Source organism: Mustela putorius, unplaced genomic scaffold (genome assembly GCF_011764305.1).
Source record: "Mustela putorius furo isolate JIRA1106 unplaced genomic scaffold, ASM1176430v1.1 tig00003834_pilon_pilon_pilon, whole genome shotgun sequence".
Taxonomy (NCBI): domain Eukaryota; kingdom Metazoa; phylum Chordata; class Mammalia; order Carnivora; family Mustelidae; genus Mustela; species Mustela putorius.
This window is the reverse complement of record NW_025421987.1, coordinates 73,189,043-74,242,574: the sequence shown is the minus strand read 5'-3', so window position 1 is coordinate 74,242,574 and position 1,053,532 is coordinate 73,189,043. Positions and strand designations below refer to the sequence as shown.

The 1,053,532-nt window shown below is 41.0% G+C and overlaps 7 protein-coding genes, 2 long non-coding RNA genes, 1 other non-coding gene and 1 pseudogene across 31 annotated transcripts; 6 read left to right on the top strand and 5 right to left on the bottom strand.

The window, feature by feature from the left end:
- Window positions 1–95,278: 95,278 nt before the first annotated feature.
- On the bottom strand, window positions 95,279–121,846 carry TMEM212 (transmembrane protein 212). Of its 5 annotated transcripts, XM_013058322.2 has the most exons (6): window positions 121,655–121,846; window positions 112,513–112,572; window positions 110,989–111,308; window positions 101,684–101,753; window positions 101,378–101,527; window positions 100,416–100,701 (listed from the first exon to the last, which is right to left on the bottom strand). In XM_013058322.2, the coding sequence occupies exons 1-5, from the start codon at window positions 121,811–121,813 to the stop codon at window positions 101,387–101,389; spliced, it is 750 nt and encodes a 249-aa protein (XP_012913776.1). In that variant the 5' UTR covers window positions 121,814–121,846; the 3' UTR covers window positions 100,416–100,701; window positions 101,378–101,386. The 5 variants fall into 5 exon arrangements, with proteins under 5 accessions (XP_012913778.1, XP_012913776.1, XP_004756642.1 ...); XM_013058324.2 differs by lacking the exons at window positions 100,416–100,701; window positions 101,378–101,527 and adding an exon at window positions 95,279–96,631; XM_004756585.3 differs by having other exon boundaries at window positions 100,416–101,527.
- Window positions 121,847–150,352: 28,506 nt separating this feature from the next.
- On the top strand, window positions 150,353–349,701 carry PLD1 (phospholipase D1). Of its 7 annotated transcripts, none has more exons than XM_004756582.3 (27): window positions 150,353–150,500; window positions 229,187–229,377; window positions 229,671–229,798; window positions 234,474–234,619; window positions 234,841–234,946; window positions 236,179–236,244; window positions 244,451–244,509; window positions 245,744–245,836; window positions 254,592–254,744; window positions 255,813–255,962; window positions 256,609–256,692; window positions 272,619–272,700; window positions 280,311–280,421; window positions 283,078–283,278; window positions 284,296–284,509; window positions 285,088–285,201; window positions 287,983–288,111; window positions 288,846–288,964; window positions 290,853–290,966; window positions 300,980–301,090; window positions 303,456–303,544; window positions 316,281–316,394; window positions 318,555–318,604; window positions 332,303–332,437; window positions 336,737–336,890; window positions 343,418–343,535; window positions 345,162–349,701. In XM_004756582.3, exons 2-27 carry the CDS (start codon window positions 229,218–229,220, stop codon window positions 345,384–345,386), a joined length of 3,225 nt encoding a protein of 1,074 aa, XP_004756639.1. In that variant the 5' UTR covers window positions 150,353–150,500; window positions 229,187–229,217; the 3' UTR covers window positions 345,387–349,701. The 7 variants fall into 7 exon arrangements, 6 of the variants coding, with proteins under 6 accessions (XP_004756639.1, XP_004756637.1, XP_044944561.1 ...); XM_004756580.3 differs by lacking the exon at window positions 150,353–150,500 and adding an exon at window positions 190,532–190,690; XM_045088626.1 differs by lacking the exons at window positions 150,353–150,500; window positions 285,088–285,201.
- On the bottom strand, window positions 304,989–311,263 carry LOC123394412. Its single transcript, XR_006609155.1, has 2 exons — window positions 311,035–311,263; window positions 304,989–305,231 (listed from the first exon to the last, which is right to left on the bottom strand). It is a non-coding gene; the product is annotated as an uncharacterized LOC123394412 (long non-coding RNA).
- Window positions 349,702–461,533: 111,832 nt separating the features above from the next.
- On the top strand, window positions 461,534–842,347 carry TNIK (TRAF2 and NCK interacting kinase). Of its 8 annotated transcripts, XM_004756575.3 has the most exons (34): window positions 461,535–461,984; window positions 540,834–540,899; window positions 687,221–687,277; window positions 701,213–701,338; window positions 716,834–716,944; window positions 720,411–720,501; window positions 722,586–722,716; window positions 734,338–734,392; window positions 736,333–736,411; window positions 744,705–744,880; window positions 749,480–749,546; window positions 753,257–753,461; window positions 769,460–769,570; window positions 770,426–770,512; window positions 771,544–771,732; window positions 780,460–780,624; window positions 782,786–783,025; window positions 786,154–786,260; window positions 795,876–796,039; window positions 798,066–798,163; window positions 799,023–799,046; window positions 804,807–804,991; window positions 815,373–815,502; window positions 821,642–821,806; window positions 823,333–823,444; window positions 823,707–823,793; window positions 824,273–824,443; window positions 826,015–826,158; window positions 828,863–828,997; window positions 832,546–832,646; window positions 834,859–835,008; window positions 836,847–837,006; window positions 837,268–837,407; window positions 839,632–842,347. In XM_004756575.3, exons 1-34 carry the CDS (start codon window positions 461,928–461,930, stop codon window positions 839,713–839,715), a joined length of 4,170 nt encoding a protein of 1,389 aa, XP_004756632.1. In that variant the 5' UTR covers window positions 461,535–461,927; the 3' UTR covers window positions 839,716–842,347. The 8 variants fall into 8 exon arrangements, with proteins under 8 accessions (XP_012913771.1, XP_004756632.1, XP_012913770.1 ...); XM_013058317.2 differs by lacking the exon at window positions 837,268–837,407 and having other exon boundaries at window positions 461,534–461,984; XM_013058316.2 differs by lacking the exon at window positions 770,426–770,512.
- Window positions 727,482–730,160, bottom strand: LOC106006194 (annotated as a pseudogene).
- A 4,392-nt stretch (window positions 842,348–846,739) lies between the features above and the next one.
- Window positions 846,740–948,312, bottom strand: LOC106006187. Of its 2 annotated transcripts, XR_001180119.2 has the most exons (4): window positions 948,234–948,310; window positions 913,056–913,471; window positions 893,120–893,286; window positions 846,740–847,536 (listed from the first exon to the last, which is right to left on the bottom strand). It is a non-coding gene; the product is annotated as an uncharacterized LOC106006187 (long non-coding RNA). The 2 variants fall into 2 exon arrangements; XR_006609153.1 differs by lacking the exon at window positions 913,056–913,471 and having other exon boundaries at window positions 948,234–948,312.
- Window positions 873,103–906,189, top strand: SLC2A2 (solute carrier family 2 member 2). Its single transcript, XM_004756574.3, has 11 exons — window positions 873,103–873,315; window positions 880,554–880,646; window positions 883,445–883,707; window positions 889,255–889,379; window positions 892,169–892,284; window positions 893,164–893,326; window positions 893,821–894,008; window positions 896,735–896,839; window positions 900,078–900,179; window positions 901,061–901,264; window positions 901,351–906,189. The coding sequence occupies exons 1-11, from the start codon at window positions 873,301–873,303 to the stop codon at window positions 901,549–901,551; spliced, it is 1,575 nt and encodes a 524-aa protein (XP_004756631.1). The 5' UTR covers window positions 873,103–873,300; the 3' UTR covers window positions 901,552–906,189.
- A 128-nt stretch (window positions 948,313–948,440) lies between the features above and the next one.
- On the top strand, window positions 948,441–962,208 carry EIF5A2 (eukaryotic translation initiation factor 5A2). Of its 3 annotated transcripts, XR_006609152.1 has the most exons (6): window positions 948,441–948,582; window positions 949,301–949,500; window positions 950,037–950,141; window positions 956,781–956,912; window positions 957,476–959,475; window positions 959,959–962,208. XR_006609152.1 is itself a non-coding variant. In XM_004756571.2 (5 exons), the coding sequence occupies exons 2-5, from the start codon at window positions 949,336–949,338 to the stop codon at window positions 957,499–957,501; spliced, it is 384 nt and encodes a 127-aa protein (XP_004756628.1). In that variant the 5' UTR covers window positions 948,441–948,582; window positions 949,301–949,335; the 3' UTR covers window positions 957,502–962,208. The 3 variants fall into 3 exon arrangements, 2 of the variants coding, with proteins under 2 accessions (XP_004756628.1, XP_004756626.1); XM_004756571.2 differs by having other exon boundaries at window positions 956,781–956,868; window positions 957,476–962,208; XM_004756569.2 differs by having other exon boundaries at window positions 957,476–962,208.
- LOC123394635 lies at window positions 956,340–956,482 on the bottom strand. The gene has a single exon (XR_006609387.1). It is a non-coding gene; the product is annotated as a small nucleolar RNA SNORA67 (small nucleolar RNA).
- Window positions 962,209–971,380: 9,172 nt separating the features above from the next.
- Window positions 971,381–975,577, top strand: RPL22L1 (ribosomal protein L22 like 1). 2 transcript variants are annotated; one of them, XM_004756567.3, is made up of 4 exons: window positions 971,381–971,535; window positions 973,153–973,245; window positions 973,410–973,531; window positions 975,327–975,577. In XM_004756567.3, the coding sequence occupies exons 1-4, from the start codon at window positions 971,527–971,529 to the stop codon at window positions 975,469–975,471; spliced, it is 369 nt and encodes a 122-aa protein (XP_004756624.1). In that variant the 5' UTR covers window positions 971,381–971,526; the 3' UTR covers window positions 975,472–975,577. The 2 variants fall into 2 exon arrangements, with proteins under 2 accessions (XP_004756624.1, XP_004756625.1); XM_004756568.3 differs by having other exon boundaries at window positions 971,392–971,535; window positions 973,156–973,245.
- A 17,997-nt stretch (window positions 975,578–993,574) lies between these two features.
- LOC101691417 (proteasome subunit alpha type-1-like) lies at window positions 993,575–994,851 on the top strand. Its single transcript, XM_013058351.2, has one exon. It carries the CDS (start codon window positions 993,959–993,961, stop codon window positions 994,460–994,462), a length of 504 nt encoding a protein of 167 aa, XP_012913805.2. The 5' UTR covers window positions 993,575–993,958; the 3' UTR covers window positions 994,463–994,851.
- The last annotated feature ends 58,681 nt before the right edge of the window (window positions 994,852–1,053,532 follow it).

Genomic DNA, 1,053,532 nt, shown 5'->3' with positions numbered 1-1,053,532 from the left:
TAGAAGCTTGTAAGTCATTTATAGAAGAAAAATATTAGACTGTCCCTGAAATTCTCCTTTGCAACACTGGAAGCTGAAAGACAATGGAGGGCATTTTCAACTTAAAAATATATCTCACTGTTAGGGTACCAGAAAGATGTTTGAGGATATGCATGAATTCAGAGAAGTCACACATCTCATTACTCATCTGGGAAAAATACTAGAGAAAGACTTTATTAATTAAAAAAAAAAAAAAACCCAAACATGGGGCACCTGGGTGGCTCAGTTGGTTGGGTGGCTGCCTTTGGCTTGGGTCATGATTCCAGGGTCCTGGGGTCGAGCCCCGCGTTGGGCTCCCTGCTCGGCGGAGAGCCTGCTTCTCTCTCTCCCTCTGCCTGCCTCTGTGCCTACTTGTGCTCTCTCTCTCTGTCAAATAAATAAAATCTTAAAACAAACAAACAAACAAAACAAATTAAATAAATAAAAAATTAAAAACCCCCAAAATAAAACAGACTTGACCAGGAGAGAAGGCTATAGTTAGGGATGAGTTTGTGATACCTACTTTAAAACAGGCGAACAAGGATAGAGTGGGAACATGTAAGGTAAGAACTAAATAAAGATCCTAGAAATAGAGAAGTGTACTAAAAAGGAAACTTCTAATAATAATCTTGGATTTAAAGAACTGAACGACCTCAGCGAAACTAAAGAATTGGGAGTAGGGGCCTGAAGAGGAAGGAAGCACAAATATCCCGAAGGCTTTATCTCTTGGGAGGGGAGCGAGGAGGAAATTGCAGTGAACAAAATTTTCTTCTAGTTGTGGGTTGTGGGTGAGGGTGTGTTGGTGGGGTACTAAAATCAATGTGGGGAAAGTTGGTGTCTTTTTCTCATGCAATACTAGGGAAATATTGGTTTGATTTTCTATGAGGGCTGGGAAAGGCAAGTAACCATTAACAATGCAAAAGGAGAGCAAATTCTCAAAGCAGGTGTCATAATATTAATACTATGGAACATGGAATTTAGGTTTAAAATCTCTAAACATGGGGCACCTGGGTGGCTCAGTCAGTTGAGTGTCTCCCTTCGGCTCAGGTTATGATCCCAGGATCCTGGGATCGAGCCCTGCATTGGCTTCCTGACTCTGTGGGGAGTCTGCTTCTCCCTGTCCTGTTCCCCTTGCTTTGCTCTCTCTGTCAAATAAATAAATAAAAACTTAATAAATAAATAAATAAATAAATAAAATCTCTGAACATAAAAAAAGAGGGACCTTATGTAACGATAAAAGTCATAATTTATGAAGAAAACAGGTGCGAAGTTTTTATGCATGAAACAACAGAGCAGCTGAACACATTTAAAAAATATTAGAAATGCAGGGGTGCCTGGGTGGCTCAGTGGGTTAAAGTCTCTGCCTTCGGCTCAGGTCATGATCCAAGGATCCTGGGATCGAGTTCCGCATCGGGCTCTCTGCTCAGCAGGGAGCCTGCTTCCTCCTCTCTCTCTGTCTGCCTCTCTGTCTGTCAAATTAATAAATAAAATCTTTAAAAAAAACCATTAGAAATGCAAGATAATAGCTTATATAAGCAAGAAGTACTTAAGTCAATACATAAAAGACTTGGAATATCAGGATTGGCCAGTTCTGATAGACAGAGATAGAGAGAAGTAGACAAACAGACAAAAACATAGAGGAATTAAATAATAGAATCATTATGCTTGTTTTCTATAGATAGGATCATCTCTGTTATTTGTAGATTCTGCATTTGTGGATTTGCCCTCTCGCTAAAACGCATCTGCAGCTGTCAAATCAGTATTTGTGGCTCCTTTGCATTCATTCACAGACATGGGGCAGGGCAGCAGAAAATCTGAGGTGCCCGAAGGTCACATTCCCAGCTCAAGTCAAACAAGGTAACACTCTGCCTTCTCGTTTCAGCTCTCGTATTTTAAGCAAGCATCATTTCCCCAGGATATTGTGTGTCATATTTTTCGCACTTTTATGCTGTTGGTTGGTGGTTTCACTGTTTAAAACGGCTGCCAAGTGTAGCGCCGAAGTGATGTCTACTGTCCTAAGCACAAGAAAGCTGGAATGTGCTCTTATGGAGGTAATACACATAGGAGATGCATTTCATTCTGGCATGGGTTGGCTGTGAATTCAATCTTAATGAACCATCAATATGAAATAAATATATTAAATAATCTGTCTTTAAACAGAAACATGTATATAGGAAAGTTTCATATTAATTAGTTGATGAAAATGTTGTAACCAGAAGCTCACAGGACTCTAACCCTGTGTTTCCCCTAGAAGCAATGGTTCAGTGTTCACAGTGACTTTAGAGGACATAGTTACTGCACCAGGAATAATGAGAATTACCTGTATACAGATTCAGAGAGGACGTTTAAGTTCTTCCAATATAGAATATCCGCTTTTTTATATTCCATGGAAGATTTCTAAAAATTACTATGTGTGTTTCCTTAAGGAGCACCTAATTATGGTTTTCTGATCATAATTTGGTAAATTTAGAAATAATTAAAAGTGGTAAAAATACCTTAACTACATTGGAATTGATAAGCGCCTATTTCTTTTTTTTTTTTTTTTAAGATTATATTTATTTGAGAGTGAGAGAGAGAGAGAAAAAACGATCAGGGGAGGGGCAGATGGACAAGTGACTCCCCACTGAGTGCAGAGCCCAATGCAGGACTCAATCTCACCACCCTGAGATCATGACCTGCATCAAAGTCAGACTAATCAACTGAGCTAACCAGGTGACCCAGTACATATCTTTTCTTTTTCTTTTTCTCTTCTTTTCTTTCCTTTCCTTTCCATTCCTTTCCTTTCTTTTTTTGGGTGGGGGAGAAGGGGGAAGGGGACAGAGGGAGAAGGAGAGAGAGAGAGAGGAGGGGCGGAGGGAGAGAGAGAATCTTAAGCAGGCTCCATACCTAGTGAGGAGCCTGTTGTAGGTTCAATCTCATGACCTTGGGATGATGACCTGAGCTGAAAACAAGAATTTGACATGTAACTGACCAAGCCACCCAGAGGCCCCAGAAAGGTTGATTTGCTTTAAAAGAAAATTTATTTACAAGCCAAGATCGGGGTACTAGGTATGGCTGATTGCTATTGAAATATCAGTGCTTTCAGGTTCTCTAAGTGAACAGAGTAGGAAATACATAGATTAAAACCGTAACAATGAGCTACCACTTCGAATCCACTAAAATGACTGTAATAAAAAGACAGCCAATATGAAATGCTGGAGATGCTATGGTGGTGGGGCTGAGCCCACTTCCTCTGTGCTCAGTGGGGAGTCTGCTTCTTTCCCTTTCCCTCTGCCCCTCCCCCTGCTCACTTTCTTTCTTTTTTTTCCTCTCAAATAAACAAATAAATCTAAAAAACAAGCAGACAAACAAACAAAAAACCCCCCCAAATACCCTAAGGTAGTCTTAGATGTTAACAACAAAATGGAAAACAATCCAAAAGAAAATCAGGCAAAGAATATGAAGAGCAAAGACAGATGGTCCATAGATACCTTGGTAGGTAGATAGAAACTGGAAGCCTCATAAATTGATGATGAGAATGGAAAATGGTATAGTCACTAGGGAAAATAGTTTGGCAATATCTGAGAAGATTAAACATACAGTAACTGTAGGTCTCAGCAATTCCACTTCTATAGAGCCAAGAGGATTGAAAACGCGTCCACACAAAAACTTGCACATGAATGTTCACAGCAGCATTGCTCATAATAAGAGCCAAAAGCAGAAACAGTCCAAACGTCAATTAGAAGAGTGAATACAAACTATGGTTCATCTGTACAATGGAATGTTATTTGGCAATAAAAAGGAATGAAGCATGAATAGGTTCTACACCATGGATGAACTTCTGTAGTGAGTTGAACCGCAGCCTCTCCAAAAGACTGTCCTAATCCTTATTTCTGAAACCTGTGGATATTACTTTATTTGGAAAAGGGGTCTCTGCAGATGTAATTCAGTTACGGAGCTTCCGATGAAGAGCACATCCTTTATGCAAGTGGGCCCTGAATCCAATGACAAGGGATCCGTGTCCTTATAAGAGAAAGACAGAGGAGATCTAAAGACAGAAGAGGAGAAGACACAGGTGCATGCAGAAGGAGATATAAAGACTGAGACAGAGGCTGGAGGGATGTGGCTGCAAGCCAAGAATGCCCAGGAATGCTGGTGGCCACCAGAAGCTGTGAGAGGCAGAGCAAGACTCTCCTGTTGAGCCTCCAGAGGGAATGTAGCACTGTCCATACCTGGACTTTGAACTCTGGCCTCCAGAACTGTGAGACAATAGATTTCTGTTGTTTGAACCTACCTGGTTGGTAGTCACTTGTTATGGGAGCCTCAGGAAACTAGTATCACCTCATAACATTAAACAAAGAAAATGAAGCCAGAAACAAAAGAACCACATATTGTATGATTCTGTTTATATGAAAGTTCCAGAAAAGGACAAATCTATAGTCAGAAAGATCAGTGGTTGCCAAGGGCTGAGATGAAAGAAGCAATTAACTGAATGGGCAGAAGCAACATTTTGGGGTGGTAGAAATGTTCTAGAAATGGAGAGTGGTAAGGATTGTACAATTATATAAAGTCACTAAAAATATTGAATTATATATTTACATTGGGTTATTTAGGGTATATATGTTATGCCCCAACAAAACTACTATAAAAAATGAAAAACTTAGAAATACATTTGATAAGGAAAGCAAAGAACTTACATACAAAAACTGTAAAATCATTTTTCTCCCTCAGTGGGTGTGGAGGCATTGTTAACTAACATAGACACTCCTAAAGTATATTTCTTTATGTTATAGCAACATGTATGTATACAGAAAATTATAAACTTTTATAACTAAAGATGCCATAAATGATACGAACTGAGAAAATAACATACTTGAAGAAAATTGTCAGCAGGTGACAAAGCATGAATATTTCTGATAACACAAGGTAATCTTACGGGCCGTGGGTGGCTCAGTCCATTAAGCTTCTGACTCTTGATTTTAGCTCTGGTCCTGATCTCAGTGTTGTGGGATTAAACCCATGGCCTCCATGGTCGGTGGGGAGTCTGCTTCTCTGCTTCTCTCCCTTTCCCTCTGTCCCTCCCCCTGCTCTCTCACTCTCTCTCAAATAAATAAATAAATAAATATAACAAACAAACAAACCCCCCAAATACCCCAAGGTAATCTTAGTTGTTAACAAGAAAATGGCAAACAATCCAAAAGAAAATGAGGCAAGGAATATGAAGAGCAAAGACAAATGGTTAATAGGTAGGTAGGTAGGGAGGGAGGCAGATAATTAAGTACATGCATAACCTGAAGCATGGAGAGAGCATGCAAATTAAAGCATCGATGAGATATCACTTTCTGCTCCATCCAAGTGGGAAACTTACAGAGCAATAATATCTATTGTTGGTGGGAATAAGATTAAGGAAGAATAAGAATCTCATACTTCCTGTGGAAATACTGCAAACTGTTATCAGGCCATTGGAAAGCAATTTGGTAACCTCCATTAATATAAGACACGGGCACACTTTGACCCATTCTTAGATGTTAATTTCATTGACATAAAGGACCAGCGCACGGGAAAGGATGCTTATTTCATACTGCCGTCCATACAGGTCGTAGATTGGAGGGGAAAAAGAAAATGTACCTCAATGGAGGAATCAGTTGAGATAGTCACATCATACTGACAACCACAGCATGTCTAGTCACTGAAAAAGATAGAGATTGCAAATTAGATATAGAGATACTCGTCGATTTAGAAATTCTTTCAGGTATCACTTCCCAAGAAAAACAAGTTGCAGAGAAGCATATACTTTTTAAAAAACTTATGTATTTATGCCTATATGTGTATGAATGTGTGTATTTGTTGCATCTTTCCCTTATAAGAGTACTATTTCCCAGTATCCTTAATAAGTAATACATGAGATGCTTCTTTGAGGCCAGATGAATATCCTGTTCCCCAAATACTTTTCATCCAATGGATTTTGTATCCTTGCCCAAATGAATTACATTAGGTGGTTACAAATGAATCTTTTATATTATTTAAAATAAACTTTATTGAAGTACACTGAATGATTTTTAAAATCCTGTTTTTGTTGCCTGGTGGGTCTCAAAGTCTGAATTATCTACACAAGGGCTTCCTTTCTTTTTGTCTTGGCTGTGTAGACCCAACATAAATAGGCTTACTTCATGCTTCCTCATTGTCTCCATGACCAAACTGAATACAGCTGATATTTTCTGTTTTCTCTTAGATTACATGACACTTCCAGAAACAAGAAATACAACATATTAGTCAATGAGACAAGTAAATTATACTTTTGATTTTGGCACCTGCATTAGCAGTATCGAATAGCAAAATTTACCAGACTAAAATTTTATTAATCTGGTCTCTACTTTCCTTGCACTTGACAGTTTCTTTTTGAAGTTTTTGCCAAAGCCTGGTTCAGTGATATTACCCACAAGTAGTATTTTTCTGAGTATGACGTTCAAAATCTGTCTCTATAAAATAAATTAGGAAATTCACAATAGTGCACTTTTTACTGTCTGGGTTTTGATGTCAAATACTTAGATTCTCTGGAATAAAGTAGACCCTTTTGAGTACAAGTGCCTAGTATAACGGAAATTTATTTCAGTTCAAATTGCTTCATTTGAAGTAATTTTTCAAGGGATTTCTATGTATATGAAAGTGCTTTAAAGTTTGTTCAAACGATAAAGTTTATGCTTCATTACTCTGTTAAAAATTTATCTGAAAAGAAGCAAGGTAATTTTTGCTTAGAGTGAGAACAACAGAACCTAAATCCTATGCTGTTTTTTTCCAAAGAGTTACTTTTGAAGTAAACACAATCTATTTAATCAAATAAAGTATTTTATCAAATACAAATACAAAATTAAAAAGTAACATTTTTAATCAGAAAGTTTCATGCAAAGTACTCTAGTCAGAAGCATTAAGAAATCTCACTGAGGGGCACCTGGGTGGCTCAGTGGGTTAAGCCTCTGCCTTTGGCTCAGGTCATGATCCCAGGATGCTGGGATGGAGCCCAACATCGGGCTCTGCTCGGTGGGGATCCTGCTTCCCCCTCTCTCTGCCAGCTTCTCTGCCTAATTGTGATCTCTGTCAAATAAATAAATAAAATCTTAAAAAAAAGAAAAGAAATCTCACTGAGGGATTAGGCAAGTAACTATTGTAACATCATGAAAACAGTCTTTGACTTTTCTCTAATTTGAACTGAAGGTGATTGTAGGCCCATACAGTTATATAAAAGCAAACATTTTCATATCCCAGAATGTTGCAGTGATGAAAATGAAGAACTTAACTTCAGAGATTTGAATTCTGGCCCCAGCTTAGCTATGTGTCAATCTCCCCAAGCTATGCCTTGTTGGATTGTAAACAGAGGTAGTTGAATTAGTGGAAGGATTATAATCTCTTTTCATGTTAAAAATTCTGTACTATTAAGGTCAGCGAGGCTTGCGCACATACAAAAATGGCACTGTGTAACTCACTCATTCAAAAAAAAAATATGCATTAAGCACATACTACATACGAGGTATTGTTCCAGGCACGGAGAATACAGATAAGCTTCCCTCTTGAATACGAAGAAGTACAAAGCCAGTTTACATCCCAAGCATCGAGTAAATCTTGACTGGGAGATGTTCTCCTTTTTCCACAAATCATGCTCTTGCCCCACCATGCTACTGAAACCACTCTTGTCGTTAGTGACCTCCATGTTGCCAAATCTAATCACCAACTCAGTTCTCATCAACTTGATCTGTCTGTAGCATTTGATCAAGCTGATCTTCCCTCCTCCTCCAAGCAGGACACCGTTCCACGATCCTGCTATCATAATGGCGCTTCTTTTCAGTTTTCCTTGCTGTTTTTTTCCAAACAATCTCTGCTAATCTCTGAGCGTTGGAGGACTCACAAATCCACACGTGGGCCTCTTTTATTCTCTATTTATACTTACTCGCTGGGTGGTTTTTATCTAGTCCTATGGCTTTCACTACTACTGACAACTTCCAAATTTATATCCTCCGCTCCACTTCTTCCCTGAACTCCAGAATTACATACCAAGTGCCTATTTGACAACTCTCCTTGGAATGAACTCCAAATGCCTCTTTCCCCCACGCCCACTCTGAGACCTGGGGGGAGTGCACTTGGGACCAGTGTCTGTGATGGGTGAGGACGATGGAGGCAGTACTGAAAAGTGGGAGCAGCTGAGCTGTTGATGCGATTACAACAAAATCCGCAGCTGATCCCACAGGGAGCTCTGGAGCTGGGATGGATCCTCAGAATTGTTCCAGTCCAGGCAAGAGATCTGTAGCGCCACTTGAGTGGGTCATCGGTCATCAGATATAGGTCACCCTGCCCCATGAGGGCCATGACCTTGGGCAAGGCAGCTCCCTCTTACAGAGACCAGTTCCTGGAGAGGACTCAGCTGTGACTGGTCAGCAGCCACTATTCATGGCAGCTAGGGAATGAGTGCCTCACCCAGAAAGGGGGATCAGTGTAGTTCGGCTTCCGTGATAACCACTCGAGATCTGGGAGGATCTCATACCCATCACTTTGCCTCCCTTATGCAGATTACTTTTTTCTCCAAGTGCTTACTGTGTGTTATACTTATTAGTTTGCTTGTTGATCCCTACTAGAATAAAACACCGTGAGAACGGAAAGTTTCTTTTGTCTTTTTTTCTTCAAGCCTATATCCCCAGCCTCTAGAAACAGTTCATGGAACGGAGTAATACTCAATAAAGATTAGTCAATAAGTAAATAAATGCATTGCATTTATTTATCACTATATGCTAGAAACCATGCTGTAGTTGGGGAGTATGGAAGTGAACAAGACAGGCTCAGTCACTACCTTCACAGAGCTTGCAATCTAGTAGAAATTATAGACCTATAGAGCACAGGTAGATAAAATATGAATAAGTATATTTTTATACTATTTTTAAGTCTACTTCTTTTTTTAAAAGTGTAATTCAGCCAAATGCTATTATCTGGTATTTCACTAATCTATCTAGATTCAGTGCATTAGAGAGTTCATCATATAAAACTTTTTACTGAATGACAATGTCAGAAGACTATAAAAAGAGTGGTAACTTTAGCGAGAGGGTTATGTATTACTCCTGGTAATTTTTTGAAAAGAAAAGTTAGATCACTGGGACATGTCTTTTGCCCAGCTTAGGCGGAAAGAATAAGGGGCAAAATAAGAGTGAGACTAGCTCAGAGAAAATGAATGCTTACTTTTAAGTGGAATTTTTATTAACCAACATCCTGTTTTTTTAAAATGCCGGAGAGCAAGGCTATAATTGTAGCTAAATAGATAAGGGGCAAAATGTTCTGTAATGAATGGGTAATTTATAGTCACTTTGTACATAGGAATATAATTTTTCCATTACTTCAGTTTCAGGGACAGATAAAATATAATAAGGACGAGGAAATCACACTTCAGTTTCTGTGTCCTTGTTGTGGAATCATAGGGTCATCTTTTTGTTTTTCATTTTACTTATTTATTTGAGAGAGAGAGAGCACATGAGCAGGGGCAGAAGGAGAGGGAGAGGCAGACTCCCTGCTGAGCGGGGAAGGGAGCCCAACGAGGGGCTCGATCCCGGGACCCTGGGATCATGACCCAAGTCAAGGCAGACGCTTTACTCACTGAGCCACCTCGGTATTCCATAGGTTCATCTTCTAAAAAGCAAATTATCTCCCTCAAAGTTATGTTTTCTACTTTCACAACCATATTTTATTTCCATTCACAACCAACTAAATAATTTGGCCTCACAGAGCTTCAGCAAGATGAACCCTATTCCCCCCTGCCCCCCATGTATATTTTATTCAATATATGAAAGTCTTTGACTCTGCATTTTCTGTGTGGTAGAGAACATGACAACCAAAATTTCAATTCTTGGTTTGTCATACACGAGATATTTGGCATTTCTAGAATAACTTGTATGGGAAATCTCAAATTGCTTTATATTTATGAGTTCACTAGTCTCTTTCCTTCCTTACACGTTGCTGGCACAATGCATGGAATGTAAGCTGGGTCCGATGCTCTGAGCATCTCTTCATCATAGGACCAATGCAACCCTTGAGAAGAATAAGAATTTCTACCTTAAAAGTGAAAAAAAAAAGCAAGATTTTTTTTTATGCTCATGGATAATAAAACCATTGCGTCTCACTTCAGACAGCTTGATGTGTTCCTCTATTAAAATAGATTTTAGAGTCCTGATGAATACCTTAACTGTCAATAATGTATTAATTTGCTGAGATGTCACCTCTATTCCTGGGTATCTTTTAGAGAAAAGTAGAAAACCATTAGCTTTCTGCTGTAGTGTGAAAATCAGTTTAATTACATCATTGTTTTGACGACTGATGGTTAATTAGATGGCAAGGTCCTTACAGGAGGTCTTACAGAGCACAAGTGTTAGAACCCTACAGAGTACCCTTGCGGATAATTCATTAAGCCTCCTCTCACAATCGTAGGTGATATTGAGTACCTCTAAGTACAAAAGGGCTGCTGTACACCCCAGTTTTAGACACAACAACATTAGATAAGAGCAGGTGAAGAGCCATGGATAGTTAAGCAGCACAGAACCTCACAAAAGGACGTGACAGGAAATGATCTCTTACTACAAACTCAAATGACCGTCAGGTGTGGCAGAAGCAGCTCTAACTTGTCTAATACCTCACTCACTGTTGCACCTGTGTCTGCCTCACTCTGTTATTTTTTTCAAAAATTTTATTTATTTAGGAGAGAGAGAGTAAGAGAGAGAGAGTGAGGGAGCACACAAGTTGGGGTGGGGGAGTGGCAGACACCCCGCTGAGCAGAGAGCCTGACGCGGGGCTCGATCCCAGGATCATTATTTGAAGTTCAGAACGCACAATATTTCCGGCACCCATTCACATCAGACGGTATGCTTTGGGGTGACTAACTGTGCAGGGATTAGATTTATAGCCAAGGGAAGTCTGCATTTGCATTTAGTGTTTTCTTTTTAAAAATTTCAGAGGGATGGGGCGCCTGGGTGGCTCAGGGGGTTAAGCCGCTGCCTTCGGCTGGGGTCATGATCTCACGGTTCTGGGATGGAGTCCCGCATAGGGCTCTCTGCTTGGCAGGGAGCCTGCTTCCTTCTGTCTCTCTCTCTCTGCCTGCCTCTCTGCCTACTTGTGATCTCTCTCTCTCTCTCTCTGTCAAATAAATAAATAAATAAATCTTTAAAAAAAATTTCAGAGGGAAAGAATGAGGGAATTGCTGTAATTACTACACTGATGTTATAGTGAGGGCAAAAATGTAACCCACTACAGGGGCGCCTGGATGGTTCAGTCTGTTAAGTGCCAGACTCTTGATTTTGGCTTAGGTCATGATCTCAGGATGATGGGATCAAGCCCTGTGTCAGGCTCCCTGCTCAGCATGGAGTCTGCTTGAGATTCTCTCTCTCCCTCTGCCTCCTTTCCTGTCCCCCCACTTTTGTGCTCTTTCTCGCTCTCTTAAAAAAAAAAAGAACCCACTACAAATTGGAAAGTGCAAAAAAGTAAAAGCTTTAGCAAATTTCTCTATAAACTATTTCTTACAGCTCTCTAGTCTACTCCATGAGCAGCTAGGATGCGGCACAGACTTGTCAGTTAAAAACATTTTAATATCTTTCATTTTAAAATAGGCTTTTTTGGTAATTCATGCATTTTGGGTCAATATGCATTGTTTCTGGGTACCCTCCCCCAACCCCGGGTCTTCCTTAATGTCCTTAATGATCCTGGAGGTGACACTGGATGAGCAGGTGCTGGTCCTTGAGCTCTCCTAGTGCTGTTGGTTTAAAATAGGCCTTTGATGGCTAGGGATGATGTCCCTTCTCCCTCCTTGTTATAGGCATACCTCACTGACATCTGTTGCTGAAATCTCTGCTTATGAAACTGGTGTGCATTCTCTTGATTCAGCCAAGATTTAGACTATTGCTGGCACTGCAAATCCTCTGGTTGCCTCCCCAGTCAACATGGTTGGGAAAGTCCATTCTTACCCTGGGGCCTCGGCAACCTCCTGGCAGGTCATCGGCTCTCTCCTCAGTCATCCCCAGCAAGGGTCATGTGGGAACTTCACATGGAAGCCAAGGGAGATGTTCGGGGCAATTCTCTGGCCTCCTCTCCTCAGCTAGTTCCAACCTGGACTTGCTCCTCAGCTATTTCCAGCTGGGCTTGGAAACAGTTTGGACTGTGGCACGTTAAAGCCGGGGTTCCGTAAAGGGACTTGAAATCGTCACAGTGTTTATCCGGAGAAGTTAGGAAAGGCCTCCTGCTCTGGAAAACCTCTAAACACATCTGAGGGGGCAGGGAGGCAACTAGCCCATATAGAACCTTTGGGAAAATGAGACAATAACATCCCTCCTGTGAATATACGCTTGGGCCAGGCTGCAAAGTGTGGTGAGTAGAACGAGTCCTGGACACACAACCTTACTTGACTCCTTGGCAAGGTATCTTTGTGCAGCAAGCAAACTGTATAACACTTTAGTGGCTCTGGAGGAAGAAGGTTGAACCCAAATACGTGAAAGCTTTCTTTTCTTCTCCTTCTCTTATCTTCTCAACTCCTCCCCAAAGAGCTCCCACTTCCCCTTTCTTGTTAGGTAGTTGTGAACTCCCTTTATGTCATATCCTGAATTACTACTCTTACGGCTCATGTTAGAGTTCTATGAACAGAGTCTACTGGGTGTGGCTGTCTTATCATGTCTTGCCATGACGAAATTACCCCACAAATTTAGCGATTAAAGCAACAAATGTTTATAATCTCACACAGTTTCTGAGAGTCAGGTATCAAAAAGTAGCTTAGCTTGTGGGTTGTAGTCAAACTGCACCCCGGTCCATTGTCTCTGAAGCCCTGACTGGGACTGGAAGATTCTTTTCCAAGCTCACCCATGTGGATGCTGGAAGGAGGCTTCAGCTCTTCACTAGTGGGCCTTTTGCAGTAGGACTGCCCATGACATGACTTCCTCCAGAGTGAGTGACTCCAGATAATGTAATCTCAGGAGTGGCGTATTATCACTTCTGCCATATTCTACCCAACACACAGACCAACCCTACTCCGGTGTGGGAGGGACAAGAGAAGGGTGTAAATACCAGGAGATGGGGATCAACGGGGGTCATCTTGGAGGCTACTACCACATTGCTCTGCCAGTGTTTCTCAGTGGGAGCAGCACTGACATGTGGGGTAAGACGACTGTTGATTAGATAGGACTGTCCCAGGCACTGCTGAACATCTCAGCATTCCTGACCTTCCCCTACTAATGCCAGTAGCACTTCAGAGTCAATGTGACAATCCACTTCAGAGTCAATGTGACAATCCAAGGTGCCCCTGCAACATCCCTAAGACGGGTAGTCTTCACCCCTCATTGACAACCTGTACACTGTGGGTGTCAGGAGGACCTACACTTTGGGTGTTAAATAAAATACAAAAGATCAGTTTATTATTGTCGAAAATGTTAGGAATGTTGCACTGGCATCTCCCTGCATGGTCTGAAGTGAGTAAGAGGTTGATAGTCCTAGAACATTAAGGATTATAATCTCAAAGAACACTGAACTTGGAGAAAATTCTTATTTAATCCTGCCTCTACCATTTGTTAGCTGAGGGCCTGGAGCAAGTTCTTAAACCCTCTGAGCCTCACCTGTGAATGGAAAATACTACTACTACTCCGTCACGCAAGATGGCAGCTAAAGAGAGGAAAGCCCCTTTGAACCGTATGTGGCTCTCTCCTTCCAAAGGCGCTAGAGTGTTCCAGTCCCTCTGGCATGCAGCAGGAGTGTCCTAGAAGCAGCTAACCCAATATGCCTACAGAACAGGCCAGAATTCCCTTAACAGGACAATCAGTGCAAGCCTGGCTTCACTCCTTCACAGAGGCCTGGGATTTTCCTTGCTAAAAGATGACTGCTGGGTTTTATTTTGGGGAGATATTCGGCTGTCAGCTAAGCCCACCATATCTTCTATCTTGTTGCCTTCTCTGATTCCTGGCCAAGTGTGACTGTCTTGGGACAACTGTTTTCCTACATTTCGCCCCTCTGTTCTGGGTTTCTTTTTCCTTAACCCAAACTCCCCTGCTCCTCTTCTCCTGAGCATTTCCATTTTCTTTTTGGGAGGTGTTCACACCCACCTTCCACTTCTCCAAGAACTGCCTCCACTTTTCTGGAAACCTGACTCACTCCTGAACTTTGTGCTGCCCCTGCAGTATTCTCAAGTTGACTTTTCCTCAGAGCTTGCAGGCACACAACTCTTGTACCCATAGCTGTCTGCCTTCTTCATGCTCTGGGCTAGGGAGCACTGCTGGAGAAAAGCACAGAGCTTTCCGGGAGCATATAGCCCATTTGGCTTCTGTATCACTTTGGCCATCAGCATGTCCTGGAACTCTCTTTTCCCTAGTCAGCAAGTTCCTTCAGCCTCCATTCACCTCAGACCATCCTCTCTGCTCCTTTGTATTTCCACCTCACCTCAGTCCTTGGATGACCCTGCCTGCCACTTCATGAAAACAAAGAAGCCAAATGAGAATGCCTGCAATTTTCTGTCACCCCTCCAATGACCTCACCTGTCCCTTTACCTGTGCCTACCTTCCCCTCCTGACCTCTCTGCTTGAACCCAGGCTCTTACTATCTTGGGCTTCTTTGGAGGTTTCCCTCCAATAATTATCCTCTCTTCTATATTTCCATCTTGACATTTTCACTGGATCCTTCCTTAACTATCCTCAGGTCTGTTCCATCTTAAAACAAACAAACAAACAAACAAAAAAAATAAAAAAACAAAAAGCAAAACCCCTCCCTCCAACTCTTCCCTTTCCTTCTAGCCGACACTTTCTTTCCGTGCCACCTCCCTGACAAGTTCTTGAAATAACTGTTATCATTTTCTGCAATTTCCTCACCTCCCTTTCCTCTCAATTGACTGCAATCTGTTTCTGCCCACACCTCTCCTCGGAAACTGTTCTCACCCAGGTCATAAACTGTTCCCATATCACTACATCTCACAAGCAAGTGCTCATTTCTTATCTGACCTGACCTCTGAACGTTTGACTCTGTCCACCTCCCTCTCCTTTCTCTGCTGGAAGGCTCTCTTCCCTTGCCTTCCATTTGACCACATTTTCCAGCCACAGTGAACTTTCTCAATCTTTAATCATGGCCCTTCCCTCGCTCCTACTTAAAATTCTTCATTGACTTTCTCTTGTCCACAGGATAGAAAGCTTTTTCATGGTCTGTTCTCTCCCACGCGGTGACTTACCACTGCCACCCCCAACATATCCTTCAACTACACTGAACTATTTGTAGTTCTATCAGGTTGTTTGCTGGGTCTTTCTCTGGGCTTTTGCACATGTTGTTCCCTGTTCTTTCCCTCTTGGCAGGTTCACTCCTATTCATCACTTTTTCAGTGATGCCTTCTATGGCCTCCTTGTAACAGTGAGATATTTCTCCCACCTTCTGTCACAGGCTTGCCTCCATCACAGTGCTAAGTTTGCTGTAATTGTCCATCTACCTCTCGACTTGAGGGAAGAGCCCTTTTATTCTTTGTGGTTTTAACTCTAGGGTTAACTCTAGCAGCTCAATAGTTATTAAAGGAATAAATAACTCTATTAATGTGTATCACATGAATAGCATACGATGGACACTTATAAAAATCGACTGAATTTGAAATTTAGTTGAAGGAAATATTAGGGAGGTAAGGGATGGATTGAAAGGGGTTAAAGGACCAAAGAGACTTTCCTCCTTGCGTCTCCTGTCAAGGCTGGAGAGCCAGATGCTCCCCTACCCTTACCCCGCATTTCCTTTGACAAGGGAAAAACACCTGCCACTTGGAGGGGCCTCTGCTGACCTTGGCGTTGCCATTTCGAAGATGATACTGAAAACAAAGGATGAGTCAGGATGGGAAAAATAAGTCTTTTCTGATTTTCTTTTCATAACTCAGATGGAAAAGAAGTACAAATTCAAATGGAAGAGGAGAAAATATCCCCCAAAGTGCAGCAGATTCCTGGGCTGAAATTTAAGAAATATTTACTGTTTCAAATTGCTAATGTTTATTTAGGTGGGTATCCTGAAACAAACAGGCTAATTGCTTTATCCTGCTAGTTAGGGGGAAAAGAAAAAAAGGCAGATCAATATATTTTCTAACGGCAAGGTCCCGCCTGCCCTATTTATTGAAGGAAAGAGTGTACAGTTGCTAGTAACACCCACGCATAAGTAAATGAAACACAATTATGCAAGAATTTAGGGAACACCAGCTAAAGAACAGCCTGGTGTTAAGAAATAAATAGAAATGACTCCTTCCCTTGCAGCTATATGTACTTTCCCCTTGCACCTCAGATCTCCAGCAGATTTCATTTCCATCTGGTTTGTCCTCAGATCTGGGGAGGAGAAATCCTGGACCTGGCAGATGCCAAGCTTGGAACCCGCACTCACTCAGGCAATATTGTTGCTTTGGATGACTCTTGAGAACAGCAACACTTCCAGCCCCAGGGAAACCTCTGTTCCGAATTTTTCCCTCATTCCACAAGGGAGTTCTTTTTTTGCAAAAGGCTTTGGCTGTTCCTCAAGCTTTTTCCGCATTCTGTCTTTTGAAAAGCATTTTGTGGGGGTTGGAACGTTGCAGGTTTTCCCCCTCCCCCCACACCCAGATGTTTCTGGTTCTCAGGATGTACACCTGTGAAGTTGGGGTCACTTGGGAGAAATGTTTGAGTTTTATTTACAGCAGAGAAGAATGTGATCTTCACATGCAAATGTTCAAAAGGGTCATTTTGTTCTTGGGAACCAATGGCAAGACCTGCTGGGGTAGAGTTTGCAGGGACATGAAAAGAAAATAGTAAGGTAAGTGGTGCCTGGGTAGCTCAGTGGGTTAAAGCCTCTACCTCTGACTCAGGTCATGATTCCAGGGTCCTGGGATGGAGCCCTGCATTGGGCTCTTTGCTTAGCGGAGAGCCTGCTTCCTCCTTTCTCTCTGCCTGCCTCTCTGCTTAGTTGTGATCTCTGTCTGTCAAATAAATAAATAAAATCTTAAAAAAAAAAAAAGAAAATAGTAAGGTAAAATCATGTAATCTTTACATCTATTTTGAATGCCTACACTGGCTCAACGGCGTGCTTCTAGGTGCTGGGAATACAGAAGTGGAAAGAAAAAAGGGAGAAAAAGAAGACAGAGACAAACCTGTTCTAGCTGGGGAAGGAGGTAGCAGAAGATGGACGATATAAAAAAGTAATAAATCGATGTGTAAATTTACAGTTTGTTAGATATAATTGTTCAGAACTCCGAAAGATAAAATTAGACCCTGAGAATCCTGCTTTTGCCATGCAGGCGGTCCCCTTGCTTCAGGGAGAGATAATGTATGTGAAGTGTCTTGCATAGTTCCTATACTCGGTGCCAATATTAGTTCCTACTCCTTTTCTAGCTTGGGCTACTAATCCACGAAGGTGATTCTGCACACCAAGACTAAGTGTTATAAGTCTTACTGTTAGCAAAATGCATCACTAAACTTCAATCTAGAGGGACTTAAGGTACAGCCATGATGGAATAATTCATATCATCAAAAGTTACTGTTAGTAATTCATTTTAAATCATTTTCATAACAAATATAATGAAGAAGCTACTGTTTTTTGAGCACAATGATAGACAACGGGAATCCAGAAATTATGAAGCCACCATCCCTGCTCTCAAGAGTGATGAGCTAGGGTAACAGAAATACTTTTTTTTTTTTTTAGATTTTATTTACTTATTTATTTGTCAGAGAGAGGCGGGGGGGGGTAGCGCACATGCATGAACATGCACAAACAGGGGGAGCGATGGGCAGAGGGAGAAGCAGGCTCCCCACTGAGCAAGGAGCCTGGTGTGGGACTGGTATTCCAGGACCCTGTGATCATAACCTGAGCCCAAGGCAGACGCTTAAACCGACTGAGCCATCCCGGCAACCCCGGGACAGCAGAAATTCTACGATAAGGCGGGTCTTCAGTGGCAGCGTGAGGATCGGTGTTCCGCGTGGTCTCCCCTCCAGCACATTTTGAGATTCTGGAGGGGAGAAATCCTATGACCGGCCATGCCACAGACAGCAGGCAGGGAATGGGAAGAGCAGTAGGAAGTGACCGAGATCAGCCAACTAAGCAGGAAGGTGGAACTGCGGAGCGTACAGAAGGTTGGACCCAGAGACCTGGTGATCCTGCTTTACTGAGTTTGCGGGAGCTGTCACAATTTGAAATTACCTTGCTCGTAGGTTCTCGTGGCTGCGGCGCTCCTCCCCCTCACGGGATGATAAACCCCATGAGAGCAGGAGCCGTTCTCTCCTCTCATTCCCCACCTCCCCGTGCCTACAATGGTTCTGGGCCCACAGCAAGGGGTTCAATAAACATGTGTTGAGTGACCGCATGACTAGTGTGGAAATAGAACCGATATGACTTGACAGATGACCGATGCAGGACAGGTGGGAGGTAGAAGCTGTGAGATGTGGGGAGAGTTTCCAGCTTGGTCCCCGGAAGAATGTTGAACACATGGCTGGCCTGGTTTCCCATGTATCAGCTTACTTCCTTGCACTCTTGTGTAACTTTACAAGATGACTCTTTCCTGCCAGCGACTCTCGTCACTGTTGTTGTTGTTGTAATTGTTCGTTGCTTCTTCTTTTTTTTTTTTTTTTTAAGATTTTATTTATTTATTTGACAGACAGAGATCACAAGTAGGGAGAGAGACAGGCAGAGAGAGAGGAGGAAGCAGGCTCCTCGCCAAGCAGAGAGCCCGATGCGAGGCTCGATCCCAGGGCCCCAAGATCATGACCTGAGCCGAAGGCAGAGGCTTGAACCCACTGAGTCACCCAGGCACCCCTGTTGCTTCTTTTTTTAATAGTTAATCTTTGACTTCCCATCCAACTTTCTCCCTTTGCTGTATACCTTTTGGTTGGAGGTCTGACAAGGAAATTTGTCTTGCGTTTTTTTATCAAGAGTGCTTTCTAGGGAGGGGGCCCTTCCCTTCTTCTCTCTTCAGGAGAGGAGGTCCTGATAGTTTATTGATAAGTTAGCAGGACACTTAGAGGCGTGTACAGTGAATCAGAAAGATTTATCTGCAATCAGTAAGAAAAGAATCTAGGGCTTGGCCGCCTGCAAATTCCTGCATGTAAAGAAACTTTCTAGTTATGATAAATACTGCCTCCAACACTTTTTTTTTTTTTAAGAGGTAGTACATTTTCTGAGTTACTGTTACATTAAAAGCAGAGAGGAAAGATGGATTTTCACACCTGGAAGTATGTGGAAAGTGGAAGGAGAGGACAGGTCAAAGAAGAAACCATCACGGAACCGAAAAAAAATGGAAGGGCCTGTGACTTAAGGATGATTTTTGAGGAGGAAATTTGTAGCCTCTAGGAAATTGGGGAATACAAAGGTTTCTAGGGCAAGAATCATGGAGCCAGGAATTGGGTAGAAACGAATGACCCCCATCTGCTGTAAGAAGACGCTGTGGACTTGTTCTACCTGGAGATTGCGCTCAAAGATTCTCCACAGAGAAGGTGGTGCCGACACTGAGGACCCAGAGATTTTCCTTTCTCAGAGGCATTTCATGAAAACCAGCCATGGTGGTGGCGGGAATAGCAGTGCTAGGAAGGGAAGCTGGAGAAGAAGCGAGCTTACCCAAACCCGAGCAGCAGGAGGTATGTGGAGAAATAATGGCGCTGATGGGTATAGCAAGGAGAATTTAGGATTGCTTCCATTCTCACCCTGCACAACTCCAGGGGGCGCCACTCACACATAGCTTATGTAAATGGGGTATGTTCCAGGGGGTGGCAGTCACCTAGACTCTACTCCCTAGCCAGTCCCCTAGCTAGTATTCCTCATTGCACTATTCCAGTCTGCTGCTCCCCCCGCCCCTCTCCAGAACAGTGCCCTGAGGAGTACGGTCTACTAGGGAGATGAACACCTTGAGTTCTGGTGTTTGGATTCGTTTGATTGCAAGTCACAGAAACTCAACTCAGACAGCTGAAACAACAGAGGTGGAACACTGGCTCACTCCTGTGCATCCTAGGGATAGAACCGATCTTTTTTTCCCATCTCTTGGCCTCCCCTCCCCCTCTGTGTGAGTATATTGAACTCCCGCTTCTGGGCTTGCCCTTGGCTTCGTGTGTGATGCGGACAGGAAAGGGTACATGTGTTCGTTGAGAGGGGGTCCATGCGGGGAATGTGTGTATGAGTGATGTTTTCTTTGGTAGTCCCCCACCTCCAGAACCACATGAAAAAAAAAAAAGTAAAGAAAAGCTGTTTCTCCTGGAGGGAATATTGTTATCTTCTGGATTACAGAGAATGTGAAGACCACAAGTAAAATGCCCATGAGCAGGCTGGAATGGAGTTGCTGGTGGGTCACTAATGATCTCATCTTTTAAACCATATGCTACGGGTCCCTGGGTGGCTCAGTCCTTAAGTGTCTTCGTTAGGCTCAGAAATGATCTCAGGGTCCTTGGATGGAGCCCTGCATCGGGCTTTCTGCTCAGCGGAGAGCCTGCTTCTCCCTCTCCCACTCCCCCTGCTTGTGTTTCCTCTCTCGCCATGTCATTTCTGTCAAATAAATAAATAAAATTGAAAAAAACAAAAACCAAAAAACTGTATGCTAAGGGTGCCTGGGTGGCTCAGTCAGTTGAGAGCCTGACTCCTGGCTTTGCTCAGGTAGTGTGATCTCAGGGTCGAGAGACCCAGCCTGGCATTGGGTCTTGCTCACTGGAGAGTTTGCTTGGGATTCTCCCTCTCCCCCTGCCCCCCCCCCCGCAAGCTCTCTCTAAATTAATAAATCTTCAAAAACAAAAACCCCACAGCTGTATGCTAGATATCACTTCCTTAAAGCATTTTTTTTTCTTCCTTGTGGAAATAATTCCATTATACTCTTAAAGAAACTCAGCACGAAAAATTCTGTTTAAAAATCTTCTTTCAAGGTCAATTTACAAATTTAATTAATAGGGATTGGTAAGTGATTATGCAATTCTAGAAATGAAGAGTACTGGATCAAGTCTTAACAAGTATCTCATAGGAAAGTCAATACATGGTGTGTGTTTTCAGTCTTTGTCATCTGGTTCTAGTCTCTGTTTGGCAACAGCGTTTTCTACGTGGCTCTGCTAGCACAGCCAAAAAACCTTGCATACTTCACAACTTGCCACTCTTTTCAAAGATTCAGTTAAGAGACTGAAGCTTATAGCACAGGCTGCTGGAGTCAGCTTCTAAAGTGAGAGTCTCATGGGCCTAAAATATCTCTTGTACCCACACATTTCCTGGTAGGCCAAACTTCACAAAATAAACAGAGATGACCTCTCATCCTTCCAGTCTTCCGGAAAGTTTAGAAATGATGCAACCTCTTGGCAATGGGACATGACATATTGCTTTACTTGTGCGAACCATGAACTTCCTTCATTCTGCGCCATCGGGACAAACAAGCATTTACATTAGCATGGCCCCGGCTCTGAAACTAACTCTCATCAGCTTTAACGAAACAAGACGTTAAATAAATGGCCTTGGCCCAAGGGAGAAGGGGCCGGGGAGGGTGGGGTGAATGAGTCAACCCAGGACAACAGGGGAAGTCTCGCGGTTGCTTCATAGTGACATTCAAGACATTTGAGAAAAGTAGAAGCTGGTTTTTCTGTCAATACCTTGGTTTCCTCTCCTTCCTTCATCCCCCCCTGCGCGCAGGAATAACAATGTCTGGAATCAATAGAACGCTCTTCTTCGGAGAGGCTGAGTATTTTCCCACACGTGAAGCTGGCTGGCTTGGTGCTTTCCCTTTGCGGGAGGGTGAGCTGTGAGATTTCCTCCCGCTCCTCTGCCTGCTCCGTTTTGTGTCTCGACCACTAACCTAGCTCTCAACTCTTTCTCTTCCTGAGGCAGCTTATTCTGGTTTCTCTTCTTCAGTAAATAGAAACAAACCTTTGGATGCTGCGTCTCTTTTAACCTTTGGGACTGTTTCCGTCTACTTGCTGCTGGCTCCAAGAGGAGTGGGTCCGCCCTTGTTTCCCAGGGGGGTTTGGTTTTGTTTTGTATTTGAAGATTTTTCTCTCCCCTACAATTGCCCCACTGCTCTCTTTTCTCCAGGCTGCACGGATAATCCATGCTCGAACATGCCACAGTGTCAAAATTACAGTGCATGACAAGGTATAGCCTAGTTAAAAAATTCTGGGCAGGGGTTCCTGCATGGCTCAGTGGGTTAAAGCCTCTGCCTTCGGCTCAGGTTATGATCCCAGTGTCCTGGGATCGAGCCCTGCATTGGGCTCTCTGCTCAGCAGGGAGCCAGCTTCTACCTCTCTCTCTCTGCCTACTTGTGATCTCTGCCTGTCAAGTAAGTAAATAAAATCTTAAAACAACATTATGGACAAACAGGGGATCCCAAACTATTTTACTAATGAGGCCCTTCCCACTTTGTCCCCAACATGTTTCTCTAGCCTATACCCCCTGTAATGCATCCCATATGACAGTGCTCCTCAAACTGCACTAAGTGAAGAACCAGCTGTTTTGTTTCCCATCTCTCTAGGTCGGCTGTGTGGTCCTACTGTGCGGGTTAGCATGCGGCTTAGCCGACATGTCACTCACCCCGAGAGCAGAACCACCACACCGGCTCCACATCCTGACCGAGGACAAGAGGCCGCTGACAGTGCAGCATCAAGTTGCCAACATTTCACCAGTTCACTCACCCATGAGTTCTTTCCTTATAGGACCATAGAACGTAGCAAACAATCCACAGTCCACTGGCCACACTTTGGGTAGCATAGTCATAGGGCTCATGGGGTTTAGCCCTGTGTCAGGCTCCATGTGTTCCATGCTCATCAGGAAGAAAAGAAACCAGGTTCTGACCGTGTTTTGGTTATGTTTGCTTTCGAACTTTGACCTTAGGTTTTCCTTCAGCCTGGGTGTCTCTGTTCCTCTACCTTTGCTTGGCCTATCCCTATTTGTCTTTGAATGTCCACCTTAAATTTGTGAGAAATAATTCACATGTTTATCATTTTGATGTGTAAACTTCAGTGGTTCTAGTACATCTACAGTTTTGTGCAACTGTCACCACCACCTAATGCTAGAACATTCCTGTCAGCCAACAAAGAAGCCCTCTACCCACTAGCAGTCACTACCTAATCTCCACTCCCCCAGCCCCTGAGAACCACTACTTTATGTCTCCATGGGTTTCCTTCTTCTTGATATTTTGTATCAATGGAATCATACCATATGTAGCCTTTTGTGACTGGCTTGTCTCAGCTAGTGTAATTTTTTCAGGATTCATCCATGTTATAGCATAGATCAGTTCTTCGTTCCTCCTTATGGCTGACTAATATTCTATTGTATGGATACGTCACCATTTTGTTTATACTTTCATCTGTTAATGGACATCTGGGTTGTTTCTATTTTTTTGGCTATTAAGAATAAAACTTCTAAGGATACCTGGGTGGCTCAGTTGGTTAAGCCACTGCCTTCAGCTCAGGTCATGATCCCAGGGTCCTGGGATGGAGTTCTGCGTCGGTCTCCTTGCTTGGCACAGAGCCTGCTTCTCTCTCCACCTCTGCCTGCTACTCTGCCTGCTACTCTGCCTGCTTGTGCACACTCTCTCTCTTCTCTGACAAATAAATAAATAAATAAATAAATAATAAAATCTTAAAAAAAAAATAGAATAAAACTTCTAGTGGACGTCTGGGGGGCTTTGTAAGTTGAGCATCTCCTTTCCACTGAGGTCATGATCCCAGGCTCCCGGGATCAAGTCCTGCATTACTGGTGTGTGTGTGTGGGGGGGTCCTTGCTCAGCAGGGAGTCTGCTTCTCCCTCTGCCTCTGCCTGCTGACCCCCCTGCTTGTGCTCTCTCTGTCAAATAAATAAATAAAATCTTAAAAAAAAAAACCTGCTAGATACATATACTAGATTTATTGTTGATATGTTTCCATTTCTCTTGGGTGTATACCTAGGAATGGAATTACTGGGTTGTATCATACCTCTGTGTTTAACTTTTTAAGGAAATGTGAAACTAATTCCTACATATTCTTGACCAGACTTTGTTATCTTCTTTAAGAAAAAAAAAAATATAGCGGCACCTGGCTCAGTGGGTTAAGTGTCCGACACTTGACCGTGGATCAGGTCACGATCTCAGGGGGGGTGGGATAGAGTCCTGTATCAGCCTCCACACTCAGCAGGAAGTCTGCCTAAGATTCTCTCTCTCTGTCCATCCCTCCACTCGTGTGTATGCTCTCTCTCAAAAATAAATAAATCTTAAAAAAAATTATAGCCATCTTAGCAGGCACTGTACATATTTTTCTTCTGTGAATTCATCTCTGACTCTTTCTCTTTCCAGAATCAATTCCTTTATACTCTCTGCTCTCATAAGAATATATAATACAGTAATTATAAGAAGAGCTACTTTTGGAGACTTTGTGGGTGCTAGGTATTAAGCTATGTGCTTTACATGTGTGAGCTCATTAAATCCTCCAATGATCTCCTGTGAAGTTGGTGTTAATAGTGCTTCTATTTTACGTATGAGGGCCCAGAGAGAGAGAGAGGGAGAAAGAGTGAATTGTCCCAAGTCCTACACCTAAGAGTGAGAGCCGGAATTTCAATTCCTGGGCATATTTGACCCCAAAGCCAATGCTTTGAACTATTTGGCCTTAAAAAAATAGAAGTTATTAATATTAAACTCTTTCATAGGGGCACCTGGCTGGCTCAGTCAGAGAAGCGTGTGATTCTTGATCTTGGGGCTATAAGTTCAAGCCCCAAGTTGGGCATAGAGAATACATCATACACATATACATACACAGACTTAAAAAAAAAAAAAAGCAAGGTTTAAAAATGTAAAATATCTTCTTTAAGAGCAGGCCCATGCAGTGCAATTAAAATTAGCAATATTTTGTTGCTAAAGATTTGGTGTAATGTTATCCCTAGTTTACTCAAGAGTACTTCCACGAAGCACTGTCAACAGTTCTCATTTTTCCATTCTGGGTCTTACAAAATAAAAAGCAAGCTGTCCGATTCCAAAAGCATTCATTTCACCCAGCATCTACAGCCCTGCAGTGTTATCTGTTTATCCCCCGTCACTGACCCATCCTGTCACACAAATGGAGGTGCTTTTTAATGTCATCTTTGAACTTGATCTTGAAGAAGACTATTTGGAATTCATTGAACATACATTTATTAACGTGTCTTTGCCAGATGATATGTGCCATAAAGATATTCTGTTCTCACTATTGACTTTTTTTTTCTCATTTTCGGAAAGAAAAGAACTCAAGATACCACTTCAATGTTAGAATAATCCTTGTCATTTTTTTTCTTGGCTTATTTGTCATCATACACAAACCCTAATTATTTTGTCTCCTGGTGGGTGGGAATAGGGTATACCACTTATTAGAGGTGTGTGTGTGTGAGTGTGTATCTGTGTATATATAGATATATCTTACAACGATCACAATAATGATATGAAGTGTGTTTTCCTATCATCAGTCTATAATTAAACCAATAAAAGTATAGAGAGATTAAGAAACTTAACTAAAATTACACCTGTAATAGTATAGTAAATCTTACAATAAGGGGCCTGTAGAAATTATTTGATCATGAAACTCTCCCCTCCCCACATTTAAAAAAACAACACTTCTATAAATAATTCAAGAGGTTGTGTGATAAAATCTCTCTGCCCCCACATCTTTGTCCTTCCTGCAAAGCCTTCCCAGAAGGAGTTAATCATTTCCTCCTCCTGGATGCCCTGGCAATGGTGTGTCATGGCACTTAAGATGCTGTGTTATAGGGGCGCCTGGGTGGCTCAGTGGATTAAGCCGCTGCCTTCGGCTCAGGTCATGATCTCAGGATCCTGGGATCGAGTCCCGCATCGGGCTCTCTGCTCAGCAGGGAGCCTGCTTCCCTCTCTCTCTCTCTCTGGCTGCCTCTCTGTCTACTTGTGATTTCTCTCTGTCAAATAAATAAATCTTTAAAAAAAAAAAAAAAGATGCTGTGTTATAATTTGCTTGTTTACACATCTGCTTCTTTCTGAGGGCAGGGCCCGTGACTTATTTTCCTTGTGTCTTCAAGTGACACCTAAAATCTAAGGGTGTGTCCCATCAATGTTTATTGATTTGATTATCTGTCATGGCCACAGCCAACACGTGCACGCTCTTCAGAACCCCGGCTGAGGACAGCAATGCACATCGCTCTGAAACAGGGAAGAAGAAAGCAAGCTCATCGATTCCCAGTGTTTCTTGGGATAAAAATCCAACAACATAAATATCTTTAGTTAAAGGTACCCTATGGGTTACTGTGTCTTCGGGATGACATGTGTTCTCACCAAATAAATCTGCCAAGAGGGACAAGTCAACGGATTTGAGCGAGCACGCATCAATAAGGCTTTAAAAAAGATGCTCACATGCCATCTTGTCTTTAAAAAATTCTTTTCTGGGTGCCGGGGTGGCTCAGTGGGTTGGGCCTCTGCATTCAGCTCAGGTCATGATCTCAGGGTCCTGGGATCGAGTCCTGCATCGGGCTCTCTGTTTGACAGGGAGACTGCTTCCTCCTCTCTCTCTATCTGCCTGCCTCTCTGCCTATTTGTGATCTCTTTCTGCCAAATAAATAAATAAAATCTTAAAAAAAATTCTCTTCTGTCCAAAAATGCTTTGTGTTTTTCTCATGCTTTGATCTAGCAGCAGAAGATTGCTTATTCTGGCTCTGGATAAAGCTGGGGCAAAACTACGTTGGGCTTCTTCCCTTCGGTTCTGAGCTGACAAGTCCTTTGATCGTCCATACCCTTCTCCTATACACTGGTCTGTGACCTGATTCCTTTCTCCCCCCGCCACCCAACCTCTGCCTTTTTCTCAGTTCCTTTCTGTATTTGCTATCAAAAACTATTCTGAGGGGGCCTGGCTCAGTGGGTTAAAGCCTCTGCCTTCGGCTTAGGTCATGATCTCAGGGTCCTGGGATCGAGCCCCGAATCGGGCTCTCTGCTCAGCGGGGAGCCTGCTTCCTCCTCTCTCTCTGCCTGCCTCTCTGCCTGCTTGTCATCTCTCTCTGTCAAATAAATAAATAAAATCTTTAAAAAAAAACACCCAAAACTATTCTGGGGGGTACCTTGCTGGCTTAGTCAGGGAGGATGTGACTCTTGATCTTGGCGTCATGAGTTCAAGTCCCACAATGGGGATCGAACTTGCTTTAAGAAAATATTTTCGGTCACCCTTCTCTTTTCATGAAACATATCAATAGTATGTATCTCTGTGAATTAATGCAATATCCCCAAGAAGAAGGACATTCCACAGAGGTCAACTGATGGCCCTCAGATCATACAGGAAGATGACGGCTAAACCCAGAATCCAGATTTCCTGATCTGTTTTGCCCTAGTTTCCACTCTCACTGTATGTTTAATTGTTATTGCTAAAGCTTCCTGTGTTACCCTCCTCACCCTTAAAGACTTAGAGAGAGACCTAAAAGGTTTTATTTTCGCAAGACATTAAGGGAATGGAAATTGTGAAGAAAGCCATGAAGAACCTCCAAGTTCTATTCATCATTTGCCCAAATTGCTGGGTTAAGTACACAGGAAAGGGTAGTAGTCTTCCTACCTCCTGAGGGTGGACCCAGTTTATGTGAAGAGGCCATTCTCTGGCCATCCTTGACATGCACGCAGTTGCTGACCTCATCTTTCTCTGAGCAAGTGTGGCCATTACTGAAAGGGCAGACACCCCCCAGGGAGCAGGCAGGAGGGCCAGGATGTGGGGAGGGTGATTCAGCAGGTAACAGCAGTCCCTTTCAGGCCACCCTGCAGGAACGCCCAGGGGGCTCACCATCTCAGACAAGTTTTAGAGGAGAGAGACTGAACTCCTAGCTGCCCATGATATTTTCCTCAAAGACAAATTTTGTTTCTCCCTTTAGGAGGAGAAACTGGTATCCTGATTTGCATAAATCACAAAATTCCTTATGTATCTGATTATGGAAATATGGATTCCTTTTCTTTTGTCATGAAAAGGACTGACGGGAAAGCGCATCCCCATTTAATTTTTGCTCCTGAGGAAATACTGGGGGCGGCAAGTGGAGGACCCCCGTGGGCCGCAGAGTCTGGGGCTCCCAGCACGTGGCTGAGACGTGTGTCGAGGGAGGAGAAGAATGGAAATTTTCGAAAGAATCTCTTTCTGAGCTTCCTTAATCTACTCCGGGTTTAAGAAGTGTAAAAATATGATGTTTTACCAAAACTCTAAGTAGCACTGTTGGATCTGAAAGCTTGTAATAAATGAAATTAATTTGCAATGAGCTGATGTCCTTTCCCTTACTGCTAGGCACTCGGATGACAAGAACTGAAATGTTGTTCCCCTGAAGCATATTTTAAAGAATGTTTTTTCCTCTCGCAGTGAATATTTTTAGACCGGACATTAACATGCAAATTATATGGATTAAGCTCTCCCCCACCCCACCTCCCCAACCCTTCATAATAGCCTGTGAAAAGTCAGACCACAAAGGCACAAAGACGGTCTTATTGCTTTTAACCTTGGAGGAAAGCGGCTGCGTCTACCACTCAGCGTTTACTTGGGTATGAAACTCAGAACACACCTATGCCTCCAAGAGGCCCCGCCAGATACACACTCCCACACGCATGCCGAGGTGCTCCCTGGCTCCTGCTATGGTGACGGCCTGGAAATTAACGACACAGACTGAGAAGGACAAAGAGAGGGGGACAGGGATTTCTGAAATGTCAGGGACTCCCTCCTGCTGACACTTTCCTAACAACGTGTCAGGGGCTTTCTCTGCAGCATTGGAGCTGGATTTTCCCACAGGTAAACTGGGTATTCAGTCCTTACTACGGACCTCTGCTTTTCTTGGAAGCCCTAGGGTGTGATCTGGAACCCAAATGGGGGTTGGGGGTGTCCCCTGATGTTGCTCGTTTCTGCTCGAAGGTCCTGGACTAGTGTTGGGTGTCGAAGGCGGTGAGGTTTGGTGCTTCCAAGGGTTCCTTGGTCTCAGCCTCACCTTCTTCCTGTTTCTGAAGGGGAGAAATCAGATTCCTGTCATTTCCCTGCTTTGAAACCAACTTTGGACCTGTATTACCCATAGACAAAGTCTAAATGATTTAGTATTGCATGAAGAATCTTAAGGAACTGGCTCCAACCTACATTTCCTTTCTCCTTTTTTGACGCTCATGACTTGTTTGCCCCAAGGACCCTACACAGTCAGCCATCACAAACCTGGACAAACCTTCCTGGACCCACCGGCCACCCCCACCCTCCCCGCTCCACTGACCATGCCTTGTAAATCTGTCCATGGGACCCATATGACTGTTAGCCATTGTCAAGGTCCCTCTAGACTTGTTCAAAATCTTTCTTGTGACACTTATTCCATTAGAGCTTGATTAATTCCTTACATTTCTGAATCTGTTACAAGACAATGAACGCCTTCAAGGCAGGATCTGTATCCATGTCTCTTGGAACTTCCATCTTCCACACAGGCCCCAGTAAGGGCAGGGTTATTCTGGCGCAAGAAATACGTATTATACTCCAGCCATATGCAATTTGCTCCCGTCCTGGGGACAAACAATTAAGAAGTTGTTTGATTTCATCTCTGTAGAAGAGTAGGATTAAAATAAGGTTGAATTTATTTCCTACCTGCAAATAATGTCCGGTCAAATAGGAAGGCAACATTGAAACAAAGACTGCTAGAGTGGGAGTCAGACAAATTGGATTCTAGCCCTACTCTGACACCAATAAGTTGTGCAACTTGGAAGAGGTCACTTGGCCTCTCTGGCCCTCAGTTTCTTCATCTACAAAATTAAGAATTTGTCCAGGTAATGTTATTTTCTCTTTCTTTCTTTTTCTTTTCTTTTTTAAATATTTTATTTATTTATTTATTTGACACAGAGAGAGAGCACAAGCAAGGAACAACAGGCTGAGGGAAAAGCAGGCTCCCTGCTGAGCAAGACCCCCTCCCCCCCATGCAGAACTCAAACTCAGGACTCTGGGATCACAACCTGAGCCAAAGGCAGACGCTTAACCCACTGAGCCACCCAGGCGTACCATGGAGTGATGTTATTTACTAAAGCATATCCATAGTCATCTATGGGGCAAAAATCTTCAAGGAGCATTTGAAAAAAAGGCAAAGTGAAAATGAAGTGGGTGATCCAGCTGTTGAAGACACAAGGTGATCATGAAAGTGCCGGATACAGGCTTGGTACACAGAGTCCCCAGGAGACAAGAGATCTATTCCTTCCTGATGCTTTTATGTCTACATCCCAGCATACTAGAAAAACCAGCCTCCCCCTATTTGTCCCAGTGCCCTGATCTAAAGGTTCATCTCCCTTGAGAAGTTCTTCTTCCCTGCCCTGCTACCCTGAACAACCTTTGAGGAGGTTAAGCACAAAGTAGTGGGAGGTGCTTCGCAAATGTGGACCTGTTATGGGTTGAATTGTGTCATCCAAAAAAGATACGCTGAAGTCCTAATCCCTAATACCCCAGAAGGGGACCTTACTTGAAAACAGAGCAATTAACAAAGCTAATCAAGTTAAAATGAAGCCATTCGGGATGGGCCCTAATCCGAGGGGACCGGTGTCCTCATCAAAAAGAAAAATTCCAATGCAGAGAGACAGACACACAGAGGGAAGATGAGCTGAGGACTGGTGGGGAAGATGGTTATGTTGCAGGGTTGATATTTGGCAAACACCAGAAGCAAGAAGCAAGGAAAGATTCTCCCCTAGAACTGTCAGAGAGAGCCTGGCCTTGTCAAGGCCTTGATTTTGGACTCCTGGTCTCCAGAATTGTGAGTGGACACATTTCTGTTGTCCTCAGCCACCCAATTTCTTCCTTTCTTTCTTAAAGATTTTATCTTATTTATTTGAGAGAGAAGGTGAGACAAAGAGCACAAGCTGGGGGAGAGGGAGAGGGAGAGAGAGGAGCAGGTTCCCCACTGAGCAGGGCACCAGATGTGGGGCTCGATCCCAGGACCCCGGAATATGACCTGAGCCGAAGGCAGACGCTTAACAGACTGAGTCATCTAGTCACCCCATCAGCCACCCAATTTCTGGCACTTTGTTATAGCTGATTTGGGAAACGCATCAAGGATTCAGGCTGAGTGAAGTGGGCTGCCCAGGGAAGCACGCGTGCGTGTGCGCCTGTACTCGTGTGTGCTGGAAGGTACCGCCGTCACGGGCAGCTAGTCAAACCCATTCGTCTTACAGGACTTAAACCCATCAGCAGTTGCTTCACCTTTCTTCCTCCTGTTTTGCTCTTCTGTCTTTCCTTGTCTTACTGCAACCAACAATCCTCCCTCACCTCCACTCTGCCCTGGCTTCTTTGAAAGGGACATTTTATTCTGCTGTTTACTTAGAAATGTTAGTACTACAAAATCTGGCCTGGCTGAAGAGGCCTCCAGTGAGGGAGGGAGACAGGCCTCCCGCTTGGAGGAGATCTGGGGAGGCTCAGACCTTGGTGGCACCAGTAAAAGGAAGCCAACTAGGGTAAACTTCTTCGTCGCCCCCTTTTTTTTTTTTTTTCCTTGCAGTTCGTAAATCCTCCTTGTGAAACTGGTATAATAGCTGCTGTATGAAAACTCCGCTGAAATCCCCGCTCTGGAATCTTCGGGGCGCCTGACATAACCCTCGCCCTCCGCATGGTGGAGGGCAGAGAGGCCTCCCTCTGTGTCCTTCAGCATGGCTTTCCCCTAGATCTGGGCTGGGGCTGCTGGATTTGAATGGAGGATTGTTCACTGGAGCCAGTGACCGGCAAAGCTGCCAGTTCCAACACTTAAAAAATACAGTACTGCTTTTAAAGTACAGGAGAAGGGCGTTGAAGCCAGGGTTCAGGGGTTCCTTGTCAAGTACACTGCCCATCTGTCCCAGCTCTCCTTGGAGGGGAGGGCCGAGGTTTCCCGAGGCAGAGGAACGGTCCCCCCCACCTCCACCTCCAAAGCAGCGAGACGGGGCAGGGGGGAGGTGGCCCACTTCAGCTCTGAGCTCTCCAACACACCATCTACTGGGCTGCTGAGAACGGATAGTTCCTTTCCCATGAGCTCACTCTCGACGCTGGTATTTACAGAGTAACTAGGGCTGAGATGTGTGCCACGGACATCTGGTATAGGCTCCGAGTTCGGGGCTGTGAGAGAAAGAGCGTTTCTGTGATTGCGATCGCAGAGCCTGTGTCGTACTCTATGACTCGGTTAGAAATTGTACCCATCGTTCTTCTACTGGGGCGACAGGTAATTATCGGATTAAATATTCATGTTTTAATTATTGGAAAGAAATACATTAATGAGCTATTTTTGAAATATTTTCCATACAGAGTCAAGCAAGAAAACCTAAAGAGTGAGGCTTTTCTGTACTCGAGATGAAATCATTTCATTGTTTGGTGCAGCAGGAACATTTTTAGAAAAGGACTGGAATTATTCAGCTGCCTGAGTGACTTGACCGTTGCTGAATAAAACCCTGGCTAGGAAGCCGACTGTTACCATTGGTCAGCTTCGAAATTCCCCAGGAGTGTTCGGATACAAAGAAAGTAATGTCCTAAAGAGAGTCCCTTTAGTTTTCCTGGTGATGCGGAGAGGGCCCCGGCGGGATGGTCTCTGATATTCTCTGGGATTCAGACTTAATTCACTCAAAAGACAAAACAAAGCAAATCTAAGGCATTTTTGTTTCTATGTCCTCATGAACTGCCAGAAAAGGGACTTCCATGTGGGCAGAACCTATCTTTGTTAAGCTGCTGGGGACATCCTTCATGAAATGGGTTCCATGAAAGTATTAGGAATGGCTCTTCTGCCAGTCTTAAGGGCAAAAGAAACAGAATATAGAGAATATTGAGTTTCTAGGTGAGCTCCAGGGGAGACAGAAGCAATGTTATCATAAGAGAGCAGAAGCACATCACGAGTGGGTCTCAAAAAGGCAAAATTACAAAACCACACATGATCTCAGGGTCCTGGGATCTAGCCCCACATTGGGCTCTCTGCTCAGCAGGGGAGTCTGCTTCCCCCTTTCTCTCTGCCTGCATCTCTGCCTGCTTGTGATCTCTGTCAAGCAAACAAATAAAATCTTAAAAAAAAAAAAAAAGAAAAAAAGGAGGTGCATTTTCTTATTGTTCTAAGTATAATGTAGGGCAGGAAGATGAAGAGTAATATTCAAGGCATCTGCAAAGGAAATGAGCCTACAAATCGCCTTTTTTGGTGCGTTAGTCTGAAAGGACACCTGCCTCATTCACCAAAGAAGCAGTTTTTTCAGCCTTTTTTACAAGCTCAAGCCCCCCTGTTCTGCAGAATGAATCAGAGGCATTACCTTTACCACAAAAATAACTAATTGAAGGAAGCAATTTACCTCCTTCTTATTTTATCACATTAGAAGGAGCAAAGATTACAAATAAGATCGAATTCCTCTTGCCTTATTGATCACGTCTGAATGCTGACCATGTTTTTACAAAAGAAACAATGCTATGTTCTCAGATTCTCAACATGAGTAGGCCAGAATTACTTAATCAAATCTATAGTAGGAAGTGCAGAGCTGAACAATACACTGGCTTATGTGTTTTGACTTCACCGTCTCCATGGTAACGTGCATGAACAAATTAAGAAAAATATGAGCGATTTGTCTTTAGGGTGGAACTTGCCAAATCTTATTTAGTCTAATTAGTTTTTAAATTAATGATATTTTCGATGGTTAAAATGTTTTCCCAAGAATTCTCATGCAAAAAAATGGTCGTATTTACTGACTTTGGTATAATTAAATGTCCATATTTTTAGACTAAGCTAAACCAGTTGTGGAGTGAGAATTATTAATGGTTGCATAATTTAAAGGAGTAGGCATCTCAACAAAGGCCATGCTGGTAAGAAGCTTGAAACAACTGTTAAAAAGTTAAAATTTTAGTTCACCTGATTATTCGGCATCATGGGAATTCTATTTATTAAAAGATGGAAATAAATTAAAAATATATATGTATATATATTAATTTGACTGAGAGAAAAGAAAGCAAGAGAGGGAACATAAGCAGAAGAAGGGGAAGCAGGCTTCTTGCTGAGCAGGGAGCCAGATGTGGGACTCAATCCCAGGACCCTGGGATCATGATCTGAGCTAAAGGCAGATACTAAACCACTGAGCAACCCAGGCGCCCCAGGAATATATTTTTAATAAAATATTTATCTTATTTTAAGCAAATCCTACTAGCCGAAGGAGGCTGTGTCTTTTGGGAACCAAGTGGAACACGATGAGGGGCAAAGCCACTGGAATCAAAGGGGTGTTAAAAGTCAAGACTCAGAATGCCGATATCCAAGAACTCTCTCAAACCTGCTCAATTTCGAATATCGAGAAACTGTCTTCTACCAGCAGCTGAAGCAAAGTACGTAACCCTCTCGCTGCTGTCATTTAAAGACCGTGAGCAAAAGGGTAGAGAAGAGCTCAAGAACCTAGCTGCTGTTCTGGGGACCGAAACGGCGACTGGCCCAGGAATTGGGTGGGATATGCGGGAGGCACGGGGACCTCCTTTTGCTCTGTGAGACGAATATGAGCTTAGCTCGAGTTATGGAAAAGAGCTTGGTAAAGAGTCAAAAAGAAAAAAGAAAAGTGAAAAACCTGAGCTTCGAGCACCTGCGCAGAGAGCCCGAACCCTCTCTGCCACTGGTGTTAAGTGTCTGGACACAAGGAAGCCATTGTCCCCCGGCCACTACTGCATGATGAAGGAGCCACAGACGGTGCAGACCTGGCATCATGGGAACGGAAACAAAGCCGCCCAAAGAGAGAAAAGTCCCTGCGATTCTTGAAGGTCTTTCCCATTTTGTCAGTAAGGAAGGCTGGAGACCTCGTGGAATAAATAGTCTGTATATTTTACTATGAACACGCGTGTATGTGAGTGTACGTGTGCACACACACACACACGTTTATTCTATAGTGTACTGTCACTGCGGTCAGTTAATAAAACTTCATAAGGTTCCAAATATTAAGATTACATTAAGAATATGCAGCTGATCCAGGAGTCTTTGACAATTTTAATCAAGATTCTGCTACTCAGGAGTGTCTGGGTGGCTCAGGCAGTTGAGCGCCTGACTTCAGCTCGGGTCCTGATCTCCCAGCGTTCTGGAATCGAGTCCCATGTAAGGGCTCTATGCTCCGTGGGGAGCCTGCTTCTCTCTTTCCCTCTGCCCTTCCCCCTGCTTGTGTTCTTTCTGTCTCTCAAATAAATAAATAAAATCTTTTAAAAAATGAAAGAAAGAAAATTTTGCTACTCAAAGTAGGCAAACTAGCTACACAACAGCTGTTGGGGCATCGTGCCTGAAACCGTCCTGTCTTGCAATGTATTGCGTGTTGCCCTGTGGACTCCCATTCTGGCTCAGCTCACAAACCAGGAAGCATTCATCCAGCAGAGCAACAGGACTACAAAATAAATTTTCTCCCGGTGTTAGGAATGAGGAGACATGAATTCCTTCTTATTGTTTACAAGAACAACCATGATTTGAGTAGCATTTAGAATTATAAACAAATGGTTCAAGAGAGAATCAAGAAGATTTAAGACAAAGATAATGAACTCAGTTATTGGTTCCCACTTTTGTATCTTACCAATACATGTACTGGTAGTGTTTTCTGGACTTCAGAAAAGGCTTTGAAAAATCACCATGCTAAATGTAAAAGCTAAAACTGTAATGTTAACAGAGGAAAACAGAGAAATTTTTGCAACCTTTAAACTGGCAATGTTTCCTTTAAATACAACACAGAAAGTGTTAACTATAAAAAAGTAATAAATTTGGCTTCATCAAAATGAAAATAGCTATTCAAAAGACACTGTTAAAAAAATAAAAAAGCAAGTCACAGACTAGTAGAAAATATTTACAAATGTATGTCTGACAGAATATATAAAGAACCAATACAATCCAACAATAAAAAATAAACTCCATTTTAAAAATGAGAAACCACTTCAAAAAGGAAGATGTACAGATAGCCAAAATGGCCTTGGAAACATAGCCAATATCATCAGCCATCAAGAACATATAGATAAAACCACAAATGAGACATCATTTCACACCATCAGACTAACTAAATTTTAAAAAAATGACTTTACCAAGTGTGGTGAGTGTCTGGAGCAATTGAGACTCTCATACATGCTGGTGGGTAAAATGGAATGACCACTTTAAATACAGTCCCACAACTGCACAACTAAGTGTATACCTACTCTCTGACCTAATAATTCTAGTCTTAGGTATTTACTTAAGAAAAATGATAAATGATGTACTTAAGAAAAATGAAAACAAATATCTGTATAAGAATATTTATAACAGGAGCACCTGGATGGCTCAGTGGGTTAAAGTCTCTGCCTTCAGCTCTGGTCATGATCCCAGGGTCCTGGTATTGAGCCCCGCTTTGGGCTCTCTGCTCAGCGGGGAGCCTGCTTCCTCCCTCTCTCTCTGCCTATTTGTGATCTCTGTCTGTCAAATAAATAAATAAAATCTTAAAAAAAAAAAAAGAATATTTATAACAGAAAAAAAAGGTGGGGCACCTGGCTGGCTCAGTTGGAAGAGCATTCGACCCTTGGTCTTGGGGTCATGGGTTGAAGCCCCATGCTGGGTATAGAGATTATTTAAATAAAATTTTAAAAAAGAAAATATTTCTAACAGCTTCACTCATAACAGCTTCAAACTGAAAACAGCCCAGGTGTCCATGAACAAAAGAATAGCTAAACAAGTGTGTGGTATATCCATTTTTTTGGCGAAAAAGAAAAAGTAATAACTCCTTATATATGCAACATAAAGCCATTATGCTGAGTCAAAGGAGCCTTACTCCAAAGCGTACGCATGATATGATTCCACTTATATGAAGATCTAGAACAGGCAAAACTAACTTTGGATAAAAGCACAATTCACAACAGTGGTTGCATATGGTGAATGGAAGTGGGGGTTAAGTGGAAAGAGGGAGCTCTCTTGAGGGAACTTGCTGGCATGATGGGAATGTTCTGTATCTTGGTAAGAGTTTGGGTTATATTTACCCGAACTCATCAAAAGCACATTTAAGATTGGTGCTTGTCACTGTATATAAATTATATCTAAAAAAATCTATAGGGACGCCTGGGTGGCTCAGTTGGTTAAGCAGCTGCCTTCGGCTCAGGTCATGATCCCAGCGTCCTGGGATCGAGTCCCACATCCGGCTCCTTGCTCTGCAGGGAGCCTGCTTCTCCCTCTGACTCTGCCTTCCACTCTGTCTGCCTATGCTCGCTCTCGCTCGCTCTCTCTCTGACAAATAAATAAATAAAATCTTAAAAAAAAAAATCTATAAATGAGGGGCACCTGGGTGACTCAGTGGCTTAAAGCTCAGGTCTTCATCTCAGGTCCTGATCTCAGGGTCCTGGGATCGAGCCCCGCATCGAGCTCTCTGCTCAGCAGGGAGCCTGCTTCCCCCACCTCTCTCTGCCTACTTGTGATCTCTGTCTGTCAAATAAATAAATAAAACCTTTTTTATAAAAAAAATCTGTAAACAAATACTGAACTCTAGTCAGCAAGATACATGCTGAAGTATTTAGAAGTAGACTGAAGTCTGCAACTGACTGAGAAATGCATCAGGAAAGATGATGAATTGATGGGTAAATAGAGGAATAGATATGCGGTAGGTGATAAAGTGAATTAGCAAAATGCTACTTGTAGAATTTAGGGGCTAGGTACTGGAAAACGGTTGTTCATTGTATAGCTCTTTCCACTTTTTCTGCATATTTGAAATTTTTCATTTAAAAATGTTGAGAAAAGGGGAGCCTAGGTGGCTCAGGCGTTAAGCATCTGCCTTCAGCTCAGGTCATGATCCCAGGGTCCTGGGATTGAGCCCTGCATCTGTTTCCCTACTGGGTGGGAAGCCTGCTTCTCCCTCTCCCACTTGCCCTGTTTGTGTTCCTGCTCTTGCTATCTCTCTCTCTGTCAAACAAATACAAAAAGTCTTTAAAAAAAAAGATGTTGAGAAAAAAATTCAGTTAATTATACACCTATCCTATGACCCAGCAGTTCCGTTGCTAGGTGCTTGCCTTAGGAGAGATAAAAAAAAGAAATGAAAAAAAAAATGCTCATACAGAGACTCATCCTACAATATTTACAGCAGTATTCTTCATAATAGTTCCAAACCAGAAACAGCCCAGGTGCCCATCACCAGGAGTATGGATGTACAAATTGTGGTGTCTGTATACATTGGAGTGGTACTCAGCAGTAAAAAGGAATGAACCACTAATATGTACAACAAGATGGCTAAATCCCCAAAACTCCATGTTGAGCCAAAGAAGTCAGAGACAAAACTCAGAAACAGGCAATGAGAACAGGGACTGCCTGTGAGGGGTGGGAATTGATTGGAAGGACATGAGACAACTCTCTGGGATGACAGAATGTCTGATATCATCATTGGGATGATGGATATTCAAATGTATACCTTGATCCAAGCTCATTAAATCGTAAACTTAAGATCTACACATCATTTCTGTGCATAAGATTTACCTATGGTGGCTAGAGGAGGGGGAAGGCTAGAGAAGAAAGATCCCAAGCTGTAGGCCGAATTGTCTTTCCCGATGTGAGTACAGATGACAATTTAGAGGCAATAGAGAACTCTGAATAGGGGAGCAGAGGGGACAGATCTCATGTCCGGAATCCAACTCCGAATAGTAGGATGGGTCTATTCTTTGTGACGTCCTGAGATAGGAAAAAAGACACTCTTAATATTTCAAGGTGTTGCAAGATGAGAGAAAATAGTAGTATCTTAGTGAATTTGTGGCCAGTATAGATCTCAGCCCCAACGTCAATGGTACAGGACAAGAGCCACGCTGGTACCTTTCCCCTTTGTCTTCAGAAATGTACAGATTCAGTTCCAGTAGGGAAACTAGCTGTCAGAATTGATGGATGGAAATCATTGCCCTTTAACTCCCCCCAGGCCCTCTCTCCGAGTCTATGCAATACATAAGACGAGAGAAGGTGGGCTAGCTGCTTTGTTTCCTAGCCCTCAGCAGGTTGGAAGCAGCAAATTAGAAATGGGGAGGAGACAGTGAAAGAGCCAGAGGCCGTCACTCAGACAGCAAGTGACAGCTCACAGCAGGTGCAAAGGCTGAATCCAAAGGAGAAATATAAAAAGCCAACCTAAATACTCAAACCACACAACAGTGAGTGGGGGATCCCTGCAGCTCAATTTATTTAAATAACTCCTCAGTGCACTGCAGAGTTTTACAGATCAGTCTAAAGTCTTTCTTAATGTCCTAAATGAAAAACCAGGGAATGTGAAGGCATCATCATATTACACATTTTCTAAGAAGTCAGAGAATTGCTATATTTTCTCAAATTTTTAATGCAATGCAATTAGATTAATATTTAAACATTTTGATTAGAGGGATAAACTCTACTTACAAAAAAACCCCACATCTGTAAAATACGTATTCCCTGACAACAAGGAATAATACACTTTCTACTCTTAAGACGAGTGAAGGTCCACCCGTCAAAATCATACAACGTTGGGTGACAATATCTTGATAAAGAAAAATAGTAACACTTAACTCTGTTACCAAAGCTGAGGTCTTGAACTTTCTCTTTTTATGACTTCTGGGTCGGAGAAATGTCATCCCTCTTACTTCGTAAGGGCTTTGTATTTTGAGACACGTCTTGGAATGCCTTTCTGTCGATCATTATATCAGATCAGACCTTGAAATCTTTTTTAGCGGTTTTGTGAAAAGATGATGCATTTTGTGCTTTATTTTACTGAGCGGTGTGATGGAGTCATACCTACCGAGTGGCGAGAGCCCACTGTGGCACCTCTTCCCAAGAGTGGGTTCCGAGAGTTCACATTATCAGCCTGAAAACAGCTACGGTGGGAGAAATTGTACCATGAAATCAACAAACACTATAAATCAGGGTTCTTTCCTTTCCTTTTCAGGGAGTTGGTTGTTAAACATTTACCAGCACGCCACTCGTTGTTCAAGAAGCTTTGGATATTCTGGATGGTCTTAGAGTCAATGGCTACCACCTCTGGCTCTTCTCTAAATAAGAACTGTGAAATGTTACAGCTAGTCAGTCCTCAGCACAATGGGCAAGGTAGGAAAGCCTGCTTTGTTACTTATATTTTATTGGGATCCAGACAATCCAGTTTAATTTTATTAAATTATTTGAGCAATAGTGACAAAAGAGATGGAAATGGGCTGAGTATAAAAGAGAATAAAGTCTGTAGAGTCAGTACTGTTACAAAATATGATCCTAATAATCCTCGCTTCAAGAAATCATATCAGGGGCACCTGGGTGGCTCAGTGGGTTAAGCCGCTGCCTTCGGCTCAGGTCATGATCTCCGGGTCCTGGGATCGAGTCCCGTATCGGGCTCTCTGCTCAGCAGAGAGCCTGCTTCCTCCTCTCTCTCTCTCTCTGCCTGCCTCTCTGCCTACTTGTGATCTCTCTCTGTCAAATAAATAAATAAAATCTTAAAAAAAAAAAAAAGAAATCATATCATTTGTCAGATCCATATAGGGCTTGGAAGAAACAGACAAGTAACTGAAGCAAATATCAGGCTTCAAGCTTCATATTTAGATTAGAAGAGGGTAACAAGTCTCCACAGAGATAGTTGTTTTTATCAGGGAGGGTATAAGCCCTTCTATTATCTGGATATTTGATGCTCTTGAGATAGGCAAGTTCATTTAAAGCACTCACTCTACCAGTGAGTACTATTTGTGATTGTAGGGAATTCCTAAATGTCATAGCTTATGGAAATCCAATCTTAATGACTCTTACAACCTATTTGGGATTTGAGATTTGATGTGTGCTGACCTGTAGGCACCTATGTTGTTTTGATCAGGTTTTACTGCTTTGTAACAATCATGAGCTAATGACAAGGGCCAGAGCTGTCATTATAGGAGGAAAAAAAATGTTCAAATAGCTTTGTTCTTGCTTCTTTAAAGTTAGAAAAGGATGATTTATATGCTTTCAAACAGATCGATGGCCTATTCACCTCAGTCTCATATTTGATCCTGAAAAGCAACACAGAATTTAGAATGAAAAATATCTTTTTATCTAAGAAATTCTGGTACTTAATGCAGTCAGTTTATCAAATTCTCTGAATAATTCCATCCAAAAACTTGAATTCACAAGTGTTTACTGAGTGCCTGTTACAAGCAAAGCACTGGGCTGGTCATTACAGAACTATAAAAGGCTGGCTGAGATATGGTTCCTCCTTCAAGGCCTCTTTAATACAAAGTGAAGGATCACATTTAGCATGTTACAATCAATTGCTGATTTATAATTTTTTTAGATACAATAAAATATTCAACTCCAAAGATAATGAACAAATTATTTCATGATCAGAAATATTTGAGAGGGCACCTGGGTGGCTCAGTTAAGCATCTGCTTTCAGTTCAGATCATGATCTCAGGGTCCTGGGATTGAGCCCCACATTGGGCTCCCTGCTCAGGGGGGAGCCTGCTTCTCCCTCTGCCCCTCCCCCCTGCTTCTTCTCTCTTTCTCAAATAAATAAAAATCTTAACAAAAAAAGAAATATTTCAGGAAGTACTGGAATGTTTGCTTCTTAGGGGCAGGAGCTTCTCTATCATGGTTTCAGCTGTGCCCAAGCAACATTTATCAAGTGTATTTGTTCAATGAATCTTGTTGTTCCTTTGTGTTATTGTTATAAACATCTACAATCAATGAGTCTAAAAGTTAGTAACTAAAGATCGCTTGGTAGTAGGTTGTCAAATAAAATACATTATCGCCTAGTGGTCTGTGCTATAGAGTTTCCTAAAGTATTACTTATACTTTTTTTCATTTTTCAACTTTAGTAGGACACTCAAATTTCATATGAGGAAAAAAAATGAATCCAAATGACTTGTCATCATGTACAAAATAGCAATTCTACCTTTAAAGTGCCAATCCCATTACTTAAAGGATCCTCATTAAAATAACTTTATGCTTCCCAGGTATTAATAAATATTGAAATACATACATGAGGAAGGAAATCTGAATTTCATATAAGTGTTTTCATAATTTGCCAACTTCCTCAAATTGGAATTTTATCAGAAAAAATAGAGAAAACAGGAAAAAACTGAAGCCAAAAAAAAAAAGGCATATTGAAATCAAGAAAAAAATTGGGCGAATCCCAAAAATGCTCCTTGTGAATTTGCCAAAATGTTTTAAAATCTCACATGAGATTTCATTCCCCCTCCAGTGTGATTTATTTAACTCTAGCCCAACAAACTGGAGCTCTGAGCACAGGCACTAAGTCTTTAATGCCACAAGTGACCAGAAGACAAAAGCCATACTCCACTCTTTGGGGAATCTTTTCTGCCCTGCTGCCCACCCTCAACACAACCCCCTACCTTCTTACTCCCACCTCCCTCTTGTGCTCGCCTCCCACCTCAGCAAACAAAACCAGATTCCTTGGAGGTGAGCCATACTGGGCCATGGCTTTCTGTTCCTTAAGAACTTAAAATACCGGGGTGCCTGCCCACTCTAGGTTTCCGCTCAGGTTCTGATCTCAAAGGCCTGGGACTGAGCCCCCTCTGCACTCAGCAGGGAGGCTGCCTGGGCTCCTCTCCCTCTGCCCCACCCCCCACGTGTGAGCAGGCACGTGCACTCTCTCTCAAATAAGTAAATCTTAAAAAACAAAAAGAAAACAACTTACAGGATAGCGAAGCAGTCACTTCACTTCACTGCTCCGGGCCTCGGTGTCCTCATTTGTAAAACAGGTGAAAATATCTGACATTTCAGACTCACAATTTATCTGAGGTTCAATGTCTTGATATGTAAGAAAAAGATCCAAGGAAACCCTTTGCAAATGTGGTTACTGTTTATTTCAGATTATCTAATTTCCAAACACATTATAGAAAGTTTAGGTTTATGAAACCACATGATTGCAGGGCCTTTTCCCTTGGATATATAGGGAAGTTCCAAAATTTCCCATGTTTCACCCATTTACCACATTACTTCATTAAGGGCAAGGTTGAGTGGGTTAGTGGTTAGGTTATGGGACTAGGCATAATACTTCCTGCATTCTTATCTGACTTGGCCATTGTTTTGTTATTGCCTCAGGGAAAATCTTAATGCCTTAATTTGCTGTAAAAACAAATACATATCAGGGATATTTACTTTGAAAAAGGGTTATGAGAGTTTGAATGGATTCATATGAGAGGGCTTTCTACGTGAATCTTGTTTTTTGGAGCCAAATTATATGGTGTAATTCTAAAACAATAGGAAAAGAACTCATTTTAATTGAGTTTTACTTTGTCTTAGCACAGTGCTTACATTCTCATTCAATCTCTACAAGCTGCAAGGTATTACATTATGGCCATTCTTACGGAAGCGGAGTCTCAGGAATTTACCCAGATATCACCAATTACAGGAGATAGGGCTGCAATGAGAACTCTTCTCTCATTTCCCTCAACCTCCGCTCCTCACAGTGTGGTCTGTGGAGAAGCTGCAAGGGAACCGCCTGGATCTAGTTAGAAATGCCGAATATCGGGCTTTGCCCTCTGCCTTCTGAATGACAGTCTCCGTTCTAGTAAGAGTCCCACAAGAAAGTTTGAGTCTGTAGCAAGACAACCTGCGCCTCTCCAACTGGACTCCTCACACGATCGCTTCTCTTCACGGCTGACCTGGTTTCTGCATGAGCCCCCAACACCCACACATATCCCCCAAATCCCTACATCCGCTCAAGCCCTGGCAAAAGTCACCATAACTTCTCTTTAGATATGGCCCTGGTTTATTCCACCATTATAACCTCCCAGTATTGTCTCATAATTAAGTGCACATGTGGTCTTCTTCTGTGCTACGGTATACACTCTACGAGAGAGGGCCTGGTTTTGTCCTTCTTTGCATCCTGTGCATCTGTGCACAGGAGTTCATTTAACGAACTGGAGTTCATTAAATGAATAAATTAAGTAGCATTTCTTTAGTGCCTCAAAATTTTCCCTTTGTTACCTCTTTTCCAAAAGTTGCCACAAGGCCTGACACTCCTCACTCTGAGAGGCACAACTATTATCAGTAGAACGGGCTTCTAATAAATCAGGTAGGCTGGGGCCTAGTCCACCCCCGGAGAAAGGCTACTGTTGGGGAATCTCAGCGCCAGGACGTTTCCACTGTCTTTGCCTCTAGGAAGCCTCATGACTCTTGACAAGTCCTTTCAACTCCCCGAATTTCCATTTCCCATCAAAGACAGATGGAGTTTGAGTTCTAAAGTATAGGGATTTGTTACCTATTATGATCTGCTCTTTGCATTTCCATCACCCTCGAACCTTCCAACCACAGACCTGGTCTTTATCCAAAGCCCTAAACCGAAAGAGAGGGAAAAACAGGGAAGAAGATGAATATGCTTCATAACTGATCTTAAGCCAGAAAAGAAGCGACCTAAGGTAAAGTCATTCACGCTGATGAACTTTTGGTCTTTCTTACTCATGACGGTTCCCTGTTCTGATAGCAATTAGACACTACTCCTAGAGTATGCTCCTTTGTGTTTGGTGCCTGGGTGTCCTCTTCAAAAGATACTGAACAGGCCAGTTATATGGAAAACCAAGAGCAGTTGTGGATAAACAGAGCGAGAGAGAGACATGAACACACTCAGCTCCCCATAGCAATGCTCTACTACATTGTGTCAATGACAGGTGGTGAGGCATCTCAAATCTTTGTTATTAATAAGGGTTATAAGAAATTGAAGTTTGCAAATGATTTCTTCTCTCTCTTTCTTGCTCTCTTTTTATTTATTTTTTTTAAAGATTTTATTTACTTATTTGACAGAGATCACAAGTAGGCAGAGAAGCAGGCAGAGAGAGAGGAGGAAGCAGTCTCCCTGCTGAGCAGAGAGCCTGATGCGGGCCTCGATCCCAGGACCTGGAGACCATGACCTGAGCCAAAGGCAGAGGCTTTAACCCACTGAGCCACCCAGGCGCCCCTCTCACTCTCTTTTTAAAGTATTAGAGTGGATTCAAGTATCCTGGCCACTGTCACTATTTTCTATTACTATTATTATTTCTATTTTCTATTGTGCTTTTTTGAATGAGAGAAGGAAACGAAGTTACAGAGAGTTCTGAAGGCCTATCACATGACCAAGACCTTATCTCTGCCACAGCTGGGAAATCCAGACATGGCCAAGGGTTGTGTGGTTTAGGCTCGTGTGAATGCCATTTCTCTTGTGTGTTCTAGGAGTGAAGGTGTTAAGACATGGTGCTTTGGGGAATGTTGACATCATAGTTTTGCAGACAAAGAGGTTCCTTGTGAAGTTTTCACGACCTGTTGAGGAAAGTAGCGTGTTTGGAACACAATGCAAGGCTGAACAAAGAGAATGGTTGGTTGTTATCTCTTAAAAATGCTTTCCATTAGGGGCACCTGAGTAACTCAGTTGGTTAAGCATCTGCCTTTGGCTCAGGTCAAAGGATCCCAGGGTCCTGGTCAACGGGAACCTGCTTCTCCCTCTCCTCTGCCTGTCCCTTGCTTGTGCACTCTCCTTCACTCTCTCTCTCAAATAAATAAATAAAATCTTAAAAAAAATGTTTTCCATTGGTTAAAGAAGATTTGGTAGTTATGATTTCTCTCACTGCTGCTAGAACAGTGGTTTTTAAATTATTTTTTTTACAGTGAGAAATATATTACCCAGAGTAACCACAGAATGTGTGTATTATAGAGAAAGAGGTTTACGCAGAATTATATATTTGTATATCCATATGTAATGATTTATAGATGAGTATATATATGGATGAAATTTGAGTTTCACCAAACCATGCTTACTTTTACTATATTAATAATATTTTTTATTCTATTTCAATTTCTTAAAAATGCTGAATGCAATCCACTAAATTGATTTCATGACCATTAATGGGCTGCAGCTCAGAGCTGGAAGATACACATCCTTGTATGGCCGTGAACAGTTGCTCCCTGCCAATTAGCTGAAAATGATCAATCGAGAGTCCTCCTTCACAGATGCGGGTTACAGTTCTGGCCAACCAACCATGATAGCTGCCTTAGCACTAGATGACTGCTTTGGCCAGAATAAAAGAAAAACACAGCCTTCATATAGTGGAACTCAATGCCTTCTACGGAACAGATAGCCAAGCAGCTGTTGTTAAGACAGTCAGACATGGGCGCCTGGGTGGCTCAGTGGGTTAAGCCGCTGCCTTCGGCTCAGGTCATGATCTCAGGGTCCTGGGATCGAGTCCCGCATTGGGCTTTCTGCTCAGCAGGGAGCCTGCTTCCCCTCTCTGTCTTTGCCTGCCTCTCTGCCTACTGTGATCTCTGTCAAATAAACAAATAAAATCTTAAAAAAAAAAAAAAAAGACAGTCAGACATGTTGTTCTACTTTATCCCAAATTCATGCACCACTTTGCTATTGTGTTGATCAAGTTGGTTGAAAAGAAAACATCTGCAAGAGAGCATTATAACATCTCAGTGTGCATTCTTATGAATAAGGCAATGGCTGGAATTTTAGTGATGTGTTTCTCTAGCATATGTAAAAATCCAATATAAAAGGATATGATACTCTTCAAACTTTTCTTGTCTATTTTTGCCTCAGTGGGAGTGGGAGTCCAAATTATAGGCTAACAGGTTTATTTTGTAAGTTTTAGAAGTTTCAAATTCTACATCATCAAGATGAGTTTTTATGTGTGAAATATTTTTTTATTCTACTCCTGAAATGTTTCTATGCTGAAAACGCTTTTCTAAATTGTTGTCATTTGTGTTAATTCACTATTTATTCTCAATGTGATTTTCTTAATCAAAAATAAACAAGAAGGGAAAAAAATGTTGCTTTTCGTTTATGTGAAATGTGTTTTTTTTTAAATATATTTTTAAAGATTTTATTTATTTATTTGACAGAGAGAGACACAACGAGAGAGAGAACACGGCAGAGGAGTGGGAAAGGGAGAAGCAGGCTTCCCACTGAGCAGGGAGCCTGATGCAGGGCTCGATCCCAGGACCCTGAGATCATGACCTGAGCTGAAGGCAGGCACTTAATGACTGAGCCACCCAGGCACCCCATGAAATGTGCTTCTTTTGGGAAGTTCCTTTTAAGGCCACTCTGAATGAGGTGTAGACTCGAGGGCTGTATACCAGTTCTGAGCCGTGAATTCAGGAGACAACCACTGCAGAATATAAGAGAGACCTGGGATAACTTTATGTAATTGCAGCAAAGAGATTTCTAGAGGTACCTAGGCTGTTGTTTGGAGGGGGCACATGGTTTATGCATTATTGGATAGAAACTGGATTTTGTGAATTTTTTTTTTTTAATCAAGCTGATTTTTGTCCTTGGGGAAGAACTGAATGCAGGAAAGTCATCCAGTGCAGCTGCTTAAGCAGGAATATTTTAGTTTTTAATTTTTTGAAAGGTATTTCTTCTGTCAAATTAAACAAAACAAAACAAAACAAAGCAAACCAGGGGCGCTTGGGTGACTCAGTGGGTTAAAGCCTCTGCCATCGGCTCAGGTCATAATTTCAGGGTCCTGGAATCGAGCCCCGCATCGGGCTCTCTGCTCGGCAGGGAGCCTGCTTCCTCCTCTCTCTCTGCCTGCTTCTCTGCCTACTTATGATCTCTGTCTGTCCAAAAAAAAAAAAAAGTTTATTTATTTTTTTAGTAATCTCTACACCCAGTGTGGGGCTCAAACTCATGACCCTGAGATCACGAATTGCACACTTTACCGCTCCACCGAGTCAGCTAGGTGCCCCGAGTAGGAACATTTTAATGTTCTGTTTTGGAATGTAAATTGGGTGTACCGGTAAGACTCTACCCTGTGTCATTTGAGATCGTTTTTATTTTTTTTATTTTTTAAAGATTTTATTTATTAATTTGACAGAGAGAAATCACAAGTAGACGGAGAGGCAGCCAGAGAGAGAGAGAGAGAGAGAGGGAAGCAGGCTCTCTGCTCAGCAGAGAGCCCAATGCGGGACTCGATCCCAGGACTCTGAGATCATGACCTGAGCCGAAGGCAGCGGCTTAACCCACTGAGCCACCCAGGCGCCCCTGAGATCGTTTTTAAAACCGTATCTGAATGTAGACTCTTCTAAGAACCAGGATGGGGGGGGGGGTGGCCCAGCACCAGTGGAGAGAGTAGGAGGTAGAGAGAGAGAGAAGTGTGTGGTACAGAGTGGGGGGAGGGGGTAGTAAGAGGATCACAGTGCATGGGGGCTCTTCCTCTGGTCAAAAGCCATGGAGGCAGCAGTGTGATAGCAGGATGGGGAGGTTAGGGCGGAAGTACTAGGAAATTCTCAAGAACTGTAGAGATCTCCTGCAGGGAGCTCATTTTTGGCTATTTTGGAATAAAAAGGTGAAGTTAGGTACATAAGAGATTAAGCAAACATTGAGACATGTCTTTTGTAATGCCACAAAATATTTGCATAGGCAATTATTTTAATCGCACTGGAATAAGACTGACTTGCCTTTCCTAGCATAGACACAAAGATTCATTAGCTGAATGTGAACTCATTGAGGAAGCAACAAACTCACCTTCTATTTTCATATGGCTTAGCAAAATAAGTCATCTTTCTGCACTACTCATCTTCGAGTCCCTGTTTCTGTTGGTCTCCAGAGTGATTATTCCATAGCTTTTTAAAGATGGTGTAGAGCTGGGTTACTGGGTAGAACATAAGGGTGAACTGCTGAAGGTTTTTTTTAAGGTGGAGAGAAAGTTTCCACCACCTGCTTTCTCCTCTGTAAGCCCAATCCTAGAAAGTCTAGGAAACTCCAAGCTGCTTTGGTTTCCTGCACACACAAAGCTCTCTGTTAATAAGTCAGTTTGTAGCTTGGCCTGTCAATGGAGAGAAAAAATAGCAACATGATAAAGGACAATGGAGACCTGCAACTTCTTTTCTTTTCCTTCCTTCCTTCCTTCCATTCCTCCTTTCCTTCTTCCTTCCTTTCTTTAAAATTTTATTTTTAAGTAATGTCTGCACCTAACTTGAACCCAAGATCAAGGGTCTCATACTCCTTTGAGCCAGCCAGGTGCCCCAAGACCTACAACTTGTTCTCAAACAACTTGGGCCATAAACATTAAAATAAGCTGAATATATATTTGTTATATATTGTATTATATATATGTATATGCACAATGTACATTATATATGTATACATGGTTATGTCTATATATGTTCAAGACTGATAAATCTAAATTTAAAGTTGTTAAATTAGTGTTCAACTCTTCAAGTTTGCAAAGTTTCAAAATAAAGTGTGTGTAGGAGAAACAGTAAAGAGGTTATAATCAGAACACAAATGTTAAATTTTAAGAGATTTTTTTAAAAAGAGATTTTATTTATTTATTTGAGAGAGAGCAAGCATAAGCATGGGGAGCAACAGGCTGAGGAGGAAATAGACTCCCTGATGAGCCAGGAGCCTAATGCGGGACTTGATCCCAGGACCCCAGGATTATGACCTGAGCTGAAAGCAGATACTTAACCAACTGAGCCACGCAGGAGCGCGTAAAGAGATTATTATCTTTAAATTATACAGTATTATGCAATGTTATACAGTACCTAGTTTAGGGCTTTGAACTTAGAAAGATTCACCAATTTTTTGAATAGCTCAGATTAAACTACTTTTCACCCCACTGAAATAGTATCCATCATTTTACCCTTGACTGGAGGTGGAGGGAAGGGAAGATGTACTGTCCCTCACATTCTCTGTGTGATGTGTGCTCCATGGGCCAGCAGTGTCTCCATCCCTGGGAGTTTGTTAGAGATGCAGAGTATCACTCTAGCGCTAGACCCACTAAAGCAGAATCTGATTCATATGCACCTGAGTTTTGTCCCTGTTAGAATAAAAATGAGCTAAAGCCATTTACGTGCATTAAGTATCTCAACAGTTGTTTTTAAGTCAATGTAACATTTATAGCCAAAAAGCTTTCTTAGGATTAATCTTTGTCTTTGCCCACACTTAAAAGAGAAATGTTTTTCTAATCAAATATAAGGAGCTTATTTCTTCAAAACTTTTTTAAAAAGTTGTGGGTGATAGTGATTTCCACTTGTGAGCTAAATACCTCCCACAGTCATTCTGATCATAGTGACAGAACATTTTTAGATTATAGGTCATATAAACTAAAGGTTTCTTTAGCCCTGGAAAATACTATCCTAAAATAGAAAATGATACCAATTAGAATGGTTTAGTTTTAAAAATATAAAACTATGCCGTGGGTTGTAAAAGTTTGCCGAAAGGTCTTCTTGACATTTTTAATTCTCTTCCCAGTAGTCCGTTAACTAGAGACAATTTAAAAGTAGTTTGCTGAGAGTTCAAGAGTTTAGAAATGTTCCCTCTCATCCCTTTTCTTATTCTGCTGGCTGTGCTACCATGGCTAAAGAAAAGGAGAGGAAAAAGGGCCTTCTCCTACATTCTGCAGGCTCTAGTCAGGGTTGATCTGTGATCTCTGCTTCAGGAGGAAGATCAGAGATGCAGATGTACTTGTGACTTTGGAGGTTTTTGTGGAGTCCTTGTTAGGATGAAAACTGTGGACCTTCTTCTGGATAAATATGTCCAGTGTAATTATTAAACTTTAAAAATGCCAAAAGAAAAAGAAAAAAAGAACACAAAAAACCTCACATTTGGAGCCTTGCATCTGGAAGCCTTTTTCTCCCCTTAGGAAATATTTGTGGCTCTTTGTTCCTGTCAAGGAGGAAAACGTGCTTGTAAATTTCACCCAGGAGAAAGCATATCTTTGCATCCACCACATCAGGAAGGAATAGATACAATCCCACAAACATATGCCAAAATCTCCAGAAATTTGACCAAAGGCTGGGAGGGAGGGGGTGGGAAGGGAAACGGGGCGGAATTCTGCAAGAAAAGCAACCCAGCCTGGCAGAAAATTTCAGCAAGGAAGTTGTATGTGCCAACCTTGGCCTCAAAGAAAAATACTCCACCCTCTTAAAGCTGCTAAGATGGCAAGGAAGGCAGTGCCTTCACTGGCCATCCAGATCTCCCTGGACAAATGGAAGCCTCCAAGAGAAGCCAAAGCAAGCTTTTCCCCACACACTGGACATACATCTATATGCACAGAGACCCGTCCTGTGTGTCAGGCAGCTACGTGCTTTGTGAAAGGAGCCAGCGAAACCATTCCAAAGTTTCTCTGACTGCCTATTTCTGGGTGCCTGAGATTCAACCATTAATGCTTCTTTCCTTTAGAGTCAGCATTATACTTACCCTAAAGTTTCCTCACAATGTTAACCAACCCTAGTGTAGGGGGGCATTGTAGAGTTCCAGGCAAAGCTCTTTCATATCAAAACTCGAGTTCTCACTCCTAGTACAGAGACCCCTGAGGCAACAAATGAGAAAGGGTGATTTTCTAGCAGTGCTTCCTTTGTTCCTGCTGCCCACTCTTCCTTCTTCCTGCTTCTTAAGAGGCGTGTGAACTGTTTTGACACAACACAAGGTAATTTACTCTCCAGGTGAGACGGATGGGAAGAACTGAGATTAGACAGTTCACTCTCTGCATTGTTTGTTTTCCAACTATGAGGATGGGCTCGCCTAGAATTCCTTAGAGCTGCCCCACCATGACCAGAATTCAAGACTGTCAAAGTGGTTTCCCCCATTTTGGGGGGCAAAACCACTTCTTGAATAGGGGCCTCTGGATGTCAACTGTGGCCTTATCAGTTACGGACAGAGTCGCACCTTGGGTTAGAGAGGCGTGCCAATCACCCTGAATATTTTAAAAGTCCTCCCTCACAAGCTCTGCAATTAGAATACTTTATACTTAAATGCTTCCTGAGGTGAAACCCTGTACTTCAACCACAAGTCTCAAGGGGAGCATTTATTGCATTAGTCTTCAAAAACCACCCTTACAATTCATTAAATGTTACCTTGAATATTTAATTCCTACCATACATAACTTTAATCATCGCTTCAGAACAAATCGTTTTCTTTTTTTAAGATTTTATTTATTTATTTGAGAAAGAGAGAGAACTTGAGCAGTGGGGAGGGGAAGAGGGAGAGGGAAACCCCCCACTGAGTACAGAGCCCTGTGTGGGGCTCGATCCCATGACCCTAGATTGTGACCTGAGCCGAAGGCAGACGCTTAATAACTTAACTGACTGAGCCACTCAGGTGCCCCGAAACAACTTGTTTTCATTACCAGGCTTAATGAACATCTCCTGTTGCCAGAATCACAGTGGCCCTCTGAAGGAAGTTTTGAATATTACCTCAGCAATACGAGAAAGAGCTCAGCACTTAGAGGTGAACTGGGGAACCTCTGCTTTGATGGTTCTGCACTCTCAGAGTTGGAGATGAGTCCTGTCCCTGTGAGACAGGTGCACACACACTCGCCTCATGCCGTCTTAAGCTGGGAAGTCTGAGTGGCACTGATTCATACTTCCTGGTTTGTATTTCGGCTTCCGAGGCTCCTGACCTCAGGTTTCTGCAGTGTGCCAAACAGGAACTATCTCTGACATCAAGCTGGGATGGCAGTGGAACATTTGAAAAGCATCTAGGACTCTTGAGAAAACCTCCCTCTGCATTGCGCCTTTGGCCCCGATCGCCTCCTGCAGTCTTCTCTTCCTCTCCTGGGAGGTCTTCCTCCCTCCTGAGGTACCTCCACTGACCTGTACTGGTGCCCCTTTCCCCTGAAACCCACACTGTGTTCCATAGTCTTTAGAGACCACTCCCCTTGCCTCAACCACCTGCCCCTTCCCCTTTCCCCGCCCTTGCCCCCAACTCAACTTCTGTTCTAGTTCTTCCTTACAAGCAATATTATAACTGCCAATATTTTTTGGTGCTTGCAGTTTACAAAATGTAGATAATTATGCTGAGCACAAACTACCCAGTCAGGATGGCATAATTATCTGCATTGGGCATAAGAACAAATGTAAGGTTCAGACTGTAGAATCATTGATGGATTCATGTCATTCTGCTCTACCTGCTGGGCTCCCACCACCAACCGTGCAGGCTCTGTGACTACCGGGGCCATGGCATCTTCTGTACCTTATGCTATTCGGGCTTCCCAGCGTGGGCCAATGGCTCAAAAAAGACATGAGAAAGCTTCTTTCTTGGGGTTCCATTTTCTGAAGTCCATACATACATGTACTTCATGGATTGTAGGAATCTGTGATTCCTAAGTTTCAATGTCATCTCTGGTTTATCATCCCATGACAGCTCACTCCTACTAGAGATTATCCAATATCTCCTCAATCATTTTAAGGCAATTGTATTCATTAGAGAAGGCAGCATCTGGGCCAAGGTGAGGGTTTAGATTGGGTGGAGTGAATGGGCCGCCTGGGTTCCCACCCTGAACAAGTCTTCACTCTGGGCCATTCGAGAGGCATAAGGACAAAAGGGTCTCCTTGATGCAGACACCTGGGAAGGAAGTGGGGAGAAGGATGGGGAAGGAATCCTGGGACCTCTTTCCAGTCTGAGCATGGAGAAAATGGGCCAGGAACAGATATTGGGGCCTTGCCTTCCCAAATAACTTCCTGAGGCTCATGACTCAGGTAATGTTGGAACTGGCGGGAAAGATGTAAGGGAGAGGTGTGGAGAAAGGCATCTCCAAATTTTGATGGAAAGAGCCAGTGAGTTGGGGGAAATCAAAGGGGGGAGACAAACCATGGGAGACTGTGGACTCTGAGAGACAAACTGAGGGTTTTGGAGGGGAGAGGTGTGGGGGGGTGGGTAAGCCTAGTGGTGGGTATTGTGGAGGGCATGTATTGCATGGAGCACTGGGTGTGGTGCATAAACAACGAATCTTGGAACACCGAGAAAAAAAAAATATATATATATATAAAATTTAAAAAAAAGAAAGGAAAGAGCCAGCCTTCTTGCAGAGGGAAACTTAAAGAAAGCCCAGCACATTTGTGCCTTTGAGGGAAGCAGCTGGAAGGGGCATGAAAGCGGCTCTCCCCGAGGGAGCAGAAGGTATGGCTCTGAATTCTGGAGGCCTGCGAGGGACACCCAGGAGAGGCATCCTACACTCCCACAAAAATAACTTAGGGTCTTCTTCAGGTGGGGAAAACCTAGGTCTTGAAGCTATAGAGGAGGGAGCTATCAATGGTAATATGGTCACAGGGACCTCTACCACCACGATGAGCCAGCTCCTGGGATGCTCAAGTACAAATATGGACGAAGCTCAACATAAATTCTGGCTAACCTTCCAGTTTTTCATAAACACTATAGCAACTGCATGGTCCCAATAACAGTTCCCCTCTCCCTCTCTCTCTCTCTCATACACACACACACACACACACACACACACAAAGTACTTGTCCACATAGTACAGCAGTTACAGGTAAACGTTCCTTGAGAACTTCCTACCACGGACTGCCAGCTTTCTCAGCACCCTCAGGCCAAAGATGGAGCAGTGCGTGGGCCAGCCCATCCTGCCTTGCCCCCGGCCTCCTAACCGCTGACAAAGTCCCCGGTGGAACACAGGCACTTAGGCGGGAGGCAGCACTTGGCTCCTCCGGTCGAGAACTGAGACAAAGAAAATGAGGGGAAAGTGAATTTTCTCCAACTGTATTTCCTCATTCTTCTTCTCCATGGAGGCTGTATGTCCAGTCGAACACGTGGCTGTGGGAAAGAGCAGATGCCCTGGAACTCAGCCAACCGGATGGACTTCTTCACCCGGAAGTACCTCCGGCAGAGAGGACCGACCAATGGGAAGACCGAGAGCTCGGACTGTGGTTGTGGGGGAGGGGGCAGCTTGCCGCTAAGAACTCTGGGTTGGGACTGCTCCAGTGACTCCTGTGTGACCTGGGGCCAATTATTTAACCTCGGTGACCCTCCCTTTCTCACCTGCAAATTGCGGAGTGTGTGACTACCTCATAAAGTTGGTATGAGAACGAAATGACAAGACCCATTGCTCCTGGCACATTTCATGCACTCAATGAATGTCACTAATTCATATCAACTGTGGGTGTTTTTGATGCACTTGTGTTTGTTTATACCTGAGCTGGCATTGTTTTTTAAGGAATACTGATCTTCCTTTAGTTAGAAGTGGGGTTTTTGTTTGTTTTGTTTTCCTGAGGATTCTTATCTTTGGCAGGTGTAAGGACCCCCCCCCCCCAACTCATTTTTGACTTGGTGGGTGGGTGGGGGGGTCCCTGCTTGGAGCTTTTTGTGCAAGGACGTATATTACAGTACTTATCACAGGGCATTTGAATGGTCTTTTTGTCTCCCGCACTAAATTCTGGATTGCTGGGGCAACTGGGTGGCTCCCTTAAGAGGCCAACTCCTGATTTCCGCTCAGGTCTTGATCTCAGGATCCTGGGATGGAGCCCCTGCTGTGGTTGGTCCAGCCTGCACTTAGCTAGGTGTCTGCTTAGGATTCTCTCTCTTCCTCTCCCTTTGCCCCTCCCCCGTAGGGATCGAGGGCTTGTAGCAGTAGGTGCTTTCTCTCTCTCTCTCTCTCTCTCTCCCAAATAAATAAATAAATCTTAAAAAAAAAAAAAATCTGGATTGCTTGAGGGTGGGTGGCTTTGTTCCTGGAACCCAGTATTTAGTGGGCTTTCACCAAATACTTGTTAGCTAAGTGTAGAATAGATACTGTTATCTAAAAGGAATTTTGATTAACAAGGAGATCAAAGCCTCAGAAAACCTACCCTACCATATATATCAGAATATAAGCATCCCAGGCTCAAGTTGAGTGTGGGGCCAAGACAAAGAGGTAGGGCCCAAGTTTTCCTCCTCCAGCAAGAGTGGCTGACGCCTGAGACTGTCCTTTCAACAATTAGGTTGATCTGGAAGGTGGTCTTTCAGTCTCAGTCTATTTTCCAAAGAACAAGTAGCAGCCTTTGGTACTGCTTTATAGAAAACAAAGGACTTCCACCAAGGAATTGTAGCTACAGTAAGGAATTGAACTTGACTCCTTCCTCTGCAACTGATTTTCCTTTCAGATTTTACATCCTCCCCTCCGCTCTGTTCCTATAACCCTGGCTTTAGTTCAATTCCTTGCCATTTCTTGCCTGAATTAGTCAGTCACCAGGCTGGTTTATTGGTCTTTTCCATCCCATCCCCGTCTCCATAATGCTTCTGAGGTGAGTTAGAACAGATCTGTCCTTGTTCCCTCTCCCTCCCTCACTTGTCTATCTGCTCCCCCACTGCTCCCTCAATAAAGTCTGAAATGCCCCCCTGAGGCTCCCTAACCTTTCCAGGGGGGGGGGGGTGTCTCTGCTTTCTGCCCATTTTCTGCTTCTCCAGGACTTTCCCCACTCCCCTCTTCCCTGAATCTCCAGACATACTAAACTACAGGATGTTCCAGGGAAGTCCCCTTTCTCAAGTGCATGGTTTCATGCCCTCTAGAGAGTAATCTTTGTTTGCCACACCCTTCAATTGTTAGATACAAGGAGATACCCAGAACTGTCCTCCACCAGGGCAGTAATCATATTGGATTGCAACGAACTAATGGCCGAAATCATGCAGCTCGCTTCCATTCATTCATTCATTCATTCATTCTCTTTTTCAGTGTTGTTGTGCGCTTGCCAGCCCTCTTCAGTGCTAGAGATACAGGTGCCCATAAATAAGCCGGGAAAAAATCCTGCTGTCATGGAATTTGCATTCTAATGGAAGAAAATGAACGATAAATATATGAACAATTTATTTTCCAATAAAAACATGGTACAAATCTTTGAAGGAAATAAATTGTGTGAAGTGTTGATTAGCTAGCATTGTGGATATGTGAGTGGAAGTCAGGGAAGCCGTCTCTGAGGGAGGTGATATTCGAGTAGAGTCCAGAAGCATAATGAGAGGAGAACTACTCACAGAACTGGGGATGGATCATGGGCCCCCAAGGAAAGACTGAGCTTAGCATGCTGGAGGAAGGAGAGAGGCCACTGTCCCTGGAGCATAGCATGAGCCCCCAACAGATGGCGTTTCCTTGAGATCCTGGACAGAATCTCATACCTTACCATAATCATATGCTCTAGGCTGGTACCCAAGATGCTAATAAGTACTTGAATGAATAGATATGATTTTGAAATCATATTTTCTTTGGTATTTCACACCGAAAGCTAGTTTTTAGAGCTTTTATCTAAGAACTATAGTGAAATATTCTTCCCTCCCAGCTTTATTGAGATATAACTGACATATAATATTGCATAAACCACGTGGTGTACAACGTGATGATTTGATATATCAGTTACCACAACAAGGTTAGTTAATATATCCATCACCTTATATAGTTATCTTTTTTTTTCTATTTTTGTCATGGGAACATTTAAGATTTTCCCAGTTAGCAAATTTCGAGGATACAATACAATGCTGTTAACTATAGTCACTATACTGTGTATTAGATCCTCCAAACTTATTCATCTTATAATTGAAAGTTTGTATGCCTTTGACCAACATCTTCCCATTTCCCCCCAATGTTCAACCACTAGCAACCACCATTCTGGTCTCTTTCTATGAGTCTGACTTTTTAAAATTCCATGTATGAAGTGTACTATTTTTATTTTTAAGATTTTATTTATTTATTTGACAGAGATCACAAGTAGGCAGAGAGGCAGGCAGAGAGAGAGGAGGAAGCAGGTTCCCCGCTGAGCAGAGAGCCCGATGTGGGGCTCGATCCCAGGACCCTGAGATCATGACCTGAGCCAAAGGCAGCAGCTTAACCACCTAGACACCCAGGCGCCCCTGAAGAGTACTTTTTAAAACTGCCTATATATTAGAGTAATATACTCTTCAGGAGAAATTCCCATTGAGAATCAAGGAGAAAAAAGTAATTATTGAGGAACAAGTCTGAAAACTCTTCCAGAAAGATGCTCAGTTGGGGAAAATTCTTTAAAATAAAAATCACAGAATTGGAGGGAGAAGTTGGTTTCTCCTAGAAAAATTCTGCTTCAGAAGGAGGGATCCTTCAGGAAATAAAAACATTGGCTGCCATGGAAATGAAGGAATAAGCAGGCTACAAATATTCAAGACCTTGTGAAGCTGGGGTGGGGTGGGATTAGGACGTTCCTATGAATCTCTATGTAGTAGTGAGTGATGATACAGAATTAATATCTTACTATGGAAAGATCACAAGGAGTTTGACTGCTGGAAGACAACTTAAAAAGGATGTGGTTAAGAGATAATAGAGCCTTTTTTTTTTTAAAAATTCACATACTTCACAACGCTTGGTTTGTTTGTTTGTTTGTTTTGGATCTCTCAGGGCTAAGGGCTTTCCTAACCATTCTCAGGAGTTTTTGTTTGTTCCTGTATTTTGGCAATCCATCTATTTATACTGATAAGAAGAACTATCTAACTAGCCAGGTGAGTAAAATCCATTTTAACCCCAGGGTGATTTTATCCCCTAGTTGCGCAGACCAGGCACTACTAGACCAGGTAACAATCTTCTCTAAAAGGAAAAGCAACACAGAATATAGTCCAGAAAAGAAACCACAAACAACTCCCAAGAATGAGACTAATGGCTAATTCAATGACTTAATAATATGCTGTTTTTAAAAGACCAGATTTGTCTTTATTCACAACAAAGTCATTAAAGTAAACTTATCTGACACCAAGATTATGAAGTATTTCTTTAGATGGAGGATGTAGCCTTTTCGGAGTGTGAGTACGACGGGAGTCCCAGCCTGAGTCTAAGAAACTCTTGACTTTGGAGGGGAGGGGAGAATGAGTGCGTCTAGGTGGTCGTCACTTAGAGCTCACTCCAGGCCCAAACTCCACTGGAATTGTGTCCAAGCCACGTAGAGAGAGAAAGAGGGAGCAGGGTTATCAGAAAGAAAAACCACGAGGAGCTTTATTTAAAAACATGACGCCGGGCACCTGGGTGGCTCAGTGGGTTGGGCCTCTGCTTTTGGCTCAGGTCATGGTCTCAGGGTCCTGGGATTCAGCCCCACCTCGGGCTCTCTGCTCAGCAGGAAGCCTGCTTCCTCCTCTCTCTCTGCCTACTTGTGATCTCTGTCTGTCAAATATTTAAATAAAAATCTTAAAATAAAATAAAAAGATGACGCCAAGGCAGGAGCAAAGCTGAGTGGCGCAAAATGGCAAGAGAAGAGGGGTGTCCGAGTGGCTCAGTCATTAAGCATCTGCCTTTGGCTCAGGTCAAGATCCCAGGGTCCTGGGTTTGGATTACACCTGGGACTCCCTGCTCTGCCCGGAGGAGTCTACTTTTCCCTCTCCCACTCCCCATGCTTGTGTTCCCTTTCTCTCTGTGTCTCTGTCAAATAAATAAATAAAATAAAATGGTAAGAGAGGAATGAAACATTTTTGCCTTCTTCCCAACACAACACTCTGAAGCTTTAAGCCTTTGACACGAAGGAGGCTGTTACCTGAGGGACTCACAGACAGGGTCGCGTACAGAGCTTGCTCAGTGGGATGGGTCAGCGGGAAGCATGACCAGCAAAGACAGATTCCCCCAGGACCACATGTAGTATACACACTCAGGGGCATCTAGAAGTACTGAAGAGCCTCAGGCAACTGAGATCCTGCAGAAGGTACCCATGGAAGGTAGGGTTAGAGGCCTATAGAAAGTGGTTTCTTCTTAATGGGACTCCCTTAGGACCCTGAGGCTATGGATGCCTGGGAAAACATGGATTAAATAAAATCTTGCGTTCTGTGTGGGACAAATGTAAGGAATAACTGAAGTGAAATTAAAGAACAATATGACTCTGTGCAGTGTTCCTCATATATCAAAATTGGAGAGTTGGATGGAAAATACATTGAGACCACAGGCCTGCCACGAGTAATGTATGCTTTTATATGTTTTGACTGAATAAAAAGCATATCCAAGATGTTACTTGGTGACCTAGCATCTCCAAAAAACTTGTAAAGCAAATTAATTACAGAATTTATAGTTGCAAGCACATTTTCCCAAGTTCTTTTGGCTTCGTGTTTTTTACTCCCAAATCTTGTTAACTTCTAATATACTTGTGATGTGGATTCCTTCTTAATGCAAAACACATTTTAATATTCTTGTTGTTGGCAAGGTTTTACACAAACATGTTACTTCCAGAAAGTGACTTAGTAAGAAATGTTAATAGAAACACCTTTATAGTCTTCATAGGTGTTGAGTCTTCAGAAAAATGTAGGATCAGATTTTTAAAATCCTATAATTGCTAAAATTAGCACATTAAAAAACTTAACTTTTATCCTGGGTAGTAAATAAGCACTACGGAATTGCATAAAAGATAAAAAAGAGATGAATACTAATTTAAAATTTTAGTGTTTATGGATTTTTTTGAATTACAAAAAATAGCATTCTAATTGTAAAACATCTAGAAAAAGTTGAAACAAATTAATAAAAAAACAAACCACAAACTCCATAATCCCAAGCTGTTAAGACAACCAGCGTTAATATGGGGCTGTTTCTTTTTTGTATTCTTTTATATGTATTATATGTACAATTATAAAACAGGATCATATTGTATGATAGTTTTTATATCCTGCTATATTTTCACCAACTGTGTTTTTGTAGCTTTTATTTCGGTAGTAGCTTAAAGCTATAATTACATTTTTTTTTCTATTAGTGAGACTCTTTTTGTTATTAAAAGCAGTTTGAAATATGTTTACCTCTGCTTATCAAGCTTAAGAATGTAACTATCTATTAATTACCTTCTACGTAAAATGAGAACTCTTTCAGGGTTTTACTCTCCCTCCCTACTTCACAATTTTGACTGATGTACTCTGGAATTTAGATCTACATTTTTGTTTTGTTTTGTTTTGTTTTTGAGGGAGAGAGAAAGGGTGAGTGACCAGGGTGGAGGAGGAGCAGAGGGAGAGAGAGAATCTCCAGCAGACTCCCCGCCGACTGAAGAGCACAACCAGGAACTGGATGTCATCACCCTGTGATCATGACTTGAGCCGAAATCAATAGTCGGACTCTTAACCAACTGAGCCACCCTTGTGTCCTAGATCTAAATTTTTATTGTTATTGTACATTATTAACTTTTCTTTGGAGATTGATTTTTGAAATTTGCTTTGTCTTATAACCATATTAATGACAGTTTTCCAGACGTTACTCTAGGTTGACTTAGTTTTGTTGCTTCTCTTTTTATCATTTTACTTTTATTCTTGAAGTCTTTATCTTGATCCATCCCTAGGCTGGCTGGATCATATCTCTAAACTGTGAATGCAATACTTTATGATCACCAGCCTGGTCTCCCCTACAGATGATCTCTTGACCAAGTATATCATTCTTTTCTCCCCAGCCTGGAAGCCAGTCTCTATTTCCTGCTGCTCTTTGGTTCTCTGGAGGAGAAGTGGATGGTTTTTCTTCCCTTGGGGGAGTGAGTCTCAATCCTGCCTGCACAGTCAAATCACTGAGGGAGATTTTTTAAATGTCAGTGCCCAGGCTCTATCCCAGAGTAATTAAATCAGAATGTTTAAAGATGAAGCCCAGACACTGGTATTTTTTAAAGGCTTACCCAATGATTTTATTATTTTTTTAAATTTACTTGTTAGAGGGAGGGAGAGAGAGAGAGAGAGCATGAGAGAAGGGAGAGTCGGGGGAGAAGCAGACTCCCTGACAAGCAGGGAGCCTGATGCGGGACTCGATCCTGGGATTTCAGACTGAGCCAAAAGCAGTTAATCAACCAACTGAGCCACCCAGGCACTCCTTACCCAATGATTTTAATCAGTCACTGGGGTTGAGAACCACTGTTTACGAAATAAGCTGTTCTTTCTGGCCGGATGCTTGTAGAGGTTTTTTTTTGTTTGTTTTGTTTTTGTTTTTTTTTCCCTTCTCCTTAAATCTTGAAATATTCAACAGGAAATGTCTAGGTGTCTGTGTCTCTTCCTTACAGCCTGGTAATCTTTAATTCTATAAACTCAGCAATTTCCCCCAGTTATTCTTTGAATATTGCTTCTATCGTAACTCTTCTATTTTCTCTCTCATGGATGCCTAGGCCATGTTCAATCTATTTCTGGGATCTCTCCCTTATCTTTTCCCTATTTTCTCTCCTCATTTTGTCACGTTCTCGGTTTGTTTACAAAGCCATCAGGACTGGTTCTGGATCTTTTGGGGGTCATTGACTCTGTTGAAAATTCAATTATAGTTAGATTCTATCCACTCCCCCTGCCCCAAATGGCCACATCATAAAGTTACATATCACTTCACAGACCAACTCTTCAGCTCTCTGTGATCGCCTACATGAAAGCTCCTGTCCCCATGAGAGACTCCTGGTCTAAATGAAGTTTTATCCTTGCTCAGTATCAAAAAGCAGGGGAGAGAGATAGGCTCAGAAAGTGAGTGTGTGTTCCTGCACACCCATGAAGTCCCCGGGCCTCGTGGTACTGACACTGCTCTTGGTTATCTTGGATGACACTCAGGTTAAGTTGCAAGGTTTTCGTGCTGTTCTGACCGGTTGTCCACCACTATTTTCCAGTCACTTGTCTTGTCCTGCAGGACTCATCTACTCTATGAGGGCTGGCAGAAATCACTTGGATTTTCTAGCAAGGTACTCTCCTCTCCCCATCTTCTAAGTTTGTATTTAGATATTTAAGATACAATGGATGGAGGAAGAAAGGGAGCATCCCTCTCTTCAACACAAGTGTATAACTTCTGTACCCCAGTCCTGCGAAGTCACTAACAGGAATAGCTCTTCCTGCCCTCACCTTTTTCTCTCCATAGATGGTGTTCCATTATGTTTAGGCTTCAGCTATGGCAAGGGAGAAATCGGAAAAAAAAAAAAAAATTTCCTTTCTAGGTAAACAGTATTTTTCTTCTGCCAGATTCTCATGGGAATCTTTCTTTTACTTTGAAATTCAGACTCTCACCAGGATGTGTCTTGATTTCTTTTCATTCTTTTTCTAGTATCTAGGAAGCTATGTTGATCTGCAGATTGAGTTTTACCTTTAGGGGCAGCTGGGTGGCTCCATCAGTTGAGCATCTGCCTTTGGCTCAGGTCATGATCTCAGTGTCTTGGGATCGAGTCCCCTGTCAGGCTTTGTTCTTGGAGGAAGTCTTCTCTCTCTCCCAGCTTGTTCTTGCTCTCTCTCTCTCTCAAATAAATAAATAAAATCTTATTTAAAAAATTCTACTTTTAGCTTATAAACATTTTCTTTGTTTGTGGTTTTAAATAATGCTCTTCTTCCTTTTGTTTAGATCTCTTCTTCAAAACTACCATTATCCACACAGTGGCCCCTCATGGTTAGTGTTCCAACATCTGTTTTCTCTCTGAAGACACATCTCTCTTCTCTGCTTTCCCTTTCTTGTTGCCATGCAAAAATTCAGCAAGCTTGTCAACTGTACTAAGGATATGGTTTTCTACACTGTGGGTTCTGCTCTCCACTGCTTCTAACAAAGTATGAAAATCTTTCAATTGCAGAATTAATTTCAAGATGCTTTTTTTCCTTAGTCCCCCAGTTCCCTTTTCATTTCTATTTCTTAACTGATGCCCTCCTAAACTCGGTCTGTTCAATTTATCTTGTATCACTTGTTTCCAAGTGTGCAGCACTTTTTAACAAGGATTTATTTATTTATTAGAGAGAGAGAGAAAGAGAGAGAGAGAAAGCACAAGTGGGAAGGGCAGAGGGTGAGGGAGACCAAATGTCCCCCAGACTCCGTGCTGAGTGCAGAGCCCAACTTGGGGCTCAATCTCACGACCCCCAGATCAGGAATCTTGCCGAAACCAAGTCAGACATTTAACTGTGACACTGGGCACCCTCTGACTGCACAGTATTTTTTTTTTTTTTAATTAAGAGCATAATACAGATGCATCTAAAAATGTTTGTTCTTAACGTATGCATGTTTTCTCTGATGTGATCCTCTTCTATCTTTTGCATTGCTGTCTGTTTTCTTTCCTTTATCCTACAAATTCTTTTGTGGGTTATGGCAGAACTAGCTTGTTTTCCTTCTATATCTCTTTTGCCTTTGTCCTCAGTAAGAAAACACTGCTTTCTAGCTGGGTACCTGGCACCTGGAATAAAATCCAGATCCCAGACTGCCTTGTAGCTAGATGTGCTCAGAGAACGAGTTCCACCACTGCGTATTAACTTCTGGGTAGTGTTTCTCAATGGAAGGGAGGGTGTCCCTTTGTCATCTTTTCCTGCAGCTAGAATGCAAATGTAATGATTGCAGCTAGATGTCCCCTCTTGGATGGTGAGGAAAAAACCATGTGCCAAGGATGGCAGAATGCTAAGATAAAAGGAGCCGGTTGAGCAGCACCAGATTAGGACTGGACTGTCTACTCTGGATTTATTTTAGGTGATTGTGAAATAAATTCTATTTTCTTTAAGTCAGTATTACTTTGGGTTTTCTGTCACAACCAAAACCCAGGGTCTTTTGGAGGTCATAGATGCAAAATGTCTTTGTTGTTTATTTATATTTACAGTGAGAGTTCTTTTTAGCTATCTCCACCAGAAACCAGCTAAGGGTTTTTGTTTGCTTGTTTGTTTGGTTGTTTTTTTTACTCTTTTTCTTAAAAATACATTTAGGGACCTCTTAAGTCTAAAAAGGAGGTGTATGGTTGATTCCTTAGACAAACAACCTCGGGGACTCAGGGCCATGTGCAATCCTGGAAAGGAAACTTTGTCTCTGTCATTCCCTCCCCTTTTTAACAGACGTATAACCAACATATCATAAGTTGCATAAATTATATCAATGCAAATATGTGTATTTACCATCCAAATCTAGAAATAGCTTATTTCCTACAATCCAGCAGGGTCTGTCCTGCCTGCCTCCCCATCACAGTCCTTGCTCTCCTGACCTCTGTTGCTGTGGACTAGATGAGATTAGACAACTTTGGACTTCAGACATGTGCAATCATTCCGTGTGTACCTGTGACAGCCACACGAGTGTGTCGCTTGGATCACCCTTCAAGGGATAACCCACCACAAGGAGTGCAGTTAGTTGACAATCCCTGGGTGTGTGCATGTCTCAGATTTTGTTGTTGTTGTTGGCATTTATTTATTTCTATCGAAGTATGTTCGACAGGCAGTGTTATGTTAGTTTCAGGTGTACACCAGAATGGTCCGACAGGTCTCTAGGCCATGCTCTGCTCTCCACAGTGTAGCGGCCATCTGTCACTGCACAGATGCCATTCCAGTGCCATTGACTATATTCCCTAAGCTGGGCCTTTTGTCCTGGTGATGCTTCAGCTTTTGAGGTAAGGTCAATGATTGAACATACCTGTCGGTGAGTGAACATAGTGGTTCCAGGGCTTTCCATTTCTGGCTACTGGGAGACCCTGCTTTATGTTGAAGCCCCTCGATGATCTCGCCCAGATCTTCCAGGAGCCGCACTGAAGGCTGAGTCTCTTTCTACTCAGCTTGTGTCCTTTCTCTTCTAAATGTCAGGTTCAGAGGCTCTCCCTGCCCATTCCTGTTTCCAGGAAATCTTTGTGCTTCTAACTCAATTTTGGCATCCGCTTCTTGGAGGATCCAACTGTTGTCCTACTTTTTTGAGTCTGGCTCATTTTGCTCAATAGGGTATTGAGACTCGTCCATGTTCTTGCATATAGCCATAGTCTGTTCTTCTTTCATACGGATATGGATATTCTAAAATACATAGACTTGTTCTACTATAGATGTTGGGTTTCATAAATAAAGCCATGGCCATCCTTGCACACATATTTCAATAGATACAAGTATTCATTTCTGTAGGATGTATACCTCAAAGTAGAGTTCTGGACCCTAGGTTTTAGTGGCCACTGTCAAACATCTTCTTAAAGTGATTTTTTAAAAAACAGTTTGCACCTATGCCAACCATGGAAGAGTGTTCTCATTGCTCCACATCTTTCCCAGGACTTGGTCTTGTTAACCGTTCACTTTCCTGTTCGCTTTCGCTTTCCTAATAACGTTCACACCATTGGTCATGTTCTAAAGTGACTGTTTAAGTATTTTGCCCATTTTTAGTTTGTTTTTCTGTTTTATTCTTATTGACTGGTGGTAATTCTTTATATAGTATAAATATGAGTCCTTTGTCAGGTATATGTTTTGCAAATATCTTCTTCGCATCTGTAGCTTGTCTTATTAACTCCCTTAATATTGTCTTTTGACAAATGTAACCTCTTTGTTTTAATGAAGTTCGGTTTTCTAATCTTGTATATTCTAGATGGCACTTTTGATGTTCTAGCTAAGACATTTTGCCCAGAGATCCTGAACACATTGTATTTTCCTCTAGGAGCTTTATTGATTTACATTTCACATTTTTGTCTATGATCCATCTCCTATTAATTCTTACGTATTGTGTGAGAGTGAAGTCAAAATTGAAGAAAATATGGTTATCTAAATTTCAGCTTATAACGTTTCTTCTTGGCATTTGGTGAAAGAGCTGTGCCATTTGACAGATTTTGTGGCAGGCTTCCAGAGGCACCCTCGAGCTCCATAACTGCCCAGGCCAGGGTTTCTAATCCAGTTCCTTCTGCATCATCAAGGAATGCTGCTGCTAGTGACAGTCTGCTCTTTGGGAGGAAGGGGAAGATGGTGGTGGGGGGGTGTAACTTAGTCCTTGCCTTCATGTCCAGCTCTGCAGAGGCAGTGAAGGTCTCCAAAACATGGGGAAATCATCCAATAATATAGCCTTGGCCACCATGCACAAGCTTTCTGCTTGAAACCTTTACTGTTGTTTGTCACCTTTGCTACTCACAAATTTGCACAATTTTCCAGAGCCAAAAGAATCACTGATGTGGTCCCGCAGTCAGCATCCAGGCCTCACCCTTCCAGGGTAAGCCACTCCTTTGGTTTTTGGCACATTGGCCTTGGATGTTATTTTTTAAAATCTGGTCCCAACTGCACAGGATTTAGAAGAAATTCTTTGAAGTTTCTGGCATTTGTATGGTTTCCTTCCCTAGCTTCCAGTACTGATTTAGGGTTTTGCATATTTTTAAATTTTCTAGGTCATTTTGGGCGGGATGGGGAGGCAGGTGGTTCAAATATGTGCTCTCAGTCTCCCATATTCCCCTGAAATTGACTAGGACTTTTTTTACTTTTAGTCTTATGGGGATTGTGGAAAAAAACTCTGCATTAGTTCTAAGAGAAAATATATTTCTAAGAGAAAATATATTTACTACTAATAGTAAACTATTAATGCTGGCAATTGGGATTTACTAGTCATTCATTTGTACATTTATTGTATATTTCATTCTAGTCTTTTTTTTTCTAGTCACTTTTTGAAAATTAAGTGAGATCTTGCTGTATATCAAATTTATATATTATTTATAAAATTTTTTATTGTACTATGAGCATCTCTCCATGTTTGTTACTTTTATATGTAATTATAACCCAATTTTTAAATACCTTGTAGATGTGAATACATATCTGTATTTATTTATTTATTTTTAAGGATTTTATTTATTTGACAGACAGAGATCACAAGTAGGCAGAGACGCAAGCAGAGAGAGACGGAGAAGCAGGTTCCCTGCTGAGCAGAGAGCCTGATGTGGGACTCAATCCCAGGACCCTAGGATCATGACGTGAGCTGAAGGCAGAGGCTTTAACCCACTGAGCCACCCAGGCGCCCGCATATCTGTATTTATTTGTACAGATAAAGCAAAAATTATGGAAAGATATGGACTAGACTGTCAGCAGTTAGAAGTAAGGATCTTATAGTAGGAGAGAGAGGCCATTACTTTTTACTTCATCAACTTCTATATTTTAAAATTGTTACCACAAAATGCTTTTTAAAACAAAAATGTTCTTTGTTTCTATAATTTTTTTAGTTCTATGAATATTTATTTATTATCCACTCCATTATGTTGTTGATTAGGTAGTTTCTATAAGTAGTTTCTTATAACATAAATGTCTCTGTTGTTAAAGCTTCATACACAAACACACACACACACACACACATATTCCTTGGGATGTATCTCTGAAGATAGAGTTACTCCATAAGAACATTTACAAGCCAAATCTTTTCCAAAATTATGTTTACATTTTCTATTTCACCTGCATAATTTCACCCATAAAACAATCCATTTGTCTCTATTATAATTAGGTTGGCAGTTCATGATAGAAAATAAAAACTAACAGTGGCAAAAACAAATAAAGGAACAAGCAAATAAATAAATAAAGTCACTAATAGATACTTCAAAAAAATAAAGATACTAAAAGTAAAAAAAAAAAACCCAAAAAACAAAAAATAACACTAAATTAAACTAAGTGGTTAAAATACCTAAGGTGGACAAAGTTTCATTTATAAGATTCCCAGGGACGCCTGCGGGGCTCAGTCAGTTAAGCAGCTGCCTTCAGCTCAGGTCATGATACCAGGGTCCTGGGACCGAGTTCTGCATTGGGCTCCCTGCTCAGAGGGAACCTGCTTCTCCCTCTGCCTGCCACTCCCCCTGCGTGTGCTCTCTCTCCCTCTGACAAATAAATAAATAAAATCTTAAAAAAAAAAAAAAGGCTCCCAGAAGGCCTTGTGTTTTGTTAAGTCCAGGGGTAGCAATCCAGAATGACATGGTAATTAGGGTAAGGCAATTTCATTTCCTCTTTGTAATGTGTCTGTTCACTTCCTTTACTTATTATCATAACATTACATTTAAAAAGCACCACATAGGACTTCAATGTTCCTTTTATTTAAATATTCCCTGTTTTGATCTGCCCACCCGAACTAGACACTCAGGAACCTTCTGCCCAAATTTTACATGTTAACATGAATGCCACGTTTGCTTCAAATTTCTGTCTTCTTCTTTTTTAAAAAAAGCATACAAATCTTTATCCATACAACTAAAGTTCTATCTCCAATTCTTTCCCAGTCTCCAGAATAACTGTTATCTGTTTTTATCCCTCCCACCTATGTTTTTATACATAGATAGGTATCTAATAATAAATTTTTAACATTTTAATAGGTATGTAGCTTAATATCTATTAATGAAGGTTCAAAATAATAGGAATAGTATTTATAAATACTATGTCTAAATTTTCTTGCAATTTACAACAGAAAGGTTTCTTCATGAAACTGTAACTTCAATTCTCATTGTTATCCATGTATCTGACTCTTTGCTAGAAAAGATGGAAAATCCTCGCTTGGCAAAAGCCCTGAAGAGAGTGTAGGGAATCACTTTTTAGGTCAAAGCAAATCATATTCAATCTCTTCCACTGCTATTCTTCTCCTCAATCCCAGACTGAGAAGAGTTGAGGTAGAGTGGAATTCTGGAGAGCATGAATCATTCTATATTTGTTAAAAAAACAAGGGAAGAGCTCACCATTAAAATCATCTATACTCAAAAAAATTTTTCTACAAAGAAAATCTCAGGCCCAGTTGGCCTCATTGGTGATTTTTACCAACTGTTTAGAGAAGGATTAACACAAATCCTTCACAAACTCTTTCAAAAAACGGAAGAGAAAGGAACACTTCCCAACACATTCCATGAGACCAGTATTGCTCTGAAACAAAACTAGACAAAGACATCACAAGAAAAGAAAACAGAAGACCACTGCTCTTTATGAATACAGATCTTAAAATCTTCAACAAAATATTAACAAACCAAATCCAGCAACATATGAAAAGGATTATACATTGTGACCAAGTCAGTTTTATCCCAGGAATGCAAGGTTAGCTCAACATGCAAAAGTCAATTACATAATACATCATATAAGTAAAATAGAGGCTAAAACCATGTGATTATCACAATAGATGGAGAAAAGCATTTGAAAAACACATTTCATGTTAAAGACACTCAACAAACTAGAAATGAACGGGAACTTCCTCAGCTAGATAAAGGGCATCTACAAAATACCCACGACAAACATACACAATAGTGAAAGACTGAAACAAGGATATCTGCTCTTACCACTTCTATTCAGCATTGTAATTGTGGTTATAGCCAAGGAAATTAAGCAATTAAAGAGATAAAAATGCATCCAGAGTGGAAAGAAAGAAGTAAAGCTATCTCTATTTGCAGATGACAATGACCTTATCAGAACCTGTGAATTCAAAGTGTCTGTCAGTGTTGGCTTTTTTTTTTTTTTTTTTTAATGTAGTTAAGAATAAAGATCAGAGTTAAATAGTTCTGTCTGAGCAGGACTTGTGATGGCAATGTGTTTGTCACCTGTAAACCTCTAGGCCATAGCCTGGAAGTTGGAGACTGAAGAAAGAAAAAGAATAATGACACTGGGTAAAGGTCTATTTTCAGGGTTTATTTCAGGGGAAGTCATGCAGATTATCAGAACATTTAGAAAGCTTTATCCATTTAGGCACTATGATCTCTAAGAATGATTATTTCAGAAGTGTGTGTGGGTGTGTTTACCCAGAGGGCCCACAGAGTCAAGATCAGAAGATCACAAAGAGAATGAGAAGTCATGTCTCCACTTGACACTGGCAGAGGGAATCCCAAAAATATTGGGAAATGGGTTGGCAAAGGCCACTCTGGATTGCTGTTGTTCTAGATAACAATTTTATAACGGTTATTCTAGATGGAATCATTCAGATTTTGAGAACTAGACTTCTGTTGATTATTGTGTCTGGTGGGTTGTTTGGTTACTGAAACAGATTGTAGATCAAGGCATACCACTGTGGCCAGGAAGTTGGGGTTTCTATGAATGAGAGTGGAGATTCTCACTTAAAGAATTGGAATGTGACCCTTAGCAGGAGAGAGAGGAAGTGGATAGGTGATCCTAAGACAAAAGTCAGACCTGGAACTGAGGTATGCCAATGAGTAGAACTCTGCAAGAGGTTTCCTTTATTTGGACTCTGGAAACAGTTATATATAGTATTCATGGTTTTGTCTTAGCTTTTACTTTTGAGTAAGTAATAAATCTACTGAATACAAAATTTAAAAGCTACAAAATACACAGGGCAGGGAAACCTTCCACCTACCCCCGACATTTTCCTCTGATCAACCTCAAACCTTGAACAGAGCAGTCTTGTTCAATGGTGCTCTGAGACCTGAGGGATGAGACAATTAAGAGAAATGCAGCCTTGCAGCCCCACCCCTCCTCTGAAGCTTGGTGATGGCAGCATAATTTGGGGAAGGGTGGGAGGGAGCTAGGTGTGCAGGAGTTTGGGATAGTGCCAAGCGCAGTGTTAGCAGAAGACCGTGGCATGCATGGCTTGGAGTTATTGAAAACCTGTGAGGGTGCAGGTTGCAGTGTGCACTGATGCGGATCTGGCGTGAGGCTCAAAGCCTCTGCCTCCAAATGTGCAAGTGCAATGTGACCTCCGATGGATTGGGACCAGGTTGGTGGGGGATGGGCGGGGAATTGAGGGGAAGGCTCCTTCCTGCTCTGACAAGAATGGAGGCAAGCCACTTGGCCAACAGCCTGCATGTGGATCGATTGGGAACCGACGTGCCTCACACACACACACACAAGAGCATTTTTAAGAGGATAGGGCTACAAAATTGTTTTCTCCCCCGCAATCTCTGCCTTTCATTGCATCTCTCCACTCACCCGTTCTCCTTCACCTTCTCTCTGCTATTTCACCCCCCACCCCCTTATCAGACCAACATGTGTACTTTCTTTATTACAGTTCCCTTTCTCTTTACCCCAAGAGAAAAATAATTTTGAGAGACAAAAGAGGTCTCATTTGATTCTCTAATGATATCATTTTGTGTCTATTCAAGGCATGTCATTTAACCTTTCTGAACCTTAATTCCCACATCTGTAAAACTGATGACTACTTACATATTTCCCAGGCTTGCTGAGTAAAGAAGTTATAAAGCACTCAGCAGTGTGAAAAATAATAGAAATTAAGAAATCTGCCAATTCCTGCTTTGAGCATTTTGGGTGCTGCCAACTGGGAGCTCCCTGGCAAGCTCTTGACGTAGGACCACCGGCCTTGGAGAAGACAAGTTATTCGAGATTCTGCTTGTCTCACAAGGGGGTGCAAGTCTGCACAAAACTGCCTCTTCCACAGGAAGAAAGAAGAGAAAATGGGAGACTAAGATCTGTGGCTTGGAGGGGTGGGCCACCGAGAGGACAGGATTGCTGCCTGATGGCCACTGAGGGCAATAGTACTATCTAGAAATTGAGATTTGGGCTGACCTCAGTGTGGGGAAGGACAGCCTGGGACTTTGTGCTGAGACAAGAGCTTCATCGGGATCAAATGACTTACAGTAACCTAGAGCACATTTCCTCTATGAGGAATAACCATATAAGCTTAAACCCTTATAACCATGCAAGCCACATAACCATATAAGGCTCAAGTAAATGAGGAAAAGTTGAAATCAAATCTGTACCTCTGTATATCACTATTTCATGAATCGGTGGTTTTTTGTTATTTTCCTTACAATGAGAATCTTTATTTACGGAAGCTGGAAAAATGAGTTAGAAAGAATTTTATAATGGAAGCAGTCTAAAGCCCCATATATAGACATGGTCATATAAGTTTGGAACTTTTGGAATTGTTAAAAAAAAAATAAGATAAAGAGTATAAAGTCAATATGAAAAGATGACTGATATAATAAGTAAGACAAAAAGAAGGTGTATGTATATTCAGTATGATTAAAACTCCGATATATATTATATATAAACATTAGAAGAAATAATACACAAAACACTAATGTTTTCTGAAGGTTTTTAAAATCTATGAGTGGGGCACCTGGGTGGCTCAGTGGGTTAAAGCCTCTGCCTTCAGCTCAGGTCATGATCCCAGGGTCCTGGGATTGAGCTTTACATCCAGCTCTCTGCTCAGCAGGGAGCCTGCTTCCTCCTCCTCTCTCTCTCTGCTTGCCTCTCTGCCTACTTGTGATCTCTATCTGTCAAATAAATAAATACAATCTTTAAAAATAAAATATAAATAAAAATAAATAAATAAAGCTTTTTCCAATTTCAATCTTTTTTTTTTTTTTTTTTTTTAAAGAGAGCAAGAGAGTGAGAAAGGGAGAGCCCGAATGGAGTGAGGGGCAGAGAGAGAAGCAGACTCCCCATTGAGCAGGAGCCTGACACAGGGCTCAATCCCAGGGCCCTGAGATCATGACCTGAGCCAAAGGCAGATGGTTACTGACAGAACCATCCAGGAACCCCTGATTTTAACCTTTCTTAAAGGTTGCTTATTATTTCAAAACTTAAAATATTAATAAAAATGAAACAACTTCTTTTTTCAGAATTCCCAGGGATCAAAGGCAACTGTGAACAAAACAGTAAATCCAGAGTACAAATGCTCAGGAATGCTGTGCAGGCTAGGAGTTGGAGATGGCATCTACCAAGAGGGAGGAGTTTGAGGCCAAGAATGGAGGGTGCAGGGGCTTCCTGCTTCCACCCTTGAGCCCATGGGGATGAGGTGGACTGTATCTCAGTAATTGGGGGGATTCATATTGTTCTCTGAATGGTTGTGTTTTTTGGATACCCAAGCCTTCAAAAATTCTTGTCCAAACACACTCGCCTCACACTCGAGGAGAGTAATCTCATGGAATCCGGGGCAAGAACTCTTGATTCAGCTTTTTCTCTCCTAGTTGGGGCACTGTGAGGAGAGATCTAGGAGCTCTGGTGCTCTACTTCCACCGGTTGCAGGCATTTTCTATCCCTGCTGGGCGGTGCGGAGCCGTGAGAGAGGAGGAGTCCTAGAGCTGCAGGCGATCCCATAGGTAACTGGGGTCTGAAGCTGGTAGCTTGGCAGCTGCTAAGTGGCCAGTGTTCCTGAGCCATCTTCAGTTCTGTCCGCTTTCAAAATGACACCCAAACCCCTCAAACTTCTCGATAAAGCCCAGTCACGTCAAAACGAGGTTGAAGATTTGGTACCTCAGTGTCATTCTCAACAGTGATGCTTTACCCCAATTGGTCACCAACTTGCTACCTCCTGTAGCTGTTTCCGCCATCCTGCTTCTCCATTCCTGCTACCATTGCCCAAGTTGTTCTGTGACTTTCCGTCTACTTATGCAATAACTTGGGAACAGATTTTTCCCTCTCTGCTTTTAGGAGCCCCACCCCAAACTACTAGAGTCTGTTTTTAAACAGACTTGACCATGTTATTCCTGTATTTTAACCTTTTGAGGATCTTCACTGATTACAGGATATAGTCTAAATGTCATAGTCTGAGATTCAAGATGATTTCTCCCTAGCCACATTCCCCGCACCATCTTCTACCACTGGCCTTATGTTCTAGCTCCATGATATTACTTCAAGGTTCTTCTTTTCTTAATCTCTTTCTTTCATTTCTTTCTCTCTCTCCCATCTTTCTCTTCCTTTCATCTTTATTTCTTAAAACAACAGGAACAACAACAAAATACATAGGCATGGGAAATAAAAATGAAAGAAAAGAAAAACTCACAATAGACAACGCCAATGCCTAATTACTTTAGTACCATTTGATAACAACTTATTATTTCCTTACATGCACTCTAATTCTAGATTATAGACTTCTGTTTAGATTATAGACATTTTTACTATTCCCCATTTTGAAGACAAAAACATGTTTCAGAGAAATCATGATGTTTTCTTTTTTTTTTAATTTCACAAATCTCACGGTTTTAAAGACTTTATTTATTTATTTGACAGAGAGAGATCACAAGTAGGCAGAGAGGCAGGCAGAGAGAAGTGGGGGGAAGCAGACTCCCCACTGAGCAGAGAGCCCAATGCGGGGCTCAATTCCAGGAACCTTATGAGCCACCCAGGCGCCCCTCACTTATGGTTTTAATCACAGGTTAGAAGGTATAAAATTTAGTGCTTAAATGCAGAAGAGCAAGATACCTAACTTTCTTTTCTTGGATCTGACTCAGGATATGAACTCTTCCGGGTCATTTGCCCATAGCTCTCTTTCTTCTCCTGGGTTGCATCTCTGTTCCAGAGGCCTTGCGCTGGGTCCTCAATTTCCTCCCCCCACACTGGCATCTTCTGAGATGTCCATCACCCTGATTATTCCTTGAGCAGTGTTTAATGGCAGTCTTTGAGGGAGCCACTGGAGAGACTCCCACCTAACAACCCATGTGGCCCTTGGATTTCAGGATTCCTTCTGTGCCACTTGTAGGTGTGGGGAGACCACTGTTGAACTCTCACACCATGCCAGAGCTGGGGAGCTGTGAAGGGGAGGTTCTCAGCCATTAAATATGCCACTGTTTCTTCTCTGGGGCCTCAACTCCTCTCCAGAGCTCGGCCTGTGGATTGAAGGATGGGCCCTCGTCACTGCGACCTAATGGTGTCTCTGCTTTTTCTGTTCCCCTTCCAATTCTCTTTTCCTAATCTTTTTCTAGTCTGGGTCCTTTCTCTTCTCCTAAGGAACTCCCCTAAGAAATCTGAAGATTCCCTTTCTCTGTTTAATGTTACCATAACCTTTTCCCGAGATGACGGAGGTCTAATTGGATGCTTGGACAGAGGGAGGGGTCAAGGCAGAGAAGGAAATACTGAGGAAAATTAATGTTTATAAAAACTCTTCTGACACAGTAGCATAGATAAAACTTTCCTTTCTGCCTTTTATTTATTTTTTTTCCTTTCTGCTTTTTAAATTGACTGTGAACACATCACATATTATTGCCCAGTCTTTAAAATTATAATTCCTAATACTCACCTAGTACTATGTTGTTTAAATTTCACAAGGGCATAGGATCAGTTGTGTTCTTTTGGTTGTAAGGACCACTGGAAACTAGCTCTACTGGGGCTGGCTTTGTGGGAAGGGCAGTGGGAGATGGGCTCTGGGTCAAAGGTGACTTTAGGATCTTCAGCAGGTTCTTACTGCTGCTAGCAATCAGACTTTAGAGATACGTACATCAGCTAGACACACTTGGTTTGGGTTTCTTTCCCTGTTTATATTAAACAAAGAAGTTCTAACATAATGGGCTTCCCAGGATCCTGATGCTTTCCAAAAGATTAAGTATGCATCTCATGTCCTGATGTAATTCACAAGCACATAGATAGCATCAAACACAAGCATTTCAGATACACAGAGTGCTGAAGAAAATAAGTAAAAAACTCAGTTTGCTGTGTAAAAATTTTAGTTTTATGGCCATGTTGTAAAATCCAGGACACTAGATTTCAAATCCAATTGTTCAAGTTCAAATTTCCCTGGCACTTGATTTTGTTTGCATGATATAGGACACGATGATATGTAATACAACAATACATATAAAATGAGCTCAGATGTGGCAAACTTGTCAGAAAGGGGTGAGGAGATCAAGCAAATTATCCCAAAATAGAGTCTGCAAATTATCCCAAAAAAGAGTCTGTTTGCAAACACAGACTCTTCTGTCTTTGAATTGTGTATTTGGGCTGGTGGAGATTGGGATGTAGGGCAGGACCAAAGTCTCCTGCCCCCTACCCCACCCCCTACAAGGGCCCAGCCTCTGGGGTTAGGTATAAGCTTACAGTATCCCACAGACCTTACTTGCTATATGATCTTGAGCAATTTACTTAACTTCTCTAAATATTCTTTTTTTTTTTTTAATCTGAAATGCTGATAACCATCCTACCTGTTAAGATTATTGTAAGGATTAGAGAAAATGTGAAGCATCTGACTCACAGTAGGCATTCAGTAAATTGTTATTATTATTATTATTATTATTATTGCCTGCGAAAGGGTGTATGACCATAAACGGGATGATGAGGAAGGAAAGACAAGGTGGAAAAAGAAAAATGAAGGCCAACAACAAATCATCAGCCTATGATGATTGTCCTTTGGGGAATTATAAAAGCTGATCATCTCTTGATTTCACAATACCACCTTTCCCAAGGCCCCATAAGGTATCCTGTGACATGTTTATTAGTTTAAATGATTTCAACTGCTTGAGATCTTAGATTTTGTAACACCCTTTGTGCTATTGAAGGTTCTCAGGGGAGTTACAAAATCAAGCCCGAGATTTCCTTTAACATATTAACAAAAAAGTAAATAAATAAGGTAGCTTCTTCCTAACACAAGATAACATCTCATAAATGGCTGGCTTCAAACCTTGGTTGACACCAGAGTGTTATTTCAATCCCTTGCTCCTTCCTTCTCTCTTGCTCCTCCACAACCCTCCACCGAAATAAGCACTAGAAGGGAAAAGCTGTAGTTTCATTTCAAAGAAATGGTCTAGGTATATAGATGGGATATTCCAAAGGCAGGAGCAGAGTATGTGCTAGGAAGGACAACCAGAGAGTAAGGACCAGCAACCATGGGAGAGTCACTCCAAGAGAAGAGGGAAACCTTAAAGTGGGTGTGGGAAGTGCTGGGAGGTGGTCCCGGGTGTCAGCTTACCCTCCCGACACCCCTCCAGGACAGGGGACCTCACTCAGTCCCATTCTCAAAACTTGTTCTCTTGCATGACCGCTGCAAAAGCGTAAGTCACAACTCCTTTATAAATGTCATTGCTAAGTCTTACCTGACAGTATTCCAGCTACCCTAGGAAACCAGGATTTCTCAGGAAACCTGAGTATCCGCCCCTGTTCTGCTCTCAGCCATTCGGGAGAACTCCAGGAAATGCTCTCTTCCAGCCTTAGCGCCTTCCTTTGCATGCTTTGGTTCAACAAATTCCTGTGTAGCATCTTTCAGGAGCCCAGTATCCTGACTCACCCTGATGATAAAACAGAGAAGAAGAGAAACAAGATCTTTGACTTTATGATGCTTATTGTGTAGTGCAAGTAGACAGAAAACAAATAAACAACCAAATGAATAATTACAAACGATGGTGGGTCCCTCAACCAAAGAAAGAGCACTCAGGCCAAAGTAGCTTGATAGAGCCCCTGAGGCTGGTAAGTTAGGTGAGTATGAGGACCACCTGTAGAGGGAGTGCCAGGGGGTGGGGGTGGGGGAAGTAGGGTGGGGGTGGGTATTGGAGAGGCTGCCCCGGTGGGAGGAGGCTGTGGAAGTGAACATGTCGGGGGGAGGCAGGCCATGAGTTTTACATGAGCAGTGGGAAAAGGCCCCTGGAAGATTTTAAGCAGAGACGAGGTGATTTCTGTGTGGTTTATGAATATTTCAACATTCCTGTCAGTTTGAAAATTCTGTTCTGATTACCTGCTCCTAGTTCTTTGGCCCAAGGAGCCCTTTCAAAAGAAGAGAAAATTCTCCAAAGAGTATTCCTTGTTGGGACACCTTGGGTGGCTCAGTTGGTTAAGCAGTTGCCTTTGGCTCAGGTCATGATCCCAGCGTCCTGGGATCGAGTCCCACTTCAGGCTCCTTGCTCAGCGGGGAGCCCGCTTCTCCCTCAGCCTCTGCTGCCACTCTGCCTGTGCTCGCTCTCTCTCCCTCTCTCTCTCTGACAAATAAATAAATACAATCTTAAAAAAAAAAAAAAAGTAGTCCTTGTTTTAAACAATCCCTTTTGAGGTATCTGCTGACTTCTCTGGCTACCTCTGCTCCCATTTGTCTGGAATGTTTACCACTCTACCCTTGTAACAAATCCCCAAATTTGAAATTTCTTGGTATTTCCCTACAAACTCCACATCAAGGTGTATCGCCCGTACCTTATTGACTTTTGATGAACTATGTTCCAACTTGTCTTTAACTCTCTGTAAACCTTGAGTATCACTTGACTGAAGCCTTTAGCCTTAGCATTCTAAACCACAATGATTCTTCTCCAAGAAATCATTTACTTTACCATATCATTTGCTTGAGAACTGTTTGATAAGCTCCTTTTCAAGAAAAAGAGAAGGAATCCAGCAAACATTTGTGTTGTGTCCTGCGTCTCCCACAAAGATAAAGTTGTTCTCTCCAAATTATGGCCTCCAAAGACATCCTAAACCCTTTAGGCTTAAGTGTTTTAGGATATCCAGAGAGAGCTCAGCGAACACCACATGGCGGGGAACCATAACCACAATGTCTGCTTTTAAGCAATTTAGCTCATGGGATCTGAGCAAAGAACTGGTCTTTCAAGACTCCATTTCTCACAGAAGTACATGTAATTTCTTCTCCCATGCTCTAATTTAGTCTGGCAGCACATCGTAATAATTGTGCAGCCTTTGTGTTTTACAGCTTGACTTGAGGAAAAGAGAAAAAATGGCTCTGATACCTTTGGGTTTTGTCTGGGTGGTTGGTGCCCAAAGTCGACCTTTTTGCGCAGCTGGTAAACAGCTTTAAGATCCGGAATCTCTTCTTTTTGTTCTCATTTGCCTGGAGAGCCATAAATGTCAGTCTGGTAACTTCCTCACAAACAGAGCCCATTGGTGAGTCAGTAAAAGCAGTAGGGATGTGCGCTTCCAAGAAGCCTGTGAAGACACTTCCTTACCTACTGTGCGGGTGGTGGCACAGGGACCCTGTGGGCAGCCAGGCTGCACAGTGCGGACATGGACGTGAACTAGATTTTCGAGCTTCGTTGAAAGATATACTTAGCATTCAGCTGAAACAGGCAAGTTAGATGGAAGGGCTGTTTTCATCAGGTTTTTCTATAGTTTGAACGATTTGGAATTAAGGAGATTGGATTATTAGGTCAGAAATGACCTAATATGTAGTGCGCATACTGTCTTCTTATGATGGTCGTACTTAGGGCATAGGAGTTAAAAAACACAATTTCTTTCCTTGTCTTTTACATTTATGCTCATCTTTTCTAAAAACTCCATTCCACACTCTACTTTTTCCTGGAGGATTATGTCTAAGTAGAAATTATTTTAAAATTTCCCTCCCTTCAGAGTTATCTGGCAGGGTTTTGTTGGTTTGGGTTTTTTTTTTCCCCCTAGAATGTTAAGTCCTCCTGGCAAAGCCTCACAATCTGTTTTCCTTGAACCTACAAGAACCTTGTTAACTGTGTGATATGGAGTAAACCAAACATTTGTGTAGTGTCTGTCTGCTTGGGAGATAAAGCTGTTCTTGCAATTAAAGTCCTGGAAGACATCAATAACTCCCTTTCGTATCAGGCATTCGAGGAGAATTGCCTAAAAAAAAAAAAAAAGATAGTTTTACAGTCTTTGGATGTATGGAGAATCTCACTGTATTACAGTAAGATACTGAGTATACTTTTGGGTAAATAAACAAATGAAAGAAAACAGTTGACACAGATGAGAACATGTGAGTAATATAATGACAAAAGTTCTTCAAAAGTAATGATTTTTGACCAGGTTTTTCAAGTGAAAGGACTGCTTGATCCTGCCTGATTGAATGCCACAATCTCTTCCTTTTAGGTTCTTGTGTTAAATTTTTCTAAAAGAATAAAAACTGTGAATTCCAATCAATTAATAGTTTAAAAGAAATGTCCATTCATAATAAAGTTTTTTAGGTTTTACCAAAGGTGATGGAACGACGGGGCCTAGTTCTTGATTTTCACAGACTACCAAACGTTACCATCCAAATGGCCAGAATTCAATTTTAAAGGCTTCTATTCTTCCCCGAATTTTGTTCAGAACTTATATCCAGGGTTATGCCAGTTTGTAAACTGTCCTCAAAACCACAGTGACCCACAAATCCCCTTTGAGGATTGAAAAGCTTTGCTTAAGCAGCAAAAGACATATTTTGTGAAAAACTCCTCCATTAAAGAACAAAATTATTATAACAGCATGATTTATGAAAAGTAAGCTGTCTATTGTTTGGTGAATGATAGTTTTCTGTTATTCCAGGAATGAGTCTCAGTTCGGATCCTCTTATATATAACGGGTGGTGGTGGTGGGAGTCTCCCTCTGTGTGGATGTGTAGGGCCGGGGAGGTTGGAAGGAATATGACACACTCAAATCTAAGTGCAACTTGCAAGATAGTCAAGCCTGGAGAAGCCGATCTACTGTTCCCCTAATTTAAACATCCGGCAAGCTGACTTGGCTGTTATTTGTAAGTATTACAGAACATGAATCTAAGCAACAGGACCTCTCCAGCACCTCAACTCACGTTTTGGGTAATTTCCCAAAATTATTCATTAAAGGCATTAATTACTCATTAAAGGCATTCTCTTCCTTCCCTTTCTCCTTCTCTCCTGTTCTTCCTTGATGTCCACCGGCCAGAATCAGGGAAGGCACGTCAATGTATGCCACTGGTTTCTGGTGAGCTGCAGCCTGCTCTTGGATTTGAAATTAGATCTTCAAACTAATGCTATCAGCATTTTACCAAAACACTTCACTGATGTGTAATAACTTATTTAATACAAACAGTAAATAGCAAAAAAAAAAAAAATTTTTTTTTTTTAATCACAATCGGAGAGTTTTAGATGTAGTTTCTGCACAAAGTAAGTTGAAGGGTCCCCAGAGGTATTTTCTTCTAACAGCATCAGAGCCATATTTAGGCATGGGCCAGAAAGTCATGCTAGTTGTCTCAAGGGTTCAGTGTCAGGCTTGTTTAGAACAATATGAACTAAGGGGCTTTTAAAGCTCCTTTGTTGATAGGGTTCTGTGGTTCTGAGACCCAGAGCCTTGGAATTCCCCAGAAGCAGCCGCAAGAATTTCTAGAGTCTTTTGTAGTGCCCCAGGACAGTTGAAAGTGGCCAGTACTCCAATTCCCAAGCAGACTAGGGCTAGAGAGGGAAGGGAGAGAAAGAGGGGGAGGGAGGAAAAAGAAGTGCCATGGACATTTGTTTAATATTTAAGGGCCAAAAAACATGGCATACTTACCTCTGAGCACTCTCTCCCCTTATATTTTATGTGCGAGCGTGTGTGTGTGTGTGTGTGTGTGCGTGCCTGTGAGAGAAAGAGAGAAAGAGAAAGAGGAGAGTTGGTACAATTGCCTTATATTTCAACCTTCCTTTCATTTACTTCACAGAATCATCTTTCAAGTCATTCTCCTCACCCCCTCCTTCCCCACTAAGATCCAGTGCTTATCCTGCTTGTCCTCAGAAGCCTTCCCTGACCACCCCAGCCTGGGACAGTTGGCCCTGTTGGTCTCTCACCTACTATTTGAACTAGCCATTTGGTCCCTATCAATGACAGTCTGATGGTGCCACTTATCTCGCCCCTTATGTATATCTTATCTGTCCAATTAAATTCAGAGCTCTTAAGAGCAAGAGTGACCATCTTTTTATTTATTTATTTATTTATTTATTTATTTATTTATTATTTTAAAAAACCGTATCATACATAAAAATTTAGCACAGTACTTTACACACAGTTGTAGGTGGTCAGTTAATTGATTAAACTGATTGTTAATTGATTAAAACTTTGGGAAAGGAACATGTTTTGCAAGACCACCTTGTTGGTCCAGAGAAGATGGAGGTTTAACAAGCTTCATGCACAGACATTTTTTCTTTATGGAGAATTGATCTCCTTCAAGGTTTAAGTTTGTGTGGTATCAGGTTGAGGATAATCTCACTTCTGCTCTGGTCATAATGCCTTACATTTAATCCTCAAGAGAGCCAACCTTGTTGTAGTATCCATTTCAAGTTACATATTTTAACAAAAGAGAGGTTTTTGAGGAGATCTGTGTTGAAGCAGTTAGAGGGAAAGAAGGAATCAGTGGCTGGAGTTATTTGTGCTTTCATATCCCCCTTCAATATATCAAAGTTTGCTTCTTGAATTTCTCTCGAGAGCACCATTCTTCATAGTAGCTGAAGATCTACTAAGGATTCATTTTCCTTTCTGCTATATTTTTGTCCAGATCATACCATGCAGCTTAGATTAGAAGTCAGGGGAGTTTTTTTTTTTTTTTTTTGTATCCTGCATGAGTTTAAAATAGAGTTTGTCCCAACAAGCTGTAATGTTGGAGCACTTAATATTTGTAAAGTGCTTAGCGATCTCTTACCAGTTTGCCTTTGTAACGGTATTGTTGATGTAGACTACTTATCTTCTGGATTTCCAGATGGAGAAAGGGCAGAGAGGTTAAGTGGCTTGCCTGAAATTTAATAGTATGTTACTAGCAGTGCTCCAGTATTAATGCCCTCAGTTCCGGAGGGGAAAATGTTATCCATGTTTCCTTCCTAATTTTGAAGGAAAAATCATCCCAGAGCTATACAGTATCTGCTGATTTGTAAGCTAGTAGAAGTATTCAGTTCGTGGTTTTTATTTGTTAAGAGATCAGAAGGTACTTTAGCAAAATAATACTGATTAAAGAAGTTTTGAGTAACGTAGTGCATGAAGAAAGTCATTTTGTGGCATAGAGGGGCATATAAAGCTACAATAAGACTTTTTCACCACGGTAGGCCAATAATCAAACCTCAGTGTACAAGATAATAACAGAGCTGTCCTTTGACAAACATTTCTTAGTCAATACGCTTTCTGTTTTATTTGAGATGATTGTGCGTACTGAGGGAATTGGGGGATGGGATCAGGCTACTGGTGTTGGGTGGACGGTATTGGTGAGGTGACTGGCTCCCACCTACTCTTAGGCTCTAGAGGACAACCCCAGGACCCCATCCTATTGACTTATCACTCCTGAACTCAGTAAATGACCTGCAATTACCTGGAGCCCTAGATTTTTTTTCTTCTCCAGATCTGTCTAGGTGATTCATAGATGCCTCTTTGCACACAACCGAATAAATCCATCTTGGGATGCTATTTTGCACCAAGCAGTCCTCTTGTGCTGTGACTTGATTGGTTTCCCTCTTGGGAGATGGACTGCAACTGGAGAGGTGCAACTATTAATAAAATTGATTTTTATCCAAGTTAAATCCTATCTCTGCTCAAATATGCCTGGTTTTTGGTCTGTTGCTCTCTTGCTTGTGGAGCAGGATGATATGACTCTAACTTAAACATCATTGATGAAGCATTATATTGAGTCCCTGTCAATATTTAAATTATTGGCCCACAGGCCCAATAATGCTAAAGAATTCTACCCTTTTTCAAGTCCACTGGCCAAGAATTGTCAGATTTTAAGGGAATCCCCTCTTTGGTGAGGCTCTGGAAAACTGGACAGAGTGTTAACTCTCATCCTTCCTCTGCTTCTCTCTACATCAAGACTTGTTTAGGAAGGAAGAGAAGTTTGCCTACTCAATAAAGTCTTCACAGCTCAGATAGTCTTGACCTCATCTTTGAAATTATTCATCAAGTGGGTGTTGGGAATCCTGGATATATTTGGAGAAAAAAGGGATCAAATCAAGCAAAGCACAAAATCATTAAAAAATTACTTCTAGGGAAGAGATAATTGTTCTTATTTAAAGTGGTCAGTTTCCTTCGTTCTCTGAGGAAAGACTTTTTTGAGTGCCTAGTTAAATAAGTTCACAATAATTCTTAGGGTTTACGTGGAAGAAAAAGTAAAATTTGTCTGTAGCCCTTCTGAAAACTACATTTATCTTGTGCCTACATAAAGCCCCATTTTTAGGAATATGGCTTTCAATTGCTATTACTATATCAATTAAAGTCTAAGAAACTTTATAATCTTAATATTGACTTATTTTTGATAAATGTAACTACCCTCCTCATACCATTAAGGACCTATTCAATTAGAGAGGACTTTCTTTTCCCTGGAGATTTAGAGTCAAATGAAAAAGTCACTTTGGAAATGACACCTTAAAACAATGTTACTGTGATAATCCAAGAAGAACATAACCAAAGAACACATTTCTATTTCATTTCACTTATAGTTTGTTTATTATATATTTATTTCACCCTGTCTATCTCTGGAAAAAGCTTGACTTTAAAGATGTTTTTCTTTTTTCAAAGTATGTCATTGAGTTGTGAGGAAGAAACCCGAGAACCTATCATGGGACATTTGGCTGTGTGTATATTAATAAAAACTAGCATTTTGCCTCCTTGTAACAGCTTTTTTTTTTCTTTTCTTTTCTTTTTTTTTTTTTTTTTGTGAAGGGCCTTCCTTTTGTGAAGGGCCCCTAGGATAAAGACTGGTTGGGCTTCTGCATTAATAGCAGAACATAACAGTAGTTGACATTTATTAGGTGCAGGCTATAAGAGAGGCAGTGAGACCACCACTTTATGTGTACTATTCTGCACAACAACCCTATGATAATACTAATACAGAACCCATGATAATAGTAGGGTAGTGTACTGAGTGAGCAGATGAATGAGACTGAGCTTTGGATGGTAAGGGAATTGCATATGGTCACACTGCTCATGGGAAAGAGAACTGGAATCAGAACCTGGGCAGTTTTATCAGAGATGGGCCTTGGTCCTTCCACAGTTGCATCTAGCTGCTCCTTGTGGGTCATCATTGGGAGGTAAGAGAACATCTTCCCATAGGTAAGAGGCTATGGTCTACTGTTTACTGACTACTCCTTCTATGTAGACTCCTAGAACTCATGAACTCAAGAGAAAAAACATTTTCACAAAATACTGTGGAAGAGATGGAACTTAATTTATGATAAAGAATATATATTTGCTAGTGGGCCAAAAGGACCAAGAAAGGACAGAGGGCCTTTATTTTGGTGGACAAAAATTATTGGTATCTCCTCAAAGTCTTGAAATTGTTGGTTTGGGAGGAAGTACCAGCCTGTCAATCTCTAGGACTAATGATAAGGAAGCATAACTGTTTCTCCCTACTCCTGATCAATAAAATGATTTCAGGAAACCATGAGGAGTTTTCAACAGAGGCTGCTACTTTATAGTCAGTGATTTGGGAACCTCAACAATGATACAATAACCTTAGGGAAATTGAGATTTGTGAAATAATTAATGTGTTTAATAGATTAAATTACACCAAGAATCAATGTGTATATTGGATATGTGTGTGTGTGTGTGTGTGTGTGTGAAAAATGAATCTTGATCCCTGACCTCACACCATACTAAAAAGGCCATTCCAGATGTAAAAGGGAAAACAATAAAGCTTCTAGAAAATAGCAAGAAAATATCTTTGTGACTTTGAAATAGAAAATTATCTGTTAAAGAGGGCATAGAAAATATTAAAAATAGGGGCACTTGGGTGGCTCAGTCATGAAGCGTCTGCCTTTGGCTCAGGTCATGATCCCAGGGTTCTAGGCTCGAGCCCCGAATTGGGCTCCCTGCTCAGTGGGAAGCCTGATTCTCCCTCTCCCACTCCCCCTGCTTGTGTTCCCTCTCTTGCTGTGACTTCTCTCAAATAAATAAATAAAATCTTAAAAAAAATAAATCCTCTTTTTTTAAAAAAAAGGAGAAAGAAAATACTAAAAATACAGGAAAATAGTGGCGTATTAGACATTGATAAAAGTAAGAGCTTCTGTCATTCAAAAGGCACCATGAGGAGAACAAAAAGGTAAGCCACAGAACAGAAGTATATATTTGCAATGCAAAGAACACAAAAATGACCAGAACCAGAATTTTTAAAGAACTTCTAAAAATCAATAAGAAATAAAGAAGACAATCCAGGAGAAAAATTCACCAAAGATTGGAACAGAGATGTACAAAAGAAGATACTCAAAAGGTCAGCAAATATTACTACCCGGAAATCACATTCAGGAAATCACTATCAGGAAAACACATATGTGATTTTACTACACTTTAACTAAAAAATTAAGAGGACTGACAGTATGAAGAGCTGACAAAGATACAGAATAACACACACTTTTGGTAGAAATGTATGGTGTAATCACTCTAGACAACAGTTTGGCAGTATCTCCTTAAACAGGACATATGTATGTCATATGCCAAATGATATCATTCCTGCATATAACATAATAGAAATGCACTCTATGCATACAAAAGACTTGTTCACAGCAACATTATTTAGAGCAGTCACAATCGACCATCAACATGAAAATGGAGAAATGAATTGTGGATATATTTATACAATGTATACCACAGAGCAACAAAAAAGGAATGTATTCCCAATACATGCAACAGAATGAATGAATCTCATAAATGTAAAGTTAAGCAGAAGAAGCTCAACACAAAATAAAATATTCCATAAGATTATATTTGTATGAAGTTCACAGACAGGCAAGATTCACTGATGGTCATAGTAACAGAATTCAAAATGGTAGGTTATGCAGCATAATCTCACTCACCCTGACTGATACACTACCAGAAATGCCATCTTGTCTCAGAAGTTTTAACTAGTATTCTCTTTCTGCAATGACAAAGGAATATTGCTTGTGTTTCTATTTTAAAGTTCATATCATTCTGCCTTTCTTAATAATTAGCTTCCTTGTTAAATGTCTTCTTTCTTCTCTCTATCATCAACTACTTTTTCATCACATACATACATCTACACTACCTCATTTCAATAAATATACTCAGATAGTGGTAAAGAAAACAAGGTTAAGGTTATTTAAGGATACTCCCAATAAATGTTTAAAAACAATCTTTTAATGTAGTATAACATGCATATAAAAAGTGCACAAATCATAAACATACAGATCAGCTAATTTTCACCAAGTGAACAATCCCATATAAAGAATGCATGGATCAAGAAATAGCACTTTTTGTAGCAGCCTAGTTACAACTGCTGCAAAGGAAACCAAAGACCAAATCACAAACTATTATGGTCATTTCTCAAAAGCGGAATGGGGCCTCCCATACCAAATTTGGCTCAGATGTCAAGACTAATAATGCCATATATATAGCAAGATGATATGTGAGGGTTTGTCACATAGTGAGGCTTTCTCAGGGGCGTAGTGAAGTTCTCCCAAACTGGTCTAAAAATGACTTGAGAGAACAAGAAAAGGAGACTAGTCTGAGATGTTAACAATAGTTAGAAGGTGAGCCAGGGAGAGTGTTCTTTCATGAGACGGGAGGCTTGCATGGTCTGAACTTCCCATCAAAGAAAGGTGCACCCAGGGTTTTTTTAAATCAGCTCCTGCAGAAGTGGGACAGAAGGGAAGAGGGAGGGGTGAGGCTTAAAAGATCAGCAGTCTGACATCAAAAAAATGGAGTCAGGGTTTTTATTATGTGAAGACATCCTGCATTTGTTTCTTGCTCATGTTACTTGTCCAACACGATTCGAGTGGGAGATTTGGTCCATGACAACTTTATTCTAGACTGTCTGAGCGACCATTATCTGGGACATTGCTAATCACTTTAGTGAACATAAAGGGGAAAAAAAAGAAGAAAAAAAATAGCCCATTTCACTAAATTATATAGCTTCTGTCCAGAAGTGTCATGTGTCACTGTACTTCTGTTTCACTGGTCAGATTGAGTCACATGACTCTGCCAAATGCATAGGGTAAGAAGAGTGCAATCTACCATGTGTTTAAAAGGGGGAGAACCAAAAATATTTGCTGAATCACGCTGTTGTCTATCACAAGTGGATCTTAAAGGATGAGCAGAGTATTGACAGGGGATGAAAGAACACTGTTGAAACCCAAGGAACAAGAAGAGCAGAGATGTGGAGGGGTGGGGGGTGTGGATCGATCAGAGAATGTCTGAAATGAACAAAGGAGATGAGGTTAGAAAGAAGGGTTGAGCTTAGTAATAGAAAGTTTTGAAAATGAAGCATTTTGGACTTAGAACATGGGATGGAAGGAACAATTTTGAGAGTATGTGAACATATATTTCTTAGTAAAATGGGTTAGAAAAAATAAATAAGAAATTTGGATGCTATTGTAACAGCCAGAGAAGAGTAGATGAAGCCATGAACCAGAACAGTGGTAGTTGGAATAAGAAAGTACAGGTTGAGGTCTTTGAAGGGCCAACTGGATATGAGGCAAAAATGAATAGCAGAAATTATTCCATTTTCTTTTACCCTGGGTGACTGGAAGAATGGTGGTAACATTTCATAGGGTACAGAGGACAACATGGAGTAAATGAATAAATTTGCTTCTAAAAATACTGAATTTCTGGTGATGGAAGAACATTGGTATAGACTGAATGTTTGTGTCCTCTCCCAAATTCAGATATTGAAAGTCTAATGCCCAACGTGATGGTATTAGGAAGTGGGGATTTTTGGAAAGTGACTAGGTCATGAGAGTGGAGTCCTCATGAATAAGATCAACACCCTTATCAAAGAGCCCTAAGAGTGCCTTTCACCCCTTCTACTATGCAAAGACACAGCAAAAAGACAGCTATGAACAAGACAGCAGGTCTTTGCCAGATGCTGAATCTGCTGTTGCCTTGATCTTGAGCTTCCCAGCCTCCAGAACTATTGTTTATACCCACCATATCTATGGTATTCTGTTACACTAGAGAACAGACAAAAACAGACATCAAAGTGTCGAGGAACACTTAAAAATTACCGTCTAACACCTAAGATCAGACAGAAGACTAAACTTAGTGATCCCAAAGTCAACATCAGATAGCAGAAGGTCGAGGCCATGGAACTGAATGAAGGTGAGAGACTATAGAGTTAGAAGAAAAGAAGACTGGAGACAGAACTTTGGAGAACATTGGCACTTATGGAGCTGCTGAACATTAGCAGAAGCTAGTAGAGAAAACCTAGAAGAATCTATCAGAGAAAGAGAAGGAGCACAAGTTCACAAGAGTGAGGCAAGAAAAAAAGGAGGGGTTTAGAGTGTCCAACGCTGCCAAGAGGACAAGCAGGAGGAGACCAGAAAGATGCCATTGGATTTGGCTGTGGAGAGGTGACGAGTGATGTTTGGGAAAGCCCTTTAGAAGAGAAGTGAGATTAGATGGCAGGAGGATTATGGCAGGAAAAGGGAATAAGCAAATATAGATTAAGCTTTCGCTAAGGTTGGTTTTGAAAAGAAGGTGAGGTATGTATGGGAAAATAGCTTAAGAGAAAGACAGAGTTTCTGGAAAGCTTAGCTGTATAACTTGGCATGCCATTTTATACACTGTCTTTAAGGCAAATATTTTATTTAAAAATAAATTATGCCAAAAATCTAACTACAACTCTTAGTAAGTTCTAAAATACACTCCCAGTACCTTACAGGTGTGGCCAAGGAGAATTCCACAAGGGTGAGCACGTGACTCAAGAGGGACCAGACAGGATCGGCCCCAGGCCTGTGTCTGAAGTGACCCAGAATTCTGCTGCTGAGTTTGGAAGCTAGCCCAATGAGCTGAGAGCTGCCAGTGGTCATCTTTTCCATTACACGGGTTCAGCCTGAGAAAGATGCCAACCAACTCTGAGGAAAACAGAGCGAGAGAGACAGAGTCTGGAGGTAGAAGCCTAGCCCCAGTGTGCCCCCTCTTCTAGCCATGCCTGAGGCGCATTCTAAGTCTGTACTTTTCTGTTATGTAAGCAAATCAATTCCGCTTTTTGTTGAAACTGTTTTGAGTTGGGTGTCATCACCTAAAGCCATGTACACACACTCTACTCAAGTACTTTCTACATCACGAGTGGGATTTTAAAGAGATTAACATTTGTTAAAATCCGTGAAGCTGTGATTATGAGAAATTCTGAATAAAACTGAATTCGACCTTGTCTTTCCTTAGATTTCTCATGGGTTTCACTGTAGGAATAGGAAAAATGTAATAAGATAAACATTAACTTTTGAGTCATCGGTGTACTTGGTTTTCTTTGAGATAGAGCTAATGCAGAGCGTTTGTATCAGATTACTCAGTTGTTTTCCTAAGACAGAGTCTCTTTAAAAAATAATGACATTATTGCCAACCAAGGAATAATTAATATCTTTGATCTTCTTAAGGGAAAAGGTTTCCATCTCTAAAATGTAATTGCAGAATTCCAAAATCTCAAAGAATCTTTTCCCATACACATTGTGAGAGAGCTGGTCTTCCTTATTTGTTTTTCGGATTAGCTTCCAACTGACATCAGATACAGCAGCAAGACCCTTTCTCTTTTGTTTGGTATCAGGCAGCATCAATTTGTGAGTTGTAAATACCCAAACTTTGTCCTGAAGATTAGCCTTAACTAAATCACTCTGGGGACAAGAGACGAGGAATTCTTCCTCTACTTGCAGAATTAAAAAAAAAAAAAAAAAAAGAATCTAACTTTCAAAAAGAACAGGAAGCAGCTTGTCCATAATAAATCACCAGCAAGCAAGTGTACTGCCGAGGAAAAGGTGATATTAAGAGGTGGCATTTTTTTTTTTTTCAGCAGAAAAGATCTTTCATTGAATTTGGAACTGACAGCCTTGAAAACCTAGTCAGCTAAGAATTCAAATGCCACAAACTTGAAAAGAAATGCTATTGTGTTTTATATACTTGAACATGCTTCTTCTTCTAATTGGGAGGTAGTTGCATGCAAATGTCCAAATCATCAACAGCATTGTAACTCTCCACACACGGGAGCCCACAGTTCACTTTTTTGTCTATATGTCAAGGAGTTTGACTAATCCATTTCATTATCAACGGGAAGAAAGCATCAATGGGGATAAAATTGCGGCATGACAAAGAGTTGTTCTCTGGACCCTGCATACAATTAAACAGAAATTTTTCTTAGTGCATTATCATATATTAGAAAGAAAAAGGCAATGGCCTGGGGGTCAGAAGATTAGCTTGTAGGCTTTGGTTTACAGCTGTCAATTTAGAAACATGGTTAAACATGCTCTTCTCTCTGGATCTCAGTTTCCTCAGTTGCTATGGGTGGGCGGTGATTGGGGAAGATTCTATGGAGACTTTGGTTGATGTGCCAGTTACTACTGCTATTAACAAATTATCCCAAATTGGCATAAAACAAAAACCATTTTATTGTGCAAAAGATTCTATGGGTTAGATATTCAGGCTGGGCTCAGCTGGGCAATTCTTTTGCTTCTCGAGGCAATTACTAAGGTCACTCAAAGGCACTCAGCTGGCAGATGAGATGGTCCCAAGGGTCAAGACAACTTGATTCACATTTTCTTGGCAGAGATGAGTTCAGTCTGTCAACTGGAACATCCAACAAGCCGGCTTCTTCAGCTTGGTGGTCTCAAGGGGGTCAAACTTTCTTACACGGTAACTGGCTTCTGCCAGAGCAAGTGTATTGAGAGAACCAAGTAATTTCAACCCAGCCTCGGAAATCACACACCATCATCTTCACGGCATTCATTTCATCACAAGGCTGCTCAGGATCACGGACAAAGGCTGTAGATCCCATCTTTCAACGAGAGCAATGTCGAAGAATTTTGCAGCCATATTTTAAAACCACCACACCCACTTATAAGGTCCCAAATATTATTTCTCATTATTCTTCTCCAACAATGTGTCCATTCCCATATATATGTCTTTCCCTCTTACCTTCCCCCTTCTTTCCTTTTTTTTTTCCTTCTGTCCTTCCATCTTTCTTTCCTTTCATTCATTCCTTCATTCACTCGTCTGTCAAATATTTGAGTCCCTATTCTGGATCAGACATATCGAGTAGCCTACAGTAAAACTGAAGGGCAAGACAAACACATGATCCCCACCTTTGTGGAGCTTACAGTCCAATGAGGGACACACACATTAATCACATGCAGGCAAAGACATGATTACAAACTCTGGGAAGTACTAGGAAGGCCAGGTACAGGGATCTCTGTGGTTCCACAGAAGAGACACCTGACTCGGTCAGGGTGCAGGGAGGCTTTCCTGAGGAAGAAATGTTCACTTTGATATCTAAAGTTGGCTAGGTGAGGAGCACCAAGACATCCCACACAAGACTTCCTCTTGTTGCCTTGTAGCTCCCAAATCTCCCAATGTAGAAGACCCATTTTTTTTTCTACCCCACTTAATTACCCTTGAGCAGTGTTCATGACAGAAGTTCCAGGAAGTTCCATGTTCAATACCAAGGACAAGTCTAGCATTCTATTTGTTTAGAGCTGCACAGACCTCTGCTGACTCCCTGTTGTTAGCTGAATAGTCTTCAGTAGGTTTAATGTGGCATTGGAGGTGTTTCCTGTGCTATCTCCCTCCGAAGTTCCTGGCCTCGACTCGCCCTATTTGGATACCACACTCCAGCCATCCCCGGCTACTTGCTATTCCCAGGACATGCATTAATTTTCATGCCTCCATGCCTCTGTTCTCACTGAACTCTCTTCTGAGATGACCTTCCCCTTTGTCCCCGCCATTAAAGTGTTTTTCATCTTTCTTGCTCCAGGGCCATCTCCACTAGGAGGCTTTCCTAACCTCTGGGCATAATTAGTCTGTCCATCCTCCTGAAAGTACTCTCTAGCCCTTTACTGATATTTTGTTTCCATTCTGCATTGTTAGCTGTTTCCTCGCTGCCACTAAATTTTAAGATCCTTGAAGACAGGAATCATTAAGAGATCATACCTCTGTCCTCCAAAGGGCCTGTCCCTGTGCTCTTGCCATAGTAAGCATTCAGTAATTGTTTGCAGAATGAATGAATGAATGAATGAATAGGTATCCTTTTAATCAGTTGATGAGGATAGAAAGTGCAGAGATCTCTGTTACTATTTTTAGTCCGCATTTAACATAGTGGCTAGTACTCACTATTGATATTTCACTATAAATGAATGTGTCATTTTCTTTTCTACATATTTCAAATATCACTGAACCTAATAAAATGTTTTGCACACAATGCTGGTTACATTTTTTTTTTTTAGATTTTATTTATTTATTTGACAGAGATCACAAGTGGGGGAAAGGTAGGCAGAGAGAGAGAGGGGGAAGCAGGCTGCCTGCTGAGCAGAAAGCCCGATGCGGGGCTCGATCCCAAGACCCTGGGATCATGATCTGAACCGAAGGCAGAGGCTTTAACCCGCTGAGCCACGTAGGCTTCCCAATGCTGGTTACATTTTTAAGCACTTCGGTTGAATCATAAATTCCTTGGGACAGAAATTATATCTTCCCTTTATTTGTGTCTCTTATACTCCCGGATGTTGTTTTATATATAAATCACTGATACAAAATGAAAGTGTTGGTAAACCACTTCCTAGGTTCACAAGTTATTTGTATTCTCATATGTATTATATACACATTGCTTTGCTAACATGTGAATGTGGGTACAAATACAGGTGTACTTTAAGACTTTGTGTAAACAGTTTGCTGTGGATTTGGATATGCTACAAAGGAAATGACCCATGCTGAAAAGCAACCATATCTAGTATGTCTTTGCTATAACTCAATAATCTTTCAGTCGGTCTCAAGCTTGTCCTTCAGTGTTGCCATTATACAGGTATTACCACTGGACTTGCTTGAATATTGCTTTTTATTAGTTTTGAAGAGGATGATAATGATTACTATATGTGTGGAGTGGCAAGGCCAAAGGGCTGGATGGAGAACTGGGTCATAAAATGCCAGGTGATTAGAGCTAGAAGGTTCTAGAAGACTGGTGAGCCTAACTCCTTTATTTTACAGATGAGGAAACTAAAACTCAAGTTCATAGTCTTGCTTTTGTACTTCACAATGCTCAATTTTGGGGAGTCTGACATGGAAAAGAAGACTTCCTAGATTAAGGTAAGCACAAAGGTTATTGACTATTTTTTTCCTCTCTTCCAAAGAGCACTGTTCTGGGACACACCTGTTGGCTCCCAGTCAGAGCTTAGTAAGCACAGACTTATTTATACCACAAATGACATCATCCATCCATCTTGGAAGCCACAGTGCTCACCCTCATTGGTTGTCAGCGGTGTCTAAGATGTCCCCTGATTTCATTGACCTCTGTGTGTCCTGGAGCCTTGACCTCTAAGGCTCCCTGGTGCCAGAATGTCTGCAGCTGTAGGATCAAAGACCCTCAGGGGGAAAATCCACTCCTAACTGAGATGAAATGGAGTGAGTTATTAGGAAAAGTGGCTATATGTCCCAGAACCCTTGCTCATCTGGAAAACGCTTGAACTGCATCCCAAATATAAACACCCAAGCCTGAAGACCTAAACACAGCACAAACCAGAGACAGAGACTCCTGCCTGCCAGGCCAGGGCCACATACCACCTGCCTCCTAAATGACTGGATGTGCCTGGCACATAATAAGTATTTTTATAAACAATCTGTGAAATAAATGAATGCAGGAGGTGGCCTCTAATTAAACCTACAAATATTGCAAAACTATTAAGCAAGAAAGATCGGGTGAGAAGTTACCAATTTTAAACCAGTAGGTCAGATACTGACGTGTAAGTCCTGAGACTGACTCTGAATTCTGGCTCCAGCTTCCTAGCAAGCAGAGCAAAAAGTGCAATGCCGTGGACCTCACCTAGTTCTCACTGTGGAAGAGAACACAGCATTACAGGGCATTGTGTAATTTTCTATCCCCGAGAGAAAGGAGTCCAGCGGGAAATCTTTCTATGACACCAAAGTATCATTTGTGTCTTGAGGACATGTGAAGCTTTTTCCTTGGTTGGCAGCCAGACTAATTGCTTGCCACAGGTTGGTAACACCCTTCCCAAATGGTGGTTGTCCAAAGTCTTCACTTAAAGAGAGAAACTCCGTTTTGGTTACTGTCCCCTGGCTGCCTGTAACTGCTGTTTCTTCACAATCTTTAGCCAGAACCCTATTTGAAGCTGAACCTCAGAGCATTCTTAAAATATTTTCTAAGCCCTCTTTACTTACAGATGCCCTTCCTCCGCTAGTCTTATAGAGCTGGATGCTAGGATATTTTCGCCGTCTTCTATACTTAGTATGGCTTATAATCCTTGGCCATGTTATCTCAGGCGCCCCTTTAAGTATCCCTTAACAAATAGAGTAACCTGAGTCAAATAAAATCCTTGTTGATTGATTGATCTGAGACCTGCAGTGCCCTCAGGCCCATCCTGCTTTACAGCTTCCAGTTCTGGCTCCCTCCTGGCCAGTCTGTCTGTGCCACTTAGATATTTTTCCCCACTTACTGCCAAGCTCCATATTTTTCCTCCCGTTGTCCACAATGTCTGTAATAGTGTCCATGTCCCTATCAGCGGTCATAATTCAGATTTGAGCTTATCTCCCTCATGATATTTGCCAAACAAAGCCTGTGAAAGATCGTGCTTTTAAAATTTGCTTTTAACACTGGCCTGTATTTCTTTTAGTCCCAGAATTTTAGAGCTAAAGGGACTGTACAATTAATTTTGGCTCCTCTGTTTTACAGCTGAGAAAACTAAAACCAAAGAAAGTGAAATGATTTGCTTTTCAGTCCTTAGCCTGGAAAGCATTGAATCCGTGTAGCCTTTGTGGTGTTTATCTCCATCTCATCTCTGCTCTGTGAACGAGGAGATTTTGTTTCCCGAATCATTGCACCTTGTCCGCTGGTGGTCACGCCCCATACTCTTAATCAATAATAAGTGAATGAACTAAGTGAAATAATGCATCATGGTTTATTTTATATTCTACTTCAACGCAAAAAGAACTAATGAAATTAACAGATAAATACAGAAAGAAAGGCATTCGGTCATTTGGTTCGTTAATGGCAGACTTGACAACAGATGAGTTTTTCCTTGTTCTTTATCCGTCTTATCATTACAGCATATTGATCACAAATAACTTTTTAAAAAAATCTAATTCGGATCATTCTTTCTTCTAAAATGCGTGTTTAAGATACTATGATTTTAAGGAACCATTATAAAGTAAAGAATCTATCCACATAGGTAACTTCCCTCTTCTAGGGGGCCAAATGGGCAATGACAGTCCTGCTTAGACAAAGCAGATTTATGGAATAGAAAAACAACGTGGTCTTTGCAGAAGCTTCTACAAACAGGAGATGTGAGAAGTGTTCAGAACAAAGAAGGGGTCATCCCTAAAAATACAGGAAGCTTTGATCTTCCTTCTCGCCTCGAGCAAGGTGAAAGGGTAGAGTCTTCAGCAAGTCTGCTCTGTGTATTCAGGTGAAATGACACTTTCAACATGTATGGGCAAGCAAAAGTTTGCTCAAACGGTGATAAATAGAGGCCCCAGATCCTGTGACTCTACAAATGTGTCAAATGTAAAATAAATTCCTTGTTTTCCTTGTAAGTTTAACTATAGGAAATAATGAGTCCTTAAAAGGGAGTGATTAGATAGTATAAGAATGCAAATTTGGCAGAGTAATCAAACCCCAGTAATTTGGGGCATTTTACATTCTATCCTCCTTTCTAGGCATGTTTTGCTTCCCAGATTGTAACCAGGGATGCTTTGATAGACTTTGGAAACAGTTATTCCCTTGTGAAGACCCTACACCTCTGAGAGAACCCCAGAGGGTAATGGGAAAAAGGTGTGACAACTAGGCTTGTGCTTTGACTCCTCCTAAAGAAATGTATTAGGCTTTGAGATATTTGCAAATTTTTCCAGAGATAGCATACCTGTTACTGCAAGCTCCATCCAGTTACCATGTAACGATTTTTGGAAGCACTCCCCATTTTGGGGCACTGCGTCAACCGGACCTCAAACCACCCTGACACCGAGCCACTCAATGGCCATAGAGAGCTTAAATCTGTCTGGCAATGGTAAGGTAAATCAAGGCAATCAGTGCTTAGTCCCAGGCGGCGCTCACCTGACATCCAGCAGCTAGAACTCACACAGAGGCAGGAACCCAGGAACCGAGTTACAAGGCCACAGATGGAAAAGCAGGAACAGTTTGAGGTGGCGTCCCAAGATGAGCATGAGACCTTACATCTCTTGCCTTGATTCAGGTCTCTAAATTGGTCTTAAGACTGGAGCAGGTCTGTCTTCATGCGGAGTCCAGAACAGCATCTACCATATTGGGGGTGAGGAGTGCCATTACGGTATTACAGTTAGAGCATAAAATTACTTGGTCAGGCTGAGATCTAGCTCAGACCTTCTACTCACCAAGCCATGTCCCCCACACAGCCTGTGGGAGCTCATTGGCAGCACCTGTTTATGAGCCCTACCCCCCAACAAAGGCTCTCTATGCACTGGGGTGTTATGGCAGGAGACTCATTTGTCCAGAATTCATAATCAGGCGGGTCCTCAAATGTGCACCTCTAGGCATTCCTCTGAAAGATGTTATACCTACAGATATAGAGACACCCAGGACCGAAAGCAGTAGACTGATTCATCATTTAACTTAAACCTGGGTCTGTTACAAGACCATCTATCACAGGCAGTGAGATGTTTGTGTGGATCAGAAAAGCACAGATCTAGTATTGCACCAGCAGGCAGGGTTTGGTAATCAGAGAGCAAGCCAGATTTTAATCCCTGCTCTTCCCTTTGGCCAACACATACAACCATCCGTTGGGACTCTGCCTACATGTCGCTTTTAATAATAGGTCTAGAAACTGTCTTGAGAGTGACAAAACCCTATGTTTTGTTTAAAAGCATTAATTGCTTTAACAGTTAAAATATCCCACAATTTTTGTAACTAAATTCTAGCACCCCTTCATTTTAAATATATCAAGACTGCTGCAAACTGAAAGTGGCTTGGATCTCTTTCTCTCTCTCTGAGAAGGCCCAGCCAAGGGGCAGGAGCTGGAGTGGGGGAGGCCTGACACCTTCCACTGCAGGGAACTGAGGCTGTCTGTCAGATCGAGTCATTTTCCTGTAGGAAATGTCATTGCATCATTGCATTGTAAGAGAGTGATGTCATAGTGTGGGGCCCTGATCTACTTCCTGAGTTTTAACCTGAGTCTTGTAACCTTTTTCAGCTGCACTGCACCCAGAGAAAATGAAACACATGGAAATGGAAAGGCCAGCGTGTCTCATAAAGACCTTTGAGGCCCCAGGGTGGGGTTCGCTCCTGCACCTACATTAATGATCAAAAAACAGTTTTGTTTGGGTCTCACATCCTGGATATGACATGGACCTAGTACCTAGGAAAGTAAATGGAAAAGAAATAGTCGTCAGGATGTGTCTGTAATTTCCTGGCAGAAACCCTTCCTTTTTCCTAGCTTGGGTTTAATTAGTGGGGGACAATGCTTAATTTAATTAGGATGCAATGCTTAGTTTTGTGGTGCTGGTGTTTTTGTTGTTAAACTCTCTGTGAGAATGAAAAGTGGTTCCTGAACCGATCTTTTAAATCTTACATAGGCCATTTGTGTCTCTGTGTCTTAGGATTGGTTACAACCCCAGCCTAAATGACATTATTAAGCTATTTCCTGGAATGTCAAGGGCTGAAATTGCCCTGTCAAGAACGACTCTGTTCTTTCAGGGATTTCAGAGAGCAAGAGCTCGGATTGCATTCTTGCTCTGTTATTATAAGTTTTTGCCTGGCAGGAAACCACTGGGTCTCAGATAATTTGCATATATCCAATGAGAGTGATCCACTGTTCTACGGAGGTTTCAACATTGCATGACAACACCGTGGAAGAATCTCATATGGAGAAAGGGGATTTTTTTTTCTCCCTTTCCCTAAGCCCCATTTTAAATAGTTTCTTTCCCACAAGCTGATGTGTCCACATTTAAAGACTTATAAGTAAACCAGTCTATTTTCCAGCCTTGGCCTCTGTCACCGGTCAAATAATATCATCAGCCGCACAAAACTGAAAACAGGCTATCTGAGAGCGAAGGTGCCTTATTCCTTTCGGAAGGCCGGGTAAAGCAGACTTTTTCTGGCATGGGATGGTGAGCGGTAACAATTCAGCTCTCCCCGGCAAAGGAGTAGTGAAACGTCTGCTCATTTCTTTGTGGAAGCAAAGGCAAGAAATAACCCTGCATATATCTTGACAGCGGAATATGATTTTTCACACGTTTTACATGGGATCCCAGTTAACCTAAAGCCCTTGGTCTTGGACAGCTTCACCAGGATTTTGGAACTGGGCACATTGTGCTGAGCATGGAATATCCGGGAAGCAATCATAGCATCTCACTGCTCCTGCAGTGGGGGCCACAGAGGCTGGAGAGCCGACTCGAGAGAATGTCCAATGGTCACCCAAAACCCTTTTAGAACAGAGAGGGATGCAAATCAGAAAGCAAAATGGAAGTAAATAAATAATAAGTAAATAAATAAACTCAGTCCTGGGTGGAAATGCTCCAGTAAGGTGGAAATGAATTCAGACAGTATACTGATAAAATTTAAATCCCTCCTGGTGTAATCACCCACAACTAGACGTGGGGTAGCTTCATTAAGTGAGAGGTGAACATGCGTTAATTGAAGAGCTGAGGTCTGGGCGGCCCCTATGGGACTTCCAGACACCAATGACTGAGCTGCGTCACCTGTTCCAATGACTGGAACGTGTCATTTAGCTTCTCTACACATCGTCGTTTTCATGATGTCTCACATTTTCACTCTGTACTTGTGCATTCTCAAATGAATGGACTCTTAGAGACGGACCTTCAAAGGCATCTAATAAAGGTGCTGAATTGAATCAATGACACTAGATGCAATTTTTGTGCTTAAGTCGTGTTAGGGTGTCTGCCACGTGGGTTACCTCTGCAGTGCCACGGAATTCTCTCAGCAAGCCTGACAGTTAGCAAACCTCATCAGTTCCACAGGACCAGGGAGAGACTGAGGCTCTTGCCTAAACCCACGAGAGGGCCAGGGTCTGAAACTGGGTGTTTCTCATTCAGAAGTCCTGCCCACTTTCTGCCACCCTCCACGGGCGCTTCTTAAGCTTTAGCATGCTCGGACTCACTGGAGGGGGGATTCCTGACACAGATAGCGGGGACCCAACCCCCAAGTTTCCAGTTCATACAAGTTTCTGGGTGATGCTGATGCTCCTGGCATGGGGATCCCATGTGAGAACCATTGTGCTATATTATTAAGAGCCGCAGGCGTGAAGATTTAGAGACATGTGAGAACATATGAGATAGAGGGATGCCCGGGTGGCTCAGGCAGTTGGGCAGAGGACTCTGACTTTCAGCTCAGGTCACTATCTTAGGGTTGTGAGTTCCAGCCCCATGCGGGGTTCTGGGCTCAGCGGGGAGTCTGCTTGGGGATTCTCTCTCTCTTTGCCCCTCCTCCCTTGTGCCCTTTTTCTCTCTCAAAAATAAATAAATAAATAAATCTTAAAAAAAAAAAAGAATATATGGCAATGAGAATATAAGAAGCAAATCTCTGGACAGTTTAAGAAAGACCTCTTATGTTTTGTTTTTTTTCTTTAAGATTTTATTTTTGAGTGCTCTCTATACCCAATGTAGGGCTTGAACTCACAAGGCTGAGATCAAGAGTGACACGCCCTACCCAATGAGCCAGCTGGGCACCCCAGCTTTACCTTTAGAGCCACGAAACAGCTGAATGAGGTTGCCTCTTGGGAATGGTTCAGCTGTCAGGGACATTTAGATCTTGGGACTTAAAATGAGAAGTTGGCCCAGAGGACAGCTAAGGTCCCTTCTAACTATTAAACTGTCATGAGTGCCATAGACAAGCTACAGAGGGGCCAGAAGGAAGGGTCATTCTCTCCCCCTCCCCCCCACCGCAGGAGGCCCTTCTCATTATGGCTACACTTCCACGTTTTAATTGTATTTGAGGATCTATAGTTGCCTTGGTAATGGCAATGAAGAAATGGTGAGAAAAATGGTTCCTTAGTTTAGGTAATATAGACTGACAGTTTATTGAAACACCACACAGGGACGAAAGGAATTTAAAGAAAACATTCATTCATTGTGAATTTATATTTCAGATTCTAAAATTTTATGACAATGATGATAAAATTTCCATTTAAAAAATCATAGCAGGTAAATCAGAAAAAATGGTGTTAACAATCTAAAAAGGCTACAATGTACAATTATTTCAATTTTTATTTCATAAGAACATAGAGAAAAAGTTTGAAGAAAAAATTATTTTGCAAATATTTCAAAATAATGGCCACAAATATAACAAATTTAAGAGGAATGCTGCTTGAAATTTATTGTCTATTCTTTTGACCCTAGGAAGAAGAAAAATTAGTGTTTATTTCTACAATTTATCAACGAAAATAGAGTGTCACTTTTGACATTTAATTTAGTCTTTTTTATGTCACAGGAGCCCAATGAAGGATGATTCAAGTAACAGCACCATGGTACCACTTAAGGATTTTAGAGGAATCACCAGAGAGAACAATATTGGTGATATTGGTGGAGGGGGGTGGTAGAAAGATATAAAAAAGAAATAGATGTGTAATAAAATATCTGCCATAAGCATAAAACAATTCAGAAGAACTATTGCTTTTGTGGGCAGGGACTGTCTAAGGAAGTGAGGGCTCTCTCCATTGACTATCTTTTTTGGTCATTTGCTATTTGTTTTGTCTAGTTTGGGTTGGTTTGAAGCTTTTAGAAAATTAACAGAAGATTAGAGGGAACTTTCTAAAATCTTCGAATGAGAGCTAAGAATTTTAATTTGATTAGAAGTAAGGGGAGGAAAACAAGCATTTCCTGAGCAGCTATCAAGTGCCCAACCCGTGTAAGGTTCTTAAAAGTCATTATACACCATTTCATTTGGCAACATGTGAGGTATGTGTGGTCTCGCCAGCACAAAGAGGTTCAATATTGATTTGTTCAAGGCTACTCAGATGGTAGGTGATGGAGGAAACAATTAAACCTCAAAGTATCTGACTTCAAACGTACCATGGCATATCAGGTTCTCCATGTGTCATAAATAATGTCGAATGCAGTGCTTCCTCGATAAGGTACCATTCCTCGGTATGGAAATTCAAATCGACTTTTTCTGTTTCTCTTCCTGGAAATTCTTGGATTCCATGACCACAGTAAATTCCCCTGCGATGTGTGGATTGTTTTTAAATTTGCAATATTCCTGACATAGGTATTTAGTTAAGATTTTAGCTATGGCTAGGAAGTGACTTCTAGTACTGCAGCCTACCACTCTGCTACTCTTTTGACCCCCACACTCCCAGTCCCACCTTTTCTGCTCACCTTTGTCAGTCCAGATTCTTGGAGAGGAGTTGCACCCACATGGATATCACATGAAGGAGCTTGGCTGTATCTTGCGTGTTATGGGGAGCCACAGGAGGATGTAATAAGATAATATTTATTACTTATACTATTAGCATAAGATAATATTTATGACTTATACTATTACTATTACTCCACAGGGAAGTAATAAGAACAGATTTGAACTTGGGAGAGCTGATTCTAAAGCCTGTGCGGAGGATACTTCTTAAGATAGACGAGATTGGAAGCAAAGATATCTGAGTAAGAGAAGACAGAGGGCTGAACCAGGACCAGCCTGGTCAGTACAGAGAAAGGGGGACACGGTGAATAAATATTTAAGAGGTGCAGTTGCCAGGATGTGGTGATCAACTGAGGTATGAGGAGTCACGGATGACTTTAGGTCTTAGGCTTGTCCTGAGTGTCATGAGTGCTGGCAACTGAGCTGGAGATACAGGAAGACGAGCAGGTGGTGGGGACAAAGAGATGATTAGCTCCATTATAAACATCGTGAGTTTGATGTGTGTGTGTGGGACACCCAGGAAAGTGCCCAGAAAATAGTCCGATGTAGAGCTCAATAGAGCAGGAGAAGGGACTGGTCTATAAATATGGATGTGTGAGGTATCAGCCCAAAGATGATAACTGAGGCCACCAGCCTTAAAGAAGTAAGCAGAGAAAAGGAGCCTTTGGGTAGACTGAGGAGGAAAAACTGGAGAAGGAAGAAAACCAAAGCCAGTGATGTGTGGAAGTCAAAGGGGAGAGGATTTCATGAAGAAAGCAATCAATAGTTTCAAAGGCGGTGGAGAGGTCAAGGAATATGCAGACTGAAAAGACTCCATTGGGCTTGGCTATGTACAGGTTTTCATTGGCAATCTTTGCCATGAGCGCATGAGTAGAAGAAAAGAAGAGGTAAGTTGTTAAATATGGCCTAGATTGAAATGGTCTTATGGCCCATGCTCTTCAGCACTAGGTTTATTATGAACTCAAAGCAATGTGTTGTTTGTAACTGATACGTGACTAACTAAAGCCAGGGAGTGTCCTGTGGCAAGCAAGCCTCAGAACCTCATTTGCTAGAATCCCAGGCAGAAATACTCTTGATGTCTTCTATTAGGTTCTTAAAATGGCTTTTTATAAATGATAAGATGTGAAACTGAATTAATCCTAAGTGACAAGAGTAGGACTCACACATAAAATCCAATCACTCTGTCTTGTCTCTCACGGTCAAGAAACCCCTCTACATCTCTCTGGGCTCCTTCCTCATCCCACACGCTAACTGGTGTAAGTCCTGTTGATTCTACCTTCTAAATATCTCTCAAATCTATCACCTCTTCTCCATGCCCATTAGCACTATCTAATTCACATTTCATTAGTCCTCATCTGGGCTCTTGGTCCTCCTGCCCTAGGGGACATTTTCCTTCAGTTCCTGTAAGTCAGTGGAGACGAGACTACGCCTTATTCACACTTCTGTCTCTACCTTTAGCCTTTAGCACAATATCTGGCACATAATATATGCTCAGTAAATGTTGAGAGGCACGTATAAACAATGAATGTTATATTTAGGGCTTTGGAGCCATATTCCTCAACACATGACAAGAGAAAAGTCACATATTAGTGAACCCAAGATATTCCTCTTCTCAAATAGGCTCTAATTACCAGCCAGTGCCAAGTAATTCTATTGCTTTAAGTAGCAGCTTTCTTTTTAATCCATGGCCGTAATGGTGCTAAGATGTGAACAGGTTAGTCATATGAAACCAGAGAAAAAATAAACATTTGGAACAATATTTTTTGCAAATCAACTGGAGTTTGAAGTTCCTTACTCATTTAGAAATACAATGGTAAGTTCTGCAACAACACAGATGGACCTAGAGGGTATAATGTTAAGGAAAATAGGCTAATAAGAGAATGACAAATATCATTCAATGTCACTCATATGTTGGATTTAAGAAACAGAAGAAATAAACAAAAAAAAGAGACACCCGAAAAAAACAGAGAACAACACCCTTAAGCAGAGAACAAACTGGTGGCTGCCAGAGGGGAGGCGGTTGGGGGGATGGGGAAAATAGATAGAGGGGATCAAGAGTACAAAGAGCACACTTCCTTGCTGAACACTGAGAAATATGTGGAGTTGTTGAATCATTATATCATACCCTAAAATTAATATAACATTGTGTATTAATTATACTTGAATAATTAAAAAAGAAAGACAGCCAACAAGACAATTCTGGTTGGTTTGATCTGAGATTGAGTTTATTTTTTTTTTAAGAGAATGGTGCAAGCCAGGAAGGGCAGAAGGAGAAGGAGAAGGAGAGAGGGACTCTAAAGCAGGCTCCATGCTCAGTGCAGAGACCTCCATGGGCTTGATCTCACAACCCTGAGATCATGACGTGAGCCCAAATCAAGAGTGGGAGTCACCCAGGTGCCCCAACAGATTGAATAGTGAGCAAAGAAAGTTGTTTTTCTAAAGCAATTAAAGTGATCTGTGTATCTGTAACAACTCTCCTACCTGTCTCATTTGAGTAATATTGTTAGCATATATTACTTCTTGAGCTAGCAGAGTAAAGGCAGTGTGATGTACTCCAGCGACACATCAGCATGGTTTGGGACAAGAAAAGAGCCACTCCTTGCTACCAACAATCCTCCCTTCTGAAGGTTAATCTTCTCCAATGGAATAAAGTTTTATTTGAAAATTGTAGATAGAGAGGCTCCTGGGTGGTTCAGTTGGATAAGTGTCTGACTTGGACTCAGGTCATGATCTCAGGGTCCTGGGATAGAGCCCCATGTTGGGTTACCTGCTCAGCATGGAGTTTGCTTCTCCCTCACCCTCTGCCCTCCCCATCATTTGTGCTCTTTCTCAAATAAGTAAAATCTGAATGAAAGAAAGAAAGAGAGAGAGAAAGAGAGAAAAAGAAGAAGGAAGGAAGGAAGGAAGGAAGGAAGGAAGGAAGGAAGGAAGGAAATCACAGACTGAAACAGAGCTGGAAAGTTCTTTGGATGTGCATGACCAAGCCCGGCTGTCTTAAAGATGAAGAAGTTCAAGTCCACAACTACTGATGTGTCTTGTCCTTGTGCCTTGTCCACAGTCCCTGGCTTATAGGGCTAGTCTGGGAGAGAAGTAACATCGTGTCATTCCTTACTCCTCATGGCCTTCATTGTGTTTTATCTTAATTACTTTTTCCTGTGTCTCTCTCACACAGAATGAAATGGGTAACACCCAGTAACAACCCCCGGGTACTTATTCTCCTGGATACTTAATACAGTGCAAAATGTCCAACCAACATTGTTACTTTGCTAAATGGTTTCCTGTTCACATCTTAGCACCATTACGGCCATTCTGAACTATTCACTAGGTATTAATTCAGTTTTCTTTGTTGAAACTGAATTTATATGATTATAGAGGATGGAGTCTTCTGATTTCTCCTCAAGTTTCTACCCTTTTATAAAACCAAAACTTCTTCTGTGTGTGGTTTTTTTTAAAAGATTTTATTTATTTATTTGAGAGAGAGAGAGCACACAGAGGAGAGTGTGAGGGAGAAGCAGACTCCTCGCTGAGCAGAGAACCTGATAAGGGGCTCCATCCCAGGACCCTGAGATCATAACCTGAGCCGAAGGTAGACACTTAACTGATTGAGTCTCCCAGAGGCCCCATAATAATACCATTTTAGATTAAAAGTAGGAAGCGGGGGAGGGACGCCTGGGTGGCTCAGTTGGTTAAGCAGCTGCCTTCGGCTCAGGTCATGATCCCAGCGTCCTGGGATCGAGTCCCACATCGGGCTCCTTGCTCCGCAGGGAGCCTACTTCTCCCTCTGACTCTGCCTGCCACTCTGTCTGCCTGTGCTCGCTCTCACTCTCTCTCTTACAAATAAATAAATAAAATCTTTTAAAAAAAAAAAAAAGTAGGAAGAGGAGGAAAAAAACCCAGTAGAATATTTTGTATTAAAAGATTAAACTGACTGAATGTCAAAAGGAAAACATGATGTTCACAATGATTATAAAGTAAAAACTGAGAAAAAAGTTGTCTAGTTACCTCCTTATTTATTGCTTCTGCTTTGACAAAATATCGAGCTAATTTTAATACATCACAATCGACAACTTTGGTCTCATTTCCTCTCTTCGTAAGTCGCTCTCACCCTTGGTGCCATCTCACTGATTAAACGAAATGAAAATACCCTGGAAGAAAAATAGCTTCCATTTCTATACGTGAGTTAATTTTTGTCTGTGAGAAACATAAGAAAGACTGCCCACAAAATGCATGCCTACAGGGGCGCCTGGGTGGCTCAGTGGGTTAAGCCTCTGCCTTCAGCTCAGGTCATGATCCCAGGGTCCTGGGATTGAGCCCCAAGTTGGGCTCTCTGCTCAGCAGGGAGCCTTGTTCCACCTCTCCCTATACCTGTCTCTCTGCCTACTTGTGATCTCTGCCATCAAATAAATGAATAAAATCTTAAAAAAAAAGCATGCCTACACAAAGCCACTTTGAGTCTGTAAAGCTGAAGAAACACTGTCTAAGACCCTTTGACACAGGGAGCGAATCCTGACTCCACCTGACCGACTCAACGTCATCATCTGTGAAACGGGGCTGATGAGATTTGTGGGGTTGTGAGGAAGGAAGGAGGAGGGAAAGCACCTGACCAGTAGTAACTGTCCCATAAATAGCACCTCCACTTACTCTGCTCCTACGCGGGCTCACGTCCCCACCATTCTTATTCCAGATGACACAGTGAGATAGAGGGAACACTAATGTCCAGAATTGCAATTATTTTTCTACATTCTGATTTTTCTGTTGACCATGTTAAGGAGACACAGAAAAGGACTTGTGAGGAAGAAATGCAGTGAATTCTGACTATTATGTGGCCCTCCCTGAGGCTGACTTGACTCTCCCAGACGGGATTTAGTTCCCAGAAGCACCAGAGAGAACTTGCTAAAGCCCCACATGAGGTTTCAAGCCCTTAGGGTGAGAGTTGAAGATGAATTTGTTTCAAAACGCATTTCTGTTGCTAATGATACCCGGTACGTCCGCTAGAAGATTTGGAGCTGGTGTATTTCTGCAAATTTGTCTTTTGTTTGGAAGAAGAGGCTCCTCCTCCGTTGGTAAATATTCTGTCCTCATATGTTTTTGAACTCTTTAAAGGGTTTACCTACATCTTTTATGGAAAGTAAATATTTCTCAATTCATTGAAAAAAAAAAAGAAAGAAAACCACTCTATCACATGATAAGGGGGAAAATATTTTCTTTCCCCTTTCATTAAAAAAAAAAAAAAAAAGCAAAACCCCAAACATAACAATGAATAATGAAAGGAAAACAGACGGAGCCGTTCCATTCCGTGGGGGAGGGGCAGAGTAGCTGGCGGGCACAGCTGCCGCGCGTCTGGTGTCCCAATTCTTTCCTTTCCCATCCCTTTATTACTTACTGGACCAAGAATGTAGACAATTTGGGCTATGGTTGTTTTGCGTTTTGGTTTCTCGACTTAATTCTATGGAGTGCTCTTTGCCCCCTGCCCTGAGTCCTCAGCCGAGAAGGTCACCTCAGTGTGCTGCAGGGAGCTACACAAGGGGGGCTCGCGTTCCTTTTCCAGTTCCACCTCTTCCCGTGAGGCCCTGGAAACTTGGAAGGGCTTGTGGTCTTAGCTGGAGCTGCTGTCACTGACTACCATAGACTGGGTGGCTTAAACAACAATTTCTCACAGTTCTAGAGTCTGGAAGGCCAAGATCGAGGTGTCAGCAGATTCAGCAACTGGTCAGAACCCTCTTCCTATTTGGCAGATGGCCACCTTCTTGCTGTCTCCTTACCTAGGGGGGAGAAAGAACTCTGGCCTCCTCACCTTCTGATAAGGGCATCATGAAAGCTAATCTTATCATGGGAGCTCTACGCTCCTGATCTCACTAAATCTATCTCCCAAAGGCCCTACCTCCTAATACCATCACAGTGGGTGTTTGGGAGTTTCATAGAGACACAAACATTCAGTCTGTAGTGCTAGTATAATGCTTTTATCAAAATCATAACACCCTTTATGCCTCTTTCAAGCATTTCTCACTGTGGTTTTCGTTGGGTATCAAATGACTACACGCTCACACACCAATACTGTGTGGCCTTCAATGAGATACTATCAACTGTTAGTGTTTCCTTCCCAAATCCATATGTGAAAGCCCTAATCCCTACTGGGATGGTCTTTGGAGGTAAGTTATTTGGGAAGTAATTAATTTAAATGCGGTCATGACTAGGAGACTCCCATGATAGGATTAGTGCCCTTATAAGATGGAGACAGAGATCATCTCTGTCCAGGAGCAGGCACAGGAAGGGTCATGTGAGCACACAGTGAGTTGACTTCCACAAGCCAGTAAGAGAGGCCTCAGCAAAGACCAGCCATCTTGGTACCTTGACCCTGGGCTTCCAGCCTCCAGCACGGAGAGAAATAAACCTGTTGGCGAAGCTACCGTGTCTATGGTATTTTGTTATAATAGCTTGAGCTGACGGGGATGCAATTCAATTCTCCTAAACTGAAAAGGCACAGGGAGCAGAGAAATAATGAAAGGTGATTCCTAAGGGAGTGCTTGGTTTGTTTCTGAACTTACAGAAGAATTCCTAGAAAAGAATATTATCCATCATAATATTGACTATTACAGATATGAAAAAAAATTGTTCTATAAAACAGTACAATTATAATTTCCTCCAAATCTTCCATCAAACTATCACTTTTTCCTTTTTTACAAATGTGCATAGCTCTCGAGTTTCCTGATAGGCGATGGGCATTAGGGAGGGCACTTGAAGTAACAAGCGCGGGACGTTGTTTGCAACTGATGAATCACTGAATTCTGTCTCTGAAGCTAACCATACAATCTATGTGAATTAAATTGAATTTAAATAAAACATTTAAAAATAAATAAAAATTAAAAGTGTTGCTTATCTCTTTCAGCATGAACCTAACAATATATCTACATGGAGGCTCATTAAAGGTAGAATCACCATGTGGAATTCTATATCCTAACAAGTGACCTGCCGTTTCTTCTAAGAAAGTTGTGTGTTTTCTAGAAATTGCACCTCATATAGCTGAGATTTCTACATGGTAACATAGTAACAAAGGTTTGTGGGGTTTTTTTAAAGATTTTATTTATTTATTTTGAGAGAGAGAGAGTGAGCGCAAGTCGGGGGAGGGGCAGAGGCAGAGGAGGAGAGAGAGAATCTCAAGCAGACTCCATGTTGAGCACAGAGCCTGACGTGGTGCTCTCTCCTACAACCATGAGATCATGAACTGAGCTGAAATCAAGAGTCAGATAACCTACTGAGCCACCAAGGTGTCCCACATGGTAACAAAGGCTTGTCAAGCTGCACATGCTCCTTCTGTGCTCAGGGGCAATGGTGTATTTATTAATACAGAAACTCCTATCCCATTGTGTCAGCCACTCATCCTTGCTAATGAAACATGATCTGCTACCATTATGGATTACGTGGTGTCAGGTCATCCAAAAGTGCTCACCAAAGATTTGCTGTTTATTAAATTTATTGAGAACTCTTACCCAAACTAGTGCTGCATTTTACACAGAGGGGAAAACGGAAATTCTGTCCAGAGGTTACACTAAGAGAATCCTGCGCTAGGAAGAGAATTTTCACCAGGTTCTCCTGGGGCATGTGTTAAAAATGCATATTCCCTGATTTCAAGCCCAACATTTCTGCCCTAAGAGTGTGCCAGGACTCAGGGCGCCTGGTCTGTCTTCAGTTTAGGTCAGGCATCTGTTATTGGGCATCTGCCTTCGGTTCAGGTCATGATCCTGGGGTCTTGGGATCGAGCCCCACATCGGGCTCTCTGCTTGACAGGAAGCCTACTTCTCCCTCTCCCACTCCCCCTGCTTGTGTTCCCTCTCTTGCTGTGTTTATCTCTGTCAAATAAATAAACAATAAATAAATAAAATCTTAAAAAAAAAAAAAAAGAATGGGCCAGGACAGAAGCCAGAAATATGGTTTAACAAGATCCATGGGCGATTCTGATGTCATTGATCCACTTTGAGAAATATATTGTAGTTGTATTGTATCCTATCCCTAGTTTAGAAATCACACACCAAGAACCTACTCTGAGCAAGGCGGATGAAGGCGATATTCTGAAGTTGGAGAACTTTGCTCTGTTTTCAATTAATTTTTTCTCTTTCCAGGCACTTTAGATGGCCTCACTATTGGGTTTCCATGATGCTGACTTACCAAGCTCTAAGGATATTTTTTTCATTCTTTTCTCTCTGCTCTCAGGTGTCATGTCCAAGATGGCAGCCAATTGTCTGATTAGCTAAGCATGCCAAGGGGTTATAGGTAACCAATGCTTTAATGTATGATTCTCCTGGGTTTATGTTCATTTTAACAAAGGGCTTTAAAAAGTTGGGATGGTCCTTACCAGGGAGAAATCTCTACATTCTAAACTCCTAGATGCACCGGCAGTATAGCAGGGGAGGTAATTTTTGTCTGCTAGCCTCAATTCTCAGTAGGCCTCCTTGTAAAATCAACTCTGTTCCTAGGAATGTACAGGATTTCCTTTGCAGACTTATGTAGAAGTTGAAGAGGACAAGACTGACCACAAAAGGTATAGAGAGTGCCAAGTTCTTGTCTTCCAACTTTGCTGATTTGTGTTGATAGGATCAAACTGGGGAAAAAATTGGCTAGCATAACCCAAATTCACCTGGCCTTAATATAATACTAACTTGAATCATAAAGCCAGTAGAAGAGTTTGTTGTGGTAAATATCTCTTTCCCGGAGGAGGCTGTTCAACTCATAATGGAGTGACCCAGTATCAGACATAGGAATTTGAAATCAGAAATCTCGCCCAGTGGTTCTGTTCTAACCCTCCTGGAGGCCGGATCCACACATCTTGGTGATCTAGCAGAGGATAGAGGGTACAAGGTGAGTGACAAGGGGGCCTAGGATAAATCTGTCCTATTATGAGAAATAGCTCTAGGTTTTAAATCTGGCCCTACTGCTCATTAGCTGTGTGACCTTGGGGAAATTACATAAACTCTTAGCCTCAGTCTACTATCTGTAAAATGGGAAGGACATTGAGAGTAAATATTCAGTTCATATTTCTATTGCTATCATATTATCAATATTATTCTTAGCCATCCAGGGAAAAAGTAAGAAAGCTAAATTTGATGTTGGTATAGATCAGCCTCTCTGCTGGGGCAGAAGTAGAAAGGGTGAGAAAGTTTTGGTTATACGAGATACAATGATAAATAAGAGAGGCAGATTAAGAACTAATATGGCAGACTTTCCATTTTAGCATTCAGGACTAAGAATGGGTTCTCCCTTTCTGGAAACTTACGTGTGTGTCTTCCAGATCAGTCCTGCAGAAAGCTTGACGAGCACTGTCAAGGACACACAGAACATGGCAAAGCTCAGGCACAGGTTGAAGGCTTGAAGGGTCAGGTGGTACTCTTCATAGTGCAGCGGGTCCACACAAGCTGATGGGAAGCTTGCATACGGAAAAGGAAAGGCAACTGCATAACCAACGTAATCAGTCCCTGCTATCCCTGAAAACGAGTAGAAGCAATATGGGCCAAGGAGAGCAGATTCCAAGGCTACAGCAAAATGAAGTGGACATCCCATCATGCTCAGAATCACAAAGATGAAACTAGCTTGCCACTGAAAATAAAGCAAAAACAAAGCATTACTTTGGGAACTGAATTCTTCAAAAGCTTTTCGGCAATATGAAGAAGGAAGATGTCAGGGATGAATCTCTTTTATTGGGAAGCTAAGGAGAAATGAATTACAACGTTCCCTTTTAGGTCTTTTGTTCACCTCTTGAATCTACACTATGGAAGAATGACATATCAGCCAATTGGGCCCAAAATGAAATGAATTCCATTCAACAAACATGTGTTTATTTTGCTTATATCATATGTTGACAGCCAGTCTGGGGTGGGAAAAACAAACAGGAGTACACAGGATCCTTGCCTTATCCTAGCACCTTGCTAATCAGGGAGGGCATGGTCCATGATTCAGCGGCACTGACAACCCCTGAATTTGTTAGAAATGTAGATTCTCACACCTCACCCGGATCTACTGAATCAGACTTTGCATTTTAACCAGATTCCCCAGTGATTCACACGTATATTCAAGTTTGAGCCACGGGAAGATCTATGATCAGATCAGGTAGTCTCTTTATACTATGGGATTACTTGGCTCCATACTATTGAAGTGCAAGATATCATGGACTTTTCATCCTTTTTAGGGGGAGAAGGAACAGAGACGTTGGAAGGACATCCCAAACTGAGGAGGTGAGCCTTAAAAAAACATGCTTAAAAACAGAGGAACCGGGACGCCTGGGTGGCTCAGTTGGTTAAGCAGCTGCCTTCAGCTCAGGTCATGATCCCAGCATCCTGGGATCGAGTCCCACATCGGGCTCCTTGCTCCGCAGGGAGCCTGCTTCTCCCTCTGACTCTGCCTTCCACTCTATCTGCCTATGCTTGCTCTCGCTCGCTCTCTCTCTGACAAATAAATTTAAAAAAAAAAAATCTTTAAAAACAAAACAAAACAGAGGAACCCTACGGGTCCATTTATTCAAAATGAAATTCAAGAGCATTAACATCAGTGGTGTCCTTTCCAAATCAGAACACTTAAATATTTATAGTAATCACAGGAACTTGTAGAAAATGTTTGGAGAAGAAATCAGATAAAAATTATCCGTGTAACACCCAGTTTACTCCTGAAACCCATTATAGTAAGGCATCAATTAGACAGAATTCGATGATAATTGGAAATCACGTTCTCTATGTTCCATCCTGAACTGGTAGAGATTTGACCTTGAAACCTATTCAATCATCCTCCGTGGTGTCTGTATATTTACCAGGTATCTCTTGGTCCACTCTTTGTAAGCCAACAGCAGAAGTATACCAGTTGTGAAGGCCTGTGAAAAGAAAATGGAAGAATAATATCCATGATAGAATGTATCTCTGGAAAGAGTTCAATCCGTCTCACAGTTTGACAACTTTATTATGAACTAGAAAGAACAGCAAATGGCTAAATGGATTTATGACTCTGATCTGCTCCTCATCGGGGATGACAATGAGGCAAGGAAGCCATCAGTGTCATAAAGACATGATTCATACAAGCTCATTTTTTGATTTTCTGTGTTGTCTTTGCCATCGCAATTATAATCTTTACTACTGTTAGGTGTCACAGGCGTAAAAGCCTCGCTTTATAACCCTCGCCATATGTTTTCGTTTGATTCATTGTCTATCGTTCATCTTTCTCACAAATTGTTAAAATTACAAATGGGAGGAACCAGAGAGGAAATGTCACAGAGCCCTGAAAACCCACCCAGCAATGGCATTATCTCTTCTTGTCTGCTTTTCTTTTCTTTCAAGATTCTGCAGCCTCAGCCTGCTGGTGGGATGCAAGTATGTGATTCTTGGTTCTCAAGTAACGAAGTTATAATTAGAGTGAATGCATGGTGAGACCTTAATCCTTCTGGGTACAGTGGTGTCCACAAGACATTGGTTTTTGTTGTTGTTGCTGTTGTTTTAGTCTCCTTTGAGGGGAAAAAGACCCAAAGTGCAGAATGAAAATAGTTAAAGGAGGGAATGGTGTCACCGGAATTGAGCAATATAAAATGGAAAAAAAAAAAATTCTGGGCTCATCTCTGATTCAGCTCTGGGTCTGATGAAGACCTTTGTGTTCCCTGAGCTTGGAAACCACTTATTTCTGACCCATAAATCATTTGTTCCTGGTCGAGGAACGCTTTGAGGTTGAAAGAAAACCAGGAAGAGATGTGTCTGAAACGAGATGTCGAATGAGGGCAGGACTAAGACAAGTTACAAATTAGGCTTTTGGCAGAGAAATAAATATGACTGTATGTATAGTATCAACCAATTTGAGCGGAAAAATCCTTTTGTACCAATATGGTTTTGAGGTATGTTGCTTTCGTAGCTTCTGTGTCCACTCGGTATTTTTTGTGGTGGTGGTTGGTTGTTGATTGTTTTTTTGTTTTGTTTTGTTTGCTTTTCATTTTCCTGACACATTTTATTTTGAATGTCTGACTTCGAGAATGGGGGGTGGGGTGGGAGAAGCACACACGCGTCCGCTCACACGAAACTTCTCGTGTGGCTACGGCTGAAATTCCAGACGTGGCATCGCCCACCCATAAAACTCCCGTGGATAAAAACAGAAGCATCTGTAGGCAAAGGAGGTTGGCTTGATTCTGCAAAAGGAAAGTTTCCAAGGGACCCTGCGGAGGTTGAGCTTGCATCAGAAGCAGACAAAACGGGAGCATTAGAAAGAGCCCCTGAGCTGGGCTGCGGAGCCTGGGGCAGGTCTCTGCTCCGGGAGTTAACGCGCTCTCACCCACACATCACTCCTTGGGAGAGAGCAGCCCTGGACCCAGCAGAAGAGCGATGGACACACTCCGGCACTGGGGTAACTCCCAGTCCATAGCTGGCATGGCTATAGGTGCCTCGATTCCAGGTTGCCTTAGCTACTTTGGCGTGAACCGTCGCTTTCCTTTCAAAAGTTGAAAAATGCGGCGGGATGGCAGTGGCCTGTTATTTCTGTCATCGCTGCCAGCTTGAGTTTTGCTTTGTTTACACAAAACTTTGAAAAGATCTTTCACGGAGGAGGCTGGTGTATGAGTGCCATTCAGTAACCTGTGAAATCCACCCTGTGGACGGTGGTGGCTCAGGAGCCAGCACACCCATCTTTCCTGGTGCGCAGCCCCCCCACCCCACACACCGTGAGCCAGAGGGCAAGGTGTCCCCTGAGTCACAGCCTCCCTTTTCTTGCTTTCTTTTCCTCTTTTCTTCTCTCTCTCTCTCTCTCTTTTTTTTTTTTAAGACTTATTTATTGGGCATCTGGGTGGCTTAGCCCTTAAGCATCTGCCTTCGGCTCAGGTCATAATCCCAGGGTCCTGGGATAGAGCCCCGCATCCAGCCCCGGGATCTGCTGGAAGCCTGTTTCTCCCTCTTCCACTCCCCCCACTTATGTTCCCTCTCTTGCTGTGTCTTTCTCTGTCAAATAAATAAAATAAAATCTTGAGAAGAAAAGATTTATGTATTTATTTGAGAAAGAGGGAGAGTGCCCAAGCACACATACATGTAAGCGGGCGTGGGCAGTGGGCAGAGGGGACGCGTCTCCATCAGACCCCCCTGCTGAGTGTGGAGCCCCGGATGCTGGGCTCCATGTCCCCACCCTGAGATGGGGACCTGAGCTAGAACCAAGAGTGTGACACAACTGTCTAAGCCACCCAGTCACCCTCTTTTTTTTTAACCTTATACTTAGGAAGAAGGAAAAGAAGGTAAAAGGAAGAGTTTTGAGGGTATGGAAGAGAAGTCAAGTGGGAAAAGGAAATTCGAGAGGTAGTGTCTGAGAGGCAAGTGCTGGGTCCAGCGGGGCAGTCAGGTTTCAGGAAGGACCAGGAGGAGGTGCTTGGGGAGTATGAGCCTGGCCAGAAGGCCCGGGCCTGCACTCTCCACCCTTAGCTCTTTCTGACCGGCCAGCTCCACAGGGCAGTTCCTGGGACTAGACTTGGGTTTTGTAAGAGGAGCTGCCAACACTGTACTTGCACGCTAATCATGAGCCCTCCCATGGAATCTTTAAATTGCCCACGTAAAGGACGCAGTTCCCAGAAGCGGATGAATTGAAGGAAGTGGGGAGCAGTCACAGTGGAAATAGAAACTTTCAGGGGAATCATTTTAATAGGCGCTAATTTATTCACTTACAAACATCTATTGTGGGTCTACGGCGAACAAGGGATGCGATAGGCACTCTGCCGACAGCATCATAACAGTTAACGTTTATGGAGCGCTTACTGTATGCCAAGCATGACACTAAACACTTTCCATGTGTTAACTCATTTAATCCTTATAATGATGGGGATCTCCTGCTTTTTAAGTGAGCCACAGAGAGGCAAGTCAGGTGAGCAAGCTCACCAGGTAACAATGATAGGCACAGGGGTTCCAGCTTTCATTGGAATTTACAGTCCAGATGTGAACGTGATGAGAAGAACGTCCACCTATTGAGGCAAGAAAGAGTGAGTGCCTTCTGTGTGAGAAGAGTCCAGTGATAAGATACCACTGCCGGTGGGGAAAGGTTGCGGATGAAAGCATTACCCCCCATGGGGGGAAACAGGAGTCAAAGCAGGTTTGAAGGATGGATGTGATTTCAGCGGAGGTGCCAAGGGGAAGGACAGCCTGAGTAACAGGTGCAAAGGTGGGAACACAGCAGGCAGGCTTGGCGGACAGTGAGGCAGGCTCCCCGATGCGGGACAAAGCTGGTTCTGGGCACAAAACCAGTAGAAAATCAGGCTTGAAAGCCATGTGGGGCCAGGTTGAAAAGGGCCTGGAAATTCAGGCGGACATATCTGAACTTTGTTTGGACAATGAAACAACACTGAAGGTTCTTGAAGAAGGAGTCGAATTGATGCAGGAGAGATTTAGAAAGCCTACGGCCACGTGCATGTTGGGTCCGGATGCAGGGAGGCCTAGGTGTCTCTGTAGGAACTTGGTCTTCAGACTTGGAATGAATTTTTTTCTTTGCTATTATATTTTCAAGACTTCACCTTTTTAAAGTAATCTCTACACCCAACATGGGGCTCAAACCCACAACCCTGAGATTAAGAGTCACACACTCCACTCACTGAGCCAGCCAGGCGCCCCCTGATCCAAACTTTTTTTTTAAACCTCTATCCATAGCAAGAAATATATTTTGCATCATGCCCAAGCCATAAATATATTATGTATGATACACTCTGGTTCTATTCTATTCTATTCTATTCTATTCTATCCTATCCATGTTTTATAAATGCTGCTAGCTACCCAATAGATTGATTTTAGAACTCATTAATGAATGGGTTCCCACAGTTTGGCTATTGAAGTTATCTAGGTGTAAAACCTGGGTGGGGTGGGAAGTGGAGCACAGTGAGAATGAGAGGAAAGCATGCATAAAAATAGGCTTCACAGGAAGAATAAAAGTTAGCTGGCAATGGACTGGATGCAATGGGGCTGAGGGTAGGTTGGTTTAGGGCACTGTTGCCCAGAGCACAGTCCTAGGACCAGCAGCGTCGGCATCCCTTGGAAACTTCGGAGATAGGCAGAGTCTCTGGCCCCCGCCCAGATTTACTGAACCAGAGGATACATTTTAACCAGATCCCCAGAGTGATTCTTATGGACATTACAGTTTGAGAAGGACTAGTTAAACTGGAGGGAAAGATTGAACTGGAAGTCACTCTAGGATTTGAAATTGGGTTCAGAGCCTGGAAAGTCAGGAGAAGAAATCATTGCTTATGATGGTGAGATGATTTTGGGGGGACAAGCTGAGCTTAAAGAAGCCTAGGACATCTAGGGGTGCCTGGGTGGCTCAGTCCGTTAAGTGCCTGCCTTTGGCTCAGGTCATGATCTCGGGATCCTGGGATCGAGCCCCGTGTCACGCTCCCTACTCAGCAGGGAGTCTACTTCTCCCTCTTCCTCTGCCCCCCACCTCTCTCAGGTAAATAAATTAAAATGTTTAAAAATAATAATTAAAAAAAAAAGAAGTTTAGGCTACCCAAGTGAAAAACTGGCCATCAGGTGTCTGACAATCACAAAATTGTTGAAGCTGTAAGAAGCTTGAGTGATGGTGAAATCAAGTCCGTCCTCTGACAGAGGAAGACACTGGGGCCCTTTTCCTAAGTTCCCGTCTCCAGGCAGGATTCTGGGTGCAGCACAGCTGCCTGCCACTAAGTCACTGGAGCTGCCAAGTCACGTTTTCCAGGATTCAAGTAGAGCTCAGTCCTTAAGGCTGTGTCTCCTGGCTCCATACTTGCTAGCAGCAGATGACTTTAAATCACCTAGCTCAGAAATTATAGGAAATCTGCTTATCATGTGGCTGTCAGAGGAGAGCTTGGAAAGTCTGAGGACCAATATTTATGAAGAATTTAGAAAGTCTGGAAGGAAAGCATTGAACAAATACAAAATTCTGTAACATTTGTAAAAATCTATCTTTTGTAAGCCTCGAAAGAGACAAGGAGTCTCTTACAATTTGTCTTTCCACCAGAGGAAGATTCACTCTGCAGGCAAGTAGGAAGTGACTGGTAGGGGCGCCTGGGTGGCTCAGCTGGTTAAGCGTCCGAGTCTTGATTTTCGGCTCAAGTCATGATCTCAGGGCTGTAAGGTGGAGCCCCACATTGGCCTTGAGCTCAGCGGGGAGTCTGCTTGGGATTCTCTCTCTCCCCCCTCTGCCCTGCCCTCCACGTCCTCTCTCTCTCTCTCTCTCCCTCTCTCAAACAAATAGATCTTTAAAAACAGAACAAGTGAGCACAAAAGTGACCAGTAAAGAAGGTTGTGGAATGAGTCAGAGATCTTTGAAGTTGACCCTGATCAGATGGAGCTGTGACTTGCTAGGAAACTCACTAGGAAAAGAAAAAAACCACATTGTTCCAAGCTTAGACATCATTAAAAGAGTGAACATTCTTACTGTTTTCCTTCTCAAGAGGTTTTTTTCCCCCCTGCTTTAGTATAATACTAGCTTGACTTTTCATCTTTGCAACCTAATCAGAGTTCAGTGGTGTGAGAAATTTTGTACAAGGGCATGGGACCCATTGACTTACTCAACCCTATTTACTGAACAGGATTTATCGAACACCTAGTCTGTGGCTCACTCTGTTCCAAGTGCTGCAGGTATAGCAGAAAACAAAAAGAAAAAAAAAATCCCCACCCTTGTATAATATATGCTTTTTAGGGGGGAGGTATAAACAAACAATAAATAAGTATACTATATAGTATATTAGCTGGCAATAAGGGCCATGGGGAAAAGAATAGAACAGGGAATGAGAAATCGGGGATGCCAGGTGTGGGGGAGGTTTACAATTTTAAATCGGGTAATGAGGGTCATGAAGGAAGGCATCAAGGAGAAAGTGACCATGACTTCAAAGAATTAAAGGAAGTTAAGGAACAAGCCATGTGTGGGAACAGGCTTCAGGCAGAGAACAGACAGTGCAAAGGTCCTCAGGCAAATAACATACATTGGAATGTTTGAACACAACAAGGTGCACGTGTGATGGGTAAGTGGTGGGAGATGAGGTCCCGGAAGGTAACAAGATGGGGAACTTGGCTGCTCCTCGGGGAATAGAATGGGAAAATGAGCGGATGGCAAGAGGTTAGGAAGGAAGGGTTTGAACAGAAATTGGGCCCTGATAGGATTCAGGGTGGGTGGCCCCCAAATAGGAGACTTTAGCATGTTGATTATTTTGAATTAAAGTTTTTTAGGAAACAACAGATGCAAGAAGAACACTGACTCTCCTCTGTCCCCCTGAAAGCAGGAAATGAATTCCCCAGGTGAAGGGGTGCCCTCCCTGTACTGGAGGGTAGAAGTTTTCCTCCATCACAGCACAAACAAGAGGCATGGTATCAACTAGCATGTGTGTAGAACTTTAAAATTGGCAAAGCCCTTTCTTTTACAAGCTTTGTTCAAATTTGGTCATTCTCACTGAACAACTCAGGGCGGATAGTGTCGCACAGACTCTCTTTACCTGCAAAATTCCTCATGTTCTAGGTAAAAGCAATGAAGAACTAGCTGCGTGAGGGTCCTGCTCTTGGCCATATACCAAGAATGTCAGAGTCAGGACCTGAACGTAGGCCCCATCTCCCCAGTCTTACTTTTTTGGATTCCAACTCCCCATACCTCAATCTCAAAATCAAATAGCTATCTACGATCTGTGTCCTGGACACAGATCTTGTCATTTCTCTGGGTCTAACCGATAAAACAGATAGTGGTGTAGAACAAGCCTATATTCAATATTTTTTTCTCCTAATCAAATCTCAGTCTCTATTGAATGTTCTATGATAGACAGCAGGGACAGACATAGAATTTAGAAAAAGGGACACAGAGTTGTACTCTAATTGTGGTTTTGTTTAACTTTGGGTCAGTTCTGAAGTCAGAGTTAAAAAAAATTAATAGAACAGAAAAATATCTGACTTCATTTCACACAGAAGGCTAAATATTATTTTGTGAAACTTTTTGTTATAAATATTTAGTTACATGTATTTATCAAAACCTATCTATTTACCTAGAAAGAATTATAGAGATGTATTTATGTACATTCTAGGTCCTGATGTAAAAGGTTTTCCTTACTCTGGGTCATCAATGGAAAGTGTGGCAGGTGCTTGGATAAATGTAATTGTAGATTCTTTTTTTTTTTAAAGATTTTAGCTAATTATTTGACAGAGACGCAGGGAGAGAGGGAACAGAAGCAGGGGGAGTGGGAGAGGAAGAAGTAGGCTTCCTGCAGAGCAGGGAGCCCTATGCAGGACTTGATCCCAGGACCCTGGGATCATGACCTGAGCCGAAGGCAGACACTTAATGACTGAGCCACCTAGGCATCCCTCCAGTAGATGTTTAATAAATATTTCTTTGAATGAATGTATGGCTTCAGGCAGGACATGGGGAAAAGAGCAGATGGGGAAGACTGGGGAGGTAGATGTAAAAGAATGTATTAAGAAAGAAAAAAACCCCAACAACACCATCCCACGCTTTCCTCGTTCATTTCCACACTCCCACCATTCTGCTTTCTCCATCTACTCACCATTCTTGAACCCCACTAGATGGAATTTTTAAAAAACTGAGACCTTTTGTTTGTTTCTTTTACCATTGCAACTCAAGCATGCAGTAGGCTGTCAATACATATTTATTTAATAAATAGATAAAAATGATATGTTCTAAGGTCTTACTTTTAGGTGATATCAAAGTTAAAGTTGGATTTTTTTTTTTTTTTTAAGACTTAAAAGGTTGCCTTTCTTAAGAATGGTTACATTTAGGGGCACCTGGGTGACTTAGTCGGTTAACCGTCTACCTTTGGCTCAGGTCATGATCTCAGCGTCCTGGGATCGAGCCCCACCTAGGACTCCCTGCTTGGCGGGGAGCCTGCTTCTCCCTATGTCTCTGACAGCTGTTCCCCCTGCTTGCGCTCTCTCTGTGTGTCAAATAAATAAATAAAATCTTAGAAAAAGGGGCGCCTGGGTGGCTCAGTGGATTAAGCCGCTGCCTTCGGCTCAGGTCATGATCTCAGGTCCTGGGATCGAGCCCCGCATCGGGCTCTTTGCTCAGCGGGAGCCTGCTTCTCTCTCTCTCTCTCTGCCTGACTCTCCACCGACTTGTGATCTCTCTCTCTGTCAAATAAATAAATAAAATCTTTAAAAAAAAAAAAAAAATCTTAGAAAAAAAAAAAGAGTGGCTACATTTTAGTAGAAAACTAAAGATCAAAGGTTCTAAAGTTGAAATTCTCTAGTCTCTGATGGTGAATGTCAGGCAGCACAAGAAACAATGAGAGAAGGATTTGTGGCAAGGCTCTGTAACTCCTCTTAAACCATATCACCATGGAAGACATCTATTCACAAGGCTAGATGTGTTCATTTCTTTGACCCAGAGAGCTGGGGTACCAGAACAACCCTTCACTGGTGCAGTCATTGTACTTGTACTTGGCCCATGTACCCTTTCCTAATGAACTGCGACGTTGGAGAGGTACCTCACCCAACCTCTTGAATGACTTTCAGTTCAAACAGTTGCTCACAAGGACAACTGTGGGAAAACTAAGATTTGGGGCCTGCAAATCGTGGATCAGGTCCACACACCTCAATGTTTCTAGGGAAAGCATTAGTCTGAAAATTATTTTCTTTGTTCTCCATTTTTACATGTTTTTATGGTTCACATTTTTTTCTAAATTCAAGTTTTACTGGAGAGATTTCAGTTTCTCAGAATACCAAGGTGAGAAGATTAAAATAACTTTTAAGAATTTCTTGAACAGCATTTCATTATAGTACACATGATGGTATATATGATAAAATGATATCAAGAAAGATTCTACATTTGAGAGGCAACAAATGGAAATCAACGTTCTACGGTAAATTCTAATTTTCTGTTGATTTTGGACTTCTCCGTATTGTTGGAAACCATGTTATTCTTTTTCTTCTTTCCCTCCCTTCTTTCTTCCTTCTCCCAATATATGTAATAAAATATTTTCCTACCAAAGCTCCATTCCAGATGGGGCAAGCAATCCAGACACTCCATCCCGTGAACCAAAGCTTGTAAGAAAAGACAGGGAAGAAAGTGATAACTCCAGAGACTACACTAAGAGCCCCCAGGGAAATGAGAATTCGGCCAGCAGCCTGGTGTAGGCTCTGCATTTTCCTCCGTGACTTGGTCCTCGATCTCAAAGATGTTTTGTTACCAAAACATGAGGGTATGTGAAGCCTCAGTAAACAGAAGTTTCTTAGAGACAGTAGCCATGACACATGTGGACTGTTGATCTACTTGGAAACAAGCTTCTGTTTGTTTCACCAAAGATAATAACATGTAATGAAATAATCCTTGACATAAATTTGGTACAATAAATTCTAATACTAGTTTACTAAGAGAGTGAATGAGTGAGAAAGAGAGAGAGAAATCATTCCTTGTTTTGGATTACCGCCTCCATTCCCTTCATTCTGCCCTGTGGTGGGGAGTGCCCACTTCCTGGCTTAATCAGATTCAAAGGCTTGCTGACTGAGCTAATTGTTTCTCAACTCAACCTGCCTGGCGGTTCCAGCATAAAGCCAACATCCTTTGTGCACAATAGATTCACATTCCCAGCACAATTTCCCACAAAACAAAGTAAAAATAAGCACTCTGATCACTTTTCATTATATTTAGATGATTTACAGCAAAAACAAGATCTCTCCCCATCTTTCAAAGTTCAATTCTACTACAATTATTTTTGAGTTTTTTGTACAGATTTTTGACATGGATTCATTCCCAAAGAGGCATAGGCTTCATTATGGAGTTCTGTCTTGTTTTCATGAAACCAGCTTTACCTTATGTTACTATTAATTCAATCATCAAGTAGAGGACAAAGATGGATGTGTATGTAGTTGTAAAATAAACTTTGAGGAGTAATTTATTAGTCGAATAAAATACAGATCTATAATCATTCTTGAATTATAATTCAAATTTTAGATGTTGGGCTTATGTACATTTAAGCAACTGTAGAAGTTGATTTCTTAATTTCTCACACATTTGAGAAAGTGGTACGTATTTGCTTTCGACTCTTAGGACATGTTTTTCTGTACTAGGACGGTATCTTGAGAACACAGACCCCTTTCTGAAGATACCTGAATAATTTTCCTGTTCAATATTAATGCCTAGTCCCTTAATGAGATGATGAAAACTAATTTTACGGATGGAAATATAGTGGTTTAGAGCATGGATTTTTGCATGAGACAGAGCTGGGATCCATTATCTGCCACGCACCTGACCTTGGGCAAGGGCAGGTTACTTAGCTCTCTAGGCCTGTTTCTTCATATGGGAATAAACCCAGTTTTTATCTCACCAGGTGGTGATTGAGAAAAGTAAATGAGGCAATACATGTGAAATGCTTAGCATGGAGCTCTGTATCATGGTCCTTTGCTTATTGTTACACAGGGCGGGCCATCTTTGGAGTTCTTTCAACATGGGACAGGAAGCTGTCATTACCGTTGCTTTTAGGCATCATCTTACCATCTTACTGCATCGTATGCAGCTCCCAAAGTACTCTTCCCTGTTCAGTGAGGAGCGAAGCTGCTCTCAGATTCTCTGCTTTTTGTTTTTCTTTCTGTCTTTCTGCCTTTGGTAGCCATTCCACCGTGGGACCTCGATTTTGAAGCCATTGGTTTCCTGGATGTACAGGACCCAGGAAAGCAGCTCAGGCTTTCTGCTCTAGCTGTGATTTCCCATCTCCTCTCGACACCGCAGGAGTACATTCTCTCTCTCTGTCTTCCTCATGCCACTAGGTCGGTTCCACAAGGATAGAGGCCTTCCAAGCCTCACGCATCCCCTCAATGTGTAAGACGTTCCCAGTGCCTAGACCTGTGTCTGGCCCGGTGTAGATACTTAATACCCATTTGTTGAATTAATGAATGCCGGCTTTAGACCTTCCAGCTGGGCACTTGTGCCCACCACCCCCCACCCCCGCTGAGCTATGTGTCCGCCACACCGCTGTGTGCCAATGCTCGTGTGTTCCTCTGTGACAGAGGGAAAGGGTCTGGGCTGAAGAAAGACTTGTCTGTGTTAGTATTTGGTTTGGGCTGTTTTGACTTTTTCCTTTACTTTTTATCTCAAGGTTATAGCTCCGTGACATGTCAACATACTGGGGGTCAGATCACTCTCCCCTGTTTGCATGTTTGGAAAATAAAGACTGTTGAAATACTCGTGTTAAACAGTACAAAGATGGCAAACAAGGAGAATATTTTGTGCTTTAATCTGAGGGGGCTTTTCTAGTGTTTGTAACCCTGACAGGCTAACCCCGACACCACCGGGGACTCACAAACCAGAGCGTACTGATGACTCGATGCGTCCCTGCCCCTTCATGGGACAAAGAGAAAGGACAGAGGTAGATTAGGGAATTCTCACTGGGCGTTTTCCCAGCCACCTCACGCAGGAATCTATCCACTCGAATCTCCTCAAAGCATAGAGACTTTCAGGGAGGGCAGCTACCGGGAAAGAAGAGAAAGTCTCATTCTGCCTCTGACCAGGGCTTCCTCTCAGCTCGACCATGTTGTCTGTGTTCCCAGTGTTCGCAGCCAGCAAGGCTCACAGGGTCCCTGCCCCCTTCTGCCCCCACTCTAGGGCCCCTGCCTTCCCTTTGGCACCTCTGGAAGGTACGTCTGCAACTCTCCGTGAAGGTGGTGGAGTCACGGTCTTTGCTGGCTGCTTTGCAGACCCTGCCTTTCCTCCTACCCAAAGAGGGCCAGCAATGTTTGCTCAAGAAAGAATGGCAGAAGTTGCACCAAACTCTTCAATCCAGCTCTGTCACTAAAAAAGGGAAGGAAGGAAGGAAGGAAGGGAAAAAGAAAAGAAAGGGAAAAAAGAAACAAAGAGAAAAGAAATATAATCTAGACTCCCCCACTCCCCCCAAAAGAGAGGTGGAATAATGTCAGGGAGGCTGACTGAGGGAGAAAAGCTGATTTGGACCCTCTCTACCTCTTTAGATAAGTTCCTTTACATGTGAGCCCTGGAAATAGCTCTGCAGGTGCTAGAGTCTTGGGTTTTTTTTTTTTTTTTTTAAGTAGGTTTCAAAGTTCCAGAAAGGGTCTGCTTTTGCCAAGACGAAAAAGGATGGAGCTCTAAGCAAGAAATGAAATGAAAATGCTTTATGGTCCCAGCAGTTTCCGGTGACTCCCTTCATTTGTTTACATAATAGAGACGGAGCTCCTGCAGCAGACCGAGCATGAACTTTAACACCAGAGAAACCTGGGCGTAAGACTAAGGATTCCATCTAAGATAGACCAGAGGAATGCAAAATTAGAATATTAACACCCTGCTAAACCCCACTCGGTAACTGACTCAAACACAACGGAAAATGAGACCTCTGCAATGGAGAAATCTGCAGCCACCACCTGAACCAAGTGATCACACTTGATATCACCAACACCAGGACAAAGAGACAGCACTACCTTCTCATACAAGGGAAGCATGCCGCATCACGTGCATAGTGTTTTTAGCCTGAATCTAATCACAAAGAAACAATCAGATAAATACAGGTTACAGGGACATTTAAAAAGCATTAGCCTGCACTCTTCAAAAATTGTCTATGTCACGAAAGGTAATAAAATATTGCAGAGACACTTGGGGCTTTCTGGGGCACCTGGGTGGCTCAGTGGGTGGATCGTCCCACTCTTCATTTCAGCTCAGGTCACCGCCCGATCTCAGGGCTGGGGGATCGAGTTGCGCATGGGGCTGTGGGCTCAGCGCAGAGTCTTCTGGAGAGTCTCTCTCTCTCTCTCCCTCCCTCTGCCCCTCTGCCTGTTCTCCCTAAATAACTAAAGACTTTAAAAAATAATAAAGTAGGCTTTTTTTTTTTATTAGCTAATAGCGTATCAACGCTGAGTATCTTGGGAGTATGAACGACATGACCATTATCTAAGAGAAAGTCCTATTGGTGAAACTAGTTAGGTTAGTGTTCTCTATGCTTTTTTCAACTTTTCTACAGGTCTGAAAATTTTAAACTAAAATGTGAGAGAACAAAAGGGAAAACAATAGCTTTGTGAACTGCATAAAATACAGCTCTGCCAGCTTGATGACCCCCGAGAATATTGACACCTGTGGGTCACAGGTGTAGAGTGTAAGGAAAAGCTGCTCTGTCCCCCACTTTAGCACCAACATGGCGCCTGTCTTCCGCAAATAGGGAAGAGACAACAGGTATGTTGGACTACGCTGTGAAGATGAATACCTCTTGCAGACACAATGATGTGTATCACTTATACACTCTTGTCTTTCCAGCTCTTCCAGTCTCTTCACTGGATTAAAAACCTTTCTAACGCTCCTTCATAATGCCCATTTCCTTCTGCTTTTTTTTCTTTTTTAATATTTTATTTATTTATTTGACAGACAGTGATCACAAGTAGGCAGAGAGGCAGGCAGAGAGAGAGGAGAGAGCCCGATGCAGGGCTCTATCCCAGGACCCTGAGATCATGACCTGAGCCGAAGGCAGAGGCTTTAACCCACTGAGCTACCCAGGCGCCCCTCCTTCTGCTTTTTACTAGCCGTTCGACTTCAGCTTTGAGTGACCCCTCTCTTCTCATAATGGCTTGGGTTTAAGGACAGCAAAGTTCAATTTTTATCCTCCCTAACTGGGAATTGTCAAATTTAGAGCCTTCCAATCTGCAAGATGTTTGGACCCAAATAGAGATTTATGCATCAACTTGTACTTACCTAGTTTAGATGCTATCTGCCTTTTGTATATCTGACCCTCGGATGTGTTTTGAAATCATCTGGAATTTATCAGAATTTTCCCATGTTTTTGCAGAGCAAAACAACTTCAGTGTGTCACCAGCAAAGACGTGCATCTTGCTGTCCATTTGCTCTCCCAAGCCCCGCAGCTGCAAGGAAATGCTCTTACTGACAGACTTGACCTCACCAGGCATCCTCCCACAGGCTACTGTGGAGATTGTCTGTCTTTTGGAAAGGCGGCTCCTATCTGGTTTAATGACAGAGATAGAGGAGCTACAGATAGAAGCGAGATTGTGACAGCAGCTATGACTGATGGTGCTTTGGCCACCGGGGAGCAGAGGGAAGAAACTAAGAAAACAGGAAGAGAGAAACAGTGGGGGTGTCTGGGGAAGAGAGGTGGAGAGAAGACGGAGAGGAAAGAAGGACAACAAGAGAGGAGTCGGAACAGAGAAGAAAACATTCCTGAAGCCAAAAACAGCTTCTTGCATCACTCACAGATCTAAAGCCTGGGTCTGGACAGAGCTGATTCCGGGACAGAGGAGCAATGCAAGAAGCCATGGGCCATTCATGTACATTTTACAAAAGATAGTTGTAGGGTGGACAAAAGGGAATTAAATAGAGGGAAAAGGCAAACAACAACAACAAAACGGGATGAGAAAGAAAGAATTCCAAGTATCTTGATATGTTCTCAGGTTATGCTTGTTTTTAAGTTGCTTTTAGGGGCAAAGCTTTAAATCCTCTGCAACAGGAAATGTACGTTCCTTCATGAATTCATTCCTTCTCTCAGCATTTTTTAAAAAAGAAAGAACCAAACTATTCAGCGAGAAACTAAACACAATTTTGGATTTAATTATATCCACGTAAAAGGCACCAGAGAGGCAGGAATGGTGAGGATGGGTTCACTGAAGTCCCCTACAGCTGTCATTATTTCTTCCATTTTCCAGATGACAAAGCTGCGGTACTAAGGTAAATAATAAAGGTGAACACAGATAATCAGAGTCAAATCCTCGTTTTGAACCTACTACTGCTCGACTCCGAAGTCTGTAATTTTTGTTGTCCAGATCAGGACACAAGTGCACTACACCTTTTAAAACACGTATGCATAGATAAAAAGTGATCCATGACATATACCAAACAGGGCTGTCCTCCAACCCAGGACATAGTAGAGGATGACGCTGTGTGCACACAAGGAGACATTTTTTAGAACTGTTATTTCTACTCCCAGTTATATAGAGAGAGAGAGACAGAGAGACATTCCTGGCCCTTTCGTTTTATAAAATCAGGACAAAGGGGAGAGCCACAACCAAAGTTTCATTCCTATGTATTGAAGTCAAAATCTGGACTTTCTAGCCAGTGCATTGCCGATCTAGGTGTCCATTTCTCAGAGGTCCGTGTGTGTGCTCCTGGCCTTCATGCAGAGAGGGACTGTGCTGTTGTTCCATGTACTGTTCTCGAATGGCTGGTCGAGGGGGCACAGGCTAAGCCAAACCAGTAAGATGAGGAGTTGTGTAATGTGGTAGGAAGAGACCATGGCTGTGAGACCTTGAATAAATCAAAACCTCTCGTAATCTGGTGTCCTTCTCAGCGACATGTGGAGGTTAGAGGAGATAATTTCTCAGATTCCTTCCATATCTCAGATTCCGTGACTTGAAATAAATCCCCAAGGAGCTAAAGTGCCTGCAGGGCCAAAATGCCTGTCCCCTCCAGAAGCCTTTATCAGCAAAAATGTTATCTCCTTGAGGACTGGGAACCACCAACTGGATCCACCTCTGGTGGGTATAAGCAATGGAAACAAAACCAGCGGGGTGCATGGTCTCTTGACCAACTGGATTCCTGCGAGAGAGATTTCCTGGAGAGTTCCTCTGCAGAGGCCTCCCTGGGCCCTCAATACACACACACACAGGCAGCCAGGAGGCCAACACTCACCAGTTGCATAATTAACAGCCTCTGAGTAACAAATCAGTGATCTCGACCCAGCTCTGGAGACGGTGTCATGAAATAATTAAAACTTGTCAACCAACACAGCAGAGGCCTGAAAGGGCAAGGGCTGAAGGAGCATAGGGCCAAATCACTCTTCTTCTATCTCCTTGATAAGGGATGCAGAGCTGGGAGGAACTGTAACATCTGAAGTCATGGAGTTTGGTGTAGGGGGCTTGTGAGGTGAGAGTTCAGGGAGAATTGGCTGTGGCTGAACTCGAACACTGATCCCCGTCCATGAGCTGAGGGTTAACCTCACTCTCACTACATCAGCTTTTTTTTTTTTTTTTTTTTTTTTTTGAGAGAGAGAAAGAGCGAGCATGGGAGGAGGGGTGGGAGCAGAGGGAGACGGAGAGAGACTCTTTTTTAAGGCTCCACACCAGGTGTGGAAGGCCAGCTGGGGCTCCGTCTCATGACTCAGAGGTCAGGACCTGAGCCAAAATCAAGAGTCAGACGCTTAACCAACTAGCCACCCAGGCGCCCCTCTAAATCAACTTCTGATGAGCCAGGGAACCAAGTCCTTACTCTATTTTCCAAGCAATGGTTAAAAGATCAGGAACCTCAGTTTTCTGTATATTTGTAATACGGGAAAGCAAGGTGAGCTAAAAATGGCACAACAGTTGGTTCGCTGCCTCAGTTCATCCAGGTCTCTGTTCAAAAAGCCCCTTGTCACATACCTTGCTCGTTAACCTATCCCCTTCCCCCTACTGACCTTACTCATTACCACCTGACTTCATTCTTCATCACTCTGGGCTCATTTGTTTTCTGTGTGTCTTCCCAACGAGAGAGAAAGCTCCATGAAGGTAAGGACTTTGTTTGGCTCACTGCTCAGTTTCAGAGCCCGGAACATCATCTGGCCTGTAGTAGATGCTTAGTGGGTATTGACGAATGAGTGAAACTGCTTATCACTCTTACTAGTTTCTCTAGACCCATTTGCTGACAAAGCTAGCTCCTCGGGCCTTCACTTAGAAACATCTGATGTCTCAGTCCCTTAAATCTCTCCATCCCCTCTCAAGCAAATCCATACAGGAACACAAAGGAAATCTTCCATAGTCGCTCTCTCAGCTGCGAGACGGCACTGTAAATCCGTGTGCATTGGATGTGAATACATGGGAGAGGCGTTCCCGTGCTGGCATTATTTTGGCCTTGCTATACCAGCATGTGACCTACTGCCCCATGACTCTGTGCTAAATAGAGGAAGATGCAAGGTCACAGACCAACCTCGTGAGTCTAGCGAGAACTTCCGCCTCGGGGAGAAAGCTCTAAGGATGATGCCGACTTTTAAAGCAGCTCATGCCCACTGGTGATCTCATTGGATGGTTTTTATGTATCTGTGTATTCAAGGTTTTATTTACTTCTTCCTCTGACTTCTTTTCATGGATAACAACTATTTCCCCCTACTCTGTAGGAAAAGGATAGAAAAGATATTAAAATTTTTATTCACAAGGGACACCTGGGTGGCTCAGTCAGTTAAGCAGCTGCCTTCAGCTCAGGTCATGACCCCTGGGTTCTGGGGCCAAGTGCTGCATCAGGCTCCCTGCTCAGCGGGGAGTCTGCTTGTCTCTCGGCCCCTCCCCCTTGTGCGTGCACATGCGCGCGCGCACCTGTGCTCACTCTCTCTCAAATAAATAAATTCTTTAAAAAGAATAAAATAAGGCGCCTGGGTGGCTCAGTGGGTTAAGCTGCTGCCTTCGGCTCAGGTCATGATCTCAGGGTCCTGGGATAGAGCCCTGCATCCGGCTCTCTCCTCTCTCTCTGCCTGCCTCTCTGCCTACTTGTAATCTCTCTCTGTCAAATAAATAAATAAATCTTTAAAAAAATAATAATAATAAAATAAAAATTTTATTCAAGGGAATTTGATTATACAAATGCTCCACACAGATGATATTGTGATCTTTTCTGAGATAGGACAACTGACAAACTAAGGTCATCCTTCTGATACAAGGAGTTGGGTAGCTAGAATAAACATCGCCTACTTTTACCAGATGATGGTATCGTTTTTGTGTACAAAGGCCCACACTTTCCTCTCTTTTTTCAACAATGCAGATATCCTGCCCTGGTTTTTATTTATTTATATATTTATTTTAAAGGCGGGAGGGGAGAAAAGGACATTTCATGGGAATTTCCTGGTACTTTCCCTTCTCCTTGTCCCAGTACGTAAGCCTTTCTGCTGCTTTCTCTTGGTCCACCCAAAGCTAATTGACATTAAAGATAAAAGCTAGGCTCCTGGGCCAGCCTCCTGGATCCAATGGACAAGTTCACTAAAAAGCAGCATGTGGGGCAATGAGAATGAAAAGCACATAGCAACGACCGGACTGGGCAAGCGCGGAATGGAACCGACCTGAGCGATCAGCCATTCCAGGCCTGTCGCTTCGCAGACGAATTCCACGGTTGAAACCCCAAGCTGCCGCCTTCACCAACAGGTTCGCAAGCCCTTTGTGACCGACGATCTTTCTGCTATAACTACGTTTAGCACTAGGTGTTGCTCTACTGCTATTTCTAGACCCGATTGCTTTGCTACAGAAGCCCAGCCTCCTAATTTGAGTTCCCTTCTGCAAATGCTGTTTTGAAGACGGTATCCTGCTAGTATTTGCTCTGTTTCATGGAAGCAGTTTCATTTAAATGGCTCAGGTGGGGCCTACAGAACGGAATCCACCGAAAACAGCTGCTTTGGAAAGAAGGGATCAATTCGTGCCAGGGAAAGGCGACTCCAAAGTCAACTTTTTAAAATTGTCCTAATTCAAATATTTACTTAAACTCTGTTTTTATATTATGCGCAATGCAAGGGTAATGACATTGTTGCTGTGTGTTTCCTGGAACTGACCGTCTGCTACAAGGCCACAGATAAAGTTTGTTTATAGAAAAAAAAAATAAGTTTAGCACTATTCTATTTGGGGTTTAATACTCCCACACACACACCGAGGGGGAGAAAGGACACTTTCTAGAATCTTTCTTTCCCGTGGCAGCAGAGCACAGAAATGCTTTAACCCCCTCTAGTGACAGATGGATCATTACTAAGATTAGTTCGTTTTTCGTTTGAGGGGTTCAGGTTCATTTGACACCACAGGGAGAAACAGGTCCTGCTTGAAGAATTTCACTGTTTAGGTAGAGGGCAAATTTTCAATCCGCCTTTAAGTTTTAATGGGAATGAAATTCAGCTATTAAATATGGATCTTTAACATCATTACACAGTGCTTTCAACTTGGATACATTTTTTTTTTAAGATTTTATTTATTTATTTGAGAGAGAGAGAGTGCATGGGAGCAGGGGGAAGGGCAGAGAAGGAGGAAGAGAGAGTCTGCAGCAGACTCCCCACTGAGCGAAGAGCCCTACTCGGGGTGGGTCAAGATTGTGACCTGAGCTGAAACCACAATTCAGATGTTTAAGGGACTGAGCTAACCAGGTGGTGCTCAATTTGGATAAATTCGACATAAACTCAGCATAAATGTTCAAGTTCTACAAGTCAAATGTCATAATCCTCCAATACTGAGTTTAAAATCGTCACGCATGTGACAAAACAATGTCTAGCGCATTGTTGCTAAACATGTTATTATTTTCAGTTTTGGTTATTTGTAAGACCAGTAATCAGGCAGTGATGCTAATGACAGTCCTACATTTTTAGCAGAAGGAAAATGGAAAAAGGAAGCCAGGGTGGAAGCATCCTAATCTCATTACCAAGCTTAGCGTAGAGGGAGAGTATATGAAAGTTAGCTACGAGGAGCCAGAAAACTGAAGTTTCTTTTCAGTCTAGTCCAAAAGAGAGGGTTCCTTCCAATTTTTACAGTTCAGGCCTCAGGCTGAAAAAACTAAGTACTTGGCTGAAGCTTGACTTTCTTACAAAATGTTCTTTTCAGCTTTTTCCCCAGCACAAGCCAGCCTTTCTTTTCTGAAGATTCTATTTCCTTTATATCCTTTGAGGATAAAACTATGCTTTGTGGTTTTTATACCATATTCACTTAGGATATTTAAAAGCAGAGTGAATTCCACTTTTTCTCCCAATTCTCTCTTCACAGAGGTTCCCCTTTCGTTGCTCCCAATAGCCTCGATGATGATGTAAAGTAGTATCCCCTAGGATCTTTGCACTTCATTTGTTATGCTCCATATTAAAGATGGACAACTTTTCAAAAGGGATAGGTCAAACTCCTGATCCGTGCTCTTATAAATGTAGGGTCCAAAGCATTTATGTGTTAAGAAAATTGTCTATTTCCTATGAAAGGGAAAGAGAGAAGAATTTTTGAGAGCATCTATTTTGGAAGTCATGTTTTTAGTGAGTGGCAGGAAGGAGAGGCACCATGGCATAGACACTGAGGAAATTTCTGCCATCTTTAGTCAGACCCACTTCTGTATGGACCATTTTTGGTAAGTCTACCCGCGTGTGTAGGGGGAAGAAACGTAAGAGCTATGAAAATAGACTTGTCATTTATATACCCAGACATGCATACATGAAACACAAAATGCTTACCCTTTGTTTTTTCTCCATGCGAAACAGATCAAAGTTTTGTTTTTATTTTAAATGCCAGTGTATGAGCCCTTCTAATGTCATCTCCTAATCTTTTCCATCCCTTTTTATTCTCCAAGCAGGTTACATTTACATAATTCTAAAAAGGTGAATATGTCTCCCGCACTTGCTTAAAAGTTCTTTCCAGCCTAGCTTAACAATCCTTATTTTTCACATTTGTTCCAAGACTGAGACTAAAATCTCTCTACCAAAAGCAAAATAAAAGCCAAATTCCTATGCTTTTGCCTCATCTCATGTTTTGTTATTCTATGTTCCCTAATCATACATTCTGTAAACATTGAAATGGGCACATGTTCTGTGGTCGGGAAGCAAGGCTATGTAGTTAACACAAGTTACGATCTCCAGAAGAGGTCCATTTTAGGCCATATGCAATTTGTATTTTGTCTCCTCTCTTGATAGTGAAAAAAGAAAGAAAGAAAACAACAACAACAACCGTGGAGTACATTATAAAACCCAACTCTACACATTTTGGGGCCAATGATAAAGCGTAAGTTTTTAACGCTCCCAGCAGGGTCGACATTGGCCTAAACTGAAGCCTGGAGATGTGCTTGCTGAGGTCCACACAAGACAAAGGAGTGATGAGGGCAGACCATATTATTGCAAGGTGCCCCTAGAAAGCGTATGAAAGTCTAGCACTACTGAAGTCTAGAAATGTTGACTTACAACCAGCTAAGCCCACACACACTGCGGTGAATTCATTTTATGTGTTTATCATAACAGCAATAAAAAATTTCCCCAAATCAACTTAGTTTTTCTTATTAATGTGGGGTTAAAGACAGTAATGATAAGAGAGACATTTCAAAGAGTGCCTGCACTTTTGTTGAATAAAAAAAGTATTTACGACATAGATTTAGTTATGTTTTGAAAAGTCTAATAATTTCATTTAGACAAACCATGTGCTCTATTTCCTTAGAGGAGAGATTTGCAACTTTTTTGGGTGTACTTTTTAGCGAGCGAAAGTCTTCCTTTTGAATAGCCACATCAGGGAAATCTGGGGATGAGCAATCCAGAGGTTCTCCTTACTTAATCCAAGTGTGGCCTTTGTAAACAGAGGGCCTATTTCCATAGAATACGTGAGTTACCTTTGACCCGCATTTTCTCATGATGAATGATAAAGGAATGTGCTCTTCGATGTACATTAGTTTTCCCTTCAGATTTTTTTCTAAAATATTTCAAAACACTCTGATTCCCCAGGCTATCCCATTTTCTTTTGACCTGACTCCCTCCAGCAGAATTCAGTGGGAGAGCGTCTCCTGTCTCCTTCTGGGTGTCTGCCATTCTTGCCACAAGGTCTCCCACACTCATTTCCTCCAGCGGCCTCTAGGCGGCCCTGGGCCCTGGGCCTTCATCCAACAGCTGACGTGATGCTGCCTCCGCTGTATGTCCTTGGCAGCTGGTCTTAGTATGGTCTAGCCCATTATCTCTGGTCTAGGCTTCTGGCCTTCACTCTCCTTCCTTGTGACTTTTCTTTCCCAGGGGACTCCTCCGCCTCACACAAATCCAGCTGGCCCTGGAACTGCCCTAGGCTTCTCTGAATTTGCAACAGTTTCGGCTAGCCTGGGGGTCCTCTGTTACATAAAGATTGGGGCTATCACTACCAGTCATCAACTGCATTGTGTTTAGCACTGTTTGACTCTATAGAAAGATAGGAAGGGAGGAGGGTGGGAAGAAAGGAAGAGGAAAAGAAGGAAGGAAGGAAGGAAGGAAGGAAGAGGAAGTTAATTTTCAAAAGATGAAAGGACTAGAAATGGAAATCCTAAAAGGTACATGGTTCTGTCCCTTCTGTAGGAAGTTTATCTACTTAGTTATGATTATTCATATCTGAACACACTGCAGATTTCATAAGATGACAAAATCAGAGAGGATATCTAGATCCCAACTTTTTTTTTTTTTTTTTTTTAAGATTGTATTCATTTATTTGAGAGAGACAGAGAGTGCGTATGTGCGCCAGAGTGCGGGAGCAGGGGCAGGGGAAGGGCAGGCAGAGGCTGAAGCAGACTCAGGGATCATGACCTGACCAGAAGGTAGATGCTTAACTGACTGAGCCACCCTGGCACGCTAGATGCCAACTTAAAGACTTCTGCCGAACAGTCAACCAATGCCACTCAAGCTAGCCAGGAAGCTCCTCTTATAGGAGATGGCATTGCAAAGAACATCTTCTCTGCCTAGGTCCAAGTCCAGGTTCACGGTTTTAGCACAGGAGGGTAGAAAACATCCTCTATCCATGAATCTCAAATTCAGTTGTGACCTGGACTTCAGACACAAGCTTAGAATAACACTTTTCGGAAGTCCTTGTGCAACATTTTTGCACAAATACTCTCAATGGGGAGGAAGTTACAAGTTAGGGAAATTGTGTAAAGGTATCTGTTCTTTAGCTGATCTAAGTATTGGATCCAAACAAGTGTGGGAACTTTAAGAAGACTGGCAGTTGTAGTATTGGTCCAATGGCAATGCTGGTGAAGTTGGAATGTTTCCCAAATTCTCTGCAATGAGGAACACCTCTCTGTCCCCTTTCCGACACTCAGTGCAACCGGGTCAGTAGGACACAAATATATGAGTAATGAAGGCTGTCAACTAATCAGAGAACAGAGGAATATTCTTTACCTTCTCATTAACACTGCCCAATATCATAGTAGTTTTCGGCCAGGGAAGTGCTTGTAGATCATCCAAGCTTGCGGAAGGATCAAATACTCGGTGTTTTGGACCCACTCTCTCTCCAGTCATCTCCCATTCCAGACATCTTTTTTTTTCACCCATCAGAGGAAACTTCCATCCCACATTCTCCCTGCTTTTCCTCATTCTCCTTCCCTAACATTTCCACCTAGCAGCTGGTGAAGGTCAGCTTCTCTATCCGCACCCAAGCCTTATCTACCTCTCAAGGTAGCCTTAGGTTGTCCCTCCCTGACTTGCACAGTACCTGCTTCCTGTCTTCACTGTACCATTGATCTCTATCGTAGCACTGTAACTTTTCACGTTCTAATCTGGATGCCCCAGTTAGGATGTAAGCTCCCTGCAGGCCAGGGATTCTATTTTCCTCCGGTAGCCTCCAAACCATGCTCAGCGTTTAGCATAGGTTAGGTGTTCAATAAGTTATGGCTGAATAATTAGTTCATATTCTCTAGAGCCAGTTTTTTTTTTTTTTTCTGAACGCTGGACATCAGTTTTCATTTTCCAGTTTCCTGTGACCTTCCTCTTCTTTCTGACTCATTACCGAGCACAGACTCTGCGATTGCAGCTACAATGTGTTTACTATTCCTGGAATGTCAAACATCTTGGTTTAGAAACTGGAACTTAGAGCGGCTGAGTTCTCTTCTTATCTGATTCTTCACTTATCTTAGCTTTAACCCTTGTGGCTGTTCTCTATTTTTTAGCTTAAAAGTTATTCCCTTTCATAAAGACAAGGCTTAAATAGAAATTAAATTCTTGTGCTTTCTCTTTTCCCTGTTTGGCCCAGCAATGCTTTCATCTCTTCTTCCTCCTATTTCTTGCTCCAACTATTGCTTTAGGAAATAGTCTTTTAAATTTAAACTTAGTCTTTTTCATGAGGCCCCTTATTCAGGATTTGAGATTTTCTAATCAGATTCTTATTCTTTTGAGTTTTGTGTCCCTTTTTCTATCTTTTCTATCTCTTCTTTGGAGGGCCAAGAAACTCCAAGAACATTTCCTGAAGGGTATCTTGCTAGGCAATCATGTCAGAATTTCTCTAAATGTTTTTTAGAAATCTGATTTTCTAATGTTTAGCGTTTGTGTGTGAGTATATTCAGGGTTTCCATTTTTGGCTGTTGTAAATGCTAAGAAAAAAAAAATAGACACTTTCTGGTCTCAAATTGACAACCCAACTTTACAACTGAGGGGAACTAGAAAAAGAAGAACAAACTAAATGCAAAGCTAGCAGAAAGAAGGAAATGCTGAACTTTAGAGCAGAGATCAGTGAAAGAGAGATGACAAAAACAATGGAAAAAATCAATGAAATCAAAGTTGGTTCTTTGAAAAAATCAACAAAGTTGACAACTTTTAGCTAGACGGAGTAAAGGAAAAAAAAAAGGGAAACCCAAGTTACTAAAATCAGAGATCAAAGTGGCACAATATTATTGATTCTACAGAAACAGAATTTTAAGAGAATACTAAACAATGTACATCAAAAAATCAGATAACCTACATAAAATGAACAAATAACTAGAAACACAAAACCTACCAAAAGCAAAATATGCTGCATTATATCACATATGATTATATAATAATAATATATACATGATGGAATACTAGTCAGTTTTAAAAAGGAAGGAAATTCTGTAATATGCCACAGTATGCATGAAACTTGAGGACATTACCGTATGTGAAATAAGCCAGACACAAAAAGTCAGTGCTCTACTAACTTTGGGCTTTATTCTTTTTCTAATTAATTTCGGTATAAGGCTAGAAGGTTTGAGATTTTCCTTGTTTCTTGAGGTAGGGCAGTATCACTGTAAACCTCCCTCTTAGAACTACTCTTGTTGTGTGGGGTGTCTGGGTGGCTCAGTGGATTAAGCCTCTGCCTTCAGCTTGGTTCCTGATCTCAGGGTCCTGGGACCGAGCCCCACCTCGGTCTCTCTGCTTGGCGGGGAACCTGCTTTCCCCTCCCTCTCTGCCTGCCTCTCTGCCTACTTGTGATCTCTGTCTGTCAAATAAATCAATAAAATCTTTAATAATAATAATAATAATAATAATAATAAAAGAACTGCTCTTGTTTTGTACCAAAGATTTGGGAATGTTCTGTTTCCATTTTCATTTGTCTCCAGGTATTTTAGAAATGTTCTCTTTAATTTCTTCATTGACCCACTGACTGTTCAGTAGCATGTTGTTTAGTCTCTATGTGTTTGTTTTTCCTTTTTTTTGTTTTTTCTTTTATTTGATTTCTAATTTTCACACTGCTGTGGTCAGAATCCTTGATATGACTTCAATCTTATTGAGACTCTTTTGTAGCCTAACATGATCTATTCTGGAGAACACTCCAGGTGCACTTGAAAAGAATGTATATTATGTTGTTTGGGGATGGGATGTTCTGTATTCATTTGTTAAGTTCATCTGCTTCTAATGTATTGCTCAAAGCCACCGTTTCTTTATTACTTTTCCACCTGGATGATCTATCCATTGATGTAAGTGGGGTCTTAAAGTCCCCTACTATTATTGTATTACTGTCGGTTTCTCCTTTCATGTTAATATTTGCTTTACATATTTAGGTCCTCCTAACGTTGGGTGCATAGGTATTTATAATTGTTATATATTCTTATTGGATTGATCCCTTTATCATTATGTAATGTCCTTCTTGGTCTCTTGCTAGTTTGTTTTAAAATCTATTTTGTCTGATATAACTGTTGCTACCCCAGCTGTTTTGTTAGTTTTCTTCTATTGCATGAAATCTTTTTCCATCCTTTCACTTTCAAGTCTGTATGTGTCTTTAGGTCTGAAGTGAGTGTCTCGTAGACAGCATATAGACGGGTCTTGCTTTTTTTTAACCACTTAGTCAGTCTATATCTTTGATATAGAGCATATGATAGGAGCATTTAGTCCATTTACATATAAAATAATTATTGCTAATATGTACTTAGCAAATGGTACTTGTTACCATTTTATTCATTGTTTCTGGTTATTTTTGTAGTTTCCCCATTCTCTTCTTGCTCTCTACTTCTGTGATTTGATGACTTTCTTTAATAATATTCTCTGATTCCTTTCTTTTTATTTTTAAAAAATATTTTATTTATTTATTTTATAGAGAGTGAGAGAGAGAGAGAGCACACAGCAGGGGGAGCGGCAGGCAGAGGGAGAGGGAGAAGCAGGTTCCCCGAGGAACAGGGACCCTGATGTGGGGCTCGATCCCAGGACCCTGGGGTTCTGACCTGAATCAAAGGTAGATGCTTAACCAACTGAGCTACCCAGGCTACTTTTTGTTTATCTATTATAGGTTTTCAGTTTGTGGTTACCATGAGGTTCATAGATAATATTCTATAGATAGCAGTCTATTTTAAATCGCTTAAGTTCAAACACATTCTAAGAGCACTAGATTTTTACTTCCCCAACCACAATTTATAAATTTGATGTCATATTTTACATTTTTTATTTTGTGTATTCCTTAATTTTTTGCCTTTATTTGACAAATTGATGATTAGTTTTCATCCACTTTAACTGTGTGTAAATTTTTGAAAGTGGTGACAGATACACAGGTAACCAATGTGTAGACCTTGTTGATGAATCTTCATCCTTGTTATGTTTTCTGGACAACTGTACGAAGGTGGTATGGAACATTCCTTATTCCTTTGGCCCAAACAGCTTTGTTGAGCCTGGTGTCAATGCACACATCTGGAATTCCCACCTCCTCCAGAGCAAATTTCTGGATCTCTTTGAGTGCCCAAGGGGCACACTTCTTGAAACTCACGCTATGGATATGCTTGTGAATGCAGATGGTGTATTCTCTGGTCACTATGATGTCACTGGTAATAGAATAGGCTTCTTTGCAGGAGCCATTCTGTCAGGCCCCTGCTTGGAAAGGAAGAGTGAGAGGTATTATGGGAGTGGAAAGCAATGTTGGCTCTTTAACTAATTTTATAGATATAGTTGTTTTTACCACTTTTGTCTTTTAAATGCCATAGAAGCTTTACAAGTGATCGAACCACTACTTTTACTAAATGTTTGCTTTTACCAATGAAATTTTGTCTTTCATAATTTCTTTCTAATTATGCTCCCCCCTCCTCCCACTTAAGCCAGTAAGGATGGCTTAGTTGTGATAAATTCCTCTAACTTCTGTTTGCCTGGGAAACCCTTTCCCTCTCCTTCAATTCTGAATAATAACCTTGCCAGGCTAAGTATTCTTGGCTGTAAGGTTTTTTCCTTTCCACACTTTTGACTATACAGTGCCACTCCTTTCTAGCCTGCAGACTTTCTGCTGGAAAATCAGCTGATAGCCTTATGGGTGTTCCCTTGTACATAACTAGTTGCTTCATTTTCTTTATTTCTTTGAACAGATTTTAACTTATTCATTGTTCAATAATTATTGTTCAATAGTTATATGCAAAATTTGGGTGATCCATATTTAATTAGTGTAAAATTAAAAAGCTATGTTGCTTACTATCCATATGCTGTAATTGGTATACAGCTAGCTTAATTATATAAAAACAAAGCTCAAAGGAAAAAAAATGAAGTTAATATATTTCTCATTTTTTAACTATTGAACTGAAATTGCATTTGAACATTTACTGCAAATATCAATCTTTATTAAGTGTTAGCCTAACTGACTTCTTAAAGTTCTGGCTTTGTAAACAAAGTGACGAGAAAAGATTCCTAGGTTTGTATATACTATATATTAATCAACCTATTTGCATAAGATTGAAGCTTACAGAAATTTTCTTACAGTTAATTGAAAGAAGATTAACATAAGAATACACTCTATAACTTATTTGTTTGTTACTTAGAAATCAGAATTTCTGAGAACAAACATTAAACTGTACTACCCAAAGGAAATTGTCTTGCAATTTTCAGAAGAGTAGGAATAAAAGATTAAATTATTTGTTAATGACATTTATACATTACAATTAACATATATTAATTACATATTAATATATACCAATAATAGAATTTATATTTAATGAAATTTATATCAATATATTAATTAATGTATAATGCACATACAATGAATAATTCTTATTAATTTATTAATGAGAAAAATCTTATCAATTAATTAATATGTTTGATTATGAGAGCGAGCACATGAGTGGGGCCAAGGGGTGGGACTGTGGGACAGGGAGAGAGAATCCTAGGCAGGTTCCATCGCCAAGGGCAGAGGGGGTACACAGGGCTGTATCTCAGGACCCTGAGATCATGACCTGAGCTGAAATCAAGAGTCAGATGCTTAATCAACTGAGCCACCCAGGTGCCGCAAGGAGAAAATTGTTTCAATAAGACATTTTGATAGATGTAGGCATCCCTCACGTTTTTCTTGAAGTAAAAATAATTAAAATAATGTGAGGCCACAAACATCAGCAAATAATTGTGGAAGAGGCATAAATTAAGTTGTGGAAGAATTTGAGAAACAAGTGTTAGAACAAATTACACTGAGAGGTTTGCTACACAGTTGGAGGAAAGAATGAATGTTTCTATAATGTCTGGGTTCCTGTTGGATTCCACTTGAATTAAATGCTAAAAGTAATTTTTGAGTTTCATTTAAGCAATGGTGGTCCATCAACAGAGGTCATACTGCCTGCTTCACTGGAATATTCTGGAAATTGGGGGCGGGGGTGCGGTTTTTATCAACAGTGACTGGGAGTCACTTGCTGACATGTAATGGGTAGAAGTTGGGAGTTCTAGAAGTTTGCTATGTGTGGGATGGTTTTTTACAATGAAGAGCTGTCCCTTGTCCCACACAACTTCCAAAGGTCTCATTGGACATTCATGTAAGCAACAAGCCTGCTAATAGCCTAGAACCTAAACTTTTTTATATATAAATATAAAATATTGCTTGCATACTTTTCATAGACACTGCATTTTTGGAGTAACCAGTGTACAAATGGAGGAAAAACTGTACTTTGTTTGGAACTTTGCTAAAAGCTGTTTCCCCATAATTCTCGTTCATTCATCAGTTATAGGCTGATTGCCTGTAACTGACTTGGCAGCAAAATCTGACCTGAGCTGATTTGAGGCTATTTGGAAAATTATGTCACTCACAGCAACACCTTAACCGTCAACACCTTTATCCGTCAACAGTTGTAACTGTCACATTCAACTGTCAGCATAAAGCAATTATGTTGACCTTCCCTATTCAAGATGTCCAGCTCTGGGGAGACCAGTAGCACTGTAATCACTTGCAAACTTACTAGAAATGCTCAGTCCTAGACCTGTGAAATCTGAATCCATATTTTAACAAGAACCACAGGTCACTTATATACACATCAAAACTTGAGGAGCAATTACGTAGACCATAATTAGATGGAAATCTGTCTTAAATAAAAATGTATTCACTGTAGGGGTGCCTGGGTGGCTCAGTGGGTTAAAGCCTCTGCCTTCAGCTCAGGTCAAGACTCCAGGGTCCTGGGATCGAGCCCTGCATCGGCCTTTCTGCTCAGCGGGGGAGCCTGCCCTCCCCACTCTGTCTCTGCCTACCTCTCTGCCTACTTGTGATCTCTCTCTGTCAAATAAATAAATAAAATCTTTTAAAAAATGTATTCACTGCAGGTAATACCAACATCTGATCCTTCTACTTATGTCTTCTGATGTTGTTTGAGAATTTTACATATTGAGAGATAGGCTATTTCACTATAACTTACTTTCTCTTCTCTTTTAGTGCCAATACATTATATGTGATTTTTGAAATGATTAATTAATTCCATTTCAAGATAATAAAGAGGTTGTTGCCACAATACAAAGGGTGTGTTGTTCTGATAGGGGCTGAGAGCTGCTGAATAATGGAAAGATGTACCAACAGAGAAAATATATATTCCCAACATATATGAATTCCATAATAAAAACAATGTTTATTGGAAAAACTGTGTCAATGTCACCACTGACAGGAGAACTGCTTTGTCTGGAATAAAATTTGTATTCTGGGATAGAGATACATAAATAGCTTCAAAAATATGTTTATTCACTGCATCATTCAGAGGTAAGAAGTTCTTGCAGCAAAGGAAGTGAAGCTAGAAGTGTACAAATCGTTATAAGATGTCGCTGATAGAGATAATAGTATAAAAGCCAGGGCTTTAAGCTATTGTAAACTATTTACTGTTCTAAGTAGATGATGAATGATGTTGAAAACATTCTGTATCTTGGACAAGGTCTTCAATTTCATCATGGCTGAGTACTTTGCAGAATTGTCCAACATAAAGGAACTACATGTTCTTATTTTTAAAAAACATTAGTGTTCACATTCTGTCTTTTCTAGGATAACGAGTGCCTAGCAATTCTGTTATGGGACAGCAGAAATTTAAAACACCCTATACCTCCGAAATGAAAGTGTTCCTTTGATCACAAGTGGGAGTTTCTACTTTTGAAGGAAAGTTGGACTGTGGTGTGAGCGTAATGATAACATACCTTTGCAAGTGCTTCCTTCCTGATTGGCTTGAGAAAAACATGCCACCTGTAAAAATGCTCATATCTGCCCACTTAAAAAACTTGGAGGTAGACATTATGAATTTATTTTAGAAATCTTCCCCCAAATGATTATCAAATGGGTTTTGGCTCTCCTTGCTAAAAACAATTGTTAAAACTGTAAAAACTATAAAAAAAAAAAACAACCACTAACCTCTGATTAGTTGAAAAGAAAATACTGTTCTTTAAGATACAGAATGAATTGGTGAGAGTAGGAAAAGGCTTTTAAAGTGTTCTTTGACTGAAGAGTCTGTTCAGTTCTGTTTTAATTCAGGTTCCCCTGATGCCTTATTTGCAATTCTAAAACTCAAGAAACTCTGAAAACCAAGTTTTGTTCATAACTCACTTGACAACAAAACCTGATCTGCATTGGTTTAAGGCTATCAAGTATTGGGATGCCTGGGTGGCTCAGTCATTAAGCGTCTGCCTTCAGCTCAGGTCATGATCCCAGGGTCCTGGGATGGAGCCCCGCATCGGGCTCCGTGCTCATCAGGAAGCCTGCTTCTCCCTTCTCCCATTCCCCCTGCTTGTGTTTCCTTTCTCACTGTGTCTCTATCAAATAAATACATAAAATCTTCCCCCTCCCAAAAAAAGACTATCAAGTGTGTTCATTTTTACGTGCAGTGTGCTTATTACATCTTTTGCTGCAAAACTATAAGGGGTTCAATTGTGGGGTGCAATCCCAGGGCTTGCTGGGGGTGAATATAATATATGCTATATGAATTTTCCCAAATTTATAAAATTCTGAATATCCTATTTTTTTCTGGTCCTAAGGGTGTTGGAGCCCATGGGCCTGTGCAGATTCCCAGCAGTGAACAGGAGATGAGTAAAGAATTCGAAAGTATTTTTGATGTTATGCAAGGTTCTTTCTTATTGTATTTTTATATTAAGGATCTATAATTCTGAAATTTGTCCCCTGATTTTTTTTGTTGTTATAAGGATAGCACAGTTACATCTTTGGGCAGAGGGTCTGTAAGCCAAAGTTAAAATGTAAGCCAAAGGGACGCCTGGGTGGCTTAGTTGGTTGGGCAGCTGCCTTCGGCTCAGGTCATGATCCCAGCGTCCTGGGATGGAGTCCCACATCGGGCTCCTTGCTCGGCAAGGAGCCTCCTTCTCCCTCTGCCTCTGCCTGCCATTCTGTCTGCCTGTGCTCGCTCTCTTTCCCTCTCTCTCTCTCTCTGATAAATAAATAAAATATTAAAAAAAAATGTAAGCCAAATAAATTGTCCCTGATAAAGAAACCGTTCATTCATTCATTCCACTTTGTCTTTACACAGAAATACTCTGAGCTCAACTGAAGTGTGAGCTAAGAGGTTTTTGAGAGCTGCTTTTGCTCTATCTGGGGTGTGAGCATAGGGGTGTCCTGACTGGCCTTACAAACTACCCAAAGACACGAGTTTGGAAGTGCCCATCTGATTCAACAGACTGTACAAGTGTGAGATCCTATGCCAGCAACAATTTAGAGTGAGTGTCTATCCCTAGGATTGCACTTCTAGAAAATGAAAAAGATGCAGGGAGACGAAAATGTTTCCCAACCCCTTTAGCTGCTGGCAACTGTTTACCAAGAAAACACTTCCAAAATTCTCTGGAGGTTCTATAAATTAGAAGGCACATAGGCAGGCTCCAAGTGGCTTTCACCCTGGAAAGTTTCGCCTTTCTTACTACCATTAAAGAAACCTTTTATAACAAGTCCTTCTATTTCTGTTCTAAGCAAAAACATTTGCTGGTATGACAGACATAACTTTCTAAATCTAAATTGAACTAGGAAAGTATAAAACCAAACAAGTGTTTGCAGAAATATTTTTCTTAAAGAATGCAAAGAATGCTAATTATAATGGAGGAGAAGGGTCCTGATGCTAGATGATTCTGAGACTAAAGATGTCATATCTGATTTCAACCAGCACTGCAGTTAGGAATGAAGAGGCTGAATTGGTTGTATGTTTATATAGGTGAAGGCTGAGTAAAGAACTTGACGGGAAAGAAATCTGTCTGTAATTTTAAAATAGGAATATGTACGGAACAGGAACGGGACTAAAGGTGGTAGAACTAAGTTCTACAGGGGTAAACTCTAAGAGCTCAAATTTTCATTTCACAAACAAATAGAACATTTGCCTCACTGAAAATAAAAATTGCAAAATGAATGAAACTAATTGGCCCCACCGATGGCTTCACTAATTCGTCTCCCCATGAACTTTTTAATATTGGGGAAAAGTAGTGGATATTAGGCTCATCCTGAATATCTGGCTTTCTGAATATTGGTTTCTATCCTTCCTATACCAAGATACAGAATCTGACCACTTCTATCACCTCCCCGACTCTCGCTCAAGTCCACCCCTTCTTGGGCAGCTGCTGTGTCTTCACGCTTCGACCTTCACCCCCCGTGGGGTCTATTCCCCACGCAGCAGTCTGTGTGGCCCTTCTGAAACAGAAGTCAGAGCACGACATTCTTTGGCCTGAAGCTTTCGACATCAACTGACATTAAATTCAGGTTTCTTCCTTTTAGACACTGGCTCCCTGTTTCCCCTGTGATTTCAGTCTGTTACTTTTCTCCTTGCTCACGGCACTCTGTTCACCTTTGCCTCCTTAGCCTTCCTTGAAAACACCAAACACATGTCCGTCTCATGGCCTTTGTACCTCCTTAGTCCCTCTGCCTAGATGATCTATCCTCAGGCATCTGCAAGCCTTGCTCCTTTCGTTCTGCTCTAATGTTACCTTATCCGGGAAGCCTTCCCTGTCTCCCCCAACCCCACCAGTGAAGCTTTTTTCATTACCCTGGTTTATAGTCCTCCACGGTACCAGCCTCTCCTCTATATTTCAGGTCTGTCTGCCTACAGACAGACTTCCATTCAGGCAGACAGACAGAGTCTTCCATTCTGTTCAGGCAGTATCCTCAGCTCCTATAACAGGACCTACAATATAGTAGGTATTCAGGACAAATGAATGGAGAAACACTTGTATTTGATGTTAAGTCTAAAAGACAAAAATATATTAGTATATTTAGATAGAGCTGTTTTGGGGGGAAAAAGGTTGTTTTTCTTTATTATGGGTTCCTAAAGCCATTACTTTCTTGGGATCAGTTTTTACTGTGCCATTTCTGGATTTTATGGGAAAATGAGTACAGTTGCTTTTATAGTTTACTCCAATACAGTTGCAGCCATCAGTTGACATACACTTGTATTGTTCTAAACAAATATTCACTCTTAAGTTATTTTGTATGTTTTCTTATTTAATAATCACACCTTATACATATGTACAAATCCATGAAAATGAGTAGAATTCTATTTATTTTTTAAAGATTTTATTTATTTAAGAGGGACAGAGACAATGACAGAGAGAGAACAGGAGAGAGCACAAGTGGGGAGGAGAGGGAGAAGCAGGCTCCCCGCTAGGCAGGGAGCCTGATGGGGACCCTGGGATCATGACCTGAGCCAAAGGCAGACGCTTAAGCAATTGAGCCACCCAGGTGCCCGACAATCAGTACAATTTTGAACATTAAGTAAACATTGAAGACACAGAGATATTTTAAAAAAGTTATTAGATTTATTTAACAACTTTTGGATAAGAAAACCCTTCAAAGGGACAGGCTGAGGGCAACTGAGAAGCTTCGTCTCAGGTGTTTCAGCTGGAGCTGAGGTGTCAAGGGTGGCCCCTTTTTAAAGAGTCATGGACTAGACAGCCCACAAGCTGAACATTGCTGGGAGAAATTACAGAACATGAAGGATCCACAGAGAGCTAAGATGAAGATATAGACACACGGAGCTTTGACATACCTTGGTAACGTGTACTCTGTTCCTCATTCTCTCTTGAGCCCCTTGGTCCTAGTGGTGGTCACGCATTTAAAAAAAATTTAAGTCTTGATAACCACACTATTCTCATCTTTCTGTCACTGTTATGATGGCTGAATTGATTTATGTCAGTAGGTGATCAAGGATAAAATACCTTCCTCTGTATCTGTGTTTTTAGAGTAGCTATGTGCTGTGGTTAGTTAATTAGCATTAATAATTAAGTGTTTATAAATGGAGTGAATGGTTGCTAATCGGGGGACTCTTAGGTGGACTGAAAGACGCAGAAATCACACAGGTTATGTCAGTGAGGCAAACAATGCACACAGACGCTTGCCACCTGAAAGAAAAGAGCACTGGGGGCCCACAGACTTAAGGCAATGCTGGGGACAGCAAATGCTAAGGAAGTGCAGAAGGTTAAAAACAAAAAAATCAGGAAGTTGGAAACTAACTGTCTCTCAGTGGGTTGCCCTGGTCAGGGCAAATCTGCTGCTGGAGCTGCTTCTGCCTCTGCTCAGTGAGTTCTACCCCACACAGCATCTGGTTGCTTCCTCATTCCTTGAGATTCTGTCCACCTAGCTTTTGGAGTAAATGGAGTGGTGGTGGGAGTCAGAGAAAGGATTTGCCCTTTGCCTTAGAGACAGCTGCCCCAAACTGCTCTCTTACTGAGACTATACACATTTGGGAAAGGGTGCTCTATAAGAAAATGGAACTACCAGGAGTGCCTGGGTGGTTCAGTCCGTTAAGCGCCCAATTCTTGATTTCAGCTCAGGTTATGATCTCAGGGTCATGACCTCAAGCCCTGCATCCCGCTCCATGCTGGGCATTGAGCCTACTTGAGATTGTCTCTGTCCCACCTCCCTTTCTCTCTACAGAAAAAAAGAAAAAGAGAGAAAATGGGTCTATTCTAAAAGATGATAGATGCTGAGCATCCCAAACTGACCTCGATGATTTGGGCAACAATGTTACATATAAAGAAATACCATGAGGGAAAATCTGGGGGAGCACACTGGTATGCAAATTTTATAGAGCAATCTATAAATGATATGTGTATTAATAATCATTATATTTTATAGACTGTTCTATAAGTAATGTATATGTATGTATAAATAATGTTTCTCTTAAAAAGCATTAATGCAAATTAACAAAAAAAAGCAATAACATTACATAAAAAACCAGGGAATGGGCACTAATATACCATTCTCAGTTAATAGTACAAGTAAACATGAAAAAAGTGTTCATCATTATTGTTATTGAGTAAGGGCTGATTAAAACAAGATTTTGATCCATCACATTTTCTAATATAGGCAAATGGTACTTAATAATTGGAAAGTATCTTTGCAATATCTCACAGAGCTTTGAAATGTTTATAAACATTGACCCAGTCATTCCACTTTAAGGAGTCTCTCCTAGGAATTTAGAGATCTCAACAAAGATTGGTATTTACAGTGTTCATTCTAGCATGTTTGTAAACTGCCCAAAGGTCTGGAACATCCTCAAAGCCATCAATAGATAAATAGATTAAAAAATGGCTGGAACATTTTTCAACCACTAAAAATTATATTTAAAAAATTAGTCACAGTAAAAAATACTCATAAATACTGAAGCAGTGAGACAAGCAAGATTCTAACTTGTATAGCATGGTGCTAATTTTATAATAAAAATTTGTTTATGGTTTGAGAACGAACAAGAAGGGAATACATCAAAATGTTAACAATGGGGTGATATGTTGGGGGGCTTAGAGGTAATTTTAATTGAAAGTATTTGTTTTCTGTCATCTCATCTCCAAAACTCTCTATTTTTGTAAAATAGAAATGTAGAAATTAATAAAAATGGGCATATATTTCTTTTATACTGAGAAGAAAAGATGAAAATTAAAGAGGATTTAGAATATCATTTGTCTGATAAAAATGTCAAATGTGTATCCACATGCATATATAATAGGATTTTGCTGTCACTTTTTTCTTCACATCTCTGAAGATAGGCAAGATTTGGGAAAATAACAGCAACCACCACCAATCACCAAATCACTCAGGAAAATGGAAAGGATTACATACAGAATCATACCATATCTAAAACTTCTCTTTGGCAGTCCATAACGGCCTTTTACTATTTGATTCCTCTAGCACAGGGAAGCAGAAATTCAATTATTGGCAGTGCACTTAATTTTATTTTTAATCATAGTTAATAGAAAGACCTATTGTTTTAGGTTTGGGATGCAGTTTTTATAGCCTGCTGCTTCTCAATCAAAAGTATTCTAATTTCTCAAGACAAGCTTGTAAGAGTGCAGTTAATTGTGTGTAGAATACTTACCAAATCATCTGTGACTAATAAAACTTGAGAAAGAAGAGGAGGAAAGAGCATCCGCCTTTCAGTAATATGCCTGTCTTACACCAGCCAAACTCTCCTTAGGCAATACTCTGTTTGGTCAGAGGGCCATGTGTTTAATTGTAAAAATCTGTCAGTATCCTAGGATGTAAAAGACATCAATCATTTCTGTCAACAAGGAAAGAGTAACGATTGTGTGACTCTCCTATCATTAGGAAAAGATGTGCTCAAGAGAAAAAAATGTAGTCTTGGGAGGGATGAGCAACTATAGGTTACAGGAAAAAGAGTTCCAGACTGCAATTTCACCCCCCCCTTCCTTTCCCTGGACTGGAATATTATATTTCTCATTTCATGTAGTTCCATGTTTGCAGGAAGACATTATGTAAGTCCGCCTGTCTCAGCTGTGCATATCCACTAAGTGTTCTAAAGTGGCCTTCGTTATTAACAGTTTGCTGTATGTGGAGGGATTGCTTCCTTTGGCCTTGGCCGAATGTAATATTATGTAATGAGGCTGGAGCTGGCTTAGAGTCAAAACCATACTCCAAAAGGCCTGCTCATCAAGCCACAAGGCAACAGGTTCTCTTTCTCTTAAGACTTTACTCTAGGTGGACTAAAAACCTAAAAATTGCTGTATTTGTACAGTTTCATGGGCAGAATGGGAATTTTCCATGTTTTACTCCCAACCTATTATTTTATGCTAAGATTTCTGAATTAGCTTGCGTTTTAGACATCAAGGCACAAATTCCAGTATTCTCTAAATTTGTGTGACCTTACGCTGGTTTCTTCGCTTTTCTGGGCCTCAGTTTCCTTACCTATAAATTAGCAGTAACACCAGTCTGGGAAGTTGGAAGAAGGCTTATAGGTGATGTCATCAAGCCTCCTACTTCTTAACTCAGTCAATTCAAGCAAGTCATTTCACCTTTTCCACCCGTGTTTCCCTGCCTGCAGAGTGGGCCCCTTGTGGCTCCTGGCTGCAGTAGACGAGAGGAGGGTAACACAGGCAAAGCTCCTGGAACAGTGCCTGGGCACTTGGTGGGTTGAGAGTTCCTGAAAGTAGTAACAATAATGCTAGTGAACATCCCGTAGGATGACACGGTTGAGTCACGTAACTCGGGGAGGACAGAGAAGAAGAAACGGAAACAAGGACACAGGCCGCGCCGACGGAGCCCTCCTGGCCCGCGGGGACGGCCAGCCTGCGCCGCGGCGCACACGGACCCGCCACCGCCTCGCTCCACCCCTGCCAGGCCCGGGCGAATCCGGGCGGCGAGTTCCGGGCGGCGGCGCGGCGCGGCGCGGCCCCCTCTCAGGCCCTCCCTCCTCCCCTCCTCCGCGCCTCCAGCGGTGCCAGCTGCACCCGAGCCCCGAGACTTCGCAGTCACCGCGCAGGTGCCCGCGGCCGCCTTCGCCCTACAGGTAGGAGCCGCGCCGCCGCAGGGCGCGCCAGGCTGCCGCAGGCGTCTGGCTTCCGCCGCCCTAGCCCTCCGTCCCTCCTCCCGCCGGCCTCCGGGCAGCCGGCCGCTCCCCGCCCAGCTCGGACGGGACCTTGGCGGAGGCGTCGGCGGCGGGCGCCAGCCTAGGACGGCCCCGCGGGACCAGCCTCCCTGGGGTCGGGGGCCTCCCGTGCGCGCCTTCAGGCCCAGGGCTCGCGGAGTCGACGCGAGCCAACTTCGGCGCGCTTTCGCGCGGGTGGGCGCTGCCTGGAGCGCAGAGGCGCGCGGGCTTTAGGGAAGATGGGGGCGTGCCTCGGGATGCACCGTGGGCCACGCCTGTGCCGTGGGGCCGGTGGCCCCGGGTCCTGCCCTGCGCGGGGATGACGGGGATGGCGGCGCTAGGGGACCAGCATCCCAGACCAAGCAGGAAGTGCTGCGCTCCTGTTAGAGCCCAGCCTTCCAGATGCATGGCCCTGGGCGTGTGGGCACGCAGCTACTCTGTGCGCCCACGAGGTGGTGACGGTGGGGTGGGGCAAGGGCAAGCGGGCCGGGAGCGGGACGTAGATTAAAGGGCTCGTTTGTCTCTCTTCACCTCGAGGTGTTTGCGACCTCAGTCTCGGATCCAGGAGCGGGGTGCTCCCAGCGTTGGATAGGATCTTGTGATGCCCTTCAGAACTGCCCTTGTACAATCAGTCCAGAGCTATCGCTATTTTCCAAGTCTCGGTTTATTGCCTTCTTTACTTACTCTGGCAAGTACTAGATGCAGGTGGATGCTTAAGACCACATGGTTTGTTTCTGTGTTTGATCATCTCTAGGTCTTTCCCCAGAAGGGAGAGTTCCATTAACTTTTATCTGCCAGGTCTGCCAACTTCAGTTGAGATAACCCCTTGTGGGCCTTCTGAGGGCTTTTGGAGGACTAGGTACCCAGAGACCTTTGTGATTTGTTAAAAGGGCTAATTAATGGTGATGTGATGAAAGCCTAAAGAATGAAAAGAATCGACAGCTTGAGCTGTTCACAGAAACCACATTTACACATTGCCTGTTTGAATAAAGATCTTTCAGTATTAAATGTTTTGTAAGATACATATAATTGAATCTGTACATTGGCTTTTAACTTGAATTTGTCTACAGCATTTAAATGTTGTTTGGGGATCTTTCAGCTAATTGTGTGAACTCCCAGTGTGCCCTTCCAGGATCCAGTATAACACAATCCATACAAGAAGCAGGGTAGTTAAGGATTTGAGGAAGGTGTGTTTTTACCATGTTTGTCCCTGATGTCAGTAGATATTACTCACAGTGATAAGTGCGGTATAAAGCTCATTTAGGTTTGTTGATTCACTTAAAATGGGATAGTGGGAGAACCTGCTCTTTGGGAGTTGTCTGATGGCCAAGTGTGGGTTTCTTTCTTTCTTTCTTTTTTAATATTTTATTTATTTATTTGACAGACAGAGATCACAAGTAGGCCCAGAGGCAGGCAGAGAGAGAGGAAAGGCAGAGAGAGAGGAAAGGAAGCAGGCTCCCTGCTGGGCAGAGAGCCCGATGTGGGGCTCTATCCCAGGACCCTGGAATCATGACCCGAGCCGAAGGCAGAGGCCTTAACCCACTGAGCCACCCAGGTGCCCCCAAGTGTGGGTTTCTTAATGAGAATTTATTATGATATTCGTTTATCTTGAACTTACAGAGTTTTTTAAAGTTGTTTTATATTTATTGTGGTAAATATATCACATAAAATTTGCTCCGTTAGCCATTTGTAAGCATACAGTTCAGCCGCGTTACGTGCTTCTCATTGTGCTTCCATCCCCGCTGTCCAGCCACAGAACACTGTTTGTCTTTCTTCTAGGGTTTCCAGAATATTTTGATGGCCATGATTGTGCTGCAGGCTTTGGTCTTCTCAGGAAGCAGAGTTTGAGATCCTTCTCGTAGCTTTACAGAAATGCACTTTTAAAGAGGAAAGGTGAAAAGCCACAGACAGTTTGTGTTTAGTCAATCTTATCTCCATCAAGAAAGATCTGTGACTTCACTAGATACGGGTGAGCTGGTGAGCTAGTTAAATTTGCATATAAAAGTATGGTGAAGTTCAGCTTTCCAGAGGGAGGATGAGAGGGAGGAATCGGGAGGAGTCCAGGACAAAGTTATTGTTCTTGATTGTTTCCTCCCCCTTAATATATCTCACAGAACATCCAAATACTTCTGTCTCCTTTAGCTGTGCAGTAGCATGTATCTAATGATGCCTGAGCTCAGATCATCGCACCTTTTTCATAAGTAGAAGCAGTTTTGACCAAGCTAGCTGTTGGGTATAGTAATTTCTTCTGCCCTCCCGGTATTTACTAAACATCGCTGCTAGAGGACTCAGCACAGGAGATGTGGCTCTTTAAACTTACAGTTGGTCTGAGTCATTGTGTTCAGGAGACAGCTGTCCCTGTGCCAAGCCTGGTTGTATGTTTACAATCCTTTAAGTGTTAGCACCACACAATAAAACTTATTCTCCAGCTGGGCTGTGGATAAGTGTTGTTGCAGAGTGAAAATGAGAAACTTTTAACCTACATTTCCCATAAGCCCGTGACTTTCCTGATTAGAAAAAGAGTTGTACAGATCACATCTTTGGCTGCGGTGGGAATGCATTCCAGAGTGTTGGTCTCCCTGAATTCACAGTGCAGTGTAAAATCTGGGTCCCAGATGTTTCGTGCTGGGTCATTCAACCATAGTGTATGTCAGTGTTTTGTAATGTCACAGGGTTTCTTTTTTCTCTTTCTGCTGTTAAATTTTCTTAATTTTTGAATTTATTAAACAAACATTGCAGGGACAGAGGAAAATGATTGCTTTATTTAACTAACATTTATGTAGGGCTTACCATGTGCCAGGCATTATTTCTGTGCATTTTACAAATATGAACACATTTAATCCTCAAAATAATCCTGGTGAAGAGGTAAAAATATCATGTCTGTTTCATAGATGAGGTGATTGGAAGCACAGAGAGATCATACAGCTGGCATATGGCAGACCTAGGGTCCTATCTCTGGCGGCCTGCACCCAGAATCTGGGCACAGGTGTGTCACCGGTGCCCTATAACTTGAGATTCCATCCTCCCAACAAAGAAACTTTTTTCAGGTTGTGATATTCCTAGCTTGTCCTTGTCCTTGTCCTTAGGGAGAAATAATTTGACATAATTGCAATCAGAAAATCAGTTTGACTCCCTTATTGTTCAGAAGAGGAAATTAAGGGGGAGTTTGGTTATGACCTGTATTTCCAAGGCAAGGTCCTGGAAAACTTCTTTGGGGCTAATTAAGCCTTACCTCCTGATTGAGAAGGTTGGGATAGAGATCCTGGGAAGGTCTGAAAAGGCCACAGTGTTTTTTGTTTTTTCGTGGTTTTTTTGTTTTGTTTTGTTTTCCAGTTTTCTATTTTTTTTAAACTTTATTTTGTTTTGTCAGAGTTCCAAGACTCATTGTTAATGCATCACACGCACTGCTCCATGCAATACGTGCCCTCCTTAATACCCACTATCAGTCTCACCTAACCCCCTCCTCCCCTCCCCTCCAAAACCCTCAGTTTGTTTCTCAGAGTCCACAGTCTCTCATGGTTTGTCTCCCCCTCCGATTTCCCCAACTCCCTTCTCCTCTCCTTCTCCCCATGTTCTCTGTGTTATTGCTTATGCTTCACAAGTAAGTGAGACTATGTGATAATTAACTTTGTCTGCTTGACTTATTTCACTCAGCATAATCTCCTCCAGTCCCATCCATGTTGATACAAAAGTTGGGTATTTATCCTTTCTGATGGAGGCATAATATTCCATTGTATCTATGGGCCCTATCTTCTTCATCCGTTTGTCTGTTGAAGGGCATCTTGGCTCTTTCCACACTTTGGCAACTGTGGCCATTGCTGCTATGAACATTGGGGTACATATGGCCCTTATTTTCACAACATCTGTACCTCTGGGGTAAATACTCAGTAGTGCAATTGCAGGTTCATAGGGTAGCTATTTTTAACTTCTTGTGGGATCTCCACACTGTTTTCCAAAGTGGCTGCCCCAACTTGCATTCCCACCAACAGTGTAAGAGGGTTCCCCTTTCTCCACATCCTCTCCAACACTTGTTGTCTACTGTCTTGTTGATTTTGACCATTCTGACTGGTGTAAGGTGGTTTCTTAATGTGGTATTGATTTGAATCTCCCTGATGGCTAGTGATGATGAACATTTTTTCATGTGTCTGTTAGCCATTTATATGCTTTTTGTTTTTGCAGGGGAGTGGAGTGGGGGATATTTACCAATCAGGGGAGGAAAATGCTTCAGTATTTTAATAATCATTTTGACCATCCTGGAGTTAATCTGCTCAATTAAATCCTGGGTGATGTCAGGGGTGCACAGAGCAGAAGCTTATGGCCAACTGTGGGCCATGGGAAGTCTTGCTGCTTAGGGCTCCAGATCCCAGATTCCTTTCCCAGTTGTTGCTGATGCCTGTGGCCCTGGGCTCCCCTCTACACAAAGGGAATCGTCATTCTGTACTCAATCATTTTTGAGTTTTTTGGATCTCGAGTTGGGAAACTTTTGAAAACCTCTGATGCCCAAAAGAAAATCAGCCAAGAGCAACACGGAAATAAAAATAACTTCATTTGGTTGGTCCTTTTGTTGAGAGAGAGAGATGCCTCTAAGGGCATAAACTGACAAACTTTATATTAAGAACAGGGACATCAAAGTTCAGTATCCAACAGCGATTTTTTCCCCCAAGTTTGAATGAGGGGGAATAAGGAATAAATATGGGAAAAGAAAAGTGGTGGACAGGGAGGTAGAAACAAATGCAGAGAGAGGAGAGAGCAGAAGAGGGTGCAAAGAATGAGAAGACAGGGCGAAAACCTTACCAGCTCTTTCTACAAGGCTGCTTTTTAGTGTGTTACCTCTTACTGCCCTTCAAGATGCAAACGGAGTTAAAATTATTTTTCCTTTGGTTTGTCATGAAGTGACTTCAATGTTGCTTAAAACCATTGTTAATCAACAAAGAATGGGGACAGTGAGATACGGGGTGGCTCTTTGGCCTTTGCTTGGGATCTTCCTATCCATCTAATCTGTTTTTGTTTACATCATTTTCGTATGCATAGATTTTATACAGAGCATGATGTTGGAATCACTAGGTTTGCAATTGTTTTATTATCTACCTTCCCTGTGAGAGGAGAAGGCTCTTGAGGCTACAGCCTGTGTTTTTGACATTTTTGTGTCTCCAGTGTCCATTGTGGTGAACCATAGTTGTGAACTGAATGAAAAGGTGCATTTAATGGATGAAGGAATATGGTGTGATTCATTTTATTCAAAATATATAGATATTTCCAGAAAAGAAGATTTTTATGGGTGTTTTACTGAGTTATTTGTTCTATTGTGCCATTTAACTGTTCTTACAAATACATTTGTAGATGTGGAGTGAACAGTCTGTGTGATTTATCATCTTACTCTTTTTTTTTTGGCCTTTTCCCCTGCAATGTTCTCTACCCAAGTTTTGATGAAAGAGTCCTTTGAAATGAGATTGGAGGGGTAGCAATGGATTGGGATGTGGGTTCCATGGCTTAGAGAAGCAGGAAAACAGCTCCAGATGTATGGAAGGGAGGTGGTGTGAATATGCAGAACCCAAAGTAGGAGATTTGGTAAAAAGGGCTAACAGTAGGAAAAATAGCAAACTGAAGAAAAAATCGGACATTGTTTTGAAAAAAAAAATCTCACCATTGCTTCCACTTTGGAATAAAAATGTAGAAGTGAAGGTAAGGATACAGGATTTGGAGAGGAAGTATATTTGTGGTACGAACATAATAGTGATGTCAAAAACAACCACTACTACCACAACAAAAACAGAAAAGGGAGAGGAGAAATCCAGCTAGAATCCTATTATCCTAAGGAAAAACCCACCTGTTGGGATATGTAGATGGTAAATATTTCAAAATTAGGAACATGGTGGAAAGATTGTAACCCCAACTCTTACCTTGCCTCAATCCCAACACCACGCTGCTACTCTTGGGGCTGGGAATGCAGGGTGAAGGGGCTTTGACTAAGCAAAGTAGGTCTGTGAGGCTTGTAAGGCACAGTTGGGCTCCACAAAGTCCCCACTGGGAGAAATAATGACTGTGGACCTCAGCCTTGGGCCAAAGAGCTTGCGTTCAGATCTAGAGGACTCTACCACCATGTGGTATAAGACAAGTAACGTCAAAATTCTCTATGCCTTAGTTTCTCCATCTGTAAAACAGGGATAAAAGTTGTACCTGTCTCACAGGACTATGGTGAAGACCGCAGGAAACAGTGCCTAGAAAGGGATTAACATGAGCCTGGAGCACAGAAATGGCACAGGAAATGTTAGGTCTCCTCTTTCACACATTGCCCTCCTGTCTCCGTCCCAAATCGTGTACGAGTGACATCCGTGAATAAGAACCAAGCAAACTGGGGCGCCTGGCTGGCTCAGTGGGTTAAGCCGCTGCCTTTGGCTCAGGTCATGATCTCAGGGTCCTGGGATCGAGCCCCGAGTCGGGCTCTCTGCTCTGCAGGGAGCCTGCTTCCCTCTCTCTCTCTCTCTCTCTGCCTGCCTCTCTGCCTACTTGTGATCTCTGTCTGTCAAATAAATAAATAAAAACTTAAAAAAAAAAAAAAAAAGAACCAAGCAAACTGGAATTGCTGCCAGAATAGACATGGAGATGTGGCTCAATGGGAATATGGCTGAGGGAGAGATGAATTTTGCCTGGGAGGAAATCTTGAATGGGAGTGGGATTTCATGAGACCCTAGTGATGAGAAGTAGTGGGAAGACTTCTGGCTGCAAATCTGGTTCTAACTAGAGGGAGTGAACTGTTTGCCTTTGATAATTATGCTTTTGGGGTATATGTTTTGACATTAGTTAGAAAATTTGATTTTTTCTTAACCCGTAAGTCTAGCATAGCGTATAATAGAGGAACCTTGATTCACTTAATAGCAGTATAGTATTTAATAGAAGAAGCATGATTCATTGCTTTTTACCAATGAGTGTAGTTACAGAGGTGTGTTTTTAAAATGTATTTAGAATTAAGAACAGGGTATACTCTCCAGGTAGGAGTGAACTAGTTCATGGTGTGTCAGAAAAACTCTCTTCCCATGACATTCTTCAGCTCCACATTATATGGGAGAAGGATATCGCTAGCACCATTATCTTTGTAAGGCTGTGGATAATACATATCGGCTGTTGCGCTGTTGCGTTCTCCATCCCCACCCCTAAAAACCTCTTTTCTAAAGGAGCACCTCTGTAAAATCCCATTATGTAAATACCCAAAAGGAGAGCTGTTCTTCTTGACAGTTCTAGATGGCTGCCACTGAGCCAGCTGCCTCCTCCAGTATTCCCTCCCTGACTACCACCTGGCATCCTCTGCCCTTCAGCGCTGGAACCCCAGGGCTCCTAGGAGCAGATGTGAAGGTACTGCCTCAGTTTTCACCTTTCTCAGGGGCCACTGCCCATCTCTTGGGCTTATTGGAAGGGTTCTGTTTCTGGAGCACTCCAAGCTGGGTTCCACCATAGGGCCTTTGAATGGATGGCACTGTTCCCTCTGCCTGGGACGCCCTTGTCCTCAGTCCCAGCATGGCTTGCATCTTTTTAACACTGAAGTCATGAGAAAAAGTTCAAATGTTACCTTCCTAGAAAGGCTTTCCCTGACGGTGGGATCTGCTTCCCCACTCAGTCTGCATTGCTTTGCCTCCCAGCTCATCCCTCCTAGCCTGTCATTATGTGTTATTTTCATTCCAGCACTTGCCCTGTTTGAATTCTTCTGGTCTGATTTTCTTGAACACCGAGTTTCCTACACAAGAATGTAAGCTCTGTGACTGCAGGGACTTGCCTGGCACATAGTAGGTGCTCACTAATTACTTGTTCAGCGAATGCCTCTCCCAATTGCTATATGAGCATATGATGTTAGTGTGAACCCTGGTTTCCCAGACAGTTCAACTGCTCTCCCAATTGTTCTTTTCTGACCCTGCAGATGTTATCACGTTCATGGCAACGATTCATTGACGAGTGTTACTGCCATTTGGAACAAGGGTCCCTGTTGACCCGTGGGAAATACAATTTGTGGCTTCCTGTGTCAATGTCACCTTTCATTTTTGGAGAGCTTATGAGGAGTCGATTCAGCTGCACCTATCTGTCCTAGGGGTGAATTACCTGAGACAGAAGGAATCAATTCAGCATGAAATTAATGGAAAGTAAACCCGATCAATTTCGGGAAGCCCCTGTTCCCCCTCTTCTTTTGAGTGCTAGGAGGGACAGTTTAGGGAGGGTGATGGGAACTGGGGCGTATGCATCACTCCGTAAGACACCAGGTTAACAGATATGCATGTTGGCGAGGTTTGCCCTGTCCAATCCCACCGGAAGACACTGAACAGGCTTGACTAATGGCGAGGTAATTTTTACAACTCCATTGCCAAGAAGGCTAATTGGGTTGACAGTGAAAGCTGTCACCCTGTGTTTGCGGTGGTTCCTGCTCATTCTGGGGTTGGAGAGTTTATGAAGCGGAGTCCTTCAATGCCCACCAAGTGCTAAGCAAGTGCACGTGCATGTAAGTGTGTTCTGCTGGCCTGGGGCTTGTGGTCTAAATTGATCAGTCCGCTGAAGGCAGGACTGTGTCGTGCAGCTAGGGCCTGCCCCACTGCCTGGAATGGGCTGGGATTTGTAATGATCCCATGTCCCAGTTTTTCAAGGTAGTGGTTTTCAAACTGCTCCATGTTTCAGGGGCAGTTGGAACTGGGGTGGGGTCGGGATGCCGAGAGCAGAGTTCTGGGGCTTCTCTAAACCCCACGTACACCAAAGGCGTCTCATTAAAATCCCGTAATTGAGTATATTTGCCTTTTAAAAAATATTTTGATCTTTTTTTTTAAGATTTTCTGCTTATTTATTTATTTGAGAAAGAGCTTGAGGGAGAGAGAGAACATGAGTTGGGGGAGGAGCAAAGGGAGAACAGGGAGCTTGGACCTGGTGCTCTATCCCAGGTCCCTGGGATCATAACCTGAGCCAACGGTAGATGCCCAATGGACTGACATCCCAGGGACCCCAATAAACTTTTTAGATTGACAGAAAAGTTGCAAAGATAGTGTACATGGGTAAGCTCTGGTTTCCTCTGTTATTAACATCTTACTCTGGTAGGGTACATTTGTTAGAATTAATGAACCAATATTAACGCATTATTAACTAAAGTCCATACTTTAGTCAGATTTCCTTGGCTTTTCCCTAGTATCCTTTTTCTGTTCCAGTAGCCCATCCAGAATACAATGCTACATTTAGTAGTCCTCTCTGCTTGGGCTTCTCTTGCCTGTGATTGTTTCTTAGACTTTCCCATGTTTTCGATGACCTTGACTGTTTAAAGGGGTACTAGTATTTTGTCGAATGTCCCTCAGTCATAATTTTTAATGATTTTTTTCTCCTGATTAAACCGGGATTATGGGTTTCGAGAGGAAAACCACAGCAGTAAAATACCATTCTCATCGCATTGTATTAAGGGCACACATCATCAGCATGATATATTATTGTCGATGGTAATTTTGATCACTTGGCTGAGGGAGTGCCAGGGTTCTCTATCGCCAAGTTATTTATTTGCCTCTTTTCAATACTGTACCCTTTGGAAAGATGTCACATACTTTTTTTTTTTTAAAGATTTTATTTATTTATTAGACAGAGATCACAAGTAGGCAGAGAGGCAGGGAAGCAGGAAGGGAAGCAGGCTCCCCGCCGAGCAGAGAGCCTGATATGGGGTTCAATCCCAGGACCCTGAGATCATGACCTGAGCTGAAGGCAGAGGCTTTAACCCACAGAGCCACCCAGGTGCCCCCTCACATATGTTGTGATGAGCAGTTATGCTCTACCTCCTAGAGAGGGTAGTAGCTCTATGAATTATTTAGATTGTGTCTGCATGGAAGATTTATCTTTCCATCCCTATTTATTTATTTATTTAGTTATTCCATTACTTATTTATATGGACACATGGATATTTATCTTCTACTTTAGATTATATAATCCAATACTGTGTTTTTTTACTTATATTGGGCTTTTTAGGAATTTTATTCAAACAAATAATCTTCCTGTTATTTAAAAAATGTTAGAAAACTATTTTTTTTAAATCTTCACGTCTTTGTTTGCCCTTTAAATATCCAATTTCTGCATTTATTTATTTGGAACAATAAAGAAGAAATTATCACTTAGATTTCTCTTTATTTTTGTAATAATAAAGTTAAAATAGAAGTATTTCAGCTGATAGTTCTGTTGATAGTCTTTTTTTATCAAAAATAAATTTCTCGGGGTGCCTGGGTGGCTTACTGGGTTAAAGTCTCTTCCTTTGGCTTCGGTCATGATTTCAGGGTCCTGGGACCGAGCCCTGCATTGGGCTCCCTGCTCGGCAGGGAGCCTGCTTCCCCCCCTCTCTCTGCCTGCCTCTCTGCCTATTTGTGATTTCTCTATCAAATAAATAAATAAAATCTTTAAAAAATACCTTAAAATAGAAGTATTTCAGTGGTTTTTTTGAGGAGCAGAGGTCAAAATGTGTCTTTTCCCCTATTGTAGACTGAGTTTGCACTCAGTATTTTAAGTTATTGCTGAGATTCACTCTAGGGAGATTTGTAGTCATCTGTATTTTAAAGATTTTATTTATTTATTTATTTAGAGAGTATAAATGGGTGGAGGGGCAGAGGTAGAGGGCAAGAGAGAACCTCCAGTAGACTCCCTGCAGAACGCAGAGCCTGAACCAGGGCTGGAACTCGGGACTCTGAGATCATGACCTAAGCTGAAACCAAGAGTCAGATGTTTAACCCACTGAGCCACCCAAGAGTCCCTGTAGGCATCTGTCTTTTAAAAACTCCTTAGGAAGTTGAATAACTCTTAAGAATAATTTTTGATCTTCCTATCTTTTTTTCTTTAGATTTTCCTTAAGTGGAAACTTTGAAAATGCTGCTCAGCATAGTGTCTTACTGCTGAGAGAATGGTAGACCTGTTACAGAAGCCCCCATGCCAGTCTTCTATGCTTTCTGTTTTAAGACAAATCTCCAGTGTGCCGAATTTTTCTCTATTATAAAGTTAAAGAGACTGTATGTAAACTTATATCTCACCTTTTTAAAAATCATCTAAAAGTCTAACGTGTCCTCGCCTGTCTTTTGACCTGGCTTAAAATAAAGGAAAAGCATCCAAAAATACTTCATTCCCTTTACATCTTTTAGTGTTCTAGATTTTCTTCTGTATTTTATTAGTTAATTTTGTTCTAAAATTCAGTGCTTTTAGGCATTCTTGTTTCTGTCCCAGTTCACACAGACAGAAATACTTTAGAGAGTGGTTTTAGTCGCAGCAAGTTCTCCTTTTTAAAAATCAAAGTTGTGGGCTATTATATGCGGAGACCAGACAACCTGGCTATTTGAGCCAGAGAGATGTTTCTGAGTCCCCTATTGGTTAATGGCTTAGTGTGCAGTGGGCTACCCATGCAGCCCTATGCTCTGATGTCCCCACTGAGGACTCAGTCCTGCTACAGAGCCTGTGAGGCCCGTTCCAGCAGGGCCGACCCCGTAAGTGGCCAAATGAACTCGGGCCTGTAAATCAGTTGCCAGTAGGATACAGAGCTGGACCTTGACATCTGGCTAGACAGGCACAAGGGGTTTACTTTTGCAGTCCAATAAAGAATAACGGTATTAATTTAGAACATGTTGAGAAGTCATTATTGTATTGCATGAGAATTAAGCATAGGTTAAGTATAAAGGATAAGCACCTCACTTAATTGCCTGTAATTAGAGTGATTTTAACACAACCAGATCAGACATTTAATTCTCATTCTTTCTTACCAAACCGGTGCCTGTATTAATACTATCTTTTGATTCCACCCAGAATTTTTTTTCTTAATTTAGTTTGTTTATTCACTAAATCATAGTCCTTTAATCTGATGACTTCTATACAGCAAATGTTATCTTACACTGATTTCTTAGGGCCAAGGACCTAGAGAGGCTATGACATCTGTCTATAACTATAGTCAGGGATGCCTGGGTGGTTCAGTGGGTTATTAAGCCTCTGTCTTCTGCTCAGGTCATGATCCCAGGGTCCTGGGATCGAGCCCCTCATTGGGCTCTCTGCTCAGCAGGGAGCCTGCTTCCTCCCTCCCTCTGCCCGCTGCTCTGCCTACTTGTGACTCTTTGTCAAATAAATAAATAAAATCTTTTTAAAAAATGACCATATATTCAACGAGTAGGAATGACCAGAAATGAATATAACTTTTTTTCTTTGTCATAGCACATAAGCCAAGTTGGGTCTGGGCAGGGAAGGAAAGGGATTGCTTCAGGTAAGGCCTGGCTTCTTTATTTATTTTATTTATTTTTATTTTTAAAAGATTTTATTTATTTATTTGACAGAGAGAGAGATCACAAGTAGCAGAGAGGCAGGCAGAGGGAGAAGCAGGCTCCCTGCTGAGCAGAAAGCTTGATGTAGGGCTCCAGCAGCCCCAGGGCAGAGAGGATGGTTACTTCCCCCCCCCCCCCCCCCCCCCCACCACCACCCCAACCTCACCTGAAGGTCTTCAGGCCCTGAATTAGCCTCTGGGCTCTCCAGCCACCCTGGAGCCTCTTCTCCTCAGAGGGTAGGTGGGCTTCAAAGACATTGTTTCCCAAAACAAGGGCTTGGTTTTCTTCAAAATGTAGGTGCATTGCTTAAGGTTGCAAAAATGAGTTTAGAATTACATTAGTGGAGGATGTTTAAGTGATGGTCATGTACTGAGCTCAGTCTCATCCTTCAGTTTTGCAATGCCTCCCATAACATTGAACTGGTCCCCTTTGATCTTACCAAGCCCACTTTCCCGCTGCAGCTGATGAAACAACAGAAGGACAGTCTTAGCCCTGCCTGGGTGAGTGTTACCTGGACCCAGTAGCCTGAGCACTTTTCCCTTCCCTTTAAAGTTTCTTTAGGTTTCACGATTTAAGGGATCAGTGATTCTTCCATTTATCTATCATTTTACTAAGGAGTCCTGAAAAACGGAAAATGAATTTTCCCAGGCAACGGTTCACATGACAGCCATCACAAAATGTAAGGAAGAACGCGCTTGAGGAGTAGTAAGCCTTTGAAGATTCTAAAGACTTGGAAAAAAAGAATAAACTCTCAAGAAATTCAGCCAATTTAAGTCAATTTTAAATAGGAGGCCCAAATAAATAAGTGAGAAATTTAGATACTTATTCACATCAGTACACGCCAGCTTTTTCCACATTATTAAGATATTTGCAGAAGTTTTGGTCAAAAGCTGCTAACTTATAAGTAGGCATTTATAGCTACAATATGGTATGTTTTTTAAAAGGCAATCTCCTGGGTCCACCTCTAAATCCATTCTGTGAGCGTAATATACTTTTTCATAGTTTTTTAGAGACTTTGAGGCACACAAGTTCAGCGGCTGGTTATTCTTCAGTTCTTGCAGGATCTCCCTTTACACAAGAACGACATCTCTAAGTAAGCCTCCTGGACCAGCTCCACTAACTCCTCCTTTTGAAGTTAGGGACTGAAAAATGACCTGATTTGTTAATTGCACAATTTGTCATTCTTAAGCAATTTAAGTGCATTTCCTACAACACATGGACACTTATACATGAACTTCAATGGCCTACAGTCACCATTAGAGACTGATCGTGCTGGAAAGAACTCTGGTCTGATACTCATGGTAACCTGAGTTCTGGTTTTGTCTCCTCAAGTGACTTAGTGTGACCCTGGGCAGTTTATTTCCGGAAATTCCACTAGTGCTCTTTTGTCTGTTGCAGGCCCTGCCTCTGAAACTGGTGTGAATTAAACTAGTCCTAGCCACTATCCTTGGGGGATTTACAGTCTCGGTCAGTGGTTCTCACACTCCACTGCACAAGAGAATCCCCTGGAGGGCTCATGAGAGCTGAGTGCTGGGCCTCACCCTAGAGTTTCTGATTCAGTAGTTCTGGGCTGGGTGGGAGATTTGCATTTCTAACAAGTTCCCAGATGATGCTGATGCAGCTGGTATGGGGGCATGATTTGAGAAGCACTGATCTAATGGTTTAGCTGACACATCAGGAATCACAATTCAAAGATTAAATGCTGTGAAGTAAGTATAAGTCATGCACAGTTGGAAACAGGGTGAGAAGTGGGTCAAAAGATGAATGAACAGCTGGAGATCTAGGAAGCCCTAATGGAAGAGGGAGCAGTCCAGCAGGATCTTGGCAAGCCTTGACAGGTAGGGCATTTTGGGGAATGGTACCATCCCATCTTTGGATGGGAGAGGGAGTGCAGGAAGAGTGTGGGAGCAGGGGGTAGTCTAGCCTAGGTGGACTGAGTGTTGGTGTGGGGGAAGGAACAACCAGAAACAGATGGGGCTGAGAATGAGAGAGCTCGGCAATTAAACCAAACATGTTTTTGGTTTTTAGGATTTTTTTGTCAGCAAAGGATCAGCATGATCAGAGCCATGCTTAGGAAGTCCAGCACTGTGATGAATGGCTTGGGAAGAGAGCGTGATTTCAGGAATTACTTGGGCAGCCCAGTCTCCATGCAGGGACGTGAGTGAAGAGGAGCGTGAAGGTGGGAGGGATACAGTTACGGGATGGATCTGCCCAAAAGCCACAGATGTGGGAGTTGATTGACTCCTGGGGATGAGGGAGATGAAAAGGTCAAGAGAGATTGAGGATTCAAGTTTGAGTTGTTGGGGAAGAATGGGAGTGGCTGGATCCCTCGGGGGAAATAAATTGGAGAAGAAAATGAACCCGTGGAACCTTGGTTTCTTTAGGAGGGCAGTGGACCAGATGCTTTTCGAGGTCTCTTTTTGTTTGATTGTAACCAGTGTTTTGGTTGCTGGTTGTCTGAAACACTGCAGCATATGTTTGTATAAGAAGCAAATGGCCTGTATGTAACAGGCACTAATGTATTTGTTCATTGGTTCATCCTGGGTGATTATTGGCTTTAAAATACTTACATCTGTAAATAGCTTTCTTTTTGAACTTCTAGTTTTCTAAGTATGTTGACTTGTTCTTGCTCCTATTGTATATCCTATGCCTGTGGACATCTTCTGCATGTGTTTCTTTATATATGTTTTGAATAACTAGAGTATAGATATTTTAAATATTTTTGGCTCGCTCTCCCATTATAACAATCACAGCATAGGCTGATATATTTCCTCACAGTCCTCTCTTTCATCCACTGGGTTATAAACTTCTTTGGAGTAAAGGGCATATCTTACTCATTTTTGTCTCCTCACTGCACTCATCATGAGTGATTGTATAATGTTTCCAGCAAATGCTGGAGAACTGGATTGAACCACTGAGTAAAAGTCAATTACTATCTGTTTCTTTAGTGGAAGACAAAATTCCTCAGGCAATAAAAAGTGTTAGTTTAGAGGGAAATGGGCATCCATGTATTTTGAGAGATTGAAAGTAGAAACGAATAATTCAGTAGACTTTCAGGACTAGAACATAGATATTCACGGACACTTTAGGAACTAGAAATAGAAGCTCATAAAAACCAGGAGAGCTTTCAGTTCTGTCTTAAATTAGCCATTAAGCCTCTTGGGCCAGACTTTTGTACTCTGGGCCTTAATTTCCTCATTTGTAAGGTTGTGGTTGTAGTTAAATTACAGAATTTTCTACCTCTCTGCACACCCCAGAATTATAAGCAGGGAGCAGGGATGAGCAAAGCCACGCCACAGGGATGGGAAAGAGTATGCCCATTCTCTTGTGACCAGGGTATGACACGCTAGCTAGAGGCCCAGTTTCCAAAGGTCATTACTGCTCAGATAAGGAGTGTGGACTCTATCCTATGGGAAAGTCTCGTGTGAGGTGGTTTACTAGGGAATGCTATCTGGGAGCCGGAGTGAAGGCCCAGGAAGAGTCCCACTGGGAAGCAGGAGTGATTGAGTTGGCCATTAACAAGCAACTGGTTTGCTTGATTCCAGGGGATCTGAAGAGAAGTCTTATGAAATGTCTCTCAGCACAGCTCACCGGGGGTGGGTGAAGGGAGAAGCTTTTATCTGTTTCTCATCTCCCACTGATTGGAGGCAGCTCTGCTTTTTCAGATTGGGCATACCTGACTGCCAGGTGGGTCCCCATGGGCACCTCAAGAAGCAGTGTGGGGCAGCGTGGGCTGGAGAGGCCGTCAGGCTGTCCATATATGAAGCTGGTCAGATTCTTCACGGGACTGGCTGCCATCGCAATGGCGGGAGTATGAGGTGAGTCTGAGAGGATTTGAAGAAGAGCATGGACGTAGAGAGGTGGACGTAGAGAGCTATGGAAGGATTTGAAACAAAGGAAATGCCTAGTCAGATTTATGCAGATATATGTGGTAAATGTTTAACAACCAACTTTCCAGAAAAGTAAATGTGTATCTATACATATACGTGTCGGTCATATAGTTTCCTGATGTAAAGGATGTGTAGCACACAATTTATACATAAATAATAAAAAATACGATTTTCTTTATTGTAAAGGCCATATAGCTCCTTGATTCTGACAGGTTTCTCTTGGTTTTTGCTGAACTCTTGTGTTTATAGCCAACCTGTGGTTACAACTAATGAAAGAGGGTAGTTGATGTTTTCTTGTTAGAGCATGGAGTAAGATCAAAGTGAAATGATGAAGGCGTGTCCCAGAACTTCATTTGTTCATGAAGCATCTTCGTAAACTGGTTGGTATTAGAAGAATTATTTCCTCAACTTTTCATTTTATTCACAAAATACCTACCAAATATTTTATGGACATTTTCTCCATCATTTTAAGCCCAGAGGATCAACAAAACAAAAATCAGACTATAACTTATAGGGGTTGTCAACTTCTAGGTGAAAACACTCCCATTACAGTCAACTTCAGGTTATAGGGAATAGACACCTAGTAGCACATTTCACAGTATAAAATGGACCTAAACAACCTCAAGGACGTAGATATTAGTAAAAATGTATTAGAGTAGTAAAAAAGTGATGAATTTTGAATACTTATTATCTGTGGATTTAATATGATTTATTTTACTGTAAGTTTTTTGTATGTAATTTAAGATTTCATAATTGCTATGTTTAACAGCTGAGTCATAAAATTTTTGAAAACTTACTGATCAGTTCTAAGGAGCCGGGAGGAGCCAGCCTGGACACTATGGGAATTACAGTTGTAGAAGATCACCTTGATTGCCATCTGTAGAAATATTTTGAAAGAGGGTGTGGGGAAAAAAAGTTTATCTGAGTTATAGTAGGGGTGAAAGTTAGAAGACAGACTTGGAGAATGCCTTCAGACTCTGTCAACATGAGGATTCAAATGAAGTCTGGTTAATAGAGGTAACAGAGAATTTACTGGTCTGCATTCAAATGTGGCTATGTAGGACTTTTACTCAAAGTCTCCTCCAGGTGCTCCTGGAGTCTGAGAGACCTCTTTCCTGGCTTGTGGAGCCTTTGGCAGTCTTCTGCTTTGTCTTCTTGGTTGATGACCATGGGTTAAAAGGGATTTAAGGACGAGGCCTGCCCCCGCCATGGCTATGGGATCCCATAGGATGGGATCCATGCCAACGATGGACCTGCTGGCCTTATTTTCCTAAATTTGCAAATCTGAGGGAGGAGGCACTAGAAAGATATGGGAACCTGGTGTGTACCTCAGACACCTTGCATGCATTTGTGTCCAGGAGCCTGACATTGCCGGGCTGTTCTTCCTTGACTCACAGAGGCTAGGGGGCAGACAGCTTTCTCCATGCCTTCCCAAAGCTGCTGACTGCCAGTCTCCATTGCTGTGGAGCTGGGCCCTGAAACAGCCTCTTTGCCCTCTCCTAGGCCCCTAGAAGTCACAGAGGTCTCTCTGTCTGAAGGCCCTCTTCCCCTTTTGCAGATTAGCTGGTGGAGATGAATGGCTGAAGGCCACAGGCCCCCTGATCCATCTGCACTCCCAGAGTAGGTGAATTTCATTTGTGGGTCCTCCAGCCTCCACTACTCTGAGTAGAAAAATAAGGGCAGGCATGGCCCCTGGGTGCATGGTGGAGCCAGGAACTGAGATATGGGATATGGCGGAGGGTGGGGTAGGGTTGTGGCATGTATGTGGCGGGGCTGTGGGAAAGGGAGGGAGGATGGAATCCAGAGGCAAGGCAGATTTTGATCCTGTTCAGTTTTGAACTAGATAAAATAGATGCCTGTGGAACAATAGTTGAGTGGGTTGGAGGCATTTGGGAGAAAGAGAGGAGAGCAGTGGTGGTATTGCGAGTCAGAAAGTTGGTGAGGCCGGGTCTGGGGCGCTCCTCCCATGAGGAGGTGGGATGAGAGACGTTGACAGGTAGAGCTCAGAATCCCAGGGAGCACCAGTATTCAGGAATGGGGTCAGCGGTCCGGGGTCCAAGAACCGGGCAGGGAGGAGTGTCCAGGGAACTCTGACAGAAGGAAATGGCACAAAGGAGCTGAGGCGCATGCTGGGAACCGTTTGGCCCATTGTGTTCACGCGTGCAGTTTCCCAAGTGTATCTCTTCAGAGTTATGATTATGCTCACTGGCCCCCTTCCTCCCTCTAAGAAAAAGAGTCAGAGACTCTGCAGTTATCATAAATGACCCAGGGTCAGGAAGACATATGACACTTTTGCACCAGGTCGATTCTTTGATCTGGCCTTTTAGAGTCCGTTCGAGGAGTAAACAAACTTACTTTAAGCTAAAGGGAAAGGTCAATTTTTTCCTGTTTGATGTTTCTTACTGTTTTCTATATTAATCACTTCATTTTCCCCTTGGTCACAGGCCTGGTATTTTTTTTCTCTCATAGTTGTCAGCGACCTTGTGTGTCAGGCAATTTCTTCTTCATGATAGATTGACCCAGGGACCCAGGGGAGCTTGAGCAGGCAAGGTTACCACCAAAAGTGTGTGGCACCCTTGGTGGTTCTGTTCTTGAGCATCCAGAAAGCCCGGTGTGACTGAACTGAATTATAGGCTTTGAGGTGACTGTGCAGTGTGCATTCAGCAAAAAATCTACCCAGACGTGTTCAGGGGTTGTTGGTTAGGGTGAAATTAGAGGACTTCACCATGAAAAGACAGCCTATCTAAAGGGATAGCAGAGTGAATTTTCTACATCACAAATCTGTCGAATGAGTGAATTTGGATGCGACCACAGGCTTGCCATATGAAATTCTACTCCATGGGAATCCAAGTTAGTGGCTTTGGGAAGACATTTATTGCAGACTGCAAAAATGTTCTCATATTCTTTTGCCCAAGCGTAGACGCATGAAGAGATTAGGATGGACTTCTACTGTAGCTGTCTGCTCTAATCCTCTTAAACACTCAGTGTGTCCCCATGCACACAGCAGTGGGTGGGATTAAATATGGCTAGTCCTTATAATTCGTCGACATGGGTGTGTTAGTTGACTGCTATGGGAATAGGAAAATTAGAGAAAAAATTCCTTGGATGAGTTAGGTATTGTGTTTAGCTACAGGTATCAGAGACCCTCCCCCGCCCCCAATGGTGGCTTTGCTTGTCATGTAAAAAGCAGTTTGGAAGTAGGCAGTTGTGACCTGGCATGATGGTTGCAGGTCCCCCCAGCCGGTGGCTCTATCCAGCTCTTCAGTCTGCCCTCTCCAGGTTGTGGTGCTTGTCGAGGATGGCTGCTGGAGCTCCAAACCTCCCATTTACAGAGCAGGGAGAGGCTGAAGAGGGGGAAGAAAGGCCTGCTGTGTCCCAAGGACCTGATTTCTGTCACTCTTGCATGTACATCTCATCAGCCAGAGCTGAAGCACGGTGGCCTAGCTGTGGCATTGTGTTCAATTCACTCCATCCCTAAATTGTTATAAATCTCATCTTTTGAAAAATGGACTCACCCCCGATCTTCTGTTCTCCTGGTCATTATTGCAAGAGATTGGGAGGGGGCTCATGGAAGAGTAAGATTCTGTAGTTCTTTCTGGATGAGTCCATGCCAAGCAGTCGTCCTCCGTCTTCTCAATAGTAGTCACTCCAGTGTCATGAACCAGTCAGGGTTTACCATAGAGGCAGAGCTAGTCAGCTATATGGATTAAAGGATTTATTCCAAGGAATTCGCTGCTCAGTTGTGGGGCTTGCAAAGCATGTTTGAAATCCATAAGGATTTTGAAATTCAGGCAGTCAAGAAGAGTCTGTCGTAAGCAGACTGGATCTTCAGGAACAGGAGCTGAAGCTTGGAGTCTCTGAATTCCTGCAGGGTATAAGCCTTTTTTAAAAGAGCTCCCAGCTTGGGGTGCCTGGGTGGCTCAGTGGGTTAAGCCTGAGTCTTCAGCTCGGGTCATGATCTCGGGGTCCTGGGATTGAGTCCTGCATCTGGCTCTCTGCTGGGCAGGGAGCCTGCTTCCTCCTCTCTCTCTTTCTCTCTCTGCCTGCCTCTCTGCCTACTTGTGATCTCTTTCTGTCAAATAAGTAAAATCTCAAAAAAAAAAAAACAAAAAACAAAAGAGCTCCCAGCTCATTCCCTCAGTCTTATTCAGCATCATAATCTTTCTTTTGACTAAAGTCAGCTGATGACATGCCTTAATTACAGCTGCAAGATCCCTTCATAGCAGCATTATATTAGCAAATAAACTAGTATGTGATTGAATAACTGGGGAAAGGTGTGTGTATACTGCAAAAGGCCGCTGCCTCCCTTCTTTCCTCCAGTGCTCGGCGCTCAGCGCTGGGGAGAGAATGTTCCTTGCTGCCAATCCGTGCTGAAAACATACGAGAAAGGTAATTCTGGGACCTGGAGTTTCGGCTAGCCAATCTGACACATCCCAAAGCCATCACATACCATGATTTGGTTGTCATCTAGAGAGAGCAGGGCTGAAAACAAATCCATGTTTTCTAATTTCCAATGTTTTGGAGGAAGGTGGACTGATCTATCATTGGTAGCTAGTCAGAGCCTCGTATTGTGCACTTTAATTATTTTTCTGCTTTTTTTTCCCTCTCTCTTTTCTGTAGATCATTAAGACTTGATGTTTTCATTAACTAAGGAAAGGGATATGAGGCTCATCAGCTTATCAAAATGAACAGAACTTAAAATTTGTTTTTAAACTATTATGGCAAGATGTCTAATTTTTGAATTGCACAGATCATTTTTCTCATCTGCACCTTTTCCGTCTTCTGTATATAGAGATGTAAATGGCGCCTTTCATTCTTTATTTGAATTAAAAATAGCTTTGTAACTAAAGGAAAAATTAGTAGCACTGCAGATTTGTTTTTCCTGATGCGACTCAGATGCTCATTAATCTTTTATTGGAAAAGTTCTCTATATTCTTTTTAAAAATAATGGCTCTATTGAGAGCTCTAATCTCTATTGAGATATGACTGACACACTATAAAGTTCACCTTTGTAGTGTACAATTCAGTGGTTTTTAGTATATTCACAAAGCTTTGAATTAATCACCACTAATTCCAGAACTGCTATATTTTTTTATATTAAGTATAGATGTGAATATCTTAAGACAGTGAAGAGTTTGGAAGACTTAGTTCGGTTATCTGATTTCAATTCACTTCAAAACAGAAGTTGCTGACTTGGTAAGGGCAGAGCTGCAAACAGTTGAGCTTAATTTTGTGAAAAGACTACACATAAGGCCTTCATTATGGGATTTTCTACCAAATTTAAGTATATTTTTCCCTCCGATGTAATTCAGAATGGGGGCTTTCATTCATTTGTTCAACAAATATTTATCGAACTTTCCTCGGTGGCCGGCTAGTGTCCAATGAGACTTTGTTGGAAACCTTGTGGTCAGGTCGGGGGAGGGATGGGTAAGATCCCTGCTAGGCCAGGAGGCACGAAGCTGCGGGAGCTCTAAGACCCCATGTGTGGAGATCCCAGAAGTGTGAATTTGCAGAAGGGAAGGGAACACAGATCTGGAGAACACATCTGAGCATCCCATGAGAAACCCAGGTCTTCCTAGGGGTTGGTGTAAGAGCGGATAGGAGCCGAGTTACTGGGGTCTTTCAAGAAGCGGACATAGGTTCTGGGAAGTGCAGTGAGTGTTGCTGCAGTTAGTGAGCTAGGAATTGAAGGGTTTCTGCTGCGGTGCGGTTTGCATCCTCCCTTCCTTCTTATTCTCTCCTTAATCACCATCTATCGGAGAGGCCTTCCCCGACTGTCTCTCGGAAAGAGAGCCCTGCCTGCATCCCGTGCTCTGCTGTTTCTGCTGGGCTCTGTGTTAGATGTCCATCATTGCGGCCTCCCCCCAACCCTGCTGCTGTTCATGATGCCGGCCCTGGTAGAGCAGATGTCTTGATTCATTTGCTGCCCCTCTCCCCAGTACCATGTCTAGTACTGCGTCTGGTACATAGCGCTGATAAAGATTTGTAGCCTCATAGATGAAGGATCTAGAACAAAGTGTGGGACATAAGAACTTCCCCAAGTCCTGTCTCCTAACTTCATTATCTTTGGTGGTTATGATTTCAGCCTAGGAGTTTTGGGGGGGATGTTTAAACATTTGGGCCAAAGCAAGACCTTTTGCAACGAGGCAGTCATGTGACTTCACACACACATCCTCCCTCTCTCTCTCTCTCTCTCTCTCTCTCTCGGCCCCGGCCCAGGAGTTTCACTACCAGAGCAAATATATACTGTGTCCTCTGCAGCTTTGGGGCTCTCTAAGATGCCCTTCCTCCCTCGTCCACTTCTACATAGAAACATCGTATGCAGTTCTGGAATCTTCCCTGACCACCCATTGTCCTGCATGCTGAACCACTTCTGTCCCCTCCTTTCGTGCACAGCTGTGCTGGGGCCCAGTATATGTTTGTTGTTGGCCTGCCTAGACTGCCTCCTCCATGGGTCTGCAAGCTTTTTGAGGACTGCCTTACTCATTTTTGAATCCTCAGTGCCTAGCAGAGTGCCCAGCAGAGAGTAGGAATTCGGTAGATCCTGGAACGGAGAGAGAAAATTCAAACAAGTAGTCTTATGAATGGATGCCAGCCAACCCCTGTAACGGCCACAGAGAATTTAAGCGCAGACAGATCACTGGACTTGGCAGCTGAAGTATTGAAATGGAATTCTAATGAGTGTGAGCGTCTTCAGCCGTGACGTGTTTTTGTAGACCCGGAGGACCCCAGGTCAGCGAATGTGTCAAAGCTATTTTGTCTAGGCCTGAACTGAGTTCGGTCGTCGTTTAGACAGTACTTTCCTGAGTCAGCGTTCAGGGGACATGAAAACTGTTTTAACAATCCAAAGAATGTGTAATAGAAGTTTGTCGTTCTGTTCTATTTGTTGCTGCGTGTTTTTTGTCCGTTGGTTTTGGTTTTCATTTGGGGAGTTAATGAGCGACAGACTGTTAGAAAACCAGAGGTGAGCTGTGTGGTTTATTGACGTGCTGACTGAATGAATTCAGCTGTGAGTGATCTGGGACTCTTGGGTATGACGAGAAAGTTCATGCCTGCCACCGCCCCGGCCAGCCTTGTCAGCCTGTGGACCCGGCCTGGTTTCTCCGCGGTGGCGGGTAAACGGATCCTCCTGCTTCTGTCTATCAGGCATCTCCTCGGTTTACAGGTCCACGTATCCTGCCTTTAGTTCTTGCAAAGAGAAAGTGCAGATGCAGTCACAACCACAGTTCTTCACACTGATGGTCATAACAGGTTTTCTAAAAAAAAAAAAAATCTTTTTCTCTTTTTCTAAATCCAAATTAATTCTTGTATTATCGGAATTTTGTTAGCTAATTAGAGAAGAGACCCTTTTCCCAAATGAGTAACCAGGCACCGTGAATTTGCTGCTTCATAGAAGGTGTTTGCCCTCAGCCCGCATCAGCCCCCCCTGTTTATCCTGGAACTGCCCCCCCCCATACACACCACCTGGTGAACGTTAAACACCATGAACATGAATGCCATACCGCGAACATTAAAAAGGGAAAAATGTCCTTAATTTTATTTTCCAGGCATGTTGACATCAAATAAATTATAACATAAGCAAATATACTTTAGATTTCTTTCCTGAGGTATAAATTCACTTGGGTTAATATTATGGTTGTGAGATTTTTCTGGGGTGCTGCATTTTGTACGGTCGGTCAGTGTGAGAGAAGCTTTAGCCACTTGGGGGCACCCAGGTTTTTATGTAATGAAAACAAAAACAAAAACGAAAAAAAAAGCCCAAGCAGCAGGAATTACCAATGGAAAATAATTTGCTCTTAAGGAAAAAGGGGGAAGATACTCAGTGCAGATAGACCATTTCAACATAACTAATTTGGAAAGTCAGTCTGTGTTGAACACAGATGACCACATTCTAAGGAAGGAAATTCACCAGACAGCCTGATTTATGGTACGGAGTCCGTAAAACTCCAGCCAGATTCCTGTTAGTGGGTACCTCTGCCCTGGCCTGCAGCCTTGGGCTTCTCGGAGGGAGGCTAACAATGGAAAAGCAGAATAAGCAGTGAGAATTCAACAGTAAGCTTCCCCAGGGCCAAGACCACACTGACTCATTCTCTGTTGTGCGCTGGGGGCTTAGCATTCTGCTGGAAATGTGCACTCACAACAATTTGGTGAACGACTGCATGGGTGCTGTGAGTGAACATACAAGGCGCAAAGAATGAGTGGACAGAGGAGAGAAGATTTTATGCAATGATGACCTACTAATAAAGGGAGTGAATTAGCAGGAGACATCACCACAAGGCAATGCATGTGTTGTATGATGTATTCTCTTGACCCCAGAATGCTAGGGAAATTCCCGTGATACCTATTCTCGTCGAAATTTTGTCAGGTCGAGCTTTGTATTATGTATGTGTTATCTATGTGTGTATCTATATAATAGACTTGTTCATTTGCATTTTGAGTATGTAATCAAATATCACAGAAGCTCAGGCAACATGAATGCTTAAATTAACAAGTTTTATGGTGCCATCCAATATAAATTTATGATGATAATGTTGCTTTGATGCTTAAGAGATTCTGAAATGCCTTTTGAATTCTTAAATAGTGTTTAATTATGTTAGGTTATTTTTAGGATTCTTACTTGTTTACCCTAGTCTAATTCCTTCAAAATTCAAGACCTGCGTAACTGCTTTGGTCACTCAGTTGCTTTACTAATCTCTGATGCAGGAACACAGGGTTGGGTCAGTCTGCCCTGCCAGTTTAGATCGACTCCTCCATGGTTCTAGCTTCCTGAATATTTTCTTCAGCTTTGCAGCTTCAGAAATCCACTTTCATGAATTCATCAGGGGTCAATGAACCCTAGACATTTGCTAGAAACTAAACTCATGGGGGCCCGATGAAGACCAGGATACTATTCATTTAAGAAGCTATTATTTCCATGTCGTTCATAGTTTGTTGGTGAGTAAAATATTCTTATACTATGAAAAGGTGCCAGGAGATCACATTAGGGTCACAGGGGTCCTTGGGGAGTAGCCTGATGGCCTTAATAAGGTAGCACCGTTCCACCTGGGAAGTTCAATCCCAGAGGCATTTCTTTTTTTTTCCCCCCCCAGAGGCATTTCTTAAGCATCTGTTGCACGTAAAGGAGCGGTAGCTGGCAGCTGTTGAACCCTTTATGCTGCAAGCCTGGTCCTTGCCAGCTTGCAAGCCTGGTCCATGCTGTTCCAGCATGGTCCTTTTACACACTTGAGTTTACATGCTTGTGGTACTGAAATCACTGTGGAGACCATGGGGCTGAAAAGAAGCAGCCTCTGTCCTTCAGGATATTCCAGATCTGTGCTGTCCAGTTTGGTACAGATACGTGTGGCTGTAAAGCACTGGAAATGTGGCCAGTCCAAACCGAAGTCTGTTCTGAGTGTAAAATGTGCATTGGATTTCAAAGATTGGGAACAAAAGAAATGTAAAACATTTCCTTAATAACTTTCATATGAATCAGATGTTGAAATTACCTTGTATTGTTGGACAAATTCAGTTAAATGAAATGTCATTAAATTATTTTCAGTTGTTTCTTTTACCTTTTAATGTGACTGCTAGAAAATTTAAAATGACCTATGTGGTTTTCACATTTTTGGTTCACGCATTGCATCTGTTGGACAATGCTATTATACAGGTGAGGTACATACATAGTTAGAACCTCGCGATGGACGTTTAAGTTGGGGTAAACTTTTTTTTTAAGATTTTATTTATTTATTTGATAGGCAGAGATCACAAGTAGGCAGAGAGGCAGGCAGAGAGAGAGGAGGAAACAGGGTCCCTGCTGAGCAGAGAGCCCGATTCGGGGCTCCATCCCAGGACCCTGGGATCATGACCTGAGCCGAAGGCAGAGGCTTTAACCCACTGAGCCACCCAGGCACCCCTGGGGTAAACTTTTTGAACAATGATTTGGCAATAGCCCACAATTCAGAAATCTGGACCTCTGAGTTAATTTACCATCAGGCACAGAATGCTGAGCTTAAAATAGACACACCTACCATTGTGTAGAACTTTTCCTGATTAGAGGCTCTAAAATGTTTACTTGTCCTGTCAACAGATGTTTATTGGTTCATTAGTATGCCAGGCACAGTGTGAGGCATTCAGAGTCCAATACAAGATAAATTATGGAGCGTTCCAGGTTGGGATACTAGATGATTCTCGGGAAGGAGATAGATTCTATAGGTACCCAATAGCTCTGCTAAGGATACGACTAGATAGACATCTGAAGAGATCAAATGTAGAGCGTTGGCTGTCCCAGAGGGCTGTGGTCCCCGTGTGGCGTGGAGTCTGTGTTTGAGCTGGAACCTGAAGGGTGAGAGGATGTGCATGGGCAGAGGTTGGGCAGGTGGAAGGGGTGAACTGGGTAGAGGGAGCAGGAAGAACAGAAGCTCAGAGGTGAGGCTGGAGGGGGGTGAACTGGGTAGAGGGAGCAGGAAGAACAGAAGCTCAGAGGTGAGGCTGGAGGGGTCTTGTAGGCAGAAGGGGTGTTCACCTGCCTGGGACATGATGTTTGTGCAGGGGAGGGGAGGTGGTAAATGCTGGGCTTGAATAGCGGAAGGCCAGGCTAGGGAATCTGGACTTTTCCCTGTAGTGCTTAAATGCTAGTGAGTGTGTGGGACCTTAAAACAGTCTCTCAAAATTCCAGTTAGCAGTCCATCTAAAATTCTGAATGCCTGAAGGAGTCACAGCATCTTTTTTTTTTTTTTTTCCTTGAGAGTGAGGGGACTTAAATTTTTAAAAAGATTTTGTTTATTGATTTGAGAGAGTGTGTGCAGGTATGAGTAGGGAGAGTTGCAGAGGGGAGGGAGAGAGAAACCCTAGCAGACTCCCCACTGAGCGTGGAATCCGATCCAAGCTCCATCCCATAACCCTGAGATCATGACCTGAGCTGAAAGCAAGAGTCAGATACTTAACTGACTGAGTCACTCAGGCGCCCCAGGGCTTAAATGTTTTTAAAATAACTTCTTTTGAAATAATTACTTCGAGTCTAGTTTCTTCAAATCCTTCTAATGTTCTATTTATTTTGTTCCAAATAGCATCTCATTCTCCTTAGGAGTGGGAAATATTAGACCAGAAGGCATGTGTTAAGAGACAGGAGAATAAATTTTTATCTCCCAGTCAATAGTCGGGATGGAAAATCATACCAACTCTTTGTCTTGTATTTCCCATTCCATGAAAATAAAGAACATTTCTGGGGCGCCTGGGTGGCTTAGTGGGTTAAAGCCTCTGCCTTCGGCTCAGGTCATGATCCCACGGTCCTGGGATCGAGCCCTGCATTGGGCTCTCTGCTCAGCTGGGAGCCTGCTTCCCTTCCTCTCTCTCTCTGCCTGCTTCTCTGCCTACTTGTGATCTCTGTCTATCCAATAAATAAAAATCTTAAAAAAAAAAAGAAAAGAAAAGGAAGAACATTTCTATAGAAACTATGTTTCAGCAAATGAGGGCAAATGGTCTGTAAGACTCTTAGACCAAATTGGTTCATACACTAAGTGCAGAGAGTTATAGAGGCCACAGGGCTGAAGATGCTGGAGAGTGTTACAGTTAGGAGAGTGGACACAGGAGTCAGACATGTGGGTTCAAATCCCAGCTCTACACTTTACCAGTTTTTCTGCTCACTTCTGATATCCCCAGATTGATTTTTACCTCTAGCCCTTGATGGCTACCTTTTTGCTTTCCATCAGGGATCCTTGTGTTCTGCCTTTCCCCTTCTCACCTTTTTGTCTATGATCAGTGTGTTGCCCCTCTCCTCCCTCTGCCTTACTCTCCTGCAAAACCCAATCCTGGCAAAAATTGCACTCCTCTTCCAAACAGCTGAGTGTACCTGGGAAACACACACACACACACACACACACACACTCCCCTGATGACATTAAAATGACCAGTCCACCCTCTCCAGTGATACGCAGCACACTCTGGCCATCCTACAACATTTCCCAGTAAATTCATTCTCTCCCTCTCCCAAGTGGCTATTTCACACCTTTGCCTCTGTGCTCAAACCTCTAATATCTCCTCTTGTCTCTCTATCTTCTAATGATTCTGCTGCTTACTTCACTAGGAAACTAGAAGCAATCAGAAGAGCAGCACCTCCTCTCCCCACTGCCAAATCCTTCTGTCTTCACACATAATTCTGTCCCCCGAAGGCCCGCTCTTTGCCGTGAATGAGCTGTGTGTGCTCCTGGGAGGTCCCCTTAGCCCTGTTCAACCACGTCTTGTGCTCTTGTCTGTTCAGAACGTGGTTTCCAATCAGGATTCTCCCACTGGCTTCATCCTCCTTACTCGTTTTGCTGGGTCATTCTTACTATTCAAGTATTCTGTGATACGTCTCCTCTTTAAAGAGACACCTTTTAATCCTTTGTCTCTCACCAGCTTTGCCCTACCTCTCTGTTCCTCTTTTTTTTTTTTTTTTTTTTAAAGATTCATTTATTTTAGAGAGGGTGAGGGCAGGAGAGGGGCACAGAGCGAGGGAGAAAAAGAATCTTAAGCAGACTTCGGGCAGAGAGCGGAGCCCGACTCGGGGCTTGATCCCACAACTCTGAGATTAGGACCTGAGCTGAAACCAAGAGTTGGGCGCTTAATGGACACCACTACCCAGACACCCCTCTCTGTTCCTCTTTAAAACAAAACTCTTTTGGGCGCCTGGGTGGCTCAGTGGGTTAAGCCGCTGCCTTCGGCTCAGGTCATGATCTCAGGGTCCTGGGATCGAGTCCCGCATCGGGCTCTCTGCTCAGCAGGGAGCCTGCTTCCTTCTCTCTCTCTCTCTGCCTGCCTCTCAGTGTACTTGTAATTTCTCTCTGTCAAATAAATAAATAAATAAATAAAATCTTTAAAAAAAAAAAAAAACAAAAAAAAAAACAAAACTCTTTTGAGTGAATTGTCTGCTCTCACTGCCTCCAATTCCTTATCTTTTACTCTCTCCCCTGCCCAGCATTTTATTATGAATATTTTCTAACATATAGAAAAGTTGAAAGAATTCTAAGTTTAAACCACCTAGATTCTGTTTTGTCTTATTTGCTTTAATGCACATCTTGCCATCTGTCCATCCCCTATCCTCTGATCAATACATCTTATGTTTGGATACATTTTAAACTAAGTTGCAGGCATCAGTAGAGTCTGTCCTAATCTCTCCAGTTAAATTCAGGTCAGTATTTGTTTAATCATTTTCTCTTTTGAGGTAAAATTTATATACACTGAACTGCACGGATCTGGAGTGAACCACTCAGAGTTCTGATGAATGCACACACCACTGCTGCAATCCAGACCCTTATCAAGGTATGGAATATGACCGTCACCACAGAAAGTTCCCGCATGCTCCAGGATGTACTCGTTTTTTGTAAATTCTTTCACCCAGCGTAATATTTTGGAGATTCATCCATGTCATGTGTATTTCATGCCTTTCTGTTGCTCCGTGTCATTCCGTCATTAGGTATTCTATTGCTAATTATTTTCCCATTGTTTATGCCACAGTTGTTTCTCGTTTTTTTTTTTTTTTTTTTTTGTCTTTTTGATGGATGCCTGAGCTCTTTCCAGTTTGGGCTATTACGAATAAACCTGCCATGAACAAACACAAATGTCTTTGTGTGTATGTGTTTTCTTTTCTCTTGACTAAACACTTAGGTATGAAATTATTTGGTTATGGGGTAGGTATATGTTTAGTTCTATAAGAAACTGCCAGAACTTTTAAAAAAATGGTTGAATTGTTTTACGCTTGGACCAACAGTCTGTCAGAATTCTGATTGTTCTACTTTCTTGCCAGCATTAGATTTTCTCCATTCTGGTGCTTATGTATGTAGTGATATCTCCTTGTGCTTTTTATTTAAATTTCTTTTCTTTTCTTCTTTTATTTTTTTTTAAAGATTTTATTTATTTATTTGTTTGACAGAGACCACAAGTAGGCAGAGAGGCAGGCGGCGGGAGGGGGAGTTGGTGGTGAAGCAGGCTCCCTGCTGAGCTGAGGTACTGATGTGGGGCTCGATCCCAGGACCCTGAGATCATGACCTGAACCGAAGGCGGAGGCTTTAATGCACTGAGCCACCCAGGTGCCCCAAGTTTCTTTGATAAATATTAACATTGAGCATTTTTTCCCTGTGCTTATCAATCATTAGTTTATCTTCTTCTGTGAAGTCTCCCATCAGATGTTTTGCTCTCTTTTTACTGAAGTCCTTGGGCAGATATATGATTTACATATATTTACATATGTTTTCTTCCAGGCTGAGATTTACCTATTCGTTCTCTTAATGGTGTCTTTTTGATGAACAGAAATTTTTAACTTTGATGGAGTCTAATTTTTTTTCCCTTTGTGTTTATTCCTTTCTGTGTCATATCTAAAAACTTTACAGCTGTAGCATTTACATTTAGGGTTCTGATCCATCTGAAATTAATTTTTATACATGGTACAAGGTTAAGGGTCAAGATTTATGTATTTTTGTCATACAGGAATTTAGGTGTTTTAGCATCAGTTGTAGATCCTTTTTTCCTTTATTGGCTTTTTCTGTTGGTTTGTGAAAATTCGAATGCCCATATAAATGTGGGTCTGTCCTGTCTCATTCATCTGTTGATTCCTTGTCAGTATCACACTGTAGACTTACTAGTCAAAGCCTTAAATTCAGGTAGTATAAGCCCTCCAACTTTGGTCTTATTTTTTATGATTGCTTTGGCTCTTCTAGGTCATTTGCATTTCGACACACATTTTAGAATCAGCTTGTCCATTTCTAAAGAAAAGTCCAGTGAGATATTTATGATTAAGATTACTGAATCTGTTAGTCACTTTGTGGAAAACTGACTTCTTAACAATATTTAGTTTTTATCATCATCAATATGATATATCCACTATTTAGATCTTTAATTTCTCTCAGCAACGTCATGTAGTCACATTCTCATTTGAACTCACTCCATTTAGGTTTTTGTGCCCAGTTCCCCTGCAACCACTCTTGTCTCATCACCGTGACCTCCATGTTGCTGTATCCAGTGGCAAGTTCAGTCTTCCTCTTTCTTCATTTCTCAGCTGCCTTGACATAACAGGTCACTTTATACTTGAAACATTTTCTTCACTTGGCTTCTGTCTCCTCATGCGTTCCCTCTTTTCTTCCCATCTGCTCTGTGTTGGCCTCCTTTGCTATATCCTTCTCTTCTTCCTAACATTTAGATGTTAGAAGGTCCTGAGCTTTAGTTTTAACCTCCTGTGCTTTTTCCATCCTCAATAGGTCAGATGGTGTAAAGAGGTTATTTAAAGCCAAGGGATTCCCAATTTTATATCTCCGTTCAGAATCCTGGCCTTATATAGTCAAACCCCAGACTTACAGATACAACATCCTACTGATCCCCTTTTGGGTATCTAAAAGGTCTATCAGGGACTCAGCCAGTTAAGTGTCTTGACTCTTGATTTCACCTCAGGTCATGATCTCAGGGTCATGGGATCGAGCCCTGTGTCATGATCTCAGGGTCATGGGATCGAGCCCTGTGTCAGGCTCCATGTTCAGCACAGAGTCTGCTTGAGATTCTCTCTCTCCCTTTCCTTCTCCTCCTCCCTCCACTTGCATGTGCTCTCTCTTTCTCAATAAATAAATACAATCTTAAATAAAGTGTATCAAACTTAATCCATGCAAAAAGGAACTCTTGATTTTCCTCTAAAACATACTGCTCTTCCTTACTCTCCACCACCCACTGTGTTTCCAGTTCCGTATTTGGACTTTTATCCCTGTTGCTTACTTATATGCCCGTCTTAGAATTTCCCTTGACATCTTTCTTTTACATCCCACACAGAAGACTGACAACCCTCATAGAATGTTCTCTTGGCTCTATCTTCACAGTATACCTTAGATCTCCCTAGAAAGCCGTCATTTCAGTCCAAGCTACCAACATCCCCCATGGGGTTTACTGTGGGATTCTACGTAATCTGCTTTCTCTTGGTCTGTTCTTTAGCTGTACATAGAATAATGTTTTAAAATGTCACAGTATTTCACTTCCCTGATTAAAAACCTTTTGGAGCTTTTCCATTATATTTTAGGGGGTCGGAAACTGTGCAATGGTTTACAGAGCTTTATATGATCAGACCTCCCTGTTATCTCTCTGACTTCATTCTCTTCCGGAGGGTGCTGACTTTCTGTGGTTCTTGAACACTCCAAGCTTGTTTTGACCTCAGGGCCTCTGCTGTTTCTGTTTCTTTTGCCTGGGACCTTTCCCCCAGATAATGACATGGCTTGTTACACTACTCCATTCAGGTCTCTGTTTAAGTGTCATCTCCCCAGAGAGGCTTTTTCTGACTACCCTACCTCAGGAGTGTGCCTCCTACCTGATGATCACTCTCCAGTCCCTCACCCTGCTTTGGTTTTCTTCCTAGCACTTAGCATTATCTGGTTCGGTATTTATTTGTTGGTAGTCCGTCTGTCCCAATAGAATACAAGTTCCCTGAGGAAAGGGAATTTCTCCTTGGAATCATTAAATGCTGTTAACAATGCCTGTCACATAATGCGTGCTCAGTAAATATATGTAGAATGGATGACTATGGACAAGTTAACCTTGTTGGCCCCATTTTCTTCATCTGAGATATGGGCAAAATAATGGCTATCTACCTCATAGGGCAGATGCGAACGTCATAAAAATATCGTGTAGAGTAAGATAGTGTGGTGATAGCTGTTGTTATAATTACTATTTAAAAATATAAATGAATTAAGTCTCATAATCAGCAAATAGATATGAATGCTATATAAGGTAAAATTAATTTGCCTGGTGTATGCTTTCTACAATGGTCGATTTTAGAGGTGTAACCTATGATCTGCTGTTATTGGTAAATTAGTTAGAGGAAACAGATACAACTATGTGAAAAATTAAATGCCATAGGATATTTAAATAAGCAGTCCAGACAACAATGGGAACTTCATCAGGCATGATTAGTTGTCTAACATGTTTGCTGCTGATTGTTCTAGGTGTGATAAATAAAAACGATTTTTTTTTCCCCTAATCCCAGGTGATCTGAGAAGGATTTGCAAAGGATGTGGATTTGGGTTGCTCCTAGAAAAGCTGGGGAGTGTTTCACTCTTTTACTGGTTGGGAAGGAGAAAGGCATCACAGGTGGAGCAATGACATAAACCCGAATCGGGGAAGAATTAGGGGGTGTGAAAAATTGACCAAACCTTTGTGACTGGTGGAAGAAGTATAATGAGGAAGCTGTCTGAGAGCAATGTAAAGAAAACAGGGTAGGAACAAGAGCAGGTGGCTTCAGGCGACAGAAACTGCCAGGGCACGGGGATCCTTCCAGCTACTTAGATTGGGCAAGCGCAAGTGCTTCTGGGTAGTTAGGACAGAAGGTAACATCAAAGGCTTGCTTTCAGTCCCTTCTCCCCCCAACCCCCGTGCAGGTGGCCAGGATACTACTCTTCACAGCACATAGAGTGGGTGGCTATGCTGACTCTGTGTATCCAACATGTCCACGTGTCCATGGAGAGGCAAGAGCAGGAGGGCTCCATTCTGTTCCCGGAGTCTATAAACCAATTTTGAACTTCTGTTTTCACCCACAAAAATTCCCATTCTAATTCCTATTCTAATGTGAGTAGAAGGCAAGTAACCACTTTAACTATGGGTCCTTATTATGGAAAGAAGGAATAGGGACCTTAGAAATTAAAGGTCCATTAATAAGCATATTAATATGTTTTAATACACATGTTAAGAAATAGTCAACTTCTGTGAGTTTTTTTCAGAAGACTATATTACATCAGTCATATAAAGCCCCATTATGAAAAAGGAACCGCATGCCATTATATGAGAAGATGCCAAGTAATCTGTGAATTAATCAGGTTATAAGAAAAAATTAAATATAGGTTATTTAGCCGACCGTAAAATAAAATCTGCTTTAATGATACAATTTTGTGTAGGTTTGCAGTAATCTAAAAGGGTGTCTGTCCTTGCACCTTAAGTTTCTTCTCATTACTGAGTTCCAAAACGTCATTACCTTTTGGGGGTTAGAATATAGTTTAGAGCAATTGGTAGCCGTTAAGAAAATGACCCTGTGAAGGAAGCAAAATAAATAAAATATAGATATGAGCCATGACAAATGTTGCAGAATAGAGAATGGATGGGAAGACAGTAAGCCGCATTGTTACTAATGCAGCCCTGGCAACACGCGTCACAGATTAAATAATGAACGCCAGTTAGCGGGCACAGTTAGCAGAGAACAGAGAGCACATTGTTTTAGCTTGTCTATCTAATTTCAAACTAATTGCTTAAGTACAGGCTTCTGTTCTGGTTATAGCCAAAGGAAAATTAAATAGTTGAAATACTGTAAATTTGGTAACACACTCTGGATCACCAATGAGAACAAAATAAAAGAGCTTGGAGCAAAGAATCCAAATAAATTGTTAGCCTTGCCTGTAGATGGAAGCCTGGAAGGAAGCAAGATCCCCTTGCTGGGCTCGGCACTCACTATTCCCTTCCTCTCCTCTCTGGGTCAGGTTCTAGCTGATCTGATAAAAGGGATAGATTTCACACAGTCTTCTGGGCTCACAGCTGCAACCCCATAGAGTGAGGACGAGAGATACTGCGTCTTCTCACACCCCAGGTGTGGCATCTTCCTGAGTTGTGACCTCTCTGAAGTTTCATGCCCTTGGGGTTGACTTTTCCTACTCTAGATCTCTGTGACGAGCGAATGAGCTAATACTTGTGAAAGCACTTGGCTGATGCAAATGAAGGGATGGAGTATTTTTATGTAGTATTTTTAGGGTGTGCAGTTGGTGGAGGAACACAGGTCAGAGCTACTGGGTTTGAATACTGAATCATCTCATACTAGGTTCCCCCTTTTCTGAATTCTTTTTAAAAATACCTTTCCGTTTTTTTCTTCTTCTCCCCCTTAAATCAGATAGATGTTCTTTCCTTTTTTGAAAAGATTTATTTATTGATTTTAGACAGAAAGTGTGTGTGTGTGTGTGTTTAAGAGAGAGAGAGAGAGAGAGAGCACATGTGAGAGAGAGCGAGTGTGTGCAGGGGCAGGGTCCGAGGGAGAAAATCTTAAGCAGACTCCCTGCCAAGTGGGGAGCTTGCCACAGTGGGACTTGATCTGATGACCCTGAGATCATGATCTCAGCCAAAATCAAGAGTTGGATGCTTAACTGACTGAGCTACCCAGGTGCCCCAAGATGTTCTTTACTTTTGTGTGTGCACTGTGGGTGCCTTTGGCATGCTAGTGAAGTTAATGAGTTCCTTTTCAGAATAATGTTTAATGCATAAAATTAAATGCCTAAACTTAAATGCATAAAGTTAGAATGCATTGGATTACAAAGGAAACCAATTATACTGATATACAGTTACCCATACACCAAAAACTATGTACTAATATAATATATATCCTTTATTAACACATTACATATCAGGAACGAGTGGCAGGTGTAGTAACTCCTATAATTTGATGTACTGATGCATGGAAATGATACTTTGAGTTGTCTGCAATAACTGTGATGTGATATGAAGGCACCTTTGATTTCTACTGTGATGAGTCACAGGTCTGGCTACTTTTACTGTGGATCATTGCCTACGTTTATAATGGAAGGGAACGCTCAAGTTCAGCTGGAGGTTAGTAAAAATTAAAACGAACAATTTTCCCATCTCCATCCTGAATTCTGTCCAAGGTCTTCAGAAACCCCTTGCCTTAAAACCTCACCCTTGGGGTGTCTGGGTGGCTCACTTGGGTGAGCTTCCGACTCTTGACTTTAGCTGAGGTCACAATTTTAGGGTTCTGGGCTCCAGCACTGTGTAGGACTCCGTGCAAGGAGCCTGCTTCAGGATTTTCTCTCCTTTTACCCCTCTTCCCCACTTGCTCACACACTCTCTCTAAAATATATAATAAGTCTTTAAAAAAAAATCCAAATCTTCTCCCTTTACTCTTAATGCCCCGTGCTTTCCGGGGCAGACTCATTTGTGCCCTGCTGCTGCCCTCCAGCCGCAGTCCTCCATCCTTTCTGTGCAGTGTCTGCTAGTTGGGTCCCTTCTGTGCAGGCCAGGAGCTGGAGCTCCAGACCTCTCTCCTGCACATCCACCCTGGCTGGCCCGCGGGACCTCCAGCTCCGCCTCCAAAGTCTGGGTCCTGGGCTTGGCTCCGCAATGCCTCTTCCTCCCGCCAGCCTGCTCCTCCTTCTGGTTTCCCAGCTCTGCGGATGGCCTCAACAAACTGTGTGGCTCAGGCCCTGAACCTAGCTTCCTCAAGAGAGCTAGCGAGCACCCCTGCTGCCGGCATTAGGGCCCCGGCCTCCTTGGTAACACTTGGGAAAGTGTAAGCTTGTACATTTGAAAGCACTGGTCTGCCCCTTCCTGTACCTGAACCATCTTCTTAATTTCTACTCACTCTACAAGGCCTGGCTCCTTACTTATCTTTCCAACGTGCATATCTGGATACCCTCCAGTTAAAACTCTCCGGATGCCTCTTTGCCTCTGTGAGACCCACATCAGAGCACCCCTGCTGCCCTTGCAGCGTTTTCTTCTGCTCCCTGTGGTCCCTCCAGTGGCCGCATGGTTCCCCATTTCCCTCTCTGCCTTGGAAGACTATGTGGGTGCCCTCTGCTGGGGATTGCTTGCCTGCCATGAAGCCTCCCGGTCTCAGTTGTGTGGCTTCTTGGGTCCAGAGCCTTTCCCACTCTGCACCATCGTGAGGACTGTCAGTGGAACAGTTCTCTCCCGTCTGCTCCTCCCTTGCATCTGCCCAGAATCTGGCAGGATTTCCCAAGTGGTGTGCACTCAGGAGGGCGGAATTAATAAAGTACATGGTTAGGAGCATTTACATCAGAGCTAAACTGCTTGGGTTCTCATCCCAGTTTTACCACTCACGGTTTGGCAAGGTACTTACCCTTTAGGGTCCTAAGTTTTCTCATCTATAAAACTGGTATAAGAAAACAGTGGTGAGATTTAAATGATTTACTACTTGTGAAGAAGTTTAGAACCTTGCCCACCACTTAAGGTCTTGTAGTAAAAGCTTGAATAGTAGCTGCTAGTATTATTAGTTTTAGTTTCAGTAGTGTGGCTTGGGCTTATTTAAAAATCACATCTTAAAATAAATAAATAAATAAATAAATAAAATAAAAATCACATCTTACTCCACTTTTATCTTTTTCTAACATTTATTACTCCCGTGTAATTCGAAACTCAGAATTTAACTATTCTTTATCTCCATTGAGGTTGATATTATACATGGATTGTTTGCAGAAATAACTTCTTTCCGTTATGGATAATCCTTTATTTTTTTAATTTAATTTTATTTTTTCAGCATTCCAAGATTCATTGTTTATGCACCACACCCAGTGCTCCATGCAGTCCGTGCCCTCCTTAATACCCACCACCAGACTTACCCATCCCCCGAACCCCCTTCCCTCTAGGAGACTATGCTGACTTATATGAAATAGATCAAGCAGAAGGAAATACATTTTTTTTTAAAGATTTTATTTATTTGTTTGACAGACAGAGACCACAAGTAGGCAGAGAGGCAGGTGGGGGTGGGGGTGGGTGGGTAGCAGGCTCCCTGCTGAGCAGAGAGCCTGATGATGATTAGGGGCTCCATCCCAGGACCCTGAGATCATGACCTGAGCTGAAGGTGGAGGCTTTAACCCACTGAGCCACCAGGTGCCCCAGAAGGAAATACTTTTGATGAAAGACAGGAACAGTCTTAGGGATACAGCCTTTTAACAGAGTGATGGACACTGCCCCACCAGTACTTATCTGGTTAGGTTGGGGTTTATCCACATTTTTTCCATTTCAGAGATGATGTTGACCTCACAGGCATTTTTATCACAGCTTTTTGGGTAAAGGAAAGATGAATATTACTTATCAGAGAATTTTTCCAGGAATGTAAATCATTATATATGTTTATAGACCAGATCCACATGAAAGAGATGGTTTTCAGAGTAATAATAATAATAATAATTATTATTATTATTATTTGCGTGTTTTCATATTCTCAAGAAATATTCTGCTCTCGTGGGGGGTGGAAAACTTTCCATGACCTTTACCACACATTGTGTGTGACATTAATGTACTCACAATGGATCCTTTTCTGCTTTTTTGTTTTTCTTCCAGCTTCAGAGTTGTATTTCCCCTGAGGTTTAACTGTTCCAGCGTTTTCTTGGTCTTGCCACCAGGTGGGGTTCTGGCTCTTTTTAAAGGCGTCAGCCTCTTCTCTCATTTTCTCACTGAGGTGACTGTCTTGACCCTGTCATTCTAAAGTGACCCCATGAGAAACTGTTGAATCTTGTCCTGGGAGTGGGTGGGGGAGGCAAGTGGGGGCATGTGTGAGATCTCAGGGAGTCTCCAGGTTTTTCCTGCCTGATCTTCTTGTGCTTATATGCCAATGGCTTAAGTTTCACAGGTTTTGAGTAACTTGATTTTATCGGCAATACATGTAAATCTTGTTTGGCAGCCAGTGAATCGAGTTTTCCTTGAAAGTTTGGTCTGATCTTTTGGCGTAGAAGAAACAACAGAGTTAGGTAATCTTGAGCATTTTGTTAAATAGATCTTCTTTAAACAGAGTGGAAATCATGGAAGTAAGCCATGACAATTAAAACTGTCCTTGGAATTAAAAACTAGGAGCAGACTGTATATATGGTACTGTGAACACGTTCCGTTAAAAAGCAGAGCATGGATTTTCATTATTTCTTGAGCAATGTGCTGGAACATTATGAACTGTTTTAAGATTTAAATGCCTTCAAGAAATTATCAAATGCATATTTCTAGAATGAGAAAAAAAATTCAAATTTCTTAATTTGAAACCATGGAGAAACCTATTCAGTTCCATTTTAAACTATTAAAAAAAATACTATAATACTGCCAAAAAGTCTTTTTTTCCCTAAAGATATCCAAAGTATAGATGGTGAAACTGAATTATGAGTGGCTTTTAGATTTACAGACACTAAATCCAAATCATAAGTTAGAACAATCCAGTCCTCGGGTGGTAGCTACACTTGTGGGGAACATAGCATAATGCATAGAAATATTGAATCACTATGGTATACACGTCTAACTAATGTAACATTGTGTGTTAACTACACTCAAATTAAAAAAAAAAAGTTAGAAGGTTCTTTTTTTTTTTTTTTTTTTTTTAAGATTTATTTATTTATTTATTTGACAGAGGGATAGAGAGAGCCAGGGAGCACAAGTGGAAAAGGGAGCCACAAGCTCCCCACTGAATAGGGAGCCTGATGATGCCAGGTTTGGTCCCCGTACCCTGGAATCATGACCTGAGCTGAAGGCAGATGCTTAACCGACTGAGCCACCCAGCGTTCCTAGAAGGTTCTTTAAAATATTCCTTTTGAACTTAAGTAGATTTGAACTTTAGAATAATTAATGAGATTTTAGGCTTAATTAATGCTACCCCCCACCTGAAAACAGTATGTGACTTGGATTCTCTCAGAAATAGTAACTTCATATGTCCCTCTTATGTAAAATGAAATCATAGTACTTATCACCACCACTTAACCACTTAGGCAAGATTGTAAAATTCATTTTGTGGCTCTAATGGCGACGGGCAGGGAGTGGGGGGGGGCAGCGAGACTGTATTCCTCCTATTTAAAATGAATGACTCGCTTTAATACAGTATCGAAAGAGGGAGAAGGGAGTGAGTGTTGCCTTACGGTTTTCTTAGGCAGCAAGTTCAAAAATGAAGCCTGAAGCCTTTGCTCAATTGTGTTATGTGGGTTTTCATTCTCACAGCAGCCCAGTGTCTTTTTAACATGTGGGGAGTGGTTTCAAGTTCATTACTAAAGCTTATAGGCTGAAGTGCTTTGTGGGCTTGGCTATAACTTAAGTTGCCAAGTTGGGAACAAACTGCTTTCCGTGTGTTTGTGGATTCCCTGGGTAGCCTGCTTCCTCCCCTCTGGGCTATCAGCTGCTTTGGAGATTAGTTTCATAGTAAAGATTCTTTGTGTAGAGCAGTATGAAGCGACTACTTTCCCAGGGGCACCAGGTTAGTAAATAACATTTTGAACTTTCTGCTGCATGTGTTTGATTTTCTGTCTGTCCTCCCCAGCGATATGACAGTCAGCACAGCATTTGTGCCGTTGCTGTGTTCTTTTAGAAAATAATGTGAGTTGGTTGCTCCTGGGGAGGTTTGGAGGTTAGGATTCTCCTTATAATATATGCATTGTTTAGCAATATTAAAGGCACATGCAAGCTAGGATGAAATGGCATGTGTATGTTGGATTAGTAGTTTGTACTTGTTTGTAAGCATTTTCAGTTCCTTTTTCTGAATTCCTTTCTTTGGGTACCCTCCCACCCCGTTAAATCTTCTCCTTGTAACTGTGATTTTATACCTGGTTGATTGTAGGTTTCTTGAACCCTAGGCAGCTGTGTGCTGCCTTCCAGCCCACAGCCGTGGTGCCTCACAGCCTTGTGATTGCCCGATGCAGTTTTCCCTTGGGCCTACTTCTCATAGTTAAAATGAACCGAGTATCACTGTAATTTTCTCTTTGGAAAGTCTGGCGTTTTTCTAGAATGCCTCATAAACTACACGAGTAACTGTCGATGTGGGCAGAGTATACAGGTGGGTCCGGCTGGACTGAGTCCCTTCTTTATTTGTCCCTGTTTTCATTCTTATGTAATTCCTCGGAATCCGAGATTACTTCTGGAGTAAATCCCACTGACGATGGAGTGTGCCCTGTAAGACACTGAAGTATTGCTAATAGTATAACAAAATGAAATTCAGTGAATAGCAGTAAGTGCTGAGAGCGTATCTTTTTAGTTTCATTAAAGACCTAGAGAGCAGTTTCACCTTTGTTATTGTCACCAAAACCAACCCGCGTGAAATTGTTCTGCAAGAGTAGTTAAAGTGGGTGACTTTTGAAAGTTTGGAACACTCTACGGGATAGTCTGTTTTCACGTTAAGTATGCCTTATTTCGAGGTAATGTACTTGTATTTCTAAAGAATGCAAGTGCGCTTCTGTTACTGCTGCTTTATTCTGCCCCTTTATTCCCCCACTGGGAAAGACCGTGTCTTAAGAAAGGATCTGTTCTTGCATGTTCCTCCCTGTCTAAAAAAATACAATTGAGGGGAAAGAAAGACAAAAAGGAACTTTCAAAAAATCTTTGAGGACCGCAGTTCCTTAAGGATCACAGTTTCTCTATCTGCTGAAACTGTAAAGTTACAGCCGCATGTCATTTCAGAGTTACAAAATTGATTGTTCTTTATACCCTGAGAGACAATAGTCCAGTTAAGTTATTGCCCCTGCCTCTGTAGATCTTTTTTTTTTTTTTAACAACAAATCCAGTAGGTAATTTTAGCTTAAAAAAAAAAAAAGAAAGAAAGAAAGAAAAGGAGAAAGAAAAAAAGCAAAGACTGCTATAACTTAATATATGTTCTCACTGTGTATTTGCACCATTATACTATTAATATTAAATGTGCTTAATTTCAAACTTGAAGACGATTGTCAAAGTGATTATAGCTGTCCCATGATTTTAAAGAACAGTGTGGTTTTTTAAAAAACATTTTATTTATTTATTTGATAGGTAGAGATCACAAGTAGGCAGAGAGGCAGGCAGAGAGAGAGGTGGAAGCTGACCCCTTGCTGAGCAGAGAGCCAGATGCAGGGCCAATCCCAAGGCCCTGAGATCATTACCTGAGTGGAAGGCAGAGGCTTTAACCCACTGAGCCCCGCAGGCACAAACTTAACAAAGAACAATGTTAAGAATATTTTGCTCATTAATTATTTTCCTTAATTGGCACAGATAAGAGTCTGAAAAAGCTCACATAAAACTCATTTTTGTCTGGGAGATCTGTTTCTGTGTTCCCAAGGGCTTCCCAGCCTTGTAACGAGAGAGAACCAATCAATACTACTGAGTAGAAGCACAAATAAAGAAATGTGACAAGTATATAAAAGAGGGAAAACTCCCTAAAAAGCCAGATTTTAGGGTCTTCCCAAAGAATATTCATTTAAAATAATTTCCTGCAAACATGGGGAAGAAAAAAAAAGACCGTACAGTAGGGTGCTCAGAAATGGTAATTTGAGGATGAAGTGTCTAAGCAGATCTTCCCGACTCTAGGTCAGGACCACCTGCTGTCATTCTTGTTCTCCGTCTTGCTGGGCTGGTTTAGTTTTGTTATGCCTCTGCCTTTTGCCTGAAATCAAGTAGAGGCGGGTATTTTTCTTGTTGCATACCATGTAATGTTAAGTGAAACTTTGAGCAGATCACTTGTGACCAAGCCTGCCTTCTTGCTGGTATTCGGAGTAGTCTTGGTGTTTCCTAAATGTTACGAATCTAGCTGGTGACGCAGAAGCACGTGATCCTTATTTTCTTTGACAAACACTGAGAGTTTCAAGGCTGGAGGCAAATCTTTAGACACATGGTGTTTGTATGAATTGGCCCCCGCCCCAAGCATGGGAGCACTGACTGACTGTGGAAGGTAGGCACTCAGAGGAAAGAAATGAGTATGTAGGAGGAAAGGTGATCTTAGAAGAAACGCTTTCTGACTGCTGAACCTCGATAAATCCGTTCATGTCCCTGGTGGCTCGCATTATACCCTCTGGTCTGGATCTTCACGGTGCCCGTTTGGGGAGGTTTTGGCTCCTGGTCTGCAGTTTCAGGCTTTGTGGGATTTTCAGAAAGGCTCCAGGGAGCAGGACCACCACTGCCTTTTTCACACCTAACCCCTGGAATCAGGGTTCTTTTTTTTTTTGATCTTATTTATTTATTTGTCAGAGAGTGTATTCGTGAGCAGGGGGAGCAGCAGGCAGAGGGAGAAGCAGGCTCCTCGCTGGGCAGGGAGCCCGATGCGGGACTCGATCCCAGCACCCCGGGATCATGACCTGAGCAGAAGGCTGACCCCTAACTGACTGAGCCACCAAGGCGTCCTGTAACCCCTGGGCCCTTGCTTAGCCCCGCTCACTGAAGGAACTGGTGCACAGGAATCTTGTGCTGGTGTATCAGAAAGTGTATGGGGGTGTGGGTGGGGGGAGGGATTGTGGTCCCCCCGACCTGAGACACTCACTGTTTCATGGTGACAGTAAATACTAACTTCCCAGACAGATTGCAAAGCCTGAGGACAGACGACTCCTGAGGCTGATCTGACCACAGACCTTTCCAGTTCCCCCTTTAATTCTGAAACACTCGACCTAAGCTTTACATTCCGGCATTTCTGGTGGGAGAGGGTGGTAATGATAGTCCTAGCTGGAGTAGAAGAGCCGGTGCTGGGAATAATAATAATAATAGAACAACAACAACTGCTAATGCGGAAACCATTTCCCAAGGGCAGTCCCTGTCCTAAGCCTCTTAGGTGTTCCTCACAACAACCCTAAGAGGCCAGTTGTCTTTCTCCTCATTTTATGGTGAAGGAAACTGCCCTGGGGAAGGTTATGCCCTTTATCCCAAGTCGAAGCAGGTAACAGCAGTAACTGTGTTGTGTCTCAGAGGAATGCTCTAGTGGGGGGAAAAATTAGTATAAGAAGTGGATGTTCTTGGGAAATATCACCCAATGTTTCTTTCTTTTCTTTCTTTGAAGATATTTATTTATTTGACCGAGAGAGACACAGCAAGAGAGGGAACATAAGCAGGGAGCGCCCCATCCAATATTTCTTATTAATGAGAAACAGCCATATAAACACTGACATCTGTGTTGCTTGTCATACTCCAGGGTGTTTCTGTTGACCTACTGTCAGCAGGACATGTCCTTTGTGTTCTTTTTCTGTGGGTGGGAGGTGAGCTTGTTCCCTGCTTTCTCACCTGTTCTGCTTATGACCAGTGGCAAGGGGCAGATTTTGCCCAGTGTCACTGAATGAATGGTGGAATGGTGACCGGTCCACCTGGAGTGTAAACCCACAGCACTGAAAACTGTGTTGTAACTTTGTACTTAAGCTAACCTTGGAGTTCTGAGACTTTAAAAAGCTAAAATAATAAAACCACTAAGGCTTGGATCTTCAGATTGTTTCACTTTGATTTGGCCTGTATGAGGAGTGTCCTCTGTATTCCTGCCCACTAGGATTTCCTGCTGGTAATCAAAGCTCTGGTTATTTTGTTAGTCCTGAAGGCTTTCTGAGGCTTAGTGGAAAGAAGTCTTCTTCTCAGAGAAGACTGTGAGAAGTGTATTTCCTTTAAAAATGTAAATGTGCATTTGAAAATGTTGGACAGATAACTTAGTCTAGTTTTGCTAAAACTTAAACATGTGACAGATAAGTTTGGAATCTTTGACAATGTTTAAAAACATAGCTCATAGATTAAGGAACTAAGTTTAAAGAGAAGGAAAGGAAAGAAAAGAAATCAAATGTTCCCTCTCTTTCTGTGTCTCTGTCAAAAAAAATCTTAAAAAAAATACATATATATATATACCTATTTGTGTTATGCTTAGGGAGAGCAGAAATTGTGGTCACCTTAAGGATGAGGGGTTTAGGGATTATTTGAAAGTGGGAATTTCTGGTAGTTTATATTTTCTTTTCTCTATATATTTTTCCACATATTAATATTTTAAAACATGATTATATTTGGAAAAAAAAAAAACTATCGTAGAGAGAAAAAAATGAGAACAAGATGTACCAAAGTTTAATTGTAGGTTAACGTCACCCACAATCTATTTAAGGTGGTCACTTTAAGAATGATTTTAATTTTCCTCACATAGTTTGCAAACCTAAGGTTCCTTTTAAGAAGAAATTATCATTTTTATAATGAAAATTAAAATAGATTGGGAGAAACAGCTAGATTTGAGGTGAGATCAATTTTTGTAAAGGCCAGGATAATTTCACTTTGGAGAACAATTGTTTTTGCTATGTTTATACATTGTTATAGGAAGTTGCCCTTTGATTTTATGTGTCAGGTTTAAAATTTTAGTCAATAGATTAGCCAATCCAGTGTTAAGGTAGATAGTTTATTTCATAAGGGATGTGGGAGGGAGCTCACTTAAACACTTGAAACATGAGTCTAGGAAAGACACTCTCAATGGATTTCCAGTGTGTCTCATTGACACTTTGCTTGTTGTAAAAGCAGCTGATGCTGTTTAGAAAGGGACGAGTCCTATAGTGAGATGATCCTTATTAGAAATGATTCAACTGGAATAACAAAGATGGAAATGAGTCTTAGAGGAGTTGACTTCATTGTTCCCCCTCCTCATTTTATAGCTGAAGAATGATTGAGTCCCCAAGGCCACAAGGTTCTAGTTGACTCAGAGTCTTTTGGGACTTTTGAGGTCTTTTGATGCCCCAGTTGCTGTTATTTCCTATATTTCATTCTGTACACTTAAAAGCATTTTAGTAATGATGAATGAATTATATTTCCATTCTTTCTGGCTTGGTAAGAGTCAAAAGCTAATACCAGTCACTACTTACCTAATGGCATTTGAGTAATGAATGCCGACTACTGCTTCCAAAGAAAACTCACCGGCCTCACAGGCATGGTCTTTATTCTCATCATCAAAACATCTGGTTTTCATGTTTATTCTGGAAGACAGCAGCCACGTGGAGTGACTAGAGATCACTTGATACTGAACCCTGGAAACTGTTTTCTAACAGCTTTATTATATCGTATAACTTACATATCACAAAATTAACCCCTTAGAAGTGTACAATCCAGTGGTTTTTAGTGTATTTACAGAGGTGTAACCATCACTGTAATGTAATTTTCGAACCTTTTCATCACTCCAAAAAGAAGGCTTGTACTCACTCTTTTGCCCCCATTTTTCCTCCTCTAGCCCAAGGTAACCATATGTTTCTCTAGATTTGCCTACTCAGGACACTTATGTGAGAAAGCTGGGAATTTTAATTTGATGCTCAAGGATGACTTAAGTAAACATGACCTGGTCGCTCTAAGGGCCCTTTTTTAAATCAGTAGTGTCTTGAACTATGATATTGAGGCAAAATGAACTCAATGTGTCACCTGTTTATTTGATTAAGTGACTCATTTGTGTTTTCTGGAGTTCCTATATTTAAGATCTGTGTTGAAATATTCGGTATTCAAATTTTATAAACTATATGGGAGTACCTATCCATTAGTATGAGATTGTTGCAGACTGTGTTGCAAAATTGTTAGAATAGATAACTGCTTACTAATTGGGACCTTGAACGAATCACTAGACTTTGCTAAGACTTAATTTTTTTTTAATCTATAAAACGAGGACTGAAATGTAAGTACTTACCTTGTAGGATTCTTGTGAGAATGGAATGAAATAATATATATAAAAGGCCTGCTGTAGAACTTGATGCTTCATAGGGGTTAAGTGAACATTAGCTACTGTTGTTCCTAGTGTCATTTATAATTAACTATAGAATGTTATTTTACTTTGTTTTCCAATGACTTTATTTGTGCCCTCTTAAGGATTTGAGTAGGCTTTGCAAGAGGATTTGCCTACTATTAAACACACACACAGGAATAAGACAAAACCAGGGATGATCAAGTTAGTAGAAAGATAATATCAGAAGAAGATGTAATAACAGTAGTTACAATAGCTGAGATTTAGGTAGCGGGTTTTGAGCGGAGGGAGTAACATCAGATCAGAAGTGGGCAGAGACCATTGGAGAGAGCTCCTGCTGGAGGAACCTTTCAATGGTTTCCAGTCCACCTTCCTATGCCATGCAGAGCACCTTGCCATAGATGCCAGCTTGGTGTGGTGTTGGAACTCACAATGTCAAGGTGAGCACACCATCTCACAATGTGTATAGCAACTTTTAAGCACTCCTATGAGTTAAGCTAGAATTAGAGCCCAAGTGGACCCCAAAACTGTATAATTATTGTGTAAACATGCCTACTTAAGGCAACCACTTTCTTTGTTAATAATTCTTTTTTAGAATGCTCTTAGATGTTATAAACCAAACTGTGCACTCTCGTAGGTTCCCCTCCCCCCAATTTTCATATTTTCTACACAGAGAAGCAGGCATCTAATCAGTCCCTCCGATATCCGAAGACAATTATCATTCTCTTGCTCAAACCTGTGGTTTTTTTTTATTGTTATATAGTTATTAGATTATATAGTTCCTTGGATTATATATTTTTTATTGTTCCTTAGATTATATATATATATGTGTGTGTATATATATATATGCTGCAACTTTTCCTTTTTCCTGGAATGCGTTCTGTTCAAGTATGCAGAGTGAACTCTGAAGCAGTCTTCAAAGTCCTCTACAATGTGCCTTTCCAGTAGTAACCTTCCTGGGCCCCAGACTGAGCACGTCCTCCTCTAGGCTCCCACTACACTTCTCTTCACACTCTGCAAATCAGCTCTTACAAGTCTGTCTCTACCCCTGCACTGTGAACCCCTGTCAGAGAGCTATTGACCTTTGTGCTCCTAAACTCCGTCCCTGCACTGGACATGGGGTAACGCCTTGATACAGTGGCAGAGAGAAATTTGATCTTACATCCTTGTGGATTGCTAACTGTATCTGATTTTACAGAGCTATTGGTTATAAATGTATTTGGACGAAAGATGTGCAGATAGATTTTGATTAACTGAAGGCTGAGGTAGAAAACTAAAAAGCTGTAGCCCGTGGCTTTCCTTGGACCAAAAGTAGCATCATTTTGGGAAGCCGACTGGAGGTTGGTTTCTGTTGATTACTGCGCCATTCATTTGGTTGGCTACTGTGCCATTCATTTTCACTTGGTGAAATTATCCACTGATTGCCTGATACAAGTGAGGTGCTTCCTTGTGTATTGGACAAAGCTGATACCCATACCTTTGCTCAGGAAGATTTAGATAAAATGATAATGACGTTGACAATGTGATTGAGTCACAAAGTTCACAGGAAGTTTCATGCCAGTATTCAAGTAAATGCTGATAAGAAGATACAGTCCAAAGTCATAATTCTGTTTTAATTTGAGATTGTAACACTTTTTCACAGAGTAGGGAGTTTTTCCTTTAAGCATGGAAAGAGAGTTAACTTAAGAGAAGATATGTAACTGTGGCAATAAGGGAGTTGGTCTGCGTCTGGAAGAAAGAATGCAGATCTCACCCAGGTTTGCTGTAATTCAAAAAACTGGTGTGTGTCTTAAATGAATTCATTAGGCCCTAGCTGGGACAGTTTACCTATAACAGGTGCAGGGCTGGTGGGACCCAGTCTCAGGAGCCGTGGAATGCCTTCTTTGAGAGCTAGACTTCTTACTTCTCTGTGTGGACCGTGGAGCTCTGCCTCTTGCCATTTGAGTTTGAATATACCAGTCCTCTCTCTTCAGACTGAGTCCCCACCTCCTGTGGACGTTCTTCATTAGAAGAACACGAGATAGAACTGTTATTAACCAGTCATCCCAGTGCATCTGCCTTCTCCATTGACTTTTTGGCCATATTTGTACTAGCTTTTCCCTAGGAAAAGAGCCCGCATGGGTGGCAGCCTAGGGTGCCACTGCTGCTCTGAGTGGGCCCCAGACATCTGACCTAGGTCTGGAGGAAGAAGACCGAGGCAGAGAATTCTAGAGTTGAAGTGGACACAAAGTGCAGCCATGAGACCAAGAAGAAGACTTTTCTAGAGCGTACTGATGCGGTGCCAGTGAGGCACTGATGGCCTACTTCAGTTTTAGGAAGCTTTCTGCTTCCCAGGGCCCTTTCTGTCCTAGGGAGCCCTTAGAAGGTTCTTCTGTATGTTGATGTGACATGGGCCTCTAGAGATACCCATCCTTGTATTTCAGCTCCATCCACTGGATCCACAGAAGAAACATCTACTTGTTCGAGAGGATTCTCATTTTTTTCAGCCTAAAAACCTCTGATTCTTTCAACCATTTCTCCTTTTTTTATCTTTAAAGATTTATTTATTTATTTATTTATTTGGTGCACAGTGAGAGAGGGAACACAAGCATGGGGAGTGGGAGAAAGAGAAGCAGTCTCCCTACTGAGCAGGGAGCCCGATGTGGGGCTCAATCCCAGGACACTGGGATGGTGACCTGAGCCAAAGGCAGACGCTTAACGACTGAGCCACCCAGGCACCCTTGACCCTTTCTCCTAATACCATGTTTTGCAGACTCTTTTCTAGCCTGGTCTCTGTTCTCTTTGAGTGGCCATGGTTTGTCCTTGTTGTGCTGAGGTCCTCAGATTGAACGAGGCACACCAACTGTAGACTTGAGTGGCAGGCTGGGATTATCGGCTGCTTTCCTGGATACTGCTCTTCTGTTAATGTATCCTAAGAATGCATCAGATCATAAAAATACCAATATTAACATGTGCCATTTTTTTGGTACAGTTGTTATATTTCAAGACAATGTGCCAAAGAGACTTAAATAGGTTATGGCACTTAATCTTCACAATGCTAAGGTCAGGATTATTGTTGTATTTCCTTGATTTGAAGATACTGCTCATGGCAAGATACATCATCAGTTACATTTCAGCTTTTCAGGGGAAAGAGAGGAAAGAAAATACCATCACACTGAATGTGATATAAAATGCTCTAGTCAGTGCCCCCAGGTGGCTCATCGGTTAAATGTCTGACTTTGGCTCAGGGTTCTGGGATCGAGCCCCGAGTCGGGCACTCTGCTTGTCCCTCTGCAACCTCCCCTGGCCCATGGTCTCTCTGTTTCTCTTTCCAATAAATCAATAAAAAATCTCTCTCCCAAGGAGCTCAAGGTGAAGTTGGCTCCTCTCCAATTCCCAGGGCTTTCTCACAAAACAGCTGTCAGTCCAGGCAACCCCAGCCTGAACTTGTCAGTATGTTTCAACCTAAATGCAGATGTCTGCATTTTTCCTTAGCAGTGAATAACTTACTGTATGTTCTTGTCCTCCTACTTTAGAGTATCGTTACCAGATCAGAGCATATCCATGGTTTTTGTGTCTATAGAGACACATTACTTAGGTATGCTTCAAAGTGATGTGTTCCTTAATAATGCTATCAGTAATGCGGTTGGTTTAGCACAATTGTTAGAATTTTAAAATACAATCCATTGCTGGTCTCACTGGGACTGGGAATTTGGATCTGTTGTGGGAAACTCCTGCATTTGATTGTCTCCAGGTTCCCTGAAACACCCATCCTAGGCTGACTCAGGCCTGTGAGCTGCCTTGTCAGTTGCTCCCTTGTGGTTAATATGTGCCTCCCTGTTTCTGTGGCCTCTGGACTTGACTCTGAGTCAGAATCCCTGGGGGACACGCTGCCCCCAAACTTTGCTTCCCACTTTCCCTCTGACTTTGAGCATGCTCACGTCTTTCCTTTTCTTTTGCTATAAAATCCTGGGTTGGTTGGTGTAGTTCATAGAAAATCCCTGAATCCAGAGGATCATCATGACGGTAAGAGAAGGAGTGGGTTGGCAATTCAAAAAGCAGTTTTTTTTATAGATCCATTGTGGTTGAAGGAGGAATGTCTTGCAAACTTTCTAGGAGATATCTGAATGATTAATTAGCAAAAAGTCCTTTCTAGTTGTTCGTTCTTTCTATTTTTTTAAACGATTTTATTTATTTATTTGACAGAGATCACTAGTAGGCAGAGAGGCAGGCAGAGAGAGAGGGGGAAGCAGGCTTCCTGCTGTGCAGAGAGCCCAATGCGGGACTCGATCCCAGGACCCTGAGATCATGACCTGAGCCGAAGGCAGAGGCTTAACCCACAGAGCCACCCCTGTGTCCCTCTAGTTGTTCATTCTTTCTAGATGAACACAGGAAATAGAGTGTCTAGAATGTATAAGTGAAGGTTTTAAGGAAAAGCACCTGCCTACGAGATTTGAAATGACAAAAAGGATAGAAAGGAGAAAGAATTTCTATCTATACACAGTGTAGTGTCTTAGCTCCTGGAATTATAGACTTGAGACTAGGAAACAGACACGATATTTTTTTATTTTAAAAATGGGAATTAAGGGCGCCTGGGTGGCTCAGTGGGTTAAGCCACTGCCTTCGGCTCAGGTCATGATCTCAGGGTCCTGGGATCAAGTCCCTCATCGGGCTCTCTGCTCAGCAGGGAGCTTGCTTCCCTTCCTCTCTCTCTCTGCCTGCCTCTCTGCCTACTTGTGATCTCTCTCTGTCAGATAATAAATAAATAAATCTTAAAAAAAAATAAAAATGGGAATTAAAAAACCAAATATACATCTACCTTCTATGAAGGCCACCTTTAGTTATAGTTATGTCTGTGGAGTATTTGGCTTTCATAACTTGGTTTAAACAGGTAAGAAACTTTGAGTAAAAATTAACTCCAACAGATGCTTCTTTAGATTTTGACTCTGAGCCCAGCATAACTCCTGTGTCTTGCAAAAGGACCGTTACTGTCCTGCACTTCTTGGCTAAAAATGTAAGCTGCTTGGTGTCTACAAATGTAGTTGTGCCTACAAGAAAACTGTGTACCATATTGGAATAACTCGTTTAAGTCAAGTATAACTCAGACATAAGTTGACGTCAGTGTTATGTTTAAAAAAATGTGTCAAAGCTGCGTTGATAAGAAGTGACCCCTGGATTGTGTAGGAAGGTAGTTTTACAGATACTGAGTTTCATCAGTCCACAGCACAGTCCTACTCTTTGCCACAATACGCCTTATCACTGATGAGTGGTTCAGGGTTTGCTGAAGACTTCATGTATTTTTATTTGCTACATGCTAGAGACCTGTAGAGATGCAGGTTAGGAAATTTTAGAAAGGAGTGGGACTACAGGTACACCTTTATAGGTTCAGCTCTTGCCTCTATTAGCAGTTTCCTGGGGATCCTTCAAGGTCCTCTGCAGTATCCGTGTGCCACTATCCAAGTGAACTGAGGTCCTGATACAGCCATGACAAGTTGCTTTTGTTCTCAGGAATAGAACCCTTCTGTCATATTTTCCTTCTCAGACCTCCCTTCTTCCTGTCATTAAAGTAATAGATCACTTTGGAGTAGTCTAAACCAGTGTCTTTCAAACTGTGGTCCATTTGAATCTCCTGGGATCTTGTTAAAATGCCAATTCTGAGGGGTGCCTGGGTGGCTCAGTCAGTTAAGCCGCTGCCTTTTTGTTCAGGTCATGATCCCAGGTCCTGGGATGGAGCCCCGCCTTGGGCTTCCTGCTTGATGGGGTGTTTACTTCTCCCTCTCAATCTCCCTCTGTGCTCTCTCCCCCACCCCGGGCCCCCCTCCAAATATAGAAATAAAATGTTTTAAAAAATGCAAATTCTGTGTCTGGGGTATGGCAAAGATTCTGCATTTCCAACCATCTTCAGGGAGGTGCCCTTGCTTCCTGTCCATGGACCACACTTTGAATAACAGAAATGCCAGGGTTTTCACTGTCAGTGCTCCCAGGGAGATAGCGGGTGGGAAAGGCTGGGTGATAAAATAAACATTACATGGAGGAGACGCAGATGTTCATTGATGACTGTGATTACTTTGATGGGTGCCCAGCTGAGTTCAGAGAGGCAACAGTGCACATTATGAAGAAGCTTGGGACCTGGGCAGCCTAGGTGGCTCAGTCCACTAAATGTCTGCCTTCGGCTCAGGTCATGATCTCAGGGTCCTGGATCAAGCCCCTCCTTGGGCTTCTTGCTTAGTGGGGAGCCTGCTTCTCCCTCTCCCTGCTGCTCTCCCTGCTTGTGCTCATCCTTTCCCTCTCTCTCTCTATGACAAATAAGTAAATAAAATCTTAAAAAAAAAAAATAATAAAGCAGCTTGGGACCTGCAGCCCTCCCTCTGCCCTCCAACACTTGAATCACATGAGCAGATCACTGATTTCTCTAAACCTTAGTTTCTGAATTCGTGACAGGCACATATCTGAAAACCTATGTGTAACATTATCATGATGATTAAATGATAAAATGTATAGACGTGCTTAGGAAGTGCTTGCTATTAGTGGTTATTAGTAGTAATAATTCAGAAAGCATTTATTGAACATTTCTTGCATGCCTGGCATGTCCAGATAGGTATGTAAAGAGTAAAAGGCAACTCTTTAATTTCATTTGGGATTGAATTGGGATTTAATTATTTGGGATTCCCTGGAGATGAGATTAGATCTAAAATTTTTGGCTCCAGGCCCAGTGCCCTTCCTGCTTAATTCTTTGTGCTTATGGCTATTTCTTTTTCTTTTCTTTCTTTTTTGTTAAGATTTTATTAGACAGAAAGCATTGACACGGAGAGAGAGAGAGAGAGATCACAAGTAGGCACAGTGGCAGGGAGAGCAGTCTGCCTACCGAGCAGAGAACCTGATGCAGGACTTGATCCCAGGACCCTGGGATCATGACCTGAGTTGAAGGCAGATGGTTAACCAACTGAGCCACCCAGATGTCCCTCCCTCATTGGCTATTTTTCATGATGTGTAGCTACGTTAAAGCAAACCTGGTTTCAGACTACTTTGATTAAGTGGAACCCATACACTGAATCTCAGTGGTTTCAACATGTTCTAATTTTTAAAACCAAAAGTAAGTTACGTTTGGTTTCCTTGGGTTTGCACGAGTCATCTGTGAGGACAGAAGTTGAAGGATCGGCTTTTGCTTTGTTTTTTACCCGCTGAATTATTTTGCTTGGTGGGTAGGGAAGGAGTGGCATCAGTTTCTATTCTGGTGGATCAAATTCTGAGCATACATCTGCCCTCCATTTTGGTATCTACCTTTTAAAGTGATTTCAAAAGGTCTTTGCATGACCTAACTTGTTTTCCTAATACAGACTAAAAAAAATACACACCCTGCCTCTTTTTCAACGAGCCAACAATCCAGCACAATTCCATGTGTGCCTTTGGGGATCTGGGTATTTCCACTTTTCACTATCACTACTACATTTCTTAGGAGAGGAAAGATCACTGACTCAGAATTTATCTTTTCTTTAGTTGTTTTTTTAGTAACCTGGGAGTGCATGCTTTTTCTGAGCTTACAATAGTTTGTGTGTATGTGTGTGGTACATACTCTTGTGATTTTTTGAAAAAGGTACTGGTTTGGCAGAAACTTTCAATGTGACTGTTGTGTTTGTGAAAACATGATCATCTCACTGAGCAGTTCCCAGATAGCGGAAACAATAGAATCTGAGCAATGTTCTTCATAGGTGCAGACAGATTGCTTTCTTTAAGTATTTGGACGATGGCTTTTTCCTTTGTGTCTTTGCGCTTATAAATAGCAGTTGGTCTGTTTTTGTTGTAAGAAATGTAGAAGTGGTTTTGCACTGGCTTTTCCTCTGTAGGATCAAGGAAAATTACCTGCTCTCCCGCTGAGTGTTGATACGTGTTGATCGATTTTTACAACTCTTTATGATTTTGTGTCTTTTTTTTTCCATTTCCATGTCTTTTCAGATTTTTTTTTAATCAACAGTTTCATTGGGTTATAATTCACAAACCATAAAATTCACCCACTTGAACTGTAGAGTTCAAAGTTTTTCATATATTCAGAGTCATCTTTGCAGATTTTTGCCATAGGTTTTTCTTTCCTCTTTCTACAATGGAGCCCAAACCCCTTCATATTACCATTCCTTTAATGAATCTTCATACTACTTACAGTTTGGGACATACAAAGGGGCCATAACAATGAGTTTGTGGAAGCGACGAACTGAAGGCTCTTCCTGATCACATTGCGGCTTTTAATTAACTCTGTATTAGTGCCATTTTAATGATGAATCATCATCTGTCAACTATGTGTTTATTAAGCCTGGCATGTTACTCATTACTCCTCTGTCCTTCCTTCCTGCAAACCTCACCTTCCACACACATCCAGTTTGGCTTGCTTATTTGAAATATTGCATTGATTTTATAGTGTGACCAAACCAAACTCGGATGGTCCCAGGAAGGCATCACTCCCCATGGCAGAAGCTTGTCTGGAAGCCGTTGTTTTCTGCAGTGACTTCATAAGCAGAGCAGAACCAGTTTTCTGTTCAGCTCAGTATTTTATTATTTGTGGAAGAACACCATTGTTTAGCTGGCTAATAAAAAAGTAATCAATTGAAATTGATGTTACTTTTCCTATAAAATTCTGTTTGGGGGCAGCCCAAGCTTAGTATCATTGAATGCCTTTTAGCTCTAGGCCTCCAGCGTCTAGGGAATGGGAGGTGGTGGGTAGCGACTTTGAGATTAAATCTAAATGCCTTAATCACCTGCTTTGACCCAATACCAGCTACACTGTACCTTTTTAAAAACTTCCTCAACCTGCCATGATTATGGATGTAAAATATCATGGTTATATTGAAGAGGTACATAGAATTTGGTGGGACTTTTTAATTGATTGGGAATAGAGAATTAGGGAAAGATAATTGCTGAGGATGAGTTCCAGGATTCAGTTTATGCAGCCGTAGATGATGTTTCCAGTTCATTCAGGAAAGAAATATAGGACTAGGAAATGTTTTGGTATTTGGAAGATGATGAATTCTAATTTGAGCATAATAAGTTCACCCAATGGGAAAGTTCACAGGCAGAGAGACCTATAGATCTGAAGCTTAGGAGAAAGAGTAGGCTGGAAACAGCTCTCGAGAGCCTCGTAGACACTGGCCACCGGGAATGCAGAGATTGGTTTCTGCCTTCAGGAAGCTCCCCGTCTTCCAGAAGAGGCAGAGGCATGTATTCCATGGAAAGGAGTGTACTCAATGGTGTTGTCACTAGGAAGCCATTGAAACCCCCAACAAAAGGAAACCTCAGCACGTATTGTAACCCTTAGAATGAATGGGATCACCCTGAGAGGTGGGGAGAGTGGGGAGAAAAGGATCTTAGGACCCTGAAAAATATTAGCATGTAAATACTGAGCAGAAGAACAGCTTTCAAAGAACATTCCATCTCAGTGGCTGGAGAAGGAGGAGGACCACTGGAAAGATGTGGGAGCATGAAAGCCGAGAGAAAGTAGGGAGTCAAGAAGAATGGAGGTAAGGATTACGCAACAGAAAGTTAAATGAAAACAAGAATGGGGAGGTGTCCTTTGGATTGCACAATATGCAGGTGGTTATGAACTTTGGTGAATGCTGGCAGGGTGTTGAGGTGGAAGCCAGGTACAGTAGGTTGAAGAATGAGGGAGGAGTGATGAGATACAAAGGAGCAAGTAGATGACTTTTTAAAGCTGTTTTCCTTGAAACAGGGGTGAGAGAGAGATAGCAGGAGAGAGTCAGCTGAGGTTGGAGTCCGTGCAGTTGAATGCTTTTTCTGCACCTGTGTTTAGACCTTGGGGGAAGAGGTCAAGAAGGTAGAGAGTTGGGTTGGCCCAGGTTTTGGTTTTCCCACAGTTTTCTGACTGTGGCAGAAGGACAGTGGGACCCGAAAGGAGAGGTTTTCAGCAATAGGGGAGTTAGAGTCATGGACGTGGTGCTGTCAGCTGGATGAACAGGGGTCGTGAGGCCCGGCATGCGCTGAGGGAACGGGAATGGCTTGTCGGAGATGCGGTTGTTGCTGGGTGTCAAAGGTGTTCCTGGAGACAAGTCGTCTTTGCTGCTGTTTGACCAAAAAGAAGTGACGGCCACCTGGTTTTAACAATGAATGAGTCACAGGGCAGATCTGTGGCCATTTCATCGTGAGCCCTAAATTTGGGAAGCTTTGCAGGTTTGGGGAAGATAGGATGCCACTCATCATGGATGTTCATCCATCCCACCGAGGGAAGATGGAAATGATATCTCTATTGCTCTGGCCTTATTTCTTTTTCTAGATTTATTTGTTTTGTTAAGATTATACAAAATCCATTTATTTCCCTTCTGTTAAGTAGTTTGGTTAGGCACGAGGCATGTAGAAAAAATTTCCAGATATCAGGCTTGATAAGGAGAGTATATTTATAGAGTATTGTGCACCTCTGAATATGAAGACATTAGCTTCTAGGGAATGGACAAAGCAAGGAATATGAAGTTCAGGAGTCATGATTTGAACCTCAGAGCTACTACTTACACAGTATGACCCTCATCAGACCTCATAATCATTTTGACTCATTGCTTTTTCAGCTGCAAAGAGGGTAAGAAATAATAGTTTGCTTGTAGAACGAGGAAAATCAAGTAAGATGTATTTGTGAAAAATGCTTTGTAATCTGGAAAGCATTATGCACATGTTCTCTGTTTTGCTCATATTGTGAGTTGTTCTAAGTCTTATTCATATTTATTCCTCAGTTGGTCTATAGTTACTCAGAGTCTAGAACACATGAGGAACTGGGAATCTAGAGATTACCTCTCTCCTCAGGCAACTGAGAATCTTTTAGAGGAGACAGAGGCTAAGTGGAAAAAAAGTCTTCTCACTGGACTCCCCTAAATGCTGTAGAAGCACTGAGGAGAGGCCTCTGAAACAGACTGGGAGGTCATGGGAGGCTTCCTGGAGGAGGTGGCCCCTGTGATAAGCCTGAATGTAAAGAGTTAATCAGGCCAAGAAGGAAGTTGGAGGAAGGCAAGGCTGTAGAGGGAGCAGCCTTTTGGGAGGCTGAGAAGTTGGAGAGCATGGGGAGTGTTTGGCTCAGTCCAGCTGAGCAGGGAAAACACAATACCTTCCAAAGCTTGACTATGAAGTCACAGCATAAGAGATATGAGAAGTAGAAGGGAACAGATGTGTAAATGAAGTGCTTCAGGATGTTTTCAGTGATGGTAGGAAGAAATCTGAGGGCAGCAAGGTTGATAAGGCACTTGATGAATGGAAAAAAGAGTTCAAAAGCAGTATGGGCAGGAGATAGGTTCCGGGAAGAGGGGCCGGGAAGAGGGGCCTGCTTCTGGGGTTGATGGGAAGGAGGTAAATACAGAGGAAGGTGAGGCGTCATGAGAGGGTGCCTTCCCTCGAGTCCCTCTTTTCACAATAAAGTAGAATACAGGAGGTCATTTTGTGTTCCCGCAGCCCAACGCATCATGGTTGCCCAGTGCACAGCTGCTGAGGGAATGACCACGGTCCCCAGCCGCTTGAGAAGCCGCAGAGGCAGCGCAGCGCGACTGGAGGGCGCGAAGGTTCGCGGGTCTGCGTGGTCCTCGCTGCCTCTGTCCCCTGCACTGCAGTTTGGCCGCGCATCCTTCTGTTGGCCATTTCTTGTTAGCCTTGATGCAACCCATGTGCCTTTGATGGCTCAGGGATGTCGCAGAGTCAGGTGTCACTAGAAAATTCTGTTCCTTAACGAGAAGCAGGGGAGTGGCGGTTCCTTGAGCAATCCCAAACTCGTTCTTTTCCTGCGAGGCTGGCAGCGCGTCCACACCTCCCGAGCAGAATCTGGCCGCAGCTGAGACCAAAGCGGTTTATCCTGCCTGTCGGGTCATTCTTCTTACACGTTTTGGACACAGTCAAAGCTGTTCTGTGGGAACATGCTGGCCCAGAAACAGACTGATGTGCGCATGCGCGGAACACAAGCGACCCAAGTTCTAGACTCGCCTCTGCTTCCTCTGTGTGCCCCCAGGGCTTTTGCCTTCTCGTGCATGGGAGGAGGTTGGACAAAATGATGGCAAGATCATCACGTGTGCTAGATGGCACCCACCGAGTTTTCTATCCATTGGTTTCGTCTGTCCCGAGGTTGTAGCCTCAGTTCTTACTTAGGGGCTGCTACCAAATACGCGTGCTACAGGTTTATTGAATAGACTTGTATCAGCTCTTCTTTTTATACACATACACACACACACCTGCATGCAAAGCAAAATAGTACCCATTGATAGTGTAATTTACTTGTTCATTCAGTCCATTTCTTCTCAACAAGTGCTAAAGGTATAAGGCAGATCACAATTGCTATCTTTCAGAGATGGTAAGGAGTGTGAAGCCCCTAAAGTGGGAGGTCAGAAGAAGTCAGGCTTTGCAGAGGCTCAGAGGAGACCGTGGCTATGCTCCCAGAACGATGCTGGCCATGGGGTTGTGACTAGGGAGTCCAGACACACGAGTTCAAGACATGGTCATTCAAGGTCTCCAAGGAGCTCCCAGCTCAGGAAGAATGAACGCGACACAAACAGACAACTTCGCTTTAGCAAAAAATGTTTGACTTTGTATGATGGTGACCAAAGGAATGACAGATGCACTGAGTTTTCTACTTCCCATGGTTTGCTTGGCATTTAGGAAACATGTCTGTTAGGGGGTTTTATTTCGTCACTTCTCTTGGCTAGAGCGGCCATGTTTGATGATTGATATACCTTTCCCATTAACAATACTCATAGTTGGCAATTACAGTTCTACAATCGATGATGTATTGGGTTCTTGCTTTGTGTCAGGTGCTGGGTTAAGTACTTTCTTAGATCCTTAAGATTCATCTCATTTTATAGATGACAGAACTGACGCTTGGAGAGGCCCAGAGTAATATAAGTAAAGTGAGAGGTTACTGGTTACAAGACCTCTAAGTGGCAGAGCCAAGATTAAGGGCCTCTGCTCGTAAGCTGGTGGGCCCAAGTTCTGTACACTGGTTGCAGATAAGCCAAAGGAGTGAGTGAGTATAGACTATGGAATCTTAAGGGAGATGGGGATTTTGTGAGCCAGTAAACCTGGTGGATTCAAAGTTTTCATCCCATTTTTAATTTTAATCGACTAGTAGTTGTTGTTGTTTTTAGTTTGTTTATCTAACTTGGAAAAATCTTGATTGATTACTGTGCTCATCTGTGGGAATGACCGAGCTTCCCGTTCCCAAGAGTTGACAATATCACAGACGACATGAGGCCTGCCCCCAGACCTCTGAGTTACAAGTGCCACCAGAAACGTAGAAACCAGATGATGCAAAGCTTAGTCCAGAGAAAGGCTATCTCTGCCTTCAGGGGATGGGTTGGGGAGAGCCTGGAAAGTTTCAGTAAGAGGGAATGTGGAAGGTCTCAGCAGGCAGAGAATTGGAGGAGGAGGGGTGTTTAGAGTGACAGGGGAATGCACAGGTTGGGGGAATGACCAGGGCCCAGTGTACAGGCTAGTACATAGCTATAAATCAAACACCCATGTAACTAGTAACTCAGATCAAGAGAAGGAACTGTGCCAGCCACTTCAGAAGCCGACCCCAGTGCCAGTCCCCTGACCCACAAAGTAATCACTCTTTTTGTGTTTCTTCATAGTTTTATCACGTGAGTGTGCATCCCCAGATGCTAGGGTTTAATTTTGCTTGTTTTATGATTTTCTTATTTGATATGTATTTTGTACCAGTTTTAATCTACAGATTCTCTTGCATCCTTTTCTTTTCCTTGTAATTTTTCTTGAATAAAACCCCAGCCTGTTTGACCTGTAGAGTTGCCTGTGGGCTGGGTTTTGCAACTGTATCCTCATGGTATAGTTCAACATTTTCCTCTGTATTATTAGCTTCTGTGCATTGGTAGTTGACTCTAGAGGTCTGATCAGACTGAGGCTCGATCCCCAGGAACCAACTGACCAGACAGTAGCAAATTAGTAGAACCTAAGTAGAAGGTTGGGCTATAAAGGCATTTTGCATACAAATCAGAAATCCAAATGCGATAATCGTGATCTTGGGCTATGGTCCAGCTGTGTGTGTGTATGTGTGTGTGTGTAGGGGGCTGGGAGATGGGGAGGCCCACACTGTAGGTTTCTGAGCTAAAGAAGAGCGTCTTCACAGCTGTCTTTTCCAGCCACATATCTACATGCAAGTGACGGCATTGGTGACGATGTTAAAAGGGGGAACTAAAGACAGTCTGGAATCTTGTAATAATGTGCAGGTGGTTGGTTGTCGTTTTCTGTAGTATGTGATATAAGGCTCCTAACAATTTCCTACAAATCCTTCTTAAGTGAAACTCTGTAATAGGGAATGGTAATTCTTAGTATAAATACTTCTGTGAATAGTATACAAGTATTATAAGAATCAGTCTAGGGGGAAACATGAGTCTTAAAGAAGTATAAAAAGAACAAATCTAAGTAAGAAGAAGAAATCTAAGAAGGTTGTCTATTGAAAGAGATTTGTACTTAAGGAAATCTGAAAATAGTCACTTTTTCCAGATGGCTTTTGAAAACTGCTACTGTGAGTAGAATTTGTTTATTTTTATTTTTTAAAATTTTATGTATTTAAGTAATCTCTATACCCAGCATAGGGCTGGAACCCACAACTCTGAGATCAAAAGTCACATGCTTTTCTGCCTGAGCCAGCCCCTACCATGAGGAGAATTTAAATATGACAGTGGCTATTGCTGCAGAGGGGAGGGGTGGGGGATGGGGTGACCGGGTGGCGGGTGTTAAGGAGGGCACGTGTGGTGATGAGCACTGGGTGTTATATGCAGCTGATGAATCGTTGAACACTACATCAGAAACTAATGATGTGCTATATGTTGGCTAACTGAACATAAGTAAAATAAAAAACAGGATAGTGGTCTCACAAATATTATTTCTCTGAGGAAGTTTTTGGTGTCATTATTTACCTTGTTTTGCATTAAAAAGTAAGAAGGCCCATTTATGATAAGAGTTTCTAACATGTGCATGGCACTTAGCTTTGGGCCAGATATTATTTTTAGCATTTTGTATGTTAATTAATTTACCTCACAGCAACCCAGTAATGGAGCCATTTTTAGTCAACCCCATTTTTATTGATTGGCAAATGAGGCACAGAGAGGTTAAGTTACTTGCCTAGGATCCTTAGCCAGTAAGTGTGGAACGGACATACAAATGTAGGTAGCCATATCACGCTCGTAGACTACCTCTCAACCAGAATCCGGGTGGTAGCTGGGGCCAGTGGTTTCTCAGGTGTTTCTGTAACAGGGAGGCTACATGTTTTAGTCTGAGGTACGTGTTTTTCTCAATTTCACTAGAGCTCGAGAGTGAGCCCCCCCCCCCAACACACACACTGTAGCCGAACGGCCTGACGTGGGGCCCCTTTCCTCTCTCCCTTGAGCTTGAGGGAGAGCTTTGGTTTGCTCACCTCTGCTGTAGAAGGGGCAGTGATACTCCTCTTGTTGAGTATTCTGAAGATCAGTGACGTCAAGTATAGGAGAATGTGTTAAAAGAAGTAAAATGCTGTGTTGGCTATGTTTTTTTAATGTTGAGCGGTTTTATTCTTTATTATGCAAAAATGCTGCTAAAGTGTGAATATAGAATAAATGAAAAATGTGATATTGAAACATCCTTATAAAGTTAGATAAAGTAATATATTCAGAGCTCTGTATGAGTTTTGCATGCATTATGTATAAGATACAAAATTACTTGCAAATTTTGGGGACTAGAAGACTTCAAAGTTTAAAAAGCAGTTTTCATACCATTTTCCAAGTAAGTTGCAAGTAATTCTTAGTTTTTATACATTTAATTTTCTTTTTTTTTAAATTAACCTGTATTACAGGTTTGTGAATCATCAAGCTTACACAATTCATAGCACTTACCATAGCATGTACCCTCCCCAGTGTCCATCACCCAGCCACCCTATCCCTCCCCCCACACCTGCCAGCAACCCTCAGTTTGTTTCCTGAGATTAGGAGTCTCTTATGGTTTCTCTCTCTCTCTGATTTCATCTTGTTTGATTTTTCCCTCCCTTCTGCTAAGATCCTCTGTCTTGTTTCTCAAATTCCTCATATCAGTGAGATCATATGATAATTGTCTTTCTCTGATTGACTTATTTCACTTAGCATAATACCCTCTAGTTCATCCATGTCGTTGCAAATGGCACGATTTCATGTTTTTGATGGCTGCATAGTATTCTATTGTATATATATACCACATCTTCTTTATCTGTTTATCTGTGGGTGGACATCTGGGCTCTTTCCATAGTTTGGCTATTGTGGATATTGCTGCTATAAACATTGCGGTACACATGTCCCTTCAGATCCCTACATTTTTTTCTTCGGGGTAAATACTCGTAGTGTGATTGCTAGGTCGTATGGTAGCTCTGTTTTCAATGTTTGGAGGAACCTCCATGATGTTTTCCAGAGTGGCTGCACCAGCTTGCATTCCCATCAATAGCGTAGGAAGGTTCCCCTTTCTCTGCATTCTCGCCATATGTTGGTTATAATTTTAATAATGTGTATTATCATTTTTACTTCTATATTTTTGAGGAACTTATGGAATGAGCTTCATTATATTTGAAATACTTGGACTTCTAGAGTAAAGAAAGGGACTTTCTAATTTGAAGTGTTAAATTACCTGGTGATAAGGAGGGGAAATTAAGTGCATATATCAAGGCTTTCTTTTAAAAAAAAATTTAATTGAAGCAATTTTAATAACTCCCCTGAGAAGGCAAAAGCAAATACAGCTTTAGTTTTGGAGACCATTTTTCACTTGCCTGAGCATCACTGCCATTAACAGTGGAAAACACAGCTTTGTGGATCACAGCCATGGATCATCAAGGCTCCACTTGGAAGGTTTATTTGCCTCAAAAAAGACCAGATTTACTTTCAGTTCCACTACTGGCCCATTTAACTTCATCTTTCTAGTGTTGATGTTGAACCAATCCCCAACCAAGGCCAAAATTTGTGCGTGCCAGCTGTTGATTTTAAGGGAAATCAGCTTGAAGTCTGTAAAGACATATGCTTTCCCAAGGGCGAGTGAGGGACAGTGGGAGACAAAGCACTTTGTGGTATTTCATATGTTACCCTGTTAGTGGGTCACCAGTATTGGCTGAATTTAGAAGGAGTAGTGAATCTCATTTTTGTAAAGAATACAAAAATCATCAAGACTAGGTTTAAGGACATGTGTAAAAGTCACTTATATTGGATAGTTTTTAAACTTATTTTAAGTGAAATATTATAAAAATACAGGTTAACATTTAGGAAATAAAAACTTATGTACCTATAACATGTACATTTAATAAGTTTTATCATTTAGACTCATAGCCTTCTGAATCAAAATAAGAAAGAAAATGTTACTGGTGTATTGAGTCCTCTTAGTGCCCCTTCCTAATTGCATTCTTTCTCATTCTTTCTCTCTAAAGGTGACCCCTCTTCTGAAGTTGTTGTATATTATTTCCCCAGTTTCTTTGAATGTCCTACTTCTATATGTTAATGGGCACCATATAGGGTTATTCTGTGTGTTTTTTAATCTTAAACAAAAATTCTAAGTTGTGGGGCGCCTGGGTGGCTCAGTGGGTTAAGCCTCTACCTTTGGCTCAGGTCATGATCCCAGGGGCCTGGGATCAAGTCCCGAATGGGGCTCTCTGCTCAGCAGGGAGCCTGCTTCTCCTCATCTCTCTCTCTGTCTGTCTCTCTGCCTATTTGTGATCTCTCTCTCTGTCAAATAAATAAATAAAATCTTTAAAAAAAAAAAAATTCTAAGTTGTCTTTTTTCACCAAACTTTGTGTTGAGATTTATTCATGTTGATACAGGCAGTTCTGGTCTGTTTATTTTCTCTGCCATATAGTACTTCATTAAAAATATAATTTATTTATCCATTCTCTGATAGGTGGACATTTAGGTTTTCCAGTTTTCTTTACTGTAAACAGTGCTTCAGTGCTCATTCATAATATATGTTCCTATATAAACTCTCCCATGGTTGAGTTTCTTGGTGAATATATTTAGAGTAAGAATTGCGGGGGAAGGTTATGCCATGTTCCAATTTTTTAGACTTTGTCAAATTGCTTTCCAACAGGCTATTTTATTTTAAAAAATTTTATTTATTTGAGACAGTGAGAGTGCACAGGCGGAGAGGAGGGTCAGAGGGAGAGAGAGAAGCTGACTCTCTGCTGAGCAAGGAGCCTGATGTGGGGGTTGATCCCAGGACCCTGAGATTATGACCTGAGCTGAAGGCAGATGCTTAATCAACTGAGCACCTAGGTGCTCCTCCAACATGCTCTTTTTTTTTTTTTTAAGATTTTATTTATTTATTTGACAGAAATCACAAGTAGGCAGAGAGGCAGGCAGAGAGAGAGGAGAAAGCAGGCTCCCCGCTGGGCGGAGAGCCCTATGCGGGGTTCGATCCCAGGACCCTGGGATCATGACCTGAGCTGAAGGCAGAGGCTTTAACCCACTGAGCTAGCCAGGCACCCCTCAACATGCTATTTTAACTCATACTTCTACCAAGTGGTACATGAGAGTTTCATTATCTTACTAATATGTTATAATTTCTGATTTGCAAAAAATTTACTAGTTCATTGGATATGAAAAGTATCTTATTGTTTCAAAATGACTTCCCTGATTACTGGAATGGTTAAACATGTTTAAAGATTCACTGTAAATTCAGAATTCATCTTCTGTAAATTGCCTGCATGTACTCCTGGTCTATTTTCTACTGGTCTTTGGATCTTCTTCTTTCGTATTTCTAGGAGTTCTTTGTATATTCTGTGTATGTTTTCTCCAGATTTGGGTTTGTTATTTAATTTTGTCATTTGTCTAACAGAAGTTTTAAGTTTTAGTGTAGTTAAATTTATGAGCTTTTCCTTTATGGGCTGTGCTTTTTATATCTTGTGAAGATGCTTTTGTGACTCTAAGGTCATAAAGACTTCTTCTATAGGTTAGAATTTTTCTTAATCACATTTAGGGCATTAATCTGCACAAAAGTATTTTTATGGGAGCTGTGAGATTGAGAACTAATTTTATTTTCTATGTCTTTATGAATTGCCAGTAGTGCTAACATTGTTTATCAAAGAGCTTATTTTTTTTTTTTCTAATTCTTTTTCATGCCATTTCTGTCATCTGCCAAGACCCATATATGCAAGGGCTTATTTTGGGGAACCAAAATAAGAACGTAGTTGGTTCTATGTGTCTATTTCTGTGTCAGTACCACACTATTTTAATTTCTCCGTTTTTATAATAATTCTTGATACCTGGTTGGACAAAACTTATCTGCCTATTCTTAATTCTTTTCTGTTATGAATTTTAGGGCCGTATTGTCAAGTTCTACAGGAAATTCTTTGGAATTTGAATTAGTAGATTATTTTCAGGAAAAGTAACATATTCATTTATTTGGTTCTATATCTATTGAATTTTAGGATATCATTTCACTGTCTTATAGCCCAGTTTGTTTCTTGCCATTTTAAAGATTTTAGTTATTTATTAGAGAAAGAGAGGGCGAGAGAAAGGGAGAGCTTGGTGTGGGAGGAGCAGAGGGGAAGGGAGAGGGAGTAGGGGAAAGAACTTTGGACTGAGTGTGGAGCCTGAAGTGAGGCTTGATCTCACAACCTAAGGTCCACAACCTGAGCCAAATCCCAAGAGTCAGATGCTTAGTTGACTGAGCCACCCAGTTACCCCACCCCCATTTGTTTTTGATGAGAGTCTAGTGGTCCTTAGTATGGTCCTCTTGAATGTCATAAGTCCTTCTTCTCTTCCTACTCTTAACATCTCTTTTCTTTATACTTTAGCAGCTTGACTTTAATATGCAAAGATGTGATTTTCTTTGTATTTATTCCTGCTTGGGATCCACCAGACTTCTTCAATCTGTAAATCTATTTTGTTTACCAAAGTTGATAAAATTTTTAGCTATTATTTCCCTAAATACTTTTTTTTCCTTCATTTTTTCTCTAGCCCAACTTTCCGCGCTCCAAATTACATGTATGTTTGATCTTTTGACATGAGTATATAAGTCACTGGAGCTCTATTCATTTATTAGAAATCTTCTTCCTCTTCTGTCTCTTCTTTAGATTGGATCATTTCTGTTGATCTGTCTTCAAGTTCACTGACACCTTCTTTTGTCATTGCCATTTTCTGTTAAGCCCATCCAGGGAATTTTTCTTTCTTCCTGCTAAGATTTTCTTTTGTTCATGAAAAACGTATTTTCTTTTATGTTCTTGAGTTTTTTATAATAGTTGCTTTAAAATTCTCGTCTGCTGGAGGTCCTTGGGTAGTACAGTCAGTTAAGCATCTGACTCTTGGTTTCCTCCCTAAAATAAATAAATAATCATTTAGAAAAAATATAATAAAATCCTTGTCAGTTGATTTCAACATCTCAGGATGAGTCTCCATTGATGATAGTCTTTTCTCTTCAGAATGGGTCACATTTTTCTATTTCTTCTATATCTAAAAATGTTAGATGAAAATTGACTGAATATTGTAGAAGCTCAATTCAGTTATGTTCCTTTCAAGAGATTTTTTGGGTTTTGAGTGGGTAGTTAATTTGCCTGGACTTCAACTCCAAGCTCTGTCATTCCTGTGGTGGGCAGCTGCAGAAATCCCAGTGGAAGTCATTTTACTACTACATTTTACTACTATCTGAGTTGCATTGTATCCATGCCTGTGTAGTTCAAGAGTCAGCCTGTGCAGAATTTGGCACTCCCCTTTGTGGCTCCCCTTTCCAGAGTTTCCCACTTCACCTTTCAGCTGTTGTGAAAGCCATGAAGCCTGCTGTAAGCCAACAGGATTATGGATTTTCTATCTGAATTTTCGTCACCCAACCTAGCACAGACTTAGTCTGCTTTTGGACAAAAATTCTGCCATTCCTTTCTTCCAAATGTAGATTACCTTCCCATTTCTGCTTCTCTGTAGTTGTTCTTCAGTGACTTTTTATAATTGAATTTATAGTCCTTATCTGCGGGTGACTGATGTAACAGGAACTGCACCTCCATTTCTGAAAGCCATAAATTGTAATCCTGGATCAGTTTTATCTAAAGGTTCTCATTTTGTAATTACCTCAGTTCCATGCAGTTTCTTCCCAGGATTGTTGGGTATAGTTTTTCTAGTCTCTTTGAAACAGATAGTGTAACTCTTGGAGGCTTGCTTCCAGGCCCCGGCTGCCTATCGTCCTGTGGTTCTGTCTTCTAACATTCATGTGGGGACAGAACTGTAATCCCAGAACTTTTATCCAAGACCAAAACCGTTGAGCCCCTTCAGCTTTAGTTCTAGGGTACTCATCTGACTTTGTGTCTTCTTCCTTGGAAACTGGAGGTTTTCCTTCATTATTGCATTTGTTGTTGCTGCCTCTGCTTTTATCCTTAACTAAGTATTTTTAAAATAGGATTACAATTTATTCAGCAATTCTGTTTGTAGTGGGAAAGGAGCAACTATATTAGCTTAATCGCTTTGTTTTCATATATTTGTAGTAGTGTTTTCTTTTTTTTTTTAAGATTCTATTTATTTGAGAGAGAGAGAGAGAGAGCACAAGCGGGGAGAGTGGAAGAGGGAGAAGCATGATCCACACTGAGCAGGGAGCCTGATGTGGGACTCGATCCCAGGACCCTGAGATCCTGACCCAAGCTGAAGGCAGTTGCTTAACCAAATGAACCACCCAGGCGCCCCTGTAGCAGTGTTTTCTATAGTGGGTGACATCAGACCATCCCCAGAATACAACTCTGACTGCTAGTTCTTGTTCTTAGAGGTGGGACTGGGCTCTGGTGTGGATACAGGGCCTTGGTCATAGGTCTTTTAGCTGGAGGAATAGCTGAAGGCATAGGAACAACCAACATTTCAGCATCTGCTAGAGCCTCAGCTCTTAGCTACTCCCTTTAGATCATTTAATTCTTACAATTCTTGAACAGTATTACTTCTACTTTATAGATTTAGAGACTGAGCCTTACGGAGATGTAGATAAATTGTTTCAGCATAAGGAGAGTCTAAGCTGTTTGACTCAAAAATCACATTTTTTTCCATGGTACTCTGCGGCCTCAACAAATATTTTTTGTAAGTATGTGGATGGGTAAGAAAAAATGAGACTTCGCTATGTTTATCAGCAGTCTTGACAGAATTGGAGGGCTCATTAGCCCTGGAGAATGTTTGGAAGACTTTACCCAGGTGTATTTGCCAGCTTCATTCTTCTCATAGGTGAGATCCATGGGTTATCACTGAAAATGCTCTGTGTGTTGCCTAAAACCATTGTAAAGGAGGTTGTTTGTTCCTTTGGAAAGAAGTGAAAGGGAGGAGTCATAGACGTTTAGACAGCTGGAAAGAATATTAATGATAAAGTCTCTATGAGGGAATGCTGATTCTTGCTGAGTGGGGCTCCCATCAAAAGATGCAAAGATCAGTTTTTAAAAAAGCATTACATCAAAAACATGATGTAGGGGTGCTTGGGTGGTTTAGTTGTTAAGCGTCTGCCTTCAGCTCAGGTCATGATCCCAGGGTTGAGCCCCGCATGGGGCTCCCAGCTCAGCGGAGGCCTGCTTCTTCCTCTCCCACTCCCCCTGCTTGTGTTTCCTCTATCACAGTGTCTGTCTCTGTCAAATAAACAAATAATATTTTTTAAAAAGGGGCGCCTGGGTGGCTCAGTGGGTTAAAGCCTCTGCCTTCGGCTCAGGTCATGATCCCAGGGTACTGGGATCGAGCCCTGTATTGGGCTCTCTGCTCAGCAGGGAGCCTGCTTCTCCCTCTCTCTCTCTGCCTGCCTCTCTGCCTACTTGTGATCTCTGTCTGTCAAATAAATAAAATCTTAAAAAAAAAATTTTAAAAAAAAGAATGATGTATTATATGTTGGCTAATTGATTTAAATAAAAACACAACACAGTAAAAAACGAAAAAGAAGCAGTGATAGTAGAAATGAAGTCAAAACTTTTGAATCCATAGCATAGCATCTTGATCAATTCTTATCAGAAGCAACATGTATTCACTAAAAACAATCTTTAATATTTTGATCCAGTGAAAGGGAATTTTTCTTAAAGCCATGTGATGCAAATGAACTGTATCCTGGAAAAAATACTTATTTTGTTCATCTGTTGCTCACCCACTGAATCGTTGGTGGCCTAAGTCTGCCTTAGTGAGAGAAAGGTTTATATTAGTTTACTTAGCAGAGTTTGTCAACGAGCGTAATACTTGTTCCTATAAATTAATATGTAGTTAGCGTCTATCTCCTAAAGTCCCATCACTAAGCCTGCGTGTTCTACTCTTGGCCATAAAAAATTAAACATTTACTTAATACCAAAGGATGTTATTTCTGGAAGTCTGACCACAGATTTTAGCAGGGTTAATTACTTTCTTTTTTTTTTTTAAATAAAGAAGAGTTTTCCTTCTTGGATCCTTATTGTTTAAATCAATGTGGTGCTTATACAAAGTCTCTTACACCTAATAAGCTTATTAACAAACTTTGGAATTAAGAGGGGCCCTCCCCTGTTTCCTCCAAATACAAATGTTTATGTGTACACTGCCGTCAACAGAAGCAGGAACAAGTCTTAACTTAGGTGTTGGCTCAGAACATCTGAATACCCTTGGCATTTGGGGTAGGTTTTTATCTCCTGGGTGGGGTTGTGTAGAATGTGTTGTTTTCTCTGGCATTTAGAGATGCTGAGAGAGGAGTCTTTCTTACAATAATGTGTCTCTTGTAAAGTCTAAACAAGACAACTGGTTGTTAATTTCAGTTTTTAGATGAGGACACTGAGCACTGAAGTGATCTTGTCCAGGTTAGTGAAAGCAAAAACAGGAGCAAACTCTAGGCAGTTGACTCCCATCAGGTTGCTGTGTGAGCTTGAGCAAGTCACTTAGCCTGTCTGGGCCCTCAGTTGCCTCGTCTATAAGAAGGGGTTAAAAAAAGTACCCTCATCATAGGGCTGTTGTAAGGACAGTTGAGTTAACGTATGCAATGTGTCCAGATCAGTTGGGCATAAAAGCACTATGCCAAATTTACTTTTTCTTATTGCTATTAACTTCAGCACAACATGGATTTCTGCAGGAGGTAGGATGCTTCATGGTTCCTGTTGATTACAACACGACCCTAGCCCAAGTTTCCTGGGTAATAGAGCCTGAGCTAAGGTGCTTGGTGGTCTTAACCCCCGCCCCCTGCTTCCGGGTTGGCTGTGTGGTACTCAAGTGCTCAGTGCTGTCAGCTGGGAGGAGAGGGGAAGGGCATGCATCCATCTTAACTCCCCTGATCTCAGAGGCTATGTGACTCAGTCCCCCATGCCCCGATAGCCCACAACTCTGGAGAAAGCTGAATCCAGAAGCCTGAGGATGAGCCAGTGCGTCTGGGGATCTGAAGGGTGGGTGGAGTGGGGGTGCTGGACCCATCCTAGCCCCTGCTGGGCTGTGTCCTGGGCAGGCTGTGTGGAAGCCCTGCCCTCAGCCAGCAAGAGGCAGACACAGATGGTGGGATGAGGAGAAGAGCTAAGAATGGAGCAGATTTCCACTGAGCCAGTGACTGAGGCTGGGGAGGTGGGTAGTGTGGACCCATCGGGGTGGCCTGCGCTGGGATCGGCCTCGCCACTCACCGCTGTGCAGTCTCAGTAAGGCTGCTACGGCTCTGTGTCCTCGATTCTAAATGAGACTATCATTTTAGGAGATTAGGAGAAGGAGAAATCTCTATAACGTGCCTTTAGTACTTGGCTCAGCGGAGGAACTCGGTAAATGACAGGTCAGACCTTCATATCTACCCATATTTGAAATAGATCTCTGTTTTCCTTAACACTGGTATTTGGCTCTGGAAATGAAACATCTGTTTGATTTCAAAGATAGGACTGAGACGAAACAAAGGGAGATGATGCTACGGCAAAGAGGGGGATATGTAACCCGAGGACATGGCAAAGGAAATGACTAAGACAGTTTATGGCAGAGAAGAGAGGCCATCCAAGGAGGTCAGAGGATTCAGGGAAAATCATGAGAATCAAGAAGTGGTTACCATGCTAACAAGTATTGCTTTGTGTAGTTGTAGATCTGTTTTGTTTGTAGCTGGGGGAAAAGGAGAGAACATGGTTTCCAACTCGGTTCCATGGGTGCACCAATATTCTAGAATATTCGGCACCCTCCTCTGCAATCTGGGCACCTCAGGGAGAAGAAGAGCAGAGTCTGTGTTAGACCGAGTGGGGGCTGTGATACGAATCCAGGAAAGAAGGATAAGTAAATGGGAGATTGCTGGACTCAGCGGGCCCCAAGGTCAGATCAGATCTGGAGCTCAGAGGGGTGGATAGTGTTTGGGAGCCAAACTTCTACTTCCCGGAACCAGGCAAGTGACAGCAAGCCTGACCGCAAAGGCCATGCACAGGAGAAGGGAGTGTGTGATTCTGTGACGTCTCTTTTTCTGACATGGGTGCCAGTGGACACAGTAGCAGAACGGGAGTTGGCTCCCCACTCAGCCAGACCTGTGCTGAGAGCTGGTGTGCTTTCTGACTTGTCGCCTTGGTCAGCCTGTTTTGTTAGCTATAACGAAGAAATGAGGACTGTACCTCCCGCATGACGTTGTTGTGAGGAGGCGTGAAGATTCTTGGCGGAATCCTGGTGCATGGTGAGCTTGGAGGGCAGTGTTCTAGTTGCTACTACTTCAGCAGCCTGTGTGTTTCTTGTAGTTCATGGCTCCTCTCAGAGGGTCTTTCAACCAGAAGGCTTTGCCATCTGAGAGTATCTGTGGCATTTGAGGGAAGTGTCTTTGTGGCATTTGCAGGACAACCTGGAGCCAGCTGGTTTCTCTGTAGGTAGCCCATTACAGCCATCCAACAAATATTTACTGAGCAGGTGCTCAGCGAGGTGTCAGTGGTGAAAGGTCTGGCTCCCCCTCTCCCCTACCGCAAAGTGTCCCCATCTGGTGGGAAGATGGCCACGTCAGCATATCAGCTCATGATGGCAGCTCAGTGGAAGGGCTTCTGAACCTAAGGGTTTTGAAGGGACAACCATAAACCTATGAAGGGATATGAAGAATATGTTCATTTTTTTCTGGGGTTGGGGGAGGTTCCATAGATCTCATCAAAGTCATGAAGGGGACTGGATCCAAAAGGGAGCAGGAGTCACTGCAATGGACACAAGGGACACAGTGCAACAGTAGTGATGTCTTGTCAGACAGGAAGAGGACGACGAGGCTGGGGAAATGTGCAAGGAACAGGAAGTGCCCTAACTGGGTTTGACTGCTTAACACCTGGTGATTGTTTTTGCTGGGGAAGGCCTGGTGGTTTCTCTGCAAATGGTGGAGTCAGGTTCAGAAAATTTCAGGACTGGCTGATTGGGAGAGTCCCATTCTTAGTGGAGTACAACCAGAAAGACAGCCACTGGATGGTATATTAATTTGGAGCTAAATAAGTAATGAAAGACAGGATATTTCCTAGCCTGTCAGCCCTGAAAAATACTGAAATGAAAGCAAGTTTCTTAAGGTTATTTTTCAGGGGCTGCCAGTTAATAGAATTTATTTTTATTTGTTTATTTTTTAAATTTATTTGTCAGAGAGAAAGAGAGAGAGCATGAACAGGGGGAGAGGCAGGCAGAGGGAGAAATACTCTTCCTGCAGAGCAGAGAGCCCAATGCGGGACTCGATCCCAGGACCCTGGGATCATGACCTGAGCCTAACGCAGATACTTAACCGACTGAGCCACCCAGGTATCCCTCCTGTTAATAGAATGTAAAGGTAATATTAGCAACCTTGCCTGTGGCTGTGTATGCATTATGACATTGCCTCCTCACAGCTTCCTAACGTAGGAAGTGTAGGTGACTCTGTTTTCCCTTTTACAGAGGGGATGCTGAAACCCTGGAGGCTGTTGGTTGCCCAGGTTACACTGATTATAATGGTAGAATAACCTTGGTCATCCGGCCTCTCCCCTGCACCCCTGACATTTAATTACATGTCCAAGATGCATAATAAGCCCTCCGCTGATATTTGTGGAACTCATGTTCTTTAAAAAAAAAAAAAAAAAAAAAACAAAGATCCAACTAAACACCAGGAGTCTTTTTTCCTTTTTTTCAATGTGTTATTTTCTCAAAATATATTATCTGGCATGTAAACTATGATAATATCATTTACTTTATTCAAAGTCAGCTCAACTCAAAAAATATTTATTCAGGGCTTACTATGTCACTAGATATTGAGTTTAGTACTTGAGTCCACATTTATGATGTTTGCCTTTCAGGGGACGTCAAGTCAGTTCTGGACAAATCATTGCTATATAGTGTGCTCTGGGAGGTTATATGGGCCCACCAGTTAACTTCAACAGAATGAAAAATGGGAAAACAAGAAATTCTCGTGACTCAGTTTGGTTTTAAATGATCTAATTATAATTCGTTTCACATCCAAACATTATGCTGTGATTTTTGATTTGGAAATACATTGCATTTATTTTTCTTGGCAAGCACAAATAATGTGTTAAAAAATAGAGGAGAACTTTGCATGTTATGTTAGAAAGGGAAGCAAGAAATCAGTCGGTTGTCTTCACAGAATGAATGCTGAATTTTTTTTGTTATTGTTGTTCCTTTTTGAATTGTTTTATTCTGTGAGAATGTTAAGGAGTAAAAATCTTTAGTGTCTAACCGTCCTGCCATCCCCCAGTTCACTTCTGGCTGGTTAAGTAGCTGGACTTTGGAGTCAGGTCAACCAGGGTTGGGTCCAGCTCTAATCACTTCCTAGCCACAGGCTCTGGGAGAGTTTCCCATTCTCTCTAAGCTTTTCTTCTTTAAAATGGGGGTAATAAGTGTGCCTGGAATGGCTTGGTCGGCTAAGCCTTCAACTCTTGATTTTGGCTCAGGTTGTGATTTCAGGGTCATGCGATTGAACCCTGGGCATGCTGAGCATGGAGTCTGCTTAAGATTCTCCCTCTCCCTCTGCCCCATCCCACACCACCCCCACCATCTCTCTCTCTCTAAAACAAAACAAAACAAAACAAAACAAAACAAAACGAAAGGGTAATAATAGGGCCCTGCTCCTAAGATTGTTGTGAGATTCATTGAGAGTGTGTCATTAATCTTTATGAATAGTGCCTGGCATACAGTATATAGTCAGCAAATATTAACTAACATTAACATTTATTTTAACATTAATAGTTCTGGGGCGCCTGGGTGGCTCAGTGGGTTAAAGCCTCTGCCTTCGGCTCAGGTCATGATCCCAGGGTTCTGGGACTGAGCCCTGCATGGGACTCTCTGCTCTGCGGGGAGCTTGCTTCCTCCTTTCTCTCTGCCTGCCTCTCTGCCTACTTGTGATCTCTGTCTGTCAAATAAATAAATAAAATCTTTTTAAAAAATTAATAGTTCTAATATTATTATTATATTTTTGGCGTAGACATTGCTTATATACTATCCGAAAGGAAAATATCTGCTTCCTTTGGTGTTCTCCTTCTCAGTCATGTTGACCATTAAGATTAGAAGAAAACTCTAGAGTTCTCTGATTTCACCAGTGAATAACAGGAGGTCATTTAAAACTGTTCCCTGCAAAAAATTATAATTCTAGTATTCAATACCAGGAAGAAAAAAAATCGACCCCATTTACTTCCCAGATTGAGATGCAAACAGAAATAAAACACAGCTGCTGTTATCATCCATGGGCACCATCTCTACTTGGTACCAAGAGAGATAATGATCTTGCAGTATTTTATAAGGAGATAACAAAATCAATTACATTATCTCAAATGTAAACACTGAAGGCCTTATCCCATTGCTGGTTAAGATAGGCTGTGACTGTGGCAGCTGTTCACTCACCAGTACAGATTAATTTAGATAAAAGAAAACATAGGCTAATAAATTAAGGTTTGACAACATACAAGTGTGGATGGCCTTACAGTTTGATATTCAAGAATGAAACCAGCAATACAATTGATGGACAAAACGTCAACACAGAGCAACCATGGACATGAGTGGAGGCAGTAATGTGGACAGTTTGGTTCATTTTCCATTATTAAATGGTTAGAGTCTTCACAAAAGCTTGAAAAAAAATCTACAAACCGTTAGGGTCCACTGAAACTCCATGTGATATTATAAAATATTATGAACCACAAAAACGAAAGGCTAAAAAGAAATGTAGGAGGCTGTTGGGATATGTTGTTTCTATAATTACAATGACTGTAGGGCTAGTAGGATCCCTTTGAAGGTACAGGGATTGAACTAGCTAACATCTTTTGTTGTTAGAAACATAAACCTTATAAAAAAGATTAATTTGTAGACATTCAACCCATTAAATAAAATCAATGATTATGAACTTCTATAACCAAGATTTTATTTAATGGGTTGAATGTCTATAAATTAATCTTTTTTTTTTATAGATTTTATTTACTTATTTGACAGAGATTACAAGTAGGCAGAGAGGCAGGCAGAGAGAGAGAGGAGGAAGCAGGCTCCCCGCTGAGCAGAGAGCCCGATGCTGAACTTGATCCCAGGACCCTGAGATCATGACCTGAGCCGAAGGCAGCGGCTTAACCCACTGAGCCACCCAGGCGCCCTATAAATTAATCTTTTTCATAAGGTTTATGTTTCATAACATAATGACAATGATTATGAACTTCTATAACCAAGTCAATGAGATTTGAGAGCCAAACAAATCTGCTTTATAAGTAAACTCAATACTCACAACAAGTTGAGTGACTTTGGGCAAGTTCCTTAACTAAGTCTTTCAGAATAATCATAAATATCAGGTGGTACCATTGTGAGTATTAAATAACATAGCTGTGCTGAAATTTGCTTATTTATTAGCACATAATAAGCACTTGAGTATAACTGATAAGAAGATTCCTTTCTATTTCTAAGTTTTTCACAAGTTTATATGCTTCTGTTCTTTCTATCTGAAAAAGGTTTTTTCTTTTAGCTCGATTTCAGTGACTCTGTACTATTTATTCCACTTTTCTTGCAGTATGTAGTGTAATCTGATCTCTGTATATCTCAACTTCAACATGCATTTTAACCTGACATTCTGTCCCAGAGGACAGTTTTCCTTTGCTGTGCTAAGGAAGTTGGCAGAGTTAGCCGTAAGACAGTTTAATCAATAGAAAATACCCAAGATTTACAGATTCATGAGCAGCTGTGATATGAGGTAATTTCTTACTTGCTTTACCTTGTCTCATTTCCTCTAAGTTTTTCATTAACTTGTATTTTAAATGAAGCAAAACCTGGCTCATGGGTGGCATCTAGTAAGTGTTTGTTGAGGTGAGAGGGAAGGAAATAAATATTTTAATTGTGACCAGAGGCAACAAGCTCCTCCATGGAAGCCGAGCCAACCTTCAGTAAATTATCCATGCTGGAAAGCATCTGCCACCTGCTTCTCGTGTTCATACAAAAAACTACTTGGGTTAGTTTCTTGGGTTAAAGTGATTAACTTATACGGGGAAGCTGAACAATAGGGGACATTTTTAATCTACAGTTAGGGTTCTAGTGTTACAGGGACCCTAGAGATGAAATTCTCACCCTCCTTAGCCTATAAGGAGTAACGAAGGCCCCGAGAGAGTAAATGGCTCCATCCCAAAGTACTGAGCTTCAAGAGGAAGTCCCTTTCTGTTCTTTCCATTTGAGTCTTGTCCAGGGGCACTTCGAATTTACTAAAACTTCCATCTATTGCAGGGACATGTACGTATTTACCAAAGGTATACAGGAAGATAAAAGACTGTGGTTGAGAACATCAGCTCTTGGGTCAGAGAGACCCGGTTTTAAATCCCTTCTTCACTACTTGTAAGCTCTGTGACCTTGGACACATTGTCCGAGGTGTTCATCAAATTACCTAATCTCTCTGTGCCTCAGTGTTTTTCTCTGTGAAGAGGGGATGGTAAGCTCTTCAATAGAAATAAACCTGCATAGATTTATTATTGATGATAAACACAATAATGTATATATAAAGGGCTATCACCAAGCCAAATGCATATGAAGCAATCAGTATACATTAACTATTATTATAATATAAATTAGAAGTGGGAAAGAGAGGTGAGGGGAAGCAACGTAGGCAAGAATGGGCCTCTGTTTTGCTAACTGTAGGCCACTGATGTGGCTCCAGGCTTCCTTACAGCCAGCGTGGAGAAAGAAACATGACCAATTATGTAGTTCACAGAGAACTTTGTTTTATTAATTATATAGATCTGGGCAAACCAGAGCCACATTCCTCTACCCCAGTCTTCTGAGTTACTAGACATGATCTCTTTCTACCAGACATGGCAGTACAGGTTTCAGAGACTTGATGAGTTCCCATAAGGGCTGTGCAGGTCTGGTCAGGCTCTCTTAGCGTTGGCCACAGAGCCTTCTCCCCTGACCCCCCTCCCCCAGATTCTTGATCATGCCGGTAGGAGAGAACCTGGCTGAAGGTCTTGCGCTGAGCACATGCTCTTCTCAGGAAGGCTAAAGACCTTGGAGGAGGCCAGGAATGAACTTGAACTTATTCATCATTATGTATTTGCTCATGGCACCTCACAATGAGTGAGCGACAGGTGCTCTGTAAATGTTTGTGAGGTATAGTAATAAGTGAGCTTGTATGGCAGAGTTGTTCTTATGAAAATCCTGCCATTTTCAGGCCTGGTTGTAACAGAGAGATTATTTCCAGCAAGAGGAATTTTTCATCCAGCTCTGATGATAGCGCTCAAGGCGTAAATCTCTGTATTTTAAAAGAAAAATAAAATCTGTGTGAACTCTTCCTCCCTGGGTATTGGTGTGCAACGACTTGTGTTATTAAATGTCGAAATGAGATAGAACCGGTTTTCTTAAAAAAGGAGAGAAGTACAATTCGAACACCTCCAGTATCTTTCAGAAGAAGTATGCTCATCAGTTACCTTTCAAGACACGTACATTGTCATGGCCCAAACCTCCTAGTTCAAAAAGATCGTATATACATTTTGCTTGGGATAGAGGACATCTAGAAAATTTCTGCTGTTGCAAAAATAACTTTTAAATCTGCTTCTTGAAATTATTGTAAAATGCCCTCAATTTTCTTTAGAAAATATTTAAAGTGGGTTAATTTTACCTGACATTTTTTCCCCAATGTATTTGTTAGCGTGGAGAATCCATTCCTTCCCTCTGAATCACCATCGCCAAACCAGCCTCCCTGGAGTCTCTCATTTATCCAAGTTAATGAAATTGGATGAAAGATATGTTGGCATTTCTTCAATGTAGCATTTCTCTTTCTTATTTGCTTGTGATTAAGGATCTCACTCCGATTTAATTTACAGGCTAGGAATCCTTTAAACATGAAACAGGAAAATCAATGACAAGGTTGCTTGAGATAACCGAGGCTCACACAGAGAGGGTTGACTTGTTTCCATGTGCGGTCTCTAAGCCTGGCTTCATACCGTGGAATGAGTGTGGATTCATTCGAAATAGTAAATCCTTGTAACCCTTCCTTTTTCTCCCCAGCCCCTTTGCTCGTACCCTGTCGGAAGCCAACATGTCCCTGAAAAATGAGCCAAGAGTCAATACCTCTGCACTGCAGAAAATCGCTGCTGACATGAGTAATTTGATAGAAAATCTGGACACGCGGGAGCTGCACTTTGAGGGAGAAGAGGTGGATTACGATGTTTCCCCCAGCGATCCCAAGATACAGGAAGGTAAAGACCGATGGTCTGAGCAAGGCGAGAGTTGATCGGCGTTGCTTGGCAGAGCGCGCGATTTGAAATAACAGGCAAATGATTGATTCCCCCCTCCCCTTTTTTAATTGTGTTATGTTAGACCTTCCTGTGGGTGTCTTCACCGAGGGCTGAGACTGCTTCATTAGCTGTGTGCTTGTAGTAGTTATGATTCTTGGGCCCATGCCCGGAAAAGGCAAATTAGGCTAATATCGTGTATCCTTGCAATGTCATTGTATTCCTGCAATAACGTTATCTACTTGTTTGTTTTTTAGCATGTATTCCGTTCTCTGCTATTTATAAGACTCAAGGATTTAAGGAGCCTAACATACAGACGTATCTTTCCGGCTGTCCAATAAAAGCCCAAGTCCTGGAAGTGGAACGCTTTACATCTACAACAAGGGTCAGCATATTTATGGACTCATCTTGTGTTAGCCATTGTAGACGAGTCGATGCACTGACTTCCATTTTCCTTCCTTGTAGTGATGACTATGTTTTTAGATTTTTTTTTTAAAACCACTTCTAAGTCCTCACTGACTCTCAAGTTTTTGCTTTCCATTTAGTCTTTATTCTCATATGCCTCTTTCCTCATTCTGGAAAATGCCTCTCTTAAAAAAAAGGGGGGGGATACCTAAGGCAAGTTTAATAATTGCTGAGTGCCTCTCCTAGTCCTCTTCTCTCCCCAATTTTCTGTTTAATGTGGGCTCCTGGGGCATAGCCATTCCACCTAGAATGCCGCATAGAAGCCAAGGAAAAGCTTAGCTTTCCTAATGCTTGTTTAGCAAGAAAATCATGATGTCACCTGGCTCTTGAAACAGGCCAGGATGCTAGTGGACTGGTCCGGGTCACTCCCCAGAAGCCCAGCTGAGCGAATTTTGCCGGCCTCCTCTGCCACTCTGATTCGCTCCTAGCACCTGTCCTTGAGGCCCTGTTCACAGGCTTTTCTCTTTGAGTGCTGGAAAGGCATCTTCTGTGAAGGTGACTTCACCAAGCAAAGCATCCCTTTGTGAAATGGATTGAACTAGAGGCTGTTAGAGTCACTGCCTTTGCTCAGTTACTGTTTATCACAGAGGTCCAGTCTAAGTGGAGTTGCTGCAGGCTGGTGGCCTTTGTCCCCTGGGGCTAAACTCTGGCTCCCCACAGAGGAAGGCCACCTTGGTTCCTGCCTCAGGGGAAGGGTAGAAGAACCTTGCTCCAGAGGCAGGGTCTGCCTGCCCTTCCTCCTTGTCTTTTGCAGGGTGCCACGTGCTACCTTGGTCCTCACAGTTTTGCTTAGTGGTCTGCCCTGACTACCTGTGCTTGCCTGCACATCTTGACTCCTAGTTTACACCCACCTTTCCTCTAGGCTGTTTGTATGAGATGAGTCTGTACCCTCTGCTATACTGCTAAGCACAACCCGCTCAGTAATGTCTCTAAGATGACCTTTGCTTTCCTATTTTGCCTACCAGCTTTTAGATTGGGAGGGGATAAGCATGCTCACAGGATTAAATGTCCAGACTCCAGAACCAGGCTGCATGGTTTAATTCCTGTTTTTGCTTTGTGATCTCTAGTAAGCTGTTTAATCTTTGTTTCTCCCATTTCCTTGTTTGAATAATGGGTGTAATGGTGCCTACATTATAGGTTTGTTATGAGGATTTAATAATAATACATAGCATTATACAAGAATTTTGTATATTATATTATTAGGGAGCAAGAACTTTCTATCCCCTTCAAAAATCCTTCTAGCCAGATGAAGACTCAAATTGACGTGAGACAGATTAATAGGAGAAAATAAAATTTAATTTCATGTGTATGGGGAATCCACATAGACATGGAAATTCCAAAACCGGGCAAAATCAGGTATTTATGTTATTCTGAACTATGGAGAATTGGGTCGGGGTCTAGAACTTCAAAGGGAAGGAATTCAGTTCATAGGGAGATGAGGAAGAGCGAATGTTTGGTAAACAAATGTTTGCTGGGCCACTCGGAAACAAGGAGACATGGAGGACTTTGATCGAACAGACCTTGCTAGTTCCTCCCTGTCTACCTTGCTTAGTTCATAGTATAATGTAGTCATCTGTGGTGAGCTTTCTTTCTGGAGCAGGTCCTCTAGCTAAATTCTTTCTAGACCGCTGAGGTCAGGGAGATAAAGAGCTTTTCCGGGATCTGCTGGGTTTGGTTGCTTTTTAACTCAAAGTGATCTTCATGCCAAAGCAGCCTGCTCTTGGCCCTTACAGTATTATAGAAGCATATGGCCCTTACAGTATTATAGAAGCATATACTGTACAATGCTATGTATTATTAACATGAGAGTTCTCCTAAAGTTATTCACAAAGATAAGTATTCAAGTTCCCAAGCCAGGACCTTCTCCTTGCTTGTGCTCCTGTTCGTTCGTGGAATGAGTTTGGTTTAGTTCCCTAAGGATTATCTGTACCCTCCTTGGTGTTTGGTTTCCTAAGACATGTGAACTAAATTCTTGCGGTTTACATGTGACTCCAGGTTTATAAAAATACACTTTTTCTAATTACCGAATACATTCTCTGTACCCGCCCAAGACAAGGCACATCTCTCTCATCTCTCTTCATTTGCATGACAGTCCAGGGAGACTGATGTTATTAGGGCCCTATCAGGCTGGAGATTTGCATTTGACTGTGCCCCACCCTTCTCCACCCTGTGTTCTGCCCCTCCAGGCTCTTGGCTTTTGTCCTGTGGTAGGGCTCAGACAGTGGAGAGCCCAGATAGGAAGTGGGGGTCCCCTTAGGCTGGCTGTGTCCCTTGACCAAGGCAGCCATCTTTATATGGTTCTCTCCTTCTTGTTCAGTACCTGGTCTTGCCTCTTGTCCTTTCAAGAGTGGGGATGCCTTCAGAACCCAGAACTTCCTTCCTTTAGGGTTTCCTTACCCCATCATGTCTTCGTAAGCAATTCCTTTATGAAAACTCTTCGAATTACTCCAATTCTAAAAAATTCCCATAATTCTCCTGGGATGTTGTCTGACAGACACTTGGCTGAAGTTTCACAGCTGGTAGGCTGCACCTCAGGGTTTCAGACCTTTAAAAGCTTCAAAAAGGCTGCGCTAGTCTTTTTTCATGGTACCATACTGCCTCATAATTGCTAAGAAGTTTAGTATGAAACTGGGTGTCTATATGTGAGGGATAAAACTTGGCATTTGCAGTATTTTCTAAGTATTCAGTTTTCATAGGATTGAAAAGTATAATCCCAGGAAATGTGGCCACTTGCTTAAATTGTGTAATTTTTCTTATGTATGTGGTTCATCTTTTTTTTTTTTTAAAGATTTTATTTATTTATTTGTCAGAGCGAGAGAGAGAGAGAGAGCGAGCGAGCAAGAGCGAGCACAGGCAGAGTGGCAGGCAGAGTCAGAGGGAGAAGCAGTCTCCCTGCGGAGCAAGGAGCCCGATGTGGGACTCCATCCCAGGACGCTGGGATCATGACCTGAGCCGAAGGCAGCTGCTTAACCAACTGAGCCACCCAGGCGTCCCTATGTGGTTCATCTTAAATTGAATGTTTTTCACTTGCCTGCAACATTTCTGGCCATTCTGAGTTTTCCTGCATTCTTCTGTGTGATACATGATGGAGGATGATGCTTATCATGTTGGCCAAAGTAAAAGGCAGCATACAGTTCTGAACCCCGGAAGTGGTGTTTTTCAACTTCCAGCTGTTATAACTGTCACGAATCCTAAGTTGAGGCAAAGCAAATGCTAGATTTGAATATTAACCAGTGATATGGTTGGATTCCAGACTTAAGAGCATGTAGGTTGCATTGATCCTCATGCTTATGTTTTATATACGACATCTACCCAGAGCGGTCATGCTTTAGAAGTTTGCCAAGTGTGCCAGACATCAGTAATGAGTGACAGTGGGCCGGGGATCCCCCATGGGCTTGGTGACATCAGAGTCTGGATCAACTAGCGGAGAAAGAGATACTTACTTTCTCCCGCCCCCAACACCTTTGGTTCCTAAACCTCCCAGCAGAGGCCAGTGTCCTCTAGGTGGACCAGAGTGCCCTGTGCCCTACCCAACCCCCTGTTCCCCGCCCCGCCTTCCAAACTCACAGACCTTCCTTCAAGATCTCCTCTGCTCCTCTGCTTTATTTTTTATTTTTTTTTTTAAGATTTTATTGTTTTGAGAGAGAGAGGGAGAGAGCGAGCCTGAGAGGGGGGAGGTGCAGAGGGAGAGAAAGAAACTCCCCACTGAGCTTGGAGCCTGACACGGGGCTTGATCCCAGAATTCTGGGATCATGACCTGAGCTAAAGGCAGACACTTCACCGACTGAGCCACCCAGGCGCCCTGCTCCTCTGCTTTAGAAATATCCCTCAGTTTCCTGACACTTTGTACTCTATCAAAACTATCCCCCAGATCGGTTAGTTTTTCTGGTTGAAATAATTCACTAGTCGATCTTGGCATTTTAATAAAAAATCTTTTAAAAATTTTAAGTGGGGATTCATTTTAGTTAAGTAATCGGGAAAAGTATTTTGCATGTAGGAAAATCTTGGGCTCCTTTCCCTCTAATTGTCCTATATCTTGCTGGTCACTGGTGGTGCTTCAGGGCAGGGAGATATTGTAGACAGGATAGACCTTGGAATATGTTTCAGGAGGAGAAGACATTAATGTCATTTGCAAAGGGCGAGAAGTGGGCTAAGATCATATTGTGTTCCTGGAATCCATTTCCTCCAGCTTTCCTCTCACCTCACTCCAGTTGTCTGTTCTCTGCTTATACTTTTGGACAAGCAAAATTACTTCTGATAACTAATTAGGGTCCTCACTCATTGTCTCCTTTACCTGGTTTCTTGTTTCAGGGTTGTGTGTGTGTGTGCGTGTGTGTTTATGTTTTTGGAGCAGTAGGATTTGTGGAGTTTGTCTTTGGTGCAATTCAGATTTGGTCTTTATGTATATTATAAGGTGAACATTTAAGGGAATATTAATTCTGTAATCAGTTGTTTTAGAAAACATTTTGCTTAAGTACTTATCCAAAACATGTAAGCCAAATTTAAGTTACTTATTAATTAGCTATAGTTCATGGAGAGATTTTAGAGTTTTTATTATTATCTAAAATATCAATCATTTTTATTGATCACTGTAGGTGCCAAGTATCAATCTTTACACTATTGAATTAACACATGGGGAATTTAAGTGGCAAGTTAAGAGGAAATTCAAACACTTTCAAGAATTTCACAGAGAGCTGCTCAAGTACAAAGCCTTTATCCGAATCCCCATTCCCACCAGAAGGTAACTGTTTCAGAATAATTATATAAAGTTATTCCAGTATACAAGTTGGGTGGGAAGAATATTTTATCGATATTATGGGTTAGCTTGTCCATTGTCAGTGGATATTTTCTATTAAAATAGGCTTTTCTAAAAATAAACCATTTTATGAAAGGTTTTATAAGAGTAATATTAGAATCATATCGGAAAGAATAATAAATGTTTCCAACGCGTGGGTGTTTTAGGCACACGTTTAGAAGACAGAACGTCAAAGAAGAGCCTCGAGAGATGCCAAGTTTGCCCCGTTCCTCTGAAAACATGATCAGAGAAGAACAGTTCTTTGGCAGAAGGGTAAGTCCTTCCAGTCTTCTGCTGTTCAGAGTAGAATTTTGTAGTTCTGTAGAAACCTGGCGGCTCCTGAGGGGTGGGGCTGGGGGGCTAGCTGCAACTGTTCTTGCCCCGGGAACCCTCACCCAGGCTGGCTTCTCTGGAACTTGTTAGGCAGTCCTTCCCCAAGCCATTTTGACCTGGGGAGGGTGTGTTTCCCTGAAGAGGAGGAGTGTTCTGTGAAGAAGCTTCCTCCCAGCGGGAACCTCTTAGGGCTCCTTGCGAGTCAAGATTGAGCTCATCGTTGAGTGTTTTGAGATCTACTCTTTTAACAACTTATATTTCCCTCTCTTTGTTCCAGGCTTTGTAGTAGCTTGTCCTAAATCTGTGGAGGTCTCATTCCCAAACTGTGGGGGGAGCTCTTCAGGTCAGAGAGTGGTAGGACAGAATCCCAAGGCCCTGGTCCTCTGCCCCAGTGATGCAGAGACACGCAGGGGAGGAGATAGTTTTTCTGCTGGAAAGTTACCAAGTAAATGTCAGTTCTGTTCTGTAATCTGAAAGTTTAATGTTCTGAAAGCAATATTTGATTTCTTCTTTGTGTAGTTGTCTTCTTGTATGAAATCTTTTTAGCGATCTAGAACAAATATTTTCCAAGATACTCTACAGTGTGGGGTTTCTGTGTGCACTTACGTGAATGCAGTTGAAAATGAGAAGCTGTGGCTTTAACAGTTAGTGCTTTCACACACATCATCGTAGTCACTGTGATGGACATTACCCTCGTGCATTTGAGTATTTGAAATCAGGGTACAACTTACTAGAAAGTCTCTCTCTCCTTTTTTTTTAACCTCTCCCTGCCCCCCCCCCGCCAAAACAGCTGTGAAAAATACAGTAATATATCCACCAGTAAATTCAGTGTTATAATTAAGGAAATTCAGGGTTTTAATAAAATCAACAAATGCCTTTAGACTGTCTACCATGGACAAGTCTTGTGCTAGTAACTATGGAAGATTAAAAGAATGTACAGCTTGGGTCTTGTCAGCAGTTTTTAAAAGACAGAAGCATGTAAAACATTAAATAGCAAGAAGGAATTTGAAAAATGGCTCAGGGGTACTATGGAAATACCTCATTAATGCTATTCAAGATTCCTTTCCTGTGATAATAGGAGTAAAGAATTGAATAAGTTTGCAGAAGGTAAAATGAGATAATGATCACATCCCTGTCACTGTTATCTCTCATCTAATATATTTGTGTTACAGAAACAACTAGAAGATTATTTGACAAAGCTACTAAAAATGCCCATGTATAGAAACTACCATGCAACAGTAAGTATTGTTCAGTGACTTAAATTTTGAAATAGTTTATAAAATCATAAGTTGTCAGCTGAATGTTGGATCGTTTTATTAACAGAAGTGCTTGTATCCACTTCTCCAGCATTCCTCAAGTTACAGTTAATGAGCGCAAAATTGACTCGACAGCAATAATTTAGTTCATGGCGATGCTATTTAAAAAATCATGTATAAATTAATGTGTCTAGAACAGTAGATTTAAACGAACTTGAAACTCTGCTCCAGGCTAGATTATCTAGAAATTGACGTCTTTGTCTCCTCAGGTTTCCAGAATAATACCCCAAAGCATTTCTAAGCCTAAAGGAAAAAACACTTGAGTAGTAAGTGAGGAAACAGCTGAGCAGAGTCGAATACCCAGCGTTTATATAGAGCTGCTTGGTTGGCCATCAGGTTAGCCCATGATGCTTATGAAAGGCCTGTCTTTTCGTGTGAAAGTGAGAAGCATGGGAAAAATGAGGGGGAGGAAAAAACTCTGGGGAAATAAAAGAGAGAAGACGTGGTGAGGCTTAGAAGCAGCTGGAAGGCCCACAGGTGCCAAGCAGGAAGGACCAGGCTTTTGTAGAAGTTTTCAGAAAACAGTAAGGTCAGTCCTCTTAGAGGCCTTGAAGGCATGTTTTTAAAGGGTTAATCTTCAATTATCTAAAAGTCCAGATAACTGAGAATGTCCTGGGTTATTGTATTTTTGCATCTGTATGTGTAGAAACTGTAATGCTCGGGGGTTGAATGTATGTATATGGTATAAGGGGCGGAAATTAAGAATAGGCAGTCACGGCCTACTAGATGTGTCCTCTAGTTTAGAGAATGCCATTACTTAAATACTTAAATAGAGGGAAGGGGCATCTGGGGGCTCAGTTAGTTAATCATCTGACTATCGGTTTCTGCTCAGGTCATGATCTCAGAGTCCTGAGGTTGAGCCCGCATGGGGCTCCATATCAAGGCAGAATCTGCTTGAGAGTCTTTCCCCCTCTCTTCCCTCCCCTGCTCCTTCCCCATCCCACACTTGTGTGCTTGCTCTCTCTCTCAGATACATAAAAAATTCTTAAAAAAAAAAAAAAAGAAAGAAAGAAAAAAGAAAGGAAATAAGGAAGGAAGTCTTCTGTGTTAGGAGAGGAAGCAAGAGCTCCTTGACCCTTTGGCGTTTTCTGGTGACTCGCTGCAATCTTGCTGCCTGCCAGGGTATTATCTGGAGGCTGGACAAACCCCCATTCTGTCCCCTAGTTCCCCCAAGCACAAATGATCTGGGGCAGAGCCCATGGCCCACCTTCTGCGGCAACTTGCATTGTTCCATTTGGTGGACTTGAAGGAGCATATGTGGTTTCCTAATCCTGGAGGAGTTTTCCCAGGAAAACCAGCAACTTGGGTCCAACCAGAGGCTCTCAAGAGGAGAAGGATAGGAGAGATTTCTTCCCTTCTAGGACTCAGGAACATGCATCTTTGAGAGAGTGTAACGAGTAAGGATGTCACTGCTGTTATTTCCGATTATATAACTGGTCATTGCTACGGCTAAAAATGCTGTTTCCTGTTGTGTTCTCTGAAGAGATATATGCTGAGGAGTATTTAAATGTGTGCCAGTACCAGTATGCGATGGTTTTGCATTTGTTTTACTCTTCTGCCTGCCTGTGACTTTATTGCTACTATTTCTTTTGGCTTTAGAACAGTAATTGCTAAGTTTAGTCTTCTCTTTCTGTATATAGTACTACATTTTAGATTCTTATGTTGATTAAAAAATGTGACATTTTCTTAAATGTTTATTTTATTTTCTAATCATGAAAATCTTTCCAGAGTTGAGCCGTATTTTGTCTAGGAATTCTAGAATGTCTTCTAAACATTTCCTCTAAAAGGGAAAACCTGGTCTCAACTGACCCAAATATATGTTACCCCACATTTTTGATAGCTACTTATTTACCCTAAGAATGGAATTCTCCATAATGATTCAGACATAAGATACAATTCAATCTATCTTAATTTTCTAACGTTATTAAATTGTCACATAATGTAATTTGGCCTAGAGACTAGATTTACAGGCTTTTGCCTCATATTTGTGAAATTAGATTGGCATCTTTGTGTATCCTTTGATAATTGTGAGAAATATTAAAACTCCTGTCTGTAAAATCATATTAAAAGTAATTTTTCGACAATCACATATAATTAATTTATACTTTTTAACTGTAAAACAAGCTTATTAGAAGTTAATTTGGGTCTTTAGGCCAGAGATCATGGATCATAGGTCAAGGGTCAGATAGGATCACATCTCTAATTTCCATAGAATTTCAATGAAACCAAACATGAACAGTTTTTTTTTTTTTTTTTTTAAATTTTCCTATGGTCATTGGTTAAGTTAGTACTTAGATCAGGAATTTTTTTTTCCAGGAGTATAACTTTTTAAATTCCTTCTTCCTCCTTGAGGGTCTGAAAAACATGTCATTAGTGTTTTAGTGAATTTAACATCAGATAATTCCCTCAGAGATTATTGGTAATCCATTCTGTTTACTCATTTGTAAAATAGGGATACATGTCTTTGTACTCTGCTTAAGGCATAAATCTGTTTTTAAAAAAGGGATGTGTTTACTCAATTGTAACATACAAAATACAAAATCTCAAACAGAATTCCTTTTATATTCTAAGTTGTATTGGTGCTAGCTCTAATACTGAAGCCTAATAATAAAAGGGATACTGAAATATCTAATAGTGAAAGGGAGCATTTTAATTAGTAACTGGAAAATGCATGGCTTGCAGGGAATTTAAAGGAAGAGTCATTAGGAACAGGAAATGTGGGTGCCTCAGTGGCTCAGTGGGTTGAAGCCTCTGCCTTCAGCTCAGGTCATGATCTCAGGGTCTTGAGACGGAGCTCTGCATCGGGCTCTCTGTTCAGCAGGGATTCTATGTCCCTTCCTCTCTCTCTGCCTGCCTCTCTGCCTACTTGTGATCTCTGTCTGTCAAATAAATAAATAAAATCTTAAAAAGAAAAAAAGGAACAGGAAATGTACCTTTTTTCCAGCTGAAGATTAAAATCTAGAAAGGGAATGAAATGCATCATTTCTAGAAGCATCCTAGGTTGACAGGATGCTATTGCTAACTTCCGGTTTGACTGACATTTAACTGTGGTAACTCAGATTCCTTACCTCCCAGAGGGTGATTTCAGGCTAATCACCCTCTGGGAAGTAAGGAATCTGAAAGCATTCCACAGACAGACAATACTGAGCCCCCCCTCCCCCTTGTTTTATACGGTGAGTGAATTCAGTTTGAGGGGAAGAATGGGTAAAGGTGAATGAAGATGCCCACAGTGTTTCCATGCCAACGGGGAGAAGCTGTGCTGTTAAACAGCTGCGCCTGCAAAGTAAGGGACGTCTTGTCGTTCTCATGATTGAGTCTTAAGAGCTGAGAGGATCTGGCCTCTCCATTTCCTCCACTGATGAGATGTCTTCTCTTTTCTCTGGGGCTGTGTTCATTGTCTGACCTGGAAGGCAAGCTTTCCTGGAGTAAGAGAGCCAACCTCCTACCCTTCCCAGAAGGGCACTGCCCAACCCAGCACTTTTGTCTCCCTTGCTTCTGAGAATTTCCCGCTGGGGCACTTGCTTGGGCATTTTGCTGCCTCAGGCATCAAGGTGGCCTCTGAACATCCCCTCCCCTTCCAGTACAAAGATGAACTGGAGGAACTATGAATGCATGATTGCCGGGTAATTTCCAGGGCTTGTTGTTACCCCTTGAGCTAATTGCTTGTCCCTTGTCTTTGGAACTTTATTCCCTGTTTGCCTAACATTACTTGTACTTCTCACAAGTTGGAAAAATAATATTGATTAATACATTCAAGAGATCAGTCAGCCTGTGGAATATTGTCCAGCTAAACTGATCATTAAATTCATGTTCTTGAGACTCACTCACCTGGGCAAATAGAGAATTGATTGTTACCACTCAGGATGCACTGAGAAGTGTGGATGACACAGTCTTTGTTCAATTTCACATTGTGTTATTTGGGTTTGCCTCTAAATTGACCTTGCCACATTTACTTTTAATCTGACAAATCTGTATTAGAGCACATATTGCCAGAGATTCTTTTTTTTTTTTTTAATCAATAACAAGGCTAGTTGTTTCTTGAAATCTCTCCCTAGTTGAACTAAAGTGATAAGGATAGTTTTAAATTTTATATTGGTACATAAATCTCTGCATTACTAACACATTTTTTTATTTAGATGAAATTCTTTACACTTAGCAATTTTATTATATTTTGAAGTTATGATTTCTGAATTATTTCCAAGAATACTTCTGCTGTCAACTCGATGATAAGAGCCATGTGAATAAGAAACTATCCAGATATTAGATAAATGGTTTCCTTGATTTTTGCTTTTCATTTCCTGTTCCTCCATTTAACTGTTCTGTAGCTTTGCATATAAATTAGTTATACCTCTGTAGTAATTTCTTCCAGTGTAAACTAGGATTAACATTTTCTCTCTGCTCCCTAGAGATTAAATGAGAAGTTATGGTTTAGGGTTTTAAAACATTTTGGATTCTATGTTCAGAGTCTGCAGTGTCACGTCTAATAACAAGCATTTCCACAGATGGGATTTTAAAAATACGGTACTGAATTACAATGTTTTATACAAGAATGAACTGTAAAGTCTTCATAGAATCTTTATAAAAAATTTAATGTGAAGATATATTTGATTGAGGGTTTTTAAGTCTTTCAGGATTTTTTTTCTGAGGATTATCTTTATTTATTTGAGAGCGAGTAAGTGAGAGAGACAAAAAACACTAGTGGGGGAGGGGCAGAGGGAGAGGGAGAAACCGTCTCCCTGCTGAGCAGGGATCCTGATGTAGGGCTTGGTCCCAGGACCCTGAGATCATAACCTGAGCCAAAGGCAGATGCTTAATGGACTGAGCCACCCAGGTGCCCCATGTCTTTCTGAATTTAATTTTTAATGTTTTAATTTTAATTTTTTTTATTATGTTCAGTTAGCCAGTATACAGTACATCGTAAGTATTTAGTTGTAGTCTTTAATGATTCATTAGTTGCGTATAACACCCAGGGCTCATCACCACATGTTCCCTCTGTAATACCATTACCTGGCCACCCCATCTCCCGACCCCACTCCCTTCTGTAACCTTCAGTTTGGTTCCCAGAGTCCAGAGTCTCTCGTGATTTTTCTCCCTGTCCGTTTCTTCTCATTCAGTTTTCCCTTCCTTCCCCTGTGATCCTCTGCTCTATTCCCTATGTTCCACATATGAGTGAGACCATATGATAATTGACTCTCTGCTGGACTTATTTCACTCAGCACAATCTCCTCCAGTTCTGTCCATGTTGATGCAAATGGTGGGTAATTATCCTTTTTTGATGGCTGAATAATACTCCATTGTATATATGGACCATATCTTCTTTATCCTTTTGTCTGTTGAAGGGCATCTGGGCTCCTTCCACAGTTTGGCTATTGTGGACATTGCTGCTATGAACATTAGGGTGCATGTGCCCCTTCTTTCACTGCATCTGTATCTTTGGGATAAATACCCAGTAGTGCAACTCCCGGGTCATAGGAAAACAGTATGAACGTTCCTCAAAGTATTAAAAATAAGTCTGTATGAATTTTTACAAATAATCTAAGAAAGAATTTGAAGCACTTAATTGGGTGACTCACAGCAGTGAGAGATTGGTAATTTTTTGCTTACAAATTTAATAATAGATTATTTCTAATCACATATATAAAACGTTAAAGGAAAATTGTTAGGTTTCATTTTTTTAAAAAGATTTTATTTATTTATTTGACAGAGATAACAGTAACCAGAGAGGCAGGGAGAGAGAGAGCGGGAAGCAGGCTCCCTGCTGAACAGAGAGCCCAATGCGGGGTTCAATCCCAGGACCCCGAGACCATGCCCCAAGCCAAAGGCAGAGGCTGAGCCACCGAGGTGCCCCGACTGTTAGGCTTTATTTTATTAATCCCATTTACATTTGAGCTTGGCTCAAATGCCATTTCTTCTTAGGAGTCAAATCAGCTTGGAAACTGGACACCTTCCTCTGTAACTACTTGACATGTAATTGTTGTGGTTCTTCCCACAGAACTTTGTTGATGGGGAGTGTTTTCTATATCTGGTCTCCCCTCTGCTTCCTGATGCCAGGAGCATATCTTCTTGATTTTGAATTTTCTGTTAAGGCAGTTATTGACATGATGTACAACCACTGGTAGATCTGGGCCTACTGTGGCTACTTTTAAGAAAATTTCGTAATTTGGGAGCCAAATAATGTCCAACTCTAACTCTTTCAAGTAATACATGAGGTGCAACTCCTGCATATGCTGAGAATTACATAATGTTCATTGGTCTTCACCTTTGTGCTTTCACATTTTCATCTAATAATCATGGCGAATGATTTACTGCTTTTGCAGCTTTGTTTTGAAGAAACTGTTTGGTCTGACCTAATTCTGAATCTATCCCTTGCTAATTCTGTTATCTTGGACAGTTTTTTAAAAAGATTTATTGATTTATTTTAGAGAGCGAGCGCATGCGGGGGTGGAGAGGGCATATCACACCCTGAGATCAAGACCTGAGCTAAAAACCAAGAGTTAGGGGCACCTGGGTGGCTCAGTGGGTTAAAGCCTCTGCCTTAGGCTCAGGTCATGATCCCAGGGTCCTGGGATTGAGCCCCATATCAGGCTCTCTGCTCAGCAGGGAACCTGCTTTCCTGTCTCTCTCTCTGTCTGCCTCTCTGCCTACTTGTGATCTCTCTCTGTCAAATAAATAAATAAAATCTTTAAAAGAAAAAAAATAAAAACCAAGAGTTAGATGCTTAGCTGATGGTGTCACCTAGATGCCTCTATCTTGAACAATTTATTTAACATATCTCTACACCAGGGGTTGGTAAATTATGGCCTATGGACCAGATCAATCCCACTGCCTATTTTTATATGAGCTAAGAATCGTTTTTATGTTCTTAAATGCTTGAAAATTTTTTTAAAAGAACAGTATTTTGTGACATAAAAATTATATTAAATTTGTATTTTAGTATGTGTAAATTAAGTTTTAATGGAATACAACCATGCTTGTTCATTTATGTATTATCTGTGGCTGCTTTTATTTCATAATAGTACAAGTATATGATTCACAGAGCCTAAAATTTTTATGTCTGATTTCTTTGCTGAGAAAGTTTGCCTATCCCTGCTCTAAAGCTCAGTGTCCTCTTCTGTACAAGAGAGATCTGAGATAATGTATGAAAAATGCTTAGTACAGGGCCAACAGATATTAAGCACTCAGTAAATGTTAGCTGTTGATGTTGTCATCATAATATTTGTAGTTTTTATCTTCCCATAATTTATAAGGTAAAGGTGGGTCTGAAATTCTCTTCCTTTTCTACTCACTAAAAATAGTTATTTTTATATTATTCGTATGTAAAATTATTTTATTTTATTTTATTTCTTTCTTTAGAGAGAGTGTGGGATGGGGAGAGGGTCAGAGGGAGGAGAAAGAGAATCTTGAGCAGACTACCCGCTGAGCACGAGCCTGTTGCCAGGACTTGATCTCACAACCCTGAGATCGTGACCTGAGATGAAATCCAGAGTCGGATTCTCAACCAACTGAGCTACCCAGGCACCCCTTATTTTATTTCATTTGTATTAAAATATTCTGGTATTCCTGATGTTCAAAGATCTCTGCAAACTCCCTTCAACGCACTCTACCATTTAACTTTACATTACTCTCTTCATCTTGCTTACTGTAGCCCAACTATATACCTGATGACCTTTGCACACCTTCCCTGTCCTCTCTCCCCCTTCATCTCCCATTTCCACGTACCAAGCCTAATCCACCTTCCAGAACCTGGCACCAACATCACCGCCTTCACACAACCCTATTGTTAGTGTGTATGCTATGCCACACAATCCTCCTTCCCCAGCAACAAAAACACAGAAGAATTTGGGGAAAAAAGTCTCTCCTATTGATTTTTTTGAGCATTCTGTCTTTACCTTTGAGAGCACACATCACTTTCTTGGTTGTGTCTTAATTATACATAGACTTCTTCCAGGAAGAAGAACATAGATGTTCTTCCAGGGCGATGCCATTGTGTTGCTTGGTGTCGTCCCCCAGATGTGTTTACACATACGGGTATCTAATGCATGTTGTTGGGTTTTTTTTTTTCAAATGTATAAACTTTTCTTTTTTCTTTCTGTCTTTCTAAAGTATGGATTTTTGGCCTCTTTTTCAGACAGAATTCCTTGACATAAGCCAGCTGTCTTTCATCCATGATTTGGGACCAAAGGGCATGTAAGTTCCAGTGTTGCGTGAGAAGGGGTAAAGTTGATAAGTACCACCCTTTGACTTACCAGCGGGCCATGGGGACAGATCTTACTGGCTTTACTACCTGCTGCTTTTCTTCCCAACAGAGTCCAAGCCACTTGGGGCATCTATTTATACACGGTGCTACCTTGCTGTATTGAACACTGGTAGCAGCTGCCCCATCCCCTTTCTTTTGTGCTTCCAGCACATACGGTTGCCTCTGGCCCAACATTAGGGGTGTTTCATACAGGTAGCAAATATGTTATGTAGGAGAAAGCATAGAAATAAACGTACTGTGTTGCATGTTTGAAAGTTGCTAGGAGAAGAGATCTTGAAAGTTCTTGTCACAAGAAAAAAAAGTTATAACTGTGTACATTAGATGTATTGAGGTGATCATTTTTGCAGTGTATACAAATACCACATCAATGTCTTATACACTGAAACTGGTATAATGTATATCAGCTATAGCTCAGTTTTAAAAAATCAAATATACCGAATCCTGTCTTTTTAATAACTTATAAAAGTTAGCTGTTTATCACTCATTTTCATGATTAAAAATGCTGCTGTGTAAAATTTATGCTAAGTAACGAGATTGACAATTACTTAATGATAATTTTCCTTTATAAAGTGAGCGCTTGAGCGCTTAGCTTCTTTAGGGCTTCTTTAGGGCTAAGAGCCTTGTTAGTAGTGGTTTTCATTTTTTCCTTTTGTTAGGCCATTAGTATTGTTATGTCTTGTCCTACTTTTCAAAATCAAGACATTTCTCTTTCCAAAGCTCTAAGAGCTGTGCTCTATTCCTTTGGTATGGGTTGGTCCTAGAACTGTAGGTAGAAGGACGAGGAATATTTGGGAACTGGTGAGCGAGCACCCCCAGTGGTCTCAACAGCAGGTAAACCGTCCCTGTGTGGGCCTCTGGCAACGTGCGGGGTCTTTTTCAGCTTGTCCCAATGACTGCAGGGTACACTCAGGACAGGTAACCAGAAGCTAGGATGCTTAAAGTCCTGCAGTATGTGCAAGAGACTTTTGCTGCCTCCAATCCGACCAGGTGCTTTTAGGGATCAGCTGCTAGAGTATCCACCTAGTGAATGTGCTGGTGAAGAAGGAAGGAGAGGAATGTGATATGAGAATGAAACAGTTTATTTAGTCCCAAGTTGTGAGGCTGTATCAGCCAAGCGCGAGTTGGAAATCCAAAGACCCTGGGTTAACTTGGTGTCTCTTTCAGAGAAGGTATGATAATGAAAAGATCCGGGGGACACAGAATACCAGGCTTGAATTGCTGTGGTCAAGGAAGAGCCTGTTACCGCTGGTCCAAAAGGTAGGTCTTGGTTGTTCTGTGGGTTTGTTTTACGAAACTGGATATTTGGGGAATTTTCACAGACTGGTTTTCAATTACAAATCAGTACTATATCCTTTGAAAGTCACAACAGAGCACGTTTTAAATTTTTTTTAAAGATTTTATTTGACAGAGCTCACAGGTAGGCAGAGAGGCAGGCAGAGAGAGAGGGGGAAAGCAGGCTCCCCGCTGAGCAGAGAGCCCAATGCGGGCCTCGATCCCAGGACCCTGAAATGACGACCCAAGCCAAAGGCAAAGGCTCAACCCACTGAGTCACCCAGGCACCCCTAAATTATCTTAGTTTCCAGATCTCAGCATCCATGCCAACATTCTAACTCAAACCTGGACTTGTAGGCAGAGTGTGCAAACTTTTATTATATATGTAAAAACTGGTTGGCAATAGAACTCATGGGTCAGCCAAAGAACATATACAAATGGCCAGTAAGGACAAGTAGATAGCTCAACCTCACTAGTCATAAGGGGACTGCAACTCAAAACCATAGTGAGGTCCAACTTCACACCCACCAGGATGGCTATCATGAAAAAGATACACAGTACCAAGTGTTGTTGACAAGGATGTAGAGAAGTTGGAACACTACTACATTGCTGGTAGAAATAGGAGATGGTGCAGGCACTCTAGAAAACTGCAGCACTTTCTCAAAATGTTAAACATAGGAAGTGGGATTACCGGGGGCTATGGTAACTCTAGGTATTTAGCCAAAAGAATTGAAAAAATGTGCATGTATCAAAACTCATAGAAGAATCTTCATAGCAGCATTATTTAGAATAGCCAAAAGATATGAGCCACCCAATGTCTTTCACCTGTCACCAGAGGGGTGAGGATATCCATACAGTGGAATATTATTTAGCCATAAAAAAGAATGAAGATGAAGGGAGATGGGGGTTCTTTCTGGGTTGATGAAGATATATGGTGGTATAATTTTTTGAATATATTATAAACCCCTGAACTATATACTTTTAAAGGGTGAGTTTTACAGTATGTGAATAAATTGTTTAGAAATTTTTAATGAAAAAAAGAATAAAGTGCTAATTCATTCTGTGTCCTGACTGAATCTCAAAAGCATTATGCTAAGTGAAAAAGCCAGACACAAAAGGCCACATAGTATATGATTCCATTCATATGGAATGTCGAGAATAGACAAATCTTTAGAGACAGAGTAGATGAGTGGTCTTGAGGGGTTGGGAGGAGAGGAGAATGGGAAATGACTGCTAACGGAAATGGGGTTTCTTTTGGGTGGTGACAGTATTCTGAAATTAGATATCAGTGGTAATGGTACACAGCTTTACAAATATACTAAAAACCACTGAACTGTACACTTAAAAAATAAACAAAAAAAATTTGTCAGACTTCAAGGATGATAATTTTAGACTTACATTTGCGAGGATGTATAATGTGCTATGTGATATAGACAGAGAACTTTAATTCATATCCTATATCCTACACAACCAAAGACTCCTGTGGGTCAGTATTCTCATCTGATTCTTATTTGTGTCCTCAAAGCACTTATCACAATGTTTTGAATGTAATAGACAATAGTTGTTTGTTAATAATAATATTTTACTGGAATTTTGGAGAAATATTGAGATGTATACATTATTTCCCCAGCCTTGAAAAAGTTCTGTGAGTTCGTGTACATATGAAATTGAGCTAAGTGTATATTAAAAATACATAAACCCTGAACTAAGATTTACCTTTAAACATAGTTAAGGTACACTACCAGCAAAACAACAACAACAACAACAACAACAAAAACAACAACAAAAACACCACTAAGTAATGCTCTCATTATCTCAGTTTTGAAGGGATGGCAGAAATTACAGGGAGGAGATCAAGAGATTAGAGAAAATTGAAAATTTCTGTGTTCCAGTAAAACCGTTTTACTAAAACAAAAAAGGAAGTAGTATACTAGAAAATGTGTGTTTTCAAATAAACTTCTGTAATTTACATAAACACACAGAAGGGCCCTGGTGCAGATTCCTCCTGAGCAGCCCCCCCTACACCCCCATACGCCCCCAGTTGGCTTCGGCTAAGGCAGCTAGCTGCTGGGGGCCAGTCCCGAGGGCTCCAAAGGCAAGCCCTTGCAAGCCTTTGACTGCAGACACTCTGGGCGATGCGGATCTGCTTGTGTGCATGCTGAGCAGACCGGAAGCATTCATGGCCTCCAGGAGCAGCCCTTAGCCAGGAGCTGGCAGGAGTCTGACCCTGGTAGCCCTCTGATGGGTGATTCTGCTACAAGCTCTGCACTGTCTCCAGAGGCCCCTGAAGGGTTTGCAACCCAACTGCCCACAATAAAGGACATGCAACCACAACACATCCTTGACGGCTCCTTTCCTGCTCCTCCTTCTCCTTCCCTGCCTTGGCTCCTAATAACTCCCTAATACGCCCTTTTTAAATGACTTTGACTTACCACCTCGTCTCAGGGTGGACTTGTGGGCCAACCAACCTGAGACCTCGACTCAAGACATGGAAACCTTGGTCTGGTCCGTGCAGTCATTTATTGAGTGCCTAATGTTTGCTGGGTTGTGTCCTAGCTCCTATAAAAATCAGGCAAAATCCCTGCCCTCACAGAGCTTTACTGGAGGAGAAAGGAAGGCAGTGATGAAGCTGACGAGCACTGGGGATGGTGTCTGTGCAGTTGTGACCAGAAGGCATGGGGTGGTGAGGGACTCGAGGGTTGGGGATGGGGTGGGTGACTTTAGCTCCCAGTGTCAGGAAGCTGCTGTTGGAGTTACAACCAACCAGAGAAGGGGCAGCCAGAAAAGATGGGGGCCAGACTTTGTTATATAAAAGAACCTAGCTCCCTCACATCTTAAACTTGGGATTAAATCAGGCTTCAACCAGGACAGCCTAAAGAGATATGATCTTCCCTGGAATGAAATGTGTCGTCATTTTAAATTGTATAAATCTTTCCACAAAGATTGAAGCCTTGGTTCCCCATTAATAAGGATCTCCTGAGTTTACATTTGTGGGTTATAAGGTGTCAGTACCAAATAAAATGATAAGACAGAGCTGACAAAATTAGTTTGGAAATTTTTTCACAGTAGAAACTATTAGTATCTCAACAGGAGTTGCTTTTAAGGATGACACATTCATAACTCTCTCTTATTTTTATGCCCATAAAAAGCATTCTGATCACTTTCTTATTTATGCTACCCTAACAAATCTGGTTAAAGCAAATGGGGCAATTAAACCTTTAATCAAGTCTCATAATGACCTTGTCTCAGGGACAAGTTAAAAAAAAAGACAAACATGGCAGACATTTCTTTCCACAATTTAAAACATCTGCTTGAACAGCCTATCTGTTGAGCAACTTCTTGGCATTAGGTGGTGGATTAGACGATGTGTTTCTTATCTCAAATGATGTCTGAGAAGAAGGAGACATATAAATTTTAAAAAATAAATGTAGCATTTATTTCTGCAAACTTTGAGCTATACCAAGAATTCTACAGACAGTGAATAAGCAAATAATCCCAGGGATGTGTCCTGAGGAGCCAAACAGGATGGAAGGTGGGTTGGGGGCTGGGCCAGCTTTTTACCCTTGAGTAGCCCAGGAAGGCCTCCCTGGGGAGGAGAGTATCAGTGGAGAGCTGATGAACAGGAAATGACTGCCCTTGGGAGGATCCGGAAGAAATATTTCTAGGTAGAGGAATAGCAAATGTAGAGGTTCAAAGAATGACCTTGGCAAATCTGAGGAACAGCCAGACATCAGTGGTGGGAGACAACAGGAGGAGGCTGAGAAGGCCGGCTCTGGTGGTTTGTCCACATTTTAGTGCCATAGCAAGGAGTGGCCCAGGCAGGAGGCATCTTGTTCGAAGGGACTATGATCTCACCTCCTTGAGAACAAGAACGTTTGTGAAGTGCCTTATTGTCAATGTGAGGCGCGGTGCTGAGCAACATACGTGAGTCACCTCTGTTATTTCGCACAAACACAGATGAGCTGGGCATCGCTGTTCCCCTCATTTCATGGGTAGAGACCTTCTGCTTAGTCACCCAAGTCACACAGCTGAGCTGGAATCGGAGCTCAGGGAGGATGACGGGTAGGTAGGTGCTTACTCCCTGGGTAACCGGTGCCGACTTCCAGAACACAACTTGACCAATTCCTTTGTTGATGCAGAGAAAGGAAAGAAATCAGAAGAATTTTAATGAATGACATAATTAAGAGCTTTATATAAAGACCAGGAGTCAATTTACCCTGATGTTTAATGACTATTAAAAAGAATTCATGAGGGGCACGTGGGTGGCTCAGTGGGTTAAGCCTCTGCCTTCGGCTCAGGTTGTGATCCCAGAGTCCTGGGATCGAGACACGTCGGGCTCTCTGCTCAGCGGGGAGCCTGCTTCCCTTTCTCTTACTCTGCCTGCCTCTCTGCCTACTTGTGATCTCTGTCAAATAAATAAATAAATAATCTTTAAAAAAAGAAAAAGAATTCATGAAAACAAAAATTGTTATCTTTGACATTCAGCTTTAAAAATCCCGCTGACACCTGAGCGCCTGGGTGGCTTGGTTGGTTAAACGTCCAACCCTTGATCTCAGCCCTCAGTGTCATGAGTTCAAGCCCCGTGTTGGACAACACACTGGGCATGGAACCTTTAAAAAAAAAAAAAATCCAGCTGTTACTGGTAAACTCTTCTGTATTTGCAGGCTGCCTCATCTTGGAGGGGCAGAGGCAGAATGTACATAGGAGACCCCATGGATGGCAGCGCCAGTGTTCACCCATGCTCTCGCCCCATAGAACACCCAGCCCTCTCCTTGCCATTGCTGAACAAGGTTGCTGAGAGCCTGTACAATCCTCTGTGCCAGTTAGAGAAAAGTACCATTTCTGCAGGGTGTCATGTACCAAATGTCCTGGTATAGGACTTGGCTGCTCAATGGTACCTTGTGGCCTGTCCCTAATGCCATGTTTGGCAGCCTTTGTCCTGGTGGTTGTGCCACCAGCCTCTGCTCTCAGAAGCTTTTCTGAGATTTGTTTTGTAATGCCAATCATGGGAGCTGGTACCCCTGGGTGGGGGTCACCCCACCATCATCCCGCACTGTGGACCCCGGTGTGGCACTCCAGTGAGAGCTCGCATTGCTGCTGTTTAGGTGTGCTTTACTTCCAGGCACACAGGTTCACCAGGCTGCTGTGTTTGACTTTCTTCTCTGACCAGCAGGCCCGGCAGCTGTGGTTTTCAAAGCCTCTGGCTCCTCCTCAGTCAGCAGGACGGCACGGCAGTTCTCTGGGCCTGGGCCATGCCTCGTGCCCGCTAACTTCTACCGCGGGTGCAGCTGGGAGAAGGGACTGGGGCTAAAGAAGGAGCTTTAGACAGATACGTGATGCGCCCCGCTCTCTTTTATCCTGAACTGAGGTTAGTCGATAGGCAGCCTGCATGTCTGACCTCACAACTCAGGCCTTCCGAACCACTGAGTCCTTGTTTATATCACTGACATTGAGCCATGTTAGGAGAATGCTTACGAAAAGTAGAATTCCTGCCTTTGCAGACAATTATTAAGAATGGTATCCGTTATACTGCTCAGTTGCCTGCTGTTAGGTCCCAAATGAGAAGCTTCCTTTGGAATTTAATTTTTGGGGAAGACACCTTTTATTTCTTTAATTTATTCACTGGGTAAGAAAAACCGGGAGGCTCAGACACAGGTTGGCATACCGTCACCAAATTTATGTTAATGTTGTGGTTAGGTATTGGCTTTCTGGGACTTTAATGTTTTTCCTTTTGTTAACATATCATATGTATGTCCTTCACCGTGAGTCATCCTAACTCCATCCCATTCCCTTTTATTGGGAAGAAGCCAGGCTGTATTTTAAGAAACAGATGCATGAAATGAACGTAGGTGGAGCCCAACATAGATTTGTGTGTGTTAAATCCCAAACTCTAAAGCCACTAGATTGTAATGTAGTTAGCAATTTCAGTAACAATTTGTTACAGATTTTTTTTTTAGATGCTGACTTGCATGTCACATTTACAATATTACTTATTGTAATAAGGTGTTCCAGCCTTTCCTGTTCTATAATGGGCTTTGGCTTTGTGTGATAGGTGATATAATATGCCCACTATTGTTTTATTGTTATGAACTGACTTACTTGATAACGACACAATGACACATTTACAGAAGTAAATGTGATTATGTGGTGTTGTAGGCAGCATGACACAGTTGCCACTTGTATTCATTTTAAATCAATCCCATATGGTCTTGCCTTCTCACTGTCATTGTCATGCCTGTTATCTATGTCCTTATTGCTCAAAGGTCATGCTAGCCTGGGCATGAACTTGTGAGCAATGCAGAATCTCAGTCCCTGCCGCAAAGCTACTGCATCAGAATCTACATTTTATTTTTATTATTTATTACTGTTATTTTTCATTGAAGTATGATTGGCACATGATATTACATTAGTTTCCGCATACAACATTGTGGTTCAACATTTATGTACATTATCAAATGCTCGCTACGATACATATAGTTACCATCTGTGGCCATGCAAAGTTATTAAAATATCATTGACTATATTCCCTATGTTGTACTTTGCATCCCTGTGACTTATTTACAACTGGAAGTTTGTACCTCTTAATCTCCTTCACCAGTATGCCCATCCTTCCACCCGTCCCTGCTCTGGTAACCAGTAATTTGTTCTCTGTATTTATGAGTCTATTTCTGTTTTGCTTTGGTTGGTTGGTTTTTGTTTTCTTAGATTCCACATGTAAGTGAAGTCATATGGTATTTGTCTTTTTCTGACTTGTATCACTTAAGCATAATACCCTCTCTAGATCCATTCATATTGTTGCAAATGGCAAGATCTTTTTTTTATTGGCTGAGTAATATTCTACCACATTTTCTTTATCCATTCATCAATAAGTTACTTCCCTATATCAGCTATTATAAATAATGTGGCAACAAATGTAGGGGTGTGTACATCTTTTCTAATTAGTGTTTTTGTTTTCGTTAGGTAAATACTACAAAAGCGAAAATGCTGGATCATTTGGTATTTCTGTATTTTTTTGAGGAACCTCCATATGGTTCTCTGTAGTGACTGCACCAATTTACATTCCCACCAACAGGTCACCAGGGTGTCCTTTTCTCCACATCCTCACCAGCACTTGTCATTTCTTGCCCTTGTGATACTGCACCGAATCTGCATTTTAACAGGATACCCATGTGAGGCATATTCACAGTAAAGTATAAGAGGAGTTGTTGTGTATTATTGTTGGAGCTTGCTAACCTGCCATCATCCCTCTTTTTTATCCTTCATAATTTTCTTTCTAGAACACAATTACAGTGATAGTCTCATCCTCTTCCTTGCTGGGGCATGAGGGTTCTCTTATTTAATAAGCATCCTGGTGTTTCTGTTAAAAACACAGATTGTCAGGCCTTTTTAATGGATCTGTGGTTGGGCCTGGGAAACTATTGTTTTTTAACAAGCATCTCAAGAGCTTCTGATGGCAAAACAAATTTAGGAAACGCTGGTTCCATGCTGTAAAATCAGCGTCCTGAGCAGGGTCCTTAAACCCTCCTCAGTGTAGCCTTTGCCCATCATCCCCACGTGATACTCATTTGCCCGTTGTTCCTTATTATATTCCCTAAGACCCGACCTCACCAGACTTTCTGCCAACACATGTAGCATTTCCATACCTCCATGCCTTTGCCCACTCTTCCCTCCATGTGGGATATACGCCTCAGCCACTGTGCTCAGATACCACCTCTTTGAGTCAGTGCCTCTACCTCTTTCTCTTAGTCCAAACTAAGGACTCCTTCCTCCTTATACACATTATGCCTACAGTTTCTCGTATCTTCTTTGTGTCCCATTAGCCGAGTAAGCCATTTGGAGAGCATGTCTCATTTACCTCTGTGCTATTGCTACCTCTACCCTAGTATCCAGCTTATCATGGTATTTTCCCTTTATGAAACTTTTTAAAGTTTTTATTAATTTATTTGAGAGATAGAGCATGGAGAGGAGAAGGTCAGAAGCAGAAGCAGACTCCCCATAGAGCTGTGAGCCCAATGCAGGACTCGATCCAGGGACTCCGGAATCATGACCTGAGTCGAAGGCAGTCACTTAACCAACTGAGCCACACAGGCGTCCCCTTTATGAAACTCCTAAATATATATTGAGTTGAATACATATATGCTTCTAAGAGATCATGTCCTATTGAACATTGTTTATTAATAGTCAAAACCACAAGTACTTTGAATTAAAGAACAGAATATATGAAATATTAGATGCTTTTGAACATTGTTTATTAATAGTCTTTAAAACCACAAGTAACTTGAATTAAAGAACAAAATATGTGGAGTATTAGATGCTTACTGGGTTGTTTTTAAAGGAGGATTTTTACCTCCCAAGAGACTTAATTTGCCTCTTTTATGACAGTTTATTTTAGCAAATATGTTTCCAATGCATTTTCACTTTTCCAACAGCTAAGGGTCCTACTGTACATCCTGCAAGCTCTACGTGCCCATTTCAGGGGTGTTCTTTTAGGCTTTGCCATTAATGTATACTAAGCTAATGAATTGCTTTGAATTGCTTGGTGCCAGTACTTCTTAGAAAAACATAGTAGACCTCCTGTTCGTTTTTTGTGATTGTGACTGTTGCATAGTGATGTTTAAAAAATAAATCTCCTATGTAAAAAATAAAATATCTACAATCTGGTAGAGTGTTTACTTGTCTTAACTTGTTCTTCTTTTTGTTTCAGTAATCAAGTCTAAAAATATTTATTACCTTCTTACAGGTGGCTGATAGTGAAAGATTCATTTTTGCTCTACATGAAACCAGACAGTGGTGCCATTGCCTTTGTCCTGCTGGTCGATAAAGAATTCAAGATTAAGGTGGGGAAGAAGGAGACAGAGACCAAATATGGGCTCCGAATTGATAATCTTTCAAGGTAGAAATTTCAAGTATTTTTAAAAGATTTCTCTCAAAAACAAAGTTTCTCTCCCAACCTTGAGTGAAGGAAGTAAAATAATTTAAGTGTTAGAAAATTGTTACTTTGAACTCATCCTCAACCAAAAATAATGAAATGACTTTTCTTTCTATATATGTTTAAGTATAGAATACCCAGTGAAACAGAATAAATAATCACATGTGTTAATTTATGCGTGTTTTAACAAAATGTATGGCTACTACAAAATTAATGACTCGGTAATACCAACTTACCAAACAGATAAGTTAAGGAGTGATAGTTTCATATTTTTAAAAAAATAAAATTTTACTTTATAAATTGATATCTTTTACTTAACAGGAACACATAAACAGTGATTTGATTTACAAAAATTCTGTTTGCACACAGATTTTAAGCATGAAATCTTGAAGGGATACTCAAATGTACATTAACTATAGATTTTATTAGCGAGTATGTGTTAATAAATGTTTTTTCTGGAAGATTGTACTTACGTAATATGTGTATCTTTTTCTCTATATATACATTTGGTTCTACAAAGTTCAGCCTCATGAATACAGATATAATTTTTTTTCTTTTCACACATTGACTTACATAAATACATATGTATTTACACACACAGACACACACATACTCTGTCTAATACACACTGGCATGAGTTTTGTGTGTGTGTGTGTGTGTGTGTGTGTGTGTGTAAAAAGATGCTAAACTTCCTGATCTTCTCTGAGACCCTAAAGTTTAAGATTTTTTTCCCTCATAGCCTACTATAGTTCTAGTCATAGTAAGTATGTTTACATATTTTAGAATGAATGAATGAGTAAATAACCTGAAAATTTATTTTTGCTATATGGAATATAGTTTAAAATCCTGCCCAAAATGTTTAGGAGTCTGCTTTTTTGATATAAATAAGATGTTCTTTGCTTAAAAATTTCAACCTATGTTTGCTGCAATACCAAAACAAAATGGCACAAGCTTACTTGTTAAAATTTTTTTAAAGAAACAGAACACAGAATGATCACTACTTTTCTCCCCACACTTTGCTTTTTTTTGAAGGACACTTATTTTAAAATGCAACAGCTATAGACATGCTCGGTGGTGGGGAGGGGCTATAGAAGAATTCATCCAGAAACATGGCACCAACTTTCTCAAAGATCATCGATTTGGGTCATACGCTGCTATCCAAGAGAACACTTTAGCTAAATGGTAAGATTGTTTTGCTCTAAGACTATTTCTTATAGTCATAGTATCTGTTGTTATAGCAGGCCTAAATTCATCTGGAAGCAGTTTTCAAAGCTGTGGAAATGTATTCTGCCTTATACTTGACAAGGGCCTTTCTTTAGAGGACTACCTGAGCGTAGATTAGTTATCCAATTTTTGTATTTAAGATTTTCACAGTGAGCACTCAATAGCTAGCTTTAGATTTTGAAGTTTGATTTTAAAAGCTAATTTTTCCATTTTCAGTGATACACATGGAATGTTTATTTAAGTTATTAGCTGTAATTAAAGAATAAGAATTTATTTGCTAGGTATGTTTTTCTACCCATGATTTGGAAATTGGTCTGTTCCCAGTCCCAGACAAACCATGGTGTGAGTTCAACAGGATGAGGGGATTCATCTGACTCATGATGATGAGACCAACTTGTTGTTCTCTCCAGTCGCTTCCTTCTGTCTCCTTCCTGTACTTCCTGCATGGCAGATGGAAGATGGGATTTTCAGTCCTTGGTCCTCAGTTATACAAAGTTTGTACTTTGTAGTGACTCAGGCAGTGGCTTTCATCTTTTATTTTACCGTAAGGTCTTTTTCTTTTCATTTAAAAAAAAAAAATGAAACAAAAACATTTGTCTTTCAGGTACGTTAATGCCAAAGGGTATTTTGAAGATGTGGCAAATGCTATGGAAGAGGCAGAAGAAGAGATTTTTATCACGGATTGGTGGTTAGTATTTATCCATGGGGATTGGGTTGGGAGGTTTCTACGACTGGAAATGTAAATCAGTGTTGTGCTGTTCCAGAATCGTACTTTATGAAAACCAGCAGTACCCGTAGATGGTTTGGCTGAAGTCTCAACAGTTAACTATAATAGCCTTCAGTGAAACATCTTTTCAAAAAACTCGAACTCCAAGTATATCCTTAAAATATTTAGCTTAAACAATTCTGGTTTTGTCTTCCTCCCTTCTGTCTGCCCCCCTCGCCCGTTCCCTCCCTCCTCTTTTTTCTTTTCTTTTTTCTTCTCTTCTCTTCTTTTGTTTTTTCTGTCTTTCTAGATGTTATCTATTTGTCAGAGGCAGAGAGCACAAGGAGGGGGAGCTGCAGGCAGAGGAAGAAGCAGGCTCCCCACGGAGCAAGGAGACCAATGTGGGGCTCAGCCCCTGGACACTGAAATTATGATCTGAGCCAAAGGCAGACGCTTAACCAACTGAGCCCCCCAGGCATTCCTATTTTTGTCATTCCATTTGGAAATAGACACCCAAATATCCATCTTAGTGAAGATATTTTGCAATGCAAATGCAGTTTTAGAAGTGGTAGAAAATAATCTTCCTTGGGTGCCTTCTTCATTTGGTATTTCAGTCACAGGTCCAGTGAATATACTTCTGAATTGTCCCTTTGAAGCTAGAGTAGTTCCATTTGCCTATTACAGAATGACTAGGCCTGGTCAACTTTTTTGGAGATACGTCAGACTTCAGCTTTTTGACCCCCTTTACAAATGTCCATGGGAGTTGCAGTGCTTATCAGGGCCACTGGAAATCTCATATTCAGAAGTCCTTTAGCTCTTGGAAAATTGTCCTCTTGGAGTTGGTGTAGGTTTTTTTTTTTTTCCAAAGATTTTATTGGTTTATTTGTCAGAGAGAAATAGAGAGGGAAAGCACCCAAGCAGCGGGAGAGGCAGAGAGAGAGAGAAGCAGGCTCCCCACCGACCAAGGAGCCCCATGTGGGACTCGATCCCAGGACACCGGGATCATGATCTGAGCCGAAGGCAGCGGCTTAACCAACTGAGCCACCCAGGTGTCCCTTGGTGTAGTTTTTATAGGCTGACTTTAGTTCCACTTACCCATCTGCCTGGACAATTAAAACCAGTTGCAGATGCCAAAATTGACTACCGGAGAAATGAACGTGTCTAAAATGTGTCTTCCTTCTAAGAATTCAGTCGCTGAAATGCTCCTTATTTTTCCCTATCTTGTTTCCTTTCAAATGCTATCTCATGTATAAACTGTGACAATATCATAGTTTATTTCCTCCTAATATAGCAGTTTGGGGAAAGGGGAGAGTAATTAGGAATATGAACTCATCCTCTTCTACTATTTTGCCTTAGTGATATGGAAATCTGTCCTGGTAGAGCATGCTTTCCCAGTCTTGGCACTATTGGCATTTTGAGCCAGACAAATTTTTTTTTAAGATTTTATATATTTATTTATTTGAGACACAGAGAGAGAGAGAGAGAAAGAGAGAGAGAGAGAGGAAGAGAACGCGCACACAGAGAGGGAGAGGGAGAAACAGGCTCCCCCGTGAGCAAGGAGCCTGGTGTGGGGCTCGATCCCAGGATCCTGGGATCATGATCTGAGCCGAAGTCAGCTGCTTCACTGACGGAGCCACCCGGGCGCCCCTCAGCCAGATAATTCTTTGTTATGGGAGGTTGTTCTGTGTGTTGTGGAAGGTTTAGCACCATCAGCATGTCTGGCTCTCTACTAGGGGCCAGTAGCAAGTTCCTGGTTACGGTCATGTCTTCTTACATTGCCAAATGTCCCCTGGAGGGCAGAGTCCTTCTTGGTTGAGAACAGTTGATCTAGGGTCAATAGACAAGGTGTGCGATGGTCAACATGCTTGTGAACCTGTTTATTCTCATGTGTATGGAGGAGTAAATGTTGGCTTTTATTGTCACATTTGTCTCTGCACTCAGTTATCAGGAATAAAAATAAGTTTCATACTTAGGAGCTATTTCTTTGGTTGAATACTTTATAAACACTTATGAGAATAAATTTAAGCTTAACATAGTACTATATTTCTTTAGATAATATTTTGGAAAGTTTGATGAAGACACGAGAGAGACTGAAGATATTTTTCCATTGAGCCCATGTTTTCATGTTTTATGCAAGAAATTATCTCTTTTGAAGGTTCTGAACACGAAAATACAGGTTTCTATTTAAACATCTAAAGAGAAGGAACCTGTTTTCTGCTATTGGAAAGAAAATAAACCAGGTTATTCCTTTTCTATGACTGTCTAGGAAAAACATCTTATTACCACACTCCCTTTGAAATGAAGCCTTCATTGTAACTTCCCTTGTAAGAACTGAAGAAAATTCTTGCCATGCAGGTATATTACAAAAGAGAGCATTCAGAAACTTAACCAAAACTGGCATGTCCTGTATTGGTATATTGAGTATAGTTTGGACGACGAACTTGTCCTTTAGAAGCTTCTAATCTGGGGTGCCTGGGTGGCTCAGTGGGTTGAAGCCTCTGCCTTCGGCTCAGGTCATGATCTCGGGGTCCAGGGATCAAGCCCCGCGTTGGGCTCTCCGCTCAGCAGGGAGCCTGCTTCCCTTCCTCTCTCTCTCTCTCTGCCTATCTCTCTGCTACTTGTGATATATGTCTGTCAAATAAATAAATAAAATCTTTAAAAAAAAAAAAAAAGCTTCTAATCTAATTCAAGAGATATCCTATGCTTAAGTGAAAACTGTACTAATAAATTTATTAAATAATTAGTGTGCAAACAAAGGTGGATAAGGTGGATATAGTGAAATGAGAAACAACCTGGAAGCTTCTAGTTCTTTAATTCATTTAATCACCCATCCACTCACTTGTTCACTTAGTCCTTCATTCCAGAGCTCTTTAGCGAGCGCTCACCCTGGGACAGGTGCTGAACGGGGGCCCTGTGTGTATGAAGATGCCTGAGAAGCAGCTCCTCCCCCAGAACAAGAGAGTCAGGAAGTCAGAGGGAAAATCACAGACTGGGGAGAAGTGAGTGATGAGGATGAAGATAGTGGAAGGCTGTGAGGAAGGAGGAGCCCAGAGGCGGGGCAATGCCGGAGCCTACGGAGCTGGAGCCATGGAAGCTTCTAGAAAGTGAAGGCTGGCCTGGGGCTTGGTGATGGAGTTGGCCAGATGAAGACAGGTGAATGCTTTTGGCAGAGGGATAGCCGGGACCTAGGCACAGAAGTGTGAGAGGGCACAGCAACTTGGGAGGAGGGTTGAGGTTGTGGAGAGCTGAAGCACAACATCCCTGGGGATGGCAGGTGGAGATGGCCCTGAAGGGGCCAGGGGCAGACCGTGAAGGGCAGCGGGGGAGCTGCTAAGCAGTTTACACTTTCTACTGTGGTCACTGGGAACCACTGACCATTTTTAAGCATGGGGATTTCAATCAGATTTGTTTTCTAAAAGGGAACATTCTGGTAATAGTGTAGAAGAGGAATTAATCCCTGGTTGTAGAGCCCACTTGGCAAGCTATTGTTGTAGTGCAGGAGAGAAATGGTGAGGGCCTTTGCTCCGAACACCTTAGGGACCCAGCTCTTACAGCCATAGGGCAAGTGGTTTCTACCGCACAAAGTAACATTGATGGTAACAGCTATGATTTGTTAAATTCTTACAAGGGCCAGAGGCTGTGTTATAGTTGTGAAGAGTGAGGCTCAGGAGGTGGGTGAGGAAACTGCCCCGAGTCAGGCAGCTGACAGGAGCCAGTGCTGGCTGGGACCCAGGTGTGTCTGCTCTAGAACCCCTGGATCCCAGAGCTGCCTTTCAGAGAGGGCCGGCCGCAAGACATGGTGTCTGAAGTTCCTTTAATGTATTTATTTTTTAAAGATTTTATTTATTTATTTGAGAGAGAGAGTGTGTGTGTGTGTTTGTGTGTGTGTGTACACGAATGGGGAAACGGGCAAAGAGACAAACTGCCGCCCCCACTGAGTGCAAAGCCCAATATGGGGTTCGATCCCAGGACCGTGGGATTATGACCTGAGCCGAAGGCAGATGCTTAACTGACTGAGCCACCCAGGCACCCCTGCAGTTCCTCTTAGATCTGAAATTCTCTAAGTACAGACTGACCTGTTTTGAGGTACCAGATAAATTAGTAATCAGATTTGGGTAGATTTGGCTTGGAGAAATGTTCTGAAGAGGTAAATCCTGAGGTAGGCCGTCAAGGTATAGAAGAGATAATGACCCATTCAACAGCCCAGACTGTCTGAAAACTAAAGTGAAGAGTAAATTCCAGTTGGATGTTGAAGGTGTCCTAACAGGTTGTTTCTATACAAAGACGAGGGAGAGCATTAGTCACTGGTTTACATGGTTTACGTGGATTGACCAGAGGAACAAACGTTTTATGCCTTCTCTGTGCTTGGTACTATTTCAAGTCCCCTCTGAATCAACTATCCAGCATTCACGGGAATATGTCCAAAAATGAGGTCCAACACCGACATGTGGCTACAAGCTCCATTATCAAATTGCTAATGGCTCTTAGGGCAGATCCAGTGGCTCAGCTCAAATCTCCTCTTGCTTGGGCAGCTCTGATTACCAGTGGGCAGCCGGCAGGTAGGCAGCAAGCGTGCTGATGCTCGCCACAGTTGCCTCTTTATCCTGCCCGTCAGGGCTGGGGGTGCAGGTGGGGTCCTCCGCCACAGCCTCTGTGCCCAGCCGGTGCGTTAACTGTGTCAGAAATAGACAGGAGCAGTAAAACTAAATAATTTTTAAAAAGAGACTTTCCATTTTTAAAAAAATCGTTAATTTTAATTCCAGTGTAGTTAACAGTGTTTTGTTAGTTTCAGGTGAAAATGGCTTTAATCTCTGCATTACTCTGTGCTCTTGAATCCCTGACACCCGTTTACCCATTCCCCTCCTGGGGACCATCAGTTCTTTTTTTCTCTGTTTTAGTTAGGAGACTGTTTCTTGGGAGGCACCTGGGGAGCTTAGTCACTGGAGTGTCTGACTCTTGATTTCAGTTCAGGTCATGGTCTCAGGGTTATGAGATAGATCCCTGAATCAGGCTCTGCACTGGGCATGGAGCCTGCTTGAGATTCTTTTTCTCTTCCTCTCCCTCTGCTTCTCCCCCATCTCTCTTAAATAAAAAAAAAGAAAAGAAAGAAAGAAAAAAAGAGTTCCCTTTCCTTAAAAAAAAAAAAAAACAGTCTGTTTCTTGGTTTCTCTCCTTTTTTCCCCTTGTTAGTCTGTTTCGTTTTTTATATTCAAATTATGAGTGATAATTCAAATTATGATAGTTGGCTTTCTCTGACTGACTTATTTCACTTAGGATTATACTCTGTAGCTCCATCCATGTTGTTGCCAATGGCAAGATTTCATTCTTTTTTACAGCTGAATAATATACACACAAACACACACCACTCCTTTACCCATTTATCTATCAATGGACACTTGGAATGCTTCCATAATTTGTCTGTTGTAAATTATGCTGTTATAAACATGGGAGTGCATGGATCTGTTTGAGTTAGTATTTTTGTATTCTTTGGGAAATACCCAGTACTGTGATTACTAGATTGTAGGATAGTTATATTTTTAAGTTTTTGAGAAATTTCCGTTCTGTTTTCCACCGTGTCTATACCAGTTTGCATTCCCAACAACAGTGCTCGAGGGTTTCTGTTTCTCCAAATCCTTGCTAACACTTGTTATCTCTTGGGCTTTTTATTTTAGCCATTTTGACCAGTGTGAGGTAATATCTCATTATAGTTTTGATTTGCATTTCCCTGATGTTGAATGATGATGAACATCTTTTCATGTGTCTGTTGGTCATTTGTGTGTCTTCTTTGGAGAAATGTCTGCTCATGTCTTCTGCCCATTTTTAAATCAGATTATTAGCTTTATGGGTATCGAGTTATATCAGTTCTTTATATACTTTAAATAAACGCTTATCATCAGATATGTCATATGTAAATATCTTCTCCCATTCAGTAGGTTGCCTTTTAGGGTTTTTGTTTTGTTTTGATTGTTTCTTACTTAAAAATAGTTGTGTTTACATTTCACAATTTACCCAAATACTGTTTTTTTTTATAAACTTTCAATAGGATTTTTTTAAAAGAAATTCTTTATTGTGTCTTGACTGTGTTCTTATGGAATTTCAGGGGAAACAGCTGTGTGTATTTTAATAGCTTAATTTGTACAAAAAGGAAGGCAGGTCGTCACATGGAGATCGTATGGGATTCTAAAATGCCCTTTAGTGAATTTTCCGACATGGACCATCCCTTTGATGCTGAAGGTAATGCATCTGTTGAAAGAAGTGATTGTAGATTTGGATTACTTCTCTCTACATCTTCCAGTTTTTCTGTTTTATCTTCCCAAATAATGTGAAATCTTGTGACTCAAGGATTAGGTACCAAAATCTTCCTTTGGCCCAAAATACTCTTTAGTCTGGTTTTACTGGCAGATTTTCCCTTCATTCTGTCTTGGTTTATTCATTATTTACGTAATAGCTAACTGGAAGTTCTCAGTCTTAATAGGTACCTGTAATTAGCACAACTGTTACACCTGCTGCGTCTGTACCTGTAAGGAGCTCTGGATTAGGTGCATCAGTATGAAATACAAACACCTGCCTTCCTGCAGAGCCTCGGTGGGGAGCTGCTGTTAACTGTAACTGCAGCTCCACCTGCTGGTGTGGATTAAGACCAGTTGCAGAAACTTTTTATTTTGAGGTAGTCACAATAGTTTTTTTGTTTGTTTTTATTTCCCTTGCCTCAGGAGACCTATCTAGAAAAATGTTGCTAGGGCCAATGTTAAAGAATTTACTACCTGTGTTCTCTTCTATGATTTTTATGGTTTTGGGTCTCACATTTAGGTCTTTAATCCATTTTGAGGTTGTTGGGTTTTTTTGTTTTTGTTTTTGTTTTTGGTGTAAGAAAGTGGTCCAGTTTCATTCTTTAGCATGTAGTTGCCCACTTTTCCCAACACCATTTGTTAAAGAGGCTGTCTTTTTCCCATTGCATATTCCCATTGCATATTTTCCCATTGCATCTTTTCTGCTTTGTCAGATATTAATTGACCATAAAATTCTGGGTTTATTTCTGGGTCGTCTTCTCTTGATCTATGTGTCTGTTTTTGTGCCAGTACCATACTGTTTTGATTACTACAGCTTTATAACTTGAGGTTGGGAATTGTGATATTTCTGGTTTTGTTTTCCCTTTTCAGTGTTGCTTTAGCTATTTGGGGTCTTTTGTGGTTCCATACAAATTTTAGGATTGTTTATTCTAGCTCTGTGAAAAATGCTGATGATATTTTGACACGTTACATTAAATCTTAGGGTACTGTAGACTTTTTAACAATATTTGATCTTTCAATCCATGAGTATGGTATGTATTTCCATTTCTTTGTGTCATTTTGGAATTTTTCTTACTGATGTTTAATAGTTTTCAGAGTACAAATCTTTCACCTCTTTTTTTTTTTTTAAGATTCTATTTATTTATTTGACAGAGAGAGATCACAAGTAGGCAGAGAGGCAGGCAGAGAGAGAGAAAGAGGAGGAAGCAGGCCCCCTGCTGAACAGAGAGCCCGATGTGGGATCCTAGGACCCTGAGATCATGACATGAGCCGAAGGCAGCGGCTTAACCCACTGAGCCACCCAGGTGCCCCTCTTTCACCTCTTTGATTAAATTTATTCCTCGGTGTTTTATTATTTTTGGTGCAGTTGTAAATGGAATTGTTTTCTTAATTTCTCTTTCTACTGCTTCGTTATTAGTGTATAGAAATGCACCAGATTTCTGTACATTCATTTTGTATGCTGTGACTTGATGGAATTTGTTTTATCAGTTCTAGTAGTTTTTTAATGGAGTCTGTAGGGTTTTCTATTTATAGTATCTTGTCATCAGCAAGTAGTGAATATTTTACGGATTTTTTTGCCTTCTATTTTGTTTTCTTGTCTGATTGCTGTGGCTAGTAGTTCCAGTCTATGTTTAATAAAAGTAGTGAGAGGAGACATATTTATGTTCCTGATCTTAAAGGAAAAGCTCTCAGTTTTTTGCCATTGAGTTTGATGTTAGTTGTGGGTTTTTCATAGATGGCCTTTATTATGTTGAGGTGTGTTCCATCTAAACCTACTTTGTTGACAGTTTTTATCAAGAATTAATATTGAATCTTGTCAGATGCTTTCCTGCATCTGTTGAAATGACCATATGGTTTTTATCTCTTCTCTTGTTAATGTGGTGTATAATGATAATTGATTGCAAATATTGATCCATCCTTGCATCCTTGGAATAAGTCATTATGGCAAATGATTTTTTGTAATGTATTGTTAGATTTGGTTTATTAATATTTTGTTGAGGAGTTTTGCATCTCTCTTCTTTAGGGATGTTGGCTTCCAGTTCTTTTTTTTAGTGGTGTCTTTTGTCTGGTTTTGGTATCAGGATAATCCTGGCCTCATAGAATTTATTTGAAAGCTTTCCTTCCTCTTCTATTTTTGGGAATAGTTTGAAGAGAATAGATATTATGTCTTTTTTTTTAAGATTTTTTTTTAAATTTATTTATTTGACAGAGATCACAAGTAGATGGAGAGGTAGGCAGAGAGAAAGAGAGAGGGAAGCAGGGATATTACGTCTTTTTTTAATGTTTGGTAAAGTTTACTTGTGAATCCTTCTAGTCCTGGATGTTCATTTCTTAGTAGTTTTTTGATTACTGATTCAAACTGGTGATCCCTTTATTGTTATGTATTGCCCTTCTTTGTTCCTTACTGTAGTCTTTATTTTAAAGTCTATTTTGTCTGATATAAGGACTGCTACTCTGGCTTATTTTTTTGTTTGTTTGTTTTCACTTCCATTTGTATGGTGAATGATTTTTCATCCCTTGGCAATAGTCTAATCCTTAGATCAGCTCTCAAACTTTGATACAATGTTTAGGATCAAATCCATGCAAGGGCAGCATGGGAGTGAGCTAGAAGTTCATAAACAACTTTATAGGGTTGCTTTCCTGAGCTCTGCTTTCTCCATGATCTCTCCACTACTTTTGGGTTTCGTGTAGTTTTTTTGTTTTGTTTTGTTTTTTGTCCTTTAACTAGAAATGTGGTGCTTTATTTTCCCCACTCTGCAATGTGCTTTCTGCAATGATGTTTGTGTCCAGAGCCAAGCAATAAATATTTACAGTGTCCTCTCGGAACCAAGCTCTTCTAGTTGGGAGATCAAAGTTCCAATCACTCAGTGTTTCTGGTGCCTGTGAGCTCCTTGCTGCCACCCCATTACTGCCAGAAGATACCATTCTTTCTTCTCAAGCCTGAAGCAGAGGAGTTCTACCTGAGTTCTCTCTACCTGTGCCGGTGCCTGTTGCTAGGTTCTCCCTTCAGGCTGATGATTCAGATGGGGGAAAATTGATAAAGTCCCCATTGGTTAGATGGTACATGTGTTCTTCCTGAATTCATGAACACCATATGTCTCTCCATTTATTTAGATCTTACTTGATTTTTTTCAACAATGTTTTTACTTTACATACACAACAGTCCCACTTCATGTATGGTTTTGCTTTCTGCAATGTCAGTTAGCTGAGGTCAACCGCAGTCTGGAAGCAGACAATCCTCCTTCTGACCCGTTGTCAGAGGGTGAGTAGTAGTCTGCCTAAAGCTACATCACAATGCCTACATCATTCATCTCACTTTATCTTATCCTGTAGGCATTTTGTCATCTCCCATTATCACAAGAAGAAGGGTGACTACGGTATAATAAGACATTTTGGGAGAGAGAGACCACATTCACCTAAAATCAATTACAGTTTTATTTATAATTATTTTATTTTTTATTACAGTTTTATTACACTTATTATTATAGTTGCTCTATTTTATTAGTATTGTTTATCTCCTACTGTCCCTAATTTGTAAATTAAACTTTATCATTGGAATGTGTGTATGGGGGAAAACAGAGTATATGTAAGATAGTCATACAAGGTTTGGTACTATCTGTAGTTTCAGGCATCCACTAAGGGTCTTGGAATGCATGTCCCACAGATAAGGGAGTGCTACTGTATAGGTCTTGCCTACGTTTTGTTATTTATCACATAATATTTTTTTAATGTTACTGTAAATGGTATTTTTAAAAACTTTATGTTCTGATTTTTCACTGCTGCTGTATAGAAATACAACTGATTTTTTAATATTGAGCTTACATACTGCAACTTTGCTTAGTTCACTTATTAGTACTAGTAGCTTCATTGTAGATGACTTCGAGTTTTCTCCATAGATGATCGTGTGATGTGTGAATAATGACAGTTTTGCTTTTCCCTTCCTAATCTGTATACCTTCTATTTTATGTTATTGTCTTATTGTTTTGGCTGGACCATCAGTAAAGTGCTGAACAGCAGTGATGAGAATGGATGTCTGTGCCCTGTTCTCAGTGTTGGGAGAAATCTCATGTTTTCAGCATTCACTTTGTTGTATTACACTTTAGTTAGGTTACCTCTTTTTTTTTTTTAAGATTTTATTTATTTATTTGACACAGAGAGAGATCACAAGTAGGCAGAGAAGCAGGCAGAGACAGAGGGGGAAGCAGGCTCCTCGTTGATCAGAGAGCCTGATGTGCTGGGATCCTGGGATCATGACCTGAGCAGAAGGCAGAGGCCTAACCCACTGAGCCACCCAGGCGCCCCTTTAGTTAGATTTCTTGTAGGTGCCTTTCATTATGTTGAGGAAATTCCTTTCTGCCTATACCTATGATTTGAGAAGTTTTGTTATGAATTGTATTGAATTTTGTCAAGACTTTTTCTGCATCCATTGAATTGATCGTTTGTTGTTGTTGTTGTTGTTGTTGTTTTTCTGTTAATGTGGTGAATTGTATTGATTGATTTTTCAACTTTTAAAGCAACCTTGCATTCTTAGGATAACCTCACTCTGTCATCATTTGTTATCCTTCTTATAAGTTGTGGTGTTTTTCAAATTCTGAATTCAATTTTTAATAGACATAGGACTAAAGTTTCAGTTTCTTTTACTATCGTCTTGGTAGCTCATTTCTTTCAAGGATATTGTCCATTTTATCGAAACTATCATATTCTTATAAGATTATTTCTAATATTTCCTTGTTATCTATTTAATATCATTTTAATGTCTGCAGGCCCTGTAGTGATTTTTTTGTCTTTCATTCATTTTTTAGTATCAGTAACTTATGCTTTTCCTTTTTCTTTAACTAAGTCAACAAAATTTTTATTTTTTAATCTTCCAATCCTTGTATATATGCATGCACTTATTATAAAAACCTGACATATAATAGCATATATAAAAATTGCATATTTCTCCATCTGCGAATATATGATATATTTTCAATGTCCAGGTGTTTAGTCACCTTTTTAAAAACCATATACTTTATTGATGTATGCTTGCCAGACAAAAGAGCTGTACATATTTAACATATACAACTTTATGAATTTGGAGATAAGCATCCACCTGTAAAACTGTCACCATAATCAGTGCCATAAACCTATCCATCACCTCCAAAAGTTTCCTCCCATCTTCTTTATTTGTTTTTAGTTTTTGTAATAAGAACACTTAAGATCTGCCCTTTAGCAAATATTTAAGTTTGCCATATAGCATTGTTAAGTATGGGCACTGTGCTCTCCAGTGGATTTCTAGGGCTTATTTATCTTCACCTAACTGGAACTTTGTACCCTTTGACCAAGACCTTATTTCCTCCTCTTCCCAGGCCTTGGTAACCACCACTTACGAATATTGGTCTTTTATCTTTTTAATGCATTATTCTTAAAATTGAAGACCTCTTGAGAGCTATTTTAAGATCCTCCAAAATACCTAATAGACTGCTCTGCATACAGGGTACACCGTGCTTGTAGGTTGAATAAAGGATGATAAATACTTAATTGCAGAGTGTAGATGCAACCCTTGTTGTGGGAATATACACTGGTGCAGCCACAGTGGAGAATAGGAGGGAGGTTCTCAAAACATGAAAAATAAAATTGCCATATGACCCAGCAATCCCACTTCTGGACATAGAATCAAAGGAACTGAATCAAGATCTTGAAGAAATAAATGCATTGTTGGGTTTATTTTTTTTTTTTTAAGATTTTATTTATTTATCAGAGAGAGAGAGTGGGAGAGAGCGAGCACAGGCAGACAGAATGGCAGGCAGAGGCAGAGGGAGAAGCAGGCTCCCCGCTGAGCAAGGAGCCCGATGTGGGGACTCGATCCCAGGACGCTGGGATCATGACCCAAGCCGAAGGCAGCTGCTTAACCAACTGAGCCACCCAGGCGTCCCCATTGTTGGGTTTATTGCAGCATTATTCAACATAGCCAAGACATGGAAGCAACTTAAACGTCCTTCGAGAGACAATAGATAAAGAAAGTGTCATATTTATATTCACTGGAATATTGTTCAGCCTTAAGAAAGAAGAAAACCTGCCTTTTGCAATAATGTGGATGAACCTGTAGCACATTATACTAAGTGAAATAAGCAAGACAGAGAGGAACAAATACTACATGATTCCATTTACATGAAGAATCGAAAATTGTGAACGTCCCTTTTTTCTTTTTTTTTTTTTTTAAAGATTTTTTATTTATTTGACAGAAAGATCACAAGCAGGCAGAGAGGCAGACAGAGAGAGAGGAGGAAGCAGACTCCCTGCTGAGCAGAGAGCCCGATGTGGGGCTCGATCCCAGGACCCTGAGATCATGACCTGAGCCGAAGGCAGTGGCTTAACCCACTGAGCCACCCAGGCGCCCCCCTTTTTTCTTTTTTTAATCTAGCTAGAAGTTTGTTCTCAGTCTTATTACTCTTTTCAAAAAACTGGATTTTAGTTTCACTGTTTTTTTTTTTTTTAAGATTTTATTTGTTTGAGAGAGTGAGTGAGAGAGAGAGAGCGTGAGAGCACAAGAGTGGGGTCAGAGGGAGGGGGAGAAGCAGATACCTGCTGAGCAGGGAGCCTATCTTGGGGCTGGATCCCAGGACCCTGGAATCATGACCTGAGCTGAAGGCAGACACTTAATGGACTGAGCCACCCAGCTGTCCCAGTTTCATTGAGTTTTCCATATTTTTCTGTTTTAGACTCCATTGATTTCTACACTTGTCTATTATTCTCTTCCTTCTTCAGGTTTAATTTGTTTCCTTTTTTTTTTTTTTTTATTTAATTTTTAATTTTTTTTAGTAATTGCTCCACCCTGTGTGGGGCTGGAACTTGTGACCCTGAGATCAAGAATCACATGCTCTTCCAAATGAGCCAGCCAGATGCCCCTCTCTTTTCTTATTCTTAAGATGGATGCTCTGATCCCTGGTTTTAAACACAGTCTTTCTGATAGAAGCATTGGAAGCTATAAAATCTACTTTTTTCTTTTTTTAAGATTTTATTTATTTATTTGACAGAGAGAGAGACACACAGTGAGAGAGGGAACACAAGCAGGGGGAGTGGGTGAAGGAGAAGCAGGCTTCCCGCGGAGCAGAGAGCCCAATGCGGGGCTCGATCCAAGGAACCTGGGATCATGACCTGAGCCGAAGGGCACCCCCCTATAAAATCTTCTAAGAGGAACATTGGTGTAGAAGTACATGTTCACATCTCTGAAATCAGGATGCATCTTACACTCATGTTCATCTCACATCTATACTTGTCATACTTTTTTCTTTCTCAGTGGTACAAATGGTAAGGATGCATCTCACAATTATTAGTGTCCTAGAGTCAATGACATGTGGTTATTATACACATGTTCTTTGGAATTTCGCTTATCTAATAGTTGCTTAGTGAAGATCCTGATACGATGCTCATGAGTCATAACTCTAATAGCTACTTTCTTTTTGCCAGTGAGACCTTTGTTTATACTTGATTTAAAGCATGAATTTTGGTGTTTTACCTTTTTATGCATTATCCTTAAAACTGAGGGTTCCTTGAGAGTTATCTTAAGATACTCCAAAGTATCTAATAGAACATTCCTCACACAGTGTACACAGTGCTCATAGATTAAATAAAGAATGATAAAGAATTAATTGCCCAGTATAGCATTAAAATTGCCCCCCAAATGGAAGATTTCTGACTTTACAATTAATGTGTACATCAGAAAGTTATAAGGGGCACCTGGGTGACTCAGTCATTTGAGGGTCCGACTTTTTATTTCGGCTCAGGTCATGATCTCAGGGTTGAAATCAAGCCCCGTGTGGGGCTCTGCACACAGTGGGGGGTCTGCTAGAGGATTCTTTCCCTCTCCTGTTGCCCCGCCCCCTTCTACAGCACTCTCTCTCTCTCAAATAAATAAATCTTTAAAAAATTGCAAGTATCTATATATTATCGGATATCTCTCACCTTCAGTGAACGCATGTTGTGTTGTACAGCAATGCATTTTTTCTACCTAAAACAGACGTCTTTTTAATTCATTTTCGATCCTTGGTTATCAGTTGCTGCATTTTTGTTTCTTGGTTTGGACATAGATTACCTATGTGTCACTTTTGTACTCTAAATATGTAAGTATTTATACTGCATACACCTCACTATTTGCCTGTATCCTTATTTATGTTCTCCAGTATGTGTTTCCTTTAGGTCCTTTATCTTTGTGGTTTTTTCTTTAATGGAATGAAATAGAGCATGAAAAGATTTTGAAAATTTCTTTAGCTCTTTGAAACCCTGCTGGTCTGACGTGCTTGGAGGACTCCCTAGCAAGGCAGTATCCAGTCCAGAATTCTACAGGTTTTGATCCTCATACAGTCTACTCTTGCTCTTCTAAGTCTGGCATTTCAGCAGATAAGGTTTTCTTGTCTTTCTTTCTTCCTTTTTTTTTTTTTTAAAGATTTATTTATTTTAGAGAGAGAGCGCACAGGAAGCAGGGGCAGAGAGAGAGATAGAGAGAGAATCTCAAGAAGACTCCCCGCTGAGCACTGAGAGGCAGGGCTGGATCTCACAACCCTGAGATCATGACCTGAGCTGAAATCAAGTCAGCTGCTTAACCAGCTCAGCCACTCAGATGCCATACAGTTTTCTTTGTTTTTCATTTTGTTTGTTTGTTTTTCCTCGTTATAGAGGAGTTATATCACATACAGGTTTAACTCAGATACTGATTTTAGAGCTCAACCCCAAAGGGGAAAAAAAGACTGTACTGTACTCTTAGCTGCCTATGGCACTAAAGAGAAGAGCCCAGGGATTCATTCTTAGATTGTGAATATCTCTATCAGCAAACCTGCCTTCTTCCCAGCTCAGAAAGCTCTGGGGTCCTGTGGACACCACTTGCTGGTATAAGAAGTTAGGGTTTATGTTTGTCAGTTAGAATACTCTTGGCTTGGATGAACAGAATGCTCAACCAAGTGTGGCTTCAAGAGTGAGAATTTATTTGTCTCATTTAGTAAGAAAGCCAAAGTTAGGCAGTCCTGAAGTTGGTGAAATGGTCTAGTGATTTCAGAGTTCTGGTCTTCCCCTTGGAATTTCAATATGGCTGTTCATATTGGATATGATGTAAAAATCAGATCCGCATGCAACATCTGTCCTACTGCTACTTTCCCTGGTGTGTGTGTGTGTGTGTGTGTGTGGCAGAAATCAAAGAGGAAATACTTGCCCATTAATCCCACATGTGCCTTCTAGTATATCTTATGTCCAGGATTGGGTCACATCGTGCTCTGGGCCCACAGGAGTCTGGGGAAGCAAGTCTTGTAGAATATTCAGAGGGTAGAGTAGGTTTAGGTTGGGGTTCTAACTGAAGAAAGAAGCTGGAGAATGGCTGTTGGCCAGGCCGTCAGCAGTATCCACATATGTTATGTATCTGTACATGAGAGAAAGCCAGAAGGCTTTTTTTTTTTTCCCCTTTTTTATGGCTCATGGCTCTTGTTCTCCAGGTGAAGTTATATGTGAACTCATAGCAGAACTTTGAATGACCCGCCACCCTGGAGGTGGGTGATGGCATTTGGGCTAAAATTGCCTTTGTTTCCTACGACACAATCGGAACTTTATTTTTTGTTTTAGGTTCTTAAACTCTTGCTTTTGCGGTTTCAGGTTGAGTCCAGAAATCTTCCTGAAACGCCCGGTGGTTGAAGGAAATCGTTGGAGGTTGGACTGCATTCTCAAACGAAAAGCAGTGCGTATTCTAAACATATGCCGATGTAATTTTTAAAATGTTTGTTGTCTCTGAAATGTCTTTCTTTTCCAAAGCCCTTCACACATAAGGACAACATTTTTCTTTAGAGTTTGACCAAAGTAGAATACTTATTTTCAAGTTTTTTTCATTCTGATTTTTCCCTGTTACTCTAGACTACATAAATATTTTAGCCTAATTCACAGCATGAATTATATTAGGAACTCTAATTTCTGATTTTTCATCAGTTATGGGCAGTTAATTTTATAGGCAAAAAGAACCCCTGTAACAAGGTTTTATTATTGAATAATAAAGGGTGAAATGAAATGCAGCATTTTATTCTATTCATTATTCTGCCATTTGAGCAAAAGATAAAGTCATGAAGAGAATTATTTCAGTCAGATGGGGCCAAGCTAATGTAGAAGAGCATCGAAGAGGAAGGACATTAAGAATTGGTTGTTGCTTTGGTCCCAGCTTGGGAACAGTTCGTGGTAAAAATGGGAAATTATTTCCTCTCCAGTTGACTGTGTAGATTCTGGGTGAACACTGAGTGTATTGTTTTTGGTCTAAAAAGTCAGTAACTGGGACGCCTGGGTGGCTCAGTTGGTTAAGCAGCTGCCTTCGGCTCAGGTCATGATCCCAGCATCCTGGGATCCAGTCCCACATCGGGCTCCTTGCTCCACAGGGAGCCTGCTTCTCCCTCTGACTCTTCCTTCCACTCTGTCTGCCTGTGCTCGCTCTCACTCACTCTCTCTCTGACAAATAAATAAATAAAATCTTTAAAAAACAAACAAACTTGTTTGAAAAAAAAAAAAAAAAAAAAAAAAAAAAAAAAAAAAAAAAAAATAAAAAGTCAGTAACTGAAGCAGTATAAGCTCACAAATAGCTACTTTACATCCATATTTCTAATTCTTGTTATTATGCAGTTGTCTCCCAACCCTGTTAAACAAAGTTGAATTAGAATAGGTCTGTATTTATTTTTTTTAAAGATTTTATTTATTTATTTGACAGACAGAGATCACAAGTAGGCAGAGAGAGAGAGGAAGGGAAGCAGGCTCCCCGCTGAGCAGAGAGCCCAATGCGGGGCTCGATCCCAGGATCCTGGGATCATGACCTGAACCGAAGGCAGAGGCTTTAACCCACTGAGCCACCCAGGCACCCCTAGATCTGGATTTATTATTAGTCATGTCCAAATTAGGAAGTGCTGGACTTGTTACTGTTTTTTTATATCGTCTTAATCTCTTTTATTCTATCATTAAACATGCTAGCATGATTTGTAGATCCTGGGTAATAGGGGATAGCATTTTTCTGTTTCTCTTAGAACCATGACCCATTTCTTCTTTTCCATTCCACAAATTCCCCTATTCCTTTCCCCACTCACCATCTCCCTTCTTTCAGTGTCCTTTCCCTGGGCCTTTGCTTCAAGATTTCTGAGGGCATCCATAAATACAGTAAGACCTCACTGCAAATATTGGTGGAAAAAGCAGCTTTATTTCAGACGCGTGTACTGCTAAACAACATCATTTTTCTGGCAAGTGTAATTTATTGTCTCAATAGCATTCCGGTCACAAGATTGGAAATTCTGGTCCTGAAAAGCATTATTTGCATATCCCTTAAATAATGTTGCATATAGTTACTGAGTGTCTCCTATGAGCCAGGTTCTACATTAATTACTAAAGGTGCCATATGTGTGAATAGGACTCCATCCCTGCCCTTGGAGGGCTTGCTGAAAGACTTGGTTCAGTCCATGTTTCTCTGTGTGAAATGGCATCTTTCCCATGCGTCCTCAAGATCCCATTTTAGTTCAGTTGTTCCAGCCTTGCCTACCAATAGTCAACCATACTAGTAAATCCTCTTTTCAAGGTACCTATGAAACACTTCACCGCTGTAGGTTTCAATCAACATGTATTTGCTGAGTGTCTACTATGTGCAGGGCACTTGGGTTATCATATGGGGATGTATATAAATAAAAGACATGATTCCTGACTGGAGAGGGCTTAAAACTCTATCTACACAAGAGTCAAGTGGGTACAGAGGCAGTGCCAAGATTCAAAGGCAGGAGGGAGACCACTGGGTAGCTCTAACTGGGAAGCCCCTCACAATATGAGGCATTTAGGGCATTTAGAGTGGGCGAAAAAAGTTTGAAATGACAGGAGGAAGTTTCTAGGTGTAGAAAATGTGGTGAGGAAACATTCTGGGGACAGGGAGTCTGAAAGCTTTGTCAACGACAGTGGAGTGACAAGGTTGATTATAGCTGAGTGTTAGCTTAGGTGGGGTGGCGGGATCAAGTGGGAAAGGCAGTTGCAGCCAGATGTAGAGGCTTGTGAGCCACGACAGTGGTTTGGACTTTATGGAAGAAAGTGGGGAACTATTGGGGAATGGAGCCTGGTAGAGGAGGAATGATCTAATCAAGGTGGTGTGTGAGGAAGGTGAATCTGGCAGGGGGAGAAAGTGGGGAGAACTCAGGCCCAAGGAGCTACATTCTAGGTGACTTGAGTGCGAGGTGCCTAGGGGACATCTGAGTAACTCCAGAAAGCTAGTAAATGCCCCAGCAGGGCTCAGGAAGTAGATACTGCAGGCCTGGCCCTCTATGTCATGTTAGCTCTCCTGTGTTTGCTTTCTCCTTAGGCTACTAGCCACTTTACTTTTCTATCACTAGCCTGGATTGTCTTCGCTTTTTATGGCCCAGGAACCCTGGAGAGGTCCTAGGTGAACACTGTGGCCAAGTAAATATTATTGCATGAGAACGGTGCTTCCTTTCAATTTCATCTGCTTCATGAAACTTGAAATTTTTTAATTGTATATAATGATTTTTAAAAAGTTCCTGCGGAAATAGTAATATTGTTAAATACAAATTTCCTGTGGTTCACTTGGCAGAATCGCTCTTCCTTAATCTAGCTACACCATATTATTTTGGTCATAAATTTTTACCTCCCTGATCATTCTAAATTGACATTTCCTATTTGTAAACACTGTTTCACATAAATAATTTAGTTTCTGAAACCCACTACCTTCACAAAGTACTGTGTTGAAATAACATTTATTCTTACATTAATGGGTCCTGGAGGTCCACAAGGCTGATTAAAATAAAGACTTTTTCCTTCTATCTCATTTTGTAGATTTGGGGGGAGAAATAGTTAAATAAAGACCTTTTCCTTCTATCTCATTGTGTAGATTTGGGGGCAATGTCTCTGCCTCATAGCAGATACATAGGCAGTCATCACTTATAATGGCAGTTTTTAGGGAAGAAATACAATATTTTGTTTCTCTGGTGATAGCCAAGTTGGTATTTTCCCATTTCTTTGGCCTTTTGATAAGCAGTGTTATAATTTAAAATAGTATAAGGCAGCCTTGACTTACAGACTGATTACAGCTCAAGTCAACATCCCAGGTTTCTCACAGGTCTGCACGTTCTGCCCCTGCCTCAAGAGCTAAGTTGCATCATAGTTACGGCAACTGTATTCCTGTATCCAGTGTGTATATTTCAACCCTGGGAACCTATGATTTTGCTAATGGGATCTGCACCAAAAGAATCTTCAAGTGCAGCAACCCAGAGACTTACTGAAAAGGGTTTAGGTCCTCAGGTGGGATTTTGTTGTCAGGCAGTTTCTTTCTGTCCTAGACCAAAAGACACATTCTAGAGCTGCAATTAGTGATCATTAGGAGGGAAAGATGTTTGGGATGGTCAAATGAGACAAATAATCACGTCTTCACCCAGAAAAATCAAACAGGATCTTATCAAAGTGGTGGGCTAGAGGGGCATGTCTGGGAAGGGAAGAATGTGTCTTTAACCTTGAGAACAATGCTTCAAAAAGAAGTGGTTCAAAAAAAGGAAAAAGGCATAGGAGCATTTGTGCTCTTTCACTGTGCTTACATTTGAGTAATGAGGGTATGATTTTTTTTTTTGTCTTTTACTTTTCATTTTCCCAAACTACTATACTCTCTGCAGAAGTCCTGATAAAATTAGGATTGTCTTGGGGATGTGTAAGTTAGGCTATCTTGAAGCAGTGGACACACTTGGCAGCATTTAGAAAACATTGTGACCGCAGTATCTTGATAAATTAGAGAAAACACTGGCTCAAAAAAAAGTCTCTTTTGACTTTAACTATAAAAAATTCTCATTTTTTATTGTCATTACATGTATTTTATACATGTAAAGCTCCTAAAAATTCCTACTGTGTCTAGTACTATGTCTGGTTTACTTGATTCAACACTAATTAGAAAAGTGAACAGAACTTTCATCTTGTAAAATTCGAGTTTCACGAAGTTTATTCTGTGTTTACACCGTGAAGTGTATTCTGCTAATCTTTTGGTTACATGACTTCAGCGGACTTCAGAAACATGGCATCACAAGTCCACTACAAGCCATCCATTTTTCTGCTTGCCTTATTAATCCTTTGCATTAGTAAAACACTGGATGCTTCAGATGTGTGGTTCTTAAATTACAGAATTGATATCAGTCCCCTTTTCTTTTCTTTTCTTTTTTTAATTTTTTTTCCAGTGTTCCAAGATTCATTGTTTATGCAGCACACCCAGTGCTCCATGCAATATGTGCCCTCCTTAATACCCACCACCAGGCTCACCCCTTGCCCCTTACACTCCCTCCCCCCCCTCCCCAAACCCTCCGTTTGTTTCTCAGAGTCCACAGTCTCTCATGGTTTCTGTTCTAGTTTGACTTCCATTTTACACAAGTATTTCCCATGTTTTGTGTAAGTCTGCACTACTGTGACCTGGCAAATGCCTTCATTGTCCAGAAACATTTTTCCTTTGCCCTTTGTAGTTTAGAATTTATGATAGGGTTGTAGTACCTTGACCAAAAGAAGAGGAATTTATTGCTTTATGATCATAGAAATCTTGTCACTAGTTAACCATTTATTATGATATGGATGTCAGTAAATAATTGTAAACCAAATTACCTAAAATGAGCTGTTTTCTTCAATTACTTCCTTATTAGTACTTTGCATATAAGCTAAAAAGACTTGAAAGTCTCTACCCTGTTTCCTTTTTTTTCTTTAAATTTTATCCTTTGGAGTTAATTTATTTCAAGGAGAAAAGACAAATTATAGAAGAAGATGTCAGGTATTAATAGATGGAGGGTAGTAATGTAATCCATTAGTGTTAACATCTCTATTATTTCAAAAATCCATTAGTTATGTAGGTAAATCAAAAACTGTCAGATTTAGGCCAGTTTCTAAACTGCAGCTACTGTCCTTCAAGTATGGTAATTGCATAAGCCTGAGAAGCAGAATTTCATCCATTTAAAACAAATGAACCATGATGAAAGATGTCAGGTGTAACATTTTATAATTTAAGTTGCAATTTTGGGTTTTAAACTTTATACTGTATCTTTCAATGGGAGGCATTTTTTTAATCACTGGTTTCTAGTGCTGAATCCTAAAGTACTCAGATAGCAGAGTAAATATGAACAGTAAGGGAAAGAAAAATAATGTTCTAGTTTTCATTTAAAGCCCTCTATCAGTGGTTTATTGCAGAGCCCTGAGGGCCCAAACTGTTAGAAGTTAATCAGTTTATTCCTTGCTTACTGTTTCACTTCCTATTTTTTTACTCATATTTGTACTTTACACTTGGTTGCAATAATAGTTGCATAGTTATAATCAGTAATAAGCAAGTTCCAAAACTCAGCTGTTAACCAGAAAGAAGATTACATATATATTTTCAATCTATTTTTTTGAGTCAGAATGGGTCTTATAGTACTCAAATTTCATTAACGCAGCTTAGAACATAGATTTAGTATATGTTCCTCCAAAAATGTATACACTTTTTGCATTTTACAGAATGTTCATACTTTGAAGTGATGTGTTCTTATAAGGATTTAGGGGCCAAAAATGGTTCTTAACATTGGCATATCATTATTGGGAAACTATATATATATTTGGTTTTATACCCTGCAACCTAAAAATATTAACTCCTATGTTACTTCACATTTTTATAGTGTTGTAAAAGTAACCAGTTCTTCTTATAAATTAGATGTGTTCAACCCAATTGGCTTCTTAAATTAATGACTCTGATTTCCACTATGAACTATGCCCGTGCTTAATTACCATGGATTGTTAATTTAAATTCTAACTAAATTGTCACTTTAGTTTTATTAGATATGTCACTTGTCACTATAGTTTTATTAGATATGCCTGTATTTCTAATACTTTAGAGGGTACTGTATCATGGGGAAATTCTTGCCTTTATCGGTAGGCTATCAAGGGCCTAAGTGTATGTACGTTACCCAGTGTGTGTGCAGTGTGTGTCAGAATGCCTTCAGAGCTGCTGGATATAGATGATGCAAATTCAGATGTTGCAAATTGCACAATACTGAGGATGCAAACCTAAAAAAGTAAAAAGGTCATACAAGACGTGCGGGTAAATGAGATAAGAGTTTCTTGGAGGAGTACTCATTCTGAACTGTATGTTGGTGAGGGAACAAGTGACTGGACAGGGAGAGGAAGAAGGACATTTAGGTGTGGGCAGATTCATACAGGCTAAAACCTTATCACTACACAGAACTGTAGGAGAAAATATTAGTTGTTTTTTTTTTTTTTTAAGATTTTATTTATTTATTTATTTATTTGAGAGCGAGAGAGAGCGAGAGAGAGAGAGAGAGAGAGTGAGCACATGAGCAGGGGAAGGGGCAGAAGGAGAAGCAGACTCCCTGATAAGCAAGGAGCCTGATGTGGGGCTTGATCTCTGGACCCTGAGATCATGACTTGAGCCGAAGGCAGAGACTTAACCCACTGAGCCACCCAGGTGCCCCAGGAGTTTGGGTTTTTTAATACTACCAGCTGTTACACATTGTCTTTTTGATAGTTAATATTAATAAAAAATGTTATGTGTATAGCATGTTAAAAATTTATCAGGCTCTTCTGATTTAATTTGACCCTCACAACAGTCTTGTCTATCTTCTTTTAAGACCAGGGTCTCAAATTAGATTGATGTTAATTTTGTGCTGTTGTTAAAACTCGGGGATTTTTGGATGTTAGAGAAACTGACTTCCAAAGGAGTCATTTCACAAACAGACATTAATGATGTAATTGTGGATTAAGAGTATGAATCAATATATTTGTTGTTGAAGATAAAGAAATGTTTTTCTATTTAATGGTTTTTAATAAAGAAAAATTCTATTAAATTGCTCCAGAAACATTTAGGGGATATTTACTATAATTTACTGCATCAGAGTTTCATGTCACTACTATTTCAACTAATTGAAGTATAATAAAAACAAACCAAAAACTCTAATCTTGTAACATGAATCCAGCAAAAACTATGCTCAGTGACAAATGTTTGAAAATGTTCAGAGGTATAAGATCATCAGACACTTTCAGTAAGGAGGTTACCATTTCAGCGTTTTGGCTCTAATGAATCGGCTACTGACACTGTCTCCTGGTATGACAAGTTACAGGAATGAAAGGGAGATAGATTTTTATTTTTGATATTTGTACCTTAAAATACACTTGCGTGTCACCTTCTTGTATTCTCATTAAATAGTTTCTTATACTTGTTGGTATAGGAAAGTTTGTAATGCGCGGGAAGGAAAAAGAGAAAGAAAATCCTCACCGACTTCCAGAAGCTCTCATTCCTCCCTGTGTTTTCCCCCTTGACAGCAACAGGGAGTGAGAATTTTTGTGATGCTTTACAAAGAGGTGGAGCTTGCTCTTGGGATCAACAGTGAATACAGCAAGAGAACTTTGATGCGTCTACACCCCAACATAAAGGTATTAGGTTCATCCTTCTAACAGTACTTCTTCTCTGTGATTCTGTAGTTTTTCAGATGTGTTTTGCTTGGAGTAGTGTTATCTGTAGAGTTCTCTAATGGATAGTTTGAATAAATAGCATCGTATCCTTTTTAGAAATAAAATACTCTGCTTTCTTGTACATCTGCAATTGATGGAGTCAGCAGAGTTCACATTTCCGACCCTGATCATTTAGCCAAGAACACACCTTTTAGAATTGTTTCAGGGTTCAGAAGCTCTGTCAAAGTCCCGTGTTCCTCATTAAGATTGTCCTGGAACCTCTTACATGTGATCTCCTTGTGACACCCCTTCAGTGCTGGTAGCAACAGAGAGCTCCTCTAGGATTTAAGAAGCTTTTTCTTAATAGCAACTTCTATAAAAAACTAATAAAGTAAGTAAATACAGGAAGCAGCTTTAAAAAAAAAGCTATTCAATATTTACCGAAGATTTAAAGCCTATCTGTAGTTATTCCTCAGTCTTTGAGATCTAGCAAAGCAATGAATTAATAAATCTCCAGCAGGCTTAAAATACATAACAATTATATATTTAATTTGGTTCCAAAAAAGGTGTCCCATGTAAATAGTAATCAAAAGAGAGCAGGGATGGCTATACTAATAGCAGATGAAAATGACTTGAAGTAGAAAAAGCTTATAGTAGACAAGGAAGGATGTCCTATATTAATAAAAGTTTCAGTGCAGCAATTATAACATGTACCTACCTAGTAATGACCATCAAAATAGGTAAGGCAAATATTGATAGAATTGAAGACAGAATTGACAGCTCTACAATAATAGTTGGACACTTTCCTATCCTACTCCCAATAATGTTGAGATTCCACATACAGTGGAATATATTTCAGTCTCAAAAAGGGAGGGAATTCTGACATATGCTAAAATATAGATGAACCTTGGGGACATTATTCTACACGAAATAAGCCAGTCACAAAGAGGCAAATATTTATGATTCTATTGATACATATGTAAGTCAAAGTCATAGAGACAGAGAGTAGAATGGTGTTTCCCAGGGGTTTCAGGAAGGAGGGAATGGGGGAGTTATGGTTCAATGGGTATAGAGTTTCAGTTTTGCAAAATGAAGAGTTCTGGAGATAGTGGGGATGACTGAACAAAATGAATGTACTTACTGCCACTGTACTGTACATTGAAAAATGGTCAATATGGTAATTTTATGTTATGTATATTTTACCACACACAAAAGAAGTAGGTTACTAAAAAAATAAGTAGTCTCCAAAGTTTTTGGAATGTTTCTACTTAAAGATACACAAAAATACGTCAGTCTGGGATCATTTAGAAAGAATTCTGTTTGAAAGCAGGAGGTTAATAACGTCGCAAAATATCTTTCAAATCAAGAGCTGTCGAAGTATGTATATTCCTGTATCCATATGCTTGCCATTTTACCTCAATGGCTGCCAAAATGTCAATATACCTATTAAAAATTTTGTCAGAGATAGATGTTGCTTAAACACTTTCAGAGTTTTTTAAATAATAGCAGGTATAACGGAACTCTATAACATAGAAAAAAGAAACAGCTATTGTGTTGAGCTGACTTTTACTGAACCATGTGGCCAAATTTCTAGCTAAATGGCAGCAAAATGTGGTATGGGGTGGGACTGGTTGAGAGGCTTAAAAAGTCACTAGGAGTCTTCTTCTAAATATTGAGAATGAAATTAGAACTTTGGTGTCTACATAGAACATTTTGGTATTTGAGTTATAGAAAATGCTATTCAGGGGAGCATGCCAAAAATAACAAGTCAGGAAACAACAGATGTTGACAAAGATGCAGATAAAGGGGACCCTCTTACACTGTTGTGGGATGCAAACTGGGGCAGCCATTGGAACACAGTATGGAGGTTCCCCAAAGAGTTAAAAATAGAACTACCCTGTGACCCAGCAACTGCACTACTAGGTGTTTATCCAAAGGATACAAAAATAGTGATCTGAAGGAGCACATGCACCCCAATGTTTATAGCAGCAGTGTTCACAATAGCCAAACTATGGAAAGAACCCAAATTTCTGTCGACTGATGAATAGATATAGAATAACACACACACACACACACACACACACGAAGGAATATTACTCAGCCATCAAAAAGAATGAAGTCTTGCCATTTGCAATGACGGGGATGGAACTAGAGGGTATTATGCTAAGCAAAATAAGTCAGAAAGACAAATACCATAGGATTTCATTCATATGGGATTTAAGAAACAAAACAGGTGAACACAGGAAGGGAAAAAAAGGATAAAAATAAAGAGGGAGGCAAACCATAAGAGTCTCTTAACTCTAAGGAACAAACTGGGGGTTGCTGGAGGAGAGGTGGGGGGGAATGGGGTAAATGGGGTGATGGGCATTAAGGAGGGCGCTTGTTGTAATGCGCCTTGGGTGTTAATAGCAAGTGATGAATCACGAAATTCTACCCCTGAAACTGATACTACATTATGTGTTAACTAACTTGAATTTTAAAAAACTCTTGGAAGAAAATGAAAGAGAGAAAGAAAGAAAGGAAGGGAGGGAGAAAGAAAGGAAGAAAAAAAGCATTATTCAGGGGAGAAAACAGATCTATGTTATTTTACCATGAAGGAAAAGTGCATTACATGTGGGTTTTTCTTTTCCCTCCCAAGGTGATGAGACACCCAGATCATGTGTCATCCACTGTATATCTGTGGGCTCATCATGAGAAACTTGTTATCATTGACCAGTCAGTGGCCTTTGTGGGTGGGATCGACCTGGCCTATGGCAGATGGGATGACAACGAACACAGACTCACGGACGTGGGCAGTGTGAAGCGTGTCACTGGAGGACCATCTCTGGGTTCCCTCACAGTAAGTAAATTTCACCTTTATGGAACTGCATAAACGGGACACGATTTATACAAGTAAGCATCATTAGCATGACTGACTGGTTCAGTGAGGAGTGGCCTTTTCTGGATGGACAGATCTGGTTTGAAATACCACCCAGCAAGTCTGTAACCTTGCATCTCTTAATCTCAGTCTCTTCCCTTGTAAGAGAGAAGAGATCCAATAGTGCATTTGCTAGCTCACAGTCAGCATCTTTGTTTCACATTTAAACGATTCATTTCCTATTTGGAAGAAAAATTCATAATCAAAAATACGCATCAGTTGGGCTTTAAGTTAAATAAGCAGTCTTATTACAAATGCCAAGGCTTTTGAAATCTTCCTTCTTAAAGACATGCAAATAGAGGCAAGGTCAGTCTGGAGTCACAGGAGGGACTTCTTTCTGAATATGGGAAGTTAATAACTTCTCAAAGTACCTTTCAAACCAAGAGCTGCCAAAACATCCATCTGCCTATAACCATATGCAGCACTTACTGTTTCAACTCGAACCATTGCCAAAATATCAATACACTTATTAAAAATTTTGATGGGCTCCATCTTATTTTACTGCTGGATATCATGGCAACTTTTCTGGAAAAAAAAAAAAAAAAGAGAGAGAGAGAGATTTAGTGAATAAGTAGCCAGGAAAACAATTGGCAGAAAAAGCACTACTTAACATTTATCAGAGGCAGAAGTTCAGACGCTCAACAGTGAATATAACTTGTGTAATTAATTGTGTTTGAGATACAAAGGTTAGCTGGTATGAAATTTCAAGAATTCGGTCTACTGAAGGAGGAACTACTATGGCACGCCAGGTCTCTCTTGGCGAGTGTTGAAACAGCCCGGAAGAATTCTCCACTGCCCGGGGGCTGACCTCACCCACTACTGTGTGTCTGATAGAGAGCCTCCCTCTGGTGTGAACTTGACACCTCAGCAGGAATGACGGGATCATGTGGCCCCGAATGTTACACAGTGTCTTTTTTTTCCCCCCAATAATTTTCTCAGGCTGAAACAACAGAGTCCATGGAATCCTTGAGCCTCAAAGATAAAAATAAATCTAGTAAAAATCCGCCCACCCTGAAGAGTGTTGATGATATGGATTCAAAACTGAAAGGAATAGGAAAGTCCAGAAAGTTCTCTAAATTTAGCCTCTACAGGCAGCTGTACAAGCACCACCTGCACAACACGGACAGCATCAGCAGCGTTGACAGCGCCTCCAGTAAGTCTTGGTCTTTGCTACAATGTGTCTTGATGACAATTTGTCCTTCCACAGCTGGATATGGTGTACCAGTCTTTAAAACCTGTCTCTCCGGAATGGAGTCATAGGGGCTCTGTCATCCTGTTTATTCAGTATCCTTGCCATTTTGTGGCTTTGTTGGCCTCACTTGAGAACCGATTGATTGTTTAATTCACAGAAGGAGTCATAACAACCACAATTCATATTTCTAATGGTAGCCAAATGACTCGGTGTTTCTAAAAAAACGCCAAGTTATAAAGAAAAAGGAAAAGTATTAGGCGTCCTTCACTTTTCAGAGAAGAAATCTCCTTTCTCTTCCTATCCAGAAATATGTGAAGCTTTTATCTTCAGACATTAGATTTCCTACATCTGGTCAATGGGCTCTTCCTTTCCCATCTGCCTTAAATTTCGGCAGTTTTCTGTTGCACAGAATTTGTGACTGATTTTATAGCCTTGTCTCATTTTAAAAATGACGGAGCCTGCGTTTTGGTTTAGAAAACTTGATGTATATATATTTCTTTGTAAAAAAGAAAAAAAAAAGAAATTTTGGCTTTCTCCAGGTTATTGTAATCACTGTAGAAGTCGTCAGAATTTAATCCATGGTTTAAAACCCCACCTGAAACTCTTTCGCTCTTCCAGTAAGTCTGAGCAGGGGCTCGCTAGACCTGACGTGGGTAAGTGATGTGTGAGGCGGCTGAACGTCCTCCGGCGTCCGCTTTCGCTGCATGAGCAGAGCGTGTGTGTTTCTGGACTGGCTTTCTGTTTGCACTGCATCCACACCACACGTGTTACTAGAAATTGTAATCTGATAAGCTTTTGCAAGAATGAAGTATTTGAATAAGTTAATCAGGGCCCAAAATACGGAGGTGGGGATGAAGAGAGATTTGGCAACAGATCACATAAAGGGATAAGTTACAATGGTGACCACAGTAAAATCATAAACCGGTTTATTGTGTGCTGACTGCCTATGATGCCGCTGAGCACTGGTGGTACTTGGTAGTACTAGCGTTATCGCCCTTTTCACAGACGAGGAAACTCAGGGTCAGGGATGATAAGCAGCTTGCACAATGGTGTTCCAGTTTATCAGCCTCCCAGAGCTCATAATTCAGATTTGTGATTTAGCAAAAATGCAGATTACTGCATTCCAAGCATGTGGCTAAAGTCCAAGGTCATGGTTCTTGTGTGCTATTGAGAAGACTGAAGTAGAGCCCAGTTTCTGTGGCTGGGTACTTGTGGACCCTGGAGTTTCTCAGGGGCTCTGAGAGGAATTCTGAGGAGGTGGGCCCTGGACCCTCCCAGTGCTATGGGTACTTGCTTCAAGCAGAGAAATTCTGCTTCCGTATATATGGTGAAGTTCCATGAGAATTCGTGTTGGGGGAAAAAAAAAATAAGGGTCTGCTATTAAAGTAGTTTAAAGAGCACAACTCTACATTTAAACTGTGTAATGACTTAAACTTACATTGTCTCGTAGGACTTGAAACCCGAATTAAACGTAGAGTCACTCTTCATGAGAAACTGAAACTAATACTTGAGTTAATAACTTCCTTTCCTAAGGCTATAAAGTGCTAGTTTCTTTGCAGTGTCAGTTTCACTTGGGCACAAAAGACCTTGATGGGGCATTTGGGTGGCATGGTTGGTTAAGTGTCTCACTGTTGCTTTCAGCTCAGATCATGATCTCTGTGGTCATGGGATCAAGCCCCACATTGAGCCCGGGGTAGCTCAATAGTGTGTGTAGTGATCGTTTAAGAATTTTTGTTCTGCTGGGACATTGGGTGGCTCAGTCCTTAAGTGTCTGTCTTTGGCTCCAGGTCATGATCCCAGGATCCCTGCTCAGTGGGAGTCTGCTTCTCCCTCTGCCTCTGCTGCTCCCCCTGCTTGTGCTCTCTCTCTCTGTCAAGTAAATAAATAAAATCTTTAAAAAAAACAAAACAAAAACCAAAACCTGTGCTCTTCAAATACTGATTGCCTACTGACTACTGAGAGCTACACCAAGCGGTGAAAGAACACTGTCCAGCCCTGAGGGGTTTACCACCTGATGGGGAGCTTCCTTACTTCTTACAGGATCCTGACACCGAGTCAGAGGCCCCAGGGCATGTGGCCACTGATGGTTCTACAGCGCCTCCAGTGGCTGCCTCCCCCTACGGGGATCTGGGAGGTATCCGTAGGGCAGGTACCAGCTCACATAGCTCTGGAAGGACGTGAAGCTGAAGCGGAGAGGGAGGGGAGATCATTTCAGACCGAAGGAATAGTGTGCCAGCTGCACGAACATGTAACAGACTACGCCTGTCAAAATCCTATGAGAAATGTGGTGTGCCTGGCTTTGGGAAGAAAAGGCTCAGAAAGGCAGGTTGGCACCCGTTTGGGAAGAGCCTTCTGTGCACATGCAGCTTTTAGGATTCGACTCCCTATAGGCAGCAGGTGGTCTTAAAATGCTTTTAAGCCAGCAGTCTGCAGTTTAGAAAGACAGTGCTGGGACGTGTGGTGGCAGGGGAAGGTGGGTGTTGGGGGCGGGGAGAGTCCGGTAGTCTCACTGATGCGTGCTACCATGTATTCATTCAACAAATTGTTTTACATCCAGTGTCTTGTTTGTTTTGTGCCTCTTGTGTGCTGCGCTGCATTTGTGATTTGTAGCTCGGGTTGTCTTCCTGCTCAGTTGTCTTTGTGGTCAGCATGCCCCATGAATGTACAAACTGTTTAAGACAAAGTATTCACCCTGAAGTCAAATGGTCCCAGCAGAGCTCTTTGTGAAACATTGTAGCGGATGGCTGCTTTTGCGCCTATGTGATCGTAAATTCTGTGTGTTGTTGTGATATTTTTTAATGGATGTCATTTATGATGTTGGGAATGTAGAATGTTAGAGCCCAAAGATTTTAGGTGCCATCTAGGCCAAATTCTTCCTTTTATGTGTAAAGAATTTCTGACCCCAGAAAATGAATCTCAGTGTCACCGAGCTTGACAATTCCAGGGCTGGAACAGGGACTGCCTGCGAATTTGAGGATTTTGCTTTTGAGATGCGCAAGACAAGAATTACCTATTGGGTGTGCACCATATTGGTTGCCGAGGGCCAAGGGCGTGATTTCTCCATGGCCTCTGCCTTTCATGTTTCTCGGCCTGACCTGGCTTTACTGCTTTTTCATCGACGCTCCCAGTGAGTTCTTTATTCACAGTTAATGCTGTGGTCCATTCTTTGGTCATTTGGTAGATGCAGAGAAGAATGTTGAATTTCATTGTCCAGAAATGAGCCTGGTTACAGGCCTGCCTACCCACTGATGACAGACTTGTGTGCAGTGTGAAACCCTGCCAGCCCACAGCCTCAGACTGGAGAAATACATGCTGCCCTAGTTCTGAGCCTTAAGAGAACAGTCCAGAAGTCCCTAGGTGTTTAATGAGCGAGAGGGGAGCCTCCCCCACCCCTCTTCAGGGCCCACCTGAACACAGTCTCTGCTGCCTTCCAGACACCAGCTCCATCCGCAGTTTGCAGACAGGCATGGGAGAGCTGCACGGGGAAACCAGGTTCTGGCATGGAAAGGACTACTGCAATTTTGTCTTCAAAGACTGGGTTCAACTGGATAAACCTTTTGCTGGTGAGTGCCACGATAGCAGGTGACTGCTTATATTTTGTCTTTTACTCGTCAGCATCTGAGCAAGTACGCATTGTGGGATAGAGTGCCCTTTGTTCTGCTTTGTTTTGTTTTGAACATTTGGTAAAACTTCGGAGACTATGGTTCGGTCGTACACCGAAGGACTTTTCCTTGTAGTTACAATAAGAAAAGAGCATGAGATGTAGCTTACTGTGTGAAACCTCCAGGTTTCATCTAGGCATATTTTGGGGGTAACAATCTATAATTCTGCAAGAGCTGGTGTCCTCCCTTTGATCATCTCTTTTTCTGCGTATCATCTTCATCTTCCAGCATGAAAACGGCACATTTTCAGATTATCACTGTGCTGGTGGATTGAAGAGAAACTAGAGATGGGGCTGTATACATAGCCTGAGGTTATTTCAGCACAGAAATATAATATCAAGTCCACAACCTTAGATCATTTACACCAACTCACACCTTGCCTGGCTTAGTGATTATCTCCTACGAAGTGAAATGGACACATCCTGTGGGAGGTCCGTGGGGGCCTGTGCTCTTCAGTGTGTATCTATGTTTTCCTTGGCTATAGAGGTGTTGTCCCACCCAAGCCCAGTGTGAGAGGCACAGTGAATGTTACCATGTTTGCTTTGCCGTATCATGGTCGGGTTGGTGCTGGAATCAGAGGGCTCCATCCCCAGCCCAGCAGTTAATGACGATCCATGCCTGGGGCCCCTGGGCAGATTTCATTGACAGATACTCCACGCCCCGGATGCCTTGGCATGACATTGGCTCTGCAGTCCATGGAAAGGCGGCTCGGGACGTGGCCCGTCACTTCATCCAGCGCTGGAACTTCACGAAGGTATGTGGATTGTTTTATCATGATTCTGTCCACATAAAGAGAGAGAGCCTGGAAGAGGAGAAACTTCTAGAGGATTGGCAAGAAGATGCTGTGATAGCCCATCCGCTCTCGAGTGCCTGCTTGCCAGAGCACAGGGAGATAGATGGCACTTTTGGGGCCTGTTGTGATCCTTTTCACATTTTGGGTACTCAGTGTTGTTGATCAAGCATCTGGTTTGGGCTGGTGGGTCAGCTGGAAGGCTGTTGTAGGGGGGCAGGGACCTTGTTTAGATGGGAGAGCTCGAGCTTTGAAGTCCTTCCTGTCCTGGCATTACGCTGGGTTCCTACTGGGCCAGGCCTCTGGGAGGCGTCTCTGAGTGAGGGGAGCAGTGTGCGAAGATAGGGCCAGTTCCCTTTTCTTCAGACTGTGTTTTATGCCTTCATTACATACAGGAAGAACTTAAGTACCTACCTTCCAGGTGTCATTAAGGTTCCCTCTCATTTACTATAAATTATGACAAGGCATTAGTCTCCTTGATAATTTGGGAAGAAATTGTTTTACCAACAACAGAGAATCTCATCTGATCTTTCATTTACGTAAGCTTTTATTTACACAAACCTTACAACTTTTTAGAAATAATGGAAATATTTTTTAAAGACTTTTTAATTTATTTTAGAGAGTGGTGGGGGAGGGCCAAAGGGAGAGGGAGAGAGATTCTCAAGCAGAGTCCCCACTGATCATGGAGTCTGAGAAATAATGGAAATATTTTCAACAAAAGTTAAGGGAGCATGAATGAATAAATGAAGGAGTATTACTTTTTAACCTACTAGTATCTGTGGTTGGTGTTGGGATTTCCGATGCCTTTATAAAGACTCTATTGCTGGTAGGATAAATTGGTAAACCCCGAAAGCTTTTAAAAAACTATACAAGCTTTAACTCAGAAAATCTTTTTTGGGTATTTAAATTAAAGTAATCTGGGGATGCCTGGGTGATTCATTGGTTAAGCATCTGCCTTTGATGCAGATCATGATTCCAGGGTCCTGGGATTGAGTCCCACGTTGGGCTCCCTGGTCAGTGGGGAGTCTGCTTCTCCCTCTGCCTGCTGCTCACCCTGCTTATGCTGTCTCTCTCTCTCTGGCAAATAAAGAAATGAAATCTAAAAAAAAGAAATCTGATAGGTAATTTATTTTGATATTTCTTCTAATCTGAAAAAATAGGAAAAACTGAAATGCACATTAATAGGAATTTAGTTAACAAACTATCATTCTGTGTCATTTTCTTAGGAAGTTTTAAAATTAGGATATATGGTGCTATATTGCTATGACAAGATATCTACAACATAGTAAGAAATCAGTTACAAAACAAATACCATTTTTGCCATTATATAACTCTATAACTCTAGATTACATATAAGCTTTCTTTAAAAATATGAAAAGAATCAATGAAACAAGATGGGATTGGGAGGGAGACAAACCATAAGTGACTCTTAATCTCACAAAACAAACTGAGGGTTGGTTGGGAGAAGGGGGTGGGATTATGGACATTGGGGAGGGTATGTGCTTTGGTGAGTGCTGTGAAGTGTGTAAACCTGGCGATTCATAGACCTGTACCCCTGGGGATAAAAATATATGTTTATAAAAAATTAAAAATTAAAAAAAATAAATTAAAAAAAGAAATATGAAAAGATACATGCCCACTAAAGGTTAAAAAAAAGGGCGGGAGGGGAGGAGTTCTCTGCCTCTGGAAAACAGAAAGAGCACAAAAATAATCTATTGAAACACTCCACTGTGAGCGGTTTTTCTTTTTCTTATTCAAATGACTCTGAATTTCTTTTATAATCACAAAGTAGCAAGGAATGGAGCTGTTTTCTCACATGGATCTTTTCTTTTTCTACCTTTCTTTATTTTAGATTATGAAGTCAAAATATCGATCCCTTTCTTATCCTTTCCTGCTTCCCAAATCTCAAACAACAGCGCATGAGTTGAAATACCAAGTGCCTGGGTCCGTCCATGCCAATGTACAGGTAAGGCTGGCTTTTTTTTTTTTTCCACTGAATGCTAATGGGTAAAATTACTCTTCTTGGATTAAGTGCCTAGTACACTGGTTTCAGATTTTTCAATGAGGATGACGCCAAAGCAAATCTGAAGAGACCTTTTAAATTAATTTTATATTTCCTATTTAAAGTGTATTCCATTTATCCTCTTTTTAGAACTCTTTTATAAATATAACAGATACACTGTTTTACTTCCTTAACACTTGTTACCTCTATCACTCGTCTCTAATTCTACGCTGTAGTGTATTCACCATTATCTTTACGTGTATACCTTTTATTTCACCTGTATTGTCAATTTCTTCAGCCACACACTCATCTCTTTTATGCCTCTGTTCCTCCCACTGTAGCTGTCCTAGCGTCTTACACTTATCCTAGAGTCCGTGATGGATAATCTTCTTAACTGAGTCGCTTTATAACTGAAATATAAAACAGTCATTGTTAAGAAGCCTTTCCCTTATGAGAGGGTCTCACAGAAAGCATGTATATTCTTAATCTGTATAATCTTTCATGCATAAATTGTAAAAACATCAAACGCTCAAGAAATTTATATTCCTATCTTTTTGCCTTTTTAAAAAAAAATTGGTTTTATTTTTTTTTTTACTACATTTGATACTATCACTGATAGGTTGCAGAATGAGTCCACAGAGGGTTCATCAGTTTGGATTATGATGGGTTCATCAGTTTGGAGTAGCCCGTCTACACTTAAAAAATACTTTTTAAAGTTTCTTTGTCCTCCATTCATAACAGCTCCAAAGGGTCTGGTTTTAGTTTCCTCAAAAATGTATTAAGTTTAAATGTAAGTTAAGAATCCTTATGTCCCAAGGATTCCAGTGAATGCGTTCATAATTGGAAAATGTGTAAATAAATAAATATTCTTAGGAAAGGCCAGTCAAGGAAAAGGCTTGTCCTTTAATTCCTTCTGAAGTCACCCTAGCAACATGATAACACACAGTGAAGCAGGGACGGATTCCGGGGAAGCACCAGGAATGTGGCTGAAACTTCATATCTAAGAAGCTAGTTATAGTTCAATCTAATTTTAGTTCCTAATTAACCAAATGCCTTTTAGAGGCTCTTTTAATAGAATATGGAATTTGCTTAATAGATCCCACAATTTTACCACGTCCAGTCAAAGCATCTCAAATTACATGTGGGAAAATTGAGACCCGCTGGGGCTATGAGACTTGTCCAGGGTCACTGGCTGGTTGTAGGTAGGGGTGGAGTTGAAATCCTGCGCTTGTCGGCTATTACCATCACTCTCACGTATCTTGAGATCATCAGGGGCAGAACTAGGATGGGCCATCTTTGACATTGCCTTTTGTTCAAGGTCATCACTATCAGCATCAAAAGTATTAGGTGAGAGCAACTGAGTAGCTCAGTTGGTTAACATCTGACTCTTGATTTTTGCCTCAGGTCATGATCTCAGGTTGTGGTATCAGCCCCGCATTGGGTGTGGGGCCTGCTTAAAAATCTCCCTCTTTCTCTGCCCCTCCCCAACCCCACCCCTTAAAAAAAAAAGGATTCTTTAAGTAAAGATCTGGCAGTCTGCTACTAATACAGATTTATATAATCTGGACATGGATTGTAGTGACTATGATTACGTAAATGAAATCCCTAAATCAGTTACTTTGTACTATATAAAAGTAGAGGTATTTGTAGCTAAGAAATCAAAAGACATTTCAGGCCACAGATCAGCTGAGAGAACAATCAAAGAGATAGACCGCTTGAGAGAAATACCTATAGCAAATACTGAGTGAGCCCAGGCTACAGGAGACAATTAATTCAAACTTAGAGGCACAGATATATATATGTTCATATGTAAGTTAATGAATATTTTACGAACCCATTTAATGTTATTCTACTTGGAGGGAAGAACTACTCTTGCTGTAAGATAACACAGGAGCCTTCATGTTAAGAAAACAAGAGAATTTAATTTAGGATTTGAGATGGCATTAAAATTGATTCAGTGATCAACTTATTGAAGTTAGCAGATGTGAATGAAGCATCTGTTGAAAAGGAATTTCTGGGAATTCTATTTTTGTGATCAGCCAACGAAATTGTATGTTGGCGTTTCACATAGATCTTCTCTTACCTGCTGTTGGACCCTGTTTTATACCCTCTCACCCAGTCCCCTGGCACGGTACATAGATCTCTGCACGTACACTCTATCGAATGACTCCCGAGTCCCCTTCTCTGCATCACTGACCCGTGGGGCTGGATCCGGGGTTTCCCGGATACGCTTCTATGTCCGTCCTCCATGTGCTGGGGTGGCCTGGACTCCAGAAGCTCTAGGGCCAGTTGATTTGAAAGGAGGTCTACCAAGACTTACTCATTAAATCATTTATTTAGTCAGCGTATGTTTATTAAGTGCTATCTGTTTGCACAGTGAAGTCATCCATGCATACTTGCAGTTGAGGAAGAAGACAAAAATTCCCTGCCTCAGGACGCCTGGGTGGCTCAGTCGGTTAGCGGCTGCCTTCGGCCTTCCGCTCACGTTATGATCCCAGCTTGTTTGGATCGAGCCTGGCGTTGGGCTCCCTGCTTAGGAGGGAGCCTGCTTCTCCCTGTCCTCCCCACTCCTGCTCTCTGTTGCTATTTCTGTCTCTCAGATTAAATAAATCTTTAAGAAAAAAAAAGTTCTGTGCCTCTGGAAGCCTTGGTTAGCTGGGAGAGGGAAAGCTGTGACGTTGAACTATTCAGTTCACAAAGCTAGGTGTGGTCCAGGACTAACCGCTAGCCTGAAAGTGGGGGCCCCAGCACGCTGGGAGGGTCTGGCAGTGAGGACGGGAGAACTGGGCGTCTCCTGTAAGCAATGAACCTGCCCGCTCTGGGGATGGTAGATCAACTCCCACAGACCATTTGCTCTTGACGTGCTGGCAGGTAAAGCTGAGAGAGAGGCTCAAGGACCAACTGGGGATGCCCCCGAGTGCCAGCCTGGGTAATCTGGACCTGATCCTTGAAGGCATTCATGAACTTTGGACTTTTTTTTTTTTTCCCTATCCAGGAAGAATTAGGATATAGGAATGCTTTATGAAAATTAACCCAGATCAGAGTTTACAAACCTGGTTTTACCTGTGAAATGCTAACAGCTATGCCACCAAAAATATTTCTGTGGACAGAGAAGTTTTGGCAGATTATCTAAACACAGGATTCCTTAGTGCCTTTGTTACGCCGGTGGGTATCATGGAGTTGCTAAGAATGAATGTGCTATGAGGATCTTCCCAGCTGAACGGCTGGAGGAGCTCTCATTTGTCATGTGTCTGTTTCCATCTCTCTGAACAGACACACTTGGGGACCTAAAGTTTATACATACCAAGAACTTAGACTAGAAAGAGAGTAAAAGCAAGGACACCTGTAAGGAGGCTGCGGCTGTAATTCTAGCACAAAGTTTGCATTTGTAAATTAGTATTCTTTTTCTTGAAGAGGACTCCCCCACAATTTAAGCAGTGTCACTGGTAGCCAGAAGATGTTTTTCAGAACTGCCAAAATAACTCCAGTTGTGAAAGCAGCGGGCACAGCTAGGCAGTGCCAACTTTTTGAAGTCCGGAAAGTCTGAGAGGACCAGAAACTGAAAAAGAAAAGAAACCAGCCTGCTTCATTTCTCCTTTTCCGTAAAGTTCTGACCAGTGTTGTTTCACCGTGTGTTATTTACTGGCTTTCCACTTTATTCGTCTTGTTCTAGACATTACTATTTTCAGGTCATGAGTGAATAGAGCTTAGAGGCCCAAGGCTATAATCTAGCTGAATTCTTGGTTTTTCAGAGAATCTGGAAGGGAGCTGGGGGATGGGACCCAGTGCGCTGTAGGTAACTTGATCTTTAGAAAGTTTAGTGTCTTTTAATACTTTTAGGCCCTTTCCTCTCTCAGCTATCATGTGGCAATAGCCAGATAACTCTTACATACTCTCGTTTGAGAAATTTGACGCAACTTAACAAAGTTCTTTCTTAGGTTTATTCTTTTTTTTTCCCTAGGTTTACTCTTTTAAAAAAATTTTTAAGATAATTTTTTTACAGTTTATGGCTTGTAACATAATTTAGAGCCCATAAGCTTTAATTAGCTTAAAAGAAGCAAGGGGATGTAGCAAGGGGAAGAAGTAGATTCTAGAGTCAAGAGTGTTCAAATCCCAGCTTTGCTACATACTAGCTGTGCAGCCTTGAAAAATTACATCTCCATATGCATTTCTTTCATCAATAAAACAGATCATAACAGTATCTGCCTCATAGTGTTGGTGGGGAGAGCCAAATTAATCCGTGCCAACAGCCCTTGGATTATGTCAGTATTAGCTTTAGTTCTCAAGCTTTCCCGAGTGTTTTCAAGAGTTTGGAACAAAGCAGTGGACATTTTTGTTGATGGGTCACAAGGGTAGTTCTGGATCCAAAAATCTTTATGCTATATATTTATTGAAAAGGAGAGAAAGAACATTTGACATGATAAAGTAGATAGTCTGTAAGATTCATGTTCTTTTATTTGCAAAAAGGAACCCAATGATGTAATTCTTTTAACACAAAAACATTGGGTCCAGTCGTCCTTGGTAATCCCACACCAGCTGTGATGCACAGCGGTCGCAGAAGGCTTGTCACCAGCAGCCAGGGTGACTGGTGAGGGAGAACAGAGCCAGGGCAGGGAGAACAGAGGCTGCCCCCACCAACACGAATTTCTGCTCCTAAAAAAAAGGTCATCTAACCTGAAAGCTGACTTCAGCAACTTCCGCAGACACTTAAAATATTCTTGGGTGTTTCGCCTCGGAGCTGGGCATTCTAAGAAGCCTACCAAGAACATTTAGAGGAGACAAAGCAGGGTAAAGGCTTGGGGCCCAAGGGTAGAGGAAAGATGGCTCTGAAACCACTCATGCACAGACAGTAAGTAAAAGAACTTGCTTTCTCCTGAAAAAGAACAATCCAGATGTCCAAGGGCTATCATGGTTATCAAGACAGAGGACACTCAGCAGGTCTATCAAGGTAAAAGACAATGCCTGATGCCAAATAGCATCAATACAGACTCAGTATCGGGAACAATCCTCTTGATTAAATCGGGCAGCTTATTGTAGAAAAGTCAACCCTTAGACCGTCATTGCTGAGAAGTCCTGCCAAATGGAGGGAAATGATTCTGCTGGACTTATGTCTTTGATCTCTCTGTTAAAAAAAAAAATTTTTTTTTTTTTGAACAGAAAAGAAACTATACAGGTCAGTGTGAATGACATCCGAATTATATTAGTGGAAAAACTTGTTCCTACACTCAGGGAAAATGGCCACATGACTCTCTGCAGGATGTCAACGTAGGAATCACTGTAGATTTCAAAGGACTGTCACGTTCTGTGTTGTAAAGAAGTCAGGGAGGGGTAAAAGAAAGCCACTTCACTAACCTCTAAGGCAGCTTCCTACTATGGGGGTTGTTTCCCATTTAGGGACCAGGTCTCCATGCGGGAGCACTTCTGTTCTTGTTGCCGTGGTTCTTGGAGGGAGAAGACCCAGGAACAGGGAGTGTTCACCCCCTGCCCAGCACTGCACTGAGCGTTTTGTGGATTGTCTCATTCAGTGTTCACCAGTCCCGGAATTGGACTCCTGTGTGGCCTCTTATTTTCACAGAGGAGGAAAGCAAGACTTTGGGATGTTAAAATGGGCTAGGGAGGCACGGTAAGGTTGAGGCTGGGTGCCGAGTGGTCTGGCCCCACAAGGCAGAGGCTGTTTCCGCTGAGGTCTGGCTGGTGGTAATGGCCAACGGGTCCCGCAAGGCAAAGCTGCATGTCGACCTTGCCATATAGGATCCTCTTTTCTTACCCCAAGTGCCCCCCACCCTGAGCAACTCTCTTCTTGTTTCTTTCTGGCTTCCCAGAGCCCACATCTACACCTTTCTTCCTAGGACTTCTCTCCACTTAAGTTTTTCTCTTCAAAAGTTTGTCTTCAGCCTCAAGCTCCACTCTTCCCTATTGTTCAGGTGAAAGGATCATCCCATGTTGCGTGGTGAATGGATGACCCTCAGTGGACAAAAGTGGTTATTAAAAGGAACGGCTTGATAGTATGAGGTGAATTCTTGAACAAAGTTCATTCTTTGGTGTTCCTGGCCTGCTTTTCTCCTCAGTACAGACTGGAAGAATAAGGCTCAACAGTCTGAGTGCTTCCCTTGTCTCCTGACCCGTGCCACTGGTGGGCTGTCTCCATGGAAGCCAGCTTCTGCTTGAGAGACATATAAATGGCTCTTGTCCTAACAGTCTCTGGTCCATGACTGACTTGGGAGTGGGGAAATAGAAAGAAATTAAGATATATGCTGAATTTTATAGGAAAGAAAAGCATTACAGTAAGAGAAAAGCAACTTGGGACAAATTCTAAGAAAGTTTTGAGAGTTTTCCTTCAAGAAGAGATTTCTGAATTTCAATCCATATATTCAGCTTGGGCCCACTGTATATAAGGGGATCAGGCCTTGTGGTAAAAGAAAAGGTTACCTTTCTCTCAGCCTCTTTGTCTATGTAGCCATCTATTTTTATGAAACAATTCAGCCATTCTGTACATGACTCCGTGCTTACCATGGTAAGTGTGACCACTGTCTGTCACTATACAACATTATCACAGTATCACTGACTCTATCCACTATGCCATCTCTGTGACTTATTTATTTTATAACTGGAAGTTTGACCTCTTAATCCCCTTCACCTATTTTGCTTGAGAAGCCTATCTTTTAGGTTAAAAAATAGGACAGGGTACAAAAGAAAATGACTGGTTCTAGTTAGAGTTTAGAGACTAAAACATAAAATTAGAAACATGGTCTTTTTATATGCTTTAAAATTGTGTATTCAGACTTGAGGTTTGAAAAGTGAGGGTTAGATTTGATTCTCCGTATAAGGCCCATTTCTGCACATGTAAGCAAGGGTTTGAGGCTTGTCTGAGTTCCACGGGTTTAAAACAGAAATGCAGGATAAGTTGGTTGGACCAGTTAAGAAAAAGGAGAGAGTAAATCTTAAATTTAAAATAGAATGGAGGGGCACCTGGGTGGCTCAGTGGGTTAAGCTGCTGCCTTCCGCTCAGGTCATGATCTCAGGGTCATGGGATCGAGTCCCGCATCGGGCTCTCTGCTCAGCAGGGAGCCTGCTTCCCTTCCTCTCTCTCTGCCTGCCTCTCTGTCTACTTGTGATTTCTCTCTGTCAAATAAATAAATAAATAAATCTTAAAAAAAAAAATAGAATGGAGTCAGTCATAATGGGTTTGACCTTTTTGGCTGTTTACAAACTTTCGAGATCGTGAAGCACATAAAGTAGTTGAGTTCATCTGTATATCCCCTCAGAGTCTCTGGTTCAGGGTAGAGGCAGACCAAAGGGAAATCTGTATTTTTAGCTTTTCTTATGGAGATAGATTTTAAATAATTAGAATAATAGTAAATGCAGAGTAATACCAAGTTATTTTTTTTTCTCTATTACTTAATAGATATGTTCAGATTGAATACAAAATGATGACTTTAGAGTTTGGACTCAGACAATGGGATTGATAATGCTGACCCCCACCCCAGGAGGGGGGCAACCTCCCACATGCTCTGGTTTAATGGGTATCAGGTTTCCCCCATCCCATCCTGCTTATGCTCTCCCTCAGGTTCTTCTTTTGGCTTATAAATTGACTTAATTCTTAAAAGGGAAGCATTTACCAGTATCTTTCATAGGAAAGATGGCGAATGCGTGACTTGCCTGCTTTCCCTTCATGGAGCTGTCCGCCATCAAACTTAGCTTTCCTCCCCAGTGTGTCTTGTTCCAAGGAGTCTCTTTTTTGCATAGCTGTTCCGGAAACTACTTCAGAATGATTAGACTTGAAATCTATTTGGCACTCCTCATTTATATCTTATGTTAATGAGCTTATTAAATCTTTGAATCTGGGCAAATTTGGAGAGTGAGAAAGGAAAGCATGTTTCTTTTTGAGGGGAGCACTGAGAAATGACCACTAAAGGTGGTATATAAACTTCACCTCTAATCCTATACATCCAATATCTACCACGTGCCCCATACCATAGTTCTGTGGGTGTTAGGTGATTTATTTCTTCACCCAGCAGCTGTGGTGCATGCGCATGTCTGAGTGTTTGTGTGTCTTTGTGAGAGAGAGAGGGATCTCAGTTGTACAGTGGTGGAAATCAAGCCTCCCTGATATTAAAATGACTTGTTGAAAGTGAAAGAGCTGGTAAGGGCAGAGCTGAACCAGAGTTCCTTCTGGGCAGCATAGGTTTCCATTTTATACGTTGTTTCCAGAGTTCCATAGAACCTGATAGTTTGTGTAGCAGATGATAAGAACCTTCTTGAGGTAGCCTACATTTTCAGGGCTATGCCCCTTGGCAACCAAATTCAACTTAAATTTGAGAGGACTAGCAGCTGAAACTTTCATTTGCTCAGAACAACAAACATCATTTCTACTGATAGACAATAATGCAGTTCCTTAGAGATTACATGAAATCAGGGCATTTTCCCAGTGTGGATCATATTTATTTGTTTTCCTTGTGAGTTTTCTTCTGAGACATTTGACTATTGCTGCTCATAATTAAAACTTTTCAATAGCACATATTCATCTGATAAAATTAAATAAGTGTTTTGAAGGAAGTTATTTTGTAATGAATACCTCATACTACAGAGTAAGATTTTGAGGATTAACTCAATGATGTTAGTAAGTACTAATTTGAATTTCTCGAGTGTTAGAGATGGAACTTTTAAAGTTATTGATTAGATCAAGAATGTTATGGGCTCTTTCATATATATATATATATATACATATATATATATATATATATATGAACACAGACGTAAAACCAGTTACATACTAGATCACTTTACAGATTCCTAATAATGTGGAGCCATTCTTTTGTTTTTAATTTCAGTTGCCCTCATGAGAGACACTTTCATATTCATTTCAAATCAGGAATTGCAAATCTATTTTTACAGTGATTCTTCTGCAATGTCATGCTATTACTTAAGGAAAATCAATTAATAAATATTTACTGAGCACCTACTCTCTGCTGTCTACTGCAGTCATAGAATACTGGAAAAAGGGACGAACAGTGGTTCTTAGTTTGAAAGGCTTGTATGTCCTCTGGTCCACCGTCCTAGGCACAGCCACACTCTTTGCAGCAGCTCTGACCCAGTGTGCCGCGGCTCAAATGCATCCTCTAATGTTTTCATTAATAATAGCAAACACTTACATACCACTTGCCAGGTGGTAGGCCTCCTGCATGCTTCCTGGTAATTCATCTAATCTCCCTATAATCCTATAAAGTAGATATTCAATTTAATAGAACAGAAATCTGAGGCACCCTATAAAATATTCAATTTAATAGATTAGAAATCTGAGGCACCAGGAGGTTGAGAAACTTGACCAAGATCAAAGTTACTGAGGGGCTGGATTAAGCTTTGAACTAGGCAGTCTTGCTAAGTATGAGTGTACTTAACATATACTCGGGTATCTGAGCTGGAGGGGCTACATGAAATCCAGGTGGGAGCAGGTGAGGGTCTGAATGGGGGAGGCAGACGAGAAAACTGAGCAGTGAGGAGATACCCAAGAATCAGCTGATTAAAGGCAAAGTCAAGGTTATATATCTAAATGAACCTATTTGTGTTTTAAAATGTATTAATCTGAACAGTATTATTTGGGATAAAAGGAATCAGCACATAGTCAGAGCTAGGGTGACCCTATCGTATAGTTCAAAATGGGACAATTTGGAGTGTAAAAGTGGACCTATTACTAAAGTCCCCAGAACAATGGGCATTCCAGTGTAATTGTGGAACCATCATGGAAGTAGAACACCAGCGGTTGCCCTAGCCACTAGCATAGCCACTGGAAGAGGTACTTCCGAAATACTCTGTAGAAACTACACTTTATGGTTCCCAGTTTTGAATGAAAGCAGTCGTGGGTGGAGGAGGATATATTCATTCGGTAGTGTAGACGAAAAAGGATTGATTTCGTTTGATGAATACGTGGCATCCTCTCAGCCGTTCGCTCACTTCCATTTCCGATTGCTGCCTTGCAGTTGCTGCGCTCTGCTGCTGATTGGTCGGCCGGAATAAAGTACCACGAAGAGTCCATCCACGCTGCCTACGTCCACGTGATAGAGAACAGCAAGCACTATATCTATATAGAGGTAAGTCCCGCTCATGTGAACTAGTGGGACAGCCTGCCTTCCCATAAACAGCTTACAGAGACTGCAGGGTCCCCAGACTCGGATCTGCTACATTAATTGGCATATGTTGAGATGGTAGTTCGAGTCACCTGAATTTTTACGTCCCCAGCATACCTAACATGTACTTTGCATTTTTCATCAACTCGGGACTCTAGCAGTAGTCCCCCAAGTTCTTGTTATTAAAGTGTGTCAACTCACTATAATATTATTAGCCGGAAATACAAGACAGACGAGTTCGTTTTTGTCTTGAGTTGGAGGGTCAAAGTGGGAGGCGGGTACTGTGTCAGGAGAGCACACAAGGGTAAGCTGCTTAAATTGGATGCCACCGGTTTGGCAGTATTGGAATAGGGAGCATGCAGGGAAAGCAGCCTGGAAAAAGATGACAGGAGAACACTGAGGGCAAGTTCCACCTTCTTCAATCCTGTATGAACCATTGTTCATTTTAAAGCATAATCAGATCCCAGAGTTTGTGTTCAGAGAAGAGGAGAAAACCTAGGGACATTGAGTTTAGTCTGGGAACCTTAACTGCACTTCAAAGTAGATACAAACCTAGCTCAGAGCACGTGGAAAATCCTGAAAAAAAAATCAGAAGTCACAGTCACGGTAATGTAAAAATAAATCAGAGCACAACTCCCTTTTTTATTTTCATCTTGTCTTTCCCACTGACTTTTTTTAAATGTACGGAGGGAAATGGGTTTCCTAGAGAAACCATCCTAGCCCTAAGTTCCTTCCTCTCTCCCCCTCCACACGGTGACTAATCATGAAGGGCAAGTAGGAAAGAATTAGAGCTTTGTTTCTTTCACAGGCCTGGAGAAAGAGAAGCTGATTTTAAAAAATGAGCAGGCAAATGCAATATGGTATCCTGGGTGGAACAACACAACAGGAAAAGAACTCTATCAAAGCCTCGAGCATTGCAGTACTAATACAATTAGTATTATAATTTCATCAGTTATACCATCACAATAGACAATGTCAACCGCTGCCCCATCCATTACCCACAGTCCTTTTGCTTCATCTCTTTTTAGTAGCATTAAGTCAGCCTTCCTTATTAGTGCTACCACAGTCCTAAGTGAGCTCTGGAATGCCATGTGGATACACGTGGCTGTGGGCACGGACCTAGCTCTTCCGCCTCTAGCTGAGCCACGTGGTTGGCACCTACCTAACCTGCTCACCCCAAAAGAGGAGAATGGGCCATGCCACATGGCCTGTGAGTGTTCGCAGCTGCTGAGGAATGTGAAGCTTCTCTGTAATATGAATACAGAAAACAAACATGGTTTGGTTGCCACTGAAATGTTTATTGTTGGATGCCTGAAGGGAAGACATGTTCTCAGATGAGTTCCCAAGCAGTATCTCCTATAAGGTTGTCTAATGGAGGCAGTTTAAAGATTTATGTGCTTAAGTATAAAAACATGTAAACTCGTAAAAATGATGATGTGGCAAAAGGATGATAATCACAGTTTGAGTCATTGCTTCTATGTCTCTTTAGGATGATTAGGGAAGATTATGATGATTGTACTTATAAATTTCAGGTGTATTATAACAATGTATGGAAGTATGTAATAGTGATCATATTTGTACCTAATTACTAGCATTCTTTTATGCAGCAGCTAAATCTGTTATACCATTATGATAATAACGTTGCACCCGGGTTCTTTAGTAAGAGTTTTAAATAGCGTTTCAGAAGTCAATGAAGAGTGAAGGTTACCTAAAGAAAAAAAGAAAAACATTTTTTCCAGTTTCTTGGCTTATTTATATGTATGAAACATACTTGTGAAGTTGATTTGAAGCTACTTAAATAGAAATTCAGAAATAGTGACCTGAACGAATGAGACAAGGCAAAAGCACATTCTAGGAGATGACAGAGAATGGGTGGGGAATATTAGACCAGGATTCTGCCATCTACTCCATTAGAAAGGTAAATTTAGCATGGCACAGAAGGTTCACCAGTATAGGACTTGAAATCATGAGCATTTACACAACATGTGAATTTATAAACCTAGGGTCTCTGCTGATAAATTTGGAATGTTCTACCTTCCTAAAGATGTCAGCTACAAAGAACTCACATGATGAAATAATAGCATAGCTTCCCACTGGACTGAGATATGACATGTGACATTACCTTGAAATGTGTGAGGCACAGAGTGAGATGAAGCTTCTTTTATTCTGTTATTTGCTTTCATAAATGATTTTAGTAATAAGAACACGTAGGCTTTGTGAAACGTTTTTTTAAAAAATATCAGTGTAGTGTTATAGAGCACATTTTCCATATATATACTATATGCCACTAAGATAAGAAAGACTTACATGGTCACTCTCTTTCTCATAGAACCAGTTTTTCATAAGTTGTGCTGATGACAAAGTTGTGTTCAACAAGATTGGTGATGCCATTGCACAGAGGATACTGAAAGCTCACAGGTAACGGTTTGGCATTTGGGTAGGAGTGGTTACTGCAAATGTTCTTGCATTTACTGCTAAAATGACTTTGGAAAGCCCGTGTTATAATACTGTCTTTTCCTAGCAGGCATAAATTGGGTTCAGCTAGCAGTAGATTATCGGTTCCTTCAATCTGATTTCAGTTGCTGAGTGTTTTGAGTCCATTTTTTAAGCAATCGGAATTTTTCCAGGGCATAGTCATTTTTTCCTGGCCAGTCTCTTTCCCACGCCATTGGAGTTGTGATTTGATTTATTTAGTGGCAGACAGTGAACTGTGTTCACTTAAAAATCAAAGCAAAACAGTCATCGTATTTTTCCATGGGTTATATTTAAATGCTTGTTATCCTGTCTTGTTTCTTCAGCGCATGGGATTATTTTTTAATAACAACATTATTAAAATATAATTCACATACCATACAATCCAGCCACTTAAAGTATACAATTCAATGACTTCTAGCATATTCACAGAGTTGTGCAACTGAACCGTAGTCAGTTATAGAACATTTTCATCACCCTAGAAAGAAACCCTGTGTCTATTAACAGTCACTATCTACTTCTTATTTTATCCTCTTGCAACCACAAATCTACTTTCTTTCCCTATAGATTTGCCTAGTCTGGGCATTTAATATAAGTGGAAGCATACAATATGTCGTCTTTTGTGACTGACTTCTTTGACTTAATGTTTCTAAGACTCGCCTATGTTATAGGATGTTAACAGTATTTCATTTATATTTATTACCAGGTAATATTCCATTTCCTGGGTATACTATATTCTCCTAACACATTCATCAGTTGGTAGATGTTTGGGATATTTCCAGTGTTTGGCTATTATGATTGATGCTGCTATAAATACTCTGTGTTAGTTTTTATGCAGACATAGTTTTATTACTCTGGAGGTAGAATTGCAGAGTTATATGGTAATTCTATGTTTAACATTTTGAAAAGCTGCCAGAAGGTTTTCAAAACCAGCTACGCTATTTTATATTCCTTTAATGTATGAGGGCTCCAATTTCTCTGTATCATTGTGAATACTTACTATTATCTTACTATTATCTCTTTTGGATTATAGCCATCCTAATGGGTTTGAAATGATATCTCATTGTGGTTTGGACTTGAATTTCCATCATGACTAATGATGTTGAGCATTTTTGTTTGTTTATTTATTGGCCATTTCATGTATTATATCTCTGGAGAAATACATATTCACATTTCTTGCCCGTTTTTAATTAGGCTTTTTATTGTTGAGTTGTAAGAGCTCTTTATATAGTTTGGATACAAGTATTATATCAGAGTTATGACTTACAAATATTTTCTCCTATTCAGGGTGTTTTCTTTAATACTTTCTTTCTTTAATACTTTCTTCATAGTATCTTTTGAAACACAAAAGTTTTTTTTAATTTTGGTAAAGTCCAGTTTATCTGTTTTCTCTTTTATTGCTTAAGCTTTGGTGCCATAGCCACAAAATCACTGCCTAATCCAAGATCATGAAGATTTACACTTCTTTTTTCCTAAGAATTTTATAGTTTGAGTCCTTGCATTTAGGTCTTTGAGTCATCTTGAGTTATTTGTCATACATGGTGTGAGGTAGTGGCCTTTGTTGAAAAAGCTGTTCTTTCTCCACTGAATTGTCTTCCGTCCAGACTACTTCTTTTCATGGCTGCTTTTGGCTCTGTGTAAAGGCAACAAAATAAACAACACCATTACCTTTTAAATTCCTTGAATACATGCAGTGGGGAATGTTAAGTACATACACATTTGGGGATTTAAATACCATTTTACTTCCAGCATCACGTGGCACTTTAGTATCTTTTTTTTTACACATAATAGTGGGGATTTTTAGAACTAAGAACATTTTACAACAGTAACTACCAGTATTTTTTATGATCAGTAGTTTTGAGACTCTTACTGAACCTTCACAAGTAGTTGTGATAGTTACTGTTATTATTATCGTTGCTGTCCCCATTTGTGGAGACAAATGTTAGATTCGAGAGGCGATGTCACTCGACTAAGCCACTAACAACAATAGGCAAAAATGGCTTTGAGCCCGAGCCTTCGGACTTCCAACCCAGTGCCTCTCCCCATACCGCATGACTTGAGTTCATTGACAGGTAGGATTTAAGACCCCTGAAGGGTTGCCACAGTTTGGAGCAAGTGGGTTGGGCCTTTATTGTCCCCCCACAACCAGTCATCAGGTACAGGCTGACGTGAGGAAATAAGCATGACCTTGAGTGAGGGCAAGGAGGGCAATTCCTAGAGAAGGACTTCACTGTGAGTAGTCAGCAGGCAACACACGCAGTAGTTGAGCCCATGGTCAGGGCACTTAGGTAGCACGTCACATTACCCACCACATCCTGCAAGGTATACGGTAGATCTTGCCCCTTTACTACACATCAAAATCAACACTGGACTTTTTTTTTTTTTTATATTTATTATGTTAAAGAAAGGGTGCAGGGAGAATCTTTAACAGGCTCCATGCCCAGTGTAGAGCCTGACTCAGAGCTCAATCTCATGACCCTGAGATCATGACCCGAATCAGAATCAAGAGTCAGACGTTCAACCAAATGAGCCACCCAGGCACCCCTCACCATTGGACTTTTACAAAAATCCAGAGAGCTGGACTTGATCCAGACTTGCTGAGTCAGAATTTCCTGGAGTGGGGCCCAGGCACTTGTGTTTCATAATGGTCCACCGGTAACTCCAGGGCATGGCCGAGACTGCTCAGTACTCACCGAGAACAGCGTGCGTGGTCCTAAATATTAATAGCGATCTGTGCTTTCTCCAGGTGACCTCTATCTTTTGCCCTCTCACATACTTCTTTCAAGAAAGTAAGCATGGGATCTGTTTCCAAGATGACTTAAAAACAGTCCTGTTTACAGTTAAACATAACACATACACGCAAAGGTTTCTTGCATCATGCCAGTCTAATTTACGAAATTAAATTATCTGTCAGCTCTTGCATTTCATTGATGCAGGAGTATCCACTTTATCTGTAAAGCACATTTGACAAAAAAGTATTTTTTTTTTCATGAAATTGAAATGAGTTGCAGAAATCCAATAAGCAGACAGATGAGCTCACTGGGCTGCGGCAAATGAGGAATGTGGTGACCATGATCAGCTAATAAGGAGAGTAGGATGAATCTCAGTTTCACTCATCCAAGTTATTAGTTCCCTGTAGTATATACATTAATAAGTACCTGTAATACTTGTTTTTAAAGGGTTTGGAAGTCTGAAAGAACATTTTTCCTTAGCATCCTAATTTGTCTTTAAAAATCTGGACTTCTTCTGAAATCATACTATTTCGGGGCCGGAAGGAACTTTAAGATATTTTCTGATTGAACATTTCCCAGTGATCCCGTGAGTTGCTTCTAAAAGGAAAAGGGATCTGTGGGGAGATAGCACGGGAGCCCCAGCATCTGCTGCAGACTGTGTCTCACACGTGGAAGTTCAGAGAGCACATTAAAGATGCAATTTCAAGACTACTCTGTAGAGAATGGGAAATGAGTCCACTGAATTTCAAATGAACTGTGTTGTTTAGCCCTGATCTCTCCATCATCTCCCTTTTTTTTGACAGTCAGGTTTCAGAGGGTCTGTATTTCACACATAACATTTTTCATCGATACACGCAGGATCCTGGAAATATATTTTACATTTTCCCCCCTTCCCTTTAGCCCCACATTATTGTTCACCTCCTGTGTTCATCGTAACAGTAAACTCTGTTTTCATTTGATAATTTCAAGTCTGTCTGCTTGTGCTCTTAAGAAAGGGAGAGGTAGGTAAAGAGCTCATCCTACCCCAGCCGGCAATGTTGCCCACCCCCCTTTCCCCGAGGGCCACGGAGTGCCGTGCCCAAGTTCACCCCCTTGCTTCCTTCCCTGACTCTTCTGTGCTCCACTCTTCTGAGACTCCAAGCTTCCCTGCCAATGTCACATGCCTAGCAACAAGTATAATTTTGGCTGTTGGAAAAAGAATAGAATCTACACAAAGCAGACGGAGGGAAATGACAGTCAGCATTCAGCCAGGCCTGACCAAGGAACACAGGCTGTCGTCCAGGTCCCTCCCACCCTGGAAAGATCAGAGTCTTTTAATTGCCAACTCTCTTGACTGGGCTGAGACTTTATTTTTATGCCAGTGCTGGAATCCAGGAAACACCAGTTCCCTGAAGTGAGTTCTCTGCCTTCCTCGCTTCCTCCTGGTTCCTTCTCAACAGCCATAATGCTTTGCAGAAACAGGTTTTTGCAAAGACTTCACACTCTGATCCATGACTTAGAGCCTTGGAACGTTGGTCATCCTATGGCGAACCAAGAGTCGCTGTGGCAATCTATGCAGAAAACAGAAGGTCTCCTCTAATAAGGAAAACTGTCCTGGAATTGAGACCAGCTCTCAAGCCACTGGAAGCCCGTCTTTGAAAACTCAGATCTGACTGGAGACCAGGGAGAAGAGATCATCTGGTTTATACCATGTTTGCATAAGCCAGGAGAAAGAGAAACAACTAATCCAGGTAGAAATTTTAAAACAGTGTGTGCCATGAATAAATGATTTCTGAGTATGAAACAGTTCTGCTTCTGGAAACCTGCCACACATAATTCTGCTGCTTTGGTAAACAGGAAGTGAGAGAGCCCATTTTGCATTCTTATCAACAGAGTTGACACATGCAATGAAAATAGGCCATTGGTTTAATGCCTTCACATTTTAATACTAAACTACATTGAAAAATGCACAGTTTTGAAAATTGCTCAAATTCTTCCTGCTCCCTCTGACCATAGAACAGTACCAGACGGTGCTTGCGGTTTGCCCAGGAGTGGGTGGCATGGGGTATTCGGAACTATTTGGGGACCAGGTGTCTGGCAACTCAGGTTCTTTTCAACTCTGTTACCTACAGGCATGTGACCTTTCAACCTATCAGTTGATCTTTCTGACACTGTTTTCTCAGGCTAAAAGAGAAAATCAGACCTGTTCTACCCAGCTCACATGAATGAATGTGAAAGCATTTTAAAACCATAACACATCAGTTCATGTGAGAAATGATTAGGTTATTTCCAGGAAATTCATCTTCTGGAAATCTGGTGGCTCACTGTCAATTTGAATAAATTAAAAATAAATAAATAAAGCGTTCATCTGATTTCTTCATTTTAAAATTAAAGTTATTTCTCATAGATTTCTGGGAGACTTGCTATTAAAACGTTTCTACTTCCCCTGAAATGAGGGCCACTTTGTAGCTGAGTGGTACAGGGCACAAGCTGAATTTCCTGAAGACGTGGTTTCAGTCTCAGTTCCACTCATCAGTAGCTGTGTGACTCACGCTGGTTACCTAACCTCTCTGGGCTTCACGGCCTCATCTGTAGAATGGGAAAAATTAGGCATCCATTTCGTAAGGTAGGTGTGGGAATGGGATAAAGGAAAAAAGAAGCCCAATACTCAAATCAACTGTTTCAGAATTAATATTTATGATAGAAACAAGTGTTTTAGTTAAAGAGATGTTTTTTTTTTTTTTTTTAAAGATTTATTTATTTATTTGACAGAGAGAGACCACAAGCAGGCAGAGAGGCAGGCAGAGAGAGATGAAGGGAAGCAGGCCCCCTGCTGAGCAGAGAGCCCCATGCGGGACTCGATCCCAAGACCCCGAGATCATGACCCGAGCCGAAGGCAGTGGCTTAACCCACTGAGCCACCCAGGCGCCCCTAAAGAGATGTTTAATGTGCGTTGGTTTAAATTATTAATAGCGATGGCTGGATAAGTAAAACTTACTTCGGTTGCCTACCATGGGTGCTCGTTCATCCTGTGACAAGCAGACACCATATGAAAACACTGTCACAGGTGTCCTACCAGAAGTCAGTAGCTGCCTCTTCCTCCTCCTGGGAATCCATACTTGGACTTCTTATTATTGGTTCAGTAAACATCCCACCCCCTTCTAAAATAAAATAGAAGATATTCTGTAGCATCAAATGAATTCAGCTTCACTTTAATTTGTTTTAATTTTAAGCATTCATTTTCCTTTATTATTCTCTGATGGTGTATAGGCTTTCTCATTGAAATCAGTGGTTATAAACTGAATAATCATGTTACCAACTAGTTTCTGAGTCTTTCCACATTCGAGCTGCTTAACATGTACTACCTTGTTTCATTCCCACACCTACCTTACGAAGTGGATGCCTAATTTTTCCCATTCTACAGATGAGGCCGTGAAGCCCAGAGAGGTTAGGTAACTGGCATGAGTCACACAGCTATTGATGAGCGGAACTGAGACTGAAACCGCATCTTCAGGAAATTCAGCTTGTGCCCTGTACCACTCAGCTACAAAGTGGCCCTCATTTCAGGGGAAGTAGAAACGTTTTAATAGCAAGCCTCCCAGAAATCTATGAGAAATAACTTTAATTTTAAAATGAAGAAATCAGATGAACATTTTATTTTTTTAAAGTAATTGCTTGATAGGTAAGAAGTTCTTTGGCTTACAGAAAAATCTGCCTCCTGTTATTACCATATCCTATAATTTGTGTACCATGCTGAAAGGACACGCTGGGCGTGTTTCAGAAGCACTGTCTTAAAGAAATTTAAACTATGGTTATAATAGAAAGAACAAAAAGCATGTAGATTGAGCATGCCAATTGCTGGGTTCATATTTTTTTTCTTGTGGGCCAACCTCCAAGCTCTGTAAAACACCCTGAGAAGGGGTTACCCTGGGGCAGAGATAACATGAGATTATGGGAGGAGGACCTTTGATTTAGATCACTTAATGGCTTTTGTTTTATTCCAAAAATTATAGAAATGGTGATCTCAGAAGATTGAGAGGTGAAAGAGTAGCACAGGGCAGAGGCCAGCAATCATTTTGTAGGATCTTACTTGGGGGCAACAGGGGAGCTTGCCTGACATAGCTTATCAAGCCGAGAATGAAGTTTTCAATGCGCTGGGCTAACCTTCAGCATCCTTACATTTAAGAGCTTGTGTCTCCAAAAGATAACCCACAGAAAAATGACACAAGTGTGCATGCCCAATATGTATCATGCCGTCATCTATAACACTGCATGGACGATATGCAAAGTCACTGCTGAATAGGGCCAGCATTTCTGGAGGACTAGCCATGGTTTAGACAACCCCCTCCTTTGCAGCTGGGAAAACTGAAGTCTGAAAAAGGCTACTGCGCTTTTAAAGATTGGCCAAACATAAAATAAAATGGGTTATGTCCCAAACCACTGAGAAGCTACAGATCCAATTCTCAAGAACCAATACCACTACAGTATAGAACTCTCCCCACAAGAACACTCTGCCCCAAGCACAGTTCTGCTTAGTTCTGGCAGTGTTCCATGCTGCAAAATCTACAATGAAAGGATTTATACCCACCCTTGGAGCTTATAGCAATGCTCTATGAATCCCAAATTCTCAAAAAAAACCCAAAAACAAAACCAAAAAAACCCCAAAACAAAAACAAAAACAACAGCAACAACAACAAAACACAAAAAAACAAAGCATCTCCTCACCAGAGAAGCATGGGCAAGCTCCTCAGGGGCCTTCGTCCAGATCCTGAGACCCCACTCTAGGCCTCCCCACTTCTCCCGACAGCCCTTCACGATGAAGAGGGAAGGGGAGGGAAGGAGGAGAGGTTTTCCCCGAGTGAAGAAGGAGGAGGGTAGTGTAGGACAGCCATGGCCATTTACATGGTGAATTAGTGCTGTTTTTAAAGATACAGGCAACATTTCAGCAATAACAAAAAAGGAAAATATTAAAGGTCCCATACTCTCACCACCCTAAAAACTCACTTTTTACTTCCTTTTTTTGTTCATATTAATATACATATATTTTTCTATTGAGTTGTCTCTTACTTCCTTTTACTATAGCTCGCCTGAGTTTTTATTTCAGATCCCATTTCCATACAATAGAAGGAAATTTAGTCTAGTCACCTCCACTCTTAAATGTGGCCAAATTCAGCCATTTCTTGCTGTTTGCTATTTCTGCTCTGTATGCTGTCACTCAGGCACAGCCCAGGCTCTCCTCTCTTCCCCTCCCCGACGCACCCCATCCTGGGTATGGATGGTGAGGGGCCCTGGATCTTTGCGAAGAGACTTCCAGCCTTCTGTGTTGATCTCTCTTGGGCCAGTTCTGGCGTAGGCTTACGGTGGCATGGGGGCCTCCCCCTTCTGTCAGGCCTGCCCTTCCTCCACTTCTCCCTCCTCTGTTGTTGCCACATCATGTGGGCTGCTGGACTTTTCTGGGGGGCTCCTTTGGAAGCAAGGTTATGTCTCACACTCAGATCCTATCCTGTTGAAAGGTGATGGGGTCTGTCCTGTTCTCCCTGGAATTCTGCTTGAAAGTGAAGACCAGAATCCTTGCACTGAGTCTCTCTCTTAGAGACTTTACGCTCTTGACTCAGCTCAGAGGATCTCTACCCAGTTCCCCAGATCTAAGAAGTTGCTCTCTCGTGCCCAGGTTCCTCTGGGAGCATGCCACTTGGGAACAATGCCTGCTTCGTATCTCTAGGCAGAGGGTGAGGGAAGGGAATGTATTTAAGGAGGAAAGTGATTGCATATTTCGTAGTATCAGCCTGCCACATCTGTAACTGTTTTGTAATTGTAACTTCGCATCAGGGCCATTTTAAAACAGTACCAGCAGCATTTTGCTAGGAAGTGGTGGTCATTTCCATGGCTGCAAAATGCTCACTCTTTGAGTGACTGTAACATAATTTAATTAACCATCCCCCTTTATTGGACATTGATTTCCAATTTTTAGATATTAGACACAGCACTGCTGTAAGTCTGTGAGGTCTGAAAGAAAACTTACTTTAACAAAAAGCCTGAGAGAGCAATTTTGTAAAATTGTTCTGAGCCGCAGTGGATGAAGCGATTGCCTGCAGATGAAGGCCTGGAGCCCACTCGCTCTTACCTTGTTTTTAAAATCATAAAGAATTCTGGGGCACCTGGGTGGCTCAGTGGTTTAAAGCCTCTGCCTTCAGCTAAGGTCATGATCCTAGGGTCCTGGGATCGAGCCCCACATTAGGCTCTTTGCTCAGTAGGGAGCCTGCTTTCTCTTCTCTCTCCCTACCTGCCTCTATGCCTATGTGTGATCTCTGTCTATCAAATAAATAAATAAAATCTTTAAAAAAAAAATCACTAAGAATTCTGCCCACTAGGGGCTCCAGTTCTTGCCCTAAAATGATGGCTATCACCTGCACCCCCAACCCCCAACTTTTCTCTTCCTTGGTTTAACTCAGCCACAATTTTCTGGTTTGAGATTCAGGAGCTCCTTTTTCTACAACAGTGGAAATCTAAGCTATTTCTGCTAACCGGCCGGCCGGTTTAAAAATTTCATCTTTCAAGAAATTCAAGAACTGTTGCATTGTTAAAAGGCAAAGCCCTCGATATGGAGCGAACAGAGTCCTGAGAACAAGAAAATGTGGACATTCTGATTCCTATAGACTGAATTTGCAAGAATGTTTTATCTGAAGATTAAGATCTGTATAGGACATTCTTCCCATATCCTACATAAGAGGCTTCTGTTTTGAGGTCATTTCTGCTCTTCTAAAACAGTGTTAAAAGGGAACCATCTTTTACAAACAGAATCACAAACACTTGGTGTTTAAGACCATCAGTATCACTCCAAAGGGCTGTTCATGTTTCACAGTTGTGAAGAAATGACTTACATAGGTCAGCAGCCATAAGAAAACAGGTATTTTGAAATAGTAAAAAATCAGAAACAATTTAAACACCCATCAATAGAGAAATGCTTTAAATAGTATGGTAAAGATGTGGAATTCTTTATCACTTTGTTAGAAAATGGACAAGGTACAGACATATAGATAAAAATAACATTTGTAAAAGTGCTTATAGTATTCTAACATTTCCATAAAAGAAAAAATATATATTATATGTTAATATTATATATATGTATACAATTATAAACATATATTTCATATATTAAATACATTTAATATGTAAAATATATACACTTATATATATATACTATATGTGTATATATATATATTTTTTTAAATCATAGACTCTTTCTGGAGGAACATGGAAGGTAACAGAAGTTGCCCTCAGGGAGGAGAAACAGTGCCTGGGGACAAAGGAAAGAGAATTTTGTTTTCATCATATAATCTTCTACTTCTTAAATTTTGTACTCTGAGCAATAGATTACCCATAGGAAATAGAAGTTAATTGGTGATTCCTCAAAAGGCTAAATCTATAATAAACCTATGAGCCAGCAGTGCCATTCCTGGGTAAACACCCAGAAGAACTGCAAACAGGGACAGAGGTTCCATACGCCAGTGTTCACTGCAACATGATTCACTGTGGCCAAAAGGTGGAGACAACCCAGCTGTCCATCAATAGACGACTGGATAAAATAACATGGGGATTACACCTACAATGCAGTATTATTCAGTCACAAGGAGGAAGGAATTTCTGATATATGTATGAATCTTGACATTATTCTAAGTGGAATAAGTCATACACGAAAAGGACAAATGCTGTATGATTTAGATGAAATATCTAGAATGGCGAATTCACAGAGACACAAAGTAGATGAGAGGTTACGGGGGTTGGAGGGAGGGAAAATATAGGTGTTTTTGCTTAACTATCAAGGAGTTTCTCTTTAGGCTCATGAAAAAGTTGTAGAAGTAGGTATCATGATGGTTGCACAATATATGAATGGAATTAATACCACTGAACGGTACACTTAAAATGGTTAAGATGGCCAATTTTGTGTTACATTGTACCACAATAAAAATTCAAATAACATGGAATTTAAAGAGAAACTTAATTTTAACTTTTGCAGCTTCATCTCTTCTCTACCAGTGGCTTCCCAGAAACAAACCTGCTTCCAACCTGACCCCATTCTCCCAAGGAGACAGTACTGCATGCATACTGTGTACAAGGATCCTCCATGGGGCACTGCCCAAAGTAGAAAGATATGGGGACATATGTCCTGGGTTTCAGAAGGGCTTATCCTGTAGCCTAGGCAGCAGATCTGTGTGTTAACTGTTGTGTAAAGCAAAAAGAATGCTGAATAGACCTGCTTGCCCTGAGCCATGGGAGTGTAGAGGGAGGAACAAACCAGTTTTAATTGGAAGATTCAGGATGGTTTGACCAAGGAAGGTGCCTTTCAGCTGCCCTGGAAGGGGAAGTGGGATTCTGTGAGCAGGAGGGGGTATTCTAGACTCAGAGGGCAGATGACCAACCTACCTTGGTAGGTAGGGACACCACTGAACAAAGGGCAGTAGTCTGGCTCTGGGCTGTGAGTCTGGGAAGATCCTATGGGAAGGCGATTCTGGAAAGGCAGTTGAGGCCAGATGGTGTCCATTTCTAAGTATCTGCTTTAACTCATTTGGGCTTTTAAATGCTGGTAATGGGGAAATAGCTTAGGTGTTCTTTCTGTTCTTCTCTTCCCACTGTCTTGTTTACCATTTAAAAATGTGAGCCTCTTACCCTTATCAGGCAGAGAACTTGGAAGAGTTTACTTTTTTTTTTTTTTTAATTCATTTTTCCAACTCAAACTATGTTTGCCATCTAGTGATTAATTCATGCCATTGCAACAACCTAATTCAGACGCCTTGTTCCTTAGCCTGGCAGTTAGGCTCACGGGCCTCTATACTCGTGTTGCTGGCCATTTCCTCCCTGAACTTCACTGGCCACGTGCCCTGATACAGACATTGGTGTTTGGACACACTCTCATGAAATCTGACCCCTCAGAGAGGAGGAGTAATATTCATGTGAAAGAGAAAGGTAGTTGTTTAGAAGAAAGTAATCCTTAGAAATTAAGTATAAGAAGAGTTTAAGTGGCAGCATCTTTGTGTGACCATGGATCACTCCCATCTATGGACAAGATTTCTTGACCACATACATACCACAGTCATTCACAGCTTTCCCTCCCTCCTGTGTAGCTTATAAAGAAAGACAGGGACTTCAACAGCTGTGCCTCCCAATAGTGATACCCATTTGAACATAATTCTCCAAACACTTACCTTTCTGAATGGAGACCAAAGTAAGTAGCCCCACCACCTTCTTTTATTTGTTACACCATTGCGTTAACAAAGGCTACTCAAAGGCTTTTCTTTCAAAGGCTGTCTTCAAGGCACTGGAATAGGGGGCCAAGAAATGTTGGGTTTCATGTGTAGAGGATTTAAAAAATCATCAGTCACTCAGAATTCTTGAAGGGCCCAGATACGAAATTCTTTTGTAGCAGACCCAGTTTTCAGAGCTGAATCGCAATTTCTAAGCAATGATGATTTCTGCATTGGAAAGTGTACTGGGCCTAGCATGTTTTCAGCCCCTGAGATCTAGGCTGTGGGAACTCACTGACTCAACAATCATTAACTGGATGACTATTAACTGCTGGGCTCTGAGCAAGGCACTTGTGGATATAAAACTATTACATGTTAGATATAAAACTATTACGATGACATCTTTTTCCAAAACTTTGTTATAACCCCCCACCCCACCTTCCATGGGATCCAAGCATGGGTTGCTTACAGTGGATTCTGTCCTCGGAAGAATTATGCTGCAGAGAGATAGTGAGCAGAGTTCCCCATTCTACTACTAAGTTCAACTTATTTCTTTTAGGTTGTTATTAAGTGTTACCTGGATAGCAGCTTCTGGCCTCCAATCCAGCAGCACCGTCCAAGCCCTGAAATGGGGTAGAATCTATTATAGGAAGCCGTTAGCTCAATCTCTGAAACCACGTGATCTGCCTCTCATTTTTTGGTGAATGGCTCTGCATCTGACTTTTGTAGGGAAAGCCAGAGATACCGGGTGTATGTGGTGATACCACTGCTGCCAGGATTTGAAGGCGACATCTCCACGGGAGGAGGAAATGCCCTGCAGGCAATCATGCACTTCAACTACAGGTGCCAAAGCTCTAAAGTAGGCTCTTCTCAGCTTTCTATCAGTCACGCACGTAAGCTGGTGAAACGAATGGAAATGTTTCTCCACATCTATTCAGGGAGTGGTGAACAGATGAACGCTTTCTTTTACTTTTGGATCTTGGCCTGTTTACTAGTTGATAAAATTCAAATAGAGCCTAAAATTGTAAATGACGGGCCTAGAACACATGGCAAATATAAAAAGAACTGAAATATAAATCTCTCTTTTATATTCATTGCCTATCCACAAGGCATACATATACATATATCTTATAAAGGGAGACAAGGAATATATATATATATATATATATATATATATGTATATCTCACACACACAGACATATACACATAATAATATATGTAATGTTGGTTCAGAAATTACCTTGAAGCCACCACCTAGTTACTGAGCTTTCCATAGTCTCTGAAGAAAAAAATTAAATGCTTAAAGTAGTATGATTTTCTATGTGTTTCTTTATGATTCTTTAGGTAGCGAGGTTTTCAGCAAGGTTGGTAATGATGACCTTTGCCAGTAAATGAAGTATGAAGGTTCTTTCTTAGCTCCTGGGATTTTAATTCTGCTTTCTCTGCCACAGCTTTGTAAAATTTAAAGGAAAGTAGGAAATCCTATTCTCAATATTCTAAAAAGCAGAAATGCCATATTCACTCACAAAAAAACCTGTGAAGCTTCAGACTTGGCCAGTAGAGCATTAGGAGTGGGGTTGGGAGGTATGTCTGGTGAGCGGAGGTAGAGAGGTGGTGTAGACAGTGATGGCCCCCTGACATTCTCTCTGGGTCCCTTAGCTGGGAAAGAGAATGGCAGTGAAGAGGTAAGTGGACAGGTTTGGGCATGAATCCCAGCTCCCAGTAACAAGCACTGTGACCTGGGATACCAAAGAGCTCTGCTCAGAATCACACTCGTTCTAAGTCAGAGCAAGGACAAGAACCTGGATATTTTCTTTTACTGTCCCTTATATTTCAGAACCATCTGTAGATTCCCACCTTTCTAACCAAATCTTTTTGTTGGGGAGGGGCTAAGGAGCCCTTACACATAACTCCCAGTGTGTAAAGCAGATATGGTGGTCTTTTTTTTTTTTTAAATCCTCTCATTTTTTATTTTTTGAGGTATGCCTGTTTGTTAGGATCTCAAGTAACGATTGTTTTTTTTAGTTTTTTCTTGGGTAATTTTGCCTGGTTACAGTATGAGAAAATTTTATGCTTTGGTCTATATGCTTTGATTGAAGATTTGCCCACTTCTAATATTATCTGATTTATAACATGACAAACAAAGCTTTTCATGTATTTAAGGCACTGACATAATGTTTAATTGGATTTTATCCACTTCATTTGCCATTCTAATATTATTTTTGGAATATTGTCAATTGTAATTATTTTCGATGACTATTTTCTTGGGTTTGAACCAGCTGAGTGAAATAACATTCTTGGCTTTTGTTCAGCAACTAAAATTCTAACCTTTTATTATGCAAAAACATCTCTATTTGCTGGCATCATCTTTAAGAATATCAGTATTTCCCGAGTGAAACTGTATTTTTAATTACTTTTTACAGAGCAAGCAGATGGAGCATAGAATTTTTTTTGTTTTGTTTTTGTCAGTCTTTATAATTCATTGACTATTATCAGAGTGGTGAGAAACAAAATCATTAGCAGAGTCAGTTATTTGAAACTCTGTTTTTCACTTTCAAGGCATTTGCCTTGGTATAGAGTTTAGCTCTGCAATTATTCTGCTAAGTGTTTGCCCTTTTAAACATCTCTGAAAGAAACGTGAGTCTGTAAGTGCTCTCGCCTATTGAGGTATTCTAAATTTATCTTTGCCATCACTGAATTTTCTAAGAGGGAAAGTTCATTCATAGCCCATCTTTTAAAAATAGCACCTCTTTCTGAAATCTAACATCGATTTTATGACTTTTCCATTTCCCTACCTCAAAACAACTATCTTGTCCCATCAATAATATTACAAAAGTGATATCCAGGTGGGCTTTTTTTTAGCTTCTTAAAAATCCATGTAGCATCTTATAAAAGCGCTTGTTTTGTTTTTACTGGGGGCAGGATGATGTTTCACAGATATTGCAGTTGAGATGGGTTCCTTTGAAGTCTCCATAATCATTTCTTTCCTTTACATGTATTCAGGACCATGTGCAGAGGAGAATATTCCATCCTTGGCCAGCTAAAAGAAAAGCGTAAGTAACAGCTTTTATTTTCCCCCATGGTTGTTTTTGGTGCCATATCCCTAATCACTGATGTTTTCACAGTGTGATTGTGACACCCCGTTCACAAAAGGTAGGCCATGAAGTATTTAGCTGAGACAAGTTACTTATTACATTGCCCAAAGCAAAGTTCAGATGAAGATGCAACAACTTCAGATGTGTAGGTTATAAAAAAATAAGGGTATTTTTATTATTTTTAATTTATTTATACTAATTATTTTGATAACAAGTGAGATTTATAAGGAACTTCACAAGGACCCCCCCATGTGTCTTCTGTGGTCCTTCACCACAGCCCTGGGAAGTAAGCAAGACAGGTGTCATTTCTGCTTTAAAGCTGAGGGCACAAATGATGCAGGGCCAACAGGCCTTCACACTTGTCAGTTATGCAGAAGTCCCAATGTTGTCACAGTACTGTCTTATATTTAGGGAAGAAAATTATTTTATTTATTTATTTCATTTATTTTAGACTAAATCTTTGAAGGTATTAGAGGTAAATAAATCAGAAGCTCACAGTAATACCTTTCACTTCTGTAGTTCTTCATATTTTCAAAGGCTCTTTCTCAGTTATATATATTTTTTTAAGATTTTATTTATTTATTTGAGATAGAGAAAAAGAGAGCACAAGCATGAGTGGGAGGAGGGGCGGAGGGAGAGGGAGAAACAGATGCCCTTTTGAGCAGGGAGCCCTGTGTGGGACTTGATCCCAGGGTTCTGGGATCATGATGTGACCCAAAGTCAGATGCTCAACCAACTGAACCACCCAGGCACCCCTCAGATATCTTCTTAATTGACCTTCTACATAGTTCCCACCTACCAGATATTATAGCTATGGGTTTACTTATCTATATCTCCTAATACTAAGTTCAGCACATAGTAGGTTCTTGATAATGCTCTATACTTTGTACAGTAGGTACAGAATGTTCCACAAGCAGTAAGACGGGATTAGAACCCAACTTGTCTGACTTCCAGTTCAGACTGAATATGGATTATGCAGACTTGGAGGGCCATATTAAAAAAGAACTAGATTTTATCCTGAAAAAGACAAGATAAGGTTGGTGGAAGTCTCTGTTCCCTGGAGTGAACCTATTAATATGGTGTTTTATGCAAAGATTCACCTACTGTTGGTAAGCAAAATAGAGGGAGACTGGTCATAGGCAAGAGATCATGATGTATCAGAATGTGGGGAGAGGGGCACCTGGGTGGCTCAGTCAGTTAAGCAGCCAACTGTTGATTTCAGCTCAGATCGTAATCTTGGAGTCCTGGGATTGAGCCCTACATCATGCTCCATGCTCAGTGGGAGTCTGCTTGAGTCTCCTCCTGCCTCCCCCTTCTCACACTCTCTTTCAAATAAATAAATCTTTTTTAAAAAAATAGTGTGGGAGAGAATATTAGTCCTTCCACGTATGTATATTTTTCACTTAAAGAATTGGAACATCAGCAGGAAGGCATAGTAAGGATATCCAAAAATCCACTTCTTCACATAAAAGCAACAAAACACTCACAGAGATGGTTAGAATCAACATTTTTAGAACTCTGGGAGTTAACCAAAGGCCTATAACACTCTGAGGAATGTTTGTTAAAAAAAAAGAAAAAAGAAGAAGAAGGATGGCAAAATCTTTGTGCCATTTTAATTTGCCATATTCCCCTTACCCTCTCCTCAGTTCTACAGTAGCCTTGAAAATCAATCTCTTCATCACTGTGAAAACCAGCAGCCTATCAGCTCTCAGAGGAGCCATGGGTTTGAAGCTCCCATCCTCTGGAAGTTCTCAGGGAAGTGTCATAATGTGACCTGACAGTTTAAATGACTTTAAAAGACCTACTGTAACTGTGTGAATATAGTACAGTTTAACTATGTTCAAAGAACTAAAGGAAGTAACAGCTAAAAAACTAAAGAGAACAAAGAAACAATTTCTTTCCAAATAGAAATGTTAAAAAAACAGAATTTTTAAAAAAATATTTTTATTTATCTGACAGATGGAGATCACAAGTAGGCAGAGAGGCAGGCAGAGAGAGAGGAGGAAGCAGGCTCCCTGCTGAGTAGAGAGCCTGATGTGGGGCTCGATCCCAGGACCCTGGGATCATGACCTGAGTCAAAGGCAGAGGCTTTAACCCACTGAGCCACCCAGCCGCCCCCAGAATTTTTTTTTAATTAAAATGTTTCTATAAAATTTCTTTTTGGGGGGAGGAGCCAATTATAAATTCTGGAGTTGAAAAGTATAATAACTGAAATAAAATGTATAATAGAGGAGTTTAGTGGTAGACTGGAGTAGGCAGAAAAATCAACAAACCTGAAGACAGAACAATTGAAATTATATAGCCTGAGGAACAGTTAGGAAAAAAAGAAGACAAATGAACAGAGCTTTGGAAACCTGTGAAACACCATCGAACATAGCAACATGTACATAATGGGAGTCCCAAAAAGAAAGGAGAGAAAAGTGTAAATAGTATATTTAAAGAAATAATGACTGAGGGGCACCTGGGTGGCTCAGTCGGTTAAGCATCCAACTTGGTCTTGGCTCTGGTCATGAACTCAGGGTCATGAGATCAAGCCCTGCCGCAGCTCCCATGCTCAGCTGGGAGTCTACTGGAGGTTCTCTCTCCCTCTTCCTCCCCCTCTGCCCTTCCCCACACTCATTCTCTCTCTCAAATAAATAAAATCTTTTTTTAAAATGACTGAAAACTTCCCAAAATTAATGGGAAATATGAATCTATACATCCCAGATGTTCAACAAAATCCAACAAAGATACAGGAATCCATACCAGACCACATCATAATCAGACTATCCAAAGACAAAGATAAAAAGAGAATCTTGAAAGTAGCAAAAGAAGCAAATAATCAAACACACATCATCCTCTGTAAGATTAATAGCCAATTTCTCATCAGAAACCATGGAGTTCTGCGTGTATGGTGATGACATATTCAAAGTGCTGGAAGAAAAGACTATCAACCAAGAACTCTGTGTCCAGCAAAACTATCCTTCAAAAATGAAGGAGAAATTAAGGTATTTTCAGATAAGCAAAAACAGAGAATTTATCACTAGCAGAACTTCCCGACAAGAAATGCTAAAGGGAGCTCTCAGGCAGAAATGAAAAGTTACTGGGAAGAAACTGGAATCTTCACAGAGAAACAAAAAGCACAATGACAACTACTTAGGTAAATTAAAAAGACAGAATAGATATATTTTCTTTATCTAAATGTTTTTCCTCCAATCAAAATTAAAAGACAGCTAACCAAAACAGTAATTATAAATCTGTGTTGATGGGTATATAATTTTTAAAGATCTAATTTGTATGATGTTAATAGCATAAGAGAAGGGGAAGGGAAGGGAGCTATGATAGTAATCCGAGCTAGATTGTAATACCCAGGAAAACCGCTAATGAAATTACTTTTAAAATATAGTGAAAGCAGGGGCTCCTGGGTGGCTTACTCAGTTATACATCTGCCTTTGACTCAGGTCGTGATCCTAGGGTCCTGGGATCAAGTCCCATGTCGGGCTCCTTACTCAGCAGGGAGCCTGCTTCTCCCTCTGCCTGTAGCTCTGCCTGCTTGTTCTCTCTCTCTGTGTGTCAAATAAATAACTAAAGTCTTTCTTTTAAAAAAAATTAAGAAAGAAGAAAGATCTCAAATCAATAACCAAACCCTATATCTTAAGAAACTGGAAAAAGAAGAACAAATTAAACTCAAAGATAGCAGAATGAAGGAAATAATACAGATCAGAGGGGAGATAAATGAGAGAATGGAAGAACAATAAAATTATGAAAACAAACATTAGTTTTTTGAAAAGTTTGACAAAACTGACAAACCTTTAGCTATACTGACCAAGCACAAAAACAGAGAAAACTCAAATTACCAAAAAAAAAGGAGTATAAAAGAACATTACAAAGAGTTACATGTCAACAAATTAGTTAACCTAGATAAGATGGACAAATTCCTAGAAAGACATAAACTATCAAAATTGACTCTGGAAGAAACTGAAACTTTGAATAGACTTATAATAAGCACAGAAATTGAGTAATCAAGAGTCTTCCTACAAAGAAAAGCCCAGACTCAGATGGCTTTGTGGGTGAATTCTACCATCCACAAAAGAGCACTAATTATTCATAAACCTTTCCTTCGCAAAAAGGGAGAAGGAAATACTTCCAGCCCATCCTTTGAGACCAGTATTACCTTAGTATCAAATCTGAAGTCATTAGAAGAAAGCTACAGGCCAATATATCTTATGGATACAGACACAAACTACCTCAGTGAAATATTACTAAACTGAATCTAGTAATATAAATACAAGTCAAAACTATGAGATACCACATCACACCATACCACAAGAAACAACAGACGTTGGAGAAGATGTAGAAAAAGGGGAGCCCTCTTGCACTGTTGGAAAATACAAACCAATGCAGCCAATCTAGAAAGGAGTATGGAGGTTCTTCAGAAAGTTAAAAATAGAACTACCCTATTATCTAGCAATTGCACTACTTAGGTATTTACCCAAAGGATACAAGAATACTAATTTAAAGGGATACATGCACCCTAATGTTTATAGTAGCATTATCTACAATAGCCAAATTATGGAAAGAGCCCAACTGTCCATCAACTGATGAATGGATAAAGAAAATGTCGTATGTGTACACACACACATACACACACACAGGAATATTACTAAGCCATAAAAAAATAATGAAATCTTTGCCATTTGCAGTGACATGAATGGAACTAGAGAGTATGATGCTAAGTAGAATAACTCATAGAAAGACAAATACCATATGATTTCACTCATGTGGAATTTAGAAAACAAAACCAATGAGCAAAAGGAAAAAAGAGAGTCAAACCAAGAAACAAACTGTAGAGAACTAACTGATGGTTACCAGAGGGGAGGTGAATGGAGAATGGAGGAGAAAAGTTATGGGTATTAAGGATGGCACTTGTGATGAGCATAGTGTTGTATGGAAGTGTCGAATCACTATATTATACACCTGAAACTAATATTACACTATATGTTAACTAACTGGAATTTAAATGAAAACTTTAAAAAAATAGTACAGGCTTTCTGGAAAGCAGTTGGTGGTTTCCTATAAATTAAACATAGAGTCACCATGTAACCCAGCAGTTCTGCTCCATAATATATACTGAAAAGAACTGAAAACATATGTTCACACAAAAACTTGTACATGAATGTTTATAACAGCATTATTCATAATGGTGAAAAACTTGAAACAACCCAAGTATCCATTAACTGATGAATGTAGAAACACAATGTTTATATCCGTACAATGGAATATTACTTACATATAAAAAGGAATGTACTGTTACATGCTACAACATGGATGAAGCTTGCAAATATCATGGTAAATAAAAAGAAGCCAGACATAAAAGGTCACATATAATTCCATTTTTATGAAATGTTTTTAGTAGGTAAATCTGTAGAGTCAGGACAGTAAATTAGTCCTTGCTAGGGTCTGGATAGAGTGGGGAGTGACTCCTAATGGGTATGGCATTTCTTTTTGATGTAATACCAATGTCTTAAAATTAGGTAGTGGTAATGAATGCACAGCTTTGTGAATGTACTAAAAAAACAAAAACAAAAACCTCACTGAATTGTACATTTTAAAGGGGTGAATTTTCTGGTATATAGATTTATAAATGATTTGGAAGCTTTCCAAATAACTAAGCTTTACGTACATAATAATTTAAAATATATACTGTGCATGTGTGTGTGTGTCTGTGTGTTGAATGTTTAATAATTTTTCACTAATGGGCTGCTCAGTCAACTCTCTAGAAACAACTTTAGACATGAGATATGTACATCACCCATAATACTTTCAGAAGTTGTATCTAATTGCATCTAGGACAGAGAAGATTTACCAGAGCATTATCACTGTCTCTGTTTCTAATGGTTTAAAATGAAGATGATAATGAACAAGTCTCCAAAAGAAGTACTGAAAAAACAATATCAGGAAAGCCATTCAGTGGTGACAGTGACTAGCAAAAATGCAAAGGTGAGGCTCTAGGAGAACAAAAACTCAGAACAAGCCTATTATTTAGTTTCTAAACCATAAAAATGTTTGAGCTTATTATAAAGCATTCCTTTGGCTCTGGACCCTTTGCCTGTCTTTGCCTATTCAGGGGAAAAATTGGCTTTTAACACAAGAAGTAATTTCAATGTTAAGCCCTCTTATGAAAAGATTTCCAAGCATCCTGGGAACAAGTCAAAATCAGGCATCTCAGTGGGAAAAATGTTCATACTCTAAACATAAAGAACAGATTAATTATATAATGCCCCTTTCTGGGTACAGTGTTATATTGTTGGTTTTGTTTTTGTAAATGTGTAGTGGGTTTTAAATACATGAAATAGCTAATCTCTAATTGGATATAGAACTGTAGCTCTCTCCTATTTCAATTCTGTAGAAAAAACAGAACTTCTGCTATGAATACACTGAAATTCCTGAAAAGAAAACCAGCAGCTATTAGTGGACTGCAATTATCATATACACCAATCTTTAGGGATTTAGTGTTTAAAGTATTTCTGTCTCATTTTTATAATTTTTGTCAATTATGGTACTTCAGCAGCCAATTGAGTGTAATTTTAGCACAAGGTCTAGAGGTTTTCAGTCAGGATGTAGAAACATACCTATACAAAGTGCTACAACTTTTTAAGTAACAAAATCTGTAACAACTCTTTCTTTTAGTCTTTTCTTTAGTCTTTTAGTCTTTTCTTTCTTTTAGTCTTTTCACTAAATTTCCTTGTAAATATCAAGAGTCTGTTGTACTAAATTTCCATCTTTTGGGGTATATATGCACCGTGTTCCTGACAGATATGTCCTAGGGGTCTGTATACACCTCCAGGTTCTCAGATACCTCCATGACATATAATTGGGAAACCTCCTGATGCTTTCCCAGTAATGGCTTTATATCACTGCTTCTGCATGCTCCTGGCATTCTCCTCCATTCTTCAGAAGGCATTGGTTTCCTCAGTATGTCCTCACACCTCAAGTTAACATTGCCAACTTTGTATCTATTACTTGTTGAGCCACTTTTCTTCACAGAATATGGTACTGGCCAAAATAGCTTCTCACTTTGCTTTTTCTGCTTTTCTGGTGGAAGCATTCACATCTTGGATGGGTAGCCCCACTGCTCTTGACAGGCTATGCTTTAATCCAAAATGTCCATTTTCTGGCAGGACCTAGATCTTATTGTTACTAACCTTTAGCTTTCTTCTTTTGTGAGGGGCATTTTTCACAAAGAAGGTTTTTCTTTTTAATCACTTCATAGGAGTTATTTCGAAGGCGAGGATGGATGGGAAGTACGTACGGATGTGGACTGTCAACCTGTCCAGCTAGTGGATATGTTGTCGATATTCTCTGTACTAGGGAATGGCACAGATCTGTGCCCTAGAAAATTATAGATTATTACATGTCTTAAACCTTCAGGGTGCTTAGCTAGTCAGCATCACTAATCTTTTTTAAAAATTGTTTTAAAATACTTTCAGACTTGGGACATCTGGATGGCTCAGTCAGTTCAGTGTCTGGATCTTACTTTCAGTTCAGGCCATGATCTCAGGGACATGGGATCAAGCCCTGCCTTGGACTCCACACTCAGTAGGGAGTCTGCATAAGATTCTCTCCCTCTGCCCTCTGCCCCCAATCTTGGCACTCATGTTCTCTCTCATGCATTCTCTCAAATAAATAAATTTTTTTAAAAAATAATAATAATTTCAGACTTATAGAAGGGATTCTAGAACTGCCATACACTCTTCACCTGATTTCCCAAATGTAAACCTTTTACCTTCTTTACTTTATCATTCTTTATAATAGATACATAGACAGATAGGTGGGTTTTTCCCATATGAACCATTTGGGAATAAGTCACACAATGCCCATTTATCTGTAAATACTTGAGAGTGTGTTTCTGGGAAAAGCAAGACATTTGGTGAGTGCTGTGAAGTGTGTAAACCTGGTGATTCACAGACCTGTACCCCTGGGGATAAAAATATATGTTTATAAAAAATAAAAAATTATATTAAAAAAAAGCAGCTATAGTTCAATAGTCAAAATTAATGAAATTAGCATTGGTATAATAATATTATCTTGTTTGTAGACCTTATTGAAATTTTGCCAGTTGTCTTACTAATGTCCTTTATGGCAAAAGGGCGGAAATATTTCTTCCTTGTCCAGGAGACACTCAACAGTCATGTGTTGCAATTTGGTTGTCATGCGTCTTTATTTTCCTTTAATAATAATCCCTCAATCTTTTTTTAATGGAGGGTGGGGGTACTTTTGTGATCTTGATATATTTGAAGAGGACACACTAGTTATTTTGTAAAATAGTCTTCAGTTTGGCTTTATCTATTGTTTCCTCATGAGTAGATTCAGGCATTATGACCAGGAGTATCACAGAAGTGATAGGTTCTTCTTTGTGCATCGTATCAGGAGAAACATGAGACTGATTGGCTCCATTACTGATTATAACTCTGATCATTTAGTTAATGTGGTATCTGCCAAGTACCCCCCACCCTGCCAATAAAATTACTAGTTCTCCTTTTGTCATAACATTTTGAAGGAAAATACTTTCAGTCTATATAAATATCCTACTTTTCATCAAACATTCACCTGCTGGTTTTAGCATACGTTCATAATTCTTACCTGAATCAATTATTGCTACTATGATTCTAGTATTACTACTATGATAGTTGCCAAGTGCTGATTTTTAAAATCTCATCATTTCTCCTATATTTACTACTTTCTTCTCAATTTCTTATTTGGAATTCTACTGTAAGGAAAGTTTCCCTTCTTCTTCCCCATTGGCATATTTATGAATTTGAATGGTATGGACTCATGGATTCTTATTTTATTCAGTGAGTGTAAGTGTAATGCCTAGCTTGCACAGGTTTGGCCAGTGAGCACCTTTATAAGTTGGCTTCTCTGTGCTTTTGATATGTTCCCATATCAACCTTTTTTCTTAGAAGCACAAGAAGTGTTCTACACTCGGACTGTATATCCCCAGCAATAGCCCTAGAATCAACCAAGAAACCCAGATTCTTCTAGTGGAAAATGACATTTAGGAACCAAAATCCAGGTGCTGATATGATCATGGCTCCTGGGATATCATTGCTTTAAGGCCTAGCCCACATTACCTATCACCCATCGATACATCTACTTACCCATCTGTCTGCCTCTGTACTAATGCTTCCAGTCCAATCCACACCACAGAACTCCTTCTAGTCCTCTCTCTGTTTTTATGACTCCTTTTTCTCACCTCCTAGTATCTATAATATATGCATTTATTTCCTCAATCCTAGAATATACAGAAAATAGATTTAGAATTGCAGGCCCATACCATTCTGAAAAACAAATCTACTCACTAGAATTCAGTATTTGTTTACAGTTCTTTTTGTCTTCAGCCTAAGGGTATATACTGAAAAGTCAGTGTTCAAAATTTACTTGGATTATGTTATTAATTTGAAATATAGTTGGGTTCAGTTCCTTCCATTTGTATTCCATTTTAGAGGGGTTTTTTTCTGTATCTTTCTCAAATTTTTTTGAGTGTGTGCAGTATACTTCCAACAGAACTGTAAAAATGGTATACATCAATAAGTGTCAGTTCCTAAAACTTTTGTCAGTTTGCTCCACACCCATTTTTTCTAACCTGTTCCATCACATCCACTATTGGTAGCCAATTTTGTCAGTTTCTAGATTATTCTTGCAGTGTTTCGTGCAGATATATGTATATGATATTTCACACCTGTCCGTTCATAGAGCTCTTCATTCCTTTTTTATATCTGCATGGTCTTCCATGTAGAGATTTGCCATACTCAGTTCAATCGTTCCCCTCTGTATGGGTGTTTGAAATATTTTCAGTATTTTTCAGTTACAGTTACGCAATGAATAACCTTGTGTATATATATTCTTATTTGTTGGAAGTGTATAGGGTAAATTTCTAGGATGGGATTGCTAATGCTAAGCGAAATAAGTCAGCCAGAGAAAGATACCGTATGATTTCACTCATATGTGGAATTTAAGAAACAAAGCAAACAAGCAAATGGAAAAAAGAGAGAGACAAACCAAGAAACAGACTCTTAACTATTGAGAACAAACTGATGGCTACCAGAGGGGAGGTGGGTGGGGGATGCAGGAAATCCGTGAAGGGGATAAAGGAGTGCACTTTATCATGATAAAAAAATAATTTTTAAAATATACTTTTTGCTAGATATTGCCAAACTCCTCCCCCGCCCCCAAGAATTTGTACCAGTTTGGTTTCTCATGATCAATGTATAAGAGAGCCTGCTTCAACCCAGTCTCACTGACAATGTTATTTTTTTGCTGGTACTGTAGGTAAGACATGGTTTCTCAGTGTAGTTTTGCATTTCTGTTATGAGTGAGGAAGACTATCTTTCAAATATCTTTTCGTGTGTGTGAATTGTCCATTTATGTCTTCTGCCCATTCTTTTTATCAAGATTTTGAGATTTCTTTATAGGTTTGGACTCTAAGCTCTTTATCTGTGACATACACTGCAAATGCTTTCTCCCACTTTGTCGTTTGTCTCTTTTTGTGTGTGTGGTGTTTTGTGTCTTGTGTTTTTTTTTAATCTAGGCAAGGTTAATTCATATTTTTCTTTTATTGCCTATAGATAGTTAAAGCCTTCCTAATACTCGGGTTTAATTTACTCTGTTTTCTCTTCTAACACTTGTGTCATTTCATATGCTTGCATTCTGGTCTCTGGTTCATTTGGAGTTTATTCCTTTGATTGGTATGAGGTATGCATGTAATTTTTCTTTTTCAAATAGCTATGCAATGATACTAGCATCTTTTATTTAAAAGTCCTAGGACCTTTATGTGAAAGTCATTGTCATTTGAGATGCCACTTTTATCATATGCAAAATTTTTGTATGTGCTTGGGTCTCTTTCTTGACTTTCTATACTATTCAGTAGTTGTCTGTTTATGTGCCAGTGCAGCACTGTTCTAATTATACAGCCTTTGTAGTATGTGTTAATATCAGATAGAGCTAATGCCCTCCTCAGTGCTTTTCTTTTCCAGTTTTTTTCATGGTCATTCTTGGATGTTTACTTTTCCACGTGAACTATAATGTCAAGTTTTCTAACTCCACAAAAACATGGTAATATTTCACTGAGATTATATTAAATTTATAAATTAACATGCAGAAAGTTGGCATCTTTTTGATGTTGAATCATTCTATCCCAGAACAAGGGATGTCTTTTCATTTGTTCAAGTCTCTTCTCGTGTCTTTTGATAGCGTTTTTTCCCTTCATAAAGATTTCGCATATCTATTGGTAAGTTTATTGTTTATCCATGTTTTACTTTTTTGCTGCCATCATAAATAACGTTTTGTATGATTATAACCTCTAAATGGTTATTGCTTATGTGTATGAAGGCTACTGATTTTTGTATGCAAATTCACATCCTATTATGAGATAGTTTTATCATTGATTCCCCAAGGATACGATCATATTACCTGGAAATGGACCTGGTTTTCCTTATGTGATTTTTCTTGTCTAAATGAGTTGGCTGATACCTCCAAGGCAATGTTAAACAGTACTGAAGATATTCTACACACATAGACATATAATATATGTGTAATGTATATATTATATATTTTTAAGCATATTAAAGTATTCATCCCTTTCTTCTTTCTTTGTTGTTCTTATCCAGAATGGGTGCTGAATTGTGTCAAAAGCATCTGTTACAACAATCATAAGATTTTTCAGTCTAGATTGATCAATATCATGTTTTATATTAATGGATGTCCTCATATTGAGCAGACTTGCACACTGGAATGCATCTCAGATTGTCATGGGGTATTATTTCCTGAAACTGTGCCACTACTCTTAAAACTATAAATACCAAAGCTCTATAACAGTGTCATTCAAAGAATGATATCCCCTAGGGCATTTACTGAATTATAGATTTCTGCTGAAACAGAACCTCTGGGGAGGGTTTCCAGATTTTATTTCTAACAGGTCCTCAGAGAGGCAGTCCTTACTCACACCGAGAACCACTGGGCTACCATATTGTTCTATGTGAATTTTTTATGGGAAGTTACTGCAAAAAATTACTTACTTTAGCCAAGAAGTCGTTCCATGATTCCTTTAAAAATCTGCTTTATATCTCCAAATTTTAAATCATGAGCCAGCTGCAGAAAAATTGATGATGCAGAAAAACCAAAAGCTAAAATAATAGCTGTCACCTGACTACCCATTCATCAATTCACTCACTTACTCAACTTCTTTTAGCATTATGCGAGGATGGGGATACAAAATGTGTAAGACCTCGATAGTGGTAGGAGAAATGGAGGATGAAATGAATATTTGTAAAATAATATATTAAATGTTAGAAATATTTTCCAGGAATTTCATGGGTATGATGGGCTTAAAAGAGGAAATACCTCTTTCTCCTGGATCAGAGAAGTTTTAAAGAGAAGTTGATGCTATTAATGAAACATCTTTCCGATATAACATTAACAAATGGGGAAGAAACTGATGTACAAAAATCTTACCTACATGAAACTTCTTAGTTTCATGCATCTCTTACACATGATGTACTAATACACCAACATATCAACTCTTGGCAAACAGCTACAATATTATTTACATGTATAAGGGAACGTTTACCTGTAAAGGGAGGAATCTGCATATATAACCTATGAATGAATTTCTTTCCAAGATACCCAGATTTAATAGAAACACTGAGTAACATCAACAGAATAATAGAAATCATCAGTAATACATGGAAACGTCAGTAAACAGAACATGAATTGCCATTGTTTCTATTAGTATGCTTCAGATTCTCTTAAAGAAAAAAAAAATTACATTCTTTTTCTATTAGAACTTGTGATGGTTTGGTTCCACTCCATTTATTCTTAGTATAAGACTTTCCTTATCCAGGACAACTGCTATGTGAGAGAGAGACCATAAAATTGTGTGACTAACGTTCATGCCAGGATAATGGTCATGGGTTGGCTTGGTATGGAATTCATTTCTTCTTATCACCCGAATGGCCCTCACGTGATGATGGGGCAGCGTTTTAAAGTACAAACCTGCTACCGCTGCTCTGAGGCAGATTCTCCAAAGTCAAATGTAGTTAGGATTCTTTCATTTCCTGATGTTACTGATGTAGAAGGAGTGTTATTTAATTGCCAACATTTTTATTTACCTGAAGTCTATAAAATTTAACTGCTGCTATGCACTGAATAGGCTACACTATTTCTACATCAAGTCGTGTGGGCATTATTTTTACATCTGATTTAAACTGCAGCAGGTGTCAACCAAGATTGATGCAAATGTCACACTGAATTCTTGGGTCATCCACTCTGGCTCTGCTTTAATTATCACTCTTCAGTAGTTACTCGCCAAATCATTTAAATAAAGTGCTCATATTGGATACATTTTTTTATTGCCTTGGAAAAGGTAATTCATAGCACTATAGTACTTTTTTTTTTTAATGTCCATCCATATTAATAGTAAAAGATTCTTCTGATAGCAAAAACAGATCCTGGGTGTGTTCTGAAATTACACACACACACACACACACACACACACTACACCAAACCATCTATTCTTAACCATCTGTTTAGTATATTTGTTTTAAGAAACAGTAAAATTTAATGTCCCTTGAATGAACTTGGTCATTGAATGTTAGTACTTTATTTTTTATTTTATAGTTGGCAATCAGTGGATAAATTACATATCATTCTGTGGCCTTAGAACACATGCAGAACTTGAAGGCAACCTCGTCACTGAGCTCATCTATGTCCATAGCAAGTTGCTAATTGCTGATGATAACACTGTTATTATTGGTAAGTACATGGTCTATAATTGGGTGGCTTGCTAGTTGACTGACTTCATGTCAAAATTCTTTCTCTTTCTCCCAAAATTCCTTTACAGTTGAGAGGGACTGTAACATGACATCTAAAATATTTCTGAAGCAGTATTTTCCACTTAAGTCCCTTCTCATCCCTGTTTTTATCTATGAAGAAACAGAGGCACGGAGAAATTAAATGGCCATTGTGCAAATTACAGTAGCCAGAGAGCAGTGGGTTAGCCCTGCAGAGCAGTAATCAGCCTGTTCTCATTAATTCATTATTACCCCCTTTTATAAATTGGAGTACCTCGATTTTGGGAGCTTGAGGGGGAAACATGGGGAGAGAAAAATGAGCAGTCCAAGTGTCTATTGTCTGATGAATGGATAAAGAAGATGTGGTATATATACACAGTGGAATATTACTCAGCTGTGAAAAAGAATGAAGTCTTGCCATTTGCAAAGACTTGGATGGAGATAATATGACGCTAAGTGAAATAAGTCAGTCAGAGAAAGATAAATACCATCTGATTTCACTCATATGGTATTTTCCCTTCACTCAAGCAAAGGGAAAAAGAGGGAAACCAGAAACAGACTCCTAACCACTGAGAACAAACTGATGGTTACCAGAGGGGAGGGTTTGGGGAGATGGGGAAAATAGGTGATGAGGATTAAGGAGTGCACTTGTGATGAGCATGGGGTATTATATGAAGTGCTTAATCACTACATTGTATACCTGAAACTAATATTACATTGTATATTAAGTAAGTAGAATTTAAATAGAAACTTAAAAAAAATTAAATTCCCAGAAAAAGTAAAGTGTAGTTTCTCAACTATAATTAGATACTCCCTTATCTTCCCTATCCTATGAGAAACTAAAAGTTGTAGAGTGTTTTGAAATTTTTTGGCAGTAAATATGCCATTTCCATTTCTATCCTCCACTGAGGGGGGGGGGGAGCTTATATCTAGGAGTAATGAGATTATCTTATCTGGAACATGATTTGAAAAGAAAGAGAAAGCAATTCCAAAGCCAGAAAATATATAGACCACGGTGTGGTGATACATATATATGCATAGACACACAGACACAGAGACACACTCTTAATACATAGGGCATTTAGAAAAATATGTCTTCTATCTCTTGCTCTTTAGGGATCAAAGTTCTTTAGGGATTTTTTTACTCTCCTAGTCCCCCAGTAAACACAGTTTCTCTAATTTCCCCCAAGCCACTCTGGCCTTGTTCTTCAGAAGCCAATCTCAGAAACTTTTCATATTAAGTTTAGCAATGACATTAGGAAAGGAAAAATACTGATGTTTGCTGAAATGGAAAAACAAATTTAGTTGATTTCTTCAGTAAGATTTCAGAACTCTTGAAGTAAATATTGACAGATATAAATATTTTCCTTTTAAAGATCATTTTGGCTTTCAGCCTGCATACTTTAAATAAAGTATAAATGTAGAGTAGTTTGCAGTAACAGAACTAATGATTAAATAGGTCGAGGTTTTTAACTGACTTATTTTGTAGAAAGCTCTCAATTTATTTAGGCTAGCAATAATTGATCAGTCTTTTAAAGATTTTATTTATTTATTTATTTATTTGTCAGAGAGAGAGAGAGAGAGAGAGAGGGTACAAACAAGCAGGCAGAGTGGCAGGCAGAGGTGGAGAGAGAAGCAGGCTCCCTGTCAAGAAAGGAACCCGATGCAGGACTTGATCCCAGGACCCAGGGATCATGATCTGAGCTGAAGGCAGTGGCTCAACCAACTGAGCCACCCAGGCGTCCCAATAATTGATCAATTTTGTACATAATACTTACCCATTTTCTTGAAACCAAAGTGGCCTTGGGAATGTGGAGAGGTTTTACCTCCTAGTCGTTAGGGGCTAGATTTCTTTTTCTCCTTCACGGACAAAACAGATTTGCCCATGGGAAAAATCCAAAGATACTTTTGGTTTTTGTACCTCAAGGGAAACTCTAAGAGAAGCAGGTTTGTTGTTGGTGGTTTCACACATCAGCCCTACTTAAATTCTTAACACTGAGAACAATATTTCAAATTCTCAGAGAGGAGTTTGAGACGTTAGGTTGAAAATATTTTACAGGTGTTCAAAGAAGCTAAAGTAACCTATGGTTAAATTTTCTAACATGACAAATGTATGCCAGAATCATTAAATAACTAACGGAAGCAAAACAACTAATTATTTTTCCTTTCTCCTCACAAGGAAATACTTGCTTTCTCACACTAAAGATCTCTTTTGTGTGGAGGTTTAATTATCTCTTGCCTTGAGTGCCCCTGCTGGTCATGAAATCTGTGACCAAGTCCACTTTTCTAATCTATCTTAATATTGGCACTTAATCAAACTAACATTTTCTTTGCTTTCCTAAGTAAAATAAGACTATTCTTAAGTAGAATTTGAGCCTATCCTGTTGACGAAGTGAACTAGTTTTTTTCAGTGTTCATTAATCCATAGAGGGGAGATACAAAAATTGAATGAAACACTGCCTCTGCCTTACAAAGCTCAAGGGCTTTTCCATTTAACACCAGAAACATCAGAGTGGGTATTGCTGAGCGGGAGTAAGAAGGTGGGATGAAGCCCAACGTCAGGCTCCCTGCTCAGAGGGGAGTCTGTCTCTGCCAATCTTCTGGCTTGTGCCCTCCCTCTCTGTCAAATAAGTAAAATCTTGAAAAAAAAAAACAAAAACAAAAATATCCCTGCTTTTTTAAAAGATCTATCTTATGATCTCAGTTAGTAAAAGATCAAATTAAAGTTAAGAAAGATTAAATGACTTTGTCCAAATTAATGCTGGGCCAACTCTGAAGCCCAAAGATAATGGCTGCAAGTTTTACAGCATCATCAAAATTTACGTGCATGTATAAAAGACAATCTACTGCTAACAAGACAAAGTATGTCATTCATTCCCACCTTACAGAGCTCTGGTAGTGCTCCCAAATTTCTGTGAGGTGCTCCACCCTTTCTCTGTCAGCTATCGTCACTGGGGGCACCATTCACATCCATAGTTCTCACAGATTTGCATATAAAATATAGGACAATACTGTGGCAAATGGCAATAAGACCTCCTTAGGAAGGGCCAGCTTTTCCTCATGTACAGCTTGCTGCCATTTGGGCTCAGGGGAGGGCTATACTATCACCTTACACCCTAACGGTCCCAATCCCAGAGGGTCCCCTCTGGCTCCTGTTCGGTCCAGCCCTTCCACTCCATGCCTGCAGAAACTGTGGAATGTGTGATAAGGGGAAGAAGAAGAAAAAAGAGGCAGGTTCCTTCTGTAGTTTATAGGACACCTCAAGGATTCAAAAGCACGAATCCAAAAGACGAAGGCAGAAAAACATGCTGGGGTTTCCAAATACATGCAGAGGAATGGAGAAAGCCCAGGTTGAACTAATATTAAAATACTTGCCCTTCACATGTGAAAGTCAACATTCTCAGCTCATTTGGATTTAAAAATAGATGGGAAAAAGTTGATATAGAAGCAGTTGGCATGCCACACAAGTGAGGCAAGAGAACATAAAAACCAAAGCCACTCATGCTAATCTGTATTTTGAGAGTGGGCTCTTGATTGTGAAGCTGCTCTGGGGCTTTGACATTCATAATTACACGGCTGAGTTAAGTTACCAGACTCCAAAAGAGTAAGTCTAAAAGCTGACGAAATTAAACTGGTGTGTCTTTTTTGTGTGTGTGCATAATGATTACATCAGTTAGAAGCCTTTGAGCTACCAGATGAAAAATTCAGCTAGAGGTCTGTGAGACAATAAGGAAAATTGTATTATTTCACATACCAGCAGGTAAAAAAGTTGGCTAGTTCAGTGACTCGAAGACTCAGGGTTTTTTTTCTTTCTGCTCTGCCATCTTCCACTTGTCTGCTTGTCCCCTAGTGGTTACAAAATGGCTACAGCAGCTCCTGGAATCATGTCCTCATCCAACATCCAACCCAGAATATCAAAAGGCTTTAAGAGATGGCATCCCAGTCTGGTGTCTGTTTATAAAGAGACAGACTTTCTCAGAAGCCTCCATCATACTTTTCGTCATGTCACACTGGCTACACTGATGTCAAGTGCCCATTCCTAAGCCAGTCATGGGTAAAAATCACAAAATTACTGTAGCTGGCTTAGACTGATCAAGACTTATGCCTGGGTTATGGCGGGCCTCCCCTTCCCAAAACTCAGCATTTCTTGATAACCTGAACAAAATTAAGGTTTTCTTAGGAAGGAAGAATTGAGCAGGGAAGGCAACCAACAGTTCTCTTTGCCGAGAAGGTTGTTCTACGTCACTGTTTCCCATTATAGGCTCTGCCAACATAAATGATCGAAGCATGCTGGGGAAGCGTGACAGTGAAATGGCTGTCATCGTGCAGGACACAGAGACAGTCCCTTCGGTGATGGATGGAGAAGAGTACCAGGCTGGCCGCTTCGCCCAGGGACTTCGGCTGCAGTGCTTCAGGTGGGCCCCCCCGAGCTGTGGCCCTCTTATCTGTTTTCACTGTGGTGGGTGCTGGAACCCCATCCCACCTCCTGCCCTGAACACAAATGTAATCTCCAGTTCTTTCTTGTCTAAAACAGCATCTCCCAGAGTAGGAGATGTGAATCACCAGTAGTGTGCAAAAGGACTTTATGTGGGTGTAAATATTTTCTATTTTAATCATTTTTATTATTTTTATGTGTAATCAAGAAAAATAGCATTTTAAATTTATTCATTGATTTAGGACCAGGCCAGGTCAACCCATCTAATTTCTTTTTTTTTAAGATTTTATTTATTTTAGAGACAGAGTGAACAGCGGGGAGGGGCAGAGGGAGAGAGAATCTCCAGCAGACTCCACACAGAGCATGGAGCCTGACTGGGGGCTCTATCCCACAACCCCAGAACAAGCCTGAGCCAAAACCAAGTGTTGGGTGCTTAACCAACTGAGCCACTCAGTCACCCCTATTTAAGTTTTTGGGTTTTTTAAAAGATTTTATTTATTTGAGAGAGAGACAGAGAGCGTGAGAGGGGAGAAGGTCAGAGGGAGAAGCAGACCCCCCATGGAGCTGGGAGCCCAGTGCGGGACTCGATCCTGGGACTCCAGAATCATGACCTGAGCTGAAAGCAGTCACCTAATGAACTGAGCCACCCAGGCACCGACCTGTTTAAGTTTTTTAGAGTTCATTTTTTAAAATTATAGTAGTCCCAATAATACAAGGATGTAATAGAGAGTATTAAAGGAGGGTGCCCGTGACTGCTGATGGTGAAGTTTGGAAACTTCAGCCCCAGACACAAAAGATTCTTCATCTTCTGCAACAAGATGTGAATTCTACACTGCTCTGTGCTCAAACTGAGAGAACACTAGGCAGAGCAGCAAGGGCTGGGGGACCCTACATGACTCTCTCCTTCTCTTAATGTTTCTGAGAACCTTCTAGGGCCGGTCTCTAACTGGCCCCACCCCAGACCCTGTAATCTAGTCTCAGTAGTCAGACGGATCCTTCTAGAACCCCCGATCCTATCACTTCACTCATGGTCCATGGAATATCCTGAGCATTCCCCTATGGCGAGGCCCTTGCAGTGAGCTCCTCAGTCCATGATTCTAGAGCTGCATCCGCCAGGGATGGGTTTTTCTTTGTGGCCTCCACAGCGAGATGCAGCCAGTGGCCCTGATGAAGCCTTAAGCTATTTGGGGAAAGGAGCCGTTGTTTTAACCCTGTGGTGTGAATGGTGACGCTTGGACATGGGTTCACTGGCAGAGAGGCACACCCTGAGTACTAGGCTCCCTGCAAATGCTGGCTGCCATTTTCCTCCTGTCCAGCAGCCCAGGCTCCAACTCTTGAGAAGCAAGATAAGCTTCAGTTCCCTCAGTTCCAGAGAGGGGGTCAATCTGCTCTCTCTGCCCCAGGAGCTTGGCAAATCCATCCCTCAAAATCTGACTGTCAAAACCTCCTCACAGTTCTTATGGCTGTGTTTATTGCCATTATTACTAATTGTTTTGCCAGTAAGATTTTTTTTTTTCAAACCACTGATTTTCAATTAGCTTCTGGTGATAATTTGTTTCATTTAGTGGGGAGGAGATTAAAATTAGAACCCTGTTAATCAGCCCACCGATTGCCTACGGCAGCATCTATGAGGAAGCAAGTATTTCTTTGTATAAACCAGTCTTTTCAGTTTTGTGAGAACTTAAGTATTCTCGTTAAAGTGGTGAGCTTCTTTATAACTTTCTAAATGTATAATAATTATAAAGGTGTAGGTGGTTCTTATTACAACCTATTTTTGTGGTAGAAAATTTGGCAAATAGTTAAGCAATAAGAAAATTAAATTCATCTGTAGTCCCACTGCCCAGAGCTAACAGCTTTAACATTTGCTGTCTATCGTTCCCCTCTGTTCAGCACATATATATTACTACACTGTATTTCATTTTTAGGATCTTGCAGTTCTAGGAAGTTCTTCATTATTTAAAAAATGTTACAAACATCATTCCCCTTTGTTCGACACATATATATTACTATACCGTATTTCTTTTTTAAAACATAATTGGAATCTTGCAATCCTAGGAAGTTCTTTATTATTTAAATAATGTTACATACTTCTGTGTCATCAAGTATTCTTCTATAACATTTAATGGCTGCATTGTATTATATCATGTGAATATGCTGTAATTCCTTTAACTGATACCTCACTGATAGACAGGTTTTTCACTGATACAAAAAAGTGGATACAGGGACACCTGGCTGCTCAGCCAATAGAGCTGACTCTTGATCTCATGGTTGAGAGTTCAAGCCCCATGTTGGCTGTGGAGATTACTTAAAAATAAAATCTTTAAGATAAATAAATAAATAACTGGATGTGTTTTCAAACTGTCTTAAAAGGTATTTGTTCATGAACAATCATTTTCTACTTTGCCCCAATGGGAAACACAGCTAATATATTAGAAAAATACCACAAGAAAACCTCATGCTATTTTTAGTAAGAAATGTTCTTGGGGTGCCTGGGTGGCTCAGTGGGTTAAAGCCTCTGTCTTCAGCTCAGGTCATGATCCCAGGGTCCTGGAATCGAGCCCCGCATTGGGCTCTCTGCTCCGTGGGAAGCCTGCTTCCTCCTCTCCCTCTGCCTGCCTCTCTGCTTACCTGCAATCTCTGTTAAGTAAATAAATAAAATCTTTAAAAAAATAATAATTTTTGAAAATGTTCTTAAAAGATAATATTGGGGCCTAGAACACAGCCATTTTCTCACTAAAAAAAAAAAAAGCAGCTTCAATCCATTTTCCATCTGGGTTATTTTTGACTAGAAATAGAGAGACACATTTCAATGTGAAGTCAATTCTAAATAAAGTCAACATCAGTGTACTGCACTGAATGTCGCAACTATGTACCAAACAGTTCATTAAGTCCTGGAAAATTATCCAACCGTACGGATGTAACCATCACTCAACAGAAACCATTATCCACCCAAGTACGGCTCAGAATCATGTCAAGCAATAGACATGAGGAATGGAAAGAACAAGAACTATTTTCTGCAGTTTTCCTCCTGTTCCACTGATGCATAAAAAATAAACCATTAAATAATTCCCATTATAAGCACCTACATTAAATCAGACATGTTCTCCCTCACCTTAGTTCTCAAAAGAATATCCAGAGAATTTCACTTTACTGTGCATTTTAACAGAAAACTGACAGGGAAAATAATTTATTACTAGAAATTAGCTCTTATAGACTTATTTAAATACTTAATCTACAAACAAAGCTCTTAACAGATAACTTGCTAGACACATTGTGTCACCTCCTGTTTTGAAGTTAAAAGCAACATCACAGAACTGTTTCTGCCAAGTTTTCAGCTGTTAGACCTGATCCCCATCAAAGGTATTATTATAACTGATGTATTGTCATGACTTGCACTGCTCGTCAGATTTGCTGCAGATTTTGCTTTGGGTCTTAGCAGCCAGCATCTGTGTGCAAACACCATTCTTTAAATCCATTTTTTCCCCTTAAATCCATTTTAAAAGTTATTCTTCGATAGTCTGAAGGAGACATTATTTGAAGTGGAAATAAAATTTTGAGGTTATAAAGCTCTAAAAAATCCTAAGTGAGCCCATGGTGCCAAATCCATTTATTTTAAAGAATTTTTAGATAGTGGGAAAAGTGCAGACTAAAACTAAAATGAAATGTCCTTTTATCCTTGTAAAAATGGCTGAGCTTTTTCAGGAATTAATCATGTTGGGGATGACTGGAGAGAACAGGCACGGTCACAGCATCTGTGTTGGAACAGCCTTTCTTGAAGTAAAATTTAATTCCAAAATTTTTCCTAGTAAAAGAGTCCTATAAATTCACAAAGTATTATGCATGATGAATAAATTATGTTCATTGTAAAACTGTGCAGAATAATGAAAAACTGGAAACCATCCCAAAGGTCATAATAAAATACTTGGTTAAAGAAATTTCACATGATGGGAAATTTTGCAACCATTAAGAACAATGATGTCAATCCACATTTATTTAAATACAGAGAGGGTAACAGCAGAAGGATTTCCACACTGTTGGATTCAGTGGTCAATTCTCATTTGAATTTGACACAGTTCTGGGCAAACTTAGTGTGGTTCCAAGATTCAACACCTTTGCTTTTCTCCAGGCTCATTTGCTGTTCCTTCTTTTCCCTCCCACTAAAGCTCAGCAGGGCCTCTTTTCGGTTAAACTCACTCCTTTGGTAAACCAGGTAAAGTCCATGGCTTTATGAATACATATATAAAGTAATTCTCAGATTTATACTCCAGCCAACTGGAGATTTATACTCTCCCCAACTCGAGATTCCTTTCTCCAGCTGCCTACTTTGCATTACCCTGTGAATGTTTAATGGAAGTCTCAACAGGTTCAACACTGAATTACTGGTCTTTTCCCATAAACTGGCACTACCCCCATTGTTATCCTTGAAGCCTCACTTCTTTTCACATCATATACCTGCTCTGTCAGTACAGCCTGTTGGCTCCACACCTTCCTCTCCACTGCCCAAGCCCCATCATCTCTCACTCAGATTACTGCAGGAGCTCCTAAGTGGTCTCGCTGTTATAGCCCTTGCCCCCACATTCTATTTTCAGTATAGCAGCCATATTTTCAAATGTAAAGTCCGATCCTGTCACTCCAGAGTCTGTAATATGTCCCAGCTTCTCTCAGTGTAAAAGACGAAGTCCTTCTAAGGCCTAGTCCTCACTTCTATCTTCAGTGTAACATAAGACTTTGATCTTCTTTGAACCAATCAGGCATGTGAGAAAGGGCTTTAGGTCCCATTTAAAATCTAGCTTTGTTAGTAGTAGGTCTCCAAATTTTAGCTTCCCATCTACAAAATGGGAATCATGTACCACGTACCTCACAGGATTGAGGTAGAAATGTTTTTTTTACTCAAGGCCTTCCATGAGTACAAGGATTTTTATTGTTTTCAAATGCGACCTCTAAAATGTACCTTGCTTTGCTTAAGAATTTGTTTCTAGTCCACTGTTTATATATGATCGAATAGGAAAACATCTAGTTATGTGGCTTCTTTTTTGCCGGGCACTTCGGGGATTATGAGTAGCCAGGTCATGTTCTCTTAAAGAACTAACCAGCTAGCTGTGGGACATAAAACCTGTTAAAAACAAAAAGTGCATGAAGTATTGCAGGTGTTCTGATAAAGCAAGTATGAGGTTCAGTGGGGGAGCAAAAGAGGAATGTCCAAATCTCTGAGGCCTGACAGGGAAAAATGGGAGCTGGGAGAAGGGGGAGCCATGAATCAAGGGGAAGCCTTGCACTGAATGCTGAAAGATAGGTGGGGTCAGGCCAACCGGAAGGGTGGAGGGGAAGGCTCCCGTACTTTTAAAGCATACCCAGTATTTATCACACTACTTCATTATTTTTAAGGATGATGATTTATTCATTATTGACCTTACCCATTTAATTTAACTACCAAAAGAAGCTCCATGTCTTTTGTGTTTGTTTCTGTGCTCTAGAGTTTGAAATATTTCTTGGCCCAAGAGAAGGAAGGGAGGGAGGGAAAGAGGAAGGGAAGAAAAAGGACTATTTCATTCTGGTTAAGAGCATAGGTTTGGGAGTCAAATGGTCTGGAGTCACAGATCTATAGCTTACCAGCTGGGTGACCTTGAACAAGTCACTTACCCTCTATGTGCCTTAGTTCCCTTATTTGTAAAATAGAGATAATAATAGTTGCTTATTCATAACTTTGTTGAGACAGTTCTTGGAAAGGACTTGGCACTTTTGCTGGTACATGGGGTTTTGTGTGTGTGTGTGTGTGTGTGTGTATTTTATTTTTTTAAAGATTTTATTTATTTATTTGACAGAGAGAAATCACACAAGTAGGCAGAGAGGCAGGCAGAGAGAGAGAGAGAGGAGGAAGCAGGCTCCCTGCTGAGCAGAGAGCCCGACGCGGGACTCGATCCCAGGACCCTGAGATCATGACCTGAGCCGAAGGCAGCGGCTTAACCCACTGAGCCACCCAGGCGCCCTGTGTGTGTGTATTTTAAAAGATTTATTTATTTGAGAGAGAGAGAGGAGGAGAGACAAAAAAGAAGCCCCAAGGGGATTCTCCACTGAGTGTGGAGCCCAATACAGGGCTTGATCCCAGGACCCTGAGATCTTTACCTGAGCCAAAATCAAGAATCAGATGCCCAACCAGATCACTCAGGTGCCCCCTGGGTGCTGACCCTTTGAATGCTAACCCTATACTCCAAGTCTCATCCCCTTAGGCCAAATTCCAAGGACTCTCTTGGAACTGAATTCAGGTGTTTCTGCCTATCCAACAGTTAAAATTTTCAAGCATCGTAACAGCTTAGATTTGCAAGGAAGGTTTTATACACACAGAGAGAGAGTTTAATGGCTTCCTCTGATTTTCTTTTAAAAAAAAATAAATAAATAAAAATAAAGGACTTCTGTGGTTGAGAGCCTGAATTACATTACCTTAGAAACAATACCTGCAGCAAATTTCTTGATCTCAGTAACTCATTTTGGAGCATACTTGTATTTCAGGGTTGTCCTTGGCTATCTTTCTGAATCAAGTGAAAACATTCAGGATCCAGTGAGTGACAAATTCTTCAAGGAGGTGTGGGTTGCAACAGCAGCTCGTAATGCTACAATTTATGATAAGGTGAGGTTTGCATATCTCCCCTCCCCTTTTTTAATTGAACCACATCACAAAAGCACGTTGTTATTGTTGCATATTATTGGAACAGAGTATTCTTAATGAGTGTAAAAAAAAAAACCAGTACATTTCCAAGTTGTATTAAAATACCTCTTTCTAGACCCTAAAAAACAGAGTCAAAAAGTATCATGGATTATGGTTTCGAAGAGCCATTAGTGATATACTGATCTCTCATCTGACTCTGGGATCCCATCATGAGCATCCTTGGAAGGTGCTTACCCAGCTTTTGGATGTGTCTAGTGACAGAGAAAAGAGGCAAATGGTATCCAAAAACGAGTCAGACCTGAGTTCGACCCAGCTCACCCAGCTGCTGGTGACAGAACTATGTATGTAGTGATTTGACTTTCTGAGCTCTCCTTTCTTCTATATACTGGAAGGAGTATCCACCGGGGCGCTTATGATAATAAAGAGTAGGCTTTTAAATGTATTTAGCACATAGCATAGTAAATGATATCCATCCTTATGATGGAACTTACTAATAACGAAACACTTCTCTGTTGGGCAGCTCTAATTTTGGAAAGGGGTTTTAAAACAAGCTCCATGTGTTAGGGAGGCCAAATGTATCCTTTGGTAAGTTCTATCCATTGGTTATGATAAAGAATGTACAAGAGGTAGGAGCTGTGCAACAGGGGAGCAAGTTACTTCTTGAAGTAGCCAGCTTTCTGTCCTAGAAATATTCGAGCTGAGATCTGCTTACCATCTAGCAGAAATTGGTTAAGAGTGTGTTACTGTTCTTCATGACTGCTGGAGTCCCTTCCAGCTGGAAGATTCATCATTCCTAATGAAACATGACAGTCTATATAGCTTTATTTGATACTGAGGACTCAAGGCCACAGTCAAATAGGTCATGTGCATGGAGTCTTTTAAAATGTAATTTTAAAAATGCATAGCATAGCCTTGTTTTGATCCTCATGGTGGTGGGGGGGGGATGCAGTACAGGAAAGCGACTATAAAAAAACATTTTGGGAACAACAGGATGAATCTGAATATGGACCATATCTTTAAATGACTTGGAATTGATTTTCTGAGGTGTGAAAATGCTATCGTGATTATATAGGCACATTCATATTCTTAATACATGCTGAAGAATTTAGGAGGGAACTATTGTGATATAAGAAGCTCATTTTCAATTAGCACAATAAGTGTACAATTGGTACCTTTAAAGGTACAGATATGAACATTTTTGAAAAATGAAGAGACAATATAATCTACAATATTCCCCTTTGACCAGAACCTCCAGTGAAATTCTGAGAATTATCATCCAAAATCCTAACCTGAATGTGGACTAACATCAGTGGAATTCCCCTACCACTAGCTTGACTTTATCCTGAAGTCAGTGACTCGTGTAGATCGGATAGAAGGCTCTATCTAAGATTTTTTCTTTTTGATGGAAGCAAATCTAGTCATCTCTTGGTAGCAAATAAGAAAAGCAACTCTTCAGTCAGGTTTGTGGCTTAAAACTACTACGTGTTTCGTAAAGCAAAGATTTGGTCTGTCAGAACATGTATTTTCCGTAAAGGGGATATCTTTTAAACTCACGACCTCATTTCTTCCTATTTGTGTTTTAATCAGGTGTTCCGGTGCCTTCCCAATGATGAAGTACACAATTTAATTCAATTGAGAGACTTTATAAACAAGCCCGTCTTAGCAAGGGAAGATCCCATTAGAGCTGAGGAAGAACTGAAAAAGATCCGTGGGTTCTTAGTGCAATTCCCTTTTTATTTCCTGTCTGAAGAAAGCCTCCTGCCTTCTGTTGGAACCAAAGAAGCCATAGTGCCCACAGAGGTTTGGACTTAAGGGAGATACTCATTTGCAGCTCAAGGACTTCCACTTTGAAAAGTACACTGCACACTGTGACTTTAGGGAGATCCTCACAGCCGCAGCCAGCCCTGGTATACCCTGGGATCTGCCGCAGGGACCCTCTGGATTGGCTGGGCAGGGCTGAGGTCCTACTGATCGAAGGACGCTGAACATCAGGTGGGCTTTCTAACTCCTCCTGCTTATCCCTCTGAAAAAGGGACTGTATTCTTATTGGTAGCAAATACTCAACAACAAATTCCATGGTGTACACCAGAGTGCTCTTCCTTTTCTAACAAGAATTTACCTGTGCCTGTGATCTAGGTTGCCAAAAACTGTTGAAACCTCCTTGTTCTTCTCTGACCCCCATTATGCAGCAATGACTGCTGGACCTGCCCTAGTACATACACACACAGTTTGAGACATTGTTTATTCCTAGAAGATGTTGTAATGCTGCTTTCAGGTTCTTCAAGGTGACAGGGGAATGCCCCTGCCCATCTGGTCCTGAAGTAGGAGTGTTCAGCCAGGCAAGGATGGGGTCCTTATCCCTTTTCAGTGACTGAAAGGACACGGTAGACATTATGTACACAGCAGCCCACATTAGGTTCTTCTGATAACATTGACACTATAGATCTTAACACCACAGAACAACAGGAAGGAATTAAATTTGGTTATTGAGGCAGAGATTTTACTTTGCCTTCAAAGGCAATGACTAGATACAGTCTTTTGATAGGGCCCACCTGATCAAATCTGAAAACAGGTGTAGGATATTTCATTCCACAGCAGCTGATAAAACTCAGAGGCAGAGCACACAGCCTTCAGAAGCCTCCAAGGTAGCCATGGGGATCTGATCCAGACAAGAAAAGAAGATTCCTTATAGTCCTGGAAAATTTCCTGTCATCTTTAGCTGCTGGATTGATTGAAATTAGAGTTTTTCCATTTGAAAATTGCAATTTGTCTTTGAAGAGAACCAGATGCTTCATAACTCATACCAAATTAGTAAGTAGAAGCCTAACCTTGACATTCAGCTCTCCCAGCTATGTTACCTTCTTAAAGAAAAATTGCAAAATGCTTGCTACTTAACCTGTGTTATTGTATTTATTAAATACGCATTGACATTCCACCCCGCTTCCAAAGAGGTTAGGATATTCGTTAATTCACATTGTCCTAGTCTATGAATTTTCTAGAAATCCATTTTTCCTCTTTGAATGGTAACATACCCTTTGGTACACCCTAGCTTTTATGTTACTAAGCAGAACTATTCTTACAGCCTGAAGAGCTAATGTGGGTTCCCAAAAGGCCTGTGCCCATAAAACATGATGTAGGTGCATTGATCACACATGAATGGATTACCAGGACAGATCTCACTGGAGTCATTCTTCAAAAAAAAAAAGTGAGGATCCAATCCCTGTTTTATGGAGCTAGGAAAATGTTAAGCAGGAGTACAAAGTCAGTAATCTGGGTGAGTAGGAGAGAGTGTCACACTCAGGAGAGGATTTCACAACTAGAGAACATTTCACAAATGAGGTGGAGCTGTGCTTTATGAATAATTTCTCAGATGGCTGGAGGTGGTATAAAATGACTTCATTCTACAGCAGCTGTAAATAAGGCATTTGCTATTTATGAAGTTTAGATTGACATTTACAATGTTGAGTGGATGTGGACTACCTAAGGATTCCTTATAGTTTACTTTTCCATATTTTTTAAACTGTACGACAGTCAACACTGGTTTTTGATTTTGTGCAAAATGCTCTCAACACTATGAAAAACAAAAGCCTAAAAGTTCCCCTTCTCTCAAAAAAAAAAATCACTTAACCCAGCCTCTCCCCATTTTATAAATGAGGAAACTGAGGCCCAGATTGGTTGAAGGACTCCCTTGAGTTCACCCAACTATGAGATAGTAGAGGGAGGACTGGTGAAATTGTGCTGGTCCATCTGTGGCCTCCCCCTTGATGTCATCAGTATCCACAAGTGAGGAGAGGCAGCAAACAAATTTAAGGCAGGATGTCTCTCAGCTGCTTCAAACACCGTGGTGTCATGTACTTAAGTGTTCTGTCTCCCCCTGTCCTGCAGGGACTTTGCCATGTTTTGTTCATAGTGTGTCCTCACATCCTGGAACGGTAGGTACCTGGCACAGTGGAGGTGCTCAGTAACTCTTCGGTGGGTGAATAAACGAGGTGGAGGACAGAGTTAATGAAATGACAAACTTACATCATCTCAGGCAAGAAATCTTACTGTTGGTTTCTGGGGCAAGTTTCCTTTCTACTGCATCTTCTCAAAGGCAAGACATTCTTCCGTAAAGATGAGAGGCTACCACTTTACTTGGGTGGATTTTCTGGAAGATTCCGTGTAATGATTGCCTATTTGCAATAACAGCTTAGGTAGGGCAGCATTCTGCAAAAGTTACATGGGGTGTGGGCACAAGGTGTACTGCATGGCCTAATTATGGCATTTTAACACCACTACTACCTAATAGTAGAAGTTCAAATAACTTATCTTTAACATTGCAATATCTGATATCAACTTCAAAATGCAAATGATTTAAAGCCCCCGAAAAGCTATTATGAATCGGTTCCATATTTTAAATTGACTTTGATCTTCTAAAATGCCCTTTAATGCTGTACTCCATACTCTGACAATCTCTAATACTTTGTTTTCAAGAAGGAAAAATTCTATGATTATACAAAATGACTGGCAGAAAGTAGACTAGCTACTCAGACTACTCAGACTGTCCAAGCCTACTCCTTGGAGAGTACTGGTCTGGTGCAGGCATTTGCTTGGTATCAAGTGTGCACTTGGTGACTCGCCCTTCCCTTGGGACGGTCTTCATTCTCAACTCTAAGGCATCACCCAGAGGCTTGGAGAGGCAGGCGGTCATTAGATAGTTGAGTGGCATATGGTAAAACAAAATACTGGTTTTCTTTTAATGCCCCCTTTGGAAGAAAATTTCATCTGTAGGTAGTCAAAAACATGAACAGTTCACATCTTGTGTACTAACGTGGGAAAATGTAATACATCATGAATGAATAGTCTCCCAGATGAAAACAGCAGGCTGAGAAGCCTTTCTGCAGACGCCAGCCTATAGGTGGACCAGATCTGTATGCTCATCAAGAACCACCTGTTCCTCCTCCTGCATCTTCTCACCCCTTGTTCCTTCAGCCTCTGTCCCCAAGTAGAGGACCTCTTTATTACGTTAACCATTTCAGAGAACAAGAAAAGAGTTTCTCGGGGAAAAAAAAAATGAGGTCTCTAAACAAATCTTCCGTTTAACTTACCCTTTTAAGTGACTGACAAAATATTATTATTTTTTAACAGAGATAATCGTCTTATTAACCTCCCTGATCTGATAAGGCACTTGAGCATTTTCTGATGTCTGTCATCCTCTGTAGCAGGGACAAAGAGGATCCTTCATGTCTCCTCATCCCTCTCTACAGTCTCTTGTATAAAATGAGCAAATGCTAAAGGACTTTAAGTGTGCTTAGGAATACATTTGTATTACCCTAGAAGATCCTCTGAGGCCAATTACTACTGACAGTTTGGAGGTTTAAAATGGATGGGCCTTGAGAATCTTGAATCTAGAAATGCACTAGAAAAGGAATTCATCAGCATCTCTCAGAAAGTTGTAGGTGAAAGTCAGTGAATTCGCATTATTCTTAGGGGGGTGGGCAAGTACCATAAAATGATTCCTAATGGCATTTAATTCACATGTGAGATAGTACTGACTGACTTGAAATTGGAAGCATTCACTAAAAGAAGTGAATGTTTTATGATTTAATTTCTTATAGGTTGTTTTATTTTCCCCTTATATTATTGTTACTTTTAAGCTTAAAAACAGTAATCAAACATAAGATAAATGAAAATTTGTCATGCTGACGATTTGGAAGTTGTAAAGTCAGAGACTAGGATGGCAATTGAACCAAAATGCAGGCTTAACTACTCTCTTCTATCCCCAAGCAGCTATAACCGTCCACTTTATTCTTAATAAATGTATGTAAGTGAATGTCACCCTAATTCTGCCAGACACTAGGTAATAGACCATCATGCCCTGTAATGTTGATCTACTTGGATTCTTCACACAAAATAGTTTGGGCCAAAGGCACTGCATTCTCCTGAACCACTCTAAAACTTCATACTGAAGTACTGCCGTTGGAGCACATGTCATGACACAAAAAACAAATACTTGGCAAGGAATATGGATTCAGAGTATTTCAATATTCTGGACAGAACTCAGGCTCCGAGCCTCACCTCTATTGCAGCACTTGGCACACCAAGGCTGGACCTCCTGTTTTTGTAAATAAAGTTTTATTTGAACACAGCCATGTCCATTCATTTACATGCATTCATGACCAAATGATCTGCAAATGCTAAAATATTCACCATATTTAAGAAAAGCCTACTGCTCCTTCCTCTAGAGAGAGCAGAGAATTCCAGAGTACCTCAACCAAACCGAGTTGGAGGAGTTATAATCTCTTCGCTAACAAGGTTTTCAAGTCTTGCTATCCCAGAGTCCAGCATTCTACAATGGATTTATTTTTAAGAACAAGGTTGTTTCAGGAGTAAAATCACATGGTTTTGGTTCTGAAAAGAGATCTTATCAGCTAAAGCAGGCTTCTCCCAGCTGAGCACTCACAGGCATACATGGCTGACAACGTGTGTAACTAAAATGTTAAAAAAAAAAAAATGAGGATGGATTGGTTGAAGCATCTGTATTTAGAATGAGAACTCTGAACTCAGAAGACTCAGTTTCCTGTGAACTTTCCATCTGTGAAGCATTGGAAATGATCCATGTATCCATTCTCTGCCTCACAATCAATGCTCTCTGTGCCTGGTTCCTTAACTGCTTTTTTTTTTTAATGTAAATATTCATTAAATAATTAAAAGTGTGAAATGAGCAGTGTCCCTTTATCCGAAAAAACAGTTCCCTGTTCCACACCGGGATCTTGAGAGCCAGAGTGCTGCATGTCTGGGCCTGAGACACACCTGTGTGTCTGTGGAACCCCACCCCACACCCCAGTGGTGAGCCCCCACACAGGTCAGCCTCAGAGTCTCAGCATCCTGTGCTTCTTCCAGACCTCTGTTCCCCGTGGGGTGTGACGATAGAGAGAGGTGACGAATTTCTTTTAAAAGACTGAGACCACTTCCAGTGAGCACATACTGAGCAAGGCCAGTAGGGATACTGGGGCGCATCAGTGAACAAAGACCAGGTGACCCTTCATGGGGCCCACATTCTAGTGAATTGAGAGTGCAAAGTTCCCTTCTTAAAATAAGAAAGTGCCTGAAATAAGAGCTATTTGGGTGCAAGTATGGGAATTACCAAGCTGGAGAAAACAACAAATGACTAGAGTGAAATAGAATAAATACCAGTCTTTGAGGACACCAGAGTAGGAACCAGGAAAACAACCATATTACTACTACCAATAACAGTAAGAGCTATCACGAGTGACTTTGTTGGCGAGGACCTCTTCTAAGCACGTTACACGTTTCAGCTCATTCAGTTGCTCTGGAGCTTCACACACAGGAATGGTTATAGCCTTGAGACTGTCCTTTACCCCCTCTTCAAGGCTCCAGGGGCTCACATAAAACCCCCAGGTGTATGAGGTACAGGTGTGGGACTGAACAGCAAACACCAGTGGAAAAAGCATGGGCTTCAGCATTCAAGAGAGCTCACACCAGATTTCCACCCTGCTACTTGCCAGTCATGGAACTCTGCCAGCAAATAATCCAAGGTCTTCAAATGTGGCAATAAAGCCTCACTCATGAAGGCCAAAGAGATGCATAGGTAAAAACACAATGCCTTGCACACAGTAGGTATTTCTATCAAACTACAGCAGATGCCTTTCATCTACTCTCTGAAAGTGAGACAGGCCATCTAGAATAGAGAGGACAACACACCTCACACCCAAACCCGTGGTCTAGACTTTTTCGCACTTCCAGAAGGCCATAAAATGAGAGGGATTTCCAGATGGTAACTAGACCATCCTGAGGATCTTTTTATAATGTGTAAAAATGTGGAGTCACTACAATGTATATCTGAAAGTAATAGGATATATGTCAACTATACTTCAGTTAAAAAAACAACTGAAAATAAAAATAATAGTAATTTCCAAGTGGAGGTTCTAAGCTGGAGGGAGGGCAGAGAGGGGTGTCTAAGGGGAGGAAATAAAAGGTGGTTTTCTCCAAATTCCTATTATGCTTACATTGTTGGTTTCCTACACTACAGAAATGTACCAAAAGTCACAGGCTGATGACCCATGGGCCAAAGAGAGAGTATGTATTTCTTAAATTAGTTTCCACTTTGATTTGGAAAATGATGGTCTCAATTTTTCTAAATCTTTCTATCATCTGAGGCAGAGGTTGTAAGACTCATAGGCATATTTATTTGGACCATATAACATTGTTTAACATTGTGAATTTGTTGCTAAACATAAAAATTGAGAGATTTTACATGACATTTAAGGTTTCTGACTTTTACACAAAATCAGAATGTCTAGGAACAATGGGACACATGGTATCAATTTCTGTTGGAGCTGAACAGCTATCCCTTTAAGATGAGGCATGTGCTGTCTAGGTCCCCACGGTCCCCATCATGCCCTACTGTTAAACCAGGGTGGGCCTTATGACCAATAGAACATGGCAGCAATGAAACTGCACAACTTTCAAACTTCCACTCTAATCCTTAAATGCTGTCACCAAGTGATGAGAGACCAAACTAAAAGAGAGGACCAGATGACAGCCAGCACCAACTACCTGACATGGGTGTAAGGCCATGCTAGATCACCCTGACCCAGTCCAACTGCCAAAGAAACTAGCAGCAGGACCACCCAGCTGAGTCCAGCCCAAATGGGTGACCCACAGAATTATAAGCAAATGAACAGTCACTATCATAAGCCCTTAAGTTCTGGGTTGGTTTGTGACACAGCAACAGACAATTGATAGAGTCAAGCTTCTTCAGGGTGTTCTGTTGCTCCTTTTTCACATTCTAGCTGCTCTATGACCTACTACCATTTGGTTTCCAGCCCCTCCACCTAGACTGACTGACTTATGCTTCTTCCACACTGTAACATACCTACAGAAAGTGCCAATGTGATAAATAGGCAGCTTGGTGTTTTTTCAGGAATTTAACATACAGAGCTCAGCAACACCCAGATCAAGAAAGGGAAGCTCCCTTCTCTCCCCTCCCCTTCCAGTCACTATCAATTCAATTTCAATTCTTGAAACACAAATTCCTTTTGCCTATTTTTATTTTTGTACCTCACTGGCTTTTTCAACAAAGACATTCAGTGTTTCTCTCACTAGAGAAAGTCTAGCTTTCCTTGGCTTCCAGGTGACTGGTTACTTTAAAATCATTGTGGGGGCACCTGGGTGGCTCAGTGGGCTAAAGACTCTGCTTTCAGCTCAAGTCATGATCTCAGGGTCCTGGGATTGAGCCCTGCATCGGGCTCTCTGCTCAGCAGGGAGCCTGCTTCCCTTCCTCTCTCTCTGCCTGCTTCTCTGCCTACCTGTGATCTCTGTCTGTCAAATAAATAAAATCTTAAAAAAAAAAAAAATCATTGTGGCTCCCCTTTCATGATCGCAGGTTCTGGCTCGAGCTCCTGGGTCTTCTCATTCTGCACAATGCTCAGGTGATCCCACCCCAGGTCCTGGCTGGAGCTCCCCCATCTTATTACTCTACACAATGCTCAGGTGATCCCACCAACTACCAGCTGTGTGCTCACCTGCAATCTGGTTTACTTAGAACTCTAAGGAAGCACATGTGGAGGAGAGGGTGAAGCAAGGTGGGGCCAGGCAAAGCCACTCAATAATAGATTAAAGAGGGAGTTAACACTGAATGCAGCAGGGCCAGATCCTGCTTAGATCCCTGAAGGCTCGGGAGGCAGCCGTCCTTATCCTCAAGCTTCCATTTCTCATTGGTTGAGAAAGTACCCAGCAGGGTCTTTCTTGAGAAAGACCCCAGCAGGGTCACATCCTGGGCATTTCGGGAACTTCCTGCAGGCAGGCTCAGCAAGCTGCTGTGGGTCAGAGACAGCCAGTGGAGAAGCAGCCAGAAGCCCATGAGGCAAAGTTGCAACATAGGGAACCTCAACTGCAGCTGCAGGAGAGCTCAGAGGCAAGCAGTGGGCATATAGGGTGAGGCATCAACAGCACCCTAGCATATACCTCTGATTTTTCATGATGTTATTTTTACCCTGTTTAGAGTTACATAACTTCCCTGAAAGCAGGCCCTGTCCAACTTTTTAAATACTCTGCATTTGTCTTATCACCATGCAGAGCACTTTGTTCAGATTATGGGCAAGGTGGACTGAAAAGTTGCCGTCTCCACCCTCTACCCACAAATCTATCTGTGCTCTAATACATGGGATGCTTTGGGTGAATTCAGAAAGTGCAGAGGAGAACCCAAAGAAATGAGCTGTTTTTGTGTTAAAGTGGTGTGGTAAGAGTTGGATTTCTAAATTTTTCTTTAGTTTGTTAAATCTCAGGCACTTTTTAAAAAAATAATATATAAAAATAAAAATAAAATATAGTTAGTTAAAGCTGTCATAATGGAACTTTTATTTTTATTTATTTATTTTTAAAGATTTTATTTATTTGACAGAGAGAGATCACAAGTAGGCAGAGAGGCGCAGAGAGAGAGGAAGGGAAGCAGGCTCCCTGCTGAGCAGAGAGCCCTATGTGGGACTCGATCCCAGGACCCTAAGATCATGACCTGAGCCGAAGGCAGCGGCTTAACCCACTGAGCCACCCAGGCGTCCATAATGGAACTTTTAAACATGAGGTCAAAATATCATTTGAAAGATCATGGAAAATTAAAATTCAATAGTTTTCCTCATGATATTTGGCTATTCACTAGTTGGATAGTCGCCCAAAGGACTTAGTTCAGAATTGCACCAGATAAGTCAGTAGGCAAACACTTGGTGACTTGTGAAAAACAACAAATGGAGTATCTTTCAAATGTCTTTTAAAATAAAGACATATTTCTGGACTCTTTTTCATAACCCTTCTTCTTTTATAAGAAATTTAAAATTCATTCCCTAGATAAAGACACAGGGACCTCAAAGTGAAGTGAAAATCCAGAAGTTCCTGACTTACTTCAGCTTTCCCTCACGAGGCTAATTAGCCACTTTTCTGACTAGAACAACCCAGCTCTATCAGTCTACTCTCTGTTTTGGAACAGGTCTGAGGGGTGACTGGGTGCAACTCCTTTTTTTTTAAATAACTCCTTCGTTTGGCCCCCTCTTTTTAGTCTGGGTTTTTGGAGAAGGGAGCTAAGATGGTGGCATAGTAAGAAAAGCCTAGACTCCTCTCATCCCATAGTTACCAACTAGATAACTATAAAATCATCCTAAATACCCCAGAAATCAACCTGAAGACTGACGAACAAACTGCCCAACTAAGGGGAGAAAAGAAGCCACATAATGGAAGGTAGGAAGTATGGAGACACAGTTTGGGGGAGAAATGGATCACTGGTGCTGCAGAGGGGAGGAAGCTGTCATTTCAGAGAAATGCAGAAAAGACAGAGAGAATGAGAGGAGCACACGGGAGCACACAAGGTTTTTGTGAGTTCTTGGAAGCAGTGGGGCTCAAAGACTGGAGCTTTAGCGGTCCATGGGCTTGGCTGGGATAGAGTCCTGAGGGCACTGCCCTGCTCCAGCAGAGAAGACAGGCAAACAACCTGAAGGCAGACAGCATGGAAACAGTGGTCTGAGGAAAACCTGGGGCACACAGAGGAGAGATGATTTACTCTTCCTGAAGTGCATCCCTGAGAGGCCCCAAGGTGCCTCTCGTGGGACAAAGAAGCTGGCTGGCACCATTTCCCTTCCCCACCCCTCAGCATAGGCACAGAGACACCTGCAACTGCTCTTCTTGTTCAAACTTATATCAGCTCCAGTGTGGTGGGTCCCTTCCCCAGAAGACCAGCAGAAACCCTGCCCACACCATGTCTCCTGCCCAGAGAGTTCTGCAAGGATTCATCTCTAGTGGAGGTAGTAGTATCAGGTCTCATGTAATGAGCAGACCAGAGCACACGGAGTTAAAACTGGCCACACTTTGGCCAAGGACCAAACACTGCCCACTACAGGCAAGGAGAGCCTCTGCAGATAATTGGCCTGAAGGCCAGAGCAGCCAAAACACAGCAGCAGAGTACACGCAGCACACACTGGAGATATTTCCTGAAGCGCCAGGTCCTGGACAGTATCTAACCTTTTCTTTATAGAGCCATTACTCTCAGGAGCAAGGAAACATAATAGGCTTTTCTAACACAGAGAAGACCGAGGATTAGACAAAATGCCAAGATGGAGGTCCTCATCCCAAATGATAAGAAAGGCCATGGCTAGAGATCCAACCATAACAGATATAAGTAATGTGCCTGCTGAGAATTTAAAACAATAATCATAAGGATATTCGCTGGGCTTGAGAAAAGAATGGAAGACTTCAAGGAGACCCTCACCACAGAGAAAGAAGAACTTTATGAGAATCAGAAAGGTAAAATATAGTAACTGAGATTGGAAACAGGCTTGATGCAATGAACACAAGGCTGGAAAAAGAGTAACAAATAAGGGATGTTGAAGACAAAATAATGGAAAATAATGAAGCTGAACAAAAGAGAGAAAGAAGAATTATAAAACACAGAATGGACTTTGGGAACTCAGTGACTCCATCAAATGCAGTAACATTCATATCACAGGAGTGTCAGAAGAAGAAGAGAAGAGATGGCAGAAAATTTATTTGAGGAAATAACAGCTAAAAACTTCCCTAATCTGGGGAAGGAAATAGACATCCAGATCCAGGAGGCACAGAGAACTCCCAACAAAATAAAAAACAGGCCAACATGAGGACATATTGTAATTAAATTTGCAAAATATAGTGATCAAAAAAAAATCCTAAAAGCAGCGAGACCAAAGAACTAACTTACAAGGGAAGACCCACAAGGCTAGCTGAAGATCTCTCCACAGAAACTTGGCAAGCCAGAAGGCAGTGGCATTATATATTCAACATGCTGAATGGGAAAATCTGTAGTGAAGAATACTCCATCTAGCAAGGCTATCATTCAGAATAGAAGGAGAGATAAAAAGTTTCCCAAACAAAAATTAAAGGAGTCTGTGACATTGAAACAAGCTCTGCAAGGTGTATTAAAGGGGACTCTTTGAGTGGAAAGGAAAAACCAAAAGTAACAAAGACAAGAAAGGAACAGAGAAAATTGGCCAGAAACAATGACAAAACAAGTTATAAAATGGCATTAAATACATATCTATCAATAATTACTCTTAAGATAAATGTACTAAATGCTCCAATCAAAAGACACAGAGTATCAGAATAGATTAAAAAAAACAAGACCCATCTATATGCTGTCTACAAGAGACTCATTTTAGACCTAAAGATACCTGCAGATTAAAAGGGGGAGGGCAGAGGAATATTTATCATGCACATGGACAGCAAAAGAAAGCTGAAGGAGCAAAACTTATATTAGACAAGCTAGATTTTATATTTTTATTTTTCTTTTAAGATTTTATTTATTTATATGACAGAGGAAAAAAAGCAAGTGCACAAGCAGGGGGAGTGGCAAGCAGAGGGAGAAGCAGGGAGCCTGGCTGGATCCCAGAACCCTAGGATCATGACCTGAGTCAGAGGGAGACACTTAACCAACTTGAGCAAACCCAGGGGCACTGACAGACTAGATTTTAATCCAAAGGCTGTAACAAGAGATGAAGAAGGGCACTATATCACCATAAAGGGGAAAAATCCAACAAGAAGATCTAATAATTACAAATCTTTATTCACCCAACATGGGAGCACCCAAATATATAAAACAATTAATAACAAACATAAAGGAACTCACTGATAATCATTCAATGATGGTAGGGGACTTTAACATCCCACTTATATCAATGGACCATCTAAGCAGAAAATCAACAAGGAAACAATGGCTTTGATGACACACTGGACCAGATGGACTTAACAGATAAATTGAGAACATTCCATCCTAAAGCAGCAGAATACATACTCTTTTCAGGTGTACATGGGACATTCTCCAGAATAGATCACATGCTAGGTCACAAACCAGACTTCAACAAGTACAATAAGACTGAGATCATACCATGCATATTTTCTGACCACAATGCTATGAAACAAAGTCAACACAGAAAAAATTTGGAAAGACCACAAATATATCAAGGTTAAACATACTACTGAAGAATGAATGGGTCAATGAAAATGAAAACACAGCAGTTCAAAAACCTCTGGGTGCAATAAAAGCTGTTCAAAGAGGGCAGGTTATAGCAATACAGGTCTACCTCAAGAAACAAGAAAAATCTCAAATAAACAGCCTAACCTTACACTTCAAAGAGCTAGAAAAAGAACAATAAAATCTAAAGCCAGCAAAAGGAAAGAAATAATAAAAATTAGAACAGAAATAAATGATACAGAAACTAAAAAATGATAGAATAGATCAATGTATGTAGGGGCTGGTCCTTTGAAAAAATTAATAAAATTGACAACCCCCTAGCCAGACTATTAAAAAGAAAAGGACCCAAATAAATAAAATCACAAATGAGAGAGGAGAAATAACTATACCACAGAAATACAAACAATTATAAGAGAATATTATAAAAAATTATATGTCAACAAATTGGATACCCTGGAAAAAATGGATAAACTCCTAGAAACATATAAACTTCCAAAAGTGAAATAGGGAGAAATAGAAAACATGAACAGACTGATAACCAGCAAAAAAATTGAATCTATAATCAGAAATCTCCCAACAAACAAGAGTCCAGGACCAGATGGCTTCACCGGCAAATTCTACCAAACATTTAAAGAAGAGTTATACCTATTCTTCTCAAAGTATTCCAAAAAACAGAAACAAAAGGGGGCACCTGCATGGCTCAGTGGGTTAAAGACTCTGCCTTTGGCTCAGGTCATGATCTCAGGTCCTGGGATCGAACTCCGCATTCGGTTCTCTGCTCAGGAGAGAGACTGCTTCCTCCTCTCTGCCTGCCTCTCTGCCTTCTTGTGATCTCTCTCTCTCTCTCTCTCTCTCTCTCTCTCTGTCAAATAAATAAATAAAATCTTTTAAAAAAAAGAAAAAGAAACAAAAGGAAAACTCCCAAATTCATCCACAAGGCCAGCATTATCCTGATACCAAAACCGAATACTCCACTAAAAAAGAGTACTACAGGCAGCTATCCCTAATGAACATGGATACAAAAATCCTCAATAAAATACGAGCAAACCAAGTCCAAAGCACATTAAAAGAATCATTCACCATGACCAAGTAGGATTTATTCCTGGGCTCTAAGGGTGGTCCATTATTCACAAGTCAACCAACATGATAGACCGCATTAACAAAAGAAAGGTTAAGAACCATATGATCCTTTGAGTAGATGCAGAAAAAGCATTTGACAAAGTATAACATCCATTCATGATAAAAAAAAAAAAACCCTCAATAAAGTAGGGTTAGAGGGAACATACCTCAACATAATAAAACTGGAATTTAAAAGACACATGAAAAGATAACTATCATCGCTCATCATCAGGTAAATACAAATCAAAACTGCAAAGAAGTATCACCTCACACCAGTCAGAATGCTAAAATTAACAACACAGGAAACAAAAGGTGGGTGTTGGCGAGGATGTGGAGAAAGCAGAGCCCTCTAAAATTGTTGATGAGAATACAAACTGGTGTAGCCATTCTGGAAACAGTATGGAAGTACCTCAAAAAAGTTAAAAATAGAACTACCATATAATTCAACAATTGCACTACTAGGTATTTACCCAAAAGATACACTAATTTGAAAGGATATATGCACCCTGAAGTTTATAGCAGCTTTAACAATAGCCAAATTTTGGAAGCAGCCAAAATGTCCATCGACTAACAAATGGGTAAAGAAGTAGTGGTGTATATATGTAACAGAATATTACTCATCCATAGAAAAGAATGAACTCTTGAGCACCTGGGTGGCTCAGATGGTTAAGTGTCTGCCTTCACCTCAGGCCATGATCCTGGGGTCCTGGGATCACATCCCACATTGGGCTCCCGGCTCCGTGGGGAGCCCACTTCTCCCTCTGCCTCTCTCTCTGTCTCTCATGAATAAATAAAATAAAATAAAAATATTCTAAAAAAAAAAAAAAGAATGAACTCTTGCCATTTGCAACAACATGGATGGAGCTAGAGAGTATTATGCTAACAGAAATGTCAGTCAGAGAAAGACAAATACCATATGATTTCACTCATATGTGGAATTTAAGAAACAAAAGATCATTGAGGAAAAATAAAGAGACAGAGGCAAACCAAGAAACTTAGCTCTAGAGAACGAGCTTATGGTTATCAGAGGAGAGGTGGGTGGGGGATGGGTGAAATAGGTGGGGGGGGATGGGTGAAATAGCTGATGGGGATAAAGGAGTGCACATGTGATGAGCACTGGGTGTTGTATGGAAGTACTGAATCACTTAGTTGTACACTTGAAGCTAGTATTACACTGTATGTTAACTAACTGGAGTTTAAGATTCTTTCTCTTAATTCATTTGTTTGTTTTTATCTCCACACCATATTCATTTTCTCCTCCTTGCCATAGATCAGTGTTTTAAAGTATTTTTGTATATCTTTTATATTTGAACGTTTTCTTGCAAACTGTGTACTGTTGTTTGAGGAATTTTTATCTACATGGGTGAGATTTCTGACAAAGCACTATTTTAAACAACCAGCTATGTTGATGCATCTAGGTTTAATCTCTTGAGTTTAATCATAGTGTTTAATTTTAGGTCATCACCACACTTCACCCATTACTTTCCCAAAGATTGAGGCTTGGGTTACCTCCTGCTGCCTATAACCACACACGTGTTGCCATACTGTAGGAATGCTTGAATGACTTCACAACATGGCAGCCGGCTTCCCCTAGAGTGAATGGTCCAAGAGAGGGCAAAGTGTCTTTTATGACCTAGCCTTGGAAATCATAAGCAATCATCACAATAATACTTTATCGATGACACCAGTCAGCCCTATTCAGTGTGTGAAAAGAGTATTCACTCATGAATACCAGGAGGCAAGTATTACTGGGGTCATCTTGGTGGCTAACTACCATACACATTGTCCATTATACTCCTGTTTTGTTTTGTTTTGTTTTGTTTTGTTTTTTTCCCAGACTTCTTGCTTTCCTAGTAGATATTTAATTATTGTTCTATTCCCTTTTTTTATAAGATGTATTTATTTGAGACAGAGTCCCTGAGCGAGTGGGGGGAAAGGCAAAGAAAGAGACTCTTTCAAGCAGACTCCCCACTGAGCACAGAACTCTAAACAGAGCTCCAAGTAGAGCTCGATCTGGGTTCGATCCCACAACCCATGAGATCACAACCTGAGTTGAAACCAAGGGTAGGATGCTTGATGGACTGAGCCACCCAGGTACCTCTGGTTATTGCTTTATTCTTTTCATGAGTTGATTATTTGAAGATAACTCTGCATCCTAGAAGATGTACATTACCTTCCCATGCTTGAAATAACTCTGAAGCCTGTTGTCTTCAGATTCACACTGAGTTCTAGTGTAAGAATGTTAAATGGTTGTCAAATGCTGTCATGATAGATCTCTATAGTGACAGATTTCCAACACCTGGAAAAGCAGCCCATTGTATTCAGGAACCAGAATTCCGATGAAGCCACAGTATCTCATATTCACTTAAGCCAACCTCAACTCTTTTTTCTATTGTTATAAGTAGTGGAATCTGTTTCACTGGTTTCATTTTTAAAAATGTACTTGCACATAACATATTAGTAAGATATCTTACCTTTTTAGAAGTTAAGAGAAGTACAGAAGAGAGAAGCATCCTCTTTGACACTTTTATTGGTCAGCGGAAGCTACAACAAATGCAGTGGTCTCTGAAAGGGAGGTTTTATTACAAATAAAGTGGTCATGATAACAGCTCTGAAATGATACTACATGAAAAGCTTACATGATAAGTATTCCTTTTTTTTCTGCTACTCTGGCCCTTGTGATTTTTACACATGAAGACAGGGACGCACATCAGACCAAATATTAATGATCATAGATAACAGCAATGCAACAGGGAACCTAATATTCATTTTTCATTAGAAAAAATAAAAAGAATGTAAATTTATCCCAGCCATTTTGTATTTATTGAAGCAAAAATGCTGTTCGGCACAAATGCAGCCCTTACTATCCAAAGCGAGATACAGATGAGCATGGAGGGTCCAAGGGGAAAGTAAAGTCACTCAACCTGAGAGTTTCTCTCATCACGTTGGCCAGAGAAATAAATTATTGAACCTTACCTGAGTTTGTATAGTTACCCACGATTAAGAGCCTCAACACAGAAGCAAACTTCTTCAACATAATTTTTCTTGGCTACTCTTTTTATTTTGAGGTATCCAGAGTGGGTGAGAACTTCAAAGACCTCTTTTTCCTGTCTAAAATAAGCACATGATGAACTGTGAACAACCTCCTATGAGAAATGATATGCGCTGCTCAGCCTGTGTCCAACTGGAGGCAGACACAAGCCAAGGGACTATTAATTTATCTCCTTCACAAATGGCACCAAAATTAGTAAACTTCAAGTAAGCTGAATAGATTTTTTTTTTTTTTACCTTGTTTGCTCTCTCCAGAGATTTGTAGTTAGGAATGAACATTTGGAGGCATTAAAGACAGATAATGTTAATTGAATATCCATTAGAAGCTAAGCTTCTGCTTTTCCTGTGGAGAATAGGACTTGTAGTAAAGAATACGTAAGTCAGTAAGTGAAAGTGCTGTGCAAATCGTAAGGGGCTCTACAAACATAAAGCATGTACCCACGGCTGGAAACTGCTTTGGAATTACTTCAGCATTATTGCTTTGGGCTTGGTAATTCCAGAGACCATGAACCAGACCCAAGTACCTTGCATTTTCTCTGGTAAAATAGACATCGTCAATTTGGTAGGAGGAGTCAGGATCAGGAAAAAACTGGGGCCTAAGATGATGTGGAGTGTATGTGTGGGAGTTCTCCCCGCAGACCATGCTGCTACTTCCTTCGCCAATTGAGGACAGCCGTCATTAGAACCTGCCTGGGATGCATGAGAACTATTGCCCAGGCAAGCCTACAGAAGAGCAGCGTAATGCCATCCAGTAATCTACCCTTCTGCAAAGAGCCGAAAACATTTCCAAGTATGATCCCAGATCTCATGGCAGATCAGAGCAGCTGCTATTTTGTCCATTTTTATAACATAGAGGACCAAGAGGATTAAATGACCACAGATGAAGTCTAAATATGGGTAAAGAGAAAGGGACACTCCCCCCAAGGATTTAGAGCTGACCCCATGAGGTTGAAGGAGTACGTCCAGCTAGAGCAAGCTTGCAAACTATGCCATGCTTCCTCTCACTCCCCCATACCACTGGGCTGCAAATCCTGCCAACTCTAGCCCAGGTTCAAATGCCTATTGACCTTTCTGGACCTTCTCCATTGCATTTACAAAAGTCCTAATGATCTGCTGGATTCTGGAGTCTTATCCTAAAAGTATTTGGGGAATTTTAAAACCATATACAATTGTAACTCTTCAGGAAAGCATAAGTCTATTTACTAAAAGTCCATAGACAAAGGCAGCATTGTTTAATAATTAGGAGAATGGACTCTGGAGTCAAATCCCAGTTCTGTCAATATTTTACACAGTACCTTTGGGCAACTAACACAATCATTCTAAACCTCAGTTCTTTTACTACACAAACATTTACTAAGTGCTTACTTTCTGTGAATCCCTGTGCTGTATTTGAGAGTATTATGGGAAATATGGAAAGAAAATCTGTAACATCTAAACATGGTAAGAAATTAACAATAGGATTATGGAGTGCCTTTAGAATTTACAATACAATAAAAAAATCTGGAAGGGATTTTTGAGAATCCTAAAAAGAAAAACACCAAAAAACAACTAATGCCTCAATTTTATATTTTATCACTCCCTACCTATCATTTGCCAATCCTTTGTTCACTCCCACCCAAACCGCAGAGGTTTTTTTGTTATTTACTGTTAACGAGGGTCATCTCATCCAGACAGCCATCTCTTCTAATACCCTAACCTCTCAGTATCCTGACGTCTACTCCAAGTCTTGTGAAATTCACATTTACTCCACCTTAGTCATCCCCATGATGAATCACAAACATGGTCTGAAGTAATTTTCAGGTTTTTAAACAATGTGTGTTTTTATAATTATTGATTTATTCACCAAATATTTTAACAATAGTCTACAATGTTGTGGGCATATTCTGACCGGTGAGGAAAACTGGTGAACTACATAGGCCAGCACTTGCCCACAGAGGGAAAAGAGACGGGTAATAAGGAAGTAAAAGAAAAAGAAAAGAATCTCAGATGGGAGAAAGTCCTAAAAGAAAAATGGTGGTGGGTGGGGGTGGCTGGGGGTTGAATAAGGAATTTCCCAGGCTTAGAAGAGAGAGGATTATGTTAGGATGATTAAGGAAGGTCTCTCTAAGGAAGTGGCATTTCAGAGACATCTGGGTGGTGAAAGGAGTCTTGCAGAGAAGAGCATAGGTGGAAGTGTTTCCAGCAGTAGGGACAGCAAGGGCAAAGCGTGAGGCAGGGATGACTCTGGTGTCATGAAGGTAGCAGGCCAGTGTGGCTGAAAGCGAGTGAGGAGATTGCGGGAAACGACACTGGAGTCACAGCAAGGGCAGGCCAGGTAGAATTTTTAAGTCTTAGTCTTAGTTAGGAGTTTGAATTTTATCCTAAATTTTAATAATCCACTAAAGAAGTGTAAGTGGGGTTGAGGCGGGAGGACGGATACATTTTGAGGGTGTTCTTTTAGCTAGTATGGAGAGAAAGAAGGCACAGAATGGAGCTGACAATGATGCTTGTCATATTCGGTGCTTTCTCAGGGGCAGGCGCTGCAGGATGGACTAGGATGCAAGTAATTTGCTGGGGAGGTAACCCCAGAAAGTCCACATGGAGGAGAGAGAAAAGTGAGGCAGGGAAGGGGAAGCACTGATATGAGAGCATTTGTGAATAGGCTGCAACTATGAGCAGTGGTCGCTGTCACACTTCATAGGTATCACATGCAACACAACTCTCGTAGCCTGAAACAGCCCTCGGGCAAAGCAACAGAGATGCCTGGACACTGGAGAAGCCCTCCGTGGCCATCTATCACATTTCTGGGGGAAGTCAGAGGTCAGAAGTAGGCTGTGATTGCCAACAGGGCTAGGGTCAACATGGCTAGTCAGTCCCCAGTTCTTTGAACAAACCCTCATCCAGATGCGTCTGTGAAGGTATTTTACGGAGGTCATTCAAGTTCATAATCATTTGACTTTCAGCAAGGGAAATTATCCTGGATTCTCTGATTGGGCCTGAGTCTACCCACTGAAAGGTCTTAAGAGTGGAACTGAGGCTTTCCTAAGGAAGAAGAAATTCTGCCTGCAGAGAGAAGAGTTCACACCCAGCAGCTCCAGACCCCATTCCTAATGGCCTGCCCTGCAGATTTCAGCCTTGCCTTGCCAGCCCCCACAACTGCATAAGGTAATTCTTTGCAAGAAATCTCTGAATATATTATCTCTTACTGGTTTTCAACCATGACTGATAAAGGAAGGGACCACACTGGTCATTTGAACGGACAGCATTTAATGTAAGGATGGACTACGCGGTCATCGGAGGACTGAAAAGGCCAGACGGTAATACTGATATACCCTAGAAATGGTGTCTGCAGGGAAGCAGCTGCCACCCCTGAGCTGGAAAAACAAAGGCAAGATGGGGTTTTTAAAAAACCTAGAGGCTTGAAGAAGAGGACCCACTAACCTGGGCCTCATACCTCTGCTGTGATAAGGCTGCTCCTCTTTGTTAATGTAGATGCAGTAATTTTTTTTTTTTTTTTTTTTTTTTCAGTAGGGATGGTCAGGCATGCAGCAGATAATTGGATCTCTAAAAACTTTACAGACTTGTGCCCTGGACTTAGGTAGGGTTTTTCTCACAGCATCCTGCTCACATGTGTCTTACCCAGGCACCCGGAGAACTCACCTCTTACTGCTCCCCAAGCTAACTTGATGTGACCAATACAGTGGAGTACTACTATGTTCTGTCAGTGTCAAAATATTAACACCCCTTTGGGTTGTATTTTATCAAAGAGAGCAGGAGAGTTAACATAGCCCTGGGACAAGAAAATGAATGTGTCCTGCTGTCCTTCTGGTGAAAAACAAAGCTGCTTGTCAACTTCTTACTGAAGGAAATGGAAAAGAATGTGTTCCTAATTCAAAGGGAGACATGCCCCCCTATGTTTATAGCAGCATTATTTATAATAGCCAAATTATGGAAGCAGTCCAAGTGTCCATTGATAACCAATGGATAAAGAGTTGTGGTACATAAAATAAAAGTGACCCTAAAAGCCACTTCGTATCTGATTTTTACCTAGTAAATGAGGCAAGCAATTCCAAGATCTTCCACAAACTTCAACCATCTAAAATGGTGAGGTGTATCCTTCTGCCTGCACAAAGAAGCAAACTATTAGAGGGTGGCTGGGATTTCAGATTGTCTTCAAAATGAAATGTCAATGTTCTCAGTACAAAGAACCTGAAATCAGATGCTCACATAAGGAAAATGCTGTTCACCCAGTAATCCAAAAGAGCAAATGGAAAATGTTGGCCATATTTTGCCTTTCTGACATTTCCTGGGGAATCTGCAAGCAGCTCCTCTTTTCCCTCTTCTCATAAGACCATTTAAGTGTGTTAAGCAACTACAGAATACTAAATAAAAAGTTTGACCAAAATGCAAAAAAGCAGTGTAGTATCTCTATATAGTGGAATATTACTTGACCATAAAAAAGAATGTAATCTTGCCATTGGCAACAGCGTGGATGGAACTAGAGAGTATAATGCTAAGTGAAATAAATCAATCAGAGAAAGACAAACACCATATGATTTAACTCATATGTGGAATTTTAGAAACAAATGAACAAAGGGAAAAAGAGCGGGGGTGGGGGGTCAAAGAAAAAAGAACAAGTTGATGATTACCGAACGGGAGGGAAATGGGGGTAGGGGTGAAATAGGTAATGGGGATGAAGGGAGGCACCTGTGATGAGCAGGTGATGTATACAAATGCTAAATCACTAAATTATACACCTAAAACTAATATCCCACTGTATGTAAATTAACCAGAACTAAAATAAAAACTTAAAAAAGAAAAGAAAAGAAAAGAAAAGAAAAGAAAGAAAGAAAGAAAGAAAAGAAGGTGTTCACCAGATCACTAGCTGGCACCTAGTGGCAGGAACTGGGCTGATCAGATCTGGTAAATCTGCCGTCACTGGCAGAGCCCCTGGAATGGAAGCACTGCTTAGCGAGGCTGCCACAGAACCATGGTTAGCCACCATGGTCTGTACTTTTTGTTTGGTTGGTTTGATTTTTGGTTTCTGGAGGGTTTTTAGGTGTCAAATAAAAAAATACAGTGAAGTCCAAGAAACCCACAAGTACTGAAGAGTACTGTTTGAGAAATATTTGCATATGTACATGAAACCAATACCTAGCTCATGATACGGAACATTTCCAGCACCTTGGTATGTGCCTTTCCCCCTTAATGCTCCTCATTCACCTCCCCCCATCACTGTACTGACTTGTATCACTGTTAATTAGCTTTTCTGTTCTTTTTTTTTTTTTTAAAGATTTTATTTATTTATTTGACACAGAGAGATCACAAGTAGGCAGAGAGGCAGGCAGAGAGGGAGATTAGGAGGAAGCAGGCTCCCCACTGAGCAGAGAGCCTGATGTGGGGCTTGATCCCAGGACACTGAGATCATGACCTGAGCCAAAGTCATAGGCTTAACCCACTGAGCCACCCAGGTGCCCCAGCTTTTTTGTTCTTGAACTTCTTGTAATTTGTTAGGCTTCTTTGGCTTGACATGGTATCTGTGAGATTCAGCCATACTGCAGTGCGCAGCAGTTCATTATTTTTTTAATGCTTTGTGGTTTTCCAGTGTATAGATAAACTGTATTCATTCTGCTATTAATGGATTTTTGGATTATTTACATCTTGGAGCTATTATTAATAAAACATCTATGAACACTCTTGTATTTAAATAGCGTATGTGAAATAAACCATGATTGGACAGTGGTTGGCATTCCAGGCTTCCCTGATCCTGTAGCTAAGCGACAGACCAAAACGGGTGCTGATGGTACGCAAGTGCTTGGTAACTGTCCACCACGACCGTAGGTGGATGGGGACATGGAGCAAGCGAGGGTGGGATAGGACATTGACAACACTGCTGCACTACTCCCTAGGAGTATTTTGAGGTTTAAGAGGGATAATGTATCCAGAGCACATAGAAGTAGGGATTACTCGATAAAAGGTGGTTGTTTTTATTATTACACTAAACTTATAACCTGAGACTTTTAAAGCAGCAGGCCTCAGGTAGGTACAGTAGTTATTTAGAAAGAGCCTTCCAAACTTACACCACATCTGCCACCCTAACCCATGACCTTTCTCTTGTGCTGTGAAGTCTTCATACTAAAAAGAGAGTCCACAGACCATCAGCTTCAGCATCAACAAGGAAGAGGCCAGAAATGTGGGATCTTGGTCCCCACTGATCAGAATCCGCATTTTAACAAGTCCCTGTGTGACTTTTATGGACACTGCATTTTGATAAGCACAGGCGTAAGGCAGCACATTGGGATCACATGGAAAGCTTTAAAACTTACATATTTAAAATTCAGTGAACAAGTGAAATCTTTTTATAACAGAATGCCTTTTAACATCTCATGAAATACACCTTATGAAATGCTGATTTTTGCTTAAAAATCAGCTTTATGAAATATGTATCTCAAAATGAAGATTAGGGGCACCTGGGTAACTCAGTCCACTGGGCATCTGACTTTGGCTCAGATCACCGCCGCAGGGTCTTCGGATTGAGTCACATGTCAAGCTCTCTCCTCAGCAAGGAGTCTGCTTCTCCCCCTCCCTCTGCCTCTCATCCTGCTTGTGCTCACTCTCTCTCTCTCACATTCTTTGTCAAGTAAATAAATAAAATCTTTAAAAAAAAAAAAAAAAGAACAAAAAGAAGATTAGAATTAAAGAGCAGAATGGTCTTATTTCTGCTTTTCCTTTCCTTCTTTATGCTCTTCTTTCATTCCAAAGTTTTTAACACTTTCAGAATCAAAATCAAAGGATTTTAATATGTTTCAATGGCAGAAATATTTTTCAGAGCTGCATGTGGCCTATTTAAGAATGAGGTATTAAAGAGCCTGGGTGACTCAGTAGGTTAAGCGTCCAGCTCTTGACTGCAGCTCAGGGCTTGACCTCAGGGTCATGAGATTGAGCCCCATGTGGGGCTCCATCCTGGGCATGGAGTCTGCTTGGGATTCTCTCTCCCTCTCCCTCTGCCTCTCCCTACTCTACCACACGGGCATGTGCACATGCCTCCCTCTCTCTCTCTCAAAAAAAAAAAGTATCATTGTATACTTAAAAAATTATATACTTAAAAAATATATGAATTTACAGAAAAAGAGTAAATATAGCAGAATTTAAGCAATTGTTGAACCTAGGTGAAGAGTATATGAGGACTAATACTTGTTCAACTTTCCACATGTTTGAAAACTTTCATAATAAAGAGTTGGGGACATAAAAAGTAAAAAATTCACCTTGGAATAACATGATCTTTATGTAAAATGTTTATAAGAACATATCTAAGTATATAACACATAGAAAAGTTGTAGGAAGACTCACAGAATAGTGGTTCCCTTTGAGAATGAAACTGAGATTGGGGACTATCATAGAGAAGATTTTAACTTTGTCTCTAATGTCTCAAATTTTTCAACAGTACCTTTGCATATTACATTCATAAGAAACAGATTTTCATGGGCACATGGTGTTCAAGATATATGGTGTCAAAACCAGGCAAGTCCACATCCTACTGTCATCAGAGTAACAGCTCAAGTCTAGGATTCCATCAGGTCCTGTGTGCCAACACTTAAGAGAAGTGCAGCTAGTCTGTTGCATGATCCAGTGGAAGACTATCCAGTTGAACTTTAGGCTAAAAAGGATAATACTCTACTGTCAGAATATTGGAGCCTTCAGCCATGCAAAGGGCTATAGTCTTTTTTCTGAGCCTAAGGCATAGGTATGACTTCTCATATGGCTGTTTGCTAACACATGCTTTTATGTATGGAAACACTGCACTGAGATTTCTTTAGCTGTAGCATACTACCCAGTAGAAAGGTTGTGGAGGACATCTATGGCTTTCACAAACTCCAGTCATGGGAAGCTCCCAATACCCAAGACCACAGAACCTACATGGAAGACCAAAATGGTTTAAGGTAATACACCACCTAATTTTAGTAATGTTTAAAAAAACATTATCATTGAATCCAGGTAATAACTGAAAAGGAAAAAGAGCACCATGTTTCTTTATCTCACTTTCTTTTCTCATCCACTTTTTCCTCTCCCTCACTTAATCAGGATGTGTGTGAAATCTCAAAGTTTTTGTTATTTTTGCTCATAATTTCTCATTTAAAACTCTGTGATTTCATTCTTTTCACCTATGATGCAAATATTTCAGTGGCCTTTATGACTGGAGTTATTAGGAGTTCGGGTATTGGCATAAAGGATTCTTGTCTATGCTGAAATTTATCCAGTTTGAGTAATGGAGCTGTAAGGAAAAGGCTGACTAGGGCTTTTCTAGGGATGATCATGATGTGGAATGTGCAACAAGATGTTATGATTTCAATTATAAAGATCCCAGTAAAAATGCAGTTAGCATAAAGTTGCTGCTCAAGCCTCTTTTGCTATACTTTTTCTATGTCAAGCTAAAGCCATTTCCAAATCTGTACTTGCCAAAGTACTGAGAGGTCCAATGTCAGTTGTTATTAAGAAAGTCCCTCCCTCTACCTAGGGTCATTTATGAAATCCATAAAGCTCAGACCATCCAGAAAACCTGGGGACAGGGTTCTCTTCTTAAGGACTTGGGAAATGTTATTGCTATGTGGGCTGTATAGCCTTCCTGTTCCACTAGAGATGAGGAATTGTTGGCCCTTCTTCCGCAGCTGAGCAAGAGGATTTTTTATTACATCTTCCAATGCTATTGTGGTAGATTGGTGCAGTAATGACTCCGAATGAATCCTGTCTCCCACTGCTCATGCCCTTGTACGGTTCCCTCCCACACTGACTCAACCAGATGACCTGTTTTGGCCAATGGGATATTAGAAAACATGATGCAAGCTAGAAAACAACTTGCGCACTAGGACTTTTTCTCTCTGGCTACTGTTGGACTGCCAGGTGGAGAAGCCCTGGTCTTTCCACTGGAGGATAAGACCACATGGAGCCACATCAAGCGGTCTGAGCAGAGACTTCCTAGACTAATAAGCTCCTGGCCAATCTGTCAGCTGTCTGTAATCACGAGTGACCTCAGGTGTGATAGCATAACTGCCTAGCTAGGAACACCTGGATGACTCAGTGGGTTAAGGGTTTGACTTTTCATTTTGGCTCAGGTCATGAGCTCAGGCTTATGGTTTTGAGCCCCACATCAGGCTCTATGCTCAGCAGGGAGTCTGCTGCAGATTCTCTTTCTGCTCCCCGCCTCTCTCCCTCTCTTTCTCTGTCTAAAATAAATAATTAAATCTTAAAAAACAAGCAAACAAACTGTTCAGCTAAGCCCTTACCAAATTACTGGCCCATGGAATCATGAGGAAGGAAATAACATTTTTAAAAAATGTTTTTTTAAGCCAGTGTATTTTAAGATGAATTGTATGACAAGGTTTTGTAGGATGCCCTCCCCAACCCCATGATTCCAAATCACAGGTGTTCACACTCTGCACGATCCCCTCCCCTTAAGTGTGGATGGGACCTGGGACTTGCTTCTACCCAACAGAATATGGCAAAGATGAAAGGATTCCACATATATAAATAAGGTCTGTTGATTCTGAGTTAATCAAAAGAGAGATTATTCTGGGTGACCCTGACTTAATCAAAGGCCTAAGAGAGGAACTGGGTCCTTTCTGAGGCCAGTGACTCTTTCTCTGTTATTAAAGAAGCAAGTCAACAGGAATTCTGCCAACAACCTGAATGAATTTGGAAGTATATTTTTCCCCCAGACAAGCCTTTATATGAAAATGCAGCCCAGCTGACACCCTGATTATAGCCTCGTGCGACCCTGAGTAGAGGACCAGCTGAGCCATACCCGGACTCCTAACCCAGAGAAATTGTGAGATAATAAATGTGTGGTTTAAGCCACTAAATTTGCAGTAATTTGTCATGTAGCAATAGAAAACTAATACAGTTTGTTACTTGGCAGTGTATACCCTATACAGCCACATTATCAGGTATTCTCTTCCTCTGCATCCATATGCTAACCCTTTAAAAACTCTGTCATCTCTTAGGGCATAAATCCTGTGACTGGCCCAGTATTAATACTGAAAGCCTTTTGTCCTGGGAAATCCCTCAGTCTAAAGCAAACTGGATGATCTGTCACCCCAATGGCATGGTAGGTCACCCCCACGTGCAGATAGCCACCTACGTCTTTCCTTTCTTCAAGAGAAGCTAAAGCTCCTTTTCTTAGGATCATGCCTCATCTCCTCTTTAGCTTCTATCTTCAGCTCACAGTGAGACATTGACTTAATCCCCTTCAAGGAAGCAGAAAGCTGTTATTTCCTGGCAGGAAAATCAAGTGGTGGGGGCATGCAGGGGTGGGCTCAGACATTTTGAAGTACAAAAATTCCTGGTTGGCAGTAGAAGAAAGACCTTTCTCTAGCGAGATCTAAACAGTCAAAAAGCTGGAACGTACTAGGTGATTTTTTTGGTCTTCCTAACTCATCTTATTCAGACAGAGATAAAAATTCAGGAAAGAAGGCCAATATGAAGGAAGGGCTCTCACTGCTACTCGTGACTGGTAGGCCAAGACCAGGACCACTTCTCCCAACTCATCCTCACTGAGCCTGCCTCCAAACTAGCCTGGAACCCTAGCTAGGCAAAGCCAGTAGGACATACCCAACCTCCCAAGGAAGGTCCCCACCTGCCCCCCTCCCCCCCACCCCCACTGGCTCTTCCTACAGCCATGTAGTGGGCCCAGAGCATCTCTTCAGACCCTGATCCTACCTGCTGTCCCGTGCTCCAGTTGGGTTCTGACTACTTCTTACTGGTTGGTGCTTAGGATGGATCCTTGCTCCATACGTGCTGTCCTCTGGCCAAACCCAACCTCATACACAACTCAGGCTTCTGAAATTCCAGCCTGGAATTGGAGCCCTCCATTTAACCAAGATGGAGTTAAGATATAAGAAACAGCAAAATTGGAAATGTCAGCAATTAGGAATAAAGTTCCAACCCAGACCTGGCCCCAAGCTTGTCCCAATTCCTATCTCGAATCAGCTGTATTAGTGGTTCGTTAGGCTGTTAGCATGGCCCTAAAAATCTGCTCTCTTCTTACTTTAGGCCAGAAGGTTCTGCCAGCCCTAGGGGTACCCCAACACTAGTCTACATGGCTGACAAATAGGAATTCATGCTGCAGAAAACCCAGCTGGATTTGGAAAGAGAGGACATCAGGCAGGAAAACAGAAAACGGGCAGGTCTTCTGTCATTTGGGGGAAGAGGGTATGAAAAGAGGAGGGTCTCCAGAGTGGGCTGCATGAGGTAGAATTGGCTAAATAAAAACCCAAGCACCTTTGTTCCCAACCCCGGCCTAGATAAGTCTGCATGTAAGTTGTTTTGTAGGTTCTCACATGGTCCAACTACCGGTTTTCGATGTAGGATATGCTCAGGTTTCTGTAGAAAATTTAACTTTCTACTATCCAGACAGAATCAATGTGAAGAGGAAGATCTGACCGTTAATATTCTCTCAGAGTTTCTTTCAACTAACCCTATAAAAGAGCCATGTAGATCAGTGACCGTAATGACAGCTTCAGAACACGCGGCTTTAAACGAGGACTTACTCTGGCTGGTGCGTCTGCGGGTGGGCTGGGGGCGGCTGATGTAGGTGTGCGTCCAGACCTGCTTCCAGTGTCTCTCCTCCTCCTCCCCAGACCCCTGCGCTGGCCACGACACTTTCTTCTCAGGACAGTGGCCGAGGTACATTGGCGCCACGGTAGGCACACACGCCTCCTCAAGACTGAGTGGCTGCGGCACCTGGTTGCCCTGCCCACCTTCCAGGGGCCACAGCAAGTCTTGTGTTTAAAGCCAACACCCATGCCTCTAGGGGAGACTGCAAAGTCACAGGGCGAAGGGTGGGGCGACGAGGCGACAAAACTTGGTGCCCGTAAGTCAATGCACCAACCTATCTGATAGGCTCCCGACTCCCCCACACCTGTGCCTCACCACGTTGGTTCCGGTTCAGTCGTGTGTTTCCCTAAGTAGGGCCTGCGGCACATGCGCATTTCTAGGGCCCGCGGCACATGCGCATTTGCATTCTTCAGAGCAGCTCGTCCGTGACTTTCCCTCTCCGATTTTGGCTTCTGCCACCGACCGATTTCAGGAACTTCGCAGTTATTTCAGCCTCTTAAAAACTTACACTCTGGGGTATATCAAGGTGTGTGCGGCTCCCCGGAAGTCTCACCTGCCCTGCCTCACAGGAAATAAGAGACTTCGAATGTTCCTGGCGGGAAATCCCCTGATCTAAATCCTTTTGAATATGTCACTTTGTCATTTTAAAGATAGTGGGTTTGTGAAGTCTCTGACATAGTTCCTGCTACAGAATATATATTTCATTCCTTTGTTTTCCCGGAGATGTAATACGGCCCTGGCCATGTTTTCCTAACCACAAATCAGGTGCCCGGGCTGACAAGGAGAGGAACAGCAGAAAGGACTGTGTAAAACTGGCAATTACTGCATTTGACATACTGCCTATTACTGAGAATTTGTATTCTTCCTATTTTCCCTCACAGGGTATTAAATTTTGATTAAACCCAAGAACTTCTGACTGGCTTCCATAAATAGAGAAAACTCTGTAGAGTCTTAGGCAATGTTTTTATATGCAAAATGAGTTGCTGACTTATCATGCTAATTGTTCTAAGTCCTAAGCACTCCCTACATATTTGCGCTACATCTTCCTACCAGCCTATGGCATTCTGGGTGATAAGCAGTATTTTTTTTTAATAAGGTTCCACTTCCACAAACATTGTATCACCTCAAAGAAAATTATACCTCTGTTTGCCCGGCTCTTAAGCCAGAAGCATCCAATGAAAACACATAAAACGTTCTGTGGAGTAAGCAGAGGTCAAGGTCATTGTTTCTTGGCATCTAGGGCACAATCCAACTCTATAAAAATAACAGCAGGGTTCACTGTGTGCCAGGCTTTGTGCTAAGTGCTTTACATACACCATCTTAGTGAGTCCTCACGTGGGCCCTGTAAAGTGGATGCTATTGCCTTCCAGGATGCTAATGAGAATATCCACCAACCAAGGCCTTAAACATACTGGCAGAGTCTGGATTTAGACTCAGATGTATCTGACGCCTTAGTTTATTTTTAATTCTTGAAAGGACCCGTTATGCTGTCTTCATGATGAGAAGAGTATAATGGAACCCCAAACCTCAGATGTGTTAACAAAGTCTGTATCTGCTACATATTGCATTGACTCAATAAGAAAAAAATCTCTTAAGAACTGTCTTTGAGGGGTGCCTGGCTGGCTCAGTCAGCAAAGCATGCAACTCATAATCTTGGGGTTGTGAGTTTAAGCCCCACATTGGGCAGAAAGATTACTTCAACAACAACTCTCTTTGAATTCTGTTAAGCCACTAAAGTACATCCTCAATTATTTCCTCATACTTTGCTTTTGCAAGAATATATTTTCAAGAGCCCCTTGGTTCCTCAGTATATATATTGAATACAAGACCCAGATGTCTTTGTCTTGGGCATCTCCAGAGAGTTTATCCTAATTTCCTTCCCGGCCCCCAATACACATAATTTATGTAGTCAATCTCATCCTACATGTTTTATTCACTTCCCTCTTCAGTAATGAGAGATTCTTGCTTAAAAAGATGACTTTCTCGTGAGTACTATTCATAATAGCAAAAACCTGGAAACAACCCAAATATCCACCAACTAGTTAGTGGACAAGTAACATGTGGTCCAGCGATACAATAGAACACTATTCAGCAGTTAGAAGGAATGAAATACTGACAAATGCTGAACTTCGGTAAACCTCAAAAACATGGTGATAAGTGGAAAAAGCCAGCCACAAAAGAGCACGTGTTATATCATTCCATTCAGATGGAATACCTAGGAATGGAAATCTATGGAGACAGAAAGCAAAGTGGCGATGGTCTGGGGCAGGTGGGTGGAGAGGGGGGTGGGATGGGATGGGGTGAGGGGTTGGGGCGGGGGGGGGGGTATTGGTGGGAAGGGAGATTCTATGTGGAAAGAGGCTGACGGGATCTTGCTGTGCTAAAGATAATGTTCTAAACCTGCATTATGGTGATGGCTGCACAACTCAGTAAATTTACTAAAAATTACTGACTTGTATATTTAACATTAGTGAATGTCACAGTATGGAAATTATACTCAAATACTTTTGTTAAAAAAATTAACTCCTGGAGAGCCCTCGATCACATGAAAATTGGTCAAATTCTTTGTGCAGTAAGCTGCTGAGAGATGAATTTTCTCATCCATACCATGAAGCTGGGAATTTCTAACTGAAGGAAAATTACCTGAGTATCAAATGAGATATTAAAATGCAAGTGCCTTTAAATGGGAAAATGGTTAATAGAGAGAGGAGAGATTTCTTTGACTCAGCGGCGGGTGGAAATTATTTCATTCTTGCCTCTAGGTGGTGCTAGAATCTAAAAATGAGCAGGTCCCTGGTACATGCCGAGGCTTGGTGCAAAATTACCTTTCCCTCTGAGACTACATCCCCAAAGGGAATTTTTAGTACAATGGTCCTGAGTCCAGAGCCTTCTTCTGAATTAATGCTGGGTTAACAGAAATCTGACATCAGTGTTGGTGTTCTAACCACTTGCAGACTGTCAATTACACATTCTGTGTTGTATGTCTCCCTCTTTGTCCTGTGGAATGATTCTTATCATTGATCTATATTCATCTTCCTTTTCTTTATGTTTTCGTGGAAACTTTGATTTTCATCATAGCTGCACACACCTGTTGGATTGGATTCTCAATTTTCTCAGTACTTTAAGACTTAATTAGGAATTCATCAAACCATTTGGAAAAGGCCTCAAAAATAAGCCTACTCCTAGCAAACATAGCCACAGCAATGGAGAAGCATAATTCCAGAGCCCCTGTTCCAGGCACATGTTGGTGCTGTTCTTTGCTGAATGCTGTGTAGCTTTACCTATGAGCAAGTGTGCTTTGATAGTTGTAAGGTGAGCTCCTGTATCATGTTCAGGACTTCAGTCTGAGTCCAACCCACTATCTCTCTTTTAAAAAAAAGGTGGGTTTATAGACTATCTTTTTACTCTTCACCTGGTGGTTTCTAGAAGCATTTGGTTCAAGTAGGAGAGCCAAGAGCTCACAGCATAGGACACCATATAGTAAGAACACATGGTGCCCTTATCTGAGCCCTTGAGCCCCTACATGGCCACTGTACTCCCTTCCAGTGGGTGCAGGACTGGTCCTTTAAGGAGGTATGAAAGCTGAAGCTTGTGTCCCATGAACTGTCTTGCAAAAGGAAGAATCCAGAAGGAGCACTAGAAGATGCACACAGGAGTTGTGCAAACAGACAGCTCATTACCAAGAACTCGTCACTGGTGAAAATACTTTCCCACAAGGGGAAGGGTTTGAAAAACAGCTCTTGCCTCTCGGAGCTCTCTCTTTGGTGCAAACAGATCAGCTTTTAAAATACAATACCATAAAAGCTTTAAAAAGTGGTATTTAAGCGGCATGGAAATAGCCTACGAGAAATTAATGCAAAATCAATTCAGGCACACAATTTACATCTGCTGTGTTACCCAGAATGGCTTTCTTCTATAACTGGAAATCTATGGACCTAATTCTGGGATGACTGGAAGGAGTTTTATGTCTTCTGGGATGTAGCTGTGCAATCTGTCACTGGGAGGGAAAATCTGCAACCCTTTAAGGACAGCAGAACCTGGGGCCCTATTGTTAGAAAATTCACATTTAAAATTAGCACTCAATGAAATGAGTGTTGTTCACAGGTCCAGGCCTTTAAAGACCCACCCTCTGCCCAAACCTGCAGTCTTTCCATACTCCTAAATATAGTTCCATACTCCTAAATATAGTTCATAGCAAACAATGAACTGCTCCTGCTTTGAAGGTTGCCAGGAAATGCCCAGAAGAGACACAGCCCTGCTCATCTCTGTGCTGGGGCTGGGAGTCCAGTGCCACACTGAGTCACGGGGCAAGCTTGAGGCCTTCCCCTTCTGGTTTGCCCATCCCACCAGTGGGCATGATGCTGATTTTATTCATCAGAACCTTTGTAGGTTAATGATACACAAAGCATGTTTCAAGCTCCAAGGTTTGAAATTTATTGTACTGAAAAAAACTTCAAGAGAGCCTCAGAGGATTGGGAAGGGTGTGGGAAACAGGGTGGTCTCAGAAAGTTGCAAGAAAAGGGAGTTTCCTGGAAGAGGAAGTTGGTAAGAGTGTCAAATGCCACAGAGAAGACAGTAAGAGGAGGACCCTGGCCTGTAGGAGGGCGCTGTTTACCTTGGGCGGCATTTGGTGAAGCAGGAGCAGAAGCCCTGGGTTGAGAGGACAAAGATGAACAGAAAGGAGGTGCTTGTGGCTGTCTCCTAGAGGGGAAATGGGAGGGGTATTGCCGCCTGGGGGCATGAAATAAGAGAACGATCTTTCTCATGTTATTGGGACTTTCTAAGGACCTTGCATGTCTCTATCCAGTGCTGAAATCAAGGCTAGGAATTCTAATCTTGCCTGAGGCGCCACCCTTCTCTGAATGGCGCCTAAGAGGGTTTCAGTAAATATTTGTGGAAGAAAACAAGGCTGCACATTGAGAACAGCCAGTTTGCAGCTTGTATTGAAAGCAGACATCCCTTTTAATAATAATGAAAAGTTCCCACTCTTTTGTTGTATGAAGTTTTTGCACTATGTAGTTGTATGACCTTGGACAAATAACTTACCTTCTCTGGATCTTGATTCTTCATACACCAAAGTCAAAAGAGTGTGGCTCCTGCAGAAGAGTGCCTGGCTCAGAATAAGCAGATTATACCACCTGCTCTTGTCATTATAACTATAATATATAACGGTTAAATAGCTGAATGTAACTATTTGTCAGCCTGGAAGCAAGGGGAGGCATGAAACACTGTACTACCCACCCAAATAATTCACAGAGTATTTTCCCGCAAGGGGAAAGGCATGAAAAACAACTCTTGCCTTCCAAAGTCCCCCTTTGGGTGGAAACAAAATGGCTCTTACAATATAATCCCCTAGAAGTCCTTTTTAAAATTAAAATAAAAAATTAAAAGATTTATCACCAAGAGTAAACCCTAATGTAAACTATGGACTTTGGGTGATGACGATATGTCACCATATGTTTGTCAATGATAACAAATATACCCCTCTGGGGGCGGAGGGGCTGTTGGTAATGGGGGAGGCTGTGCCTGTGTGGAGACAAGGGTGGATGAAAAGTTGAGCACCTTCTCCTCAATTTTGCTATGAATCTAAAACTGTTCTAAAAAGAATGGCCTTAAAAACAAATGTGGGAGGAATGGGGTAACTGGGTGATGGGCATTAAGGAGGGCACGTGACATGAGGAGCACTGGGCATTATACACTACTAATGAATCATTGAACACTACATCAACTATTAATAATGTACTATATGTTGGCTGATGGAATTTACATTTAAAAAAATGTGGATGAAAAGTATAGCATAGGGAATATAGCCAATAATATGTAGTTATGTTATATGGTGACACATGGTGATGATGCTTACCTATAGAATTGTCAAACCCCTATGCTTTACACCTAAACTAAATATAACACTGGATGTTAAACTATACTTCAATAATGAAAAAAAAATTTAAGTCTGACAGTGATTCCAGCCCTGCACCCACTGGAAGATTTTGTGCTGAAGAAAGAAAGGAAGGAAGCACTTGCTGGCAACATGGCAACTGGGCCAGGCTGGGGCAGCAGTGGTTGTGGGGGGCTGGTGTGGGGCATATACCCTTTGTGTTCTGGGGCGGGCAGGCAGAGGAAGGGACTGGGGTGAGTACAAGCCCAGGACTGGGATTCTGACAGCAGCTTATGAGATATAATCTGTTGATTTTCCTGCATAGTTAGGATGTAGGTGAGCATCCCCCCAGGGGGGATTCCAGATGGGATCCCTCAGTTACAGGCAATGTCCCAACTCTTGTCCGTGTCCCCAATGAAGTGAACTGTGGGATTCCTTAAAAAACACTTTGGAATGAGGCAAAATGGCGACCTTACAGGAGTAGGCTTTGCCAGTGGCATAGAGGAGGGATGCCAAGAGGTCGGTGCCTGGCCTTGAGATTTGGGGAGGCCTGGCTTGAAAACTTTGTCTCTTCACTTAGTGTGTGACCTTGTGCAAGTTACCTAACTTCTGGCCCTCAGCTTGTCATCTGTCAAATAATAACAAGACCCATGTGAAAAGGACTGATGTGAAGTTTTGGGGAGATGATGATCTTGAGGCACTAGAGAGCATTTGGTGCACAATGACTTCTTCTTTTTAATTTAAATCAGGGATTCTAACTCTTATAAGCCACTCTCTGCTTTTATCCTTCACAGGAAAAAAAAAATTTTAATGTTCTTACCAATTCCTGATGCTTCATCAGCTTCTTAGTAGAGTGGAAATTTCCTTCCTTTTTCTCACAAAGATCCAGGATTGAAGTGGGGAGGGGTCAGGGATCAAATTGTTTTTCTTCTTTCTAAAGGTCAGATCCTAAGTTCATATTTCTCTTACTGGTTTCTCTGATTTCTCTCTGACTCATCTTAGCGCCCAAAGCAGATTACATATTACCAGTCTTATTTTCTTTATCTGAAAAATGGGCTTCATTGATTCATTTTCCTTCCCTGCCTTGTAGCACACACAACCTTATGGTTTGGGGACATTCTCTAAAATGCATTAAATGTTTTGCTTCCAATTTTGTCTTAGAGCAGGTATTTTAGACACCTTTCCAGCAATAAGGTGAGGCGGGGGGAGTATTTCTCCAGTGGAGAACAATGCCACAGAGCAATGGTTCTGGACTTGGGCTAATCTGCCTCCCAGGAGGCATTTAGCAATATCTGGAAATGTTTCTGGTTGTCATGGCTTGGGCGGGAGGGGCAACTGGCGGTGTCTTGTGGGTAGGAGGCTGGGGACATTATGAAACATGCTACGATGCAGAGGACAGCCGTCCACCACAAAGGATCAGCCCGTCCCAAACGCCAGTACTGTCAAGGCTGAGAACCTCTGCTGTGAACTATCTCAGTTACTTTTCTCATTACTTTTTTCTTTTTCCTTTTACGTTTCTGTTCTTGGTTCATTCTCTCCCTCTCCCCATAAGCAACCCTGCCTTCTTTCTGTCCTATTAATCCTTCTATTCCTTCCCCTCTTACCACCTCATCTTTTTTCATTCTGTCTTCTGCTCTATCATCATTTAGTGTTTCCTGATCCTCCAAAGTTCCCAGTCCTTGGAAAATAGTCACAAAGTTGTTTTTCCAGCTGGGTCACAATTAACCATGTATGCCCTTGGGCTGGTCATGTCACTTCTCAGGGCCTCAGTTTCCTGCCTATAAATGGACATAGGACTGAGTAACCTTGAAAACTCCACTTTGTGATTGACAACTGTCTTGGCAATTCAGATGCCTAACAATCTTACAAGAAAATCTTAGCATGAGAGAGGGAGCTGACAAAAAAAGGTAAAGAGTTTATCTCTATATCATGAAAAAGATGTTGCTGCAGTTCCTCCAAAGTTCCCAGTCCTTGGAAAATAGTCACAAAGTTGTTTTTCCAGCTGGGTCACAATTAACCATGTATGCCCTTGGGCTGGTCATGTCACTTCTCAGGGCCTCAGTTTCCTGCCTATAAATGGACATAGGACTGAGTAACCTTGAAAACTCCACTTTGTGATTGACAACTGTCTTGGCAATTCAGATGCCTAACAATCTTACAAGAAAATCTTAGCATGAGAGAGGGAGCTTACAAAAAAAGGTAAAGAGTTTATCTCTATATCATGAAAAAGATGTTGCTGCAGTTGTGTGAATCTGTGGAAATTCAATCCTGCCAAGGGAATTAGAGGCAAGATAAAATCTGTAGGAGGCTAATTTTCAAAGAAACCTACAGGAAAGTTAATAAGCTAAAAAGATATTGATTGTAACATTCTTTGTAATAATAAAAAGGTGGAAGCTATATAAATTAAGAAAAAAATGTATGCTATATTTATGTGACAAAATACCATGCAGCTATTAAAAATAATACTAGAGACTTTTTAACAGCATGGAAAATGCTTAAGTATAGGTCACAAAATTGTATATAGTTTATATTCACAATTTAAAACATTTTATTTTAATTCCAGTGTAGTTAATACATAGCGTTCTATTAGTTTCAGATAGTTCATATTCATATTTAGTAAAAGAGAGCACCACTTTGTATAGTGAACCTATTTTCTTAATTAAATATTTTTGTCTTGGGCGCCTGGATGGCTCAGTGGGTTAAAGTCTCTGCCTTCGGCTCAGGTCATGATCCCAGAGTCCTGGGATCGAGCCCCACATTGGGCTCTCTGCTCAGCAGGGAGCCTGTTTCCTCCTCTCTCTCTCTGCCTGCCTCTCTGCCTACTTGTGATCTCTGTCTGTCAAATAAATAAATAAAATCTTTAAAAAAAATATATATATATATTTTTGTCTTTTCTTATTTCAAAGGGAATACATGCTTACTTGTAAATAATTTCAAAAATGCAGAAAAGGGAAAAAAAGTATCTGTAATTTGACCATCAGAGTCAGCCCCAAGATGTTTTTTAGTCTTTGTTTCATTTTTTTTTTTTTTAAAGATTTATTTATTTATTTATTTTAGAGAGAAAGAGAGCTGGAGCTAGGGGAAGTGCAGTAGGAGAGGGAGAGGGAATCTTAAGCAGACTCTCCGCGAGCTAAGAGCCTAAGGGCAGGGGCTCGATCTTATGACCCTGAGATAACCTGACACAGCTTCAAGAATCAGGTGCTCAACCCACTGAGCCACCCAGGCACCCCGTTTCATTCTATTTTTTACTGATAGCAGGGTTATACTGTTTTTGTGACCTGCCTTTCCTTTCCTCATCACTGCAGTGCTTTGCAAAGGCACTTATTTTAGCTGTGTAGTATTCCTTTGTCTCTGTACTGCATCTACTTAGGGAGAAAGGAAATAAACTTTAAACAATGAAGGGTGCCAATTCACAGCTGGAGACCCCATGGACCTGATGCTCCCTTTCATTACTCATCCCTGGATCGACATCAGGTGGAAGCTGGGCTCTTGTAGGGCTTGTTAGCTCCTATCACAGAACCACAAAATGGCTCATGGGGTAGGCACAGAGATGTCATTTAGTGAAACAGCTTCCCTGCCCTCACTCCATCTCCCCATCCAATGGACAAATAAGGCACTGACCTCTCTACTAACCTTGACCCTGCCAACTTGGTTTGGTCAGCCCAGAACAGGAGACCCAATGGTGTGACACCCCCTTTTACTCCAGTCTCCCTCCCCCACCATGGCTTCATCTGGCTGCCTGTTTCCCAAACCCTTTCTCCCCCATTGGGGGTGCGGGGCCTCTGGCCCCCTTTTGTCATCAAGTTCCCGTGACACAGGCTCAGTGAGACGCCCTTCCCCCTGTGATTCACTGCCAAGTCTGCGTTCTGCTTTCCTGTCTGGGGCTGTTATGACATCAGATTGATCTGGTTAACGAAGAAAATGCTTACCCACTCGTTTCTTTCCCCAGGCAATCTGAAAGTCCTGTACAGTTCACATGGGCCTCCCTGCGAGGATCAAAGCCTCAAGAGGCCCAAAATGAAACTGCTCTGGCCAAGGCCCCCCGGGCCTGGACACAATCTTAAAGCAGACAGAACTTTCCTTTGCTCCAGCGACTCCTCCCTCTGTGTCCTTGTCCCATTTCAGAGGCCCCTTCTCAGCCCTTCCCAGTGCTCTCCCAGCAGGCAGAAGAGAGCTGGCCAGTCTGCAGTCCCAGATGCCATATGGAAGGAGAACCACACTGTGGCAAGGCTGATGCCAAAGGTGTGACTGGGTCACTGTGGGACCTCGGGTCTCTAACGGGCTGCTCGCCCCAGAGAGGCTTCTGAGGCTGTCAGCAGAGGCGACACACACTTCTCTCCCACTCCAAGGGGTTGAGGTAGGGAGGAAACCAAAATTCACCCCGCCCCACGGTGCGCTGGGCACGGTGCCAAGTGCTCCCTGTGGTTTTCCCCACGTTCTCACCACAATGCTGTGCACTCGTATTGTTACCCCATCTTGAATATAAAGTCACCGAGACTTCAAGAAGTTAAACCATTGGCAGAAGGGGCGGTTTTAACTCAGGGCTGTGGATTCTAGCATTACATTACAATGCTGCCTCCCCGTAAGATTATATTTTCAAAGAGGGACAAAAAACACCCTATCCCTAGATTCATGTCCTTTGGTACTCCAGCTTAGAGACGGATACAAATGTTTTTGTATACAGTAAACAACTCCGACCAAGCCCTTTTGCTGAGGACATCTAGGATGCTGTAGGTTCAAAGGCCTAGTCCCCTCGAATGCACTTAGAAGGATTCTAACTATTGCCTTCCCTCCCTTACCTTGTCCCTTTGCAGTCGCTTTCTCTGAGCCACAGAGGTGAGCCGTGGAGCAGTGGTTCTCAACCCAGACTGGCTACATCAGCGTCCCCTGGGACCTTGCTAGGAATGCCAGTCTCTGGGGGCCCATGCCAGACCTCCATTAGGAATTCTGGGGATGGGGCCCACAGTCTGTATCTTAACAACCCCTCCAGGTGATTCTGATAAAGCTAGAGAAGCATCAACCTATTGGAATAAAATCCAACACTTCTTAGCTTGATATTCAAGATCCTCCAAAATATTCATCTGACTTTGACTTCTAAGCGTATTCCCTCTTTGTCCCTCCATTTATGTATCCTACACCCTAGTCATACAAAAATACTCACTGTTTGCTACACATCCATACCTTCTTGACTTCTGTGCTTTTTCTGATGCTGCTCCTTCTGCCTGAAGTTGCCTCCCACCCACCCCCACATACCTGTCAGGGTCCAGCTCAGACGTCATCTCCTCGGTGAAGTCTTCTTCCATCCTCTCACTACTTCCTTCCCTTTTTTGGAGTCTCATAAAGTATATCTTTATTTTTCTTCTAACACTGATTAAATTATACTACATGCTTGTTGGTAAACATAGTTTATCTCCCTGCTAGAAGGTAAGGGGACAGAGCTGCGCCTTTTTTCATCTTTGCATCTCCTACAACTCAGTAGCAGAGCCTCACATATGGTTGTTGAATGAATAAATGAATGTTGGATCCATGTAAATAAAACTGAAAAATTTTTCCATCCCTCATTTTTCCAAAAATGTCTTTCAAAACCAGTGATATTATTACATTGTTTTGCTAGCAACGTGGTGTGCATTTTTATCTCCTCTCCAAACGGGGCCAGCTAGAAAACAGATTATAACACAGAGTTATCAGGGATAACAGTGTCAGAAGAACCAGATCGTTCCCACAGTTATCTGTAGCTTGAGTAACAATATAGGAGAATGAAATTACAAATTTTGTTGCTAACCTTCATCTTGAACTGCTTAATGGACAGCCAAGCTCTCACAGTTTTTCTTACTGAGCAAAGTAAGAATAAGGCAGAGATGACTCCCAGGTCATTTCTGAGACAACTGCCAGCACCTTGGAAGTTCCCAGTTATAGTTGCTGGCTTGGCTTGATTCCAAAGCTAGGAAAGAGAACTTTAGCTCAGACAAAATTAGTTATGTAGATAGCACAATACTCTCCTCCATCTGATGTCCCCACTCACAGAAGACCCCTCCCTACATGGGCTGTAAAGGATGACCAAGGGAGGGGTGTCTGGGCGGCTCAGTTGCTTAAGCATCTGCCTTGGGCTCTGGTCATGATCCTGGGGTCCTGGGATCGAGCCCAAGTTTGTCTCCCAGTTCAGCAGGAGGCCTGCTTCTCCTTCTCCCTCTATCCCTCCACTTTGCTCATGTTCTCTCTCTCTCTCTCTCTCAAATAAATAAATAAAATCGTAAAAAACCCAAAACACACAAACAAAAAACAAATGACCAAAGGAAAATGTTCAGGTCCTTAGCCACGAAGCACTGGGAAGAGTGTATTAAGGACTGAACAGAAACCAGAATAGAAAAGAACATTCTGGATCCCTGAGTTTATTTTCAGGAAGGTCTGTCACTGTGGAGAAGAGAAGTGCCTGGTATATTTCAAGATTTTGACAGGTTTTTAACTTTCTTGAAAATCCAAGTGTTAGAGATGCAATCTCGCCTTTCATGGACTCTGAGCTTCTAGCTCGGTGTGGTACTTAGCCTACATCTTCTCTCTGAATGAACAATGATTTTTTCTCAGGCAAGACTTTGTAATCTACGGAAGCCTTACATTTGAAGAGGGCAGTGCTCCCTTTCTTCCTGACTTCTGCTTGTGTAGAAGGAAGAGTCAGGGAAATGGCCCAAAGTCAGAGTCCCACCAGGCTGGCAAGGTTAGACCTTTCTGTTAGAACTTTAAATGTTTTGAGGTGCCGGGACAGCTGTCCTTAGCAGAATGTGCAACAGTCTTCCCTATATCTCAAGACGGGTTCCTAGATGAGCAATCCATGTTGGAATTGGTATCATTTTTGATGTTGTCAAAAAGTGCAGTTGTTGAGGAATGAATATTTAATGACACGGAAAGATAATCACCATAGAGTAAGGACAAAATACAGGTTACAAAGCAATAGACATTACAGTATATATATTCTCACACACAAATATGTATAACAAGGATAGTACTAACAGTAGTTGTTTCTAGTAAGTGGGTGGGGGTTTTCTTTCTTTTTTTCCCCCTCCTGGTACATATTTTATATTCCAATTTTTTTTTATAATGAACAGATTTTGTTTTGGTGATAAGAAAAGATAAGTAAGAATGTTTTCAATTTTCTAATAAGTAAGACTTTAGGGAAAGGAAGTTTCTAGGGGAAGCCTTGAATAGGTACATCTAGGGATTCAGGTATATAGCATGAGCTCGGCTCTTAGCAACATGGAGCAGCTGGGCAGGGGTTCCTGGCACTTTGGATAAGCCCACCCCCTGAGGGAGGTGAGACCCACATTCTGTCCCATTGAGGCCAGAGCTGACACCTACTGGAGCCAGTCAGGTAGCAGGCAAGCCATGAAAGTCAGACAGGTAGGCTTTCTGCCTGAATCAGATTGGGCAACTGTAACCAAGAGGGGGAAGGGGGGCAGGGGGACAGAAGGGGTGGGGGCAGCACCTGCCTTCCCTTGGCCCTTTCCTTCCTGTGAGGAGTGTGTCATGTTTGTCCTTCAGTAAAGCTCTCAAACATGAATGCCCCCAGAGTACTCTGCCCATCTAGTAAGCGCTAGTTTCAGACAAATCACTTGTTTTCCAGGGCCTGAATAAATGAGGTGGTAGAATTTTGAAAGATGTCATTTACCTGAGCCATTTGGGGAGTTCACATAATTGTGCTGAATGCCCCGTTACTGAGAGGGCAGCTCTGCATTTCATTTTCTCTGCCTGCTGATTGCAATCTACACAGTTGAGGGTGTCCACGAGGCTCATCTCCATAACAACCCTGATGGAAACGCCTTCATCAGTGGGCTTCTGGGGCTTGTTTCAATCGGGGACAAAGAGCCCTGAGTGCATGGCACCCTTGAAAACTGCCTTGTGTGGCAATATCAGATGGGCTCTGTTCCCTGAATCTGGGATTGGCCAGGCTAGGGCAGAGCAAGAGCTCTTGCCGTAGTACTGCGGCTCCCCCATCTTATCGAATTCCTCAACAACTCCTCTTCTTGGGAGTCTCTTCACCTTGCAGGTGAATACAACAAGGGAAACGTGTTTATGCCGTACCAGTTCTCGTGCTGAGCTCATGCTTTCTAGGCAGCGCTAAATCTATTTAAAGCTTGAGGCTGAACATAGAGTCATTCATATAAAGCTTTTCATTTATTTTTTAACTCTGAAAACACCACTTATTAGCTCTCCTTCTCTTATGTGTATGTATCCTCTCTCCCTCCCCATATAGACCACTTGTTTATGCTCCCAGAGCAAAACCCTTGGGAAGTGGGCATACACTGGGACTTCTCCCAAGCCTGATTTAAAATCTAGTGGTTCTAGGGCACCTGGGTGGCTCAGTGGGTTGGGCCACTGCCTTCAGCTCAGGCCATGATCTCAGGGTCCTGGGATTGAGTCCCACATTGGGCTCTCCACTCAGCGGGGAGCCTGCTTCCCTCTCTCTCTCTCTCTCTCTCTGCCTGCCTCTCTGCCTACTTGTGATCTTACTCTGTCAAATAAATAAATAAAATCTTTAAAAAAAAATCTAGTGGTTCTGAGTTAAATCTCAGAGGTTCATTAAGAGATAATAATAGGAAAAGAAAAATAGTTATTTTCCCAAGTATTTCCATGAGAATGAATTTCAGTAGATGGACAGGAGTCCCATGGAAGATGTGTGTGGGCAAGAAACAAGATCTGGGTTCCACCTCTTACGTCCATTAAAACTATAAGCTTTTTTAAAGAGGCACTGAATCTCCTTTCTCAATGACTAAGGTTCTGTGGTTCTGGACCAATATTTCCATTCCTCCTTAAACCTTGACCATCTTATTACAAATGAATTAAATGACATAAGCTTTTGTCTACCCTGAGAGAAATTTCAGTGTCCTGAAAACAAAAGCATGGCTTTAAGTGATGAGATTAGTATGATCTCAACTTCATTAAAATAAATATTCCTGGGCATAGAAAGTCTCCAGAAAATGTGCTAACATGAAATCTTCGGGTGGTCAGGTGATGGGTGATTGTTATTCACTCCCCTCGTTTTCGGCAGTGAGCACGTTTGACTCTGATCATGAAGAAGACACTTAACTATTTAATAAAGGAGAGTTGATTGCTAAACCACAATGGTTTTGTGGCTCATGGACTCATCTCCTTGATTTTCACCTGGAGTTGGGTCCTTTTCCAATGTTTGGCCAACAGATCCTGCAGGTGGGGCACACAACTGCCTGGGTCGTATTTAATAGAAATATGTTTCGGCAACAAGAGAAAATTCCAAGTTGTCCGGGGCAGGGGCCCGAGGAGACAAAGCTTATAAAAAGAACGCTTTTGAAAAAGAGGTCTTTTTCTCCACCCTGTGTGCATTCCACCCCATGACCCAGACCGCATTCAGGACAGAACTCCTGTGTGCAGACATATGTGGGGAAGTTTCGACAACAGGGTTGCATTGTACAGACAGCCTGTGTCCCAGGGGGCAGGGGGTGGCTGCCGCAGCTGTGCGCCCTCGGGTCAACGGGAGCAAATTTCCCTGCAGACAGGGAGCCGTGCTGGAGGGCTCGGAGAAACCTGCCCCACTAGGAAAGCACTCAGTAAGGGGTGGAGCTGTTGAAAGAGTCAGGAAGTTTGGGAATCTGCAGAAGATAATCCTAAAATAGCTAGCCTGCATTTGTGACCCCTTTCTAACTTAAATTTGGAGGGAAACTCTCCCATGGCACTGACCTCTCTTTCCTCCATCATTGCTTCAAGTCTGGCCCTTGACAAGAGATTTTTGCCCTCTGGGTGATTCACTTAGCGGGCCTCCAAGAGTCAAGGAGAGAGAATTAGGAAAAACAAAAAATGAAAAACAAAACAAAAAAACAACCAACCAACCAACCCTGGGTTCTAAGCTGAGTGCTATCACTTGCTGTGAACAAGAGATAGAAAGGCCTGTGGTGTGATTACAGTGGAGAGCTTGGCTGTTGGGGATCTATATTATACCATCAGCTTGTAGATAGAAGAGTCTGGAAAATATTTTTTTAAAAAGAGCTCCAAACTTCGTAGTCTTGTAATTCTGACTGCTGAGGCTTCGTCACCTGTCAGGACATAGACTACCAGGTGTCAGGGAGAGAAGTAGCGTCTGAAATCACCTAACCCAGCAGCCGCAACCTCAGATGCCTGCAGGGGCCAGGAAAGGGACACAAATGAGTGAGGAAGACTGGGTGGAAGGTCACAAGGAATGGTGGGGGCTGAGGCAAGCCAGAAGTACATGTATTTTAAAAAAACACTGGGTGAGCCAAAGAAAACAGGGCTCCCAGCCAATGTTGTCCCGCAGGCTGCCTGTTTGTGACATATGGCTTTCAACTAATCCAAACTAAGTTTGTGGATGAAGAAATAAGACTCAGAGAGGGGAAGTGTCTCACTCTGGGTCACACAGCCAAGCAGTGGAGTGACAGCCCAGTCCCTGGACTCCTGTGTGAGGGCTCTCCCTACCTCTCGGTGTCCGAGCCCACATGTTGCATGGAGCTGAGTCACGGGAGAGAACATCTCTCTCCTATTATGAATGGTGAGAATAGGCATTTTCGTGAAACCTGGGGAACTTTCTCCTATAACTCCTCATGGGTTCTGTTTTAGCCAATAGGTCACGCCAGCTGTAAGTGCCATCATCATGAATGGCCTTTCCCACACCCTGAATGTCTTCTTCAACAGCGTATGAGAGTTTCCCTCTGTGAGGTCTCCTTCTAGGTACAATTTGGGAACCAGCTGCTCTTCATTCTGAGGCTTCAGGCAACAAAACCACATCTGGGTCTCAAAGTCCTGAAATGCCTGAGTAAGGTATTCTGAGCATCACTGCAAGTTTTGCCACAAGTTTCTTTTAAATGTGTCTCTAGGATGTTGGAGGAATTAATTACTGGCTGTAAAGCACTTTGAAAATTAGGGATGAAAGGATCCATGGATCAACAAAATATTATTATAATTAATGAATGCCTATCAATAAACTGTGATTAAGTATAATGGGCATTTTCCAAAGGTTATCAAGCTGAGACATCTTTCACACAAGCACTTTTAGCCTCATATATTTTGCCAGAAACATTCCCTTGGTAATTTGCTCATGGAAGTTTTGTCCAACACAAAAAAGTACATTTTGTGCTTTTAAGAGAACATTCATCGATATTTTTATACACCATGAGTTGGTAAGAATGGATACTACACCTAATTTCCATTTCTAATTTCTCACTCTTGAGAAACTTTTTCAAATTTTCACAAGCTTGGTTTCAAGGAGAATCTTGTCAGATAATATGTATTTTTAGGTTTTCTTCCCTGATTGCTCTTCTGTCAAAGAACTCAATACCCTTTTGGCTTTTCAACCAGGAGAGACTCTTTTGATGTGTAAATATCAAATATGCAGAGCTCAGGGGCTACACATAGTAAATGCAAAATAAAATTTGATGAGTGAATGAGTGACAGGCCATCATTGCCTGTGTCCAGTTGGGGAGTGTGGATGATATTAGGGCTCTGAGCTGGGAGACTCCATTAGCTCTTTGGGTAAATGGATAGAATGTCCTCTAGTAATAGGACTTGGCTAGAATTCTTGATTTCTGAGACTGGGTTTGGATTTCCAGTCAACTGCTCAAGCTCCTTTAGTGACTGGTAGTGTTCTCTCTCATCAGTGGTGATGGAGACTATGTTTATAACTTCATGTGCCTGTAGACCGTATGTAAAAATTCCAAAGTTACTGGGCCCAAGAACAGAATAAATCAGTGACAGTAATTCCTGTGAGACTCACAAACCACATAAAGGCTGCTTTGAAACAGACATATTAGTAAGTTCAATTCCCAGCCAATAGTAACAGAAAATATTTAAGCAGCAATTACGGCTGACACTGCGCTGGGTACTTTTCATGTATTACCTCATTTAATTCTCATAATTATCTTAATGAAGGCGATACTATAACTATATAGTATATATACTTACATATATATGGTATATATAAATATAGCCCATAGTTAGGTGGAGAAATCAGAGGCAGAAATGTAAAGTAATTCATCCCAGGCTACAGCAGGTAAGGAGCAGAGCTGGGGTTTGGACTTAGCTCTATCTGGTCTTAGGATCTGAGCTCTTATCCCTATAATATATTGCCTCTCATCAATGACAGCTTTGCACTTATTACCTCTATAGACTTAAACGAGTCCCTTGCCCTCTCTGAGACATGGCTATCTCATCCTTAAAAATGACAATAGTTAAAGGGCACCTGGGGGACTCAGTCAGTTAAGTGTCTGCCTTCAACTCAGGTCATGATCCTGGGTCCTGGGATTGAGTACCACATTGCTTCTCCCTCTGCCTACAGTTCCCCCTGCTTGTGCTCTCTCTCTCTTCCTCTCTGTCAAATAAATAAATAAAATCTTGGAAAAAAAACTTTATAAAAAAATGAAAATAGTATATTTACTCTGCAGAGCAGGTGCCTGAACACTGCTTCTTTTGTTCCTTCCCGTGACTCTAACCCTAAGGTTCAGGAAGAGCTCTTCTCCTCTCACAGTGACCCTTCTTGACCCCTGGGTTGGTAAAGTGGTGAGCATGTGACTCAAAAGGCCTAATCAGAGTAGCCGATCCCTGTGGTCGTACTCATTGATCAGGGAGTGAACACTTGACTCAAATCAGGTCAGTCAAGTCTCTCTCTGGGATGTTTTTCACTTGGCATCAGAAAAGGTGAGCTTTCCACCCTTTCACAGTGGTAAAGCAGAGAGATGAGAGCCAGGTTATGCTTCCATGCAAATGGAGAAAGCCTGTCGTGGAGAATAAATCAACATAAAGACTGGAGCAGAGAGAATTGGTGGAGAAAAGGCTGGGGTCTAAGCACACCCAAGTCCTAGAAGCAGCTCTGCCATTTCCCCTGTAGAATTACGGAACCAATAAATCCCTACTTATACCTAAGCTCATATGAATTAAGTTAGCTGTAACTGCCAAAGAGAAAGAGAGAAGGAAAGAAAGAACGAAAGAAAGAGAGAGAGGAAAGAAGAAAGAATTCTACAAATACTTTGTACTAGGCCTATATAAGCCTATTTGAGCCCATGTAGGGAAACCTTTTTATTAAAGGGTCCAGATTTTAGATATACCATTCATTAGTGGGCTTAAAAAGGGCTTGGGTAAGTTATATTAATACTGGGGATGGTGCTCAATGGAATTTTAGAGCATAATCTTGGCACTGCAGTGGAATGGATATGATCGTTACATCACTCAACACTTGATACCTGGCCCATACCCTCCCAGTGCAAACTTTTGCTCTTTGTGGGCCTTGGAATCTTGGCTTTTACTGGTAGTTCTATTTTGCCATTGAGTTAGCGCCATATATCAGAAAGGAAATTAAATACAGACACAATGCTCAAAAAAAAAGCAAGCAACAACTATTTTATGTAGGACTTCTCAAGATCACAAGTATCAATGCCTTTTTAGAATCTAAACTTCTTAAAGATACTATGAGGATCTCTTTTAATTTCTATCTCATTGTACCTGGAATCCAAACACACACACAAAAATAGTGACATGTTTTCAAGTATCAAGTAAAATTCAGAAGTCGTTCTTTTCATCTCAGTCACTTAGCACATTGTTATAACTATTCCCTGCTAGAGCTAGGAATCATGCATTTTGGGTTTTTAAAACTTTATAAATGGGGAATTCGACCCAGAGAAGTTGGTCTACAGTCATGGAAGTAACATTAGAGTATACTCCATGCTGTTATATGATGGTGATTAGTATAGTGAATGTTAATTATATAATCTAGACACACAGACAGATATGTCTTGCTTTCCAAACTATCACTATATGAATTCAAGAACCAAATAAATATGTATAAAATTTTAGATCTATTCCTGCTGTCCTAATTATGCTCCTTCTGCTCTCCAGGTCCATTTCTACCTTCTAGTGCCTACTCTATGACTCAGGAGACTGATGCCTAAGACCTGCATCACCTGGGTTGCCCTGCCCACTAACTTCTAGTTGGGTATGGCCAAGGAAAGAGTAATGTGTGGTTGTGGTATTTATTTCCCTCTTTTCCTGTGGTGGACACTATTGGTATTATGCCCAGATGTCTGTTTCTGTGTGTCCATTTCTAAACTTCTGTGTCCTTTGCTTCTGTTGGCTGACAGCTGTTACTTAATTCAGAAAAACACCTCTGGACCCCCAGAGCCACTTCCTCCAGCACAAGCAGAGAACTGGGAGTCCCTAGGAGACCACACCCCCAGAAATTACCCAATGACTAGTGTGAGAAGATCAAAGCTCTGCTCCCTTGCCTTGAGGTGGGACAAATTCAGGTCTAACAACTCTGGGATATGATTTCACTCCAGAAAAATCTGTGAGGTTAGGGACTTTTCTTGAATCTGTACTTCTGCATATCTTTCCACCCTTCCTTGACTTGGTTCCAGAGATGTCTACACTTTTTCAATAATTCACTTACACATGAATTCTCACCTCAGGGTCTGCTTTTAGAGAATCTCAACAAAGACCTTCCCATATGCATTCCCTCAGAACCTCATCAAAACCTCAGCAGTGACTGAACTCCATCCCTAGCTACAGATTCAGTTGGGTGCCCCCCACTTCCAGGACTCCAGTTGTCATGGAGGCCCTGAGAACACTATTCCTTCTCCTTGTTCTTGAGGCTTAGGGATGTTAACCACTTCCCATTGGTGCTACTCCTTCGGTTCTTGTTAGCTGTCTTAACCAACAGTATCCTCCTTTATTCCTCTTTCATTAACCCTGTGAATATACCATCTATTTCCACTTGAAACTCCAACTGAGAATCCTTTCTTTTCCCAATTCGGCTACCTTGGTAACTCAAAGTTAAGAATGGAATGATCCGGGTAACAAGGTATCCCTTGCTATCTAAACTCTGTCAAGAATCTTTCCTTCTGGGGGTGCCTGGGTGGCTCAATGGATTAAAGCCTCTGCCTTCAGCTCAGAATCCTGGGATCGAGCCCCGCATCAGGGGATCTCTGCTCCGCAGCGAGCCTGCTTCCTCTTCTCTCCCTCTCTGCCTGCCTCTCTGCCTACTTGTGATCTCTGTCTGTCAGATAATAAATAAAATCTTTAAAAAAAAAAAAACAAAAAGGATCTTTCCATCTGAGCTTAGGATCTGATAGATTATGAACAGGGAGGATAATTACACACCTATACACACAAACAGGCACACACATGTGCACACACAACACACTCACCTCATAAAATTATTTTAAATGTTATCCTGAGAACACTAAAAGATAACTTTTCAGAAAAGTGGTGGAAAATGTCTTAAAAAGGTTAAATAGATTTCTGATTCTTCCCATGAATTATTAACTGCAATAGGAATTGCCCCCTTGACATGCACAACTAGAAAACAGATGAAATATATGCAACAACTGTTTTCAGATTTTAGACAGAAGGCAAAGCAAGATGGTAACCTCTGAAAGAAGGGAAACATACAACATGAGCCCTCCCCATGACTACCTGAGATACTCCCAGGAAGCAGTTCCCAGACACAGTGTAGAAGAAGGGAAAGCCAGAGAGAGTACATCAGTCCCTTTGAGGTGAGAAGATAGAGATCAGATTTCAGGGAGGCCAAGGCAATTAGAGTCAGTGGGTCAAAGTACCAGAAAAAAGGGAGATACACAAAGAGAGAACCTTGGAAGTCTATAAACAGATCCCCTAAAATCTTCAACTGAATACTAACCTGTGAGTGTAGAGTGAAACCATGAGGCTGGAAAAAGAAAAACAAAAAAAGTAAGCTGAGCAATTCCTGGAGTTTACCCTGGGCAGAGAAATGTTCACATTCCTATCAGTCAGAGCAGAAAGACCACGTAATGCACAGGACTCAGAAATGTTGCCTTCTTAGTGGGACTCAATTATCCTAAAGCAAAGGCTTCTTTGGACCCAGCCTAACAAAGCCTAAAAGAAAACCTTGAGAGAATCAAACCGCTTCCACATAACTTAATTACTTGTCAGAACAAAGTCCACAGTTATTTTTAAAAATGCAACAATATCCAGCACTCAAAAAAACTCACAATGTCTGTGATCAAATAAAAAATCACCAGACATGGAAAAAAAAGCAGAAAACTATGACTCATGATCAGGATAACAATAAATCAATACAAACAAGTCCAGAAATGACATAGAGCATGGAATTAGAAGAAAGACTAAAATAGTTATTAGAAATATACTCCATATGCTCCGTAATGTAAAGGAAAACGTGAATATAATGATAAAAGGAATGGAAGGTATAAAAAGAGAACCCGAGCAAAACTTTGAGAGAAAAAACCCCACAGTATTTTAAATAAAAAACATCTGGGTAGAATTAACTATAAATTAGATACTATAAAATGAAAATTAGTGAACATGAACACCTAAGACTAGAAATTATCCTAAAGGAAACACAAAAACCAAAAGGATTTTTTGGGACCCCTGGCTGGCTCAATGGCAACTCTTGATCTCTGGGTTAAGTTTGAGCCCCATGTTGGGCATAGAGATTACTTAAAAAAATTTTTTTTTAATCTAAAAAAATGAAAAATAAAAGAAAAAAGAAAAAGGATTTTAAAAAATGAACAGATGACCTTGTGAAAATATCAAGTGGCCTACCATATTGTATGTGGTGTTCTAAGAGGAGAGGAGAGAGGGAGAAACCTTAGATATTTGAAGAAATAATGGATGAAAATCTCTAAAATTTAATAAAAATGGCAATCCTACAGATCCCAAAACTTTAGTGAACCTCAAACAGAATAAACAGAAAGAAAACTACATAGAACATATTATAATTGACTTGCTGAAAAACAGTGACAAAGAGAAGAGAAAGAAACAAGCTAGAATAAGAATGTACGTGCTGTTGGAAACTACACTGCCAGAGGATAGTGGAATGACATCTTTAAAGCACTAAGGTTAAGCACAACAGGCAACCTAGAATTTTATACCCACAGAGAAAAATCTTCCAAAAACAAAGGCAAAATACTTACTTTTTCATGCAGACAAGAGCCAGAAGACCTGAACTACGAGAAATGTTGAAGTTTTTCAGGCTGAGGGAAAGTCATGTCAGGTGGCAATCAGACATGACAAAGGAATAAAGAACAGTGGAAATGGAAAATGTGTGTGTAATATAAAAATCACCTTTTCCTCATTCTTTAATTGTAGGGTTTCTATCACATGGAGAGTTTAAATGAATGGCATCAAGGGAACTAGATGAAAGATTTTATACTATATGGAAAGTTGAAGGTAGACTATGGTAAGTTAAAGGTGCATAAGTAAATCCTTGGGCAATCACTAAAAATAAATAACAATAACAATCGAAGTAACTGAAAAGGTCCAGCTAATAAACTGGAACATTATATAGTTATAAAGAGGTCAATTCCCTAAAATGTGATAACGGTTCTCAACATGAATGCACCTAATAGTACAGCTTCAAAATACATGAAGCAGGAACTGAAAGAACTGAAAAAAAGAGAAAGAAATCCACAATTATAAATTCACAATTATATTTGGAAATTTCAAAACCTCTCCCTTGTGAACTGATAGAACAACTTGGCAGAGATCAGTAAGCACATGGAAGACTTGAACAACACTATCCAATGAACCTGATGCAATTGAGTGTTTCTGGGAATTGGCCGCTAATGACAGAATTCTGGAATGGTTTACTCACTTACCAGATGATGGTGAGGACCTCGTCACTAGAGATAGGTATTGAGAGTTCCTGGCATGCTGTAACAGAGGCAGTGCTGAAACTTTCACTTATAGAGAACGGAGATGGAACACTAGGAGAAGGGGTTGCACTGGCTTGTACAATGTCTCTGGCATATGAAAGGAACGAGGGAAATAGCTCCAAGGATTCTGGAATTGAGTGACCAACTTAAGGCAAGGTGTGAGTGCCAAAGGGAACCCTGGTCAGTATTTAAAGAAACCCACATTTCTTTCTCCCAGAGGGTGGTAGGAGCTGAATGCCAGGTACAGTAAGTTATAGGAAAGGGAGAACTTGGAGCACCTGGGTAGCTCAGTCGGTTGAGTGTCTGACTTTTTTTTTTTTTTTAAGATTTTATTTATTTATTTGACAGACGGAGAGCACAAGTAGACAGAGAAGCAGGCAGAGAGCCCAATGTGGGGCTCGATCCCAGGACCATGGGATCATGACCTGAGCTGAAGGGAGAGGCTTTAACCCACTGAGCCACCCAGGTGCCCCTGAGTGTCTGACTTGATTTCAGCTCAGGTCAAGATCTCAGAGCCCTGGGATGAAGACCCGAACCTGGCTCTGTGTTTAGCGGGGAGTATGCTCCCTCTCCTTTTGCCCACCCACCCCCCGCCTCTGCTTGCTTTCTCTCTCTCTCAAATAAATAAATAAATCTTAAAAAAAAAAAAAAAAAAGGGTGGAGGAGAACTTAAGACAAGCTGAATTCCCAGGCAGGCAAGCCCTATGCTAACTGTCAGAGCCTCTGTTTGCAAACTCTATCACCATATGCCTCAGCATCTTCTCTGAAGTTCTTCCCAAACTCAATTGCTCAAATCAGCCTGTAAAACAAATACTGAGACAGCTTCTGCCAAGGCCAGGCTGGACAGATGAAATGACTAGACCAAGCCAGAGACGTCTAGTTTTCCCTTAAGACCATAGCTCTATCCCACGCCTCATTCCATCTAGCAGCCAAGGGTACGCCTGGAAGCCAGGAAGAAAGAAACACTTGGACCATCTTATCCAGTTTGCCTCACATCCCTGTTCCTGTCATTCAAGAGGATGACTGATCTTTGAATGCATTTAATTTTTTTCTAGAGGGTGCTGCTAGGCATAGCACAGTGGCTGCAGGCAATTTCTACACGGCTGACCTTCCGAGAGGAGAGGAGGAGAGAAGCAGAATGATTTCCCTAGAGGAAAACTCAAGACTTACCAGAGAAAGTCATAGGAGTTCCCAGGTGTACAAATTTAGAAGTATCTTGCTAGTCTTGGTCAATTCAGCAGAAAATTCTTTCATTATAAATTATAACCAATAACTGCTCAGAAGGCCTTTGAATGCATTTAGGACAACCCACCTTATCACAGTGCATTCCAAACCATCTTCAAGTTATCTGAGCTTCCTGCATTTTCTTCCAGATCTCAGCGAGAACTTTCCAGATGGGTTGGTCTCACCTCTTCTAAGAAAGGAAGGGGAAAAGGCTGGAAGGCAGGCAAGACAGACATACAGGCAGATGTAAAGAAAGACCACCACCGTCTACATGGACAGCAAAGTTCTAATCGCATAAAATTGTTTGCCACAGTGACTCAGGAGCTAGCCACGCTTAATAGGTTGTGTTTGCCCACTTCTGCCACCTGTTTCAAATGCTCTGGTCTATGAGATCCTCTTCAGACAGGCATATTGGGATGAGGATAGCGGTCTTAATGGTAATAGCCAAGCATGGTGACTCATTTTTTGGATTGCTCTATGTTGAAAGGGCCACGCCCTGTCACTGGAGGTGAGTGGCTGAGTTCGCAGCACAGATAGAGCAAGTCCCCCAGCAGGGCTGGAACATGACAACAGCCTCCCTGAGTCCTGTTTGGTCTTCTGGCCACCAGCCTGCTTTCCTGAAGTTGCTCTCTGGCTGTGAAGTCATGTCTTTTCCTCTTATGTTTGGAAAATTGCATGATTTCTTCTTTATTCTGCCTTAGCTACAGTAACTCCTGCTTTGTCTCTCTCCCCTTCAACTCATCCTGCACACGGATGGCAAAACCTTCCCAAACTTGTGCCCCTCAGGTCCCAAAGCAGATTAGGGCATCTTGCTAGAGGGCACTTCAAGAACATCTCCTCTCCTGTCCAGGCATTCGAAGCCTTTGCAATCACAATTGGCTATCGTGCTCTCCATGACTCCAACCTCACATCTATTACATGTTGCAATGGCACAATAGATATTAGCATGACTATTTTTCTACCCCCTGATTGGAACACTTTCTCTGACAAATAAAAGAATAATTGTGAGGCTATCAGGGGAGAATATTTTCTATCTTATAGTACTGGAAAAGTCTAGGTCTTGTGGTGGGATTTCTCCTTCCCCCTTCTTTCCTGCTTCTGTATCACTTTTTTTTTTTTTTAATACCTAGAAGCATTTTTTTTCCTTCCCTCTCAATCTCCTCTCATTTCCCAGCCTGTTGATATTCTAGTATTTTCTGTGTCTGTCCAGATCCAGATCACATGCATACCCTCCACTGCACAATTTCATTAACATAACTTCTTTCTGTTCTCTCATGCCATTTTAGAGATCCTTTATATATTTTTCCCTGCACTGAAGAAATATGTATGTTTTCTTTATCTTCATGTCCCCATCAGCATTGCATTATAATAAACTTTCTCTAGTGTCTGTTGGGTAAGTAAGCACTCTTAGTCCTTCACTTAATTCTCATAACAAATTTCTCCTGTGTTACTACCATTTTATAATTGAGGAAATTGCATCCTGTGGTGGTTAAGTAACTTGTCCAGGTTCACACAGTAACTAAGCAGTCAGCTTGGAATTCAGCCCCGATTATCTGTGCCATCAGAGCTCTGCACACACAGGAAATGCTCAAAAACTGTGTTTTTTTTTTTTTTCTTCAAAAATTGAATCGAATCAGGTGCACTAAGAGATAAGGGAATAACTTGGCAAGAGAAGTTAGCCCTAAGGAGATTAGAGGCCCTGATATTGTCCCTTCATAACAAGGAAGATACCAAATAATTGATTAGATCTCAGAGATTATAGTAAATAAACTACAAGGGAAATGAAAATGCGAGGAGTTAAAAAAAGAAAGGGGGCGGGCGCAAGAAAAGCTTTGTTCAAAATGCTTTCTCCTGGATGGGTATTTTTCCTTTGCGGCTTGTGGGGCAATTGCCCCCGCCTTCCAGCATAACCGGAGTATACATGCACTGAGCAGACACTGAGTATACATAGAGTAGATACATACAGTATATATGCGGTGAGTATATATGCACGGAGTATATACACAGCATACATATGCTTAGCATACAGGCCACACGGACTCAGCAATAGCACTCATCCTGCTCTTTGTGTAGGGGTCAGCAGACCCTTGCAGGGTGCAGGTCACTGGGGCATATGGGGGCTGGGCTCGTACCCATACCATTCACTTATCCACCTCCCCATCATGTACCCACCTCCAGTAAGAGCTGTCATCATCTTGGATGCAAAATGATTTTCAATGGATGCCGTTCCCCGGGAATGACAGCAGAAGGGACACAGGTCCATTTGAAGTAGGCTGAAAGGAAGGGCAATTGGGACAACACAGCAAGTCATCGGCGTCCTTGGAAAATGTTCTCTGGCTCCTCTCAGCACAGGAAGGGGCCCAGCCTTGTCTCACAGGCACCGACTGATATGGGGCGTGGTATCATAATTATTACTACCATGATTATTAATACATGGATTCCACTTCTGTCGACCCATCTTGATGACCTTTTAATGGGTTCATTGCAGGGCTGACGAGTCAAAGCCTTCCAGAACAAAATTGCTTCATCAAATTTGGACTTTCTTGATGAGATGCCCCTGGCTTCATCATATGATCAGCTCTCCTGGAGTTGAAAGCCGGCTGCTATTCCAATTTAATTTCTTTTTCTTTTCTCCTCTCACCCTTAGGGATTTGGGATAAAAGAGTTTATTAGTCGAGTTCACTGGCTTGTCTCCCCAAAAGCTTGGAACTATGTTTCAAACTTAGCCAAAGCCCTTCCTTTGAGAGCATGCCAACTACGGAAGACAGGCAAGCAGGTGCAAACTGTTTGTTCCAGTCAGCCTTCCTGCAGAAAGCTGGAGAACAAGTCCGCTAGGCCAACAAGTGACAGTCCCAACAGCAGAAAGCCCCGAGAAAATAATCATTTTCATAGTCTGGGTACAATTTCACAACTCATTTTCTGCTGCCTTAAAGTCTAAAAAGCTCTGAAAAGTAAGTTTTTATTTTGTTTGGAAACCTGCAGCAAGCTCATGTGGTGGTAAAATTGGACATGAGCTGGCACAAAGCTATTTGTAAACTTTATCTGGTTTAGCAGGAATATATACAGATTGTGCTACAGAAAACTAATGTTTAATTATAAGGTATACCCTAGTTTGTGTGTGTGTGTGTGTATCTGAAATATTCTAAATCTCAAAGCACATATAACTTCAGGGATTGTAGATAAGGAATTATAGACCCATGGTATACAAACACCATAAAAGTCCCTACTTAATAACTTAATGAAAAGGGTGACCTCATCTTCATATCCATGAATTTCCATTTCTCTCTCTTACTGTTTTGGGACTTGGTTCTTGGCCTAAGAAGAGTTTCTTTATTGTCACAGAACCAGTCTTAGACTAGAAACTGGGACACCTGAATGAAATTGTTCCGCCTTTCTGAGCCTTGATTTCCTCTTTGGTAAAACAGGGATGAAAAATCACAGTCCTCATTTTTTCCAGAGCAGGTTTGAGACACAAATGGGAAAGCCCTTTGAAATGGGAAACCACCCCAAAATAATCAGATGTACTTATCAAAACCAAGCCACACGACCATTCAATTGGTGATCACTTATTTGGCTTTTACAGAATTTTTTCTGATTTAAAGTAGATGTGTTCCATAGCTCACCTAAGCCCAACCCGTTCATCATCAATATATGAGTCTTGATGCCCTCTTACATTTCATCACATAGGTGAGCGTTGGACATTATACCTGGACAAACTTATGATTACATATTGGTGTGAGTTTAAAAGCACAGGGACAGGGGCACCTGGGTGGCTCAGTCATTAAGCGTCTTCCTTGGCTCAGGTCATGATCCCAGGGTCCTGGGATAGAGTCCCACCTCGGGCTCCTTGCTCAGGGGGGAGCCTGCTTCTCCTTCTCCCACTCCCCTACTTGTGTTTTCTCTCTCTCTCTCTCTCTCGCTGTGTCTCTCTGTGTCAAATAAATAAAATCTTTAAAAAAAAAAAAAGCAGAGGGACAGGGCTGTGGAGGTTGTATTTAGGGTCTAAATATTACAAAATAAGGGAAAAGGGGCTGGTGGTCCTGGGGACTGACAGTGCTATCACAGAGACTGCAGCCACAGGGGATGGGAACTGTCACGTGCACATAATAACGTGAGTACCAGCTCGAGCAGGGAAGTTTGGGGGATATAAATATGTTCCAGGGGATGATAACCTTTTAAAGGCCATCAGTATCACAGGAGGAGAATTGATAACCATAGGATGAAGAGGGGCTACTAACATAACCCCCAGATCGCTCGGTGGGAAAGGTGGAGGCAAGATGCTCTCTTGTCAGTCAACCAATCAAGAGTCCTCTCTCCTCTGGGCACAGGAGGCAGCAATGCCAGCTGCGTCTGTCGCTAAATAGGTAAGCACAGCAGGGTACTTAAGAGTGTGGACTTGGGTGCAATGGTTCAAACTGGAGGTTCAAATGGTGTCTCTATCACTAGGAACCTTGTCACCTTAGGGCCAATAGACTTAATCTGTGTTGGTCTCCGTCTCCCTTCTATAAATATTACAAAATAAGACCTTCTAGTCCTTTGATTAATAAATATTTTTGGCAGTACCAATGTACTTTTTAAAAGTTGTTTTCCCCCCCCCCCCCCACTTTGGAAAGAGCAAAACTGAGTGGAGTTATGCTGACAACAACTGGCACAGCTGTGAATGATGATTCATTTTAAGTGGTTTGTATTGGTGGATCAAAGGAACACCTTAAACGTGGCAGATAAGATCCTAGGGACTTGCTGAAATTGGAGGGAGCTGGAACCAACCCCAAAAAACTAGATACAAAGAATAGAGAGACCGGTGCCCGGGTGGCTCAGTCATTAGGCGGCTGCCTTCAGCTCAGGTCATGATCCCAGGGTCCTGGGATCTAACCCCACATTGGGCTCTCTGCTCAGTGGGAAGCCTGCTGCTCCCTTTCCCACTCCCCCTGCTTATGTTCCCTCTCTCGCTCTCTCTCTCTCTCTGTAAAATAAACAAACAAACAAACAAACAAATAAAAGAAGAAGTCTAGAGAGAAAGACTTACAGCAAAGGGCAGAGGGTCCAGCCCTCCTTAGGGCTCTGGGCTGATGGACGCTCACTTTCCCCGGGGCTAAATACTCTCTGCTCTCAGAATTGTGAAACGTACCTCTGTGGGGCATATGCATAAATTAGTCACCTTAAGTAAGGACTTCAGTGAGGCCTAGGATGAACAACAATAATCATAATTTGCAGTTTACTGCCTGCCTACTGTATCATGTAATGTTCTCCACATATCTATATGGTAGGCAGGGTCATCGCCCTCGTGGGTTCTGTCTCTCTGCTGCTGTTTAGCAAACCACCCCCAAACTCAGGGGCTTAAAATAATTTTTCATTATCCCTCATTGTTCTGTGGGCTCAGCAGAGCAGATCTCTTTCAGAATTGCATGCATCGTGCTGGATAGCCAGGGAGGCATCTTCTCTCCTGTCTGTCCTCCTCGCTGGAGAAGCTGGGACCTCTGGGGGCTGGCTGGGTACTCGTCTCTCTCCATCCACCAGCTTGTGCTTCCTCAAAGCATCATTATCACAGAGGATTCAGATTTTTTTAATATAGTAGTTTTCTTTCCCTAGACTGAGGGTCCCAAGGTAGAAGCTGCAAGATTTCTCAAGACTTAGCTCTGGTCATACCAAGCTGCAGTCACCAATTCTACCGGTCAGAAATGAGTCACGGGACCAATCCAGATTCACAGGTGTAGATACTAAATTGTATGACTCACTGAGAGATAATCCTGGGAGTCTAGCAGATATACACATTTATAGCAGAATATAAATATTTATAACAAGTCATACTATAAATGAGAGAATTAAGGTCTGCAAGGTTAAGTTTCTTGTCCAAGGTCAAAGAGCTTATAGGCAGCCAAGGTGGAGCTCAGATCTAACACTTTATGGTTCTTCTACGATACATTCCATCTACTAAGTAAAATTATATCTGGGGACGCATGGGTGGCTCAGTTGGTTAAGCAGCTGCCTTCGGCTCAGGTCATGATCCCAGCGTCCTGGGATCGAGTCCCACATCGGGCTCCTTGCTCAGCAGGGAGCCTGCTTCTCCCTCTGCCTGCTATTCTGTCTGCCTGTGCTCACTCTCTCCCCCTCTCTCTCTCTGATAAATAAATAAAATCTTAAAAAAAAATTATATCTGGAAAGTGAATTGATTTACTAAAACTATTTATTAAAGCACTTCACAAAAAGGCATAAAAATATGATCTCCATTCTCTGAAAGCTCTAGAAGGCTGCAGGTTAGTACGAAAACAATATTAGGTTTGAAATTAGAAGCTCAGGAGGGCTTGACTGGCTCAGTTGGAAGAGCATGCAACACTTTATCTTGGGGTCATGGGATCTAGTCCCATGTTGGGTGTAGAGATTACTTAAATAAATAAACTTAAAAAAATAAAGAAATTAGAAGCTCAGACTTTGAATCCTGATTCTGCAACCTGGGACATCCCTTGAACGCCTTTGAAACTCAGTTTCCTCAAAGGTAACATAGCGGTAGCCGTGCCTTTCCTACAGGATTGGTGTAAAAATAAAATAAAACAAGATACGTGAGCATGATTTTGGTAGTGATAGAGTATATAAACAGTGGGCTTTAATGAAAAGGAGAAGCAGGGGTCCACAGAAGATTATAAAGCGATACGTAATTGGAGACCACCGCTTCCTGAGATGTATGAAGGTCAGAGCTTGATGGGCTTTAGCCAGGAATGTACTAGAACTGATCCCTGTGGTGGCTGAAGTGTTGTTGTACCAGAGGCACTGTGAAGCCTCTTCCAGCCCTATACTCTCTGACATCAACCGTTTCCCCGGGAAATTAGAACAATCCTTCACTGGTACTCCTTTCCTTCATGTGATGGACACTATTTTGTCAGGGAATAGATAGGACACTAGAATTTCAGACAGCGAAAACTTCGAGAAAATCCACTCCTTAATTTCATTTCATCTTTATTTCCATCTCCTTTTCTTTTTAATCTTTGCCTCAAAATGCTTGATGTGGGGAAGATCGTTTGGGAATGTAATACCGTGGAAGTTCAAGGGCAGCCTTGGCTGCACTGGAGTTTGAAGCTGAGTGTGACTGAGTCTGATGAACTGGGATCAGGAGGCCTGTGCTCCTGTAGGAGTAGAGGGGGGCAGGTGTGGAGGGGAATAGCCCACTTCTGGTCCTGAGCAGGGACCATCCACCAGTCTGAGCCCTGGAGAGATGATCTGGTGGCCACGGGCAGAAGTACAAGCCCCCAAGCTCATAAGGTTTTCTGTGATGCTATGGGGAACAAAGCCTGGGTGCAAAGAGAGACAATGTGGGATTTGACCCCTTTCTCCTTTCTTCCTGGAACTCCATGTGGTTTGGCCCAGGGAGGCCTGTTTGGGCACCCACAGTGTTACTTAGGAAGGGGTGGGGAACCTTTGAACTTAGACATCAGAGGTAATGGTAATTGGATGTGGGTAAACTCAGGATACAGAACTCCCGATTCCTGATACAGATTTAATCTGTGTATAGCAGTATTTCCCAACCTCTCTCCAAGGATTCATCTTGATTCCTTTTCCCTGATATGTTTTAAATAATCCTACCTATGAAATGAATGTGACATTTTTAGTTTAGTTTTTATTTTTAAAGTGCCCAATTCTGTGGGTTTTAGTATAGTCACAAAATGACAACCACCACCATTATCTAATTCCATAACATTGTTAATACCACACTGAAACCCATAAGCAGTCCATACCCATTCCCTTCTCCTCACTTTTAAGCTACTATGAACATTCATATGCAATGTGGTTTATAGTTGTCTCAGGTAGATACACCTAGGAGTGGAATTTGTGGGTCTCATGGTAACTCTTAACTTTTAAGAAATTGCCAAACTTTTTCAAATAAAGTATTAATCAGCAGTATTCCTTTTTTTTTTAAATAAACACAGAGATTTTAATTGGTGCTTCTAATCAGCATGAGGTCACCTTTGCTCCTACAGTGACTTCTTATCTTTGTAGCCACAGCAAAGGAATTTACTGTCTAGTCTAGTCAGACTTTTTTTTTTAAGCAAATGATAGTTTTCTTTAGACTTCTTGAAATATTGCCAATAGCTTGAATACCCTCATTAGAATGCCTTTGACTGTCCATAGGGTCCAGAAGTCCAGATTGGGAGCAGGGCAGAGTAAGAAGAGCTTTCGGAAATGTTTTACCGGAGTCTGGGACATCCATCCCGCTCTCTTTTCCTTGTTCTTCCACCTCAACTAAAGCATCCCTCTTTTTTTTTTTTTTCTTAACTCTTAACAGTAGATTAATAGTTCCCATACTTTAAGATTTTATGGTCTAGTAAAAAAATTTTTTTCTCAACAGTGGACTTGCATCTGTTCGCCAACTTTCTACTTTGCTAAATAAGAACATTAAACCAATATCTTCAATCACAATGGTTTCATTAAAGAAAAGACAACTCTAGGAAGGTAGACACTAAACTAAAAGGCAGTTTTTAGGAGCACCTGGGTGGCTCAGTGAAGCCTCTGCCTTCAGCTCAGGTCATGATCCCAGGGTCCTGGGATTGAGTCCCGACTTGGGCTCTCTGCTCAGCATAGAGCCTGCTTCCCCCTATTTCTCTGTCTGCCTTTCTGCCTACTTGTGATCTCAATCTCTCTTTGTCAAATAAATAAATAAATAAAATCTTTAAAAAAATAAAAATAAAAGGCAGTTTTTAAAATTCATTTTAATAATTGTTTTCAAAAACATTCTGGTTTACTTTATTTTTCTCATTTTGTTATGGACCAATGAATCAAATCATACCAAGTGGGGATAGAATAATTAAGTCTATCAGGCTGTGTTAGAGTATAATTGTTCCTAGCCTCACCCACCTTACTCTCAAGAAGAGAATGCTATTATTTTTAAAATGATAAATTTTGTAAAAATTTCTTCTCTCCTAGGCCCCTCTTTTCTAATAAAGTTAGATTTCTCTGCCACACATGTTCCTTGGCTTTGGTGATTTGGAAATGGGGGAAATTTGGAAAAGACAAAGGAGAGAAGGACCAGTTAGGGATGATTAGAAGGTGAGTCTTGCAGTTATAAGATAAATAGAACACTGGGATGAAACAGGTATAACGGGCAGCATAGGGAAGGTGGTCAGTAGTATTGTAACAACTTCATGGTGACAGATGGTAACTCAACTGATCAAGGTGACCTTTTTGGAATATCTATGAATATTGAGGCACTAGGTTGGGTACCTGAAACTAATACAATATTTGTATGTCAGTTATTTTTTTACACAAATAACTAAAAATATTTTTTAAAAAAAGAAGCTAATTAAAGAACTGAGAAGGAGAGAGGTGATGACGAGTGGGAGAGAGGGAAAAGCATCCCACCACATGAGGGTAGTTTTCCTCGTGCGGACATGTTGCTGGGGATGACAGACTCCAGAAGGCCATTGGTGCCCAAGACTCAGGGAGGGATGACAAAAGTAAACAGGCAATGGCTCTAGCATAAAGGAGGTCCCCTCTACTATTTTTCAGAAATGTTAAAGATTAGAATTCTCTTTTTGGAAATACAGACACCTGACTTCATGTCCCGGGATTCATAAAGATCATACAAAATTGGATGATGGATAATGCTTGGTTTTCAGATGACCCGTCTCCCGTTATGACTGGTATTTCTTTACTCTTTCTCAAGACACTTGGATTCTCTTCCTTCATCTGGTAGGTGAAATTTTCTCTTAGGAAATAAAGAAATCTTATATGTACAAGGATAGGATACCTGTGCTGTATAGATATGTGAAATTACCCTTTTGGGGTGTACATGGGGGGGAGCTTTATTCGTTTCATTTTTCATTTATTGGCTCACTCACTCAAAGAACAGTAATTGAGTGTCTCCTAACTAGAAAGATTACCTAAGGCCTAGCTAGGTATACAGATACTATTAATGCCTAGGCCTTGAATGAACAAATATTGAATGCAGACATGTAAACCCAGGCAATTAATGGTAGGCAACAGCGATATTACAGACCGCAGAGGGGGGAAGAAATCAGCTCTCTTTGGAGGGGCGGGGTGGGGGGAAATTTCAATACAGATTTCCTAGAAGGGATGACAACTGAGCCTAAGACATAAATCGCTGCATATCAGGCAAACCAGGGTGGGGAGAATTCCTGGAAGAGACCTGGGAAGAGTGAATTACCGATAGCTAGACAGTGAAAGTGCGAGCTGGGACTGGGAATAGCAGAATATGTGGCTGGAGGGTAGCAGGGGTGGGGGTGTGGAGGGGTGCTGAGAGAAGAACCAGTGCAGCAGTTTACTCAGGAGTCATATGATTTGCACTCAGAAAGCTCACTGTAAGACTGTGGAGGGCAGACTGGGGACCAGGCTGGACAGAGGGACCAGTTCCTCAGTCCTCACAGCAGTCCAGGAGAGAGGGAGAATCCAGCCACGTGCTAGGATGTAGATGCTTCAGTTAAGGCAGGTGTGGGGGGGTGGGGAGGGAGCACTCATCCTGACTGGGAAGATTTGGGAAGATGTCTGGGAAATAGGATTTGACTATCTTGAAAGAACTGAACTTCAAAGGCCCAAACCGAATAGATGGGAACTCCTTGGAGATAGTCTCTGTTCTCTCCAAGCCCTCCAAGCCCAGCACAGATGGAGTGACATGGAGGCATGGAGTGTGTGTTTGTTGGATGAATGTAAAAGAAATTCCGGGGTGTCTTAGTTATCTCATGCTGCCCATTAAGCCACCTCCTAACTTAGTGGCTCAAAACAACGGCCATTTATTGTTGCTTGCCCGTCCACAGATGAGATAGACAGCTCTGCTGCTCTGGGCTCAGCATGGCCGATCCCCGTGCCAGCAGCCATCACTCACTGTACCATCCACAATTCTCTGGTGGCTCCATTAGCAGCTGGATGGCTGTCAGGTTGAGGGACAGGGTGACTGAGCCACATATGTCTTATCATCCAGCAGATCAGCCTAGACTGGCCCCCACTGTGACCGTAGAGTTCCAAGTGAGTGAACAAAAGCATGCCAGGCCCCTTAAGGCTTAGGCTCAGAACTTGCATTACATCACTTCGGTCCCATCCTGCTGGCCAAGGCGAGTCACAAGTCCAGCTCACATTCAAGGGCTGGGGAGAAGTTCCACTTTTTGAGGAAAGAAAATGAAAAGTCACCTTCCAGAGCGGTAAGGTTACAGTGAGGAAAATACATAGCTGTGGCCATTTTACCATCTGCTACAGAAGCAGGAGGGAAAGGCTCAGCCGGGTTGGGTGACTGGATGGGGCCGAGCATAATGAGGGGCACGTGCACTGACAGCGCTGCCTCATGGCAGGTCAGGGAGGAAGTAGAAGGAAGTAGAAAACTAGGGGGGATAAGAATGCAGAAGCCAGACCACAGAGGGCTTTGAAGGCCAGGCAGAGGGAGGATGTCTGGACTAAACATATTCTCCACTCCCTGGGCAGCTCTCCAACATTCTGTGAGATGGAAAATGACACCATCGGATGAAACCTCCACTGGTGTGGGGCATTGTTATTCAGGGGTAGGTTGTGCCTTCCAGCTCTAAGGAAAGCAAATGTAGCAGCAGGGTCTTGCCCACCATCTCTCCTTGCACTGTGCTCTCAAAGGTGGCAACTGGGCCCAGTCCAAATGCCAAACCATGAGCCCTCAGGTTTCCTAAGACCACTACACAAGTAAGGATCACAACATTCTCAGTGACATAAAACACATTTGGCAGCCCAGCTAATTTGTAGCTCTGTCTCCACCTTCTTTGAAAGTATCTTGATAATAAAATGAATGCGATTAACAATATCTTATATTTGTGGGACATAAATATTAAACCTTGTGGTCAAGCTAAATGGTTACTTGTAAAGCCCAGTCATATTCACTTTTGAATCTTATACTCAACATGACCCTTGTACAGCCCTTGAACTAACTCAGGGGGTTGCCCTCTCTGTTTTACAATCTTGGGAACTGAATCAAAGAGAGGCTAGCAACAGAGTGGTGAATGCTGGGTCTCTGGAATGAGAGTAGGCTTGAATCATAAGCCATCTTAACCGACAAATTCCCTGCCTTCTAAAGATAAACTCCTTTCACTGATTGTTGAGGTGTACCAAAATGACAAAATAGGTCACATCCTCCATGCTAAACACGACAGCTTTTCAGAGAGTTTAGCTCCTTTGAGAGAAATCATGGAATGTCCATCTCCTGACTTCTCATGTAATTCATTCCAGAGTTCTACTTCTACTCTCTGGACCCAGGGTCATGGCCATCGGCTTGCCTGCTTTATTACTAAGGTCTAACATGTAATTGATATTGAATGATTATAAGTTGAATGAATACACGGTTGAATACATGAATGAATGAAACAGAGTGGACTAAAGACACGGACAACATGGAACTCCACTCCCAGCTGTGCCACTTGCCAGGTGTGTTTTGTGGGCACGTTACTTACGCTTTCGAAGCCTCAGGTTTGCTCTCTGCAAAGTAGAGCTAGGAGGATCCACCTCAGAATTTTCAGGGAAGAAAGGACTCGTATAAGGTCTGCTACATAGTAGATGCTCAATAAAGGAATGATGGGAATGGACAAGTGGCAAGAGGAGACCGCCTCGAATTCTGGCAAGTTGGACTCCTGTCTAAAACGTGCGGAACAGGACATATGGCACGATCCAATCCGGTTTATCTGTGACTAGCAGGAAGACGTTGTGAGACCAGTCTCACTTTTTGGGCTTCTGCCATCTCACCGAATCCACTCCCTTCCTCGTTTGCAGGTGGGCTTTCAAAGTGTAGTCCATAAGTTGGATGGTGGCATGGTGTGGGCCAAACGTGACCCCATGTTCCTAAATACACCCAACACACACTGCAATGTGTTCAATTGTGCCCCCCAAAAAAGATATGTCCAAGACTTAATCCCTGGTATTTGAGAATGTGACCTTTTTTAGAATGTGACTTTATGGGAACTTCTAGGATCTTTGCTGATGTAATCAAGCTTAGATGAGGTCATACAGGATGGGAGTGGGCCCTAAATGCAATGAGTGGTGTCTTTACAAGAGAAAGGAGAGGGAGACTAGGACACAGAAGCACACACAAGGAAAAAAGCCATGTGATGACAGAGATTGGACTCATACAGCTCCAAGCCAAAGAATGGCAAGGATTGCTGGCAACCGCCAGAGCTGGAAGAGGCGAGGAAGGATTTTTCCCTAGAGCTGTTAGAGGGAACGAGGTGCTGCCAAAACTTTAATCTCAGATTCCTAGCCTCCAGAGCTCTGAGAGAATATATTTCTGTTGCTTTAACCCACCCAATTTGTGGCAATTTGTTATGGCATCCCGAGGACACTAATACACATACAAATAGCTTTTTTCCCTTAGTCTCCAGATTTGTTCCCAGCTCTTCCTGGAAAAAGTGTCATACCCAGAACAAAATACTTTTCGGCAGCAGGACATTTTCGAACATGTGCAACGAGTAGTCATTGGAGTGCATCAGGGAAAAGAAAAAATTTTTTTTAATTTAAAAAAAAAGCAAGAGGAGGCAGAGATGGAGATAAGGGGCAAAAAGAAAGCCATAACGGCGAATGTGGGCATCAGCAGGGTAGCAGCAGGCAGCAGTGGCTGGAGCCAGCTTCCAGCTGAGTGGGGCCAGGTGGGGCTGGCATGGACAGTTGCTATAGAGAACAGGTGTCCTGAAGTCAGTTTGCCCAGGATGATTGCAAAGGTCACACAAGGTGAGGCCAAGAGCCAGGATGGAAAATGCCCGTGTCAGATTCTCTCCAGGCATTCAATCATTCCTTCCATCCTACATCACGGGGGCTCCGGGCTTGCTTATGCTTGCAAAGGGCTAGTTTGGCACTAGGATGGAATTTCTACTTAAATCATTCCTGGAAAGCCATGTTCCCCATGAGATGACAGTATCAGTCTAAAATCAACCTCAAATCAGCTACTAGTCCAGCACCCTATTTGTGTGTTACCTATAGGACTTGGATCATTCCCTCCTCCTACCTTCTATGTCCAAAGGCTGAAGCCCGAACTGCCCCCACCACCATGGGCTGGACTCCCCAGGACTCAAGGGCAGGGACATGGAGCCATGGTATGGAAGTGCCACAGGCCCTCCCAGAGCCGCACAGAGTACGAGTACCAGCATGACCACAGCTGCCTCCCTGTTATCTCAGGAAAGACACACAGAACTATGGAGGACACGCAGTATTAATGACCTTTTCAACTTCCACAGCTATTTTTGGAACACTCCAGGCTGAAGGCTGATTAGAAATTACTCTTGAGGGCCCTTTCTGGGCAGGACTCTGGACGTCCCCGGAACACCGAGTCAGAGGTCTTGACCATTGGAGGCTCGTAATTTTGTATGAAAGAAGAAACCACCAACCACTTCTCTGTCCTTGTCACTCTGGCCCTTTTTTCACAGCGTTCATCACTCTCTGAGACAATCTTGCTTGTTTCTTGGGTGCCTTTCTAATTGTCTTTCTCCTCCACTGGACTGTGGTCTCCACGAGAGCTTGTCTCGCCCTGTCCCTGGTCCCTAGAATGGTGTCCGTTTCCTAGAACGGGGCAGTGAATAGTTGCTTAATGAGTTTCTGTTGCCTGAATGAAATACAGACCAGCAGGAGTAAGAGAGACCAATAATGAAAGGGCTTAAGTGCCAAAGTTTTGAAGTCAGAGTGCTTAGGGGACAATCTTCATCTCCTCCTTGGACTTCACTGTTTGACTTTGGTCTACTTGCTCTACCTTTCTATCCCTTAGTTTCTTCAAACAGAGGATGGGGATCCTAACACAACCTGCCTCATAGGATTGTTAAGAGGGAAACAATGAATCAATACATACACAAAGCATTTAAAACAAGGGTCAGCAAATATTTTTTTTAAGTGCCATATAGTAAATATTCCAGGCTTGAAGATATGTGGTCTCTCAGGCAATGACTCACTCTACCCTTGTAGCACAAAAGAAGTCACAGGGGTGCCTGGGTGGCTCAGTGGGTTAAAGCCTCTGCCTTTGGCTCAGGTCATGATCCCAGCATCCTGGGATGGAGCCCTGAGTCAGGTTCTCTGCTCCGCAGGGAGCCTGCTTCCTCCCCTCTCTCTCTCTCTCTCTCTCTGCCTCCTTGTGATCTCTGTCTGTCAAATAAATAAAATCTTAAAAAAAAAAAAAAAGAAGAAGTCACAGACAATACACAAATGAATCGACTGTGGCCATATTCCAATTAAAACATTACAAATTATAGCACAACATATAACATATAAGAATTACAATGCAAAATAATAATCTATCAGCCAGGGAATTAGAAGTCTTTCTTTTGCAACAAATTCCCTGGGGGATTTCAAGCCCTCAGAGTCTCAGTTTAGTCTATAAATAGAGATAATAACTACTCTTTCCTACTTCAGTAGATTATTTGGCAATCACATAAGATGAGACGAAAAGTACAAATGTGCTGTGTACAAATAAATAATGTAAATTCCAGTACAAATTTGGTTCTGTAGGGTGGCTTGCCTCCCTGGTCACTATGCACTAGGTAGGTCAGATAGTATTATACTCATTTTACAAATGAGGAAACCAGAGATATGAAATGACACATCTAAGGCCTTACAGCTGATAAATGTAAGACCTAAATCTGAACCTAGAACATTTTTCTTCTAACACAATGTTCACCAACAGCAGTGCAGCACATCTCCCCATATGTAACATAAACCTTACTCATAGTTTCTCTCAGGACTTTTCTCCCTTACCTTTATTCCATGTAAGTATCCCATTTCCCTAGGCTCATCCCAGGCCAAAGGATCCCATTAGTACTATAGCAGTTGCTTCCCGTGTTTGTAGTTATCAAAAAATAATTATAAATTCAGGGTGCCTGGGTGGCTCAGTGGATTAGAGCCTCTGTCTTCAGCTCAGGTGATGATCCCCGGGTCCTGGGGATCGAGCCCCGCATCGGGCTCTCTGCTCAACAGGGAGCCTGTTTCTTCCTCTCTCTCTGTCTACTTGTGATCTCTCTGTCAAATAAATAAATAAAACCTTAAAAAGATAATTATAAATTCAGTCCACACTTTGATTGTCAAGCTGAAAAAGAAAAACAAAAGGAAGAAAAATCCAGTGGCATGACTGTTCCTTGATTAGCTTTAATGTGTAGAGATAATTTCACAATGTAATTCTATCTCCATTCCACTCCCTGCAACACACCATTTTCTTTATTTCTTTTTTTTTAAAGAGTTTATTTATTTGAGAGAGAAAGAGAGAGTGAGAGAGAGCATGAGAGGGGAGAAGGTCAGAGGGAGAAGCAGACTCCGGAGGGAGCTGGGAGCCAGATGCAGGACTTGATCCCAGGACTCTGGGATCATGACCTGAGCTGAAGGCAGTCGCTTAACCAACTGAGCCACCCGGGCACCCAACACACATATTTCCAAGAAGCACAGATATCTATTCTAGTTAGTTTATATGTAAGCTGAGTTGCCTATGTTGTGTTACAGTAAGAAACTTATGTGGCCCAAGTCTGTAGTAATGAGGACATGAAGCTTTTGGTAGTTAATGAAGATTTACCTTGGCTTCGCTCGGATTGCTGAAAGCCTGCAATCATGGAGCTCGAGATTTCAGCTACTGTGTAAGTGGAGCTTGCTACCACCATGCTGAATGCCAACTAAATGTCTGCGAGGGAGTAGTCCAAGTGCTATGTATTTTTTCGCCCACTAGAACAGCTAAAATTAAAAAGACGGACAATTCCAAGCTTGGGCGAAAATGTGGGGAAACTAGAACCCTCTTGCATAGTTGATAAGAATGCAAACTAGTACAGCCACTTGGGAAAACAAGCTGGCAGTTTCTTGAAAAATTAAGCTAACATTTCCTGTATGACCCAGAAACTCCATTCGTTGGTATCTACCCAAGGGAACTCAAAGTATCTGACCAAGATCTGTATGCCATGTTTATAGCAGTGTTATTCGTAATAGCCAAAATCTGGGAACAACTCAAATGTCTACCAACTGATGAATGTTGTTTCCATTTTATGGAAGGCTGGTTGGTAATAAAAAGGAATGAACTACTGATGCATGTAACAACATGAATGAATCTGAAAACCAACACACTGAGTAAAAGAAGATATTGTGTAGTTGCATTTATACGAAATCTCTGGCAAAAGAAAACTATGTAGCAGCAAGAAACAGATGGAGAGGCTTGCTGAGAGTACAAGGGTGGACCACAAAGGGACTTGTGGAACTTTTGGGTATTTAATATATTCTAAATTTTTATTGCGGTGATAGTTGCATGACTGTATATATTTGCTAAAACTCATATAACTGTATAGTTTAGATGGGTGAATGTTAAGGTATGTAAGTTATATTCCACTAAAACAATGAAACAGAGTTTTTGTGTGTTTTTAAAGTTCATTTATAATTTTCAGTAAAAATTTACATGTGCACTTTAGAAAATGGACAAGGTATAAAAATGGAAAACAAAGGGGCAGTGGGTTGAGCCTCTGCCTTTGGCTCAGGTCATGATCCCAGGGTCCTAGGATCGATCCCCGTATCGGGGTCTCTATTTAGCAGGGAGCCTACTCCCCCCCCCCTCTGCCTGCTGCTCTGCCTACTTGTGATCTCTCTTCCTCTGTCAAATAAATAAATAAAATCTTTTTTAAAAAATTGGAAAACAAAAACCTTAATCCCACCAGCCAGAGATAACTCCTATTAACACTGTTAATGAGCTAATATTGAAAACAGTACTACACCGGGGCACCTGGGGGGCACAGTCAGTTGGGCCTCCAACTCCTGGTTTCCTCTCAGGTCGTGATCTCAGGATCCTGGAATTGAGCCCTGTGCCAGGCTCTGAGCTCAGTGCGGAGTCTGCCTGAGATTCTCTCTCCTTCTCCCCCTGCCTCTCCTGCTCGTGCTGTCTCTCACTCTAAAATAAATAAACATATCTTAAAAAAACAAAAACAAAAACAAAAAGTCCAAAGGATGTCATACCTTGGTAGTTTTCACTTAACATTACATCTTGAGGATTTTACCATGTCATTATAAGATTTTAGTCATGTTTGGTGGCTTCTTAACAGTCCATTGCCCTTGAGAGAGTGACGATATCACTGCTACTTTGGTAGGAAGCGGGACTCAATCCCAGGACCCTGGGAACATGACCTGAGCCGAAGGCAGATGTTTAACCGACTGAGCCACCCAAGTGTCCCACTTTCTTTCTTTTCTTCTTCAGTCACATATTTTAGGCTACTTAGATCTTTGGGAGGTTGGTTAAGTGCTGGAGCAATCACTGCGGCCCTTCATACATTGTCCAGCTGGAAACATCGTACATTTGGACCTGCCCTCCTTTAAAGAGAGTCTTGGCTATATGACTTGTTTGGGCCAGTGAAATATGAGTAAAGTGATGGGATACTTCTGGAAAGAAGCTTAAGAGTCAGTGTACAATTTTCCACATTCATTATACCTTACCTGGATGATCATGAAAGCATGAGTTGAGATACAGCCTCTTTCTTGCCAGTCTAGGTCGTTGTGTGACCTTGTTGACCAGAGGTCTCTGGGCAATTCACTCTAGGAGGTAGAATGAGTGAGAAATAAACCTTGAAGCACTGAAATTCAGGGATAATTGTTACTACAAAATAATTGGGGTTATCTTGACTAATATAGTTCTATGTAATAATTATATGAAAATAAGGTGAAAAGTGGATCAATGTCTTTTCACTTCACGAAAATGCAAAAGGTGGTGCTAGCACTGTGTGATCTCAAACAAATAAAAAGATGTTTCCCTAGCCAATGATTTTCCAATTTGAAAATAATTTCCTAATGCATTTCTATAAATAGAGGGAAGAAAGGAAGTTGTTTGACTCATAGGAATAAAGTAAACCATGGGCTTTTATGAAAGTGGCACCAACAATTCAGTAAGAAAGGAAAAAGTCAATTCTGAGAATCAGAATCGATCCATATCCCATCTGCTTTGTGTCCTTCGACTATTATTACCCAGACAACATTGTGTGCATTGTGATTTAGCAAGAGCACCCCTGTGCTGGTCTGATGGAGAGAGGTGTTTAGAGGTGTTGCACAGAACATGTTATGAAGTCAAGCCACCGCCAGTGGATGGAGCATTTTATGTTTGGATCCCAACCAGGAAGTTATTTTTCTTGTCAAAGGAAAGGGAATACATTATCTTTCCCAGGGTCACACAAGCAGAAGCACACACAGGATGCCAAAGGTCAGCTAGGGCAGCCATGGCAGGGGAAACAGAGGCTCACATGTACAACAAGGAGATAAGATTTTACAAATCATTTTGGAAGACAGACCAGATGTGCTCTGCCATAGGAATGAAAGACCCAAGGAAATGGCCTTTCTGCATGAGTAGGCCTGAGATCTGGGGCCAGGAACTTAATAAAATACAAGAAGAAAAGAAATACTCACCAAACACCACTGGTTAAGTATTTTTACCCTACCAAGGATAACAGAGCACTCCTACATAGCTTTTGTTATTATACATAAAAGATGTGTGTACATCCAGATAGATAGATAGATAGAGTCATAGCCTAAGTACAATCATTCTCAAAAATCATTTGTCAGGACGCCTGGGTGGCTCAGTGGGTTAAAGCCTCTGCCTTTGGCTCAGGTCATGATCCCAGGGTCCTGGGATCGAGCCCCGCATCGGGCTTTCTGCTCAGCAGAGAGCCTGCTTCCTCCTCCTCTCTCTCTCTGCCTGCTTCTCTGACTACTTGTGATCTCTGTCTGTCAAATAAATAAATAAAATCTTAAAAAAAAATTATTTGTCATCTTTAAAAAGTCCCAAGTTTCAGAACCCTTCTGGGCAGTCCTATATAGAGATATAGATATCTGGGCTGGCAGATTCTTTTTGTGATCATTATAGTTAAGATTCTGGGGCCCAGACTGGGACAAGCAACACTTATGTGCCCCCTCTATATTTCCAAGTCACTGCTAAACAATGACTTGCTTTGTGTGTTTTTGTGGAGGAGAAGAGCTGTGGGTAAAGCATGGGTGATTTGTTCCTTTAGTACTGAGATATGTGTAGTGACCTTGGATGAGACTGATGTAGGAAAAAATACCAAATGGCAAAGAAATAGTGGGAGAATTACAGTTAGAAATAAGGACTTGTAATGGGCTTAGGTTAAAAAATCACAAAACTGAAACACAACTTTTATGCTTGAAAAAAAAAAACATTGGAAAAGCATGGATGTTCAGATTTTTAATTTTGGTTTCAAAGCCATTTTTAATGAGAAGATATGAGAATTTTTACTTTTTCAAAATCATAATATTAGACCACATCTTTGCTGAGTTTTAAATAATCACAGTACGTCTCTTAGGTAGCATAATCGAGGGCAAAGTTAAAAAGACTACAGTTCTACTTCTGTTGGAGAACATAGAGAAGAGACAAAAAAAGCAGGTTAATTTCTTTCCCAGTACCTTTATAAGTAAAATAGGAAATATAGGTCCTGGGGATTGATTTTGAAGGTTGCTAAATCTTAATAATAACAGCTAATATTTACTGAACATCTGCCACATGGCAGACAATTTTATCTGCCCCCAAATCCACTCTCACATCATGTGTCCCAGTGTCAACACCCTAGATATTCCCTTGCCTCGTGGATTTTGGGCTGGGCCAGCTGATTTACTCTGCCCAATGGGACATTAGCAGACACAGTGTAAATCAAGGCTGAATAAGTGCTTTGACATTAGATTTCTCCTCTTGAGATTTAGTTGCCATGTAAAAAGCTCAGGCTAAATTACAAAATAATGAGAGGTCACATGGGAAGAAGTTCTAAGGGGATGAGAGGCCATCTTAGATTATTTCAGCCTTAGTGAAACTCCTGTTAAATGCAGGTGCATAAGATTTTCAGGCAAAACGAGAAGACCCCAGAAACTAGCAGAAAAAGTAGAAGACCCAGAAGACGGGCTGAGTCCCACCCACAGAGTCATAAAAATGTTATCTTAAGCGTTATATTAAACATAGTAAATGTTATCTTAAGCCGCTCTATTTTGGAGTGATTTCTTACAAAGCAATAAGCAATTAAAATATGGGTAATATAAGTACAATTGACAAATATGAAAATTGGGGCTCAGAGAAGTTAAATGTATTGTTAAAGTCTTATAATATGTTTATAACTCAAAATGTACCACATAAAGACCCATGTTGTTTTCACTATACTCTACCCTAAATTTTAAGTTGTGTATCCAAACTGCTTACTCAGCATTTCTCCTCTGTTTTGTTAGAGGCAGCTTAAACATAAGAGCTCCCAAAGAAGGGACGCCGGGGCGGCTCCGTCGGTTGAGAGTCTGCCTTAAACTCAGGTTGTGATCCTGGAGTCCCAGGATTGAGCCCTGCATTGCGGTCCCTGCTCAGTGGGGAGTCTGCTATTTCTCCATGTCCTACTCCCTCTGCTCATGTTCTCTCTCTCTCACTCTTTCTCTCAAATAAATAAATAAAATCTTAAAAAAAAAAAAAAAAGAAAATGAACAAAACAAGAAGTCCCAAAATAGAGTCTCGAGTTTCCCCACCCCCAAATTCATTCTCCTCTGGGTTCTCTACCTCAGTAAGTGACACCAGCCCCCAGCTAGTTGCTTAGGCCAAAAATCTTTCACTCACACCCCTCAACCAATCCATTAGTAAGTCCTGTCAACTGGAGCTTCAAAGTAGCCTCTGAATTTAACCCCACTGATCGCCATTGCGGGCCACCATCATGTCTCAATTGAACTACCAGCATAGCCTTGGGGCAGAGGGGAGGAGGGGAGAAAGTAGCACCAGAGAGAGCAAGAGAGTAAAAGAAAAGGGGGAAATAAGAGAGACACCTGATTCAACAGCTCTTGTTGTCACCTCCTCCATCCTCTACCCTATCCCCATCCCTGGCCCTGTTGGTTATTGTCAGGGCAACGAGGCTAAATTTAGCAAGAACAGGGGTCTGCCATCTCTCTTTCTCCTTTGCCAAGAGGTTTTAGCTCATTTTTAGAAAAAAACACAGGAACTAGATGTGTGTACATCAATTGCAATTGATTTGGGAATAAAGTTTTACATCTGACTTTGGGGAGATGACAACAGGAAGGGACTGAGGTCGTGAGCAGGCATGATCCCTTCATCCACACACTAAATGTTACTTTGGATTTTGATGGTTTAGTCCTCAAGAGAGGAGATCTGGACAGGGGAAGGTTAATTGGCTAAGCAAGGCCAGGACTTCCAATAGAGACTGTTCTCTTAAAAGAAATAAAAAAGCACCAGGATGTGTTAGACCAATAAATAATTCATTGGACTGCCGATTCACAGACTAAGAGAAAAATATTATGGAATGCCTACACGTCAATCAGTCTGCAGTTAGTTAAGTAAACACAGTATGCAGATGTCACTTGTAAAACCAGGATTTATACATTAATCATGTTTCACCCAGGCAAAAACATCATATCTGGCAACTTGACTTGGAAGTCTATTAAAATCTCATAGCCTTGAAAAGGTTACCTGACATCTTGTAGGCCAGATCTGGGGCTGAATGGACATGTCCCCTGCCAATGAGTGTACAATCGCCAAACACTCAAATGACACTCTAGTTACATTTGCTGCCCTTACAGGGAAACACTGAGGGCTCTGATCCCTCTGGGCCTGCTGGAACTCTCCTGGCTTAGGGGGCACAGCTGCAGCAGCAAATGCAAAAGCAGAATGTATGTCTGCAGATGCCCCAAGTACAGCTCCATCAGCAACTCCCATCTTTACCTAAACAAGTTTCTCATTGTTCGATCTGCTTTTAAAAGGAAAAAAAAAATGATGATGCGGTAATAATATAACAGTTCAGTCTCACTGTGTCCCAGGAACTGGGTTAAGTGCTTCATGTACCATTTTTCTCTTCTATTTAGTGCTTATAGCAACCCTGGGAGGCGGGTACTATTATTATTCTGTTTTTTTTTTCTGATTAAATATGTAGAATATGAAAAACAAAATAAAGGAGTAATCAGTTACCTCATGGGTAATGCAGCAACAAATTGACACCATGTAGCCTCTGAGGAAGTGCACTCAGAAGGAAATAAAACCACCTGTATGGTGTTCTTACTGAAAGTGTAGAGCAAGTATTCAATTAAGATTAGACAAACCTAAATTAAGGGATCTTCTGAAATATACCTGGGCAGTAACTCTTCAGATGTGTCAAGGGCAAGAAAGACAAAGACAGACTGAGAATCTGTTCCCTATTAAGGGAGACTAACGAAACAAGACAACCACATGTAACATGTGAACTTGGACTGGATTCTGGACCAGAAAAAGAACATCAGTGGGACAGTTGGTGAACCTGAGGACTGTGGATCAGATAACAGTATTTTGTTAATGTTAACTTTCTGATTGTGATCTTTTCACTGTGAAAACTGCGTAAAAAATGGTAACATTTTGGGAAACTATGTGATAGGTATTCGGGAATTCTTTCTACTGTTTTTCTTTTTTTGCAAGTCAAAAATTACTTCAGAATTAAAAGTTGAAAAATGGAAAAAAGAAAAAGAAAGGAAAAGGGGAGAAAAAAAAAAAACCCTCACATTGTGAAGCGTCCCAGCGGAGAATCTAGGAAGACAGGAGGTGATACCAAATCCAGAATGGAAAATGGAATGCTTCTTTTCCCACAGCTCTTGGTGCCATTTTTGGTTTGTCCATAGAGTGGTTCATCTGAAAGATAAGTGTAAACATTCTTGAGAATGACAGGCTGTTAGATTTGGAAAAGAATTTAGAGATAGTCTTAGGGGTCTCATTTTGCAGAAAAGACAACTGAAACTCAGAAAGGCACAGGGATCATGGGTCCAAGGTCACGCAACAGGAGAGCCAAGATTAGCACCTAGCTCTTCTGGGTCATGGGATACTATTTCTGTGCCACCAATCACTTCTGAAAGAGGATACCTCTGTGCCACATGGAACCCAAGCTCAGAATCCATGGTGTAGGGCACTTACCCGTTAGCTGTGTGATTCTTTCTGCCTGCTTGCTGAAGATTTGCTTCTGTAGCCAGATAGTCATTCACTTATTCACTCATTTAGCAAATATTAATTGAGTGCTTTCCAAGTGCCCAGCACTGCTTGAAGCACTTTAGATACTGAACCATCAAAAATAAAGACCTTGCGTTCTATTGGACAGCTGAGATACCACTCCATTCTCTACCATGAATGACCTTGCATGACCTTGGGCACCTCCCTTTACCTCTTAAGCCTCAGTTTGCTCTTCTGTTATGCAGAGAAGGTAGAATTATTCAAAGGCTGTTCTGACTATTAAATAAGATATTGCATCTAAGCTCTTAGAAGAATGTCTGACATGTAGGTACTCAATAAATTTTAAGTATTACTGTTATTTCTTTCCTCTCCAACCTGAACCTGAGTCAGTTACACTAGCTGCTGGGGATGTCTGGGAGCACTCAGCAAAGCTATAGACTATTTCTGAATGCATTGAAAACTCTCATTTAGGAAGGTAAGATTTTCCAACAGAGTAATTTTCTATTTCCCACTCCATTTCTTTGCTATTTTCAAAGGTAGATAAACAATAAAAAGAAAGGGCAAGAAAGGCCAGCTGAGAAAATTGGTGTTGAGCAAGGAATTCAAGTGGGAGTTCTAATATGCAGAATATCAGATAGATTTTTATCTAGATTTAAATGAGACTGGAGGCTGGTTGCATCTACCTCTTCATGGGCATAATTTCGATGCCACTTTAGCCAACCCTTGATTATTTCCACAAATGGAAAGAATAATAGATTACTGTGCATAAAACAAGATAAGGAGAGCCCACTAGTGCTGCTTAGAACAAACTTCTGGTGCCTTCGATTGCTATATCCTGAGAATGTGAGCACCATGCTCTGCCCCATTTCTTGTCGCCTGTCTCCCTAGGGTCAGTTTCATCTAGGTGCCTACTTTCTTTCTCTTCCCCAACCTTCTCCCATAGCATCCAGCAGAGGGACTCCAATTCAGGATGGGTTCAACAAATCTTTGTTAAGTAATAAATCTATTGGGGGCAGTGAAATCTAGTAAAACAGTCAGAAAATAAAGTTCAGGGGTAGTGAAAGGTCCTTCACTCCATTCACAATTCTGTCTGTCTGCACACAGATGGTTGGGACTTCAGTGAAGAGAAAACACTCCAGTCTCATGCTTCCTAGCCAACAATTTTCTGAGAGGTGCGTCATTTAGGGGTTTGTGCTACTATTCTCCAGTCACAACTCTTTACAGAAAGGACATCAGGTAAATCCAACCAGGAGATCTATTTGGTTACATATCTGTTTGTATCTTTGCCTTCCTTGATCATCAGGAATGAATCCATATTTTTAAAAAGTGCTCCAAGTGACTTTATAGGGCCTCTACTGTTGAGAATCAATGCTGTAGATATATTACATGGTCAGGGAATCAGTTGAGCAGATCAATTGTCAAGTTCCAATTTCAAATTTCTGGAGGAAAGAATCTGTGGCTTAGCTTGGGTCAGGTAGCTACCTCAATTCCAGTCAAGTTGGCCAAACAGGCAGGATCCCATGATGCAAACAGATTTGCAGGGAACCCCATTCCCATGAATCTTAAAGAAAAAGGAGGGTGTCACTGTAGGTTAGGAAAAGCATGGTATGGCAAATAATACAGTTGTTCCTACATGTTCCAGAATAATTTAAGGCAGCTTCCAAAGACACAAGCAGTGCAGTAATTTTTATTTGTTTATTTATTTATTTATTATTTTATTTTTTTTAAAAGATCTTATCTACTTATTTGAGAGAGAGTGTATGTGTACATGAGAGAGAGCATAAGCCAAGAGGGAAGGCAGAGGGAGAAGCAGATTCCCCACCAAGAAGGGAGCCCCATGTGAGACACAATCCCAGGACCCTGGGATCGTGACCTGAGCCAAAGGCAGATGCTTAACCGACTGAGCCATCCAGGTATCCCACTGTGCAATTTTTTTTTAAACAAAAAATATTTAAACAGAGAGACCTAGTGGACAGGAAAAGAAGTAGTTGGAGGAATCCAACAAAAAAGAAGTAGGATTGGTGCTTCAAATTATGCCACAAGGCCCAGCACACTCTACTAAAAGTGGATCCCAAATTTGGCTGTTGAGTTTCCTTGCAGCTAACAGAGATAGAAAATCAACTACTCGATTCCCAACATTCATAAGCTAAAACATACCAATCATCGGTAGAAAGGCAGCTTTTCTGGAACAGAACACTTAGAAGAATTTCTCTTGTGTGGTTAAATGAGCCATATTCTCAATGATCATGTAGGACATAGAGCAGCTTCTCTGACATCACTCAAAGCAGACCTGCAGCCTAAGGCCAAGAGTAGAAGGCAGGGCGAGTATAAAGAGCAGAGGGCAGCATGTGGTCAGTGTAGAGTACGGATGGGTCCCAACTGGTGAAATAGAGAGCAGCTTTAGTCAAGATATTTATTGTTTTCTATTTTGTAGAGAAATCTTCTACTTGAAACTTCCTCCAAGCCTGCTTCTTCTCCCCTTCAACCTCAACCCCCATCCTGACCACAGACTCTCTGGTATCAAAGTTGGGTTGTTTACTTAACAAGAGCCTACCAGTTAACTACACAGAAACCACATTAGGGTTGGTCCCCTTAAAAGAGCTCTGAGGAAATTGAGGTTCTTTCTGTCCTAACATTAGCTGGTTCACAGAGGACAGAGAAGCATTTACGAGAGGCGCATGAAATGAAAAGGAAATGAGAGAAGGAAATAAAGTTTGACAGTGAGGGCTCTGCCATTTGGGGTTCGCTTTTCAGAAAACCCATCCTACCTTTATACTCTGTACTAAATTGGTTTCTGAAACAGACTTCATTTCAAGTTCCATCTTTTCTAATGTAAGTAGGAGATTTTCTATCTCAATGAGTCGATTTGGGTCAACAAATTAAAAAAAAACAAACAAATAAAAAAACCAACTGTGGCAAAGATTGTCTCTTGTGTGGGCAAACTATGAAGATGTGAGAGGGTCAGCCAGGAGCCATTTGGAGATCATTTAGACAACTATCCATGCCTGGGGTGCATCCAGAAATAGACTTCTAATCCAGTGCTCTTCTTACTTCTTTGGCAATCTACTGGATCCACTGAGAAGGGCTGGACCATCTCAGGGTGCAGAAAAGGAAGCAGTGGCCTTGGAAGAGGACATAGGTCTTTGAATCAGACAGGACTAGGCTCTCTATAGTAGCTTAACTTCTCTCAGCCTGTTTTACCATCTCTGAAATGGGAATAATAATGGCTTCCTGTTGAAGTTAGAAATAATGTAAGGATTAGGAGCAATGCGAAGGATTAGAAATTATACAGCTCATAAATTAGTCTGGCAAGTAAAGAGGAGGTGCTCCATAAATAAAAGTAGTCCATCCATCCATCCTTCCATCCATACACCCATCCTTCTACTTACTATCTTTATTCCTTTTTTCCTGGTCTTTATTATGTCTGAGTATCAGCTATACAGCCAAGGTAGGAAAAAGACATGGAGTAGCCATGAAAGATTATCTTCCTTCAGAAAGTATCAGTTTCAGAGGAATATTTTGTGCCTCAAAATAAGTGAACAAAAGGGTTCACGGCTCAATATTTTCCAATCGTTCAGATGTTAAGAGCAGTCGGAAGCAGTAAGCTGATATTCCTTCTAAAGGGAAGATTTCACACCTTCCTTCACTCCAAATATTTGTTTTGTAGCCCATGCATTGGCTCTTAGGTGTCCACTTGTCCATCAGCTCTAGTCATCCTGTAGTACAACCCTGGTCAAACACTCTGCTTCTATAGATAGAGTCCTCTCTCTCTCAACCCTTGAGAAGAAAGAGTTCTAATGCTACTTGTCTCTATACTTCTGAAATGGACCTGCCTGACTTTCCTAGGATGCTCTTAATTCTTTGTTTATGTGCTGATTACAAGAAATACATTTTTATTTTATTTTATTTTATTTTACTTACTTATTTTTTAGGTAGGTTTCACATCCAGTGTGGGGCTTGAACTCACAACCCTGAGATTAAGAGTTGCATGATCTACTGACTGAGCCAGCCAGGCTTAATTCTTTGTTTATAACATTAATTTCTTATTCAAATCAGTTATACTTATTTATTATAAAATCCAAAAAATTTTTTAAACAAATAAGAGAGGAAAAGAGCAAGTCCTGCTAATTACTCCCTTAGAGATTTGGCCTGCTAATCTGTCCCCATGCTTTTTATACCTAGCACACATACCTTCTCTATTTCCTCCCAAAATAGAACCATGTGATACATATTATGGAATGTGCTTTCTTAACACAAAAATTTATCGCCAATATTTCCCCCATGCCACTAAATATTTCATGTTATTTTTATTTGCATCTCTTTTATTTCCTCATCACCTCAGTGAGAGCATCAAAGCAGGAAGTTAGGAAACTAGGGGCCCACTTGGCTGGGTGACTCTGGATAAATTATTCCGTCTTCACCTGGATGATGTACAGTTCTGTGTCAGCATCAAGGTGTTTTGTGATTCCAAGCAAAGTAGTATATTTTCTTGAAAAATAAAAGGATTCTGGATTTTTAAAAGACAAACCTCTTTAGCCCAGGTCATAGTCAGCTTGTATACATGTATTTTTGTAAGGTGAAAACTTGATTACCCTAAGTGTCTTCCATGCAAACCAGATGTTATTCAGGAAGAGAAGAAGCAATGCTTAAAATACATAAATGATGTGTGTATCATTAGCTGTGTACCTCTTCCCACTGCTGGCTTCACTCACAGGCCTAAGTCTTTCCAGTTCTGCTTCTGTGGCTTTCTGAACTTGAACACTGATCTCTACCCAACCTTGAGACCTTCATGTTTTTATGGAGCTGGGTTATCAGTTGTAGAGGGAGCTGATCAAGGTCTCTCTGTTTACTTTACTTAGCCCTCTGACTTCCCTCACAGAAGTCCTGTGTGTGTTATTTGTGGAAAATGTTTCAAGGAGCTGCTGAAACTTTGTTTTCTTAATTAAAAAAAAAAAAAAAAACAACTCATGATAGATCCTGAAACCGACTCAATGTTCTTTTTACTGGACAGAGTGTTCACCATTAAACTTACATTAAGTAATTTCACTTTATCAATCAAATCACAAAGGCCTACTGCTTTAAATCTTAATACTTCAAAGATTTTTTTCACCAAAAATACTTTCTACTTTTTATGAACAGATTCCGGTGGTTAAACAGAAACAAAAAACAAGCTACAACAAGAAAATAAGCAAATGACATGCTGAAGTGGTATTGACAAAAGAAAACTAGGAAATAAAGGCATGTAAAACACACGCACATGCATATGCACACACATATATACACATATACTACATACACAATCACCCTGTCTACTGAAAACAATTGGCACAGGCCACACCCATTTCACGTAAATATTTTGGTGGAGTTCAATGCTGAAGAATTGGAATCCAAAGACCTGCTAGGTGTGTCATCCAGAGTAAGTCACTGAAACTCTCATTTGTAAAATGGGACAATAGTACTACCCATGAGAACTAAATAAAAAGTAAAAGTAAAAGCAAATCTAAAGTGTAAAATGATATGTAAATGTGAGGATTTTAAAAAGGCAAGGTTCTTGTAACTCATAATAGGAATGCCCGAAGATGCCAATTCCCCAAACTATCCTGCTTTCCCTTAACAGAGGTTCCAGAATGAAGCTTCTGACTTCTCCTTTTGGGTTTGAGTTGCTGACCAAGCCAGTCTCGGGGCCTAGCTTCCCTCTGCGAAAACAACCCTGAGCCTGTTCTTGAACCTCAAGTATGATCTAGTGGGTGAAACTGAGTTCATGAGTCTGTCTGACCTTGGGTTTACCAGTTGCCTTTGCTCAGCTGGGTTAGATGTTTAACTACTTGGTGAGTCATTCTCTAACATTCCGAACTGGGCCAGTCAGCCTTGTCATCTACCTCATTCAATGGGTTATGGGCAACAGGCAGATAGGTTGACCACTGGGAGAGGAGGGCTTTTTTGGGCCTGGGAATTGCTTTCTATGAACTGCAGTGGCAGGGAGGGCAGGGCGGTACAGTGGGGAGCGTGCAGGAGTCAGGCCCAGGGCGCTTAGGCTGGCACCATCTCTGCCAACTGTTCCTCAGTTTTGTTATCTGGAAAATGACATTATTTCTGGCTCTAAATGAACTGATTTTATTTTATTTTTTTTCAGCTGTACTAAAGTATAACTGACATATACATGTGTTGATTTTAATAAGTATCTCTGATACCTCTACAGTAACCTAAATTTATATACATAATGTCACTTGGTTTTATTCTCAAAAGAATGTTGAGAGATAGTTAGACAATCTGGTAGTTATGTCTCCCCTCTTACAGATGAAGACATATAGGCTGTGATAGTTAATTTTACATATCAACCTGCCTGGGCTCAGGCTCTCTAGGAGCTTCTGATATATGCTCAAGTTAGAGACCCTCTCTAAGGCGTCCACTCCCTGCCTCTTAACTCTGGGCCTTTGCACGATGTCCTACCTGCCTGGGATGCCTTTGGTTCTGCCTCCCCACACTCCTTATCCTCGCTTACTTTATTCTTGTCTCAGCATCCCTTGAGGTGATTTACTCCTCACTATTCTAGGTCTGAGAAGACTCCTCTGGGTTGGTTACCCAACTGTGTGCTCCCAGAGAAACCTACCCATTCCTCTAAGGATGATCATTTTATATTGCTCAGTATTAAATTTTCTGTCTCCCTTAATAGGCTGTTTGTACCCTGAGACCAAGGAGTCATACTGCATTTATTTCTCTATCTCCAGGGCCTAGAATACTGTCTGGAACTTAGTAGGTATTTGATAAAGGTTTGTTGAATGGACAAATAAATCACTGAATGAATGTAATTAGTCATTGTGTGACACAACTGACTTCACTCTGTTAGCTGAGTCCAAGCCAGCCTGGATGATGTTTGGAAAGTGCCCAGCAGGATGGTTGGGTCAAAGAAAGGGATCTACAAATATCTCCTCTTCTTCCTTTTGCTTCCTTTCCTCTCTTTGAAAACATTTTATACAAAAATTCCAGTACTGGATAAAGACAATGTTCTTTCTTGATTGATTGACTGAAGGAAGATGAGGAATGGTTTCCAACCATCCACCTAAAAATCATGGTTTCTGAGAGCATCCCTTGTCATATTCAAAACAATGGTCTGTATTTGACGACCATCAAAAACAATTTATGGTTGACTACTTGGAAAAGATTTGATTTTCTTCTCATACTTTAGTTTTTGTTTTAAGTTTCCTTTAATAAAAATTCTAAAATATTTTGGACATTTGAAAGGCTAGCACTAGCACCATGGTCATCTGTTTATCTACTATCCAGAATAGAGTTTCTCAACCCCAGCATAAGACATTTGGGTATAGGTAATTTTTGTTGTTGGAGGCTGTCCTGTGCATTGTAGAATGGTCAGTGGCATTCCTGGCTGCTACTTACCAGATGCCAGTAGTACCCCCACTCTTACCTTGTGTCAGCCAGAAATGTCTCCAAACATTGAAAAATATCTCCTAGGAAGTAATTGTTTCCTCTCCCCCACTAAGAACCAATCTGATTTAAAAAAACCAAAAAACCAAAAAACTATGATTTTGTTATATCTGCTCTATTATATAATTTTTTTCCAAAACCATTTGAGAATAAATTGCAGATATACTGGGGGTTCACACCCATATATTTTTAAAATTTTAATTGTATTTTTTTATTTATTTTTATATAAACTCAGCTTCCAACATGGGGCTCAAACTCATAACCACAAGATCAAGAGTCCCATGCTCTACTGACTGAGCCAGCCACACACCCCTCACTCCCATATATTTCAGAAAGCGCCTACTAACACTAAGGATATTGACCTACATAACCAATTTCTTTATACATGTAAGAATATTTCTAAATCTCTAATATTATCTAATACCCAGACCATATACTTTATTTATGCAGAGTAATATTGGCCTTGAGTATGGGAAAAGAAGATATATTTTAATGGCTAATTCTGGTCTTATATCTGAAATACAAATGAACGATTATACAGTAGTCTTTGCAATTACGTCGAGGCAAGGAATTTTATTTCAAATGGCTTCTCTTAGTTTCAGTGTTCTGGCTAAGTTTTCATGATCAACCTACAGCATAGACGCATCAAGACACTTGGCAATTTTAAAAAATAACAAAACTGAAAGTAAATGTCCTGTTTTAAAATGAATCACTGAGAACTTTGGTACTTCCAATTCTTAGATAATTTCATTTTCTCTTTCCCCCACATCCTTCTTGGCCTCACTTTTTTCTATATAGCTTTGAAAATGGGCATATCATTCTATGGTCAATTTTTTTTTTCCTTTTTTAAAAATTAAATTAAATTTTATTTTAATTCCAGTATAGTTAATATACAGTGTAATATTAGTTTCAGGTGTATAAAATAGTGATTCAACACGGTACTCATCACAAAAGGTGGCCTCCTTAATCCCGTCACAGTCACATATTTCACCCCTCCCCCACCTACCTCCCCATCCGTTTGTTCTTTATAGTTAAATCTGTTTCTTTTCTTTTCTTTTCTTTTCTTTTTTTTTTAAAGATTTTATTTACTTATTTACAGAGAGAGAGACAGAGACAGTGAGAGAGGGAATACAAGCAGGTGAAGCAGAAGAGGGAGAAGCAGGCTTCCCATCGAGCAGAGAGCCCAATGTGGGACTCCATCCCATGATGCTGGGATCATGACCTGAGCCGAAAGCAAACGCCTAATGACTGAGCCTCCCAGGCACCCCAAGAATCTGTGTCTTGGCTTGTTTCTGTCTCTCCCTCTTTTTTCCATTGGTCATTTTTGTTTGTTTCTTAAATTCCACATATGAGTGAAATCAGGTGGTATTTGTCTTTCTCTGACCTATTTGGCTTAGCATTATGTTCTCTAGCTCCATCTATGTTGTTTCAAATGGCTAGATTTCATTCTTTTTTATGACTGAGTAATATCATACATATATGTATATACACACACACACACACATATATATCTATCTCACATCTTCTTTATCCACTCATCAATCAATGGACACTTGGGCTACTTCCATATCTTGGCTATTGTACATAATAATGCTATAAGTATTGGGGTGTGCATATCCCTTTGAATTGTTTTTTTGTATTATTCTTTAAATTTTTTATTTAGATTCAATTAATTAACATATGATGTATTATTGGTGTCAGAGGTAGAGGTCAGTGATTCATCAGTCTTATATAATACCCAGTGCTTATTATATCATGAGCCCTTCTTAATGTCCATTACCCAGTTTCCCCAACTCCCCAGCCTTCTCATCTCCAGCAACCTTCAGTTTGTCTCCTATGATTAAGAATCTCTTGGGGCGCCTGGGTGGCTCATGGGTTAAGCCTCTGCCTTCAGCTCAGGTCATGGTTTCAGGGTCCTGGGATCGAACCCCACTTTAGGCTCTCTGCTCAGCGGGGAGCCTGCTTTCCCTCCTCTCTCTGCCTGCCTCTCTGCCTCCTTGTGATCTCTCTCTCTGTGTCAAATAAATAAATAAAATCCTTTATAAAAAAAAAAGAGTGTCTTATGATTTGTCTCCCTCTCTGATTTCATCTTGTTTTATTTTTTCCTTTCTCCCCTTATAATCTCGTTTTGTTTCTTAAATTCCACATATGAGTGAGATCATACAATAATTGTCTTTCTCTGACTGACTTATTTCCCTTAGCATAATACCCTCTAGTTCCATTCATGTTGTTCCAAATGGCAAGATTTCCCTTTTTTGATGGCTGAGTAGTATTCCATTATACACATGAACCACATCTTCTTTATCTGTTCATCCATCAGTGGACATCTGGGCTCTTTCCATAGTTTGGTTAATGTGGACATTGCTGCTATAAACATTGGGGTGCAGATGCCCCTTTGGATCACATTTGTATCTTTGGGGTAAATACCCAGTAGTGCGAATGATGAGTCATAGGGTAGCTCTCTTTTCAGCTTTTTGAGGAACCTCCGTACTGTTTTCCAGAGTGGCTGCACCAGCTTGCATGCCCACCAAGAAATGTAAGAGGCCTCCCCTTACTCTGAATCCTAGCCAAAATATGTTGTTTCCTGACTTGTTAATTTTAGCCATTCTGACTGGTGTAAGGTGATATCTTATTGTGGTTTTGATTATAGTTCCCTGATGCCGAGTGATGTTGAACACTTTTTTGTTTTTGAATTCTTTGGGTAATACCCAGAAGTGAGATTTGCTGGGTCATTGTGTAGTTCTATTTTTAATGTTGTGAGGAATCTATGGTCAGTTCTTACTTGACTCCTCATCTGCTTTGCCCCACTGTCCTTTGTCCCACTCACAATTCTTGGCAAATCTATAGCCTTCAAAAAATTGTATTATTGCCATCTTCTCACTTCTCAAAGATCCTGAGATGTGCTGCAGAAAAATCACCCAGATTGATTCCTACTTATAAATATTAGGCTGGGCTTCTACAGCCTAGAAATTCTATGACGTCTCCCTGATTATATGCCCTAATCTCTGCAGTGACCATTTGACAGACTTCTGACCTCTGGTAACCCTCATTATAGATGGCCTCGCCTCCTACTTTTTAAATCCAGAGGGATCATCTGATAAGAAAGCCTTCAACTTCCAGGCGTACAACGCTCAAAGTCTCTTGCATTCTCTTCTAGTCTTGCTTCCTTATGTCCTGCCTTTAAAATACTTGTCCCTACTCTGCCTGACTCATACCTTTTGCTCTGGGATGGAGGCTGTTTCTCTGTCTCTTCCCAAGGATTTGGTCTTCCAACTATTCCTCCTCTTTCCTGTTTCTTTAATCACTCCCTCACTACTCAAGTCTCTCAGCAGAAAAAGAACTCTTATGATCCTATGACAACCCTCAACTGTCTCTGATTTCTTTCATACCATTAATAGCCAGATTCTCCAAAGATATAAATCTAAATCTCTGGAGAAAATGTTCATAGTATTCATCCGATTTTCCCTCCTTCACCTTTGAGAAAGGCTAAAAACCTGCTCTCTGCATCTCTTTCCATGGAAATCTGACCTATGTTCCACTGGCTTTTGATCCTTCTTCTGAGTTCTCCCTTTCCTGGATTTCCAACTGGATAGGCACCTCAAGCTCATCTGGTTCCACGCTGAACTTGTTACTTTCTGCCTCCCTCAACTTTTGTATCAGTGAGTGACACAGCCCCTCTTGATTGCCCAAGGCTAAAGCCAGGATGCACCCTAGATCCTCTGGTTCTCATAACCAATTAGTACCAAGTGTGACCCAGTTCTACTTTCTAATGGGTCTGAGTTCCATGTGCTTTGTTCCCATTGTGACCATTCCTGTCCAGATGGCCCTGATGACTACAACAGACTTCTAATCAACCTCTCTGCTTCCAGTGTTGCTCCTCTCCAGGCCATTTGCCATGATGCAAACACCATAATCTTTCTAATATGCAAATATAATCATATCATTGGCTCAAAAGCCATTAGTGGTTTGCTGTTGTCTTTAGGATAAAGTCCAAGCTCTTTAATTTGGTCAGCTGTTCATTTGTTACCTGCCTACCTTTGTCGTCAACACCATCCACTCGCAGACTAAGGCTCCAAACATAATGAGCTTATTGCAAGGTCCCAAATGAGCCAGGTAGTGCATTGCTTTTTGAACTTTGCATGTATGGTTGTCCTCTTCTTGTAAGTTAAAGTCAACCACTGTCTTGGAGATGACCTGAGAAAGATTTCTTTGGCAACAGTTGTATATTCCACACTATGATAGGCCAAAGCCCTTAAATGAATAATAAAAGTTCCTTACGGTTTATATAATGCTTCATACATTTTTATAAATAAAGTTTTGGTGTAGGAGTAATATATATTCACCACAGAAAATTTAAAAAAGGCAGGCATGCATGTAATGTGTGTATATATCTATATATGGATGTATAGAGACATACATATAAGAGGTAGATAGATTTAAGGAACAGGTTCATCTTATGCATGTTTTATTTTAAACCAAACACTTCTCTTTATGTGCTGAAAATATCAGTAAATAATTTAATAGAACATCAATTATGATAATGCAAACAGCAGCAAACTGTAAGAAACCATCATATCTTCACATGAGAATTATTTTTGACCTTGCTAAGAACTCTCTGCGAACTTCCAGCTTTCTTTTTTAGTTTTGGGGGATTAAATATACATGGTATAAAGTTTACCATTTTCACCACTTTTTAAAAAGATCTTATTTATTTATTTGACAGAGAGAGAGAGATCACAAGTAGGCAGAAAGGCAGAAGGAGAGAGTGGGGGAAGCAGGCTCCCCGCCGAGCAGAGAGTCCCATGCGGGGGTTGATCCCTGGACCCTGAGATCAGCACCTGAGCCGAAAGCAGAGACCCAACACATTGAGGCACCCAGGCGCCCCATCCATTTTTAAGTATACAATTCAGTGGTATCAAGTACATTCATAATGTTGTGCAGTCATCACTACTATCCATTTCTAGAACTTTTCCAACATCCTAAACAGAAACTCTGTATCTAGTAAATGATAACTCTTCAGCCCTGCCTCCCCATAGACCTTAATAACCTCGATGTGTACATGTTGTTTTATAATTTTTTCACTTAATTTTCTAGTACCTTTAACTATTCTCCTACATAATTTTTAATGACTGCAAAGATCCTGTTGATTACATTATAATTTATTAAACTGGGTTCCTGTGTTTGGATATTTAAATTAAGTACAATTCTAATTTCTCACTCTCAAAACAACACTACTCTGAACTTACTTGCCTTATTGTTTCTTTTTTAAGAAAAAGAGAGAGAAAGAGAGAAAGAAAGAGAAAGTACAAGCAGGGGGAAGGGCAGAAGGAGAGGGAGAAGCAGACTCCCTGCTGAGCAGGGAGCCCAACTTGGGACTCAATCCCAGGAACTCCAGATCACAATCTGAGCCAAAGGCAGACACTTTACCCACTGAGCCACCCAGGCACCCCCTGCCTTATTGTGTTTTAAACAGTTTTTGTCTTCTGAAATCCTGTGAGGATTTAGAATTGACCATGTTGTGTCACATTTGAAATGAAGAAATATTAGACTGTAAATTTTGTCTGTATGATACTATAATGAATATATGCCATTGTATATTTGTCCAAATCCATAGAATGTAAATACCAAAATTGAACCATAAAGCAAACCATGGGCCTTGAATAATTATGGTATGTTGGTGTGGGTTCATTGATGGTAACGAATGTACTACTTTCGTGGGAGAGGCTGATAATTGGGGAATTTATGCATGTGTGAAGACACTTTTTCCCTAATTTTGCCATGAACCTAAAACTGCTCTAAAGCATTAAGCTTTGGAGCGATGGGTTGGCTCAGTCTATAGGGCATATGACTTGATCTCAGGGGCATGAGTTCAAGACCAACTTTGGGTGCAAAGTTTAGTTTAAAAACAAAAAACAAACCATTAAGTCTTAATTAAAAAAAATAATAATGGGGAAATAGAGTTCAGAGAGGTTCTGAGTTGTCTAATATCTCAAGGCTGGGAAGGGACAGGTCTGGAACTGGAACCCAGGACTTCGGGGTGCTTGCCCCTATTCTATACCATCTAAATCAGTCTCTTCATTTCTCAGCTTAGCAAAGGATTGCAGTTCAGCAGAACGGAGTATCAGGGGATGACAAACATATGTGGAGTGATGGCCAAACAGAGCTGCCAAGTCTGGGTTAAGTAGGAAGAGTGCAGACTTATGAGAACACAGTCAGGGGAGTTGTGAAATGCTCATGGACAGCAAGCCAAACTGGAATACCAAAAGTCAAGGAGGGGGCAGCTCATGACAAGGCTGTAAGAACTCTGAATGCAGCTAGGAACTGAGAATGGGCACCACCCTACTCCCTAGTCCTCACAAAGTCCATCACGTGAAGAACTTGCTAACATGGAGTTCCCAGCCTCTGGAATTTACCGGTGTACTATGTGCCAATTTGATCACTAATACAGTGGTAGTAATCAGATTTGGGGAAAGTTTTTTTTTTTTTTTTAAGATTATTTATTTATTTGACAGAGAGAGAGAGAGAGAGGTCACAAGTAGGAAGAGAGGCAGGCGGGGGGGGGCGGGGAGCAGGCTCCCCGCTGAGCAGAGAGCCCCATGTGGGGCTCGATCCCAGGACCCTGAGACCATGACCTGAGCCGAAGGCAGAGGCTTAAACCACTGAGCCACCCAGGTGCCCCTGGGGAAATGTTTTTGAACAAATCTAATGAAACACATTAGCATTTAGCATGTAGCATTTAGCTACAATAAGGTTAAGTGGGCTACTTAAAACTCTAGTCTCCTTTGCTCATTGGCAAAAAGGATGTTATCTTGGCAGAGAAACATTGGTATTGAAAGCAGATTGTCATTGGTCTTAAAACAATTACATTTATCATTATTTCATAAATGCAATTTATTTTGTAGAAGTAATCTTTAAAACATTAGGTCCACAGTGGAAATATAACAAAAGAGAATCTTCAAAGTGAATGAGTTCTAACTTTTCAACCAATTAATGCTGACTTTGCTCATTTAACCAATTTTCATTTATATAATTTTGCTTCATTTGGGTTTCCCTAAAACCAAAGACAGAGATGAGGACCTGTGAGCAGGAACTTAGCTGTGAAGTGATCCCAGGAAGCAGGAGGGCGGGAGTTGGGAAGTTTCTAAGGAAAGGAGAAACACCAAAATAATGTTTGCTGATGGGTAGGTTTCTGCTGTGAGCAACTATGTCTTACTTTTACGAGGGACTTCTAAGGGACTGAGTAGGATATGGCTGTAGAGTTGTCCCATTAAGGCAACTTAGAATCAAAGATCCTGTTGATTACATTATAATTTATTAAACTGGGTTCCTGTGTTTGGATATTTAAATTAAGTACAATTCTAATTTCTCACTCTCAAAACAACACTACTCTGAACTTACTTGCCTTATTGTTTCTTTTTTAAGATTTTATTTATTTATTTGTGAGAGAGAAAGAGAGAAAGAAAGAGAAAGTACAAGCAGGGGGAAGGGCATGGGAGTGTTTATTCATCAACTCCCAGCCTTACAGACTGCAGCTTCCTTCTGGGGGTCAGTCTACCCTCCAGTCTCCTGCCCCAGTGCTCCTGGGCTCTAGGATGGGATAAGCAGCCTTCTGTGGTCTCGAAGAAAGCCCTGAGGCCTAAACCAGTGTATGCCAGGCATAAGCACTCAAGATGGGCATGGGAACTACATGGAACTGGCCATCACAGTCGCCCTGGAGTTAGGTGGGCTGAGAGCATGTGCTTCAGAGAACACCAGGGTATACACTTATTTCTTTCTTATCTAAACCTCTTTATTTCAAAACAAAATACATGCACACATGCCCTTGCAACAAGGACAAAGCTTTTTTTTTTTTTTTTGGCTAGTACCAAAAAAAAATCAATTTTTTTAAGATTTATTTTTAAAAAAGATTTTATTTATTTATTTGACAGAGAGGGATCACAAGTAGGCAGAGAGGCAGGCGGCAGGGGTCGGGGGGGAGCAGGGTCCCTGCTGAGCAGAGAGCCCTATGTGGGGCTCGATCCCAGGACCCTGGGATCATGACCTGAGCTAAAGGCAGAGGCTTAACCCACTGAGCCACCCAGATGCCCCAAGATGTATGTATGTATGCATGTATTTATTTATTTTGAGAAAGAGAGAGAGCGCACACACAAGCCGGGGGAAGGGCAAAGGAAGAGCAAGAGAAATCCTCCAGCAGACTCCTCACTGAGCCACTGAGCTCAGTCCCAGGACTCTGAACTAATGACTTGAGCCCAAATCAAGAGTTGAACGCTCAACTGACTGAGCCATCCAGCTGCCTCTGCAAATTAATTTTTTAAATGTTATGTTAAATTTAGTATGGGAATTAAAGACAAGAGAAACATTTATCGAGAACTTTTTAAAAAGATAATGTTTTTTTAGGGGGCACCTCAATGGCTCAGTCAGTTAAGTGGCTGCCTTCAGCTCAGGTCATGATCCCAGGGTCCTGGGATGGAGTCCCACATCAGGCTCCCTGCTCAGTGGGGAGCCTACTTCTCCCTCTCTCTCTGCTTATGTCTCTGCCTACTTGTGTTCTTTCTCCATCACTCTAATAATTAATAAAGTCTAGCTACTATTTTTTTTAAAGTAATGTCTACATCCAACACGGGTCTCAAATTTACAACCCTAAGATTGAGTCACATGCCTTAATGACTGAGCCAGCCAAGTGTCCCATCTAGATCATTTTTCACTCAGCATCCACTAAACTTTGACATTGTATTTTCACCCAAAGAACTCAAATGTAAAATTAGATAATACTCTCAATGTCATTAGTTATTAGGGAAATGCAAATCAAAACCATGGTGTGATACTACTTCCTACCCATGGGATAGCTATAATAAAGAAGATGGACAGTAACGAGTGTTGGCAAGAATGTGAGGAGACTGGAACACTCATACTGGTGGGAGTACAGAAAGTACAGAAAGTTACCACCACTTTAGAAAATAGCTTAGCAGTTTCTTTTTCTTTCTTTCTTTTTATTTATTTATTTATTTATTTATTTATTTGACAGAGATCACAAGTAGGCAGAGAGAGGAGGAAGCAGGCTCCCCACTGAGCAGAGAGCCCGATATGGGGCTCAATCCCAGGACCCTGGGATCATGACCTCAGCTGAAGGCAGAGGCTTTTTTTTTTTTTTAAAGATTTTATTTATTTATTTGACAGAGAGAGATCACGAGTAGGCAGAGAGGCAGGCAGAGAGAGAGAGAGGAGGAAGCAGGCTCCCGCTGAGCAGAGAGCCTGATGCGGGACTTGATCCCAGGACCCCGAGATCATGACCCGAGCCAAAGGCAGCGGCTTAACCCACTGAGCCAGCCAGGCACCCTGAAGGCAGAGGCTTTAATCCAGTGAGCCACCCAGGCACCCCAGCTTAGCAGTTTCTTAAACTTATGTTTCCTATATGACTATCTAGCGATTCCACTAACTTTCTACACAAATGTTCACAGCAGCATTATTCATAATGGGCAAAATGGAAATGACCCAAAAGTCCATCATCTGATGAACGGATAAACAAAAATGCCCTATATCCATCCCATGGGATATTATTCAGCCATAAAAGGAATGACTTACTGATTCATGTAATAACATGGACGGACCTTGTAAATATGCTAAGTGAGAGAGGCCAGTCATGAAAGATCACGTATTATAGGATTCCATTTATGTGGAATGTCCAGAATAGGCAACCTCAGTCTCTCTGACACAAAGACCCTGTGTCTAGAGACAGAGGGCTATCTCTAGTGGTTGCCTGGGGCAAAGAGTAGAGATGGGTTTTAGAATACAACCCCCCTGGATTCAACATTATAAGCCTTGAAATCTTGGATCATGTGTTTAAAAACTCCTGTCTTCAGTGTCTTTGACTCTACAATGGAAATAAAAATGCCAACCCACTGTGGAGATTAAATTGAGAAATGTAATAAGGTGTCTGGCACAAGACACATTTAGTGAATGGTAACTATTATTACTACTACCACTATTATTGCTGTTGTTGTTGTTGATAAAGAACACAGGCTGAGGAAGTACACAGGATAAGAGATACAAGGCTAAAAATACATTAGAGAGTGGGCACAAAACTCTGAGCAGAGACTGTGTTAATAATTTGATCATGATAGGATATAAGGACTGCTTTAATTAGATGAACTATCAATCTCATAAAATGTGTTCAAAGACTATGGAGAACAATTAAAATTAGTATGGGGGAACTGAGGGAAGCATAAAGATAATTTCTACACAGTTTCAAGAGGGGCTTTGTGGACTTCATGGGTCTAACCTCAGCCTTGGAATTAAGAATTACTTTGCCAGGTAACTTTTTTTCTAAGTTATTTACTTACTTATTTCAGTAATCTCTACCCCCAAGGTGGGGCTTAAACTCACTATGCTGAGATAAGAGTCTGCTTGAACCAGCCAGGCGCCCCTGGTCAGGTAACTGTCCAGCTTGCACCTGGGCCAACTGACTAACACTTTCTGGTTTAGTCCACCTGGTTACACTAGACGTGTCATTATTATCTTGCTTATCTGGAAGATTTAAGGGACTTTCCCCAGGTCCCAGAGTTAGGAAGTGGCAGTGTCAGGCTTCAAACCAGTCTGTCTAAATTCAAAGCTCATGTTTTACAAGGGAAGAAGAGGTCCAAGGAGAGGGACGAAATGAAAACGAAGAGGAATCCTGAGGAAGACTGGCTGCTAATCTCTTGGCTTTCCCTTCAGATAGCCTCCCCCAGGACAGTGACTTTGCTTACCCTGGGCCTCATTCATATCAGGTTCAGGTGCACAGCTCCAACTGGACTCCATTTACATGGAATTCACAGCCAGTGGTGGCAACCAGCTGCCCATGCCCAGCAGATGATGTGGGAGCCAGCAAAGTGGCTTGCAAAAAGATCACAAGGTGAGTGTGTGTGGTGGGGCCCGGCAGCAGGAAAATGCAGGGAAAGGATGCTGGGATGAGATAGGCATGAACTGGAAATGTAGGAAAGGTCAGATCGCAGCGGTTGGGAAAGGGAAGGGAAAGATGGAGGTTGGGTTTGTCAGGAAAGGAAGGAAAAGGTAACTTTGGTAGAGGAAAGTTTCAGAGACAGTCACCTTGGGGAACATTGTATCTCCTAAGATAGCTGGGGCTCAGAGGAGCAGGGAGGGGACTGGGCCAGCAGTGAGTTGGGGGACTAACAGAGAGGAGGTGGAAGAAACCAGAGAAAAACCTTGCGTACTCTGCAGTTCTACTGAAACTCTCTGAGTTGTTTTTGCTGTAGATGCTGGGATGGAAAACGAAATAGGTTAGTGATTGGTCTTTTCACTTAAAAAAGAAATACTCAGGAAGTTTTGATGACTCAGTGATGAAAGTGATATTGTTTTGAAGTATGAAGCATATCAGGGGACTTTTCTTTTTGTAGGTGTATTTTTTTTTTCAGTGTTCGATTTTTCAAAAAAATTTTCTTTGGAAATGGAAACATTTTTCCACCTCTGAGAGGTCTCAGTTCTGGAAGATGTTATATCTACCCACAAGTCAGCTCAGCGACAACGCTCTAGATTTCTCCTTTGATGTTGGATGCCTGGACTCTGAAAACTTCAGCTGACTTTTGGAGGCTATTCTCCTGTTATACTCATTATGGTTTTACAGCCTGACATGGTGTCACCAAGTCACCAAGTGAAACACTTGTAGACAAGGCTGGGCTCCAAATCCTAGAACTGACTTTTAGTCCCCAACTAAAAAGTCATCATAATATTTTTAAATTATGATAAACCCCAAATCATACCTGAAATTTCTCAGGAAGTCTGAGTTAGCCTTATGGATTTTAAATGAAAGGTGGATCTGTTCAAACCCATCTGAGAAGAGGTTTCCATGGTCGCTTATAACCCGATTATGCATTTAATAGTGTATTGATCATTGAACTTTTAAAAATATAGAGAGACACCACCAGACACCTTTAGAGCTTTCAGATCTAAACTAGCACCCCCAAACCACTTGCAAGCCAACATGCTTTCTCAGGTGTGTGAAACATGACACCAAGTTTGTGGGTGGATTGTAGTAAAGATTGTTAAGGAGGAAAACTCTTCATTGCACCACCATGCAGCAATTACACTAATAGTTCCCATCTGAATAATGCCTAGAAGTTTACACAGCTGTTGCACATGTACTTCCCACTCACCCCTCATAATAAAGTAGATATTAGCGGTGTACCTCTGGAGACTGAACAACAGAGTGAAACACAGTGGTTTCCAAACATTTTTGCAACCTAGCAAATTTTAATTAAAAAGACCTATGTATAAACACCAGTGGGCCCAAGGTACCCTTTACCCCCACCTTGTTGGAGCCAACCACTTCCAGAATGTTCTCTTAAGCACCACTTGAAGACCACCAGTGTCATTTGAAAAGAAATGTAAGTTTTGAATTTGAACAAGCCCAGTGTTGATGGAATGTGACTCAATATCCATATATAAGCTGGAGACTACTTTGGATGCATTATAGCACCTCTCCAATTCTCAGTTCCCAATTTGTAAAATGGAAATGATAAGGTTGCCGTGTTAAGTTTCTAACCTGAACGGTATCTTTGTCCCCTTAAGTGATTTGCTCAAAGTACTGAAAAACTATCTTAGAGAATCTAAATCTTCTGCCACCAAATTTAGGGCTTTTTCTACTCTATCTTATAACTACAGAGAGTGGAGGCCATAACAATGGCATGATGTCTTCTCTTCAAAAAACAAAGCAATGCAGTCTTATTGATAACGGTTCCCTTGAGAGAGAAGCAGAATGACAATAGGGAAGGAATGTTTTAAGTGTGTGTTCTCTGCCCGGATCTGAGACCCTTTGGATGAACTTGAAGAGTTCCATGAACCCCCCTGAAATAATGGGCAAAAATTTCGGATGGGTGCTGGGTGACCTGGCTGGCTGAATCAGTAGAGCATGTACCTGTTGATCTCAGAGTCGAGTTCAAGACCCACATTGGGCATCAGCCTACTTAAAGAAAATATCAGATGTGTGCAGACATGCATATTTCTGGGAGATGGTGTGTAACTTCAAAATTATCAAAAGTGTCCATAAAACAAGAGAAGTTTGGAACTTGTACACTAAGGAGTCCATGCCTTGATCGTGGATTTTGACGTGCCTTTTACAAAGCCAGAGGCTGTTGTCGGCTCTTCCAATCTGTCCCACAGAGGCCTGTGATTCCCAAACATTAACAAGTTTAAGAACTATCTGTATATAATAGACAAATACAAATCTGACTGGGAATTAGATGATGTTAAGGGTTAATTTTTTTAGGTGCTATTAAATAAAACTTTTCAGATAATTAAATTATTAACATATGTGAATATTTTTCACCAAAAACACTGCTACCATTTAAGACGAAAGGTCTTGGTGGGCCCATTCAAAGATTCACTCTTATTTTATGGAAAAAGAGACTGGTAAAATATTCAATATAGAACAGACTAAAAACAAAGAAACAAACAAACAAAACTACAGTTCACTGGATCCTTGACTGACAGCCATTTGGGTGGCTCAGTAACTGGTTTTCAGAAAAGCTCTAGTCTCATTATGTTCATCAGAAAAGTGCTTAAGAATTTTAGCATGAATTAAATATATTTGCAGATGGTGGTTATGAATTCCATTATGCAAAAGTGTCTGTCTCTGACCTCGCTAGGACAACTCGTTTTTAGCTAATCTCCACACCCAACATGGGCCTCAAACTCATGATTCTTAGATTAAAAGTTGCATGCTCTATGGACTGAGCCAGCCAGGTGTCCCACAGGTTTTCAATTTAAGTGTGAGAGTGACATTGTCAACCTGCCTCCCCCCCCCTTTTTTTTTAAATTAACATTTTGGTAAGTATTTATTGAAAACAATGGATTTTTTTTCCCCAAAAGTTTACTCTTAATTTAGGACAGAATGAGACAATTATGAGGTTGGAAGTACATACTTCATTTGTTTGTACTATTAATTTCTTTTTTATTTTTACCAAACTTTGTTCAGATAATATTGATATATAGCACTGTGTAAGTTGAAAGTACACAACTTTGTATTTGATGTGTATTTGATTGTATGTATGTGAAGATTTCATATACCTACATATTGTGACATGATTACCATAATAGTTAGTTAAAACCTCTGTCATTTCACATAATTATAATTTTTTGCCCAATTCCAACTTTTTGCCTGTGTAATGACGTTTAAGGTTGACTCTCGGATCTCCTAGTGGCTCTATCGGTTGGTTTCAGCTCAGGTCCTGATCTCAGGGTGGGGAGATCAAGACATGCCTTGGGCTCTGTGCTCAGCGGGGAGTCTGCCTGAGATTCTTTCTCTCCTTCTCTGCCCCCCACACCATGTGTTTGCGCTCTCTCTCTCGTTCAAATAAATGAATAAGTCTAAAAAAAAAAAGATTGACTCTTAGCAACTTTCAAGTATATAATACATATTATATGTATATAATAATAATAATATAAGTATATAATACATACATATATGTATTATATGTATAATCACCATGTTGTACATTAAATCCCTAAAACTTATTCATCTTATAACTGGAAGCTGGTACTTTTTGACCAATACTTCTTCATTCCCAGACCCCTCACCATTCCAGCCCCTGGCAACTACCACCATTCTACTCTCTGCTCCTCTGAGTTCAGCTGTGTTAGATTGAACAGATAAATGAGAATATACAATAGTTGTTCTTCTCTGTCAAATTTACTTTACTTAGCATAAAGCCCCCAACGTCCATCCATGTTGTCACATATCATAGGATTTCCTCCTTTCTCATGGCCACGAGAAAGGAGGAAATCCATATAGATCACATTTTCTTTAACCACTCATCTGTTGACAGACAGATTGCCTCTGTATCTTGGCTGCTGTGAATGATTCTGCAGTAAACATGGGACTGCACAGACCTTTTCCATATCCTATTTTCATTTCCAATTTCATTTCAATACCCAGAAGTGGGACTGCTGGCTCACATGGCATTTCTGTTTTTAGTGTTTTGAAGAATCTCCATACTGTTTTCAATAGTGGCTGTTATCAGCTCCCATTCCTACCAATAGCTCACAGAGGTTCCTTTTCTCCACGTCCTCACCAACATTTGTCTATACCTGTTGGCCATTTGTATGTCTTCTTTAGGAAAATGTCTGTTAAATTCCTTTTCTCATTTTTAAAAATTTAATTGCTTGGGGAGCACTGGGTGGCTCAGTGGGTTAAGCCTCTGCCTTCGGCTCAGGGTGTGATCCCAGGGTCCTGGGATCGAGCCCCGCATCAGGCTCTTTACTCAGCGGGGAGCCTGCTTCCCCCTCTCTCTCTGCCTGCCTCTCTGCCTACTTGTGATCTCTGTCTGTCAAATAAATAAATAAAATCTTAAAAAAAAATTTAATTGCCTGGTTTTCTTGCTATCGCATTGTATGTGTTCCTTAAGTATTTTGGATAGTGACCCCTTACCAGATAGGTAGCTTGCAAACATTTTCTCCTATTCCATAGGTTGCCTTTTCATTTTGTTGTTTCTTTTGCTGTACAGAAAATTTGGGGGTTTGATGTAATCCCATTTGCTTATTTTTGCTTTTGTGCTTGGGCTTTTGGTGTCATATCCAAAAAATCGCTGTGAAGATCAATGTCAAGGAGCTTTTTCCCTACTTTTTTTCTAGGAGTTTTATGGTTTTGGGTCTTATCTTTAAGCCTTTAATCCATTTCAAGTTAATTTTTATGAATGGTACAAAATAGGGTTTGATTTTATTCTTTTGCATGTGATTATCCAGCTTACTCAACACCATTTATTGAAGAGCACATCCTTTCCCTTTTGAGTATTCTTGGCTTTCTTGTCAAATGTTAGTTGACTATTTAGGCAATGGTTTATTTCGGGGGCTCCCAACTCTGTTCTATTGGTTTATGTGCCTGTTTTTATGCCAGTGCCATACTGTTTTGATAACTGGCTTTGTGATATAGTTTGAAATCAGGAAAAGCAATGCCTCCAGCTTTATTCTTTTTTCTCAGGATTGCTTTGGCTATTCATAGTTTTTTGTAATCTCATATGAATTTTATTTTATTTTATTTTATTTTAAAAGATCTTATTTATTTATTTATTTGACAGAGTGAGAGGAGGAAGCAGGCTTGCCGCTGAGCAGAGAGCCCGATGTGGGGCTCGATCCCAGGACCCTGGGATCATGAACTGAGCTGAAGGCAGAGGCTTATAATCCATTGAGCCACCCAGGTGCCCCTCTCATATGAATTTTAGAATTTTTGTTCTATTTCTGTGAAAAATGCCATTGGAATTTTGATAGAAAATGCATTATATCTATAGATAACTTTGAGTAGTATAGAGATTTCAATATTTCAATATTATTAATTCTTCTGACCCAGTAACATGAGATTTACTTGTGTTTTCCTCAGTTTCTTTCATCAAAATCTTATAGTTTTCAGGGTACAGATCTTTCTTCTCCTTCGTTAAATTTATTCCTTAGGAGTTTTATTGTTCCTGATGCTATGTAAATGGAAGTGTTCTCTTTTTCAGGTATTTTGTTGATAGTGTATAGAAATACAATTTATTTTTGATTTTGGGCTTGGTATATATATGGCTTTCATTATGTTGAGGTATATTCTTTCTATACCAATTTGTTGAAAAAAAATTTTTTTTAAATTTATTTGACACAGAAAGAGAGAACACAAGAAGGCAGAGAAGCAGGCGGGGGCGGGGCAGGGAGCAGGCTCCCTGCTGAGCAGAAAGCCTGATGTGGGGCTTGATTCCAGGACCTCTGAGATCATGACCAGAGTCAAAGGGGCAGAGGCTTAACCCACAGAGCCACCCAGGTGCCCTGAGAATATTTTTTTTATCATGAAAGGATGTTGTAATTTGTCAAATGCTTTTTCTGTATCTATTGAGATGATCATATGATATTTATCTTGCATTTTATAATGCAATATATACCATTTATTGATCTGGGTATGTTGAGCCATCCTTGCATTCCAGATATAAATCTCACTTGATTGTGGTGTCTGATACATTTAATGGACTATTGAATTTGATTTGCTCTGTATTTTGTGGACAATTTTTGCATCTATATTTATCAGATATTGGTCTGTTGTTTTGGGTTTTGTTTGTTTGTTTGTCTTTGTTTGTTTTGTAGAGTCCTTATGTAGCTGGCTTCATAAAAAGGAGTTTAGGAATGTTCACTCCTCTTTAACTTTTTGAAAGAATTTAAGAGGGATTTGCATTAATTCTTTTAAAAAGTTTGATAGAATTCATCAGTAAAACCATCTTGTCCTGGGCTTTTCTTTATTGGGAGGTTTTTGTATTATGACTCAATCCCCTTACTCATTATTGATCTGTTCAATGAATTTTCTATTTCTTCATGGTTCAGTTTTGGTATGTTTCCAAGCATTTCTAACCTAACTACTTCTTCCAGACTACCCAATTTGTTATATTTCCCTGTTTTTAAGTAATAAAAGAAATTTAGAATAGTTTTAGGTTTACCAAAATATTGCAAAGACAGTACAGAGTTCCTACATATCCCAGACCCAGTTTTCCCTATTTTGACATCTTACATTACTCTGATACATTTGTTGCAATTAAGGAACCAATATTGGCACAATACTATTAACTAAACTATGTGCATTATTTGAATTTTACTAGTGTCGTTCTCATATCATATTGAGGTGCATTCAATCAACATGACTTATCACTGATGATGTTAACTTTGATTACTTGGCTAAGGTAGTGTTTGTTGCTTGCTAGACTTTTCCACTGTGAGTTACTCCATACATTATTTCCATACACTATTCTTTGGAAAAAAGTCAATAAGCACAGTCCACACTCACCCTCCCTAAAAGCATTTTTAGCTACATACTGAAATATTTAGAGATGAAATAACATGATATTAAATATTTGTTTTAAAATATTTTAGCAGGGGTACCTGGGTGGCTCAGTCCGTTAAGCTTCTGACTCTTGATTTTGGCTCAGCTCATGATCTCAGTGTCCTGGGATTGAGCCCCACACTGGGCTCCCTGCTCAGTGAGGTGTCTGCTTCTCCCTCTACTCCTCCCCCCAACTTGTGCTTTCTCTTGTTCACTCTCTCTCTCTCTCAAATAAATAAAATCTTTTTAAAAAATAAAAGAAAAATTTTAACAAAGAAAGAAAACCAGAGAGGGGAGATAGATAAAATTAACTGTGGTGATATACCTATGACTACAGGAGCAGGCAATGTATATACTAGAAGACAAAGAATTTTCAACAATTTTGGGGGTCTCCTTCATTGAGAGATCACCTACAATATGTATAATGTCTAGAATATCAGCTTTAGGATCCTATTTTTTTCTTCATAAACTGGACCTGTCCCTGAATTCCTCTCACCCCTCTTATCTCTTCTGACTCTTGTGCATTTAACCTAATAAGTTTAACCTAATAAATTATGTTTATTAAATTGGATTTTGTCTCCTGTTAGTATGGACTAAATGTTTGTGTTATCCCCCTCAACTCCAAATCATATGTTAAAATGCTAACCCCCAAGGTGATAGTATTTGAAGGTTGGGTCTTTTGGGAGGTGATTAGGTTATGAGGATGGGACTCTCATGATTACAATTTGTGCCCTTAGAAAAGATCCCAGAGGGTGCCTGGGTGGCTCAGTGGGTTGGGCCGCTGCCTTCAGGCTCAGGTCATGATCTCAGGGTCCCGGGATAGAGTCCCACATCGGGCTCTCTGCTCAGCAGGGGGCCTGCTTCCCTTCCTCTCTCTCTCTGCCTGCCTCTCTGCCTACTTGTGATCTCTGTCAAATAAATAAATAAAATCTTTAAAAAAAAAAAAAAAGAAAAAAAGAAAAGATCCCAGAGAACTAGTTTGCCCCTTCTGCCTTTTGAGGGACACAGTAAAAAGATAGCTGTCTATGAGGAAGCAGGGTCTCACCAGATGCTGAATCAGCCAATACCTTGGTCTTGGTCTTCCCAACCTCTAAAACTATGAGAAATAAATTCCTGTTATGTCTAAACCACCCAGTGTATGATAATTTGTTTTAGCAGCCCAAACAGACCAAGATACCTGCAAAGCATAATTTACTCCCATTATTCCTTTGGTTTAACGAAGTAAGGTTCTTGTCCATCCAAGATGTTCAATAAATATTTGGAAATGGGGGGAAAAAATCACCTGGAAAGGTATTTGTTTCAAGGTGAAAATTCCTGAACCTTGCTCCCCCAAGATTCTGGGACTCCACATGTTAATTAAGCTCTGTCTTCGTGTTTGATGTAAGTGCTTCCTAGACCATTCTTTTAGAAATGCTACCTAAATTATAAAGGCAAAGACCATCTTGATGATCCCTATATTTAATACATGTTTCTGATGAATGGATACACTAATGAGTGAATGAATTTATACTCTTTGTGAATGGAAGAGAAAAATGGATCACAACTAATTTTTATTTTCAGCTTTTGACACAGTCTTAGCTGTAGGTCACTTGCTTTGCTCTCAAAATCCACTAGTCATGCAAAATCATAACAAGTATAAAAAAATGATGACTTAAAAGGACTTAAAAGGACTTGCACCAAGTTTTCTGGTTTCAGTGTGGCTAGTTCTGTCCACCTTTACCAGCTTCTTCATTACACTGACTTATTGTTTAATTTTATAACCCCACCTTTATCATGGACATTACACAAGGCGCTAGAGAAATAGAGCTGGATGAGAAAATTCCCAGTGCTCGATGGCTCCATGGTGGAAAAGAAAACCAACCACTGCACTACAGTGTTCTAAATGTACTAAGAGAGAGAACACATTTTCCAGTGTAGACTTTACAACTCACTCCGTGTAACTGCATGCACAGAGGGTGTTAAATCTCTAGAAATGCTCAGCCTCTACCTTTTGTGGCCAAGGGATCAAAACAACTACCCCATTCCTCATTTTGTTGCCTAGGGTTTGTGGCTTAAAGATCCCACTCAGACAAGTTTTTTGCCTCCAATTTCCGCTCTTCCTCCCACACTCGTGCCAGTACCAGGTATGGCAAACCTACTCATTTAGCTGGGAGCTCTCAGGCAGCCCACACATTAAGGTGAATATGATAAGTTAAATACATCAGTTATATACTTTACAGTTTCCTTAAGATAAAAAGCACAACGCAAGTAGATAGTACTTTAAATGTCTGGGGAGCAATATGGTATAGTAGAAGGAACAGAGATTCAGGACTCTAAGAGGAAACCGTACAATAAAAACACAGACTTGCTTTTTTCCTTTTTCTTTTTCCTCTTTTTTTGCACAAAGCTTTCAGTCCCCAGAGCCCTTTCCTGTATTAACTCTGTGACATTAAGCAAGTCGTAGAGTCTCTGGACCTTGGTTTCCTTATCTGTAAAATGAGAGGGTTGGACCCAGGTTATCTCTAATGTTCCTTCCAGCTTGAAAAGTCTGATAAGAGCTATTATCTACCCTATGACTTCATGTAAAGATCCAGCTGGACGACTCCTCCCCTCTCCTAGCTCTGGGTTAACCTATGGGGTTATGCCATTTAAATACAGGGACATGAAATGAAAACCTGAAAAGCTGTGTACATTGGGACATGAGGAGCTTAGACTCTAAAACTGAAAAAGATATAGTCCTATAGAAAAGTTATATAGAAAAAGTGGAAACTAAGTGAGGGTTGCCGGGTTGGCTTAGTTAAGAGGAGTGTGCAACTCCTGATTTTGACATTTTGAGTTTGAGACCCATGTGGAGTATAGAGATTACTGAAAATAAATAAAATTTAAAGAAAAAAAGGAAGGGGCACCTGGGTGGCTCAGTGGGTTAAGCCTCTGCCTTTGGCTCAGGTTATATCTCAGGGTGCTGGGATGGAGCCCCGCAACAGGCTCTCTGCTCTGCAGGGAGCCTGCTTCCTCCTCTCTTTGCCTGCCTCTGCCTACTTGTGATCTGTCTCTGCCAAAGAAATAAATAAAATCTTAAAAAAAAAAAAAAAAGGAAAAGAAAAAGTAGAATAGCTAGCAGGGGGCAAAGCAGCATAGGCTTTTGACATGGTCTGGACGGGTCTGATGGTCCTTTCATCATTTCTATTATAGTATGTTTGGTCACTGACCAACAATGTAAAGAATGCTTACAGTTGCAAGACACTAGATTAGGTCCTAAAAATACTGAGGGAAAAGTAAGCTGAAAATTCCATTATTTGGCTAGAATATTAATTAAAACTGCTTCAGGATTTAAAAAGATCAAAAAACTTCTTAAAAAGATGATAATTCAACTTTTATTTTTTTCCAATATTTATTAAATTCATTAGTGAATATATGGTATAATAACAAAGTTTTATAATAAATATTGGAGGATTACAGCTGCATATTAAACTTTCTATACATATTTGCTGCTAGGAATTTCCCAAAGAATAAAAACAGAAAATACTGTTTTGAAAGGCCTTGCCAAATTTTTAGTAAAAATAGTTTTCTGTTTTTGGGGAAAGTGAAATAATGGTATTTTAGATAAAGTATTGTGTTTGTCTTTGGGCTTAAATGGTGCTAGATAATTATGAAAATTGTTCTGTACCCATTTAATACAAAAGAGATGTAGTCACTTGGCATTTTTATTTCAAGGGTAAATAAGGTTAAAAAAAAAAACTATCTGTCTCTCTATCAGAAACAAAAAATGAGAACTATAAAACAACTGTATTGATTTTCTTTTTCTACTTTGGGATTTGATCTCAGGCTGGTAACTTCAGGGACCATGGTCTTCACCTTAATTCAAACTGTATAGAATGCAGTAAATTAAACTTCGGACTCCTAAATACTTTGAGGTCCAACTTGGAAAGGGAAGGAAGTAAGAGTGAGAGGAAAATCAATTGCAAAAAAAAAAAATAACAAACGCTACCAATGAACAGAAATGGAGTCTGTGTGACTGAAACCAGTGGTAATGTACAGTGAAGACGATGAGAAAGCTAGAAGAATTGGGTTTATAATTGTGCAAAAGGAAATTAGAATTTTATTTTCTAAGGAAGAGCTGTTTAAGATGATGATAAATTTCTGGTTGGGTGACTGGAAGTAAGTTTAGTGTGATGAGAGACAAATTTTCTTGAAGAAACTCCAAGAATTGTGAATTATGTATTTAGATAAATCTGTGGCATGAATACTGAAAGCTCCCAATGAGGTAGTCTGAGTGTGTGGTATCTATGATTGCTGCCTTTGGAAAGTGTCAAACTTTACCTTGTGGCCACATCAAATTTTGTCCATTTCCTATGGCAGATTTGGAAAGCATGTGTATTCTTAGTTTACTGTGCTTGTTTTGCTTTGCTTTCACCTACTCTTAGAGCTTCTGTCTTTTAATAAGGAAACTTAAATATTTACACTTAGTCTGATATGTTTGTGATTATGCCTGCTAAATTATTCTTTGGTTGCAAAGCAACAGCAGAAACCAACTCTGGTTAACATGAAGAAAAGGCAAAGATATTGACTACAGAAAACTATTAGTAAGGCTGGAAGCATGCAGTAGGTCTTAGTTTCCAAAAATACTGCAACAACTTCTATCTCACATGCCTTTCTTTAATGTGACTTGGACACTCCTTACATCAAAAGATGGGAAATATGTGTCTTCCCCTTGAATTTTGGTAGATTTGTGACAATGGCAGAATTAAAATCACATGACTTCTGAGGCTAGATCATAAAAGGTGATACAACTTTTATCTGGTTTTCATAGGATGCTTGTTCTTAAAATTCAGTCACCATGCCAAGAAGACCCAACACCCCACGGAAAGACTAACCTGGAGAGGAACCAAAATTTCCAGCCATCAGCTTTGGCTGAACACTCAGCAGGTAGCCAGCACCAAACTTACTACGTGAGTGAGTGAGTCATTGTGAAAGCAGGTCCTCCAGCCCTAGCTGATGGTCTTTGGAGCACACGAGCCTTTCCCATCAAACCCTGCCCAGATTACAGATTTGTGAGCTAAAGAGATTAATTGCTGTTTTATTCATTAAGTTTTTGGGTGACTTGTTGCACAGCAATAGATAACTAGCACAGAAAACTAAGCTTAAAAATGGGCAGGAAGCAAGGCAATTTCTGAGAAATAGGAAGGAGAAATGTACTCTGGTTAATATCTATGGGTAGGATACCACATATGGAAGGAATGACCACTAATCATTTTCATTCTTCCCATTCTTCCTAACTTCTAGGATTCTGTGCAGGGGAATTAGTTCTGATTTCAGATTCTCACTCACACTTTGGGCAGAAAACCTAAGAAATAGCCCCAGTAAAATTAACACAAACATAGTAGCTTTAAGCAACACAAATTTATTATCTGACAGTCTGCAGGTCAGAAACCCAAAATAGATCTCACAGGGCTAAAATTAAGGTGTCAGCAAGGGCTGTACCTCTTTCTGGAGGCTTTAGGGGAGAATTTTTTTCCCTTTACAGCATATACAGATGTCTGCATTCCTTGGCTTTTGGCACCTTCCTTCAAAGGCAGTAATGTTGCATTTCTCTTTGCTTTTCTTCTACAGCACATCTTCCTCTATGATTCCTTTTCTGCCTCCTTTTACTGTTAGGCAACCTTGTTATTACAGTGGACTTATCTTGATCATTTAGAATAATCTCATTTAAATTCCTTAACTTAATCACATCTGCAAAGTTCCTCTTGCCTTCAAAGATAACATATTTGTAGGTTCTGGGGACTGGAACACGGACATCTTTGTGGGGCTATCAGTTTACCTAACATAGTATACAAAATAAGAATGGATACTGAGTAGGCCTGCCACTCTGAAAACACACCCTTTACACTAGTCAATCTCAATGGTTTATATTTTCTTCTTCATTTTATTAAATTTATCAAACTGTCCTTTTCCCCCTTTTGTCCCCCACTTAACTAGCTTGTAACTTAAATATCTGATTTATTGGCTTTTTAAAAAAATATTTTATTTATTTGTTTGAGAGAGAGAGAGAAAAAGTGAGCATGAGCTGGGGGTGAGGAGAGGAGCAGAGGAAGAGAGAGAGGCAGAACCCCCACTGAACAGAGAGCCCCATGTGGGACTTGATCCCAGGACCCTGAGATCATGACCCGAGCCAAAGCCAGACACTTTACTGACTGAGCCACCCAGACACCTCTTAAAAATCGAATTTATATTTGCCTATGTGGTGACCCTTATATTTATTATGCATAAATGTCTTACATTTTTCTGTGTGTATTTAGAGATTGTACATAACTACATCTCCAGAAAAGATAAAAATCTTCTCATGGTTCTCTCTCTCTCCCTTCCTTTTCTCCTCAAGATAAGATAATTTTAGTTACAGGTGATCATTATTTCATTTTTACTTTATGAATCAGCAAAGGGAATTTTTTAAATTTTCTGTAACAAGAAGTGTTTGGTTACAAATAACAGAATACCCAACTAAAGGTGGCTTAAATAAATTGAGACTTATTATGTCACATAAGAAGAAGGTCAGACATCTTGTTCCTGGATTAGTTAACTTAGTGACTAATTTAATGATGTCATTAAGGATCTAGATACCAATCATCTTTTGCTTTCATTCCCAAGCTCATCCTGACATGGCAGGAAGATGGCTGCTAAAGCTCTAGCAATTATATCCACACACACCCATATCTAAAGACAATGTATTTGTTATCTATTACTGTGTAACAAATCAAGTGGCTTAAAAGAACAGTGAAATTTATCATCGTTCATGGTTTCTGTGGGTCAGGGATTTGCAAGCAGCTTGAATGAACTGTTGTAGCTCAGGGCCTCTCAGGAAATGGTGGTCAGAGCCAGCTGAAACTGAAGTCGTCTGAGGGCTCGGTTGGGCTGGAACATCCATCTCAAGGCAGCTCACTCCAAAGCTTAAGTTGCATACACTGTCCACAGAATGTGGTGACTGGCACCCCTACAGCAGTGGCTGTCGACTGGGGATGATCTTGCCTGCCAGGGGACATCTAGCAATGTCTGGACATATTTTGGGCTGTCATAACTGGGAAGGCAGTTAGTGGGTAGGAATGCTGTTAACCATCCTATACTGTCCAGGGTAGCCCCCTACAATAAGAGTTATCAGACCCAAAGTGTCAATAGTGTTGACGTGAAGAACCCTGGTGTTTGAGCTGTGAACCAAGAGAACAAAGCAAAAGCTGAAATGCCTCTTATTACCCAGCTTTGGTAGTCTTCTGTATTCTGTGTTAGAGAGCCCTACACAAGGGTGTAAATACCAGGAGGTGAGGCTTGTTGGAAGCCATCTTGGAGAACGGTTACCACAGGCGCAAAGCTGTTCCTGGCCTTTTCCTATTCTCTTTGGTTCCTTTTCTTTTTTCAATTTTCAAAGAGGAAAATAATTTTTATAACCCCCACCAGACTTCTCTTCACTTCCCTTAAGTCAGTGTTGAAAGATATGTCTGTGCCCACGGCAATCATTAGGGCAAGGAATAGAAAATTATATGATGACTTTAGACCAGTTAATACTGTCTCCCTCTGGTACTAAGGAGAGCTCATATTCTTTTTTTTTTTCTTTTAAAGATTTATTTATTTATTTGACAGACAGAGATCACAAAAAGGCAGAGAGAGAGAGAGAGAGAGAGCAGGCTCCCCGCTGAGCAGAAAGCTGATGCGGGGCTCGATCCCAGGACCCCAAGATCACGACCCAAGCCTAAGGCAGAGACTCAATCCATTGAGCCACCCAGCAGCCCCGAGCTCATATTCTTTAAATACATGGAGGGTAAATTCTCAAACTCGGAGTTTTGCTAGTGAGGAAGAAAGAGAATGATTTTGTATGAGTCATATATAGGGTTTGCTGTCTTTGCTTCCCATTATCCTTTGCATGATATATTTTGCTTTTGGATTCACTTTTCTCTTTGGTGAAATACATTTTCCAATAATAATTTAAGAAATAACCAACCAGGGTGCCTGGGTGGCTCAGTCAGTTGAGCATCTGCCTTCTGCTCAAGTTGTAATCCCAGGGTCCTGGGATCGATCGAGTCCAGCACTGGGCTTCCTGCTCAGTGAGGAGCCTGCTTCTCCCCCTCTCTCTGCCTGCCGCTCTGCCTACTTGTAGTCTTTCTCTCTCTGTCAAATAAATAAATAAAATCTAAAAAAAAAAAACAAACAAAAAAACCCCAACCATTTAAATCCCTCAGTCTCTGAAAATATGTGATTATTTTGTACTTTCTCAAATGCTAATTTAGTTGGGTAAAGACTTCTACATTAGAATACTTTGTCCCATTATCCCATATGTTAGAATGATTTGTCTCAGCATCCATTGTTGGTGATGAAAAATAGGTGAGCTGGTTAGAATTTCCTTATCCTTGATGTTCTGAAATTCTATCATGATGTGTTCAAGTGTGGTATTTTTTTACTTATGTACTGAATGGGAGCTTTTAGCCTGAAGATAAATTTTCTTTTCTTTTCTTTTTTTAAAGAATTTATTTATTTGGGCCCCTGGGTGGCTCAGTGCGTTAAGCCGCTGCCTTCATGATCTCAGGGTCCTGGGATAGAGTCTCACATCAGGCTCTCTGCTCAGCAGGGGGCCTGCTTCCCTTCCTCTCTCTCTGCCTACCTCTCCGCCTACTTGAGATAAATAAATAAATAAAATCTTAAAAAAAAAAAAAGAATTTATTTATTTTTTGAGGGGGGGGGAGGGAGAACACATCAGAAGAGTGAGAGGGAGAAGCAGCCTCCCCGCAGAGCAGAGAGCCCAACGCAGGACTCAGTTCCAGGACCCTGCGACCATGACCTGAGCTGAAGGGAGATGCTAAACTGACTAAGCCGCCCGGGTGCCCTGAAGATACATTTTCTATTATCTCTTTGAGTATTCTCTTCTACCCATTCTGTAGATGGCTATCAGATGAATGTTGGAACTTTGATTTATTCTCCATATTACTTAAATTTTTGCTCGTTGCTTTATCTATCCTTTCTTCTGCAATTTGGGATAAAACTGGACCCAATCTTCTAGATTACTAATTCACCCTTCAGTTCAGCTTGAATCAGCATAGCATGGTGATTAAAAGCCTGAGTTCAAATCCTGGTTCAGCCATTTATTACAGTGTTGCTTTGAGTAAGTTAATTAAACTTTCAAGTCTTCAGTTTACTCATATGTAAAATGAATATGCTAATATTATTGCCTACTTTAGAAGATTATAAAGATTAAATATGTTATGCATGAATGCTTAGAGGAGTATCTGCAGCATAGTATCACTTACTATTGTTCAATCTATACATTCATTTGATTTGATTTGATTTGAAGATTTTTTTATTTATTAGAGAGAGAGCATGCACATGGGTGGGGGGAGGGGCAGAGGGAGATGGAGAAGGAGACTCCCCATGGAACAAGAAGCCCATCATGAGACTCAATCCCAGGACCCCCAGATCACGATCTGAGCCAAAAGCAGAGGCTCAACTGACTGAGCCGCCCAGGTGCCCATATATATTCATTTTAAAAATTTCAATAAATATATTCATTATTCATCTAACTGGGTTTTTTTCATAATAGCTTGGTTGTTTTATGAATGTAAGATCCTGTATTATTTTTTCAAGGATAAAAAAATATTTATGTTATAAAACTTCTTTTTGCTCTATGAACAATAACTTTGGGATTCAGTCTGTTTGTTGATTGCAGTGCGTTCCTCTCTTTCATAGTAATAGCTTTTTAGGAACAGTTGGTGGGTTGTTTGAAAAATCTCATTTGCCTATCTTTGGTGCCAACTCAAAGACTTTATTTATTTGTTTATTTACTGGAGATAGATAGAGAGAGAGAGAGAGACCTTGAAAATGATAGGGGTGGTCAGATGCTTAACCACCTGAGCCACCCAGGAATCCTTGTGGTGCTCATTCTAATTCTGGGTGTTTGCTTTGCTGACTGTGGTGGGAAGGGGAGAAGTACACAATATCCTGCGTGGCAAGGGATGCGGGTAGTTTACCTTCTGTGGGCATGTGTGTGCATGCACGTGTGTGTGTCTGTGTATGTGGTCTCCTTTCTCCTCACCACTGGTCAGCAGTCCCTTGGGATGATACCCTCTCTCCTTGACCCAGGCACCCCTACTTACAAAGAGCATCTGTCTGGGTTGGGGGTGGACATGTCCACCTGCTGATTCTCATTATCCTGCTTGATTTTTGTTATATACTTTGTCATCATCAAACATAATCTTAGTTATGGATGATTTATTTACAATTTGATTATTTCCCTCCATGAAAGCAAATCTCCAGGGCCTAGTATGGGGTCTTCCATAGAGTAAATGATTTATGTCTTTATAGAATGAATGGGTTAATAGCATTCTTTAGTTGCTTGCTATGATGAAAGTGCCTCTCTTTGTAGCTATTGCCTCTTACCTTGAAGCCTCCCCAGCTCTTGCCCTGGTCCTACCCTGTACAGTTTTGGTTTACAGATCTACTGGCAATCAAATCCTATCTCCTTTATGTAATCCAGGAAGACCTCTGAATTGCTGGACCACTGATGCTCCCTTTTTTGTCTTCCATAACTCTAATTTTTAAAAATCTATTTCCTGTTATATCTAGGGATTTGTGGGGATAGAAGACATACAGAGTGTGCTTTTAGAAGCTCGACAAACTGTGTTACTGATTTCCAGTGCTTATTTTAGTTGAAGCATGGATATGATATTAAATTACATTGAATCTAATAGAGGGACCCTAACCCCCTTTGGTATTTGCTCTCTCTCTTTTTAAAAAAGATTTTATTTATTTATTTGACAGACATAGAACGTAAGTAGGCAGAAAGGCAGGCAGAGAGAGAGAGAGAGAGAGAGATACACAGGCTCCCAGCTGAGCAGAGAGCTTGAGCAGGGCTCTATCCCGGGACTCTGAGACCACGACCTGAGCTGAAGGCAGTGGCCTAACACATTGAGTCACCCGGGCGCCCTGGTATTCTCTTTTATAAATTTTTTTTAAAATATAAAAATATTTCAAATATGCAGAAAGATACAGAGAACAATATAATAAATACTAACTAGTAATCATCCAGATTTCACAATTCCAACCATTTAGTAATATTTGCTTAAGATCTTTCTTTTTTTTACTAAATTAGATACCATTGTTGGAGCCTCCTCCGTACCTTCTCCTTCCATTCCTCTTCCAGCCTTCTCACTATCCTGAAGTTGATTGTGTCCCTCCTGCCTGTGTCCATGCTTTCTATTCATGTTTTATAACCATATCTATGTTTTATAAACATATATTATATGTTTATAGGCATAAACATAATATTGTACTGTTTTACAGGATTTCAAATTGCAAATAAATGACACAAATTCTTTTAATACTTCAGATTACCCCAAGAGAAAAATCTCACTTTGTTCAAATTTTGAGTGCCTTTTCTGGCATTGCTAATTTTTTTTTAATTTTTTATTATTTTTTTATTTTTTTAAAAGATTTTATTTATTTATTTATTTGTCAGAGAGAGAGCGAGCGAGAATAGGCAGACAGAGTGGCAGGCAGAGTCAGAGGGAGAAGCAGGCTCCCCGCAGAGCAAGGAGCCAGATGTGGAACTGGATCCCAGGACGCTGGGATCATGACCTGAGCCGAAGGCAGCTGCTTAACCAACTGAGCCACCCAGGCATCCCCTAATTTTTCTTTTAAGAAAGGAATAGCAGGCTTCAGGCTAGAAGCCTGGAGCAGGCAGCCATAAGCAGAATTAAATAATATTGCTTTATTTCCCATTATATTTATTTTGATGGTTCCTTCTATTTTTTAGCAAGTGTTGGTACCTTTCCAGTTACAGTAGTGATTTCTTTATTTGTATATTTATTTGAGAGAAAGGGTACATCCATGCCAGTGGATGCGGAGGGGGCAAAAAGACAAAAGGAGAGGGAGAGAAAATCTTGAGTAGGCTCTACACCCAGCGCTGAGCTCATTGTGGGGTTCATCTCATTGCTCTCAGATCATGACCTGAACCGAAATCAAGAGTCAGATGCCCCCAAACGACTGAGCCACCCAGGCACCCCTGTTTCCTTTTAAATTAAATGAGAAAAAAAGAAAAGAGTTGCTTGAAAGAAAAGAAAAATATCAAGTAGATAATAGTATGGGAGGTACACAGACATGACAAAAAATTAGAGGAGTTTGTATTGAAATGGCTGAAATTTGATACACACTTGACCTCAAGGATAACGTTCAAGTTCCTTAATGAGACAGGAGAAGCTGACCTTTGCTTCCTTTCTCAGTCTAGTTACCACTATTACCTCACCTCCAGCACAAACAGCTTGGAGTTTGCTCCTTCCGTTCCTAGCTGAAGGGGCCCTGACTATGGTAATCTCTCCTTTTATGGTATTTCCTGCACCCATCACCAACCCCCACCTCCATTTGACTCTGCTCATCCAGTCAGCCTCTATTGAAGCCCTCCCCCACTTAGTACCCATTACTGTACTGAACATACAGTCTTCCAATTCTAAATCCAAGGGTAGAATTTAGTTCCAGTACCATAGCATCATCCTGGCCTGAGCAGCTGCTCAAGATGGGAAGAAAGGATGTGTCAGATAAAACCTGTCATATAAGATGAAGATTGTCCTTGGAAAAAAAATATTTATCTCATTTCTCATATGTTTGAAGTTTTAAAACTAGTTATGTTCATAGATCTAACTACCTGATCTTAATGATTTCTTTCAACACTGAGAGAATACATTACTTTGTCATCTAGATTAAGGGTAAAAAGGGAAAATTAAGGACCATGATGGGAAATGACAGGTTTTTTATGTCATTTCAACATCACTCGGTGGCTTCTTGCTCCTTACTTAAGCTGGATGATTTCATTAGAAAATGAGAGATCAAATCGAGCATTCTGAACAGAACGCATTTAAACATTTGACATTTTAAGGGCAAAAGCTCCTAAATAACTGTGTGGCCATTGAGATGTTGGAACAATTTTCCAGTTTCATGTTCCCCAGTGCATATAAATAGTTCAATAATACAACAACAATAAAACACAGCGCATAGCGAATGCTGTTTAAAAGTGTTCCATGTCTGCAGTCATGATGAACTAACTGCACTGACTTCCGTTCATTCATTCAAAAGTCTTATTTTGAAACCGATATTCACACCACAGGATTCCAAAGCCCTCGCTGCACTTGGCCAGATGTAAATTGTCATATTAACAGAGGTGCAGACAATGCTTTCAAAACTACTGCTGTATTTGGGGTAAAGTTGAATTTTAGCATTTCTCCCTATGTATTTCTCGTGGCCAAAAGAGAGGGGAAGGGCTGTGCGGGGGGCTGGGGGAAGTGACTTCATACTTTTGATTACGGAATGTCATGTTTGCCACTGTAAACGTTCAGCCTTTAAGAGAGAAAGCGGGTGGAGGGAGATCGCTCTCACGCCCTGCGTTTTGTATGTTACATCTTACCCACCAGCCAAACTTTCTCCATCAGTCTGAGTAGGTCAGCGGCGGAAGTGCTGCCTGAAAGGGAAACGCAGGGTCGGGAGGCGGCGTGTGCTGCCTTACCCGGTGTTGCCGTGGGAGTTACCTGAAGCACTCAAGCTCTTGCACCCAGAGAAAAAGCTTCTCGTTTCAATTCGGTCGTTTCCGTGGGGAATTGCAGTACGGGCAGGTCCTGGGTGTGGCGATGCCAACCGGGAACTCAGATCTCCGTCTTCCCGCTTCTGGCAAACCTTCCCAGCCCCCGACCGGCAAGCGACCCGCCCGCGACACCCGCCTTCCGGGATCCCGGGGGTCGCTGGCGGACGGACCCCGCCGCCGAAGCAAACCTCTGGAGTGCAGAGTGCGCTTCTCCCCCATTCGTTCCACGCCTGGAGGCGGATCCCCTTCCCTGCACATAAGTCCTTATATGCACCGGTTGCACCAGCCCGTCTTACTCCAGCCCCACAAATAATTAATGGGGGAGGGAGGCCCGTCGCTCTTTTTCCCCCCTCTGAATTTGTTCAGCGCTAGAGCAGCGAAACCTTCCGAAAAACCCCCTGATGCGATTGAGAGCCATTGTGCTGCAGTGCACGAATTGGACACACAAAAATAAAGCCCCTTTGCCCCTACGATAAGCGGGCCAGGGTTCAGGAACAGCTTTTCACATCCAACCAGATTAGCCTGCAAAAGCCTGGGCGGAAAGGGTGCGTGCCCCTCCCCCACCCAGGCTGGTGCAGAGGGACCGGGTCAGGAAGCGCGGCCTCTCCCCAGTTGGAGACCACGCCTCCTCCGCCTCCCCCCCACCGTCTTTACTCCTCCCAGGAAGCGGTGATAGACAGTTCTGTGTGGTTCTCCACCCCCACTCCTACCCCCCTCCCAGCAGAGTGGAGGAGTTGATGTGTCTCATTATAACAGCCAATGCAGCCGCCATCCACGCACAAGCAAAGAAGCATGTCCCATTTAAATACACCCACGCAGCCCCAGCGCCCTTAGCAGAGCAGGGCGCGCAGCCCACACGCACCGCGGCTCCGGGCTTGGAGATCCGCGCAGGTTGGGCTCCCGGACCCGGCGGACCGAAGAAGAGCGGAGGATAGGGATCCGGTGCTGTGGGGCCGGGGTGGGCGGGGGAGGCTGGGCCCCGGGCCTCTGGCGCGACACCCGCATGAGGACGCGAGTGAAATAGACCAAGGTGGAATTTCCAAGGGAGAAGCTTCAGGGTGGTTTTGGACCATTTCTCACGCGAAGATATAGACATGGCGAGCGACTCCCCGGCTCGCAGCCTGGATGAAATCGATCTCTCGGCTCTGAGGGTGAGCAGAACACGTTTTCTGATTTCTTTCCAGTGGTTTGGGTCGGGGTTGATGGGCTCGGGGGGTAAACTGGGGCCGGCATCGGTGGGCAGAGGCGAATGCGACGTGGAGGGAACCTGGCTTCTCGTTCTGATTCGGGGTCTGCTGAGGTGCTCTTGGCTAAGCCTCCACGCAGGGGCTGTGCGGTACGTGTCCTCCTTAGGTTGTGGCCAAGGCTCCCCCGAGAACCAGTGGAGCTAATGCCAGTCTCGTCCTAGACCGGTGTAATAGCCGTAAAAATGAAATGCAATGCTCGTGGTGTGTGTGTGTGTGTGTGTGTGTGTGTGTGTGAGCGCGCGCGTGGTATGCACACACGCCCCGGACGGTCACCTCGTGCCAAGGCGCGAGACCCCACCGTCCCTTTTTGCAAAAAGAATAACGGCAGCGTGAATAAAGGCACTGGCCACTCACTTTTTCCAGCTACCTGCAGGATGACATTGTGAGCCCGACTGTCCCCACGAAGCCGAAGCTGCCGCTCCAAGGGGACAGCTATTGCAATGCTGGTCTTGTAGATGGCAACTGCCTCCTCTACCCCCTTTCCGCCTTCCGCGCCGCGACTCCCTCTCAGCACTCTCTTCTGTGCCAGTCTGCCACTCACCTTTATTTATGGTTTAACTTAGCCCTGCCTGTGCGTTCCTACTTGGTGCCTCTGACATTTCAGTTTTATGGCTGAACTTAAGCAGGTGAAAGGAGGTGTTCTCAGATTTTCCCCAGTCAGACCGGAACTCCCGTGAGTGTGTGTGTGTGTGTGTTCGTGTTCGCTCTGTGTCTGTGGTCAGTCCTTTGTAGAGAGCATCTACTTCCCTCCAGCCCCGCGGGTTTGCGTTTACCTTCACGTGAATTGCCTCAGACGCCTTTTCATTGTATTGACTAAGACATCACTGCTATAGAATCCATTTTGCTGTTGTTTTGAGATCAGAATCCCAGGAATCCCAGTGTAGCCTCGACGACTCCCCACCCCCACCCTCGACTCCCAGCACACTCTTTCGGGGAAGGGGGCAGAGCTTTCTTGCCATTTTAATTAGATGCTGCCTGCCGAAAAGGGGGTGAGGGGTGGGGAAGGCGGCAGCAGCGTTGGGAGGGGGGGCGCTGAGAAGAATTGGATGCCAATTTAAGGATGGCTTCTTCCTCTCCTGAGCCAAGAATAAAATTAAAAAAAAAAAAAAAACAACCACATATATACTTGAAGCATGGGGGGCTGTTGAGACCGAATCGATGGTGTCTGTCCATATAGACACCCAGGATGGGTGAAGCTGGGAAGTTCACACGCCCTCCTGAGGCATACATTGTTAGACCGGTGCTAAATCTTGGGATAATAGACCTGAATCTTCATTACTTCTCCTGACACTGCCTCATTCTCCACGGTTATTTTAAAGAGCTACCTTTACAGTCAAAGTGGTACTTTTTCTTTAGTCTCATTAATCCTCTCTCCCTACACAGCTCCTTTTTAACTTCCCCCTCCTCTTTTTTATCCAAGAGGTGAGGTTTCTGCAAGGCAGTCCAGGGGTTGAGAAGGAACACAGATGCCATTTGAAATGGCTTTTTGATCGTTGGGCAGCAAAAGCTCATTCATGTGATATTACAGTAAGCTGTCTATTTCCCTGGCGCAGAAATGCCACATTCAGAACCCACTGCCCCCTGGGCAGCTGGGCGTGGGGGTTGGTGACAGGGTGGGTGCTTTGGCTAAGACTGTGGTTTCCTGCTTTACAGACTGTGTGTGTTCATCTGCCCTACTTTCTGCGCTGGGAGTTGCTGCCAGCGGGTTAATCAGGTGGATGGATGGCCCAGACTACAGGGTAGAGGAGAGTGGCAAAGCCCAGTAGGGAGTGGGATGGGGGGGGTAGGGGGAAAGAGTCTGAACAATGCACAAGGCTTGTGGTTTTCCTGAGCTAGAATCTCGTCATTGCTCCTCTAATGGAAAGCGCTCCGATTTTTTATTTGGGCTTGGTCAGAGGTGTCCCTTGTGGGCTTTTTCCTGGGGAAGGTATCCTGAGATATGGAGCACAGAGCCTGCAGGCTCGTGAGCAACCACGAGTGCTCACCGGCCTGCCTGGAGTGTGATTCACACACAGGAGGCCTGTGCTCCAGAGATCTGTATTTTGAAAAGATATCTTTGCAGGCTTCACTGAAATCGCTCTTTGTGGCCTGGGCTTAGTGCTTTGCCTCTGTATTTCTGCCTGCAGGAGGTGTGTAAAGAGGGAGGGCCAAGGCCGGCTCTGGAGATGGGAACTGCTGGCTGGAAGTCTTAAATGCAGATGTAGTGACAAATGCCTCCTGGACATTGGGGGGGTATGGCCAGTCTTGTAGGGGGTGAGGTGTGTAGGTTGGCCCTTGAGTCCACAGGCCATCTAGGTGATATCCACAAACCAGAGGGCAGATAATGTCTGTCTTCCCAAATTAGGAGAGGTGGGTTTATCTAGATGAGAGGTCTCATTTGTTCGTAACCCCTCAGAAAAGCCTGCCTGCTGAGAACCTGGCAGGGAAAGCCTGACCCCTGAAATGCAGCCAAGGTCAGTGGCATCTAGGAGAATTTGCTGCAGCCTTAACCAGTCCCTTGCTGTTTCCGTGGTTCTTTAATGTACACAATCAATGCTCTTTTTGTAAACCCTGAGCTCAGTGCATTAAAAGCAGATCCTGTCTGGAGAGGCCTTTATCCTTCTCACTTTGGGGGCTTATTGTTCTCAGCCAGTGATCCCAGACTGGACCCAGTCTAAATTTTCCCCAAATAGCAACAATGCATAATTTAAACCAGAGCAACCGGTGACAGCACTGATCATTTAAATTATGCAAGATTTGGATGGTTTTAGAAAGTAAGATAAAACAGCATCCTCTTCGGTTAGCAAAGAGATGATCTGAATCCATTTTTATTATTCCCAATTTTTAGAGCTCTGGAGATAAACTAAGTGTTGGAGGAAGGGGATGACTTCATAGACTCCGAGCTGAAAGAGAATTGGAGAACCCTTAGCCACTCCTTTCATTTAATACTAAGCTGAAGCCAGAGAGGTGTAGTTGTTGTCCAAGGTCACACAGCTCTGTCTGCCCTGGGGTGGGGGTGAGAGAGGTAAAAAGGGTGGTTTGGGGAGAAAAATCTAGGTTTCCTGACTTCTCACTCAGGGCTCTTTTCTCTAAGGCACACTGTCTGTGGCTGAATCAGAAATCAATAATACATTTTCTGCCTGAGCACCAAAAAATGGTAGAGAGGAATTATTTCACCAGAGTCATGGAATTGTATTTATCGAGACTAGAGAAACTGCTTCATGCAGGTAAGCTCCTAACACATAAAACTGTGGAGCAGTAAGGTACCTTTGGAATTCATCTTGTTCCAGCCTCCCCCACCCCAATTCTTCCCCTGCTGGCAAATGACGGTCTGAATCATCTAGGACAGATGGTTGTCCTGCATAGTACTCTCTCTCAGTTACCCATCTCCAGCTGAATTGGTCCCATGGGGTCAGTCTGGACATGACATTATTCAGATGTCTCTGCATGTGAGGTTTATAGAGCCTATGGATGTTTTGCATAATCTATGTGGATACTCATATATAGTGTTATGGTTATAAACTACCCGTGTGGGTGTATGAAATGTGTGTATACAGACATAGGCTACGGAAAACAATCTACTCATTCAAACTCAAGGCTTGAGTCATTCTCCCTTCAAGACATCACAGTATTAAAAGAAATGAAATTTGCCACCGGTTTGCTTTATTACATATGAGGTGAGATCAGCCCAGAAAGCTTTTTGGGGATTGGCATATATCTGAGTCTGAGCACCTTGGCTGTCCTTAATTTGGCCCACGGAGGCAGACATTCAAGGCCAAGATTGGCTGCTGCTGACTTCATGCTCTAAGTTTCTGCCAGGACTCGCACTCACTTTTCTGTGTGAACAGAATTAGATGACCTCCGCTTGTCTTTCCCCTGCCCCTCACTGCCTTCTAGGCCCAGCTATTTCTTTGTCCCTTAAGACCTAGATTTAAGAACTGACCTCATCTGGAAGACTTGCACACATCTTTCCTGCCACACTTTCTGTCCTGGTGTTATAAATGGTGTGGGGATTATTTTCTGCCTACTTAATGAACTCTGGCCTCATGAGGCCGGAGGTTAGGTCTTGCTCGTCTTGGAGTGTGTAATTGCAGTTAGTTGCATAAGCAGATAAATGCACAAATTAGTGAGTAAGTGAATGGCGTGGACTGAGCACTGGGCTCTGTGTCCGTGTCATAGTAGTTCCATGACTCCGGGTAAGTCCTGTAACCATAATTCATTTAAAAATGGGAATGATCTCAACCGCTTGCTTTCTCATATGCTGGCTTCAACAATCAAAGTGTTTACGGCAATGCTGTGAAAACTGTAAAGCACTACACAAATATACTATTCCATGATTAAATTGAATTTTATGGGAATCTTGATTCCACCATTTGATGCCAGTGATTCCACTTAATTGAAAATGATCCTGAGAAAAAGATATCAGAAGGTCTGGCATCGTTCTAATAGCACCTTTTTTCTTTTTATGTGTCAAGATGACCTTGTATGTTTCTTTGTGGGCCTGGGTTGACCTTTGCCCCAGGGTCAGCATTCATTACTTTTTTTTTTAAAGATTTTATTTTTAAGTAATCTCTACACCCAACATGGAGCTGAAACTCACAACCCCGAGATCAAGAGTCGCATGCTCTAATGACTGAGCCAGCCAGGCGCCCCTAGTGTATTTCTAAACTGGTGTCAGGTATCAACATTATTCATTAAAACTTTCTTCTTTTTTTCTTCTCTTTCTCTCTCTCTCTTTTTAAACTTTTCCCCCTCTTTATGGATTATCATAATTTAAGTAAAACAACATTTATTATGCCTGTGCCTTTTCAAAGTTTGTGTTTTGGGGAGGAGAGTGGGCACCTGAAATGATAGAATATTTGTCTTGTATTTAAAGCCTTCGGGTCAGAGGTCTCACGGGGTTAAGAAATCTTAAAACATTAATACCTTATCCCAGAGCACTTAATTAAATTTGGTCTTAAATGAGAATTTAGTGAAGTTGCAAGAACTCTAAGATGACAGTATCTTAAAGTAATATCAGAGTCTTTTTAAAATTAGGTACATTTTTTGTTTTTTCGAGATATAAAACAGATGTTTTCTCTGCCATGACATTGCCTCATAATGAAATAGTGTGTAGTGGTAGTTATCAGAACATCAGAGAAATGTGCATAATCATTTTCAGTGTCCATTACTAACTGGAGTAATCTTGGTACAAAAGCGAATATAAGTCATTATTTGCTGTTTGAGTAACTGTCTGCTTAGGAGGTCATAGAATATTTTCTTGACTAAAGAATACCCAGCCTTTTTTCTTCACGAAAATAGCACACTGCCTGCCACCTTACCTGTAAGGCTCTTTAAATCTCGTCATTTTGAGTCTTCTTGCTGTGTCTCTGTGTGTCTGCCCTGGTATTCGTCTTCCACGCCCTTCTCGTCCGTTCCCATTCCTTCCTTCAGGGGGTACGGTTTGAATGTCCACCTGGCTTTGAGCTACTGTGATTGGATCATGGCTGCCACGCCCAGCTGAGTACCCCCGGTCTCTGAGTCTGTGATTCTGAGGGAATTTGGGATAACTTAGGGTTTGAAAAATGCTTTTGTGTCAAATTGGTTCTTCCATATCTGTGGGGGAAGTAGCTGCCTTAGAACAGGGCCTGAACTAGCAGTGTGCTGAGAATTCCAAGAAAATCTGGGTGATATTTTTTGAATGAAATGTTATTCTGCTCATATAAATATAAGGTTCCTAGAGGAGAGAGAGGGAGGACTTAAATAGAAAATGTTGGATGAATTCCGCTTGTAATTTCTTTCATTCTGGTTGGAAGCTTATTTCCCTCTAGAGAAAGATGATTCGCTCTCTGCTTTTTACACACCCAGGCTGTTCTCCAGTTGTCTCTAGGGGTGCCTGGAAATTCTTGAAACACATTTGATTTCACCCCAATCTTTCATGACCTTCCTTACTGTCTCTTGCCTGAGGCCTTTTGCTCCATTCCTCTCTACAAGCACTTCAGGGATGGTCCCCTGGGCAGCAGCCGTGACAAGACTTGCTTCCCGAAGCGTCTGCCACCAGCCTTCTCCCGACTAGATTTTCTGTACCAGTCCCTGCAGCCACATTGCTCTTCAGGCGGCGCATTTTCAGTTCCGGGATTTCTTATTCACGGCCTTCCCTGACTCCTCACCGTCTACAGACCCACGCCTGAGCTCTTCAGCACAACAGTCAGGCCAGCTCTAATTCCGCTGGGCTTCCCGCCATGCGCTGCGGTTCTGACTACCAATCCTTACTCCTGCCACAGAGAACAACTTCCTGCTCCCCATGGATGCTCTTTAGCCGGTGCCCTTTTCTGTACCTACTAGCTTAACACTAAGCATTCAACTGCCACCTTTCCCACAAAATTGTCCCTGATTTCTCCCAGGTAGTAGTAGCCATCCCATTTGTATACCCTTTCAAAACTGACATCACACATAGAACTTTCTATCCTGGGGGGCACCTGCGTGGCTCCGTCAGTTAAGTGTCTGCCTTCGGCTCAGGTCTTGATTGTAGAGTCCTGGGATTGAGCCCGCATCGGGCTTCCTGCTCAAGAGGAGTCTGCTTCTCCCTCTGTGCCTCAAATAAATAAATAAAAATCTTAAAAAAAAAAAAAAAAAAGAACATTCTATCCTAGTTCTGTTCACTACTAGACAGTCAGTTGCATGAAGGCAGTGCATAGATTTGATTTTCTTAGGACTTGCCACCAGGATGGCCTTTGGGGCTGCAGAACTCTTTTTGGTGTATGGCTTAGTAGGTTTTTTTTTTTTTTCTATGTGTAGGTAATTAGGTACCCCTTTTTCTCCTTAAAGATTTGTTTATTTATCTGAAAGATTGAGGGAGCGAGCGGGGTGGGTGGTGGGGAGCGAGGGAGAAGGAGAGAGAGCCTCAAGCAGCCTCTTTCCTAAGTGTGGAGCTGAGGTGGGGCTGGATCTCAGAACCCTTAGATGACAACCTAAGCTGAGACCAAGAGTTGGACACCCGACAGACTGCACCACCCAGGTGCCCCGCTAACCAGATAGCGTTAAAAATTAAGATCACATTGTTGAAATTATCTGCAACCTGTTTTTTCAAAAACTTGTTTTCAGTTGTTTCCTGCTTTTGTTTGTTTGTTTATTCATTTATCTGTAAAGTCAACTCTACACAGGTGTGGGGCTCAAACTCATGACCATAAGATCAAAAGTCCCATACTCTACTGACTGAATCAGCCACGCGCTCCTGCAACCTGTTTTTTAAACTTGATAGTCACCCTTTTTGCATGCTGTTAATGTTTTTCTGTAACATAATTTAAAAAATTCTTTGCCATGGGGAATTTTAAACTTATGTGAAAGTCGAAGGAATATTGGAATGCTCATACACTCCTGGTGGGAATGTCAAGTGGTAGAGCCCCTATGTGAAAACGGGTGGGCAGTTCCTCAGAATGTTAAATGATAGAGTTACCATGTGACCCAGCAATTCCCCTCCTAGGTGTATACCCAAGAGAACGCAAAACATATATCCAAACAAATATTTGTTTGTAGCATTATCATTCATCCTAGCCAAAAATGGGAAACAACCCAAATGGCCACCAACTGCTGAGTGAATAAATGTAGTGTATCCGTACAGTGGAGTATCATTCATTAGTGAAAGGAAGTGCTAATACGTGCTATAATATGGAGGAACATTATGCTGGGTGAGAGAAGCCACACTCAGAAGGCCACATCTTAGAGGACTCCATTGATTGGAAATGCCCCAAATAGGCAAGTCTATAGAGAAGAAAAGGGGTTTAATGGTTTCTAGAGCTTGAGGGGAGGTGGAAAGGGACTGCTCATGTTTTAAGATTAGGCAGTGGTCATGGTTGCTCAGCTCTGTGAACATACTAAAAATCACTTGTTCACTTCAAAAGGGTGAATTTTGTGGAGTGTGAATTTAATCTGAATAAAACTGACACATAAAATAGACTGAAGAGTAGAATGAGCCCCAACTTAACGATGATCCGTTCATACCCAGTCTTGTTTTATCCACAGCTCTGTCCACTTCCTCCCCCATATTATTTTCAAGCATCATATCCTTTCATTTGTAAATATCCCAGTATGCATTTCTAAAAGATAAACACTCTTAAAAATACATCACCCCAATTCTATTATCATGCTTCGTAATTTAATATTTCTTCAAATATTCAGTCAGGGTTCAAATTTCTAATCATATGTTTTTAATGACTGCTTAGCATTTTATTGTGGGGATGAATCTTATTATATTTAACCAATTCCTGTTGATGAACTTTTGGTTATTTCTTGTAGATAATGTGTCAATAAACATACATCATCTTTGTATAGGTCTCTGTGTCCTTAGAATAATTTCTTAGAAGTGCAGTTTATGATGAGATGTAAATTAGGGATGCCTGGGTGGCTCCGTTGGTTAAGTCTCTGCCTTTGGCTCAGGTCAGGATTCCAGGGTCCTGGGATTAAGTCCTGCATTGGGCCCCTTGCTCATCCGGGAACCTGCTTCTCCCTCTGCCTGCCGCTAACCCCTCTGCCTGGCGCTCCCCGCTCTGCTGGCCACTCCCCCTGCTTGCGCTCTCTCTCTCTGACAAATAAAATCTTAAAAAAGAAAAAAAAGAAAGTGTGTAAGTGACCTCTAAGTCTCTTGATACTGTCAGATTTCCTCTAAATTTCCTGTGAGGTAGGCATCTATCATTTATAGGTGAACACATGAGGCTTAGAAAAATCAATTAATTTACCAAAAGTCATAGAACTACGAAATGACTGCACTTACAACTGACCTGCCCCAAAGCCACTGCCAATAGTGACTCACATGGCCATTATTTGCCCAGTAGACCTTGTCAGGACATCAGAATTATCTGATGTATTATCTCCCTAAAGTTCTCAGATTTCCCAGAAGCCTCTCTTTTGGGCACAACCTCTCTTTGATGAGCTTATGGTGCTTGAGTGTTATTAGCTTGTGATTTTGTTTTTTAAATAACCAAGGTCAGTTTAGAATATGTTAATTGTTCTTCTTCTTGCCTTGAAAATGTGAAAACATAAAATGTGAACCCTTTGGGGATTAGCAGTGGTTTCCTTGTACACTGGGTACAAGGCATGTTTTCTTTCAATCTGTCATTTTCTTTGGAAAATAACGTGGCAGGTGTGTCTGGAAAACTTGTGGAATCGGCCTCAGAGGTTTCCATTTTTTTTTAAGAACTGCAGACCACTGATGCAGAGGCCAGCAAGATGAACCAGAAGATATGTTATAGCAGGGGGCCATGCTTGAGCCTTTATCTGTCAGATAATTATCAAAGTCAAAATCTCCAGTTGTACCTTCTTTAAGATGGTTATAGATTACAGTGGAGAAAATGGAAGATGCAGCTGGCAGCCAGAAGGGTAAAGGGCCTTGCATTTTGGACCACAGTCTCTTTTCCGTTTATAGGTAAGAAATTATTAAAATTGACACATCTTTGGGGGTGTCAGCTTTGTGGAGGCCAGCTGCCTTCTTTACTAGATTTTATACCTTAACCTTTCATTTAAAATGCTCGTAAATTATTCATGCCTAGGATGGAAATCCAGAACTTCACTTGGACATTGTTTTATCATTTCTACGTCTACACTTTTTTTTTCTGTTTTCTTTTGTTTTTTAATTTTCTTTTAACTGCCTGTAATTAAATTATAGCAGTGTGGTGGGTGGAATAGGTTGTAAGCAGTAATTGCAAACTGTATTTAAATAATAATAATAATAATTAATAATAATACTTAGCATTTATAGAGCACTTAATATCTTCAACGTACTTGCAAACATTATCTAATTAAATACCCTCTCTGATTATAATTTCGACATAAATGCACTTAAATTCAGAACAGGGTCATGAGAAACGTATGCATTGGTAGGTTAATGTTAGCCATTCTTTGAAAACCTATGCAATGATCAGAGTTCAAGCTTGGGATTCTGTTAGACTGGTTTTGTGTATCCTCTCGTTAAACCTGGTGACAGGTTTAGATTAAATCTATACCTTGGTAATGCCTCTGCTTACTTTCTGATCATTAAGAACCAAGTGTTATTCATCGCTCTGGTCCTTACAGACACTAAAATACATACAACATCAATAAGCTTTAAAATGGGCTTCCTCGCTGCATTTCATGTCCTGGCCTCTGATGAAACTCCCATTAGTAAGTGAAATGAAGTGAGGTCGTGCAAGGAAGAACGACCATGCATCGCGGCTTAGTAATTTCCATCTGAGAAAAATAGATTAAACTGCACAGTAGGATACATCATAAAGAAATGCACTGGAGAAATGAAACCTTTTTAGCTCGACTGTACTAATGACTTCTTGCTGTTTTGGACATGTGTCTGCATACCCTCCCTGCGCACGTCTGTCCTGTGTTGGCAATTTCGATAGAGTTTGGAGCGAGGACCTGTGTGGCCTTCTCAGTAGGAAGTGGAGGAGTCTGCCCTTGGTAGATTTTTAGTAAATGTTATCCTGTGCATTGTGATTTTACTAAGAGCTGGTTGACGGGTTCACTGCCTCGACAGTGGTTCTCAAAGTGGGGTCCCTGGAGCAGTAGCGTCACGCTCATCTCTTAGGTCCTGCTTCTGTGACCTACTGAATCAGAAACTGGGAACGGGACCTGTGCATGAGGAAGCCCTCCAGGTAATTTTGATGTACTTCGTAAGTTTGGAATCACTGGCCTGCATTTTTAAAATTCAGCTTTCTTTTTTCTCGTTTCTTTCACGCTGGTTCATTCATTCATTCAACAAATATTAATGGAACATCTACTGTGTGCCTAGCATTGTGACGCTGAGAATTTGGTGAAGAAGACACATGTGAACACGGTCCTCATGGATCTTGGTGCCTAATGAGTGGGGAGAAGCATATGTTAAAGAAATAATTGTAAGAATGACTTACTAAATACAGGTTGTTTTGGAAAAACACAGCATATCCACAGAAATTGGAGTATGCCTGAAAATGTTGCCGAGTAGAAAATAGTGATTTATTTATATAAGGTAACTGGAACTTTTTCATAAAGGCGTATGGCTTCAAATTGTGGAAGACGCATTCTTTCAGGAATATGGAATTTGAAACTTCACACTAATATATGCATTTGAATTGTTTGTAAGCAAGAACTGCAAAGTTGAGACACTTTCAAGTGATAATCCTGGACTCTTTTTTGCATTGCCTTTTTTTTTTTTTTTTATTAGCAAGTTTAATTCAGGGAACAGAAACCCTACCTTCACCACCAAGAAGATGCATCTTTTTGGTGCTAATTTCCTGTTTTCCCTATGGACTGGTAGGGATTCAGTTTGAAGCCCCAGGAGGTGCTGGTATTTGCATAGAGGCAAAAAAAGGAATCGGTATTCACAGCTCCTTCAGATCTGCTTTTGTTTGAAGCCTGAAAGCTTGGAGTTACTTATTTTGTGAAAGGAAAAATGAAATGGACTTTTGTAATCTAGGCAGGTTAAAGGATATGACTTTCCTTATAACAACAATCCATAAACATCTCTTACCTAGCTACCAAGTTGTCCTGTGCTGTTATTTTAATCTGTAATTCTTAGATAAACACACTGCTTATATTGGGTGTTTTTTTTTTTTTTTAAATTTGGGGTTGTTAAGGTAACTTTGTATACAACTTGATAATGAATATGTATCAAAATTTTATGTCAAACTTACTGCTGGGAAGATGCTTTTAAGAAATTGAATTCAAAGACCCCTCCCACCCCAACCTTTAGAAGGCCTATTTTAAAGGGAAAAGTTATGAGATGATCATCATTAGCCTGGATATAAGAAATACCTAGTTAAAGATGATTCAATTTTTATAATATTGCAGCTAGTATGGGGGTGGGGCAGATCCATCTGTTTCAGAAGAGGTCTTAATATCATTGAGATATCATCAAACTGTGCAAGCATTTTAATCAGGAGTGTTAGCGACTCTCTAGTTGGGGTTAATTGCCAGTGACTCTGTGTCATTCAAGAAGTTCTTCCTGGGACCAAGTTTGGGAAACAGTTTTCTGCAGTGGTGGTATCTTACACCCAAGGAAACTGAATTTGACATGGCTTCTTTTCAGCCATCTATCTGCATGGGTGAAAGGGTATCATTGTTAGGTCAAAGCCAAGTGCTTGCTATTCCTAAAAAGGCACCCCTCTCTTTTCTTTACCTTAAACCGGTGGCTCTAGCACCAGTCAGAGAGAACTGGGTTCTCTTCTCATGTGAATAAACAAAAGCCCTACGGAGCTCCCCTTGAAGCCCAATACCCAGATGCTACTCTGAGAAAGAACACTGCACACACTTTGGTCAGAACAATATGTATGTTCTCTCGGTGAGTATTTTAAAGATGTAACTCGCATTGGTATTGTAGTCATAATTTCTTGAATATTAACAGTTTTTATTTTGGGAGGAGAACAGATGTAAAAGTGAGAAATACAGAAGTTTACACATTTTGACAGGGTGGGGCTGGGGAGCTGGGGAGAGCAGGAAGGAGGAACACTGTTTCTTTAAGACCATGGTAACTCAATCTTAGTTACTCCTTTGTTTTCCTTGAGTGACTGAAAATTAGCTGGGGAAATCTCTTGGAACCCAACCAGCTGGGTACCTAGATATCCACTTAACTGGTGGCCCCAGAAAGAGTGCTCGCCCTTAATTAGCTTAGGTCTCTACATCCGTAGGAACAAAGAGGGTCTCTCCCAAGGAGGAAGCCTCTCTGTGAAGAGAGGGAGACGGTACACATTCAGTGAAATATCTGTGCCACTAAAAGTAAAATGTGAGAGGCGCAGAGATCCCAGCCCCAGACACAGGTTTTTGTTTTTTCATGATTGGAAATGTAAATGGCAGAGGTTTGAGAGCTTAGTATCCCTCTGGTGTCTGAACCAAGTCCCTTGCTTGTTCTCTGGGTGCCCACCCCCTCCTTTAATTGGGGAACGTGTTCGTAAAAGGTACTTGGGGTTTACAGAGCAGCAGGGGCATTACTGTGAGTATTCTCCCCTTGAGGCCAGGTCTGTTTCTTTTCTTTTCTGGAAGCAGGGTCTCTGCTTCCTAGCTTATCACCTGATCCTCGGCAAGTTGCATCAGATTTAAAGCAATAGTTCCGTGACCTTCTTTCTGGGTTCCTGCCTTCTGTAAGTTGCTGCTTGTTTGCAGGATTCACAATTAGGATTTTGTCTCTGCAGAGACTCTGTTTAGTGTGCAAAAGCCCATTTTCATTTGTCGTGCTTGGTTCCCTGATAACTCCCCATTCGACAAATAGTTTGGTCAAATTTTCTGTGACCATTTATTAAGGGATTTCAAGCATGGTTCAAATGACCATCTCTGATCTTTTCTTTTCTAATTTTTAGTGAAATTTGGAATGTGAATACATTATGAGGCCATGCGAATCTCACAGTTCCCAGAACAGCTAGTTAAAACCGTATCCATGCTATGCTTCATGCCATGGAAAACGTAAATCTGATTTTAAAATATCCCCGAGAATGCGGATACCCTGGAACTCTCATACTTCGCCGGTGGGATTATAAAATGGTTAAGCCACGTTGGAAAACAGTTTGGCTGTTTCTGAAAAAATTAAGTAGACGTTTACTCTATGACTCAGCAATTTCACTTCTGAATGTCTCTCCAGGAGACAGGCAAACATATGTCCAAGCAAAAATTTGCAGCCTGAATGTTCATCATAGCCCAAAGTGGAGACAACTCGAGCGTCTACCCACTGATGAAGAGGTAAACAAAATATGGTGGAATACAATGGGGTGCTCTCCTGCAGTGGGAAAGACCCAGTGCTGATGGCGTGCTGCGATGAGGATGGTCCGCTCAGTGAAAGAAACCAACGCAAAAAATCACATAGTGTATGATTCTATTTATACAAAATGTCCAAAAAGGCAAATCTGTAGAGACAGAGAGTGGATTAGTAGTTGGCTGGATGAAGATAGAAGAGTGAAGGCACATAGGCATGTGGGATCTTTTTGAGGTGATGGGATATGTTCTCCAATTGGATGGTGGTGACACAAGTGAATTTTATGGTATGTAAATTACACCTTGAGAAACCTGTTAAAATACCCCGTGCCTGAGACACTGCTTCACAGCTATGCCAGCTCCATACACCATGAGGCCAGGCTCGCCTGTCAGGCTGCTCTGGTATCTCTAGGAAGACCATCTCTTCAAGACCTTGAGGGACGGGAAGTCTGGTCCAGTCTTCTGCCTTGTACTTACCTTCATGTCATCTCGTACTCTATGGATGCCTCCTATTTTATAAATGTAATTGTAGGAATTTCCTTTAAGAAAAGGTGGCTGGTAACTTCTCTCCCCTCCCAGAGAAAGGACTAGAATAGCTATTCCAGTCTGAAGCCATTCCTTACTGAACCGCTTTCCATTCTCTCCCGTGTGTCTGCTCACCCTTCTGCTAATCCGTATGCTGTTCCCCCTGCCTCGAAGTCTTCTCCAATCCCAATGGTTCACAGATAATTTCTTTGTCTCTTCCCCTACCATTCTCCCCAGAGGAAACTGTAATTTCCACAGGGCAGGTCCTGTGTTTTGTTGATCTGCCTCTATTTATTAATGAAATGTATGACTTCTCATGACTTACAGCGTAAGACTAAACTCCTTAATTTAGCAACGCCTTTGATGGCCTCACCATTCCCTACTTTTTTTTTTTTTTACAATATCAGCAATCTCCACCTCCTCCCTCTCCAGGGCCTTTCAAAGCTTAACAAGTTGTGGAGTGAGTTTAATGGGTTGCAGTTGGCTTTTAAAAAAATTAATTAGACTAGAGTAGAAAACTATTACTGTGCATTTATTGTATATACATGTGTATTAAGTTACAGCATAGAACGTATTTCTTACAGGGTAAGGGCACTGCAAGGCTGAAGTTCACTGCTCTGGCTTAGGTCAGAAGACTGTACACCTAGAGGGAATTCAGTTTGCAAATTCTAGTTCAGTAATCCAGCCCGGGGCCCACAGATTTGCAGCTCTGTGACCCACACCCAGTTTGGATGTATGTGTTCTGCATTTTAAGAACCTATAAGACACCGCAGTCGCTGATGTCCCCCCTAGCCGACTGCGGCCTCCTGTTGTCTCTGGAACACCTTCTGAGAGCTGGGGGCACTGCTGGGGCCCTGCATACCTCGCCCTGGCGAACATGAGATATAATCCGGGTGCGAGCTGCAAAAGTGTGTACTGTTGCTCCTCCTGCTTGGGGTGCCTCAGACCTCACCTTTGCCCCACCAACTCTGTAGTGAGATCTATTCACCTCTCAGAGTTTCGCTCGGAGGAATTAGACACGTCTTCTGCTACTTCTCATCCAATGACATTGGGTGTCTGCAGAGAGACTGGAGGAAGGCAAGACGCTACAGGGAGCTATGATCACTTACCTGATAACAGGAATTCTCCAGCGTGGTGGCAGCGGAAGAGCTGAGCTCTGGGGGTGACAGCTGAGGACTGAAAGGGTCATTCCTCATGGAGGAACAAGTTGCTGGATGTTGCAAGAGCCACTGTGGCCACAAGAACGCCCTTTGGGGAATGTCAAGAGGGGAGGGAATGGGGGCTTGGGAACTTAGTGAAAGTAGCAGAATGGGGTGGGGACTCAGAGCCAGTTACCACTGAGGTCACCCCCCAGGTTCACATGGGCTTGGGTAGTATAAAAACGGAGACAGAGACAAACTACAGACCTGTCGAATTATGCCCGGGAAGACTGGAAGGAGCAGTTTTGTCCTGTGTGCCCCAGTGAGGTTAGGAGGCCTTCTCTCTGAGCAGCTGGGGGATGGGGTATAATGTTCCCTAAACAGTGGAGACTGAATCCATGTTTTGCTTTTGGGGTCTGCGTGTGTGCCAGGTGCTGAGGGAGGGGCTGGACGGCAGGCGGCACAGGCTGCCCTCGGTTAAGGCAGAGATCTGCTCCTCGGCTTTACAGTTCCCAGAACATGAGTTTCGGGTCACAGTGACACATGGGAGCACCTGACACTGTTCTGGAATATAGTTTACTTATTAATAATAATGATGCCAATATTAATAGCTAATGTCCTCTGTGACCACTTGCCATGCGTGAAGCGCTAGGCTCCTTATTTTTAAAAAGGTTGGTCTTATTAACACAGTCAGATTTTGTGGTATGTGCTATTCTTTTGTAAGATTTCATTTATTTATTTGAGAGAGAGAGCACATGTGGAGGGAGGGCCAATGGGAGAAGGAGAAGCGGGCTCCCCACTGAGCAGGGAGCCTGATGAGGGATTCGATCCCAGGAGCCTGGGATCATGACCTGAGCCGAAGGCAGAGAGGCTTTAACCCACTGAGCCACCCAGGCACCCCTAAATTATAAACTCTTAAGGACAAGAACCGTGTCTGGTTTACATCTGTGTTCTGTAGAACGCCTAACACATAGTTCAGAGTAAGGTGCATTTCTGGAGTTACTCTGTTTGGATCCTGCGTCCCCACCATGCACTAAATGGATGGGGGACTGGCTATCAATTTAGTGTGTTTCCAGCCTTGGAGAGGAGGGACTGTGATATCGGGACATCAAAGCACGGTGACTCCCGAGAAATTGAAAAATCCATGTCCCAGGCAACTGTGGGACTTCAGGTTGGCATGATTAGAAATCTTCCAGGGTCCTACAAACTTTAATGGCAAGAAGCAGAAAGGGGCTCTGAGATGGCAAAATGACCTGTAGTTATTGCTTTTCTATCTCCCCTCAGATGTTAAAGTGGTTCATTAACAGAGCAGACTGTAAACCTCTTTATAAAACCAGGCTCAGTGAATTTAGACACGGGTGAATTTTTATTGTTAACAAGCCATGGTGCACATTCAGTGGTATTTTCCCACTTTTGTTCCGTGGACTCTAAAAGGTACTGCCTATGGGCAGCTTCCCCAGTGACTAGTGGGAAGGCAGGGTCAAGGATATTATGTTACGTCATGATGCGGATGGCTAACTAGCCAAAGGGCTGGTTATCAAGCCCCTGGATTTCCTCAGCACCTGTCATTTATGGCACAGTTGTCGGCACTCCCATCTATCGAATGAAGTCATCTGGAACCTTCCAAGTTGACTTTTGTGAGGTGTCTGTAAAGGTTCTCTGTCCCTTATCCAGAGGCATCAGGTGAAGTTCAAGGATCTCCCGTTGGTGTGGCCGCAGATGATACATGAATTTCAGTTACATAATAGAAGTTGGGAATGATCGAGGCTGACCTTGGCTGCAGACTGGCTCTGGCCTCCTTGACTGTTGTGGGAGGGAGTTTCACACATGCTGGGCTGGCCTGAGATAGAAGGAAGCACTCGGCCATTCCGCAGAGGTTAGGGGCTTGAGTACCTGGTGCAGCTGTAAATCCCAGAGCATTTCAAAAACAGTCACAGGAATTAGCCTAGAATGGAGTCTCCGGGGCACAAGGAAAGAGCCCCTTACCTCCACATGTGCTGATACTTGTCTATTTCTTTGTTTTCTCTTTAGCTTCTAAGCTGTTGAGAGCTCCAGTGAGTGCTCACTGGCTCTTGCGGTTCATTTTTTATAGCTGTAGGGGGATAAGGCCCATGGCCGTTAACTGGCATTCTGGGGACAGAGCGAGGTGAACGGGGAGATTTTTCAACATCTTTGAAAAATGCAACTCAGTGACAAAGGCGATCATTGTGTCTCTGTGTACTTCACTGGGTAGAACCTGCTAAGCTTGGATACTTTTTTCTTCAACAAATGCAGACGTTTGCACTTTCCAGTAATTAGTTGATATGACTGTAATGGACTCTGGCTTCGTTGGATAGAATCTTTGGAATCAAGTGTATTAAATTGACTCTTCCTTTTCCAGGTAATAATGAATAGAAATTCCTGCTGTACATATATAATTAGTAGATTCCAAATGTTTTAAGGCTTTGGGGTGGTAATAAAAGAAGAGGGGAGCGGGCACAGATACAGTCGCACTTGATTTCATTCTTTTGGAGGTGTGGTGCGATTCTTGGCAAGCCTTGGGGGGAAATGAGCCGTGGGCTCTGGAGGAATGTCGACAGGGACAGGATGACAACGGTGGACACGATGCCTATTCTGATGGGGATTTGTGCTGAAATGTTCAACTCTTCCACCTGTTCTCAGTCCTTCTAAAATCAGGGGGTGGAAATGAATGATGATGGCCTCCGGGCTCTGGTCAGGTTCCTCCAGGTGCCACTTTGGCAGTGGAGTCAGCCGGAACGTTTTTGGCAGTTCCGCGGAGAGTAACCTATAGAGGCGGTGACCATGACACAGTCGAGGCTCCTTGTGGGCTCGTGGCTTATCTCATTTGTCTTCGGAGTTACAGGAAGTGAACTGGCTTAGAGGTTACCTTTGAGGTCAGACTCTGCATTTGGGCTCTGGCACTACATCTTAAAAGCTTTGCAACTTGGGGCAAGTTATATAAATTCTTTAGTTTTTTTCGACACCTGTAACATGGAGATAATAGTAAGACATGGGGATATTGCAGGAATTAAGCATCTTTTATGTAAAGTACTTAGGACAGCATTTGCTGTATTGCAAATGCGTGATAAAATTTTCAACACGTTCAACACCAGCATTGCTTTGTTTAAACAACTGGTGAGCCCACTGTCAATCTGGGGCCGTGCAAGCGATTGGGTGTATGTAGGCTTATAATGTATATAGGCTATGCCTTCAGGGAGCTCCAAGAGTAGCGGTAGAGGCAGACATAAAAACAGATGTTTGGTGGAAACCAGCTGTATAGGGGAGAGGGAGTTGGGGGAAGTAGACCAAGATGGCGAGCGGGATGTTTCAGGGGGCTGAAATAACTTAAAGCAGTTTTCACTGGTTCTGTGTAGGGAGCTGCCATTTGTGCCAGATACTGACATGGATGAAGTGTGAGTTGTTTCTTAGAAGTAGCCTTTGCATCTTTCTGCCCTGCCGTCCTTACCCCACAACAAGATGAATTATTCCGTGCCTGGATTGTTATCTCTTTCTCTTCCATTTGCCACGCCCTAACTCTAGTCTTTGCTTCTTCAGTCTTTTTCACATGGTATCATATATGAAGTGTTGTTTATTAATAAGCAGGAGTGTGTGTGTCCTGCTTTGTATAAGGAAGCCTAAATATTGCAAACCAGTATGGAACTGAAAGCAGAAAATGCCTTTTAAGCACTTTTGTTTCCGTCTTGGCAAATCTGTTAATACAAGGCAACACATTAGTAGGCCAAAGGATGTTAACCTTGGGATCATTTCAACAGATGGCAAACGGCATTGGTAAAATTGAGCTGTCATTCTTGATTTAACCTCCCTGCTCCCCACCAAAAATCAACTATTTAAAAAAAAATTCTATTTATTTATGTGGAGAGGTGGGATGGACAGAGAGGGAGAGAGAATCTTAAGCAGGCTCCATGCCCAGCACAGAGCCCGAGGTGGGGCTCTATCTCACAACCCTGAGATCACAAACTGAGCCAAAATCAAGAGTTGATGCTTAACTGACTGAGCTCCCCAGGCACCCCCCCCTTTTTTTAAAGTAAGCTCTACACCCAATGGGGGGCTTGAATTTATGACCCTGAGATCAAGAGTTGCATGTTCTACCAACTGAGCCAGTTGGTGCCCCATTCTAATTGCTCTTATTAAACTAAGAATAGGGGGATTCTTTCTAAACTTGGTAGAGAATGTGTCTAAAACCAACAGCTCACATCATCCCTACTTATCAAACACCAGAGGTTCTCTGTGTGGTGGTACTGTTGGTTAACTACCTATGAGCCATTCCCATTTCCTTTCTTGATGTCAGTGCTCTGAATCTGTGTTGATGTTTCCCCTTCTCACATTCTCAGAGGACGTGGACACCCCCCCCCCACACACACACACCCCTTGGCCCCAGCATGGAGGAGGTAGACTGGATTAAGGATTAGATTCCATTCTTTTTGTTGATGAGTTTAGGCAAGTTCTGTGACACAATTGGGCTGATGAAGGAATCAGGGGGGTTTGTGGGAAGGGTACCCTCACTTTTACAAGTAAGTTTTTAAAAATGAGACTTCCCCTCTTGTAGACTTAGCTAGTGTGTGTAAGACCATGATGCTTAGTCGTGCTGCAGCTATCTGACAATCATGAAGGGAAAGTCTGGAGAACCACAGAAAAGCCGATTTAGATCCCTACATTGTTGACTGAGTAGCTGGATGAATCAACCCTAGAACTGTCCTGACCCCAGAGTTCATAGTACATTAGCTAACAATTTCCTCAATTTTTAAGCCACCTTAATTGTGTCTTCTTTTATTGGCACTTGTAAACATCTAAGTGATACACTTGTAAACATCTAAGTGATACACAGATTTTTCTCGACTTACAATGGAGTTACGACCCAATAAACCCATTGTGAGTTGGGAATATCATAAATCAAAAATACACTGCCGAACATCCTAGTTTAGGCTAGCCTACCTTACCCGTGCTCAGAATACTTGTGTCAGCCTATAGTTGGACAAAATCATCTAACGCAAAGTCCAATTTTATAATAAAGTGTTGAATATCTCATGAAACTGATTGAGTGCTGCACTGAAAATGAAAAACAGACTAGTTGTATAGATACAGAACGTTTGTCAGTGTATTGATTGTTTACCCTCATGGCCGTGTGTCTGAGTGGGAGCTACTGCTTAGTGAGACTGCCCAGCATCATGAGAGAGTATTGTACTGCATATCGATAGCCCAGAAAAAGACTGAAATGCAAATTCTAAGTATGGTTTCTACTGAATGCATATTTTTCACACCATCTTTAAAGTAGAAAAATTGTAAGTCAAATCATCGTAAGTCAGGGACTGTCTGGTACATTCCTTTTTAAAATCAGGTATCATATAAAGATGTCAGGGTTAGGATAAGGACCAACAGTAATATATACTCGTCTGGAACTTTTAGCCGTTGAAATAAGACAAGACTTGAAGAAAGAAGAATTACAAGTATTAGATGACAGTGATGTTTTCATTATTTACAGCTAATAACTTAAACTTAGGAGAATCAATTGAAAAAAATAGAGCAATAATAATTCAACAGTATGGTTGGATATAAAATAAGTATACCCAAACCAATAGCATTCTTATTAGAGAACCAAAATAAGCAATTAGAAAATGTATTTGAAAAATGATATCTTTACGATAATATCAAAAAATATAAAACTTCTAGGAATAAATTTAACAAGATCTTTGTATGAAGAAAAATTTAAATCTTAACAAAGGATATACTGAAGACTTGAGTAAATGCAAAGATATCCTTTGTTCCTGGATAGGAAAACTTAGTAATGTAAGGGTGTTTATTCTTCATATATTAACATGCGGTTCTAATAAAAATATCAAGCAAGAATTTGTTTTAGGGGACACCTGGGTGGCTCAGTTGGTTGGGCAGCTGCCTTCGGCTCAGGTCATGATCCCAGCGTACTGGGATCGAGTCCCACATCGGGCTCTTTGCCCCGCGGGGAGCCTGCCTCTCCCTCTGACTCTGCCTGCCACTCTGCCTGTGCTCTCTCTCTCTCTGACAAATAAATAAATAAAATCTTAAAAAAAAAAAAAAAAAGAATTTGTTTTAGGATTTTACAGAATGATTCTAAATTTCATCTGAAAGAATGATGAGACAAGAATAGCTTCCCAGTCTTCTGGTATGATTTGTGTTTCTGTCATTTGTGTGCATCATATATGTCTTATTGTATCATTTGTTATACAAAAGTTTTAAGGGTTACAATTTCATAGTAAATTATAATTTTTATGAACACAAAAACACTCTATCCCAGGTGATGGCTTTTCTTAGAAATTATTATTAATTATTATTTTTATTTTAAATTACTTTTTATTTGAATTCCATAATAGTTAGCATATGTTTCCATTGTCCAAATAGTGATTCAACAATTATGTACATTATTCAGTGCTTTCCTGAAGAAATTATTTTTGTTTTTTTAAGAGTGTTTCTTTATGCTTGCTTGATAGTTTTGATTTTCTTTTAATTTCTAGACTGTCTAGATTTATTTTGCTATAAAAAAGCATATACATAATATAATTTTGGGTTTTTTTGTTTGTTTTTTAATGAAATATATTTGACATTGTATTAGTTTTAGGATTTGATAGAAGTATGTACCATGAATAAGATTTTATTTTTAAACCTAATCTGAGGGTTTTCTTTCAGAGGGAGAGTTTAAATCATTTGGTTTTGGTGATTACTTATACTTATGATATGTTTGATTGTCTTTATAAAAATCCCATCTTCCTAGTGTCTTTTGTTTTTCTATATCAAATTTTTTCCAAAATGCAATCTAAGTATGTATTTAAGCCTATAGTTCTCAAGTTATGCAAATTAATAGTAAAATGGGAGCCTTTAATGTCCCCATTGTGTAACAGAGTGAAATCTTATTTCCCTACTTTGATCCCATGCTTCTCCCAGTCCCCAGTGTTTAATTCAATCTGACATTATAGATTGGATATATATGTTATGTTGTCTGATCTCAACTTAATATTATATACTTATTTTTACAAAAGATTAAAAGTTAAAATTTGAAGGTATTAAAAACAATACATTATTTTTCAGGGATACTTTTTGTGTTTAGCATTAAATTAGTTATACTAAATTGGCTGTTTTTTGCTCTTATTCTATTTTTAAAAATTTTTTTGGCTCTTATTCTATTAAAAAAATTTTTTTTGTTCTTATTCTATTTTTGAGTTGTCTATTTTTGATTCAGCTTTCAATTAGCTGGAATACATATTTCATTTTTATGAATATTACGTGTTAGTCATATTTTATGTGTTCTTGCCTAGCTTCAAATTTTTTGTTTGCCTTTTTTTGTGAATAATAATTGGGGAACACAGTTACTTTATCATCATTTTTTCCTCATCAAAGTTTGTGGATGGTTCATTGGCTTGTGGTGTTTAATATTAGTAGTAAGCCTGATTTTCTGCCTGGTTAGTTATATGGATTTTGAAAAAAATTAGGAATTACTTTTTTGGGCACAGGTGGGATCTGTCTTCAGTTATTTTGCTTAGAACTCTGTGTGCTTTTGCTCCTGGGAGCGGTTTCAGTCCACGTATGTTTATTTGTAATACCTTACTATTTTTTAAAGATTATTTATTTATTTATTTGATACAGAGAGAGGGGGGGAAGCAGGCTCCCTGCTGAGCAGAGAGCCTTGATGCTGGGCTGGATCCTAGGACTTTGAGATCATGACCTGAGCTGAAGGCAGAGGCTTAACCCACTGAGCCACCCAGGTGCCCCATATCCTTACTATTTTTTAAAAAATTCTATTCTTTCCTGTTGAATTTCATCCTGTGAAATATCTATGTGCTTGATTTGGATCTCTGTCCCCTATGGTCCTTGTATGTCACTTTCCTGTCTTTATTTTTGTATCTGTCCTTTAAATTGCTGCTGGTAGTGTTTCCTGTTTGTCTTTCACAGTATGGGTATTATTTTCCACAGTTCCGTTCTTTACTGCCTACACTTTTGCCTTGAGATTTTAGGCTTCTGTGTGTGTGTGTGTGTGTGTGCGCAAACTTCCTCATTTCTGTTCTTCTCTCAGTCTTTTCTTTCCTTTTAGCTGTTTGTTTCCATCTTAAGGAGGCCATCTCCTCCTGCAGTTCCCCCTTTGGAGGACACCATGGAGGTGCGTTCTCAAACTGTTGTATGTTTCCTTTTGAGTCATCAAGACATGGTACAAATGAGAGAAATGGGATAATGACCCAATGTTACAGGTCTGTTGTTTTTGCACTTCTGTTTCTGTTTCTACATTCTCAAAAGGAAGTAATGAATGGGTCTTGAGATTTGCCAAACGGCAAGATGGAAGTTTCATTCTGGATGGCAGCTTCCCAGTAGGCGACTTTAGTGAACTTTAATGTCATTCCACGCATGTTAGAGTCCTATGTGCAATGTATTTAATTTCTCTGTGACTCGGTTTTCTTATCTGCAAAATGTGGATAATGACTTTGCCTTATAGAGCTATTGTTTTAAATGAGATGTGAAACACACACACATACACACACACTTCTCCTAAATTAAGAAATGAGCTATTATACTATTACTTACATAAAATTAAAATATGTTCTTAAAACTTTTTTCCTCCAGATTTTGAAAGTTAATAATATGCTCATTGAAAGAAAAATTATTACAAAGTAAGAAATAAAAAAGTTATGTGATACCAGAGATAACTCCTTTCATTAGTTTGGCATAGTCTTTTTCAGTCTTTCTGTTTTTTAAAAATAATTATATTAAAAAAAGGTACGGATTTGGAACCCTGGACATTTTGGCAATAAAACTCCACAAAGAGGCTAAGTATACAAAAATATGCTAAGACCTAGTATAGCTACCACTGCGTCTTTTTCACATTAAACATGAAAAAAGTTAATCAATATAGGGAATAATATACTACATATATTATAATTATTTTATAATATATAATTATACTAACACTAAAAATAATTATAGTATATATAATATATGTAATATATATTAGTTATAGTGTATATAATATATGTACTATTATATAATATATATAATATATATAATATATATAATTATTTTTAGTGCTAGTAATTATTTCTGTTTTATCCAGGATGCAAAATTTTTCATTTTGGGCCTTTTAATTAATTCTTTCTTAAACATGGTTGTCTGAAGAGTGGAACCAAGTAGGCTGGACCTAAGTGTGGCTCATTATTACTGAATTTCCTGAAAGCAGAATATTAAACTTGGATGTTCAACTTGACTTGGTTTGACTTTTTGTCTTCTGTAACAGACAAATTGTTTAAAATAAGGCCTAATCTTGTTGCAGGGATTTTTATTTAGGTACCTTCTCCTGTATTCATGATTAAGGTACAACCTCAAAATTTCAAAACTGTTTTTCTTTTTTTTTTAAAGATTTTATTTATTTATTTGACAGAGAGAGATCACAAGTAGGCAGAGAGGCAGGCAGAGAGAGAGAGAGAGGAGGAAGCAGGCTCCCTGCTGAGCAGAGAGCCCAATGCGGGACTCGATCCCAGGACCCTGAGATCATGACCTGAGCCGAAGGCAGCAGCTTAACCCACTGAGCCACCCAGGCGCCCCTCAAAACTGTTTTTCCAAAGCTGAAAGATAAAGGAATAAGAAAGAAGATTCTCTTTTTTAATTATATTGAGTATAGTATAATAGTATATTAATATATTAATTAATTAATATTATAATAGTATAATATTAAATATCTATTGAGTATAGATAAAAGCATTTAACTTTATGTTCTCTAGTATTAAAAAGCTTAAACTTTTGATTAAAATAATCTTAATTTATTTTCTTTGGTCATATTGAAAATTAGAGTACTTTTCTTGTCTCTTGTAATTCCACCCCCCCCCCCAAATTAGGGGCTTGGGGCAAAATTCACTTGATATTTAATGCAATGCCATTACTGAAAACAGTGTCACAAAACTCAAGTTTCTGGAGGGACAGCTATACGTTAGCTGCTGCTCTTGGCATTCTGCATATTGTTTGGTGGGCAAGATAAAACATTGTAAGGCAGTATTTTATTATAGTCAGTGGTTCATAAACTTCGGTGCACATTAGCCTTTCCTGAAGAGTTTGTTGAATCACAGATGGCTGGCCTCTGCCTCTGGAGACTCTGGAGACAATAAGTATTTGCATTTTAGCTAAGTGCTGCTGATGCTGGTGGTCCCAGGGCCCCACGTTGAGAACCGGTGTCATCAATGACACAGGAGTGGCAAGCACAGTAAATTCTAAGGCAGGAATGCTGTAAGCCGCTGTGGGCTGGGATGTGTGTGTACAGCACCTGGGCAGCGTAGGATTTGAGCAGGACACTGAGGCGTAGTACAGGGTACCAAGAGAAGCTGGAGGAGAAAACAACCAGGCAGGGAACTATGAGAGCAGCAGTGTTTATGGCTTGTTGGAGGGGTGCAGAGACCATCTGAAGGAGGAACGGGTTTTTGGCGGACATTTGGAGGGACTAAGATTGGAGAGGTTGATACAGATGAGACTTTTAAAAAATCTAATATATAGTGAAGGGCTTGTATTATACTTTGGCTAGTCAAGGGGCTAGATAGAGTATGTCAGAATTTAGGAAGAGAAAATATATCTAAAAAGCAGTCCTGAGGAACAGCTTGGAATAAAACTGGTGTGCAAGAGGGGGGGGTGCAAAAAAGAAGAAAATTTACTTAAGAGAAAAGAAAAAACAAAACAAACACAGAATCAAGCCTAGCTAATATTCTCTTGCTCTCTCTCCTTCCTTCCTTTTTTTCTCCTTCTCTCTCTGTGTCTCTCTTGATTGTCTCCCTCTGTCTCTCAACTGCTGAAGGCAATGTGGAGACAATAAATATTATTGATTAAATGAATGGCATGATCAAACTAGTGTTTTAGAAAATTAAGTGGGTAGCATTGTAAAAAGAATTAAAGAGGGCAAAAGGGAGGCTCGTGCAGAAATCTCAGTCTTGAGGAAATAAAAGTTTTTCGTACAGGGATCGTTGCATCCTTAAATATAAAATAAATACGGTATTCAGAGTGAAGTCGCTCGCTTTGTGGAGGCGTCATTAAAACGGAGTGTTTCTTTTAGCCTCAGAGAACTTAGCAGGAATGTGCAGCTCATGGCTGCAATAACAGAGCAGGAGCCTGGTTAACAGGTGAGAACTAAATAGAGACGTGGTGATTGATGGACGGATTGATTGGCTCACTTGTGCAATCAACAATGTTACACACGCTGAGCCGGTGGCTAGGGACCCCATGTAGGGAACAGTCAGAATGGCTGTGAGCTTCAGAGGGACACGGAGGAATTTAGAGGATGTGATACTGGAGAGCAGAAATGAAGGGGAGAGTGAAGGAGAAAGGAGACGGTGGAAGGAATGATCACAATTGTTACAGTAAGTCAGGAAACCGGATCTTTCCACCAAGGCCAGAATTTGAGGAAGGAGGTATTTAGGCTGTGCCAAATGCTACAGTGTAGCAAGAAGGGTACACTACAGTAGAGAATTCCAGAGGCTGGGCTGGATGATTGGAATGTCCTCATGGCCCTGCAGAATTGTTCTTTGAAAGGGAGGGGGAGGTGTCTGTTGTAGGGGCGAGGAGGTAAAGGCAGTGGTTCCAGAGAAATTTTGCAAGGAAATTTAGTGTCAAGCATTTGGAGAGATTAGGACAGCAGAAAGCTGATACGCTTTCTTTTCTCTTAGAGCAAGGAAGACCTTTGGGCTGTTAGTGGGCAGGAAGCAATGGTCCAGGAGAGATAAAGGCATGGCCCAATAGAGGACCACTGGGTTCTTCTAGTTGCTGGAGACAAAATCCTTGAGAGTCATCTTTGGCCCCTCCCTTTTCCTGCAGCATGCATTGGATCCATCAGAAAATCCTTTGGGTATTACCTTCCCTTCAAAAATAGATCCAGGGTCCAACGACTTCTCACCTTTATTGACATCAACCAGCCACGCTAATCATTCTCCTGAATTACTGAAATAGTCTCCTTACTGGTCTTTCTCTTCCTTCCTTGACCTTGAGCCTGTCCTCAACGGTATTCAGAGTGATCCTAGCAAAGGTTCAGTTGGATCATGCCACTGTACAGATTTTTACCAGGGTCTTCTACGCTTCTACTCACTCAGAGTAAATGCTGAATTTCTTTTAATGGCCTTCAAGGCCCTGTCAGGCCTGATGTGCCCCCCTCCTGCCCTCTTCCCTTCATTGTTCTGCCTTCAACTACTGGTCTTGCCCTGCTCACAGGTTTTAGCCACACCAGCCTTTTTGCTATTCCTCGGACGGTCCAGAAAGCTCCTGCCTCGGCTGTCTGAGGACCACTCAGCTCCTGACATCTGCTTGACCACTTGTTCCCTTCAGGTCTTTGCTTACACACATGTCATCTTTAAGTGAGGCCTACCAGGACATGCTTTCATAAATTACAACTCTGTAGAACTTAGCATCTTCTCACATTATATAATTTACTTCTCTGTTTTATTTATTGCCCATCTTTCTCTACCTGCTAGGCTGTAAACCCCATAAGGGCAAGGTTTTCCCTTGGTTTGGTTCATGGCTGCATTCCCAGGGCTAGAAGGGCTCTCAGAAGTGGGCTGTAAATGGAATCTTTAATTAATGTGAGAGAAAGTGTGCTTGGTCATTGAGGGAGACAGGCCTTAGAGGGTAACAGTAATCGCTACTAGATGTTAAGCACCTGGCTCTGTGGCAGCTACTGTAATCTGGTATCGTAGTTAAGTCTTACAACTGCTTTGAACCGTGGACGTTCCATTCCATTTTACAGCTAAGGAAGCTGAGTAATGGGAAGGTTTATAAGCTTTCAAAAGCTTAGTCAGCTGGTCCCTACTCTTAGATTACGGAGGCCCTCTACTATACTTGATTAAGAAAAGGGGATCAAAAGCAGATGGATTAATGCTAGAAATCAGGGAGGATTTTTCTCATGCACCCATTTAAGCTGTTTCTGTATCTTGATCTACTGTAAGTAATCTTGCAGTGAACAAGGTGGTACAAAATCTTTTTAAGTTAGTGTTTTCTTTCTTTCTTTTTTTAAAAAAATTATTTATTTATTTATTTATTTGACAGAGTGAGCACAAGTAGGGGGAGGGGCAGAGGGAGAAAGAGAAGCAAGCTCCCTGCTGAGCAGAGATTTCCCCATGCTGGGGCTTGATCCCAGGACGTTGGGATCATGACCTGAGTTGAAGGCAGATGCTTAACCAACTGAACCACCCAGGCGTCCCTCTCTCATTCTTTTTGGATAAATACCCAGAAATGGAATTGCTGGATCATAGGGTAGTTCTAGTTTTAATTTTTCTAAGAAACCTCCATACTGTTTTCCCTAGTGGCTGCACCTGTCTTCATCATTCTTGACTGTAATTATTGGCCCAGGTAGAAGGCCATTCCACACCTGGCTCTTGCTTTTCATTGCCTCTCCAAATCCAGTGACCTTAACCTCTGCCCCTTCTCAGTCACTGGTACCTGTGGCTGGAGTTGAGGAATCTGTGGCCTTATAAGGAAAGCAGGGAAGGGTTAACATGGCAGAGTGTGCTGAGAAGGGGTATTGGTCAGCTACTAAGAGGGGGAGGAGGATTAGAAGGGTCTAGAGCAAATGGAGCTCTAGTCAAAATGGGCAGAGATTTGAAGCAAGGTAGACCTCAGTAAAACTCATTCCTGCTTAAAATAGTTTTGTATGTATTCCAAGATGACTTTGATGTTGGAAAAAAAAGGTGCACTTTACATACATGTTGCTGTTATTTCTTCCCTTTTTTTTAAAATTAATTAGAACCCATATTGTTCATATTAAACCTTTTCTTTAAATATGGGAAAAAATAACCATAGGTTGTCTTCTGCATAGAATTTAGGATAAACACTATGTAGGTAAGGGTAATAAATATATAGCATGAGTGGTAAATATAATTTCTTAAAATTAGAATTGGTAGATAGTCAAATTATGCATACTTCTCTATTTAGCCAAAGAGGTGCTAAAAAGTTGGCATATATGTTAGTGTGAATTAGTGTTACTATTTATAACATTACTATAACAGATATCTGAGAAGAATTATTAGTTTGTATTCCCATGTTTTAACGTATGTTGGGTTGCTTAAATTGTGGTTTTTGAAATTAATATATGAATATTAAAAATAGGTATTGATTTCATTGCTTTTTTTCTGAAGCACACAAATTAATCATGTGTAACTTGAATGGGAGTGCTTAATATACCGATATGAATTCAGATTATTTTTTTAATGTAAAGAATTTGGTTTTAAATGGTCTAGGTGAATGTAGTCATTTCCTCTATTTAGTAACTTGGGTATAGGTTTATATAACAATAAGTAACTATTCACATATTGACACAGTGCTACACATTGACTGATTTGCACATTGACTAAAATATCTTTAGCTTTAGCCCTGGAACCTTATAAAAACTGAGGGAAAGTTCAACCTTGCTTAAAATGACAACCGGAAGCACATATTTTCACTGGAGAAGGAGTGTGATAGACCTTTTGTTCTGCCTTCTCATTTGTGCAGAGGAAGTTTCTAAGCTCCCGAAGATTTTAGCTGCTCAGTTGACCCATCTGGGAGGTATTAGAACATTAATGAGAACTCACTCTTTTATATCAATAAGGAGAATTAATTTAGTTGATTAAAAAAATTTTTTTTCAGGGGCCAGGGCTGGGGGAAAGGAGATGTTGGTTAAAGTGTATAGACTTCCACTGAGAAAATGAGTAAGTTCTGGGAACAAATGCACAGCACTGTGCTTATAGTTAGCAATAATGTATTATATACTTGAAAATTGTTAAAGAGAGTAGATCTTGAATGTTCTTACCTCGAAAAAGAAATGGTAATTATTTGACTGGATGGAGGTGTTAGCTAATGCTACAGCAGTCATCATTTACAATATGTAAGTGTATCAAAATTGACATTAAGTATGCCTTAAACTTACACAGTGTTATATGTGAATTATATTTCAATGAAGCTGAAAATAATTTTTAAAAATTATTATTATTATTATTTTTTTTTTTTTACTATGGCTTCACTGGACACTTTAAAGTGCTAAGGCTAACTAGGGCCCCATATTATTTCTTCATCTTTGTATCTGAGTGCATAGTACAACTTCTATACATGTTATTTTTTTTTTTTTTAGTATACCTGACACACAATAATATATTAGTTTCAGGTGTACAACATACATTAGTTTCAGGTGTACAACATAATGATTCCACAAGTTTATACCTTATGCTATGCTATGCTGTGCTCACCACAAGTGTAACTACCATCTGTCCCCACACAGTACTATTGCAATGCCATTGACTATATTCTCTTTGCTGTGCCTTTTATTCCCATGACTTGTTCATTTCGTAAGTCCCCTTCCCCCATTTTTCCCAACCCCGTGTTAATGTTTGATGACTGTATAATTGCCAAAATAAGTTTATTTTCCCATTTTCTGATAGCAGTTCTTAAAAAAGTAGTAAAGCAAAAGGTGTTTTGAGAAAGTAGAGTTAAAAAAACACTAAGTTATTGAGTTAAAGCAAACACCACTTTGCTAGTTTTTAAAAACCATATAAATATTATCTTCATGTTTCCAGTCTGGTTTACTAATTCACAGAAGTAAATGGCCCAATTAGAAACGATGTGTGAAGCTGAATACTATGTATAAAAGTGTGTGTGTATTGGTGGTGTACAATCATGGATACCCCAAAGGCCGATAATAGTATGACCTCAGAGGAAAAATATGCATCAAAGTTGAACTATAGTATTATTTTACGTGCAGTACCATACAAGGGCCATGGAAAGAAATGTGTGTTTTCTAGAGGATAGGTTGGTAGGCTGTCTCCCTGGAGGACACTTCTCACATGGGTGTATTTACCATAATGGGTCACGTCTGCCAGGGACCTAACTTTTTGTGTCCTGGGTTGTGTGTGTGTGTGTGTGTGTGTGTGCGTGCATGTGTGCACAGGTGGGTAGGTACGGGGTGGAGGGTGTGTGATCTGCACCTTGTATGGAACATTGTACTAGTTTATTAATTTGTACTGAGAACTGTCTCTGTCATTCACACTCTATGTGCAACTAGAGATGGATATGTTAAATAACTTTATTGCCATTTCTCAATTTTACATATAATCAAATTGTCATGTTGTCCACCTTAAACTTACACAATGTTCTATGTCACTTGTATCAGTAAAGCTGGGAAAAATCTATGTGTACTGAGTGTAAGCATTTTTCGGTTTTAAGTGATGGAGAAATTTAGTTAAATGTCTAGGCTAGGCCCTGCCTATTTTAGTGACGGAAACAGAAGCACCAAGGGCTGAAGTGGTTTAGACTCACGGCTGTGCAGTGGTGGAGTTAGGACCAGAACTCTGACCTCTCAGCTCAGGGTGCAGGGTTCTGTGCTCTGGGCTCTGAGGGGAACTGAGCCTCAGAAATCAGCTTGCATAACACATGTGATTGGCTTCTCTCGCTCAGCCTAATAGTTGCAAGAGTCATCCGTGTTGTGGCGGTTAGGAATATTCCAGTTTTTTTGAATAATGTACCATTGTATGGATGTGCCATTGTTTTTGTTTTGGGTTTTTTTTTGTTGTTGTTTTTTAAAAGATTTTATTTATTTATTTGACAGACAGAGATCACAAGTAGGCAGAAAGGCAGGCAGAGAGAGAGGAGGAAGCAGGCTCCCTGCTGAGCAGAGAGCCCGATGCGGGGCTCGATCCCAGGACCCTGGGATCAAGACCTGAGCCGAAGGCAGAGGCTTAACCCACTGAGCCACCCAGGTGCCCCTGTTTTTGTTTTTAAATCCATTCATTAGTTGATGGACATTTTTGTTATTTTCATTTTTTGGTTAGTATGAATAATGCTGCTGTGAACATTTGTGTGCAAGTCTTGTGTGGACACGTTTTTATTTCTCTTGGGTAGAGACCGAAGAAGGCAACTGTTGTGGCTTTGGTTTGGGCCATGTTGTAATCTCTGAGGTTTTACAGATCCTTGTGGAAGTTGTCCGAGTGCCCACCATACTTTGAGGTAGCAAAATACAGAAGAGCTACCCAAAGGTTTATGCCTTTTTTTTTTTTTTTTTTTTTTTTTACATTTGATAATCCTGTTTGTCCTCTGTCCCACATAGGAACACTCAGTGGAATTATAGAATCTTAGAAGTGGAAGGCAAGCGAGTGTTGACCTAGTATAACTGCTTTATTTTAAAGACAGGGAAACTAAAGCTCAGAGACAGACACACGTCTTGGATGGTGCAGCCAGGTAGTGGGATGGGGACCAAACACATGGTCTCTTTTTCTCCAAGGGGGTGACTTCCTCTGGTTAACCTCTCAAAGAGGGAGTGGTTCTTAGAAATCGGACACAGTTGCTAAAGTAAAGATGTTTCATATATTGTTTGCCGCTGGCTGAAATCTATGTGGAGTGACATTCTAGAACTAGGTCATGGTAATTCTTCGGGATATGCTCTGTGGCCTTAGAGAGAGCATGTCTTGCAAGACAACCTGAGGCTCCCATGGAGGTATTGGTCTCAGAGATTGTCAGAGAATGAGTGTCAGTGAGTGTAAAAGAAATGTGATTGTTGAAGTGTACCAGGCTGTCTGATTTCCGTAAGGTAGACTGTGAATGTCGCAGAGCCCGATGATCCAGGACATTGACAAATGTCAAGATTCGCAAATGGAAATGGAAATTAAAAAAGCAAGGTGTGAGCTGAAAAGCAGAAAGTTAAATGATTTTTAAATGTTAGAATACCTTCCACATTACAGGCATCAATTCAAGTACTAAGGTAATAAGGTACTAAGGTACTAAGGTACTAAGGAAATAAGAAAATGTAAAATTTCACATTGAAGAGAGTAAGTGAAGACGTGGTTGACAGAGATGCAGAAACGTGGGGAAATCACGATGTGAGGGTTATTTGAGTGAAACATGACTTTTTCTAGTGGATAAGGGTATTCAGAAGATCTTACTAAATGCTCTTCATGCCATCTCATTTTGAAAGAAGGTGTGATACTGACTTATTGAATCACTTATTGAATTTTTCTTTATACCTGGAAAGAATGTCTTGATTTTCCAATTTCTTCAAAATATTTCTTGAGATGTGAAGAGTAGCTTTATTGTTAAATATTTCACGAGATGTTTAAGAGCCTTGGTAATTGAATAAAAGTTGCAAAATCTGGGAAATGTTTTAGTTCCTTGGTCCATTTTGTTGTACAGAGAGTCAGGGTCATTTAAAAATTCCAGCCAATAAAGAGTCATTACGTGTACTAAATTAAAGTATAATGGCTTTTAGAATTCAGCAACAACTTATGAGCTGTGTACTCTATGTGAGACATTGTGTTTGCCATGAGGAATGCAAAGAATAAAGAGGTATCATTTCTACTCTCAAGGAATTTACAATTAAGTGGCTGAAGTAAGACTTTATAAGAACTTTAATAAACGTTACTAGGCACCCTCCCCCTGCTGCAAAGGGAGAGAGAGGGAAGGGGTAGCGAGCTATATAGAAAGAATAGTAGAAATGCAAAAGGCAGGCTTAGGAAATAGAGTTTTCATAATAATCTTGTAAATAAGGATTTACAAAAACTGTTTCCTCCAGTTAGCTTTAAAGATGCTCCATGGAGGCTAAGCCCTGTTGAACTCGGGATATAGATTTTATTGTGACCAGACGTATGCAACTGGAGGATATGATGTCGGCGGAAAATGCAGAATGATTCCCTGTAGGGGTGACTAATGACAAATTGGGTCTTGGCTTTCAATAATACGGAGTAAATGGGTATAGCTGATGGGGCTTTGGTAAACTATGTAGTCCGTATTCAGTTTTTCTGGTTTCTTAATTTTATAGCTGTTTTCCCATCCCCGGGATCCAACCTAGTTATTGATTTATATTGATTTATTTTTATTTGTTTGTTTGTTTAATCTAGTCCTGTCTTTTTTTTTTTTTTCTTTTTTCTTTTTAGCTCCCCTTCTTGACATTAACTTTTTTGGATTCCTGGCCGGTTGCCCAGTAGGATATCCCACATTCTGGGCATGTGATGATTCTCTCGTTATTACCTTCAGGTTAAATATTTTCAGCAAGAATACTTCATGACGACGTTGCATGGTTATCACCTCAGACGGAAGGGCGTGATGGTGCCATCACATGTGGGTTACTCCCACATGCTGGGTGCCGGTTACTGCCATACGTGCACAATCCAAGAAACAACTTGGACATCTTTGCAGAAGGAACAGCCTGAGGCATTTGATGGACTTACCTGAGGCCACTAGACACCAGTTGGTTGGGATGGGAGAGGAGTGTTGGTCGCCAATCTGTTCTTACCAACTGCTCTAGTGATGTCACCTAGTTGCAGTCGTGGTTGCTCTGGTCCCAGGGTTTCTGCCCACATGTTCCGAGTTCCTTCCATGGAGCTAATTTTCTTTGCTTTTGTCCTAGTTGCAAGATTTGTTTTTGTTCTTTCAGTTTCATCTGTAAGGATCTTTTCACACTGGAAGAAGTAGAGATTCTAAACCGGGAAATGTGTGGGCCGTGTTCCCTTATTCAACAATTATTTATTGGGAGTTTCCTGTGGTCAGGCCTGATTTTAAGTACTGGTGGTGTAGCCGTGAGCTCTTCAAAGCCCTTCGCCGGGCTTACGTTCTAGTGGGGAGACCAGTCATAAACAGAGAGATGAAAAGGCTGTAAAATGTCAGGTAGTGAGAAGTACCATGACGGAGCAGTAGGGAAGTGGTGCCTGGGGGCGTGGATGGGGGGAACAGGAATGAGATGAGGTGGGTGGAAAGCCTGTCTGAGGTGACTGGGCAAAGTTGTGAATGAGGTCAGGGGGCACGCTGCAGGTGGGACTAGCCCCTGAATGGCCCCCTGAGCCAGGGAGCCAGGGAGCTGGTTGGTCTGCTGGAGGGCAGTGAGTGAGGGGGGCCTGGCAGAGCACCAGACATGGAAAGAGTAGCCCGTTGTGGTCCACCCTGACAATCGGAACAGGAAATCCCTGGAGGCTGGAGCTCTATACTCCGGTGTTACTGCTAGGAAAACAAGTATGAAAGGCCCTGACAATGGCTAGCATTAAAATAGACTTTCTGCTGAGGACTCCCACTTAGCCTCATGTGGTATTGAACTGCATTAAATACCATTTGACATTCTTGCTTTGCATTCATAATCTCCAAGGTGATAACACAAGTACTTGAACCAAAAGATAAGTTAGCCATGGTTTCCACTCTTTCCAAGTGGGTATCTTTTTGTAAAGATGTGCAGATAGTTCTGAGTCCCATAGTGCTGTGAAGGGAGCACTGAATCAGGAGTTGGAAGACTTGAGCCAGCAAACTGGCATGTGGGAAAGCTCTTGAACATTCCTGAGCATTCCCATTTATCACACTGAGAGAAGCCCTCTGGTTGTGTGCTGGGACAGCTGGAAGGATGGAATGGGATGACAGATACGAGTGTGCTTTATCAACTTGATACACTCTGCAAATCTAAGGGACCATTATCATTGAGACCTTTATTATAGTTTCGTTAAATAGAGGCAGTCTGTTATCTACCTCTCATTTGAAAGGAGAATGAAAAATAGTTTACTTCAAGGTAAAATGCTTCTCGAAGAGTAGAATCTGATCAATGCACTTTAAAGGAGGTAATGAATTATTCAGCTGTTCTTCAAACCAGCATATCTGAACGAAGGAAATGACCACTTTTCACTCCCATTTCAGCCTCCTGGAAATCAGCGAGCTCTGTGTGAGATCCTATCTGGAGCATCTTCTTGAGTTTCAATGCCAGATTAATAAACTGGAAACAGCTTTGTGCTTCTGGGAGAAATGGAAACGTGAGAAGGATGGGTGCATCTAAATTAGGCAGTAGGCAAAGAGTCATTGAGTGTCTTACACAGGTAAATGGAAAGATGAAAGGAAGGGAAGGTAGGTAGATCAATAGATTAGCTAGTTGGTGCCGTGGGGGGCAGGAAAGTGTATGAAAAATGGGTGTTGGTAATAATTATAGCTGACATTATTAAGCACTTACATGTGCCTGCATGAATCCTCCCTCAAATCAGAGGTGGTAAGTAATATTATTATCCTATCTTATGGGAGGGGAAAATACCATTTAGAGAGGTTCAATAGCTTGCTCAAGGTCAAATAGCTAGAAAATTGCAGAGCTGGGGTCTGACTTTGGATTTCCTACCTACAAACCTGCATTCTAAATCATACATGTTCTTTCAAGTGGCTTACGGTATCATTGGAGAGAGAAGAGTTGTCTCCGAGGGAAGTTACATACCAATATGGAACCATGCATACATGCGATGGAGAGAAGAAAGGCTAATACGTGGTAGGAATTTAGAGGGAGAAGGGAATGATTTACTCGGGGCTGGACTGCTTACGGGATGCATGTCTGAGTCTGTTTGGGCTGCTATAACGAAGTATTATAGGCTGGGCAGCTTATAAACAACAGAAATTTATTACTCTGAAGTCAGGATGCTGACATGGTTGGGTAAGGGCCCTTTTCTGGGTCACAGACTTATAGCATCTTCACATGGTGAAAGAGGCAAGGAAGCTCTTTGGGATCCTTTGAAAAAGAAGGGCACTAATCCCATTAATGAGGCTCACTCCCATGATGTAATCACTTCCCAAAGGCCCACTTTCTACTGCTGTCACCTTGGGTGTTAGAATGTCAACATACAGGTTGTAGGGGAGGCTCCAACATTGCACCCATATCAGGAGTTTTGTTGGAAGAGGACGCCCTGTCGTGGGGCGTTCAGAGGTGGAAGGGATTTGAACAGGAAGAGAGGAGAGGAGCTGGTTCTAAGGGAAACGGGGCAAAGAGCCAGAGGGGAATGAGCAGGCCAGCTATGTCCAGGGACAAGCGGGCTGAGGGGGCCTTGTCCTTCCCTGATGGGGAGTTCCAGATGAGGCACGAGGGGAGAAAGGGTGTGAATGGAAGTCTGACTCTCTGCTGTGAGGTAGAGGAGGCCAGACCGCAGGGACTGGGTTTTGTTCTATTAGCATTAAAGTTCCCTCAGTGGCTCTGAAGCCAGTGAGATTTTAACCAGTGACTGAAGAGGACTTAATTTAGAATCAGATGTAAGGAACTGTTGGAGTTGGAAAAAGTTGGTTAGGAGTAAAAGCATCTTTTTGTATGTTGTATATTATATATTTATGTATCAATAAGTCAAAGGAAAAGGAAAATCTGTATAAATTCCTTGAGTCATGAACACAGACTATACATGCTCTCTCAAGACTGTGTCCAGTCTCCGTGTGAGGAGAGGCTCAAGGCTGCAGAGAGGGAGCCCTCTCCAAGGTATGGTTTTCCTGAGGAGCTCTGCATGGGGTGTTCATGTTCTTAACGCTTCCAGGTTTCCTTCTCGTTTTTGTGGTTTATTTTTGTTAACTGGACCATTTTCCCTCTGGCCTGCTTAATAAGAATAGCTATCATTTATTGAAAACCAACTATGTTCTGGGAATTCACAGCATTTGGAAGAATGAAGTGGTATCTCCCTTTTGTTGGTGGGGAAACTGAGGCTCAGAGAGGTTAACAATTAAAGTCACATAATTAGCACAGTGATGGTGGAGTTGGGATTAGAAACTAGTCTTGTCTAGTCAGATAAACCCCGTTTCTTCTTTGATACTAGTGGTAGTTAAGAGTATGACCTTAACTGCTGGCCAGCTCTGCCCCCTGGCTTGCTAAGTGCTCCTGGGCAGGTTATTAAAGGTATAGTTTGTGCCCCATGTTCCTCAAGTGTGAAGTGGGATTAGTCGTAGTATCCACCTGGCATATTAAAAGGGCTCGATGAATAGCTCTTTCAGGATTAATTTTCTTCTTATTTTCTACGCCAAATCCTTCTGTTGGCCATACCTTTTCTGGTACTCAGAAAAAGGCTTAAGTTCTCGCACACACGCAAAGAGAACGTCTTTGAAAATTCATTCCAGTTTGTGTGTGTTGATCGGAAATCTCTAATTATCTCTTCTTCCCTGGGATTTTCTTAACCGGGTTTCCATGTTGATACTACCCACCCTCTCCTCCATGCCCGTCCCAGTCACCATGAGCTGGTGTTCCGTGCTCTACTCTGGCCACCTGACGTGAATGAAAGAAGAAGGCGGTGATGTTGCCTCACCGTCCCCCTCGCCTGGTCCCCACCAGGGAAGAGCTGCCTTTCCCTGCACTGAGGAGTTATTGGAGCTGCCCTACCTTATTTTGACTGTGTGGGGCAAGGATGAACTCAAGTAATTGATGGTTTGAGAGTTCCGAAGAAGTCACTCAACACATTTGAAATAGGCGGTTATAAAACCAGAGAAGCAGGGCAAGAAAGCCACCTACTTGGTTGCAGTTATCAGGAAGGGGGAAGACAAAGGATTCAAAGAACCAACTCCCACGGGACTTAATAGTCATCAAAAACTGAAAACTCCTTGCCTTGTCCTTTGTGTGTTCTTCTAGGGCCTAGAATGCCAGAGATATTCATTAACGAGTCACTGGTGGGGATAAGCTTTGGTGTAATTACTCAGTTGGCCTTTGCAGGAGTTACTTTTCTCTTGCCTGGCTTTAATGAGCAGTTTTATATAGAGATATTGTCTCCAGTATTAGTAGGATTGATTTCTGGGTCTAATTTAAAATAACCAGAAGTTAGGAGGCTTATCTAGATGAATATTCACAAGAGGAACTCATGCTCAGGTTTACATTGCTAACGTCCTGAAAATTTGTTTGTCCAGTAACTGATTAGGTATCCATTCATTTGCACTTGGAGGACCAGTACGAGAAGATGAGGGTGATCTTACAATGATCAAAATTTGAAGTTCAGCCTATTGCATCTCCATGAAATTACTAGTGGTGTTTTTTTTTTTTTTTTTTTTTTTTTTTTTTTTTTTTTTTTTTTTTGTTATTTGTTTCTTAAGCTCAGAAGACTTTAAAACACATGCAGTAGGGCACCTGGGTGGCTCAGTGGGTTAAGCCGCTGCCTTCGGCTCAGGTCATGATCTCGGGGTCCTGGATCGAGTCCCGCGTCGGGCTCTCTGCTCAGTGGGGAGCCTGCTTCCCTCTCTCTCTCTCTCTGCCTGCCTCTCCATCCACTTGTGATTTCTCTCTGTCAAATAAATAAATAAAATCTTTAAAAAAAAAAAAACACATGCAGTAAATATGTAAATTTGATGGTTGTTAGCGATCAAAGAAAACTCTTGTATTCTTTCTTTAGAATCACTTCTCCAACCTTGGTGACCCGCACTGAAATGAAAGCACTGTAAATAGCTAACCGGCACAGTTGACCAGTGGCTTTATCTCCCAGCACTTAGATGATGATGTCCCATGGGAGTGAGTGTCTACATGTGTGCAAGTCTGATCCAGTGGGTCTCAGTCTGTCATCACCCTACATTTGTGACCTAGACCAGGCAAGGCTATCTGAGCACAGGGTGTTAATGCCCGTCTTCAAACTCGGATCTTCTCTTGAGAGCTGGGGTTTGTCCCTCCTTCTCTTTCAATCTGTATGGGTCTGTTGACTGCTTTGTTGGATAAAGTGGCCGAAGTGCCTCTGTGCCAGTTTTCTGGGCAGAGGTGTGAAGAGCCTGCAGCCTTCATTTCCTGTGTATCAGAACACCTGCCCTGGGAGAAGCCAGCTGCCGGGTAAGAAGTCTGATGACTCTGAGACCGCCATGCTGGGAGGAAGCTCAAGACACTTGGTTGGAGAGGTTGTTTGGAGCAAGGGATGCCAACCAGTGATCCCAGCAAGGTGTCAGACGTGTGAAGAAAAGCCTTCAGGTGATTCCAGCTTCAGATGGGAAGCGAGCCCCTAGAACCATGAAAAAGATGTGATTTTGAGCCATTGAGTTTTGAAGTGGTTGGTTATCCAGCATCAGAAAACCAGAGTAAGATGTTTTATTCTTCACTGTCAGGGCAGAGAAGATGATTTCACAGTCCAGAATTGTATATTTCTAAAGCTGGATGCTGGGGACCTCTTTAGATTGATGTTTCTGGGGTACTTTTAAGATTTCTGGTGGACCAAAGAGCCCTGTATAAGTTGCTGCTCTCACCAGGCTTCTAATTTCTCTCTATTTTAACTTTGCCTTTCTTGTTTGTTGTAAATATAAATTTTCATTCTTCGGGCATCATAGCCCTGCAAAGCTAGAGTTGTACTGGCCAGAAGAAACACTGAGGCAGGTGGGGAGAACCTAGAAATTGGCAGAAAGGAGAGAGGAAAAATCATTAGCCTTTAGGAAAAAAAAATGGTACTTGTATTAAGAATGGAGAGAGAGAGAAAAGTTCAGAACTTTTGGTTTTGATTATGATTACTTACCATTTGGCATCCTGAATGAGAAGACAGTTCAGAGTGACTGGGTGCTCTGGTGGTTTCTTTGAAAGCCACGAGGCAGGTGTGTTGTGTAGAAGAGGTAGGATGGGGTTTGATCCCAGGTGTTGCCTGTCCATCAAGGTTATCTTCTCAACAAGACAGGTAATGGGGGTTAAGGTCTGTGTATTTTAAACAGTTCAGAGTTGAAGGCCATGTACATCTATAGTCTACAGATGGCCCTCTTATTTACTCAGTGGAAATACCTACCAGTAGAAGGATATTAATGCCTTTCAGATTGAGTTTTTAACTTTTTCTTCTCATTAATGGGTGATGGTAGATTGAAGTTGTGTTGTTTCTCCAGATCGAGAAAGTACTGGGCGCTTTGCTAGGCACTGAGGGTTCGAAGGCACATTTCACCCCAGGAGAACTCATATTCCTTTTGCCTCAATGATATATATATTTTTTAAATCCTGTATGTTTTCTAAATATCCCTTTTGGATTGTGGGTGCAAGGAGAAGTAAAAATCAGGTTGCTTACTGCTAATATTTGTCTTTAGCATTTCAAATTCTGGTTTTCTCAAATTTTACCCCAGAGTACGGGCATGGAAATAAAAGCATTAATTAAATGCACAAAATGAAAATGAAAATAACCATAAAGCACAGTTTAATCCCCCTCAGGGCATACTAATGTAAAAGTATATCAACATTTAGTGGTAAGCAGGTGGGGGAGAAACTGCCCAAGAGATGCTTCTTACTCTTGTTCCATGAAATACAGCTTTGAGGGAGGAGTGTTGGTTGCTACTAATAATACTTCCTAACATCGCTACATCGATTTAATGCTTTCCCATATATTAGCCTTCATCAGTTTGCAGCTGGGGAAAGTGAAATTTAGAGATGTTTAGCATGCTGTTCTGCTGGCATGGGGTTCAGCCAGCAAGGAGGTAAGTGGAAGAGGTCTGGTGTCTGTAGTACATGCCAAAACCATTAACATTTCACCTCCCCACGACGACGCCCTGAGGTAGGTACTGGTCTCATTCTCATCGGACCCATCAAAGGACCTGAGGCTCAGGGAGATTAAGTCACACCACCGAGGCAGCTAATGAGTGACAGAGCTTGGGTTTGATCCATATCTGCCTGCTTTCTGGAGTCTTCTGGTTCAAAGAGAAGAGAATGCCCGTCTTCTGATGCCAAGTAAGGGTCTCGAGTGGCAGAATGACTTTGACGGCCCCTACCCACGCCTCCTTATTGCAGGGGCCTTCCTGGATGCGTCTTGGTCCCCGCCCTTGCCAAAGCTTCCCTAAGTGGCTCAATGGCCACTGTGGTCTTTTCCCTTCATCGAAGCTGAAGCTTTCCTTATTAAATGAAGTGAGAAAGTTAAGGCTTCCATAAATAAATGGTTCACGTTTACAAGGGAAAAAGAAAATTCCTCCTGTAGTAGTTTATTTTTTTTTATTTATTTTTTTTTAAGATTTTATTTATTTCTTTGACAGACAGAGATCACAAGTAGGCAGAGAGGCAGGCAGAGAGAGAGGAGGAAGCAGGCTCCCCGCTGAGCAGAGAGCCCGATGCGGGGCTTGATCCCAGGACCCTGGGATCATGACCTGAGCCGAAAGCAGAGGCTTTAACCCACTGAGCCACCCAGGTGCCCCTCCTCCTGTAGTAGTTTAGTTCTCTATGTAGACTTTTTCCTCCCTTCTATTTAATGAAGAAATAGAATTTCCACCAGGTATGGAACATAAACGTAACGTGAGGGATGCTATGTTTATTTTGCTCCTTTATTTAGAGGAAGCTGCCACTGAGATGATTTTTATGGAAATTATATCTTGTTATGATTCCCATCATGCTATTACGAGTTTCTCTTTTATCTTTAGCCTTTTATGGGCTTTGTGCTCTCGGAGTGTGTGCTTCAGAGAAGGTGTGTCGCTCAGGGTGGGTTAGGAAAACTGACTCAGAACCGTAATTACTGGAGGGACTAGAGAAGGAAGCAGCCATGGGGCACCTGGACTCCTTTCTGGACTGTCGAGGGGGATGCTCAGACGAGCCTGATGAGGTGGATGGACATAGCTCGCAGCTCTTCGATTCTCGTGTGTTCCATAGGGAGACATTCCGGTGTCTCCCTGTGCACACTTGGGGAAACCTAGCCTGTAGCCAGAGCCTCCAAACACTTGTTAGATTCAAGTTAAAAACATTAAACTCTTGGATGTTTGTGTTCCCCTGGAAAACGGAGGTGTAAGTTGCTCTTCCTTGCTTGCCTTCCCTGCCAGCGCAGAATAGGGAGGGGGTGTGTTTGCCCCCCAGGCTATTCAAGGTGCTAGGAAAATTGTTATTTCCATAAGGGTGGTCACCTGTCCCCCAACGCCCTCCATTTAAAACGAGAGAAAGTAGACCACAGCAACAAGGCGCTTTTCGCTTCCCAAGCAAAAAAGAGTTTCTAAATTTGGAGCAGATAATTCTGGAAAGTTAATAGAATCTTAGCACTACTGAAGGTCAACTAGATTGATGCTTGCATTCTTTTTATGACCGTCCTGCCAAGATCCTCATCGTTGCCCGTGCCCACCTTCCTCCCTTTCCACGCCGACTGCCGTGAGAGCCACCCTGGTTCTCTTCTACTTCTGTCTCCCACTTCCTTTAGCTTAACAGTTTTTTCTGCGTTTCCTTCCCCCTTTCCCCCACTAAATAGCAGTGGAGATGACCCTCCCAGTCCCCATCCCCTTCTAACTCCTCCTGACCTTGCCTCTCCTGCCCACTCCTGGAAGGGCCTCTTCCTGTGCTCTTCGAAGTCTCCCCACTTCCACCCCCAAACTAAGCGCGGCTGGAAGGGCCTCCTCCACTCATCGTCTGCCTTCTTCCCCCTCTTCCTTGAGCGGGAGTCTCAGGGGATCTATAATGATCTTTGTCCGCAAATCACTAAGCTTGCTATCTCAGGTGTTCGGTATTGACCCAGTAGACTGACGACTGTCACACTTCTGGGTGCCTCTGTTTGCCGTCTGTTAAATGGGAGCATAGTCTCTTACTCTGGGTGCTAGTTTGGGGCACCTTTTCTGGAGAGCCTTTGGACCTTGCTTGCTCTCGGTATGTGGCATGTCTGCTGCATGCCGCTGAACTCGGGGTTCTTCTCAGGCCCCGACTCCCCGTTGATCTGGCTCCAGAGCCCTGCCAGACAGCTCCTGGAATGCACACTGGCGTCAGATTTCTGTCATCTAGGAAGACAGGGTAAGGCTCTACGATTAATGGATGTGTGGGGGCAGCAAGGTCCACCCCTGAATCAATAGCAAGTAGATGCTGTGTTTTTTCTTCTAACTCTTCTTTGGTCATGGATCACTGAGTACCCCGTTATTAACTCAGTTGTGTGTTGGTAATCCTAGGACTGTAGACCCAAATATACTTGTCAACCTGTACTGTGGCATCCAACAGAAATTATCACAGAATTAAGGTCACACAGAGTTTTACAGACTGCCTTTTCTCCATCCCTTTGGTTCTTACCTCTATAGAGCTCTGGTTCCTCTGAGAAGTCAAGCAAACGATTTCTTTAGCTATAGCTTGAGCTTTTCCTTAATTTCTCACTTTCTCTCAACCTGGTTTGGCTTTTAGGCACTAGCATGACCCTTTCTGTGAAACTATCTGACAACTTCGAATTTCTAATTTAAGTAGTATTTCCTAGTGAGGTATCATACTCTTATTTCAAGAGATTAAATTTAGTTAAAAATTAGAATTCTGAGATGCTCTGTAGAAATTGTAGGGGAGAAAACCCATCATCTGCTAGTTATGCACCATGACCGTTGTAATTTACTAAGTGGAGTAGAATGGACTCAACTTATGCATTTTTATTTTAAAGCTGTTGCAACTAAGGGGACCTATTGTTTTTCTTTTCTTTTCTTCTTCTTCTTCTTCTTTTTTTAAGATTTTATTTATTTGACAGAGAGAGAGCTCACAAGTAGGCAGAGAGAGAGGAGGAAGCAGGCTCCCTGCCGAGCAGAGCCCGATGTGGGGCTCGATCCCAGAATCCTGGGATCATGACCTGAGCCGAAGGCAGAGGCTTTAACCAACTGAGCCACCCAGGTGCCCCTGGATCTATTTTCTTTTTCTTTTAAGATTTTTATTTATTTATTTGACAGACAGAAATCACAAGTTAGGCAGAGAGGCAGACAGAGAGAGAGATTGGAGGAAGCAGGCTCCCCGCTGAGCAGAGAGCTGGATGCGGCTCGATCCCAGGACCCTGGGATCATGACCTGAGCCGAAGGCGAGGCTTTAACCCACTGAGCCACCCAGGTGCCCCCCTGGATCTATTTTCTTGACTGCTGTCTTGACTGCCTCTGCATTATTTTTGTTGCAGTCCTGTGCTGAATTGGTGTTAAGGAATTCTTTGTGCATTTACTTATTTAGTCTTCTCAAGCTATACATTGATAGTGTTAGGGAAGAAAAATTTTAAGTCCTTCATGTCATCCAAATAAGATGTCCAAGAGTCTTATTTAATTATTTTGGAGTTATTTTGTTTTCACAGAAGCATTATTGGAGTAGAAAATCAATAACTTGCTTACTGCCTGCTACTTGAGTAGTTAAAATACTGGCTAATTTGACAAAGGACTAGCTGCGTGATTATTTCTTTTGCTTGCTTTCTTTTTTGTTTTAAAGTAGGCTCTACACCCAACATGGAGCGCGGTATGGGGCTTGAACTCATGAACCTGAGATCAAGACCTGAGATTAAGGGTTGGATGTTGACTTAGCCACCCAGGTGTCCCTGTTTCTATTTTTTTTTTCTTTAATATTTTTTTTATTTTTGAGGGCACCTGGATAGCTCAGTTGGTTAAGCATCCACCTTTGGCTCAGGTCATGATCCCAGGGTCCTGGGATCCAGTCCCAGATCAGGCTCTCTGCTCAGCAGGGAGCCTGCTTCTCCCTCTACCTGCTGTTCTGCCTGCTTGTACTCTCTCTCTATTTCTTTCTCAAATAAATAAAATATTTAAAAAATTTTTAAAATTTTTTTTATTTTCAAGAATTCTCTATACCCAGTGTGGGGCTCGAATGCAGGACCCCCATGATCAAGAGTCACATGCTCTAAGGACCCAGTCAGCCAGGCACCTGTGCCTGATTTTTTCTATACTGTGAAATCCCTTCCACAAATCAACCGAATTTAGTGAGGGATACTGATTTATTTACAAAGCTAAAGAGAACATTTCATTGCTTATCTAAAGCAGTCTAAATTCTAAATTTTTCTTGTGATTTATTTTAAAATTTAATTGATTTTAAGTTTTCCCTTTGGGGTTAGACTGCCTGCATTCAAATCCCACTCTTATGAATGTGTGACCTTTATCACAGGGCTTACCCCTTGCTCTACCTCCATTTCCTCACTTATAAAATGGAGTAACGGCTGCACCCACCTCTGCCACGTGTGTAGGCTTGTAAAGTCAGCTTTATTGATTTTCAAGTCACACTGTCCTGAGGACCATTATCTCTGGCTTAACTATTTAAAAAGGCGATGCTACATTTCGAATTTATAATCATTGACTTAAAGGTTTGAACTGAATCAATGTGTTACTGGCTTGGCATAGAGGAAATACTATCTAGAGTGAGAGGAAAAAACCGCCAGCCTGGCAACCAAAAGTTCTGGTTTCTACCCCAGGTTCTGTCAATTATGGGCTTGGAAAAATCACTTAACTACTCTGAGCCTTAGACTCCCTGCCTGTGAAAATGGGGAAAATGATATTTCCCTTGCCAAGCTTACAGGACTCTTAAGAGATTTAATTAGCATAATCAATAAGAGAATATGTATGAATTTAAAAAAAATTAAACTGTGCACTCTGCAAAGTAGGTTTGACTGAAAGCTGGCAGAGATTCTAGAGTCCTCAGATTTTCTTTAGTTTTTTTTTTTTTTTTTAACTCAAGGCACAACTATTTTTGGTAACAGTCAAACATTTGTCAGATCAGATTGCTCATGATGTCTTAACGCGTGTGTTATGAAGATTCATTAAATTAATTAACTGATGAAAAGTAGCTGCAGTGATGGGAAAAAAGCTGGCAAGTTTTAATTTTAATTCTTTTTTCTTATTGCATACCATGGTTCTCAGTCAGGAATAGAGGCTTTCGGAGATGTAGGGTGCCAGGACGGGCATTCTGGGATGTCACAATGAGTGGGGAGTCCTAATGGCATTTGGTGGGCAGGCTGAAGGGTTCTAAACCCCCTGTGATGAGCAGAGCAGCCTAGCTTCACAAAGACTTATCCTGCCCAGAACTCTAATAGTGCCCCCAGGAAAAACAACTTGGTACCCGATTTCTATCCATGAACATAGGCCTACAATGGATACATAGCCAATACTACTTGTAGAGAAAACAAATGGCTATATTTCATGTTTTGATAAATTGGAAATGCTTCTCCCCACTTCTTTTATCTACACTGATTTAATTTTCAAGGCTGTAGCCCTGTCTTGTGACCTTTTGCCTTTGATTCTCTGCAGATGTGTGTGATCCAGAAAGTCAACAGTTGGTGCCATGAAAAACTAGCACGTGTAATGCCACTCACTGACCATCCATTTAATGGGAATCAACTTTCCTTTTTCTTTGTTCATTTTTAAAAAAAAAGATTTTATTTACTTATTTGACAGAGGGAGAGGGATCACAAGTAGGCAGAGAGTCAGGCAGAGGGAGAGGGGGAAGCAGGCTCCCCTCAGAGCAGAGAGCCTGATGTGGGGCTCGATCCCAGGACCGTGAGATCATGACCTGAGCTGAAGCCACCCACGCGCTCCTTCTTTGTTCATTTTTAATATTTCTTTTCATTTATTTTTGATTAGGAAATACATGCACATGGTTCATAAATTAAAACAACATAAAAGGTAGACTTGAAAAAGTCTTACTTCTATGCTTGTCCTAACCTATTCGTTTCCCTCTGCCTCCTGTAAGTAGCCATTTTTATGAATTTCTTATTATGCTTCCATTGTTTCTTCACATCGGAAGTGGATGTCTGGAGTAATTCCCTCCCTTTCATAATGCAAAAGTCTTGCTTGTATGGTTGGTGCCTTGCATACTCATCGATGGCCAACGGATCCCTATGCTCCCACCCTGTGTATGAACCCCGGTCATCGTATATTTAGGAAGGAATTCTACCCTTCTATCCGCTTAGAGTCATTTCTTCTGGGGCCTCTGATCGTTCCGGGTGGTAATGCCTGTGCCCTTGGCCTGATCCTGGGCTTCCCTTTCATCGTCATCCTTTGCCGCTCTGTGTTGGATCTTTCCAGGATCCCATCTCCTCTCTTTCTTAGTTTTATCCCTTATTGTCAAGGAGCACATCTTTCAGTAACTTTCAGAGGAAGGGTAGATGGTTTTTAGACACTGCCTGTCTGAACATTTCGTTATCATGTTCTCATGATTTTTTGTTTGGGTGATTTTCTCTGGTAAGGGATTCTAGGTTGGAAATTACACTCCATTTGTAGAGGAGTGATCATATCAGTCATGTGTAATGTGTGAATTTATTTCCTCCAAAAGGGAGAAACATTAAGAGATTTGAACTGGGTATGTTTCTAAGTGATTCTGCCTACTGTGGAACCAAAAGGACTAATAAACAATATAGAACACAATTCTGGATTCTGGAGAGCTAGGCTTTGATGCTGGTACCAGTCTCCTTTTCCAGGAATTAAGAGTGTTTTTGAAGATGAAAGGATGATATCTTTTAATGAGCTAAGTATTGCTATAAGGATGATATTGTAGATGTTCACCATGTCCTTGTCAGTGCATAAAGGAAGAAATATTTCTACTTCAGAAACCGCGGTCCCAGCATATTCCCTTACTCCTGGACACTGTGAATGGTTATGCGGTGGGTCCTGCTTTTCTCTCTGCATGCACTGCTAGGTGATTCACAGCCAAATTTGACACAGACCACTGGCATCAAGAAAAGGGACCTGTTAGCATGTCCATTCATTTCCATTGGGCACCAAGTATATATTTCCCTACCCTTTGGTTTTTTTAGACTAATTGCTTCATTTAAAAAAAAATTTTTTTTTTTAAGATTTTGTTTACTTATTTGACAGACAGAGATCACAAGTAGGCAGAGAGGCAGCCAGAGAGAGAGAGGAGGAAGCAGGCTCCCTGCTTAAGCAGAGAGCCCGTTGTGGGGCTATATTCCAGGACCCTGGGATCATGACCCAAGCCGAAGGCCCACTGAGCCACCCAGGCACCCCAAATTGCTTCACTTTTTTCCCTTAATTTTGTTCTGCCTGTGTCTTTGACCACCTCCACAGATCCTTTGAAAATGAGCTGGGGGCAGCAATAATGGAATACGTGGGTTCCGAATATCTTACCCTAAAACAGTCTCATATGGACTTTGTAAAGACAGCATTGTTTTCCATTCAATTTTTAAAATCTTTTGTGCCGCCATATTGGTGGTAACAGTGGTACAAGTTATCTTTAATCACTATCACAAGAATGCTCGACCACTGACTATTCAAAAGTAAGGGTAAATGGAAAACTATGGAAATACATGGTTATTAGCGTCCCTTTTTTAAGGGTTTAAGTACCCGCATAGTTTGTGGATTTTCCCATTAATTGAGGAATAACTGCTGACTTATATTTTGTAGGTCCCTAAGAAACAGGGACCACTTTGCCTGGTTTCAGAGATGAGTAACAACACAGTAGCAGTGGTGACAATAACAGCTAGCATTTATTGAGCTCTCATTTTCTGTGAGACACTGGGCTGTGTTTAAGTGCATTCTTTAATTCTTCCAACAGCCCTATGAGGTTGACATGAAATTGCTTCTTTACTCTTTTATGCCAATTCCCTGTGAAACTCCCACATTTAGATTCATCCGACCATCTGCTTCTCACTGGGTCTCTGCAGGGTTGAGCCCTACTGGGGAGAAACAATTCCATGGTGTTCATTGGCGCTCCTGGACATTACATATGATGGCTTCTCCCACCTCCTGCTCCCAGATGCCTTGCTCTGAGCCATGCCCAGAGACTACTCTAAGACTTCACAGCTCTGCTCACCTCCTGCGTTCTTGCTCTGTATGACCTACCTCCTAAGCTGACTGAACTTCGAATCCTCTCTTCCTTCAGTTTTCTGCCCTTACACCCATGAATATGTTTCCCTCTGAACTCACCTTCTCCTCTTTCCCCATCAGTGTACCTCAGAATTACATGGGAACTTTAAAAAATTATTAACCTACTCCCTGTCCTTGAAGGTGATAGTTTAGCGGGGGCCGGGGGGTGTCCAGGTCTGTTGTGTGGTAGTTGTAAAGTCTTCTCAGGAGATTTTGATGTGCTCCCTGGGTGAGAATCACCAGGTTGAGCTCCAGAAGACAAGGCGCCTCTTTTACTCAAGAGTGATCTCTCACTGGGCTCTGGTTCTTAGCGCCTCTTTCTTTTCTCCCAGGACTAGACCTGCTCTACCATTCTTCTCTTTTGGCCTGAGTTTTCATTGGTCTCCTTTTCTCTGTGTCCTTCACCGTAGCTTCAAACACAGATTTTAATTCTTCTCTTGATCTATGTGACAGCTGGCCTATGTTTCTTCAGCCATTCTTAGATAAGCACCTGAAAGAATCGTTCATAGTTTTTACCCAATGTGAATCTGACTTTGGTTCTGCCTGAATCACTCTGGTAACGATTGTCAGTGCTCACTAGAAGCCAAATCCAAAGGATGCTTTTGGGCTCTGTCTCCTCTCAGTTTCTTTGGAACATAACGATGCTCAGGAGACACTCTTCTGTCACCTTTTGTGACACCATCCACTCCTTGTTCTTCTAATCAACCTCTTCCTCATTTTGAGTGTTTTCAAAAAAATTTTCTTTTCCGGCAACATTAAGAATAAAACAGAATTTTATTTTACTTAACGAAATGGAGTGGTAGGAGAGTATAGATGGGGAAGAAATGTCTTTTTGGCAGAGATCTGGATCTAGCATTTTCTATGAGGAAAATGAGGACTTCAGTAGAAGAATTTGGTGTGATATCCTCAAACCTCTATATATCTCTAAATATGAAATTCAGAAAACGTACAATTTTAGGTCTTTGGTTTAGTCCTAGGATGCAAGGAGAATTTAGTCCTGAATATGAAATTCAGAAAACGTACAATTTTGGGTCTTTGGTTTAGTCCTAGGATGCAAGGAGTCCTAGATGCAAGTCCGGAGTATCACTTCTACAAATTTAAGAAAATCTGTCAATCCCTAGATCCATTTATGAGTCTGATAAATTTACTGGAAGCTAGGTCAGATCTGGGGCATCCTTGTATACATATTCCTGAAAAAGCCTTCTTATTTCTGTGCCCTGTGACACTGACAGTGGACCTGTTTCCCAGAACCTGGCAGGACAATTATGTGCACCCAGAGCAGGACAACCCATAAATCGGTGTTCATTTCCTTCTGCTTCGATTTTATTTTTCATCCCGTCTTAGTCAACCTCCTACTTTCTGCAAAAGTAGAGTGTACTTAGTATTAGAAACCTGGAAAAACATCAAAAAAGAGTGAAAAGCAAAATAAAGTTTATTGTCACCCATTATTCCATCATTTAGATATAGATGCCACCAAATATATATTTCCTTCCAGGCTTCTTATTTATGCAGACACGCATATACATGTTTCTATTAATTAAATTGGATAAAACTGTATATAGTTGTTTATTCTGTGTTTTTTTGGCAGTGATCCTTATGATGCTCTGAAAAATTCTTATCAACATGATTTTTTTAATGGTCTCCTCGTATTCCAGCACTGAGGCGTTCATAATTTATTTAACTAATCCCCTGTTGTTGAACATTCAGGCCATTTCCAATTTGTGCTCTTATAAATAATGCTACATTTAATAACCTTGAGCATAATTGTTTGTGCATTGCTGATTATTTCTTTAGGACATAAATTTCTAGATGCTGAAGGTTGCTGGATTTCGGGGGGAGACCAGGATTCTTGTGATTTGATGGCCTCCGGATAAACCGGCCCGCAAGAGGGAGGGAGGATGAGGGGCAGAGTGAATTTGCCTGCTGCTCTTCACATCTGCTTGAGATCTTCGGACTGCATGCTGGGTTCAGAAGGGGGCTTTAAAGAATGTCTTCAGGATTCCATAAATGGCAAGCACCACCACAAGTGAAATTGAACACATATGCTTCAGAATTAATCCCTGTTTGCTAGAGACCTGTTCTAAAATCTTTCTGTTCTCATCGTGCTTTGGATGAATTAATTATTTCAGAGAACAGCAGTGAGCACCTACAATTTGCCAGGCGCTGTGCTTACCACCCGGGATGCCGACTTAAATAGGCCCTCCATGGGCTTACTTGCAGTGCAGGAGACAGATAGGAGAAAGGCTTTTTGTTGAGAATTGCCCTGAGGGTATAGGAAAGAGTCTCCCATTCTTAAGGCTAAGGGCTTCACAACCCAGCTCGCCATGTCTGAGTGGAATCTTGAAGAACAAGAACTCTTTATTTTTGCTGCAGGTGGGGGGGCGGGAGGGGGGAGGTGTTACAGTGGGGAGGGAATGGCATACGAAAGAGCACAGAGTTGTGATGGTGACTCGACAAGTCCAGGAACCCAGAGATACATTTCCATTGGTGGGTGGTATCTGGGCGAAACTTGCCAACCTCAGTGCCACACAAGGTATTAAGCCTGTCCATCCCAGGGCCCTGGGTTGGTTCATCCTTTACCTCAGTGTGCCATATGAGGAAGTTAGGTAGTATTGGTCTGGGCACATGGCTGAAGGATCATGGCCCATGAAGTGGAAGGTTGGGCTGGGTGTGGATTTTGAAGGGCTGATCTGTGGGCCTGGCAAGGAGGAGTCTGGCTTCCTCTGTCCGCTGTTTAGGGACGGTCCTTCCATGACAGACCACTGTGGAAGGAGAAGACATGGGTCCTCAAGTTGCCTCCAGAGTAACGCAACTGGCTTCCTATTCTGTGATCGTAACGATTCCACACTTCGTGTTCTTTCCCCCTAAATAACAATTTGATGCTATTAGCTCTGCACACTGACCTGTTTCACACCTCCTTGGGGGAAAATATTGCAACGTTGGAATTACACAGTGGAAACTTGCAATCGTGAAGTCTGTTTTGAGCTGGCAAAAGGTGACAGTCTAAGGAGGAATGATTTGAAAAGTGCTAATAGTAAAACATCAGTTATTTTGGTGTCTCCAAAAGTTCTGTGCTATTTACTGTGACTGGTGTGAAAAGAATCAGTAAATGGGAGAATTGTGTTTTGGCCAACATAAATTAAGCCTCTACATATCACCACTGTATTTTCTTTTGCAGCATTTCTTATTCTACCCGTATCACTTCATCTCTAAGATCTAAGAATTCTGCAGCGGCAAGGTTAAGAAAAAAGATGAAAATGTTAGGATCCCCAAAGGGGTATGAGGTCACCCATGGCTTTACTATTTTTGTGTTTTGTAAATGTTGTAAATCTCGACCATAGGACTAAGTAGAAAAGAAAAAGAGTTTATGTTGTGGTATAGAATAATTTTGTTGATAAGCTCCGTACTAATGCCTGGCGCGTATGCACCTTTTCAGTACATTTGGATTTTAGGAAAGCGTGCAAGTCTTTGTGTATGTATTTCCTTTGAGATGTAAGTACTACAGTGATACCTCTGTTGCAAATGTCAAGTACAGTTTTTTAATCTCTTGTTATTTTGCAAGTCCATTTGTAACTGCAAGGAAGAATTAATTTTTTTTTTACTTTTTTTACACTGAAGTATAGTTGTTACAAGGAGGAATTTTATTTTCTCTTTGTTCTTAACTAATTGCCCTTCAAGAATAGGGGTACGTGGCGTTGACATGAGTGAATGAGCAGTCAGCATATTTTCATGCCAGTTACAATGGAGCATTTAGAGTCCTTGCTTCCTGCAGCCTATCCCACATTTTTCTGAGCAATGGCATAACATGAGTCAAAGACACTCAGAAATACCATATTAAAATTCAGAGACATTTCTGCATTGGCCAACTTCTTAACCCCCTCAACATTCTAACAGAAAGGTAAGTAATGTACTCCTTGGTCTGTCACCTCTCTCTGTCCATCAATCCAGCCATGACTAATAAAAGAGGAGTGCAGCAGACCGTGGAAAACAAGGCAGGCATTCAGTAGGAAAATCTCAGACAGATGCCCTTAGCACTCTTGTATCGAAGGCTTTAGAGACCGACGTGTCAGACCTGTAGTGATTTGTAAGGGTGTGAATAGATTTTCCAGATGTCACATTTCAGAGGTTCTCAAATGAAGTTTCTGTTCCTTAACCTCTTTCTTGCCACTCCTCGCCCCCTTTCTGGTCATCATAGAATATCATCACATATTCCTGCCAGTTCAAACTCTTGGTGGGAAGTAGATTCACCTTAATTTTTATAAATTTACTTGCTGGAAAGTAAGTCTGAAAAAAATGGGCTATGCTTAATGGGATGTTATTTCTTTCAGTCTCCAATATTGGTGCTTTTTAAATATTCTACCTTTAATGATTTCATTGTTAGAATTGCTATCCACCAAAATAATGGACTGAGTCTAAAAGAAAATGTTTTAAACATGGCCTTCTGTAAGTGGAAGGCGTCAACCAAGAATGGCCAAGGAATGGGGACACCTTGATTCTATTAAATCTACTTCTCTTCTTGCTCCTGACTGTCTTTAACCGCTAGAAAATTTCCATTCTTACAAGATGGGCCTTGCCTATATATGAATGATTGGTATGTAACTATCTTTATAAGGTAGATGAGGACTTGCCACTGGCACTGAGGGTCTATGGCTGAATAGGTTGGCTAGCATCATAAGTCATCAGTAAGCTTTTATCTTTCTGTCTTCTGGGAATCAGTCTGAGAGCTGGTGAACCCAGTTCCTCGCAAGTTAAACGGAGTTACCCTATGACTAAGCGAGTCCTTATCTAGTTGTTATATGCCCAGGAGAAATGAGAACATATGTCCATTAGGAAAACTGTACAGGAATGGTCCTAGCAGCAGCAGTCAAAAGATGGTAACAAGGGCGCCTGGGTGGCTCAGTGGGTTAAGCCGCTGCCTTCGGCTCAGGTCATGATCTCGGAGTCCTGGGATCGAGTCCCGCATCGGGCTCTCTGCTCAGTGGAGAGCCTGCTTCCCTCTCTCTCTCTGCCTGCCTCTCCATCTACTTGTGATTTCTCTCTGTCAAATAAATAAATAAATAAAATCTTTAAAAAAAAAAAAAAAAAAAAAAAAAAGATGGTAACAACCCACCTGTCCATCCATGGATAAAGAAGATTTGGTATTGCCATACAATGGAATATTATTCCGCCATAAAGAGGAATGAACTATCGATCCGTGCTACTTCATGGATGAAACTTGAAAACATTATGTTAAGTAGAAGACGTCTGTCACAAAAGGTCACATATTGGATGATTTCCTTAATATGAAATGTCCAGAACAGGAAAATGTGCAGGGACGGAAAGTAGAGTAGTGGTTGCTTAGAGCGAGGGTGGGGAGCAAGAGGGGATGGAGGTGGTAGCCAAGGGGTATAGGGTTTCTTTTTGAGGTGATAAAAATATTCTAAAATTGACTATGCTGATGCTTGCTCCTATCTGAGAATCTGCTCCGAGCACTGAATTGTACACTTTAAATGGTGGTTTGTGGTTTGTGAATTATATCTCAATCAAGAATTTTTTTTTTTAAAGCAAGAAATAATCAACCTGAGAAACCTAATGTTCAAGGTAGTAGTGACCCTGGGAAGTGGGAGGGAGGGTTTAACAGGGAAGGGCGTGGAGCATCTGGATGATCTCAGAGACAGTGGTAATGTTCTGTTTTCTAAGCTGCGTGGTGAGTACATGGCTATTCACTGTGTTTAATGTATCATAATTTTTATGTAAATTACACACATATATCATAAGCACTCTGGGTTATCTGTGATGTATTTAATGAATAAAAAAAAAAATCTCTGATCCAAAAAGAAAAAGCTGGTGACATCATAGAAAAGATCTCTTTTCAGTATAAATCAGATGTCATTCCATGAGTACTTATTACATTGTCTCATTATCATCATTACCATCACCATTTTCCAATATTTCTTGAGTGCCTGTGTACATCTCCAGTAACCTGTGCAGTGTAATGGAGCATATAACATGGTCTGTGTGTTTGGAGAAGGGATATTAGTAATAGTTGTAATAATGGTGATCATTCATTAGAGGCCTGCTAAATGCCAGGCACTGTTGGAGGAGCTTTATGTGCAATCTTTTAAAATTTAATTCCTATAATGACCCCATGATATGTGTATGTAAGTCCTATTTTATTGATGACGAAACTAAGGCTTGGGGAGATTAAGGGTTCAGAATCACAGAGGTAGTTAGTAAGGGAAAGATTTGGAATTTCAACCCAGAGGGATACTAGTGTCTATGCTCCCCATGACTAGGCCATGTTAGCATTTACTTTACCAGTGTTTTGTGAACTTCTAAAGCCCCCAGGCCCCCTTTGGTAAACTTCATAAAAATATGTCATCTGTCTTCAAATGAGAATCACTATATTTTTCTTTCTCTACCCACTAAGATCACTTTGTTAAGCCTTATAGTCTTTATAAGGAATGGCTTGTTTGATTTCCAGATCTAGAATTATACTGAATGTGCATTTTCAAATGACATGTTTCCTCTGGAGTTTAGACATGCTCTCCTGTCAACAAAAAAACCTTGAGAATCTCGAGAGCTGGGCTGTTTGGCCAATCTGAGAATCCGTCTTCAGAATCAGGGTTGATCAAAGCTACATGAGCAGAATGGCAGGTAGCTTTCATTGGAGTACAAATAATGGAATTGTGGAACAGAAAGGGACTAGAGACCAGCAGTTGAGGAATGTCATTTTTCAGAGAAGGGGGACCTGAAATGAAGAGTAACCAAGAAGACATGAAACTCTATAAGTCATAAACTTTGTGAACTTGTGACTCAGCTCGTGAACCAAGGAAGAGAATGTCATGAGGTTTGTTCACCCATCTGTTCATTAATTATGGTCTGATCTCCAGCTCCATGCTGGGCAGCGTCCCAGGGTCCCAAGGGCTTTGATTATAAACGTGCAAGATGCAGTCTGCCTTTGCAGAAATCATGGTCTGTTGGAGGATATGGGCAAAGAGACCCAAATTAGAGCATGAGAATGCTGTAATAGCACACAGGTGAGATCTCAGAGGATGGACGTCTGTTTCAGCCTTGGCAGGGGAGAGATGTCAGAGAAAGAGATTTAGGTGGTCCATACTTGAGCTGAATCCCGAAAGTTGTGTTGAGTTGAGAGAAATGTAGCACACTGAGGAAAATGCTTATCATTTGGCAGGAGGCACAAGGAGATGATCCTGAGGAAGTAGTCCTGGGGCTTGCCATGAAGGGCCTCTCACTCTCTGCTTGCCATAGGTAAAGGGAATTCGTTGGCTCGTTCCAACCAGGGGAAGGGTAACATGATCAGATTTGCTGTGGAGATTGCTTGGGTAGCAGTATCCAAAGATGCTTTGGAGAGGGAAGGTCAAAGTCAAGGGGAAAGATGGTTTTTTTCAGTTGGGAAGTATTGAGCAGTCCCTGTGTGGCACATGTAATGGATTGTGACATGCTATTTTATTTTATATACTAAAAGAAGGAAACCAATATGTTAATTCTCAGCAGAATCTCAATTCCGGAGATATTAAGATGTGGAAAAAAATGTGTATTTTAGAATTGATGAAATGCTCTTGTAAACACTTAATATAATTTGTCAAAGAATGAATGCGTGGACCTTTCCTGTGTAGACTTGGAGGAGAATAAATACCTGAGAAATGAACATTACGCTTGGTTTCTACTTCGTGCAGCTTCCTTTAGTTGACGCGTTGAGATTACGAAAGAGATAACTGTGGGTTTTCCTTGAATCCTTGTCCTTTCGTGGGTGTAACGATCACTCTGGATAGAAGTTTGAGGAAAAAAGATTTCAAAAGTGACTGAACGATGAAGCTGCTCTATGGGGGTGACATTATTCTATTGCGATTTAGGCGGAATAGCAAAAGCGGTGCTTGTGGACCTCCTGACCCCCTGTAACTCAAGAGGCGGGGTTTAAAAAGCAGCGGTCCGGTTGGAGCAGGACTGCGAAGAAGTAGCCCGGGATAATTTACCGGTCAGCCTTTAGGGGCACCCCTGGAGGGAAATTGCTGTTTGCCTGCTTAGCTTAGGGGTTTGGTGATTGCTCTCTCCTGGCGCAGCTGGGTATTTCCTGATCCTCCAGTCTGTCTTGTCTGCTCTTCCCCCACATTTGCTCAGTGGGATTCCAGCCAGGAATGTCTAAGAGACAAGGGCAGCTGGGTCTGCACCGACCTCGAGATTGCATTTTGCCTCTATGGCTGTTTTGCTTCAGTTAGCACCATTCGGGGGCACTTCTACAGGCAGAATGCGGGAAGCTCTGCCAAGCTTAGATACATTCCTCACATTCTCCATGTGTTTGTACTTGTGCAACGGAGAGGGGGCACTGAGTGAGGAGAGAGGGTTGAAAGGGCTGTCTGCCCTCAGATAGACTGATAAAGTGGCCCTCTTACCATGGTTCTTAGAAATGTGACTTATATGGGCATGCCACATTGTGTCGAAGGGAAAAGGCCATTGTTTTTATTGGACAATAAGACAGAAACAGACTAGGATGGTTATTTTTGTGCCCAATAAAATGGTTGAAATTTTCCTTTCTTAGAAGACAAGAGAATGCATTGGAAAGATCCTTGTGTGTGATAACTGTATTTTTTTTTTTAAGCAAGTTAGAATCAAAACTGATGGTCTTTGGATAGATCCAAGGATGTGCTGTTTTCGTACGTTGAATTACTGCACATGGATTATATCACTGTGCCTTTCTCTTAGGTGGACCCTTGTTAGCTTTGGGGGGGATTTCTGTCATTAACTTTGCTCGCTCTCATCAACCCCCACCCCACCTTTCTCATAGCCACCAGTTTGGCTCTTGTGAAAACTTAAGAAACTGTGAATACTAGAACTTGTTGGAAATACCAACTCTCCATTGGTCGCTTCATGCTGCCTTTACATTTTCCCTGCCCTGAACTTTTCTGCCCAATTTTTAGTCCTTCTGCTGGGCAATCCCTACCAATACGTATTTGTCTATATGTTGCCTTTCAATGTCTGAGGTCAAACTTAGGCCCTCTTACCTATTAGAAATAATGTCTCCCTTCTCTCAATTGCCAAAGCTTAACTTGTCCTCGTTTGGGTGCTTCTAACTCTTTGTTAACTATGTCATAGATATAGGCATTAATTTTTCCTAAAATGAGACATTCTGCCTGAAAAACTACTTGGGGGAGATCTTTCTTTCTTTCTTTTTTTTAATGAGAAAAAATTAGACTCTGCTACATGTCAACTCCAAAGCCCCAACCAATTTCTTAGCGTGTAGCTAAAACAGTAAAAATACCAATGAGTAAGCTCTTTTGTTAGGCTATAAAATGCTCACACCTTAGCTTTCTGGTCACCCTCCTTGTTGGCTGAATCAGGCACTTTGCAAAATCATGTACACATCATTCTGCTTTTATGCCAACTGAGTTTTAAGTGTGACTTGAAACTTTCACCTCACATTGTGTTTTGAGCTTTGGGGTCAAATATGCATTCTTTTCTATGTACCCATTGACCAGATATTGTTTTATTGAGAGATGAGCACAGTCTCTGCAGCTTTAGGACTTGAAACCAGGAGACATTCTGGGAATCTGTGAAGGGGCAGGTGTTCTTGCTTAGTGCTTTTCCTCCTGCTAAGCATACACCCTAAGCGCACTGAGGGCAGAGCCCACACCTGATTGATCTTCTTGTTCTCTGTAAAACCCCGGTACAGTTACTTAATATTTTTTCGAATGAGTTAGTTGATTTTGTGAGGACTTGAAAGGAGTTTTTGAGCTATTACTTTGTTAGAATTTTAGTCAGTCTTCTCATTTGCTCAGTGGGATTCCAGCCAGGAATGTCTAAGAGACAAGGGCAGCTGGGTCTGCACCAACCTCGAGATTGCAATTATAGAGTATTGGGAACGTCCAAATCTTGAAGTTTCTCTCTGTCACCTAGCAGGCTTATCCTGTTATCTGTTACAGGTTTGTCGAAAGCTTGTCTCCTCACATCTTATGGCCTTATATACAGTCATTAAAAAAATCTGTCTTATGAGTATCTTGTGAAAGAAAATAGAAATAGGTATTTCTAAAAACCAAAGGTATTTCCCATCAATAAACTGATTATGGTTATTTGTTATACACAAATGCCCCTTCCCCTAATACATGCAGAGATGATAGGAAATATCTGATAAAAATAGTTTGTCCTCAGGACTTAGTGTCTAGGTGAGAGGTAAGTTATCCCAACTAAGGTGGTCTGTGCAGGGTGGGTCCTGAAGATGGTGGATGCAGTCCATGTAAAGATGTGGATTAGGAGTGTGGCTGGCTCAGGTGGTTAGACATCTGACTCATGGTTTTGGCTCAGGTCATGATCTCAGGGTCATGGGGTTCAGCCTCTCATCAGGCTGTGCACTCAGCTCAAGTCTGCTTAAGTTTTTCTCTCTCCCTCTGCTCCTCCCCCTGCTTGTATGCTTGCCCTCTCTCTTTCTCTCAAATAAATAAATAAATAAATAAAACCTTTAAATTAAAAAAAAAAAAAAAAAGGATGTGGATTAGGAGTGGGAGGGCTCCCTGACCTTTCTGAGATGACTCAGATGAGTTATATAACTCAGAGTTTGTTCTTCCCTTATGAAATGGAGGTGAGTGTATCACCACTTTAGCTCATGTTGAAGGATTATTGCAGGGTCAACTGAGAGTCTGGATATTAGTGTCCTTTCAGATGATCAAATGTTGGATTCCCTTCCCTAAAGGAAATGCACATGCACAGAACATGGAATCTAGTTTCAGGAGATTCACAGGCCTTGTACCCCTCATGAGCACAGGTTAAGAATTATTTGATGGAAGATAGTGTAGGGGAGGAAAAAAACGCTTTTTTTTCTCTCCACTCATCTTTGGTTCATTCGTTGGGGCCTTGCAGATTAGACTGATAAAAGAAAGATTAACAATAGAAACATGGAGTTTTTTAAGAGTAGATTGTGCATACAGATGAGAACTCAGTGATGAGTAACTCAAAGAGGTGGTTAAAACTTGGACTTACATAACAACTCTTACCAGAAAAGCAATAAATTTATAGACAAGTGACAAAATGAAGGAAAAGTATTTAAAGCTTCCAGGAGTGCATTGTGGGAAGGTGAACATGTAGAGGAAGATAATGGAAGATAAGGGCTCATTAGTAAGATTTGCTGTGTAGGTTCCTTTGGTGTGTCTCTGGGCTATAAGAGCTTAAGGTTGTCTCTGGGAGTTGATAAGAATTTTTCTGCCCTTCCTGGTAGAGAGGGAGAGGGCAGAGTGTGTGTATCTGTGTGTCTGCTTCCTTTCCTTTGTCTTCAGCTCAAAATAATCCATATGTCAAAGTGGCATACTTGGAATAGAATATTCTAAACCCCTACAATAGCTACAAGCCAGCACATTCATTTCATGAAGAGCAGGTATTAGGTTAACATGCATCCTTTCAGCTAATCAGGGTGATGGTCTCAGACTTTCACCTACAAGAAGTGGAATGACCAACATCACCCAACATCAAGTTCTTCCTTGGAAGCAAATGCCAAGTGCAGCTTGCTGGCAGCTTCTATACCTGCCTGAGGCATTTAGTTCTATTAGTTGGGTGGCTATGTGGGAGACCCTATGAAGCAGGGGCTCTTCAGAGGGGTTTGTAAACAATAATTGCTCAGTCCATGAGAAATGATGGGGAGAACTGAAGGTATAGAACACAGATTAGGTGTGGTTATGTGACAAAGGACATAAAATGAGACTGCAGTCTTAGACCATTATTATTTATTATCCACTTTCAACCATTTCTGTGTGGCTTTCATTGTTTGGCATTGTTTCATTGTTATGGCAGTTATTAACAGCGAGTGGAGATCTGGCAAGACTATTCAGTTGGGTGGCATTTTAATAGCTAAATTAAAGTGCTGAGGTGATTTGTCAAGGTCTCTTTTATGTGACTGATGGCAGGCTCAAGCTTTTGGGCAGAAAGATGCACCTTGATCATTAGACATTGCTTTGCTGAAGCCAGTCAGTGCTGGAAAAGCATAGTAGACTTCCCACGTGTTGCTTAAAAATTGGATTTGCCGATCATGGCGTGGCCACTGAAGGTGTTTGGGAATCTGAGCTCCTTTGGTAGCCAGGACCACTTCTGTTACACATTGTTCAAGACATATTCCTATCACACTGTGCTGTGCTCCAGGGTGCGATTTACACAGGATGCTGTGTGAAGGGTGCCTCTTGGTGTTGTGAGCAGAGGCACACCAGGTTGCCGGCCTTAAGGTGTATGTAATGGGTTGGTGGAAATAAGGGACTCCTCCAGGGACAGGTTGGCAGAGCATGTGTGGTAAAATCTCATTGATGAATGGCTTTGATGTCTTGTTTTTCAGTGCTTTGCTACGTGGCAGCCATATTTCCCTTCCTTTGGAAACTCTGATCTGTTCCCTAAGGACTCACTTCATTACCCCAGGTGGCAGGAGTCCACGTGTGGGCTGCTCTCAACTGTAACATGAACATTATCTTCCTAAAAGAATCTTCTGTGGCCACATACATTGCACAGAGCAGGCTGCCCTGTGTTCCATTAAATGATTCATAGATCTCCTAATGGCAGACTTAATGGGTGTGTAACATCTGCCCATTAAGAATCTGTGCTGTAAGGCACTCAGAAGTTCCCATAGCCGGCACTCTACAAAGGCCGGTACCTCCTAGTGTCTGCTCCTGGAAGGCTGGGATTGTGACTTCGTATTTGGAGATCCCCCCATGCACAGTACAGAGCTGGGCTCGAACAGGCACTTGGAAAATGTTTTGGGAATGATTAATGGGTGAGTGAAAAAAAAAAAAAAAAAAACCAAACTGATCCTGAGTGCTAGGCAGAATTTGGTAAAATGAGTTTTCTTTAAAATTTTCTAGGTTAGTGTTAACCAACACCAATGAGCCTAGTTTCTGATGCACTATGAAAGTCATACCCTTATTGTTGATTGCACAGAAGGAAGGAAGATGCCATTTTTTTGAGGCCCTAATAAGTAGTAGGTGTTGTACTAGGTTCTTTGTAGGCAGATTATAGGTTGGTCCAACTCTGACTTTAATCACTTGTTTGCTGTGTTTGAACCTCTAGCTTCTCATCTATAAAATTACAATTTTCATGTCCACTTTATAGAACTCTGGCCAGTGTTACAAATAATGCATGTAAATGCCGAGTCACAAAGTAAGTGCTCAAGAAACAAACACTGTTAATATATACTCATTTATTCATTTAACACGTATTGAGGACCTTCTGTTAGAAGCCAGAGCTATCAGTATGACTCAGAAATACCTCAAGTCACTTACTTATAGTCGAGAGGGGGAGTCAGACACTTAAACACATAATTGCCATATATGGCAGGTGCTATGGTACTTTTCTAAAACAAATACTGTGCGAACACAGAGGAGGGACAACTAAGCTCTGCTAGGAAGAAGGAGGTGAGTTTGAGGTAGGGCTTGGATGTGAGGTCTCATACGATTTGAAGGTGAAAACCAGCTTGTAAGAAGTCGCTTGTGCACAGACTAATTGAAAGTAGTTGAGGGGCATTCCGGGTGGCTCAGTTGGTTAAGCAGCTCAGGTCGATCTCGGGCTCCTGGGATCAAGCCCTACCTTGGGCTCCCTGCTCAGTAAGGAGTTTGCTTCTTCCTCTCCCTCTGCTTCTGCTCCCCTCTCCCCCCACTTGCAAGCGCTCTCTCTCTTAAATAAATAAATAAAATCTTAAAAAAGAAAGGAAAGTAATTGAAGTAGAGCAGGAACTGGTGTGTGTGTGTGTGTGTGTGTGTGTGTGAGTGTGTGCAGACGTGGTAGGAGAAGAAATACCCTATATGGGAGATACTTTTCATTCCCCAAAACTTCAGGAAACTCACCAAAGTAAGCAGCTTGCTCAAAGTCACACAGCTAGCAAGAAGCAGGATCTAAAATTTGGATTGAAAGGATTTCTGTGGTGCCAGGGCTCTTTCTACCTTTTTGTACCCAGTTTTAAAAATAAGTGAATTACACTCTTAAATATGCTTTCTAGTACTTCTTAGAGCCCCAACTCTAACAGGGGGAGAGTCTCTCTAGTTCATAATGTGTGTCAGCAGCAAGTTTTGGGTTATAAAAATAAGGCTCTCAGCCCGGGCTCTTAGCCGTGGTTGTTGAGATGCAGTGAGGTCTGGTGGCCTTCTCCAGCAAGACAAGAGGAAGCTCCTTTAAGCAGGAGACAACGACCCAACCTCTGGTGGAATGAGGTAGTGCTAAGAGATGGAGGCTGAAGGCAGGCTCACCAGCTCCACCCCGGACAGTGTCTTGGCCATTCAGTCATTTTCTATTATTCCCAGAGAGGATTAATGTAAAAGAAGCATGTCAAATAGCCAGGTAGTTCACTGGTGGGGATCTTTACTTTGGAAAGGTTTCCCCTGCCTCTCATCTCCTCTGTCAGTATTACTGAGGGCGCCACCATTGCTTTGATTTTGCCTGGAGCCCCAGTTCTGCACCAGTAAGCCATTTTATTTTATTTTATTTTTAATTTTTTTCTACTTAAATACAGTATCATATTTTTTTTGTTTGTTTATTTTTATAAATATGTAAGGTATTATTTGTTTCAGGGGTACCGGTCTGTGATTCATCAGTCTTAAACAATTCACAGTGCTCACCATACTATGGTACCGTCCCCCATGTTCATCACCCAGCACCCCCCCCATTCTCCCACTCCCATCCCCTCCAGCAACCCCAGTTTGTTTCCTGAGGTCAAGAGTCTCTTACGGTTTGTCTCCCTTTTACTCTGTGTGTTTCTCGCACGGAGAACTTAGAATTACTCCACCTTCACCCAGGAGATGCTGTGGAGAAGAAAACTAGTGTCTCCCCACCAGTGCTTGCTAGAACCTCCCATGCCTTACACTTAATGGTTAGAATCTCAGTCTGCAGGTGGCTTTGGTACAAGCCAAATGCTTCTACTCAAGAGAGAAAGTTTACTCTAATGGCCTGTAGATTTTTCAGTCATTGCCATAATTCTTAATTCATTGTTTGCCTTGACAATCAGTGGCACAAAAATTCCACCTTCCTAACAATATACCCAGCCACATACCCCGCAGGCTTCTTGTCTTGAAAATGCACCACCAGCAGCTGAGAAGGGCACAGGAGAGGGTCTTTGAAGGATCTATCTCTGGAAGATTTTTGCAACAAGTGTGGAAGACGTGAGAGATGATGTCAGGTTTTGGGGATGTGGCCATAGATTTCTTTTACTTACATATTCCCGGGCAAACAGTAGTCCTTGGAGTAGATACTCTACAAGAATTTTACAAGAATTGTACCATGTGATGGTACAATTCCACTGCTGAGTGGAATTCAATAATCAGGGCAGGAATTTCCGTGCTGTAACAAAAGACTTTTACCTAAGAGGGTTTTAGCTAGGCCTCACTGAGCTCCTAGGCACTCCTAGGATAGGGAACTGATATTTTAATCGGTGGGTTGCTGCTTCTATCTGTTCCTGTGGAAGCTGTCTTCTTTGTGATTACATTATTTTGACCCTTTTGATTGTGAACTATATACTGAAAAGTGCACAAAACAAAAATGTTCAGCTCCTTTAATTAGCATGAGTGTGACCACTAGACCCTCTCTCTATTTGAGAACTAGGATGATCCTTTTTGCCTCACAGGACAACTTTACTAATCCAAGGAATTGGGGGAGGAACGGGGGTATTTTTATATTGGTGAAAAGTAAGACAATAATTTGTAGAGAGTCTTATTCTCTTTTCAGTGGAGACATCACTAAGAGATACTAAAATAACAGTGTTGTCTAACGTGGGTCCTAGAGCCCCAGCTTTAGTAGACGTGTCTAATTGCAATTAGCCATCTGGATGTGAATGATACCTGACTGTTCGAAATATTTTGGTTTTTGGTTTTGTTTTTGAAGTATTTCTTTTGTTATCTTTTCTTCCTTTTTTTTTTTTTTTTTTTTTTTTTACATTATTCCTTTTCTTAGAATCTTCTCTGTGTGGACAATGGAAAATTAAACCACTGTCCAGGTCTCATCTAAGTAATGGCAAGTTCTGAATGACAGAGGGGAAATAAAGAGCATTTCCTGGGGTGCCTGGAGGGTATAGTCGGTGAAGCGTCCAGCTCTTGATTTCAGCTCAGGTCTTGATCTCAGCGTTGTGGGATCGAGCCCTGTGTTGGGCTCCATGGGGCAGAGTCGGCTTGAGACTCTCTCCCCCTCTCCCTTTGTCCTTTCCCTTTGTGACAAAGAGCATTTACTGTATTTGAAGATGAGGGATATAAGTGGTATTGGTAGACAATGTGCTTCTTGATATTTCTACCAAATACCAAATTGGTGAAGGGGACTCAATTACAACCCTCACTCTGGTAGGCTGACTATGGCACCTCTGCTGAAAAAATATTGATACAAACTTACCCACATGTAACCAAATATATGAAAATAACAACACTCATTTTCCTTGTGGAAAATGAGCTTCCAGGAAGCCTTTCCATGTTTGAATGTGGCTTCGCACTTTCTCTGGTAACCAGCTACATACTCCTGAGGAATTGGTCTCCATATCTTCATGACATATAGTCTTCCAGATTTATGTCTTTATTTCACCAGTGAAAATGTAAATAACGTGTCAGTCTGGATAAAATTATTTATTGACTTAACCAATGTTTTATTTAGTGTCTTTGCTAGCCTGGGTGCTGTGCATGTCTCTAAGGATATTAATTTGTAGAGAGCCTGGCCCCTCCTCTGTGGTGGGAGGGGCATAAGTGAGTGTGGAAGGTGGATGTAAGCAAATTATTACAGCAATGCCATTAATATACTGGTTCCTTTGTTGCCTGGAACACATGTAGCATTTTGTTAAAAAAAATTAGTGGCCTTATAAATCCTTTAGCCCATGTGTGTTTATCCTGTTGTTTTTGGCATGTGTGTTTAGTACTTGAAGTCTGTCTGCCTTATGAAATGCTTATGGAATCGTGGTTTCCAAAAATGAGGTAAAACTTGCTGAATGAAGGTGCTGTTCTGAGAGTGACATGTTTCTAACCTTTTGTCCTTTCTGACAGAAGTGCTACAGGCGATTAACATGTATCCTTTTTAAATGACACCGTTAAGAATACAATTTTTGTCCTCTCCTCAGCTCTCTCTACTTCTGCAAATCCTGTTTGTATTTCCAAGTCCCTCCTGATGCCCACCACTTCCTTTCAGCCTTCCTTGGCTGGATCAGTCTGAATTGGTTTCCCACCCATCTGAACTCCCTTAGCATTTATGTTGTGTTCAGCTTGTTCGGCTGGTTGGAGCAGGGCTGTGACACTCTATCCGTTCTCCTGTTTGAGCAAGGTACTGGAGAAATGGATCACAGCAGGTCCCCCAGCATATGTTCCCTCATGACAGATACCCAGTGGGGTGGGATGGTGGAGCATCCCAGTGGCCAGCAGAGCCACTGGGCTCTGTGTCGGTGCCCAGGACATGAGCACGGGTCAATTTATTGCGATGAGTTGTTAGGCATACATTCCTGAATGATGCCATTGACATCTGCATAGAATTCCGGGGCCCGATTCTAGGTCACTTACTCCACGGTGACCTTCACTGTTGTTTGTAATAGAGCCTATCTTAATAAAACCTCTCTGTGTGTGGCTATAAAGGATACATTACCATTTTCCCCCTTTCCAAATTTTTCCAGATTACGAAAATGCTGTTCGGCCACAGACCAGGAATAAACCTTCTTCATAAAAGAAGCATTGTTCCTTCAGTAGCAGCTCGTACTGAGAAAAGTGGAATAGAGACAGAATGCAGCCCTGGTCTGAACGGAGACTGGTTTCTCTTTGTGCGAATAACCAGAATTCTAGTCAGGTTGCCACGGAGATGCAGAGATTGTAACTACCCATGCCAGCAGTCAGAGAATGTTGCCCAATTAGTTATTTTCAGCTGCGTGGTTACCTTGACAGTGGCTCAAAAGCAGGTTTTGAGTTCAAAGGACTCAAAGGAGCAGCTGGGGAACCTGCCGTTCTGCTGTCCTCGGTGGGTGCAGGGACTACAAGCCCCAGCATGCCCCTGTGTAGGCTTATAAGACGGGGTCATCTGTGTGAATGCCAACTACGTGTTTTAATGTTTTCCTCCCCTTTCTTGGTAACAAAGAGCTCTTGGAATTTCTGTGTCACCAGCCAGCTCTGTAAGGATTTTTATTTTCCCAGGGTTGGCTTTAGATGTTGCGGGTTGGAGACTGTGGGGAGGATGTGCATTTTGGCATCGGACATTGATCTTGTGTAGGTTACTCTCCTTGCTTTGGTCTTCTTTGGTGTAAACAGGATCAATGCAGAGATGAAATAAAATGATTTTTGCAACATGGCCTGCACAGTGTCTGGGGATTCAGATGTGTCCAGTCAGAAGTGGCTCTTTGCAGAAATAGCGTCTCGGAAATCATAAAGCATTATGCAATGAGATTATTAGTACCACCGCCATTTGGTCATTTCTAGTTTATCAGTCAGCATAGGCTAGGATATACTGTGATGATAAATACGCTTAGAGATTTAATGTAGCTAAGGTTTATTTCTTGACCGTGCCACATGTCCAGAGCTTATCAAGAGAGGATTCTATTCATCAGCTACCCGAAGGCACAGACCAGTGGAGATTTCGTGTCCATGAATGCTTTCAAAGTCATCACAGTGTCTTCTACAACAATGTCCTGTTCCATCTGAAAGTGACACATTACTTTCACTCCCATTGCAATGGCAAAAGCAAATCGTGTGGCCACACCCAACCTAGAGAGAGAGTGAGAGAGAGAAAGGGGGGGGGTGAGGCAGGGGTTAATATCATATAACACACTAGCAGAACTGGAATATTTGTTGAACAAACATAATGACTGCCATCCCTGTCAAAGATCAAAAGGCTGATGGAGAGGACTACTTTAAAGAAGGGCTGTTAGTTAAACATAAATAAATAAAAATATCTGAGTGGTAGAATTCAAGCAAACCAATTGGAATTGAGTTGCATCAAACAGAGAACCTAAAATATTAGTGAGTGGAGGAAGGTAGAAGTTTGTATCTCTCTCGTGACAGAGAGGTCCACACAGAGTAGAGCAGTGGTATATGGTATTTCCATGGTCATCAGAGGCTTAGGATTATTTTATCGTTCAGCTCTAACAACCTAACAAAAGGCTTCAGTTCTTAAATTCACCTTAAGGTCAGAAATGGCTACGGAGTTCTAGCCATCACATCTACATTCCAGACAGTCGAAGGAGGAAGGTGGAAGACAAAAGAGTCTTTCTCTCAGCTAAGTCTGCTCTATATCAGCAACCTGTCTGAAATTCATACACAGTAATTCTGCTTATATAACATCAGCCAGAACTTAGTCACACATCTACTCCTAGTTTTAGTGGAGCTAGGGCATGTAGTTTTTGACTTGGTTGCATTGCCTTCCCAAATAAAATCAGAATTTTTGTTGCTAAGGAACAATGGGAGAGTGAACATTGGGTGATTGAGCAGTCCCTGCTATAGTCAGGTAAAATGCAAACTTTGGTTAGGTGGGGATCAGAAGGGAAAGATTGCTCTGTACCTTATCATTTTCTGTCCTGTGCTCTACAGAACACCAGCACTTAGAGAAACATGAAATTTCCTTAAAAGCTGTTCCATAGCCATCCAAGGGAAGCTCTGTCCTAAGAAGCCTAGAGAGGTCTCATGTTTGCATATGTCTATAGACTGTATTATACATTTCCCCAAATAGCTGTATGATCTCTGGGACAACCTGATGATGGGAGGGAAGGGACCAGGGTAAGGGCCCTTACACACATACTGACTTTTATAGCAAATTACCATGTTTGAGCTTAAACAGACTGTGGGAGAATTGAGGAATGTTCTGGAAGGTAAACATCCTTATCCTTGTCTAAAATTCACATTTTGGCCTAGTATCCTGGAGAAACTTCTCAGTCCACTTTATGGAGTTAGTACCTCTTTCTCTGACAGCGGGTCAGTTGGAAATAGTCTCTGAACAGAGTAGTGGGCTTTGTGCATTGCACGTGTGCACAGGCCGATCTGTTGGCACGGCTTAGGATCTCTGCATCAGCATGAGGAGGGCCCATCCCAACAGTTGACAAAGGATCAAAGCAACTGGCCTACCAAAATCAGAATAAATATCCAAGTTAATGTTACAAGTCCTTCCAGGCTCTGATGGGAAGGCAGGAGCACTGAGAAACCACTGACACAGTTTACTTCTGATTGCCAGCTGCTTGGCTCATCGCATTACCTGGCTGGAGGTCAGTGGCCCTCCTCTGGTTCCATTGGTAAACCGCAAAGTCTTGACCATCTCTGAAACCCCAAGTTAATTTCAGCATCGGCCATTTGCAGAGAAGTGAGTGATGACAGACTTGCATTCAAAATAACTAGATTTAACTTTCACGTCTACTAACCAATGCTGTCACTTGGACAACTTTGAATAATACCAGCAGTGATGGCAGTAATAATATCAGTGGCTTGTATTTATGAAACATTACTATGCATCATGCTAAGCGCTTTTCATTTGTTGTTGCTGGGGCTCAAGACAGTCCTCAAGACAGGAGGTATTTTTCTCTTCCTGTGACAGCCTGGTCTTGGCTGCTATCTCCACCACACACTATTTAACTTGGGGGACGTTGCTTAATTCCTTGAAGCCTTACTTTCATTATCAGAAAATGGGGGGATTCATAACTTGTACTTCCCATGGTTGCTGTAAGGATTAAATATGAAAAAACGGAAACAAAAACATAGAGCATTTAGGCCATCGTCTGTCCCAGAGACCGTGATAGTGACAATTATAGCTTACGGTCGGACAGCTATAACTCTGAGGAGTCAGGTTTCAGATCTCATTTTATTTATTTTTTATATATTTTTTTAAGTTTTTTTTTTTTTTTTAAATTTATCTGAGAGACAGTGAGAGAAAGCAGGGGAGGGAGAGGCAGAGTGAGAGGGAGAAGCAGGCTCTCCGCGGAGCAGGAAGCCTGATGTGGGATTTGATCCCAGGACTCCAGGATCATGACCTGAGCCAAAGGCAGGTGCTTAACAGAATAAGCCACCCAGGCATGCCCAGACCTAATTTTAAAGGCTTCCTTTGCGAGAATAGGCTGGAGTTGCAGCATCCTGAGTGAGCAAGAGATCAGGAGCACAGTGTGTGTGAGTATGTCTCACTACGAATGGCTGCACAGTAGCAGGGGGAATGAAACAGGTGGCAAACCAAGCAGGAGATGAGGAGGCTCTGACCTCCCTGTTCCATGAGCTAGAGGCCACCATCATCAAGGAAGGTGTTGCTTGATGCTTGGCTGGGACCATGTCCTGACCCTGCCAGGAGCCAGTTTTGGACACCGATACCATCTAGCCAGGCCCAACGCTGGGGAGCTGAGGGTGTTGTGGAGTTGACCTGCAGTCAGTACCACCCTTCCCAAAGCTCAACACTGGACATGTGGAGCTGGGTGGGGTCTAGCACATTCACACGCAGGATGCAGCCTTGCCAGGAAAGCAGGCCAAGCGGGATGATCCCATTTTACAGATGGGAAAACCCGAATGTGAAAGGTCAGATAATTCTGGCAAAGAGGAGAATCCCAAACCAAACCCTAACGTTTTTGTGTAAATCATCTGGTAGGTCCGTATTATGTAATTTGTTTAGCACAAATGATCAAATGAGAAAATTCAGCAATTATTTTATTTTTATATTTTTAAATATATTCTTTTACTTGAATTACCTGTTCTATTTGAGATGCTGGCTTGAGCAGTGAGTTAATAAAGAAGAGCTGGGTTATATTCTAGATCTCCCAGGTATATCGCAGAGCACCTTGCCTTTGTCCTGCATGTCGCTTGTCACTATAATTTAATTGTAATTTAATGACTGTGTACGTGTAGTTATGTGCTCGTGTCTATTCCTCCATCAGATTGGAAGCACCAGGAGGCAGAGGCCAGTGCACCCTTCCTTCTACTTTGGAAGGTAGCGGGGTGTGGAGGGTGTAGGTAGAACTCAGGGACTGAATAAACCCCATTGTGGAAAGTAAGACCTTTGGCTCCTCAGATCCCTACATTGGAAGGAGGGAAGGTCAGTGCAAAACGAGCGACCTTGCCTGTCTGTAAGCACCGTGTGGGCTAGCATCGGGTCATGTTATACATCCTTACGGTGTTTCCCAGCACTGTGCTTACTTTGGGAGAAGGATGGCATAGAAAAGCCTGAAGGCTCAAGATAAATATGGAGAGTTCTCCTACTGCTCCTGTTTTCTTTGTGCTGTTTTGCTTTTGTAAGCATATGCTTGTCAGTTAGGGCAGAAACCAAATGAAACAGCTGCTAAATATGGTTCTAAGAGAAATAACATTTTGGTCTTTTCAAGGCCCATAAGTTTAGAGTAAGCACAGTCATTTGACAGATGTCCGTAAGGAATCTGGGGGTGGGCAGTCATTCTGGGAGCTGTATCAGCCATTCATGCTCTGTCGGGGTCCCTCTCACCCTGCCTAACGATGGGTGACCCCAAGGGAAAGATCTGTCACAGAACGGGCTGTCTTTGAGAGGAGTTTGGGAGAAAGGATGTCTGGAACCTAAGCCATTGGCCATGATCTCTCCCAATCCCTCTCTTAATTTCATTTCAGAGAAGGGAGAAGGGCTGGGAAGGCTAGACATCATCCTTCATGATGCTAAGGAGCTAGTCATCCTGGTTTTATATTTAGGTTGGTCTTTCTCAATCTTTGGGATTTAGTGTAGAGATGTTATTTAGTGTTCTGATAAATCCAGTGTCATTCAGAGGGCTTGGAAGCATTAAAGTATAACTCCGTGATGGAGACCGTGAACCCCTACGTCTTCCATCTCTGTGCTCTGCTGTGAAGTCAGGCTTGAGCTGCCGATGCCGCCTGAATTGCATCAGCTGATGGAAGAGAGAATTTACTCCAATATCCCAGGAGCCCAGAGAAGTTAATGTGCCTTCCTAATTTCTCAGTAATTTCTAAAGAGACATCTGTTTGTCCATACATATTTGACCCTCTTTGCCAAGCGCTTGGTGGTGTTGGTTAAAAAACAATAGGTTTTCTTTTATTGGCTTTGTTCGTTGAAAACAGACGAAATACAGATGGAATTTCTCTGTGGCATATTCCTTGTATATTAAATGAACTTTTTTTGTTTCCGAAGAGAAAAAAAAAGGAAGGGAGGAGGTTACTCTTTGTTGAGATGATATTATGTGTCAGGCCCTGAGCTGGTCTAGAGATTTTTCAGAGCCATCACAGTGACCCTGTGAGGGAGGTAATATTATCCCCATTTTAAAGATGAAACTGAGGGGCACCTGGGTCTCTCTGGGTTAAAGCCTCTGCCTTCGGCTCAGGTCATGATCTCAGGGTCCAGAGATCGAGCCCCACATCGGGTTCTCTGCTCAGCAGGGAGCCTGCTTTCCTCTTCTCTCTCTGCCTGCCTCTCTGTCTACTTGTGATCTCTGTTTGTCAAATAAATAAATAAAATCTTTTTAAAAAAAGAAAAGATGAAACTGAAGCTCAGAGCAGTTATGAAGATTGCCCGAGGCTGGAGAGCTAACAAGTGGTGAGGCAAGGGCTGGGAATGCTGATTCCACGAAGCTGATGGAGTACCAAGTGGTTAAAAGCCCAGGGTTTGGGGTCTGACCGGCCAGGCACCCATCCTAGCTCAGCCGCCCATGGGTGGTGTGACCTGAACCACCTGGTTTACCTCTCTGTGCCTCGATGGCCTCGTCTGTAAAATGAAGACTACAATAGCATCCACGTGACGCAACCGAAATAATTAAATGACCTACTCATGGAAAATGCTTAGAACAGTGTCTGGCGTATAAACACTTGTGAATTGTGGGCTATTACTGTGGTCTTCATTAGGGTGGTGAACCAAATTTGCCTTGATCCGTACTTGCTGAAAAGTTGCATTTTCTTTTATGGAACAGCTTGCCTTTTGATATGTAGTTATATTTCATTACGAAATAATGTAAACTACTCTACCTTAGAATTAAATTCTCTCCTCCATCTCCCAGCAAAGGTTAAGATCTGAATAAAGGCATGTATAGCCAACAGGGATTCCCGACTTTGGTAAATGTCAGTGATTTGCTCTTTCCTCCTTGGTGTATGTAACCTTCTTCCATGCCTTCCATCCTGGCTTTGTGAGTAGCTGAACAAACACAAGGAGAGAATTAAGCTGATTCTTGTCTCTTAGCTTTCCTGTCTTTGTAACATGATTATTAGGTATATGATCTCGTTGCATTGCACGGGGCCGCATCCCGACAGCCTGCCTTCTCAACGCCCCTGAAGCACAGCTTATACTCATGCACTTCAGGAATTTTCTTTAGAGCTGGGAATACCATAGGAGCTAATGCATGCGATGGTTTTGTGCAGTTGGAAGCAGGGTAAGGGGGGTGGAGGGGGTAGGGGCTGGGACACCTTGTCTAGATTGAAAAAGAAATGATGTAAGTTTGCTTGACCTTTGGCTCAACATTCTGATCCCATTTTTTCGCAGCTTCCTCCACACGTGTTGTGGAGATTTGGGAGTGGGATATCAACCTTATTTGGTGGATAATTATGTCTAGAAGTTATGTTGTGGACACCATGCTACGTGCTGGGAAATACTAAAATAAATATGTTACAGTCCTGTTTTTCAGGGCAGTTGTCATTTATCGAGGGCAAGAAATGGAAGAAGGGGTGGCACTACGTGAAATGGTTATCACAGAGCTATGTACAACATGCTGTGGGGGCAGAGAGTTGGTGGCGCTAATTTGAGAAAAGCTTCACAGGGGCGGTGGCATACTGGGCTTTTAGGGATGGGCTTGCCTGGTGGAGAATGGTAGAAGTAATAATCTTGGCTGACAGACGTCATGAACCCAGGCAAAGAGACCCGGCCTGTGAGGTGTGTCAGGGAAATGGCGGGTGGTTTGAGGTGATTGGTTATAGCACGGAATGATGGAACATGAGACTGGGAATGAAGACTGGGCCTAAGAATGACAGGACCTTTACTTTCAGTCATTGTGTAAGGTCCTAAAGCATGGTGTGTCGTGTCTATTTTAGAATGTTCAGTGTGGGGGCGCCTGGGTGGCTCAGTGGGTTAAGCCTCTGCTTTTGGCTCAGGTCATGATCTCAGAGTCCTGGGATAGAGCCCCGCATTGGGCTCTCTGCTCAGCAGGGAGCCTGCTTTCCTTCCTCTCTCTCTGCCTGCCTCTCAGCCTACCTGTGATCTCTGTCAAATAAATAAATAAAATCTTAAAAAAAAAAGAATGTTCAGTGTGAAGGGGGGAGAATTGATTGAAAGTAAATAGTCCCAGCAAGAGCAGGTGAGGCTTGGTGCATGAATGGAGTGGAGTGCATGGTTATAATGGACACTTGGAGATGAATTCATTAGCACTTAGTGAACCACACGAGGTTGAAACTTCGGGGCTAGCCTACCTTTAAGGTCTGGAGGGGGAAGAAACAGAATCTCTGCGAAAGACTGAGTGGTATGCTAGAAGACAAGGGAGGGGATGTATTTCAACAAGAGTGATGGTGCTCAGCCATGTAATGCCTCAAAGGGAACAAGTAGGACAGGACTGAGAAGAGACTGTTATAGAGAGAGGTTGAGTCATTGGTGACCCTTGGGAGAAATTATGTTAGTGTCCTCCAAGACTGGAGAAAACGGAGGAGTGAGTGCTTACCATGTTCAAGCTGTAGCACTATTCCACAAAAGCCTAACTAGCAATTAGACTCATTTGTGTAAGGGAGTGTTCACAAACCTCAGCTCTCCAGGTACTTGGAGTGGAGGTAGGGGAGAGGGAAGCTTTGGATCGGGGCTTAGTTCAAGTGCCCCTGAACAATACTGCATTCTGCTTTCTGAGGTCTCAGAGAGCCCCCTCCTTGCAAATACCATGACTCCAATTGTGCCATTCTGTCTTATTACTGTTGGCATTCCGTAGAAGATAGATGCTTATAGGTTTCTCTTCCAATTCCAAACTGGTATTCATTTCTAGCCACAATGTTTGTAAGTGATTGCTGTGATACGTCACCCAGATCTCCACTCTGCACCTGAGGCATTCACTGTCCACCTGCTGAGAGTATAGGCAGCTAGTGATTGTTGTCACCTGGAGATTGTCCTTAGCAGAAGAGTGTCACTTCATGCAAGATCATAACCTCTGGGCTGGGGACAGGGGACAGCCTGCATGCAACGACTAGTCAATGGAGGTGGGTGCAAAGGCCCCCATACCTCAGGGTAGGGTAATTTTGGAGGTTCACCCAAGCTCTAGAGCTCCTGTGGGATCAGATGAAGTTTTGGTTCCACTGCATAACAGCTGAACTCATTCCTTTTCCTCAGTCCGGTCCTTCTTCCTTCACTCCCAACTGGTCTTGATTCCGAGGCACACCCCCATAAACTCCCTCTGTAAATCTCTGCAATTCTGAGTCCCATTTTCTGGGGAACCACCCTCATTTGATGATTGTTTCCAGTTTGGTTGCCTACCCAAGGTGAGTCGCCAGTCCAACTGCGGTTACTCTGACCTTTGCTTTTGAGCCCCTTGGGTGTGTCCAGGGGAAAGACCCCATTTCCCAGAAGTAGGAACAAAAGTCTCAACAGTGTACTTCCTTGGTTCTGAGCCATCAGTCTACTAATGGACGGAGCCATAGGCCCATTAGTGGCCTGTTCAAGGAAAGGAAAGAGCTAGAAGTCAGTAGCCTAGTTCTACCTGAGACCAGCCTATTAAACCTCAGCCCGGAGGATGGGTCCCTGTGGTAGGGCGGCCCCTGGGCATAGAAGCTGGTCCCAGCTCCATTTCCTGTTTCTGCTCCTGTGCTCCCCTTCCACCCCACCCCTCCCCCTATGCTTTCTAGGCTCCTTGGAGCAGGTGGTAATCACCGTCCTGCTTCTCTCTTTCGTTCAAATTTTGTTTTTTAGTCAAGGAAAAAAAAAAGAAGAAAAACGAATGTTGAAAACACAATTGAGATATTTCAAGCAAATGTAGAACCTCTCTCAAAATTTGTTGCAGAAACACCACTGAGCAAACAAACTACTGGGAGCACAGCTTAGAAACAAACAGCAGCTGCCACCATTTGTGGGCTTTTTTTTCCTGTTCCCTCATTTCTTTCTAATTCTGTTTGTAATAGAACCTGCTGCTCTGCAGCCTAGCAGTTTCACACGCATCATTTTCCTGCCCATCCTGAGCCCTCCCAGGTGGTCTTTCTGCTACGGGGTCTCTGTCGCCAGAGCTCTGGGCCCTTACCGTGGTTCCTGTCACACGGTTCCATTGGGATCACTGTTCACACCCCCTGACCTGGTGTGGTGTGGCTGGAACTTCTGGACTTCTCAGGCTGTGAAGTCTGAGTCGAGTCTGGAATAGGGTTTTTGGCCCTCATGGCTTTAGAACAAGGGATTATACGGATGACAATTCTTTCTCAGGGGTAAAGTGCTTCAACTGTTAGGTTTTTATTTTATTTTATTTTATTATTTTATTTTTTGTGTGGACTCTTTGAAGGCACATAGCAAAGGGCTTGTCTTGGACCTGGTTTGATAAAAATCATAACTTACTTACTTAATTTATTTATAAGATTTATTTATTCATTTGAGGGAGGGGGAGAGAGAGAGAGGGAGATAGCAAGTGGGGGGAGGGACAGAGAGAGAAGGAAAGAGAGAACCACAAGCAGACTCCCTGCTGAGCGGGGAGCCCAACAGAGGTTTCGGTTCCAGAACTTCGAGATCATGACCTGAGCAGAAATCAGGAGTTAGTTGCTTAACCGACTGAGCCACCCAGGCGCACCTAAAGACTGTAACTTGAAAGAACTCCCACTTGTCACGTGGAATCTATTTGGCTCCTTCCCCACGAATAGCAGCCCTGAAGCAGCCCTTCATCCTTTAAATGCTACTAGTGGCATGCTGTTCTTCAGCTTAAAAATGATTGCTATGAGACACGAACAGATTGCCAGCTGTATGTGGGGTGTGGTGCTAAGCCCTTACTCCCTCTTCATCAGAGCTCTGCAAGGCAGGGGTCATTTCCATCTTATCTGCCCAGAGCCTGAGCTGCTCTGTCGCCGTGTGCTATAGTGATGCATCCGATCAAGGGAAAGCTGGTGTTCAACCCAGGTCTGTCTGCATCCAAAGCCCAGGCATTCCCTCCCCTGCCTCTCAGTCACCCTAACGATATATGGCAGTGCTCTCATAACAGCGCTGACTCTTTTTTGGTCTTTCTTACTTGTCCCTCCCTCAGCATTTTTTTTTTTTTAAGTGAGTTAGTGCCCAACATTTAAATATTAGGACATCTTGGAAACAAAACGAAATGAAAAACTTTAGACCAGGCAATATAGTGCTCATAGGTGGACATAATCTCAACTGGGTCCAGCTGTGTGACCAACGTGACCAACTCCGCCCCCCCAACCCCCCCCTCCCCACTGCCCGAGGGAGACGTGGCTTCTCCAGGTTGCTGAAGACCCCAGCTGCCCCCTTCATTCTTTGTGTTACGTGATTCACCTCTGTGGACATTTAAGTTTGTGATTCCTCATTTAGGCCCTTAAAGAAACAATTTCTGTCCAGTGAGGTAGCAATAGAGGTCAGATTAAGTGTATGCTTCTGACTTGAATTTTACAGGCTTTGTACTTTTTTTCAATTCAGGGAGATAATAATTTAGTAATAAATAGCAGCCATTATTGGACATTTATTGAGCACCCTAACAGTTAGTGGACTCTGAGGGTTAGAGGGACCTCCCGCTTGGTGGTCACGATGTGCATAAATCTCTGATTCAGCTGGTATTCAGAATCCTGCAGGGACGCTTCCTGTGGGCAGTACAAGATCCGGAGACTAGGCACAGAACATATGTGGCAGGGATTGGTGTTGTAGAGAGGTGAGGTGAAGCCAAAGGAAGACATTCGGTGGGGGGGGGGCAGCCGTGTTGATTGCATGGGCTCTTGGGAACCGTTCACTACCTTACACGATTCCCCCACAATATAGAAACACCCCTTTCTTAACTGCGTTCAACAAAATGGACAGCCCAGAAATTTCAAAGGGAAAGATCTCAAAAATTAGAATCCCTCCCAGGATGATGGGTCTTTCATTTTATCCGGATGTACCTGCAAGTGTATTTCCATTTGGTAGTGAGAAATGTGTTCATTCTTTTTTACTGTTTTGGTGGAAGTCGTGTCTCCTTTTGTCTGCTTTAAACATATCTCTTAGAAATATAAAATGAAAACAAAGTGAATTTTGACGAGTTTCCTATCTGCAGCTGACTTAAATTTTAATAGCAAGTAAAATTAACACATGACCGCTCCCAAAGCTGAAGTTGTTATTTATTTGCTTATTTTAAATGTTTGCTTTTGCTCAAGACAATGTCTGGAATATTGTTTTGAAATTTTGTTTGTTTATTTTCTTTTAGGACCCTGCAGGGATCTTTGAATTAGTGGAACTTGTTGGAAATGGAACATATGGACAAGTTTATAAGGTAAGTTCATTGAGTTTGAACGTGACTTCTGTGTGGTTTTTGATTCATGAATGCCAAACACCAGTGCTGTCTTTTCTTGCTCATATATGCCTTACAGCAGATTTAAAACAAAATAATATGCTTCTTAATTGACTCTCCATCTTTTAAAATATATCTGTAGTCCCATTGCCTAAACGGCGGGATTTGGGCCTTGTCCTTCATTGTATATTACAATGTTTACATCCAATACATGAATTTCAGTGCTGCCTATCTGAAGCTCTTTCTGTGTTTGGTTTCCTTTACTTTAACACTGCTAGAATTGGTTTTCAAAGGCGGAAAGGATGCCTTTTACTTTCAAAATTTAAGGTATTAAAGTGTTGCATCTGGAAAAGTAGATTTGCTGTTGGCCCAGGGCCTGAATTAAACTGAGCTTAGTGAACAGTGTTAGGAGAAACCTGGCTACCTCACAAAGCAAAGGTGTAATGGCAGCAATGACTTTTAGAAGACAGGCAATAAATAAAAGTTAAACCTGAGTCAAGGAATAAGAAATATCTTTTTTGTCCTTTTACTAAATTTTGCTTGTGAGTTCACTCAAAAATGCTTTTAAAAGATATTTCCCCCTGAAAGGATCTTAAAAAAATTTTTTTTTAAAAATGTGTGTGGAGGGGCGCCTGGGCGGCTCATTCATTAAGCGTGCCTTTGGCTCAGGTCATGAACTCAGGGTCCTGGGATCAAGCCCTGCATTGGGCTCCCTGCTCAGTGGGGATCTGCTTCTCCCTCTCCCACTTCCTATGCTTGTGTTCCCTGTTTCGCTGTTTCTCTCTGTCAAATAAGTAAATAAAATCCTATTAAAAATGTGGGTTGATTTCCCTTTCAGTTATCAAAAGGAAACAGAAATGGACTGTTTTGGATTAAAATTCAGGGGTTTTAGTAAATGAGCTGTTGAAATAAATGGCTTCAAAACAAACCAGTCCTTTTCTCATGATTATTTCTAGGGAAATACCCATCATGAGATGGGTTGGTATTTTCATTATGAATGATCTCTTTTTGTTCTGTTTTTAGAAGTTCTTTCTCTGATCCCCAAACTTCTCTTAGTGGTTAAAATTACTGTAATAGCCATCCATATTGTAATATTTCCAATTCTAGAGAATGTCAAAAAGCACACACACACACACACACACACAAAATTGACGTTCTTGAGAATCTGAAAACAATTGTAAATAGATACATTTAAACATTTCCTTATTGGGAGGGACACTTTATTATCTGCCCAGGGGAAAAGTTCTCCCTTGCTAGACAGCCCTTTGCGATTAGACGGAATGTAGTCCACCCAAGCTATTCACTTGACGTTGATCCTGTCTGACACAAGAAAGAAATGTGTCTCAGCAAATGCTTTTAAATACTGTCGATGAAGATAATTAGCCTGGAAGATTGTGTTATTGCATTTTGAGAAATTGGATTGAACTTGTGAATTAATGTGGGCTAATGAATTAAGCTCTGATCTAGGTAGAAAATTACTTCTGATTTGCCCGCAGTATGGAGTTGCAACTCTGTTGCATGCTCTTGGTTTTATGGTGCCTTCTCGTAGAATCATTCCATTGTACCATGCTTCCCACCTGTAGAATGTGCATTTGGGGGAAAAAGTCACAGCTTTGTACACTAATCCAAGAAGTAGACACACACTCTTGAAAAAGAAGACGACAAAGAGATGAAGTTAAGGATGAGAATGTTTGGAAAATTCATAATTACCCCTAATTTCTTGTCACCTGAAAAGAAAAGGAAGCAAATGTCAAGAGGTGTCAGGTCTTTTTAGAAAGGAAAGATATTTACCAACTATGTTGCTAACATTATTCTAAAGAAGCCATTCTTGGGACACCTGGGAGGCTCAGTTGGTTGAGTGTCTGACTCTTGATCTTGGCTCAGGTCTTGATCATGACTCAAGTCTTGATCTCACAGTGGTGAGATAGGGCTCTGTGTTAAATGAAGGAAGGGAGGGAGTTTTAGTGGTTGATATAAAACTTTGGCACCACTCAAGCTGAAGGGAAACTGCAAAGAAAGGTCTTAGCTAACACACTGGCATCTGGGACAGAAGATTTGGTCTCTTTTACCAGCTCTAAGTATTGTTTTGTGGTATCACAGCTTTTCTGTGCATTAGTCAAGTGAGAATATAGTTAGAAATGTTTTGGGGGACTTGTAATGATATATCTGAAGAATTAAAAAACCCCTGCTCATTCAAGGGGTTCATTTCTAGGCAACTCAGATGATATTAAGTGGCATCTGCTTATGAACAGAGATACCTGGGTTTCTTGAGCCACTAATCCAGTCCTTTTGTCACCCTGAGTTCTGAAGGATTTAAGCTTAAAAAAAGAGCAAAATCAGAGGCCCTTGGGTGGCTCAATCAATTAAGCGTCTGACTTTTGATTTTGGCTCAGGTCATCATCTCAGGGTCCTGGATGTGAGCTCTGTGTCTGTCTGGCTTCAGGTTCAGTGGGGAGTCTGCTTGAGATTCTCTCTTCATCTCTTCCCCTGCCCCTCCCCCCATATAAATAATAAATCTCTAAAAATAATGTAGCAAAATCAAATACATGTGAACTTAAAAATAAGTTATGAAGTGATTGTTTATATTATAGGTTATATTACCTTCTAGGAAATAGGTGTATTTCTAAAATACTAGAGACATAAATAGAAATTTTATAGCCCTAAGAAGAGATTCTTACTCACAAAAATTTCTGTGATAAATTCTCACTTTATATTAAGTATTAAACCTTTGATTTTAATTTTTTGTAAATCCAGTTTTTGATGTTCCTGAATTTCATAAAATTAAGTATAGTTTTTTTGGGGACAATTATATAGACATTGTCTTTATTTTACAGAAAGATTTCATTTTAAGTTTCTTTTCATAAGTTGTCCTAAGAAAGTCATGATATAATTTTATTTATAAGTAGTTTTTAAGAAACCTACTTAATCCAATAAACAAAAATGTGCACAAAAATTATAGATATTAAGAGAATGTTTTCTGCAGTCTGTTTGAATATGAGCCACATACATCTGGATCTGGAAATCCAAATATTTCATATAAAGGTCATAGTAATGTTTAGCTTTTCCAAGTTATTTCTAGTCTTGATCCTGGGTCTGGCTTGGGCTCTCTGTCCTTGGAAGGCTAGATTTGTTTATCTTTAGCATTTTGGTCCCAGGTGGTTAAGTGACAATTCAGTTTTTTTTTTTTTTTAACTTTATTTATTGGTCCAAGTACCTAAATAATAGAGTAGTGGTTGGTTGTCTGTCAGGACCTTTATTGTGGAAATCATCTTCCTGGGCCCATGGCTCCCATTAAAAACCATACCAACCAAAGGCCACATGCCTATTTACTAACAATTTCGGCTGTTCATTGGCATGCCACATATTGGGAGCTAATGGAATTCAGATACATTTTTGTTAAAGTAATTATTTTAATAAGTTGAGATAGTTGTTTAATGTTCACTGCTAAAACACCACTAAATCTTAGCCACAGATTTCAAAAACGAATGTTAGTCTATCCTGTTTCTTTCTCTTCTCTTTTTTTTTTTAAGATTTCATTTATTTATTTGACAGACGGAGATCACAAGTAGGCAGAGAGGCAGGCAGAGAGAGAGAGGGGAGGAAGCAGGCTCCCCGCTGAGCAGAGAGCCTGATGTGGGGCTCGATCCCAGGACCCTGGGATCATAACCTGAGCTGAAGGCAGAGGCTTTAACCAACTGAGCCACACAGGTGGCCCCTATCCTGTTTCTTAGTTTCCCTTTTTGAAATGCACATTGCTTATTACAGAGATGGAGACATTCTTGATCCCAGGGTCAGTGTGAATTAGAAACATGGTAGAATCCTCTTTATCGCTCAGGTTTTTCTCAAAACCTCCTAAAGGTTGTATAGCATGGACTAAGGAGGCTGCCTTGCGTGTTGCAGTGCACATGTGGGGAGCAATGTGAGTGAGTGAGCCTGTGTGCTTTCAAAGGGTTGCAGAGGTCCTTTTAGGGCATCTAATCTAATCATTCCTCTGCCAAATGTCTGTTCAGCCCAACCTTGAATACTTCTCGTCATGTAGAACTCACTACTTCCATGTCAGTTCATTTGCCTGCAATTCTCTTTGAATGTTCATCATCATTTTGAGCCAACATTCTGCCTTCCTAAAGTATTTACCATATCAGGTTCATTGCATACCCTTGGAGCTACTTTAACAAAATAAAATTAAATCTTCTTCCACAAGATTGTAGTCCTCAGATGTTTGAAGACTTCTCTGTTCTTCCCCTAAACACATACTTGTGTCTCCTGTTCTTTAGGCAATATAGCCTTGAACTGCTTGATTAATTCTTCATATGACACAGACCTGAGACCCTTCATTATTCCAACCTTTACCCAGAGCTAGTCCAATATATTACTAAAAATAAATACTTTATACCTTTAAAAAAAGGCTTTATTTATTTATTTGAGAGAGAGAGAGAGCGAGCGAGCACAAGCATGTGGTAGGGAGGGGCACAGAGAGAGAGAATCCTCAAGCAGACTCCCCACTGAGTGCAGAGACTGATGCTAGGCAGTACCCATGACCCATAAGATCATGGTCTGAGCTGAAATCAAGAGTCAGACACTTAACAGACTGAGCCACCCAGGTGCCCCTAAAAACAATACTTTATACTTTTAAGTAGTTTTCTATTTTACGAAACATTTTGTATATGTGATCTGATTTCTGATTTAATTCCTATACTAATTTCATGAGAAGTTTGTTCTCAACTCAAGATCTTTTTAGCAATAGTTTCCTCTGTCTAGAAAACTTTCCCCCAACCCTCTCATGACTGGCTCCTTCTCCAGGTCTTAGTTCAAATGTTACCTCCTCAAGGAAACCACTTTCCATCCTTGTGTCTAATACACACAGCCACTACCTCTGCCTCCTCCCCCGCCATAGACTTTCTCTATTACATCAACTTGTTTTATTGTCTTCCTGGCATTGCCATTCTCCAAAATCATCCTGCTTCTTTGTTTGAGCATGTGGTAAATAATTTAAATGCATAACTAAAGTAAAATCAGGGTAGGGACCTATTGGTGGTATCTAACCAGCATTGTATCCCTCGTCTGGCACATAGTAGATGTTGATGACTCTGGGGCCCAGAATTGAGCTTTATTCTCCTTGGTAATTCTTTTTATATTCATTTCCAGGTTTTTTTTTTTGGCATTTCCCATAAAATATTAGTCTGCTTACTTCAAAAATGCATATTTGCCCAAACTTAATTAACAAAATGCCTACTTACACTTTATGCTGGAAAATGGTTGTGGATTTTGTGTAAAATGAATTGTTGATAGTCTCTAGAAGCCAGACCCATGCTGGACATTTACAGAATGAGGCAGATCCATTTTCTGGGGTTTCAGTCTCCTGGCAGGGTCTCTTAAACTCTAGTGTGCAAAACAAATACTTGGGAACTTATTAAAAGTATAGATTGCTGGGATCCATCTCTGAAATTCTGATTCAGTAGGTCTGCCATGGGGTCCAGGAACCTGCACTTTCACTAAGCATATGGGTTCATTCTGAGGGGTAGGGCTGTGGGGCCATGCCTCCAGAAAATGCAAAAATGATTGTAGATTACTCTGTTGTAGTGCCACTTGAGTGAACGCTAATCCTAATGCTTTTTGTAATTATTTACTTTAGGATTTCCATGCTGACTCCCAAGTTACATCAGTTGAGAAGTCAAAAACATAAAGATCCTGACCTGAGATATGATGCCAGCCAGTTTTGATGTACTCATTGAAAGATTAAACTTTTGGTGTTTTTGTTTGACATGTTGTGATTACAATTTAAGGTTGTCCTGAATAATTCAACTCAAGACCTAAGAATCAATGTGGCCAAACCGACTTGGTATAGATAGAAGAATCTGAAGCTGTTACATGAGATTTCCTCAAGTCTGTATAGTGTGATCTCTTAATTAACTTTCAGTTAAAATAAGATAAGCCATTTTAATAGTGAGCTTATCAATAAACTTGATATGAAGATGGCTGACTGATATATTCAGGATGCAGTGTAGCTTTTCATAGTCCATTGTAAGAAATCATGAATTGCACTATTCACTTCTCTTTTGGTAAGGGGTATGGAGAGAATGTTGTGTTTCTTAGATAATAGTGGCCTTTATTTATTTATTTATTTAAATCAAAAATTTCCAACACAAAGAATGCATTATTTCAAAGTTGTTGAGTGCCAATGAAAAAAGCCCTGTGCGTTGTGTGAGAAGAATATAGAGCCAACTGAGATGGTTCCTACTGGATAGAAGTGTGCAATCAGATTATCTCACTGGGACTTTGAGTGCTTCCTACATGCTAAAAGTATTCCTAGATACTGTCTTAGTTACTCCTCATGATTCTGCAGGCGAAGAAACTAAAGCACTGTTTGTGAAACCACATTATCACTCCAATGCAGGGTTTCTCAATATTGGAACTGTTACCATTTTGGGAGGACTAACTCTTTGTTGTGGGGGGCTCTCCTGGGCATTGTAGGATATTTAACAGCACCCCAGCCTCTATCCATGAGGTATCAGTAGCCCTTCAAAATCATGATATCAAAAATTTTTCCTGACTTTGCCAACTATTTTCTGGGGAGCAAAATCATCCCCAGTTAGAACCACTTCTCTAAGAAGACGAGATAGCAAAACTCTCAAAATTGGTGGGCAGAGACAGTGGGAGTGTAGTGTATGGAGCAGTAGTGCTGCCCAGGCAGAATGGAGACACCAGTGGACTATGGGGGGCGGGGGTGGATCTGGAAGAAGCCTGGAGGTTTTGGCTTTTGCTCGTGTTGGAGTGTAATTCAGCATTTTAGTAACTGGAGAGGAGTGTAGTAAAAAGGACTTTGAAGCCAGACTGAGCTGGATTCCCAGTCTGGTTCTGCCTGGTTCTGGTTGTGTGAGGACAGCCAACTCACTCTCCCTATCTGGACGTCTTTATCTGTTCATAATAGTGCAGTGGAGGGCTGTCAAGAAGCCTGAGGTGTAGGGTGTATCACCTCAGCATAGTGCCTGATATCAGCACAGTAGGCATCAGCAACCTCTGCTTCTCCCCAAACACACATGCCAGTGGAGCCTAGCTTCCTAGCTCTTTCCGTGGTCTTATTTTTGTAAAATTTATGACCTGAAAAAGGTATTTGCAGAAGATGAAGCCAGAAACACATATAGCCTTGTGCTTCCCCTTCTACCTTGGATTTCTTGGTATTCATGTAGGCTCCGAATTGCATGATTTATATTAAATCCAGTTCGCAATACTTCTTTTATGGCATTTGATGATGTCATTGCCAATGAGATACTAGAGTTGATTTTTAGGATTAAAAAACAACCCAGCTTCCCAGTAATTTGTAAAGAAAAGATAGATTATTAAGGGGAAAAAAAATTGGTTGTAGCACTCTGGAACTTTGGGGGTGGGGGTGAGAGGACTCATTTACTCTTGAAATGTGTTGTCTTGATGAGCTCTTCATCCTCATAGATCGCCATGTTGTTTGCAGCTAACTTGGCTCAAGACCATGGCACCTTGTGCTCTGATCTGTTGAGTGTAATGCATTAGATGGTTGCCATGTGAGCGCAGAGGGAAGACTTTCATGAGCGGGTGTATGTCACATGCCATATGGAAAGGTTGTTTTCCCTGTTAGGTGGCAGGACCTCCAGAGTGGGGGAGCATCCAAAACTTGCCACAGTGAATGATGTGGGTTTTCTTGTAGCTACTAGTGGTTCTCGGCCCTCCCTGTTTGTAGAAATCATCTGGATAGCTTTGAAAAACTAGACAGACCTGGACCCTTCTCTAGAGACTTGGTTTTCACTGGTTTGGGTAGAGTTGGTTTCTGGAACTTCCCAGCTGCTTCTAATGTGCAACCAGAACTGACGGCCACTGGACTAATGTGCTGCTTCTCAGGTGATCCAGGGGCACTTCTTGATGTCCTTGCCTTTGGGAGGAGTCTCTGACACTCTTATCTCCATCTTGGGGTTTTGTTTACCTTACTTATTCATTTTTTCAGCATCAGCCTTTATAATAAGCATCTATTATCAGCTTGGCATGCGTGTGCCCACCTTCCATTGGAAGTGCTTAGATGGTTTCAGTTTAAAATGCTTCCATTCCATCTCATATCAGTGAGTTGCCAAATCACTGGATGCACAACACCCTGGTGACTTGTAGTTTTTAGATCTTGTAACACCCTTAATGACTTGGTGATTATAAGGCAGTCTCATGTAATTAAATAGTCAGTACTTCCTATGTATAACCACCATATTTTGGAACATTTGTAACCTGTAAAATAAAACTCTGCCAGGAATATAAACACAGAATTTAGAGTCATGCACAGTTCTAACTATTTTGTACATGGGAAACATTTGAGACCCCTTTGGAAAAGAATAACCAATTCTTATTAACCAGTTAATTAATTGGAGCCCTGAGATTGAATTTCTTATCTCTGTGGTTTAACCTCAAATGTAATTTTATAAAATCGAATTGGACATTTTGCATGTGCAAAAATAACTATCTCTTGTTTGATAAGCAAATACATACTCTTTTCTAAGTCGAAACCTGGCTTGGTGGTGAGGATTTGGAATGGGGAACAAAGCATTGCCAGGGCTTCCAAATCAGGCTGAGGGCAACCCGTTTGCCAAGCACTGTGGCCCTGACCTTTGCTTCTGATTTGGGTCCTGTTGCTTACTTTCCAAGGCAAGGCACACAGCTTGTCTTTTTGATGTGTTGTTGTTGTTCCTGTCTACAACAAGGGAGAAATGAAGAGTGGCTTACTTACTGAGAACTCTTGGTAAATACCAAATAGCTATCATTTGAATATGGGGATAATAACTATATTCTCTTCCTAGGCTATGCAGAAGAGTTATGAGCCAGATGATGTGAAGAGCTCAGTCTTCTTTAGGGGGAAGTTGCTTGATTACTTTAGAAAACTTGCCCCGGTTACATAATTTGGCTGCTAGGATAGAGTCTTTGGCAGGCCACTAGAGTGCCCTGGGTGATGCTTGTCTTTACAGTATTCCTTGAGCTACTGAGTTTTGGTCTTATGCCTAACATTTAGGAAGGCAGTGTGAGGCTCCTAGCTGAATGGACTGGAAACCTTGCTCCTTTTCAGTTTTGCTTCCACTTATTGTGGTAAAATATAAATGCCATGGAGTACTATTGAGTAGCTGTAATCAGCACCAGCCAAATCCAGAACTTTCCACTGTCCCTCACTGAAACTCGTACCCTTTGACAATTAACTCCTCATTCCCTACTTCCCTTCCTCCTCTCTAGCCTCTGATCTTTCTTTTAAACAATACTCCTGGTTAACTTAATTGTAGAGGTAATGGTTTCCCAGAGGGTTTCTTGCAACTCAGGCTCTCCAGTAAGCCTGGAAAGGTCCTGCACATCTGTCCATCCGTGTATTGGCGTTCCTCAGGATGACTTACAGATAGCCCGCTTTATCCTCAGAGGTGACTGACCACCAGCCCTTGGAGGGTTGCATCTTGTTCTAGGAAGCCAAAGCCACCTGAGTCCTTGATTTTTCTACCCTGTTTTTATTGAAATAAAGTGATCCTTCTCAGGTTGGGGTGGAGGTAGAGGTCAAGGTCAACAAAAAATGTACAAGCATTTTGTATGAATCCTAAAAGAGTGCAGTTAATGTTTTCTCTATAAATATGTTCTAGGTTGTGCTTGTATTTATTACAGTTTTATGAATGAAGTTCCCTATTGCCTTTAGATGTATCAACTGTTTTCTTTTCTAGCAGAATTTCTTTTTTCTTTTCTTTCTTTCTTTTTTAAAAAATATTTTATTTATTTATTTGACAGAGAGAGAGAGAGCGAGCGCGAGCACAAGCAGGGGCAGAGGGAGAGGGAGAAGCAGTCTCCCTGCTGAGGAGGGAACCTGACGTGGGCCTTGATCCCAGGACCCTGGGGACATGTCTTTAGCTGAAGGCAGACACTTAACCAACTGAGCCACCCAGGTCCCCCAGGAAATTTCTTTTTTCATCAGAGGTGCCACATTTCACTCAACAGTAGAATGTTCTGGATAGAGAACTGTTGGGGTCTCCTTCATGTAACTATTCCTTCATCAATGCGACACTCACCTGGTACTCCTTTCCCTGCATCAATCCACACAGCAGCCCCACACTTAGGTTCTACACCCCCCATTCCCAGGTCCCTCATGATGGGATCTCTGTCTCTCCTTCCAGCCTTGCCTTTGTCCCATCCTGACTTACTGTGTTCTTCAGTACTATCTCATTGCTCGGCATTCATGCATAGCCTACATGCTCTCTATTCGTGCTAGCTACCCTGCTTCCTGAACTGCTGGCTCAGGCAGTGACCCCCTTCTCTATACCCTGTGACGCCTGCTGACTTCTTGCTGCACTGACCTCACAGCTTGGTAATGTACTGGTTGTTTCTAATCTAACCTCTGAGCTCCTTGAGGTCCAGAACATTACTTTACTTTTTCTTTAGTGCCAATGCAGGGTAAATGGTTAAGAAAAAAAGAGCATACCACTCTATTCTGCTGAGTTTGAAATGCTCTTTCTCAATGGAATATGTTTCATTTTTGCTTAATCTCAAGTGTTGAATCCAGGATTATTTCTAGAATAATATAATGTATAAATATATAATGTTTTTTCTTAACTATATAATTTTTAATAGCCAACAGCAGCTTAAACAAATACTGATAAGTTAAATAAAAAGTGTCCACCTTCCATGTAGTGTAACAAAAATAGGATAGGGAAAAAAATGCTTTCTTTTCTTTCTAAAACTAGCTTCATGGACATGATTCTAAAACTGCCCCTGTGGGAAAACAAAAGGGGCCACAGCTCATCTGAACTCTTAAAGATGCTGCTATACAGTAGTACATATGCTCACATATGTGAATTTTCTTAGGTTTTCCTTCTGCCCTGTCTTCGGGACGGTGGAGTTAAACAGCGACACTGATGGTTGTAACCATTCTCCTGACTCTTACTTATTATTTCCCTTGACATTTACACTTCCCCCACCAATGCGATCGAAGAGGTATGGCTATCCCTGTTTTAAAGATGGAGAACTTGAGGTCTCGGAGTTTATACATGACCTTCCTGATGTCATCAAGTAGGCGACAGAGCCTGACTTGTGGTCAAGTAGCCTGAATCTCTTTAAATGTTTGGCGGGGATTGGTTTTGCCCTCCCTTTGCACTGCATATTTAGAATTCATCTTAAGTAGATCCCTGAGACGTCGGAATTTATAACCTAAAGCAATGATGTCGTGACTTATTTCAATATGTAGTTCTTCTAATCTTTCTATCCAAAATACTGACGTGGGCTCAATGGCTGGGTAATTAATCACTGATTTGTTAGCAAGTGGAGACACTGTTTTTTAATACAACAAACAAATTTGCTATTTTCCCAGGAAGATAATAAGAAGGGAATTCTTTTCCATCTACAAAAAGGCTTTGGCAGGTTTTGTGCTTGTTACATTTTACAAAAAGAAAAGCTGCTGTGCTGATCATTTGAGGGAATTGGTTGTTTCTTTTCTCATGATTTGTTTTTGGTGGGAGAGGGGGAGACCAGTGTGTTTCTAGACTTCTTAAAAAATCAGCTCCAATAACCAGGTGTGTTTTGTTTTGTTTCCCTCCTTTTGGCAAAAGGCTGCAATCAGACTGGAGCTTGATAAATGTTTGTTGAATTGAATTGATTTATTCTCTCAGCTGTAGTTATGTACTTTTGTGAGCAAATGGATGAATCTAACTGCTCTGGAGACCATGCAAATATTTGCCAGGTGCGTAATCCGTACTTTCCTCTATCCTGAGCAGAGGGAAAGCCAGGTAGCTGTAACCTGGCATGGCACTGTGACAAAATGCTTACTCTTTGCTATTATATTTTCCCCTCTTGGAGCGGAGGGAACCTAGGTTTGTGTGTTAGGGTTTGGGGGCTGGCTTCAAGGAACAAGGAGATAGTAGATGATTGGAAAGAATTTCTGGTTTATCCATTACTCAGGACAGAACTTCTGAGAGTGACCTGGTTACATTATGAGGATGCAAATTGTTTACTGGATGATTTATCATGAATGCAAGTTGGGAACACCTGTGTAAAAATTCTCCATTTCTGTTCCCATTAAGGACCACAGTATTCACAGTATCCCTCTTTTTTTCCTCGTAGATGTCGTAGATATGTAGCATGTCGTAGATATGTAGCACCTGTGACCCAAGAAGACTAGCAGTGCCTCTAAAAGCTATTATCATCGATCTCTTTCTTTCTCTTACTGTGTGTCAAAACAGTGAAGGCTAGTGAAAACACAGGCACTGTGTCCTTTCCTTTGAATGGAGTCAAACTTGGTTGCAGATTCTCTTTCTATAAGGTTGTTTATGCGCTTATTTATTTATTTATTTATTTGCATCTCTACCACCAGCATAGGGCTCAAACTCAAAAATCCCGAGATCAAGAGTCGCAGGGTCTTCCCACTGAGCCCAGCCAGGTCTCTCCCCGTCCCAATCGTAGATTCTGGTAAAAGGAGTCTCAAATGAAGCATAATCCTGATTTCCCTTAGCTAACCCTTCTGGTGATTTTAGCTGAAGAGGAATGTTTTGTTACCTAAATGTTCAGTACATTTTGTCCTACCATTTTGTACCCACTTAAGCACTTTGAGAGATCCTTCAGAAGTTTGAAAACCTTTCAGTCCCTGAAGAAACACATCATGGAAGCTAATCACCCACACTGCTCTCCTTTGCATATGAATATGCCCCTGTGAGGGCTCACAGGGGGAGATGCCTGGCGCCCAGCCCTCCAGCTAAGCCTGGCTTTACAGGTCTGCTGAGACACAGGGAGATGGGGTGAGGTGAGCCCCTGACAGAGGAGAAGCTATGGATGCCTTCTTCCTTGGGTCTCCAGTTTATCTGTTGCTCAGGACAAGACTTGGTTGAACAAGACTAATGCCAACAGTTAATCATCTGAGTTAATTATGTTATAAATTTAAGACGTGGTCAAGAAACCAGTATTGATAAGGGATGGGGAGAAAGCACAAAATAGAAACAAGAAAATGGCCTACCAGCGAAACCCAAAACCAAAAGCTTTGCGTTGACTATTGACTTTCAGTCCAGAAGCACAAGAAATTTATGAATTTCTGGTTGAGTTGATGAGTAACACCATGGTTAAGTGTGTTCTTTGATATTTGGCTTGAATACTGTGCTTTGTAGCATTAGTTCTTTTTTTTTTTTTTTTAAGATTTTATTTATTTATTTGACAGAGAGAGAGAGATCACAGGTAGACAGAGAAGCAGGCAGAGACAGAGGGGGAAGCAGTCTCCCCGCTGAGCAGAGAGCCCGATGCGTGGCTGGATCCCAGGACCCTGAGATCATGACCTGAGCTGAAGGGAGAGGCTTAACCCACTGAGCCACCCAGGTGCCCCTCGTAGCGTTAAGTTCTTGTTCAAATCTATGTATTCGTTAATACCTAAAAGTAAACAGGTTTCCCATCCCACCCCACTCATGCCCCAGCATTCTGTCATCTGCATCTCAGTGTTGAAGGTACTCCTTATTTTGTGCAGTTGTCTCTAGGGAGCATCTCTGTTTTTTTAAGTTAACTAATTTTTTTTCACATATTTCTTTTTTAATTTTATTTTCAAATTTATTATTTATTTATTATTTATAGCTGACATACAACATTCTATTAGTCTCAGATGTACAACAGTGACTCAGCATTTCTATACATGGCATATCCATTCATCCACCAATGGACACAGGTTGCTTCCATACCTTGGCTATTATAAATAATGCTGTAATGAAAGTAGGTGTGCACATAACTTTTCCAGTTAGTTAGTGTTTTTGTTTTCTTTGGATAGATACCCAGTAGTGGAATTGCCAGATCATATGAGAGCTGTATTTTTCATTTTTTAAGGAACTTTACACTGTTTTCCATGGTGGCTGCACCAATTTACACTCCCACTAACAGGGCACGAGAGATTCCTTTTCTTCTCATCCTTGTCAACACTTGTTATTTCTTGTCTTTTTGATCCCAGCCATTTGGACAGGTATAAGGTGATATCTCATTGTGGTTTTGATTTGCATCTTCCTGATGATTAGGGATGTTGAACTTCTTTTCATGTGTCTGTGAGCATCTGTCTGTTTTCTTTGGAAAACGTCTATTCAGATCCTCTGCCTTTATTTTTTAATTGGATTTTTTTGGTGTTATTGAAGTTTTTTATATATTTTGGTTATTAACCCCTTCATGGATATTATGATTTGCAAATAATCTTCTTCTAAGGAACATCTTTGCATTTCCAAGTCTGTGGTCACTATGTTGTAATTCTAACAAGGAATTCTGGAGATTAGCTGGGATTATGATACCTACTGCTGAGTGAGGTTTCACTGTCTTACTCAGGATCTTGCTTCTCAGGAAGGACTGGACACACACAAGCCTAACCCTGTAGTCTTAGTTCACAAAGCTCTGCTGGAGCTGCCCTCTCAGCTCTCTGAGGTCCTGGTTACAGCTGAGAGGATTTCTTTCTAGATTTCCTCAAGGAACACAGCTCAGAGAGCTGATCAGCTGAGGTGCTGTGAGTTTGTGGGCATGTGAGGTCAACTAACTTCTCTATGGCTTGTGCCTATTTCCAAAGTAAACATGGGGGAGAAAAATCCCTTCTTTACAGCCAGTGTATTGGGTTCAAGTAGGAGCAATTACATGTGTAGTGCTGAATATTAGTTTAAAAAAAAAAGAAAAAGAAGAGTATATATAGAAGGATATATGTTTCCATTTGGTGTTCATGTTGACTGCGTTTGCGCATTCTTCAAATTAGATCTTTCCCTAAGAAGAAGTAGCAGTTGAGGACATTTCTTTTCCTGTTGGTGCAGTGTCACCCTCTGATATAAATGTGGCCCAAAAAGCTGATTTTGTTAGAATAATGACATACACTTTTGTGTATGTCATTTGGAGGGTAGTGGTTATTTACAAAGATCCTCTAGGTAAAAGTCATAAGAAATAACAAATACCAACTTGGCTCAGATGAAGGACTGGACATCACAAAGAAACACCTAAACCTAAGAACTGACTTAAGGTGAAACAGCCTTGTGGGCTTGTGTGCTCTAGAAGGTCACACTGAGGTGACATGCTACCATCATTCTAGACTGGAACCTTAGAAGTTAAGCAGCATTCAGAATTCTTCCCACAGTTTGTGAAGGAACAATCTCTTCTTATTTTTTATCCTGGATCCTCTCTCTGCTCAGGAGTTTCATTGATTTAATAAGGAGTTTAGGTGGGAGTTCTTGAGTATTCTTGTGGTTCATGTGTCTTTTTAAAGCTCACAGACTGAACCCCATTCTTCCAACAGTAGAAGCAGTATTGGTGTGCAAGCTCGTATGTATAGAATATATGAATAGTACTTCTGCCTATTTTAGGAAAGGCTCCATTCTGCCACGTCATGAGGAAGATAGATATTTACTACTTATTATCTCTGCTCCATAGATGAAGAATCCTTAGGAAGTTTGACTTGCCCTAGGTCACATGGACAGTAATGGGTGCAATCTAGCGGTGGTGAGTTGTCTACAAGACTTTCAACGTCAGAGATGTAAGCAGATAAAATTCATTGGAAGAAGGAAAACATGGCGGGGCTGCTGTTTTTTTTTTTTTTTTTTTTTTTTAAAGATTTTTATTTATTTGACAGACAGAGATCACAAGTAGGCAGAGAGGCAGGCAGATAGAGAGAGGAGGAAGCAGGCTCTCCGAGGAGCAGACAGCCCAATGCGGGGCTCGATCCCAGGACCCTAGGATCATGACCTGAGCCGAAGGCAGAGGCTTTAACCCACTGAGCCACCCAGGTGCCCCGGTAGGGCTGCTGTTTAACTCAAGTGTTCAGTGATCTGAACATTTAACATTTCTGGTTTAATGGAGAACTACTGTCTCTACTTCCTAGGGTCCCTTTTCAAAGTGGAGAAACCACACTGACAAGCTATTTTTCCTTTAGCATTGTCTACATGCTTTATGGCTCCTCTCTGACTGGTTAAAAATGGTTGAAGAGTTATCCTGCTTCTTGCAAGTGACCTACTAATTCTGCCAGTATGTTGAAATAAATGTTCTTTAAAATATCACACTTAAGAGGATAGGTAGAAACCTAGCCAAAATATGTTGCTATTCTAGAAGTTTCTTTGGTTGGGTCACTCAAGTAACCTTGACACCACTTCTGCATTTCTGAGTATGTTAAAACCTTATTAGTTTTCAGAGGGAGACCTAGGCTGAACTTGACCTTTTAAAGTGTCTAAGAAGAATTGACCAAGTAGTTCAGGGGTATAAACAGAAGTTTAAGAAGTTTGTTGAAAAACCTCTGTCCTTAAGTACCCTCAGGTATCTTAAATCTACTGTTTATTTATTCCTATTGATATGCTAACCACAAGTTGTTCTTTAGTGTTAAAGCATTTTCTCCAAAGAATCTGTGCTGCATGTACTTGGTTCATTAAGCTATACAGTAAAATTGTCCCTTATTTACATAGTGGTACCAACCCTTGCATCCAAAGTAGTCTGAGTTAGAGATGCTGAGTATTAAGCACATCTGTGTCACAGAGTCACCATTTCGAAGTCATTAGTTGCTCACTCTTTGGATAAATGGATGTAAGAGGACTCACGGCTAAGTGACAGAAGGGATGCCTTTAACTTCATGTCTGGGGTAACGGTCTCCATCCTACCTGGAGTGAGAAAATCTTGAAGAGTCTGAAGTCTAAAAAAGTGAATAGATATTTCTAAGAGTTGTCCAGAGTTTTAATGCCACACTGAAGATAATGGAAGGTTTTTTAGATCCCTCTGGATTTGAACCCAAGATGAAGCCCCCAAAAAGAGAAACACAGACCTATTTGCTTTGCCTATTAACTAGAGCCTTGCTCTTCCAAGTGTGGCCTGCTGTCCAGTAGTACAGTGGTCACCACCTGGCAGAGTTAGAAATGCAGACTCTCAGGCCCTCCCAGACCTATTGAATCAGAACCCCCCTTTTAACAAAATTCTCCAGGTGACTTATATGCACATTTAAATTTGGGAAACATGAACTTAGGCCACTTCATTGGCCCTGAGAACTAGCAATCTCTTGATTAGGTGATCAAGTGATCACCTTTCCTGATTAAAGAGAAGGTGTAAGACCTGATTCAGGGTGGGCTGGTGCCTTGAACAGACTATTTAACTTCCATGTTGAACTATTTTTCTGGGAAGTGAGAGGACAAGGGCAAGGCTTTGATGCCCAGTGGTGTTTGGCTTGTCACACCCCACAGAGATAAATCACACACTTGAGTAAGTGAAGAGGAGAAGGCAGATCTTCTTAGCTCTGACGATAACCAAGTCACATGATGGAGTCTGATAATACTTAGTGGAACATACTTACAGACTTGAAGCATTTGGCTGCCACTATGCATTGGAGACTTTCTTCTGAACTTTTATAAGTTCAGTGATAGTCCTAAAACTCTGATAGCCTTAAAACTCTCTCCTTTAAGATATTGCGTAACTTCCTTTGGTGCTGTTATAGTTCACATTAAAATTAAAACAAAACAAAACAGAACAAGAACATGAAAGTACACGAATTCTGTTCAACTTAAAATCTTGCAATGAAGAGTCACTTAAAACACCTGAAGGGAATTTGAGAAGGATGATACATTATGCAATTTTTGTATGAGTTCTTCATGTGATTAATCATAGAGGTTCTAAGATCACTTTCAAGGGTTGAAAGATTGGTCAGATGATTTACAGTGATGGGATAAAAGATGGGGTTATTCACACAAGCCTATTTCTATATCTGCATGCATTCATATACATGCTTGTGCATACAAGCCTATGGTTGCTGGGAATAGTAAATGAGATACTGTGTGTAAAGGATATTTGGGACACATTGAAGTGTCCAGTAAGTTGTAGTTATTATTATAGGAAGCAACAGAGCAAAGTGGTTAAGTGCATAGGCTTTCCCATTAGACCCATTGGGTCCAGAATCTTGGCTCTGTCACTTACTGGAGTTAATTGCTTCACTTCTCTCCACCATGGTTTACTCTGCTGAAAAATAGGAATAGTAATAATAGAAGGATTACGTGAGATAATGCGAAAAATGCATTTAGAAGAGTTTCAAGAATGCAATGAGTACTCAAAAAACCCCCCCAAACCAAATTAGCTAGTTTTGTATATATACAGTATCCTCTGATCTGGAATCCAGTTAAATGACGTGAGTTTCTTTGGTCATTCCTTTCTTTAAAGCAACAGAACTTTAATCTTCCTGATGGAAATCTCTTACTTCTTTTTGCTTATTTAGTTGTAATAGTAAATGTTTCTCATCCTAATTGGATTTCAATAAGGAGTAAAATTAATCTGAAAGAATATTTGAGTTAGGGCATTATCAGATGCCATCCTCGAATCCTATCAGAGGTTTTTAACAAATGTTTTCATGCTGGGAATTGAGATTAGCTGTAAAGTATGTCCAGAAAATACCTCAGAATCCTGGATCAAGCAGCCCACTTCCTAATCTAGATTCAGATTCAAAATTATATATTAACTACCAGCTTTGTTCAAGGAACTGTTCTAATATAGGGGGTAAGAGCAGTTTAAGCCTAAGCAGACACAAGATCAAATCCTAATTCTGCTTATTACCAATGACAATATTTTATGCAAATACTAGGTGAGGATGATGGTATAGCAAATATTGGCAGGGATGAATGAACCACTTGAGAATTTTATTTACCCTTTAAAAAATGTTTCTAATGGGGACACCTGGGGAGCATTTGCCTTTGACTCAGGTCATGATCCTGGGGTCCTGGGATAGAGCCCCACGTCAGACCCCCCCACTCACTGAGGAGTCTGCTTCTTCCTCTACCTTTTCTCCCTCCCCACTTCTCTTGCTCTCTCACTCTTTCTCAAATAAATAAACAAAATCTTTTTTAAAAGTTTGTAACAATGTTGAATTCTGTGTCTTATTTATTTTGTAGTCCAAATGTTTATGAAAAAATATATAAAATATTTTTCTTTGGGCAGCTCTCTTCTAGCAACCTGGGAAAAATTTCATTGGCCATTAGAAATAACGTAAGTCCTTCTTGCTTTGGGAGTAGATAAGTTCCTTCTCTCTGAGTTAACAACTCTCTGATGTTCAAGAAAAAGAAGAGGCCTTAGCATGCTACTTTTAGAAGGTCCTGGATGCCTCTGGCTTCTTCTGATTCTGATTCAACAGTGAATCTAAGCTTGGAGGGGAGGCGAGGACAGGTGGGAGCTAAAGCGTGCAAGAATGGATTGATTGATTGATTGATTTCAGATATTACTGAGGAAAATATCCTTCTCTACATCCAAAACAGGACTGAAATGGAATGGATTATTGGAATACTAGGCATTCTGGGCCAGAAAATTATTCTGACTTTCCATCATCCATTTTGACAGGATCCCAGCAGGCGGTTTTTGGAAAATGTGTCAGATTTGTGTTGAGTAAGGGTAAACAATCTAATTGTGTGATACTGCCTCTTGGGAATCAGGACTCCGCTTCCTGCATTCCCCGGGGTGATTAGTTTATGCCCCAGGGCTGCCTTTCACCCTTGTGAAATTATCCCGGCTGGGAGGACTGGACCTGCTGACCTCATTTTTATGTGAACATCTCATTCTTGTGGGGAATCTTTATCAATTATCTGCCTCCATCTGTATAAAGCAAGAGCTAGGTAGAATCATTTCATGGGCTAGTGAGACATCTCTGTCCCAACCAATACATAGTTCTTCCTCTCTTAACAGTTAGACCCACTAATTCTGAAAAACATTAAGATATATGATTTAAAAATGGAAGTAAGCAATCAGACCAGTATTCAAAAATTCTAACTTCCCAAAAAGGAAACTTTATTGCTACCATCAGTAGGAAACCCACCATTTTTAGCCACTCTTTAAAACATAGTACATACTTTCCAAATTAAAAATGCTTGCCACTGTCCCACCAAATCACGGTAATATTTGGATCACCATACTTGAACGCATACCATTGTTGTGTGGGAAACAAAGGCAAAAAGAAAAATTAAATTTCCTTACTACCTACAGCCCACTGACAAGTCCTTGAAACAAGGCAGGGTGACATTCCTCTAGGAACTCGGCTGCCTCGATGTTAATACTTTGCTAAGGGCAAAAGTCCATCTTAACTGACCTCCAGGATCCCGTAACTCTACTGTCACATATAAAAATTCCTTTGGAAACTTTCTTTATCTCTGTCCCCCGAGATGCATGTTGGCAATCATCCCCCAAGCATATGACCCAGTGATATACATTGGAAGGGTCTCATGACTAAGATTTTATTGGACAATAATAAATGACCTTTTCCTAACAATAGCTAGCCCTGTCAAGGTCCTGGAAACCTTGCTTTCAAAATTCCTTAGAGACTTTCACTATCCCTAACCCCTGCCCAACTTGAAAGTATATAATATGACCTCGGTGCAGCTCTTTCCACCCCCGGGTCCTGTCCCTGTACTTCAGTAAAGCCACCTTTTTGCACCAAAGACATCTCAAGAAATCTTTCTTGGCTGAACCTGAACATCTTTCCTACATCAACTGTCACTTTCATCCTGGGGTTTACCTTAGGAGGGACCCAGGGCCACAGTGGGACTCCTGTGGGTCCTAGGCATTTTTGCCTTTCTGATTACCCGAGTCCATAAAAAAATTTTACAATTAGATTTTGCAACTACTTTGGCCTCAAGACAATTACATTAATATTATGTATTAAAACATTTTTTTCTACCTAAGAGTTAATTGTTTTCTTCTTATAAAAATTAACATGACATTATTGACAGCTCTGAAAAGCACCTGTGGGACCCTAGGCACTGTGTCCACCATGCCTATTGTAGGGGTCGGCCTGTACCTGCCCATCCTCATGAGAAGTCTGGGGGCTTTGTTCAAGGTGGTAGCGAGGAAATCACAAGAATGAAATGTATTTGAAACCTTGTGCTTTATCCTAAAAAGTTCAGTTGGAGTTTGCCTTTTACACTGTGGAAGTCATTGTTGCTTCATTTTAAAATTATTTGAACTTGGGGCACCTGGATGGCTTAGTTGGTTAAATGTCAGAATCTTTGATTTTGGCTTAGGTGGTGATTTCAAGGTCCTGAGATGAAGTCCCTCCCTTCTCAGGTTCCTCGCTCAGTGGGAAGTCTGCTTGGGACTCTCTCCCTCTCCCTCTCCCTCTGCTCCTTTCCCCCACTTGTGCCTGTGCGCATACTCTCTCTCCCTTTTTCTCTCAAATAAATAAGTAAATCTTAAAAAAAAAAAAAAAAAAAAAAAAAACTTAATTGCTACAGAAAGGTAGACTTAAAAAAAAAAAATCTGTCATTTCCTGCCCCTACTTGGCATAAGGTGACATAGAACACATTCTCTGGTTTGAAAGCACAAGCATAAGGCATTTAAGGATTAAAAAGACTTTTTCCTTTTTCTTTTTCTTTTTTCTTTAAATAACATAAGATCAAGGAAAGGATTCGCATACAAAATGAATAAACTACAGGCATCCTAACCTTTTGTGACTATGAACAGATGATCTTCGGGTGAAAAAAGTCCATCAGGATTCTTAGAAGAGCCTAGAAGAGTCTCTACAGCACCATTTGGCTTCAAGCTCATTTACAAGCACCTCCTTTCTCAGGGCCCCATGAGTGAGTTAGAGTCTTTCAGCTATTTCTAGAGAAGAGGAAGAGCAGTCACTCCTGATGACACTAAAATTCTTCTTTTCACCTGCTCCTTTTTAAGAAGTCACTTCCTTAGGTTTCCTTGGCATTAAGAGGAGGACGGCTGTTCTCTTAGTCCTCTCATTACTGCCTTATCCAGGACAGGCTATTATAAAAGCTTTTTGTTTGTGAGATCAGTTCTCTGATTTCTAACTTCCCCTCTCAAGCCGAAATGCCACACTTGAGGTTCTCCAAATTGCTCCTGCTGGAGCTTGGATGACTTCTTGGTATTGTATGCTAAATGAGAGGCCCTTTATTTAGGTGCTCTCTTGAAAAGAAAATCCTAATGAGTCACCCAGTTTGCTGATTTCTTTGTAGGTGTGACCCAGCTAAGTGTCACAATAATGGAGTTGGAGCAGAAGTCACTTGGATCAGGAGCTCATTTAGCCCCAGTCTAATGTAGACTGCGGGCTTCTCTTTTTAATTTTTTTGTGATAGACCCTTTCTAGCCAAGGCACCAGGGACTTGAATACCAGGGATCCAGGTACTAACTTAGGACCTGCCTGGCTGCCAAAGAGATGAGAGATACTGTGCTCTGTGAGTTTGGGTGCCTGAGCTAGGATAGCTTGTTTCTCCTCCTCCCCCTCCTCCTCTTCCTCCCCTTCCTCCTCCTCCTCTTCCTCCTCCCTTCCTTCTCCATCCTTCTTCTCCTTCTCCTAACAAATGAACAAAAGAATGCTGGGCATCATCCAAAAGCCAAGTAGGAGTCACCCATGACCCATCTTAATCTCCTGAATTTAAATCCAGAATCAAGTTTGGCTGACTCTCCTTCCTTAATGCTTCTTGCATCCTTCTTCTGTTACCCATCTCTACTGCCATTCTCCTTGTGTAGGCAATGGCTATCTCTCTTTGCCTGCCGAGCACAGTGGATTGATCCCTGATAGTATCCCTAAAGCCCCTCCTTCCCACTGCAGCCAGTGAGGTCGTAGAAGAATGCTTATTTGACCATGTGTTTCTCCTGCCCCAAACCTTTCAAATGGTTTTCCTTTTGATCAAGACAAAACTTAGCCAACAAGGCCCAGTGTAATGTGACTATAGACTCCTTCTCCAAAATCAATTTTATTGCAGTTCCCCCTCACTCTTTGGGATCCTGACACATTGCTTTCTTTTAATACAGCAAAGCCTATTTGTTCCTGCACATCTTAGGGCCTTTGCACATGCTGTTCTGGCTTCTTGGAATGTTCTTATGAATTCCTTCATGTCATGTCCTCACAAAAAGAAAGCCTTTCTTCATCCTCCAGAAGATTCTAGGCCCTGTTGTGAGCTCTCCTAGACCCTACACATTCCTTCAGGGCATGAAGCTCAGATGATAGTGGTATGTATTAGTTGGATAAGGCCTTTGTCCCTCATCAGACTGGAAGCTCCATGGGGACAGGGATTTCTGCTTTGTGTATTAGTATTCTCAGTAATTAATGTGGTGCCTGGTAAAGAGTAGATGTTTGATAGGTAAAGAGGAACTAAAATATGGCACATAGATGACATGTTTAATATCTACATGAATAAAGGATAATACTTACACATGGGAGTCATCAGGGAACATTTAACTGCGGACCATATTTCTAACAGGGTAGAGGGTTATGTAACTCATTTTCAAAGACTTTTCTTCAAAAATGGTAAAAATGAATGTTTGGGGACTTAAAAGAGTAAGTATTTATCTACAGTAGTTCAGTTCTGCAAAGATTGTTAAGCTTTTAGAGTAATTAATGATCAACTGTGCAAACAGGAGCTGACTACAGTGCCTTTGTACCGACTATTTCATCTGCCTGGAATTCTGTCCTTCAGATACCTTGTCCCTTTCTGCTTCATCTCTTCTAGGTCTTTGCTCAAGTGTTGTTTTATTAGACAGACCTTCCCTGATCGTCTCATAGAAATGCCCCACCCTCTAGGCCTCCCATTCCTTTTTCTCCTTACTTCGCTTGTCTTTTTTTCCCTCCTGTAGGACTCATTACCATCTGCCACTCATTCATTCATTTTTTCCTTCCTTCCCTCATTCACTCATTCTTTTCAGTCTCTTTCCACTAACCTCTCACTTAAGGATAAGGATTCTGTTTGATGAGTACTCTGCCGCTAGCAACTAGATTAATGTTCCATACCTACCAGACACTAAAAGCATATTTTTTGAATGCGTGAATGACCATGGTGAAGAACAAGGAATAAGGAAGGAAAGAAAAGTCCACTTTTGTCTTTTGGCCTCTTTTTGCTCTTCACCCCAAATTGGGGATCCTGGTGTTTTCTCATTACTCATGCAGGGAAAACAGCTTTGGGGGGGCTGGCAGTTAGGAGCAAAGGTCGAGTTCCCTCCCACCTTACCAGATTGTGAGCTCCATTTCAGCTCTTGACAGTCTGTAAGAAATCTATAACTCTTAAATACTTGTGCTTCTGGAGCTTTCTTCAAGAGCCTAAGATTTAACTGTAAGCACACACTTTTGCCATGTGGCAAAAGTAAAAGACCTTAGGGTATTTTTGCTTAAAAATAGCAGCTTGCTCATCATTAAGCCTTAGCCTATTCTTATATTCAGTCCTTCTCCTGGCGAGATGTAACAGAACAAAGGAAGAGGTTGGTGGTCACAAGCCAGGACATCGCAGGGCTCATTAATTACTTGGAAAATGGTGCCTGGGTTGTGGCCAGAATCCCAAACAAAGAAAGGAAATAGCTCCTGTTCTCCAATTGACAAGTTGATGAGTGAGGTAAGAATGAAAATCATTTGGGTAAGTAAAGGGGGGAAGAAATCAAATGGAAAAGGTAGTTTTGTTCAAGAACAAATATACAATTAAGACATATTCCCAGCCCTGAGGGGGTTGATTCATATCAGTTGAGACCTTGGAAATCACTATCCGCTCCCAACGATGAGATGAATTCATTATCTCTAATAAAGGGATTGGGAACACCAATTTAGGAAAAGTGTTGATGGTGTCAGAGCCTGGGCCAAAGTACATGATATGTGTACAAATGAGATATTGATCCCAACAGCTTCTAAATTGGTTTGGTCCTTAGGGCAATCATGTAAGTACATATAGAAATATAGAAATAAACAAATATCATAAATATAGAAAGAGTTAAATACTCTTACTCCAGAAAACAGAATCTGTAATTTTGGCAAGGCTAAGAATCCTAAATCATCATAGCAAATTTGTCATAATTGAAAATGGGGGTGGTTTCAAGCAGGAGGAGCCTATTAAGAAAAATGAGAATTTCTTAATATTGATGTAAAAAGATAATTTAAGAAAAATATATTTAGTGGGTTAAACCACTTGATCTTGGTGTGATTATATTTTTGGGCAGTATTCACAAAACTTAGGCTGTGACTTTGAGAATTTTGAGCTATGCAGAATATGTAAGGAGGTTTGATCATTAATACTTTGCTGGAATGAGGCCATCAGTAATTCCTTGCTTGGATGTGTTTTATACAGTTTTCAGTACTGAATGGCCATAGTATGTCTCTGCTATACAAACTACTGTATTAGGAAGAAAGAGAGATGAAAATACACACATGTGTGCGTACACACGCACACAGACACACACCACCTCCACACCATCTATTGTCAGAGAACCCCTACACAGAAGCAAGATCTTTTTGTGGCTGTCTCATAGCCTATAAAGAATATAAAGAACACTTGTTTATTGAAAGAGAGAGAGATTTTTTGGAGTTTGTAGACAATTTCAAGGTCAAACTATGTCCTTTAGGAGGGAGTTACCAGAACTGCCCACTGACGGTCATGTGTTTACCTTCCCAGACATGCAAAACCAAAATGAAATTTAAAGTCTCCCTATAGTCACAGAGAGAAATGCAAACAGAATCAAGATCCAGGCATTGAAAGAGAATTAAGCTTGGTTTGCTTGTTTATGAATGTAAGTATGTATGTATGTATGTATGTATGTATGTATGCATGCATGTTTTTGCTTTTTTGGGGGAGGGGGTGGATATGGAAGAGAGGAGAAATGAAACGGAACTGTTCTTAGGAAGAGGCAAAGACTAAGAACTGAGTTGACTAATGGGAGGGAAAAGGGGAAGCACACTAAATTTGAAATATTGATTTCTCCTCAGATCAGACACATTGAGGGCTTGGTTTGTAAATTGGTTGAGGAGGTTCATGTGAAGAAGGGGCTGCCCTTTTCATTTTACTGAAAAAAGTCAGTGAGGCTTTGAAACTCATTTGTGCCTTTTGCGTAAACCACCCAATAACTCTTAAATAGCCAGCTTAGATGTGATTGTGTGCTGGGTCAGAGGTAAAATCAAAAGAATCATTGGTGACAAAGACTACAGTGATTATGATACACAACCTGGGAGACACTTGGAGGAGCAGGAGAAAATTAGATGCAGCATAAATAATCTCCATATGGACAGCATGCTCAGTTATGGTGCCCATCAGTCTAGAGGTTGGCTCAAAGAATCTGAGGAAGAAGTCCTAAGTGCCCAAGTTTCTGTTTCAAAAGTATGGAGAGTAGGTGCTGTGGGAGTCCCTGGTACTATTCATCTAGTAGCTGTGTTCTTTCTTTACTCTGGGCATATGGTGGTTCTCACATGTCCTGGTGCTCTTCTGGGTAGGTAGGGCCATGTGACTAGTTACGACCAATGAAAGTGACAGAGTTAAGCCTTTCATTACAGGTGCCAGCACCTCAGCCTTCTCTTTCCATCATCAAAATGACCAACATTCTTAGAGATGGTGGCTGCTCATTGTACCTCAGTGTTTTGTTTTATTTTAAAGTTAAATGAAGTTGATACTTTATTCAGTTTTCACTAGTTTTCTGCTAATGTCCTTTTCTGTTCCAGGATCCCATCTAGGACACTACATTACATTTACTTGTCATGTCTCCTTAGGTTCCTCTTAGCTATGACAGCATCTCAGACTTCCTTGTTTTTGATGACCTTGACAGTTGAGGAGTACCGATCAGATATTTTGTAGAATGCCCGTCAGTAGTCTGATGTTTTTCTTATGATTAAACTGGGTTTTGGGGAGGAAGTCTGCAGAAGTCAAACACCATTCTCGTCATATCATTAAAGGTGCATACGATCGATGTGACTTGTCCCTGCTGAAGTTGACCATGATCACTTGGCTAAAGTAGCATCTGTCAGGTTCTTCCATTGTACATTTACCTCCTTTCCTTACTGTCCTCTTTGGAAGGATGTCTCTGTGCCCAGGCCACACTTATGGAGTGGGGAGTTATGCTCCTCCTTGAGAACAGAGTATCTACATAAATCATTTGCAATTCTTCTGCACACGAGATTTATCTTTTCTCTCTAATTTATATCAGTATGGACACAGGGATATTGTATTTTGTACTTAAGGTTATACTCTAGTACTACCTTATTTATTATGTTGCTCAAATTGTTCTGGCTTTGGCCACTGGAAACTCTTTCAGTTATCAGCTGTGTCCCTTTGACACCAGAAACTTTTTTTGTTTTTTGAGTCCTTTCTTACTTTCTGGTGTTATAGGATGCCCCAGAGCCTTGGTATTCAAGGACTGCAACAAGCAAAGCCTTTCTATTAACTTGTGAAGAACATTTATTCTTATTAAGAAAATGAAATTCTGTTAAGCCAGTGAGATTCTAGAGTTGTTTGTTTTGAAGTTTATCTTAGAGAAGTGGTTCTCAAACTGTGTTTCTGGGACCAGCAGAATCAGTGTCACCTGGGAACTTGCTAGATATGCTTATTCTCTGGTCCCATTCTAGACCTCTTGAGTCAGAAATTCTGGGACTGAGACTCAGCAACCTCTGTATATCAAACCCTCCAGGGGATTCTGATGCATTCTTCAAGTTTGAAAGCCACCAACAGATTTCATGAGTTTTATGAGTGTTTAGAGTAAGGCATGTTGTTCTACAGGAAAACATTAAAAAATTACTCTAAACCAAGATGATTGGTTGTTTTTTGCTTTGCTTTTTTTGTTTTTGTTTTTGTTTTTGTTTTTTTTGAAATGAAGATACCAGAAATCTTGAAAATATTCTGATGTGGAGTGATATTTTTAGAGATGGGGTACATGAGCTTGCTTAGAGATGGGGTACACTGAATCCATTTTTGTAGACCTGTAATAGCAGCTCTGTGGACTTCAGGGGTTCCTTACTAGGATCAAAGAAGTTGGTGAATTCAACAGTGCTTGGTAAGCCAGCATGAATAAATGGGATCATTTTTATACTGGGCCTCTCCTCTACTAGAATGTAAGTAGCACAAGGAGGAAGACTTTGGATTGTAGCTGTCACCAGTGCCTAAAACAATGCCTGGTACATACATTGTATGAACTCTGAATATTTGTGGAATGAGCATACTGTTTTTCAGACTTCTGTTTCCGTACAACACCTTGGGATTTCTACTAAATCTGCACTCAACCCATTCTGTTCTATTACTTTTTTTTTTTTAATTGAGGTCAAATTTCCATACAATGAAAAGTAAAATTCTCAAGTGTACACTTAATGAGGTTTGACAATTTCATCTGTACTTTACTAACTACTACTAAATACTACTAAAAGAGTATTTTGTAAATTGACTCTTTTTGCCTGAATTACAACTATTTTGATAACAATAAACTTATGGTGTCGCAGTCCGTTAGGTACTTTCTAGTCAACATTAAATTCAATGCATGTTTATTAATTTAGAAAAACTAATTTCACGTATCACCTAAAATGTTTATCACCTAAAATGTTGAGAAACACTTCAGAGAAAGGGTTGTTTACTGCATTGTGAGACTTAAAGCACTCATTGGTGGATGGGGAATGTTTGAGTGGGATGTGGAGTTGTGGCCGGCTAATGATGTAGGAAATCTGTTTGGGCTTCTGAAATCACCTTGGATAGCCTGAGTGATTGATAAGTATCTGAACTGATTCTCTCAGTAACTTGGCAGTTTGATCAACCGGACTATTGAAATACCTCACCTAATTTCCACCTCTTCAATACTCTTCTTCATCCATTCTTCCAGAACTGTGGTCTGCCTTACAGGACGCAGCTTGCTTTTTTTTTGAATTTGTAGTTTAAAATAAGATAAGATAAGATAAGATAAAATAAAATAAAATAAAACTAAACTTTTAAAATAAAAAAGACCAAGGATTTTTATGCTACTGTTATGATAGAGATAGAGGAGGGACTTTTTTTTTTCTTAAAGATTGATTGATTTGAGAGAGGTAGAGAGAGGGAGAGCCAGAGCACATGAGGGGAAGGGCGGAGACAGAGAGAGAGAAAGTGAGAGAATCTCCAGCAGACTCCGTGCTCAGCATGGAGCCCCACCTGGTGCTCAATCTCATGACCCTAAGGTCATGACCTGAACCAAAACCAAGAGTCCAGCCCTTAACCAACTGGGCCACCCAGCTGCCCCAAGGAGGGACTCACTGGGTTTATTTTTTTATTTGCCTTTATTTATTTATTTATTTATTATTATTTTGGGGGGGGGGTCTATGGTAACTTTGAAAGAAGCTGACTGCTTTAGAACTAGTTTGATATACTCCAAAAATTAATTTACTCAATAGGTGTCATGTGGGCTCTATGTTAGGCACTCCAGTACTATCCTTAGGGACCTGATAGCCTTTTGGGAGAAATGAGTGAAGTCCACAAGTAAGTGTAATTAACAGGGCATGGTGTCAGACATTCCAGAAGACTTGAGCCCTGTGCCATGTGAGCAGGCTTTAACTTACCCCAGCCGTAGACTTATTCACTAGTTTGAAATAAAAAAGGGAGTAAATTAAAATTCAAATTGTATTCATTTTGTTTTATCTAATTAGGTTTCCTGATAACCATAGACTAGTAATTCAGATTCTAATGGCTGAGAAGCTTGAGTCTAGTATTGTCGAGGCACAGAGATACCTGCTTTAGGATATGTTTGCAACATTAAATTTACAGGCTTTTTCATACTACGAAAGTAAAAAAAGCTTGTTACAGAAATATGGAAATAGGCAGAAGCTTGTTAATGAAAAACCTGAATCATTCATAATTCTGGTATTATTGCTGGTCTTTAAAAATGTGTTTTCCTATAGGTAAGATCATACTACATCTAACATGTTATAACTTCTTATATAAGCATTTTCTCATGTCATCAGAATTCTTTATAATGTTTTGATGGCCACATTAAAGCCCATTGTGTGTATCTGCCTTATTTTATTAAACAGTTTTATTATTCATCCCAATTTTTTGCTATGACATCTTTGAACATATATTGCTATGAATTTTACGTGAGTTTTGTTATCTAGTATTTCTAGATAAAACCAGTTAAAGGCCAATAAACACTGCCAAACAAGACAGGCTGGGAGGGGCTGGAAACCAGCCCATGATTTGGGATGTGCCAACAAACACACCTTGCAGGTGCAGCCAGAAGGCCTTGTCTGGCAGCCAAGACATACAATCTGAAAATTGTAGCACCAGACTGGATTCTGGCCGTCACTTGGCTTCGGGGTTTCCAGGGACTTGTAGAGTTTCCCAAGAAGTCTGCTGAGATGGTCTTAAGAAAGGAAAAGAAGTAAGTGTCAGGATTCTTTTGGGAAGCAGCATGGCTATCAGTCAGCCAAAGGACCCAAGTCTCTAATACCGGCAGATACCATCTAGCGTCTACTGCGTACCAGGCGCTATGCCCAGAGCTCCCAGGGGACTTACATTCTAGCGAGGAAAATCTTCCTTGGATGGGACTGACAAAGACATGGTAGAGCCCTTGTTCTTCCGAAATTGGAATATTGAACTGGAATACAGACTCAGCTGTGGGGGAGGGACAGAGTTGACTTTCAAATGCACAAAGCCAGAGCCAAACTCCTGGCAACAGTGACTTAACCACCAAGTCAAAGAGAAGAGGCCTGGAAGTACACCTTTCTGGTCTAATTGGTCCAAACCAGGAGCAGCTGGCTCATCCTACAAATAGGGGTCTAGTGCTGGTACCTGGATGTCCATACCGGGTTATGGGAGATAGGAATTAACTTAGTGCCAGTGACCAAAATGCAGAATTCAAGAATGTGATACAGCAGCTAGCCTCCTTTCTGGCATGTATTCTAATAGGTTTTCAATAAAATTTTGTTAAAGGGAATGCATAAAGTTTGGAGAAAAGAAGGATGAACATTATGGGAGAGGCATGGGAGAAAGAAAATTAAGACTAATAGCTATAATGTAGTCATTATGAGTTTGGGCTCTGGAGTCCTAGAATCAGATATTAGCTCTTCCGTTCTCAAAGCCTTTGAGATCTTGAACCGATTCCTTAACATTTCTGAACCTCAGTTTTCTCATCTGTAAATGGGACTAATCACCGTACTTAGCACACTTTAGGATTATGAGGCAATTCTTGTAAAGAGCTGAGTGCATTTCCTGGCACTTAATAAATTTCCTGGCATTTACTAAATAAAAAAAAAAAACAATAATAATTTTTTTAATGAACAGTTTCTGGGGGGATATTATTAACATATTATGTGTTCTCTGGTGAAGTCCGACTTTCTTTTTTTATCACTATGAAAAACCTTAGAAAATTGAGAGAGGTAGAGAAGATGAACTATGACGGAATTTTATGCACACCTATCTATACATATCACCTGCTGTTCATACTGAAACGAAGACTTCTTGCAGTTTAGAGACAAGGCAAGGGAAAGCGGAAGGTTTAGCGTATGCAAAATTATCTAAAATTTATTTGTTGGTTGATTGAACATAAAAGGCTTCAGGACGGAAACCACATGATGAATCTATCTTTCTTCAGTCATGTTGTGATAGTAATTACTGAAAAATGGGTTCACGTGTAAGGGCCTGATAGAATTAGAGACTTGGAGGTACATGGTTGAAGGGGCAGATTAAACTGCTAAATGGATTTATTGTTTTCTCGTTGTGGGAACAGCCTCTCCCTCCTGCTCAGGCTAGGATGGTAGAGGAAAAAAGACCCAGAACTAGGGCTCACCATCAGCATTCTGTTTTGTTTTGACTCTGGCTCATTGGTCCCAAGGGTACTTTGAAGTGTTCACTCTGGGAAGAGTCTAGGAATCTTTTTGCCTTCTGAAGGTCTGTTGCTTGCACAGAAAGCCTTGAGAAAATATTTCTAGAAGTAATCGAATGGCCAGGCACTTTTAAACAGATGATCTACTTCAGACTATTGAGAAGCTTGGGCTGCGATAAAAATTCTATGAGGAGATGCAATACGAGGGTGGGAAATATATGTAATTGGCATCTGTTTTTATGGATAAATAACACTTAAGTGGGACTAAGGGAGCTGAAGTTTCACTAGAAGCCTTGCCCACTGCTATCTCCAGATTGTGGCTGTCACTGCGCAGACAGGATGCCAGGTTTAAGCTATCCCCAGCATTGCTGTTTCTTCATTCAGCCTCTCGACTTCCTGTCCTTTCGTTACCCTTGCTTATCTGGGTCTCTTGCTTCTTCTCTGCTCAAAATCTGTTTCTGTTCTCCTCTTTCCGAGGCAGCACCTGTGTCCCTCTGCCTCCCTGGGAGGCTCTTGTCCTTCCTTGGTCCTGTTCAAAGGGTATTTGCGTGTTTGTTGTTGTTGTTCTTCATAGGAACTTTCTGCCTTGGGATGAGTCAGGCTTCCCTTTGAGCTGTAGTGGGAAGACTGGTCTCCTACAGTCAGATACTCTTGACGTAGCACGCTCACGTTCTCTTTCCTGTTTGATGGGCACGAGGTGCTCTGAGGTGGGTGGTATGTACTTTATTGTCATTGTATAGATGAGGAAACCGGCAGCAGTGGGTCAGAGTCTCTGGGATGGGTGGAGGCATGTTGGAATCCAGAACTTTCCAGGCAGGAGGTGCCCCTGCTTCTTATCCCTACTGGAGTTTCAGTCTGCATGAGGCTGTCTGTCATGGGGAGCTGTGCTGTTGAAGCCAACAAAAAGGAGAGCTGGGAACTTCTTTTAAGACACTGTACTGGAGCATGAACTGTATTTTCTTGGTATCATTATGGCCTTAGAATAGAAAAATCGGTTCCTTTCGGGGTGCATCAGAGTTGCATTTCCCAAAACCTTGAATCCTCCCCAAACGTCCTGTATATTTGGAAATGGTGAGAGAGATTCTCTTCCCTGATCCTGAGGTCAGTTATTCGCTGACTTGACCTATCTCTCAAGCAGAGTCCTGATCTGGAAAGAAGCCACAAAATGTATGTCATCAGGTACCTGGGAGAAGCCTACGGGCCCGATTATTGGAGAGACCCTCAGGCCTGTACTCAGAGCCATTTATGTTTATTTTTTAAGTGACTACACAAGCTCGTAGCTAATTATACAACAGATTACAATGTGTGATTTTAGACAAGCACAGGGACAGCAACAAGAAGGAGAGAGAAAAACTGTGAAAATGAAACACAAACCTAATTTTTAAAAGAAAAGCACATAGTGGGCTGGTACGGGTACCATGCCTCAGTCATCTCTGTAAGAAAATGGTTAAGAATGCTAAGGAGTCAAAGAAGTGTTTAGTTCATCTTAGAAATTGTCCATGAAAACCAGAAGAAAATGAAAAAGTATTCTGTCAGTTTTAAATATTAATTGAAATGTACTGGAAAAATCTACGTGAGTAATGTAGTTTTAATTTTCACTAAAAGATATTTGGTTCAAAAAAATATATATTTGATTCACCAGAGCAGCTATATGCAGTGCAGTTAGCACATGCAAAGATACCCAACATCACTCATCAAGAAAATGCAAATTATAATTGCAATGAGCTATGCTCCCCACAGTGAGTATTGCTAAAATTAAAAAGACTGACAATATCAAATGTTGGCAAGTACATGAAGCAACCAAATCTCTCATACATTGCTGATAGAATATAAAGTGATACAGCTACTTTTGAATACACTCTCTCAATTTCTTTTCTTTTTTTTTTTTAAAGACTTGGTTTATTTATTTGTCAGAGATCACAAGTAGGCAGAGCAGCAGGCAGAGAGAGAGGGGGGAGCAGGCTCTCTGCTGAGCAGAGAGGCTGATGTGGGGCTCCATCCCAGGACTCAGACAGAGATCATGACCTGAGCTGAAGGCAGAGGCTTAACTCTCTGAGCCACCCAGGAACCCTCATACTTTCTAAATTTCTTATCAAGCTATTCGTATTCTTACCATAAGACCAGGCAAGTCCTCTTGTAGGTATTTACCCAGGACAAAGAAAACACCTGCCCACCCAAAGATCTAAATGGAATGTTTCTAGCAGGTTTAGTTGTAATAGCCCAAACCTGGAAATGATCTGAGTAACTGTCAGTGGAAGAGTGGGAAAACAATTTATGTTATAGCTAAATAAGCACAATGAATGAATCCTCCGCAATGAAAATGTATACGGTACTGATACAAGCAACAACATGGGCAGAGCTCAATATCGTGATGCTAAGTGAAAAAAGCCAACCTTGAAGGCTGTGTACTCCGTGATTCCATTAATATGGCATGCTAGAGAAGGCAAACCATAGTAATGGACTAGCACTACGGGGAGGGACTTGACTACAATAGGTCATGAGGAATTTGGGGGCCCTGATTGTGGTGGTGGTTCCATGACTGTACACATTGGTCAAAACTCATCAAACTGTATACTTTAAAGGGTGAATTTTATTATATATAAACCATACACCAATTTTTAAAAATCCAAATATTTGGAATCTACATTTCTAAATTAATAAATAATCTACACATTTCCTTTTATTTTTTAGTCTTTCAACAAAATTTTGTAGTATGCCAGGCACTATGCTTGCCCTTGGGGGTAGAAATATAAATAAGATGTGACCTTGCCCTGGCACCTTTTCTGTTAGTTCTAGACCCTTTTGCATTAGAGAAGAGTCTCCAATATTAACCCAGCTAATAGAAGATTGCTAGTGCCTGGCTTTTAGGAGGGTATGTTTGAGAGGATGTATTGTTAATCATCTCGATCTCTGGAAAGACTAAGGGGATGCCTGAGTGGCTCAGTCAGTTAAGTGTCTGCCTTCGGCTCAGGTAATTATCGCAGGGTCCTGGGATCGAGTCCCACATCAGGCTTCCTGCTCAGCAGGGAGACTGTTTCTCCCTCTCCCTCTGCCTGCTGCTCTTCCTACTGTGCTCTCTCTCTCTGTAAAATAAAAAAATTGTTATGCTCCAATAATGGGTCCGTGATTAAAGGAGCGAGACTGATATAAAGCGAAGGTCAAGCAAAGCTTTAATTTGCACCAAGCATCAAGAATTTAACCAAACGTTTGGGGCCGCACCTCTTACAAGAGAGGGCAACCCTTCTCTGTTTCACCGACTAGCTTTTAAGGGCAAAGGCCATGCGGTCGGGCCTGGCCTCGCACAGGTGAACAATGAGATTGTAACACACTCAGGAAACTCCACAGTGAGGCTAGGTGACCAATTGAGTTACAATTTATCCTAGTAGACATTTGAACCAGCCTATTACACCTTGATTAAGATTGGCGCCAAAAAGGCTCCCAAAGGGCGGGGGTGGGGGGGCATGCTCCTTGGTAGCTGGGGAGACAGTGTGTAACCCCCCCCATCAACGTCTCCACTTGGTCTGACCCACCCTTGTATCTGGGCTTTGTTACCTGCAGCTGGTTTCCAGGACTTGTTTTTAAGTGAATCCCCTGGGGAAGGGGAGCAGGGACAGTTTAAGGGTTAAACAACAAGGTTTTTGTTTAACCTCAATGAAAGCCTCTTGCTAAAATATAAAAATATAAAATAGTTCCTTACAGAGAGAAAATCTTTTTTTTTTTTTTTCAGAGAGAAAATCTTAAAAAAAAAAAAAAAAAAAGATTCTAGGGCTCCTGGGTGGCTCAGTTGGTTAAGTCTCTGACCCTTGATCTCAGGGTGGGGCTTGAATTTAAAAAAAAATAAAAAGAGTTAAAAGGAGTCTGAAAGTCACCTCAAATGGTGGTGCTCTGTGGTGAGTTCGAGTAGAGTAATAGATTCCATCATCAGAGGGATTGTGACAGTTTATGGTCAAAACCCCCAAAACCCCAGCTTATAAAGATAACTAACTACCTTTTCAAGACTCAGGTTTTTCAATTTAATACAAGCTACCCTCCCTTCATACTTTGCTCTCCCTAAGGAAATTACTGGCATGTTTGAGGTGCACAAACAATATGGTGCTGTCAGCCTTGGTGAGGAAACAGCAGTGGCTGCTCAGGCCTTAAGGAGTCTGTTCCCCGGACCCACCCTTGTTTTTATTTTGTTCTGTCTTTGTTTGTTTGTTTGTTTGGCACAGCCTTAGGGTAGTTAATCTTTAAAAGAAAGAAGGAGGAACAGTTAGAAAATGCAGCTTGTGTCTAGCCTATTTTTAGAAGGCTCTTCCACACTGTACCTGAATGTCACAGTTTTGAGATCCTTGCAGGGCAAGGCCATTTCTGGATATCCCTGGTGTGGCCATGAATCAGTCCTATGGCCCAAAAAGTATCTGGAGCCCGCAGATTCTTCCAAAAGCTCTCCGTGTCTCTTCTCCATTTTTGCTCCTTCACCTCTCCACGCACCGCACCGTCTCCAATATTCTGGTCCTTTCCCCCCATCGCCTCAGGGAGGGGCCCTTGGGTTCCCACAGTCACAGTGGAGGGCACCTGTATGCAGAGAGAGAGGGAGAAAGAAACTGGATGCATACATGCTGCTTGGGTCATCTTTTTCTAAAAGCCAAATCAGACACCTTCCAGTTCTTAAAACCCTTCTTATTTCCAAAATCCAAGAGGGATCTCTCCTCGAGTTTAAAATTAACCCCTGCCCCACTCCCTCCCTAGCACCTGTATTTGTTATGCCAACTGCTTGTATTTCTTCAAAAGCACCATGACTTCTCCGCTCTCACTGTGGCTTTGTTTTTTGTGCCTTCTGTCCGAAATGCCACCCCTTCTTTTTGTCCTCTGGGTAGTTTCCAGGCAGCCTTGAGGTGGAACTGAAAGCTCTCCCTTTCTTTCCAGATCTCTTGGCCCCCTTTCGCGTGGAGGCATCAGTAACCCTTATGCCCTGAGCTCCACTGCAAATCACTGATAGAGGATTTATTAGGCTAAGGGCTAATTATGGGTTATATATGCTTGCTTTTGTCACTACACTTTGATTTCTTGCAGTTGGGATTTTTTTCCCCTGTGTATCTCTGCCCCTAGCACATCGTAGGTACTTAGTTAATGCATGTTCAAAGCATCATCGAATAAACAATGATAAAAGAAATGACCGCATTTGATACCAGAAGTTACAGGAAGCAGCTAATAATGCCCTGTGCCCACGGGCAGATAAGGTAGTTGATACTTTGTTTTCCCAGGTGCAGCTGTCCAGACAGGGACATGAGCCCAGGTGCAGAGCAAGTAAAAGCATTATTATTAACGCGCTACACGTTCCCCTGGCATTCGTTGAGTCTGAGCTGCAGGAACGAGATTTGCACATTCATGATCTCTGCTCATACCTCCCAGCAACCCTGTGAAGGATGTCTTGTTATCCCTGTTTTACAGATGGGGAAACTGGAAATTTGAAAAGTGTCAAGGCCAAGATCATAGGAGAGGTAATCTCAGAGTCTGGACCAGAGGTGTGGATCTGGGAGGATTCTTTTCTCTAGCAGGGTCCTTAATGTTGTTTATGTCTTCTTTATTCTTGGCCCCATGCTCTGCTAAGGCTTTTTAGTTTGCAGCTCCTGGTGCACCTGTGAAATTCCTCTGGAGTTTGGAGTGGGGGTTCTTTCTGGAGGAGGCACTGCTGCTTGATTGGTCTGGAGGCAGGTCATGATGGTTGTAATGGTGGTGATGGTGTTGGGGAAGAAACAAGACTCTGGTACTGGAAAACTTGCTCTCAGTCTCCAGGAAGAGAACTTCTGGGTTGTCCAGGAGATGGCAGATAAAAGACCAAGATGTTGCCCCAGAGTGACAATGACCTTTGGCAGAGGAGTTTCCAATGTTGTATCTCTCCAGTAACTGAACATGGGGGCAAGGGGGAAGGGCGCTACTTGGGACGTTCCTAGAATTTTCCCAGTTGAGGGAATTGAGGAACCCCTTGAAAGACCTTGGGGTTAGGAAGGGGCTTGGTGGGCAGGTAATTCTAATGCACGACATTGATCAGTCTTTTCAGATCAAGGGGGCAGGCACTACTCATTTCCCAGCAGCTGTTGCCATGGAATTTGGGCTCAATATTGTCAGGTCTTCCAATTTTCTGAGAGAAACCAGATTTTGTATTAAAATTCCAAATGTTAAATGTGAATTTATGATTTTTGGGGGTGGGGTGGGGGTGGAAGGGCAGAGAGAGAGGGAGAGAGAATCTTAAGCAGGCTCCACACCCAGCATGGAGCCTGAGGCAGAGTTTGATCTCACCACCCTGAGACCATGACCTGAGCCAAAATCAGGAGTTGGACCCATAACTGACTGAGCCACCCAGATGCCCTAAATTTGAATTTAAAATAAAAAGAGTCCCTCTGCTTCTCGTTCTGGGCAAAGTATCTTTAAGAATGTCACTATGCTATTGGCATTTTGAACAGAACAATTCTTTCTCCTCTGGAACTCACAGATTTCTAGTCTCCCCACCTTACCTCCTTCCCCCCAGCATTGCTTTCCTGTCATTCTGCTGAGGTAAAGTGCCATCAGATTTGCAGATAACTCCTAGGAAAACCATATTCCTAACCCCCCAGCTGAGCTTTTGTTTTTGTTTTTGTTTTCCAGAATCATTATAGATAATATCCAAGTATCTCTGTCTGCATTTCATTTGTTGAGAATAATCTGGGGCCAAATACGACACTTTAAACCCTAGTAAAATCTTTCTGCTTTAGCTATTCTTCCGCTCACTCTGATTTCAGTGGATTTTGTTTGAGTAAATGCACCTGGCTTTTGGTTATGGCAGAATCAGGAGGTGGTTGGCTGGCAACAGGATTACCTGGAGACATTTGAGCATCTCACACCTTTCTTTGGCTCTAGCAGCCTTGACTCACAGCAGATACTCAGTCCTGAGGCTCTTCCCAGGAAGAGCCCTAGCGCTAAACTGGCTGCATTCCATTGTGGAAGGTTGTCATGTGTGATAGTGCTTGGAGCTGAGGTTGGGTGATGCATGCTCTTTAAGAATAAGTTAATTTTCTGGAAAGCAGTTGGGCTATGTCTAAAAATGTACATCCTTCTTTGAAGAAATGATCAGAAATATGCATAATTATATTGTTTGTAAGGCTAATTCCAATAACTAAAAATAGTAAATTAGTTAGACGTTCCACAGTTAGATGATGATTAAACAGATCTTGGGCTTAGCCCTATAAGATAATGGTAAGAGGCCTTTAAAAGAATATTTATGAAGAATTTTGAATGATATGGGAAAATGCCGTAATATCCCAAGAAGACAGGATATGAAACTATATATATGAATATATATATATATATGCAGTTATAGTTATATGTATCTCTATTTTTATAGGTATTTTTCTTTTCTTTTTTCCTTTTAATTAATTAATTTATTTTTTATAATTTTCTATATTTTTTTCCAAATATTCTCTGGTAAAACAAAGATTTTTAAGAAATAAACTTTTAAATTTCAGAATAGCTTTTCTGTTTCAGAGAAAAGTTGCAAAGGTCGTACAGAGTTTCAGTACCCAGATACTTACATTATTTTTAAAAATTAGAACAAGTTATTTAAAAATGATTAAAAACAGCTTTCTGTGGCTTACGTTATCACAAGAGAACTTTTCATACTTATTTAGGTTATTTTATTTATTTATTTATTAAATAAACTCTACACCCAGCATGGGGCCTGAACTCACAACCCTGAGATCAAGAGTCCTGTGCTGTACTGGGTAAACCAGCCAGGCACCCCTCTTGTTATTTTAATGGAAGTTTTTAAAGAAAAAAAATGTTATTCATAAGAAAAAACCCATGTGACTTGGATGACCATTTACTTACTTTCATACTTATTTATAACGCTGTACTTAACCGAGATCTCAAGCATTTCACACGTACCGGGTAGAACATTAGAACTTTCAGAAACCTTCTTAAACCATCGTTGCTGTTTGTCCTGAAATGACTTAAATGAACCTACTGTTTATCACTGACTTCGAGATTTGATTCAAAATAGACGCCTGTTTAAGACAAAAGACGTTATTCATCCTGCCTTTTTGGAGCTAGAACTTGATTATTTCTTCTCAAACTTCCGTAGCCACGTGAAAGTCATGTTCCTGGGAGTCTATAATGGGTTTAAGATGCAGTCATCTGAAATTGAATTTACCAAGTAGGTGCTATTTTAATCTTTTGTTTTGACTGATCAGCTCACCAAAGCTGGAAGCTAAAAATAATAAACCCTGTCATGTTAGCAAGTCAAGCCATCACAGGAAACAGTAAGAAATGACAGCAACTGGCATCTGGGAGGTTATCCTTGCCATGTTATCCCTGAATGGGAGCTCTATGGGAAGGGTCCTGGGAGGGGCCTCGGAGTGGCCTGGGAGCTAAGTGGAGCTCTGGAGCTCGTGGCTCCTGTGCGATTTGTAGTATAAGGCCCCGTGGGGCTCCTTTCTGCGCTCAGGGAGGGGAGGGGCTGCTTCACCCGAGGGCTGGGCACTAGTTAACAATCCCTAGTGCTTTTCTCTCTCCTTGGGATTAGCACATGTACTACCCCTCCAGAGGATCACAAAATCCTGTTTTCATGTCACAATTGCAAAGGCTTCTGTTGTTAACTTCAAAAATTTAATCACCACTGACACTTCTATAACATTAGTTTTTCTGTTATTTATAAGATGACCATCTTTGTCTTTCATCTCTTTATTCTGGAACGAAGAGAAGCAGGTCTATGCCATCTGCTCACTCACCATTTCTCTTCTTGGGGTAGGAGCCCCATGGATGTTTTAACCCTAGGGGTCTGTTAGGATAGTAAGAGATGCCATGATGAATCCTTTCCTGTCATTGTAATTGAGATGGTGGTTCTGAAGGACCAGTGGTTCTCATTTGGGTGTGGTTTGGAAAATATAGGGGGAATATATAGGGATCCTATATCAGGTTCTCTCAAGAATCCTCCACATTTTCCATCTGCTGCTTAGAAATACCCCAGTTATAAAATGTCCCCATGCCTCCTCCAGTTTATGAGGCAGAATCCCTGGGATATCAAAAACAAAACCCAGAAGCCCAAAACCCCATTCCTTTGGTGTTAGCGTACATCTGCCTTCTGAGTTAACGTTCTTAACAAAGGGAGGTCTGTACACTCTATCTCTAGAAGGCCAGCCAGAGAGGGAGTAGAAAAGAAAATTAAGAGACAATTCGTTTGGCAGTCATTAATCCTTGTTTAGCCTTTGGGAAAATAGGCCTTCCTTCTTCCATCTTTGTTAGCAGGCAGATTCAATTGGCTAAAGAATGCTGTAGTCCCCTAGAGCAAAGACAATGGCTCTTTACAAAGATACTTCAAAGCACCTGAAAATATCTTCCTTCAGCTGTTTTGCTGAATATGATTCAAAGGCACTTAAGTGATTTGGGGTCGGTATCTGGTAAGCACATTTGCTACCCAAATGAAAAACTAGCAGGGCTCAGTCTTCTCCACAGATCACAAACCCGAGGTCTATCTATCCGTACTTGGTAGGAAGGGAAAAGATCATTCAGAGTTTTATTTTTGCAAACCTTCAAATGCTAAGATCTAAATAATCTGTTTAGGGCATTCAGAGCTGCCTGATGCAAGCTGCATAATTGAGTGGAATTAAAAACCGATTTGCTTCAGGTCCTCCCTCCCTCCCCCACCTGCAGCCACCTTTGACACTGCATAGATTTTGAAAGTCACCCTGTAAGATTAATACCAGGGGTCTTTCTACTATAGTAGATGCTTATAACTGAAACTGAAAATCTTTTTTTTTGTAACCCCTCAAAGTTGAAAGCCATAACGAAAAGAAAAGAAATGCTTTTAATGAACAGTCTTTGCAGAATCAGCTCCTTGTAACATTGGTCATTCATGTGAATCAAAAATAGCTGAAAGTAGGTCGTATTGTAAAAATGAATTAGGCTTCACATTTTATTGACTTTACTAGGCCTTTTTTCATCCACAGTGGCTGATCGTTAGCAAATGACTGGCCTAAATGAAGAGGCATTGATTTTCTTATTTTCTTTATTTTGCCATCTACTCCTTCAGAATATCACTGGGGCCCATTATGTGCTAGGGGCTTTTCCTTTTTCATTTCTCTTTCTCATAACAATGCTGAAATTTGGTATTTTTATTCTCATTTTCTTATATGTGCAGGAATTGATAACTCATAGAGTTCACAGTAAATGGCCCAAGGACATTTAGCTCATTAGTAAAAGATTTGGACACATTTCTCTGTTGGAAGTCCTGATGTTTTCTACTACATTATTTTTCTTTGAAAGAATTTTTTAAATTTTTGAAATATATTAGTGAAACATAATTAAACTGCAGTAAAATTGTCCAGCATGGAGCCCAGCGTAGGGGTTGAACTCATAACCTGGAGATCAAGACCTGAGCTGAGATCAAGAGTCAGATGCTTAACCCACTGCACCACCCAGATGCTCCAAAATTGCAATATTAATGTCTCATAAGACAATGAAAAATATTCACTGTAATATTAAATAATTTCAAAAGAATGAATGCAGCACTATTTGGATTGAACAAGACATTATTTAACTCATAAGGTGATCCAGAGAGATGCATTCCATTTTTTTCCCTTTTTTACTGATGAGTCTCAAACAAGTTGGGCCACTTGTTCCAGGAAGGTCACAAAGGCAGTTAATGGAAAAGCAGGCATCCAAACCCTGGGACAGCCATCTTCATACCCCAAAGGCTTCATCTCACTATAACAACTTGAGTTTAGCATAAAGTGGTAATGATCTGTAAATGATAAATATAAATGGCAATGAAATTAAATACTGGTCTTTGGTTTTGTGTTCTTGTAATATTTTATTATGGAAAAAATTTTTTTTGGTGTAAGTATCAATAATTTTCATGGAAAAATAATTATGAAGTTTGTTTTTCTTCTAATCCTCTTGCCTTGAACAAATTTCTTTTTCTTTTAAGATTTTATTCATTTATTTGAGAGTGAGTGAGAGAGCAAGCATGCTTGTGAGTGGGGGAAGGGGCATAGGGTGAGGGAGAGAGAATCTCCAGGAGATTCTGAACTGAGCGCAGAGCCTGACATGGGGCTCAATCTCACAACCCCGAGATCATGACCTGAGTCGAAACCGAGTAGGACCCTCGACTGACTGAGCCATCCAGGTGCCCTCTGAACAAATTTTTGAAGAGTATTTTAATGGTTACACTTTCTCCCTCTGAAAGACTGATTGCAGGTGAGGCTGGCCTCTTACAGGTGGGGACTTATGACCTCAGGAGAGGTTAGAAAGCTCCTGGTAGGACATTGAGGTCAAACCTTGAGTTCTTTACAATTTTGCTTGTAGCCATTCTTGCATTGACACAGTAGTAGGAGGAGACATTCTTAACCTTCTCATTCTACCCAAGACATGATTTGCCATGTCACAAGCCTATTACTGGGGGCTGGGGTAGAGTCACTTTAGTAGCTAGTGGACTGGCCACCATGTTAATTACATCCCTTTGAGGGGAATCAGGCCCTGAGTTGCCACATGTTTTTAGAACACAATTTATCTGCAGGCTTGCATATATGCAGTGTTTTAAAACATAAGTTTGCAAACAGAAAACAAAAAAGTAATCAGTTTAAATATATTTTTCTGGGCATGAGAAATTAAACATTTTGGGGGCAACTCTTTAAATAAAGTGTCCTTACTTCTGTGGCAAATTTGCCTAGAATGGAGCAAATTACTAGACAGTATGGAATGAGAACCATCCAATCTTATCAAAAGAAAACCCTCTCATTTGTATAGCCAATGTATCAGGGCTAATCCATACTCATCTTTTATTTAAAGCCCCCCCAATACTCAGATTATTTAAATTAACTAAGCTTTGAAGGATAGAATTGGTTAGTTTTTCATTTAAAATTCTTATTAAGCACACATATGCCAGCTTCTAAACCCTAAGGATACATGGAACTCATATAAATGAGAGAATTAGATAATACACAAATTAACAAATAATATTTAACATGTCAGATGGTGAAACTGCAAGAGGGAAGAAATAAAATAGGGTATAAGGAAGTGTGTGTGTGTAGTGAGGGGTTTTTGCTTCATTGAAGGCCTCAAGGATAGTGTAACATTTGAGCATTAGGGAAGTGTAGGAGCAGTTCTTTGAGACAACTAGAGGAAGACTGCAGCAGAAGTAGTAAGTGCAAAGGCCCTGAGGTAGAGTGATGGTGTTATAGTTGAGCAACAGCAAGGAATTGGCAGTCTTAGATAATTCAGATGGGGATCTTCCACTTGGACCAAGAGTGGATCTTCAGGTTGGGCTTCCTGACTGACTTCCAGGGATGGCCCAAGTTCACTCTGGCTGCTCCCATCCTCAAAGCAATATAGAAACTCCTTTAAAGGGGGTGAGTAAAGGTAGACAGAAACTACTCCCAGCCTGGAGAGCTTGGAGAGTCAATCTTGTTTACATATTTAAATACCTCCTTCACAACCAATAAAACTCAAATTGTTTTAATTGAGCATTTAAATCCTTCTCACTGGTAGGTATTTCAGGCATTCGGCTTTACGCCAATTATTGCATCATCTTAAAAGAGAAGCTTTTAAATTAATTAAGTCCATTACGCTTGAATATTTGATTCCTGCCAATACATAATTTAAAACCTTCTCTTCAGAAATAATTTAGTAAAGATTAGTAAGCCTTCGAAAATGTCCTAAACTCTGCACCTGGCAAGGCATAACCCAGGTCTCCAGATAGGGGGCAAACTGGCCTTCTGAAAGAGACATTTCAAGTTAGCCACAGGCAGGCCAATTGGCTGTGTGCTTAAGAAGCCTGTCACCTATCTCAGACTTGGAGATTCTGATTCATTGGTTTTGGAGAGAGCTCAAGATCCCCCCCCCCCCAAATAAGTGATTCTCTTAGTGAGCCGATTTGCGGGCCATCAGTTTGAATGAAGACAGGATAGGTTCTGTGTAATACAAAAGAACAAAATGCGGCATCCATCCTGTTTGGCTCAGATGCAGAAGGGACAATCGTCACAGTTTCCCTTACGTAGCTGTATTAGTCAGGGAAGGCTAGGCTGTGCTGCGGTAACAATTGCAAATCTCAGCAGCTTAATGCTCTGAAGTCTGTTTCTTGCTCTGCACTGAGCTCAGGACCACTGTCTGTATACAGTTATACTGTGTCCCTTGGGGCCTTCCAGGAGAGAAGAGACAGAGTGTCTTTATGGGTCATTTTAGGGGTTACGCCTGGAATGGTCTAGCCCTTCTGCCCTTATTCTATTAGGCAGAACTAGTCACTTGTCTCCTCCCAGATGCAGGGGGCCAAGAAAGTCAGCTTATATGCTCAAGAAGCAAGGGAAGGAGTTGGTGAGCATACACACGGCTACTCCCTGTTAGAATTTTCTGCAAGTTCTTTGTGTTTTTTCTACCAGTTTTGCTGGGTACTTAAGTCTATGCTCAGGATTACTGGCCCCTCTGACGTCAGCCATGGTTCACTGTAGCATGAGGAAGATCCCAGCCTGGTTAAACTAACTCACACAGAGATGTAATCACATATCCGATCCTCCTACCACATCCATTCCAGAAATCTTTTTTTTGGTCTTAAAGTAGGAATCCCATCACGGGGATGGCAGAGCTTCTTTCCTTTCTTTAGCATAGATTCTCCAAAAATTCATCATTTGTGTTATTGGCAGCGGGGGTTTTTAAGGGCCGGAGCAGACATCCTGTAGGAGGCGATGATTCTAAGTATGGTGTTTATGAGTTGGGGACTTTCTAGACAGTCTAAAAATATAAGCAGACAAGATAAGAATCTAGGAAGGGCACAGTCAAGGGTAGGAGTGGTTTGCCTTTATGGTGTGAGAAATCGTAAGGACTCCATGTGAACAAGTGAATTGCACAGACCCAGGTTTCTCCAAGTCTGGTCTCTGAACCAGAAGCATTAGCATCATCTGGGATCTTTTAAGAAATGCAGATTCTTAGATCCGACTCCACTCCTACAGAAGTAGAATTTCTACTTCTGTAGGTGTGGGGATGAAGGTAACAATCTATGTTTTGACAGCTCTCCAGGTGATTTTTATGCACATCAGTGTTTGAGAATCACTGGCATAGATTGAACATACTGTTTTGTCTAAACCTAAGTAATTAGGGAATCTAAATGGGATTTTTTTCCCCCTGTGGGAGAAAGAGATGGACATAAGCCTTCAGGACACTTGACAGAGAAACTGCTACTCTTTTAGACTAGATGCCTGCTTCTTTTGTATGTGTGACTACGATACTCTACAGGGAGAATCAATATCTAGAAAGGTAACTCAAGGCAGTTCAAGTGCCTAAGAGTACCAGTTATTTTTCACATACCTTACATAATAAGGCAGAAGAAATGAGCTAATCTATTTTAAAATCATTTTAAAGCAGAGATTGATTCAAAATACGTTTGTAATTTTCCTCTTGGTTTTACTGATCACTTTCGGCCACTCTCTTCTTTGTCTACCCAGAACATTGGGCACAATGGTTTTGTAGGGACCAGCAATGTGTAATCCTAACCTATTTATTGGAAATATTTTCAACTCTCCTCTCCCACCACATCCCACAGATGAAAAGCTATAAATAAATTAAACCCACAGGAGCCCGAGGAAAATATCATGGACCTCAGCCGTTACGGTGTCTGCAGGGCGGAGGCGAGGAGGCTTGGGGACAGAGTGGGCCCAATGCTGCAAGGAATCTAAGATTTATTTCCTGGAGCAAGCCTCTGGGGTCAGCAACATTTGCCTCTATTTCACGCAAGTAGAAAAGCAGGTTGAAGATAAAAATGCCCACTCTCCTGGCCCTTCTACAAATATCAGTGAATGAATCAAAGTCCAAAATAAGCCCTTCCAAAAATGGTCTTTTAGCATGGGAAGGAGTGGCCCTCTGCTTCCCTAAATCTTTCAGATGTCACTGACCATGGCTGCTTATGTTCGCCACGACTAAATTTTCCAGATGAAATACAGGACTCTCAAACAGTGAATAGCATGTTAACTGTATGTCCTATAGTTATTTGTATGTAATATTTGAATAACTTGAAAACTTGAATATAGATTAAGTATGACCATTCATGTTTTGGGTAAGCAACTAGTTATATATTTTTTTAGAGTTAAGTATATTCCATGTTATATTCTTAGTTATGGGGCATACTTATACTAAAAAGTTAGTTTCTCTGAAATTTAAATTTAACTGGATGTCCAGAAACGTTTACTTGCTAAATAACTTTTATTAGCTACAACTCATGTAACTGATGGTAAAGGAATACTTGGAGCCACCAAGATGTGCAGAACTTTTTTTTTTATTAGATTTTTCTTATTTATTTGACAGAGACATCACAAGTAGGCTGAGAAGCAGGCAGAGAGGGGGGGTGGGGAAGCAAGCTCCCCGCTGAGCAGAGAGCACATTGCATGACTCGATCCCAAGACCCTGAGACTGTGACCTGAGCTGAAGACAGAGGCTTAACCCACTGAGCCACCCAGGTGCCCAAGATGTGCAGAACTTCTTATGAATCCCTAGACACGGCCCCTGGTCAGCAGTGTCATTTTTCCTTTGGACTCTGTTTATTAAGCCATTATTACTTTCTCTTTGCCGCTCTGGTCTTGGGCAACTTCTCCTTTCTTCTTTCTTGGAGAGATGGTCTTGCTGATCTCTGCCTGTTGGCAGAGACAAAGGCTGACCTGTTAGACACAGTATCAGCCAAACTGAATTCTGTTTAACAGACAGGTCTCGCCCTGAAGGTTAGGTTAATCTCTCTGTTCTGGAGCTAGGTAACGTCTGGATCTTTGTGGCTCAGAAAGCCTGGTGTTTCTGAAAGCTTAGCTAGCTCTAGTTCTCTTTCATGATTTTTATCGTTGGTGAATCACAAAACCTAACTTTCAAACCTAGTTCTTTGTGTCGGCAATGTTAGCCCCCCTAATTACCATCAATTAGATGAATAAGAACACCTGACCCCCACCAACTCAGATCCTAATGGGAAAACCAGCGCAGATAGTGTCAGATACAACTTTACTCAATAGGGCTCACTCAGCCTTCTGTGCAAGTAACAGAGACCTAGGAGCAGCAATGGGAAGTCATTTTGTTCTGTCTGTCCCAGATTCCAGTTGCTGACTCTCTCTAGAGACCTTTTATGCTTGCTTAGTTCTCTATGAAGTCAACAGGAACATAGGACACCAAAGAAGTCTGTAAGAGTGAGAAACTCTGACCTAATTCGAATGTCCCCATAGTTCAGTTACTCAAAAGATTGTCAAGCCTTAAAGGCGCAGGACATAGAAGTTACTAGAGTTTCACACAAACTCCACCCCATGTTGGGATTACAATCATCTTTTTCCTGTTCCTCTCCTCTTCTTCTCACTTTGTGTGTAGGGGGATTTCAGGTGTATAAAAAAATACTGTTGATTTCTTTTATTTGGACAGGAAGCCTTTGTTATCTGGGTGGAGTTCTACTTGGGAGTGGTTGCTGGGATTACATTGTGGAATGAGGCAGAGTGATTTTTTTTTTGCTTTTTGTTTTCCAAAAACCAGATGTACAGCAGTCTCATTTCTTTTTTCCATGGAAAGGTCTTGGGTTTGGTGGCTGGATTAGATAGACTAAAAAAAAAGAAATGAAATTTAAACTCACCATCTGTTGATGGTGCAGAGCGCTTACATAGTTTGACCTTGCTCATAAACTGGATCGAGATCTTAATCAAGAGCTAAAATACTCCTTTTGCTCTTAATCATAGCTTATAAAAAGCAGAGTGAGGACACAGGGACAGTCAGGTGGTGGCAGTTTTTCTCACTGCTACCTGATTTTTTTGTGCGGTAAGTACACTTTGGTTTTTAAGAGTTTGCAATCTGATGACGGTAGAATTACCTCCGATCTCTCCTAATCCCACCTCATGCCTTAGGTCAGGTGTACTCCCCTGATCTGTGCTTTCATAGCTTCTCACAACCGTAATGTATGTACTGGGCTGGGAGTCCCTGAGGGCAGAGACTACGTCCGTCTTGTTGACTCTGGAGCACAGCAGGGGCCAACAGGTGGATGCCTGTGTTGGACTTCTAGCAACATAATCCATGACACCCTTACTCCAATAGCAGATGGTCAGTAGTATCTTAGGACCAAGAGAATTTTCAGAAAGTCTAGAAAGAGAAGCTGGAGATTTGTCCGTATGTGAATTACTTGTTTGTTGGGCTAAGTGACCTTTTTCTACTCCTCCATCTCTGCCTACTTCTGATCATCTTTACCCACTAAAAGAGAGTCCACATGGCAGATTAAGAATTGTTTCACAAGTGAGATATTAGGAAAATAAATCTCATGTACGAAACAGAGGTTGGCAAAATATTCCGTACAGAGTCAGAGAGTAAATATTTCAAGCTTTGTGGAATTATAGTCTTTGTTGAAATGTTATTCAGTTACTGCCCTCGTAGTGACTAAGAAGTTACTGACAACAGGCAAAGGGCGTGAGCATGACTGTGTTCCAATCAGACAGGTATGGACACTGAGATGTGAATTTCATGTACCTTTCACATATCATGGACTGTTATTCTTTAAGAAAATATTTTCTGGGATGCCTGGGTGGCTCAGTCAGTTGAGTGTCTGCCTCCAGCTCAAGTCATAATCCCAGGGTCCTGAGATCAAGTCCCACATAGGGCTCGCGGCTCAGCGGGGAGTCTGCTTCTCCCTCTGCCCTTCTGCCTGCTCATACTTTCTCACTCTCAAATAAGTAAAATCCTAAAAAGTAAAATTAAAAAAAAAAAAAAAGCTACCCATTTAAAAATAAATAAAAAAAGATTTTCCTCCAAACGTTTAATAATGTAAAAACATTCTTAACTCACAGGCTATATAAAAATAGGTAGTAGGTCAGATAGAGCTCACTGGTCAGTTAGGTGATCTCCAGTTTGGTGCTTATCCCTCCCGCCCCCCAAAGCAAACCAACAAACAAAAACAAATTAAAAAAAAAAACAACAACAGACAAATTAAAAGCTGTGTTGCGGAAAGGGAGCATTTTTGCTTTATCTGCTTTATAGCTTCCCTAGTGACTTATTTTTGTGCAATTTTGTATTTAAACATACATGGATGCTTGTCTATGTGCTCACATATCTGTCTAATAGAAGTAAGACCGAGTGTTCAGATAGCATTTAATTTATTTTCTTAGCCATTTGGGATGGTGAGAGGGAATTGTAGAAGATAAAGTATTATCCCAGTTTTTTGTTTTTGTTTTTGTTTTTGTTTTAAAGCACATTATGCCAAAAAAATGCTTGTCAAAAGTTCTGGAAGTTGTGTGTTTACTAAGTGGTAAGAGTGGTTTGCCCATTACTCTTGGTAGTGGGATTGGTCAGGAGGGAGGGTCCCTGATCTTTTTCTGAATTATTTGCTTTTAAAAAGGGAAGGAATCTTGTATTATTTGTGGGATTCAAATTAGTTAAATATTTAATTAAAAAACTATATTCATGAGAAAGAAAACACTGCCTGCTTCTGTGAACCCTACAATTTGTCTGTGATTTTCATGTTATTGTATTCTTTTCGTATTGACACTTTCTGAAATAGAGCTTTTGAGAAATCCCTTCATCTATGAGAGAATTGATAATTAGGAAGGGTTAGGTTTTATAGGCACAAGAATATCTTCTCAAGAAATGCTGATATTTAAAGCAACATAAAAGTACCAAACAAAAAAAGCCCACAGTCTGCAATACTACAGATCCAAGCTATATACCTCAGAATTTAAAACGCATTTCTTACTAAGAGGCCTTTAAAGCAGGTGGTGCCTTTGTCCCCCGATACCAATGTGTTTTAATAAGGCTCCACAAGATTTTCAGTCTCTGGTTAAATTGGAACTGACATTTATGCTAATTAGCTGGGCTGGTGAGCTCTGAAACAGGTAAAATTGAAATACAATGGGCTCCAAATTATGTTCTCTTTCACAGTGAAGACTCAGAAGAATATTTAGTTCCCTTTGTCAGTAGTCCATAGCTTGCTTTTACCATCATTCTTTGTCCGCCTGGTGTGTTAATCTGGTAATCTGAAATCTTTTTGTCTGCCTGTAATATGATAGGCTGCTTTCCTGTTGTCCATCTGTCTCCTACAGGAGGTGAAAGGACTTTCCAGAAATGGTTTGGGTTGATGTTATTAATCTTTATAAGCAGAGAAATTCCTTGAATAATTTAATAGCCAAATGGCATGAGGGGAGCTTGGTATGAAAATGAATTTTCCTGTCAGCTTTAAAAATCACAGCATGGCCAGGCTTTCATCCGTGCAACTCAAATATCAAACCAGTGCATGTTTGTTTTCTTTTATGCAGGTTTCTCTCTTTGCTCCACTTAAAGCGATGGGGAAACATCTAGAAAATTTGTGTGTACTTTCTTTTTTCCTGTAAAAAAATCTCTAACAATCTAACCAGCGAAAAGAAAGCCCTCCTTGTTCTCTGAAACAACAGATGCTGTCTTTGACCTTGGGATTTAAGGGCAAATCTATTCTTGTTTACATGTCTTGAATTTCTTGGGTTTGCCAGTACGAAGACAGCAGTTGGGAATGAATGCTTTTGAAAGTATATGAGTGATTTAAAAAAAAAAAAAATTAGTCTGCACAGCTGTTGCTAAAAAAAAAATAGCTGTTTTTCCTCCTCCTTCCAGTGTCACTAATATACAGGGTTTTCAAGACTATTATTATTATTACTATTATTATTATGTTTTCTTTTGGACTTTTAATTGAAATTAACTGAATTACAGATGTCACAGCTTCTGGGTGTCTGATCTGACAGCCTGCTTACTTGTAAAGGCACCTCTGGGTGGAGGATGGCATATTGGATTTGTAAGGTCCCATTGTTTCTTGATGGTGGTAGGAGACACAGTAACACAACACTTGTCTGGGTTAGGCAAGCCAGCAGGAGCTGGAATGTGAATAACCGAGCAAGTTTTTCTCTCTGACACAGCCTCTTTGCAAAGCCGTCTTGCTTTGCCCTGTCTTTTGGAAAGTCAATGTATGAAGGTAGCCAGAGCTCTCTAATAAATGTGAGGTCCAAGTGATACTACTCTGCATGAAGTAGGCCCACATGGGATTATTATTATTCTGTAGAAGACCACCAGCAAGTTTGCTGTTGTTGCTGCTGTCATCTTGCGTCCAAACCAGTAGACAGGCATTGATCATTTTTGTTTCTTTTTGCATGTGTCCTTGGGAAGGAAATCTGGAGGATGAGAAACTCATACCTTTGAGCAACAGAGCATTAAGTAGTGACTTCATCCTTTTCGATAGTACTGAAATGAGAAGTGCCTTTTCTCTTTAAATATCATAAAACTCAACCTCATCTGTTTCCACTTTACAGTTTCAACTTGAGGAGACTGACCATGAGATGGCCCAGTTTCCTTTTTTTTTCCTTTGGAGGTTATTTTCCTGAGTGGTTTTTTTTTTTTAAATCTTTACTCAGCTTAACTTGTTATTTGCAGATCATTCTAGTGAAATTCCCAACAGCAGTTAGTATTTTATTAGTCAATTTATAGGCAAAAGATGAGATGTAGTAGGATGTCACCATGGGTACTTAACTAGAACATTTAAATCAAAATATCTTTATTCTATTGGCTCTGGCTGCTAATTAAATAACAGGTAAGCAGCTCAAGTGTAGTGAGCCAACGTGGAAGAAGCCAGGGGCCATGGAAGGCGCCTTTCCTCTGGCTTGATCGGTAATAAGAAGCAAATAGATCACGGTGGTCATCTTCTGCTAAGAATGAGGTGGTTTTACTAAGCTGAAATTAAAAGTCTGATGCTTAACTGAACCACGCAAGCGCCCCTTTCTCAACAAAAATTTTTTGTTGTTTTTAGGATTTTATTTATTTATTTGAGAGAGAGAGAGAAAGAGAGAAAGATCATGAGCAGGAGGGAAGAGCAGAAGGAGAGGCAGACTTCCCACTGAGCAGGGGACCTGATGTGGGGCTTGATTCCAGAACCCTGGGATCATGACCTGAGCCAAAGGTAGAAGCTTAACCCACTGAGCCACCTAGGTTCCCCAACAAACTTAATACTTCCTTTGCACCTCTAATAGTTATTGTAGGGTTATAGTTCTTAAATCTACTTAAGGATCTACTTCTTATGAACATGAATGTACTGTTGGAGTTTTGCTTGAGATGTCTAGGAAAAAATACCTATGGGACAATAAACTCTTTATTTCTGTGGATCTGTTTTTAAAAAAAAAAAAAAAAAAAGAATGAGGTGGTTTTGCAGGCACTGGCAATCAAGCACAGTTGACCCTTGAACAACGGCAAGGTCTGAACTGTGCGGGTATCCACTTTTTTTTTTTTTTTTAAATAAATGCAGTCCAATATTGTAAATGACTTTTCTCTTCCTTGATTTTTCTTAATACCATTTTCTTTTTTCTAGCTTACTTTATTATGAGAATATGGTATAGGGGTGCCTGAGTAGCTCAGTTGGTTAAGCATCTGACTCTAGATTTTGGCTCGGGTCATGATCTCAGGGTCATGAGATTGAGCCCTGTGTCTTTATGTTATCCTAAGACTTCTGGCCAACAGTAAGCTATTAGTAGTTCAGTTTTTGAGGAGTCAGAAGTTGTGTGCAGATTATTGACTGGGGGGGGGGGTGGGTAGGCCCCCAGCCCCACATTGTTGTTCAAGGGTCAATGATACTTATGAGTAGGCCCAGGGTTGACCATCCTCTTCTGGAGGACAATGCTTTCAGTCACTTTATTCCTAATTTTCTTGACATCCTTCCAAGAGTATTTGAGGACCAATGTTTTAAATTTCAGCCTTTAGAAAGTGACCCTGTATAGAGGTAGTTAAGGCGTCTTGCTTTCTCAAATTGATGCTTCTGGAAGGCACCACTGGAATACCCAGTGGGGAAGCTGGCATCTACAACAAAGTGGTTCTAACTTTTGGAGAGTTTCTTGATGATCTTTTGAGACTTTTTCCTTGTTAACTTATAGTACTTTAAAAGGTCCCAGTTCTTTCCCTTGAATGTCTGGAGAAACTGTAGGCTCTACAAGAGTTTTAAGAAACTTGATTCTCCAAGCAATTGCTCAGAAATCCATTTTATTGGTTCAGAAATCCAAGATAGATATTTAAAATTCATTTGTCCAACCAATCAATTACCTATTCAATCAACCAGCTACCCAACCAAACAGCCAACCAGCCAACTTCATTGAGTAAGTCTTGTTCTGGAACTCTTTCTTAAAACCTTTATAAAGCTTATTAAGAATACCAAGAAAGGATGGTACAGGTGTGTTTTATAAAACTTAATAGTTAGACTTTTCAATTTATCGGTAATGAGGTAAATGATGCTGTCATTTTAACTTATCTCCATGTTAAGTTTTTTCCAGCCCTATTAAGGGCTGAACTATGCATAATTCTTGTCTAAGAACAGCAACATTTTCTACAAAATTATAGAAAGTTGTACATCTGTAAAACTATAAAGTTAAAAGGATAAAGCATTCCTTAGGATAGACTTTCTTCCCTGATGTTTTTACATGCAATATTTCACACTATGAGTCTTGTATAAATTTTCTTTTACACTCACATTATTGGAATATTGGTAGGTAAAACATTAATTTTTGGAGTTCACTAGAATGGAATATATTGCTTGAAAACTTAAACAAATTTAACTCAGTTTGAGAGTTTATAAAAGAGGATTTAAGTTTAGTGAGTTTTAGAAGTTGCTTTTTTCAATTAAAAAAATTTTTTTGGTCTTTTGGCAAAGAATAAAATCCACAGTCTATGTGAGGAACTGCGGTGTAGGAGAAATTAGCTTTTAAAGATTTCTTATTTTCTTTTTTTATTTGAGTGTGAACATGGCTAGGGGTTTTAGGGAAATAGGTTTAAAGAGGACATTTTCAGTATTTCCTAATGAGAACTAAAATATAAAATAGGAATTGACTTATTAAAAATTTTGCTTTGGATTTTCCCAAAACTTTCCATCTCTACCTAAGCCCATCCTATTTAAACAGAAATTTAAAAATCTATATTTTGGAAAATGATTACTTGGACTCAGCTTTTGAGATGTATGTGCTTTTGCGTGTGTTTAAATTTTGTTATGCCTGTATTTTGACCAAGCATTAAATAACTGAAACACTCACAGTAAGAAATACAGGTTGCCTGTCTTACAAGGATGGACCACAGTGGCTAACTCTTTTCAATGAACCTTCTTTCACAAGGCCAGTTTCCCGTTAAACCATGTAGTAGGGTGCCTTTCTACAGGGAAGTATATAGAAAAGCATAAGTTTTAGATAGAGAGAGACCTAGCTCAGACCTAAGCCTCTTAACGCACTTTGTGTACATTATTTTAGCCCCCTGAGACTCAAGAATTACATGCTTTCTAAATGCCAGGCACTACACTAGGAAGAAGCAAACATCTTTCCTTTTCGTAGGGAGGTTATTATCCTGTGGGAGAGGCAGACTTATAAGCAAAATCTTAATGTACGTGATGGGTGTGCTTATGGTCAGAGAAATGTGCTCAAAGTGCAACAGCGTAGGGGTATTTCTGCCTGGCAGCTCACTCGTTCTCAGCACACTTTAATTGGAAGGCTAAGTATGTGCTAGGCATAGTCCTAGGACTTGTGTACCAGGGAACAGGTAAGCACAGTCCTGACCCTTGTGTTGTCTTATGGTCTGAATAATGAAGAGATGACCATGAACTAGAAATCCTGGGCCCTACCTTCTAGGTTGTGTGAGGATGAAATGAGATTTCTTTCTCTTTCGTGCCACCTCCATCCACTCAGGCCCTCTGCGCCGTCAGTCCTCCATTTGCCTTAGCAGAACGTGTGGGCTGGGCCAGGTTTTCTCTGGGGTAGCTGTTTCTCTTGGTTAACAGTTCCGTACAATGAGTCGTCTTACAGGTGAATGGCTAAATATTTCCTCCTGAGAATGTTTGCATTATTACCAAAGACCTTTGGAGGCGTCAAGATCATACTAAACATCTCTTCATTTGACAGTATTTCAGCTACAGAACAGGCCTGTATGGATGATTGGGGTGTCTTCTCAGGTCCTACCATCATGGCTCCTGGCTGTTCTCCCGATATCGGTGGTTAGGGGTGGGGTCCCTGGCGCTTCCTGGAGAGAACAACAGGTGGTAACCCTGCCCTGCCTCCAATTTGAATGTAGCTAGTTTGTGGGCTTGCCAGGCTCAAATCCAAACCAAAGAATTAGGCTAGACCCAGAAGTTGGAATGCTTCACTACAGGTATAAGTCCTTCTTATTACAATGGTAGAAAATCATCTTTTCTTGGGCTTTAAATTTCAGGTTATTATTCTGAGAAGAGGATTAGGACCTGTGAGATCATCCTATTTAAGTTCTTCCAAGATGTGATCTTTTAATTATAAAATTAATATTAATTAGATAATTATGTAATAGAGTACATTTAATATCATTAATTAATGATTATGAAATATAACCACTTATGCGCACTTATGTTGACCCTTGAACAATGTGGGGGTTAAGGGTGCTGATCCCCCCACACAGTCAAAAATCTGTATATAACTTTTGACTACCCTAAAACTTAACTACTAATAGCCTACTGTTGATTGGAAGCCTTACTGATAACATGAACAGTCTATTAGCACATATTTTGTATGCTATATCTATTATATACTGTATTCCTTTTTTTAAAAAAATATTTTCTTTATTTATTTTAGATATAGAGATAGAGAGGGAGCCAGGGGAGGGGGAGGAACAGAGGGAGAGGGACAGGCACATTCCATGCTGAGCAAAGAGTCCGATGTGGGGCTTGATCCCATGACCCTTAGATCATGACCAGGGCTGAAACCAGTAGTTGGACACTTAACTTATTGTGCCACCCATGTGCCCTGACTATATACTATATTCTTAAAATAAAGTAAGCTAGAGAAAAGAAAAGGTTATTAAATGTTATTATTTGTTATTTGCAAAAAACAAAATCTGTGTATAAGTGGACCTGCACAATTCAGACTTGTGTTGCCCAAGGGTCAACTGTATAATTCTTAGTTCCTCAAGCAAATAAGTATATAGGAAAACACAGGTAAATATAAAATACTCCTTGTAGTAATATAAGAATTATTACTTGGGCAAGAGGATTAAGAGCAGATGCATGAATCATTTCTGTGTGTGTGTGTGTGTGTGTGTGTGTGTGTGTGTGTATGGTTTTCCTTTTGAAACAGGTAGGATCATGTCATTTCCCTTCTCAGTGAAGTCCAGTAACGATCTTACTATACCCAGAATAGCCTGTGTTCAGAAGCCTCTAAGAACTGCCTTTCATCTCATTTTTCATCCCAAGTATTTTCACATCCTTTAAGCACCCTTTGCTCCAGCTTACTGGGTCTTTTAGCTGTCCCCCCAAAGACTGAGCTTTGTATGTCCAGGCCTTTGCTCATTCTGTTTGGTCATTTTACTTTTTATTTCATTTAGAAGATCCTACGGATTCCATAAGACTGAGTTCAGATGCCTTCTCTTTCATGAAACATTCCGTAGTCCTGCATCAGAATCAATGATTTCCTCCTCATTGTTGGTCTATTGTGTGTATCACTGTTACCTGATGTTGGTTTTTTTCATTCTTGCTTAAGTCTACTTAATTCATTCTCTATCTATACATTTATTCGACAAGTATTTCTTGAAGCCTTGCTCTATCCCTGGCACTGTGCAAGGATATGGGAATGCAGTGGGAGGCAGAAAACAGACATGGCGCCTGTGCTTTGGGGAGCTAATAGTCTTCAGGTGGAGACGGGCAATAAGGACACAGCAAAACCCACGAAACTAAAACTTCATCTGTGATAAGAGCAAGGAAGATAGAAAGATTTGTGTATCTCTCTTTCTAGACTCTAATCTCCTTAATGTCAGTGATAGTCTCTTGCTTGATAGGGAAGGCAATAGAATAAGTCAGCTAGAGCCATGTAGTGGGGTTCATGCTCTGTTGGGGGTTGAATTCAGTCCCCTGAAAAGATTTATGGAAGTTCTAAGCTCCAGTACATGTGAACATGATTTTATTTAGAATAGAGTCTTTGCAGATGTAATCAAGTCAAGATGAGGTCATGCTCAATTAGAGTGGGCCCTAATCCAATATGTGGGGTCCAATAAGAATAGGAGAAAAGACACAGGCACAAGGGAGAAGGTCATGTGAAGGCAGACACAGCTTGGAGTGATGAATTTATAAGCCAAGGAATGGCAGCAGTTGCCAACACCTAGAGGGGAGGCATGGAACAGATTCTCCCTCAGTACCTCCAGAGAAACCAACTGTGATGGCACTTGGATTTCAGACTTCAAGCTTCCAGAACCGTGAGAGAATAAATTTCTCTCTCTTTTTTTCTTTTTCCTTTTTTCAGCCACCCAGTCTGTGGTAATTTGTTCTGGCAGTCCCAGGAAACAAATATACTGTCCTGGAGGGAAGTTCTTATGAGCTAGCACACAGCACCACAATGCACTGATGTTTGGGTAAATGAATGAATTTGTATAAATGATTGAATGAATGAATAGAGTATTGTGTTTGTTCTCTTCAATATTAAGAGACCAGGGTGAGTTCAGGATATTTCTTTGTGTTCCAACTATTTTTTTTTTAAGAAGAAGAAAAGAAATGTGGATTTCCAGTTAACAGCAACATTGTCATTGGTTGAGGAGGCTGTTTTACTGAATTACTTAATTGCCCATGGGACTCTGTCTTTAGAAATAAAGCGTGTCTTTGTCACTGTGGCTAGTGAAGGGGTTTTAAAAAGCTGGGATTACTAAATATTGAAGTAGCAGCAACTCTTTGCCCTTTTTGCTCTAAAGTAGAGACGTAGTCTTTATATTTCCATCCCCAATTTTCTCAAGCAATTTCTGCTTGTCCCTCTGGTTGGATGGTTCGCTTCAAGATTAAGCACCATTTATTCTTTTTGGAGGGGGCGGGGAGGGGTTGTTGTTCATGATTGTTAGAATTCGTGTCCCATTTTATATTTTTATAAAGTATTTTACAGTTGTTGCTTGCGTTCCATAGCACTCAGGCTTTCGTGAGGTAATGTTTTCTGTTTGTTAAGAGAAAACAAGGGACCAAGATGGTCAGTGACAGTTGAAAGCTACACTGATCAGCTAGTCACTAATTGGGGGTACGGCCCCTTTTCTTCTTTCTGGGGACCCTTACCCTTCCTCTGCCTCCTAAGTCCTTCTCAGGCTCAGTCCATCACGCCACCACCTCTTTAAAGTCTGTGTGATCTCCTCTTGTCTCACAACTCTCCATTGCACTTGACTGATGAAGTTTTGTTTATATGGGTTTTCCCAAGGAGATGATGAATCCCTGGAGGGCAGTAAGCAGACTCACCCAGTGGGCATCAGGAACCATCTCTTGGATGAGTGATCAGATAAATGAATGAATGAAATTCCTAGGTTGATTGAGGCTCGGAATAGCCAGTCCTTTGGCAGCCAGCTTCCCATTTTGTATCCTAAGACCATACCCAGGAGTGGGTACTCACTGTGGTGAGTATCTAAATCACACAGAGGCAGGAGTGGGACAGCACTGCAGCCCAGAGACAGTCAGCCTTTAGCTCTCCACAGCTCTCCTACTTGTGCTGTCAGTGGAGAATTGAGTCAGCCATTTTCCCAGGCTGTCCTCATGAGACACTTGCTCAGAGGTGCCAACCAGATGTCTCAGTCATAGTCAGAGGAGGCAGGCCAAACCAGCCATGGTGGCTCCCCGTGCGGAAGGATAAGGCAGAAGTAGGGATTCTCCTCATACAGAAACCTTCTGTCGTGCCTTAAGTTTGCATTAAGGGACGTGGTTGTCAGGGGACTCCGGCAACAGCATAGCGGTCCTCAACTCTGGAGTGTGGTTCATTTTCCCCACGTTGTTATGTGCCATTTACGTGTCTGGATGAGTGTCACATGATATGGCACAGAGCAGTCAACGTGGACTGAGCACCTGTAACGGTCAGGAGGGGACGTTCACCCTCTGTGTACCCATTGATCGCACACACACACCGAGCCTGATGAAGGCCTGTTTTCAGGACCCTCAGATCATGGAACAGTACCAAGCGGAAAGACAGTCTCCTAGCAGTTAATTTAGTATAAGAAATGATTTATTGAAGGGAATGAATTTGCAGAGAAAACTTCTGTCGGTATTTATTCTCAGGATTACGGGTCTCAGGGTGATAGACCTGCTGTTTTTATATATGTGTTTTTTTCTTCGTTGTTTAAATGCTGGGACTCCTTTTCTCCTACCTCTCCCCCAAGCCGTTTTGAGAAAACATGGTTATGTGTGTGTTATTTCACAATAATCTTTTTGAAAATTATTATTATAAGTGAATTTCACATCGTTGGGGTTATTTGTACTTGCAGGAGTACCCTTAGGAAATATTCACTTGATGACAAAAGGAGCAATTGCAGACTTTACTTTCTAGGACCGGTAGATAAGAAAAAGTGAAGCTGTTTGTGGGACCCCCCTCTGCCACTCATTCTGTGTGTCTTCTGTCAGTCACTTAATCTCTCACACCCACAACTTCCTTTAATGTTCAAAACGAGCAGGTGGAAGCTGAGGACCTCTTAATTCCCTTCAGTTCTACGGTTCTGTGATTTTAGCTGTGTGTAATTCTAGCCTTTTGTTTGCATGTAAGTTAAAAGTTGGCAAACAGTACCACAAATAATGACGAAGATAAATTTTTCAAAATTGGACAGGCTGGACTCCTTAGAGGCAATATTCCTGGTATTGAATTTATAAACTACTTGCTGGTTAAAAAAAAAAATCTCCTGAGTGGTTTCTAAACATTTGTATTCTTTCTCCCTTCATTTTTAAAACACTATCTCGGTGATTGCAGAGCGATACCTTCGAAATGTAATCTCTTATTCATCGTGGCGCGCTGGGAGCTTGTGGGATCCATGTGAAGTTAAGCACGCACAGATCTTGAAGGTCAGAAGTACACCTAATGGCACTCTGTGGTCCCATAGCCTCGCCTTTAAGCATTAGTAATTGCCATACTCAAGGAAGTGCCCCATTTGGGAGCTGCTGGATTTTAGCCATAAACCAGAATTTGGATATATGCATCTCGTGAAAGCCAAAGTGGTTAGTGTTGCCAGAGACGGCCAGGTAATACTACTGAATTAATGAACTGGGCATTGTGCCATTTCTGCTGAAAAAGTGGGGCAGTTTATTAAGATTCAGCACAATAGACACAGGGAATGGTAAATTGACTGGATGTGTTGTAGAAATTTGAAAATCGATCATGAAACAGGAAAGAGACCCCCATGGAAAGAAGAGGCCTGGCACAGAAGATTGAAAGCATTCAGTTAAATAGATGTCTGGCCCATTGGATATCCATCAAGAACAGGACAGTTTGGGCAAACACATCTCAAGTGCTCTGTGTCCGTAGTAGTGAAATCCACCACAGGACTGTGGTTTTCTGGGACCCATCAGAAAGTAGCTCTTCTGGGTAGTCAAGCTACCACCCTCTAGCTTCAACTTAATTTTAATTTGAAAATGGAAATATTTTAAATGATATACTACCTAGTTACATAGACCTTTCTTTCTTACTATAAACTTATTTTCTGATAATTTTGGAAGAAGTAGGAAAATACAAAAGGAACCCACAATTGTTTAATCTTGCCAACTTAGTCACCCTTTTGCTATATTTCATTCTAGTCTTTTCTTCATTCATATTTTAAACACAACACATACATAATGGTGCTCACATTTTGAAAATATGTGAAGTATTGTCTGAGCTCTTCTGGTTTGGAGCAGCTATGAGGGAGAGCTGAGGGCATGAGGATCAGGGCTATAAAATTTCTCCCCTCCCTCTTCCTTTCTCCACACTCCAGTGGGTGGCGAGTGCACCGGCCCCTTCCCGAGGAAGGGCTGGACTCAGAGACACCCTGTTCACAGTGGACAGGCATCTTCCCTTGTCACGCCCTGAGGGGAGGTCATGTGTACTCTTGGGCTTTGGCACTTCCTGGCCTTGCTCCTGTGTTCATTGCTGAAGCCCTCCCTGCCCCTTCCTACCCAGCTATAAACATCTGGGTGGCTGGGCGAAATTTAGCTTATCTAAATTACAGCAAAGTTGATGGTGAAAGAGCAAAATATAAATGATGGAGTCTCTTCTCTAAATTCTCTCATAAACCATAGCTATCAGTGACTGTGTCGTTCCACGTGACAGAACTTGTTAAAATCACGGGAAGGCAGCGAGAACATGTTTGAAGACTTTCCATTTAGTGTTTCAGCTGGGGTCAGCTGGGGTCAGATGACATGTTTGGTTTGGGGGCAGGTTTGTGATATTAAAAGATTGCTCCCAGGAGGCAACCTCGTATGAGGACCTAGCGCGAGCCTTGGAAGAAGACAGACCTGGAATTGAGTGCCAGTTTCCCCTTAGTTTCTCAGCACCATCTTGAACACGTTATATAACGATTATAAACATCAGTTTCCTCACTTGTGGGCTACAGGCAGTGGCGTGTACTTCCCAGATGTTTAGGGAGCTTCGGTGAAAAGATATGTGGCGTTCCCTGGCACATAGGAGGTGCTTACTAGTGAGCTTGCTCCTGCTGTTTTCCCCGGAGGTTTCTGGGAAGTGTGCAGAGGAATACAGTTCATCCTCGAGGCAGTAAGTGATGGTGATAATGAGATGCTAATATTTACCCACATAAACACCTTGCACAAAACAATTTGTATAATGGTAATCAGCAGAAAAGGTTCTCATTAAATGCTGTGATTTGAGATTTCCTTCCCTCATACTAAAAAGGTTCGGGTGAGAGTGAAAGTCACTGTTGAGTCTTCTCTGCTTTGCTATCAGAACGTGTTCTTATGTTTATTAATAAAGCTGGCCGCGCTTCTCTTTATGACATTCTCCTCAATTCCCAAGAATTTCAGTGAGTGGGAGCAGGGAGGGGAGATTGGGATTTGGGGGTTACTTTGTGTTTGAGTTGAAAAGATAGACACATTTGGGGAGATGGATTATGATCTGCAGTAACTCGGGGGCACATGTATTTTGTAAGTGCTTGATAGATCCCTGGAAGAAAAATGTAAAAGTAAAGAGCTTTACGTTTTGCTTGTGGACGCCATTCTGAAGAGTGTGTTATCAGCTTTTTATTTCGCTTCTTAATGCATAAGTCGAGGGACAAGTAGATTTTTGTATTGTAATGCTTGAAAACACAAGCTTATTTTAAATGCTAATATAAATTAATATGTAGCAAGAGATTGCTTAATAATAGTGTAGAGTAGGAAAAGATATTGAGAGAAATTTTCCTATGAAGAAGTAAAAGAAATTGAGGGAAAGTCCTTATTTTCCAACCCCGAGTTTTAATCCCCCTCACTCCTTAGCCGATTTTTCTAAGCTCGATGCATTTCCTTCCAATAAACTGAATTCCCTTAAGTTTTTGTCATTTCAGAGTGGAGTAACTTTGTCTTAGTCATTAAACCCATCTTGAAGGGAAAGACAGAGGTCTGTCTTCAGGAAGTCTGAAGTCCGATTCTATCTTTAGAAATGGGTGACAGAGAATCCTTCAGAAGAAGTCACACCTGCCTAGAGGTGCATCTTGAGTGATATGCAGTGTATCATCAAGCAGAAAACTCGGACTTTGTTGAGAAGAGGCATTAGTTTACAAGGAGTATTTATTAAGTACCTTTTGCATTAGATGGGGGAAATGAAGACAAACCCTTATTTATTTTTTCTGCTTTAGGCTGCTGGAAGGCCAGAATCAGATTTAACTTACTATAAATAGTAGCTTTGTTATTTTGCTCATTTGCTTCCCTTTTTCTTCCTTAAAGTTTTAATTTCTAAATTAATAATCATATATTCACTTATTGATTCGGTCATCAAACATATTTCTGTGTTAGTTAAAAGGGAAAGGAAAAAATCCTATACAGTTCACAATCTTGAGAAACCCTGTGAACAAAAGCTGTGGCTCAAGAGAGGCTGTATTCCATCAAGAACAGACCCACCGTCTGTGAGGGAGAAGACCTAGCGCAGGGCTGCCCATGGGAATCATGTACTTTGCCAGGCGCAGAGCTATGGGAAAGACTTTGTATGAGAGGCAGCAATGTGTATCTTTTGGGGTAGAGCAAATTTTCAGGAGTAGATAAATTGTAAGTCATAATTAAAAGTGAGTAAAGAAGTAAAGGAGATTGCCACCAGGGGGAGAGGTTAAATAATAGGCAAGGAGATATGGGACTAAGAGCCTCAGTGAGTGACTGTCCTGTGGCATTTCAGGAAAAGGACTTATTTGCAAAGGAGATTGGAGGAATAGTGATGGCATATTAGATGAATTCTTTCTTCCCCGGAGGTGAATCAGCAAATAGAGCTCCAGGGAAGGACAAAGCCAGGCTACTGGTAAGAGCTGGAGATCCCTAGCATTCTACCGCTTGAAAGAAAAAGTTGAAGGATATTTAGGTTTTTCATTCTTTAAACACCCAGCTGCTTGTGTGACACCATGTGACAAGGTTATGACGTAGTAAGATTCTGAACAAAAGGGCTCTCTAGAAAGACTCCTACCTCTTATAAAATGTTGGTCCCAGAGCCCCTTTACTTTCTTAAAAGATACCGAGGTCTCCAAGACACTTTTGTTCAGGTGGGTTATATCGATCACTTTTTATTGTATTATCAATAAATGAGAATTTATAAAATACAGTGAGGAATTTTTAAAGTATAAGAATATACCAACACATATTCCATTAGCTTCAGAGTGATGATCCCCTCTTGAGTCCTGTAGCGTCTGGAAAACTCAACTGCACAACCGTGGAAGGAGAGAGTGAAGGAGACTAAGAGCATTGGGTACTATTATAGAGATGCTTTGATGGCGTGGACCCCCGGAAATGGTGTCAGATATCCTCAGGGGCCCCTCAACCACTTTGAGAACCATCCCAGTCTTGACACAATAACTGTCTGTACTCGAGACTTGAGGGTGTTTGTGCTCATTCTCTCATTCAGTCAGCTGTCACTTGCTCCTTCTTCCACGATGAATCACTTTGTACCAAGGGTTAAAACTAAAGAAGGCTGAATCTGACACGTTGCTTTGTGGTCCAGGATTGGAACTGCCCGTAGTAAAAAAGAAAGAAAATTCAACAGTTACAACCCAAGGAAAGTATTTGATGGCTTCTAACTTTTCCTCTGTTTTTAAACATTTTAAATTAGATTTGAGTCAATCAAGTGAAGAGAATGTATTTTAATCATATATCATAAGGACCTTCTTGGCCTTGGCGTACGTGAGCTTGGAATGTGTGTGGCATCTCTAAACTGGGAACTATTTAAGAAGAGACCTTCTCCCAGAGACCTGGTTTACATGGGTGATCCTGGAGGCAGGGTTTGAACTTGAGTAGTGCTGGTCAGCCATCACTTTCTTTGAGGCTTCTCCCAGAGCGATAGCACAGAATCGCAACTCTGCCATAACCAGCTGCCCTCAGCCCCCCACTCCCCACCCCCACTCATAAAACTCTATGCCTGAAGAGTTCAAAGGCCAAAAGAATTCAATGGAAAACCAGGGTTTGGCAAGCTTATATAAGGGAAGGTCTGGTATCAGGGCAGATCTTTCTGACACTTGCTGCTGCCCTTTTTCTAGGCGACCTCTGACTGTGGCCATGAATCCCATTGTTAGTCTTTGTTCGGAGGATACACGGAGGACCCTCCCTAAAATTCGAAGCATGCTGTTGACTTTGTTCCCAGGCCGGGTGTCTGCCAAATCTGCCCAGTCAGTTCCCATTGCTGCCAGCCGAGATTTTTCCCATCACCACGACAGCAGAGCACACACGCCTTCTCTTCTCTCTTTAGAGACTTTGTTATTTCAAGAAAAGCCGAGGACGGACTTGCTGGGAATGACTGCTGCTGTGTCTGACCACCCAGAGCAAATTTTCCCTACTGGTTGTTTTCCTTTTCGACTTCCTGGGGCTTTGGTGGTATTTACATTTGGGCCCTGTCATTTCATTGTTTTATGAATATCTATTTAAGTGAGACATTTGGCATCCAAAGATACTTCTTTTTTTGGTTCAGATTGAGTCCAAATGTCTAACAGTCTCGCCATTGATCATTGAAACGGAAAGATTAAAAAATTTCACTTGCTTATTTCTTCTGCTTTAAATCCGGTAACAAGTCATTTTGCACGCCCTGAGGACCACAGCTGGCATCTATAACCTATCTTCTTATTTTATATAATGGTGCTTTCTGCTCCACACTACCAGATCTGGGATGCAAAGCTATCAAAAGGTTTCCAGCGGAATTTCCAAATCAAGAATTTTCTTTAATGGGTAAAGAATACTTCGGATCTTCAGTTGTTCCTGACCTCGGTGTGGCCTTTTTCTTAGTAGTCCAACTGAAGAAAAAGAAGGAAAAACAACAAAAGATCACATATGCCGTGTAATGGCCACATTGCAGCAGGGTCAGATTTAGCTGCTAAATTCTTACTGTTGTCACTCCAGGGTGTTGTCGGAATGTTGTTCTCAAGCTCCTTCTTACAGAAAGTGTGCCCATTGGTCTCTTCTTTCCTTCTTAGCCAATGGACCTGGCTCCTCCCCTGCCTTCCCCATAGGGCTTTCTTGTTGGGCTCCTGCTGACCTAGCAAGAGGCATTTTTCTACTACCTCTTAATCCTTATCAGACTGGGGTAGCCCCAGGTAGCTTGAGTTCCTTGCACATGTCCCATGCTGTTCTTTCTGACTCTGCTTTTTTGCAGAACTCCTCTCATGTAGATCCCCCTCGGATTCCCTTCCCTCAAGGCCCAGCTCAGGTCATGCTTCCTCCCTGGGCCTTCCCGCAACAGCCCCCCACCCCGCTCCCTCTTTTTTTTAAGAGAGAGTGAGGTGGGGCCGTGATCCAATAGAGGTCAGACGGGGGTGGGGGTTTCGGGGAAGAGAATCTTAAGCTTAACCTACTGAGCCCCCCAAGTGCTCCATTCCTGGGCCTGCCCAAACGAAGTTGTAGGTCTGCACTGCTGGACTTCTCCCAGTTCTCTGCCCAAAGCCGGCGTACACTCTACATTATCATGCAAGTCCTGGCGTCGCCTCCCCACTGGGGACAACTCCACAGGCCAGCAATGACATTCTCCTTACAGCACCAGAGGACTCAGGTGGAAGATGACCGTGCCTGGAGAGTTTACTCACACATGCCAGCTTTTAAAGAGTTGGTCCTAGAAGAATGATTGAATACAGGTGTTCGACAGACTGGAGTCAGCACAGGAAAAATGAGTTGAACCATGGGGTGCCTAGTTCCAAGCTTTATGTGTGAAGACTATGCCATATTATGCCTCAAATTCTTGATGGAAAAACAAGCATTTAGTCACATAATCTGAATGTTGTGAAATGTTATATGTTCTCTATGTATATATTTAGAAAAATAAGGACATGTGGTAGACTGTAAACGTATTTTTAAGTTGAATAAAAGACTGTTCCAGCTCCATACGAACGTCAGATACTTTGATACTTGAATTATGTGTTTCACAATGTTAAATGAAAGTTATAATATGAAAATGCCACTGATTGTTAATTTAACTAATGTTAAAAGCATACATCAGCCCCTACCTATAGAGTCTAGAATTTGGACCTGGAGGAACGGACCTGGAGGCTCAGATTCTTTGTGGTGTATGGAGGAGAGATGCCTAACTATTTTCACCTTCAAATCTTTTCTGAGTCATAATTGCCTATTTACTTTACACTGTTACTGAACAATAGAAGATGAGGGAAGAGTCATTTTGGTCTCCTCAATTTTTGTAGGAATATTACTTTTGAACTCTGTTATAGAAATTTTACTTCGTTTGAATTTCTGAATCTTGTGTTGGTTGGTGTTAGGGCTTTGTCATAAAGGCATTTTGTTCTGTCTGTATCAGATAGTCTGTAAAGAAAAATAATCACCGTGTAATGTGAATCTGATTTTGCATCATGGAGACACAAATGGAAAAGGCTGATTGATCATAGTAAGGAAACTCGATGACCTGAACAAGAGAGACTTAGACTGGATGTGTGCCAGGTGGTGGAGAGGGGGGCTCTAGGAAGGAAAAGAGCTTGGTGTCTTCTCAGCTGCAAAGAGAGGGCGGAAGGTTGGACTCTGAGTTGTCCTCCTTCTACGTACAAATAACATCTTTTGATTTTTCTCTTTTGATCCCAAAAGAATATTTACAAAGAATCCAGGACTTCCCTTTAAAACATACCATGAATTCATTCATACATGGACTCTGCCAGTATTTTAAGGGCTTGACTCTTCATAATTCAAATTCATAATTCAAATAAAAGAAAAAAATCAAACCCTAATGTTTAGGTTCCCACTGGAGCCAGACCTCGGTTTCAACCACATTGGAGGATGGTGGCACACTACCCACATTATCCCAAAGCTGTACGGTCTCTATTCTGAAGTCGGTTACTGAGTCGTTCATATTATTTCCATTTAGAATTTATGAGGGTTTCGTTGGCTTAAGTAACAAGCGAGAAGTTGTCCATGTTTTGAAGTGTGCTTCTGTTAAGTCTGCAGGTGTAGAGAAACATGATGAATCTCTCTAGATGGGGCCGTGGGAGTGCCTTGAACCATTTCACACTAGGAACACACCTCCTGGGCAGTCCCTTCACTCAGAGGAGGCCCACTCCAGCAGAGGGTGGCTTCTGAGACCCACAGCTTGGGCTTTGTTTGCTTGGCCCCTTAGCATTTCTGTTTCCTGTGACCCACCGCTGTAACCCGAGCTTGGCCAGCTGCTGTTCCCCCTCTCCCCCCCTTTTTAATGAAGGGTTTCAAATAAAGCAAAAGCGTGTGAGAATAGTGAGTGTACACCCGTATACTTCTCATCTAAATTTACCAGTTGTGAATGTTTTGCCATTTTTGCTTTGTGTTTCCTCCCATATGTAGGTAGCTACACACACACATACTTGGCTTATTTCTGAACCATTTGAAAGTAAGTTGCAGATACCATGCTACCTCCCCTCCACGTACTTCAGCAATATCTTCTATAAACAAAATCACAAAGCCATGAAGTACAAAGGAATTTGACAATAGCACGATCATGCCATGTCGCACACAGACCTTACTTAGATTTCCCCAGTAGTTTGAAGAACTGTCTGAACCGTTGTTTGGCTTGATCCAGGCTCATGAGTTGCCTTAGCTGTTCTGTTGCTTTCAACTTCTTTAATCTAGAATCACCCACTTCTCCTGTCTTTCATAAAACTGGCTCGCAGAATTGAAAAAGTCTAGCTTGGTTGTTTGGTACCATAGCTCATAAACTGGGCATGTCTGCTTACTTCCTCATGATTAGATTCAAGTTAATTCATTTTGTGAGAGTACCACTTAGGCAGTATTTTGTCCTTCCTGTTGCGTCACGTCAGGAGCCGCGGAATATTTATCCCATTACTGGTGGTGCTGGGTTTAGTCCCTTGGTTCAACTGGCACCCCCTGCATTTCTCCATTACAGTGATTTCTCTTTCCCTTTCATAATCCATAAGTAACGTAGGGGGTCATTCCTTGAGAACTGTGCGACTCTCCTTATCCCTTCCAAACTGACCCAGTGGTTTTGACATCCACTGAGAATCCTTGCCTGAATCCGTTATTATTTTGAAAGTGGCCAAAGCCCAGAAACTTTTAACTGAGCACTACTGGTTACCGTAGGAACCAAGGGTGCTCCAAGGAAATGAAGCTTCAATTAACAGTGCCAAGGCACTGATTGACCAGACATGTATTCCATTCTTTATACTCTTTCTCCCTAGCAGCATGCCTGGCATAGAAGAAGGCCCACACACACATTTGTGATTGAGAGAATAGCAATAAGGACAACACTCTACTATTTCCTTTAGATTAGTTCTAACAGTTTCTGCTTAGAACATTAGGCCTTTTCCCTCAGAAAAGCACCAATGTTTGAGTACCTTATTCATGGGGTTCCTATCAGCCTTCAAGCAGTTCTTCTCTCCCCAAAGTTGTCATTGAAAGCCCAGATTTCTACTCACCATTCTTAGCCCAGAATCATCTTTATTTTATTTTTTTTTAAAGATTATTATTATTATTTTTTTAAGTGCAATCTCTACTCCCAGTATGGGGCTTGAACTCACAACCCCGAGATCAAGGGTCATATCCTCTACCTCTTGAGCTGGCCAGTCTCCTCCAGAATTATCCTTAAAGCAATGTATTTCCAAGTCCTGTAAGGAAGTGATGTCTCCTCTCTAGAAATAATGTGAGGTGATTTTTCCTTTTCTCTTTCTGAGAAAATCTCCCCCTTTCAGCCAGCAAAATATGTCACATTGATTTTCGCTCCCTATAGGATATTTGTAATCTTGAGAGAAGCAAGCCTGCACCACCGTTCTCAGTGGTTCTGTTGGGCATGGCAGTGTTGCCTCATTTGCCAACAGAGAATGTTCTGTGTGGTTCACTAGTTTAGTAGGTGCAACAGGTTTACCAGTCACAAAGTTACTTATAAGTCATCTCATATCCAAAGGCTCAAAATCCAGGGTATATTTCTGGACCTCGCTGCCAAGTCAGAAACATTGCCCATCTTGGAAAACTTTTGGTTTACACCTAAAGATGGAATTATATTCATCTTTGTAAACCTCCTCTCTGTCACACTTCCTCCTGTTTAGGAGTTCATAGATGAGTTTGTGTACCATTCATGTTTGTTAATACTCAGGAAATGTACTGTTAGCATCACCATTAGATTATTTAACTTGAAAGAAATCACTCATTTTTGTGATCTATGTTTCTGGCTCATTGGAATCGCAAAAATATGAAATGCCACATGTCGCCCCTTGGCACATTAGGTAGTGTATTGATGGTCTCTTTCAGGTTTCACCGATGTCTGAGGCCACCACTCAGCACATTTTAGACTCTGTCACCCCCTGTTACCACCAAGTATCTGAAGCTGGGTCTGGATCGGTGGAGCCTTCTAACTTCTGAAAACCTCATGCTAACTTGACTGGAATGTTGAAGAGGCGAAACTGGTAGAAAATTGGCCTGACTCATTTGCTCTCCAACTTCAAATCAGAAAGCTATTTATGGTCCCCCTTTAGAGCCCCATTTCATTCTTCTAAGCAGGAGAAACACATCCTAGCACAAAACTGTCTGAGGTTGGACAACAGATAGTTATCATTGAAAATGCTTTCTGTGGTGGCAAGTGGTTAAGCAGTCCCCAGGCAGCAGCTTCATGGTGATGGCTAATAGGGCGGCTCTTCGTTGGCTCTCCACACTTCGTAGATTTGGTCACGAAAGAGGACAAGAGTCCACATGGACTCAGACATGTATTACTTGTATTATTTGTATTACTTGTTCAGACAGTAAAAGCAAGACCCTATCTCCCTTGTTCCACACACAGAGTGACACTGAGCTAGAGGGTCCAGCTGGCAGGTGGCATGGATGATGGGTCACTCCACCCTAGATAAACCATATCTAAATGACAGCCAAGTAGTGCTGTAGACACAGAAGCCTGCAGCTGGGAAGTGGGTTAGGGGAAGTGGAAAGGGGGGGTTAGGAGGAAAGTCCTGTGCTCAACTGAACTGAGGAAGATGGGTGGGAAGCTATCTTGTGGTCGTCTCACAAGATTGGGAGGTAGATGAGAAACTTCCATGTGGTAGCTCCCTACACGGCTGCTTATCTCCCTTCATTTTGGGAGGAATTGCAGGGCACCCTGCCAGGACTCGGGTCAGACTGTGGGTAAGCTTGGCCTATGTGACCTGTGAGGAGATGGGCAAGGTTGCCAGGGAGCCATGGTGGGGCTATTCCCTACGTACTGCCCTTCATCTTGGCTATCAGTGTGGGAGGAAGTGCAGAAAATAAGGCATCTGGAGTTGTGTGAAGCTGGTTAGGTGAACATTTTATGGTTTGTGGACTTAAGACATCTTTTATTCAGGATAGGATAGATGTGCTGCAGGAACTAGATAACCCCATCTTTCATCTTTGTATGAAGCATAACACACAGAGGTTTGTTTCTTCCCCATGCGTATCCAGCAAGAGTTGTGGTGGTGTCGTATCCCACATGGTCATTTGGGGACTCAGGTTGATGCCAGCAGTCTAACATCTTGTAGTGGTAACATCTGTAACTCAGGGCCCCCTCAGTCACCATGACAGGAAAAGAAATAGCCAGAAGATCATGTGTCAGCCCTTTCATATTTTTGCCTAAAAGTGACACAGGTCACTTCTGCCCACAGCTTACTGCTCAGAACTACTACACGGCCCAACCTAACTGTGAGGGATGAGAACTGTGGGGGAACAGATGGCATATTTAGTAAGCACATTGTCCATACCACAGGCATGCATTTTTGCAGTCAACCTATCAGTCTGACTGAGCATTTCTGCAAGTGGATAGCGACCAAGAAAAATCTCATGTGTGAATGCTTTAGACTTTACAACAATGCTTTTACAGTACTGACCCATAGAAAGAGGCAGAGATTCAGAGGCTTGGAGGAAGGGGTTGGTCCAAGGCTAAGACACCGAAAGAAGGTATTTTCTGTCCTCGGAACTATCATTGGTCTGCGTTCGCTATTTGGATGAAAACCAACACAAGCTTCAGTCTGTATTGATTTTGGTAGAGGCCAGGAAGATCATTTTGTACTTGTTCATATTGAATGGAAATCAAGTGGTAGATGAACACCATCCTAGATCATCAGAAACACTGTGCTGTTCTTGAAACAATTTGCATCCACCGTTCTGACCCGGAATCTATGGCATCAGGAGGTAAACTTTTCCTCCATTGGAGGAAGTGAAACAGTGTCAGCCTTACATATGCAAACCACTGTCCTCTCCACATAAGTCTGAGTCGGGTTTAATTGCTGCTGTTCAGAAGGGAGAACCAAGAGCACGTAATAACTACAACCGTCATCATCTGCTTTCTCTCACTGTGATGCTGATATTAACTGTTTCAAATCTATTCCTAACCTTTACATTGGTTATAATTATTGAATTTTTAGCATAAACTTCAAACTGATTTCATTTTTTACACTTCAACTAATTTAGAAGAACTGACCCAGGTTAAGTTCATTGATGAAGACATAGGAAAGAAGTAATAAAATTAGATTCTGAGTTCAGTCTCTCTCAAAGACATGAAGGGAAACATGCCTGAATTTGATGTGCTCTGCTAGTAATAAAGGAGATATCAGTATTTTGTTGGGATATAATTGAAAATTGATCATTTGGGGGAAAGCGTTTTAAACAGCCTTTCCCCCAAGCTATACAGCTTTGATGTTATCACATGTAGCCCTGACAGGGATCACTAGTGAATTAGTTACATTAATATAACTTGGGGGAAGCCAGCAGTTTAATTGGCACTGTTGGAGCTCCAGCAGGAAACCATCTCGTTTTCTAAACGTGTTACTGACATGTGAAAGAGCAGGTAAGGGTAAAAAAGAAAAAGTCTATATTGGTCCCAACACATCACCTTACTTGTCTCCCATCTTTGTGGATTTGGCCTCTGTGTTTTGCTCTCTCCAGATGTTGAGTCAACCGGGAGGAATGGAGAAAAATAGAATCGTGTTTGGTGCTCGAAAAAGGAAGGCAGTATATTCCTTTTCTTCTCATCTCCCCCTCCTCCTCCCACCTCCAGTGTCTCCTCCCTTTTGGAAAGGGGAAGAATTGAGGATCTGGAATCTCAGAGCAAACACTGAGAACGGCGCTAAATTAGAGCCGTGTCCAGATACCCAGGATCTTAACTGGCCTGCATACGGGGCAGGGATTGCAGTGTAATACATGCCAGGAAATTTGATTTCTTACTAGATCTGAATGGCTGAAGTGGTAGAAGGGAAAAAAAAAATTCTTATTATATCATTAATGTAGAAGGACAGGGAAACCTGAAAGAAATTGTTCTGCAGAATAAGGGAGAATTTGCAGGGTATTGTCCATCACGTATCTCTCCAATAGAGGAGTGTTAAAAAATGGAATTCAGTCCTGTAAACTGGAAGATGGAAGATCTCATGGGCTTTATTAGACACTTCATATTTAGGCAGTGTCCCATCTAACAAGCAGAGGGGGGCTGAGGATTGTACAAAGTGGAAAGTTTTCATAGAAAAGAGAGTGGGGCAAGGAAGTTACTAGCAAAAGAAAAAAACAATGTTTCAGGCAAGATGGCCTCTTGTTATGGGAGCAGATCAGAGGGAGCTGTATTATGCAGCTGACCTCATGTTTCTTGTGGGGGATGAGGAGGGTCCATGGGATGGATGACCTCATGAATGCTGATCGGAAGACTCCCAACTGACTGGTTAGGACCTTTCTGGGGACCTTGAAGCTGCAGTTAGGTGAGGTGTTATGTGACCCCCACCTCGTGACTTGGCTTAAGTGAAACCATTTGGACTCTTTCGTTTTAACTAAAAAGTCGGGAGAAAGGGTTTTGTTTTTTGTTTTTGTTTTTGTTTTCTAAACGGGAGAAAGTTGTTTCATGAAAGGAAGACTTGAAAATTATTTATGTTCTCAATAACTAAAAAGTGTTCTTTAAGAATTAATTATACCAGTTTCAAACAAACATGAATGTAGCTAGAATGACTTAACCTGGACCTTACCCATCTTCAGTAATCATCAATATTTTGTCCATCCAATTTCACTACTCTGTTACAGCCCTCCCCCCCTTTTTTTGGATGGAAACTTTCCAAATTGATCCTAATATTGCATGCGGTCTCTCACTCCAAATCTCATACCTAGGAAGTGGTGGATCCGGGATTCAGATCTCTGCAGTCTGGTTCCAGAAGCTCTGGGGGGATCCACAAGGCAGAGGAGAAGTCCACTTAGATTGGAGTTGTTCTTAAAATCAGTATAATTGACTATTAAGCAAAACCTTCCAGGGACACCCCGCCCCAACCCATCTTTGAATCTAAGTGCTTCACTTGCGTTCTTAGAAGGGTGTGAGTGTGTGGAGAGTGGGCTTAGGATTCGATATCAGAATTCCTCTCCTCTAGTGTGGCATTTTATTGATACACTCATGAAACACCAGCTTGTTACAGGAGCTGCTTTTCTCCTGAAACTCAGTCACACAAATTCATATTTGCTGCCATGCTCTGCCAGCTGTTCACAAATGCAACATCGCAGGTGACTAGTGCTTGACTGGTCACCTCGGAGGAAAGGCTCGGATCCATGGGGGTTTTCCACTGTGCTCTGACCACGTGGGAGGAGCTGACTCTTTAATTACAGCATTTTGGGGAATGATCAAATGTTTGGCACTGACTGTTCCTGATCATTTGAGATTATACTGTTTCTAAGGAATACTTAGAACATAATTTGAATGACTGCTAGTGTCTCGATGGTGCTGAATCAAGAATTGGAATTTGGGGACGACTGGGTGGCTTAGTTGGTTAAGCAGCTGCCTTCGGCTCAGGTCATGATCCCAGCGTCCTGGGATCGAGTCCCACATCGGGCTCCTTGCTCTGCAGGGAGCCTGCTTCTCTGCCTGCCACTCTGCCTGTGCTCGCTCTTGCTCTCTCTCTCTCTCTCTCTGACAAATAAATAAAATCTTTTAAAAAAAAAAAACTGTCTTTAAAAAAAAAAAGAATTGGAATTTGATTCAGTCACATTTACTTAGTCAAGTAGAGAACTCAGACTAGGTGCTTGTGATCTGTGGAGATCCAAGAAAGATCCCAGGGAGGAACATTTCCAGCGTTTAAACATCTTGGCACCCTTTTTTACATGAGGAAGTGGCCAAATAAGAACCGGCCAGATACTCTAGAAGTGGGGTTGGTGGAGTGGCAGAGACCCCATCAGGAAAACGCTCCCTCTTCTCCCCCCACGCCGCCCCCCACAAGGGCTCCTTCCCTGGTTTGTGGGGGCCGAAGCAGGAGCAGCAGTCAGTGTGTCTTGTTGGGACACACTGGGAACATGGGCTCCAGGAAGCCACTTTGTAAAATGTTCTTAATTTCCCCAGAAGGAAGGAAGAAAGGAAGGAAGGAAGAGTGGGTTTCAATTCCCATGAATACTGGTTACTTTTTCAGGTTAGCCCATTGAACTCTTGGAAAGCAAAGACTTTGTACAGAGGATGAGAGGCAGGTTTCGTAAACTGTGATTGCAAAACTGCCTGGAAGAAAAGGACCGGTGGGGGACAGGAGCCTTGGCCAGTGTGGAGCTGGAGTGAGCATCCCAGGATCCTGTGTGTGAAGAGGTCTACTAATGAAATGCACAGAACAATTCTGGGACTGCCTGTCTGTCTCTCTGCATGTGTTGGGTAGAGGTCTAATGCCAGGTACAGGGAGGTGGGCAGGAAGAAGAGCTGTTATTAGAGTCATTCCTAGAAGATGAAAGGAAGTTTCTTAGATGTGATGACTCCATACTCCCCTTTGCTTTGAAGGAAGATAACCCAGGGGGTAGTTTCCCAAACTTTATGCTCACCCACACCCCCAAATTCTCTTTCTCCTGGGCACAGAGTTAAACCAGTTTTCTCCTGGCTTCTCACAATTAATTATGGCCACAGACTGAGTTCCAGCCAGGGGAATGTGGCCAGAAGGATGTATGTCTTTTCTAAGCCTGCCAATAAAAACCTCCCATACCTCATGTATGTCATGCTTTTTCTTTCCTGTCTCTTGGCCCGGTATACTTAAAGTGATCCTAGAATCCATGTGTTAAAGAAGGTAGAAACTTTGCAGTTCTCAGTCCCTAAATGAACAAATGGAAACTACCACACATCAGAAGCGTTCATTTGGCATTTCATGATTAAGAAATGAATTCTGTTGTGTTGAGCTACTGATTTGGGAAGGGGGGTTGGATATCTGGTATCATACCTAGAATTATCTATTCTATTACAAATAATTTTCCCAGCCTTCTCTATGACCTAGCCTGTCATTTATTACTTTTAAATCAATTTAATTTCTGTGCATTTTGATTTTAAAATGAAACTTTATATCACTATCACAAATGGAAAACAGTATCATTACAAATAGAAGGCAACTCTAAAAATACATTGAGTGGAACAAAATAATGTTATTCATTTCTGGCTAGGTGCTGTTGCCTGGAGAAGATTCTTCACATGAGACCTGTTGTCTCTATGCTTGAAAGGGGGAAATTAGCCTTTATTAGAAAGGTGTTAAAGGCATATTAGCACCAAACTGAGATTTATTCCTTGACAGAATTAGAAGAGTTGAAAAAGAATTGAAAATAACTTTCCCTTGGTGTGATTCAGATGCAGTGCTATTAATGTTAGATCTCAGTCACCTGAAGTCATCTGCAGTGGTGCACATCTTGCACTTGGAAAACAAAGACTTGCTAAGTAGAGACTAGATATGAATGAAGGCTTGAGGATGGGTTGAAATGTACAATGGAGGATGCTTATTGGCCATGGTAGGTAGACCCAGCATGACTCTTATGAGGGTGGGGTAAAATGAGACTGAAGCAGGCACAGAGAAACCCGGCAGCCTACAGTTCACAATTGAAAATCATATATAATTATAAATTATATATATATATTAAAACCTGGAAGGGGCACCTGAGTGGCTCAGTGGGTTAAAGCCTCTGCCTTCGGCTCAGGTCGTGATCCCAGGGTCCTGAGATCGAGCCCCGCATTGGGCTCTCTGCTCAGCAGGGAGCCTGCTTCCTCCTCTCTCTCTCTCTCTCTCTCTCTCTCTCTGGCTACATGTGTTTTCTGTCAAATAAATAAAATCTTAAAAAACAAAAACAAAAACCTGGAAGCAGGCTGCACTGGAGTCCCTGGCACAGATCAGCTGAAGCTCTGATAACAATGCCTAATAACTTGCCTGAGTTACAAAAGGACCGAGGTCAGAGTGACCACAGCTACTTGAGAGTGAGGGGAGTTCCAGAAAAGAGAGGGTCAGATAAGAAGAGCCCCAGGTGGTGTGCATAAACTGTGCCTAAGTCTCTGGTTGATTCCTGAACCATACATGCATTGGGACAGACTCAAGGCAGCAAAGGAAAATATTAAAGAACTTAACAAAGTTTGGATTTGTTCCCTACTGCAGGCAAGATAACATTTATAATTTCTCAAAGTATTAACTGCCTATTAAAGTAAACATCAACACTGTTGAAAGGACTATGACAGAATCTAGAGCTTCTACACGTAACACTCACAGTGTTCAGTGGATAATCTGAAATTACTTGACCTACAAAGAACCAAGAAAAAGTAACCCATTCTCAAGAGAAAATTGCCGGAAGCCAGCCCTAAGATGATCCACACACTGGAATTATCAAACAATAGTTTTAAAGTAACTATTAAAATTGAGATAAAAGGAAATATTCTTGTTACCAATGTATGAAAGTATAAGGAATTCCAGTAGGAAAGCAAAATATAAAAAAGAATAAAGGGAAATTTAAAAAATTAGTGTCTGAAATTTAAAAATTTGCCATATGGACTTAAATTAATAACCGAATGGTAGTAATGGAGAAAAATTCAGTAATCCTAAAGATTAATCAATAGAAATGACCCTGGATGAAAGAAAGGAAAAAAAAAGGATTGGAAAAAAAAGTGAACAGTCTTAAGTCTGTGGGACAAAAATTAAGTCCAATGTATGTTTAATGTTCCAGCAAGAAAGGAGAGAGAGAATGGAGCAAAGAAATATAGAAGAGAAAGTCACCAAAACTTACCGTTTCATGAAAAATATAAATTTACAGATTCGAAAAGCTCACCAAAGCAAGCTAATTGGAAAGAAAGACATACCAAAGCACATTATAGACATACTGATTATGAAGAGAAAATCTTGAAAACAGGCAGAGGAAAATGGCACACTACATGTTGGAAACTGATTCCAATAATTGTGGACTTTCCATCTGAAGCTATGAAGGCCAGAAGAGAGTGGAACAATACCTGAAAGTTCTAGAAGGGAGAAAAAAAAATCCCCGTCAGACCAGAAACTTCCACCCAGTGAAAATATCTTCTAAGAATAGAGGCAAAGATATGTATATATTTTAAAGATTTTATTTACTTGAGAAAGAGAGCGAAAGAGGGTGAGAGAGAGCACACATGAGCAGAGAGAGGGGCAGAAGGGTAGGGAGAGGGAGAGAAAGGATCTCCAGCAGAGTCCACAATGAGCACAAAGCCGAACACTGGGCTCCATCCCATGACCCCGAGATCATGAGATCACAACCTGAGCCAATTCCAAGAGGCAGTTTGAGCTACCCAGGTGCCCCAAGGCAAAGATATTTCTAAATAAAAAAGAAGCATGAGAGACTTCATTGCCAGCATATCTGTCCTTCAAGAAATTCTAAAGAAAGCTCTTTAGGCTATAGAGAAATAACCTGAGAAGGAAACCTGAATTTTTTAGGTAGTAATGTAAAGCATCAGAAATGGGGCCTATTTGTGTAAATAAAAGACTTGCATTTTCTCAATTAAAAAATATATATGACTATTTATAGCAAAAATTATATCATTACCATGTGGGGTTTATAATGTATATAGACACAATACATATGACCACCATAGCATATGAAGTATAGTATATTGTGTGTTTGGGGGAGTTAAATGGAATATACAGTTGCAAGGTTTCTACATTTTCTGTGAAGTGGTACAACATTAACTCAAAGTAGATTGTGAAAAGTTAAGGAAGTAATTGCTGTAGGGCCATACTAAGGAAAAAAAAATACTGCAAAGAGGCATAGGTATAAAGCCAAGGGATAATTTAAAACAGAATTCTAGGGGCACCTGGGTGGCTCAGTGGGTTAAAGCCTGTGCCTTCAGTTCAGGTCATGATCCCGGGGTCCTGGGATCGAGCCCCGCATCGGGCTCTTTGCTCGGCAGGAAGCCTGCTTCCCTTCCTCTCTCTCTGCCTGCCTCTCTGCCTACTTGTGATCTCTATCTGTCAAATAAATAAATAAAAATCTTAAAAAAAAAACACAACAGAATTCTAAAAACTAATTGAGGTGTTCGTGGTATGGATAGACTAACATAGTAGGACAGCCAGTCGTTTTTAGTTCTACAGATTGGTCATGGAATTCATTGTATTTACCATTCTTTCCTTCTTACTTCTCTTGCTGTTTTCACTGAACTTTTCCCTCGGAGTCCACTTTATGACAGTTTTCTCCATTCCCCATAAATGTGAGAGCTTCGGGCTTCTAGTGCTGTTTCTTCAGTGATGTGGTAAGGGATGCCCTACATTGGGACGTAGGACACCTGAATGGTAGCCCTGGTTCTGGGATGACTAATTGTATGTCCCTGCCTCTGAAGTGGACATTAACTCTCTCTTGGTCTCAGAAACACCTGTAAAAAATGGAATATGAGAATGCCAATCTCCTTTATTCTTTCGAAAGGCTATGGTTCTAAGTAAACTTGGAATAATTATGGAGATGAGGATTTGGAAGTTTCAGACGAAGTAAAATACTTTCTTAAAGATAAGGTTCTAGCAAATTATAAGTCAAAGATGACTGAGGGTGTGTTTCAAGTAGCTCGTAATACTATTAGTGGTAGGTGAATGGAATCTGATGACAAGGATATTTGAGTTTGCTGAATATAGTCAATCTTTGGTACATAAGGATCCCTGCCATTTTTCACACACCTATTATGTGCCAGGCATTATACTGGTTCTTTACACGTCATATATCTCTTAATATTCAAAACAATGTCAACAAAGAAGATTATAATTTCCCTATTGTCTGATGGAGAAATAGGCATAGAGAGGTCAAGTTAATGATGGTTGATTGGGATTTGAAACCCTTCCCACACATCACATTTCCTCTTTTCTGAAGTCTGTCACATCTAAAGGTTGGCACGGGCTTTGTCATCATCCTGGATATTTTTGAGCACTTGAGAATAACAAGTTGCAATAAGATACTTGGTCCAGTGGTGATGGCAGGGCTAGAACACGCCTTCCCAGGAGCCCAAGATGCTAGAAGCTCTTCTCCCCATCCTCCTCCACCTCTGTCTTAAAATCATTAGTCTACATAGGTCTCATAGCATTTGCCTACATGGTTTGTTCTTTTCCACTATTTGGAAGAATAAACTGAGGCCCAGATGAATGGTAGTGTAAGAGAAGGGTGTGAAGTCATATGTCTGGGCTCAGATCTAAACTGAGGCCTTTCCTTACACTTTAAATTTGAATCCCTATTCTAGAACTTTAGTGGTAAGGACATGTTTTTTGAAGTGTTCCAGGACTGAGCTGGCTCCTGGCAAAGTCAGAGTAGTAAAAGGATGGGAATAGCATCTACATAAGCTTGTCACATTTTTCTCCTGTCTCATGTCTGGAATGTCATGGCAGGATATCAGATTGGTAGTGACATTTACAGGAGAGATGAAACCGTTTTTAATTGGAAAGCTGAAGAGTTTTTAAGACCTTATAAAATCAAATTCCCAGTATACTCAGAACCATAGCCTTCTAAAGGGTGAAGGAATCTTAAAGAACACTCTTCTCCTATTTTCTTTCTACAGGTACCTTCAAGAACAGGAGGGGTTTAATGTCTGCTTCAGAGGCAGGGATGTATAATTAGTCATTCTAGAATGAGGGCTACCATTCAGGAATTCTAACTCCCAGTTTAGGGCATTCCTAATCATGTTTTCCTTCCACTTCCCTTTAGTCTATTTCTTCAGGTAATGAGCTCTTTGTGAAGACTTCCTTTTATGTCTCTTAAACTACTATCCCTGAAAAGTTGCTTAAAATGAAAGTACATGCTATAACTTAATTTTTTTAACCCATTTTGGGACAAGTTATCATTTGAGGGTGATTAATGACCTTGAAGAAGGGAGGACGTGGAAAGGAGGAAGTTCACTGACTTTGGTAATCTTGAATAGTTTTGCCAGTGCTGTGAGTACTGACCTTGGATAAAATACTCAACCACATGCAACAATCTTCTTTGACTGGCTGTTGTACTAGGTTTGATTGGAATAAAAGCTTATAATCCTTTAAAGCCAAATCACTGTGAAATACAACAAAATCCCCAGTATATTTCCAAAATATATCATAAAACATTCCTTAAATGGAAATATTTAGGAGAGATGGTTATTTGTCTATGAGCCTTTATTCCAACATGAAACTACTACATACAGGAATCCTGTTGGATTCACCTTCTGCATAACTGGGTGACTTTCGTAGATCTTTTTATCCTGGTGTGTGCATTAGAACCAAAAGAGAAACCACAAAACTAATTGGTTAGAGCTATCTAATTTGAAAGAACCAATGATAAAAATAGGATTTGATGTCATATACTAAGATATTAGTGTTGCAAACTTTCTCAAAAATTAAAATGAGAATTTTTGTCCAGTTTTTGAGTTGTGTAAGGAAAATGAGAAGATTTGCAACAGTATATCATACTCAAAATCATTTTGATTTGCCTTGAGGACCACAGTGAAAGTGCCTACACTCTGCCTCCCCATATTCCTGGAAACAGTAACACAAAGTGATTTATTTTAAAACATATTTTATGAGGACAACATCATGGAGGGAAGCAGCATTTCTGAACAAAGACTTGGCATCATATAAACCATGTTGCCAAAAATAAGCTCTAGAAACAGATACAAAATATAGAATAAAGTTCTATATCATAAAGCTTCTACAGCAATTGATTATGATAAGAGGTCCTTATGTTCTAGAAAACGGTACATAGAACTCTTCCAATTACAACACTGTCATAAATGAGATTGTGTGAATGGAAGTACCTTGTAGAGTCCTGAACATTTTAATTGACTCGGGTCAAACATTAAACATCTATTTGCTCTCCAAAGTGACATGTCTGCATCTACAATTTTATATCTCAATTGGCAATTTGTTACTTTTGCTGTGAAAGAGTCTAAAAGAATATCATTGACTGTGAAGTATTGGAAGATGTGGGCTTCTTCCAAAGATGCTTGAATCGGTCTCTTAACTACTCTCTTATTTCAAGAGGAGTCAAGGCATTCATGAATTATCCTCTTACTCTCAGTTTGTGTTCTAGTTGCTGTGGGAGGGTCTCCTTATGTTATCTGTTATGGCGGCAGATGATGATGAAGAAGAAGTGTGTTTTTTTAAGAATGACAGCTAACTCCACTTCTCTCTCTTTGTCTGTTCTCACTTAATTCAGATATGCTATTTCAATGGCTCATTTTAAAATATAGTCCCCTCTCTTCTCACCAAAAGGTGACAAGGAAATACTGAAGTGGCTTTTTTTTTTTTTCCTTCTTCTTCATAACCATGGTGTACTTGACATCTCCCAGGACTACCAAGATAGGCTAAGGCTGTGTTCTAATCACAATTAGGAATGGAGAAACCAGTCCACCAAATGACCAAGTTCCAGAATAGATAATTTGCTCCAAATTGATTTTTTTTTTCAAGAAAAAGGAACTGCAAAATGTTTCTTAACCCTCTGAACACACCAGAATTGCCAATGCCCAGGCTCCATCCCCCAGGCGCTGGGATCTGGGTGTTGTGTGGTGGGCTGGCAGTTTTTGGTTTTGTTTTAAAGCACTCTGGGTGAATCTAATGTACAGTCAGGTTTGAGAAATCCTGGGCTAGAACCTTCTTACCTGCCAAATAGAAGAACAAGGATTAATATTATTAGAATCTGATGAATAGACTGAAAGTGAAAACAGGTGCTTCTTCACAATTACTGTTTGTTCATCACTTCCTTACTCTGTTCCATCATTTCTACATTCTTGCACTTTTTCCTTTGAATCCTTTGAATTTCCTTTGAGTAAATGCAGGTAAAGCCAGCCGGGCTACCTTCTATTACTATCGCTAACAAGTTCCCCAGCCTGAGAACCGCTGAGGAATTTCACTGGCTGATGTGTTTATCCCAGCCTTGGGATATAAATGATACATTATCAACAGCCTATAAAGAAAACAGCTTTATCAAAAAACTATCTGCTTGAATTTTATCATTGAAGACAGGTGATTCCTGTCCAGGGAAGATAAACAGTCTGTATCCTTTACATAATCTAAGGCACATTTCATGTGAATATTCTGTGTTTGCCTAATGTCTTCCATTGAAAAATGTATTTGCTTAATAGCTTAAAGCAGGGCTATTATTAACATAGTTCTCAAGGAAAGAAGGTTTTAAAAATAATTTTCTCTGCTCTTCGTTTCTCTTACTGTAAGCATGTGGCAAAGTCTTGGCATCCGTTCAGAATAAATTTTCTGCTTCCTTTCTGCCTTGTAGCCCATGCACATTTTATCTTGAGTTTCCCCCCTTCCCCCTCCTCACCCTTTGGTAATCTGCCGGAAACCAGACCTTACTAATTTGAGTGCTGGCTCCTAAATTACTTATTATTGTATTAGTCCATATTCGTTAGCACTCGTGGAGGATTTGTATTGCCCTAGGTGTTATTTTAAAAATGTGTGAAAGACAGGTCTCTCCAATAATGCGCAATTTTGAGGGAAACTACAAAGGCAGGGGAATTTATGTGGCACTGGCTCCTTGCGACAGACTGCTTGTTACAAAGTGCTGCCTGTGAGAGGACATTTTTTGCAAAGGGGAGCTATTCGGTAATACAATTAGGGAGTGGAAACCGACAGTGGACAGAGGGTTTCTTCTCTTCAGGCCCCCGTCTGTTGTCTGACATGCATCCACACATTGTTCTCCAGGCTGATTTTTCATGAGATTGTGTTGCTCTATAACGAAGGCTCGGAGGTTCTCAAACTCCTGTGCCTGGGAATCCCCGGGAGTGCTGGTTAGCATAGCAATCGCTGGGCCCCTCCCCCAGGGTCTCAGATTCAGAGGTCTGGGGTGGAGCCCAGGATTGGCCTTCTTGAACAAGTGCCCAGGTGACGCCGTTGCTTCTGATTGGATAATGAGCAAACAGTAGTGAAACCCAGAAAATTCTGGCCTGAGGGATGTAGCCTCCCTGAGCGAAGTTGTACTATTACTTCATCTCGCATGTAACCCAAATTACACGCATTTGAAGGAACCCTCAGGGGCTTGGGGAGGCCTGGCAGATGGTGGAGAGACAATGCCCTCAAAGGTAGCTCTTGGGAGATGGGTTGGTGTGCGCGCCCACGCAGCTCCATACTTGTGGGGCTTCCTTGCGTCCTGTGATTTGAGGCCCTTCTCTGGGAACCAGTTACTGATACTGCAGTGCCTGGCAGCTTATCAGATCTTCCAGAACCTTCGTGGGTGGGTGGGAATTCCTGTTCCTCATCTGTCCTCCCCACAGTCCTGGATTTGTAAGATTTCTTCCAGGCCACCTAGAATTCGATTCCCTCTTTCCCCTGGCTTCCAGAGGGCAGGAACGATGGCTCCTTCTGGATGATCAGCTTTGTCTGGCTGTCAAAAAACCCTTCTTTTCTAGAGCCCTTAACTGGCAGATAGCAAGACCTGATTCCTCAGCCCCTTGGTGAGAAGGAACTTCCAGAGGATGACAGTAATTATTTTGAAGCTTTAACACCAAAGTTTGAAATTCTCCTAAGTGAATAATTTTGGAGGATCTACTTCTTTTCGTTATACAATTGGCTTTCTCATATGTGCATTTGTGTTGCCAAATCCCCTAGATAATCCTCATCTCCCATCAAAAAAGAAAAAAAAGGGTAGTTCTATTTTTGTGGAAAAAGAGGAAAGAATCCAGGAAACATTTCAGAAGACTGTAATGTTTTCTAAGCTCCTTTTCCTGATACATATGAAATTCAAGGAGAATTCGGTCAGTTGTTAAGATTACATGAGATTTTTTAAAAAGTTAGTCGAAAATTTAGCTGCCTCCCCCTCTCCCCCACAAGACACTGTGAGAAATTTCTAGTTTACACAATTTAAATAAAAGGATTCCTTTATAAAGGCCACTGCTTTCTTATTCATAAGCGTTTTCATAGGAAGGTAGTGGGGGGCCTGTGTGTTCCAGGGTTTTGCCCTCCCCTGCAGGTGATACGGGCTGGACACCAGCCAATACAGAGCATGCCTGCCTCACCCTTGTGTTAGAATAAAGAACAAGCAATTGCCTAAGTCTGTTAGAAGATTAGGGTTCTGGGCCCTTCCTGTTGCTTCCTTCTCTCTTTCTCTCCCTCTTTCTCTCTCTCTCTCTCTCTCTCTCTCTCGGGAGTTCCGCATCTAAATTTCTGCTCTGAATTTTAAAGAAAATAGTTTCAGTGTCTTTCATGAGATTTTTTTATGTCATTTGTTCATGAGCTTCAGAGAATAGTTCAGTAGAGCTGTTTTGATATCTCTATTTTTCTTTTCAATTTCATTTGTTATTTGAAAAAGCTACAAGATACTATTAGGAGAACCCGCAGATAGTTCCTTTGGCATGGATGTTCGTTAGAAAAATACGTTTGGCCCTGCACCAAGGCAGTGACCTATAAATACTCCTGCTGGCTCTTCCCTCTCTTCTTTGTGATTCAGTGGGATGGAGATGTTGGCCGGATGCCCGAGGAAAATGGTATTTTGAGGATAACCAAAGATTTTAACCTGTACCGGGCTTGGAGACACTGATTATGGCCTAGATGATTTCTTGTAGCCCCAATAGTCATTCTAGAGATCACATCTCTGCTCTGCCCTGTGAGTGGGGCAGCAAACATTGCCTTCACTGACCCTGAGCTTCAGCAAGCTCCAGAGGACTCAGATGTATATAGATGTGTATGTGTGTGTATGACAGAGCAAAATAATTGTATTGGATACAGTTGTAGTGTTAACTGTTGATACATTGAAAATATTAACAACATTTAAAATAAATTGCTTGCTCATTGGGCACTGTGTGTATTGCCTTACTTAATCCTCCCACGGCCCTGTAAGGGAGAGTCTACTACAATCCCCATTCTACAGATTAACAAACTGAGACTAAAAGAAGATAAATCAGTTGTATATAACTTCACAGCATGTGAGTAGTAGCACCAGAATGTGAACCCATATCTCTCTGGTTTAAAAGCAAAGTTCTTTTTTTTTTTTTTTTTTTTTAAGATTTTATTTATCTTAGCGAGAGAGGCAGAGGCAGAGGGAGAAGCAGCTCCTTGCTGAGCAGGAGGCCCAATTGGGACTCAATTCCAGGACCCCAGAATCATGACCTGAGCCAAAGGAAGACGCTCAACTGACTGAACCACACAGGCGCCCCAAAACAAAGTTCTTATGCGCTTTGCTACCCTGAGGAAATGTCTAGTTGTGATCTAATGTGGTCAGAACTTGTTGACTGTGTAATGTCATTCCTCTTCTTTGCCAGCTTCAGGTTTTTCATGTGAGAAAGGGCATGAAAGTTTGTCTCTCCCTCTCCCTCCCCCTCTCATCCAGTGCCTCAACCTGTAGTGCTCTGTTACTTGTTTGAGCCACAAGGGATATAGAAAGCAGCTTCCATCCAAGCCAAGATTTGGGGACGAGGTCTAGTCCCTCTCAATTTAACAAGAACATTATATTTCCCTCTAATAATAGGAACTATTTGTGTTGAACGCTCCGCCTTTCTCTATGGATATGATCCGTGCTAAGCTGCTTCAGTGGGGTACTTCCTGGACACGTGGCTGAGACCATTTATTCAGTGGGTTCTCAGCCCCATCTGTTTTCCTGGCTGCCCTAGATATTGTCAGGTTATTCTTCGAGTCATGATCAGCATTACAGTAGCATGCAATATCAATTTCTTTATTAGTATTGTAGTAATTATTGTATAAGATGGCATTGGTAATTATAATTATTCATTAACTGTACCAATATTAAAAATAGTGCATTGATGTTGATAATTACCACTTACTGAGTAACAAGTATTAAAGTATTAGCCCTAATTTGAGTAACAGCATAATCCTAAAGCCTATAGATCTGATATGAAGAAAATACTATATAATAGTATACATTAATACTGATTCCTTTTAAAGTGAAGAATGCTTTCATTGCATCTTATGATACATCCCTGTGTGTCTTCTTTTGGAAGCGATTCCTTTTTTAAAGATTCATTTATTTATATTAGAGAGAGAGATCATGCAAGTGGGGGGAGGAACAGAGGAAGAAGAGGGAAACTCAAGCAGATTCCCAGCTTAGTGCAGAACCCTACCCAGGGCTAGATCACGCTATTCATGAGATCATGACTTGAGCGGAAATCACCAGTCAGATCCTAAACCAAATGGGCCACCCAGGCGCCCCTGGAGGCCATTTTAAATTTAGATACAATTTTGACTCTATAGCCTCAGATAATTCTCAAGGTGGGGTCGAGAAAATTAACCAAAGGAGCTAACATTTGAAACATCTGGAAATAACAGTAATTACTATTTATCAAGAATTTACTATGTGCCAGGCATAGTGCTAAGCCTTTGATACACATTTCTCATTTTATAAGATGTAAATATTTTTTATCTCACTTGTAAGATAAAAACAAATGAGGTTACAGATTAAACATGTCATTCAAGAGCACACTGTTCATAAATGGTGGCTACTAGAAGCCAGGACCTCTGCAAATGATACTCAATTGCCTGTTAAAACCCAGAAGTCTCTTATCCTGTTCAAAAATTCTCATGAACAGTGATCAGATAGAACCACAGCATTAGTGAGAATTGACTCGGTGTAAGTTTCTTGTGATTATCTGGATACTGGGCAGGGTTCAGGCCATCTAACTGGGGCAAGGCTGAGAGGTTGGCTGATTGACGGGTGCGATACACAGAGATGATACTTGTCCATTCACCAGGGCCATGTATGCAGGAGGGAGAAGGCAGGGTATAGGTTCTGATTTTCTGATTTCCCATTTCCAAATGGGAAAGTACTCAGCTAATGGTATTTAAGGAAGCTCACAGCTATAAAACTGCAGAAACTAGAACTATTTTCTCAAGGGCAGGAATGGGTGGTGATTGCTCTAGTTTTGTGTGTCTTTTTTCCTAACGGTGGATGGACTCTGATCAGGTGCATATTGGTATCTGGAGAGGCAAGAATGATTCTGAAGGACTGTAGCACTAGTCTGCAGGGGGTTGGAATCCTACCTCGCTCTACTTGCTATTAGGTTTGTAGGCTTAGGCAATTTAAACAGTCTGTCTGACCCTTACTTTCCTGATCTGTAAAAATTGTACCCCTTTAGGCCATCCTCCCCACTAACACCATTGTTGTTGCTGCGGTTGGAGATGCTGAGTTCACTTAACAGCCGCCTGGGATAGAGCAGCTCAAACAGAGCCCTACCAAATTATGCACCCTTTTAAGAGTCATTAAGACAGCAATCATAAAAATGAATGCCAATAACTAGATCTGGCAGAAGGTTGGGCATCTCGCGCAATCACATGCCTTGGTAGTGGTAGAACAAGTCCGATAACTCTTGGCAGGTCAGGTAGGAGGTCTCGTAGCAAAAGTCCTAAAAAGGGGCAAGCCCTTTGACCTAGGAGTTTTGCCCGAGGAGCAATGGGACATATGCCTAAATTATATACAAGAATGTTAACTGCGGATATTAAAAATCGAGACTTACATTTATGGACATGAAAAGGTTTGGTACTAAAGTAAGTGAAAAAAGACAAGCAACGAACATGACACACACAGATGTCTCCTATTAAAGACAGGCCTTAGTAGATACCCTCAAATGAGGGCTTTTTGGGTTTTGTTTTAGTTTATTTAAAGCCAGAGGTAATAAGTTAACTTTTCACTTATGAAATTTGCTTACACGTTGTTTTTGCTAGTTATGTACTGGTTTATCAGTTAATGTCTACACATAAACTTTGATCCAGATATTAAGAATTATGAGATCTGGATGGGAGTCTCGTTCCCCTGGAGAGGAGAATTATGTAATACTGTCATCCTCATCAATCCACCCGAGGCAAGCAACAGATTCTCATCAGTGCAGTAATACTTCTCACTAACCTGAGCAAGTGCAATGTAAGAATGCTCCTTCCACCCTGAAATTTTGATACAATTCCGGACATGACGCCTATACATTCTGCCATCAGACCCATGGAGAATCCCTGATATGGAATGAAGGTTTCTGTCACAGGCTAAATTCTTTTGAACGTCAAATGGGTTCAATGTGAACGAGTATTTCTTAATACTCAAGAAATGTGATTATTTGTTATTATTTAATGTATTCAGAATGAATACACAATTGAGGCAAAGTCAGCCATTGTCATTTTGGAAGAATATTGCTTTTTTGTTTCAGTGGTCTCCTTACCAGACCATTACTTTTGTTCTCATTTCCTCTTCCCATAGCCGGATTTAACCGCCAGAAAACACGTCAAATTAAAGGGCCATGATGAAACAGGCCAGGGATAGGGCATTTAGATTAGTGTATCTTTTTCAAAACAAAACAAGTATCTGTAGTATGTCTTTTAATGCCCAGCTGCTGGGACTTTGCCCAGAATGCTTAGTGCTTGTGCTAGTGGGTGTCAATAAATTTCATTCTAATATCCACATTGACATATGGGCAGAAATTCATTTTTATGTGAGTGTGTGAGGGCTGCTATTCTTTGACAGGTAACATCCAGCATGTAGCAATAAAAGTACAAGGGCTGGGTTTTTACTGTCATCTGAAAGGTCAGGAGAATTACAGTGTAATGACAGACTCCTCCATTGCTATAGATCAGAGACAGGGATAGCGTACTGCACCTTTTATACCCCCAAACAGGAAAACATTACACACCAGGTCCTGGGGCACATCTGTTCCCACTGAGTGAGCTCTACTTTTAAGACAGAGTGGCAACCCCAACTTAGAAACCAACTCTTCTCTAAAAATCAAATTGACTATAGATAACATTTTTCCTAGAAAGCCAGTATTTATAAATCAGGGATTGGTGAACTTTATCTGTAAAGAGTTAGACAGTAAATATTTTAGGCTTGGTGGGCTGTTGGAACTATTCACCTCAGCTGTTGTAGCAGATAGCAGGTATAGACAATATGTAAACAAATGCATATGTGACTGTGTTACAATAAACCTTTATTTATAAAAACAGTGAACTGGATTTAGATTGTCAATGCCTGTTATAAATGGCCACTCATTTCCCAGACCAGCTCACAGAAACTTATTTATCTTACAAGTTGTTGATACAATGTACATGTACAACAATACTAAATTCTTTAAAATGTATTCACTTTAAACTCTAAATAGCACTACTGCCTGTTAAAAAGCAACTGCTTGAGGGTGTCTGGGTGGCTCAGTCTATCAAATGTCCGACCCTTGATTTTTGACTCACATCACGATCTCAGGGTCCTGGGATCAAGCCCTGTGTTGGACTCTGTACTCATTATGGAATCTGCTTGTCCCGTTCCCCCTACCCCACCGCTCATTCTCTTTCAAATAAATAAATAAATAAATAAATCTCTTAAAAAACATTTCTTCTGAATGTTGACTTCAACTCTCAGTGTAATAGGCTTTTATTGTTGTTTCCTAATTTATTAGTTTTAGACATCTGTTGACTTTCTGGTAAAGTAGGCGAGACCTGAGTTCATGTTGCTGTCATGTGCCCGTTCCTCCATATTTGCAACCTAATTGTATTGTTATTTTTATTTCTCTACTTGTTATGAAATTCATAGCAAAACGTTCACTTCTTAAATATATAGCTTGACCAATTTTCACTAATAGTATTTTTTAGATTCCCTTTTTTGTAAAATCAAGATTTTAGCACTCCTGCTCTTTCTACCTCTTAATTTTTGTATAACAAGGCTCATAATATTTCATTCTGCTATATAAGTGCTCTTAAAGAGCTTTACGGAAACTTTGATTCTAAAACTTGAAAATCAAACAATATTAGTGTTTGCAGCTTACTGTTGCTAATGGAGCTAATGACTATGGTTCAATTTTCTTGTTTGTATAGCTTTCTCTTTTCATGGAATTGCCAAAAGCCATTCTTCTCCCTGCCCTTTTGGTGCTTTCGTCACAACTTCAGTTTTTGTCCCTCTCACATTGGTTCACTGCAGTGCCCTTTCCCGGGACCCTCCCGCCCAGCCTTCTCCTCACTGCTCTCCAGGCCTGCTGTTCACCTGTCACTCTGGGAGTTTGCTGCTTGGGATTAGCTGGTTCCTCCAAATCATCCGGTTTTCATTCTATAGCCACTCCTCCAGTTTGGTTGTAACTATCTAAGATTGGTACTCTGGTTGTACCTAAGATCAGTACTCTAACCCATCTTCAGCAAAAATCCTGTTAGGTCAGTCTAGCAAAGAATTATCCTACCTCTTAGTAATTTTCTATCTACTGACTCCCACTCAGCTCCTTGGCTATAAATCTCTACTTGTCCTTGTTGTGTTGAGAGTTGAGTTGATCCCTCTACCCTATTATAAAATTCCATTGTAGTGATGCCTCTGAATAAAGTCTGCCTTATTGTTCTTTAACAAGTCCCATGAATTTTTTTTTAACAGTGTCATATACAATATCTTTTAGAAAATATAAGAAATATAAAAAATACTAAGAAACATCTGCCCCCAAGAGTTCCAGATCAGGGATTGTAGACCTCTTCCACACAGCTCTATCGCATTTTCTTTTAAACACATTGAAGCCATCTATGAACCATAAATCACCAATTGGCAACTTCTATTTTACAGAACATCAAATTAGAAATAAGAAATGGACCTCATACTCTTTAGAAGATTTCTTAAATTTAAGATCTCTGTTGAAATTACTTTGAGTGGTCTGTACCACCTTGTCTTCCTATGGAAAAGGGTGTAAAAGGACAAAATTTTCGGAGTCTTTGAATGTTGAAAGTGTTTTTTGTTCTCAGTTTGGATTGATGATTAGGTCGAATGTAGAATTCTAGGATGAAAGGTATTTCCTTCTGGCTCCATTGTTAGAAATTGAGAGGGTTAGTGTTTAGAGTGGGATGGAGGGAAAGGGAAGCTTGGCAGTAGGGATTTTCTTTGTCTTCAGTCTTCCAAGCTTGCTCCTGAAAAACCTGATTTCCACTTCTGCTGATTCCTATCCCTTTGCAGAGGGTGAATTTCGTTTTCCCCTCTCCTTATGCAAAGATGTGTTTTGTGGGTGAATTCAATGAGAATGAGACTCCTGATTAACCTTCCATTTAATTTTTAGTTTATTTTTAAAAAAAAGATTTATTTATTTTAGAGAGAGAAAGAGAGAGTGAGGGAGAGGGGGAGATGGGCAGAGGGAGAGGATGAGAAAGGGAGAGAGAGAATCTCAAGCAGACTCCCCACAGAGTGTAGAGTCCAAAACTGGGCTTGATCCCCTGGCCAGATCATGACCTGAGCTGAAATCAAGAGTCAGATGCTTCAATTTGGTTGTTCCTATCTTCAGTTATATTCCTATGAAAAAGGGAATAAAAGGACTAACTTTTTCTGAGTCTTTGGATGTTTGAAAATGTGTTTATTCTCAGTTTTGATTGACAATTAGTTTGAATATAGAATTCTGTGATGAAAATTATTTCCCACTGAGACACCCAGGCATCCCAATTTTTAGTTTTATTTAATTTATTTTTTTAAAGATTTTATTTATTTATTTGACAGAGCGATCACAAGTAGGCAGAGAGGCAGGCAGAGAGAGAGGAGGAAGCAGGCTCCCTGCGGAGCAGAGAGCCCGATGCGGGGCTCGATCCCAGGACCTTGGGACCATGATCTGAGCCGAAGGCAGAGGCTTTAACCCACTGAGCCACCCAGGCACCCCCCAATTTTTAATTTTAAAATGAACTTTCAATTACCAGGATTTTTTCCTGCATACTCATTTTTCCTTTCTTACATCATTCTCTTCTTCTTCTTCTTTTTCTTCTTTTTTAAATGGGTTCTTGATTCTTTTTGGCACATTTGATGTTTCTCTTTATTGCCTGTTTTATTTGTATTTCTTCCAGGACCATTTCCCTCCTTTTTAAGATCCTGCTTGTGCTCTTTCTTGTAGGAGGTTTTCCCATTTATCTGTTAACCCATTATTGTCCATTCACAATTAAGAACCAGGCCATTAACTAGCTGCTCTGTGACTCTCTCTATGGGCTTAGTTTTATGAAAACTGAGTGGGTTGGGGTCTGAATATGGATTATTTTTTCTCTGGAACCCTCCAATTTCTTTAAAGAAGATTGCTACGAACTCATGTATTTATTCTGTGGAGGGGCTGGCCCTAGGATGGCAGAGAGAAGGGAGAGATGGGGGGGATGAGAGAGAAAACATTACTTAGGGGGATGGAGGAGGCACATGGTAGAGGTAAGTTCTTGGTTACTCCATATACAGACTTTCAAATTATTTTTCCTGTTCTATATCTTACTCTCATTCTCTGTCCTACAAAGAATCCCACGTGTTGGTTCTGCAAGATCAGTTGAGTGATTTGCATGGATTTTCACGTGAGAGACTGCTCTTCCGCCATGTTTGATTGTCACACTTACATCTTCTTTCTGGCTTGAATCCCCTACCTTCTTGGGACTCTTACATTTAAAAAAAAAAAAGGTGTGGATTTACACTATTTTTAATTTTCTAACTCTCATTTTAGTGGGGTCGATTAATGGAGAAAAGATCAACTGTGTGGTCAATCAGAAGGCACAATATTGTTTTCCACATTTTATTTTGAGTTGTTATTAGGCAATATTTTATGCTACTGTCCATTTTATAGTTGTATATGGGTTGGCCTGCCAGCTCAACCTTTATGTGTGTGAGAATTAATTGAAACTCAGGATTATAGAACCATATTTCTGTCCTGTATTATAACATTACTCCTCCTACTTCCCTCTTTTTAATTCACTCCTCATATGTTCACTGTGTGATGCCCTCAGAGACTCAGGGGATTGGAGGGGTAACTCCTTACTCATTAGACAGCCAATACCTGTCAGCTGCTCCTCAGGTGATTTCTACTTCCTACTGGGCCTCAGTCCCTACAAGCAACGTGTGAGAGAGAGAACGAGTTTATCCTGGCTTTGACAATAAATTGTGTTTTGTTACGTTGGAGTGTGTTTTGCTTTTTAGGCCTGAAAGTTTCAAACATCTCAAATTAACCCTTGAGGATTGCAGAAAAATCTAATGAAAACACTCCTGTTTCTTGTGTTCCTTTCCCTTTGCTAAGGCCTTTCCCTGCGTCCTAAGGAATCCTCGCAAGCCAGATGGGACACGGTGCCCTGCGGGGCTCATTTCACCTTAAACATAGAGCGAGGCAATTGGTGAAGGCAGGTCATCGACGCATGCCCCCTCTCCCACTTTCTATCCAGCCCTTATGATAAAAATGTTTGTTCTTCAAAATGAGGGAGAGAAATCAGATATTTGGGGTGTCTATGCTCAGCTCCTTAGGAAGACTTATGTCTTATTGATATTCCCAGCTTTTTCATGCAAGTTTAGAATAAATCAAGCTGTTGATTCACAGATTTTCTAGCTCTGATTTCTCTCCTGGGAAACCAGAACAAATGGTGTCATGGTTTATTGTCTATTGTTGAAAAGTGTCCAATATCCCTAGGCTGGATTCTTTAGGCTCTACTCACAGATTTTTTTTTTAAAGATTTTATTTATTTATTAGACAAGAGATCACAAGTAGGCAGAGAGGCAGGCAGAGAGAGAGGAGGAAGTAGGTTCCCTGCAGAGCAGAGAGCCCGATGCGGGGCTCGGTCCCAGGACCCTGGGATCATGACCTGAGCCGAAGGCAGAGGCTTTAACCCATTGAGCCACCCAGACGCCCCTCTACTCACATTTTAATGTAATAATAAGCTTTGCAACACATACCTGAATGGTAAGTTTTGAGGCTCCTAGAGTTCAGAAGATATTAGAAAGCTATAAACTGTTTTATTTTTTTAAAAAAACTGAAGATAAATTAATTAATTACTTAATTTAAACAAAAAACTGATGATGATTTTTTAAGCCTTGCTACAAGCATCAGGAATGGTTGGACCCAAAGTTTTCATGAGGTTTCTTGGATGAGGTCTTGGTGGTGGCGTGCCCCATGTAAACTGAAGCTCCATCTGATTCCCATTACTTGGTGGTGAGTATGGGCTAGTCATGTCTCTGCAGTCACATTCCTAACTTGGATAAGTGTCCATGAGATTGCCGTCCATCGTTTCCTTCTAATTGCTTGTGTAGTGTCCAGGACCTTTGTCTAGACTGATCTTCAGAAACTTGAAATATACGGGCGGTTAGGAGAAAGCGTCTAGATGACCCATGTCCAGCCTGTGATGGGATTTCCCTTTAGACAGAATGCTTTTCTCTGGGATAGCAGAGTCTCTGAACGCAGAGTATGCTCTTGTGTTTATTAAACCAAGCTACAAGAGGAAATAGGGGAAAGGTTAATAGGGAAACAGTGACTACTGAGCTGAAGTATGCAGTTCTGCTGACTACAAGCTACCCTTGTCCTGCGATCTAGCACTCAGATTGGTCTCCATAAACATACCGATGACCCCTCTTGAAGATGGCTTGCTAGGACAGCCTCGGTGATAGCGGGTCCCATTGTGATGATGTGTGTCCAAGACCAGATGTATGGACTCAAAAGGGGAGAGGGACTCATCAGCTGCTAGAAAGGAATTACTGCTAATGAAAATCTAAATTCCCTGTCTCTGAAGTCTTGGAAAATTACTTTTTTAAAAAAATTTACTCATTCGTCTTACACTCTTCTGCTCGCAGTATTGCACTGTGAGAGATGTGGGTAGCTTAGACGTGGATCGTGAACACTGTCCTTCAGGGCACTGATGAACTATAAGTAATGTACGCTGTGAAAATAACTTTAATACAGTAAAAATATAATATATTCCAATATCATCTGTTATTTATAATATATTAATTATAATATACTACATATTATGATAATATGTTAGGGTTAAGCTGTCAGACCAACCCACATGCAAATATAATCATATTTATTTAATATGGTACAAATGTATAATAACTGTAACACTGCAAAATGGCACACATTGAAGTTGGGTAAGAAGACTCTTATGTGGTACCTCTGGTCTTACACAAATATGTAAATAAATATAAGCTGACTTTTTAAATAAGATTTGGCAACGTTCAAAATACAACCTTAAAAAATTTGTAATGGGACTTCCAGTTTGTGAAAATGATGCAGGCATGGTTAAAATACGTATTGCTGTTTTATAAATATTTAACTATCACTTAGTATCTGAGCATATGTAGGTATAGAAATGCAGTAGAATGAATGTATAAGTTGTAGGGAAAACACAGTGTAAGCAGCAAGGCATGGATCATTGCTCTGATTCCCTTGACCTTTTGTAATTTCCCCTTCTTGTTCTCACCTGAACTTGTTAGTCTGAAAGTCCTTCTTTAAAAAACAAACAAAATAACGACAAAAAAAAACTTAGTGGGATCTCAAATGGCAGCTAAATTGAAATGAGCAGAGTGCACTTTGTGACTCAAGAGCTTGAAGTTTCATTTCTAAGTACCTGCTTTTTAAAAAAAGCAATTATTTATTTATTTGAGAGTGAGGGTGCCCAAACGCACAGGACCATGGGGAGGGTCGAGGGCAGAGGGAGACAAGCAGACTCCCCACAGATTGAAGAGCAGGCAGCCTGACTTTGGGCTCAACCCCCTGAGCCAAAGGCAGAGGCTTCATCGATGGAGCCACCCAGGTGGCCCTCAATATCTGCTTTTAAATTTTTTTCTAGCTTTGCCTGGAAGATTTTCCCCAGAGTATCCAAGATCAATTTTTCCAGAATATTCATGATCCCCAATACACAGGATCATGGCAGATATTAACACTAGCTGTTACTAAAACAAACCAACCTTTGGATAGCTCATATAGGCTGATAGTTTATTTCTTGTTAATGTAAGGTCCAAAACAGGTATTTCTTATAGGAGGATCAGCTTTTCTTTGGGAAGCAATTCAGGGACCCGCACTCCTTAAATTCTGTGGCTCTGCCATCTTTAAGATCCTTACTCTGATTTCCCTCGCAGTGCTTGTCTGCATCAAACCAGTGGAAGAGAAAAGATTTGGGTGGGATGGAGATCACATCGGTAGGGTCTTATGGCCAAGCCTGGACGGACTGCACATCCCTTGTGTTCAACATTTGATTGACTGTAAATATGTGTCCATACCTCACAGAAAGGACACAGGGTATTGTAGCCTTAGCTGTTTCAGGTTTTGCCAATCTCGATCTCACCAAATTTTGTGTGTTTTCAGGTTGTGTAGACAAAAGTGGATGCTTTTGAAGACTTTGGTATTAATTTACAACTGACGCTAATCTCAAACTTCCTCTTTCCTTGGGATTTTGGTATATGTGGTAAAGGTACACTACTTCCCATAATAAAAATAGAATTTCCTTCCAGCATCCTTTGCTGGTGTAGGTCCTTTAATGAATTTTTGCTGGCAATACTTCACCGTGGGGAGGAGGTGAAAAGCATTCTAAAGCCAGTTGGTACTGCCTGGAGTGGACTGTGTGTGTCTCTTCCCAGTGCTGAGTTAATTGACAGCATATTTGGTAGTTTGAAATTGACCGCTGTGATAGCACTTACACCACAGAGATTGGCAAGTGGTAGGGGTGTTTCCCCTAGAGTGTCAGTTCTTAAACAATTACCATCACACCACTGGCTACTTGTCTTATTAACCAGTAGCTCGTGGTTTGAGATGGCTAGAACGGCTAACGAGCACTTTATCAAAGACTGGGAGAGAACAGCAAGCAACAGGAAACTCAGCAAAAGAGCAAGAAATTGTCCAGCTTCTTCCTCAACCTGAGAACAGCCACTTCAGGGATGGTTCCTGGCTCCACACTGTGTGGAGGATGTGATCTTAGGAGAGGCCTCCTACCAAACCATAGCTGAAGAGCTCTAGCCCATAAATGAGTTGTGGAGATCCCTTTCCCATCTTCGAAAGGCCTGGCTTTTGGGTTCTGGGCTTCCCCGGGAATTGATACTGAGATTGCCTTCCCTGTGTCTGAAGCCCTTGGTGCTCACTTGTACCCTATAGATCCCCAACAGGAGGCCTTGGGTCATCCCAACACTAGACATGGGTCCAAAAGGGTGGGATAGGGGAAAACGTCAAGGTCAGTTCTGTAGGTGATGCATGTGTTTGCATGGCAGCTGGGGAGTTTGGTGTCATCGTGTAGTACCAGGTGGCAGCTATGATCGTATAAACTTTTAATTGGACCATTATATCCAGTAAATATTTTGTGTGCCTATTGTGTGAAAGATGCTTCACAGCATACAAGGGAGGCTTGGTGGCCTATAATTCAATAGTGGGATTCAACCAAATATCTAACACTCAAAGGTTACTCTGAAACTGAAACTATTTGGAACTTAATTCATGAAAAATTTTAAGTTTGCTTATGAGCATATATAAGTCCTACCATCTCATGCATCAGTCAAGTTCATGGTTTTAATTCAATTAAAAATATCATAGGTGATAGTTTGTGGAATACTGCTCTCTGTACATTTCTGGATACAGATATGATTAAATCCCAGTTCCTGTTTTCTAAGAACTTAATATATAGTAATAACTAAAGTCAAAAGAGTCACAAATACTTGAATAAAAACAGCCTTCCTACAAAGAGTATTTGGAACCATATGGGAGGTAGAGATTAATATTGAAAAGAACTTCTATGGAGGAAATGGGACTTGTTTTTGATTTTGAGAAGTGAATACAATTTTAACAGACAAGCAGCAGTTTTCCCAGGAGGAAGGCCCAGCTGGAGCACAGAGTTTGAGCTAGGAAATGCCAGGCAAGTTAGAGGTATATATTGGGCAGGTCATGGGCAATGATGTGGAAAAGGTAAATCAGGGTCTTCTCATAAAAGAGTCTTAGTGCCAGGCAGGAGGGCTTGAATTTGATATCAATGATCTGAGTGAAGCAATAACTGCTTCACTCAGATCATTCAGATTATTCAGATGACGTGGAAGAGTATGAGAAGGGAGGCAAATTATGAGAATCATGGAGAAGTTCAGTTGATGTATCAGTGTCCAAACTATAAGAGTTGGCGACACAAATAGGAAAGATAACTTGTTTGGAAGCGTAATTGCTACAGAACTTGCAGACACATCTTGAACCCAGGCACAGTGAGAATGAGGTTGTCCTGAGGGGAAGGCAGAACATAGTCCCTTCCACACACATGTAACCAGTCTCTGCTTCAGTTCAGGTGCTGCACTCAGAGGAGTGAGAAACAGTTCCTGAATTTGGCTGATGGAGGAGGCTGAAGAGTGAACAAAAACGTGCATGTTCATGGTCCAGCCGTGGACAAAAGAACAGAACAGAAAAAATGACAACTATCACTTAAAATCCACCTGTTATGTGCCAGATTCCATTGTAATCATTTTGCATTTGTTAATTCATTTAGCCTTCCTGACAACTCTATGAAGCAGGAAATTTTATTATCCTTATTATCTAGATGAAGAAACTGAGTATGAAGTAATTTCTCCAGGATCACTCAACCAGGCAGTGGAAGAGGCAGAAATAGAAACCCAAGTCCATGCTCTGAACCTCTACATCCTATCAGTAGAGAGTTGGGTGGTGGTTAGAGAGGGGGCAGGAAAGCTGAGGAAGGGTATTTCAGTGAGGGAACTAGACACATAGAAAGGCATACAGAGAATTGGAGGAAGGAGGTTGGAGATGAGAGAAGAGTCTTAGGTTGGGCATCATGTGGACTGCTGTGATATTCAAATGGGAATGTCATACTAAGGAGATAGTGGGTGGGTGCTTTTGAACTTACCCAGCATTCTCTGTTTGGGCTCTTTTCTCATGTTGGCAGACATGCTCTAGTGTGTTCCATATATATTCTATTTTTACGTGGGCGGGGAAATGCATCTCAAGCAGGTAGATGTGTTTTACCTTCTAGCTCTTTCCCAAGGGGTTCAATTTTTCATTAGTAACCCACTCCAGTTTAGTAATCAAGCAGTATTTTAAATAACAGTGGATGCTATGGGAGTAGTTGCCCCCAACCCTTGAGGAACTCCCACACTGATGGGTGTCGAGCCCACCTGTGGCAAGTACCTGGGTAGCGCCTTCCAAACCTGGAAAGATGGAGTTGGAGAGGAAAAAATTATTGTCTTCGCAGTTTCCAAGATGGAATTGAACTGCTTAATGTGAGTGTGCAGGTGTGAATATGTGTGTGATTGTGAGAGTGTTTTCTACTGCAAATTAAATACAGAGGCGGGGGTGAGATGGGGATATTGTGTGATGTATGTTAGCTGAAATACTAAGCACTCCGATATAACATCAATATATAATTTGCATGGTTACAAATGTTATTGGTATAAATAATTCAGGCTGTTGTTTTTTATTTACTTGATTAACAATGTCTTTGTCATTTTTATCAGTCATGAGGCCATCTCAATCTTGCACATTGTGTTTAAAGAATACTCGGGGGAAATGTTTGAACTGTGTGTCTGGATGGGTAGAAATCAGTCAGTGATAGATCTCATACATGAAGGAGAAGTGGAAACCTTTCTGGAGGTTCAGTATTTCAGAAGTTCTCTGATATTTTCAGGTTAACATATTTTAGGTTAACAAAAGAAGATCTTTGTGTGGCCCCTGGCTTAGGAGAGTTGCGTTAGCCGCCCCTCCCTTAAATTGTTTTTACTCTGACTAATCCAGGGGTGAGAAGAGACCATCCAACAGTGATTGTCTTGTGTCCCCTTTCTCTCTGAAGATGAAGGCTAATGGAACTCCAGTCTCCCTGGCATAGGCCAGTTCGGTGGTCTTTCATGTTCGGAGCTCTGAGAGAACACCAGCCGTGGCCATCGTTTGCAGAGTAACTATTTCATTTTAAGAGAGAAATCACATTTTGAGACAACCAAAAAAAAAAAAATGCTATTGTTTCCATGGTTCTGTTTTAAGTGGTACTACTGAATTAAAGCTTTTCAAGGAAATTAAATATAGAGGCGGGGGTAGGATGGGGACATTGTGTGATGTATGTTAGCTGAAATACTAAGCACTCGATATAACATCAATATATAATTTGCATGGTTACAAATGTTATTGGTATAAATAATTCAGGCCCTTATTTTTTATTTACTTGATTAACAGCGTCTTTGTCATTTTTATCAGTCATGATGCCATCGCAATCTTCAACATTGTGTTTAAAGAATACTCGGGGAAATGTTTCAACTGTGTGTCTGGATGGTATAATGTATTTATTCATTTACTCAGACGAAATGAAATAGAGAGTGTTTAATATGCATGTCTGCATTACACTAGATCCTTTCTAAATAAATTACAGACAGTATTACTCTTTCATTGTAAGAAAAATTATAGTTTGATTTTTTTTGCAAGAAGCCAAAATGCAGCCATTTTGTACTTTTAATTACAATTTCTTGAAGCTTTTCAAATAAGCTCTGAATAATCCAGAAAATTTTTATATTGCGATGTCAATAGGAAAACTTTGGTAACTTGAGTGAACTATATCAAATGTGAGTTAAATTATTCTGAGGAAAAAAATACATATATAATAGCTTTTCTACTCATGGGGTGAATATACTTCCGGAAAGTGTAATTGCTGTGACACAGCCATGCCTTTGTATTTGTCTCCCTCTATGTAGCAGCCATTATTTTGGCTAAGGAAGCACTTCTGAGCTCTGCCAGCTACAGTGTCACCCACACAATGCAATTTGTTCCTGTCCTGCTCTCCCCTGGCAATGCTCTGTCCCCCTTCCTGGAGCTCCTGTCTTTGGCATGTCCAATGCCTCCTCTTAGAGCATTCTACCCAGGTCTTCTCGCTGAATTACCAACCCCCCAGCTTCTCCCCAAAGGAAACTCTGATTCCATCCCACAGCTGGTCGCTACTTACTTAAGGTCAGAAACCATGGAGTCACTGATGTAAGTTATGTTCAGGTTTGGGGCACTGGCATCAAAGAAAACCAGAATTGGATAGTAGTTAAAGTGTTAAGAAGAGTTTTTACTCAGGACTATTGGGGGAAGGAGACCTCGGCGTAGAACCGGGCTCAACCCCAAATACAACAAGAACAGTGGGGATTTGTAGCCAAGGAGCAGGGTGGGGTGGTTGGATGGAAAAATTATGCAGAAAGTAGGGTAGTTCTTGCCAATGTACGTAACAGGTTGCTTGCTGAAGGCAGTCCAGGGACATAAGATCTTACCTGGGGGACAGTGGGCTATGAGGAAAGTGATCAGATATCAAAGGTGAAGGATCCTGGCAAAACTGATTTGACAGGATTCTTGCTAAAACTGGACAATATAAAGGTGGGCATGGATATCCAAAAGGGGAGACCCAGTTGTCAAAAGGATACAGAGGAGCCTAACTCAAATTTGGTCATGGAGAGACTCATTGTCACTGGCAAGCCTAATCTAATCTAAGAGGAAGGGTTATATATTAAATGTGAAGCAAATCATCTCCAAATCTGGCTCAAGTTTGAGCCGGTCTTCTGAGATGTAATGCAGTGCGGTGGAAGAGCCGTGGTAGGTTTCTTGTGACAAAGAGGGAAAGGGAGGCTGAGGGTTCAGGGATGTTGTCAAAGTTTGGAGTTGGCAGGGAGGGAATGTGAGGTCTGTGTCCATCCTGTATCCTGGTGAATCCTTAAACCCGTCAGGGTTACATAGGGGCAGATCCATAAATTTGTTAGATGGTTGGTTTCACAGATAAGCGAACTGGTAAATAGAGAGGTTGAGCTTTGCTCTCTTCTCTTACACAGCTCAGTTTTATGAAAAATTACCTTTATTTTTCTTGTCTTCTCCGAAGGCCATGGTCACTAGAAAATTGTCCATACCTGCTGTATGGACAATACTGTCACTTCTCCATGAGGAGAGAGGTTGATGGCCATGTACGTATTTAGTCTCTGGAATCAGAAGGATGAGAGCTAAGCATTTCGGTCACAATAGTACATTGTAGTCTGGAGCCTTGCCTTCAAGGGAAGGATTTTTGAACTCATGACCATTTCTTATGATTGGAACATTCAGATGGAGAGAGGGGTCCATTGGACCTGGGAGTACCTGATTCCCATTTCAGTCTCCTGAGCCCTGCCCATTCCTTCTCGACTGGGTCTTACCTCTTCTTGGAAGAGGTTGGGCCCTCATTTTTTCTCAGAACCTGCTGATCTAGGAATCCTTTGGTACTATATTTAACCAAGCCAGGTGAAGAACATAGTCCTGCATGAGAAGCCTTGGCTGACTTTCTGATAACATTTGGGCTCCTCTAAGCGGGATGTCAATTCTGTATTTCCCAACTCTTCTGCAATGACCCATTCCTGCCCCACAGGGTGAATACTGCTACCACACCAAGATGGTTTGATCACAAACTCTCCTTTCATTTATACCCTGAATAATATTTTTTTCTACTAAATCCTTACAAATGAAAATTAAAAAAAAAAAACAAACTTGCATTCCAATACATATAACATAGATTTATCTGTTCCAGCTTCTTACCAGTAGAAAAAGTCTAGTCAAGCTGAAAAATGTCATTTGCCTTGTCCAGGCTTGTCATTATAAGAGAGGCATTTTAAACAGCAATCTGAGAGTGAAATGTTTTTGGATTTTATACTGGCCAGGCTGTTCTGAACAGACTCTGAGTGAGAATAGTCAAATATGATAATCATCTGCTTTGGAGAACAGAAGGAAGCCGGTTTAACTGAAGCTGGACCAATTTGCAACTTGGAAGACATTGGCTCTGGTTTTGCAAAGGCCAGAGGAAGGAAGTGTTTTCAAGGCATCGTGTGATTTTTTTTTTTTCCAGGTTGTTTTTTCCAAATTTCTGTTTGGTGTCCTTTGTGTAAAATGCACTCTTTTTTGCTAAGACCAGGTTTTCCCATGTAAGCATCCAGATTTCGCAATTTGGTTGGATTAGACACTTGGCAAATCTCACACAAGTGTGGCAGAGCAAGGCTGCATTCTAAATTAGCAGAAGGACACAGTAATGACTAAGAACCCCATAAAGGCATTTCAAATAAAGAGGAGGCCAGCCCTGCTCCATGTCCTGAGGTTATAGAGCCTTGGGGGCAACCTTAGTCAAACTCATTCCTCCCTTCTCTGGGGGAAGATGAAAAGAAACCTAGGAGAGAGATGCTTCCAGAAACTTTTTTTTTTTTAGTACTCCCAAGTATGAGACCCTACTGTAGGTTTTTAAAATTTTTCAAAATATTGACAGATTCTTCCTCTCCCGATCAGTTATCCCCTGGGAAGGGTCGTGAAATGACAATTCCTAGAAACTTGAGTAGCTTACGTTATTTTTTTCATTTTGTAAAACTCGTGTCCACAGCCCTGGGTCAACAGGGAATAGGGACTCCCTTGCTTCCTTCTCCTTCCCCTTTCTCCTCTTTCTCTCTTTTTCCCCTTTTCCTTCCTCCTCACCTTCCCCCTTCTTCCCTTCTGCCCTTTCTCTTTGTCTCTCAACTCTGACAGCTCGCTGGGTCTTGCCCCATTAGCCTCAGCCTCCTCTTGATTCTAGACTGCATTGGAAAGTGTGCTGAGCCAGGAGGTATGTCTAAATGTGAGCTGCCGCGACAGGCTGGTGCCTCTGGAGGCCCCCAGGAGCTGCCGGCTTACTGAACAGGCAAGTTGTAGATCCTTATCTGGTGATTTTTGCCCTTTTCAAGACTTTATACGAAGGTGGGGGGAAACCCCTGTGCTTCTTTAAAGCAAACGCTAGTGGTTCAGGACAATTCTGTTCAGACTCCAGCACTGGCTGTTCTCTTTTACGGTCCCCCTTTCCTGCTGCATTCCAGTTAGCCTTGAAAACATTAATGTTGGCTTGTCTGTCACTGGTCACGTTCACAAAAAGGAATCACCTCATGAGGATGATTTTAATGACCATTTTCCTGCAACCTTTAACCATTCTTGCCTGTGTACCGGTTGGGAACATCTGCCTGAACCACAAATATGAAGAAATTAAACGCTTGAAGGATACTTTCTTCTTTTCTTTCCCCACCACACAGTTTTGATATCTTCTTCTCTATGGGAGTGAATGTCAGTCTGGGACCACACAGGTTGTGGAAATATCTGTCTTGTGTTTAAAGATAAAAGACTCGAGTTTCGCTGAGGAACCTCTTCTAGCCTGTGACTTTTCTGAAAAGAAGTCAATATAGGTTTGAAAATGAGCATCCACACATCTCTTTAAACTGAACATTATCTGCTTCAGAATTCTTTCTAAATTGGTCCCAAGTCATAATTCTTCCAGTTTTCCTTTTATTATTTGAAATATTTTCAGTATTTGATTCTTTAAATGGCAAGCAGCTACGCCAATTTTTTGGATTCTGTCATTTGCCAGCTTTTTCTTTGGAAAATGCACTTCATGCACCATATTCTGCTTCTTGGTGCCTACGTTGGAGGGAATGGGCATTCACTCGCACATGAAGAATAGCAGCAGGACCCTCCCTTCTCATAAATGGGTAATGGGTGCATATTTTGTGTGCCGTGATGAAAAGCACTTACATGGTTCCTGTTCTCAAGGTTGAGGTGTTCAGTGAGGTAAGACAGACTGTTCTCCAGAGTTGGCAGCCTGTGGCGTCTCACCCAAAAACCTCTGAAGGGAATCCCACCACCACCCCCTCAAATGGCAGAGGTTTGAACTACTATGGGTGAGCTTAAGGAGTGTTCCTCAACACTTCTGGGCCTCCATTTCCTCAGGGGTAAATTGAGTTGATCCAAATGTGTCTCCAGGAGCTCCTTCATCTCTAAAACGCAGGACTGTGGCTTCATTCCTCTGTGTTCAGGGATTATCCCCTTTAAGAACATGTAATTGAACTTTACTCTGTGCTCATTCATTTATTCCACAGTATAAGCTAGTTTATGGGATCTCTTTCCAATTTTCATGCCTCCAGAGGCGAGTTTTGCATAGAGGATGGAAAGCCTGAGGGAACTGGGGCTGTGGGGCCTGGAAGGAGGTAAGGAAGAATGCCACTGCAGGCAAACTTCTTTGCTCCATTGGCTCTCTAAGGTGCTAGTCAGAGTTCCCCAATTCCTTAACTCCTGGGATCTGCCCCTGCGTTTACCTCTGTAGCCCCACAGCTCCCTGCCACCTAGCCAGTGAGCCAGCCTCACAAAAACACTTGTGTCCCCACAGTGTGCTCCCCTACTTCAGATCTCTAAGAGCTGTTTCCAGGCCAAGGTGAGAGACCCTCATCTGACCTCCCATCATCCCTTGGGCTCTCTTCTACTAATGGCTCTTCTCAGATATACTGTAATATCTCTACCTACCTACAGACTGCATCACCCTGTTCATTTCTTGAGGAAAGGAGTTTTGTTTTTTATGCATCATTGCATACAGGCATTGTCTGCCCCATACTAGGTGCTCCATAAATATCTGTGGGATGGGTAAGGGAATACATGGAAGTTTAAAAAATTCGCATCATTGAAATCATTTTTAAATCACTGAAATTTGAGTACCTGACATTTTCTTTTCCTCAAAAGCATTTCTTTATGTTAACGGAGTTGCAATCTGGCATAGTAAGTATAAGCTTGATCTTTCTCCTAACTAAGGCCCTTTCTTAACCCTCTCTAATTCTTGATTCATTTCAAAAAAGTCAAAACCCTTTAGTCATACAAATCTGAACTCTTATCTCCCTCTGAACAAAAACCTCTTCAAGTCTCTGGTCAGCGGGCAGGGTTTCTGTAGGTGACATCTCACATGCCTCAGCACTGGCTCTGCTGCTTAAAACAGTGCTTACATGTGCCTCTCTGAGAATCTCATTCTTTTCTGAGATAGAAAGTACCTTAAAATTTATGTAGCTAAACTCACTTATTTTTAAGTCTGGGAATGGCATGGCGACTTTTCACGGTGACAGAAGTTATGAATTGGAAGGCTTTCAGCTTCACTTTAGGCTGGCTTATTTGGAGCCTCAAGGTGGCTGCTGAAGTTCCATGTGTCAGACACAGGTGTGATAATGTCCAGCAACACAAGGGGTCTCTATCTTTCTGTGGGTGTTTCCTTGGCAAGGAAACTTCTCGCAGAAGGCCTCCCACAGATTTGGCCTCCTCTCCTTAACCAGAATGGGTTCACTCCACCCCTAAGCCAGTCACTTGTAGAGAGTGTTGGGATTGCCTTCAGGATTTATTCCTGAATTTGGAATTTCACTGAGGGGTGAGTAGTAGAACAAAACTATGGGTCTCTTACCCAGGTAGAAGGTGAGAAAAAGATTTTCTTGATAGATAATCAGTGCCTTAGTAACAAACCTTGAACTTGTATCCCTTTCTGATTCTCCACAAATGTATTAGTATCGCTGCTGCCCACCGTGCTTCAACCACAGGGCTTTGCAAATGCTACTCACTTTGGAAAACCAGGTGAAATCACTTCAAGTTTAGGAAGGGGTGGCTCCATGTCTTACTTGCTGATTCCGCCCTAAACGACTGAGAGAAGTTGCTTCCAGACATTGATCTTTCATCTTTCAGAGTATAGTTAGGAGTTGTATTGGAATTTTTTGTTTTATTTATAGGCTCTGGAAGGGAAGCAGATAAATTGAGATGTGGAGTGCCAGCTTTTGTTCTTTCTGTCAATGTCCAGATGAAAGTGATGAGGAATGGCATTCAGGCTCATTTCAGAGAGGAGGTGGGGTGGGGTGGGGTGGGGTGCAGTGTGATGGGGGGAGGCACTAGAGAGACAGGCAGAAGCACTAAATCTTGTTGTTTTAGTAAAAGGTCAGTGAAATCAAACAGCGCAGACAGATTTTACAAACAGAACTAAGAAAAAGTGAGTCTCTCTAGGTCAGTCTATCTTTGTCCTAGGAGGGTTAATCAGCACAGCAGTGACAAGTCCTTTGGAGAGGTCTCTGGTGAGCAGAGCTAGATCATGGTCCTTGACTTGATCCCTGTGTCCCAAGAATGATCTACCATTGACCCTACTGTTGGGTTAGAATCAAAGAGGTTATAAATAGGCATATTCATATTTGACTCTCGTTGCTCATATGATCTGACATCTTCCTGTTATCCAGGAATTAACTTAAATTTTACCTCCTTGGAGAGACTTTTTTCTACCCAAACCAATGTGAAACTTTGTATCTGCTCCCTTCAAGCCTCCCTGCCCTTGGGTTTTGACACCTGTTTAATTTTCTGAATACCACATATCTTGATCTGAAACAGTCTTCATTTATGTATTTACTTCATGTATTTGCTTTTAACTTCATTAGAATGAGGGTTTTGTCTGCCATGCCTATTGCTGTATCTCCAACACCTAGAACAATGACCCATAGGATACGTGCTCAGTTGTTGAATGGATGAGTCATAACTTAATCAAGGAAGTCGCACTTTATATCAGAAAGACAGGAAATCAAAACAGATTTATTTACCCTTAGTAATGTGGCATGGCCATTTGCCTTGTTTCAGCAAAAATGATATCCATTTATCCATCCATCCACCCAACAAATACTTGTTGATGACTTACTACAAACTATCCTTGGTGCTGAGGCCCCTATATGAAAGTCGATTGACATTTAATAGAGGAGACAGACATGTAAAGAAGTCAATGTAGATACTATGTGATTAATATCGCATACCAGGAGGAGATGATTGAGTCTGCCTGGGAAGAAATGTCCCCAGAAAAAAATGCTTGGTTTAGATCATGAAATATATGTGCCTATTTACCAAGAGGGGGAAAAAGGGAGAGCTGGAAAATCAGCATGAGCAAAGACGAAGAGGTGTGGCATCACTTGGACTGGTAGGTAAGAAATGCTTTAGTCCCAGGTGGCCAGAGAGTAGCCTTGTAAAGATGAAGGTGCGGGGAGGGGATGTGGAGTCCAAGTGCAGACCGGGGAGCCAGGCAAGGGCCGCACAGGGAGGGCTTTGTGTATCACATTAAAGATTTTTACTTTTGCCCATAAAATAGATGTGAATAGAATATGAAGAGCTATCAGGACATTTACATGAGGCAATGTAGTTATCCGTGTTGTGTCTTGGAGACATCATTTATGAAAATATACTGGTTAGATAAGAGTAGAGCTGTCTTGATTTGTGGCTTCTCTCCCAGCCCTGTGTTGATTTAGGGGCCATCGTCCGTCTGGCAGAGGTTTCTAATGACAGCTGTCCTTTTCTTTTTTTCTTTTCTTACCTTTTAAAAATCAAGTGCCTTTGATGAAGATGTTGGACACCTAAATATGGGATTTATAAATGACAAGAACGGGATGGGGATCACTAATCTGTGGGTTGATAAAAATAAAATTATTTTAATGGAGTGGAAGCAATATGAACCGAGGTGACATTGCCAAGGGACTAATGTGACACCACAGAATTAACTTAGCAAATGAGGAGAAGGGGAAAGGTATCCTTATAAGTAGCTCTTCTGAGAAATGAATGGGTGTTGTCTAGCTCAGGGAAGTAAACAGCCCCACCTGCCTCTGCCCAATACTAAGGTCGGGTTTGGTTGTCCAAATTTTAGCAGGAATATTGACCATGTGGGGGTATTTCTGGTGGAAGAAAATCATCAAAATAATGAAGAGTTTGGGATCCATCTGATACAAAAGTAACAGTTATAGAAACTAGGGGTAGTTATCTGGGGAAAAGATACCTTATCTGAAACATGAGACGAACCTTTAAATGTTTGAAAGACATGTGTAAGAAAGCTTGGAAAAGAGTAAAGATGACTTCGTGAGTCAAAAGAAATGCACTAAGTGTCTGCTGCGTGTCTGGTATTCTGCTACGGAGATTGATAAGAAGCACTCCCTACGGTTAGGGCACCCGCCATCTGTTGGTGTTTGTGGGATGCATGTAAGTGTGATTCAGTGTGCCTGCTGGATGGAAGGAGGTAATAGATGAGAGTGGACAACTGGGGCTGCATGATAAAGCACCCCTCATGTCATGGTGAATTAGAATCTAAATGTCTCATGTCTGCTCGGTTTCAGGAGTTAAACCTCCTTTGTCTGTCCACTTTGGAACACAGATGTAGTGAGGAGGGTAGTAGATTTGGAGGATTTGGAGTAAAGGGCTCTGGCTTGGGAAGCAGGGTCCTACCACTTACTAATGTGACCCTATTCAGACACATGGGGTGTCTAAGCCTCAGCCTTATAGGTAGCATCCTGTGTTTAGTAGGTTCAAGTCTAAGAGAACCCGGCCTTTTTTACTACATGGTCCCTAATTCTGAGTCTCCATATACAGTTTTAAGTGGTGATGAAGGAAACATTATTTGTGATGTAAGATTTTACCAGCCTTTGCTAGAGAGAGCAGTTTCTTTATTGGATAGAAATCTTGTCCTATGTTGTATGCAAGGAATTATATGAAAACCTTTGTAAGTTTTGAGTGTTGCCTTGAATGAGGCTATGTTTATTCACTATTCAAATGAATATCTCCAATATGGGTATGCTTATTTGCATATAATGAATTGAGAAAAAGGAGGATTCATTTATTTTAAAGTAATTGGGTCATACTGATAATATATTTCCATGATTGCTTAGAATAACTAAGTTCCCCTCCCCATACATAAAACCTTAAAATGAAAATATCACAGTAAAAAACAAATATTTGAACATTAGTGCAGTTGGTATACCGAAAGCAAGCTAACTTTTTTAGCATCTCTCTAAAATGTACCAGTCACAGTTTTGGGGTCTTTATATGTGCTACTCATATCATGAACAAGCCCTGAGAAATAAGGACAGATGAAGATCTGAGGCTCATGGAAGTGGAGTAACTTCCCAGACTCACATGGCTTTATAACTAGCAGACCGAAGATTTAAATCCAAATCTTCGGACTTTGGAGCCCTTATTATTATTATTATTTTCTATTCGAATCAGGAAAGCTTTATGGATATAACTGGGAAGACAAAGGATGCAACTGGACCTAACAGGGACTCACAGTTTACAGGGTTAGTGAAAATAGCATAATTATATTCCAGAATTTTACCATTGCATAGCTAGCTGTCTTTTGAATTAGCATCTTTTCAAAGAGATAAAAAGATTAATAGATAGACGAAAAGACGAATGACAGGCAAATGGGTGGATTTATGTGTGAATGGACATGTTGACAGAAAGTCCTAACTAAGTATGAGCAGTTACAGAACTTTCCGTTAAGGTTAAAATGACACATGCTAAGTTGCCAAGCTTACTGCTATTATTGCTTTTCTTCCGCATTGGCTAGAAGGCAGTTTGTGAAAAGGGTTTGTAATCTTTTCTGTGTATCATATCTACTTCTGTGTAACGGTGTTAAAAAGATGTTTTTGTTGAAATCCATCAGTCTCCTCCCTATAACTTACTGAAATATGGTAGGCTACAGGACAGGCTGGCCATCGCCAAGCAACATTTCACTTAAAATGGTGGCAGCGTTGAGGAAAATGGTGGAAAATACTACTGCAATTCCTATGCTTGCCATTACTACTGCCACCCCCAACCGTCTGCCACTCCCATTAGAGAAAGGGCTTTCCACCAATTCTTATTTAAATCTCAAAGCAACCAGAAGTGACTAAGTTTACCTGTGGTTAAGAAGATGAAGCAGGCTGTGCCAGGATAGGCTCTAGTGGTAGAGGAAATCCCTGGCTGGGGATTCTGAGGTTGGGGTCTTGCTTGGTCTGCCTCACCACAGCATGAAAATAGACTGACTGTGTCTTACTCACTGCTGAGTCCCCAGCGTTTAATATAACATCATGCTTGTACACAGTAGAGCTTTGATGGAGGAGGAAAGCAGACAAATTTTTAGAAAATATAATTCATAAACTTTTAAATAATGTATTACTAGTCACCCTAGATTTTTATGAAATACCTAATATAAAATAAACCCTTGGTCTAGGAAAAGATTTGAAAATAAAGATCCATAATAATTCAGTGGTAACCCTAGTTATTTGGTAAGAAGTTATTCAGTAACATCCTTAAAACAGTTGGCTTTGGAAAAACACTCCATCTGACCCAAAGGAATTTCATGAAGCATTTTAGCCATTAAAGGAAAGGAAAGTTCTATTGAGTTTTTAAAATGCTGCGTGAACCCATTTGTTTAAACTAAACACCGAAGTGTCTTAGATTTTAATGAACCTAACTGAAAATTTAGCTAAAAACAACTCATTGGGAACCAGATGGTGCAGCCACCATTGTGAGCGGAGCTCAACTCTCTTGTTCTCTGAAGTGCATGTCAATTTAGCTCCCCAGAACTCACAGGACAAAGATGCAGTTAATTCTGGAAGCCTCTGTACCCTTGTCACCCTGTCCACCCCATCCCTGCAAATCAACACAAACTTACTTCCTGAAAATTAATGCCTTCAGTAAAATGTGTGTGTGTGTGTGTGTGTGTGTGTGCGCGTGCGCGCCTCTCTATCTTAGGGAAGAGGAGGGGGTAGAAAAGGATACCATTTCCCCAGGTTCTTATCTTCTCACATGGTGTGTGGGGGACAGCCAAGCCCTGCACTGCAGATGAACACTTCTAGGGTTTTAGTTAATGGGGGCAAGAAGAAAGAAGGAGGGGCGCCTGGGTGGCTCAGTGGGTTAAAGCCTCTGCCTTCAGCTCAGGTCATGGTCTCAGGGTCCTGGGATCAAACCCCACATCGGGCTCTCCGCTAGGCAGGGAGTCTGCTTCCCCCTCTCTCTGCCTGCTTGTGATCTCTCTCTCTGTGTCAAATAAACAAATAAAATATTTTTAAAAAAAGAAGAAGAAAGAAGGCTTTTGGGGAGCACAAAACAAGTTATACCTTAACTAGAGCTCTCAAAGAAAGGGGTGAGGGCAATGAAACAGAAAATGGCAGAATTTAAAACTGCAATTCTATGATATTATAAAGAGTGCCTGGCTAAAATGTATAAAAAGGGAGTGATTTTTAGTTGTGGATACCACTTTCCAGTTTGACCTAAAGTTCTATGAAGTCTTGACCTTTAGCCATGTGGTTAGACAAATCATTTGTTTTTTTCTTCTCTCCATCTATATATTAATCTGTTGGGACAATCCTTTCTATTTGTGTGTCCTTAGGTCTTCCCAACACATGTGTGAAGCAAACTATAAGGTGTGAGGATTCTTTCAGCTGTCTTTGTTTAGGAGCTCAGTGTTAGAGGCTCATTCCATCATGAGTTAGATCCTGGATGATGGCCCCTGAAAGACCAATATGGCTGTCTTCTCCTTAAAGATGATGTTTAAGTGTTAGATCTGTGTTTATAACTTGGTGTCAGCACTCTGACTGAATGTAAGGCTTAAGTCAGATTAATTCCCAAAATATTTATTAAGCACACACTGTGGTATGCATGTGCGTGTGCACTCACACACACACACACACAGAACAACACATGGTCATTGACTTTGTAGGATCTAAGTGTGCACCTGGAAACCACAAAGAGGTCATTACGCTACATGACAAAGCTGACAGACTCATGGACAGTTAACAGGGAGAAATCAAACTTAAATGGCCTGTGTGTGTATGTGTGTGGAAGTGAACTGAGCAGTACGAAGGGCAGACAAGGATAATCGGTTACTGAGATTGTAATAAGATCACCATCATCCTGTTGTCTTGGCTTGTGCTTCACCAGGCTTCCACTTGACCTGAGAGGGTCAGGGAAACAGAAAGAAAAATCATGGGAACTCGGCTGAATGGGCAGAGAGGGGGCAAGCCGAGGCATGGTTTCCTTGGAAGAGACTGAGAGAATTGGGCTTGGCTTGAAAGAACTTCCCTTTTATCTGTTGTAAGTTGGAACTTGGCTGATCCTCACCAAGAGGAGCCTGAGCTTTGCTTCCCTTGACCAGTTTCCCCGGCAGCTTGCATGGTGCCTGCCGGCGGTTGTTTTGAGGGCTGGGTCCCTCTTGGCTCTTCTTTCTTTGCCTGACAGGGGCTTTGGAAATAGGAGAGGGGAATTAGAAAACAGAGGGAGAAACAAACAAGTCATCCTCCCCACCCCCAAGTCTTTATTACTTGAATTTTCTCTCAGAAAGTTGATTTGGGTCAGTCAGGCAATTATTAGTGGGATAATGTGGTTTTCTAAGAGTTCCTTATTTATTGATGTGAAGGACCTCGGGGATGTGTATTGCCTTTGTTCAGTTTCTCCACAGCAGTGGGAGTTCTAGATAAAATATTAATCATAAAGTTTTCTTTATCATTTCCAGTTGCACAGAGATATTAAGAGTTATGGCCGTGAAGCCTTGGTACAGCCATATTTTACTGCCCACGTGTCTTCCCAGAGATGACACATATGCTTTCCATTTTGCTGCCATTATTCTTCATGAGATCTCAGGGCATCAATCATCCCTGTGGTGGAAAAATGAAGATGAGGGGGAAAAAAGCACCGATCTGTAAGAACAAAATGATGTGTTTGTCTGCAGTGGTAAGGGACAGTCTCTGAATGCAGAAACCAAAAAAGGCACTCTGACTTGTGCCTCTGGAATGAGATTCATCAGCAGTGAAACCAGAACCCTGACCAACCGTTGGTCTTGCAGAGGTGTTTCGAGAAGCGGAGTTGCTGACAGCACACATGGAATTCAATTCCCCCAGGCAGCGTAATGCAATCACAGTCTGGGCCTCGAGGGAGGAGTCAGGATGCCTGCCTTCCGGAATGGCACATCAAGTGTGGCCTGGTTGGTGGCAAAGATGAATGGGCTGTTAATGCTGCAAGGGAAGGTGCTGTGGGGCGGTCGGCCTGGCCGGCACTCGGTTGCCAGTGGGAACCCTCACTGGGCTTTCCAAGTGGCATGGATTCTCAAGTACCCGACCTGTCCTGTGTGCTCTCATTGTTCTCAAAATACTGTTTCCTATTCTGAGAATAGAAGCCAGATCAGAGGACAGAGGGCTGTGATACGCGCAAATGCAGTCAGTCATGACTGTTAGCATGGCCTTTGTGCGGTCTGTGGACTCTCTCCCAGCTCCTCTTTGAGGTGGGAGGTGTTATTCTTCTTAGAGGAGGAGACCGAGGCCTAAAATGGTGTCACGGCCACCTGGCTGGGGAGACAGAGCTGGGATTTGGACGCCTGTAAGCTAACTATGCTTGCATGCTGCTGCAAGGGACAGGTCATCACCCCGGCTTCTTTCTATGTGGAGCACATGGGAAATGACTTTCCAGCCCTAGAGCAGCATGTGCCCCGATCCCCCCGGCACAACTCCCCAATTTTTCTCAGACACCCCAGGAGCACAGAGGGCCACACCATGGTGAGAGCAGCATCTTTCCCTTGAGATGAAACAGGCCGAGGGCTGCCTCCCTTATGACTCCCCTCTTCTCCAGGCCATTTCTGAGCAGCGACTCATCAAGCCAGACCCCCTTTAGAACCAGAACGAACAGTCCCCTGGGGGTACTTTCCAAGTTTAACGGAAGATAGAAAGGATGTTTGGCCCTGGGGAAGCAGAAGCGTCTCTCAGCAGCAGAGTTACCTTTTTTTCTGATTTTTTTATACTAACCTGCGGGTCGCACAGCCCTCCCTGGGGAAGGGCAGAGGACTCTGTCTGTGCAACAGACGCCAGAGTTATTGTACTTTCCCCAGTGAGCATTTAGTTTGTTTTGACCCTGGGCCTCAGTCTTCATTTTAGCTAGACTGTTTCCAAAGATCCTCCCGGCATCACAAAAAAGCCCAGGCCTCAGAACGGGGATGATCTCGAATCCATCCATCGGCACTAGGGGTAATAAATGGCTTCCTTTATGTCACTAGGAGGCAAATCAAATGACCCCTCAGCCATTCACCCTCTGTAAAGTTTTCTTTGACCTTGGAGCATAGAGGAACTTGAGGAGAATATAGTATTTCCTGAGGTGTTCCTGAACTCCCTCCCATGATCCTTCACGGTGAGCCCTTTGTCCTTTTTTTTGTGGCTTTTGTTTTTACATGTTCCTGATGGATTGCAGAAAGGCCTTTCCCTTGTATAAGAAGATAGTGTCTCTCTGTTAGGACAGCCTGGCTATTTCTCAGTAAATTGTTCTGCCTCTCTGACTGTACCACATCAGCTAATTAACCTCTTTATGGATTTTCCCTTCTGCTTACTTTAATTCTCAGCTGGTGTTTCTCTAGGCCCTGGGCCTTGGGAATGGTGGAATCATTTGTTGAATTTCTGGCAGTGTGAGAATTTCTAGTAGTTTGCTCTTGGTTCTGACGCGTAGAACTAAAGGAAGCCAGCCTAGAAGGCAGAGAAAAGAACTGAGGAAGAAAACAAGACTTGCTGGAGGCTTCCCGAAGCAGCAGCCATGCCCAGAGCAGGCAAGGCAGAGAGGCAGTGACACCTTTTCTCTCTGCTTTGCTGGGGTTTATGTTTTCCTTCTTTTTTTTTTTTTTCTCTGTGTGGGGAAAGTAGTAAATGCCTGTCTTCCTGGCTGCCCAGAATCCTTTGTTGTAGAATTCTGCTCCTTTCTGTGCGTCTGTAGAACCCCTTCCCTTCTAGCTCTGCCTGGGCAACTAGATCCTTCTCCCACCCCGTCTTCATTGCTATCCTGTACCTGCTCATGAGTGTGAACTCAAGGAGATGGGACCAATTTCAAAACCATTGGGGGCTTAGAAAGTATAGGGCAAACTGTCATAGTTGATGATTTTTCAGTTTCCCTCCCACAGAAGGACATTTCTGAAACACTGAGCACCATCCCTGTGGTTTCTAAAGGTAACTCCAGGATATGAACCACGACAGATAAGGACATGCAACAAGGTCAGCTTTGTTCTTTGGGCCTGTGACACCAGACGTTCCTTGGGCTTGAACTTGTCTTGTCTCCTGACTCATCAGACCACTTGGTATTTACTCCCTGCTGTGTTTCTCTTTTTTTTTTTTTTTAAGATTTTATTTATTTATTTGGCAGACGGAGATCACAAGCAGGCAGAGAAGCAGGCAGAGAGAGGAGGAAGCAGGCTTCCTGCTGAGCAGAGAGCCCGATGTGGGGCTCGATCCCAGGACCCTGAGATCATGACCTGAGCTGAAGGCAGAGGCTTTAACCCACTGAGCCACCCAGGCGCCCCTACTCCCTGCTGTATTTGAAGAGGTAGTATAGTGGATAATAAGTACTTAAGCTACCTGTGAAGACCTTTTTGGAACTTTGCCACTGCAAAATGTCTTAAAATCTGTTGATGAGCAGGTGATGTCTAGGTAGTGAATAGATAAGTCGCTAAAGCTTGTATCCGGGGTTTGTGAAACAGGGAACGTTCAGAATGATTTGTAGTTTGGTTTTGAAACTGTCTTTGCTCTAGCTAAGCCACAGAGCATCACTTATACCCAGACGGCATTTGTCACCCAGACGGCTGGAGAAAAATCTACTGTTTCCTCATGGAGAGTGAGGGGATTGAACTTGAAGAATCTCTGTGGTTTATTTAAACCGTGGCTTTTTCCATAAGCCAAGGGAGTGATTGATATGTTCTCTGCCCATATCAGGTGTTGTGGCCAGATGTTTCTTTCAAGAACTTTACTCCTTCATTTTCTAAATTGAGTTGGCATCGAATAAAAACACTTTGGAACTTTAAAATCAGCCACCACCCAGCAGAACAAGATGAACGGAAATTCGGAGATGAGGCTGAGGTGGGGTGGGCACTGCAAATTCGGAGTGATTTTCAGATACATTAAAAATGGCTCTCTCATTTTGAATGTTTGGGAAAGCCACATGATTAATTTACATACTAAATCCCTTTTTATTTGGCTCCTCAGAACACAATCCCCAAAACCATTACCATACTCCAAACGAGAGCATATTTATCTTGCTTATTCAAAAACAGTGAAAAATCAGATTGTATTTTCTGCAAATCGCTTTTCTATGCCTGGATTTTGCATAACACTTCTTTCTGATTATGAAATAGGATTAAAACAATGGATCTCTGTTGTGTTGTCTACCCATGAACTTTATCACAATGATGGATTAATGCTATAAAAGTAGGATTTCCATTTAGCTCTTAAATCTTAGTTGTAAGGGGTAGATAGATATACGGTATGTAACTGTATTAGTCAGCAGCTAAATCTTCATCTCATAATAGAAATTTGATTAGTAATAATATGGTTGTTTGTTTCCCACCTAAAAGAGAGGCTGGTGGGGTTATTAATATCAACACAGTGCAAACCTTCTAGATGATGCTTTTATCTAACTACATCTTTACTGGTGATGTAAACCCAGAAACTGAATTTTTAAGAGTTGCAGGGAGTCTGGGTTTTCATGTGGGACTCTATAGTTTATATGGGGAGTAGTGAGCAAATACTGAAGCTCTAGGGATTGTATCCTCCAGGTGCCTGGGTAAAACCTGGTCTTCTGTAAATTAGTTCACCATCCTTGGCCTTGTGGCATCTGATCGAGGAAGAGGCGAGTGGTCTTTGGGGTCAAAGAATTGGAGAATGGACTTTCAGAGAGGCCATTCATCTTCTTAAGACTAGGTTGGGTTATTATTCTGTAAAATGCTCTTTTTTTTTTTTTTAAGATTTATTTATTTGACAGAGAGAGATCACAAGTAGGCAGAGAGGCAGGCAGAGAGAGAAGGGGAAGCAGGCCCCCTGCTGAGCAGAAAGCAAGATGCGGGGCTCGATCCTAGGACCCTGGGATCATGACCTGAGCCGAAGGCAGAGGCCTTAACCCACTGAGCCGCCCAGGTGCCCCTGTAAAATGCTTTTAATAATAGACACCCTACATTAAGAAGATCAACATAAATGAGCTATGGGAATACCTTTGTTATGGTGTTCTACAAGTGCTGAAAGTTACTGTTATGTCTTGCTAAAATGAACATATGCTTAAGAAAGAGGATATACAATGTTGTTATTAGTCATCTGCATTTGGTGTGAATTGAGGATTTAAGAACAAATTTCTAAAAATGAAATTTAAGGGAGACTGAGAGGGTTGGTTGTCTGAGCCATGTCCAAATCCTGGCAGTTATGAAACATTTCATAATTCTGCACAATTTTTACAAAACAGTTATTTAAACAATGGAAGGGCCTCTGTTTACATCCTTTGTTCTGATTACTTCTCAGAAGTACTAACAAGTAGGATAAAGACATTCCCTGCTATTTTTCCAATCTTTAACAACTAATTTTTAACTGAATTTTGTGAGTTTTGTTCTTTAACGGAGAGAGGGGTTGAATTCAGCTGATCAGAGTTCCGTCCGGAGACGGTGATGGAAAAGGTCTATTACTCACATTTATTTTAGGGTCTGAGTGGCCCTGCCAGCCTGAACTGCCTCCTAGTTGGGGCATTTGAGAGCATTAAGATAAAAATCATCTTCTGATTTCCTATATTCTTGAAATCAGATCTATGAGAGAGGGTTTTGTGTTTTGTGGGTTTTTTTTTTTTTTTTATGATTTTATTTATTTGTCAGAGAGAGGCAGGCAGAGCAGGCAGAGGGAGAAGCAGGGCTGAGCAAGGAGCCTGATGCAGGACTCAGTCCCAGGACCCTGGGATCATGACCTGAGCCGAAGGCAGATACCCAACCAACTGAGCCACCCAGGCATCCCATGAGAGGGGTTTTAAATAGCCATTGGTCTCAGGCACAAGGTGAGGCTTGGGGAGACAGAGGAGCAAGTGGAGACCTCTTCATGGATTTTGCTGTAACTGGGTTGACCAGACAAACCAAACCTGGGGTAGGGGAAGGGATCCAGAGTGAGACGCTGCAATCAGAGACCTTGCCAGCCTCCCTCAGGCTGCCAGAGGGACTACTCTACAGTCCTGGGTTAATATCCACAGACACTTTGGTTATTTCACAAAATCAAGGAACAATGGCTTGCTCTTCTGCTTCAGGAAATCTATGCATTCTCAGATATGAAATACATCTTCACACCCTCACTCCATTTAAGTATTTTGTAAATGTCACTTTTCTCTGCCTTCCCTGGTAAAATCCCAGCAATAGATTTTTACATTTTTGTATGAACTGGGTGGGATCACTGGGACCTAGTGCTCCCCAAACTCACCCCCCTTATCCCTTATTTACTTTCTTACAAACCTGGACTAGTGTTTTTTTCCCCCCTTATAAAGAAGTCACCGACCAAATTGTTCTCTTGTATCTCAGTTACATGGTGAATGTAAAAAATCCATTCTATGCACTGATGTACAGTTTGCTTTAATTCAATTCGGACTGGCAGGCCACACGCCAGTTCTCCCCGTGATTCTGTTTATATCTTTCCTCCCTTTCCTGTTTATAACCTTTCCTCCCACTCCCAATTTTTAGCATTACCTGTGTCAGTGAACGTGTTATTTTTACACCAGATACCCGAATCTCTTTGGTTTCCTTGTTGTTTTTTGTTTGTTTGTTTTTGTTTTTGTTTTTGTTTTGTTGAGACCACTTAGCTAGTGTTGAGTTTTAAGGCCAAGTCAGTCATTTATTCTATACCCACCGTGTGCCCAACACTAGGCTGTAACCACCAATAAGCATAAGGAAGCTATAGAGGCATTCTCTCTCCCATAAACTGCTTAACGGGAAGATAGATTTATGGGGGGGAAAAAAGGGCAAACAAACTAAAAAACAAAAACTAGGGATTAATACAAGAGTTGTTTGTTCGTTTGTGTTTGGTTTTTAGGGGAGCTATTAGGAGAACATACATCTTTCCTGGAATTTATCTATGTAAATGAATTTCTTTCCTTTTATGTAGAGGGATGTTCCTGTTTCTTTCAAAAGTGATGCAATTGCTCTGCATACTCAACGCCTACCTTTTTTTCCGGTGATGACATACCCAAACCACAAACTTACTTTTGGATTGCTTATCTTTTCAGTTTCCGAATGGTTTTATCCACCTTGATCCCTCCCCTTCTTTACCTGTTTGGAAAGCTATTAACCTCTTTTAAAAAATCGAGTAATATTTTCTAACAAATAAAGACGGGTCATAATTCTTTTTCAATATTGAGAGGAACGTGATGAAGGCAATTTGAAAATGATTTAAGCATCAGTGGTATTAGAGCCTAGAGACAAAATCCATTTTGAGTGCAAGTCCTGATAGTTTCGTTAAATAAGATTGGACACATTATTTACACTAAACATTGAATAGTGTATGTAGGAAATTTAGGTTCTGGATAATTTAGACTCCAACTAAACACATGTGTGCTGTGGGTCTGAGTTCAATGAAGAATCTCCTAAGGAGCATCTTGCATTGCCCTTGAACCCTGTTTGCCAACCTGAGATTGCTAATCTGCCCAGGCCAGAGAAAATTATCCCACGGCAGTGACGGGAAGGCTAATGACTCTTATGGCATTTCCTATTTCTCACTTCTGGGCCCAGCCGTCCATGCATGTCACCAGGATCTTTACCCCAACCTGTTCGGACATGACCTCAGGCCTCTGACAACAGGGCGACTAGTCTCATGCTGGAAAAGACCAGAGTAGTCTTGAACATCATCTTTTGAAGGACTCATCCCTGGCTTTCTTGCTGCCGTCTGGGTGAGCTTTAGCTATTCTCTGGTCATACATTTTCAGGTGCACAGAACTCATTCGGCAGATGGTCAACTCTTACGTGGTACTTTGGAACAATATACACTATATTTGACTTTGGTCTTGGATATACACAACTGATGATTGCTGCAAACAGAAGATTAGAGGAAAAAATAATCTCCAATGTGAAAGCCGGAAACCCTAAATGTAAAGTAATAATGGAAACTTGTGGCATTTTTAGAGCATTATACATTTTTCAAACTTTCATAGGTCAAGTCATTTAATTTTTCTAACAGCCTTAGGTATCATTTCTCTGACTTTACAGATGGAAAATGGAAACTGAGGCTGAGAGAGATTTGAGTGATTTGCCCAAGGCCGCAGGGCTAGTGGGTGGCCACACCTGGTGCAGACCCAGGGTCTTTGGCCACAAGGCTGGCATCTGGCCTTCTCTTACGGCTAATGTGGTTGGAATCCTTGCTTTTCCTCTGAGTTCGCTGTGTGGCCTTGGAGGAACAGAGTGGCAAGGGCTAATATCATAAGCACAGATGTCTCCAACAGCTCCAACATTCTTTTTTTTCTAGTCTCTTACATCTACCGGTTCTGAGCATTGGAGATGAAAGAAAAGGCACATACATCAGATTTCCAGAAATCTCTATTCCGGAACGCCTCAGAGAAGCAGGGCTTGGGTTGCCTTCACGGTTTTTAAAGTGCCGAAGCTGATAACCCCCAACCTCACTTCTTTGAGGAAGCTGTCTCCTCTGTCAGTGCCAGTGTCCCAGTCAGGCAGGGCCCATTTATCTCCCTGAGGCCCTCCCCATGACTGTTGGGGATACTGCTGCTAGCAGAGATCTAGCTGCCTCTGAGAAGGGAGAGGTCAGTGTGGACCGAAGTCAGAGGGCAGCCTCTCTGAATGTGAGGCGTCTGAGCTGTTGAGAGGGGATTGGGTGAGGTTTGGCAGGGGAGGCAGTGCAGGCAGGATATACGGGCATGATAAGAGCCTTCCGAGTTGTTCGGTCTTGTGACTGTGCCTCACTTGCTTTATCTGTAGAATGGGGGTGATAACAGTACATCTTCACATGGCTGATGTGGGGATGAAAGAGTTTCCTTGTAAAGTCCTGACCCGGCAAACAAATACACAGGAAATCAAGCTATGAGCGACGAGGTTGGTGAGGAACAGGAAAACTAGGAACAGTTGGAGAGCCTTGGTAGGTTGGGTTGGTTTGAGTTGGGTTGGGTTGGATTGAGTTGGTTTTGGGTTGGGTTGGATGGGCCCCACCCGCTAATAGGCGAAACCCCTGCCTGCTTCAAGAGTGGGTGAAATGAAGAGCTGTGGAATGATTGTGTGTGAGAATGTGTGAGGAACAGGCTTTCCTGCAGGCTCCTCACTTGAATACATAGTAAAGAGCAGTGATAACTAATGTCAGAGGTAGCAAATTTGACATTTTTTCATTTGTCTTTTGTCATGAATTATTCAAGGTTGCATTTTACTGCCATTTACCACCCATATTCCATTTGAATCTACTTCTGAAGGTATAAAGACCTAAGGGCTGCCTGCACGGGGTTAGCAGTAGCTAATGGCAGTAGGGCCTCTAATGGCCATTTCTAGCACAGACCCCTGCATCCTCTAGCTTGTCTCCTTACGTGGTCTGGTGACAGTAATGATTGTTCATAAGATGAAATAACAGCCCCATTTGCATTTGAGGAAATCCGGTGTTCACATTTGGGAATATGCCTGCGTGTACTTGGGTTGAGAAATACGGGATAGAGCACCTCGTTAACTTCCTAAATCAGCCTGAGTCATACTACAGCTACCTACCATCTGATAGGTAGCAGGGTACCGTGTAATGAAATAATGGCCACCCCCCACCTTCAGGTTGGATCTATGTTTTATGAGCTAAGGTGGTTCTTAATTATTTTTGTTGTCACATTAGATAGCTATTTACTTTTAATACTTTTATAATAAGAAGCCATTTGCAAAGACATTTTAATGGAATTTTGTAAGCATATACCTAGACACAATAACCCAAATATGGAAAATAAAACTTTCACTGGAATTTTAAGCCAGATTTATAGCTTTCTTTCATTTCTAATTTGGTTCTAGAGTAAAAGCCACATCATTATCTTACTATTTTTTATTCAGAGGTTGGAGGGAAACAGTATCAAATGAAATGATTTTGCATGGCATGATCACAGATTCAGTAGCAAAGGTTTGGATTAAAACCTAGGTTCTAGCATTAACCAGCTGTGACTTTGAATAAGTCTCCTCATCTTCGGCTCATTCATAAAAGGGGTAATATTGATCCTGTGGCTGTGGAACTATTTACTTTAATGACACCCCACTCTTGTGACTCAAATCTTGGACTTATTAGGACCCACCTCTGTTCTGCTTTTAAAAATCTTAAATCTCAGAACACAGCCTTTGACTCTCCTAGAGTATACTGCCTCCCACCCCGATACGTGCTCTTTGATGTTGACTAAGCCCTCAGGCCTCTTCTGGCAGGCCTCCCGGTCCCCAAGAAACTTTACAAGATTGGCCACCTAGCCATGGGCCTCATGATTCCTTAATTTAATCACTTTAAGCCAACAGGTTACATCCTTTGCTCTTTCTTCTTCAAGAATTTCCATTTTGCAGACCCCCTCCCTAAGATCAAACCAGCCCTTGCTTTCCTTTTTGGGACTGGGGCTGCACAACTCAGAGCAAAGAGTGAACCCCCACCCCACTGAGACACTCTGTACTATTCAGTCATCTACGGTATGTACTTGCTCAGGTCCTTCCAAAGCTTCATCTTTCCTCCATCTGCTGTCTCTGCCTTCATCACTCTCAGCAGATGATGACCTTCCTGCCTGCCTCCTAGAGAGAAAGGAGCCATGGCTCAGGTGTCTCTCTCCCCTCCCTCAACTTCTCTGTGCCCACCCACATTCTTATCTTCTTCTGCCCTGGATTGTGTGCAAGACTTTTCTTTCCTCCTGCCCACGAAGGAACCTTCCGCGAGGGTGTGGGCTCCCTGCTCCTCCTTTTTCTACTGTCTCCCACCCATTCCCCTGTACTGCCTCTTTCATCTTAACACAAGATGTTTTCAATGAGATCTCTGTGATTAGTTGCCATCTTTTTCCAGGCTGGGCCAATTTTTTTCCTACCTTTTTTGTCTTCACTTGATGAGTTCCCATTTTTTTTCCTTCCCTCTGTATGACCTGGCTTCTATCCCTATCTCATAATCCCTGCTTCTATCTCCAAGACCTTATTATTGCCAGACTGAGTGACCCCTTCCCAGTCCTTACTTCACCTGGTCTCCTGAAGCATTTGGTTCTGAGCATACCCTCCTTTTTGAAATACATCCCAACCTCCTTTCTGAAATTTTCTCCTTTCTTGATTTCTAGTGGCTTTACACTTTTCTCTTTTTCCACTACCTGTGTTTTTTCTTAGTGGCTTTTGTGAGCCCTTGTGTATCCATGAAAGCAGCTCAACCCTCGGAAGCTTAGCTCCCACAACTGGGATGCTTGGTGGGCACTTCTGTCTGGATGTCCATCATGACCCTAGAAATCTTGTGCATCTCAACTGAGGTCACCTTCTTCCTTCTTCATGTTTCCCTCCTAGTCTTCGGTCTCTGTAAATGGTATGCTTATCCACCCAGATGCACCCACCAGAAATGCCAACTTCTTCCTCGAGCTCTTCTCTCTCCATTCTCCAAACCCCATGTACAACTCCTTTTGATTCTACCTCTGCTTTATTCCTTGGTTCCATTCTCTTCTCTCTGCCATAGACTTTGTTTCACATTCTGTCTTGTTTAATAGTCTACAAAACTTGGTGGAGAATTGATGAATTGTAATCCCACAGCTGGAGTAGGTGATAATGAGTGGGAAGGTGGGGAAGGAGTGGGGAAGGTGGATCCTGTGACTCTGAGCCTAAACCCTCCTATGTCAAACTCCTTAGCACAACATGGGAAATTCTTCTTGATTGGGATCCTGTCTACTTTTCCAAGCTTATTTTCTGCTGTTTTCTATATGCGTGATGTCACAGCCATACACAGATTGTGGCCCTTCCTAATATGTTGGCCGATCAATGCCTTTATGCTCAGTGCCTTAAATATCCTTCTCTGTCTTTCTTCTGATCTAGTCCTTTGGGTCATTTAGGACTAAATTAAAGTTTTACATTCACTCCCATTTCTGTTCAGCCCAGTCTGAATGATCTACTCTAGCTCCAGTGCTGTGTAATGTTTGGGAATGGGTCCATCATGTTATAACTTTCTCAGGCTGAGAACTCCATTTTGAGCAATCATAGCCAAAAAGCCAAGATCTTGAAAGAGAAGCCAGTGCTAGAAAGACTAAGGCTGTTAGTGAACTCCTGAGAGCCTTGAGAAATATGTTTTTTACTAAATTACTATTTTTTTACTATTTACTCAATTTACTATATTTTACTAAAATGAAGCAATAAGGAAATTGCTGTCAGTGAAATGAATGTCAGTGTCAGATATCTTAAGTAATTTAAATAGTATTTAAGATGCTACGTATCTTAAATAATAGATATTTGGGGCAAGTCATGTAATTTCTTTGTGCTTTTTTTTTTTAAAGATTTTATTTATTTATTTGATAAAGAGAGATCACAAGTAGACAGAGAGGCAGGCACAGAGAGAGAGGGAAGCAGGCTCCCTGCTGAGCAGAGAGCCCAATGCGGGACTCGATTCCAGGACCTTGAGATCATGACCTGAGCAGAAGGCAGCAGCTTAACCCACTGAGCCACCCAGGCGCCCTCCCTTCTTTGTGCTTTTGATTCCTTGTCTGTAAAATGAGGATAATAATATTACATACCTCATAGCTTGTTATGATGAGTTAATATACATAAAATGCTTAAAACAATGCCTAACATAGTAGGCATGAAGTAGGTATTAATTATTAGTAATAATTTTCATTTACCAGCTATGATTGCTATGCACTTATTATTTCTCCTTTTACTAAAGTGGTTGGAATCTGTCTTGTTTTGAAGTATGAGTATAAAGACACATTTTTTTCGACTGATCCTCTACCTGCATGTTCAGAGGGTCTAATTTATTCCTCATCATTGTTGAGTCATCTTGGTTTCCACTTTTGTCTCAAAGATGTACCTTTTCACTTGACTTGGGAAGGGTTTGGAGCTGCTTTTTATCTAAGCAGGTTCAGCTCAGGGCAGCCTCCTATGCATTTCTCAGCTCCCTTCCCCAGAGCACAGGGTAAGCTATGCCCATGACATACAGAAAATGGCAGCGCAGTCTGGCCCGGCTTCGTGAATCTTGTTGGCAGCCTGCTCTCTCATGCTCACACCCTCAGAGCTCTTTGCTCTCTACTTGGTTTACTTGCCTTTCTTGCCTCTACTTCTGTTATGTTTCTAAGGCTGCCCTACACAAACACCAACTCCTGCTCTTTCTCTGCTCCCCAGCTCTAGTTCTCTTTTCCCCGCTACTTCTGACGGGGCATGGTGTCCATCTACTTATATTAAGATATTCACAATATTACAAATGTGTAATAGAGGAAAGCTATGTCTGTAAGTCACCTGAGGGCAAGAAATAGCATTTTATTCATATTTGTATTAGAGTAAGAACTTTCCTTTCAGGAAAATTATCAGAATCAAATGAGAGGATCTATAGGAAATAAATGTAGAAACTATATAAATTACCACATAGATTAAAAAAAAAAAATCGAATCTAGTCTTTCTCTCTTCCATGATGGAATACTTTGATACCATCTTCACACCAAAATCATGAGGACCTAATTTTGTTTATGCAGAAGTAATCTTAAAAAGATGTCCCAACCTTCCTAATAACTCCAACCCTTTGATTATCTTCACAAATCTGTAAGAAAATTAAAAATTTTAAATTCTGATTTAAATCTATTATCTCTCTTTTGTTTTGATACGGGAAGGTGTTAAACAGTTTTAGTAACACATATATATTTAATGTTTATCATTATATTTTTTCCTAGCCTGTTCCTCGGACTGTAATATCATAAATGTGTGGATACTTCTCTCTAATAGTTTTTGTCTCCTGAATCATTCAGGTCACTCCCACAGGATCTTCTAACTTCCCTGACTTTGATTTACATTGTTGGGGTTCGTAGTAATTACATCTTTACCTAAGTGCAGTGTTGAAGAGTAAAAAGGTCTTTGTTCTATAAGACCCAAATCCCTACATGGCTAGCTCCTTTAGATACAATGGAAGTAGAAGTTCAACAGAACCGCGCTACTATGTTCTTTTATTCCAACTTCCTTTCCCAAGCATTTGCTTTAACACTGTATTTCCTTAGAGTCTGTTGACAATCCAGAGAGAAAATGTTTATAAATAGTTATTGGTATATTGAAAAGCAATATAGTACAATGGAGTATTATGCCTCCATCAGAAAGGATGAATACCCAACTTTTATATCAACATGGACGGGACAGGAGGAGATTATGCTGAGTGAAATAAGTCAAGCAGAGAGAGGCAAGTATCATATGGTTTCACTTACTTGTGAAGCTTAAGGAACAACATGGAGGACATTGGGAGAAGAAGAGGAAAAGTGAGCTGGGGAGATGAATCATGAGAGGCTGTGGGCTCTGAGAAACAAACTGAGGGTTTTAGAGGGAAGGGAGGTGGAGCGTTGGGAGGGCCTGGTGGTGGGTATTAAGGAGGGCACGTACTACATGGAGCACTGGGTGTGATGCATAAACAATGAATCTTGGAACACTGAAAAAATAAAATTAAATTAAAAAAAAGAAAAGCAATATAGTTAGGACGCTTACACAAATTGCTCTAACTAACTTCCTTGCTCTTTTTTCAAAATCCCATAATAATTTAGGTCTCTTGTTGAGATCTAAACATGCTCCTATAATCTGCAGAGAATGAGCAAGTTGTTGTTATACTATTGCCATTGAATTAGTTTTTCTCATAAGTGAAGTATAACAAATATGGGTGTGTCGATTAATAAAATACAATCATAATGACCTTTGTAACACAGAAGCCAGTAGATTAAACTTCAAGTTGAAGAGTGATGTGTTTCCTAATAGTATGTTCGGTTTTTCCTAATAGTATATTCACCTAAAACTGTGGCAGAAATAGTATGTGACCAGACTAGCAAATGATCTTGTGCTAGCAAATACAAATTAGAATGCAGGAAGTCCTGTATTTTGCTACCATTTATTAAAAACTTTGAGAAAAGTTCTCCCTCCCCAGGATAATTGAGTGTATTTAAGAATGGATTAGAATGCTGATTATTAGAGTAAAAAAGTATCTGAGAACAGTATAGTACAAAATGCAAAATTAAAATTGTATTGGGGCCTTAGAAAACAGCCTCTCTAGAATCTCAATCCTCTTCAATTTGTTTTTCTGCATTAGGGTTGTTTTTGGAAGACCTCACAAAGTAAATTAGAGAAGAATATTCTGGATCTAATAAAAATGGTTCTTTCTGAATGAGATAAGATAGATTTCTTTCTTGCAATTTTTCTTCAAGGTAATAAATTGTGACTTACAAGACCAACATATATTAGAATTTTGTTTTTAATCGTGTCTTCCCCAAAACAACATACCATGATTTTATGTTGGTGATGGCTGATTTTGAGGCAGCTTCTGAAAAGGGAGCAAACAGATGAAAAAAAAGACCTTACATTTCTATAAATCTTCTTTTAGGAGTAAAATTTATTAAAATGAAATTAAATTCGTGTAGGATAATTTTAATAATCTTGATGATGATGATGATGATTCAGACCCCTCAGAAGTGGACACAGTGCTTTTTATACCATAGGGGCTCAGTAAATAGCATATGAACTTACATTTCAATCTACAGGGCTGGTCAACTACAGGTAACTCCCATTCATTACAGAAAAGAATAAGAATGGTGTTTCCTGGAGTTGTGTAACCATTGACTTGTGACTAGGGTAAGAAGGGTTTATGGGTTTTTTTTTTTTTAATATTATAATTGTGCTGCTCATTTTATGTGAAATTAGCATATTTTCTTCATAAGACCTTTTTTTTTTTTCTTAAAGATTTATTTATTTCAGGAAGAGCACATGCAGGGGTAGGACCAGATAGAAAGGAAAGAATCATGACCTGAGCCTCCTGTTGGAGGACTCCCCACTGAGCAGGGAGTCCAATGCGAATCCTCCAACAGGAGGCTCAGGTCATGATTTCAAGACCCTCCATCCCCCAACCCTGAGTTCTTGACCTGAGCTGAAATCAAGAGTTGGACACTTAACTGGTTGAGCCACCCAGCCACTCCCATAAGACCTTTCTTTGTAAAAACTTGACCACATTCCAATATGCACTGAAATCCATTTCAGTTGATAGAAATGATGCCTTTTGGGCAAGTTTTTTTTATTGATGTTACTTTGTTTAATAGTGGACTATAGTACTGATGGTATGTATGATATATTGTGAGACTGGAACAGAAACTGTTAAGGTCAGATAGCTTCATTGGAAGTGATCATGAAAAACACATATGAAGTGTTGACTTGATAAGGTGAGTCATAAGAACTCACTCTATCTGGTTGCTTCTGTTTACATTTTTGTTCTGTAAGGGAAAACTGGCATAACAAGTATTTCCATTTTCTTTCTTTAGAAAATACATGAAAAATTTGCCTAGAGCCTTGTTGAAAAATTGAAAACAGACCAAATCTTGAGTAAAATATATGTAGTTTTTTACTCCTTCAGATCCATTGTATTTACTATCTTCCAAATATTTTTTTGACTTTTGAATTTGTTTCCTAAGAACTGTTCTTCTCAGAAATATTTTTGAAAACAGTAAAAAGTGTAAAAATAGAATTTAATGTATTTTTTAAGTATAGTTTAAGCTTTTTAAGCATAATAAGAACAATTCTTATGTACTTTCAATAGGCAGATCTATAAACTGTTGAATGTCCATCAATGATTAGTAAATTAATATATTGTATAATTATTGGCATTAAATTATAATCTTTAAATTACAATCATTTAATGGTTTATTAAATCTAAGACAAATTTCTGGTTAGGAGTTACTGAGATATCACATGGTATATTTAAGTAATTAAAAATTCTTGGTTCAGTTATTTGCTTGAATGAGCACCATTTTTATTTTCTTCCCATCCCTTCTGAAGACAGAAGCCACCAAAGAAATAAACCATTAATGTTGCATGCACAAGATTGCTGAGCTAAATGACAAGGGAATGCAGACTGATACCGATCTTTTGAGTAGTAGGCAAGAACCTAAGGCCCCAGGTGATAGAAATCAGGCTCTGGCAGCTAGGTTTAAATCAGACTTGTTATGTGAGTCTTAGGCTCTATCCCTATACCTATTCCACAGCTGGAAGTGAGGAAGAGGCGGAAGGAAAGGCAATTCCTTATTCTTTTGTGCAGGTGACCTTAGCTGATTGGGGTCTAAAAGGTTTAGGCCAAGTTTCTAGCTCCATCTTTTCGTATCTGTGTCAAGGGAAGGTCAATGTTCTCTTTGGTTCAAAAAGTATAGCCTGGTCATTAATTGCTACCTGTAAGGTTGATCTGTTGATTGCTGCTTGCAGTAGTGTTTCAGTATTCCATATTATGTAACTTGTCAATCAGGTTGCTACTATCTAAATACAAGCAGTTACATATAATTATACCAATCTTCCTGCAGAAAATATACTCAGACTGTCAGGCATTTGAATTTGTAGCTCTGAATTCTTTACCCTTTCAGCTTTAGGGAGAATTCCACGGCGATGGTACCTTCTTGCTTGGTTGCCTTCGATGCAAGGCCAATGTGAAAGGAAATTATGGCCTGCGAATACCTTGCTTCCCCCAGCTTCAGTAGCCTCATCTGATGTCAGTATTGTTTGATCAGAGCTGTTATGCCTTCAAGTGAGAGCTGCCATGCTCTTCAAAAGGGAGAACCAAGGGACTTGAAAAAGTGTTTCTGCAGAGAGGCTGGGAATTCATTCAGACGGTGCGCACCCACTGGGGGCCCACTCTGTGTAGGCGCCCAACCGCTACTGAGTATGGAATAGGAACAAGACACAGAGAAGGGCCCGCCCTCAGGACACCCCCGTTCTGGAGAGAGGTGTCCACCACACACCATAACTAAAACATGTGATCTGTTAGATGGTAGTCAAGTAGGCATGGAGGGCAGGAAGGGGCAGAGTTGAAGTTTTGGATAAGATGGCTGCGAAAGGGCTCCTGGAGAAGGTGACTTGTTGATCAGCATCTGGAAGAAGCAGGCGAAGGAGCAGCAGGGGGAGAGGGAAAACATGGCAGAAGGAAGGGAGAGAGAGGAGTGCTCTCTGTGCCTGGAGCGCTCTGAGCAAGCCGGGGTGGGGTGGGGGAGTGACAGGAGAGGAGGTTGGAAATAGAACCCCGCAGGAACACTAAAAACCTGCCACAGCTTTGTCATTTACCCGGGCACTGCAGCAAGTGTGTTTAGATCTATTAATTTAATCCTTATTATTTTATACCTGTTTTACAGAAAGGGAAACTGTTGACCAAAAGTAGCTCTAGAGCCGGTAAACCATCCAAGGCCACCTCACGCCTCCTCCCAACCTTTTTCTCTTGATTTCCACACTCCTCTGTAGGAGCTGTGGAGCTCCAGCTCAGCTCGCGGACTCTCTCCTGGACCAGGGGAGTTCCCTGCTTGAGAAGAGAAAATTGTCAAGGGAAGTCAGCCAGATGCTGTCCTTTCTCTTCTCACCACTCCTCATCAGTCCATCTAAGCGGGAGGCATAAAAATGCGGTGGGAGAGAAGAATTTCACTGGAGTCAGGGAAAACTTGCCCTCCTTAAGAGGAAGCTCCCTGACAGGTCAAGGTCGGATTGCAGCTAAATTTAGCTGGAAATCAGTGATTGAGGAGCTAGTCAGCTACCTGCCCATTGCAGCCTGCCCAGAGCTCGGGACATGTCACAGTCACTTTAAAAAAAGCCCAGAATCTGCGCCCTGGGTGGCTCAGTTGCTTAAACAACTGTCTTCGGATCAGGTCATGATCCTGGAGTCCTGGGATCGAGGCCCAGATCGGGCTCCCTGCTCAGTGGGGAGCCTGCTCCTCCCTCTGGCCTTTTCTCTCTCTCTCAAATAAATAAGTAAAAATAAAATCTTAAAAAAAAAAAAAAAAAAGCCCAAGTTCTTTCTCACGACGTTATCACGTATCACCCATCTCCCCCAGATTTCAGGCAGGAGTGTCCTCAGCCTTACTGCGGGAAGGAGGCTGTGTTTTTCTGAGGCACCTGAGTTCTTACTCCGGCAGCTCGCTTCCCAGGGATGGATGTGTCTGCTGACAAATTGCTGTTGTCCTTGCGGCCACCGGTCTGAAAGATGATGAATATGTAAGGAGCTGTCCTGCATTCATAAAATGGCATTCCGTTTTCAGACGTCCTTTTTGTCCTCTCGCCTTCCTAGCCAGAGAAGGGTTTGCAAGCCTTCGCTGGGGAAGCACAATCGCTAATGCAGTCTGTGCTGACACAGAAGACTTCCGTCGCGGGGAGAGAGATTTTCAGCCTTTGCCGAGATCCGGGTCTCGCGCTATTGCAGGTGGAGCGGTTGGGACGCGGTGATCCGTGCTCTCCGACACTGAGTGGGGATCCATATTTGGATGTTATTCCGTGGCCGCCTTCTAGAGACTTGAGTTCCTGGAGCCTCAAGGAACTAAGAGGTGGTGAACGATCGTCACTGATAAAGCACAGCATTGCTCCTCTTATTCTTTCTACAAATACCAAGTTATGCTTGCCTTATTTCTTGGAAACAGATCACAGCAACAGCAAGATTCCTACATCCCTTCATTTGAAGAACTTAAGTTGGATAAAAGCAAACACCTTTATTCTCTTACAGTTGACCCTTATATTTTAAGCTCAAAGTTCCATCATGATTTATATTTTAAATATTTTATTCATTTATTTGAGAGGAAGAGAGAGTACATGCATGAGAAACAGCAAGCAGGAGCGGGGGTGGGGGAAGGGCAAAGGCAGAGGGAGAAGCGGACTCTCCACTGAGCAGGGAGTCCCATGTGGGCCTCATCCCAGGACCCTGAGATCATGACCTGAGCTGAAGGCAGATGCTTAACTGACTGAGCCACCCAGGCACCCCTTGATTTATATTTTAATTGAACAAAACAATGTATTCCTGAATCAGGCTGCCAGTAATTAAAAACTATAAACATTTGAAAAGAGGGAAAGAACACACACACACTATAAAGAGTTGTTCAGCAGTGGAAATAGGCTATTCTTTCAAAAATTAATGGAATTAGCAAAATTACACCTCTGTGTGCAAATATCATAAACCAAATTCTATCTAGCCCCAATACTACTTTATTGTTTTGTTTTTTGTTTTTTGTTTTTTAAATTTAGAAAATGCTCCTTAATTGGGAGACAGTGAAGATCTTGGAATGTGTCTCTTACACATAGGAAAGCCAGACGGGAAGTGTTCTTTGGGCCATTGGGTATCACCTGTGCTCCAAGAATGGTTGTTGGAATTTGAGGAACACGCCCTTCGTCTGTAAATGCTGCTAAGAAAAGAAAGAACAATGGCACCTTCATCTCCCTCCTCTCACCCATTATGAGAGATCCCTGAGGTCAAGGCCTTTTGATCTTTGCGATCTTGTGGAGAATATGACTTTTAATAGAATTCAGCATTCTCTGAGCGCCTATTAAATGTCAAATTCTTTGAAAGCAGGGTTCTTTGGTTTTGGCTCCATTGACATTGTGAGCCCAACAATTCTTTGTTGGGGGAGGGGAATGTCTGGTGCATTGTATAAGGTCTGGAAATCCCTCTGGCTTCTACCCATGAGGTATCAGTAGTACCAGTCATGACAATCAAAAAAATGCCTCCAGACATCCCCAAATGTCTTTTTGGGACTGAAGGAAAATTACCCTTATTTAAATGGAGTGAAGTAGAGAGTTTAACTACATTTTTTTTTTTTTTTAGGATAAAACATATATGACTGCTTAAAATTCACTCCCATCTATGCCTATACCTGTACATGTGCCCATACCTATATTCATACCCACAGCCATACTCATACCTATACCCATACCCACAAACATACCCACCATACCCATATGAAGACCTATACTCAAACCCATACTTAAACCCACACCCACACCCATACACATACATATATAAATAAATACCCAACTCATACCTATACCCACACTCACACCCATACCCATACCCACACCCATATGCATACCCACTATACCCATACGCAAACCTATACCCATACGTATAACCACGCCCACACCCATACTCGTACTTGTACCCATATGCATACCCATACTCATACCTATACCCACACCCATACCCAAACCCATACATATACCCACATACCCATGCTTACACCCACCCCACCCCCATACCCATACCAGCTATCTATGCACATACACATTTGCAGAGTCCTTACAGAGGAGGCATTTGGTTGGAAGCACTCATTGTAGTCTTTTTTTTCCATGAGAATCATTATGACTCCAGTAAATTGCTCACTAAATTTCATCTGTCGCCTGCGTTCCTGCTCAGATAAAACTAAAGCCTATTGAAATTGATTTTTGTGTCAGCAGCAGAGCAAGGATTCAGTAAGAACATGAAAGCTTCCCTTTCATTCCTACTCTTTTCTTCCCCACGTTACTTCAGATTTGGTGGGCCCTAATTATATTCCAGTGCTTCTCCTGCTGACATTTCTTCTGTTTTAATTAAAACTTCTGGAGGTTTGAGGACACCGTGGGAGAGAGTTTATTCATCAACAGCCCTGATGAAGAGTCAAGTGCATCCCTCTTTGTGTCCCTGCTACCCGAGAATGATAGCCGGGGACCCAACGATAGCCGTGGTCCTTTCCCTTGGTTTTTCCCTTACCACCCTGGTGCCAACCTTCTTTTTCCCTAACTCCAAGCTTCCAGACCTGATCTTGCCGCTGCCACAGACACACTGTTATTAAGGAAGCCCGAGGCACTGTGGGTAGAACGGCTTCCTATTGAAGCCATAAATTAGGTGAAATGAAATGCAGCACTGTCTTTCTTATCATCAGTATTATTTATTCCTGCCTTGCTGCCTATGGTGCCTCGTGGTGCAAAGCCAACCCACCCTGTCCTGACCACGTGGTTGTAAATCTCCAAAAAGACAGGGCTCTTGTTGGGCTGTCACTGACAAGCCGATGCGGGCCTGGGGAGAGAACATAATATATCTTCTTAATCAGCAGCTGGGAAATGGGACGGAGTGAGCAGAAGGGTCTGTCAGAGATCCGGAGGGGAAGACGGACTTGCCCCCTGAAGTAGTCCGTACTGAGAGAGATGCTGACTCAAAATCTGACAAAATGAGCTGCCCTTCTCTAGGACAGCTGGACCTGTCCTTGGGTTCGTATTCTCTCAGGAAAATGGAGGGCAGAGATGGAGGAACTTGAGCAGGGCAGAGTCCGGGCCTGGCTTCCCTTCTTGTCATCTCTTTCTCTCCCTGACCGTTTCCTCAGTCAGGTAAACTGTGAGATCATGAACTACAGAATGCTAACGTCTCTCCTCACACCTCCGGGCCTCACTCCAGTGACCAGTGTGTTGGTTCGCACTTGGAAAAGAAAAACAACAAGACCTTCTTGAGCAAAATGCTCATATCAGGCCATGTGGCCTTTTCCTTCAGTCACCACACTGAGAGCCATTCTTATAGTCACGTATTTCTTAAGAGAAGATTTATCTGCCACTCTTAAGTAGACATTTCTCAAAATTCTCTCATACTTCTCCCAAGTTAAGCCATGATGGATCACTGGAGTCTCTACATTCACTGTGATTTGAGGCAGCTTACAAGGTCCACTAGGCCTAGAAACTTCATGTTTCCAGGTGTGATTTATGCCTACTCTTTGCCAGATGGTGTCCTAGGTAATGGCAGACTTAAGCAAACATAAGGCCAAGTCCCTGCCTTTGAGGAGCTTTTGGTTCTACCATACGGCAGCCGTTTGCCTGGTGGACTAAAGGTCCGAGACACTGGGGCCTCAGGGAACTCAGGGGAGAAGCAAGTTGGCTCCAATATTATTCACACGGCCTATGGTAGGCTCTTAAGAGCTGTCCGCTGTGGCACTGTACTTTCAGAGACTGCATCAAGGGCAGCCCATCTTTGGATCTTAAGGGGATCACTGACCTCTCTATCATGCAGTACCCATGTATTTTGAGACACTGTGCCCTGAAATTAATAATACACTCTATGTTAGTTAATTGATTTAAAAAAAAAAAAAAAGGCACTGTGCTTGGATGCTCAGATGGCAGAGTAGTAAAATCTCACCTGATAGAAAAACCCCAGTTAAAAAAACCCCACAAAAATAACCATTGAGAATCAACATAAAGTTGTTTACTTTTATGTTTTAAAAATTAAGAACATTTCATTAAGGATATTTTTCCACCAAAAATCTTAAAGAAACCTACTTAAGTTGAATACCTCTGACTTAGCTAGAAAAATATAAATGCCACAGGCTCCTTATTTTCCTCCTTTTACTGAAGTTGAGTATATATTTCATCCTGGAGTGGTGTCCGGGAACCAGGGTTTTTAAACGCCATCTATCTCTGCAGGGACCACCCTGACTCGGGGAATAGGGAAGGCTTTGGGGGTGGGGCGGGGGGTGAGGGTGGGACACTGGGAGGCTTAGGAGTTGGCTACAGACACACATTCTTTCTCCATCTTGTGCACCCCTCCGTCTTGGAGGTTGAAATTTCTGGAAGGAGTTGTCTTCCCAGCAATTAACATACAAGAGCCACCAAAGATTGTGATAATTCAGTGGCATAAATTAGAGGGGAGCCTATAAGGTCTTTGGTTTTGTGCTCCCTTTTTCGGTGGGGGGAGTTGAGAGAAGAGGTTACTGGGAAGTATGTTCTTGGCTGACGGCCATGGCCAAGAGACTGGTTCTGCTACTTTTTTGAGCTCTCATCACCCTGCCTCCCCGTCTGCCTCGTCACTGCTGTCACTTGAGCTCTGCGTGCCTTTCCTGGGTACAGGCTTCAGGCTCCCTGCCATGGAATCTGCATACATTAACTATTGTCTGCTAAAAATTGTGACTCTTTGATTTTTTTTTTTCCCCTTTAATCATCCATTTTGATTTATCCATGAGCCAAACTGTCAGCCCTGAAGATAGGAATCCTAGTTTCTAACAAAGCAAAATGAGACAGTCTTTTCTTCCCCACCCTGTGTCTGCGAGCAAGCCTCAGGTCTCAGTTGGCCCAGCCCTGAACAATCTTGAAAACAATCCATTTTCTGCCTGGCACAGGGGCCAAGCGGAGGAATTCACAGGGAGCCGTGTTGAGATGGGGAGCGGTTGCTTGGGAACTGGCCTGATTGGATGCCTTGCTTCATCCTTGCCACAAGTCTGGGAGTGGTGGAGGCTGGATCACAGCTCTGTGGAGACAGAGAGCAGGACTTTTTTAAGCTACTGATGGATGGCATAGCAGGCCGAGGAAAGATAAAGTCCTTATTTAACCTGGGGAAATCCTAGGAGTAGACATTGGTCCAAATATATCCTGTGACCATTCTTGTTCCTTGATTGGAATCTTTTCATGAGGTTGTTTTGTCTACTTCTGTGCCTCAAGACATGTTGTATCCGAGAAAGGTAGTGTTCTTGAAGATGTGCAGGGAGGTGTCTTAACTATGCTTTCGTCGTGACTGTGGCACATCCAGAGTTCACCTTCACCGATGTCGTCGTTACAGCTTGGAGGGAAAGCTGCAACCAGTTGCTAGCCTCTCTGATCTGTGGAGGGGAAGTAGATTGGCCTCAGAGCTTCATCCACTAAATTCAGCTTCTCATGTCTTATTTATGAGTGAGATGATTGAAATTCTCGCTCACAGCCCCACCCCATCTGCTCCCGTACACTCTGGCCCTGGATACAAATGGGGGGAACTGGGAGAAACTGATGTGGACATATGGATGGTGTTGGCCAAGAACCTGAATACAGCCCTCAGCCCTCACTACTTGTTTCGGTCCACTAGTTAGCAAATATTTACTCTCAGTCCCTGCTGTGCCAAGCACTGTGGGAGGTGCAGGGTAAATATGTATCCAAGCCATTCCCAAGCCCTGGGGAAAATCTCTGGTCCCATCCACTTTTCACCTTCTCCCTTGCTTCCATCCTAATCCAAGTTGCCATCTTTTCTCAGCTGAATTAATTACTAAGTGACATTATAGATGTTATTTCTCCAACATCGTTTTTGTTTCCTCTGGTGTCTGCCCTGCCCCTAGAACAATCTTTTCAAAATGCGGACTTGGTGACTTTATACCCTTGCGTCAGCCCCTGTAGAGGCTGCCCATTTGTCTTAGGATAAAGGTGGAACTGCTCAAAGTAGCCTGTGAGGCTTGCTGGACACCCTCTCTCTGCTCTGCCATACTGGCCTGCTTATAGTTACTGAAATGCTGTAAGAGCGATAGGATAACAGGACCTTTGAACATGCTGTTCCTGTTATCTGGATATATTTCTCATTACTTAGTTCATTCGGTTCATCCTTTAGATAAGAGTTTTTGTGAAAAAAAAACTTTCACCTCAGATCCAGTAAGAAATATTGTTCATTGCTACCAAGAAAGAGAGAAAATTAAGAAAGAAAAGAAAAGAAGGAAGGAGGAAAGAAAGAAAGAGGGGAAAGGAAAGGAGAGGATGAAGGTACATGGGAAGATGGAATCTTTTTTGTTTGTTTCATTTTGTTTTTAAGATTTTACTTATTCAAGAGAGCAAGAGACGGAGAGAGCCACAGAGAGTGTGAGTAGGGAGAAGAGGGAGAAGCAAGTCTCCCCACTGAGCATGAAGCCCGGATCTAGCAGGGCTACATCCCAGGACCCTGGGATTGGAAACTGAACCAAAGGAAGACGCTTAACTGACTGAGCCACCCAGGCGCCCCAAGGATGGAGTCTTTGACCGAGTTCCCTGGGAAACAAATGTTGAGGACAGAGATTGTTAGAAGTATTTTGGGGAGCGCTCTCAGAATCAATACCTATGGGAGGGTGAAGATAGATTTGAGCAGAAGAAGAAATTGAATGCACTTACAAGAACCCAAGAATCCCAGAAAGGAGCCCTGGAGCTGGGATGGCCCCCCAGAATTGTTCCATCTTGACAGAAGTGGTGTAGGCTTTTATATTCCTATATCGACCAGTCATTGAATGCTTGCGGCCTCCACGTAAGGGCCATTACTTTAGGCAGGGAGCATGACCCTGGGTTCCGTTCTTCTCCTTGGTGAGGGGCAGCTCCTGAAGAGAAGCAGAACACTTCAGTCCTGAAGAAAGGACCTGGATGGCACTCCACAGTGGCTATTACAGGCAATGTCTTGTGATGCCTGGACCTGCTTGTTTTGTAGAAGTCTGGAAACAGCTCCTTTAGTATTCTAGCCCGTCTCTTTTCCTTGATAAAGTTATAAGAAGCCCCCAGTTGCATCTTATCTGATGGGTGCCACCTAGGCTCCTCATTTCCCTCCTCTCCTACCCATTTGACTTCTCTTCTCCTTGGATAGCATCTTTGCTGGTCTATGTAGCTGACTCAGTGGAGCAACTTGAGATGTCTGAGGCATGCCTACCATGACTTTCTCAGGCTTGGCCGCTACTGTTGTCCCTTTACCAAAATTTTGGATGCCATTAAAAAAAAAAAAAAAGTCTTATCTTCTACATTCTGAGAGTAGAAAAGCTGAGGAGCAGGCCCAGGAATTAGTTACCAGGGTAGAAGAAAAAAGGTTGAATCCCCAATTCAAGTCTAACTGGGAAAGAATAAGACTCTGAAGGTTGGAATGGAGACATCCCAACTGATGCCCTTGAGAGCTTGAAATCTTTGATTTCCCCAACCCCTCTGAGCCCATAGCAGTGATGTTCGTATCTTATTTAAAGACAGGCCTCAGGATTTAACCTCACTTCCTGGATGATTTTCACTGGTTGCCTTTGGTTGGTGATTAATTGCTCTTGGCTTTTCATTGTTTTTCTCTAGTACATCAGGGACTCTCAGCAAAAGCCATTTGATTCTGTATTTTAAAACTACTCTTTCGGGGTGCCTGGGTGGCTCAGTGGGTTAAGCCTCTGCCTTCAGCTCAAGTCATGATCCCAGGGCCCTGGGATAGATGGGGCTCTCTGCTCAGCAGGGAGCCTGCCTCCACCTCTCTCTCTGCCTGCCTCTCTGCCTACTTGTGATCTCTGTCAGTCAAATAAATAAATAAAATCTTAAAAAAACAAAAAACCAAAAAACTACTCTTTCTTCCGGACCTCTCTAATGTCTGAAATGTTGGAGTCACTAGTGTATTCTCTGACACCTCTATCCTACTCCAGTTCTCCAAAATGTCCCCTGAGTGAACATCTTGACCATGACACAGTGGGCCAGGGGCTGGCCAAGAGCCACTGACACCAAGGATGGGGGTCTCCTTGACAGCTACTCTTAGAGTCGGTTTCCTTGGGCCATTCCTGTCACTGACTGTCTCAGGTAGAGTTCCCCCTAGAAATGGTCCCTGAGATGGAGATTTACATGCAGAAATTTTACTGGGGAGTGGTCTTAGGGTCTACACCTATGAAGAAAATAGAATTGTGTGGAAGAAAGAGTATAACCTCAATGCAGTCTTACAGACACCACGGCCATCCCTAGTGTAGGTCAGGAACTAAGATTGTCCCTCAGAATTGTCCCACTGTAAGGCAAGAAGGCTGTCAACCAGTCATTGGTTTGGCTGTCTCCAGGAAAGAGCATGACTTTGGTAGTGCTTTTGTGTTTGAAGCCTATTCCCAGAGATCAAACTGACTAAGAGCCATCAGATGTTTCGGTTTTGAAGGGAGAATGGTGTGCTATAGCATCAATGATAAGTAGATAGATAGGCAGACAGACAGATAGATAGACAGGCATAACCATGACATTTGATCCATAGAAGAATAGCCATAACCACGTGTGCTACACTGATTCTTTTTTCCATTTGATTTGATTTATTGTCATGGTTCTCCATGGGTTTTTTTGGTTTTTTTTTTTTTTTTTGTCTCTTTCTTTGTTTTTGAGTAAGCTCTTGCCCAACATGAGGCTTGAATTCTCGACCCCGAAATCAAGTCACGAGCTTTACGAACTGAGCCAGCCAGGTGCCCCAGTTTTCATGGTTCTTGTGATGCACCTGTTGAAAATCGCAATGTTGGATAGCAGTAGGGTTCTTGTAGGGTGTTGTGGAAACATGAAGATAGGGCACTTGCTCGCAATTAGGATAGTGAAGACATCTTCCTCAATAAAGGCGAGATCTAATCAAAGCTAAATACGATTTGCTAACTACATTCTACCTGTGTGTGAGTCCTTGGACAGCAGGGAAGGAAATAGTGGGTAGAGTGTCTTCATTTTCCACAAACCCAGTTTGCTCCCGTGCTCCGCTGGAAACAAATGTATTTCAGTGACCTAGAAATCAAAGTGCTCTTTCTTCCAGGCTAGCCTGAGGCTAGCGGCTCTAAAGCCATCTTGCTGTTCTTTAGTAAAGGACAGCAATCACAGAGCCAAGGCTTCCAGGGCTATTTTGGGCAAAACCATTGTTTTTCTTGTGCATTCATTGTAGGGAGGAGGTAAAGGGGTGGAGTTCTATAATTGTTGAGTGATTGAGATTTCGCTGCAGTGTTATTTTGTAATGAACAAGAACCAGCATATATGTATTTTTTAACGTCAGGTGTGAGGGAGAAGAAAGGAAGAAGGGGGGCAGAAGGTGTGTCTGAGGATGGGGCCGGACCACACCCCCCCAGTTCCGAGTAACCCCACACCCTTTGTTCTCCTCCATCTGCTGCCCATTCTTCCTCCTTCCTTGTGGGCCTGCTTGACGCTTGAGGACCGGATGGACAATAGGCTCTGGGTCCTACTGGAATACCAATTATGCTTTTTAGTCTAAGATTTAGTCTTTTATTTTTGTTCTTGTTGGTTATTTCACGGGAGGAAAAAACCTTCTTTCTTTTATTAAAAAATGACTCAGCACTGCAGTCCAACAAGATATTTTTTCTAATTTTTGTAGAGAAAAAAAAAGTTAACCCTTTGTCTCCCTTTAAAATCCACCCCAGAATTAAAAATGTTTTTGTCCTTGGCTGACTATGCATTTTTAGATTCAAATTTAGATGGCGTCTGTGTTTGTGTTTTTCATGACTTCATAAATGGAAATAAATTAAAATTAGGAGTAATGTTAAATTTTCACTTTAAAATTTTCCTATGATAAAAACATCCTCCCCTGTTGCCTTGCCCTCAAAGAAAAAATAATATTTTTTAAAAGCCTACCTGAAATAGAGATGAACAGTTTGATGTTTAACTCCAGTGAAGTAAAATATGAAAAGAAAATTTGTTTAAAAATCTCTTAAAACTTTTGGGGCTCCTGGGTGGCTCAGTGGGTTAAAGCGTCTGCCTTCGGCTCAGGTCATGGTCTCAGGGTCCTGGGATCGAGCCCTTCAGCAGGGAGCCTGCTTCCCCTTCTCTCTCTGCCTGCCTCTCTGCCTACTTGTGACCGCTGTCTGTCAAATAAATAAATAAATAAATAAAATCTTTAAAAAAAAAAAAAATCTCTTAAACCTTTCCTAATAAGAAGTTTTATTTCAAGAGCTGGATGGCAGAAGTGGGAGAGAGGAGAAAGTATCCTGTGTGTAGGTTCTCATTAACTGTGAGGTTTGGGCCTCATCTCTAAAAGGGTATTGGATTAGGCACCTTAGGGGCTCTTCCAACTCAATTTATTTGTGATTTTATGAAGTTGCTTCTTTAAACAGTGTCCGAACAATGACTGTGCCTCAGGTTTCTAGTGATCTTTGGGTCCGCTGACTCCCGGCTATTCCCTCAAAGTCGGCCTTAATCTGGATTCTAATTTAGGTTGACATTCTCCAGTGATGTAAAAGGCACCTCATGGTAGGCAGTCTCCTTTGTGGCCCTCCTCTGTCAAAGGTTGACAGCTCAGCAGCCTTCCTGTTCCAGAGTGCGGGGGATGTCTTTGCCTGGGACTGAGCTGAGGCTGCTAATTGTTCCATCTCCAGGATCTCATTTAAGCCCGAACTGCCATCCTGAGGTGTACTCTTCAGTCATCTGTCAGAACCATCCAGAACGGTTCTGCAGCTTGGGAGTGAAAACGGGAGACAAGTAGGTTATTCTCTTCCGCAGTATTGCCTTCGATGACATTATTAGCCGTTACTAGAATAAAAACAAAGACCAAAAAAAAAAAAAAAAAAAAAAAACACACAAAAAACCCAACATCATACCTTCCATTCAAAAAAGTATCAGGTATTTCATTTACTTCTTTCACAGGAAGGACTGCCCCATGCCAACTTGGGTTTGAAATCTCAAGTGCATCACTTGTATTCTATCTGCTCCCTGGCCTCGGGCCTGGGCCAAGGGCTAGATGTGCTGGGCTCCCAGACCGCTGGTGGAAAGAACTAGGTGTTGACGTGTCCTTGTAACAAATTATTCATTCCAAGAGGATTCCCTGTTTCTTAAGGAGTTAAAGATCAAATTAGTGTTTCTCAAATTGTGTATCTACAGAGATGCCTCAGGGGCCCCCAAAGAGGAAGAGAAAGATGTGGTGGGCAGAGCGGATCAGATTTTGCGGGTCAAGCCCCTGCTTGAATCAGAAGGATTCCATTTAAGATTTATCTTTCTTTTTGGTGGGGGGGGGGTCCAGGTTCTGTTGCAAATGAAGTCAGAAGACAAGGAAGGGAGAGTGGGAAGGAAAAACAGAGAGGGACAGGAGGGACCACCGGTCCTTTGGGCTCAGTGCAGTCATAGACCCCACGGACATGTTCATTGATAGCACGGAGGGGAAAAGGTATTGGCAGTGAGGTTTCAGAGGAGGTGATACTTGAGTTGAATCTAAGAGGACTGAGTAACTTTACTGCAGATTCAGGAGGAGACGCGTATCTTGGGCCAAGAAAACACATTACCAGAGAGGCAAGAAACAATATTGTACAGTGAGAGAACACACATAGTTTCATCTCAAGGACCCCAGAATGAGAGCAGATGGGAGCCCCCCGAGGCGGTATGAGAGGGAGAGGGCTGGTCACAGGCGGCCATACACGCAGGTTTTCGCCAGTGTCTGGCTGTGTGAAGCCCGTAGCAGAACTGCAGGGTGAATCGGCTAGAGGACACCCACCAGTTGCTCTGTGTTTGTCTTCAGTTTCCCTACCCTCCTTTAGTGCTTTAGTAGAGAAACCACCATCGTTTGAGGTATGATTGCTGGCCCTTGTGTTAAAGACTTGAGGCAGCTGTCCCCTGAACAGCGCGACTTTGGACTGTATAGGTCTGCGTAGAGCAGATTTTTTACAGGACATACTGTAAACGTATTTTTGCTTCCTTATGATCTTCTTAATGACATTTTATTTTCCCTAGCTTACCTTAATGTAAGAATATAGTGTATAACACACACAACGTACAAGGTGTAGGTTAATCAACTGTTTTATGTTAGCGATAAGGCTTTCTGTCAATAGTAGACCAGTAGGAGTTGTTTTTGAGGGATCAGAGTTGTACATGGATTTTTGGTGGCTGTGGGGGGGGGGGTCAGACCCTCTTAACCCTCACATTGTTCAAGAGTCAACTGTATTCCCACAGAAAAGCTGCTGGTTCCTTTGCCAAGGTCATCATTGCAGCATCCTAGACTCTTACTGGGACCCGGACAACTCGGGAGGTCATTCAGTGCTTATCAACAGAGGACACTATTGCTAGCTACTTCTCCCTGGTGTGAGAGTACCTCTGTAGGAAGTCGGTATTCCTGGCCTCTGGAAACTGCATTACTAAGTGTTCCTTGGGGTGGAAAGGGGTGGTGGTAACAATGATACCTTCCGCCTTCCCCAACCACGGAGCCCTATTCCCCCATATTCTGCAGACAGGGAAACTAGGGCCCAGATGAGTTACATCACTTGTCCCCAGTGAACCTGTTGGGCATGAGCAGAACCTGGTCAAGAACCAGGCCTCTGGAATTCCAGTCCAGGACTCTGTGCGGAAGCACTCCAGGCCCTTCCCTTACTGTCTTGTAAGTTGAAAGAGGTAGGGGGGGCTGTGCCCTCGATCCTATTGGGTTATGGTGCTGATACCTCCTTCTTTTAGCTCTTTCCTGACCAAGGAGGAGGGGAGCAGAATGGGAGGTCGAAGGGTGAAGGGAAGCACTACCAAAATCTGAGATACATGAGAAAAAAAGGGACAGACAGCACCAAACCTATCCCCTCTTCCCAGCTACAAGCATCATGCCTCCATCACCATAACCATACCACTCCGGCTATGGGGTGAGCGCCCACCACACCAGACACTGAAATACAATGACAAGACATGGCCCTGGACTTCATGAAACATATACGCTAGGAAGAAAGACAGCATTTAGCATTAATCACAAGATAGGGTCATAACTAATCATAGGCCACATCCGCGGACACCTCCCCTGTGCTGGGCACTGCCCCACACTGTAGCCACATTATCACATTCAGCCCCCACTGCAATACTAGGAGTCAGGTACTGCTGTCTCCGTTTTTCAGATGAGGAAACTGAAACCTGGAAGGTGAGGGAAGGTCAGGGGACTGGTCTAAGGTCATGCAGCTGGTATTTGAACCCAGCTGATCTTGGCAGTATAATATTACTGCCTGGTAGCAGTCCTAGCGGAAATGTACTTTAGAAGCCACATATAAAATGCATTTAGAAGTAACGCGCGTTGACTGTCCTCTCTACCTTCTGAGAGTTGCATGTAGACTTCAAGTTTCTCAAGGAGCAAGGGTTTCTCAACCAAAAATTCAAGAGAAAGCTTCTGTTCTGGCGTTGTCCTCTCACCACACCCAATGCTCTTCTAATTCTCTGTGGTTGACACTCTGTGGTTGTTCCAAAGACCAAGAGGCCTACCTTGGGCCGCAGAGGCTCACCCTCAGCGCTGCCTCTTTGATCACAAGTTTGGACTTGTTACTATCTGTTCTATTTTAGGCTCACTTTTAAGATAAGGATACATCTACAATCTCAAGCAAGAGCAGAATCCTATCCAGTTGAGACTGTTAAAAATCCAAGATATTTTCATAATCAAGGAAACTAAAGTTTCTTCACATACTGAGTATTTCCTGACAAAGGAGATACTTATGTCCCCACCACCCAGGCCTACCTCCCCTTCCTCCCACGCAAGCCCTTACCTACCACCTCGGAGAGAAGATAGAATCAAATTATTCAACATTACCTTTTTTGGTTAACTTAACAATCACCATGAAAACAAACCCAAAAGCAAAGTGATGGAGATGTTTTACAAAGTAAACACTGAATGGAAATTGATCCTTAAAGCTTTTAAGATGTGTGTGTGTGTGTGTGTGTGTGTGTGTGTCCATTTCCCCAACTGCATTTTATAACAGTGATCTAGGTAATTGTTTGCTATGGGTGGAACTGAATGTGGATATTGCTTATCAGGACTAAGCTTTATTATTATTATTTTTATTATTAAAATAATTATTTTTATTTTTTATTATTTTCTTTTATTATTATTTTAATATTATTAATTATTATTTAATAATAATAATTATTTTTTTTTTCCTTTACAGGGTCGTCATGTTAAAACGGGCCAGCTTGCAGCCATTAAAGTTATGGACGTCACAGGGGTAACGTATCTTTATCTTGCCATCTCAGTGGCTATATATTTGTGATAGAGAAATTAGTGATAAAAAATCATTTTTCAGAGATAGAATCTTCTTAAACATTTAAAGTCTTTCCCCACTGAGCTTAACATAAAGCAGTTAAGAGTATTGAACAGCAGACTGAGAAGACCATGGATAAATCACCCTAATTAAATTAGATACCCACCCACTGCCTTATGTAGTTAGAGTGGATAATGTGTGTTGAAAATTTAATAAACACAACCATGTATATTTGCATATGAAGACAGAAGACGGATTTGAAGGTATTAAAAGAATAATACTGAGATTACACAGAAGAGATGGGTCTTAGCAATTTTCCCAAAGGTCCACCTAACACTGGAGTAGAAAAAGTTTGGGTAGCTACTGCAGCTTAATTAGGAAATTTCACATGAATATTTTCCTCCTCCAAAATATCGACCAGATAATCCCCACAACCAAAAATTCTTATTATTATGGAGCAACACTGAAATAAAATTTCTGCCTGGGCGATCAAAAGCAATTGAAGGAATAGACTTTATTGTAAATATAATCTCATCCTTTCAGTCCCTTTTTGCTAGGTTTATTTAAAATACTTTAATGCCTTTTTGAGAGTATAGAGCAAAAATGAGACTTGAAAGGACTCACTGGACATCAAAAGCATGTTAATAATTTTCTATTGTTCTGGGGATTTTTCTAAGATGTCTGCCTGCCCTACATAAAAGCTAAAAGACCAAAGTCTTCCATTCAGCCCGGAAGTGGTTTATTCAATGTAAATAGACATGGAATCAATGAATCACACCACAATATCAAAAACCAACATGCAAATTTAAAAAGGCAAGCAATATATCTGCCTGTCAGATTTCAGTCCATGTCTCTTCTGGCCCAGTCTGTTACCTTTGTTAAGTATATATATCATACAGTACACATCTCCCAGAATACTAATTTCACTAATGTTCATTTATACCACACATTGTACTGACTTCCTTTCCTTCCTTATTACTGATCTGAATTTGTCTTTAAATTGTATGTCTTCTTTGCCTGCAGAAAATTATCCCCATGTTTATTGGCATTAGATAAAGTACTACTTCCTTTTATTTGTCCTTTTATTTGAATTATGTATTTGATAAATCAATATAATAAATACATTTTTTGCTATATAAATACAAATAAATTCATTATTCAAATTTCAAAGGTTGCAAATCAGTTCAAATATTTGATCCCTGTTAGTTTATTGATTCACTTGGCCTTTACTGAATAAGAAACTGCAGGTATTTTATATTAATTACGTTTAGGTTCTGCTACCTGAAACAGAGAACTCAAAATAAGAAAGGCCATAGCGTCTCCCTTTCTGGTGTTAAAAGGATTGCGGAAGCTACAGCCCGGGTTTATGCAACAATGTGGCCCTGTGGCTTCCACACTCCAGGTTCAAGCTGGTTGTCAATTTCCATGGATCCCATTCTTTGGCAGCAAGACAGGGAGAGTGACTGGGTGGAAGCAGAAGGGTACAGAAAAGAGCTCCTTCCACTAGAATCTTTCCTACTGGTATACATTTCTATTTAACTTCTGCTTTCGTTGGCTATACCTAGATGCAAGGCAAACTGGGAAATGCAGTCTTTTATTTTCCCAACTGGTACAGTTAGGTGCAATTAAAAATATCGTTTCACTCATACGTGGAACTTAAGGAAAAGCATGGAGGACATTAGGAAAAGCAAGGAAAAACTGAAGAGGGGGAATCAGAGCGGGGAGACGAACCATGAGGGACTGTGGACTCCGGGAAATAATCTGAGGGTTTCAGAGGGGAGGGGGCTGTGGGGATGGGGTATCCTGGTGATGGGTATTAAGGAAGGCACGGGTTGTAATGAGCACTGGGTGTTAGACACACACAATGAATCATGGAATGCTACATCAAACACTAATGATGTGCTATATGGTGACTAACATAATTTAAAAAATCTCATTCTGTTAGTTGTGGAAGGAGAATGGGTAATGCTGTGATCAGTTAGCAGATCTAACACAAAAGTCAAGATCAGCTACAATCAGTCTCTACAGAGAAATCCATTATAAATATGTAAGCCTTTTACAAAGTTTTTATACACAAAACAAGTCAGAATTTATTGTGCAGTTCTGCCGAAATCATGATCTTCTATTTTCCTTAGATTGAATAGGCTCTCCACATAATGCAGTGCACTTGGCAATTTAACAGTTATTGGGTGTAGACATTGCGAGACATTCATGCTGGAAAGTTCTGTTGTGTGGTTCCGTGGAACTACAGTGATTTCTACCTTTAATCTCAGTGCTCCAAGTTGTATGTTGATGCATAAAGGAGGACTTGAGAGCACTGACTATTCCTGACATTGTTTCTGGTTCTGTTTTTGAGACTTTAAGTTGCTTGAAGAACCACTTACTCTTGTTAGGCCACCTTGTTTTGAAATCAACAGAGCTATTTATCCCAGCATATGTATTTTCAGTTGAAGGAGTATCAGTTAGCCTTTCTAATCTAGGTTCGCAAGATAGCAAAGCCCTGCAGAAAAAGAATATGAGAGACTCTTTTCTCAGCCCCTCAGAGGATGGTACAGAGCTAAGGCTGTTGTCAGGACGTAGGAAAGTCAGTCCATTGTGTACAGGGGATGCTTTATGGGACTTGGACTTAATTTTCTTAGGGAACCCTTGTTGAAAAGGCTGGGTAGTTTCCCTGATTCATACACATCACTGACTGTTTTATAAGCACTGACCCTTAACAAAGATAAAATATAAGCCTCACACCAGGAGATAGTTTTCTCAATTCCCATGATGTCTGATACAGCGTCAAGTGACTCTTGTATCACCCCTCTACATGTTACAGTCAGCATAAGATTTCCTTTGTGAAATTTGTGTGATAGCCTCAGAAAACAATCTATTTCATTTTGCCATGTTGTCTTTTGTGTATTATGGAATGCTGTAAAAGCTTCTTACCAATTATTATAATTGTGCTCATTATAGCTGCTCCGCTAAAAACCGAGATGAATTCTCAGAGGTCGTCTTTGTTAATTGTTTGCAGTGATCTACTGCAGTTACTATAGTTGATTGTAATGAAATTGATAAAACCATAAGCATGAAATCAATTTTTAGATTATTGTTTTTACTCTACACCACTTCCTCTCCCCCCCCCCCTATCTTTTCTCCTAATAGAAACTAGCCACAGAAAGAACTGGATATAATGCTTCTGCTCTTCTGGTTTTAGAGCTGAGACACTTCCAAATTTGCCAATATTTGCTTCAGAATTAGTACTACAACTCAGACTCAGTCTTTGAAGTTGTTTTAGTTCCTGAAATAATTATGAGAATTTTTTCATTTCGCAGCTTTCTGGGGATTCCTTCCCAGCTGGGTTTGTGTACTCCAGATTTGCCTACAATATCTAAACAAAACTGGGCCCTCTAGGGTATGTTTCTCAAAGTGGACTACCAATGTCCGTGAACGGTCAGCCCTCCGGTGGTATTTATGAGAAATGCAGATTTCTAGACCTGCTGTATAATTTCTGGGTGGGGTCTCTGAATCCGCCTTTTTTACAAGCCCCTCAAGGAACTCCAAATTCCTGAAAGTCAGAGGGGCACTTTTCTAGGCTTTTTTATTCACTGCTTCTTGGCCAACATAGGTGAAGGTACTGTGGTTCTTTGATAACCCTGTAAATAATCCTCATTTTCATTTGGGTAAAAATTCCTGGTGTAAACTAGTCCCTTTGCAATGATACCTTGAAGCCCACATAGGACTTAAGGAGATCCTAACTTAGTATCATAGGTTCTCACCTTTACAGAAATTGGTTCTGATCTTACTACTCAGCACAGCTTGGGTTCTAGTACTCAAAGCCCACTCAAACCAAATGAAGCTGAGGATGGAATTTACTAGAAGTCAGATGATGTGATTAGGAACTTTCTTTCCATCGCTTGGCTCTGCTTTCTTCCCACCAACAATCCAGGTCCGTGTTCTGATGGCTTCATTATTGTTAGTCCCAGCCAAGTGCCAGTCCAAATATCAGCTTGGGTCACGTCCCCAGTCCTGAACCAACCCTTGTTTTCCTTCCTCCGTATCTGGACTGGGTCCCTGGCCCTGGAACCTAGAAAGACCAAAGTTTGGAAAGGATGATTCCTCAAAGGAAACAAGAGAGATATTTGAGAAGGGAGTGGGAAGGTATCTGAGTAGGCAAAACGAGGAGAATTAAACCACCATGATAGCAAATATCATTGTAGTGAATGTGCTTAAAACCGATGTGGTCCTTAAGTAGAGAACCTCTCTGGGGCCTTTGTAATGTTTCAGCCAAAAGTAGTAATAATGGTAACTAACATTGGTGGAGTGATTATTGTGAGCCAGAACTCTTTTAAATCCTCCCTATATATTGATTATTTAACCCTTTCGGCAACCTACCAAACAGCTTCCATTAACAGCACCATTGAGAAGCACCATGAGAAGAACAGGCATATTAAGTATCCTGCTCAGTGTAACATGTACGTGGGGAGTGACTATTTCAGCTTGAGCATTTTATTTTATTTTTTAAAGATTTTTTTAATTTATTAGACAGACAGCAATCCCAAGTAGGCAGAGAGGCAGGCAAAGAGAGAGGGAAACAGACTCCCTGCTGAGCTGAGAGCCCACTCGGGGCTCGATCCCAGGATCCTGAGATCATGACCTGAGCGGAAAGCAGAGACTTAACCCATCCACCTACCCACTGACCCACGCACCCCACAGCTTGAGTATCTTAACTCTATCCTTAAAGTCCATCCTCTCAACCGCATTGCTGTAGGTCTCCAGTTAAGATAGAAGGGCACTTAGTGTTTAATTTAGTGTGAATTTTTCCATTAGTTTATTCAATAAGCATTTACTAAACGTTTGCCTACTAGGAGGACCCATTTTAAACCCTGCTTGACTGAGTTTCTATTTCTGTCTTGCCTGCTGAATTCCTGTAACTGAAGCTGATGACCAGGCTCCAGCTCTCTTTGAGGAGTAAGGAAGTGGTCTCCCAGGAGCCTCTGGCAGAGGGCTTTGAACATAGTTAATGGGTTCAGTGGATGAAGGAAAAAAAAAAAGTGTTTAATCCTGAGTTGTTTGTAAGAGTCAGAGGACACACTGCTCCAACCAGGTTTGGTTCCTCCCTCTTGAAGAGAGGCCATTCGGTGGAGTGATTGGTAGCATAGAACATAGCATTATTAATAATAGTCACAACAACAACAACAGCCATGGTCAAAATAAAAATGGCTCCATACTTACCCTGTGCCAAACACTGCTGTACTTGGTTAACCACATGTTAGCTCATTTGATCCTCAAAACAGCTCCCATGAGTGGACACTGCTACTGTGTTCATTTCATGAATGAGTGATTGAGGGCATAAAGAGCCTGAGTAACTTGCCCAAGCCGCACAGATAGTAAATGGCAGAGTTGAAGTTCAAATTCAGCCAGTTAGGGTGTCTCCACCCTCCCCACAGCCCAGTTGTAGGAATGAAAGATGAGGGCGTACCCCTGCAGCTTGGCCTGCTGACTCATCAGAGCTCAGATCACACTGTACTGGCCTCCTTTCGGACTGGAACCTTGGGCAGCTTTCAGACCTTGCTGAATCTCATTTTTCTTGTGTGTTAGTATAAATACACACATCACCAACTTGTGTGGAGGCTAAAATGATATCATTTTTAGGGTCCGGCACATAACAGGTCCTCAAAAAATGATGCTAATTATTAGTCCTGGAAAGATCCAGTGGGTACCTGAGTGGGGCAGGCAGTTGGAATGGCAAGAGGATTTTTAAGAGTACCTTGAACTTCTGTCATTAGTAGATGAGTGTGTGGGGATGGCAGTCAGTGCTATGAATGATGCACCATCCCTGGGTTAGCTACTCATTAATCCGTGTAAATAGTTTGACTCAGCTCTTTCATCACCAGCAAACATTCACTGAACCCATTAACTATGGGCAAAGCCCTCTACCAGAGGCTCCTGGAAGACCACTTCCTTACTCCTCAAAGAGACCTGGAGCCTGGTCGTAAACTTGAGTTACAGAGTTATTAGTCTTCCCAGGAACAATATTAGCCTCACCCCAACCATATATAAGATGACTTAGTGAAGAGCAGGATCTAGGAGAGAATGTTTGGCTAGATTCCTCCAGAAGCTGAAGACGGAAGCCATAATCAGTCATTCATGTATTCATTCATTTAGGGACGCATGCATGTGCTATGTTCTAGAGTGACAGCCGTGAGGAGAACGGCCGCGCACACTGTCTTCTGGAATCTTACATTCCAACATGCAAAAGAGACATTTAACAGACAGTTGAACAATGACTGAATCACAGTTCTGATGAACTTTTAAGGAGTGTGCAGAAAGTATTAAGAGAGAATTTAAGAGAAAGTATCTATCTGGGCTGCTCACGTTTCCTGATAAAGTGACAGCTCTGTGAGATCCGAGGGTGAGTTCAGATCTTGCTCTGCGTTGTTGGGCCTGAGAGAAGGGTGCTCGCAGCTGCAGGAATCTGACCCTCCCGTGGGTTCCTCAGAGCCTGGGAATCCCCATGCCAGGCCCGCTGCTGCAGAGACCCCTCTGAACACACCTCTTTGGGACTCCTTTGTGGTTCTTCAGGTAGGTGTCTTTGGCAGACAGACCATCTGATAAAGTACCTGATGAGAACGTTTAGCAAAGATAAAGAAAGGTTGGGCACCTGGGTGGCTCAGTGGGTTAAGCCTCTGCCTTCGGCTCAGGTCATGATCTCAGGGTCCTGGGATCGAGGCCCGCATTGGGCTCTCTGCTCAGCAGGGATCCTGCTTTCCCCTCTCTCTGCCTGCCTCTCTGCCTACTTGTGATCTCTCTCTCTCCATGTCAAATAAATAAATAAAATCTTTAAAAAAAAAAAAAAAGATAAAGGTTATTTTTGTCTCCATAATACCCTCTACCTTTGGGAGGTATTTAGTGCTTCTGTTCTGTATGGCATAGAGCATGTAAAACTTGGAAAGCTTCTAGAGTTCTAAAAACGACACGCCAAGCTGCTAGCTACATGCACACTTACGCGTCTCCCCCTATCTTGCCTACGGATTATATATACCCCGCTTGGTGGCTTACGTGTGCCTGGTCTCTGCATATGTGCATGCACATTGGGCAGATGGCCTGGATGGGGAGGCTTGTCCTACGTGCAGGCACAACATGTCAGAGAGGTGGGTTAAGGATGACATAAACCACTTCATTTATGGCTGACTTTAGGCCAGTTAGTGACAACACTATGAGGGGCAGAACTCATTTACTTCTGGGTTACCTGAGCATGTTTGTTTTGTTTTTGTTTTTTCCTTTTAATTCATGGTTTTCTTGGGAGTCATCATCAGTGGAGGCTTGAGTGTGAGAAAGAGGCACATTGGGGCATTAGTGGTTTCTCTGAGGGCCGGCTCTTCCCAGCAGGAGAGAACATAGCCTCATGGTCAAGGGGAGCCCTGCAGATCGGCACTTGCATCTGGGGATATCCTCGTTTTGACACTTCAGGGCTCCATACCCTGGGCACATCCCTTAACCTCGCCTTATAGATAATACCCCTTGTCTCATTAAGTTTGTGTGAGAAGTAAGCAGAGTTATTGATAAAGAAAGCATTTGAGAGAAATATGTAGAGTATTGTGTTCAGGGTGTTTTACTGTTATTACAGTGACACTGTAATAAATAAAATGTAGACATTTTCCTTTGTCTCTCGATGGTACCAACAATCCCTGTAGGAGGTTACATGCCACAGATGCCACAGTCCTTCTGGCTACAGGGCCTTGGCAATCACTAATTTTCTGCTAGAAGAACAGTTCCCTCCTTAGTCACACATCACGTTTTTCTCTCTTCCTAAATGGGTAAACCCTACAAGGTCTTCAGAATTAAGCTCGAACTTGAAAGTCTTGGTGCTGTGTCCCCCGATGCCTCCAGTGAGGTTTGTTGCCCATAACCTCTCCTGTTTGTAAGTTTCCGTGCATCTCTGTCATTCTTTGATTTCCGTCTGTGTCCCCACTAGCCTATTATAAATTTCATTGTGGCAGAGCTTGACTCTGCGACGCCCATTGTTGTATTGTTATACTATTAGCATTTAACGTTGCGCCTGGGACTGCAGTCAGTGGTTACGAATCTATGGGATGCATTCATTCGCTTAAGGTTAACAGCACAGCAAATCCAGGTATGCCTGCAGGAGGTCACAGCAAAGTTCCAGTCCTTTTAAGGCTCAGGCGACTCCTTGAACCATGCTGGGTCTGTTTCTTTCGATCTGTAAAAGTATAATTTATAGGTGTATAACCCCACTGTGAGATAATTCAAGGAGATACATATATGCTTAATTATCATTTAATTTTTAGTGCATTTCATATTTAATAAACTGTGATACAAAACAAACCTCAAGCTGTGTGCTATCTACCAACAAACATGCTGGCTATGGCAGCCTCTTCATTTAGACTGCTAGGTTCCTCCATTCGGGTGCAGAATTTCATTCGGTAAGAAGAATTTCCACAGAAATTTCAAAGCCTTCAGTTTAAAAAGAGAAATTTGCAACTACTTGCCTTAGGAATGTAGGTTTTCTCTCTCCTTTGGAAACAAAACAAACCTGAAAATTAATGAGATATTGAAGCTGATATGTGACTTTTTTTTTTTTTTTTTTTTTTTTTTTTTAAAGAATTTATTTATTTGACAGAGAGAGATCACAAGTAGGCAGAGAGGGAAAGGAGGAAGCAGGCTCCCCTGCTGAGCAGAGAGCCCGATGTGGGACTCGATCCCAGGACCCTGGGATCATGACCCGAGCCGAAGGCAGTGGCTTAACCCACTGAGCCACCCAGGCGCCCTGATATGTGACTTTTGTATTGCTTTCAAAAACTCTAATTTTGTAGTCACTAAAGCAGCTTCTTTGTTGTCACCGATTAATTTTATAATGAGAAATGACATAAGCTCATAAAAATAAATATTGCTGATTTTAAAATCCAGTTTCTGTTGATGCTGTATGTGACCATCCTGAATAAAACTTCTGCTGGAGGAAGGGATCTCACAATTACAAATTATTTTAAAACATTTTAAAATTACATCCTAGAAAATGTCAACCATCCCTTCACATTCTAATGCCTGTGATTCTTTAACAATAGATTGTCTTCAGCTTTGTGTCATATTCCCTTGACAGTGACAGTGACGTTGAGAAGGATGGGGAAGTTAATACAAACAGGCGCCTAAGGCCTAAGGCCGGCCCATGCTGTGGAGAGCGACAGCCGCGGTTCCAACCAGTGCCCACATGGATAGGGTCAAGTGACATATATGAGTCTCTACACCTCGTACTTTCTTCTGAGTTCAGACTGACCAGTCCCCTGACTTACCATAGTTTTATTACACAGTTTTATTTTTGTTCCATGGATCGAGACCTAAATATTGGGCAAAGCCTTTGTCATAGAGCACACTAATATTAAGTATCTTATTAATTCCATTTTTCAATCCTAGCATATTGTAGATGCTTAAAGTATATTCCCTGTATTAAATACGCAACTTAAAATCCCTGATGTCATTCATAAGCAAGTACTATTGTGTGCTAACAAGTGTCTTTAATTGGAGGACCAAGGGCAGGTTTCTCTTTATCCCTGGCTTAAAATGCTCCCAAACACTTCCTTCATGATTAGCAGCTTTATCACCATGGGTTACTGCTCTTCTGTCTAGGAGTTTTCAGTAGCACTGGCTTTGGAGTCAGACGGATCTCGCTTTGAATCTTAGCTCTAACATATAAGATACGAAAGAATTTGGGGGATTTCTTAACCTCTCTGAAATTAATTTTCCTCACTTATATGGGATCATTTAATCATCTACTTCATAGAGCTGTTTTGCATATTAAATACACAGTTATCTCATACATAGCGAACATTATGTAAGGTTGGCTTTGGCTCTGTTTTCTGACCACAGTATCATATCATTCTATGGTATTATCATCAGAGGTAGTCAGTGGCTTAAAAGCATCTCCTAGAAACATCTATTTCTTTGCCTTTGAAAACCACTTTTTCTTACATGGTTTGCCATCGTCCAGGAGGCCAGGCCTGCCTTCTCACTCAGAAGGTTTGTCTGCAAGCAATTAGAGAGAGCTAGCCCCAGTCCGCAAGCAATTTTCCAGCTTCTGTTAGGTCACATTTGCTAATGTCCCATTGGCCAAAGCAAGTCACATGACTGAGCCCAGAGACAAGAAGAGGAAATGGGCTCCCATCTCCTCATGAGGGAGGCTGCCAAACATCATGGCCTTTCCACCCCTCCCCTATCCAAGTCTACCACAAATACTAAGCAATAGATTCTCGTGATCTTGTGAAAGAAAGTCTTCTTTATTTTGATAATAAAGCTATGCTTAAATAAGCACTTCATAATTTCTAAGCCTGAGAGGTGGTTTAAATAGATATTCTTATTTTCATTCACATAACTGATATTTAGAGAGTCCATATGCAATGTCTGAGGGTACATAATGAATTGACTTGGAATAGATTTATGACTGAAGTAATGGTTCTTCCTGTTTACCAGACTTGGCTTATTAAAACTAGTCCCTTTTAAAATTTGTGGCAATTTGGTACCATTATTTTGTTTTTCATTATGACCCAGAGGTTGTTTATTTCCTGGTGGGCTGGATCCTTTTGCTTAATTCTCAAGACATAATAATCCATTTACAAAACAGAAGACATCCTTCTCTTAGAACTTTGTAATCTAACTATAGCCTCTGTTGTTGTCTTTGTCTTTTTGAAAGCATTGTAACTCGTGCTTTTCAATAGCCATGTTGTGAGAGGGTAGACTGCTTGTCCAGTGGATAAATAAGTTTCTGTAGTTACTAGTGTTTCCCTGTCAATACCGCTAACTTGCTGCCACCCTTGCCTAGACTAGAAATTGTGATAAATAGTAGCCCAATAAAATGTATGCCCACTTACAAGATAAAGATCAAAGTTCTATGCTAGAGCTATATAACAATAACCCACAGTGGTTCCATAATTGTGTTTAGAAACCATGCAATTTAAACTAAAATTCAAGATACCTCCATTCCTGCTCTTCCACTGGTATTTTTTTGGTTGACAAGATTAAAAATAATGTTTATTTTGTATTACACTTTATAACTTTCACATACTTCATTCAAATATCACAGAAGACTGGGGCTTATAATAAAATTCTATTATAAAATCTCTATCTAATTATAGAAGAGAAAACTGACATTGTAAAAGATAGGTTACTTTCCTAAGATCATGGAGCCCAAAGAGAACATACACCCTACCTGCCCACCCTCATTTTTCTGACTCAGTGCCTATGCTTTCTTCATTTTCATATTGCCTCACTTTACTTTTGCAAAGTGATAGAGAGCTGCTGCCTTCATTCTGTTCTCCATTACTATTTATTTTAGATTTAACTATATATTGAATTATACTATTATTTAACTGTTTCATATATTCTTATATTCTTAATAGCACAGAAAACTTTTTCTAAGACACTATACTCCCCACCCAGTGGATTCTCCCACATTACCCTCCATCCTCTTGAGAACCTAGGAGGCTGGCAGCAATGCTTGTAGAACCAACTTGTTGCTTAGAATGACTGACGGTGAGACCGGCAGGCTGCCGTGGGAGAGAGAAGGGTGTTTTATTGCCTCATGTAGTTCCCTCTTTAATGGAAGCAGCAGTCGATAGCAGGCTGCCCACAGAAACCCTCAGTCTGTTTTCTCCCCTTCTGTTTAGGCTTCCCCAAAGTACCGCTCACATCCTGCATTTGTCCACAATAATTTGGCCTCACATGGTAGGTTTAAAATAGCTCACTATGCACCACAATAAGACATCTGAGGTGTGCTGTGTGGACCCTTTGCCAAGTGGAAGATCCATGAAGGTCAGTCCCTCCCCAGGCCAAGGGCAAAGGCATAAGTAGTTTCTTGATAGTTGCAGGAAAGAACCCAGTGATCAGCGGTATGCCATCCCCTCCCTCCTCAACTCCCCTCCTCACCATAAGGGCCACATGCTTTTCCTCAGCTCAGCGCCCCGGTTGTACATTCTATTTTGAGATCACCTAGTCTTCAATTTTGTTAACCCATGTGACAGGTAACATGTTTCATTTTCCTAGGTTGGCAAATCTCCATTGTTTTTCGCTGAAACTTATTTTTGCATGGTCAGGAAATGTCAGCATTTCACCATTCTTCTCATCTCATTCTTACCATTTCCTTTCAAGTCCCACTAACGCTGCTGTAAGCAGCTCCTCTTTTGCAGGTGTTCATTCTTTTATTCATGTTTCCTCACAGGCACTTTGCCTGGTGCGAGGCGTGTTACAAAGAGCAAAAGCAGGCACCGTTCCTGTGTTTACAGTTATTATGGGCTGATGAGGAAGAGAGAGTTTGATCAAATGGTCAGAGGGATAAATGTGGAAAGGTGCCACAAAGGGAGAGACACATGATGATCCACGAGGCTCAAACCAAGTGAGACAGATCAGAGAGTTTTGCTGGGGAAGGGACTCTGGAACAGAGACCTGAAGGCAGAGGAAGGCTTAGAATCCATGGAGAAGAGAGTCAAGTAAAAGAGCAATTATGACATATCTCCGTACCAAAACCAATATGGTGCAAGTGTTAAGTGTAGGGGGTAGATAAGATAAAGCGATGAGGGGTGAGGTGGGGACTTGACATGGCCTGAGAGAATTAGGGAAGACATCCTAAGGAGGTCATATAAAGTTAGTAGGAATAATGAGTAAAAATTATGTGAAGATGAGGAAGGGAAAAAAGATTCCATGGAAGACCACAGAAGGGCATGACACCGTAGACACTGAAGTGAGGCTGAGCAGCCCAAGATGGAAGGGGACACACAGGGACACAGCATGGGCAGCCTTTCAGGTAAAGGTGATATAGCAGTCTACATGCAGAGATCACTGTTGCTACCTCTGCATCTAAAACAACTCTCCTGGGATGGAATTTTTTTCCACCAATCTCTGAAATAAAATACTGGTTTATGGTCCAATTAATGTGTACATATCAAAATCAAATTATGGGAGAACACATGCACACTCCGATGGTAATGCTAGGGCTTCCTAAAGTGGCCCAAGGTGATGGACTCCAAATTGAAATTCAGAATGAATGAGACCTGAATATCAGGAAACTTAGTCTGTAAGAGAGTTAGCTCTTTTCACATCCATGGCACTACCACATTCCCCCTTTCTTTTTATGTTTAGTTTCCTGAAAGTGAGATGAGTACTCCTGTTTTGTGAACTTCCTCAGATCTAGGGAACTACCCTCGCTCCCTTTCCCATCTGACTTTCATCATCTTCAGTCAGTTACTTCAATAAAAGTAGGCTTCAAAGAAAATGAACCTAACAAATTTTAAATCTCAGACACTGCATTTTTTTTTTCCTTTCCCCAATCTTTCCGCTACCAGATATGATCAGTGGTAGGTACTCAGTGGACATAGTTCCCAGAATCTGAGAGTGAATTTTATCTCAATAGTCTGTCTACCTTGATCTTTTCCAGGTCAAAGGATGCAATTTCTTTTTCTAGCAGGTTGTATGCTATGCCTGTTTGCTGTACAAAGAGAAGACCCTCTTAGATTGCCAATTTATTGTCTTGTAATATTTTTCCTTGTAGTCAAGAGAGAAAGTCAAGTTTTATAATAATTATATGTGTTTACAACCAAAGAAGAAAAAAAATTTGTTTATTTATTTATTTGACAGACACACATCGAGTGAGGGAACACAAACAGGGGGAGTGGGAGAGGGAGAAGCAGGCTCTCTGCTGAGCAGGGAGCCCGAAGTGGGTCTCAATCCTATGACCCTGGGATCATGACCCCAGCCAAAGGCAGATGCTTAATGACTGAGCCACCAAGGCACCCCCAAAAGAAAAAACTTAAGAAAGAATTTATTACATAGTTGATATGAATAGTGATACAAAAACAAAATCCAACTAAGGACAACAGATTTTCATGACAGAATATTTTTATTCTAATACAGGATGAAGAGGAGGAAATCAAACAAGAAATTAACATGTTGAAGAAATATTCTCATCACCGGAATATTGCAACTTACTATGGTGCTTTTATCAAAAAGAACCCACCAGGCATGGATGACCAACTTTGGGTATGTAGTGCAATCCAGATTTGCTTTTTACATGAACAACCAGGGCTAAATGGTTTGTTCGTCTATCCTCACATTGGATTAACTACTTCTTTGAAGCTCTTAGCCCCATGATTTCCATAACATTGTGTCTTCAAGATTTTTCCCATTTTCCTATATACCTCTCCTTCTTTTAAGCATCTTTTTTTTTTTTTTTTTAGATTTTATTTATTTATTTAGAGACAGAGAGAGAGAGAGAATGAGAGAGCATGTGTGGGCAAGATAGGGAGGGACAGAGAGAGAAGGAGAGAGACTCTCAGGCAGACTCTATGCTGTGTGTGGAGCCTGATACGGGGCTTGATCATGTGACCCCGAGATCATGACCTGAGCCAAAACCAAGGGTCAGACATCTAACAGACTGAGCCACCTAAGTGCCCCTCCATCTTTTAAGTATCTTTATCCTTTATACCTTAATGTAGAATATCACTAGAGCAAGTTGTTAAGTTCTCTGGTTTTTCCACTAGTTAGTACATTTATTGAGTTTTAATTATATTTTAGGCATCATGCCATTTGCTTTTTATATATTATATCATTTATTCCAGCTCTTTGAGGGAGACATTTTTGTTTCCTCATTTCTTAGATGACAAAACTTAGGCGTACAAAGATGGTAAGTAAATTGCCCTAAGGTCTTTGTAGCTAGAAATGGCAGAGCCATGATCTAACCAAGCTCTGGGAGTCTTTTTCCTTGCCTGTCACTAATGTATGGATGACTGAAATTTAAATTCCAGTTGTGTGAGTGAAATACCTAAGACAGTGTGATACTGTGTAATTACTCTCATAGGTTGCTTTCCTTTCCCATTAGCTGTGTGCCCCAGTCCTGTATCTTTGACAGTCTGTCCCTCTGAAAGTAGATTCAGTATGTCTGATACCAAAATCACTGCTCCCCTCCTTGCCCTGCACAGATTGCTTTTCTTCTCATCTTCCTGATTACTGTCCATGGAACTTTTACTCACTTTTAGTCCCTCAGGCTGGTGGGCCCATTCAGTGGAAGCCTAGATTTTGCTATAGACTTCTACTTGATCTATCCGTCTCTCTCTGTCTTGAATCTTTATTTGTCCCATATGTTGCTGTGGGATTAATTACTTTAAAAATACCCTTTTAACCACTTATTCTCTTATTCATTTTCTAGAGTTTTTAATATGTGTCTGACACACAAAATTTATTTAATTAGACAGAGCTTACTATATGCCAAATTATATATTATATTGTGTGGATCCCATGACTACTATTTCATGGATAATTTATTGAAGAATCTCAGTCTACTCTCTTAATGCAAGAGACATTTGTGGTCCAGCTGAGAGGATAAAACATGCACAGTGAATAGAGTTGGTGACCAAAAGGAATATAATAATGTTAGCTCAGAAAAATAACAAGATTTTCATGTCATTTGATAATTGAATATTACAGTCTTTGGAAGTGAAAAGAGCTGCTGGTTATTTTTTCCCCGATAAGTCCTGTCTTTAAATTTAGAATTAAAAAAGTATTTTGGGGTAAATAAACCCTTTTTGTATGATCACCTTGATTTTATATATTCTTATGTGATTTCTGAAAGTTATAGTAAGATTTTAATCATGCCCTCTTAAATGTAGGTGTAAATGTGAAAATTAAAAATGTAAAAGTAGTAGGAAAAAATAGTTGTAACTGTAAAATACTAAAGAAAGATAAATGAGGGCATGTATGTAAGGGCATATCCACAAAACAGAATTTTGATGAACTTGCCCATATACATTTCTTAAAGTTTCCCATTATAAAAATAATAATAATAAACAAAGTAAAAATACAGATAACTGATTTAGGAAAAACATCCATTTGGTATATGATGAGACAGAATTTAGTAGCCTTTAGAGATGGAGAATTTTTATAAATCAATAGTAAAATATGAGACTAAGAGAAAGATTAAGAACAAGACAACGATGAACAAAGTAAGAGATATCAATTATCTATAAAGATGTTCTCAAAATGGAACCATGCCAAGAACATAAATGCAAAAGAAAACATGAATTAAATATCATTTCTTAACTTGTAGATTGGCAATGATTTTTTTTTTTTTAATGATATACACAGAATGGACACTTACACCCCCTGCTTATGGAAATGGAGATTGGAGGTTGGTACTCTCTTTACTCAAGGACAATTGGGAATACCTGTGGATAAACACACAGATATAAAAGAATGTATCCTAAATAAATATTTGGGCAACTACATCAAGATGTATGTAGACGTTAACCAATAGGTAATTGCTTAAAGTAAGTCCGTTGAAGGACACTATGAAAGGACGTATCAGCCAGGTAAAAAGCTGTAGATTTATATTTATAATGGATAAACAATTAACTATTATAATGGGTATTTTTAATCCATTTTAAAAATGCTGTGATTAGATAAAACACATTTTCATTTTTGTGAAAAAATGAAAGAAAAAGGAAAAAATTTATCTGCCCACCTATATATATAAATGGTGGTTGTCTAGAATAATACATACCAATGGTGTTGAAGATATTTTTTATCTGGGTAGTCATTTCAGTAATTTAATTCTTGAGAACTTTTTTCTTTTTTATGTCTACTTTTTTTTTCTTCTAAACTTCCTTTTAACTTGAGCATGAGAGCCATTTCTCTTCCCTCTTTTTTTCTTTGTTTCTCTTGGGGCTATCTTTATTCCTCATAGACAGTCAGCTCCCTGAGGACGAGGATGGTGTGGTTTGCATCTCAGTGTCCTCCGTGCTAGGAAGGTGCTGGGTATACAATGGCAACAAAATAGTTGGTCTGTAAAGGAAAGTGATCATCATTGCTGCGAACTTGGTTGCTAATACTATTGGTACAAAGCAGATTTCTACCGGTACTCGGAAAGCTCAGTTTACCTGTGGCCTCTGGGTTCAACAGAAATGATGAGATGATGCAATTTGGAATATCTCTGTGTTCCTTAAAGGACTTCTACATCATCAAGAATCTGGCTTTTTAGCAGTGACCCCCATATCCCTATAAGCTTCAGCAGGTAACAAGTGGAGAATGATAGCTGTTGGAGCCCTTTCGGGAGAGACATGTTTGGTTTGGTCGGGGCATGGTTCCCCGGGAAAAAGAAAGCATAAATGGGGCTTTGGAGCCATCACCTTCAGGAATCACCTGCAGGAATACAAGCTGAGTCACACCCCATTAGTAATATCATTTCTTTCATGAGACGGGCCCAATAGGATGTTGTCGGTGTTCTTATGAGAGTGAATTGTTAACACCTCCATATTTATTTGGAAATCATTGGTTGAAGGGAAGAGAGGAGTGGTCAAGCAGGGATTGACTGGTTTTTACCTTTTCCTGAGGCTGTGATTTTTTAAGTTGGAAAGAAAATTAGTTGTCCTTTCATTTGCTGGGTCCCCATGAAGTTCATTGACTTTCCCAGGGCCTCAAAGCAGGCGTCCTGAATTGTGACAGTTTAGCTTGGCCTGAAGTGCTGGGAAAGGCCCTGGAAGTTTGTTTTATGTTTTTTTAAATAGCAAAACCTGCAGTCCATTTTCCAGCTGGCACTGGGAGAAAGCAGCATGCCTATTTGCATCTGCATGGAGCAAATGGGAGCTTTTGTACCCCTGGGACCCGTTGCTACCCGCCAGTTCTTGCCTTGGCCAGTTGCTCCTTCCATGAAGACAGCGGTGGCTGTTGGGAATCCAGAGTCTCCATGAGTAAATGTTCATTTATTCATTCACCATCCACCCATTCATTCATCCCACAAACATATAGCGAGCGTTTGCTAGCACAAGGCACTCTTCTGAGCAGTTAGGCTCTATCAGTGAACAACATCGGAGGAAGCCCCTACTTACATGTAGCTTATCCTCCTACTACAGACAATGTACATAATTAGTAAGAAAACTGCAGAAGATGCTGCCGCTGACCCGTAGAGCAGGGGAAGTCAATGGGGTTGCAGGCAGGAGTAGCCCCATGGTAGATAACTCACAGAAGGGCCTTCCAAACTGGGTGTTTTCTGAGAATAACAATGGGAGTGATGTGACCAGAAACATGGGGAGATGAGACATGGGGCCAGATCATGCAGGGCCTTCCAGACCATGGGAAAGATGTCTGCTTTGCCAACTTCAAGAAGGGGACATCTGCAAGTAGTGATCCCTCCCAAACCCAGGCCCTGCGAGAGGACCCAGGCCTTCACATTCCATTTTCCCACCTGTGATTAAACATACGGGCCTCATGTTCTGCTTGGAAGACAGAGGACCTAGCGTTTATCAGTTGGTGCTCCTCCAGAGGACTGGTCTGTCCATTCCCATGTCCCTAATCATCCATTAGCTTCTGTGTCACTGGAGATGAAAATACAAAGCCATGAAATGCCCCCGAGGGCAAGAGCATCTTCTTTTTCTAGTTGTGCTCTTACTATTTGACAACAAACTAAGGGAGATCTTGGAAAAGTCAAGGCAGAATAGAAACATAATAATTAGGAAATCAATAGCAGATTACAATATTGGTGGAAACTTGATTATAGGATATGGTAGTGTGTAGTTATTCCAAGGCCTCTCACTCACTAAATTCGAGCCATTCCAGGTTAAGAATAACAGTAGCAGGTAATATTTATTGCATGCTTTTCACATGCCAAGTTTTTGTGTTTTTGCATTGTCATATCATCAGACATTTACAGCCACTCTACAAATTAGATAGTATCATTATTTCCACTTTACAGACAAGGAAATTTGACTCAGAGAAGTTAGGAAATCTGCCCAGGGTCTCCCAGCTGGTGGGGGATAAAGCCAGCAGGTTAGCCAACCCCAGGCTGTCCGATGGTAGAATCGAGCCCTTGAGTTCTACATTCTTTTTTTTTTTTAATTGCAAAAAATAGTTTTGATATCAAAAGTTGGTGTTCCAAATAGGACTGAGGCTTTGGGTTTCAATTATTTTGACTTCACCTTTAACCTTTTCCATTCCTCAGTTCCCCAATTTTCAAAGAGGTAGGAGGACCAGCTAGTTACTAATAAGACTGATGCGAAGTTTGGGAAATATGCTTGGAAGAGTATATTACACCTGCCGGGAAAGGTCACAGAGAGTTGACTCTTTGGACTAACGGCATTCTGTTAGGACTGCATGTATATAAAATGTTATTGCGAATTTTATAGAGATAAACCTGTGGCCACCCAAAACACCACTTGCGAATAACATTTATTCCCAGTATTCAGGCTACGTGAAATATCCCCCAGTTGTTTCTTTTGTTGTGGCTGGAGGTTTTGCACATAGCCTACCAGCACCAATATGTGTGCTGTTTTAGGTGTCTGATTGAATTATAATCTGTGCGATTTCTATCAGTCTTGTTGTAGCAATAAATTCTTGTTTAGTACCATCTCTTTGCGGAAATACAACTACTTCTGATAATGGCTAAGTAATTCTACTTTATCAACTGCTGTGGGCCTGAACCGGAAATCAAAAAAGGGAGCACTTTCAATAAAGATTCTGATCTCTTGGAAATAAGCAAGCTCTGTCACACGACACGGCCATCTCAATCCGCCTTGCCTTGGTGGGGAGCCGCTCTCCATTCTGCTGCATACCATTCAGGCACCAGGAGTGAGCGACGAGTAGCATCCATGGAGTACACCAATTTCTCCGACATTAGAAATGGAAATCATGCATATTTTTATCTCTCTTCTGATACCACCACAATCACAGGATTAAACTATTTTATAAAAATAATACATCCCCCTTTTCTTTTTAAGATTTTATTTATTTCACAGAGAGGGAGAGAGAGAGCACAAGTAGGCAGAGAGGCAGGCAGAGAAAGAAGGGGAAGCAAGCTCCTCACTAAGCAGACAGCCTGATGCAGGATTCAATCTCAGGACCCTAAGATCATGACCTAAGCCAAAGGCAGAAGCTTAACCTACTGAGCCACTCAGGCACACCAAATATAATATATTTCTGACTAGCTTTGAAAATGCAGGGGAGTAAAATAGTAAGACACCAGATTTCTATACTGCAGAGTCTCCATAAGCCATTCCTTAGATTGCAACAGTATTGCCTTGCAGAGCTAAGAGTTCACAAATTATGGGGTATGCATTTTGGGGACATTGTAGCAATGGGCTGAAACCTGACCTGGAATACAGAGACCTAGGTTCTAATAATGGCACAGGCAGCATCTCTGACATTCGGTTTCTTCCCTATAAAAACGGTTACTTTTTTTTTTTAAGATTTTATTTATTTATTTGACAGACAGAGATCACAAGTAGGCAGAGAGGCAGGCAGAGAGAGATGGGGAGGCAGGCTCCCTGCCGAGCAGAGAGCCCAATGTGGGGCTCAATCACAGGACCCTGGAATCATGACCTGAGCTGATGGCAGAGGCTTTAACCCACTGAACCACCCAGGCGCCCCATAAAAACAGTAACTTAAAGAAAAATGGCAGGGGCACCTGAGTGGCTCAGTCGGTTAAGTGTCAGCCTTTCACTTGGGTCATGATCGCAGGGTCCTCAGAGGGAGTCCTGAGTCAGGCTCTCTGCTCAACAAGGAGTCTGCTTCTTCCTCTGCCCCACCTCCCCTTGTTCTCTCTTTCTCCCTCTGTCTTTCTCCATCTTTCTCTCTCTCAAATAAATAAATGAAAATCTTTAAAAAAAAAAAAAGCAATGTTAGGGTAGGTCTGGGTTTTCAAATTGTCAGCCCAGCAGCTAAATACTGTCCAGGTGAATGTATTTAGTTTGATTCACATAAGGTGGTGGTGTTTTAACTATGCCAACATTAGAAAAATATCAGACAGTTTCACACAAAAGTCTGGATTCCTTGAGCAGTTTTGAAAAATAGGATGATATGGGAATGCTGGGCTCGAAACCCCCCAGTAGCCACAGAATGTGTGAGCTGTTTGGGGATCACATGCCCACTCCAGCTTGAACAGAGGTCCCAGTGCTCCCTGTGGCCTTCCACACACGCTCAGCTTCATGCACTGACATTACTTGTCGAGCTCCTGCGTAACGTCATCTGGGGGTAAGATACCAAGATGTACCCATGAGAACCCTTCTAGAATCTTCCGTGATGTTGGCCACTGTCCCCAAACCTAGGTCTAGTATAGTTTACATTTGCCGTGGCATCCTGTTTGGCAAAAGATCAGGCCTGCTTTCACTGTTGGTTGTTTTAAGATTTAAATGCTGTGGGTAGCGTTATAAAAATTCAAGCCACCTGAAGCTGAGTCTTTTGAACAATTTAAAATTTCTCTTTTATGAGTTCTATGTATCAGAAATGAGGCTTTTTCTTTTCTTTTCTTTACTTTTTTACCCCCTTGTTTTAATCAGTATCTGTCACTTATAGAACTAAAGAATTCCCCTCATCATATATGTAGAACCCAGGTCATTTGTCTGAAGAAGGGACTGAGTCTCATTGCTTGTGAGTAGAAATTTTTGAAAGACTAACTTTGGTAATTAGAGGAGTGCCTAAAATATTAGGAGGAGTGATCGTAACCAGGTTCCCAGACTCAGAGCTACCCTATTGCATGACCTATGAGACAGGATATGCTACTTAGGTATAAACAGAGTGAAAAGCCATTCCTAATTTAATACATTGCAATAGGGCCTGAGTTCAGCTTTAAACGAACCATTTTTATGAATTAATGGTGGGTGATTCTGTGACAAATGATTTCTTCTTTTATCCCAATGACTTTCATTTGAATTGTGCTTAGACTGCTTTCCACCCAGGCAGAAGGAAGACTTCTGTGTGCCCAAACTTATTCCACTATTGGGCTACACAAACCTCCAGTTCCTTTTCTAGATGAATTCTGAGCTGAGGTCTGTGCTTCTCAAATCCTCAGCCAGGAAGTTGTTTAATCATAAATCTAAGGCTAGTGTTTTATTTTATTTTCCCATTTTTACTTGTTTGAAAGCTTGCTTTCCCATCCACTCCCCACGTTCTTCTATTGGGTGTAACATTCTGACCAGCAGAGCTAAACATTTCTTATAGCCTTAATAAGGTTAGTTTCTGTGAGAGGGTCCCAGAATGGACATATAATGCTTTGCTTCTAACAGGAAAAAATCTCCAGCAGATCTTGCATGCATACTGAGAAATCTGAGCACGGGAAATCAAATACATGATGCAACTAACGTCCCTCGTTCCTTGAATACCGCTATGCTGACTCTGAGACACTCTCTCCTTAGACCTGATGACCAGTGACCATTGATATTAGAGCCTTTCTAGTGGCTTCTTGTGGCTAAAAAATACCATTTGACTCCATATAACTGCCATTGTCATTCTCAGTTATAAAGTTGTTCATTATTCAGAAACTATATCAACAAAGTTTGGGGACACTTCATGTCCTGGGGACTCAATTTTTTAATCTTTGGAAAACTTAGAATGTATAGTTCAAGCACTTTTCTTTCAAGTCTAAAAATATGTAGACACCAAAAGAATTTTTTTCTTTCAAATACGTGCTAGTTTAAAAATGAATGCAAAGGATTGTTTACGTTGCTTTTTCAAATTTTAAATTCCCGACAGTTTTACCTTACCTTTACAGAAGTAGATTTTTTTTTTAAGATTATTTATTCATTTATTTATTTGACAGACAGAGGTCACAAGTAGGCAGAGAGGCAGGCAGGGGAGGGGGGGAAGCAGGTTCCCCGCTGAGCAGAGATCCCAATGTGGGGCTCGATCCCAAGACCCTGAGATCATGACCTGAGCTGAAGGCAGAAGCTTAACCCATTGAGCCACGCAGGCGCCCCTACAGAAGTAGATTTAAATGATAAATATGTTTCATAGGTGTGCCTCCAATACTTGTACTTCTATACACATGTATTTGATCTTGTGGGACTTTCAACTACCTCTGGCAAGTGAGGCAGCATTCTATGTAACAAAGTCCTGGTTTTGTTTACACCTTCATAAACCGTGCAGTTGAGATCTGTGGCTATTCCCACACATGATAAAAATATCTTGTGCCTTCCTGATGTTTCTGGGCCTTCAAGGTCAATGGGCTGATCTTTAGCAGAGCTGTGAATTCTTGGATGTTTAGATTTCCTACCCTTTTCTTAGAGTACTCCTTCAGTTCCTGCGTTCAGACTTCTCTCATTTTAGGCGGGCCTTCGACTTCCTGCTCTCTCGTCTTCTTCCTCTCGCCGGTCTCTTGTCCCTCCTTTTCCTATAAAAAAGAAGGGATCTGTTAGTAGTCAGTTATTTGTGTGGGAGACTGACTGACTAGTGACCTTTGGGGAGAACTAATCAAGCTATTTTTGGCTAGCTCCTGCAGTGTTGAAATATCATGAGGCATTGTTTCAAGTTATGGGAGCTTAAAACCAGTTAACTAGCATATAAGCAACTACTGTAAGGACCCCAGCAATCATTCTAAGCTTCTTACACTGGCTCTAAGGATAAACGTTTTAAATTTCCTTCAGCGGTGATTGGGGTTGGAAAGCGCAGGTGACAAGTGACCACAGCAGGTGACTCCCTCCTGAAGGCCCCTCCCGATGAAGAGGTGAGCTTAGGGCTGGCTCAGACAGTGCTTCCGAAATTCCCCCTGCGCCCAGCTGAGACCCAAGATCTTTTACTTAAATAATGTCCCCTCCCTCTACAACATCTAAGAAAAAACATCTTCTTGGTCAGAAATAGAAGACAACTGGCAAAAATACATGATGAACAACCTGTAACTCAGACATACGTTAGAACACTTTGTTCTTAAAAGTTTACCTTTTTGATTTAGATAAAAATAACTACCATGTCCAAGTCATCCAAGCAACCCTTACCCTCTTAAATTGGGTTACACTACAGTGTGCCCGCCCTTTCTTCCTCTCTTTCTTTCTTTCTTTTCTTTTCTTTTCTTTTCCTTCTTTCTTTCTTTTTTCTTTTTTCTTTCTCTTTTTCTCTCTCTCTTTTTCTCTCTTTCAGATTTTATTTGAGAGAGAGAGAGAGAAAACACAAGCAGAGGGAGGGGCAGAGGGAGAGCAGGAAGCAGGCTCCCCTCTGGGCAGAGAGCCCGCCGGCCGTGCAGCTCAATCCCAAGACGCTGGGATCATGATGCTTAACCAACTGAGCCACCCAGGCGTCCCTACTGTGCTGTTTCTTAAATATCTCCTCGGCGGAATGGTTCCAATTCTAGGTCCAGGTCCGACCCCCATCCTGCATGAGTTTGGTTCTGTCCTCACCTTCAACCTAGCCATCCTTCTCTCTTCCTAAGTGATACATAGGAATATCCTGTTCTCTGACCAAGTTGTTTAGGTGGCGTTGAATGAGCATTTCAAATGTCCCATTCCTTCTAAATCTCTCCTCCCACCTCGTCAGCCTTCCAAATAAAAAGATCTGTTTCTTCTTGCCATGAGATACAAGCTTGCAAAAAGGACTTGTTTCCTTTGTGCTTCTTTATTAATAGGAGTTTTAGAAACATAAGTACCCAATGCCCTTTATAAGCACCTGTCAGTCATTCTTCACCACCAAGGTGAAGTGGATTTGGGGAAGCTATTGGTACCATCTTTCAAGTTGGAAACTCTTTGTCATTTTTTCCCCCTGAACATACAAACAGAGCAATAGATAAAAAAGTAATAAATATAATTTAAGATATAAGTGATAAGTATAGTTTAAGATTTGGGGCTGCTAGGAGTTTTACACTCACGGACACACAATATTCACATCAAACATATTTTTTATTTTATTTTATTTTATTTTATTTTATTTTGCATTTTACAGTGCTGGGGGTGGGGTGCAAAGCCCAGGGAGGTTAGAAAACAGGCATGCCCAAGGTCACACAACTAATACTTGAGAGATCACCATGCTTTCACTCTGCTGTACGTACTTAATGAGTATATAGACTCCGGGTAAGACTGCAGACCCGCATAACTAAGCTCCATTTCCAAGTAAATAAGGAAAAGGGAATTGAAGGGAAAGAGAGTTAATGAAACAGTAGCTGCAAATCACTGAGCCCAGCACCTGGCACGTGGCAAATTCTCAGTAAATGTGAGCAAGTAGTGTTGCCCCAGTGCCAACTCTTTTAGAACTTTCTTTTGGGGAGAACATTAATGATCCATCATTTCTTGCTTGTGGGATGGGAAGTTATTGACTTGCCGCTGCTGGGCTTGGCATGTTGAGCCCTGTTTCTGTTTATTAATGTGATGAGGTTACTTGTGGCGAGGGAGGGTCCCTGCTGCTTGGTGGAGGTAATTATCTGTGTTGCTGTGCGGCTCCAAGATCCAGTTGCTGGCAAATGCTGGTTTCTTCCTTGCTCTCTCTCTCTCTCTCTCTCGCTTGCTCTCTCTTTTTTTTAAATCCCATTACATAATTTAACAATCATTTCATTCCGTAGTGAGATGAAAAGACTTTAGCAGCCTTCAGCTGGAGCTGAATAGAGAAGCAAATTATAGAAATCACTGACATTAGTGCCTGGCTAGGGCCGGATTGTTTCCTACTGAATATTTGAAAGTATTTTGTCCAATCTAATTTTAAAAGACCGGAGCCACTGGGCTTCCACTGCTTTCCTTGGGAACTATAATTACGTGGCCTAATGGGGCTCAGTGGTGGGACGTATTCTCCAGCTGATAGACGAGCAATGGAGGCATTTGTGGGAGGTCTGGTCACTGTGTTCCTTCAAAACAGGATTTGAGAAGGGGCACAAACTTATTTTGCTCATTGGAGAAGATATTTTCTTTCTACGCAAGGATGTTCCTTTGGTTGGCCTGCTGCCTATCACTACATCATAGGATTTTCTTTAACTCTGTGTTATAGAGAATCCACCAAACACACAACAGTAAAGAGAACAATATAATGGATACCGATGTGCCCCAAACTAGCTCAGCTACCACCCATCCTGCCCCAAACACATGTCACCCCCTTCTTCCCTTCTACTATTATTTTGAAACCAATCTTCTCATCTCACTTTTTCTAAATTCTAAGTATGTATAACATAAAATTTAGCATCTTAATCATTTTAAAATATATAATTCAGTGGCCTTAAGTACATAGTATTGTGCAACCATTACCGCTATGTAGGTCCAGAACTTTTCCATCACCCCAAAAGAAAACTCTGTACCCCTTCAGCACCATTCTTCCCTCCCCATCGTGCCTGGCAGTCACTCCTCTGCTTTCTGGACATTTCATATAAATGCATTTATGCAGTACATAGCCTTTTTGGTCCTTCTCTCAATGAGTGTAATGTTTTCAGGAGTCATCCATGTTGTATCAGGCATCACTACGGCCTTCCTTTCCATAGCAGAATAATACTCTACTATATGGATATACCACATTCTGTTTATTCATCTGATAGTGGACATTTTGGTTAGTTCCACCTTTTGTCTTTTATGAATACTGGTGCTTTGAACATTCGATTGCAAGTTTTTATTTGAATACTTGTTTTCAATCCTTTAGAGCATATGCCCAGAAGTGGACTGGCTGGGTCATAATGCAGTTCTGTGTTAACCTATTGTGGAACCATCGAACTGTCTGTGACTGCAACATTTCACATTCCCCCCAGCAGTATACAAGGGTTGCAATTTCTCCACATCCTTGGCAACGTTTGTTATTTCCTGCCTTTTTTTTTTATTGTAGCTATCCTAATAGGTGTAAAGTGGTATCTTATTGTGATTTTTTGTTTATACTTTCCCTTTTTTAATTTAAATTCAATTAGCCAACATATAGTACATCATTAGTTTCAGATATAGTGTTCAACAATTTATCAGCTGCCTATAACACCCAGTGCTCATCACATCACGTGCCCTCCTTAATGCCCATCACCTGATTATCCCATTGTTTGCACTTTCCTAAGAACTATTGATGTTAGACATCAGTTCATGTGATTGTTGGTTATTTGTATAACTTCTTTGGAAAAATGTCTATTCAAGCCTTTTGCTCATTTTTAAATTATGTTATTTTTATTTTTGTTGTTGATCTGTAAGTATCCTTTATGTATTCTTTTTTTGTAATTTTATTTTATTTTTTCAGTGTTCCAAAATTCATTGTTCATGTACCACACCCAGTGCTCCATGCAATATGTACCCTCCTTAATACCTACCACCAGGCTCACCCAACCCCTCACCCTCCTCCCCTCCAAAATCTTCAGTTTGCTTCTCAGAGTCTCAGAGTCCAAGTCTCTCATGGTTCATCTCCCTCTCTGATTTCCCCCAACTCACTTCTCCTCTCCATCTCCCCATGTCCTCCGTGTTATTCCTTATGCTCCACAAGTAAGTGAAACCATATGATAATGGACTTTCTCTGCTTGACTTATTTCACTCAGCATAATCTCTTCCAGTCCCATCCATGTTGATAGAAAAGTTGGGTATCGGGATGCCTGGGTGGCTCAGTTGGTTAAGCCTCTGCCTTCGGTTCAGGTCATGATCTCATGGTCCTGGGATCAAACCCCACATTAGGCTCTCCGCTCAGGAGGGAGCCTGCTTCCCCCTCTCTCTGTCTGCCTACTTGTGATCTCTCTCTCTCTGTCAAGTAAATAAATAAAATCTTTAAAAAACATAAAAATAACTCTTTTTTTTTTTTACATAACCACAGTACCATTATCACACTTTCAAAAACCCTCATGTTTCTTTAGTATAATCAAATATCTAGTCTGTATTCAAAGCTCTAATTGCCTCAAAAATTTTAAGAGCTTTGGGGGAAAAACTCATACCCGGATAAGTCGCATCCCTTGCAAATTGTTGGTATATCTTTTTAATGTTTTTAAGTCTATAAATATCCCCTCCATCTTCTTTTTTCCTTCTTGCAGTTTATTTGTTGAAGTAAAAAGGTCATTTGCCCTGTGGAATTTCCTGTTCTAGGTTTTCTAAATTGTATCCCCATGAGGTAACATGTTCCTCAGTTCTCTGAATTTTCTGTAATTTGGTAGTGGGAACCAGACGCTTGATCAGATTCTGGGGTTTTTTGGTTTGTTTTTTTGTTATTTGTTTGTTTCTGGCAAGGCTACTTCTTAGGTGATGCTATTATGCTAATCAAGAAACAAATAATGTCTGGTTACTTCTTATGTTTATTATGTTAACAGCCATTGAGAATCAGTGCTTAAATTCATTAGTTTGTCAGGGACTATAAAATAGTGATAATTTGATTCTGTAATGTCCTCTTCATTTATTACATGGAATGTCTGCATTTTATAAAGAGAAGATTTGCCCCTTTTAATTACCAAATTATCTAGTGCTAAAATTTGTATAAGAATCGCAATACAAATTCTTGATTCTTTCCCTCCATTTATCACTTTGTTAATGCATTTGGGTAAGTTTAATGCGTTTCAAGCCATTGCAGTTGTTCTTGTTATCGATGCTCAAATCTTCCCATCTTTGGCCAGTGAGAGCTTCTTCAGGTTAATACTTGAGTTCTTTCTAACATGACCTATGGTCTTTGATAGCTTCCTATCACCTGTGATCATTTTACAACTGTTACTAGGTTGCAGTATGGTCTATTGTGGTACTTCTTAAATTTCCTTACAGAAAGTCTCTTTACTCCCTCTGGTAGTCTCGAGAAGATGGTAGGGTTTCCCTACCTTCTGTGGAATCATTAGACCAGTCAGAAAAGGCACTGGAAACGCATTCATGAAACTCACTTCATGAGTGTCACTGAGTTTCTACTAGGCATACATGGTGTTGATGTTAAGAATGTACATTTGGACAAAGCCAAAACCATCAATGTGATTTCATTGTGGGTCCACTTTAGTTGTTTCTAGTGTCTGGTCAGAGATCGATTGCTAGTTATTCTGAATTCTTATCATATAATTACAAAAAAATAAGTACTTAATAATAAGATGCCATTTGTTGATGACCTTTCTTTTTTCTATTTTTTTTTTGAAAAAAAAAAAGGGAGAAAGTAAGAAAATGAATGTTTCTTAATGCTAGAAAGTGAATGTAAAACCGAATGAATTGCTTTTCCTTTTCTTGTCTCTATTTTCCCATTAAATGAGAGGTGATTATTTTCTGCCTGTTTGATAAAGTTGCTTGAGTGCTGTAATGAGTTTATATTTATAGAGAACTTGAAGCTTTTTGGATGAAAGGTGCTAAATTAAGGCTTATTGTTTATTGAATTTATTTGATGTGTCTAACCTCCTGTGAACATTTGCTGAAGTTAATTAAAAACAGTCCCCATTCTGACAGTTTACAGTGCCACTTACAAACCAATAGCATAAACAGTGTATACTTTATTGTCCTAATGTCAGATTGCCTAGAAAACTATAGTTCTTTGAGACAGGGGAATGATCTACTTTTGTAGGAAAGATGAGATCAATTGCTGGATAAAAACACAGAGATATTCTCAACTACATCTGAACCACCTAGCTTCCCTCATTAAAAAAAAAAAATACTTAGAATATGGGGATTTTCCTCGATTTCCAATTATAATTTTTAGGTTGGAAAATTTAAAAATAATCTTTTTTTTCTATCATTTGGAAAAAAATTAAGATATAAGTTTATGTTTTCTATACTGTTGTTTGATCACTTCTTTTTTATAGGAACGACATTCTAAAGCAGCCAGCTGGAATGACTTAGGCTTTCTTAACCCAGTGGAAGCTATGAAGTGTGATTATAATCATGGCATGTTTGCTTCCTTTGCCAGTTGGTGATGGAGTTTTGTGGTGCTGGCTCTGTCACTGACCTGATCAAGAACACGAAAGGTAACACCTTGAAGGAGGAGTGGATTGCATACATCTGCAGGGAGATCTTACGAGTAAGTGACAACACAGAGTCTCTTGGGAGGCATTGAACTTTGTAGCAACCTTCTGCTAACATTCACAAAAGTATTGCATACGTGTTTAAAGCTTTACTCTAACAGTGATGGTGGTAGTGGTAGTTTTAGGGTCTGCTCCCATGAAGGCGAGAGCCATTCTGAACAGGCTACGTGCACTCTCATTTAGAGGGTTAACGTTGTGACTTCCCTTACCATAGGATTCATTTCCCATGATATTTCCAATTAGAAATCTGATTTTAGATCAAAGAGATAAGGTCTCACTTAGGAAATGACTTTTTTAGAGGTATTTTGATCACTCCATTTGAATTGTCCATTTGTGAAAGTTTATAACGAGATTAAGGATTACATGATATTTACCATTTTAGCATATAGAATCTAGTTTAACTGATTTTAAATTTAAAAAAAATTATTTGAGTTTGTCTGTTAAGCTGATCAAAATAACTGGACATGACTATGTCTGTCCAGTTTTGCCCACTGATCTCAATCAGGCAAACTGGACAATGGTGTCATATTTACTGAGATCAATTCAGAGAGAAGAAAATAGTTGGTCATATTTTAGTTCAGTCAGACTAGTTGGATTATCTCTTGCTACTGATTTGGAGGCTAATGTGTATTCACTGAACATTCTTACTAGATGTGCTTGGCAATCTAATTTATAAGCTCTTCCTTCTTAATCTAAGGGAATAAAAGTTAAAACTATTTTCATGATGTGTCCAAGATGCACTTTTGAGAGAAAGATTATGTGCTGCAAATCTGCAGCAACCTTCTGCTGAATGGATGGATGGGTGGATGGATGGGTAGATGCAAGACATTAAAAATATTCAAACCACATCAGGCAAAACAAAACAGTAAGTGAACTTTAAAAACAAAATTTTTAATAGCATAAAAGTCAAATACTTAGAAATAAACTTACAGAAAGGTGTGAATAACTTCTACACTGAAAGCCACAAAATATTACTGAGAGAAATTAAAGAGGACCTTAATAAAATGGAGGTGTATACAATTTCACAGATAAGAATACTTAATATTTTGAAGAAGTGATTTCTCCCTGGTTTGATCCATGGTTTCAATGAACTCCCCATCAAAATCCCTCTAGGTATAGCTGCGGATAATGACAAGGTGAGTTTTAAAGATTGCCTTGCCAAGAATAGCAAGACAATCTTGAAGAGGAAGGAGACAGCTGGAGGATTTATGCTGCCAGTTAGCAAGACTTATTATAAAGCTACTAAGTAAATAAAACAGAGTGGTATTGTCACAAGAATAGACAAATGGTCAGGGGAACAGAATCATGAGTCCAGGAACAGACTCACTTGATCAGGACACCTGATTTATGGCAGAAGAAGTACTGCAAAGCATGAGTGCAAGGGTACTTTCCTCAGTAAATAGTGCATGTTCAACTGAAGAGTCATGGGAAAACATGAAACTTGATATCTGCTTTATACCATATTCAAAAATTAATTCTAGCTTGATTAGGGATATAAATATAAAAGATAAAAAAAAATAAAACTCTTAAGAGCAAACAGGATAAAACTTCCATGGCATGGGGTGGGCAAAAAGATTTCTGAGCCCAAGACAGAATTTGAATGGGAAACAAGGAGGTATGGTTGCTGCTTTCCTTCAAATCTGACATTTATTTTTGAGTGTTGAGGTGCTTTTGTGTAAACTTCAGTTGAATTTCTGACTTAGGATTTCACTCATTTAGAGAACGCACAAGGGGTTATTTAGGCCAATTATTTAGGCCCCCGTGAGTCCAAGAATATGTTGGATCTTCATGGCTGTTTCTGCAATACACCTTTCTGCTCTGGTGAGGAACCTTGGAATGGGGAACCCAGGGGAATCAGCCATGAGCTCTCCAGGGTTCTGAAAGCAGCAGGATGTCTCAACCTATGAGTACCACTCAGTACTTGATTATTTTCTTCCAATATATTTTCCCAGAAGATACTGGCCTTTGAGGTAAGGTGGCTCATTGGAAGGAACATTCAATCACAAGATATTTTAGACATAATTCTCCTTGCATCATATGATCTCATTTACTACAATGTTTGGCTCACTTATGTGCTCTGGTACCTGCTTCCAACCACTGTGCTAGTGAAGGAATGTGGAGATCTTCAGTCCCTCTAAGTACTCACAGGATGTTAGTATGTTGTAAAACCAGACATTTTAGTCGGCTTGATGCCTACTTTGAGCTGAACTGACTAGAGAGGAAAGGTAATTTTTCAAACCCAAACAATGGGTCCAGCTTCTCACATGGTTTACATTTACTGATCTTCCTGAATGTATACATGGATCAAATTTTGGGGGCATCCAGATTTTCATGCTGAGTTTTTCTAACACAGGAATTCAGATATTTAGTTTTGTTTCTTTTTGTGTCAACCTCATCTTTCCATGCCAGAGTTTCATCATTATGGAGGAAAATTAAAAGTAAAGAAAATTATAAATAATAAAATGACATTAATTGCATATATAGTATGTTGAATTAGCAAGTGTTAGCATAATGTAATTTGCTTCAAGACTCCAATTTGAGTTTTTTTTAGGTTATACTTTGAGAAACGTATCACTACCTTAGAGCAAGTCCATAGATTTCAGAACTCACACCACAAATACGACAGAGAGTAATTCATGGAGAAACAGGACACAGGTTTGGATGTCACCAAATAATCATTTCATACATTGAACACAAAGTCACAAATCTCATAAAGCACTAAAGATGACAGTTACAGATGTCAACAAAGGAAATAGAAACTGCTATTTTCTTTTTTAAAATGTGAGCCACATTGGCTAAAGGCAATGGGGGATTTCTTGACTGGTCTGAGAAATACTTGATTGTGCTTAATTAAAATTATATGATACAATGTAGTCTTTAACTTTTTTTTTCTACTAAGTTTTTATCTAAATTCAAGTGCGTTAACATATAGTGCAATATTAGTTTCAGGAGTAGAATTTAGTGAGCAACTTTTAACTCTTGAATTCAAATATTGTTAAAAAAAAAAAAAAGAGTGGCGGACTTAGTTAAATCAGGTTAGTTTTCCTTATGGAGACTATATAGATGTTCCTGTTATAAACTAGCACATGCAGGCAGTCCTCACTTTTCATAGTACTGTTAGCTAAAACTCGTGCATGCTAGAACCACATCATTGTCCTCGTGGGTTCGTTGCTACCTTAGATCATAGCTGATATGTAAGCAGTTCACTTAATACAGCAGCACACATTGCAAAGACTGCTTCTGTATTTCAGTTTATATTGATCAATTACCTAGTTTAGAACAGCACTATACACATGTGGAAGACCTGAGTATGATAACGAAGGTATCCAAAAGAAAAAAAGGAAAGAAAGAAAGTAGCTCTGGGTGAGTTTACATTTTTTTTGGATCATTGACAACCCAAATAATTTATTTGCATCTTGGCTTACGTTCTCCTTAACCCTTCTTAACTCTCTGTTACTCCAGGGGCTGAGTCATCTGCACCAGCATAAAGTGATTCATCGAGATATTAAAGGGCAGAATGTCTTGCTAACTGAGAATGCAGAAGTTAAACTAGGTAAGAACAGAATCCAGTGAGTGGAGGAATCAAAGGAATTGATAGGATTATTTCAACAGCTGGTTGGTTTTGTTGTTCTACTTCTTTTAATGAATGTAAATTTGTCACCATGAATTTGAAGGTCATTGTACTAAGGAATGATAGGAAAATGTTTCTTTGTCCATTTCAAAACATGTCTAAAAGCATTTGACAAGTGAACTGGTATACAATGTGGCAGACAGAACCATTTGCTTAATATGTAGAAATAATTCAGGTTTTCTCAAGCAAAACCCTTTAGATTAGAAGTGGCTGACCTGGGGCACCTGGGTGGCTCAGTCATTAAGCTTCTGCCTTCAGCTCAGGTCATCATCCCAAGGTCCTGGGATCGAGCCCCGATCAGGCTGCCTGCTCAGTGGGGAGCCCACCTCTCCCCCTCCCACTTCCCTTGCTTGTGTTCCCTTTCTCGCTGTCTCTCTCTGTCAAATAAGCAAATAAATAATTTTTTTTTAAGTGACTGACCTTGAAATGGTTCCTATATCTCACCATTTGTTTACTTTGTTGCTGCTATAAGAGAACAGCGATGACCCATTTTTTTTAACTGAAAAATATCCACATTTAGACATATTTAGAATAATGAATTCCTGCTATGTTCCCATATGGTTTAAGTTATATTTACATCGACTTCATTATTACCTAGGGCACCTGTATAAAAGGCGTGTTCAGTATTCTACTTTGAATGCATGCTGGTTATCCTGCTTGCATTTGCTGGAGTGATTAGAGAGGGAACCCTTTCCCTTGGTGCTGGGATTGTCCAGATAAGGTCAAGAATCTCTCCGTGCTCCACAAGCCCCTCCATCTGCTTGGTATCTCTGAGTAAGCGCACGAAGTGACAGCTATCCCTAAGATACTCAGTTTGTCATCTAGAAAGGAGTTATTGGCCATATGATTGTTTATTTTCAAAGAGATTGAAATACATCCCATGTTTATATCCCAAACATTTGTTCTTGTCTTTTTGTTAAAATATATAACTTCCATTTTTTTCTCAGCATTTGGGGCCAAACTTTCATCTCATGAATATTCCCTCTTAAAACAAAAACACACATTCCTTAGGGAAGGCGTGTGTGTGCGTGTCTGTGTGTGCATGTACGTGTGTTCGTATGGACTGCCTAAATAATCTATCCTCAGAAGCTTCGCTCATCACTGATTAACCGTCACTTGTTGAGAGAATACTCTGTTGGTCCTGGACACACCCCTTTATATTACAGCAACTCTGTGTCAATATCATCACCCTCGTTTTACAAATTTGGAAACTGAAGCTTAAATTTTGATCTGCTAGCCTCAGCTCAGATCACTAGTATATGGCAGAAATGGGATGCAAACTTAAGCAATCTGACTCCAGAAACTTGGCTCTTAACCACTTTCTTTGTATCCCCCAAGTATTCTCTTCGATGGCAAACAAGCTGGCCTTTGATTTAACACCTGTATTTGGCCCTTACGGGCCCTTGGTTTAACCAAATACAATATTTTGGGCTTTCCTTATTGGTATACTTTAGACATTATACATGCATTTTAAAAATAGACATTCACAATAGTTAAAGGGAAGAAGCAACCCACGTCGGCCATCCACAGATGAGTGGATAAACGCAACATGGCATGTACATATGATGGAATATTCCTGAACCTTAAAAAGTTAGGAAATGCTGGCCCATGTTCCAACATGGACAACCCTTGAGGTATTACGCTAATTGAAATAAGCTGGTCACACAAAGGCAAATACTGTATGACTCCACTTATATGAGGTATCTGTAATATTCCAGATTTATAGAGACAGAAAGTAGAATGGGGAGAGGGGAGAATGGGGGGTTATTGTTGAAATGAAACAGAGTTTCAGTTTGGGAAGATGAGAATGTTCTGGAGTTGCATTGTGGTAATGGTTGCGCAGCAATGTGAACATATTTAATGACACAGAACTATAACCGTAAAAATAACTAAAAATTGTGAATTTTGTGGTATGCTTATTTTGCTGCAGTTAAAAAAAAAGGCACATTTATTTTATTCGCCATATAATCATCCAAGACTTTATTCATTTATCTTCTCTTAAATAGTGGACTTTGGTGTCAGTGCCCAGCTTGATCGAACAGTGGGCAGGAGAAATACCTTCATCGGGACCCCTTACTGGATGGCACCAGAAGTCATTGCCTGCGACGAAAACCCAGACGCCACATATGATTTCAAGGTATGACTTCCTCTTCATTGTTTCAAAACTGTGCCTCATGTCTAGTCCTGAGTTCACAGTGGGAGAATTCTCACATGCCTTTGGGCCTATGATTAAGTAATCCAAAGGGAGAACTGAAAAGCATTATTCGAATTTAAAATGATAAGACGCTCAAGTGAGAATCTTTTCCATGAATTCACCTGTTTTATCTGATTGCCTCTTTGTAAAAAATGTTGAGACCATTTTCTAGATTCTCTTGAACTTACTCTTGTTTCTTATTAGAAAATAGTTTTCTTATGAAAGTGTTGAATCACTGCATTGTACACCTGAGACTAATATTACACTGTATGTTAACTTACTGACGTTTTAATAAAAACTTAAAAATAGGTAACAAATTTTTATTTTGATTATAGTTTACATTTTTAGCAAAAAAATTATATAGATATGCATATATATATTGTATATATATATTCGGAGAGATTTTTATTTATAAAGAAAGCCAATTTGTTGTCTTGGGTCATCTTTTTCTGATTAAAAATAGACTTTCTCATTTCTCCATTGCTCAAAGTTTAACTATTGAAGTTTCTTTTTAATGAGAGCGAAAAAATGGGATGTTGGTAGCTACCTCATGTTATTTTTGTAGACTATCATGCTCTTTCATTGAAATTTGATTTGAGGCTTGTTATTTTGTATCATAAAGTGGCAATTTCCTAATAAATTCAAGGCAGTGTTTAAGTAGAGGGTGACAGTTGTTCCCTTCTCCAGGAAGCCCCCCCACCCTTTCCATTTTACTAGCCAGTAATCAAACATAGTTTGGGGTTACTATCCCACTCATGGCTGCAATGTCAGGTGACATTATAGTCATGAATCGTGGCTGAAAGTTGAGACGTTAAAATTGGAGGCAAATGGGATGTAGGAACTGTGGGTTTTCAGTGCAATAGATGAAGAGATATGCTGTGGTTTTTGTATAGACCACAGCACAACCTTAGGCCAGATCTAACACTATCCACACTGGCTTCACAGATGCATGGTCTTTTCACCAAAGTATTTTAGTGGTCACCTCCACATGCCTTCCTCTTGCAGATGGGAAACGGAGGCCCGAGGCCCTTGCAAGTACACACAAAGTTACTGGGCTTCTCAGAGTTGGGTCTTGAACACACATCTTCCAACTGTCACCCTCTACACAAAGTTACTGGGCTTCTCAGAGTTGGGTCTTGAACACACATCTTCCAACTCTCTTTTCAGAAGATTACCAATATACTACCCCGCTCCTCTATGATGTACTCCTATATAAATCAACTTACCCACAAAACAGCTTCCGAACAGTATATTTGAAGAATTTCTTTTTTAAAGAACATTTTTAGTTCTCCACATGTGGAGTTATTATTGAAATCAGGTCACAAAGATGCAAACATTGCAATGTCTTCAGGACCCAGTATCTCAGGGCATTGACAAAATTATTTGCCTCTTTGGAGAAATACAAGCTGAAAGTCTAAAACCAAAATAATCTCCTGTAAATGTCTTTCTCCTCTCAAAGTTAGTCACTGTAATAACCTGACAACAATCTGTCTGAAAACAGCTGCCAAGTTAAAAATTAATGTCACCAAAATAAATGTCATTTATTTCAACTGCTAATGATAAGCACATTTAAATAATTTAATTTGCAGATCCCTTCAGAGGAACCACTAGAAAATATATGTCCCAGACCAGATATGTGTATCCTAATTGACTATAAGTAATTCTCCAAACAATAGTTATACTTAACAAGCGCTAACTAGTTTGCTTTTGGGACACGGATATTTTTCACTGCTTTATAACATACCATAGAGAATCAGGGTGTTTCAAACTTTTACCCTTGGTTTAGCCTTCTAACTATTCTGAGTGGTTGTACTTTATGTGGGACTTCTTTTCGGTCACTGTGACTTCGTCATTTTCAATAAAGTAGAAGACAACTTCTTTTTGGCAAAGCCAAAGCTTAGAAGTATACTGATATGATCCCCTTTCCTCGGATTAAAGCTAAGGAAAATAGTTTGGGATCAGTGAAAGAATTTGGAGCCAATGCATAATTCTAGGTATGGACAAAGCCTGGTGTCTGAGTAAACACGGGGGGATTGTGCAGCACAGGGTAAGTTCAGAGGTACTGGAAGGTCCATGTGACTATAGAAGTATCCTAAGACATTAATAAACTGATGATTAATTTCAGTGTCCTTTATTAAAAAAATAAGGAATCTTGATGAAAGAACAGTTTCACTATATTAGTCATTTACACCTTAGTGAGAATTACTTTATTAGGATTGTCATAAGTGCAGGTGGTATGAGAGGCGGATGAAGCCATGGCAAGAATATGAGCCTCACCAGTCATTGTCATGGGTACAAGAACAGGCAGAACAAAAGGGTGAATTAGGAAAACCGGGCAGATGGGAAGATTTATTTCAACCCCCTCACACCTTTACAGTGAACCAGAGAGGCAGTGATTCTGGAAATATAATCTTTCTACTTCTTTCTTGGCACCAGATTTTATCCTTTTTTCTGCTCACCATTCTTAGGAATGTGGTCTGTCACCAGGAGAAAACTTGACAATATGTTGCCTTTCAAAACCGTTTCTTCATTCACTCAGCACCTATTTATTAAACGCCCACCACATGTAAAGAATGAGCCAAGCTTCATCTGTCCATGCAGTTTTTGATACATAAAGTTCATTTGCAGCCCCGTCCAAGTTCCGGTGTTTGGTACCATGCCTCCCTGGTCCATTTGACCCAGCCGTTATCTCCCAGCCTCAGAAACGTGTGTCAACACTTTGGGCTTTCATGTGCTGTAGATCTTACCTAGAGGGTATGTTTGCAATAAAAGATGACTTGAAAGCCACCAGGTTTTGTTAGATTTCACAAAAGCCCTTCCTTAAAAATACAGACCAATGTAAGAGAAGAATATAATTTTATTATTTGATTTATTAGTCATTGATTATCAGCTACTATATGAGTACCTTGAGATATCTACTATTTAAGATAACTTCAAAGACTGGTATAGATTTTTCTAGGGACTACCATAATTCAATAAAAGAAAGGCCTCTGTAGGAAGGTCATCTGAAGAGCTCGTGCTTTTCGGTGCAATCTGGTTTTGTCTGATACCTACCAGGCATGGTAAGTAACTGATTGGAAATAACCCCTAAGGACGAACACCAGAATCTCATACGCCTGGTGTGTTCACTTTCCCCTAGAGGCCCTTCCTTTCTTGTTTTCAGAAATTCTGTCAAAACACTTCAGGCAAAAGGAAAGGTTTCATTTCCCTGATAAGTGTGTGGGGCAATAATGAGTGCTTTCTCATTTAATAACAAGCATTCAAAGATTTAAAATTAAGAAAGCTATTCAAAATTCCTAAGCTGTTTAAATTGTTATTTTTGAAATTTGAATTTCAGTTCAGTTGGATGGGAGTTGTCAAGGGTTTTACCGTCCCGTGGATCTATTGCTTTAACGGAACTACTCACACTAATGAAAGTTCTCTGCAGCCAAATTCTCAGCAATAGGGAACTGGTGGAGTGAAGCCAAGAGCATCTGGCCAGTGGAATACCATGCAGCCATTTTAGCAATGAGGCAGCGTGCGTGCTGAAGCTGGACAGATCCCAAGATAGAGTGTTAAACGCTAAGAGCAGCTCACGGTGTATAGAGTACACAACATCTAGTCTTACTAGTCCCTACCCCATGGATATATGACGTGGGAATGGAGAGCTTAACGTTTTTATTTTGTATATATTTTTTATATATTTTATTTTATGTATTTTTTTTGTTCTGTGCCCCCCCCCATAAACTGACCTTGCTTTTATGTTAAATTAGTATAGAAAAATCCGGTGAAACAGCATAGCCCCTCCCTCACTCCCCAACTCCCGCCCCATCCTCTGGCCCAACCTGCACTGATGTTGTATGTTAGTCACCTCAAGTCTGCTTACGGGACTTTGCACACAGGTGCCGTGGATCATTGGCAGCCCTGGGTGTCTCTTCCGGGCTCAGGTGAATGTTGTACTGGGGCTGTGGAGCGAGCTCGCAGGCTCCCATGTTACAGATAACTGGCTTGAATCAGGCAGGCTGAAAGGAGAAATCGCGACTCATGGGGCGTCACCAAGATTCACGCAGGGTGTGATGCGAGAGGACAGTACTCAGATTGCAGAATGAGGTTTACATTCCCAAGTGAGGCCCGGCCTCAGTGTACTGCTGAGAGTCAAACAACTCCCTGCCTTATTCGGAAGGAGGGAAGGATGATAGAGATACGTGTTATTATCACCCGTAAGAAGCTGACATTCCTATGAAATGCGTTCCTATGGCTTCATGCTCCTATCCACCTGTCTAGAAGTCCTCGTTGAGACACAGCAGGACCCCCCGTCCCCACCTGCATGTCCCCAGCTGGAGGTAATAAAGCTATTCTAACATTTCCCCTTGGGTCAGGTAACAAATGTGGATGAACGAGGCCCTGAAGATTCTTGCCCTCAGTTTGTTTTATGTGGGAAATGGAATTATTTAAATTGCTCCCTGTTCCTGAACATCCTCAGTGATCTCGAGTGACCCAACCCCTTGGCTCTTTACATAGAATGTAGAATATATAAGTGTAAGGCCTAGTGAATCAGAGTGAAGCTTTTGAAGTCAGACAGGACTGGCTTACAATGTAGACATTGCCTCCTGTCTGTTAACCTAGGGAAGCTATTGAAACCTTCTGAGTCTCCATGAAATGGGAAGACTAGATCGTAGATCCCAAGGTTGCATTAGAATAAAGTGAGCTCACATCTACAGAGGAGGGAGCTCCGGCAGAGGTTTCCCGCTAACCTTCTGGATCTTTAGTTTAAGCTCTGGTTAACTTCCTGCTGCAACTTCTGGGCAGGGCCGTTTCTCGGTTCAAGCTGCAGAAGACTGTTGATGTCTTCAAAGCTGGATTTGTAGTCTTGAGTGCCTTGTAGGCTTGCGCTCGTCTGTAGAACGCCTTCACGTTCTTTCCATCCAGCCTGAGGGCTTCTGTGCAGTCCCTCACTGCTTCCTTGTACTGCTTCAGGGCCAAATGGCAGAGCGCTCTGTTGCTGTATGTGGCGGACTCTATGTCACTAAAGGACAGGCTTTCACTGTACTTCTCAATAGCTTTCTTATGGTTTCCCTTCTTTACAAGCTCATTGCCTTCTTCCTTCAGAATTCTGGCTCTCTCCACATCCCCAGCAGAAGACACTCTGCCCTTGGTGGTTGTGGCTTCTCTGAATTTGCCCTTAGTGTTCTCTTTGTGGTACTCCAAAGGTGAGGAATCCCACCTCTTCTGAGCTGTGACAGGCTGTGCCTAACACTTGGAGCTCCTCGACCTATTATAGTTGATATTTGTGCTTGTGTGTCATTTTTTTTTTTTTAACCGAAAAAAGCCAGCCACATCATATGAGTCAAACCTCATATTTGTCTGACACACCTTTACTTGTCTGCTTATGTTGAGTCAGAACCTGCTTCTCCATAACTTCTACCCATAGGCGAAGGAGCTTCCCTTAGGGCTCGCACGCAATAAATACAATTCCGTTTTTCCAACTGGAGCATTGCCACAGAGAGAATAACAATACGTCACAACAGAAGACTGTTTTCTGGTCCATGAGACTTGGTCAAGTCCACTGTCCTGGTTGTGCCAGTTATTGTGCCAGCTGTTGTCTGTCGGGTCTAGACTACCTTGCTATCCTCTGCTTTGGGATAATGGCACTAGCACTCAGTGAACCCCTTTTCTACCTGTCCATCTGGCTTTCCACAAGGCTCTTCCAGGAAAGGGAGCCCACAAGGCCGGAGGAGGTGGGATATGCCCTTTCCTTCTGCTTCCTGTAAGATGCCTGCATCATCTCAGTGACTTCGCTGAGAGCAGTGACATGACAGAGCTCACTGCCACCATCCCTGACCCTGGTGGGCTGGCTGCACTGCCGGTCAGTGATAACAATGCCAGTGTTTGTGCAGTCTCCACTATTTGCATTGCATTGTGTTAAGCACTGTGTATTTATATATATATATATATGTATGTATATATATATATGTGTGTGTGTGTGTATGTATATATATATACATACACATATATATGTGTGTGTATATATAAATATCACCTTATTGAGTTCTGGTATTAACTCTGCAAGACAGGTGTTCTCTTCCCATTCTAGGTCAAGAAATGGGTTCTGAGGAGTTAAGTGGCTTGCAAGCTAGTTGTCAGAGCTGAGAGTCAAATCTAAGTCTGTCTGTCTGTCTAGCAGGAGCTCTTTCTGCCTCTTCATGCACGGGATGGGGGAGGGGAAAGGGGCAGGGGCTCTTTACTGTGTCCCCGTAACCCTCTCTTTCCTTGTATAATTGGTTGAGCCATCTGCAAGTGTCCTTTTCTTCATGGGTTGGGCAGCCGAGCCCCAAAAGGGGTGCTCTTTGGCTGTGTTCAAGTTTCCTGCCTGCCCGCTGACCACCCCCACCCCACACCGGCCGGAAGCTGCGTGCTCGCCCCAGCCTTCTCAAGAGGCACTAGAATTTGTCTCTGTTCCATTCGTAACGCACACAGGACTGGGCTATTAATCATGCCACAGGCCAGGCCGCACAGCGCCTCGGAATAATGAATTACCCAGCTCCTGCCAAAACGAGTCACACCATGGCCACAAAGGAAACTTATCTCTCCCCGACTCTCTCCCCATCTTGTTCCCCCCTCTTCCCTTTCTCGTCTCCTGTGATCTGTCTTGCCAGTTGTAATTGGAACATTTTCTCCCGTATTTAAGTTCTGAAGTGTCTTTGGGACTTGCTAATGTATCCAAAGGCTTAAAACAAGTCCCGTCAAGGACGTTTATTGCTGTCTAGCATGGGCAGCTAAGCGTAGCTTACAAGAAGCTCTGGGTATATATGGCCAGGAATATAAATGTGCCTTTTGGAAAGGAAGAGAACCCCAAGGGAAATGTGTGTGTGTGTGTGTGTGTGTGTGTGTGTGTGTATTATATAATATATAATACACACACACACACACTTATTTATTTATTTATTTATTCCTAATGATGATATCAAATAAGGGCTTAAAGAAGAAGCAATTTCTGGCCTGGTCATGAGACAGAGGTTGCATAGGACTTGGGAGAGTCACACCCTCCTAAGGGATTATTTTGGGACTTAGGGGGGAAGCTGCCTAAGAGGGGATCTGAGGTGATGTGTCCTGAATAAGAGAAACCTCTCTCTTCCCTGACTTCTGCTGCTTCCTTTGGGGGTAAACCAAGATCACCTAACAACTGGGACCTCTCCATTTTTCTACTGTCAGAATTTTTCCCCTCAAATTATTGCTGTCTATATATTATCACTAGGGAAGGCTTTTGGCTGTTCTTAAGTTTCTTTACATCATCAGAAGTCTAGAGGCAGGCCGTCCAGGGTTGGTGTAGTAGCTCATGGATATACTCAAAGCCCAGGCTCCTACCATTCTGCCCTGTTGTAATTAATTTGTTGACTTACTGTCTCATGGTTGCAAAATGGATGCTGTAACTCTAGATATCATGTTTTTATTCAAGGCACTAAGAAGTGGGAAAGAGTTGTCAAGACATCCACTGTGTTTGTCACTCATATCAAGAAAAACAAAAGCTTTCCCCAAAGCTCCCAGAGGATGTCCATCTGTGTCTTATTGGCCAGAACTACTTCTCATCCTTACCTATCCTCCTTCGCTGCAGGGGAGTCTGGAAAAACAAGCTTAGTTTTCCTACGCTCTGAATTGGAAGCAGCAAGGGAAATGGGGACCGAAAAATGCTTGTGGGGTTAGCCAACAAACAAGGTCTGCCAGAACCAGAGAGAGGTGACTCCTAGAAGAATGTATTGGGCAAGCACAGACAGCTTACCTAACAGTGGAGAAGAAGGAAATTCATATGCTTGAGCTCTACTGTGGGCCCGAGACTGTGCCAGGCAGCAGACCCGTGTGCATGCATGTCCCAGTAGCTCTGTTGCACACTAAGCAAGCTAAGCTCTGAGCGGTGTTCTGTGGGTAGTTGGGAATCTGGATTTGAATGCAGGTTCATCGGACTTCGAAGACTATTCGTGCTGCCTCTGGGAAATTGAAGCCAGTTTCCTAGCACTGGTTTTTCAGGTGCCTCTCTGGATCTCAGCACCTTTGTTGAGTCTCCAGCACCTTCATTACCCGTAAATGAAGTAGGAATTTGGAACAATTCTTTTATAGGTCCCTCATAAGTTTCACTTATAAGATGAGTACTCGGGCTTTTATGTCGTGATGACAATTAAAAGAGAAGTGACCTGGGGGACAGGAGACCTGGCTCTGCTCCAAAGCCGATGCTGAATTGCTCTGTGGTCTTGGGTACCTCCTTTCCCCTTGTCTGTGAAATAGAAGGAGGGAGATGCCCTGCGAGGAGTCCAACAGTCTTAGAACACAGGTTTGGCCCCTTTCCCTCTTGCGTCTTTCATTTGTTCCTTCCTCCAACAATTATTTCTTAAGTGCCTACTGTGTGCTGGGTGCTGCTCTGGGTACTTGGTATAAACTAGGCAACAAAACAAAGATCCCTGCCCTCATGGACCTTGTGTTATATCCATTCTGTGTGCGCTGGGGCCCGGGACACAAACAGTAAACGTAACACGGTATAGATTAGGAATGAGTAAATTACACAGATGTGAGAGGGTGATTCGTTCTCTGGGGCACAAAAGTGGGAAATGGGATGAGGTCTGGCAGGGCCCGAGGAGACAGTCGGGGGTCTCCACCGAGAACATGGCATTTGAGCAAAGGCTCCACGGAGAGGAGGATGTCAGCCAGCACACAGTTAGGGTCATGGCTGCAAGCAGAGGCGAGAGCTGGAGCAAGGACTCAGAGCCAGATGGTTGCCTGGGTTTTCTGTATGATTTTTCCCCATCTGAGGATTGGCCTGGAGCTCTTCTCTCCTGAACCCTCTCATTTCGAAGTGTTGGCCTTCAGTTGGCTTTCAGACCCACTCAAACTTCCAGGAGTTGAAGGCCACTTAAATTTGACTCTCCTGTGGCCCTTAGGGACAGAGAGCCTGGCCACCACCTCTGAATTTGTACCTCATTGCACATGAGAGAAACACTTGATTTCTGGAGATAGAGGGAAAGTGATAGAACCACCAAGTCCTAGAGATATTGAAATACTATCAAAATAGCACAGCCTACCATCTCCAGTCTATTCCTGCTGTGTTTCCTGTTTAATACCTCCTGCACTGTGAGTGACTCAGTGGTTTTTTTTCTTTTTTTTTTTTTTTTTGAGAGAGAGAGAGAGAATGAACAAGTGGGGAAGAGGGTTAGAGAGAGAAGGAGAAGCAGACCCCCTGCTGAGCAAGGAGCCCGATGTGGGGCTTGATTTCAGGACCCCAGGATTACAACCTGAGCTGAAGGCAGATGCTCAACCGACTAAGCCACCCAGGCACCCCTGACTTGGTGTTTCTGTCATGTTGTCAAATGATTATCTATATTGATCAACCCTAAAGCCCCAGGTAAGAGAGTGTTGTGTTCTCTGCTTTACCAGTTACTGCTCCTGAGTCAGTGCACAGTAGGGGCATGGGCTTTCCCCATTAGCTGCAGTGGGGCCTCCCTAAGCAAGGCCAGGAGCCCCCAGGAAACCTCAGTCACTTGCTGGGCTGTGCAAACATGTGTGTGTGTGTGTGTGTGCATGTGTGATGACAACTTTAAATACATCTTGAGATGTAACAAAGAAAAAGAACAAGAGTTGCCTTCTTGAGTTGTGTTCTAAGCAGAGAGGTGACTTAGGATCTGAGAACAGTGATATCGTGCAGGTGTGTTATTATCCCAAGTCAAACTGAGAACATGTAACATGTGAACTGATTTATAGGCTCATGAATTAAAGGAATCTCCCCTTAGTCCTTGTAGAGGGTTAGTGTGTGTCCCAGACACCTACTCTAAAGTAGATGACACTTCAGGCAAGAGGCTACACCCCTCCCCCGCCAGAAAGCCCCCTGTGGGCATGTGTGGGTCTCAGTCCCGATGCTGAACAGGGCTGGGTGTCACTCACGGGGTGCTCAGAAGTTTAGTTCTGGTTAATGGCTCAGCATGGATTTCAGAGTCCCTTTTCTAGGTATATCTCCTTTCTTGTTGCCTTGAAATTTGTTTGATGGAAAGAACAAGGAATCTTAACTTTGATCTCTGTCATCTGCAAGAGGTTAGAGGAGAGAATTCAGAATGACATACAAAATGCAGGGTATATTGAAAATGAAAGGAGGGTGAGATTCTTCATCAGGATTGTAGGCCATTGAACCAAATTTCACATTGTATGATCTTACCAAGTGTGCAGGGGCATTGAAGCAGCAAGCTTCCTTATCTGGTTTCCCCCTTTTTTGATTGGCTCCCTTTTGTGCAATCCCTAGGGACAATCCCTAGGGACAACATCCTGAGCCATAGACACAGAGAGGGGGAGAAGCATGCTGTTGCAGACTCGGATTGTACAGGAGGGGGTAATGGCACAGTCTAGAAAATTCTGACAAGAATGTAAAAGTCAGTCTTACCATAAGAAAGAACTTAAGGGTACAGGCTCTCTGTTTTGCATATTGCCTTCTTACATGATAGAAGATATTGTTCATTCACTCAACAAACATATCAAGCACGTGCCTGGCTCTGTCCTGGGCACTGGAGATTATCATGAACGGCGCCACCCAACAGTTTCCCTGTCCTCATCTCATTTGGTTAAACCGTCTGAAATTGCTGTCTTCGTAGGTCAGAGACAATCCACTAAGTACACATCTACTATATGATTCAGCCATTCTACTCCTAGGTGTTTACATTAAAGAAATAAAAGCCTATGTCCATACAAAGACTTGTACGTGAACCTCTGTAGCTGCTTTATTTGGCGTAGCTCAGGTGTTTACATTAAAGAAATAAAAGCCTATGTCCATACAAAGACTTGTACGGGAACCTCTGTAGCTGCTTTATTTGGCGTAGCTCAGACTGGAAACACTCCAAATGTCCATCCACAATGGATAAACAAATTGTAGTAGGGATAGCCACGGGATGGAAGAGCAGTCGGCAGTAAAAGGGAAGGAAGTACTCCCACACACTGTCCATTACATTCCAGAGAGAAATGGAATGATTGAATGTCTGCAAAACTTCAGAAGCTGCAAACTAGCCCACGGTGACAGAAACCAGATCAGCGGTTGCCTCAGAGCAGGAACTGGGTCAGGGGACAGCAAGGGCAGGAGGGGAGATTTCGAAGGAGCAAGTACAACGTTTTGGGGGTGCTGGGTATATTTAGTGCTGACTGTTTGATGGTTTCCCAGGGGCAGACGTCTCCAGACTTGCCAAATGATACACTTGAAATAGAAGCAGTTAATTCTATGATAATTATACCTGAATAAAGGTGTTAAAAAAAAAAAACAGCCAAATCATACCAGTTTCATATGGTTTGATCCACAGATAAATTTTGGTGATCAATTCATTTATAAAACCTCATATTTATTTTTCATATATTTACTGAAAATCCGCAGTGTGTCAGATCATACCGTGAAAGATGCTACCCACAAAAAGTAAAAAAAAAAAATAAAGGCCACTTTGAAGCTTCCTGGATGAAGCGGGTCCATAGAGGACTGGCTTTCCTGCAGGGAGTTCTGGAGCCGTTAGCAGCTGAAGCAGCTTCCTCTCCGTCTCCTGCATTTGTGATGTGTGTGCCTTCGTCTCTTTCAGAGTGACCTGTGGTCGCTGGGAATCACCGCTATCGAGATGGCAGAAGGTGCTCCCCGTAAGTACCCTCGTCCGGGTGCGATCTGTCGCGGGGCTGCTGTCCGCGGACCCTGCACCTTCCCTGCCAGGTGCCCGCGAGGCTTTCCTTCCGCTACGCGGAGCCGGCTGTGGGTTGGAGCGGGCGAAGTCGTCTTAGCGCCGCCAGGAATCCGTTCGTTTCAGAGCCGCGCGAGGATCTTGTGTCGAGAGGGGAAAGAAGGAAAGGGAAAAGGCACTCCGGCAATGTGGGTTGTTTGACGGATCCCGCGCGTCCTTGATTCTTGATCTGCTCTTTGCTCGGAGCAGAGCTGGGGCCGACCCGCAAAGCCCGGGAGCTCCAGCGCAGCACGAATCAGAGCGGGTTCCCAGCGCGCGATTATGCAAACCCTTGTACTTCGTGGCTCTCCCTCCTCGCATGATACTGCTGTTCGGATCTTTAGGTATGAGGCCAAGTGGTCGAGCCTCGGGCCGTCGGGGACCGTCCGTCGGAAAGGCCTTGTCCTCTGGCGTGTCGGTGCTGCCACGTGCTGCCGAGGGTCTCCAGCAGCCACGTGCTGCCGGTGACCTCAGGCTCCGGGGACTTCCCTGCAGGAAGCCGGCTCACCCAGGGTCCAGCTGCTGGTGCGGCCCCCGGGGCCCCGCTCCACCCCACAGCCAGTGTCCTAGCGTGGCAGGGATAGAAGGCAGGCCTTTTTCTCGAAGACACAAACTCTCACCCCTCAGGTCCACCGCTTCCTTTCCTCGGTCTAGCACACACTTCATCTGCCTTGTCCACCTCTCGCTTTCACTCCGATCAGACTTGCAGAGCAATGCGACAGGTGTGCCAGCCGACCAGGCCCCCTCCCCACTGGCTTTCAGGCAGGAATTCTCCCTGGAACTATCTTCTCACGTGGTTAGTGCTGCCTTGGCCTCTGCTTTCCAGAGGACCTGACCCTTCTTTGCCTGGCAGGTCATTCTGCTCATAGGGCTGTTTATCTTCCCATTATCCTAGGCTTTGTATTTCTCACTTTAGAGTTGGTAGAATTCATCTGTAGCATGATTGATTTGGAGTGTCTGTTGACAAAATTCCCTTCATTCGCAATGCTAATAGGCATTTATGAATCAGAAAAATCATATATTGCAGTCCAAAATATTATTCTCATATTATCATTCTTGATGAGTAGTAGAGGGGGCCAAAAATAAATGTCTACTCCCACAATCCTTTAGTTTTTAAGGAGACTATATTCTTACTCTGGAAAAAAAGGAAAAGATAGCCCCAGAGTTTTGAGAAGTAAACTACTGAAATATTTTGATTAAAATAAGAATGCGTGAGTGCTTTCTCTCTAAACCATAATGCCATGTTTACAGGTTGAGATATCTTAATAACTCTTTTACCAGAGCCTCTTTGCCTCCATCTCTCTGTTCTTCCTGGGGCCAGTGAGCAAACAAACAAACAAACAAATAAAACCCAGAAACAAGCCTGTCATGAAACCTGAAAAGCCATGAGGATATTTGGAAATACAGAGAGAAAGGTGTTCTGGTCTAGTGCTTTAGACTCTAAAAAATTTATGCGGATAGCACTGCATGTGTATGAACCTTCAGTGTGTAAGAAATGGCCCATCTAGCTTTCATTTTATGACTTAGACTTTTACAAATTAAGAATAACCTGCCATTTCCATGTGGTCGTTACCCTGATACTGTTCACTCTGAATCTGAGATGTTTTTTATAGCAAAGCAAAGACTTTGACCCTTTAACTTGGTTTTCTTACATATGAAATAGAAGTAGAAATGTTAACAGTGGACAGTTGATATGCAAATTTTATGAGACTTCTGTGATTCGACATCCGCTCTGTTGAATGCTCAGCACATAGAAGCTTGACAGTCTTCTGACTTTGCTCACTGGGCCTGTGCGGCCTCAGAGCCATTCGGACTGGGTTTGGCATCCTAACCTGAGCTGGCCCTTGCTTTGGTCTCTTGCAGCTCTCTGCGACATGCATCCCATGAGAGCCCTCTTCCTCATCCCCCGGAACCCAGCACCTCGCCTGAAGTCGAAGAAGTGGTGAGTCTGGTCTTCGGGGCTTTGCCAATCCTAGGGCAGGGTCTTCCTGCGATGCTCTCTTGGATGAGCTCAGATCCTTAGGTCGAGCTGCATGATGAGACCAACATATACCAAGACCTGGGGGGTGACTTTCCATAGGTTATCACTCATCTTAAAGCAGGTATTAAGTACCTACTATTTGCGCCGCAAGTCTTGATCACCACACCATCAAGGTAAGGAGCTAGTAGCTAAAGTGAGTCGTGGAACCCAAGTAATAACATGAAAGCTCTTGGATTTATCAGCCTCCTAAGAAATAGCTTGCCTGACAGCTCAAGACATCTCATCAGAGAGGGTGAGAGTTCCAAGAGTCAGCTGGCCAGGTTGGCTGGCTTTTCTTCTACTCCTTAACATGGTAATTCCGTTCAGTACATACACACACCTGGTAACATGAGGGATGATTTCACTGGTCTGTGCATAATTATTTGTAACATTTGTTTTTATTATCACTTTCCCTTTATGACACATGATACTGGCTCCTTATTTGGGGCAGTGATACAAACTTCCCATGTAATAAAGTTATTCACACCAGAAATTGACCTAATTTAAAGAAAAATACCAAGTGGTACTAGGCTGGATGATGGAAGAGCCCAGTTAAAAGTTATGTTGGCAGAGGGGCTCCTGGGTGGCTCAGTTGGCTAAGCCTCTGACTCTTGATCTCAGCTCAGGTTTTGATCTCAGGGCCATGAGTTCAAGCCCCCTGTTGGGTTCCAGGCTGGGTGTGGAGCCTACTTAAAAGACAAACAAGCAAACAAAAAAATTGTGTTGGTAATATACGACTGACTCGAGTTTGGGAAATACAGTTCTGTAGGTTACACCAGAAGTTGCACTTTTGTGTGTACGTATATCAGTGTCTTTGTACCTTATCACTGCGTAACAAAAATTCATGGCTCCTTTCTTCTCCCTGTGTATATGGTGTATCCTGATACCTCCCAATACATTCTTGAATCTCTGACTGCCCTGGCCTGGGGCCAATTCCTGGACCACTTAGGATCCCCTGTCTTTTTCTAGAGGCATATTCTGGTCTGTTAGAGAATGAAGGCTCAAGACCTTTCTGCCCCTTTTCATACTCATGATCACTTCACAATCACCCTGGACTGGGACCGGGACCGTTATGTTTCTCCCCTTCCCACCCACAACCTCACCCTCCGCTACACAGAGAGCAGTCTAAATCAAACAGTCACCTGGTAGTGACATAGCAACCCTGGTGAGACAAGAGAAAGGCACATGACACAGGGAAGAGAGGGAACCAGCCAGAGGGGACTGGCAGCCCCGAGTTGCCAAGGCCGGCAGAGGAAGAGCTTGAGGGTTGCTATTGGAAACGAGGGAGGGGGAGCAGCCCTGCTCCTCCTCCCTCCGGAGGGTCACTGTGTGAGCCAGTCATTCTCTCCCCAGCAACAGCCTTCCATTGGGCACCTGTACGGCACATGACCAGCAAGGCCTGGACACCCTGCTTCCTCCCTTCTCCCCAGAACAGGCTCCCTCGGAAAGAATTTGTCTTGGTTCCTTCCTAGGAAGCACCAAAGCCCTCTGCTAGCTTTCTGCTTGTTCTTCGTGCCAAGCCTCTCTGCCCCCCATATACACACTGTATATAGTGGGCTTTACTTACCCTGTGCCCGCCCTCCCTTCCCGCTCCCTGCTCCCTGCTGGACAGATGTTTCCGGGGTTCAGCCCGCAGAGGACAAACTGCCATCCACACGTGTGTTACGTTTGGTCAGCACATTGTGGCCACACGCCGTGTCTTGGGAACATTGGTATTAATTACCAACTTTTAGGAATCTGGGGACTGAGCACCACATTCAGATTTCGGGCCTTTTCTGCAAAGATGAGGCACTACTGCACGGCTGAGTGGCTCCTGCTTCTTTTAGGGTACCAGGTGGCCCTTCTGCCCATTGCCACCTCTCCCCAGCTCTGAAGCTGGAGTCTGTTGGTCACTGTGCTTGTCCTGTTTTCCTCTTATCCTGGGCCTGCACTGTCCTTTGCATGACCTCTCTGTTCCCTTAGCAAAGTGGATGAACAGCCCCTGCACTGCAGTTTGGGATTTTCATTGATCCCGCTCCCAAAAAGTGCAACTCTGCATTGACCTTGTTTGAGAATAAGGAAAATACAGGCTGGCTTTTCTCCTTCTAACCTTAGACAACAGGAAATAATTCTAGTGGTGTTGCCAGGAGCTGGATCAGTCCATGGACAGTGAGGAGGTCAGGCCTCCATCTCACCCAGCCTCCCTGACTCCAAAGGAGAGCCAGTGAGGAGTGGGAGTGCCGCACTGCCAGACAGAGGGGAAATGACTTGGCTGTTTGAGAGAGTGAGTGGGAAAACAGAAGCCCTGGTGAAAGACTCTTTCTCACTCAGAACCTGGCCTTTATAAGATGGCCACGCAGCCCATCCACTCCGCCGCACCCCCCACCCCAATCCTTGCAGTCCCTGCCCCAGGCCATAGGAAACAGGATGTGGCTCCCAATTCTCCACAATAGAATTCTACTTTTTTTTTACTACTTTTTTAGATTTTTTTTTTTAAATTTATTTGATGGAGAGAAAGAGACAGGGGGAGCAGGAGAAGGAGAGGCAGGCTCCCCATTGAGCAGGGAACCCAATGTGGAGCTGGATCCCAGGACCCTGGGATCATGACCTGAGTTGAAGGCAGATGCTTAACCAACTGAACCACCCAGGCACCCCAGTGGAATTCAACTTTTTAAGTGAAAATATGTAAGCGCTGCAGAGTACTTTCTTGAATAACCAGGTCCAAAGCGATTTAAAATAAGTTAGGGTTTGCTTTAATATGCCCTAGTGTTTGGGAGGAAGTGAAATATTTTAGCTGTTTTCTTTCATTTTTTAAGGGAGAGTATCCCTCTCCCTGCCCATCAAGAGAAACAAAACTCAAAAACTCCAAAAACTCCAAAACTCCAAAATGTTCTTTCCGTGTATTTTCTGGCTGATGAATGATAGAGGAAGTACACTATTCTCAGGGTGTATATCAAAGCACCGCCAAAGGGGGCACCATTGTGGTAGAGATGGGCCATGAACTCTTTATAATAAGCATTAAGTTGAGGGTCATTCCCAACTACTTGCAGAACCTACAACATACGGGACATATAAGGCATATGTGTGTTGTAGACTCAGTAATTTCTGTGTGTGTGTGTGTGTGTGTGTGTGTGTTTAATACATATATATGTGTATTTTATATATATATATTATATTTTATATATATATTATATTTATATATATGTATACATCTATATATAAATATATGATTTTAACCACAACCCCCAGCCAGGTGCTCTGAGTCCTCAGTTCTGCAGCTCTAAGACGGAGGCTTGGGTGGGTTATGTTCCTTGCACAGGTCTGTACAATCTGTTAGTTTCCCAGGTTTGTCACCCCTGTTCCCTCTACTGGATCATCCGGTCTCTTAAGTTCAAGGTTTTGACTGATAGAGAATGGGATACTGATCCCTTAGTTGAACATTATTTTCCTGTGCTTTAATATTAGGAAAAGAAAGGCAGGAGCACTGCTCTTTGCCCCTTCCTTGTTGGCAGGGGGCGTTGGGGGAAGTACCCACTCACCAGAACCTGGCCCTTTCCTCCCCCCATCAGCAAGATGAGGAGAGGCCTCAGTGCCCAGCAAGTCATGTGGTCAGGGCTCCCGTCAATGCCCAGGTGGCCCAGCCATTCAGTAATTAGGTCTCTGAGAGGATTTTAACCTCTGCGAATTAGAGGCCAAGGATGCTCTCAGCCCCTGTCTCCATGTCACCACGGGCAAATGAGCAGTGAGCTGGGACTCCCGTTTCCTCCTCCTTCTCTACACATGGCCTGACTCCACCCACATGGGCCAACCATCTCCTTCAACACAATTCCTCTCCTTTCTCTTCCCACCATGCTCACCCCCGCTCCCTGCCCTACCCAATGGTACAGTTTCCCACAGGAGTTTCTGGAGAAGCTCGGGGATAACTTCATTCCCGTAAAAGAGGGTTGGTCTGTTTCTTTCCCCAGGCTCTTTCAATATGATGATTCTACACAGGCAAAGAAGTGCTTGACGATGATCATTAGAAAAATCGTAACTGCTTCTGGACATTAATACAAGTCTGATGAATCACTGACCTCTACCCCTGAAACGAATAATATCTTATATATTAATTAATTGAATTTAAATTTAAAAATTAAATAAATAAATACAATGAATAAATACGTCTCTTAAAAAAAAAGAAAAATCTTAAGTGCCTGTCATTGGAAAGAGACATGAGGTTCCTTGGCCCAGCACACTTGTGCTCCAGATGAAGACCAGAGGCTTGGTGAGGTGAACTGGCTTAGCCAGGCTCCCAGGCTCCTCATTGCTAGATCCAACCTAGAATCCTTGCCTTCTGATTTCACTCCAAAGCTTATAGTCCCTCCTACTATTTTATGAGACACCAGTTCTGATTCTTGGTAGGTTGTCAGGCACTGTTCTTTGTTGTTGTGTTTTTTTAAAGATTTACTTATTTATTTTTAAGAGAGAGCAGCACCACGGGTAGGGGGTGCAGTGGGACGGGGTGACAGACAGAGAATCTCTAGCAGACTCCTCGTTGAGTATGGAGCCTGACGTGGGGCTCCATCTCACAACCCTGAGGTCACGACCTGAGCTGAAATGGAGAGCCCAACACTCAACTGACTGTGTCGTCACCCAAGCGCCCCAAACACTTTTGTTTTTTAAGAAATGACAAAGTTATTTGTGTGTGTGTGTGTGTGTGTGTGTGTGTATGTGTGTGTTCTAAATGAAATAATAATAGTAGAAAGCAAATATCAGAAAATACTTCAAATTAACTGAATTTTCTAGTAGTAATGTGACTTTGGACTTTGTTAAAATCAAAACAAAAATTGCTGCACGGATTTTTTAAATTAACCTTTTTTGTGTGGTCTCCTTGGAGATAATGGTCCCGTTGACTGTTCCTCTAGCATATCTAACCCAAATATATATGAAATAATTCCCTTTAAGAACACTACACTATTCGGTTTCACAGAGGTTGAACTTCAAATTTCTACCTCCAGCCCTAAAGGCAGAGAGATTCCCATTGTTTAAGCCTGGTGATGATCAGACTTGCCGGGACCTTGTGAACACAGCGATGGTAGTAGTCGCAACAACAGCAAACATAAGTACAGGTTATGATGTAACTGGCTCAGTGCTAAGTATTTCACATGTGTTCATTCACTGAATCATCACAGCAGACTTTTGAGAGAAATCCTAACAATATCACCATCAGCAACCAGGGAAACTGAGGCACAGAGAAGTTAAATAATCTGCCCGAAGTCACAACAGTTAAGTGATAGAGCCCAATGTAGAGGAGAAGGGTCGTTCTGGGCAAATGCAAATTCGAAAACTCAAACTACATTTAGGGAGTCCCAGGTTACCGAAAACTTTTAGACAAACTGGTTATAATGATTAATGTGATAATCTTTCAGGCATGTTTAATTCCTCGAACACAATTAAATATAAAAGCCAAGAACTCCAGGAAGATAAAGTGTTTGGTGAGGCTGGTTTTAGATCCGGGACTTCCCACTGTAAGCACCAAACATGAACTTTGTCTCCAGGCCAGTCCTGGGGGAATCAGTATGATTAATCTTGGGCATTTTTTTTTTTTTAAAGAGACAGAGCTAAATTCCCAGCAGCAGAGATGCAAACAATAAAATTATAGAAATGTACTTTAAACCTATTAGACCAATTGGGAAATAGTCAAGTGGTGTGCAACTGAGGGGAAGGGTTTTTACTTTTAATTAAACGTGTAATTAAGCATATTGATTCTTTGGTCACACTAACTTAACTAAGAGCCAATGAATCTTTCTTTGAAGATTGGTTTTAAGGAAGGATTATTTTCTCTTCAAATGATACCATTTTAAGAAGACATGAGACATGAGACATGAGACATGAGAAGACATGAGACATGAGAAGACATGAGATATGAGAAGACATGAGCTTTGTGGTCCTGCACATCTTGGCCCAACCTTTGGACGCAGAGTTATTCTCCTGAAGATCTCTGAAGGTCCCTTCCCACTGGAAGAGGTGGCAGAAGAAGGGCTCTGTACCGCAGTTCGTTCTGCTGAAGTCTGAACACACCCTCCTCCTAGAGATGCCACTGCCTTCTTTTAGGCGTCGGTATTAGGGAATGGAATGTACAGTTTTTCAAACCTGGATCTCATGTTTAAATTGGGCGTGATTTCTTTTATTTAGCACCTTCTAATTAATAGTTGAGCACTTTATTAAAGAAAGCACTTCCTTCTAGTTGCAAGCAGGAAAAAAAAGCGCCTTCATTTGCATTTCTCCTGAATATTTAACAGTTCCCTGTCTTAATTTGTTTTTGTTTTTATGTTCTCAATACTGATTTTTTCTACCTAGAAAAGCGCCATGTGGAATTTGTCTGTTTCCTCATGCGGGTTAACCTTGTTCTCTTCAAGTTATTCCTCAGGCCAGCCCGTTAGTCCATGAGGCTTCTTTCCCACAGTCTCTCCTTAGAGAGAGGGTGTCACGTTTGTGCCTCCACAGATTTGGCTGGTGGGCCTGAAAAAGAAAGCGTATTCAACACTGTGTCCTCTCCAAACCTCCCTTCCTGTCCCTCACAAGCACAGATTGGAAAGGAGCCATTTCGCACACTTGTCCGGAACTCACATCTGATAACCATGGGGGCATTCATTCGTTCATCAAGCATCTGGGGGCAGGAGGGGTGCTCTGGCTAGAGATGACTCAGGCCCGTGGGACACTGGAGACTGCCAGTGTGGAGGAAGCCGGAGGCCATGAAGGACACACAAGAAGGTGTCTACAGTGTCCACCCTGTTACAACTGTTTTTCACAGTCCACAGGGTGGCCGGAGTGACCCCAAGCATAGCTGGGTTCATCTACTTCTATGTTAAATAATTTAAAAGCTTGAAGTTAGCTTAGAAATTTGGGGAGGATAAAAATAGGAATAATCAGTCCTTTAAAATCACGAGTAAGATGAGAAACTGCTTTGACCTGGGCCGAAGGGGAGAGTGGTGCATCTGTGAATGGCCTCTTGTATTTGAATTTTAAATAACATGCCCACCGCTGTGTTCTGCGTGACAAGGACAGCTTTCAAGCCTGCAGTCTGTGCGGAGGGCATGCCGGCCAGCCCAGGCAAGCAGGCTCCTGGGATCCGCTCATGTTACTCCACAGCACTCCACAGGAGGGCGACGGAGAGCACAAAATGGATTCCCTCTTGCTCTGAGCAGAGCAGGGCAGCAGAGAGGGCCACCCGAGTTCCCTTAAGGCCTCTGAGGGTGATATGCCAAGCTGCCAGTGGAACACACCAGAAAGGCATGCTATATAGTCGTGAAGTAATTATTTATGATGCTGGACAATTTCTTGGAACTCTTAACAAGAACATGCATGCCCAACTCATGAATCATAGCGAAAGTCCACCGTTGTTTCTACCACAGTGTGGACTTCCTCCCCTGCTCACTGCCGTGGTGTCTCTCACCAGCTCTCCCCTGCCCTGGGCCTCTCTGGCACAGGGTTTATCTTTGAGGAAATAGTGCCTTTCTAGAGAGAGATAAGTGCACTTCTGGTATGAACTTAGTCCCCAAACTTCCAAGTCCTTAGGTTGATAAAAAAACATACACATACACCCTGTTCTTATTAATTAGAGAGCAAAGTGCAAAAATAATTTTGAAATCACTGGTTAGAAAATTTGCTTAACCAAGTTCACTTTACCAAGTAAGAGTCTTTCTCATTTCTATAAAATGTACTCTTCCTTACCTACCCAACCTTGATTTTGCTCTCTTCCGGCTTGCATTTTCTGCCTCATCTAGACAGCTTACCTCAGTGTCTCCCGATGTGTAGTGTGCTCAACCCCAGCCTTCGTTTTTCACCCTTTCCTGCCTCCCTGAACTGTCTTCCCAGAGTGATTTCCTCTTCCTTCTTTAAAGCTCAGGTCAGGCTCCCTTATTACAACATACCTTCCAGATATGAGTCTCACCAAGGTCCTTCTCTTCTCCAATTCCTTTTGGTCTCATGGGTGATATTACACATAAACTGTGCAAAAATGCTCTTATGCGTGTAACTCCCATACATTGCCTGAACTGTGTGCTGTTGGTGACAGTGGCTTTGAACCCCATTTTGCCTAATAAAGTTCTAGACCTACTCCGTGATTGGTTGATCCCTGTGTTGGCTAATGGAACCTATTTTCTTCTTCTTTTCATGGTCGTGTTTTAGAAAATGGAAGTTTGCTTTTTTCTTTGGATTGTCTTTTATCTGTGGATTCCTCTCTTTCGTGTGGCAGGTCAAAAAAATTCCAGTCATTTATTGAGAGCTGCTTGGTAAAGAATCACAGCCAGCGACCAGCAACAGAACAATTGATGAAGCATCCATTTATACGAGACCAACCTAACGAACGACAGGTCCGCATTCAACTCAAGGACCATATCGACAGAACAAAGAAGAAGCGAGGAGAGAAAGGTTAGAAGCACATTTGTATCTCAGCAAAGGAAACAAAAGAGGGAGCAGGCCATGGGCTCTCGGTATATTTGTAGGTGGCCATGGGGGTTTCAGATAGGCCTGTGTTATTCTTTCGTGTGAGGGGCTGCCTCTGGACTCGCAGCCTGTAGGCATCAGTGGAGTGAGACTGTGAAGTGGAATCTTCATGAGAGGGCGGAACTGTCAGGAATATTCCCTTTTCCAGGCCCTGACAAAAAGTCATGTTGAGTAATACTATGAAGTGGTTTAGTATGACAAGTGATTTTCTTAGTTCAAATGAATATTCATGTTGTAAAAACTAAAAATCGACAGAAAACTACGTAAAAGAAAAACACTTAGTTGACATTTTTCTATACCAGCGGTCTTCAATATATACGTTTTTGTGCTCCGAGGCTTATTTCAAATTTATTTCAGAAATCAGAACGAAAAGGGGAAAAAAAAGTCAGAACGAATTTTCTTAGAGTCACAGGGTTGCCATACTTGGTATAGAGAACATTCATTGGACCTTAAGCTAGAACATCATCTAATGTACTTCTTTATTTTATAGAGTCAAAACTCTTCTCTCTTATGGCTCTTGCTGTTGTACCACTGTCTCCTCAGTGTGTCAGTGGAAAGAACATGAGGCAAACTTGGAGCCCTGAGACTGTATCTTGGTTGTTTGAATAGAGACTCAGACCTCCTTGTCTAGCAACCTGACTATGGAGAAAGCTCACATGGTCTGGGGCAGGTTATACTCATTTTAAAGTTGAGAGTTGGTGGGTAGGAAGTATGGAAGGTTGAGCTATGGGGAGGAAAGGGAAAGATCCAGATGACAGACAGGGTGCTTCCTCCCTGCGTGGAGGCAGGAGGAGCAGCAGGGAAGGGGGAAGGAGGGGTGACACTGAGGAGACTTTATAGGGCTGGCGAGATGAGCCCGGAGCATGTGCGGAGTGGAGGGGAGAAGGGAAGGCCAGGCACCAAGGGCGTGAGGCACTTGGCCATGTGCTTTTTCTCACTTCTGTCCTGGACACCGTTCTCTGTCCTTTCTAAGCCAGATGGAGCACTGGAGGGTGGTGGGCAGCCCAGGACGGAGGGCGCTCTCCTTTTATTTGAATTCCCCTTCTTTGCATCTGCTGTTGCTGTCTGTAACGTGGCGAGGTGGGAGCAGGTGTGTGGGGTGGACGGCGAGCAGTGTGAGGCAAGACTGGGCAGACGTGAGGGCAGCGGGGGGCCAAACAGGAGAGGAAACCCTCAGTGAAGGTTCAAGGGAAGAGTTTCTTCCTGGCTGCCAGGCCAGCCTCAGGAACTCAGGGAAATATGTGATCAGGTTCAACTCAGGAGATTATGAGGTTACGCCAAAAAGGAGGCCCATCACCTGAACTACTAAAATAGTGTATGTCAACTATACTTTAAACAAAAATAATAATAATAACACTGTTCAATGTTTGGGGAACAAAATATTTTTTCCTTCAAGTACTAAGTAGAAAATGAAGCTTCATTGGCTATTTTGATGGAATGTAAAATTTTTACAGCCCTGGAAAATAAATACATACATAAAAATCCCAAACAAAAGAAAAAATGAAAATAAAGGAGCCCCATCTCCAGTTCGTCGTGGGTGGAGAGGGATGAGTGTCTGTTAGAAGTTGCTGGAAAGGGAACTGGAGGAACCAGGAAGAACCAGGGTTGAGAGAAAAAAGGTAAATCAAGATCAAAATATTCCAGCACTGGGGCGCCTGGAGGGCCTGGTCGGTTAAGTGCCTGACTCTTGATTTCAGCTCAGGTCATGATCTCAGCATCATTAGATGGAGCCCTGGGTCGGGCTCCATGCTGAGTGCTGAGGGTGGGGTCTGCTTGACTGAGGGTGAGAATATGCTTGAGATTCTCTCTCTCCCTCTCCTTCTGCCCCTGCTCCTCCCACCCCTGCTCCTCCCACCTCTCCAGAAAAAAAAAAAAAAAAAAAGTTCCAGGACCGATTTTTCATCAAACACGCCACGATTAAAGGCTGACTTCTCTATTCTCTAAAAGGGAAGCTTCTCTTTCCTTGGGCCTGTTGCTCCCAGATTCAAATTCTGAGTTCACATTCTAGCTCTACCCCTGAATAGTTACGTGAACTTCATCCCAGTTTTCTCTTTAAAATAAGAGAGAGGATATGATAGTAATCAGTATCGCCTGGCAGTGTCGTAGATTAAATGAGAGAAGGCATTAAAATGTTTAATACAATGTCTGGCATATACACATACTCAATAAATATTAGCTATTCTTATATAAACAGTTCTTTATTGGCCTATAATTTTTCAGCACAATTCAGAGTAATTTCTGAGGACTCATGACCTCTTTCCCTTTGACCTGTGAGTAGTATGGGTAAAGCTTGTGCCTTGGGTTGTTTTTGCATTTAGGGGGCACAGATGCTAGAATGTGACTCAGAATTCCCCTTTCTATGACAATGGACTATTTTTAATGTGTTCCTTCTCTGCAGAGTAGAAGAGTAAGATTCTCGGTAGGAGATGAACTCAGGAGTGCCCTGGTAATGTGAGGGACCTAATTCTGTTTAGGTTTAGAGCCATCAGAAGCCTTCTTTTTTGTCTGCTCCCCAGAAAGAGTGTCAGTCGATTGAAGTCTCATTCCATTTGCTCAGTTTTATCTAATGACTTAATTTATTTCCTCTAATACTTTCTCTCTCTCTTAGTAGCTCTAAGACCAGCTTTTGGTACAATCAAACAATTTAAATGAGAATTGATTTATGATTTTTTAACCTGATATTATTTTTTCCTTAAGATATGTGGATATATTCAAATTTATGCCAATAATATAAAAACAATAAGACTGAATTCTGGTGAACTATTACAATTGAAGAGGCTGACAAATGAAGGTTTTACCCGGGAGAGTAGAAATATTTGGATTAATTGCATGCTTCTTTCCCTTGCTAGGATTTCCTTTGCTAGATAAAATTTCTGCATTTTCCCTCAAATTCTCTATTGATTCAGAAAAGTTTGGAATAGTCAACTCTCAATGTGGAATATCGAAACACTTTATGAAGGTCTTTTACATTTTGGTGAAATAATACTCAAAAAATAAGAGGCTCTAAAACCTCACGCATATTTAAACACTTGAAGCTAACTTGTGATTTTGAAAAATATACTTGAAGTCCGTGTGCTTTGGGCTCCTTTTCACTATCCCTTAATGGGGTGCAGAGGAGGGAAGGCAGTGTTTAGTTCTTATCATTGGTGCTGCCCCCTGTTGGTAACACAACCAAATTGCAGTTTTAGTTCCTTTTTAGGGCTGCACCAATGCCTTTAAAGCTGTAATTACTAACCCACAACTATGAAAGGTTCATACGAATGTGACACCCTCCCTTGCTTAAAATTAAAAGCTCCTCCAAAATTCCCCAGTGCCCACAGAAAAGCCCTCAGCAAGGTATATATAAGGATCAGGAAGTCATATTAGACATGCTGGGCTTACTCATTCCATCAGCTTTTCTCATGGCCAGACATCTAGCCATTCACAACTCACTGTGAACATGTCATGGCCTGTGCTATCGTCAGCCTACTCACGTGGTTATATTGCTTACAATGCCCTTTCCCACCACTTTCAGCTGCCATCTGCCTGGAACAGGGCCACCAACATTGTTGCAAGCAAGGCCTAGCTCATTTCCTCCTCAAAAAACTTTGCTGGGCCCTTCCCCCACTATGACAAATGGAACTTCCCCTTTTCTCTGGTATCTCACTGTTCTTTTTATGAACTCCTATTTAGCATATAATATGTAGGAGAGAACACTAGTTTTAAAGTTGAAAAAATTCTGGATGGAATTCTAAATCCAAATCCGAGATCGAGCAACCAGTGTTTACTAAAAAGTCATTGGTTCTATCACTTACCCTCTTGTAATAGTATCTTTGCTTGAAAAGTGGGTAGTGTGTTAAAGGATTATGAAGCAAAATAAATGAGAGAACCTAAGTCAGGTATCTAGCAGGTGACTAGCATGGGAGACACTCAAGAAAGAATAATTTAATAATCATGGCAGATCTAATGACCTACTTGTCCATCTTGCCCATTAGATTCTGATCTCCTCCAAAGCAAAGACTTAATCTTATTCATTATTATGTGTTAACCTGCTTAACATGTTATTGAATTAAATGAATGTCCCCAGTAGGTCATTTAACTCTATATTTCTAATAGCATGCACCGTCAAATTTCTTTCTGGTGATATCTAAAGACAATAAGTCATAATAAAACTCTTGCTTAAAAAATGATTATACAGACATAAGTTAATAGTGGGCCAATGAAGATTGGTTTAGGTAGTCCTCTAATGGGAATTAACACAAACTGAACAATTATTTTTCAGTTCCTTTCGTATGAACAGCAGGCATTAGGGACAGATATGTAGAGTCAGCTGGGGCAGTCTTTTATGTGAATTTCATGTACTTGAATCCCGTTCACCTGGTGGAAACTGTTAGATCACAAGTCAGGAGGCCCGGAGCCTGTCCCAGGTCAGCATTAATGACAACTCTTTGCACCTCAGATCACTTATACATAAAGCAAGGGAGGTAGGATTGGCTGAGCTGTAGCATCTTCTTGTGCACTAACATTCTGTGAGTCTCTCTTTAGATGAGACGGAGTACGAGTACAGCGGAAGTGAGGAAGAAGAGGAGGAGAATGACTCAGGAGAGCCCAGGTAGGAGAGCAAAAGCCCAGTCTTATTTTCACGTTCTGAACTGTGCTTGTGTGGAACACACTTCCTTTTGATTTATTGGTTCATTTTTAAGAATCCAGCAAGGTGGTCTCATTTAATTTATTGCCCATGAACATACTCATTAATTTGGGAAAATGTCCCCAGGCAGACTCTTATAAAAATGTGGAAATCAGCGCATTCTTTATCTTGTCCCCTAAGATTTATGGTCTCTCTCCGAAGACCTTGTTTCCTCACATACAGAACATGTGGAATGGGTCGGAGACCATTATCTGGATGATGCCAGACTCAAAAGTCCTAAAACGATGACATTCAGGAGACCTAAGTGGTATTTTTGGACTCGAATTATTCAGTTCATGACTTCATACGTCTGAGAAGCCCACGTAGGCAGCCACTGTCCTTGCTGCGTGTCTTGGTGTTTTCACCACAAGCTAATCTGAGAGGAAATGATTTCCAGGAATTCAAATCACACTCTAGAGGGGAACCTTAAATAGAAAATGTCCTGCTCATTCCAGTTGTCATATATTGGACTCCCAGGATCAATGTCGCTCTGTCGTTCCGATCCGTGCCTTTCGAATTTCACTTGACATTGATTCCGACTTCCTTCCCGTCTGTTTGTGAATGAATAAGGTTAGTGTGCTCACATTGCCAGGATTTCTCTTCCATGAGAGAGGTCAGCTGGTGGCAGTGTGGTGAGTTGAGATGCACAGGCATATGCACTGTGGTCAGTGGCCCACACTTGGGAAGTGAGATTTATTGGGGAAAATGCACAAGCAGGAGGCTCACTGGGGGAAATGGGTCCCCATCCGCTAGCCATCCAAGGAGGAGACTCCGGTGGTCTGGGAGAAGTCATTCCCATACTACTGAGGCCAAGCTGCCTGCCCAGAAAAGGGGCCAGCTCAGTCATTGCTGCTAGAAGAAGCTGGTGGGTTCTTTTTCTGAGTGAATTCAGATCTACGAAGCTGAATTATTGCTCAACTACTAGAAGGGGGAGGGACATACAGAGCCATCCAGTTTTTCTCTATACCTGCTTACGGGCATTTTCAAGGTCAAAGACTGAAGGAGTATTTTTCCCTCCATCCGATGCTTTACACATTGGCTGCCCCCAATTTAGCTCCATAAAGACAATGTTTGTCAAGTAGTGACATAGAAAAGGAACATTCTTCTAAAGGCAGAGGTCCAAATGCCCTGCTCTCAGAGAAGCTGCGTGCTACTCTTCTTTTTCCAGAGCCCATGTCATGTCAGTGCTACTGATCACCCTCTGCAGAACCGGGAAGGCCTGTTTTAACTAGTACTTGCCAAACGGCATGTTAGGAGTCACTGAGCGGGCGGGCCAAACCGTGACTTAACACTTCGATAATTGTAACGAGTGATTATATCACATTGAAGATTATGTTCCAAGTCCTGTCTTAAGGACTCATGTAATTAATCTTCATGAAATCCTGGAAGTAGAAAGGGACAGTGGTTATCTCATTTTAGAAATGGGGTAAGAGCCCAAAGATGGCGCCCAAGCCACACACCAAGTTAGTGATTGAGCCACTACGACAGCTCCAATCGCCTGACATTGATTCAGCATTGATTTATATTAATGGAGCTTCCTGGTGGACGTGGTTCCCCATGTGCCACTATCAGTCCACAGAGCTTGTGGCGCGGGTACATGAGCACTGTCACTTGGGGTTTGTTTGAGTGTTCTACACAAAAGCTGGACGTTTTAGAAGACGTGTGCTCATGGAATCCATGCACTCTCAAGAACGAAGCCTTTTTATGTCATCCGTAGGCATAGACGGCAGTCACACAGCATAGTGGTTACACTGTCCAACCCAGAATGATGCCCTTGTCAACTGCCACCAAACCTGCTCCCCCCACCATTTGCCTCCCCAGTTGGCGTCACCCCCACTGTCCAGGCGCCAAGACAAAACCTGCAAGTCACCGCTCGCTCCACACACCGCACCTGTGAATAGGCTTCATGAACTCTGCCACCTTTGCTTTTCTCTGCCGCCATCCCCATGCCCCGCGCCACCACAGAGCCGCTGCAGGAACAGCCCAGCTGGTGGCCTTGCTTGACCTCTGCCCTCTGCAGATAGTTGTCCCTCGGCATCCAAACACATCCCATCACGTCGGTCTCCTGACTATAGCCTTTCTGTGCAGGGTTTCCATGCCATGTGCCTCCCCAGGGCTGCCTAGGTCCCTGGCCTCCTCCCGGGTCACCTCTCTCCTTCACTCTGCTCTGGGAAGTCCTCAGAGAGGCCCCACCTGTTCCCACCACAAGCCTCTCTACGTTTGCTTTCCTCTCTGCCAACAAGGTTCCTCCTCTACCTCTTCGTGGGACCGGCTCTTCATCCTTTGAGTCTCAGCTCATCTGGTACCTTCTCGGGGAGGTCTCCCCTGATAACCCCACCTGAAGCACAACCCTTCATCCCTACCCAAGCCTCCTGCCACTGTTGCTCCTAAACTATCACATCTTCTATAGAGCCTGTTCATGTATGGAACTGTGTTATTTGTAGTCATTTGTCTAATTGTTTGTCTGTCTCTCTTTCCCACAAGAAGATAACAAGAGAGAGAGTTTGTTTAGCTCCTACTCTCATCAGGAGAGCCCATTACAGAGCCTGAGACCTAGAAGCGGCTCACTAGTTATTGAATGGATTCGTTTCAGGTGCAAGTTGCCAGAAAGGTTAGAAGGGCTAGGTTTTCGTGAACAAATAGGAGTCTGCCCCACCTCCCTGTTGGGGTGCTGGGCACAACTGAAGACTAACTTTGAGTTGTTCACATGCAGTGAGATGTGACAGGGCAGACCTGGACCACTAGGAAGCAGGTGGAGTGTCTTTATGGTGTTTTCTGTCCTCCTTTTTGCTGTCTCTCTCTCTCTCTCTCTCTCTCTCTCTCACACACACACACACACACACGTGCACAAATGAGCACGATGCACAACTACCATTTTACAGATGAGAAAACCGAGACCCACGGTGCTTCACCAGAATCTAGGGATCCGTGAGCTTGAGTTGAAGTCCTAGATACACTGTTCCAGAGCCAAACCGTGTCACATCTCTTTAACTGTGATGCCGTGAAACCGGCCCTGAACGCTCAGACTTTGGCAGGCATGGGTTCACATTCTACTCCGCGGCCACCTTGACTCAGATGTTTTCCCTTCCTGGCTTATCACGTCTTCACAGGAGCAGCCTGCCATTTGCCTCCCGGGGTCGGGTGCAAGGGGTCACGGACGTGGTGCGGGGACAGGGATGTCCTCTTAGGAGAACACGTTCCCTTGCTGCTCCCCGATGTTTCTTTCATTTGGTGGCTTTGTTCCTGCCCTTCTTAAACATGCAAATTCGGCTGATCCAGGCCCTAGGGCTCGCACACTCCGTAAAACTGGTAGAAGCAGATCTTTACGTGTCCCAAGGGTGAGCGAGCCGTGTGGATGGTGCTGGAGAGAGGTGACATCTCTCTGGGGATGGGGACAGCATGTGTCTGCCCACAGTCACTGAAAAGGAGGCGGCGCACTACTCTGTTGCTCCCTTGACTCAGTTTCTCTGGGGCTGAGTATTGTAACAGAGGGTCTGAGAGCTCCGACGGGGTGTGTGGCTCCCGTCCCCGCCTCGAGGCGACCTGCTTGCCTGGCTGGTCTCCCCCAGCACCCGGGCACCGAGGGTCCTCGCCCCCCCGCAGGACCCCCACCTTTCTCCCTCTCCCGCCCGCAGCTCCATCCTGAACCTGCCTGGGGAGTCCACGCTGCGGCGGGACTTCCTGAGGCTCCAGCTGGCCAACAAGGAGCGCTCGGAGGCCCTGCGGCGGCAGCAGCTGGAGCAGCAGCAGCGGGAGAACGAGGAGCACAAGCGGCAGCTGCTGGCCGAGCGCCAGAAGCGCATAGAGGAGCAGAAGGAGCAGCGCCGGCGGCTGGAGGAGGTGAGGGCCCCCCCACCCCGGGGCCGCCGCAGGAGCCCTTGTCTCCCGGCCACGTCAACTATAGGGCCTCCAGGGAGGTGCTGGGGTCCCTGCCCTGTGTGGGGCCACAGCCCACGGGGAGCACGCACCTTAACGTGCAAAGGGGGAGGAGGCCTGAGCGCTCTTACACAGGAAGGACGTCCCTTACTTGGCACAGGGTGGCCATGGGACCTTGGTGGGACCTGACCTTGGTGTGGTCACCTCATGAGTAAAGGCCTCCACCCCTTTAGGTCTTACTCAGATATCACCTCCTCCGGGCAGCCCCCTGGAGCACCTTGCTTAAAATTGCTCCTCTGCCTCCAGCACATCCCATTGAGCTTCCCTGCTTCATTATTCTTATGGAGCTCTTACCCCACTCCCTGCACACCTTCCTGCGTCTTACACTGCGGTGGTGTAAGTGCCTGAGGACAGAGGCTTTTGTCTCTCTTATCCCTGACGCATCTCTGCATTGTGAATCTCTAGTGCCTAGAACAGGGCTGCACACACAGCAGGTGCCTTGGGGACCCTGGTGGACTGGACGGACTCATACAGGAATACATGAGTCCGTGACTGAGGTCACGTGTCATGTCAACCAGACCACAATGACTGGGCAGGCAAGTGAGGTGTCAAGTATGGAAAAGCAGGGTCTGCCTTAGCTACTCCTCTGGACATTGGGGAAAGCATATCCCAAGGCCAGTCATGCACCCTTTGGTCCTCCAGCTAGAAGGCCCCCCTGGCCTTCACCGGCAGGCGCTGCTGCCATCTTGTGAACAAGCATAGCCCTGGCCACCCTTGTCCTGGCTGAGGCCCTCACCCCTGTGGCCGTAGAGATGTTTGTTAAAGCCGCCTTCCTTTGTTGAATAAATCAAAGCCTCTACACAATTAGGCAGCTGAGAGCATCACTCTTGGGAAAGCAGGATGCAAACGAGAGGTAAACTAATGGCCCAGGAACAGGGTGGCCATTTTACAGCGTGCCCAGACACCATGTTGCTCCGCGTTAACAGTCTAGGGCGATTCACTTGCTTTGTCAGTGCCGCTGCCATTGGAGGCTGACGGATTGCGGGCACCAGGGGAAGACTGCTTTTTAACTGGCCCATCCAGGTCCAGCGTCCCTGGTTGAAATCAGTGAGGGCCTCTGTTCCAGTTTGCAGTAAAATCTCATCAACCTCATATCTCCTCATAGGGAGACCAGCAACAATAAGACCCAACAGTTGTAATTATTAGTGACTTCTGGGTGCCTGCTCCTGGGTGAGGTTCTTTGCTTATACCCAGGATCTCATCTACTATCATTCTCTCTTTGCATATAGCCGTTGCCCCTCATGCAGAACCTGTACAAACCCCACTTAACATACAGGAAACCGAAGTTCAGGGAGGGGAAGTAATTAGCCCCATATCCCAGGGCCAGTGTGTGCACAGGGTTCACACCCAGGTCTATCTGATCTCAATGTCCACACAAGCCCCAAGAAGGCAAGTATAGATAAGTAATCAAAGCCTTGAACTGCGGTCCTCAGAATTGTACCTCGCAGGCATCTGCAAGCAGTAGTAGGCAAGCGAAACAGTTTCCAATTTAAGTTTATAAGTGTCGTATTGTCAGGGCGAAGAATGCTCACTGCATGGGAAGTTTGAAGTTCACCATCTTCTATTGTGAGAATAACACTGTAGTCGACACAGTCCCCATAGTGCTGTGGGGCAGAGACCTTCAAAGGCCCAGGCAGAGGCAGCGTGAAGGGAGGGTGGGTGCTAATTCAGCAGCACTCAGTAGTGGGGCTCAGAGTGCAGCGATGCACCTGCCCACCCACCTCTGGCTCGTCTCCTGAGAACAAGTTGAAATTCCTCGAGGCTGCGTCCTGGTGTCCCCCTGCAGCCAGCCATGCCAGCTGGGGCTCCTGAGATGAGCCCTCGACCCAGAGCTGTGCCATATCCTCCAGTTTTCCTGAGAACCAGATGCTTCTGCTGGTTGGACCCCCACGTTTATTCCTCTAGACTCTGGCCACACCTCTCTCCTCACCAAAGCAGTGTCCTATCAGGCTCTGCCGCACATCCTACCTTTCCTGCTTCGTTCCTTGTGGTTTGTTCCATCCACGAGTATTTCTGAAGGTCACCACCTGCCTGAAGCTTCACACCCTGAAAACCCTTGGTTAGTGCGCTCCTTGCTTAGCAATGTGTTGCCCTTACTTTCAAGTTAAAGGCACTTACCGTGTAAATCCTAGAAAATGCCCACTGTCATCCCTCAGAACATTTCAGACACTCAAGAATGTAAATATGCCTGTGCATGCACACATGCTTATGTACATTCCCTTCTTTTTCTTTTTTCTTTTTTAATTTTAACATGAGATCTTTTGACCCTTGAGCCTGGATCGTCAACTAATGCAAAGTCTTTTCAGGGCATGCCTTGCATTATTTGTTTTGTTTTGCTTTCATCTATATTTTCGTCCCTTCTTACCTGATATGATTTATTTGGGCTTTATGTTTCCTCATCAAGTTGCTAAAATAACAATTTCTAATGCCGTCCAAAGCCTTTACCCTGTGACAGTTACTCTGTTCCACACTTTACCTGAATCGTCTCATTTAATCCTCACAATAACCCATCGTCTCAATAACGCAGCTGAGTCTCAGAGAGGTTAATGACTTGCTAGAGGTCACACAGCTTAGGGGAAAAATGGGTTTCAAGCCCAGGGGATCAGACTCCAGAGCCCACCGTCACTGCCTCCAGCCTGCCTCTCGGCTGATAAGCCAGTCACGTTTTCCCGTATTCTCTACCTGGCCTCTGTTTCTGTGGTCTTTTCCTCTAAGAACTTGAGGATTTTTGCACAAGAGCAAAGAAGCAGCCCCCAGCAGGTGCTCTTCTTTGAGATGGGTTCTGGCTCTCGTGCCCCCCATCAGAGCTGCGGCCAAGGCCTCCTCGTGTCTCTTCTGTGGCATCTCTGGAGTTTCTATCTTGGAGGTGGGTCTGCGTTCAGACTGAGCCGGGCACGCGCATTCACGGGGACATACCCGCCGAGTCCCCACTTGTACCGAAGGCAACAGCACGCCCAAGGACACTTCGCTTTACAAACCAACATGCATGAGCCCCAGCTTCTCATCGGAAGCAGAGACCCTTGTGACCACTGGGCACGAAGACATTATACATTATCTGTTGACCTTCATCTTGCTCCTATCACCCACTAGGACGAAGAAGAAACACTAAACGCTGCGATGGCTGTAAATTCTGAACCCCTAAGTAATAACTGTCCCCGCCACCAGGGACTCCCCTCCAGCATCCTGCCACTGCTGGGTCCCCATCCGTGTGTGCTGCCCTGGCCCACGGGGATGACTTGTGTTTATGGTGTCCAGAGGAGGAACTTGACCTACCCCGCTCATGGCGGCGGTTAAAGCCCCCAGTCAGACTTGCACATTTAGCTTCCCTGTGGGTACCTAGCAGGTAGGCATCCTGAGAAAATCATTTCCATTCTCCAGTAAAGGCCCATGAGATACCCCTTTGGTGATGCAGGGCTGTGTAGGTTGTAGCCTTTGTCTTCCCCAGCGATCTCAGATGTCCCCTCCTACCGGAGGTCGGGTTTCTAAGGAAGCCCTGCATGGCCTTTGCTATTTTTGAATAACCATGTGGATTTGGGTAGGTTCTCCATCAGTGTCTATATATTCTTAGGAGGACTTTGTATACCGGATATAGCCATTTATCAGCTACATGAAAAGGACGTGGCTTCAGATCAATGAAATGTTGGGTACAAGACGTTCAGCTTTTGACCACTGATAAAGTACAATTTATAGCCAAGGTCCAGGAAATTAATTAAACCTAGCTAAGGTGAATGAGTCCATCCACAGTGAGAAGAGTACAAAGAAGGCCTCTTTTATTTTGATTTAGTTCAATAAAAATTTCGATCACTTGGCCTACACAAAGTTCCTCTTGATTTAGTCTCCCTCACAGAGTTAGGGTCCAAGAATCAGGGGCAGGGTGCAGGAGAGGAGGCCAAGAATCAGTAAGGCATTTACCCTGGTCATCGTTTCAGACGAACCTTGGCCAGAAGATTTGTGGTGATGCTTAACTGTGCTCAAGCGTTTGGGAATGATTTTAGTGATTTATACTTTTTTTTTTTCAACTCTCTGAGAGCATTCATTTGGAGGAGAATATCTTTAAGTCACAGGAATAATCAAATTGACCACACGGACACCAAGGTGCTCCATGGTGGTAACTTTTATTCTTCAGAGAATTGTGCTAAGTTTTTCAAGCTGCCTGCGTCTCATTTGGTGCCTTTCAAGACAGTCTTAACATCGGCCAGTTATAGAAACAGCCAGTCCTAGCTCAAAGACACTATACTGCTTCGGTTCTATTACCTGAAAAAAATTTTTAAAGAAATACAACAGTATCTTATTGGCCAGTCAGAGCGGAGCACTAATATAAAAAAATGAGAGCCTGGCAGTCTCAATGTAGGTGAATTCCCTATAAGCCTCTAACTTTTTATCATGAGTGGCTGGGCTTTCAAGGACACTGGGTTCAACTGCCTTTTAAAAAGGGCACAGTAAAGGGGCGCCTGGGTGGCTCAGCCTTTAAGCATCTGCCTTCAGCTCAGGTCATGATCCAAGGGGGGGATGGAACCCCACTCAGCAGGAAGTCTGCTTCTCTCTTTCCCACTTCTCCTGCTTGTGTTTGCACTCTCCCTGTCTCTCTCTTTCTCTGTCAAATAAATACATAAAATCTTTTTTAAAAGATTTATTAAAAAAATTAAAAGGGCACAGTAGAATTAAAACATTTTTCCTCTTCCTAAAGGCAGTCACAAATATCATGAATTCATACCTCCGCTATGCTGCGCACTAGGAATCCAGTCTCTCCTGGTGCTCACCAGATCTGTGCGGGAAAACAGGCACTGGACCAATAGTTGACCCAAATAGCCATTCATTATCATTGGCAGGTTGCTGTTGTAGAGAGGAATGGTGGGCTAAGGAGCAAGTTTGGGGAGGGTGCAGGGCAGAGAAAGCAGCCCGGCCTGGCTGGGAGGTCTGCCGGGGGTTCCAGCTGAAGGACTGGGAGGGTTGGGGCACACAGAGATGCCAGGCAGGGAAGCCAAGACACAGTCCTGTAGGGCTAGACAGGCCAAGTTAAGGGTTCTTACATTTTTTTCCTGGGACTAACGGGAAACCGTTAATGCGCATTAACCAAGGGAATGCAATCAGATGTGCGTTATTTAAAGGGAACTCTGGCTGCTGAGAGGTTGAGTGACTGGAAGAAGCAGGGGTGGGTGAGAGAGCCCAGCTGGTGCAGGCCAGAGAAGGTGGTGTTCTCGTGGATGGCGGTGGAAGGAGGAATTGAGAGAAGTGGGCACATTTGGAAGGCATGCAGCCTGTAGATCGTGCGGAATGTGCCTGTGATCGCTGATTGGATGTTGGAGACGGAAAAGAATGAGCAGTCACAGGCAGTCCCCGAGGTGGACGGCGGCATCCGGGTGGGAGACCAGGTTTGGGAGCAGGAGGATAAGATCAGTTCGGAAGGCAGTGAAGTTAGGATGCCCACGAGGTGGCCAGTGGTGATGCCAAAGATGCAGCTGGATTATGTGGAGAGAGCAAGGATGGGATCGATGGGAAATTATGGCTTCTGGTACCGGAAGTATACACTGAGAAGAGAGGAGGGTGTGAGCCCGAACCCCGAGAACACAGAACAGGAGAGTGGAAGCCAGGAAAGAAGGAGAATTTGGTATTGGTATGAAGAAAATCAAATATTCCAGCGTAAGGAACAATTTAAAGGGGCTAGCTTTGCAGAATGCTGCCCAAAGGTCGAGTGAGATGACATCACCCATTAGCTTCAATGGCAAAAAACTTATGTAAAAAGTTATGGTGCTGTACACTCCAAAAGTGCGCCCATTTCCTGTTGGGGAGAAAGAGAAGCAATCTGCTGAGCAAGTAAGATTGAATTTGGGCTGCGAAGACATTGCTTTGGACCCGAGGGCCGCCGTGCACCTCCTGCACACCGTGGCCACTCTCTGAGTCTCCCCAGCCCGCCCCGGGGCTCTGCGGAGAGGACCCCCCCGACAAAGCCTGTTCCCACCACTGAAGTCGAGCTGGGCATTAACCAGCAGCGTTTCCCTTCCAGTACTGTCATGAGGATGAAATGAGTTGTTTCACGGAAAACCCTAGAATGGGACTAACACGTAGAACACACTCAGTAAGTATTAGTATTATTATTATTGGAGTGTGTGCCTTTGGCTGAAGTCAGAGGTATAATTTCCAAAAGTTTAAACCCTTTTACATGCAGTAGTAAAACCCTCTTGAATTTATTAAAATAAATGTACCAGCAGGTAAGCTTTTATTCATGTCTAGGGAAGAATATTTGTTACCTAGTAGAAATTCATTTACATCATTAGGAAGAAAAAAAAATGTCAGTGGTTTTTAAATGACTGGATGACACATTTGATGCAGAGGCAAAGTATGCCAGCTTTGAAGCTGCAGAAACCAAGGTGTAGTTCAAGCTGTGTGGCCTTGAGCAGATTACTTACCCTCTCTGAACCTCAGCTTCTTTATATACACAATCAATAGACTATTTACTTTGCAGGATTGTTGTAAGAAGTAAAGGCTTGACACAATCCTGACGCAAGAATGATTGATATCGTTAGATGAATGTGTTTTTGTTATTTTGGAATGGGGATGATTTCAAAGTGGTTGTTAGGGCTTTCTATAGAAATGGTGTTTCCCATGGTCTGCTTTCCTTAATTCTCTACTGCACCTTCTCCGTTTATGAAACACATGGATTTTTCCATCCCTTTTCGAGGTCTCTTTTCTGAGTGGACCTCTCTCATGGTGTTCTGCTGGATGTCGGTCTGCTGGTGACTTATGAGCAGTCCTGGCCTCGCAGGCCCAGGGAGGCAGCCCATTCTCCACTCTTCTGGATGCACCTTCTATAAGAGGATTGACAGCAGCTGCCTGGGGAAGTCTCTTACAAGCCAAACCTCACAGTGCCATCCACTGGAGACACTCTGCTCTGGGATGTATTCTCTTACCAGTAGCTCTCGCTGTCATTTCCCACACTGTGTAACTGCGATCCTGCCCTGGTCACCAAGGAGCTGCCTCAAGACAGAGATCTTGTCCTGTCTCAATAGTAAGCTTTTGGGCCTCCGAGACGCTATGCCTTAGGATGAACCCTTTCACTGAGAAGGTAGTGGCAAGGGAGTCAGAGCTACAGTAATAAACTGCCTGGGCTTGAATCCGGCTCTGCCACTTGCCACCTTGGTGATCCTGGGTGAGACATGGCTTCTTTGCACCTCAGGTGGCCTGTTTCCAAGAGGGGATAGTGACCGTTTCAAGGATTAAATGAGTTAATACCCAGAAAGTACTTGGAACATTCCCTGGCACTGAGTAGGTACCTAAATCAGTTCAAGAAGAGAGTTGCACAGGAAGCAAAGAATCTTTGTACCCCACGATCTGCATTGTGGTTCTCCCGAGCCATCTTTTAGGGGTGCTTTTGAAGGGAGCGTGAGCAAGCTCAGTGCACAGAAGCCGGAGACGGGGAAGTCAGGGTGACTTTTCACCTGGGCTACGTTCCCACCCACTAGACCATACTCCCCGGCTAGAGGAAAGCACCATGAGCAAGAATAACTCCCCCATTCAGGGCCTGGGGTGTTAATTCATTGGTGCTGCTGAGAAATGGCCTGTAATTCACTTAGTCATTAGCTGTAGGCATCCCAATGTGTCTTGCGAGCGGCTGTGGGCCGCCAGGAAGCAGAGCGGCCCTTTATCTCCGGATGTCATTTAGCATCAGCGTGAAGACTGAACGCTGGCTAGCTGTGCTTTTGTTCTTTTATTTCGATAACTGAGCAGAAATTACGAAACAGCTGGGAGCCAGACAGGCGAACTGGATGCCTATGGTCCCAGGCAGAGCCTGCCCACGGGCTTCTGACCATGGTCTGCGGCCTGCACGCGTGTGAGTCACGCTGGTGTTTCAGGAGGCCGTGTGCTCTGCACAGCTGTGTGCGACCCCGGTCCACAGTGTGTCCCAAAAGGGCTCTTTGTTCTCACAGACCCGCCCTGCTGCTCGGTCACCCAGACCTGTGATGGGAGGGGTGTTCTGAGAGGGGGGAGAAGGGGGCCTGAAATTCCTGTGTGGCAGCGTCAAATGTTACTACTTTTCAAAGTCCTTTTTCCCAGACTCCTTCCTACATTTCTGAGGAATGGGGAAGATATGCTAGTATTTCATATTAGAGCGTGTCATACTGGAAAAAAGCCGGCACCAGGCAGTTCCTGCCCCTCAGTGGCTCTACAGCACATTGGAAGGAGGGTGGGGTTGGCTTTTCAGTTACAGCATGGAATGGGCATTACAGGCCTGCCTTCCAGGGTCTAGTCTTCGTGGAACCTCTTTTACCACATCTGGCCTGCATCTCTGTGTTTTACCATCTATATTCTTGGTGGCCCCTAATCATAGAACTTTGACAGTAGTTTCACACAGAAAGGATTACTTCATGTGACTCCTCCATTGAATTGTTTTCATTTCGGTCTTGTTTTCTTCGGCGAGCAGTTTTTGTAGAATCATAGAGGGTGGGAAACATGGGGGACCTCAAAAGTGATCTAAGCCAATTCTTCTCTCAAAGCAGGAATCCCTTTGACAATAGTCCTCAGATAGTCATTTAACCGGTTTCGCATATAATCTCTGCTTGTATGCTTAGAGCCTTAAGGAAGCATATTCTGTACTTGAGCAGCTCCTAATGTTAGAAAATTTATCGTATTATCAACTCGCGTCCTTGTGATATTCCTGCATTAACGCAAGCTATGCCAAAGGAAACTTGAATCACCTTCCACATCAGTTCCAGAAATGTCTGTGGCAGTGAGGATGTTCTTCCCAGCTGTTGCCAGTCCCATCAACCTTTCCATGTATGATACAATTGAGTATCTTTGGTACTATCTCACACATTGTGTTAATAAACTGGTCCACAAGGGGCTTGTTTTCATAGGACCCCATCTGAGAGTCTCCTGTTAAGGTTTTCAAATGATGGCAGAAGGAATCTGGAGTTACAACTGCCCTTGACTTTTGCAGTAACCGGCGAAGTCATACGTGCTTGGGATGTCATTCTGGCTTCCCCATATGATATCCAGGAAAACCCCAGTAGCCTCTCCCTGGGGGTAAAACTGCAGCCCAGACATAATCAGGAACTTGATCACACCCGCAGAAGAGGCAGGACCAGAAGCCTTCATTAAGCCTTCTCTTGGCTCAGTCTGGTTAGAACTTTCTTTCCTTGTGCTGCTTGCATGAAAAGCAGCTTCACACACAGGCACTCAGACAATGTTTAGCCATAGGGATGCCTACTGATCAGAAGTTGGCCTGGGAGCCCAAAGGAAGAGCGTCACTTAAGCAGTTAACTTTCCAGGAAATCTTTGAGTGGGTAGGTTGGGCTGTTTGACTTTAGTAGAATAAAGTAAGTATAAAGAATGAGGCTCTTTGGTGTGTTGTGCTTTCTCACTAGCTCTCTGAAAATTGAGATGAAAAGCGGGGGAAAGGTGACAAGTAGGGAAAATGGCCACTTGAAAAAGCACAAGACAGCATCTTTCACTTCATGTATGTAGATGTTTCCGCCAGCTTCTTTCGAATCCTAGAGGCAGCATTCAAGAGCCAGATACAGAGTATTGTCCTGGTTTTGCACTTAGCGAGTGAACTTGAACAAGATAGTGATGCGTGTGTGCGTGCTGCGGTTTCCTCACCTGTCAGAGGGGGATGGAGACAGCATGCCTGCCCGTGGGGTTGTGTGGTGAAAATTCGTGAGTTAATACATGTGGAGGGTTCGGGGCGAGGCCTGGCATCGTGGGGGTCACCACGTAGGTTTTGGTCAGAATCCTAGTGTGAGTTGCAAGGAACCATGCCCTTGCCCTGAAAGGGTTTGGTTTGCCATGGTCTTTCTAAAGCTGAAACATGAGCAGACGTTAAAATGGGTGAACGGAAGGCCCAAGAGCTTGCACACCTCTCCTTACAGCTGATGTAAAGCTTGTACAGAAGAATCCTGTTTAAGTGAGAGGCATGTGTGCTGTGCTGTAGATTCAAAAGACCACAGTGGGTCCTTTCATTCTGTCTTTGAACAGAGAGCGTCTTTGGGGAGGGGATGGTTGGAGGGACTTGCCAAGGAGCCCAACTGGATCCCGTGACAGTTGCTGGCCTGTTCTCTGGAGGCCAACTCAGGTCTTCCACAGTCACTGGGGTCCACCACTTCTAGGTGGAATCACCCAGATTGAAAAAGCAAGTGGAGCTGTCCAAAAGCAAACCAGATTTCTGCTCTGTTTCACTTCCTGTTCTGAGTTGTTAGTTAGATTTTTGCCAGCACACCCTTGCTTAGACTCAGATGAAACAGACTTGTGTGATCCCCTAATCTGCTCCTGGGCTGAAGTTTGAGTTAAGGTGACTTACTCAAGGTCATGCAACATTTGCTCATGTTAAACAAATAGTTATTGAGTCTGTGGTCTAAATGTTGGTTTTGGTGGCAGAGCACAACTGGCACCTGGTCTTACTCTTTCTGACCCAGTGTTCTTTCCCCAAGCCCTAAAGCCTCTCTTACCTTTCCCCTCCTCTCCCAGTGACATGTCACCGCAGCTATAGGACATTCATTCTCAAACGTCGGTGTTACCTCTCAGTCTGTAGGTGGAAAATGTAATGTATAAAACAGATAGACCCAGAGCCCCCAAATCTACCAGAATGTCATGAGAACAAGATTCAGATTCAGTCTGAACATTCAGTAAGTAGAAAAAGCAGCCAAGGATCCTATCTGGAATCTCTTAGGGATATTGAAGGAAATACAGATGGAGGTAGGATATGATGATTTGTATTCATTTCCTGATTTTCCCTTAACCTAGCATGTGGCCATTGACAAGGCAATGAACCTTCTTGAGAGTCTGGAAGGGAAAATAAAGAAAATGACATCTGCTTCACTTACCTGACAGAGCTAACGTGAGGCTCTAATTAGAATGATCTATGATGCAGTACTTTTTTTGGTCAAAATAATGCCATACATACAGATTATATTCCTGTACTTTTTTCCCCCAAAAGATTACATTTCCTTGAATGATGGGTGAGCTGCGTTTAGCTACGTTGGCTTGGGTGCATGGTAAGATCTTTTCGATTAGAAAGGAGACTGTGTTGTTTCCCTTTTGGTCCCAGACAGTTCTACATGGGCCACCATTGCTCACTTAGACAACCCTTCAGTGAGAGGGCATGGTGGGATCAGAGCACATGGACCCCCACAGCTGTAAAAACAACTTGAACCACTTGCTCAGGAAACACCAACAGAGGTGCCACCTTCTTAACCCAAGAACCAAATCACAAGCCTACAATTTCTTGTTTATCTCATTTTGATCTTTCTAAGGGAGGTTTTGAGGTTTTGAAATCTGTGGAGCCAAGATCTGTTGTTCGTTTGTTTGTGTACACCCTTCCTTGTGATTTTGCTTTATTCCAAAAAAAGGACAAAGTGGCTAACAAAGATTAATATAGCAACTAAAAAATTTGTAAAAAAGAAAATTAAGGAGAAGGGACTATAAAGCAGAAGAGGAAACAAGACAAAGCCAGGGTAGGGTCAGTTCACAAAATGCCTGCCCAGCACAGTGCCTGGTGCAGGTGCCTGAAGGTGACAGACTCTGAGCACCCCAGCAACTAAGAAAAGAGGCAGACTCGAGTGGTTTGAGATTTGTGTTGTCCATCGCATTCAAGTAACTTTGTTACTCAGGCAAGCATTCTGAGATAATTGAGAACCTGTGCCCTTTTCTAGCAGTGGCTGAGTCGTGCTGTGACTAATGTTTGTGGTGATGTTCTTCCCACAGACACAGTGCTTAGCTCTATGTGGCAGTCCTGATAACATTGTAAAGTGCAGACTATGACCTGACAGTTCATCAGAGTCACTTCTACAGGAGCCAGAGTACCCTAGTGGAGTTCACACTTTTCTGCTGGTTAAATTTTCTAAAAGGAGCATTTAAAGAAACAAAAGGAAAGAAAGAGCAACACCATGGCCTGTATGACAATCAGCCATGAGGAATATCAGTTACAACTTTCTGAAGAATTGAATACTTAAGAGTTAAGGTGATATTCTCCTGCAAGAATTTGAAGAGCCAAAATTCTGCATCATCAGTTTGGGATAAATGTATAACCTTTGAGGGTCCCCTGAGCAAGGGAATGGGATTATTTCATTTGGATAAACTCACCAGTTCACCTACTTGAAGTACAGCCAAACAGCCTCCCCCTGGACCTAGCCTGAGGGGAACACCCTAGGGCAGAGCCCAAACTTCTCTAAACAAAAGTACTCTTTCGGAACATCCACAGAAGCCAGAGGAAGACCCCAGTGTCCTACTCCAATAGGCATGGAAAATTTTGAGAGTGGGTATTATCAATCATCCCCCAACCAGCAAAAAAGATTAAGAAAATTATAAGAACCCATTGAATATCTAATTTTAAGTGAGAGAACTTGTGAAGATGTAGATGAAAATATACTTCTAGACAGTTCAGTAAAGGTGGGGCATCGGCCATAAGTTTTAGGGTAGTTGGTTTAAGCCGTTCCTTTGTGGCAACAAGACCACCATCATCTGCATGTATAATTTACATGAAATTTACAAATGCTTAGACTTATTCCCTTCTTTTATCTTCCTACCTTTCTTTTAGATGGCAAATCAATGCCATGCCAATGCCAGTCATTGGTGGATCTCTGATTAGAAAAATACTCTCAAGCCTTGTTTATGTGCAGCCTAAAGAACATTGGGGGCCAGAGGGCTGTCTGAGAGAGGCATAAAAGGGTGGAGGGGTGGTCTGAGGTTCTGCCAGCCTTTCTCCTCTTCTCTCTACACAGTTGACCATATTGAATGCAACAAATACCAATGGTATCAGGGATTTACTGGGGTTTAGTGGAAGAGAAAAAGAGGAGTGGAACAGAGACCTTGCCCACAAATAGCTTGTAGAGTAGGTAAGACATATTCAGATAACCAGAATTTAAGGCACAAGGTGCCTAGGATTGAGAAAACAGCAAATGCTTCCAAAGAGATTTAAGATACTGTGTTGTGTTCTTTTACCTCAAGTCTCTTAACTTGGTTCAGTTCAAAAAAATCCTGTGTCCCCGCCAGGTGCCCTGCCCCACAGGAGGAACTATAGGTCCAACAGGAATCAAGCGCAGGCCTTACCTCCTAGCAAGAGTCATCAGAGCTTTGTAGAGGTGTCTGCTTGAGGTCAGGGACTTGGTCTTTCTCTGACATGTTTTGGTATGTCCCGTGAGACAGCTCCGTGCCCAGGAGGAAAGAGAGCAAAGATTTTTTTCCATGAAAGACATTGACATTGAAACAACAGCAGCTGGAAATTGGCAAGGTGCCCTCAGAAGGTTGGGGAAGTGATTTATTTTTCCAGCCTCACCACAGGAGCCAAAGCCCTGGCAGATGCCTCCATGCATTCACGGCAGCTGATCTGAGTGAGATCATTATTAATTATTAGTCACTTCTGAGTGTCTTTCTCAGGAACTACAGGACCCTCCTGAGTTGCAATCAATACTGTGTACACCTTGCACAAGGAACTGAGTGGCATGTAATTATAAAACACTATTGATTCCCAGCAAAGGGGTTGAAAATGTACAAATCCTTCACATAAAAAGCAGCTAAATCTTCAAAAAGCCTTGATGACGATAATTATTTATTTATTTATTTATTTAGCCAAGAAAGAGACCCACATGGGAGTCAAAAACTTGAAATGTTAGCTAAAGTAGGGCTAGTTCCTGCCAGGAGCCAGATCTATACACATAATTATTTTACTCTCTGTGCTGGCATTGATTCACTTGGGTTGCATGTTGGAAAGATCTCTGTTTTGGGTCTATAATCCAAATTATTCAGTCAGTTCCTTTGATAATGTTTTCTACTCGCATCTTCCTGGATTATTTTTCAGGAAAACAAATAATTACACGTCTGGAGCTTGACCCATTCCCATCCCTCAATATAACCCTCATTCCTTTCCCTAAACCTGCTTTTCTTCTTTTGCTTCAAACCGTCTGCTCTGCTCCTTGGCCAGGAACTTCACTCACCCTCTCAAGCCCCATAGTCCTCAAATCCTGCCTATTTGATTTTGGCCTAATTCTAATTTCTACTTCTAAGTTGGCATCCACTCCAGTCCTGTTGGAAGAGCTGGAAATCTGGAGAGCTTTTAGTCCGCCTTCCTTTTGTCTGTGTCTCTATTCTCAGCAGCGACCGTGAACATGGACTCTCCCACTGCCTCTGCTTAACTCACTGATGCCCTGTCGTGTTCTGCATGCACCCATAGAATGGCCCGGCATTGCACTTGGGCTTCTAATCCCCACCCCCCCGACTTCCTCCTGCCCTGCCTCGTGGCTGTCAGGAGCCCCCTTGAAAATGCAAGTCTTGGTCATAGCATTTGACTACAGAAAGTCCTCCAGTGGTTCCCTGTCACCCACAATCTAAGGAGAACAAAAAATTGTTGATCTGGAAGCGATAGATATTGAGTCTTCAAAATATGTAGCTTATCTCAAAGACTCAGTGGTCACTGGAAGACAGCAAGTCTGGCAGATTGTAGGCAGGAGCCGCATTAGGAAGTCCACCTCATCTGTGGGCTTCTTTGGAGTTTTGAACTTCTGCCTGATTAACTGGGGCTGTGACGAGAGCTTTTGTCCTAGAAGGCTCTTTCCCTGTTTGCAGAAAGCTAGCCGTCAGGGTGATTTAGTCACAACCCATGCTCTTTTGAATAACTCCTGTTTTCTCAGCCAGGCAGGGAAGAGCTGTTGAGAATGTTAAAGGGGAATGGACCCCCCTGAGAGGTTCCCCCAAACCTCATATTGGAGGAAGAAGAAATCCTAATGTTGGTACAGGGCTCTGACACCAAGGGCTTTGGCACTTCTCAGAAGGACCACTAAGGGCCTGTGGTATAGGAAAACAGTCTGACATGTGACTGTCCTGAGCCTTACAGGATGTTCAGCATCCCTGGCCCCTCGTACTATGTGCCAGTCATGGCCTCCAGTCACAGAGACCACTAGAAAAACTCCCCCATGCCCTTGCACATTCCAAATGCTCCCTGGATTGGGGAACTAACCTGTCCCACTGAGAAACGTTAGTTCCTGTCATTATTCCTAAGATGTTCTCCTTTTCTGAGAGCATCACGAAGTGCTAAATTAATCTGTGATCTCTCTATGGCTCCTGTTGCCTCTTCATCTTCTGGAATGACTGAGTTCAGACTGCGCTGCCACTACTTACTGGGGCATGACCTTGCACATGAGGATGACCTTTGACAACTGCTTAATCTCTGCATGCTTCAGTTTTCTCATATAAAATGGGGGTGATAATAATATCTACGTCAGCAGATTTTTGTGAGGATTAAATAAGATAAAGCATGAAAGGTGCTTACCACACTGTCCCTGTCGGCAGGCTGGTGAGTGTAGGAGATGATGACAATGAGCTTAAGGGTCTTACTTGAATGAGAAGTCAAAATTGATACAAGTGTAAAAACTGGAAGATAAAGGCAGCATGAGATATGGGATAGGGTAATGGACAGGGTCAAGGACAAAGAATTCTATTGTACTCTCAGCCATTAGTTACTGTAGGGCCTTGAAGGTGTCACTTCATTTCTGTGGATTTTGCTTTCTCTTCTCTGTGAAATGTTTGCCCTAACTGGCGTCGAAAAGAGTGGCTGGCATGAGCACTGGAAACATTTTAAAACCCATAGTCTGTCGTAAAGGGTCTGATGATGTACCAGGGTCAGCCAACAGGGAGAACGCACCTAGCAACAGGGACTTCTTGGGAGGAGGCAAACCTGGGGAGTCTACTTGCACGGGGAAGGACAGGGTATTTGCGTGCTTGAATTGCTCCCTGCGCGCCCCCCACCCCCATCCTGGCCAGCAAGTCCCCCAAGAGCACAAGACAGAGCCCTCAGGCGTATAGGCAGCTATGGAGAAGGGCGCAGGTCTGCGGTTCAGCAGCCCTCCCTGCGGCTTTCCCCACACCCCCGCACCAGCCCCCGCTTCCTTCATGGTTGTCTGCTTGTGGCCCCACAGCAACAGCGGCGGGAGAAGGAGCTGCGGAAGCAGCAGGAGAGAGAGCAGCGCCGGCACTACGAGGAGCAGATGCGCCGGGAGGAGGAGAGGAGGCGCGCGGAGCACGAGCAGGTACAGCGGGGCCCGGAGCCCACAGTTGGCCCCAGCGGGAGCTCCAGCGCCAGTTGACCGTCCCTGGGGTGTGGGTCACCATCTCTTAGGACTGCTCAGTTAAAGCGGGTTTTTACTCTTTCTCAAGCTGCTCTTCTCACCTATTCAAGAAGTCAAACGCACAGCCCTTGGCAATGCCCACTCGTTGAGCCTCGCTTCCTGCCCAGGCCAAAGTCCCCTGCACACCTTGATCTTTGGGTTCTCCCGACCCTGGGTATCTACTTTGAAGGTAGCACTGAAGCATGGTAAATGAGCCACATGGTCTTCTTTCATTGCTTCCGAAGGGCTTTTCTGCTCCTCGGTCTCCGGAGTCCCGTCCCTCCTCCGTCTTGGGTAGAACCGCATTCTGACCGCGCGGCGGTGGCGCGCTGCAGGGCGGAGGGCGGGGCCCTTACAGAGACCGCGCATGCCGGCCTTCCACAGTTACTCTATTCCTGCTGCTTGCACAGGAGCCTCTGACCTTGATGGCATTGTGACTTCCGGGTGGCCCATAAAGAGGGAACCTGCAATGAAGAGCTTTAAAATGTAGCTGGGTTTACGAAAACCGTACAGTCACAGCAAAGCCCCGAGCCCCTCCGTCGGCTGTCGCAGGTGGAGGACTATGTGCTTTTGACTGCATTGAAATGCTTTTGCTTCGGTGCTTTTCCTGTTTGGTGAGGGGTTGTCTGGGCATTTTGTTGTTGTTGTTTTTTCCCTCCTTCCTTCCTCACTTTACTTGGCAGGGCAGCACTTGTCACCTCAAAGAAATTACCGGTTCTTTTTCTCTCTCTTTCTCTCTTTGTGTTCCTCTGAATGCTCTGCTGCCTGCCTCTCCAGGAGTACATCAGGCGACAGTTAGAGGAGGAGCAGAGACAGTTAGAGATCTTGCAGCAGCAGCTACTGCATGAACAAGCTCTACTTCTGGTAATGGGAAAGCAGAGGGCCAGCCACCTGCTCTGCGTTCATCCTGTGTGTGTGTGTGTGTGTGTCCCTACCTGTGTCCCCCTCACATGCCAGCCCACAAGGGGGGGATCCTCCAAGCCTCCTGGACCTCAAAAGTCTTGTGGAAACCCAATGCACTTCCTGACCTAGTTGGCCATCTGAATACCTTGGAGACCCTTGTCATGCATTCTTTAGTAACTCAGTCTCTTTGTGAAACTTTAGCAGGAATCCAGGCTTATGACAAGTTCAGGCTGTCATTTCGAGACCCACTATGTTTATTGCAGAGTAATTTTTAAGGTCATTTGCAACATGCTGGAATACAATCACAGCGAAATACACCTCTTCTGTAAGAACCCACTCAGCTCTGCAGTCATATTTCATTTGCAGACTATTAGCTTTACCCTTATAATGGGAACATTTTGTGTTCCCTGCTCACGCAGCTTCCTCGTCAAGTACTTTTTTATTGTTATCGCCCTGCTCTCCAAATGAGCTGCTTGATACATTTTTTTTTTAACTGAACTTCTTATTCAGTGGCACTATATTATTTTTTAGCCTGTGCATACAGTTGCTAATGACCTTTGTTGGTCCAAGTTTTGTGAAACACAAGATGATTTGAGCAGTATCTGTAGCTACTTATTTAGTTTTGTACTTAACTGGACATGTTTGAATAGTTTAATTACTAAACCAGGAAGTAGATGGCTCCTTAGAGGGCTTGGGCGCTGACCATCCAAATGTCCTCATTATTGCTACTTTCTTGGCCCCCAGTCAGGGACAAGTCAGTTGGCAAGGGGTAGTGTTCTGTAGAGATTGCCATTAAAGCAATAGTGTTTTCAGGAAATGCTAGCCCCGGCCATAGCCTGTCTCTGTGGCATGTCCTGACATCCTTTGGTGGTTCTGTTGGCTTTTCTCGTTATCATCTCTTTTGGCAACATTGCATGTTTCTCCGGTGTCAGCCAGTGGTTTCCATATGGTGATCTGGCTTTTCCTTTGCTTTTCTTTTCTGGTCCGGGTAGGAATATAAGCGCAAACAATTGGAAGAACAGAGACAAGCAGAAAGACTGCAGAGACAGCTAAAGCAAGAGAGAGACTACTTGGTGTCTCTCCAGCATCAGCGGCAGGAGCAGAGGCCGGTGGAGAAGAAGCCACTGTACCATTACAAAGAAGGGATGAGTCCTAGTGAGAAACCAGCATGGGCCAAGGAGGTAAGTGAGCTAGCAAGTGTAGCCACGTCCTATTGGCCAGCCTGGTGGCTCTAGTAACGTCACCCAGTAGAAGCAGAGAATTAAACTAGTGCTTCACAACTGGAAAACAATTCATCTTAAGAAGTGCATGCTTTGTTTTTGGAAGAGCCATAATGTTATTTCTGTAGAGAATTGACAAGGCACCTTAATCCATTAGTGGTTTTTGTTTTTCAGGGATTGATTTTTTTTTTTAAGTGGTTATAAGGGATTTTTGTAAGTAATAACAGGAAGTTAAAAAATCATTTTTCTCATAGGTATCCAAATGAGTTTGTGGCTTGAGGACTTTTGGTGACTTCCCCTTGAAAGAATGTGATTTAATAAAGACTTAGGGAATTTGAGGTAGAATCCTTTCTTGTCCATACCTAGACCCCGAAAGTGATCATTAGCACTGTCCCTGACACTTGCTTGTTCTGTTGTGGTGCGAAGGGACTCACAGTTGGTCTCAGACCAGTGGTTGTGGTAACCACTTCCCGGATCAGAGGTCATTTGTAGGGTTTGTTTTGTTTGTTTTCTTTTGCAAAACAGCTACTAGAGTGAGGACACATTTTCAAGAACGTGGCTTTGTGGCGAGCTGTTTTAAATATCTAATTAAAAACTATCTGGGTGGTAGGAAAAAAGGTGGGCAAAGCAAAGAAACCAAATCAGCCAAGATTAATCACCCTCCTAGGAGTCACTGTGTCAGCTCGTGTGCATAACAGCTTGATTTTCTGCTCTGTCATGGTTTGTGGCACCCAGTGATTTCCTTTATTTTCTTGTGAGCATAGCTAGTCATTTAAGAGGATGTTTGTGTTATTTTGTATTTTGTTCTAGTGTCTTCAGGTATTTATAGTCAGAGCTTATTTCAAGTTATCTAGACTACAGTCTTACCAGAACTAGATTTCTTACATAAGATCCTATTTTTACAAGAATGTTTCTTTTTGAATTTTTTATTCTCTTTTATGTACATATAGAAAATGCTTGAAACCATGTTGCGCTAAGGTTAATGATGATTGCTGAAAGGGCAGTGGAACCACAGGGTGTGTTCTTTAAGCTTTTTTGTATTCTTACATATTGTTTAAATCTTTTCTAATGATCATGTGCTATTTTTGCAAAATTCAAACCTTTTTCTTTTACAACTTAAAAAACGGAATCTGTAGAGAAAATAATTTGATCTCACATAAAGAATGTTTTTGATCACTTTCCTTTAGAGTCTATAAAGATGATTTGTATTTACTTATGTCTGTAACAGCTGCCTCTTTCTCTTAGATCAATAATTCATTTTTGTGATCCTACTCCCAGGTACGGCACCGACCCTTTAATAACCCACCTGTTCTTCCAGCTAAGCAGAATCCCTCTGCTGTTAGACAGCAGCTGAGGTGTGTCCTGGCTGGCAGAGGTGTGCCACCATCCACCACTGCTAAACCATTTTCTAGCCCTGCCAAGTTGAAACCCTCAGCTAAGCCACCCTCACAGCTCCTGATCATGGCAGGTGTTCAGAAGGCTGGAAAACTAGGCTCCACTAAGCCAATGCCAGGAGCACCTGCAGAAATTAATGATTCCAGATCAAGACTCCTGCTGGAGCCTCACTCATGGAAGAAAGGTGGACCTGCTTGTCCTAGTAGAGTTGGTCTTGAAGAACAGCTGAAGGCTCAGGAAGCCTCGAGGACCGCAGTGAGATCCCCTAGGCGATCTCGCTCCCAAGGATGTAGTCCAACTCAGGAGTTAGGATCTGAGGTCATTTGTGTGTCCTCTCCCAACATCTTCAAAGTGACAAGCCCCAAGTTGTCCATCACTGCAAGTAAGGAGGGCCTTAGAGACCCCTGTGGACCTCGTGGCTGGAGGGGCACGAATGCATGCATCCTTCCAGGCACCCCGACGCCTCTGAGAACTGCTGTATCGCTGAATGACCTCTTCTTGATGCATGACCCCATGGCCCTCCGTGTTCCCAGCCCCAAGCATGGATTTAGGAGAGGGACACCTACAGAGCTCATTGGAGAAGACCGTGATTCTCTGCAGAGCATCCCAGAATTCCTCCTTTCCCCTGTGCAGCTCCCGCACATGCAAATGTACCAGAAAACGGGGAGAAGCCTGGAGCAGTTCCCACGTCCTTCCTTCCACCTCTCCCCCGCACGTTCTCATGTGAACTTGATCACTCTGACTCCACTGTTACCGAGTTACTCTTTGTCCTCCTCACTAAGTGTCCTGGCCTATCCTCTCTGTTCAGAACTAGTTCACGGTTCCCGAGCTCTCAGAAGCCACGGCATTCCTGGGGGCCAGTCTTTGCAGATGCCAGCAAGATGGTTTTCTAGACCTTCTAATTCCCCTATGCTCCCTGGCCAGGCTCCTAGCAGTGAAAGAAACACAGCAGTTGGGCGTGCAAACAACCCAACTGTGTCAGCAAGCACTCCCGATGTGAGGCTCCCTGGCCATCATAAAGCTGGGCCACCTCTGGTGGGTGACATCTTCCAAGGTCCCTGGCTTACTAGCAGCTGGCACTCTTCTTTGGGCTTCGTGCAGTTCTGGACATATGGGGGAACTAATCATATTTAGTCCTATCCTCCTGGGCGTGGTTAACGTAATCCAGCTTCCAACTAACCAATCTATTCACGAAGCCATTCCCAAGTCTTAAAAGAGTGGGTGTTCATATTTTAGAAGAGAGATGAACCATTTAGATCACAGAATGAGTGACGGTGCTAAATCTGGGATCGGAGTGACTCGTGTACAAATAAGAACAAATAATTGTCTGCTTTGGTTTGATTCATCATTTTCTTAACACCCACTTCTTAAAATGGGAATAAAACTGGGTGTGAGGATCCTTATCTTCTTGACCTTTTAATACTTGTCGTAGCAATGTATGCACTTCCTGAGCTCTATTTAAAGGTTTCTTTCCTACAGTAGGGAGGTAGATGGAGCTGAAAAGTAGCTAGACGGCAAAATTCATTTCAGATCTTTAGAGACAGACAGAATTTTGAGCCCAGCCATCTCTAAATCATCAACCAAGAATAAGAACCTGAGTCAAGCTCTCTTCAGGAGTTAGAATAAAAGGTACCCTTTCTTTTTCAAATGTGTCCTCTACCGGGGTATAAAATGGACATTATCCTTGCCAGGGAGGAATGGGCAGCCGTGGGCATGCCACAGGCTCCTGTGATACAGGGTCCAGATCTTTCTTGCCCCCAGTGCTCTTGAGACACCCCCGCAGCCGTCTCCTCCCCTAGCAGCCTCTAACTTGCGCCATATTTGTCTTCTAACTCAGCTCTCTCCCTCCTCCCCAAGATGGTTTGTCCCTCCTCGGTTATTTTTTCATCCCCTTATTTCTCTTCCTTTTTTCAAATTGACAGTATTTCATTAGCTGGGATAATGTTATCATGCCCCACCCTTGGTGATTTTGTTGCTTCATTGTGTAAAACATAAGTCATCATCGCATTTGACACTCACTTTCTCATTAAATTGTTGGATGTAATAAGAAGAATGAAAATACTCAGTCATTTGCAAATCTTGCTGAGCTCCTCCCTCTCTCCATTTGCAGAGTATTCTATCTTTCCCGATGGTCACATTGATTGGGATATTCAGATTCCGGCCAGAGAGAAGTTTTCCTGTCTCTATTAAAAGGAAGGGTGGCAGCATTTTCACCCCTTACAAGTTCTCAACCATTCCTGGATTGGGATGGAAGTCCGATTTGTTTCTGTAAAAACATCAGTATGATATTCTGTTGAACATCAGCAAAAACTGAAGGTCTTTTTTTCCTCCACTTTTCGAAAGATAGTGATTCCTTTTCTTATAATACCTTTTGCTTATAATGGAGCAGATTCCTTTCCTTCAAATGACATGTGATTGGGCCTGGCAGTGATTGGGTATGCGCCCCCTCCCTATATTTTTTCAAATTTTCTTCCACACACAGCCGTGACAGAATGTTCCTTCTCCATGAATACTGTATGAGATTGTATTTTAGTTTTTTTCAACACTCCATCATGTTCTTACTCCCTGATACATTCCAGTCATCTGGTCATGGTTTTATTTGGCAAACAATGGGCCAAGATGTCTCTTTATATCTCGTCAGCCCACTGGACTCTGCAATCTCTGTATGGAAGAACTCCTCCAGTTGGTTTCCCCTACTCTACACTGATATGTTTTTTTTCCCCCTTTTTATATGAGTCATTTTACAGATGAGGTCCCCAATTACCACTTAGAGAGTGTTCGGCTCTGCTCCCTTCTTTGCTCAGTTTCTGCTTCGCTCTCTTTTGAGCTGGCCTAAGAGAGAACTGGAAAGGAGTTAAGGAGTTTGAGTTCAAGTTCTTCCACCTCCCGACTAGGTGACCTGGGAGGAGTCTTGGAGCTTTCCTGAGGCTCAGCTTGCATTCCCTTTCAGGAATGCCTCTGGGCGCTCCTGTCTGCAAATGTGCCATTGAAATGATAAACGCTGTACAGATACACATGAAATCTAGTCTTCAACACAATCTTGTTTTGTTTCGAGGCCACTGTCCCCCATAAGAAGTAAGCGTCTGTTGTTTCTGGTTTGGATTTCACAAGGGCAGTCCGCATGGAGCCCCGTCTCCCCGACCCCCATCCACCCGGTGATACACATACACGTCTTCATTTCCCATCTGAGTGCGAAAGCTTTGCCTTATTATTTTTAAGTTACGTGCTCCATCCCCAGGAAGACCTCTCTGCTCTTCTCTGGATAAGTGGTCCAGGCTTTTGACTTCAGATGAAATTCCATTTTAAGCATTTCACGTGAATGAGTGTGTCCCCTGTTCTCAGAGGTGCCTCAGAGAAGGCATGTCCCCAGTCTTGGCCTGCATCTGCTCCTGCTCCTGCGGTTTTGCCAAAGAACAATATGACACAGCTCTTTATGTGACCAGAGTGACTGCAGGGTCCTAAAGGTCTAGTGAGTACCTAAACGTTATTTATTAACTTCTTTCTCTTTCTCCAACATTGCCAGTAAAAACAAAAACATCAGTTGTTCAGTTGGAAGAAAAGGAATTCCCATATGATGTGTGTTTAATTCACCATGTATAAATAAGCTTTTAAGTAAGGCCTTCTAGCCTTTCATGGACCCCTCATATGCTGCATCATATAAAATATTATAAAAATGCACCCATATGACGTCGTAAATATATTTTTGCTGTCAACATCTAAAAAATTACTGCTATAATTTTGTTCTGAGATTTTTCTCTTAGCAGCTTTCATTCATTATTGCTAAGTGAGACATTGTAAGCAATGAATTGTTGTCAACATACAAACTAATTTAACGATTGACATTGCTGTGTTTCCTTTTATACATGTTTAACCATATTTGTATTTATTTTGAGAAATTTTTTGAAGTCCTGTAATCAACAAATTTATTTTCAGGTCTTCTGTGTTTAGATAGCCTTTATGTGTCTCAGAGGCCTTAGACATCACTTCTGTAGAACCCCATGGACAACACAGCCATGTCTGGAGCAGAATTTTATTTCTGAGACCACAGTTATGTTTCTTTTGTCTCCCTGTAATGCAGCAACACATAGGAAAACATTTCTGCTGAGGTGATCAAAATCTCTCCAAATTTTAGTTTTGATGTTAAAACCATCATTTTAATGAGAAAAAAAAATGGTTTTGTACTAAAACTGATCAGTCTCTCCTAATCTTGTTCTCTGTGTTCACTGATAATCCCTTCAAGTTTGCAATCCTTCATAACCGGTATCCTTTGTTGTCATGGTCCAGCACCTTGAGACTCTGTGTCTCTTGCTACTAGAACATTCTTTTTTGGTGATACTCTGACATTTGACATCTCCTTGGGGCAGGATATTAGAGTAGAGGCTCAGTTCATAGATTTATTTTTAGTATCACACGAGGCAAATCAAAACATATCTTCATTGTACTGCAGTGTTGAATCACATATATCCTTATTCTGGGTGAAAAACAAAACACTCTTTTTTGAATTAATTAATTTATTTATTTTGGTCTAACTCACATATCCATCTCCTTTTCAATTATTAGAATAAGATATGGTGAATCAGGAGACAGGCCTTTGCCCACTACCAAATTAATCAGAAGGGGCTTGAACCTAGATACACCACCTAGCTTCTCCTTTCTTTGTCTGATAGTTGGGTGTTTGATTTGATATCTTTGCTCCAGTCCTCATGCTGTTCCTTTGGTGCAGAAACAATGGGCAGCATTTTCTTCCTGAAAACCTTAGGACAAGGTTCTCTTGAGACAAAGTATATAGCCAAATGGCTCATTATTACACCTTTCTCATAGATTTTCAGACTTCTCTGGACAAGCTTCAACCCAGGAAATCTCACCAGACTGAATCATCCTGAAATAATTTGCACAGTGTAACCGTAGATTATCTATACCATGTAGTTTAGGATGGTACAGCCTGACACATACCAAGGGTAGGTTTTCGTATGCAAACCACCTGATAGAAGGCATAAGGAACTTTACTAGAGAGAGATTAGTAATAGTTCACAACTAATCAAACCCATTAACTGCCTATAAAAGTCAGCCCCTCACTTTTCTGCCCTGTTCATTTCCCATGACAGCCCATGTGGCCTGTGGTAAGAATACCTCGTTTACTGGAACCTTGCTGCTGGCTATTGCCAAAAGAACTCTATGATTTCTTTGCTCAAGATGGAGTCTTTTTCGACTCCATCTCCTCAAGGCAGACTTTTTCTAGTGCTGTTCTTAATATGCTGTCTCTGTATGTTTAAAACTGAGTGTATTTTACAGCTTAAAAAAATAATAATGGCAAATAGTCTTCACTCTGAATACATTTGGTTCCTGACTGTTGGGTAACAGGTGCCTTTGGTTTGGAAAGCCAGATATTTATCTGAAAATGTGTCTGAATCTCTTGGGTTCCTTAGCTCAGACAGCAAATGGCTTGGAATCTCGGAGTTTGGATGGTGAGAGGTGCCTGTACATGGCATTTATCTATTAACAATCTTCCACGAAAATAAGAAAATGGCTAATATTTGACCAATTCCCGTAGTCTGGAAATAGTCACTTTCTTTTCTAGTATTTAGTATTTAGAAAAGCAATACATTGCATGGCTTGCTTTCAGTTGATCTGCCACTGTCTTTGTGGGACTTTCTCTTTCTGGTCTCAGCTCAGAACTGGCTTTATTCATTTCTTTTGCTCAGTGCAGCAGCCAAATAATTACCGCTGATGTAATACTTTGCCCACACGCACACACAAAGTATACATGTTCTGGTTTATAGGGCTGGCTCGTGGTAGCTAACACTCTTTGGTGTGTGGTAAGCTTCTGGGACATGGAGTTTCAAAACCAAAGTCAACTGGATGTCAATTGTAGGTACCCTGCACAGCCATGGTGGAAGAGGAGATGTTGAGTCGTCCCTGTGGGACAGTTTTCTATTCTGCAGCATACCTTATTATGTTAAAATGTTTGCAGTTAGTATGAGGGCTTCAGAACAGACTTATTCTGTATATGAGACTGAGTCTGCCTCTAGAAAGATCCAAAATGGAATAGGAAGGATGGGAAAGAATAGCTCTTTTGAATTTTTCTTTCAACTCAGGCCGTGAAATGAATAAAGAGCTCCACATAGATATGTCTGGGTCTGTGTGTGTGTTCTGGGATGGGCCCTTGGAACCCTCCTCAGTGAGACAGCAAAGGGTGTTCAGGCCCACACTGAAAAGTCGTCAGGGTGGGTGGGCTGCCCTGCAGGTTTGGAAAATACAGCTGCCTAATTGACCCGAAAGAAATAAAGGACAGGCTGAGATGCATTGAAAGAAAAGGGCTAGACCTCTTGAAGTTGTCAGAGGTCTTAAATCATGCCTTGCGGTGTACATCTTGTTTATCTGAATTTCCATTTGAAAATAGCCTCTGTGATGATCTGTCTGCTGCAGACATGAACTCAGGGGAATCTTCCCCACAAAAAAGGGCATTCCTGGGACCGTGCGCCTTTCCTGCAGAACGCTTCTGATCAGTTACCTGCTTTGGGCTGAGAGACTCAGCAGGAAAGGGGATGACAAGGGAAATAAAGTGGCCCCAGAAGAGAGAGGGTTGGAAGTGGGGAGAAGGGAGGGGTTGAAGCGAGAACGAATGTCACACAGGGACAAAGAGGAAGAAGGGGACAGAGTGAGGCAGCAGAGTCCAGCTGGAAATGGAAAGGTGTATTTTAGAGAGCAGGGAGACAAGTGAAAAGACAAGGTCCTAACGAGGGGAAAGGAAACAATATAGGCCGTGGGAAGATAGGTCTGCCCATTAAGAGAGCGCCTGAAACACCCGCTGGCCTGTCAGTAGGGCCTGTGAGGAAACGCAGGGTGAGTGGTCTTCCCTCCCCTGCCACCTGAGTCAGCTTGTGAGGAGTTTTCTGCTTTCCCAAGCAGTCTCAATGCCCACCCCAGTTTCCTCCATGTCCCTCACTGACTCCATGGCTTTGTGACCTGTCAGCCAGAGAATATCCAGTCCGTGCAAGGTAAACTCTTAAGCAGGTCCCAAACTCCCTGCTAACTGAAATAGCACAGGATACCGGGGAACAAAGGGTGACAGCTTGTGAGGTCCACATGTTTTGAACTAGTGCTTACTCTGACAGAAAGGAGCTTTTTCAAGACCGTGGAGCGGGTATGGAGAGTTTGGGCCCCTGAAGATGAATTGATCAGAGGGACCCAAAAATGGCTGTGCAGGTGACTACAGAGAATCCTTACAAGGCAGCAAAACAGCTTCCATCCATCTACCCACTGAAGCACCTTTCTTTTTTTTTTTGCTTCTAGGTGGAAGAGCGGTCAAGGCTCAACCGGCAGAGTTCTCCGGCCATGCCTCATAAGGTTGCCAACAGAATCTCTGACCCCAACCTGCCCCCGAGGTCGGAGTCCTTCAGTATCAGCGGGGTTCAGCCTGCTCGGACACCCCCCATGCTCAGACCCGTCGATCCCCAGGTACCTTCCCGGCTTTCTTCCATTGGCCATCTCAGCTGGGTGTACAGTTAAGCTTACTAAAAGAACAGGAGATTGTAACTTGGATTCATACATAGGACCAGTCCAACAACGGCCCTTAACGCAGAACCTATAGTAATAGAGGAGACCTCACTGGATTTGAAGGATGGGGGAAGGGGAGAGAAAGAAAAGACACCCTCCTTAACTTTGAGCCAACGGCAGGGTCACCTCTTGGTAAACCGGCCTCTCTGGAGACCCATGGGGGTGTCTGCCAGGTTGGAACAAGCATCCGTTCAGTTACAATTATCAAGCTAGCATTGGTGTAGATATCTGTCATATATAAACTATTACATTATGTTCTGTTCATCGGGATTTGGGCATGGTCTTTAACCAGAAAAACGAAATGACTTGGGATAAAACTCTGTCTTCTAAGCCAGTGGTTTCCAGAGGGTGGTCATTGGACCATTAGCCTCAGCGTCACCCAGGAACTTGGTAGAAAGGCAGGTTCCCAGGTCGCCTCAAACCTGCTGATCAGCATGTCCGTGGGGGTCTGGCGATCTGCATGTTAGCAAGCCCTCCGGGTGCTCCTGAAGCACTCTAGGACTCGAGAGCCACTGGTGTAAGCTATTTAAAAAAGAAAAAAGTTACTCCACACCTGGACACATTTCAGAAGGTTTTAGAGGACTTCTGAAATTGTAAACACTAAAAATGAAATATGAAGTGAAATAAAGTAGGGAATTTTACAAAAAATAAAGGTAATGATGCAGATGCAGCTGGTTTCACCCAAATATCTTTGAAAACTCTTTTAAATAGGGGTGTGTTTGTGATGCATTTTTAAAATATGCTCTATTTTAATATTATTATTATATTCGTGGTAATTAACATTAATAAAAATGTGATTGGTTACAGTTCTTTTTTGGTTGAAGCATAACATTCGCCTGAACTAGACCTTGAGGATTTTCCTCTGAGCTGTAATTAATAACATTTCAGATTTCAGACCGAAAAGGGTCTGAAGAGACAAGGGCAGGGCTGCTCCAGGGATAAAACTTCAAGGGCAAAAGGAGCAGGGCCAGGCTGGCAGAAGAGGGCCGTGGAAATGCTCCCCAGTGGTCTCGCATTGGAGATTTCAGAACAAAGAGGGTCTGATAGGTCCCTTGCACGAAGCAGATAGTAGATTAGTGTTTTACTTAAGTGTTTAATTTAGAAAGTATTCTAGATGCTTCCCTAGCCAAGATCCATTGACCACATTCCCCGTGCCAGGCACAGTGTAAACCAAGAGATCCCATATCGGACTTGGCTCCTATCTCCAGGGTTTTTACCTTCGAGATGGTAACAATGAAGTGAGAAGAGTGCTAACGGTCAAGAACACTCTGAACTTTGGATTTTCGTGATCTGTCTTAAAGAGCCGCATTTCTACCCAAAAACAGCATGTCTTCCCTGCATGAACAATACCAATGCACGCCCAGTTACAGGGCTCACACCTCTAAAAGAAACATCCTGGTGTGGAGAGATATATAAAATCATGGGTGGTGAGAACCAGCTCACCAGAAGGCAGAAGAGCCTAGAATTAGGGGTAGGGACCAGGAGACGCATGAGGCTTCCAGTCCAGGCCCTGCCACGTATGAGCCATGAGGTCCAGGCTGCTACTTAACCTCTCTAGACCTTCCAGTCTCACATGAAAAAGGTTGAAAATGATTGTATTCACCTCATGGTGGATGTAGTGAGTTCATGAGGAGTAAGATACCCAGAGCAGTTTTTGTTTTACGGAGTGAGAGCGCTTTCTGAAGTCAAAGTTAAGGGTTTTGAGGGAGGAATTTTATAATATTCGAAGAAAAGTGCTTGTAAATATATATTATACTGCTGGCCAGTAAATGTTTACTGAAACTGGCTGTTATTAGCATCACACCTATTTCACCGACTTCTTAGGAGTCTGGAGTGACTCAGTTAATTTTGGCCAGGTGCCCTGGGTCAGCGCTACATATGGCTGTAAATGGGAAGTTTGGAGGAGCTTCTGAAAGCTTGCTGGAGACAGCTGTGATGGACTCTGTGCCCTCCAGTTCTCATCTCATGCTCTAAAATGGTATTTTCCTTTCCACTGAATGACATAGTAGCTGCTCTGCTTTTTATTCTAATACGGTTGCTCTACTGTTGGTTTGATGTTTAGATTCCACATCTGGTAGCGGTAAAATCCCAGGGACCTGCCTTGACCGCCTCCCAGTCAGTGCACGAGCAGCCCACCAAGGGCCTCTCTGGGTTTCAGGAGGCTCTGAACGTGACCTCCCACCGCGTTGAGATGCCACGCCAGAACTCGGATCCCACCTCCGAAAACCCTCCTCTCCCCACTCGCATTGAGAAGTTTGACCGAAGCTCTTGGTTACGACAGGAAGAAGACATTCCACCAAAGGTAATAGGCTAGCATGCTTTCATCATAGCTATCATCATCATTATTGTTCATTATTAGTATTCATTATTATTAGCATCTCTATTCCAGACCTTCTATAGTAATGAGGAACCTGAGAATGCCAGAGCAGCACCCTTTCTCATGTTCTCCTTCTTGTTCCTAAGCTAAGACTTGGATTGTCATTTATCACTTCTGATCTTCGTTTTCCCAAGAAACAGAGGCTCAGGTAACTCAGTGACTTGGAAACATCTATCCTATATCCAGAATTAGAACTCTCAACCTCAAGCATTCCAAACTACTATTTTACTGTCCGCATTAAGAAACAGAATAATGGAGGTGCCTGGCTGGTTCAGTCAATAGAAGACTTGACTCTCTACCTCAGGGTTGTGAGTTCAAGCCCCATATTGGGCGTATACATTACTTAAACAAACAAACAAACAAACACACACACACACCAAAGAAAGAAAGAAAGAAAAGTGGGGGAGCTCCTGGGTGGCTCAGATGGTTAAATGTCTGCCTTCGGTTCAGGTCTCGGTCTCCGTGTCCTGGGATCAAGCCCCGTGTTGGGCTCCTAGCTCAGCAGGATGTCTGCTTCTCCCTCACTCTGCCTCTTCCCCCACTTGTGCTCTGTCTCTCTCTCTCTCTCAAATGAATAAATAAAATCTTTTTAAAAAGAGAGAGAGAGAGAAATGGAATAATGGGTATTTTCATCAGTGACTGAAACTACATCTAGACAAATTGAAAACTTCCAGATAAAAAGTAGAAAATTAATTTATTTTTACTTTTAATAACACAACTTGAATTGCAGATGTTCAGAAGATAGTACTGCTCTTAAAATTGGCTCTGTTTAAGGAAACTCCTTTAGCCCAGGTCATAATTTAACTCCTGAGCATAAAACCGTAGGGTGAAATAACTAGCCATCTACTGGACAGAATAATCCTGGATTCGTTTCTTTTGTTTTGTTTTTACCTATACCCATTGTTACTCATTCCAAAAGTTGTCATGAAATGTGGCTATGCATCTCACTGCAGACATCCTGGAAGCATTTTAAAATACTAGAGAAATTTTTGCATTACATTCTTCCTGATTCTTCCTTTCTCCTGAAAGGAGCTTTGCCTATGGAAATGGAATGCCCCACAATTTCCGGAGATCAATGCCATTGTTGACACCAGGCAAAAAGAACTTTTTACCCACTGATTTTCAAATATTCTTCCTCATCTTCCACTCAAAAAGATATTATAGCAGCATTTCCATGGTTTTTGGAAGTGAAAATAGCTAACTGTGACTTTTTTTGTTGGTGCTCTCCTTTTATGGAAGGATGCCTTCAGAAAAGGTTAGTTAGGGAGCAAAGTTTAATGTCAAAGATAGGTCGGGCAGGGGAGTGGCCTGAGAACAGGGAAAACGGAAAAGGGACATTATTGGTCAACTCTCTAAAACATGCAGGCATACATTTCTAACTCTGGGAGAAAATTTGACATTCATATAAAGATTTTAAGTTTTAAGAATTTGTTAGACACTTTCTTCTTGACAACTATTTAAATTTACAAAAGGAAAAAGAAAAATGAGTATTTAATTTGAACAGGTGGGAATCCTGATTTTGGCCATTCTGCTTCTCTTCAATGGACTCAGCTTTCTAGATCTTTATCTTAAAATGCATTATAATAAACAATAAAATTTATATGAGTGTTAAATATCATTTACTCTAGCAAAGCCAAATATATTATAGCAAAGCACATATTTAAAATATCTAGTATAAAACACAAACCCACTTTAAAAGAGCCCCAAGAGGGGCGCCTGGGTGGCTCAGTGGGATAAGCCTCTGCCTTCAGCTCAGGTCATGTTCTCAGGGTCCTGGGATCGAGCCCCGCATTAGGCTTCTGCTCAGTGGGGAGCCTGCTTCCCTTTCTTCTCTCTCTGCCTGACTCTCTGCCTACTCATGATCTCTGTCAAATAAATTTAAAAAATCTTTAAAAAAAAAAAGAGCCCCAAGAGATGAATGAAGATTGAAACACCCAACAAATGTTTAATCCAACCAGTTATCACGAGTTACCTACATTTCCATCTCCTGGTCACTTTTTTTTTTTTTTTAAGATTTTATTTTTATTTATTTGACAGAGAGGGAGAGATCACAAGCAGGCAGAGAGGCAGGCAGAGAGAGGGGAAGAGGGGAAAGCAGTCTCCCAGCTGAGCAGAGAGCCCGATGCGGGGCTCGGTCCCAGGACCCTGAGATCATGACCTGAGCCGAAGGCAGAGGCTTTAACCCACTGAGCCACCCAGGTGCCCCTCCTGGTCACTTTTATGAAGTATTATTCTTTTCCCTCATGTTGGACCCCTTTAGTACACTTTCAATATTTGATTTCACTAAAAATGTTTAATAAAGTGAGGCAGACTTGAGTTCCTATCTTAGGCCCTTGTCAGATAAGCTAATAATGATCTCTTTTCCTACTGTGTGCCTAATAGTGTGCACACAGTCTTTTTGAAGACCCTGCTGGCGTTTTCAATATTAATTCTGTCATTTGCAAACTGACTTTCCAAGGCACAGTATTTGCGAGGGGGGTTGTTTTTAATTAATGACAGCAAGTTGATTAGGAAGTAGTAACACTTAGGATCCATTGAAAGAGTTTCTTTTAGCTCCTGAGCCTGTGGCTTATGTCCCAAGTTCTAGTCTGATACCCTCTCTCTCACCAGATTTTTTCATCTCCTTATCTGTTTATCATTTGGGGTGGAGTTCAGCTTCTCTGGATTACTCTCATCTGATGCAATTTCTAATGATCAACTGAGTTAATGGTACCCCAGAGAAATTTCTGGTATCTGCCACTCTTACACAAGGAAAGGAGGTCAAGTGTTTTAGCCTGGTGATAAAAATAATTAGCTTGGTCTGCTTTTTAATTTGTCTTTAAAACTGAAAACCATTCTCCTTCATAATTGCTGAAGGTGCCTCTGTGCCTTTTGTGTGATTTTGTTTAGGGAGTTAAAGATTTCTTTGAAACATGAACACCATGTCTTTCCCATTTCTGATAGTTTCTGCAACTCCTGGTAAATTTTAGAAAAGGGTTAGGCTGCTTTTCACGTAGGAGCCTGTGGGAGCTATTGTATGGAAAATATTTCTGAATTCTGGTTTTTTCTTTTAGGTGCCTCAAAGAACAACTTCTATATCCCCAGCGTTAGCCAGAAAGAATTCTCCTGGAAATGGTAGTGCTTTGGGACCCAGACTAGGATCTCAACCCATCAGAGCAAGGTAAGGCAAGGAAGATGGTTAGGGTGAAGGAAGAAGCCCCCACCTGTTATTGTCATTATTGCTTTCTTAAAAGTTGTCATTGTCCTTTTTTTCACTTCAGAGACATGTTGACTGGCCTCTTGGATAGTAAGCTTTGGTGGGTCCAGAACACATATCTTTTATTTCTTCAGTAGCCTTTCAGAGAAGTCAGTATTGGCTTTTCATGATCAGTGGCTTGTAAGACCCACGCCTTTGTCCTAGTGGCAGCTCATGAATGAATAAGCAAGGGCGTGAAGAAATGAGACAGTCCAGAAGCCAAGCAGGTGTGCCTCACTGGACAATTTTAAAAATTGGGGAGTAAAATTGCAAATTGAAGTCTGGTTGGAATGCCCCAAAGCATCACTTATGAAGTCAGCACAACAAGATGTCCTGGTATGAGGTGATTTTCAGCATCAGGTCAAGAAATATTCTGTGGGAGCCAGTAAGACACTACAAAGTCTGGGGCGCCTGGGTGGTTCAGTGGGTTGGGCTTCCCACTCTTGATCTCAAATCAGGTCTTGATCTCTGGGTGGGGAGTTCAAGCCCCATGCTGGGTGTGGAGCCTACTTTAAAAAAAAAAAAAAAGCCATTAGAAAGTCATTGCCAAAGAAATACATTAGTGGCCAGCCTCAGAGCTTCATGGCTTGGCAAATTACAAAAGGACTATTTTCTTAGCAAGAAATCACCTCTGTGGCATTATGGAGAGTCACTGAGATACATTTATGCTTCCACTGCTGCTCTGTGCTCTCCTAGAATTTTCCATCAACCATGGATATGCGTACAGTCAGGAAACCACATTCCCCCACCAGTTGGTGTAGAGGTCTCAGGAGAATCTGGGAAGTAAACAATATCTTGACTGTATCTGAGCTGATTTATGTGGTAACAGATGCCATTTGCTGCTCTAGTTCTGTGAGCTTCCCTCAGATCTTTCATGATGAATACACTGCTTTTTAGGATCAACTGAAATAGCAAGTGGTCTCTGCTGAGACTCTGAAAAGGATGAGCTTGGGCAGGCTGTTACATTCTTCACTGTGTTCATTAGAGAAGGACTCTCCCTCACTAGGAAGAATGACAGACTGGAAACAAAGGTTAGGATGATTTGTACCTATCTTTAATATTGGGATGCTTTTGATGGTGAAGCTCTAATTTTCCTTTTCACATGAAGAGCTTTAGGAAGAGGTCACTCCCTAAATAAGATAGAACTGTACTAAGCACATTCATCCATTTAGGACAAAGAAGTTAGCCCATATTGAGCGTATATGCTACTTGTAGGAAGCTTCGAATGTACCATTTTTTCCCAGCGATTTGTCAGCTTCTCCCTGAGCTGGTGTTGCTAGGCATTGCTGAGGAGACCAGAGCGTTCTGTGACCCGGGAGCCAAAGGAACAGCAGCCCTGGGATTGCCAGTGTGAACTTTGTTCAGTCCCCCTCTTCCAGCAGCAGTAAGCCCCTGATTATCAGCGTTTCTTAATCTTTTGGACCCTGCCCTCAGGCTCTATTCATTGGATCAGGTGCTTGGAATTTTTGCTGCCGGTAAATCAAGCGTCATTTCCACGGTCTTTTTTCCTTCTATCAGCCAAAAAGAAAGAGCACTGTCATTATATAATCAAATAAAAAAGCAGCTCTTTGTTCCCACTGAAGTGTTATTTTAATGACATTAGGTCCAAGATAGTTGGCCTTTGATGGTCAGTGGCTTGTCAAACTGAGCCTTTCCCCCAGAACCACTTAAATTTGTACTTTGTCCAAAGAATGCAGACTTTGTGAGATAGCTAGCATTTTTTCTGCTTTTCTGAGGGATGGAGGGAGGGAGCTAAGAGGTAATAATTATTTACCTACAATGAAAGTCAGAGGGATTGTTGGGGAGGGGTATGGGAAATCCACATCCCTGCCATGTGCAGTAATCCTACAAAGCACTCTGCTGCTTTTTTTTTTTTTTTAAAGATTTTATATTTTATTTGAGATAGAGAGAGGAAGAGCACAGAGAGAGATGCAGAGGGAGAAGCAGACTCCCCACTGAGCATGGAGCCTGATGTTAGGCTTGATCCCGGGACTCCAGGATCATGACCTGAGTCAAAGGCAGACTCTTAACTGAAGCAGCCACCCAGGCATCCCTGAACACTCTGCTTCTTGTTATTACCTATCTCTGAGTGACCAACACTTCAGATGTGAATCAGATTTTTGCAACTCTAGATTGGATTCCATTTTTTTAAAGCTGTAGGATTTGGTTTATTTACTGTGATAAAGATAGCTTTAGGTCACCTTTGCTTCATTGAAAAACACCCTAAAACGCAGTGGTCTGCTAGAGTAACAATTTATTATTTCTTATGGTTCTTTTTTATTCTTTCAGTTTTAGTTTTAGACTTTAGTTAATGACTTTTTCTGCTGGTCTCACTTGGGCTCACTTAATGCAGCTACACTGAGCTGATGGGTCAACTGTACTGTCACATGGTCTTTCATCCTGATCTTTGCTTTTTGCCGAACTCAGGACAACCTCCCCTCAGTGAACAAGACCTTTTCAAGCCCTTGCTTGCATCATCTTGGCTGATGCCCCATTGGCAACCTCAGTCACATGGCCAAGCCCTGAGTCAGTGTGTAAAGGACACACGGGCACAGACAACAGAGCTATGATTGGTGGCGCGCTTTACCGTAAAACACACTCTCCTGTTTTTATTGCTCTTGATGAAGTTCTCACAGTTCTTTTTGTACCATTTTTCAGGCATTTGTCCATCTATAAAGCCATAAAAAGGGGTTGCTTTGAAATAAGCAATCCTTTACAATGGAATTTATAATGGTCTAAGCTGTATTTCTTAGAGTTTGTCAGTATTCCTTTTTATCCACCCAGCTCTTTTCCTTGAAATGATCCTTTTTTTTTTTTTTAAAGATTTTATTTATTTATTTGACACAGAGAGAGAGAACACAAGCAGGCAGAGAGGCAGGCAGAGAGAGGCGGGGAAGCAGGCTCCCTGCTGAGCAGAGAGCCCGATGCAGGGCTCAATTCCAGGACCCTGAGACCATGACCTGACAACAACTCTGGGAGGTGGTGGCCGTAGTCACCTCCATTTTATAGAAGGGAGATGGAGACCAACACAGGTTAAGTCTATTGGCCCTAAGGTGACAAGGTGCCTAAGTGATAGAGCCACCATTTGAACCTCCAGCTTGAACCATTGCACCCAAGTCCACACTCTTAAGTACCCTGCTGTGCTTACATGTTTAGCCACAGAAGCAGCTGGCATTGCTGCCTCCTGTGCCCAGAGGAGAGAGGACTCTTGATTGGCTGACTGACAAGACAGCATCTTGCCTCCACCCTTCCCACCGAGAGATCTGGTGGTTATGTTAGTAGCCCCTCTTAATCTTGTGGTTATCGATTCTCCTCCTGTGATACTGACGACCTTTGAAAAGTTATCCTCCCCTGGGACATATTTATATCCCCCAAACTTCCCTGCTCGAGCTGGTACTCACGTTATTATGTGCACGTGACAGTTCCCATCGCCAGTGGCTGCAGTCTCCATGATAGCACTGTCAGTCCCCAGGACCCCCAGCCCTGTTCCGACCTTCCTTCTCACACATGCGCACATCGCTGTGCGGTCCTTAACCGGCTGTCTGGGCTCCCCGCTGCCTTATGTTGTCAAGGTGATCGTCTGAGTCCAAGTCAAGATTTGACTTGTTCATTTTTTAAAATACTGTTTTAAAAAATTCCATGTACTTTATTATTTAACTTTGATTCATGTGTTCCTTTAAAGCAAATTAAAGTTTGATCAAACAAGTATATTCAGAAAATGAAAAGATTTAAATTAAGCCAGAAACACCCAGTCCAAACCCAATGACTAAATGCTTACTTTCAAAAAATAATTCTCCATCCATCCCAAACCTCTCTTCCCATGGCTCATTTGGTCTCATTGGCTGTGTCATCAAAGAACAAAGTAGAGTGAATTTTGGCAGTCAGCCAGTTAATTATAGACTTGGCCCAATATTTGGGCCAAGAAATCACTTTGTAATCCTAATTTTCTGTTTTGACTTTTTATATGATTTAAGTAAATGGAATAATTGCCACATTTTCACTTTACTGTGTGTTTTATAGAGCTAACAGCATTGTCTGTGGGATGGCAAATGTCTGAACTAAAAGTTCAGACTAAAAGTTAGCATTTAAAGAAATATATATGAATGTTTTCAATTTTTTTTCACATTTGGATCTGAGTAGTCACAGTTAATATGTGACCAAAGGAAACCTGTTCTTTCATAGAATCCTTCTAAAATTCCCTCTACAAGGATTTATCTCAGACCCCATGGCCCCAAGGCCAGACCATGTTACTACACATTAAGGAAAAGAATAATATGAATGGTATGACATTTTCTCAAAATACTTATATTCCCCCCCCAAAATTAATAAGGTAGAAAAAGCATTTTAAAGTTTTCCCGATTTCTACGTGGTATTATATAGAAATGAAATAGTTTTTTCAGTCTCCAGCAGCAAAAACAGCAGCCTATTAAGACCAGCACCCATGCTGGTGAGCTCCAGCGAGGAGGACTCTTGCTAATGAGGCCAAGGTCAGGGATTTAATGCCCGTGGGATCCAATTAATTTCACACAGAAAGAGGGTCTGAGTCCCATCGAAGACGTGTGCACATCCAGCTGCTTCTGCCAGTCCCCGTGCCCCTCCTTGACAACCGTGTCCCAGGTCTTGTCATCAGGACGGTGATGGCCTCCCATCTGGTCAGCCTGCCTCTCTCCCCAAGCTGGTCAGATGGAACCCTACCCTGGGAGGTCTGTGTGCTTTGTCCAGCATTAGAGGCACTGCAGCCTCAACTGTCCGCCCCTTCCGATGAGCCCGTCTTCCCAGGAAATCGGACACAGATGTGGTACTCCTCCCTACTCTTCCCTCACAGTGGTGTCCACCCCATACCGGCGAGCCCCGGGAAGACCCCAGCCGCCGTGTCCTCGCTCAGCTCCTTCCCCCAGACTTCCTGCTCCCCACGCCAAGGCCCAGTCAAGTCCTGTCCCCATGGTGACCCCCACCTCAATCACTCTGGACCACATTCGTTGTTCCCCAAACACTGACAATACATGAAGGTCCTTTCACACACAGCAAACAGAGGTTTGCCTTATCCACTGTGCTCTCCACTGCATGTATCCCTTCTCTAGAATTATCTTGCACCTTATACCTGTGACGGTGCTTGTCTCCATCCCTCATACTGGTCCAATGAGGCTCACAAAGTAGGTGCTTCATAGAAAGGTGTTGGTTAAAGGATTGAACGAGTGCTATGTTCACGCAAACAGCTGGAAAAAATCTCAGAGCTCACAGTTACCCTCTCCTCATAGCTGGATTTTTTGTGTGGTTTTTGTTTTTGTTTTTGTTTTTTTTATTCAAGGAACACTACATTACCATCCTATAAAATGGAAGCAACTACCAAAAAGCCTTAGTGTGCCCCTCACACTCAGTCTTCAATACAGTTGGTTAGCAATAGAATTTTCAGAAAAAAGTATTTGGGGACTTTATTAATTTTATTCCTACATAATTAATTAAATTAAATTAATAAAATTTATTTCTATATAATTAAATAATAAAGAATTGATAAAATAATATAGTTAATTAAATAATTGATTAAACTGCCACTGTTTAATAAGAAGAACATGGGAAAGAATTTATTATTGGGGAATGAAAGAAGATAAGATTCTTTCTTTTTTTTTTAAGATTTTATTTATTTATTTGATAGAGAGAGAGATCACAAGTGAGCAGAGAGCCAGGCAGAGAGAGAGGGGGAAGCAGGCTCCCTGCTGAGCAGAGAGCCCGATGCGGGGCTCGATCCCAGGACCGTGAGATCATGACCTGAGCCGAAGGGAGAGGCTTAACCCACTGAGCCATCCAGGTGCCCCAATAAGACTATTTATTTAAGGAGAATTCAAAAGGTAGGATATTGTGCAAATGTTATACATTTATCATTTTAGGTGTTCTCCAAATCAGAGCTGTTTCTAGTATGGAACCAAATCTATTTAAGCCAATTAAATGATAGTAGTTTTCACAAAAATAATTACTGTGCAGAGGAGTTCTCTAACAATATTGAGAATTTAAAACATTTTCCTTAAACTTGATAATTACTTCTGCTGCAATTGGTGATATTGCTGGGTTGACTTAGCAAGTCCTTCACCATAAGAACTTAAAAGGTAAATGTTGACATAAAGTTTACATTTATACAATCAAAATTAAAAAGTTATGGGGATATCTTTGTTTTTACATGTGTTTTTCAGGGCCACCAGCCATGTCTTCCAATAACCCGATATTTAAAAATGTTCATAACTTAGGGCACCTGGGTGGCTCAGTCGGTTAAATGTCTGCCTTCAGCTCAGGATCTGATCCCAGGTTCCCAGGATTGAGCCCCACATCGGGCTCCCTGCTCAGCAGAGAGTCTACTTCTTTCTCTCTCTCTCCAGCTCCGCCTCTATGTACTTGCTCTCTCTCTTTCTCTGTCAAATAAAAAAATAAAATCTTTTTTAAAAAAAATGTTTGTAACTCGACCAAATGTTTTTGGCAGAGACCTCAGCAAAAAGCAAGGATCTTGTGTTTTCAAAAAAAATTATTTGGTCTAGTTGCTACTATAATGGTGCTGTTCTGTGGCCAGATTTTTGGCACACTAAAATGCAAATGTCTCAAGGGAAGAGACCATATTATTTTCATTTTTATACATGAAATGTGGGAGACCTAGCACAGTTCAGAGTGCACTTGACATTGTTGAAATGAGCGGAGCAAGATGAAAGTGTAAAATTACATCTTAACAGGACTTCCTGCATTAAAAATCCTGTCTCCATTTTCACTGTGGTGACTGTTAGCAAAGATGTGCAGTTCTGTTTGGAGAACAGAAGGCACTGGAAACACGGAGGGATCCATGGGACAGGTGGCTGGCAGCAGATTTGAGCTCTTGGTTTCAGGTCTCAGTAAATAACCATTTAGGCCTAGCATTGTGAAAATCTAAAGGAAAAATGAAAAGGCCTAGGAGTTATAAATTAAAAAGACCTTTCTGGAAACTTTGAGTGAGGAGACTGCTAATTTTTATAGCAAAATCATAAAAACCTGAGCAGTTGTTCCCCACCACTGTCCCAGTACAGCTTCCATGACCACCAAGAGTGGCCCTGGTGGCCCCTGCTCACTGCCCCGGGCTCCCAGCAGGTAGAGCAGGGATGAAATTGGCTGGGCGTGACTGGCACACTGGCGGAGGGCAAGGGCTGTATCTTGTTCATCATCGTCTCTCAGATGCCTGACCCAGTGCTGGGTATGACCAACTGAATGAGCAAATAAATAACTACCGTTTGGGCAGTTAAGCTATCAAAGTGAATAATACAGTAAGGGCTCATCACAAGTAGGGACTACTAGTATTGTTCTTGAATTAGGGCTTAATAATAATTCTTTAAAACACACCTCCCTTTGATAAGAGTCAAAGTACATAAAGACTTCTTGAAAGAAATTTAAAAATATGAATGTACCACTGACCACATAAGCAAAGACCTTGATTAAGCAATTGACAGATGAAGAATTATAAATGGTAAATAAATGTGAATAAAATTATTCTCCCTCAAAAGTAATGTTTTTTTTTCTCGTTTTAGTTTATTTTTTTAAATTAACACATAATGTATTATTTGCCCCAGGGGTACAAGTCTGTGAATCATCAGGCTTACACATTTCACAGCACTCACCATAGCACATACCCTCCCCAATGTCTATCACCCAGCCACCCTACCCCTACTCCCCCCCCACCGACCCTTGGTTTGGTTCATGAAATTAAGAGCCTTTGGGCGCCTGGGTGGCTCAGTGGGTTAAGCCGCTGCCTTCGGCTCAGGTCATGATCTCAGGGTCCTGGGATCGAGGCCCACATCGGGCTCTCTGCTCAGCAGGGAGCCTGCTTCCCTCTCTCTCTCTCTCTCTGCCTGCCTCTCCATCTACTTGTGATTTCTCTCTGTCAAATAAATAAATAAAATCTTTAAAAAAATAAAAAATAAAAAAAAAAATAAAAAAAAAAAAAGAAAGAAATTAAGAGCCTTTTATGGTTTATCTCCCTCCCCGGTTCCATCTTGTTTCATTTTTTCCTTCCCTACCCCCCATAACCCCCTGCCCTGCCTCTCAAATTCCTCATATCAGAGAGGTCATGTGATAATTGTTTTTCTCTGATTGACTTATTTCGCTCAGCATAATACTCTCTAGTTCCATCCATGTCATTGCAAATGGCAAGATTTCATTTTCTTTTGATGGCTGCGTAGTATTCCATTGTATATATACATATACCACATCTTCTTTATCCATTCATCTGTTGATGAGCATCTAGGTTCTTTCCATAGTTTGGCTATTGTGGACATGGCTGCTATAAACATTTGGGTGCACGTGCCCCTTCAGATCACTACATTTGTATCTTTAGGGTAAATACCCAGTAGTGCAATTCCTGGGTCATAGGGTAGCTCTATTTTCAACTTTTGGAGGAACCTCCATACTGTTTTCCAAAGTGAAAAATAGCTTGCATTCCCACCAACAGTATTGGAAGGTTGCCCTTTCTCTGTATCATCGCCAACATCTGTAGTTTCCTGACTTGTTAATTTTAGCCATTCTGACGGGTGAAGTGGTATCTCACTGTGGGTTTGATTTGTATTTCCCTGATGCTGAGTGATGTTGAGTACTTTTTCATGTGTCTGTTGGCCATTAGATGTCTTCTTTGAAAAGTAATGTTTAAAAACAACATTAAAACAAGATACTTTTTAAAAAACAAATTAGCGAACTGCTCATAATAAAGTGTGGTTAACAATTCAGTAAGATGGATTATTTCCTACACTTCAGCAAAAACTGGTGAAACCATTACATGCTCACATACAAACATATGCAACACACACATCCCAGTTCATGTCTTTCCACCCAAGAATTCCAGGTCCAGAAAGGAGGTAGGGATGGGTATTTGTGTGCCTGGAGAGATACTCATTTCAGTGTCATGTGTCAGGCCAATGTACTGGCAGTACCTTAATATACAGCTGTAGAGGAACGGTTCAACTAATTCATCCATGTACTGACTGTTAAGCAGCCATTATTGTTTTTGCAAGCCTAAGGAGCTGCTCTCAATGCAATGTTAAGGGGAAAAAGCAAGCTGCAAAACTGAACGCGTAGCATGTTTCCATATATACAAGAGGAAAAAGTCTTGAAGATACTACACCAAATAGTAAAATATAGCTGGATTTCTCTTGGGTCAGAGATCGCATATGTTGCTTTCTCCACCGCCCCCGCCTTTTTAAAATCTTCTATTATTTTTCAAGGCTTGGTTGTTTTGTTTTGTTTTGTTTTTACAATGAACAGGGGAATAAGGGTTTAAAAGAAAGCCTCCTTTGAAGAGCACCATTTCAGAGCTAATACTTTAGTGTGATGACCCAGGAGCTGGGTCAGGAGTTCATCTCATCAGCAGTATCAGGCTGGGAGCTCCACAGAGAAGGACATGACTGTCATTCCCAGTGACCCTTTCTGTGCAGGGTGACACAAGGGCTCTGGCTGCTCCTCTGTACCTGGGGCGGGGCTGGACTGTGTCTAGGAATGGCGAGGTCTGGAGGGTGTAGTCACGGTGCTCTGCCTTCCGTACAGCAACCCTGACCTCCGCAGAACTGAGCCCATCTTGGAGAGCCCCTTGCAGAGGACCAGCAGTGGCAGTTCCTCCAGCTCCAGCACCCCTAGCTCCCAGCCTAGCTCCCAAGGAGGCTCACAGCCTGGATCGCAAGCAGGATCCAGTGAACGGACCAGAGTTCGAGGTAAGCTTTCCCCTGCCTTTCCCTGACAGCACCGCCTCGGGCAGAGAGTGATGGGCACGGACTCAGCTCACTTCCAGACTTCTGTGCCCTCCTGCTCCTGGCGTGGCCACCACTGTGCGATGCTACAGAGTCCTCTAACTGCCCTTAGCCTCGGTCTCCTTAGATGAGAGAACCACCATCCCCAGTCCCATGTGTGACATCAGAGTTTGGACTAAATCTTTTCTCATTGCAGGTGATGTTGTTTTCCGGGAAGATCATAGATTATTGGTCTTATTTGAAAAGGTCATCACTTATGAGTCACCTGGATTACCATTTCCATTTGTTGCCTGTTTCGAGTTTCATGTACCTCCAAGTATCCTCTTTTCCCATTACGCCACTCATCCCTCTTTGGTATTCTGAATATAGTTCATAATACTAGGGATCTCTCAAAGTGAAATTCTGTAAAGACTAACATAGAATACATATGCACTTTAGAGAAGAAGTAAACCCGTTGACTTAAAAAGTGTATTTGACTCTTCAGGTTATTCCTACTCAAGAGGAATAAAAAATGAGCCTCTCCGACCATTTATTCAAGTCTTTCATCACTGTGCAGTTCTCATTAATGAAGAAGCTTGTGGAAAACAGCAGAATGGCCAGCTAATTACACATGACAACACATTGTTTCTTGCTGAAAAATTGACTCTTCTGAACCACCTCCTTCAGAAGATAATTTTGCTTCTACGCAACAAAGACGAGAACTTTCTTAAGTGCAATCTGACAAATATTAACAAATTACTCTGCCTGAGAAAAACCACCAGTCCTTTATTTTTTTCTTAGCCTCTTCGTTGGGCACAACCAGAGTTGGTTCCCTAGTATCTTTTTAAGGCTTTAAATAAGTAAAATCACTGTCCATTTTGAAAAGGTTGAAACCTGGCATGCGATACTCTTGTCTCTGGACTGGAATTCGGCTGCTCCCGTATGTGTTCTTCACACGTCATTGGCCCAGCCCCTAGTCATGTGCACTTTTGTTGCTTTCATCCAAATATAAATTTGCTTAGTTTAGAAAACTGCCATTGGCTTATCTTTTTTCTGTTCATAAGCCACTCAATATCCTTACAGCAAACTAAAGAAAACTGAAATTATAGGTGTCATTTTAATTCTCCGACCTGGTTTGGGTTTAATTCTTATCTTTCCTTTGGCCTCTAGGTTCTCGGGGTTAAGAACACTGTTGTCTCCCTAGAGTGTTTCTGCCCAGGAAAGACCTTACAACAAAAGAATCTGCCCTATACCAGATAGATTTTCTCTACCTATAAATAATCGGAGAGATGCTCTTCACTCTGGAACTTGGGGAGCCCCCCCACCCCGCTTGCTCTGTACTTCTGTCCTGGGGCTCTTCCCTTGGTCACCAACACTCTCCTTCCTATCCCCACTCATTCTTTCTTCCTTAAAGGACCCAGACAACTCCTGCCTCCCATTTAAAAACCATTCCATCAAATATAATACGTTTCTGTGCCATCAAAATGACCTATTCTAATGGGTAAGTGGTAAAAGAAGAAATTTAGCATAGAATATTAACACAGAAGCTTGGTTTAGTGTAGTAACTGAGACTAGGACTTGGACAAACCAGACAGAATCCCAGCTCTGCCCATAATTTCTGCAGGACCTTAGGCTACTATGCCATTTCTCAAAGTCTATTGAACTGTAAAATGGGAAAAGAGTGCCACATGTTGGGTGGGAGCAAGAATCCTATGAGACAGTTGACGTAGAAGGCATTTAGCATTGAGTGTGATGCACATTTAGTTCTCAGTAAATGATCGTGGCAGTGGTGCTTGCTGATTTTCCTTATGATTAAAAGTGACTTCCAGGTCACAAGCCTGAATGCTTTTGCCTGAACATGAACAGTTTTCACAGATGTGTCTGAGGATTTGCCTAAGTGAATGACGTATCCCCTGAGTAATCCTGAAAGGTGACTCACCACAGAATGTGGGACTGGAGTCAACACTTTGTGATAGCCATTAATTTTCTTGGCCTCTGTTTTTCTTTTTAGCCAACAGTAAGTCGGAAGGATCTCCTGTGCTCCCCCATGAGCCTTCCAAGGTGAAGCCAGAAGAATCCAGAGACATTACCCGACCTAGTCGACCAGCTGTGAGTGCTTTTGAACTCTCTTGAGTTGCCAGGGAAGCTGTGGGATCAAGTGGTTGGGGATACACTCATGACTATGAAACAAAACTTCACTGAGATTAAGAAGAAGCGTGGATGCTAGAAGCATCCAGAAGGAAGTCATACCTGATCAGGAAAGAACTGAAGAGATTTTGGATTGCTTATCTGCCTTTAGGCATCTTGCTGATCGTTAATGCTACTTTAGAGAATGAAAAAGGGGGAGAAATAACTCCTATCATTACATAATTTCTACTCAGCAGCTTTGACAAAAAAAAGTGGAGCTGCAGTTACGGAGATGTGGGCACATTCTGTGGCTTTCTGTTGTCTGCTCCGCCCTCTCCCTACATTATTTTCTGTATGAATTAATGTAATTTTTGCTGTTCTTCATGCCTTCAGGACTGTATTTTTCTGGATCCAAATGTGATAAGCATGGTTTGTCAAGGGGCCTGACAACTCGAAATCTATCTTCCTCACTGAGACATGACAGACCCCAAATAGCTTTGGCAAAAGAAATAAGAGCGTAAAAGCTGACATTTGGGAAAGTTGGAAATTAATTTGGGAGGAGTGACTATCCACTTACTTTCTTTAAAATTTCAGAGAACCTTTTCCATGAAATAAATATGAGGACTTTTTGGTTTACTCTGGTTTACACATATTAAAGTTCGGGGGCAGAGCGAGAATAATCCCAAAGGGGATTTGCCCCCTTCAGGGTTGAGGTTCTCTCTGCTCTTTGGCATTTAGTGGTTGTGTACTAACAGTTCCCGTTGTGTGTCTAACCTGCTGCCTTTCTTCTGGCTTTTCCTTCACCTGTGGATTCTTCTGGATTGGGTTCCTCCTCTCTCAGAGCTATAAGAAAGCAATAGATGAGGTTAGTATTACCTTTTCTTGGTCATGCTGTCACAAGATGTAAATATTAAGCTGATTTCCTGATGTTGACATTCAGAGAGGTGGCCTGATGGGTCAGAGATTTAAAATTCCGTCCTCTGGAGTGTGGTCTGCTGGAAGCCAAGCCCCTTCAACCGCAGCCAGCCCAAGGCCCTCAGACACTTGTGGGAATTTCTAGGGACCTTCCTTCTAAGGCAGAATGTCTCTTTTCCAGTGTTCCAGTCTGGCTAAAGATAAGCATTAGCGCTGTGTTATTCATAGTTTTTTATCCCAGTATCTTCCAGTAGCAAAGCCTAGCCCTTTACCTGTACACCCCAGCTGTGCAGGGCGGGGGTGCGGGGGGCGGGGGAGGGATTGATGGTTTGACTAACAAAGAAGAGACGTCATGCTAAAGCACTCTGAATTTATAGTGTGTGATTTGTGAACAAGGAGTTACTGGGTATTGTTAGATTCGTTTTGTGGGACATTAACTACAGCATCGGCAGCAACATCAACTTTAGTTAATGAATCCTGGCGAGTTAAGTGACTTTATTTCCTTATCTGTGGAGACATTTTTCCATTAGAAAAATATATGGCTTTGTCAATCTTAGGTAGCTTGCTTAGAAGGATGACTGCCTTTCTGCTGTTTGTCAGACCTGCATGAACACAGCATAGTTGTTGATGCTGTTTTTAAGAGACAGGCCTTGCCAAGAGTCCTGACTGCATGGAATCTGAAGACTACTATTATGGCTTTATAGCTGTACTCTGCTGAGCACCATTTTTGTGAAATGATATGGGAAAAGCACTGGCTTTAGAGTCAACAAATTCAAATTCTAGCCCTTCCCCCAAGAAGTAACTGGCCAGGACCAGTCTCATAGAATCTCTCTGGGCCAGTTTCTTCCTGTATACATTGGGAAGAAAGACGCCCACTCTGCCTCAATCACAAGCTTGATTAGGATCATTCATGGTCACATGTGTGAGAGCATTCTATGAAGTGTAAAGCCAAGAGGTCGTCCTCGTTTGGGCTGGAGACATGGAGCCATTTTGGCAGGTGAAAGTAACAGTTTTCTATGCATCTGATCTTTATCAAAGAGCCTCACTTTTTCAAAATTTAGGACACTTTACCTAAATTCAGAGTGATTTAGAACGTTATTTCTCAGGTAAAGGATTGCTGCTCTTAAAAGAAAAGTGAGATTAAGAGTCACTTATGGTTTGTCTCCCTCTGGTGATTCACAGAACTGTACCCCTGGGGATAAAAATATATGTTTATAAAAAATAAAAAATTATATTAAAAAAAAAAAGAAAAGTGAGACTCTCCATGTTGACGGTGTGTAGACAGCATTTATAGAAAGGGAATGTTCATTGTTCTCTGACACAGCCTGGCCCTTCCCCTCATAAAATAGTCAGAAGAACACAACTATCACAACTTGTATCAATTTTCTCCCAAATTGTTGACGAAAGAGGATGATATTCTGATGCCATGGCTGCTAGGAAAATGGTTGTGTGGGTGTATAACTCTAGGGGAATCTCATATGCACAGAAATTAGCTTGAAGGTGACTGCCATGGGGAAATGGATTTCATCTGGTAAACCCAGGATATTTTAGGCTTTTAAAAATGGCTTTATTTCGTTGGTTTTACTCTCATGCACTGGACAGAGACCACAGGGGCTAACGGAAGTATAAGTAATTGAGGGGATGTAAGCTATGCACGGAAATCTCTGGAACCATGTGTGGTTGGAAAAAGCCCTCCAGGTAATTCTGATAATCCTATCTACCCTTGAATGTCACTGATCTAAATCACAAAATATACAGTATTACTTTGTTCTACCTGTCCTTGACCAGGGATGATTCCTCTTCTCCTTTTCCCGCCTCTCCCCATCCCCCCTAATAAGATATTTGGCAAAGTCTGGGGACAGTTTTGGTTGTCACAACTTGGCGGGGGGGAAGGCAGTGCCAGTGGTGTCTTGTGGGTAGAGCAGAGAAGGGCTGCCAAACGTCCTCCCATGTACAGGAGAGCAACCCATCATAGAGCGTGATCTGGCCCCAAATGCCATTAGTGCCACAGTTGAGAAATCTTGCAATAAACCTCTCTCCCATCTTCATTCATAGGTTTTGATATCACTTCCTTCTACAGTGACTGATTGGCCATTTAGATAACCCCGAATTGAAATGAAAAGACTCAAAACTCTGAAAAAAGTGTTGCTTGCTATTGATAATCTAATCGTTTGATTTTTCATGAACATCCATATGAGGGTTGTCCATTAGTTTGGCATTCCTTTGTAATGGACTATAAGATTGTGCAATATAGTCTGTGATTAACATAATTGTTGAAAATAAATATCCTTTTTACTTTAGCACGATTAAACATATGACATGAAGATGAAATACAAAAGCGAACACTGGCTTTAGCACTATTTTTTTGTTACTACGTAAGAATCTGGAAAATTCCAGAGCACACCCACAGATTGGAGAGAATTTGAATAATAGCTAGTGGTCTAAACCCTTTTTTTCTCAGATGAGGATACTGAAGTCAAGTAACTTTCCCAAGGTCATTTCTTAAGATTTCCTAAAAGGGAAATAAATTATTTTCGTACATAAAGACCAGCTTAAAGATTTTTAACTTTTATTTTAATAGCTCAAAATATTGAACTAAAATCTAAATAAACTACATTGTTTCTAAAAAGAGACCTAAAAGAGCACCTTTTTAGGTCAAGTATGCATACTTGTCAGATTAAATAAGAGGTTTTTTAATGAAAACGAATCAAATTAATTCTAAGAAGTGTTTTAGCAAAGAAGCCTCAGGCTAAGAGCCTCCTATCTTCATATTTGTTTACTCCATAGTTTAAAAAAAAAAAAAAACTTATCATTTTGTTGTATTTCTTTTTTAGTTATACTATACATTTCTCAAATATTTTCATGCTAAATAGCACTTCTTTTTCTTTTTTTTTAATACTTTTTAGCTCGAGGCTTGAGACAGCCAAGCAATAAATTACCACGAGAACTCATTATATGGAGAAAATTGGTATTGTCAGAAACTAAAATGTATGAAAATGGATCTGAACCCAGTGGTGTCAGTTTTAGATCGTGTCTATATTCTATAACTTTGCTATTATAAATTCTTCCAGAGAGGATGGATAAGGAACAAAACCGCAGCTAAGCGTGTAGACCATTGGCAATGGGAGATTAATTTTCTTTGACTGGGATATTACCTTTGAGTTACTCATTATTGTTACTTTGGGAGTCTCAAATATGTCTCACCGTCTAAGCTGTTACCAAGTAAACTTAAGAGGAATTTGCAATTACTTTCAGTGTTTCAAGAAAGATAGCTCTTTAATAATGTAGAACCCCCCCCAAATATTCTAATTTTAAGCGAAATTATAAAACAAATCAGAACTTTAAACTTTTCTTATATACAGTGTTGGAAAAAAATCAGGTCATTTTCACAAATGAGAGTTTCTTGAAATCAGTGGGCTTTGAACTGGCTTCATATTGCTAAAGAGTTTTGATTTTTTTCAAATCTCCTTTGTCTTGTTTTGAAATGTCAGAGATGAGGAAAATGAACCCACAGGGAAAATGTATCATAAATATAAATAAATCACAGCTAATATTATTATATTTTACTCAGAATATTAGCATTAGAAATAAATTATCTTAAACCATATTCTCTCTTTTAAATTATAATAAATGCATTTTAAAATGATAAGTAACATTTTAAATGCCTTACATTCTTTGGTGAGACTGACAATGCTCCTAAAATATAGAAGACAAAATAAATTTATCTGTTACTATTTTGCTGGTTTGGATGATTATAATATCCTTTTCTATTTATAGCATTAACAAATATCAAAAGTGTATTTCCCCCTGTGTTCAAGTGTTGCATACCCTTCACTATCTTCTCAATTTGATAAAGGTAAACATTGGCAATATCCAGAGGAAATACGGAATATAAAGCCAAAATCTGAATATTGCCTCTTCCTATTTTGGCCCATTGCTAAAGAAACAAGAAATATATTTGCATAAAATTCTATCTATGTGGTAATTTTCCTCTTTAGCGGTATACATTATATTTAACACCTTTGAGTCTTTTTAATACAATTCTATTTTCATTTTCACAGATGGGGTACATATATCCACTGAGATTGAGGCCATACATGTGTGCATGTGTGTAAAAAGCCCAGCAAGCATCTTTAGGTGGAAAACACACAATATGAATTTTCAAAATCTTCCCTTTTCCAGTGCTTCAAGTCCCTTCAGAACAAATTTAAAAGCCATGATTGCTTTCCTTTGATTTTATTATGAAATTGGAAGAAATGATTCCTTCCTTTACCACCTTGAACTTCCTAAATTTCTAGACCAAATGAAACACCCGAACCATTTCCTCTCCTAGTCTTAACCAAAATAGCAATGCCTGACACAGAGGGGATGATAAAGAAACGTGATGATCTGTGATCTCCCCCGGAACAAAATTTCATTTTATAATTTAGCTATACACATTCCTCACGGTGTTTCTTCTAACCTATTAGGCTAGTTTAGAAGATGCCATTTAGATCACCTATATCGCTCTAACCTGACCTCAGGAGAATTGGACAAACAAATACATTTCTGAATGGAAATAAAGAGAGAATATGGTCATAAGAAAACTGTAGGATTTAGTATCTTTCAATGAGTTTCTTTCTCCCTAATGCCCTGTCTCTCACTGAATGCTCTGATTCCCACATGGGTCACTAATATAGGGAGAAATGGTAAGACCGATGTCCAATTGCTTTTTCCTCATTTGCATGCCACACGCCATGGGCAGTGTAACCCGTGCAAATTAGAGCGGCTACGCTTCTGCAGTGCTCCCCTCTGCATTGCCCTGAAAGCATGTGAAGTCGAAGGTAGTCAGAGATCCAGCCCCACTGCCTGCAATGTGTCTCGTGATTAGATACCACACCATCACATCCATAAGGCTGAAGACCGCATCATACTCATGGAAACCTGAAAAATGGTCCCTTCCCTTTTGGTGTTTGCACATTCATTTCAGTATTTCTCATGAGGGTTTCTGCCAGGTGACTGATTTTAAACAAAAGAAAATGAAACACCTGTCGTTCTGGAAGAGAATTCAATAATTTTTTTTTTTTTTTTTGTTCCGTTGTTGTTCCTCTTGATTAACTCAGCTCTGGGGCTATAAATTTCAGCGGCACGGGGCTTTGGGGCGGGCCATTATTTGATGTGGTGCCTCTGCTCCCCAGGGAATGATGACACATCAAGTGAGCCACTGTGGTAGCTGGAACTATGGGAATTGCTCTTTTCTGTGACTGATGCTAGATTTTGGTACAGTAGCAATCAAAGAGGGGAAAGGCCATGACCGTGGCTTGGGCAGGAGTCCCAAAATCCCGGGGAACAGTTGCTCAGTCCATGTGTTTTCCCCTTCACTCTGAGGGTGACCTATGTCACCTTCACAAAATAAAACGAGAACCCAATGTTTGTATATATGTGTCCACACAGAGCGCACATACACATATATACGCATGTATATTCAGAACTGAACCGTCTCAGTCTAGCCATTGGTTTTGAACAAAGTCTAAATTTACTTCATCTTTTTTTTCTAGTTTCTCTGCGCTACAAACATCGTTTTCTTCGCTCCATGCAGCCACTATGTTTGTAACAGTTCTATCTAGAGCTTTCTTTTCTTGTTGCTTAAGCTGGAGCCCTGCGTTGCTGAGAGATGTGACTTTGGTCGTCTCTACAATTCATACGTGCCAAACGAACTTCTCTTTTGTAGGATCTGACGGCATTAGCCAAAGAATTACGAGAACTTCGGATCGAAGAAACAAACCGCCCACTGAAGAAGGTGACTGATTACTCCTCCTCCAGTGAGGAGTCGGAAAGTAGCGATGAAGAGGAGGAAGATGGAGAGAGCGAGACCCATGACGGGACAGTGGCTGTCAGTGACATACCCAGACTCATGTAAGAGAGCTGCTTTTTACATGTCTGTCGGGGTGGGTGAGGTCTGCAAACAGAGAGGACAGGAAATAGGAATTAAATGGAAGATCATTTATGGGTCTCTGGCAGGATCAACGGACTTGAGTTTTTATTAGAGCATAACCCTACAGTTACCTCTCTCTACAGACACTGTCCCTTGGAATACACATCAGAGCTCCTGCCTGTGCTTTATCCAACTACTCTTGCGAGATTGACTCTCCCTTTGGTGACTCTCCCGTGGTTCTTGTCATCTCCTGGGAAAATGATATTGACAGCCAGACTGTTGGCACGTCCCTGTCCCCGTAGAACTCCAAGAGTGGGATTATGGGCAATGACACTTAGGAGTTAAATTTAACAACAGGAGACATATTTCATCCTCCCCTCCCCGCCTCCCCGCCCCCACCACCAAGGGAAGAATGCGCGGGAGAGCAGGGGTTAGCGTCCCAGCGAAAGGTTCCAGAATCCAATCATCCTGCAGAGAACCTTCTGAGGGTCTGACTTAAATATATCCCTGTTATCATTTTCTTCTTCATTGTCTCTCTTATGTGATCCTTTTCTCTATGGACTGTAACTTTCCCACACCACCCCCTGCCACGTTCTGTCCTTTCCTTTGCAGTCTTTGTTTGCCTATTCATACCTGAATTTATGCCTACCTACATTCCCCTTATTATTCACTTATGTTATGCTATAGCCTTTACTTCTTTTCTTTCCTTTGTTTAGTCTCAATATTTCTTTTTCTTCTCTTCATTGGACAGGGTCCTCTGAGAGAATTCCTCTGCCCTGTTGCTTCTCTAGTTTAAACAAACAGATTCAGACAGTCACACTCCCATGCATTTCTCACTCCCTCCCCCAAACAAACACAAGGTGCTGTTGCTCTGGTTTGGTATAAATTTGACAGAGTATGACACGGATGGTTCCAATTTGCTCTTCACTCACTTCCATTTCTTTGGCTCTGCTACCGAGCCAAAGTCATCACACTACACTGACTCCCTATAGAGAAGATGCCATTTCGGGTCACAGATTACTGTCCTGTCCAGCAGAGACCGGAGGGAGAGGGCTGGCCTGTCTGCAGGGAATGTCATCCATTGATTAACAGTCATTACGTACAAGCAATTCTGAGAAGCGAATCCAATTATCATAGCTGAAAATTTATACTTTTTGTTCTGCTGTTGATTACGCAGTTATTGACAACCATAAATACGTTAAAATATGACATTTGAAACAAATTGCATTTCATTGCTTTTTTAACGGCAAATAAAATTGTTCTAGAGGCAAAATCACTAATCCAAAACATTTCTGCAAAATATGCTGGTCCTTTCAGTTTTTATCTTGACTCAGCAGTGGTTAATTTTTCTAACAGATGTTTTGAATTCCGTTTAAGCCCTGAGCCTACAACTATTAGGGTGAGGGCTGGATTATGACTTTAAATATTGATAAAACTTCCACTCTGTGTTCTATACCAGACTGAGGGCTTTGAGACAATCAGCAAGGGCACACACATGCATTCTGCCTTGTAAGTGTATATCCTAGTTGAAGAGAAACAAGATTATATGCAGAAACTTCAAACTAATACAAATATTTGGAAGAATGACCAAAACATCCTTGGGAGAGATGTTCAATCACATTTGGTTTTGAAGCCCAGTCATATTTTGCAAGGCTGTTGCTTGTGTTGATCTTGCTGTGGCTAAGGGCACATCCATTTCTTCCCACACTAAAGAAGTACTCACCTGTCCAAAATTGGTTGGGACAGGCCATGCTGCACTTCCCCTCTGCTCTCTGGCACTCTGCTGCCCCTTTGGAAATTACCTGCTTACAGCCCAGGCTGCACAGAGAGAGCCTGTACCTTCTGCTGTGTGGGCCCTGGATCTTGAGTGTCCTCCTACAGTTTCACGTAGTACTCAAATCAGGGTGTTTATTGTAGGTCGTCTCCCAGTCGGGATCTGAGATCCCCAAGGGGGAAAACTGTGTCGCACTCCTCTCTCTCTACTCTTAACACCTTGCAGGATGTCTGGCATAGAGTTGGTCTTCAGTGACTTTGATTTATATTTAATTGCACTGAAATTAAATTGCAAATCCTGGCTTCCTAGAGTTTATGGCACAATCCAAAAGAAAGACATGTTCACAAATAACCGTCATCAAGATAGAGGGAACGTGGGACAATATTAGAATCTCAGTCAAGGGGAAATTGAAGTAAAGGCACAGAAGGTTGTCTTTGGTAGGAATGTTGGGCGCCTGGGGGTAGGGAGGGGGTGGTCTGGACTAGTAAAACCAGACCAAGAAGTGTGAGCTTTATCATGTGGCCGTTGAGAGCCACGGAAGGCCCTCCTGGGCTGAGAAGTGACAAGATCAGTGCTATGTTTGAGAGAAATCACTATGACAAGATAATCTATAAAAAGAAGAGGCTCGACACTGGTAAAGCAATTCAGAGGATCTCTTGCTATCATCCAGAAATAATGAATGCACTATCACTGAATGCGTATAACGGAGGCAAAAGTTGACATGGCTCTGGAAGAATTGGTAAATATTAGACAGATTAAAATGATCATCCACTAAAGAGCATTTAAAATATTTAATGGTATAGGAGATCTACTCAGAGACAAGGCAGGTTCCTGCCTTGTCTCTGAGTAGATCTCCTATACCATAAAATACAAGTGTGTGGGTGTGTATATATGTATTTATTCCAGTTTGGTAAATACATGCATTTTTGTGAATATAAAATGTATGCAGTTTGTTCTGTGATGGCATGATAGTAGTATACCTAAGAAATTGCACTGTAGTAAAAAAAATTCATTATAAAACAATTGTTTCTTTTAGAATAGGATATTTTAGAGTTGGAAGACTTCTTATATACATTCTAATCTTTTTTTTATTTTCTATTGTTAAGCTAAGCCTTTACATACTATGCTATATATTTTTATATATATTTATCCATTATATAGATTGATATTTGATATAATATATGTATCTTGATTTTATATATATATATGAACTGTCTGGACATATATATATATATCAGAATATATATATATAATATCTTGATATATACATATATATATATCAAGACAGTTCATTGCCACGAAGTGTATACAAAAAGAGCTTCTCAGAAATGGAGCCCAGCCATTTAGACAAACGGCTATAGATCTTAATGCTCAAAACAACATCTTTTTTTATCGGCCATGCTGGTTTCCTATTTATAGTATAAGGTAGAACCTGTAAGAGTGTACATAACTAAGATTATTTCCCTAACTAACTAACTGCACTATTTCCCAATGCGTCATGAATAGACCAAAATTATGAAAATGATTACCTCTGGATTATACAACTATGAGTGGTTTTTATTTTATGTAGATCCCCAGTTTTATGATGAGCATTTACAATTTTTATAATCAGGAAAAAAAAACAGAAGCTTTCTAGAACTAAGCTGATTTGTGTCAGGTCAAGCAAGCCGAAGCAGCACCCTCTTGTGTCAGCGTCTTCCCTGGGGTGTCTGCGCCTGCGTCAGAACAGTACGTGCGAGGCAGTCTTAACCATTAGGACCATCTCCTGGCAGCATAGCCCTGGAGTGGCGTGCAGTCTTATCAAATGCTGTCTGGATGATGAAAGCCATTTATGGTGTGTCCTCTTCATTCTGTTATCGCAGGAAAGCCGTGGTTCTGACGCCTTGCCCTCCCCGGCTGTTGTGTGCTCCCCTTCCTCGCTCGTGGTCCTCTCTGCCCTCCTGTCCATTTTTCCAGTTCTGGTATTACTAGTGTTGTGGAAGCGTGGCTTCGGTCCTGCTGGATTCTAGTGCCCTGCGACCCCCTTCATCTCTGGGGGCTCATGATCGCCTCAACTTATACTCCAGCCAAACTGACCTGTCAGTTCTTGCAAAATAATGCCTTGTACTGGTCCAGCTTTGTGCCTTTCTTGTAATGAGCTCTCCCTCTGTTTTGCATTCCCACGTACCTCGTGCCTTGTATTTGAGTATTCATGTCATGTTTTCATGCTCTTCCGGATGCTAACGTCTTTGGTTTCAAGAGCCGTGTCTTCCTCAGCTTTTTTCGTTTTGTTTTTGTTTTAAAGAGAGAGAGAGAGAATGCATGGCAGGGAGGGGCATAGAGAAAGGGAAAGAGAGAATGAGAGAATCTTAAGCAGGTTCCATGTCCAGTGCAGAACCCAATGTGAGGCTCCATCTCACGACCCTGAGATCATGCCCTGAGGCAAAATCCAGTCAGATGCTTAACTGACTGAGCCACCCAGGTGCCCCTTCCTCAGCTTTTCTATCCACTCCCCAATCCCAAACTAAGGGTCATTCACAGAGCAGGTGTTCAATAGATGTGTACTGAATTGAATTAAATCAGTACCTACAGGAACACTTTGGCAAATCCCATTAGAGGAAATTACTGTTCTAAACCTGGGGCCTAACCACAGTAAATTTCCTATAGTTTTCCTTCTAATCAGTGAAAGTGTTTTGTCTTGTTTTGTTATAGTCTTTATAGGAATTTGGACAACTAATTGTTCCCACCCTGACTCTATTTGGAAATAATTTTTAGGACAAAAGGATTACTTTAAGTATAAAATGTTTTAGTTGTTTTGGCCTGAGTGTTTTTTTAAATCATCACCCTTTTTTTTTTTCATTTTTTTATTGTTAACAAACTTTGTTTTTTTAGAACTGTTTTAAATTCACAAAAAAATTGAGCAAATACCCATTACCCCTCCTACTCCCTGCACACTGTTATCCCTATTATAAGTGCAGTATGTTCATATGTACTTAATAAACCAAAATTGATGTATTTTAATAGTCTGTTCAGATTGCCTTAGTTTTTACCTCAAATCAATTTTTCTGTATCAGGATCCCATCCAGAATACCATGTTACATTTAGTTATTTAGTTACTGTATCTATTTAGACTCCTGTTGGCTGTGACAGGTTCTCAGACTTCCTTTGTTTTTAAGGAACTTGGCAGTTTTGAGGAGTACTAATTAGGAATATCATAGAATTCAACTCTACCGGAATTTATCTGATGTTCTTGTCATAATTAGATTAGACTAAGGTTATGGTTGGAGGAGAAAGATCACAGAGGTCACGTCATTTTATCACTTCGTACCAAGGGTAAGTACTATATGACTTGGGACTCTTGGCATTGACCTTGATCATCTGGCTGAGGTAACGTTTGTCAGGTTTCTCTACTGTAATGTAATTTTTCCCCCTTTCCACACTTTACTCTTTGGAAGAAAGCCAGCATGCACAGCCTGCACTTAAGGAGAGAAGACTTCCATTCCTTTAGGATGGAGTCTCTACATAATTTATTTGAAATTATTCTGCCGAGATTTATCTCCTCTCCATTTATTAACTTACTCAGTCATTTTATTTATAAGAACATGGTTATTTATTTTGTACTTTGGATTATGATCCAGTACTTCATTTTGCTGCTTGAATTGTTCCACCTTCAACCACTGGAAGCTCTTTCAGTTGGCTCCTGCACCCCTGTGCAGACATACCCCAATTACTTTCTGACATACCCCAATTACTTTCTGACACTGTAAGGGGTTCCAGGCATATCCTGTGTATTTCTTGTTCTAGTCCTGGAATCAGCCATTTCTCCCGGGGTCCTTGATTCCTTTCATTAAAAAATGGTATAAGAACCAAGATACAGGCATGGCTGCTAGTGTATCATTTCTTGTAGGCCCTTCCAGCTGACCGAGCAAGGAAATGTATATGTGTGTATTAACCCATTATGTACATGTATCTACAAGTGTTTCTACATATAGCCATCTGTATGACATTAAATAAAAGTTTATCCTGATATCTCCAACTCTGACCCATGAACACATGGATCATTCTAGCGCCCCCCCCCCATCCTTACTTGGAAATTCCCACACCAACAGTGGGAAACCGCCAGCATTTGTTTAATTGTTCACATGGATAGCAGCGTCAGAATGCTTAACTGTATGCCCACGGGAAACAACTGCAGCCGTTAGAGTTCCTTTTACCTTTAGTCTTATGGGACTCTGTTCATTTCCAGAATTACATATGTCAAATTTTCCCCATTCCCCTCTCAGTGAGATTTTAAAAATATGCTTGTAGTGCAGTAAGATTCTCTTTTCACAGTGTGCCTTCTTTCCCGGGATTCACCAGCCTCCTATATGATGTATTTTTATTCACATACATCAAATTTCACTCTCCATACTATAAAGTTCAGTGACATACCTGAACAAATGTTTTGGTCATCCTGTAATTACAATTACAAGAAAATTATTTTCGCATAGCCTGTATATAAAAGTGATCCAGGGGCGCCTGGATGGCTCAGTGGGTTAAGCCTCTGCCTTCGGCTTGGGTCATGGTCTCAGGGTCCTGGGATCAAGCCCCACATTAGGCTTTCTGCTCAGCAGGGAATCTGCTCATCCCTCTCTCTGCCTGCCTCTTTGCCTACTTGTGATCTCTCTCTCTCTGTCAAATAAATAAATAAAATCTTTTTAAAAAATTACTTCTTTAAAAAAGAAAGTGATACAATGCTGAAGTTACTTTTCAAATTTTAAAAAGATAAATCATTAGTTATTCAGGACACTTTAAACATGGTAATAATTATTCTCATAGCTGATTGATCATCAATTCATAAAGGAGCGATCTCTTGCCAATGAACTTGAGTGAAATGTTTGCTAGAGTTATTAAACAAAGCCTTTGTTGACTTATAAAACATTTACTGGATGTCACCTGCCTGCCAGGCACAGTGCTTGGCACTGAGGATGCCAACAGTACTGAGATCTGATCATTGCAGGACTGTGTGTTGAGTGCGTGGTTAGAGGCATGTAGAGGATAATGTGGAAGCAGAGTGGAGAGTCACCTATACCATCCCAGTGGGGCTGGGCTGGGGTTTGGGAGCCTGGACTGTAGTTTAAAGGATGAGGTACCCAGAGGGAGGCAGAGAATGTAAAAGAACCATTCAGGAAGATAAGATAGACTAAAGTTGCCCAAGTGTTTTGGTAGCATGATATGTGTAGGAAACTACTAGAAGGCACATCTTGTTCAAGTTAAAAATGGAAGGTAGGTTTTGTTGAAACCATAAGCTAGATAAATAGGCGAGGACCAGATAAAAGAAGACTTGTAAGCCACAGGTTTATCTTATGGTTAACTGGGAACTGCTGAAGTTTGAAAGCCTGACATGGTCAGGGGAGCAAAGAAGGATGGAGTGGAAGGGTCAGGAATAGTAGACAGACAAGAGGTCAAATACCCAAAGTACCAAAGAGCAGTCATTGAACTTGAGAGCTAAGATTTGACTTAAGGAGTTTCCTTGAGACGCTAGAAGTCAAATATAGACAGCAATAGTTTGAACAGCGAACGTTAGTATTTGAAGGAAGGTACCACGCCTTTTAAAAAGAATTCTGGGAGTGCTTGGCTGCCTCAGTTGGAAGAACATGAGACTTCTAATTTCAGGGTTGTGAGTTCGAGCCCCACAACAGGTGTAGAGATTGCTTAAATAAATAAATGAACTTTTTAAAATTTTTATTTTTTTTTAAAGATTTTATTTATTTATTTGACAGAGAGAAATCACAAGTAGGCAGAGAGGCAGGCAGAGAGAGAGAGAGGAGGAAGCAGGCTCCCTGCTGAGCTGAGAGCCCGATGCGGGACTCGATCCCAGGACCCTGAGATCATGACCTGAGCCGAAGGCAGCGGCTTAACCACTGAGCCACCCAGGCGCCCAAAATTTTTAAAAATAAATCTGTAGAGAGGTGATTTGAAACATACAGAAGTCTGTAGGAATTTTCCATAATCAAATGCTGTTATTGGTAACAGAAAAATTAATGATGTTGTCAATTAATACAGGGTACACAGAGTGAGCAAATATGTATAAAAGGTTAATAATAAAATAGACCAATTGTACACACCAGAAAAACCTTAAACTACTTAAGAGAAATTGCTCACCATTCTAGACAATTGACCAAGGAAGAAATACAGATTATTGTATTTTATTCAATCAATAAGGACTATTACTAGTAGAAATGATACTTTTAAAAACTCAAAACAGCACAAACTGTTCACCATAAAAATTTATCATAAATGGAACAATTCTTGGTTATAAAATTTTAAATATAAAAATGGACCTGGGAAAAAAATAATCTCAGGGAAAATATGGAGCAAGAGTTCAAACTGTCAGTGGCTCACACTATGCCCTTTGTAAAACTTGCTATTGACAGGTGAATCAAATCTTCTTAATAAAATTGACACCTTTAGAACCAATCCAGACAAACTGTACTTGGTAGAAGTAGTGACCTCAGAATCCTTTGAAAGATGTTATGGATAACAATTTTGATTGGCTTACTGAATCTTTGTTATAGAATCTACATAGAAAAGAATTGGATCCTATGATGATAATTTTACTTTCATAGTAATGAAAACAAACTCTCTGATGGTGGAAAGGAACTCAGTTGCACACTGTCAGCCCGATGGTGGCTGCCACCATCCATGGAGCTTCTGACAGAGGCAAAGAATGTCTCAGTGAAGAAGGGAAGTGACCCCTTCCTAGAAGGCATTGGCTCTTTATAAATGCTTCATTTATTGAATTATTTGTATCACACAATCTTGTGTGGTGTGATAAACAAACATTGAAGGCAGCTTAAAAAACATACATACAAGGTAAAAGAAAATTTCAAATAAATGAGCGACATCACAGTTTTGACAACTATTCTGACTGCCCAGTCTAGCGATATGTCAGGCATTCATTGCAGTGATTCCTTTTACCATGTCTCTGGGACACGAGTAATGTCTCCTTTCTGGGAATACAGTATTGAAATTGCTTCTTTGGAATTTCTTCTTTGGAATTTCTTCCCAAACACATTGGTCCTAAAGGAAATTTAGATTCATTCAATCCACTGCTCCTGTTAGTAGTTTCGGCGTAAGTGTCTTGCTATGCATTTCTTTCTTTTTTTTTTTTTTTTTTCTTAATGTGGACTCCTCTTATCTTCTCACTTCTTTGCTTGGATCTTTAACATATGTCTTCTCTGTCCCAGAGATGTCAGAAATCTGGTGTGTTTCTTCTTTCTTGAGTTGAATATTTCATCAAATTTTGATAGGATCTAGGAGACCAGAAATGTGGGGTTTTTTTTTAAATACTTTAGAAACAATTAAGAGAACAAAATAGTAAAACATATAATTAAAATACCTAATGAGAGAAACAAGCCTTGATGCCTTTTTTATTTTAATAAACCCGCACTAAAAGAGAGGCACCTGCAGGTGCCCAGGTGGCTCAGTCAGTTAAACGTCTGCCTTTAGCTAAGGTCATGATCCCAGGGTCCTAGGATTGAGCCCTGCATCAGGCTTCCTGCTCAGCCAGGAGTCCGCTTGTCCGTCTGCCCCTCCCCCTGCTCATGCGTGCACTCTCCTCTCTCTCTCTCTCTCTCAAATAAATAAATAACATGTTTAAAAAAATAAAAATAAAATAAATACAAGGTATCAGTGAGGCCCACATTGGAAACTGAAATCCTGTGGACAAACTACGTCACCTACCTGGTTCTCAGTTTTCCTTAATGATAGATATGTTCTGTGCCCCAGAACACATGGAAAACATTAGTCTCTGCTCTAAGGGCATATGTCAAGGTCCTGTTACCTTCTCCATTACATCTTAAATGCAAGAACAAGCTGTAAACATACACCACAGTGTGGAGTCATTAGAGGGTTTTAAAAAGTATTGCATATCGGTAAACAGCCTAGCTGATGGATGTCCTGGTAAGCCAGAATGCCCTTCATTGATATTCCTTCTCCATAAATAGTAGAAAACCCATTTATCAAACAATTGTGTATTGCACTCCTTCCCGCTCTGTGCTCAGCTGGATGCTAGGTATACAGCAATCAGCAGACAAGACTGCCCTCACAGGGGTTATGTTCTAATGAAACAGAAGGCAAAAGTCGCAAGAGACTCAAAAAGATACAGAGTCACAAACTGGTGAGAACGAATAGGAACAGGACGGAGGGTGAAGAGAAAGAAGAGGGGTTGGTGGGGTAAGACCTCGATGCTGAGAGAAGCCTTCTCAGGGGAAGTTATCATTTAAGATGAAGTGTGGATACTTCAGTATCAGTATGAGAAAGGCAACCAGCCAAGAGCCAGGGTGGGAGACAGTTTTCCAGGCAGAGGGAACAGCATGTGCAAAGTGCAGGTTAAGGTAGCCTGCTGGTGGAAGAAGGAGTAGGGAAGACTTGGAAACCCTGCAGAGCCTGGTGGGCAGATTCAGGCAGTTTCGTCCTTGGAGAGTCGGAACCTTGCTCACTAGGACTGCTGCACAGAGAGCAGGCGGGGAGGGGATGCTGCAGAAGTGGACCGCCCGTTCAGGACACCCAGAAACCGGCATTCCCTAATCATACATTGGTGTTAATATCGCTCCTTCCCATCTCAGACCCACAGGAGCCCCGGGAAACACGGAGCAGTACAATGTGGGAATGGTAGGCACTCACGGGCTGGAGACCTCTCACGCAGACACTTTCAGCAGCAGTATTTCAAGAGAAGGAACCCTGATGATAAGAGAGGTAAGTTGGTATAAAAGCTGTGCAGAGGAAGTGCATTTCTTGAGTGGTTTTGGTATTAAAGCTTTTGCGGAGAATGCTTACCACATGTAGTGTAAGCCTTGTGGATGGGGCTGGGCGGGGCCACCGGCGCTTCTCAATGGCTGAGTGATTTTAATCGTCCATCACCTCCTTTCCTGTATCCTTCTAAGCTTCTGCAGTGTGATTTAATTACATTAGTCCAGATTCTTCAGTAGGAGCTATGCAAATCGGAATACGGAATTTGAGCCTGAGGATAAAAAAACTGGCAAAGCCAGATGTTTCCTACAGCAGGAAAACAGAAATGAATGATCTCGATCAGCAGTATCCGAGGCCTTGTTATGCCTCCTCCCCTCCTGGCTTTTTCCTTGTGGATTTTATGTAGAAAATGCCTACAAGTTCCAAGAAACGGTGATTTCATCTTATCTAATTAATTCAACATTAAAAAGGCTATTAAGCTATTTTGATGAAAGAACAAAGAAATATATAATCTACTTGGAAATGTACCTTGGCACTATGTAGGATTGTGTTTTTTTAAACTTGAGGCACATCATTTCATTGGGGGGTGGGGGAAGATTGTCCTCCCACAGGCAGCCCGTCCTCACGGCACCTGTGCCAATAGGAAGGGCCTTGACAAATCAGAATTTGTCTTCTTTTCTCTCTCACTTCACTGTCCTCATGCAAGTTTGACACCAAGTCTTTGCCTGGGAGGAAAGTAATGGCTGATAACATTGGGCAAAAATGACTTGATGTCTCCCTGTGTCCGTGTTATCATCTATAAAATTTCATAAACAATAGGAGATGACTCATAAGATGACCGGGAGGATTCAGTGAGTTAACACGTGTAAGCATTCAGTTAACGTAAACACAGTGGACTCCTGAACAACACGAGTGATAAGAACTGTGTGGATCCGCTTACACATGGATTTTTTATTTCAATACGGTCTCATTCTGTAACTGTATTTTCTTGTCCTTATGATTTTCTTAATAACATTTTCTTTTTTCCAGCTGACTTTATTATAAAAATACAGTGTATAATACATATCCAGAATATGTGTTAATCAACTGTTTGTGTTATTGATAAGGCCTCCGCTCAAGAGTGGGCTACCATAATAGTGAAGCTTGGGGGAAGTCAAAAGTTCGATTCGGATTTTCAGCTGCCCCGGGGGATGGGGGGGTCAAGGCCCCAGTCCCTGTGTTGTTCAGGGATCAACTCAATATTATTTTATCTCCCTGTCACCACAGAATGGAGCTCGTCTGTTACTGGTTATAGCTCCCCACTCTTGCCTCTGAAACAATGTATATCATCTGTCATTCTTTAGCCAGGAGAGTTTGGGAAACCATCAGAGCAGGCTTTGCTCTCCCAAGAAAGAAAGGAACTGTAGTTTTGAGATGAATAAGGCCTTTGAAATAATAATTGGCAGTTAGGCTGTAACTGGAAGAGTATTTCACAAAGCAGCTTGCTAGAATCTCATTATATGGCCTTGCCGAATCTTTGAGGTAGGCTTTAAAGAGTCCTATCATGTAAGCCTGAACTAAGAAAGGGACTTGGCTGCCACAGTTGACATTACATGGCACTGGCTTATAAATCTCCCAGCGTGGTGAGTGGAGAATCCCAATGCAGGTGTGGAATGCTGCTATCACTCTCTCTTGCTACTTGGAAAACTTGAGGGAAAATGTTCCAGGGTGAGTTACTCTCTGACTCTAAATAAAAGAACTCTGATTTCTAACGCAGTTTACAGTTGGCTTGAGTCTTTATGACAGAGTCGGTACCTGGGAGACTATCAAGAGGCACATTTTCAGTTCAGTTACCAGACATATCCAGAAGGCTCCATGTTATTTAAAGCACTCCAGTATTTTATGGCCACAGCCAGTGACTTTGAAAACAGCACTTGCCAGTGTCTTATATGAATTTGATCTATGGAGGGCCCAAAATCTTTTGTCTCTCAGTTTCTAGAATTTTTGCCAAAAGTGGACTTTCAAAATAACAAACCTTGAGTTGGAATCCATTAAAGGAACAGGTGTTAAAAAGTTGAATGCAAATAAAAGTATGTCCCTGACAAAACAATAAGGAAAGAAAAACTCACCATAGAACTTAGCTTATAGGGTGCTCTCATTCAGTTCCCCAAGATGGACATCAAGGAGAACTCACTTATGTCAGTCAGCATTCTCACTTGAGTGGACAAGATGGTTCTGGTGGATCCTGGCTCTATGACCCACTGTCTTGCCAAGATGCACAAATTTAGTGCATATCCAGGCCCTCTGGTTTTCTTTCCCTATCCTATGACCCTATAGGACCTTTCCCTACTCAATTTCTAGAACCCACCAACACCAGCTGTTGTCTCCCACTTTGTCCATAGGGACCCATCTGCCAGAAGAACTGTTTTCCCTTCCTCACTGCCTCCACTGCCCACTTCTTACCCAGCAAATTCCTATGGGTCTGGCTCAGCCTTCCCTTTCTCCTTGAGACCTCTCTGGGGCTCCATGGGCCTCTGTCTGTAGCATCTTTCTTACTGACCAGGTGGTAGTAAGAAGTAATCAGAAAAATAATCCATTTAAAACAACGTAAGGAGGGGGAGAAAATGTGGGGTGTGTATCAGAGATAGGGGCATAAAAATTCAGGGGTGTTTCATACAAGGAATCCAAAGGCAAAGAGTAAGTTGGGACTCTGTGCAGGGTTAGAACCAAAAACGAAAAAGCATCAGGAGTCCAGGCAGCTTTCACACGCCCATCCCTGGCTCCCTCACTTCCTGTCTCTCCTTACCCTCATCTCTGCTTTCCTCGATGCCTGTCTCTCCTTGGCCTCACTTCTCTTTCCTCCAATTGCTCCTTTGTCCTTCCTACTCCACAGACCTGCTTTGTCTCCACTACATGCACGAGCTCCCACTTTTCTCCCTCCCCCACCAATCACAAGATTGGGACCACATCCCACCCAGTTCAGCCGTCCAGCAGAAACCGACCAGTGTCTCTTGGCCCCAGCATTAGATGCAAAAGGGAATTTGATTCTGCGTGGTTCAGGTCCACTCCAGGTCTGATCAGCTATGGCCGAGAGCAGAGCCACGTCGTGTGACAACAGCCCAAAACATCTGGGCTCTGCCACCAGGCCGCCCCCAACTGCAGCCCTTAGAACCCGTGCCACTTGGAGCTGGTCAACTGAATTTTTGCACTGCAGTTTTTCCAGCTGTGAAATGAGGATAATGAAAGCTAACCCGTGGAGTTATCTTACAGATTGTGTGGAATACTGTACCTAAAGCATTTGGCACCGTCCCAGATACATGCTGTTGGTCGGAACATCTTAGTGCCCACCCCCATGGGAATGGTGAGGCTGGAAAGACTATAGAAATTGCTGGGCTCTGCAGGGAGGTCCTGGGAGACAGGGCTGTTCATTTATCTGTGCATTCCCAGCAGAGTGCCTGGCACACAGAAGGTATTTAACTCTGAGCTGCTGGACGAATGGACAAAAGGATTGGCATGGGAGAAGATTCAGGGTTCTCCCTGGATTCCTTCAGGCTTCTCACTGTCTGGGCCTTTTCCCCATGTTAAGCCTCTTCAGGATCTTCTTTGATAAGCAATGTGTCTGCATCCATTTTTGGCTTGAGGCAGAATGCTGGGGCTGGAATCAAGAACCCGTGAAACTCTAAAGAGATACCATGTGTGATTTATGCTACTGGGAGATTGGGGAGAAATGGTTAAAGGAAAAAAAAAATCTTCTCAGTATTTGAACAGAAGTTAGAAGGAAGGAAAAGTTGCCCAGTATACATAAAATTGGAGACATTGAGATGAATCAGGACTAAACCCCATAAATGTCATTTAGAAGAAAAAGCGTTCAGTGCTGAGAACAGGCACTAGTACCTGGATAAGGAATCCAGAAACTACTCCTCGCTGGGGCAGCCTACAGGCCAGGAGTGTGCTGCCAAGAAACAGAGCGTGCCTCTGCTTTCCAGTTATTTCTCAAACTCCCTGGCAATACCCATTACATGCATCCTTTCAGGAACTTGGGAATCTGTTTCATCATCTACCCCCTGCCCCAACCGCTGCAAAAAAATTGGCTCCTTTCACTTTTAGCCAGAAGCAGGTACCGAGTGGTCCTTGCAAGACCAGGACAGGACGTGGAAGGGGGAAGTCAGGCTTCATTAAGTGAATTAATGAATGAAAGCAAAGGCAAGAAGGGACTCCTTACATGTCACGTCTGCTCTAAGAAACCTCAGTGAGCTGGTCGCCTAAATGTTAAGTCAGGAGGCACGGTACTAGCCAGGCCTACAATGTGGGCACTGGCTTTTAGGAAGCAGAGTTGTCTTTTAATCCTGTATTTCTTCCCTGGGATTTTTGGGAGGGGGCTTTACTCTCCAGAGCAAAGATTTCCAAACTTGCTAACAGTTATGCTAACAGTAAAAATTTTAGAGCATGCCAAATAATTACAATGTTTTTGTTTTTGTTTTTGTTTTTTTAAGAGGGAGAGAACCCACACATAGGAGTTGGGGGAATGGGGGAAGAGGCAAAGGGAGAGAGAGAGAGAGAATCTTAAGCACTATGTGGGGCTCGATCTCACAATCCCGAACCAAAATCAAGACCGACTGAGCCACCTGGGGCCCCATAATTACACTGTATTTATTTCTAAATCATGCATGTGTTCTACTACGCATATTGTATGTTTTTTAAAAACACCTTAAAGGATATTAAAAAGGAATGCTATAAACAATATTTCAAATGCTTTGCTAGTCATGATGACTTACATTTTTTTTAATTTATTTTTTATTTATTTTCAGCATAACAGTATTTATTATTTTTGCACCACACCCAGTGCTCCATGCAATCCATGCCCTCTATAATACCCACCACCTGGTACCCCAATCTCCCACCCCCCCCCCGCCACTTCAAAACCCTCAGATTGTTTTTCAGAATCCATAGTCTCTCATGGTTCACCTCCCCTTGCAATTTCCCCCAACTCCCTTCTCCTCTCTAACTCCCCATGTCCTCCATGCTATTTGTTATGCTCCACAAATAAGTGAAACCGTATGATAATTGACTCTCTCTGCTTCACTTATTTCACTCAGCATAATCTCTTCCAGTCCCGTCCATGTTGCTATAAAAGTTGGGTATTCGTCCTTTCTGATGGAGGCATAATACTCCATAGTGTATATGGACCACATCTTCCTTATCCATTCGTCCATTGAAGGGCATCTTGGTTCTTTCCATAGTTTGGCGACCATGGCCATTGCTGCTATAAACATTGGGGTACAGATGGCCCTTCTTTTCACTACATCTGTATCTTTGGGGTAAATACACAGGAGTGCAATTGCAGGGTCATAGGGAAGTTCTATTTTTAATTTCTTGAGGAATCTCCACACTGTTCTCCAAAGAGGCTGCACCAACTTGCATTCCCACCAACAGTGGAAGAAGGTTCCCCTTTCTCCTCCATTTTTTACTACACAGCACTATAATCGCTTATGAGAAATTCAAAATTAATACCAGACATAAACCCATAGTTTCATATAATCTGTAGATTATTCCAGTACATTTTTTGGTAACTCCTGTTAGATCTGATTTATTCATCATTGTTTTGACCTCATTACTGATAAAGAGCCCTGTGGCTCTGGTTGATATCATCTCTGCATTTTCTTGGGGTACATGGTACATGACTGGATTCTTAGCATTATCTCGCCCAACCTTTTCATTTCAGCAATATTTTAGGTCATGTGTGTGTCTTGTGGATTTGTGTCTTGTGATCTGGTAATATAATCTGCAAGCTCAGGTAACTGGTGTGCTCACAGGCACACACATAAATATGGCAGAAAGAGATAGTGTGGATGCGGACCTCGGGTGCTGCCCCTCCACCTGCGTCCAGCATTCCTGTCTTTCCCAGGGAAACCCCACTTCCTGCGTGAAGGCCCCTCACGCAGAAGCAAAAGGCCCCATGGTCAGTCCATATACTAAATAGTAGCGAAGTTTAACTTCTTTATTTTCTTAGTAAAACAGAAATGTGAATGTTATCTTCCTACAGACCCCCGAGGGTCCATTTGAAGACCATTGTGCCTGTGTTGTGTGGAGGGTGACATTGCTCTGTGGCCTTGGCCTTCTTTCTCTAATCCCTGTCTAATGGTCCCCATGTGTTGTGCCCCCTCAGACGTCTGGAGAGAAGAAGCGATCTGGCCACAGTGACAGCAATGGCTTTGCTGGCCACATCAATCTCCCAGACCTGGTGCAGCAGAGCCACTCCCCAGCCGGGACACCAACGGAGGGCCTGGGGCGCGTCTCCACCCATTCCCAGGAGATGGAATCTGGGACTGAAGTAGGTGCTGGGCAACAGCCTTAACAGCTGTGTTCTCACTGGGTCAGAGGAGGGGAAGGATGGGAGGTGGGGAGCCAGCTTCAGGAATGAGGCCTCGCTAAGCTCCCTGAAATGTGTTCAGTTGGTTTCTACTACATAACTACTTCTACAAATACTTTAATAGGGGAAAATCACAGAAAATCTACAAATACTTTAATAGGGGAAAATAAAGGGGTAAATCCCCTTTAATAGGGGAAAAGCATAGCAGTAACTGTTATCAGATATCATCTGGCCCCAAACCTATTTTTACAGATGAGAATACTGAGGCTCAGAGAGGTTAAGTGACTTGCCCAAGGCACACAGCTGGTTTGTGACAGATCTCTGTAGAACTTGGATTTCCTATCCCTAGGCCAGTGGAAGAAACTTCAGCCTGTAGAGATCTCAAGGCCAAGTTGAGGTTCATGTTTACATCAATTGAGTCAAACTAAGTTGGACCTAAAATGAGGTTGAAATTATTTGTTAAATGAAAGATAAAAAATCAATAGATAGGTTCTCTGAGCATTCCTCTTCCTGAACTCCAAATTGCATGAAAAAGGGAAAACTGAGAAACTGTCTTTCCCATTAGAAACAGTCTCCGGAAGCAGCATGAATAAATCCAGTCGGCTAGGCAGTGCTCGTAGGGGTGGTTCTGCAGGCTTGAGCGGTGGAGGAGTCCATGGTGCTTGGTCATTGCCGTGCGAATAGTCCCTTGTGTCACACGGACGCCCTGAAGCTAATGATGAAGCTCGCACAGTGGTGTTTTTGATACTGTCCACACACTTTTTATGATACGCCCTTTGGATTCTAAAGCTGTGGAGCAGACGAGCTTTGTCTGCCCCAAGGGAAAAAGCACAGAGGTGTGTTGCAGGGTGCAGCATCTACTCTCGTGACTTCACACAGAGTGGACAGGTATTCTCTGCCTGAACACCTCTCTCAGGACCAGAAAGAGCCCCAAGGGATTGGATCTGGTTCAGATTCTGCTGCTGCTCCAGTTCTGAGTGGGAGTATTAGTACCTGCCCCACCTCCTTCACAGACCTCTTCGAAAGACCAAAGGAGAGAACGTATACAAAAGTTCCAAGAGGAGCTGGACTATACGTTTGGGACAAAATGTTGTCGCGTGGACATGCTTCCTTAGTTGGTTGCCGGTGGGGTTCGCTTTCCTTCAGATCCTGTGGTCAAAATGAGGTTGTTTTTCCTTCAGAGGAGAGATGAGCTCTGTCACCGGGGTCATCTTTACCATATGGCCCCAAATGTAATTTGCTCACTGCAGCTCTTACAGTCTGACGATTAATGGGGCCCTTGCAAAGGCACATGGTGAGTGACCAGCTGAGACCGGGAGAAGCTGGAGAGAGAAGCACACACTTGGACTCAGGGGTTAGAGTGTGAACAGCTAAACAGATGGAAGAAGCGGTTATCATTTTAAAGCCCAAGTAAAATATTCCTGGCATCGTTCATTCCGATAGTGTTTATTTATCTGCTTTTCTTAATCCTCTTGCATATTGGTTAGTACGGCATGGGGAGCAGCACTAAGGCCTCCTTCACTCCCTTTGTGGACCCCAGAGTGTACCAAACGTCTCCCACTGATGAAGAGGAAGAGGACGAAGAATCATCAGCTGCGGGTAAGCTAGAAGGCCTGGATGTTTTAGAAACAGCTTAGGTTTCCTTTCTGATAGATCTGATAAAGAAATGAATTATTGGTCCTATAGTTAAGCCATTTTCTGCTTAGGTCCTGTTTTAAAGGGAAGTTGGTTTTTGTTTTGTTTTGTTTTGTTTTTATTATTATTATTATTATTATTATTATTATTATTTTTCGTAGGATTTCTAAAACAATTTCTTTCTCTCCATTTTTTTTTCCCATCTCTTCTATTTTGCTTCTGGTAGGAACCCAGAGGTATCCAGGGGCCCTGGGAAAAGCTGTTCCTCAGAGACCTCCAAACTTACCACATACTTCTCAAAAGCAATTTCTGGGTACAATGCTGTGCACGCAGTAGACACTTAATAAGTGCGTGTCGAGTTGTGCTTCCTATCGCCCAGGTCTGGCTGCTTTAGGGCAGAGTCCTGCTTTCCGGACTTATGCAACTCACTAATCATCAGGGGAAGCTTAGGCCAGTTTGTCAGTTGAGGGGACAGGATTTTAAAAGATAAATCTTCCTGTGTATGCTGTAGTAAATGGTGTGTTCAATTTTGTGAGATGAATATCTATTTTCTAAACTACCCAATTCGTATCCATAAGTCTGTTTTACTAATGGATAAAATACTGCTTCTGTGAATGACTTACACTGTATTCTACTAAAAAAATGTATAAAATGTTCATAGTTGCAGCATTGACTTGCCTTTTCTATAATGCCCACTAAACAAGGAGAAATTATAGTGTTTTGACGTGCCTTCTCCATATCACCACTGGTTTTTTAAGATACCACTGACTTCTCTGATTCTTTTTTTCAAAGCTCTGTTTACTAGCGAACTTCTTAGGCAAGAACAGGCCAAACTCAATGAAGCACGAAAGATTTCAGTGGTAAACGTAAACCCAACCAACATTCGACCTCATAGCGACACACCTGAAATCAGAAAATACAAGAAACGATTCAACTCGGAGATACTCTGTGCAGCTCTGTGGGGTAAGTGCTGCTTTTTACCACTCATTAATAAATCGACCCTCAAACCTTAAAACATGGTGGAGCTTACCATCCGGAGAGCAGTGGTTGAATCATGGGGGTCAGAGTTCCGACTCAGGACTGTCTTGGCCTCAGGCGAGATCCAGGAGCAGTTTTACAAGTAACAAGAGTTGATACCCTCACTCCCAGGACAACAACATCAGATTCAGAATGACTTCATCACATAATCATGGTGGGCTAAAGTCAGTAAGAGAACGAGCTGCCACTTACCACACACCGACTATGTGCCCAGCACTGTGTGATGTGCCCGCACTCAGACTCTGTGATCCTCATGTAGCCTGCAAGAGGAGGAAGAGCCTCACCCCTAGTTCACAGCTAGCATCTTTGAGTGAATTTATAAAGGCTAGTAGTGGCAAGATAAACCTTGAAAAGGACAACAGATGATGAATTTCCCCTTGTAGTTCAAATATCAGCCTGCAATTCCTGTGGAAATGACGCCTAGGTTTTAGCTGACTTCAAGCTCAGTTTAGGTGGGGCGAGATTCTATCCAAGTCCTGGCCTGTGTTACTGCAAATGTCATATACTGACGAAGGAAGCGTGTGGCCATCTGTATCCATCTAAAATAGCAGGCCTAGTCTGATGTAAGGAGTAAGGCTCTGTCCTCTGGAGAAGAGACAGGAGGCAAGATGGCCATGTTTAATATTCAATAATTTAAAGACAAAAGAACAGACATTTATGTTACTCAAAAACTAGATGAAGAGAAGATAGAGCGTTACTTATTTATGAACATAGTCCATGACACAGTGGACCCTCCGTGTGCATGTGTGCAAGCATGTTGCAGGGCAGGTGGGAGTTAATTTGCAGCAATTTTTAGGATGGCAGCTATCCAGACAAAACCACTTACCTGCTAGAAATTTTGTAATAGGGCTAAGTGCATGGGAGATGGGCTGGACCAGATTTAGATACCTGAGTGGTCCCTTACAGCCCTGCGACTCTCAGGCAGTTAACACCTTCACTGGCATTGGCTTGTCATTTCCCTGACAGCAGAAGCTTGAGTGTATGAGACATATGTAAACTTTGGTGTGAGGAGGAGGAAAGGCTTTTCTTCCAGTGAGGTATGGAAATGGGGCACTCTGCTGTATGTTGAAGGTAGGTAAGCTAGAAATCCGTGCATGAACGGGGGTGGGGATGAACCTTGGGCAAGTTTCGAGGTGGGATTTATAGAGAGCCAGGACAGCCATGGGTGTTACAGGAAAGGAATAAAGGCTAATTGTGCTGGTGTAGAAGCTGTGCCCAAGGCTTCTCGGGAGAAGGATTCTATATAGCAGACGGTATCCGGCCAGAGGTAATGAATGCTGCTACCACTTTATAAAAGAAGACTAATCTTGTTACCAGAGGGGCAGTGATTTAATTACTTCAGCCAAGCCCCTACTTCTTCACTCCCTACTGTAGTACCTACTTGCCCATTAGTTTATAGTAACAAGACACAGTTTCTTGGGCTTCACAGGGACCCCAGATACAGAAAGGCTGAAGCATATAAAAAGTCAGTCTTGGGGTACGCCTTCAATTTGCAGGTGTGAACCTCCTGGTGGGAACAGAAAATGGCCTGATGCTTTTGGACCGAAGTGGGCAAGGCAAAGTCTATAATCTGATCAACCGGAGGCGATTTCAGCAGATGGACGTGTTAGAGGGACTGAATGTCCTGGTGACGATATCAGGTATGTTACTGGTATGTTGCTGGGATGACCGAGACCTCCAGGTCTACACAGGTAGGAAGGGCCTCACCTCAGTTCTGAAAAACTGTCCTCCCTGGCTGACAGTGATACGATACATTATAGCAGTGTAGCCGGAGTGAGATCACCCCTGTTTTGTGACTCTGGAGATACTGACCTCCGAAGGGAAACCTCTCACCTCTGAGCTCACCTCGCGATCTCTGAATCAGGCAGATGTACCACAAAGGCTCTGTGTTTATAGGCCTTTAACCTCTCCGAGGACTTAGCAAGGATCTTTTGAAGCCTGAGCTCTAGTACCTACTCCCAGGTGGAGAACATCAAAATGTAGGCTTCACGGAGTAGAAAATTCTGTAAGCAGAAGCTCTCTGGTCTCTTTTCTCTCAAGAACTGTTCTAGCTTATACTCCATTGGCGTCTCAGCAAGCGGAAGCGGACCCTTTGGGTGACTGAGTCTGCAAAGAGATTGGGGTGTGAGAATCATAACCACTACACTCTGCAGCTCTCTGGTACCCAAAAAAAGAACTTTAAAGAAATATGGACACAGAAGTGAAGGCCTTATTACCGACAAGTTAACAACATAACCGGAAAGAGTCTGTATTTATTGAAAGCTCTTTGCTTTCTGATGATGTTTGCAGGAGTTTAACAAACAATATCCCTTTTTCCCCTGCCTTCCCGTCTCATCCAGTATGAAACCACCATACCTCTGCCCATTAGAACCACTTGAATGGATAGCAAGAACCCAGGATGCACCCATGTGTGGGACAGAATTGCTGGGAGTAGGGCCCAGGGATCACTAGCTCCCATAGTGCCCGAGGTGTTTCTAACATGCAGCCAAGTTTGAGAACCACGGCTCTCCATTGAGCCATTGTTTCACAAAGGGAAAACACAGGGCTACTGGGTTCAGCCTTGAATAAATTTTAGCTGGTGAGCCAAATTTCTGCTTTGAAAAATTGCCTTCACTTGAAGCTACCGTCCCCTCTTTCTTCTGCGTTTCCACTGAATGCTTAGAGTTTCATCTCTTTTTATTCTCCTCCAAGAGAGTTAGGCGAGTAAATTCTTCTTGTATTGTCATTTGAGCTTAATTCAGCGTAGTCTTTCTTTTCTTGTCAATTGCTTGCTTGATTGCTATGCCACCAAATCAGAATTTATAACTTATGTCTGCCACGCACCTACCAAACGGGGAAACGATGCCAGAAAATTCAGTCAGACTTCATTACATTGTGAGTGACATGTTCCCACTCTTTAAAAAATAAACACCTCCTCTTATCATGAAGTATAGGTGGGGAAAGAAGAAAATGAAAGTAGGAGCAAATGATTCTTGAACTGCCATCAGATCTGCGTTGGCACAGAAAGGAAGAAGCACTGGCCTTTCTGTCCATCCTAGCTGTTAGGATCAGTTCTGGACCTTCGGCTACAAAGAGGAATAGTAACTGCACAGTGACTCCCTTAATTTATGAGTGCACTGTCCTGTCAAATCCAGTGTGCAATGCTTTAATAAATTTTCTTCTTCTCATATATGTCACATCTATGAAATATAAAGCATCTTTTGATGCTTAAGAGAAATCAAGAGAAAATAAGTACTCAGGAAGTATAACTCCCAGGCCTAAATGTCTGATCACTTAGAAGAGCCACCTCTCCCCACCCCCCACCTTGTGGAAAAGGAAGAACCACTCCAAGGAACATTCTTATCTGGTACTCAGATAATCTCACAGAGGATATTAAATTTTGCTCCTGTGTACTCCTCAGCATTTTTTTTAAAGATTTTATTTATTTATTTGACAGAGATCACAAGTAGGCAGAGAGGCAGGCAGAGAGAGACGGGGAAGCAGGCTCCCCGCTGAGCAGAGAGCCCGATACGAAGCTCAATCTCAGGACCCTGGGATCATGACCTGAACCAAAGGCAGAGGCTTTAACCCATTGAGGCACCCAGGCACCCCTACTCCTCAGCATTTTTAAGATGGTCTTTTATTGTTGAATTCCAACTCCAGAAGCACTTTACCAAAGGGAACTTTGGTTTTTCCCAAGTACATATCTTTTTCTTTGCTATTTTTGTTTAAAATTTCTTGCAGTGATCTCAGAATCGTAAATGTGTCCACCGTTCTCCACCAAGCTCAGGTTGCCTTCATCAAAATTGTTTCTCTTGCCTCCTTATAATTTTTTTATTTTACTTTATTTTATTTTATTTTTGCTAGTCAGATAAAGTAAAACTAATCCCAGCTGTCTTCTCTAAAGTAATAGGCAAATAAGAGGCTCCTCATTAACATATGCTGTTAGGTTAGAAGGTGAGGGAAAGACAGTGATGCATAAGCATGTTAAAATGTCCAGCTATCAACAACTCCTTCATGTAGTTTGATCTAGAATGTTCTGGAACTCTGACCAACTATTCCATTGAAGAATTAGGTCTTGACACTGCTCTTTGCATTTAAAAGAGAGAGTAAAAGCAGCTTGCTCAAATAAGAAATAACCTGAAGGTAAAGACAAATTATAAAATGATGATTTGTCCAAAACACTTGGAGCTGTTGGCATAGACAACACTTTGATATTGCTGGGGACACTGGTTATTGTACCTTCACACACTTATCCAATTGTACATAAAATAAAAATAAATTAATAAAATAAAACAGATGAGGAAGGACTGAGAGAAAAGTCTGTCACAGAGGCTTGAAATTAGAGCTCTATTATTTCAACAGGAAAGAAGAACAAACTACGAGTTTACTATCTTTCATGGTTAAGAAACAGAATACTACACAACGACCCAGAAGTGGAAAAGAAACAAGGCTGGATCACAGTTGGGGACTTGGAAGGCTGCATACATTACAAAGTTGGTGAGTGTCAAGACATGGAATATTTTACTCAATCCTAATTACTCAGTTTAAGTTTCATTCCATTTGTTTTCTATTAGGTATTGATGATACAGTTGTTACCAGTTTGAGATATTGTTGAAACTTTTAATTATACTTGCATTGTTTCCAAAAAGTTGGATTGATGAAGTTCTAAGACTGCATTTTGACTAGAGTCCTATGCTCCAGTTTAAACATTTATATACACTCCCTCCCAAATACCCATTAAAATGACAGTGAAGGAATAAAAATGTCCTAAACGCACAAGGACAAAGGGACCAGAAGAAGAAAAACCAGCAACAAGATACGTCAACAGAATTGAACAAGAATAGTTAGATGATGAGTAACTAACCCAGATGATCAAGAAATGCTCAATTCTATGTCTAAGTCATCAAGTTCAATCCAACCACTTAACAGAACCCAGAAAGGCCCAAAATCTGAGGCCCCAGATGTTATCTGAGATGGAGGTATATAGTGGAACTGAAAACAGAAGGATTATTGGAAGGGTGATGAGCCATGACTTCTCTCCCACTGCAGCGGAGGAGGAAAAGTTGGCATGGCCAATCTGAATTGTGGGAACATGGAATTGCCAGGACCCTCATGTACACACATACACACATCCCTTCTTCTCCCCTTTAGCTCCCATAATGTCGTCAGCCATACTTATATACCCAAGCAAGAGACTGAAAGATTTGTCTTTGGAGAAACAAAATGGCCAGAAAGAGAAGATGTCTAGGTACTAACATTGGCAGTGCCATGGGAAGCTTGCTATGTGACCACTGAAACCTGAAGCCCAGCAGTGGGTAAGCAGGGACATCCAGCAATAGAAAGGAAACTTTAACAGTAAGAAAGGACTTGAGAGGAGCCAGAGCTAATGAGGAGTGGGAAAAATAAAGAAGAAACTCTAATAACTTCAGAGAGATTAGAAAAACTATTTCCAGAAGAGAAGACTAGGGACCATTAAGAAGACACTTGGAGCAGGGTCAGTGGAGGTCAGAGAGCGAGGGAAAAGTCTCAGAAATTTGACTATATTGACAAGCAAATAAAAAGTGTAATAGATGTATCAGAAGGTAAAGATGAGACATCTCCTAGAAAGTAGGACCAGAAGAAAAGAAAAGAAAAGGAGACAAAAGGCAAGAAGGTAAAAGATCAGTCCAAGTGCTTCAAAATCTAAGTAACATGAGTTTAGAAAAAAGAGAAGATAACAATTAGAAAGGGAAGAAAGTATCAAAGAAGTAATATAAGAAAATCTCTAGAACTAAGGACTCGAAGTCCCAAGCTAAAAGGATTCACTTTGAATAACCATTATAGTGAATGGAAAAAAAAAAAAAAGAAAGACTCAAAGGAAGATATATTAACATGACATTTCAGTACCCAGGAAATGAGGAGGTCTATAAAGCTTCCATACTATAATTAAATAAATAAACAAACAGTTTATATATAGGGGGCTTGAGATTTAGCAGCAATACTACAAGCTTAGAATATGATGGAGCAAAGCCTTCAAGTAGTATTTTATAACCCATCAGTATTAACCAGGTTCTCAAGAGAAACAGAGCTAATAGGATACACACATACACATGCGCACACACCCTGGGTGTATGTGTGTATAAGAGGTATATACATACATATATAGGTATATAAATATACTCTCTGTATAAAAAGTAGTTTATTACAGAAGTTACCTCACACAATTATGGAGGTAGTTGGCAAGTCCCAAGATCTGTAGTTGGCAAGCCGGAGACCCAGAAGAGCCAATCTCTCAGACCCAGTCTGAAGTCTGGAAATGACCAGTGTCCCAGCTCAGCAGTCAGGCAGGAGGTGTCCTCTTAATCAGTTGTTTTACTCTGTCGGGTCTATAACTGACCAGATGAAACCTATCCACACTGAGAGGGCAGTCTGCTCTTCTCAGTGTACCCACTCAGATGTTGATATGATCTGGAAAAACCCTCACAGACACACCCAGAACAATGTTTGACCAAATATCTGGGCACGTTGTGGCCCAGTCAGGTTGACATATAAAAATTAGCCATCACACCCTCAAACCATCAGTCAACTTTGAATGTAGTATGAAGACATTTTCAGACATGCAGGGGCTCACCACATTTATGTTCCATACACTGGTTCTCAGAAAACTACTGACTGATGTATTCCATCAAAATAAAGGCATAAATCTAGGAATCCAGGTAAAAAAAAAAAAAAAAAATGAAGAAAATACCCGGAATGATGGTGAAGGAAATGTGGGTGACAACTCTGTCATAGGCCTAGAGAGAAATCAGGAAATCAGTCAAGGTAGAGTGGGACAAGGGAGTATTCTAAAAGGGGTGCCTTTAAGGAAAGTAAAATGTCATGAATAGATTACCTGCTACATTTGACCACGCTGAAGGCATTTACAGTGCTAGCAGGAAGTCTACATGTGCTTAGAAGGAAAAGAAGGAACTGGGGAGGGGGGTGAAAAACAAGAAAGAAAATGTAATTGTGGCATGCTATATGCCTCAGCTGTGAACAATAATCATTTCAACGTGGGATCTTGATTTAACCAAAAATTTGAATTGTAACTGTATCAGTGGTGTGGGGGAGGAAGAAACGTGTGTGTGCATGTGAGAGAGAACTAGAGAGAGGAGACAGTTATGAGAGACTAACTCCTTCCCATGCTCTCAAGTCAACAGATATCTCCAGCTGAAAAAAAAAATCAAGAAATAACATTATAAGCATATTATTTAGAAATATGGAAGTCAATAGCCAAGGAAGTAGCTGAAAGTATATTAAAGACAGAATATGTAAACAGCAAGGGCACACTAAAGAAAAAGAGCTCAGGGAGCAAGAATTTGGTTCACTGCCATGGGCTGTCCAGTTCCCTTTTGGACACCGGTATTCCGTTCATTCAACTATTCTACGAAGGAGATGACTGCTACGTGTACTGTCTTAGCCTGTTCAGGTTGCTAGAGCAGAATACCATGAACAATAGGAATTTCTCACAGGTCTGGAGGCTGGGAAGACCAAGGTGAAGGTGCTGGCCGACTCATTATCTGCTGTGGGCCTGCTTCCTGGTTCATACACAGCAGTCTTTGCTACAGCCTCATGCAGTGTTTGGAGAGGGGGATCTCTCTATAGGCAGTAACCACTTATAAATCCCTAGTCATCGGAACTCATATTTGGATAATAAGCAAATGGCTCCCTTTCATGTCTAGCCATTTGCTAATTTTTCTACCATTTGGCCATACCAGCTCTCAACTTCTAGCATGTGGGTGACTATAAAAGCCAGGGAGGGGAACGTGAAGGTGACTATGCAGGTTCTTATTACAATGAATAATTCATATCTGGACCTAGTGATTAAAGAGAGTCCTAACCCTTAAGATGAAGAAAAGAGCCTTCGGTATAAAGCAAAAGGCCCCAAGTATTCTGAAGGAGTGCTTTAAAGAAAGTTTAGTCTGTTCTATGAGCAAATCCCCCACCAAGAGCGGCGTATGTATTTACATATGCAAAACTCTGAGTGCGTTGGTATGCCTTCTCAATTTATCATTTGTCTATTACAGTTAAATATGAAAGGATTAAATTCCTAGTGATTGCCTTAAAGAATGCTGTGGAAATATATGCCTGGGCTCCTAAACCATATCATAAGTTCATGGCATTTAAGGTAAGCGGGCATGTGATTATCTAAAAAAGATTTTCTTTTTTCTTTTTTGGTTTGTACCAGTTAACAAAGTGGTCTGTCTGGCACATCGACTAGGGCCAATTTTTCTATATATAATAAACCCCTTTTAAAAGTATAGGAACTCTTAGGCTTATTATTCCGAAAGCAAAGACTAAGCACTAATAAATGCCATAAAATATACTGGGGGTGGGAGATGAGTGAATATAAATATAAAATATACTGGGGAATGGGAGAAGAAAAAATTGGGGTGTGCCCTCCTCCATATCAGGTCAACGAATCATCATCTCCTAGGGGCATTTAGTATGGGATGGCTACTAGACAAAGCATTAATTGTGATATTAGGCAATGAGAGTCATTATAAAGGCACCTAACTGGGGTAATCTGGGATAAGTCATCTCAAAAAGGCAGGCCAACCGCAGCACCAAATCTCAAGGATGAACTGTGTCTCCAAATCTTGTCATCCTTATAAGCCTTTTGGGGTAAAGCCCCAACAACTCACATGATGCGCATATATCCCCAGTGCTATTGGACTCCCCTGAAGTAAATACTGAATGTAGTTCCATAAGGAAATGGCTTAGTTTCTCTGCATTCCGCTTTTTCCTTTTTGACCTTATCTGAGTCTAGACCCACCATGGTTGGATTGGTCACCCCTCAGCAGGAGTGGGATGAGGATATGCTAGAGCAGTGGACGCCAGCTCATGAAAGTGGACCCCCAAATGCCAGAAAGACCAGTCTGTGCAGGCACTTGGATGTATACAGAGCTGCAGACTCTATCCGGAACCCAAGTGAATTTATCATCTGTTCCCTGTCTCTCTCTGCCCGTGTCTCTCATTTTCTTCAGAACACATTGGCCCTCACTTTTTCTCCCCACTCTTGTGGCTTTCATCTTCCTTTGACCCTTGATATATTCTTTCTTGCCGCTTACACCATGTGAGGCCAGAAGGTGCCTTGGGAGCACTATGAGGCACTCTTTGAGGCTGTCTCGTTCCCTTAGTGCAAGGGATGTGATGTTTGTGATGTGCTCGTTTGTGATGTGCTCATGAAGATGGATCCATCGGTGGAAATGGGCTTCCTCCATTCCCCACTTTGATGGAGAGAAAGTTTTAGATTGTATTAGGTTAGTAATAACACTAACACCTAAAATTAAATTGGTGCTGCCATTGTGCCCAAATCTAGGTCCACGAAAGTTTTTCACTCAAGGTCCGGTTTGGATTCCGGTTTGGAAGTTACTACCAGCCTTGGTGCATGAGAGGGTGCAAAAGGCCGTGTTCTGTTTACCACACCCTGCCTGGCAGGAGGACAGTGCAAAAGCCAGGACTGGAACAGGAGGGATGGGAGCCTCCCCTACTGTGAGACTCCACTAGCAAAAGCTGAAGAAAAGGCTCCTTTGGGTGGCAGTGGCATTATAGCTGAGTCACTTGTGGTTTCTTCTCTCCCAGACATCAAGGCCCAGTAAAAGTAGACTGTGCTGAAATAATGGCAAAAGAAAACAGAGGAATGCTTAACAGCTACTTGGGGCTTGGGCTCTGGATTGAAACACATGGAACCTTAATAAATTTGGCTAGAGCTCTCTTTTTTCCTTCCTACTTAAGCTGAACTAGCCAACGTAAGCCATGAGTCTTGTGATGTTCCAGCCTCCCCCTCCCTCCTCTATTGACAATGGTATGTTTAAGAGGTACCAATCTGATGCCCACTCCCTCACTGAAGGAAAATCAGAACCAGAGTGTGCCCATTAATTCTGAACAGACTCAGCACAGAGCTGGTCCAGCTGCCCACCCCATGCTGTCTCTGAAAGGGTCATGGCCATGTGAGGGCCTGGTGTTCCATGGGAAAGAAAGGGGCCAAAGAAATGGCTGAGCATTCTCCAGAAGGAAAAGGCCAGAAATAAGCAGGAAAGAACAGTGGCACCCAGATGCCAAGTTCTTCAAGGATAACAATGCTGTTGAAATTGACAACTCTAAACCACTTCTCTGCCCTAGAGGACAAGGAGTGGAGAAGGGACCAAAGATGGGTGCTAGACCCTTTCTTCCTCCTAGAGCCAGAATACAAATAGATCTAAAGCTGTAAGAGAAATCCGCTGGCTTTTCAATGTAAGAAAGCCAGACATTAACTTCCACCAGGCTGCGGCTAAAAGAAACAATGATTAAGATAACCTCTTTGAATGATGTGGACACTCATGGGGTGCTTTTTAAAGTCTTTTTCAGATCTCCAGCACAAGCCACTGCTTGTTGATCTCACAGTAGAAGAAGGTCAAAGATTGAAGGTTATTTTTGGTTCACACACTGGTTTTCATGTAATTGATGTTGATTCAGGAAACTCTTATGATATCTACATACCATCTCATGTAAGTTCTTGAGTTCTACAACATGCATGTAGAAAAGGGATTTGTTCTTGCATATTTCTAGTGGAAGTCAAGCTAATTTTTACTAATTGGTACAGCAGATGGACTAAAAAGGCTAAAAGCCATCACTAAATAGACAACGCTTTCAATACATAAAACGTGGGTGTAACTGATCTTTATGAATGCTTGAAACTGAGTAATAGGTAACAGCGATTCTTCACCATTTACTAGACATGTTGTCTTATTGGACTTTGGATTAAAATACATATGACATTTTTCCTTCAGGGGCATAAATTGTGGTTTTTAAGCAAGAGTACAATAGATGACGTCCTATTTTCAGCTTTTGAAGGGAGATGGGTTCATGTGACTCGGGAAGTCAGTCGTCCCCTTTTGCTGTCTTTATTGATCTCTTCATCTTGAGAGGGTGTTGGGTAGTAGAATCAGTCACTGGAGGCTACCCTGGTGCTAGCATGTATTCACTTTGCAACAATGGGCACATTAGAGAGTCTCACCAGTCCTCAGCTTTCCCATCTGTAAAATGGGAATAAAAGGACCTATTCCAGAGGCTTATCATCAGCATTAAATGAAGTAATACCTCTAGATACTTAGCAAAAACCCCTGAAAATTGTTGTATGAACATTACAACACTGGAACACTGCCTAAAACCTGACTGTCAAACAGAAATATGGCCCATGGTGTCACTTCTTAGGATGGGTGCAGTGTAAGTCATATTTCCTGCACCTGATCCCAAGGCCAACGTACAGTAGACACCGTCAGGAGAGTCTGAGGCCTGATCTGTTGCTGATTGGTATTTTGAGAGTTTATAAGCTTTACTGCAAAAAAGTGTGATGATTGAAAAAACTAGTTTCAGTACATCAAACACACATATGCACATGCATACACACACAAACATAGTCTCTTTCACACATGCACATGTTCCGTGCTGTGTCCTAGCTTTTCACACGTGTGTGCATGTGTACACAGGACAAACAGCTCCCATGCTTGGTGAGGTGACTAGAGCGTCACTGTGATCACCCTCGGTCCTCTCCTCTCCCCGCCAGGCACATAGTGGGCTGCTATGACAGCTTTAGCCCAGGGACCCCGGCCGCACTGCATCTCCTCTCCTACAGCAAGTCCATCTACACTGATTCCAGTAGCATGACTTTTTTTAAATGACCAGTCATTTTAAATGTTTTCTCAACAAGCCATTAATTTGGCTTATTCTGTCATTTGGGCACCCAGATAAATAGTCCATGTTGGACACTCAGAGCCTATATGCTGGCATCTGTTTGGGTCCCACCCTTTGACCCTGTGTCACCTATTTCCGTCAGATTCAGCTGGTTTGCATTCCGCTCATCTTTTTTTAGAAGTAGACGGAAGTAGATTTTTTATTGTCCGTGAGACACGGGCTCAAATCCCAGTTCTACCACCAAAGACCAGGGCAGCTCTGCTCAATCTACATTGCCCCTCTGACGTGCACAAGCCTCGCCTCGTCTGTAGAGGGCGTTCACCACAGGGAACCCTTCTAAGGACCAGAGATATTGTTTGTGAAGAGCCCAGGGCTTAGCACGTAGTAGGTGTTCCCTACTTGCAGTTGTTTTTTTGTAGGAATAAGTCACTGATTCTCGACTTAGTGCCTAATTCTGTATTTGTATACCGGGGTATGTGACAGGTCAGTGGTTAAAGTCAGCAAAGCAAAGCAAAATGTCAGTCTCTGGAATGAAAATGGTGGCTGGGGGTGGGGGGAGGGGATCCCCTTTTTTGCCATCTTAGAGATGCATAGCCAAGACGCTGTTGTATTTTTTAAAAGGAATAATGCCTGGCCTTTCTTTGTCTCCTAGATTCAGGGCAATATCACTCCTCATGCCATTGTCATCTTGCCTAAAACAGATGGAATGGAAATGCTTGTTTGCTATGAGGATGAGGGGGTGTATGTAAACACCTATGGCCGGATAACTAAGGATGTGGTGCTCCAATGGGGAGAAATGCCCACGTCCGTGGGTAGGTTAACCATTCCTTATCTCCTTCAGCAGTTACACCCCCCAAATGAAACGAAAGTCAAGAAATGTGAAACAACCATTTGATTCCACCAAAAAAAAAAAAAAAAAAAAAAAACAAAAGTCTGTGAATAACACTTGTAAGACTTGCTTTGTCTGTTTATCTCAAGTTGTTTGTCATTTTTGTGGTTAAGATGTGAACAGATGCTGTGAGTTATTGCCCATCTAATGTTTTTAATGCAGTTTTGGAAATTCCTTTTGACAGCCTACATTCATTCCAATCAGATAATGGGCTGGGGCGAGAAAGCTATTGAGATCCGGTCAGTGGAAACAGGACATTTGGATGGAGTATTTATGCATAAGCGAGCTCAAAGGTTAAAGTTTCTATGTGAAAGAAATGATAAGGTAAATCCGTTTCAACATTTGCATTAGTGTTTGCATTTTAAGAGACCACCAGGTACCTGTGAAACCTTCATTTTCCTCTATACTGATTTGAATCACATCTGTGTTAAACAATCAATATTCTCTTGAAATGGCATTATTTGGTTTGATTCACATGAACCCTCAAAATATATTATTTGCATATTTAAAAAGACATTAAAACTTCTAAGAATTTCTTGTAAACTCTTAGCAACTTTTGTGGCCTGCAGGCCTTATGCTAACTCAGCAGACACCCCAAATTCTCCTACACACGTGGGAGAGTTGGCCCATCGTAAATCACTCACAGTGGGTCAGCTTCACACTCCACTTCGAGACTTTTCACAAAGTCACTATGGGGAACCCAACCCATCACATTATATTCACCTTTAAATGTAAAACATTTGACATGAAGAAATACAAACTTTTAAAAAAATGTCACCCATTCCTTAAGAAATGCTCAGTCGCAAACTCAACTAGTGCCATGTCCTGTGTCATTCCAGCCATGTTTCTTCTGAAGTGTCATAGGGGGACTGTTTTGCAGTGAAATTGGTGGCGTCCGTCTGGCATGATCAGTCACCTCAGAAGGGTACTCTGCAGCAGTGCGGCTTCTCCCTTGCCCTCCCTGTAGACTAACCCAGAGTTTTTAGTCGCTAAGCTGTGCTCATTTGTGAATTCATCCTTTGGGACTATGGCCAACTTAGAAATGCTGTCCCCAAATAGCAGGCCTGAAACACCTAGAATAAAGAATGTGATGGGTTGAACAGACGTACATCTCTTGGTCCATCCTGGTTCCCCAGAGGCCAGACCAGCCTTAGTCCAACCCTGGGGGTGAGTCCAGACTATATTTGACCCTGGCCAGCTACTCTGACCTGGTGCAGTCTGTGTAGACAATAACTGTGGGTGCTAAGGATGGTTCCAGGGCCTTCCCAGAGTATGCCAGGAAATAGGCCTGACCCCTAGTAAAATTCTAGGCCCAGCGCAATCTCTGGGGATCGATCATAAGACTAGGAGTGATCTCGGTATAAATCCTCACACTTCAGTTCCTTGACGACCCACTCTAGGAAGCCAGTTCTAAGCCATGCCCACACCCACTGGAGCAGGCAGGGACCACACCAGTATCTGGGGCCCAAGGTTCAGAGCCCAGGGTGCACACAGCCGAGAGAACAGCAGCCCTTTCTTCCCCTCCCCCCACCCAGTGTGTTTCCATGGGTCTTCTGTGCTTCCCCATTTTAATTCACTGACCCCAACAGTAGTTATACTTACATATGTAGCATTAGCTGAATGACAAGCATTTCCCCCCAGAACTTCCTAAGAAGTTGTTGTTGGGAGAGACAGCATTCTTCTGAAGGAGTTGTGGAAATGAAGTAGCAGAGACTTTACACTAGTGACAAAAGTAAATGCCTTGGACCAAAGTTTGGTGTTGGCTAACTAAGGGCTAAGCCACAGCCCAGAATATTATTTTCCCAGGGCAGTGGTTCACTGACATTCAAGCAAGCAGTAACCCAAATTTTGCTTAGTTGTTTGATAAAATGATTTAACAGACCCAGACCTAATGGACTGTGGTTCTGTTTATTAATGCCATCTCTCCTTTGGCTTAGGATATGCCTGCAGCAGCAGACAAGCCAAGAGTTAACTCTTGATATACCAAAGTGAATAAGCATGAAACAACTTACCCTATCTGATCACACCATTTTTTTTAATTTAAAAAACTGATAACTGAAGTTGTATAGTAGTCGATAGATCCAAAATTCTGCCCCTCCCCTGACCTTGGGAATTTGAAAGGATTCTCTAAAGGCCTCAAGTCTGCCCTATCGTCATTATGGGGGAAAGAAGGGAAGCCTCTATGGTTTTCCAGAGATTAACAAAGGACCTGTTGTGTCCTAGGCCCCAAATCTAGCACATTACCTAGCATGAAACTCCCTTTTAAAATATGAGCATCCTCAGGGATGTTGCCAATCAAGATATAGCCCCTCCCATGCTCCTGAAGGTCCGTACCATAATACATAACAGTCACAATCAAAGCAATCAAGTCAGGAGTGTTTACAGAGGATGCACTGTATTCAAAGGCACTTTTATAAACACCAGCCATTGAGTCTTAAGAGCGGACACATGGCAAGGATAGGACATGTGAGAGGAAATGGATGGACGGTTGAAGAAAAGAGGAAAAGAAACCATGCAGTTGAACTAACTTCTTTTTAATTTCAAACAGGTATTTTTTGCATCCGTGCGATCTGGAGGAAGTAGCCAAGTGTTTTTCATGACCCTCAACAGAAATTCCATGATGAACTGGTAACAGAAGAGCACTTGGCACTTATCTTCATGGCGTTGTTTCTAATTAAAAAGAACATAACTCATGTGGACTTATGCCAGTCTAGAGGCAGAATCAGAAGGCTTGGTTGAACATACCGCTTTCCCCTCTTCCTCTCCCCCAACCCGTCCTAGTACAGTCCACAGTCCATCTTTCAGTGTTGCAGCCTGGTTGAGAAGGAGAGAAAAAGGTGGCAGGAATTTCCAGGAGATCCCCAAGAATGCTGCGTTGCTTGTGGACAAAGATGGACCATGTGCCCTTCGGAGTTAGGGATAGAAACAAATATTGTGTGCTCTTATGATTAAGCTGTGTTATGGTGGGTTTTGAGTTTTGTTTTTGTTTTGTTTTTCTACCTTTTTTCTTTATCCCCTTACTTTGTAAGAATGGGGAGAGAGTGCATACTGAGAAGATGAGTCTGTTTTTAATTCTGTCTGCCTGCTAGCTATGACTATACGATATGTTGTAAAATTTCCAATTTCAAATGGTGAGAGACAGCACAATAAATGTACCTTATCTCCTTACACTGAAGGCCATAATTGCATAGTGGGGTAATTTTAGAACTCTTTTGCCTTCACCAACCCAAAGGTTGCTTTTTGATAGCAACTGGCTAATGAATTTTTAAAAGAGAAGAAAAATACTAGTTTTCCCCTCTTTGGGGAAATAGATTTTAAATGGCTAAACTACTAGCCTTAGACTAATAAAATCAACTACCATTTTTGTGAGTCTGACAGGCCCTATTTTTATATGGCCCTGTGCAGAATGGAATGTGTTGAATGGGATAGTAGTGCCATTGAGTTGAGTTGGCTCTAGCGATTGAGGGACTCTGTAACACAACTTTCCCTCAGCTATTATGCAACAGATCAGGGCAAAAGATGGGATGACTGACGGGGTTGGACAAAAAGAGCTTCTGGGAAACAAACTAAAAAAAAAAATTTATATATTATATCCGTATATATATATACATAAATAAATATATATATATATACACACACATTCTTTTTTTAATGCACAAAGCCTCTAGCAAAGAGGTCACTGGCTTTGGGCTTCATTAGGAGTAAGACTGTTGAGTTCTTTCTGGGAATTGGGGAGTGAATGACATCCAGACTCTGGTCATTCCCAGCTTTCTCCTGAGGGTGCCACTTTCTCAAGATGAAAACTGTGACTGAAAAAATAATAATAATAAATGTTTCTGAGCTGCCTGTGTTCTCTCTGGGTTGGTGAGAGAAGGGACTAGACTACTAAGCCTGCCTGAGACACAGCAGGCATCATTGGTTCAGAGTTTATAGAACTTAAAAGCAAGGCTTTGGCCAGAATTCTGAGACCCTAATCATTTTCCCTTCCTCCAAATTACCCAACATACGGTAAACAACATTTGTGCAGAGATATGTATGTATTTAGTTCAGGTTGACTTGTGTCCTTATAAACTCTTACTCGGATGATTTTGAACTTTGACGTGACTGTCTGGGTTTTTTTTTTTTCCAAAGCTACAAGCATGGCCGCCTGTGGTATCGAGGTGTTGCAAAACGATATGTGTTGCGCTTCCTGTTTTAACCTACCTCGTTTCGTTTGTTTTGTTTCACTGTTCATCACAGCAGTGTTATCTCCAGGAGACATATAGAGAGCTCAACTGGCAATCTCAGGTGTATTTCCTACTTTTTAAACAAAACAGTAGTTGACCAAATTGTTCTTCAAAAATTTTTTAAAAATCCAACTTCAACAAAAACTAATGCGACTTGCTTCTGGAGAAAGCAATTCCTGTAAACAGATTTTTGTATTTCTTGAAGTCTGTGATCCTACTGATTTTTGCCTAAATACATTAGCAGCTGATGTACTATTAATGAGAACGAAATAGACGTTAGGAAAATGGAGCCATTTCAATCTGGTGGTTTGGGTAAAAGGGGGAAGGGCAGGGGAATTGTTGCAGTTTCTGAAGTAGGTGATTATGGCCCTCCTGTAGTGGTAGTTCTCATAGCATCATTTCCATTTGAAACAGGTAACACACAGTAATGGAATTGGGGATTACCTTCAGGCGATCACTGAGATGTCCTCATCAAGGTCCCTTTAGCTCTCAAAAGCAATGAAATCCTCCCGTTCTCATTTTTACTGCTATGGCTCTGCTGATGAACAATACTATCTTCACAAATTCCATGCAACAAATTCAGCAATAACTTTTTGGATTGAATTTAGCAACTACTGTAATTGGATGCAGATGTGGACAAAATATATTGATTTGGGTCTCATTCCCAAATGTGATTGCCACCAGCTCTTTATATCGCTGCTGTGGTATCTTAAACCAGAAGCTTCTTTAAATTATGTTGCAAACTGATCTTTGTTTTTATGTTATGTTTTGTTTTGATTTCTAAGTGATGAGTTCGAAACACACAGCTTTAAATGATTTTTTTATTGTGGGATTTTGGGTACAGTTAAGAAATAAAAGGGAATCATTGTGTTTAAACATAAGGTAGTTTGTGAATGTATTTTTTAAAATCTAGAGTCATTGAAACAAAACTCATAAAAACAATATTAATGCAGTCTTGTTTACAGTATGTACAGTGACATAACATAGAACATGAGCTTTTTCTGGTGCCAACAATAAAACACAGACGTTAAACATCAAGCCATGCCTTTCTATATTTTTGTACAAATAGTTTACATGGAGTACAAGGCAAAACTAAATTTAAAAGGGCCCCTAACAAAGCTGTGTTCCTTAACAGATATCTAAAAACTTCCCTGTAGCTTTTATCTTCAAAAATACATTCTCTTCTATCAGGACAGGCCCCAGGCCTGACACACTGAGACCCCGGTTGTGCTGAGTATTTCAGACTATTATGGTTCATAGCAATTCCCAGTTTTCTGGTTTGCTAATCTTCTTTCTTCCTTCCTTTTTTTTTTTTTTTTTTTTAAATGGTGGGGGGAGGGTTGTGCTTTTCGTCCATCTTAATAGCACCCTAGTAAAAATTTCTTTAATTTTTGAAACTAATTAGTTTTCAGTGTTTAGTTTTAGTTCTTCCCAGAGGGGACTTTGTTTATGGAATTGGCTCATTTTATTTTTGTTGTTCTACAAAGTGAAACTGAGCCCTTGCCCCAAAGTAATTTTCACGAGATCTTTTCAGGACTTACTGCTCTAAATTGATCATCATACTATAAAATCCGTGGAGCCTGCCCAAACCATAGTCTTGGTTCAGGTTCTGACAGGTGACCATCATTTTGGGGTGCCAGTGAGGGGGAAAATAGTGTGAATTCCCGCGTCCATACTGCAGAAACAGAAGACCTCTAAGATCTCCGTTCAAACAGTGAGCGTTCTCCCCGTGCGGGTTACACCCCGGCTGTTGCCAGTGCACAGGGTATGAATGCAGACAGCTTGCACTGAGTTCCACACAGAATCAATGGCTCTGGTTATATAAGATGACGCGATTTTTCTTGAAGACTTAAATGATGCTTCAAGAAGACCTACAGCTATTTCAGCAGTATAGATCAAGGTCCAGATGAAATCCCACAAGGTCACCTGGACAGGGACTCCATTTTTCTAATACAATGGCATTGCTTTCTAAGATACATTTCTTACATACTTGGCATCAAGTACATATTTTTAAAAAGCATCTTCATTCCTGGTTGTCAAGACTTACTAACAGTTTTCTGTCTGCTCTTGTGACTCATTGGTCATTGGTGTCTCTGGTCCCTCTTGTGCGGTAGATTAGACAGAGATGTGAAATTCAGGTCGGAACCCTTTTGGTTTTGTCCACTGCCAGACAAAGAAGTGCCTGAAGTCTGACCTCCCATTCCATGAAGTTAAAAAAAAAAAAGGGGAGGGGGGTTCTTTATTATTATGTGTACCAGTTCTTGTCACTGTATTCTGGAAATGTGGAAGAGCTCTTTGTGTCGATAGTGTGTGCTGTCCTTGGAAGTCTGCTTGAACAGGCATCACTGCATTTGTGCTGATCGCTTTAAGATATGAAATGTGCTACCTTATTTTTAAGAAAGAAAAAAAAATTTTTTTTTTAACCCACTGGAGGAAAACAGAAAAATAACCACAACACACTGGTAACAATTCTGAATCATCTTCCCAAGCCCCTGATGTTCCCAAATCCTTTCTGATACTAAGTTCTGGCCCTCTCAACAGTTTCTGTGAATGATCAGTTATCTTTTAGTTCATTCCTCAAAAGTCTGAATCTGACCAAATCAAATGAAGCATAACAAACAAATCTATAACTGGTCTCCCTTGAGACTACATAGTCACAATGTAAAAATCCAAAAATCTAAATGTGATTTCATTTACCTGCTAATATTTCTCAAATGCCACTACATTTTGGCTTTGATGAGTATAGTAGTATCAGGAACCCTAAGGTGTGCTGTCCTTTCATGAGCCTCAAAATGGTATAAACTGAACTCTTCTCAGAAGCCCCAGCAAAGAAGAAAATCCATTGAGAACTTTCAGGTTCAAAACTGACCATTGGTACATTTCTACCAAGCATTTTTCAAGTGTTGTTTGAGTTCCATACTGTATCATTGTTCTGGGAATTTTTCCACGGGCAACGAGAAGATTCAAAAAAAATGGCATAGTGTTAACCTGTAGGGGACCCTAACTCTCTGTTGCAAACTTAATTGTAGGCCTGACATTCCAGGAAGTGCCAGAATGCGGCAAAACTAAAATCCCCACAGAAGTGTGTTTTTAAACAGAAGTCCCTGGATACGTTTTTTGAGATATTTTAAATTCAGATCAAAATCTTGGACTCTGTGTCCACGAGGCCAAACATTTGGATGAAGACTAAGCAACACAGTTAGAAATAGAAATGTTCTAAAGATTACAGAGTTTTGACTTTGCATAGGTATCTTCAAGCTAACTCAACTCCTCACATGAGGGTTTGGTTTTGATGGTTTATTTTTACCATCAGTGGGAGGCATCGCACTACTGAGCCCGAGCAAAGGCTGGTGGAGAGGTGAGTTTTTGTTTCCAGCAGTGGGTCATTCTGTGTACATGGCAAATGTCCATGCCCCAGTTGCACCTTCCTCTTAATCTCTTACCCTGGGGTTAGTGTGGAGGAATAGTAATATTGTATCATGCTTTGTATAAAAACCTCAGTTATTACCCTGAATCAGAATTTCAACTGTTAGGTGACAGCAAGAAATCACAGCAAGGGGGAAAAAAGATGACAGCTCGGATGAACTTTAAAATTGGATGTTGTGAAACTATTTTTGTGCATTTTAGCGTTCTTATTTATGATGTCAGCAGAACCATAGAGATGCCAAGTTTACAAGATTGGGAAGGGAGGCTGTCATTCTGCTATGCCTACAAGTGTCTACATTGTTGAAATCTTCAGTTTTCTAAAGTGTTTCACATTGTCAAAAATATGCTCAAACTGGGTAAGTCTTACCTGTGTTAAGGTATAAAAGAAAATATTCTTGGCATATTTTCTAGTCTGAACCTTTTGGGTACTTTCCAGTATTTCTTTCCTGCATACAAAAAGCCTTCAGTTTTTGTGCATAGTTGTTCTGAGCAATAGTTAGAAATGATTTGGTGGGTTCTAAGCCAGGGTTTTCCCATTGAGTCACTGCCACGCCTTGGGATATATTATGTTATCTCTGTCAAAATGTGAGTAATAAAGCATTAATAGTTGCAGGATGCCTGCTTGTTCCTCATTGCCACTTCCAGACTATTCTCCGTCCCTCCTAAACACCCAGTGCTTTAAAACTCTTGCCATCAACCTACAAAGTCCTACTTCCCTTCCAGCCCTCCCTCGCAGTGCTTAAGTATTTTCAGGTTTTGACTCACCGTCCCCGGCTCCGACACCACCCCTCCTTAATGCTTGGTGGATTCATTATCCACTTGGACAAGCCTGGAAATAACCGGGTTTCTCAGTTTCCTGGTCTTGTCCAGTGAAACATACTACCAATTACTACACTTAATTCAAAGTGGGTGGCTCCTCCTATTTGCTCTGGGTACCTCCCCTGCAACCTCCCCTAACAAAGGCCACTGGCCCAACAATTCCTTCCCTCTCCTGATTCACCACTTTCCCCCATCCCACTGGAGGATTTCATGACATTCATGCTGCTATCTCTTATTTTACAAACACCCCCTTGACCACCTTACTCTACCATCGTATTTATCTGCTCCCCTTCACAGCAAAATCCCTCAGAGGGAAATATGTATACTTACTGTCTTCAGCAACCCCCCCCCCTTGGTCTCTTGTACCAACTTAAATCAGGCTTTCATCCCCACCATAATAGATATTGCTGAGAAAAATGTGATCTCCATGCTGTTAAATGCAATGGTTGGGTTTCTGGCTTTATGCTTTTGACTTTGCTGCAGTCTTGAACACAGTGAATAAAAACTTCCTGAAATACTTCCTCAGCTCTGGAATATCCCTCCTGTTCTCTCATGTCTCTAGCCAATCTTTCTTGGTCTCCATTGCCAAGTTCCTGGAGTGCCCAGCCCTGAACATTCCCTCTCTAAATGATCTTTTCCAGTGTTGGGACTCTATCCACTGAAACACCCACATTTTTGACTCCAGCTCTAACCTCTTTCCTGAATGCCAGAGTTCTATGTCTGACTTCCTACTTGATATCTTCACTTGGGTATGTAGTTGTGATCTCCAACTCAACATGTCCAAAACTAAACTAATTTGCTCCCCCACCCACCATTCTACTCCCATCACATATGTCCTATGTCAGTAAACAACTCCATTCTTCCAGACCAGAAAATCTTATAGTTACCTTTAAATTTTCTTTTAAATACCACATATAATCCATGGGGGGAGGGGGATTTGTTTTTCCTTGCTTCAGAATATATCTACAATCCATGATATGAGTCCATGCTACATCTTGCCTGGGATGACACTTTTTTTTTTTTTTTAATGATTGTATTTATTTGACAGACAGAGATCACAAGTAGGCAGGGAGGCAGGCAGAGAGAGGGGGGAAGCAAGCTCCTCGCTGAGCAGAGCGCCTGATGCAGGGCTCAATCCCAGGACCCTGAGATCATGACCTGAGCCGAAGGCAGAGGCTTAACCCACGGAGCCCACCCAGGTGCCCCAACACTTTTAAAAACATACACAGGTTATGGCACTTTTCTGCTCAGGTCAGTAATGTCTTCCCAACTCCCACTCCTTACACTCTCTCTAAAGCCCTCATAAATCTGACCAATCCTTTGCCCCAACTCCAACCACTACTACCACTTCTCTGACCCCATCTACTGTCTCTCTAGTTCATTTGCTCCAACACACTGCCCTTGCTTTATCCAGAACACTCCTGAAGAGTGCTCTTGTCTCAGGGTCTTAGCCCTGGCTGCTTCCTCTGTCTGGGCATCTCTTCTCCTATACCTCTGTGTGACTTGCTCCTCCTTTCCTTTAGGTCCCACACAAATATTCCTTTACTGTCAGAGACATATACAATCTGTAATTGCTCCCTCATTTTCTGCTTTATTGCTTTTCATAGAGCTTATCAGTGTCTACTTTGGTCATTGGCCTCGCTCCAATCCTTCGTAGAACAGCTGACAAACAGTAGATGTATTTATCGGATGAATTAATAAAAGAAGGAAAATAAACAATAACAGAGTTCTGGAATTGAAAAAAGCTATAGAACTATATGCTCATTTTACTTCAACATCAAAACAATAAGCTGTGTCCAAAGTTCATATCATAAAAGCACTAGAGTTTGCTTTCATGTAGAGAACAGAAAGCCCTATGATCTTCTTTCCTGGAAGGCTACTGTGGATGGAAAATACCTGACTGTGATCCTGGCTGTACTTTCTCCATGAAGCATCTTCACAGGCCAAGCTGCAGGGCTGGAGGAGAGACTGTCATATAGAACCTGCAGAAAAGAAGCATTTCAAAACTCATATTTATACAGATAATGATCCATCTCGAGCTCCTGGTACTGCAGAGTTACTGGAATGGGAAGAGGATTCTACATTTTGTTTCCTGGTCTAAATGTTTAAAAATGGCAACCGTTTCTTTTTCCTGAAACAAGAAATAAACAACAGGAAATGTATCCCCCTGCCCAAGGCAGCTTCAAGAAAACCCAACGACGTTTGGGTCTTATCATTTGTCCAAGCGAATGCCAGGCTCGCGCCAGGCAGCTCTAACTTCTGTATATATCCATCACCAATGGGTGCTGTTGTATGGTCTCATTTAGGAAACTGAAACATGCCTTCTGACGAATGTATTGCTTCACTCAGTCTTATAAAGGGCACAACTTGTAGTTTTGATCTGTTCCATTATGTATTTTCCTGCTCACTTAATAAAAGAACATTTAAAAATAAAGGAAAAGGATGATGAAGTGACATAATATGAAGCACTATAACAATGAAATAACTTTTTTGCTCTTTTATTATTATCTGTGTCTTTTCACAAATCTGTCAAGATGAAGGATAATGTGTAATTCATCCTAAATAGCCAGGGTCAAGGTTTTGATCAACCTTTTCCAGGACCAAAGCCACCTGGGGATTCCATGGTGCTTAGCTGCAGATTCCTGAAGTTCTTTATAAAATAAATAAGGCACCAGGGTTTCAGTTACAGATGGAGCACGTGAAACAGATCCTGGGGAATGCCCAAGGTGTTGCTGTAAAAAGAGCCTTCCATAATTTATGTGAAAAAGCATTTTGGAGTTTGGTTTTCTTTAAAACTGAATATCACCAGCCTCCATGTGTTCTCATATTTCTCTAAGCAACTAAGTCCAAGTTCTGTGACAACCACAGTGTGACAGGGGGTCACCTCTCCCCTCCCCAGAATCATCATCCTGGTTTCCAGAATTCAAAGTTAATTTATCAGAGGATGTCATGAAAATGTGGATTAGCAACATTATTGTATGACCGGATTTTTCAGCCCTATACCCAGTGCTCTATGATCTCAGGTTATCTTGTATTACTAACCTCCCTTAGTAAAGTAGATGACAGTTGGAAGATGAAAGAATTTAGAACCAGAAGGCATCCCTGGAGCAAAAAGAATCAGCATAGCCTTCAGATAAACCTGAGGCTTTTCGCCCCCTCTCCTCCTTCCTCACTGGAACAGCCATTCATAATCCACCAGTCCAAGGCAAAATGATTAGAATGGATAACATAGTGAGTTCTCCCTAAAGCTCATTCAAAGACACTCTTATCTGGAGACAACATGCTTTGATCGTATAGTGATAAGATGTATTTGAGAGCTGATGCTGATAATATGTATAGCTGTTCATTTTATTAAATGTTCAAGTTTGGGTTTGGGGAGTGGGAATGGAGTTGGTCTTGGGAGTTCTGGGGGTGTTTGGGGGTAGTGGTTAGTTTTTGTTTTGACCCATGGTTCTAGTCCGGCAAAATTGAAAGTTGTCAGCCTTTCTGCAGGTCCTCACGAGATTTGGGCTTGAATTAGGGAGGCTTTCGTTTTGTTTTCCAAATTTTTCTGCTAAGTAAAATCCCCAAAAAAGGTGATAATGACTGCTCCAGAGTACTTACAAAAGTCCAGATCTTTTTTCAGTATAGAAATGTACTAACCATCTCAAAAATTGATGGGATAAATATTTTTAAATGCATGGGGGGGACCAGCATATTCCAGCACCAGGAGCAAAGCAGATGCTCCCCCTGGTGTCCGTGATTCAGACTTACAGTGCTGGCTTCCTCAAAGTAAATCAGTGGTGGTTAAACTGAGGCAGAAATCGGGCCACTCCCACGGGCTGCTGTGCAGTCACAGAAGGGACATTCTGTGAGGGGGAAGACACCGCAAAACACGAATGCTATCAGCTAACTGCATCCGAGCCACCTATCAGCCTGTGGTTCCCAATCTTCTCAAAAATGATGACCTCCTTCATAACCGTAACAGGAAACTGAAAAGCAGCAAGAAGTTCAGTAACACTTTCAAATGAAGCTGCATTTTGCAAGTAACATTCATCTGAAAAAAGTACTAAGATGTATGAATCTTTTGTTTAGTGTACGAACAATGTTTGGTATACCCATGGGTTACTGGACCCCTTGTTATATAGTTCCACATCCTAAGCCCTGCTGAGGTCCCTGATCCATAATTTAGAAAATGTAACTGTAAACATTTTCCCTAGGAACCCCCATTTGCGCCTTTGTTTTGTTTTATGGCAATGTTTTATGTGGATATGTTAATGGTCATTGGTTTTGTTCATCTTAATTAAGGCTGCCCTTCTCACCTTTGGGTATAAGAGAACTAAGAGTGATAATTTGACTTCTTCTTTGCCGATTTGGATGCCTTTAATTTCCTTTTGTTGTCTGATTGCTGAGGCTAGGACCTCTAGTACTATATTGAATAGCAGTGGTGATAATGGACATCCCTGCCGTGTTCCTGACCTTAGCGGAAAAGCTTTCAGTTTTTCTCCATTGAGAATGATATTTGCGGTGGGTTTTTCATAGATGGCTTTGATGATATTGAGGTATGTGCCCTCTATCCCTACACTTTGAAGAGTTTTGATCAGGAAGGGATGCTGTACTTTGTCAAATGCTTTTTCAGCATCTATTGAGAGTATCATATGGTTCTTGTTCTTTCTTTTATTGATGTGTTGTATCACATTGACTGATTTGCGGATGTTGAACCAACCTTGCAGCCCTGGAATAAATCCCACTTGGTCGTGGTGAATAATCTTTTTAATGTACTGTTGAATCCTATTGGCTAGTATTTTGTTGAGTATTTTCGCATCTGTGTTCATCAAGGATATTGGTCTATAGCTCTCCTTTTTGGTGGGATCCTTGTCTGGTTTTGGGATCAAGGTGATGCTGGCCTCATAAAATGAGTTTGGAAGTTTTCTTTCCATTTCTATTTTTTGGAACAGTTTCAGGAGAATAGGAATTAGTTCTTCTTTAAATGTTTGGTAGAATTCCCCCGGGAAGCCGTCTGGCCCTGGGCTTTTGTTTGTTTAGAGATTTTTAATGACTGTTTCAATCTCCTTACTGGTTATGGGTCTGTTCAGGCTTTCTATTTCTTCCTGGTTCAGTTGTGGTAGTTTATATGTTTCTAGGAATGCATCCATTTCTTCCAGATTGTCAAATTTATTGGCGTAGAGTTGCTCATAGTATGTTCTTATAATAGTTTGTATTTCTTTGGTGTTAGTTGTGATCTCTCCTCTTTCATTCATGATTTTATTTATTTGGGTCCTTTCTCTTTTCTTTTTGATAAGGCAGGCCAGGGGTTTATCAATTTTATTAATTCTTTCAAAGAACCAGCTCCTAGTTTCATTGATTTGTTCTATTGTTTTTTTGGTTTCTATTTCATTGATTTCTGCTCTGATCTTTATGATTTCTCTTCTCCTGCTGGGCTTAGGGTTTCTTTCTTGTTCTTTCTCCAGCTCCTTTAGGTGTAGGGTTAGGTTGTGTACCTGAGACCTTTCTTGTTTCTTGAGAAAGGCTTGTAACGCTATATATTTTCCTCTCAGGACTGCCTTTGTTGTGTCCCACAGGTTTTGAACCATTGTATTTTCATTATCATTTGTTTCCATGATTTTTTTCAATTCTTCTTTAATTTCCCGGTTGACCCATACATTCTTTAGAAGGATGCTGTTTAGTCTCCATGTATTTGGGTTCTTTTCAAACTTCCTTTTGTGGTTGAGTTCTAGCTTTAGAGCATTGTGGTCTGAAAATATGCAGGGAATGATCCCAATCTTTTGATACTGGTTGAGTCCTGATTTAGGACCGAGGATGTGATCTATTCTGGAGAATGTTCCATGTGCACTAGAGAAGAATGTGTATTCTGTTGCTTTGGGATGAAATGTTCTGAATATATCTGTGATGTCCATCTAGTCCAGTGTGTCGTTTAAGGCCTTTATTTCCTTGCTGATCTTTTGCTTGGATGATCTGTGGGGCACGTGCACCCAAATGTTTATAGCAGCAATGTCCACAATAGCCAAACTATGGAAAGAATCTAGATGTCCATCAACAGATGAATGGATCAAGAAGATGTGGTATATATACACAATGGAATACTATGCAGCCATCAAAAGAAATGAAATCTTGCCATTTGCGACAACATGGATGGAACTAGAGCGTGTTCATGCTTAGCGAAATAAGTCAAGCAGAGAAAGACAACTATCATATGATCTCCCTGATATGAGGAAGTGGTGATGCAACATGGGGGCTTAAGTGGGTAGGAGAAGAATAAATGAAACAAGATGGGATTGGGAGGGAGACAAACCATAAGTGACTCTTAATCTCAGTCTCACAAAACAAACTGAAGGTTGCTGGGGGGAGGGGGTTTGGGAGAAGGGGATGGGATTATGGACATTGGGGAGGGTATGTGCTTTGGTGAGTGCTGTGAAGTGTGTAAACCTGGTGATTCACAGACCTGTACCCCTGGGGATAAAAATATATGTTTATAAAAAATAAAAAATTTAAAAAAAAAAGAGAACTAAGAAAATACCATCATAGTATTTTTTTTTTTTTTTGCCTGTTTATAAGCCATTTTATTTCTTTAAGTATTTGCGGCATCTATGATCAGTCTTTTGACAAGCCAGGAAAGCAAACACAGCTCTCGCCGCCAGTGTGAAGAAAAGCAAAGTAGCCATTGATTGTGAGTTGCCTCTTACATGGCAGGCCCCACACTGGCTGCTGAGACAGAAACAGCTGAGGGAGGAGGGATCCCTGCCCTAAGGAGCTGCAGTCTCCTTTTGCTACAGGGGAGATGGAGACTGTAGGGGAGGGCTACAACTGGGCACAGAGTTGATACCACAACAGCAGAGCCTAGCATTTGATAAAGGAAGGCAGGGACTGCTATGGGACTGAAGAGAAGGCTTACGGAGGACTTTCAGGAGGAGGTGGCCCTACCAGACTATGGGACAGGAATAGGGAGGGAGACGTTACAGTTGGAGGGAGCAGCTTGTACAAAGAAACAGAGGAATGAAGAGCATGTGGGCACAGTAAAGGACAAGTAGTACGGCCCAAACAGAGAAGGTGCTGGTGCCACAGGAAAAGCAATCAGTGGACTATGCCCATTCTCTGACCCCGGCTCCAGGGCTTTCCAGATCCGGATTCAGCCAGCTGCCTGCCCCTCTTGGGCAATGCTTGGGGAATGAATCACACCATCAGTTAGGAATGCCGGTGATTCCTGTGTGTTGGTGGCAGGAGCCCTTTGAACGGATCATTTTCTGCATATAATTCCGTGCATTCTTGGACTTACTGTCTGCAGGACTAAGCCCCCCGATTTCCTCACTAAACACCAGCTTTGAAGCATGAAGCTGTGCCGTGGCCCTACTAGCCCAAATTCTCCAGATAGTTAGAATCACCTGCATGCCTATTACTAAGGCAGACTTCTGGATCATGCACTCTGCTGTAAACAGGACTCTAATTTTGATGTCCCCGAACCACCTTCCGATCCCACACTTTGAAAAACATCACATTTCTGAGCTTTTTCTGCTCCCCCTGTGAACAACTCTGCATGCTTCCCACATAGAAAGTGTGTCCAAAAACCACCCCTTTCTGAGATTATGCAGGCCTCCAGTCCCATCTTTTGCCCCAAGTAGGGCTTTGAGAAGAGAGGGTTGCCCAGAGGCTGCTGTGCCCAAACACCTGGAACCGGCTCTCTGAGCACGGACCTCCCTGGGCGGTCAGCACCCAGCTGGCCCGGCACCCCCGGGGGCACACTACTGCGACAGCCCAGAACCTCCCATTTCTTTCCTGCGTGCCCTCTGCCTGTCTCAAATCTTCAAGTCTCCATTCATTCTTACCATCCCTTTTATTGTCTCTTAGATAGCAGTTGTGATAAAATTTTTTATTACTACTTATTTAGTTCAATACTTCTCTCTTTGATAACCAAATTCTAATTTCTTTCGACTTAGCTCTTTACTTTGTTCCTTTTTAGCCTTTTCCTTTTATTTGGCCACTGTCTTGATTTCTACATCTTTGTGATTTTAAATTCTTCTTACTTTGTTCTTCTCCTTCTTTGAATCTTTTTATGATTAAATGTCTGCACTCACTTTTGCATGTTGTTTTTAACTTTTTCCTGTTTTATTAGCATTTTATCTACATGCTTTGTCTGCATTTTGTTCTTTTTTTTTTTACTCTTAATTTATCAGTTTCTTGGTTTGCTTTATTGGTTTTGTCTATTCTATGTCCTAATCATTGTTTAATTCATTATAATTATTTTTCATCATATTTAAAATTTTTTCTCCCTAATTTTAATTTTAGTTTAGAACTCATTCTATTTAATCCCCTCATTTTGTAAAGGGGGACGCTGAAATCCAAAGAGTTGGAAATGATAAGATCTTAGGTAGGCAAAGAAGCCTGCTCTTTTGGTTACTGGTCTAGTGCTCTGTCTACCAAACCACTGTAATAACAATGACTGTGCGAATAAGACCCTTCTTTCAAATAAAGAACACCTGAGAAGCACCTTTTCAAAGAGCATTTAGTTCCTCAGACATGAGAGTGGAGACTGATTCAGTGTCAGTGATCACTGAGGGAGAAAGTTGCTACTTGGTCTTTAACGAAAAGGACATGTGAAAAGGGGAAAGCTGAGAAGTGGGACTTTATTCCTAAACTACTTGGAAGAATAGACTCTGAAGCCAATGCAATACATGACCCTAGGTAAACACAGTTTTCCAAGCATCTGTGTTCTTAGTTGTAACAAGGGGATGATGAGACCATTCCTGCCTGCCTCACAGCTGCGCCATGTTGATCACATCAGGTCACGGATGGAAAACCTCTTTGTAAATTTTGTGCATAGTTGCTTTTATAATGACCATAAAATTCACAAGAAAGGTTAGAGGAATCACTACATTAAAAGAATACCATTGTTGCTTTTTAAAGGTGTGTATCTATTTATTTAAAGAGGGAAAGAATAGGGGCACCTGGGGTGGCTTGATCTGGCTAAGCTTAAGCGTCTGACTTGAACACTGGGAGTGATCTCAGGGTCCTAGGATTGGGCTCTGTGCTCAGCAGATTGTCTGCTTGTCCCTCTTCCTCTGCCTCCTCTCTCCCCTCTCCCCACCCTTCTGTTCTGTCTTTCAAATAGATATATAAAATCTTGTAAAAAAAAAAAAAAAAGAAAAGAAAGAAAAAGAAAAAAGAGGGAAAGAATAAGGTGCCTATGCCACTCGATACCCAAAATCATATTTTTCCCTCTTCCTCCTTTTAAAAAAAATTACTTTTTATTGACTTTCTATTGTTTTTTGCACATTTCCATCTGGTGCTCTTGGGTTTATATTCCTGCATTATACGCATGCACTGGCCTGCTTCATTCCCTAAGTTTTGATGGTTAAGAAAAAAATGAACATAACTCCACCTTAATGAGAGCTTCTTTTTAATAAAGTCTGTCTTTAGACTCACATTTAGCCTCAACAACCAAGCAATAGCTTCTGTGGTAATCCCGTAATTTCTTCCCTGATCTATTCTGTATTCCTCCATTCCCATAAACATTCCAGCTACAGTCTTTGTGGAAGTTAACAATGACAATCAGAGAAAAAAAACATTACCTTGTACATCTGGTATTTGAGATTTTTAAAATTTCATTACCCAATAAACTTTTCAGACTGCAATCTTTTAGGGCTGCGGCATCTGGAGCAGTTATCTCCACGGCAGAGCTGGCTCTGCTGTGCGAGTTAATGGATTAAAATGCTAAGTGAATTCTCACTGGTGAGCAGCCTGTGAGTAAGGGCCATGGGCGAGTCAGGTTGGCTGCTAAATGATGAGGACAAAGGATCAGGGACGTTGAGTGTTAGGCCTCCTCTTGAAGGGGCCAAAAATCATCAGAATTGAACTAGAATAGCATTTGGCGCTCAAGACTCTTACCTGTGGGAACACCATCTCTTTGCCCTTTAGTGGGAAGCCATCAGCAAGGAACCTAGTCATCCTCTCTGCCGTTATCTTGCATGACTCGAAAGGAGAAAATTGCATACCTGCAAGGGACTTAGAGCCTCAGTCCGCAGAGACCAGAACTGAGTGACTCAAGCTGGCCTGAAGGACTGCAGCAGCAACAGAAGAAGGTTTGTCTCCAGACTCCAAGGACAGCAGTCCCTCCTGTCCACCAAGCCGTTTTTCTGACCCTCTTCACCCTTTTCCCACTGGTGGCAAAATAAAGGCAATGGCTCTGTTGTCTGGCCACGGAGCCCCCCTGTAAGGTTTGGCTAGAATCTGGAGTTGGGTCAGGGTAAGAGAGAAGGGTGCCTGTGCTCTCGCTGTAGCAAAGCAGAGCAATTTCTTCCTTCAGATTAGCAGAGGCCACCTGAAGATAGTTTGGGAAAAGAGAAGAAAAAAGGGGAAGGGAGGGTGAGAGGAAAGGCAGAGACATGGCCTCAGCACAGACTCCCCCCTGTAAGAGGAGACTGTACCCACCGCAAAGGAGGGCTCCATTCTGAGGCTGCCTTGCACATCCCTGGCGGCCCATAGGATTGCTCCCAGGACTGGGGAAACTGGAGTCATCTACTGCACAGAGGCACTGAAGCACGAACCTTCAATTTTGATATGCTGGTTCGAGTCACTGAAGACAAATAAAACCTGCTTCCTCTTCCCACCAACCATCAAAGAGTGCTTCACCAAATCTAGTTGCCTCGCTCAAAGAAAGGAGGTGATTTCAAGTTGCAAGGGAGAGAAATTCGATTTGCTTTTATGTTTGCCGGTCTTGCTGCTAGTCTCTCAAACGTCTCTAAGGAGATGCCAGAAGCCCACATTTGGTGTCTGGAAGCACTAGAGATTTTTCTGGTGGGAATGGGGCCAATAATGGGACCAATAATCGGAGCCTGGCTGTGTCTCTTAGATATCTGCGAGACGAAGGCGGACCTGGGTCAACAACTTGCTCACCGCCGAGTTGCACCATCTGCTTGTGACAGTGCATTCCTGGAACTCCTCTGTGTCGGGTAAACAGCTGTCACGAGAACCATTTCTCCCTTACACTGCTCCTTTTATTGGTGACCTATTGGTCAACAGCACAGAGTAACATTGTTTGTTAAACCTCAATGATGACCTCATGATCTTTGCTTCCACTTTTTTATGTCAACCTCATAAGCCTCCTTTCGCATCCCGCAAATTAGCAGCAAATGGCATTGAAGGCAATGGTAGAAAATACTACAAACACTGTCTGAAAATGATTAACCCACGAACATTAGAGAGACACAAGCTCATAACGGAAAGATGTCCTGCAGAGTGTTGTGGCCATTTAGACATCCTTGATTGGAAGCTGGTTAGGAACAGAGAATTTTAATGATGTTAATTTAAACTGAGATGACTGAAAAATCACAAACAAAAATTTTCTACATGCAGCAGCACCATTCAATTTGGACTGAATTAATTTGGGACAGTGCTCACTGGAAAATTGCCATAGATGTGCACCTGTCAAAGGAATTTGCCACAGATTGTCAAACCTTCGTGACACGAATGGCACGAATTCAGGGGACTGCCCCCTCAGTAGGCATTCTTGCTCGTTTAATAAGAGCTGTGCTCATTGCCAAATATCATGAGCTCCAGTTAGAAGAAAGAGCAAAAAGGTGCCTGGGGGAATGGTGCCTGGACTTGTACGAGCTACTGGGTAGCTTTACATCTGGTACTTGTAACTCCCAATGTGGGTCATTGTGAGGCTATTAAGGTCACTGTGTCTGTCCAAGAAGTCTTAACAGTCACAGCCCCAGTGCCCAGGGATATTTCCTCTGCCCTGCACTTGCTAGACAGGGGTCTGCCTTTAGGATGGGGTCAAGAGGTCCCACAGGCCTCTGGCATATCTGGGTTTGTCACCTTAGATTGTCTGAGTCTCTCTGGGTAACCACCGAGCTAGCAGTAGAGTCCACTCTTTCCTTCTGACCCACTATACAAATCCATCGAATTGACTTAATTACAGGTAAGATTCAAGGAAGGAAAAGAAAAGGAATAAAGGAAACAGGCCAATGCATTGGCTGCCACAGACAGAACTGGCACCAATAATTTGCCCCATGTTCTTCCCTTTTAATCACAGCACAGGACAATATCCTTAAGCTCCTAGCAGTCCCCCCGACGCCCTCAGCCATGGGTGTAGCTGGAGATAGAGACCATGACTGCACTGGGACCATGTCTTGACCTTCTTAGACCCCTGCCATTCCAGGGAAAGTCCAAGAAGTCAGTTTGAATTCCAGAGCATGCAAACCGGAACAATATACCAGACTCAGCAGGCCTGGCTGTAGACCTGGACTCCACTCTTTTTAGTGTTTTCTCTCTCTATCCTCTTCCACCCATTGTGCTACCCAGCCCCCACTCACGCTACTGTCCATCAGAGAAACACCAACGCTTTACCAAACCCTTCCCTTGAGTCTATCACATCAGAACTCAGGCTTTCGTGCTCATTGGTTTTTTTATTCCAAAGACCTGTTCCAAGATATAAGGATCTGATGTTACTGGCCCAATTACTTTACATGGCTTATGGACACAAAGTTTAATTAAGGTTTGAATCTGAAACAGTTTTGTGGTCACTAAATTATCTCTAAATTGTTTACTAAAATTCTTTAGTGCCCTCAAAATTAAATCATCTCAATGCTTGACTTCAATACATTCCATGAAGTCCTTATTTTATGTTTCACAAAGAAAAATACTGTAAGGATTCTTATTATATGGAGATCCTCCATGCAGTAGATGACTCTCTATTTAGATTATGGATAGAAACAAAAGAAGGAGTATGTTTTCCATGATAATAGTTTTGTAGTTTAAACAACTGTTTGCTCCTTTCCTTAATGATCAAGAATCTGGCTATTAGTTGCTGAATAACTTAAGACATAAGGCACATGAATGTAGAGGGCACCAAACATTCACTGTGGTTCAGATCATATGATGACAACCTTTATAAATGGCTTCCAGACCTTAACAAAGATAGCGAGATAGAGCAGAAGGATCAGAAGCAAAAAATCTGGGTTCAAATGGAACCCTAATACTACCTAATAATGTGACCTTGAACAAATTACCAAACTACTTTTGAATACCAGGCTCATTGTTCATAAAATGAGAACAATAATAATACCTACTTCAGAGGGGTATTGTGAAAACTCCATAAGTTTATATTCATTATAGGGGTGCCTGGGTGGCTCAGTCAGTTAAACGTCTGCCTTTGGCTCAGGTCATGAACTCCAGGTCCTGAATAGAGCCCTGAGTCAGGCTTCCCACTCATTGGGGAGTCTGCTTCTCTCTCTCTCTCTCTACTCTTCGCCACTGCTTGTTCTCTCTCTCTCTCAAATAAATAAAATCTTTTAAAAAATTATATTCATTGTAAATGTGAAAAGTAATGAGATTATTAGTTATGAGAACCATCAATGACACAACCATACACAAATGAAATGGTTCTAGCAATCAGCTTCAGTGCAACTACACTGAATCTCAAAGACTTGTACCTTCAGGAATCTCTCATGTACATATGTGGGCACACCCAAGTGCGTGTGGATGAGAGATGCAGGACTGTTGTATTTCACATCACTTCATCTTAATTGTTATACTTGTAAACCTCCTACTTTTCTTGAAATAAATCTATAGGTTCCCTTAAAAGTAAATCCACATGGGGCGCCTGGGTGGCTCAGTGGGTTAAAGCCTCTGCCTTCGGCTCAGGTCATGATCCCAGGGCCCTGGGATCGAGCCCTGTATTGGTCTCTCTGCTCGGCAAGGAGCCTGCTTCCTCCCCTCTCTCTGCCTGCTTTTCTATCAAATAAATAAATAAATAAAATCTTCAAAAAAAAAAAAAAGGTAAATCCACGTCCCCAATCTTAGCAGGAAAGCGAGAGTCCACATGGTTTGCAGTGGCTAGAAGTTGCAGGACTGACTCAAGCTCACCCAGATTCACCATCCTGTCACTGGGCCCTTAGTTGTCCCCTTTAGCCCTTCAGTGTGGACACTGACCCATCTCTTAGCTCCCCTTGAAAGCGTTTCTAGCAGGTTGGAGATGACAGATGGAAAACACAAAGTGAATAACATATAACTAGACAACCTAGATTACAAGTTATGATCAGTTTTCCAGAATCTATAGGCCTAGAACCATCCTCTGATAATACCAGGAAAAGAAAATGTGCTCAGTCAATTCTTACCTTTAAACCCCTCAGATTTTTTCTTTCTTTCCTTCTAGGGTTTGTCGGTCCTAGAAGAACTCAAAACAAACAACCCACCATTTACTTATGACTTACATTTGCTCTGGCAATACAAATCCCTGGTCCTGTATGGTGAAATCATTTAGAATTGGGTCATGGCTACCCGCCGTACAAGAAATAGTCTCTCCAGGTTGTCACAGACCCTACCCTACATCTCTCTCTGTTCTCTTTGATGTCGAGGCCAAGTGTCAGATGCCATTCATCACTGTATGTGTGTTGCTGTTTTTCCCCATATAAAGTGGGAAATGAGATAAAACGTCTCACAAAAAGAAGAAAACAAAAGCTAAGCAAAGGGAACTGTGCTTTCAGAAAATTAAACAAAGGCATATTCCTTTGAAAAATTGAAGAATATATGTATCTGTGTTGAAAGGACATAATGCGTAGACCTTTCCATTTATGTTACCTGCCCCACCATGTTAAGCACTTGTTTGCCAACCTTTTTGAAAGTTCTGTTAGCTGTGGGATTGTGTTTATTTTCTTTCCAGTTGTCTTTAGAACCTATAAGCACTACTCCCTCAAAAGTGTTCATTAAATATCTGTAACTGCTACAGTGGTTATTCACTGTTCTGATGTATTTGTTAACACATTTGTTAATTTCCCACCTTATCTACCATAGGTTGTCATTTGGAAAAACTCGAGGTGCTCTACAGAGAGGTTCTAAAATTTGGATCCCAATACCTCTAAGAATATAAACCCTAGGAAGACAGGAATCTTATCTGATTAGTTCAGTGTTCACTCCAGTTCTGGCATGTAAAAGATAATCTATACACATTTTTTGAACATCTTTGCCTCTGATTAGCAGCGGAAGCTTGAGATAGATCCTTCAGTGCTTTGAGGCTCAGTCTTCTCACCAGTAAATGAAAATACTGTCTTACTCAAATGGTGTTACAGGGATGAAGTGAAAATTGTGTAAAATTTTGAACTATGGCAGGTGTTCAGTAGTTTAGAAAGAGGGGATAGGAATTTGGTTATTGATTACTCTTCTAATTCCTATTTCTTTTGTGAAGCTGCCTCTTGGCTTGATGGCTATTTTCTAAAGGTTAAGGATAGCTTAAACAATGAATTTTGGAACACTGAAAAAAATTAAATTAAATTTTAAAAAATAGATATGAAATTCTAGGAATCCAGAGATTAAAAAAAAAAAAATGATGGCCAAAAAAAAAAAAAAGAGGATAATATAAAGATCTTTCATCATCAGAAAAACACTGCAGTGGGAGGATGCTAAGGTCCTGTGGGCTCTTCCAAGGTTTAAAGTTGTCCATCAGTAACCCCTTAGTGGGAAGGCCACACTAATAGTTACCCAAGTTTTCTCCCTTTCTCTCTGAGTGGGCAAGAGATGATGTTTTTGTACTGCTTCCTGGAACTAATTCTAAGTATCATGGATTATAAAGAGAATAAATAGTTATTTAAATAAATAAAAATTTATAATAACCACTAGAATTGCAATGTTTTGATCAGAGACAGGAAATTCTTGAAATATCGTCATCATCCCTTGAAACCCAATGTCCTTACTGACAATCTTCAAAATGAAGGTGCCCTTTAATGAAATGTAGCATATGTTCAGTAATAAATAATAATAGCATTAAAAATAATAGCTGCTTATTATGGGCCTGGAACTATTTGAAGCATTCCAGGTCCATGTAGTAACTTCTTGAATCTTTACCCATCCAATAAGAGAAGTACTGTTATGTGCCCCATTTTACAGATGAGGCAACCACGACACAGAACATTCAAGTAACTTTTCCAAGGTCATATAGCTGAACATGATGAAACTGTGATTCCAACTTAGTCAGTCTACTCCAGATGTGAGGTAGGAAGGGAATCTGGCAAATGGTGTCTATGAATTAACAAATATCATACTCCCAGAAAAGCCTAAAATTAATAAGTCAGTCTTTTAGGAGCACCTAACTGTGTGGATATTAATATTATTCTGGGGCCTGGAATACAACAGTAGTTATGATAGACAGAGTCTGTCCCTCAAGGATTTTGTATTGAATTAGGGAAGAGACTAAAAATAAACATGGAAACTAATAAATAAGGTGAGTTTAGGTATTAACAAGTGCAATGAACAAATTATAATAGGGTAATTATGTTAATAAGTGAAAGGAAGGAAGATGCTGTTTTAGTTAGGGTTGTCAGGGCAAGTGGGTGGCTGGAAGTAGGTTAGAGGAGGAAGCAGGTGGGTGTGGGAGGGATATATCTGAATTGAGAACTAAATTAAGAGAAGGAGGCATCCATCCTGAGAAGACTGTTCCAGACAGAAAGGAGCGAGCCCAATGGGCTCAGAAAACATGGTGGTTGCTGCAAAATGAACAAGTTGAAGGTGGAGGAGATGTTTAAAAAATAAGCGAAGAATCAAATCATGCAGGCCTTTTAGGTAAGGAGCTTTAATTTATTTTCCTTTAAATGGAAAGCAACTGGAGCATTTTAAACTGGGAAATGTCTTCTGACTTTTTATTTCTTAAATATTTATTTATTTTTAAAGTGGATACTGAGCCCCAAAGCCTCATTAGCAGAAAATGGCATATTTGAGGATAGGAAGGTAACAAATCAAGATTCTTGCTTAATTATGATAAAATTCAGATTGTACCTATTAGACACATGAAGATAAGCAGAGTAAGCAGTTAATAACTAATTGTCTAAAGCTTGAAGAGAGATAGTTTTGAGCCCACATTTATCTACCTCCTTAGCTCATTTTTTTTCCCCAAAATCTCACCCCAAATATGATAAGCCAAAGTACAGGCATGAAAAAGAGCAACTTCTCAACTCCAGTATTGATGAAATAAGAAAAAACAAAAAGAGTGGGAAGACCTGAAGTTGCTGCAAGGGAAAGTTAAGTTAAATGCCATAAATTTTTTCGTTTAAATTGGCTTGACTTCATCTTTTGTTTATTTCTTTGTTCTGTGTTTGTTTTATAATTAATTAATTTTCTTTCCCTAAAGCTTTTTAAAAGTGGACAAGCCCTTTGCAACCAGGAAGATGAGGTAGACATATTTTTTCCTATTCCCCCTGCTAAGTACAATTAAAAATCCTGGACATTAATATAAAACACACATAAGAAGACTATAGAAGGTGGAGAATAGAGGGCTAACTGTCTAGAAACCTCAGGATCTGACAAATGGCAGTGGACGAATTCCACTGTCTCATATATTCTTGATTTGGAATGAAGAAGTCAGCAACCCAGAAACACCAGTAGGTACAAACAAGCAAAAACAAAGTTATTCAAAAACCTGCTCTCTCTATCCAAAGGACAAGAAAAAAGGAAAACTTGGTAAGGCAAAAAACCCTTTTGGATAGCAACTGCTTTTTTCCAGCCTGTCACCACAGAAAAAATTGTGGTCACAACCCAAATGTTGTCATGAAAGACTGAGTAGGGAGTCTAGACCGCCACCAGTTTTTTGAGGCTCTAACAAAAAACCCCAACATCTCTACCAGAATGATGTCCAAAAAAGGCCAAGTAGTCTCTTTTTTTGAGACTCCCCTTCATCAGCATTAGTGGAAATCATGTGGGGACTCTGGACTCTCCCCACTACCTGAAATAACAATGCCCCCCTTCCTGCTAGAGTACTGTCAGAAGATTCGTAGTGCAGAGATAGGAATTTTACCTTGCCTATTAGTAAGGAGGTCATTCCCACCCTGGTGTCAATGGAGACCACTAGGGAGTAGGAAATTTTACCTCTGCCCAGCAGGAATGAAGAACTCTCCCACTACTTTGAGCGTCAGTGTAGGCTGAATGAGCAACATGGACTTCTACCTTTATTTTGCAATAATAGATAACTCCATAATTACCATTGTAGACTCTAACAATAATTGATAGAAAAGCTAGACCAAAGAGGTAGGAGAACTCAACAACATCACCAACCAATAAGCTGTAATCAATACTGAGCAATCATTCCACCCAATAACAGCAGAATAGAGACAACTTTCAAGTGCTCATGGAACATATACCAAGATAGAACATATGTCCTGGGCTATAACACAAACCTAAACAAATTTAAATGAATTGAAACCATACAGAGTGTTTTTTCTGACTATAGTGGAATCAATCTGGAAATCAATAACAGAGAGAGAAAAAACTCCTGATACTTGGAAAATAAACAACAAACTTCTAAAATAACCCATGGGTCAAAGTGAAATTCTCAAGGGACATTAAAAAAAATACAGTGAACAGAACGAAAATTGAAATGCGGCATGTTGAAATTTTTGAGATGCTGTTAAAGCAGGGATGAGAAGGAATATTATGGCAAAATTCCTATTTAGGAAGGAAGAAAATTCCTCAAAGCAATCAGTTAATCTCCCATTTCAAGAACCTAGAAACAGAATACCAGAATAAACCCAAAGCAAACAGAAGGAAGAAACTAATAATGATAAGAGCAGAAACTGACAAAATTAAAAACAGAAAAATACAGAAAATCAATGAAATAAAGATCTGCTTCTTTGAAAAAAAATCAATAAGATTTACAAACCTCTAGCAAGACTGACAAAAAAAGAGGAGAAGACAAAAATTATCAGTATCAGGAATGAAACAAGATATATCACTATAAACCATGCAGACATAAAAAGAATAATAAGGGAATACTAGGAAAGACATAAATTTGACAAGTTAGATGAAATATACCACTTCCTTAAAAAGCACAAACTGCCACAACTCATCCATTATGGAACAGATCATTTGAATCATCTTGTTAACTACTGAGAAAATTGAATCTATAATTTAAAACCTTCCAAAAAGAAATCTCCAGACCCACACTGTTTCATTGGAGAATCCTACCAAACATCATTTTTATACAATCCTTTCCAGAAAACTGAAGAAAAAAGATGACTTTTTATGAAGCTAATATCACCCTGAGAGCAAAACCAGAAAAAGATGGTACAAAAAAGAAAAATCTAGCATTTTGCATAAATATTGACATAAAAATCCTTAAAGAAATACTGAACAATAGAACTCAATAACATATATAAAAAATATTATACTCTATGACCAAGTGGGGAATATTCCAGAGAAACAATTCTGATTCAACATTTGAAAATCATTCAATGTAATCCACCATATTAACAGACTAAAGAAGAAAAATATCTCTGATCATACCAATTGATGCCAAAAAAAACCCCCACAGTTGATAAAATTCAATACCAATTCATGATTTTTTAAAAAGCCCTAGGAAAACAGGAATACAAGAACTTCCTCCTGATAAAGAAAATCTACAGAAAATCCAGAACTAACATTATACTTAATCGTGAGACACTAATCCTTTCCCCTATGATCAAGAACAAGGCAAGGATATCCATGTATATCACTCTGACTCATCACAGCGCTTGAAGTTGTTGCCAGTGTCACAAGAAAAGGAAATAAATGACATATAGATCAGATTGTAACACATAAAACTCTCCCTATTTTCAGGTGACATGATTATCTACCTAGGTAAGTCCAAGAAATCTACTAAAAACTCCTAGATCTAACAAGTGAGTTCAACAAGGTCGTAGGATATACGATGAACACACATAAATTAAAATTAAATTAAATATACTTTTATATTCTAGCAACAAACACATGGACACTGAAATTAAAAATACAATACTATTAAAAAAATACAATACTATTTACAATCACTGAGAAAAGTAAGTATAAATCAGACAAAACATGTATAAGATTTATATGCTGAAAATTATACCTATAAAAGAAATCAAAGATTCAAATAAAAGAAGAGCATGTTGATGGATTGGAAGATTCAACAGGGTAAAGATAACAATTGTTCCCAAACTGATATACACATTTAATGGAATTCCCATCAAAATCCCAGCAAGAAGTTTTTGTAAATATACATGAAATTATTCTAAATTTCATATGGAAAGATAAAGGAACCACAAGTTTCAGAAAGAAGAATAAAGTGGAAGGAATCAGTCTACTGATTTCAAGACTTATATAGCTATAGTAATCAATATTCTGTGTTACTGGTAGAGACACAGACATGTACCTAAATGGAACAGAATAGAAAACCCAGAAATAAATCCACATAAATATGCTCAACTGGTTTTTGACAAAGGTGCAGAAGCAATTTTTTTAATTTATTTTTTTAAAATACTTTATTCATTTAACAGACAGAGATCACAAGTAAGCAGAGAGGCAGGCAGAGAGAGAGGAGGAAGCAGGCTCCCTGCCGAGCAGAGAGCCCAATGCAGGGCTCAATCCCAGTGCCCTGGGATCATGACATGAGCCAAAGGCAGAGGCTTAACCCACTGAGCTACCCAGGTGCCCCGGTACAGAAGCAATTTAATGGAGGAATGATAGCTGTTCAGTAAATGGTGCTGAACCAATTGGACTTCCATCTGTAGACAAAAATGAATTTTAGGTCTCACACTATACAAAAACAACACAGTTGATCACAGACTTAATTATAAATTATAAAATAATAACTTTTAGGGAAAAATGACATAGAAAAAAATGTTCAGAAAAATAAAGAAGAAAATCTTCAGGATGTAGGGCTACACAAAAAGTAAGACTTGTTACCAAAAGGATAATCCATAAAAAGAAAACCTGGCAAACTGGTCTTAAACAAAATTAAAATTTTTTGCTCCATAAAAGACCCTGTTAGGATGGAAAGACTAGCTAGAAAGTGGGAGGAAACATTTGCCAACCACTTACCCAATAAATCACAATAGTTAAAATATATAAGAAGCTGTCAAAAGACAACAGAAAACACGTACATACACATGTAAACAAAGAAAAACAATAATCCAATTAGAAGATGAGCAAAAGGCAGGAAGAGATTTCACTAAAAAGCATATGCAGATGTCAAATAAGTAAATGATAATATTCAACATCACTAACCATTAAAGAAATGCAAAAAAATAAGAAACAAGCACTGACAAGGATATGGAGAAAAAGGAACCCTTATGACTGTTGGTGTGAATGTAAACTGGTGCAACCACTCTGGAAAACAGTATGAAAGTTTCTCAGAAAATTAAAAATAGAAATACCATATGCTCTATTCATTCCACTTCTGAGTATTTACCCAAGGAAAACACTAACTTGAATGGATATATGTACCCCTATGTTTACTGCAGGATTATTTACAATAGACAAGACATGGAACCAACCTCATTACCTACCAATTGATGAAAGTATAAGGAAAATGTGGTGTATATCCATAATAGAATATTACACAGCCATAAAAAGTATTTAATTGTGCCACTTGAGGCAACATGGATGGACCTAGAGGGTATTATGCTAAGTGAAATAAGTCAGACTGAGAAAGACAAATACCATATGATTCTACTCATAAATGTAATCGTTTTAAAAAATGAACAGTCAAAAAACAGAATCAGAACAATCAATACAGAGAACAAACTGATGGTTGTCAGAGGGAAGGGAGGTGGTGGGTTGGACAAAATGGGTAAAGGGGAAAGGGAGATCTAGGACTCCACTTATGAAATGAGTAAGTCATGGGAATGAAAAGTAGAACATAATGAGTACAATGATATTGTAATAGTGATGTAACAGGACGACAGAGTAGGAACATTTGTGATAAACATAGCGTAATTTATAAACCTGTCATCTCACTAACTTCTACACCTGAAACTAATGTCATATTTTGTGTAAACTATACTAAAAAAAAAAAGGAAAAGTAACAGTCCTATGAAAAAAAATTATATCTGAACATGTTGTTCTTTTAAATAAATTAACTTCATTAAATTAAAAAACAAAGAAATGCACAATAAAATTATAAGGAGATAGCACTATACACCTTTAAGCATGGCTAAATTAAGAAATAGTGTTGATATCAGGTGATGAGGATGCAGAGAACCCGGCTAACTCTTACGTTGCTGATAGGAATATAAAATAGAAGTTTCTTAAAAACGAAACATGCAAATACTAAATGGACCAGCAAATGTACTCATGGACATTTATTCCAGAGGAAAGACATGTTCACACACAAAAAGTTTTGTTTTTGTTTTCTGTTTACATGAATGTTTACAGAAGTTGTATTTGGAATTGCCAAAAACTCGAAACAACCCACATGTCCTCAAAGATAAGTGGTTTAACAAACTGTGGTACAGCCACACCCTGAACTCCTACTCAGCAATAAAAACCAACAAACTATTGATAATGTAACAACCTGTATGCATCTCGAGAAAATTATACTGAGCAAAAAAAGGCAATCTCAAATGTTATGTGCTGCGACAATTAGTTTGAAATGTTAAATTGTCAGGTCCACTGTACCCAGATATTTGGTCAAACATTAATCTGAATGTTTCGAGGGGAATGCTTTGGATGAGACTTATATTTAAATTGGTGGACTTTAAGTGAAGTAGATTGTCTTCCAGAATGTGGTTGGGTCTCATCCAATTAGCTGATGGTCTGATAGACCAAAAGGCTGACCTTCCCAGTGTAAGAGGAAATTCTCTAGCCTTTGGACTTGAACTGTAACTCTTTCCTAAGTCCCCAGACTGACGGTCTCCCTCATCAGAATTTGGACTCACCGACCCTCCACAATCATGTGAGGCAATTCCCTAAAATAAATCTCTTTTTCTCATATTCTCATCTATATACACACATCCTATTTGTTCTATTTCTCTAGAGAACAATGACCAATACACATACTAGCTAATTCCATTTATATTATGTTCTTTAAATTACAAAATTATAGGAATGGAGGAAAGATTTGTGGTTGTCACGTTGGGAGTCAGCAAGAGTAAGAGGGAAGTAGGTGTGGCCATACAAGGGCTACATGAGGGATCCTTGTGGCAATGGGAATGTTCTGTATCTTGACTACAGATGTGAATATGCTGTGATATTATACTGTAGTTTTACAGGATGTTACATTGGGGGAAACTGGGTAAGGGGTATATGGGAATTCTGTGTTACTTCTTACAACTACACGTGAAACTAAAATTATTTGAAAAAGTTTAACTTCGAAAAATTAAAAATATATGTATTTGATTATTTTATTGCAATCCTCCTTGAGGTCTGGGAGATGAGCTTAGATGATCACTCAGATGAATATACCATCCAGCACCTGTAACATTAAATAGCATCCACTCTCCCAATTTAACAAGCCAGAAACCTATCTTCCATTCTAAGTTTTCTTTCTCCCAAAACAATTGGGAAAAAGTCCATCTTCATTGCCAAAATGTATCTTGTTACTTTTCCTTCCCTGCTACCACCATTATTTTTGGTGGTCAATAGCAAGTATGAACTGTTGTAAGAGCCTTGCAATTAATTATGCCTTTCTTCTTTCACGGGTGCCCCCATCCAATCCACCCCTAACTCAACAGCATGAGTAATCTTAAAACATATAATGGATCGTATTACTTCCATGCATAATCCCCTCCACGGAGTTCCCATTGCCCTTGGCATAAATCTAAGTTGATTCCCATGGCTTTTCCAGGCCCTGAGTACAGTGGCTATTTCCCCAAAAGCATCCCTTGCCACTTTCTCTTGCTCCCTTGCTTTAACCCAACTTCTCTTATTCTTCAACCAAAGATTTTCCCTGCCTCAAGTTGGCACATACTTCCCCTCCCCCCCCCCACTGCCCATCCTTCAGGTATCAAGGAAAAAGGCAGTCTTCAAAGAACATTTTTCTGAACATGTTTTTCTAAAGTGGGCACGCCCTGTTGTTCTCTTTCTCAGTATGCATTTTGTTTCTTTTATAGAATGTAAGCCCCATAAGAGCAGAGACCTATCTGTTCTGTTCCCTGTCATAACTGATGCCTAGAAAAATGCAGTGTAAATACTGCATTTTTTAAATGTTAAATCAATAAATGTCCAATGCCAGCTTTAAACTCCTCTTCTCCCATTGCAAGAAAGCACGCGGCAACTCTTCTTGTACTTCCTTCATTTTTTAAATAAATACTTACAGGGTGCCTACTATGCACCCGGCACTCTCACAGGCACAGGAACTAACAAAATGAGCAAGGTCTCCACATTCATGGGACTTAGATATGGTGGGGACAGTGGAACATAATAAATAACAGACAAGTAAATAATACAATAAAATTTAATTAAAATAATTTTAATGTTTAAATAATTAAATATTTTGTTATTAATACAATGTTATAGATAACAATTATATCATTATAATTATTATTCATTGATTTATTATTTAAATGTTTAATGTTTCAGTTATAAAATATTAGTAAACAAAATTTCAAGCATAAGTGCTATGAAGAAAATAAAGCAGAGTAACAGGATTGAGAATGAGTTGGAAGGGGTAGGTGGTGTCCACATTAAGAGCCTGGTTAGAGTGTCTGAGCCCTCCTCTGAATGCAGAGGTGCCAGCCACATACAGATCTAGGCAGAGGCCCATGGGGTACAAAGGTGCTGGGCCTGGAACATATTAAACAAGTCTGAGGCCAGGGTAGCCCAGCAGAGGAGGAGAGGAGCGGGACAGAGGTCTCAGCATCAAGGAATGAATGTTACACCAAATCTGCCTCTCCCGCAACAGTAAAGAATGTGAGTTTCCTTCTGAGGGTAACTGGGAATCCTCTGGATACTTTGAAGGAAAAGGGGTTATGGTCTGGTTTAATTTTTTAAAATCATTGTTGGCTGTTCTGTCAAAAGGGGCTGTAGGGTAGGAATGGGGCTATGGAGGCCAGTAGTGAGGTCAGGACAGAGGCTGGCGGCTTGGAGGAGAGAGTACCTAGAGAGGGTGAGAAGAGGCGAACTAGGAGGGCAAATCTCACGCAGAAATCTGAAAACACACTGGACTTCCTCGGGGACAAGGAGTTTCCAGTCCTCCCTTGCGCTGCTCCTTGGCTCAGTCGGAACTTACTTGATTTGGTTTCCCCAAAATGCCTTTGCATTACCTGCCCCAACGAGAGAGCACGCTGGGATCGCTGGGTTTCTTTCTTCCCTTTTATAAAAGAAATAAGCTTACGTCTGGTGTTACAGAAAAGAAGAAGAATGAAAAAAGAAGGGGCCCTTTTCTATACTTGGAAACTCTCACCATCTAGAGCTATTGCTATGTATTAGGAAGATTAAATTAATCAAGATATAATCAAAATCAGACCTAACGAGTTTACGGTGTGAAGCCTCAAGAACCACCACACAGAACCGGTTTCACCCCACCCAGCCCAGATCTCCTGGGGATTCTGGGCATGGAAGCACCTCTCTGAGCGGCCCCCAGCCCCAGAGCAAAACACAAAAACCTGACTTGATCACAGCCAGGGAAACACGAAGATGCCTCCGAGCAATCGGACCCGCAGCTCCTCCGGCTGCACGGCCAAGTCTCCCGAGAGGCCGAAATGAAATTGCAGTGCTCCCCAGGGCTCAAATCCACCGACGCAATCACCGCAGCGGACTCCGTCCACCCCCACCCCGAGACAACTTAAGCCGGTCCCTTCCTTCAGGGTGCAGAGATTACTCATTCGCGGGCAGGAGCGGAACGGGGGAGGGCTGGCTAAACCAGAGGAAGCTGGTTTGGGGACTCGAGGGCCTGCGTCCGTCGGGGTCGGCGACAGCGCTCTCCCAGAGAGGAGGCGGACAGCTCCCTGCACGCACGCGCAGCCCGCACCCGGAGCGAGAAGTTAAAGGCTCACCGGATCCCACGCCGCATTCAAGCCCAATTCTGTCTCTCAAAAGGAAGATTCAAAAAACAAGGTTGGCACAAATCAGAAGGTAACTCATTTTTCACAGCCGCCCAAAGACTCTTTCTTGCAGTGTCAGTGGATGGCAGTCCTCCCAGGGCTGGGATTTTCCGTCACTGGAAAAGGATTGCTAAGAAATCCTCTCCTCATTGCGGACGCTCCTGAAAAGGGGCTCGCGCATCACCCGCCGAAACTGGCGCCGAGAGCCAGGCGCTGGCTGTGCACGAATGCCAGTGTGGGCTAACTGGGCTAACTTTGCTCCCCAAAGCTTAGCTCTACAATGGATGTTGACGAACGAGTTAATCCATGTAAAATGCTGAGAGCAGCACTTGGCAACAAGCAACACCTCAGTAAAGATTAACTATCACTAATAGTGTTCATTAGTGTTTTTCTACTGAGGAAAAAAAAAAAAAAGCCCACAACCCTCTATTGAGTGTTTGTGATTCCGTTTGTCTGTTCTTATACATTATGAACTCCTAAGTGTCTTATTTATCTCATGCATCTCACAGCCTGGGACTGTGCTGGGCTCAAGTTTGTGGTTTGAGCTGAATTATTTACTCAGCTGGGTTGCTCCACGGAGGTAACAGAAATAAAAAGGCCATGGGGAAATAAAAGACACATGAAATCAGAGTCTCCGTCACCTCTTCACTTTGTCATAAAAACAAAAACAAAAAACCTCTTCACTTTTTGTCACTGTCTGCTTCTTCGTAACATCCCTGGTTTGGGGGGCTGTCTGTTATGTATCTCCTCTGCTGGGAACTGGTTCCACCAAAGCCTCAGGGCAACCAGTGATAACAGTCACCAAACACAGTTCAAGCTCAACAAATTTTGATACTGTCTGGGCTCCCACAGGGACTGAACATGATAGAGGAGACACAGAAGGGTACAGACTTGGGGTGCCCGGGGTGGCTCAGTAGTTAAGCCTCTGCCTTTGGCTCAGGTCATGATCCCAGAATCCTGGGATCCACTTCCACATCCCCACATCGGGCTCCCTGCTCAGTGGAAAGTCTGCTAATCCCTTGCTCTCTGCCCTCCCCCCAGCACAGGCTCTCTCTCGCTTGCTCTCTCTTAAAAAATAAATAAATCTTAAAAAAAAAAAAAAAAAGAAGAAGAAGAAGAAGAAGGGCACAGACTTAAGCCAAATGAGCAGATACATTTGAGAACTCTACACTCCAACAAGCACCTCTCAACATACACTAAACCAATAATAATAATAGCAAAAACAATAACAACCAACATTTTGCTGGGCACTTCTTATGCACTAAGCTAACCTCTTTCCTATCATATTTAACCCATATAGCAAAATGAAGTGTTCTGTTATTTTCATTTTATTCAGTGAAAAAAACTAAGGCACAGAAAAGTCACTGGGAGCCAATTGCTTAAGGTAATACCACCAGCAAAATTTCGAGATTCAAACCCAAGTTCATGGCTCTCCAAAGCTCACCTGGGGAAACCACTCAAGCCTACAATGGCCTCTGGCCATGCAGCCCAGCTCTAAAGCATAAACACCACAGTACTCGTTCTCTGCAGACCAGAGTGCAGCGCTTCTCCCATGTCCCTCGTCTTTGTCACCCCCACAACATGAAATGCCAACCAGCATCTCATCTTCTACAAAAGGCCACAAAGATTTTCTTTTTTCACCTGTCCCTGGTTGCTGCCATATTCAACATGTGTTAAAGTGTGACCGTCTCTGGGTTGTGACTTACACTTGAGGGACCTGCTCCCATTTTCTTTTGCTGGTGCACAAGCACTGAAGCCACAAGTCACTAAGGCAAAACATTTATTGATTAGATTCTCCTCAACATTCAGCCTCTGCTGAAATTAGATTTGGACTTTAAAGGTAATGGCCAGCCTGCTTCCTTGCCTTGCTCCTCCTCCTCTAATGTATAACTAGTAGAAAGCCGGCGAAAGGCAGGTGCTGGCCAGTTGCATGGGCCACACTCACCCCAGGACTGGGAATTAAGAGGAGGACTCTCAACCGATAAAATGACAGAAGATAAGGTAAAGCAGCATTATGTTCATTTTAAATTGGCCTGAGGAAATGAACAGGGGGATTTGTTCAATGGTGACCATAGGGAGGATTTGGGGGATGTTGGGTATAGCGACCATAGGTTGAAGCTACTTCTCTTGGCCAACTGATAGTTCATTCAGCTGCTAAAATATATATCATATTCAGGGTTTTATATATCTATTCAGAATTTTAAGGATATTTACTCTGTTTTTCTGAACAGTCTGTGTAACTTTCTCTGAAGAAAAATCTGCATAACCATATTACTGAAGAAATGTGCAAAAAAAGGGTAGATTAACCAGAATCTAACTAATCATGAAAATCGGTCTGAAATTTTTTAAATGACAATGAATGAAAAATAAGAGATAGAAGGACTGTTCTAAATAAAAGGAGACTCAGAACTAACAACCAAGTGCAAAAAGTGATCTCAGATCTTGGAAAGAAGAAAACAGTGTAAGGGACAATATGGGGACTGTTGGGAAATTTTTTAAATGGGCTGTTACATTAGATAATATTAGTATAGCTAATACATTCTTGGATGTGATGATGGTATTGCAATTATGTGGGAGAATGTCTTCATTCTTAGTGAGTACGTGCTCAAGTATTTAGGAATGAAGTGACACTAATATCTGCAACTGATTTTCAAATTATTCCAACCACACAACATACATACCCACACATACACAGTGAACGTTAACCAGATGTAAATGTTAACCATTCCTGAACACAGGTTATGAAGTGTTCATTGCCCTACTTTTTCAGCTACTCTGCAGATATGATACTTTCCAAAATAAAAAACTTAAAAATGAAAGGTCATAGTGCTGTTGTTCCCTTGTAAGTTTTCCCTAACCAAACACGCCCACCCCTTCATACAATCACACGAGTAGGTAAATCTGTGGCCCTGTTAGGAGTAGGATATCTGAAGTTCTGACCTGTTGTAACTTACTCTGCCGAGCATTTCATGTGAGTAAGTGACAAGGCTAGGAGCACAGACTTTGTGCTTTGCCAGGTTTGGATTTTGAGTATGCTGGTGCTACTTAACTATTGTGAGACCAAAGTTTATTTAACTGAGCTTGGGTTTTCTATATTGTGACAAAATAAGAACATATGGGGAGATAATAAGAGGATATAAGATAAGCAATGCAGGGAGTCTAATAGTTCTTTATAGTCTGGGAATATAAAAATGAGCTAATATTTGAGAGACACAGCTGACAAACATTTTAATGTTAATAGTTAAGTATTTACATGATGTATTTTAAAAATAACTAGGACTTCAAGATTTTCTATTATAGCCCAGGATAAAGCTAATGTAGTTAGCATTTTAAAGATGATACAAAGACAAATATTAAGTTAGTAACTATACAGATAGTATGTAGATTTGATGAAAATCATTAAGGTAGTGTTCAAATAACTAAAGTATATAAGATATTGCAAAAGGGAAGGTAATGTGCTTACCACAGTGTCTGATACACTGTGAATGCTCAAGCTTCATTTTGAACTACCACTAAATTCCCTTTAGAAATTGTTGTAGGACTTTTTTTGAGAATCAAGGACCTGCCTAACAATGGAAGCCAGAAATAATGAGAATTGATGTAAAGCACGATGTTTCAGCTTTGTAAATCTGCCCAGACTTTGAAAGAAGTGGGGTAAGCATGCACTGAGGGTTAAGTGACCCGAGTTCTCACACTGAATATGTCCAATAATGCACGGTGTAACTCAGACAAAGGATCTGAATTCAGCTTCTTCAAGTGAAAACTGAAGAAATTAGACTAGAATTCTCTGTTCTCTAAGGTCCTTTTCAGCATGAAAATTCTATGGCTTAAGAGGCCCCTGGATTCTCCCAAAGTTGGGTGCAAGATCACCTTTAGGTTGGCATTTGGAGCTATGGAGTTTAAAGGAGAGACATCAGCTTCTCCTCCCTACTTAGTTAGTCTGTAGATCCTGAAAATATGTTTTTTTTTTTTTTATTAGAAATGGGAGTTTTAAGAACCCCGGCTCTGGGTTCGAACGCTAGAATATCTGTTACTTACTAGCTGTATGGTATTAAGCATATCACTCCATCTTCTATAAGCCCTGGTTTCCTCACCTGCAAAATGGGGATAATTTCTTTTACTTTGTAGTATTGTTGTGAATATTTTTGGTGAGGCTAACAGGTAGTTGGTTGACAAGAGAGATAAATGATATGCTAATGTGATTAAAGATGCAATTGTTTATTAGCCCTTTCATTATAGGAAGACCACACCGTGTATCTTATTTAATCTTTACTATAATCCCATGCAGTAACAACCCACTTGCCCAATCTGTGTACTCCCACATTTATCCTGTGGCATATCTTTCATTAGATGTGGAATCTAGTTTCTCTAACTTAAAATTGTTAAGCTCTAAGCAAAGGCAGTCTTGCTAAGAGTCAGGCTTTATATCTTGTAGCCTATGAAGAGGTGAGAGACAAAGCTTGAAGATCTTCAGCCACTTTGTTAGGTTTGTGGCTTTGGACAAGTTCCTTACCCTTTGTGTACTGATTTTTCTATATGTAACGTGATAACAGTAACTACTACTTACAGAGCTGTTGAAAGAACAAGCCAAACCATTTAGAACCCAGAGCCTGGACAAAGTAAGATCTTAAGTTCTCACTGCTTTCATCAGCTCCTATGTACATAACCTTGAGTTAACTTCTTAGACATTAGATTAATGAGCAGAACTGATGGGTTCATTCAGACTTAGCAGTCTTCAGAAATTTCTCCTCTTAGAAACAAAACTTTTCTGTCCAAGCCTAGTACCAAGACACATAGAAGATTGACTATAAATGTTATCTCTTTCACTTCATAACAGAAAAAGAAAAGATGGAAAGCAAAGAGCCAGTTTAAGGTAAGGTTCAGAGAGGGAAATTAAACCTGAAATAAAACAGAAAGAGAGAAAGAGAGGGAGAGAGGGAGGAAGGAAGACAGGAAGGAAGGAAGGATGGAGGAAGGAGAGAGGGAAGAAGGAAAGATACAAAGTTTCAGAGACTTCTATATTGGGATTATCACTTCAGTTCAGAATTCAGGTAGCCTTCTTAAAATTGATAACATAAGTGACTCTTAATCTCACAAAACAAACTGAGGGTTGCTGGGGGGAGGGGGGTTGGGAGAAGGGGGTGGGATTATGGACATTGGGGAGGGTATGTGCTTTGGTGAGTGCTGTGAAGTGTGTAAGCCTGGTGATTCACAGACCTGTACCCCTGGGGATAAAAATATATGTTTATAAAAAAAAATTTAAAAAAAAGAAAGAGAAAACAAAACAAAAAATAAATAAATAAAAGCATTACTGTTCATTAAAAAAAAAAAAATTTGATAACATTGTTCCTTACCTGACCAACTAGGGTAAAATTTCTATCTTAGAAATTAAAGTGGGGAAACTGCAGTCCCTCCCTGCCCCAGGATGGCAAGACCAAAGCTAACTCTGAAAAAGAATCCAGTAAGACCATAGGACAAGAACTCTAAGATTTCTAAAAAAAAAAAAAAAAAAAAAAAAAACTCTATTTCCTTCATAGTTCCTTTTTTTCATTATTCCTATAATATGAGAAATTGGTCTTAGGGGCAGCCCCAGAATTGCTTCAGTAATGACTTAGAACAAGTTGATTAGAAAGTAATGAGAAAGGAGCTCCAAAGAACTTCAGTCTTTGAAAATTAAATTTCATTTTTATCAAAGTAATGTAGGAGCAGCTAACACTGTTGTGACTTAGTGTGTGTATCTGGAGTGGCCGGGAAGGGCCAATGAAGCTTATGGGGGAACCAACTCTGCTATGGCCACCACCTTCACCCCTAACTTCCATTTCCATAGCACCCCTGCTCACCATTGGCATGGTGACTAGTTGGATTGTTACAATAAGAAGGAACTATATGATTGTCTGGTGGGGGCAGGAGGAGAGAGCCAGCAGAGAACAGAAGCCAAGGGATGGAGTGGGAAGGGCAGTCACTAAGACACCAAGTGCTTGGACATTCTGCTACAGGAAGAAAAGGAGATGCAGGGATGAAACCGGGTAAGTATATCATGACTTGGAAGTGGGAAGGCCATGATGATCTTCTTCAACTGAGCTACGGATGAGCTGTTGAGTAGATTTTTCCTTTTTATATTTTTGTACAGAAACATCACCAACGTTTTCTGTGGGTAGATGAGGAACAAGGGATTTGTGTGGTGGGTAGTGGCAAAATGCACTTGAAACTGGTGGGTGTTGGTGATTTGGTTTTAGCATTACACTTGGCAAATTCTGTGAATATGTGCTCTCTTAGATTTTTTTTATTTAGAAAGATTATGACCCTAGATTTTTAGATGTGCTTGACTTTTGAATGTCTATTTCTGACCATTGAGAAATGCAAAATAACCAATTAGTTAAAAGCATATCTCCTGGATCTAAATCATTAATTGTACAAGTTATTGGCTGTGAGACCAAAATCTAGTTTAGTTATCTATAAAATAGGGACACTGATGATGCTGCCGTGAGAAGTGTCCATTACCTGGTCTTCATATGTGTAAATATGTTACTTTAAAAGGCAAAAGGGACTTTGCAAATGTCTTTAAGATTATGGACCTTGAGATGGGAAGATTAACCTGGATTACCCAGATAGGCCAAATCTAATACCATAAATTCTTCAAAAAGAACTTTTCCGGCTGTAGTCAGGATGAGCAAGACACAATATGAGGAACGGAGTGGCCCATTTCTGGCTATGAAGATGAAGAAAGGGTACCACTATTCAAGGAATGTGGTGGCCTCTGAAGCTGGGAACGGCCCTCACTTTACAGCCAGCACAAAAACATAGATCCTGGTCCTCCAGCCATGAGAAACAGAATTGTACCATCAACGCAAATTTTCCCCAACAGCCTCCAGAAAGGAACACAGTTGCCAACATCTCAATTTTAGTGTGGTGAGACTTGTATCAGACTTCTCATCTACAAGAACTGTGAGATAACAAACTTGTGTCATATGTTATAGCTGCAAGAGAAAACTGATAGTTAAAAGAGATGATCACATAGAGCAATGAATAGCCAAACAGTAGGCAGAAATATCCAGTATTACGCCTTGAAGTTGTATTTGCATTGCACCTAATATCAGATTGTCTAGACTGTAGTGATGGAGACTAACAGAGAAGTCGGTAGAAGTCTTACCAAGTGTTTCCTGGTCCCCTCACTGCTGCTAATGGTTACTTCCTACAAATAAAATGAAAGGATAAGATTGCCTGTCCTTGGAAACAGCTCAAGGAGAAAAAGGACTTGAGAAGAAACCACCAAGTAAATGGAACACATTTTAGCTTTGGTTGCCTGAGGCCCTAGGTATTAGATATCTAGTTACACATTAAAGGATAATTCAAAATCTCTGGTAATCCCATACCATGTAGCATATTGTGTGTGTGTGTGTGTGTGTGTGTGTACATGCAGGTACATTTTATAGTTAATATACTTTGAATTTATTTGTGATTATTTTATATGTATATGCATAATGACATATCTCAATATATAATGTATAATATATGATATATATATGCTTCTTTTGGGATATATATGGATATATGATATATATGCTTCTTTTAGGATAATATAATATCATATCTTTAGAGAAAGTTTTAAGTCCTTTCAGGAAGAAAGGTGCTGGGAAGAAAAGCCTACAGTCGTGAAATTAATTCTGAATTAGTGGAAAAAGATAGAACAAACCTACAGATTCCCAATTCTCACCACAGAGTTTCCAATCCAGTCATAGGTCTGGGGTGAATCCCAGGAAGCTACACCTGTAACGAGCTCTCTAAAGAGGGTCTGGTTTTAGAACCCCTAGATTCCGTAATTTCAAGGGTCTCAGGCTGGTTCTGTGATTTATTGATGATGTGAAATTTCTGATCTCTAGCTTTAGTAGGGAATGAGGGGACTTGGTTAATAACCTACCCTACTCTTCATGCTGGAGTAGGGATTTACAATCATTCCCCTCTACTTAGAGAAAAACTGAAGATCCTATAGGAAAAGTGGTCTGGGTCACATACTCCTAAACATCAGAGTGAGAACTAGAATTCATGTTGGTATGACTCATTCATTTGGTCAATGAAGTTTCTACAATATACCATGTTATTTATTTAAATTTAAATTATGTAATTATGCAGGAAATCATTTCTTTATAAAATGTCTGACCATATAAATAAAAGAAAAAATACCCATTTATCCCCATTCTTTAGTCTCACATTCCTCCTCAATGGTCATCTTTTTGTTATTTTTTCAAGAAAATATTCTGACTTACATGCAACATGCACAAATCAAAGAATACTCAGGTTTAAGCCTTTTTAAAAATGTAATAAGATTACACAACTTCCTTTGTCACTTAATAAGTCAGTACAAAATGATTGCATTGCTCTTTTTAGCTGCAACATAACATGTTGTATGTATCATGTTGTATTTGAATCTATCTGGGCATTTTCCATTGAATGACATTTTGGTTCTAAAATTTTTGCTATTTCTCTCTCTCTCTCTCTCTCTCTCTCTCACACACACACACACACACACACACACACAGGCACTGCTGCATCAAATATCCTGATATGAGATTCCATGTGGATGATATGATTTCTATAAGATGGCTAGACATGTAATTATGAGTTGAAGGGAATGAATGTTCCATCCCTTTCTACACTGAGTTTTGTAGCTACATGAAGTTGGAGAGAATATAACATCCTTCAATCCATAACTCTAGGTTCAACTAGCTGCAAATCTTAAAAATTATCCTCACCAGGATATTGATGTGGTCATGATAAAGCCTGGCTGATGCCTCTTGTATGAGAGTTGAGGTGTTTTTGTACCATAGCAATGCCCAGGACACCTAGATCTTTGTTACTGGTATCTTTTTTTATCTCTCCAAATGATATAAATTGGCTGGTTTTATCACAGTGGTTTCCTTTGGTCAGTGGCGATTCTAGTCTTCAGTTCTGATTTTTAATCTTATATATATATGTGTGTGTGTAAGGAAAAGGATGTTTGGTTCCTCTCTTAGGAAAAATTGCCCCAAACTTTTCTCAGCTTTACGTAGGGCCTTTGATGAATGCCTCTCACATTCCCGTATGAATGACCCCTGTTGGGAGCATAGGGCACACTGTGAATGAGTACCAAGGAGCAAGAACCAGCCTGTGGAGCCTGCCAGAAGTCCAAGCTGCAGACTGACAGGACGGTAGGTAATGGAAATTGCCTTGTGTTTCCCAGCCCTGTGTTTCATTCCCCACAGATCACCGGGACCTTGGTTTTCACTGTCTTCACTGCTGTACTGGGTTCCTTCCAGTTTGGATATGACATTGGTGTGATCAATGCACCTCAAGAGGCAAGTGAAACGTGTTCAATTCAAATCTCTTTTTTGGCAATTTCTGTCAGTGACTGAGGGATCTGTGTTCCTCATACACAGAGATATATTTCCCAGAAATATAGGACAGTCCCAGTGTTTGTCAGGCACCACGTGCGTGGTTTCAAAGCTGATAACTTGGCCTTGACTCTTCAATAACCCTCACAAAAAAAGAAAGGGCAATGACCGATTCTTGATCTCTGACTCTGCTGCTGCTGAGCTCACAGAAAACTCCAGCCAGATACCATGTGCCTACAGATGTTGTTTTGGAAAAACTTAAGAGCTTATTGCAGACTTTATTCAGCGCTCCCAGCCATATATGAGTAAAAACATGAATGAAAAATGCTGGGGAATAGGAAGAGGCAATAAAAGGATATATTTCATTTTATGTGCAAACTTTTACTGGGCACCAGCACACTGTGCATCAGGTGCTTTAACATATGTTCTCGCTAGTCTAACCTCCAAAAACCTTATCCCAATTGTAAGCCAGATGAAAGACTTCAGGAGCCCTAACACTAAAACAGTTCCTATCCTTCCCCCTAATTCTGTCTCTCCTAGATGGTTCAAAGTAAAATAATATATAACTGCTAAGTAATAGTCAAGAAGTCGAACAAAATTTGGATTTCTCCATGGTAAACTATGTGGATGGGTGTTTTTTAAAATATTGCATAATTTCTGTCCTTTGTCCCATTTATTTTGTGCATCCCTACTCTGGTACCCAATGAATAAACAGGAGAAGGATGTTATTTTTCTCAGCTCCCACAGCCTATAAGTGGGGGAACCAAGACTTCATTCCCTTTGCTCTAAGGCCGTCAGGTCATTTAGGGCAGGATAGATGTCTTCTTCCCCTTCCTGTCACCAGCGCCAAGCACAATGATTAGGATAAAGGAGGTGTTCAATACAGTGTTTAGTGAGGAAAGAGAGGGAGAGAGAAGAGAAGCCGTGGGGGTGGGAGAGCGGTGTAAAATGAAGGTAAAAGCATTTGTTGGGTGCCCTCTATGAATATTTCATCTGCTTCACTTACACTGTTGGACTCCAAGGAAAATGTGTATTGACCACAGTCTATCACCTTAAAGTGTTGCTCCTGAGGCTCTGGATGCCACATATTATCACAAGTGTGGTGTTCTTTCCAAGTCTGAGAAAGTTCGATAACAATGCTGGGGGGTCACAGCTTTTTTTTTTTTTTTTTTTTGGGTGATGACAACATGTGCCAATTTAGCAGCCTTCTTGAAATTTGGTTCAGCTTCACCATAATTTAGAATCAGCAGAGCCTCTTTTTTGGAAGACCTTTTCGCATCTTATTTAATCATCTTCTCCAGGGAAAGAGAAGGAAAATTAGTCAAGCCAGACTTGAAAATAGGTATTCCCCCATGAGCATCGGGCTCGAAGCCCTTTCTAGAGCCCCTCTTTCTGTGTTTAACAAGCCCCTTAAACATCATTCTAGAAGAATAGTTGTTCAGCTTCATTTGTGTTTGCTAGGGGGATGACATGTGGCACTATTTTAGGGTTATTTTAAAATCACACCTTTTTATGATTGTGAAAACTACACATACCTGTTATAGAAAGTATTTGGAACAAATCACCTATACTTATTCTACCGCATAGAACGAACAGCTGAGAACATTCCAGATATTTTTTTATAGCTTTTTTTCTGTACATACTACCCATGTAGAGTGGTCTGCTAATGAGATAAATGTCTTGGTCAGACTTCTTTTATCGTAAGAGGATATCAATTCCCTTTCCTCACTCAGCTGATTTTACCACCTAGGGCTTTGCCCATGACTGGCAGCCTAGAGCAGCTACATTCCAGGTCCTTGTCAGAGGTCCTCTCGTGCCACTGAATAGTGACCAAATCAGCACACTGAGAGGAAGGACAAGGGAAGAAGCCCAAAGGCTGTGACTTTACTCAATTATACTTGGTAGGACCTTTGCCTCTACTGAAACATGGGATAAACTATGGCTCTGTGAAACTTAGTTTTAAATGTTCATTCTATTACATACCGAAATCTGGGAGGACACAGAGGAAGAAACTCCTTCAGTATCAATCCCTCCACAGGGGTCACTGAGTTGTTTATAACTTTGAAATTCATCAATATATGTGATTGATTTCCCCTACTTGTGCTGGCTGCAGGAAGTTTATTGGTAAATTTGTAGCATATTTCTAGCAAAGATATAGTACCCAATGCTTATATTTGGTATACTAACTTTATTTTTGGCTTCATCTTTAGTAATCTTTTTCCTTATAGCCATATGCTTCTATTGAATATTTACATAAATCAATTTAAACCTTGCTGTGCAGAGGTAACAGTGGTGTGAAAATGTACCTTTTCAATTTGAATAGCTTCCTGCTTTTAAAACTTGGAAGAATTTTACATAAAAACCCAGATTTCTGGCTTCTTTTTTTTTTTTTTTTGAAAATTAGAGGTCATGCGATACTAGTCTCATATTTGCAGCTTCCTTCTTCAGGTGGGGCAAATGCTCTCCAGTGCTATAATCTTGCCCACTTTCTTTTATATTCTCAAGAGTAGAGACAGTAGTTCAGTCTTCTAGTTATCAAGGTTCTCCTTCACTTACTTGTTCCTGCCTAGTTCCTGTGGGCACTGGAATTTGCAGTGTTTTACAGAATATTGTCAACTATAAGTAAAATTGTCCATGATTTTGTGTATAAAACACACATAATTGGGATGACCCTTTTAAACAGCTAACAAACATTCTAAAGGAAAAAAAAAGGTGTATAGAATATTTGAAATGTTGGAACTATTTTTATTTTATTTCCTTAGGTAATAATATCCCATTATGGATACATTTTGGGTATTCCACTGGATGACCGAAAAGTTACCAACAACTATACTATCAACAGTACAAAGGAAATAACCACAGTCCCATACCTAGGGGATTCAATACCAACACCTTTGGCAGAGGAAGAGACTACAGCATCTACCAGCCTCATCACCATGCTCTGGTCCTTGTCTGTGTCTAGCTTTGCAGTTGGTGGAATGATTGCATCATTCTTTGGTGGGTGGCTAGGAGATCAGCTTGGAAGGTAGGCAAATTTCATAAATAAGCATAAACATGGGAACTTGAGTATTTGGGGTTTCTAAGACTTTGTTTCATCTTCCGTTTTGTGGAATAGCTTTAGAGTTTTGTTTTTTTTTTTTTTCGATTCATGACCTTATGAATTAGGTTTTAGCACAAATAATGGAGCAAGCAGTTGCCCTAGTCTGCTTAAATCATGGAGTCATTTATAGCAAAAGTGAGTTTGGTGTGTATTTCTACAGAAATGATTGGATTCTCTAAATTTGTTAGTTTTAAAACACAGTGGGGTGCCTGGATGGCTGTCAGTTGGGTGTCTGACTCTTGATTTTGGCTCGGTCATGATCTCAGGGTCCTGAGACCCAGCACACCCACCCCGCCCCCCGCCCATCAGGCTTTGCATTTAATGAGGGGTCTGCTGGAGATACTCTCCCTCTCCTTTTGCCCCTCCCCCTGCTTGTGCTCCCTCTCTCTCTTTCTCAAATAAATAGATCTTTAAAAAACTAAAAAAAAAATAAATAAATAAAACATATTAAGAAACCACTATACAAAGGGTTAACTCAGAAACTCAATGGCAGAGCCAAGAGTGAAATTTTTAACCAAGGAATCCATTGTTTGCTTCACCAAATCACTCCATTTCTCAGACATCATTTTTCATTTTCAAATTAGAATTTGGCATTTGGATCAGTCAAGTCCTAAGGTCAAATCAATATCCCCAACTCCAAATTGCCCAATATACTTGTCATGGGCTTTTAGCTGCTGCTACTGGTTTTTCAAAGCCCTAATCAGAGATGAAGCAAGTAGTGTGTCCACTTCTTTGCTCTAATTTTTATCAAATTAATTTTTTAAAATGTCAATAAAAAAAATTCTCTAGAACTACTTTACACTTAAATTTCATTCACTGGGCGCCTGGGTGGCTCAGTGGGTTAAGCCGCTGCCTTCGGCTCAGGTCATGATCTCAGGGTCCTGAGATCAAGTCCCGCATCGGGCTCTCTGCTCAGCAGGGAGCTGCTTCCCTATCTCTCTCTCTCTCTGACTGCCTCTCCATCTACTTGTGATTTCTCTCTGTCAAATTAATAAATAAAATCGTTAAAAAAATTTTAAAAAATTTCATTCACTTAGTCATGTGACATACTAAACTGGGATTCTACCCCTCCACAGAGAGAGGAAATAAAATGAGAAAATCACATGTTTGTGTTTTAGATTTATTTTCTGTTTTGATGCCACCTTTTATTTATTAGTTATCCCTTCCTCTGATGATAAAAATAAATATGGAAATATGGAAAATTTAGAAAATGCAAAAACCTCTAAAGATGTAAATGATGTAAGTAACTATTTTAGTAATTCTGGATTACAATCTAATTTTTAAAATTCCTACTTTTATTTTTTTTTCAAAAGACAAGATTTCACTTTTATTTTTTTGTTATGTTACATTAGTCACCATCAGTACATGATTTGTATATAGTGTTCCATGATTCATCATTTGTATGTAATACCTTTAAATTATAATTTTATCTTTCTCATTAAAATTCTGATAATTTCCTCCTCTTGCACTAGAGATTTTATATAATAAAACTATAAGAAGTTTTCTTCAACAATGAGTAGCATTGGGGCACCTGACAGGCTCAGTCAGTTAAGCGTCTGCCTTTGACTCAGGTCATGACCCAAGATCAGGATCCAGCCAAGCCCATATCAGGCTCCCTACTCAGGCGGGGAGTTTGCTTCTCCCTCTGCCCTTCACATAGCTCTCATACTCTCTCTTACTCTCTCTCTCTCTCTCAAATAAATAAAATCTTTTTAAAAATTAGTAGTATAATAACCCAAGTTTTACTCTTGTTCTTATTATTCTTGTTCTTATTATTCCTCTACCATAAAAGATAATAGTTTCTCACATTTTTATCAATTTGCTGGTACTTAGCTAAACTTAAAAATCAGAATCTGCAAGTTACAATGTCCATAAACCAACTTTAATTGTTCAAAAAATTTTAAATCATTTTAATTTGAACCAAATTGGTTTACATAGTAATTGGAAAATTTTCTAGACTAATTATTTCTAAAATAAATAAAATTAAGCAAAGTTAAATTTTAAAATATGAATCAATCAATTCTTTTAGCAGCTACTAATGTTTTATACCTCTTCCCACCCCTGAAGAAAAAATTTAAGGGTGCCTGGCTGGCTCATTGGTGGTATCTGCGACTCTTGATCTCAGGATCATGAGTTCAAGTCCCAAGGTGGGCATGAGGATAGATAGATAGATAGATAGATAGATAGATGGAAGGAAGGAAGGAAGGAAGGAAGGGGCCCTTGTTCTCATCTTATTTAGAAATGAGATTTTTGACAGGTCCAGTGATGTACTAAAGTATTTAATTCAGGTCCTCATGATGGAAACAGGATGCATACCCTCTCAAGTATTGGAATTTAGCATTAACAATGATGATACCCCAAAACAATGTCAAATGATCACTTATCAAATGACTTATGGTAAACTAAGAGTGAGGCTTCTTCCAAGTCTCAGTAGAAAAATGATTCTCCATGAATAACAAGCACAAAATTAATAATTTTAACATCAAAATTAAGACAAAAGAGTTCAGTCTCTCCTATAAGACTATTTTTCTAGGAAGATTCACTAAGAAATGACATGATTTTTTTCTTACTGACCAGGTCACTGTTCTATCAATAAAAAAGAAGTAAGTAAAAACTTATTTTTTCATTGCTCCTTTAAAAAAAAAGTATTTCCTTATAATAGTGTAGTAGGCAATAAATGTCGGTGGCCATTGTTTTATAGATTTGGCTTCTCAGGGTCAATTTTTCCAGAAGCTGTGCACTTAAAATTTAATTACTATGATATGGTGGAGGAGATAATGGTCTGTGCAATCCACAGTATTGTAAGCAAAGGAAGGTAGATACAGCCTGCTTTTGAATGCACTTTCTTTTATATAAAAATGGAACTCACTAAAATCAAGCATTAATCGTTGGTTTCACACAGATCAAGCCCCAGCTCTGACACTTAATAGTTGTGTGAAAATGAGCAAGTTACTTAGGTTCTCTAAGATGTTTTCCCAACCATCTACAATGTAGGAAAAAAAATAGTACCTAACTCATGGGATTATTGTGAGAGTTTACATGAGAGCACAGATAGAGGATTTATCACAATGCCTGGTACATAGTAAGCAGGCACTGAATGTAGCCTTACTTTAATGCTGATGGTGATATTGATGCTGATTCTAATGATGAAGACATTATGATGACAGTGTTAAACCCTGTGCTAACAGGAGTATTTAGAGCAAAATTTGAAGAAATACACTTAGAAATGTATTTCTTTTTCCCTGATTTAGTGATTTCATGTATTTTTGGATTATTTATTCTTGTCCATTTCTCATGTCTGAGCAGAAGTTAAAATCCTTTAGTTTACAAAGTGCTTCAGCATCCATTAGCTGGTAAGGAAGAGGGACTTTAGAGCAACCTGGCATCAAATATACTTTCAGGCTATCTCTTTTAAGAGTTTTTCTCCCTAACAGAATATATACTATGAGTGAGCTAGTAACAATTTCTTAAAGTTATTGAATTTGTTTGCTCTCTATCCTTGAGTAGAGAAAAGGCACTTCACAGAGAAATAGCCCTGTCTTTTTCTGCTCTGCAGCTCTGAAACTGGCCAGCTCTAAAACAGTTTCCCCTCCCTTTGAGTAGTTGACATTCTCCATATGTTGGTTTTCTAGTACTGCTCTAATGAGTTACCATAAACAGTGGCTGAAACAACAGGTATTGCCTAAGCGTTTGGGAGGTCAGAAGCTCAAATTCAGTTTCATTTGGCTGAAGCCAAGGTGTCAGCAGGGCTGGCTCCTGCTGCAGCTTCTGGGAAGAACCCATTTCCAGTTTCCTTTTTTCTGGCCCTTTTCCAGCTTCCAGTGGTCACCATATTGCTTGGCTTGTGGACCTCATTCAGTCTGCAATACACATTACTCCAATCATACTTCTCACATTACATTATCTTCTCTTTTGCCCTCCTCTTATAAGAATACTTGTGAGTCCATCATTGGATGGATAATCCAAGATAATCTCTTTACCTCAATACCATTAATTTGATCACATCTGTAAAAACCTTTTTATTATATAAGGCAATATATTCCCAGAGTCTGAGGATTAGGATGTGGACTCTTAGGGGATATTATTAAGCCTATCATATCTGTTGAGTAATCTTTGTAGTATAAGACACATAATTTTACTCTCCAGAAAGAAAAAAAAAATCTATCTGGTATTAAAGATACATGCTTAGAAAAAGCTCTGCTATTTAAGTTTGAAACATTGACACAGAATATTAAAAGATCCTTACACTTCTCTGTGGCACAAATACTTCTATACCTGTCCATTCAAATTATTTTATTGGCCTTATCATCATCATTAAACTTTTAAAGTTATTTTTTTATTAACATATATTAAACTTTTAAAATTATTTTTTATTAATGTATAATGTATTATTTGCCCCAGGGGTACAGGTCTGTGAATTATCAGGCTTACACATTTCATGGCACTCACCATAGCACATACCCTCCCCAATGTCCATAACCCGCCACTCTATCCCTACTCACCACCCCCCAGCAACCCTCAGTTTGTTTTGTGAGATTAAGAGTCTCTTATGGTTTGTCTCCCTCCTGATCCCATCTTGTTTCATTTTTTCTTTCATCTATTGAATTTTAAAGAAGGTTTTTGTGCCCCACTTTCCCATTGAATAGGAATAAAAGTATCAGATATCTGCAAATATTGTTCATTTTCACATGATTAATTTTGAAAATGATGTTTTTGTTGCTACTGTCAGCTTTATTACATATTTTACATTGGCTGACATTAATTTATAGGTTCTGGAAATATGACACACAATGCTAAAATAAGAGTACTCTCTTTGATAAGGCTTAAAGTAAAAGAATATTTTAATTTACTTCCAAACAATTCATATTAAAAGAAATTTAACTTTGGAAGCTCTTTACATCATATGTGCTATGTGCAAATAATACATTATACATTATCAGCTAAAAACTTGTGAGAAAGAAAGAGAAGGAGGGAGGAAGGCGAGGAAAGGAAGGAAGGGAGGAGAAAAGGAGGGAAGGTGAAAATAAGAGAAATGAAAAAAGAGAAGGAAGAAAGAGGAGAAAGAAAGAGGATGTCATAGGTTGCAACTAAAGTGTTGAATGTAGCAATCACCAGGCAATTATCACTTAAAACAATCAACTTGTAGAAAACTTAATTAGTTAACTGTTTGAAAAAGTTTCAGAAGGGTTATCTTAAATCAAACCAGTCATCAGTACAGTTGAATCATCTCTATTAAAATGTGGAGATCACATGCATGAAACTCGGATTTTCTCATTATAAACATTACTTACTGGTAAAGCTTTAGTCCACAGATAAGTCAAACTAGCAATTATGGTTTAAAATTCCCCAGCTAACTTTCTCAGCAAAATTAAAATAACTGCTCTTAAGTAAATATCTTAGCATACTCTGAGAGCAAATAATTTTATCAAGTTTTGATGCTGAATTTGTAATCCTTGCTTTTTAAACTTTCAGAATCAAAGCCATGTTGGTAGCAAACATTCTCTCATTAGTTGGAGCTCTCCTGATGGGGTTTTCAAAACTGGGACCATCTCACATTCTTATAATTTCAGGAAGAAGCATATCAGGACTCTACTGTGGTAAGTCATGCACGCACCCACGCGCACACACACACACACACACACACACACACATCTGGAAATTATTATTTTTTTTTTTTTAAAGATTTTATTTATTTATTTGACAGACAGAGAACACAAGTAGACAGAGGCAGTCAGATAGAGAGGAAGGGAAGCAGGCCCCCCGCTGAGCAGAGAGCCCGATGTGGGACTCGATCCCAGGACCCTGAGATCATGACCTGAGCCGAAGGCAGCGGCTTAACCCACTGAGCCACCCAGGCGCCCCTGGAAATTATTTTAAAGGCAGATTGGTAACATGCAGGGAAGTTTTTGAGCCAGAGATGGCATCACAAAAGGGAAAGGCAATAGCATAAACTTGAAGTCCTGAGTCAGGGAGGTTTGCGACCAGTAAGTGGGAGTTATGAAACGATCTTCTCGCTCCTGGCAATTTCTAGTGGCATAATCACAGGTAAGTTATTTAATTCATAGCTTCCTTCTCTGTTAAATGAAGGAGATAGTATCTACAATGTAGGGCCCTTGTGAGAATGCATGTAAAACGTTCAGCACAGAATCTGCCTCCAGTCAGCTGACGAGAAAAGCTAGCTGTTGCTGTTGCTCCAGCTGTGCTGAAGACAGTGGCACACTGCTACACCCAGAACCTCCAACTCGGCTCTTGTGGCCTACTTGGCCACCTAGGTCTCTGTCTCTCCTTCCCTTAGTGGATGGATTCCAGATATGGCGGGGTGAAGCATTACAGTGGTGTGACCTCAGGGAGAGGGAGTCAGGCAGGAGCAGCTGGTAGAAGAGTTCATAATGGACAAAGGATTGCTCCCCTTCCTTGTGAACCTAACATCTGAGTATCTGGAATCACTAGTTCTTAGAAACAGCTTTTCAAACTTTTGGAAGTTTCAAACTTTCAGAAGCGAATTTAATCAGCAGAGGTCTGAGTGAAGGAAGGATCACCTAATCTTTAAGATGGCCAAATTTTTAGATTCTCAGTGCCAGTGAAGCCCTGATGGTGATGGTTTGGAGCCAAGGTTTAACCCACTGTCCCAAATCACAGAACCGTCTTTCAAAGCACTGGGGCCAGGGGAGGGTACAAGAGCACAAACAATGTATAAAATGTTTATAGTTTTTACTTGCAAAGAGAAAAGACTGTAGCTTCTGTGTCTTCAATGATCCCTTGAAACAAAATTCTAAACAAAATTCTAAAGGGCCAGAAGTTAATAACTTAATTAAAAGTCTCTTTTCATTATTTTCCATGTTAATACAAATAGCTGAGAGTAAGGACAGCTTTATTAAGGTGAAGAGGCAACCAACACGTGGAGAGATTTAGACTCAGAAGGAATTAATTCTGGCACTCTCTCTGCCTGGGTTTAGATATATTAACTGGATCTTTTGTAAAATGCAAAGAATAACACTATCAAGGAGGTCCAAATCATGATTCTTCTTTCTTCTCTCTCCATTTTAAAAAATACAGTATGAAAAAAATCACAAATATTTTTGAGAAAATTGAAAAGAAATGTTATAAACATTGTGGAGCTACCTATCACTAGCATAGCCAAGTAATTCATACTCCCCAACAATCTTTTAAAATTACGCCTGGTTCTGTTCTGAGCATTAAAATTGCTAAAAATTATAGGATATACATTTTTACTTTAAATTTGTGTGAATTCAGACCTGTGATCTTATCTACATTATTATGTTCTTGAGATACAATAGGAGGTAATACACAGAAAGTACAGCCTGAAAAGGGGACAAATAAGTGTGTTTTTTCTTATTTAAGATCAACAGACCACACATTAGAGGCACATATAAATGTCAGCCAAAATTCAGATGCTACATCAATCATGCAACTGTTCATGTGAGCTATTAAGAACATTTTAAAGCATTAAAAACATACTGAAACAGTTCCCACATTCATCTTTTACACAAAAACCATACATTTCTATTTTATAAACAAACTGTCTAAAAGCAAGACTCTGACAAGCCTTATTTTTAAAATTCTTTAAAAAAATGCTAAACATTGCATTCAATCTTGCTTGTTGATAGTGTCTGACCATTTCATGCACTCAGCAAATGGCTGGATACTCCACCATTTCCAACATGACTGATGACATCTGTGCTTAAGAAAGCTATAGAAGGCAGAATTGCCTAGAACTTTTCAATTTTTTGGTATTCCTTTAAGCACCAAAGTCTTTTCTGAAGCCCACTGTTAGGAGAGATTAAAGAAGCTGGGTTGCTCTGGTTAGAGTAATTGAAGGAAGAGTCCCTGAATTCCTTAACCTCCTCACCCGTCCACACCTCCCTCATCACTTTAACAGTGACCTTGAGGCACTTCCACACTGTGGAGACTCAGGGCTTGTAGTTCTCATGCTAAAGCTCTATTGTACTATGATCTTGGATGAACTGTTTCTGACCTCTATCAAGTAAAGAGATTGGCTTAGATATGTTCTAACTTCCTTTAATACCATGAGTTTAGACCAAGAATATTATTAAAGCATTCTTTAGTCTCTTTTCTGAAGACAATCTGAGGCATTACGATGTAGAGAGTCTATTTTAAATGGTTTTAACTAAATAAGGAATGCTATGAATTTCTTTCTATTCCTATATCTAGCTACAACTTCAATCAAGTCTTATCAACAAATATTCTTTGCATAAACTGTGTCTATTACTGGGGACAAGGGGTCTTTCTTCCAACAGACTCTGAAATGTCCTTTTAATCAGGATACTGGCTATACTTGAACCAAATTATTGTTATTGAAATAGTCCTGGCTGCACTTTCACATTTATGTTCATGTTTTATGCAGGACTAATTTCAGGCTTGGTTCCAATGTACATTGGTGAAATTGCTCCAACCACACTCAGGGGTGCTCTTGGCACACTTCACCAGCTGGCCATTGTCACGGGCATTCTTATTAGTCAGGTAAAAACTCCTATTCCCTACCTCACCCATCCTCTATTTTATCCAGCTTCTCCCTCCCTGATAGATTGACAGAGCGGAAAAAACTAGTTCCACCATTGGGAATGGGAATGCTATAGAGACTTGGGCTTTTTAGCTCAAAGCTATATTATTACTGCTCCACTCCTCACTTCTCCCCTTGGATCTGTGGTAGGACTGGCAATAGAGATGACCCAACATGCCAGGTCTTGAACTCCAGGAGCTAGTCTAGAATTTAATTATTCTGTTTAGATTTCAAATAGGAAACCACATTTTTGACTGCTTGGATTTCCTTTGTTCTGGGCACCTTACCTAGACAATTAATATGTATATGACTACCATAGCAATTTTTTGTTCAGCTGGCTCTATCATTCTCTTCTATCCCAAGGACTCAGAGTCCTCAGAACCCCTAACCTAGGATTATCCAAAGGGTAAGCCACTGCAATAGGACGATAAATCTGGTTCTCACTAAAATAATTGTTCTATTTATGTAATCCCATTTTATTTTTCTGGGTAGTTGAAGAAGAAATTTTTAGGGTCTAAAGTTACACATGATTTTTGTTGTTGCTTTAGGTTTTAAATGTGTTCTTAAAAGTTTGGTTGTTTCCCATCCTAAATGACCCATATAAGTTAATGAAAATAAACCTTGGTGAACTCTTTGTAAAACACATAGTCCTGAATTTAGTGAAGTAAGACACACTAGTAATAGTTTCTGCTTTGGGCATACTTGAGTCAAAGTTGTCAGGGATTACTATTAAATAGCTTTCAACAAATGGTTTCACTATTAAATAACTTTCAACAACGGTTACAGAAGGCAGACCTTAAGTATTGTGCAGTTGCCATGCTTCCTCCCTGCCTTTTCAGATTGTTGGCCTCAACTTCATCCTGGGCAATCATGAGCGATGGCATATCCTTCTTGGTTTGTCTGCTGTGCGAGCCATCATCCAGTCTCTGCTGCTCTTCTTCTGTCCAGAAAGTCCCAGGTACCTTTACATCAAGTTGGATGAAGAAGTCAAAGCAAAGAAAAGTAAGTCTGTGGATGTTCTTTTTTCTTCCTATTGTTTTGGAACTATCAGCTAATGAAATACAGTGTGCATGAATGTTTACTGGTCAAGTTGGTACGAGCACTTTCTAAATGAAGTCAATGATTACATGTAAAAAGAATGTGCAAGATCACTTCAAATGACTCACACATGCCATTTCAAACCCATAAACACTTGAGCCCAAATAGGAAACCCACCTGCAGGGTATTGGACTCAACCAGAGGCTTCTAAAAGACTTTTACATGCATCATTCTTCTATGATAACAAAGATCAGAGTTTTCTTTGTCACTAGATAAAAGTCAAATGTTTTCCTCAAAATTTAAAAACAGGATCTAATTTTACAAAAAGAATTGCAACACTCCTGCTGTAAAGCAATAGAAAGGGCTTTGCTGAACTACAGCTCTTTCATTAACATAACAAAAATAAATTTACTTTTGTTTTGACCTGAGTTGTGTCGACTTGATCAATTTGTGGGCAGGCTTGAAAAGACTCAGAGGAGGTGTTGATGTCACCAAAGACATCACTGAGATGAGAAAAGAAAAAGAAGAAGCATCCAGTGAACAGAAAGTCTCCATAATTCAGCTCTTCACCAATTCCAGCTACCGACAGCCTATTCTAGTAGCACTGATGCTGCACATGGCTCAGCAATTTTCTGGAATCAATGGGGTAAGTTTAAGAATACTTTCTAACCCCCTAAAATAGGGGAAGAAAGGGGCATAAATTAAATAGCTAAAAGGCATTTAAAAATGTTGACATCGTGTTTTACTATAAAAAACATATTGAGCATTAATTTTCTTTGTTTTGCCGCATCTGCTTTCTAAAATTGGATTAGAATTTTTAAAAAATGTCAATAATCAATGGTACTGTATGTCTATTAATATGGAAGGTAATAAGCAAAAATTATAATTAATTCAAAAGAGGGAAAATGAGAATAATTATGCCCCCCAAAACACCCTAAATTACAGGGGACTTCTACTAGAGTTGAGTAGCAAATTTAGGATTTAGTCCATAGTTCCCTCCATCTATGTATCATTATTATTTTTTAAAGATTTTATTTATTTATTTGAGAGAGCGAGTGAGCATGGGGGTGCAGAGGGAAAGGGACAAGCAGGCTTCCCGCTGAGCAGGGAGCCTGACGTGGGGCTCAATCCCAGGACCCTGGGATCATGACCTGAACTGAAGGCAGACACTTAACCTACTGAGCCACCCAGGCACCTACCCTGTTTTACCTATGTAAATAAAGTATACCAGGGCGCCTAGATGGCTCAGTTGGTTGAGCATCAGACTCATGATCTTGATCTTGGGGCTGTAGGTTCTGGATTGAGTTCTGCGTTGAGCCCTGCATTTGATGTGAAGCCTACTTGAAAATAAATAAATAAATAAATAAATAACACCAAATAGTTAGCTGCAAAGAAGTTTCCTGCCATGCAAGAAACTTTCACTCTATTTGGAGAGCCAGCATACAAAAGAAATAATAGTGTGAACTGGCATGACACTGGAGTAAGGGCAATAAATAAGACATGATTGAAAACCATACTGAATGTATGTTTTCACTAGCTTTTAGGTTTTGAACTGAAATCATTGCATTACACAGACTAAAACTGTTCTACTGGCAATTAGCTATTAGAAGAAAAAAATAAACATTTGCTAAAAAAAAATTACTAGATTTTAAAAATCACTTACCCTCCTTTACTGCTGTTAAAAATATGGTTTTGGCTTCCTCTATTATGAGCTAATCACAGATCCATAAGGGGGTGACTTGTGGATGGGCAGAGCCTTGGGAGAGGTAAAGAATGTAATTCTTACCTGTTGAAACAAAAGGAGACCTGAACCTCACTCAACAAGCTGAATACTCTCTCCTGTCATCTCTATCCTCCTTTAATGGGTCCTTGATATCCCTCTTAATCTAACACTCTATGTAACTTCAGGGTTTGGAGACCAGATATGTATCCTTTTTCCAGCTCTGCCTGTGTATCCAAAAGAACCATACGTAGTCATTCTGAACCTCCCTGCTTTAGCTCCTATCGCAGTTCCTGACTTAGAGGCATCCAGGAAATGTTGAACTGAGGCTGTGGGGCAGCCTAAAAATGCAGGACAGTGTGCAGTGTGCTATAAGCTACTCTTCACTGAGCACAATCTGTACAGTCCTTCTCCATTAGCCCTATCTGCAAGAAGAGATGCCAGCACAGGACATGTTAAATAGGGAAGGAATGAGAAAGGATGACAGAATGGCCTTAAAAAGTCCATTATAGGGTGCCTGGGTGGTTCAGTGGGTTAAGACTCTGCCTTCAGCTTAGGTCATGATCCCAGGGTCCTGGGATCGAGCCCCACATTGGGCTCTCTGGTCAGTGGGGAGCCTGCTTCCTCCTCTCTCTCTGCCTACTTGTGATCTGTCAAATAAATAAATAAAATCTTTAAAAAAACATTATACATGTAAAAACACAATTAATAATAAAGGCTATTAGAGAGATTTGAGGATTTCTCCATGTCCGCTGAGATTAGTGAAAATTTTTGGATTAAAAGCAATAACAACCAGAATTCCTATACACACTGGTGAGAGTGTCAATTGACACAACTTTTCTGGAAAACCATTCATCAGTATCTTTCAAAGCTGAGCATATAAATACACTATGGTCTAATAATTCTATTCCTAGATGCAAATGTGTACATATTTCACCACAAGGATTGTACTAGAGTGTTCTTAACAGCAGCATTCATATTCACCCAAATGACAACTACCTAAATACCCATCAGTAGTAGACTGGATAATAAATAGTGGTTTATTAATAAAAAAATATTAAGCAATGATATTGAACAGCGTACAAATACACACAACTATATGGATAATTCTTGCAAAGGTAATGTTGAAACTAGGTACCAAATAATTCACACTGTGTGGTTCCATTTATAGCAAGTACAAAATTAGGCAAAATTTATCATGATGTTAGAAGTTGAAGAGCTTCCTTGGAAAAATAGGGAGATATTCTGGGGGGTTCTGGAAGACTGGGAATGATTTATTTCTTGGTCTGTGTGCTATTTGCACAGGTGTGTTCCGTTTGTGAAAAATAATCTGTATACTTATGTTGTGTGTACTTTTGTATGTATTTTACACCTTAACAAGAGTTTAAAAATTAAAAAATATATATCAAGATAATGTAAATTCAGAGTTTTCAGCTAAATTTAAGGAGAACTTCAAGGAATCAGTTTCAAACACTAAAGGTTGATAGTGGTTTCTCACTGCCTGGAAGGAAAGGACAGATAAAATGCTTAGGGTGTTCTAGGGACCATGGTTCCATAGAAACTACTAAAAATAAACAACTTAAAATATTTCTTGCTTTCAAGCTATCAGTGTTAGGATTCTTGATTAAAGCTAAATTGTTATTACTTTACAGATCTTTTACTACTCAACCAGCATTTTTCAGACAGCTGGAATCAGCCAACCTGTTTATGCAACCATTGGAGTTGGTGCCATCAACATGGTTTTCACGGCTCTCTCTGTGAGTTTATACCCCAGATAAATATGCACTTGTTCCTCAGTTCAGAAATGGCAGAGGGAGGCACCTTGTGATCTAAAAGCAACCAGCAATTAATGGCTCATGTGTATTGGGTGTATAGAACCAAGTGGGTCATGGGAAGAGTCCTATATGCAAATATACTACTAAGCATAGCTGAACAGATGGATCACTGCTTGTCCCCATTTGCTGGGATGCCATTTAGTCACTCATTTGTGAATTAATAACTGACTTGGGGCACAGAGGACTTCTTCCTTGTGTAAATAGCTGGATTCCTTTTCCTTTGCTCTGTACTTACATCTGTTGGGATCAGGTGATGTGTCATTTCTATCAATATTGGGTCTTCTACCTAGGTTCTTCTCTTTCCATGGTTGAAATTCTTTTTTATCCTGATGTCTTGGTAAAAATGCTTTAAAAAAATAAGGCCTTCTGTAACATATCTATGCCTGTAACATGGTTAAACAGACTCAGCAAATTCTTATGATATTAGGTTAATGGAGAGAGGTTCCAGATAGCTCACAAGGCCATAACTTCTGGTGATGCATAAAAATTTGTGTGATATTATAACAGATGGAGTGGAAGTGGTATAACTTGAAATGTTATTACTTTTGAAATGTTATTTTTTTTCTGACAAGAAGAAAGGTCACATAGTCTTCTCAAGACCGAATGCCTTACACAATGAATGATTCAGTATCTTGACAATAATATTTAACATAAATAATCTAAGAACAGATTAACAATCTAAGAATAGTAAACAAACAACAAAAAGCCCCTAAAATTTCCCAACTCACGTAATTCACTCTAAAAATGAAGAATATTGGGCCTATTTTTATCTTTGAATACAAGATATTCAAAAAGCTTGTGCTTTCCAATGTTGGTCACCATGTTATATTCAATATACTTTAGTCACTTGTTTTTCATTCTCTGCAGATGGACTTTTAACTATTACCTTAGGGTGGTCAATAAATTACAGCCTAGCTACCTAGATCAAAAAGCAGATTTGTCCAGACTACATTAAACAGTGCTGGACCTTGGAAAGAGGGAGAACAGATAACAAGGGAACACCAGGAGTTCTGTAGGCACGCTTTAGAGATAATGCCTGTTCAAGCCAAAAGGCCACTCAAAATCGATGAAGGCCTGCTACTGGGATGTAATCTACTCACATTCTTTTGTCTCCTGAGATATATTCTTTACAAATCCTACTTCAATATATTTTTCTAATATGGAGATTATGCTTAAAACATTTTATATGTAACAGGATTAGGTATGTAAAACAACAAGTTGTCGAAATTGGGTAAACCAAATCGCAAATGCCTATAAAGGCATTTATAGGCATTCAGAATTCATATACAGAATTTCATTTTTGCCCCCCTCCCCCCAACCCAGCTGGAGTAGGAGTTGTTTCAAAAAGTTTTCTTGATTATTTTAAATATGTGCTTTTAGAGTTTATCCTTTAATTCTATGAAAGTTTTTGAACAGATGAGTGACAGTTTTAAAATCAGCTCTAATCATCTGTCTAACCCTCCAGGGCTATAGATAACATTTAAAATTTTTAATTACATTTATTTTTGAAAAGTTTGTTTTAAGGATCAAAAAGTACAAAAAGGATAGTCCTTTGGTCACCCAATTCCTCTCCTCTAAATTACCAATGTTATTGAATTCTGTGTAGCCTTTCCAATAAAGACACACAAATAGGAATATGCACTGATAAGATATTAATGTTTCACCAACTTGGAAGGGACATAATCAATTTTTTTTCTGAATGAGTATTTGGGAAAAGAAAGACTTTCCTAACTCCATGCTGAATTATGTTTCCACATTTCACATTTTCTTCCACACTAATGGGCCAGTAGAAGAGGGCCTGTAAACTTGAGAGAAAACAAAACAGGAAGAAACATGGAGGGAACAGGGACACAGATGGGTCTAGAGAAGAAGCAGTAGAATCCAGAATCTGTGTGATACATATGTCTTGGGCAAAGACAAGGGTTCTGGTCAGGCAGACATCTCCACCCTCAAGGAGTGAGTTTAGAATGTATTATCCTATTAGTAAAAATTATTCAGAAACAGAGGAAACAGTAAAATCCCTCATTCCTGAAGAAATGCTTCTATTTTCTTGATAGCTTGACATAGTGTCATCAAGTCAACTTTGAAAGTCATACTTACAAATTATATAGAGAAATGTTATGAACTTGGGCAAGAGGTGTTTTTCATACTACCTTCTCAATAGTAAGTGTGGGCTGTTGGTTCATCATCCTGAAGTGATCTGAAACCAAATATGTATTGTCTCTGAAATGAAAGGGGCTTTCATTATAGTGGAAAACAAATGTTTCAGATATTCTCAGAGGCAAAGCTCAAGGGTATTAGATTGCTCTTGATTTACTGATAGATTTATGAGCCAAGCCAATTTACTCATTGAAGTGAGAAATTATGACAGATAATTTCTGTGTGTGATTCACCAACCCTGGCAGTATCCCAAGGATCAAGTAAGAAGAGTCTGTTTAACAAATATTGGTCTTGGCTAGTCATAAATGTTAACCATTAATGCAAAGGTCCACAGACCCAAAGGCATCAATGACATATCTCCTAAATTAGGATAAGAAAGCACTTTAAGCTTTTGCTTTAAAGTCTTATCTTTTCAAATGGATAATTCACTTCCAGCACCAAATACATTTAGAAACACCAGAAAAATGCAGATCTATTTGGTAAAGTGATAAATTCTGTAAGTTGCCAGGTGAGTTGTTGTAATTTGACTGTATAAGCAATTAGAAAGTTGGATGAGAATGATTGACAACCCAACAGTTATACTATTTTAGGTGTAGGTTTTCTGCAGTGCACAAAACATTGTACTTATAATAGGATAATTATCAAAAGATAAATTAATGTCCTTTTTTATGTAGAGCCATTTTAAATGTTTAAGAAATCTACTGAAAGATACCTGAGATGTACAGGCTCTAATATTGTTCTCAAGTAATAATTGTAGAGTGATGGTAAGGTTATGGTTCTTTCAGAATGGCCTGTTCAAATGATTGTGACTAATTGAAGCAGGTATATTTTAATTATCACTGAGATCAGTTCTGCCACCTGAGGTAAGAGTCACCCCCCAACTCAGTTCCACATCTGTAAAATGGGCTTATAGAACTGCCTCCTTCCAGCTGTATAAATTAAAATGACCTCTTTGGCAGTAAAAACTATTTAAGTCAGTATGTTTTTAAAACTTTCTCAGGTATTCCTTGTGGAGAAGGCAGGGCGACGCTCTCTGTTTCTAATAGGAATGAGTGGGATGTTTGTCTGTGCCATCTTCATGTCCCTGGGACTTATACTACTGGTAAGTGTAGATTTTTGCACTGAGGTATTTGGTTACCACATGATAGCCCTACTGTGCTCCAGGCTCTGTAAGTAAAAACATTTGAGGGACATCTGGGAGGCTCAGTTGGTTGTGCATCTGCCTTCAGCTCAGATCATGATCCCGGGTCCTGGGATCGAGTCCCTTGAGCTCCTTGCTCAGTGGGGAGCCTGCTTCTCCCTCTGCATGCTGCTCCCCCTCTGTGCACATGCTCTCTCTGTCTCTCTGACAAATAAATAAATAAAATCTTAAAAAACAATGAGTTTGACTTATGACATAAACCCAGAGGAATAGCATAGAATACAAGGGAGAAATGCAAAGAAAAGGGGAACTAGCTTTTGGGGTTTAAAGACTTTATTTTCACAAAGTAAACTGCACTTGTTGCCAAGGGAGGCGGTGTTGCAAAACGGTCAGAGTATAGTCTCTGGGGTCAGCCCTGCTCATGTTCTAACACTGGCTCTGTCATTTGGCTACCTATGTGACCTAGGACAAGTACCAGGCCTTTGCCAACCCAGCATCTTCGTCCACTACTTCATGGAGGGTAATGCATCCTGTCTAGCAATCTTGGTATGAATAGGAGCAAAGGTCATTAGATTCTTGCCTTGCTTCTATCACAGGAAAAGACTGAGAATCATATAAAATCTAATCCAGAGGATTTCCTCTAACAGAGTTCAAAACATTTAAAAGCACAACTCAGACTTGAATAAACTTGTCTCAAACAAGAATAATTTGTAGTTCTTTACACATAAACATATCAAGAACAGAGCTATGTCACTTCTGAACTCAGTGAGTCTACTTAGCTAAAAGAAGCAGCAGCCAATAGTTTCAACTCCACTTCTATTTTCGTTTTGTTTTTTCCTCAGGATAAGCTGGCTTGGATGAGTTATGTGAGCATGGTAGCCATTTTCCTCTTCGTCAGTTTCTTCGAGATTGGGCCTGGCCCCATCCCCTGGTTCATGGTGGCAGAGTTCTTCAGTCAAGGACCACGGCCTGCTGCTTTAGCAATAGCTGCATTTAGCAACTGGACGTGCAATTTCATTGTAGCTCTGTGTTTCCAATACATTGCGGTAAGCAGTCTATTATTGTGCAAATTTGCTGAGTAGAGATGGAGTAGAACAGCTGCTAATTGGAACTCTGTTTGTTCTCTATGCAGAAGTTCTGTGGACCTTATGTGTTTTTCCTCTTTGCTGGAGTGGTCCTGGCCTTTACTCTGTTTACATTTTTCAAAGTCCCAGAAACCAAAGGAAAGTCCTTTGAGGAAATTGCAGCAGAATTCCGAAAGAAGAGTAGCTCAGCTAAAGTGCCAAAAGCTGCTGTGGAAATGGAATTCCTTGGAGCTACAGAGACTGTGTAAAGATAACCTGCTTTTTTGACAAGAACAGAAACAGGAAGAAAGTTGTGTGTTTTTAATTGATGATTCTTTGAGAATTTTATATCTATGTCTTAAAGAATTGTTTTATTTTTTAGAGAGCTTTTATGGGCTCTTCTCAGAAATGTCATCAAAAATTACCAAAGAAAGTATTTTTTTTTAAGTTAGAGCATCTATTTTTGATAGTAAGATTCTATAATTAAATGAACCAAAAAGTCTAGCTTATTTTACTACACCAAAGAGCAAGTACATTATAGTGTTCGAGCTCTATTCTTTATAATGAGGTTCTCCTAAAATGAAAGCAGTTCCAATGTATCATGTTATTGCTTCATTAAGCACGTGACTGGAAACCTGAAGCTGCAGCTCATTTACATATTTGAATATGATTATGTTTGCATTTTCTTACCCACAGACCTCATACTAAAGGAGCTTTGGCTAGTTGGTAATAAGGTCCATGTTAAAATTGATAAATTTTCTATTTTCTCCCACTTAGCCTTTTCTTTATTAGAATTTTTATTTTAAAATTTTATTTTTTTCTGTCTTTTCACGTGGAATGGTTTATTGAGTATATTAATATATGTTCATAAAGAAAAACTTTTGTTTTTGGTAGGCTTACCAAATCTGGGACTCAGAAAAAAAGTTAGTTCCTTTGCTTGATGACCAAATAATTCTTATAAGATTAAATACTGAAAAGATTTTTACCAGTCATATAGCTTGTTAATATTAATATCTATTATAATATCTATTCTATAATATCTATTATAATATCTATCTAGTCATATAGCTTGTTAATATTAATATCTATTATAAACATATGCTAATTCCTTGCTAGTTCAGTCCTCTGAGCTCTATTTTAGTTTTCTTTTAAACTGAGTACAGCCTGGTTTCCTCAGCTGTATTTTTTATAAAATACATTTAATCAGTGATTAAGCTGGGCATTTTTATATCTCCTCAAACTCTCAATAAGTTAGAGCAGTCTGAGGGAAATCTGAAATCAAGGATTGCTCTGTTTGTTAAAACACATTATCTATTTTGTGTTTCAAGACAAATTGAAAGAGTAGGATGCCAGAAATCCCAAAGATGGGTTCCTGAAAACTTCATGAATGCTCAATTTCAGACTTGATCAAAATCCCTATTAATTTTTCTGGTTAGATAGTCATTCCCTTTGATGTTCCTTCTTTGTCATGGCAGTATATGGATGCTATCTAAGCCGTCCTATTGCTATTGCTAACATTTCCTGTGTCCTATGTGGCAGGCACTGTTCTAAGTGCTTTTACCTATTAGGCAAATTGGAAATGCACAGATGATTTAACAGACTTTCACTTATAGTCAATTTACAACTATGGAAATACATTCTGATGGATACCAAAGGCTTAGCAGGGAGCTAAAGTATCTCCAGGCTATTTTCCCCACAAAGTGGAGCAGAGTCCATCCTTTTTATGTTTGCTTTAATGTGGATAAAAGGAAGGTACTTTTTAAAAAGTACTTTCTATGTGCGGAAGGGGAAAAAAATGCTGAACACTTGTTTTTTTTTCCCCCCAGAGTGTTTTACCTTTCTATAATTTGGCAGTCCAGACAACATAAAATGATTTCTTTTCACTTTGCTTTTTATTTCCTTTGGATCAATTTGGAATAAATTATTGTTACTTAGGACTCAGGACACAGTTAAAGTGAGTTTAAATAGTTCAAAAGACTTTTGTGCCAGCTTGTGAACTCTAGAAAAATTGTGGGGACTCTGAATGGACAAGAGCAGGAGAATGGCTCCTGTGTGGCTCTTGTCCTCTTCTTCAGGATGCCTGTGGTCTTTGAGAAGCCCAAAGTTAAAAGATAAAGAAGTTTAACATTTTTATAGGTGATGAATGTGATTTAATCAAATTGCTATTTCCAATCTCATTTACTAAGAAAATAAAGTAGTAAAAGTTTAAATAAAGAACCCAAAAGACCACTTTCAAGTTCTAACTACTTATTTCAACTAACGTGTAAACACCAGAAATTCATAGCCTGGAGTTTAATGCCTCAGAGAAATTGAAACCATTTACATTGTTTCCATTCCATATTTTTTTCCTTGCAGAGATACAAATGAGTTGAAAAGAAACCTTAAGGTGAAGTAAGAAACTGTTAAAGCTTTATAAGACAAAGGAACTATCTTAACATAATAGAAACTCCCTGGTCTTCAACTGGATGAAAATTGGCACTGGTTAATTAGATACAATTGTAGGGAAATCAGATGTGAGTTTGAATAATTAATTTGCATAGTACTCTATTATTTTTGTGGAAGTCTTTTCATACTCTAATGTCCTAACAATGTGATTTTTCTTAGCTTATTCAATGCATGATTACAATTCTTGGTCTGGTCACTCACCTGCTACACCTAGCTATTGCCCACTGTCATGATACCAGTGAAAGGATCTTCTCAATGAAGAGAAGATCTTTCTCCTCTATGCAATCAGCAATGTGATGGCACTGAGATACGCTAAGACTCTGCCCCCTTCTTCCTCAAGGAGCTCACAGTCTAATAAGCAGCTCAGGAAGCCCAGGATATGAATGTCCCCATGTGTGCTTTTTGCCATCCATGAAACTTGATTTGAGGACCTTGTAAAAGAGGCACAATAATATTACCTACCTCAGAGAGTTGTAAGGATTAAATGTAAAGTGCTAAGAAGAGTTCCTGGTATAAAAGGAGGTGCTTAGTAAATGCTACCTAGAATTAGTATTCACAAAGATACTGCTAAAATAAAAGTTTGTCATATATATTGACAGTTCCAAATTTTTCTTTTCTTTTTGAATTTTTTAAATTTTTTTCCAAATTTCTTTTGAGTACAAGAAATTCTGTAAATTCAAGATAACATTTTCTCATTTCAAGCAACAATTTCACAATGACAAAGGAATGGTGAAAAAATAATAGAGATTTTAGGCTATCTAATTCTTAAACCCAAACTTGACATTTCCAAGTTGATTATGAGTTTTTATTTTATTTTTAAAGTTTGTTTTTACCTAAGTTATTTTTTAAAAGGTTTCTATATTTCTTGAATAATACTAAGTACAAGTAAAATGCTGTATATTTAAATGCAATTCAACAAGTTATAATCACAGAAAAAGACCAAACCTTCTTGATAATCCTCAAAAACTGCAGAAGTATTATATACATGTAAACCAGTGTGCGTGCATAAGCTACTTCTTGCTGGATTATAGCATATGCAGCAAATAAGGCAATGTTAGGCAATATCTTGTTCTTACAGTGTCCTAAGCAGAGATGCTGAGTAAAGTATAAAAGAATATATAATTTTTCATTACAATTCTATCAGTGACCTGAGAAGAAAAGATTTGTTGCCAGCCACTCTGAGCCATCTGCTGGTGTTTTTTACTGCTTTCTAATTTGGTGTACATTAGAAAGAATCATTAAGAAAAGACTGGTTTTAGTTAGGGATATATATACACTATAGTTTTATGTCAATAAATACATTTCTGAATGCTTAAGTGTTGCTTTATTTTATATAAAAAATAACCACATTTAAGAAAATTAATATTGGCTTACTGTAACATATCCTTGTTTCTTTCTTATGGTATTGTTCCTATTCTCATTTTAAAGATAACACATGAGTTACTTTTTAAATTCAAATTTTATTTCCATTAGGCAGTTGTTTTTATTATCAAGAGTAGGAAAAACTAACCTGAAGTCTAGGTAAGAACAACCGACTCACTTTGATAAAATAAAAATAATTTCTTCAGTAAATGTTTAGTTGAGCTCCCACTGTGAATAAGATACTTTGTTAAAATTTTGTGAAAGACACGAAACTTAGAAAACATTGTCTATATGCTCAATCCCTTGCATTCTCATAAAAGGGATAAAAGTTTAAAACAAATAGTTACAGTATGAAAGAGAAAATAGAAAAAAAACTGTAGTGGTTTTTAAGTTGACCTTTACAATTTTTGTTTAGCTGCAAAAGGTGTGATTTTTAAAACGATAGCATATGATGATATTTAAAAATTGTTGTGCTCTATTTACCCAATGGAATTTAAATACAATAGTAATTTGTTAATTACTATTTAATTTGTTAATTGCTATTTGTTAATGCAACCATTAAAATATATGTAAATAGAGATATATATACATATATATTAGCAGTTGGAAATTTTACCGCATTCTTTATTCTCCTATTTCCTTTTTATTTCCCCAAGGAATTTTATCCCAAAAAACAAATTTAAATGCTTTAAAACAATTCTTTGATGATTCTGAGTTTCTGCAACAGGACTATCTATAATTTGAATATTTTTGTTTAAAAATGTCTCATTCAAAAAGGTCAAAATGTTTAACACTGTTTTCTGGACTGAGTTAGCATTTATGATTATTAGTACTACACAAATGAAAAAAATTTGTATTGCAGATTTTGATAGAATTATTAATTTTTAAAGTCATTATTTTAAATTTCATCTCAATAATAAGCCTGAGTTATTTATTTTTCAATCAATTAAAATATTAATGGATGGATATTTTTTACTGTTAAAGAGTATTCAGCATAAATTCTATTATTACACTGTATCATTACAGATATATTAAAAAATTTTATTTTTGGCCACCTGGGTGGCTCAGTCAGTTAAAAGTCTATCTTCGGGAGCACCTGGGTGGCTCAGTGGGTTAAAGTCTCTGCCTTCAGCTTGGGTCATGGTCCCAGGGTCCTGGGATGGAGCCCAGCATTCGGCTTTCTGCTCAGCGGGGAGCCTGCTTTCTCCTCTCTCTCTGCCTGCCTCTCTGCCTACTTGTGATCTCTGTCTGCCAAATAAATAAATAAAATCTTAAAAGAAATTTAAGTCTCCGGTTCAGGTCATGATCCCAGGGCCCTAAGATGGAGTCCCACATTGTGCTCCCTGCTCAGCAGGGAGTCTGTTTCTCCTTCTCTCTACCCCTCCCCCCAGCTCATACTCTCTCTCAAATAAATAAATAAAATCTTCTAAAAAAATTTATTTTCATAAATAATACTCTAGGAATGGAATATTCATTCCATAAAGTATTTCCAAACCACAGACAAAAAACACATAAAAATCAATCATAAAAATGTTTCATTTTTTTAATGAAAATAAGCTTTAAAATCAGCTAACAACTCCACTGGACACTTCTTCTTGAATTTTGCTGTAATCAAAGAACTTATACTGTTGAAGGACTTGTTATCCAGTTGTTATAATCATTCTTCAGTTAGTTTCTGGGCAGTATACCAAAAAGATTTTATTAAGATTTAATAAAAGACTATTAATTATATTACTAAATCTTTCACTTAGATGTAACTTGCTTAACCTGATATATTGAGAAGGAGTTGGGAGAAATGAAATACTAATTTTCATATTTTCACATATAAAATAAAACTCTTCTATTTGATCACATGCAGTATTTACATCAAACCATTAGAGCTTAGATTTAGCTTGCTCGATTCATGGGAAATACCTATCATAAATAACTTAGTGGGCAAACTCAGTCCTCACTGTCAAATTAATTTTCCAAATAAGATTTACTTTCTATATGACTTAATTTTTCACTTCCAGTAAGTACCTTAATACTCATTCCTGTGACAGCTTTCATATGTTTGAATTCCAGTAATACCACATGGATACTTGCCATAAGTCTGTCTCCTCCATTTTGAACAGATGCTTTACATTCTGTACTTTTATGGGTCTTTCCCTCAGGAGCAATACACATCGAAAATAATTGGGTAAAGTCTGCTAAACAAAAGTGGTCATTATCTTGTTCTACAAAGCCCAAATTTGAAATATTCTAACTTGGGCCAAAATATACTATTTCTTATGCCACCTTAATTAAGGTAGGCTTCACAGGTAACATTATTTCCAAGTATTCCTTTGTTTTGTATCTCTAAAAGTTTAACACTCTGGGGCAACATACCATGCAGAGTCAGGATCCACTGAGAAGGACAATTATGAAAAGTGTTTGGAAAGAACTGGTCTAATGAATATTAGGCACATATTGGGTACTAAGTGTATGCTTTTGCCCATAATAAGAGATAATATTTCCAACTTTGAAAACAGTTATTAGAAGTTATTCACAAAATAAATGCTGGGGTGGGGGCAGGGTACAGAATAAAACTAGAAAATCAGAAGATCCATTACCCAAACAATAGGAGTTCAAAAGAGAGGAAAAAACAAAATAGAGGGGAGCAAATTATTAAAGACACATTATATTGGAATTTTGCTGAGTTGAGCTGAAAAACAAGAAGAGATTGAAAGTTTATTGTGTGTCAAACACAATAAACAAAGTCCAGAATTTCACCATGAAATTTCAGAACACCAGAGATTAAGAAAAGAAAGACAGGTCACATACAAAGGAACAAGAGTCATCACAGCGTGTAATATGTGAACAGCAACTGTGGAAGCTAAAAACGTTGTGGAGCAAAGCCTATAAAATCCTGAAGGACAACGATTTTCACCCTAGAATTCTCTCCCCAGACATGTTATCAATTGACTGTGAAAGTAAAATAAAGATATTTCCAGGCATACATGACTCAAAATTTTACCTCTTCTGCACCTTCTCTCATGAAACAAGTAGATAGTATACTCTACCAAAACAAAGAAGAAAACCACAAGAAAGTAAGATGTGGAATTCAGAAAAAGGGAAGAAGGAAAGATGAATCTGAGGACATAGTCATGGGTGAAGAGCTAGCATCAGGGCCAAGAAAGCAACTGATTAAACCTGAAGCAAGGAAAAGAATGTTCCAGGGAAAAATAGAACTGAAAGATTCACTGATGTGTTTGGCCATATGAAGAATAATTTGGGATATTTAGGGGAAAAAAATAGTGACAAACACATAGAAAACTATACAAATGAAGACATGGGGTAATTATGAATTTGTGGAGCTACAGTAAGGTAGGGAATGTTATAAAATGAAAACATCATAGTACACTACTTGGCTGGGCAGTGAATAATTATTTACATAATTATGTAAAACACTGGATATTGCTACAATTTTTGTTTCAAAATAAAATTTATAAAGTACTACACTATAAGATATACAGAAAGAAAAGGTGAGAAAGTGTGAGAAAAGCACTTAATTATTATCATAGTTGTCAACATATAAATTCATAAAGCAAAAAATATTAGTATAGACCTATGTGCTGGTAATTTTCCCTATGCTCTTGCACATCTATTGTAACCCTTTCTAACCTGTACTGTGCCTCAGAAGGCTGGTCTCTTCAGACTATCATCTGGGTTCTTGTCTTTAGCTTCTAGCTGGGTTTGCTTAATGGGATGTATTAGCGGAAACCAGGAGGACAGGAAGAGGTAGAAAGTAGGCTATTGGTTCCTATAGCTCTGACCATCCCACCCTTGGCTGGACAGTGTCTGCGTTCCTCTACCCGTGGTCACAACTCTGGAAGGTGGGCCCTCTCCTCCACCTACTGTTCATATTGTGTTCTAGTAATTGCTTCTCTGACCTTGCCCCATCAATTCTAGAGTTGATAATGGCATCCTACTATTATTAGTTCCACTAATACAAGTCCCAGGTGCTTTCTCATCCCTTTTTGCTTCCTTAACTTGGCCTTCTCCTTTGTAAATCATATCTTCATTAAACTTCTTTAATCATCTCTTTTCTACTGGGACCCTGAGCAATACAGCATATAAATTAGAATATAAAAATTAAAGTTTTAAGGGATAGCTACAAACTTTTCAAGTGTTCATCTATATGGAAATGCATGAGTGGAAAGGAATGGTGCAAGAAACTGTTGTGTATAGTTTTTTAATAGGTTTAATATAAGCTTTGTGTTGTTATTGACCTTTAAATTACAGACTTGCATTATTTTATAAAAATAAAAAGAATTCAATAGCATTTTAATTTAAAATAGTAAATCAACCTTAAAAAAAACTATGTAGCAAAAAGGCAAATGAGATTATATATAAACAATAGATTTTGGAGAGATGAGAGAGACTGAGAAAGTAAAAAGGGGTATAAAGAGGGAGAAATGGGTATAAAGAGGGAGGGAGAGTGGGAGAGAGAGAGAGAGAGAACAATGTTAACAGAGGTTGGTGGTTATCCATGGGTGGTAGGATTTCAGATTGTGTGTGTGTGAGTATGCAGTCTAAGTTGTTTTCATTGTGCATGTATATTATGTTAGTAATAGGATAAAAATAAATGTGGGAGAAATTAACCTTCTTTTAAAAATATGTGGTGAGAAAAAAAAGATAAAGTGGTCTGTGATCTGAGAAACAATATGAAGTTTCATTACTTTGGGAAATGTGTAAATGTGTTTGTAGACTAAAGGAAAAGAAAAATAGAGGAAGAATTTTAGGATGAGAGGAGGATAAGCAAAGCATGGGAAAGTGTGTTACAGAAATCACAGGTAGTGATATTAGGAAGAAGGAGACAGAAAGGTGAGAGAAAGTGAAAACTGAATAAAGATATGGAAACATCTTGGGATAAAGAGTAGAAAAATTGAGGCTGCTTGTATCAGATTAACTGTCCCTTTTCAGCAAAGAAAGTGGTAGATAAGCTCATACTCAGAGCAGGAAGGAATCTTGGAGATAAATGATTCCTGGACTAACCCCAAGAAATCAATCGTACCCCAATGTTCAGCCTTGATTATATAAGGTTAACAGCCGAGTCATTTTGGGTAGGTTATGTAATCTCCTAAAGTGTCAATCATTTGCTTGTATGTAAAATGAAAATGAAGATGGCACAATTTTGCTTAAACCATAGGATTTTTTTGAAACATAGCTGTTTCCAATTTTTTTTACCCGAAATGTGCTGTATAATACACAAATAGTTTAGTCAATAATGGTATATTAATGAGCTCAGGCTGTCATAATAAAATACCATAGACTATATGGTTTAAACAACAGAAATTTATTTCGCACAGTTCTAGAGTCTAAAAAGTCCAAGATTAAGTTTCCAGCTGATTTTCTTCCTTGGTGAAAGCTCTTTTCCAGGCTTGGAGACAGTCATCTTTTCGCTGTGTCTTCACATAGCAGAGAAAGGGTTCTAGTATCTCTTCCTCTTCTTGTAAGGGCACCAACTTTATCAGATTAGGGTATCACCCTTATAAACTCCGATCACCCTTATCACTTCCTCACAGGCCCTATCTCCAAGTCACACTGGGGGCTTGTTTTCAGCATATGAGTGGAAGGAGTAGGGAATGGGAGAAGACACAAACGTTTAGTCCATGACAAATGGTAAAGAACTTTTGCCATCAGGATAAAAGGGAAGGATGGAGTAGGGAAAGGGCCAACTAGCCTCGGGGGAATTAATATGTTTTAAAATTGGGCTGTTGTAATTAAAAATTTTAAAAAATAAAATAAAATAAAATTGGGCTGTTGTGAAGAATGAAATGTAACCCATTTTTGTTTTCTTTTGTTGGTATAGCCATTAATCACACTTAAATACTTCCCCAAAGAACCTATCCACCAATTTTTAAAGGACTCTTTAAAAATATAATAAATAACAGAACACTTTTAAAAGGGGGGAAAGATTGGAGGGAACCTGTATGGCTAGATAGTGGATTTTTGGGTTGCCAGATAAAATACAGTACACTCAGTTAAATTTGAATTTCAGAATCTCATGCAATATTTGGAACATACATATACTAAAAATATTATTCATTACTTATCTGAAATTCAAATTTTACTGGGTGTTCTGTGTCTTCATTTGCTAACTCTGGCAATATAAATAATAATTATTATAAAAAGTGTGGCACAGTACAAATACATAGGCTGGCATAATATAGTTAAAAACTCAGAAATAGTCACAACTCCATAAAAGCAATACTTAACAAAGTAGGAGGGGCACCTGGCTGGTTCAGTCAGTAAAGCGTGTAACTCTTGATCTCAGAGTTGTAAGCGCAAACCCCATGTTGGGCATAAAACTTATTTAAAGGAAAAATAAATAAAACAAACAAAGAACAAAGAAAACCAAAGAACAACTTTGTATTTACCTAAAGAATACAAAAACATTCATTCAAATGGATATATGCACCTCTATGTTCACAGCAGTATTATTTACATAGCCAAGGTATGGAAGCAGCCCAAGTGCTCATCTACTGATGAATGGATAAGGAAGAGGTGGTATATATATAATATAAAATATTATTCAGCCATAAAAAAGAATGAAATCTTGACATTTGCAATGAATGAATGGAGCTAGGGAGTAAAATGCTAAGCAAAGTAAGCATTCTTTGCAGTAAGCATTCTCTCAGTAATCAGAGAACAAGTAGAGGAAAAATCATCAGTAAGAAACAGGAGACCTGAACAGCACTATTAACCACTATTAACACTACTGACCTGATTGACATTCAGAGAACACTCTAACCCATGACACAGACCGCACAACTAGACTCTCTGCCAGCTGACCCAATGCCAAAGTTATTAGAGATTTTCTTTGTATCTAATTTCTAACTTGACAAAAAATGAAAATTTATGCAATTGCAGAGCCAAGAGAACAATGATTTTTACTTCACTATATATATATATATCTAGATATATATATATATATATATAACTCATCTCCCATTTTCCCCCCTTCTGACAGTTCTATCATATTTACATGATTTAGATGCTTTCTGCTTTTGGAATCTGTGGTGTGAGGGACATGTACCTCATTCATCCCTCCCCTGTGCCGGAATGTGGTTGGGCAATGGCGGATGGCAGAGATGGGAAGGGACATCTGGAGATGGGTATTGAATTTCCAAAAATAATAATGAAGATGAAGATGGGTCTTAGGCCATGTTGTCATGCAATTATTTGTTATTATTTTCTTGGCTTTCACTGAACTGCTCTGATTTCATCATCATCTGTTTCTTATTCCAGCAAAGTGGTGTTAGGTTATGTAATAGTTAATTGCCTAGGGCATTCACGATTGGTTTCCCAACACACAAAATAGTCTTCTTAGCACCAATTAAGAATAGTGGGGCAAAGCAGATCCTATATACAAGGAAATTAAAAAAAAAAAAAAACAATTACAAGAGCATGAGGCAGTGCAAGCAAATGAAGAAATCTATACCGGGGTGGATGAATCATTGTCCTAACTTCCCCTGGCTTTTGCTTGCTGAAGCCCTCCTGCTGAGATAGATGTGCTTTTGCAAGGTGGGGTTGAAGATGAGTAAATAAGAAGGTGGTTATTCACTTTTATCGCCACAGCAACCCACATGTCAGTTCAATGAAGAAAATTCTGTGATTTTGGAACTAGAACCAAATTACTTTTAGAATTAAAAGAATCAGAGTAGGGACAGCACAATCACTTATCTGATGAAACAAGAGAAGGCCTGATGGAGATCATCTTGGAGCATTAGGAAAACAACCTCCGGGTTCCTGCTGACAGGACACTTTTTCCAAATACTATTAATTATAATGCATTATTAGCTAGCTGCAGGCAGCGGACACCCCTTGCATGTTAACTAAAGTGCAGCAGCCATTTAGTTAGTGGGACCTGCTCAGTCTTTCAAATTGCCTTAATCATTAGTGAATTAGTTAAACTATAACATTAGGAGATAAAAATAATCACCTGTGTCCCTTGGAAACAAGTCTAAACTGGATCTGGTTGTCAGAGGCTCTATGGATGTTCCTGACTTTGCAGATTGATGGATGACAACCAACACGGCTCCAGACTGAGCCAGCTTCACCCTGTCTCCTTAGGGTTATGCAATATCTTGATGTCATTGTTATAGGTTCATTCCTACTCCAGAGTGTTGTAGGTGTGTGAAACAGGCAGAGGTACCATGGCCTTGATATTCAGTTCTCAATCAATCAGAGACTGATGATGCAGTTAGCAGATTTTTGAAACTCATGTTCCTTTCAGTGCTCTTTTTGGGCCATTTCACTGATTATTAATGGCTTCACTTGGAGAGGTCTGGAAATAATGCTGAAACTCAATCAAGCCTCCTTGGCAGTTGGAAAGAGGTTTTGAGTGTAGCTCAGAGACTGTGAAGAGAAGGTAAAATTGTGCTTTAGGATTATCTGTGGATTTTGATGATTAGCATATTCCTCTTCTGCTGCAAATCACCTAAAGTTAACAGAATAAACAAGGCTTAAATGGTATGATTTTGGTTCATGCTTTGATAACTGACCATAGGCAGAAAACATGGAGAAAAAATCCTCAAGTAACCTGAGAAGATAAGTACATTGCCTTTTATTTTATCCAAAATTTTTAAAAACATTAAGCTGATGTTTTAAATTTTATGTACAGTAAAATTCACTCTTTTTGGTATATAGTTCTATGCATTTGGACAAATACATAGTCCAGTAAACCACTGCTACAATCAAGATAAAGAACAGTTCCGTTACTCCCCCAAATTCCCTCATGCAGCCCCTTTACAAATTGACCCTGATCCTTTGCAAATACTACCATACTCTGATTTCTAGTCCTGTTCTGTCCTATCCTTTCAGATATCATATTAGTGGAATCATAGATTAGATAGCCTTTTGAGTCTGATTTTGTTCAGTTAGTCTAATATATTTGTGATTCATTCATGTTGTTGCATGTATTAAATTAATTAGAGAGGCCATCAGATGGAGGTGGCTTTAAGGCCTTGGCAGTCTATATGAGCAAACCAGAACCTAAGTCTGTAAATGCCTAGAGGGTGAGAAATCTAAATCTTGGGATGGATGATCACAACCAGCCAACTAGGCTTTCCCAAATAAAGCATCCCTATAGCCAATCAATTAATTTTTTGTTTGTTTCTGCATTTTCTCTTAGGAAGTCTTGCTCCTAGTTTCTGTTGGTGGAGTACTCCTAACCATGACCTTTTTGGCACTATCCAATTCTAATTGATTTTGCTCAAGTAAATTTTTTACTTATTAAAATGATTAATTGTTACTTATTAAATCATTTTTAAAATTATTAAATTTTAAATTGAGTTATAAAATTACTTATTAAAATTTATAATAAGTCTCAGTTTATCTTTAATAAGCGTCAGTTATCTTTTAACACATTTTTAGTTATTCAGTCTTCTTTATGGCTGAATAGTATTCTATAGTTTCTCTAACCATTCATCATATAAATGACTTGTGGGTGTTAAGTTTTTGAAGACTATAAAAAAACCACTATAAACATTTATGTACCATTTTTTCATGAAACATACATTTTTATTTCTCTCAAATAAATGCCTGAGTGTGAGATTACTGGGTCTTATGTTAAGTATATATTTAACGGTACAAGAAACCACCAAACTGTTTTCCAAAATGGCTTTACCATTATGCATTCCTGCCAGGAATGAATAAGGGTTCAGTTATTTTGTATCCCTACTAGCAGTTGGTATAATTAGGTAGTTTTCTGTTATTGATTTCCAGCTTAATTTTTTCTGATTAGAGAACATACTTTATATGATTTTAGGTTTTTTTTCCATTTATTAAGACATGTTCTCTGGCTCAGAATATGGTCTATGTTGGTGAGTGTTTCATGTGCACTTGAAAAGAATGTGTGTTCTGTTGTAGCATAGAGTGTTTTTAAAATGTTGATTAGTGTTTTTAAAATGTCATTTTTTTTTGTTCTTTTACTGATTTTTCTGTCTACTAGTTCTATCATTTTCTGAAAGAAGGGGTATTGCAGTCTTCAGCTATAGTTGTGGTTTGGCTGTTTTTTCCCTTTCATTTCTATTACTTCATGTATTTTGAACTCTTGTATTTAGGATTGTTGTATCATCTTGGCTAATTGACCCTTTTATTATATAATATCTCTTTTATCTCCCTTAGTATTTCTTGTTCTGAAATCTATCTGATATTAATATAGCCACTATAGCCTTTTTTTAGTGTTTGCATAATTTTTCAGTTCTTTCACTTTTCTTCTATCTGTGTCTTTATATTTGTAGACAGAACACAATTAAATCTTATTTTTTATGATGTCCAATCTCACAGTCTGTCTTTGAATTGGTTGTTTAGGCCATTTACATTTATTACAATTATTAATGTAGTTGGATTTAAGTCTACTATTTTATTATTTGTTTTCTGTCTTTCCTATCTCTTTTATTTCTTCTGTTTTCTTTTCCCTGCCTTCTTTTATATACTTAATTATTTTTAATATTCCATTTTATTTATTGGCTTTTGGCTGTATTTCCTTATATTATTTTTCTAGTGATGGCTGTAGGTATTACAATATACATACCTAACAATTTATAGATTAATTAAAATTAATATATTATGCCTTCAAGTAAAATGTATAAGCCTTAAAAACATATAAGTCATTCTGCTCCCCTGCTTGTGTGTTATAATGTAATTATTACCTCTATGTATATTATTCTGTATACATTGAAAATCTTATCAGACAATGTTATATCCTTTGCTTTCAACAGTTGTACATGTTTTAAGGAATTTAAGATGAAAATAGTTTTAAAAAATATCTACCCAGATAGTTACCGATTCCTTAACTTTTCCTTTGTTCCTGAAGTTCCAAGTTTCCCTTTAGTATCATTTCCTTCAGCCTAAAGAAATGCTAAGGAAATGTCTTCAGCATTTCTTTTAGAGTAGGTATAATGGCAACATAAATCTCTTGGATTTTCTTCATCTGAAAATGCTTTTACTTTCCCTTCATTCCTAAAAGATAGATATTTTGCCTAGATATACCAACTTATGTTTTCATAAGCAATGTATCAGGGCCCTGTTTTCTTAGCACTCTTGCTAGTATTCAGTGGTACTATTTTTGATAGATTTGCTGATTTGACAGGAAAAAAAATGGCATCTTATTTTTTAGACAATAATATTTGCCATTTTCCCACTTTTAAAAAAAAAGATTTTATTTATTTATTTGACAGAGAGATAGAGATCACAAGTAGGCAGAGCATCAGGCAGAGAGAGGGGAAAGCAGGCTCCCCGCCAAGCAAAGAGCCTGATGTGGGACTCAGTGCGGGTTGATCCCAGGGCCCTGAGATCATGACCTGAGCCAAGGCAGAGGCTCAACTCACTGAGCCACCCAGGCTCCCCTTCCCCCCACTTTATTATGGATTTGTAAAAGACATACTCAAGTGTTTCATTCCTAGGTAGAAAAGCTCTTTTTTTCCCTTTGCTTTTATTTAGAAAGATGTTTTACACCCCAAGGTTAAATAAATATTCATCTACATTTTCTTTTGACTCTTTTAGTGGTTCTTTCCTAAATTTAGCACTCTTCTCCATTTGCCTAAATGTTTTTGTTAGTGTGAGGTAGGCATCAAACTTTATATTTTCTAACTAGTAAGTATGTTCAGAAACATTTATCAAGTTATATATACTTTCCCCTTGTTTGAAATACCTACTTTGTTAAGAATTTTTTAATTTTTATTTTAAATCCAGTTAGCTTACTCTAACTGTGCTAGTCAGTGCTATTATTTATTCCATTTTACAGATGAAACAGGCACATGGATTTGAAACAATGTGAGCCAAATCAGACACGCAGATAGTAAATAAACAGAGTCAGACTCAAATCCAGGCTATTTAAATCCACTGACCATATTGCAAAGCCCTGTGACATGAGATCAGCACTGGACACAGATAATTCCAGCAGCAGAGGATGTTTGAACTAAATGACATTTGAAGTCTTTTCCAATCATGAGAATATGTCACACAGAATTTTCATGCAATCTCCATGCAATCTCCAACTGTAAATGGATTTGCCTAGTTGTAAAACCTATGCCACCCCCATAGATACTCCTCCCTAACATTTTTTACCATTCTAAACTCTACTGTTATTATAACTGCCATTTTAAAAATAAGGAAACTGAGACACAAGGAAGGGTAAGTAAATGTACAAGGCCACTTGGATTGCAGATTGGGGTAGTTTGCTCCAGAGTCCTTGCTTTTCACCCTGTCTTATATGCTGAATTGTCTCATCTGTGAATTTCAAGAGCAGGTAAGATGAGACCATAACTTTATGTGCCCTTTACAAGGTATTTGTAAAGGTATTTGTGGTACAAGCCAACTTCCGGGATTGCTCAAATGCCATCCCAGCCTCCACTCTCTCCCATCTCCACCACTCAACACAATCTTCTCCTCCCTTCAAGGAGCACTAGAGAGGACACTCTAAAGCTGTGTTGTTAGGAAATACAGCTTTCACTGGGTCCGAAGAAGGTAAAAGACCTTGCTTTGGCATGAAGGGCTATATGGAGATATGTCTTTCTTTCCAGCTTCTCTCAGTTCTTAGCTACCTTAGCTTTTATTCCCTTCCAGGATGTTTGTGTGAATAGGTCTGAATCCTGCCTTAAGAGAGTCCCCCTGCCCTGGAGAGGCCTGGAGGTAGGGAGTTAAAGCCAACATTACTCTGGGGTTTAGCAATTCACCTGTCCTTGCTTCTTTTTGTCATCAGTGTGGTAAGACCTTAAAGGTCAAGTAGGAAATGTGGGCTTTGAGAAAGGGGCGATGAAGACCTATTCAGATTTGGCCTTAGGTTAAAAAGGCAAAAGGAGTCCTCCTCCTTCACTCACAGGTCACCTAGTTTAGCAAGGCCAGGATGTCTTGGGGTCAACAGGAGTTGGGGTCAAAGTTATACAGGAAAAAGCAATGTATATTCTCCTGGAATATGTCCACTGTGTATGGCTCTCTTAAGGAGATTGTAATGGTGAGTGGTTGGCCACCTCTTTTTTCTTCAGAGAAAAACCTACACCATAAGACTGCCCATGGGAATGGAATAACCATTTCTAATGAAAGAAATGTAAATCTTCACTCAGAATATGGCTAAAGAAATGTTCCACTGTATGCCTCAGAATTTTTTTTTTTTTTCAGTCCTAAGGGTCCTTCCAGCTCAGATTAGGACAGATCAGACAGATTCAGAATAGGGCAATCTCTGGATCCAATGAAAAATAAGCTGAAATCTCAGTGAAGGCCAGTGCATTTGATATCTTCAAAGCAAGAGATGACCCATCACTCTCTTCACTCTCTTCAGTAAGTTGAGGAAGGGCTATGAGATCTAAGTCTTAAGATCAGTGTCTGGTATATAGTTAATGCTCTATGAGTGTTATCGCAAAACTAATAAGACACTAGTCACAATACCAGAGTGATAAATTATTTTTCAATGATGAAACACAGTTGTCAAGCAACCTGGATACTCCTGTTGACTTAACCTGATCCCAAGGGAAGCCAAAACGACATGGTTCTCAGTAAACAAGGAATGCTAGCAAGTGAGGGGAGTTGTTAACGATTTAAGTATCTTGTAGCATTAGGCTCTGAGATTGTTTCAGATTGGAACATTCCTGCTATAGTCATGTTAGTATATTTATCAGGCAAGAATTATGGGCCTAGAGGGTCATCTGGTCTGCACTAATCTATTGTAGCAGTTATGATAATGCTATAATAATAACTTGGTAAGCACTTATTATGTCCTTTATAAAGATAAATATTCCCTCATTTATTCTTCATGACAATCCTGTAAACTAAACACTATTACAGATAAACTAAGATATTACAGATAAACTAAGATTTAGAAAGATACACATGGTCCCTTTGGGATTTTGCCCTCATAGTTTTCTTGACAGTGCTATTATTATTAGTGCTGACACACAATTGTCAGTACTATTCATCCCTCAAGACTTAGTTCTAGTGCCCCCTATTCTAGAAACCAGGTTCCAACTCCCCTTCTTGGAGCTGCTTCTAAGCTAGGCATCCTTCCTCTCTTCCCCCAGATCTCTGCATTACCTCTGTAAAGCACTTGCTGTATTAAAATTTCTCAGCTGTCTCTAAGGCAGGCTGCATCTTGTTATGACTAAATCTTTCTTTCCAAAGATGCTTAATATCTGGTAGCAATTACTATTCAGTAGAATGAATACTATAACTGGTATTGAGTAGATGCTCAAATACTTGGGGAATCACAACTTAGATGATGGTAAAACCTTTAAGTATTAAATGAGTGACTGGGCTAAGAACTCTTCAAGGTGCCTTCTAATCCTGAGACTATAGTTATGAGACTCAGATTTGAGCCTACCTGGCTTGAGTAGATGATGTTAATCTTCACTGAGAAAAGAGAAGTGGGTTCAAGAGGAAGATAAGGAAGTCAGTTCTGAATTCAAATGCCCTCCCTCCCAAAATTGCCCCTTCAAAGTTGGTAAACTCATCTAAAAGTATAAGAGCCAAACATTTTCTTAAAAGAAAAAAAACAGGGGTGCATGGGTGGCTCAGTTGGTTGGACGACTGCCTTCGGCTCAGGTCATGATCCTGGAGTTCTGGGATCAAGTCCCACATCGCATGGGGACTCTGCTTCTCCCTCTGACCTTCTCCTCGCTCATGTTCTCTCTCACTGTCTCTCTCTCAAATAAATAAATAAAATCTTAAAAAAAAACCCCATAATTATTATAATGCTATCCTATATGACACCACTTCTAATTAAATCTCTACATAGTTTTTTTTTTTTAACAAATAATCCAATGTAAATAATATCTTCAAAGAATAAACTGCTTAGTTGTATAATACAGATATATCTTAAAGGACATGAAAATGCTATATAGGGAGAGAAAAGAACCAGGCCACAGAGTCAGCCCCCCACTGTTACCAAATGGCTACTACAACAATAGCAGTGGGCTTCTGCTAGGCTCCATTCACAACCCGCATGCACTGCTTGGAACATTTGAAACAACATATGGAAGAATGGAACAACACACTGATTTTTCCTGTGACCTTCACCAAGGTGTCTCATGCAGTAGTCATTCTTTTCTGCCATCTAAGGGCTGCATGAATTGTAAATCAGTTCAAAACTGATAAGCACTCATCAGATCCCACTTAAACTCTGTTCCAAAACATAGTTGTTTCTATTAGTCCAAAATCTGTCATAAACCTTTCACTCTCGGAAACCCATTGTGAGAATTTCTCTAAGTAGTAAGCATATTTGTTTCACTTAAACCTTGGAAACAAGCTTAGCAAAATGTAAAATGATTCGTTTTGTCTTGTTTTTAATGTCTCTTTATTGCAGGAAAAATATTTTGAAGGGTCTCTGGTAGAAGGCAGGTTTTGATTGCCAATGCCATAATCTAATTTCACCACAAATACTAATTCAAAAATAGCAAAAGAGAGTGGTCTCCAATTACCTATTATAGAGCCAAGTTTAATCTGAGTATGGTAGGCATATTAAACTCATTTGTGGAATTGAATACAAGACAATACAGTCATGTCCTGATGCAAATCTATAATTTCAAGTCGAGTTTGCCAATAACAGTGTTACTGTGGTACAAATTCAAAGTTTAACATGCCTGTGTTCACGTGCTTTCCAAACACATTTCAGAGTCCACTTGTTGTACAGATAAGCTCTGAAATCTGCTATTTTGGATTTTATCCAAGAAATGCTCTACAACCAAAAGGGGTTTGGTTATTTTAATCACCTCTCCTTAAGCAATCCATTTCTTTTAGCCCTAAATGTTGAAAACTAGTTCATTAATTTCAACCAAAATCTGCCTCCCTGAAATTTCTTCTACTTTTCAGGTGAGAACACTTTCCAGGTAAAAGTTTCAACAGCCTAATTTCAGCCTATTATGAAGAATGATTTTGGGTGGGGATGTGGGTGGAGAGGGCCAGAGGAAGAAGGAGAGAGAGAGTCCTAAGACACAATCTGAGATCATGACCTGAGCCAAATCAAGAGTCAGATACTTAACCAAATGAGCCACCCAGACGCCCTAAGAATGACTTTCTAACAATTCAAGGGCTTCAGTGGACAGTGAGTTCCCTATCAACATGACGACTACATCAATTGAGTACACATGAATTACACATACACTATGTGCTAGACACTCTTTTAAGTGCTTTGCCTATCTTCAATCTTCTATCGCGACAACACCTTTAAGTCAGTGCTATTATTTATTCCATTTTACAGATGAAACAGGCACATGGATTTGAAACAATGTGAGCCAAATCAGACACGCAGATAGTAAATAAACAGAGTCAGACTCAAATCCAGGCAATTTAAATCCACTGACCATATTGCAAAGCCCTGTGACATGAGATCAGCACTGGACACAGATAATTCCAGCAGCAGAGGATGTTTGAACTAAATGACATTTGAAGTCTTTTCCAATCATGAAAATATATCACACAGAATTTTCATGCAATGTGAACATTTTCACTTAACCACTCCTTCCCTAGAGTCTAAAATAGTTACCTCTCTAATGTGCTCCCTTGGATGCTTGTACTTCCTCTATAATGACACCTTCCCAATTGCTTTACAAAACTAAACTTCCTCAGAATAAGGACTATTTCTGCCTTCTCTCTCTTTTTTTAAAAAGATTTTATTTATTTATTGGACAGACAGAGATTACAAGTAGGCAGAGAGGCAGGCAGAGAGAGAGGATGAAGCAGGCTCCCTGCTGAGCAGAGAGTCCAATGCAGGGGGGCTCGATCCCAGGACCCTGAGATCATGACCTGAGCTGAAAGCAGAGGCTTTAACCAACTGAGTTCACCCAGGCGCCCCTATTTCTGCCTTCTTAATCATTATATCTTGAATATCTAACACAGTGCCTGGCACAAAGTTGGCAGTGAATTTGTTGAGCAAGTTAATAAAAGATATAACAAATCATTAACATCATTAACATCCCATTTTTCTACAATTTAGTCTTACTGCAGAACTAGACTCTAAAATGAAGACTAGAGGAAAACAGATACATAATAGAAATTAACTGTCTTTAAAAAGCATATTCCATATCCCTTTCTCCTTACTGTATGTTGCTTACTGAAATATGTATGTATATATTTAACAAGAGATTAGTTAAATAAATTACTATCTTTTCACACAGTAGAGTATTGGACTTCTATTAAAAATGATGTTGGAAAAATAAGTTAATCACATAGAAACACATTTTCAAGGCACTAATTTTTCTTTTAATTAACCAATAAACCCACTTTTTGTTCATTTGAGAAAAGCGAAAAGAAAAAAAATTAAATGGTATTTATACATAAACATTACTGCAAGGATGTGTTATAACTCTAAGTAGCAATAATGTTTCTGTCTGTTACAGAATTGGAGATGAATTTTTCTTTTGACAGGTGAAGTTTTTTTCTATTTCATTTTTCTTTATGTTCTAAATTTTCCACAATGAACATGTAAAGAGGAAAAATAAAGGGTTGTGGGTTTTGTTTCATTTTTGCTAAATACAAATGAATTACTTACATAAAATAATTAGAAAGGAATGGGTTCAACTTCTATCCTGTACTCAATTTTCTCTTTTTTTCCAATACTTTTTTTAAAATTTCATTTATTTTTATTGGACAGACAGAGATCACAAGTAGGCAGAGGCAGGCAGAGAGAGAGTGAGGAGGAAGTAGGCTCCCTGTGGAGCAGAGAGCCCAATGCAGGAGGGGCTCGATCCCTGAGAAGGCAGAGGCTTTCCCCACTGAGCCACCCAGGCGCCCCCTTTTTCCCAATACTTTAAATGAAATGCCATATGTGACTTTGTGTAAGGGGAAGGGGTGGCTTTTGGGAAATATTTTTTCAAAGTGGAAACAAACAGAAGACCATCCTTACCCAAACTTGACTAACATATTCAGAGGCTAACTGCTGGCATGAATTTCTTCATGGTTTTGCCTTTCTCTGTGCATTGTAATGATACTAACTCCCCAATGAAGTGATTTAAACAAACAAGAAAGCAATAACAAATCCTGTATAACAGCGTACCGCTAAAAAGAAAAATGAGAGCTAGGTGCAGAAATGGAAAAAAATAAACAAGTTTAAGGAAGTGATAGTTCCTGGCCTAGAACTATGTATTTTATGGGGGAATCATATACAAAAATTCCAAGCCAAAAAAAAAAAAAAAATTCTAGATGTTTTCTTTAGTTCTTATTTTTTCCCTCCAAATCTGGAATCCCAGATTTGGCAACTCCTGAAAAATGTTATGCCAATATTCTATCTTCTTATTCCTTCGCCATAACAACAGGAAAGAAAGGGTGTAAAGAGACAAGGGAGGAGGATAAGAAAGAAGACAGAAGGGAGTGAGCAATGCTGGCTGTTGGTCCTTGTAATAGAATCCAATTGTCAACTGATATAAATAATGGTTAGGAATTTTTTTTTTTTTAAAAAGGAGGAAGAGGTGCATATGTGAAGGAGGGTGTGCCTGCAAGTCATTGAAAACTGGCTTTCTTTCCATCCATTTGGGAAAGGATTGAAGTTTGATGACCAAAATCAGGAGTAGGAATAGAAAGTGTGGAGGTAACACTCCAAATGACAGCATGAGGTAACCAGAAGATAAACAGCTCCATATCTCCATACCTTGGAGTCATATAAGCAATAACCTGGGCGGGGGGCAACTGGGTGGCTCAACAGATTAAACCTCTGCCTTCGGCTCAGGTCATGATCTCAGGGTCCTAGGATCAAGTCTCACATTGGGTTCTCTGCTGAGTGGGGAGCCTGCTTTCCCCCCTCTCACACCCTCTGCCTGCTGCTCTGCCCACTTGTGATCTCTCTCTCTCTCAGTCAAATAGATAAATAAAATCCTAAGGAAAAAAAAAAAGAAAATAAAAAGCCTGGGAACCAGGTCCACCTACCCTAAGGACCCACCTCTGCATAGATAGGAAAGATATGAGGCCATTTTCTGATGAACACTGGACTTAAAATCAGACATGAGATATTCTATGTGCTAGCAGCTTGACTTGACCTGAATGGATTTTTGCATATGCCTGCCAACTACAGTTCCTGAAGTTCTCCAAAGTGCCCCCAGGGGAAAGCACTCCTTGGTGAGATATATACTAAATATTTAGTGAGATTTTATGTAAAATGACATATTATTTCTAGTTTCCTGATGAATTACAAAATCACTCTTGCCTGTTTTCCTTCTCACTGAGTAAGTCTCTCTTTCCTTTTTGAAATTGGCATCATCATATCCCATACTAATTTACCTGTTCAGCTCTCCACAACAAAGGTATACCTGGTCCAAAATGCCAGGAGTGTTAATGTTGAGAAATCCTAGCTAATATGTATATATGACTTCAATTATATTTTCTGAGTGCCATTTTATTCATCTGTAAAATGGAAATAAAAATACCTCCAAAGTATTTACTGATCTGTAAAAATACGAATCTGGGGGGCACTGGGGTGGCTCAGTCATTTAGTGTCTGCCTTCGGCTCAGGTCATGATCCTAGGGTCCTGGGATCCAGGCCCACATTGGGCTCCCTGATCCTCGGGAAGCCTGCTTCTTCCTCTCCCACTCCCCCAACTTGTGTTCCCTCTCCCACTGTGTCTCTGTCAAATAAATAAATAAAATATTTAAATATATATACAAATTTTTTATTCAAGACCACCTACCTCATACGCAATAATACTAAACATTACTAAATCGTGGATGTAGATATCTAAGTTTAGTTATTATCGTGCTATATTACAATCTTGGTACTTGCTTGATGTCTATGGTTCTACTTGTACTCCTGACTCCCTTTGTGCCTGAGCATGATAATTGTACTCCTGGACCCTCGTCTTTTTCTGCCTGGGTTCCTTACCTATTCTGTCTGTTAATATAGTCTTCCCTTGTGTAATCATTTGACTCACTGTTCCTTGGCTCTATGTGAAGCCCGAGGAATAGTGTTAGAGCTTGAAATTCTTTCATGCATTACTGAATTTTATGTATACAATAAATTTCATGATGTAATTCTTTAATAATTCTTTAAAATGAACTTTGCTTTTTGTTTTCTTAACATGCTCATCATTAAAACTTTTAAAAAGATAGCAACAAAGATATTTGAAACATTTAATCTCCAAACCTAGAAATATCTCTGCCATTATTTTGTCTTTTTTCAATGCATGTTCTTTTTTTTCTTCCATTAAAAAGTGTTGTGATGTTAATACTCTTCTGTAATTTTCTCCCATTTAATAATACATTGGGAACCTCTTTCCATTCTCTAGCATCATTTTTAATGCTTCATAGTAATCCAGTATATAAGTATATTAATTTATTTAACCAACTCTGTATTGTTGGGTAATTAGGCTGCTTCCAATTTTTACCTTCTACAAATATGTCCTTCTAAATATTTTTAAAGCAAATCTTTGAGCATTCTTACATTCTTCCAAAAATTGGGATACATGAATCAAATGACATGCGAAAGTTTTGAGTTTTGACATACAGTGTCAAACTGAATGGGAATTTTACTTCAAGTTAATGAATTTTTTGGTTAGTAGGGGTTCATAAGCCATGGGATATTCTTCATCCAGGTTGGTTTCTCACTACAGTGGCTTCTCATCACTTATCTGTGAAATGAAAGTCAAAATAAGGCTAGCAATTGGTGGTGATTAGTCAGTACCATCATCCCTACTGTTAGCTAGCTTTGAGTTATCCTGAGATTCAATTCCACTGAACTTTAGTGACTACCACGTAGTACTAAAAACAAGGTGGAGACTACAATCTGCCTACCTTGAAAGTGTTTATAATTTAGTGTTCACATATAATTATTACATAATACAAAATGTGGTAAGTTCAATAAAAAAAAATTACAAAGTGCTATGGGAAAAGGAATATTTCTGAATAGAATGTTTGGGTGGTTTACATAAAGGAAATGGAATTTAATATGGACTTTGATAAAGATAAGGTCAGACTTTGACTGGCAGTGGGCAGAAAGGCATCTTGGGTACAAAGACATACAAAGTAAAATGCCCAAGGACAAGAAGGTGTGTGACATTCATGACAAAGGGAAGTGGGGGCAGCAATTGAGATGTCTCATGAGTATTGTTAATGTAAGGCAATAATGGGAGATACACCAGGGAAGCAGACTGATAATCAAATTTTAATACATTGCTGAGAAGCAGAAACTATATGGAGGGAAATAGGGAGTTAATGAAGGGGAAAGATATGTTGTAGAAAGGTTAGTGTGTCAGCAACGTGGATCACAGAGGCACCTCATATTGGGAAGTACTTAGTAGTCCCGTAAGAAGCAAATAAGGATCCTCATCCCCTCCAAAACCCACAGTTTGTCTCAGGGAGGGAAGTAGGGGATTGGGTGAGCCTGGTGATGGGTATTAAGGAAGGCACTTATTGCACAGAGCACTGGGTGTGGTGCATGAACAACGAATCTTGGAACACTGAAAAAAATTAAAAATTAAATTAAAAAAAAAAAAAAAAGAGGAAGTAAATAAGGACCTGGAAAGTAAAGGGGCAGGTAAAGAGGCAGACTGTGAGTCAAAGAAAATGTATAGCTGAAACTCGTTAAGTTACATAGGATATAATAACAAAAGGAAGAGTAAAAACTGGCAAAATTAAAAAGCTGAATTTGTAGTCTGTGTTCCCCTACACATGCACCCAAGTTTTTTCCTAAATAAACATACAATTGTCAACAGACTGTTCACCGGTTTATTTAGCTTTATTTGAAAAGCACCAGCACCACCTGGTGACAATATTTCAGATTGCTCTTCCCTAACAGTCCTGATTCCTTCTTTCAGTTGTTTTTTTTTTGAAAAAATTTCACACATACATCAAAGTTGAAAGAATACTAAAGTAAACACCCTTATACTATCACCTATATTTACCAAAAGTTAATGTTTTGCTACACTGGCTTTATCTTTTTCTATATGTGGTCATATACTAAACCATTTGAAAATAAATTATAGACACAAAAACACTTAAGCTCCAAAATTTTCTGCATCAATCTCCTAAGAAAAGGATATCCTCTACATAAACACAGCATCGTCACCTGAACTGAAAAATCAACAACAATTTTACATCATCATATAAAACGCTATATATGTTCAAATTTTCCCAGTTTTCATAAAGATGTATGTTTTTTATCCAAGATCTAATCAAGATTTATACTTCACAATTGGTTGTTGTTTCTAAGGTCTCTTTTAATCTAGAACAATAGAACAATTTTCGCTACCTTTTTTCCCCCACTTCTCATGACATTGCCACTTTGTAAACATCCAGACCGGTTAACTTAGAGAATGTCCCATATTCTGAATTTGCCTGATTATTATCCCCATGATTAGGTTCATAGTAAACATTTTGGCAAGAATAATTCATAGGTGACTCTAGTTTAATTGCGCCTCTTCAGGAAAAGTTAATGTCAGCTTGTTCTACTACTGGTGTCATGAAGTTTGATCACTTGGTTAAAGTCGTGACTGCAAAATTTACCCCCTATAATTAATGTCATGTGGAGTGTTACTTTGAGACCATGTGAATATCTTCACCCCAACAAATCTTTACACAAAGGTTTTGACATACATTGACACTCCTTACCTATGCCAGTTATTACACTGGAAATTGCAAAATAATGATTTTCTATATCATTCTTTTAACATTAGTTATTAAAGAGAAACAAAAATAAATTAACCTACCTACAAATCAAACTGATAAGAAAAGGGAAAACAATGATTCAAGCAGATTTTGACCAAGAATTCTGTACATCTTTAGTGAGCTATATTTCAACGACATAAAGAACAGAAAATGAAATTTTAAACTTTACTTAGTGGTACATTATCAATAATCCTATAGGTATCATAATTCTGAAACTTTCCATTTAATTATAGAATAAAATAAATAAGCAGACATAGTCATAAAATTAGGACCCAGGATTTCACTGTAAAAGCAAAAAAAAATACATATATAAAAATCAGGTGAGGAAAAAATGCTATAATGTTACATTTAAATTAGAATTATCAATACTAACCATGATTTAAGAAAAAAAATTATTTCTTAGTTAAACAAAGATACTGCAGTAGCAACAGCATAGCTAGCTCCCAGATCTTGGTTTCTCATATGCTTACTAGCCATTTTTATGTATCTCCTTTGTGAAATGTCTGCTCAAATCTTCTACCTATTTTTATTGGATTGATGGAGTGAGTGGAAGGACTTTTTGTATTCTAGGTAAGAGTTCATTATCAGATCTATGTTTGTGAATATTTTCTCTCACTATATTATTTCTTTTCTTAACAGTTTTTTGTTTTGTTTTATTTTAGGGTTTCCTTGTGTGTACAGGGATGGAGGGAGGAGCAGAGGGTTAAGGAGAGGGAGAATCCCAAGCAGCCTCCACACCCAATGCAGAGCCCAATGTGGAACTCAAAACTCATAACCCTGAGATCATGACCTGAGCCAGAATCAAGAGCTGGACACTTAACCAACTGAGCCACCCAGGCACCACTTAATAGTGGGTTTTTTTGATGAATAATTTTTAATTATGGTGACGTCTAATTTACCCTTTTTTTCTTTTATGGTTATTGCCTTTTTGTGTTCTGCCCAAAAAACTTTTGCCTACTCACAAATCACAGATACTCTTCTCAGATCTTTATAGCTTTAGTTTTAAGAATTTTTTTCAACTTAAGTCATTTGAGTTTCAAAAAAATCTTTATAGCTTTACTTTTTATGTATTAGTCTATGATCTAACTAAAAATTTTTTTATGATATGAAGTAAGCATGAAGGTTAATTTTTCTATATGGGTATCCAGTTATTCCAAAATCACTTGTTAAAAAGATTTCCCTTTACCTATCAAATGACTTTGGCATCTTTGTAAAATCAAATACCTGTATAATTGTGAGTCTAATTCTCTCTCTTCTGTCCTCTGACTTACATGTCAATTCTTATGCTAGTACCATACAGCTTTGATTACTATAGCTTTATAGTAGTCTTGAAATAAGTAGTTAGGTCTTTCAACTTTGCTCTTTTTCAAGATGCTTCAAATATTATAGATCCTTTGCATTTCCAAGTAAATTTTAGAAAAAGGTTGTCAATTTCTATCAAAAGCATGGTGGAACTGTGGCTAGATTGTGCTGAATCTACAATTAGTTTGAGAAGAACTAACATTTGAGTCAGTTCAATATTAAATCCATGAACATGGTATGTATTTCCTTATAAAGTAATCCTTTTTTCTCAGCAAGATTTCATAGTTTTCAATGAAAATATCTTGCATTTCTTTTATTAAACTTATTCCTAAGTATTTGAACTTTTTTGATGCTATTGTGAGTGAAATTTACTTATTTTATTTTCTAGTAGTTTAGGATAATATACGAAAATAGCGTATTAACCTTATATCCTGAAATTTTCTAGTAGGTATTTTGTAGATGTCTTAAAATTTTCTCTGTAACACCTGCCCAAAAAACAGGACAAAAAACAAAGCAAAAACTAAAACAGGTTTTCTCTTCTAATCTTTATGCCTTTCATTACTTTTTCTCATCTTATTGAAAGGGCTAAGATCTTAAAGACAATGAGTATAAATAAAGAGAATGGGTATTCGTGCCTAATTCTTAATCTTTGGGGAAGCATTCAATATTTCACCATTATGTAGTTTTTCATATATGCCATTTTCACATATTCCACTTATTAGATCGAGGAAGTTCTCTTCAAGTTTCTGAGAGTTTTTAACAGCAAATGAATAAAGTTTATCAAATGCTTTTTCTGTATCTATTGAAATGACAATATAGGGGTTTTTTTCCTTTTTCTGTTAATATGGTGACTTACTTTAATTGATTTTCAAATATAAAGCAACCTTTTAATCCCGGGAATAAAACTGACTTGTCACCCAATATTATCCTTTTTATGTATCACTGGATTTGATTCACTAATAGTTGATTATGGATATTTGTGTTAAGATTATTGGGGATGCTGATCTGTAATTTTCTTTTCTTATAAGGTCTCTGTTAGGTGTTGTATTGGGTTGTGCTGGCCTCTTAAAATGAATGGGAAAGTAGTAGTTCCTCTATTTTTTGAAGGAGTTTGTTGGAATCGGCTTTATATTTATATGCTGCATAGAATTAAACAATAAAACCACCTGGACTTGGGAGTTTTTGTTATGGGAAGGTTTTTAACAATGAATCCACTTTTTAATGGAAATAGGATTATTTAATCATGTGTCAATTTAAGTTTTCTTTTGTCCATTTTAGCCAAGATGTCAAATGCATTGCTTTAAAGTTGTTCGAAACATTCTCTTATTATCCTGTTACTTTCTTTAGAGTTTCAGTGATCACTCATCTTTACTTCCTAATAATACTGGTTATTTTGGTCTATTTTTCTTAATCAGTCTGGATAGGAGCCCATCGGCTTTGCTGATCTTTCCAAAGAATAAACTTTAGGATTTATGAAATTTCTGTATTGTTTTTCCGTTTTCACCTTTCATTGATTCCTACTTCAATCTTTCTTTTTCTTTTTTTCTACTTATTTTGGGTTTACTTTGCTCTACTTTCTCTGGCTTCTTAAAGATTTTATTTATTTATTTATTTTTTATTTGACAGACAGAGATCACAAGTAGGCAGAGAGGCAGGAGGAAGCAGGCTCCCCGCTGAGCAGAGAGCCCGATGTGGGGCTCGATCGCAGGACCCTGAGATCATGACCTGAGCCAAAGGCAGAGGCTTTAACCTACTGAGCCACCCAGGCACCCCCTTTCTCTGGCTTCTTAAGATAAAATCTTAGGTTCCCGAGTTTAGACCTTTCTTCTTTTCCAAAATAAACCTTTAAAGCTGTAAATCCTCTAGCTGCATCCCCCAATTTTTTATATATTTCATTTTCATTATCATTTACTTTTAAATATTTTCTAATTTCCCTTGGAATTTTTCCTTTGACCCACAGGCAATTTCAAAATATATTAAATTGCAAAGTAACTGGATTATTCCATATATCATATTGTTCTTTAATATAATTGCTTTCTTGTCAAAAAATATCTTCTGTGAAATTTCAATACTTGGGAGATTTTTTTTTTAAGATTTTATTTATTTATTTGACAGGGAGAGAGATCACAAGTAGCCAGAGAGGCAGGCAGAGTGAGAGTGGGGAAGCAGGCTCTCTGCTGAGCAGAGAGCCCGATGTGGGGCTCGATCCCAGGACCCTGAGATCATGACCTGAGCCAAAGGCAGAGGCTTAACCCACTGAGCCACCCAGACGCCCTTTGGGAGATTTTTTGACTTGTTTTATGACCCAGCACACATTGCAGTCTGGTAAACTTAGCAATGTCCACGTGAAAAGACTGTGTGTTCTTCAGTTGTTTAGTGAATTGTTCCACTAATATCAGTTAGGTAAATGTGGTTAATAGGTGTTATTCAAATCTTTTATGTCTTCCCTGATTTAAAAAAATCTATCAATTATTGACAAAAAGGTATTAAAATCTCCAACTATTATTGAGGAGCTATCTATATTATAATTATATATATATATATAATTATATATTAATTCCATCAATTATTTCATGGTTTGAAGTCCTGTTGTTACACACATATACAATTGTGATTCTTATGTCTTTCTGATAAATTACTTTTTGTATGATTATAACATATCTCTCTTTATTGCAGTACTATCTCCGAGTAATACTTTTCCTTGAGTCTACTTTACCAATATTAATATAGCACTCCAGATTTTTGTTTACTTATTGCATCATGTATCTTTTTCTATTTTTATTTTCAAAAACATTGTATGTGCCATATGTGCATGTATGATATTCATCTATAAATATATATGGCATGCCAAATATACATATATATATTTATATTTATGTTTTTATTTATTTATTTATTTATTTTCCTCCTCTCTTGAAGATAGCACATAGTTGGGTCTAACTTTTTTATACAATTTGAAAATCTCTGCATTTGTTGGAGTGTTTCTAGGAGTCTTCTTATAATTACTGGATGTGATTAATGACATGCTTTAAGTCTACCATTTTATTACTTTGCTTTCTGCCTATGTTCCCTGTTCTTTGCTCCCCTAATCCTCCTTTTGTCTGTTTTTGAATGAACTACTGTAAAAACACAGAAAATCATTTTATCTGCTCCCTTTTACTTATACCACTTTCCATGAAACTTTTAATGGTCACTACAGAGATTTCAATATACATTCTTAACTTTTCTCACTCTACTTAACATCAACACTGACCACTTCACATAAAATGTGGTAACTATACAATCTATGGATTGCCTTTTTTTTTAACAAAATTTTTTTAATTTTCAAAAAGTCCAAACTGCCTATTTTTTTCTTGGTGTCATATATAAGAAATCATTGCTGAATCTAATGTTGGGAATTTTATCCTGTTTTCTTCTAAAAGTTTTATAGTTTTAGTTCTTATATTTGTGCCCTTGATCCATTTTAAGTTAATTTTTGTACATGGTGTTAGGTGAGGGTCCACTTCATTCTTTTGCATGTGGATATCCCGTTTCCCAGCATTAATTGTTAGTTCTAACAATACTTTTGTGGACCACTCAGGATTTCCTATACATAAGAGCCTTTCATCTATAAACATAAATAATTTTATTTCTTCTTTTGCCTGATATGGATGTCTTTTATTTATCTTTCTTGCCTAATTCCTCTGGCTAGAACTCCTAGTACTTGAACAGAAGTGGTTAAAGTGAACATCCTTGCCCTGTTCTAATGTTAAAGGAAGTTTTCAGTTTTAACTTCAATAACATGCAAAAGCTCTCCTCCTTTACAACTTTATCCTCACATCTTTCAGTTGTTAATGTCACAAAATGTTATCTTTATACACTGATTTGATAATTATCTAATATAATCTAGTATAATCTAATAATCTTTCAAATGCATTAATTTCTTAAATCATATAGAAAAATATGTGGAGTTACAAATCAAAGTTGTAATAATACTAGCTTTTAAACTACTATTTTTTAAATGTATTAGTCTCTTCAATCATGTAAAAAAACAAAAAGTAGAGTTACAAACCATTGTTACAATATACTAGTTTTTTAAAAATTTCTCAGGTATTTAGCTTTACTGAGATCTTTATTTCTCCATATGGCTTCAATTTACTATCTAGTAACCTTTCATTAAAACTTGCAGTATTTCCATTAGCATATATTGCAGGGGAGGCCTACTGGTAACAAATCCCCTCAGCTTTTGTTTATCTGCTAATGTTTTAATTTCTCCCTCACTTTTGAAGGGCAGTTTTGCTAGATAAAAAATTCTTGGTTGATGGGGTTTTTGTTTGTTTGGATTTTTTGTTTGTTTATCACATTGAATATGTCATCTCACTGTCTTCTGGCATGGCCTCCAAAGTCAACCAATAACTCACCAATTCACCAATAATAATTGCTGAAGGCAAGATCCACATTAATGCTATAATTCTAGAGCAACATTTTAAGGAGAAACAGAATATGTCCATAACCTTGAAATATCTACCCCAAAATGTTTATTAAGAATTATGCTACTTTTTAACATATGTCCAAGAATTCTTTGATATTTCTCCTACCAAGGTGTGGAACTTAATTCCACTTCTCAAATGTTAGATCTAGTGACTTATTTCTATTGAATAGAATACAGAAAGGGAAAAATATTAACTTTACGGCAGAGAAACCTGATCAAGCATTGCCTTAACCAAATATTCAAGGTTAATGTAACCAATAATAAGTCATATTGGTATCATGTGCCCCTAAAATGATAAGAACACTTTGCTTCTATATTATTCTTCCCTCTAACTCATAATACTTGACTAATAATGACAAAATTGTATTAAAATGTACCCATGGCATTTTAATTTATGGAGGTGAATAAGTGATGATATGGAGAGACTTTATATCCTTGAAAGAATTTATTACTTACAATTCCCAAGAGAAAGGGATATGCCATGCCAAGCAGGACCACAGAGGGAAGCACCAAATTTGGTCAGGAGGGAGAAGGAGAAGTAGGAGTGAGGGGGAGCACGGCCTAAAACTATTGTATTTTCCATGGAACAGGCAAGACAGGAGAGGAGAAACAGCTTAGGACTGGTTACTTCAAATAACATCAACTGACTCTGAGCCAGAGTAGTATGGTACCTGGGCCTGGGTGACTTAAAGTGGAGGAAATATTGGTTTAGTATGTGAGAGTTAGATAAAGACCGTGGTTGAGAGTACAGACCAGAATTGGTTGGAGGGTTTATAATATGATTTCCATGTAGCTGTGAATGCTAGGTCATAGGGGTGATGCAAAGAACTCCGGCTGTTAGTCTGGCCCTGTCATCTATGGATACAAAATAAATGAATACATGACCTAAGAAAACACAGAACAAAAGACATTACATAAACTCATATTGAGGAATAGTCTATAGAATAACTTGAGCAGTACTCTTCAAAACTATCTAAGTCATGAAAAACACCTAGAAACTGTCTCATATTGGAGGAGACTAGCTACATAGAATGGTATGGTGTCCAAAATTTGATCTTGGAACAAAAAAGAGAAGCAGTGGGAAAAGTCAAAGAAAATTTCTACCTTAGTAACAATATCATCCTAATAGGAATTTCTTAAATAAAGGTACAATGGTTATATAAGATATAAACCTAAGTTAAGGGTGTATGGAAACTTTATTCAATCTTAACAATACTTCTATAAGTTTAAAATTCATTCAAAATAAAAAATTTAGGGAGGAGTCAAGATGGTGGAGGAGTAGCAGGCTGAGAAGACATCGGGTAGCAGGAGATCAGCTAGATAGTTTATCAAATCATTCCGAACACCTAAAAATCCAACAGGAGATCAAAGAGAAGAAGAGCAGCGATACTAGAAACAGAAAATCGACCACTTTCTGAAAGGTAAGACCTGTGGAGAAGTGAGTCCAAAGCAATGGGAAGATAGACCGCGGGGGGAGGGACCACCTCCCAGCAGGCAGTGGAGCAATGGGGCACAAAATCAGAACTTTTAAAAGTCTGCTCCACTGATGGACATTGCTCCAGAGGCTAAGCTGGGGTGAAGCCCACATGGGGACAGCGTGATCTTAGGTCCCATGGGGTCACAAAGGATCAGGGATGTCTGAGTGTCGGAGAGCTCACAGGTATTAGAGTGAGAAAGGTGGCTACAGAGACGGAGCCGAGGAGTGAGTTCTCAATTCGGGGTTACCTTAAACTGTGATCCATGGCACAATCATGCCACTGCTCTTTAAGCAGGGACCCCACAGATGGAAGATCCAGGGAGACCCCCCTGGAAGAGTGGCAGGGATCTGTTGGGATTGGAGACTATAGGTGGGGCTGTATGCCAGAGACAGAGATGCTTGGTCACAGGCTGGGTGAGCTCAGAGTGCAGCCAAAGGCTAGGGAGACGGGAGTGATTGAGAGCTTTTCTCTGAGGGTGCACTGAGGAGTAAGGCCGAGAGCTCTCGGCTCCTCCGGCCAGAGACTGGGAGGCTGACATTTTCATTCCTGTCCTCCAGAGCTCTACAGAAAGCATTCAGGGAACAAAAGCTCCCAAGAGCACCCTAGCAAATACTTAGGCCAGCCCCTGGAAAGGGCAGTACAATTCCGACTCGGGAATAGACACTTAAGAATCACGACAACAGGCCCCTCCCCTAGAAGATCAGCAAGAAATCCAGCCAAGACCAAGTTCACTTATCAAGAAGAACAGCAGAATTCCAGAGGAGGAGAAAGCAAAGCACAGAATTCCTGGCTTCCTCCCCACAATTGTTTAGTCTTGCTAAGTTAATTATTGTTTTTAATTTTATTTTTTTCTTATTCTAATTTTTTAACCTTTTACTCTTTCCTCTTTTAAAGTTTTTTAACTAGTTTATCTTAACAATACCTTTCATTAAAAAAATCTTTTTGAACCTTCATTATTATAGTCATATTTTATCCTTCATTGTATCTAACTTTATTTTTTGTATACACGGGGTTTTTTTCTAAAAAATTTGGGATACAACTTCTTCTAATAGATCAAAATACACCCTGATTCTAGCACAGGGCTTTGTTCTAGTCTCCAGCCTGGGCAAATTCTCTCCACTTTCTTTTTCTTTCTTTTCCCAACCAACTTATCTTATCAACTCCTTTATAGAATTTTTTAAAAATTTTCATCTTTATACTCATATTCCATCCCTACATCATGTTTACTCTTGTGTGTGTGTGTGTGTGTGTGTGTGTGTGTGTATTTTACTTTCTTTAAAATTTTGGGAGGTAGCTTCTTCTACGAGACCAAAATACTCCCAAAATTAAGTGGGTGGCTCTGTTCTACTCACCAGTCTAATATATATATTTTCCTTTTTCGTTAAAAAAATTTTTTTTAACTTTTTTTATGCCCTTTCTTCCCCCTATGATTTTGGGTCTCTTCTGATTTGGTTAAATCACATTTTCCTAGGGTCTTTCCCACCCTTTTAGTATTTTATTTTCTCCTTCATATATTCTTATCTGGATATAATGACAAGGTGGAAAAACTCAACACACACAAAATAAAGAACAAGAGACACTACTGATGGCTAGGGACCTAATCAATAAGGACATTCATAATATGTCAGATCTAGAGTTCAGAATGACAATTCTCAAGATGCTAGCTGGGCTTGAAAAAGACATGGAAGATATTAGAGAAACCCTGTCTGGATAAATAAAAGGCCTTTCTGGAGAAATAAAAGAACTAAAATCTAACCAAGCTGAAATAAAAAAAGCTATTAATGAGGTACAATAAAAAATGGAGGCTCTTACTGCTAGGATAAAAGAGACAGAAGAAAGAATTAGTGACATAGAAGACCAAATGACAGAGAATAAAGAAGCTGAGCAAAAAAGAGACAAACAACTACTGGACCACGAAGGGGAGAATTCGAGAGATAAGTGATACCATAAGATGAAACAACATTAGAATAACTGGGATTCCACAAGAAGAAGAAAGAGAGAGAGGGGTCAAAGGTATATTGGAGTAAATTATGGTAGAGTATTTCCCTAATACAGTAAAGGGAACAAGCATCAAATTCCAGGAGGTGCAGAGAACCCTCCTCAGAATCAATCAGAATAGGTCCATACCCTGTCATCTAACAGTAAAACTACAAATCTTAGTGACAAAGAGAAAATCCTGAAAGCAGCCTGGGACAAGAAGTCTGTAACATACAACAGTAAAAATATTATACTGGCAACAGACCTAACCACAGAGACCTGGCAGGCCAGAAAGAACTGGCATGATATATTCAGAGCACTAAATGAGAAAAACATGCAGCGAAGAATACTATATCCAGCTAGGCTACCACTGAAAATAGAAGGAGGGATAAAAAGCTTCCAGGACAAACAAAAACTAAAAGAATTTGTAAACACCAAACGAGGTATACAGGAAATACTGAAAGGGGTCCTCTAAGCAAAGAGAGAGCTAAAAGTAGTAGACCAGAAAGGAACAGAGGTACTATACAGTAACATCACCTTACAAGCAATACAATGACACTAAATTCATATCTCTCAATAGTTATCCTGAATGTAAATGGGCTAAAAGCCCCAATCAAAAGACACATGGTATCAGAATGGATAAAAAAAAAATCCATCAATATTCTGTCTAAAAGAAACTCATTTTAGACCCCAAAGACACCTCCAGATTTAAGATGACGGGGTGGAAAACAATTTACCATACTAATGGACATCAAAAGAAAGCTGGGGTGGCAATCCTTATATCAGATATATCAGAGTTTAAGCCGAAGACTATAATAAGAGATGAGGAATGACACTATATCATACACAACAGGTCTGTCCAACAAAAATATCTAATAATTTTAAATATCTATGCCCCTAACATGGGAGCAGCTAACTATATAAAACCAATTAATAACAAAATCAAACAAACACATCGACAATAATACGATAATAGTAGGGGACTTTAACACCCCCCTCACTGAAATAGACAGATCATCCAAGCAAAAGATCAACAAGGAAATAAAGGCCTTAAGTGACACACTGGACCAGATGGACATCACAGATATATTCAGATTATTTCATCCCGAAGCAACAGAATACACATTCTTCTCTAGTGTACATGGAACACTCTTCAGAATAGATCACATCCTGGGTCACAAATCAGGTCTCAACCAGTATCAAAAGACAGGGATCATTCCCTGCCTATTTTCAGACCACAATGTTCTGAAGCTAGAACTCAATCACAAGAGGAAAGTTGGAAAGAACCCAAATACATGGAGGCTAACGAGCATCCTTCTAAAGAATGAATGGGTCAACCAGGAAACTAAAGAAGAATTTTAAAAATTCATGGAAACAAATGAAAATGAAAACATAATGATTCAAATCTTTGGGACACAGCAAGAAAGTGTATAGCAACACAAGCCTTTCTCAAGAAAGAAGAAAGGAAGATCTCAAATACACAACCTAACCCTACTACACCTAAAGGTGCTGGAGAAAGAACAGCAAAGAAAGCCTAAACCCAGCAGGAGAAGAGAAATAATAAAGATCAGAGCAGAAATCAATGAAATAGAAACTGAAAGAATGGTAGAACAAATCAACAAAACCAGGAGCTGGTTTTTTGAAAGAATTAATAAGATTGATACACCCCTGGTCAGACTTATCAAAAAGAAAAGAGAAAGGAGGGGCGCCTGAGTGCTCAGTGGGTTAAAGCCTCTGCCTTCGGCTCGGGTCATAATCTTAGGGTCCTGGGATCGAGCCCCACATCGGGCTCTCTGCTCAGCAGGGAGCCTGCTTCCTCCTCCCCTCTCTGCCTGCCTCTCTACCTACTTGTGATCTCTGTCTGTCAAATAAATAAATAAATAAAATCTTAAAAAATGAAAGAAAGAAAGAAAGAAAGAAAGAAAAGAGAAAGGACCCAAATAAATAAAATCATGAATGGAAGCAGAGCGATCACAACCAACACCAAAGAAATACGAACAATTATAAGAACATACTATGAGCAACCATACGCCAGCAAATTTGACAATCTGGAAGAAATGGATACATTCCCAGAGACACATAAACTACCACAACTGAACCAGGAAGAAATAGAAAACCTGAACAGACCCATAACCAGTAAAGAGACTGAAGCAGTCACCAAAAATCTCCCAACAAACAAGAGCCCAGGGCTAGATGGCTTCCCAGGGGAATTTTACCAAACATCTAAAGAAGAACTAATTCCTATTCTCCAGAAACTGTTCCAAAAAACAGAAATGGAAGGAAAACTTCCAAACCCATTTTATGAGGCCAGCATTACCTTGATCCCAAAACCAGACAAAGACCCCATCAAAAAAGAAGATGACAGACCATTATCCTCGATGAACAGAGATGCAGAAATTCTCACAAAATACTAGTCAATAGGATCCAACAGTACATTAAAAGGATTATCCACCACGACCAAGTGGGATTTATTCCTTGGCTGCAAGCTTGGTTCAACATCCACAAATCAATCAATTTGATACAATACCTTAAAAAAAGAAAAAACAAGAACCATATGATACTCTAAATAGATGCTGAAAAAGCATTTGACAAAGTACAGCATCCTTTCTTGATCAAAACTCTTCACAGTGTAAGGAAAGAGGGTACATACCTCAGTATCATCAAAGCCATCTATGAAAAACCCACAGCAAATATCATTCTCAATGGGAAAAAGCTGAGAGCTTTTCTGCTAAGGTCAGGAACATGGAAGGGATGTTCGCTATCACCACTGCTATTCAACATAGTACTAGAAGTACTAGCCTCAGCAATCAGACAACAAAAAGAAATTAAAGGTATGCAATTTGGCAAAGAAGTAGTCTAACTCGCACTCTTTGCAGATGATATGATACTTTATGTGGAAAACCCAAAAGACTCCACTCCAAATCTGCTAGAACTTGTACAGGAATTCAGTAAAGTGTCAGGATATAAAATCAATGCACAAAAATCAGTTGCACTTCTATACACCAACAACAAGACAGAAGAAAGAGAAATTAAGGAGTGAATCCCATTTACAATTGCACCCAAAACCATAAGATACCTAGGAATAAACCTAACCAAAGAGGCAAAGAATCTGTACTCAGAAAACTATAAAGTACTCATGAAAGAAATTGAGGAAGACATTCCATGCTCATGGATTGGAAGAACAAATATTGTAAAAATATCTAAGCTACTTAAAGCAATCTACACATTTAACTCAATCCCTATCAAAATACCATCAATATTTTTCAAAGAAATGGAACATTAAATAATCCTAAAATTTATATGGAATCAAGAAAGACCCCAAATAGCCAGAGAAATGTTGAAAAAGAAAACCAAAGTTGGTGGCATCACAATTCCAGATTCTAAGCTCTAGTACAAAGCTGTAATCATCAAGACAGTATGGTACTGGCACAAAAACAGACATATAGATCAACGAAACAGGAGAGCCCAGAAATGGACCCCCAACTCTATGGTCAACTAATCTTTGACAAAGCAGGAAAGAATGTCTAATGGAAAAAAAAGACAGTCTCTTCAAAAAATGGTGTTGGGAAAATTGGACAGCCACATGCTGAAGAATGAAACTGGACCATATTCTTATACCACACACAAAATAGACTCAAAATGGATGAAAGACTTCAATGTGAGACAGGAATCCATCAAAATCCTTGAGGAGAACACAGGCAGCAACCTCTTTGACCTTGGCTGCAGCAACTTCTTCCTATAAACATCACCAAAGGCAAGGAAAGGCAAAAATGAACTACTGGAACTTCATCAAGATCAAAAGCTTTTGCACAGCAAATGAAACAGTTAACAAAAACCAAAAAACAGCTGACAGAATGAGAGAAGATATTTGCAAATGACATGTCAAATAAAGCACTAGGATCCAAAATCTATAAAGAACTTCTCAAATTCAACACCCAAAGAACAAATAATCCATTCAAGAAATGGACAGAGGACATGAACAGACATTTCTGCAAAGAAGACATCCAGATGGCCAAAAGACACATGAAAAAGTGCTCCACATCACTTGGCATCAGGAAAATACAAATCAAAACCACAATGAGATGCCACCTCACACCAGTCAGAATGGCTAAAATTAACAAGTCAGGAAATGATAGATGTTGGCGAGGATTTGGAGAAAAGGGAACCCTCCTATGTTGTCAGTGGGAATGGAAGCTGGTGCAGCCACTCTGGATAACAGTATGGAGGTTCCTCAAAAAGTTGAAAATTGAGCTACCCTATGACCCAGCAATTACACTACTAAGTATTTACCCTAAAGATACAAATGTAGTGATCCGAAGGGGTATGTGCACCCCAATGTTTATAGCAGCAATGTTCATAATAGCAAAATTATGGAAAGAACGTAGATGTCCATCAACAGATGAATGGATAAAAAAGATGTGGTGTATGTATATACAATGAAATACTGTGCAGCCATTAAGAGAAATGAAATATTGCCATTTACACAACATGGACGGAACTAGAGGGTATTACACTAAGCAAAATAAGTCAATCAGAGAGAGACAATTATCGTACGATCTCTCTGATATGAGGAATTTGAGAGGTAGGGGGTCATGGGGGGGTGGGGAGGGGAATGAAACAAGATGGGATCAGGAGGAAGAAAAACCACAAGAGACTCGTAGTCTCATGAAACAAACTGAGGGTTGCTGGGGGGTAGGGGGGTTAGGGGTAGGGTGGCTAGGTTATGGACATTGGGGAAGGTATGTGCTATGGTGAATGCTGTGAAATGTGTAAGCCTGATGAAACCTGTACTCCTGGGGCAAATAATATGTTATATGTTAATTTTAAAAATGTAAGAAAAAATAACCATATAAAACTTAAATTTTATATAAATGTAAACTATATAAAATGTAAATGTAAAATGTAAACTATATAAAATGTAAATATATATAAAATGTATTTTACATAAATATATAAAATATAAATATATAAAATGTACTATATAAAATGTAAATATGTAACATATATTTATGTTAATAAAATGTTTTTAAAATAACTATGTAAAATGTAAATATATATATGGTCATAATTGGTTATAATACCACTATCTTTTTTTATTATGTATATGATCTATGATGGTATCCTTTCTTTCATTCCTGACACTGGTCATTTGCATATCCCTTTTATTTTTTTTAATTTACCAGTCTAGCAAGGTTTTTATCAATTTAACTAATGTTTTCAATAACAAACATTCAGCATTGGCTATTTCCTCTGTTTTTTAAATACCTCATTGATAGCAAGCTTATATTTTTATTTTCCTTCATTCTACTTACTCTAGATCATGGGTTTGCAAACTACATCCCATAGGACAAATCTAGCCCAATTCTTGTTTTTGTAAGTAAAATTTTATTGAAATAAAGTCATACTTGTGAGTAGCTACAATAGACCATGTATGACCTGTATAATCCAAAGTATTTATTACCTGGCCTTTAACTGGAAAAGTTTACAGACCTCTGCTATAGATTTACTTTGACATTCTTCCACTAGCATAAGGTAGAAATCTAGGCCATTGATTTAAATTTTTTCTCCTTTTCTAAAATAAACACTTAAAGCTATCACTTTTTTCTCTAAAGGTGTAAATTTTAATCTATCATATTTTTGTTATTCAATTTAAAATATTTTTCTCATCTTCTTTGTTTTTGCTACTTTAATCTACAGGTTACATGCAAATGTCTTAATTTCTAAATGTTTTCAGTTTTTAATGAAAACTGATTTCCAATTTAATTCCACTGAGGTGAGCCAATGGTTTCTGATAATTCATCAAACATATTTTGGATGCGGATCAACATGCACTTGAATTTAATGTATTCTACCAGTTTTAAGTTTAGCACTCTGAAAACGTCCATTAAAGATGGATTATGATCTTAAGTTACACCACATTCTCTTTTTTTTAAGATTTTATTTGTTTATTTGACACACAGAGAGAAAGAACGAGAGCGTGCACAAGTAAACCGAGTGGCAGGCAGAGGAAAAGGTAGAAGGAGTCTCCCCAGTGATCAGGAAGCCTGACACGGGGCTCAATCCCAGGACCTTAGGAACATGACCTGAGCTGAAGGCAGCCACTTTACCAACTGAGATACCCAGGCACTCCAAGTTATACCACATTCTTAATGATGCTGTGTCTGTTGAGAGAAGTATTTTAAAATACCCAACTATGACAGTAGACTAGGCTATGTATTTAGTTCTGTCAATTATTGCTTCATGTATATGAATATACACACACATATATATATATAATATATAAATATACACTTAAATTAGATTTTCCTAGTGATTTGATCATTTTATTATTATGCAATATCTCTTTTCCTTTGGTAATACTCTTGTCTTGAGGTCTACATTATCTGTTATTGGTAAAGCCACTCTAGCATTTTAATGCTTTCTGTTTGATTGACATCTTTTAAAAAATCCCTTTATTTTCAACCTATATGTATATTTATTTTTAAAATGCATCTGCTAGAGGGCATATAGTTGGGTATGAGATTCTCCAGTCTGATAATCTCTGCCTTTTAATTGGAATGTTTAATCCATTTTTTAATTGGAATGTTTAATCCACTTATATTTATGTAATTTTTGGTATGGTTAAAATAAATCTCTTTATTTGTTCCTATTTGCCCCCATCTAATTCTTTTGAAATTGATGACATATGTTTACTCTAATATATTCAAATTACCATTTCAACATGTAACCAATATAAGACATTATTAGATGTTTTACCTTCTTTTTTTTAACTTTATTGAGGTATAATTGACAAATTATAAAAAAAATTAAAGGCAACATCATGATGATATGATATACATACACACCATTCTGAAATGATTCCTCCCATCTAATTAATTAACATATCCATCATTTTGCAAGCTTGGGTTTTTCGGGGTTTTTCTTTTGGTGAGAGCATTTAAGTTCTACTCTCATACAATATAGTTTTATAAACTGTAATCACCATGTTACACATTAGATCCTTAGACCTTTTTTATTGTATAGATGAAAGTTTATACCCTTTTACTAACTTCTCCCCATTTCCCCACCTCCCCATTCCCTGGCAATAATATTCTACTCTGTTTCTATGAGTTTGACTTTTTTTGATTCCACACATAATAGAATCTAAATGCAGCATTTGTCTTTTTCCATTTGGCTTATGTCACTTAGAATACTGTCCTCAAGGTCCATCTGTGTGTTGCAAATGGAAATTGTTTGGGGTCTTCTGTTCAAATCTTTAATCCATTTTGAGTTAATTTTCTGTGTGGTGTAAGATAAGGGCTCAGTTTCATTTTTTCCATGTGGCTACCCAGTTTTTCCAATACCACTTGTTGAAAAGATTATCTTTTACCCATTGAATATTCATGCCTCCTTTGTTCTAAATTAATTGGCCATACAGATATGGGTTTATTTCTGGCTCCTTCTCTAGTCCATTGATTTTATGCCAATACTATACAGTTTTGATTATTAAAGCTTTGTAATATAGTTTGAAATCACAAAGTGTGGTGCCTCCAGCTTTGTTCTTGTCAAGAGTATTTTGGTTACTTGGGATGTTTTATGGTTCCCTGCAAATTTAAGGAGTTTCTCTTTATATGAAAAATGCCATTGGAATTTTGATAGGATTTGCCCTGAATCTGTAGATTGCTTTGGGTAGTATGGCATTTTAAAAATATTCAACCTTCCAAACCATGAACACAGAAAATACTTCCATTTATTGGTGTCTTCCTCAATTTCTTTAAACAACATTTTATAGTTATCAGTGTATAGGTCTTTCACCACTTTAGTTAAATTTATTGTTAAATATTTCATTCTTTTTTACACAATTATAAATGGATCATTTTTTTAACTTCTGATAGTTCATTGCTAGTTACAGAAACACATTGGTTCTTCTACATTAATTTTTTGTCCTGTACCTTTACTGAATTAATTTATTCTAATAGCTTTTTGGTAGAGACCTTAGGGTTTCTATACACAATATAATGTCACCTGCAGATAGAGATGATTTTACTTCTTTTCCAATATGAATGCCATTTATTACTTTTCTTACCTAATCTCTCTGGTTAGGACTTCCAATACTATGTGAATAAGGGTGGTGAGAGTGGGTATCTTTGTCTTGGTCCTGATTTTAGAGTCATAGCCTACAGCTTTTTACCATTAAGATATTAACTATGATGTCACAATTTTCTCATCTGTAAGTCTTTGTACTCCTAAACCCTTTGGCTAAAATGCCCTTTCCAAAGCCCTCCTCACTGCCAACTTTCTACTCATTTTTCTCATGTCAGATTAATATAGTCAGTCCTAGAGAAGCAGTCTTGAAATCTTTTAGACCTGTGATGTCCAATGAGATAGCCACCAGTCATAAATACCTACCAAGTTCTTAAAATACAGATAGCCTGAATTGAGATGTGCTCTACATAGGAGATTGAAGGCTCAGTTTACAAAATTATAAAATTATGTTATTTATAATTTTATATTGATTACATATGAGATATTTTGGATGTACTGGGTTAATTAAAATATATTATTGAAATTTATTTTTATCTTTTTTAACTTTTTTAATGTAGCTACAACAAAACTCAAAATTACATGTGGCTTACATTATATTTCAATTGGACACACCTAGACTAGATGAGGAGGAGACCCTTTTTTCAATACCCTGTAGTTTTTTGCTTTAGATGTATTTATTTTATGTGTTACGGTAAATTTTATCCTATAGTAGACTACAAACACCTAGTTGTTGAATATTTTTAAAATGCCATACTACCCAAAGCAATCTACAGATTCAGGGCAAATCCTATCAAAATTCCAATGGCATTTTTCATATAAAGAGAAACTCCTTAAATTTGCAGGGAACCATAAAACATCCCAAGTAACCAAAATACTCTTGACAAGAACAAAGCTGGAGGCACCACACTTTGTGATTTCAAACTATATTACAAAGCTTTAATAATCAAAACTGTATAGTATTGGCATAAAATCAATGGACTAGGGGCTGTCTTGTTAACATGGTGATTTCAGTGTAAGGGTACTAAAATAAAAAAGTGAATCCCCATTATTCATAGACCTCATATTTGTAAATTTTCCTGTGCATCCAATTTACTTGTAATCAGTACTAGCACTGCTTTCACAGTCATTTATGGACAAGTAGAGAACAGCAAAAGATAGAAGCCATTCAATGCATATTCTCCTAGCTGGGGCCAAATGAGGTGATGTACTGCCTTCTTATTACAGCTGTCAAATTAAACAAGTGTTTCTTTTCAGTCTATTAGTGCCACTTCTCACATTTTTGTAACTTCATTTGGTGACATGGCTATTTAAAATGGCCTTGGAGCATAGTGCTAAAATGCTGTGTAGTATTTTGTAGCACAAGAGACTGTGATGTGTCTTATAGAGAAAATACATGTGTTGGATAGGCTCCCGCGGGCGTAATTATAGTGCTGTTGGCTGTGTGTTCTTAAACTAAAACACACATAAAACAAGATTATGTATTGGTCAGTTGAAAATGTTATGACCAGAGGCTCACAGGAACCTAACTCTGCATTTCCCCTAGGAGCAATGGTTCAGTATTTGCTGATTCAGTGTTCCAGCAACTTCACTAGAATTTACCACATTTGCTGAATGAATGAAGCCAGATCATTTGATTCCAAATCCAAATCTTATGCAGATGCAGTAATGGTATTAGTTAAAGCAGTGACTGTGGAGCCAAACTGCCTAGAGTTCAATCCTGGCTCTCTGATTTGCTAACTGTGTGATTGTAGGCAAATTACTTTTCTCTGCTTTTTTCTCACACTTAAAAATGTACATAAAACAGTAGTTGTTAATGGTTGTCAGAGGCTGGGTGTGGGCAGAGGGGACTGACCACAAGGAGGCAGGAGGAAACTTTTGGAATGAGGCAAATATTGTTTATCTTGATTATAGTGATAGTTACATAACTGTCTATGTTTTTCAAAACTCACAGAGCTAAGAAGGGTAAATTGTACTTTGTATGAATTATAACTTACTAAACCCGAGGTTTATTTTTTTTTAAGATTTTATTTATTTATTTATTTGACAGAGAGAAATCACAAGTAGATGGAGAGGCAGGCAGAGAGAGAGAGGGAGGGAAGCAGGCTCCCTGCCGAGCAGAGAGCCCGATGCGGGACTCGATCCCAGGACCCTGAGATCATGACCTGAGCCGAAGGCAGCGGCTTAACCCACTGAGCCACCCAGGCGCCCCCTAAACCCGAGGTTTAAAAAAGAGCAAGAGTTAAGATTAAAAGAATAAAGCATATGAAACATTTAATGCCCTACCCACTCACATAAATGCTAGCCATCATTCTGGTAACACTAGACAGGGAAAAGTTAGGAGGTCTAAGGAAAAGCTGAATGGACTTATGAACCAGGGTTCTAATTTAACTCTTTCAAATATTAGGTACAGGCTGAATTCGGTTTATGAGAGTTCCTTTGCTTCTTACAGAGGTTAAACTCCGTATGTGTGAAATATCTGCCCAAACCGGAGAGCCACACAGTAATGTGAGAAAGGGGACTGACTCTTCATGAGACAGCAATTCAGAATTACAGGACCCCATACGCCGGGGAGTGTAGGTCACCTCTCCAAAGGAGAATGCAGTGCATTGTGAAATGGAACATAAAGGAGCACATTTCTTTTAAGAACCTTGGTCCTTAATCCTAGTCAAGTCTCTATCGGTTCCTGGTCGACTATGAAGACAACCCAACTGCTCTAATGGAGTATGAACATACCTAAAACTCACAGAAATGCCATTGCCGAGAGGAAAGAAGAGCCAAATTTATCGGAACTGAAATGGTCTGAGTTTCTGGACGCGACTACGCGGTAGGATTCGGACACCCATTCACGTCCACAGTTCCACAACAGACTCGTGTGAGGAATGGGCTGGGTCATTTCACGCTGCTGTTTGCTTCCGGGATGTCTCAGCAGTTCCCACCCCCCAGGGCGCTGCTGACCCCGCCCAGGCACCCACCGGCAGTTACTGCCAGAATTTCATGGATGGCTGGGGCTGAGCCGGTAATAAAATACTGCACTTGGTCTCTTCCTCCAGGAGCAAGTGTGGTTTCGACCGCCAACCTGGGCCAGAAGTTCGACCCCAAAGTTCCCTCCATAAACCCCGCGGGACACCCACTGAATTCGCGTGCCTCGCACGTCCTGACAACAGTCGCGCGACAACCACCACGCACCTGAAGGCAAGGGCCACCAAGAGCGCGCTTTGCTTCCAGCTAACTTCGACTGGGACCCTGGCGCAACGAACCCAAAAGTTTGAGGTACAAGCTTACTTACCTTTGAGTTCACCCTCCGCAACCGCACTCCAGAAAGCGTTCTTCACGCCGGAAGTGCATTAATCCGCAGCACGTGGGGTTGCCAGGGCGCGCTTCACGTGACTGGGCGGGGCCTCGGGAACGTTGTAACCAATGGTAGCCCGAGGAGGCGGGGCCTGTGACGCGCCCGGACCTATCCCGGAAGTGGGGCTGAGGTGGGGGCGGGAAAGGGCGGGGAGGCCGGGGTGTGGAAAGTGTGGCGGCCCCGCCCCGTCTCTTGGAACTGCCGGGGCCGCCACCGCTGCTGCCGCCGCAGCTGTAGGGGACCGGCGCCAGTGCGCAGGCGAAAGGATCTCTTTCCCTGCTGAAAGGTGAAGACAGGGGGAAAGCTGGGGGGCCGGGACCAGCGCTAGGCAGAGTCGGAGAAGGCGGCCGGAGAAGGCGGCGGGCACCGAGTCCTGAACTAGGGAAGGAGGAAGGAAGGATGGCTGGGGGAACGGAGGCGAGCGCGGGACCTGCTAGGGCTCAGGCCCATGCGGGGCCCGGCCCCGCCGGGCCGGGGATGCCCGCAGGACAAGGGGGCTCCTGAGAGGCCGGGGCGACGGCACGGCAGGCTGGAGGGCGGAATGCAAGCCCGCTGCCAGAGGGCCAGGTGCTTTTGGCTAGGTCCCGTTATCCCCATCCTTCGCGGGGACGTGCGGCCTGGGCTGGGTCCCCCGCAGTGGGATCAGGGCGGCGGCGGAGGGCCGGGTGGCGCGGCGCGATGCGGGAAGGTCGCCGGCTTCTCTTGCGGTGGGACAATGGGGGCCGGGATTTGCTGCCCCCAGCGCGGGTGAGTGCCCAGGGCGGGTATCCCCCCACCCCCAGCGAGCTCATCTGCGACTTCCTTCCCCATCTCCCCACTTCTCCAGCAATGGTTGGAAAAGTTTATAGAGGCCGGAGTTAGAACGTGCCCACTCTTCTTGGGTGGGTGTTCTATAAATGAAAAAAATCTATTGATCCATGATGCTTGGAACGTAACCTGTCCGAGATGCGATGTTTCTCTGCCTGCGTTCCCGTTGTTCAAAAGCAAACAAACTTTTTGCGTAGTTCCCTCGGAAAAGCTACCATCTCCCCAGCCCACCATGGCGGATGAAATTGATTTCACTACTGGAGATGCTGGAGCTTCCAGCACTTACCCTATGCAGTGCTCGGCCCTGCGCAAAAACGGCTTCGTGGTTCTCAAAGGACGACCATGCAAAATAGTGGAGATGTCAACTTCCAAAACTGGAAAGCACGGTCATGCCAAGGTAAGTGCCCTTCCAGATCTCTCTTTGCGTTGGGATTTTGATCATTTGTGTTCCAGTACGGAACACGAGAGTTCCATATTTATAACTTTGCAATAATTACATTTTCTTCCTACCACAATTTGGGGGTGACCAGCTATTGCTTTGAACACTGAAAGGTAGCATTTCCTTTTTGGGCCTTTACAATGTTTCATTAGCTGATAACTGAAACTTTCCTGAATCCTAGTGACTTAGAATATCTGTTCAGTTTATAGATGAGAAATCCTGTTCTAACATTAACTTCATTTCTCTTATGCACTCTTATAATTGAATTACTGGGCTGTATATGATCCTGGGTTTCCATATGTCACGAAAGTGTTTAGTTGTTCACTGCTTCTCAATTCTATGACCACTGCATTTTATTTTTAAGAAAATAAAATTAGATGACCTTGGAAGGAGAAAGAATCTGTCATAATCAGCTTTGGTATTGTGCTGTGTGTATGTAATGAGTGATATACTTGGCAAAGATTACAGGTTTCCTGTTCTCCCTTCTTTGTTAGGTTCACCTTGTTGGAATTGATATTTTCACCGGCAAAAAATATGAAGATATTTGCCCTTCTACTCACAACATGGATGTTCCAAATATTAAGAGAAATGATTATCAAGTGAGTACTAACTTTCTTTAAAATGATGCTTTGTTTCTTAAAGTTGCAAATACATTCTATCGACTGTAATTTAACAAAAGCTGGTAGTAGTTTTGTAGATTTTTCTAACCAAATATTAGGCACTACCTATCTTAGAAATTGGAAAGATAGTGATAGTTATCCCTTGTACCTTATCTAGAATTGTGGTTAATTTGCTATTTTTTAAAAAATATTTTTGCATTTTTAGTTGAACATGTCTCAGACCACATGACTGCATATTGTGACTGAATAAGGTCAATGTTTAGCTACTATTGTTTTTGTTGTAAAATACTGCCAATTTAGATAACTCCCTCCCCAATGTTTTATTTCTTTTCACTTCTCAAACCTAAGATTTTTTTTTTTAAGATTTATTTATTTGACAGAGATCACAAGTAAGTAGGGGGGTGGGAGGGGGAAACAGACTCCCTGCTGAGCAGAGAGCCCAATGCAGAACTCGATCCCAGGACCCTAGGATCATGACCTGAGCTGAAGGCAGAGGCTTAACCCACTGAGCCACCCAGGCACCCCTCAAACCTAAGATTTTTAAGAAATCATTGGAATTCATGTTCCACCACCCAAGTTTGTGTATTAATCAATATAAGTCAGAATTTGGTATTCTTTTTTTTTTTTAATAAAAATAATTTTTTAAAATTTATTTTTAATTTATTTTCAGCATAACAGTATTCATTATTTTTGCACCACCCCCAGTGCTCCATGCAATCCGTGCCCCAACGGTTCCCCCAACCTCCCACCCCACCGCCACTTCTTCTTAAATAGGAAGTAAGTTGAAAGCCATTAATATAAAGAAAGTACATGGCCGCTGCATATGGTAAAGAACATGCAAAACTATGTAATTGTTTTATTTACATTTAGTGACCATGCTGTGACCTTTGGTTAAATTATAGGTATATACTTCCAACTTTTAGCTCCAGTTATGCATTTGGATAGGTCATGTTTAATGATAGCATTTTGTTGTTTTGGAATATTGGTGGTAACCAACCATTGACCTCATAGGATGTGGGAGCTCAGATTAATCATAACTAAAGTCTGTCTTGTAAGTCTTCAATCTCACTGTCAAGGATACATTTATAGAACTCTTTTCTGTTCATTTTACACAGTGAAAAATATAAGTGTGACACTTAGAGTTTTTTGTTTATTTTAAACTGATTTCTTACTTACTACACCTTTTATTGTGTTGCATAATCTTTAGAGCATGCTACCATCAACTACAATTAACATATGATTTCCTTTTACTCTTTGTCCACATGTAAAAATATTTTTACATAGTTTTAGTCTAGTAAGCAGTTTTATATTTTTACTTTCCCTCTTATAAATGTTTTCAAGGTTGTTTGGAGTGTTTGTAGAAATTTGAATTGTCTTATTACAATAATAGCATATGGGGGTTTTTTTCATCAGGTAATATGGGTTTGGATCTAGTTCTGTCACTTTCTGGCTGGATGACCTTGGAAAAATTACACAATCTCTCTGAGCCTTAGTTTTCCTTTCTACAAAGTAAGGATAATGTAAGGATTAAATGAGAAAATGTATCCCATAATTACCTCATCAGTAGATATGTACCAAAAAGTAGTTCTATTCTGCTCCCCCTTTCCTTGTATAAATATTCCATCTAATCATTTTATTATACTTGGAGCACCTTATTTAGACATGGCTTATAGTGGGTGTTCAATAAACTTTTGTTAAATGCATATGGGAGTATTCATTAAAGTAAGTATAATGCAGCTAAGGCTAAGCATAGAGTTTTCTTTTGCCAAAAATGGATTTCTCTTTTCATCCCTAACATGTGAATGCTTTGAATATTCAATATTCATTGTATACATTAATATGCATTCACTATAGAATGCTTTTGCCTTTGAGTGTTTCAGAAAGATAATATCAGTAATTTATCACTAATTACTGCTATGATCAAATTAATCAGTCATTGATTGGACCTCAAGATTTAACATAAAGGAAAAATTTGGTTTGGGTTTTATTTGGGAATATAGTAGGCTCTAGGGGAATGAGGTAAGTGAACACAAGATTTTAAATAAAAACAGGACTACTGACAATGTCAAGCCACATAGGAACCTTAGGCAAAAAGGAAAAATCAGTAATTCAAATTCTGTCTTATTTAAATTTTGAAATTGTGTTCATCATGGAATTTTTGCATTAATTCTAATTTTAAAATATTTGATCACTGAAAAGTTTTTCTGTTGCCACCTTAAATTTTGTACACAAAATTAGTGCCTCACTTGCCTTATCCTGTCTCAACCTTTGGTATGTAGTCTACACTGTATCATGGATAAAAGAATGACTCAAGCCAGACAGGCTGGGTCCAAATCCTTACTTTAACACTTAAGAATTATATGAACTTACGTGGCAAGTTACTTAACCTCTTGCCTGTTTTTCTCTATTTATAAAATGAGGATAAGAATAATAAACTCCTCGGGATGCCTGGGTGGCTCAGTTGGTTAAGCAGCTGCCTTCAGCTCAGGTCATGATCCCAGCGTCCTGGGATCAAGTCCCACATCTGGCTCCTTGCTCTGCGGGGAGCCTGCTTCTCCCTCTGACTCTGCCTGCCACTCTGTCTGCCTATGCTCGCTCTCGCTCGCTCTCTCTCTGACAAATAAATAAATAAAATCTTTAAAAAAAATAATAAAATAATAAAATAATAAACTCCTCAAGGGATCATTGTGAGGTTTAGTTAGTTAACACTTAGAGCAGTGCCTTGTACAGTAAGTACTCAGTAAGCACATCCCTTTGTTATCAAGTCAACATATAATACTTATTTCTGTTCATTTAAAAAATTGAGCTCTGTGAGTCTTTTCAGTTATATTTATTGTGCTGTGGTGGTCTTCATGAACCTATCCACACTGAATAAATCTAAGATATAAACCTGAACTTGGGAGGAAAAAGCTTCTATCGAAGACAATATTGGAACAATTGGCAAGTTTGAGTGGACTATATATTAAATAATATTTTAGCAATACTACATTTTTTAATTTTGCAAAATAAGCTGATTAAATAAGAGTTTGCTTTCTTAGGAAAACACACGGAAGTATTAATCGCTAAAGAGTTGTGATGTTTGAACATACTCTCAAATGGTTCGGTAAAAAGAAGAAAAGAATAAGAATGTATACTGTATGTATTTTATGTATTCCTATACCCAGAAAGAGAAAAAATGCACATGTAGTTAAATGTTAATAGTGGACAAGTCTGAGGGAAAAATATGGGAATTTGATTTTGTAACTTTTTGGTATATCTGAGAATTTATAATTTATATAAAAAGATAAAATAATTTTCATTAATTAATTCTATTTTTCTATAGTTTCGTTTTATTTTTGAAAACTTTACTTTTATTTCACATAATTTATTTTAATAAGATGTTTAATTTTTAAAATATGTTTTACTAGATGTTTTATAATGTCTATACATTTTTTATTTGAAATGCTTTTTATTTCATCACACATTTTAACTTCTGAATTCTTAACTCTTTAGAAATAAAAACCACCATTATATAAATAAATACTGAGTATCAGTATTATTATTTGGCTTTTATGTTTTAGTCACTAATGACAGTGGAAACTTTAATTCTTAAAATAGACAAATTCTACTTCAGGGAATTGCTAAAAGGGCCTAAATCAAAAATCTACCTTGTAAGCCTGTGGCTAATTGTTTAAAATTATATAATAAATGATCTGGGAAAACTGGACAACCACATGCAAAAGAATGAAATTAGACTATCATACATCATACACAAAAATTAACTCAAAATGGGTTAAAGACTTGAATATAAGACCTGAAACCACAAAACTAGAAGAAAATGTTGGTGGCAAGCTTCCTGACATTGGCCCTGGCATTAAGTTTTTGGATCTGACACCAAAAGCAAGGCAGCAAAAGCAAAAATAAACAAGTGGGACTACCTCAAACTAAGAAACTTCTGTAAGAAACTTTCTGCAAAGGAAACCATCAAGATGAAAGGGCAATCTACTGAATGGGAGAAAATATTTGCAAAGCGCATATCCAATAATATCCAAAATACATAAAGAATTCAACTCAGTGGGAGGAAAAAAACCCAAAAAACAAAAAACCCAAGCAATTTGATTTAAAAATGGGCAGAGGATTTAAATAGACATTTTTCTGAAGAAGAGATACAAATGGCCAACAGGTATAGGAGAAGAAGTCCAAAATCACTAATTGCCAGGGAAATTCAAATTAAAATCACAATGAGATATTACCTCATACCTGTTAGAATGGCTATTATCAAAAAGACAAAAAGTAACAAGTGTTGGAGAAGATTTGGAGAAAAGGAACCTTCATGCACTGTTTCTGGGAATATAAATTGGTACATCCACTATTGAAAACAATATGGAGGTTCTTCAAAAAATAAAAGTAGAACTACCATATGAACCTCGTATACCACTTCTGGGTATTTATATAAAGAAAATGTAGGGGTGCCTGGGTGGCTCAGTGGGTTAAAGCCTCTGCCTTCGGCTCAGGTCATGGTCCCAGGGTCCTGGGATCAAGCCCCGCATCAGGCTCTCTGCTCCGCGGGGAGCCTGCTTCCTCCTCTCTCTCTGCCTGCCTCTCTGCCTACTTGTGATCTCAGTCTGTCAAATGAATAAATAAAATATTTTTTAAAAAAAAGAAAGAAAATGTAAACACTAATTTCAAAAGATAGATGCAACCAGATGATCATTGCAGCAATATTTACAAGCCAAGGTATGGAAACAATCTAAATGTCCATTAATGGACAAATGGATAAAGAAGATGTCATATATATATACACAAGGGACTACTACTCAGCCATAAAAATGTTAGGAAATGTTGACATTTGCAACAGCCTGGATGGACCTTGAATATATTATGCAAACTGAAATAAGAGAGAGAAAAGTAGTATGTGATTTCACTTACATGTGAAATTAAAAAACAAATGAACAAGAACAAAACAAAACTACAGAGAAGATTAGTAGTTGGTTATTAAAAAGGAAGGGGTGGGAGATGAGCAAAATGGGTAAAGTGGGTCAATTGTACAGTGACAGATGGTAACTAGACTTATTGTAGTGATCACTTTGTAGTATATACAAAGATTGGTATGATCAAGAAAAACCACACTTCTGCTTCAACCTCGTGTCCCATTCCTTTACCAACCACCTTACATATGTTTGAGTGACATAAAGATGAGTTAAAAGTATTTGTGGTTGCTTGTAGGATGGTTTTTATGTTTTTGAGATTTTAGACATGCACAAAAGCTGAAATCTCTTGTTGAGAGTCATAGCCAGATTTGGTAGTGCCATTGAAGAGAGCTTTGAAATCTATCTCTGTGGTATGCTTGTGTTATATCATAGTAGTTACAGGAAGGTAAGTGTCATATCTTTGACCCCTTTTGTGTTTGTCAATGATAGCATCTTGAATTCTAAACAACTGCCTTTTATAAAATCTGTTAAAAATACAGGAATACTGATGGTGTATATGCTTTGAGAATAAATGAGTACAGCCTATTTCCTCATTCCTAGAATAAAAAAAAATTGAGTGATATCAGAATTGCCCTTTCGAAGGTTAGACTGGGTTTGTCTCATTAATGTCATCAACATTCGTGTTTGTCTTTAAAAAAATCTGATGTTTTTAATAGTAAACTGAACACCCAAAAGTTTTCCACCAAAGTTTGTCATAATCAAGTTATAAAACACATTGTAATCATAGAAAACAAAAATTAACTTTATCTGCATGAATGGGAAAACAGTTAAATCAGTTACAATCTATCTATACAGTTGTGAAGTGATTAAAGAGACTAAGGTAGTTTCTTAGTTTCCAATTTGGAAAGATTTCCTCCCTTCCCTCCCCATGTCTGAACCCTAGGTAGGGCTAGAGAGCAGGGCAGCCCCTTGGATAATGTAGCAACATTAGGTGCATCTTCTCAATGGAGCTGTTGTAGAAGGTGTCAACGTCTTGAAGAGTCCTCTTGTCATCTTCTGTCACCATGTTGATGGCCATAAGCCAAGAGCCAAATCATCCACCACAACCAATTCTGTGGATATAGTTTTCCCCTTTGGGGGGAAAGTCATAGTTGTGACTAAAGAAACCTGCTATCCATTGATGCCTCTGGTCTAGTATGAAGGAAGAGGATAGCTTCAGCATGTGAATGAGAAGAGAGCACAATCTATCCAGAAGGGATTGAAGTATATGTGTAGGCAGCCAAAGGAAAGCAAAGGAAACAAACATCCCCTCTCCCCCAACAACCTAAGGCATGCCAGATTTTATTCCAAGTTGCTACTTTCCTGGAGAGGGGCACAAGCAGGCCCCTTGGAAAGGGAATCACTTTAGATTCCCTTTTATTTTTTTTTTTAAAGCAGCTATATTTGTATTGTGTACATAAATGTGAATTCTTTAGGACATACTATATATAGATTTGGGGGAAGGTGGTATGCAGGAAGAAGTGAACTTGCATTTTTAGTCTCTACAGCTCTTCTACTTTTGTATGTTCAACATTTTTAAGCTCTAAGAGTATATTAATGTGTTACTCTGTACCTATACAAATTAATGTGGATTGCAACTTAACTATGTAAATATTACAAAGAGTGAATATAATCTAATCAGTGCAAATTGTATAATTTATTTTAATAGCTAATATGCATTCAGGATGGTTACCTTTCCCTGCTGACAGAAACTGGTGAAGTTCGTGAGGATCTTAAGCTGCCAGAAGGTGAACTAGGTAAAGAAATAGAAGGAAAATACAATGCAGGTGAAGATGTACAGGTAAAGACCTATGGGGAGATTGCTTTTTATAAAGACTTCGGCCTAATCTAGTTAGCAAAATATGCCAACTATGAAATACAGTTCTTAAATACTGCCGAAATGGAAAATGATCTCTGTAAGAGTTTTCCTGTGATACCCTTAAAGACCCATTACCAAAGAAAGTATTAAAGTTCACCTTTTGCTAGGTAGACACTGCCAACCCCAAATTTGTTTTGAAGATCAGCATCTGCACTATTAAGAATGAGAAAAGTATTATGGGAATGCTAAAGCATGAAGATGATTTACCCCATCTTTGTTATAACTCTCAGAAGTGTAACATCTACTGAATATTGAGGCAATTACAGCTCCTTTCTCCCTATTCCCTGGAATTTATCTTAAAACCACAATTTGAGAAATTTTGCTTTGGAAATCTGTGAAGGAAGTTGATTATCTAGTCTTGGGATGCTTCTTTCCAAAATCAGTGTGTATAAAATATCTGTAAATATCCAGTATGTAATAAGTAAAATATATCTTATAGAGTATTGCCTTCTGAATAACTTTTTGCCTGCATTTTTCCATTCTAGGTGTCTGTTATGTGTGCAATGAGTGAAGAATATGCTGTAGCCATAAAGCCCTGCAAATAAATGGGACCATCAGGCATGAGCAAAATGTTTAGGTCTGGACCAACCACAGATCTAAAGTTTGGTTCTAAGTTGTCACCAAAGCTATTGCCTTCATAAGCAACCTCATTTCTTTTTTAATTGTTTTGAAATTATACTGAGTTAGTTTTACAGGCGTTTGGTAATTTAAAAGAATCAAGATGTAAAATTCTGGGTTTTTTTAGTTTTGTAGGTGTCTCCCCTATACCTTTCCTGTGGTTTTCAGTGAGTCCAAGAAACAGATAAGATGGCTTCAGCAGATATGATTTGTCTGAGCAAATCGTTCCTGAATTTTAGTTGATAAACCAGGGTTTTAAATCAGACAATGTAGCATCTAGTGGTATTGAAGTACCACATTTAAGTTGAATTGTTCTGCATTAATTTCAGACTTATAGAATAAGTAGATTATGTATTGGAATTGTCACAGCTTCAGCCCGTGTGTGGCAGGCACAAATCCTTAAACAGAAATCATGTTATTGAAAAGTGTCGGTTATCTTGGTAGGCATGTGCAGCCACCTGTATTACCTCAGTCATACTTTTCTTTGCCAAATTGTTGGAGGACTAAACATAACCTATATAGTGATTTGATACCTGCTAGTGGTTGACAAAGAGGCATTGAACTGTCTGGTGACTATTATTAGCCAGTCAGATTATAAAGGAGTCTGCAAGGAACAGTGGCACAGTGAGTTGGTTAGAGCTCCAGGTCTTTACTGGAGGCCTGTGTAATCAGCATAAAAATAGGAAGTTTCTTTCTAGTTATGTTTTTGCTTTTTCCTTTTGTTCTCTCTCTGTATTTAAAGGAGTGACCTGCTTTATAGGACATTATACAGTGCTTTTTTTCAATTATGTTAAATAAATTGTTGTTATTTATAGTAGTCACTCCTTTCCAACCATTTTTAAGGAGTTTTTTTTTACATTAAAATATTTAATTGTCTGACAAAAACTGGAAATTCTTACTTTAAATTGGTTTGGAACATTGTCAAATTTATGTACATTTTTTCTAAAGTGAAATGAAAGTAAATCATGGAAGAAGAGTTATTTTATACGATAATTATTTTACTTATTTTAAGAAGTACATGTATTTTTTTCTTCTGATTGTTATTTACTTAATTCAGTTACTGGTATGAAACATAACTAGGAAAGAATTCTACAAACCAAATTATTTTAAAAACTGTTTTAGGTGAGTCAGCTACATTTCTCTTTAGTCTTTTGGACTGTGTATATCTTATTTCCAGGATTCTAGACATGGGTTTGTGAGGACCTTTGACTTAATAACAATCATATTGAAATGAAACTTAGAACAAAATCACTTCTTTACTAATACCTTCATTCTCTAAGACTAAATATGACACCGTTCCCATCATCCCTTGCCCTCTGGAAGGCCTTTGTTTCTATCATCTAGAGGAAAACATACATGATGCTGTAACTCATCTAATCAGTGACTGAATATAGCATTAGGAATAGAAGATCCCAAAGGTTTCAGTTACTTAATTTGTGCACATTTTTAAATCTTGCATTGGCTTCAGCAAACCCAAGAAATAAGATACTTTAAGAGAAATGCAAGGAGAATTCTAAAGCACAAGAAATACTGAGGTTGTATTTAATCATTTTAGTGTAACATTTTAGCTTTTTCCTATCTAAAGCACAATTAGGAACTAGGCTAAATTCTTTCCAGTATTCCATTTAAGTATCTACTATATTCTGCTCTAGTTTTTTAGTACTCTGTACCATGTGTTTTACTTATTGCTGGTTAGTATTGTTACCCACAGGAATCCCAGGAAGTTCTCAATCTGTGCTGCTTGCTGGTCACTCATATGACCCCAGTTAACCATATTAGTGTTCTGGTTTACTATTAATTCTGGATTAGCATGCCCTTGTTGTTCCTAACTTGTCAAACTTCACATAAATACATTTCCAGTTGTGAGGTAAGCATATATAAATTATAATAATGCATCTCTTATCTTCCTACCTTGAATGGCAAAAGCTATTTATGCATAAATATTTTAAGTACAATAATGAAGTGTAAATACTCTTCTAACATATAATTATAAGTATAGATTTTAAAGATACGGGACTGTTTATTTTCACATAAGTCAATATATGTTTCTCTAGAACAAAATATTTCATTTAGTAAAGCTTTATAAATTATATTAAAAAGGAAGCAGGTAAACATATTTTTTAACATAGAACAGAAGTGACTTCATTCTTTTTTGACATCAGAAATATTAAAAGTTGACTCTTAGTATTTGTTGTACTTTTTTGTAGCAAATGTTAAATATCACAGGTTACCATGTATAGAATGTAGACTGTCCTGTTACTAGATTATACAATGATAAATCATTTTTGTCTGCAGGCATTTCACCAATTTATATACAATATTAACAAGTGAAATATTTGTTTCTTTCTAGAGCAACTTTTATTTCTACTGTGAAGACTTTGTTATATCTTATTTGCTACTACAAAGTTGTATACCCTCTGAAATAGATCAAGTCATTGCTACTTTGACTTATAGCATTTGCATCATCAACATAATATGATGTTTCTTTCACTCTCCCCTCCAAGGGCTGTCTGTCACTTGAAATCGTTGCTAACCAAGCTCTTGAATCCGTTACCATTTATGGTACAAAATACTGTACCAATGCTTTATAACGATTACCAAAACTCTCCTGCAGCCAGAGCATGATATCTTTAATAGGAGATGCTATCATAAAATGTTTAGGTTATAAAATTTGGGGACACAATTTTTCATTATAGCACAACATGAGTGTGTGCATATGCACACATAGCTTTGTATGTTTGTTCTTTTTACAAAATCCTTCCAACTCTTAAAAGTACTGTAGTCTGGTAGTGCCTCAAATGTTGGTAAGTTTTTTTTTTAATTTACAACTTTTCCAGAATTTGTTTTGTAACTAAAGTTTCTCAATTAGATTATTTCTAGTTGAGCTGTAATTTGAATGCATTGTTCTCAGGGCTGTTTGTGCTAAGAGCTGAAGTTGCATTATTTTAAAGCTAACTGCCTGAAAATATATTGCAAAAACTTCCCAAATTATAATACAATGATACATGCAAATAGAAAAATCCTTAACATCAACATACTTAACCTATATGCTAAGTATTAAAGAAAAAAAATGGGAGAACTGGTCACATCTATACTGGAATCTTGCCATATTTTTTTCATTTTGGAATAGAATTTGATAGTCTTATCTTAGAACCCAAACCTTAATGATATACCTGAAAGCATTCCTTTGGCATGGACCCCAAAGATAGTTTTTAGAGCCAGAGAAAGATGTAGTGGCTCTCAAACATATTTAAGGACAACAGATCAAAAATTCATAATGCTCTTTTGTGTACATGAAAATGTTTACACACTGAATTCTATAGTATGAACTGGAAACAAATTTACTATGAGAAAATGTGGCTCTTAGGCAAAATAAGAGCAAACTATAAGCATATTTCCATAAACCATGTGTTATATTGAACTGATCAACAGATTAAAATTTTCTAACTTAGGCATAATATTTTATAGTTTTTAAGTCTTTTTTTCCTCCTAGCATTCAGACAAGTAATAGACAACAAAGGCTATGAAAAATTTATTGTGGAAAAAAATCTTAAAATTGAGGAAATTCAATCTATTAACTTTATTCTATTAAATTTTTTTTCCCTGAATTGGATATATGGCATCATTATTTGATTTTAGCAGGGAACATTTGGATTTAGCTTATGGAACACAGATGTTCTGTGAGAACATGACTTGAAGTCACTGTATAATTTAATGTTTCCCCATTCAGTATACATCTAGACATCAACTTAACTACCAAGTGAGGTCAAGTGCCTGAAAAGTGCTGCTACATCTAATTAGCTAGTTTTCCTTATGTCAAAGATGCATCTTATAGCAATGCATATGAGGCTTTCACCTACTAGAAATATACTTGTTGCCAAACTTTACCAACCACCACTATTCCTCTCGCCTTAGAATTGGGTAAAACCCATTTTACAATTGAGAGAGAGAGGTTCTTTTATTTATATGAAGAAGTCCCTAACACTATTTCTTGGTATTGGTAGACTTAGATTTAATCTTAGTTTGAGACTATATTTTTTAAAAACTCTGGATGCTAAACTATATTCAGTGATGACTGTACAGCTTGTCGTGAGTCATAGTTATGATCTTTCTTGAGAGGAATTCTTTATTATGGTTAATACCTACTATAAATAAGCACTCTTGTGCTTGTTATAAAATATAATGCAAATACTAGTTCTATGCTAGAACAATGAAAATGACTAGTTCCATACTATTATGTACTTGTGTTCTCCTCTCCAAAAGGGAAATAGTTGAAATGGCATTGTCTAATCCAGTGGCACGATATTAATAACACACTTGGTTTTAGGTATAGGAGAATTCTTGCTTTTATCTACAGAGACTCATGTTTTAGCTAAAAATTTAAAATCGTAACATCTGTAGTATGGATATTATAATTGTGCATTTTACATTTCAGAAATGGGTAAAATTCAAATGTTGTCTTTGGCTATACTAAAATATTGAAATCCTTTACATTATAGATAATGAACATCAATTGTAACTTTTTGTTACATTAGATATATTTGTCTGGTAACTTCATCAGTTATATTAAATAAAAATAAAGTCAACTTAACAACTTGCCCTATTCTTGTACATATGCATTCCTAAAACCGTTTCGTACTAGAAAACAGTGTGGATTAAGGTGTTTAGCACTTTAAAAAGAAAATCTAACTTGTCTTCACCATGTTTTTATAGTCTGAATCCTTATTAGAGAACACCCTAGCTTTATGGCTAAGAATGTTAATTTTTAAATTTAGTTCTATATTTGAGTACAATTTTGTTTTTATTTTTAAGCTTTTAATAGTTTTAAAATATGTAAAATAGTCCCATGGTTCAAAATTCTGTAGTTACAAGAGTGAAAACATATTCCCATCTTCATCCTTTTCCTTGCATTCTTCCAAAGACATTTAATGCAAGAGCAATTAATGTCCCTCCCTTACCCCTGATCTCCCAGACTCAGGTGTTCTCTACCAACATTGCTTTCCTCTTCCCACAGTGATATGAATGGTGTGATGAGTCCCTGAAGCAAACCCTTCATCCTTTTTCCAATCCTATGTGTAATCTATACCATTTGGACAGTTTTATCTCTAGATAGCCCAACCGTTTCTTCCTTTTACACACTGTACCATTCTAGAACATCTCCCACTCCGGCATATGAATCATGCCAAAAGACTACCATGGCAGTTGTGACCTCATATCCATGGCCAATATTATTGATATCCATACCTTTCCAAATCCAGTGAGATAATTGCGCAATAAAGGAAGTACCAGATTAGAGTCTTCCAGCTCTTAGTCCCATTCTTTTTACCATTTGCAAATATCAGTAGCCTGGTCTCCCAGAGGGAAGCATGGGAGGAAAAAAAGAAGAGTGAAAAAGCTAATTATTTATTATGTATCAGCCTGTCTTAATCTCCTCTCCTCCATCCCCAATCTTGTAATTAAATTCTATCCAAATAGGTGTTCTGTGGAATTGCCACATTTAGAACTCATACTATCTACCTAAAGTATGTGTTCCACTAGGAATTTAAAATATCTACATGTGTACTGCAGAGATATTGTGGGCTGGGTTACAGACCACTGCAGTAAAGCAAATACCAAAACAAAGAGAGTCAAATGAATTTTTTGGTTTACCAGTACATGTAAAAGTTACATTTACAGTATACTATAGTCTGTTAAGTGTGCAATCCCATTATGTCTAAAAGGGCAAGATACATACATGAATTTAAAAAGACCTTATTGCTAAAAAATGCTAGCCATTATCTGAGCTTTCAGCAAGTCATAATCTTTTTGTTGGTGGAGAGTTTTACCTCAGTGTTGATGGCTGCTGACTAGTCAGGTTGAGTAACTTTGGCAAATTATTAAAATAAGGCAACAATGGAATTTGCTGCATTAATTATTCCTTTCATAAACCATTTCTCTGAGGCATACAATGCTGTTTGATAGCATTTTACCCATAGTAGACCTTCTTTCAAAATTGGAGTCAATCCTCTCAAACCTCAGACACTGCCGCTGCTGTGTCAACTTTTATATTCTAAATCCTTTATCGTCATTTTAGTAATCTTTACAGCATCTTCACGAGGAGTAAATTCCATCTCAAGAAACCCGCTTTCCTTGTTCATCCATAAAAAGCAATCCCCAAACCATTAAAGTTTAATGTGATTTCAGCAATTCAAATATGGTAATAATGAAAAGCGAAATATTGTGAGAATTACCAAAATGTGACACAGAGATACGAAGTAAGAAAATGGTGTTGGAAGAAACGATGGGTTTGCTAGACTCAGTTGCTACAACCTTCAATTTGTAAACAACAACAAGAACAACAACAAAGCAACAAGTATCTGTGAAGTGCAGTCAAGCAAAGCACAAGATGAGGTATGTTAACACTCCCCTGATATATTCAGCAGGATCAGTTGCAACCACTGGGTGTGTTTGGGCTAAAAGGGACCCACCTACAAGGTTGCATTAATTCATTGTCCAATTTGAGATTTATTTCTGGATCCAGTTAAAATAATTTTGGGGCCACACTCTGGGCATGTCAACTTGTGTCCCAGTGTTTTGGAGGGTGGAAAAAGCTTGGCAACCTCAGTTGCTGTCAGATTCCTAGCACAGATTTTAATTAGGAGAATGGAAACTCACCTACCTAACACTTTGTTAGGTTATTCTTCGATCACAGTTATGCATATGAGTTTCACTTAAAATTGTTGTCTCTGTAGTTCATTTTAATTGCTGTGCAATCAATGAGATAAATCTTTGGGAGATTTTACATACATATCAATAACACTGTTATTAAAGAATATACCTTTTCAAAGGCAAATGGAAATTTCAGAATGAATATTTAGGACGCAAAAAGCAATAGTTTCTATAAGGTAGAAATATTTAAAATAGCATTCTGATATCAATTCCAAGTGAAATTAAAAAAAAAATTGAAAGATAAGAAAAGTCTTCTACCTGGAAATTTAAAGACCTGTTACATAATTCTATGCTGAAAAGGGTAATACAAATAGAAGCAATTCCTGAAATACAATGATAGTGAAAGCACTGTATATCAGAATCTATATAAAGCAGTAGGAAAAAAAAAATGTAGCCTTAACACCTGTATCAATAAAAATGAAAGAATGAACATAAGTGAAATTAAAGTCCTAAGTCAAACAACTAGAAAAATAGCAGCAAACAAACCAAAAAGAGAGCACAAGGGAAGAAATAATAAATTAATCATAAAATTATTATATTATATTATTAAAAATAAATAAGAAATTAGTGAGGTGAATAGAAAGATACCACATTAAAAAATAAAATTCTGGTCCTTTGAAAAGCTAACAAAACAAACTCCGGGCCAATTTATTTAAAGTGGAGGAAGAAAACACATATAAAAAATGAGAAATAATAGGAGGAATGACTAATAATGCAGAGGAAATAAAAATAAAACAAATTCTATTCAAATTTGAAAAACTAAATGATATATGGTATAATTTCTCAGGAAAATATGGTTATAAGAGTCAACCTTAGTAGAAATAGCCTAAACAGAACATTTTAATAAAAAAATGAAAAGATTATCAAGAAACCATCCCAGGGGCACCTGGGTGGCTCAGTGGGTTAAGCTTCTGCCTTTGGCTCAGGTCATGATCTCAGGGTCCTGGGATCGAGCCCTGCATCAGGCTCTCTGCTCAGCAAGGAGCCTGCTTCCCCCTCTCTCTACCGGCCTCTCTGCCTACTTGTGATCTCTCTCTCTCTCTGTTAAATAAACAAATAAATACAATCTTAAAAAAACAAACCCACAAACGCTATGGTCAAATAATATTCAACAAAGCAGGAAAAAATATACAGTGGAAAAAAGACAGTCTCTTCAATAAATGGTGCTGGGAAAATTGGACAGCTATGTATAGAAGAATGAACTCGACCAGTCTCTTACATCATACACAAAGATAAACTTGAAATGGATCAAAGACCTCAACATGAGGCAGGAATCTATCAAAATTCTAGAGGAGAACATAGGCAGTAACCTCTTCGACACTGGCCACAACAACTTCTTTCAAGGCATGTCTCCAAAGGCAAAGAAACCAAAGTGAAAATGAACTTTTGGGACTTCATCGAGATCAAAAGTTTCTGCACAGCAAAGGAAACAGTCAATAAAACAATGAAGCAACCCACAGAATGGGAGAAGATATTCGCAAATGACATTACAGACAAAGGGCTGATATACAAGATCTATAAAGAACTCCTCAAACTCAACACACACAAAATAGATAATCATGTCAAAAAATGGCAGAAGACATGAACAGAAACTTCTCCAAAGAAGACATACAAATGGCTAACAGACACATGAAAAAATGTTCATCATCACTAGCCATCAGGGAGATTCAAATCAAACCACGTTAAGATACCAGCTTACACCAGTCAGAATGGCCAAAATCAACAAGACAGTAGACAACAAGTGTTGGAGAGGTTGTGAGGAAAGGGGAAACCTCTTACACTGCTAATGGGAATGCAAGTTGGTGCAGCCACTTTGGAGAACAGTGTGGGGATTCCTTAAGAAATTAAAAATAGAGCTACCCTATGACCCTGCAATTGCACTACTGGGTATTTACCCCCAAAATACAGATGTAGTGAAAAGAAGGGCCACCTGTACCCCAATTTTCAAAGCAGCAATGGCCATAGTCACCAAAGTATGGAAAGAGCAAAGATGCCCTTCAACAGACAAATGGATAAAGAAGATACAGTCCATATATATAATGGAGTATTATGCCTCCATCAGAAACTTTTGTATCAGCATGGATGGGACTGGAGAAGATTATGCTGAGTGAATAAGTCAAGCATACAAGTAAAATATATGGTTTCACTTACCTGTGGAGTATAAGGAATAACACAGAGGACATTGGGAGATGGAGAGGAGAAGTGAGTTAGGGGAAAACATAGGGGGAGACAAACCATGAGAGACTGTGAACTCTGAGAAACAGAGGGTTTTGGAGGGGAGGGGTGAGCCTCATGGTGGGTATTATGGAAAGCACCTATTGCATGGAATATTGGGCGTGGTGCATAAACAATGAATTTTGGTACACTGAAAACAAATAAAAACAAAAGCACCTATTATGTGCCAAGCACTAAAGAAAAAAAAAGAAAACCATCCCACAAAAATTTATAGATGTAGATATAAATGGAGAGAAAGGAAAAGAAATGATAAATAATAGGGCAAAGTGTTATTAATAGGTAAAAATATGAATAAAGGATATATAGACACATGTATGTATTTATATATATTTTATCCAGATTTTTACGTATTTATATGTGTAATTGTGTGTGTGTGTTCTTTGAACTATTTTCATAATTTTTACAATTTTAAGTATGGTGATTATTTCTAAAACTTTCTTAATTCAGAAAACATGTATAGTACCATCTAATTTTTATAAATGAATGTAATTATTTGTGTAATCTAAGTGATTTATATTTATACATACATATCCACAAACATCCATGCCCTCAAAGCATTAAATAGCTATTTCCAAACAAGTGGGCTTTTAGATATTTTTATGCATTATCTTTTTTGCTCTCTGTATTTCTTTCCATGAGCATTTCTTTTGGCTTAAGATACTAATTTTGTTAATTTAAGAAGTTCCTTAAAGTATTGTTTATAATAATATAAAAGAAAATTTTAAATGACCACCAGTAGATGAATGACCAAGCTAAAAATAACAATACAAAAATGACAAAAATTAAGCAATTAAAAAAGATACTTGTTGGGTCCCCCAATAATGGGTCCATAGTCAAAGGAGTGAGACTGATACAAAGCAAAGGTCAAACAAAGTTTTATTTCATGCAAGCATCAAGAATCAGACTGACCATCAAACAGACCGGTTGGGGCTGCCCCTTACAGAGAGGACGACCACTCCCTGCTTTCCAGACTAACTTTTATAGAGCAAAGGCCCTGTGGTTGGGCTTGGCCACACACAGGTGGCTAATTGAATTACAACTCACCCCATAGTAGCTATGGAAACTAGCCTATCACCTTGGTAGCTAGGAGACAGTATGCACCCCCACTGATTGAATGTCTCCACCTGACCTGACCTGACCTGACCCACGCTTGTATTTGGGCTGTTACCTGGGACTGGTTTCCCGGACTTGCTTTTAAGTAAGTTCCGGGGGGGGGGGGGGTGTCAATTTAAGTTTTACTGCATAAACAACAAAATGGCTGTTCAACCAAGGTGGGACTGCTCTGGCTGAACAGGCCCTTACATACTTATTCTTATTTTAAAGTTTGATCAATTATTCAGAATTCCTGTGGGACTGACACAAAATCTTACTTCTGAAACTTCTCTAATGTTAGAAATAATGAGAACAAATTATCACTAAAGTTTTTCCTAAGTACACAGAGAAGAGGTGCAGTGAAGCAAGCACAAATTTTTTATTCATAGTTTTTAATGCTTTCTAATAAAATTAGTAAAGGGAGGACAAACAGCAGTGATTTCAGTTTCTATTTCCCCCACCTGTTTTCCCTGAACTTTCATTTATGAGTATTTGACAAAGAACATTAAAGGTTGGAGGAGTTAAAAGCAATATTCTTAAGTGGTGGTAAGTTTCTCTCAGTGCATCATTGTTTTGCACAGTTGGGCTGAGCACATCCTTTGTCAAAGCTGTGCGGTTTGTTTCCATTGGACTGTTTTTGCTACAATGTTATTTGAGAATTATTTTTCTGGAGATGGGTAGTGCTTTTCTATGTTGCATTCTAAGTAATATCCCATTCACTAATTTTCTCCCCTGCTGTAGCTACTCTCTTCTTTAACTCATCCACTCTTTCTGAGGTTTTCTATATTTAATTTCTAGAACTTACGTTCTTTTAGTCCAGCCAACTTGATTGTTCCTCTCTCCCTTAACATATTTTAAATACTTATAGCTTTTAAATATACTGAAGACACTTATTTTATATTTTGTCAATTCAATGTATATTGGTCTGATTCCATAGGTTTTGGGGGGTTGATTTTCATTCATAGTGGCTTGTTTTCCTGTGTTTTTAGTGATTTAAAAAAGTTGTCAGCTCATATTTCTGTAAGTTTATCGGAGGGACACCTTTGTGCCTGGATCAAAAGTGCATCTCTACAAATAGCATCTGAATTTGCTTCTGCCTAACGCTACCAGTCCAAGCACACTTTAAACAACGTTTTGAGGTTGAGGCTTTTCCATGCTATTTGAGCAGGGCTAATCTTAGTTCCAAACCTATAAGAGCACACTTTGTCATTCCTGCTTCCAAAAAATTTTTACTTTTCACCAACTTAATCATATAGTGGACATTATAAAACTGTGGTTTAGCCAGTTTTTTAAGGTGGCTAGAATATGGAGGGGTTTCTCTGTGAATCTAATCTGCCATAGTGTCCCTCTATGTTTTATCTTATTGATTTATTCAAGCTCCAGAATCATGTTGATCAAATGACTGAATATTAGAAATATATCTATCATCTATTACAGTATCTTATATATGAATAAGTGGAAAAGCAACTTCCCCTTATTCTAAATTGACTCTTTTCAGATATTTAATTCTTATGTTTTAGAATCCATTGTCAAAAATATCTGGGAGAGGGTTGTTGACAGGCATTGTGTTCATACTATATGTGTAAAATTTGGGAAGCACTAAGTTATATACAATATTTAATCTTACCATCTGCATTTCTGGTTAATATTCTTTTTAGGGTTTTCCCCCTAATTTGGAGAAATCTTTTCCCACTATAGTTTCTATTTATTTTGAGATTACCAGCTATTTTGAAACACATGTTTTCAATATCACCTTTATACAAATGACTTAACAGTTCTTTACGGGTTTTTTGGTTTTGTTTTGTTTCAGTCATAACATGGAAGTCTACCAAAAACAATGGAAATAAAATAGTACAATTAACGGCTTATTTTCAAAATATCCAATAGTGCAAGGATCATTTCTGCTCTGCAGACTGAGTAGCCCTTGAGGAGAAAATGCCAATTGCCTTTTTTACCTTAATGTTTGAGAAATAAGTGGAATTATTATGATTCTTGAGGTAAACAATGAAAAAAATCTTCTTGAACTGGATTTCTCCCAGGAATTCAATACCTCTATTTGACCCTATACATTATATTCTTCATTAAAGCATAGCTTCCACTATTACTAAAGACTGCCATAAAAGATATATGCAGTTGTCACTTTCTAGGGTCAGTCTCCAAATGAACAACAAAAGTCCACCCCATCCCTACCCCTACCCCTGACCCCAAGTATGATAGTTTCACCTCCATACAAAAAAGTGTAAAACAGGGGCATCTGGGTGGCTAAGTGTGTTAAAGCCTCTGCCTTAGATCAGGTCATGATCTCAGGGTCCTGGGATGGAGCCCCACATTGGACACTCTGCTCAGGGGGGAGCTTGCTTCCTCCTCTCTCTCTGCCTGCCTTTCTGCCTACTTGTGATCTTTGTCAAATACATAAATAAAATCTTTTTTTTAAAAAGTGTAAAACATTGAGAAGCATGTCACTTTTCTGATGTGATGTCAACTTGAAATTCTTCAAAGTTCAAAAGCTTTTTCCTTTTGTCATCAAAACTGTCACCACCCACATCCACCTTCATGTCCTTTGTGCATTTTAGTAGTTTGGTCTCAGCAAACATTCGTTGAATTTTAATTAGGAAGTGTTTTGGTTGGAAGTTGAGAGGACTAGAATGTCATGAGCACACTATGAAGGTGCACATATGAGTTGTGTCTGTTCATAATGGTAGCTTTATTCAATCATAAAGCAAGGCTAATATAATTATACAGAAGGTTCTGGATTCCAAACACAATGGCGTTTTATTAGTGTTTAACTTGTTTTCTTACAGATCACACAAATTAAGGCACAAGGGAATTGCCTAAGATGAAAACAAGTGGTAGGAAGTTAATGAAGCAAATACAGTCATTTTGTGAGTGTGCAGTTGAGATAAGGCCTCCTTTCGGTCTAGGTCTGCTCTCAGCACTTGCTACTTGATATGTTCAAGCAGTGAAGATCTCTGTGCTGTCCCGAGACTATTGGGGCAGGGTCTTCAGGACAGTTGCCTTTTTGATGTGGTCAGAGATGAAAGAATCAGCATCTGGAAAGTCTTGACAGTTTGCTGCAAAAATCCTCCCTTTTTAAAGGGATTCAATTAGTCTTGGACCTTTGCAGACCTCCTCTGGTTCCGCTGGTTGTCAGTTTTTGGTGTGGTCGGCCTGCGCTGGCTCGGAAGACATCTGTCCTTAGCTGCGATGCCCTTGACTGCTTGCATCATAGCTTGACCTAAGTTCTGAGTAACTCCATCTTAATTTCTACACAGGGTTAACTAAAACCCATGATAAAAGTGAAGCAGCAGTGAACTCAACACGTGAACAAGTGAGCAATACCCTGTTGCTGTTTTTCTTAAGAGTGTTTTTCCTCGAGAACGTAGTTTACTTTGGCTCAGGTATTTCCCTCAACAGTCAATTAGAAAACAGGACTCATAGACAAAACACAAATATAGAAGTAACTTTTTCGCTGTGGGATTGTAATTCCAATGTAAGACAGAAGATCCCAGAGCAACCTGAGACACTGCCTCGCCCTGATTGGAAAGAAGATCTAGGCGATTAGTGAAAGATGATTCCTTCATCCCTCGCTTCTGGGAGTCACCTCCGCTAACTGCGGAGTCTTTTGTAGTCAGCGGACGAACGCAGTCATTGGTGGAAAACCATCAATTGACTACGGCCGCTAGCCGGCGCTCGCAGAAAACCTGACTGCATCCGAAGCCTACCCTCCCCCGATCAGGCCCGGGTTTCCCGGGTTACTGGCCTCCACTCGCTCTCTTCCGGGAGGCGGCGAGCCTACGCTCCCGGCGCGTGACGCAGCACGTCGTGCTATAACTACGTGACGCGCGACGGTACTTCCTCTTTGATCGCCAGACCGCCTTTCAAGATGGCGCCGGTGGGTGAGAGTGGGGTTTTGGTGGGAGCATGTTTCCCCAATGTAAATGATTTTTGCCTCTGGCGAATTGGGGAACTCTCTTTTGAGGCGAAGGGACGGCAGAAAGGGAGACTGGGTCAGGAGCAGAAGCACGATGTGAAAATTCTGAGTTTTTTCGAGACACTTGGCGACTGCCATGCGGTCTAAGTGGAGTTCTAGGTGGGCCCTAAGTTTGGATGAGTGGTTGTCGCAGCGCAAGGAAGGAGGTTCACAGCGATGAACCGGCCTAATGGGGCAGCATTGGGCCGTTTCTTTTCAGTCTCGCTTCTGGTAACGCCGATGCTGGCCTATTGGTTTGCGCCAGGAAGGAGATTGCGTGATCGGATCGGTCTGATGGCTTTGCTAGAGCGGAGGGAGCTCCGAGGCCACAGAAGTTTCAGAGAATTTCAGAACTAAGTTGGGGAAGAAGTTTTTTTACTACCTCATGACGGAAGTTTTTAAAAGATAAAAGTCGAGACTCGCATGTATATAAGCGTGCACCAGAGAGTTTATGTTATTAACAAGGGAATCAGTAAAATGTTTAATCCAGTCCAAAGAGCATTTGAAAGAATAGGTGTATGTCAGCAATTAAGTTTTGGATATGTGGGAGTGGTGGTGGTACAAATTACTCGGCTTCTTAAAAGCAAACTGGCATTACTACGTGGTGTACTTTTGGGTGGATCTAATTTGGAGATGGTATCCTCTACTGATCTGTTTGCAGTACATTGCCTGAATGTAATAGTAATAGGCTAATTAATAGTAGCCACAGCAGCATTTTACTTGGATAGCCCAGTTATGGGTTTTAGTCTAACTTTGGGGAATGGAAAACTAATGTTAAAATTTTTTTGAATTGAAAAGTCTCTATAGGAAAGGTCCCCCTCTCCCTTACCTATATAACAAAATAAGGATTTAATTTCTAGACTTTATTATAAGGATATAATATATTATAAGGATATCATACTATAAGGATTATATATAAGATTATATTATAAGGATATAATGTATATATTATAAGGATTTAAGACTTATAAATAAGTCCCGTAGGGCCTGGCCTATAGTGAACAGTACCTGATCATTTAAAATTGAATGTCAGTGGTCTGGAAAATATTGAAAGCCCATAAAACTTAACTTGATAATTGGAACAGAATGGCTTGATTAGAGGTCCAAACCAGCCCTGGGTGGGTTTCGGTTTTAATTAACAGTAGAAAGTAGGTTGTTTCTTGTAATAGTCTTTCGTGGTTGTATGTGTAGGATTCTTTGGAATTATCTGATGAGGAGAACTAATAGGGGCTTGCCAGATGTTTCGAGCTTTCTTCAGTTTTGCATTTTGGAGACACTTGGGTGATGAGTGGGGAAAATTCCCACTGGATTTTACAAAAACTTGGTTTAAACAAAGTTAAGGACCCCTTTCACACAGTGTGGCTAGGGGAAAGGCTATACCCAATAGATACAAAGCAGTTTTTTAGATCTTGCACGATTTCGTGTATATAGAACTACAACATCACAGTACATTGTACATCTTTGGGCTGCTACAGATTTTTAAGTTTTGTATACAAAGTGAATAAATTGGATAGTAGTAATTACGTTAACTTTCTGTAGCAGAAAGACAAGAAACCTAAGAAGTCAACCTGGAAATTTAATTTGGACCTTACCCATCCAGTAGAAGATGGAATTTTTGATTCTGGAAATTTCGTAAGTAACGCTCTCCTCAGCTTGTTTTTTTCATTGTAATAGAGTTCTTAATGACTTAAGTATGTAATACTGATTTTAACCTGAGCTCTATTCCTAGGGTACCTTCCCTAGTGAATATCTAGGGTTTTCTTCCCTAGTTTTGCATGTTTTCTGTTTTAAAACAGGAACAGTTTCTACGGGAGAAGGTTAAAGTCAATGGAAAAACTGGAAATCTGGGGAATGTTGTTCACATTGAACGCTTCAAGAATAAAATCACAGTTGTTTCTGAGAAACAGTTCTCTAAAAGGTTGGTATTTGTTTCCCGTAATACTTTAGTGAAATTATGGTAGTTTGAATATTTTATGGAATACACAGTCCTTGTATTTTCTCTTCATAGGCAGGAGTAGATGTGGTGATAAGGTCAGGGAGATAAAAACGGAAATGTTTTGAACTTATTAATGGCCTATGTGAATGGAAAATGGGTTCAGTAACTGGGCCAGTTCCTTAGGCTGGTTGTCAGTAAGTGTAATTTATTGCTGGAATATAGGAAAGTTATATATAGGGCTCTTGTCCAGTGCATAGTAGTCCCTGAAACCCAATTATATATAAATTTAAACAGTGTTAGGTGTTTTTGTTTGTTTTTAAAAATTTTATTTATTTATTTGACAGACAGATCACAAAGTAGGCAGATGGGCAGGCAGAGAAAGGAAGGGAAGCAGGCTCCCTGGTGAGCAGAGATCCTGGCTCAGTCCCAGGAAGGCAGAGGTTTTAACCCTCTGAGCCACCCAGGTGCTCCGCAGTGTTAGGTGTTTGGAAGATGTTGCAAGAAACCTGTCAGATGTGTAACATGAAAGTAATGTCCCAAATTAAGTAATGTAAGTGTTTTCTTATACCTCAGTTTTTAAGGTCTTGGTGGTTTATTTAGTAGGGGCAGCCAGTCAAAGGTAAAGTCTAACGTTTTGCTGGTTTCAGTTCGTCTAATTTACTCAACAAATACTAAATACTTACATGGCAGCACTCTTGTAGGACTGGATAGCCAACCAGGCAAATACCTATTACTAACTCCAATTCTAGTGGAAAGAAATGATAAGGTATTAACTAGTTGAGAGTGCTGTGTAAATGCATAAAGAGGATTTCAGGGTTGATATTAGATAAGGTAGTTAAGGAAATCTCATCTAAATGAAGTGCTTGAGTGAGACATGCAAATTAGGGGATTCATGATTATGGCTGAAAAAGATTTGGTGGTGGAAGCTGAAGACTGAGCCTATTGCGAGAATAGGTGAGCCCTTGGTGGCTCGGACTAAAGTAGAAGTGCATGTTATCTGTGATTATGAATTCACTAGGGATTTGGGGATGAAAGGTTATGTTCACAAGGACTTGACAGACATGCACATTATTATTATAAAATGCAATGCTGTATTTGCTGTGTCGAAGATAAAAGATAGGGCATAGGAATTTGCAGAGAACCTGAGATGAGTAGTGTTGCCTGTGGAATGAAGTATTCTAGCAAAGGGAACAGCATTAAGAACAGGGAAGTTCAAGGACAGCTTTGATAGTCCAGAATTTAAAGTGTAAGTTGAAGCGAATGGCTGGAGTGATGAAATTAGACCATGTTGAAAGCTTTTATGACTGAGCCATACGTTAGTTGGAAGTATGTCGATAATCTTGAACTTGTAAATGAATTTAGCCCTGTTGTAGGTTTCCTTTTATTGATCATGGGATTGAAGTTAGGGAGGTTGATAGTAGTGAAAGGAATGTTGACATGTTAGTGCATAATACATCTAAGGAATGAAATTTTATATTAAAAGGTAATCTGGTTATGGCAATAAAACTGATGAGGAAGCTGCTGTTGCTCTTTTTAGTGTCATCATAAAGGATGTTTATATTAGGGAGATGGGAGAATAGGGTTTGTAGGGCATCAACTGATTGTAATTGGGGTTGAGTAGCCGCTACCTTACTAGATCCCCAGCAACCTTGAACAATGTTGGATACAAATATTTTGGAGGGAACATTAAAGATGAATACAACTGCTTTTTATATAGTAAGCCTTTGCATAGTCGATAATTGTATTTATTAATGAGATTCATGTCTTGATTTTAAAGGTATTTGAAATATCTTACCAAGAAATACCTTAAGAAGAACAATCTTCGTGATTGGCTTCGTGTGGTTGCATCTGACAAGGAGACTTACGAACTTCGTTATTTCCAGATTAGTCAAGATGAAGATGGATCTGAGTCTGAAGATTAGGTGAATGAAGCTGCCCCTTACAGGGTTTTGCTTGTTAATAAAACGAAGGAAACAGCCAGAAATGGACTTTTAGTTTATTGGTGAATAAAAAGCATTATACCCTGTATGTTAAGCTTCCACCTCTTTTATTTAAGTATATGCCATTTATATGATTCTGGGCTTTCCTTTGATACTTTTTGTAAGTAATATTTAAGTAGCTATAGCTGGTAGAATTTTTTCAGGATTTCTGAAATTTACTCCTTTTATGGATGTCCTCAAGTTAAAATATGTAGTATTGTGTAGGAAATAGTGAAACACAGTATTGTGTATGACTTTATATAAATACTTAAAATTCTCTTGGCAGTCTTAAACATTTTTATAGTTTGTTAATGCAGTTCTGAGTGCTTAGAACAGTTTTCAAACATACATGCTCATATTGAGTCACTCCTGTCCTCTGCTTCAGAGGATGCTGACTCCCTGGTTCGCATAAAAGCTCTATGGGTGAGTGTGGTACCACACTAAACCAGTGTTTAATTGCCTGTTAGACGTCTCAAACCAGATGCCTTACAGGCACTAGAAACTCAAAATCTTTAAATCAGAACTCTTGATATCTTTGCCACTAAATCTACTGCTGTGTTCCTTGTCCAAAAAATAATTTACTCAAGACCGTTGGAATCTCTTCTCCTTTTCTCAAGTCTCCTTCCTGGTAATTCTAAAAGTAGTGGTTAACTATTGCTTTGTTCTCAGTGGATAGACCCTTCCCTCCAAATAAAGTGGCCTCGTAGCAAATAGAATGGTTTGGCAAAAATCCAGATTGTGAGAGATAGAGAATAACGGGAGGGAGGTACTAGAGCATTATCAATTTTCTTGTTTTCCAGTGGTCCCAAGTAATGTGTCTTTTTCTATGATTAACCCAAAAGTGGTGTCATTATCTCAGGTACTTGGGCGGTAGACCCTGATAGCAGTAGAAACATGTTGCAAAATAATGTCTTGACTATTACAGCCTAATGTACAGATTTACATAATTGGTTTTGGGAATAATTTCATCAAGAGTGTCAATTCTCTTGATCATTAAGAACTTATTGAAGTACCCTCCAACATTAATGTACTACTGTAGTGCAGCAACTTCTTTGTTCTTTCCAGACAGTTGTAATATCCTCTTAACTGCTCTGTTTGAATTGTTCACATTTTTTACCAGTAGTAACCAAGATCCACCTGAGATTCCTTTGTTGAGCATTGTGGATACAAGGGAGTAACAACAGCCTACTCTGGTTAGGGAAACACTGCCTAGTAATGCCATACAAACTGTTGAGTACAACAAAGGAGTGGGGTTTCTAAAAGGAATTTGATCTAGTCAAGGTAACAGGAAATATTTGAGCTGACATAACAACAGACATGGTAGTAACTGGGTAAAGGGTGTTTCAGGCAGAACATCATAGGTGAAGTTCTCAGCACACTAAGAAACTTGTTGGTAGAGAGTACATCTGGAATAGAGTGGTGGTTATGAGGAGAATTTGGAAAGGTAAGGTGGAAACCAGCCCATGCAGAACAGAAAAACATGTTTTTAATCTGGAGAGAATGGGAAGCTATTGAATTTTGAGTGAACAGTAATGTGATCCAGTGAGATGACCATTTTGAAAAAGATCTATGGCTGCATTGTGGAAAATGGTTTTCAGAGTGGTCATAGATGTAAGGAGACAGGAAGTTATATAGCAGTATCCTGTGGGTATGGTGGGTAGCATTGGGGTGTTGGAGGAGATGGGAAGAAGTGGACAGAGTTTGAGAGTTCAGAGGATAAAACCTGGAACTTGGTGGTAGGGAAAAGTGTTGAGGGTGACATAATTGGCTAGAAGATTGCATTTGCTGATCACAATAGAAGGCAGGAGTAAGGGGAAAGTTAATTTTAGGCTATGCTGAATTTGTGTTCCACAAGATGTCCTGAAGAAGGGTTTAAGTGAAGATGTCCACTGGTCTGTGCATAGGTGGTAGTAATGGGGAGGGGTGGAATTGCCTGTTGGGAGTGTACAGTGAGGATTAAGTATTGCAGACACCAAATGCCTCCATTCTTCCTCTAGAGTGCCTTCCAAATGATCTCATGTGTTACTCAGATGTTTAAAATTAGTTTCCAAAGTTAATTTCACATTAATATGTGCTCAGGCCTGTTGTACACTATGCCTTTAAAGAGTTGGCAGGTTAGTTGAGACCAGCAAATTTATTTAACTGTTGAAAGCCAGCTGTATAATGCAGTATCACAAATAGAAACACTTGTCTTTGTGAAACTTATACTCCAGTGGAGGAAGACCGTAAAGTAAAATGTATGGTACATGATAGATATGAGAAGAATAAGGGAGATAGGGAATGTAGTAAGGAGGAAGGTATGTTGCACTTGTAAATGGAGTCAGAAAAGGCTTTACCTAGAAGGGCTCAGTGTAAAGTCCTAAAGGAGCTAGTGGATCCAAATAGATAACCTATGGGAGAAGCATCTAGGCAGGCAGAGACTAGCAGAACAAAGGCCCTGAGGCAGGGGTGCATCTAGTATATTCAAGGAACAATAAGAAGATCTCTGACCTGAGCTGAATGTGTGGTGGAGTAGAAGGTGAAATTAGAAAGGTGAAAGGGGTATGTGTATGTGCTTGGCGGTGGGTGGGGAAGTAGAGGATGGGGTTGCATGAGTTCCATTAGCACCTTAAAACAGCTTATGGTTTGAGGCTCAAGAACCTAAGAAGCAGTTTAGCTGAGCGGGTCAGACTGAGGATTTCATGAAGTTGTAGTCAGCTGTGAGACTCAGCTGCAGTCATACAAAAGCTAGCAAACTACTGCTTGTTTTTGAAAGTAAAGTTTTATTGGCACTGCAGTCCTGAACGTTATTTTTCGAATTGTGTAAAATGGCAGAGTTGGCTAGTTGCAATAGCGATAGTAGAACCTGCAAGACCTGAACTGTTTACTTTCTGGCCCTTTAAAAAATCTTTCCTTTGGGCTTGGCTGGAGCTGGATGATCTATTTCCAGGCTCCCACACAAGGCTGATGGTAGAATATAGCTTCTTGCCAGGTGCATTCTGCATGGAGCCGTTCATGACATAGCAGGTGATTTTTTCCAGAGTGAGTGAGCCAAGCCAGGGGGAAAAAGCAACCAGGACGGAGGCTCCAGTGTCTATAACCCAACCTCAGAAGTTCTATGCATTTGCTTCTCCTTGATTCCATTGAGCACACAGACCAAACTTGGAAGAGTGAGAAGGGATTGTGCAAGAGTTTGAACACCAGGAGGTGGGAATCTATCCAACGCCATGTTGGAGGCTACATACTACAGGGGTATGAAATAGGGAGAGCTAGCTACGCAGGCCATTTGCTTCAGCTATTTTCCTGAGTACAGTGAGGAACTACTAGTAGACTTGAGCTGAGAAATGTAATCTGACATATTTTAAATGAATGTTTATAGTGGAATATTTTGTTAGTTTATGGTAAGAAGCTATGGAAAATCAGGAAATCTCAGACTATGCATTCTGGCAGGTGACTTCACAGTTTGGAAGCTGTGAAGAATAAAGTCATTAGGGGCTCCTGGGTGGCTCAGTTGTTAAGCATCTGCTTCAGCTCAGGTCATGATCCCAGGGTCCTGGGATTGAGTCCTGTGTCGGGCTCCCTGCTTGGCAGGAAGCCTCTCCCACTCCCCCTGCTGTGTCTCTCTCTGTCAAATAAATAAATAAAATCTTAAAAAAAAAATAAAGTCATTATTCTGAAGGACTGAAAGATTCTCAAATTTCTTTGCCTTCCAGCATCTCTATGAACTGAAAACAATAATCTACCTGCTTTTTGTTTTTTAATTTTTTGTATGTTCTTTTTGTTTTTTAATTTTTTAATTTTTTGTATGTTCTTTCAAATTCTGCTACATGTATTTGTATCCATAAATAATATATATAACATTGTTCTGTGTCCTGTTATAATTTACAAAGTGGTCCCAACCTATGTATATCCTTTTGAATTTATTTTATACACTGAGTACAATTGTAAATAAGGTTTTTTTTTTTTTTAAAGATTATTTTTATTTGGCAGAGATCACAAGTAGGCAGAGAGGCAGGCAGAGAGGAAGGGAAGCAGGCTCCCTGCTGAGCAGAGAGCCTGATGTGAGGCTCGGTCCTAGAACCCTGAGACCATGACCTGAGCTGAAGGCAGAGGCTTTAACCCACTAAGCCACCCAGGCGCCCCTGTTTATGAGTTCTGTGTTGATTCATAGAGATCTGGTAAGTTTGTTTTGATTTCTGTGGTTTTTCCATTGTATGAATATTTACATTCCCTGTGTTACCAATTATTATTGGTAATCCAATTATTGGTAATTGGTAATAATTGGTAATACCAATTACTATCACTTGAACCTATTTCCCCTATTTTTTTTCGTGTTTTTTCTGTTTATGCTTTTCCCTTCCTGCCTCATTTAGGGCGAAAGAGTATCATGTTTCCTTTCTTCTTTTGTTTAACAGTTGGTCTTTATCTCCCATTCCCTACCTGCTGGTCCTCCACACAGAGGACCTCTGGCAACCACCAATCTGTTCTTCAAATATATAGTCTTGGTGAATAGACAGATAGATAGATTCCATATATAAGAAAGATCAACAGTGTTAGTCTTTCTGGGACTTACTTCATTTAGCATATTGCCCTTGAGGTCCATCCTTATAAAAAATAACAATATTTCATTTTTTATGGCTGAGTAATATTCCATTGTGTGTTTATATCACAATGTCTTTATCCATCAGTGGACATTTAGGTTGTTTCCATATCTGGGCTACTGTAAGTAATGCTTCAGTGAACATGGTGGTACATACATCCTTTTGACTTAGTGTTTTCATTTTCCTTGGGTAAATATCCAGAATTGGAATTGCTGGATCATATAGTAGTTCTATTTGTAATTTTTTGAGGAATCTCCTTACTGTTGTTCACAGTGGCTGCACCAGTTTACAGTCCTACCAGTAATGAATGAGGGTTCCCTTTTCTCTGTATCTTTACCAACATTTCTTATTTCTAGTCTTTCTGCTAACAGCCATCTTAACAGGTATGAGGTGATATCTCATTGTGGTTTTGTTTTGTATTTCAGTGATGATTAATGATCATTGTTTAATAATCACTGTTGGCCATTTGTATATCTTCTTAGAAAAAATATCTATTCAGACTGTCAATTTTTTAATTGGATTTTTTTTTTGCTATTGGTATGAGTTTATTAGATACATGATTTGCAAATATTTTCTCCCTTTCAGTATGTTGCCTTTTCATGTCACTATTCATTTATTGTTCATTGCATCCATACACTTCTGTTTGTTTCTTTAAATTTTAGTGTCTAAAAAATAAGGACTCTTAAAGTATAACTATCCTGCTATTATCACATTTATACCAAATGAATAATATTTTCTTTTTCTTTTTTTTTTTAAAGGTTTTATTTATTTATTTATTTATTTGAGAGCGAGAGAGAGAGAGAGAGAGAGAATGAGAGAGAAAGCATGAGAGGAGAGAGGTCAGCAGGGAGCCTGATGTCGGACTCGATCCTGGGGCTCCAGGATCATGATCTGAGCTGAAGGCCGTTGCTTAACCAACTGACCCACCCAGGCACCCCAAATGAACGGTATTTTCTTTTTTAAAAAAAATTTTATTTATTTATTTGACAGAGATTGCAGGTAGGCAAAGAAGCAGGGGGAGAGAGGAGGACGCAGGCTCCCTGCTGAGCAGAGAGCCTAATGCGGGGCTCAATCCCAGGACCCTGGGATCATGACTTGAGCCAAAGGCAGAGGCTTTAACCCACTGAGCCACCCAGGCACCCCTGAACAGTATTTTCTTAATGTAATTCATCATCCAATCAAGGCTCAATTTTCCCATACACCTTATAACTTCTAAATTGTGCAAATCAAGGTTGTAATAAGGTCCAAGTGTGCAATGAAATGATGTCTCTAAAGCCTCCTTTAACCTAGAGATTCTAATTCCCCTTCCTCTCTCCCTACGCCCTAATCCCCAATTTATTTATTGATCAAATTGAATCATTTGTTCTGTAGAATTTTCTACGATCTGAATTTCCATGACACACATCTACAATCCCAGTGGTGTTATTTAACATACTCCTCTGTTTGTTGTGTTTCCTGTGAATTGCAAGTTAGATCTAGAAGCTTAATCAAATATTAGATTCAAGTTTGATTTTTTTTTTTTTTTTTTGGCTAGAATACTTATAGCTGTCATTGTGTACATCTATTAAGAGTAATATAATGTTAGCTTTCCTCTTTTTGTTATGTTAGCACCACTGATGACCACTACCTAGATTCATTATTTCCCTAGGGGTTGTCAAATGGGGAAACTCTTAACATTCTTTTTTTATTTTTTGGCTGGAATGCACCTAAAAGAGGTACTTTCCCTCTTAACCTCAAGGTACAGTTCCTTCCTATAAGGAAGATAGGATAAGTACATACATACTTCTTTCCATTATGTACTAATTTTTCAAGTTAAAATATTTGATATGTTTTAGCCATTATAATTACTTTTATTGATTCTCAAATGGCCCCATATTTGGCCAATTGGAGCCTCTTCAACTTGGCTCCTGAGTACTGTAATATAACCTCATTAACGTTTTATTGCTTCCTTGGTTTCTAGTATGCTAAAATGTTCTAGCTCTCCCAAATTTTCTTCCCCAGATCTGGAATCGTGCATTTCTCCAAGGAGCTGTGGATCGTGCTCTAGGTGCTAGTCATGTTCACTGCTACCGTGTTGGTCATTGTTTCTTGGCCTTTTAAGGGGACAGAGCAAGGAAATACATGTTTGTTTTTCAAAATACTTAAGAAATTTATATTGACACTTCCAGTTCAAATTTAGCATGACAGATTTTTACCTCATCTGTTGTATCATCCTGTTTACTTTCTCCATGCCGAAAATTTCAGTGACATCAACATAAGTACTTGCTTGCTTTACCTCACAATGTGTGCATAATTGTCCCTCAAAAAGCAATACCAATATTACTACCAATAATATAATTATTTTGCAATTAAGATCGTTTTGGGGGCTCCTGGGTGGCTCAGTGGGTTAAAGCCTCTGCCTTCAGCTCGGGTCATGATCCCAGGGTCCTGGGATCGAGCCCCGCATTGGGCTCTCTGCTCAGCAGGGAGCCTGTTTCCCCCCCTCTGCCTGCCTCTCTGCCTACTTGTGATCTCTGTCAAATAAATAAAAACAAAACAAAAAAAGATCGTTTTGCAGTTCTTTTTGTCCTAATGGTATATCCCACTAGGAATGAATGAAGTCCTAGGTTTGAAAGCCACTGGAAATGATTCATCTTTCTCTGGTTTTGACACAAACTTCATATACAGGTTTATTTGTTTCATTTTACTTTGGATTTTTAAAACTTAAAAGTCTTTTTGTATTTTATAATTCAATGAAATATTTACAAGGTTCCAAAGTCCAAAATAAATTATGTTTACAAAGTATGTATTAGTCCCCTTCATTCCAGGGCCTCTCTCCCCCTGCACATAGCCATTTAAGAAGAAATTTATGGTTTATCCATTTTTTATAAAGGTATATACTATTATTTAAATGATAGCTTACTGTACATTATCTTTTTTCACTTAATAATATCCTGGAATCAGTCACTTCTTTGTGAATATAGCATAGTTTATTCAATCAGTTCCCTACTGATGGGCATTTGAGATGTTTCCAACCTTTTGCTATAATGAGTGCTGTAATGAACCTCCTGCACATATCTTTTCTTACTTTTGCTGTCAGATCTTTGGAGTGGATTCATAGAAGTGAGATTCCTATGTAAAAAGATAGATGAATGTGTAATTTCAGTACATATTGCCAAATTCCTCTCCCTCCACTATCATTCCTGCCAGCAATGTATGAAAATGTCCATTTTCCTGTGGACTTACCAACAGAGTATAGTGTCCATTTTACATTTTTTGGTGTATCTGATAGATGAGACATGGTTTTCAAGATAGTCTAGATTTTCATTTCTCTTAGGAGTGAGAATGAGTGCCACGTCAAAGGTAAGGACCATTTGCATTTCTTTTTCTGTGGGCCACCTGTTGATATCTGTAGGACATATATGGATTCTTGGTCTTTTTATTCTTTATTTTGAGAAGCTCACTCCATAATAAGGCTATTAAACCCTCATCTGTGATGCATGTTGCACATTTTCTTTTCAATTTGTCACTTGTCTTTTCCCCATATTTATGGTGTTCATTTTGTCTTGTTGCTCTAGAGGCATTATTTTTATGTAATTAAATCTACTAATCTTTTCTTCATTAGTTTAGAATTTTTTTTAAGATTTTTTAATTTATTTGACAGAGAGAGAGAGAGATCACAAGTAGGCAGAGAGGCTGGCAGAGATGGGGAAGCAGGCTCCCCACTGAGCAGAGAGCTTGTTGGGGGGCTCAATCCCAGGACATTGAGATCATGACCTGAGCTGAAGGCAGAGGCTTAATCCACTGAGCCACTCAAGCGCCCCATTACTTCAGGATTTTGAGCCGCAGTTGGAAAAGTTTTTCCCATTTCTAGGTTTTAGAAGACTTCATTCAGGTTTTCTTCCACTGCATGTGTGGTTTCGCTTTCAAAATTTAAGTCTACCTTCTATTTTAAATTTATCCTGGTTTATAGTTTGACAAGTAAATCCAGTTTACATTTCTTTTTTTCTGTGTAGCTACCCACTTACACCATTACCCCCTGACTAAGAAGTAGTGAGGAAGTTCTAATTAGCATTGATTTTCCTACTCACAAAATCCTTTGTGGTTATGCTGTGGTGATTGCAGTGTCTACATTTACTGCTTTAATTGTGCCTACTCTTTTGTAAGCTGGATGATTTAAATGCCAGCAAGGCCTCTTTTAAATTATAAAGGACCTTCTCTTCTTTTTTGATCTGTCAACAGCCCTGGGTGGCAGAATATTATCTTCTCCACTTCACATATGAGGAAACAAGTCTCAAATGTTGGCTTGCCCAAGATCACACCATGTCATCCATCTCTCAGTCCTCACCCAGTGCTTCTCCCATCCTGGGGCTGAGCCACTTCTCTGCACAAGGCCATAGTCAGTCATGGGGCAGTAGAGGAGAACTAATCTGGAGGTGGAGACTGCCTGTGCTGCCTCCTAGCCCTGTAACCTTGAACACCGCTCTCTTTGCAGTGGCAGATCTGTATGTGAAGTAGTTGCCAACAGGCCATTGTTTAGCAGTTTAGTAACCTGCCTCCTTTTGATAAACAGATACTTGGTGTTGCCCTATGCAGTTCTGATTGTCCTCCCCATGATATAACTGATGCATATATATGCACACCAACCAAGGTTTTTTGGGATTTCTAGTCCAAAACACAGCAAAGTAAGATTCTTTAAATTTCCCAAATGTAAACTTAAAGTGTTAAATAAGCTTTTTTTTTTTTTTTTTAAGACATGCACACTCCTTGAGAGTAGCATATGCCCCTCCCCAGCTTGATGTGGTACTCTCGAAAGTTTTTCCCTGTTCTAGGCTTCTATGATTTAAAAACCCAGACTGGGAATCAGAGATCTACTGTTCTCAGTTATGATTGATTGGATGATTGATTCCCCCAAGGGAGAAATCTATTTTCTTTTAAGATTTTATTTATGTTTTTTTCAGAGAAAGAGCATAAACGGGGAGTGGCAGGCAGAGCAGATGGAGGGAGAAGCAGGCTCCCTATGAGCAAGGAGCCTGATGCAGGACTTGATCCTGGGAACCTGGGAACATGACCCGAGCCTAAAACAGATGCTTACTCTACTGAGTGACCCAGGCATCCCAGGATCTATTAACATACAAATGCTCTTTCTGTATCTCTCTGAAGCAGGATGGTAAATTACACAGATCCCACACATGTCACAATTGTGTGGTTGTTGATTTCTGTTCTGCCGGGCCCTGTCCTGAGAGCTTATGGGTGATTTAGATATGCTGTCTGTACTCAGGAAGCCTGCAGTTCTAATGGGGGAAGCAAACATAGGAACAATCAGGTAAGTGTGGTTAGTGCCATGATAGAGACATAACTGTAAGGGCCTATTTAACCAGAGCAGCTCCATCCAGTTAAACAGTGATTTTGTTGTGTATGCAGTAAAACTTAAACCGCCCTTGACAACCTCCCCCCCCCTTCCCCCGCAGCCCCGGGGAACCTACTTAAAAACAAGTCCCGGAAACCAGTCCCAGGTAACAAAGCCCAAATACAAGGGTGGGTCAGGCCAGGTGGAGGTATCCAATCAGTGGGAGATTATACTGTCTCCCTAGCTACAAGGAGTATGGGCCCCGCCCTTTGGGTGCCTTTTGGGTGCCAATTCTGACCAAGATGATAGGCTAGTTCAAATATCTACTATAAGGTAAATTGTAATTCAGTTGGTCACTTATGTGTGACCTAGCGTGACTGTGTAGCTTTCTCTGTGTGTTACAATCTCATTGGCCACCTGTGCATGGCCAGGCCCAACCACGTGGCCTTTGCCCTTAAAAGCTAGTCTGTAAGGCAGAGAGAGGTCGCCTCTTTGTAAGAGAGGGTCCTGGCCGGTCAGTTTGATTCTCGATGCTTGGTGTGAAATAGAGCTTTGCTTGACCTTCGCTTTGTATCAGTCTTGCTCTTTTGATTACAGACCCAACAATAACAAGGTGCTTTGGAAGCACCTATATCATGAGTAGTGGGAAAGGGAATCCAGAAAAGCCTTCTGGAGGATGAGGCTGACCCTGAGCTCTTTCCTTAAATAGGAAAGGTAGGAATTAATGGAACAAAGAATAACAAAGGGATTCTAGGCTATGGAGGGGTGGTTCAGTGGCTACTGTTCATTGGGGGCCTTCTCTTTCAGAATCTTTATATCCTATATCTCATTTAATCTCTCTAGCCATCCTGCAAGTTAGCTGTTACTTCCCTTTCAGACAAATCAGGAAAGCAAGAGCTGAGATTGCTAAACACTTATGGTCACAGAGCAAATAAGTTCCAAATTAAAACCTCAATCCAGGCCTGTCTGACTTCAATGCTGATGGCTCTGTAAATGGCTTAATGTAAACATGTTTCTAACCTCCTCTCTGCCGGGTAATCCTTTCTCATAGTGATGTACATTCAACTGGCTCCCTTCAGCTTCTTGGGGAACCAAGGTTAGTTTCCATTTGTTTGGTTGTGGTTTTTTTGATGTTGTTGTTTTTACCCTGCCTGAGACCAAAAACTGGCTTGATAGAGGCTGTCTGGCAAACACATTTGTTGTAATAAAATCAGTCATGAGAGCTGGCCCACTGCTTGGAAGGAACAGCAGGGAAGATTCCTTATTTCATCACCTCTGTACTTTTCATTTAGGCATGAAACAAGCTTTTATAATGGGACCTTGTCTTTCCCTTTTCAGTTGAGGCCCCCCAAACAGAACAAAACTAAAGTTGCCAAATGTGCCCACTTTCCAAAGTGAGGTGTTTACAGTCTCTGCAGAGCTTACAGAAGAGCTGCTCAGGTTCCAGTTTTGTAAGCCTTAGTTCACTACCTGCTTGCAGGACATATGAGAAATTGAAGACTCCTGCATGTTTGACTCACCCTTGGGAAACTCAGTGGCCAGAGCAGTTTACCTACAACGACAGAGTGATGAGAGGTGAGTTTTCACAAATGCAGGGATGAACTAGTGTTTCTTCTGGAACAGATGTGGTCCATAGGGAAAGACCAGGCCTGGGTGAGGTTTTTGTCTACCTAAGAGAACTACTTGGAAGAGAGATGAGTTCTCAAGTGAAAAGAATCTGTAGAATGTGTCACCAAATACTCAGGGGCTATAGGTAGTAAGTGTAAAGTCTAGGAAAATGCATTGCCTGTGTCACAACTGTTGCAGCTAAGGATTCACAGTGATAAATCTTTGAGAAATTCAGAAGCGTATCCTCCAAGAGAAAGAAAAAGTCTTAAACTTCTTGTCCAGAGAGCCACACCACCAAACCATAGCTCTTAAGTCAGAACTTTTCTGCTCTTCCCTTTTTTCTGCAGCCTGCCTGCATCCAGCCCAACCCTGGAGGAGCTGAAGACAGCTACGGAAGTTGTGGGAGAGGCCCACTTGGACCCCTCTGTCACATAAACTAATCCCACCACCTTTTTCTCTTTGCTCAAACTGCAACACAGGTGTGCTGACATTTTGACAGATTTTTTGTTTACTTGTTTTCCTTCCTCACTAGCCTGTGAATACTTCGAGGTCAACTTGATCTCCGTGTACATTTCTGGGTAAACTCCTAAAACTGCAAATGGGTCCCAAGTCAACTAATTAACCTGATTTTTTATTCATAAATGTGGAAGGATCAACCAAAGATCACCAAAAATGAACAAAACAAACAACATCACAGAAAAACAAATGGGATGAACAAATTGAAACAACTGACCCAGAAATGGAAATACAAGGAACAGAAGAAAGTTTTCCTCAGCCTAAAGGAAACTTGAATCCCCACAGTTCAAGGGAGAGTGGTAAGCCAGGCAAGATGTTCATACGGAAAAACTCATACTTAGACACATCCTGAAAAAGTTTCAGAACTCCACAGGATAAATAGAAAATCCTAAGAGATTTTTTAGGAGAGAAAACAAAACAGAGCAGTTTACCTACAAAGAAATTATCTTGAATGGAACCTACCCAGGCTTTCACTAAGTTTAGCAGCAGGAACATCTCGTTTTAATCTTAAACTGTATCCCTCATCAGCCACAAGAGTCCTTTGTTATTCCTGGGCTTCATGTCATGAAGAGGCTATACCAGATATTTCTGGGGTCTTCATCAGCTCAGATCTGCTGCCAATTCTTGTTGCTAAGCTCCAAAGCTGATCTTGCTGTTGGTGTTTACATGATGAACCCCACCAAGCCACTCTACTCTGTAATTCTATAACATGCACAGCTGGGTTTTTTACTGCCTTCAGGCTTTAAAGGAGCATGTGCATTTGCTTCCTGAACACACGCTGACTTACCAATTCAGTCTTCTTGAGAACAGAAACAGTAGTCGAAAGTATAGTACTCTGTAAATGGAAAACACAATTAACATCTGTTGGATTAATCTACGAACACACTCTCGTGAGCATCTGCAGTGCGTCTTATACTACACAACATCACAGAACTCAGAAAAGACCATTGAGATCTCCGCCTAGAGTTCATCAGACTGTGTAAGACAAGACTCTGGTTCCATGTGAATGTAATGGGTGGTACAGCAACAACAAAACACATGGGGCAATGCTCACTTCAGCAAAATTAAACATTTCCTTGCTTGGGGACTTTTCAGGTCATTATTTGTGAGCCTCTGTGCATTGGTTTACAAAAATCTATAGCATTTCCTCAACATGGTAGAACATTTTTACTTACCAACTCAAGAAGCATATTCTCAGGTCTATCTACTGGCTTCCAAAAAATGCAGTGGATAAAGAACATGTTAAATCCCACCAGGAGGATTCAATCAATTAGCCATATCCAGAATGTGAGACATTCTGCAAGATAAATGGCATTTAATTATTGTGGACTTTATTGGGTTTGGTCATGGCATTAAGGTTATATTTTTATCTGTTAAGAATCAACTGAAATAAAAAGGTAAGCTGAGGCAAGCTTAAATTATTAGTAATAGAGTTTATTAGTGGAGAAACTGCAGTTTGGAAAATGTATGCTCCACAAGGTACAGGTGAGTGTGTTTGGGGTGGACTGTATTTATGGGCAAGGAGTGCAAAGGGAGAGTCCAGCCAGAGTCCACACAATAAGTTCATTGGCTTGAGGAAGGCAAGAGTTTCTTGGTGGATGTTCACTGGTCAGGAGCTAAATGTCAGTCTTCCGTAAATCAGGCATTTGCAGGAAATCAGTCTCTCCGTTCTTAAGTCTTGTTTTCCTAAAGGTACATGTGTGAGATTCTCTCTCATTTCCTCTGGTTCCATTTTAGATTGCAGTTCTTTCACAAATGATACATACTGAAATATTTATAGATAAAATGATAAAATGTCTGGGATTTTCTTTTAAATAAATACTGATAGTGCTTTTTTCCTCAGTATGAGTTTTTGTTACCTGGATATGTTAACTTTGTAAACATTTGTTGTCCTTTACACATATGACTTGTGCACTTTTTGTAATTAATTTCTACTTCAAAAATATGCAACATTTAATTTGCTGGATTTTTAAAATTTACAAATAATACAAATAGATGGCTAAAAATTTAGTTCATATGTAAAAGGGTATACAGTGAAAAGTATGTCTTCTTCCTGACCCCTGCAGACTGGTTTCTTCTCACTGAGGCAACAACTGTTACCAATATTCATCTGGAGACAATTTTATATATGTATAAATGTATGTGCAAGCATGTCTAGGAGAGAGAAATCCATGTCAGTACTCATAGATTTTCTAGCTTTTAGGAATTCCATGTTATTTCATTGTGGCGAGCATTATTAGCACACTTTGTCCCAGTGCTGGACATTAGGTGGCTTATAGTTTTTGTGACCACATATTGCTTGCAAGACTGTCTTTGCCTACAGACCTTAGTATTTATGGGTTTTGTAATGTTAATAGGTGCGTCTAGAGTGTTCTCCAAGACGTTTGCCCTTTTTAACCTCCGTTTCTACCCACTGGTATCTAACAGAGTGCTGGAGTTTATAATCTCCTGAGGCATAAATAATAATGACCTCAAGAGGGAGATATTTCCAAAATAAATCAACCTTTGATTATAACAGTTCTTATTCAAATACCTTACACAAGGAAGACGTGGTTTATTTATAAATAAAATTAATACTGAGAAATGTCAACTGAAGTGCTTCCAGAATAGAAGGTTTTCCCTTCTAAATGGGGTGATAAATTAATAAAATTTCAGAAAAATGAAAACAGTAGGAAAGCTGAACTATCTTTATTTTAACAAGAAGGCTAATGAGATAAACTGAAAATTTTGAAAGAATGACTTGCTTATTTTAATGCCCTTTGTCTCTGACCCTACCTTTAGTCCCTGGTTCCACATCTGCTAGATCTTGCTGTTATTTGTTTTAAAAATGCATGTGAGTTTGAGCCCCACATTAGGTGTGGAAATTACTTCAAAAAAAAAAAAATCTTAAAAAAAAAAAAGAAAAAAGAAAAGAAAAAAGCCTGTAAACTTCATGGGGCAGGCTCTTTCTTGTTGACAGTGAAGCCTGTGTTTGGTTCAGGCTCAGTATTTAAGCGCTGAGCCCAGCCAGCAGCAAGAAGGAACTTCTGGTATTGGGTTAGTTTGTGGTCATCTGGGAAAAACAGTGGAGGGAAGGGGAATAGTCCCTGGGGAGAAGCACGTGGTAGTACAGCAAAAACTTTGTAACCTTTAGTGGATCATGGGCTCCTTTAGTAAGGATCTAAATCTCTCTCCAGAAAAATGCACACATTCAAGTCATACAATATTTCGCATGCAATTTTTAAGGGAAGAAAAATTTTTCTTTCTTCCCTTCTAGGTTCTTTAACTAACTTAATACTTAAATTGACAGAGGACACGTTAACAGGAGAAAAACAAATTTAATTTTGCATGCACAAGAACCCCATAAAAATATGAAATATTCAAAACAGTGACCAAAGCAGGAAGCTTTTATGCCTTTTAGATAAGGAAACAATGAATTTGTGAAGAATTGACAAAACAAAGGGGTTTGGGTTTAGGGTAGCAAATTAATAAAGAAGTAACAAGATTTGTTTTTGCAGCTTTCTCAGCCCTAAATTGTGTCTTTGGTGATAAGAATCCTTCCTATCCTCTTAGTACAATGAAGGTGACTTTCACATGGAGAATTTATTTTCTGTTCTCAGGGGGCACAGAGGAGGTTCTGATTATCCTTGTACTGACTGTTTCTCAAGTAATTTTAATTCAAGATAATCTATATGCCAAAGTGGTATATTTTGGGGTGACATATTCTGCTCCCCTTCAAATTCACAAGGCTTTATAGGACCCTCAAGCCCTTGGCCTAGAAGGCTTACACAAGAAAGTGTAATATTTATATTTATATTTACATGTATGAATATGTGTATACATATATATATAAAATAGACTATGAAATATAAATATACTTACGTTTTTATATTTCAGAGTCCAATATAAGTAAAAGAGCAGATCTTGCAAAAGCTATGACTACTTTACTTTTGGGTCCTTTCTGGCTTCAAAAAAAAAAACCAGAGAGGCACAGATAAGCATCCACTCTGTGTGTGTGTGTGTGTGTGTGTGTGTGTGTGTGTATGACTGTGTATAGTCTACATATGCTTTATAGTTTTACACAATAGTCCTAGCTTCATGAAGGGCTGTAATTGGATATTTTTTCCATTAGATGGAGCTATATCTTTGTTACATGAGAATTTCATGAATTTTATTAAAGGAATGTTTTATAGGTAAAGAATTTTAAGGTGGAGCCAGAAAGAGATGCAAATTAAAATCATTTTTGGAGTAGCCATGCTACTTCTAACTTTTAAAATATCTTGAGTTGTTAATATGGGTGCATTTGCACAGGTCTTATTTTTTTACATGTTATTGATAGCATATTTTAAAAACTTTGCTTTTTGTGACCCCCTTAAAAAATACCCAAACCAAACTTTTCTCCTAGGATAGCTGTTAATAGTATTTCAATTAGGAGAGTCTCTTATGGTTTCATAGTTTGCTGGGGGGTGGTGGGGTGGGAGGGTTAGGGTTGCTGGGTGATGGACACTGGGGAGGGTATGTGCTATGGTGAGTGCTGTGAAATGTGTAAGACTGATGATTCATAGACTTGTACCCCTGGAGCAAGTAATACATTGTATGTTAATTAAAAAATAGTATTTCAATTAGTACATTTCTAGAAACAGGTCCACAATCACTTGTTGGGATTCTGAAATATAAAAACCAGATTTTGAAAACAAACAAACAAACCAAGAAATTCAGCTAAATTTGAGTTTTGTATAAACACTAAATAACATTTCTAGTGTAAGTAGGTTCAATGTAATATTTGGGACATTTCCAAAAACTTATTTGTTGTTTATCCAAAATTCAAACTTAATTGGGCATTCTATACTTTGTCATGTAACCCATTCTGAAAGCCAAAGATTTTTGTAACTTATTTGATGGGAAAATATAGCCTATATTGATGTGAAACTATTTATAGTCTTTTCCTCACTTAGTGTGAATGTTTTTGTGAGTCACTGCAAAGATATTAACATGTTTGATTATGGACACTGCTGTGGCTCTGCTGGAGGTGTCGCATAATATATGGTATTTGTGCCAGATTATCTTTTCAAATTTAGAAAAGTACTGAATTCCAAAATACAGCGGTCTCCAAGGCTTTTAGAAGATAGCTTATGATTCTCTGGTAATTTTTTTTTAGTAAATAAGAGAAATAATTATGCAAAAGTTTATTTTTGAAGGTACTATAAGAAATTTTAAAAATCCAAAATTAGTTAATTATAGGTAATATGACTAGAGGTAAACCTCCGAATTTCCTTCTGAAAAGTGCGTCTTGGTCTTCCGCTGTCTTTAAGAACATCTGAAAAATAACACAGAGCACAGTGTACCTACAGTATAAACTGATAGTGGAGAGATCATTTAATCCTCTCCAAACAAAACAAAATCACCTTAGCTTCTGAAAGAGAGGTGGTGATCTTTCCTTCCCTTCAAACAAACAACCCCTATGGAAGGAGACTGCCTACCTTCCTTGGCATTACATTCCAGAATACCGTGATTTTGCTACTTAAGAAATGCTTTCTAATTCGTCTTAAATGTGTCTGCTTTTGGTAGATCTTTAATAGAATACCTATTGATTTTCTCCTCAGATTTCTCTTTTCAGATTAAATAATTGCAGTTCCCTTCTTCCATTATAGCCATTTGCCAAACCTTAGTATTATTACTACACACTTAACCTTAATCTGGTATAGATACAAGATTATACACACACAAGAATCATGCACCACAGCAGTGTCAGTGTTTATGATGTATTTACTAGGTCTTTTCCTGCTAGGCCTTTTTTACCACATCAGTTTCTTCTACTAACATTGACGACAGGTTTTTGTTCAATGAAATACCTAGTGTTCCCTTTCTCTTTTACGTGTATTTTTATATTGCACGCATCTTTTTTTTTTTTTTTTTAAGATTTACTTATTTATTTATCTGACAGAGAGAGACACAGCAAGAGGGGGAACACAAGTAGGGAGTGTGGGAGAGGAAGAAGCAGGCTTCGTGCTGAGCAGAGAGCCCGATTCAGGGTTCGATCCCAGGACCGTGAGATCACGACACGAGCAGAAGGCAGATGCTTAACGACTGAGCCACCCAGGCCCCCTGCATGCATCTTTATAAATGCTGGGGTTAAGAATCTGTGGCTTAGCGTTCCTCAGTCCACACTTGTGCAGGAAGCTGCAGCCAGATCCGCACTGGAACCCTGTTTTGCAACCAATATGACAATGAGGTCACTGTATGGAGCACTCAGGGCAGGATTCATCCAATTGAGTAGGCAGTGGAAGTTGTCAAACAAGATTCAGCCACAGTTGGTTTGAAATCAAAACCTCATGCCGTGTTGGTTGCATTGAAGACAGCACAGTCAGAGCTTGTAACTCAGCAGAAAAATATTCTCCATGTGGACAAGCATATTGGTATGTCAGTTACAGGACTTACTGCCGATGCTAGACTGTTCTGTAATGTTATGCTCCAGGAGAGTTTGGATTCCAGATTTGTATTTGACACACCTCTTCCTGGGTCTCATCTTGTATCTCTAATTGGAGGCAAGACCCAGACACCAACACAACAATATGGCCAGAGACCATATGGTGTTGGACTGCTTATTGCTGGTTATGATGATATGGGCCCTCACATTTTCCATACCTGTCCATCTGCTAACTATTTTGACTATAGAGTCCTGTCCATTGGAGCCCGTTCTCTCTCAGCTTGTACTTACCTGGAAAGACACATCTCTGGGTTTATGGAATGCAATTTGAATGAACTGGTTAAACGTGTTCTGCATGTCTTACAAGGGACACTTCCTGCAGAACAGGACCTAACTACAAAGAATGTTTCCATTGGAATTGTTGGTAAAGACTTGGGAGTTTATGATGATGATGTATCTCCATTCCTGGAAGATCTTGAAGAAAGACCACAGTGAAGGGCACAGCCTGCTCAACCTGCTGATGAACCTGTAGAAAGGGCTGATGAACCGATGCAACATTAAGTCATAAACCAGTCTATATGCGTATTATCAAGCCTGTAAGAATGCAGGAGCACTACTGGTGATTATAATCTATACTGTGAACCAAAAGATGCAGGGTCGTCCTATGGTATGTTTTGGGAATCAGTCCATGTGTGTTTTTTCCCAAGCAACTTGTCTGAAATCATATAATGGTGTGTGCATTTTTCTTTGACAGGCTCTATACCATCATTTTCTAGAAAGTATAGTTATCTGTACTACTGTTTTTATATGAAGAACATAGTGTCTTTGTGGTTTTAAAGACAACTGTGAGGGGGCACCTTGGGTGGCTCAATGGGTTAGTGGGTTAGGCCTCTGCTTTCGGCTTGGGTAATGATCTTGGGGTCCTAGTATTGAGCCCTGCATTGAGCTGACTGCTCAGCGGGGAGCCTGCTTCCCTCTCTCTCTGCCTGCTTCTCTGCCTACTTGTGATTTCTTTGTCAAATAAATAAATAAAATAAAAAAAAATGAAGACAACTGTGAAATAAAATTGTTTCATCTGCCTGGGGGGAGTAATGTGTGGCTTATTGTTATTCTACATAAATTCTTGATGCCTAAAAATGATTTTTTTTCTTTTGATGTGACTCAGGTGGGAAGAAAACTTCAAAGCTGGATTTGAACTTGAGATCATTTCCTTCATTATTAAAACAAAGAGACAAACAAAAACATAATTCTGTGGGTTTTTTTTCCCCCTGTCTTGCCTTATAAAAGCCATCCCTGGATCTGTAGTTGTCTGGATTTTGATTTGGGTATCTCACACTCATTTATGCAAGAGTTATACAGACACCTTTTGATTATACAAGGAAATAGACATTGTGTAGTCCTATGGAATGAAGCTCTGGAGAAAACCTGGCTTTGTCCCTGGGGCTCCCTTAATGTAAACTGGGGGTGAGGAAACTCATTACAAGGCCTCGTTGTGCCCATTTAGTGTGAAGGTAACAGAAGAAAATAAAATCGTTATTCATAATTCCCCTTCACTTTATAAAGAGGGCTTCTAATTTGCTGGGGACTGTTGTACAAGTAGGCAAGTCAGGTTGCAGGTGAGTGACTGGAGGAAGGAAAGGCACCAGTGGGGCCAGGTCCTCTCTGCGGTACGAGGGGTAAAAACTCCTGGAGGGGTCAGGGAGAGTCAACTCCGATTTGGATGTTTGCAGTGGTTTGCTGAAAATGTGTACCATAAGACTTCTTTACTGATTCTCCTTTGGGATCTGTAATAAAGTGTATTCTAAAAAAATTTCCAAATGCTGGGAATGGCTGTGTTTCTTGTACAAAACAGGATAGGGACCTAAGTCCTAACTGGTGTGAGGAGAAGACAGAGCTAGCCTGTAAGGATGGGTGACAGCCTACATCTTCAAGGAAAACACTTAGGGCACTGCCTGGCAGGTCCAGGGGTCTAAAAACCCTTCTGCACCCATTGTCTGAGAGAGAAGAAGGTGTTTTGTAACAGGGAACAACAGCGGGCATTTATGACATTGGAACAGAGTTGTATCTGCAAAGGTCTGTGCTCTAGCAATCAGAGACGAAGTAGCTGGTCAATAGCAACATGATAATTAAAGAAGACATTGTTTTTAAAGTCTGAGCCTTGAACAATTGGACATAGAAAGACTATGAATTCACACATAACATAACAAAATGAAATGTTTGAGTGAGGGCTCAGTGTAGCATGTGATCTGGTTCCACAAGGAGCCCAAAGAGGTAGCAATGGGTGACATTGAACTAGGCTATGAGAATTCAAGAATCTAGACCTGACCATGGCTTTCCTAGTAACTTCTTCAGTAGCTTCTGATTCACAGTTTCTTCTGAATTGAGAACTGTTTGAGGATAATACAGTTTTATTTGTACACTATTTATATAATATTGTTTTTGTGTTGGCCTTCATTTAAATGTTTTTAAACTTTATCACAAATCGTTTCTAGTGTGAGTTTGGTTTTTCTTAATTGTTTTATAAAATTCTTAGAAAAGAGACTTAGGTACCTACACTAGATAGATACAAGATTACACTTATGGCGGGGCACCTGGTGGCTCTGTTAGTTGGGTGTCTACCCTTGGCTCAGATAATGATCCTGGGATCCAGAGATGGAGTCCCCCATGGACTCTCTGCTCAGTGGGGATCCTGCTTCTCCTTCTGTCTCTGCTGCTCCCTGCTGCTTGTGCTCTCTCTCTCTCTCTTTCTTTCTCTGCCAAATAAGTAAAACCTTAAAAAAAAAAAAAAAGATTACATTTACAGCTATATTTCTGAATCCCAGAAGGCAGAATAGGTAAGTAGCTATCCCTCAGAAAATCTGTCTCAATAAAACTCATTTCTTCATCATTGTGCCACTAATTGCACTTGGTAAGTGTGTTTGGCAACTCAAGATTTTTAAATACATTTTCCCCAATTACAAAAGTAATAAACATCTTAAAAACAATACAATATAGGAAAGTATAAGGAAAAATGAAAATCATACTGAATCTCGCCATTCAGATGTAAAAACTTTGTGGCCCACGGTGTTTAACTTTGAGTTTTGGAAATTAGGTTGATGAGCTCCATAAAGAACAATCTGGAAATCGCACATTGGAACTTTGCCAAGATCGATGTATGTATTTAAAAATTCTTGAAATTCACAGGAGAAATCTTCAGTTTTTTAATTTCTCCAATTGTTCCTTAAGTGTCCTAGGATTTAAGTATTTGGACCTGCAGAACTGAACATTTGATGTATTAAAATCAACTAGCAATATATTAATTGTTCAAGGTGTACTAGCATAGCTGATGCATGTGTGCAAAAGAGCAACAAGGAAAAGCATCCATTCTCTCCCTTGTTATCATAGAAAAAGGGCACTTCTTTCCACCTTTTACAATTATATACCTTTTATTGCAAGTGCACCATATATTTTCATGTCTTAGCTTCTTTACATGTTGTCTATGCAGCTTTTCAGATTTTACTCGAAGAAATAAGATGGAAATAAATGAGGAATGTAATTTTAAATAATTAAGACTTGATATCCTAATTATTATTACTATTTGTCTCACTCTGTAGTAATTTAAAAATTATTAAATTCTACAGACAAGGTCAAAAACACTAAGCCTGCAAGGACATCAGTACACATGTCTACTTCAAGGTGTTTGGTATAATATTTTGGTAATACAGGAGGACTTACTTGCCTAGAAAGATGAAATTCAGTGAGAACAAGGTTTTCTAGAGATGTGTTTAACCCCCTCTAGTGGAGAGAAGTGTAAGGAAAATTCTCCAAATATTTTGATCAGCCTGCAAAATTTATCTAATTAATGATTCTTTCTGAGCACATTAGACTTGTTAATTAGTCTTTAGTTAGTTAAGCAAGAGAAATTTGGCCACCATTAAAAAAAAAGATCCTTCTCATTCCCTACACATCTATAGACTAAATCAGCTTTACAGAGATATTTAGAAATTAACTGAAATGTTATTAGCATATTTCATTTCTTAGTCAAACCAAACAGGACAGATCCCTGATATAGAAAACACAGCTACTTCATCTTTAGAAAACTAAAACAAAACAAACAAAACAAAACAAAACTATCTTTGACCAGATTTCTCCTCAAATCACTATTTTAGGACAAAATCTTATCATTTCTATTAGCAATCATCCACCAAAGAAGGGAAAAATACCTGTGGTCCTTGCTACTGTTGTGTTTAAGAAGAAAAACACGCCTTATTAAAGCATCTTCAGCTCGCGCTTGTCATGAATTTATGGATCTGTTGAACTTGGGCGTTGTGCAGCTCCAAACACGTTTATTCTCTTAGCATTCTTCGGGGGCTCTGTGCATTCGCTGGGTGCCAAAGATAACATCTAGATCAGCAATTTCTCATAAATCATTGGAACATGGAACATGAAACAAGCAGAAATCAGGAATTCAATAATAAATATGGCAAGGTGCACAAACAAGAGAATTGAAACCAGATGAAAAGGAGCCTTTCAGTACAGAAGGTCAAGGAACACTTTTCCCCTGCTCCCTCAAAGACAGAATAATCCCTCTGATTGTGCTCTCCATCCAGCCATCAGCTTACTGCTCCGACTTGGTTTTGGAATATTTATGTGGCGGATTTAAGGCTTTAACATACAACTGAAAAATTAGTGTACTTTATTTTAGTTTGCTCAAGGCCCTAGACCATTATGCAATGAAGAGGAAAATAGTGTTTCGTGTACTTTAAGGAGTCCTGTGCTCTCATGCCTTGAAACAAATTCTAGATATGTGTATATAAATATAACTCAATTTATACAATAGATTTTTTAAAACCTGAAGTTACATATGTGATTAACAAAAAGTAATGTGACTGATTTTGTTTACAAATAAAATGTCAGAATTTCAGGAGCCATCTTAGGAAGATATACTTACTCTGACAATGTTAACATTACTAAAGATGTTACAGGAATTGCTCTTTGAGTCTTGAAAAGCTTTAATCTATTTTTAACAAAGTCTCTGTAGTGGCAAAGCCTCCTTTGTCAGCGAGTTTGAACTTTTAGAAACATGGTCATTTGGTGACAAGTATGGTAAATCATGTAGGTGAAATGATTTTTTTTGCTAAAAACAATGTAGAATAATAAATTAACAGTAAAACTGGTTTTGAAAGCATTTCCCAGGAAAAGTTACAAAATATGACCAATGTCTCCTTACACAATTATTCAGTATACTTGGTGAGTATGGAGACTTTTGGATTCTGTTTTATCTTTTAACAAAGAACCTTATTTTGCTCTTTTATTTTTAATATTTTAATTTAATTTGATTGTAAGTACATGATGAGAACTCACTTTAAGACAGCATCCTACATTAAGGAGGGCACAGGATGTAGTGAGCACTGGGAGTTATATAAGACTGATGAATCACTGAACTCTACCTCTGAAACTAATAATACATTGTATGTTAATTAATTAAATTTAAATTAAAAAAATAATGAGTATCCTAATGCAATCATTAGAGACTAAAGAAATTATTTATTATGTGAATAAATAAGTAGTTGATCACTTTTCAAATGTAGATGTATACATATTTGTTATGTTGTTGTTATTTCTCTTTTTATTATTGTTATTGTTATGTTATTGTTGTTTCTCTTTCTACATCCAGACAGTTGCATGGCATATTTTGTGATTGAATTAAGTTTAAAGTACTGAGTTGATTCATTTTGGTCCCTTGAAGTTCTCCTTAAAGTTTTTGTTTACCCTTGATTTCAGTTTCCCATATCAGCCTTATCAGAACAAAAGCCTTGCAAAGCAGCCAGGCAACTGACCCTGGACCCACCTCCCTCAGTGTCCCTCTGAGCTGCTTTCGAAGGATGTCTTCCTTCCATGCAGAGATGCATCATGGTTGCCATAGGAAAAAAGAAAATGCCTAATTCTTTTTTGTCTTTTAGGTTTCTTGATACATAGGTAGGCACTGTCGCTCGTGGTTAAGCGTATAGGTATAGATAGAACACCGGGGTGCAAGTCCCAGCCTTCCACCTGCCAACTGTGTGATCGCATCCAAGTTGCTTAATTGCTCTGTATCTCAGTTTTCACATGGGCAAACTGGAAAACCTCACAACTCCTAATTTATGGAGTTGTAAGGTTTAAAGGAACTAACATATTTAAAATGTCTGGTACATGGTGAGTCTCAATGAACATTTGCCATTACCATTACATTGAAATAGATACACAGAGTGAGCCTTTTTGCTGTTATAATTTCTTTTAAATTTAGAAATTTATGGAGAACGTTTTCTCATGTCAGTAAACGTGTCACAGCTCTAGTATTTTAGCTTGCAGATACGCCGTGATTTACTCGTTAATCCCTTGTGCTTGATATTTGGATGGTTTCTATTTTTTTGCTGTTTTAAATGATGTGATGAATTTGTTTATCCTTGTTTTCTTAATAGGAGTTTCTGAACAATTTCATAGGATGTGTACATTTTTAATCCTTTTGATTTTTTTTCCAAATTGGCTATATAAATATATCGACTTGCATCCGGCATCTGTAGAGACGATGCGGATGTCTGTAGCCTACCACCCACAATCCCAGCTGCCTATCCAGCGTAATCCCTCCTCCACTATGTTAGTATATTAGCCGCCTCTGCACGTACTGGACTCCCCTCATAGAAAAATAGCTTTTACTGGTTCGATCGTTCAAATCATGATCAATGATGAATATATTAGGGATATATGTATCCCTAATGTTAGTTCTTTCACATTACTTTTCTCTTTAATCTTGGCTCCATTTCTCCAGTCTCTACTCCTCATTCCTTACCTCCCGTTCATATCTGTCTCTGCAGAAAGGTTCAAGTTCCAACCTCAGAAAAATTCTTCAGACGTGCCATCATCACCAGAGTTCTTAGAAGCTTAGGGTCACTGCGGCACAAAGATCCGATCGTCCTTTATGCCAAATGAAATGTAAGAGGAATTGCAAGAAGGCTTAGAACCAAAAAAGCACAGAAAAACCATCAAGTACGGGACAAAACAGATACAAACAGAAGGAACCTGTGTTATGGGGCATGATTTTAAGGTAAAGATCACATAGAGAAAAGTCCTTTATATACTGAAAAGTAAACATATACAAGAGACATTTTTAGCGTAAAAACAAGGCGTGGAATGGTCTGTGTCAAATACTGTGCTCCTATTGGCATTAGAAAATCGGGTCAAAGAACTATGTGTGTTGCTTGTTCATGCATAATGTCCCTCTGACAGAACACAAAAGACCCTGGTGGCTCTGCAGAAGCCTTGGAAAGGAAAACTGGGGTGTGCAGAACAGGGACGTGTAAAGATTGTTTCACTCTCTGTCCTTTTGCACCAAACAAATTTTGAATTACACGAATGCATTGCCTCTTCAAAAGTAGGAAAGTAAAACATGAGGAAACTTTTCTCTCACAAGTGAGTATCTTGTGTTACTCCTTAACTTCTATCACGGTAGTGTCCTTTTTAGAAGCCACTTCCTGGGGGCGCCCGGGTGGCTCAGTCAGTTAAGCGGCTGCCTTTGGCTCAAGTCATAATCCCAGGGTCCTGGGGTGGACTCCCACATCCATCCGGCTCCTGGCTCAGCAGGAAATCTGCTTCTCCCTCTCTCTACCCCTTCCTCTGCTTGTGCGCGCGCTCTCTCTCTCTTTCTGACAAATAAATGAGTAAAATCTTAAAAAAACAAAACAAAACCACTTCCTTTCTTTATCCTAAACTGTTTCATTAACACACATAATAAAGATCCCTTGAAACTAAAAGGCATTCCTCTGACGAAATTATTAATTGTAAATTTCAATTCTCCACAGGCTAAATACAACAAATCTCTATCATAGAGAATCTTTTTTCTTTTTTTTAAGTAGGCTCCCGGCCCAGCATAGTGCCCAGCTCAGGGCTCGAACTCATGACCCTGAGATCAAGACCCGAGCTGAGATTAAGCATCAGACACTCAACAGGCTGAGCCACCCAGGCACTCCTTTGCCATATAAAATCTTTGCAGGTCGTCTTCATTTTCATTTTGTTAGGAGAAAGCTAAGGACTTCTGGGTCCAGGGGACAGCAATTATGTCCAGGTTTCATAGAATCAGTGGCAAAAGCAAAAGAGCTCAACTTTTCTTTTTCTTCCTTCCTTCCTTCTTTCCTTCCTTCCCTCCCTCCCTCTCCCCTCCCATTCTTTCTCTCTTTCTTTCTTTCCAAAAAGAGAAAACTCATTATGTTTGGCTCCTACAGCTATATATTCTAAAAACATTTGGCTTTTTTTTTTTTTTTTGGAGGTACTTTAATCAAACACAACTCAAAATGATTCACTTGGACAAGTGGTCTTAACAGCAAGGAAAACAAATACTTTATGAAAACAACATCTATAAGCCTAAGCCTCGTGTCTTTTATCTTTACTATTTTCTCTGGGTCTGGCATGAAACAGACACACAGCAGCCTCCACAGGGGGTTAAACAGAGAACCATCCAAACATCACAAAGTGCCGTCCAGAATTTTGATGACTTCCATTCCCTGACTCTGGAGCACAATGCCTGGTTCGTGGTACAGAGACCATGATGTCCTGCCCTGGACAGATACTTGCGGTGGGTGCCAGGGACAGATACTTGCGGTGGGTGCCAGAAACAGCGGTTCTCTCTAGCCCCCGGCACAAGATGCACACGTCTTAGAACGAGCCTCCATCCTTTTTCTAGGGCACTGAGCATAAACAGCTTGTTTTACATCTGGCTTAAAGTCACTTCTGCTCAATCTTAGAGGAGGATCTTAGCTCCCACTTCATTTTAGGGCAGCTTTCAGCATTTATTGCAGCTCACTTGTTTAATTCACAAAGTTCTTATTTCTGTGTATTATCATACATAGGGATGAAGGGAGAGTTAAGGGATCTGGACATTTGCTTTCAGAGGGGGAAGCAGGACATATCCGAGGGCTAAGGCTTTGGCTCCTGGGTTTTCAGATCTCAGAGAAAGGAACCTTCCCTGGAGCCTGAACTCTGTTAGACACCACAAAGTAGCCTTTAAATTGGGTCTTAGATAGGGGGAAATTCTACGCGGAAGTACACTGAATTGTGTGGAGTTGTGGGTATTCCTTGATTCTTCTTTATAACTTTTTATACCTGTCAAATTTCCTACCGTGAGCCCACTCCTCAGTAGGACTGTAAGCTAGAGGAGTGGTGTTATCTCTCAGACTCCCTCTTTTTAAAGAAGAAGCTTTAAAAGGGAGATAAGAGTAAACATGCTTAGGGCTTGACGTGAAATGAGGTCACGAGCATGGGGAGCCTGACTTGGAGTCGTTGCTCAGTGAACACTAGTCTCCTCACCATCGTGCCCCTCATGTTCCCTGTTCATGACAGAATCAGTGGTTTGATGGAGGAGCAGCAGGCAGGGTCACTTCTGTCAGAGAAGATCTGTCCACCCCCGTGGTTTTCAGATTTTAGCACGAGTCAGAATCACTGTGAGGCCTTGTTCAAATCAGGCTGCTGGGTGTCATCTCTACAGATCCTGACTCAAGAAGCCGACGTGAGGGCTGAGAATTTGCATTTTTAACAAGTTCCCTGAGATGCTGCTGCTGGTTCAGAGGGCACACTTTGAAAACTGTGGCTCTACAGGCTGTACAACAAAGGTTAATTTCAAATTATTCCGAGTATAAATATCTGATCTCTGTCTTCTCTCTCTCCCTTTTTGCCTCCCTCCCCACTCCTGCTTCATTTTTTTCATATTTGAAGGTTATAGAAACCACCAAACTCTGTGTTTCCCACCTCTGTATTTTTTGTCAACAGCTCAAGTCTCTTCTTATGTCAAAAAACCAGGAGGGAGAAATAATATTGTTATGCTTTAAGTATCTTGTTTCATTTAGATACCAAGAGAAAGAGAAACAAGCGTTCTTTGGACATTCACTAATCTCAACTGATATTGTCTACTACTAAAAGATAGTCTCTTTGATGACTAGTGCCTTAAAAAAAATTTGGAAACTCTATAGGCACTCTGGTGCCAAGAAACATTTTTGACATTTAGGACTTGTTTAATCTTTCATCAATATAAATATTTGAAAAATAAAATGATCAGGAAAATGGCTAAGGAAAACATTTCAGGCCAGTGCTTGGAATAGCAGGTCATATTCAGTTTGGAGCCCATAAAAGCCCTCTTTGTCTTCCTAAACTCTGTAGGATAGAAGTTCTTTGCTTGGGAACTTGAAGTTGAATGCAGGATGGCATATTTGCTTATGTGCATTTTTCTGGGAAGAGGGTTCACATTTTTTCAATGGGAGGTCAAAGGGATTTTTTTAACTCAGAAAGGGTTAATGGTGCCATGGAGGCTTGCTTGGCCAAAATCCACATGTTAATTTTTTGGTGAAGAAAGCGAATTTCTAGCAAGGGAGAAGGAGCTGGTAGCATGGGCTGGTAAGTGGCCCATTGCAAGATGAATAAGGAATGAACTCTGCCAATGATCTGTAGCAGGGAACCGTTTTTATTGCCCTCATCTGTAACACCGAGGTAATAAAATACTTAGTTAGCAGAATAGTTCTCAAGTTCAGTGAGATATTTGCAAGGTGCTCAGCATAGTATCTGGCACACGTGGATGCTGAATAATGGTAGAAGTTGGGGCACCTGGGTGGCTCAGTGGGTTAAACCTCTGCCTTCGGCTCAGGTCATGATCTCAGGTTCCTGGGATCGAGTCCCACATCGAGCCCCACATTGAGCTCTCTGCTCGGCAGGGAGCCTGTTTCCCTTCCTCTCTCTCTGCCTGCCTCTCTGCCTGCTTGTGATCTCTGTCTCTCAAATAAATAAATAAAACCTAAAAAAAATAAAAATAATGGTAGAAGTCCTAGTGTGTCGTACAGTGATCGTTACATTAGCACTGGGAGCAAAGCTCTCCAGCGCGTCTTTGGTTCCCCCTGAAGGATTCAAAGGTCTCCTTCTGTGAGATAGTGTTATTACCCTCGTTTTACCCATGACGAAACTGAGGCTTACTTCCAAAAGGACTCAGGGCAGGTTGTTCTTGCATGCTGTATCCATGTATTAGAGCCATAGTTTCTGCCAGTAAAATTGTATCATATCATTCTGTGAAATACATATCATCCATTCATCCACTGTGCTTTGTGGGGAGCACTGTGATTTGCAAGAACTCAACCTCTCAAACAAGCATGAGAAGCACTGGCCAAAGTGGTGTTTCAGAAAATAGCCTGTGAGAAGCTGGGAACCTCAATCATCTGGTTCTGAACCCATGGTCTACCTACTGAACCACTTGCCTGGTTAGGAGCAACACTTGTATCATACTCCTTGGAATTAGCTTTGTATTTAAGCAAAAACTTAGCTAAAAAAATGGAAATATACTACACATTGACACACAGTAACAACACACTCATACTACTTAAAACATTTATTTTCGGAAAAGGTAACAATGGACTCCAAGCAAGATAATATATATTTTTTGTTAAGATACAATGTATTATATAATGTATTATTTGTTCCAGGGGTATAATGTATTATTTGTTCCAGGGGTACAGATCTGTGATTCATCAGTCTTACACAATTCATAGTGCTCACCATAGGACATATCCTCCATCACCCAGTGACCCTATCCCTCCCACCCCCACTACCCCCCAGCAACCCTCAGTTTGTTTCCTGAGACCAAGAGTCTCTTATATTTTCTCTCCCTCTCTGGTTTCATCTTCCCCTCCCTTCCTCTGTGATCCTCTCTGTCTTGTTTCTCAAATTCCTCATATCAGAAAGATCATATGATAATTGTCTTTCTCTGATTGACTTATTTCACTTAGCATAATACCCTCTAGTCCCATCCACATTGTTGTAAATGGCAAGATTTCATTTCCTTTGATGGCTGCATAGTATTCCACTGTATATAAATATACCACATCTTCTTTATCCATTCATCTGTTGATGGACATCTGGGTTCCTTCCATAGTTTGGCTATTGTGCACATTGCTGCTATAAACATTGGGGTGCATGTGCCCCTTCAAATCACTACATTTGTATCTTTAGGGTAAATACCCAGTTGTGCAATTGCTGGGTTGTAGGATAGCTTTATTTTCAACTTTTTGAGGAAGCTCCATGCTGTTTTCCTGAGTGGCAGCTCCACCAACAATGTAGGAGGGTTCCCCTTTCTCCGCGTCCTCACCAACATCTGTCATTTCCTGATTTGTTAATTTTAGCCATTCTGACTGGTGTGAGGTGGTATCTCATTGTGGTTCTGATTTGTATTTCTCTGATGCCAAGTGATGTGGAGCACCTTTTCCATGTGTCTGTTGGCCGTTTGGATGTCTTCTTTGCAGAAATGTCTTTTCATATCTTCTGCCCATTTCTTGATTATTTGTTCTTTGGGTGTTGAGTTTGATAAGTTCTTTATAGATTTTGGATACTAGCCCTTTACCTGATATGTCATTTGCAAATATCTTTTCCCATTCTGTCAGTTGTCTTTTGGTTTTGTTGACTGTTTCCTCTGCTGTGCAAAAGCTTTTGATCTTGATGAAGTCCCAATAGTTCATTTTTTCCCTTGAAAGATAGTATTTTTTAAAAGATTTTATTTATTTCTTTATTTATTTGAGAGAGAGAGAGAGAGAGCACGCCAGTGAGGGGAGGGACAGGACAGAAGGAAAGGGAGGGAGAGAATCCCAAGTTGAGCACTGAGCACAGAGCCCAAAGTGGGGCGTGATCCCAGGACCCGAGATCATGATCTGAGCCAACCAAGAGTCTGACACTTGACTGACTGAGCCACCCAGGCACTCCAGAAAGATAATATTTTCAGCTAATTTACACTCTGCTGATGATAATACTCAGCAGAAACGCTTGCCATTACTCCCAGCTAATGAATCTCTTGTGTTTTTACAGTTCCTGCTTTTAGTAAAGGACCTCACAAATGGAGACATTAGGTTCTTGCTATTCAAAATGTGGTCTATGCACCCATAGGATCAGCGTCCCCATGGAGCCGGTCAAAAATGTCAGAATCTCAGCCCCACCCAGACCTGTCTAATCAAATGTACATCTTAATAAGATCCTCAGGTGATTCATATGCACCTGAATACTTGAGAAGCATTTGTTTAGGTAGCCAGAAAGTTTCTTCTGGAAAGTGTGAGCCCATTTCTATGGTGTGGAGATGATTTCTATTTCCTGCCTCTTGTCTTTCCAGCATGTGTGCAAGCTGGTACCTTGGGTCTCTGGAAATGCTCTCTTGTTCTCCCTTGGTTTCCAGCTTATGTTACATATGAAGATGTAGCCCTCTTCAACCAATCTTACTTGCCACCTTCTTCCGAAAAGCCCAGAAACCCAGAGAATCAGAAACTAGGCAGAAGCCATCCTCCAGCTGACCAAAACCCCTCTGGTCAGGCACTAAAGGGCACAGAGTTCAGGCTGTGCTTCCAGTGACAGAGCTTCTAGAGCAAGTTTTAAATGACTTAAAATAAGAGAAATTGCTACTGAGAATTCTAGCCCATGATAACTAGGAGCTTGCTGAAGAGAAGGAGAGGTTAGGAAGTGAGGAGTGGAGGGAGAGAGATTTAAAATTGAAACATTGTTTCAATTTTTGGTTTTAAGCCCTTGCTGGGGTCCTGTTCTAGCTGTGGGTGAGCCATTTACCTAATAGAACTTCTGTGTTTGGTCAAAGCGCTTTCCCCCATTTCCAAGGGTTCCGATTTTCAGGGAGTATGTTTGCACCAGGGAAGCAAATCTGATCCTGCTCTTGGCCAAGAATAAGCTGACCAAGCAGATTCTAGAGCTGTCGTTTCGATGTCAGTATCACAAAGGGGTTATGAATTATTATTATTATTATTATTATTATTATATTTTATTGTTACTATTATTAAAATTGTCCCCAACCTTGGGGAAGGGGTACCCCAAGGGACAGAGTAGATGATAGCAGCTCCCGAAAGAGGGAGAAAGAGAGAAAGCAGATGTAGAGTTTGTGGGTGAGAGTCAAGAAGGATAATTCTTTTGGGGCCAGGCTTTGACAGGAATTTCTGCAATAGAAAGTCCAGTGTGGACTGTCAGGCTTGGGGCACTTACATGGTTTGGTTGAGGTCATGGAGCTATAAAGAGGCAGAGCTGGGACTGGAATCAAGTCCAATGGGTTCCTTGGCTTGGAGAAGTCCAGGCTAGAGAAAAAATGTTTACTTCTTAAATGTCAGCTGACTCAGAATCATGTGGAGGGCTTGTTGAAGGTGCTGGACTCCACGCCAGTGTGTCTGGCTCAGTGGGTTTACAATGGGATCTGAAGGGCTGAATTTCTAACAGATTCCCAGGCAGTGCTGATGCCGCTGGTCCAGGGACTAGACTCGGACAACCACTGCTCTACTGCCTCCCTCTACCAGAAGGATGGTCCTGACATTGCCTTCCTAACAGGCCCTTATTACCTTCCTAACCTAAGGTGGGTTTGTCTGCTAAAAAATATTAATGCACAGTGGGGACAGGAATGATCAGTGTCTAACTTTCAGATTTCTCCTCCCTTTTCAATGTCCCTACACCTCTTCCCCCTCCCACCTTCTCAGTGGGTGAAGATTCTTGCTTGATGGTCAACTGCTATCTTCCTTTCTATTGTGCTGAATCCTGGAGCTAGACAAAACTGAGGCTAAAGGAAGCCTGAGAGGCTGAACTCATGTACACAATAAAGTGCTAAAGAGAGGGAGATGGATTAAGAATCCACTTTGGCTGGGCACTGGGAAGAGTCATGGAAGAGAACAGAGAGCAAGGGGCTTTAGAGAATGAGGGTCTCCAGAATCACCATAGGAGCTGAAAACAGGAGTGGAGGAGGGGAGAAGGGCTCGTGGGCCATGGGCCAGATGACTTTCATGTCCTGCAGCTGATACAGTTACAGATTGAAGCTTGTTTTTGACAGAGAGAGATCACAAGTAGACAGAGAGACAGGCAGAGAGAGAGGGAAGCAAGTTCCCTGCTGAGGAAGGAGCCCCATGTGGAATTCGATCCCAGGACCCTGAGGTCATGACCTGAGCCAAAGGCAGTGGCTTAACCCACTGAGCCACCCAGGCGCCCCTTGAAGCTTGTTTTTGCTCCTTAACTGTTTCTTTGAATGCATACCACATGAGTCTGGGCCCTGGGGGTCCGAGGATTGGGACACAGACTTGGTCTTGCAGTAGTAATGATGATGGTTCTCTTCTGACTCATCCACACTGCAACCTCTAGTTCTTATTGCTACAATCTGGGAAAGGATGCCCATGGAAATTCAAGAATGCTGATGTTGCATATCTGTTTGAGTTACTCCTTAATCTATGCTAGGATTCTTCTCTATTACTTCCAAATATTTAGTACAAGTCTACTACGCAAAGCAGCGTTGCCTTGGAGAATGAGGAAAAGGGTAGAATGTCCATGTTGGGCATAAGGAGATCATGGAAAGAACACAATGGATGAGAATAGTCATGAAAAAACAGAGGGGATGGGAATGAGACCAGAAGAAGAGGTTTGGAGTGAGAGGTGACAGGAGAGTACCAGAGTAATGTGAGTGCTCCTAGAAAATTTGTAGAAAGCACTGGGTTTCTTAGAGTTATTTTGTTTGGCTATTAAATGCAAAGATGAAAGACGGTTGGATTCTTTATGCAATTTTTGTCAACTCTTACAACTAATTTAAATGTACATCTGATTTGCCTTGAAACAAGGGGCCATTATGCTAAGAGACAAATCACTGGCAGGGCTCTGAGTTCATAGGAGCCCGGATGTGATGAAGAAAGAGGAAAACCTCACAGGAAAGCTGCATTTTGATATGTTCCCAGGTGGATTCGCCCTGATTAAAGAGATTTGGACATCTGGATTATAAGAAATCTTTAAAGAACACTGGTATTCTCAAAGGAACCCAGGGCCCAATTTAATGTAACCAGTTAGTCTTTAGACCAAAAGTCATCTGCCTTGCTCTGCAATACTTGGAGACCAATTTTACTTTCAAGCACACTGACATGATATCAGCTTCTTGTATTTTTCGAGGCCTCAGCTTCCCATAATTTCGGTTTTGCTGCCTTCTTTGAAAACCTACTTTCCAGACTGAAAAACTGAAAGAAGTATCCTGTTTTATGATATGTTGTAATTATATTCTTTATTGTATTATTGTCACATCTATCATTATTATATACCAATTATAGCTCATAAAAATGGCCTGAGTCCACAGTTCAGGATGCTTATGCAAGCCAAAGCGTGATTCTGTTAGCTCCACTCCCCCCCATTCTTCACTTCCTTTGGTCTTCTCCTCTGCACATCTGCCCTTCCTTCTCAGCTCTTCTTTTCACACCCACAGAGAACCCGATTCCAGGAGTGAGAAAAACTTGTGAAACAAATATTTGGGTTGTATTACAAATCAGTTGTCATTTGTTTTCCATTTCCTCTGACTATTTACATCTGCCTCCCTGCCTGGGTCTGCACAAGAGGGGAATGCACCCTCAAGCCTCAATGTACCAACCAAAACGGGAGGTCTCCCCAGCACTACCACGTGCTTAATCCAAGTGTTTGCTAGTAGAAGATTTCCATTTTGGCAATATATTTGAAACCTTTTCTTTTTTTAAAAAAGATTTTGTTTATTTATTTGAGAGAGAGCGGGAGAGAGCAGAGTGAGAGAGCACAAATGGGGGGTCGGTGTTGGGGTGGGGGGCAGGGGAAGAAGCAGGCTCCCCGCTGAGCAGGGAAGGGGACAATGCCAGGGCTGAATCCCAATACCCTGGGATCATGACCTGAGCCAAAGGGAGATGCTTAACCAACTGAGCTACCCAGGTGCCTCTATTTGCAACCATTTGAAGCTTGCTCTCTGAAGGAGATATGGGTGCAAATGGAGTTCTGCCAATGGCAACCAATTTTGTAATGTAACATGTTTTACAGTCATTTGGAATTTGAATTCCATGCTTGGAATTTTGAATCCTATGGTAGGTACCATTTTATGTCTTACTTTGTTTTTCTCAATATTTTATAATATAATATTATCTTGTCATAAAATCTGTTTGTAGAGGAAAATACCCTAAATGGCTGCATTTTACTCCAGTGTACAATGTAGCAATATTTATGTAATCGCCATCTATTTTGTTAGATAGTTAGGTAATTCTCAGTTTCTTACTAAAATAAACCATGCTGCAATGAACATCTTGGTGAACAAAACCACCATCTGCATTTGAGACCCTTTTCATGGGATTGTCACCTTGAAGTGAAATTTTTTGGCCAAAGAATATGAACATTTTGAGGGCTCTTGATGCATATTGTCAAATTGTTTTCCAGGAAATCTGCACTTCTTTACTCCATATCCATTACCTCTGTCTCTGTCTCCAGCCTCTTCACGAGTAGTGGAAGAACAAAATGTGAAATGCTTAGTCCATAGTATTTGGCAGCAGGTAATGACTCAATCAATGGTCACTGGTGATGATGTTGAGGATGTACAAGCTTAATATCACGATTGTTTCTCCCCTTCTGTCTCTGACTCTTCATGGAGGTCCAGAGCTCCTATGGTGCTCTTGGCTTTTCTCTGTTGTGCCTTATCAGCATAACCAGAATCATCTGTTTAAGTCCCTTCCTGCAGTGTACTGCGAGGGACCGACAAGCTTAGGTGATAAATTTCTTGAAACTAGGGTTGTTGGAAAGAAAATGATTTACAGTTTTACCTGCCCTGGATTGCCAATAGGTGTCTTAAAATTGTAACTCAGTGGTTCTGAGCTCAGGCTGTACAACAGAGTCATGTGGGAACTCTGTAAGCAATACCAGAGCATGGCCTTTGTTGGTTTAGGGTGGGGCCTGATTTTAAAAATCCTTCTCAGACAATTCTAATAGAAGCAAGGGGTGAGAATTGTAACCCCAAAGATGAGCCGTTTGGACATGGCATCTATGGACAGACTTCTTTGGAGCCAGCTGCCTTTCCTACTGTCTCTCAAAGGTCACACCAAGAAGATGGGATAAAATCCTAAGAGGCCTCAATCTTCAACATGTTAGTAAATATTTACTAATCAACTAACCCCTTCTAGAAAAGTTATATTTTTCTTTGCATTCATAGTAAATTCCATAGTACCTCATGAGGAAGAACGTGAAGCTCAGAGTGGTTAATTAACTTGCTTGTTAATCTCTGTTATTAAGAGGCCTATCGAGAATCAAACCCAGGACCCCGAACCCCCTGATTTTTCTACCCTTAAAGAAAAATTGTACTCATCTCTTTGTGCCATCTCTTGTGTAACCAATTCTGATTTTAATTTTTTGCTGTGTGGGGCCAACTTGGTTCCTCATTTCCAAAGAAGCTTGTCAATGAAAGTGCCCCTCTCCCCTGACAAACAACTACTGTATCTTGATCAGGTACTCTGGGTGTGTTCTGGACATAGCCTAAGAGGAATGTAGCTGTATCTAATCATCACTTTATAAATATTGATGAAGAATGGTACAAATGTTTTAAAGGAAACTTTATCTGAAGGAGTGCCTTGGAATTCAGCTGTTTCTTTTCATGTCTTTGATATCTCCTACCCCTGGCTCTGAACAGCTAAGAGTGGGCCAAATCCCAATGTTTATTCACTACTGTGGCACCTGAAATTCTGTCCCTGGTAGGCTTTGAGGCAGAATGACACCAGGGAAGGCATTCAGCACATTCAGCCATCATCCCTGAGCTGTGACAAATACTTCATAACACAGTGGCTCCACAGAAGGAGGTACTGAGCTACAGATTACTCTCCTTACTCCTTTTAGCCTAGAGATAGGAGAAAAGAAAAAGCCCACTTTATAGCAGAGAAAACTGAGCCAAAGAAACATTGCTCAAGTTGCCTGAGGGCAGTCACACTGGCCATGCTGGAAGGGAACTTGTGCCTTGGATGGTGGTGGTCCTCTGGGAGCTTGGCCACCTTCATCATTTTCTTCCATTAGCAGCTCATGTAAAAGTTGGTGACCAAAAAGTATCCACAAAGGAGTCTGTTGCTGCCCTGGTTACAGTAGCAAAGTTGGAAACAATTTAAATGACAAAAAAGAAGGGGAGTGGTTGAGGAAAAAAATACGGCTTACTCATTGTCTGAAATACATAAATATTAAAAATAATAGTTAAGAAACAGTTTTTAAATAACTTGGGAAAATGTTTCAAATTGGAATGATTTTTCTGGGTCTTCTTCATCTTCTTCTTTTTTTTTTTTTTTTAAAGATTTTCTTTATTTATTTGACAGACAGAGGTCACAAGTAGGCAGAGAGGCAGGCAGAGAGGAAGGGAAGCAGACTCCCCACTGATCAGAGAGCCAGATGTGGGGCTCGATCCCAGGACCCTGGGATCATGACCTGGGCTGAAGGCAGAGGCCTTAACCCACTGAGCCACCCAGGTCCCCCGGTCTTCTTCATCTTCTTAACCTCTAAGCTTGTAGTACTCAGAATGGGGCTCACTAACCAGTACAATCATGCAAATACAGAATCTCAAGACCCAGCCCAGGCCTGCTGAATCAGAATCTACATTTTAACACCCTCCAGGCGAGTCACACCACATTAACTTTTCAAAAAGCACTTACCTGAGTAAGGAGTTATTGAAGATTCAATCCTCAGATATCTTCTCTATTCTAAATACATTTGTGCCTTGATCTGGTGATCCGGCACCTGGAAGCACAGAAAGTTTCTGATCCCCTTGGCCTTGAGCTATGGCCTTGGGGACTGGCACTTGTGTAAGCACTTCAGGTGTTTTAAAAACTCGGACTAGGGGCACATCGGTGGCTCAGTGGGTTAAGCCTCTGCCTTCAGCTCAGGTCATGATCCCAGGGTCCTGGGACTGAGCCCCGCATCGGGCTCTCTGCTCAGCGGGGAGCCTCCTTCTCCCTCTCTCTCTGCCTGCCTCTCTGCCTACTTGTGATCTATGTCTGTCAAATAAATAAATAAAATCTTAAATAAATAAATAAATAAATAACAAAAAATGTGGACGAGGTTGAGGGCCACGGTCTATGTGATTTCCCCAGTGATGGAACTGTAAACTGAAAAATGCATGGTATCAAAGAACATATTCTGTGTGATATTAATTATGGAAAAACACATCAAGAAAAGACTGGAAGAAAATATACTCCCCAATTAACTGTGGTACAATTAGAGGTGGGTTTTTTTTTTTGGGGGGGGGGATGAGTTTCTTTCTACATTTCTCTATATACAGATAACAAACCTCAGGCCACAAAATCAGGTGTGCAAGAGATGTAACTTTATTTTTATATACTACAAATTAATTTCTACTTTGAGCCCAATTCTGCTTATGATGAAAACTCTTCAGTCAATTCCAAGGAAACCCTGTCCAATAAAGTTTTGCTCAATCTGGCTGCTACTGGCCGACAGCAACACTGCCCATCAGAAAAGCTGCCCCTTCAGGCCAGTGCAACCCTGTCCTAGCAGGAGTGCGATGGCAAGGTACCTACTCCATTTTGGCTTCTTCCTGCTCCCTGGGTGGGGTGTCTCCATGTCGTGAACAACCTGTATTCCTGTGTGTGGTGGTCCTGGGCTCAGCTCATATAAGACCCTACTTTTCATCCAGTATTTTAGGTAAATTCCAGGAAGTTTGGTGATGGTGCTGGATTAGGAGGGAGGGAGGGAAGGCGTGAAGTCTGGCCATTCATCACTAACATTGTTCTTGTTCCAGTGTCCTGATTCCCGTCTGGCCTTGAAGAGAGTTGGTTGACCAGACTGATGCTAGCGGTTCCTTCCTGTTCCAAAGCTTCTGGAACTACCTGAGTGTTCAACAAGCCTCAAGGGAAACAGGAAGTCTGCGAGGCCGGTTCAGCCCCAGCTTCCTGAGACTCCTGCGGCCATCTCGCATGTTGCATTTGGGGTTCCTTCGTCACACCTGCTGCCCTCCTCAGCCCCACTTGTGTACCTCAAACCTTCCTGTGGGTTTTGTCTCCCCTCCCCCAGGACTGGCTGGGGCTGGGGCAGGAGTGGGCGGAGCACAGAGCCGCTTTGCAGTGCAATTCTTTGTATTTCTACCCTGAGAAACTTCTGCTCCCCTGAAGCAGGTGGACTGTCTTGTGCATCACCTGCCACATTCCGAATCTACTGTTTATTCACAGGCTTCCTTCCTGGTCTAGGATTTACAAACCAAACTTTGACTTTAGTCCCCAAAGGTATCCTTTCCCCTTTTTGCCAGTTTCACCCTTATCTGGCTTGATAAAAGCCTCCAAATGATTGGGGAGGGAAGGAGTCTCTTAAGGAAACATGGCGGGGGAGGGGGGTTGTGGAGATCTTAAAGTACTGTCTTTACATGTACTTTTCATATATATTTATGTAGGTCTCGACAAGAAGCCAACAAAATGAGCTGCAGGAAGAAATCTTGCAAGGATTATTTTATGGAGAAGGTTACGCTTTTTTAACAATCACTTTCCCCTTTATTCTTTTTTTTTTTTAAAGATTTTATTTTTATTTATTTGACAGACAAAGATCACAAGTAGGCAGAGAGGCAGGCAGAGAGAGAGGAGGAAGCAGGCTCCCTGGCTGAGCAGAGAGCCCGATGCAGGGCTCGATTCCAGGACCCCGGGATCATGACCTGAGCGGAAGGCAGAGGCTTTAACCCACTGAGCCACCCGGCGCCCCTCCCCTTTATTCTTTTCCTGATGGAAGGGCAGCTACTACGGAACATTTACTGAACACTTATTCTTTGCTAGGCGCTTCAAGAGGGCTTTGTGTGTGTGTCAGCTCACTGAATCCTCTCTATGATATGATATTATCATCACCGAATTTGGGATGAGAGAACAGAGACATGCAGAGGTGACAGAACTTGCTCAAGGCCTCGCATCTTGCAACTGGGGACTGACACTTAGGATCCAAGGCCGGCAGCTCCGGAAGAGCCCTGCCCGGGAGGCAGGACTGCCCGGCTCTCGGTCTTACCCACGTGTATGCTTTCCAGGATCAAAGGTGAGAAGATTCTCCATGGCCACTTGAAGTTCAGAGGCAACAGCCTTTGCTCCCTTACAAAGCCGTAGTGAATATTTATTTTCTAAAAAGTCATTAGTAACTGTGGATATGTTTTTGCAGGTGGCCTGATGTCTGTTATTCAAGGAAAGATAAGGTTCATGGTGAGAACCTTATATGGAGAAGGGTTTTGGCTCATTCCTCACAGGAAGCCCAGTTTTCTTACTAAATTTTGTTGCTCAAAATGGAACAAAGGCCACAAAACCCAATGCTAGGTGAGAAATGCACCATTCCCTCCTGGGTGCTTGCGGATACTCACGGGGGGGGGGGGTGTCGACGAACTACATAGTTTGTGGGGGGCGGCAGAGAGCTTTGTGCTACCTAATTTCGTCTCACCTAGTGAAAAGTTGATTTCAAGCTCTCCTACCCATGAAATCACTGACAGCCAACAGCTAGGACAGTGCCAGTGGGAGGAAAACAACACAGGGTAACGGCTTCACCGGGGGTGTTTGGATGGAGGCACACAAGTCTCCCTGGAGGCCTTATGTGATGGGAGGACAGTGGGTGAATGTCTTTGAGAAGCAGCTGGTACAGAGGCACCATTTACATCGGTTCTCAGTACAGATTAATTTCCATCCTAGCTCCTTCTTTGGAAATTAGAACTACACTGTGGTCTAGTTGTAAGAGTTTCATTAAAGAGCTTTCCTTTTCTTAAAAAAAAAAAAAAAAGTTTTAAATTAATTTACTTGGGGGGTGGGGCAGAGGAAGAGGGAGAGAGAGAGTCTTAAGCAGGCTCTACACTCTGTGCAGAGCCCGCCATGGGGCTTGATCTCAAGACTATAAGATAATGACCTGAGCCAAAATCAAGTCAGATGCTTAACCAACTGAGCCGGCCAGACACCCCAAAAGCTTTCCTTTATGTTCTCCTTTGTGCACAGGCTGCCCTAACAAAATACCACAGACTGGGCAGCTTCAACAACAGAAATTTATTTTCTTATAGCTCTGGAGGTTTGAAGTCCAAGATTAAGGTGCCAGCAAGGTTGTGTTCTAGTGAGACCTCTCTGTCTGGCTTACAGAAAGCTGCCTTCACATGACTCTTCCTGTATGTTCATGAAGTGAGAGAAAGATCTCCGGTATCCGTTCTGATGAGGACACTAGTCCTAGGCAATTAGGGTCTTATCCTCATTGCCTCATTTGATCTTAATGATCTGCTCAAAGGCTCTATCTCAAATACAGTCACATTGGGTGTTAGGACTTCACCACGGGATTTGGTGAGGGGGCACAATTCGGTCTATAACTTGTATTGGGGCTGTGCTAGGAGGTGAGAATAGTGATTTATGAAGACATTTCAGTCTCTGGGCTCAGGAGTTCCTACTCTAGGGACCGACTCCATAGCTGTTAGAGTTGTGAGGGCCCTGGACACAAACATCTGCATCCCATGGTAATTCCTGTGTGGCCTTTCTCTTGGCTATTCTAAAAGACATTCTAAAGGACATTGTCTTGGCTATTCTAGGGACATTCTAAAGAAGATACACCAGACAGAGAAAAATGGATGCTACACAGACCCAAAGACTTTGAAGCTCTTCACTAGATATGACTAAATGTCCACCCTGTAGCCCAAAAATGTCCTTGAATTTGACACTTGAGGTTGGCCACAGCTGGTCTGGTAAAACTGTCAATCAAGAAAGAAAGAAGGGCCTGGGAGTGCACTAATTACCCTTCAGCCACTAGGGGGAGAGCACGGCCTCCCTCTCCTCTGAGGAATAAGGGAAGGATACACTCTGCTGGGAATACGGCTTTAGGGTGGAGCGTTCAGGGTGGTACTGGGGGTGGGGAACAGAAGCTGTTGTGGTTTTTGGGGAGGGATATCAAATACTGAATTACTTAAGGAATAAGTATAGTGTATATTGACTTGGCCTTGCCTTTATAAACCTAGCAGTCCCTATATACTAGGCTCCTGAAGAGTTCTGGAGAGTGATGTTCCAAACAAATAACCGTTCATCTTAAGATAACTGACTTATTTGTGTGAGCCTGTTGTGCATCATGCAGGAGAATGCTATGCACCTATGCACACACACACACACACACACACACACGCACACATATTAGCCATGTTCACTGACTTAAATACATTAATACAACACACTGTCTAAATATTGCCTCTGTTTGAAAAAAAAAAATGTTGTATTTATTGCCTCTGTTTGAAAAAAAAAAATGTTGTATTTAAGCCGAGTCTTTTCAAAATACACCTGCAGTGAAAATAGAACCTATATTTCAGAGAGCCTTTAAATAAATAGTAGTATATCAACTTATGCTACCAAATGCTAGGAGGAGATGAGTCATCCAGCCAGAGACACGGATCACAGGTAACCCCAGGTCCTACTCCTTGCCCCCTGCCTCCCCAACCCACCATTCCCTAACCTTTCCTGGCCCACAAATTTGTGGCTCATGGTCAGTACCAGAATTGACTGGTACTCCTCATGTTCTTGGGCCTGCCTCCTCAAGTCTCCCAGACATGGTAACTTGCTTTCTTCTCTCAAATACTGAAGAGAAAACCTCCAAGGGCCTCCTTCTTTATATTTGGGATTATGGGATAAAAAGATTGAAAGCATAAAGCCAGATTTCCTTGGAGCATTCTCGATGAGGGCTTGCCCTCCTCACCTCAGCTGCAGGAGGTGATAATTACACAAAGGGGTAGGCTGAAGGGCAATGGCCCTGAGAGTTGTAGGGCAAGGGAAGGAAAAAGCTTGCTCCGGTGGGTCAAGTATCAGGCCTGATCTGTCAGTGTCATTACATCACTTAATCTTCACTCTGATTTGCAGGCTTTCTAGTACTATTTCCATTTTATATAGGAGGAAACCAAAAACCAGAGAAGCAATGTACCTTCTAACAGTCATACAGATCTGTCATTTGAACTTCGACATTCTGAGTTAAAAACTCGCATATTTTTCAGTCCTGGCTTCAATGATTTTTTGTTTTGTTTTGTTTTGTTTTAAAGATTATATTTATTTATTTGACAGAGAGAGAGAGCAAGAGAGCACAAGCAGGGGGAACAGCAGGCAGCAGCAGAGGGAGAAGCAGGCTCCCTCTGACCTGGGAACCGGATGTCGAACTCAATCCCTGGGATCATTATCTGAGCTGAAGGCAGACACTTAACCAACTGAGCCGCCCAGGCGCCCTGTCTTCAGCTTTCATCTGCTTTTTCGGAACTACCTGAAATCTTCTTCCTTATTCTCTAACTTCTCCATTTGCTAATCTCCGATGCCTTCCTTATTCTCTAACTTCTACGTATTGGCAATGACTATGCAAATAGTGATAACAGTTGACTTTTACTGATCACTTACTACAGGCCAAGCAATGTGCTGGGCACCAAACCTTCCTCACCCTCAGCCCTCAGAGCAGCTCTTTTAAACATTGGTACCACAGTCACCATTGCAGAGCAGAGGCACCTGATACGTAGGGGTGTTAGCAGTCTTGCCCAAGGCCATGCAACATGCAAGTGATTGAGCTGGGATTTGAGTTGCAGTGTAACTGTCCATAGGCCCTAGTATTTAAACTACAAGGCTATCTATCCTTTTCATCACAGAAGTATTAAGTCTATGGAGAAAAACTCAGGGCTATAGGATTATTCAAAAGATCCTTTAAAAACCTATAATAATAGCAAAAAGGAGACCAATTGTATCTTTATGTGGCACAGTATATTGATAAAGCAGGCAAAAATGTTGACCTGCTAAAATAGGAGGCTTTCCAACTCTCCCTGCTTAGAAAAATAATCGACCATCATTATTTTCATTTATCTTGTTCTTGTATTGGAAATTCCTGGAGTCTGGTTTTAACTGCATGGGAAGCCAACATGGACTGTTACTGTTTGTCAGAAGCCCCTTTCATCATTTCTATAACCAGTCAGTGGGCTCATCCCTAGGAACCTAGTTTATGGGTGTTGCTGGTTCAACGAATGCTTTCAAGTAATTGAGATTGAGGTTGTGGATGGTTATTTTGTTGTCAGCTACTAGCATCTGGCTATAAAACACTGATGTGAGGAATGACCAAGGGGACATGGAAGTATGACTGTCATTGAACTTGAACTGATCCGTCTTGACCCACTGAATTTGAGTCAGTTGGTCTGGTATTCTCCTGTCTGCAATGTTGGGGATGAAGTAGATGAATCCCTTCTTTCCAGCACCTTGAAAAAAAAATAAGACATCAAACTGTGTCTCAGCAACCAGTCAACACTCCTGGAGTAATATTTTAAACCTCCCTAACAGTACTTCAAAGAACAAACAAAAAAGATGTCTATTACCTGGGGTCAGATGGGTATGCCTGAGTATCTAAGATAGGACTAGTTCTGCTAATTGGTGAGCTGAGCATGAAAAAGGATTTGTTAAGTAGATAGACACTGAACAGGATGCCTGTGCATGGCATTTGTCCCAAGGCAACAGCCCAAGGAAGAGAACTCACTTTAATTCCCTAGGTGGCAGCAGCTAACAAGGATTTAGAAGTCTGTGAGGGTGTGGCATCTTGGGGAAGGGTACCTTCTGGAGACACAAAGAAACTCTCTAACAAAGAGTTTTAAGTTTAAACTCTTAAACTACAGAGTCTAAGATTCTGAGCTGGGTGGTGAAGAGTGTGAGAAGGGGAGGCAAGTCACGAGGAGGAGTTAGACTCAGGAAGTCTGCATCTAAGTCTGGCTCTGCCACTGGCTGGCCGTGGGACCTGGGGCAGCTCTTCTGTCAACAGTACCACTCCACGGGTCATTGTCCTCATTCTCACCTTTATTCAAATAAGTGGGGTTGAATGAGGTTACCTTTAAGTACCTTTTGAGATTATATGGCTCACAATCTGATGATTCCCTGACATTTTCATCACATTCTTTCCAGTGAAAGAACTTGAGTACATTGGAGGGAGTTGTGGAGGGAAGGGCAGAAGGTGTGTGTTGGAGAGAGAGGCATTATGCCATTGTCATTTTAAGAGCCTTATGTCCAGAGAATATTCTGACCTTCACAAACTAGGACACTGTTGTCCTACCATTGGCAAAGGTGGTTTTTCTGTGATTGGTGACATAATGCGGCACCTCTCACTCCCTGTCATTTGAACCTCCTTCAAGTCCAGCAGTGGTACCCATAAGAGACAGAGCTTTTTAGCATTGTTTTCCAGCCAGCTGAGCTTGTGGCTATGCCATGACAGTAATAATTCTTTGTTCTCTTCCCATGTGCCAGACGCTGCGAAACCCTTAGTATATTTCACATGCATATATCTCTTATTCTACCTTTAAGTCCCTTTTAATTATCTATGTTGAAACAAAACAACCTCCTAAGCCAAGTCTGAATAATAGTCGATATGTACAGTGCTTAGTATGTCCTAGGCACTATACTAAATGCTTTACATGTATTATTTTATTTAACCCTCAAAACAACTCTATGGATTAATATTTGTAGTTAACATTACTTATATTTATAGATGGAAATTGAGGCACAGAGAGGCTAAATAACTTCCCAGTGTCACACAATTGATACATCACATAACCAGGGTTTAAACCCAGGCACTCTGGCTGTAGGATTCCCCAAGACACCACACTTCAAAGAAGACTAGTGATCTATGCATACTGCTTCTATTTTTTTTCACACTAGGTTGAAAGCAGACCCTTTTCCCCCCCCAAACTCTATAATTTATTATAGAAACATTCTGATTTAATATTGTTCTCTTGCTAAGATTTATAATTTGGGAGTGTAGTTACAACAAATTCTACCACCACTCCACCAAGACAATATGACTCTCCTTTGGAGTATCTATCTGTCTATCATCTATCTATCTATCTATCTATCTACCTATCTATCTATCTATGTGTGTATGTGATTGGAAAGGAAATAGTTGTTGGAAGATGGAGAAGCACCATTAGGACATTAGGAGGAAAGAAGCAGATGCCTTGCATTGCAGGATTATCTGAAGGGGGATGTCATTGGTTTGGATGAGACCTTTACAACAGGACACAGATATGAGAAACAATGAAGGATTGTGTCTAAAGTGACAGAAATACCAACGGTTTCCTTGAAGGAATATAGCCAGAGTCCAACACCACACCAAAGGAACCCCAGTGAATTTCCCAAGTCAAGTAGGCTGAGGACACTCAGACTATGCTTCTAAGGCTTTTGATTCTGACTATAGAAAAATTAGTTCACTTCATGGACGTCTCTTACTTAATATTCTTTGGAGGACTTCTCTGTAGAGTTAGGCTGGTATTCCAAACGCCAAATGTGCCCATTTTCGAGATGGAATGAGTTTGAGAATGATTATTCTACTGGTCTGCAGCTCACAGCACCCTTCATCCCTCCCAGAAACCCAGGAAAATAGCTCAGCATTTCAGTCAATTTGCCTCTCCTTCCCATTCTGTCTCCTTAACCTAAAAGCAACTCAAGTGTTTATGTGATGTCTGCCAGAGGCCAAGGTGATCATAGGCTTCTAGATATTTTGTTCAGTATTTATGCACCTCAGAGGTGGTTCAAATCCAGTCTCGGAGCCAAATTGGCCATTGGCCATTGCCTTTGGTTTCCCCAGCCAAAGGCTTTTATTCCTGAAATTTTTAAATCACAATCTATATCTGTTCCTCAGGGACGAAACTAGCAAAGGCTAATCTCGCTGCTGTGAGTTTATTACTTAAATGATAGTGTTTGGAGCACACTGTCCCAGTGATTCTTGGCAAGTCAGCAGAGTTTTTCTCCAGCTGCAAACCGTTTGGGTTTTAACTGTATTAAGACTGAAAGCTCGGGGCGCCTGGGTGGCTCAGCTGGTTAAGCAACTGCCTTTGGCTCAGGTCATGATCCTGGAGTCTGCTCCGTGGGGAGTCTGCTTCTCCCTCTGACCCTCTCCCCTCTCATGCTCTCTCTTTCTCTCTCAAGTAAATAAACAAAATCTTAAAAAAAAAAATTAAAAAAATACTGAAAGCTCATGCGATGTGCTTCCTACATAGAGCCTCTCTCACAGTTGCTCCTTGGAGGATGTTTTTAAAAAGCCATATTAATCCCAGGAGAACCTGTGGTGCCAGAAAGGAACAGAAATGGGAGTAAATGCCATTTGAGATGTATCCTTGACTTCCTCTGTGTCTTGTCAGTACCCTGCACCTTTGGCTTGGAAGGAAAATACTGAAAGGTTTCTGTCGATTTATTCTCTCCTCAGTGTCTGAGGGAAGATTCTCGAGCTCTAGGGACAGCTGAGTCAGCTTCCTCACTCTAGAAGATGTCACCTAACCTCCACTTGATATAAGACATCTTGGCTTTTAAAGGGTTCTTGGCAAAGAAACCTGATTATTTATCATTAATTATTCTGAAGTTATGAGGCTATTCTCTTTGAGAAATGCATATTCGTTGGCATTATTTTAATAAGTAATAGTAGAAAACATGGTTTAATAGGTAATAGTTTCTCCAATATTTCCTAGTACTACGAGCCTCCTCCAAACACACATTTTCTTGGTGTTTCGCAGCAGCTCTACTGAGGTAGGTTATTAGAATTTCTTTTGTTTCTTTAAAGATGTATGTATTTGAGAGAGAGAGTTGGGGGGAGGGGCAGAGGGAGAGAATCCCCAGGCAAACTCCATACTGAGCCTGGAGTGGAGGAAGGGCTTGATTCCATAACCCTGAGATCATGACCTGAGCTGAAACCAAGAGCTGGACATTTAACTGATGGAGCAACCCAAGCACCCCTAGAATTTCCAACTTGTTATCTGAAAAATAAAGATTGGACAAGTTAAATGACTTGCCTGAAGCCACACAGGTGACAAACAACAGGCCCCAAACTCGAATGCAGGTGTCCTGACTCAATGGCTAGCATGCTTTGACCACCTTCACCTATTCCTTTCCCCTCACAACCACCAATCAATCTGCTCTCCTTTCTGTGAGCCGTTTTTTTTTTTTTTTTTTTTTTTTTTTTTAGATGGGAGGGGTTCTACATTGGAAGGAAGCAGGATGACGTTGGGGAGGTTAGAGGATGGTAGGGGAAGGATGGGTGGAGAACTTCATTACCAAAAAGCCAGGAGTTCAGCACTAGAACAACTAGTTTAGCATCTGATCCAGTTCTACCACCTTGTCAGTTCTTTTTTTTTTTTTTTTTAAGATTTTATTTATTTATTTGACAGAGAGAGAAATCAAAAGTAGGCAGAGAGAGAGGGGAGAAAGCAGGCTTCCTGCTGAGCAAGGAGTCCAGTGCGGGGCTCGATCCCAGGACCCTGAGATCATGACCTGAGCTGAAAGCAGAGGCTTAACCCACTGAGCTGGGGTACCCCTTCCTTGTCAGTTCTTAAAATGAACGGCAGATCACAGAGCTTCCACAGACAGGAAGTTGGACTCTAGTGAGAGGTTCCAGAGGGAGGGCTTCTTGTGGGAGAGACAAGTCAAAAAGGCATTTGTGAGGCCAGTCTTGGAGGAAGGAGAGTAAATATCAGGGATTATGGGACTAGCCCTTGAGAGTACAGGTGTGCTGGAAATGTTGATCCTGAGGCACAAGCTCACAAAAATAGGAGTTCTTACATTAGGGCTTATGAATCCCTTGGAACCAAATGCAAAATTATCTGTGTGTGTGCACATAGGTAGGCGTTAGGAAGAGTGTCCATAGCTTTTATTGGAGAGTCCTGTGACTCTAAAAAGATTAAGAGCAACTATCAATGCAAATAAAGGATCCAGTTTTGAAGGATTGGAGGAGAAACTGGGAAACAAACTAATGTCATTAGTAAAGCTAGTGGAATGGGATTGGTCTGAAGATGAGAAGACTATGGACTTTCTCTGCATTGTTTGACTTAGAAAAGTGAATATGTGTTACTTCCATAATTTGGAAAAGTTTAAACAAAAGAAGAGAAAAATTTCCAGTTGAAAAAAAATGAGCCACTCTAGACCAAATAAGATATAACTGTTCTTCCTGAGTGGCTGGTTACAGAGAAAACACATAGGAAAGAGCCCTGTAGTGGGGGTGGGGTGGGGGGGGGAGGCAGGGGTGAGGAAGGGGCGGGAGCCCGAGACAAAGGGAGTTCATGGGAAGGTGAAGAAAATGTCTGCTGTGTGAGGCAACTTACCTGAAACCAGAGAATGTTTTCCTGGAGGCTAAGGGGGAAAGAACTGTCCTCATGTAGAGACACTAGAGCCATTGACTTGAAGAGAGGGTGAAGGGTCGATTGACACTGGGACATGGGTCAAGTGACCCTTAGAACCAAAACTAGGAAGCAGCTCATAAGGACTAGAATCTTTTTAAAAATTTTTTTAAATTTTTATTTATTTTAGTTATTTATTTGACACACATACACAGAGAGAGAAAGTAAGAGAGAGAGCATACAAGCAGGGAGAACAGCGGAAGGAAAGGGAGAGGGAGAAGCTGACTGTCTGCTGAGTGGGGAACCTGATGTGGGCCTTGATCCTAGGACCTGGGATCATGACCTTAGCTGAAGGCAGACACTTACCACACTGAGCCATCCAGGTGCCAGTAAAGGCTAGATCCAGTCTAGCTCGCACTGTCTTCCAGGAGTGATGCTCTCTGAGGAGGTTATCTGGCCATTTGGGAAGCAGGGAAGACCAGTGAAGGTATAACATGAGCATCAAAGATCCTTTGGTTACCCACTGGCTGCTTCACCTAATTGGTTAGTGTTGAAATCCTCCAAACAAAAGACCTAAATGTTTATTTGGCTAGCCAGTAAGGAAAGGGAGGTTGGGAACACTGTGCCTTCTGTCAGATCATGTCTTAATGGAAGAGGAAACCCAAAGTATGGAGTAGGAGATAGACCAGGAAAGCTGAAAAGGAGATAAATGCAGGTTGAATCCTTGGGACCCCTGGGAAAGAAGAATGGGGAGGAGAAGGGAAGGTGTGGGAGTGGCTGCTGGTGGGCCTCTGCATCCTTTAACAAGCCAACTTGTGGTCTGCATTCAGACCATCAAGGAAGCTGAGCCAAACCTATATTGGATGCTTCTGTGCTTTGTCACTGGCTCCTGTTTCAGACAGTTGGTTTCTAGGTCCTGCCCAAATCCTCCCAGTATTTGCTGGCACCGAAATGAGTTGAAGGAAGTGACTCAGAAACCATTTTGTCCTCCTCTTATTTTGGTTCAGGCAAAGTAGTATTATTTTAGGCCCCTGGGAAGATTCATTCCCCCTAAAATGCCATACTTTTTCTTTGCCCTTGGCCCTCATAGTTTTGCCCCCAGACACCACCTCCCCAAAAGGAAATTGAAGCCTTTATTTTTAAAGTTAGAACTGTATCTTTCAGCTTATGACTTCAAATTTGGTTAATGAAAGTGCTGCTTTTAGCTATTATCTACCAAAGATAGAGTCCTTTTTACTGTTCTTTTAACGCTCTCAAGTTTACAGAATACTTTTCCATGCATCATCTGGTTAAAACTTTACTACCGGTCTTTGAAGGTATGTGTTGCTGATAGACAGCTGATGCTGTGAGGGATTAGGTAAGTCCGTGAGGTGGTAGAGTCAGGCTTTTAACATAGTTAGACCCCAAATTCCAGACATTTCCCACTATACCAGTCTGCTTATTTACAGATGGAAGTGTTGACTGTGGTTGGTAAGTATCTGGACTCTGGAATTGTGTCTCTCGATCAAATCCCAATGCACCACTGACAGTCGAGTGACCATGGATAAGTCACTTAGCATTGGTGACATCAGTTTCCTTATCTGTAAACTGGTGATGTAGTATTATTGCCCATCTTATAGGGTTGCAAGGAGGATTAAGTGAGTTAATACATTTGAAAGTTGTAGACCAGTTTCTGGCACATCAGGCATATTGTACAAGAACTTGATATCATTAAAAAATTGCTACGTCTAAGAGCCTTTATGGTAAAATGAATCTGGTTCTTTGTGCATTTCATTCTGCCTTTACTTTTCTCTTGGAGTAATAGGAGGAAAATCAGCTGCTTCCCTGGTAGAGGTACTGGACCGAGACTCTCTGGAATTTTCCAGAGATTTCCTCCAGGATGAAGAGATTAAACTGAGGAATTAGAGACCCCTTGGGTTGGAAGTGACTTCAGTAAGTGTCCTGTTCTGGAGAAGAAGCTGCAATCCAGATAGCTCCTCACCTGACTGGCATCTGAGCCATTTCTTGACTCCTAATCTAGTGCTCTGACTTGGAGCTAGAGACCACATAGACATCATACCTTTTCAGCTGAGAGGACAAGCCAGCATCCTCAGGAAATAGTCACATTTGGACTGTAAAGCCTGTTTGAAATTAAATGGGTGATTGTCCTAATAGCACGTTGTTTTAAAAAAAGGTGGAAAGAAAAAGATGATTATGTGTGTAGAAGCTACACTTTTAAAAAAAGTATAATTGACATATAACATCCTATTAGTTTCAGGTATACATCATAGTGATTTGATATTTTTATTTATTTATTTTAAAGATTTACTTATTTATTTATTTGAGATAGAGAGAGAGTGCAAGTGGCATGAGGGGCAAAGGGAGAGAGAGAGAGAGAGAGAGTCCTCAAACTCCCTGCTGAGCACGGGACCTGATGTGGGGCTCTATCCCAGGGTCCTGAGATCATGACCTAAACCAAAATCAAGAGTTGGCTGCTCAACCAACTGAGCCACTCAGGGCCCCCTTAATAATTTTATATATTATGAAATGATCTCCATGATAAGTCTAGTTACCATTTGTCACCATGCCAAGTTATTACAATATTATTGAGTACATTCCCTATGCTGTACTAACACAGTTAAATTTCTGAGAAGGAGGCCATTTTAGGTGTCTTCTAAAGAAGAAAAATTCTGTGCATTAAGGGTCAAAGCAGAAAAAAATTCAAACATGCCGTTATATTTATTTCCCTTCAAGGTCATCAGAGGAAGCAAATAGAAACTGACGCTTTAACCAAAGGTAAAGAAAAAAAAAATCGCTCCAAGACTGAAACTGAAATGACACGGACATTTCTCGTCACCAGGCAAGATCTTAACGGAAGCAAAATATGTGTTTCTCATCTCATCCCCTAAAAGAAATGTTAGCAAGCTTTGGATTATTCATCTGAGAAATTTTTCTTAATGTGATTAGTGATCAGACTTTCAATTCCTGTGCTTTAGAGTCCAGGTGATGAACCATGTTTGGTATGTAGTTGTTTCATCAAAAATAAGAGAACATCAAAAAATAAGGATTCGTGTGTGAGCAAAAGAGTCTAGTTTTCTCATATTGGGATGGGAAGCCAAGACTTCAAGGGCAGAGGCATAGCTGACTCCCAAGGAGCCCCTGCCAAACCTGCGAATCTTCGACAAATGACGGGTCCCCCAGGAGGAGGGCATCTGGCCAATGTATCTGGAAAAGAAACCCTTCCCACAGTTTTCTTTGAGGTAACAGATTTAAATTGTAGATCAATTATACCAGTTAAGATCAGCGATTATCTCTCTGAGTCCTACAATGTGCTTTATTTCTTTTAATTACACATAGATCAGACAACTGGGGCTTGGGCAGGCCCACCTCTAACTTATGTGGGATCTGAGCAACATTAAAAATGGAAGCCCACATACCAGGATACTCAACAGGTACAAGTAATAAATGAAGCTAACAAACTTAAAATATGTTCGGTCTTCTTACCCTGACAAATGTATCTTCTTGTTTATTGTTCCAGCCCAAGACTGATCCTAGAAGAGAGTTCATTGTCCTTCAAGGCAGAGGCAAGAACACAAGCACTGGGAATGGTCTGCAGCTAAATTAGCACATGTTATGAATTTTCTGGAATGATCGTGATTTAAAATATGCTGTTGTGTTGTTTGACCATAGATCAGGCTACAGGTTGTAGTGTTTAGCTTGGCGGCCACATACATATGGGCGAAGTAGTTCCAGGGTTCTTAAAGAAGGCAGCATTTGTGTTTCTATTGGGATAATTTCTCATTGTATGTGACTGTCATGAGCTTTGCAACAATTTTAGCCTTCCTGACCATTTTCCATGAAATACCTACAGAATTTCTCAGTCACTGACAAGTAAAAGTGTCCCAGCTTTTTTTCAGATGCCCCCTAAGGGAGTGCTATCACTCCTGGTTTATAACTTCTGGTAGATTGTATCTTCAATATTTCCTATCAACCGCAGGGGTTAAATGGGTGTTGATCACTTTCTATATGTAGAACACTGTCTTGGGCTCTGGGCTGAGAATACACACTTGATCCAGTGACATTGTGTTTTCACTGGTATCATCAGGATAACTCGGGAGATGATGCAAAAATTATCCTTAAGGTGTATGGGTTTTTTTTGTCTTAAGTCTGTATTGTCACAATAGCATGGCACCCTATTTGATAAACCAAACGTTTTTTTAAAAGATTTTATTTATATGGACATTGGGGAGGGTATGTGCTATGGTGAGTGCTGTGAAGTGTGTAAACCTGGCGATTCACAGACCTGTACCCCTGGGGATAAAAATATATTATATGTTTATAAAAAATTAAAAATTAAAAAAAATTAAAAATAAATAAAAATTAGACACCAGGAAAAAAAAAGATTTTATTTATTTGACAGAGAAAGAGCACATGCGGGGTAGGGGTGGGGAGTGGCAAGCAGAGGAAGAAGGAGAAGCAGGTTCTCCACTGGGCAGAGAGACTGACACAGGACTCAATCCCAGGCCCCTGAGATCATGAAGGCAGGTGTTTAAACAACTGTGTCACCCAGGCACCCCTGATATGATAAACCAAACCTTTAAGAACACTAACATTTCCTTCATCTTGTACTTGGTTTATAAAGAATACAGTTGTAATTTTTCATTAGTTAGTCTTATTAGTAGCAAGAGATAGGATTCACTTCGAATAATAGGAGATTTATCATGAGGATACTCTTGGGCTTAAGTGAAACAAACCATCAGCCCCCATGGGACCCCAGAAATTGTTGTTGACCCCAGGGAGCAGAGAGAACAGTATTTATGAACTAAAAGGTCACTGGGGTCCAGTGCAGTTCTAGAGGCTGAGTGACATGGATGTCCTCTTGGCAGTTGGAGCTGTCAGTCCTAACTGAGGGGCTCTGAATTTATAGGAACTCAACTCTTTGCTAGTTAGCCTCCTACAGTTCCCAAGCAACCACCTTCCTCTCTAATATATGTGTCCTTTACCTTCTGCTTACTCAAGATTCCTTTCCGTCCTGGTTTATTCTTATTTTCTTCCTCCTCCTCCTGTTTTCTTCTTTAATGGCCTCTGCCTTCTAATATCTTCTGGCCCTCAATGGTGTATTGACTCATGTCTTCCATCAACTCGTGACCTCTGCTGCTTCATGACCTTTGCCCTGCAGTCTTTCTGCTTCTGCACCTTTTCCTCTGCCTCATATTCAAATTCTCAAGAAAAATAATCAGATCGGTTCAGGTAGTCACTAACATTTGTGAGGGGTAGCTCTCACATGTGAAGTTTGATCTGTTCTTTAGCTCAAGTAGTGGTACATAAAATGGCAATCAGGGACTCTCTGGGGCTACTGTTGTCTTTTGTAAGTGTGGTGTGAATCTTAAGGCCAGCAGACTACCCTTTAGGATGTGAAGGTGTATAAAAGGAGAAGGTGCTTTACAACTTGGATGGAGGAAATGGACAAAGTATGAAATGATAGAAAATCCTATTTACAGGACCCTGAAACCCAATTTTTTTTTATTGTTCTGTTTTTTTCTAATTAAAAATGAGAAAACCATCTGTTCTCTCTTTCAAAGTCACTATGCATAATTTGATTGCAGAAGACCTGGGTGACCTTAAGCCATTGATGTAAGTCATTCGAACTTCATCACCTGCATGATGTAGATGCACTTTATAAAGGGCCAAACGAGGTTCCCACGAGATCAAGCTGTGAAAGGTGTTTGGACATGCTAATGCTATAAATGATTTTTAGTGTTTTTTGACTTTAAAAATGTGTGTACAAATAATGCACATTATTCGGTAACATGTTCATAGTCCTTTAAAATCTCCTCTCCCCAATTAACACTACGTTTCCTATTGGTATTCATCTGTGCTTCAGTTAACCGATTTTACTCAGAAACAGCACATGTACATTCTGGAGTGGCAAATCATGTGGATGCTGGAGCCTCCCTGAGAGACTCTTTTCCAGAAAGTAGAATTCAGTAAGAGGGTCTCCTGGTCACTGTTCATGGGGCTTTTCCAGGAGGATTTCTATAGGGTGGTTTCATTCCTTACATCCCTGGGAACAAAGCCTGAACACAGGCTCCTGGAATGGCTTCAAGAAGATCACAGTCATCCCACGCCTAGGGTGGGTGGCCTGGCCTGAACCAGGAGGGAAACAAATCATAAGCACAGAAGGACACCACAGTCCCCTGACAGATGCTCCTCTGAAAAAAAAACAGACAAGGCGAGAAAAAGTCACTGCCAAAGGATCTTCAACACCAGTTGTGTTGCAAAATCCAATCTCATGTTTGTGATTTATAATCCCCCTGGTGTGAAGGACTCAAGCTTTAATGCCTGGAGGAGAAAACGGTTCTTTAGCCCAAGATATTACTATCCACAGTGATAGAAGGAAAAGAAGGGAAACGAAAGAGCCAAACTACCCCAGCCTTGTGCCAATGTTGATGCTGCTGCTATGATTATCAGTGTTCTACTTCCAACTGCTTGGTGATTCTCAGACTGGGAATAACAAGATGTAGTATAGGGGCATTTAAGAAGTCTTTTGGTCATAACCTGGATGAATTTGGCTGTGAGATATGTAGGAACCTCCATATAGGTGACGGTAAGTTCTTTGACACTGGTCCCAAAGAGAGGTAGGTCTGCGCCCCTTCTCCGTGAACCTGGCTGGCCTCTGCTTGCATGGAGCAACAGAACATGGCAGGAGTGATGCTGTGCAGCTCCAAGCCTGGCCTTTACAAGGACTGGCAGTGCCTATCATGGTTTCTTGGAGCCCTTGGCTATTGCGTAAGAGATAGGTCCAACTCGCTAGAGAAACCACATGGGGAGGCTGAGACTACATGCAAGTAGAGGAGAGACCCACTGAGCCAGCCTTCCTATTGTCTTGGACCCTCTGACCTAGCCCAGCTGCTAACAAAATACAGTGAGGGGTCCTAGCTGACACCGGGTGGAGCAGAAAATTTGTTCAGCCAAACCCTGCTCAAATTTCCTGGTCTACAGAAGTATAAAGTATAATGAAATGTGGGTACCTTAAGCCACTAAATTTGAGGTGGTTTTTAAAGGTAATGATAGATAGTCAAAATACCATAGCAGGAAAGGAAGATGGGGTGGGCTTGGACCTGAGGGAAGGGAGTAAAAAGGCCAGAGACTAGTGGATGAGTCATAAGAGGACTATCCCAATTGGAGGGCATCATGGGGTCAAAATGCCTGAAAGTTTAATCAACTGTGCATCTACTGAGCCTTTGAAAACTCCAGATCCATTTAGTCAGTGACAGTGTCAAGGGTGCTAGAGCAGAAGATTCTTAAAGAGGACAAGCTCGGACTCGAGATGGGGGCATTGGGATTCCCTATCTTCTGACTGGTGGGTGCAGGGCTCAGCCCCAAAAGAAGAGATGTGAAGTGGTAGGAAGTGTTTCAGAGCCTCAGATGAACAGCCTGAGAGTCAGGGACAGGATCCATCCCCAGAGCACCCTTAGAGGACAAATGGAAAGAGACAGTCATGTGAGTATGAAAATGGGGGGAAGACTCACAGTTTAGACTGTGCCTCAGTAGCTTAGGGGCGCTCCGTGGATGAGCCTTGGATGCTCCGTAGTGAGTCTCAGACCTGGGAAATGCTGAAGAAAAACTGAAGAGAAAGGTTGTGAGTTTGCTGAAGTGACTGCACATCAATTTATATATGAATATGAACAGATACATAGATAGGTATGGATATTGGTTTTTTTTTAAGATTTTATTTATTTGACATGACAGAGAGAGAGATCACAAGTAGGCAGAGAGGCAGGCAGAGAGAGAGAGGAAGGGAAGCAGGCTCCCTGCTGAGCAGAGAGCCCGATGCGATGCGGGGCTAGATCCCAGGGTCCTGGGATCATGACCTGAGCCGAAGACAGAGGCTTTAACCCACTGAGCCACCCAGGCGCCCCTGGATATTGTTTTTTACTTGTTAAGGTCCCGGGGGAAATAAGCAACTTACTCCAAAGCGCTTGATTAAAAAGTCTTAAATGAAGAAATCCTTTACAGAAATGTGGGCAGGTATACAGGAAAGAGTTAGCATAGTAGACTGCTCTCCTTCAAGAGGTTGGCCCTTGGCTGGCACCCGAGAGGTTGGATCTGGGGAAGGTTCCCATTATTCCCTGAAAAGAATGGCTCACTGTGCACACGCCACTTCTGCGAACAATATGGTTTACGCTGGATATCTACTTTTCTTCTAGGAGTCTGGGATTTTGGTAGGTGCTATATAAGAGGTGCCTATGTGACTGGCTCCCAGTAAAAATCTTGGGCACTAAGTCTTTAATGAGCATTCCTGGTAGAAAACATTTCACCCATGCTGCCACAACTCATTGTGGGAGGAAGTAAGCACATCTCGTAGGACTCTGCTGGGAGAGCATTCTTGGAGTTTGTGCCTGGTTTCTTCGAGACTTCACCCTGTGTTCCTTTTACTTTTGCTGATTTTCCCTTTCACTGTAATAAATCTCAGCCCTGGATATGACTGTGTATTGAGCAACGTGTGTCCTCTTAGTGAACCATGAAACCCAGGAGAGGTTTATCTCCCCTCCCCTAATACGTCAAGGTAACGGGAAACATTAAGGGAGGGTGAGGCATCGAGGGACCAGGAACAGCAGGAAGCCATTACCATCCTTGGAGCTGAAGGGGCAGGAGAAGGCAGAAGTAACCAGAACTTGGTGAGTGCTGTGGCTGCAGAAAGAGCTGGAGCCTTGATGCAGGAACACAGTCCCTGAAGGAACACATCCTTACCATTCCCTCCTGGCTGCCAAAATCCAGTTGGTACCTCCCTCTGGCCACACCCTACTGGGAGGCAGAGGGCAAGGGAGCCTGGTGGAGCCAACTTCCGGGGACACAGTGCAAGTGAGAGAGAGACAGGGAAGGATGATCTTAGCAGGCAAACAGAGAATAACCAGGACAAGGTTAAAAGCAAGTAATTTTTAATCATTATCGAGCTAGGTTGATAAGTCAGCTTTTTGCTGAAAGGTCATATGCCACATTGTGTTACTCAGCAATCCTGGGTGGATTCTCATTGCGCATATAGAATAAAGTCCAAATTACTTATCATGGCATTTCAAGGCCCTTCTAAATCTAGACTAACGTCCCTTTTGAATCTCCTTCTTCCTTCCCACAGCTGCATACACGCCACATTCCTGATTCACCATTACTAGCCATTGCTACTGATAGCAGCATTCTCTAGCCTTCCTATTCTGCTTTCCTCTTCCTTGTACTTTTGCATACCCGCTCCTTGTTACTTCTGCTTAATGAGGTCCCACCTCTCCCTTAGGGCTCAGCTTAGCTGCTTGCAAAGCCTTCTTGAACCCCAGCCATTCTCCTGTCAGATAGAGCTGCCGCGTTCCATGGTATTAACCAGCTTACCAGGGGGTGGGTGTTGGGCCATGTCTTCCTTTACCAGCCGCACTCAGTGTCCAAGACAGAGGCCATGGGCCCCATCTAGGAATGTCCAAATAAGCCCCGATGGATGAATTTCTTCACACATTGGCTTCCCTTGTGTGGTAACCCACTCTGAGCTGTTACTCTGATGCTACTCTGGTACCCTGACAATGCTGCCAATCTCAATCATCCCTTTGGCTGATAACCAGAGCAAGCTCCAGACCCATGTTTCTGCAGACACCAAAGCAGGTCCTGGGATTATCCCCGCTGCCTGGAGCGGCTCAATCCTCTGCTCTTCTGTAGACTGACACTGGACATGGTGCTCATGTCTGTGTCTTTACTAGGTTATGATCAGATAAAAGACAGTGACTGTTGCGTCTTCACCTTCATGCTCTCCAGACTGTTAGTAACTTATACATACAGGGTGTTCAAAGCACATTGCTGAACTGAATTAACTGGAATAAAAATAAATGAAAGAATATACAATTTTTTACCTTCTAATCTATGTCACTTTCAGAAGTCAGGGGAAATAAATTGTTCTTGTTTCTAGTTTTGAAACTGAGAGCCCTAAGAAAGAAGGAGAAAATGGATCTCCTGAAGGAGGACTTTTTCTGTACCCTAGAGATTTCATCTTTGAGAGACAAAGTGAGTCAGCCATTCTAGAAGGAAGGAAATGTTTCTGTGATATGACCTCCCCTTCCACTTATAGGCAAACTAATACACAAAGCTAAGACTTGCAATTTTAATGATAAAGTTGGGTTTTTCCATTTTTATTTTTTAAAAAGATTTTATTTCTTTATTTGATAGAGAATATAAGAAGGGAGAGTGGCAGGCAGAGGGAGAGGGAGAAGCAGACTTTTCACTAAGCAGGGAGCTGGATGTGGGGCTAATTCCAGGACCCAGGATCATGACCTGAGCCAAATGCAGCAGCTTAACGGATTGAGCCATCCAAGAGCCCCAGGTTTTTCAATTTTTTAAAAAAGATTTTATTTATTTGACAGAGATCACAAGTAGGCAGAGTCAGGCAGAGAGAGAGAGGAAGGGAAGCAAGCTCCCCGCTGAGCAGAGACCCCGATGCGGGACTCGATCCCAGGACTCTGGGATCATGACCCAAGCTGGAGGCAAAGGCTTTAACCCACTGAACCATTCAGGCGCCCCAAGGTTTTTCAATTTTTAAATCAAAAATAAGTTTGAACTTATTATCAGAGATTTAAAGTCATTCTGGAAGCTGTTTTATATGAGCACACACCCTACTTTCTTCTTTTCCCAAGGCCATATAGAATAAAAACTCAATTAGAAATAAATTTTTAATATTCCAATTGGATGACATCACTAAAAAAGTGGTATCCTAGCAACAAGAAGTGAGACAATGGGCTGAGTAGATGCAAACCATGGACAGACATTCCACCTGGAACTTTAAAAAAAGGCAGCTGGTAAGGCGATCAGCTCATAGACACAGCTGATCAGGCATTAAATTTTGTTCTTGAATGAAAGATCCTGGGGAGAAAAAAATTTTTCACTTAATTTAGCAACGTTTATTGCTTTATACTCAGTGAAGATTAAAGAAGTTTTGAACGACTCTTCTGAAAACTGGTAATTTAAATTTTCCATAGGATTTCAGGAAATAAACAGAATTTAATTCTTCCTTACATCTTAGAGCTCTCTAGGTTCTGTCTAAAGAAGCACCTCAGTAAGGAAAATGTAGTAAGCTTTGCCAAACAACAAATCAAATAATAATCTTTGTGGAGAAGTTAGGAGACAGGGCTGTAGACTCAGTCTTTTAAACACAAAGCAAGCATTTTTCTCATTTATTAAACTTGACTATACAGATTCTTAGAAATGGTAAGTATGCTTTTAATCCTCTAGAATCTCTGGGATAGTTTAATAAATTATTACAAACTCTAGCTATTGAGTTTTTGCCAACACAGTCAGAATTATTATTATTATTATTTTTTTAAGCTTTTATTTATTTACTTGACAGACAGAGATCACAAGTAGGCAGACAGAGAGAGAAAGAGAGGAGGAAGCAGGCTCCCTGCTGAGCAGAGAGCCCGATGCGGGACTCGATCCCAGGACCCCGAGATCATGACCTGAGCCGAAGGCAGCGGCTTAACCCACTGAGCCACCCAGGCGCCCAGTCAGAATTATTTTTATAATATTTTTTGTTTGTTATTCTTTTTTTAAAAAAATTAACATATAATGTATTATTTGCTTCAGGGCTACAGGTCTGTGATTCATCAGTCTTACACAATTCATAGCACTCACCATAGCACACACCCTCCCCAATGTCCATCACCTAACCACCCTGTCCCTCCCTTCCCCTCACCCCCCAGCAACCCTCAGTGTGTTTCCTGACTTTGAGAGTCTCTCACAGTTTGTTGCCCTGTCTGGTTTCGTCTTTGAGACATAACACATATACCATCAGGTCCACCCCTTAAAAGTGTACGATTCAGAGGTAGTCAGCCCATGCAGAGCTGTGCAACCTTCAGCACTGTCTGGTTTCAGAACACGTTCAAACGCTGTGCAAAGAAGCTCCATGTATATTAACAGTCATTCCCCATTCTCCCCTCCAGTCGGTTCTTTATAACACCTGTCTTTCGTTTCTGTGGATTTGCCTATTTTGGACAATTTGATGTGAATGGAATGATGCAGTATATGGCTTTTGTGTCTGGCTTCTTTTGCTTTGTATACTGTTTTTAAGGTTCGTCCATGTAGCATGCATTACTATTTCATTTCCTTTAATTGCCAAATAATTTTCTGTGGTATGGATTTATTGGTTGATGGACATTTGAGTTGTTTTCATCTTTTGCTATTTTAAATAATACTTCTGAACTTTAGCAGAGACATTTTTGTTCAAAGATCCGCTTGAAGTTGTTTTGGGTATGTACCCAGGTGTGGACTTTCTAGATCATATGGTAATTTTGTGTTTTACATTTGAGGAGCTGTTTTCCAAAATAGCTGCACTGTTTTACATTCTCAGAGCAAGATATGAGAGTTCTAATTTCTCCACATTTTCACAGGCACTTGTTATTGTAGGCCTTTTTTAGTACAGCCATCCTAGTGGATGTGAAGTGGTATCTTACTGCACTTTGATTTGCAATTACCTAATAATTAATAATGATGAGCATCACTTCAGATCCCTTTTGACTATCTGTAGTTCTTCTTTAGAACACTCTTACATTGTTGGTGGGAATGTAAGCTGGTGCAGCCACTCTGGAAAACAGTATGGAGGTTCCTCAAAAAGTTGAAAATAGACCTTCTCTATGACCCAGCAATTACACTGCTGGGTACTTACCCCAAAGATACAAATGTAGTGATCCAAAAGGGCATCTGTCCCCCAATGTTTATAGCAGTAGTGTCCATAATAACCAAACCATGGAAAGAGCCCATATGTCCATCAACAGATGAATGGATGAAGAAGATGGTATATATTTATATATGTGTATATATTACACAGGAATATTACACAACCATCAAAAAATGAAATCTTGCTGTTTGCAACAACGTGGATGGAACTAGAGGGTATTAATCTGAATGAAGTAAGTCAATCAGAGAAAGACGATTATTGTATGAACTCACTGATATGTGGAATTTAAGAAACAAGGCAGAGGATCATAGGGGAGAGAGGAAAAAAATTAGGCAAGATGAAACCAGAGAGGAAGATAAACCATAGACTCTTAAGCTTAGTAAACTAACTGAGGGTTACTAGAGGTGAGGGGATAGAGGGGTGGGGTAACTGGGTGATGGACATTGGGGAGGGTACATGTTGTAATGAGCACTGGGTATTATATAAGACTATAAATCACAGACCTGTACCCCTGAAACAGTAATACATTATATGTTAATTAATTGAATTTAAATTAAAAAATAAATAACTCTGGACTGCAGCTATTAATTTTCTCTTTCCTTTACCCTCCCCCCTGGCAACCATTGATTTTTTACTATATCTATACTTTGCCTTTTCCTAAATACCATATAGTTGAGATCTTACAGTGAGTAGACTTTTTCAGATTGGCTTCTTTCACTTTCTATTATGCAATTAAGTTTCCTCTATGTTTAGCTTGATAGCTCATTTCTTTTTAGAGCTAAAGTATATTCTGTTGTGTGGTTGCACCACTGTTATTTATCCACTCACCTACTGCAAAACACCTTGATTTCTTCCAAGTTTTGATGATTATGAGTAAAGCTGCTATAAACACTCATGTACAGGTTTTTGTGCGGACATGTTTTCAGCTGTAAATACCAGGAAGCAAGATTGTCAGATCATATAATAGTATGTTTAGTTTTGTGAGAAACTGCCAAACTGCCTTCCAGAGTGGTTATACCATTTTGAATTCCCAACAGCAGTGAATGAGAGCTCCTGTTGCTATACATCCTGGCTAGCATTTGGTATCATTAGTGTTTTGAATTTTTGTCTGGGTTGACTTTTTACTATCTTGGTGATGTCCTTTAAAACACAAAAAGTTTTAATTTTTATGAAGTCTAATTTTTCTATTTTCGTTGTTCTTTGTGCTATGGTGTCATAGAATATCTTGCCTAACCTATAGTCATGAAGATTCACTCCAAGATTCACTCTCCAAGTTTTATGTATTAGCTCTTACATTCAGGTCTATAATGCATTTTTTTTTAAGATTTTATTTATTTGACAGACAGAGATCACAATTAGGCAAAGAGAGAGAGGGGGAAGCAGGCTCCCTGCGGAGCAGAGAGCCTGATGTGGGGCTCGATCCTAGGACCCTGGGATCATCACCTGATCCGAAGGCAGAGGCTTTAACCCACTGAGCCACCCAGGCGCCCTTATACTGCATTTTTAACTTATTTTGTATTTGTGTGAGGTAAGGATCCGATTTCAGTGTTTTGCCTGTGGATATTCAGTTGTCCCAGCACCATTTGTTGAAAAGACTATTGATTCCTTATTGAATGGTCTTGGCATCCTTGATGAAAATATATAGCTCATAAATGCAAAGGTTTATTTCTGAACTCTCAATTCTATCCTTATGCCCATACAACACCTTCTTGATTACTATATATTAAGTTTTGAAACCATTAAGTGTGATTACTCCAATTTTATTGATCAAGATTGTTTTGGATATTCTGGGTCCTTGAAATTTCCATGTAAATTTTAGAATAAACATGTCACTTTCGACACAAAAGTGTATTGGCAAGACACCTGGTGGCTCAGTCGGTTAAGCATCTGCCTCTTGTTTTTGGCTCAGGTCATGATCTCAGGGTCCCGAGATGGAGACCTACATTGGACTCTGTGCTCAGCATGAGGTCAGCTTGGGATTTTCTTTCTCCTCTTCCTCTTCCCTGCTCCCTACTCACTCTCTCTAAATACATACATACATGCATACATACATATATAAAATCTTTTTTTTTTTTTAAGTGTACTGGGATTTTGATTAAGAGTGCATGGGATTTATAGATCAATTTAAGAAAAATTGACATAATAACAATATGTTCTGTGATCTGTGAAGATAGTATCTCTCTCCATTTATTTAGACCTTCTCCAGAATATTTGGTAGTTCTCAACATACATGTTGTAGACATATTTCATTATATTTACTTCTAAATATTTAATTTTTTTACATGGTGTTAGTGAAATAAAAGACACATAGATCAGTGGAACAGAATAGAGTCCAGAAGTAGACCCACACAAAAACAGTCAACTAATCCTTGACAAAGGAATAAAAATAATTCAATGGAGAAAGGATAGTCTTTTCAACAAATGGTGCTAGAACCATTGAACATCCATATGCAAAAAATGAACTTAAACACAGACCTCACATTTTTCATAAGCAATAAATAAAAATTGATCTGAGATATAAATTTAAAATGTGAGAGTATAAAAACTTCTTGAAAAAGTAAAAAAAAAATTTGCACAGCCTTGTGTATGGTGATGAGTTTTTAGATAGAAAACTGATAGAAATGAAAAAAAATGACAAATTGGACTTTTTTTTTTTAAAGATTTTATTTATTTATTTGAATGACAGAAATCACAGGTAGGCAGAGAGGCAGACAGAGAGAGAGGGAAGCAGGCTCCCTGCTGAGCAGAGAGCCCGATGCAGGGCTCAATCCCAGGACCCTGAGATCATGACCTGGGCCGAAGGCAGAGGCTTTAACCCACTGAGCCACCCAGGCACCCTGACAAATTGGACTTTCTTAAAAAATAAAGACTTCTGCTCTGTAAAAAACTGTTAAGAGAATGAAAAGCCAAGCCTCAGACTGGGTGAAAATATCTGCAAAACACATATCTGATTAAAGATGTATCCAAAATGTACAAAGGACTCAAACTCAACAATAAGAAAACAAATAAATCCAATTAAAAAATCAGTAAAATATCAGAGAGAAGACACAGAAAGCAAATAAACATATGGAAAAAATACTCAACACCATTTGTCACTAGGGACTTTCAAAGTAAATAACAATAAGAAATCTACTATACACCTATTAAAATGACTAAAATCCCCCAAACTGACAATATCAATTGTTGGTGAGGATTCAGAATAACAGGAACTCTCATTCATTGATGGTCAGAATGCAAAATGATGCAGCAACACTGAAAGGCAGTTTGGTTGTTTCCTGCAAAAAAATTTTTTTTTTTAATTTTTATTTATTCACTTGACAGACAGAGATCACAAGTAGGCAGAGAGGCAGGCAGAGAGAGAGAGGTAAGCAGGCTCCCCGCTGAGCAGAGAGCCCGTTGCGGGGCTCGATCCCAGGACCCTGAGGTCATGACCTGAACCGAAGGCAGAGGTTTAACCCACTGAGCCACTCAGGTGCCCTGTTTCCTGCAAAATTAAAAATAGTTTACTATAGGATCAAATAATCATGCCACTAAGTATTTGCTCAGCTGATCTGAAAACATACCCACACAAAAACCTGCTTGTTGAGCTTTATTCATAATCTCCAAAAAACAATGACAGTATTTTTCAATAAAATTGATAAACAAATTGTACATCCACTCAATGGAAATTAATAGCATAACAAACAAACCTTAATGTATGCAAATTTTTAAAAACATATCATTTAGGACGTCAGAAAATCTTAGAATGGAATGTAGAATGTGAAAAAGGAATCTACCTGTATCACAGGGAGTGGGGAGAGAGAACGCTGATATGAGTTATCTTTTTTTTTTTTATGAGTAAATTTAATTTTTAATTTTTTTTTTAAAGTGAGTGGAGTCTATAAAAACCAAAGGCAAAATAGACTGTACATAAACATAATACTCTAGTTGATAACATTGTTTCCCACAGAGGTAGAAGTTAAGAATTCTGAAGCCACTGAGCATATATACTGGAACTGAATAATTAAGCAAATGGGTGGCAGAGAGTCAGAGCCAGGTTTTTCACTGTTGGAGTGGGAGGTTACAAGGGGGAGGAGGCTAGACTGATCCTTGTGCGAATGGATTAAGTTGGAGATATCATATGAACTGATGCTTGACTTAATAGACATTCACATGGTTACATTAGAAATATTAATAATTATGTGTATATACACTAGGTCATTTATACACGTGGAATTACATTCATACATATATCTTTGGGCTCTGTCACCTAAGAGAGATTTGAAGCAATGACAAACCAATAGTAATGAACACATGTTGTACCCAGATCTTGGTTTCCAATACCGTTCTCCAGTTAAGAAACAGGTCTCCTTTTTCTGGAGGAGGAAATACACAAGATGACTCTCTAGTGCCAAAAAGCTGGAAAGTGCTTGAAAAAACCCTCACAACAATGGAGATGTGTCAGATGGACACAGAAGTCAACTGAAAGAACTCCCAGTGGCCAAAGCTGGAAAAAGAGCTACAAAATAAATGTAGTGTTGGATTATAACCCAAAGCATAAAATAAGTACCCATGAGTTTATACTGATATAAATGATTGAACAAATAAATGAGAAAGAACAGAAATATCATTTGTGCAGAAGAATCTCCAATAATTTGGGTAAATACTCCACCATAACTCTTCCCTCTCTAAGTGCAGGTTGTGCATAGAGACCACCTTCCAAAGAGCACAGCTGGAAAGGACCAAGTAGCCTTACTTGAGGGGCTAGCTTATTTTGCCTATGCCTTCCAAAAGAATAACAAAGGAAGACCATGTAGTAGGAGTTCTGCTAATTCTTTAAAGCTTCCATTTAGGGTCCTGATGCAGAAAATTACTAAAGGCTACCCTGGGATTTTGAAGGTATAAATACAGCTGACAAAGAGCTTTGTGAATTCCCTTGGAAGAAAATCTTGTTTTAGGAAAATGTGGTTCATTAACTGCGATAATGGATCAGAGATAGATGGATATGCAAGCATTTTTAGAACAAGAACTCTTGAGTTTATGCAAATGATGCATGGATTAGGTGTGGGAGTAAGAATATTAGTGCGATATAGTGAGGAGAAAAAAGTGGAATCTTGGGAAACCTCTGAGACTAAGGTAGTATTTTTCCAATAGTTTTGACCTGACCCCTGTACAAAAATAATTTTACATCATGATCTAATATGTATATATGTATTATGTATAATTAAAATTATTATTTGTGTTCTCTTCTATTTTACTTTTTAAAAAGGCTTACCTAACTCATTTAAGTATTTTTTACCTCCAACTAATAAGTCAAGGTTTGCAATTATTTTCCAAACACCTTATTATAAAAAAAATTCCAAATACACAGAAAAGCATTGGCAGAGCTATATTCCTTTCTGGAGTTTCCAGGGTCTGGGGGCAAGGAACCCTGTTTCTTTACCTTTTCCAGCCTCTAGACGTCACCCAGTTGCCTTGGTTTATAGTCTCCCTTCTCCATCTTCAAAATTGCATTTCGATGACCATCCTTCTACAATCTCATGTCCCTCTTACTCTCGTCTTTGCCTCTTCTTTCAATTTAAAGGACCCTCTAATTACCTTGGACCGATTTAGATAATCCAAACTAATCTCCCTATTTTAATGTCAGCTGATTAGTAACCTTAATTCCATCTGCATCTTAATTCCATCTTAATTCCATCTTAATTCTCCTGTGATAAGTAGCATAGGTCTGGATATTCAAACCTGAACATCTTTGGGACGGTCATTGTACTGCCTACTATAAGTACATAGTCAGGAGTGGAATTGCTGATCATAGAAAACAGTTGCATTTAACTTTTTAAGAACCTGCCAGAACTTCCCTTGAAGTGATTATAAAATTTTATATTTCTACCAACAATGTAGAAGAGTTGTTACTCTCCTACCAACAATGTATGAGCATTCTGGTTGTGACACATCCTTGTCAATATTTGTTGCTGTCTTCCTTGCTGTAGCCTTTCTAGTAGATATTGTGTCCCATTGTGGTTTTAATCTGCTTTTCTACAATGCAGCACTTTTCATTTGCTTATTAAGTAATTTATATATTCCTTTTGTGAATTTTTTCTTCAAATTTTTTTGTCCATTTTTATCAAGTTGTTAGTTTGTTACCAAGTTGTGTGAGTTCTTCTCATATACCGGATAGAAACCTTCTTTTATATATATATTTTGCTAATGTTTTTTGAGTCTATGGTGACATCATCAGGGGCCTGCTCTGCTATCCTTGGCATAGTCTCCTTGTACTAAACACCTTCATGTTTCCAAGATTGCTGCCATAGGTCCAGATATCACATGAAGAGGCAACATCCCATAAAATAATATCTGTTTATCTATTATGTGTCTTTAAGAGTTTTAAAAAAGCAAAACCCAGAAAGAATGTTACTAAATGCATGCCTTCCAGGAGAATCCCACACATATTTCTTTAGTTAGGGTAAGCCTACCACTGAGTTAATCAATAATAAGGGAAATGGCACCACAATAATTAGTTTGGTCTAAAGGGTGTGGAACAAAATCTGGCTCTCCTAGTATGGAAAAGGGGTACTGGGTATTGGGTTGCAGGGGGTGTGGGGGGGTGAGGACAAAAAACATTGCCACCTCCACTGGAGAGCTTCTCAGCTGTTTGTATTACTAAGTCTATCACCATGTGTCAGGAGTAGACAGTCTATATACTCTGCCCTTCAGAGACAGACTCTCATGGAGCTTTACATAAGAAATTGTCAGATCTCCACCATTAAAATAAGAGCACCTCCAGCAGAAATCTCTGTGGACCTCTGGACAAGACTGTGGCTGCCACTTCATGCTATACTTGGCCTGGCCATTAAAAAACTACAAGAAGCCCAAAAACCCAGCACTGGAAGATAGACAAATATAAAAAGGAACTGTATTAATCTCTATTAACAAAACAAAATGAAACAAAACAAAAGCAAGGCTGCAGTAATTGCAGAGATGAACTTTCTGTGATTATTTGAGGTTGGATCTTGAAATGGTTATTTTGAGTCCTTGGAACTTTATTTTGGCTATTTATATCTTAATGAAGCTTACATAATAATGGCCAGGAAATGCATAAACTGCAAAATTACTTTTCTGCACACAGGAGGATATTCAGGGAAGTGCATGAGGGAAATAGCATCAAATCTAGCCACTGTTATGCTGGGGACACATCTTGATGTGAAGAATAAGCTAGAATTTGTCTCTCAGCTCTAAAGGCACAAGTTGATAGCACGCACCCTACCACCGAGTACATGAACAAAAGCATATCAGAGCTCAGGAAGACTGGGCAGAAGGAGGTCATGCCACTTAAATAGAGACAAGACCTCTTCCAGATAATAAGCAACGTCAGCTGACATTTTGCAAAATATGTTAAAGAAGAATAAATCTTAAATTCTGGCATATAATGAAGACTTAAAGACTGAACTTTAAAGATCATTGCTGCCAAGAGATTTGTGAATTCTCTAAAACAGTACTAAAATCTTTGCTGAAAGGAAGCAACCATTTCAAAAGGTGGTGCGTGTGGTGAACGCCTTCAGAAAAGGAAAGAATCTATACATTGACTGTGAACGAAAAAGCAACTTTTCCCTTGGCTATCTCTGGCTAATGATTTCAGCAACTCCTAGTTAAGAAGGACTGAAACTTTGAAAGTTGTTATTAGGCCTGTGCTACTTATTGTTTTATGTGTACACACACTTGATCTTGTACATTTGTACGTCCAATTCCTCTATATACACACACATGTGCACTTGCATATACACACATACACTCACAGACTCAAGCTTACATAATCTGAATAGTAAAGTATACTTACTTTTCATTCTGTCAGGTGAATTTAGTTAATTTTTTTTTTTTGTCATTACAAAGGGCCAGGTTCAATATCCCTTCCGGTGAGTAGAAAAGACCTTGAAATCAAACCTGAATTTAAACCCTGATTCTTCCATTTACCAGACATGAGACCTCCAGAAAATTGTTTAGTCTCCAAGCTACTAAAAGGAAAGTAAAACTGATGCCCATGTCTTTGTGAGAATTGAATTATATAAAATATTTAAAATCCTGTATGAGCTATTCTCCATGCTGACGACTCAAAGAGAAACTTCTTGCCCAAATATCCCACTGACAGGGACTGGTCTGCCCTCTCCTACATCTGTTTTGGCCCTGGGTAACCTCCATACTCTGGAGCTGAGGAGGAGATGGCTCTGTCCCCAGATCTGTGTCTTCTGGGCCCATGGTAGTTACAGCAATGCTGCCAGCCATAGCATCCTTGGCTCTATCCTCATTCATTATTCCTTCATTTCATCCTATTTCTGTCCCTTTCAGTCCAGCCTGACAGTGTTTCTGTTGATACTGAATTCTCAATAAATTTGTTGGCCTCTCACGCAATACATGGGGGTTCAAACCACCAGACAAGAGGGTCGTCCCCAGGTTTTTCCTAGATAACCCCATCTCTATTCCTGGCTTTTGCTCAGATAGTTGGTTGGATCTATGAATCACATGCTTAATCTCTTTAGCAAGTAACGGTTCAGTTTCCAGAATGGACTATCTGGATAGGTTGAGAATTCTTCCAAATCATCACGTGCTGGTTTCTTTCAGCTTAACAGTTCCTTCTCCAATTTATTTTTCTCCTCTTGAGTTTTACTATAAGCAGTAAGGAGAAACCAGGTTGCTCTTTATACACTTTGCTTGGGAATCTCCTCAGTTAAATACCTAAGTTCATTAAGTTCATTACTTATAAATTCTACTTTCCGTCCAATAGTACACAATTCAGCCAAGTCCTCTGCCATTCTATAACGAGATCACCTTTTTCCCAGTTTCCAATAACACGTCCCTCATTTCTGTCTGGGACCTCTGTTATAGACTCTATGTTTGTGCCACCCCCAACAATTGTTATGTTAAAGCCCTAAACCCCAGCATGATGGTATTTGAAGATGGGTCCTTGGGAAATAAAATTAAATTTTGATGAGGTCATGAGAGTGGAGACTCTATGATGGGATGAGTGTCCTTATTGGAAGAGGAAGAGAAATGAGAGCTCACTCCTCACCATATGAGCACACAGCAAGAAGAAGGCCACCATAGGTCAGCTAGAGGGCCCTCACCAGGAACCAAATCTGTTGACAGCATGGACTTGGACTTCCAGCTTCCAGAACTGTGAAAAATAAATGTTTGTTGTTTAAGCCACCCAGTCTACAGTATTTTGTTATAGCAGCCCAAGCAAAGACTTCATAAAAGGCACTTTTAACATTTACATTCCTGGCAACATTCTGTTTGTGATAATATAATATATCCTCTTAGACAATAGAAGCTTTCTCTATAGCCCCCCCCCCTTTTCTTTCTGAGTTCTCACCAGCATCTCCTTTAACATCCACATTAATACAAATAGTCACTTCAGAGCAATCTTGATTGTTCCATGATGAACCCTAAAATTCTTCTCATTGTTACCCATTACCCAATTCCAAAGTCACTTCCACATATTCAGGGACTTGTTACAGCAACACCCCACTTTTAGGCACCAGAATCTGTGCTAGTTTCCCAGGGCTGTCATAACAAAGACCATAAACTGGTAAAAACCAACAGAGCTTTATTGTCTCACAGTTCTGGGGGCTGGAAGTCTGAAATCAAGCTGTTGCCGGGGTTGGTTGTGTCTGAGGGCCATGAGAGAAGAACCTGCTCCAGGCTTCATTCCTTGCCTTGTAGATATTGTCTTCTTCTTTTGTCTCATCACAAAGCTTTCTCCCTGTGCATTCTGCGTTCACGTTTCCCCTTCTGATAAAAACACCAGTAATATTAGATTAAGCACTTACCTTACTCTGGCATGACCTCATCCTATCTTTTTTTTTTTTTTTTAAGATTTTATTTATTTATCTGACCAGAGAGAGAGATCACAAGTAGGCAGAGAGGCAGGCAGAGGGAGAGGGGGAAGCAGGCTCCCTGCTGAGCAGAGAACCCAATGCGGGGCTCAGTCCCAGGACCCTGGGATCATGACCTGAGCCGAAGGTAGAGGCTTAACCCACAGAGCCACCCAGGCACCCCTGACCTCATCCTATCTTAACTAATCACATCTGCAATGCCCCTATTTCCAAATAAGGTCACATTTTGAGGTACTGAGGGTTAGAACCTCAGCCTCTGTGTGAGGGCACACAAGTTAATCTACAAAACCTCCTTTACCCTGGTACCAGCTAATAGGGCCAGGGTTTCTGATTCATAGTTGGCCATTGGCCTATGACATTGCCTGGATTAGGAAAGTCATTTTTAGGCATTTGGCTTGCAAAGTCTAGAGACAACCAGGAAGTTTATAGGAAGAGCTGAAGCTGGAAGAAACACAGAGAGAATTCCTAAGGCAGACAGGAGCCCCTGAGCAAACCAGTTACATAGGAGCAGCAGCTCTGAGTTTTGAATACACTGCGATCTGTGGTTAAGGTAAGGATAAGGGGTAGAGAGTAAGAGCAAAAAGAAACTCTATAAGCTATACGAGGAGAGCAGATGGAGAGAGCTGTAAAAATGGAGCACCGGAGGAAAGAGGGGAAAGCTCCGCCAAGACCCTCTGGGATGGTAAGGCTGTGATTCCAGGCTCCATGAGGCCAGGTTCTACTGGGGGTCCTCCTCTGGGAGTTCTGTATGATTTCTCTCCCTCTGAAATCCTGCCTGACTTCCTCCCACCAACAAAACAAAACAAAACAACTCACCTGAGCCAGCCCCATCCAATCTAAGGTATGGCACAAAGCTGATCCCAACAATACTAATCTTCCTCCTTCTCTATCAGCTGATAATTGGGTCAAAATTCTTGGACACAAAAATACGAGGCTCGTCAAGTAATGGCCCTTCCAGAATGATTGGGGCCCAAAACTCTTTGACTCCTGTATGAGTTTTAATGAGTTAAAAGCACCATTAGAATTTAGCTTCTTGTAGTAACATCATTTTGGACTATATAAGCCTTGATATTAGCATTAGGGATTATTGCACTTAAACAACCCTCATTTTTCTGTTTATGAACTGAGAGGAGGAGGTCATCACAGAGCAGTAGCTTTCTTTCCCTTTAGCCTGCATTTGCAAAGGTGGGAGAAGAAACTAATGAGAGAAAAGAGATGGCTTGCTGTTGCTAAGCAACCTAATTCGGCAAGGAATGTAAAAACAAGATTCAAAGAGCTCCTAATTGGGCAAATATCTTACAGAATATTTATAATTCCAGAGAGATTTGTTTTCAGACCATTCTTTTTTTTTTTAAATTGAAACATTTAATCCCTTATTGTAGAGATGGTTGTCAGAATTACATAAAATTTTATCACTTAAAACTAATTTTGGAGTGTCACTGATTGAGTTCCAATAATTTGCAGAAGACACATTAAAATGTTTTTAATTTAAATAAGCCTCAGAATGTATATAATTTATACATGAGTACCATGACTCTCCGCATCTATAGCCAAATAAATCATCTCCCTGCAGGTGTAATGGCACTGGTAATAAAAGGGCGGCTCTTAAGCTTTCTTTTTTACATAATTATGATCTCTGAAAAGATGACCACCAATTCATCCTGATTTGCCCAGAACTTTCCCAGTTTGGGTACTGCAAATCCTGCATCCCGGAACTCCCTTGGCCCAGGGCACATGGGGATGTTTGTTAGCCTATCTCTGATTTTATTAGTATACCTGAGTTGCTTAGATTGGATTCAGGATAAACCTTAAGGCATCTTTCCTGGGGACAGAAGAACTTCATACCTGGTGTTCCTCTGGACTGGATGTGGCTCTAATCAGCTTGGTGGGGTCCCAGGAGAGGGTAGCTGGGTAGAACCGACTGGAGCTCGTTGGCAGCGAGAGTGAAACTGACCTGTTTCTTCTCCATTTCAGTTTTCTTAATCTGTATTGTTGGCCCATATTCTAAGTCTAAGATTTCAACTTCTTTTAGGCTCCAGATGGTTTATACATGTAATAAGTTTCCATCAGTAACATCTGTCACTATACAAAGCAATTCCGTTGGCGTGGATATTGGGTGGGGGCAGCAGCAGTGTAGGAGTGAAGGGGGGGTTCTTAGCAGTTTCCCAGGGAAGGAGCATTGTTCCTTCTACGGGGGCAGTCACATTCTCTCCCACAAGTGTGTAAGAATTCTTCCAAACGACCAAACCACAGTAAATTGATTAACTACGTGTCTAACTGCCCCTGAGGTTATTGGTACATAGTCCAGTTGGCTTTGTGACCAACTGGCTTGCATCCCATTGTCTAGGACATGGAATATTAAGATGCAAAGTGAGTGCTATGCAGAGGCCCAGGGAAGAGGAGATCAAGGTGAGTAAATGATTGGGAAATAAGACAGCTGGAACAGAGGTACTCTAATCTAGTGAAAACAGGACAGGTAATAAACATGCTCATGTAGATAAGGACGTTCTCAAGTAAAGAATATCTCTTTTGCTGAAAGAGAACAAATACAAGAAATTGTGGGCCATCCAAATATGCCAGATTTAGGTGGGATATCCTGATTTCCAATGTGTGATGATTCTATCTCATGCAATCTGACAACACAGGGATGCACCATGTCCAAGACTAACAAAGGGTTACTCAAAGCATGGCTTGATAATTCTCTGCGTTATCAGTTTCTACACTGCAGGGAAGGCCCTAGCTGAACGCAGCACACAGGTGTCCCTCAGACTAACCCATTGTAACTCTCACTCCTTGAATAATACAAGGAAGCTCCAAGTGATCCGTGTGTGTGTGTGTGTGTGTGTGTGTATGTGTGTGTGTGCGCGTGCACTAATGGCTAAGAGGCTGATACAGAAGACACAAACACTGATTTCGCAGTTAGATTCACTAGCACTACAACGTGGTAGCAAAGATGCAGAAGGAAACTCAGTTGACAGCCATTAACATACCACTCAGTCAAATGAATAGAGTTATTTTCTAAGCTGGTGCTAAGTGGGGACAGTGGTGTCACATTTTTAACTAACAAATGCTGCGGGAGTGTTAAGTACATTTAAAAGAAGTACGGGATTTCTGCAGGCTCAGAAAGGCAGATAAAAACTGAGAGAGACACGGAATAACAAAGCACGCTCTGCTCTGGAAAAACAAGGATGCAAGGCTCTGGGTTGTCCTGTTTTGAGAGTGCCATCCGCGTACTATGCTCCTTGACATATGAAGAAGAGGTGGCACTGTCAGTACCGGACAATTAGTGTCAACAAGCCAGCAAACACACAAAATTCTAAACCTCTGAGTTCCGTTCTTGGGGTTCAATGGATAACCTTACCCATTCCCAGCGGACAAGGGATGAGGACGAGACTACTATGCAGTGAGGCAACTTGAGGGAGGTTCAGACATAGCGTTTTTATGCTATTCATCTTGTTCCCAGATCCATGCGTACACACATGGATTTCACCTTAGCCTCTTGGGGGCTACCTTGTGGTTAAAAACTGGGTCGGCGGAACTCATCCTTCCTGTCCTTTTTTGCACGGACACATATGCACACACAAACACACACAGTCCTTTGGCCTTTTTAAGCCTTTCCCCTTTCCATGGAGGTTCTGCCCCTCTTCTTCTGTGAACTCTGGTGTAACACCCAGGGCTCCCCTTGGGGCACGTGTTCCACGCCTCTTCAGAACCTGACCCGGGAGAGTCCTTACAAACACAAGCCCTGCTAGGATCTCCTGCTAGCACGAGCTATAAATCTGACTGTGCCAATAGAGTATCTGCTTCCTGCCAATCTTGAGATACAAGACAAAAGCCTTCCTTCTAGCCCTTGGTCTCATGAGCCACCATGTTCCAGAAAAGAGAAACTTGTCCTGCCACAAACAGGACAAGTTTGTCATCTTGAGTGGGCTTAGCCTGGAGCAAAGGGGTTGGAGAGGCTTATTCTAGGCCTTACTGAGCAAAGCCTCTTACTAAATGAAGGTTTGCACCGGGAGGGACAGAAGGAAAGAAGAGGAAGGAAAATGAAGAAAATGGCAGCACCCCTGCCCTCAAGGCCTTGGAATGCGTCTATCACACAGGCTGTGCCACAGGATGGTGGGGGTTACATAAATTCTTCTCAGGACTCTGCCTTTGCCAGTTCTTCTTTCCAGAATGCTCTTTCGCCAGATTGTGTAGCTTCTCCCTCACTCTGCTTGGCCTCTGTTCAAATGCAACCTTGCTCAGAAAGACATTTCCTGGCTGCCTTTGACCGCTCATCCTGCTTTACTCTCCACCTATAGACTTCTCACTGCCTGGTGCACTATGCAGCTATCTGCTTATTGTCTATGCCTCCCCACACTAAAACGCAAGCTCTATGTGAGCAGAGACCTGCTGGTTTAGTTCAGTGATAGCCCCAGAACAGTTTCTGGCAACAAAACAGATGCTCCATAAATATTTGTTGAGTGAAAATTAAGGATATAGGTTTCAGTGGAGCTCTATTGAGGTCTCCAGGTTTTATTCTATTGGTTTAAAGATTGGATTTATTCTATTGGTTTGAAGATGAGGACTAAGGTATTAAGTTTATGGTGTATGGTCTTCAACTAAAGTAAACAGCGGAACAAGGCCAGGCACTCCTTGGTTTGGAGAATACCAGATGCTTCCTGGCAGCTAAACCCCCTTCTTATTATAATCAATGAGAAGAAATCCCCAATACCTGGGGTGTAAATGACCAAGGGCTGTGGTCTTCTAGATGCTGTCAGTTTTTGGCTGTGTGGAAGTTCTTGGAGAATACTAGTTAGCTACACAAAGCATATGGCAACTGGGAACACTACTCTGGGCCCCGACCCTCACCACTCACCTCCAGGTAAGTGGATGTCTTGATTTGACTGATTGCAGTGCACTTCAAGTCTCTGCAATAATTTGAGCAGACAAAAATGTCTGCCCCAAAAGAGCTTTGAGATCAGGGTCACTTGGGTGACTCAGTGAGTTAAGTGTCCAATTCTTAATTTCGGTTCAGGTCATGATCTCAGGGTTCTGAGATCAAGCCCCGGGTTGGGCTCTGTGCTGGTCGTGGAGTCTGCTTAAGATTCTTTCTCTGCCTCCCCCTCTGCCCCTTCTCTCCTCCCAACCACCCCCTCACATACTGCACATGTTCTCTTTTAAAGAAAAGAGAGAGAGAGATTTGAGACCTTAGAATAAAGTACAGATAACCCAAGATGAGACAAGGGGGACGATAGACACAAAAGAGTCAATAAATTTAAGTGGAACACCCACTTGGGGGTTGGATTCATCTATAAAATGCCTTGTTTGCTCCATCTTATTGTAATTCCCCTGGACTACCAGAGAGAACTTGCATTTTATCCAAAATAAATATTCCAGTAGATGAAATTTAAGCAGACCACATTAGCACTATAAAGCTGAGTGTTAATGGATTTCTCCCATACCAGTATTTGATACTTTTTGGTAGAGAAGGAAGGGGAGCTTTATTTTTTAAATGAGCAGTCTCTTCTCTCTCTAAATCAATTGTTAGTGGGTCTATAACCTCCAGTCTGATCAGCTGTGTCAGGCTGAAAAATGAAAATTTGCTTTAGAAGAAGTCTCCTCTCTCCACTATTTGATATTAAAAAATCTGGCCTTTTCTTAACTGTTTGTGTCATTTTCCACTTTATTGCGCACGTGCATATGCACCTCTCCCCTTTTTATTAGTCTGTGGGATTTTCATGCCTTTTCCTTAAACCTGATGGACATCTGAGGGAGATTTGGCAGCTCTGATGTGTTCCCTCTCAGGAAGTCATGTCTAAGACAGAGGGGTCACACAAATCAAAGACAAGCTGAGTAGCTGGGAGAGAAGGTCAGTAGCTTTAGGACAGCTTCACTTCTCGTGATTATTTTTTAAAATTTACCCTTTCCATTGTGTCATGTAGAAAGGGTCACAGCTCTATGCAAATCCAGAGCATCTTCTTTGTGCAAAGTGAGATGGCCACTGGACTGGAAATTTATGTTGTTGTTTCTGCCAGAGGGTTGAGCCAGGACCCTTCCCTGCTCTGTGCACCTGCTCTTGCCTGGGACTCTACTGCACAGCAGGAACAAATGCTCAAGAGGAGGAAAAGATAGGATGCCATCCGTTG

Excerpts from the sequence above, each read along its gene's own strand:
- TMEM212 (XM_004756585.3), bottom strand. The coding sequence starts at position 121,813 with ATGCAGAGCCTACACCAGGCTGCTGGCCGAATTCTCATTTCCCTGGGG. Across the intron at positions 101,754-110,988 it reads CTGATCTGGAAGACACACAC|ATACAGCCAAGCTCCTTCAT; the intron begins GTAAGTTTCCAG and ends ATAACACGCAAG. Across the intron at positions 101,528-101,683 it reads AAGAATCTGGACTGACAAAG|GGGAATTTACTGTGGTCATG; the intron begins GTGAGCAGAAAA and ends CACACATCGCAG.
- PLD1 (XM_004756582.3), top strand. The coding sequence starts at position 229,218 with ATGTCCCTGAAAAATGAGCCAAGAGTCAATACCTCTGCACTGCAGAAA. Across the intron at positions 290,967-300,979 it reads CCGTCCATGCCAATGTACAG|TTGCTGCGCTCTGCTGCTGA; the intron begins GTAAGGCTGGCT and ends GCTGCCTTGCAG. Across the intron at positions 336,891-343,417 it reads CTTCGGCTGCAGTGCTTCAG|GGTTGTCCTTGGCTATCTTT; the intron begins GTGGGCCCCCCC and ends CTTGTATTTCAG.
- TNIK (XM_004756575.3), top strand. The coding sequence starts at position 461,928 with ATGGCGAGCGACTCCCCGGCTCGCAGCCTGGATGAAATCGATCTCTCG. Across the intron at positions 770,513-771,543 it reads ATGAACAAGCTCTACTTCTG|GAATATAAGCGCAAACAATT; the intron begins GTAATGGGAAAG and ends TGGTCCGGGTAG. Across the intron at positions 823,445-823,706 it reads CGAAGAATCATCAGCTGCGG|GAACCCAGAGGTATCCAGGG; the intron begins GTAAGCTAGAAG and ends TGCTTCTGGTAG.
- SLC2A2 (XM_004756574.3), top strand. Across the intron at positions 892,285-893,163 it reads CGGGCATTCTTATTAGTCAG|ATTGTTGGCCTCAACTTCAT; the intron begins GTAAAAACTCCT and ends CTGCCTTTTCAG. Across the intron at positions 896,840-900,077 it reads TGGTTTTCACGGCTCTCTCT|GTATTCCTTGTGGAGAAGGC; the intron begins GTGAGTTTATAC and ends AAACTTTCTCAG.
- EIF5A2 (XM_004756569.2), top strand. The coding sequence starts at position 949,336 with ATGGCGGATGAAATTGATTTCACTACTGGAGATGCTGGAGCTTCCAGC. Across the intron at positions 950,142-956,780 it reads TTAAGAGAAATGATTATCAA|CTAATATGCATTCAGGATGG; the intron begins GTGAGTACTAAC and ends TTATTTTAATAG. Across the intron at positions 956,913-957,475 it reads ATGCAGGTGAAGATGTACAG|GTGTCTGTTATGTGTGCAAT; the intron begins GTAAAGACCTAT and ends TTTCCATTCTAG.
- RPL22L1 (XM_004756567.3), top strand. Across the intron at positions 973,246-973,409 it reads TTTTTGATTCTGGAAATTTC|GAACAGTTTCTACGGGAGAA; the intron begins GTAAGTAACGCT and ends GTTTTAAAACAG. Across the intron at positions 973,532-975,326 it reads GAGAAACAGTTCTCTAAAAG|GTATTTGAAATATCTTACCA; the intron begins GTTGGTATTTGT and ends TTGATTTTAAAG.
- LOC101691417 (XM_013058351.2), top strand. The coding sequence starts at position 993,959 with ATGTCAGTTACAGGACTTACTGCCGATGCTAGACTGTTCTGTAATGTT.